We start from the raw sequence: 900,673 nt of genomic DNA on the forward strand, positions 1-900,673 counted from the left end.
TTGCAATTAATTGACTTTAAGAAAGGAGATTATTTAGGTGGACCTGATTCAATCAGTTAAAGTCCTCAAGAGCTGAACTGATACTGCCCTAGAAAATAAGATATTCTGCCTGTGGACTGCAGCTTCAGCTTATGCCAGAGTTTTAGCATGTCTTACTCTGATGGTCTGCCCTATAGATTTTGGACTTGCTTAACCAGTCCCCACAACTGCATAAGCCAATTTCTTACAATAATGTCTTAATATATCTCCTACCAGTTTTGTTTCTCTGGTGGAATCTTAACATACAAAAGGATGATATAATCTTGCAATACATTTGCTTAAAAGACTGTGGAATTGCTGAAGGCTTCATAGAGGTGGTGGCTTTTGGCAGGGCCTTGAAGGATGGGTAAGAGTTTGCTAGGTGGGGAAGGGCATTTCAAGCATAGAGAACAGCATGTACAAAAGCCTTGAGTGAAACTCAAGCTTATACTTTATTTGCATATGATGTTGCAAAGTGTAAAACTGACAGCCTATAAAGGCCTGTGTAAACCTACAGACAGGGTCCAGAGCTTGGAATGTTAACTCCTCTGGGCCCGCTGGCATAATAAACCTGTGTTCTCCAACTCTCCGAGTGCTGCTTGGTCTCTCTCGCCGGATCCAGGTTGCTGTCACAACTGAGCTGTAACACATTTGTCCGCAACATTTCCTCTCTTACCAGACTGTAAGGGTTAGATGAGATAACAGCAGTGAAATTCGTAGCACCCTTCTCAGCGCACTTGGCTAACATTTACGGAGCGCTTAAGAAGTGCCAGGCACTGAGCTGAGGGTTATACTGCCGCTACCTTTTTAATAAGCATAGAGCCCCGCAAGGAAGGTGCACGTCTTAGCGAGCCCGCGTGGGGACCCTGTAAAAGTTAGCTCCCTGGGCGGGCGGGCAGGCGCGGAGGGAAGGGGGCGGTGCGCAGGTTGGAGGGGGGCGGGGCAGCGCGGCGGTTCCGGGATCCGGGTCGTGGGCTGCAACGCCGCCTCGGGGCGCGCCGGTCGCTGGCCGCAGCGGGCGGGCGCATGTGGGGTCGCGCGGCGTGGAGGCGCTGCCCGCGAGGGCTGCGGCGCGGACGGGGGGCGCTGCTGGCGCTGCTGGCCCTGCTGGCGCTGGCCGGGCTGGGCTCGGTGCTGCGGACGCGGCGCGGGGCCGGGGCGGCCGAGCCGGGACTCCGACGCACTCCGCGTTCCGGGCGGCGCGACCCGGTCCTGCCGCGGCCGCCGGTGTCGGAGGACGCTCTGGGAGCGCACGGCGAGGCGGTGAGGCTGGAGCTCCAGGGAGAAGAGCTGCGCCTGCAGGAGGAGAGCGTGCGGCTGCACCAGATCAACATCTACCTCAGCGACCGCATCTCATTGCACCGCCGCCTGCCCGAGCGCTGGAACCCGCTGTGAGTCCGCAGGTGGCGGGAGGGCACTGCCCGCGGAGTCCCCGGGCCTGTTTCTGCGGCTGTGAAGTGACGGGGTGGAACCAGGGTCTCGAAATACTTGGGGATCCCGCTTCTTACTGAGTCTTACTCAGAAGTGGGCAAAGGGTTCATGGCTGGGGACAGGGGGCGCAAGAAAGTTTTAAAAAATGAAAACAGAGAAATCTCAGAATTGACAAATCTGTTACTAGGTGGTCGCTTGGCTGCCTCTCCCTTGAGAAAATCTGTCATTCGGCCCTGAAAAGTGTGGGGCTCCGGGCTGAGGAGACAGATTTAAGATGAGACCCTCTGGATGCCCGTCCTGGATCCCCAGGCACCCCCAGTCCAGCTCTGCCCTTTTAACGTCCTGCCTTGGCAAAGCAAAGAACCTGTGTGGTTTGAGACAGGCTTCATTCGCTTATCTTTGTGCACCTGTGTGCTCCAGGGCCCATGAATGAACCAGGAGGGGAGGGTGCGCCGGGCAGGTGAGGTGAAAGGTGCCTAGAAGGGCAAGTCAGAGGTAGCAGGCCTCCTTCCCTCTCTCTGGAAGTTGGAGTCCTTTCTGAGCTTTAAGTGGAGGAAGGCAGGAGGGAGCAGGTGGTGAGAAGGGCTCCTTCTGGCTGTGGTCCAGCCCACCTACTCTGGGTGACAGTCCCGGAACCTGTGTGATCAGAGGCCTAATTCCTGTTAGAGCTGCTGGCTGGAAGGGTTGTGCCCACAGCTTAGGTGAGAAGGGAACAAGCTAGCAGAAGGAAGATGGCCTTCCTGACCTTCTATTTCCTTTCCTCTTTTGGTGGGGACCTTCTGGGTCCCCTACTGGAGCCTCCTTAAAGACTTTGAGGGAAAGAGGGCTCAGAGAGGGAGCTCTGGAAGGAGCCAATGGGACAGCCTCCTGTGTGCACCAGGCACCTGCCACTCCTCCTTGCTCCTTGTCATTCCTGCTTTGCAGGTGTGGAAATAGGCTCAGAGAGGTCAGGTGACCCACCCAAGGCCTTGCAGCTGGAAAGTGGCAGAACAGGCCTTGGGAGACTGATCTCCTGGCCCCCTTGGCACTGTGCTGATTGCAGGATTTTGGGGACCTGCTCTGTGACTCCTTGGCCAGAGAGAGCATGAATCCCTGCAGGAGGCCCCGCCTCTGCCACCACTGGCAAAGTTTGGATGGATTTGCACCTCACTGTCTCCTCTATTTTGGAGGATCTGCTCATGCCTAGCCAATGCTTTTACCTTAGGCATTTTCACTGTTGACGTTTTTGCGTAGAGCTTTGTTTGTTGGGGTTGGTAGCAGTTCCCCCACTTCAGCCAAATGGCTGAATATATGTTTATCTCCTTGAAACTCCAAGGGTGCTCATGGAGGCAAGATCTAGGGGAAGCTTTCAGGTCCAACTCAGGGTCCAGACCCAGCTCATGTGAGATAAAATCCTGACTCTTTTGCTCATCAGCTCTGTGATGTTGGGCAAGTTATCTAGCCTCTCTGAGCCTCAATTTCCCTATCTGCAAAATAGAGGATGAGTAGAAATAACATAATTTAGGAATTAATAAAACACCTAACACCTGGGAGCATACTGTGTCCTCAATTCTTCATAGTTTTTCCTGTCTTCCCACTTGCCAACAATACACTCAGGAGGTTGCTTTTAAGAGTCATTCAAGGATTGGTCATAAAGTTTTTTTCTGGCTTCCAACTTCCTTTATTGTCCCAGGTTGTGAAACACTGTGGACGACCCATGGGGCTTATGGTATCCCGTCTCCATGGTGACACAGCTGCCCTATGTCATATCAGGATTTGCTTGTAAGTCCTGCTGTTGCATTGACCCTGGGAAGTTAATCCAAACCCAGCATGATAAGGAGTGTGAATGCCTCCTGCCTTAAATTCCTGTAGCAAGGCCTGTTGAGTCATACTTGCCTAGCTGGAGAGAAAAGTGAGCTCCCTCTGTGTAGGTCTCAGCCTGCCCAGGCCTTGAGGAGGGTCAGGGCCTTTCATGAAGACTCACTTTTATTATAGTTCACACAGGGGTGAGGACCTAATAAGATCTTGAAATTTACCCAGGAGAAACCAGAATGGCAGATTAGGAGTTCGCAGTCAGGGTCATGGGGGTGGGGGTGGGGTTGGAACTCTAATTGCTAAGCATGGTTAAGATCCTTGACTGTCATAGGAGAGGAGGCCCTGAGGGGGCATGCAGTCTAACCCAAGAGAAAAAGCCATGCCCCTAAGGTAACGCACAGATCTGGGGCAAAGCTGATCTAGAACCTAGGTTTTTTTCTTCCCTCCTCCCTGTTAAGGTTGAGGCAATTATTTATCTATTTTAATTATAAAAGCAATACATGTTCCCTGTAGAAAAATTAGCATGTACAGAGAAGCAAAAAAGGACAAAAAATAAAAGTCACCCATAAACCTACCACCCTGGTAAGAACCACTGTTAACATTTTGCCGTGTATCCTTCTAGACTTTTCCAGATATAGAAATAGACTTAGAAAAAGATACTTAAGGGTATGTAGGTGAGAACACATTCAAACATGAGTATGTTCAAAGGCCCACACACATTTTAAACTCCAGTGGATAAACCTGTTATCATAGGCAAGGAGCTTGGACTATTTGGCTTGGTTGTTCCTGGCGTCCACAAGCCTTGGTACCGTGTCTGCTCTCCTGGACAGGGCCAGACCAATAGAGACACTTCTGAGTGTTGACTCTAATTCCTTGAGAATCCATGTAGACCCCGGCCCTTCTGTGAGGCTAGTAATTCACATGCCAGTGGATTAGTGCCCAGCTTTTTTCCTATTAGTTACAGCACTGAATTGAGGAGGAGAAAGAGGATGAGGATGACAAGGAATCCTTGCTTGGTAGTATAGTAAGTATAGGGTTTGCACAACTCTGACTGTCTCATTTGAGCCAAGCCAGGAGAGGAAATTTTCACTCTGAGATGGCAGCAGCCAAAGTGGGAAGCCAGATAGCTGGGTTTGTGGCCTTGGGGGACTTTTAAAAATTATATACAGGACCTTACCCAGAACAATTCAGTAGAATTTTGGTGGATAGGGCCTAAGCTGAGGCTGATGTACAACTAGGGATGGAAGCTACTGGCTTAGAGCCTGTGGGTTGCTCACTTGGAAGATTAAGGGTGGGTGCTTTTGAGGGATTAATAACAGATCAAGTGCAGTTGAAACTAGTGGTGACATCACAGTCGGTTGTAAGGTGTGTCACAAGTAGGTGGTTGCTGATAACTTACTAACACTGGCAGAAAGTTTTAGTTTCCATGAATCAGGGAAGCCTTGAGATAATACTGTACTGTAATTCTCATTTGCATTCTGATCTGTTCAGCAGGAAAGGTGGTGTGACAGCATCCGTGTATGGGGGCGCCACCTGTGTGGACGTTGTCAGCTGTTCTCTGCCGTTGCTGAGGAGTTGTGAACCACTGGTTAAAAAAGTGTGTAAATATTACATGCAGGTGTTTTCATTTCTTGGACGCTTACTGTGGTTTTGGCCTTATTACTGCTATAGTTACAGATGTGTACCTGACTTTTAGGACTAGGACTTGGGTACTAGGATGGTAAAGAGTCTCCAAACAGTTCTGAATAGGTAATTCAGCAAAAGAAAGGATTAGTGTCTTGCTGCAGTTGGCAGGAAGGCCTTGGTTAGGAGTTCTCTTTTTGCAGAGAGATAGCCTACTTGTCTGTTTTCTTAACACTACCGTTGGAAAAACATCACACGTGATGTGGAGATTAGGCCAAATGTTTCTTTTGCTTCCCCAACAAGGTTGTAAACTGAGGCTATTTTATTAGTTTTTATTAGACCCATCTTGTGGTTGCCAGAGTGTTCGTTCTTTGAATTAGTACTTTAGGTCTACAGAACATGTTAAGTTTTCGTTAATATTTTCCTGATACCTTTTTCTGTCCTTTTACTATCACTCCATCTGTGTCCTTAGGTTTTAGGTGTGTCTCTAATTAGCGTGTAGCTGGATTTTGTGTTGTCATTAAAACGAAATCCAGACTGATAATCTTTGATGTTAACTGGATAGTTATGTCCATTTATACTTTTTATGCTTACTGATAACTTTAGTGTTTGAGTATGCCATCTTATTTTATGCTATTTGTTATGTTTTTTCTTCATGTTTTTAAAATTGAAGTATAGTTGATTTACAATGTTGTGTTAATTTCTGGTGTACAGCATAGTGATTCAGTTGTACATATATATTCTTTTTCATTATAGACTGTTAGAAGGTATTGTACTGTACTGTGCTGTGCAGTAGGACCTTGTTGTTTATCTGTTTTCATCAAGATTTTCCTTGTAGTTCCACTTGTATAAGATCTTCTGTCAGGGTTCAGTAGGTATTCTGTGAGAACTGTTCCACATGTAGATGTATTTTTGATGCATTTGTGCGAGAAGGTGAGCTCCGCATCCTATTTCACCATCTTGAAGCTCCTCCTGTGTGTGTATAGTTTTCTTTTTTTTTTAATACTGGTTTTGAGGTGGTAGATCCTCCCCCAACTTCTCATTCCATTTTTCTCTATCTACTAATTTGGCAGTTATATTATCTATTTCTTATCTTTAGTGGTATATTTGAAAGTACATATTTAACTCAAAAAGGTCTGAAGTTAATCAGTGCCTTAGAATGTTTTAAGACTGATCACCTTCCTTCCCAATTTGTATGCCATTTTACTCCAGTATTTTAATTCTGTGTTGCTTTTTAAACCAACACATTACACATTTTAAAAATGCAGTATTTGTTTACATTTATCCACAGGTTTACCATTTTCTCTGCCCATCATTCTTTTCTGAAGGGTGGTCTTTGGGTCTCAGAGATCTTTCCGGAGTTCTTTTCCTTATTCCTGAAATATATCATGTATTAATTGCTGTAGACAAGGTTGTTGTTGTAAACTCTCAGTTTCATTTATCTGAAGATGTTTTTGTTTTGTTCTTGTTCTTGAAAGATAGTTTGGTTGGGTATATAATTCCAGGTTGATAGTTTGACATTTAGAGATAATATTCCATCATCCCCTGGCTGGCACCATTGCTGTGAGATGTCTATACTGAGTTAACTATGCCTGTCATTCTTGTTTCTTTATCATTCATTTTAGGTCCTCTTTTATTTATTTAAGCATAGTAAGCATACTTATTTTATACTCTGTGTCTGATAGACACAGAGTTCATAGATTTTCTTGTTGTTCCTGGACCCTAAGGACTTCTTTTATTTTCCTATAAGCTGAACCATGCATTTAAAAGATTTTCTAAAGTATTTTATCAGTAATTTTTTGCATGTCCTGTACCTGGAGGGTTTCCCCAGACATTTCAATCTTTCATATTGCTGGGAGTAAAAGTCCTATATTCACTTAAAAAAAAGATTTATTTTCTCTATTAGTTAGGGTTATTTTGGTTGAAAGTGACTGAAAACTCAATGCAAACTGACTTAAATATAAAAGGACATATATTGACTTCTGTCACAGAAAAGCCTGGGATTGGAACTAGGTTCTGATTATTCTGGGGAATCAGGGACTCAACTGATATCATTAGGAAAATGTTGATTGGTTAGGCTTGGGACATGTGACCTTCCTAGAGGGGTATGTTTATGTGTATATGTATACGTGTGTGTGTGTATACATATTGTATGTACTCATGTGTGTGTGTGTCCAGTCCTGAACAAACCACACAGAATGAGAGTCCAGGAGGCATGGTTCCTGAAAAAGAAACCAAAGTGCAGTTAGGTGAAGAAAGGGGAAAGTATTCTGGGCAGGTAAAATTCACCTGTGTACATTATGACTTCCTTGGTCTGCTCTACAAAGAATACGAATTTTTTTAAAACATATTTATGTGGTGACCTGAATATGAACATAAAATGAAGTTAGGAGGTATTTACCACACCCATTCATTCATGTCCATAAAATACATTAGACATATATATTGTACTAGCAGAGATTATGGTAATCCCCACCCAGTAGAGTTGTTGTGAAGGTTAAATGGAATGATGCATGTGAAGTGCTTAGCACACTGCCTGTCGTGTAGTAGGCACTCAGTAACTGTCACTATTATTACCACGTGTGGTACAAAGCATGCTGAAAACACAGAGAAAAACACAAAGCATGCTGAAAACACAGAGAAAAACACAAAGCATGCTGAAAACACAGAGAAAAGCACAAAGCATGCTGAAAACACAGAGAAAAACAAACACAATTCAGCCTCTGCCCTTACGAGCGCTTGGATTATATCAGAAAGTTAAGAAAGGGTGGTTTACCATGATTTAGCAGTGAATTTGGTTCTGATCTTTACTGTTGTTGTTGTTTTCTATGTGAAAGTGGAACCCTCGCTACCCTTATCTAACTGAAGGATGCCTAGCTTTTTATCACTCAGGATAAAGGGAAAGTATTTTTCCTGGCAGCAAACTTAGAGGTGTTCAGAAAGGATATATTGAACTTCATGAAGGTGAATGCCTTTAAGGGATTTTTTAAAGAAGGAGAAACCGTACCAGGCCAACCAAAAAAAAGAAGAGGACAGAATATCAAATGATTGCTCAATGAAGACATTTACTATGGGGAGCAGAAGAAATGTGGTCCAGCTTTTTAAAAATCTTTTTTGTGATTATAAAAATGATGCATGTTCGTTGTAGAACAATTTTAGAATGCTGAAGAAAATAAAGGACTGAAAGAGAATCAGTGGTCGTTCCACTGCTCAGAGATCACCATTGCTAACATTTTTGGCATGTTTCTTTCTATTGTTTATTGTTTATGTATGCACACACACGCACACACACTGTTGTTTGTAGAACTGGCATGATGCTGTTTATAGATTTGTATAAGCTTATCTGCTCTTTCAATTTAACCTTAGAGTATGGCCATTCTTTTTTTACTGCTAAATAGTCTCTGAAAACATGACTTTGGATGGCCATGTAGTGTTTCTTCATGCAGTTGAGATATACTTTAGCTACTTCTTCTTGAAACTATTTACAGCTTTTTGCTCTTATAAATAATGTTACAAAGAAAAAATTTAACAACAAGCCTCCTTCAGGGTATCTCTGATTATTCACTTAGGTGAGACATGCTTAGATGTATTGATATGAGATGGAAGAGAAGAGGAACATTTTAAAGCTCTGAGTGTGTGTTGCTAAAGTGGTACCCAACATGCTTTGTGACCTAAGGGGACACAAATAGCCCACCTGGACATTTGAGAACAGTTGTCTTGAACTTTTGATTTTTGCAGAGCAGTGAAAACACATAAACAAAAGCACTGAGGAGGGGCCGATGGATGGCCCCAACTCGATTTGGTCAAGCAGAGCTTTTCCCACTCTCCTATTTACACTCATCATGAGATGAAATGCATTTTAATCCAAAACAGTAAGGATGTGATTTCAGACTAAAAGACAGTTCTTTAAATTGAAGAATTTTCATTTTTGAAAACCTCATTGTCCTTATTTCCACTCATTTCTCTTTGGACCTGTGCATAGATGAAACTAAATTTTAGCTTTACCTTTTTTTCTAAAGATAAAAAGATCTTTGTTTTTAGGTTTCACAAAAAAACAAGTTTTTTTTTTTCATGTAGTACAAGCAGTTAATTCTTTCTGATGCTTCTAGTGGGCTGTGGTAGCTTTACTATGGCCCCTGTCTAGGACTCAGAGGCTTATTAAATCCGGATGCTATTATTAATGTTTTTATATATACATATATATGTGTGTTCCATTTGCTATGACATATTTGGAGGAGGACGGCGGTGGGAATGAATGAGGGAGGACCTTAGTCAGGGCCACTAAGATTGAGATACATATAGGTCAGAATTGGCTGGAGTTTGTGTATACCCTTTGCAACATTAAACCTTTTTCTTCCTGCTTTTTGTATTAAACTTTTAATTTTGAAAAATTCAGATGTGGAGAAAATTTGCAAGAATAGCCGGTCTCCTCTATATCTTTCCCCTAGACCTGCTCACTATTATTTTGCCCCATTTGCTTAATTTTTCTCTTTCTATCTGTATCCTATAATATTATACACATTTGAGAATGTTACAGAGATGATAATTCTTTATCCTTGGTTACTTCAGTGTGTGTTTTCTAAAAACAAGGACGTTCTCTTATTATGCAATGATGTGATTATCAAATTCAGGAAGTTATATCATATTGGATGTTTCCAACTGTCCCACCTTTTAGAGTGACTTTTTCTTCCTGACCTGGAATCTGATTGAGAATCCAGTAGGACATTTAGTTGTCCTGTCTCTTTAGTCTCCTGTAGTCTGAAATGGTTCCTCAGACTTTCGTTGTCTTTAGGACATTCACATTTTTTAAAAGAATACTGGCCTGTTGGTTTATAAAATGTTTCTCAGTTTGGGGCTGTCTGATAGTTTCCTTGTGATTTATTTCAGCCTGCCTATGATCACAAAACTTAGTGACTTAAAATAGCAATAAACGTTGATTATTTCGTAGAATGTCTGCAGGTCAGGGGCTGGGGAGTGGCTTAGCCAGGTGGTTCTGGCTTGGGGGTCTCTATGAGACCGTAGTCAAAATGCTGCCTGCCGGTTTTTGTCATCTCAGGGCCTGATGGGGGTTGGAGGATCTGCTTTTGGGATGGCGCGTCACATGCTGAAAGTTTGTACTGACTGTCCTGTCTGTTGGTGCTCGGGAGAACAAGGAGGAAACTTCAGTGTTATGTGGCTTGGAGGCCACATATAGTCACTCCTGCTGCATTCTGTTCACATGTGGTGGTTTTAAAACATACCCACAAGTTCTTTGACAGTTTCCCTTCAAAAAAAGGAGCCTAATTCTACCCCTTGATTGTGGGTTGGCCTCCCCTCCATGGAGCAAAGTGCTAAGTAACCACTTCCATGAATCGAAAGCCCAGGGTGTCCAAGGATTCGGGTCCCGCTGGCTCTGGCTGGTGGTGATGCCCTGTCGCTTTAGGACACAAGAGAGATCATGCCTCCCACCTCAGATGACTTTGCCTCAGGTGCCCAGAGCTGGGCCTCCTGATGCAGCAGGATGAGAAAGTAAAGGGGGCTGGAAGGAAGAGCCAGCCCTCCTCTGAGAGCCTCATAGTAGAAGCCTGTTCATGTGGAAAGCACTCCAGTGATGGCAGAGCCTCAGCCACTGCCTGGGAGCCTCAGAGCCCTCTGCAGAGGCTGTCCTGGCATTTGGAAAGAGGGACCTGAAGCTCCTTGGAAGACCCTGAGAGAGGAGAGGAGAAATTGCCTGTGTCTTGGCAGGAGGGAGAGCTAGTTGGGAAGATGGGATGCCAACATCTTTATTTAGATGCCAGTGGCCCACCTGAGCCTCCTGCAGGGTCAAAGGCACGAGCCAGAACCCTGTGATGAGATCTCTGGACACAAGGAGCTCAGCCAAGTACATATACACCCTGTGAGCTGCCCACGTTACCCCACCTCTCCGAGCCTTATCTTTAAAATAGGAACAGTAAGTACTAACATAGGAAGAGGTTTTGAGAGTTAAAGTACAACATTTCATTGATTCTAAGGCCCTTTAAAAAAATGTTTTAAAGTTTCTGAAATTTGAATGTCTCTTCAAATCAGTGCATCCTACAGTTACAGTTGATAGCAATTGTCTTTCTTATTGGTTCCCAGTAACTTTGATGAAAACTTGTAGACTGGAGATAAGATAGCACTAAGGAACTGCTTGTTTTTTTAAGTGTTACAATGATATTGTGTTCATTATGAAAAAGAACCTTTATCTCTTAGAGATATATATATTGGAATATTTATGGATGCTGCAATATGCTGGATTTTGCTTAAAAATAGTCTGGTATGGGGCATGGATGAGGACATGGGCAAATCAAGCCATCATGTGTTAAGGATTATTGAAGTTAGGTGAACACAGGAGTTTCTTATACTGTCCTCTCTACTTTTTTTCATGTCTGAAATTTTTCATAATAAAAGGAAAAGCACACAAAGAAATGAGCTGTGTACACGAAGGGCTTTTCTTCTGCTTTCTGTGGGACTAAGTCCCTCATTAGTCAGGTCTGATCCTAAATGTCACCTCCTGGAGAGGCCCTCCCTGATTGCCTGTTCTGTGGTTGCCCGTTTACCCTTTCCCCCTCCCCTCTGTAGCTGGTCTCTGTTTCAGCACTCTCCTTTTCTTCCTGGCACCATAGCTTTCTGAAATTATTGATAGTTTGCTTGCTTGCTTATTTTCCCCTGGATTGTAAGCTCTGTGGGTGCAGGGGCTTTGCCTTTCTGGCACATGGTAGGCAATCAGAACGTGTTTGTAGACTAACTGACACAGGCCCACTGTGCCTGGCACGTGGTAGACAGTCAACAGACATTAGCCTCACCCTGCTTGGCTCTCCATCTCTTTGATCAGCCATCCTGCTTATCTCTAAGAACTTTCCTTTCTGCCCTAGGAGCCTGTCTGGTCTTTAGCATTTATCTTCTTCTCGAATTTCTAGTCCATCCCTTGGTCTAGCCTTTGACCAGCCCAGCATTCAAACCCTGGTCCTTCTGATATCCCTTGTGGGTTTCTGTTCCTCCCCTGCCTTGCTGTCAGCTATGTCCTCATTTCCAGGAACTGCCCAGTCCCTGGTACGACACTGGAGGACTGTCACTCAGAGGAGAGAATTCTGTGTCAACAGTGAACCTTCTGTGCAAAATAACAGAAAACCCTACTAAAGAAAGAAGAAGCTAATTGGTTCGTGTCACTGCCAGTCAAACCCTAATCCCAGAGAGATGGGTGGGCTCAGCCCTCCCCTCACCACGATGAGGCTGCCACAGAATGGAACGGGGTGGTGTGGGGGCTGGGGGGCAGTCAGTGTCCTCTACAGAGCCCTTCCTGGAATGTTCATGCATCCTACCCACAGTTCCAGTTTATGCATTCTGTGCACTGACTGGAAACAAAGGCACTGCTGGGATGCAGGGTAGGGAAGATGCTGGGAGAAGGTGGGGGAGACCCAGGGGATGGTGAGCTCTGGAGCACTGAGAGTGATGCCTGGGCAAGGTGCTGGAGGGGCAAGGAGGATCGAGCACTGCCTCACACAGGTGGTCCCAGGCTTTCCCAGAGGAGGTGGGGTCAAGAGGACAGAGTGTGCAACCAGGGAAGGGAGGAAAGGGCACTCCCAGCAGAGGATGCAGTCTGAGCAAATGCCTGGCAGTGGGATTGGAAAGGAGTGGATGGGTGGGAGAGCTGCTGGGCGGGGAGAAGCGACAGTCTCCCTCCCTTCTGATTCTCCTTAGTTGTATGTTGTGCAAATCGGAAAATCATTTTAAAGCTTAAAACCAGTATCCTGCAGTTCAAGCTTGCTGGGTGTCATTTTAGAACCCTTTTTATAATCTACCGGGGTCCTGGTGGAACACGGTGCTGGGGGGCCTCTGGAAGATCCCAGCAGATTATTTGCCATTCCCCAGGGGGAGGTCCCGAGACTGTGACCTATGTCCCCTTCATCGCTTCATCCCTAGCACCAGCCTGGGCCTGGCACACAGGCAACGGTGGGGTCTTGATTCCTGAAGCTGTATTGTATTTGCAGGTGCAAAGAGAAGAAATATGATTACGATCATTTGCCCACGACATCTGTCGTCATAGCATTTTATAATGAAGCCTGGTCAACTCTCCTTCGGACAGTTTACAGTGTTCTCGAGACGTCCCCAGACACCCTGCTAGAAGAAGTTATCCTTGTAGATGACTACAGTGATCGAGGTAAGCCCCTGTCGTGGGCCCCTGGAGGAGCCTGTCCTTCTGTGGCAGTGCCTAGGAGGTGAGAGTGTGGCATGGGGCATCAGAACAGGCCTGAAAGGACAGGCTTCCTATGTCCCCTTGTGCCCAGTCCCTGCCCTCCGGGAACTCAGAGCCAGGTTGGGGAATGCAGACGTGATGGCAGAAGGCTCAACCACACAGTGGAGAAGAGGGACTCACCCTGCCTGGGTGCTCAGGAGGGGGAGTTGACCTTAGTCTTGAAGGTTGGGTGGTTTGCAGGTAGGGAGGAATGTGGAGGGAGAGCACTTCTGGTGGAGGGAGAGCACTTCTGGTGGAGGGTGCAGAATATGGAAAGGCTGCCAGTGCTGCTTGAATTGTGTAGTCTGCAAGTAGTTCAGGAAGGATGGAGGGCCAGCTGCTTCGGGGAGCAGCAGGAGAGGAGAGGGAGGGGAGGTGGAGAGGCTGCAGGCCTTAAACCCAAGGCTGAGTGCTTGGGACTCTGCCCCGAGGGCAGGGAGAACCAAGGCAGGATTTCAAGCAGGAGACCATTTTTGCCCTTTGGGGGATCCCTCTGGGCTGGAGTGTGGAGAACAGGGTACTGGCAAGCTCTGCAGGGAAGCCTGGGGGTTGTGGAGGTGGCCCAGGTGAGAGATAGAGGCTTGGAGTCAGGTGGGAGGGGAGAGGAAGGGGGAGGAGGGAATTCTGGGAGGTGGCCTCCACAGGCCCAGAGGCTGGCCGAAGTGCGGAGGACCCTCGGGTCTTCGGGTGAATGGTGGTGCTGTCCCAGAGCTGGAAAAGCCACACGGGGCGGGAGGGACAGGCCTGGGAGGGGAAGAGGGTATTTGGCCTTGAACATGTTGAATTTGAGATGAGATAAAAAATCTGGGCAGCCCAGATGGAAGAACTGAATCCAGGGAGAGGCATTTCATTGAGAGGCTGGTCGGTGTCCCTGCAGACCTGACCAGTGACCTGAGATCTAGGAATTCATATGCAGTCCAAGGCTGGCCCTTTATTATTCAGTAAATGTTTTTTGGGTGTGTGCTGGGCATGGGGGAGTCTGTGGGAAACAGGACAAGTCCCTGCTCTCATACAACTCACATTCTAGTGGGGTGGGTGGAGGTGGTCAAAAAACATACAAAGAATATAATACATATAGCACCTAATACCACACAGCATAATGTAACATAACATATACATCACCTAATACAACACAACACAATATTATACAGTATGTATGTCACACAGTACAACACAACACAACAGCACACCGTGATGTCACATGGTGCTATCCTACAGCACAAGTAGACAGTGCTCCGAAAGACAGGTGGGAGCAGGAGAGCGAGTGGAGCCCGGGGACCGAGCCGGCTCTAGCTGGTGGGGGTCCAAGAGGCCTCTCTGGGGAAACACAGAACTGAAAGCTGGATGTGGAGAAGGGGACAGCCCGACGATCTGGGGGAGGGGGCTGGGCCGGGCGCAGCAGGTGCAGAAGCTAGGCCAGTGGCTGTTCTCCGGGGCAGACCACCGGCCAGTGGGAGTGACCCGGGGGGATGGTTGCAGGGCCAGCAGGGCCAGATCAGGGGGGCCCTTGGAGGCCAACATAAGGGGTTTAGGCTTAAATAGGAGCCTGGTGGGAGCCGCCTGAGGGCTGTTGAGGGAGCAGGAAGGTTGCTCAGTCATGGGGCTTTTCTGTGCTGCCCTGTGGAGCGAGGCTCATGTTGAGGGGGCGGGAGAGGATGGAAGCAGGGAGGGGTGGGGGCCTCCTGCAGTTTGGCTGGCTGGGTTGGCGGTGTGATGGAGCAGGAGTGAGCCAGTAAATCTTGGGTGACTAGCCGATGCGAGGGCAGCTAACTTAACTGAGAGGGTGTCAAGGCCCTAGCAACAGGGAGAGCCATGGGCTTGGTTGCCAGAGCCTGTCTCATAGCAAATCACCACCCCTGGGCCACCCATCAGGGTAGCAACCAGTGCTTATTGGGTGTTTGCTGTTTCAGGCTCTGAGGCTGGTCTGTCTGACTCTCCTAATTGGGGAGTGTGCTGGGCTGTTCTCACAGAGACCCAAAATAACAGTAATTTCCATGAAATCAAAATTGATTTCTCTCTCACAGCACAAAGCTGGGGTAATAGTCAGGGGCAGGAGTGGCGGCTCCACGACGTTAGGACCTGGCTCCTTCTGCCCTGAGTCTCCACCTTCTCTAGACGATGTGCTGCCTCGGTCTGCGTGGTCCAGGCTGAACTTCACCTCCTGCTCACTCCTGTCAGCAGAAGGGTATCCAGGGGGTGGAAAACGGCACCTGGAAGCTGCCCTCACATCCCCTTGAGCAGAACTGTAAAGTGCCAAAAACATTTCAGAAGCATGTACTCATTCAGAAGCAAAAATCAAATGATTTTCTCTTGATGGGATTAAACAGCTCCTCCGCAGGCAGGAATACCATATGAGCTCCTTCCAGCACAGTTCAGTTCTCTCGTAAATGTGAGCCTCTGTGGAGCCAAGGTTCCCCTCCCCATCGCAGTAGTTTGTAAAGCCTGCAGGTTGCCTTCCTCAGCCTGCCCCTTCTTCCTACCCTTCCTACAGTGTCAGTCTGAGTTGATGAGGGGGTGCCGCCCCCTTCTAGGATAGGGGAAGTCAGTTCAAGCAGACAGAAAATTGATGCACACCCAACCCATAATGAGTGCTGGGAGGCTGCACCAGCATTTTCCCATGTTTTCACTGGGCACTGATGCTAATTAGCTTTGCTGGGGAAGTCACCTCCCTATTCCTGCCATCAGCTTATATGCAGTTATAATTAGGGTTAAAAAGAAATCAACCAATGAACGTTTTCTGTTTGAGTATCAAGACTCTTTAGGGAAACATTTCACAAACAACGAAGCAATATAGAACATTTTACAAAGTTTTCCCCTTCACTGATTGAGGAGGACTTTGAGACAAAGTTCATATTTATGTGGGGAGATGCTCTCATGTTTATTTGCCTGTGTGGTTCCCACCTGCCCCCACCAGACCCATCAAGGGATATGAATCGGGACCTGCAGTCCTGGAGTTGGGAGGTCTAGGGCCAGCCCTAGCTGTGGGCATGTCCTTTCAACTCTTAAGGGCTCATCTCCTCTTCTGCAAATTGGGATAAGCATGTCCTTCTGACAAATTTTGGATTTATTTAACAAGGATGAGAAGCTGTAGGAGAAAGCACTGGAGGCAAGGTTAAGTCCGTGGACTCAAGCCAGACTCCCTGGATTTGAATCATGACTCCTCAGCTCACTCATGTTGGGACCTTGGCATATTATTTAGCCTTTCTGGCCTCAGTGTTCTCATCTATAAAATGGGGACATTAGTAGTGTGGACATAAGTCCACATAAATTAAAATTTTATGGTGTATTACATATTTAACATAAATTAACAAAATTTATATGGACATAATTTTTCAGAAAAATTGTGGTTGGATGCTCTGGTGCTTTTTATTTAAACGTTCACAAGTCAAGCTATTTTTGGGGGGTAATAGCTTAATTGAGATATATTCACATGCCACATTCACCCATTTCAGGAGTACAATTCAGTATGCCTCTATTTTGAGGGGGAGCGTTTGATGGTTCTGGAATCTTCCACCCCAGCCTCCCCTATCTCCTGAAGCTTCCAAGCTGGGTGCAGTGAGTCCCAGGTGCAGAGCAAAGGAGGCTTGTGTCTATTTAGTCTTCTTTTTGGGACAGGGAGGCCCTGGAAGGACACGGCTGGGAATGTGTGGCGGTGACCCTCGTTGTCCCGCTTGCCTCCCCAGAGCACCTGAAGGAGCGCCTGGCCACTGAGCTGGCCGGGCTGCCCAAGGTCCGCCTGATCCGCGCCAGCAAGAGGGAGGGCCTGGTGCGAGCGCGGCTGCTGGGGGCTTCGGCAGCCAAGGGCGACGTGCTGACCTTCCTGGACTGTCACTGTGAGTGCCACGAGGGGTGGCTGGAGCCACTGCTGCAGAGGTGCGTGAGCTGTTCACGGTGGGGGGGGGGGGGGCGGGGAGGGGTGCTGAAGCAGAAAACAAACTGATCACCATGGCATGAAAGGTAGGCGTGCTGGGCTCAGATGCCCCTTGGGCAAAGCCTCTGTCCCTGGACTTGCTAACAGTCCCTACCTCGTGGGGCTGTGGAGGCCATTAAATGATTTAATATATGGACACCAGTGCTTAAAACACGCCAGCATGCAGGAGACCTCGGATGAGCACTTGCGTTTATATTACTTATTATATAGGTTTATTGTAGAAAAGTTAGATAGTATGATCACCCAAGAAAAAAAATATTGTCAATCATATAGAATCACACTCCTAGAGAATCTACATTTTGATGTATTTCCTTCAAGCAGGGCTGACTTATCCATTACACCCAGTACCTACAATGCTTAGGGCTCAGGGATCTTTAAGAAACCAGAAAAAATGTTTTTATGTTCATTTCTTTTAAAATCACAAGGGAAAAAATTACTATCATAATAGTGAATATATAATAATTAATCAAGCCTGGATTATGTTTGTCTTTATACCAATATAGTCATAAAATATTGTTTTTATATATATATATATATATTTTATGGAGTCATGAAAGTCATAATGTTGCTGTATCTTTAAGGTCATTTCCCCTGCTTCCCACAGCCTCTTACGCTAACCCTCCCCCCTGCCCTCTCCAGAACCACTGTCACTGGCTGACTTTTGTCCTCTTTTTCTCCCTCGCTCCCTCCCCATTCTCCTGATTCTGCATCAGGAGCTGGGCTGGCAAGCCCAGAGCTCTTCCTGGATGGGGAGGAAGGTCTGGGGGGGTCTGTGGTACCCCCATGTGGAGCGGGTGAAGGGCTGGAGGATCAAGGTCTGTGCAAACTTCTTTCCCTTGGCTTCCACCACTTGGTTGCCTGGGTCTGTCTGGAAGAGCTGGGACCCCCTCGCCTCCCTTCCTTCACGAGACCAAGTTCTGTTCTGCCACTTCCTGCTGTCCTGGTCCTTCACTGCATCTTTCTCTCCCCTCTGCTCTGATGAGCTTCACCAGCAGCAAGGACTCAGGGTTTCTCAGGCCAGTGGTAGAGTCTGAGATGATTTAGAACATAGTGACAGCTGGGTGCTCCCTCTGGAACTTGGACTAGTGGGTTTGCCCTGCCCCTCGCCCCACTGTGCATGCAGAGGGCTGCCTCTAGGTCTCTCTGAAGTCATGGTGAGGGCACTTTTCCCCTTCAGCTGATTCATTAATGCCTCCTAGAATTCACCTCCACTCCAGCCCAACGCACCCTTTGAAGAGAGCAAGGCAACACTCCTCATAATCATATCCTTTCTCCATACCTGGAGACAAAAGGATTCTCTCCTGGTTGCTCATTAGAGACAAAAGGGGAACTTTCAAAACCCGTGGTCCCACAGCAGATTATTTGGATCTGAATCTCTGGGGTGGGGCCTGGTTTTTGGAGTTTCAGAAGCTCCCCAGGGACTTGGGTGTGCATCAGAGTTGAGCCACACTGGGATGGTAGACTGTCCCTCATATAGTCCTAACCAGGCAGAGTAACCCCTTACCTCCAGGGGCTTTGGATATGGAAGATGTTGGTTGTCACATCAGCTAGGTAGCACTCCTGGTATTTTATGAGCCACTACTGATATTTGGGGCAGAACCATTCTTTGCTGTGTAGGGCTGCACTGCACACTGTAGGATGTTTGGCATCCTGGTCCCTGGCTCATGAGTTGCCAGAAGCTCTACCCAGTAACAGCTGATGCTGGGCCAGCACATTCTCTAACCATGATTTAGCATCCTGAGGCTAGTGCTAGCTACCCTACCCCCAACTCTGTTTTCCTTTTCTTGTAAAAATTAGGCTACCCATGGTTCCAACCAGCATGACTGTTAAGTTCCAAGTTTATAATTTATAGGTCTCAAATTCTAGAGAACTGCCCCCAAGATGTAGCCCAGAGAAATCTAGTGTTCACACATGATCTAGTCTCAGTTCATGTTTCCTGGTGTGCCGTCAAATGCAAAGAAACACAGTCTGGAAACATGCTGAAGGATGGTTGGGCTTGTAAGAGTAATTGTGGAGAGAATCGCTGAAGCATACCCACAGGCTGATGCCTGCAGCAGGAAATCATCGCATTTTCCACTATGTATAACATTCATAATAATAAAGATTAAAAGAAAAGAATAGCAGTAGTTCCAGGTTCTCCAGCAGCCTCTTGCAAACATTCCCTCTGGGAGTCCACATTAACCTCGTGAGTAGGTATTACTGTTTCAGTGTTGCCCACCATGCAACTGGCTCTGAGAGGTTCGGTAGCCCGACTAACGTCACACAGTGAGTAAGGGACAGGAGTAGAATTTATCTTCTAACTCCAAAGTATCTTCTAATCCAAACTCTTTGGTCTGGGTGCATCTTTGTTCCTAGGGAGATAATTATTTCTTGACTTTACGATGTTTCATTGTGATTACATGAAGAAATCTCTTCCAATCTTGAAAACTGAAAAATCTGCTTTCTGTTTTAAAAGTTACCTTTGATTTTTACATGTGTTGACTTTGATAGAGGAATTCAAGTTTAGCCAGAATATCCCTAGATGGCCTCAGAATATTAAAGCTGTGGAATTTTCCATATCAAGGCCAGAATCCTTGCTGCCTGCCTCCCCCTCCCTGCCCTGGCATCCTCCCTGACACCCACCTGCCAGGGCTCAGACTTTGCTGTGGACATCTGGAATAAGAGAATCAGACCCTTCTCACACAGGTGCTCCTCTTTCCTAGTGGAAGGCTGAGGAGCGTTCACTCCCAAGTTTCCTAATTGTCCTCCTGCTGCCTGTACACAGTGGAGTAACAGGGGCTTCTGGATGTTTCCAGGATCCATGAAAAGGAGTCGGCAGTGGTGTGCCCTGTGATTGATGTTATCGACTGGAACACCTTTGAGTACCTGGGGAATCCTGGGGAGCCGCAGATCGGTGGTTTTGACTGGAGGCTGGTGTTCACGTGGCACGTGGTTCCCAAGAGGGAGAGGATTCACATGCGGTCCCCCGTTGATGTCATCAGGTCAGGGGTCTACTTCTCTGAGCGTGCTTCATTGCACCCAGCCAACTTATTGATGAAGGCCCTTGGGAGGGATGGTTAGCTGTTTTATGTAACATAAAATTTACCATTTTAACTATTTTTTAAATGCACAAGTCACTGGCATCAAGCACATTCACAATATTGTACAACCACCACCTTTACATATTTCCAGAACTGTTTCACCAACCTATGCAGAGACTCTATATAACCATTAAGCAATCACTCCCTTTCCTGCCCTCCTCCAACCCCTGGAAAACTCTCTTCTAGTTTCTGTCTCTATGGGTTTCCCTATTCTAGATACCTCATATAAGCTTAATCACATGGTATTTGTCCTTTTGTGTCTGGCTTCTTTTCCTTAACACAGTATTTTCAAGGTTCTTCCAGAACTCCATTCCTTTTTATGGCTGAATAGTATTCCATTGTGTATATGTCCACACTTTATTTATCCATTCATCTGTTGATAGACGCTTGTGTTATTTCCACTTTTTGATTATTGTAAATGATGCTACTGTTGTCTTTTTAAGTCTCTGTTTTCAGTTCTCTGGAATATATATCTAGGAGTGGAATTGCTATGGAAATTCCATGTTTAATACTCTGAGGACACACTGTCAGGTCCTTTTTGAACTGGGGGTGAGTGGACCTGGGGGTTCAGGGGCCAGCTTTGGCCAGTAGGTGAGCCTGGTTCTGAGTAGAATGGCCTCAAGGAGGGCTCAGTTGCCCTCATTCTTGAAGTGTTGAAGTAACAGTCTGGCTGCTTCTTTCTCATCCAAGTTCGGGACCAAATAGGAGGCAGATGTAGGAGTCAGGAAGGTGGAGGATGGACTTCAGCTTTTTTTGCTGGGGTATTGACCCGAAGATGGTGTCATAGATCTGCACCCACACTTGGCAGTTGGGCTTCTGAATTCTTCACCTGAATCCAGACCTTGAGATGGCCCACTGCTGGCTGGAGTGTATTGAGTATGGAGACAGTGTTGAGAGATGGGGCTGGAGAGATGAACAGGGCTAAGTCATATCCAGCCTTGAAGGCCAAGGAAGGGGGTTTGGACTTTACCCTGAGTGGTTAGAAGCCACTGAAAGGATTTGAGCTGGAAGTGACCTTAGCTTGTTGCATTATTTGAAGGTTGTGCTGGATGCACATGGTGGGGGCCTGCAGCCCTGCCACTGGGAGTGCTGCAGTGTTTTAGGTCCGAAATGATGGTGCAGGAGATGGAGGGACATGGTGGACTCCAGAGATGTTAAGGTGGAGAATTGGGAGGAATTAAATGGGAATGGGGGAAGGAGGACTCAAGGATGATCCATAGGCTTCTGGAGGAGCCCTGAGGTGGGGGAGGGAGCATCCTGCCCAACCCCCCACTGAACAGGTTGGAAACTGAGGCACCAAGTAGGAAAGATCATATCCAGGGTCACATATGCAGCCTGTGATGTTGACGTGAACTGTCCCCGCCTGCACACTCACACACACACACACACACACACACACTCAGGGACATTATGGCCAACTATCCTTCCCCTCCTGTAATATCCCTGGTCTTCAGTTTTCTCACCTGTGAAATAGGTATGAACATATTCACCCTCCCTATTTCCTAGATTTTTAGGATGAACACATGTGAAAGTGCTTTGTAGTCTAGAACCTTTCCTTCCACAGTCTTTGTTTCCTGTTCTCATTGGCCCAGAGCTTGGATGCAGGGAAAGCCGATACTCTGTCAAGGCCCAGAAAGACTGCTGGAGGGCCTTAAAATTTTTTATTTAATTATTTTTTGTGTGTGATTTTTGTTTGTGTTGGGGGCAGGTAATTAGGTTTATTTATTCATGCATCTATTTTTAATGGAGGTACTGGGGATTGAATCCAGGACCTTATGCATGCTAAGCACACACTCAACCGCTGAGCTACACCCTCCCCACCAAAATTTTTTAAACTGTTAGGCTTTCCATGTTATATATTTCCCCATTTCTGAATTGATTCCTTTGTGTCTGCATCTCTGGTATGTTGATGCTACAGCTTTCTGCTGGGGTAGGATGGAAGCCTGCGGTCATTATTGAAACCAGTGTTCATTTCTAGATGAACCAGGTAGGGAGAAAATGGGGCTGACAGAGGCCAGAACTGGCCTTGTGGGTCCTGGAGGGGAGACCACTTGAGCAGGAGAGGCTCAGAGCCTTGGGGAGCTTTAAGATGCCAGGGTTGCTTCTCCTGGACTCTGGAGCACCTGTGAGTGCTGTACAGTGACTGCGTGACCAAGGCCGCCACGGCCTGTGCCTGCCGTTCTCTCTGGGAACATGGTCTCTCTCTGCTCCTCTCTCCTTACTGTCTGTGCTTCTGGGAGTACAAGGGTTTCCCTCACCCTTAGGCCTTTGCTCTTGCTCCTGTCTTCTTGAAGGAACATTCCATTCCTTTTCTGGGCTAACTCCCCTTTGTTCTGCACACCATGCCTTCTCCAAGAAACTTAGCCCTGCCACTGCCCTGTGGCCTCCTGTGTTCCCACAGGGCCTGGGTGGACCTTAGTAATCCCAGAGTTCTGTGCTTGCCTGCTGACACGTCTGTGAGATTCCCCAGGGCAGAGGCCGAGAGGCACATCCAGCCCAGCTTAGCACCAGGCACAGGGTGTGAGCTCAGGGTGTCCTTATCTGGGTGAATGGGCTCAAGGCTTGTGCTGGGAAGGAATTCAAGTGACAAGATGGTTTCCTGCCGATTACATTGAAATATGGATATCACATGCTTCTAGGTCTCCAACCATGGCTGGTGGGCTGTTCGCTGTGAGTAAGAGATATTTTGAATACCTGGGGTCTTACGATACAGGAATGGAAGTTTGGGGCGGAGAAAACCTCGAATTCTCCTTTAGGGTAAGCATTCCCGTCTTGTACTTGGACTCATTCTTTAGCTGCTGTCTCTCTGGGAATGGTGGATTTGCTCTGAGAGCCTGGTGGACCTCTCTTCCATGTTGTCAGTTAATCCAGTGGTATTGAAAGATGACAGTAGTACACACATCCTCTAAACATGCTTACCTTCTTACGTGAACTTTTAAAAAATATATACTTTTAATAGACTTGGGGTTGGAAAGGGTCTTGCAAGTCACCTAATTCTTTCCTCTGACTACACAGAGGGGAGGGACAGAGGCCGTACAGAGGAGGTGACAGGCTCAAGGGCGCTCAAAGAGTACGTAGCAGAGACTGGACTAAAACACAAGGCCCTGCCTCTTGAGCTGGTATTTTGGAGCCTTGATTTGCTCGATAGCTTAATAAAGTAGCCTCTTTATTTGGCATAGTGACTTTCAAAGTTTAACACATATAAGAATTTTTAGGAAAACTTGTTTAAAAAGAAGATTGATAGTCATGGTCTCTGGAAAGGCAGATTTGACAGATTTACAGCAGGGACCGGGAATCTGTATTTTATAAGAAGCCCATCTATTGATTCTGTTGTATGTGATCCACAGATGTCCCTTTGAGAAACTCCTAGCATTTTGATTGGTTTTCTAGTTAACTGAATCTTGCATTTTAATTGTCAAAACCGCGTGTTGATGTTTGTGCTTTTAAATAGACAATTTAAGAATATTTTATATGGTTTCCCGCTTAAAAAGAGTTAATAAACAAGAATTTGGCTCTCCACTGAGGACTCCTCCCTCCCCCATTATAAGCACTGGATGCTGTCCTTGGTCGTACATCCAGGGGACAGTGGGGTGTTCACAGCCGTTTGCCCAGCACGGAAAGGCTCCAGACGACTCCACCTGTTGAGTTTGAGGATGTACTCTTAATGGTCTTTCTGCCTCTTCCCTAGGTGTCAGGCTGCTCTGCCTGCCTCTAGAAGCTCTTCCTTTCCCCCTTCCAAACCTCTCTTCTTACTTGCTGCTTTCCTATCTTCTGTGGCTAGGAGACCAGGTAATCAGCCTGTGTTTTATGTAGTGAGTCAATGCGTTACCAGTGAGGTCCACTGTGGGTGCTCCTAGGAGTCAAGTGCATGAGCCGTAGTGCATGGACTTTGGGGTCTGGGTTCTGATGGCTTATTTGTCTTTGGGGCTGCTTTCTTGCTCTTTGACTGCATCCTGTGTCCCGAGTATGCTGGAAAGTGGCTGCCTGCCCCAGGGAGGGTGAGGTCTTGGCAGTGTTCACCACGACCTCTGTGTGCCCAGTCTCCGGGTGCAGGCACTGGGGACCAGCAGCTCACTTCCCGCTCACCACCTCCCACCCCGGCCTCCTCCTGGCTCTGTATGCAGATCTGGCAGTGCGGAGGCACCCTGGAGACGCACCCGTGTTCGCATGTAGGCCACGTTTTCCCGAGGCAAGCTCCCTACTCCCGCAGCAAGGCTCTGGCCAACAGTGTCCGCGCAGCTGAAGTGTGGATGGATGAATTCAAAGAGCTCTACTACCATCGCAACCCCCACGCCCGCTTGGTGAGTCCCCCGCCCACCTACACTCCATCTGGCTGCATCCAAACAAAAGCAGCTATTTCTGGCCTCCCTCCCAGGGTAGATAGACCCGGTTCGAGAAATAGAGAGGAAATCGGGTGCTCGTGATACAAGCATGGTAAAACTTTATCCCTTCCTGTATCATCATTACAACAGACGGTTGACTCTCATTATTCACAGTAGTTATGCTCTCTACAGTCACCACAGACACAGAGCTCAGGACTGACTACTGAGCCGTTGCTCTTGGTGGAAATACATGGTTGGATTCCTGCAAACTTCTCACAGGGGGACGTGTTTTGTCAACCAGTCAATACATGACTTGGTTTTATGTGTGTTTCTCTTTAAATAGCTTATCTAATATGTATTGTTGATTGATTGCATAGAATGCACGGTCAACAACACTGTATAACTCGTGCCCAAAGCTCATCTAATGAACCTGTTTCTCCATGAGGCACAGCACAGCCTTCTTGCACTAGGAATACTGGACAGCACCTCAGCACTATGCTTGCGGGCCATTTTAAACTGTGAAATCACTGACAAAGAGTAGAACAATCTGAAAAATGTGGAACTAAATAGACCATGAACAGGGCACTTGTTCTCAGGACTAGAGCTGAGACATGACCAAAGCTGGGAATGTGCATGGAGAGTGACTCAAGTTTTTTGTCTCTGTGTGCTGCTTGTCCGTGGATCACTGTGAAAGCCTGAAGACACCACAAGTATTGATTTTTGGGTTACAAATAAGTTTTAGCAAACAGGTGCGCTGACTGTGTACATCAGCTCCACACGCCCCAGGACAAGGCTCCCACTTACCCTATGTTCACATAACTAAGGCGCTGCTTGGCAAGACAAGAAGGTCTGCTCCAAGACCTCCTTCCCAGCCACTTGATGGAAATCTCTTCTTGCAAATCCTTACAGCAACCCATCAAGGTAGCTCTGAAATTTTCATTTTATAGATAAGAAAACTGGAGCTCAGAGAGAGGGTGGTTTAAGGAGCTTGCTCAAGGCTGCATGGCTGATGCAGATGGAACTGGGTCCAGTCCAGTGCATCTCTCTCTGCTCTGTAGAGCCCTGTGGACCATTACCCTGACCTCCCCCTGGGCGTCTCTCTGCCTCTGGGATCTAGAGTCACTGCTTGCTCTGTCTTGCCCACCCTGTAGGGTAGGAACATCTGCTCTTCCCTGTTATGCAGTCTGGAACCCACGGTTCCCTCTTCCTGAGGGTTCCCAAAGAATAATGCCATTAGAGGGGCACTGCCTGCACCTTTTGTCCCAACCCAAGGGCCAAGTGTCGAGATGGATATTTGGTTGAAGATGAGGGCACATGACCCTCATCAAAGAATGAACTTCTGGGAAATAAGCAGAAATCTGAAATTTTATTCAAACATTTTTCCTTATCATTTCCATTTTGTCAAATATTTAACTTGTCAAATGTTAATAGTTTAACATCCTTGTGCAGGGACAGTCATATCTCTGCACTCAGCACTTCTCTTGTGGCTGCATGTTTGCTGTGCTAAATAGAAACTTGCTTTATTTGGGTATTCGAACGATCTTAATCATTGGTTTGTCCATAAAACTAAACTTCCACAAGTATTTATTATCGCTGTATTTTGCTCTTACCATCAGAAGTATGTATTTAGACTGCAATAGACCAAGCACATGAGAAGGTTTGCATCCATGATTTCCTCTAGAATACCAACCTGTGTTTGACAGTGCGTGTTCAGGTGTCCGTGGTAAATCAGAACGTCATGGCATACGTGTGCTACTGATGTGCTAATGATCTGTAATCGCATGCTCATTGGTGATGCCCGGGACGAGGGATGCTAGTGCAGCCCCAGGACTTGGCTCCCTGATTCCATTGGTAGGTGCTTTGTGTCCCTCCCTCGTGCACCTGGCTGCTCCTCCCTGTACCGGAGCACCTGGGAGTGTCGTTTGTGCAACAGTCTCTCCTGCTAGGGTGCAACAGCCTCTCCTGCTAGGGTGCAACAGCTATGTCTGAGGCTGTTTCTTGTTCTCTGTGCCCTGTGCAAGGTCCTGCATGCAACAGGTGCTCCATAAAAGCTTATAGAGTGAGTGAGCATCAGTGGAGAGAAAGGATTTGATAGGAAGCACTGTGACCTGCTGAAGCTCACTGTTTTGTCGTTTTCTTAGGAACCCTTTGGGGACGTGACAGAGAGGAAGCAGCTCCGTGCAAAGCTCCAGTGTAAGGACTTCAAATGGTTCTTGGAGACCGTGTATCCAGAACTGCATGTGCCTGAGGACAGGCCTGGCTTCTTTGGGATGGTGAGCGAGGCGGGCCCCTGCTCTTGGCTTCCCCGTCTGATTGACGAACCCTGGCCAAGAAAGGCGCCCTTCATGGGGACTGCTGGCCTCTCCTACATGCTTTCCCCCCTCTTTATCCACTGTCCTTCCTTCTCCCCTTGAGTATCTTGGCCTTAGATCCAGAATGTCAGCACTGAAAGCACCTCAAAATTGGCAAGTGCAGCCTCCTGAAATATTTTACAGATGGAAACTGAGGCTCACTTGATGTTTCCATGTCCTATTTTTCACTTGTTCCTTATCCAATTACTTCAAGCGTCAATGGCTGGACCAGTTACCAGTTGCCAAGTCAGGGGTCCACAAGAGCCATAGTGGGGAGGGAGAGTCATTTCTGTTATTTCAAAAAACCTAAAAGAAATGTTTCTGGGATGAGGTCAATGAAAATGTCCAATGCCTTTGGCTTTTGCTTGGAACTCCACCAACCTAGGGAGGCCTCCTCTGCTGTGTTGTATTCATCAGAAGAGCTGGTGTTCCATTCTGGAAGTCTTGATAAATACAAAGCACAGTATTAACATGCTAATTTCAGTTTTCTTTACAAAAACAAAACAGAGAAACGCAGAGAGAGTGGTGTAGTGAACTCCGTCCCCAAGATTCTAGAATTAGCAGGATTTTGCCTCTCTTGATTTCCCTCTCCTCTGCCCCACCCTCCCACAGTTTCTTTTTTCCAGCAAACCCCAAGCATCACGTCATTTCACTCCTCTTCACCCAGCGTGCATCTCTGCATGGACATTCTTACAAAACCACAGGCCATTATCACACCTAATCAAATGAACAGTAATTTCTTGGTGTCATTTAATATCCAGCCAATTGGATTCCCCCAATTTCTCAAATTTCTCTTGTATTTGGCTACTTCCAATTGGAATCCAAACAAGGTCTACACATTATATTTGGTTATCATGTCTTTTCTCCTAAGTCTCTCTCTCTCTCTCTCTCTCTTTTTTTTTTTTTTTGAAATATAGTCTCTTGATTCAAGGCAATCTTCTTCCCTGCCCCCACCCCCTTTGTTAATGCCTTTAACTTGTTGAAAAACAGCATCAGTTGCACTGTAGAGTGGCTCACCCTTGGAACTGTCTAATTGTTTCCTTGTGGCATCTTTTAAATCATGCCTCTTTCCCCTATATTTCTTTAAAATAAAAATGAGGTCTAAAGTTTTGATTGGAGTTGGAATTAAGCTTTTTGGCAAGAACACTTCACAAGTGTGATTTGTACTCACATTGCGTGGTTGCGGGAGTACATAACCTCTGGTCATCCTGCCTCGAGTGATGAGATTGATCAGTGGGTGCGTGGGGCATCACCTGGACCACCTATTAGCAGGTGCCACTTCAGTCTTCCAGCTAATGTTTTAAGTAGCCATTAGTAATCATTATCTAGATCCGTTATTTCCAGTGGCGTTGCCAAACAGTGGTTTTTCTAGTTCTTTCTTTTCTTCTGCATTTATTAGCTGGGATTCTTCTACAAAGGAGAACATTCCCTTGTTAACTAGAACAGTTTGGTATCCATGAAATTTAGAGTTCATTCAGAAGCGACATAACAGATTCTTAAGTCTTTCTCTTTATTTGACTATTTGCCGAGCAGGAGTTGGTACTTTAGTTTCCTCCAGTTTTATGCAATGGGTTGTATTTGTGTCTGTTGGCTCATTTGCTTTTTGGCTTTTTCTTTTGAGTATCATTGTAGATCACTGGGTTTTTACACGGCCAATTTAGTCTTTCAATTTGTCCTGTCTTTGACAAGTAGGAATCTATTTAGGCTTCTGTGATCTTGACGCCATGGTAACAGCTTTTTGATTGCTTCCTTGACTCTGGCCACACTTATCTTGCACATTTGCTGCCGTTCCTCTCAGAAGCCTTGATCGTTTTAGTGAGGGTTAGTATTCAGAGTCCTCACTCTGGATGCTAGTGCTGGTCTTTGTCTCAGAAACTATAATGCCAGCTACATGTGTAATTTAAAAATTTTAGTAGCCATATTGAAAAAAGAAACAGGTGAAGCTGATATTATATTTTATTTAGCCTAACATATCCCAAATATGATCACTCCAACATGCAAGTTGATATAAAAATTAATTTACTGAGATTTTATACATTCTTTTCTTCATACTAAGTCTTGAAATCTCAGTTTGGACTGGTCACATTTCAGGTGCCCAGTAGCCACATGTGGCCAGTGAGTACCATGTGGGCTGGCACAGCTCTACACTTTCTCAGTGGGCAGAGAAGGGAATACATATTATTGAGAAGTAAATCATGAGCTCTTATTGATACTTCAAATTCAAATGTAATTTTATAGGATTTTTTTCTTCTTTGATATTATATTTTTTCTTGCGCTGAAAATCTTGGTTTCTAAAAATACTAACCTAATTACTTTATTTTAAAACATATTTTAAATAGTTTCCAAATAATAATACAGTATTACCACTGACAGTCTGATACTGAATGAATTTTGACTTCTTGCAGCTCTATTTATTTATAGATTGTGTTTCACTAGGGACGTGTACTCAAATATACTCTGCTCTAAAGTCATTCAAAATTATTCTTTTCTCTATGTTTATCATCAACTTAATATAGTTATCTTGATTAATCTCAGTTTTAATCTTTAGGGAGTTCTCCCTTTTTTCTTTTTTTTTTTTTTTAATATTTTTGCATTTTCTTTGGTAGACAAAATCTTTTGAAAATAGGGAGCTCATTTGAGGTCAAGGTCCTTTGGTGATCAAGAGTGGGTACCACTTGGCTTAATGACATTTGAGTCCTTCTAAATCTAAGATGCTCTAATTATTCACATCTCCTGTTCCCAGGTTCCTTCACAAAGCAAAGGGACCTCAAGAACACAGAGGTCTGCGTTTTATGAGCTAGTGGATTGTGGATCCCTTCTTTCTATATGGCTGAGTCTTATCCTCAGAACCAGGCTAGTCAAAGGTAGACAAGGGCCAGGGCAGGAGTAGGGTTCTGGAGAAGCTATCGAGGGTTCTTTAACCTCTTCAGAAAGGGATTTGGAAGATGCTCTAGTCTTTTTTCTGGAGGCTCCTGGAAGGGAGGAAGAAGCATGGAACCTCCCATGGTTTTTTGCTCTTAGACTGATTAAGGGGATTTAGATCCAAAAGTATCTTAGAGATGACATTAGGTTAGGCAATGTTGAGTGATGGAGAGAGCACTGGACTTGGATTCTGAGGTCCTGGATTCAAGACTCAAGTATCTCCACTCATCTGTGTGCAGATCATTGGCTCTGTATTACACTGTTCCTGTAATTTACAATGGTGGCCTTCTGATTTGAGATATGCCTAGTCCTGCAACTGGGGTGTCCTTTGCAGGTGCATAATAGCAGGAGCTCCTTGGTACGTGTGCAACGTGACAACCCAGCTATGTTTGGACTAGTGCAGCAATATGGCTGCACTAATTAGACATGAAGCAGTGTGAGGTCTCAGGCCATGAAGAGTTAATCTCTCTGCTCTTCAGGTTTCTCATCTTAAAATGAGGGTTGTGACTCCTGCCTAAGGTATAGAATGGGAAAACACTTTAAAAATCAGAAATAGAAGGGGCTCTTAGCACCGAGTCCAGCTCTTTACGCAGGCACTCCTCTCACTCCGTTTACCCGCCTCACCGCCTTGGGTGGAATCTGTTGTGTATAAACGTGGACCAAAATGCCACCTTTGTGTTTTGTTTAGCTCCAGAACAAAGGACTGAAAGATTACTGCTTTGATTATAACCCTCCCAATGAACACCAGATCACAGGACACCAGGTCATTCTGTACCACTGTCATGGGATGGGTCAGAACCAGGTGGGTGCTGCTGCTTTAACAACTTGTTTTCAGGCTGTGGGACCATGGACAGCGGGAGGCTCTGTGCTCAAGGAATCAGTGATGTGGGCCTCTAAAGAGGGAGATGAGGAGAAAAATCTATGCGTTTTAAAAATATTTAATATGTGATTTTTTATTATAGAGGTAATATATACTCATCACAAAACATTTGGGAAATATAAAAAGTGGAACAAGTAGTGAGTGACAGGACCCAGAGCAACCACCATTATAATTAAGACATATTTACTTCTCGCAGGGTAATGGTCCTAGAATAAAGATTAAAGAGGACAATCAAATGCAGAACATCAGTGAATCCTGGTCTGGGGAATCTACACATGCACAACTCTAAAGCACGTTTGGGGGCAATTTGGAAATTTGGACATGGACTGTATATTAGATAATATTGTTATTTTGCTGTTAAATTTCTTGAATGTCATTATACTCTTGTGGTTACATAAGAGAATATGGTCTTAAATGCTGCACGGTACAGTATTTAGAGATGCTGTGCTTCCTGCAACTTTCTATAATTGTTCCTAGGGGGGAAAATTATATATGTACACACACATACATATGTAATAAAAGATAAAACAGTGACATATATACACATACACCTGCTTTATCTCTCACTCAGTGTGTGTATGTATGTAATTATATGAACATACGTATACGTATATATACACAGAGAGAATGGGGAGAGAGAGGTGCATATATGTTTATATACTCTTTTATTTACATATACACACATTTATCTACTTACACAGAATGAGAGAAAGAAAATATGGCAAATGTCAAAAAAAAAGATATATTTACTTCCCATCTTTTTTGTGCCTGACCTGGGGATTATGTATTTTAAATAGTTGTTATAATATCTATATGTTTTATATTCCATTATTTCCATCACTTATACTTTTCTAGTGTTGTTAGACATCCTCTGAGAATATCATTCCTAATGGCCTCTTGATATTCCTTTGTGTGGCTGTATTAATTACTGCAGAGTAACTGACTCTCTGCCTCCCTGTTTTTGTGATTATAAATAACCCTGTCACTAACATCTTGGCTCAGAAAAAAAAAAAAGAAGAAGCATCAGATGTGCATTTCAGCTGACTTAATTAATACTTCAGTGGAATTACAGGATTTGATGTGTCATGCCACACTGCAAAGTGGTTTTTAGGGCAGTTGCCTCAATTGGGCCCCAGGGCGGTCTGTCTGGGTTAAGTGTTGAACTTCAGGCTGGGCAGGGGAGTAAGACCTGGAAGATCTGAGGACCAGAATAGGACCCCTGTCCAGGGAAGCAGGGGCCAGTGGAGGATGCAGGAGAGAGCAAAGCATTAGTTCTGGACCTTCAAAGCCTTACCGTCCTAAGAGGTGTCAGACACTGGAGACGAGGGTTGGGGATTCAAGTTTTCCTCCAAACTGGAGTCACCCCAGTTCCATCTGAATATTACACCCCATTATGGTCAACAGTAAACTTTCATAATTCGGACCCCTACAATGTTAAAATTTTCGGGTTCTTCAGCCCCTTTTAGAACAGTGCTCCTGAGAGGTGCCCCCACTGGTACTATCAGCATCACCTGAGAGCTTAGAAGTCCAGGTTCTCAGACCCACCCGATCCCTTGTGAACCCATCTCTTGTCTTGACCCACTTTCAGGGAGATCGTTTGAGAAGCACTGCTCCACGTGCCTTCAGAACAGCCACCTGTGCCAGAATCTCAGGAAGCAAGGGGGTAGGGTAGGGTGGATGGTGGCTGCATGTCTTGTTAGAAGTGTAAAAGTGCGGCTTCCTGGGCGCCATCTCAGACAAAAGGAATCCTCCTCCTCTCTCTGGGAGCGGGGCCCAGAATCAGCATTTTCCTAGACACACTATGGTGGGGAAAACATTGCTCTGAAAAACAAGCCCCCCCATTAGCAGTCCTGTTGCTTGCTGTGCACAGCACCTTACAGTCTCCCAGGCATGGTTGCATCTATGATATTTGGAGAGGAGGAAGAGGAAGGGACTGAAGAAAGGGAGAGGAAGTAGCTGGCCAAGGTCACAGAGAGCCTTCAAGTGCTGGTTCTGGGACCAGTCCATCTTCTTTCCCACCCTTCTGCCCCAGCCCAGGGTTAGGCACAGAGGGTGCGGGGTGACCCAGGCACCAGCCCCGCCCTCACCATCTAGCAAACGAGGAGGGCATGAGAAAGGGCGCCTCCATTCGCACTTGCTAAGCACCCCGCCAGAGGTGCACTGGGTGCTGCAGGGACACACGTGGTGTTGGTGGGTGAGGGGAGAGGGCTGGACTCCAGCACCCAGGCCCTGCTGACCCAGATTCTTACCCCTCTTTCTAAAGATTTCCCTCTTTGCACATCAGAGGGTAACTGGTGTATATTGGCTGCTCCATTTCTAGTTTTTCGAGTACACGTCCCAGAATGAAATACGCTATAACACCCACCAGCCAGAGGGCTGTGTGAGTGTGGAAGCAGGATCGGATGTCCTCATCATGCATCTCTGTGAGGAGGCCACCCCAGAGGATCAGAAGTTCATCCTGCAGGAGGTAATCAGGCGACCTCACGCCTTTCTTGCTGTTGGTCCTGGTCCCTCAGGCTGCAGAGGGGAGTGTGGAAGTAAAGCGAGTCCCTAGCCAGTCTCAGGGATGCAGCCTCTAGCAGAGACCAGGAACTTCACAGTGAACCCGAGGGGTGGCAGTCCTATTGAGGTCCTGTGGCATCCAGCACCAATTTCTGTCTTTCCTCACTGTCCACTCCCTTTCAGCCTCCCTGTCCCCCTCACACTTTGAGCTGCAGCTGGCTGGAATGGGAAGAGGAGCTGTCCCCAAAGCATTTGGAGATCACATGGGGTTCAAACAAGGGAAACAGATAGCCACGTGTAAGGACATGAGGTTAGATCCAAGTATGAGCCACTCCCGTTGCCTCAGCCTCATTTTTCCCAGCTCTGAAGTGGGAACAATAATCTCAACCTTGTCTACCTCTAGTAAGGAGTACAAGTATGGCCAGAAATAGTCTTTGGAAGGTGTAAAGCTCTACAGAGATTAGTTTTTACTGGTGGTACAGCAACCAGGAAAATACCTCTCTGATGGAGTTGGCGCTCCGTCGGAAGAGTCACTGTTGATTTGGAACTGGGTGTTATTTCAGGCCCAAAAGGCACTAACCCCACCACATTTGCCATCAGCCCATGATGCAACTCATACATCAGTCATAGCCTGTGACTCACTAAAAAGCGCTTGAGGGAATAAATCCAAAGAAAATAACTCAAAAGAAAGAATTAGTTCACTTTTAGCGCCATGGGAGGCTTTCATTCCCAGTCTGGCCCCAGGGATGGAAAGATTCATCATACTACTTAGAAATGGATTCTTTCTAAGTATGATTAGAAGTTGGAATATGTTTTCTTGTAGAAAATGTTATGATTAGCAATGAAATTTGCAGGTTACCTGGAAAAGTCAGACATCATAGTACTGCCTATTTGATATAAAAAATAGTAGGGAAAAATGCTTCTGTGAACCCCAAAAGTTTGTGATCCTTTGTAACGCCCTTCTCTACCCTTCTTTCTTCCAACTTGAAGCTGTTGTAAGCCATCAGGGAATAGTAATACAAGATAGGAGTCATGAAATTGGTCTGAAACGTCATTAAAATCTTATCTTAAAAATCTTAAATTTCAGTGACCATTTAAGGAAGTTTCTTTAGAAGCGTGGGAGGTGGGGTGCTTTATTTATTTACTTTCACATTATTCTACAGGCAATTTGTGAGCACTTTTAAAGGCTTTCCAGGTTAATGTTACTGAGATTCTTCTGCATCTGATTTTATTTCCAAGAGTTCTCTTTCCCTGGAACAGGGATGCCACTTGCTTTGCCTTTTTGCTGCTCAGCCATGGTGAAGTGCCCTGAGGGGGTACAGCTTACAACAGAGAGAGGTGGAGGGAAAGAATAAACTCCAGAACTTGGGGAGAGACATGCTGAATTAACTCAGCAGCAGTTGGTGAAAAGAAGAGACAGGGGAGGTGTTAGAGATGGTCATTGTCCTTTGGGGTTTGGGGATTGGCACGGTCTGCAGAACTTGCTTCCTCTCTGGTTACCTTGTCCTCACCCAGCTGGTCTGTGGCTTAACTGGGACTAAAGCCAAATTTGCTGATTCTCCATTTAAATACATGGGAGAAAGAGACCCTCAGGAAGGAATTAGTCGACCTAAGGGAAGTGGAAGAGATTAATACAGGATCTTTGGTCCTGATTTTCCTCAAGGAAAGGATGTCAGTTGAGGGTGAGATATAAGATCTGACAGATCCCAAGAACAGCCAGCAGGTGGCACCATCGGTCCTGACGGTGGAGTCGAGGACCCCAGTGAAGAGCTCCCGCAGAGGCAGGCGTGGCAAGTCTGTGCATGCCTGGCCCTCTCTCTGCACAGACAGTCCTGGGTTGCTTTCGTCCCTGAAGGCGCTGACTGCTCAATAAATATTTCTGAAAGGATAAAAATCACCCTGAGCACTTAAGGAAAACATCCTTTCTGAGGAATTGCTTGTAATTCTCTTGAATGTTGAGTGTCTATTATCTTTTGTAGGATGGTTCATTATTTCACGTACAGTCGAAGAAATGTGTTCAGGCCGAGAGGAAGGAGTTGAGCGACAATTTTGTACCACTCTTACGAGACTGCACCAACTCGGAACATCAGAAATGGTTCTTCAAAGAACGCATGGTATGAAGTGTCACTGTACCACGGAGCCTGTCAGAGGAGATGGGGGCCCCCAGGACTCTGTGTTTAACAGAGACTTAGTACAGTGGCAGACCCACTAAAAACTTGGCTGCTCTTTCTTTGATCAGAAAATGATTCTGTGATTTGTGAAAATGATGTTAGATTTAGTAAAAATGTGAATAAGCTTTGTAGTGATTTTGAAAACTTTAAAATTGTTGCCAAATGCCCTGTTTTCAGAGGGTAGTCATAAAATGTTAACTCTTGGTATTCAGAGAATTAAAACCTTTAACTATTTTTCTATCAAGATATATAGTCTACTGTCATTTCTTTTTTGTTCCCCCTAGCAACAAGGTAAATATTTTATTTTGGTATTTGCAGGGATTCCTGTTTGCCTGGGTGGAAATTAGACTCATGTAATGTACTTTGCATAAACTGGTAATACCTCAAGTATTGGGTTAGAGTTTTCTCAGTGTAGACAGGTGGACACTGGGAACATTATATTGATTTCTTTAGACTATTGAGATAGCCTAGGTTTATTAAATAAAGAATGCTATTTAGTTTTGTGTTGCTGCCATGGTCAAAATTACAGTTAAAGTTTATGTTAACTGAAGAGAACTAACCAAAGCTGAAATTTCAAGAGAACAATTTGATGTACTGGGCTATTACAAAGTTCCACTACACAGGGTAGACTTCTGACAGTGCCTAGCTGTGGTCTGGCTGGCTACTTTTAGTAATTACCACAGTGACTTTAAAACATGTTTATATCACTTTAAATTTTGATCACATGTTAGTGTCAGGAAGAAATTTAATTTTTTCTGTGAAATTCAGTTTTCAAATGTGTTCATTAATAATATTTGGTCATTTAAATTCATGTTAGATTTTGTGCTGCAGCAGCTGCTACAGTTTCTCTCAGTAACTCTGATGTGAGAACTAGCTCAGATCTGCTTCTGAGATCTGGTCAACCTGATAAAGTCACTATGAGTGATTAAAAAAACCCAGCAAGAACATTGCAGATCTTTGTGTTTGCAAATTAGTCAGATGTGAGAGATGAAGACACACATGCATTTAATTAAAAAGCATCAACTTTTGTCTCAGGCTTTTTTACACATTCTCCTCTGAGGGATCTAGTTGAACAATCCCCCAGGAACAAATCCAGATGACCTGGCTTGGATCAATCTGATGCATCTTAACCACTCTGAACTTCAGTTTCTTAATCTGTGAAATGAGAACAATGAAACCAGGCTCTTGAGGTAGTTGTGAGGATTATATAACATAGAGCAGGTGAGGGCTTAGCTTAGTCCTTGGCATACAGTAATGGGGTCCATTAAGTTTCTGTTTTCATACATGCACTTTATAAAATGTGAAGCACAATAAATTTCAGTAGGTGTTTACTCAAGAATAAATATTAAATAATTTAGTCATTTTATCTTTGCAGGATTAAATAGCTCCTCAGCAGGCAGGAACACGGTATGAACTCCTTCCAGTACAGCTCAGTCCTCTCGTAAATGTCATGTGCTGTGGGGCCAAAGCATCCCTCCTCCACTGTGGTAACTTTTAAAGCAGGTGAGGTGCCCCTCTCGGCCTGTGATGGAGGTAAGCAGTCTGCTCTGCCCCCTCCCCCATGCCCTTCCAGTCCGAGCTCCATTGAAGGGGTGTCAGCCCTTCCCAGGGTGTAGGAAGACAGTTTGGGCAGACAGAAAATTAGTGCTAATCAGCTTCATAATGAGCGCTGGAAAGCTACACAGGCTTTTTTTGTGTGTGTTCACTGGGCACCACTGGTAATTAGCTTTGCTTGAAAAGTCATCCCTCTTACTCCTGCCAGCAGTTTATATGTGGTCGTTTTTAGGGTGGAAGAACTAATAAAAATATTCAGGGTGTCAAGGGAAATATTTGCACAGACTGGGAGGCAATTTATAACATTTTGAGGAACCTTTCCCCTTCACTTTCTCCTTCTCTGATGGATGAGGAGTCTCAGCCCTGCCCCACTGGAAGGTAGAGATTGGCCTCCAGCCCTTGAGTGTGGAGTCAGGAGTCCTGGGGACCAGCCCCAGTTGTGGTGGGCTGTGTCCCCTGCTAGGACTCATTTCCTCATCTGAATAATGGGGATAAAAGTATCCTTTGTTGATTTCTTAGATTTTTTTTTAGTTACTTTGTTAGTGGTTGCCCTAGGGATTACGTTATGCTTCCTGAATTTATTGCAGTCACTTTCATTCTTAGTATTGAGTTAAATCCAGTAAAATTTAGCAGATTTGTATCAGTATAGCTTCTGTCTCCTCCTCTGTGCTATTATGGACATATATCTAGATGTTATTTAAACCATTGTTAAATTGAGTTTATATTACTTTACATAATAAGAGAAGAAAAGTAAAAAAAAAAATATATATATATATATATATACAATATACACACAGTCTCTTATATTTACCCACATATGTGCCATTTCCCATGCTTTTCATTACTTCCTGTGAATCTGAGAGACCCTCTGGTGTCATTTTCTTTCACTGTAAGGCCTTTCTTTGGGATTTCATCTAGGATAGGACTGTTAGCAATAAATTCTCTCAGTTTTTGTTCATTAGGGAATGACTTTATTCTGCTTTCAATTTTTAAAGAGATAGTTTAGCTGGATATAGAATTCTAGTTGACAGTGATTTTTCCTTCCAGCACTCTGAATTTGGGATTACACTACCATAGTGCCACCATTGTTTTCAATGAAAGGTCATCCATAATCATTTTGTTGCCTGTATGTGATGAGTCATCATTCTCTTGCTGCTTTTAAGATTTTCTCTGTTTTTCAGCAGTTTAAGGTATGTCTAAATGTGGTCTGTGTTTATTGTACTTGGGGTTCATTGAGCTTGGAATGTAATTTAATGTTTTTAAAATCTACTTGGGAAGGTTTTAGCCATTGTTTCTTCAAATATTTTTTCTGCTCCTTTCTCTGTTCTGGATAATTTCTGATGATCTATCTTTAAATTCACTGATTTCTTCTGCCATCTCAAACTTGCTGTTGAGCCTGTGTAGTCATTTTATTTCAGTTACTTTTCAACTCTGAATATCCATTTGGTTCTTTTTTGTAGTGTCTTTCTCTGTTGAGATTTCCTATACATTGACTTACTGTTAGCATATTTTCCTTTAGCTCTTTGAATATAGTTTTCTTTAATTATTTGAATATATTTGTAATACCTGCTTTGAAGCCTTTGTAACTTAGCAGCTGGAAACGTTAAACATACTATCTCATAGTTTCTGTAGGTCAAAAGTTCAGGCATGGCTTGATTGGATTCTCTGCTCAGGGTCTCCCAAGGATGTCGTCAAGGTGTCGACCATGGCTGTGATCTCATCTGGGACTCAGGGTTCTCTTCCAAACACAATAGTTGTTGGCTGAATTCAATTCCTTGAGGCTATAGAACTGAGGACCTCAGCTGTAAAAGGCCACTTACCATTCCCTGCCATGTGGCCTTCTCTATAACATGACAATTTTCTTCTTCAAGGCCAGTAGGAGAGTATCTGCTGATTCATGTCTCTTTTAAGTTGATTAGTTGATAACTTGATTAGGTCAGATTGACCCAGAATAATCTCCCTTCTGTTAACTCAAAAGTCAACTGATTAAGGACCTTAATTACATCTAAAAAATTCCTTCACTGGAGTAATAGCTCATCATATTCACAAGTCCTGCACACATTCAAGGGCAGGGGATTAAACAGGGCATATATACCAGGAGGCAGGAATCTTGGGGATCATCTTAGAATTCTACCTACCACCATCTACCGTAAGCCCCCAATAATTCACATCCCTTCCACATGAAAAATATATTTACTCCTTTTCAAGGTTCCTCAGAGTCTCATCTCATCACAGCATGTGTTCCAAATCCAAAATTTAATCATCTAAATCTACATCTTATCACCTAAAAGTTCAAGATCTAAATCAAGTCCAGGTACAGATGCGGCTCCTGGGTGTCATTCAGTAGGTGCAGCTGCTGGGACAAAGTTGCTTTCCATCCATAGACCTGTTACACTGAAGAGGCTGTTTATTCTCCCCAAACACTGGCAACATAGAGTAGTGAGAAGGCATAGGATAATGTTTGTAGATGCTCTGGCTCAAAAAAGGGGAAAAGGTCAGAAGGAGTCACAGGTCCATAATGGTTTTGAAATCAGGTAGATGTTTGCCTTTCTCGATTTAATTTCAAGACCTGTGAATAATCCTCACGGGCTCTTGGCTCTTTCTTCTGGGCATGGGGTTCCACCTTCTTTTCATCCTTCATATTTTATGAAAGATAACACATTTGCAGCTGAGTAGTTTTATGAACCCTGCTTCCTGCAAGTAGAATTTGGGGAGTCCAGCCACCTCTTCATTTTGTTCTCTCTCTGACCCTTTTCAGCCAAGCTGGCAGGATTTCTGCTGAGATAGTCCTCAGGAACTGTGTGGGTCTTGCATGGATTCACTGCCTTTCACTCCGCTAGACAGAAGCCACATCCACAGATCTTTTCAAACAAATCTCTTTTCTCTCTTGGCCTCTTGTTTAGATGGCTGAGTGATAATGACCTTAAGCTTCCTAGATGCTCCTGGTTTAGTCAAGGAGATCTGTGACATGCACACACTCTTAATCTCTTAAAAGCGGCCTTTGTGTGACTGAATGTTCTGACCTTTTGATCTTTCTGAGGTTTCAACGAAAGGTTGTACAGTCTCACACTCAGCCTTTTCTCTATGCCACACTTTGAGCAGCTGTTCTGATTTTTAGCATCTTTTGCCATCTGGAGAGGCTGAAAATTTTCTAAATAATTCAGTCGTTATTTTTTGGTGTAACGGTTTTCCCTCTATTTATCTCTCTGCTCTTGCATTTTACCAGGAGCAACAAAAAAGAAACCAGGCAGCACCTTCAGCACTCCTTGAAAATCTCCTTAGCTATATAACCAGGTTCATCCCTTCTAAATTCTGTGTAACTGCAGCAGACAATGTTGCTAAGCTTTCTGCCACTGTATAATAAGGATCTCCTTTTTTCTACTTTCTAATGACATGCTCCTCACTTCCTTCTAAACCTTCATCAGCAGCGTTGTCAACATTTGTATTTCTACTAACAATCTCTTCGAGGAAATTTAGGCTTTTTCTATCATGTTTTGCAGAATTCCTTCAGCTTCCTCCTGCTGCTCAATTCTGATGCTGCTCCCACATTTTAGGTATTTGTTACAGTGGCATCTCACTTCCAGGTACCAAAATCTGTATTAGTTTTCTATTGCTGTATAGTACATTGCCACAAACATAGTGGCTTAAAACAGCATCACTTATTGTCTCCCAACTCCTGTAGGTCATAAGTCTGGGCATCGCTTAGCTGGGTTCTCATCTCTGGGTCTCACTGGCTGAAATCAAAGTGTTAGTTGGGTCTGCTGTCTCAACTCGGACTTAGGCTCTTCTTCCACGCCCACAATTCATTGGCAGAATTTAGGTCCTTGTGGTTGTTGCACTGAGAACCTCAGCCCCTAGAGGTCACCTGCTGAGAGAGTCTCCTGCTGGCGTTGAAGACATCAGCTGCCATGTTGTGATGGGCCACATGGCTAGAGCCTGAGGTGGCCTCTGGGAGCTCAGGGTGGCTGAGTTCATGTTGAATTTGTGGAAACAAAGACTCATCAGTGTGATTATGACATTAAAAACCATAAGACAATGCAGGTACATTTGAAACTCTGGTTCAGGGGTGCCCATCTCATCAAATGCCTACTTACTCTTCCAGAAGGTTCCTTTATTGAAACTTGTAAAAATTCCCAAGAACCTGAACCTTCATTGCATAACAGGCTCCTTACATGTCAGTGGGAAGAATTTGTCTTATTTGTGTGAATCCATTCTGGATTTCTTTATGGGCTGAGTATGTGTTAAAGTTAAATTTTCCGTGCTGACTAGCTTCCCTTTTCTCCTTCCACGAAAGCAAGTGCTTTTCACAATTTAACGTGCACGGGGGTCACCTGGCATCTTGTTAAAAGGTAGATTCAGGTTTGGTAGGTCTGGGATGGGTTTTGAGATTCTGCATTTATCACAAGCACCCAAATGATGCCAGTGCTGCTGGTCTTTGGACCAAATTTTGAGTAGCAGATAATTCAAGTGAGAATCAGAAGAAGGCTCCTAGTTGGCTGGTGACTGGTGTCTGCTCTCGCACACACACTAGATGGTGTTGTCAGCTCAGGAATTGCCACAGTGCTTTAGTTGCGTCCAAGTCTGTTGATCTAAAAACACCTTCCAAGTCTTAGTTCCATGGGGTGCAGGCTTGGAAGGCACCCGGAGATCATCCTGTGCCCAATGTAGCTGACCGGGGGTCAGTGGGGAGTAGGGCGGATGAGGTCCCTAAGGGAAGGTGTTTGAGAACACACAGCAAGTTAGGAACAGCATTTTCTTTGTCAATACTTGTCATTCTGTGTAGTTATCAGTGTTCTAAACTTGGCCTGGGTGTGTTTTTCTTAAAGTGTTAAATTGGCACTCTTTTTAAAAAATTTATCTTAAAATATTGGCTTTGCTGTATTACATTAAATTATAATGTAAAATTAGTTTCCTATTTTGATAAAAAGTTCTAAAGACTTTGCCATGTGGTTTGTTGTATCATAGCCACAATGTTTATTTGGCAGGTGAAGTTGGAAATGCTGGCCTGTTACAATCTCCTACTGTTTGTGAGGTTTAATGCACTGCACACCAAATTTCTCACAATGATACACAGCTTTAGAATTTTCTTTTCAAGGGTATTATTTTGTTTGATCCCATAAGGTCCGCTGGATGAGGATTACTGTCTTCTGTTTGTGGCTGCTGCAGCTGCTGCAGCTGCTACTGCTGCTAATAATCATAATCATAACAACAACAATAATACCATGAGTTGGGCACTGTTCTAAGTACTTCATATAAATGAGCTAATTCAATTCTGAAAACCCTCAGTGAAGAAAGTGTTGGTCCTCCCCCTCCTCCTTTCACCTCCCTCCCTCCAATTTAAATGTGAGGACACTGAGCTCAGAGAGGGTAGGGAACTTGCTTAAGGTCACACAGCTAATCAGTGGCAGTGCTGGGATTTGAACCTAGACAGTCTTACTCCAGACTCAGTTGTAACTGCCGTGTCCTGGTAACTCCTGGAGGAGAGGGGAGGCAACTTGCCCACATCACATAGCTCATACACCCCGACCACAGCCCCTCCCCTCACTCTTACTCCAGTTACACCATATTGCCAGTTATGGCCTGAGAATTAATAAGAGTCTGTCCTGCTTGGAGAGTACAGCGGTCACAGCAGTTTCACATCCCTGGGCAATCACATTCCCTTAGAAAGTGCCAGCTCAGGGAGCAGAACAGGGGACAGTGCTCCAGGCGCAGAGCTGCTGGGGGTGCAGACCTGCGCCTCTGGGTGCCATGGTCTGGGTAGAACTCCATCTTGCCCATACCACACTCCACCCTCTTTCTGTTTACAACGAGGCAAGAGTGGGAAAGCAGGATTCAAGAGCGGTGCTTCAGTTTCCCCTTTGAGATTCTTGTTGCAGAGCCAGGCCGTCCCACAGTCTGTGGCCAGATCAGCTGTGGTTGCCCCATCCAGCACTTCTCTGTCTTCAGAAGGCTGAAAGCCCATGGGACTGAGAGTTCTGTCCTGTCTGCTGTGTCATGATTGCTCTGTGAATCATCTTGAACCTTCTTTTACAAGGCAAGGGTCAGTGGAACTGATTGCTCATCAGACTATAAAGATTTTTATTTCAGTGTCCTAAAAAGAAGTTGCCAGATGGGTGTGTCTATTGGGCAGCTCTGGTTATTAACTCAAGAGTGATTGCAGAACACCACTAGATTCTGATTGCCAACGATTACAAAAGGAAGCGGTTACTGGGTTATAGAATTTGTTGGGACTTCACAAGTTATGCATTCAGCTCCTCTTAAGCAGGAATCCCTCCTCGTCCCCATTAGTGGTCAGTCTACCCTAGCTTGTCCACTGCCAGCGGGGGGTGCTTCCCACTTCTCAGGCCATCCATTCTGTTCTTGGATAGCTTCTTACAAAGCTGAGATCTGTCTTCTTGTAGCTTCCTTATTGCTCTGGGCCTCCCTGGGAGGCCACCCAGCATGTTTATTCTTTGCCCCTTGGAAATTCAAGGAGAGAGGATGTGTCTGAATTTTCTCTGCTCCAAGCTAGCCAGCCCTCCCTTCTTCAAACCATCCTTATGATAGAATGTGGTTTTCACTGGAGTTCTGGGAGGAAGTAAAGATAGACATCTGCATTAAATCGGTTGCATGTAACCAGAGGTCAAACTCCATTCCCAATCCCTGCAGAGAGGTCTAGTCTAGCTCAGGCTTCCCCAGATTCTCTGAGGGTAATAAAATGACATAAGTAGGCTGTGGAGTGGGGAGGGAGGGGCAGTGTGTGTGTCTGACAGCAAGAGTGAGAGACATGGTAAAAGAGGAACTTCAATTTCCATAATAGTCAGTAATTATGGTCTAAAACGCAAAAATCTTAAGAAAGCAAGGCTAACGTGTTACTTGAAATAACAGAGACAAATACTGGAAGAAATCGCTGGAAATGTTGAGAGGAGGGTCTCTCCTGAAAGCCAGGTCTGGGTGGGGTTAGAGAGGGGTAGGACAGGGGACTGCTGATTTTATTATAAACCTTGAGTACTGTTAGGCTTTTTAAGCTAAGTCCATGTACTTAAGCTAAGTATATCTGTTGAAAATTATCTTTAGAAATTCTCCCAAGTGGCGTCTGAGCCCAAACTCTTGTTAGTAGGGAAGCAGTCAGGGACCTAGGTTTGCTTTACCTGGCAAGCTAGATTTAAAAGAGGTACAAATATGTAGAAGGACAGACCTTCTGCAAATTCTGTTTGGTGAACCTGCCAGCTTTGCGATTTTGGGCAAGTTACTTAACTTCGCTGAGCTGTAGTTCCTCATTTGTAAAATAGAGGTAATGCTAGGACCTAACTCGAGGGAGTCGTGAGGATTAAGTGAGATGAGGTGGGTTCAGAGCACCCCGCAGAATAGGGTCTCAGGGTCCATTCAGTGACCAAAGATCCCTTGTTGCTCCATCCCAGAGGTATCCTGAGGACCCAAGCAGCCGTCAGAGACAGCACGTATCTCCACTCCCGCCTGCAGAATGTTTGTGCTTCATGAAAGTCCTGGATTCTGTGCTGTTCAGTACCTTGGGGCAGAACAAGTGAGCAAAAGTCCTTGGCGGTTCCCAGTCCTCCTTCCCTCTCCATCTGCTGGGAAATTAGCTTTTCAGCCCTTCTCCTCTCATAACTAGTTCATCTCCAGGAAAACTTTGAACCCAAGAGCTGCATGGAGTTTCGGAGATCCCTTTAGTCCAACTTTTTGCCGTAGAGTGGGCGCACTGTTCCCCGAATGGGGTCAGGAAGGGGGCCCCCAGGCCGGTTCTTCCTCTGTGCCCACAGGTAGGGGACTGGAACGTGAGTGTCAGGCACTCTTCAGAACTCTAGTGGGCCACAGGATTTGGAAGACTCGGGGAGCTTGTCCCGAAGTGGACCAGGCTCAGCTCACTCCTTTTGGAACCAGAAAGTAAAGGGAAATAAAACTTCCTTTTCTGGGTAGAATTCTGGACAGTTCTGGGAACTTGTCTGCAGAGCAAATTGATTTATGGTGATCCAGCTGTGAGGAACTGTACAAAACAGGGATCAGAGGAGATACACTCCAGATGTGGCTCCATTAAAGGCAGGGGTGGAACAGTGGGGTTGAGAGACTTCTGAGGCCCATTGGGCCATGGAGACCGAGAAAGTATGTCCAAGGGCCTGTGGCTTCCAGCTGCTGATTCTGAGCTAGAAAACAGCTTAGAACTCATTCTGTCCAACCTCTTGAAACTAAAGGTGGCCCAAAGAGGGAAGGGGTTTACCCAGCATCACACAGTGAGGGGAGACAAGGCTGGCACCAGAAGCCACATCTGCTGCTGCCAGTCCCAGGGTCTGTCTCATCACCTGCCCTGCCTCTCACTCCTGCCTTTTAGAATCCATCTCAAGGCTGTCTTCTTAATTAAAAGTAGAGGGAAGGCTTAACTGTGCTACTCTGATGGTGAGTTGCCCAGAGAGGAGACCGGGCTGACCCTAATGCTGAGGGTGGGGAAACTCCCTCCCTGCCTCGTGGGCTTCCGAGGCCCCACGTTGTGGGCTTCTGTTGGAGCATTTGGTCCCTGCGCTCCTGGAGCTGGACTCAGGGGGACTTTGCAGGTGCCTGTTCTCTGTCCTCTGAGAGTGAGGGCAGGATGCCCTCCTGCTGCTGCCTCCCCTGGAAATAGATTTCACTTTTTGAAGCTTGGAAATGAGATTCCCGTTCGGCAGAATCTCAGATCAAGCCTGGTCTGCGACTCCTACTACAGGACTCCTGACATGCATTGTCTTTTTTTTTTTTTTTTTTTTTTGGTAACACTGTTTTTTCCAGATTATTAAAAAATGCATGCTTAGCTTAAAATTTGGACACTTTGCAAAAACATCGAGAAATTGCTTTAGTTCTCACTATCCAAAGACAGCACCATGTGGAAGTATTTCCTTCCAGCCTTTTTTCATTATTACAGTTCCTTTTATTTGGCTGAAATTGGCTCAGTGAAGATGGTTCTGTCCTTTGAGGAAATGTAGAATTAGTTTCCTTCCTCTGCCCATAACAGGGGTTCAGATGTGTGAAGATGATATGCGTCTCCAGATTCTTCCCAACTCTGGGAGAAAACTCAACTCCATTTTAAATACTGAGATTTTTAACAGTTATGATCATTGCCATTTATTAAGGGTGCACTACTTAAAAGGCACTAATTGATTTTCATACATTACCTTGTTTAATCTTCACAACAACATAACAAAGGAGGTATTTTCTAGCTCCAGTTTAGAGGGGAAGAAACTGAGGCTCAGAAAGGATGAGTCCCATTTGGGCTGATGGGAAATTGAGTTTCATGAGATTGTCACCTCCCTTAATCTGGCCTTTTTATCTTTATTAATACAGCCTTACGAAAACTACCTCTTGAATGCCATACTTGCAAAGCAAGCCTTTACATTTGTTCCTGAAAAATTCATCTCCTTCATTCTGGCTCACAAAGATCTTTCTTTTTTCTCTCTTGTTATGATATCTCTCTGATGTAACGTGACTCATGGACAATTCCTGGCAATAATTTTTTTAAAAATCTCCTAGCACTGTCCCTGGCACATAGTACTCACCCAGTACCTAGTTGCTATTATTACATAAGGTGGGTGACACTGTTTGTTTGGTTCCCTGGTTTCCCTCTGTTCCCCACAAAACACAGAACAATGTGCTAAAAGTAGCATCGTGCTAAGGAGGGGCCCATCCACTGTGGTTGGTCTCTAAGGTATTTTCCAGAAGCATCCTTCCTTTCCAGTTGTAGGCAGAAACAAGAAGCCAAGAAGATGCTTCCTCGAATTTGGGCCCCCCTGCCGCATGCCTGGCCCCACCCTTCCCCTGGGGTCGCATCATTCCAACCCACTGGCTGGTGTGACGGGTCTGTCTGTCTGTGGGGAGAAGACACCCCGCCCCCATGACATGGTGGCCCGCCTTGCTGCTGCTTCTGCTGCTGACCCCTCAGAAGAGACGTTCCTTCCAGCGGGGTGGAGCTGTCAAGATGGATTTTAAAATATGGGTTGTATTTTATTTTAATTTTTGGTTGTTTTCTAAATTTGGTCACAATCATGTCGTCTGGTTCTAAAAAGAGGCAAAGGAAGTAGCTGCCCTCTGGGAAGGTCCCAGAGAGGAGAAGGGAAGAAGCCCGCATGCCTCCCTGCTGACTGTTCTGCTTCCTTCCTGAGCTCTTGACAGCCGGCTCCGTGGGAGTGAAGGGACAGATACGGGCCTGAAGGTGCCCACATGGTCTCTCTGACCTGGGAACTTCGTGGAGGGCAGACTGTCACTTGCCCCTGACAATTTGCCGAGGCTACTGCCCCCCTACAAGTGCCAGACAACGCAGACCCTGTCCCGACCCCAGGGAGCGAAAGCCACTTGGGCCCACCCAGTGATTCAGGGTGGACATGGAGAGATGGGAGGAGCCTGGAGAAAGGGCTGATCCTGTCTTCCTCATAGAGGGTGACAGCTGTGCAGGCTTGAAAGGTTGAGCAGGCCGTGAATAGGTAGGGGAAGGGCGGTCCAAGGGGAGGGCAGCCTGATGAGGAATGATGGGCGGTGGTGTTACTGGAATGTAAGGAAGAGAGGCTAGGGGGTGAGGCCAGGTCCTGGCTAGGTCCACAGCTTGAGGGGCTTGAATGCTGAGCTGAGGAGTTAGCCATCCTCCTGGAGGCAAGGAGGAGAAATGGTCTTTGCAGGCGGGACAAGACTGCAGCTGTCCGAGGAGATGCTTCCTTCCATTGCATCATCCTTCCTTGAGTGTCCATCCCCCACCAGGGAGCTGCAGAGGGCTGGGATTTGGCTTCTGTCTGCAACCCTGCCCTGAACCTCTCCTGCCAAGGTCAAGGACCTCTCGTTTGCTAAATCGGTTGATAAGTTTTCTTCCTTGTGTTCCTGCTTCTCACCGCTGCATTTTGCCTGGTCCATCCCTGCCTCCTAGCATCCTCTCCTCTTGTGGCTTCTGGCACCACATCTTAGTTCTCCACCCACCCCAGACTCTTCTCAGTCACTTCTGTGGGCTTCCTTTCGCAAAGCTTTGAACCACATTCCTGGGATCCCAGGGGACTGTCTTGTGACCCTTCATGTTGTCCCTGGGAAATCTCAAACACAGATGTGGCTTCAATGCCACTGGTTACCTGTGTCTGTCAGGAACTGTATTCAGCTGCAAATAACAGAAACCTGAGAAACAGTGGATTAATCAAATTCGAGGCTTTATTTTTCTTACACAAGAGGACATCCAGAGTTAGGCATTTCAGGGCTGATGTGGTGACTTCATGGTGCTGTTACAGATGGAGGCTTATTCTGTCCTTTTGTAGAGCCATGCTTAGCATGTTCCTATCACCTTGTGGTTGAAAGATGGCTGACCCTCACCTCCTTGTCTTTATTCAAGGAGAAGGAGAAGGAGAAGGGGAAAGAGCAAAAGACTTGCCAGCTGAGTCTGTCCCACGTAAAAGAGCTTTCCCAGAAGACTGTCCCCATTTCTGTATTAGTTATTGCCACAGTAGTGCTCTGTAACAACCACCCCTAGACTCAGTGTAACAAGCTGATTCAGACTCAGACTAACTGGTTTTGGCTCTCGGTCAGCTCCAAGTGCAATAGTTCTGGAACCCAGGCTGAACCAGCAGAGATGATCTGGGGTGGATTCTTCTCATGGGAATTATCAGATCAAGAAGCAAGCCAAACCACACAAGCACATTTAAGGTTCTGCTTATTCCTTCTGCTAACGTTCCAAAGTAAGTCATGTGGCTAAGTCCAGCATCCCTGGGTGAGCACTCACACTCCGTCCACAGTGGGAGAGGAGGAGAAGGCATGTTTGTGGAATAATATCTACATTGACACAGTCTCTGTCCACTCCTGTATCATGTCGTCCCTTTGCTGAGTAGGTAACTGACAAGGATGGTTTTTCAGCTGGCACTTTGACATCCGAAACAAACTCCAGTTTTGATGGCGAGGAAGGAGGGGAAAGTGGAAATCTGAGAGGCACACTTTGCTAGGACTTTTTTCAATAGTTGTGACGCAGGAGCTACTAGTAAAAAGCAATGAGATTAGAGACCATGTTTGCTTGCAGTGATACTGGAGACATTTATTATCCTTGGGAAGCCACCAGGACATGGAGACAGGCCATGCCACAAGATTTATGTGTCTACCGAGGCCCCGTCTCCCATTGCAACATTGCACAAACCTCCCCCGTTCGGTGCTCTCCCGTGCTGTCATAGGTCCCACTGCCTGAGGGCATGGGAGAACATTACCAGGGGAGGTGGGAGGTGTCATCAATGTCATCCCCATTTGGAACTGCTTGTCCTGTCTCCTAGTGAAGTGCTGGCCTGTGTCATTCCCAGCACCTGCTTGTCAGCCCTGAAGGGCTCTGGCTCTGTCACATCATAGCCTGGCCCCAAGGCCTGGCATGGATCTCTTGCCTTTGCTGCATCCATGGCTTGGTGTCATGTCAAATATATTTGACTCACTATCAAATATATCCAGGTCTGGGCAATCTAAGACAAGAAGAAAGAGCTAGAGCTGTAGGATGGAGGCTGGGGCGTTGCCCGCTTCAGGGTTCCAGGGCTGCCCACTGCCAAATCCCCAGGAGGAAAGGGAGGAGGAGACTTCCACTGGACTGGATGTGTTGTTCCTGAGGCAAGGAGGCCAGAATGGCTCCTAGTGTCCATGGCATTACTTGCCCTTTTAAGCTTCCCTCTCACCACCTACACACCGGCAACCTGCAGGTCTCCCCTGAGCCTGGGTTTTGCCCCTCCCAGCTGCCTGCTGAGCCCTTCCCCTGGTTGTCCCATCCAGCCTGCACACACAGCACATTCCGACTTGGACTTGTCGTCTTTTCTTCCCCCAATATGCTATTCTTCCTGTGATGTCCACAAAACTGGAAAGATGTGGTTTGTCTCCCTGGCCTCTACTTCCCTTTACTCTGGCAAGAGCCCCCGTGTTTCTTTGGGATCCACCTCTTCCCCTCTTAACCTCTGTGGCCTGTTTGGCTCCAGCAAAGCTCATGCATGGATCAGCTCTAAGTCAATTAACACGACCATAGTGATTGGCTCAGGAGTGAGCATGTGATCTAAGCTGGTCCAGTCAGAGTGACCCTCAGAACTTTCATATAAATGTGGGACACAAGCTCTTGTTTCTGTTGGATTTAAACCTGGAAGGATCTAGCTCAGAGAGGTGCTGGAAGCCACCTTGTGACCATGAGGCTGGTGGTCATCTTGTGACAATGCAAAAGAGCCATCAAGAACAGAGTCAGCACGGAGCACCTGCGATACAAGAGATGGAGACAGAATAAGCTGATGATGTGGCCTGAGCCCCTGGGTCCAGGTGGGTCTGAACTGAGTGAGATCTACCCTCACAAGTATTCCGTCATATGAACCTGTACACTTCCCTTTTCCTTTTTTTAAAGATCAGTTTGATTAGGTTTTCAGCCAGTTGTAACCAAAAGGGTTCTGCTACACCTGTTTCACTGAATGGAGGCAACAGCACTTAACCAACTAAGCCAGAAGCCGGGGCTCACGCTTAGACTCACTCTCCACATCCAAGAAGGCTCAGGCCCGGGCCGTCTCTTTAGTCTCCTCCCCACATCCCGTTGCTTTGCCTCAGGTTAAACTCATGTCCTTTCTTGCCTGAACCATGGAATAAGTAACCCAGAAAGTGGCCTCATTTTCAGACTTGCCATCTCAATTTCTCCTCCTCCCACTTGGCACAGTGGTCTTCCTAAAAGTTAATCTGATCATGGCACAGTGTTCAACCACTCCCCAGGCTCTGCTGGTTCATGTGAAGAATGACCTGGCCCCCAGCTGCTGCCAAGAGCCTGGGCAGAATGGTCGTGAGATCAGGCGGTTGCCAGACCCTGTCTTTGGGGCCTTCTTCCCTCTTGGTGCTGTCCCACCCCGGCCCCATCAGCTGAGCAGGGTGCAGGTCTGCTCCAGTGGACTGGGCCCACGGAACCAGAGGAACTTGCAGGTCTGGGAAAGCAGCCAGGACTTCAGGACTCCTTTGTTCAGCATCACAGAACCAGAGACCTCGAGGTGGAAGGAGCAGCGAGGTCCTCCCCTCTCTTCCCTCCCCTCGCTCCCTACTGCCTGACCTTAGCCAGATCTCCAGAGCCAGCCAAGCTCAGAAGGCAAGAGTGAGGCCACAAGGCCTGGTATCGAGAGGACTGGGCAGGTCATTCAGGGCGTTGGTGCCAGAGATGGGGCCAGGACTCAAGTGTCTGTTCTCCAGGCTCACCCCTCCCCCTTCATCTCCCTGCGCTGCTCCCCAGGACACCCTCTTTACAAGTCCCTTTACCCCGGCATCATATAAAGGCTGTGAGGGTCTCTCACTGTGGAAGACAAAACGCAGCGACACAAAAAGAAATCTGCTGGCACCCATCCCAGGTGCTGGGTCTGGTGTGTGACAAGTGTGGGATCCCTGGACCCTTTGCAGGTGGGGTGCTGGGACACTCCAGCCTCAGGAAGGAGAGGAGTGTCTGCTCTGAGCTTGCCAAGTGGGAGGTTTGTGTAGCTGGAGTTTGTGCAATACCCTGGGTGGGGGGCACTCACAGTGCTTTCTTTGGCCCCGAGAGCCCCTGTTCCTCCTGCCACTGAATTCACCTTCCGTATCCCTTGTCAACAGTGATGTTTGTGCACCTACATGAGGGCCATGGGCAGGGGCCCCAGAGGTGCCCAAGGACTAGCCCACCTTGCTTGGGTCACAGACTCCTTTGTGACTCTCAAGGAAGCTATGGCCCTGACCCTCGGGGAGCACGTGTGTGTCCGTGCGTGTGGCTGTCCTGCACACAATCACACGTGACTGCACACGCCCACAGGAGCCTCCGGGCAAAAACTTCCACCTTAGAAGAATTTTTTATGTAGCATCTCCAGGCTTTTTCCACCTTCTATACCTGCCATACCTGCCACGTCTGCCACGCCTGTGTCCCACTCTCCTTACCATCTTTTCTTGGTGCTGATTCTGCCCCCAGGGACTTCTTCCCACTGATCCTTGTCCCGATCCTCAGAATCACCCGAAGAGGTCACTTAGTCCTCACTGTGATAGAGATGAGAAGATGAGGACTTGCATCCCCCAGACTGCCCTTCTCCACAATGTTCAACTGTGGTTCTTTCCTCATAGGATGGGACATCCAGACCCTTTCCAGCCCATCTTGGCCCCAGACATCCTTCTGTTTCTCAGTGTTCCCATTAAAGGCTGGTCCCCAGAACACAGCATTCCAGGTGCAGCCTGACTGGCCTGAGGAAGGCTGACCACTCACCCATTCGTTCTAAACGTTAGCTCTGGGGACAGATGTACAACAGCAGATACACTGAGCTAGGGTTCAACTCAGACCCCCGGATCTTCTCCCATAAATGGCTCCCTGGTCATAGATTCCTTTCCCTCCCTTCTAGTATTTGGGAGGTCCTGAACGGACATCCCAGGTTAGACCACAAATTCAGGTCTTTGTCCCATTCCTTCACTGCCCACAGTACACTTGTCCAAAGGCATTTCCACCCCTGAGCCTCAGTTTCCTCACAGGTTTGTTGGGATGGTCACATATATAATGAAAATGCTGGAGCTTTGATATATGTGAAAATTGTTTCTGTTACTTGTCATTTTGGAAAAGATTTCTGGTTGTTTCCAAAATCCATTTTCCCCTCTCTTTCATAGGAATGGAACCTTAGCACACAGATGTTTAGCTCAAGACCATTAAAAAAAAAAGCCTGCCTTGTGTTAAGTATGGTTCTGGGAGGTGAGGGGAGCGATACCCTCAAGATGCAGCGGTGTCCTTCAAGGGAAAATGTGCCTTCCCCTGCCCCTGCCACTCCCGAGGCTGCAGGCAGGCGGTGTGCCATCTTGGACCACAAGTATGAGCACAACAGCCCTGGAATAACAGAGCAACAAGGTGGAAGGGGTCTGGGCCTGTGGTGACTTCAAAGAGCAGCCTCCCCACACTCAGGACGACTTCTATGTGAGTGAGAAATGAACTCTTAATCTCTAAGCCACTATCATTGAGGTGCTCAGCTCTGCCTTCCTCCAGAAGAATGGATGAATTTTCTTGAGGGATGTTCATTATAAGAGGCAGGGATTGGCTTAAATCAATAGGGAACAGTTAGGAACTTGCAAATACCCTGAAGAAACTTGTATTTCCCCCTTTTCTTTCTACGTCTTTTCTTCCTTTCTTCAGTTTCTCTGTACCCTATCCAGTTCTCCAACATTTGCTGGGCTCTTCTCCTGTACCAGGCCCTCTGTTGTGCTGTGGATGTGAGATGATTAAGGTACAGCGTCTGCTGAAGGCTAGCAGGGAAGACAGTTGTAACGACTAGTTGTCCTCCAAGTCCAAGTAACGAGATCACTGTGGCGGTGTTTACAGGGTGATGGGTGAACCCAGAGGGGCGGCCACCACTTTGGCTTAGGAAGGAGAGAGACAGGGGGCCTGAGCTGGTCCACGAGGGCTGAGTCATGGTTCTTTAGAAAAAGAAGGACTTGCTTTGCTGTTTCTGCCCTGCTGGAGGTTAACTTCCTTCTGACGAGCCCTGAACGAGGAAGAGACAACAGCTTTGCAAACAAACACCTCACTTATTTATTTGCTTCATTTTCCTCGCATATCTCATCCCCTCCCCTGAATGAGAGGCCTCTCGTTTTCACTTAATTTCCACAGGAAACTAGAAAGAGAAACATCTGTCTAAATTCCCCCTAACATACTCCAGATTTCTCGGGTCAGAATGTGGACCCGGGGAGGCATGGTCTCCCTGGGGCCAGAGGTGACAGCCCAGGACGGGTGGACTCCCGCCGAGCCCCAGTGGCAGCTGGGCCGTCCCGGCACCAGATCCCTGCACCGTACAGATGTTCTTCTCTGCGAGACTTTCGCTGGGAGCATCGTCAGTGGCCGAGGCGGCCCCTGGAGAAGGGAGCTCAGGCCTCGTTCCCACGGGCTCCTGCCCAACGTGGTTCCTGAGCGTTCTGTTCCTAGGAGAGGGTGTGGCCAGCAAGTGCTCCAACTGCCACACCAGCTGCTCCGGGAAGCAACTCCCTCACATGGCCTGGGGCCGCTCCCATCCATGGGGACATTGTTTTGTTCATAGCCCAGTGGTAATGGCATTTATTTAGGGGACACTTTCCCTTCTGCCACTCACAGGGAAGGAACTTGGTGCAGGGGAAGGAGCAGAGAGGGGCCTCTGGGGGTCAGGTTCCAGCCCTGGGACAGCTGCCTTCTCTCTCTGGTCTCAGTCTCCTCACCTGTAAAACAAAGCAGGTTGGTTCAGATGGCATCCAAGGGCGATACCTGGTCGCGATGTGAACTTTGGAGACCAGCAGATGAGGCCTGAGTCCCACCTGCGCTGTTTGCTGCCTGCGTGGTCCTGCCTGGCCCTGCGCCTCGCCAGCCTGGTTTCCTCATCTGTATATTGGGGAGGCGGGACAGGTCACCTCCAGGTCCCTGAGGGCTTCATTATGATAGGATCGCCTGCCTTCCATAAGGAAGCTAAGGAAAAGGATTTTATTTCTTCCTTGTAGCGAAATATTTCTAATTCTACGCCTATTGAAAATAAGCAGGGTCAGCACAAAAAAAAACTGGCCTCCACAAGTTACCCTTCATCCCCTGCCCCCACCCCGCCCGCTAAGTCTCCGCAGATCAGAAGATGATTCTTCTAAAGCATGAACTGGATGACTCCTTGGGGCATCCTCCCAGGCCTTGTAGGATCCAGGCCTCACACCCCTGACGTTGCTCTGCCCTCTCACTCACTCTGGCCCCTTTCAGTCCCTTAAATGGTCCAGCGATGACCTCCTTTGGACCTGGCCCCAGCGGCAGTGCCAAGGGGTGTCAGGATAGGGGTAGGAGTAGGGGGTTAGCTCCTCCAGAGTCTTCTTCTGCCTCCTCAGAGCCACTCCAAAATTCTCCATCTAGTAAAAGCAGGGAGCTGTTGGTACCAGACAATGCCAAGTTCCCTGGGTCCCCCTTTCAAGATGCTACCCCTACTGCAGGCCCTCCCAGCAGCGTTTCCTCTGCCTGGTGTGCTCCTCCCCCTCTTTCGGATCTTAGCGTCACGGTCACTCACTCCCTCCAAGTGGCGTTTACGCACATCCTGTCGGTCCCCCTCGCTCTCCTCTCTCACGGCACCTGGTCCTTTTCTTTAGAGAACCCTCACGTTTGTAATTACACATGTATCTTGTACTTAACTGTTTAATGCCTCACTCTTCCATTGAGTTATAAATTTCAGGAGGGCAGGGGTCCTGCCGGTCTTGCTAGACAGTTAGCCCTTGAACATGAGGTGGGGGGAAGTTAGGGGGCGCCCATTCCCTGCAGAGCTGAACATCCACGTGTAAGTTTACAGTCAGCCCTCCAAATCCACGGTTCTGCATCCGCAGATTCAACCTACTGCAGATTGTGTAGTTGTGTGGTATTTATTGAAAAAAACCCCACATATAAGTGGATCTGCCAAGTTCAAACCCACTGTGTGCAAGGATCAGCTGTATTCCCATTGCCTGATACAGCGCTGGTAAATAGTTGACTCTCGACAAATAATTGATGAATGAGTGAATGAATGAATTTCCCAGAGAATCTAGAATTTGGTGGTAAAATGAGGACAAGGGGAAGGTGAATCTTTGCAAATCACACTGTGGCAACTGCAGCACTGAAGCCTGAGCTTTGGGTCCTACACTGTGGGTACAGAGCTTGGCCTTGACATGCGGGGCTCTGGGAGGGCAGGGTCATTTTCCCTCTTGGCTCCAGGGAGGTGAATATCTTGAGAAAGAGCGTGGTCCCCTATGTTGAAATGTTTCTTAGAGGTCGAGGGAGGAGGCAAAGTTCTGAGACATGACTGTTGATTCAGCGACAGGAGGTCCTGGTGACCTTGACAAGAGCAGTTTCAAAGAATTGGGGGGTCAGAAACTAGACTTCGGGGAGTCAGCGGGAGCTGAGGAAGTGGAGACTGAGTGTTAATGACTGTTTCTAGACACTAGAACAGGAATGGGAAGAGAGGTGACATTAGCTATTTCTTACCACACAGGAGCACATCAAAATTAATTTGGAAAAGTTTCTGAATAATAAAAATGATTCATCTCCTGGATGGCTGGCCAAGTAAGATGCCTCAACTCCCTGTCTTATTTCTCTCAGACAAGCAGGATGTCAGAGTTGAAGGGAACTCAAAGCTCAGAGGTTCCAACACAACACTCTCATTTCGTTAATGAGGTGCCTAAGGCCCAGAGAGGGGCAAGGACTTGCCCAAGGTCACACAGCAGATGAGGGGCAGAGCCAGGTTTTAAACCCAGACTTCTGTAGGCCCAGCCTGGGGTTCTTTTTCTTATTTCATGTCCTTTTTTCCCCTGTCCTTTCCAAACAGTCTTTATTGGCTCCAGGAAATGGGAGGATAGTTATTTTTGGTTTATTCAAAATGAATAAAATGGGTAATGTTTTTTTTTCCCATATATCAGATCCAAAGCATGTTTTATGTAAGAGCTAAATGGAAAGAGAAATGGTTCCACAGCAAGAACAAAGATTCCTTTGAATATAAAAGCTCCAGAGTGAACCCCAAATGGGCCCAAATGACTCAGATCAGCTCTCCTAGCCTAGCCGGCTGCAGAAGACTGGGCGAGGCTGTGCATGCGTGCACACGTGTGTGTGGTAGCAGGCTCTGTCTCTGGGGCTTGAATGCCTGAGCAGCAGGACAAGCACCACGAAGCTCCTCAGTACCTCTTTATTATGACGGTTTATTTTAGAAACATTTTATTTTTGGAGCAGTTTTGGACTCACAGCATAATTGAGTAGAAGGTACAGAGATGTTTCCCATTTGCCCCCTGCCCCTACACCTGCACAGCCTCCCTTGCTGTCAGCACCCAGCACCAGAGTTGTGCAGTTGACCCTTGAACAACACAGGTTTGAACTGCATGGGCCCACTTATATGCAGTTTGTTTTCTATAGTAAATATGACGGTATTATAGGATCTGTGGATGTGGAACCGCAGATACAGAGGAACTGTGGCTATGGAGGAACTGTGGTCCTGGAGGGCTGGCTATAAGTTATACTTGGATTTTCAACGGCACAGAGGGTCAACACCCCTAACCCCCGTGTTGTTCAAGGGTCAGCTGTATGTTTGTTGCAATGGAAGAACCTAATGTGACACATCATTATCACCCAGAGTCCATAGTTTACATTAAGAGCTCACTCTTGGTGTTGTACGTTCTATGGGTTTTGACAAATATATAATGATGTGACCTCCAACCTCCTCAATACCTCTTTATTATTATGGTAAAATACACATACAATTTATCATCCTAACCATTTTTAAGTGTACATTTCAATGACATTAAGTACATTCACATCGTTGTGCAAACATCACCACCATCCAGCTCCCAAAACTCTTCTCATCTTGCGAAGCTGAAACTCTCTGTACCCATTCAACACTAACTTTCCATTATCCCCATCCCCAGCAGAATTATCCCCATTCTGCTTTCTGTCTCCAGGACTTTGATGATGCCAGCTCTGTCACAAAAGTGGAATCATACAGTATTTGTCCCTTTGTGACCGGCTGATTTCACTTTCAGTCCCTCTTTGTGCGTATTCCCTATGCCCCAATTCCCCCGTCAGAAATCCCCACCTCCATCAGGGGATTTGATTCTCTGCTGAGGAGGGGATGCACTCCGGGAAGAAAACACTTCAGGCTTTCTTGGCACTTTCTCTGTAATGTCAATCAGCGGATGATTTCTTTTTTTTTTTTTTTTTTTTTAACATTTTTTATTGATTTATAATCATTTTACAATGTTGTGTCAAATTCCAGTGTTCAGCACAATTTTTCAGTCATTCATGGACATATACACACTCATTGTCACATTTTATTCTCTGTGAGTTATCATAACTCACATTTATACACACATGTGTGTATATTTCCCTGTGCTATACAGTGTAATCTTGTTTATCTATTCTTACAATTTTGAAATCCCAGTCTATCCCTTCCCACCCTCCACCCCCCTGGCAACCACAAGTCTGTATTCTCTGTCTATGAGTCTATTTCTGTCCTGTATTTACTCTTTGTTTTTGTTTGTTTGTTTTTGTTTTTTAGATTCCACATATGAGCGATCTCATATGGTATTTTTCTTTCTCTTTCTGGCTTACTTCACTTAAGACTGACATTCTCCAGGAGCATCCATGTTGCTGCAAATGGCATTATGTTGTCGGTTTTTATGGCTGAGTAGTATTCTTGACAGTAGGTTTTGATGGTTGAAAGCGCTGGGTGTGTAAGAATGAGAGACATTAATGACAGAGAAAAAAATTTCCTGCCTGAAGAAAAATGTTGTGGGGATGATTGTAAGTGAATCTGTGTAGTTGGTTTTATAACAGAGCCACCCCCTAAATGTATGTCTCTGGGTCTGTTGACCTCACGTCTTGTGCTGACTTAATTCCTTGGGGCGTTGTGGCTGAGGCGCCCTCTAGTGGTAATCACCGTAATGCCTCTGTGTTTGGGTTGCATTCTACAATTTAGGACACATTTTTATTTCTACCGTTTTATTTGATCAAAATGACAACGGTGTGAAGTAGTTAGAATAGGACCTATTATCTCTATTTTTCAGGTGGGGAAACTGAGGCTTAGTCGGGTGAAGGGACCTTCTCAGGGGCATAGAATTACTTCTTGTTAGAACTGGATCAGGAACCCAAATCTTTGGTCAGGGCTCTTCCCGTGGCTCCACATTTTGCTGGCATTTATTAACTTACAATGTCCAAGGACAACATTTATTTGCAAATGCATGTTCCTCCCCCAACCCTCCACTCTCAACCTTCCACTTGATCTCAGACCCAGTCCTTCTCCAAGAATGATGTGTCATCACCCGGATGCTCAAATTAGAAACCCAGGAGTTGTCCTTGACATTTCCCTTTCTCTTGTTCCATATCCAGGCTTCAATTAAGTCCTGTGGTTTTTAACTCAGCACACCTGCTGCTCTGTGTTTCTGGACCACTGTAGTCCAGGCCTCTATCTTTCACCTGGAGTTGACCCTTTATACTGTTATGCTGTCCTTTCTGTTTACCTGTTCCTCTGTGATTTCTTGGGAGATGTGGATTTGAGCAATGTTAAACAAGTTTCTATATTACAGGATTCCTCAGAGCCTTTGCTAAGCACAGTCACAGGGACTCTTCAAGGTAGGGGATCATGTCTTTTGCAAGCCCCCACAGCTGCCTCTTCTGGGGAGCCACCTACCAGGGAGGCCACGTTCCCCCACCCTCCAGGAGCATCTCATAAGCACGGTCTGACTTGGGGGGGTGGGTTCACAAAAGGCCACCCACCCTCGCCTCAAGGAGAGAAGCCCTGCTGTGCTGTTTTATGTTCCTGATACAGCTGCGGATCAGGAGCGAGTTAGAAGTTACCCGTTAAAGCCCCTCCTTTCTCTTGTTTGGCTTCCCTCACTCCTTGTGGGTTTTTCCTGAAGACCACTCTCTGGATACCTCCCCAGGGCAGCCTCTGTCCCCCAGTAGCTCTCTCTAAGGTACTTGCCATGCCCTCAGCCACCAGAGGGGTCCTCACACACTGTCCCTCACTCCCTTGCCTCATTCTCTCATAAAGCAGGTCTGTCTCCCCTGCGGGGCTGCCAGTTCCACCAGGGAACATGTTTGTTTCTGTCCATGGCTCCATCCCCTATGCCTGGAAAGGGCTCAAGATTTGCCAAATGAAAAGTTAGAAATTGCCATAGAAATCCAGAGTGCAAATGAAAAATATCTCTAAAATACAGCAGGCAGCAAATTCATGTCTAGAGCATATTAAAAGCTTTGCCAATAAGAAGAGGCAAACACCTTAATACCAAAAAAAAGAGCATGATCAAACAGTTCACAGACACAAATGGAGATGATTGCTACATCTACACTTGTCTTTATCAGAAAATAGCAAATTAAAGCAATAGTTGAAAGAACATTTTTTGACTATTAGGTTACCTAAGGTTGATTCTTTTTGTTTTCTCCACTGTTGATTATTGAAAGAGCATCATGCTAATGAGGGATTGAGGAGCCAGGCATTCTCATCCATGGCTGGTGGGAAGATAAGTTGATACCACGTTAGAATATAGCTCCTCAGGACAGAAAGCTTGTCTCTTATTCTCTGTGGTATCTCCAGCGCCCAGAACCGCGCTTGGCATTGGAGCATCAAATTAATATCTGTTGAACAAATGGATGGCAATTTGACAGTATCTATCAGGAACCTTAAGTTTTTCATACCCCTTGGCTTAGTCATTTTACCTCAAAAAGAAACCCTTAGCAAGTAAGGCAAAGATATTTGTATCAGGATGTTTTGCATTTTCATCTATAAAATCAGAAGACTGGAAATAGACTGAGTGTACAGTCAAATTAATTATGGTACATCCACACTGATCAATCTGATATAAATGATAAAAATGACATTTGAAGAATATTGGGCATATAGGATTAAGCTACAGATAAATGCTAAATGAAAAAAGAATAAGAGATTCTATAAACAATATGACCTTGGTTTTTGTAAAAAAAAAAAAAAAGTTAATGGTGGGTTACAGTGATTTTTATTTCTTTGTTTTTTTCTTTATTTTCCAAAATTTCAACAGTGAATATGTATTACTTTTATAGTCAGGGGAAAAGAGCTTTGAGAAAGAAAGCAGAGTTAATAACAAAATTGTGGGTAGCCAGGAAACGTAGGAATAACTGGTAATCTTATTTTTCCCACTAATACTTCATAACATCATTTTGTGGTGAGTTAAAGAACACAGGCCCCTTGATTGAATTGGTCTGGTTTTATTTAGAAAACAGTGAGAAGTAAATTTTGTGCTTTTGGAGACACTTGATATTGTTTTCATGTTCTTAGTGTCTATTTTTCCATGACCTGGAGAATCTTAAAATATTGGCTCCACTTTTTAAAAAAAATTTCACGACTCGTTTGACTGGAAATGATTTCTCCTGTGGCTCCTGGGGTCTGTAAAAGGCATCAGGATGCGACATGCCGTTGACCTTTATTCTTTGCGTTGGCCAGAGAATTTCCCTATGGCTGGCTCAAGGTTTTCGAGAGGAAGGCAATTAAATGACCTAGCACAATTGCCTGGATTCTCGGCCCTGGCCTTATCTTGATTAGGAGGAAGTGGATAGCTAGTTGTTCCAAATTTAGAGCACAGAAAAGAGCCAGATGTTTGAGACTATCACGTGGAGGAAGCCTTAACCCTTTCGGGCTCTTGTCCCACTCACCACTTCTCAGATATCTGGCTGTGCCCATATGACACAGAGCAAAGGAGTTTTGACTTTTCCTCTTCCCGGGAAATCTGTCCTGGTTTCTGAGTCCACAGTGAGGCTCAAGCTAAGTATTGAAAAGGCACATCTGTTGGCTTATGTTAAACCTTCCATCATCTCTAAGATCGAGTCCAGAATCCCAAGTCTGGTAGTCAAGGCTCTATACCTCCTGGCCCCTGCCTCTCTCTCCCACCATTCAAGCCCCACTGCAGTGAGAGAGCAGACTCCAGGAACTAGATGCAGATTTGGCCCCTGGGTAGTGAGGAGACAGATGTGAAACAGGAGAGCACATTCATCTGGCAGAGATCTGGGTTTAGAGACCAGGTTGGCCTCTTACTGGCTGTGTGATCCTGGACAAGTTATTTCATGCGTCGTGCCATAGTCATTTCTTCTGTTAAAGGGGGATGGTAATAATAATATTAACAATAATACTAATAATACCAAATTCATAAGGTGTATGTGAGCTTTACATTGTTTCATGTATATAAAGCACTCAGTACAATGCCTCCCATATAGTTAGTGCCTAATACATGTTAATTCTTTTCTCTTATTCATTCACTTGGAAAAAATTTGTTGAGTTCTGAGTAGGTGCTAGAAATTCAGAAGGGGATAATCCATAGTCCCTAGCTTGACCTCAAGAAACCCATATTTTAGTGATGGAGATTCAGTGGAAACAGGGCAACATAACACAGCTCCAGTGACTGCATTCCGGAAACCCGGCCTCCTCCCCATTACCAAATACCCCATGCACCTCCAGGCTTTGTGCCTTTGCTCACCTGTTCCTTGTGTCAGAAAAGCTCCCCACTCCTGCTCTTCTGCCATTTGAAGACTTTCAAGATGCAGCTTAAATTGCATCAACATTGTGAAGCCTTCCTGACCCCCAAACCAGAATCATGATCTCACCTTTGTCTCCATGGTGATCTGCACAAACTCTCTGACTCTAGCCTTCCCCATCCTTCAGGGCTGGTCATATAGGAGTATCTCCCAATAGACTGGGAGCCCCTTCAAGGCAGGTGAATTGCTTGACCCGTTTCCATGTCTCAATGTCATCAAAGGGCCAGGCCCGTTGTAGATGTTTAAGAAGTGTTGGGAGAATGAGTGAATGAATGAATGAAAGGGCACCTGACATCAGAGGAGAAACTGCTGCACTGATGGGGGAGACAAGGAAAAAGGATGCTTCATGTCTGCTACAGTATTTTACAAGACTGTAAAATCACTCTGCAGGTAGTTGGATCTCTCCTACTAATTCCACCTATGGACAAGGATAAGTTTACTTCATCATAGGAAATTTGGAGAAGGTGTATGTTCTCAGCAGTTTCTGCCTGAGGAGCATCCTTAAAGGGTTAAGACCCTTGTCCAGGAGGGAGGGTATAACTCAGTGGTAGAGCATGTGCTTAGCATGCACAAGGTCCTAGGTTCAATTGCTAGTACCTCCATATGAATAAACAAACAAACAAACAAACAAATAAATAAACAGACAGACAGACACAGACTTAATTACCCTCCCACCCAAAACAAACAAAGACTCGTGACCTGATGCTGGTCTTACGACATTTCATTCTCTTTTCAGTGTGTGGGAGACAATTTAAATGAAAGTGGAGTTGCTACAGCCAATGTTGCAACAGAAATAATTGGATGTACAACCACATGTGCTTTGGGGACTGGGACACAGAAACTTCATTTAATTCTGGTTTCCTCACTCATCTGTTGGGTGATCTAGGGATGTCTCCTTTTCCTTTCTGGACCTCATCCTACAATACAGTTCTGTTGTAGGGAGTGGGCATTAGGGGGGCTGAGACTGATTACTCCAGCTCTGATAAACCCTGTCTGTAGCTTACATGCTATCAGGTTGACCAAAAGCCCACTGACGCCAAGTTGCTGGAAAGTGATGTGGATGGAGTGTTGGGAGAGGATCCCAGTCCTTGTGAGTTTAAGGCCATGGTTTAGGAACCAAAGGCTCAGAAATGCTCTGAAAGCACAGATGGCCAAATCCACCCACTGGAAGTGCATACTTGCTCAAATTTGTAAACTAAAAGCAGAGGTTTTTGAGTTGTTCGGAGGATGCGTGGCTAGCCCTAACCTGCTAGTGGGTGTCTGGGTTGGTTCATCCAAATGAATAGGCCCTCTCCGGGGCCAGCATCATAAAGTGGCCCTGGCCGCCCCACCCTGGCCCTCAGGGTGTAGAGATCCCTCTACTGAGTCTTATTCAGGCCCCAGGTCTAAACGATGCCCTCAGGAAGTTCTTTTAACTTGTTATGTTACAGAGACTTCAACAGGGTCAGTTGGGGAGAACCGAACCCACTCTTGGTAGTAATTGCAGTGTGAAAGTTGAGATATAATTCACAGACCATAAAGTTTACCTCTTTAAAGTGTACAATTCAGTGGTTTTTAGTATATTCACAAAGTTATGCAACCGTCACCACTAATTCCAGAGCATTTCATCACTCCCAGAAGAAATCCCATATACATTAGTGGTCATCCTTCATTCCCCTCCCACCTTAGTCCCCAGCAACCGCTAATCTGCTTTCTGTCTCTATGGATTTGCTTATTCTGGGCTTTTCGTGAAAAAGGAATCTTAACGAGATGTGGCCTCTCTGGTCTGACTTCTTTCACTTTAGCATAATGTTTTTGAGGTTCATCCATGTTGACGATATCCTTTTGAACAAGTAAAATTTATATATGCATATCAACTTTCAGCTAGCACACAGGCAAAACTATAGTGTGAGTTTGGTGGGATCTACCAACCCATCTTCATAGACCTGACTAGCCAGGTCCTCCTTACTTCGTTATTCCAGTTCAGTTTTGGCTTTTTAAAAGAATTATAAGAATTTAAAATTCTTTATATAAAGAATTTATATCTTTAAAATTAAGAGTCAAACTGATTGATATTTTCATCTTTCTGTTTCATCTTTGCTGGCAGGTTTAAGTTTTTTCCCAACCCAAGATTATTTAACTATGTACATATATTTTCTTGCCATATTTTCATGGTTTTATTTTTACATTTATAACTTTAATTCATCTGGACTTTGTGAATGATGTGAAGTAGTACGCAATTTTATTTTGTTCTGTATGGTTAGCAAGGTGCACCACCAAATATCTTTTTCTCGTTGATTTGGAAACAATAGTGTTAGCATCTATAATTTTTATATATAATTGAGACTATTTCTGAGCTTTCTTTTCTGCACTGATCTGTCTTTTCTTCAACTGCCAGCATACTGTTAAATTTCCTGCTCTTTTATGATACAATTTAATATTTGTTAGAATGAGTTTATATTATCACTCATTTTAAAACATGCCTAGTTATTACCATAAGTTTATTTTTCTAGTTTAGCTTTGTTTGTTCAGATGACACATTCATTTTGTGTACTGTATATTGCTGTGTTGTTCAAGGTTTTAAATTCTGCCTTAGAGAACAGTAGAAGCAAGCAGCTGTGTGGCATATTATAGATAAAGTTCGTAGAGCAAATATGGGCTGAACATGAATGGGAAGGATGGATGGACCAGGGAAGCACTGAATATTCATGAGGTCTGAGACATCAAATATATGTGACAGCTAGTGCAGAGCTGCAGTGAGAGCCACCTCGACTATGACTGAGCAGAGAGCCAGAGGTCTGGGTCTCTGAAGTCTTGGAATTGCTGCTCCCTCCAACTTAGGCGAGAGTGAAGACACTTCTATTTTGTTTAAGCCATGACTACATGAAACTGAACATAATCCTCACTAATATCACCTCTAATTTCATTTTTCTATTTGGTTGTCTGGATTAGGATTTGCAGAACAGTCTTAATAACACTGATGAGAGTGGATATCTTTCTGGTTGCTGATGTGAACGGAATGACTTGAGCATCCTGCTGGCTGTGATTTCACATAGAGTGTGTCTGTCACTTTAAGAAAATATTCTCTTTCTTGAGGGTGATGATGATGATGATGATGATGATGATGATGGAATGCTGAATTTTTCTCGAATGGTTTTTGTCACTTACCAAAGTAATTCTGTGGTATTTCTGCTTTGCTATACTGATAATGATGAATTAGATTAATATGTTTTTCTAAAGTTGAAACACATGCAAATTCAATTCTTTGTATGCTATCTCCTCTGTTTTCTTATGTATGTGGAAGCTCTGTTGCAGCTCTTGGCTCTCTTTTCAACTTTTCTTTCACTGTTTTTATCTCTTTAACCATTTCCTTTGAGTTCTGGGAGAATTGCTCATATTTGTCTTCTGATTTCTTGCTCCTCGAAGTGTGGTCCTGGGACCGGCAGGATCAACATCACCTGAGAATCTGTTAGAAATGCAAATTCTTGAGCCCCATCCCAGATCTATTCAATCAAAATCTGCATTTTAGCAAGATTCCTAGGTGATTCATGTGCACATTAAAATTTGAAGAGTGCTATAAAATTCTAACCAAAGAGGGAGTTCTTTCCAAGTTTCCAGTGGCAATGCAGACTTTCCCCATTATTACAGAAATTTGCTTATTTTAGTGTAAATTTGGAAGGAGAAGAATTTCAATGCAAGGCTTTGGGTCGCTATCTGGGACCAGAACCCACAGGCTCTCTGTGGCAGGATATGAGGAAGGGCAGTCGGCTACTGTGTGTGATGGCATAAAATGGAAATGACATCCCAAAGGTCATCAAAATCACCACTAGACATCATTAGACCAACAAGAAAGGACCCTTCTGTTGCATTTCTGAAAGGCAGTGCATATCCCCTAGAAGGCTTTGCCCACACAGTTCTTTGACAAATTTATAAATGCCAACTGGTATCCACATGAAAGACTCTTGTCCTGAGCTTATAGAAGGGGAAAGAAGGAGTTCTGGGAGACTGGCTTGGCATCAGGCACGAATCTCTCTCTTTTCTTGGTTTGTCAAAGAAATTTCTGCAGCCACTGATGTTCTTCAGGGCCCCAGTGTTGCGCCTGAGGGCTGCCTGGGAGAAGGCAGGGTATTCACAGACCTGAATTATATCCATGAGTATTAGCAAGTGGAAAGATAAATTCTTTTAAGGAAAAAAAAATCAACTGATTAATACCCAATTATCAGTTACTGTGTTACTGAAGCAAACTTGGATCCGCTTGCCCGCACACAGTAAAGCTAATCTACTGACATGGGGTTGTGGTGAAGGAAAATGCAGCGTTTATTGTAGGGCACCAAGCAAGGAGTCCGGGGCAGCTAGTGCGCAAAGGCCTGAACTCCCTGGTGTGTTTTAGGAAAGCATTTTTAAAGGCCAGGTGAGGGGGGTAGGGGGTCACAGGGTACCTGATCAGCTCATGCACAATTCTCTGGTTGATGGTGAGGTCACAGGGCGGTGTCACAGGGGTTAACCTGATCAATCCTTAGGCTCCAGTAGGGCTGGGGCTACTCAAGGTCCTCAAGTAGTTAATGTCTTCCACTTGGTGGGGGTTTTAGCATCTGTAAAGCAACTCAGGAAATGTGCACCAGATATTGTTATCTGGGTCCTTCAGAGAGGAGTGAAAGCAGAGGATATGGGGGACAGGGTCTGTCCCAGAAAAGCCCCAGGAGGTTCTCTGCTCAGTTACAATGGCAGAATTGGCAGGAAAAATCTTGGTGAGGCACAAAAAGCTATTGAAAAGATTCCAAAGAGAACAAGACTCTTGAAGACAAATTGGCTTATTCTTTACTGCTCTCAAACCCTTTATTCCCCAGAGACTGTTGAAACAATACCAGTGCCTAATTCTCATTGTGGAAGTAACAAACATCCTACTTTTCTTAAATCATTCCGTGAACTTGTCTCAACAGGAAATTCTGGTCATTGTCACACATTCTTCTTGTTTATTGTTAGTAATAATAACTCTTTGCATCATAACCAGGCTCTAACCTTACAAGGCTTTTCCACCCAAAGTAGGTCGTTTGGTCTTTCCTGAGAATCCAGTGAGACAGCAGGGTGAGTGGGCATTAATGTGCCCATTTCGTAGAGGAGGGAACTGAGGATTAGAGGAATGAAAGGACTTTCTCAAGGGTATGTTGTGCAGTCAGTGGCAGCCTCAGGACTCAGACTCATTTTCTAGCTGCAGGGGAGATCTCTAAAACACAGATGGCCCAGTGTCTTTGATCCTTAAGCTTCCCAGCCCACTCAGTGCTTTTTGCTTTTCTTCGGTGCCTGTACATACGGAAAACAATGAGAACGGTCGCCGTCCACAGTTTTATGCTGAAATGCAATGTGTAACTTTAATGAGGTTACATTCTTCGGGTTAGATTTACATGGACAGTCATCCCTGGTTCCCTGTACACTTATGATAGACCTTTGTTAAACTTCTAAGAATCTACTCCAGCTCCACATCAGGTGAGATTCATTACAAATCAGCAGGAACTGTTTAAAAGTTATTTTTTGTAGGTATTGTGCATCCCCCACCCCCAGCTTTACTGAGGTATAAGTGACAACTAAAAGTGTTTAAAGTGTGCAACGTGATGATTTGATACGCGTATACATTGTGAAATGATGACCACGGTCCAGCTAATTAACACATCCATCACCTCGCTTTGTTACCTTCTTGGTTTTTTTTGTTGCAAGAACAAAAAGATTGCCAGTATGCAATAACTATAGTCATGCTGCACATTTGCTTTTATTCATCTGTTTATAAGTTATTTTTTATTTCCTAAATTTGATTCATCTCAACTGATGCGGAGAGTGAAGGCATGTTATTTCTGCTCTTCTATAAACTATGCTTCTAGTCCTCATCTTTCCATAATGAACTTACCAGATTTCCTAAATGTTCCATTTATTCTCCCTTCATATGTTCTCTTTGCCCAGAATACCCTTCCCTTCTTCACTTCACCTCCTTCACAGTTCTTATCCTTGATGGGACCCAGCTCAAAAGCGATTCCTCTGTGAAGCCTTTCAAACCCAAAGTTAGACATCCCTGTGCTCTAAAAGCACTTTGAATGTATCTCTGCTGTATTATGGACTTATCACAGTCTGAAGTACATTTAATTTAGCTCCATATGTACTGGGATTCCCACTAAATCTGGAGCTACGTTGTGGGCAGGGGCAGCATTTAATTCCTCTTATGTCCTCTGAGTTTGGAATCTGACAACTGACAGGAATTCACTAAGGGTTAAACCACTTTCCTCTACCTGATGGCTTTAGTGCACTGGGAATTGTTTTTGACCACATAGCACTTTAGTTTTTACAGTCTAGGTGATTGGAAACTCTTAAAGGAGGACTACTCAAACAGAACAAGAATGAGCTATCATAGCTGATCCTTTCAGAGGACAGGAGGTATGCTAAACTTGTCTCATTGATTTATCTTGATTCTGTTCCTTTATGTTTCTAGATTAGAGCCATTTTAGTGTAGAGCTCTTTTATCAACATCCTTCATGACTTTGTCCAGGACCAGTCCACCCTGAGGGGTTCTGCATTTTCTTTGGTACCCAGGCATTTTTTCCCAGTTCCTTCACAATTAGGTGATTAATACTTAATAGTTCTAAACCTTGGCTGTACATTGGAATCACTTAGGGAACTTTAAAAAGTACTGATGTGAAATTTTCATGGAATTCCCTTAAGTCTTGTGCTGAGTATTAAGCTGAACATGTACAGAGGGAGACTCTGAGAGTGTGGCAGGAAACAGCTACTGGAGGGCTACAAGCTCAACAGAGATTCTGGTAGTCTCACAGTGCAGACAGATACTCGATTTCTGACTAGCCATATTAGAGAGATTTCACTGAATACTCTGGACATTCAGTTGAGACCCCAGAAAGCCTGTGCCTTTGTATCTTTAAAATAAAGCTAACTGCCTGCCTAAAAAAAATGAGACTCTTTAAAAGGAGATACCAGTCTAGACTCTCAACATTGTATCCACAAATAAGCAAAAATTGCTGGAAATTGGAAGAAACTGGGAAATGTACACCAAACTGGAAGAAAGAACAATTAGTAAAAACAGGTTCAGAGACGAGAAGATGATGGAATTAATAGATGAGAACTTCAAAATCACTCTTATCAATATGTTCAGTAAAGGAAGAGATGGGTGTAACAAATGAACAGATGGGGGAATCTCAACAGAGAATTGGAAGCAACAAAAAGAGCAGAATAGAAATTATAGAGCTAAAAAATGTAATATCTGAAATTTTAGAAATTTACTAGATTGGATAATAGCGAATTGGACACTGCAGAAGGAATAAAGAACAATGGAAAGGGAAAATAAACATGTGGACACACTGAAAGCCTTTTTTCTCAGTACTTCATCCAGGTGACTGAGGTCATCACCAGCTGTCAGAAGTCACATTCATAGTATGTACCCTTGATATGAAGTGATGAGAATGACACTTTATCTTTGTGGCCTTCCTCCTCAGAATTTATAAACTGAGTCTAATTTTGAGGAAAAAAATATCATGTAAATCCCAACTGAGGACATCCTATAAAATACCCAGTATTCCTCAAAGCTGAGGAAGATTTCATGACCTTGAGGTATTTGTTGATGACGTTGAGGTCATCAAAAACAAGGAAAGTCTGAGAAGCAGTCACTGCCAAGAGGAGCCTAAGAAGACATGATGACTAGATGTAATGTGGTACTGTGGGTAGAATTCTGGAACGGAAAAAAGGACATTTGATAAAAACTAAAGAAACCTGAATAAAGAATAGACTTTAGTTAATAATAATGTCCCCAAAATGGCTTCTTAATTGTAGCAAATGTACCATACTAATGTAAGTGTTAATAATAGCAGAAACTGGGTGCAGGATGTGAAAGGATGCTCTTTACTGCCTTTGCAATTTTTATGTAAATCTAAAGCTGTTGTAAAATTAAAAGTTTATTCAAAAGACTAAATGGACCATAACAAGTGCTGACAAGGATGTGGGGCAACTGGAATTCTCGAAGGAATGTAAAAATGGTATAGTTTGGAAATTTCTTATAACGTTAAGCTTTTACTTATAATATAATCCAGCACTGCCACTCCAGGGAATTTAACTGAGAGAAATGAAAACATACGTCCTCATAAAGACTTATATGTGGATGTTTATAGAGGGTTTATTCGGAACTGTCACAAGATGTCTATCAGCTGGTGAATGGAGAAGTAAACTGTACACATCCATGCAATGGAGTACAACTAACTAATGAAGAAGGGATGGGATATTGATACACATAAAACATGGATGAAGCTCAAAAGCACTATGCCAAGTAAAAGAAGCCAGACACAAAAGAGTTCATATGGTATCATTCAATTAACATGCAATTCCAGAACAAGCAAAGCTAATATAAGGTAGAAAAAATCAGAACAATGTTTACATCTGGAGCTCTGGGGATTGAGTAATAAAGGGCAGGTGGGAACTTTCCGAGGTGATGGATCTATTCCTTATCTTGATAGGGATGTAGGTCACATGGGTGCATACATTTGTCAGAACACATAAAGATGTGTAGTTAAGATCTATAAATTTTAGAGGTATGTATAGTATAGCTCACTAAAAAAAAAAGGATGGTAAAAGTGCTGATGTCTGTGTCCCACTCCCAGAGATTCTGGGTTTTTAAAGACTCCCACAACCAAGGTTAAAAGCCACTGTTACGGGTACTTGTCTAACAATAGGACCTTTGTCATTCCTGTTTGCCATGGAGATACTTCTCTGACTTTGATGTGTAGATCCTGGAAGCTGGATATATGGATTTACATGCCTACGAGATGGCTGGGTCCACCTGGAGATGGCTAATTGGCAATCACCAAGAGGCCAAAAGGGCCAGCAAGAAGATAGGACCAGGATAGAGTCCCCCCAAAGCTCATCCAACTCTTCTCTTTCTGCTTGTCTGAGAATGGCCCTGCTTTTTCGGGGAGTGGATTGTTATGCTGAAGGAAGAGAGAAATTAGAAGGGACCAGTGGAGGTATCATTATGGGGCAGGGGGAATTCTTACTCCATAATAATTTTGGAAAATTGTATATCTTCAGTTAGCTGGTATCACACAGACAACAAGTCCCCACTGGATTCTGTAAGCCAGTCTGGTCTTCATCTTGATCTTGTCCCCTTGGTAACTTCGGGCAGACTGTAAAGAGGGATGGGTCCATGTGTTGAGCACATGCACTGCGCTCTGCTGGAATTTCGTGTCTTCTTTCCACTTCGGGGTTAATACATAACTTTCCTGTTAGCAATTTTTCTTCTTTTGAAGCTGACAGGCAACCCATTAACATTTTTAGGGCAAAAAAAAAAAGCTTTTCTTAAACCTTTATCCAACATTAATAAAACTGTATAGTAAAAATTGAAATGATAAATCATAACAGTTATTCCATGGATGCTCTTTGATATTTATTTCAGAACACATGGCCAAAGTTTCTGAGAGGGCTCAATAACTAGAACTTTGATTAACAATTTCTTCTAGGGTACACCAATAAATACAATTTAGACTCTCCCAGTTGAAAGGAATTTTTCATGTCATCTAATCCAACCCTCTCATATTGTTAAGTTGCTAAGCGGTACCCAGTCTGTGCTTGCACAGTTCCCCAAAGAGCGAGACGTATACCTAGGAGCTGTTCCAACAGAAAGTTTTTCCTGGTATGAAGCCACACCTGCTTCTCTGTAACTTTTAGCCATAGAAAATGTTGGATCCTTTTTCCTGTTGGCTGTTCATGAGCCTTTACTGCAACAAGTGAAACATCTCCAATTGCTTAAAACATCTCTCCTGTAATTTGGATTTGTCTGCACTCACCAGTTCACCTTCTCTTTCCCTGATGAGTCCTGGTCCATTTCCATTCAAATCCAACACAGTTCATCTGACCCCATGCCACCTGAGCGCCTTCTCAGTGGCAGGCACTAGGCTCAGTGCTGTGGGGAAGACAGGAGCAAGCTAGCCTTGGCCTTGTAAGACAGAGAGGGCTTGGACACAAAGGCCCTACAGGGTGGGCTGTGATACAGGGCAGGAGAGAGGGACAGTGTCCTATTTTCCTCCCAAATTCCTAGGCTCTCATCTTGCAGTGCAGCAGGTTGGCTAAAATATAAGACTGTACAAGCTCAGGGCATGCTTAGAGTAGGCTGATCATCAAGTGTTTATCAAGTGATTAGGTCTCTGTGTTCCAGATTCCTGGGAGAGACAGTGTGATTGGCCCAGCTTGAGTCAGAGGTCCACCTGGCTCTATCATTGGTCTGCAGAAGGGACCTCGTCCACTGGTATGAAAGGCCATACTTTCTGGGCTAGGAACAAGGAAAGTTCTGTGAAATATGAGGGAGATTGGGGAGGAAATTATAGGCATCTTATAGATACATTATGGATATAATATCCATAATATATAATACCCATAGATATATAAGCAATATATAATATCCATAAGCATTAAACCTAAAAGATGCGCATTTTCTCCATTTTATAGCTGGGGAAGCAGATTCAGAGAGGTGAAGTGACTTTGCTAAGGTTACTACTTGTTAATGGCAAAGTTGTGGTTTGAATTCAGGGCTGCCACATGGATGCCCTGCATTTCCTCAATGATTCTTTCTGGAACTCACTTAGTTATCCACTTATTTATTCATATATTCATTCAACTAGAATTTCTCCAGCACCAGCCATGGGTCTGGCATTATGTGAGGACCTAGGATACAGCAATTAGCCACACAAACATGCCTGGAGGGACACCCATCAAGAGTGTAAGAGAGTTCCTGCCCTGCTCAAACACATGGTTTTACAGGAGAAATGAGACACATGGACACCACAAGCTCATGCATTGTTGCATTAAATGACTGATATTACAAGGGCTAGAAGATGTCAAAGTAGAGAGACCTCTGAGGACTGGAGTGGTTGGAGAAGCCTTCTGGAGGCAAAACTCTGATTAGAGAGAGAAGGAAGGAAGGATCCCAGCAGGCAGAGAGTTGCACTGATTCTGTCTTCTGAGTATCCACTTTTATATCCACTTTTCTGCATCCCACTGGGCCCTCCCCTGGTCCAGGTAGCTCCCCTCACCTGGACACAGCAAAAACCTCCCCAGCAGATCCGCCTCCTCCTTGCCTCATGGTCCACAAATCCATTTTAAAATTTAATTTCGAAAACCTTGAAACATAGCAAAAAGTATAGCAAATAATGCAAGAGCCACAAGATAACCACCATTTTGGCTCAATACATATTGACATTTCATTGTATTTGATTCACTTTCTCTGTCTTTTACAGAAATATAAGATTATAATGTCAGCCAAATTCCTACCCTATCCCTTAAGCCTCCCTCCAAAGAGTAATATTATCCTAATTTGATGTGATATATTCCCATATGTGTTTTTCTGTCTTTTCCACTGATGATCCACAAACCATATTAAGTTCACATCCGCTTGCAAGTTGCCTTTTCTATTTTCAGATTTGTCCTTGATGCATGGAGATCTGGTTCATTAAGTAGAATTCCAACGTATGAGCAAATTGAAGTTTACAGTTATTCCTCTATAGATGCCTGGATAGGTTAGTTCTACTTTTTTACTATTACAAGGGGTATTTAGTGAATATCATCACACATGTCTCTTTGGGTAGGAACCAAGGTATGGAGTTGCTGGATTAAGAATACATAGGTCCTCAACTTTACTAGGTGTTGCCAAATGGTTCTTTAAAACAGCAGTGCAGATTACATGTATACTTCCCATTGCATCTGAGTATGGAGTTCCAGTGGCTCCACATCCTCACAGATCTTGGTATTGTAAATCTTTTTTTTTTTAAATCAGATCCCATCTTCCCAAGGCAGATAGAGAGAACTGTCTAATATCATGCCTGACTATGTCCCTTCCCTGTTTAAAATCCTCCAGTCCTCCCCTACTGCTCTCCATTGTACCACCCAGAGTCTTGCTCTGCATAAACTAATCCATGTCCACTTCTCCAGACTCACCTCTCTATCCCCTCCTATTCCAACACTCATGAGTACACACACAAACATACGCACGCATGCATGCACACACACACACGCATGTGCACATGCTATAGTCCAATCAAGCCAAACCATGTTTGTTCATGTCCCCTAACCTACTTGCCTTCCCTTGTCTTTGGGGATATTCTTTTCTTCTTCAGAGGGCTGGTTCTTACCAGCCCTCAGCTCTCAGCTTGAGATCTCCTCCCTTGGGAAGCTTCTGCAGGCATCCCAGGCCTGAGTTGGATGCCCTTCCTCGCAGCACCCTTGACTTCTGGCATTGCAGTTCTCAGCACATTGGCTTGCAGTTGCCTGTTAATCACCTCCCCGCCCCACTAGACTGTGGACACCTTGATAGCAGGGCCCATGTGGAGTTTCTCGCGGGAGTGTGCTCTGTGCCCAACCTACCTACTGAATGAATTTGGTAAATAATCCACGGGCAGGAGACAGGTCCACAGTGAGCAGAGGTGGCCAGATGGGGAGCAGCTGGGAATCAGACTGGAAAGGAGGTGCTGCCCCACCATCTTCGTAACCCCAATTTTCAGGAAAGGAGACAAGGGCTCAGCCAGGGGGCTGACCTGTCTAGAATCATGCAGCTTTGATTCCCAGTCTCCTGACTCTGTGTCTGGGCCCTCTCTGCTGCCCCTCAGCTGCAGTCAATGGGAAGGAGGCAGTAGAGAGGGAGAGACAGGGCTGCCAGGAAGAGAAGGCTGAGCAGAAGAGGGAGCCCTTGGGATCTAGGATGCAGGTGGAGAGCTTGGCCCAGCAGATATGACCCTGGATCCTCTGAGCCAGTGAGGAAGGAAGAACATTGGGCCAGATTTCTAGATTAGGCCCTTGTTCAGGCTGTCCTGGGAGACTTAGATGGGCCAGGCCCTTCTCTGGGGAGGAGCAGTCTTGGGGCAAGCAACCGAGCATGTCCCTCAGCTCCCAGCCCACCCGAGTGGCCTCTTCCTGCTGCATCAGGAGAATGATTTCTCAAGACCCCCTGTGATAAGAGGGAGACTGGAGCCAAGGGCAGCTGGGAAGAAATAGGAGCCTAATACAAACAGGCAGGAGCTGGCCTGGGGCCCAGGGCCTGAATGGAGAGTACTCAGCTCAGGCCCACAGACTCCACCCAGGTCACCGGGCGTCTAGAGGAACTCACATGTGCCAGGGCAAGTGGACGTCAGCAAAATGGGGACAACAATACCCATACCTCATGCAATTATGGTGAGGATGAGGTAAGATAAAATGTGTAAAGGGGCTAGAATAATGCTCAGCACATTATATCACTCAGTCAGCTCTAGTTATTATCATCTTCTTAAAGGGCTGTCAGGAGGAGTGAACAGGATGATGTGGTGGATGAACGTGTAAAGCTGTGTAAATGTTGGTAAACAGTCTTTCGTCAGGAACTCCATAAATGAGTGTGGATGACGTGGAAGCCAGTGGACAGAGGGAAGTGGTGTGGACTTGAGTGACCAATCGCCCTCCTCTGTTCCTTTGGTTTCTTCTTCTGACACCTGCATTAGAGACTACACCAGTTGGTTCTGGAAGGATGCTGAGAGATGGCCCAGGACAATCCTCCAGCTTCACACAAGGAGAAACCAAGGCCCGCAGGCTGGAAGTGACCTGTCTAGGGCTGCCCACAAGGTATTGCCAAGGACAGATTTCCCCAACTCAGACCCAGCACTCCTCCCTCTGTCCCCTCAGTTCAGCCCAAGCTCAGGACGTGGCTCTTTCAGCCAGTTCAGTGGTTGGCTTGTCTTCCACAGTTGTCCACCCCCACCTCCAAGTCAGCAGGGCTCCCACCCGTCAGCTCTGAGCACCTCAGTCTCCAAGAGCCCCTGCCTTGAACGCCCTCTTTCTGTTTTCTCATGAAGGTCAATTGAAAGTAATTGAAAGCCACTTCCAGCTCTGGTTTCCCCGCAGAGCTCCTCTTCCCTGGGCTTCTCTTGGAGAGGTTGGGAGCAGGTTAGCGGTGTGTAGACACCTACTACCTTCCCCAAGGCTCCTTCAGCATTGGGCAAGTGCGAGCATTTCCCTTCCCCTCGAACAGAGCCCCTTTCTTCCATCCCTCCTTCCTTCCTTTTTTAATTTTTTAAATTTTTAAAATTTTTTCTTGAAGTATAGTCAGTTTACAATGTTGTGTTAACTTCTGGTACACAGCATAGTGATATATATATATATATATATATATATATATATATATATATATATATATATATACACACCCATTTTCATATTCTTTTTCATTATAGGCTATTACAAGGTATTGAATATACTTCCCTGTGCTATACAGTAGGAACTTGCTGTTTATCTATTTTGTTTATAGTAGTGTGTATCTGCAAATCCCGAACTCCCAATTTATTCCTCCACCCCTCCTTCCCCACTGGTAACCATAAGTTTATTTTCCATGTCTGTGAGTCTGCTTCTGTTTTGTAAGATCATTTGTGTCATTTTTTTAGATTCCACATGTAAGTGATATAATATGATATTTTTCTTTCTTTTTCTGGCTTACTTCACTTAGAATGATGATCTCCAGGTCTAACCATATTGCTGCAAATGGTATTATTTTATTCTTTTTTATGGCTGAGTAATATTCCATTGTGTGTGTTTTTGTGTACATACACACAACATAACTTCTTTATCCAGTAGTCTGTCCATGGACATTTAGGTTGTTTCTATGTCTTGACTATTGTAAATAGTGCTGCTGTGAACATTGAGGTGCATGTATCTTTTCGAATTAGAGCTTCCTCTAGATATATGCCCAAGAGTGAGATTGCCAGATCATATGGTAAGTCTATTTTTAGTTTTCTAAGAAATCTCCATACCATTTTTCATAGTGACTGCACCAAACTACATTCCCACCAACATTGTAGGAGGGTTCCCTTTTCTCCACACGCTCTCCAGTGTTTACTGTTTGTGGACTTTTTTAATGATGGCCATTCTGACCGGTGTGAGGTGGTACCTCACTGTAATTTTGATTTGCATTTTTCTGATAATTAGTGATGTTGAGCATGTTTTCATGTGCCTATTCCTCCTTCCTTTTTCTAATGACACCCCCAACCACACACCTTACTGTTGAACTTGCCCCTCGGGCACATACAGAAGCTCTTTCTGAGGGACCTTGAGTGTGTGTCCGTGTTGCACAGGTCAGGCTTCTCTACTGAAAAACAGTTGCAGGAGAAAGTAGATATGAAATGCCTGGCCTGGTTGGAGCTCATTTGACCCCAAGGACAGGCTGACGTCCAGAAGGTGTATTGAGCAACTGAGCTCATGTCTTACCAAACCATTTGGATTTTACTTTCTGGGTAAAAAGTTATCAGTCTTTGGCCACTACAGTTTGAAAACATGGGCCCCTCTTATCACCTCTGGAAGGCAAGTCCCCAGTCCCTGCATCCTGTTCCCCACAGCCAGGAGCAGGAGGCCTCCCCCATCCTTCCAGCCAGGAGGGCTGAGACCAGCATGTCACATGCTTGAATAAATGGAAGGAGGAAACTGTGAGAACGTGCTATGTACAGACGCGGTCTGTATACTAGCATACCTAGGAGGTGTCTGGGGTTTAGTTCCAGACCACCAAGATAAAGCGAATATTGAAATAAAGCATGTCACACACATTATTGGCTTCCAAGTGTACATAAAAGTTATGTTTACACTACCCTGTAATCCAGTAAGTGTGAAATAGCATTATATCTAAAAACAATATACACACCACACTTAAAAATTCTTTATTGCTAAAAAATGCTAACCATCATCTGAGCCTTCAGTGAGTTGTGGTAATAACATCAAAGATCACTGATCTCAGATCATTATAATAAATATAATAATAATGAAAAGGTTTGAAATATTGTGAGAATTACTAAAAATGTGACACAGTAACGCAAAGTGAGTAAATGCTGAAAAATGGTGCCGAGAGACTTGCTCAACGTGGGGTTGTCACAAACCTTCAATTTGTAAAAAACATGATACCCAAAAAGTGCCATAAAATGAGGTGTGCCTGTAATATTATATGTATATGTATTTGCATAACAACAGCTCAGGGACATAAAGCTTTACTGCCCCCAATCCTCAGAGGAAGGAAAGGAGGCTCAGTTGCCTTAGAGCAAGAGTTGTGAAGTTTGGGCCTGAACTCCCAACTCAGTCCTTTCTGAGATCTCTACATCCTGCCTTTCTGCACAGTGAAGACACCCAGAAAAAGTTGGTGCTGTCTTTTCAGATCTGGGAGGACAATACCAGAGTCCCCAGGAGCTGGTCTGGCCTCCAGGGGCTTTCTGATCTCCCAAATGCCCCTCCTTCACTCCAGTCTGTCCAGTTGACGTCAGCGGAGCATCTGGAGTGCTTGGCCTTGGCATGCAAAGGTGAAGAACCTATCCTGGGCCGGGGGCCACTTGTTGGTAAGAGAAGAGCTGTGCTGTGGGCTCCCTGGGCGGGAGCTGTGAACCCGGATGAGAGGACACGCTGGCTGCATGGGTTTGCCTGCTACTGCAGCCAGTGCAGTTGGTCATAGGGAATTTGATGAAAATAATCAGCTGCAAACTCCTAAAAAACAAACAGACGATGATCCAGAGGTTTGAATAACAGCCCCCTCAGCCAGATGGCCACAGGAGCCTTGCCAGGGAGAAAAAACGATCTCCCACCCTGAATTTCCTCTTTGTTCTGGACCCTGCTCTCTTTGGACATCCTCAGTCTCCCGTTCCTTTTGTGCGCCAGCCACCCGGAGTCTTGTGTTCAGCTTGCTAAAGGAAGCTTTCCCCAGATTAGGATTTGGAGACAGGGAATCCGGGCAAAGAAGGGGCTTTCTTGTCCCAGCATGAGTCACCCGAGGCTGGAGGAAGCACACAGCTGTCTGCATCTGGGCCTGGAATGCTGCTTCCTCCTCAGGGGACACTCACAAGAATCCCGGGACCCTTGCTGGTGCAGAGCAGGAAGTCGACTATAAGCAGGGCCGCCCTGTGTGGGGCAAGCCCTCTGGACACCTCAGTCCTCGCAAAGAGACCACATCCAAGCTATTGGGAAACTGAATGCTAGCCTGTTTCCACATTAAATTGCTACCACGCCTGGAGCACATGGTGGCCAGTGTGTCCTGCCAAACTCAGCCTCCCTATGGTTCCAATAAGAGCATCCATGTAAGAGTGAGGCCAGTGTGGCTTTGAATCCTTGGTCTGTCACTGTGAAACTTTGGGCAACTTCTTTGACCTCTCTGAGCCTCCGTTTCTACATCATTGCGTTTTAGTGAGACTAGTAAAGAAATTACATTTTCAGTGCATGTAGCACAGTATCTGGCACGTAGCAGGCATTCTATAAATGTTGTTTCCTCCCTCCCATCCCTCTTGTCCAGACCCTTTGGTACTAATTTCTCCTATTACCCATTTCTAAATACTCTCACTGATCCATGATTTAATGTTTCATTCTTGGCTTTGGGCAAAGCTTCCACGTACAATCCTCTCCCATTTTTCCCTGAATGGATTGCCATCTCTCCTCCACAGTTAGATTAGCTACTCTGTTTGCCAGTATGTAGTTTGACTTCCTAAGGTACTGTGAATTCTGTTTGGAAGGAGACTAGGCAGGATATGATTATGTGACATCTCATCAGGCTCACTTAACTTATGAGTCTACTTAGAACTTTCCTTCCCTTATAAGCAGTAATGCCATTAAAAAAAACTTATCAACAAAAACATCTATGAATACATATTAAGATTATAAAGTGTATTAGTCAGGATTGGCTGGGTTTTGCTGCAGTAACACACACCTCCCAAATATGAATAGCTTAAAACAGCAAAGGTTTATTTCTCCCTTATATTACAAGTCCATTGTAGATCAGTGGTGTCCCTGCCCCACACTGACCTCTCTTGGACACTCAGGATTCACCATCTGGAATATTGTTGGCCACTGCAGCCAAGGGAGGAGAAGATGAAGAGTTTCTTAGCATTTAGCAGAACTTGAACACCTCTGCCCAGTAGTAACACACATCACTTCACATTTCATTGACTAAAGCAAGTCACATGATCTTGCCTAACCTCAAGGGAATAAACACAATCTATTGCATTCAAGGCAGGAGACAACTAGAAACATTGATGAACAACACTAATGTTGGCCACATAGAAGCTCAATGTTTTGAGAAGAACAGAGGAAACCATGCAGGCAAGTAGAAATGCTGAAATTCCACCCCTGCCAGCCACCACTAGGGATTTGCTAGTCATTTGGAAAGCAGAATATGCCCGGATGTTTGCACAAAGAATTTCCTTCATTCTATTTCTGTGGTCCTATGTTTCCAATGTGTATAGGAATTATTTGATGTTGCACAGCATTGTACATACAATCCTAAAGGGTTTTCAAAGTGTTTTAAAAATACACAATTTTCCCTGTCTGCTAAATTTAGAACCTGACCTATTTAGGATATGATTCTACACTATTTAATTGATACTAGTGCCTGACTTTATTGCTTTAAACCACTTTATTAAAGTATGATTGGCATACAAAGAGTGGTACAATTTAATTATATAACATGATGAGTTTGGAAATAAGTATATATCCACAGAACCATTATCACAATCCATGCCACAAACATACCCATCACTTCTAGAAGTTTCCTCCAATCCTCTTTCGTTGCCTGAGTTTAACTGTCCCAACATTTCATTGCCTTCTCCTCTTCTGTGCTTTACTTACAACCTAAGGGGCCACTCCATCTCTGAATCCAATTGCAGTTGATATTTCTTTGATTTTGTGTATGTACTTTATAATAAGACTTCATACCAAAACTCAAAGAAAGTCTTCCATATATAATGTCATTTAGTAATTCTTACCATAACTCTAAGGAGTTGGTTTATTAACGGATCATTTGCATAATACTGATGAACTAATGGATGCTCAGAGAGGGTAAATGACTTGCCCAAAGACATGCAGTACAGATGTGTTGAAGTCAGGTTTTTAACCTAATTCTGTCTGCCTTCAAATTCTGGGACTTTCTCATTATCCCAGGCTGCCTTTGGACCTGAACAAGGAGATCCTGTTTGGGAGAGGAACTGAACTCTGCTCTGGAAATCTCACAAGAGGGAGTGAGAGATTCAGGTCCGTAGACTCCCTCTCCCCACGGCCATCCCTGTGAGTCAGGGCACTGCAATCAATGGAACCCCAGTTTCCGCAGGAATGCTCTGGGCACACAACATTCCCGAACCTGGACGTCCGGGAATTCCTGTCAATTAGGCATTTATTCCTGGAATAAACATTTCCCTGAAGAGCCCTCCACAGCTTGCTGATGTCATGGTCCTACCACAGCTGGTCTAGGTGATAAAAGGAATTGGACTGTTGGTGTGTAATGTGTGTGAGTGTGTAAGCTGGGTTCTGTGTGGGGTGGTGTTGTGTAAGCCTTTCTTGATGTGCAGTCATCAGATAAAATCCACGATGCGCAGTTAAATTTTAATTTCAGATGAACAACAAAGTAACTTTTAGTATGGTAAGTCTGTCCTGTGCAATATTTGGAACATACTTATTATACTAAAAGATAATTTGTCGTTCATCTGAAATTCAAATTTAACTGGGCACTTTATGCTTTTATTTGCTGAATGTGACAACTGTATCTATGTGCATGTGTGTTGGTATAAATGGGCTTCCTTGTTTGTGTCTCAGGTTCACCTGAGGGTGTGTGTGTGTCCGTGTACATATGGGGGTCTGTGTGCATGTGTCTCCCAGCTGGGGAAGAGTCAGCAGGTGGGTGGGAACAGACAGCTCCACCACCCAAAAACTCGTCTCCCACCAGGCCTACCCTGCTGGAGGAAGTGAGGTCAGGATGGGCTGTGAACGCCAGGCCAGGGAGCGTGGACTTTCTCCTGAGGGCCATGAGGAGCCATGGAAGGCTCTAAGCTGAGTAGGGTCAGCTTTAGACGTGTGCCAGAGACACCCCTCTGGCTGTGTGGCCGAGAAAGCTCTGGAGAAGGCCGCGTGAGAAGGGAGCTGAGGAGCCTGGGAGGGAGGCATTGAGGATGAGGATCTGGGCTTAGGCCTTGGTGGTGGAGATGAAGCGAAAGGGGCAAATGGCAGGACTTGAACATTCCTGCTGGGGTTGAAGGAGGGGGAATTGGAGGTGACACTAAGATTTGTGCTTGGGCATCAGATGGACTATGGGCTCCTCGAGGGTTTATCTTGCTCCCTTCCTCATCCTTGATGTCAGGCATGGTGCCTGGCTTGTAACGGATGCTGTCCGGGTGTTTTGGGCGTGAATATGTGCGTGTGTGAATGAGAGAAACGGGAACACGGGAGGAAGGGAGGAGGAGCCAGGGGAGGATGCAGAGGTCTGGGGAAGAAGCTGACCTCAGGGGAGACTTCCAGCAGGCGGTTAACCATATGGCCGGCTCAGGGGAGAGGTCCAGGCTGGGGGAGCAAATTCAGGGGATATGAGTGGGTAGAAAAGGTAAGAAACCACCAGCTGGGATCAGATCACTGCAGGAAGGAGAAGGTAGTGGTGGAAGAAGGAAGCTTGGGGGATGGCGGCATTTAGGGAGCTGCAAGCAGAACTCTGAGAGGGTCAGTGGATTCCCCCTCGCAGGGCTGCTGGGGTTCGGTGAGATACCCACGGCCTGGGAGCTCCAGGAGGGCCAGCCAAGGGTGATAAGCAGAACATTTAACAGGCACTGACCAGTCAGGTCTGGCTGGGCCACCAACCAGTGCCAGGTCTTCTGGGCTCCCAGCTGTGCTGGAGTCAACTCTTGGGTGGCTGGATCCTGGGGAAGGTTGCGGGGAGGATGGGAAGAGGGCCTGGGGCAGCTGGGGAAGGTGGCAGGCACTTGGGAGCTTGGGGAAGCTGCTCTGTAAACAGAAACATATGAATATTTTAACAAATGGGCAGTTCTATAGGGACATCCTGGTGCATGTCGGCCCTGGGGACTGATAGTATCATACATTTCATTCCTGGCTGTGGCCTCGCATTAGGACAGCACCCAGCAGTGAGTAAACGAGAGTTCACATCAGGCCCGAGCCCCGTGCCTGGTCTATAATAGGCTCTCAATAGGTGTGCTTTCTGTTCTTCTTTTCAGGGACTAAAGACGCTTCCATAGTTTCAAGGAATTTCCTCCTCTGAGCATAATTTTTCTATTTTAGAAAATCAAATTTCCTTTCACTTGGGAAGAGCTATACTTTCTGCCGTTGAATTCCTGGGAATTTCAAAGGCTGCAAACTTCCTGTGGCTCAGGGGACAGTCGGAGCACAAGTGAACAATGGCCCATCTTGAGGGACAGCTCCCGTGAGGGTCGCCCCTCTGGTAGCCTCCCCTTCCTTCTGAGACAGCCCTGTCATCTGTCAGGAATGGGGCAGTGTCTGTACTGTGTAAGTGTTTGCTGTGATTATTTTTGTTATTACTGTCCCTGGGCCTGGTGTTTCCTCAAATTGAATCATTTCTGTGACTCTAAAGCTTAGTTTATTTTATTTTATCCAAGCCTCAGATTAATACCTCGATGGCTTTGGATTCCTGAATGGGGTCACGCTGCAACAACTAATTCTAACACAGTTTCTTTCCGGTGATTTTTAAACACTCACACCACAGAGGAAGGTAGGCTTCCTTCAAGAGCTCACTTAATTTAGATAAATATTTGGCCTTGTGAATATACAAACAGTCCTAAAATGTGCCTTCTCCTAGGTGTAGGATCTCAAAAGGGTTTTCAGGATTCACCGCATATTCATTCAGTTACTGATTTGTCCACTTAGTTGTTCCCACCAGAAGGTCAATGAGGGTAGTAGGGCTCTTTGTTTTGTAAACCCTGAGGCAGAACAGGGCCTGCCAAATGTCAGTGCTCAGGGCATATTTGTTGAACGAATGAATGAGTGAACAAGCATCTTCTCGGTGCCAGGGTGCCTGGCATTAGAAAGTCAGAATAGGACACAATTCCTGCTGTCCATGGGCTTCTGGTCTTGGAGAAGAACTCCCCACTCCCCCCACCATTTACGTGAAATTCAAAGCAAACCAATGCACCCCCCCCCGCCATGAGATATGTAAACACCCTGTATGGTCACAGGAGCTGGGCGGGAGGAATGACAGTGCTATTGGGAATACTAGGGAAGGTGTCCCAGGAGAGGTGGCATTTGAGTTGGGGTTGATTTCAGCATGAGGAGTTGGCAGAAGGGAAACAGAAGGAGCCAAGATCCAGGGTGAGAAAGCTTGGTGTAGTCCAGGAAGTTGCAGGAAGGCCACCTGGGTTGCGCAGGTCACTGGAGTGAGTATCAGCTCCAGGAGGTCAGGGGCTGTGTCTGCCTTGTCAGTTGCTATGTGACACCGCATCTGGCACAGAGCAGGCTCTCAGTAAATTGTAGCTTAAGAATGAATGAGGCAGGAAAGAGGAGATGGGACCTGGCAATCTTTTTTGGAGGTTTGTTTGGCAACCACAGTGGGTTTCATTGTCCCCTTCCATCCTCTGTAGATGCTTGTGTCTTTCCTTAAGTTCAACCCCAGTCACCTCTGTGACACCTCACAGAGGGATCTTGTACTTTCGGTTGGGATGCCCCTCAGTAATGGGGTGCTCACTCCCACGCACACAGCTGGTCCCTTTTTGTATAGATCTGACTGTTTGAATAGCCAGCCTTACACTCACCACACAGAATCAGACAGGCAGCAGGGACAGAGCATTAAACTTGGTTTGGCTCCTGGCCCTGCCCCTGACTCCTGTGATCCCTTGGGCAGGGCGGGTGTAACCAGTGATTACAAGTGTCGGCTTCGGCGTCTGACAGTTACTGACATCTCTGTGCCTTCACTTTCTTATCTGTAAAACCAAGATGGTAATAATAGTACTTTCCTCACCAGATCCAGGTGGGAATCCTATGAGTTCTCAGTATCTTATTGGCAAGTTAGTAAGTGTTCAGTACAAGTCAACCATGATTTATAGTGTTAGCACTTCCTTTCTGGCTCTTGGTTTCTCCCTCTATATAACAGGAACAAGATCCCCTGATTGGATGTCTCAGGCGGCTGGTGCAAGAAGCCAGAGAGAATGGGTGAGAGGCACCCACGGGGTCGGGGTGAGTAGAGGTGTGTGCTGTTCCCATCAGCCGTGGCATTTGCCGTGGGAGACCTCACTGGCACAGCTGACCCCCAGACCACTCCCATACCACCCAGCTCCTGAGTTTTCTCTCTACCTTTGGTGGCTAGTTACTGCTTCTTGCCATCTCATATCTTGACCTCTAGGATATATATTTAGAACAGGCCTGCAAGGAGCAGAAGGAGGAAACGAAGGCAAGGAAACAGGCAAAGTTCTCTCTCTCAGCAAGTCCTTGGGGAACTCAAGACGCAGGCCCCTTTGCAAAGGGGGCTCGCCCAGCCTTTGAAATAACCACTTCCTTCTCTCTTGGTCTGTTTAGATCACAGAGGTGGGAGAGGGTGTGGAGGTTCAGTTCCCAGACACTCTGAACAGGAGGCTTCAAACTTACCTCTGATGTGCCCCACTTGTCCAGGGCCCCCGCTCCTGGGAGGCAGGACTCTGGGCTGTGGCTGCCCCTCCTGGGGTCTGCCTTGGACTCACCACAGGTCCAGCTGCCACTGAGGACGTGGATTTCTTTTAAGAGGTTTGGCTGATCTTCAGTAGAGCTGAGGTGTTGTCAGAGATGGAAGAAGCATTATGACTCCGGGGCAGTGGTTCCCAGGCTGGAGGCCCCTGGCTGCTGGGGGTCCTCAGACTATTTCCAGTTCTTTCAAAAGCCTATAAGAAACAGTCTGTAGCCCCTGTGCGAGGGCTTACAGGCTCCTGACCATTCAGGGGTCTCAGCGTTTCCCTGAAGTCAGCTCAGTGTGGTCCCTCTGTACCCTGGTGTTGCTGGAGAAGATAATGACAGCTTCTCACAGAGTGTCTCCTCTGCCAGGAGCAGGGCGAAGCCTTTGACCCGCATCATCCCACTAACCTTCAACCTGGTAAGATGGGGAGGCTTATCATCCCCATTTTGCAGGTGGAGAAACTGAGGCTCAAAGGGGCTAAGCAAGCTGCCTAAGGCCACACAGCCAGCCAGGATCCAATCCAGACAGGCTGGTTCCCCAGCTCCACCCTCCACTGCTAGGAGTAGTCTCCTGGATTCTCAGTATGTGTCTCTGAATACTGCAAAAATGGCAAACACATTTGTCGTCACTTAGGAAAAGGTGCTGGCAGGGAAGATTTCTGGATGCAAGCACTCGATGTAGGAGGGAAAATAATAGAGGTAGTGGGCTAGTTGAGAACCAGTCCCCTTGTGTTGGCTTGTATTGTAGAATTAAGGCCCCAGGAAGTGAGGGTCTGAGCCACAGTCTTCTTGTGAACTGGCAGCTGGGACAGGATCTTGTTTCGCTTCAAGTGATTCCTTGGGCCTGACTCCAGAGCGCCCGTGGTTAACCAGGAAGCAGGCCAGCGGTGGGTATTTCTGAGCTGATGGCTTATACCTGTGATGGCACAGGCCTGTGGCTCTGCCTGGCAGGGTCTCTGAGCTCCCCCTGCCGTGGCAGGCTGCTCCCTGACGTGGGTCAGACCACACATCCTGACTAATTCTCCACCCATCCCCACCTACCTCCCACCAGCTGCACAGTACTGTGGCCTTGCCAGACCACAGGACTGCTGAGAGCCAGCGGGGGGCTGGTTGTGGGTGGGGTGGCGGTATTTGTCTTCAGCAAACTGCCCTCACCACCTCTGTGACTTCCAATTCCATGCTTGTGCGTACACTTTACAGTTTGCAAAGTGCTTCCACAACTATTATCTCATTTGAGACCCAAGGCTGTTCTGGGAGCTGGGCAGGGCATGGATAATACCCCATCTTTCAGAAGAGGAAAAAGAAGTTCTAAGAGGCAAGCGCCTTGTTCAAGGTCACACACTCAGCTAAGAAATGTTGGAGCCAGAAGTTGGAGCTGAGTTGGCCTCTCCCACCCCACCAAACAGCCTCTCCCCTTTCAAAAATGAGGACTCTCAGGGAGCAGGGGTGAGTAAGGTGCTAAGCTGGGTCCTGCAAAGCACTTTATATATAACTAACAGCATCACCATTAACCTCATCTTTCTTCTTGGAGTAGACAAATACAGGTACCTCAATTAAAACAGTTAATCTTGTGTCAACTAAGATTGCAGTCCTGCACTCTGAGAACTCATGATGTGACAAAAATACACAGATGTTCAAGTCAGAAGGGATTTATGTCTCACTGTCACCCTGGAAGGATGGTACATTGGGCTTTGGTTTCTACAAGTGGGCAATGGAGATGATGATAATACTTACATTGCTTCTTATCAAAATAAGTAGGTCCATCATATATAAATTTCTTTGAGAAATAGTTATATGACTATTACACATGACGATGAATTTTCATAAGCAGAGAAGGCAAGTGATATTCATATTTATAAGCTTATGACTATTAAGTGCTTCCTAAGTAATTTAGATGGATCATTGCATTAATTTGCACACGAGCCCTTAGGAGGCTGGTACCTTTATCAACTCCATTGTATAGATGAGGAGACTGATACCCAGAGATTTTAAGTAACAGTTAGCAAATGGCAGAAGCAGGACATTAAAGCTTGATAATTTAGTGCCAAAAGATAAGCGCCTTAACTGCCCAGGTGCATCCGAGTCACCTGAAGGGCTGGATAAAACCCAAATTGCTGGGCCCCGTCCCAGAGGTTCTGATTCAATCAGTCTGAGAGTTTGATGTCTAGCAAGTTCCTGGGTGATGCTGATACTGCTGGACCAGGGGCCACACTGGGAGAATTCTGGGCCGCACGGAGCTCTGCTGGTACTTCCTGCCCCGCCAGTGGCCAAATCAGGGCCTCTGAGGCCTGTTTGCACAGCTTAGCTGGACATCTGTGTGCACTAGATACTTGATTTATGTCATAAAGGCATGTTATGCTAATGGACAAAGTAGCTAGGGATGTGAGGAGGCCCTGACTCCTGCAGAAACCAAGTGAGAGAGGTTGCCCAATGCCGGATAGCCCTGCAGGTGCCCAAATCCTTGTAGCTCTGGCTACTCAGGCCCTTCCCTAGAGCTGGCCAGTGGGAGGGAAGGCCATTGTCTGGGAGAAGCACAGAGAACAGATTCATGGGCTGCCTCCTTGACTCCCATCAATTTTCCCCTTTAAGCTGCTGACATTCCCAGATTTCAGAAATAGTCTATGAACAGAGAGGTAAGGCATAGCCTGTGAAAAGAGAAAGCACAGAACAGGAAGATTTAAATTTAATCACACTTGATTAAATTTATGTTTTTGAAAAGGAATAAGAAAAAGGCCTCTAGAAAAATGTAAGCATTTCATAAAATAGGAGTTGAGCCAAAAGCAGAGGTCATGGGGAGAAGAGTAAAAAATCAAGAGATATGGATATCCAATTGTTCCAGAACTCTGTTTGTTGAAAAGACTATGCTTTCTCCACTACTCTGCCTTTACAGCTTTGTCAAAAATTAGCTGTCCAAATTGAGTCACCAAAACAATCTTGAAAAAGAAGAATAAAGCTGAAGGACTCAAACTTCATAATTCCAAAATTTACTACAAATCTACAGCAATCAAGACTGTGTGGTACTTGAATAAAGACAGACATATACACAACAGGACAGAATTTGAGAATCTGGGAAGAAACCCTCACATTTATCATTACTAGATTTTTCTGCCATGGTCCAAGACCACTCAATGGGGGTAAAAAACAGGGTCTTCACCAAATGGTATTAGGACAACTGGATATCCTCATGCAAAAGAGTAAAATTGGTCTCCTGCCTCACACCTTATACAAAAACTAACTCAAAATGAATCAAAACTATCAGACTCTGGTAAGAAGATACAGGGGTAAATTTTTTGTGCCCCTGGATTAGGTAATAGGATGTTGCTCCATTTATTTGGATCTTTTTTAAGAATTGTATGATCAGTTACAATGTGTCCATTTCTGGTGTACAGCACAATGTCCCAGTCATGCATATACATACATATATTCATCTTCTTATTTTCTTTCATTAAAGGTTATGACAAGATATTGAACGTAGTTCCCTGTGCTATACAGCAGAAACTTTTAAAAAAATCTATTTTCATAGATAGTGGCTAACATTTGCGTGTCTCAAACTGCCAAATTTATCCCTTCCCTGGTAACCATAAGATTGTTTACTATGTCTGCGAGTCTGTTTCTGTTTTGTAGATGAGTTCATAGTGTCCTTTTAATATTTCACTTACTTATTACTGTATCATTTAGTTTTGGCAGGGGGGAGGTAATTAGGCTTATTTATTTTTGGAGGAGGTACTAGGGATTGAACCCCAGGACCACCTGCTTGCTAAGCATGTGCTCTACCACCTGAGCTATACCTTCCCCCCTTATTGAATTTTACTCAGCAATGTTTTATAGTTTTCAGCACAGGTCGTTCACATCTTTTGCAAATTTATATCTAAGTATTTCACATTTGTATGCTATCATAAAAGACATTATTTTTAAATTTCTAATTCCAATTTTTATTGCTAGTGTTTAGAAATAAAATTGACTTTTGGACATTGATTTGGTATCCTGCGACCTCACTAAAATCACTTCGTTTTAATAGGTTTACTGTAGATCCCATCAGAGTTTCTCTATAGACAGTCATGTCATCTATGCATAAAGGCAATTTTACTTCTTTTCCAATGTGGATGCCTTTTGTTTCTTTTTCTTGCCTTAATGAGCTAACTGCAACCTCTGGTACATCATAGCAGTGAGAGTGGACATCCTTCTCTTGTTCCTGATCCTAGGTAGAAAGGGGCTTCTCACATTAAGTAAGATGTTAGCAGCGGGGTTTGTGGGTGCCCTTTGACAGAAAGAGGAAGTCCTCCTCCACTCCCCTTCAATTCTTAGTTTGCTGAGAGTTTTAATCAGGAATGGATGTTGGATTTTGTTAAATGCTTTGGTATCTACTGACAGAGAAAATACAGTGATCACAGATGGGAGAGAGTCCAAACTCTACTTCCCCCAGAAAGAAGGAAACAGGAAAGAAGCAGCCCTGCCCAGCCAAAGGAGCCTGTCTCGGGGCGCTGGGCTCGCCCCGCCTCCGCTCTGCACCGCTGTGCTTGGCTGGCGCTCCTAGAGTTCGGATCCTGGCCTGGAAATTCCAGAGCCAGAGCTCTTTCATCCACACCAAACTGTCTAAAGACTTTGGTTCCGGAACTTTGCCTGGTCAAGTCCCCAGAGATGAAGGATCCCTCAATAACATGAAAGAGCCACACAGCCCTTTACTGAGCACTTTTGGAAAATCGAGAACCAGGGCTGGGATCAGAGTTAGGTGAGTGAACCCTCTCTGGATGCAGAATTTGAGGAGGTACCCACAAGACCGTTGTGCCTCATTTGCCTCACCCGCATCCCAGCCCTGCAAAGACAGTGCTAAACACACTACTCGCATTCCTTCCCTTAACCCTCCAACAATCCTGCAGAGATAGGTGCTATTATCATTCTAATTTTACAGATGAGGACACAGAGGATCAGAGAGGTGGAGCGACTTACCCAAGGAGCTGGCATTTGAAGCAAAGTCTGTTCATGTTCCGTCTGTGCTCTTTGTCCATCATTCTCTCAACTCCAGTGGATCAGAATCTCTTGGAAGGTTGGTGAAAACACTGATGGCTGGGCCCCACCCCAGAATTTGTGATTCGGTATGTCTGCTGTGTGGGCAGGAGAATTTGCACCTCTAACAAGTTCCTAGGGACACTGATGCTATTGATCCAGGGACCACACTTTGAGAACCACTGCACTGTGTCTTCCTTCCTCCTCTATAACCCTTGCTCATTAGATCTCAGGGGACACAAGGATTCTAAGAGTAAAAGACCAAGGTCTGAGAGAACACTGCCAGATCCCTCTGGTTTGTGAAAGGAGAGAAAGCATCAATTTCCCAGGACTGGACCAAGGGTTTCCATGTCATTCCTGCGTGTGCTGGAGCCCCAACACCATTCCAGAATGCCTTACACAGAATCAATGAGCAGTTATGAGTCGAACTGAGGGATGAACTGACCAGTCTTGATGGGACCTCTGTAGGGACTTATTCACCCAAAAAGAATGCCTGACATTTATTCTGAAAGGTGTCTTTCTGTAGACCCTCAATCCTTGTAGTACCAAGTGGCATTTTTCCCCCAATCTATTTCAAATATTTTCTAATTCATTCTCAGATGGGTATATCAGAGGGATATGGTACATCAAATTTTTCAAGGCTTTGAATAAGGGTCATTGCAAAAATAACAGCGAGGGGGGAAAACCAACACACAGCTATTTATCATGTTGTAAAAAAAGCAAACTTAAACCAGGCTTGGCAAAATCTCCAAGCTTTAAACACGTGACAGCATTCCAGAGTTGACCCTAGTGTCTGAGAGGTTAAATTTTTCTTTAATTTCCCAAATATTTGGACCCCAAGACCCCCATTCAGCTGCACTTGGCCCTAAAGTGCAATAAGAAAAAAGCTGATTTTATTCATTCACTTGATCTTTATCGGGAGTATTACAAGCCCCCGTGACAGGAATTCTCAGCCCTGGCTGCCCACTGGAGTCCCTTGGGGAAGCTTCTAAAAATCTGTTTGCTCCTGGCCACATCCCAGATCAAGCACATCATAATCTCTGGGGGTGGGATCAGACATAAGCGGTTTTGAAAGTCCCCAGGTGACGCCAGTGGTGGCCAGGACTGAGAAACCCCTGCTTGGTGAACTCCCACTGCCTTTCTCCTAATAATGATGGTTCTGAATCTAAAATATCTCCATGAAGTGAGACCCTTGCTTAGAATCCAGAGACAGCTGCTGCCTGGAGCTCTGATCAGAGGAGTGATGAGTGGGGATAGAACTCCTATTTGTTAAAGGTCTTCTGCTGCCGACCTAGTTCCAGCCACTTAATAGCCCTGTGAGACAGGGATTACTGTCTCCACCTTGTAGAGGACACCCTTCTGGTCAAGGAGGTGGAGTGACTTGCCCAAGGTGGTACAGCTGGCATTTAAAGCAAGGCTTGTCCCCTTCTTCCTTGGGAAAGCGGAGGAAGGAGACAAGCCTGTGTCCTCCCTGTGACAACCACTGCTTGCTCCCTCCTGCTCAAGGCAGCTCCTCCCTGCCCCTCCCACCTGGACCCCTGTGCCGGGCTTGGAAACAGTTCATGACCTTGTCCACTTCTGAGGCCTCTGTAGCTAAAGGCCAAGGACAGGACTGCTCTCCTCTCCCTGCTCCCAGGACTTGCTGTCAGGTGGTAGATGACAAGGGTCTCTGGTTTCTGGCTTCTCCTCCCTTTCTGTGCCCTCACCAGCAATCAGCAGCAGCTGAGGTCACCACGTGTCCTCTCACAGACCAGGACAGGCCAGAGCCCTGGGTGACCCGGCCAAGCGTGGGCGGAGCTTCTGCCTTATGCTGCTCCCAATGTATACACACTACCCAACAACCTTTCTGCCCAGAACAGGCTACGATGTTTATAATATATATGTATTTGGTCTTCATCTCCATTTCTGGCACAGAGCTCCTAAAACCTTCAGAATTCCTGTGCTGAGAGGGATAAAGGTGTCTTGTGTCATGTTAATGAGGTGACTTTTAGACCAGCACCTAAGAATGGGGACTGGTTGCCAGTGAAAGCAACCAGGTGATCAGAGGGTTGGAATTTTCGGTCCTGCCTCCAGACCTCTGGGGAGGGGAGAGAGGCTGGAGGTCCAGTTCAGTTGCCCACAGATGATGATTTAATCAACGGTGTCTATATTTGATGTCTCCATAAAAACCCAAAAGAATGGGCTTCAGAGAGCTTCAGAGTTGGTGAACATGTGGAGATGTGGGGAGAATGGTGCTCTCCAGAGGACACGGCAGCTCTGAGCTTGGCGTCCTCTCCCCTTAACCCTGCCCTATGCTTCCCTTCCACTTGCCTGTTCCTGAGTTATAGCCTCTTATAATAACCTGGTAAGTAAAATCATGAGTTCTGTCAGCTGCTCTATCAAATTAACTGAACCCAAGGAGAAAGGTTTGTTGGCCCTTTGATCTATAGCCAGTCGGTCAGAGGCGCAAGTAACCGCATGGAGTTGCAACTGGGGTCTGAAGTGGGTGGAGGGGAAGTCTTGTAGGACTAAACTCTTAACTGTGTGCTCTGATGCTCTCTCTGGGTAGCGTCAGAATTGGGTTGAATTGTAGGACACCCAGCCAGGGTCAGAGAATTGCTTGGTGCTATGGGGAACCCACCCCTCCCAACACACATGCACACTTTGGAAGATGGTACCAGAATCTTTAAGGTGTCAAACAAGCTTCACTGGTGGGTCTCAGTGGAGCTTCAAAATACTGTGAAAGGGAAGATCTTTGCCCTTGGTTAATGGTTGAGGAAGCTGAGACTTTGAGACGGCACAGGGCTCAAAGAAGCAGCCTGCCTGGGACCAGGGTCAGGTCCCCCATCTGCCAGAACCTGTTTAGGTTTCTAAGACCCCCGCTGCTCCCCTGGTTCAGGCTTTCCTTGTCCCCAGGGTCCTCGTACATCCTTTCCACACCATCATCCCATTCATCCCTCCAAGTCACGGCCTAGCTGCCCCTTCATTCAGCAACCTTAAAGGACATTGAACACAAACACCTTTTTATTATGGAAACTTTTGAAAAAATACAGAAGAGAACAATATAATACCTCCCCTACTCCCAACTACCAACTAACTCCTTATCTCCTTTTATCTTCACCCAGCCACTGTTTCCAGTCCTCCATATTTTTGGAGAGCAAATCCCAGACATCATATCATTTAATCTGTAAACATTTTTATATTTATCTCTAAAAGATAAGGACTTTTAAAAGTATCCACAATACCATTACCATCTTTAACAAGATAAACAATAATTCCTTAAGATGAGCAAAAGCCTTGAGTTCAAATTTCCCCTAATGTCTCTCTGTTTTTTTCTTTATTGTAGTATAGTTGATTTACAATGTTGTGTTAGTTTCTGGTGTATCGTATAGTGATTCAGATACATACATATATATATGTTCTTTCTGAGATTCTTTTCCATTATAGGTTATTACAAGATACTGAATATAGTTTCCTGTGCTATATAATAGGACCTTTTTGTTTATCTATTTTTATATATAGTAGTGTATATCTATTAATCCCAAACTCCTAATGTATCCTTTTATCCTTTTGTTAACCATAAGTTTGTTTTCTATGTCTGTGAGTCTATTTCTGTTTTGTAAATACATTCATGTGTATCATTTTTTCAAATTCCACATATAGGTGACAGCATATGATATTTGTCTTTCGCTGTCTGACCTCACTTAGTATGACCATCACCAGGTCCATGTTGCTGCAGATGGCATTATTTCATTCTTTTTTGCCACTGAGGAATATTCCACTGGGTATATATATATAGCACATCTTCTTTATCCAGTCATCTGTTGATGGATATTTAGGTTGCTTCTATGTCTTGGCTATTGTAAACAGTGCTGCTATGAACATTGGGGTGCATGAGTCTTTTTGAATTAGAGTGTTCATCTTTCTCCTAATGTCTCTCAAATATTGTCATTACAGTTCATTTATTTGGATTAGGACTGAAATGGTGCCCAATTATTCCAGAGGGTTGACAACTCTCAAGTCTCTTTAAACTTCTAGGTTACCCTTCCTCTTGTTTTTTCCCTTGTAATTTATTTATTGAAGACGACTAGTCATTCATCCTGTAGAGTTAGTGTCTCACACTAATTGGAGTTTGCTGCTTGAATTCCCCATGGTGTTTTCAACATGTTTCTCTGTTCCTTGTATTTTAAAGAAAAAAACTAACAAGAAGACTCATCCTAAAGTCATTACCCTAATAAATAATAATAATCATGATAAATAAATAATAAGTAATAAACTATTTTTATTCCTATCTGTTCCCCTTTGATCCCTGTTTACATGCATATAACGTTTGGTGTTTTTTTCCTGTTTAACACCACTCTGTAAATGTTTTCTAAGTTTCTGTACAAAACTTTCATAATTAACATTCTTAATAGCTACTTACTATTGGAGAGTGATGTTAAGCCTACTGTTGAACCCTTAGGTTTTGTGTATTTTTGTCACTCTGATAGATAATAAATCTTTCATATCTCTGGTAAAATTATTTCTTTAAGGTAGATAGATGCCCAGGAGTGAGATAGGGATCCAAAGTGGATGAATGGTTTTTTGTATTCTGTGCATGTTGACAAGGTGTCTTCTCAAAGTGTTAAATCAATTTTTATCATCACCACCACACAAACTCCATCTCCACGTCTTTGCACTGCCTCCTCCCTGCAATTTCCCTCCTATTTAATGTGTGTAAAATGATGCTTTGATGGTAGGCTAGAGCTGATGACAATTCTTCGCTGTCTCTCCCATTGTAAGGCAGAGACTAATTCCACCCCCACAACCTTGAGCCTGGGATAGCCTTAGTGATTATTCAACCAATAATACATGGCTGAGGTGATGTTCTGGAATTTCCAGCTAGTTTGCAAGAAGCCTTGTAGCTTTGGTCTAGGTCTCTCTGAATGCTTGCTCTGGGCGATGCCAGCTACCACATAAGAGCTCCAACATGCCGAGAAGATGGCCGTGCTGGAGAGGCCGGGTGTGGGATCTGCAGTTGACAGATCCAGCCCAGCCCAGCCCAGCCCGCCAGCCTCCCCAGGCATCAGGTGTGTGCAGGAATCATTGAACTCTCTAGACTCATTTGCTGGCTGAGTACCACTGTGTGCCCTCAGATGCCATGAAGAGCAAAAGCATATCCCAGCTGAGCTTTGCCTGAATTCCTGACCCATAAAGTCGTGAAATACAATTAAATGGTTTTTGTTTTAAGCTGCTAAATTTTAGGGTAGTTTGTTTGGCAACGATAGATACTGGAGCAGGTGCCTCTATGCCCTCCCCTTTATTTTTATTATGTTGAGAACCATGTTCCTTTGATTTTTTCCATTTCTGGTTTGCATTTTCCCAGGGATGTGATTTGGATTTGTGATTCTTTTTTCACTTTCGTAAATTGGCCTTGTTTTGCCCCTAAGTGGAACTTTGACTCTGGGTTCACAATGACATAACATGTCTGGGATTCTGACCCCAACCACCCCCACCTCACGGAGACATGTACTCCTGCCAAGGAGATTTCTACCTAAATGCTCTGGAGTTTCCTCCCAGTTCTCCCATGACTCTAAGTGTCTTGGGTGGTGGAGGGAGAAAATGAGATTTGTTTTCTAAACCCAACACCCATATCCAATCGATCATGGCATAATGAGGCAGCAGATGAAATAAAAACTGTAGAGAGATACTAAGTTTCGTTCCAGGGCCCTTGACAAGAAGACCCTTATAAGTGGATCCACAGCAACTTGAAAACACAGAAGGAAGAGAAACTTTAAACCCTGAATATTTTCTGCAATAATATAATTTGGATTTTTGGGTGCCTTAAATGAAACTACATTTTTATATATGCTTTTTGCCTACATTTTATATTTATTTCATACAACATGAAACCATTCTAAAGACACTTAGTAATTTGGGCAGGAAGATGAGCAGTTTCTCAACTTACCCCCCAACCTCTACTAATGATGTTTCTTCCCACTTAAAGCATTTGAAGCATCTATTGCTTTTTTTAAAGGCTGAACTTTTTTTTAAAGTAGATGTATAATACTATTAGACAAATTTAAAAACAAGGTAGAAATCCATAAGCCCACCACATTGACATAGCGACAACTATTATTTTTATGTTCCCTTCCTGTTTTTATAAATCATGTATGTGCAAATATTTTTCCAGGCTTTTTGACCCTAATACTTTATCATAAATATTTTCTCTGATCCTTCATAAACTTCATACCATCATTTTTAATGGTTATAGAATATTTCTTCAAGGATTATACCGTGATTTACTTTATCATCCTCCCCCCGCTTTTTGAATATTTGGGCTGCTTCCAGCTTTTTGCTAAGCAGCTCTTTGATGAGTATTTTTATGCATATGGCTTTTCCCATATTTCAGGGTATTTTCTTAGGCTAGCTTCCCAGAAGGGGATTATGGAGTCAGAGTGTATGAACATTTTTATGGCTTCAAAATATCTTTTGAAGAAGGTAGGTGTTCCATTTCATGAGGTTCACAAACATAAAAGAGGAAATTTGGCTTCAAAAAAATCCCTTGTAGCACATGTATGTAAAAATTTGGGCAAAGAGCTGTTCTAATAGTTTTCTAAGTTATTAAAGCTTGCCCTTTTTAATTAAAAGAAGTTAATTTTTATTCTATTTGTTTTTGATGAGAGTCTTTTGTAACATGTTTTACACTTTTGGAATTTTCTAAAAAGAAGCCACAAAGCACAGTTTAACTTTTTCTTGATTATTCCTGTGATCAGTATAACCATCAGCTGCTTCCCTGGGCTTAATACTTGAGTACTTTCAGGAATTTCTGAAGTGAAGAGGCTATGTGCTCCTTCACAAAACAGCCACAGCCCTGGAGCTCTTACGGAGATCTACCCAGGTCTCTCGTTCCATGGCTCTGCATCTGCATTGCTGGCTACTTGTCATGTGCTGCTTCCTTCTCAGACATGGTCTTATCTTGCCAAAGACGCCAATGCCATCCCTCATCTTTCCTCTTCATTCACAAGCCACAGCCATCTATCGGAACTGGGGGTCTGAAGGGCCAACTCCCACCAAACAGCAAGGCACCCACAACAGCAATTGTTCCTCTTGGCAAATATTATCTGTGAAGCATAAATGTCGAGGTGGTGAAGACTGCGTGTTGGGATTTCCCCAGACTCACTTCTAGAATCTTGCATCTCCTGCTGAAGTCCCACTAGACTCCTGCAGAGTCTCCCTGGAAGGTGAGACACTCCCAGTTGTCTTTCCGTGTATCCCCTGGATAACAAGGTAGGTGAATGGAATTCTGAAAAAAGCCTGTGTGCCTAACTGAGGTGGTGGAGGACAGTGGGATGTGAACAGAATATGAATGGGAGGCCAGAAGACCCAGGTTCAAGTTCCAGCTCTACCCTTCAGTAACCTACTGGCCTTGAAAAAGTCAGCTGCTTAATCCTTCTGAGCTTCAGTTTTCTCATCCCTGAAAGGGATAATAAGATGTGCCCTACCACCTCCAGGGTTGTCGTGATGATGACATAAGTGGTGAGGAAGCTAAGAAGGTTCCTACATTTGCAGGTCATCTTAATCTTGTTTAAATTATAAGAGCACAGACCCGTTTGGACCAGAGCAAGCCACTGTATTATTTTGTCAGCTTTCTGATGGGAAAATATATGAAATCTCATGAGTCATTAAGAATGGGATCCCTGGCCAGAGCGGTGTGGGGAGGGTTGGGAAGTGGTGTCTGAATCCTTGATGTCACTGGGGTCCTGCAGAGAGAGTGTGGTGCTGTTCTCAAGGGCTCTACATATGAGAACACTGAGTCACAAAATCCAGGAAGTAGGAAAAATGTAAACCAAGATAAAGAGGGACTGTCCATGGAGAGGCCCGGGGAGGGCCATATTTTCTGAAAGTGGTGTCTTTTTAACCATTTAAAGTAATATGTTGATATGACGGTTGTTAAGCATGTGGTAAAAATATTAAAGGACGTAGTTGGAAGAAGGGACTAGGTCATTTAGTTTGTGACTGACTTTAGTGGTCAGGAGGTGTCAAAGGCTGGTTGTCCCCCCAGCCAGTGTCACAGCCCTACCCCTTGAGCCTGGCCCTGCTGTCCGCCTCCCAGGTGCCATCTAGTCCTGCACTTCTTCCGCCATATTAGAACCTGGCCTGCCTCCACATGGTGACCGGGAAGTTGGGGATGGATTTGGAGAACTAGGCAGCCCTCCTACATAGGTGCCAAGGCTGCGGTTCAGAGAAGGTGAAAAATACTCTTTTAAGGCCTTCCAGCCAAATTCAGGGTCCTCAGCCCCGCCCCACCCCTCTCCCACGGTGGTGGCTAGTAGCATTGTCCACTGTGTTGCAAGAGCTTTTGAATATTCGGGTCTACCCATTCTCATGGTGGGGAAATGCAAAACTCACGGGGCCGCCTGGCTCAGAGCAGCGCCCAGTGAAAACTGCGGGCCTCAGTGATGCACAATTGCTTGTCTCTCTTCGGGCATCTCTTTGGGAGACAGAGCAAGATGAGTTTAGCTCATCAGAAGTCACTGGGGCTTTCACTTTAGCCCTGCGATTTACTAAGTCAAGCTGTGTGGGTGAGAGCAAATGATCCTTACAGTGAGATTCACTCCGTGTTCCCACCACTGGTGCTGACCAAGAGTTTTGAAACAATCACACTCTAATATGGGTTGTGGCCCATATGTAGGTCATGAAACCTATTTAGTGGGTTTTTTAATTTCATCCTCTAGCCAAATGGCATGCAGGGACTCCTCTGGTTGTCTTATTTCTTTAAATTTGCACAGCAGAGACTGATTGGGTTGGGTTTGGGATTAGGCACAAGGTTGCTTCCAGTTCTGGGCTGCTTTGTTTCTAAAATCTTGGATTCTAACAGAAGGCCTTACCTCAATGGAATGCATGATCTCTTGCTCTTTCAAGGGTGTGGCGAATGCGAAAATCGATCCAAGAGGGGTCGTGACAGTCTGTCTAAGCTGGAAACTGCAAATGCATCATAGTGGGGGTTATCTTTGAACAGGAAAGCTCAATTCTAGCTAAAGGGGACACAGCACCACATGCTGACCATGGGTTCCATGTTCTGGAGGAGAGTGCCACACCCCTGCGCTGTACTGTCTCTAAATTGATGCCTTAGCTGAGCCTTTAACAGGCCCTTCCACCACTGTATTAAGCTAGCTGCTTCTGGGTGATGTGGTAATGCTAAAACCAGTGGGTTCCTTGGTCATTCACCTATTTTCACACCTCTTTTGCCATAAATGGTTCCCTTCATCTGAGATGATATTGTATGAGACACTACATTGATAAAATCAAGCATCCTACTCTTTGAATGGTGGTGCTGGCAAAGACACTTGGTCAGGGAAGGCAAGCCCATATTCAGATAGGTACAGATGCTGGCTGGTGAGGAAGGGGTCTGAAGAAATCAACTTGTCATCCACTGGTTGGGTGGTCTCTTTGAGGAATGGTGCCATATTGAGGGCTCAGTGTCAGTCTGCAGGTGGCAGGTTGGACATTCCCCAGTGTCAGGAGGTAGATCTGCTTTAGAAGGATGGAGCCCATTTTGTTGGGTCTTTGTCTGTCATTTACCCTGGCTATCGTTGTCACTCTTTTTAAGGCTCCACCGTGTCAGCCCTGGGGTAGCCAAGGAGAGAGAGGCTAGCTGGCATCCACAGGATGAGTCATTCTGTCCACCTGGTTGTTGCATGTCTCCTCTGTGATGGATGCTCTCTAGTGAGCATTGTGAGACACAAAGACCAACACATTTTGTGCCCATTCCTAAGGTAATCACATAATACTTCCTTAGATCTCATTGTCCCTGATAATCCAATCCTATCTTCAGGCCCCTGGCCAACATCCCAGACATTTGTCCGCTGCTCGGGCATCTGAGTATATACTTGTCACTCTGTGTCCATGGAGGATTGGTTGCAGGAGCCCCCACAGATACCAAAATCTGTGGATACTCAAGTCTCATCTATAAAAAGGCATAGCATAATGAATATAGCCAGCCTTCCGTACCTGCAGATGCAAAACACATGGATATGGACGACTGTATTTGTAACCCAAACCACTTCTGCCTCCATCAAAGGGGTTGACCAAGTGTACCACTCATAGCTCTACCCATTGGAAGGAATTCTCTTCTCACTGTCCTTTGGGGCCATCCCTGAAAGGACTATAGCACAGCAACATCCATTTTTAACTAGCCCCAACATATCACACTAACTCATCTGTGAAGAAGCCTGAGTTCTTTCCTTCTCTGTTTATTGGTTGTAGGAAACCAACACTAGAGCTAGAAGTGTGAGCTGAAGCAGGGGTGTTGGTGCAAAGTGGTAGGTGTCATGGGAGTCTGGTAGATGACATGTGACCTGTACATATAATTTACTTGTGCTTTCTAGACTTGTTTAGACCTTTGCTCAAATGTATAATTGGGGCAAATATACTTAGCTTCGGCAAAACCCTTATATCAGCTACTTGGCTTATAGAAAGGTCAAGTGAAAGTCCTTGAAACTACCTCCCTTTTTCCATCTCTGAGAGTAGATCAGAAGCAAAACCACGTCCCAGAAGTATTGCAGATTTTAGAGCCACCATTAACACGTAAATAGTGAAGGGTTGGTTGGTTCCATTATATTTCCACTAATTCACTTGTATGGCCCTTGCAAAAGCCAAATGGATTGTGGTGGGTAATAGTGGATTGCCATGAACTTGGCCTCAACTGCAGCTGCCGTGCCAGATGTGATATCTGGAATATACCATCACGACCTTTGACACTTGTGATGCACCATGATCTGGCAAACGCAGTCACAGTCTCTATCAGGGGAAAAACTGCAACCACTTTGCTTTCATATGGCAAGTGGAATAGGCCATTTTCACTTTTTGATCCCAGAGCTATGTTAACTCTCCTGTTCCCTGTTATAATATAGTCCATAAGAACTTTGTCATCTTAATGTGCCACAGATCATGCTGGTCCCCTACGTTGGTAACATCATGCTAATTGGACCTGGTGAATTAGAAGCGACAATTATTCTGGAAACCCTGTTAAGGTCACGAGTGAGGGAGAGAAACTCCACCACCTATCTTATCCTGGGCCACTCAAGTGTTAGTCTTAGGTGCCTCTTTGGTATTAGGTAGTAAAATTCTAGGGAGCAGAAGTAGAGAAAAGGGGAGTGAGGCAGGGAAAGAGGAATAACCAATGAAAGGCATTAGATGATTGATTACTCAGTCTTGTGAGAGCATCTCTCAGATGCCTTATAAGTGACTTTCTCAGGACAGTGCATCTGGGAGAAGAAGGAGGAAAAATGTATTTGTTGGCTTCCATTGGCTAAAAATTGGCTTCATGAGGTGTTATTTCTATTGCCCTTCCAGGCTGCTGGGGCTGAGTGAATTACGCCCTGTGTCAGACATCAGCAGCATCCCTGGGGCAGGAAGGGAGAGGTGCTCAGTGTGGGTAAGGGGCAAGGGACTGACTCTGGGTGTCTAGAAGTTCCCACCCATTGGAAAAGGGAGCTGAGATTTTTATCCATCAGCTCCAGTCAGCCGTTGGCTGAGAGCAGCTGGGTGTCAGAGTTAATTCCCCAGCACTTCCAGTCTGCTATGCTGCAGGCAGAGCAGGGTCCGGCAGGCAGACAAAGTGCTCAGGTGAAGGGAAGCAGTTGCTAGCAGCTGGATGACCTTGCCTATAGTGCATGTGAAGGATACAGGCAGAGGGGATGGCAGTAGCCCCTAAGAGGTGCCTGACACCCCCCCCCGACCTTTTTTTTTTTGTCCTCTCAGATTTTTGTCTTCATATCTCTTATGCAGAACAACTTGGCTTTTCTCAGCCCCGGTCCCTTTTTGCATATCCAAATACATCAAGGTGCTCATCGGAACAAAAGCGTCCTGGGTAGAAGGCAGTTGTGGGATTGAACTGTCATTGTTTTCTCTTGATTACCCAAAAGGCAGCCCTTTTCTCTGGATATGCCAGTAAATTCTTTTCCAGTCAGCTAGTTGGGTCTATTCTGCTTTTTCTACTCCTGAAACCAGATGAGGATACAAGTGTCTCCTGTGAACTTTCTCACCACAGCTGCACAAGGGAGGTGTTATCCCCACGTCCTGAAGAAATAGGTTCAGAAAGACCTGCACTATGTGCTTGGTAACTTCATCCCAAACCAGAACCTGGGAGGTTTCTCACTGATTTTTGTGCCCCTTCCAGCTGCTTGAGACAGTCTGGAGAATGCTTTTGGAGACTGAGTTTCCTGGGACACTTGGGTGGTTTATAGGAAAATGGAACGGACCATTAATTTAATTGAGTTCTAGAAAATCTGGGACATAGGTCCTCATGTCTCCACACCTCCCGATGTCGCAGATTGTCCTAAAGCTGTGGTAAACAATTTAGACCAGCTCCAGTATGACACAAAGCTTCCTCTTGGCTATTTCTACAATATCATATTGAATAGAAGGAAATCGCTTAAACCCTCAAAACACAGTCTGGCAGGAGGCAAAATGCCTGGCTTGGCATCCTGCCCCCATCCCTCCCACACAGGCAGCTGGGACCATTTGGTCCCCCTTCAGCTCCCAGGCCGGACACCCGCCCTGTTCTCCATCAGTCTGAGTTCACAGTTCCCACCTCCTGGCCCAACTTTAAAATGAGAGCCCTGATTACCTAGGAGCCTGGTCTGGCTTCCCAGATGAAATAGGTACAAAATTAACAATATCAACGTGCATCTAATTCTAGTCATTTCAGAGAAGAAATGTGCTTTGGGGACTTTTACCTTTATATTCCAGTGAACTGGATATTAGCAGATACTTACATAGAACCAGCAAAATATGAAACGTGCACAGAGGGCTTCCCTGCCAGAGTAGTAAAGGAAACTACTGCCTTATGTATTTGGATCTTGGACTGATAAATTGGACCACAATCAAGCCCACCAATCAAAATGTAGCTATTCCTTCATCCATCAGGTAACATGCACAGCTGAGGGGGACCAAGTTTGTTTCATCATTTTACTTTTCACTTTTTCCCAATGTAGATATACTTAATTTGTATATGAAACATGTAGAAATATGTTCTTCCACATCTTTCTTGAAACATGCCCCCCCATTTATATATCTTTCCCCCCATTTTTAACAGAGACATGAGCAACCTATTCCATTTTTTTCTTATGAGAAAAGGCAGAAGTGTATATGTGATGATAAATGGCAAGTGATTCTTAGCCTTGGTGTTGGGGAGCAATCGGGATGGTGGGGACCACAATAGACTGGAGAACATGGCCTTGACTGAAGGCAGCATCCCCTTTCTCGATACAAATCAATCACCAGCACAAGGAATGCAGGCCCCATGTTGCCAGGTTTTCCAAAAATTTAAAAAGACACCAGAAATCCAGATTTTAATGTAAAATTAACTAATTATCAAACGTATTGCTAAGTAATTTAATTTGGAGGTTGACACCAGGCAGTCTGAACCAAACGTATCTGTGGGCCAAATTGAGCCCATGGCCACCAGTTCACAACCTCTGGTTTTAAATGTCAAACAGAACAATAGAGCTGTTATATAATTGTAGTTGATGTGACTCTTTCGAAGCAATACAGAATTATAGTTCTAAGAAAGTCAATTATATTCCCAGCTGATGTGGTACTTTATAAGCATTAAAAAATATAGAACTAAGAAAGCAAATGCCTTATGGTTAGTAATTCATAATAAAATAAAGTATGTCCAGCAGAGCATGGCTGCAAGTGGGAGAGAATTCATATCCACAGAAATTAGGAACAGAATAAGAAAGAAACCTGAAGGGGACCATTTTGTTAGAAAGTACTCTGCCCTGTGTGTTAGTTCCATGTGGGGCCATCTGAGCTCTAGAGCTGTTTTGGCTGCTTCTCTCCTCCAACCTATTTGCCCCCCAAACCCTCTGCAGACCCCAGAGCCTGGGTTAACTTCACTACCATATTGAAGCCTCTCCTTTCTTCCTCAGGCCACGCTGATTGTTTGTTTGCGTGTTTCTTTTCTGAAGACTGTCTGCACTGATGGCAGACCTGACACGTCTATATAGCAGTTTACAGTGGACAGAGAACTGTGCACTCTGTACACTGACTCTGTAGCTAGGGCGTGAAGAGCCTGAGTGCATGACAGATGCCAACACTCAGGCTCTTCACCACTCAGTCATACTACTTGTCATTTAACAAGAGGATTAGACCCACTCCCTACCCCTGAGAGCAAAATTGCATTGGAGATAAGGAGCACTCAGGCATGAAAGGGTTAATGCCAGCAGAGGCAGTGAGGGTTCCAAAGGAAGCTCTGGCCAGGAGATCAGGAGCCTGGATTCCAGTCCAGTTCTGGCCCTAGCTACAGAGTGAAGCTGGGCAAATCCTGTCCTTGCCTGCCTTTTTATTTCTTCATCTAAAAAAGGGAAGTAATGATCCTAATGTGGAACGGTGGCTTTGAGAGTCCATCTATTCCACCTGTAGAGTCACCACCTGCCAAGTGAAAAGGTAATTTGAGTTAGCCCTGCAGAGATGGGTTGGGGATGGACATAGTAGCTAACATTTATTGACTTTTGATTGTGTCTGAGGCCCTGTGCTAAATGCTTTACCATAACGATCAATCCCCATAACAGCCCTGGAAAAGTGGTACTGCAATAGGGCACATTTTAAACCTCAGCTTCCTCATCTATGAAATGAGGGTCATTGCAGGAGGTGACTCGCCCTCTAGAAATGAAAACCAGGAACTGACCACAGAGCCATGGCCCACTGTGACTACTTGGTGTATCAGGAGGAGAGGCCCCTGGGCCTCCCAGGTCTGTCCAGAACCATCCAGATCTCAGTGGTGCCTCCTCTCCCACATATATCTTACACTACTGGGCCTGGTGGTAATTGTAATAATAAAAAGCCACCATTTGTGGATTTAGCCAGTGACAGGTCCTGTGCTAAGCTCTGTACAGGTGAAACTGATGGCCCCCTGTTCCCTCTCCCCCCAGGTACACCACCCATGACTGTTGGAGGCTGAGACTGGTTCATCTCTCTTGGGTCATCACAGTGCCTGGAGCGATGTCTCACCTAAGAAGTGTGTTTCTTCATTCATCCAATGTTTATTGACCTCTCCTACTATCAGGCACTATTTTAGACAGAGCAAAACAAATATAAATTCTTGTCCTCTTGGAGCTTATATTCTGGTGGTGGTGCAGACAAGGTATAAAGAGGAAAACCTTGGAATATTAGATATGTTTAAAGTTTTTATTAGGATTCCCTTGGCTGCATTTATTTATACATATATCACTTATAACCCCCAAACGGGACCACTCCTGGGCATTCAAGGGAGTTGTGTGTCAGGCGTGCAGGGCGGAACACAGCAGTCAGGATCCCAGTCCAGCTGTGTGACCTTGGGACATTCGCTCTATGTGTCTGAGCCTCAGTTTCTTCGTCATCATTTAGGGAAATCACCGCGATTCCAGCCCCCCTGGGCTGGTCGGAGGATTCCATTGGTCCGTGAAAAAGTTCGTTGTCGGCGGCGGGGCAGCCTGGACAGGGCCAGACGTGAGGGCTGGAGGGAGCAATGTCCCGCTGACCCTGACAAGCCCAGACGCGGGGCTTCTCTCGGTTACACAAGGCCGCCGGGGTGGAAGCGGCGGGCGCGCGTCCATTGAGGGGAAAGGGGCGTGGGCAGGCTGTCGGCGCGGCCGGGAGCCCCGGGGCGTGAGTGCGCCGCTGCGGCGCTGCCCGAGGTGGGGCGCGGCGCGGCGCGGCGCGCGGAGTGGCGCAGGGCGCGGCGGAGTCGAGTTTCAGGGCGCGGGCCGGGCCGGGATCCTGCCCGCCGCCGCCGCCGCCGCTGCCCCTGCCCAGCGCTGTCTTTGTTCCCGTCAGGAAGGGTGAGCGGCCCGCGCGCAGCGCCAGGTCGCCGTAGGCGGAGCTGGGCGGCCCGGTGCCCTCAGGGGGCTCGCGGACCTGCGAAATGGCGCCAAGGTAGGACTCGCTTCCCCCACGCCCCGGCGCCCCCCGGCCCCTCCGCCCGCCTCACCTTCTCTCCTTCGGCCACTCCTCGCAGGAGGGACGCGCCGTGCCGGTGCCTATTGCTGCTGCTTTCGGTCACCGCGCTTCTCCATGCTGTCACCTGGACCCGCTCCACGACAGGTAAGCGGCCCAGCCTGAGGGTGGCACCGGCTGCCTTCGTGCCGCAGGGAAGTTGGTTTGGGCGGCGGGCGCGGCTGCGGTGCGCGCCTCATTCCTGGACATAAAAGGGAGTCCTCGCCGCTTGGTACGCACTAGCGGTCCTGCCGCGGCTTCCCCGGGCGGTGCAGGGGGTTCGAGGGGTGAACGCGAGTCTCTGGGCGGCTGGAGCGGGTGGAGCACTGCCCGGGCACCCGAGGTGTCTGAGCTAGGCGCGGCAGAGACGGACTTTAGAAGCACAGGGACAGCGCCAGCGGCTCTGAGGGGACAGTTAGCTCCCGCTCACCTAGCGCCCGCGCTCAGGTCCTGCGTGCTGGCTGGCGGATTGTAAGTGCAGGTATGGTGCCCACTCCGTACACAGGTGCGGAAGCATGAGCGCTAGCGGAGACACCTGGCGCTGGACTGAATTCTCTGGTGCCTAACTTAGCCCTGAGTTATGTGGAGAGTCCCATCCATCACGGGCAGTGGCTGCCTGGGTGATGGAGAGAGCTTTGGACTGGGAACCAGGGGTTGTAGTGTCTTCTGTTGCCAGGCATTACTCCCTGACCCCTCACGACCCAGAGGCGGTTGTGTGACTACTGGGGTCTGAGGTAAAATAGATTTAAGATGTGGCTGGGTTAGGTGCTGTTGGGCAATGAATTTCACCACTCTGTACCTCAGTTTCCCCATCCGAAAAAGGGGAATACTTAGATCACCCTTCCTCCTAGAGATGCTATGAAGACTAAAAGCGATATCAGAAATAACATACTTTCCCCACCATGGCACATTTTGGGCACAAAATAAAATGATGGAAACTGCAGGTTGATCCTCCCAATAGCTGTGTTGGAGAGCAGGCATTTTTACAGAAGAGGACACTCAGGGTGAGAGAGGCTTAAGAACTGTCCTGTGCAAAAGGCAGGACTTGGGCCCAGATCTCTAGGTTCCCATCCCACCCTGCTCAGCTCTTTCCCCAAGCAGCTTTGCAGGAGAACTATGCTCTCCAAGTAGCCTCTGACCTCTTTCGGATTTAAGAGGTTAGTACACAGTCTCAATGTAAAAAGTGTGTGGGGAGAAGCGGGGAACAACCACTCTGAAGGAAACTGAGGATTTCCTGGGTGGTCGTGGTTAACTCTTCGTGTGAGGGAGGAAGTCTGGGACAGCCCAGACTATTGTCTCCTTGGGCGCAAGACCCAAACGAGATGACAGCTTTTCCTGCCAGAGCATCCAGCCTGGCATTTCTTGCAGATGAAAGGGCAGCTGGAGTGCAGTTTTGGCTTCTCAGCACCATGGCCCATGTTGGAACGCTGCAATTTTGCATGTGATATAGGGTATTGCCAACTCAGCGGCAGAGGGCAGCTTCAGGTTCTGTGGTCTTTTGTGGACTTTGTTGCAAACTTTTACCCCCAAAAGGAAGGAGGTTCTAGGGAAAGAAATTTTTGGTGTTTCTTTTTCCTTCTGCGTTTGTAGGCTGGATCCCTTGATGACAGGTCAGGGCTGTTCTTCTAACACAGAGGAAGTCCTTTTCGCATCCATAATGTAAAAAGGGAGTGCCAGGAAACCCTCAGGAGCTGGAAAGGGCCTGGAGGGAGCCATTTGCAACCGATAGATAACAGATGACTATTCAGTGTCTCTCTGGGACTCAGAAGAGAATCTTTCTAGACTGGTGAAATATCCTCCTGCAAACCAAATCTTGCATGCAAATTAATAAGGTTAACACTTGTAAACCACTTCATACGTTGGGGGCAGAGATGTGATACATTCTTACTTCATTCATCCAAACCTCACAATCACTCCAGAAACTGCTTCTGATGAGGCCCAGAGTCTCAAGGCTTCTCAGCTCCCGAGGGTTTCCTGGCCCACCCTGTTTAAAGAGACTTTTGTCAATGGGACCCTGTCCCCCACATCGATCCTTGTGCCCCTAATGAGTGATGGCTGACCTATTAAAGTTACAGTGTCACTGGAATGCCTGCTATTTTAGAAGATAAAGAGGTTGTGGGGACAGGCGCAGTGATGTCATAAGTAATTTGTTTCTGATAACAAAATACTGGTATGTGCAAATTATTTCCTTTTCTTGAAATTGTCTTATTGTAAAATATAACATCCATTCAGAAAAATGTACACAAAAGTACAGCCCAATGATTTCCTACAGAGCAAACATTCACATAACCAGGTCAAGAAAATGGGTAGCCCCTGGACGCTCTCCTGTGCCCCTTGGCTGTGATTATCCCCTCCCTCTGCTCAGAGATAACCATTACCTTGAGTCTTATGGTGATTGCTTCCTTACTTTTAAAAAATAACTTTAGTACCTAAGCATGTATCCCCAAATTCTAAAGTTTCTTGATTTTGAACGTTATACATGCAGAATGTCTTCTTTGGTATCTGGCTTCTTTCACTGAATATTAGTTTTGAGATTCATTTATGCTATTGCATGTGACTGTAGTTAATTCATCTTCATTGCTGCATAATATTCCACTGTATTAGTTTACTGTATATTATTTGTCCATTTTTTTCAAAATTTGGGTGGTTTCCATTTGGGGCTAATATTTGTAGCATGTCTCTGAACCTTCTTGTACATGTTTCTTGGTGCACATAGGCACACATTTCTGTTGGTTCTACATCTAGGAGGGGAGTGCTGGGTGACAGGGTGTGCAAATCCTCCAGATGAACAAGCCAGCATGCCTTCAACTATGGTTGTACCAAGGTTCACAGCCACCAACCTGGTATGAAAGTCTATTTCTTCACATCCTCACCAGCACTTGGTCTCGTTACTGGGCTTAATTTCAGCCTTTCTAATGGGTACATATTAGAATCTTACTGTAGTCTTAATTTATATTTTCCTGACTATTAGATTGATATCCTTTTCTTATATTTATTGGACATTTAGATATCCTGATTTTTTTTATTGAGAAGAAATTCATATAAGACTAGCCATTTATGTGTGTACAATTCAGTGGCATTTAGTACATTTACATTGTTGTACAGCCATCATCTCTAGTTCCAAACATTTTCATCACTCCAAAGGTGTTGGTGGTATAGTAGTGAGCACAGCTGCCTTCCAAAACATTTTCATCACTGCAAAGAAAACCTTATTTCCATTAAGCAGTCACTCTCCATTACCACATCCCCACTCCACTGGCCCATGGCAACCACTGAACTGGTTTCTGTCTCTATGGGTTTGCCTATTCTGGATAATTCATATAAATGGAATCATACAATATATGACCTTTTGTGTCTGTCTTCTCTCACTTAGTTTAATGTTTCTGAAGTTCATCCATGGTGTAGTATGTATCAGTACTTCATTCCTTTTATGGCCAAATAATATTCCACTATATGGATATATCACAGTTTGTTTATCCATTTTTCTATTGATGGAGACATTTGGGTAGTTTCCTCCTTTTGGCTATTATGAATAGTGCTTTTATGAACATTTGTGTACAAGGATTTGAGTATTTGTTTTGAATTATTTCGGGTATATATCTAGCAGTGGAATTTAGAGCCTTAACTCCACACTTAAGTTTCGGGGAACTCCCAAGCTGTTTTCCACAGTGGCTGAAGCACTTTACACTCCTACCGGCAGTGTACAAGTGTTCCAGTTTTTCCATGGCCATGCCAACGCTTATTTTCCACTTTTTAGCTTACAGCCGTCTTAGTGGCATCCCCGAGTGGTATCTCACTATGGTTTTGGTTTGCATTTCAATAATGACTAATGATATTGAGCATCCTTTCTTGTGCTTCTTGGCCATTTGTAGATCTTCTCTGGGGGAAATTCTGAATACTAATCAGAGCAGGTTCAGATTTTCCCTCTAATCATCTCACTGTTGCTCGTGGCCAGTTGATGTGCTTTCCTAAGTGAGGGAGAAACAGGTGAATCACACCTAAGATTTCACATCACTGGCCTCCCACCTTACCTATGCCCCAACCTGTAGTGCACTACTGTTGTTCACATACCATTAGAAGCTGTGATGAGTATAAATGATTGTAATGTTTTAATTACTGGCTAAATTTTTGGTTTTCTCTAAAGTTGGGATTGCCTGTGGTGGCATAATGTTCTGCTTATGTGTTTTATAGCAGAGTGAAGGCTGAACACCCCAACACATTGAATCACTCATAGCTCCCCTTGTGTAGTTGAGATTTTGCAGTCTCCTGGACTTTGCACAAGGTGTAAACTAATCTCCCCTTCTAGAGTATACTTTCTCATCCTCTGTTTCTCTTTGAGGCCTAATCCTACCTCCCAGCTTAAATAGCACCTCTTCCAGACTGCCTTCACTAGATCCCCAGCTGAGCTTTCTCATCACTAAACCCTCACTGCCTTTCATCTGTCTCCCAGGCACCAGCCACTCTCCCCCTGTACTGTCAGTATGTTTATTTCTTTCTCATTCCTAGGAGAGACCTTGAGGGTGTTGGTCATGCCTCATGTGTCCAGAGTTGGCCACTTGGACTTTGGCCATCTTGTCATTATGATAAATGGTGTTGCTGGGAACATCTCCAGACAAACGACCTTTGTTTTCTTTTTGGATTATTTCCTTTGACTAGGTTCCCCCAAGCAGATTTGCCCATCAAAGAACAGAACTGTTTGGGTCATTCTTATTATATAGTTAGGTGATTCGTTCTAAGATACAATCGAATCATGCTGGTTCCTAGTTGAATTGATCTTGCTGGGTTCTCGGGGTACCTAGGGTGGAGTCATACCCCTTGCCTCCAAGTCCCCTTTGTGGTCTGGTCTCCACCTACCTCTGAGTCTGCATTTACACAAAATCCCTCTTGACTTGGGCTCACACCAACCACTGGCATGTTTTTGGGTAAGATATTCGATGTCTCACCTCTGTGTCTTTGTGTGGGCCAGTCCCTTTTGGAGAATGCCTTTCCCCTTGTTCACCTGGCACCCGCCTCATTCATCCTTTAAGAGTCCTCTCTAGGAAGCCCTCCTGCTCTGCCAGGCATGTTGGATGTCTCTGCTCTGGGCTCACACTGTGTATCACTATCTCTCAGTGTGGAGGCTTCTCAGACTGGGCTATGAGCACCATCTGCCTCCGTGCGACTCGGAGTTCCGCGAGGCAAGGACTCTGCCTCGTCCAACTCTGAATCCCAGAACCTAGCACAGGACCTGGGGCAGAGCTGGCACTCCCCAGACTCTTCCAGTGAATCCAAGAGGGAATGGGTGGGCAGATCCAGCCTGTAGTCTAGAGAGAATGTGCCAGTTTACCATGTCCTCTGCAGTGTCTAAGTCATCCCAGTTCTATGGCTCTGCCAACTGTAGAGTGGCCATGGCTAAGTAATCAGGGTACATTATGGGGCTTTTAGTTTACTTTTCTTTAATAACTTTAATAACTAGTTAGGCTAGAATTTATACTGATGTTACTCTGCTCTTGATCTTTTTTTTTTTTCATTTCATCTAATTGTATAAACAATTTATTTTCTAGCTTATGCCCACTCATCTTATTCCTGAAAACCTTCATTTTGTCAGAAGTTGTACATTTATCTTTTCTGTGTTAGCTAAATATATGAGCTTATTTTTGAGTTTTCTTTGAATGTCTACAGTGTGATCCATTTAAAATGGACCACAGATTAGGTCAGTTACATAGATTATGAGAGTGTATTCTCAAATCAGTTCTTTTCCAAAGTGGTACCCAGGATGTCCTGAAATACTAATTAAAATGTGAAATATTGCTCCATTATTGTGTTGCTTCTGCCTATCATATAAAATTTTTCTTTTAATGATATAAATTTTTTTCCTGGAATCTCTATTCTGTTTGTCACTTTCTTATGCATATGTGTTGTTTTAAAAAATTCCATATGGTCTTGATAATTGTTGCTTTTTAATATGTTTTAAAATCTGGTAAGGCTTGGAAGTTACCCCTGCCTCTTTCATTAAGCCATAAATTCTTTAGCATAGATTGATTTACACATAATGATAATCACATGAGATTTAATCAAATCTCCATGGTATGACTGGATACTGGGAGTGTTGTAGTGGTCGGTGGGTAGGTGAGGGTTACAAAAAGGGAGGCCATCTTACAGTAAAGATTCATTTAAGACATTAATATGCAGTAAGGAAAACAGATGAGCAACTAAGGCTTCAAAGCCAGAGCAGCAGATTGTGGGACCTGAGCCATTGCCGTCGACACAGAGACTTGTGAAGTAGAGACGGGTCAGAGGTGTTGGGAGGGGCCAGGTTTGCTGACTGACTGACCAGCTTCCTCTGCTTCTCCCAACTCAAGAGAAAAAAGTCTCGGGTTAGAGCAGAACCTGGGGAAGGCCCAGACCTCTTCCTGGGCAAGATCTAATGAGGCAACACGTGAGGCCTAGGTTCCCTAATAAGTGCAGCCTACCCCTTATCCCCTACCAGAATCAAGTCAACTCAACTGAGCCCAACTGAATGTAACCCAACCCAGCCTAATCCAATCCAATCCAATTTAACCCAGCTTTATCCAGTCCATTTCACACTTGTTCCCTGCCGTGGATGACTTAAAGGACTGGGCAGGGTAGAAAACTGTTCTGAGGGCCGTGATATCTCTCTTGCGTGAGCAGGACCCCTGACTTCAGGTGTTGCGGGAGCTCCTTTTTTGGGTTTGGGGAGCTTGGCTGTAGTCTGGCTTGCAGGGAGCAGCCCTCCGATCACTGAGGAGTTCAAATGGGGCCCAGCTTAAAAGCCCCCTCCACCACCAGGGGGGCTTTGCACCTGGCCTCCTCCCAAGGGAAACGTCTGCTGAGGTCCTTAAATCTGCCTGCCCTGTTCTGTGTTCTGGCTACAGTTACAGATTTCTGTCTTCCTCCCCTGTTTCCTGGCAGCTTGCTCTCTCTGAGGCCCTCTGGGGTGGGTGGTGGGGTGACTAAAGAGCCACATGGGACCCAGTGCCCATCCTGGAGGGACTCACAATCCAGTAGTAGAGACCAGTGTGCAGCAGCTGGCTTGAATGCTATGGAGCTTGTCCTGAGTGTCCTAATGCAGGTACAAGCAAGCCTCTACATCACTGAAGTAGGGATGTCCACTTCCACCAGAAGCTGGGGGAGGCAGAGGGAGGTAAGCAAGCTCTGAAAGAGGAGGTTAATTTTTTTCAATTACATTAAAAGATTTTGATAATAAAAATAATAGTCATTGTAAAAATTTAGGTCAGAAAAAAAAGACATTTAAAAACGTCACACATTATCTCATGACTCAGAGATAAACCCTGCGAACATTTGGTGGACCATCTTTCAAATTTATTTTCCATGCCTAAATGTGCACACATGTTATAATGTGAATAGATCATTCTGTACACTGTATTTTATTGCTTGGTGTTTTTTTTCCCTTAACGATCATCTAGACACTTCCTCTAGAATGTTAAATGTTCTTCCCTAAATCCTTTGTAAATGAAATAGTATTTCATTCTGTGGATGTCCCATAATTAAACTCGGCCTCTTTTAGGCCTTTAGGCTGTTTCCAGTTGTTCACTAGCATAAACACTATTGTGATGACCCTATTCTGTGTTTGACCATTTCTGTGATTATCTCCAAGCACAAATTCCTAAAAAAAAAAAAATCTATTGGATCTAGTGCCTCCACATTTTTTTTTTAAGACTTTCATTGCATTCTTTGGAAAGGCATAGTCTCTGAGAATATCTAGGTCACCCCACCTTTGCCTAACCAAAAGGAAAAAATGACAGCAGCTAAACGGACAGTGCCAGCATTACTGCTCCAAATTGTCCTTAGCTGAATGGAGTCAGGGATTCCTTTCTCCTCCCAAGTATTCATTCATCCATTTGACACATGCCTTGTGATTGGGCTAGGGGAGAAGAGGGTTTTGCGGAAGTTATGATGCCAGAGCTCAGGTCACAAGGAACTTGTTGGTTCTCAATCCTGGCTGCACCTTAGAATCACTGTGGGGATTCAAAAGGAACCTGATGACCAGTCCTCCCCACATCTAGGATTCTTAATTTATCTGGGGTCCAGTCTTTGGCAGATTTTGAAAGCTCCCTGTGCAAATCTTAAGTCCAGCCAGGGTTGAGAACAAGCCATACGGTCCAGCGGCTTCCTCTCAGAGGTGGCGATCCTGAGTCCCAGAAAGGACAGGTCCTGTCTGTGGTTGTGGCACAGGTGAGTGGCAGAGCTGCCACCGGACCCCAGAGGGAGCTCTGGGATCCCATGTCCTGGGTTCAGACCTCAATTCTGCTACTTCCTGTTGAGTGACCTGGGGCCAGGGACCTCTCTTATCCTAATTTTCCTTATATGTAGATCGGGACAATAATTCCTACTGTGAAGAGTAACGAAAGAAGCATGGGACCCGTAATTGGTGAAACCCAGTTCAGTATCTCTTTCCTTTCTGCTCCTGCATCTCTGTGAGTCCCTTGAGGGCAGGAACCCTATGTTATTTATCCATGTTTTCTCAGCGTCTGTCGTGGCAACGAACAGACACAATGAACATTTGAATACGTTAATGAATGAATCATTCAAAGCCTGGGACTGTGGCAATCTTAGTGAAAACCCGGCAGTAGGAACCCTGGACCATAGCAGAGTCTATGTGAGTCTCCAGCTCTGCTGGGAGACCCCCCGCAGCCATCCACTGTGATGATGGTGGTGATGGTGGTGATGATGGTGGTGTTGGTGGTGATGGTGGTGATGGTGGTGATGATGGTGGTGTTGGTGTTGGTGGTGATGGTGGTGGTGGTGACGATGATGGTGGTGGTGATGGTGGTGGTGGTGCTGGTGCTGGTGATGGTGATGATGGTGGTAATGGTGATGATGGTGGTGGTGGAAGAGTCAAAGTGGGGTAGGAGCAGGGGCTGGGTATAACAGATACGTCAGGGATGGAATACATTTCATGAAAGAAAAGTGAAGGTGTGCTTTTCTAGTGCCAGAAAGTTCTAACCATTGCATCCTGTAGAACAGAGAGTCTAAAAGCTGATGACAAACTGAACCTAAATCCAGGCAGTTTCAACAGAGTCACATACAAAACTACCTGAAGTTGGGTCAGCCAGCTGCTTCTCCCCTTCTGGCTGTACAGTCTCAGTGCCTGGCTTATTCTGTCTTTATTTTCAGCATGCAGCACGTGGCCTCTGTTCTCTCCACCCACCCACCCACCCCGTATTGCAGCCACAGGAGTCTTCTCCAGTGTGGACCACCAACCAGCAATGCCAGCATCACCTGGGAACTTAGCAGAGCAGCACAATTTCCAGTCCCACTCACAGATGCAATTTTTCTGAATCTACTTTCTAACAAGATCTCTGGTGATTCACACACACATTAAAGTTTGAGCTGCACTGTGAAACCAGCTCTGATATGCTACTCCCTGCCTTAAAAGCCTCTGCATCTTCCCATGCCAACCACCTGTGGTGGGCAGAGTACTGGCCCTCCAATTGTGTCCACACCCTAATCCCCAGAACCTATGAATACATTAGGTTACGGGACAAAGGGGAATTAGGGTTGCAGAAGGAACTGATTTTAATAGTCATCTAACCGTAAAAGGAGAGGAGCCTGGATTACCCAGATGGGCCCAGTGTAGTCACAAGGGCCCTTAAAAGTGGAAGAGGGAGGCAGGAGAGGAGGTCAGAGGGAGGCAACATGAGGAGGACTTGACCAGTTGTCTTTGCTGCTGTGGATGATGGAGAAGGGGCCCAAAGCCAGGGAATACAAGCAGCCTCTAGAACCTGGAGAAAGCAAGAAAATGGATTTGTCCTTGAAGCTTCCAGAAAAAGGAGCACGATCTGCTTAATTTTTATCCAGGTAAGATCTGTGCTGGACTTCTGACCTACAGAACAGTGAGGCAGTACATTTGTGTTGATTTAAGTTACTTCATTGGTGGCAATTGGTTATGGCAGCCATAGAAAATAATTTTAACACTCCTTAGCATGGCATTTGAGACGCTCTGAAGTCCTACCAGTGTGCCTCATCTCCCAAAATACCTGTTCTCACAGCCCGATCTCAAACCACACAGCCCCCAGAGTGGTTGGGATGTTGTGGGGACACCCTGAGAGTCCAGACCGAGTTTTTTCTCCCCCAGTACCTAGCACCATGCTTGGCTCTGGCAGGAACTCAGGTAATGCCTGTTGAACGAATAACCCAGTGGAAGCCTGCTTCATCCAGGTCACCACCAGCCACAGAGGGGCCCCAGTACACTAGAGACAAGTGTGGCAATAGGAAGGCACAGGGGAAACCTGGACGGGGGCTCAGCTTTCATGTTCCCCTGCCCTTTTTTTGCCTTGGACAAATCGCTGTCTGTCTTTGGGCCTCAGTTTCCTTATCCAAGAAATGAATGAGTTGGGGCAAAGTGAACCCTAAAAAGCATGATTAGCATGAACATTCTAGGATATCTGAGTTCACTTTGCCCAAACTTGGTGGCAGTTGGGGGAGGTGATTCAACCCAGCAGCACTCAGCCCCATTCCCATCCCTCACTGACATCCCGGTCCACGGGTCAGGATACAGGACTGTGCCCTACAACTGTGTGTGTTTGTACAAAATGGAGCCCACAGCTGCTCTCTTTCCCTGTCTAGTTAAAATGCCAAATTACTCACTCTCCCACAGAAAGAAAATGGGAGGGAAAAAAGAAACCATTTCTGACTGCAGTTTTTCCATGTGACACATTTTCTAATTTTGTTTCAGGTTTAACTGTCTAGGGTAGATGGCTCCATTTCAGGGTCTCCCCCAATCCCTTTTTCAAATATGAACTTCCAGTTTAAGAAATAGGTTGGTTTTGCTTGTTTAATATTTGCAGGCTTGGGCTGATATTAAGTTATAGCTGAATGTCTTCATTTTCTCTGCTGGAGGAAGCGCTCTAAGGTGCATGGCACTGACCTAGTGGTAGGATTCCTGGGGCCTGGGCCCTCTGTGGGAAGCTTGACCAAGTGACTTCCACTGTTGGACTCAGATATTTAATCTACAAAGAGAGGAAAAGGCTGGGTCACTACGGAGACTCTGGCCAGTTGGAAGAACTGATTGGTGGGTCCCATTTCTAAGTGTGGTTTTATCTGAGACTTTGTTGGAACTGAGTGCACCTAAGTTTATATTTGCCTGCAGATTTGTAATCTCTGCTCTGTCGCTGTAGTGCGTGGGATGGCTGAGAAATTTTTAGCACCTGGAAAGAGTGCTGTAGCTTTGTTTCAAAGAAACTGATTCTGCCCCTGCAGTCTCTTCCTTCCATCCCTGTGCTCCACTGGGTTCAGGCCTGTCACACTCACTAATGGACCATCACAGCGGCTCCCAGACCTCTCGTCTCTCCATCCTCTAGCGCATCTTCACTGCAGTCATCCTTCTTAGAACCCTTCCCTGCTTTCTGTAACACCTTAAATTCCACTGTCCTCAGGCTGGAGCTCCAGGCGTATTCTCCCTTCCCATCCTTCCTGGTGCCCTGGCTCCAGCTACCCTGAACTGGTCTCTGAATTTACTGAGTATGTTCCCTTCTCCCACCTTTGCTAGTGCTGCCCCACATTCCAGAATACTCTCCCCACCCTGTTGAAATCCCCTCTCTCCTTTTCTCTTTTCTAGAGTTAGTGATCAAAGTCTGGTCCCTGTGTCAGCAGCCTCGGCACCACCAGAGAGCTTGTTAGAAAGGCAGGGTCCCAGGTCCGGCTCAGACCTGCTGCATCAGAATCTGCAGCTCACCCAGGCCCCTGGGCAACATGGGGCTTGTAGCCTGGTGGTCAAGTGCTGGGGTTATGGGGTTAGGTGGATTGGTTTGACTCTAGGCTTTGCATGTACTAGCTGGTGACCTTGGACAATTTACTAGTCCTCTTCCAGCCTCAGTCTTCTCATCTGTAGAGTAAAAATAATACTACCTGTCTCAGAGTTCTTGCAGTGAGTACATGAAGTCATGTCCCCAAAGCTCTTGGCACGGTACCTGGCACACCATGAGCCCTCAGTGAAGGGGAATAGTCGTGGTGATGAGGTTCAAACTCAGTGCTAACTGACGTGGTCCCCAAACCCTCTCGTGGCCTCTCTCAGCATTGCTTGACCCTGGTTTGTTCCATCAGAATTCACGTGCAAGTCCATCTCTCCAAGGACGGGGAGTGCTGGGTCAATGCCATTCATCTTTAGAGTTCAGAATCATTGACCTTCCACTGGAAGGAGGTAAACAGCCAAAATCCGATAATTCCTATTATCCGGGAAATGTGAAATAGAGCTAAGCAAGGACTTTGCAGGCATGGGTGTGTGGGTTGGATAGAATTAATGCCAAAGTTTCTTGGTAGAAATGTCCATCCTGCCTGTCATAGCCTGCTAGGATTTCCATTCATTCATTTGTTCATTTACTTTTATTCAATAAATATTTATTAACTGCTTACTGTTTGCAAGGCAGTGTGGTACATTCTGGGCATGATTCCCACCCTCATGGAGCCTAGACTCTGCAGAGGGACAAAGACACTAGTAAAAGTTTGTACCAAAAACTCTATAAATATCTATGAACCATAAAAAGTGTTATGAAGAAGTACAGGGAGCTATGAAACAAACATCTGGCCACTCTAATCTGTACTGTGGTGTCGGGAAAGTCTCCTCAAGGAGTGACATTTCAGATGAGATCTGAGGGGTGACTAGATTTAGCCAGGAAAGTGGGTGAGGCTGGTGGGTTAAAGGAGAAGTGGAATGTTCCAGAGAGAAGCAACAGGATGAGGAGAGGATGGAAGCAGCTGCCCGTGTGTGTCCCAAGCCGTTAACGCTGCTCTGAGCATGGTGAGGGAGGGGAGGCTGAGGGAGAGGCTGGACTGGAGGGTGGGGGTCTCCAAGCATGAAAACAGAACCTCTGTAGCTGCTCTCCCGAGTCTGGTCCTGGGTGAGCGCCTTGGCTTCCAGTGTCCCTTGGGTCTTGCCCAGTGCTCATAGCCCAGGGTCCATGGGCTGAGGGCCTCTGGGTGCTCCTTTCTGCTCTGCTCTTGCCTCTACTTACCTGAGAGTTAATGGCTTCAGGCAGGGGCACAGGGTCTCTACCTTAGTGTTGCCCAAGAAAAGTGTAGGTAAGAGACTTGCCATAAAATGGTAGGGAAGAAAGGCTGCAGTCAGAGCCCTGAGCCGACGCAGAGTCTCTGGTCCTACCTCGGCCACCCAGAGCCTCCCAGGCCATCCTAGCTGTCTGGCTGAGAGGTCAGGGAGGTCACATGGGGAAAGGATTCCAAGAATTACCCTTGCCATTAGACTCGAGTTAGTCTTGCCTTTGAAAAGCTTCTTCCTGTCTCTGAAATGAAGGAATTGGACCCACTCTGAGGCTTATTCAGATCTGATATTATCTCTTCTGATTTTTGTCTCTCTCTGGATCTCTGTATTCAGAACTTGCACCCACAAGCACAATGCAGAATTTTCTTGCCAGGGGACAGAGAGGTCTTAGGGGGAGTAACCCGGGTGGTAAGTTTTTAGATGTTTTTACACGGGGAGCAATTCCTTTAGAGATGGTGGAAGATGGGTGATGCATTATCCTCTCCCATTCTGGCCATTCATTTAGAGACCTGCTTCTCCAGCTGGGTGTTCTCGGGGTCCTTGGCTGTGTGACAGCGGCATGCAAAGCCACATTATTTAGTTCCTTCATCCATTTTACTCAGCGTTTGGTAACTAGGGGAGTCTAGTAACAACTGGGAAATTAGAATATTTTTATATTAAACAGCTCACAACTAGTATAGAGTAGACTGCGAAACTTAAGTGCTTTTAAAGATAAAGCAGGAGGCTTTAATTAAATTTCCACATTTGGCTAGACTCAGGCCCTCAAGTATAGGGTCCCCTCTCTCTGAGGGTAGGATGGTTTAGTAGAGATGATGTTATGTACAGATTTGAGGTCCCCAACTGTTGACGGGAGACTTGGAATTATTGTAGCAGGTGCCAGAATCCATTCTTGTGTAAACATTTCCTCCATCAATAGTTACCTGACACATTTGTGTGCAGAAGAGGCTATTAATGTGTTTTTGCAATTGACAAGTTGGAGGTCACTGCTCTCCTCAGCCCTTTTGCTAGAACTGTCAACTCCATGAGGGAAGGAAGGAACTTGTCTCTCTGTCACTGCTGGATCCCTGGTGCCTGGAATAGTGCTGCCATACAGCAGGTGCTCAATAAATGCTAGCTGAATGAATAGATCTGTGTGTGTGTGTGTGTGTGTGTGTGTGTGTGTGTTTGCGCTCGTGGCTGTAAGAAGTGTCCCTCTCTCGATTTGCATTTACCTTTCCAGGAATAAATGTGTAGGGTGCATGATGGGAAGGTTGGGTGGAATGTGAAAAATGCTGTTCATACATAACCATGTGGGAGACTGGCCAGTCCCACTCAAGTTCAAGGTTTCTTCTAAAAATCGCCCTTTGGAGGCAGCCTCCTACCAGTGTGGTCTGTGCTGCATAGTGGCTCCTTGTGGGAGAAGGCACAGTTGACCATTCATGCCTCTTGGCTAGCTGGGGCTCCTAAGCTCCCTTCTGACTGGGCTCTCAGGTTTCCCAAACACCTTGCTCCCATCAAAACCCATTGGGAACCTCGAGGACCCTGAAAATGTTGGACTTTGGGGATCATCTATTCTGAATCTCCTAAATTACAGATGGGAAGATGGAGGCTGAGATAGAACAAGGGACATGATGAGAGTCATGCAGCTAAAACAGAGGAGAACCGCGTCTGGAACTGGGCCTTCTGTTGTCCAGATGGGTGGTATCACACTGCCCTCAAATTCCCAAGTGCTGCTGTGTGTAGACATGTTGTCCTACTTCCTGGGCTGTGTGAGGCGCTCAGCGTAGAGCCTGAGACGGCCAGCCCTTGGTGGAAAAGAGCTCTCCCCAAAACAGTGAACCTCACCCTGAGTACAACAGCATCTCTGGGGAGCCTTTAAAACATACTGAGGCTTGGGCCTCGTCCCCAGAGATCCTGACTAGGGTGGAGCCAGGCATCAGTCTTCTAAAGCCCTCCAGCGATTCTTCTGCCCAGCCAGGAGCTCAGTGCTGGAGCCTACACGCCGGGAGGGCAGGGAACACATCTGTCCTGTTCACCCATGAATCTCACACACTAGCAGTGCCAGGCACGTGGTGGCTGGTGCTTGAGATTATTTGTGAATGAATGAATGAGCAGATGAACAAGATGTGCTCAACACCTGACGTTACCCTGTGCCACCACGCTGAGAGCTGGGTATTGTCATCTCTGTGTCAGAGAAAGAAACGTAAACTGAGCAGTTAAGGAACCAAGGTCACTGGCTAGTAAGTGATGGATGAGGTCCGGTGTGCAGGTCTCCCTGGCACAGAATTCCGTGTCCTTCCCCTGCATCAGCTGGGCAGGGCTCCAAGCTCATCCTCCTTGGGTCCCCTGGAGGTCACCATCAGTTTCGGGTCTCCAGTTAGGGTCATCTCCTGGGTACCCGTCTTGGAAGGCCTGATTCTCGCTCTCATTACTCTGGAGGTGCACAGGCTCTTCCTCCAGCAAACATTTGGAGGCCATCAAGCTGTACTTTCATCTAGATTAAACAAGAGTCAGCCTGTTTCAAAATATGACTTCAGGGTCACCATCTGTTCTGGCTGTTCCCTTAAACTCACATCCCATTTCAGAGCCAAATGGGGCTCCAACATCCTGCAGAGAGCAGGTCTCTGCACAGCTGAGCAGGAAGATCTGTAGAAAGAAGCAGTGTGTTTGGTAACAGCTATAGGGTAAGTTTTGTGTGTTGTTTCCCCTACTAGATGGAAACTAGACTCCCATAGAGTCATCATATGTGTGGGCCAGAGGCCCCTACTACAGACGTGAATACATTCATTCCCATAGTAGGTACCTACTGTGTACCAAGCACCTTCCCATCCTCACCTTCTTTATGGTGATGGGGGAGAGTGGCCTGGATAGTTGACATCATCAGTCTGGGCCTCAGTTTTCTCATCTTGGGGACGCTGGATGGAGGTCCTTCCCAGCTCTGAAGGTGACCCCAACTCTCTAGGCCTCCAGCAGCCCTGTCAGTGGAGGCGAGATTTCACAGTGCCTGCTGAAGCCATGAGCTCATTCTGCCGGCTGCTTCTCTGCCCCACTGAGTTCACACAAGTGCATCTGTTAGGACGCCCCGGGCCGTCCCCAGGGCAGCTTGATTTTGCCCAGGGCATAACATGCCAAGCGCTGAGAGGCTGCAGGAACGTATGTCTCCTGCTGTTGCCAAACTCCCGCCTTCGCTCCACATTCCAAATCGCCCAATTCCACCCTCTCCTTGGCAAGAGAAAGGAAGGGGCCTGACTGCCGGGGCAGTAGCTCGAGGTGAAGCAGTGATGCCTCCTAAAATGGTCAGTGGCAGACTTCCTCAGAAACCTTTCAAGGCACCCATTGCCTGTTGCATAAATTTTAGTCTCCTTGGCTTGACATTCAAGGCCCTCCCTAATCTGGCTCCCGTCTCCCAAATGAAAAAGTGACTAAGAGTGGAAAGAGCTGGAAAGGACCTCAGATGACTCATGTGTGAGTCTCAGTGACCCCAGTTACCAGCTCTGTGGCCTTGATTGCATTCAACCTCAGTCTTTTCATCTGCAAAATGGGAGGGCAGTAGTCCCCACCTTATCAAATTGTCCTGAGATTACATGAGCTGATGCTGGCTTCACCCGTCTACATCTGTATTTATCTGGATTCATAGTTTCTCCTTTCTGCTCTAATATTAGGGGTTACCTAAGAGTCTCATTGCTCTCATCCCCCAGGACCACTCACATACCCCTCATTTTCCTAACTCCATGGGTTTGCTTATGCTGGGCTCATTCCACCACGTTCAGCTGTGCAAAGAAGCCTTCCAGGCCCACCTCTATCGCCCCATTCTTCAGTCCAGGCATCTGTACCAGGGCTCTTTGTATTGGTGTCTTGCCCCCTCTACTAGGCTGAGAGCTACTCAGGGACCAGAATCTGAGTCCTCTTGATCTCCCAGAGTCTAGCCCAGGCCCAATGCTGGTCGTGAACAATGCCAGAACCCTCGACTGGGACCAGGATAGAGTGAAAGACAGGGAGGTCCGCTCCTGCCTCCTCTTCCGGGACCCATCCTCCCCTGTGGCCTCATTCTCTCGGGGCTGGTACAATGTAAATTATGACTGAATCAATGCATGTGGTTAGCAATTCTTTAAGACACTTAATGGCTCATGTGGTGTCAACTATGACAAAGAATTCAAAAAATACCCAAGGACATACCTCATTTAGAGACTTAGAAAGCTCCAGGATTACTTCCAAGCTTCTCCCACCATTGATGCCCCTCCCACCACAATGCTTTACTTCGTGGGGCTGGAGGTGGGGGTGGGGGATGCAGTGAGGAGCAGGAATCTTACCCTTCTGCTCCCAGGATCTCCAGGGCTGGCCTGTCCCATCCCTTCTTGCCCAGTGGCCCCAGCTCGTGCCCTAATTCCCAGATAGACTGAGCATCCTCCCCAAGGCCAAACCTCAAGAACCTAACAGAGTGTAAGAAGCATCTGTTGTTCACAGTCCCCACCCAGACCCTTCTTTTGGAGAGGAGGTGGGTGGAGCAGCTGGAATCCAGTCTGAAGTCTAAGAGGCCAGTATGTCTTAGAGCCGGACTCTCATCTCGGTGGGTGAGAGCTAAGGGCAGGCACTTCTCAGAAGACTGGTCATTCAGAGTCCTCCTGCTTAAGGGTCAGCCAAAAGGATGGAACATGGCAGCCCTCAGAGAACTTACCATCAGGCCTCTGTGTGGCTATTAATACTATATTATACTTCAACAGTGGGATCAGATGCGAGCGAGACTACTGAGCGAGCACTGAGCTCAGTGGTGCTGGTGGGATGGCCATGACAACAGCTGGCACTCATTGGCGTTCTTTGTGATTGATGACAGAGACTGTACCGACTGTATGTACTGATGACAATAAAGATGATGGGCCAGACAGGCATACGGTCACGTTCTCCAGGATCCATTAAGCTCATTCATTCATTCCTCCTTCAATGCTCAATTTTTGCCTAACCCAGGCAAGCCCTGTGCTAGAGGAGTGGGGATGAAGTTGGGAGATATAAACAAGAAACAGATGATGCCTGCCCCATAAAGGGCTCACAGGCCTGGGGGAGACACTGGCAAATAAACAGATAATAACAGAGTAGTGAGGAATTGGAGCTTCCTGGGAAACTTACCCTGGAGGGGTTTCTTGGCAGGATGGAGTGACTCATTGGGAGGCATTTAGAAGTCAGTCCTGAGGCCCAGCTTTCCAGTGTGACTGGAGTGGACTCCTCTGGAGCCTTCAGGCCCCTTGAGCACAGGGCAGGGCAAGGGGGAGCTGGGGAGGCAAGGAAAGTAGCTGTCACCACCCCTCTGGGTGTGGGTTCTTCCTGCTTGGGACAGACTTTCTCTGGGAGCAGCTCCCTTGGAGGCCACAAGCTTCCTCATGGCTGCAGGTCCCTCACCGACATGCCCAGGTCCCCTGGGCTGGACCTCCCAAGACTCTCTGCATCCCGCAGATTGCTGGCCTCCATCCCGCAGCTGGGGCCACTTGGCTGCTCCCTACCCCAAGCTCTAGGGCCCTCCTGTTGTCAATCAGGGGAATCTAGTCACTAAGGGGACTCAGCCTCCCATCGGCCTGTCTGGGAATTAGCTCGTTTGCCCTGACTGTGCTGTGATCAGAGGGAAGCTCCATCTCAGCTGGGGTCCTGCTGGGGTCTGTGCCCGGGCCTCCATCCCTGCAGCAGACTTCTCTGCTGCTCGCTGCCTGCTCCGTCTTCTACTCCGTGATCCCCCACTGCTGTCCTCTGCTCAAGTCTTAGGCCGCCACCCTCACCTCACCAGCACCTCATAGGGCAGTAGGTCTCAGACTCAAGAGTGCATCGTCACCTGGAGGGCTCATTAAAGCCCAGGGTACTGAATCCCATTGCATGGTTTCTGAGGCAGAATTTGTATGTGTAGCAGGTTGTATGTGTAGTGGGGCTGCTGCTGCTGCTGGTCCAGGAAGCATACTTTGAGAATCTTGGTGTTGTGGTTAAGCAGATGGGCTATGGAGCATGAGCCCCAGCTGTCTGTGTCCACGTCTGGTCCCTGCCACTTACTGGTTATGTGACGTCATCCGTCTGCTCCTCTGTCTCTTCATGTATAAAATAGAGGTAATAAGAACACCTTTCTCGCTGGATTATTGTGAGTATTAAATGACACAGTCCGAGTACTGCACTTAGAATAGGACTTGACGTACAGGAAGCAATGAATGTTTTAGCTTCCTTGCCTGCTATTATGAGTGACCACAAACTGGTAAACTTGCGGAGGTCAGAAGTCCAAAATCAGGGTGTCGGCAGGGCTGCCCTCCCTGGGGAGGCTCTAAGGGAGAATCCTTCTTTGCCTTTTCCAGCTCCTGGGAGCTGTCAGCGTTCCTTGACTCATGGCTGCATCACTCCAGTCTCTGCCTCCACCATCACGTCGTCTCCCCCTCTGTCTGTCAGGTCTCCCCTGTGTCTTATAAGGACACTTGTCATTGGATTTAAGGCCCCCTTGAATCATCCAGGATGATCTCTTCCTCTCAAGATCCTTAATTACATCTGCAAAAGACCCTTCTTTCAAATACGGTCACACTCACAGGTTCCAGGGTTTAGAACATCGACCTGTCATTTCAGAGGTCACTACAGTGAGCATTGACCACTATTATCATTGTTTAGTTGATGTTTCTTCCTGCAGCTGTAGTTAGCCTGACCATAGCTTCTTGCCCTGGGGCCAGGAAGGGATGGAGTAGGGGTGCCAAACTCGTTTTCAAATTCCACCTTCTCTTTGTCAGCCCCATTTTCAAGCCATTCCCGGGCTGGGGCAGGAAATTCTGCTTAAGAAGTTAACGTTGGCCATATAGCATTTCAGCAAGTTGAAATTTCACTAATCTGGGGAAAACAGCACTCTCAGCCCCCAGACACCTGTTTGGAACCCTCTGTCCATGTCAGTTGTTCCTTATACCTGAGCAGGCTACACTTGGCAAAGCATTCCTACATTCAGACCTACATTTGACCCTCACTACAACTTAGTTGAAGGAGGTCATCATATCACCCCATTTTGCAGGTGAGAACACTGAGACCCAGAGGGAAAATTGCACACAACTACCTTTCTCGGCAATTATAGACAATTGTTCAGGGGAGATAAAAAAGGCTAATATCATTGACAATAATCACAATATCAACCACCATTGTGCTTTATTGATGTTTGCTTGGCTAGGCTCTCTGCTTAGTATTTTATGTCCATTATATGAGGTTATTCTCAAAACTCTCCCCTGTAGTAGGTGGCATTGTTCCTATGTCACATATGTAGAAACTGAGGCTCAGAGAGGTGAAGTGTGTTGTCCAAAGTTGCACAGCTTTTAAATGCCGAGCTAGGATCTGAAGCCTGAGCTGGCAGAGTCTTCCTCTTCCACACTGTGCTGCTTGGAGACCCTTCTCCCAGTTTGGAAAGTATGTCAGGTCAGCCAAGATGAGAGCAGTGGCTGCCCAGTTCCCTCCCAGATCTGCTTGGAAGATAAAACCCATGAGAGACTGTCCTTCGCTGGTGGCAGAGCCCCATTTCTGATAGGGAGGTGCTGAGTGTTGATGCTAAGAGCAGCAGGGAGGAGCAGCACGGCAATAGGAATAGAGGGGCAGACGGGCCCCAGGTCACTGAGGGCTGGGACAGTCACGGTGTGCTCCCCGGAGTGGATCAGCCTTGTGTTGAGGGGACATTCCTGGAGAAGAGAGGAGCAGAGGGACACTCAACTCCTCACATCAGACAGATAACGGTCTAAAATTGCCACTTCTGTGACCTGATAGCTGTGTGCCCTTGGGCAAGTTATTTAACTTCTCTGTGCCTCTGTTCCCTCATCTGTGGACTGGGAACAGCAAGAGTGGGGTTGTTGTGAAGAACTTGGGGGCTGTGAGTCAGCATCCTTCGGGGACCTGGTGCCCAGGCCACTCCTGGACTAAGTGAATCAGCATCTCCGGGGGTGGGCCTAGGACATTAGTATTTTTAAAAAATCTCCCCAGTGATTCTGTGCAGCCAGGGTAAAAACCATTGCTCTGCAGGTAAAGTACTTGGTGCCCAGGACACAGCGAGGGCTCAACACACACGAGCTATCATTCCACATTCCTCGTACGTTCGTGAAACTAACCTTTATCGAGCACCTACCAGCTCCAGACTCTGTGCCAAGCGCCCGTCTCACCTGTGTGGTCGGCAGTGCATATTTATTGCTCAGCCATTTCTAGCATTGCTTCCAAGAGAATGAGTTAATGGGGTTAGATGCTGTGTGAAGACATGACCCTAATCTGATATTCTGAGAGGAGGGTTTTACTGCCAAGGCAGAAAATACAGAAAAGATGCCCACATCAGAGAAACGGAAAGCCTGTGTGTAGGAAGTGCAGTCAGAGGTCTCCAGGCCCTTAGAGAGGTAGAGAGGTAGCTGGAGAGGAAGCGTGGGCTGCAGACTGTCTGTTGGTCCCTGGCAAATATCTGCCCGGCAGCGCTCCCACGTCAATGTCTGTGACCTGGAAAGCTTTCTAATGGGTGGCTTAATGTTGGTGGGTTGGTTTTTAGATGCAGAATCCTTTTCAAATGAGGCTGTAATTGGAACCAATATATTAAACAAATTAAGTCTGAGTTGCTTTGGTGTGAGTGCATGGATCAGGGCAGGTGAGTGTGTGTGAGTGTGTGAGTGTCCATGAATGAATTGTGGGTGGATGTGTGTGTGAGTATGTGAGTGTCAGGTTGCATGAGTGGGTGAATGTGTGTTTGGATATATGTATCTGGGTGTGTGGGGATGTGTTGTGAATTGGTGAGAGTGTGTGTATGAGTTTGCTTTTACAAGTGTGAATCTGTGGATGAGTGTGTGTGTGTGTGTGTGTGTGTGTGCGCGCGCGCGTGCACATGCACAGAGGGTGGCGCAGACCCCAGTCACAGAATGAGGGAGTCACACCACTCTCCAGGCTCAGCTCCTCAGTTCCCGGGCTCTGGGTCTTCTTAACCAACTCTGTTATTGGTTCTGAAATGGCTAATGGTTGGAGAGTGGCTATGAGGGGAACAGCAGAGACTGTGAGGGTATCCAGCCCAGGTTGGCCCCAGTCTTGTTAGCCAGAAATCATGCTGGGTCCCAAGTTCTCCCGACGTGCTGGGCCCTGTGCTGACATGGCCCTGATTGTGTCATCCAGGCTCTTGGTGACCCTGTGAGCCAGCTTCTATGCTGTCCCACTGGACAGATTTGTCTACAGTTCACAGAAGTGAATCGGCTTGTCCAGGATCACACCCCAGGTAGTGGCAGACGCAGGACTCAAGCCCAGGTCTGTCTGATACCAAAGCCCAGGAGGTTAACCCAGGTGAGGGCATCATACTCACCCAGGCCAGGCTCTGGAGGATTCTGATTCCATAGGGCCCGGCAGGAGGGCTGGACCTGTGTCTTTTTAGAAGCTCCTCGGGTGACTGAAGTGTGGCTGGGGCTGGAACCTTCAAACCATGCTCTTCTACCTCGTCAGATTTGAATCCTGACTCCAGTTGCTTCTTATCTTCATGGCCTTGGAGCATTAATTAACTTTTCCAAGCTTCAGGTTTCTAACCTGGAAAATGGAGATAATATAATCTACCTCGGAAAATCAATGGCGAAGATGAAATGATTCGTGGAAAGCTCTTTGAGTAGTGCTGGTCACGCAGCAAGCCCACAGAAAATCTTAGCCGCAGACAGTACTGTTTCTTGGCATCCATTCACAGGATGTCATCCATTCACCCTCACCAGGCTCTGTGCTGGTAGCAGGGACTGAGAGACGGGTCTGCATGTTCCATGCCCAGGAGCCCAGGTCTAGTCATCTCAGGGAGGGACAGGAGCTAGCCACCAGAAGGCAGAGATGAGGGTGTAGGAGTGGAGGGAAGGGCGGGGACTGCGGGGACACAGAGGTGAGCATCTGCACCTGGGAGAGTCAGGGGAAGCCCGGGAGGCAGTGGGCTGTAATAGGCTGGCTCTTGCACTGTGGTTTCAGGTTAGTTACTTCCCCTCTCTGGGGTTTGAGTCCCTCCTCTGCAAAATGAGAGCATGATCCCTGCCTCCCTTCCCCCTGATGGAGGGAACAGGTGAGAGGATGCTTCGGAAACTGGAGAGGGTGCTGGGTGGGCACAGACTTCCCTGCTGAGCTCCCGGCTGGGTCCAGCTCCTGTCAGCTGCTGGGCAGGGCGGCCAGGCTGCAGTGCCCACTCCTTGCTAGGATTTTGACCACCTCCAGGCCCCTTCAAAACCATCCTTTTCTCAGCTGAGGCCAGAGGCCTGAGAGAGCAAGAGTGAGAGAGAGAGAGAGAGAGAGGAGAGCTCACACAGTAACTTCATTGAGCAGGAAAATTCCTATGCTATATATGAAAACCGGAAAAGGGAAGGAGGCGTTCTAAGTTTACATGTAGAAAAATGCTCTTCTGTAATTCAGAAAAATGAGGTCTTTGATTGTTAGCAAGCCCAGGTCTCCTTTCTAAGTTGATCCAGGATTTTTTTCCCTGGCAGGGAAACAGTTCTTTTTCTAAGAAATGCAACGGGTGGTAGGTTTTTCTAAGAACCTCTTTCATCTTTGCTGGGTGCAGACGGAGACCCTGCAGTGGGAGTTCTGTTGCGTTCGTTTTCCTCGGGAAGGGAGTTAGGTAGAGCCGGGCACCTCTGGGGACTCCAGCCTGGGTGGGGCAATGTTTCCTCACAGGCAGAGCTATGACATTTTCCTGGGCACAGTGCTCCATACCTCTGGCCAGTCTGCGCTTTCCAAAGATGAGGATGTCTGTGGGGGTGGGGGGGAAGGCTGGATTTGTCCTGGTCCCTGTTGGAGTCATTTCTTCCAGGCCTGAAGGCTGTGGGCTGAAGGAACCGGCAGCTAAGGGTGTTTAGAGAAACTGGAAAACAGATGGGAGACAAGGAGCCTTCAGAACTGAAGACATTCAGACCTGGCAAGGACTGTTGGAAACTATCTAATGGAAACCTCTCGTTTCACAGACGAGGAAACTGAGGCTCAGAGAGAAGGGACTGCCTGAGGTCACAGGCTGCACTGGTGGCAGAGTCTGCTTTCCTGGGCCAGGTCCCGTCTACTAGCTCATGCAGCATCTGAGAGGCCATGGTGTGGAAGTCCAGGACGACTCATGTGTGGTCCCAGAGGGCAGAGTTAGGCCCGGCCAGGTGGGTGGGAGCTACAGGGAGACATGCCTCAGCTCACCAGGAGGAAGAGGACTTGAGAATTGCCCCACAGAGGTCACGGTAGCCCGGAGGAAAGAGCTCCTGGACAGGGGAGGTGCACAAGCAGATGGGCTTTCAGGAGGGGGTGCGATGGAGGAAACTCCTCCAGATGGTGAGCTGCACTCATTCTGCATAGAGTCTGTGGCTTGGTGAACTCCCAGCTTCCTGTCTGGGGAAGCGTGAGGAAGGGAGGCCACGGGCTGGGAAGTCTGATTTCAATACACCCAGAGTCCTCAAGGCCACCTCCTTGTACGGTGTCCACAGGGAAGGGAAAGAACAGTTCTCAGAAGATACAAGAATGTCCCTCTCCCAGGCAAGATGGCCTGAGAAGGAGTCAGGTATTGGGGACCTCCTCTCTCCCCAGGGGGTGAGTGCAGGGAAACCCAGGACAGAGTAGCCCTGCTGGGGACCCCAGGGCAGCCACCCCCACTTCACCTATACACCCTCAGCCTGCTGGCTCTGCTCCAGCCCCAGGCCATGGCGACAGGGAATCATCTGGAGCCCTGAGCCCTGCCCCCGGTGGAAGAACATGAACCAACTTTAAGGAGTCAGTGAGTCCCCGTTTAAGCTGACTGAAGTGTTCTTTAGTCTTCACAGCTGCGGGTGGAAATGGGAGAGGGAGGGGACCCCTTTTGCTTTCCCAGGCAGCCGGTTGTAGGAAAGGGGCAGAGGATGGGAGGGAGGCACTTGGGTTCTCCTCCTGGCTTGTCCACAGCCCCCCACGTGACCTCAGACCTGCTCCCTTGGGTCCCTGCCAGACCTGACTCTGAGTCTGTTGTTGGGATCCCAGTTCTCCCAGTTTCCCCAGGCACAGGCAGTGTCCCTCACAGCTGCCGCCCAGGAAGTCTTCCTTGGGTTTCGTGGAGGTGCAGTTCTCCATGTCGCCACCAGGGGCCGCCGCTGCACATGTTCGGGGGTGTCCTCAGCCTCCCTGTCTGGCTTCTCTGCAGCCCTCTTTGACCTAGAGCCAGAGGAATGCTCCTTAGCCTCTTTGGGCTTTAAATGCTAACAAGCACGAGCACTGGGCCCAGGTCCCAGATATTCATCTGTGAGATGGAGCTTTGCAAAGCCAGATACAGTTCCCAAAGGAGGCAAGCCTCCATAGCCCAAGGTAGCCCCAGGCACTGCCTCAAGACCCCACAGATGGAAGGGCTGAACTAGCCCATTACACAGAAGGAGAAACTGAGACCTGGATGAAGAGGAGAAAGGCCAGCTGTGCTGGAGTCTGTGGCTGAGAGGAGGAGAAGGAAGAATTCTGAGTTTTCACCTCTTCTGGCCAGGTGGCTGTCATCTCTGTGGAAGGAAAACCTGGACCCTGCCCTGTTTGTTTCTTCATTGCTAGGATTCTGCCTTGGTTTCCATGGAAACTGGCTTTGGACCCCTGGGAGGAAAGTCACACCACATGGTAACTGTTCAGATTTTCCTCTGCCCAGTCCATCTCTAAAGCCGTCTGAGTCCTCCTTCCTGTGCTCTCGGGAGGAGCTGCCCCAAAGTTGTGCTCAGGAGCCTGAACCAAAGACTTGAGGAGCGTGAACCCCAGTTGCATATGTCTGTCCCCTTTCCTCAGGCCACAGCGGCAAGTGCCTGCTCCATGCCAAGCCTTGATGTGGATATTTAAAGGAGGGGGTGGTGCCGCAGCTCTGTGTATAGGGTGGAGACTTGATCCTGAGGGCACTGGGGAGTCATTGAAGGCTTTGGAGCTTGTGAGTAGCATGAATGGATGACTAACTGAGACACCTCGATCATGAGCTTCTTGAGAGCCTGCATTCTGGGTTCAGCTTTATACCCCCAGGGGCACACAAGGCATGATGTGAGGGCTTCATAAGTGTTATCAAATTCACAAATTGGAAAAGTAGGTTGAAGAACGCCCATTGGAAATGAAGCTATGCCTGTGCATTAATGAAGGGAGAGATTAATTAAGACTGAGGTCAACTGTCCTAAAAGAACCTAAAAGAATTATCTTTGGAGAAGTGTAGCCCTCTCCCTCAAAGGGTCCCGAGGTTCCTGAGGCCAGAGAATTCAGTGATCGGACCCCCACTAGCACTGCCCCGTCCAATTTTGCCCCTCCAGGATGGTGGGATGTCTTCCCACCAGCTGTGATCTCCAGCCCCCTTCCCACCCAGCACAGAGCCATCCCAGGACAAGCCTATGGACCAAGTTGCTGAGCCTGTTTGTCTTGGCTCCATGGCTTCTCTTCTCTCCCTGGTGGCCGCCTGAGCAGGTGGCCCTCCTGCTTGAGGCCAAGGGGAAATGAGCCAGCGGGCCCAGGCGCAGCCCTGAGCATGGGTCACTCCAGGCCAGGGGTCGCTCCCTGCCACGCCACGCCACGCCACGCCGTGGGACAGTGAGGGTGGTGGTGGGGGCACGGGGGGAGCTGAGAGCACTGCTGGGCTGATTGGGCTTCTAGATTGTGGCTTGGCTCCCCCGCTATGGTTGACCCAGGGGAAGCAAGGCCTGGTGGCTGCACACTGGTCTTCCCTTGCAGCTGAGGCCCAGGCAGCAGCGGGCAGGATTAGGAAGGGATCTTTTGGCAGACTTTGGTTTTGGCTAAGCTTGTGCCTTTGAATCGAATGAAAGACGAATTGCTACCATTTGTTGAGCACTTGTATTTTCTACCCATCATCTCATTTGGTCCCCATCTGTGAGATGGGTGGGATGTTCCCACATCACCAGTAAATTATCCACCCATGAGCTGCTTGCTTGGTAAATGGCAAAGGCTGGATCTGAACCCAGCTCTGTTCAACGCCAAGGCAGTTCTCCTCCACAGGCTAACTCTTTTGCCTACTCTCCAGCTGGCCTGCCAACCACCTGTGCCTGGCGGGGCTGGGGCAGCCCGGGGGTCATGGGAGAGGCACAAGCTCTGGGTCACTTGTCGTTTCAAATCACCCCAAGGCAGAATCACACCTCCCCTCTATGCAGCCTTGCTTCACTGCTCCATCTGCAGCTTCCTGGCTGGGTCTCCTGGTCATGGAACTCTTTCCTTAACCATCCATTTCTCCCTGAACCCCTCCCTGTCCCTTGACACCACTTAGAAATAAGCCCCTGGAGTAGAGGCTCTGGCCATTTACTCCCTGTGGAACCACACATTCTGCAAACCTGGAGCATCCCACCAGGAAGGGGCTTCCCCTCCTGATCTCAGTAGGAGAGAGGGGGGAGCTGGAGGAAAGGCTTTCACTAGATGAGATGGAGAAGAAAGCAAAGCTATCAGCAGGGTACTCACAGTTTTGTTTTGTTTTTATCTTTAAACTCTGGAAGGGAGAAAAGAAATCTCAGTGGGGTGGTTCCTTTTATTTCTATTTCTGTTCTTTTCACTTTTTTTCTTTCTTTTCTTATAAAGATGGACTATATTTGAGTAAGGAGAAAAATGAAGGAAAGGTTTTATACTTTCTAAAAGGGGATGGAAGGAGTTAATGTCTTTAAAAATATGTAAATGTCTGTATTTTTCACACCGTGTTCTTGGGGTAAAATTCAAAAAGTACAAAGGAGTATCTAGTGAAAAGAAAGTCTCCTGTTGTCCCCCAGCCACCAGCTCCCTTCCCTGGAGACCGTCTCTGGTCCCAATTTCTTGTCTCCTTCTACAGATACTCTAATAGATATATTAAAATACATTTTTTACATTTATGTAATATATGTAATATATGTCTTTCCAGCTGATAGCAATTCTATTCTGCACCTTGTTTTTCCTGTTTGTTTTCTGATTAATACATTTGTGTCCTATTAGTGTCTAAGGAATCATATCTTACTAAAGGCTGCATTATATTTCATTGTACAGATATAGCAAGAATTATTATTTATTTAACCGTTCCCCAGGATTTCCAGGATGGAATGGTTTAAATATATTTAGATACATTTTAAACAATGCTACCATGGGTATTCTTGTTGAGTGCTTTATATTTCACGTATGTACCTTTATCTGTTTTAAAAATTCATAGAAGTGTAACTGCTGGGTCAAAGGGCACAAGTGCACTTGTAATTTTGATAAATAATGTCAGAGGACCCCTCGCATAGATGTTATGCCAATTTACGGTCCCACCAGCAAGGCGTGCGATGACCTGTTTCCTCAAGCTCTTATCAGTGTTATCCACCATTCTGATCTTTGCCAATCTGCGAGGGAAAACGGTATCTCTGTAGTCTTACCTGGTATTTCTCTTGTTATGAGTGAGGTTGAGTATCTTTTCATATGTTTAAGAGCCATTTTTTTTTTCTTTTACTGTGGAAAGAATTTTGTATTCTTTGCCCATTTTTCTATTGGGTTGTTGCCCTACTACTTATTGGTTTGCTTCATATATTAGGGTAACTCGTTTGTTGTCTGTGATATATGTAGCAAATATTTTTGTCCAGTTTGGGATTCTGTTTGACACTGTGGGGATTTATTTTTGCTGTGAAGAACTTAAAAAAATTTTGGTGTAGTTACATTTAACCAAAATTTCCAGTCTTTCTATTTTTGCCTTCTGGAGTTTGTCATACTTTAATTTCTGTCTTAATGCCAGTTGCAAACTGGACAGGAAAAGCTTTGGACTGGGAATCAGATCAGTTTATAGCTGGCAAATGCCTTCCCTTCTTTAACCTCAGTTTTGCTTTCTGTAAACTGAGGAGGTTGGACTTCTTTCATTTATTTGTTCACTTTTTCTTTCATTCGTTCCTCAGCGCTGAGCTGGGCATTGGAAACACAGAGATGAGTGGTCTGGTCTATGTTCTCATGGTCCAAGGGGGAGAGAGACACGTGACCCAATGGGGACCTGCAGTGTGCCAAGGGTGAAGATGGAGGACCCCAGGATGTACTGAGGGGGTGTCTGATGCAGCCGTGGGAGGAGGATGTAGCTCAAGAGGTGAAATAAGGGACTTCAGGGGAGGCGAGGCTGGCCTGAGTCTTGAAGGATAAGAAGGGGTTATTCTGGCAAAATAACTGGTGGGGTGCGGTGAGGGGGGTGGCCAAGGGGAAAGTAACTGATGTAGATGGAGGAGGACCTGTGACAGCAAGGAGCACCGGGGGGGCGGTGTCCGGCATGTTGGAGAGTCAGGAGTGCGGTGGAGTCTAGACCGCAGAGGACTCTTGGGCTGCTGTGACCCTGAGGGCCACGAATGGCCACGACGCCTTCTCAGCGGGACCTCAACATGATCAGATTTGTTCCTTTGTTGAGGCTGGGATAATCATTTTCACTAAAGTATTGTGAAATATTTTCTATGATGCTTTTTGTAAAGAATGCTACTATGAACACTTCTTTTGAATGTCACCTAGTTTAAGAAATAAACATTATCACTATAGTTGACAGACCCCGTGGGCCATTCCCCAAATCCTATCTCTCTGCCTCCACTAAATGTTGACAAGAACACACTTCTGGTGAGCATGTAAAATGGCATGTTTGCATCTTCACCATAATTAAGATGATAATTGCATCAAAAAAGAAATGGTAATTATGTGATGTAAGTGTTAGCTAATGCTAGGGTGGTAATCATATTGCAATTATGTAAGTGTATCAAATCAACACTTTGTACACCTTAAACTTACACAGTGTTATATGTCAATTCTATCTCAGTTTTTTAAAAAAATGGCACAGTTGCTTAAGAGAACAATTTAGCCACGCTCAGTGAAGGCGCAGATGCACGCGCCTGTATCATCCAGTAATTCTACCCCTAGGTGGTGGAATTACCTACACAGCTAAGCACAAGGAGGTGTGTATAACAAAGTTTATAGCAGTAGTGATTGTAGTAGTGATGGAAACCTCACTTTCAGAACCATCAGCAGAAAAGGGAACTGATCCATAGTGGCTTATTTATACATACAATACTGCTATGAAAATGGGAGACTGGGAACCACATGTCTCAACAGGGGTGAATCTCAAAAATACAATGTTGAGTGGAAAAAAAAAAGTACCAGAATCCTTGCATCATGCCAACAATTATATGAAGTTAGAAGACAGGCACACAGTTCTGTGTTCTGTTAGAAACCCATGTAGTAAACTACTCATGTAGTAAACACACAAAGGTACGCATGGGGCTGAAAAACACCAGATCCCCCAGAGTGGCTGCCTCTGGGGCGTGGGCAGGGGGATAGGATTAGGGAGATTGTGAGGGCTTGAGCTGAACTGATATTATCTTTCTGAAGTGTAGTGGGAGGCACATGCCTGTTCCTCATGTTTTTCTTTCTTAGAAAATGTTAATCATATATTTTATTTAGCCCAGTATTTCCCCAGATTATCACTTCAACATTAATCAATAAAATATATTACACAAAATGAATATTTTACATTCCTTTTTTCAAAGTCCAGTTTGTATCCACTGTCCCACCTGCCAGGCTCCTGTCTGCCTCTCTATGGGACCTGCCTTCCTGTCTCATCACCTCAGCTGCATGTGGGTGCATGTCCCTGCAAACCAGCCGGCAGCCTTCTCCCAGGGGAAGGGAGGACTCAGGCTCATGAGCCTGGGGTCCTTTCTGGGAAGCATAATGGTGCCCTATTATCTCTTCCCCAAAGGGTGATGGTTAGCAGCCCAGCCTCTGGAGTCAGATGCTCCGGCTTTGGACTCCAAATGGACTTCCTTTGGGCAAATCTTAACTTCTCTAAGTTTTCTCTGAAGCAGAATGGGGATAATAGGACCTACCCTCACAGAGTTGCTGTGAGGAGTGAATGAGCTAATGTATGTGCAGAGGAGCGAGCAGAGCCTGACGCAGAGTGAGAGCCCAGGGAACGCAGATGATGACGGTCCTGATGATAACCATAGTGACGAAGGGTGATGACGATGACGCAAACTTCAGTTGTCCTGATGTCTGGGAACTCTTTACTTTGTCCCTGCTTTTGTCCCACACCCTGAGGCACTTAAACAGTAGATCTCAATCAACCAGAACAAAATAAACCTATCCACTTTTAAAGAAAGAAATGGGGAAAAAATCCCCACATTGACGAGGGAGCATTGTAGGAATATTCTTTGGAGTTTTTTTGTTTTGTTTTGTTTGGGGGAGGAGGTAATTAGGTTTGCTTGTTTGTTTGTTTGTTTAACGGCGGTGCTGGGGATTGAACTCAGGACCTTGTGAATGCCAAGCATGCACTACCACTGAGCTATAACCTCCCTCCAGAATATTCTTAAATGTTTTCAAAACTGCACATCATGACTTGTTAGTGGGTAATGAAATCAATTTGGCAGGTTGTTTCCAGCATGTTTTTAGTGAAATAGAAGAGAAAAAGAATTATTAAACAGAAGGGGAAATATCAGAATGCCTGGTAAGTATTAAAAGTTAAGTAATATTTTATGAAACATTTGTTTCGGTGTTACAGATGTGTATTTGTCTAAACGTGCACATTGGATTGCAATTTAAATACATTTTTCACTGTGGGTCGTTGTCAAAAAAGTTTGAAAAACAGTAATTATGAAACTCCAGTGGGTTCCCAAAGGATCCCATTTCGTTCGTGACATCTCTTCCTCAGTTCCAAGCATAGTAGAATCTATGTGTGAAGCGTGGTCTCCTCTCCCTTCCTGCAGAATTGGCTTCCCAGGGCCACTTGGACCTCACGGAGCTCATCGGCGTCCCGCTCCCCTCATCCGTGTCCTTTGTCACCGGCTATGGCGGCTTCCCGGCCTACAGCTTCGGGCCTGGAGCCAACGTTGGCCGCCCAGCCAGGACCCTCATCCCGCGCACCTTCTTCAGGGACTTTGCCATCAGCGTGACGGTGAAGCCCAGCAGTGCCCAAGGAGGGGTGCTCTTTGCTATCACAGATGCCTTCCAGAAGGTCATCTACCTGGGCCTGCGGCTCTCGGGCGTGCAGGATGGCCATCAGCGGGTCATCCTCTACTACACAGAGCCTGGCTCCCAGGTGTCCCACGAGGCTGCTGCCTTCCCGGTGCCCGTGATGACCCACAGGTGGAACCGCTTTGCCGTGGTTGTCCAGGGTGAGGAAGTAACCCTCCTCGTGGACTGCAAGGAGCACAGCCACGTCCCTTTCCCGAGGTCCTCCCGGGCCTTGACCTTCGAGCCCAGTGCAGGAATCTTCGTGGGCAACGCAGGAGCCACGGGGCTGGAAAGATTCACCGTGAGTCCGAATCCTGTGGATCAGGGGGTTGCTGGACTCTGTACAACAAACACGAGCAGCCATTCTTTTTGTATTTTATGTTTTAAATTATTAATTAACTAATTTATAATGGAAGTACTGGGGATGGAACCCAGGCCCTGATGCATGCTAAGCATGTACTCTACCATTGAGCTATACCCTCCCCACCAGCAATTCTTGTTATTAGTTTATTCTTATGTCGTCAAAAAGGCATCTATGTATGGTGGGAAGAAAGCTAGGCCTGGAACAAAAAAACCTGGATTCCAGCCCTGAGTTTTCAGTTTAGCCTGAGGATTTTAGAAAGTACCTGGATTCTCTGATCCTCTCTGTGTTGTGTTTTTTTTTTTTTTTTTTTTCTGTAAGTGGGGATGAGAAAACTTGGGCCATAGGGTTGTGGAATCACGTGAGCCAGCCTATGTGAAAGCATTTTGTATGTTTTAAGGTGTTATAAAAAGGGTAAGGCTTGTTATCTCCTTTAGTGACTTTTATCTTTGGAAAGGGGTGGTGGTTGCGTGTGAGTAGTTTCTGCAGAGGTGCACTAGCGGGAAGGCCAGAGAGTGAGGTGCTTTCTCTCTCTCCTTTTGGACAGTATGCCCTGAAAAAATACTGGAAAACTGATTTTACTATCAATGGGCTTTTATGAATTCTAAAGCAAATCCCTAGGTTACTGTAGTTACTCATGTAGTCAGCACGTATCCTTACTGATACCTGCCCAACTGATTCAAGACAGGTCATAGAGAACGGACTGTCAGGTGTGGGGAGGGGAGGCGGGAGTGGAGGCAGGGAGGCTGGTCGAGAGCTACGCTGGGGACAAGTCCTTCCAGCTGGGAAGCTTTGAGCCACGGGAAGGACACTTTTTGGTGGAGGAGGTGTGCATTTGAGGGCTTGCCACTGACAAGCTGGGGACCTGGGGACAAGTTAGGAGGCTGCTGTTAGCTTGTGCCTTGAACACCGTGCTCTCCAAGGACCTCTTTAGTTAGCAGCGCTCATGTTACAATGGCCTGGGGAGAGTCCCCCTAAAGGAGAGTGAGCCTGGAGGTGGCTTCGTTTCCTTGTCTTGGCTGCGGGCATCTCTTCTCACGCCTGCCTTTTACTTGGCTTTTCTCCTTTACAAAAACAGTCGTGTCTCCCATGGGTGCTCACGCTGCAGATGTGGCTTCTGACCCCTCCCCTCTGCCTTTTCCCAGGGCGCCATACAGCAGCTCACCGTCCACCGCAACCCCAGGACTCCCGAGATGCTGTGTGAAGCTGAAGACTCCTCGGTGAGCCCCTCACCCCACCCCCAACAGTGGGCCCTGCGGGCCCCAGCAGCCAGTCAGCCAGACAAGGCCCCCAGGCAATTCTTCACCCCCGACGTCATGGAGTCTCTGAAATCTCTCATCTTGGCAGGCGCTGCCTCAAGTCCTATTTTGGGCTTTTTGGCTTTATTATTATTTTTAAGAGCTTCAGCCATCTCTTTGGTGTGTGTTGGGGGGAGGCAGGTTGTGTTTCTTCTAAGGTGTTAGGTTCTTCCGTGGCTGTGCCAGTCAATGAAGTGGCCTGGTTTCCAGACTTCCTGCCAAGAAAGGGTGTCAGGATTCTAAAATCAAAGTTAAAACTCTTAAGACATGCTGGGTGTAAATCCTTATGAAAATAAATCTAAATTTAGCTTTTATGCTTGGCAAATGAACCATTTCCTCCACTGGGGGAGTGGTAGACAGGGTGGGTGGTTAAGATGGGTCCTTTCCCCGTCCCTCCCTCCCTTCCTCCCTCCGGGATTTACTGAGCATCTGCTAGGTGACAGACCTGGGGAGATACCGGCGATAAAGGGATAAACTGGGAACTGCCTTCATCCTCCAGATGCTGACTCACACTTACACACTCAAATGCAGTGACGGAGCTGAGGGTAACTGGTCCTAAGACCCAAACTCTACAGGTTGGGTGGGGGCAGGAAGGTGGAGGAGGAGGAACTGGGACCCAGTTGGAGAGGAGTTGATGCCTGACGAGTGACAAGCCACCGTCAGCCAGGTGAAGAAGAAAAGGTGGTCCAGGCAGGAGCCATGGCATGGCACAGAAAAGCCAGAGGAAGGCGGAATGTGGCCGATTCCCAGAGTTTCTGCACCTCTTTGGGTGCTGTCAGCCCCAAAGCTAAACATAAGCTGATTTCATTCATTTAGTAAAAAATGCTGATTGCCTGCGGTCCTAGGACCAGGGATGAGATAAACAAGGTCTTACTGTGTAGCACAGGGAACTGTATTCAATAGCTGGTAATGCCCTATTATGATAAAGAATATGAAAAGGAATATATATATATATATATATATATATATATATATATATGAATCACTATGCTGTACACCAGAAATTAACACAACGTTGTAAATGGACTATACTTCAATTAAAAAAAAATGCTAACAGTGTAGTTGGAGAGCCCTCAGAGGTGGACCTTGGCTCTGTGAGAATATTTACTCTCCTTGAGGCCATGCTCCTGGCCTGGCATTCACTCATATGACGCTGAGAGAAGGGGAGCCTTGTGTGCATGGATTCCTTCCTCTCTGCATGTTAGTATTGGACAAATAGAAATGACCCAAGGGTCCACGAGTCAGCTGCAGAACCATGGCATGCGGGTGTCCCGGCTGCCGTTAGAGGGCTAACTGTGCAGATGAGCTAGCAAAGGGAGGACGCACTTCAAACGTAACGGTTCCCAGCGTGAAATTCCAATGACAGCCATGCAAAGATTGGGAGGCCCTTTTGACAGAGATTCAGGGCACCTGGACAGAATGCAAGTAGGTATGTTGGACTGTCCGTTGATTATAGTTTTCTGTCTGTTTGAGCAATAAAATGATGAAGGAAACAAAAAGAATAGCCAAGATGCGTGCTCTGTCCTCCATCCCACTCTCTCTGCCTCTGTCCATCTCCGTCTCTCCCTCCTTCCCTTTCCCACACTCACTGTTCCTCCATGGGAGTGGTTCCTGTGACTTGCCCAGTTAGTTGTAACCTGCTCTGCCTGGCATGATTTGTCTTCATACAGGCATCGGGAGAGACCAGCGGGCTTCAGGAGACAGACGAAGTGGCTGAGATCTTAGAAGCTGTCACCTTCACTCAAGCCCCGGTGAGTACTGGGTGCTGTGCTGTGTCATCTTGGTCGGCTTTTAGGAGGCTGGGGGTTATCGGAGAGCCCAGAGCGCTGGTCTCCATTCTCAGATCTGTGACTTCATTGGATGGCTCACCTGGGGAGGTCAAGAGAAGACTGGCCAATGGATGTTTTGCAAAATCCCCAGTACACAAGAATGCTGTTGGCTGGGTGCTACTTTGTGCTGTGGCCATGAGAGGGCTGTCCAAAGGCAAACGTTGCACTCTGTCGCCTCCCAGCTGTGTGAACTTGCGTGACTTACTCAGCCCCTCTGAACCTCAGCCCCTTTTCCATAATGCAACAAACAGTGTGCTATCTCATGGGGTTGTTGTAAGGTTAGAGGAGGCAGTGCAGGGGAGGTCTCAGCCCAGTGCCTGGCACAAGGGCAGCAGCCCTGAATGGTGGCCGTTGTCACATTTGCTCGGGGCTGTAGCTGTAAGAAGGAAGTCAGGAACCCCATTCCTGTGAGACGCAGAGTCCTCCTAGGAGCTCGCTTCTGGCCCCATGGGAAAGGCAGCCATGCTCCCAGTGGTGTGGGCCTCTTCCCTCCTGGGAATGTGCCCTGTGGCAGAGACAAGGAAGTGGTTTTAAAAGCACTGAATCAGACCGTGGAGACACTAAGGGGCCTGTTTTAATGAAAACAGCCAGTGGTGTCTGAGTCATTGAACACAGAAGCCCCAGCAATCTCCTTGATTGGCCTGTCTCAGTCCATAAACTCATCTCTGACAGAAGAAAGCAGAGAGATGGAAATAAGGCGGGGGCTATAAATTGTAGACCTCCAGTGGCAGAGGTGTGGGTAGGACAGAACAGGACCAGAGTCTGTTCGCATAGGAGGGACTGAGAGGTCACCTCTTTCTATACAGAGGTGTACAGAAAACTGCCCTTTGTACAGTTGGGCAAACTGAGGCCCAGAGTGAGAAAGAGACTTGCCCTAGAGCTGAGCTGTTCCCTTCATGCCCCATCCAGGGTTTAGGCCATGAACCTGTGCTGCTGGCCTGGGCAATGTTGGAGAGGTGCACCCCCAGGGCCACAGCCAATTTGGAGGCAGCTGGGATGGAGAATGTCAAGGGTCCAATGTGCCCACCTGGATGGTGACTGGGGCATGGCTTCTCTGGGCAATGTTACAGCCCTGTGTGCCCATCAGCCCTTGGCCACCACATTGGTGTGTCCAGGGCACAGGGCAGTGGTCCCTTGGGCTTTCTAGCCTGGTGCTGCCCCCCAGTGTACCAGTCACAGCCAGGAGTGAGGCTGACTCAGGCAGAGATGCTAATAACCCATGGTGGCCCTGAGGGAAGGACAGGAAAGGGTGGTGGGGTCTGAGAGCATGAGATGACCATGAGGTTTTAACCCCAGGGGAGGCACAGAGGCATCTGGGAGTGTAGAGATTTGCCCGAGGCTGCCCAGCCTACAGGCTGCAGAGCTAGGTCTGCAGCCGGGCCCAGGCCACTGTCAGTCACATCGCAGCCAGCCAGCGGGGCTTCCCCCTTTCACCAGCTCCTGGAAGGGCCCGTGGCTCCCCTCCCTGGCTGCCCCCTCCAGGGACGGGGAATTTCCCTGTTTGGCTCAGACGTTCCCCTCCCCTCTCTGTCTGGCTTCTCTCTTGGAATGAATCTCACTTCCCTGTCCTCACCCTTTCCAACCTGCCACTCTCCAAGACACAAGCCATGACCAGCAAACTGAATCATGGTCAGGGACTTAAAAGCCAGCCCCTCCTCGCCTCCTTCCCCATTTAGGGTAGGAGTCCCTGTTCCCTCATTCTTCCCCCTGCTAAGTCAGCATCTCCTGACACACCTTTCCATTTCTGGGAAGTTCTATCTTTGCTGAGTTAGAATTAATACCCTATGGTTCTCAGCCCTGGCTGTGCATCAAAGCTGGGGAGGGGCGGGGGCATGTGCAGAGAGGGAGGTGCTGGGGGAGAGTCTTTAAAAAAGCCTCTTGCCTGGGCTGCATACCCGGACATTCAGATTCAGTCGGTCTGGAGAGAGGTCTGAGAGTCTGTTCTTACACGAAGCTCTGTAGGTGATTCTGATCCACAGCGGACCTCTCTTCCAGCTACACCCAAATGCTCTCAGTTTCCTAGCACACCAAGCCCTTCACCCCTCGCCCATGCCTTGGCTCCTGCAAGTCTGTTTGCCCGGAGGGCCCCTGCCCACCCCTTCTCTGCTTGCCTATTACCCACTGGTCCTTCAGGATCCCGTCCACAGCCCCTCATTGGAGTCCATGGTCAAGCTTCCCTCCTCACGCTTGGCTCTCACTTCTGCACTCCCAAGTCACATTCAGTCACAGTAGTGGTGTCTCGGCCTGGGTCTGTGTCTTCTCCCTGAGAGTCCAACAGCTTGAGAAGAGATGCCCTTCTTATTCATTCATTTCTGCATCCCAGGGATCAGCCACACTGGTTCTCCATCCATACTAATCCCTGAAAACCAGCAGCCACCTGTTGGAGGCAGGACACCTGACTCTGACCACCGAGGGTCAGCTCACCGGCTCTGCCCTTGAACCCAGGGTTCATGGCTGCCTTGTTGAGAGTTTGCTAAAAGAGACTTTTAGCTGATAGGCTGGAGTCTGTGATTTCCCAGCCTTTGCCACCTTGAGTTGCTGAGCTCAGCCACCCTGCCCTACCTGCCTTGTCTCAAATCCCAAGTTCCTGCTAAAGCAACTGGGCTTCCAGCCACCAGCAGCCTTGCTCCAGGATAGACATGAGCTTTCTTGGCACCATCAGGGAGCCATGATGAAGTGTCTTCCCCCGGACCCTTGGCAGGGAGAGGAGAGGAGCTGCCTGGGGCGGGGGTCCTTACCGCCCTGCTAGGTCACCATGCAGCTGCGGGAAACGCAGAGGTCTTACTTGGTCTTCCCAGCGTCTCCTGTGGGGCTGCCTGCTCTCTGCTCCCACTGCTCTACCCTGGTTCCTGCCTTACTCGGCTTCTTTAGTACAACCTGCTGGTGGCCTGCCTAAACCTCAACTCCCCAAATCCATGCTCTCATTGGCACCAGGGTGAACTCCCTGAAGTACATACCTGCTCACATCTCCCCCAGCCTGATACCCAAGGGGCATGTCCGTTGCTCCCAGTTGAAGGCCAGACTTCTCACTGCAGAACCAGCCCCCTCCCTCTCTCTCCTTCCCAGCCTCCATCCCTCTGCTTCCCTCCGTGTTGCCTGCCGAGCACAGGTGGTCAGGCCCTGGCAGTGCTGTGACCTTTCTCACTTCATCGGCCCTTCCATCCGTTTTCTGAAACTCTGTTCATTCTTCAGGGCTCAGCTTCTTGAAGCCATCTATCCCTGCCTCCACCCTGGAGGTTTATAATACAAGAAACTGTATCTTTTTTTAGGACACAAATATTCCATATTCACTATTGAAAAAACTATAAGTGTAGATAAACAAACAGGTAATCACCTTTAATAGCAACACCCAGAGAAGGTGTTGCTTCTTTCTCAAGGTGATGTTCTTTCTCAAAATTTAGAATGCTCTTGCTGTTGATGATAAGTACCATTTATACTGTGGGCCTAGTCCTATGCTGAGCACCTTGCATGTTATACCCTTTAAGTATTCATTATTAGCCCCACTTTACAGAGGAGGAAGCTGAGGCTCAGTGAGCTTATGTGACTTGCCCAACATAACATAGCTAATAACTGGAGAGCTGGGATTTGACCCCAGTTTGATTGGAAAAACTGAACCATTAAATCCTAAATTAGGGGTCCATATGAATCCTCCTTGTTCTGATGGACCAGAGATTCATCACTGGTACCCTGGATTCTGACATTAAGGAAATCACCTTCTGTTATTAGCCAGGATAGGTAAGTGATGGCTGTGGTAAGACACTTATCCTGAGATCTTAGTGTCTTAGTTGCTTCTTGTTCGTATCACAGGTACAGCACTGATCAGCAGAATCCTTCCATTCACGCCCAGCCCCTTGAGCTCAGAAAGTGATGAGACAGACGACTGACAAGCCCTGGGTCACAGGAGCTTCTACCTGATCCTGGGTCTGGGATTGACTTTTGCTACTGTTTATCAGGATTTCCGCCTAGATCTCTGAACTGCTGTGTTTGCCGCTGTTGGGGTTTTTTTGTGTGTTTGTTTTTTCCTAGTTGGTAAAGGTGGTTAAGACATTGACTGGCTTTAGAAAAGCTACACAGAAGCTGATGTTTCCCAGAAAGGAAACCATACCCTAATCTTTTATTTTCATAGGAATATGTGACCAATGTGTGCCCGGGATTGGATTTATGCAGCTTTTACTGAGTGCAGCTTCCCCCTTCCTTCCTCCCCCTCTCCCTCTCTGCCTCCTTTCCTCTACCAGATCTTTACTGAGCACCTCTCTGTGCTGGCCTGGGATCCAGGGATCACAGAAATGTGGTCTCTGTGCTCAGAGAGCTTCAGCTGAGAATAGCAGAGTCTTGCTATAAACTGAACAGCATTTCATTACCGTAACATGCATCTTTTTTAGGCCCTGAGAGGTTCACGGTTCTAGATTTCTTCTGGGTTTATTCAGCTCTTGTGGAGACGATATTTTCTCCAATGATACCAACCTCTTTTCTGCTTTCCTGCCAACTAAATCTTTTCGGGTGTCATTTTTCCTCTCTTCAGTCTAGAGAAACAGAAGTGGAACCCATAAACACACCTCCAACTCCATCCCCTCCCTCTGAGGATACGGAGCTTTCCGGCGAACCTGTACCCAAGGGGACCCAGGAAACCACCAACCTGAGTGTCATCCTGCACGGCAGCCCTGAGCAAGGCAAGTCCCTGAGGCACCTTCATAGGTGGTGGGTGTAACGCAGAGCATCTCACTTAACCTTCCTCAACCCCTTGAGGAAGGAACTATAATCATTCTCATTTTACAAATGAGATGGGGAATTTGAATCAGAGAGGTTATGCCATCCAGCTGAGGCTCCACGGCTCATAAATGGCAGAACCCTAGAACCTTTAACCCCTAGACTCCACCCCTCCAGAAGGGCCTAGGGCTTAACAGAAAAGCGTGTGATAATTGTGGCTGCTTATTAAATACTTACTGTGTACCAAGTGTTTATGTCCCCTGTCTCCAGTCCCGACAGCACGTCACCTAGTTGCTAGTATTAGCCAGTATTTTACAGATGGAAAAACCAATGCTTGGAAAGGTGGGTGACGTGCCCACGGTCACACAACTAGTGAATGGTGAGACTGAGCCAGCGCCCAGGCCTGACTCCACAGTCCCTACTCTTTCTGGCCTCAGCCACAGACTCGCCAACTCTCAGAGGATCAGGCCGTCTAAACTCCTGTTGGCACATGGGGGAAGCTAACTGATGGCCAGAGGAGGGCAAGCACACAGGAGGTCAGCGGCAGGCCCTGGGGGCGTGCTGGCCTCCTGGCTCCCCGTCCAGGGCTCTGACCCCTGCCCAGCCATACAGAGAAGCCTTGGCAGAAGTCCAGGATCCTCCAGGATCCCCCAGACAGCAGCTTGACGTGCCCACGGTCTGAGGTCAACCTGCATTTTCTTCCCTTTATCAGAGGGGTAACCATTCAGATTGAAGTTACAGCCAAACCAGAGCACTGAGATTTAGGTACAAAGTGAAGAACAACCCAGACTGCCCACAGTAGGGATTGATTGGGCAAATTGTATTTCATTCATATGTACAGCCCTGGAATTGGTGACACAAGATTTAATGACCCAGGGACACACTCAGGATGTATTCCATGAAAAAAGCATATTTCAAAACTATATGTGTGCTGTGACCCTAAATTTGAATATATATTATTTAAATCTATATATAGCCATGTAGAGCACTGTGTGTGTGTATGTTAGAATAATGGACAACTAAATACTGTGAGTGGTTATCTCTGGGTGGCAGGATTGTAAGTTTTGATTGTCTTTTTTGTACTTGTGTATTTTACAAGTCTTCTAAAATCCCATGTATCATTCCTTTCACTTCTGCATCAGTAAATAAATGTTATTTTAACAACTAAACTTGGGAAATCAGTGGGTGAGAGAAGGTATATAGTACTGAATAGAAAAAAATTGCATAGTAATTTAATAAAGTCATAATACCAGGGCGTAGAAATCAGGGCGTAGCTGTGGAAAGACTGCTGGCCGAGAGCAGACCCTTTGGACGGAAGCCTTGCTCAGCCACCTATTTGCTGTCAGGCCTAGGCAAGCTGCTTGACATTTCTAAGCTTTGGATTCCTTCACTGTCCACTGGGAGTGTCCACAGCCCCTGCCTCCCGGGCAGAAGAGAGGGTTGAATGCAGCCGCAGTGGGTGTGGAAGTGGTCTGTGAACTGCGCAGGCGATTCTCTGGCCGGGGTGGGGTTTGGGGTGGGGGAGTGGGGGGTGTTATGATTAGGATCTCAGAGGGAGGGGTGGGGTGGGGCCGAGGCTGCAGGGTGAGGACCTCTCCTGGACTAAGGGGCAAGTGCAGAGGAGATGGGACACAGTCTTAGCACAGCTCGCCTGTTCCCTGGGATCCTCCAGAAGGCTTCTGTGGCAGACACAAGGCCAAACGGAAACAGCAGACTGGCTGGGAGGTCCCCGTTCTTGTTGAGAGGACAGCTCAGACAGTGAGGAGGAAGGGGCTGAACCCCGAGCCCTGTCCCTGGCTAGGGAGAGCCTACCAGGAGTTTTACTCCAAGGGTCCTGACACCCTCTTGGCCCAGGGCACGCCACCCCAACCTCCATCCCCCAGGGTGGGGACTCAGAGGCCTGAGGTCCCTCCAGCTGCGAGCACAGCACCCCCTGGTGGTCAGAGCAGGGAGGATGTGAGAGTGATTGTGGGGGGCTGACCACTCCTGGGCATTCAGCCTTTTCAGTGCGTGTGGGCGCAGAGTCCCTTGAGTAGTTCAGCATCTTCCCCCGACACTGTCCTTCCCAGGGGACATGCATGAGCACAGTGTGTCTGGAAAGGACTGGCTTCAGGGCCCCTCCCAGCTCTTACTCTCTGTGGGACCTTGTTCCTCCTTTGCAAAATGGAGTTAATAATCATAAAGTGCAAATGTGCAAATCAGAGCAGGACACACACTCTGTGGGGAGACTGCAAACATGGGACTCCTGCCTTGGCTCTGCCCACTGGCTGCAAGGTGGCAGGGAGGTCCTTGTGGGTAGGACAGATGGGCCAGCAGGTGGATGACATGAGGGAGTGCACAGGGCATGGTTAGCCAGGGCCCAGCCCATAACAGGTGGGCATTCATCTTAGCAGAATGTCTTTTTCTTTGCTTGAGGACTCCGTTTGTTTTTTACATTGCAAAAGAAATGTGTGCTTGTGGTAACAGTTCAATCAGTGCGGAGTTGTATGAACCAAAATAGTAGTTTCCTGTCCTGTCCTATGGAGGAAACCAATATTAAATACTGTGGTTTAGCCAAGTGTGTGTGGTTTATCTGCACACACTCAGATGTACATATCTATCTATTTTATATGTTATATATAATAATTATGTAAATTATAGTGATGATAATATATGCAACGATGATAAAACACGTATACTTTTACAAATACAGACCACACTGACAATGAACATTTATCAACTGCTAACTCTAGGTCAGGCGCTGTCCTCAGTGGTTTTCTTGCATTAACTTTGCAACATATAATCCTCAAAAATGACCCCATGAGATAGGAATTAGGATCCCCTATTTGTAGATGAGGAACCTGAGCCACAGGTTACATGACTTGCTGCAGGTCACATTCCTAGTAAGTGGCAAAGCAGGGTTCCAGTCCAGCAGTGGGTACCAGAGCCTGTGAAGGGAAACCACTGTGTAATTCTGCCTTTTGACGTCTGTTTTTCTGCAACTTTTTCTTCCTCTTAATCCTGTGTTATGGACATCTTTTCAAGTCCTAGGTGCAGAAATACATCATTATTTTTCAGTTGCCAAGTGCAGTTATTAATTAGAGAATGCCTGCTTCCTATAGGGTCTGGTGAGATCCTGAATGACACGCTGGAGAGAGTGCATACTGTGGATGGTGTCCTCGTTACAGACACTGGCTCGGGGGATAGGGGCTTCCCTGATGTCATTGAAGAGGTGAGTGAATGGTACATTTCATTTGATAAGTCTGTAGTACATTTGCTTATTTCAGACTTAACGGTGACTTGTCTCGGGCACCATGTAGAGAGCCACGAGGATTTTAGTTGAACATCATGGAGACTGCCTCCCTCCCGCTGGTACAGAGGAGCAGGAGTCCCAGGGCCCCAGAGGCTCTCCGGGGATGCACCAGGACAGGGAGGAGAGGCAGCGCAAGCTGGTCCTCACACCTGCCCAGAGATGAATGCTGGGTCCTCACCAGGGCACCCACCTCCTTCCTGTTATGAAGATGCACAGCCTCTTCCGCCCTTTGGCAGAATCGGATTAACTGCAGGCATGTCTGCTTTATTGTTTGGTAATTGGCTTTTCCACCTGCAAAGCCAGTTGTTTAAATGCTGGACACAGGAGGATGCCAAATTAAAGCCAGCGTATGATTCTCACTTCTGGCCTCTGCTAAAAACCCAGTGTCCGCTCATTCTCTTCCCTATCCTAGGATGAGAACTCAGACACTTCTGTACTCTCCCAGTCACTATCTGGTAACAGCCTATTTTCACAGATATTTCCAAAGTCCAGTCCACTATAATATGAAGAATTCAATAGAAATACAACCAGGAGACTGCCAGGGAAGGAAGCATGGTTAGGGATTTCCTCATTTTTTTGCTTCTCTCTCTTCCCTCCCATCACTACCCCCCACCCCCATCTCCAGCAGCTGTTTTTAACATCTGCAGAGTCTGGCCCACCTGGAGGAAAGGGCACATGTGACTGGTCAAGAAGATATCTGATTGCTAGAACATTCTCTCATTCTTCTGTGACTCTCAGAGGTCCTCCTGCAGGAGACCGAGGATCCAAGCTTCCACCCTCTGCTGATCACCCAGATTCTCTACGGGCCCCTTTGGGTGGAGTCCACCCTGGGATGGCTTTAGCTGGCTCCCTTTGGAGGGGTCATATCATTCTATCACCAGGAAAACAGCTGCAGGACAGACACCTCTCTGTCTCCTTCACTCTGGGTCTAGATGGCTCCCTGCTCTTGCCTTTGGTATTTCTCTAGAGGGAATTAAACACCAGTCCCTTTGCCTCCCAAAGTCCAAGGACTCCATATCCAGCTCACCAAATGGTTTGTAGTGAGGAGAGGGGAGGGGAAAAGCCACAGCACACTGAGAATTCTCTCCAAAGGAATTCTGACTCTAATCACTCAACCCCTTAACAAATTTGTTACCTGTTCTTATGTAGCCCAGGGGCTGGTGATGGGCTAATGCTGGTGGAGCTGATTCCATTGCACTGTCACTTAGCATGTCCTGCACGAGTGGTCTGCCTCCTCCTTTTAAAATATGCAGGGTACCTGAGGCCTGTGGAATTGTACTTGCCCTTTGCAACTTTAGCTGACATTGAGTCAGAAAAAAAATATCATTTTAAAATCCTGTGCCATCATCTTTTCTCTGTTTTTTGGGACAATATAGTTTGGCAAAGATTTAATATGTTATATGAAAAAAGGGTTCTGTGGTCAAGTAAGGTTGGGAAATGATCTGCTCTTGATTCTTCTTCATACAGGCTCTGAGAAGTCCTGCAACAAAGAAGTCTGTCTAACTTTGACCAGGCTAGTGTTTTTAGTATCCAAAGGAACTACTTTTTGCAACAAAACAAAACCCCACCCAAAAGTAAAAGGAAAAATAAAACAACTGAGTGAAACTGAGATAAAACATAGTTTGGTGACACCAGCAGCCAAAGCTGCTCTCTGTTGCCATGTCCTACATCTGCTGTGCAACCTTCATAGAGTCTGTCTGTGCATTTCCCAAGGAAATGGAGTCACAGGGAAAGAGAGGGGTGACTGGTCTGGAGAAGGCTGAGGATGAGGCTGATGCCTGGGCATCTCTGAAGCGCCGTCATGGATGAAGACATTCATCCTATCCTTATGGCTCCTGGACACATAGGGGAGGTCACAGGAACACAGATAGGTCTAGACAGAAGTGTCCAGCACTGGAGCAGGTGTCTCAGGAGGCAGTGATTTCCCAGTCATTGATGTGGCAAATAGATGCTTGGAATCAAACAGGAGACACAGGTGCTTTGCAGTCCCTCCTGCCACAGGGATTCTGGGACTGTGTGGAGCTGGAGTAACGTCATAGATAAGAAAGTGCTTTGAGGAAATGAAGCTACAGAAATGCAAGGTGCTGGAGGGGTACGGGCAGTCTGTTCGCTCCAGCCACAGGTGCGTGGATCAGGGCTATGGGCAAGTGATGAGGTCCTAAGTGATGCCTTTGTTCCCAGGGCTCACCTACTGAAGAAGGTTTAACAGCAACAGCAGCAGCCGAGGTGCCCATCAGCACTGCCAGGGAAGCAGAGGTCGACATTGTGCCCACCGGGGGACCGAAGCTCTCCACATCCACCGAGGACTCCGGGGAAGGGGTCACTCTGGTAAGCAGCTCAGAGTGCATGCTCTGCTTCACCTGTTTCTGGAGTCTGGGTGGGAGCAGTCGCTGGCCTTCCTCATCTGTCTGCAAAGTGCAGAGTGACAGCCAAGTCCAAGTGGACACTGATTTGGAGGCCGAGGCATCTTTTGACTCACTCAGCAGATGTTAGTGGAGTGCCGTGCTGCACTGGGCACCAGGTGAACAGGATGGACCCAGTTCCTGGGGACAGAGAGGCAGGCGGTGCAATAGGAGAGCACAGGGGAGCACCAGAAGGGGCCCAGAACCCAGACCTGGGGGACCAGGAAGACTTCCTAGGGAAAGGATGCCAAGGGAGAGACCAGGGGGATGCTTAGAAGTGGCCTGGCAGCCGGGAGGGAGACGGTGTCCCAGGAGGTGGGCCAGCTGGAGAAAGGCCTGGAGGCATCAGTGAGAAAATACAAAGTCCTAAAGACGTGCAGCGTGCCTGCGGGGCCTCTGAGACTGTGGGCGCAGGGAGAAGGAGCCGAGTGTCCCGCAGGAATGCGGAGTCACTGGAGGGTATTAAAGAAGGGAGTGATGTAATCTGAGTAGGATTTTGGAAAGATCACTGAAATCCTGAGTAGGGCGAGGATGGGGGAAGGAAACTGGAGGCAGGGGGGTGGGTTCGGAGGCTGTGTCTCCATCTGGGCAGGGGGAGGTATTGACTCGCCCTGGGAGTGGCCAACGATTTCAGATCCTGCAAGAGTCCCGGTGAGTAAGGGCCTGGAAAGCTTCCTTTGGATCTGTCCCCGTGACGACTAGTGACCTCGGGGAGGGCAGTTTTAAGAATGTGGGAGGGGTGCAAGGCAGAGGGCATTAAGCTAGGAGAGAGAGGTTCAGGAGGTGGTCTCTGAGGCTAGCCAACCCCATCACCAAGGAAGCTCTGCATTCCAGGACCTGGGTTTTGTCCCAGCACCACGACCTGGGTGCTCAGTGGAAGCTGCACTCTCAGGAGTCATGGAAGGAGGATGGTGGGGACAGTGAGCGCCAAGTCACTAACGTTGGCAGGGGTGCGGGGTGAACCACACAGGTACATGCTGGCCTTGGGGCTCACACCTTGGGCTGTATGCAAGGTCCAGTCTTCCATGTGGGAACACACTCGGGGCAATGGTGTAAGGTGAGGCTGTGGGTGGGCAAGTGCTCTGAAGGCACAAGAGTGACAGGATGCAGGTGCAGGAGGCGCCCTGCAGTCCCCTCCCTCCAATCACAGCACAGTGGATCATGGACGGGGGCCCTTGTGATGTCTTCCTATTCAGGGTCCAGATGATGAAGAAGGTTCGGCAGCGACAGTGGCTGGGGAGGCCGAGGTGCCCGTCAGTAGTGCCGGGGAAGCAGAGGCCAGCAGTGAGCCTACCAGAGGACTGACCCTCTCCATGTCCATCCAGGACCCTGGGGAAGGGGTCACTCTGGTAAGGGGTGTAGAGTGCTGGAGGGTTGAGTTCAGGGCTGGGAGCAGGTCCTGCCCTTCTCAGTGGGCCCATCTCTATTCTGTTCAGCAAATCCAGAGGAACCAGAGTGGGGAGGGCACACCTCTGACCAAATACTCCCTCAGATGTGGAGTTTGCCAGTGCCTGGGTGAGCGTGCTGTGGTCCCTGGAGGCATGGGACTGCACAGGCTGATAGTGGCCCAGTAGGGAGATGGGTGAGTCAGTGAGGTAGGGGTGAGTCCAGGGCTGATACAGGGGTCAGGAGCCAGGGTGTGAGTGGAGGAGGTGTTGGAGGGCACAGCCTGGCCCATTTCTGGGCCCAAGCACAAGCGGTCAGAGGGCAATGGAGGGGCAGGGTGCAGCAGGCCTGGCATGGTCCCAGGGCATGGCCAGGCCTTCTCAGCCCTCTCCTTAGGCACCATGGGGACACTGTTTCCAACTCCTGAAGGCAGGACATGATTATTCCAGGACACTTTGTAAGTCTGTCCTATAATATTATTATACTGGATGTCCTGTAAGTTCTTCAGACTCAACAGATTCAAACCTAGACTCGCCTCCACCCCTCCTGTGTTCGTTCCTGTCTCAGATGATAGGACCATTGTCCCCCAGTGGCCTTATCCGGAACTCTCCACCCTCTTGCTTACTTCCCACATTCCATCACGTGTCAAGTCTTGCTGATTTTCCCACCTCAACACATCACAGATCTGCCTCTTTCTATCCTCCTCCTGTGCCAGCCGCCTGGACCAAGCCACTGTGTCCCCAGCCCAGGTGATGGCTAAGGCCCCTCCTGGCCTCCTCTGTCCTCTCCCCTGACTCCTCCTGGTGGGGGCAGCTCTCTGCGAGGGGCCTCCCATTGCCCATGCTGCAGACCCTGCTCCCCGACCTGGCCTCCAAAGCTTGCAGGGTCCAGCCTTGCCAGCCTCAGGGACCACATCTCAGGCCACTGTCCCTGCTCTGGATGCTCCAGCCTCACTGACCTCTTTTCAGTTTCTTGAACACGCCACTCTCCTTCCTGGCTTAGAATCTTCCCATTCTCTCTCCTCTCTCTGGAACCTCCCTCCCCTCCTTTAATTCCTGCTTATCCTTCAGAGTTCAGCTCAACCCCCACTTCATCTGGGAGGTGCCTCCCAGGCTGTGAAGTCTCCCCATCAGACACATTCATGGCACCCCGAATTTCTCCTTGGAAGAATGAACTTGTTCACTAAATAAAATAGTTCATTTCTGGCTCCCTACCAGGCTGCAGGCTCTGAGAGGCCAGGGATCGTGTTCATCTTGCTCAGTGGTCTGTCTTCATTCCTGCAGAGGTTGGGGCCTCAGCAGTTGTTTGCTGAGTGAGTGCGGGGTCGTCAGGCTATCCCGTATCAACACTGGCCTTTGAGTCATTCCGCACTTTCCTCCAGCCTTCACCCCGGGTCTGGCGTCCATGCAGGGAAACTTGACGCTGGGGAGCATGTGCCCTGGCCAGGTGACGAGCTCTCCAGGCCACTTGGCCGTTACGTGGATTATTTTAATTAACAAATCGTCATCACCACCACCTTCTCCTCCTTCCTCCTCTTCTCTTTCTTCTCCTTCTTCCCTCATCCCATCCTCCTCCCCTTTCCTTTTTCTTTAAGGGCAAGTCCCTTGTCACAGGTAAGAAAACTAGGGAGCAGTTCCCAGTTCTACTGAGTCCTTCCTCAGCAGAAACTAGAGCTTAACTAGCAGAGCTGTCTGGAAAGAGAAGGGCTCCCTGTGGAGGAGGGGAGCTCCCGTGACTGAGGGTGCGCGGGTTGGGAGAAGGCACTTGGCAGAGGTGTGCTGGGGACTCCTACTGGGGCAGGGAGGGGGTGACCTGGGAGGGGCCTTCTGACCTGGAGTTCTGGGGTTCTGTGGGCTAAGGCGAGGTCCTAGATGCACTGTGGCCATGTGTTTATCTGACAGCCTCGGCGGTGTCCTCCCTGCAGTCACACACCCGCCAACCAGGGGTATGGACGAAGTGGCATGATCCCTTATGCCAGTTTCGTTTCAGGGTCAAATCAGTGAAGAAGGTTTAACTACAGCAGCAGCGGCCGCAGAAGTGCCTCTCATCCCCTTTGAGGAAGAGGAGGCCAGCGGGGTCCCCACCGATGGCCTGGCTCCCCTCACACCCACAGCGGCCCCCGAGCAAGCGATCACTTCTGTGAGTGCCTCCTGGCATCCTCTCTGGCTCACAGCAGGGAGAGAGGTCAGGGTCCTGAGACAGGAGCAGTTTCCAGGCTTCCCAGAGCCAAATGCACATGCAGCTTCGTTAAAACGAATAACTGGGTCAGCACCAACCAGAGGGTGGCCGAGTGTAACTGAAGGAGCATGGCACAGGGGTCAGGGGAGCAGGCTGTGTCCCGACCCTGCCACCCCAGCTTTGTCCAGGGAGAACTTTCTCAGAATGTGGCCCAAAGTTAGATGGGTTGCTGGAGGGAGAGGCAGTGAGCGCCTCTTACTGGGAAGGGGGCTTAGAGGAGACACATGTTTCAGAAGAAGATTATGAGCCTGTGGTTCTCTGAATGTGTTGGCAGTAAAGGGTAATGACAGTCGTAGGTAGGAAAGTGCTTTGAAATTGGCCTAGCACCAAGGAAGCACCTGCAAGGACAGTCAACAAAACTCCCTGGCAGCCGTGCGCACATTGCATCGTGGGTGAAGTGACGTGATTCCCCGTGTTGATTTGGCTTCTCAGGGTCCTGGTGATGAAGACTCAGTAGCAGTGGCAACCGAGGAGCCCTTTATGGCATCTGGGGCAGAAGAGCTGGGCGGCGCCCCCCCGGAGGGGCCCCTACTCCCCGTACCCACGGTGGCTCCTGAAAGGGGGGTCCCTCTGGTAAGCAAAGATTTCACTTCCTAAAGAGGAGTGAAGATTTGACTTGGCCAGTCTTACAGAGGGGGGAAAGAAAGGTCAGAGTCGTGGGAGGGGCCTGCCCCTGCCTCTCTCAGGGGTGGGTTTTCATTTTGGTTTGCAAAGTGTGGAATTTGGGCATTTGAGGGTCTTCCAATCTGGGAACACATAAGGAAGCTACAGATGGTAGAGGAAAAAGCAAGAGGTGAAAATCTAGGGCACCTGGCTTTGTGTCCCACATTGCCCACTTCTTCCATTGAAATGAGAACTTTCTAACAGGCAGAGCTGCCCAAAGATACAGAGGCCCCATCTCAAATGTCACGAGAGTCCCATCCTGGAGGTGGGAAGGCTTGTAAGACTTGGCAGGGACTGTGGAGGAAATAGAAGTATCAAAGGTGTGTGTGTATGTTGAGGGGGGCTGGGGTGAAGGTATTCGAATCCCTTCAAATGTGAGTTTCTGTGATTCTGGACTGTAACTGTAGGACCTCATGCAAATCCTTTTCTTTGGGCCTCAGTTTCCTTCCTCATCTGTAAAAGAGGGTGGTTGTGAATTCAAGTCAGAATGCAGGTCAGGGAATGTTTGGAAAGCTCTGTACACATATGGGAGGTTGTCGCCACTTAAGGGCTGTAACTTTGTCCCTTAGAAATGGGAAACCCAGAGCTGGCCCTTAGCGTGGGCTCGTGTCAATTGGGGAATTAAATTGCCCTTCAAATGTCAATATTTTTAAGAGAAAGTATTCCATTGGTGACCAGCTTGGGCCAGCCAGTTCCCCGAGTAGCCCTTGGTCACACATGCTTTCAGAGCCTTGACTCACGCTACAGGCATGTGGTCCCTCTGCCACAGAGCTCAGGGCTGACCTGGGACAGGAGGGGCTGTGGGAGGGACGTCCGAGAGCCCACTGGGAGTCCTGAATGCCCACTGCTCCACTGGCCCCGTGGTCACCAATCCCTGTGACTGCCCCTTTATTTAGAATTGCTTGTTCACTCACTGACGTGCTCACTGACTCAGTGCACAGCAACTCAGGGCCCTCGGTCCAGACACTCAGCATTGGGGTGAATTTGACCTCGTTCCTATCCCCAAGGAATTCACAGTCAAGGGGCAGGAAATAAGCCATTTGCACTGACATTTATTAAGCACTCTGGGTTCCAAGTTGATCTGATTCTGTGCACCTCACCACCCTCGTACAAGGTGTGCCATCTCCATTTTCCAGGTGAGAGGAGTGAGACTCAGGGAAAGAAACATGCTGCTGTGGCAGGCCTCTAAGAGCAGGGCCGGGATTTGAACCCGGGTAAGCTGGCCTGCAGCGAGCTCATGTCCTGGGGCGGCCCCAGGCTGGGAGCCAGGAGGCTGAGGTTCTGACTCATGGTGAGTCTCCATGTTGCCATCTATAAAAGGAGGGGGTGAGCAAGAACTCTGGGTTTTAACCCTCTCTGCATCTTAGAGACACCTGGCAGCTTAGGCCACTGCAGGTGTCTGAGTGCACTGCCAGACCAAGTAAGGAGCCCCTAGTGTCCCAGGGCTCCTGCTCGGAGGAGCCTCTACTGGGCAACTTACGTGGCCCCCACCAGGCTGGCTGTGATGCCTGCGGCTCCCCCCCCCACCCCGGCTCCTGCACTGTGACTCCCTAAACAAAGTCCCCCTGCTCTTCTGCTCCTCACCCCAGGGGACACGCAAACACCAAGACCGCATCTCCCCGCGGTGATGCCGCGTCGGGTGCAGCAGAACCGGCTGGCCGCGTGCCTTCACACAGAGCCAGTTCTCGTTTTCCTTTTTCTTAAAAAAAAAAATCTGTTTATTATAGAAACTCTAAAAATTCACAAAAGGACTTAGAATCCTATAATAACCCCCCACATACCCATCTCTCAGCGTGAGCAATTACCCACATTATGCCAGCTGCTCCACCTCCTATGGCCATTTTTTGGAGTAGAGGGAAGGGGAAGGCTGGAGTGTTTTAAGGCAAATCCCAGAGATATCATTTAACTCAGAAATACTTTAATGCGTATCGATAATAGGTTGATCTGGGACCTCTTTTTTCCTTAGCCACAGTGTCATCCATTAGTGGTAATAAGGGATGTCATTATCCACTTAACAAAATTAACAATGGCTCCTTCGTGTTTTCTAATACTCTAGCTGTTTAAAAATGCCTTTTGACAGTTTGAGTCTGAATCCAAACAAGGTCTGTGCTGGGCTTGGTTGATGTGTCTCTTAAGTCTCTTTTAGTCTGTGATTGTCTGCCACCTACTTTTTCCTTTTTGCCATTGATTTGTTGGGGAAACTGGACCAGTTGTCCTTAGATGCTTTATATTTTCTGCTTTGAGAAGTTGGCGCTTGGTGAGGGCCCAGTGAGACCAGCTGGGCTGGTGGGAATTGAGAAATTCTTTGTCGACTCATAGTAACACCATAAAATTGCATAATGTTGACCCAGACACTTCCGTTCTAGGAATCGACCCTAAAGGAGACAGTTTGATATGTAAAAAGGCTTCATGTACATGGATGTTAATCTCAGCATTGTCCATAATGGAAAAAAACTGGACAGAGTTTAACTAGCCAATGGTACGAGGGTTAATTGAATTAAAGGATGTTCAAATAATGGAACTTTATGCAGCTGTTAAAATTATACTTATTAGGAGTAGTTAGTGATGGAGGAAAATGCCACATAATATTAAGTGAAAAAAGCTCGTTATGAGCGTGAGTATACTGTGTGGTCTTAACGGTTTAAAAATAGACACACGTAGACACCCTGGAAGGAATACCCTCCCTAAATGTCAGCAGTTGTGGCCTTCAAGTGGTAGAAAGGTGCAGGTTGATAGGTTCCTAACACACGGTAGTGTTTCCACCCAAGAGGGCTTCTGACTTTTCCAAAAAGATTTTTTAAAAGCTCTATGGAAAAAGGAAGGGAGGCGCGGAGAAAGGGAGAGACGTACACGCAGCACGTCCCTGATGGAGACAGGTCACCCTGTGTGCCTGGGTCAGGAATCTGACACAAATTGAAATGAATGCCCTGATTCCTGAGCAAATAGTTTTAAAAGCACAATAAGGAGAGTCAAGGGAGCGCTCGCTCTGGAATATCTTCAGGATCATTTTGAATCTCAGAGTCACCCAAGGCAGCGGGTGAGCAGGGCATCACGCCTGGCTCTGCCCCACCCCTCTCTGTTTATTCATGCATAAGATTGGGATCACAGAACCTTTTCTCCGGGTTGTGGTGAGGATTAAATGAGTTAATACAAGGAAAACTTTACCTTCCATATAGTATACGCTCAACAAATTAGTATATGGAACTCCTGCATAAGCCTTATCTTAGGGTGAGCACAGTTTCTGGAGAGAGAAGAGGGCACAGTGGGAAGGGGTGTCCAGTGCTCCACTGATACCTGGTTCTCTTTAGGGTGAAGCTGAGGAGGGGCTTCCTGGTTTCCCTGGATCTGCTGGGCCCGCTGGACCCACGGTGAGATTCGCCCTGGGCTCGTCACATGCAGTGTGCAGGGGCCAGGAATGCAGCAAAAAGCCACAGGCAGACCCTTCCTTTCAGCCCCCACGTGCCTTCCAGTCAGACCTCAGGGCTCTCTCAGGGAGCCCAGGAGCAGAATCTATTTACACCCAGTTTATATCTTGTGCCCTAAAAGGCCCCAGGTCCCAAGATGGACTCGTCACCCTGCCCCCAGACCTGCTCTCCCCTCAGGGTTCCCTGCTCTGGGAATGAACCCCATCTTCTGGTCACCAAGAGAGAAACCAGGAAACGTCCCTGCAGGCCTCCCCTCCCCCTCTCCCATCCAGTCAGTCCCCAAACACCCAGTCTAGCTGTGCAGCACCTCCTCAGCCCTCGGATGGTGGCATCAGCCTCCTAGCTGGTCTCCCCACCTCCATATCACCACCTCCCTCCTCCCACCCCACACACCCCACCGCCACCTTCCTAAACTCAGCTCTAACCCCTAACCCAGCTCCTCCTTGTTCAGTGATTGAATTAGGCCTCGCCTGGTTCCCGTCTTCAGGAATTAAGTACCACTAAAGGTGTTCTGTAAATTCCCTTTTGCTCCTGGGAGGAATTTGATGACATTCAACAAGTACACACTGAGTGCCTTCTCGATGCCAGATCTCATGCTGACACTGGGCACCCAGAGGTGTCTTGGGATTGGGCCAGCCCTGAAGGAGTCCTAGTCTAGAGGGACTGACAGACATACACGACTGAGATTCAAGTCAGGTGGTCCTACTGCCAAAACCAGACGTCCACAGAGGCTGGTGGGAACAGAGAAGGAGAGAGAAGTCTGTCTGAAAATGGGGTTGGGTGGGGGGCTTCATGGAGGAGGGGACCATGGAATGGGGCCTTGAAGGATGAGTAGGGATTTGAAAGGCAGGAAAAGAGGCTGCAGGGTTGTGAGAGTGTCCTGTGTGTGAGGACTGGCCTCACAGCTGGGAGGGGGAGAGGGAGGAGGGCAGCTGTAGAGGGGAGGGGGCAGAAAGGCCAGAAGGAAAGCTGGCAGCAGCAGTTACGGGACCACAGAATATGGGAAGACTTTCAGTGGCATGGCTGTCCTTGGAGAGTGGCAGGTGAAATCAGGTTGTGGGAACTTTTTCTCTCTGCAGGTGGGAGCGGAGGCTGAAGGCTCTGGCCTGGGCTGGGGCTTGGATGTTGGCTCTGGCTCTGGGGACCTGGTGCGCAGTGAGGAGCTGTTAAGAGTGAGTGTGAAGGGTGAAGTGGCCTGGCATCTGGGGCAGGCTTCCTGAGGACGCAGGAGGGAGGGAGTGGGACGGTAACAGATGAAACTCGATTGGCCGTGTTGCTAATGCTAATGACGGTTGAGGCTAATGGTGAGCTCCTGGGATTCACTGGACTTTTCCCTCTATGTTTGTGCATGTTTGGCATTTTCCACTTTGATCGGTGTTATTTTAAGTGAGACTGAGCCTTGACTTATAGTCAGTACCCCCATATTGCCACCTGCCTCCTTCCCCTGGCAGCCGTCTCCAGCAGGCTGTTCCACAGCACATACGCCCATGACCTTCACCTCTACACTCTGGCTCTGTCCCCCCCCCTTTACCCATTCCAGAGACCTGCTGGCCTCTCATCTAGATAGCATTTCACACTGTGGCTTCCGGATCCTCCTTGAAACCCTCCCTACCCTGAGGCAGCCTCCTTCCTCCCTCTCCAGACCACTCTTTCAGCCCCTTTCACACCTCTTGCTCTCCCAGCCTCTTGCCCAAGACTGGGCCCCCTTTGGTCCCCCTAAAGCTCCCCCTGGGGGCACTTCTCTCCTCCAGCTGTGGCTCGTACCTCTGTCCCCAGGGCCCCACCCTCATCTCCACCCCTTCCTCTGAGCCCTTGTGCTGAATCCCCACCTAGACACCTACTCAGCTGCCCTTCTGCCCCCTTGTGACAGGGCTGGAAGGGTTCAGGACTCACCGGATGAGTGGAGCGGGACCCCGTTGGGACTTCCAAGCTGGTGGGATCCGCCAGCCCAGCCAGAGGCAAAAGAGACTAGTACATTGCAGAGATATTTTAAACAAGGGTTAACAATAGGCAGTTTGGGACTGACCTCTAAGGTAATCAAAAACTAAATAAGAGCGTCTCTGAGAATTCCACCGAATTGGATTTTTATTGTATACATGCATCTAGGGAGAAAACATGACATAATGGGCTTAAAAAGACCTGGATTCAAATCCCAGATCTGCTAATTAGCTGTGCATGTGAGCCCTTGAGCAAGTCACATCATCTCACTGAGCCTCAGTTTCCCCATCTTCTAAGTGGGAACACGAGTCCCTACTTGCAGAGTTGTTGTCAGGAATGGAAAGAATGAATGGAACATATATATTTATCCCCTCTCACACTGTTTTTTAACAGGGTGTCTGTCTTTTAGGGTCCCCCAGGCCCCCCGGGCCCACCTGGCTTACCTGGGCTTCCAGGAAAACCAGGAACCGATGTTTTCATTGGACCCCCTGGATCTCCTGGAGAGGATGGACCTGCTGGTGAACCCGGTCCCCCGGTGAGCTGCTGAAGTCATCTCCCCTTCCCTGTGCCCATGGGGCTTCCTTTAGCCAAAGAGGGCGTACAGACTGCAGACCCCAGCACTAAGCCTCTCAGCAGGGGATGAGCGGCTAGCTAGTATTTGTAAACAAAAATCCTGCTCAGCTGAGACATTACTAAGGCTCCTAAGAAGCAAAGCCAAGAAAAACGTCACATTACATGTTGTTTCGCTGCTTTATCTTAGTCAGTGTAGGAAATGCAGGCTCATGCAGAATCTTGGAATCACAGGACATCAGTGCTGGGCCTGGGGTAAGAAGCCCCCAGGGGCCATCTTGTCCAGCCCTGCCCCCTGAGTCCCTGCAGAAGAGAAAATGTGCCCCAGAGAGTAAAAGACACTCATCTACAGGAGCACAGCCAGCAGTGGCTGCGCAGGGGCTGGGCTGGGTGCTCTGCCAGGGGTCAAAAAGGCTCTGGACCCACCCACCTCACCCACTGGGTCATCCCAGCCCTCACCTGCTTTTCCAAAAAGGGTTCCTGTGTGATTCTTATCAGAGATGTTGTGGGCTGATTGTCCTTGATGTTCTTCAGGGCCCTGAAGGGAAGCCTGGACTTAATGGAGCCTCCGGCCATCCTGGAATGAAAGGGGAGAAGGTACCGGGAAGGGGGGAGGGTTCCAACACAAGGGAACCACCAGGCCTGCCCACCCCGTCTCTGACCTTTAAGCCTGACCTTGCCTCTGATCCTATTCGGATCCTCTCTGCTGGAAGTCTCCATCCTGGGGCTCTTTACGCCCAAACCCGAACTCAGCATCTTCCCCAGCCCACACCTGCATGTCCCCAGCTTCAGAGAGTGGCACCACGATTCGCCTAGTTGTCTGGACTCAAAAGCAGGGTCTTCACTAACTCCTCCCTCCTCTCCCTTCCCTGCCACAATCGGTGCGTTGCCAAGACTGGCCAGTCTGATGTGCACGTCTCTCACCTCTCTCCCCGCCCCCACGTGACCTTCATCTCTCCTTGCCTGCAGTGTGGCATCAGGCTCCTTGCCGGTACCTCTTTCTCCCCACCCACGATCCAGCCTCCACCCACCTGGCCAGTGAAATTTGCTAGAGCAGTCTCTCATCACTCTCCCTCTCCACTGAGAGAAGATCTGAGCCGCCTGCCTGCTTGCAGGGCTGCACCCTCACTCTGTGCAGACCTTCGAGGCCCTTCCAGCCTACATTTTCAGCTCCACCTCCCGCTGCTTCTTCCCGTGGCCTCGGGCCAGCCAGCCAGTCCTACTGAAAGGCTCCAGGCACACTCTTCTTGCACAACCTCCTGGCCTCTGCACATGGTTTCCTCTCTGTCTAGGATGTCCTTTCTCTTTCCTCATCCTCCGAGGCCCAGCTCAGATATATCCTCTGGGAAGCGCTCCTGGACCCTTATGAGCAGAAAGCACCCCTCCCTCCTCCACTTCCCATTAGTACAGGATTGATTCTGCTGGGACCCCTCTTAGCCAGGGATGCTAAGGCTGTTAGCTCTGCTCCCCACCCCCACCCTGACAAGCGGAGCACTGGTACTGTCAGTGTGTCCTCAGGACCCAGCACAGGCCTCTGTAAGCGTCTGATGAATGAATGAAACTTCCTTCAGGTGCCACTTTAATCCTCCACTCCTGGAGTATCGGAGGCCTTCAGTGTCTTCATTCTCTGTAAGCCCTCCTCGTCTTCTGTCTGCTAAGCCCACGTGGTGCCGTGGGGGTGCCGTGCTCCCAGCCTGGTTGATGAGATAAGCTGTGTCCTGCAAAGACGGGCAATAAAGATAAAGTGAGCTTCCTTCTAGAGATGCAGTCATGAGCTTTACTGGAGCTCAGAGGAGGGGGGTCCATCCCAGCTGGGAGAGGGAGTGGAGGCCTTCTGTGTACCCCACCTGGACGAAGTTGTGGAAAATACTGACTCCCTAGACACTGCCATCATCACTGAACTGAATTTCCATTTCCCATCAGCTCTCAAGTGTGTTTATTATAATTGAAACTGCAGCTCGATTTTCGTGGAAAGCTCATTTCTCAGGAAAAGAAGAAACTATTGTTGAGCTTTATAGGACTCATATATACTAACTTTTTCATAAGAAACTAAAATTGGCAGGAAACATCACATTACGTGATTCCCCCTCCACCGCACTTACACACACCCGTCTCGGGCCATGCAAGTACCCACACCCACACTGGCACACTAACACCCGCTCAGGCGCACTCCGCAGCTGCTCAGAGACTCAGTCGTGAGGAGGGCAGCATGCTTGCCCAGGATAATTGTGGGAGATAAATCACATTTTCCCCCCTGAACTTTGGTGTGATATGTTGCCCTGTGTGTATATGATGTTTTCTGGTCAAGGAAAAGCAGACCCTAGAAGGACTTGGAAACTGCATCTGGAGAGCTGGAAAGAAACCTTGCGTATGACATTTACCCACCAGCCCCCAAAAAAACCAAGAAGGAAAGTCTGGATGTGAAATCATGACAAAAACGTGCCGAAGAAAATGAATAATCTCATGGATGTCACACAACATAAAATTCAATGATGCATTTGATCCTTGACTCTCTCCCACAATCTCTTCTTCACACCTCCAGTGACATGGGACTCATTTCCTGCCCAGCAGTGCCTTCCTCCATTGCATGGACACTTGCAGGGAGGTCGTGCCTCATGCCACCAGGACATCAGCCTTTTCTCATCTGCAGGGCACATATTTTCCCCAAAGAATAAGATCCAGTTTATGTGGATGGAAAAAAATATCTTTATATATAATCATTTTCAAATGTGGGGTTGTCATCAAAGTGCGATGTCATTAAGAATTTATCAAAGAGATTCTGTGTTGAGTTTGATGATAGAAATATTCCTTAATTTATTTTCCCCAAATTAAGATGAGCAACTTCTCTGAGAACTTTAGCCCGTGACAGGGTAGGCAAAGAATAGCCTGCTTTCTCATCTGTAGAATGCTTCTGCAAAGGATGCTGAAGACCTTGCTAGAAATGAACCTCTGAAAAATTCCTTTCTACTTTTGCCCTGCAGATTCTACCATCCAGTTCTTCAGCACAGATCAAGGACTAAATCGTTGTCATTTTTTTCGTTCTTTCACCATCTAACTCTTTCATGTTACTCTTCAGTCTCAAAAGGTGCTGGGACACCCATGCAGAAAATAGTTTGTGCTTTGAAATTTTCTTCAGGGCCCAGAATGGCTGAGGAATGTTAAGCTCCCAGGAACTGGCTGTGAGTAATCTCATTGAACAGCTGAAATGTCATTGTTTGGCATTGTAAAACCAGCTTCTCCATGAGATGTCAGAGAAATGCAAGTCAATCATCATCTCCTTCCCTTTCTCCAAGTAATCCCAATTTGGCTTTAAGCAATTCTTTGAATCTTGTATACTAATGAACATGGTACCTGCCTCCCTGCCCCTACAACTACCTGAGTGGTAAACTGCTGTTAACTAGGATCCAGAAATAGGTTTAGAGCTTATAACAACTTGTTTCAATTAAACTCTCCAATATTGGCCTGATTTCCTAGTTTATATCTTCTTTCATCACCAGATGTGTTTGGTACAAAATCTGGATTATAAACCTCCGTAAAACCAAATATACCATAGTCAGTTGTAATTGTAACACATTGTTGAAGTTATTAGTGTAACAAACACCATGAGCAAAACCAGCAGACATCCCCAAGGCAGTAAATTGTGCCATCTCAGCTACCACAACAGAAAGTATATATATATATCCGGGTATTCATTAGGTTTTTTGATGTTGTGTGATGATGAAGTGTACCATTGTTCTTAGCAAATCCAGTTACCATAATGAGCTGGAATTTCCGGTGACTTCTAAACGGTGAATTTACAACATGCAGCTCTTTCTCAGTGTTTTGGCTGTAGAACTGGTCTCTCCATACTTCAGCATCAAAACCACACTTGCAGCTCTGCTGGTTGGGATTCCAGCATGGTGCATAGTGTCACCACATAGTTCCCGCACTGGGGAATGAAGTACAGGTCTACCACCATCATTTTGGCTACCAGGTCTTTGCTGACTCTTTTCACTGGAGCCACCACTTTTCAGTCTGCCTGTTCACGTACAGCCCAGTAACGTGAGTCCTTCCATCCCTGAGCTTATCTGCTCACATTCCAAAATGGTGGCTACCAAATCTGTGAGCCAGTGGAACGGGTCCAAATACTATCTCTTCACAGGTACAAACTGGACAAAATCATCTGTTTCTGAGACAGATTAAATCAAGGTCCAGGATATCTTCTAGAATTTCCTTGGAAACTGCTTCAAGATGTACTCTTGATTTGAAAAGAGTTGGAAAGGCTGTTGAAAAGATAGAGTTTTTCACTTACAAACATATTTTTCTTGAATAGAGCCAACAACACAATAATAGGATTTTCAGAGGATAGAGTAGAGAAGTCAAGAGATGAGGCTAATTTAAGTTCTGTTTCACAATATCCCTGACCACGATTTGACTTTTTACTGGAATAAATGCATAAGGTTGGCACTTCCTTCAGGGACAGATTGCAACAGGCAGCAGATGATGGTGTGGTTGATCACACCCAAGGAGAGCAGACACAGCAGCTTGTAGCCTCTGGATTGAGCAGCAAAGCTGGAACCTACTTCTTTTTGTTTCTACCCTGGGTGGAAGTTTCTCCCAGGTCAGGCCAGCAACGGGGCCCAGCCACCACGACTTCCTTCTCCAGGCACCCCTTCTTCTCCCATCGTCCATAATATCCGGGGCATCTGTAGCCCAATTCTGTAATTCCCTCTTCAGATGTGTCTTTTCTGTGATCCAGCCCTTCAGCAGAAGACCTCCTCTCAACAGTTATTTATTTTTATCTCTAAGCTCTCTAATTGATTCTCTTCTGTAACCACTGTTCTTATTTCATAATAGTTTGTCCTTGTTTCAAGGCTGTAATATGCTCCCTTTTCTCCCTGAGAACATGGAGTATTAGAGTCCTGACTGGATCGTGTTCTTCACAGCTTCCTCGGGCGTACGTGCACTCCACTGTTGGCGTTGTTTCTCTTTTGGAGCATTGCCTTTCCTCAGATGTGTAGTGTTCCTTGCTTGTGTGTTTGCTTTTGAAATTGGAATCTCTCCCTCTTTCATCTGTTTTCTGCTTCTGTTTGTGCAGATTACTGGGGGTGGGGCAGTAGCTGCTCCTGAGACGTGCAGGTTTGAGGAAGGGGATGGGAGGAGTAGGATGTGCTGTCAGGCAGGGCATGTCAACAGCTGAGCTTAGTTTGGGGTGCCCCTGCCTGGACCTCCCAGGGTCAGCCACCTGGGCCTCTGCCCCATCCTTTCGCTCTTGTACTCGGAGTGGAAGGTAATGGGAGATGGGCAGGGCTCCATGGCTGTTCAGCTGCAAAACTCCACCTATCTCCCTGTCAGAACCACACCTGCTCCTGGTTTCAACCACCCCTTTGCCTAATTTCTCTCCACAACTGAAGCCTCTGGCTTCAACTTCCCAGGCTTTCCCTTTGGCATTCCTCACTGATTCAGGTTCAGTGTCACTCACCATCTTTTGTTTGAGCATGACTGTTTTGGAACTGTCCACCATCATTTCTATGGATTTGCTGTAGGAAGGGGAATCTGGCTCAGGGAAAGAAGGGTTTGGGAGAAGGCACCGCCTTAGGTGGCAGGTGTATCGTGGTATCAGGGCCTTCTTTGTGGCCGTGCGATTGCTGGCTCCTTCTCTTATGGGTGCTTCTGTGGTTTCCTTGGAGATTCTCCACTGGGGCCCCCAACTGCATGTAGGGCAGTGTCTGCTGTGGGTGACCACCCCTGACCATCAGCCCCTAGGGGTCCTCCTCTTTGCTCTGAGCTCGCAGCTGGCTCCTTTCTGTGGGATCCACATCTAACCCCAAGGGAAACCTGTACAGTGGCCCACATTGGGGGTGGACATACAACCTGTTTTAGAGCAATACCCCTCCACCCCATTCTGGGGCTGCTCCAGCCAGCTTTCAGTCTTTAGAATTTTCCAGATGAGAGACAGCCATCATTCCACATATCTCCAAAAGCCCCCAGAATACATACTGAGTTCTTGAAGTCTGTTCCCTGGGCTTCAAGGAGGGGACGCACCCCTTTACTTCCATCCACAGGAGGATGGGGAGATGGCCTGTCTGGTACCCTGGCAACACTCCAAGGGAATTCTTCCTCTACAATCTCTCCCCGGTTAATCTGCAACTTCTCTTTTTCACTCTTGAAGTAGATGATGAGCTAATAGTTGAACAATGGGTTTCACAAACTTTCAGCCTGACCTGCCAAGCAAATTGACATCTACCGTAGTGGCTCAGCTTTGAGACACCAGCCAGAACTGAGCAGGAAGGGTCCCATTTTAATGTCCTGTTCCTTGAAAGTCTATAATTCTGCATTTTCTTCTGAACATACCTAATGGAATATATATTCATTGCCTCCCTTTCTTTTTTCAGGGAGAAAGAGGACCTAATGGCTCAGTTGGTGAAAAGGTAAAACAAGACAAAGAAAAGACTTTCTCCTCCTTCCTCCCCTCTCTCTGGGTTTAGTACAGTTGGACTGTTGGGCTGGGGTACTGAACGTATCAGTGTCGTGAAGTAGAGAGAAGCACATCTGGAAGGAACTGCTTGGGGAAGGCAGAGCAGCTGGAGCTGGAGGGGAGTCAATAAGCTGCCAAGTTTTCTCCTTTCTCACCCCCTCCACCCAAGTGCATTCAGTGAGCGCCATCAGCTTATCTCCAAGTGAAACATCACTTGGCAAGACCGCTGCCTCTGTACAATTAAGCAGCACGCATCAGAGAATCCATCCAACTAATCGTTCAAAGAATGCTTTTTCTGACTCAGGCATGAAAGTTATTCCTTCCATGAGTGAACCCAGGGCTGGAGAATCAGCCTGTCCTCTTTCTTACAGGGTGATCCCGGCAACAGAGGCTTACCAGGACCCCCTGGGAAAAACGGACAAGTTGGCACTCCTGGGGTCAGGGGACCCCCAGGGCCTCCTGGACCCCCTGGGCCCCCAGGCCCTGGATGTGCAACGGGACTTGGATTTGAGGTACTTTTCCCCCTTTCTGTGATTAAAAAGCAACGTGCTCCAAGGATTCCTGGAAAGACCAGCTAACTGAACGCGGGTCTGAGGGCCAAGGTGGTGCTGATTCCTTACTGAGCCCCAGCTCCCAGCACCACACCCAGCACAAGTAGGATCTGAATCGGATCTGAAATCCTCATTCTTTTTCCTTCCCTAGGATACTGAAGGCTCTGGAAGCATCAGGCTGTTGCATGAACCCAGAATCTCTGGATCAACGGCTTCAAGTGTACGTTGACTTTTGAGGACTGTCATCTGGATTGAGGAAGCTGAGGGGTGCCATCCTGGCTCTGCGATTCTCAATAATTCACCCTCTCTGTGCTTCCAGCTTCCAGCCTTGCAGTGGGAGGCCATTGCTTTTTACAGCTTGCTTCTTTGAGGAGAGCACAGAGGTTTTGCACAAAACATCTTGTGGGAAAACTTGAAAACCATCTTCATATCCCTCCCTCTCCAATCCTGTGCCATCAAGCATCTCTGCTTCATTGCTTTCTTCCTTTTGCCCCATTCAGGACTCACACTGCCCCATTTCAAAGCCCTGTCCTCCTGACAGGTGTCCCTTCCCGTTGCATCCAGCCCTGGGGAGGTGTGGTCCATCTTCTGCTCTGCTAACTGCTCTCAAGAGGACCAAACCCCAGGATCTCACTATCTTTGTCAAGTGGTACCTAGAGCTGAGCACACCAGTCCAGGAGGAGCAGAGCCTCACAGAGGGAAGCAGCACAGCCCCCTCCACGATTGAGTAGAAAGACCTTCCCCCATTCCCCAGAAGCAGAGGGCTCTGAGGTTCAAGGTTAAGAGGGGCACTCATCCTATGCTGGGAGAGGGCCTCTGGTCCTCTCACTCTCTCTGGGATGTTCTGTCCCCTTCTGACTCTGGAAGGGGAAGTTGCCCCTCATCTTTTGCTCCCATTATCTGAGACAAAATCCTTGGGGGAGCTTAGGGAGAAATGGTAAGATGGGAGGATAGATGGAGAGTGAGCCAAGTGAATAGAAAAAACCCAAAGCATACTTACTTGATTGTTTGTTTTACCAGGGTCCCAAAGGAGAAAAAGGAGACCAGGGACCTAAGGTGAGGTTATAAATCTGAGGAGGGGGTGAGAAAAATTCCCGGCCTGGTTCTAGAAGCATTATCACATACAATGAATTTTTTTCCCCATTCTCACTGCTGTATCCAGGGCGACAGAGGGATGGATGGAGCCAGTATTGTAGGACCCCCTGGTCCCAGGGGGCCACCAGGGCGCATCGAGGTCTTGTCTAGTGTGAGTATCACCATGTCAGAGTGTGGCCGTGTGTCTTCTGCCTTTGCTAAAGGGGAGAGAAAGTTGTCCACAACTCCAGTGCCTGCAGGGCTGCTGGTGATGTAGAAGGCATGTAGCTGGCATCAAGCATCAGAGTTTTCACCTCCCAGCATGGCCCACCTGTCTGTTCCTACCCAGTACACTATTGTCTCACATAACGCTTCTCTCTTCTGGTTGACAGCATTTGCAGTCAGGAGAATGAGTGTTAACAGAACTGTAACCAAGAAGCAAGGAATATAAGTGGGGGAAACAGGGAGGAAAGATGGTTTAGGACATGGGAAATCAAGGAAGACTTTCTGGAAGAAGTGTCTTTGAGCAGGAACTTGAAAGCTAAGAAGGATTTTACCAAGTAAGCCTGGATGACAGGACTTCCAGGATTCAGACGGTCAGGACTCTGAGCCGAAGCACAGAATAGAAAAACATGGGTGTGTCCAAGGCACAGCGAGCTGTCGGACCCCAGGTTGGGTGGAGAGTAATGGAAATTTGTAGAGCAGACTGGGTTATGGGCTGGGACCAGATCACAGTCCACTGAATATTAGAACATCACATTGTTGATGATAGCGAAGAATTGTGGCCCTTCTGAGAGAAATGATGTCATGCTGGTAGATGACATCTACCAGACAAAAAGTCCCAAATAACTGGAAAAAACAATGATTAGTGTTTTTTCTTTTAAGTATGACTAAAAAATAGCAAGTGTAGGTAAAAGTGTGTTGAAAGAGATAATCTCATATGCTTTGTTGGAAATATAAATGGTACAGCCCCTTGACAGCAATCTGTTAGAACTAAAAATGTTTGTATCCAAAAATTCTACGTGGACCTACATGCTGTATGATTGAGTGAAAAAAGCAAGTTGAAGATTAATACATGCAGCCTGATGTCATGGGTATAAAATAACCATGTGGACAAACACACACACACCCCAACCACACTTTTCTGTTGGCACGTATATTTTAAATATATAAATGTATCTTTAGAATTGTAAAAGAAAGAAGGCATTAATGTATTGTGCAATTTTAAGACTAATTGAAAGAGGACAGTGGTAAGGCGGCTTGGGGTTATGGTACGAGGAGTGGGAGGGTGTGTTGGAAGTGAGTTGGGGTCTTACCAGTGTCTGCCTTTGTCTGCCATGCAGGTGCTTCAGGTACAGCCTCACTGCCAGGAACAAGGAGGAACACAGGCCACCTTCTGTCTCACCATCGAATTTTTTTTCTCTTTTCAGTCTTTGGTCAACATCACGCATGGATTCATGAATCTCTCGGACATTCCCGAGCTGGTCGGGCCTCCGGTGTGTATCCATCGCTGCCCTAGAGTGAGGTTCCTGCCCAGACGCCCCCGTTGAAACTAGGTTGGGTTGGTTTGGAATCCTTTGTGCTCCTAAAGCACAGAGCTAGAGTGCGTCAAAGTAGAATGGAAGAGAACTTTGCATTCCTGAGAAGTTGCTATCACATTAATTGGGTTGTGCAGGGAGATTTGTCCAGTGCAGTGGCAGCTTCCACTCTCATGCATCAGAAATATGTGTAATGGAAATCGTAGAATTATAGGTAACAAATTGATTGATGTCTGTATGGTGCTTTGGGTCTGCTTTAATTTACATGATCTCATTTCCCAGAATGGGAGGAGCCTAGAGAGACCTATCCTTGTGCTAATGGGTAAACTGGTGCATGAGGAGGAAATGTGACTGGTTTCAGTCTCTCTGGCCCCATGTAGAGATCAGGAACACACAAAGAAGCTACCTTATTTCTGCAAGTCCCCAGAGTCAGTCCATGGAAGGAAGCCTCCTCCTGCAGCCTGTGCAGTGAACCCCCATTGCATCTTCTACATCTGTTGACAGGTGGGGAGAGAGGAAAGAGCTCTGACCTTAGGCCTCCACCCCCATCTCTGCTACACACCACTCTGAGCTTCTGATCCTCTTCTCTGATAACACATCACCAGCTTTTGTGGTGGCTTATAAAAGGTGACGGGTGTGAAACTGCTTTGCAAACTGTGGCACTCTGTGTAAGCTGACATGGAGATTGAGACTTCTACTTCCACAGCTGTGCAAACCAGATGTCTGCTGGGGCCGCTGCCCCTGCAGTCCCCAATGTGGCCTGAACCCCCGCCATCCATATCCTGGGGAGAATTCAGTGCCCTCCCCAAGGCTTCTGCAAATATCTGGGAGGTCCTTTTAGAGCTGATATCTCCTGCTGAGTGGCCTCTCTTGCTGGGTCGTTTCACTGTCTCTTCTGTGCTACATCCAGGGGGGCGCCCTTTCCTTGATTTCTATTAAAATCACTCAAAACACCCAAATAGTCAAGCCCTAAAACAAACAAGCAAAAGTCATTTCACAGAGCCTCTTGGTCTTCCCCAAACTATTGGAGGCTTAGGGTGTTAGGTGGGTTGATTCTAAAGCAAAACACAGATAGCCTAAAATGTGAGGATCGATGTCTCCATTTGAAGAGCCCTTGGGCCTTGTCTGCCCCCACCCCCTCTCCCTCTTCCCCACCCAAGAATCCTCCTTCTTTCCCAAATCCCTGCCCTCCTCTTTGGCAAATCCAGGCCCTCAAGGTTCCCCTTCATCCCTAATGGAGGATTGATTTTCCTACTCAGCGGTAGTTCCTCCCACCTGACCCTTATGCTTTCCTAGATATACATTATCTGTATATATCAGCCGTTTGTATCCATGGGTTCTGTGTCCACAGATTTAACCAGCCTTGGATAGGAAATATTGAAAAAAAATTTTAAGCCAAACTTGGATTTGTCACATACTGGCAACTCTTTATATAGCATCTACATTATATTAGGTATTATAAGTAATCGAGAGATGATTTAAATTATACAGAGGATGTATGTAGGCTATGTGCAACCATTATGCCATTTTATATAAAAACAACTTGAGCATCTGCAGATTTTGGTACCCGTGGAGGTCCTGGAACCAATATCCCTCAGATTCTGAGGGATGACTGGCAATATATTGAGAAACTTGTCATCCAGTTATCTCTTTCTGTATATATAGTCATAAAACTCTAATGCTTTAATAGGTATGTGGGTATCTGGGCTTGCAGAAAGAAGAGTCCTGGCCCCATGTGCTCTTACTGAGGGAAAAGAACTGAGTCTCACCAAGTGCCCCCACTTCCACCCCCAAACACCCCAGCCCACCTTTTGGGCCCACTCCTCTAAGCGTAGGGAACTGGTTTTCTGAGACTATTTGTTGAGATCGAGTGTTTCATTCATTCCCCCAGAGGTTTCAGATGCTGAGCGATTTCATGGAGGAGAAGTCTTGGACTTAAAAGTGCCGAGAGTCCTGGCTCGGGAGAGGGGGATCTCCAGGCTCCTGGGCACGGTTTCTGGCTCTGTGCTAACTAGTTGTGGGACTGCAGGACTGCATGGTTCCTTCCCTCCTGGATCTCGGCATTCTCCCCTGCAAAATGGATCATGAGCCCCACTTTGTGGTCCTGGAGGGAGTGGGCCCCTGAGGTGTGGTGTTCTTGCTGATTGGAAAATGCAGCTCATGACCCACCTGCTTTCTCTTTGCTGTGTCACAGGGCCCTGAGGGCATGCCTGGGCTGCCAGGATTTCCAGTAAGTACCGCAATAGCCATCTTCCTCTGTGCCCTGTGGCTGTGTGCATTCTGTTCCTTCTGCCTGGAATGCTGTTCCTCTCCATCTGCACAACTGAGCTCTAGCACTGTCTTGCTCATGTAGTAGCCTTTCCTCATTCCCCCATCTGGAGTGATGCTTCCCTCCTCAGAGTCCCACAGGGCTTTCCTTTCACCTCTGCTGTCATTCTTTTCTGCCTTGAGTAACAGTTACTTCTGCCCTTATCCTTTTTTCCTCGACTGTACTGTGACCAGCTTGCAGAGGGTCAGGTCTTGCTCATCTCTTTCTAGCCCAGGGCCAGCTGAAGCCACAGTGGAAGCCAGTGTTTGGCTTCCAGTGAATGCGAGTGGCTGAGTCAAGCATTTCAAGTAGATACAGCCCAATTAGATAAAGTTCCTAGAGACTTGGTGGCAACGGAAGATGGAGAGAAGGGAATCATAGCCTGGAAGTCCAATAATTAATAATCTGTGTGTATCACACTATGGGGCTTCCACCTTGGAAGGTGAAAATGCATTTCTGTGTAGAAAATGATCAGTTTTGTCTAAAAGGTTGAACCTGTGCTGAAGCCCAAGGCTCCAGAGTGAAATCTGCAGTTTCTCTGAGACATTGCATCTCTCAGAGGCCTAATGCCTAGGATAAATGAAGGAAATTTATCAAAAACACACAGAAATTTGTCCTTGATGGGGGAATTAAAAGTAATTTTTTTCAATTTTTTAATACTTTTCTGAACTTTTGCACTTTCTGAAAAGAGTATATCCTGTTTTGACACTAAAACTACACAGAAACTAGACATTAAAAACGGAGGAGGAAGGTGGCAGCCATGGAGAAGCCATCTTAGTTAGGAGAAGAAAAAGCCGGGGCTCTGAGCTCCAGCCCCAGCTTGGCTGTACCCAGACCAGGCCATGTTGAGGTGCATTTTCCTGTAAATGAGTGGTTCTGTGTTCCCAAGGGAGCCCCAGGCTCCTCAGAAGAGCCTTCAGGGCCACTTTAACAGTAAGGAGGGGGCCGAATAATCAGGATCCAGACCACTGACTAGGCTCCGTTTGACCTGGTTTATACATTGGGCTTTTGTGTAAGATTTTACTTAAAAAAAGAATGAAAAGAGTTTCATAGCTAAAAAAAGAATAACAAATATTTGAAGGCCATTGCGTTAACCCAGAAGATAGGGACATGTGAGACCTAGATCGCAATAAAGTGTTGAAACCCTTTTTTGGAACAGATGTCTGGCTGTGTGAATCACTGTCACAGATACTAAGTGCCTGTTGGAGTTGAGACGAGGTCCCCTCTGACCGGGTGTGCAGACCTGTTCTGCAGAGGGGATGACGTGAGCAGAAGTGCAGAGGCAGCGGTGGGTGGGGATGGGTTGCAGGAATGCTGAAGGGAAAGGCTCGCCCCCGCCCCCCGGGGGAGGGAGGGGAGTGGAAAAAGAGGTCCTGAGGCAGGCTGGGGTCCGTTTGGGTGTCAGGCTAGGGGGTTTGGTTCCCATCCCATAAGTAGTGGGGAGCCAGGGAGGGATTGGGAGTCATGGAGGATGAATGATAAGGGAGGCAGCTGTAGGATGGCCCTGAGGACCTATGGGTGAGCAGAGGCAGCAGGACCAGGCTGTTTCAGTGGTGCCAGTTGGAGGAAACCACAGGGCAGAGAGGAGTGTGGCCTCCGGGCCTCCTAATACTCGACTCTGTCTTCTTTCCACCAGATTACAATTTCTAGACCACTTGAAATCAGGAAAACATTATGACTGATTGTGACTTCCACCTGCCAGGGGAATTGCAAAGTCTTCTAGTTTTGGGGGGAAAAAAAACACTCCATTTGGTTAAAGCATTTTAATATTAGCAAACAACTAAATATCCTCAAATGATTCCTTCCAGGGTCCCAGAGGACCAAAAGGTGACACTGGTGTGCCTGGATTTCCGGGACTAAAAGGAGAACAGGTAAGAGGGGCCTGGGTATCTGGGTGGGATCGTGCCCTTGAATTTGCTAAATATTTCAAATGGGCTGAGAGTAGCTATCATTTTTTTTTAATTTGATCTATAATTCACATACATGTCATAAAATCCATCGTTTTAAATTGTGAAATTCAGTGATTTTTAGTATATTCATGAAGTTGTGCAGCCATCACCACTATCGAATTCTAGAACATGCCCAAAGAACCTCTCTGTCTGGTAGCAGTCACTCCCCAGCTGTGCACTTTCATGACCTCAGGGTTCCTCCGGGTGAAGGTGGGGTGGGTAGAGAAATAGATTTTCATCATCATTTGGAAAGGGAACTCAATCAACCCTCCCTGAATGCTGTTCCCACATGTGCTGTGCTTTGTCTCGCCACCTGCGGGGCCCTTCCATGACAGTGTGCCCTCCCTGAGGGCGGCTGCGTCCACTTCCTTTACTGTAGCTCCTTAGCACTGAGCCGGGTGCACAAATGACACTCAAAACATTTGTTGGGTGAAAGAATGTATAGTAATGAGTATAATGAATGCTAATGTTTAGAAATTATTATGTTATTAAATTATTATTATTATTATTATTATTATTATTATTATTATTATTATTATTATTATTATTATTATTATTATTATTATTATTATTATAAGAAGTCGGGGCATTCTGCAGTTGAATGGCAGACTTGGTCCAGGATCTTTGGAATAAATATTCAGAATGCAGAGCACTTCCTGAGAATTCCAAAGGCACTGACCTGACCTTTGTACCCTTCCACGTTTTCCTCTTAGAATTAACGTCCCAGTTGGTTTTTGTAGATAAGGGGACAGTGACATCCATAAACAGACTGCAGAGCCTCTGGATTGGATTTATTCATTCATTTATTCATCTATCGACTTATATACTCATCCAACTCACGTCCATTCCCTAAGTTTCCTGTACTGGGCACTGGGGAGACATGCAGAGAGCCAGCAGGGAGCATGGCCACTGCTGTAATGGGGGTCTGTACAAAGCCAGTGGGAGCAACCCCTGAGCCTGCCTTGAGGTCAAGGAGGGTGGGTGTGTCTCTAAGAGGAGGGGGTGTTAGGCTGCTTGCTTTCCTTCCTCCCGTCCCCTTTCCATACTAGCCCCCCAAAGGAGAGACACTCCAGTGTTGGTTGGGCCACAGTTCCAGCGGGTGGTAGGTTCAGCGTGCTGGGTGAAGGGTCTAAGTTTGACACTACATGGGGCAATGTCTTGAGATGCTTTTTGCTGCCACGGCCCTGTGGAGATGGTGTAGGGCCCGGGTAGCTCTGGCTTGGGAGGAGGCTTGGTCAAGCAAGAGTGGCTCTTGCTTTAAACACTCTATTTTCTATGTGGCAAGGTTGGCTGGGTCTAAAAGGACCCGTGCCATCCCCACCCCTAATCCTCTGCCATCCTGGAAACTGGGATGGGCGCCCAGGCAGTTCTGCTCCGACCTTTGCAGCAAACACGCTTTCTCTCGCTCTGCCTCTAATGCTTCTGTGCCTGCTTCTTCTTGCTGCTGGCGTGCCCAGGACCGCTCTTCCTCATCAGCGGAGTGGTAAGATCTGAATATCAGGTGTGGGCATAGGGAGACGCAGAGGAGAGGTTGCTCTGCTTGCTTTGGCACCACGGCCCTGGCTGCTTCCAGCTCTGTTGAAGGGGGACTTCCGTGTAGTCCAGCCTGGCTCCCCAGGGGCCAGCATTGAAGTTTGGGGTCAAATCCTTGAGTGGCCCCTCACCCTGGCCTTTTCTGATGCATACCTCCTCGGAAGCCTCCTGAGCTAGTAGATGGCCCTGATGAGGACAGGATTTGGGGCAGGATCCTGTGTCCCTGCCACCGGTCTCCACATCTCCCCCATTTCCCAGCAACTGAGATGACTTTCCCTGATCAAGTAAGTGTTTGCACAGGAGCATGGAGTTTGGAGCACATGGAGACTCAGGCCCTGGTGTTGAGAGAGGCCTCCACTATTCATGCTCTCATGTCTTTCCCAAATTCAGATGTTTTAATAAGAAGCAGGATTCTGAGTAGGAACAGATCTCAAGTCAAGTTGTTAGGAAAGCAAGCCACCAAATAGATTTGGAACCAGAGGTTCCCAGAGGGGAGCCACATGCTGGGCTGGTTCCTGCAGGATGGAGAGTGGGAGCTGACCTGGCAGCAGCGGGAGCCCTGGGGGTACGTGCAGGACCCTGGCCTGTGCTTTCAGACAGTAACTCTGATGGTGCCTGGAGGGAACAGTCCAGAGAACATTTAGTCACTTAGGAGGCTTTTGTAATAATACTCTAGCTAAAGGTTACATTGGGGCAGTGGGGTTGGAGGGGCGGGATGGAGGCCAGAGAAATCATGGCGGTGGGACTTTGAGGCCCTAGTGAGCCTCTGGAAAAGGAGGCAAGGTGGAGGCCCGACCTCATCGAAAGGTTCTCTGAATTGCAGGGCGAGAAGGGAGAGCCAGGTGCCATCCTGATGGGGGATGTTCCTCTGGAAAGGCTGAGGGGCAAAAAGGTAATGATGTCACCAGACCCTGAAGACGCACTTCTGCCTCAGAGTCCCATCATTGTTTCTGCTCCAGACTATTTCTCTGAGTGACAAGTCTATGTCTCCCTGTTTCAGGGTGAACCTGGAGCGCACGGAGCCCCAGGACCGATGGTAAGCCAGTGTCTCTCAGCTGCGTCCAGACTGGGGTTTGAAGCATTTATCATACTTTGGCTCAACTAGATTGAGTTGTTCCAGTCATGAAAATAAAAAGGATGTGGCCAAATGTGCGTGTGTCAGGGTAGACTAACTGCAATTAAATGAAGTGGTCTAGTGCAACAGCGGCTTAGTTCTCACTCTTGCAAAATCCACTGTGGTTGTTCCCAGCTGGGCATCTCCCCTCCAAGCAGTGACTCAGGGACCCAGGGTGCTTGTATCCTGTGACTCTGCCATCTTGTGGACTCATGGCTGCACTGGCAGCCTCCAGCTCTCAGGTTGGGGAGGGGAAGAGACCACGGAGGGTGATGAACTTCATTTGGGGCACATTCTACTGGCGTGACCTCAGATGCCTGGTAGGGTGTGGCAGGGTTGGGGGAAGGTCTCAGAAAGATGGTTCAGCTGTGTGTCCAGGAAGGCGAGGAGAAGCAGACGGTGGTGAGCACTCACAGTTACACTACAGGTCTTGCCAGCTAAAGATTGCCAGGGAACCTGGGCTTTTTGGATTCTTGTCCTGGATCTGCTGTTCATTTGCTGTAAGGTTCCTGAACAAGTCCTCATCTCTCTCTGGGCTTCTGTATTCCCATCTGTAAGTGGGGGTATTAATGAGTACGAGGTGACATGATAGGGCCCTGCTTGCCTTACTGCTCCAGGAATCTGTAGCACATTTGGGCTGCTAAACAGTTTTTAAGCTACCAGCTCTCTCCCCAATGAGTCCTAAACTTCCCTGTCATATATTTCTCCCCAAAGAACAAAGAAGATTGAGTTGTAGAACTTCCACTGTGGGTCAGACACTGTACTGATGCTTCAACACAGGTCATCTCATTTCACTTTTACCACCCAGAAAGGTGAATGTCAGAGCCTCCATTTTATAGACCAGGAAACTGAGGTCAAAGAGGTTAAGTGACTTGCCCACTGCCGCATAGCTTGTTAGTGGCACAGTGGGGATTTGAACCCAGCCTATCAGACTCTGTGTCCAGGTTTTTCCCTGCAAACCTCACTGCCTCCAGTTAACGCCTTCATTCTTCTGAAATATTTTAGGCTGGAGAATTGTACATTGGGGTCTGAATATGGGGTTTGTTTAAAGCTGGAGCTCAGGCCTGGGGAGAAAGGACCTCACATTGATCTAACAGGCACGTGTCCTTGACGAATGGTCCATAACCTCCAAGGTACATCTTCAAAGCATCATCTAAGTCCTTTGGTCTCTTAAGTCAGGCAGAATGGATGCCCTGGAGAGATGTCCCTGGCCCTAGCTGAAGGCTAAGGCAGCATGGGAGAGTCTTGTGTTAACCAGTGGTCAGCCACTTACTAACCTCCAGTATGGTGGGAAATACTCATTGTTAGAAGTGGTGGGGAGCAGGTTGCTGCAGACAGCCAGGGTAGTCGTTCCCCACCAAAGCCCAGCTGTGCATAGCTTGCCAAGCATGGAGAGTAGGGGGCACCTTCTTCTAATTTGCATAAAGTGCCATATGGGCTGTCCGTTTCCCTCATGCCAGTATAGCTTACGACTCCTTTACAAATTCACTGGAACCTCCTTACTCAAAGCATGGCCCATGGACCAGCATCATGGGCATCACCTGGGAGCTTGCTGCTAAAGCCAAGCTTAGGCCCCACCCTAGATCTACTATAGCTGCACTTTGACAAGATCCAGGTGAGTCCTATGCACACTGATTGAGAAGCCCTGCACTGGTACATACCACCGTGTGGCCTCTGCCCTGTTAACTCTGTGCTTTTCTTTTCCTAAGAGTAACCCGTGTGGGGTGCTTCACATAGAGAGCCCATCTCAACAGTTTTTATTTGCCATTTTTCAGGGCATGTTATGTATGTTATATGTGTTAATGGCACCAGGAAGAAAGGACTTGACAGGCCCAAGGCTGAAACCAGTGGTTCCCCTGGGAGACAGGACAGATCCAGCTACAGGAAAGGGAGGGTGTAGACTGGAGGCTGAGCTTGTTCGGGGAACAAGTAGTGCACTATTTGCATCCCAGACACTGGAGGGCAGGAGGGTTCCTGCAGGTGGTTGGAACAGCGGCTGTGGGAGCATGTGGACACAGAAAGCTAGCACCACAACGGGGTCCATGGGTTAGGGACTCATCTGGAGAAGTGGGGTGTCAGGCCAAGACTCTGGAGCAAGGCAGGAACCAAATCCTGGAGCAGGTTATCTGGCCAGGCTGGCATGAGGGGCAAGGCAGGGCTGCGTTATTCCAATGGGGGACATGGAGAGTCCTGGGACATAAGACCTAGGGTGAAGTTCTTTGTTCTGAGCTGGCCCTGCACATGGCTACCTGGGAGCTGAGGCCCCGAGCTGACCTCTTATTCTTTCATTAGCCCTGACTGGCTGAGAGGGTTGGGTCCAGAGTCTGAGACGGAGTAAAGCCTGCAGGAGGGGCTGAGCAAGTGGGTCCAGGTGTGAGCAGAGATGTGGGGGAGGGGGAGGAGCCAGGTAGGTGTACACTTCATGACTGCTCCTTGCCCTCCGTTGTCCTATCCATGGTTCATTGTCACCACTGCCCACAGAGACAGGCTGGATGGACATGCCCCATCACCCTGGCCCTTGAATTCCTGTTCTTTCTTTTTAAATTGAAATACATATGACATACAGCATTGTGTACATTTAAGATGGGCATGTTGATTTGATACATTTATGCATTATGATTGCCGTCACAGAGATAGCTCTTTCACATCTCATAATTATCATTTCCTTTTTGTTGTTGGAATAAATAAGATCTAGGCTCTTAGCGAGTTTGATGATTATATACTACCTATACAGTGTTGTCCATATTCACTATACTGTGCATTAGATCTCCAGAACCCAGCTGTCTACTAGTTGCAGATTCGTACCTTAAACCACACCTCTCCTGTTCCCCCTACCCTCCTGCCCCTGGTAACTACCATTTTACTCTCTGGTTTTACAAGTTAGGATTTTTTATATTCCAGACATAAGTAACATCATACAGTATTTTTCTCTTTCTAATCTGGTATTTGCTTTGCCTCCAGGGGCCCAAAGGACCACCAGGACACAAAGGAGAATTTGGCCTCCCTGGACGACCTGTAGGTGTCAGGGTTCCTCAGACTGCAGGGGAGGGAGGACACGTGTGCCAGGCTGGCCTGTGGGCAGTGGGTTTACTAAGGCATCTCTCATGGGTTTCAGGGTCGCCCAGGACTGAATGGCCTTAAAGGCTCCAAAGGAGATCGAGGGGTCATGATGCCGGTGAGTGCCACACCTGCACCCCAGCCCCACGCCGCCCAGAGGCTGGTGTCCAGAGGAGGGGTGGGCAAGTGCCAGGTCCAGTGAGCAGGGCTCATGGGCGGAATGCTCAGTAATCTTCCTCCAAAGATCCTCCAACCCAACCGTGTCCTCCAGCTCGCTCTCAGGAGGTCCCTACCACCAAATCCACCTTAGTGGAGATAGGCTTCCTCATCCAGCCCAAGAGGGAGGGTGAGAGAACAATCTGGCATCCTCAAGATGCCTGGTTGCAAATCCCAGGTCTTCTGACTTGGGTAATATCCCGTCTTCCCTGATTACTCAGTCCTGGGGGGCCCACACATCGTTTGGGCCTCGGTAAGCATTCATGAGAGAATATTGAAGATAGGTGAGCAGCTCAGGCAGGGCCTTACAAGATATCAAACACTGGAGCATCAGCAGGGTCCAGCATCTGAAAAAAGGGAGCTAATGTTTATTGAGCACTTACTGTGTACCAGACACTCTACAAAGTGCTTTTGAGGACAGGATCTGAGTCTTTGATAATAACTCTCCTGAGAGACACTCTGTGGGGTCTTTGTTTTACACAAAAGGAAACTGGGGCCGGTAGAAGTTAGAAGGTCCCCCATTTGCTAGTTGCAATGCAGCTATAAGTGTGTTGCTGCTTCTGTTCGCACCACACGGTCTCCACCTTGTATGCCCAGAAAAGCAGCTGTATGGAGTCACTGGGGACTGACTCATGCTTGCCAGGCCCGCTGGGGCCGCAGGTGCAGCAGATGCTGATGTCGCCACTTGAGTGATCACATGGAGCTTCTGCGCGGGCTAAATGCCTCTCACCTGCGGTCAGAGCCTCACTACCACCCCCTTCTGTTGCTTGGGCTCCAGGCTGGGTGGAGAAAGAAAACATTACAGTGTCAAGGCCAGGCTGACCTGGCTTGGAAAGTGACTCTGCCATCCATGCAAGGGATGCGCCAATGGAGGTGGTGGGCTCCATGTCTGCTGAGCACGGCTCTGGGAGTCAGAATCTGGCTTCCAGTCTCTGTTCTGCAGTGATTTGCTGTGTGGCCTTGAGCAGGTCACATCCCTGCTCTGGCCTTCGTTATCTTCACATGTAAAACAGCAGTAATACTTGCTCTGCCGTTGTGACGATGCAGCGAGGCCGGGAATGTCGACGTGCCTACTGTGGGAAGAGTTAGCTGCCTTTAGAGGACCCTCTTTCCTCGTCATGTCTCCAAACCGTGGGGACGGGTCCTGCAGCTGCCTCTGCGCTGACAGCAACCTGAACTCAGGAGCGGCCTTTTTTTCCCCTCTTCAGGGCCCACCTGGCTTACCTGGTCCTCCAGGCCCCCCAGGACCACCTGGAGCTGTGATCAACATCAAAGGAGTAAGTTGGGGGCGGGGAGGGAGAGGGAGGGACCATCGCAGGGGAGCGGGGAATGGCCCCAGAGTGGCCTAAGCTGGCATCCGTCGGGTGTCCTGATTCCCTTTCCTCTTGTTCTCACTTCCCACAGGCCATCTTCCCGATACCAGTCCGGCCACACTGCAAAACTCTAGTAAGTAGCTTTATTTGAAGAGTTACTGCCTTAAAGAGCAGACTTTGGCATAAAAAGCAACTCAGAGAAGATACTTTTGTCTTGAGCCCCTTCCATCCATCAGTGTCCTCTTTGATGTCTTCTATCGCCTACATATGGACCCTTAAGTGACTTGAGGCTTCTAGATAGCAGACCGCAGTACTGAAACACACAGGGTGTTCTAAGGGCACACATTCTGACAGTGTTTCTTTTAATGCAGTCAAAAGTGGTGTCTTTTGTTAGCTTCCTGTTAGCATGTTAGCTTCATGCTTGGAGTGATATAAAAAGGGGGGAAATAGACCCCTTAAAATACAGGTGAGTGTGAAAAAGCAATTCCAACCGGTGCTCTTTGCACTGGGAGCTGTGGGCTAAAATCTGTAACTGTCCTTTCTCAATTACCGTATTACTGCACAGCACACAACCCTGAGACGAGGGGCTTTCTCTCCCCTTTATAATGAGGAAACAAACTGTGACTCAGACAAGCTCACTGACCTAAGGACATGTGACTGAAGGAGCTGGGACTGTCACACACGTCCCCTGACCACCAGGCAGCAGGTACAGGTACCGTGACCCCAAGGGGGTCAGGCCTGTGCCTGGTCGCCCAGCTAGTCAGTGGCACTGTCCCTGAGGTCTCATCCATATTAGAGACCTATTTTCCTGTGGAAACCCAGGGAGGGCGGGCCTCTCCCCGTGCACAGGCATTAGTCACGGAATTGTGCATAATCATTCTCCCATTCATTCGACAAATATTTATTGAGGACTTGCCAAGTGCCAAGTACTCTGTGAGGCCCTGGGAACACAGGGGTGGACTAGACAGGCGTGGCCCTCCATTCTCGGGAGCTTGCAAATTATAATTTAGGAAGATTCCTTGAAGTGGGTTCGTAATTGATGTCTGTTAGGGGTGGTGATGGGGCTTGGGTCAGAGGCTTTAAAATGACGCAGTTCGGCTGAGTGTTTGCCCAGACATCTGTCCATGTCTAAACTTTGAGACAGCCAAGTCTGCAGCCCAGAGCCTGGGAGTTCTGGCCTGGAAGGCAGAGGACAGGACCCACCTGTGTAAGGTGATCAAGGGGCCTGCTGGCTCCCAGAACTACGTGAGGACAGCAGCTGCCCAGGTCATGTTTACATCAGTGGCCTGAAGGGAAACCTAAAATGTCAGTGCTGGAGGGACCCTCCTGGGAGATGGCTGCCTCCCACCATGGAGAAGGGGAGACTGCAGCCCAGAGAGGCAAGGTCCCACCATGAGTTAGTGCCCCAAGCCCCTCCCAGCAAACACGATTTCAGGCTTCAAATGACCCAACCACAGAGCAGCACTTGAAAAACTCAAGACTGTTGTAAAAATGCTACTGCAATTACTGCAACCTGTGCTAGGACCCTTTGCAGTGACCGCGGCCTTTGGGGCTCAGGAAGCTACTTAGAAGAAACCAAAGATGAGCTGAGAGCATTTTGGGTTTTGATTTCACGTTGCCTGGCTGGACACTGTGCGAGCTGGGGTGTGGACATTTCTTGACCAGCCCCTAAATCTGACACTTGAAACAAAAATACTTCCTCTCACATCCAGTATTTCACAAGCCCCTTCTAATTTCAGCCCCTTTCTGATACCTTAATTTACAGCTCACCCTGAGGTAGAGGAATTTTATCAGCATAGCTGTAAGATATCAGCTTGGCACTGCTGCCTTTATCCTTAACTTAGAAATGTCTTTCCTGGAAGATCCCTGTCCCCTCTCCCCATCTTCTCTTGGTGACCCTGGAGCAGCTTGTGACCCTCCACCCAAAACATGGGAGGATCTGATGTCAGAGGGGTCATTTTGATTCTGCGTATTAACTGAGAAAGAGATGATGGTGGATTACTAAAAGCAGGGTGGCAGGTGGCCCTGTTTTAATAAAGAAAAAAGAAGAAAAAAAAAGAAATGCAGGGATCTGGGGATGGACTGCGAAGGAACCTTATCTTGAACAGCTTGGATTCCAGACCCCTGCACTTAATGGGAAGTCCAGAATCACCCCCAAATCTAATGATAACCCCCACTTATTAATTATTACCACCATTGACTCCTGTGTGCTCGTCTTTGATTACACGCAGTAGCAAAGCTAATGGCTGGCCCAGCTTTGTGGCTTGGGTACATCACTTGCCCAAATGCTTGACCTCTCACTTGTATCAATCCTGATCGATCAGGATGGAGGCCAAGAGTGCTCGAGTGTGGCCAGGCCAACACTGCCATGGCTTGTCATCTTAAAGCTTTGGGCTTTCCCTCCACAGAGTTGTTTGGCCAGCAGGTCTCACCTCAGCTCAGCTACTTGCTGGGACCCCCAACTGAAGGCCTTGCATTGAGGGATGCTGAGGAGCTCAGGGGGCTCCCAAAGGGGGGCCAAAAGGAGGCTCCAGCACCCAGGGAACGCCTGACTCCATGACCTCGCCCCTCCTGCAACGGGCAACCTGGGACAAGGACTGTGGCTCCCTGGGCATGCAAATGCCAGAGCGGGGTTTGCAGTGTTTGACCTTGGCTTTCTCTCTCTCTCCAGGTTGGTACCACGCATCCCGGGAATTCAGAACTCATCACCTTTCATGGTACACATGTCCTCTTGCCCTTATGTTTCTCTGGGACGTTTCCTGAGCCTCACAGCTCTGCAGAAGGTGGTCTCCACTTGCCCGGTGCTGGGCGTAGACTAGGTGGTCAGGAAGATCTGTCTGCATGTGGTGGGAGGGGTGTTAGCTGAACCAAGGAAGCAGGACCGGGCACCTCTGTTTGGTTGCGTCTCCCCTCTGCCTGTTCCACATGTCTTAGCTGAGCCTCCTAGCTAGCAGGAAGCACTCCACTTTCCCACTCGTGTGTTAGTTTGTGCATAACATATCCCAGATAGTGTCTCCTCGCTTGGTGCTGCCCGCTCTCTGGGCTGAGACACATGGATCCCCTGCTCTTCCTGCCACCTAGGCCCTTAGATTCTGCTGGGTTAAACTGCTAAAAAGTTGTTACTATGCAATGTACCAAGAGCTAATGCAGGGGAGGCCATGGGAGCTCAGAAGGCCTTGGCTTCAAAGTGTTCCTGGACCAGCAGCATCAGCATCTCTGGGAAGCTTGTTGGAAATGCAGAATCTCGGGCCATGTCCCAGACCTGCTGGGTCAGAAGCTGCGTTTTCACAATCTCCCTGCTGAGGTGTACACACTGTACAGTGTGAGACACGCCGGCCCTGAGTGTCTGATCAGTAAACATCAGCCTGATCTCGGCCTGATCTACCACACATCAAGTGGGGATAGGCCAGGAGACAGGAGCCCGCAGGTAAGCAGTGATGTTGGTCCCCCATCCCCACACGCCCTGTCACACCATGTGTGCCCCTTTGATTGAGAAGTCTGAACACTGGCAGTTTATACAGGGAAAGGCCTTTTCTCCCCCCAGTACTGACCTCTGGCTTGGCTGTGTCACCCCCAGCCTGCCAGGTGGTGGTGTCCCTGATGGTATGTGGCTTCATAGTTTTTGGGTCACTTTTAGTTACAGTGTCCGGGCTGTCCCCAAACTCCACCCTCAGACCCCACCCAATGTAAGACTCTCCCTTCCCCTGGTGCAAGGTGGACCTCAGGGTGAGGGGGTGGAGCTGGACTTGCTCTCTCAGATCCCCAGTGTTTCCCCCCACCTGTGGGTCCCTCTGAGGGGAGAGAGAGGGAACAGACCTTTCTAGACTCCATGACCCCCATTGTCATCCTACTTGCTTGTGAGCCGTTCTTCCTGCTCCCTGGGGTGAGCAGCCACATGGAGGGTGGTGAGCTCGCCGTCCTCTCCTCTGGGCCTCACCACAGTCTGTGGTCTCACTGTGGGCGGGTGGAGGCCCCTCAGGCCTGGCTGTCCAGGTCCCAGCTCTGGCAGCTCCCCCAGCATCCACGAGGCCTTGCCAGGTGCTACTGCATCTTCCGCTGACCCCCATGCCTCTGATGCTTACGTTCCTTCCCCCATGCTGGGGAACTGCATCTCTAGGCACATGTTGGTTGGTTGATCTCTCTCAGGAACCAGGAATTCAAAGATCTAGTGTCCACCCACTCATCCAGGTAGGGAAAGGGGATGGCTTCCCTTCCTGTACTCCTGTACTCCCAGGAGCCCCACTCTGAGTCCTTCTCCCAGATAAAGAGTTGGGGGAGAAGGGAGGGCGGCAGTGAGGCCAGTTCTGTAAAAACGGTGCTACTCCCAAGTCCTATGGGGAGTACTGCACTGTTGGCATCCTTCCAACTTTGCAAGTGGCATACTTAGCATTCTTAGTTATCCTCTGCAGCACTCCTGGGAGATTCCTCTCCTCCCCTGACACCACCGTGCTTCACAGGCCTAGGTGAGATGGGACGGGGAGCTTGACTTGGTGTTGAGTCTCAAGCCACATGAGTGAAGCTGTCGGAGAAAGAGTTAACTGTAGCCTCTGCCTGGTTCCCATGGTGCTTCTGGTACCTTGAGGGCAGTACTTAGTCCGCCCTGCCTCATGCTACCTCACTGTGTCTGTCTCCTCAAGAGCTTTTCAAGGTCAGGAATTGTGTCTGCTGCGTCTGCCTCTGCCCTCGCCACCACATAGCAAAGGACTGTATACCCTCAACAGGCCTTTGTTGGGTGAGAACGTGGCTCAAGGGGCTCAGTTTGAAAACTTGGCTCAAAAATGTTTTATATGGAATGCAGGTGATTTTCCACTATCTTTTTTTTTTTTTTTTTTTTTTAATGTGTGTGCATTTGGTGACAGGTGTTAAAGGAGAGAAAGGATCCTGGGGTCTTCCCGGCTCAAAAGGAGAAAAAGGCGTCCAGGGGGCCCAGGGACCACCAGGTATCCCAACTCTTGTTCTGGGTCTTGCCCTTGATTTTCGTTTCTGAGAAACCCAACTGAGTCAGTAAGTAAGGCTAATAATTAAATTCCCGCCCTGCCCGCAAGCTCCATGGAGTTTAGAGAGAGCCAGTCATGGGTGACACATGTTCAAGTTGGAATATTGTCAAGAGAGGCCAGAGGTTCCAGTCCTTCCAGCTCCACATGCAGAGCAAAGCCCAGAGAGGGCCAGGGGCGTGCTCAAGTCTCGGGATCCAGACTGTAGGGCTCGTTTCTGAGTCCAGTGCCCCCTCTGTCAGCTAAACCCATGTGGGGTCACTTCTGCTGGGAACTCGGCATGGTTGCCGGCTTGAAGGCTTTTGTGTTTGACTGTCTGAGATTGACTGTGCGTGTTACAAAACGTTTCTTTTTTAGGCCCTCCTGTGGATCCCACTTACCTGAGACATTTTCTGAACAGCTTGAAGGTAGGCATTTCTCAGCATTTGGCCTGTGCTTCTGTGTTCTCGGGCTTGTGTCAGAGACTGGTTTGTCCAACTCTTACGGAATGTTCTCTGTTTCCAGTGGGAGAATGAAGACAGGGAGTTCAAAGGAGTAAAGGGAGACTCTAACAGCGGCTTCTCCGTGTCAGGGCCTCCGGGCCTGCCAGGAAGCCCAGGCCTGGTGGTGAGTAGTGACCCCTCCATGTTCTCTTCCTTGATGAGTCATGGCTTTCCTTGAAGACCCCCAGTGTGACCAGATGGCTGGGGAGCCAGGTCAGTCCCAGCACCACAGCTGGAGGCAGGCCTTGGGCATGGACGTCTCCCCACCATCGCTGCTAACTGCTGGGGGGCCTGGCTAGGCCCACGGAAGGAAGGGAGCTGGCCAAGTCCATGCGCACGCAGGTGACCTCCAGATCACCAGCTGTGCTGCCTTATTCATGTCAGTGGTGGAACATTCACTCAACACAAAGTTATTGATGGTAAACACATCAGATATTAGTGGCAGAATGGAAAGTGAGGGAGATATTTTTAGGGGAGCTACTTGATTCTTCTGAATTTCATCAGAGAAGGAGCCCTTCCTTAGGCTTGATCTTCTTAGGATGGTAAGTTTCTCCAGGTCACAAAGGAGAAACTCAGATTATGCCTCCGGTGAGGTTATACCCAGATCATCGACCATCAGGGACTGTGAGCAAACTCTGGGCCCAGAGCTTGCCAGGAGCATAGACCCAGCAAAGCCGGAAGACTGGGGTTCTGCTGCCAGCCCTGCTGCTAATTTGCTTTGAGAGCTTGGGCAAACCCTGGCCCCTCTCCAGGCCTCCAGTTCTCCACCTGTGAAATGCTGAGCCTGGACCAACGATCTGCAGGGACCCCACTGAGTCCAGGCCTCCCTGCGCTTCTCTGCTGTGTCATTTAGCATAGTGACCGGGCCGCTGCTCTTTAGGACTTAAACTGCCTGGTGTGTGCCCAGGATGGAGGATAATTGATTTCTTACAAATGTCCTGACAAAAAGAATAGACAGGACTTCTAATGACCAATGGCATTTTCTCTCTTCTGTTACTGTGCACTTGCCTTGACAGGGCCAGAAAGGGGAGACTGTTGTCGGACCCCAGGGACCCCCGGGTGTTCCTGGCCTGCCTGGTCCACCTGGCTTTGGGAGACCTGGTTCCCCTGGGCCACCAGGACCCCCAGGGCCACCAGGACCCCCAGGGCCACCAGGACCTCCAGCTATCCTAGGAGCAGGTCAGTACTGTAGTGGTGCCCAGGGTCACCACATCTGAGTGGCATGTCAGAGCCACACTGTCCGACTGAGGGCTATTTCCTCGATAGAGCCTTCTTTCTTTTCTTTTTAAAAAAATTGAGATATAATTCACATGCCGTGAAATTCACGCATTTAAAGTGTACAGTTTAGTGGTTTTTTAATGTATTCATAAGGCTGTGTAACCATCACCTCTAATTCCAGAACATATTTTTATCACTGCAGAAGGAAACCCTGTACCAATTAGCAGTCACTTCACTTTTCCTCCTCCTCCCAGACCTTGGAACCACTCGTTTACTTTCCATCTCTATGGATTTTCCTATTCTGAACATTTCATGTCCATGGAATCAGGCCATGTGTGACCTTTTGTGTCTGACTTCTTTCCCTCAGCATGATGTTCTCACTGTTCCTCCCTGTTACAGCGTCTATCAGTGCTTCATTCCTTCTTATGGCTGAATAACATTCCATCATATGGATCTGCCATATTTGTTTATTCATTCATCAGTGGATGGACATCGGAGTTGCTTCCACTTTTCAGTTGCTGTGAATGATGCTCCTCTGAATGTTCGTGTACCAGTTTTTGTGTGGACATCTGTTGTCAGTTCTCTTGGATGTGTAGCTGGGGGTGGAATTTCTGGGTCACAGTCTGTCCGGCAGTCAGCTTTTGGAGGAACTGCCAGACTGTTTTCCAGAGTGGCTGCAGCATTTTTCATTCCCACTAGCGGTGTACAAATATTCCAATTTCCCCTCATTGTCACCAACATTTGTTATTATTGTATCTTTTTTATTCTAGACATCGTTCATTCATGTGAAGTGATAGCTCGTTGTGGTTTTGGTTCGCATTTCCCTAAAGACTAATTATGTTGAGCATCTTTTCATGTGTGGGTGGAAGCATCATGGCTGCTTTGTCGATGCCTGGACCTTAAGGAACTTGAGGATCAGCACTGATTCTAGCCCTTTGTGTAAAAATTTCTTCACTCCTTGGTATTTCACTACCTCAAATGAATTGGTGAAATAGAAGAAAATCTCCATTTATTGAATACTTAGCAAGTGTCAGGCACTCTGCTCGTCACTCTACTACATTATTTTGCTGGATTCTCACAAAGTCCTTCGAGGAAAATATTAGCATCCCCATTTTACAGATGAGTAAAGTGAGACCCAGAGTTGTTTAGGAACCTTTCCAAGGTCACACAGCTGATAAGTGGCACCAAGGGGATTAGGACTCAGATCAGAGTGGCTCCGAAGCCTGTGTTCTTTCCATGGTGCGCATGTTGGAAATAGCAGTAGCAGCAGTAACAGCCTGAAGGCATCATTCTTGGTTGTTCGGGTTGGCAGGAGCCAGGTGTGGGGAAGTACACCGGGGAAGAGGCCTACAATGTCTGGGGCATCAGGGAGAACTTGGGGCAAGTGACAGAAATGTAACTCAAACTAGCTCACCCAAAAGGGAAACTTACTGGATGTGAAGGAGGCAGTGGGCAATCCATCTATAGGAGGGGCAGACATGCAGTGAGACTTCAGGTACAGCCAGACCCAGGGATTCAGCCCCTGCGAGGTTTGTCTGACCATCTCTTTCTCAGCTTCTTTCCAAAGGCAGCCTCATGCTGCTTCGCTACAGACCACATCCTCTGCATGGCAGGAAATACTGACAACTGATGGCTCCCACTGTCATCCAGAAATTTTGGCCTTCTTTCTCAGTTTTAGTTTGAAAAGTCCTGGGTGGGGTAGTTCTGGGGAAGGACTCTGGTTAACCTGTCTTGGGCCAGATGCCCTATCTTGGACCAGTCTCCTGTGGCCAGGAGGTGGAATCATGTGAGAACGTGACAGCTCCTTCTGGACCTGGATGGTTGTAGAGTGAGGGGAAGATCTCAGAAGAATCCTTACTGGTCCTGTAAGGAAGGAAGTTGCTGGGTGGATAAAACCATAGGTGCTCGTTCAACCTTGAGGGACAAACTTGGAAGTGCAGGAGCCCGAGGGGCATTGCAGGGTGAGAACAGATGCAGACACTCTTGTCCACAGGAGCCCTAAGCTGGGGGCCCTGGGCTCCTTGCTGCTTTGAAAGGGATGGCCCTTCCCATCCTGTATGGCAGTTCACAGTTTACAGAACACTCCCATACCCATCATCCCATTTGATCTTCACAGCAACCCTGGGAGGGGTGAAATGGATCAGATTAGAAAACTCATTTCATGGATGAAGGCACCGAAGCTCAGAGAGGTTAAGAGACTGGCTGAAGTTCACAAATACTAGGAAGAGACACGGCTGGGGTCCAAATCCAAGTCCTCAGACCCTCTCTCCACTAGACCTTCACCACCTATGTAAGAATTTTCAAGTCCTGTGTCAGAATTGCAGACTCCCTTGCAGTGACCTGAAAAATCTCATGCAGTGATCTGATTTAAAGGGCACTGTGATTCTTTAAAAGCTAAGAACCTCTGGTTGGATGCTATATAATTTGCAAAGTGCATTCCTAGCTAGTATTTGTCTCATATCTCAACACAGCCTAGTGAAGAAGAAATACCTGTTTACATTTCACAGATGAGGAAGCTGGGGTTCAGAGGGCTTGTTGTTGCCCCAAGTCACACTGCTAAGAATGGACAGATCAGAGACTCGAGTCTCCTGGCTGGAAGGCCAGGGCCCCTACCCTGCTCTCCTACAGCCTGGCACCTTCTCTCCTTCTTTCTGAGTCTGCTTCCTCTGTTCAGTAATGTCCTCCTCATCTCTTGGGAGAAGTAAGTTGTATGAGTCAGGGCATTTTGGGATGCAAGTGACAGAAAACTCAACTCAGACTGACTTACACAAACATCAGAAACAATAGGGATTTATTCACTTTTAAAACCGAAAAGGCATGACTTCATCCAGGGCTATGATCAAGAATCTCAGCTCTGCCCTAAAGCCGTCAATGTGGCTGAGTCATATGCTGGGCACAGAGCTCCTAAGATTCGGTTAAAAGGTGCAGTGCTTTACAGCGCTGAGTAGGGTGGTGAACACTCCCCTCTGTGACCAGCTGACCTCAGAGGCATGTTGCAGAGAGTGTGCTTTTTGGTAACTTCTCTTTTCTCCTTTGTCTTAGCTGTGGCCCTTCCAGGTCCACCTGGCCCTCCAGGACAGCCAGGGCTTCCCGGAACCAGAAACCTGGTCAGTATTATTAGCCGGTCTTCATCCTTCTGCTTTGCATGGGTCTCCTTAGAGCTTCAGCTGCAATGTTTAGGGGCTGGCACACCTTCTATGTTGGAGTTAGGCCTCTGTGACAATAGAATGGGTGAAATTCCACAAAAGAAGGTTATCTATCATCTCTTTGAATGACTTATTAACTAAGAAGGTACAGACTACAAAATCATTTATGATTTAAATTGCACCCTTCTAATCCTTAATTGCCTAGAGTTGTATCACATCAAAAGACATAAGCACAAAAGTGTAAACAGTATCCCAGGAGTCCTGTGCTGGTCACATTTCACCTGGGTGATTCAGCCTTCTCCACTCTACCAAAGGATGTTTCTCTCACCTTCGTTGCCCTGCAGATCCCCGGAGCAGGTGTGGCACAGAGGTTATTGTGACGCGCAGGAAGAGGGGCAAACAACTCCTAAGGATGGCAGGAGTCTTAGGACTGCTCTTTGGTCTTTGCTGGATTTTAGTTGGAGGTTTTGGCTGCCAGATGAAGAACTGTCCAACAACTGATGGAATTTTGATATTTGGTGCCTTTGGGGAATGTCTAAGCCATTTTGATGCAAAAAGTCATTATCTTCAAGGCTAGGTGAAGATTAAGTTTTTAAAATCATTCTCGTTTGAGGAGAAAAAGAATAGCTCCCTTGGCTGGTATTTCTCCGAGACTTGATACTTTTCGATAGATTTTTCCAACTTCTATGTTCTGTGCATGGATAGGCCAAGATGCCTGTCTAATCTTTGGCAGTCTCCTGGTTAGAGAAATGACAGACCCTCCTCCACCATTTTCTGTTGTGTATTTAATATTGGAACTACCCAGCCATGCAAAAAAAAAAAAAAAAAAAAAAAAAAAGATTCAAGACCTAAACAGAATCGCTCACTTACTTGCATTTCTTACTCCAAGTGAAAACCAATCTGAAACTCTTTAAGGAGCAGCATGAATTCATATAACATGTTTAACAGTGTCAGGTCCGCTCGCTGTGTGGCTCACACAAATGGAAGGGGCAAAACTTAATGATGATTTTACCGATACCAACGCCCAACAAAGCCAGCTCTGTTTACAGTTTTTAAATGTCTTCCTTGTTTTACTTTGTTTATTGTGACTAAGATTTGTGTTTCCCAGTAATGCATATTTTTGTTTTCTCAGCAAGAAAGTCTTTTGGTTATTAATGAAGTTATATGTCTAAGTCACAGTCAGCTTCTTCAATGACTGGGAGGGGGTGGCTCATATTTGACTTTACAAAGAGACCAGTTCTTCAAATTGTGTACCGCTCTAATGCTCACTGCAGTGTTGGAATTTAACATTATCTGACAGGTTACAGCTTTGAGCAACATGGATGACATGTTACAGAAAGCGCATTTGGTTATAGAAGGGACGTTCATCTACCTGAGGGACAGCACCGAGTTCTTCATTCGTGTCCGAGATGGTTGGAAAAAGTTACAGGTAATTCTTAAACTCCCTTTAACAAACTGCCTCCAAATACCCCCTAAAAATAACAGTCTATTTCTGTAAATGCCATTTTTCGCTTTTGAAAATAGGCAAACGATTTGTAGTTGATTTGTCATTTTCTTTTTCTTTCTTTCTTTCTTTTCTTTTCTTTTTTTTTTTTTTTTTTGGTGTGTCATTTTCAATGTCCTCTTTTCCTTAAAGCTAGGAGAACTGATCCCCATTCCGGATGACAGCCCTCCACCCCCTGCGCTTTCCAGCAATGTGAGTGGTTTCCCTGCTTTACCTCTGGCTCCTTCATTCATCAGCATGTACTGGGTCCCCCTTGGCATCAGTATTAAGCTCTCCAGACTCTAGACAGCCAGCTCTGTGTGGTTCACTGTCTGGCAGAAGCCCAGAAATTACCGAGTGCCAACAGAATGTTCTCACAATAGATGGAGGGAGAACCGGACCTAGAGGCTGGAGACCTGCTGGTCCCACGTTGTGGCTGAATCCTCTTGGGCAAGGGACTTCCCTTCTCTTGGCCTCAGTTTATGTATCTGTGAAGTCATAGTTTGCATAAGCAATCTAGAAGAACCCTTTAATATTTGGCACAGAGACTTCCTTGCCTGATAAGAATACCAGCAACTTACATCGTCTACTTTTTTAACCCGACAGCTACCTTTTGAGGCAGGTACTGTCATTCTCAATTTGCATGTGAGGAAGCTGAGGCTCTGAAGAGGTGCCTTGCTCTATTAAATGAATGAATTGGTGGTAAAACATGGGGCTTCTGCTTCCTTGATTTCTAAGTCTTGAGAATATCCCCTCCCTTTCAGAGGATCATTTTTCATGCGTGCATAAAACTCTTCACAGTTAAGCATGGTCCAAAGCCCATGACAGACTGTTTAAGGCAGCTTCTCAAGAAATGTATGCTGAAGACAAGACTGAATACATACTCAGGACTGTTTGTTTTTCTTCTTTTACATAACAGCCTCGTCAGCCTCAGCTGCCTCTGATGTCTGTTTCAAGTGTCAGTTATGGCAGGCCTGCAGTAAGTACTATGCATGCATTTACTCTGCAGATGCTGCCTGTGTGTTTACCATGTGCCAGGCCTTGTGCTTGGCACACAGTCCCTCCCCTCAAGATGCGTGTAGACTTGCGCGAGAGGCGAACAGAAAGTAGGTCATTCCAGTGCAGTGTGATAAGTTGTTTGGGCGAGGCAAACACAGGGTGCTTGAAAGGCCAAAGAAGTCTACCTTCTTTGGAGGAAATGACCTCTAAATCAAGACCTAAAGGACAGTTGAGAGCAGGAGAGGGCCAGAGAGGGGGAGGAGAGTGGAAGTCCCAGGCAGAGAGAATATGGAACCGAAGGAGGCAAGGGCGAGCACTTAGATTTCTCCAATTCCCAGTGTGTCAGTCTTGCTGAAGGAGTGGAGTTCAAGGCAGGGGAGGGAGATGTACAGTCTGCAGAAGGCGAGGTCAATCATGAAGGACCTGTAAGCCACACCAGGGGCTTTGGCCTTTTTCACTGGGTGGTGGGGAGCACTGAAGGGTCTTAAGCAAGACAAGGGTGTGTAAGATTGGCATTTCAGAAATTATCTTGCTTATAACATACAAATAGATTAGAGGTGACAGGACTGGGGACCCAAGGGCAGTTAGGTGGTTACTGTACTATCTGAACGAGGGTCCCAGCAGTGAACATGCAGAAAAGTGGGCAGATGGGAGAGAAATAAAAGGAGGCAGGAGTGACACATCTGGTCACTGTGAGGATGGGGGTCATCAGGCATGATGCCCAGGTTTCTGCCTGGGTACTCGAATGTTGATAGACCCCTTTCCACGGATCATTTTGTGCTAAGCCTAGAAACTCGCATCCTGTTCCTTTACCAGCATAAGTGAAGATTTTGTTCAGGTAATCCTGGGAGCCTCATGGAACTCACTTGCAGGAAGTACAGCGAGCCTCTGGGCTCTTGTCCGTGCTGTTAGTCTGTTCCACTATCTCTACAGATAAGCCTCGGCAAAGTGCTTTCTTCCTGCCTTCCCTCCCCCCACCACCCCAGAACATGGACATAGGTTACATGTGCAAAGCGTGCACATGGCTTTGGGTTGCCTTGGCACTGATCCTGGCCCCAACTCTGTGTGATCTTAGTGCTGCACAGCCCAGCACTACCTGATTCCGTTCAGAATCTTGGGAGAGATAGTCTACATGGATCATCTGCGGTCAGTGGCCTACTCCTGGCCGAATCTAGAGCAGCCAAGAGAATGAGATTGAATGGCCTAAGGTCACTCTTTTTAGCAAGTCTTGTGGGGACACTTTCAAAGAACAAGGCATGGGCTTGGCAGACACAAGAAACCCGTTTCCTATCATGTCCACTGATCAGGAACTCAGCATGGGGCGTGGTGAGTCTGCGGTATCTGTCAGATATCTGGGTGGAGACCACTGGGAGGAAATAGAATCTGAAGGGCTACAACCCTGCCGGGGGTCTGGTCTGGAGACAGAGACTTGGGGGTCTTCAGCAGAGCCATGGCAACTGGGTTGGAGTTGGTAGGATTCCCAAAAGAGAATCTGTATGGTGAGAAGAGATTGGACTGTGAGGAGCAAAAACAAAAAGGAACTGAAATACAAGAAGGAAACTGAGAAGCCGTCATCAGAGAGGAAGAAAGAGCACCAAGCAGGGTAGCAGCCAGCAGTGCCAACCGACAGCCGCTAAGAGGCCCGTTGAAAGATCTAAAGGGTGTCGTTCAGATTGAGAAACTAGAGGAAAGCATTTCTGTACCGTGGAGGGACGCCAGCAAGATTCTAGTTGGTTACAGAGTAGATGGGAGGTGAGGAAACAGAGAAGCAAGTATAGGTGACCCTTCAAAACACTTAGCTATGAGGGGAGAGACGATAGGGCAGTCGCTAAAAAATTTTTCTTTCATATTATTTTATAAACCTTAAAGTAATATACATGCATTGTAGAAAATTTGGACAATGACTAAAAAGAATGGAGAGGAAGATAAGGAATCACTTATAATTTTACAAAACTATAACCATCCACAAAACAAGTGTTTTAACATCTGATTGTTGAAATGTCATTGTCTTCTTAAAAATGATGTCTATTCATGATAGAGATGTTCCAGCAGTTAAAGATCAAGAAACATGAGAACACAAAAACCCTCTGTCCCACCATTCAGAAGCAGCAGACCTCATTCCAGACTTTTCTCAGTGCCCTTCCTTAAAGAAAGGAGGGGAGGGGGAGGGGTGGGATTAGACGTGTGGCAGGAGGCCACCACGGTCACCGCTGCCCCTTTCCGAGGTATCCCCTGTGATCAGGGAAGTGGGTTCCATCCAGGCCTATTGTGACCACCCTTGGGTGTAGCCAGAAGCACACTGGCTGCAGGGTGATGAGACCCTAGGGCCTCCTTCCTGGGGGCCCCAGTCTTCATTCACAGAAGAGGGAGGAAGACAGGTTTAAGATACTTACTGATATTTTTCTTTTCTGGCAGCTTATGCTTGGGCCCCACATCAGCCCTCCCCAGCTCTGTGCTAATGAGATAAAAGTTACTCCTGACCTGAGATTGAGAAAGGGGATGTCTGCTCCTTCACTATGAAATGTATTCCAGAGGGTCAGCAGACAGGGTTAGGAGAGAGGGCTGCAGAGGAAGGCTGGTTTTGGGGAGAGAAAATGTGGGAGAAAACAGATTATGGAATGGCTTTTATTCGGGCTGCTGACCAAGATGGCAAGAATGTGAGGCTAGAATTACTGTTTGACCCCTGGTTTCCAAAAGGGTCTGTCCCAGCAGTCTTAGTAACATAGTCATGACCTTCTCCTTTCAGTGCCTTTTCCCTCTGGCCCCTCATGATCTGCCCAGGCCTACTCAGGAGGTGGAAGGAAAGAGGGGGAGGCAGATAGCTTGACATAGCTCTGAGATCTAGAGTCAAAGCCAGCTTAAAAACCTCCTAGAAACTCACCTAGGGGCAGACCCAGAAGTCTCTGACACATGACCTGCCTACAGCCTGGGTTCGGATCTCTGAAGTGCTTCATTTTTTTCTGTTTTTCTCATATATGGAAGAAATCTCTACTGTTTAGAGCTGTTCAGATTGCTGACACAGGCTGCTTTGGGAGACCTGAGATCTCCTTCACTGGAGATGGTCAAAAAGGGACTAGAATTCCAGTGTCAGGTAGAGGTTGAACAAGGTGACCTCTAGTGTGCCTTCCATTACAGTAAGTCTGGGATCTTTTTAGGGACATGAGACTGTTATGGGGGTTGCAGTTTGCTCGTAACTCTTCAGCTGCACTGTCTTTTCTCTCATTTTTTTTCAGCTGCACTTGGTTGCTCTGAACACGCCATTTTCTGGGGACATCCGAGCTGATTTTCAGTGCTTCCAGCAGGCCAGGGCTGCGGGACTATTGTCCACCTACCGAGCATTCTTATCCTCCCATTTGCAAGATCTCTCCACAGTTGTGAGGAAAGCAGAGAGATACAGCCTTCCAATAGTGAACCTCAAGGTAAAAATAAATCTTGTTCTCATTGCCTCCCGGATGCACTGGTCTCCACAGGGGTTGGAGGCTCTTGCCACTCGTGACACCATCAGAAGTGTGCTGTTTCAAGGCCCTGATTAGCTATGTGACTTTGGGTGGGTTACTTTCCCTCTCTGGACCTCAGTTTCCTTATATGCACACTGGCCCTTTCTGCTTGGATCGTTTATGACCCTTGGAGCAGACAGAAGGGATAGTAATAACCTCTTTTATTTATAGAGCTTTTTTGTTTGTTTACAAAGCGCTTGATGTCCATTATCTTAATAGATACTTGTAGTAACAATGGGAGTTACTCTTTTCTCAGTTTGTCAGATGGGGAAACTGAGGCTCACAGGGAGAAAGCAGTTTGCTCAAAGTCAATACAAACCAGAATTAGTTTCCTTGACTCCCAGGTCTGAGGTTCTTGATTCTACCCGAGGGTGCCTTCTGTGGAGCATTGACTGAGTGGCACCAGAGAATCGCTGGTGTGCACTGGTCCCAGAGCAGAGCCACTCTATCCTGCAGCCTGGTTTGGTGCTCTCAGATATTCCTCTGCCCTCATTCACTGGCAACACCATGCCTCGCAGCATGCCTCAGTTACACCACGGAAATGACTTACTCCTTGGGATGCAGAGGGACAGCACTGTTGCTGCTCACTGCATCCTGGGTCCTGACCTCTAACTAGATGTCAAAAGTACTTTAAGGCCCTTTGTTCCCTGTGAACCCCACACTCCAGTTTGGAACCTTGAGGCTGGCAAGTCCATTCCTGACCCCACACCCAGCACTTTCCATCGCCTCTTCCAAGGTTCTCTTCTACCACCTTCACCCACTCAGGCTGTTTATTCTTGAAATACAAATAACTGGAGGAAATTGGGCTCCTTCAGAAGAAAGAGTAGGAGATTCATCTCCACTTCCCCCACATGTAGGTTGGCACAAGCTTGGTACAGATTTAAAGCTCAGTATATACAAATAAAATGTTTAAAATAGCAATAATAAATACCTCAAACTCACTTTTGATGTGTAGGAGCTATTGTACACATGTAATAAGAGAAATGACCTCAAGAAATAAGACAGTAAAGCCAAAAAGATTCAAGGATGGATCAGAAAATCAAGCCACAAGCATTTCCTGAGTTCTCACTCTGTTCAGGCTCTGGGGTTGGGGCTGGGGGCTTCTGAGCCTTGAAAAATGGATAATAGCTAGTCCATCTGCAGGCTGTTTGTATAATGATTCTAATGTAGCATTTTGTCTCCATAGGGCCAAGTGCTTTTTAATAGTTGGGAGTCAATTTTTTCTGGCAATGGAGGTCAATTCAATACACACATTCCAATATATTCCTTTGATGGCCGAGATGTAATGACAGACCCTTCTTGGTAAGTAGGGGTGGCAGCCCTTGAAGTATATCATGTGATGGATGGTTTCAGGAGACAGTCTAACAATGGGATGCCTTTATCAGCTGCTCCTCTGGGATGTTGCCAGCATAAAACCTCAGTGAGGAAGCCAAGGGCCATGGCAAAAGCCCTGACCTTGGAGCCAGGAGGCCTGAGTCCAGTAACTGAATAGAATACCTCAGACAAGGCACTTCCACTCTTTGAGCCTCAGTTGCCTCACCCTTCAAATGGGCAAGATAATCACATCTATACCATAAGATTGCTATGAGGATAAAAAGATAAGTATGAGAACATCTAGCAAGCAGTAGGCACTTAATAAGTGGTAAGTAATGCTATTCTTGGTGATCTTTTAACCCTATACTGTGAGTTGCACTCTGATTCTTTGAAAACTATGTATGCTTTTAAGAACAGAACAACTCAACAAACCTTTCCTCAGTGTCTACTCTATGCCAGGCCAGATGCCAGGCCCAGAAGGCACAGTGATAAACCTATATAGCTCTTACCCTTTCAAAGCTCATAGTCTGTGGGAAGATATTAGCTACAATTCTCAACAAGATGTTGTAATTGGAAAATAGAGAAACAGATAAGATGGTAGGAGCACAGAGGAAATATTCATCATCCCTTGGTGGTGAGAACCAGGAAGCCTTCCTATAAGAGGAGGCATTTAATGAACTTTGAAAGATAAGAAGGAATCACTGGTTTGAAAATGAAAGAAGTCTTGCTCCACATGAGCAAAAGTTCAGATTCACGAAAGCAGAGAGTATGACTTGAGAACAAGAACAAGCTGAATACAGTTGGAGTATACTGTGAAAGTCGGAAACAGTGATGAAGACAGAGGTGATGTGAGCCAGTTCTGGACGGTTCAGGAGTTTGACTTGAGTCACTAGGCTTATGCCAATTTGATCACCGAGATATGCCACAAAGAAGGGTCATTTCAGAAAGTAACACAACAAAATTCCTTTTTAGGCCCCAGAAGGTGGTTTGGCACGGCTCAAGCACCCACGGAGTCCGTCTCGTGGACCAATACTGTGAAGCATGGCGAACCGCTGACATGGCAGTCACAGGCCTGGCCTCCGCTTTGAGCACAGGGAAGATTCTGGACCAGAAAGCGTACAGCTGCGCTAATAGGCTAATTGTTCTGTGTATTGAAAACAGTTTCATGACAGACGCGAGGAAGTAACCACCTTCCTATGATTCTTAAGAGTTTTCCATTTTTTCTTATGTGAAGAGTTGACACTGAAATCTAAAATGTTTAAATGTTGTAAATATTAGGTTTTTTTACTACATATTCATCAGAACAGCAACCAAAGAAAACATACCTCAGTACACTCAAAACTGAAGACATAAAGGACTCAGATCAAAGATAAAATCTGATCCATCTATTGGTGCTAGATTCTGCAGGAAACCCCATGCAGTGTGAACACATCCCAACATGGTTAAGAGCAAGTTGAAAACAAAGGCCTGGCATCCTGCCCACTGCATCCTTCGGAAAGTAATTTCCTCCTTTTAACCATTGCTGAGTGTAAGATGTCCTTCATGTCTTCTTACAAAGTCAGTGTTAAGAAATGCTACCCCTTTCTAAGTTATATGCAGACCGAATGCTTTATTCTCTAATATATATCCGTTGTTTGCAACTGCTGTTCATAAAGAGAAACAGAACCGCTCAAAATGATCCTATTTGTATTTTCTGATATTACCAGACCTTAATGTTTTTTTCCTAAAATATTATTGCCATCATGCTTTAGGAGTTTTATATTTTTACACAATCATATTTTAGTATGGCATCTGTTTATATAACTGACTTGCTGGAATAGTTTAAATGCCAAAAGATCTGAAACTAGAAAAGAAATAGCACATAATTACTACCTTTCGCTTGGCGGCCCTCCCCGCCCCCCATCCTGCACCCTGATTCTGTGATTTCCATTTGGCAATTCTTGAATTATAACTGCAATTGAACAAACAGGTTCATGAGGATGAATTTTCTGAGACACATATATCTTCATGCTGTATTCTTTGATTCCTTTTTTTTTTTTTCACGTAAGTGAACATAAAAACATCTTTTCCAGGCGCTTTCTTCTGTTTGACTTTTTTCCCCAGTTCCTTATTCTCCACCACTGATGTGGAAGAGGCCCTGGGGTGGGTTTGCTAACCCTGTCACTGCTGCTGGTGTGACCCTTTGGGAAATGATCAGAGAGAACAGGAAGTTTTTCCCATCATGCTCCTCTGCCTGTTGTCTTCCACTTGGTGAAGGCAGCACGGGGCAGGCAGAAGAGCCCCAGTGTGAGAAACAGGATCAACTGTGGCTCAATATATGACTTTGGGCGAGTTTGCCTTTTTCTCTCAAGGAGGTTGGGATAAAATATAAGCTCTCAGTTATTAAATATCAGACTTACCATAAGTCCCATTCATCCTTCCTCATAATCCTGCAAGGTAAGTATTTCTGTCTCCACTTGACAAATGAAAAACAAAAACAAAAAAGGCTGAAGCTCAGGAAGTCACTCGTTCCAGGTCACGTGGCTGCTGAGTCGTGGGGCTGATATCAGGCCTAGGGTCTGTCTCACTCCAGTGCCCAGGATCATCTCAAGGGACCCCTGCATGAGGCTGCCTGCTCTCTCCCTCCCAGCTGCCCATCTGTGACTCTCTGGGTCTCGGCTTGACGCTGCAGGAGAAACAGAATCACCAGGCAAGTGGCATGCTGGGATATTTCCTCCCATTCAGCTGGGCTGGCCCAGAAACTCAGCAAAGTGAATCCACCCTAATAGTCCTTGAGGTAGGAAGGAAATGGAGGACCAAAAAAAGGCAAATGGCCCAGAACCTCCACTTAGGGACTTCCTAAATGGAAGAGCGATGAGAATCTTTCTGAGTCATGGAATGAAGACAGTTATAGGTTGGAAAGCCCCAGAGGTGGATGATTGAGGACCAAGTCTGGGGGCTGGAGTTGGGGTGCCTGGCATGGACCGGAATGGAGTAGGGCGGGAGGCTGCTGAGGTCATGAAGTGAAGGTGCCATCCATTTTAGTTAGAGCCTGCTGCGGCCCTGGGTCAAGGAAAGGGCAGGTGGGCTGGGGATTTGGGGAGAGCTGAAAGGGGGAGAGACTCCTTTTGCTGGCCCCAGAAAGGAGGGTTGAGGTTCACGCCCTGGCTTCTCAGTCTTCTTTGTGTACCAAAGGAGGGTATAGCCCACCAGCCCTCCCAGGAGAGACCTTGAATCAACTGCAGACCTGGTTAGACTCTGAAATTGATGGTCAAAATCCTGGGCCTGGCATTCAAAGGCCTTCACTGAACATTGGTTTTCCTATCACTTGCCAAAGGCCACTAGCCTGGGCTCCTCATGATTACTTAAGTGAGCCACACAGGTCCCTCTGCCATGCCTGCCCCACCTCAGGAAAGCCTGGCCATTCTAGGTCTAGCCTGGCCCTCTTGCCAATAGCCAGTGCAGACTCTGCTTCTCCCGTGACCTCCCCCGGTCCCCTATACCTGCTTACCTTTTGTCATGCTTCCTCCTCTGAACACCTGGTGTGTTTAACACCTGGATCCTGCCACACAATTGAAACACAGTGATTGAAAGGTCTCCAAGCCTTCACTTTATTCCTGAGTATATTTTAAGGCTCGGGATCAGACTAATGCTCTCAGGCGTAATAGGGGAGGGAAGATAGGCCACAGTAGTTAGTCTTCACTGCACGAGAGGTCTTGGGGTACTTGCTCTGAGTCCGTATTGTAGACTCTCAAGATCTGAAGCCTGTAGCATCCAATGTCCACTGTTGAGAAGCAGAAGGACAGAAGTGGTTGCCATATATCCACGCATATCAGAGGCCAGGTCCCATGGAGGAGGCGGAGTTCGGAGGACCTGAAGGAACCAAGAGACTGGAAAGGTATGGGAGGTGGGGGAGACAGAACGTGGAGGGGAAAGTCCAGGGGAGCGCTATCTGCCAAACGTGGCTGCCCTGTGGTGCCTGCAGAAGGACCGAGGGCACAAGGAGAGGGGATCACAAGAGCCACTCTCATGTTTCCTGCACCCTCTGCATCTATGGCTTGTACCATGTTGCCTGACCCTGTGTTACACGTGTAAGTAGGAGACGACATGGAACTCAAGGGACTGTCAGCAGTACAGCTGAATATTGGTCAATAAAGCAAATACAAGTCAGATTCATAAACCAACAAATGACAGTCAACAACAACAAAAGGGAATGTACTGGCTCGTGAAACCAGGAAGGAGGACGGAATCCAAGAGACTCAAGTGATGTGGTCACTTAGTCTGTTCCGCTTTCTGTGTGTGTCCGTCTGTCTGTCTTGCTTCTGCTTTTCTCTGTATGTGGCTTCCTTCCCTTCAGGGAGGACAGGATTCCTTTGCGTGGCAGGGGTTTCTCACAGCTCCAGGCTAACATTACTCCACCACCCCGGAGAGTGGCCTCAGGGGAAAGAGAAGCCCTCCTCTCCCCTCTGGGATTATATTCATTCCTGGAAAGGATTCTGGTTGGTCCCACTTGTGTTGTGTGCCTATGGCTGTGATTGGCAGCTCCACCCAGGATGAGCTGTGCAGAAGAAACAGTTCCTCCACCCAAAATGTGAGAAGGTTTGCAATGACCAGAAAATAGCGCTCAAGAGGTTGAGAAGATCGGAAAAAAAAAAAAAAAGAGAGAGAGAGTCCAGCACACAGCAGCAGGGAAGGGCTGAGTATGGGAGATGTGGTGGTGAGTGACACGGTGGCCTTGAATTCTAGGATAAGGCATGTGGACTTCATCCTGCTACTGGTGGAGCACCTTGGGAGGAGTTTAAGAAGGTGAGGTATGAGATTAGTTCTGTGTTTGAGAAAGGTCAAGCAGGTTTTTGTTTATTCATTCATCCATTCAGAGATATTTCTTCAATAATGCTTTTGTACTCAGGACCACATTTGGATTTGGACATACAAAGATAAACGATGTCCCCAGTTTTCAAATCCACCAAGCTCATTCTCCTGCTGCAGACTGTTTCAAATCCCACGTATATCGCCTCTTCCTCCAACTTCTCAAAGACCTTGCCAGTTGGAGCAAGTATACGTGTACAATCCTTGCCTAACCCAGCAGCCGCAGAAGTACCTCTCTGGCTACTCCTTGAGCGCCTAAGTCACCAAGGCACCACTGAGCCTCTTCAAACCTCTTTGATTGCCACTAGCTGATTTCCCCCTTTGCCTTCTATCTTGTACTCCAACTTATAGGGCAGTCAAGTGTAGACAGACCTTTGTCTAGGTTTGAATTTGGGCTCTGTCACCTTCTAGCCATGATTATATAGGCACGTTACCGAAAATCATACCCTACACTCAACCCTTCCCAGCAGCTCAGTTTCTTTATCTGTAAAATAGAGGTGGTGATGGAAACTACTCTCCATTTAGTTAAGTTGTTGGAAGCTCTGGGAATGGCATTGGTACTCTGAGTAAGCATCTGGTAAGTGCTCACTGTCCTTGGCCTGCCTTGGGGGTCTCTCAAGATGAGCTGGGGGCCCTTCCTCTAGCCTTGCTAGTTGGCATCTTCCAATCTGCCTGGTCTCTCTGTTTTCAAGCCCAGAGCTCTGGCTCAACCTGTACGCACTAGTACAACTATACCTGTTGGTGAATATGCACTGTCCCAAGCCCCTGGGGGTCTTGGCTACCCTACCTCTCTGCTCATCCTCCCTGTAATCCAACAACTACAGTGTTATCTTCTGGCGCAGTAGGAGCCCCACGATTCCGCTCTGGCAGTGAAGCTGGATTCCTTCTGATTGACAGGAGCATGTGCCACAATGACTGTGAAATAATCTGATTATTCTCCTGCCTAAGCCTGCCCAGCACCCCGAGTTCCAAGCAGGACCCAGAGTGCCTGCCCTGTTATCTGATACGTTCAGAGATTGCCTATCCCACCTCTTCCTCCAGACTTGCTCCTTCTTCTTGGTCCTTCTCGCAGGGAATGGTGCCACCAGCCAACCAGCAGCCCTGGAGTCACTTACTTATTCATTCAACAAACATTGACTGAGTGCTTCCTTAGTGACAACAACAGCAGCAATTATAGTAAGACGTGAAGTAAGCACTGGGGAGCTCAGCACAGTCTGGCTATTTCGATGGTGGCTACCTCTATTCTTATAAATGTCAAAGTGTTTAAAAACTATCTTGGGGCACTCTTGCTTGGCTGTATGTGTTGGCCTTCCTTTGAGACAGAGAGCTGGCTCCTCTCTTGCCTCCATAGGACTGCTCCTCCCACCTCCATGCTGATCTCCTGGCCCGCAGCTTCTCCCCTCCAGTTCATTCTCCACACCAGGGGAGAGAACTTTCTAAAAAACCTGCCACGTTCTGTCAGTGTTTTGATGTGGGTTCCCCTGTAGCTGAGGATTCATTTGCCAATAGTTTATGTGGGAGGTGATCCCGGGACACACTGGTAGGCGAGTGGGGAAATGAGACAGGGAAGGGAAGGTGGGCTTTAAAGGGGGCATCTAGGCACGGCTGCGGGTGGCCAGATCATTCTGTCCTCTTAGGAACTCTGGGAGCCGGGTAGAGCTTCCCTCCTATGGGATGGAGAGCGGTGGTATTTGCACACCAATCATCATCAGTCATCGGAAAGCAGAGACGCATCTGATTCTGTGCGTCTGACCTGCCATGCTCAGTCTCGGTGGGCTCAGGCTGCCGGAGAAAGCTCTCAGGCAAGGAGGTGTAGACGCTGGGAAGTGGGAAGTGGGAAGTGGGAGGTCGATGGGCTGGGCACCACAGAGCCTGTTGCGTCAGGCTCAGTCTGATGGGAAGCCACGCAGATTTCAAGACAGTAATTTGAGCTTACAATAACCTCGCCAAATCTCACTGAAATGATAAAAGTAATAAAAATAACAGGAAAGAGAAAAGGCCCTGAAATTCACTGTTAAAAAGGAAGAATGACATCAACCAGGCAGAAACTTTGAGAACTTTCTGGAAGATGTGAACCTGGTGTGATTGGGTATCTTACAACCACAGCAAAGGCAGGGCCTGCCTGGGAATCTGTCCTGAAGCTGATGTCCACAGGGCTGTGCCAGCCGGGGCCGGAGGCAGAGATGGGCTGGGAACAGCGGGGGAGGCTCATGGTGACCTGTGTAATCGCTGACTGAATGCGGAACAGCTATCAATCCTTACCAATACGGACTTTCATATTTATACACAGCAATGGATATTTGATCTAACAAATCTCCTCAGTCGTCCGAGGAGATGAAGCAGCCTCAGGAAGGGAACCAACAGATCCATCAGAGCCAATGGCTTGTATTCAGAAGAATTATTACAGAAAACAGGAACAAACTTACGAAAAATTCAAGCCTGCTTTTCAGTGAAATGTCAGAGGGTAAAAGAAGCATAAGATGGAGTTCTAGGAGAACAAGAAACAGTCCTGGAAGAGAAAACTCATGGTTGTGTGCGCCCCAGAGTAGAACAGGGCTACAGCATATGTGCTACTGAAAACTGATTTTGTGAATCAGTAAACTCATAAGAATTAATACAGTCCCCTCAGAACACAGACAAAGAGATAAATTCATGAGATAAAAAATAAGAGACAGTGACAGATTCAATGTCCCTATAGTTATGTAACAGGAGTCACAGAGTAAGAAAGGATAGACATAAATATCAATTAACAAAATAATGAAAGGAAATTTCCTGAGCAGAAAGAGTTTTATCTGTGGATTGAAGTGATTCACTAGTCCTGGGCAACACTATTGCAAAAAAAATTCACCCAAGGGCATATCTGGTAAAATTTCTGAAATTCAAAGATAGTGTAAAAATCCTGCGAACTTTCATCCAGAAACAGATTCAGACTGGCATTGGCGTTCTCATTTGCAGTATTAAAAACTAGAGAACAATGGAGCAATGTGTAAATAACCCCGTGGATCAGGAATTATGACATTAATGTTTTGCAGCCAGATAAACTGAGAACAAAGGAGAGATACTTCCAGAATCATCAAGATCTGAAATTGTAACACCCAAGTGCCCTTTCTGAAAAACAAACCATGGAACAATTATAGCCAATAAAAATGAACGGAGAATCCAGATCTCCAAAAGTAGAGGGCATTATAATATGCTAGAAATCTAATGAGAAACAAAGTCAGAGTGATTTATATCGTGTGTAGCGTCTCCCAATTTGCAATGTGTACCACACCTACATGGAGGCGATTTTTCTTTTAATAGTTACACACTTATTTTCATATGTGTTAGAGATACATAGGTAGCACCAAATCAGTAACTTCACATTTATTTTTATTCAATATGAAGCTTAAGTGGGTATTTTAAGTTTTTCAAAGTATGTTGGTTTAAAGAAAAATGTTAGGTAACTAGCAGTACAAATGGCACATCATGAAGGTCTTTGGCACATGCATGGGCTTGGGGAAATGTCTGGACTAAGTAACTGTTATAGTGTGGTTGTAAAGTATATTCCAGACTTGACCAACTTGTGGTGATGAAATAGGTTCATGTGTCTTTTAAACCCCAAACTACAAGTCTGATCCCCTAGATGGGAAATTAGGACAGAGTCCAGTCCTTTTCTTCCCCAAGTAGTCTTCAGTAATTCTACCTTCAGATATTCCAGGCTTGCGTATGTTTTACCAGGAGTCAAGCCTCCTTACTGTTTACCTGTGGGTACCTGCTGGGGGAGGGGAACTCAGGGATGTCCCTTGTGCCAGACTCACTTCCCAGGTGTCAGTGCTGCATGGCGGTTAGCGGAGAGCGGATGATGCTGAGAACTGTGCTGAAGTCACAGCGGTCTTGAAGAGACGGGCTCTGACGTGATCACCCTGTTCTGGTGGTCCTGTCACCGAGACCACCTCCCCTGTCCACTGCCACCAATGCCTCTCTGTCAGTCTATGCCAAGGTGCTTTCTCAGAGCTCAGGGAGGATGCTTTTTCTCACGGTATTCTCACAGTCAAGGTGCACACATCAAAAATGCCTGGTCCCCAGTGTCACAGCTGCTAAATAGTGTGGCATCTTCTGTTCATCCATACAATTGTGATTTTCTTCAAGGCATCCCCACCAGCAGAATGGAGGCTGACTTAGAAGTTCATTAATTCTACTCTGTGTCCATATCAAACATTTCCCAGACTGTGATGATAAGTATTTTGGTGTCCCCAAATGCAGAGCCACAGACAAGACTTGGTGCAGATGATCCCAGGAAGCAGGAGGGAGGGAACAGGGGGAGTGAGACAGATGGGGGACAAGTCCATCTATGGATACATCATCGAGGTCACTACTGTCAGCAATGGGAGTTCAGTTCCACCAGGCCCTCTGAGAAGTGTGCAGAGTGTGCAGAGTGTCTCCTCGAAGTATCCATCTTCTGGACAGGACCTGCGGCATTGTCCACTGGCTGCCATTCTGTATGGGTTGGGTGTTGCTCATAGGGTACTAACTCCTCTGTACTTATAAGCTGGGCTTGCAAGCCAGCCCAGAAAGTTTCCTGGCATGGGAAGAAGGCTGTAGCACAGAATGGAGAAGACAAGTGGCCTGAGTCTGGAGGTGGGTCATGAGCAACGAGAGGTGAGTGGGAGCTACCTGCCACAGCTAAGGCTGAAATCAGACATGTGCTAGAGGGCTACTAAAGGTGCAGACACAAGAGGCACCTACTGCAATCCCCCAGCGGTTCGGCTCCCCCTCTCCTTAGAGTCAGTTTCAAATCAGGGCCCCACCACCCACATTGTTCTATAAAATATGATCGATGATATGCTATGAAAATGTAATGATCAAAACTGATGCAAAAATAGGTAGAAAATCTGAATATTCTAACCACAAATGAAATTTAAAAGATTACCAAAAAAAATCCCACCTTCCCAAATTCTGCATTCTTAGATGGTTTTATGGCCAGGATAGGAGCAATTACTTGAAGAAAGGAGAATGCTACAGAAGAAAGAAAAAGTAACTTGTCAGAGAAAATAAAAGACACTCATTACATTGGACCTCTTGGGTTTCTCTCCCCTTCTCTCCCATATATACAATTCCAAGAATGCTTTAACTCACATACAATAAAAATGTGCTTACCTTCTCCTTAAGATTTGACAATCACAGTGACACTCAGCTATCATATTCAGCTGCTGCAAGTTGAGGGTCCTTGGATGATGTACATTCCATTCCACTGGATCTTGATGCTGGTCAGTCAGTTATCAATTATTGAGCACACAGGGGTATAGAAGAAGAGTAACTGCCCTCAAGGATCTTATATTCCAGTGGGCAGGGAAACAGATAACAAACATGCAAACAAATAGATAAGATGAAATCAGGTACTGAAAATTGCTAAGAGAAAACAATGGGGTGTGATTTGGGGAGGGGGATGCTGAGATACCCTTCTGAAGAGATGACATTTGAGTTGTTTGCAACCGGTATATTGGATGTCTTGATTAAGGTGTAAATATAGAACTATTTGATTTCTTACAGATGCACTCCCTGACCGTGCTATATTTGGAGCACGGTCTTTTACAGCATAGACCCTTATGAACTTCTGGGGAAGTATATGAGTGAAGGTCCACCCAAAAGACAACAATGCACTTTCAGTATTTGAAACAGTCGGAATCTGATGCAGACAATTAGTTACATGAGTGATGGAAAAGCTGAGAAACTGAACAGGGCACAGTGAGACTATTCAGATATTATCAAAAGAGGGGCAAATGGAGGAGGATGTGTTGCTAGAGCCCAGAGACGAGCATCAAACAGCAAACAGACGAGCATGTGCTGGGCCTGGAGTCACAAAGGAAGAAGAGCCCACAGCCAGAAACTAGACTAGAGGCAGATAGGGTGGGAGAAAAATGCCTTGATTGGTCCCTTCCTCCTGCTTTGTGAGCCCTCACCTACCAAAGGTAGCAGAGAGTCAGCTGAGCCGGCAGCCTGGGCACCACAGCGTCCGACCTGCCCTCCCATCCTAAGACAGTGCAGGGTTGGGAAAATGAGAAATGCACCTGCAGGGCAAACAGACCCAGGACAGACACCGGAAGATTCCACAACTTCCTGGTTAAGATCCAGTCTCCTTGAAGATTTCAGTCTCAAACTCTATTTTAATCCTTCTCCCTTCCCCTGCCTGCACATGGAGCATTCTTGAGCTGAGATCCTGACTTCTAAGAATGAAGATGGAGAGACTGTGATCAGGTCGTGAGGTGCCTTCTCTCCTCCCTTCTTCAAGGCTCAGCCCTACAGGCATGTTTGTGCTGGGAGGAAGGAGAGGAAACAGGCCGAGGGTTTCTTTACTCACATGCCCATGGCTGTTGTCCCTTCCAGGTTGGCTGTTCCTACTTCTCTGGCTTCTGGTGGCCACTGACACCCTCTCTGTGGCAGGCGTTCAAATGCTGGTGCATCCCCTGGAGGACTTTCCTACACAAGGTAGGACCAACTACCTTCAGTACTGTCCACTTAGCCCAACTGGAAATTCTTGCTAGAGCAACAGCAGAGAGTAGGTGGCTCCCCTTCTGTCCCAATTCCCATCTTGAAACAATCCCAGTCTTCCTCCATCTTACTTAGCTAAGTCCAAGGGCAAATTAGAAAATGATAACCAACATGGGAATGGCATGCGAATTTTCCCTCCTCTCAGGAAGGCCCTCTCTGTGGCTGATTCTTTGGATCCTCCCCAATATTTGTCTTGGGGGAGAGTCACCTCTCACCACAAACACTGCACTCCCCACAAGGCAGGTGATTCTGACTTGAACTCCCCTCATTCTCTCCTTCCCGGTCCTCTCCTGAAGATTAGAAAGGAGGGAGGGGCATGGGGACCATCTGACACCTTTCAGTGAGCCCTGGGAAAGGAATCTGGTGTCACTAGTGGGTGCTCTCTTGAGAAAGGGGTGTGCTCTTTGTATGCATTTATGGGCTTTAGCTGGAATTCCTGGAAAACAGGAAAAGTCCCATTGAACATCCTGTTACCTTTGGACAATGGAAAGGAGGCAGCTTGCAAAGATCTGGGAGTAGAACGTCCCAAGAAGGAGGAACCGCAGATTTTGTAAAAGACTGGAGATGCAAACTCACTTGGCATGTCCGAGGAACAGAAAGAAGCTGGAAGGAGCTGGAGAGAGAGGAAATGGGATAGAATACAGAGCAAGAAAAGGGAGGCTGGGTGGGCAGCTGCAGATCACCTCAGTTCTTGCAGACTAAGGTACAAGGTTTGGATTTTATGTCTGGTTGCTCTGAGAAGCTACGGGAGGGTTTTAAGCAGGAGAAGGATGCAAACTGGCTTTATTTTTATTTTTGAGGCAGTAGTATCATCATGACATTGTCCACTATCAATGTCCAGCATTAACTCTTTAAAAACACAAGGAGAGTCTTATAAACATATACCTCCTGCAGTGAGCATTAATTTTATTACTGAGATGAATACAGCTGTCTAGATTTTTTGCTGTCAACAGATCTGTTGGGTTTAAAAGTCTAGGAACTGATTTTTGTTTGAAAGGCCACTGCAACTCATGTGTGCCGAACGGACTGTGGACGCAGCGCTGGAGGCAGATGGACCCGTTCGTTAATAAACTGTTGGCAGCGATTTAGCGTTTTGGAGATGATGTTCTGGGCTGTGGCTGAAGCAGTGGTGACAGTGAGAAGTGAGCAGATTTGGGATGAATTTTGGGGGAGTCTTGCTGCAAGGTCTCAGTTATGAGAGAATGATTCCTGGAATTCAAATCTGGCCTGTTGCCTGGATGATGGTATTGTTCCTGCTATGGGAAGGAAGATAAGGACGAGATTTGGTTGTTTGTTTTCAGCATTATCATGTCCCCTGGGGGGCTAGATGAGTATCTGTCACTTAGTAGGTGCTCGGTCAATATGTGCTGAATAATTGAAAAAGCCATAGTTTGATCAGGTTCTAGTTGAGAAGCCAATTGGCCATACTCATATTCTTGCCACCTGTGATTAAATTAAATTCAGCCGCTCTATGTATGTTTGCAAAATTCTGTTTAAAAGCGGGGAGAGGGGAAGCAGTCCCCACAGGCCCTGGGCTGTGTGCAGCCAACACAGCTTCAGGATGAGATTCTCCCTCCTTCTCCAGCTCCCCCAGAGTATCCCCCTTCCCAGCCATAGATTTCTGCTGCTCCAGTTCTTTAAGGAAGAAGTGTCACCAACCTCTCTGCACCCTTGGAATCTTGCTGCGAGGAGGAGCCTCTCTTTTACTTGCCTGCTGTTCCCTCCGGCTTTCAAACAGCCCAGCTTCGACGGAAGCATCCTTTTGGGTAGCGTGTAGCCAGCCCATTCTGACATCCCGATATCCTTTGGCCTAGCCCTCTCCTGACAGCTGGCAAAGATTTCGCAGGCTGCTTTGATAGGCACGTGGTCTGGAAATGCCAGCTTCTCCACCCCAACCCCCTGGAGAAAGGCATCCCCGTGGCCCCTCGCCACCACGCCTCAGCCAGTTCCATATTTTAGGGTCTATCTCCTTATCATTTACAAGTCCTCATGTGCAGGTTCCATGTTCTGTATTATTCAGGCCTCTTTGGTTATGGGACAGAAATCCAAGTAAACCTAGCTTAATTTAAAAAGGAGAATTATTGGCTCTTACAGAAGGTGGGCCTCCCACTGGGATCACTGTGTCCAGATAAACAAATAATATTGTCAAGTCTTCTTCCTCCTACTCCCGTCCCTTTCCCTCCATCACTCATCTTGACTCTTCTCTGTGCTCGGGCCTCATTTTCTCTTGCTTAGGTTGGCTTCCTCCTGGCAAGGGCAGGGCACAGGAGGCACGGCCACTGAGGCTCCTTGGCCTATCTTATTTAGCTCAGCCATGCCAAGGCAATGAGAACATGTCTCTCCTCCCCCTGCTTTACTGGATACACATCCCAGCTGATTGGCCCAGCTTTTATCAGTCTCCTCATTCAAGTCCCGGAGGCTGGGGAATGGGGTTCCATGATTGGCCAGGGGTCAAGAATCAATGATTGGCAGCTTCACTAAAATCTACCGCCTGGCTGCAGCCGGGGAGGAGCAGACGTCTAAGGAAGAAGGTGAGTGTGCTGTCCCTGAAGGAAGGAGGAAGGAGGAGGTGGACAGACAAACAGCAAATCCCTCTTACGGGAAGTCAGATTTAATGCCAGGATCCAAAGAAAGTACACATGCAAACGCTGGTTTTGTTTTCTTTGCTAACAAAAATGAGAGAAATGAACTGTGGGCAGGAATTGTAATGAGGAAGTAAGCACAAGGGTCTTCCTCTGTGTGCTAAGGGGGAAGTTGTGAGAGTAAGCTCTCCCTTCGCAGCCCCGCCTGCAGGAGGCTCTTGGAGGTGGAAGCCATTTCAGGTGATGACTCAGTGCGGTGTATCACGCCTTCCTCAGTTCTTCTCTGCCCAATTCTCCAAAGCCAAATAAATAGGAAGTGTGGCAGACTGGATTCTTTTTAGCAGCCGTACCCTTGGGTTTGTTTTCATGGGCACGAGTCCACTGGAAAGCAATTATGTTCTCTTGCCTCTTTGCTGCATCAGAGAAATGGAGCAATTTAAGAGAGATTCCAGAAAAACAATTTTGTAACTTACAAAAGGGAATCACATAGTAACCACCAAGTTAGCTGTGCTGATCCGTCATGACTGGTTCTCCCTTTTTTTAAAGTAAAAATTGTATATATTTAAAATGTACATGTTTCGACGTACATATACATAGTGACCTGATTACTACAGTCAGGGTAATTCACATATTCCTCTCTCCACAGTTACCATTTCTGTGTGTGTGTGTGTGTGTGTGTGTGTGTGTGTGTGTGATGAGAGCCCCTGAGATCTGGTCTTTTCCCAAATTTGCAGTATGCAATAGAGTTTTATTAACTATAATCACCATGCTGTACGTTAGATTTCTAGAACTTATTCATTCTACGTAACTGCAGCTTTGTACCCCTTGACCAACACCTCCCTATTCCCTCACCTCCTCAGCCCTGGTAACCACATTCTACTCTCTGCCTCTATGAATTCAACTCTTTTGGACTCCACATATGAGTGAGATCATGCAGTATTTGTCTTTCTGTGTCTGGCTTATTTCACTTAGTATAATGTCCTCCAGGTTCATCCGTGTTGTTGCACATGGCAGATCTCCTTTTTAAAGACTGAATTTTATATATATATATATATATTATTTCTTTATCCATTCATTTGTTGAAAGACACTTAAGTTGTTTTCACATCTTGGCTATTGTCAATAATGTTGCAAGGAACACAGAAATGTAGATACCTCTTCAAGGTACTGATTTCATTTCCTTCAGATATATACCCATAAGAGAGATTGCTAAAGCATATGGCAGCTTTATTTTTAATTTTTTGAGGAACCTCCATACTGTTTTCCATGATGACTGTACCAGTTTACGTTTCCACCAATGGTGTACAAGAGTTCCATTTTCTTTACACACTCTCCAGTGCTAGTGATCTGTCTATTTGGGAATAGCAATTCTAACAGGTATGAGGTGGTATCTCAGTGTGGTTTTGATTTGCATTTCTCTGATGATTAGTGATGTTGAGCATCTTTTCATGTACCTCTTGGCCATGTGTATATGTCTTTTTTGGAAAAATTTCTGATCCTTTGCCCATTTTTAAAATCAGATCTTTTGGGGTTTTTTTTGGTATTGAGTTGGATGAGTTCCTTATAGATCATGGATATTAACCCCTTACCAGATATATAGTTTGCAAATATTTTCTCCTATTCCATAGGTTGCCTTCTCATTTTGTTGTTTCCTTGACTGTGCAGAAGCTTTTTAGTTTAATGTTGTCCCACTTGTTTATTTTTGGTCTTGTTGCCTGAGCTCCTGGTTTCCTATCCAAAAAAAAAAAAAAAATTACTGCTAAGACCAATATGTCAAGACTTGTTCTGATCACATAGTTTCTATTAAAACCTAAGCATGCCAGCATCAGAAAGATCTTAGAGATCATGGCCGACCCTCTCACATTACAGAGAAGGGAAACTGAGGCTCAGGGAGGGAAAGGAGGTGATTTAAGGGACTCAATGAGTTAGAGGCAGAGTGAAGTCTAACACTGAGGTCTTCTGAATCGTTGCACAAAGATCTTTCCATTAAGTCACTCAAGGATGCTTAATAAGGTAAATAATGGAGTGTCTTATACGAATTTGCTTCTAAATGTCCTTGAAAGCAGTAGATGGGAAATTTCAACCTACTGCTTAAAGTGAAATTGCTAAATGAATTCTATTCTTGCATGCCAAAAATATCTCTGCAAAGATGTGACTTCGTCTTGGCTTAAACACAGGACACTTGAATTCAGCCATCAAGGACATGCCCTTGCCTCCTCCCATGTCCCTTTTGTCTGAATTCCTGTGATCTGAAGATAGTCTTCCTGAATTGACTGGTTGGCAGTGCTTTTGTCATCTGGTCCCCTCTGGGTTTGCCCTTCTTGACTATGGGGCTGTGCTGCTCAAGACTGGCCCCCGTCAAGCTGCCTGCCTCTTCTGTAGTGAGGCTGTGTGAGCCAGTTGCTCCTCCAGATCCACCTGGCTCTGTGCCTGGCAACCTGATCCATCTGGAAAATGGCAATGGGTTCTCTGGCCCTGTAGGCCAACTAGCTGGAGATGGGAGGGAGGGAGGAGACTGAGATTGGATACTCATTTGCCGAGTTCCCTATCTTGGGATCTCCAAGGTCTGGCTTCATCCCTCCACTGAAAAGTTCAGCTCCTGTTAAGCAGCCCCAGGCACCCGGAACTCTTCCTCCCCTCCCCATTCAGACCTGAGCTGGTAGCAGCTCCTTCTGTTACCAGTGCCTCCAGGAGCCCTTGGGGTTCTGCGTTCTCCCTTGTGGTTCCTCCATGCCTTGCCATGCCTTTGAGAAGAATCCTTTTATCAAACGCCCCTCGAATGACCCCATTAGAGTGTGCTACCTCTTTAGCTGGGACTCTGGCTGATAAACAACCTGATTCTAACCCAAGGTCTCCATGTCTCCCAAGCTTTGGGACGAAGTCCATCCCAAGACAGAGTCTTCAGAGCCTCAGTTCAGGAATCAGTTTGTTGCAGGGTCCTTGAATCTGAACTCCTATGTCTTCGTAACAAATTCCTAACCTTACTCTTGAGGATGAGCCTTGGAGAACTTAAGGTGGAATGGAGATGGCAAGGAGCCAGAAACCAGGACCCAGAGTAGGAGCCTGCAGCGCTGTGCTGGGCCTCCAGCTGGTGTTGGGTGTCTCATGTAATAGAGGACAGGGTCCGGCAATCCTGAGAGCTGACTCTGGCAGCATCAGAAGCCAGAGTGTCCCTGTGCTTTCTGAGGCTGACAAGAGTCAGAGGACGGAGCTGTGTCCACGTTCAGGCCACAGCAATGGGGAGAAGCAGCACCTGCCAGGGCCCCATGTGATCACAGAGCCAGGGGTCTGCTGCCTGGACTGAACGAGCCCCCTGAAGGAGAAGCACAGCACTCTCCTCTCGGCCCTGCCCCCTCCCCCCAGTAGCCCGCTAGTCTGAGTCCCGCCGGAGTCAGCGGTCCCACAGAGCAATTAAGCTCTGAGTCCCTGTTCTAACAATCACAGGCTATTCAGTGGTAGCCGGTGTTGTCTTTATTTCCATCCTCACTGTGCTAGACGCAAAATATGTTAGACTGAGAATCATTTACAGTTACTTACAACCTGTTTCCTTCAGACTGACATTTGAGCACAAAACTGTGGGGCAGCACTTTCACAGAAGAAGCAGACAGTTGCAAACATGCCCAAAGTGATGATATTAGCTCACGTTTTGTAGTGTTTCACAGTTTGTCAGATATTTTCTCATGCATTGATTCTCACAATAAACCTGTTATAGATGTGTATATGTATAGACCTGTCACCTGTCTTTATTTATCATCTATCTGTCTATCTATCTATCTATCAATCTATCTATAAAATGTATCTGAAGACCCAAGGCTTCAAGAAATAAAATGACTTACCAAGGTCATATAAACAGCCAGAATGAATTGCTCCTTTCTATTTCTTATGATCTCATTGTGTAATATATTAGTTGTGATCATGGCTGTCTCCCACTTGAGCCTCTGAGCTCATTAGGCATAGAGTTCATGGCTTACTGTATTTTTGTCATACATACCAACAGGTGTGTGTATGTGTATGCACACAATGTGTCTACATTGCATCATTATTGTTTAATAGATAATAAAACAACCAGCCATCTCCCCACCACTTAGATTAGGAAATAAAATGTTGCCCTAACTACTGGAAGACCCCGTATGCCTCTTCCCTGTGTCTTTCTCTCTCAGTCTCAACCACTGTTCTGAATTTTGTCTTTATCACATGAATGGATCCTGAAAAATGTATTATTTACTTGTATATGTCATTGAACCTTATACAAATGGGTACATGGCCTGTTTATCTCACTCCTCCCACACTTCCTCCACATACATAGACACTGTCCTGCGCACAGTAGGTGCTTGGACTGGCCTGGGCCTGGCATGGCCAGAAAGCATCTGTCTGCTCACTGTGCTCTCCACAGGGCTGAATAAGTCTGATCAGAGGTTGGAGTTGGGTTCTGGGTAAGAAAAAACACAGAACAAAACATCTCAGGGCACCCAGCTGTGTTGCATGGCCCTGTTACCGCTCCAAGGGAGTCTTTTGTAGCCCCAAATCCAATCTATTCAGGGGGATTATCCCAGTGGACTGTCTTACTTCTTGAAGGTGGAGTCCCACTTTGGATCTCATATATCTCTTCTCTCAAGACTTTTTTTTTTTTTTTTTTGAGTCACAAATGGCAAACACCACCCTATAAGCTTAATGACTTTGTACCCTCTATGAAGCCAACTTTCACTTCCTTATACATTTCCCTCTTAAATTCCTGGAGTATTTATGACACATTTTAACAACCATTTAAACAATGCAAGCAGTTTCTGCAAACCTTAAGAGTGGCATTTTTCAAACTGTGGACTGTCACCCATTAGTGAGTTGTGAAGTCAATCTAGTGGGCTCAGATCAGGATTTTTAAAAATTGAAATAGAATTGAGCATTACCTGGTCAAGAAGCCAGGATTACAAAATATCAGTGTGTGTCCTCAGTAGCAAAGGGTAAATGTGATCTTGTGAAAATTTTGTTCCAGCCGTGTGCGTGCGTTTGTGTGTGTGTGTGTGTGTGTGTGTGTGTGTGTGTGTGTGTGTACTGGGTCACAATGTAAAATGTATTTCTTACTGTGGATCAAGATTGAGCAATGTTTGCAAGCCACTGCTCAAAAGGACATTATAGGGGACATTGGTGGCTTACTCACCTGCCATCTATTCTCACTCTCCCCACAGTGGGATCGCCTTGTGGTTTGGATGGGCTCTAGGTGTTTGAGTGTCCGTGACTGACCTTAACAATTACCATAATCCCAGTCAGTTGCCACTATGATTGGTGCAGGGATGGGCAGTAATCCTAGGCCTAGACCAATTAGGATGTGTCACTCCCTGGCCACAGTGGGAGGACACGTGTCTTGATTAATCCAAGGATCTGTCTCTTAAGGAATCCAACCAAATCCTTTGATGGACCTGGAAATTTCACTAATAAATACTTTGGAGATGCCCGATCTGGTCTGAAACACAAAAGGGCTATTCACTGTCCAACCCTATCCAGGCTAAAATTTGCTGGGGAGGGAGGAGAGACCAAGAGCAAATAAATAAGGCAGAGTAATTTCCAAGTTACATCATCAATAACCTACTTATAAAAGTCATGGGCTTTGCTGTCCTAAAGAGAGCTTTGTAAGTGACCACAGGGCCTTCTCAAACTCTAGGTTCCCCTAAGGAGTGGTTTACATGTTGGAAGAACCTGGGCACTTAGGAGGCTGAATTCCTGGAACAGGGATTTGGGAGTCATCCGCATGTCCAGGCCGGAGGGGCCAGGGGAGCGTTTGAAGTTGTCCAGGAAGAGCTGTAAATTTGAGTCAAAGTGAGAAGACCTGGGACAGAGTCTGGGAGGAGCAGTAATGCTTGGGGACGGACAGCAAGAAGACCGCCACCGCCACACGTGTACTGTTGCATCGTGGTGACACAGGCAGCACCAAACTCTCCTCCCTGCCGTCGCTGGCCACCTGCCAAGACCTGGTCCTCATTCGCCCACCAGATTCCCAGGGCTTTCGGGACAGAGATCTGGGTAGTGGGACTAGTGGAAGGAGGAGGCTAACTAGACATATGTTAGAATGGATAGAGGGCCTCTCAGAGGGAAGGAAGTGGTCGGGGTGGCACAGGCCACATTTTGAAAGACTTCAATGTAATTCTCTGGCACCATTAAAATTTGTCTTTTTGATAAATCTTATATGAAGTTTTGGGTTTGGGGAGAAGTCAGACCATTGTTTCTCTTGATGAAACATGATGACGAAGGCGAGGAGGTGGTCCAGCTGTATCAGACCGTAGGTAGTAATCACATGCAGCCATCTCCCTCAATAAACTATGAGCTCCCAGAAGGAAAAAAGAGCTGGGCTGAGAGGAGGTATGTTTGAGAAAGGATAGAACAGTTGAGTGGAAAGATCTCATGCTGGAGTCTTGCCCCTCCAGTGGGACCTGTCCTTCCCCACTCAACCCTGCCTGCGAGAACTAGGAGAGAAAAAGCAGTGCCTCTGGGAGGCCAGACCACACACTGGCTTTTTGTTGGAATTGGGAGGAAGGAGCGTACCACAGAAATGCTGTAGAGTCATGCGTAAGTGGAGCTCTGAAATGGAGTATAGGGCAGAATCTTCCAGAAGCTGAGACACACTGATTCTATAAGCTTGGTGGATTTACTGCATTTTCTTCTTTCATTTCCTTTAGCTTCATAGTTAAATTCCTTTGGAAAGTACCAAGTTGTCTCAGCTGTCTTACTGAAAATGAGGAAGAATTTGGGTTACATCGTGGAGTCTGAAGGAGGAGTCAAGAACTCTCCTCTGAGGGGCTGGTTGCGGGAACCCTGGGGCAGAGTTGGCGGTGCCAGCACGATCTGCGCCTGTCTGAGAAGTGCCCATCCAATGCTCAGATCTCTGAAATTGCTCCTTAAAATGTGTCCTGGCCTTTGCTTTTGACTCATGTGAGATGCTTCCCAGAGCCTGGCTCCTGCAGCTAGTGCCTCACCCCTCAGCTCAGCTGTGGAGCCATGAAGACCCTGGGGCTCCTTAAGAAACAGGCCTGCCCTCCCTTTTTCTCTGAACTCCAAAGGTGGCTGGGGCTCTGGAAACACGACATGGCTTGATTGTAATGGGCTCATGCCAGGGAAAGGGCATTTGCCCTGGTGGATTAGTCCACAGAACCCCCCTCCTGCCTCTTGTTTCGTCCAGCAAGTTCAGTCCACCTGACACTGGTGCTAACTGGGGACAAAGGGAGCCTCGATTTCTCAGAGGCCAAAGTCTAGGGAGCATGTGAAGGAGTCAAAACCACAAGGGATCAGGAGGGCCTCCATGCCTGGTAAACAGGGATCAATTTTGAGCTGGCATCCTGGGATTCAGAATGTGGAGTGGCTGAGGTGTGGGAGCCAGCTAGTGGGAGGAGGATGGTAATTCTTCCCCTTGGGAGCACTCATGTTTCCCCTCAAGGATGGGGCAGAGGCCTGCAGTCAACAGCCGTGGTCTTTGTCTGCAGAGCATCCCTTCTGGTAATAGGAGCCTGGTGATAATTCCTTTGGGAAATGACTCTTCCCCAACCACTGGTGTCTTATGAGTCTGGCAGGGTTGCCAAACCCAGGGCCCCATCCATCCTGATCTCTACCACAGGAAAGAGCAAGTGGCTGAGCTTTATCCCATCACCATGCCCTGAGACCCTGGCTTCAGCAATTGATAGAAGGCAGTGGTTCTCCACATAAGGCAGGACTGCATCCCACACCCTGGCCTTGAAAATGATGGGGGCTGCAGTTTGGCTGTTGTCCTTACAATAACTGGAGAGCATTTCCAGCATTTAGTGGCTAGGGGTCCCTGGACAGTGGCCCACAACAAAGAATTGTCCTACTCACAAGGCAAGTAACTTCTCTGTTGATAAACCCTTACCCAAATTTTGGGCACCTGACCCCGGCTAGGCCAATCAGCGTCTATCCCTGGGATTTTGTTTAAGAGTGTCTGGCTGGAGAAGATCATGGTCACCCCTCTACCCTCAATACATGCAAGAGTATGTCTGAAGGAGAGAATGAGGGCTAGACAGAGAAAAGGCTGAGATGAGAGATGGAGAAAGAGAGAATGTGAGAAAGCTAATGACATCATCTGTCCTGGTCCTTTTCTGGAGTGACAGCCAATTTTTTCTTCTTTTCTTTTTTGCTTAATGCTTTTAAGTTGAGTTCCTTTTTCTTGTAACCCAAAGAACCTCAACCACCCTGAGGCTTCAGGAGGCAACGTTCCTCCTCCCTGGCCACTGAGGTAGAGGATGCAGATTTTAGAAAGCAGCTTTTACTCTCTCTCTAGTCTCCCCAAACACCCCTCCATATGTTCTACAAGTAAGGAAAGAAGTCCAGAATAAACAAATAAACCTAATTATCCCGCCCCACACCAAAAAAACAAACAAACTAAAAACAAACAAATAAAAAAAACCCAAACCAAATAAATAAAAAAAATATTTTTGAAAAAACAAAAAAACAAATCTAAGCTCATGCCATTGGGGTACCGGTGTGATTATGTCCTTCACATGTTATCTGGCACTCCAGGGAAGGCTGAGATACACAAAGGGAAGGTTCAAATCCTCGGGGAACTTTCCAGCTGGTTGAGGCCACCATGGCTGCCTGGATCCTGTTGGTTTGGCTTAAAAAATGGGATACTCAGATGGAACGGGAAACACAGGGCAACCAAACTACAGGGCAGGGAATTTCAAGCCTGCTAAGGTTGACCCTTCTTCTTCCTAGTCTTTCCAGTTTAGGTAACATAATGGCTCTGTAGGGTATCCCATTTCCTCTGCAAAAGACCTTCAGGAGACAGTTGGCATCTCTCTTGGGCTCAGAGAATTTTTAGAGGCTCCTTGTGGCCAGGACACTATAATTAGATGAATGGGAACCTTGGCCCTTCCCCTGTAGGTAGGAAGGAGTTATGCAAGGCTGGTGCTTGCTGACTTAAGTGGGTGGAGGCTGCCCTGGGGGCCATGGGGCACCTGCTTGGGAGACATGATCCTCTGGACCGTGCACTATGCACCCTGCCCCCCAACTTCCAACTCCCCACCGCCCCACCCATTACACAAACTTAAAAGTCACTGTCAGTTTTTTTCTGGCACTAAAATAGTCTTCATTGTTATCCATATCAAAGGGAATTCAAACAAAAGCTATTGGCAATACAGTACAAGAGAAATTCAGCTTCTGGTGTTATCTCCACTTCTCCAACTGTGAGAACACTCTCACCGGCTGTCTCTCCTCCTCCCGCTCTCAAGCTGATGTCTCCAAATGCTTGGGTTACTTTAGGGAATTTTGTAAGTATTTTTGAATAATTTGTTTTGTTTTGTTTTTGCTTTAACTTTTGTTACAAATGCCCAACTTTAAACACACCAGGGACACAGGATTTATCCTCTCCTGTTTCTGTTTTGGAGGAGTTTGTTGAGGTTTCTTAGTTTATGATCACTTTTGTAAATATCCCATAGACACTGGAAAACAGAAGTGGACTCTGCATTTTGAATTTGCATGAACGTGTGTGTGTGTGTGCGCGTGTGTGTGCCTGTAGAATTAAACCTGTGCTGATCTCCTACAAAGTGGCCACATGAGCATGTGCTCCATGTCTTCTGGCTTTTTTTTTTTCTTTGTACTTTTTAAAAACATGTGATTAAAGGGACATTTGAGCCAAGGGGAAGGGGTAGTGGAACCTTTGAAAACCCTTAATTTGTCTTGACCACAAGGGACTCTTCCTGGCTGACCATGGGGAAAAGCTAGGCTCTCCCTGAGACAATGTGACTGGATAGGGCAGACTAACCTGGAGGCAGGGTAGGTGACCATAGCCAGGCAGAGTTCAGTCAGGTGGACAGCAACCAGGGAAAGAGTGAAAGGTGATGACATGCAGGCAGTCAGCTCTGGAGATGCTAACAGGGAGCAAGATGTTTCCACAGACAAAGAGAGAGCAGCAACGGGTACTTGAAAAGCAGAGGCAACCACATGGTGAGGTGAGGCTGCACGGAGCAAACGCTCATCCACTGAGCTCAGTTTTGGTCAGAGATTCCAGTCTTGGAAGCGGGATGATGAAAAGGAGTCTGGGCCAGTGGAATTGTGGATAATACAGGAGACCAGTGCAACATGGGAGCAAGGCAGAACCTAGGTATCAGCCTGCTGGAGGCCAAGTCCCAGAGAGAGAGGCAGGGACTGCTTAACGTCCAACTGTTTGAGGGCAGGATGGTGGCGAACAGAGCCACTGTCTGCAGCTTTGGGACTGCTTCTCAGGGTCAGAGAGAAGACGACTCAAGCCTGCTAACCCCCAGCCCTAAATCACAGGGGCCAGGAAGTTGACATTACTTTTTAGTTCTCTGATGAGGTAAGGAGGGTGGTGAAGGCCAGAGGGTGTATCTCTGGGGAAACAGGGAAAGCAGTAGGGGGAGCTTAATGCACCAATAAGCAAAGGATTAAATATACACACACGTACCTGCTCACAAATTCACTTGAACAAAACAGAGTCCACCTCTGTTTTCCAGTATCCATGGGACATTTATCAAATTAATATAAATAAATAAATAAAGAATTTCTTCAAAGCAGAGAAAGTTTCCAGAGGGACAAATCTTTATCGGTAGTATTTTAAAAATTAGACTTTCAAAACAAAAGTCTAAGTGAAAACAAAACAATACAAAACAGAAAACATTTTCTTAAAAGGAACCCAAGCATTTGGGGAAACCAGCTTGACAGAGGCGAGTGGGGCTAGATGTCCTGGGAGCATATTTGTAATGTTTGAGAAGCAGTAGAGACACTGCCAAAAGCTGAATTCCTCGTGTATGGTTTTGGCAAAACAGCTTTTGTTTGAACCCCCTTTATTCCCTGTAACAGTTACCACTGTGTCCTGCTTGAACAGAAAACGGGATAGCGATTTTGAAGATGTCTGGAGGATGTTAGTAGTAGGAGTTTCATTCCTGGTAACTGGTGGATTGACCCTCCCAAGGAAAAAATTCAAAATGCAGAGGAAACATATCTTCCTAAATGCATTTGTGAGCTGGCAAGAAAGTAAGAGAGTCTCAGGCCAAAATGCTGAGTGAGGAGTAAGTGAAAGAAGGAGCTCAGCTGAAGTGCCGCCCCGGCTGTTGCTCTGAGGGCGTTTACTGAACCAGGTGGATTTGAACTTCTGTTGTCTGGCCTCACAGAGGATAGCGAATGACACAGTACAGGGACCAGGGCCATCCAAGGCCCCCTGGACACCTTGCCCATGAAGGTGAGACCCCAAAGGTCTATACTCCCAGTGGAAGTGTAAACCAGAAATAAGTGCTAACTGCATCAACCACCAGGGAGTTGCAAGAACCTAGGTGCTGAGCTAAAAAGGAAAAATAAGGTCATTACTGAGAATCTGGGACCACAGGCTGTCTCTCATGTAGTTTGAGGCCCATGGTCATATTACTTGTGTGTTCTCAACAGTAAACAAACAACCCCCTTCCCCCAAACTCAAGCCAATAATTTGCTAGGGTAATGTGAGACTGGCAGTAATACCAGTGGCCAGAACTGGTGTACATCTTTGATAGAGGAACCTACCTTTATCTCAGACCTTAAAGAATTTCCTTAAAGTACTTAGAGTCATGCTGGATTAACTGACTGTCAGTGTGGAAAATACTGAAACTTGATTCATACCTCACATGTCACACAAGAGTTAATTCAAGGTTGCTTAAAGACTTAAATGTAAAACTAAAGCTATAAAGCATCTAGAAGAATGTATAGGAGAAGATCTTTGTGATTGAGTGTAGGCAAATATTTTCTAGACAGAAAAGAGAAAGAGCTAACTTTTATAAAAGAAAAAAATTGAAAACTCCTGCTTTTTGAAGATAACAATGAAATAACAGTCAGAGCAAAACTATTTACCATACACACATCTGGCAAAGGACTCATATCCAGATTACATAGATAACTCTTAGAAATTATTAATCAAAGACGTGGGCAAAAGACTTGGACAGACACTTCACAAAAGATGATATGCAAATGGGTAACAAACGTAGATGCTCAAGATTTCTTCTGAGTTGAGGAGATATAGACCTGTGCTCAGGGAATCTGCAGCTGCTAGAATTTGCAAGGCAGAGTTCTGGAGAGAAAGGAGCTATGCAGAGTGTTTAGAAATCTGCATGGGGTCTGTTTGAGCCTTTGGTTGAATATTAATCTATGCACACGTGAAGGGAAACCCCACAAGCCTGGCAAGAACAACTTTGGAGGAAAGAAAAATTACTGAGAAGCTATGAAATAGACAATTCTCAGAGTTCAGACCAGGTCAGGAATCACTTGAGTTCTCTCCAGCCAGAATAAAGGCACCTTGTTGAATATATAGAGCATTTAAGAGAGACCCCAGAAAAGGCATACCTTACAAGTGAGGCAAAATTAGTGTTAGAATAATGACTACTTTGGACTTGGCATAAAGGAGTTTTAAAATAAGCCTCAAAAGAATCAAACTAATCTGCAAGTAACTTAACTCACTGTCAGAAAAAATTCAAGACTCTTTACAGGAATACAACAAAATCAAGCATTCTACACCTTAAAATTTACAATGTCTGGCATCCAATAAAAAATTGCTAGAAATAAGAAGCAGTAGGAAAATGTGAGCCCAAAATATCAGTAAACAGAAACAGACCCAGAAACGGCAGAGAAGATGAAATTACCTGACAAGTATGTATGATAAAACAGCTATTATCACTATTTACAATAGCCAAGACATGGAAACAACCTAAATGTCCATCAACAGATGATTGGATAAAAAAGTTGTGGTATATGCATACAATGGAATACTACTCAGCCATGAAAAAGAATGAACGAGGGGAGGGTATAGGTTAGGGATAGACTGTATGCTTAATGTGCACAAGGTTCTGGGTTCAATCCCCAGTACCTCCATTAAAATAAACAAACAAACAAACAAACAAACAAGCAAACAATCCTAATTAACCACCCCCCGAAAAGAATGAAATAATTGAATTTGTAGCAACATGGACTGACCGAGATATTATCATACTAAGTGAAGTAAGTCAGGCAGAGAAAGACAAGTGTCATATGATATTACTTAATGTAGAAACTAAAAAAAGGACACAAATGATCTCAAATGATCTTATTTATAAAATAGATTCACAGACATAGAAAATAAACTTATGATTACCAAAGGGGAAAGTGGGGGGAGGGACAAATTAGGAGTTTGGGATTTGCAGATACTAACTACTATATATAAAATAGATAAACAACAGAGTCCTAAAGTTTAACACAGGGAGCTATATTCAATATCTTGTAATAACCTATAATGATAAAGAATATGAAAAAGAATATATGTATAACTGAATCACTATGCGGTATACCAGAAACTAACACAACATTGTAAATCAACTATGTTTCAATTTAAGAAAATCTAAAAAAACCCTACTGTTATAACTATGCTTCATATGCTTAGGGATGTAAAAAAAAAAAAAAAAGTGGACACAATGAGAGGAGAAAGAAGATTTTTAAAAGAACCAAATGAAGCTTCTGGAGATGAAAAATTCAATAAAATAAGGCATCCAGATAAGGAGCAACAGGACTCTCCTTCATTGCTAGTGGATATGCAGAATGGTACAGCCATTTTAGATGATAGTTTGGCAATTGCTTACAAAATTAAACATACTTTTATCATATGCTCCAACAATCATGCTCCTTGGTACTTACTCAAATGAGTTGAAAACAAAAACCTGCACATGGATGTCAATAGCAGTTTTATCCATAATTGCCCAAACTTGGAAGTAACCAAGATGTCCTTCAATTGCTAAATGCATAAACTTTAATAAATCTATACAATGGAATATTATTCAGTGCTAAAAAGAAATGACCTATCAAGTGATGAAAAGGTACGGAGGAAACTTAAATGCATATTACTAAATGAAGGAAGCAGATCTTAAAAGACTACATACTGTATGATTCTGACTGTATGACATTCTGGAAAAGTCAAAACTATGGAGACAGTAAAAAATCGGTAGCTGCCAAGTGTTAGGGGGAGGGAAGGATGATTAAACTGAACACAGAGGATTTTTAGGTCAGTGAAATTACTCTGTATGATACTATAGTGGTGGATACATGCCATTATACATGTCAAAACCTATAAAATTTACAATACCAAGAGTGAATTCTAATGTAAACCATAGACTCTGGGTGATAGTGATGTGTCGATGTAGGTTCATTGATTGTAACAAATGTACCACTCTGATGGGGGATATTGATAGTGGGGGGCGGGCTGTGCATGGAGAGGGCAGGGAATATATGGGATCCATGTAATTTCAGTTTAGCTGTGAATCTGAAAAGTAAGTATTCTTATTTATATTATTTATTTATTTATAAATTTTTTATTTATAAAATATAATATATTTTTAAAATCAGAGAGAAAATACAGATTACCTACAAAGGGGAAATCGACTAATATCTGATTTCATAAAAACAACAATGGAAGCCAGAGATGATATAATGATGTCTTCAATTGTTAAGACAAAATAATCAACACCCTAGAATTCTATGTCCAATGAAAACACTGTCCCAAAATAAGGATTAAATATAGACATTTCAGTCAAACAAAACTAAAATTGTTTGCCACTAGTTGACTCACTAAAGGGAATTCAGGCAGAAGTGATTTGAGATGGAAAGTCTAGAGGTAAAAAGAAACGAAGATCAGAAAAAGTAGTAAAGAGAGTTTTCAAAAATAAGCACATTTATTCTTCTCCTTGTCTCCATGCAAATTACAAAAATCCTTTGTAATTTGATTTTGTAGCTCCTTTTATTAGGAGTTGGAGTCTACTTCCCCACCCTTTGAATTTAGGTCCAGCCCAATTCATGCTCAAACCAATGGGGTGTGGCAGAAATTATGTTGTGCCAGTTGTAAACTTCTATTCATTATCTTAGACCCCTGAACTGTCATGTTAGCAAGTTCAGACTAGCCTGCTAGAGGATGAAAAACCACACAGAAGAGCTGATCTGGACCATTATAGACCTGTTCAGTATCTAGTTGACCTGCTACCTGACAGCAGATTCATTATGTGAGCTCAGCTGAAATCAGCTTAAATTGGCCTAGACCAGAAAAACTGCTTAGCCTATCCATAGTCTCATGAGAAATAATACACAGTTATTATTCTAAGCCACTAAGTTTTGAGGTGATTTGTTATTCAGTGAGGAGTACCAAGATTTAGCAATAGAAGCCATAATGATATAAATCAATAATATCTTTTGGGTTAAAAAATAAGATAGAAATATAATATATAGCAATAGATAGATAGCATACTGCTAGAGTTGAAGTGTTTTAGGATTACAAAAATGATGTTTATTTTTCTCATAAAATAAGAACTATATGGGTAAGCATTTTTGAGCTAGTATAGTTGCTCAAGGAATTTATTAAGGACCCAGACTTTCTCCATTTTTCTATTATTTCTAGTTATCGCCATCATCCTTATAATCACAAGATGGCTGCTGCACCTCCAGGCATTGCAACTGTGTTCCAGACAGAAGGAGGGTGAGAATGTGATCAATCTGTCTCTTGTTTATGAAGAAAATAGTATCTTTCCCATAAGCTTTGACTGGTAGATTTCTGATTATGTTTATTTGGCCAGAACACATGGCCATATCTAGGTGCCAGGAGCCTGGGAAGTTTTTAGCTAAGTGAATTCTTCTCCCAAAGGAAACGAGGAATCTGTTATAAAGTGAACAAAGGAATGGATATAGATTAGGCAACTAGCAGTCTCTGCTCTCTGTTTGAGAGAAAACTTCTCACTTTAATAATCCAAAATGGAAAGTAAACAATGTACTCTGCATAAAGATAGAGAGGTAGCGCTGTGCATGGGACAAGGCCCTGGAGTGAGGTTCTCCTAGTCTTGGCTCTGCCGCTGAACTTGCTGGGGGACTGGTCCTCAGTTTCTTTTCCTTTAAATCAAGATATTGGAGTGAACAACCTGTGTTCCTTGAGAGCCTACAGAGACTTTGAAGGGAATTAACATTTATAGTAGATTATTCATGTGCAAGAGCTTATTTAGACCTTACAACAAATAAATGAGTCAGTGCCATTATCCCATTTTACACCGGGGGATGTGAAATCTCAGAGAGATAAGGGGTGTGCACAGTTTCCACATCTAGTGAATGGCAGAGCCAGGATTCCAACCAGGACCTGCAGGCCTCCAAAGCCAGAGGTTCCCTTCTATTGCCCACCCTTTCTCAAAAAGTGAAATAAGCACATGCATTTTTACTTACTGAATTTTAAGGTCACTCTTCCTAAAGCAAGTGTCTCTTTAAAGTGTGACCTGGTGACACCTGCAGCAGAATCCCCTAAGGGTGTTTATTACATATGCAGACTCCTGAACCGCCTTCAGATGAAGTGGAGCAGACTCTCTAGGACTGATACCAGGAAAATCTGCATTTTAAAAAGCTCCCCTGGTAATTTGGAGACATTTTAAAGTTTGAAAACCACAATTATAAATTTATAACTTACTGCTCCATTCTAATGTAGTTTATTTATGGATCTGTGGCTCATGGAAATTTCCGCCAAATATCAGGAAAATAAAAAAATTAAAAATAGTCTGTTTCTCCTTCCTGTTCCTCAGTTTTCCAATGAACACACTCAATTCCATGGAAAATGTGAAGGACACAGAAGTGTGTCATAGAAGATATCCTGACACTGATTGCCTGAGACTCAGTAAGGCAAAGGCACGGATAACCATGAATATGAATACTGATTAGAATCACAGAGAGCTGGAAGGGGATGGGGAAAGGAAGTGACATTACTAAATATTTATTATGTTCCAGACACCGTTCAGACACATTACATCATTTAAAGGACCCAAAACATGTGATTCAATCCCTTTTATTTACAAATGGGTAGGTGCTATTATATTTCTATTTTAGATTTGAAGAACCTAAAGATAAGAAAAGAACAGTCACTTGCCTGAGATGAATCATTCATTCATTCATGTATTCAGTCACACAGTAAGTATCTCTTGAGCTCTTAAGCAAGATATTGAGACTAGAGCAGCAGAAAGGCAATCTAGAGACCTCGGGTGTCTCCACTGAAGAAACTGGAACTGAGAAAGCGGACTGGCAGAAGCAGGCTGTCTGGGCTTGGCCTGCCTGCTGCAGGGAGCAAGAAGAAAGCTTCCTGCTGGTGGTCACAGGCAGCCACAGAGAGCAGGCTGTGACCTTGGTTTCAGCAGTAGCTGCATCCCTAGTGAGGTGGTTCAGTGTATGTACACCAGGCCCTTCCTTCCTTGCCCAGAGGAGAGGAGCAGATGAGGGATCTGGAGAGAGGGCCTAGAAGTAGAATTTGAAAGGGAAAAAGGGAGCCCCCAAATCTTAACATATCCTCTCACTAACCTTGGTAGGTAGATGTTATTTCCATTTTATGGATGAAGAAATGGAGGCTCAGTAAGGTTAACTGACTTGCTCAAGTTAAGTGTTCAAGCTGAAGGAAACAGTGCCCGTCTCAGATCTCAGCTCCAACACCCCCACCCTGTCCCTTTCTTTACTGCTCAGAAGGGAAGTCTTCTCAGGCTTGTAAAATGCTCACTGAGTAGCGCTGAAGTAATTTACAAATCGATACTAGAGGCTTGTTCTGATTCCTGCTACCAAGGTTTATTTAATTCCAAGTTCAAATCACACAGAAAATAAAATTTTCTCCTTAAAAGGTTCTTTGGAAAATGTTCTCTGTTCTATGTAACAGCCTCCTCGGCTGTGTTTGTGTCTGAGGAGAGGACTAGTCTGACAGGAAGAATTACAAATCTGGAGCTCATTTTGGCGTCCCAGAGGGAAGGTGGGTGGAGCGTCTCACAGTCAATTAGAAATTCAGAATGAAAACGTAGCCGAGTTTATTTGGGTTTCTAGTGACACCTCAGAATTATTGTGCAGGAGTGTCAGAAGCAGCTCAAAGTAATGACTGCTCCTCCTCTCTCCTGTGGGGTGCTGCCTGCTAAGAAGGGGAATCCCTCTTCTTTAGGGGTGGGGGTGGGGACCTTCCCTTTCCCACCTGGATCAGGAAGGGGTAAGAGGGAAGGAGTGTGGTTTGGAGTCCAGTCTGGGTCTGCTCTGAGTTCCGGAGAGGGGAAGGAGGTTATTCGGGGCTGTGTCTGAGCTCAGGATCTGAGGTCTGGGGCTGGGATCTGAGGCCAGAATTTGGAGACATTCTGGGCCTAGAATTTGAAAGGTAGTACCTAGGTTTGTGAGCGGACGCTGATAAACGGGAGGAAGCAGGAGACTGGAAGGCACTGAGGTAGGATCTTAGGGGGATGTTGAAAGCTGAGGCGTGGATCTGGGGAGGGGAAGTTGAAGCCTGCCTGACCATACTGAGGATCTGGGTGAATGTGCAGGGGATTGATGGTGCAGGGCTGTGAATGGAGGTCAGGCTCAGTACCAGATCTTAGGTTAGAAGAAAAAAAGCTAGAAGAAAAGAGCGTCGAGCAGCCACAGCCTTTTTCCTAAAGCGACTCACATGCAGACACACCCATCGTTCAGTCCTCGCCCCAGTAGCTGGTGGCTCGGCAGTGCCGAGGGTAGCTAGACCCCTGCCCCCACCCGGCCTCCTCCGAGCTCGGAGCGGCTCTGGCTAGGGCAGGGGTCTGGCTGCCCGGCCCCCGGGGAGTCTGGAGGCGTGGCCAGCGGCTGGGAGCTCGCGGCTCCGGATTGGCTGCCTAGAGGGCCCGTGGGCAGAGCTCCGGGCTGGGTCCCGCTCCGCAGCTCGCAGACGGCGGGGAGGCGGGGCCGGCGGGAGCCAGACAACCAATGGACGCACGGCCCCGGAGCAGTTACAAAGGGCCGGAGCGAGGCCGCCGCGGCGGCGGGGGAGGTGGGGCGAGGCAAAGCTTGCTGAGGCGAGACGGCGGCCGGGCCGGGCCGGGCCACAGGCGGTGGCGGCGGGACCATGGAGGCGGCGGCCGCTGCTCCACGTCCCAGGCTGCTCCTCCTCGTGCTGGCGGCGGCGACGACGCTGGTCCCGGAGACGACGGGTGAGTGTCGGCGCGGCAGGGCTGGCGGGCGGCTGCGGGGCGCGGGCCGGGCCCGGCCTCTGGCTCACTCCTTCTCTTTCTCAAACATGGCGCGGGGCCGGGGGCGCAGGTGGCGGCGCTCGGGCCGGGGCCGAGCTTTCCTGGCCCGGCCGCCGCCACGCGAGCCGCGGACCGGGGGCGGAGGCGGGGCGGGGGCGTGGGTCCGAGCGCGGGTGGACTTGTCCCGCAGTCCGCGGCCGCCGGCGCTTTAGGCTCCCCGGGGGAAGTGGTGTCGGGCGAAGCAGTCCGGGGTGGTGGGCTGCCCTCCGGGGAGCGTTTGGGCGCGGGCCGAGGGCCAGAGGGTGTGAGGCTGGCGGGATAGGCACAGCTGGGGCTACTCCCCGACCCTCGCGAGGCGCTGTGTGGCTTTGTCCTGGGCACCGCACCCCGAGCGCGTAGGCACTCCAGGGCGGGTTAGGGGTCGGAGAAGGCTTCCAGGGCGAGCTGTGAGCTCTGAGCCTCCAGGGCCTCCCCCAGCCTTGGGAGGGGGCGACGTGTGGTAGAGACCCTCGGGGTCAGCAGGGCCGCCCTGACCCTGCCGAGAGCGGCTGCTTCTTCAGCCAGGGGTGGCTTTGGAAAGGGAGCTGCTGCGAAGCTTTGTGTGAGGACAAGGAGGCATTAAGATGTTTCTTCTTTTCGTGCGTCTGGGGAAGTGTTGAAGTGAATCCACTAACCAGAAAGCTACAGATCTTTTTCATAGTAGAAACTTGAACGTTTGCTTGCTCTGCAGGGTTTGAATCGTTTGAATGGGAGTGACTGTGAATTGATCAAACGCTTTTATTTCTCCTCGAAGGAACATCACTAGAGTTGTTCCGTATCTTGAGTGACAGTAGTTTGAATCAGTCATCTGTATAGCTGGTTTTCAAGGGAGAATGTTTGCTACGTTTTCCAAAATACTAAATCAGGATGGTGTATGTGGTCAATTACTTACCCGGTGAAGGAGGAGTGAAAAACTTTGTTAACATTCAAACTATAATACTGGAAACTGAAAATATAGAGCCTTAGTATAAGCAGCTAAAATGAAGTGAAAGTACGTTTCAGTTTCTGTAATTGAACAAATGTTTTTAAAACAAAAAACCCAAGATTTAGGGTGCTAACAGCTACTGTCTATTAAGAGCTTACATGATGTAGATGCATAAATAGTACATTCACTAACCCTCACAACGAAACCCTTAGGGCTAGTGGTATTTGCCCCATTTTATAGATTAAAAAAATGAGGTGTGGAGAGGTTAATTTCTCAATTACTAGAGCTGGAGTTAGGATTTGCACTGAGGGTTCAGTGTATCCCAAACCTATACATCTTAATATATATTGACACCTATCTGCCTGGTAAAGCCCATTTTTCTTTTTTAGCCCTCTAATGAGTAACTGATCTTTATTATTCACTTTCAGATTTTGCCTTCACAATTAGAAAATCAGGTTGGCTTCTTTCTGACTTCTAGTACATTCTTGGAGTCCCTTCGCACTGGGCCTACATTGGAGGAAACAAACGAATTTTTGACATTGGCCTGAGAAGGGGGTTAAGATAAATGTGTGGACAGGTGGGAGAATCAGTATAGTTATGCACCAAGCATAAGTAATATTTCCACACTACTATTAGCTTGAATAATGTAGTTCACTCTATTCCACCGAGCTTAGCATACGAAGTGTTCCTTTAGTCAAGTAACAGTATTGGACTTAATTGATGTACAGAGCATTGCTTATTCCATGCCCTGGAGGAGTTTACAGACTACACTGGCATGCATACAATACAAAGCTGAGTCAGGTGCTGTTATCCTTAAGTCTGCCTCAACTGATCTGCCTGGTTCTGTTGACAGTTTCACTTCATCCTTTCATACATTCCGAAGAAGCTCAAATGCTTTTTAAAATTTATAGTTTGACTTCCTTTTTAAGAATTTGCATTTATTGTCCAGGTGTCAGTTTTTCTCTCCCCAGCTTCGGCCCTCTCCAACATAGATTTCTCTAGGGAAATTGGTTGCTTGTCCCTGGTACACAGTTTATTTAGTACCACTGTGTCTACATACATATCTCATGTGAGAATGCTCTTTGCTTCTTTTCTGCCATTTTGTAGCTTTTTCTTGAAAGACATGCCTAAAACCCAACTCTTCTTTCCATTAATGCCCTTTGAATGTTTCTTCCTTTCTTTGTATGCAATCATCAGTTTAGTCTCCTGCCTGTTATCCCTCAAATCCATTTGCTTTCCAGTGCTTTCTCTCACCTAAGCTTTTCTCTAGGCTCCTGCCAAGCTAATCTTCCACAGCTGTCCGCACAAAGGGTTTATAGGATTCCTATTTGTATTCACCACTTAGAGTAGTCCCAGAGGATTGTGATTAGGGCCATCTCTGAGTAAGTATCCAACCAGGTATCTCACGTCCCAGTATTGCAAACCCTTGATTTTTCGGCCTTTACATTATATATTTAATTTTACCCCTTTTGGGAGTGTTAGGAGTGAAGTTCTCAGTCCTGACTTCTGTACTATTTTAGTTTGTGAACCTTTTATTTCCCTGAACTGGGTAGCACTTACTCTTTGTGTTTTTTTCTACTGTCTTGCACTGTTATTTAAATATACTCTTGAACATGTTTTAAGTACCCAAAGGTCAAAGGTCATGCCTTTTATTTCCTTTATGCTTTTAGAACTAGCACTGTGTTTTATATTCTGTTCCACTTAAATGCTTGTTGATTAAATGAATTCCATGTGACTTGAATATTCCTTTAGTATTTACACTTTTATATGTAAGAACAGTTTATACAGTATTAATTGAGAATTCTGTATATAATCAGAAAAAGTCATGTGATATAGTGAAAGAAGCAATTGGTTGTTAGATTTGGTTATTAGTCCCAGCTTGACTTCTGGTTATGCAGAAAGCAGGGATGATAGTTAGCTTAATTCATGATATTGTGAACATCAAATGAGAAAGTTGTATTGGAGTTTGATTTTGCTGTTTTGTATTGTTATTAATAGGAGGGCTGCTCTTCAGTCAGCAATTTCCCCTGGGCCACATGTGTTTCAATTGGTCAGACAGCCTTTCTGATTGGTTGGTACTGTTGTGGTGCCAGTTGTTAAGACTTTTAATATCACTCCTGCAGAGAAGCATCAGTGTTCAAAGAGGGAAGTGAGGAGGTCTAGGCTGAAGTGACTAGGGGAGGCTTCCTGGACACTGTAACTTAAACTGATTTTGAAGGATGGCTAGAATTCAGAAGGGCAGAGAGGGGGATTAGATGAGTGTTAAACTCTCTTTGTAAGCTGTGACCCCCAACTCCTCCAGGGCTGGAAGCAAAAACTTATATTGTTTAGCTGGCAAGTTACTCTTTATAGAGTTAATTTCCTTATTCTGAAATGTGGGGTTTGGATGTATCAACCACTATTATTTTTTCCTCAGTTCTAAAAAATGTCTAATATGTGACTGGAAACAGAAAGGTAATCTAAGTGGTATGAATAAGGGGGAATAATATTATGGGATGCTCACCAGGGCTAGGCATTCTGATGGTGAAGTCATAAACCACTTAGTTTAAGATGGAAAAACATGCTCAGCAAGATTAGGTGAATTTCTCAGGGTTGGGCTGAACTGAGGCAGGAACTTTGATTTGTCTGATTCCAGATTTTGTGTCCTATATGACACTTTAAATGTGAAGGACTTGGAGAGGGGAGGAACTGGGTTATGGCGTGTCTTACCTAAGTGAAGTTACCTTGAATTTCACAGAGCTTACGAAAAGTGAGTTCTGAAAGTGGGAGGGAGGGGGAATAATTTTAGTTATAAAGTCCTCAAGAGAAGGTCAGTATCTTTTTTATATTGCTGGATAAAGGACCTGGTATAATGCTTATTGATTGAGAGAAGTAGGCTTATAGTAGTTTGGAAGGTGGTGATACAGTTTTGGGTTTAATTGAAATTGGGTGTAACTGAGAGGCCTTGTTTACAATTAGGTTATGTTTACAATTTTAGATGATTTATTTTGTTGTTGAAATTAAATGGGGAACTGACATGGTCAGAATAATCAAGAGGGAGCTAAATCTTGTTCCTGTGGGGAAGTCTGCTCCTGTGCAGAAGACCTTTGTTGAAAGCTTCTCCTAGGCTTGGCTGAAATAGTTATCTGAACTCAGTACCATTCTTATAGTACCGTTGTATTGCATCAGGTATGTTCATGTCTAGTGAAGTGGGTTTTGAAAATGCCAGTGTCCTATGGATGGCCCTTTTGATGTGAGAACATGTCTTTAAATCACAGAACCTGCTGCTCATGTCAAGAAACGTCATGCCTTTTGCTTTTCTTTCTTGATAATGGCTTACATAATGCAACTTTCTCTGAACAGTTGGACTGTGGTTTGATACCAGATGATTGGGTCACATCTTTGTTCCCAGGTTCTAGAACTGAGGGCAGTTGCTGGCGTGTTTCTCAGAGATTTTAATGCCTTGTCCCTTAGAACTGGCTCAAGAAAACTTTTGGAATCTTCTGCAGATTTACAGTCTGTCTTGACCCATTCTAACTCCAGTACTTAGGATAGTATTTAATGCCTTTTTTAACATAATTTTCTCAATATCAAATCCAAGCAATCTCCATAAACATTAAGAGTCACTGCTACTTTGATTAGTTGCAGGTTTAGCTGTAAAGTTTTGGCCCAAATGCTACAGGTAGGTTTCTTATGGATATCCTTTTTTGATATCCATAAGATTATGATTATGATTGATTGACTTGTAGGCTTTTTGCTGTAGATAAACACTTTCTCAAATACTAGTGGAGTAAGTCTGATTGACTTTATGGGTTCAATTTTATAGATCAGATCTGGCCTTTTGTAAAGCTGCTCCCTCATTTTGGTAATCTGAGAGCAATTCACATTATAAAGAATGATTTATAACTTAAAAAAAATTATGACTTGCAGGATATATACACAGGTTGCTCTGACATTTCTTGAAGGTTCAGTGGTCCTTGCACCATTTTATCAATGTGAATGGAATATATTATAAGAATGTGCCAGGCATTCTGCCTGCCTTGTCTCACTTAATTCTTATAACCTACTTTGGATTATAGTTGTGTAATAGTACAAAAGCTTCCTACTTATGTACCAGTTAATTTCCAAAAGACTTCTATTTAAGTCCATTTGTTCCCTGGTTCAGGTGACAAGTGTGCTCAGGAGATGACTGTAGATTTTGATGACATTTGTTCTCACTCAGGATTCTTTTCAGCTCTCTTAGATATTATCCAGAGATGTTACTATTTTGTCATTCATCTTTTAATCATAAGTACACTTGTAAAAGGAGGACACTGCTTCAGAAAGAACAGATATAGACTGACAGTAGTCCAACCACTGAGACTCAAATGATTGTGTGTTACCATTAACACCATCTGCCTTTATAGGCAGAATTATCAGGATTCTTTGAACTTAGTTTGTATCTATGAAAGTTTTTAAATAGAAGAGCTTCTGTGTTTCCATTTTTCAGACCAGGAAACTGAGGTCATGATGTTAATGAATGTTGGGCCTGTTGTATTTGAGCATTTCAGACTGTGTACTCTTTCCTGTACACCATGCTGCTTTTATACACAGTAAATATTTTGTTATGGTCATTTCATCAGAAAGGTTTTCTCTTTCTTACTATCTCTCTTTCTCTGCCATGAGAATTTGCTTCAGCTTGTTTTTATTATAATTTGCCTCTCTGCAACTGCAAGTTACTCAGATGCTTGCAGTCTTTCTTTGACATATTTTTAGGTAATTTGCATCTCTCCAGTGAGTCTTATGATAGTTGATCACTCACTGTTTGTGTTGATTTATATATATATGTGTTCATAGCAAACTCTTTGCTTCTCAAAATAACATAAACACAGACCTGAAAATTTGAATCAGAGAAAAGAAAAAAGTTATCACTTCATCATTAACATTTTGGCTTAGGGGGAGGGTATAGCTCAGTGGTAGAGTGTGTGCCTAACATGCACCAGATCCTGGGTTCAATCCCCAGCACTACCATTAAAAATAAATAAACAAACAAATAAACCTATCTACCCCCCAGTACCCCCCCCCCCACAAAAAAACATTTTGGCTTATTCTACCCCTATGCATTTTTTTTTGTATAATCTAACCATTCTGTAATCATTCTCTTTCAGTAGCTTATCAAAGCTAATAAATATCTTTTTAAGATGGCAGAGCTTTGGCTTGTAGAAGAAATATCTCATTTACTCTTAGCAAATATTTAGTAATGGTCAACACAATGGGAAGTATAGAAAAAGAGACATTTGTTTACCAGGAAGATGATGCTGGGGAAATAAGATGAATACAGATTCAATAATAGCAACCACAGGGACCACTTTATAGAGGCGGTAGGAATTGATCTCATGCCTTGTAGGATATGGTATAGAGAGGATGAGGGGCAGAGGGAAAGCACTCCTAGGCAGGGGACATTGATGTGTGTGAAGAGAGAACATGCTAAATTTCAAGAATTTTAAGGGGAGAGATGGAAATTCATGATATAAAGGGTGGGCTCAGAGAATTATGAGCCTTGAAAATCAGGTGGATGATTTTAATATGGAAAAAGAATGTCTAACTGTACCACAAAAGAAATGGAGCAGAGTGACTACCTAGGAGATTTTGGAGTTGTATGATGGCTGTGGGAATGGAGTGGAAGAGTGGCTCTGTGACATTTCATACAAAGACATGGGAGGAGCTGGTAGGAGGGCCTTTGCACGGCTGTTCCCATGCCAGTGGGCTCTTTCCCCACATATCTGCATGGCTTCTTCCCTCACTACTTCTGTGTCTTTGCTCACCTCACTTGTTCTGTGTCTTTGCTCACATATCCCCTTTTTCTCAAAGAGGCTTACCCTCAACACCCTTTTTGTAATTGCCATTGTCTTACTCTACTTTTTCTTTGTTGTAACACTACTTTCTGAAATACTGTGTTTACTTGCTATATTTACTTACTATGTTTATTGTCTCCTTCTAACTACTAGGATATAAACTTCATGAAAGTGGATATCTTTGTTTTGCTTATCAGTATATCTCAAGTGCAAAGAAAGTACCTGGTGCATCATAGTCACTCAGTAAATATTTGTTGAATGGCAGCAGCTCTTCGCTGTAAAAAGGAAGAGTACAAGTAAGAAGGACTCCATGAAATAAAAAAAGAGTGACCAGGGTTTTTACAAACCCAGACAGTGCCTTTAACTAGGAAGGAATTTGGTGAAAGAAAGGCTGAGGGGAATTGAATTTTGGTTTGAGCATGTTGAGTTTGAAGTGAAGGTAGGTTAGCCAAGTGAAATTGTTCAGTAGATAGCAGTGATATAAGGCTAGAACATAATTGGAAATGGGAGAAGACCTTAGGCAAGAAATGATTATCAGCATTCGCCTTCCATCTCATTATCTTTCTTTTGGATTCTGGTGTCTCCAGAAGTGGAGTATTTATTTTAACTCTAAATTCCTAGCTTAGATCTGGAGCCTTGCTCAGTTCACTGTTACAGTCTTCCCTCCTGGGTTGGGTTTTGTTTCCCTCCACACCCCTCAGCCTCCACAAAGCCAAAGAAATATGTATTAAGACTTTTTGTGATCTTCCACTTCTGCTGAAATGAGCCTTCAGGCTGTGCTGCTTTCTCTGCAGTAATATGATTGATTTCTTGGGAATCTTCTCTGGTTCCGGGCTAAGGTGAAGGAGAGGAAGTTTCTTGTTTGGGGCCTGCATTTACTCCACTGGCTTCAGATCAAGGTTGTGATGTTATAGGTGTCACCTTTGTTGTCTCCTGGAGCTCCCTGACGACAGTCTTGTTAAATGCTTTTCATGCTACTGTTTTCCCTCATGAAGCAAACACTAGTGCAGTCGTACATATCTCTAGACTGTATTTTTCTCTTTGGATTGATCTAACGTGTTTGTTTCCTTTCCTTTATTGAAGGTGTTTAAGTCATGTGACTTGCTTGCCAGAAATATAATAAAATCTTTATGGTAGTAGGTATAAGAGCCCTGACGTATTTGTCTGGAATTAAATTTTAATCAGTATATCTCTCTGGGACTCACTTTTCAAAGGAGGATAACACCTAACTTAAATGATGATTGTGAAGGTAATATGTGGTAGTGTTTATAGAGTACCTAGCATATAGCCTGATACTGGTAAACATTCAGTAAGTGGAATTATATGTTTAGGTAAGTGAAGGGGTCTTTTGAAAGAGGAAATACATGTCTATGTAATGAAGAACTATGATTAGTTGGTAGACTGAGAGGCCAATTTCACACAATATAAGGAAGGATTTTATCGATGGGAGCTGTCACAAAGTGGAACATTATAAGGTACTATGTTCCCTGTCATTGGAAATATTCAGGCAGAGGTGAAGGTAGAGATAATCTCCTGTGTGAGAAGCCGTAGAAGAAATTTCTTGCATTACATAAGAGGATGGCATTGATTATTTCCAAGCTCTGTTTTCTCCTCCAGAATTCTGTACTCACAGGTATAGTTCAGGCTTGTTTGCTCCTGTTTTTAGCCAGCATACAGACTCTCAACTTCCCTAGTAGTAATGGCTTCAAGATGATCACTGTTTTGTAACTATATTATTGTATGGAAAAAATTTATTCAGTGATTGGTTTTACTCTGGCCATTTTTCAGAAAAGAATTTAGGAAGTTTGAAATGAAAACATGCAGTAAGACCAAAACTAATGATCAGAAAGATAAGAACCAATATAGGGGGAAAGAAAGAGAACAATCAGCCATAACTTAGCTGAGGGAAGCTTCAGTAGTTGAGCACAGTAATTAGCACTGAGTTTTCTAGCAGTAAGGGAGCCTGAGAGTTTGTAAAGATCTCATTGCCTGTCACTGAGATCACATGAGGAAGCTGCCACCTTACCCAATGAAATGGAACCCCAAACACGAAGACTGCAATACAGGGAGAATCTCCAAGTGGTAAGAGTTCCTGGACCTGGCAGCCCAGGTTCTTGTTCTCAGCCTTCCTCTTTAACATAGTTTTAGGATTCAATTTAGTACTGCTGCTACTGTTTTCCTTCTCTTATTCTAATGACACACTAGTCTTACCCTAAGGCCAATGGAACAGCTCATGTAAGGCTGGAATGTTTAAATCAAGCTTTTCTGAAAGCTAGAGGATAATGAATATAAAGCAACATGAAACTATTCATCCTGGTTTACAAAGACATTGTCTTCAGGTCCTTATCTTTTGGCCTGTCTCCTTTTGGCAGACAGAGTCTGAGTACTGCGACCAAAGTGAACAGAGCCAGGTCCAAGATAGCAAGGTCCAGAGAGTGTCTTTGCTTGTGTTTCCTGTTTGAAAAGCTGCCTCCTTTCTGGGTGATGGATGTTGGGAATGATGACTTCCTTTAGGAGAGACCGCACTTAGCCAGAGAGCATGGCCCTATATATGTTGGTTGCATAGTAACCCCAGTATTCATAAACCTACATATATTACCATTACTATAAAGAACATTCTTTGGTTGCAGACATGCTGATTTCACTAGGGGAAACAAGTTTCTCCCTGCTCTGGAGTAGAATCTGTTATAGAAGTCTTTGTGTAAGGGGCATTGGGAAAAAAGTGAAGAATTTGGGTTTATCACTCTCCTTGACTTGAGTGGATTCACTTTCTTGGCTTATTCTGCAGTTGCTGGGTTACTTCAGGCCTGTTCCAGTGTTTCCTTGTTCCAACCAACAGGGCTGAACCTCCTTATTTTTGTTCACTTGCTTCAGGATGACCATTCCATTCCAGATTTCCTAGGTGTGAACCTCACCGATTACATAATAGTGTATATTTATAGTTCTAGGACACCTTGTGCAGGCATCCTGTTACATTTCTACAATATAAGATCTTTAAATATGTATGGAAATACAAATAGCTCCCACGGAAAAAAGCAAAAACAGACGGCTTTTTTTTTTTAACTAGAAATGAGGACTAATATACATATTTTGGAGCACTGAGCATGGAGGAGATAGTTAAACCTGAAAAGGAACATAGAGATAAAAGCAGTGACAGTGGCTTTTCATTTATACGAGCACAAACACACTATATGTATGGGGCTTTTTTTTTTCTTTTTGCTTAATGTATTCATTCCCAAACCAAACCATAATGTGCTCTAATTGAGTCTCTTTGTTTAGCACATGGCTGTTGTTTTGAGTACTTTCTCCAATTGAAAAACTGACATTTTAATTTTGTTATTCAGTGTACAACAGATTTAAATAAAAACACCCAGATTGTGTATTGTAGATTTCCTTCAACAATAATTATATGTAATTATTTTACCAAAATAAACAAGTTAAAGTAGTTTTAGCTATTTTATCTCATTTCACATTTGAAGAGAAATTACAGACCATAGGCTAGAGTTTGCTCATGTTTCTCAGTGAGGAAAGGCAATTTCTGATTGCTAGTTCCAGCTAGTTCCACCAAAGCAGTGTACCATACGAGCGCTGAGAACGTAGAGAGGAAGCACAAATTGAAAGAAGTCAGGGTGGCCTAGTGCTGCTAAAAACAGGTGACAGTGTTCATGATGGGGTGTCTCAGAAATTTTAGGGAACCTGAGAAGGTTAAATGAGCTTGCTCTCGTAAAACTTGTAGCATACTTCCTGGCACATAGAAAACATGAAGTAAATGATAGTTATTAAGAAAATTGTTTTTCATAGAATCGTAAGTTTTTAGACTAGAAAGAACCATGAGACCATGATTATTATTTTGTCTTTATTTAATAGATGAGGAAACTGGAGCTCAGACGTTCATGGTATTTCAGGATAATCAGGATAATTTCAGGAAAATAATTCAGCTAATGACTGAACAGGAATTCAACTTCCTCCTCACTTACAACTTCATTTAGCATCCCTTTTCTGACTTGGGCCTCCATTAGGGAGAATGATTTTTTTTTTTAATCGCCTAATTTATGGAAGATCTCTTTAAATACTATTGAATCAGACTTAACAGATATGTGGATAGAGGGATAAATAATGATAATGTAGGAAAATAGCAGTTACGGAATTTAGGTAGTGGTGTATAGGTGTTCACATTTCTATCACTTTTTCTGAATGTTTGAAAATATTCATAATGTTAGAGGGGGGAACTGAAAAAAACAATAGTATCTCCTTACCCCAGGTAGGTTTCTATTACTGATTTCTCTAAACACAGACAAACCAGCAGTACTTGCTACAGCCAAAGGAAATAAAACAACCAGGGGGGTTCAGAGCCCTCCAGGGTGCATATTCTAGGCCCTTTCCTTGACATTCTCCAGGGCTTGAGAATCACGTCTGTCTCAACATTTTTTGTCCTTTTCTTTCTCTTCTCTATTTAAGAAAAAAAAAATTATAGGTGATAGTTGTGCATTGTAGATTTGAAATTCCCTACTTACCAGCAAACAAGCCAATTAACACAGCACCGTAGATCACTTTCCTGTGAAAACTTTTTTCTTTCTTTGTTGTTTTGCTTTCTCCCCTCCCATGGTAAATTGTACCTTTATTCTCTTCCTTCTTATTTTTAATACATTTATAATCGTAAGTCTTTCTGCTCTCATATAGCCTTTCTCCCCAAGATCACAATTGCTTCTTACACTTTATCCTAAAAAAGAGGGGGTGTATATAAATATTCTTTTAGCTGGGGCCTTTCCACCTCTTCTCTTATATCACTTAAGTTTTGTCAGATCCAGCTACTCCTGCTTTATGATGGGAGAAGGGGAGGGAAAGGGTTTCAATAAATTGGATTTTAGGAGTCAGGCAGGAATCTTAGGGGATATTCTTCAAGGATCAACAGATTCAGAATTAGCTGTGCATTGCAAACAGATGGTGTGCCCCAAGGAAATAGCTGCTCTAAGCAATTGGATGCTTGCATCTAATTTAGCTTAGAGATACTGGACTGGGAGGAAAGTCTCAGAACCATCCTAAACTATAGTTCGGGCCTAGTAATTATTGACTTACATGTAGAGATTATAATCCTGTGCCATCATATACCTGTACTGCATAATTCTGCACAGCATAATTCTTTGTGTAACTTCTAGTCTCTGAAGGATAAGTGACATTAGGCCCTGGCAGACTCTTTTCTTTTCATAACCAACCCCCTACTAGAGGCCTTCTTCAGTTACCAAAATGCTACCAGCAATTTGAAATCTGTATTCCTAATGCTAACTCTTGGGATGTCTCGATTTGGAGGTCTGAAAACTTTATTAGGCTTTACAGTGTATTCTCAAGCTCCAGTTTTAATATATACATAGTTTAGTCTTAGAAGGGTTAATGTTCCTCTGAAAGGAGTTTGGACAGCACTAGCTACCTGCACCCTCATGCCCCAAGTGAGGGTATGGATTCAAAAGTTTGAAGTGCTATAACAATATAAATAAATTATAGAAAATTATAAAAGCCTCTCTATTTTGGCTGGGCTTTTCTGTCCTTGCCTGGTTTAGTTCAGCTATGTTTCTTTAGGAGACTGCAACTAGAATTGAACTGCTTTCTTTGACATTTTGTTGACAAGGAAGATGAACAATTCAGACTAGGGAAGGCAGGAAAGTTAAAGCTTATGTAACTATATGTGTGGTTCACGAAGTCTCAGATTTCTAACGGTACCTGTCATCCCTCTTTTTGCTAAATTCTGTGACTTTTTTCCTTTGTTTCACAAACAGATGGAAATTACATAAAGCTAGATACCAAGAGACTCAAGAGTAGAAAATGTGATTATTTCTGTGGAGCAGGAAATAGGAAGGGTTGAGTGTTGTTGTTCCTTTTTTTTTTTTTTTTTTTTGGTTAACAGTCTTGTAGAACTATTTGACACCTTAAACTGTACAGACACAACTTTGATCAAAATAAAATCTAAGTTAAAAAATTAATGGTAAATATATGGCAGTTGTAAGTCCATGAATATTTAGTAAATATGAAGAGTTGACTTCCCCTGTTGAAAAGACAGGTTCTTAGATTGGATTAATACAAACACAGAGGCCTGCAAATATAGTAGTATTTTTCAACAGATGCTTAAGATGACATCAAAAGGTTGAAATAGTGGAATAGAAAAAGGCAAATCAGACAAAAACAGAAAAGTAGACATGGTAAAATTAATACATGGCAAAATAAAATTCAAGTTACAAAAGCATTAAAGGGAAGAAAGAGGTGTATTTTATTTTTTATAAGAGATATCTCTCAAGACATGTCATGAATCTTTATGCAACTAATAAAATGATAGTGTCAAAATACATAAAACTAGGACTGTTAAAAATAGGAGACATTGATCAATTCACTGTAGATTAAGAAAGCAGTATCTGAATAACAGTAATAAATAATGTATTCCAATTTTGTAATCATGAATAATATTCTTTAAAATAATTCTCTAGTTTTTCAGGAAGTTGATGATATGGAAGCCTACAAAGAAAATTCAAATTAGACATTAACAGTAACCAAAAAAGAAAAAAAAAAGCCAAAATGTAAGATTATTCTTTTAAATAATCCAGGGTTAAAGAAGAAATTACAATTGTAAGTTACAAACCATTTAGAAATGAACTAGAGCTGTACATATCAAACCTAGTGGGAACTTTGCTAAAGCAGTACCCAAAGGAAAATTTGAATGGAATAAGATTGAAAGTCAAGCTGAAGAAAGAACAACTAGTAAGTACCAAGGAAATAAGGATTTAGGAAAAAAATTAAGGAAAATAGATTTGATCCATAAAACCCCCAACTGGTTCTTTGTGTGTGTTTTTTTAAAATTGAAGTATAGTTGGTTTACAATGTGGTGTTAATTTCTGGTGTACAGTATAGTGATTCAGTTATATATATAGTCCTTATATTCTTTTTCATTATAGGCTCTTATAAGTATTGAATACATAGTTCCCTGTGCTAATAGTAGGACCTTGTTGTTTATCTATTTTATACATAGTAATTAGTATCTGCAAATCCCGAACTCCCAGTTTCTCTCTCCACCCCTCCTTTTCCCTCCTGGCAACCGTAAGTTTGTTTTCTATGTCTGTGAGCCTGTTTCTGTTTTGTAAATAAGTTCATTTGTGTAATTTAAAAATATTCCACATATAAATGATATCATACGGTATTTTTCTTTCTCTTTCTGGCTTACTTCACTTAGTGTGGCAACTTCCAGGAATGTCTGTGCTGCAAATGGCATCATTTTATTCTTTTTTTATGGCTGACTAGTGTTCCATTGTGTGTGTGTGTGTGTGTGTGTGTGTGTGTGTGTGTGTGTGTGTGTGTGTGTGTGTACACCACAACTTCTTTATCCAGTCATCTGTTGATGGACATTTAGGTTGCTTCTATGTCTTGGCTATTGTATATAGTGCTGCTATGAACATTGGGGTGCATGGATCTTTTTGATATATGCTCCAGATATATGCCCAGGAGTGTGATTGCTGGATCATAGGGTAAATCTATTTTTAGTTTTTTAAGGAATCTCCGTAATGTTTTCCATAGTGGCAGCACCAAACTACATTCCCACCAACAGTATAGGAGGGTTCCCTTTTCTCCACAGCCTCTCCAGCGTTTATCATTTGTAGACTTTTGAATGATGGCCATTTTGACTGGTGTGAGGTGATACCTCATTGTAGTTTTGATTTGCATTTCTCTGATAATTAGCGATATTGAGCATGTTTTCATGTGCCTATTGGCTATTTGTATGTCTTCACCTGAGAAATATTTAGATTCTTTGCCCGTTTTTGGATTGGGTTGTTCTCCAAATTGGTTCTTTGTAAACACATTATTAAAACAGACAAATACTTGATAAATCTAAAAAAGAGAGCTATGAATAGAAAAATGGCAAAGAAGAATGGTGTCTTTTAGTGTATTTTAATGTAGTCCAGGTTTTTTCTCCTTAAGGTTAGTGCTTTTTGAATCCTATTTGATTAATCTTTCTGGATTCAGTATCTTAAAAATGTTTTCCCATGTTTTCATCTAAAAGGCTTCTTGTTTTACCTTTCACACTGAGATACACAGTCCATTTGAAGTTGATTTTTGATTGTGGCATGAGATGTTACTGTTTTTGTTTTTCGTTTGTTTGTAAGATATGTATGCCCAGTTGATCCAGCACTATTTGTTGGTAATGCCTTCCTTTTCCTAGTGCACTATGTTGTCACCTTTACCATAAATCAAGTAGTTGTATATGTGAAAGTCTGTTTCTGGAATCTCCATTCTGTTCCATTGGTTTACTTGCCCTTGTGCTAATACACACTCTCTTCCATATTATAATGTTGTGATGGGTCTTGATATCTGATAGTGTACATCTTCCAAAAGCATTGTTTTCCAGGAATGCTTTGACTTTCTTAGGATGTTTTTCCACATAAACTTTAGAATCAGCTAGTCAATTCTCACTCACATGCACGTGCGCCTGCCCCATCCTGTAGGGATTTTTATTTGATTTTGCTGAATGCACAGATCACTTTGCAGAATATTGACATTTTTTACAGTATTGAATCTCCCAGTGAGGAGACTGGCATGTTCCTCCATTTATAAATAAATATATTTTATTTTATATTTTTCATAATTTCTATTAAGTAATGTTTTGCAGCTTTCACTGTAGAGGTCTTAAATGTCTTTTTATTCCTAGGTATTTGATTTTTTTGTTTTCTATTTGTTGCTGGTTTAAGAAAAGGTGATGACTTTTTTGTATAGTGACTGTTTGGTTTTATCTCGAATAGGTATTGAATTTTATGTTTTCTGTTTGTTTACACCGAGATAATTATATGATCTATTTACATTTTCCTAAACTGCCTAACTCTTATTACTGAGTCTGTGAACAGTGTCTTTGTTTATCATCTCCCTGGAATGACCGTCTTTCCTTCCATAAGCCTCAGCTTAGGTGTCTGTCTTTGAGAGAAGTCTCCCTTTTCTGTGCTCCCTCTGCACTTGGTCTACACTACCCTTTATCAGTGGCATGCTTGTTCTCCACATCATATTGTGAACTCTTTGAGAGTAGGAGTCTCATCCTGATCATCTCTGTCCTAAAGGTATATTCTTTCTTCCTACACAGGTTACATACACTGTTTCCTGGTAAAAGGTGTTCGTCTTTTCTCTCTGCTTCTAAAATTACTAACTACACAGCACCTTCAGCTCATTTCTTCAACTATGGCTCCAGTAGGTCTTTTGCTGTTTGCTGGCCCAGGTGTAACTCTCCTCTGCCTTTAATTCAGAGGCAGCTAGTAGGTGGCTACCACTTCCTTCTCTAACCAGTCCTATCTCATTCTTCGTTCCCCAGACCCAGAATGATCATCACGATGCCTTAGTATCTACGCAACCAAGTCACAACGTCTCCTACAGCCATTCTTGCCTTCCAGAGGGGAAGGGGAGAATCCTTTGTCTTGTCCTACTTGGGGAAGATCACCATAGATTATGTAATAATCCTTGTTTTTTCTTTTGGTGCTTTTAGAATAAATTAGATTATATTACAACTCTTAGGGCACTCCTGTTTCCTCATCTGTAAAAAGGGGTTAGGATCAGGTAATTATCAGGTTCTTCCAGTGTGAACATATTATGGTTAATGAGTTATGATTCCTTATCATTTGTGGGTATTACGTATATACACTAGATGAGTTATAACACTTCGTTAATTTGGGCTGGAACTGAAAATATACTTCCCTGTAGGTACTTCTCTCATGCTACAACAGTGAAATTCTTGGGCTAACCCTGTTCAAGCGGTCATATTGCTGAAAAACTCTGTATGGGTATTTGTGAATAGAGAGAGAGAGAAATAGCTACCATGAATGTTCAGGTCTCTGTGTGTACGTGTTTACATTATTATACTCTGTCAGTGTTGCCTCCTAGAGTTGTATGAAAGTTTGCTCTGGCTCTCTGTTCAGCATCTAGGGACTGGCACATAGTAGGTGTTAAAATACTTGCTGAATGAGTACATAAATGAATTTTTCAGCATTTTGTTTTTTGCCAGGCACTACACTAAATATTCTATCTCATTTAAATCTCAAACTTTCTGAGATTGCTTTTGTTGTACATTTAGGAAACAGGCTCAAAAAAGTTAAACAATTTCCTCAGAATTACTTAGAGGCTGACTGGCAGAGAAAGGATTCAAACTTGAGTTTCTTGGTCACTGAATGCCATGAAATTTTTAATAATACCCACTAGTCAACATAAAATCCAATAGGAGACTGTGTAAAAGTGTGTTTAGTTTGGGAGAAAACAAAAGAAATTCAGTTATATTTTTTAGCACTCACCATGATAAATGTAAGTTTCTCCATCCCCCCCCCCCCCCCGGGGCTAGAGCAGCTCAGAGTGCAGACATCTGCTCTGTATGTTAACATACCTGAATTCACTGAAGTGGAACACAAATAAGGAGATCACTCTATAGAAACAGAATTACAACCACATTGTGTCCGGCTTTAATAGTATGATCTATGATCACCTTTAATTGTTCCTCTGTCCTTAAACATGCTTCTAAAGTATCAGCTTTAATGGCTTTATAGTATTCCATTTATGATTGTTACCATAATTTATTCTGTCACTACTCTATTGTCATTCATAGAGGTTGTTTTCAACTATAAAATGCTGTAACAAACATCTGTGTGCTTACACCTTTGCTCTCATCTCTTATTGTTTACTTAGACTAAATTCTAAGAGGTAGAATTAATGGATTAAAAGATAAAAGACTTTTTAAAAGCTCTTACTATATCTTAGCAAATTATTTTCCAGAAAGAACATTAAAGTTTTGAAATTGGCGTGAAGTGACTGTACTCCATAGGTTAAATATCCCGAGTTGGAGTTTTGAAGACAAGATTGGGAAAAGGGATGGAACATAGAGAGGCATTATTAAAAAAATATTTATACCTTTGAATAGATATAATAGAGTCACATTTTTCAAAATTCAAAAACTACAGATGAGTTTATAGAAAAGTCTCCTCCCACTCCTATCTTCTGGGTACCCAGTTCTCTTCCTTGGAAGCCAGTGTTACCTTATTTCTTTTGTATCCTAACAGGGAGATATATGTATGTATTTTCCTCCCTCCCTCTCTCCTTTCCTTCCGTTTTAGCACAAATGTTACTATATCAAATATGCTGTTGTGCACTATGTGGATTTTTACTTAATACATCTTCTGGGTCAGTCTACATTAGTGCATAGAAAACATAATTTTGTTTATGTGTGTGTGTGGCTGTATTAGCTTCCATTATATAGTGGTACCATTATGTCATTTTACTAGTTCTATTGATAGAAACATAGGACAGATTACAATCTAGTATATACTATTAGGAAGTTAATAACCTATTATGTAAGTGCATGTAAGCCACTTTGCACATGCACAAGTATATCTACAGGCTGTACTCCTGGGTCAGAGGGTATGCTCATTTGTAATTTTGAAAGTGTTAGTTTGTCCTCCATTTATAGAGAGAGAGAGAGAGAAGTTATTTAGGCAATGGTATGTTTTACATCAAATGGACTTGAGAGGTACCTACGTGGTAATTTTGGACAGTTGCAAAGAGAGTACTGAGAACTGGGAAAAGGATTTCAAAAATGAAGGTAGTAGGAGGTAAAAGAGAAAATTTGCTTACTTGGCCGTTTTATTGAAGACCCTGTTGGTAGTAACTAGCCACATGCTAGAGAGAGATTCCTTGGATATTTAAGAAACACCACTGGATCTCTCCAGTGGGCCAGGATCCAAGGATGCAGAGATGCTTAAAGCGTTAAACCAGTCCCTGACTTGAAGAAGTTCATAGTTTAATGGAGGAAAAGAATAAACAATTAAAGAATGAAGTGCACTGTTCTACTTATTGTACCTTGAAGATGTTAAGTAGAATAGATCAAAAAATGAAAATGTGGATATTTGTTATTTGATGAAACTTATAAAATAATAGAATCTTACTATTTAAAGGACTGCAAAGTTTTAGACTAACCTTTTATTTAGTACAGGAGATCCCTACTTCACGAAGTCTGTTGGTCATTAAGCCTCTGCTTAAATATTTCTGATGATAGGAAAGTCCTAACCTTCTTGGCAGCCATTTCTGTTGTAAGGAAGAGTTGTCATTAGGAAATGATTTTTTATGAAACAAAATTTACCACATCCTGACTTCATGGTTTGATTTAGTATTGGAGTAAGAGAAACTAAGTTGCTACATCTATAAAATGAGGTTGTCTTCACAACTAAGATACCTTTCAGATCAAACTTTGTTGAATTAATTCTTTGATTCTCTGACTCATTTACATGGCAGATTGATATTCAAGTAACACTTACTAATTATTTATTATATTGGATATTTGTGAGATTTTGCGCTCAGTTCTCCCTCTGTCTCCCCTATCACCATGGCTACAGTTAACAGTAAATGTTGTTGACTATTCTAAAATCTGTTGTTAAACAGATTCCCGAAATCTGCTAGGCAATAATCCTGTACTTGTGCAGTTTATTGTGAGCCTAAATGAAGGCCTTTGTAGTAATTGCCCATATTAAATCTCACCTTGCCGTTCAGGCAGCCTTTTCTTAGTATGCTTTTCTCTGATATCAGTTAACTTATATCAGCTAATTCCATGGAGCTTAGGAGTCTAGAAAAATGGAGGTATTGTGGAAAAACCAAGTGATTGAGACTTTCAAAGTGCCCTCATTTGTGTGTTGAATCATATAAATAATGCTTTTTAGGTGCTTTAAAGGTGGCGGAAGTAAACAATTTATCTGGAGAAATGTCTGCATAAATCAGATTTTTTGAAGCACTACACTTGGGAATGAAATGTTACCTAGGCTAGAGGAGAATTTACTTTCACAATGTATGGTGCTGTTATTTTGACATTACTGCTCAGGACAACCCCAATGGAGTAGAGTTGAGAAGAACCACTGAGTCCTTTGAGGAACAAAGCCCAGAGCAGTAGGCCAGTGGGAGTTGTGGTCAGGGTTTTAGCCTTGTTTACAGAGATAAACAGCACATTCTTAAATGTTTCTTAAATGCTTTCCCTAGACCTGAAAGAAGGAGGAGAGGAGAGGAGAGGATAGGCCTCCCAGAGGTGGGAGTGGAGAGAAGAGAGGAAGTATCCAGGGAGATACTGTGTAATATATACAGGCCAATATATGTATGTCTTTTCCTCCTGCCCTCCCTCCCTCTCTCCCTTCCTTCCTTCCAGAGGAGCTGAGTGGAGGAGTAGACTAGATGCTAACAGGGGTTGACTTTAGTACCTGGAAGGATTTTGTTACAACTTTGAACTTTTGCCTTCGCCTTTGCCAACAGTGGTGTGATCTGCTTTTAGTATATAGCTAAGCGGACTGAAAGGCGTGTACTGTGTGTTAGTTCCGTTACCTGCCTGTTAGTGCATATTTGTAATATTTGGAAATACTGTGTAGTAAAGAATAGTTATGCTATAATAGACAGGGTAAGGGAAAGAAAGGTTTTGAATGTGTTGACTTTGCACTAACAGGTAAGCCCAGCAGAGAGGATCCGGGAGGCAGTTAGAATAGGAGTTCGGAGCACAAGTCCAAGGACGGAGAGTTTAGATGTGAGATGTGAGCTGCAGCAAAGGGCTGAGTGTGGTGGTAGGTTCGGGAAGTGTAGTGTCACGTCACTAAGACAGAAAGGGGTGTCTGTCTCACGTCCCAACACATTTAGAAAAGTTGAATTCAACCAAAGGGCATCATCACTGGCGAATTTCAACAAGATGTTTCAGTTGAGTTCTTGATAGGGGAAGTTGGGTGATGGCAGGATAGAGGGACCAAATAACAAGGGTTGAAAAAGAAAAGCATATTGAAGGCTATGCCGAAAACAAGAATATGTTGTATAGAGACTGTCACTCTAGCCCTGGGAAGACAAGGTGTCTGGTACTAATTTTTATTTTGTTAACAAGGCTCATAGAAATGCCTTTTCCATATGCTATCCATAGGCTGTCTGCCTCTCCATTGCCAGACATAAGGGCTTCTGAATCAAGCCTTTGTAGCCTGAGTGTTAGGTAGAAGTAATAGTGCTTTGATGTGCGACCTCAAGATACACTGAAATGAAGCAACAATGGAAAAAATTTTTTTAATAGATAGGACCAAGAGCCAGACTATCAGCTTGGAATGTATCACCCTGGTGCTAGAATACAGTGAAAATGATAACCTCTAGGGTTCTCTTGGCTCTTATTATTGTTGTCACTTCCCTTGACAGCTAAATGTTTGGTTTCAGTCCTTCACATCATACCAACATCTTCAAACTCGATAATTCTCTAATTTATTTGGCAACATTTAGAAATTTCTAGTGCTAGTAATTGTATTCCTGGCATGGGACTGACAGTCTTCTGTGAACACAGTAAATTTTCATTGCATTGCTGAATCACAGAGAAATCTTTGTGAGGACATTTTCATAGGGATCAAGCTTATGTTAAATTTTAGTTGCAAGAGAGCTACCAGTGCAGATAATTAATGTGATGATTACCTGAGTAATACCTTCCATGCGTAGCCAAGTTTGCACATGCATAGGTTGCAGCCATTACATCACGTCTTACCTTTCTGTCTAGAGGCTGGAGTTTTCTTTTGACCTTGATTGTGAAGTGTGTGCAGATTTCCAAAATGTTAAAGTGTGGGAAAATGTGCATCTTAGAATTGAGGACGCTGTGGCTACTGGTAGAGGCTGGAGCACAGAAGAAAAAGGTGGCCAAGGTAGGAGAAAAGTACCAAACAGGGAGTTTAGCTCTTACCTTTTGCTGTCCAGAAGAGTCAACAAGAAACTGTACTATTGAAAGGTTTGTTACTTTACACACGGATATCAGTACAGAAAAGAGCCACATTTACTTATTCATGTTCATGATGATAATTTTGTGGAATTTCACATCCACCTTAACCTGGGTAGAACACTGTTATAAATCATTTTGGTACTCTTAAGTTTCAGTTTCTTCATTAATAAAATGACAAAACTGAATTAGAACTGGATAATCTTTAAGGTTTCATGTGGTTCTGTCAGTCTGGGATTCCACAGTGACATTTTAGGCACTACATTTGGGAAGAGCGGTTTCTTTGGTGGCCTACAGATAAAAACCATGCTAGGAATGATGCCATGTATTGTATGTGATAATTCTGTGTGTTCACATAATAATTTACATTAATAGTTTCAAAGTATGTTAATGTACAGTATCTCATTTGAGAGTCTCAATGAGATGATGAAATAGGTCAGGAAGGTATTATATTCATCTTGTTGATGAAATGAAACCATTGTGGTTAGCATATTAAATAGTTATTTATATTTGATGATCTTATTAACACTTGGGATGCTAGCTGCCAGGATGAAATCTTACCAGTGAGGAAAAAAAGCCCTGTTAGAATAGCTTTCTCACCTTCATCTACTTGGCAAATTTATGTATTCTTCAGTTCTAACTTGAATATCCTGCAAGGCTTTTCTTGATATCTCTTATACCTCAGCAGAGTTGAAGCACTTTGATCAGTCTCCTCAAGACTCTGAATGATCTGTTTAATGCCTTACTCATCCACTCTAATGAACTCCTTAAGTCCAGATACCTTGTCTTACTTATCCCTACACCATAGGGATAGCCCACATAGCACCTGGTATATAGAGATGCTCAATGAAAAATTATACAGTGAAATGAAAGAGTCCAGTTGATGGGCTGGTTTTAAAAGGTTGCTGTGGAGTAGGGAGTGAAACTTGGGCTCTGAGTTGGGAAGAAGACATTTTGTATACCTTTTTTTAGATAGAAGTTTTGCCCAGTACATGCATTTAAAAATTAAAACAAAACAATAACCTGGTTTAATAAAAGGGAGGTCAGATCTATTAATAGTATAAATATGGATTTTTTAAAAATGAGAATTAAAGCTCATGAATTCTTGGGGATTTTTAAATTTGTTTTATTTTTCCCTAAATTATATTACTGTATCATACAGATTTTAGAGCAATCTTGTATTCAGTCAAGACTGATTTAGAGTGGTGAAATAGAATTTTAAAATTCTCTCAAGAAATAAACCCTTACCTGGTTAAGCTTTGTGTTACATGGTGTTTATACTTGTCTGGAGACCTGTTCTTCTTACTGAAAGACTCTTGTTAAGAGAAGCCCTTTTTTAGTACCGACTTTCTCAAATGTGCCATAATGTAATGACCCCTTTGGAAAGAAAAATACAAATGTATTTTTCATAATGTTACTTCAGGTATGAAAGGTATAGGCATGAAAGTAGATATAAAATATTTGTTTTGGGCTCATTGACAACTATAAATCAAGTCTGCAAATTAAATATAAAGACAACTACAAAACAACAACATTCAAATTAATACAATTACTCAGTGTGACAGATATTAGGTTTCATAGTAGGAAAAAAAAAAACCGCCTTAGGTCTGATTTCATTTTAAATGTTTCTTTTTGTTAACTTCAGTGATACTAAAAGTTGCAAGTGCCGATTCTCATAAGTGATGTTGTGCAAGGTGGTACTATTCTTCAAGGCTTTGTAAGTTCAGGATAATCAGACCTCATACCTAACCAAAACACTTGCAAGCATTCCTCAAATACCAATTTTAATGAGATGTCTACTGTCTTGTCCACTTGATGAGGTTAACATTATGACATTATTGAAATCTTTAGTAAATGGCTCTGTAAAAGAATTAGTGCTGGAAGTGAGAATGGAAAAATTTCATTGCATACTTAAAACCATATTTACTGCTAATTAACTTCTGCAGATTGTACTACATAGATAGGACCCATGTCATACTTACAGCATTATATGTGGTATTGGCTGTTAGACTATTGGCTTTCGAAAATACCATGAATATACCAGGCCTGTATCACCATATGCTCTGGTGATTCAAATTCCCTGTACTTTTCACTCTTTCACTCACAATTACTATGAAAGCCTTGCTCATAGAGTGTGCCATGAGAACATTTGGCCTGAGGGAGATCTTAACCCAGCTGAGGAAGCAGCAGTGAGAGCCTCCTGGCAGTACTTGTTTAGGTGGCAGTTACTCATGATCTAGAATGTCTATCATTCATCTTAGATTATCTTTTAAATGAAAATATTTAAAAAATTTTTGTACACAACTCTTAGACTCCCCTTCTGCCAACATATTTGTGACCTCCTGTTTGGGAAACACTGCTTTGGTAAATATTTTTCTGATCACTATTTAGGAGTCTGGGAAAGATGGGAAGACAAATCAAATAAAAAAAAAACTTGGCCCTTCTTCGTGTAATGAGAGACACTTTAACAGCAAACTATAAATAGACTGATTTGTGATAACCTAAAGGTATGCAAAGAGGGCAATGGGAAGAAAGTGAAAGTTGTCGTCTAGTTGTCTTACGGGGTAGGGGAGAGGTTTAGAGCGTATCTTGGAAAAGATCTTGTTTGAATAGGGTCTTAAAAGATGAGAGAGTGGGTTTAAACTAGGCAAAAGGGTAGTATATGTAAAGACCAATGTCAGGAAAGACATGATTATCATAATGATGAGAAGTGCATGGCCCTGGATAGCATTTGTAATGTGAGCACTAAGTTGGAACCCAAAAGTAAGTTTTAATTGTTAGACAAAGTGTTTAGCTGTCATTTCATATGCTTTAAAGGAGCCAAGATCTTAGAACAGGGAGAGTATTCATGGCAGTATTTTTATATATAGCAATTACCATATTGTATTGTAATATTTTTCTTCACTGGTCACTGGAGCTTTTCAAGGGCCATGACCATAAGTTATTAATCTTTGTATACTAAACTTTTGGTAGAGTAACTGATAAAGGTAATGCTTAGAAAACATTGGTTGATGACTAATCACGAGTAAAGAGGATTTGGGAGAGAATAATGGCAATCTTCTGTGGTGGTGGTTTTAATTTTTTGTGGGTGACAGACCACTTTGTGGTTCTGTGGAAAGCTGTGAACTTTCTCCTTGAAAATGCAGATACATACTACATTTGGCCTACAGTTTCATGGGACTCATGTATCCCTGAAGCCAGTCCATGGATTCCTGGTTCAGAATCTCTCCTTAGGAAATTATACCAGGGAACCTACACTAACCATCATGAATAAGCCACTGTTGTTTTTAACAGTCTTTAAATGTTAGGTTATGATTATATCTCGTATACTTTTCTTGAGTTCCTCTTCATGCTTATGAGGATTTAATTCAAAGAGCTGAACTATCTATGGAGAAAGAAAAAAATTTTTTATAATGATTAAGATAAAACTTTGCTAGTCTGTAAGGATAATAGACAAATATGCTAATTAAGCCAGCAACCAAGAAGCAGCTGCTTGAAGAGATTGTGGTGTTCCTGAGTTTGGGTTTAGCAGGTGAGTTGGGGTTTCTCTGAACCATCCTCAGGCTTGATGATTTGCTAGAAGGACTCATAGGACCCAGAAAAGCTGTTATACTCATGGTTTTTATTTATTACAGTGGAAAGATACATATTAAAATCATCAAAAGGAAAAGGCAAGGCACATGGGGTGAAGTCCAGGAGAAATCAGGTGCAAGCTTCCAGATGTCCTTTCCTAGTGCAATAGCAGAGGTGCACGCCATAGCTTAGCAGTGATGTGTGACAGCGCGTGGGAAGTGTTGCCAACCTGGGAAGCTCCCCGAAGCCTTGGTGTTCAGGGTTTTCAACTGGGGCTCAGTCACGCAGGCTTGCAGCATTCTTATCAGGGAGAATATTTCAAGGTGTCAAAGCTCATCTTCCAGGAACTGGCCAAGGGCCAGTCCTGAAGACAGGCCATTCTTGACAGTGTGTGTGGTTTGAGCAACTCAGTCCTGTTGAGTTAAACCTTTCCTGCACAGCAAATTAGCTGTTCAGAATTAGCTAGCTTTCTTCTGTCTGGCCTGCTTGTCTGCCTGGTCATTCTTTTTCTAGTTAAAGTAGACCTCCCTGGTCTCATCATAGATGGTCATTCTACAAATCCGGGCTCTCTCTTTCCCTTGCTAACATGTAATTGGAAAGTTTGGACTCAAGGATGTATCTGTGTTTTGCAGTTTCATGAGATTATAGTGAAATATAAGTACGCATTCTGTCATTCATTCAGCATTTTTGGAATGCTGCCCCAGGCCTAGTGCTAGATGTGGATTTACAGAGATTATTAATATGGATCTCTGCCCTCAGAGACCTTAGAGTTTCATAAGGGAGAGGGAAAAAAAGCAATTCTGGTTAAGCAGTGTGTGCTTTGGGAAGCACTTAACCTTGCTGGAGAGCTTAGTAGAGGGTGTGTCTCTGTGTACGGGAAGGTGTTGGTGGTAATTAGGAGAACACTTCCTTTAAAGGGTCATTCCTCAAGTTGAACCATGAAGGTCAGACAGATGAAAGTGAGCATGGAGCTGGTGTTTCTCCAGTCGTTTCTGTAGCCAGCTACCTGTGTGGTTGGAGCATGTATGTATTCTTTGCTTATGAGAAAATACCCTAATCCTATTTGGAAGATACGGGTCTTTCTCGGTTTTGCACAGAAGAAAGGAATGTCTGGCTCAATACAAATCTGTTTCCATTACTCCACTACTGTAAATTTACCCAAATGACATTTCCAGCCTACAGTGAAGGGGTAGTCGTGTTTTTACACATTGCTCCCCAGTGGGAGTATACAGATGAATGCCTAGTTTTGGACTAATAAGTATAACCATTACAAACTTAAATGTACTTTGTTTCAAATGGGAGGGCTTGCCTTACCTTGATGAAATTGCACATAACAATTTTTCTATACTAGGAAGCCAAAAAGTCTTAGGGAAAAACCTAGGTCCAAATTCAATCATGTTTGGCTCCTATATATGTGTACTTCTTAAGAAAATTTGGAACTTCTCAGAGTAACAAAGTTTTGTTTTTTGAATAGTGCAAAAAAAGTGTATAATGATAATAGAATCAGGAATGTATTATAGAGAATATAGGATAATTTCAGGTTGTTAATCTTGAGAATTTTTTCTGATAGAATCTTTTTCTCTTTTTCCAGCATTACAGTGTTTCTGCCACCTTTGTACAAAAGACAATTTTACTTGTGTCACAGATGGGCTCTGCTTTGTCTCTGTCACAGAGACCACAGACAAAGTTATACACAATAGCATGTGTATAGCTGAGATCGACCTAATTCCGCGAGACAGGCCATTTGTATGTGCGCCATCTTCAAAAACTGGGTCTGTTACTACAACATATTGCTGCAATCAGGACCACTGCAATAAAATAGAACTCCCAACTGTTGGTAAGTTGTTGTATACATATTTTTTTCTTAGTACTACAAGAAAAGCTCTTAGACTCTATGATTCTAGAGCTGGAAGGGATCTTAAAAATTGACTACCCCAGCTTATTCAGTTTAGAGGCAAGAAGTAATTTGTCTGTAGTTGTAGAGTTACAAGGTTAGCCAAGATCCTGACTCCTGGGGGTGTGTTGTTTGAGAAAGTGGTTCCAAGACAGACTTTCTCTGAGGTCTGTTATGCCTGAAAGGGTAGCCTCTTTTAGTGAATTGTGACAAAGCCGACCATAGCAATATGTCCTCAGAGTGTCCCTATGTTGTCCTCATGCAGATGATAGCAGACTAGTGAAGAACTGGCCAACCACAGGAAGAGATGGAGATGAAAGAACCTCTTGCAGAATCCCCAGATACCTTAAGCCGAGGGGCTGGGCATGAGCTTAGGCTACAGGGGCAAAGTCTCAGTTCTCTTTAGGAAGCATCCTCTTTTGGTGCTCAGAGGAGGCACTGCTGTAGCTCAGAGGAAAAGGGCCAGTCCTGCCAGTTGTAGAAGGAAGGCAGCCCGCCACCTAGTTCAAGTGATTAACAGCAAAGGAAAACCAAATCCTCAGCATAAGTGATTAACAGCAAAGGAAAACCAAATCCAGTGGCAAAGCTCAGTCAGACTGTAATTTTTCTGACTTTTATGGAGGCATCTGCAGTTCTAATACGACAAAGAAAGTGATAATTCCAGAACTTTCCATTTTCATCATTTGGGCTTGAAATATCTGAATGGAGATTCACAAGGCCTTATGAAGAACTCAGTTTATTTCTAATGCTAAACATACACAAATCCTTCGTTCCCAAGTCCCTAATAAGCAGACAGCAAAAAACAAAAACAAAACAAAAACAAATGGAAAGATTCAGTGGTTCAGAAGTAGACTGAACTGGATAAATCAGAGTAGATGTCATCCTCTGAAATAGACTTAACACATGATAGGGAAGAACTTTCAGACAGTCCAAGGTCTGTTTTCAGTTGTTTTCACAATGAAATGAGAATATTTCACGGTTGTTAAGATTGCTTTCAGATGAAAAGCTCAATTGATGAATTAATTTTAAAAAATGCAGTATTAAAATGAATAGCAGACTGTGTACTGTAGTTTTACAGTCAAGCATAAGACAAGCTTAAGGTAAGACAGGTTTGGAAAATTGTGTTATAATTCAGAGAAAAAGACAGTTGGTGAGCAAATTAAGAGATACAGAGAACAGAGCTAGATGATCCAATATGCTTAGTGTAAAAATTCCAGAAAAACACAAAAGAGCAGACAGAAGAGAAAATACTATGTAAACTTAATGGAAAAATACTTAACCAAATATATAATGAAAAAGTATCAATTTTCAAGAATAAAGAAAACTTGTATACACATTCAGCACAAGTGAACACTGGTTACCTGTAAAAGGAAAAAAGTTCAGATTTTCTGCTTTTTTTAAATACCAAAAGGCAGTGGAATATCATATATTGCTTGTTACACAGAATTCTTTACATGAGCCAAGATTTTTTGTATATAAAGGCAACAGCCTTCTTTTAGATAAGTAAGTATTCAGTGTATAAAGACTCATATACTCTTCTGAAAGAAATTACTAGAATTAGGACTCTTTACCATAAGAAATAAATCCAAATAAAGATCTCACGAATGGTAAAGATGTGACGCAAAAGAAATGATGGTGAGCCATGAACCAGCAAGTGTCAGGATGGATGCCAAAATAAACGTAATTAATGTGTTTCTGAAACAATGCAATGATTTTGAAGTAAAAGTCTAAGTAATTAAAATAAACTAGAACGTATACCCATGTAAACTCTATTTTAAAAAGGATATGTTTTTCTATAAAAAAACTGGTGGAGATACACACGCAAAACACTAAAATGTATAGTTTGGGGGGATGGTGAGGCTGTAGATAATTTTTTTTTAACTTTTGCAAATGTATTTATACTTTTTTTTTCCTGCTATGAGCATATACTGGCCTTGAAATAAAAAGATAAGCCAAACTACTTAAAAAAAAAAAAAAGAAAAAGAAGACAAATATTTAATGGGAGCTTTTCTAGATTATCGGTTCTTTTATTAGTGATCTGAGAGTGATTAATGGGGGAGGTCCTAGAATATTTTTGGTAGCTGCACTTGTTATAGAGGATGGCTCAAGACTATAGGAAGACTAAGTGGATGTTGACAGAGCTGGTAATCATAAAAGGAGAGCCAATGGGAGAAGACTAAATGATTCACTTATTGTGGGTTTGAGTACTGAGCTGCTTGTGATGAGGCTCTGACTAATGGTAGTAGAGGCCACCTGCAGGAAATGTGGAGGACTGGGAAGTTGTGAATGCCACTTACCATGTTACTGTTGTTGTTGATGTTTATTTCACTTGAGGCCCTTTTCCAGGAAAGCCATCATCTGGCCTTGGTCCTGTTGAGTTGGCAGCTGTCATTGCTGGACCAGTCTGCTTCGTCTGCATCTCACTCATGTTGATGGTCTATATCTGCCATAACCGCACTGTCATTCACCATCGAGTGCCAAATGAAGAGGATCCTTCCTTAGATCGCCCTTTCATTTCAGAGGGTACTACGTTAAAAGATTTAATTTATGATATGACTACATCGGGTTCTGGATCAGGTAAAGTATTTGTTTTTTCTTTTTTCTAAGATGTCTTTTTAAAGTTAACTGTACTATTTATTTTATTACTTGGCAAAGCCAGTTGGCTTAGTTTGTTAGAACTTGGGATAGTATAAACACTACTTCAGCTTTGAACCTAATAAAGGTCTTTAAGCTAGGTCTGTATCTGACTGTGGCTAATTTAGTACAGACAAATTAGAACTGACTTACTTCAGCAGCATAAGTAAGTCACCTTCACATTTGTGTAAATTTCTAAGCTTTCTCACCTTCTTAGGGCTCCACGAGATAGAATAAGGATAGTTATTCTCCTATAGCTGAGGCTGAAGTTCAGAGATGTTCAAATGATCTGCAGCTACTCATTCTCTTCAGGATTGTTTAGCAGCTTTATTTTTGTATTTGAAAGCAGGCATGACAGAGAGTGTGTTTGGAATTGTGAAGGTTATTTGATTTTTTAACATGAAATTGCTGTCTTTAGCTCAGGCCTAGTTTTTTTTATTTAATGAATTTTTAGGCATTTTTCTTACTTTAGAAAAAAAAATCTTAATTAATTAATTATAATTAATATAGCTTTATGGATCCATGGCCCTTGTGATGTTTGCTTTTCTCAGTCCTGTTTGTTGAGTTTTGTGGGATCTGAAATAGATAGGCTGGCTAATTGCCCGAATCATTTCCTGAAGAGAATTTTGGCATAGCCATCAGTGCTTCGTGTTTCCATCGAAAGGGATTTATATATTTTTTTAACCATTTCTTGTACGTGCTTTGGAAGGGTACTAAGGGGAGAGAGTACCTATCCTCTACAATGTTGTAGTTTGACACTCCGCTGCGAGTCAGGAGGTCTAGATTCCAGTGCAACGTCATCACTGATAGGCTCTCTGATCTTGGTTAAACCATGTTTCCTCCTTGGGCTTCTGTTTCTTCTTCAGAAATATGGAATAGATACTGTTGGTAATAATACTTAAAGTGCTTTGTGAGGACTTTTAAATATACTATCCTTTAAAAAGTATAAATTAATTTCAAATAAGGGCTTGATTCATGGATAAAAATATACAGAAATAAAATGAAAAATTTCACCAATTTTATAATCATATGATTAAAGGAGTATTAAAGCAGAAATCGTGATTGGGGGAAGAATATTACTGTGAAACACAAAATCACATCTGATACAGAAAGTTCACATAATTAAAAATGTCTTTTTATTTTAAGGGAATGAAGGTATATTGGTGTATATGTATGTATTTTGTTCATTAAGCATGAAGAAACTGATTTCATGACCTAAAGCTGTCTTCTGTAGAATTTGGCCATATGTATATTCAGTAAGTGAGTTCTGTCCATGACTGCTAGGATACATACAGGCTTACACTGGAGCGAGGTCTCTTAAGGCAGCCTTAAGGGACCCTTGAGACCAGTGTGAGGAGGGAGGCAGTGAGAGGCTGGATTAAGACAGAGGAGCCTTCGCACTGAAGATGTGACAGTCTTTGGGTAGGAGTGGCGCAGGAGTGGGGAGAGGTTGTTCTAGGGCTTCCCTCGGGTTTCCCTTTGATTCCAAGTTGGTTCAGAGGGTTCCCAAAGAAGATCTGGCTCATTCTAAAAGTTACTCTGGACCAAAAAACTATGACAAGGACCACAGTCACAGGAGATTGGGGTGGCAATAGATCATTTGGAATTAATCCCTTGGACCTTTTCTCTTGTTGCCAAACTTACATCCAGGGAAATCACAGCAACTCATGCCATCTGGCACAGTAATGTGTATCAGACCTCGAGAGAGCACGCCTACCTAAAGGATGGAAAGATATTGCTGTCTGGATGGCAGTTGATTTCTGAATAAGAAAATATTTATTTAAGATACAAACATGACTTAAAGAACAGAATTATTCGTTTTTCATTTTCTCTATTTCTTGATCCATCAGGGACCCACACTGAAAACCTCTCTCCCTCCTTTTATGCCTCCTTTTACCCTACAAAAACTTGTCTGGTTTTCTGTGACTTTCGGCAGTTAGCTGATGTCTCATGCCTGAGTTATTTCATCTTTAAAATGAAAGTAACGAACCCCGCACTGTGTACGTCACTGGATTGTTGTGAGGTTCAAATAAAACGAGATGTTTGTGTGAAAGCACTTAAGCACTTGGTAGATTGTAAAGTTCTAACCAAATGACAGGTGTTACTCTTACTGAAAAGATACTCGGGGGAAAAAATCTGACATACAGTATGAATTTGCTGCATTGCTCAAAACAGCGTAGTTTAAGGCCGCCTTCCCTGTCATAGTTTATTCTGTGCTGAATGGGCTCCAGATGTATCCAGACAGAAGCTATCATCTATTGAATGACAGCAGAAAATGCCATTGCTTTTCCTTTTATTTATTTTAAATCCTTAATGCGACTTCATGCATGGGACTCACAAGTCAAACGTCTTTATATAGTATCCTTTTTAGTTCTTTCACTTATTGTGGAGAAGGTAAAACTAAACATTTTATGTTACGAATTCAAATGGAAAGGCCCTCTCTCTTTCAGAGACTACTTTTAACTTAGGAACTGTGGGAAGACAAGGGAGAGCAGGGGTCTGGCAGCTAGCTCTAAACTTAAAGCTAACCTTATCCCAGCTGCGTTAATTTGAATCACAAGTTGCTCACATGCCTGTATTTCAGCTGTATTAGGTTAAGTGTGTGTGAACATGCACATGTGTGTCAGTGTTTGCGAGTATGAGTCTCTTAGGCCAATGTTCATTATATCTTGTTCATGCTTATGATCTCTTCAATGTATGCATGTTGTTCAGGTCTTACTTCTGTTGTCCACTGCATGTGAAGGTGCTTGAACCGTGTTTCCCTGTTGAAGCTTTCAAGCAGTTCTAAAAGGTACAGGAGTAAAGCAGAGAATATAGAGATTCAAACTAGGCCTGTTTCTTTTTTCTTTAGGAGAAAATTACTACTTGTAAAAAAAAAGCTCAGATATTCATGTGGGTTATGGTAACCACATATAGATAATATGATAAATGCAGATTTGGCTTTTAATTTTAGTTCTGCATCTAGAATCCTGTGATGATGGGGGAAACAAAAACTTCCCTTGTCCTCTGATAGCCTTTCTTGACCATACCATATACATGAACCCTGAACGTGTCAGGCATTTTCAGACTTCCCATTGGCAATTCCCCTTTCTTCTTTATTCCCTGCCTTTCTAATTTCCGGATCAGCCTCCTGAGATTAACTCTTAAGTATTCTTTAAATCTTTAAGTACATGGTGTGGCCCTGTTCAAAGGCTTTAAGAAAATTTAGTAAATTAGTGTATACACTAGACAATATAATTAGGAATTGATCATTCATAATACAAAAGGGCTCCTGATTTAAATAAGGATTTTTCACTGATTCATTTTTAACCAGCACTCTCCTTATAAAAACAGTTGTTTATAATTATTAGGCTGTTAACTACTTTACAGGAAGTGGGGAAGATAGAGCAAGGGGAGGAAAGGACCTTTTGAGAAACTTAAAGGTGAAAAGAGGCAACTTAAAAGTAAAGATTTAGCATTTGGATTTATAAGCATTTAACATCAGGGAACCAAAGAGAGCAGATCATTTCATTTACTTCCATTGGGTTAATTTGATTTAGCAAGCAACTCTGAATGTAGATTATAAATGACACAAATTTATGTATTAGACTGTATAAATAAAACAGTGTAGAACATGATGTACACTGATATTTTAATTGTTAGCATCAGTATAATTTAAGATGACAGTTTTTAGTCCATGAGGATATGTTAAGTGAACTGGAGTAGTCCCAGATATAGTGTTACTTAAATTTTGTAGGTAGTTAGTAAATCTTTTTTTGTAAATGAAATAAGTATGGAAATATTTAAAAATATGTATTTTAGAGTAAGGCAAGTTCATTTGGTGAAAAAACTACCAATGTCTCATCACCAAGCTAAGTTACTTGGCATCATTCTTTAGGATCCTAGTGTTGCCTGGGCAGCCAGTTCCTACCACGTAAATTGCTTGTCTTAAAATGGCTTCTGTGATACTTTCGACTAATTTATTAAAAGTTAGGCCAGAATTTACTTCTATGTTTTTTGTGTTTACATACTTTTCTCCTCCTCACCAGTAAAACTTACCAAATTCATCTGTCTAAAATAAGATTTAAAAATTATTTCTCTCCATTCATGGTCCCTTTTCAGAAATCTTTAGTGGCTCCTCTTTTACCTACATCTCTCATGGTCATCTTGAGCCTGGCATTCAGTACTCTTCAGCAGTCTGGGGCAGCTTCCCTTCTCTTCTGCTGCTTTACCATATACATTCTCTTTCTGTTTATCTAAGTTGGTTCCCTAACCATGCATCAGTTTCTTCTACCTTTGCTTATATATTCCTCCTGCCTAAACACCTGACCTTCTCTTCTTTGGTCTCTCCCTTCTGTCAAGGACAGTCTAAGATTAGCTTATCTTTTAAAGCCTACCTTGACTCTCTAGGCAGGAGTTTCTGGGTTCTTTTATTATATTTATTATTTTCCTTTCATCATGAATTATTGTTTTTGCAAATGTATTCTGTATCTCCTCAGTGAGATCGTAAGTTCCTTAAAGGTAGAGCTTAAAGAGTTAAACCTTTCTGGGTCATTCTTTTAAGGCACGTTATTGTGGTGTTAGAAACATGTACTGTGGTTGATTGTGTTGAATACGATTTCTTTTATCTTTAGGTTTACCGTTGCTTGTTCAGAGAACAATTGCAAGAACTATTGTGTTACAAGAAAGTATTGGCAAAGGTCGATTTGGAGAAGTTTGGCGAGGAAAATGGAGAGGCGAAGAAGTCGCTGTTAAAATATTCTCCTCTAGAGAAGAACGTTCATGGTTCCGTGAGGCAGAGATCTATCAGACTGTGATGTTACGTCATGAAAACATCTTGGGATTTATAGCAGCAGATAATAAAGGTAAGTAACATCTGCTTCTCTTTTAACAAAATGCTTCCCACAAACAAAACTACTCAACTTTGTCATATTTGACGAGAAATAGATGTTTGTCATATAAATTAGTCACATAGAATATATTAGAAGCCTTTAGAAACAGGATCTTCTTAAAACATTTTCTTGACTCTTGACAACATGTTCCTGAACCTCTAATTGTTTTATAAAATGTAAAGAGCTATTAGAAGAAGCTGTGTGCTTTTGTTAGTTTGGTTCTGGGAAGTTACTGAGTGTAGTCACAGTATAGAGAAGAATTTGTAAACACTAGTTGCCCAGGACTTTGAGATAGGATAGCGCTCAGATATGTTTCCTTTTAATCTCTTCCTGACCGTTAGGGCATTCTAATATTACCTAATGACCTTACTTACAGGGAGCGTAAAAGTAACTTCTCAGTGTATTCTCTGTCTAAATTGCTAGGGGCTAAATAGATTAATCTTTTAAGTAAACTCACTTAAATAGGGAAATGGTTTCTTGAAAACCACCTTGCCCTTGGTAACCACGTGGACACACTCTTGCCTGTGGTACACAGGTGCTCGAGGCCAGATAAGATGCTGAAGGAAGTGAGGAAGCCATGTCAGTGGAGAGTCAGGACGAGTGGTGACTGTGAGCAGTGACTTCAGACTGTACTTCATTTACTTTCTTGGCTTCAGTTACCGTAGTGCTCACAACCCGACCTTAATAGCTTCTGTCAGAGGCTTGTATTATAACTCAACTCTCGTCATACCTCCAAATCAAATGTATTTCCCAGCTTTCCTGTTTTTTAAAAAATGCTATCATTATCTTTTTTTAAGGGCCAGAACTGTAGTCATCATTTTACTTTTCTCCCTTCCCATTTTCTTCAACAGTATTTATTTCTTCATAATAGTAGTAGTGTTTAAGCTCAGTTGGTATTCATGGGTGATTTTGATTTTTCTTTTTGTTTCTCTGTATTTTCAAATGTATTTACAAGCATTTATTACTTTTAAAAAAAAACTTTTATTTATAGAAAATTTCCAGTATATAGAAAGCAGAGAATATGATGAACCTCCATCACCCAGTTTCAATAATTATCAAGTCACTGTCAGTCATGTTTGATCTCTGATTCTACCTATTCTGCCCCATCTGAATTATTTGAAGCTAATCCCAGAACACATCTTTTCATCCATAAACATTTCAGTTTTTATTTTTAGACCATGAGGAATCTTTTTTTATGAAATATAACCATACCATTTTTTAAAAAAAGTCATCAAATATCTAGTCAGTTTCACATTTCTGCAGTTGTCTCCTATTTCCTTTTTTTTTTTTTAAAAGAATTGGTTATTCACTTTAGGACCCATGTCATTTGGTTGATACTTATCTTAAATCCCTTAAAATCACTAGGTTCCCCTTTGTCTTTTTTCTTCTTGCACTTTCTTTGCTGAAGAAACTGGATTGTTTGTCCTGTAGGACTTAATTAAATTATTCTAGGTTTGCTAACTGAATTCATACAGTATCTCTGAACTTGCTCCTTGTATAATTTGAAAACTGATAGATAGAATTAGAGACAATCTGGTTGTTTCACTGATTTCCTAAAATATTATATATTTTCTACATATTGTATACATTCTGTTGCATCACATCAGGAAGCATAGAAGTTTATCTCCTTTTTGTGACTTGGGGCAGTGATAGATATAGGCAGCCATTATCAATAGCTATTACCAATTCAGTATTACTTAATTTAAGAAAAAAACAAATCAATAAAGCAGTGATCATTGTCTGACCAAGGCCTTAGTTTTCTTCTGCCTTTGACACCATTTAGCTTCTCCCCCAACCCTTAAAACTACTTTTATTATGCTCTGGGACTCTAGACTTTCTTAATAGTTGTCTTTATTTTCTGAAACTCTTCTTAATCATAGAAAGCTCTAATTCTTCAGATAGTAACTGCTCCCTTAAAGAACTTTCCCACATTTCTGGTTTCAAACTTTACGGTGACTTTAAATCTGCATTTTGAGGCTCAATCCTCACCAAGGCCCAGCAAGTTTTAGTCTTGTTCCAAGTTGTAAACAAGCTGTGCCCTGAACTCTTCCCATTCATTCACACAGCATGTAAGCTGGTGCTGTCATCTGGTGGTCACCATGGGAACTGGCAACCTGCTGGCTTTTCCTACTTCCTTTCTTCTTTGTCAGGGGTTAATGGACCTTGCCTGGAACCTAGCCCCTCGACCTCCATTCCCTTTTCCTTTATCTCTCTCCTCCTGATTTAGTGATTCCACCTCAGACAACCCCTTACATGTGCACAGCCTCAAATATATCCTTCCTTCTTGTCAGTTACCTTAGAAACTCTCCCATTCTTCCATCTGGCTGTGTTCCTATCATCTATGAGCCTTTCAGAATTCAGGCATGGTTAATAAATTAAGCATGCAGATAAAGCTAGTGATACACCTGTGTCAGGGAAAAAGAAAGGTACAAGTTTGAACAGAATCAGTTTAAAAAGTTTATGAAGAAACAAGTTTATAAAGAACTAGTGTCATGAATATCTAAATCCTTTTAAAAATACTCAAAAATCCCCTCCGGAATCTTTTGAAAAAAATCTCATTCCTTAATCTCTTCTAATCAGAGTTGCTTTCCTCCAAGTAGTAACTTTCAAAATATAGAAATTGTTTTATGTCAGTTTGAGTTTTTTCTTTTGTTGTAACTAATAGGGAAGGAAATAGCACATTTTAAGTTCTTACATGCCATGAGTTGTACTAAATGCTTAAAAAATCTATTATCCTATTTTTAAAATCTTAATAGTTTTGCAAAGTAAGATATTCTTGTTGTGTAAAAGAATAAACAAAGGCTCATTGGCTAAGAAACTCGTCTGAGGTCACGTAGTCAGTAATAGTCAGCCCCTGAATTCCAACCCAGAGCAGAATGACTCCAAGTGTACATCTTGTACTGAATTGTCCTGCCTCCTAGTATTGTTCAGACATTTTTAGCTTTCATGATTTGTGAAATATATGGTTTTCTAGTGACTTCTAGGTTAAATAGGCTTTTGTGGACCAGCCTCACTTAGAAGCCCAGTGAGAACCTTTGCCATGATTCTCATGGGAAATACATTCAAATTAAATTTCAGATTCATGTATCTGCTTACAAATGAACTTATGGAAAAGTCACCTTGTGTAAAACTGGATTCAGTCCCAGCTTTTTCTCCTCCTGACATTTCCAGTTCCTGTCTCAGCTTCCTCATGTGTCAGTGATACCACTATTTTTACATTTTTCTAAGCTGGAAACCTTGGAATCATAATCATCTTGTCTGGCTTTTTTATGAACTGTGTACACAGGCTGTCATTAAAGCTTGCATTTCTCTTTTAAGCTCACTTTCAGTTTGTCCCATACTATTCCATTCCCACTGTGGCCACAGTAGATTCCAGATACTTATCATCTTCGCCTCCCCACTCCCTTGTTGTTTCTCTTCTTCCTTCCAGAACCACACATTGAACCCCTAACCTGAACCGGGCATTCTTCTAGGCACCAAACAGTCCCAGCTCTGCTGCTGTCTGTGTAGACGCAAGATCACCATCTTTGAACTGTGATTCCTTGTCTCTTGAATGGGATCAGTTATCCTTGCCATATCTCAAGAATAGGGGGCTTACTTTTAGGATATAAAGGATATACACATAAAAGTATAAGACAAACTGAAAATACAAGAAAATATGAAGGAAATATATACAAATTTAAGGTATCAACAAATTACAGTTGTGTGATTCAGGATTGAGTGTAAAAAGTAGTCGTAACTTGAATAAGTAAATCGTAAATGTTCGATAACCCATCTGAATAGTCATTCTACTTTGCAGACAATGGTACATGGACTCAGCTCTGGTTGGTGTCAGATTATCATGAGCATGGATCCCTTTTTGATTATTTGAACAGATACACAGTTACTGTGGAAGGAATGATAAAACTCGCTCTGTCCACAGCAAGTGGACTTGCCCATCTTCACATGGAAATTGTTGGTACCCAAGGTAACTCAAAGCAATCTTGTTATTTAAGCTTTAAATTCCCATGGATCTAATGTCTGTTCAGAAAATTTTTGCAAAAGTCAGCCTAACTGGAGATGTTTAAAATAAGTTTTTAGATGAGAATATTTTCTCTTTCTGTGGATAAGCTAAGGTGGAGTTAGGAATGTGGGAATTCATTTAGAGATTCTCTAGTCATTGTAACACTGGTATTTTTGTGAGTTCTTAAAAGTAGCATTTAGTCTTGTGATTTTTGAGGATCTTGGTTTTGGAATTCAATTTATGTGTAGTATCAAATGAAATGTGAAAATGCTTTGTAAACATCAATATGCTACGTAAATGTTATCTGGCCATCTAATAATTATATTTGATCCTAGGATAAAGAAACTGCATGAAACAATTTTACAGTTGAAAAATTGATACTAAGTTTTAGTTATGAAATTTTTATGCTGTGATTTTTGTGCCATATAAGGTAACAGATGCTAATACAGTCTCTCTGCTCTAATGATTATCCACTTGCTACCTAATGGCTCCCTGACTCCCCACTTTACTACACACATCACACATGCAATCTCAACTGGCCCCATTGTTGTACTTTTTATTGTTGATTATAACAGCTTTGAGTTGTAATTCACATACCATACAGTTCACTCACTTAAAGTGTACAATTCAGTGCTTTTTTTAGTATATTCAGAATTGTGCAACTATCACCACAGTTGATTTTAGAAAATTTTCATCACCTCAAAAAGAATTCTACCCATTAGCAGTCACTCCTCATTTCCCCCAAACTCTTTAGCCGTTGGCAACCTCTAATCTACTTTCCATCTCTAGATTTGCTCATTCTGGACATTTCATATAAATGGCATCATACAATATGTGGTCCTTTGTGATCAGCTTCTTTCTCTTGCTGTATTTTCAAGGTTTATCCATGTTGCAGCATTTATCAGTACTTCATTCCTTTTTATGGCTGAGTAATATTTTATTTATACCACATTTTGGATATTCGTATTCACCAGCTGATGGACATTCGGGTTGTTTCCATTTTGGGTTATTATGAATAATGCTGCTCTGAACAGTGATGTACGGTGTTTTCTGTGGACATGTGTTTCCAGTTCGGTTGGACATACACCTGGGAGTGGAATTACTGGATCAGACAGTAACTCTGTTGTGAAACTGCCAGACTTTTTTCAAAGTACCTGTAGTATTTCACATTCCCACCAGTGGTGTATAAGGGTTCCAGGTTTTCCACACTGTAGCACTTAAATAGCACTTTTGCTAGTGGTTAGTATTAGAGGTGCTGTGCATTTAATGAATGCATTCACTGGATAGGCAAAGGAAGTGATCTAGATTCTTGGTCCTTGGATTGGAATATCCGTGACTAGAGTTCCTATTAAAAAAATTCATAGGGTATCAACAAACTTATCTTTAACCACCCCCCCCCCCCCCCAGCATGCTATGAGAGTCTTTGAGTATTAGACTTATTTTTTGAGTATCATCTTTTGGAGCATCTTGTTTTCTCTATTTTCTTTGAAGAAATGTAATTTCAGCAACTTTCTGTGTATTGGTTCACTTAAGGTTGTTTAGTAATGGCCCAGGTATTGCAGGTGATGGGGGCTGAAATGCTTTGGCACTAGGATGGGAAGTAAGGCTTTTGAACCTAAAGGTGAGACTTGTGGATGGTATTACCCACTAAGCAACCATGTTTAACCTTTTTCTTCTTTAGGAAAACCAGCCATTGCTCATAGAGATTTGAAATCAAAGAATATCTTGGTAAAGAAGAATGGAACTTGCTGTATTGCAGACTTGGGACTGGCAGTAAGACATGATTCGGCCACTGATACAATTGATATTGCTCCAAACCACAGAGTGGGAACAAAAAGGTATACTATGGATACACAGTAATTAATATGTTCTGAAATCAGCTTCTTTTCCTTCTCATTGGTATATACATATCTTTTCTGAAACTCAACTTTGTACTTTGTTAGATGCCCTCAGGTAGAAGATCTCAAGGCTCTGAAGCCAGGGTTACCTGAGTTAAAAAGGTACCCGCTGATGAAAGGTGGCGCTTCCAGAAAATACTACTATGAGTTATGTTATTGTAATAGTAGCTACTGTTTCTAGGATATCTACTATGTGCTAGTCATTTTAATGGGTCTTTTATATATATTATCTCACTTAATGCTCACATCAAATGCTCCACTATAGTTAGCCCAACTGTTTCCATATTTTTATTTCCTGAACATATGCCTTTCTCTCTTAGAACTTTTGCATATTCTGTAGCCTAGAGCATACTTTCCCCTCCTGTTTCCCTTTGTGAGTCCTAATCAGTAACCTTAGTAAAGTTTTTGAAACCTCAGAACCCTACAGTGTGGCATCAGTAGGACTGGTATTCATTTTTGTCTCTTATTTTGTACCCTGGAATATAGTCCTGTCCTTCTTTTTATCCAGTTTTAGTGAGAAGACTTCTGGAGTAAAATATATAGTACATGACAAAGGAGGTGGTGTACATCAAGACACTTGGGATAGTCAGTTGATACATGTATGTCCTTCATTGGAAACGAAGATCATAAGGCAGACAGCATGAAATTGCTGTTTTAGCTTTTCATAGGATTTAGTTGACATCATTAATTTGCAAACCAATGCAGATCTTTAATATTATTCTTGGGTCTAGTATGATCTCAGTTATGTGATACTGTCTGTATTGTCTGTATATAAAGAGATGTCTGAAAAGATGTTCATCAAAATGTCAACACCACAAAAGTGTGGTGGTAATGGAATGCTTTTCTACTTTGTACTGTATGTACTTTGAGAAAGTTTCTATAAGAAGTAGTAGTCATTTTTAAAAACAGCAGAACCATGCTGAAACAGGGAAAAGGTCTAAGTTAATATTGATTTCACTACATCCCCCCTCCCACCTCAGGAGTAAAAGAAAATTTATCTAACAGTTTAAAAGTAATGTGGTCACTATTCCATAAAATAAAATGCTGACTTCTTTTTTAGGTATATGGCCCCTGAAGTTCTTGATGATTCCATAAATATGAAACACTTTGAATCCTTCAAACGTGCTGACATCTATGCAATGGGCTTAGTATTCTGGGAAATAGCTCGACGATGTTCCGTTGGTGGTAAATTTCTCCCTCCTCCCCCCAAATTTTGTCATGAACAAAAGTTGTTCAAGAATTGCCTTTTTTGTTGAATGAAATTATACACAGTTAACAACTGAAATTTATGTTCAGCCAGTGATCACTGAAGAGTACCAGGGAGCATAAAAGAGATAAAACCTATAGTGGGGAAAACATGACATGCTGTATCCTTTTTCTGTTTCCACTTGAATCTTGGGAAACATCAGAAACCAAATACTTAGATATTTAGAATGGATGATGGCTTGAGAGGCCAACCAGGGAGCTATTTCTAGCATGTACCTGGGTCAAACTGATTTTTTTCCCTCAGAAATTGTGGTTATTTTCTCCATCTTAGTAGCTGGAAATTACATATACAGAATATAATTACACTGCCATTACATTACTTTTTAAAGTAAGTTTGTTTTAGTTTAGTTTTTGATTGAGTACTTTCAGTGTTTACTTGAGAAATAGTCTTATCCTTGAGGACCCAGGCTCACCTGTAGAGTGCCTCAGGCTTTTGAAGCAGTGAGAGATGGATTATGTCTCTGCTTTGTAGCAAATAGTACAGGCTGCACTTCCAGCTTGCCTTGTGAGATTCACATCTTAGTGATAGTGTCTGTATCCCCGTTACCAGGTGAAGCTGTGCACTTTGCAGAATAAAAGCTTTAATTTCTTGCTCTTTAGGGTTCTAGGAGAAAATGTCAGTCTGGTCATCACAGCTCACAGTTAACCATCATTAAAATAGCCTTTGCTGATCCCATGGTGATATTTAGTTTCAAGGTGTGGGCTCAGCACTGACTCAAGGAGCTGGGTTGTTGACGCCGATGTGGATGAGCCTAGAGCAGGCTGTAAGCCCTGCTCCACTCAGCCTCATGTAGTAATGGGATACTGTAACAGGACTCTCGGGGGTTCCTTTTTGATCTGGTCAAGAATATTCTGACATTATCTGAGTGAATCCTTCAAAATAGATTTTTTTTTTTAACCAATGTAGGAATTCATGAAGATTACCAGCTGCCTTACTATGATCTTGTACCTTCTGATCCATCAGTTGAAGAAATGAGAAAAGTTGTTTGTGAACAGAAGTTAAGGCCAAATATTCCAAACAGATGGCAGAGCTGTGAAGTGAGTATTTATTTTGGATACTAACACAGTTTTCTAAACTGCTTCTGCTTAGTAGGTGGGAATTTGCTATTTTTCCTTACAGAAAATAGACATAAGAATTCCCATTCCTTTCTTTTTCATGTCTCTTAAACCAATGAGTAAAAACAGAACAGTTTGGTTTTCATGTTCAATTTAAGCACATTGTAAGTGGCGTGGAATGTTTTCAGTGACCATCAGTGTATCAGAACATTGAACCAAGGCTCCTTCATTTTTGCTTAAAGCTTCCCTTCAATCAGGGCCACCCAGAGTAGTGGGCTCAGTGCTGGATGGAATTAGGAGGCCTATATTCTAGATCAGCCTGGCTGCCATAGAGAGTCCGACTTTGGGCAAGATGTTACAGTTCTCTGGACTGTAATATACCTTTTTGTAAAATGAGGGATTTGAATGATGTGAAGATGGTTCAGATGATTTTACATCTTAATTCATCTCATTGCCCATATGACCATTCACCAGGAATTTGGGGAAAATGCTTTCCAGCAGAGTCTGAATTTCTCAACCCCAGCTCTGACAAAAAGTTTTTGAAATATTTTTGTAGTTGTACTTTTAAAGAATTCATAAGAAATTTTATTTAATCTATCCTTAATTGTTAGCTGTTACTATTATAATGTTGGTGAAGCAAAACATTTCCTTCCAGATTTGAAGTTATATATTTTAGGAAGAATAAAAAGCTGGTCACTGAAATAGTTGATTTTACATCTTAAAAAAATGTAGGACCCAAGTAGATGCCTTTGGCATCGAGAGAGCTCCTTGGCTACCTCTAGCAAAGTCAACTATCCAAGCCCAGATAAAATGTATAGTATGCTCACAGAATTTGCATATTTATTAACAAATGGAATTGGGCTAGATTTTGTCTTTTAAAATTTTGATTTTGATTCCTTTGATACTATAAGTATAATAAACTGGAAGTATTCATGAACTCATGCAATAATTAGAGCAGATTATTATTAAACACATGGCTTTTTAAGCATGGAGGAAAGTTAGCGGTTAACATTAAGAACACATACGCAGTTTGGAATTACTGTCACAGCATGCTGAATTAATGTCATCGCTGTCATTTTTGTTTTTTTCTCCATTTGGTTAGTTTTCTACATACTTAACATTAACTTACTCTTCCACTTTTCTAGGGCTTTATAAATCTTTCAATTGATTTATTTCAGTTGAAACCCATCAAGAATATGAAACTGGTAGAATACCTAAAGTGTCTTCAGAACCTTCTGACCTTTTCCAGTCTGGATTGGCTGTTCTCCAGGCCAGCTCTACAGCTCTCATCTTGGAACATCCCTCACCCTTCATCCTGGGGATTCCCTTTGCCTCTTATGGTGAATCCTTCCTGGACCCATGTCTTATTTTCCCCTTTCAGGTCTCTGCTTAGATGTTACCTTGTCAGTGAGACAGTGCTCCTCACCCTATGTAAAATAGCACTTTACTTCCTTGGCATATTTTATCTCCTTCCCAAATGATGTTTCTCCTTAGCACTTAGTGACAGTCCATGCATTTTGCTTATTAATTATATGCTTTAGCCCTCTAGAATGTCAGCTCTATGAGGGCATGGGTTTTTTCTCGTCACTGCTGTGTCCCTAACACCTGGGATGGTATCTAGAAGATTGTAGGTGCTCAGTTTGCTGTATGAATTTATGTATGTGCTGGGCCCTTCGTCATTTTTACCTGGAAACAAATGTTCATCTCTAAGAAATTTTCCTCAAATATCTCTTTGAGGTGTTCCGTTCCATATTCCTCTGTTGTTTTTCTTCAGCTGTTACGAATGTAGACGTTGTGAACAGGCCTTCTAATTTTCTTATCTTTTCCCTCCTATTTATCTGGGTTTTTTTCCCTCCATTTTTCTAGAAGAAGTATCAGCTTTTATCTTTTTTTTTTTTAATCAGGTTTATCTTCCAGTTCTTCTGTAACGTTTTTCCAAAACCAAACAAGAAACAAGAAACTACTGATGATAAACCCACTGTCAGTATTTTCTTTAATCTCTTTGATGATCTTAAGGATATATTGTTGATACTGTTTTCTCCCTATACGCTGTTTTCTCCAAGTTGCTTTTTTCTGGTGATGTCAGCCTGTCTGCAGTTCCCATTCCTGTCCTCAAGGCTTTGATCAGATACTCTTCATGTATGAGAGGGGTCCTGAGAGCTGATGGGAAACTCTGTGCACATGATGGAGCTTACTGTCATCGACTGTGATCGCAGGCTGATCAAACTGGGTTGCTTCCTTGGAGAATCACAGACGTCAGTCTCTTCTGGCCTCTCCTCTTGGGCTGAAGAGTCTTCTAGTCTGTCGCCTGAGGAGAATGTAAAATTGCTGGCCATGTGTTGGGAAGAATAGTTTAGTCTTAGCATTCAGTGTGTTGTCAGTATGGAACTTTGCCCTCATACTCCCCAGGACAGAAGTGTCTGTGACGCAAATCTCCTCTTCTGCTGGGTAGGGGTGGGGCAGTCACCCAGCTGTGTGCAGTTGGGGAGGGGCAGAAATCTAGGGTTCCAGCTCTTTTGGCTGATCCTGTTTTAGCCTGAACTTCACCCCAGGGCTACCTGATGTGGTTAATTCCTCAGTTTGGAGGGAGTTTTCATGTGAGTCAGGTTCCTTCTTTTCCTTGTACAGCTCTGTTAAGTCAGTCACCCTTTGCCCATCTGCTTTCCAGTTGCTGGCACCTGTACCCTATTGATGGGAACTTGGGTCATTTCTTTCCTTTTTTTTTAAATTTTAATTTTTTATTTATGTATTTATTTTACAATATCATTTTTTAAATGTAGTTGATGTACAATATTATGTTACAGGTATACTATATAGTGGCTTATAATTTTTAAAGGTTACACCCTATTTATAGTTATTATAAAATATTAGCTATATTCCCCATGTTGTACAATCCATCCTTGTAGCTTATTTTATACCTCCACCTCCATCTGGCCCCTTCCCCTTCCCCTTCCCTGTCTCCTCTGGTAACCACTAGTTCTTTCTCTGCATCTGTGAGTCTGTTTCTTTTCTGTTATACTCACTAGTTTGTTGTATTTTTTAAGATTCCACAAGTAAGTGATATCTTACAGTATTTGTCTTTGTCTGACTGACTCATTTCACTTAGCATAATGCCAAGTCCATCCATGCTGTACACCAGAAACTACTACAATCAACTGTACTTCAGTTAAAAAGCAGACAGCCAACCAACCCATTTAAAATATGGGCAGAACTGAACAGGTATTTTTCCAAAAAAGGAAATGCAGATGGCCAATAAGAACGTGAAAAGCTGCTCAGCATCACCATTATCAGGGAAACACAAATCAAAACCATGAGACACCATCCCACATCTGTCAGAGTGGCCAGCATCAAAAAGAACACAAATAACAAGTGTCTGCAAGGATGTGGAGAAAAGGGAACCCCTGTGCACTACTGATGGGAATGCAAATTGGTGCAGCCACTATGGAAAACAGTATGGAGGTTTCTCAAAAACCCCAAAACAGAGCCACTCCTGGGAATATACCAGAGAAAAGCAAAAACATTAATTCAAAAAAATACATACACCCTGCTATTAACAGCCCAACATTATTTATAGTGCCAAGATATGGAAGCACCCCAAGTGCACATCAACAGACGACTGGGTAAAGAAGATGTAGCATATATGTGTGATGGAATACAACTCACCCATAAAAAAGGATATTTTGCCATTTGCAGCCCTTCATTCACTTTTTTTTTCACTTCGAGAACCAGAATTTTGTAACTGGCATAAACATTTTCAATGCATCAAAAACAACAGAACACCCAGAAATAAACTTAACCAAGGAGGTTACCTATACTCTGAAAACTAAAACACTGATGAAGGAAATTGAGGATGACACAAAAAAATTTAAAGATACCTTGTGCTCTTCGATTGGAAGAGTCAGCATTATCAAAATGGCCGTACTACCTAAAGCAATCCACAGATCCAATGCCCCCCCCCATCAAAATACTCACATTTCTCACAGAACTAGAACAAACAATTCCAAAATTTATATGGAGCCATAAAAGACCCCCAGCTGCCAAAGCAATCTTTTGTAGGTCTTCCCCCCCCCCCTTCTTTTTGTTCTCTTAGTCATTTGATGATTAGGGAAGTTCCTTTAACATTTGTTGTAAAGCTGATTTGGTGGTGCTGAACTCTTTTAGCTTTTGTTTATCTGTGAAGCTTTTCATTTCTGCATCAAGTCTGAATGAGAGCCTTGCTGGACAGAGTATCCTTGGTTGTTAAAGTTTTCCCCTTTCATCACTTTATATATATCATGCCACTCCCTTCTGGCCTGTAGAATTTCTGCTGAAAAATCAGCTGATAACCTTATGGGAATTCCGTTGTATGTTACTTGTTGCTTTTCTCTTGCTGATTTTAATACCTTCTCCGTATCCTTAATTTTTGTCAACTTGATGACTATAATGTGTTGTTCATTTCAGTGATTTCATTCTTCATCTCTGTTTGGGCATTCTTTATATTTTCTGGCTCTTTGCTAAAAACTTTACTCTTTGCATCTATATTCCTCTTAGGTTCTCTGAACATCTTTGCCATCATTATTTTAAACTCCTTGGATAAATTGCCTACCTCCTCATCACTTATTTCTTCTGGGGTTTTATCTTGTGTTTTGGCCTGGGAGATGTTCCTCTGCCACCTCATACTGTCCATCTATTTGTATTTTTAGGTAGGCTAGTTATGTTTCCCAACCTTGGAGAGGTGGCCCTCTGTGGGAGATGTCCTATGTGTTCCAGCAGTACACTCCTCTGTTGTCACCCAAGGGTCAGGGTCCAGCCGGTTCCATTGTAGAGCCTGGCCTGTGTTTGTGGATTCCTTCCACAGGCTTCGGGATTGTAGTTTTCCTGTTTCTGGAATCAGCCCCCTAGTGGATGAGGCTGGACTAGAGGTTTATGCGGGTTTCCTGGCAGGAGGAGCCAGTGCCTGCCCACTGCTGGGTGAAGCTTGGTCCTGGACCTCTGGTGGGTAAGGGCTGTGTCTGGAGGCATTTGTGCCTCAGGAAGTCTGCTGATGGGTGGGGCTGTGTTCCCACCCAGTATGTTGTTTGGCCTGAGGCTTCCCAGCCCTTAAGCCTACAGGCTGTTGGGTGGGGCTGGGTCTTGGTGCTAATGATCTAATCAAGATGTCAGCCTCCAGGAAAGCTCATGTAGATGAATATTCCTGGAGTGCCCGCCACCAGATTTTATGACTCCTGGGTGAGCCGCAGCCGTCCCTTACCTACCCAATTGATCCTCCAAAACCAGCAGAGAGGTCTGGCCCATGTTGCTGTGAAATCACTGCTTCTGCCCTTAGACCTGGCGCATGTGAGATTCTGTGTATACTTCCCAAGAGAATGAAGTGTCTGTTTCCCCCAGTCGTGTGGGGCTCCTGGAGTTAAGCCCCAGTGGCCTTCAAAACCAGATGTCCTGGGTCTCTTCCTCCTCCCAATGCCGGAACCCAAGGCCAGGGAGCCTGACGTGGGAATTTAGGTCATTTCTACTCATTTCCTCATACAAATAATGCTGAAACAAAAATACTTGCATGCATGTCATTTAAAAAGGAAATTTACAGGTAAAGGTTATTATCCAGATCAATGAAAAGTGGTACATGCCTTAATTATTTTTCTTGTCTTTTCTTGCAGGCCTTGAGAGTGATGGCAAAAATTATGAGAGAATGTTGGTATGCCAATGGGGCAGCTAGGCTTACAGCTTTGCGGATTAAGAAAACATTGTCGCAGCTCAGTCAACAGGAAGGCATCAAAATGTAAAATCTATGACTTTGCCTGAACTCTACTTTTTCTTCAGATCTGCTCCTGGGTTTTAATTTGGGAGGTCAATTGTTCTACCTCACTGAGAGGGAACAGAAGGATATTGCTACCTTTTGCAACAATATAATAAGGTCAATTAAAAACTTCCCAGGATTTCTTTGGATCCAGGAAATAGCCGTATGGGGTCCTTTCTGTGCACTATGAACACTTCTTTCCCAGGACAGTTACAAAATGTTATGTAGTCTACCTTTATTTTTTATTAACACAAAACTTGTTTTTTTAAAAAATGATTGCTGATCTTATCTTTAGGTAACTCTGCTGTGCTGAAGGTCACCTTTAAGGGTAAAGGAGCTGGACTGCTGAGTGAGACGAGACATGTCTTATTTTTAAAGAAAGTGATTTTTCTCCTGGTTAGTACATTCTCAGAGGATTCTGAACCACTAAAGAGTTTCCTTGATTCAGACTTTGAATGTACTGTTCTGTAATTTTCAGGATCTTAAAATTAACGCTTATAAAAACTCTTATCTTGAGTCTAAAAATGACCTCATATAGTGGTGAGGAACATAATTTATGCAATTGTATTTTGTATATTATTATTGTTCTTTCACATATTCAGAACATTTACCTGCCTTTAAAATGGGATTGTACTATACCAGTAAGTGCCACTTCTGTGTCTTTCTAATGGAAATGAGCAGAATTGCTTAAAGTCTATGTGTGTTAAAACCTGTAGTGTTTTAATTCAAAAGTTTTATGTATCTGAGTAATCCACACTTTTTCTGTTTTGTTTTTTGGAAGAGTATTTGTGGTATGTCATTTAGTATTCCATTTTGAAAATGCCTTTCTCCTACCAAACTGTGCTTAAACCACTAAAGAAATGAAGTGGCATTAATTGGTAAATTGTTATCATGGTCATGTTTGGATATTCTCACATTAGGCTTTTGCAGTTTACTTTTGTTGTCCGAGTATACTGAAAAAATCAAGTGGCACTCTAGCTGCTTATAATACTTCAATAATTTAAAATCTGGAGCATACAGACTAATTTTTCTAAAAGGGAAAATTTGTCTAGCTGCTTATAAAAAGTTGTATGGCATTCTGTAAGCCATTTGTTTCTTTATCTGGTCAAAGACAGTGTAATTTTTTTAGGAAATGAATTACACTTAAAATTAGAATATGGTTAATGTTAATAGGCCTTTTTCTAGGAAGGCAAAGGTAGTTAATAATTTGAATAGATGACAGGTGTGTGGGAGTCGCGTTAGCCGTGTAGGCGTCAGTGTTCCGTGGGTCCTGTCTGTGTAGTGAGGGTTAGAGACAGCATGGCTGTGAGGTCGCACTGCGCCCGGAGGAAGGCAGCTTTTGTCTCCGTCTTTCCTTCTGTGTGCAGACGCTGCCACTGCTAACTCACGTGGCTGTGGAATGAATTCGGTGCGCCCTTGGTATTTGGGAAAGTGGTCACTAAAGAATATTCTGAGGATAGGTTCTCCATTTACAGATGTTTTTGGTCAAGTGTTTAAAGCAAATTTGTCATGGTCTTCTCACGTTAAGTTGAAACTAGCTTATAATAACTGATTTTTACTTCCAGTGCTAAAAGTCTGTAAGGTTTTTACAATTTTCAAAGTCCTCTTTATCACTGTGATCTTATTCTGAGGGGGGAAAATCCATCATAGCTGTGAGGCAAGACTTTTGACTACATAGTGGTATCAATTTCCTGATGAAAGGGTCAGAATAACCTTTACAGTATTTTGGTCAGGAAGAGGTAGTGGCAATTTACGCTGACTGAGCTGCACTCCGATAATGTCTTATCTCTTATACCTAGAATACATTTGAAAGACTATTTGGTCTTAAAGCCAAAGTAATTTTAGAATGAATGACATATTACATAGGAATTTAGTGTCAGTTTCATGTGTTTAAAACATGGGGAAAATATGTTTAGAGGTTAATGTTTTGACTCCAAATTTGAGTTTTTCTTCCCTGTAGTTACCATGATTTCATCAAAGCAAATGAGTGAGTTTGAGAGGTTTGTTTTTCTAATTGTGTTATATTTCCTGTTTAATAATCTCTAGCTTTGTGATCAGGTACTTTATTTTTTGGCCATTTCCAAGCCTACCAGATCTGCTTTATGAAATCCAGGGGACCAATGCATTTTGTCACTGAAACTATTTTTATATAATTTTAAGAACATACCAAAAGTTCTTGTCTGATTTAAAATTGTGATACATGATTTTTCATTTTCATATAAGGTAATCATCTTTTGCTGAAGAGATTCTTAATTAAATAAAAAATTGAGTTACAGTTTTACTGTTCTTGCTTAAATAAAATGTACTTTTGATGAATCAGGGAATTTTTTTAAAAGTTGGAATTTAGTTCAAAATTGGGTTTACATGTTACTTTAATTCCTTTTTTGGCTAATGGCAGTTTGATAAACTGCAACTGGGTAATATTGAAAATTAAAGTAACAAGATTTATAGATCACGATTACTGTGGCTATAAATTGCAGAAAAATTTGACTAGAGAATTAATTTTTACCATTTAAGAACACAAGCCTTTGTTTATACTGCCTATCTTCAGATGCTCACTTTCCAAGAATCAACTTGGCTAAGATATACCTTCAGGCAAATTATCTGTCCACTTCCATTTTGTCAGTGCTCCCAGAGGAGTGGGGATGGGAGGGGTATGACCTAGTAGACATCCCTGGTCCTTTCTTCATACCCTTGGCTCTTTTTCTCCTAACCTGTCTTCCTGCTGGTCCTTGACTCTGAGTAGGGTGGTAGCTGTGGCAGTGGGAGTCATGCCAGAAGCAATGGCCATTTGTATCCTCTGTACGGCAGGGTAGGGTCCAAAGAGCTGAGCCTGTAGTTATGCTCCAGAAGTGCCTTGAGTCAGTATACAGTGCCATGGCCTCAAGAATTCTAAATTTCAGTTCTTACTATAAAATTCATGTGATCATTTTGCAGCTCATCCATGAGTTGCCTTTTTCACCCCCTACATCAGAGAACTGTCATGTTAAGAGTATTTTGTAAAACAAGATGACAAAGTGCTAAGTAAAATGCACAACAAAATTAGTATTCCACTAGATATGTCATATCAAGAGTTTTTAATTCCTTCACTGAAAGAGTGATTGACAATAAACTGTTTCTTGACCACGGCAGTGCTCTGGCTACAGATGGTGGAGAGCCCAAATAATGGTTCTGTCACAGCTTGGCAGGAAATGCCAACTCAGATGTTTTTGAGATTATAAAGGATAGCTCATGACGTGTACTGCGGCTTCTTGTGTCTGTTTGGGAATGCTGGAATACCCATGGCCCTCTCTCTAGGAATGCTGGACTTCGGGACATTCTGAGGATTGTCAGTACATTTGAACTTTTCAACCCTATTATGCAGTCTTATTTTCAATTGTGAACTTTAAAAAATACAGTTAATAACATTCAACCTGTTTCTTAAAGCTTAAAAAGAACTTCAGCGAATGTTTTTATTTTTAAACAAGATTTGTGAATTGAATATCATGAACTGTGTTTTGATATCCCTTTTTCACATTGTGCCAATGGAATGGGGTGTTTGATATTTCTTTATATGTCAAGGAGATGCTTCAAAATATCAATTGCTTTAAACTTAAATTACCTCTCAAGAGACCAAGGTACATTTACCTCATTGTATATACGATGTTTAATATTTGTCAGAGCATTCTCCAGGTTTGCAGTTTTATTTCTATAAAGAATGAGTATTAAGTTGCTAAATTACTCCAATGGTACTGTATTGTTTATATTCGTACCCCAAATAACATCATGTATACTTTGTTTTCTGTATTTTATTGTATTTGTGCAAAATTCTTTTGGCTTTACTACTGTAATCTCTGCCCTTTAAGATGTGTACAGAAAATGTCCATATAAATTTTCATTTAAGTTGAATGATTTTGAGAAGCCTGTAAAGACGAGAGAAAATCAAACTTCAGTTCCCCATAAGTTTTTAACAATTGTATATTGTATTTGTAGTAATATTCTCAATGAACTGTAAATAGGAAGTAGAAGATAATGCTTATGTCCAGTCCTAACACTATAGTAGACAAATGGAAGCAATGCAAATAAATTACCTTTTTTTCCCAAGTGCTAGCGGCATAATTTAAAATCAAGTGTGTATTGGAGTCAGCCATGCTGTAATGTGATGGAGTTGCTATAGGTAGAGACTAGCGTCTTTGCATGACTCTCCAGTACAAATTACAGCATTATTATAACATATTGGAGAAATGCCTGTCTGTCCAAAGATGCATCTGCGTGTGTGCAGGTTTCTTTCCACTTGCTTGAGGGTGGTTCTGTCAGCAGAGAGGATGAGACATGTCTACGTGTGAAATGCTTTTGCCTCTGGTTCAGCAGATTTGCTAAGTTTGTGTTCCAGCGGTGTTATTTTGATTCTTAAAGGTTTTCAATGATTTTCAAAGGAAATTAATTTTCATCTTCTTTCCTAATTTAAGGATTTGTGAGAAAAAAAATTTGTTGAAGCTTTTTTTCGAGTAGATTTGAATAGTCCGTCTCCTGGGAGTGAGAACTTGGCTGACCAGAGAACTGAGGAAGTGGTAGAGGGAGGAGAGGCGGCCCCCAAACGCTGGGAGGGAGTGCAGACTGGATTGCTCTTTCATTCAAGTCTAGTCGCTTTAATTCAGAGACTGGGTTTAGGAGTACCCACCCCCACCCCCATAATAAAGACATCACTAGGATGTAGAGCTTTTGTCAGAAATTAGAAGAAAGATTATCTTTAAAGCATGTAGTTTTATAAGACTAATAGAAGGGAGAATTAGCTTTATCTCTATCTAGTAATCTCTTCTGCCTTTAGGGTTTCCTAATTTAGAGAAAGTGATTTTACATATACGGCCTGATGCACAGATTTTGCAACTCGGCTTTTTTATTTCTTATTTGAGGACATAGAAAACAGTGGGGCTTTTCTGAAAAGTGCGTAGAAGAATGTGATGTTACAAAAGGTAGGGCTCAGACATGTATGACTTTTTTAAGAGTTAGAAATGGAAAAAATCTTGTAAGATGACTATTTACTTTCTTACTGTGAAAGAATAGAATTATAAGAGGGCTTGGCAATTTAACTATTTCAAAGAAGGAAAAGGGAAAAGAAACGGTTGAGGGAGTGTAAGAAAAATAGGGGATAAAAGGAGAGTACTGGTGTGGACCAGTGATGCGCACAGACTGTGGTAGACAGCACTTGGGGTATTAGTGCTGTACTAGATGGTGTGCAGGGAGCTGTGGCTTGGTAATGTTAGATGTTTTAAAGAAAAAACTCTGGGAAAGGTTATGGCTATCAACACTAAAGTTAGAGCTGCTGCTTGACACTCCTCATACCCACAAGAGAAATCAGATGGTCACTGGATTCACAAGCTGGAATAGATGTGGGCAATGAGTGATGGATTAAATGCACTTTTGAGATTTAATTCCAGATGTGAGAGATGACTGTACTTGCCAATATCTAGCATTTGAGTTTTGTCCAAGTACTTTTATATGCACGATCTCACCTGATTTTTGCAACTAGAATGGATAGTGACTAACTGAAGATGCTCTAAGAAGGTACACAGGGCTGAGAGGAGCCTGCCAATCCTCTATGGAATGGCCGAAGGTGACCTGGGTGTGGATTTGATAGAGCATATTGAACTTTATAGTATTCAGCTAAAGTAGTGCTGAGAGGAAAATTTAGTTTTAAATATACGTATTTGGAAAGGTATTTAGATCTCATGAAAAGAGATGCAAAAATCCTTCACACTATTAGCAAACTGAATGCAGCAGCAAGTAAAAAGGTTTATACACTGGACCAAATATATATCTTAGAATTGCAAATGCGATTTCACATCCAAAAAGTTTTATACCATATTAATAAAATGATAAAATCCACACGGCCAACTAAACAGACACAGGAAAAAGCATTCGACAGAACTCAACACCCATTCAAGATAAAAATTGAAACTAGGAATATAAGGCAACTTCCTCAACCTAAGTGAAGGATTTTTCAATCTATGAAAATTCCACAGCTAATATAGTTAATGATGAAAGAGTGCTTTCCTCCTGAAACCAGGAGCAAGTCAAGAATATCCACACATTTTTATTCAACATTGTAGTGGCGGTTCTATCCAGTTCCTGATCTCTCCCTGATCCAAAGATTAAAGGCATTCAAATCTGAAAAAGTAAAACTATTCATAAATGACATGATCTTGTATGATCCTCAGAAATCCACAAAATAGCTACCAGAATAAATTGTAAGGTTATATAATACAAGATCAATATACAAAAATCAGTTGAAATTCTCTATTAGCAATAAACAATCCCCTTAGAATTAAAAAATTCCACTCATAATAGCATCAGAAATACAAGAATAAGTTTCACTGAAAAAGTGTAAAAATTACTGAGAGAAGTTAAAGATCTAAATGAAGAAACATCCCAAATTTTTGTGGATTAGAAGATTCAAAACTGTTATGATAGTTCTCCCCAAAGTGTTCTCTAGCTTCAATTCAATCCATACCAATATTCTAGCAGACTTTGTTTAGAAATTGATAAACTGATCCTTGGAAATGCTAAGTACCTCAAATAGCCAAAATTATTTTGAAAAAGAAGATTAGAGGAATTCCCCTACGCAATTTCAAACCTTAAAAAGGTGCAATAATCAAGACAGTGTTTGTTGGCATAAGGACAGGCATACAGAGCAATGGCACAGGATTCAGAGTTCAGAAATAAACCTGTAAATATATGACCAAATGATTTGACATATGTGCCAAGACATTTCAGACTGTGAAAGAACAGTCTTCAATACAAGGTGTTGGGACAAGTGAGTATGCATATGAAAACAGAAGACAGGAAGACCCGTACCTCATTAGAGACCTAAAGATAAAAAGCAAAGGCTACACAACTTCTAGAAGAAAGTGGGAGAAAATCTTTTGTGACCTTTCATTAGGCCAAGACTTCAGTGTGACACCAAAAGCAAAATTTAAAACATGTTCATAAACTGGACAAAGTTAAAATCTTTTGAGCTTAAGAAAAGAATCACTGTTAAGGGGAAAGAACTGAAAACTGAGGGGAAAAGTTTACAAATCATGTATCTGATAAAAGACATATTCAGAATAAAGAACTCCCATAACTCAAGACAAATGATCCAATCAAAAGTGGCCAAAAACTTTGAGACATTTTCCATGAGATACATGAATAGCTAGTAAACAATTTAAGACTGTTGATAAAATTAAAACCACAATAAGCACCCACTTCACACTATAATGGCTATAAGAATAATTTTAAAAGACAATACCAAGTGTTGGTGAGGACTGGAAATTAGAATCTTCATACATTGATGGAATTTAAAATGGTACAGGCCCTTTGGAAAACAGTTTCTCTTCTCATGGATAATTTCTTCATTAGTTAAATATAGAGAGGGGGTATCAAGATGGCGTAGGATGTGGAGCTCATCTTCACAAATATCAAAAATACATCTACATGTGGAACAATTTTCATGCAGAACTAACTGGAAACTGGCAGAAGTACAACCAAGGCTGCAAGAAAGATTCCCAAGTAACCAGATAAGACAGGGAAAAAAGCACTGGGTCGGGACCTGTGCCTCTGAGGAGTCTTAAGAGGAAACGAAAGATTGCATAGGTGGCCTCTCACCCTGGGGAGTGAGTAGGTTGAGCCAAAGACTGAGTGTCTCAGTTGTGAGGTCCTATGTAGGAGAGACAAGCACCCTTGGCTGCTGGGAGAACCACTGAGACAGAAAGGCTGGAGAAGCCTAGGCTCCACTTGCTACGAGTGCGCAGATGCTGGCTTGCCAACAGACAGAGCAGAGAGAGGTCTGCCCTAGTGGCTGCTGCCTCCTGCATTCCCCAGTCCTACTTGGGGGAACACCCAGGCCCCACACACTCCACACCATAGGCTGGCACAGGATCTAGAGCAGCTGAGTCCTGGGAAAAGACTATCTAGGGACACAGGTGGCCTGGAGGGGCTGGGGTGTGGTCCAGGTGGGGCGGCAGCGACTACTGTTGGCAGTTACTCAAACAGAGCCACATAGGCAGCCCAGCCACTCAAACTCCCATGACCAACATACCAGGATCCCTGCTCCCAGTGCAGTGAACACTGAGCCTGCCCACTCTGCACCGTAACATGGCATCAGATCTAGGGCTGCCAGGTCCTGAGAACAGACTTGATCTCAGGACACCAAAGCAGCCCTGGGGACCTGGAGTGTGGTCCAGGTGGGATGGTGGCAGTCACTGTTGGTGCTTTCTCAAACTGTGCTAGGAAAGCAGCATAGACCTCTGACAGCAGTGCAGCTGCTTCAATTCCTGCAACCACAATGCTCCAAACCCCAGTCCCAGCCTAACAAACACTCTGGCTCCACCCACTCCATGCCACAACATTGCACTAGATCTGGGACAACACAGCAGAGGAAAAGACACAAGCTTGGGCTGTGTCTGAGCAGAGCCACAGACACCTACACAGGCAGCACATGAGACCTCTGTAATCACGTGGGCCTCACCTACTGCAGCACTCCTCTCCTTCGGGGCAAAAGCCCCCGTGCGGGGCGGAGGGAAAACACTTAAAGGTAACAGAGACTGCTTGAGCCTGAACCTCAGGGCTTCTGCTCCAGCAACTTGGGAGCTGACCCCCACCCCAGGGATGGCTGAAACAGACATTGAGCAGAGAGGAAGTCCCACCGCACACTCTGAGCAGGCTTTAGCTTCTCCAAAACCAGTCACACCTCCAATCATAGTGGCCAGCAGACCCTGAGGAAGGATGTGACTGATATCCACATCAAATCTAGCCCTTGCACCAAAGACACTGGGCACATGCAGTCTACATAGGGATGCTTCCACACAAAAACACCCTTCAATACCCCAATAGACAACTTTCACGTAAATTCAGAGACAGAAAAAGTTAAGTAAAATGAAAAGGCAGAGGAACCCCAATTAAACGAGCAAGAGAAAACCCCTGAAAAATAATGAAACAAATAATCAGTCTACCAGACACTAGGTTACAAAGTTAGTAATAAAAATGCTAACTGAACTAAGAGTATTGATATAAACACTGATCATTTTAACAAGGAACTAGAAACTATAAGGAAGACCTAATCAGAAATACATTATTCTATTTCTGAGATAAGAGAAATGATTGCTGACTCGGTAACATAAGTGATCTGGAACACAGAATAAAGGAGAATGACCCAATTATATCAGCAGGCAGAAAAACAAATGAAAGCAACATACGAGATCTATGTAATAATATAAAATGTGCCAACAAACACATAATAAGGGTTCCAGAAGAGAGAGAATGGGATTGAAAAGGTATTTGAAGAATTATGGCTGAAAACTTTCCAAGCCTAAATAAGGAAACAGATACTCAGGTACAGGAAGCACAGAGGGTCCCAAGCAAGATGAACTCAAACCTACACCAAGACATATCATTATTTAAATGGCAAAAGTTAAACAGAATCCTAAAGGCAGCAAGAGAAAAACAGATTCAGACACAAAGGAATCGCTGTAAGGCTATCAGCTGATTTCTCTGCAGAAACTTTGCAGACCAGAAGGAATGGTATGATATGTTCAAAGTCCTGAAAGGGGAAGAGCCTGCAACCTAGGATATTCTACCCAGGAAGACATATACGCTTATGACTTTTTTGTATTTCTGTGGTGGTTGTAATTTCTTCATTTTCATTTATTTTATTTATTTGTGTCCTCTCTCTTTCCTTCTTGGTGAGCCTGGTCAGAGTTTTGTCAATTTTGTTTACTCTTTCAAAAAACCAGCTCTTGGTTTGATTTGATTTTTTTCTGTTTTTTTTAAATCTCTATTTTTATCTCTCCTCCCTAATCTTTATTAGTTCTTTCCTTCTGCTGACTTTAGATTTTGTTTGTTCTTTTTCTAGTTCTTTTAGATGATAGGGTAGGTTGTTTATTTGATATTGTTCTTGTTTTTTGAGGAAGGCCTGTATCATTATGAACTTCCCTTAGGATTGCTTTTTCTGCATCCCATAGATTTTGTGTGGTTCTGTTTTCATGCCATTTGTCTCAAGGTATTTTTTAGTTTCTTCTTTGATTTCATTATTGACCCATTAGTTTTTTAGGAACATACTGTTTAGTCTCCATGCTGTCATTTTTTCCTCATTTGTTTTCCTGTGGTTGATTTCTAGTTTCATGTCATTGTGGTTAGAGAAGATGCTTGAAATAATTTCCATCCTTTTAAATTTGTTGAGGCTTCTTTTGTGCCCAAGTATGTGGTCTATCCTAGAGAATGTTCCATGAGCACTTGAAAAGAATGTATATTCTGTTTTGGGGGGATGTAATGTCCTAAAAATATCAACCAAGTCCAACTGTTCTATTTGTGTCATTTAGTATCTCCATTGCCTTATTGATTTTCTGTCCGGATGACCTGTCCAAGAATGTTAGTGGAGTGTTAAAGTCTCCTACTATCATTGTATTCCCATCAATTTCTCTCTTTATGTCTGTTAGTATTTGTTTTATATATTTAGGTGCTCCTATATTGAGTGCATATATGTTGCATTTCTTTACACTAATGATGAATCAACAGGAAAAGAAAATAAACAATCCCTTTTAAAATAGCACCTAAAGTAGTAAAATATCTAGGAATAAATGTAACCAAGAAGGTGAAAGACTTATACATGAAGAACTACAAAACACTGATTAAGGAAATTAAAGAAGACTTAAAGAAATGGAAAAATATCCCATGCTCCTGGATTGGAAGAATCAATGTTGTTAAAATGGTCACACTGCCCAAAGCAATCTACAGATTTAATGCAATCCCTATCAAGTTACCCAGGACATTTTTCACAGAACTAGAACAAATCATATTAAAATTTACATGGAGCAAAGGAAAACTACAAGCAAAACAAAAAGATAACCTATGGAATGGGAGAAAATACTTGCAAAAGATGAGACTGACAAGGGCTTAATTTCTAGAATATATAAACAGCTCATACAACTTAATAACAAAAAAAACCAAACAACCCAATGCAAAAATGGGCAGAAGGCCTAAACAAGCAATTCTCCAATGAAGACATACAAATGGCCAATAGGCACATGAAAAAATGCTCAATATCACTAATCATCAGAGAAATGCAAATCAAAGCTACAATGAGGTATCACCTCACACCAGTTAGAATGGCCATCATTCAAAAGTCCACAAACGATAATTGCTGGACAGGGTGTGGAGAAAAGGGAACCCTCCTACACTGTTGGTGGGAATGTAGTTTGGGGTAGCTGTTACAGAAAACAGTATGGAGATTCCTCAAAAAACTAAAAACAGACTTACCACATGATCCAGCAATCCTACTCCTGGGTATATATCCAGAGGGAACCTTAATTCAAAAAGACCCATGCACCTCAATGTTCACAGTAGCACTATTTACAACAGCCAAGACATGGAAACAACCTAAATGTCCATCGACAGATGACTGGATAAAGAAGTTGTGGTACATTTATACAACGGAATACCACTCAGCCATAAAAAAGAATAAAATAATGCCATTTGCAGCAACATGGATGGACTTGGAGATTGTCATTCTAAGTGAAGTAAGCCAGAAAGAGAAAGAAAAATACCATATGATACCACTTACATGTGGAATCTAAACCAAAAAAAGACAAACCAACTTATTTACAAAACAGAAACAGACTCACAGACATAGAAAACAAACTTTTGGTTACCAGTTGGGGAAGAGGGGTGGGAAGGGATAAATGGGGAGTTGGAGATTTGCAGATACTAACATACATAAAACAGATAAACAAGGTCCTACTGTATAGCACAGGGAACTATAGCACAGATTCAATATCTTGTAGTAACACGGTGAAAAAGAATATGAAAATTAATATATGTATGTTCATGTATGACTGAAACATTATGCTGTGCTCCAGAAATTGACACCTTGTAAATGGACTATACTTCAATAAAAAAATATATATAAATACAAAAAAAAGGAAAGATGAAATCAAGACCTGTTTTTTAAAAAAAGATTAAAAAATTGATAAACCTTTAGCCAGGCTCACCAAGAAGAAAAGAGAGAAGACCCCAATAAACAAAATAAATGAAAGGAGAAATAACCGATACCACAGAGATCAAAAAGCACGAGAATGCTAGGAACAGTTACATGCTGACAAATTGGACAACCTTGAAGAAATGGACAAATTTCTAGAAACACACAGCCTGCCAAAACTGAGTCAAGAAGAAACAGACAAATCACTAGACATGAAACAGAATCTGTTAAAACACAAAACCACCACCAGCACAAAAAACCTCCCTGCAAACAAAAGACCAGGACCTGACTGCTTCACTGGGGAATTAAACAAAATACATAAAGAATTTGTACTTATCCTTCTCAAACTATTCCAAAAATGTGAGGTGGGAATACTCTCAAATTCATCCTGTAAGGCCTCCGTTACCCTGATACCAAAACCAGACAAAGACACTATAAAAAAAATTACAGGCCAATATCCTTGATGAATATAGATGGAAAAATCCTCAAAATATTAGCAAACTGAATCTAACAATACATAAAAGGGATTATACACCATGATCAAGTTTGATTTATTTCAGGGTCACAAGCATAGTTCATTCACACACACACAACAAAAAATGTGATATACCACATTAATGAAAGAATTAAAAAATCACACAATTATCTCAATAGATGCAGAAAAAGCACTGGACACATGTCAATGTCCATTCATGATAAGAACTATCAAAATGAGTACAGAGGGAGTATCAGCATGATAAAGGCCATTCACAACAAACCCACAGCCAACGTAATACTCAACAATGAAACACTGAAAGCCTCCCCACTTAATTCAGGAACAAGGATGCCCACTCTACTTCTATTTAACACAGTATTGGAAGTCCTAGCCATAGCAATCAGATGAGAAAAAGAAATAAAAGGCACCCAGGAGAAGGGAAGAGGTAAAACTGTCACTATTTGCAGATGACATGATGCTCTACATCAAGAGCCCTAAAGTCTCCACACAAAAACTATTAGAATAAATGAATTCAGTAAGGTCACAGGGTACAAGATTAATATAAAAAAGTCTGTTGCATTCCATACACTAATTATAAAATATAAGAGAAAGTAAAACAATCCCATTTAAAAATCACATCAAAAAAATAAAATATCTAGGAATAAACTTAACCAAGGAGGTATAAGACCCATACTCTGAAAATTATAAAAACACTGATGAAGAAAACTGAAGATGATTCAAAGAAATGAACAGATATCTCATGCTCTTGGATTGGAAAAATTAATAAAACGGCCATATTACCCAAAGGAATCTACAGATTTAATGTCATTCCTATCAAAGTACGCTGGACATTTTTCACAGAACTGGAACAAATAATCCTAAAATTTACACGGAGTCAAAAAAGACCCTGAATTGCTTAAGCAATCTTGAAGAGGGGACGGGCAGTGGAAACAAAGGTGGAGGTATCGCTGGCCCTGACTGCAAAGCTGCAGTAATCAAAATAGCATGGTACTTATTCTAAATAGAAAAGCAACAGGATGTTACAGAAATGAGAAACTCACAACTGGAAAGGTGATAACTCATGAATTACAAATAAAATAAACACAAAATTGTAAAAGAAGACATCTAAATCACTGAGAGTGGGAGAGGGAGGCAGGAAAATATAGAATTTTTTTTCTCTCTTTTTAAAATTTTTTGTTCTCAGTAGGATGGGTTTGAGATCATATTACTATCAGTTTAATAAAAACAGTTATAGTAATGGGCTAATAGACTTACAAAAAAGGGTAACCACAAGCCAAAAACTTACAAGGGAGTCACAAAAACTAAATAAAATCCATGATAACACAAAGGACAATTACCAAACCACAAAAGGAAGAAGAAAGGAACAAAGAGGAAATACCAAATCAACTGCAAAGATAAGTTCAAAATGGCAATAAACACACATCTATCATTAATTCCTGTAAACGTTAATGGACTAAATGCTCCAGTCAAAAGACACAGAGTGGCAGACTGGATAATAAAGCAAGAACCTTCAATATGCTGCATACAAGAGACCCGCTTTAGGAAGAAGGACACATATAGATTGAGAGTGAAAGGATGGAAAAGGATATTCCATGCAAATGGAAAAGCCAAAAAAACAGGTGTAGCAGTACTGATTTCAGATAAAACAGACTTTAAAACAAAGGCCATAAAGAAAGATAAAGAAGGACGTTTTATAATGATTAAAGGAGTAATACAAGATGAGGATATTACACTTGTTAATATATATGCACCCAATATAGGAGCATCTAAGTACATAAAACAATTACTAACAGAGATAAAAGGGGATATTGATGGAAATACAATCATAGTTGGAGGTTTTAACACCGCATTAACATCACTAGACAGATCTTCCAGACAGAAAATAAACAAGGCAACAGAGAAATTAAATAATACAACAGAAAAATTAGATTTGGTGGATATTTTCAGAGCATTACACCCCCCAAAAATAGGATACACATTCTTTTCAAGTGCACATGGAACATTTTCTAGGATTGATCTTGTACTTGGGCACAAAAGAAACCTCAACAATTTTAAGAAGATAGAAATTATCTCAGGCATCTTTACTGACCACAATGCCATGAAACTAGAAATCAACAGAGAGAAACAAAGGAGAAAAAAAGGAAAGCATGGAGATTAAACAATACACTATTAAAAAACCAATGGGTCAATGAGGAAATCAAAGCTGAAATTAAAAAATACCTTGAGACAAATGACAATGAAAGCACAACCACTCAAAATCTATGGGACACAGCAAAGGCAGTGCTAAGAGGGAAGTTTATAGCGATACAGGCCTTCCTCAAAAAAGAACAATCTCAAATAAACAATTTAACCCACCAGCTGAATGAACTAGAAAAAGAAGAACCAAAAACCCCAAAAGGCAGCAGAAGGAAGGAAATTATAAAGATTATGACGGAATAAATAAAATACAGGTTAAAAAGACCACAGAAAAAAATCAATCAAACCAAAAGCTTTTTTTTTGAAAAAGTAAATAAAATCGACAAACCTCTGGTCAAACTCACAAAGAAGAAAAAAGAGAGAGCACAAATTAGCAAAATAAGAAAGGAAAATGGAGAAATTACAACAAATAAAATAGAAATACAGAATATCATACAAGAATATTATGAAAAGCTATATGGAACCAAACTGGATAACCTAGAGGAGATGGACAAGTTTCTGGAAACATACAGTCCACCAAGACTGAATCAAGAAGAAACTGACCATTTGAACAAACCAATCACTAGAAATGAAATTGAAATAGCAATAAAAAACCTCCCTACAAATAAAAGTCCAGGACTGGACAGCTTCAAAAACTCAAAAGCTTCCCACTAAAATCTGGGACAAGGATGCCCACTACCACCACTCCTATTCAACATAGTCTTGGAAGTCCTAGCCACAACAATCAGGCAAGAGAGAGAAATAAAAGGGATCCAAATTGGAAAAGAAGAGGTAAAAGTGTCACTATATGCTGATGACATGTTACTATATATAGAAAACCCTAAAAGGTCCACACAAAAACTACTAGAGCTGATCGAAGGATTCAGCAAAGTAGCAGGTTACAAGATTAACGTTCAAAAATCAGTTGCATTTCTTTACACTAACAATGAATCAACAGAAAAAGAAAGAAACAATCCCCTTTAAAATAACACCCAAAGTAATAAAATACCTAGGAATAAACCTAACCAAGGAGGTGAAAGAATTATACACAGAAAACTATAAACCATTGATGTAGGAAATTAAAGACTTTAAAAAATGGAAAGATATGCCATGCTCTTGGATTGGAAGAATCAATATTGTTAAAATGGTCACACTGCCCAAGGCAATCTACAGACTTAATGCAATCCCTACCAAATTACCCAGGACATATTTCACAGAACTAGAACAAATCATAATAAAATTTCTATGGAACCATCAAAGACCTAGAATTGCCAAAGCATTATTGAAGAAAAAGAAAGAGGCTGGAGGAATAACTCTCCCAGACTTCAGGCAATCCTATAGAGCTACAGTCATCAAGACAGCATGCTATTGGTACAAAAACAGACATACAGACCAATGGAACAGAATAGAGAGCCCAGAAATGAACCCACAAACTTTTGGTCAACTAATCTTCGACAAAGGAGCCAAGAATATACAATGGAGTAACGACAGTCTCTTCAGCAAATGGTGCTGGGAAAACTGGACAGCAGCATGTAAAGCAATGAAGCTAGAACACTCCCTTACACTATTCACAAAAATAAACTCAGAATGGATCAAAGACTTAAACATAAGACAAGATACAATAAACCTCCTAGAAGAAAATAAAGGCAAAACATTATCTACCATGCATCTCAAAAATGTTCTCCTAGAACAGTCTACTCAAGCAATAGAAATAAAAGCAAGAATAAACAAATGGGACCTAATGAAATTTACAAGCTTCTGCACAGCAAAGGCAACCATAAGTAAAACAAAAAGACAACCTACGGAATGGGAGAAAATTTTTGCAAATGAAACCGACAAAGGCTTGATCTCCAGAATATATAAGCAGCTCATACGACTTAAGAAAGAAACAAACAACCCAATCCAAAAATGGGCAGAAGACCTAAACAAGCAATTCTCCAAGGAAGACATACAAATGATCAATAGGCACATGAAAAAATGCTCAGTATCACTAATTATCAGAGAAATGCAAATCAAAACTACAATGAGGTATCACCTCACACCAGTCAGAACGGCCATCATTCAAAAATCCACAAATGACAAATGCTGGAGAGGGTGTGGAGAAAAGGGAACCCTCCTACACTGCTGGTGGGAATGCAGTTTGGTGCAGCCACTGTGGAAAACAGTATGGAGATTCCTCAAAGGACTAAGAATAGACTTACCATATGACTCAGGAATCCCACTCCTGGGCGTATATCCAGAAGGAACCCTACTTCAAAAAGACACCTGCACCCCAATGTTCATAGCAGCACTATTTACAATAGCCAAGACATGGAAACAGCCTAAATGTCCATCAACAGATGACTGGATAAAGAAGAGGTAGTATATTTATACAGTGGAATACTATTCAGCCATAAAAACGGACAACGTAACGCCATTTGTGGCAACATGGATGCTCCTGGAGAATGTCATTCTAAGTGAAGTAAGCCAGAAAGAGAAAGAAAAATACCATATGAGATCGCTCATATGTGGAATCTAAAAAAAAACAAAGCATAAATACAAAACAGAAATAGACTCACAGACATAGAATACAAACTTGTGATTGCCAAGGGGGGAAGGGGTGGGAAGGGATAGACTGAGATTTCAAAATTGTAGAATAGATAAACAAGATTATACTGTATAGCACAGGGAAATATATACAAGATCTTATGGTAGCTCAGAAAAAAAACGTGACAATGAATATATATATGTTCATGTATAACTGAAAAATTGTGCTCTACACTGTAATTTGACACAACATTGTAAGATGATTATAAATCAATAAAAAATGTTAAAAAATAATAGCATGGTACTGACACAAAAACAGACAAAGACAAATGAAACAGAATAGAGAGACCATAAACAAACTCACACATCTACAGTCAAAGACAAAGGAGGCAAGAATATACAATGGACAAAAGACAATCTCTTCAACCAGTCAGGCTGGGAAAACTGCATAGCCACATGCAAAACAATGAAATTAGAACATTCTTTTACACCACATAGGAAAATAAACACAAAATGGTCTAGAAGAGAATATCAGCAGGACATTCTAACATAAATTGTAGCGATACTTTCTTGGATCAGTCTAAGGCAAAAGAAAGAAAAGCAAAACCAAACAAATGGGACCTGATCAACAATGCTTTCTGCACAACAAAGGAAACTATCAATAAAATAAAAAGACAACCTACAGAACAGGAAAAAATATTTGCAAATGATGCAACTGACAAGGGTTAATATCCAAAAATATACAAACAGTTCGTACAACTCAGTATCAAAATAAATAAATAAAACCAATCCAATCAAGAAACGGGTGAAAATTTGTAGCCATTTTCCCAAAGACATACAGATGGCTAACAGGCACATGAAAAGATGCTCAACATTACTAATTCGAGAAATGCAAATCAAAATCACAATAAGGTATCACCTCACACTTGTCAGAATGGCCATTACCAAAAAGTCTACAAATAAATGTTGGAGAGGCTATGTAGGAGAGAATTCGGTCCCTGCCACTAAAAATTCTGAAGGCAATTTCGACAAGTTGAGACATCCACATTCCTGATACCCCTTCCACCTTTGGCACTTTCCTCTGTGTATCAGGGGTACTGTAAAGTCATGTGCAACTGCATATGCCTATATGCTCTAAAGACCCTTTCTAGAAATTCTGAGGGATTTTCATTTGGTTTCTTTTACCTCCTGTTCTTTATTAAGGCTTCTTTGTGCTGGCACACTTCTTCACAATCCTGCTAGAATGAGACCTGGATAGTGTTCAAGGTTTGGCCTCTCCCACCATTACATCCCAATTAGGACCCACTGTTGGTCCAGCTACACTTATGGCATCCTGTACCGGGCTGTCAGGGTTTCTGTATGAAGCCCATCTGCCTCCTCCCTGGCTTTATCCAGCACCATCTGACAGTCTTGTGAAGTGAGGAAGGGAGGGTATTTAGTAAATTTTGAACATCTGCCCAGGTCAGTTTATGGGTCACAAAAAATTAGATGAAAAAAGATTTTCCATTCTCTTTGGGTCATCTCTGTAAGTTGGCATATTGTTCTTCCAATTAAGTAAATCCGAAGTTGAAAAGGGGAGTGGGCCCAGATCATCAGCTGCTCAATTTCAGCAGTCACACCACCCAGCTGGGCACTTGCCTTAAGTAATACTGTCCCACCTGAGTTTGGGTAGCTTCCTGGCCGGTATGAGAGGGGGAGACCACCTCTATCTCCTATTTCTAGTCCCTCAGAGACTGGCGGCGGGTGGGGTTGGGGGAAGGGTTTGGCGACGAGCCTGAGGCTGTGGCTCAGGTGTTGGCTGTGGGGGTGGGGGAGGAGCAGTCAGTGTTTGACTGAATTAACAGCAAGGCCTCCTTCCTTCCAAGTGAAGTTTCTTTGCTGTCCTTCCTGTTGGGTCATAATCTTACATCCTATTTGCACAGGTGTATTCTGACACAATAGAAGACTGTACAAAAGGTATTTCATCCCATTTACAAAATAAATCTAGTTGCAAAATTGTATTGTAATAAAGGATCCATTTTCAGGCCATTTTGCTCCTGAGTCTAAAGGCCATGCAGTGTTACAAAAAATACCATCTTTTTCTTGCTTTTCCATGGATTCATAACTGAAAGTTACCCAGTTTCAGACAATGTAGCCTAGAGGGCTGCAAAGAGGAACATTTCCCATTTGGTTTGCTTCCAGGTGATTGCGGCAACAAAATCTCCCTACAGGTCCTCTCTACCTGGTGCTCCTTGGGCCCCAAGAAGCTCAATCCCCAGTTAACCAGTTCTTAACAATTTAGACAACCAGACGTAGACAGACATGGCAAACAAGACCAGAACAAACAAGACCCCAAAACAAAGTCCCCGGCCTCTAACCCAGGTACCATGCACCTCCACGGTTGTGACCTTTTATATTGCTTGCCCAAGTTCCGCCAGGTGGACCTCCAACCCACGACCCAGTCAGGACTGCGTTTCTTTAACGAGGTTAATCACCCAAAAGACATCTTCCAAACCCAATCCCCCAGTTTTTTTTTGGGGGGGGGGTGCTGCAAAATGACACTACGTGTCAAAGTATGGTGACACCTCGCTGGGGAAATCCAGGGGACGGTCCCCGGAGCAAACAGACCAAGGAGCTGCTTGGACTCGTGCCTAAGCTCTCAGGACCCGCAAGGGGCCCACGAACCACGGGCACAAGCCGCTCTGGACTTACCTCCTGGCTGGCTCGTCTTGCTGGACGCACACCCACTCAAACCGCGGAGACGCCGAGGCTTGCAGCAAAGAAAGGGTTTATTCGCAAGGCAGCCAAGCGAGGAGATGGTAGGACAAAACTCAAATCTGCCTCCCCCAAGGCAAGGGGCTGGAGTACTTGTGGGATAACCAAGAAAGCAGCAGGGCGGTGTGAGGTGTGGGAGCAGTAATGCCTTTCTGCGCAGGCGTAACAAGGCTACAGGCCCCGGCACGTTTGAACACGTCACACTTGCGCATGCCCCGTTGAAGGGGCGGTAGTTCAATCTTAACTGGCTTAGCTTGAATTAGATGCAGCTGACTCCAAGTTTCTAGACAACAACTCAGGCAAATATCTTATTGTTTGGGCTACAGGCCGCTTGGAGAACATGCAAGTCTTAAAACGACCTTGATTAGTGAAGGCAGGTGAAATGGATTGAACTTAAACGGTTTCAGGCATCTGCATTTACTCACTGAATCTGGCAACCCTGATTTAAGTAAAATGAAAACATCCACACAAAGAACAGTAGGCGAGTGCTCATAGCAGCATTGTTCATCACAGCCAAAAATGGAAGAAATCAAAATATCCACCAGCTGGTAAACTGAGTTTTTAAAAAAATGTTGTATTTATTCAGTGGCTTACTATTCAGCAATCAAAGGGGATAGGCCACTGGTACATGATGCCAACATGGATGGACCTCAAACCCATCGTGCTAAGTGAAGTAAGCACGCCAAAAGACTGCAGACACCACCAGGGAACTTTTTGCAATGATGGAGATGTTTTAAAGCTGAACTTTGGTGATGAATACACTAATCTATAAATTCAATAAAAATAATTAATTATACACACATAATGGGTGATTTATAGAGTGTATAAATTATATCTCAATAAATCTGTTTGAAAAAACGATCTTCTGCCACACTTTCAATCCGGCATTCTTTCTGCGCTGGTTCTGCTGAATCACCCAATATTCCCAGCATGCCCTGCTTCTTACCACTTCGCTCAGGCTCTGCTTGCTACCGGGACAATATTTTCCCTGCCCTCTGCCTTGCTAACTGAATCATCCCCAAAGCCCAGCTCAAAAGTCGTTTCCTCCACATTCACTCACACTGCCTGTTGGTAGATCACTGATCCCCGGCAGTATTTCCAAGTCACTGGGCTCAACTTCTAACTTCACTTCATTCCTGGTTTAACCCCGTGGAGATTCAGAGGACCCCTTCCCTCTTCACCTTCAAGGAAGCAGATAGTTTTCACATCTTTCCCTTTCCAAGGACCTATTATCAGAACTCACATAATAGGTTCCAGGATGATTTGGATGCTAAGTCCACTGGGACCCTGGGCTTCTCCGGGAGCGTGGCCTGAGTTTGGTGCGCCCTGTCAGAAGCACAACCCCACTTCTTCAGGGAGTCCTCTTTGTGTCTCCTCCACACTCTGTGTAGGAAGACATGTCAGGTCACACACATTACACAGACCCTTCCAACTTCTTGTATAAATGTTATGTCCTGGAGTGGTTCCCAGGGCTCTCTCTGCCCACTAGATATGAATACCTCAAGAATGAGGACCATGGCTCATCCATTTTGGTGAACCTCTTGCCTAGTCCAGAGCACAGCAGAGCAGAGCAAACTCTTCTCGAAACAGAAGAGTTTGTTGAATGAATAAACATCTAGTTAAAGGAATCCTTAAAGAACATAACTGATCAGACAGAAGCCGGCTATGGAGATGGCTATTTCCTTTGTAGGAGCAAAGTCCTTCGCCCTGGGGATCCCGCAGTAGAGGGTCTGTCAGCTTTTTATAAAGGCATTCCAGCCCCCAGGTCCCTCAGGTCTTCTTAGAGAAGACCTTTTTCTTTGTCCTTACCCACCACCCCACCAATCTCTGGAGAGCTTCCCCCTTGCTATTCTGTTTACTTATTCCATGAACCTTTCCCATTGTCCTTTCTTTGTATTCTTTGTATTCTTCTCATACTTGATGTCATTAAAAAAAAAAAAGGGCTCTCCTTAGAACCCAGCACCTTTTAGTAAGATGGAAGTTGGCGCCTTTTGATTTAAATTATTTAAAGTGAAAGAATATTTTTGCATGCTCAATAAATATTTAAAACAAATTCTGTGTCTGTTATTCATCTTCTATTTCTTTTCTTGTCCTGTCCTTCCAAATTAAAAAGCAACCAGAATTCTTATTGACAACATCCCCAACCTCAGCCCAGCTTATGAGTTTAGTGAACCAGATGATTTTGGAAGTCTTTCCAGCTCTAATATTTTGTGATTCTAATACAGGTTTTATTTTGTTTCTTTCTTAAGCCAGTAAGTGAATGAAGTCTGCTTTGATCTTATTGCGGTGTTAATATTTTCAACCTTTACTTCAAAAAGGTACAGGAGTTTGATTTGTTAGGCTGCAGGGCCTGGGTTTTTAAGGAATGTGTCCTAAGCATCGGTAAGCATGGTTCGGAAATCCAGCGCTGGCTTAAACACAGGTTGGGTTTGGCAGGATGCCTCACCAGGTATATAGTTTGGTTCCTCTTGGACTTCTTGGTGCCTCGGCTATGCTTGAGTCATTCTGTAAGTCAGATCTGTGACTCAGGGTGTAGGGACTTGCACGGTCTGTGACATATAAAGACACCCGATGAGTACGTGCTGGACAGCTGCATGCTGGGGCCATGGGCTCCAGCAACTCTCAGACACACAGACAGCCCTTCTGCCACTTCCAGGATAGAGGCTTCCACTGCCTCTCCAGTGACCGGGGTGCATCCCTTATTTCAGGGGACAATGTAAGTTATTTTTAGAAAGTAATACTTATTAAAAGGTCTCCCTAGTACCCTATCACTCCTTCTCATTGGCCCCACACACCAGGCCTTTGCCCCAGTACAGCCATGTCAGAAATTGAGAGCATGTCCCTTGGGTTGGCTCTTTCCCAGGGTGAACAAACTCCATGTCTTAAACTGTTGTCCAAGCTTTCCCAAGCATCTCTCTGTATGATCCAGAGTTCTTAACTTATATTGCTACTAATCCAGGCTCCCGGAGAAGATAAAGTAGATTTCAGGTCTGTGCAAGTCTCAAAAGGTACTATTACTTATAAAACAAAACAAAACAAAAAGCATTCCAATTTAGTCTACTCTCCAAGAAGTCCTCAGTAGATGGCAGTGTTGATCTTTCATTGCTTTTTGGTCTATGGGGTGTTTTGTTGTTGTTTTGTTTTGTTTTTATAAGATTTAGAGCAGCTGAGGTTTCTCTCTAGCTTTAGATTATGGGTTCCATAAAACGTAGTCCTTTTTCCTCAGCCAGTTGTTTTTGTTCAGGGCCTCACCAAAAACCGTAAGTCTCCTGGGCATACATATGGGGGGTCATACTCTTTCTATTATTCTACAACTTACGTTTGCTTCTTCACATTGTGTGTGTTCCTCTCCATCAGTACATTAGATCTTCATTCTTCCCACTTGCACAGTTTATAACATTTACATTCTGTTCCGGAACTATACAGGCAAGTCTTCTAAGGCTTGAACTTCTGAATACTTAAACCCAATAAAAATAGCATGTTACCATATTGTGGTTATGTAAATATTAATCACTGCAGAACAAAATGTGATCAAATCTATAAAGAAAGAAAGAAAATCACTTGTACTTAACACTTAACTACACAATTGTCAAGGTTCAAAGCTGTCTTTTACTTTCATTTTTATTTTCCTCACTTTTACTGAGCTATCAATATTTTTATTAGTTTGTTTGAATCTCATGTTTCCTGAAATCTCATTCTTCTACCCCTTTTTCTTTATTCAAGTCCCTCCCTGAGTAATTTGTAAATCTGAATACATCTGTTACAAGCTTTCCTTGCAGAAATGAAAATATCTTCTCCCCACTGATTGCTGGTTTGGCCTGGAGTGTAATTTAGTCTCAAATTCACATTCCCTTGGAAATTTAAGGCCATGGTTTAAAAGTGTTTCTGATGGGAAGTCTGATGTTAGATTCTTATTCCTTTGTAGCTGACCTCTTTTTTTTTCCCCCTTTCTGGAAGCTTTTAAGACTATATCATTGCCCTTGGGAGTTCTGACATTTCTACGAGTGTCTGGAGTGGACCTTGTTTTTATTCGTCCTGCTTCATACCTGGTGGGCTCTTCCAATCTGAAGATTTGTGTCTTCCCTAGCTCAGAAAAATGTTCTATTATGTTTTTGATCCACCCCAACACCCTCTCCTTTTATTTTGGTTCTTTCTCAAACTCCTGTTGAATGAATGGATGTGACCTCCTGGATCTTTCCTCTGTCTCTGGACTTCTCTTTCACTTTTCACTGCTTTGTGTTTTCCTCGTGCTCGAAGAGATTTCATGGACTTCCAGATAACTGGTCTAGGTTTTAGTCTCGACCACTCTTTTACTCCTGTTTGTTGGTTTTTTTTTTTTAAATGTTGACAATCATTTTAAATTTCCAGAAATAATTCCTTATTCTATGGCTCCTTGTGTTCGAGATTTAGCATTCTTTCAAATCTCTCCAAAGTCAGCAATTTCTTCTTGAATGTTTCCTACTGTGTCTTTTTTTTTTTTTTTTTTGAGATAGCTCCCATTTATTCATCTCTGTTTAGCTCTTTCATGCTCTTGGTTTTCCTGAAATGTCTGGTGGCCCATGGCTGTTCATCTACTTTCATACATGAAAGACTAGGCTCATCTGTCTAGGTAGCTGGTCGGGCCCATTTCCCAGGAGGCCTCTCCCTTGAAGGGAGGGCTGGCTACGGGCTCGTCAGCGGTCGGACCGTGTCATCAGCAGGCTTTGCCTCTCCGTTGCAACCTGGGGCTGCCCAGCCTTGCCAATGTCCAGAGAAGTTTAAAGAATGCACTGGAACACTTTACTGTGTTTTCCTCTTGGGCAGAGAAACACCCTCCTACCCCTGACATATGTGTCTGTTGTGGATGTCTGGAGTGATTCTAAGCTCTATTCTGCTTCTCTCTTGAGTTCCGACACCCACATTAGGATCTCTTCCTGGATAGATCACCCACATTTTTTTGGAGGATAAATCTTGGATCCTAGGGACTCAAGAGACAAAATTTCTATTACTAGTTGCTTTTTATGGGTTGAAGGTATGTTGGGAGGGGGAGCGGGGAGGAGAAAAGTCAGGGCCCAAACAGGCTAAGGGACAGTGTATGGGGTTCTCCGCTCAATTCTTCTGATGATGCCCTGTGTTTCTGTTTTCTAGTTCTCAGCTCTGAGTTTGAAGCTTCTGTGGAATGCCCTTGAGAAGGAAGTTCTTGGTCCTGGTGTTTGGGGTATGGTTTGCCTTTGCGCCTTCTCAGTCAATCGATCTCACCTGCTTTCCAGCTTCCTACATTTTCTCAGACTCTCTGATCTGCTGGCATGCTCTCTTATTTTCTGGCACTGATGTGACTTAATTCTTTAAAAAATACCTTAGATGGGCCCATGGTATGGTGGAGACGTAGATGTATGTGCTCAGTTTGTAACTTTTAATATAATAAGGTTTCTAAAGGATGCATGGAAATTAAAAAAAATTTTTTTTAATATAATAAGGTTTTCAAACTTGAAACTTATTCTTAATTTATGAGGTTCCAAAGGTATAAGACAGATACATAAAGTAAAAAAATCCCTTTTATCCTGTTCTAGGTAAAGACTACTAACTGTCCCCTTATACCTAGTCTCCTCTTCTTTCTTTAGAAATAAAGCTCCAAGTTTTAGCTGGGCTCATGACTTCTCAGCTAAGGAGGACACTTCCCGGGTGTGGCCAAGTGACTGAGTTCTAGTCAACGGCAGGTGAGCAGAAGCAGCTGCTCAAGCTCCCCGTGGCTCCTCGAAATGGCCTGGATGTGCCTTCTGCTTCCTTGATGTCCCCTTTCCTACTGGCTGGAATGCAGACACGGTGGGAGGCAGCTTTGTCCAGACAGAGGAGGAAAGCAGAGTAGCAGAAAGCAACGAGCCTCGGGAGTCCCTGACCCTTTCTTCCCGCTCTCCCAGCCCTGGTTTGTGAGAGAAATGAAATGCCTTCTTGTTTTAGCTTTGGATTCTGGGGTCACGTCTTACAGCAGCCAATCCTATCTCCTGAGACGGTCCCGAGGCTACTCAGATCTCCTCCCCAGAGGCAACCAATGGGGACATGTTGCCAGGTTCTTCCAGGGATATTTCATGCCTAGACCAACACGGACATGCACGCACAAGTGCATGCATGTGCACATACACACACCTCCGTACGTACATGTAGCCCCCTCCATGTTTACATAAATGGTGCTGTACCAAACAGCTGTAGTTTAAAGAAGAGGCCAAGCTCCATTTCAGAAGGGGGACTACTGCTGACAGCCCTCACTCAGCTTCTCCTCTTCTATGCTGACAAATTGGGTTCTACCTCCAAACATGCCCACCACCCCCCTAGTGAAACCAAAACTCAACTCACTCCGCTCTGAGATGGTTTCTTGCAAGCATGTCCCTCAGAAACCTCATTACTCCTCCCCCACCTAAAAAAGAGAGACTTATTGAAGTGTTGTGACCACACAGAATCATCTCCTTGTGAGGAATTCCAGTAAATCCATTTTTCCCGAGCTGTACCTTTCCAGGTCTTTGCATGACAAGAGTTGGTGCTCCAGTGGCTGCCCAGTGGGCTCAGCAGTTATCCCAGCCCTGGTGCTGCCTGAGGAAGCTCTGAGTGCAGACATCGCAGCTGGAGAATGCACCTAATTACTGAACGCTCCTTGAATGGTCTCTCTGCTCTCTGCCCATTTTCCCCTCCCTCACTGCCAGTCCCTATGCTGGATTTCAGTGCCCTGAATTGATCTTGTGAAGGAAAGCACTGGAGATTGGACAGCATCTCTGCGGGACTTTCTACCCTTTCTAAAAAGAAGGGAGAAGCCAGGAATCCACCTGGGTGGGAGGAGGGAGGGAAAAGGTGTGTATATTGGGGGTGGGGTGAATGGGATCAGTCTCAGAGCACCTTGGGGATGGACATTCTTGTGGAATAAATATCTTTTAAAAACAGAACTACATGTGATCCAGCAATCCCACTTCTGGGTCTATATCCTAAGGAAATGAAAACAGGATTTCAAAGAGATACCTGTACTCCCATATTTATAGCAGTGTTATTCACCAATAGCCAAGATAAGGAAACAACCCAAGTGTCCATCAGAGGATGAATGGATAAAGATGATGTGATATTTATATACACACACACACACAACGGAGTACTATTTAGCCATGAGAAGGAAGAAAATCCTGCCATTTGCAACAACTTTGCAACGGACGAACATTGAGAGCATTATGCTAAATGAAAGTAGTCAGACAGAAAGAGACGAATTCTGTATATGTATTTCACACGTGTATCATGCATATGTGGAATCTAAAAAAGCCAGATTCATAGAAACACAGTAGAATAGTTGTTATCAGGAGCTGGGAGGTGGGGGAAACGGGGAGATGCTGGTCCAAAGGTATACCTTCCAGTTACAATTAACGATTTTTGGGGACCAAGTGCACAGCGTGGTGATTATAGCTAGTAATACTGTATTATACCCTTGAAAGGTGCTAAGAGGGTAGTTCTTAAATGTTCTCACCATGGTAACTACACGGTGGGATAGAGGTGTTAGCTAACGCTATGGTGGCATGAAGTATCTTTCCAACATTATCTTGATGGAGAGCTGACTCTCAGAACATACCAGTGGGAAGAGATCTGACTTACAGTCTTGCACATGAGGATTACAGCACAGGTCTTGCTCAGAAACCAGGAAGATCTGCTGAGATTTTTCTCTGTCTTCATCTCGGTCATTGAAGGGTTAAGCCTCTGCTGGCGCTCAGGAGTTTCAGCCTGGACTCCAAGGCCATTAATCATTGGAGACCAGGGCTGCTGCAGGAACGGCACTTACTAGCAATTAACCTACAGTAGAGGGAGCATTGTCCCCCCTCCCCTGCTCCCGTCCCTCATCTGCACGCCCAATTACTCTAAATTAACATTTACCAAGCAAAGTGCCTGTTAATTGGAAGGGCAGTAGAAAGAAAGGCCACACACCTACCCAGTCTAACTTAATAACCCCAAGAGAAGCCATTAATTAACAGGAAACGGTGCACATCCAGATCTTGTTTAGACGATTCGCTGCTAACCACGGGTTTGTGTTTCTGAGCTCGGCTCTGGGGTGTCCCCTCCCTCCCCTCCCACACCTCAGGTTATAAAAAAAAACACACTCGTAAGTGAAACTTCACTTTGAAGGATGTCTGCACTGACCCGGTTCCTCGGAATTTCCTGGAAACAATCTTCTTATTGTCTAGATGTGGACACTGAGGCAGAGAAACAGGACGAGAACTGCCCAGGGTCAGTTCAGGTTCAGATAGCACCTGGCTGCGTCCCTGGCTCGGCCTCTCTCTGCTCTGTGCACTGGAGACAGACTGAAATGCAGAGGCAGCATCCTCTCTGGTCTCCAGATGCCAGACAATCAAGTTTGGCAACTTTCATGGCAACTGAAAGGGTGAAAAGCAAGAGGCTTCAAAGAGGGGATGAGGAGGGTGGGGTACCTGCTCACCGGTGGGAAGCAGGGTCTCTGGGCAGCCAGCTCTGAAACTCCCTTCCAGACTTGCTCCCAGTCCCTGCCCAGGTGTGCAGTTGAGTTGAATGGCATCCACGTCCCCCAGCCCAGCACCTGAGGGTCCTGGCAGACACTCCTCCCTCCCCTCTACCTGCCATCCATTTCCACGTCCTGCACATTTGAATCCTGGGCATCACTCAGACCCAGTGCTTCTCTCCCTGTGCACATTCATGGTCTCCATCCCAGCTGGGCCTCTGCCCGGCCTGGCAGTCCTTTTATGTGCCCGATATAAGCTCTCTCTCTCTCTCTTCCATTCCCCACAGCAACTGTTTCACAGCTTTCCGACTTGCCTCAAGCCCCTAACCCATTTCTCCCTGTCATCAGACAGCCTCACCTCCCTTCCCAAGAAAACAGATGCCATGGAGAAGGGGTTCTGCTTAGCTTCCCTTCCTTCCTGCTGGGGTTCAGCCTACCCAGTCTGCAGGGCTGCTCTTTAGTTGCAGAGGTGTCTGGGTCCCCCGCCTGGGCTCTGAGTCTGTGTCTCCTCGGGGCCTTGCTCCTCTCTCTTCACTCAGCCTTGACCATCTCACTCTCTCCTGGATTCTTCCCACACATTGGAAGACTCTCAAGTGACTCCCATCCTAAAAGACCCTGCTTTCCCCCACGGTCCCCCTGCTGTAGCTTCTCTCCTTCCTTCTCTCCCTCCCTCCTCCTCCTCTTGGTGTTGAGACATCTCCACTCACATATTCTCAGCCTCCCACCCACTCTCAATTGCCCCACAGGAACGGTCTTTCCTAAGTTCAAAATTAGCTCCTTGTTACCAAAGCCAGGAGATATGTTTTTGTTGTTGTTGTTTTCTTTTTTAATATGACCCTTTTGTAGAATTTTCTACTGTCGATCACTCCCTCCCTCTTTCCCGGAACTCACTCTCCCTTGGCTATCCTGGAACTGCTCTTCCTTTTGCGGGCATCTCTTTCTGTCTGTCCCCTTGACAAGCATTCTCCATGGGCAGCATTCTCCCATCCACTCTGGTGGTTTCCACTACCAACTTGATGATGAGGACAGTGATAACGACAATGATGATGACAAGGATGATGACGGGGACTCCCGAATATACAGAGTCCAGATCTGACTCCTGGGCAATGGGCTGATCTCTCACCACCTGGCAGACACCTCACTTGAGAGTCTCCTAAGCATCTCACACTCAACATGTTCAAAATAAGCTCATTATCTTCCCTTCATCTGCTCCTCCCCTAGGGCTCCCCATCTCATGGGAAGTGCCACTAGGAACCTGGGAGCCATCCCACCCCCATCTCTTCTGTCCAATAAGTCAATCAATTAGTCATCAAGCCATATACATTCAGTCTCCAAGGGGCCTCCGTATTCCTACTGCCATTACCTGGGCTGTGACAAATTCCAGTCTTAACTCCTTACTGCCAGAGTGATCTTGCTAAACTCATATTTTATCAAGTTGCACCCTTCAGTGGCTCAGCACTGCCCTCAGGTCAAAGGTCAAGCTCTTCAGAACATCTTCCAAGCCAGATTCCTCAAGACAACCAAATAGGGTTACACTTTAGAAAAATCCACGGAGTAGGACAAGAGAAGAGTGCTCATCTCAGCCTCAATTTTCTCATTTTTAAAAATCAAATATCCCTTTAACAATGTTGGGTCTTAGAACTTTGATAGCCATTTCTTGATTTAAGTCATGACACACTTCCAAGAGGTAGGAATTATTTCCCCCATTTACAGATGAGAATAACTGAGTCTTACAGTCTGAGGTCACAAAATAAATAAGGCAGGATTTGAACTCCTGCCCGAGACTTCCTATGCTCTTTTCATAATCCCAGAGCTCAGTAATCTGAGGGGACTTCCAGTGACTTGGAGACCACTCCGACCACATCACAGATCTAAGAGACCTTTGCACATTGCTGACATCGTTTCCAGTTCTGGGTCAGAGGAAACCTGCTCCCACACCTAGTCTCAGATGGGGCAGGGATGACAGATGAGCAGAGGATCGATAGCATCTGTCTGGCTCCACTGACAAGCTAATCTTTTCAGTAAACATTTCATTAGCTCCTGCGGGGCTGCTCGCACCTGCTGACAGAGGGACAGAATGGGGTGGGTGAGGGGCCTCGGCTTTATAATTCACCTCAGATGTCATGTTGGCAGGGGTCTCCTGGCCCCTGAGATCCAGCTAAGCTCAGCTAGAACACTGGTGCCATGCACTGGTGGGATCCAACTCAGCCCCATGGTTTTTGTAAATTCCTGGAGACTAATGTTCTTTTTGTTCCCACTGACTCTTCCCCAAAGATTTCATGACCCATCATCTAAATGAGACCTCCCCCATCCCTGCCCTGTTATAAATTCTTACAACTTTTGTCTTCCCTTCATCCTGCTCTTACTGCTGCTGCTGCTGCTCTGACTGTCGGCTGTACTAAGAGTAACAATAGCGAACATCTAGTGAGCACTCACTGTGTGCTGGGCACTGTGCTAAGCGTCTCGCACACATTACAACATCCCTATGAGGTAAGGCTGTTATATGTCCACATTTGACAGATGAGCAGAGTCTCTGAGAGCTTACGTGGACCAGCAGGTCCTAGATCCTGAGTTTACCTACCTCCAAAGTCCAAGATCTTACCCACTGTGGCACATTTGCAATTTGTGGAATCATTTGACTAACTACTGGCTATGCAAAGACGGAAAGTGTGTCTGATGGCTTCGCCCCTCTGTCCCCAGCACAACAATTAAAAAAAAAATGCTACAAGGTATTGTACATAAGGTTGTTTAGCTTTTACTGCTCCCAAGCCGATGGAGATAAGAAGCTGGATTTTGTTTTTGGTTTTTTGCCATACAAATTCCCTTTTCTCTTTGGCTGCTTGAGGAAGACTGCTTCCTGCAAACATGGCTAGTTTGGGTAATCTCTCATTTAGCTCCACCTCCTCTACTTCTTAAAACCAAACTATGTCCAGAAAAAGAACATGGAAACAAATATATGTATGTATATGTATGACTGAAACATTATGCTGTACACCAGAAACTGACATATTGTAACTGACTATACTTCAATTAAAAACAAACAAAACGATGTCCAGAAAATGTTCTCAAGCTAGCTGATAGCCATTGCCTTCCTACTGATTTAAACAAGCTACTCCAATAGTCCGTCAGAGGGTGTCCCTCATTTCTGGAACTCTGTTTGCTGGCTTTCCTGGGGTCTGCAGCCTCTCCAGTTCTTCATAGATTTCCCATGTTCATTCTTTTCCTTAATTCCACTGCTGTGGGCAGGTCTTCCAAGTAATTTTAAGTTTTAGTTGTCTCCAGTTTCAATAAAAATTATTGCTGTTGGATGATTTCCAGGAAGAGAAAAGGGAAAAATGGACATCATGTCATAAGGTGACTTTAAGGGGACTGGGGTGAAGCTCTCTGAGGTGGGGCAGCCCGAGCTGCTTGTTGGCACATGGGCTGCAGGCTCCCTGGTCCCAGAGCTTTTGGGTTTTCACGTTGCTGGGAAAGGACCGAGCCAGAAACCTTCTGTGTCTCACTCTACAGTCCTTGGTCCAAAACACTACATTACAAGGTCCCCATTAGCCATGCCATTGGAAGAAAAATAGAAAACTCATAAGCTAAAATAAATAATTGAAATCACTCATCATGTTTCCACCTAGAGAATACCATTGTCAAATATGTGATATGGAGGTTTAAAGTGTTCAGAGTTTTTCTATACATATATCTGCAAACAAAAATATTATCATACTAGGCACATGATTCTGAAACCAGACATTTTTACTTAGCACTATATGATGAATATATTTCCACGTCAATCAACACGGATTTATTTAACTTTTGGTGGCTCTGTGGTATTCTAGTGAATGCATGGAGAACGATCTGTTTAACCAGTCCCCTATTGTTATGCACTGTTTCTAATTTTTAACTTTTTGTACAATGCAGCATGGAATATCCTTGGATATATATCCCTGTGTACTTGAGTTTTTCCTCCTAAGTCAGGGTTTTGCAACAGTGACACTACGGATGTTCTGGACCAGTAATTTTTACTCTTGGAGGGCTGTCCCATGCATTGTGGGATGTTTAGCAGGTTACGTGGCCTCTACCCACTAGATGCCAGTAACACACCCCTCCCCCACAGTCCTGACAATCAATATCTCCAGATTGCCCAGTGTCCCCTGGGTGGCAAAATCGCACCTGCTTGGAACCACTGTCCTAAAGATAGAGTTCTTAAGTCAAAAGTTTAAAGGATGTGCAAATTTTAAGACATTTGTTATCTATTGCCAAGTCACCTTCCAAAAGCTGCATGATTTATCACTTTATGTTCCCACTAAGAGTGCTCAGTTCACCACCCTACAGATATGAGCATTATATCCATAATTTAGTCATTTATTAAGACAAAAATTCTCTCATTATTTGGTTTTTTATTACTAGAGTAAGGTTGAACATTAAAAATACCATGTTGATTATGCTGATTGGCTCTTGTTTCTGTGGTGAACTCTCTCTCCTTATGATTTACCGTTTTTTTCTTTTGGACTATTCTCTTATTTTTCCATGTCATCCTTTCATAGCTTGCTGTTTGTCTTTCTGTATTGATTATTTGTGGTAGCATTTGTTTTAAAAGCTTTAAGAATCTCTTAAGTAGGACCAGCGAAAGCATCCTTGCACATTTGCCTTTTTGGGGCTCTGTGTCCCCTCCAGTGAGCCTGCATCCCAGCTGGTCTCTGCCTGGTGAGGATGCCATTCGGGTACATACTCATTTATGTTAAAATCTGCTGAATGTGCCTTCTGTGTTTGAGTGAAAAGTTCTTGCTCTGAAAGCCCGCTTGTCAGGAGGCAGCCTTGAGCTAGGAAGACTGACCTGGGGCTTGACCATAATTAGTTCAGGTTAATTATTGCCAATCTGTAGATTTGCACCGAAGGGGCCTCTCGTTCCCTAAGCCAGGGCCTCTGGAGGTTTCTTTTATGAGCTCTGAACCTTGAGGGAGGACTTAAAGTAATGAATTTTCCTGTAATCAGATTTGAGGGTTTGTTCCCTGAGCTATCCAGTCAATTGGAGAATTGAGCACTGACTGGTTTATTTGGCCAAAGGACGCTGAAGATGAAGCACAAGGCGTCCGATAAGCAACCCAGTGAGTATATTGAAAAAATGACTTGACATTTCAAGAGATGCTCACCTCATCTATTCCACGAAGTTTTTAGAGGAAACAGTTTAATTTACAAGGAGAGGATATCATCTGGGAGCTATTCAGGAAAGAATGGGATAATTTTTGTTTTGAGTTATCAGGGAGTGAGAGTCCAATTATCCTCCAGCAAAATCTTGTGAGTTTCATCTTAAACTTCTTCCCTATGGGAGTAACATGGTTTGCACATGTTTATAAGTATTTAACTTGTTCAATATTTATTCAGCATTCATTCGTTTGTTCATTCATTCATTCAATCACCAGGAGGCAATGGGGATGTAGAATGCATGACACATGGCTCCTACCCGTTTTAAGGCAACACACATACCGCCTTAATTATTGGGTGAAAATAGATGCTCTGTGTGGGTTTGCATTATGTACATCCAGGGTTCACAACATGAAAACCTGCAGAGGCCAGGCAGCAAAGTTCACGAGGCCAGTTCAGGGATCAGGAAGATGATGAAAATGGGCTGAACTGAAGAGGAACAGTGATGAGCACGCACCCGCCAGCTGCCAGGTGTTCAACAGACCCTAGTTCCTTCTCCCAAGTCTCCCATTTGAAGCGCTCAGAAATGCAACAGCCTCTCTAGGTCTGAACTTGGAAAAAAAAAGCTCCTTGCAAATGGGCTTTCCAGTCAAAGAACAGGAGAGGGAAAGTTCAGACCTCTGCATATGGCCAGAAGCAGAAGGGAACTCCAGTGGTTCTCCTCATTTGCCAGGTACCTAACAGGCCAAATGCAGACTCCAGGCCGGTGGGACCTCTAAGAGAGGGGAGCATCCCAGATCAGAGCTCTAAGGGCCCTGGAGGTGGGAGTGAGGGCACTGACTGCAGAGAGGACTCTCCCGCCCTCTGACCCATTGCTGGAGTAAATCGTGTTATCTTTCTGACTCTTTTTTTAAGCTGTTATACTTACATCATCTTTCTTTTTTTAAATTGAAGTATAGTTGATTTACCATGTTGTGTTAGTTTCTGGTGTACAGCATAGTGATTCAAATATATATTATATATATATACATACATATATATATATTCCTTTTCATATTCTTTTCCATTATAGGCTATTACAAGGTATTGAATATAGTTCTCTGCATTATACAGTAGGACCTTGTTATTTATCTGTTTTATATATAGTAGTTAGTATCTGCAAATTCTGAACTCCCCATTTATCCCTCCACTGCTCTCCTTTTTCCCCTGGTAACCATAAGCCTTCTGACTCTTGATTATGTTCATTTCTTGTTTTTCTTTGCAGTTGCATGGTTTTTCTTTCCCTTTTCAGCATGTCTCATGGGTGATATAAAGGGAATTCTTGAGATGGGGTTTCCAATCAACCCACTTCTCAGGAGTCACTCACTGGTTTCAGAAAGGAATGTAGGTTATAAAACTTTAGGGAAAAAAAATGTTCTCAAGACAGGTATTCCAAAAGGGAAGTTCATTCTAGAGGGATGTGAGGCTCTCAGAAATGTCATTCTGAGTTAATTCCATCCCACAGTTAATTCCAATAAAGGAGAAAAGAGTGAGGGAGCCAAAGACACGGGGCATGGCTATGCAGGGAGCGGTGCCAGGCTCAAGAAGCAGAACCGCCTCATGCCAAAGACGGAGTAAGAACACATGTGCACTCGAACATACACGAATGGCAGCGAGGGCACACAGGGACACAGTCGAGTGGTAGCCCAGCGTGGCTGAGATTTGGGGAAGAGGACCAAAGGGCTTTGCTGATTCTGCTGGTGCGAGATCAAAATTAACTCCTGGTAACAGTGACCTGAGAAACGGCGGCTTAAATGAAACAGGGGTGCGCTTTCTCCTCTGGGGCAGCGCAGGGTCGCTTTGACGGCCTCAGCATGCCATCACAGCCTTCTACCTTTCTGCTCTGCCCACCTTTCTGCTCTGCCCTCCTCCCTCTGCCAGTTCCCTTCACGGCCCAGGATGGCTGCCCACGCCCCTCCTGGAGGAAGAAGAGAGTGGGGAAGGGCACATAGGGGGCCCTTCCAAATGTGTCAGCACCCTTTACAGTAATTCCCAGAGACCCGCCCTGGTGATTTCTGCGTGCCTCTGACAGACCGCCTCATCTGCACAGGAGGCTGAGACATGGGGTTCCGCAGTGTGGGGCATGGCCTCACTCAAGAGCCAGGGGCACTCTATTACCAGGGGAGAGGAGAGAACAGACGAGGAGGAACAGCAGATTCGGATCCACGCTCAAGGAAACAACGAACAAAGAGGGCACAGTGCTCTCCCTTCCCTCCTCAATCCAGGGTACAGGCTGCACTGTCACTAGGCGAGAGAAAGCCCAAGACTTGGAGCTCTAATTTGCTTCCATCCTCTCCTAAAATGTTAGAGGAAAATTCAGATGTGGGGAGCCAGGGAGGTAGAGCAGCATTTTAAAGGGTTTCAAGTTCCAGCCCCCTGGATAAATTTTAACACAGGGCAATGAGAGGGCTGAGAACTCCTGGAGAATTTGACAGGGGCAGGGGTGACTGGGCACACCATTTTCTGAAGTGGGTTCCGCAAGATGCTGCTGGATGTTACAGGAAGAAATGGCTCCTGGGTGAAAAGTTTGGGAAACTCTGTGAAGCTGTTTATTTCATCACAGAAAATGTTGGAGTCATTAATATGCTGACTTCCCTTGTGATTTTTTTTTGTTTTTCTTTCTAAGAGGGAGCATCCTCAAGCTTGTGTGACCATGGAAGTCACTCCTTGCAGAGCGTTCCATGGGCTGTGTCCAGAGTAGATATTTGGGACATAGAGGTGTAGACAGAAGCTGCCTCTTTATCTGCTGGGCTCTTACTTTCTCAAAGCACCACCCATGGATGGCCGGCCTCAGAATCAGCTCAGCTCCGTCTCAGACCCACTGAAGCACAATCTCAGGCCTGTGGCCTGGAAACCTACATTTCCCCAAGCTCTCTGGATAATTCTCACACTCACTGAAGTCTGAGATCCACTCAATGACAGAGGCGAGCCTCTGCTTTACAAATGCTGTAACATGATTAATTTACATCCAGGTAGCTCCTCCCAGGCCCCCCCAAAACTCATTGCTCTCATCACCATTTGGTATCTGGCTAATTTTCTCAGCTCTGTTCAGAGCAGCTTGCATTTATCTTCATTGCCACTCTCTTTATTGATTTAGGTCCTTCTCTGCAATTCGTCAAGCCTGGATTGTATTTTAATCCTGTCCTCCAAAGAGGCTAAGATCCCTTCCAGCCTCGTATCATGTGGAGATCTGATTAGCTGGGTCTCGATTCCATCCTTCAAGTCATTAATGAAAATATTAAATGGGCCTGGGTTGGCACGAAGGTCTCTGGGGTTCTCAGTGGACACGTGGCTCCCATGTCTGGTTCAGGCACAGGTAGGAGATCACACCCAACATTTCACCTACTGCTTCCTCACTGACAAATCCAGGTATGTAGTGCAAGTCTCTGCAGAAAATAACACCCATTAATGAATTCAATAAATATTAGACAGACAAATGCCGTTAAGGCCTCCTCTGCCCTTCTTCTCACATCAGTGGCATGTTGACAGCACGGAGAGGAAGCCTATACCCAGTGGGTGCATTGGAAGGATGCATGTTTAAGTAAAAGGCTGCTCAGCTCCAGCTTTGAGGTACACCATGCCAGGCTGAGCCGGCCTCACTACAAGCAGCTTCTACACAATAACACAGTAAGAGCTCACTTCTCTGAGCATTTCCGAAGTGCCAGGCACTGTTCTCATCTCTTGACATGTGTTCACTTACTTAATGCTCACAACACTCCTGTGATGTGAGTGCTATTGTCATCACCCTCTTCTAGACGGGCCGTATGAGGCATGTAGCGCAGACAGTGCCACAGCTGGAGGTGTCAGAGCAAGGAGTCACACTCGGGCAGGCGGGCTCCAGCGCCCAGACACTGGGTCACTCCCCTGTCCTGCTGCAGCAGGGCCTGAATGGATGGTTTGGTAGGAAATGCCTGCCCAACGCTCAAAGCCCAGAAATGATTAGGAAGACTGACTGCGGGGCTAACAGCTTTTCATCAGTTGCTTCTTCTAATGTTTGAAACCTCTGTCAGTCAATAGTATTTGGTCCCATTGTCTAGATGAGAAAATAGAGGCACTAAGATAGCTCCCCTGGAATCTACCCCTGGTCCTGCCAACTTGCTTCTCCTGGGGGCTGGCCCAGGAGGACTGGAGGCTGCAAAGATGGGTGAAGAAAGAAGCATTGCAGGTTGGATGCTCAGTCATCCCCACTCTTCCCAGAAGCTCCTTCTGTGATGTCATCCTCAAACCTGGAGCAGAGCCCTGACAGGTGTGATGCTGGCGAAGCCCATCTTCCCTGAGAGTGGCCTCACTCTCCTGCTGGGCTAGTGTAGTCCTGGGAGATTGATGGCTGGGCTAAATCTTCTTTCATTCAAACTCACTCATTCTCTCCCTCACTGGCTCCGGGCTGGGCCTGGCCTTATTCCCGGGGCTGAACAAGACCAGCCCCTACATATGATATCACTCATACGTGGAATTAAAAAAAAGGAAAAAGAAGACACTAATGAATTTATCTACAAAACAGAAACAGACTCACAGATACAGTAAACAAACTTATGGTTACTGGGGGGCCAACGGGGTGGGAAGGGATAAATTGGGAGTTCGAGGTTTGCAAAACTACCGTATATAAAATAAAGACCAAATTTCTTCTGTATAGAACAGGGAACTATGTTCAATATCTTGTAATAACCTATAATGAAAAAGAATATGAAAACTAATGTATATGTATGTATATATGACTGAAACATGCTGTACATCAGAAATTGACACACTGTAACTGACTATACTTCAAGAAAAAAGAAAAAAAAGAAGTGTAAGAGTTGAGCAGACCTCAGCCCAGTCCCCACTCACTCTTCCTGCGGCAGTGGCGGGACCAGGGGTGCGGGCTGCCAGCCAGGCACACAGCTCTCCCGCTTCCAGAGAGAGCAGCTTCTTGGAAGAGCTGGGCTGTGAGTTTGGGTCTCAGGGACAGCTGAGTGGTAGGCTGGGGGTGTTCTGAGGCAGAACCGACACTCATGTGTCGCCCTTGTGAGCGCTAGAGCAACTCTGGTGGCTTGTGGCTTCTCAGCCAAATGCTACCAAAGCAACGGACGGAAGTCACATTTTCACCTCAGTCCCTCAGACTTGGCCCCTCAGCCTGGCCCCTACAGCTCTTTCCTGAGCTGATGTGCATCCTGTTAGTCAGTCCAGCTGAGGCAGTCCAGGGCCCCCAGAACATAAAAACATAAAAACAAAAAAACAAAAAAACAAAAAAACTGCCACCACCACTTGTCACTTGGCCAGGGAGAGCAGGCTGGGAGATGGACGGGTCTTTGTTCTCCTAGTTACTAGAAAGCACTTTGTCCATCAGCCACGAGAGGGCGATGGTCATCCACACATTGGATGTGCCTATGGCGACAGTGAGGGGTACCCGCCTGGGCATCAGGGAAGTTGAGAAAGAGGATTTTGTTAAGGAATGGCGACAGGGATTTCCCCCCACCTCCAGACCTTTTAAAATCCTTTTAAGGGGTGTATTCCAATCTTAGGGAGCAGTCTAGTTTAAGAACGGCTCCTGAGATACAAAGACACTTACTTGATCTGGGAAGTCAAGAGAACTGGGCTGTAACCCCAGCTAGCTCTGATGCTCAGAGGCTGTGTTTACCCCCAGCCTTAGTTGCCTCATCTGTAAAATGGGAGTCATACTGTTTGTCATGCCTGTCTTACTAAGGGGTCACGAGGTTTAAATGAGACAAAGGAAGTGAAGGCACTCTGAAGGATGTGACGTAGGAAGACAAGAGATTCTGAACAAAGCCACTTCTGCTTTGTCGCCAGCCTCCTTTCTGTCATGGAGACAGAGGCGGAGCCTGAGGAGCCACAGCCTGCTTGGATGGAGCTGCCGCCTTGTCACGGAAGGAGGCCACTCCGTGGTCAGTGGTGCACAGCAGTGTCCCTACCTCTGAGACCTCAAGAGTGAGGGAGGCAGCACAGCTGGGAGAGTCTGGTCACAGCTCACACGGTGAGGTGAGAGCTCTGGTCCTGTCTCCAACACTGACTCGTCCTGTGACCTAAGGCGAGTCTCACTGTCTGTACAGTGGCAGGAGATGGGATCTCTCTGTGCCCTTCCAGCTCTGCTTTTCCGGCACCTCCCAGCCTTCAGTGTCCTCTGAACTGTTACGACACGGGAGGCAGTGGCAGGGTGAGAAAGATCGCTGATACGGGGAGTGGAGAGGAGACCCTGATGCACAGGAACATGGGGACTTTCCTCTTTTTCTCTGGGCCTTGATCTTCTCACCTGTGGAAGGGGCAGATCAGACTAGTTGAGCTCTAACTGTTGTCTCCCTCAACCATGTCTAATAAATACACATAGGTACTAAAATTTCCTGATTCTAATTCCATTAAAAAAAACAAACAAGCAAACATGTTTCCCTCTGACTGTTCCTGACCTCTACAATACCTCCAAAGCATCCTGGCTCAGCGCTGGTTGGAGAACATGACCATGCGCACGTGTGGCCCTTCCCCCACTGCACATCGGGGAAAGTGACGGGACACGCCATCCAACCAGACAATGGGCTAACAGGCTGGCAGTGAGAACCGAGGTCTGGTTGCCTTCCTGATGCTCCAGGGCCTGGAGACTAAACTCCACCTTCAAGCTGCTGACCTAGCTGCCCTTGTCCAGTTCCAATGTCCTCGTCTCCAGCAGACTGTGTCAGCTCCATGTTGGCATCTGGTCATTTTGGCTCCAATGGCCCATGGAACGTTGTTACATTGTGTGGCCCATATTTCTTCAGTTTTATCTTCTACTGCTTCCATTGATTTTAAAATTCCAGTGCAAATTGAAAGCAAACTGAAGTTTATGGGGTACAGGAAAGGAGAATCCATCTGAGAACTCCCCACTTGGAACTGGGATTACTTCCCCTGTCTCCTTTCAAGATCTCCATTTTTACCACCTCCCTCTTCTTTGCTTCACACAGGTACACGTCTTGCCAGTTTCAAACAAGCCTGCCTGTGCTGCTGTGCTCACATCAGGATACAATCCAGCTTCCCTCTTCCCTGGCTATGATGCCAGCAGGAGGAGCCTCCTCCAGGCTCCTTTCTAAAATGAGGACTGGATCCTATCACTCTCTTGCTGAAAGGTTATCAGTGGCTCCTCTTTGCCTTTGGGTAAACCCAGCATCAATGCCTTTAGGCTATTACCACTTAGAGTAACAGTAAAGACCAACATTCATTAGGCTCTCCACTAAGTGCTGTGCATATGCTGTTCTATTTCATCCTCATAATCATCTGGAGCGGTGGGTCATATTATTAACCACATTGTGCAGGTGGGAGAATTGAGTCACTGAGAAGTGACACAGGCCCAAGGCCACCTAGTTAGGAAGGGATGGTGCTAAGATTCGAATCCTGTTTTCAAAGACTGCCCCTAATCACAGTACTATCCCACCTCATCATTTTGAGAAGCTTTCTGAGGTTACTCCTAAGGGACAGAACTCCAGGTTCCTTCATCTTTGCCTCCTTATTATGGTCCTCCTTGGAAGACACTGCCATGTGCCTGCCTCTCTCCTCTGTTACTAGATTGGAAACAACTTGAGCACAGGATCAAGGCAGAGATACTCAGAAAGCATTGGTTAAATCGAATCCTCCTCTGTTCTGGTAGCTTCCCTGCATTGCATACCTTCTTTTCTTACCCACTTCCTCCTCCTCTCTGCATTTGGGCTCTGCATATGCCTCTGCTCATTTCGGCCTAGTCTCTGGGGACAGCATGGCCACATACAGTGTCAGCCCTGGACCCACGGCTGTCCCTTCTCCGTGTCAAAGTCCTCTTCCCTCGTGGTCTCCATCACGCTCCCCACAACTGGTCGTTTTGACAGCTTGTCTTGTCTCCATCCACAACCCTCTGACCCAAGTCAGGGAGCCATCTTCAGCTCTGTCCCCCATCCCCATGACATGACCACCCATAGGCCATCCTGGGGGCATAGGAGCCATTCCATAAACAGGAGCTGGATGAATATTTAAAGGGAAGTAGTAAGTAGTATATTAGCAACTTACACGGATGTTGTAATGATCCACAGTGAAATATTCCCTCACCTCTTTGCCAAATTATCATTCCAAACCACGGAATACATTAAGTTTTATGATCTACTCGCTTCTTTGGGGAAATATAAATCTTGAAACATCATCTTCATATGACAGGGCAAAGAGTCCCCTGGGAGATAAGATGTTTAAGAATGTTAACTGAGAATCAGAAATAGTTTGTGACTAATATGGGGGTTTTGTTTATGGGCACAAATAAATCCCTGGTCTAGGGCTGACCCGTACAGATCTGTCCACAATGAAAACTCTGCAAATGATGGAACAGAAAAACAATCTGAATCTAAAGAGATGATTGGGGGCAGGGTTGTAGTGTTTAGGAGCTAATATTTTCTGACCACAGATTTGTATGCTGTTCAAATGTTCTTAGTCACCAACTAACATAAATAGGATGTGATTTGACTCTGCCCCTTTCTCCAGGCTCATTTCCCATCACACCACACACCAGGTGAACTCAATACCTGCTTTCCACTTTCTTGGTCCCTTAACCTGCAACTTCTGCCCAGATGTCTGTCCTCTTTGCGTCATTTGGTAGACAGCTCCTGCTTTATAAAAACAGCATGAAGCTCATCTCATCCCTGAAGCCTTCTCAAAGGTGGTTTTTCCCTCCTCCAACTTGCTAGTGAACCCTGAACTTCGCCCTCTCTGCCTTGGGACCTCACAGTACACAGAATGGAAGAATATATTTCCCCACATCACTGGTGTTGGACTTGGCCAAGGACTTTAGACCAGTGAGATGTGAATGCAAGAGCCAAGGCCTTAAGAGGCAACGTGTTTTGTATATTCTCTAGTGCTTCCTTGACCTTCCACAAGAAGAATGCATCTCTGGCCAGGTGCTATTCCAAGGAGGCTATGGAATCACATGGAGCAAATTTGAATCCAGCCTAAACCCAGAGCCAACCCCAGCTGAACTGCAGAGCTGCCTCAGCCAAAGCACAGATTTGTACGTGAAAAAAGGAGATGCTAATTGGAAGCCACTGAGTTTTGAAGCGGTTTGTTTTGCAGCATTAGTGTGACAACAGCTGACAAATACATCATTCCACTTTGGGGCTGAACCTCAGAGAGGAAGTGTATGTAGAGAAAACCTGTTTGGAGGGATTAGGAAATGTCAGGCCTGGTGCTGTAAGCCTCTCAGAGCAGTCCACCTCTGGCAGGGTGCTGTGTCTAACACGGCATGGAAGTGGTAAGGCAGCACCAGACAGACGAGAGGGCCCAAGAGATGGGCAGAGAGATGCTGCTGGATGAGGATCTGATCCTTGGATAGAGATTCAGGGCTTCTCACATGAGTGGTGGGGGATGAGGAACCATGGGAGAACTATTTCATTCGTATAGAGATGAGCACAGGGAAGCTACAAAGTGCAGGCCCTTGGGATCTCAGGCCATGGAAGGTCTTTGGTTATCAGCCTGATACCCCCAGACCACACAAGACCAGCCACCCCTGGAGCACCCTAGGACAGGATGCCCTACAGTATGAGGACATAGTAGTGAAAAATAGTGTATGTTGTTTTAAGCCACTAAATTTACGGTAATTTGTTATAACAGCAATAGAAAACACATACAAGGTGGAAGCAATATAATGATCCAGCAATAGGGGACTGCATGATAGAACCTTGGTTTTGTCAAGAAAATGAGAGATTTATGGGAGAGAGTATAGAGCCACAGTTATAAGCCCAGCTTTGGAGGTGAACAGATCTGGGTCAGACTCTGGTTCTACACTCCTTAGCTGTTGATCCTGGGCAAGCAACCTGCCCTCTCAAAGCTCAATTTCTTCATCTGTAAATCTCATGTGCTTGTGAGAACTAGATGTGCCTGGTACTTAGTAAGCACTCACTAAATGGTAATATCTATTATTGTTATTACCATCATTATTATTGTTACTACCCCACAAAAGGAATTCAAAAGCAACATGACAGTCATCTCAAGGTGAGGATGACTTTATTTTGCTTGTCCTCATTTTCTTAGTTTTCTATAATGGACAATAATTCCTTTGGAATAAGAAAAAAGCAATGAAAGATGAATTGAAACAATAACGTAAAATATTTAGAGTTTTTGAAATGTCTTCACTGCCCCCTTTCCTTCTTCCCTCTCTCTGACCCCTCCCCTTTCTCTCCTCCTGCCCCTCATTCCCTCTGGTTCTGCCCTTCTCCTCCTCCCCACCTCATCCCCTCTGCCCTCCTCTCCCTGCTCTCCCCTCCTCATGCCTCCCTCCTCCTTATCCCTCCCGTCTGTCTTCCCAGCCACACTGAGCTCTCTGGGGAGGGGGCTGTGATCCACAGTCACAACAGTAAATTCCCATTTACTGAGTGCTCACTGCACATCAGGCATGCGGATGCTTCTAAATCAGCGCTCACCTAACCCTATGAAGCAAGTTTATTGGTTATGATGCTCTAGGATGCAAGTAAAAAGAAACCCAACCAACAGTGGCATGAACCCTGAGGACATCTATCCCTTCCTTAACCAAATGTCTGTAGGAGGATGTCACTGTTCTTAGTTCAGATGGTGGCATCAAGGATGCTCTGTTCTGCTCCGCCATCTTTCCTTGGGCTTATTCCTTCATAACTGCAAGACAGCTATTAAGTCCCACTTCTGGGTTCAAAGACAAGAAGCAGGGCAGAGGCCATGGCTGTGAGAGCCTTTATTTTCCTGTGCTTGTCTTTAGGGAAAGGGTGGCTCCCCCAGGAGCTCACCTGCAAACTTATTCCTCCAGACTCACTGAACAAAATGAGTTACGTGGCTACTGCTACCGAAACCGAGCATTCAGCATTTTCAGCCTCTGTAACTGGGGATAGCCTCTGGGCAGCCATTTAAAAGTGTCAGCCTCATCACTGGCCTTACTTTTACAAAAGAAAAACTGGGCATGGTACTCTACTGAAGGTCCCACTGCTAATAAGTGACCTAGAAAGGTTTGAACCCACATCTCTTTGACTTCAAGTTCACAAAAGTTTTTCGAAAAGCAATTCTCATTGACAGAGGGCTCTCCACAAGGCACATAACTCTGTCGCCATCCTCCTGCATACATCTGTTCAAAATCTCTTGTGTGCTGACTGCGTGCCAACCCTGGGCTGAACACAAGGGGCCAGAGATGAATGAGGAGGACACAGGCCAGTGCACTCATTAACAGATGATTCCAGGACAGAGTGGTAAGTGCTCCAGAGATTGAATGTGTGAGAACAGAAGCATCAATAGCTAAGACTCAGAAATGTACCCTGACTGATGTCACCTGTTGGGAAGTGGGGAGCAGAGACTCAAAGCTGAATAATTACCAAGCCAGTACCCTGCCCGCCTCCCCATGTGCCTTCTGCCATACACAGCAACCACTGGAGTGAGCAATTCTGACACCTAACCAAGACTTTACCCCTGGTCAGTGTAAGTGGTTTCTCAGTGGTGGTGATTCTCTTCATAGCGTTCCACAGAAACCATGACGAAAGCATAAGGGAAATAAAAGCACTGCCATCTCCAGGAACGCGGACCCTGAAGACCTGCTGTGTTGGTCGGCTCTGGCTGCCATGACAAAACAACACAGACTGGGTGGCTTAAACAACAGACGTCTTTTCTCACAGTTTTGGAGGCTGGAAGTCTGTGATCAAGGTGCCAGCAGGGCTGGTTTCTGGTGAGGCCTCTCTTCCTGATTTGCAGATGGCCACCTTCTCACTGTGTCCTCACATGGCCTTTCCTCTGTGCACACTCAGAGAGAGAGAGAGAGAGAGAGACAGAGACAGAGAAAGAGACAGAGAGAGAGACACAGAGACAGGGAGATCTGGTGTCTCCTCCTCTTTTTATAAGGACACCAGTCCTATGGATTAGGCCCCCACTGTTAGGGACTCATTTATCCTTAATTACCTCCTTAAAGGCCCTACCTCCGAATACAGTCACAGCGGGGCTTATGGCTTCAGCACATGGATTTTGGGGGAACACAATCCAGTCCATAACACCTATTCAGTGTTTTTACTAAAAAAATGTTTTGGTCTAATCTAAATTGGGCTCAGCACAGTGTAGACAGCCATATAGAGCATCCAACATCCTAGATACTTATTTTCTTCAATGCTGACCATTTTTCTCCCCTGAACTGAGTTTCCTCAGCTCTCCATTTGGCTATATCTGCAGATGCAGTGAAAGGAAGTGCCAATTTATCACAACTTGGAGAAAAGCCCAGTCAGTCTTCAGTTTCTTCCTGAAGTCCTCTCCTTGAATCCTCCCACTGTAGAAGCTGAAAATACAATATTCACTACCCTGTCTTCTTTGCACCAAGCAGGACCTTGAACCTGGCTTGGCTGGTCTGACTCATCACCTGTGCTTTGAACTGCATGCTGGTAAAGCAAAGAAGAGGGGACCTTGCAGAAGCCATTCTGGCAGCAAAAGCAAGCAGCTAAGCAGTTTCCCGAGGTGGCTGATCTGGTGGCTGCATCTGAATCTAACATCAGAAGGCTGACCACGTAAACTATGGACTGTGGGTTCATGGTGGTGGCAGTGGAGTCTCTGCAGGGCCAGTTCTGCAGGACAGTTGCCAACATCATCCCAGCTACATGGCCCCCAAGGCGGGATCTGGACCCTCTCACATACTCCCCAATGCCTTAGAGCAAATTCCTTATCTGTGTAAACTAGAGTAAATTTCTGACACTTGCTACTAAGAAGTCTGGCTGATGCCTCTATGTCATCCAGAAGGAGTGGTCTTGCTGCTAGCTTCCTACTAAGCACAAAAGATGCTGCAAACTTCCTTTTTTTTTTTCCTAAATAAACTTCTTATTTTAGACATACAGAAAAAAATTGCAAAGATACCACAGAGAATTCTCCTATATTTCATACCCAGTTTCCTCCAGTATTAATATCTTGTATTAGCATGGTACAGTTGTCACAGTTAATGAACCATTACTGACACATTACTAGTAACTAAAGTCCAAACATTATTCAGATTTCCTTAGTTTTTACCCACTTAAACCAGAGTCCTTTTTCTGTTCCAGGATCCCATCCAGGATATATTACATACATTGTTGTGTCTCCTTAGGTTTCTCTTGGCTGTGACAGTTTCTCAGACTTTCCTTGCTTTTTTTTTTATTATTTTTATTTTTAAAAATTGGATATATAACTGACGTGTAACTTTAGAGTGTCCCTGTTGTTGACGGTCAGTTTGAGGAGTACTGATCAGGTGTTTTGCAGAATGTCTTCCCACTGGGATTTGTCTGATATACTTTTCTGATGATTAGACCGGGGTTATGGGTTTAGGGGAGGAAGGCCACAGAAGCAAAATGCTTCTCGTCACATCCTATCAAGGGAGCCTCTGGTCAGGATGACTTACACTGTTGATGTTGACCTTGGTCAGCTGACTGCGGCGGCGTTTCTCAGATTTTGTCACTGTCAAGTCACTTTTTTTCTCCCTTTTCATACTGTGCCCTTTGGCAGGAGGTAACTATGTGAGGCCCCGAGATTAACAAGCAGTGAGTTAACACTCTGCCGCTTCCATTTATTTATTCAATCATTTATATCAGTATGGACTCATGGGTGTTTATTTTATATTTCGGTTAATCATCCATACTACTTTATTTTGTTCCTCCTGTGTCCCACTGACATACCCCCAACTGCACCCCTCACATCAATGTGGGGTTTAAAATTTTTTTTAGCACTTTCTGACTTTTTGGCATTACAAGCTATTGGCTCAACTTGTGTATCTCCTGCACCATCCTAGCACCAGCCATTTATTCATGGATCCTGGTTCCTTTTACTGGAGAGTGCATTAGAAACCAAGATTTGGGTGCTAGGTGTGTTTGCTGCTACTGAGGCACTGCTGCCATTTTGAAGGCACTCTCAGTTGAGAAGGCAAGGAAATACATGTGTATATATACTCATACCAATAAGTATTTCTTGATGTAGTCATCTGTGTCCATATTAAGTTAAACATGAATTCACACTGATATCTCCAAACACATGATCACACTGATCATTCTAAGCCATCACCCCTTGCTTACTGTAAACTCCCACTAAAACAAGGAGACACCCGGCTCCTCCAGCTGCCATCCATATGTACTCGATGGTTCAGTTCCAGCGGTTTCAGAGCTGTTAACCTGCATACTTGTGGGAACAACTCTGTCAACTAAAGTGCTTGTATACTGTTAGTTTTGCAGACTTCGCTGATTTCCAGAGTTGCTTAGGGTGCACCTTTTTCTCCCATCCCTTTCAGTGAGCTTTTTTCATACATTTGTACAAAATTCTCTTTTTCCCCTGGTAGGCAGGTTTCAGTCCATGTAGAGTCAACCTCAGATGGTCTCTGGGACCCTTTCTTTCTCCAGACTTCCCTTCCTCTCTTCTACTCTTCTGCCCTCTTCCTGGACCCTGGTTTCATCCTGCTCCCCTTCACCTGGTGTAGGCCAAGGAATACAAGTTTTGTCTCTAGCCTGAAGGTGCAAAGATGTGTTCTTACAATCAGGGGGTGATGCTCTAAAGATCTTTGGGGGATAAGGTCCATTGTCCTAGGTCCTCCAGAGGAGAGAAACTAGGGTACAAGAAAAACTTTCTCAAATGTTCGTACATCCTCTCATCGCATTACTTCAATATGCTATTGTGTTAACATGACCGTCATCCGCAGGCAGGAGGGTGGAAAGGAAGACAGGGTGTGAACGGGGTTGGAGGACACCATCCTGCCACATGGAAGGCTGTGAGGATAGGCTGCGAGGCTGGGTGGGAATCAGTCATGCCACAGCCATGCCACAGTTCTACAAGATATAGATTTTCCAAAATCAAATCATTACGGAAACAAAATTTCACTTGCCTTGAAATATGTTCTTCAAATTTCTCTATTATGTCTATTTTTAAAAAGTCATCAGAGTAATACTCCAAAAAACCACCCACTCCTCCTTAAAATGTGATCTAAATAACATTCTCATAGTTATAATAGTCCCTGTGGCTCTAGGGTAGTGGTGGGGGCCTGAAGTTGGAAATGACAGCTTCATCACTTCTGTCCCTGGGGATGACGAGGGAGCCTGACAGCTGATCACTTTTTGCCTTTGATAAACACCCTTCTTATTCTAATTACACCTTTCCCTAAGGTAACTTTTCCAGCTTCCCCCCTCACCCGACTCCTTACATCCCTGTTTAAAAGGAGCCTATTTGGACAGCTTGTGAACAATGTGCTTCAGGATGGTTTAATCGGGGAAAGGAAACGTGTAGCGGGTCTTATCCGGGGTGAGCGTCTCAAGCTTCTAAGATTATCTCCCTGACACCTCGTGACCCATCTTCTTCACGCCACCTTTTAATTTTGGTAGCAATTATGGTGTATATGGATAATGCCCATTAACATATTCATGGTCATCTCTTCATATTTATTGTCCGCATAACTCATTAATCTTCATCTATTTTGTGTGCTTGACAGCTCAATCTATTTTGCAATCTCTGGGAAGCAGCCATAGCGCCCCAAAGCCTTTGTTTCCTGTAAATAAACTGTGTTGGGGACCAGAGGACAATGGTGCATCCTGTGGTGATTGACACCAGCCACGGCTACTAATCAGGATGGGACTTCATTGCCAGCTGAGTCGAGTGCATTATGGGGCCATTGTTCCAATGCTTCCAGGGCAAGAACACACACAGCCAGTCACCTTCACAAGATGGGTTGATTGTTCTTCAAGATTAGACTGAGTTGCCTTATTATCTGTCCCAGACAACAAGGCATCTCACCCAAACAGACACATTTGCAGGAATGGCCGGTATAACGGACAGATTTGAATTGCTAATGTATAATCTGCCCGGCACAGATGTGCAATGAATATTTGGATGTTGTTTTGCCCGTCAGTTGAGGAGGCTGAATTGATGAGGTGATGAGTATTCAATGATGGGTCTTGGACATTGGCCAATGGCAGAGTCTTGAGCACTTGCGCTGAAGATAATCAGATTACCCCCCAAGGTGCCTTTGCAGTAATTCAGCAGCAAATTCTGTTACAGAGACTGCTTGGTGGAAAGTTCCTTTTCCTTTCTGGTGCCATTAGATGCTTTGTTGTGTTTTTCAGACTTGGGACAGGTATAGAAGTTGCCTTAATTGTGTCCTTACCTGCCAACTGTTGGGACTGTGAGTGATGTAGAACCGACTGCTTGGGTTTGAATTGGCCATTTTTGAGCTATTTTTCTTAAGCAATTTGTGCCTCAGTTTTCTCATCTGTTGAAATTGAATGAAAAATTCTATCAACCATATAGAGCTGCTACAGAGCTGATATCCATAGAATAAGTCCTAGCACAGTGCCTGGCTCATAGTAAGTGCTCAACAAATACTAACTATAAACATAGCATCGGTCATTTGCTTTCAACAGTACTGTGGTCAAATAGGTTGGATACATTCGAAATAAAGTTAAACTACCTTAATTACCTCAGGATTTCTCCTAGTCTTTACTCTGCTATATTGCCTGGTAGCTTTCCAATTGTATGGACCACTTCCCACACTTATATGACCACGGAAGCCTTTTCTCCGGAGCACTTTACACCTTATTTTGTTCAGAACATACAATAGGAAAAGCTGCCCCAGAAGATGATAACACAGCATTTGTAAAGTTTTGAAAGAAAAACATGTGATTCAAGAATTTTCTATACTATCAAGTTATTTATATGTGAAGGCAATGGGAATTCATTAGGCAAATGCATGTATTCTCTCTGAAAAAATGTCCCTAGGAAGAGGACAATGACTGAAAAAGGAACTCCCGAACGGCAAACAAGAACTTGTAGGAATCAGTAAGACCAGTTGATTGTATCAAAATAAGTCTAAACAACTACAGCAAGTATCTTGTCAAAACTGACATCAAAAGATAAAAAAATTTACCGCAAAAGACCCAGAACTGCCAAGGCTTCCTGTGGGAAAAAAAAACAAAGCTAGAGGCATAACCCTTCCAGGCTTCAGAAAATACTACAAACCTACCGTAATCAAAATGCATGGTACTGGCACAAAAACAGACATAGATCAATGGAACAGAACAGAGAGCCCAGAAATAAGCCCACACACCTATGGTCAATTAATCTAGGATAAATGAGGCAAGAATATACAATGGAGAAAAGATGGTCTCTTCAGCAAATTTTGTTTGGAAAGCTGGACAGCTGCATGTAAATCAATGAAATTGGAACATTCTTTCACATCCCACATACAAAAATAAATTTAAAATGGTTTAAGATCTAAATATAAGACATGACACTATAAAATCTCCTAGAAGAGAACATAGGCAAAACATTCTCTGACATAAATCATAGTAATACTTTCTCAGTCTCCCAAGGTAAAAGAAGTAAGAGCAAAAATAAACGAATGGGACCTAATCAAACTTAAAAGTTTTTACACAGCAAAGGAAGCCATAAACAAAATGAAAAGACAACCTATGGACTGGGAAAAAATATTTGCAAACGATGCAACCAACAAGAGGTTAAATTCCAAAATATATAAACAGCTCATACAGCTCAATATCAAAAGAACAAACAACGCAATCAAAAAATGGAAAGAAGACCTAAACAGACATCTCTCCAAAGAAGACATAAAGATGGTTAACAGGCACATGAAGAGATACTCAACATTGCTAATCATTAGAGAAATGCAAATCAAAACGATATTGAGGTATCAACTCACACCAGTCAGAATGGCCATTATCAAAAAGTCTACAAATAATAAATGCTGGAGAGAGTGTAGAGAAAAGGGAACCCTCCTACACTGTTGGTGGGAATGTAAATTGGTGCAGCTATGGAAAACAGTAAGGAGGTTCTGTAAAAAATTAAAAATAGAGCTACCATATGATCCAGCAATCCCACTCCTGGGCATATATCCAGAAAATATAAACATTCTAATTCAAAAAGATGCATGCATGGCCAGCAGCACTATTTACAATAATCAAGACATGGAAACAACCCAAGTGCCCATCAACAGATGACTGGTTGAAGATGATGTTTTATATATATGTTTTATATATGTGTGTATATATATATAATGGAATATTATTCAGCCATAAAAAAGAATGAAATATTGCCATTTGCAGCAACATGGTTGGATTTATAGAATGTCATACTAAATGAAGTAAGTCAGACAGAGAAAGACAAATATTATATGTGGAAACTAAAAAATAATATAAATGAATCTATACAGAACAGAAACAGACTCACAGACATAGAAAACAAACTTACGACTATCAAAGTGGAAAGGGGCAAATTAGGAATATGAGATTAACAGATACAAACTACCATACATAAAATAGATAAGCAACAAGGATTTACTGTAAAACATAGGGAATTATATTCAATATCTTGTAATAGCCTATAATGGAAAATAGTCTGAGAAAATACGTAACTGAATCACTTTGCTGTATACCAGAAATTAACACAATGTTGTTAATCTACTACACTTCAATTAAAAAATATTAAAACATTTAAAAGAGACCATTTATATTGAAATAATGGGACAATGGCATACATCAATGCAGATCAAAAGAATAAAGAAGGGGAAAGGAAAACCAAATGTCTTTTTTTAAGAGAAGGAAAAGGAAGGTAGAAAAGATATACATCTATTTAATAAAGGTATAATAAGAACAACCCCAGTAGTCTTTAATAAAGACTCTTAAAAGTCTAGTAAATCATTAAAGATCAATGCCTTTAGATATGAGGGAAAAAATCTCCTAAACCCAATGTTTCTCTGCTTGCTAGACAAACAAAAATAAAGTGAAATATTCAAAATTAAAATATGGGTAAAATATGATCATTCAAATGTGAACATAAAGAAGTCAGATTTGGCAACATTAATATCAAACAATGCAGAGATATACAAGTCACAGAGTACAAAACTGTAAACAATTTCATTTCTTCATCCCCAGGCCCTTGCACAAGGTAGGTCATAAATAGATACTAGCAAGATGTACTATGGAAGTGGAAGCAATGGGCAAAAGGTTATGTGGGATAGCTCATCTACCAGGGCACCTTAAGCATAAGTTAAAGGGGTCATTTTTTAATAGGAAAGGACACCTACTTTATCTTCCCAACTCACCTTCTTTGGGAACTGCTTCCTCTTCCTTCCTCTGTACACCCTGGACTCTCTTCTCCCAGCTATACGATTCCTACTGCTGTGTGATCCTGGATCCTGCCCACAGTTAATGGGAGCCAATCTGAGCCTGGCAAGCCATAGTACCTTCCCTCCCGATTTGCTTCATTAATTTAAGGGAAGGCACCTTAACCAAGAAGGGTCCATCACAGTCCTTCAGTGATGTCTTTTCAAACTCTGAGAAAGAAGGCTGCTTCCTCTTTGGTGATGCAAACAGTAAGATGGAGGCTCTCAGCTGCTATGGGTGACGGTCAGTCATATTTCCTGTCATGAGAAATAAATTAGTCTATAATGAATAACATTGATAACATACATTTCTAAAATGGCATTCTAGAGGCATTTGAATTCTTGGTTCCATGTGAACCTCAGGCCTGGCTACATCCTTGCACTTGCTGCACTTCCTCTGGTTCAGTGCAACTTTTCCTTGAATGATCTAATAATGGAAAGTTGTAGCTGTAGCTTCTTAAAAATTTTCCTTTTCTGCATAAGCAGCAGTTGGGTTTCTGTTGTTTGCAACCAAAAGAATCCTCACTAATACAGTCACCTTGTTAAAGTTTTTAAATAGTGGTACATATGTCCTGACATATGATACTGTATTACTCTGTTGAACTGAAGTGTTAAGTTAGGTTCCCAGGTTCCACAATACAAAGGGAGCACATCATTTGGTTGAAAGCAAGCTGGACAACATGATAATTTGGTTTGAAAATAAACACCACCAGTTGGTGAACTTTAAAAAAAAAACTGCTATTTTTTTGTTGTGTTGCTAGGCAGTTTTGCAACCCTTAACATATGCCTATTTTTTTTCCATTATTTTTCCATGTTTTTTCTTTTTAAAATTTTAAATATTTGCTTTTAGTATTTAAATTAAATAATTTTTCAACTCAGCTGCTAATTGTAGCAAACAGTTGGCGCAATCATAATATATAATAGTAAGGGATTGATTAGAACAAACTTTACATCCCAAATAGGGCAATACTTGGATACACTAATGTCTAAAAATATATTGTAAAAACAAAAGTGACCAATAAGGTTATTTTATGCTTTAAGTTTGATTTCTTTTTCTTCTGAGAAAATCAGCTTGTATAGTATCAGAAAATACAAGCAAACAAAAGAAAAATTTAATGCCTACTGGTAATCACAACCACCTGGGGACAACCAACGTGACCACCTTGGTGTATAGTCTATTACAAACTTTTATAATTACATATACATATATATCCTCATATCTATTCATTTAGAAAATCTTCTTTCCTATAAAAATGGGACTACATCCCATACGCTTTTTTAAAATCAACTTTTGGAGATACAATTTACATGCAATGATATACACTCATTGTAAGCAAACATTTCACTGGTTATGACAAAGTTACACAGCTTGTAACCACCACCATAATAAAGACCCAGGACACTTCCATCATCCCTCAGAATTCCTTTGTGTCCTCTCCTAGTCAATCTCTCTCTCTCACCCTGGGCTGGAGGTAAACAGTGATCAGCCTTCTGTCACTGTAGATTAGCTTTGCTTTTTCTTTATTTAAGGTTTCATGTTCATGGAATCACATAATGTGAACTCTTTTGTGTCTGACTTCTTTCATTAAGCATGCCTTTGAGATTCATCCACATCATTGTGCTTATCAGTAGTTCCTTCCTTTTCATTGCCAAGACGTATTCCATTGTATGTATGAATGTACCATAATTTGTTTATCCATTCACCTGTTGGTGGACTCTAATATTTAGGTTTTGACTATTAATGAATAAGGCTGCTGTAAATATTAGAATAAGTCTTTGTTTAGATATGTGCTTCCACTTATTTTAGGCAAAATACCTAGAAATGGAATTGCTGCATCATGTGGTAAATGTCATATTTAACTTTACAAGGAACTATCAAACTACTTTTCAAAGAGTTTCTTCCATCTTCCATTCCCATCAGCAATGTGTGAGAATTCCAGATGCTCCACATTCTCAGCAACATTTTTACTGAGAGTCTTTAATTTTACGAGTGTGCACTGGTATCTTATTGTGGTTTTAATTTGCATTTCTTTGATGACTTGTGATGTTGAACATCTTATCATGTGCTTATTGGCCATTTGTATACCTTCTGTGAAATGGCCGTTCAAATCTTTTGCCTACTAAAAAATGTGGGTTATTTGTTCTTCAGCTTTTGAGTTGTAAGACTTCTTGATATATCCTGGATGCAGGTCTTTATCAGCTATATTAAATATATTTTTCCATTATTTTTCCATGTTTTTTGGAAACATGGAACATTTTCCAGTCTGTGGCTTTTTTAATTTAAAAAAAATCAGTGTCCTTTGAAGAGCAGTTTTTAATTTTGGATGAAATCAAACTTACCAATTTTCCCCTTTATGCTTTGTGCTTTTGGGGTCCTATCAAAGAAATCTTTGACTACTTCAAGGCTGTATCTCCTTCCATTTTCCTAACTTCTGCAGTCTAGCCCTCATGTTTAGGCCTACGATCCACTTCAAGTTCATTTCTGTATATAGTGTGAGGTAAAGGTTGAGGTTCACTTATTCTCCGTATGGATATCCCAACTATTTCAGCACCATTTCTTGAAAAGCCTGTCTTTGCCCCATTGAATTACCTCAGCACCTTTAGCAAAAATCAACTGACCACATATGTGCCAATTTATTTCAGAACTCTATTCTGTTGATCTCTTTGTCCATCCTTACTTTAGTAACTGTCTTGACTTTTGGGGATACTGAGTTAACACTCACAAACTGAGAGGGAAATACTCCTTGTTGGGGTTGCTTAAACGTTCTATCTATCTCCCCATGACGTGACTGTCCCTGGTGAAGGCAGACTTCCAATGCTACTCTTAGTGGGATGGCAACAGACTGGGGCAATTTACCTAGACCTGTGAGACTGTCTTCATCTCTAATAAGCTCGTGGCACTCTTAACAGTTTACACAGCAGCTTCACATCCTGTCTCACCCATATACTGATTCAGGCCCTCTCACTCACTCTTACATTTGTCCATTCTTCACAACCACCTTGTCGGGTGGGCTACTTTGACCTTCTTATATCCATTTTACAGAAAAGAAAACCTAGACTTTAGGATTATCACCATCAGGACACCGTATCATAGTTATGGGATCCTGGAATTCTAGCTTAAGTAATACAGAAAAGCAAAGGCCAATCTGACTTTATCATCTTAGCGGTCTGCTATAATTCTGCCTGCCAACTTCTTGAGTGAGTGGCAGATCACAAAGGTAAGTCACACCTGTGCTACACCTGGGCCCTCCTCTCCAAAACACCAACATACACACACATAAACAGATATATATATACACAACCCCTAAGAGACTTCAAGACTACATTTGTCTCAAATGACATCAGAGTGGCCTAGTGATGTGCTTGCAAGATATTTCAGCATTTGCTTGTGGTCCTATTTCTGGGCCCCTAGGCCAATTCACCTTTATTGTGAGCCCCAGCCAACCCCCAGTCCTCTAGACAAGGACAGAGCGCTGGCTCCAGCAGCCCCTTGGCTCAGGAGTTAGCATGGTAAAATCCTTCCCCTTCTTCCCTCCCAAGGGTTGCTATTTAATCAGAGGACAGGTTGGAAACTGGATCTGTCACTGGGAAAGCTCTCTACCCCTTAGCTGGCAGGCACGAGTGCACTGGTGTACAGATGGTGGCCCCCTTACAGGCTGTTGGGGACAGAGCTGCAGTGGGGCTGAGGTTAGGAACGAAGGAGTAAGGCATTCACAGAAAGTGGCAGGAGATAAGGGGTTTTTGGTAAAAGTGGAGGTGGTGTGAGGGGGCTTGGAAGGGAGTTAGAGGAGGGCTGCAGTTGTCCCTCTGTGTGACCTTAGGCAGGTCCCTTTCTCTTTTGGGGCCTCAGTTTTCCCTTCTACGTAAGATCAAGTTAGGTTGGGTGACCTCTGGGATCCTATTCAGCTCTGAGTGGATTTGATTCTGGGAGTTGCAAAGGCGAAGAAAGGCGGTCACAGGACAGTTAAGTGATGTTGGCAGAGGTGGACAGAGAAGGGCTGCTGGTCATAAACAGAGCTGGGGGCCAAGTAGAGAGCAGGGCAGTGAAGTGTCCAGGTGCCTCATTTTCTTTATGGAAGAAGAGATAGAACAAGATCGTGGGAGTAAGACTCTCATACTGGGCAGGTTAGAAGGTGGTAAGCATTTACTGACGTGGCATCTGTAGTACAACGCAAAGAACTCTCAACCTGGTCCAGGGCTTCCAGGCGGTAAGCCTTAGCTTTTTCACAATAAGCATGGCTACAATAATTACCTGGAACAAAGCTGTGAAGAGCAAACGAGACAACCTAGAAAGAGTTCTGCCGACTGCAAGGGCTGCCCAAAGAGGGGTTCAGTATCATTAGTCATTGGATCATTTCCAAACAGTAAGAACAATACTGCTCTCCCTTAGCTAAGTGGGCAAATGTCTTTTATACGTACATCACTCCACCCTCACCACCATCTTATGTGTGTGTGCATGTGCAGAATCTGAGCTAACTGGTGGAGATCCATGGAAGGCCATGAAGGGTCAGGGGTTGCACCCATGTGCACAGGTGAGTGACTGACACAGGAAAATAGTGACCACCTTGAGAGAGGGTGCATGGATCTCCAGCAGCTGGCTTGGTTAGGGCGGAGGCAGACTGAAGAATGGTAAAGTGGATGGACTTGGAATCTGAGAGCCTTGAGACGCTGCCCATCCCTCCAGGCTATGTGACCCAGCCAGCTTGCTTAACCACACTCATCTATAAAGGGAAGAATGCCGACACCTCATAGAACTGTTATGATTAAGTGAGTTGTCTGTTAAGTGTCTCACGTCATGCCTGGCCCAGAATGAGTGCTAGGAGAACTACTATTGATACGGTCCTGGACAGTTTCCTTCAGTGTTCCACGCTTCTATCTTCCCTAACTTCGGCTTTGTTTCGGAAGCTGTGAGTATCTCCTACAGGCGAAGCTCCATCTTAGGTCCAGAGGCAGGAGTTAATGCAACAGGAGGCTACACATCCTTCTCAGATCTGTGATCTTACTGTCACCTGCTGGGGCTTAATACAGGGAAGGGAAGTTAGACTCAAGGCCCATAAACCCACGTAGTCCATTTTGGAAGGATCTGCATAAAAACAGTCAAATAGGCAAAAGTTTCAATGCTTGCAATGGGTAAGCATCAGTTATAACTCAGAGCGTGATTGAATCTGTCTGTCCTAAACTTAGTGGTCAGAGCCACTGGGCCTTTCTGGAAAGGCTGCAGTTCCCTGAGAAACATGCACTAAGCCACAAAAAAATGGGACGACCTACTTTCCTGGATGGCAAGCTTTCACAACGCCAAAAGGAAAGAAAACTCAACTGAACTCTTCACTCCATAGAAGGCTCAATAAACCTGACACTGGTACAGTCATTTCATTTCATAAAAATACTCCTGTGGTACAGACTAATACAATAAATCTGATCCCAAAACTTCATCCTCTAAAGAACCCCAAAAGAACAGTACAGCAGTGCAGCATGAATCCACACAGAACTCCCACCGTAATCTTCAGCAGCTCCAAATTGCAAAACAACTAGCATTTATCTAGCCCATACTAAGTTCAACTACTCTTTCAAGTACTTTATGTACGTAACGGTAATCCAGCATAACCACCCTCTGAGGAGAGTATGGTAGTACAGTTATCCCACTTTACAGATGAAGAAGCTGAGGCACAGAGATTAAGCAATTTGCCCGAAGTCACAGGCTCTTAGGCTCTCAGGTCTGTTCTCTTAGAGTTGGTTAATGTGGAGCTTCTGGCTAGTGATCTTTGCTATTTAAAAAAAAAAAAATGAATTTAACATTACAGGTATGTTGAAAGGTGCTTTATGCTTATTTGTACTTAGACCAACAGGTAAATGATGAACTGTAAGACTGGTCAGTGCCGTGAGAGGGCCAGAGCACGTGGAAGGGCAGGGGCACTTCCAGTTTGGGAGGTGGGTGAAAGGCCAAGGAAAGCTTCACAGCAGTGGCATCTGAGGCAGGCCTTGGAAGATAAAAAGCACTTGTGGTCTTACACTGAGTAGGAGCTTACTTAAGAAAACACAAGCATTAACAAAGCTGATGACTCAGATGACATCATGAAACAAACCATAAACAAGATGCACACTGCGTGTGTGACAATATCCATTCACTCCGATGCCCAGTTTACTCTAGTTTCTGACTTGAGGCTTGGCTGTCCACACTCTTACCACCACCACAATAGATCATGGAGGCCAAAATCTCATGTTCTGTCTCTTCCTATGTTAAACATCTTTTATTGTCATGTCTATGTGCAAAAACACAATAAATCATCTTTGTAAAAAAAAAAAAAATAAAGAGCATTCTTGCTATGGGTCCAGGCAAAGGCATGACTAACAAAAATTTCCCAAGAGGTCAGTGAACACTGAGGTGGACCGATTTAGGGAACTACAGTAACTTCTCATTATGCAATGAAGCCAAATTAATCAACTATGATGATGACACACTTTAAAACCAAATAAGGCACAATATGATTCAAAATTTACAGGTAGAGCAACAATAATCTAGAGAAAATATAATTAAAATATTCTGCTGAACGTGGAATTGTACCATACTTATATCTTAACCAACAATGGTAAGACTCAGAATTATTACAGCATAAAAAGATGTTTTTCTGAAAAAGCACATAGTGGGGTGTAGGGTACAGGAAGGTGGCTCAGGTTTAAGATTCTAGTGTATTTAAAAAAATTTCTTCTGCACTAGATTCTAGTTTTTTTCTTTGGTTTCAAAACTTGGTCTACAACTAACAAATATGACATTAATGAACATAGCATAAAGACCTTAAAAAAATCTGATTATACCAGCAGTTTGGTGACATATTGGTAGACCTGTTCAGTAAATGCTTCAAGAGAAAACTTCTCTTTCACTCTGGCTCTTCCAGCCAGTCCCATTGTGGCTTTTAAGGAAGGTTCATGGATAAAATTTTCCATTGCTTCTGAGAAGTGCACTGGGTCAGGCTCACAGAGAAACCCTGTGACATTGTGGACGATGGACTCCAAGGGCCCGCCTGAATTAACAGCGATGACCGGGCACTGCATGTACATGGCCTCCAATGGGACAATGCCAAAGTGCTCGTTACTTGGTGTGTAAAGCACACATGTGCAGCCGCGGAGGAGTGAGATTTTCTGTTCGTCCGAGCAAGACCGCAGGAAGGTCACATACTGGCCAAGGTCAGAAAGTTGGACCATCTTCTTCAACTCCTCATAGTGTTGTACGTTCTCCAGGACTCTCTCATCATAACCACCTGCCATGATCAGATGAACTTTGTCCCAGTCCTGGGATGTCAACCTTCCACGTAGCTTTACTAGGGCTTCCAGTGCCAAAGTCAGATTTTTCTTCCTTTCATATCTGTTGATGGAGAGAAACAAGAATTTCTTCCCCTTAGGGACTAGGTCATCAAGCTTTTCAGGAATAGCTGAATCAAAGCGGGTGATATTCAGAGATGGGTAGAGGACATCGGGGTCTATGTGAGACAGGGACTTGAATGTTTCCTTAAAAATGGCAGCTGTGAACCGGCTGTTGACCAAGATGCAGTCTGCCATGCCTGTGGTGTATTCCTCTACCCAGTCAATTGGAGCCCTGTATAGGCGCTTAAAAAAAGAATCTCTCCTGGTGAGAAGCAGATCTGGGAAGTGACAGTAAAACAGGATTTTCTTACGCCGTCTGGCCAGCTTGAACACTGGGATACAGGCAGACACCTAGCCAAAGCAAAAATCAACAGCAGATAAAGCGGTCAACTAAACTTCAAACAAATCAAAAGTACAGACACTTACCCTGCCTGCTTGTCTGTAGGCCCCTCATGGGCAATGTCACGTTCTGCCTTGTGCTTCCCCAAGGCTCTCACCAGGTACAATGCCTGTTATACAGAGGGCTGGTAGACATTTTCTGGATGTGTGCTAAATATTAAAGCTGCAAGTCCAGTGGTTTCCTCTAGAACAGTAGTGTCCAATGGAAGTAAAAATTCAGTAACTACATTAAAAACTTTTTAAGGGTTAAATTTATTGTAATATATTTTATCTAAAATACTATCACTTAAAAATGTAATCAATATCCATACTGGACAGAGCCACTCCAGTATCTTCTTCCACCTAAGGAAATGAATGAATGAACTATAGTAGATTAGCGTGTAGGCTCTGGAATTAAGATTGCCAGAATGTGAATTTCAGCTCCACTAGCTAGTCGTGCAACCATGACCAAGTAATTAACCTCTCTGGGCCTCAATTTCTTCCTCTGTAACTTGGTGACAATTATAGTTTTTAAAAAACCTATACAGTTGTTGTGATTATTAAATGCACCAGAATATGTGAAACATGTAAGAATTCTGCATATCGTATGTGCTCAATATTTATTGAAATGTTAACCATGATCATTACTAGAGACTTTACTGTTAGGTAATCTTTACAAGTCACTTAATCTCCAGCTCACTTAACATTTGAAGAAAGTGAGCTTTACGGATATTGAGGGATTTCTCCAAAGCGACTTAGAAAGTAGCAGATATGGAACTTGGATCCAGGTCTCCCACTTCCAAGCTCAGTTTTCCTCTGTTCACTACAGTTTCAGCTGCCTCACCTTACCGACTAGTTACACACACAGGATGTTTGGTAAATGCTCAGGCTGCTTAAAAAGCAGCAGCTACCACACAAGCAAGGATGATCAAAAGTAACTCAGAAGTAACAATTAAAAAAACACAAACATAATGCCACTTCCACCTATCAGTTTGGCAAAGATTAAAATGGTCGATAACAACCAATGTGCACAAGAGCACAGAGTAGTGGCTCTACCATCGTGGGAGAGTAGATCTGCCTCTTTGGAAGGCAGATTTGGCAAAAGCTATTGGCATTTAAGAAGTACAACTCCTTGACCTACCAATTTTATTTCCATGAATTTACTCAAAGGCTATGCTTGCAGAAGTACAGAAAAAAAGGTACAAGGATGTTCATTACAACGCTGATGTATTCACCAAAAAACTGGTCACACTGTTAACGATGTTTAACAAGAATTGTTCAAGTTACGGTATATTCAAACAAAAGGAATTTTCCAGCCACTATGAAGAATGAAGTGAATCTCTAATATTGATACATAAGGATATCCCAAGCAAAAAATTTTGGTGAGAAAAAAGTAAGTTGTCTGATAGTACGTGTGTCACAATTCTCATTATTACAAATAAACTGTTCCTATGAACACACACACTTGCTACTGTAGTCACAATATGTGAAAAGATACAGGAGAAAAAGTGGCTGTTTCTAGGGAGTGGAACTGGAATAGGACATTTACACTACAGTCTTTTATATAATTTGAATTCTTAGTCCTGACTAAATGTTACTTTTTAAAATAAACATGTTCTTGGGGAAAAAAGACAAAAAAGAGTCCAGAATAGAGGCCAGATCCAGGTGGACATTATTTACCAAGGTAAAGAACCTGGACTTTTCTCCAAAGACTAATGGGGAGCCATGGTAAAGTTTTAATAGGGACATGACACGTTTGGCTTGCAGGTTTTCAACAAATGACACTGCAGAGGAAAGGAGTGGCCTGGCTGAAAATGCTACAGTGGGATGCATGTGGCCTGGGAGTTGTGTCAACAGGAATCATGCAAAGAGGGAAGCCACACGAGTTACTCAGAAGTAAAAGGTGACTAAAAGCTGACTTCTAATGTGTGTGATTTTTAGAGCGAGCCCCAAGGCCCATACGCTTCAGAATCACCTGACGACCCAGAAAGAGCAGATTTCCGGGCCCTACTTAGGGGTCCCGGATGAAGACAACTGAGGGTGGGGCAAAGTAATCTGCAGCTTTAACGTGTCCACACTATAGTTCGAGAACCATAGTCTCAGTCCCTGCTCTGATTTCCCTAGTTCAGTTCCGATCTTTCTGAACTCCAAACCGGGAGAGGTCATCAGTTGTGCAGTAAGCCCCTGGTAGTGAGAAAAGCAAGCGCGGCGAGGGCCGGGCGCGGCCACCTCACCTGGTCGCACACAACCACGTCGAACTCCTCGTCGGCGAGGAACAGCACGTAGAGCGCCAGGAAGATCATACGCACGTAGGCGCAGACCGCCGCGCCGCGCCCGCCCCAGCCCAGGCTGCGGGGCAGCCAGTCCCCGGCGCAGCGCACCGGCAGCTCGCGGCTCTCGGAGAAGCAGTGGCCAGGGTCGTAGTGCGCCGTCCAGATCTTTACGCTACATCCGCGCGCCTGCAGCGCCAGTGCCGCGTCCAGCACCAGCCGCTCGGCGCCGCCCACGCCCAGATCCGGGTGCAGGAACAGCACTGACGGTTTAGGGCCGGGGTCCTCGTTTTGGCCCTGCTCCGCCATGGTTCGGAAGCGGCGCCTACGCCCGGTTCCCTTCAGGGCTTCCGCGCATGCTCCTCCCCTCAGCTTCCCCGTTGGCCCTTTAGGGGCCGACGGCGCGCCGCGGTACGTGCGGCGATTAGGCCACGTCAGCGTATATCTGTGGGCGCCTAGTAACCGCCGGAGAAAATTTCTCGTCTGACCATGGCTAGATTCTCTCACTGGTAGGGACTGGAGTCTAGGAAGGACGCTGTGATCCAAAGGAAAAATATGAGAGGTCTGTAATTCCCATACAGCTGCTCACCAAGTCACCTGTAGGAAAATTCGTACAGGCATAATAATGGGACAACCCAGGAGTCCCTAGAGTCAGCGAGGACCCTGCCAGCAGGTCTGGGGGCGGGACCTGAACCAGTCTCTCCGGCCGCCAGTCCTTTAGGGGTTTTGCCGCTTCTCCACGGTCTACTTCAGGTCCCTGCCACCCACCTGTCTCCAGCATGGTATGTGCCCCCAGTCATTCCTCCTTGTCCCGGCTTCTCCCAGATGTCCCGATTCCAGCCTTAGCCTTGTCCTTCCGCGCTCCCTTGCTTTCCTCAGCCTCCCGTTCAGGTCCCGGTCTCCGCGGTCAGGGCCTGGGATCTGGGGGCTGCCGGTGTCGCTAACCTGTTTCTTTCCTTGTCTCTCTGTACAGCCTGGTCCGAGCCCCAGTGGCACTAATGTGGGCGCATCAGGGCGCTCTCCCAGCAAAGCAGTGGCCGCCCGGGCGGCAGGATCCACGGTCCGCCAGAGGTAAGAATCCCTACAACTCTCGACTGTGGACTCGGAGGGATGGGGCCTAAGAATTCGTAGGTCCTGAGGAGACGCCGGGATGTTAAGATTCACAAGGGCAAAACGAGCTGTGGGTGATGTGGCTGTAAAGGCACTTAAAAGATGTTTTTGGTCGTTTATATCGAAAGGAAGGCAGCATTTTCTTTGCGTTGCTCACTTTGGGGCACCACTCTTAAAAAAGGAAAGTTAAACTGGAGTAAGGTCAGAGACAGCATTGAGAAAATTGATGTTATTAAGTTGGGGTCTCTGGACCTGAGATTTACACTCATATTTATATCTGTAAGTCCTGTACACACTAAATCTAACATGGGTTGTCTGCTGCACACCTTAGTCTCTCGTTTTACCCCAGCTCTCGCCCCGCCCCCAATTATATCCTCGTATCTCCTACGTCCATATGGCACTGCTGTAAACTTATTCATCCAAAGCCAGAACTTCAGCCTCATTGGATTTATTTTAAATGCTCCATCTCTATCCAGTACACTTAAATTTTACATGAAAACCTTCTTACCGGTTTTCTCCTTTTCCATTCCTGCTGCCTCATTTTAGCTTTCAACTTTGCTCATCTAGATCTTTGCATTTGCTACTTAACTTTTCTCCTCTCCAGGTTATTTCCACTCTAACGTTCTGATTCTGTCACACTTCTGCTTAGTTTCTATGTCCATTTCTTGTTGCTGAACTTAAAAAAAAAGTGGGGAGGGGAATACCAAGGCTCTTGGGTGGTTCTTTTTTCCAGTCTAACTGCCTCTCTTCTCCCTCTCTCCTTTGAACTAACCATAGTGAGCTTATTACTGTTTTCTGAACTCACTAGACACTCCCACCCCCTTCCATTTCTCTTTATTCTCCAAGACTAAGTTCAGGAGTTATTTCCTCTTGAGGCCTTCCTGACTCCAAAGGCAGCAGTAGTTACTAGTCTTCACTTTTATTCCAAAGCATCTTGCCCATATCCTTCTAATAGCATTTGTTTCCATATTTATCTGCTTCATTAGACCCTGACAGCAACTGCCTGTCATCTCTATCCTACCATAAAGCCTGACACAGTAAATAATGACAGAAGGAAGGAATCAAGCCACACTTGTAGTCTTGGGCTTTTTGAAGGAACCAGTGGGGTTTTATCTACATGAAAACTGTCCTTAAGGATGTGAAGAAGTATGAGACATTTCTTGTTGGCTACAGTAGGTAAATCTAAAACTGATGATTTGAGACAGATTTCAGCCTGGAACAAAAAATTCCAATAGAACCATCAGAAATGGTAAGATGATCCTGAACGATTGTGAGTTCCCTGTCATCAAGATGTTCAAGGCAAGGCTGGGATGGACAAGCTGGAAAGTGTGTCAAGCTGTGGTGTAGGTTATTTGAACCTGGAGTGCTGTCTTGTTCCCACCCTGGATTTCAGAGATTCTTTGTGTTGGAAAACATGTCCTGTAGGTACAGTTCCTTGGGGAGTCGGTCTAGTTAATGAGAACTGGTAGTACTGTGGCAGGGAAGTTTGGCCATCTGAGAACTTTTAAAGGATAAAAAGAGAAATCATATATTTATCAAATATAACTTATTTTCTTAATAAAGATGAAATAACTGCTGCACAAGTGAAATGGAGAAACAAATGTTTGAGGAAAGATGCTTTTCAAGTTGTGGGTGTCATCTTTTAGAATTCACTATGATTGGGGCTAGTGTAACTAGACAGGCCAGGGTTGTATGTATTGGGAGACCTACAGAGTTCCCTTCTAGAATTTTGGTACTCTTTTAAGTGTTACTTCATGAGTACAGTGTAGGAAGTATTGGCTGTCTAAGAATATATTCCTGCTTTGTCAGTCTGTAAGAAAAAACTGAAGCTAGTAGTTAATAATAATGCCGTGGATTATGTAGTGCACAGATTTGCATTTTCTATGCAGTAACAGGTGGTACCTTGGAATAGAAACTATATGGGATGTAAATTCAGGCTGGGGCTGGAGCCCTCGCTCCATTATTACAGTATAAAAGGAAGTTGCTAGGATGAAAAGGAGCAATACTGTATCATAAGCTGTAAAGTGCTACAGCGTTCAGGATTAATGGGAATCAAGGACAGTAAAATCGTAGACTAGCTAGGGATATTAAGATAGTCATCAAATAGTGATTCAGAGTAATGCCAGGCACTGTTCCAGTCATGAGGCTGTATCTGTGAACAAACTGGGCAGGCTTTGACCTCAGGAACCTTATATTCCAGTGTGGGAGACCATAAACAAGACAAATAAATAAATACTGTAATTTCAGGCAATAAGGCTAAGAAGAAAAATAAAGTTGGGTGGCAGATAGAGAGTGGATGGGGATAGGGTGTTCAGAGTAGGTGATATGTGAATAGGGGCCAAAAAGAGGCAAGCGAGCAAATCATGGAATGGTTAAGGAAGGAACAGGCTTTCTAGGCAAGAGGAATGGTTAAGTGTAAAGACTTTGAAGGTGGGAATGAGCTTGGCTTCTTCGAGAACAATCAGGATGCTACCATGTTAGAACCAAGTACATTAAAAGGTTGCTGTGAAAACCACTGTTTTAGGGAATAGGATTAGGGAGGCAGTTACATAGTGACCAGAAAGAAAGGGTGAAATAGACCCCAAATAGAAATTAAAGAGATAAAAATGAGCTCTATTAACCTCTACCTAACTTCCTAAATGGGGGAGTGGGAAATATTTTGGTATTTCTAGGTGCCCTAATTATCAAATCCTCTGCTATGTCCTGTGTGCCAGCAGCTATAAGAAATCTTCAAAGAGGCCAGACTGATTCCTTGGGGGTTCCTGGAGATTTGAAGACAGAAACTGGAGTTGGGTGGTTGTGGAAATAGTGGAAAGTGCATGGGTCCTAGTCTTGGCTCAGCTGATAACTTACATCCATGCAGGGTTTACCATCTAGCTCAAATTCCTTTTTATGATCAAGGAGGAAGATTTCGGGCATCTACTCCACAACTAGATGTGTATCTCTGTGTGAAATCTCTTCTAAGTGTATGAATTACTGTGTAAATCCCTGTACAATTATGTTTACAATCAGTTTTCCCATAGAAACAGTTGTACAAATGGAGTTAGAAGTTTGAAGGCAACTATGTAGCTCATAATTAACATGTCTGAAATATAATCTTTTTAGTACAGTATGTGTAAACCGTTGCTTGACACTAACTGTTTTCCAAGTTCTAGCATGAGCACTGCTCTTTCTGCTGGAGCCCATCCTGGAACCAGGACTCCACTCCCCCACTTCACACAGCAGGGCAGGCTCCCTGAGCTCTAGACCAGTGCTGCTTGCATTCAGAGTGTGCAGTAAAGGCTGTGGCAGGGTGATGGGGGATTATGACCAGAGGTGGCGGAGACAGGGTATTCACTTCTGGTTTCTCCCTGAATTACAATTACAGCTTAATGTTTTTTTGTCTCTTGTAGCAAATACAGTAATTTAAAAACATTTTAAATTTGTCATTTTAAAATCATTATATGGATTCAGGGTATGTTTGAGCAGGAGTTTTTTTACTTGACTTCATAAAAATACGTATGAAGAGAAACTGAAGTGCATCGTCCAAATGAAGCGCCCAAGTGTGTGGCAAGTGGATGGGCTCTGAGGTCAGAACTGGGTCCACAGTGGAGCTTGGCCATCTGCTTGCTGTGTGGTCTTCAGCACTTTGCTTACCCTTTTTTGAGCCTCATTTTCCTCATTTATAAAAAGGAGCTGCTAACTACTTCTCTGTGTTGCTATATGCATCAATGTATAGCAGGTACTCAGTTCTTGGTGGTTATCATGGTCAGCGAAGTAAAAGCAAGAATTTGGGGTTTTTTAACAAAGAAAAAGTTTTCCCTTTTTTGGTTCTTTAACAGTGGAGTAGTAGCATATGTTATAATGCTCTTATAAGGGTTTCCAAGAAAAGGCCATTTGTAACATTTTTTCTCTTACAGGAAAAATGCCAGCTGCGGAACAAGGAGTGCAGGCCGCACGACCTCAGCAGGCACCGGGGGGATGTGGCGATTCTACACAGAAGATTCACCTGGGCTCAAAGTGTAAGTCTTGGGAGCAGACCTCGTGTTTCTGCCCAGTATCCCAGAGCCCTTTGGCAGCACTCGCTCTCTCTGCCCCCAGTGGTGTTTGATGAGATTTGTAACACACAACAGCTTCCTTTGTGCCAGGTGGTCTAAGTTTGGCTTGTCCATCCATCAGCTAGTTAGTTCATGGCGTGGAATGACATCTCTTCATGGATTGAGTGAAAGCAAGGGAACATCTTCATGTAGCTCTGTCAAAATAAATGATGGGAACAGAGAGAACTGGAGGGAAAACGGCTTAATTAGGTGAAATTGCTCTTCATTTAGTGTTCTTGTCCCTCACTGAGAAATAGGAGCTACCATTTGAATAGGAGCAGGGTGATTTTTCAAAGCTCTCCTGGAGGCACAAGCTGATATTACAGCCTAATGGGAGCTTCTGCATTAGGCTGTGTTACCAAAAGTCCTTTGGCCTCCTTGCCTTTGTGTGGGTGGTAACTAGACCTCTATCACTTTCCAAGTTCTTAGGCCTGGGAATACTCATTAGGTGATGAGAAATGGGCATTTGGGGGTCTCTGTCCCCATGCCTTGCTCACCTCACTTTTCCCACCTTCCGGGTACTACGTGGCAGACCAGATCCCACAGGTTTATGACCAGGTAGGCTCCAGGACACCACTGCTTATAGCTGTTCCTGAATAATCCAGTAGATGAAGAACTGGAATAACGACAGCAACTCTCATTTGTATAGCAACTTAGGTTCAGAGAGGCAAAGCTATGTGTCAGAGACAAACGCCAGTGAGAGCAAGAGCTGGAACCAGAAACTCTCAACTGTTAAATCTCATGCTTTTTCCATACTGCCTGGTAGCATAGAGACAAAGTTAGATTTACTTGTATTAGTTTAATTAACTTGACCAGTAGCTTGACCTAAATCACAAATTTCAAGTTAGGAAGACTTCCTTAGAATTCTTTGGCTTTATATAATGATTTTTTTTTTTTTTTGCTGTTATATTGCAGACTTATAAGGTGATAATGTATTTAGGAAGTAATTATTGTGGTTGGGGATATGTGAGTTGGCCTTTTGGTCCCTGTTAGAGGTAATTTTTCCAAGTATTTCAGAGGGAAATTTTGAAGCCCCTTGCTATTCAGAGTATCCAGGGGACAACATTTTAAATCCTGGGTGGGTGAAACAACTCTTTTCTTGTGGGTGAGTGTGGCTTGTGACTTCTCTGGACTGCTGTGCAGCCAGGCTTGCTTGCTGCTACTGTGAGTCCTCCCACGAATCAATAGAAGCTATTCCTTGAAGTGTCATAAATGACAGTTTCATCACATCAGAGAGATGTTTTTGGTGAAAGGACAGTTGGGAAATCGTATCCACAAATTCACATCTTGGAGCAGTCAGGTACCATCTTGGAGCTTGTTATTGGCTCTTCCTGGGAGTTTAGATTTTTTTTTCAGGTTGATAATAATAGCATTTGCTGAGAGCTTACTAGAAACCTGCACTGTGTGTGTGTTGATTTATTTAATAGATCAACAACCCTATGAAAGAGGTGATATGATTATCCCCACTTTACTGATGAGGAAAATGAGGCTTGGAAAAGGTGAGTCATGGGGCTGCGGTCACAGGTTGTGAGGGACAGAGCTAGTTTCCAAACTCCAGCACTTGGACTCTGAGAGCTGCACTCAGCTTTATGCTCTGTGGTTGACGTTACTCTCATGGTGCTTTACAGTAAGGGAGTTACGATCCAGTGCAGTGTGATGAGGCTCTCTTCCTATGTACTTTTAACTTGATTACTCCCGTAGTTGTGTAAATTTTAGAAAAACAAAAATAGTGTAGCAAGGACTTGGATCTCTGCGTATTTGCTGATTGTCCGCCAGCTGACTCCGTTACCTGCTGCTCCACTGGGTTACTCCACTGCCTTAATTATAAAGATTTCTGGGGTCTTTTCCATTGTCCACCCTTAGTTGTATTTGGGAGGTGAGGTGACATCTTGAATTCTCCAAAACCGGTGTTGGCAAGAAGAGTCAAAAAGGCAAGGCCCGTACCCTTTGACTGAAGTCAGTATTCACATGTTGTGTAAAATCAAGGAGTTCTTCCTTACTCTCAACCTGGAAAGCATTTAACTAGGGAAGGGCTGATGAGTGAAATCTATTTCCTTCCTATGATAATCTCTTTATAAATCAGACTTTTAACTAATGTTGCCTAGAATGTTTGCTCTTTAAATATGGGAACCTTGAAGCCATAAAGTGAGCAATACATGTGGAATCAGAAAACCTAAGTTCAAATCCTTCCTTTCCATTCTGGCTCTGTGTTCTTAGGCAAGTAATAATCTCTCTGAGCCTCAGTTTTCCTTACTTATGAAATGAGATTCATATTTGTTTTGCCTGTGTCTGGAGTTTGTTGATCACATGGGATCATATTTTTGAAAATGCTTCATAACTTATGTGATATTCATGTTTGTATGCCTCAAGTATTGTAGTTAGACAATGAAAGTTGTCTTTAAATCTTAATTTGAAACAGTTTGGTAATTGGATCATCTGCACTTAAAGAGTTTGGGAAATTTTTCTTACTACTTTTTACTATGGAAGATATCAAATACATGAAATTAAGACTATCGTCTTCGAGACACCAGATCATTGTACTTGTATATATTTTAGTATGTTTTATTAAAAGATAAGGATTCCTCCTTTCTAAATAACCACAGTGCCGTCACCACATCTTCAAAATATCCACAGTTATAATTCTGGGAATATTTTTAAATGATGTAAATAATATTCTTAGATGGATCTTAGGGTTTTTTCCCCCTCCCTTTCCCCTAGGCATTCTTTTAATATTAAAAACATAATAATGTATTATTACTAAACTAAGCATGCCTCTCTTCTTATTTCTAGTGGCCCTGTTCCAGTATTGGTTATGAGTCTTCTGTTCATCGCTTCTGTATTTATGTTGCACATTTGGGGCAAGTACACTCGTTCATAGATTCGGCTACATCCATCTGCCTGTCATCTGAAGAAGAAAGGAAAAAAACCCAACATATCTTGGACCAAAAGCATAGTGATTTTCTGTTCATGAGAAAGAAAGAAATTTTCTGTAAGCTCACTGTTTTACAGGGAACCTAATGAGGTATTTTAAGGAATCATTTTTTTTTCCTATGGCTAATAAACTTTTTAATTCATTTATACCATGTCTCATTGCTGATGCATGACTGCTAAGGCCCTCAGTCTCCCTGACTTTAGATTTACAAGTAAATATGTAGAAAACATGTCTTGTGGAGATTTTTTTCTTGGATTGACGTTCTTTATATGACCATGTAGTCATTCAAATCCAAGATACTGTATTTGGCCCTGGCTTGTTTTTTTCTAGGTATTTCTGTCCTGGTGATTGTCGTCTTGGGTGTTCCGTGGTTTCCAAGGAGTGTGCCTATGACTCCATCAGGCAGATCTGCGTTCAAAGGCAGCTGGTACCCAGGGAAATAGTCATAGAAATCATCCAGAAATCTTGGGTGAAATGTTTGCTCATTCTGTTCTTTGTCTCTAAAACTGCAGATAATATTTTTGCCTCTTCTCTCTCTCAGTTCTAATTCCGTGCATGCAGACCTGGCTTTCCATCTATTTATCACTTGCCACTAAACCCATTTTGAAAGAATTCATTTGATGAATTGGATTTATCGTATAAAATTTTGTTTTCATTTTGAAAATTAAAGACCTTAATAATCAGTGTGAGATAACCAGCATTTCTAAACTGAGATGATAAAATTCCAACCCAAAATAAAAATTTTTGAAATTTCACTTAGCTTATGCTGCCTTTCTGGGTATAAACATTCAGTTTCTGATAGACCCTAGGAAATACCAAGAATAGCTCAAAAATGCACGCTCTAGGAGTCTAGGACTCTAAGCCAGAATTTCTAAAGAGACTCATATGAAATGCCCTAGTTGTCCAGCAGAATTACAAAATGATGAAGAGGTGTATTAGCTAAAAAAATAGATAATTTTGAAAATATCTTTCTCATAAAGTAAGCCTATTAAAAAAAAATTCCTAGAACAGTTAAGCAGTTTTATAGTGTTTTTCTTAAATCCTGACTGATAAGTAATTTTAGGTCCAAAGTACCAAAGTTAAGTGATGAAAGATCTTTAAAAATGATTTCCTAGGGTAATACATGGGTGAGTGTGCTCTTGTAAATCATAACAAATGGCAAATTATTGGGAAAAAATGGTGAAAAACTGGTTTCCTTTGATCTTGGGAATTGATTATTACATGAAATAGGTATCTTCATTTTAAAATTCAGGGGGGCAATCTAAATTTCATTTGGAAGAAAATAAAGATGATAGTATCTATAATGGAATCCACCACTCTGCCCCCCCCAAATTTAATGCTGATGGTACCAATAACAGCTAAAAGTTACGCATTTAATTTGGAAAAGAAATCTCTGTTGGGAGGGGTCTGTTTTTCTTTGGGGGAGATGCTGAAGCCACGTGGGGGTATTTGGTTGTGAGGGGTGCATTCTCTTCACTACACAATGCTGCTGTTAGCCTCCTCTGCCTAGCAGTGGTCTCTAGTGGACTAACTGCTGAAAGTCAGACTTTTTGAGCTAATGATTTATAAGAAAATGCTAGTTTTCAGTGGCAGAGCAAGATGCTTCATTCAGCAGAAGGAAAATTGGGGGTTGGGCATAAAAATGTACAACATCTATTATGTAGCTTCTTTTGGCTCTGATGATACAATGCTAATATCATAGCTGAGAGTCTTAGTGTTCAAGCTGTTCCTTTTTCTCCCTTTTCTTTTTTCCAATTTTTAAAAATTGTGGTAAAATACACATAGCATAAAATGTACCATGTTGGCAGTTTTTAAGTATGCAGGTCAGTAGTACTGAGTACATTTATATTTTTGTGCAACCATCACCACTGTCCATCTCCAGAACTCTTTTTCATCTTGCAAAACTGAAACTCTAAACCCACTAAATAATAACTTTGTTCCCTCCCCCCGCTCTCCTCAGCCCCTGGCAATCACTGTTCTACTCTCTGTCTCTATGAATTTGACTTTCTCAGTACCTCATATGAGTGGAATCATATAATATTTTGTCCTTTTCTGACTGACCTGATTCCACTTAGCATAATGTCCTCTAGATTCATCTATGTTTTAGCATATGTCAGAATTTCCTTACTTTTCAAGGCTGAATAATACTCCATTTTATGTATATATCACATTTTGTGGTCCCTTCCTTTTCAATAGGGACTTGTAGACTGTTGTTTCTTGAGCTCTAGCGGATCATGAGCCATTTATAGTAATTTCAAAAACTTAACAAATTAGACTTTTACCTGCGTTAAGGCTTCCTTGGCCCAAAGAATTCTTAAGCTCCCTTGACTATGGGCTAGAATTCTAGCCACTACTGAGTGGACAGAGCCAGCACATGCTGAACAAAAGCTCTAAGTAACTGAAACTGGGAAAATGAATTACAATATAACTGCAGTTTGGGCTGAGCCTTTTAAGTCCCTGGGGAGCAACTGTGTTAGGGAAAGAGCCCAAGAGTCCCTGAGACTAGTGAGGGATGGAAAGACTAGGGTCTCGGCTCAACAGTGCCTTGAACACCTTCCAGGAAAACAGTAGATGAGGAGAGATCTATTCCTGGGAGAGACAAAACATGTTATATAGCTTCTGTTTTCACACCTGTCCTAGTCTAGACTCCGTTTTTCCCCCTAGGTGCTAATGCCCTCACAGGAAGAATTGAAAAAGATTCTGAAATGCAAATGTTGGCATCAAGTTAAAATGGATGAAAATATCTACAAAGCTGGCTTCATTCAACAGGAAATACTGTACAGTATGTGGGTTCCTATGTGCACGGTTCCACACTCTTGATTCCCTAAGCTGCCCCTTTGGGACTCCAGAGCTGCACTGTCCCTCCGCTCAGATGCTGCAGGAGGAGGGTTCCAGCCAGGACCAAGTTTACTTGACTTCTTGGGGGTACTACTAGGACTTCCAAACCTACTGCACTTACTACCCCATCTTCCAGGCTTGGAAGTATTTCTGACCTGGGTTCAACTGCTGGCCCTGCCATTTACCAGCTTTGAAAGCATGGGTGGCTCACTTCTGTCTTCTGGGTCTCATTTTTTCCTTAGGTGTACATGACAGTAGGTATGATAATTCCCACCAAATAGAAGGACTAAATGAGAAGAACTATCCAAGAGTTGCTTTGTTAATTAGCTAACAGTAAAGTGCTTATTCTCAATAATTTTGGAGATGTAGATTTCTTAATCAACAACATAATGAGGAATTTACTATTTACCCTGTTTTACACAAGAGGAAACTGAAGCTTAAACCACTCAGCTTGTAAGTGGAAGGGGTGGGATTTAACTCCAGATCTCTGACTTACCCACTGCAGTCACATAGACAGGATTATTAAGTATTTGGGTTGAGGGCCAGGGAAGAATGTCACAACAATAGAGCTTCTACACAGACCTTTTAAGAATAACACAATTCCAACAAAGTGACCACTATCATTCGGTGTACTCCAGGCATTACATAGCTTCAGTTTGAGGTTTTGGTTCTGCAGAAGGAATTGATTTCTCTAGTTCAGACCTGAGCTTGTTAATTCTATGGAATTCTTGTGTTTGTAGAGGAAACAAGTGTTTATTCACTCAGCCAACATTTACTGATCACTGTGTGACATGCCTTTCTATTGGAGTTTTAGAAATGACCTGTGAGGTGACTCATTCCTTAAAAAGGCTGGCCATTTGGATGCTAGGATCCTAGTCCCACCTGGGGCTACAAGTTCTAAATCTGTGTGGTTATGGGAAAACTAGACAGAAGTCCTCTCAAGGCTCCCTCAACTAGTGGTGAAATCAGTAGTTGGGACCACAGTTTAAGAACTAGTATGCTCTTGGTGTGTGGGCAATGGTGCCAAGGACTGCAAAACTGGGTGCTGCCTTCCAGGAAATCTATATGGTCTGGCCACATGTCTTAACAGGAAGACCAGGGAGTCCTGGGATCCCCAGGCTGGAAAGGCTGAGAGGTCACTGTGTCCTGCCCATTGTACAACTGCAGACTGGGGCCCCAGAGAGAAGGGGCTTGCCCAAGATTGTGCATCATGTCTGCAGCACAGCAGAGGCCAGAACCAGGCTTCCTGCTTCTAGGCCAGGGCCACACCTCCAAACTGCATTATGAATCCTATCTGGGGCCTCTGCGTAAGCCAGCTAACCTCTCTGGAGGCTAGACTCTGGAGCTAGGTAAACTGAGTGGTGGGCTTTACTCAGTGGGCAGTGTTACTCAAAGTGGGAGGAGTAAAAGCAAGTTAGCTAGTAAAAATGAGTTATGTTAGTAAATTCAGGAGAAAGTCAACAGGTTTAGGAGACTTAACAGACAAAATAGGGAGAAGCAGCCAGCAGAACTGCACTGTTTTGCATTCTTGTGACCACAGATGTTTGGTGAGCCTGTGAAGGAAAAGCCGGGCTGATCTAACAAGGTAACACACAAGTCTAGGAATGTGAAGGAGAGGCTGGGCTGGGGTAACAAGATAACTCACAAATCTAAGTATCGGAATACTGATCTAAGTTCTGCTGGACTAACTTGTAAATCTAACTTAATTAGTGTTGGTTTGCTGTTCATGTTTTTTTTGCTAGCCAGCTGGATTTTCAAAGAGATACCTGGCTTTGGAATGTTGGTTTGTTGCCTCCCTGCCTCCACTTTTGTGATAATGATGCTGCTAAAGCTGTTCCATGCCTATTGGCCGAATACCCCAAGCTTGTACTTTACCCCATAAAACCTCATGCGCATGTCTTGGAGGTGCTCAGAGCTTCGGAGCAGAAGTGCCTCTGAGCCCGCCAGCGTAATACATCTAAGTACTCCAACCCTCTGAGTGGTGCTTGTTTCTTGGCTGGCCTGTCGTTTCCGTAACAAGCCAAGAGCACAGTGAGACTGACCAAGTAGGGGTTAAGGAAAGGCTAACCTGTTAAATACTATTCCTGGTTGCTCTGGCAACTATATCTCCTTCCCATGCTAAAGATAAACTAAGATAAAACATGCAAATTAACTAAATAGGAATCAAAGGTATACTCATACACAGTCTAGACAGCTTCATTTGGGGAAAGGTCTGGAAGTTTGTATCTCACAAAGTAAATGAAGAAATGGGAAGAACTTGAATTATACATACAAGGGTTAAATTGGTCCTGTGAACATACTTGTTTTTCTCCCCATTGACTCTGGTCATGGGCAGTGTAGATGGCAAATCCTGTCCTTGCCTGTCCCTATGGTCTTGGCTTTTCTACTCAATGCTGGTAAGAAAACAGAAGCTTATTCTCCTAGGATCCTATCTAAATCGGTTTGGGCTGTAGAATTTAAACAGTGGGTCTCAAAATATAGCACGCATGGGCATCACCTGGAGGGAATCTGCTTCTGTACCATGGCAGGTCTGGCCAGCTCCAGACTGGGCATCCCAGCTCTCTAAAATAGGAGTCACGCTGTAAGGCGATGGTCCCTGGGCTTATCGTTTATTCCAGGTCCATTATCGGTGCTAGTGTGTTAATTTTGCCCCCCTTTCTCTTCTTCGAAGCTTTTACCATGGTGCTATTTGTATTCAGTCTCTGCACTGCATCTGGGGAATTTTACCCTGCCTGCCTTGGGTGATTCTGCATTTCGCGTATGTGTGACTGGGTGGTGTGCACTGTCAGCTCATGGTGGAGTGGAAGACCCTGAGAGTCCGCAGAATCTGTTTCTCCCTTCATTTCTCTCTGGCTCAGGGAAGTACCTCTTTTCATAGAGCACATGCTGCCTGAATGGGCAAAACAAACTCTTTTCAGACTTCCTTTTGTAGTAAGCTTGCTGCACTGAAACCTCCAATTGGCTTCAGGAGGCAGTAAAAACATGAAAGGTGCAAGTATGTCATGACTGTGCTGGCAAGGACCTCCTTACTGGGTGGGCCATTAATACTGGCATGGCTTTCCCCTTACATCCACACGATGGTGTAAAAGGTGGGAAGCCATGGTTCTGAGCTCCTCTACCTGGCACATGCCTCACTGTGGGAGAGCTGCTGGAGCCACCAGACTTGCCAACACCTCTATGAGACACATGCAGGGGTTTCAGGGGCCAGGAAACATGTGTAGTAGTGGGTGCACATCCTCTGCACCTCTTGTTGGTGGGTTTAGTAAGCCAAAATTAAAGCAATTTAGGTGAGCGGTCAGCTGTCATTCTCATCGGTCTCTGAACCAGGTGCAGGCTTGGTGGTCTGACCTTGCTCACTGCTCTCTTTTTCCCCTCCTCCTTTTCTTTTCCTTTTCTTCTTTCTCTTCTTCCCCTGACCCTCCTCCCCTTCTACTCTCTCATTACTCTCTTCTGTTCTATACAGCTGAAATATTCCTGGGCTATTGTTTTTACAAATAAAATAGAGTGTGCAAAGAAACACAATCCTCCAATAAAAGTTACTTAAAAGTAATTCTGATTTTCACTTATATTTTTCCAAGTTGTTATGGGTTGAATTGTGTGGTCCAAAATGTATATACTGAAGTCCTAATCTCTAATACCTCAGTATGTGGCCCTATTTGGAGATGGGGTCTTTACAGAGGTATTCAAGTTAAATTGAGACATGGTCCCTAATCTGATATGACCTGGATCCTTCTGAAAAACAGAAGTTTGGACGCAGATAGCCATACAGGGAGAACACCATGTGAACTTGAGGACATCCATCTACAAGCAAAGGAGCAAGGCCTGGAGCAGGCCCTTTACCTTACAGCCTTCAGAAGGAACCAAACCTGCCAGCACCTCGGCTTTGGACTTGTAGCCTCCAGAATTGTGAGGCGACACGTTTCTGTTGTTTTAGGCTGCCCCATTTGTGGCATTTGTTACGGCAGCCCTAGCAAACCAATACAAGAACGTGGTAAAGGGGAAGCCGCCTGGTAACACTCAGCAGCACACGCCCCTTTCCTGTCTTCCTCGTTCTTTGCATCTGCAGCAGCTATGGAACCTCTTGATCTCTAAATCCCCGAAACCCTTCCCCACCACTAGCCTGAATGACTCTCTATTTTTCTAACACCTCTCCTGGGGAGCAAGACATCAGCAAGCTCTGATTCATTGCTCTGGTATCTTAATCTTGAGAAAAGTGGTGCTCCAAATTGGAAATATAAGCATTCTGGGTCACTTATACCCCAGTATAAATGAAAATGTGGCCTATTTCATGAACGAGGTGAGTACAATTTCTAGTTGGATTGTTTAGTCCAGAGACTTGTTCATCTCATGGTGGACTGGGAAAACCCCAGTGTTCTGAGTCAAGCCCAAGAAGATGACTTTGGCTGGTAGTAAACTCTTGGCAGGGAATTTGGTAGCAACCAGAGCTTGTTTAGCAGAGATTCATACCATAACCATAAAGCCTGGACCAGTGAAGATCTGGTAAAACTGGCTGGGATTTGAGGATATACACAGCAGCTTGGGACCCAGATTCAAGTTTTCACTTAAGTATACTATCCTTGCATTCCTAGAATGAGTTCCACTCTATCACTGTGATGAAAAGAGTTAATGTGGCAGGCTGGACAATGCTATTTTTAGAAAGGTCTGTTTGCAAGGCTGGAGCTTGGCTGGTGGTCTTCAGACTTGGCACTTGAACTGTTCCCTAACTGATAAGGCTGACTGATGATGTGATTTCTCCTATAAATCAGCTTTCCTTCTGAGAATCTGGAATTTTGGTAGTTTCCAGGCAGAAAATGCCTGTGCAATCACTGCCAATAAAATCCTTGGGCACTAAGTCTTAAATGGGCTTCCTGGGCAGAAACACTGCACACACAGTTGCATTCTTCCCTGCTAGAGAAAGGATCGTGCTTGATGTGTCCCTCACAGGAGGGCAAGAGTATAGGAAGTCCGTATGGAGTTCTCCAGACCTCAACTGTGTATTTTTCCTCCAATGATCCTATTGTGTATCTTTTCACTGTAATAAACCTTAGCTGTGAACACAACTATACTGAGTCCTGTGAGTTATTCCAGAAAATCTGAACTGAACATGTGGGTGGTCTTGGGGATCCCTGAAATAGTCATGGTGTCTTATTTTTTAATGTGGTATTGGTTTGCTGATATTTTATATATTTTCTTTACTGATATTGTTCAGTTCAACTCCCATTTATCAAGCTTTTACTTCATGCACATTGTTCTAGGCATCAACACATAACAACTTCTTAAATCTTTTGAGGTACTCAGGACAGCTCATTTCACAGGTGAGAAAACTGAGGCCCCAGAGATAGAGTGACTCACCCAGTGTCATGGGGTTCCTAATGGCACAGCAGAGCTGGGAATCAGGGCTGTCTGTCTTCATGTTAGGGTGACCAACATTCCTGTTAGCCCTCAACTGAGGGTTTCCTGGAACATGGCACTCTGAGTACTAAAACCAGGATGGTCCTGGGAAAATCTGGACACTTGGTCACCCTGCTTCAAGTCCACAGCTTTTCTATACTTTCTCTGACTGGATACTTGTATTTTCCTGAGGGAGAGCTTGTCACCATTAGGAGGTGGCCTATTTAGACCCAAAGAGCCAGACACCTGGTCTCTCAAGGAGACCAATTTCCAGAGACCTTTGCTTAGTGCCAAACACTCTGCACCTCCCAACCCACCTTGCTCTGTCTGTTCTTTCCTCTTCTCCACCAAGCGCCCCTGCCCCCAATCTCTGCCCACTACATTTTTCAGAATTACTGGTTTTAATTTCCTGCACCATCCCCTTTGCAAAAACTTCTTTCCTGATTTAATTACTATTTCTCTTAATTCAATTTCATTCTCTTGATTGTCGTTAAACTCCTAAAGTTGTTTCTCCAAAGAATTTAACGGCGAGGCCCTGTGCTTAGAGATTAATTGTCGTCATTTTGTCTTCAAACACAGGTACTTTCTTACTTCTCTTCAATTATCTCTGGGAGAAAGGAAAGTGACCATCCTTCTTCCCAGGGTTCCTCTGAGAACAAACACCGCTGGGGGCTGCATTTTGAAAGAGAGACAGAGACAGAGACAGAGACAGAGAAAGCAAGAGAGAACTTTTTCTCCCACCTTCTACTGACTCTAATCTCAGTGCCTGGGAGTAGCCAGAGAACTCCAGGTGACTCAAGCGGGTTCACGACTCATGAACAGGTTGTGGGGCTCCAGGGGCAGCAGCTCAGGCATCAGAGATGATGGTTCTCTGCCAGGAGGGGTTTGAAACAGTGAGGAGAGGGGACAGAGGACAGCTCCAGCCTCAAGCATCCCATTCAGCTAAGATCTCTCAGAGGAATAAAGGCTGTGGCTCAAAGGGACAGAAGCACTGCTGGCCAGACTCCCCCTTTCCTGGAACGCCCCTCTTAGGAAAGCAAAGTTTCAGTGTTCTACCCTCTGTGTGCCTTTCTCATGTTCTCAGTACAGCAGTTTGACCTTCCAGCCCAAAACTCCTGTTTTCCCCAGTTCCATCACCCCAGACTCCCCTCTGGCTTTGCGTGCAGACCCTTGAGAAAAGGTTGCCAGAGGAGAGGGGACGATTCCAGGTATGAGCCAGCGGCTGCATCCCCCGCCCCTGTGTTCATGAAGCACCCCTGAGAGGTAGGAAGCACAGGCTCTGGGGGCCTCAGACCAGGGCCTGAGACCCCGCCTGGCACTGAGGAGCCGTGCTCTTATTCCTCTGATGCCTGTGAGCCTCAGTTCACTCGTTTGCACATATTCAGATAGAGCACCACGTGAAAGGGTCACAGGGCTGACTTTTACTTTATGTCAGTTAAATGAAAAAACTCAAGAGAAGTATTCAGCACAGTGCCTGGCACGTAATAAGCCTTAAACAACAGGTAGTATTACTCACACTGAGTCGCGTTTGGTCCTATATGTCACAGAATCCCCAACTTATAGGACTTGAAAGAAAATCGAAGTCCTTTAGCCCTCTTGTCCCCCACTGCTCATTTGATTATGAAATCTTCTATCTGGTCCCTGACTCTGCTTGGATACCTCCTGGGATGAGGGGCTCACTGCTCTTGGGGAATTCCTGCCTTCTTTGGGGCACTCTATGGATGTCAACTGGGAGCTCTGTTTATCGGGGTGATGTGTTTAAACCACTTTACAGTTGCAGGAAAACAGGAAGCCGTTCTCTATTCAACTACAATAATGTAGGCTGCCAGAAAACAGGACGCAAATGATCATTTGAAGGATAATTCAGCAAATAATGCAATGACATACTCACAGGTGAAGGTTCCAGGCTCTAGCCTCTCCATTTACCCTGTTCCTGGGGGTCCAGTCCAGCTGAAGATAAGGTCCTGAGGATAAGGAAGAGCCCAGCTAGTTCAGGCATGTTTTATAGACAAAGCCTCAAAGATCCCAAAGGAACATTTTAAATCACCCTTTTCCTGGGTTCATGAGGACTCATAAATGATGCCATCCATCCCTGGTTACGTATGCTCATTAAACACTGGGATAAAGAGCTTAGAGCTCACAAGGGGCTCCAGCCCCATTACTCCTGGGCCGCTGGGCTGCATCTATGAGAAGGCCCTGGGTGTTTAATAAACTACCCCATTTGTCTAATAAAGTCCTCCCATGGCCCTGCTGATGTTACTAGCTTCATGTCATATATTCTTGTACTACTGGGACAAGACCAGAATGTTCTTAAAATTCCCATCATGCCTACTTAATTTTTATTTAAAGGAAATGATCTTCAAGGTTTAAAGTAGATTTCCTAATGTAAACGTACCTATGCACCTAGGTGTAAGGAGCTAGAAATGTGACTATCGTCTGTATCAAGACAGTAAGGGAAGGATTAAGGATGGGACAGTATAGGAACTGTACTGGGCATTCATGGCTCATCTAACTGGAGATCCATGCTATTCTCCTAAGAACTGTGATTTGTGAAATAATGATGGATTCTCATCATTAGGACATATATATTTGTATAAAGTTGAATTTATTCTTATTTAGCACTTAATAGATTTACTCTTACCTTAGATTCCTAGAAGGTTTGGATTGGGCCTTAGAACTTAATTTGACCAATGCTTTCTGTTACAGATGAAAAATTTGAGGCCCAGGGAGGTTAAAGGTTTTTCTCAAAATCACATTGGTAGTAAGCGCAAGGCTGGGATTCAAGCCTAGATTTAAAAATTCAAGTGGGATATTCTTCCTACCATAATAAGAACCCCTTAATATATGTATCTGGCTTTCATGTACGTACCTAAACAGGCGCATATCCATTCATTTGTGATAAGGGACCCTGGCTGTGACACTTGTCATGACTGGCCACTGGGGCACACATGGCCCATCTGATGCTTAGGTGACCGCTCCCTTGCCTCTCTTGCTGCTCCTCTTGAATTCCAGGTGTAGCTCTGCTATAATACGAAACAGACAAACTTTGAATTGGAACAGTGGATTTCAAACCCTCAGTTTTCTCATTTGTAAAATGGAGTCACTTCTTCTGTAACCTTCATGCTAACTGCATGACCTATCTTACGGGCTGCAAATGGTACCAGTTCAAAACTCGTGCCACATGTCGCGAGATAAGCTTCTTTAGCAGTCTCTCTGGCAGAAAAGGGAAGTGTTAACGCTTCCTCATCCTCTAGCTCTGAGATCCTGTTTATTTGGAATTAGCCTGGTTGAAGGATCAACTTGCTCTCTCACAGATGCCTCACATTCATGGATGAGGAACCATGGCCCTCTCCTTAACCTCCCCTCACATGCACACATGGCATCTACATACGTGCATATGTCTTCTTTACAGAAGACTTGAGGAAACAGAGGTTTGCATCACCATGTTGCTTGTTTCTCCTTTTTAGAATACCCTTCTGTAGGGTACATCTTAGAAATTCCCTGTCCCTCACTTCAAAGCACAGAATAACTTATCAATTCTCTTTCACTTAGGACTCTGTTTTGTTGCAACAGACACCTGTAAAACAATGCCTTAAATAAGGTTTACAATTTTTCTCTCATGTAAAAGAAGTCTAGAAGTATACATTCTAGGGCTGGTATGGTAGAGTTATAGTCTCATCAATGTCCTAACCTCCTCTTGTCTTTCCATTTTGCTATCCTTAGCATAAGCCTACTGTCCTCAAACAAGATTACCTTGTGCCTGCAAAGTGGCTGCTGCAGCACAAGTCATTACATCCACGTTTCAGATAGGGGAAGAGGGAAGGTCAATAAGGGGCCTACCAACTGAGGCAGTCCCCTTTTCAGGGAGCACTTCCAGAAGTCCTATACAACAAGTTATTCCTTCATTCAATTGGACAGAAGTTAGTCACATGACCATTTTTTCTCTGGAGGGGAGGCTGGGAAATCTAATTTTTCAGCCAACACATTGCCACCTCCAGTAGAATCAGGGACTTCTGTAAGTAAGAAGACAAGAATAAATTTGGGGTAGGCAACCAGAATGTCTGCCACAACCCCCAACTGAGCTCTGGATCTATCTTTGCATAGCCAACGACTCATTATTCTGTTAAAGTTCAGGGGCTATCACATGGCTGAGGCGAGAGAGCTAGAGTAAAAGAAATGGCTGATCTTTCATCTGCTGTCTTCACTGTCACTCTCTGAGAGTGGACAGGGCAGCAAAGAGATTTATTTGCTCGCAGAGGTGAAATTTACCACCCTCCTTAGAAGGGCAAAGCGGTTACAGTTGCCTTTTATTTTCCTATTGCTACACCCAAGGATTGTTGTGAGAATCAAAAGACAGAGATGAGAAAGCATGCTATAAACTATAAAATGCTATTCAGTGACAGAAATGACTGTTTATCATTATTATGAGTGTTGTCATGTCTTCTAAAGCTGCATGCTCAGCTGAAAAAAAGGATTTTCTGAAAGAAAGCAAGAGTGAGAGCCAAAGAGAAAAGGAGAGAAGGAATGAGGGAGGAGGGGACAGGAAAGGGGAGGGGTGAAGGGGATCTGGGAGAGAGGGAGGGGAGGCCTCTTTTCTATCAAAGATAGAACAAAATATATTGACATAACTGAATCCCCTGACTGACCCAAACACACACACAACTACCCGGGAGACAGCATCAAAGTTCTTTACTCAGGTTTCTCCCTCATTTATACGCAGTATATGTATATTGAAGACTATGTGAACCATATGAAAAGGCACAAGGAAGGTTTAAAAAAACCTGCTTTATTGAAGTATAATTGACATACAATAAACTGTCCATATTCCAACTGTATATAATCTGACATAAGAATACACCCATAAATCCATCACTGCTATCAACATATCCATAATGAACATATCCATCAGCCTCCCAAATTTCCTCCTGCCCCTCCCCACCACCCCCTCTCTGCCAGGAATCACTGATCTGCTTTCTGCCACTCTAGATTCCTTTGCATTTTCTCTAACTTTATACAAATGGAATATAAAATTTCATAGAAACATGTACAATGTATATATTCTTTTTTGCTTGGCTTCATTCACTCAGCACAATAATTTGGAAAAAAACCCCCACAACTTACAGAGAAGTATAATTAATGATATAGATCCACCAGGATTGAGAACAGTTAATTAGTCATGTTTGCCTCAGCTTTCCTCCTGTTTTTTTTAATGTGATCTATACAAAGAAAAAATTTGCATATTTCAATGCATAATTATAAAGCAAACCGCTGTGGGCGAGAAATGAATCTTACAAGCACCCTGTTATTTCCTGTGTCCCCTTCCTGACATCTACTTCTTCCCTCCCCATTCCAGGTCATCACTGTTCTCACTTTTGGGAGAATCATTTTCTTGCTTGTCTTTCTGGTTTTATGACCTATGTATCTGTCCCAATTTGGTAGAGTTGAGCCAATTTCCTGTTTGTGAATTTTATATGAATGAAATCATACTGTTTGTCTTCTTCTGTGACTTGTATTTTTCTTTTAACCATTATGTTTGAGAGATTAGCCATGTTGTGCCATGTGGCTGTGGTTTGTTCATTTTAATGGCTATAGGGTATTCGATTTTATGAATATACCGCAGTATGGCAAGGCCCACCCCTGAGAGAAACCTGTTCAATGTGATCAGCACTGTTCGGCCTGCACTGGTGCCCAAGCCTTGTAGCCATCAGACATTCATCACAGGATAGAGAGCTAAACACCCTCACCCCTGCTGCCAGTCCCCTGACCACCACCCAGTGTCCAGAGAAAATTAATCCCATAAATATTTACATATGCAAATCATAAATATTTACAGTATCTTCTGCCCTGACATAGTATTCTTTTTGAAGAAGCAAAGCACAAAGTAGCTTTTTTAAAAAAACCAAAAATCATGAACTTAATGTAAACTGCATTAGTTGGCTTAGGCAAATAAAAGAGGACCACAGACTGGGGGCAATGTATTTGTTTCTCATAGTTCTGGAGGCTGGAAGTCCAAGATCAAGGTGTGGGTAGGTCTGGTTTCCTCTGAAGCCTCTCTGGCTTGCAAAAGGCTGCCTTCTCCCTGTTTCCTTACATGGTCGTCCCTATGTCTTCTCACTGTCTTCCTGCTGTGCTTCTCTGCGTCCTAATTTCTTCTTTAAAGAACCAGATTGGAATAGGGCCCACCTTAATGGCCACATTTTACCTTAATCACCACTTTGAAGGCCCTATTTCCAAATATGTTCACGGTCTCGGGTACTGGGGGTTAGGACTTCAACATTTGAATTTTGAGGGAGGCACAATTCAGCCCTTAGCAGTGACGCTGATATTAATACAGCTAGATATATTCTCCACGGGAGAAAGGAAAACAAGGATGAGGTTCGCACTTTTTCCATGGCCTGCTCTTCCACTTTCACTCTTTATCTCAGGCCTTCAATCCACAGCATCCTGGCTCACTGCTCCTAAATGCCATTATTCACATGCTGCTTTAAAAGATGCTCTCACTATAAATTACATAAGAGGCACAAGAAATCAAAACCTGGTTCTATGTTTCTTCATGTATAAGAAACATTATAATTAGTGTCATTGAAGTCACTGCCTGCAGTCTGAGACTTTTTTAAAAAAGAGTTTAGTACATTATTCAAGTTTTAAAAATAATGATTTAGACCTTGGCCTGTCTCCAGCAGATGGACCATGCTGCCCCTCCCCAGCCCTTTCTTAATAAGTTCTTTATTCTGTGATACCCTACGTGTGTGTCAGCCCAGTGGTTTACAAACTCACATGGTGAATAATTAGATCCTAATCACCACCCAGTGAAGTAGAGTCATCATTTGAATCCCTGTAGTAAACAGGAGATACCTGGAGCATAAAGAATGTGGGATTTTCAAGGTCACACAGCAAGAAAAGGCACAAAGCCAGTTTCCATTTCTCAGTCTAGGTAATATGAACTCCACATTAATATAACATTAAATAACATGATATTCCACTTTGCCTTCGTTCCCCAAAGTGGAGGTCCATCCACCAATTACATATTTCAACTGAGGTGCAGTGGTGCTAGTCACTGGGAGGGGGAGCACGTGAGAACACTGATGACTCAGCAGTCAATAAGAAAACTTTCTCAGAGAGGCAGAGATAGGGAAGCAGTGGTTTCTTTCTTCCCATAGCAGGGCATATGTTTTGTTTTTCAATCAGCATGCCTACCAGGTCCTTCTTACCGTTTGTCTTTCCTGCTTTCAATGCTTTCTTTTTCCTTTATACGCAAAACCCACACACGTTAAGTTTTTTCATTCCATCTATACTGTCATTCTACTACAAATAAGGACCTTCCTCTCCCCTCCATTTATTTGTGTATTCATTTATTAATTTATATTACTAAGGTCTCATGGATTTTTACGTTATTCAATGGGTTTTTGTTTTATTCCATGGGTTTCGATGACCAGACTATACTGGATTTGTTCAGTGGGAACCCCTTCATTCTGGCTCCTGCTTCCTTTTGACATGTTCTCATTATTCTTTGAGCATATCCCTACTTGGTACAAAAAGCTGTTCCACATTTTTCTTGTACTTTCCCTGCCCCTAGCCTTGAACTCACTGTATTTTGAGACTTGGTGAATGCCACCCAGCATTAAAAGTTGAAGTCTTGAGCCATTGTAGGAGCCAGAGGAGATGGTGATTTCCCCCCAAATTATGACCCTTCTTGGCTTTCACATGGAAGGATTAAGAGGTTGTGATTGCCCCCATGATGGCATATGCTTATAACTCACCCCAAGGATAAACAATTCTATTGTCTTAAGTTTCTTATGACATCCGTTTCATGGAAGGGAATTTCAAACTGAGCCTCAGCCGACACAATGTGGGAAACGGGAGATCAAATTTGTGGGGTAGGGTAACAGAGACCAATATGGAATGGACTGCCTCTGTTACTAACAATGACCCTGGTCCACACAGGCCTGTCCTCCCATGGAGCCTGCAGAGCCGAGTAGCTCTGGGAGGGCTCAGAGGACTGTGTCACTCTTAACTTCCAGGTCATGAAAGGTTAGCCTCTGTCCTGGGGACACCAGGGTGGGCAGGGTGTCCTTCCTAGGCTTACAGGTGCAGCCAGAGTCAACACAAAGAGAAGAAAGTTTTGATCACAGCTCCTTTTCTTTTCCATTAGAAGTAATTTCAATTAGGAAAGATTTCAAGTTTACAGAAAATTATAAACAAAAACATAAGCACAAACATACCCATCACTAGATGGAAGAAATGTTAACATTTACCTTAGATTCTTTCAGAAAGAAAATAAAACTACAGATAAAGTTGAAACCCAACTGCCCCACCCCTCGCCCCCACTTCCTCCCGCTCTCTCCAGAGGTAACTCTAAACTAAGCAAGCAGCTTCTCGGGGCTAGATATTACTATGCTTTTAAGTGTGTGAACACCAATATATAGTATTATCTTGCGTATTTAAAACACTTTCTAAGCAGTATTGTCACCCACGCTATGCAGCCGATGCCCCAGTTGCAGGAACTTTTTTTTAAAAAAACTGAACAGACTAGCTGTGTTTTACCAATAAGACGCCACAAGGCCCAACAAAACCGGACTGAACCGGCTAGAACCAAGATTGCGGGGAAATAGGCTAAAGGTCACCGCTTTCCTTGCCTGGATTTATTTACCTCTGAGTTTCTGTACCAACCCCTGAGTGCTAAAGGACACTTACCCTTATTTACTTCTGTATTTGCTTCAAAAGTACCTGGTGTTAGGCAAAGACATTTCGCAGCTGTACTTTGAGAGATACACAGCCAGCCAGGTGGAACCAGCTCTGCCTACACAGGAAGGCACCTGGGCAGATGAAACCTGGAAGGCTCCCGGAGTTACCCTTGCTTCCGTTGACTAAGATCTCCGCCCAATGGCGGGATCTGGGCTCGCTAGGCACAATTCGTGCCACGCGCAAAGGAGCCTGGGAGCATGCGCAAGCGCGGGCTGCTTCCAGAAGTCTCCACCCCTTTCCCAGAGCCCTGTGACCTACCTGCCTCTTAACCCTTAGCCTTCCCTAACTCCCCCTCTTCGTGCGTAAGGTGCTTTCACAGCATGAGCTCACCCTTCTCTATTCTCTGGCCATTGAGTAAAAGCCTCTCTTCCTTGCGCGAAACTCAGTTTCCTTATTGGCAGCAGAACCTGAACAGGGAAGAATTCCCTGTCATTGGTAGGGGGGCGACTTTGGTTCAGAAGGGGCACCAAGAGGGAGGGGGGTCTCGGGTCTAATTCGGTAACAGTACCATACTGCTTGTATTCTTTTTCAATTGGCTTCTGATTTTCATCTAACACGGATGAGATTTATCCATATTAATATCATAGACCTAGTTCATTCATTTTATCTGCTAGTGTTTTGTTGTATATTTCTATAATGAATGCTTTGTAAATTCTCTTGGATTTTCTTTGAAGATAATAAACTCATGCGGAATAGCGAGTTTTGTTTCTTTCTATCCCTAAACTTCTTCTATTTTTCGTTTAATGTTCAACAGGAGTTCAAGTGGGGATTATTTTCTTGTTCTTTTTCTGATTTAAAAGAGATTGCAAGGTTTGCATTTTTAGGTATGATATTTGTAGTAGATTTTTGGTAGTTACATTTTTATCAGGTTAAGGAACTTACCTCCTAGTACTAGTTTGCCCGAAGTGTTTTTCCCAATGCCCACTCATGACTCAGTTCATTGTTTCTGTGCCTCTATTATATGATCATATAATTTTCTCCATTTAAATTCCAAGTTTAGTTAATTACATGAATAGATTTCCTAGTGTTAAAGTATTGCATCTTTTTAAGGAAAAGATAAGCTACAGGGCCATCTTCTATTTGGTCATGATATATTTCTTTTTATACATTGCTTTATTAAGTTTGCTATCCAACTGTCTGCTGTCTATGCATCGATTTTAAAAATTCTTGTATTTGTGTACATGTTTGAGGTGGGGGGGGTGGGCTGTAAATCTTTCCCTCATAATATCCCTGTCTAGTTTATTACTTAGACCATATTAGCTTCATAAACTAAGTTGAAGAGTTTCATCTTTATTTACTGTCTGGAAGAATTTATATATAGTTGGAATTACCTGTTCTATGAAAGTTTAGATCCACCTGGAGAACCATCTGTGATCCACAATTTCTTTGTGGGAAAATTGAAAAACTATTAATTCAAGTTCTTATTTTGTTACAAAATGAATTGGGTTTTCTGTTTCTTCTCAACTTAGTAGTGGCAAATATGATGCTTTAGATAGGGCAGACGAACTATATAGCCTGTGACCCAAATGTAGCCACTTTTTATTTTTTTAAATAAAGTTTTATTGGAACATAGCTATGCACATTCATTTATATATTGTCTATAGCTGCTTTCCTGCTACAACAGTAGAGCTGAGTCCTTGTGACAGAGACTGTATGGTCTGCAAAGCTTAAAATACTTACTATCTGACTCTTTATAGAAAAAGTTTGTCAGTTCCTAAGCTATTTGTTCCAAAATATTGATTGCCCCTCTTTGGGGGAAAGTTATACTTCCCAACACCACTCACTTTAGGGGTGGGTATGTGACTTGGTCTAGCTTATTAAGGAAATGACATACATACGCCACACAGAATCTTTAAGAGCCAGCATGTGATTTGCCATACTCTTTCTTTTTTTCTCGACCACAAGACTGACAATGTTCTATATACAGTTTGCTTCATTAGCCTGGGTTTGAGTGAAGATAGATTTGCAGTCGACCTTTGATAGCCATGTCATGTGAGTGAGAAATACATCTTTTGTTTGTTTGTTTTGGTTGTTGTTTCTTACAGGAAGGTAAATCGGTTACTCCATTTTGGCTGGAAGCAGAAGTCCCGCATTCTTATTTTTCATTCCCTATATTTAAATGGTATGTTTAGGGAGGTTCTGTGGTGAGGGCAGAGGGGCCTGGGCAGCTTTCCCAGTTTCAGAGCTCAAGGGCTCCCTCTTCTGTTGTTACCACAGGGAACTCAAAATGTGTCCTCTCGATGTAGCTACTCAGTCTCAGAGCTCAGCTTTCTGCCTCCAGGCTGTGATTCCTAGAGTTTTACAGGCCTTACCCTCCAAGGTGGGCAGAGTACAGGTCTTTAAAAATAGAGAGAACAATAGGTTGTATTGAAGGGGACAGCATTTGTGAAATGGCAGGGCTGAGGGAGATGCCAGGGCAGGTACCCAGGTGAGGTGGAGGCAGTGGTCGAGGTCAGGCAGCCAGGGCCAAACACAAGGTCATATGAGAGCCATGTTTAAGGACAAGTCCACTCATCCTCACGCTCCACGTCTGGGCAGGGGCAGGCACAGACTGTGGGTGTGCCAAAACAGAGAAGCAGGAGTATATAAGAAGAGGCCCGCATGTGTCTATGTAGGACGTTGAGCATTTGAGAAGAGCTCTGTGTCTGAAACACTTGGTGTCTGGCAGAGATGACTGACTGCCCCCTGAGGGTAAGTGTTTCCTTTGCAGGCCTCCCAGGGTGGTCACTAAGGAGAGGCTGGCTGCTCAGGGACTACATTCCCAGTCCCCTTTGTGGGTAGACATGTGGCTTAGAGGCAGGCCATGGAATGTGAGTGCCAGTGATGTGCGTCTCCCACACAGGCTAATCCATTTACCCTGTGGCTAGGTAGGGAAGAACTTGCCTTCATTCCTCTCCTTCCATTCACTTCCATTCACAGAATGCCAAACCCCCTAGAATGTTCCGCATACTCTTATGAGGAAGAAAATTTAAGAGGAAGAAACCAAGGGAACTAGAGAGAGGGAGAGAGAGAAAGGAGATCACAGAGGAAACAGTCAATGTTGCCAAAACTAGACTAGCATAGACCAGAAAGATTCAAGGGGAAAAGGAATGAACATTTTACCCTATCCCTGTGTGTATGTTTGTGTGTGTGTGTATGTATGTGCATAACTGATTGCTGAATTACTAAAACATGTCCAGTAATGTCCTGCCCTTCTTAACATTAGAGGCATGATAATGGAGTTATAGGTCTAACTCTAACACCTTCATTTTATAGATGGACAAGCTGAGACCCACATAGAGACACAGGGCTGCTCAAGGTCACAGTTTATAAGTTGCAAAGTTGGGACTTCCCAAATTCACTTCATTCAGGCTTCACAGAGGCCCCCTCCCACTCCTCATGCCCAAATGCACATTCAAGCTGTGGAACTTGCCTCCCTGTGAGTTGGTGAAAACGACAGGGTGAGCCTGCAGGCAAACAGGCCCCCATCATCACTTGGCTGCCACCCAAATGGACTGCACGGTACAGGGAGAAGGATGTGGCAGAGAGGAGATTCTTGCACAGGGCGCCCACCAATGCCTCTGCTCCTGGATTCATTATTTTAGGGAAACACCTCCTGCCTTCAGTTGATGGCCCCGTGAGGAAAATGGCCTGAGTCACTCACCGCAGCACTGGGTTGGTGACCACAGAGGGTGACCACAGGTCTAGGGGGCTGGGGCTGTCTGGAAAGCAGTTTCCCTTTTAATGTCTGTCTAGAAGCGGTCCCGTCCATCATCCCCAGGCTCCTCTCAGTCTGATTGCTCTAAGCCACGCTGCGACTGTGTCTTCCCTAGAGCCCACGGAGTGGCATGCAAATTCCCCAGCAGGGCAGCCCATCGTGCCTACCCTTGCCTCTGTGTGTCTTACATGTTGGGGGCACCTTCTCTACTTCCAGAAACCACCAGTTGTTTTTGTATGTCTGTGCTTTTGTATAAACTGTTTTTTTCTGTCTAGCTGTCTAGACTTTTCTCCCTCACCTGGACTGCTTGGAATACTCCCTCCTCATTCTTTTATTTTTAACAATTATTTATCTTTAAAAATTGGGTAAAATATATGTTGTGCAGCTGTCACCACGTCCATCTCCAGAACTCTTCATCTTTCAGAACTGAAACTCTGCATCACTTCAATAATAACTCCCCTTTTCCCTCCCCGCAGCCTAACAACCATCGTTCTACTTTCCATCTCTATAAATTTGACTACTCTAGGTACCTCATAGGGGTGGAATCATATAGTGTCTGTTCTTTTGTGACTGACATTTCACTTAGCATGTCTTCAAGATTCATCCATGCTGTGGCATGTGTCAGAATTTCCTCCCTTTTTATAGTTGAATAGTATTCCATTCCATGTATACATCACATTTTGTTTATCCATTCATCTGTTGACAGACACTTGGGTTGATTCCACCTTTTGGCTACTGAGACATAATTTGTGGCCTAACATATGGTCTGTCTTGGAGAATATCCTATATGCACTCAAGAAAAATATATATCTAGCTGTTGTTGGATAGAGTGTTCTGAGTTATGCCTGTTAGATCTAGTTGGTTTATTTGGCTGCATAAGTCCTCTAGTTCCTTACTTATCTTCTGTATGGTTATTCTATCCATTATTGAGAGTGGGATATTGAAGTTTCCAACTGTTATCGTAGAATTGTCTATTTCTCCCTTTAATTCTGTCAGTTTTTTCATCATATATCTTGGTGGTCTGTTATTAGATGTGTAAATGTTCCTCCTCATTTTTAAGCCTCTATCCAAATGCTACCTCCTCTGAGGGCCTCAGCCCTACCTCCCCTGGCCCTGGACAGAGTACTCTCCTCTGTGCTCTCACCGTGACTTGGATACGCCTCTGTGCCCTACATTCTGCAATAGTGAGTAATCTGCATGTCTGTTTTCCCAGTTAGTTTGTCTTGGAGGACACAGGATTTTGTCTTATTTATGTTTGCATCTTCAGAATCTGGCACAGGAGGTGCCCAGTGAATGTTGAATGGACATTTGTCATTGAATGCAATTGTTGTGTCATCCATGTCCTTCCTGGGATAAAAATAATTATAGTCACAAATTCTCAACACATCACTGCTTTTTGTATCAATAACATAGAGCCGCCAAGGTCCTTGTCCTTCTCTCTTATTTGATCCTTACCGCAACCCTATGAGGGAGGTCAGGCAGGGGTTTACAGCTCCATTTTACAGAGAAGGAGACTGAGACTCAGAGACTCAGGATGAGTGTCTTGCTAGAGGTCAAGATGGTAAGATGCAGAGATGGGACTTAAGCCAAGGTTAGTCCAGCTCCTGACCAGGGCTCCTTTCTCTGTGTCCACTGCCCTGGATGGGATCACAGCCTCTGTGTGTGGGTGAATCTGAGACTGGCAGGTGTGGAGGCTCAGCCTCTTTTTCCCTGGGGAATTTGAGGTTTGCCTTTAGACGTGTTAAGAGGAGTTCTGAGAAAAATCTCAGATATTCTTCACGAGATCATTTTCGAAATGATGCATGCTGACTGTTTGCTCACTGAAGCTCAGCTGGGAGTTGAGGCTTCAATCTGGGCTTCCCCGACTCCAGGTGTGATGTGCATGCCATTTGGTCTGAAGTACCCTGGGCAGTCTTGGGATAGTCAAGGAGCTTTTTCACGTTTTGAACTAAAATCTGCCCTGTGTGACCATCCTCCCTCTCTGTACTTTGGAGCCATGCTCTCTCTGTTCCTGACACCCTACCAGAGATGTTTCCATAAGTTTCTTTTTCCTCAGGCTGAATGGCTCCAGTGCCTTCAGGCTCCTTCACTGCTTTTCCAGGGGCCTCCCTCTCCGGGCCACCTCCTCCAGACGTGTTCCAGTTTGCCTATCGGCTGAGTCTGAGTGACAGGGAGGGCACACCCGTAACAGGGCATCACCGGGCTGGCAGGGAGAAAGAATGCAGAGGGCTCTAATTGCAGCTTCCTCAAATGGACAGGCAGCTGGCTGTCGGGCAGAGGGCAGGAAGAGGAGGAGGAGGTGGGGGAGGAGGAGAGGGAAACAGACCCCTGGCATGTGTGATGGAACAAAAATAGAGGGGCTGGGGTTACCATGGGCCAAGCTTCTTCCCAGCACGTGCTCGCAGGGTGGCTCTGGTTCAGGTAAACCCAGATGGTTGCAGGGTGAGACCCCTGTGGGGAGTGCTGGACATACCCAGGCTGTTCTCCTTCAGTGGTTAGAGAGGAGGTTTTGAATGGTATTTAGCAGAGAGTCCACATTGTGGTCCTTGAGACCTTGGTTACATGGAATTGTTTTGGCTCCCTTCCCTCCTGTTCTCAGGGTCCTCTAGAGATAGCTGGCTTTACTGTCCATTGACTGGCCTTGACAGTGAGGGGAAAGCAAGGACAAGGAGAGGCTAGAGAGGGTCCAGTGAGGGCTTCCTGGTTCATTTTCATGTAAATGATGATAATAATTACACTTAACTTATAAGGTTGCTAAACATATTTAAAAAAAGGCAACATATACATGTGCTTGTGCAAGCCCGACCCTGTACATGGCAACTACGCTTAGTACTCACCCTGTGAGGGCACCTGGTAGCTCCTAGTGATGCTTTCCTGGAGACTCTTTGGGGGCCAGAGTGAGGTCTGTCACCTCCATTTTCTGAAAGCATTCGTGGGCTGACAACTGGACCAGACAGCAGGGCTGGATTTCAGTCCTGTCTCTAAGCTGCTGTGTGACCTAGGGCAAGCTCCTTCCCGTCTCTGGGCCTCCATTTTCCTTCCTGCACCAGGAAGGACTTGGGCTAGAAGATCTTCGAGGTCCTCCAGCCCACAAGATCAGGGGGATCTGGGCCAAGGTGTTACTTTTGGATGCTCTGGACTCTTTTCTTTGGAGAAAGGCACTTCCCTCCACTCTACCCTTTGCCGAGCTGGGCTGCTGGTTTCTTAGACAGGCCCCACAATGTTGGAGACCAGTCTGGAGCTGTGGGTTCTGAAGTCAAGACCTTTGCCCTTGCATGAGGGCAGGCGCTGGGACCAGGGCCTCCCTGCTGCAGGCCCTGAAGACACCCCCAGGAAAGGGGTGCTGCCTGGATTGCTTTCAGTGTACTTGCCCCACCTGCCCGGACAGCCCGACCCATGTCCTCAAGTCACAGGGCGAGTTCAGAATGTCCTGCTGTGACACATGGCCAGAGGGCAGTAAAACCCAAGCCCTCCTGGCAGGCAGGTGATCCTCACGGAGCTAGCCAGGCCTGACTCAGAGCCTTAGCCTGCCAGCCCCCGAACCAGCTGTTCCTCTGGCCACTACACAGAAATCACGCCGTGGGGGATGGCATCGGGCTGCGGGAAAGCGTGTCCCTGCCTCGGGGGCCAAGGAGAGGAATGCAATATCAGCCTGGCACCAACTGGCATGAGAGAACAGCTGACTCTTTGCAGGGAAAGCTGAGATGAAGTCCCAAGTTTATGACTGGCCGGCAGCCCCAGGATGGGGATTGCTGATAGTCTGACCCACTGCCAAGAAGAGAGCTGGACCAGACCCTCTGAGGCCAAGCTCCTAATTCCACCCTTCACCTGACTGTGTGTGACCTTCACTTGATTCCTGCCCCTTCTTGGGGCTTCAGCTTCCCCATCTGGGTTGAACATGAAAGTCTTAAGAGAATCAATTTTGTGATGTCTACTTAAAATTGAGGGACCCTGTTCCTCATCCTTTAGTGGAAATGTTACTATGAAGGGTGAGTGTCTGATATGTCACTATGTGCTGCATAGGACATTCTCCCTCTTCACCCAGCCTCCCCTTTCCTCACCATGTCCTAGTCTGAGCTGGTACCTATCCTCCCGTTTTTCTGGAAGGAAAATTACTTTCATTCTGGGTCATAGGGAGTGGCAATCTGGACACTGCAGCATCTAGTTGAAGATGTTTGGACTGACCAAGGAGGTCCTATTTCTAGTTCCAGTTTTCCCGGTGGCGTGTTGAGCAATTCTCTTCCCTGTCTGGGCCTCAGTTGCCTTCTTTGTAGTCGGAGGTGTCTGAGCCAGGTGATCTCAAAACTTCTTTCCAGTTTTGCCTCAGGGTCTCTAATTTCCCCTTGGATAGTTAACCTTTTTTTCCCCCCGTTTGTATCACAAATGGGATTAGATGGACTGAGAAGCGAAACAACTTGGCCATAAACCAGCTCAGAAGGACAACAAAAACCCTCAGTTCTGATGTGGGGAGCAGTTGAGAAATGCTGTCTCACTCTTGCTGGTAAAAAGAGACAGGACGCTTACTGTTCATATCTCACCCACGGTGGAGGGTTTGCAAGAGTGATCACACACGCAAACACACACATCGGGGAGGGAGGAGGTGCTGGGTCAGCAGGGGTGTCTGGAGAATGTCCCTGAAGGAAAGTCAGGCAGAAAAGTATGCTTGGCACCAGGCCTTGCTGGGATTATCTTCATCGTAGAGTCATAATTTATTTTCCACAGACCTCGGGATCATATAAGGGGATTCCAGAAGCTTCATGTGAGCAGTAAGTACCCAGTATTCTGGGGCTGCCTGCCAGTAAGGCGACCTCTCTCAGCGTCTGCCACCACCACCTGCTGATTGCGAGCTGGCCGCTGCCTGGGCCCTCAGGGCACCCGAGTCACGTGAGAGACTTGTCAGGAAGCTGGTGTTCACCTCTCAGGCATTTGGATGGGAACCTTCACCATGGAGCTGTCAGCATGCCTGTGTCAAATGGGTTTACCTGCATGTGCCAGTAGAAGAGTGATCCTGTCACCTGGCTCTGTGGCTGACACAGCTACCCCAGCCGTATCACTCATCTGCGCCGCCCACAGCCTGGGCGCTCCTTTGAACAGCTGGGGCTTCAGACTGCTGCTGGGGGGAAGCTTAGGCTCCTCCTGCTGATGAGCTGGGCTTTGAAGAATGAGCAGGAGAAAAGGAGGAAGAGCTTTCTGGATGCAAAATTGCATAGGGAGAGTCATGGCCAGTTTGGGTAATACAAGTAAACCAGTTTGTCTAGACTAGATCAAAGGTTTCTATGCGCCTGCTCACAGACCTGTGATGATTCGTGAAGAATGGTCATCATTCAGAGCAATGGGGAAAGTAAAGCCCATAGAATGAATTGTGTAAAACTCATGTAGCTTGTGGAATTATTTTTTATTTTTAGAGGAATCCTTGCTGCTTTTTAATGTTAAAATGTATTCTTTTTATAAAATGATCGTAGTATTTATTACATGGTAGTTGGTTTTAAAAAGTGTACCTGTCTGATAATCCTATGTCAATCCTCTTTGATTTAAAAAATTGTCTGTATTGATCTATGGATTTCCAAATCTAGGAACTGGTGTACTCTCAGGGGACTTGGAGAGAGGGTGGTGGGAGGCAGGGGACGAAGTGGAACACCTTGGTCTGTAAGCAGCAGAGGACCATGTCTATTTCACCCACTGTGGAATTCTCAGCATCTAGCATGTGAGTCAGTTAAACATTTCCTGTAAAGGGCCTGGTAGTGAATATTTGAGGCTTTTTAGGCCACACTCCTTCTGTCACATCTACTTGACCCTGCCCTCTTAGCACAAAAGCCTCCAAAGACAATAGGTAAATGAGTGAGTGGGGCTGTGTTCCAATAAACCTTTATTGACAAAAACAGTCGGTAGGCCTGATTTGGCTTTTGGGTTTTAACTGGTTGACCCCAATCCAGCACAATGTCTAGTATCTAGCAGGTGTTCAGTAAGTATTTGTTGAATTGATGTAAATTGTTTCTAGAGGGCAAAGAGGAGACAATGGAAAGGTCTGAGGTAGGGTTCTGGAAGGACCACTGTGGTAGGCTGTGTAAGATGGACCAGGGAGTATGAGGTAGAGCCATTGTGCTGGGTAAGGAGTAGTTACAATATCCCAGGCCTGGACGTGGGAGGGCTCAGCCTTGAGCAGGGTAGGTGGGAAGGAGTGAAGATGTGGGAGTAGCTGAGCTGATATTTAAAGGGAGAAAAAAAATCCATGAATGGTTGTAATTTAAAGTCTCAATTCCTCAAACTCTGCTTTTTATGCCTCAAACCATGCTTCTAGAGCTCAGAGCTCTAGTCTATCTGAAAAAGTTTGGCTCTTCCAAACCAGAATCTTGGCTTTCAAGGCTCTTCTTGCTATGAATTTCAAAAGCCCACTTCAAAAGACAAGAATTTGATTCTTTGCTATCCCTTTACATTTCAGCTATTCCAGATTTGCTCTGAGGCAATAAGTCCTGAATGTCTTTGCCTCCTGATTTTGTTTTAGTGGGAGAAGGGCTGTGCATTAAAATAAAAATGAGAATGAAAATGTATGTTAATTTAACAAAATATTTCCCTGCTTTATTTGGTACTAATAAGAGGCAAGAAAGCCTTGGGAGGGTGCTGCTCTTGGTATGATGAGTCAGTTTGGACGTCTGTGGTGATGAGGGACGATCAGTGGGGATATCTGGTGGTACTCAGAACTGCCACCCACGTTCACCCAAGTGGCAAGTGAGCTGAGAGAGAAGAGGAGTTCTCTAACAGTGGGAAGAGCCAGAAAATCTGAAGTTTAACCTTTGAAAAATACTATCATTCATGGACAGAAGACAGGGTTGAAGGCAGTGGAGGGGCCCCAGAGATGCTCAGAGAATCAAGATTGGGTAATGCCACCGAAACCAAGGAAAGAGAAACTCTCCAGGGGAAGGGCTTGGTTAGAGCATCAAGTCCTATGGTTTCACTCTTTGGTCACTCATTCCTTCACCAAACATTCAGCACTGCCTTCCCTGTGTCTGATTGTATTTCAAGACATAGGGATATAAACTCAGACCCAGCCCCTGTCCTTAGAAACACTTGACCTAGGGAGGGAAAGAGATGCAAATACAACTGCAGTTCATTTTAAGGCCTCCCGCAGAGGTCTGGCTGAAGTAGGATCCTTAGCTCTCCCTACACAGAGAGTAAGGCGAGATGGAATTTTGTTCCCACAAAGCTGCTCAAAGATGGAAGGAGGATATTTTGGAGGTACCAGTGTCCCTGTTATGCAGGATGTTCAAAAGTTGCTGGATGACTGGTGAGAATATTACAGAGGAGACAGAAATCTTATTTATGTCCTTTCTTCCAACCCTGAGTTAGGAAACAAATCTGATTCTGCTGCTCTTCCCTGTTTCTTTAGGTAGACTCTCAGGCAATCATGGCTATGAATTCTGCTTGAGGGACGTGTTGCAAGGAGTAGAAAAGCAAGAATAGCACCAGGTTCCAGGAGGGACACTGAGGCGGCAGGCAGAGCCATATGTTTTAGTCCCAGCTCTGTTACTGACTGACTGTGAGACCCTGGGTGAATCCTTCCCTTGTCTGGGCCTTAATGTCCCCTTTTGTACCATGGAGGGGATGTTGGACTAGTTGGTCTCCATGGTCTAGCCCACTGATTCTCATGCTGACTCTGGAAAGGACCGGTTGGTTTGTTTGTTATAGCCTTATTAACATACAGTTCACATACCACATAATTCACCCACTTAAAGGGTACAATTCAGTGGTTTTTAGAATATTCATGGAGCTGTGGAACCATCACCGTAACCAATTTTAGAACATTTTTATCATCCTCAAAAGAAACCCCATACCCTACAGCCATCAATTCCTAACCCCCCCCCTCCCCCCCCGGCCCTTGGCAATCACCAGTCTTTCTATCTCTATGGATTTGCCTATACTGGGCTTATAATGTAAATGGAATCATATGATACGTGTTTTCTTGTGCCCGGCTCTTTTCATTTAGCACATTTCCAAGACTCATCCATGCTGTAGCATGTGTCACTATTTCATTCATTTTTATTGCTGAATGCTGAATAACATTCCATTGTATGGATATACTACATATTATTTGGATTGTTCCCATCTTTCGGCCATTGTGAGCAATATGACCATGCGCATTAGTGAACAGGTTTTTTATGTGGAGGCATGTTTTCAGTTCTCTTGGGTACATATCCGGGAGTGGAACTGCTGCATGATGACTTCTCTGATCTTATAACCTGCACCATCCCTTACACTCCCTAAGCTCCACCCACGATGAGGCTTTATTCACTCCCCAAGCCCATGCTTTTAGGCACCCCCACACTTTTGCCCATACTGCTGTTTCTCCTGAGAAGCTCTTCCTTCCCATCATTTTGGGTTCAGATCCTACACTTTATTGAAGGCCCAGCTCAAACATCACTTCCTTTGCTGCCTCTTGTGAGAGTCATGTGACCCCACGAGCCTGTCTGATAACACTAGGCCATTCCACTGCGGATTGAAGTTATTCTGTGCCCCATCTTATTATCTTCCTAGACTACACCCCTCCTAGCTTCATCTAGACTCTGGTTTTTGGATTCACTTTTACACTGCAAGTGCTTGCACATAGCAGACCTTGCATAAATGTTTGAATAGTGAGCTTTTGATGTGTTGTGTTATTTAATGATTTTAAGACGATACCTCCACACTCCATATGGCTATCAGGACTGTGAGAGCCCTTCCCATTTTCTCAGAATGAAGACACAATCCCCAGGCAGCACTTGGGGAATAAGGCTGAGCTGCCTTCTTTTCCTCTGGCCCATTCCCCTCGTCTCCAGGCTGACACGGGCATCTCAGCCTCTTCCTCACATTTCCAGCTACAATCTAATGAATTACTCTAAAAAACAAGGTTATGCATTTTGGATCCTGACTTCTTTGAGCATTGCTCATGACTTTGAAATTTATAAACATAGACAGCTGTCTTCCCAGATGACCTACCAAATCATATTCCCCTAGAAAACAGAGCTCAATTAGACATTTAAGGCATCAGATAGTGAAATGGACTAGATGACTTCCTGCCCTCTGCAAGGTGGGGCATGGCCCTGACCAATGGTCATCTGGTCTCAGACTGAACATTTCCAAGAACAAGTAAATACCTTCCGCCCAGGGCCTCTTGAAAGGTAGGAACGTTCTTTACAATAAACTAAAATCTGCCTTCCTGCAGCTCTCAACCATTGTACCTGGCTTTGCCCCCTGGGGTCCCTCAGATGATCTCCACTCCTTCTGTTCCAGCACAATCTTTCCAGATTTGAAAACAGGACTGTGGCTTCTGTGTTTTTTCTTATCCAGACAGAAAAGCCCCAGTTCCTTCAGTAAGTTCTCAGTACTTAATAAGAATCAGTAAAAATAATAACTAATAAACAATCAATTAATAATAATAAATGTTTCCAAGGAAGAAAAATATCATAATATTACAACAAAGAGTGACAATATTTAAGTTGTAGGCTTAACTATCTGATTTCTGAGCATTGAGCACATACTGAGTATCATGCCAAGTACTTAACACAGATTAACTTTTTCTGGTCTCACAACAAGCATATGAGGTAAGGGCTATCTATGATGATTTCCATCTGACAGATAAGGAAACTGAGACTTTAAAATAATAAGTAACTTGACAAAACTCACCTAGCTGTGGGTGGAGGTGGATTCTGAATGCAAGCAGGTCTTCTTGAGATCAAGGTCTAACTTCCATGTGCCCAGCCTTCCCCACTGGGCCCTGACAGGTGACCATGACCTTGTCCAGAGAGTTGGTGGCAGGCCTTGTTCTCCCATAGTCTGAAGATGTGGTTTCCAGTGTGGACTCTCCTAACTTGGGGTGTGAATCTGCATGAGGTCCCCTCCTTGCCTGAATCTCCGTAATTTCATCCATAAAACAAAGAATGAGCTGGTCTGTAAAGTTGCCATTGGTTTGCCTTTTGAATGTTTCAAACTTCCCTGAATGCACTAAACTCTTTCACATCTCTGGGCCTTTCACCCTCTGGTCGCATTGCCTGGAAGTTTCTTTTATCTTCTATCACTTGACAAATAATCCCTCATCTTTTGAGAGCTGGTTTGAATATTGCTTCCTCTGTGTAGCATTCCCTGAACCCCCGAGGTTAGGTTCTTTACCCCCTGTTCTCTAAACACTTGCATACATCTCTGCTCAAAAACATGCCATGGTCTCCCCAGATGGACGGTGGCCTTCTCAAGGGCAGAGTCTTGTTTGTTCATCACGGCAACCCCAGCACTTAGCACCGTGTGGGTACTTGTCTTTTGAAGGACTCCAGAATATCCGAGTGGTTCTGGTGCCATTTCACCATCACATCTGCTAGATGGCGCTGCAGCCCACGCGCGTGTCACCCCAAGGTCTGCAAAACCGCAGGTCCTTCCAGCGGGGGCGGTAGCCTCAGGCTAAGCTGAGAGGGAGATCACTTGGCCAGAAGCCCGGGAAAAGTACAAATTTCTGTTTTCTCTTCATCTGTTCAGATTCAAATGCTGCTAGGATTGAGCCCTTTATATTTTCCATCCCTGGAGGTCTAGGAAGGCAGAGGCAGCTTCCTTCTTCCCTCCTCTGCTACCTCATAGCAGGAGAATTTAGACCATTCCTTTCCTCTGCATTTAGACTGTTCCAGGTTTATTGTCTGATGAGTGTGTGATCTGCTGGGTTTTGCCACGTGTCATTTGCACTGACTCCTCTGAAAAAAGGAAAGATACAGTTCAATACCTCATGGTAATACTCCTGACCCAAATGAACTTCCATTTCTGACCCTTTACTTGAATCCCATATTTTAATTTTTCTGTTTTCCTCTATCTTCTTTCCATTCTTTTCAGTGTCTCAGCACAGCCTGTACTCTGCCCTTCAACAGAGGAGAGGGATGGCAGTATGGTAGTGGTTAAGGGCAGTGAAGCTGGGCTGTCTGGGTCTGAATTTTGCCTTTGCTACTTTGTTGTATGACCTTGGGCAAATTACTTGACCTCTTGGTGACTCAGTTTCCTCATCTGTAAAATGGGGGTAATGATAGTACCTACCCCAGAGAATTGTTGTGAGGATCAAACAAGTTCTTAGTGCTTTACTTTAGAAGGGGCTGATAAACACTAAGTGCTACTAAGTGCTTATTATAGAACTAACAACTGGAAATTTGTTCATTACGTGTTAAGTGTACCTCTACGTTAGGTACATGACAGCAGTTGGGTTTGTCTTGTTTACTGTCCCATCTTTAGCCCCCAGAAGAATGCCTGGAATATGAGAGAGGCTTAATTAAAATTTTGAAAGAAACAAAGTCTGTTCTGTTTTTCCTTTATGATAAAAATGAACTAAAATTATGATTTATAATTGCGTACACATTAAACTTGGTTAGAATTTAAAGTTAATAATACTTAGTATTGGCTAGGGCATTAAATGAGTGTTTTCATTTATTGCTGATAGAGTGTAAAATGGTAGAAGCTTTCTGGAAGGCAATTTGCCAATTTGTAGAAAGGGCCTGAAAAAAAGTTGACTCAGTAATTCTTGTTTTTTTTTGTTTTTTTTTTTTTAATCTGAGTGCTCACTGGTGAGAGTATATAAATTGGTAAGATCTTTAGGAGGCAATTTGGCAGTAAAATTTAAAAAATATTCATCCCCTTTGACCCAGCAATTCTGCTTCAAAGGCTATATTCTTAGAAATACTACACTTTTGCACAGAGATGTATGCAAAAGGTTCTAATTTGTTTATTACACTAAATAGTGAAGGAAGAGATATTCACATATTGTAGAGAATGCTAACAGAAGTGCACACAAATGCATATATGCATAGAATTGTCACTATCATTTTAGAAGGACTTGAAAATATCTTACATATCCAATCAGAGCAGATTATATAAATAAAATATGTGTACCTACTTAATGGAATACTACTTGGCCCTATAATGAATGAGGTAGGTTTATATGTATAAATATGTAAAGATGTTCACAATAATAAAATGAATAATATCCATAACCATTACTTTAAAAAGCAGGTCGCTGGAAATCGACTCACAGACATAGAAAACAAACTATGGTTACCAAAGGGGAAAGGAGTAGGGGGGTGATAAATTAGGGTTTGGGATTAACATATAAATACTACTATATAGAGAATAGATAAACAACAAGAACCTACTGTATAGCACAGGGAAACATATTCAATATCTTGTAATAACCTATAATGTAATAACCATCATGGGAAGACAGAGTAACAGTGCGGGCATAAGGTCCCAGGTGACACCTCATACCAGAGGATCATAAGTCCAGGTCCATAACTATGTTTTTAAATTTCAAAGGCAAAAATAAACCAAAAGAAAACCAAGGCAACCACTACCACCACCACCATCACCATCAACAAAAACCTCAGTGTTTGTCAGCTGGGATTTTAACTTGCATAACCGTCAATTCCAATAGCTAATTGTTAGTTCTGGTTGAAGAGGAGTCAAAGGTATGGTTCATTAGGTTTGGTTCCGTGGTAGACAGACGGTATAAGCCAAATGAAGTGTGTCTGAAACAGTTGTATGACAGGACTTTGCCTGATAGTCTGTGGGCTCGACCTGTAGCCCAGTGTTCCAAAAATCCTTTTGATCTCTTCTGTAGCATTTGAAAAACACCTTTTATGATAAGAGATCATAAGAAAAAGTACAGAAATAGATGGTTGAAAAATGGAAACAATTCTCACAGACTGAACAGCATCCTGAAGCTCCTCCATCAACAAAGAGGTTGAATTTTGCAAAACTGCTCATGAATCTATTTGTTGCTAAGTCTAAAGTGACCTACCAGTTATTAATGTGTATACACTGATGTAAAGTTATAGTATATGAGAACAAAAGATATATATGCTATTTTTTGACTTATCCCATACATATATCCAAGGTGAAATATTCATCATTTTCTTACCACCTTCAATTTTTAAAATCATCTCTGCTTTTATTTCTCTCATAACAATATCTAAACAGTTGTGTCATGATGCTCAAACCCTCGGGTGCTGGGAAGAGCAGGTGTGAATTTGATCTGAACCATCCCTTTCCCTACATTTACAGAGTGTCATATTTTCCCTGCCTAAAGTCAGGGAAAGTTTATGAAATCCTTTGGATCTAGGACATGTCATTCTGAGTAGTTTCCTTGTTGGTTACTTCAGGGTCCCTGTAACATATTACCTACAGATTCCACATTATATAAATTTATGTAATAGCTGGAATAGAGCTTCTCAGAAGACAAGGAGTGTGGAGAGTGAAGGATGCCTCCTAGGAGAGGGCATTATTAGAATCTATGGGTTGAAGGGCATGTAATTTGAAAACATTCACTATTATCACATAATTTTATGTCTGGAAAACACAAAATAGCTAATGTACTCAGTGAAAACTACAAGAAGTAAGGCTTAATGAAATCTTTATGGTTAAAAGATATACCAAGAAATTTTTCTAAATTAGCCTTAAGAGTAGCTAAGATTATGGCCAAAAAAACTGGAATCTCTCAAAAACAATAGAGAACAACAAGAAGTATAAATAAAACCACACAAAATCTATGTCTTCAGCATAACCAGAAGAAAGAGAATGCACAAATTTCAGATTTACCCACAAGTAGATAAAGAAAAAAACAACAAGTGCCAGAAAATTATTTCTCATGTCTTGCCCACTAGCATTCATGGAGAACCAGGGCAGTAGGGGAAATGCTACATGGAAGAGTAAAGAGGGTAGATAGTGGCAGGTCTATGCTTGATCTAAAATCACTCCCAGAAAGATAAAGTCTACTCTGAGTTGAGAAAATACTGAAAAAGCATCCTGGTACCCCAGAGCACCTGCTATAAGGAAGGAATGTAAAACTGTATGCTATTTCAGGTAGCTGTTTTCAAAAGGCACTGTAAAAAGGTTGGGAGAGATGGTTTTTGGAGATTTGACAATAATGGGGAAAAGAAGCAAAGGCGACATTTTAGAGTCTTTCAAATAAGAGAGAGTCAAATGATCAGAGTACACACAATTCCTTCTGCAATCTCCAAAAATAAAAGCCATCTTTTAAAGATATTCTGCAGTGACACATGGACATAAAGGGACATCCTTGAATTAGAGAAGGTGCCCAAGAAAGAATAGACTAAAATGAAATTGTAATTAAGGAAATTGAAGAAAGTCAGGAAAATGACCAAGAGAATGAAAACAATATAAAGAAGCAAAAAGGATCAAGGAGAAAGTAGTTGAAATGATAGACAGAAAGGCAAAGAAGAAACAATATATATAATTGGAGTCACTGAAGAGGATAATTCAAGACTGGATAAAGACGTTTGGTACATTTATACAATGGAATACTATTCAACCATAAAAAGGATAAAAATAATGCCATTTGCAGCAACATGGATGGACCTAGACATCACTATTATAAGCGGAGTAAACCAGAAAGAGAAAGAAAAATATCATATGATATCACTCATATGTGGAATCTAAAAAAAAAAAAAAAAAAAAAAAAGAGGACACTAATGAACTCATCTATAAAACAGAAACAGACTTACAGACATAGAAAACAATCTTATGGTTACCAGGGGAAAGGGGGTGGGAAGGGATAAATTTGGGAGTCTGAGATTTGCAAATGTTAGCCACTATATATAAAAAAACCAAATTTCTTCTGTATAGCACAGGGAACTGTATTCAAAATCTTGTAATAACTTTTAAGGAAAAAGAATATGAAAACAAATATATGTATGTATATGCATTACTGGGACATTGTACTGTACACCAGAAATTGACACACTGTACCTGACTATACTTCAATTAAAAAAAGAAAATAATGAGGGGAAAAAAAGAAGATATTCTGGAAATAAAAGATCAGGATCCACATATTGTAAGGGACTATTAAGTACCTGAGAAAATTCACTCATAAGGGTCAACTCTATGACATATTCTAATGTAACTATTAGACTATAAACATAAAGAAAAGTCCTGAAAGTCATCAAGCAAAAAGATCACAAGATGTACATGGGCAAAAAAATTAGAACTGTTTTGTTGTTGTTGTTGTTATGCAGCAATAGATAACTAATACATATGGATTCTTACATATTGCAAAAGAGAAGTCCAGCTTCCTTAGCATCAGTAGTTTAAAAATGAAGAGCAAGTATGCCTTAAGAGTCTCTCAAACTGAGTAACATTGAGGTAAAATCCTCTTGACCTAATTAAAAAGACAGTGGGTTTTTCTACAAATTGGATTTGCCTATAACATATGCTATTGGATTAGAAATGCACAAAAGGGAAACTGTTACATGAAATAGCTCATTTAATCACAAAGAATAATTTTTAAAAAAGTTCCTTCAATGGAGACAGTCTCCTCAATCTTGCATTTGGGATACTTCCAAGAATTATTGGAGATAAAATATTGGGATATTTTTCTATTCTGTTCTATAGTCCAGTGTCAAATTGATATATTGTTGATGATATCAAACTTAAAGTTTTCTAAAAGAGCCAGTAACAACTCTGTTTTTAGTTGTGATGAATCCACAGAGGACAGGAACTGAATATAGCTACTTCCCTGTGCACAATATATGGTTAGAGATGCGTTTGAGTAAGTGCTGGTTTTTAAATTAAAGCCTTGGAGACCATCACTGAAGTTGATGATGTCTTTCAAGTTGTGTCAAAATTATCTGTAGTTAATGAACTAAGTTGGGAAAAAATACAAGGAGAATTTGATTTTTAAAATATAGCTTTAGTGGGAGATTTTAATATGCCATTTTCAGAAACTGACATAACTGGGAGTAAGTGAAACAAAATACAACCAAAAAAGACCTGGACAATATGATTACAACCAAAAATATACATCAACATTTCAAATTAAGACACAGATAGAAAACTCATACTTCCACAAATAGAAACAACACATCATTTTTTTGAACCCTGAAGTATTTCTAAAAATCAATCATGTAGTTGGCCAAAAAGAAAACCTTAATAAAATTCTAAAAGTAGAAATTTTATAAGCCACACTCTCTGACTGAACACCAATATAAAGATAATGAAAATATTTTAACTACTTGGACGTTATAAAATGTTCTTCTAAATAATGACTGCATCAAAGAAAGTATGAATTATCTAGAAAGTAATAAAAAATTACATTTCATACCAAAACTTTTTCAATTGAAGCTATATTCTGATGAAAATACATAGCCTTAAATGTCTTTAAAAACCTTTTTTTTCAAATAATTTTAAATTTATAAAAAAGTTTCACAAAGAGGAAAAAGAACGTCCATAAATTCTTTATCCAGCTTCATCTATTGTTACCATTTTGCTTTATCATTCTCTCTCATATTCTCTCTCATTCTCTCTCTCAAAATACTTGGGAGAGTATTGTGTTATACTCCAGGCATTTACAGTGTCATTTCCCCTAAAGATACTGCAGTGGTTTCTGAGGTATACACTATTCCTCAGGGTAGAATCTCTCAGACTGAGAAATGAAACACACACACACACTTTTTTTCTGACACTCTTGACAATCAGTTGCATACATCACAGATCTTTACCCTAAATGACCAAATAAACTAGAAATGATGCTTAACCTCAAAAATAGTCAAGAAAATTCAAACTAAAGCAATAATATGATGCCATTTTTCAATGATAAAACTAGAAAATATTTTAAATTAAAATGCCAACTTCTGGTGAAGATGTGGGAAAATGGTTACTTTTTTACACTGGTGGTGGAAATATGAATGACCACATCCTTCTCAGAAAATAATCTACCAATATTTACTCATATTTAAGATATATATGTACATTGACGCAGCAGAAGGGTTTCCTAAAGAAACACATAATATAATACCACAAGGATGTTTTATGTAGCATTATTTGTAGTGGGGGGGGGGAGCTGAAAATGTGCAGTCATTAAAAAAAGAATGAATGACTTCTGTATCCACTGACCTGAAGGGATGACCAAAAAGTATCATTCAGTGAAAAAAAAAAAAAAAGAATTTATAGAGAAATGTCTTTAATAAGAATCCAGTTTTACAAAAAGGGAAACAACAAAAAATCCTATATATGGTTATATATCTTTGTACAGGATTAGGATATACACCAGGTCCTCTCTTCTCTCATACCATCTTCTGACTCCCCTCTCCTCCCTATGACAGCCAATGGAAATGACCTGGCATAGCAGAGCTAATAATCTGATGCTTCTACTCAATTTTGTTAATAAAAATTATTATCTTGATAGCAAGATAAACTCTTTCATAAATTGTTTATCAATAAAGTCAACATATATCCTAAAAACAGAGGAAATTTTAGGTTTTTTCCATTAAAAAAAAGTCTAATTTCAGAACCAGCATTGCTAGATCACCATCAGGTCACTAGCAAGATGTATACAATAAGGGGTTAATAATAGGGCTCTGACTGTATGTAATTGTGGGAACTGCTCAGTCTAAGTGAGGGTATTACTTCTATGTCTGGTGCTGGAGCCTGAAGTCAGCAGGGCAGGCAGCTGGGAAGGAATGATGGGAAGAAAGTAGGGAAGCGAGGACAAATTGGAGCTTGCGAGGATGGGCTGGCACCCAAGGGACTGGCTGGAACTGACTTGGTGTCTCACTTCCTTCAAGACTCCAATTTCGATGACAGGAATGACTTACAGGAAAAGTTTTGCTTTTCCTCCTGGAGCAAACCCCTCAGCTGGCCCAGGGAATCAGGAAGTAAAAGGGGCAGGACTGGCAGGAGGTGGGGGGTGGTGCTGTGGGTCCTGATGCTGCACCACCACCCAGGCGAGCCAGCAGAAGAGCAACAAGGTGGGTGAGGCCTTATGCCTTGCCCTTGTGAGCATGAGAAAGAAGGGGGCTGCTGCTTCCTTTCCACCTGCCAAATTTCATGCAGAATGTTCCTGTTGCCAAAGCTAACCTGGAACTAAGAAGAGAAGGGTATTCCAGGAAACACAATTCCAGCTCAGCTAAACTGACTTCATAAACCTCTACTCCCTTTGAGGCTGACCCAGGACCATGGGCTGCCTGGTGTCCTCATAGCTCACCTGCAGCTCTCTCTTCACCTGGCCCTATGCCTGCCTGCATTAATGGGAGCCGCTTCCCTGCACCAGGCACTCCTAGCTTGGCCCTCCCTCCCAAGGCTTGTGAAGATCTCTCTCCTGTCATGACTTGACTCTGGGAAACCAGACCTAATTCCATCTGTAACCAGAGGAATTTATGGATGATTCCTGGTGGTATCTGGACCTCATGGTGAGGCAGAGCCCCAGAGTGAGGCCTCCCTTCTCTGTTCTGGATTCATGGGCAGCTTTAGGAGGCTGAAGTCATGTGTGAGGAGCCTCTCTGAGGTACCATGGAGCTCAAGGCCCAGGAGCCCTCACCCAAGGGGTTGAATGCAGCATTGACCTGGCCAAGAAAGCCCTCTATCCCTTCCAGCCCCATTCTGGATGGGGAATATAGGCCATTCCTGGGGTTTCCAGGATACTGGGCATTACACAGGGCCTGATCCTGATCCTGATCCAAATGCTTCATTGTTTTTGTAGGGACTCTGAGTCCTGAAGAGTGACAGGAGCTAGCCCAGGAAACAAAACAGCATTGAGATCAATGGCTGAAAGCAGACCACCTGGCTTCGTGCTGGGCTGACCTCTTCCTGGGGTGTGTGACCTTGGGCACATCATTTAACTTCTCTATCCTCGATATCCTCATACATAAAATGGGGGAATAGTGTCTACTTCACTGGACTATTATACAGATTAACTGACAACTTGTTAGGTGCCATTCCAAATAAGTGCTCAATAAAAACATATTATTACATGTGGATAGTTTCCCCATAGGTAGAGCCCTCCAGCCCAAGGAAGCAGGCTATGGGGAACCCTCTCCAATCCTAGGTGGTTCTTCATCTCAGCCACTTCTGCACACTTACAGCCTGCTGTTGGTTACCTCTCTCTAACACTTGCATCATTTTGCCTTGCACTTGAGTTAATTGCTGGCTCGTCTGTCTTCTCACAAAGCTGGGATCTCACTGAGGGTTCCCAAGAGCTGTTTACTTCATCTCTCCCAGCACAGAGTCTGGCTCAGACCAGGCCTTCAGAAGAGCTTTGAGTGAACGGACATCTTTTTGATTCCCAGAATTTCTGATTTGTAGGGACTTAGAGGTTGTATAACCCAATTTGCCACCTGATTTTAAGAATTCCTTTTCAGACCATTCAGCAGGTACTCTTTTAGTCTCTGCTGGCATATCTCCAGTGCTGAGAGACTCACTATTGCTCAGGAAGCCCATTCTATTTTTCAAAAACAGCTCTATTTTTAGAGCTTCCTAATTTTTTTCAATAGAGTTAATTTTTCCACCATTTGCATCAAATTTTGGTTAGAGACTACAGAAAGATGCAGGGAAAGAACTAGTAAATAAGGACTGTTCTGGGTTTATGGCTGAGGTTACAAAACAGTAAAAAGGGTGACAGAGCACACAGTATAGCTTTGCTCAACTAGGTAGGAATAGGCTCTTGGAAATATCTACACATTTCTGCCTTCACTGTTTACTGGAGAATCCTTTTACTGTTGTTATTTACAAATTCAGATAGGAGTTTATAGAGGGCTTGAAGGCAGCAGTTTATAGAGGGTTTGAAGACAGAAGTTTATAGAGAGCTGGAGTATTTATTTGCATGCTAATCTTCTAAAAGTTTTACAATTTGGGGAAGTGGAGTTGTCCAAGTTCTGAGGGTACATTTGAAAGTCCCAGTAAGAAAGGGGCTGGACTTTCATCTCCTAGGATAGCGTTGCCACTTCTGGAAGAGATGCTAAGATTTTAGGACGGATGCCTCCCAGCCAACCAGAATGCTCTCTGGAGTTTAGCCAGGACATCAACCCCTATGAAATAATTAGAAATCCACTCAAATAGTCATTCTTAAATGCCTACTCTGTGGAAGAACTGCCCTTCAGAGCACTCACAACTGGATAGGAGGTGGACAAAGACAGGGTGGTGCTGACTGTAGCCTCAGCCGGAAAGTTCTTAGAGCCTTTCCGTGGCCAGGTAGTCTGCAGCCGGTTGAGGCTTCCCAGAAAACTCCAGAGACCGCTACTGCTAAGCTCTGTGCCTAGAGCAAGTGGGTGGGACTTGGGGGGCACAGTGTGGTGTAGCTGAAAGAACACCAGAAAGGGGAGTCAGCTCCCTGGGGGTGGAAGTCTGTTTGCTGCTACCTCAATTTTTGTACTGAAAAGTGAAGGCTCTAAGACGCTCCCAGCACTAACAAGCTGAAAATTTAAAACTAACAAAGCAATCATAATCCTCCCCAGCTGCACAGAGCTGTGTGATTCCCATCCTGCCCTCGTTTGAATCTAATCTTTCTGGTACCCAAAAAAGCAGACAGGATGAAGACTATGATTTCTATTCTCTAGATGAGGAGCCTGAGGCTCAGATTTGCTGACATGCCAGGGTCACACAGTTGGGGACTGGCAGACCCTGGAGTTCAGACCTTTCCCTACCCACTGCGATTGTCATTAGGCCTCTGACTCTTAATACTCTGTAATTATATGGTCAGCCTTGGGACAGCAAAACATCTATCGGGGGAAGTGAATATTTAGATGGCAAATGTGGTTTTTATGTGGAAGATGTCTCAATACAAAAGTGTTTTATAAAAGGAGATGAAGAATAGAGACTGTCTCTGAGATAGCGATCTTTTGTCAGTTTATTAAATTCAGATTTATTGCTGACTCCCTGACCAAAAACAGAGCTGTTAGCAGTCCATAACATGAAGCAGAAATATGAGTTCTCAGTGAATCCAAGAAAAAAAATAAAGAGAAGAAACCTTAATGACCTGTCGCTTAGAATAAATCTTAGTGGTCATATAAACCAGGATGACAGGAATTTACACTGTTCTTCAGCACTTGAATGACTAATGTGGTCGAAGTGGGGAGACACAGAAATTACTTCTCTTAACAAGCCAGCACCTGTTTGCGCACTCTTAGAGCTGCTTTGATGAAGTCCTGAACGTCGCCTTGACCCCTCTCAGTCATACTGTTGGTGGGCAGCAACCTTCCCACACAGCTTGAGACAGAGGTGGCATTTCAGCCTTGGCTCAGGGGCTCTGGAAGGTTCTGAGTCGGAGAAGTAGCACCGAGGGGCTAGAGAAAATCACTGGAGAAACACTGACACAGGCAGGGTAGGGGCAGCTAAAAAGGGCCGCAGAGGGTCTTGGGGTGGATATACAACTCAACCATTCCCAATCCTACCCCATGCTGGGATTCTGGGTTCTGCAGCATCAGAATTACCAAGTTATAGCTGGAAGAGTCCCCAGAGAACAGTTAGATCCATTTTTCAGATGAGAAGATTTAGGTTTACAGGATGGAAGCAACTAGTTGAAAGTCACAGAGCAAGAAAGTGTCAGATGCAGAATGAGAGCTCAGATTTCCAGACTCCTGGGCGTCACATAGCCTGTTAGTATGTCAACAGTCCTTTCTTATTTGAGTCTAAATGAGTATAAACCTGCACACCGTGGATATCTGCTGGACGTCCTGTGCTCAGTGCTGAGAATGTAATCCCCAAACCAAACAATCCCGTTGAGATGTTCTCCATGAAAGTCATTATTGACCCTAAAAATCCCTCTCCCAGATTTAAGATGTTACCTTTTATATCATGTTTTCACATTCTTCCTCTTATGTGATCCTTATAGCCACACTGAAAAGGCAGACTTCTAGAACAGTTGCTTTTATTTTTATTGCATTGATAAGAAACCAAGGTTCTTAAGTTAAGGCTAATAAGGCTGCATTTCTGTTATCTCAAAGGAGCAAGAGTCTGAGGAATCAATGAAGTCCTGAACAGACTGTAACCAAGTGCTGTTAATGGGTCAGGTTAACAACATTGCCATATGTCATGAAGAATACACAGAATCCCCGGCTCCAACCCTGTTTCTGGAGATACTGCAGAACCCAAAGGCCATCACAAACCTCACCTCTTCTGGGCTGGGCTGTACCAGCCTTCCAGAGCTCACACGACCAGTTCCTGGAGGTTCTGCTTAATTAAACTAAAGCCAGCTCTATTTTTTTCCCCTAAAAACAGTTCATCTAAAACTCAATCCTTTTAAAAACATTTCTATATCTGATTTGATGCCTTATTGTCATTAAAAAATGTTTAACTGTTTTAAAACTTGTTCATCCTAGAGCACTTCGGGCTAAATTTTATGCTTCTATTCATTTATCAAATTTGCAGCATTTTATGAAGATGGCATTTCTTTATCTACGCAGGTATCTTTCTATCAAGAGGTAAAAATAAATCACCTTTTCCTCAAAATGATATGTATCTAGCAATAAACACTTGCATTACAAACTTGAATTCCAGTCAGTCATTATGCACAGACACACCCGATTCCATCTTTGAAATAACAGATGATATGTACCAATGCTGGATATTCTTTATCTTGTGTTTCATAATCAGCTATTAATTAATGAACTAAAATATGGAGCCTACATTCCAGGTAACCCAGAATGAACTGCTGCAATTTGATTTACTGTGATCTGAGAATGGGCATTAGAGGTTACCCATGTGACATGCAGAGAACACAAGGGGACACTGTCAGAACTGGAGGGGAAGAGGCCTTTGATCCGGCAAATATGGCAAATATGGAAGAGTTGACAGAAGTTCTAGGGGGCTGGCATTTGAGACCATCTACATCCTAAAAGGCTTTGAGAATGATGATTTTAGTCATTTCTTTTAATCATTCCACCAATTAGCACATATTTATGGAGCACTCATTGTGTGCCAGGCACCACACTTGATTCTGGCAACACAATTGTGGGTCTAAACACACATGCTCTCTGATCTCATGGAGCCTGCTCTCTAAGTGAGGAAGACACATCTAAGTCACAATCACACATTTGTGTCATTTCCTTTTCCTCCGTATTGACAGAATCCCAAAACTGTTTGGGGTGGCAATATGCCCAACTAATCAATGACATTTCCTAGCCTCCTTTGCAACTGAGGGTAGTTGTGTGACACGTTCTGGCCACTGAAGTGTAAGTGAAAGTCTGTTGGGTATTGCAGGAAATTTTTGCTTTCCTGATGTGGGTGCTGCCCCTTCCACTGTGTTACTTCCTTTATTCCCCAGTTTTCTCCTAGAATGTGAACGTGAGCAGCCACTTTGCAGCTATGAGGTGACCATACAGATTTGTTAAGTGAGAAAAAACTAACCCTTTCTCTTTGGCTAAACACACAATAGCTGTATCTCTCTTAACATGCAGTCCTGTATCTTGGATGTGAGATTATGAGGCCAGAATTCTCTTAATGGGTAGTAGGAGCCTGGAATGGGTGATCCCAGTACTAGTCACCGGCCGAGACTTCAGAATTATGTCTGCAAGGGCCGGTATATAAGTAAGGTCTAGTCTCCTATGTTTCAAGGGCTCCCCTAAAGCAGACAGAATGTTGGAATGGGTTGTAAATATTCTTCGCATCTACCATCTGATTGCATTGTGAGGTGGAGGGAACTGTACCCTTGTGCCTACTTCACAGGGCTGTCACGGATGAGGAAGAGATGGGAGCATGTGGGTGGAATCTGTAAAAACTAAGGAGGTAAATGAAGGTCAATTAACTTTCTTTTAATACCAAGCAGTCTGAAATAAGAGGTAGCAAGGCAGGAAACACATATAATGAAAGCCTAAGGAAGAGGCAGAGTTTGAACTGGACCCTGAAGGATGGTGCTGGCGGTGATGGATAGATACAGAAGGCTGAGTACATGAGACGGTGCAGAGCTAGGGGACCAGGACAGCAAAGGCTGAGAATTAGTGTAGAAAAGAGGCAGTCCAGGACCCAAGTACTTTCATATGTTAAATAATGGACTGGAAACCAGAACACCACTCAAGGTAAATGACCAGTGACAGGGCATAAAGGGTGTGTATGTGCCTGCATTCATGTCAAGGGTGATGAGGAGGGAGACAGAGGCACAAGGTAGAGTTCCCTCTAGCAATCAAGTAAGTTGAAGGGATGTGGAGCCTTGGTTCAATTTTTTGAAGCAGTATTTTCAAGGCCTGGAGGCCCAGAGCTAGAACTTGCTCTGCTGCACACGCTCAGAAGAAATCTAGACCCAGGACAGCCTCCCACTTCCTTCCTGGAGCCTCCCACCAACTCTGACATGCATAAATCGGTAAATTCTTTCCACAAGGCATGGCAGGGCTGTGGAGAGACCGCTCCTGGGTAATGAGACAATTAGCTCCTTGCATTCTTCCTGTAGGAACAAATCTGGGCCCCCATGGCATCTGTCCCCTCCTGTTCCTCCAGCTGGCCTCTCTGCCACGTGCACACCCTGCCAGGAAACAGGCCCAGCTGCTTGCTACTCCCCTGCCCACTTCCGCTTCCAGGAAGGGTTCCGGAGGTTGGAGGAGCAGGGGTGGAGTGACTGGTGACTGTATGCGTGCCCCTGAACTCCTCGTCGAAGTTCTCCTACGGAGTTGGCAGCCCTATCCTGAAAGCTGCTCCGTAGCTGAGGCGGCATATGGACTGTTGACAGAGCAGCTGCTGGGAAGAAGACGCCGAAAGGAAGCCTCCAGGGATAAACAGAGAAACCCATGTCACCATGTGGCGCCCAAGGCGCACTGCTCAATGCCCAGCTCATGGACTCTCATCTTCTTCCAGGCACGGCGAGTGGTTTGGGGCAGCTGTGCTTGATATTATGCTTTTAAAATCATCATCATCATCCTTATCATCCTCATCATCATCCACATCTTAACATTTGTTGACCTCTTACTAGGTACCAGCCAGTTATGTAAACTCCTTTAGGTGCATTATCCCATCTCCTCCTTCAAAGAATCTTTAGCCAAAATAACTGTTATTGATCCCATTTTTTTAAAAACCTTTTTTTAACAGATGAAAAAAACCAAGGCTAGAAAGTTTATAGATATCATGCTGGTCAGACAGTAAGTGGCCCAGGTCCAACTCCAAAGCCTTTACTCTTAAACATGATTGTGGTTTTCTCTCACGAGTATTTTGAGTGTCAGACCTCTGGACTAATATTGGTACCTAAGATGCACCATGGTGTAATTTGCAGAACAATAGGACATTTATTCTCTCCTTGGATCTCCAGAGCATATGGGCAGGTTATAGTCACCCCTGTGTTCCCAGCCTCTAAAACAAGGTCTAGCACAGAAGGGTACAGTGAGTAACACATGAATAAATCAATCAATTCTGGGGGGAGCTGCTTTTACATCCATTTTGCAGGTAGGAAAACAGGCTCTCAGGGAGTCTTGCCTAAGACCTCATAGTAAACTTGGTAGAGAGGAGACTTGAATTCTGATCTTCAGACCACAGGTCTGGACCTTTGTCTGCCCTACCTGGAATGCATCAGGTTAAGTGGGAAGAGGTTGGCTGGGTGAATGGGGATGGGGGAGGGTGAGTGAGAAAGAACATAAAGCCATGAGTGTGATTTATTTCAGAGTCAGTTGTTATTATCTTAATAAATCCCTAGTTTGTAGAGCCTAGTTTGTAGAATCCTGTTTCAAGAGTACCTAGTTTTAGCAAAAAGATGCTATTTTTTTCCTTGTTGCCAGAGTCCTGTCTGTAACCCAATCCCCGGGGAGCTGTGGGTCAGTCTCTGTCCCTCGTGTCTGTCAAATGCCATGTTCCTGAGGTAGATCAGTCACCCCAGCTGGGAATCTGGACTTTCCAGACATGAAGACAGAAACCAAGAGCCCATTCATCATATTGAAAGCTGATATCCGACAGAGATTCAATCCCACCTTGAGGCTAGAAACTTGGAGAGAAATGAAGTGGACTAATTTTCTCAGACCCCAGAGGGAAAAGTTTCCAAGTTATCAAAGGCACCACCATAAACCGCATAATCAGCGCTACTTGACAGCTCCACGTTGGGGTAAGGCAAGTCACGGTGGGGCTCTTGGCACAAGGACAAGAACAGACAAGCCTGCCACATCTGGATTGCATACATTTTTAGGGGTCCACCGAGACCACAGGCACCCCAAGTGGGTCCTTGCAGGTAGAGGCAGAGGAACCAGACTCCTGGGCCCTTTGTGATTGACCCCCTCCTTTCCTTTCCAGCCGTCCCCCGCTCTGCTCCTCAACCTCACTGGATACTCTTCGACCTCTGGGTATTTGCTTATGCTCTGCCTGGAGTGCACATCCTTCCTTCCTGCCCACTAAACTTGTATTTATACTCAGAAGCCCAGCTCAAGTCACACCCCTTGCACTCTCCCTGGCAGAATTAGTTACTTTCTGCTCAAGATTCCCATAGCACTTTGTATATTCTTCTACTTCTCACATTCTATTGCCTTTATTTGCTTTAAGGGTCTGTTTCCCGCACTAGGCAGAGAAGGAAGTAGCCAGCCCTATTCCCTTACAGAGGTCCAAGGACCTGGGAGATTCTGGTGCTTGGTTGCTGCTCCCTTTTGAATGAACAATAAGGTGTGACGTCTAACCTGTTGGCAACCTCAGGTTGATTTTCTTTTGCAGTATTCATTTTGTACAAACTCCCAAAGGAGCTTTGAGAGACCAGTGGGGAGCAACCTGGAGGACTCCTGAGATGCTGAGAATTTTGCCCATCCCAAGTTTCTATCCAAGCAGAATGTGTACCCAGGAAAAATATCTTCCCAGGCCAAACCTGGGTCTAGGGAAAAAAGGGCTTGGTGGAGACAGTAGATCTCAGCCTCAAAGACCTCCACAGGGCCTTCTGGCACCAAGATTGCTCCCTCCTCAGTCCTTCTAAGCCCTGTTCATGTCAGTATCTTCCCCAGCATCCAAATCAAATGTGAGGGATTCATGCCAGTTAATTCTAGTTTCCCTGTCATTCCGCAAACTAGCCCTGGATCTAGGGCAAGTAGCACACCCTCAGGTTCTTTCACTTGTGGATAACAAAGATGCTGAGTGCACAGGATGATTACAAGGATGAAATGAGATGTTATTTATCCACTTATATATTTTTATTGTTTTTTAATTGCCATAAAACTAACATAGAATAATATGCCCTGAATCTTAACTGTAAACTTGATAATTTTTTTACATATGCATATACTCAGGTAACTACCACTCAGATCAAAGTTTGGAGCTAAATGAGATTTAAAAAGCTGACAGAAGCTTATAAGCTTTAAAGTGCTGAAGAAATGTCGGTTTTGAATATTACCAGGAGGTGGAGCCTCTTTCCCAATGATTTCCTCTCCTTCTACAAGTTCTAGGTTTCTATAAATCATTAGCATTGGTTGCAACCACCCTAGCAAATTGTTGCAGGTGCCAGAACTTCACTGTCTCAGCTCTGTGGAGTGGCCATGGAGACACAGCCCACACAGACCTACAGCTCCCAGAACCACGGCTCCGGGCAGGTAGCACCTGTACCCACCTCCTCAGGCACCAGCACGTCCACACAAAATGGGGCCAGTGACAATACAGCTGTTGTGTAGTTTCAATTCAGTACAACCTGACTCAAAAGATATGCCCTATATGCTAGACCTTGGGCAGAGAAGGGGAGGAGTTTCCTAGGCTGGGAGCTCCGAGGGGGGTCAGGGACTGCAGTGCTGTGAACATTAGCATGTACATACCTGTGAGGTGAGGCCTACAGATGCCAGGGCTCTAATTGTCACCTTTCTCTCCCATTGGACTCCCTTCCTGAGGATTTCCAGACCTCTCTCCCCAGTGCTGACCACTCCTCTGGGCTTTAGCTAGCTTCTCTGCTTCATCTGCTAGGTGTCTCCACCTGGCTGCTCCCTGGCCCCTCAGGCTCAGTTGTGCCTAAGAAGACTCATCTTCTTACCTCCTACACCTGGCTTCTTCCTCCTGGCTTTCCTCCTTCACTCTGGCATTGCTAACCCCCAACCATCCAATCAAAGCCATGTCCGAGGGGCAGTTTTGTCCTTGCCGTTCTTCTTCTGGTCCTTCTCTACTGCCACCTCTGTGCCACATCTAGAAACCCTCATTCTGCTGGGAATCTTGCAGCTGGCTCTCTGCCAAGGCTGGAGTCGGCTGCCCTACTCCCAGCCATTTCAAGACCCAGAAAAATGCTTCTGCTCTAGAGGTCTTCTCTCAGCCTTTCAGTTGCCTGTTATTGACCAATTCTGTCTGTTGACTGCTGCCACCCTTCAGCTGAACCTCTTTCAGGACCTCTGGACACTATCTACCTCGTCTTTCTCTGATCCCCCACGTCTTCTGGTGCCTAGTGTGGGGTTGGCCCTGGTGCTGATGGGTGAATGGATGAGTGCCGCATTCATGACAAGGTGGCATAAGCGTAGGCAAAGTCACTGAGCTATTATTAATCATACTTTCAGAGACCCCAACATTTTTCAAAAGGCCAGGATATGCTAATTCAAGTGGGTGGCTTTGAGAGTCTTCCTTCATTTTCTGCATCTCTGACCCCTGTGCTAACAGAAAAGGGCAGATGCCTGACACCTCACCGTCCTCAGTGCTTGAAAATGCTGAATCTGGAGAAACTTTGTCGTAATTACCGACCCACTTGAAAGTACAAACTCCATAATTTGCCTTTAAGTGATCTTAAATTAATACAAATAATGAAGTATGCTCAGAATACTCAAGTACTGGTACATCCAATTGAACACAATTAAAATTAAGATGGATTTATTAGTATTGTGAATATTATTGATTAAAATGGTAATGATAAATAAGGAGAAATGTTAAGTACAACAGGGAATCGGTAATATTTCTTCAAAGTAATCATTTTGCTGTGACTACCCAATTATTAGTACATTTAATGTGTTATTCAGTGCAATTAATTACCTACTTTGCTTCTGGGAAGGCACTAGGAAAAATTGCTTTCTGCCTGGAGTGGTGGTTGCTCAGGAGAGGGACCGGGAAAAGCCGTTGCTTGCTGGAGCCTCTGTGATGATGACCACACACTTTGGGGCGGGGGGTTGGGGAGGATGTGGCTCTGGCAGTTCTGATAGAAGCTGCTAGTGTCCTTGGGGAAGAAAGGACACAACAGAGAACAGGTGCTCAGTCTCACAGTCAAGTGCTTTTGTACCCCCTGGAGGTGATGTGAATAGCCTGAAGAGCGAAGTCAGAAAACCTGGCTTGAGTCTGGACTGGGTCACCTGGTTGTGGGGCCTGAGTTTATCCACAGCACCTCCCAGAGGTTCATTTTTCTCATCTGTAAAATGGGAATGATACAGCTTGCCTGAAAAGACTTGTATGTGAAGGGAATCTGTCAGAGGCACTTATGTGCGGGGCCTGAGTGACTGCTTGGCAGGAGACTGGGACATCCTCCAGGCTCAGTCTGACTTGTGGATTTGCTTCTGGTTCCTGTAAACTATCTCTGTGAGTCACCCCTCTCAGCCTGTCTTAGGTCCCTGAGGCCTTAACGCATGGTGAATGTGGAGGGTTATACACCTGCTCTCCAGCCCACTTCACCCCTTATCTCCTGACCCAGGTTAAACTGTCCATGAACCTTCTTTCCCCTCCTTGCTGGGAAGAATGTAGATGGGGGAGATGATGAAATAACAACTGTTGGACACTTTCACAAATCTCTTGCCCATTCATTTTCTTATCTGTCTGTACAACCATCCTACTAGACAAAGTAGGTTTTACTAACCTCATTTTAAAAACAAGGACACCAGGGTCTAGAGAGGGAAAGTGACTTGCTCAAGGTCACAGAGCAAAGTGGTAGTTTGTGGTCTTGAACTTGAATCATCTAACACTGAGAACCATGCACCCCTGCTTTGTTAGCTTTCCTACATTATTGTCACATTTCTTATCCCTGGAGTCTTCTGGCTCCCAACCCTCCTCAATGCCAAAGATTCACTGTATTGTTTCATAAAGCTAATTGCTAGTTTTTACATAAAGGTATTATTTTATGAACTCCAAATTGCCCAAATTAGATTTTATTAAGTTCACACGTATGATTTTCCTTGTTTTTATTAAAATTAAGTTCACTCATTTGCCATTTACAAGGGAGTTTGAAATTAGGATCGCTTTGTATCCACGGAAACACAGGGAGAATCTTACATGTGATCAGACTTCTACCCACAGAATGGGAAAAAAGGCAGCTGGTAATTAGGTGTGTAATTCATAGGCAAGTTCCTGCAGCAAATGGGGCCTACTCTTCTGTTTTGTGGTTGACTGTTTACAAAAACTCTTTCCAGCATGGCTATGTGGTAGGGAAAGGTGTGTAAGACAAAAGGGTGGAAGGAGGTGGCACCAGTCCCAGCTCTGACCCTCACTCATTCGCTCGCTTTGGAGAAGGCATGTCTCTTATTTTGGGCCTCAGTTTCCCTTTCTGTAAAATGGGGGAATCAAAGTTAGGTATATAAAAAAGTTTTTATCTCTTGTCTCAATTCTGATTGCTAGTAGCAAATGGCCCTAATGCTGTGATGGGAAGGATTTTAATACCGTATTTGGACTCAGCAGAAAAATGCATCTTGATTAAATGACTCAGATACTACTAATTGAGCAACTACTAAGTACCAAGGACTCTTCTAGGAACTGGGGATTGGTGAACACATCAGAAGAGGCTTCTGTACTCAGGGAATCACAACAACAGCAATACAAGCAGACAACTAAATACACTACATCTAAAAAATGATGATATTTCAGACAAGAAAATCAGAGAAAGTGATGTTACTTTAGATTGGGGGGTCAGCCAAAATCTCTGTGAGGAGGTGATATTTGAGCTGAGGCCTAAATGACAAAATAGGTCTAGTCATGAGGTCTGGTTGCAGCAAATGTGCAGAATGCAAGCTTGGTTGGAAGTCAGCATGTCCAAGGAACAGAGATAAGGCCAGTATATCAGGAGAGGGAGAGATGGGCTCAGAGTAGTAGACAGTGCCTAGGTGGTGACTGACTAGTTATGTCTGCATTGGCATGAGGGGGAAGAGTGTAACAAATATGTGCCTCCTACTTGCAATCCCTGGACTTAATGATCTCAGCAATGACATTTCAATATCCTGCTGGCGAGAGCCCTTTCCTGGTACAGGGGATGGGCTCCACTTGGGTGGATGAGGGGGAGGGTCATGTGAGGAAGGGGGTTAAATTTGAACTGGGCTTTGATGGACAGTCATTTCCATACCCAGGGATGGTACACCCCTCTCCAAGGCATCTGGTTTTGTCCTGCAGTATCTGGGATGTACTTCTTCAGCAATTTAGGCAAGACACAGCCTGGCTTGGGCAAGGACGGCTGTCTGTGGAGGCAGAGAACCTGGGCCCAAGTCCATGCTCTGATGTTCATTAACCATGTGACTCAGCTCATCACTTAAGTTTTTCTGAACCACAGTTTCCTCATCTTTAAAATGTATGGTTTATTTTGTTTTTTAAAAGAGTTTACCTAAATAAAGAAGGGAAAAAATTGGGCTTATAGGTCATGGAACAGTAATAAAATTTACCTCTCAGAGTTCCATGAGAATTAAATAATAAATTAGCTCACAGGGCCTTATAAAATGTGATTATCAGCATTTTAATGTTGACAACATATATTAGTTGTCATGTAGTACTTACACTATAAAATATTACTAGGATTTAAAAATTGTTATTAGGATGACTCCTGACACTCATCCCTCAAAAGAATTTGATGTTTTTTCTTGAGTGTAAATTGTTGCAGCTTTTATGGAAAGCAATTAGCAGAATGCAGTATGCCATGGCCTAAAAAAATGTTTGCTTCTTTTTTTGCCCAGGAATTCTACTTAGAATTTAAGAAAAAGAAATAAGTGGACTTCAGCTTCTGGCTAAGATGGAGTAGCTTGGAGCAGCCTAACTAACGCTCCTGCTAAGAAGTAGAAATACTGAACAAAATACAAAAGAAATGGAGATGCTCTGTGTTACCAACTTGGCCTGATAATAAAATAGTTTTTGAAATAGGAAAAAAAAAGAAATGGAGATGAATGAACTACTGCTACAAGCAAAAACATGGATGAATCTCACAAATGTAAAATTAGGCAAAAGGAACCAGATGCAAGAGCTGTGAATTTTATATAAAATTCAAATACAAATTTATGTACAAGTGATATATACACAAGATGTATGTAATATATAAAATTCAATCTATTGGTGTTGAAGGTTGGATAATGTTACCCTGGGGGGAGGTGTAATGACTACACAGGGGCACAACAGGGGTTCTGACAATACTGTTTCTTGAGCTGGGTGGTGGTTCTATGGAGTGTTTGCTTTGTGAAAAGTCATTAAGCTGTACACTTTTACACTGTGCGCTTTTCCATGTATATGGTTTTTTTTTTTTTTTTTTAAAGTTTACCTAAATAAAGACGGAAAAAAATTGGGTTTATGGGTCATGATATAAATAAAGAGGTTTATCACAGCATCATGTGTAATAGTGAAAAATAGAAGTAATCTAACAGTCCAAACATGGGAAATACTTAAGTAAAATGTGGTAATGATATTCTTTAAAATGATCTTTTCAAAGAATTTTTAATCATGTGGGAGAATTTTAACATTACAATGTTAATCAAGTCAAGTACTATGAACACTGTGTGCAGAATCTGAGCCTGGGTTATGATTGGGCTACCTTCTTAGCCCTGGAGGATGGAGGGGGTGTGAGAGGCTGAGAGTGGGGTGAATCTACTTTTTGCTCAGCATCTGCCTTCCTCATCTTCAAGGGAAGGTAAACAGATCCCATTTCCTGACTTTGCTCCTCCTTGTTCTCCTCTCTAAAAACACCCTCATCCTTCAGCCACTCCCGTCAAATCTCTACCATCCTGGGAACCCTAACCAGGGACCCTGTCCTCTCCTCCAGAGTCCTTTGCCCTGCTCAGTCTGAGCTCTCTGGTGTGGATCGATTCCCAAAGACTCTCATGAAGCACCCCTCTCTGGTTCTCAGTCACTCCAGATGAATGTCTCGGGGAAGAAGAGAAACAGTTTCCTACTTGCCGCATTGTTTATAAAATTGCTTCTGCCTGCAAAGTTGTAAGTGCTATATGTTATTATTCAGAGTCGTGTTAGCAACTCTCTCCATGGTCTCCACAGTCTCTCTCGCCACGTTGTTGCCCACCCTACACCAGGCCAGCTGTGACCTAAGCTCTAAAGTAGGTGCTTTCAAATTTCTCTGATGACAAGTATGGCCTAGGAGACATTTATGATTCAACCGAACCTCAATCCACGCAAAACAGATTCCTAGGTCCTTCCTGGAGATTTTGATTCAATGGGGCTGAGATGGCCCTTGGGAGTTGTTTTTTTTTAAATAGCCATGCTTACTCCCTTCAGGCACATGAAATCAGTGAAGGAGGCATCTGGATACAAAGAGTAATTCCTTTGATTCAAGAGGAAAATCCATTACTGAAAGTGGCAGATATAGGTTGACTTCTTTATTTCATATTTTCCATATGAGCTGGTATGTAATATTTATTTTTTCATCTGAAATTAAAATATGAGATGTGTATCTATACATTTCTTTTAAATGTTTCAAAATGCCCCCATCCCTGTGATTGTAAGAAAGATAAGTAAGGCTGTTTTAAGGCAAATAAAACTAAATAAGGATTTGAGAAAGAAAATACAAAAATATTTAAAAAACCCCACTAATATAGTTGTGATTAATAGCAGCAAAATTGAAATTAATGTCCAATGTTGAGGTTAATGGATTGACTTTGATTTTAAATGTTTGTCAAAATCTAGGAAGAATTACAAAGATATCCATGTCCTCCAATCCAATACTTTCCCTCCTTTAGAAGTTTAGAGTAAGTAAATCATTCAATAGAAGATAAAAGAGCCTCATGCACAAAGATGCTCAAAAAGGCATTATTTATAACTTCAATAAAATTATGAACAAATTCAATGTCCAACAATAGGATATTAAGTAAATTGAGATGTAACCATAAATGAAGTATTATCTAACTATTAAAATGATTAGAAAATCTGTGTATCAACATGCACAAACGCTTATGATAGTCAGTGTAGGTTAGCAGAATAAAAGTTTGGTCTATTTATACTTTTTTTGGTATATGGCTGAGTATTACAAGAGAACATGGAAAAAGCACACTTTAATTAAATAATTATTTGCTTAATAAATATATATGCTTAAAACAGCATCATTAATACAATATTGTGACAATAAAGCCAATGGAAAATTCCATTTGGAAGAAGTAGAAGGTCGGGTCTTTGATAAATGTCCATTGAAACCAAGGATCTTTGAGGTGTTGAGGGAGGGCCCTTTAGGGTCAGCTGCTTCAACCTCTTAAGAATTATGAGGATGCTCATTTTAGAAACCTTGACACATAGACATATAACACTCTGTTCTCTCCTTGACTTCTGTAACTGGTAAGCAACACAAGAAGTTTTCCTCAAAGTTTGTGTCTACCTTTGGGAGAGACCCAACACAGGGGGCTGGTGGGTAGAGGCAGATGCTCAAAAGCGCAACTAGGAAAGCCAGACTTCCCGTTACAAGTTTTGTTTTTTCAGACCAAAATTCTTTTGTTCAGAGCAGATTGGCATCAACTTCTCAAAATTTGCATCGTAGAACAAAGATTCGTGTTTGAGTAAAAACAAAGAGAACAGCACAGCTTGTGACTCAAAGGTTCCTACTGCCCCCACTACCAACCGCTCAGTTCTTTATTTCTGGTCTGCTGTGGCAGAGCAGCCCATTGAATTGGATTAGGAATGATTTACTGAGGCGAGGGCCTCTGGAATAAGGGCTGGGTCCAGGGCAAGGACTCTAAGGGAGCTGGTCTAGGGGCCCAGGGCATTAGGAGTCCTCATTTCTGGGTTAGGGATAAGGCTGGTGGTTAAATTTACCAGGTTAGAGCTTGAGTAAATGTGATATTATGTATTATTTTGTAATGAGCTGGGTTTATGTAGAAAGAGCACATGTTTTAGAATCAGAAAACCTGTATTAAGTCTTGGCTCTGCCTCTTATTAGTGATGGGATTTGGGGCAATCCCATTCCCTTTCTGGGCTCAATTTCCTTATGGAATGGGAAAATAATCTCTGTCTTGTATAACTCACTGGGTTATTGTAAATATCATTTAAATAATAAATTAAAAGTACTTGATAACTTCAAAATATTATGCACAGTAATTATTTCAGTAATTAAGAATGGTAACAGTGATGTTGCAATTCATAGTTTTATTGGAGTCTTAAGTATTGATTCCCATAAGCTTGTAATTATTTAAGGGCTGAATTATTAGCTGCCATGTATTGAGACTGTAGTATAAGTTAAATTTTTTTTCCCAGCTGTGTTGGTTGGGGCAGCGGGGGGTCGGGTGGTGTGCAGGTGTGGGTGGTAAGTCAGGAGGAAGAGATCTGTCCTAAGAAAGCCTGATCAGACACCTTAGTCTAAATCCTTGAGTTCTATATAACAAGGAGTGTGCAAGCCAATGTAATAAATGATAGGAAAAGCATCTTGAAGTCTCTTGTGAGAATGACGAACTGGAGGTGTCTGAGATGAGTCAGAAGGGGAGCTGGCCATTTGAGGGACTGCTCATTGACAAGTGGCACTGAAGCAGATCCACCCAGGACCAAGGGGGATATGTGGTGACCAAAAAGGTGGGTCCCCTTCAATCTGAGACCTCTCTGGGTGATTTGTACCCCTTCCTCCTTTTCTTCCTTTATTTTGAATCTCAAGGCCAAGGACCTGAACCCCTGAGATGTGAATCTGCAAGTCATTGCTCCCTCTTTCCGTCTTATCCCATCCTCCAGCTACACAGTTATAATGGTGGAAGGTAACCCATGCTTCAAATGATATGTTCTTTATTCTTCAAATGATACAATAATTCAATTCTTTTTGTAAAAGATCTAAAGGAGACAGATGTTATGTATAAAAAGAGGCAAACTCCCGTTTTCCCACTCCTCCCCACCCCCAGAGGAAGTGTGGATGTGATTCTCCCCTTTTTGTGCATTTATACATATACGCGTATGAATCACAGATCATTTAGCTGCTTGCTTTTTTCACTAAGTGGAGATCTTACTATCACCATATCTCTAATGCACTCTGCTTTCTGAGGAATGGATAGACCATAATTTATATAACTATTCCCCTGTCTATTAATAATAAGTTAGGCTTTTATTTTTCCACTACTGCACACAATACTGTGATGGATATTCCTGATCTTTGTACAAAAACTTGTACAATGAGTTGTATGGGACACACAGACAAGTATTTCTTTTGGGAAGAGTCCTAGGAGTGGAATGGCTGGATCAATTGATGTGTGCATTTGAGATTTTGACAGATGTTTTCAAATAGCCTTCATCAATTGGCTTCACCAGTTTACATGCATAGTGTGTATGAGAATGTCTGTTTCTCCTCATGTTTGCCAACACTTGGTATCTATACTTTTTTACTTTTTGTCAAATGATTTTCTTTTCCATGACTAATGCAACTTTCCGTGATTATTAGGTGAATTATTAATTTTCTGTGAATTGTCTGTTTATTTCTTTCATGAAATATTACAGGTGAGTTGTCTTTTTCTCTCCTTTTTGTTAGAAACTCCGTGTGTTCTGAGTATTAATCTTTTACCTGTTAAGTGTGTTATAAATATTTTCTCCTAGTCTTTTTAACTTGGCTTGTCTTTTAACTTGACTTATGGTGTATTTTGACTTGTAAAATTTTATATATTTTACTAGGTTAAATCTACAAAAATTTTATAGTTTCTACATTTTGTCTTTTTTTTTTTTTTTAGGAAGGACTTAACATTCTAAATTCATTAAAAAATTCTCCTATATTTTCTTTTAACATTTTAAAAGTTTTGTTCTTTAACTCATCTGAAGGTTCTGTGGATGGATGGAGTGAATTTAATTTTCCCCCCAAATGAAATAAATAATTGGTGCAATCTCACATGTGGATTAGTCCATTGTATGTCTACTAATTTGAGGTACCACCTTTATTGTATACTTAATTTTCACATATACTTGGGTTTAATTCTTGGTTTACTAATCTGTTCCATTGATCAATTTGTCAATACCTGCACCAGTACTAGACCATTTTAATTACTATAGCTTACCATATGTTTTGACATCTGGTAGGATAAGACTTGAATAAAAAATGCTGCTGAATTTAGACTAGAATTGCTTTGATGAATAAATGTGGGGTAAATCAGTATATTTTCAATACTGTTTTCCCAACCAGCTTTATCACTTCAGATATTTAGATTTTCATGTTATTTTATCTTCAAATAGATCTTGCACATTTAAAAATTATATTTGTTTTCTAGGAATTTTATGTTTTTTGTTATAAATTGAATCCTTTAAAATTATTATTTGATTAGTACTAGTATATAGGAAAATTATTGGCTTAAGTATGTTGATGTGTCTATCCATAGACTTTTGAACTTTCCTATTCCAATAGTTTTCAGATGATCCTCTGGGCTTTTTTTTTTTTTTTTTTTTTAAGGTGGGCAATCATATTATCTGCAAACAGTGAGGTTTTTGTTTTTTTTTCTAAGCTTTATGTCTCTCTTTTCCTCGTCTTTTGACCTCTGGAGCAATAATGCCTAATGTCAATGACAGCGCCCTGTCTTGTCTTGCCCTTATCTTTAGTGGGAATGCTTCTGAGATTTCACCATTAAGTACTTCACTGTGGATGATTTCTGATAGATAGCCTTTTTTTATGCTGAGAACTTACATTCCATTCCTGACTTCCTGAGATTTAAAAAGTTCATTCTGAATGTTAAATTTTATTGCATGCTTCTTATATTTATTGAGATAATTATTATTATGTCATCTCCATGGTGAATTACAGGATGAATTTCTCTACTATTGAATTGTCCTTTGCCTTGTGGATAAGCTCTTTTTGGACAAAATATTTTTTAAAAATATACTCTGGATTTGATTTGTTAGTATTTATAATTAGGATGTTTGCATTTCCATTCTTGAGTCTCCTTGTTCCCAGCTCTGGTGTTACTGTATTGTTAGCTATAATCTATGGTCATTCCAGCTTTCTTACTCTTCTCCAAATACATCAAGCTTTGTTACACCTCAAAGCCAATACACTCACTGCTTCCTTAGACTGGGATGTCTTCCTGGAGAGGTCTGCTTGGCTGGATGCTGGATGCACCTGGCCAAACATCACCACCTTGTCTACCAACCCCTGTCATCCTCTACCCCTTTAACCTGTTCTATGTCCTCAATAACACTATTTCTATCTGACAGTATATTGTTTACCAATTTGTTTCCCTGTTTATCATCTATCTTTTCCTACTAAGCTGTCACTCCATGAGAGCAGGGCCATTGTCTGCCTGGGTCCTGCCACACATCACAGAGTAGATGCTCAGGAAATACTTACTGAATGGATGAGTGGTTTTGTTGTTGTTGTTCTTTTCTTCCAGACAGCGGGTGTGGTAGGCAGAATTTATCAGTCTCTTCAGGTTTGAAACAGGTTTTAATTTTGTCTCCTTCATTGTATGCTGGTTGGTTGGCACAGGATTCTAATATTTAAGTGCTAGTTCCTGCATGTGCAAAACGGGGATAATAAAGGCACTCATCTCTTGAAGTTTCAAGGGCACTCAATGAGAAATGTATACAAAGTACTTCTCACTATGTAGATAGCTAGTGTTCAGGAAATGCTTGCTGTTATTGTTACTGACTCCCTCACACAACACAGGGAGGTGGTCCCTGAGTCTTAGTTTCTCCTCTCTGTCAAATGTGGATAGTACATCTGCCCTGCTTACTTCCCAGGGTGATATGAGAGCATCAAAAGATAGCATGAAATTTGAAAACAATGAAGTGTCATGAGAATACTGTGATTCTTTCCTGCCACATTCAAGAAAGAACCCCATTAAAGGAACACGGGCAGTAGTGTGCCCCTTGGGCAGAGACTAGACCTGGAGCTGGACAGACCTGGACTCAAATCCTGACTCTGCCTTTTATCAACCGTATGACTTTGGGCAAATTACGAGCACCTCTGCTGGGGGTCATCTTCATTGTTATTGCTGTTCATTCTGTAGAACAGGTGACAGTAACACCTACCTGATGGGGAATCAGATGAAAGTGAATTTATCAAAAGCCCAGTTTAGCACTTTTCACAGAAGTGGGTATTTAATAAATGATATCTATTAATATTATATTTGACTATGAAAAGGATTGGCAAGCCATGATTTAGAACATTCTCTTTCCAATTTCCCATCATCAAAATAATCACACTTCGCACATCCTCACTGGCAGATTTCACAGCTAGTGCACTCAGGAAAAGTTATTTATTTGAATAACAAATTCTTTGCCCAATTCTCTGAACTGCACATTCAAGCAGGGGTTGTTATAGGTGAACGACGTGAGGTGGACTGAGGAAGGTGTGGTGATGATGGTCACAGAACTAACATGTGTGGGGCACCCTCTGTGTTCCAGGCACTATACTAAGAGCTTTATAGCTCTTTACTCCCTCCTTACAGATAAGAAATCAGGAGCCTAGAGAGGCTAGATAACGTGCCTAAGGCCACACAGCTATTGGAGGCAGAGGCCGGATCTGAGCCAGCAGCCTGACTTAGGAATTTTTTTCCATATTAGAATGGAATTATACTCAATATATTATAATAACATATAATGGAATATAATCAGAAAAAAAACTGAATCACTATGCTGTACACCTGAGACTAACACAATATTGTACATCAACTACACTTTAATAAAAAAAAAAGGAGGATGCTATAATACCATCCACTTATGAGAGTATATAACAGTGTGCTGTTAACAAGACTATACTTCCACAAAGAAAACTGTATCATTCAGTTTTAGCCCAAGTAGGATAATTCTCCATCCTAGCAACTATTCCTGGCATTTATTTCCTTCTACTAATTATATTAATCTATGTGGCAGGCTGCAAAGCTGCTCACCAAACCGAGGCTGCATTTCTCAGCTTCTTTTGTGGTGAAGTGTGCTATGAAATCGATTCCTGCCAACGGAATGTGAGTGGAATTGATGGGTGTCACTTTCTGTCTGTGGCGGTTGAGAAGCAGACATGTGCCTTCTCCCCCCCCTCTCATTTTCCTCATCTGCTGGCTGAATGCAGGGGACAAGGACAGAGCCACAACATGGAAGGAGCCCGGGTCCCTGGAAGACTGCCTACCAACCAGCAACCCCTGTGCTGGATGTTCCCAAGAGCTACAAAACTTTTATTGTGCTGGGCCAATGGAATTTGGGGATTTGTTACAGCTTCTAGTGTAGCTTTCCTCAAAGCTTCAATTCCTTCTGAATTATCTAATCTCCTTTTTAGAGTTTCAGATATATATGTGTTGGTTCATTTTGTTGCTGATAATTTGTAAAAGTACAATGAATAAAAAATAAAAGCCAAATAAGTTCCTGCTTCCTCTCTTCTCAAGGTACAGAAATGGTCATTATAATTTACAAAGCAGTTTTCCATAAGCACTTAACCCTTATAATTTAGTGGTGTATTTATTTTTATACAGAGGGGGAGATTAAAGTTCAGTTAAGGGATTTCCCTCAGGTTACCCAGCTGGCAATTAAATGGCAATGTGGGGACTTACATCAAGTTTGTCTGGCCCTGCCTCCTCTGCTTTTCTGTTCACAGCGCAGTAGTACATGTGAAGTGGCTGTTTCCTTTCCATCAACAGGGTGTGCAAGATGGTTCTGATAAGTGCCTTTTCTCTTCCTTCTTTACCACCTTTGTCTCTGCCACGGTTTCCTTGGGATGTAGTGCCCAAAGCTTGTGATTAAAAACAGCTGCAGAAACAAGAGGAAAACATCTCCTAAAAATAAGCAGTGCCTTGGAACACAATGTGCGTGGACTTTCAGGAGGTGGACGGGGGTGCGTGACATGGAGTAGCCACAGGGAGAGTTTTGGTCCTCCATTAGAAGACTTTTGTCAGCTGCTCCCGGGAGGCTCCACATATGTGATCTCAGAACCATGGGCAAAAAAATTGGATTCATACTTCTACTAAGGGATGAGAAGACTTCCTTCAGGACTTCCTGCAAGACTTCAGTTCAAACTGCTTCTAAGGTAGAACTCAATTAGTCCATGTAGATTATGTTATTCAATGATACAGTTGGTTCAAAAGTATTTAATTAAATGGGAAAAATGTCATCCAAAAATAACGAGTGATTAAATAGTATGATCCAAAATTGTATAATCAAAAATTTGTGGAAATTTGTATGTAGTCACACACCTAGTTGGCAAAAAGACTGAAAGAGAATATGCCTTAGTGTAGCAGGAATTATTTCTAGATGATGAGTCAGAGTTGAAATTTGTTTATTTTAAAATTCTTTCTTGTCATTTTAAATTTTTATAAAATAAACTTACACTATTTTTATAATCAGAAAAAATGTTAACAAAGAAGTAGAGGTTGGTTTTTCTTGAATTGATTTAATTTTAAGGTTTTTGCTCATTTTCAAATTACAGCTTTGTCAGGAGATAAAGGAAAATTAAACAAGCTACAGAAATTTTGCCACAAATAATAAACTGCTCTTAATGTTATATGTTATATAATCAGTTAACAGATTAAAATTAAAGCCACCATGGATAGGTTATTCACACAATACTCCAAACTTTTAAAAATTTATTCTGAGTTGCCTAGTCTACTTCATGGAACTTAGATAACATAAACGTTGTTTCATTTTGTTGTTGATGTTTTTGGTTGAATTTTGGTTGGTTGAATTTTCCCCTCAAATTATACAAACAAACAAATCCAAACCTTCATAGCTAAAATTAAAAAGCAGGCTAGATGAAAAACACATGTATATAAACTTGACAGAAAGTTAAGAACTGCATTTTCTAAAGGGTGTTTTAAAAGTGTTATTTATTAGAAAACCATCAAGTCCCTAACAGGTAAATGAGCAAAGGCTGTAAGCATATTTTGCTCAATAATAACAGAACTAATGAAATATAACAAATGGATAAATGTTACTCCTGTCTAGGAATCAAAGCAGTGCAAATATAAACAACTATGATAAACTCCAAAATGCTGACAAAGACTGTTGTGAAATGGGAGATTCTGTACATTCTCCTTGGGGACACCCCAGTGACAGCTATCAAGCACCATGACTACCACTCTGACCCTTTCTCTCAGTTGTCTCAGTTATGGAAATCTGCTGTGCAGTAACTCAGCAGGAAATAAAAGCTAAATGAAGACAAAAATCAATTTTAGTATTTTCTTTAAGTGTAAGGAGATATTCTTGAAACAACCCAATGATCCCTGAATAGGAATAGAAGTGAATTTTGGTATCCCAACTGAATAAACATAAGGCAATGGTTATAATGACAATTTTGAGGACTACACAGAACTAAGAAAAACATTTATTATACAATATTAAATGTAAAAGATAAATAATTATACTTCTGCTATCACTATTATTTCAGTGTAAAATTGTACGTGCCTATAATCAGGGATGGAAAAGAAGAAAAAAATGAAAGCAGCATCTTCTCTGTGAATGATCCTTCTCCTTTCTCAAACATTAAAAAAAATTTGAATGTGTGTTTTAATGAAGAGAAAGAAGATTTATATTCCTATTCATCTCCATAAATAAAAATCTTCTAAATGTGAGATCCTATGAAATTTGAGTTGATTTAATTCTTGTTTAGAAATAAAAAATAACTGCTGTTGGCTAATTACACAAATATTTATTGCACTTCGTATTTGTTTTCTATGGTTGTTGTAACAACTTATCACAAACTGTGGCTTAAAGCAACACAAATTTATTATCTTATGGCTCTGTAGGTCAGAAGTCAGACAGGGGTCTCATTGGGTAGAAATCAAGGTATTGGCAGGGCTGTATTCTTTCTGGATTCTCAAGGGAGGAAGAATCTGTTTCCTTGCCTTTTCCAGATTCTACAGGCTGCCTGCATTTCTTGGCTCATAGCCCCTTCTTCCATTTTCAAAGTTAGCCATGGCAGGTTGAGTCCTTCTCACATTGCATCACCCTGATCATCTCTTTTGGCTCTTCTTTCACTTTTAAGGACTCATGTGATTAAGCTGAGCCCACCTGGATGATCCCTATCTCAAGGTCACCTGATCAGCAACCTTAATTGCATCTGAAGCCTCAATTCCCTTTTGCCAAGCAAGGTAACCTATGAGTCATTATTCTGTCTGCCACAAGCCCTTACTCTTTGCTAGATGTGGTGCTAGTTGATATTGGGGAAAAGGGGAAGTGGGTTCAAAAATGAAGTTCATGGTTAGAAGCTGAGATCAGCCATGTAGGAGAACACCTACAATACAACGAAGGCAGTGATTAGGGTCATGTTAAATTAATATTCAGAGACTTGGGAGGGCAGCATGGTTCCTTTCAGCTGGAAGACTCAAGGAGGGTGGGGTTCATGATGGTGAACTGGCATTTGGATTGGGCCTTAAAGGATAAGTAGGATTTGGATACAAAAATTGGCAGAGGAAGCCAGTGGTATTTCAAGTAATAGATATTAAATGAAAGCTAGTGAAAAAGCCATATTTGTAAAGGAAAAATGTTCAAATATTGACTTTTTAATTCAACCTCATGCATCAAAGCAGAAGGCATGGAGGCAAAAGATGGCAGAAAATGTCACAGGAAAAATCCAAAAAAGTCTCTTCTATTTCCTTTCTAACTCAGCCAGAACTTTTAGTTTGTTTGTTTGTTTTATTAGGTGCTCATACTCTTACTTTTTCCCTTACACAGCCTCCAAGGTGCCAATTATGCAGCTCCCTTCCAAGTAAAGTAGCCTTTTCGCAATTTTTAAAAATGGTTTATAAAAGCTTCATGCTTTGAGTGGAACAAATTCTGCTGCTTGGATTGGACCAGCTGGAGCTAAAGGCTGCCTAACAGACAAATTGCTTCTGGATGCCAATCGTCTGGACCTATAAGATTGTCTCTGCCTAGGGCAGTTGAACAGGAGAGACGAAGAGAAAGCAGAAACCCCAGAAGAGACAGACTGACAGACAGACAGGATAGGTAGGCATCAGCTCAGAGTTGCTACTACATCCTCCCCAATAAGCTCCCCATTTTCAAAGGTTTCCTGATCATGTATCTGTTTCTTGAAGTCAGTGAAAATTGCATTTGGCATGTTTTAAGGAGGAATCATGAGACCTCACCAAACCTCTGAGTCTGTTGTGTTTGCAGGTTATCTTGGTTATTAATATTTTCCTATTGATTTGATTATTCATGAGCTGGAAACACTCCTTCTGATAGCCAAGTGCTTCTCTTTTGCACCTTATCACATGCAGCTCCTATTTACTGATTTTCAGATAACTAACTCAGAATTTTTTTGCTCACAAGTTCTGGATAGACTCTGTATCATATCACATTATTCCACTTTATCAGTCTGCATTTAGAAAGGTGAGGCTGCTCCTAAATCAAATTTGTGGGGTCTCCTCCTATAAAAATAGAACTCTATTAAAACTCAAAGTAGGGGAGGACTCATGAGGGCTGCTGAGTTACAAGGCCAGCAAACCTCTAAAGAAAAAAAAAAAGTAGACTAGTTAATACATTAATTCAGGAAAGAAAAAAAGGCAACTAAATGAAAGAGGACAACTTCGAATGGTATTATTAGTAATTACTATTATAAGACGGAATAAAATGGAAGCAGACAGGAAAAACAGAGAAAAGAAATGGTTCACAAAGCATTTCTCAGAAATTTAGAAACAGGAAGATTTTGAATCAACCCTTCTTTATACTCACAAGCTTCAAAGAATTATAAAAAGGATATTATAAACAATAAGCAGCAAACTGGAAATCATTACCAGCCAATGGGACGAAATAGAAAATAGGTTTGCAGATGAGAGTGTAAAGCTAGCCAGACCCAAGAAATTCCATAATTTGGGCTTTAAGACAAGAGAGGATTGGCAGAAGAGGAATGTTCTCCAAGGTACAGGTAAATTTGAAGGAAGTGAAAAAGAAAGTAGGAAGAAAAGAAGAAGAAAACAAAGAAAAATTCTCATAACTGTACAGTTCCCAAAGAATTATTGTAGAAACCTGCAGAGAAACCCAAATAAAGGTGTATCCAGGTAATTAGTGACTAGAAATTCTTGAAGTCCATGTGGAAAGAAAAGATCTTCACAACATATGGAAGAAGAAAAATGTTACCCTGTACAGGCTCAATATAAAAAAAAAAATAGTACCATATTTAGCAACAGCCACTCCAGGCAAAAGTGAATTTTATGGTCCCTGAGTTTAATACACCAACCAAAATAAGAGCCCAACCCCAGGTTTTGTTTCCAGCCAAAATGTGTCTTTGCATTTAAGGGGAAGAGATGTTTGCACACCTAGGAAGTCTGCAAAAATTAATCTTGGTGCTGAAAGAAAACATTCAGAGGTCAGAAAAATTTGTTATTCTCTTCATCCCAGGTGGAGTTAAGACAAGGATCATACTAGGTTGAGTGACCAACCATCTCAGCTGTACTGGGACTGAAAGGTTCCCTAGCCTGGGGACTTGCTGTGCTATAGACAAGACAGCCCTGAGCCGACTGGTCACCCTAGCACTATTTTCCTCCATGTGACAACCTAGGCAAGCTAATTAGACTTGACAGCCAATAAAATGAAGATAGAGGATTCTCTAAACTCTTCAGGGACTGAATTTTCAAGTCTGTTTTTTTCTTCTGTCTTCTAGGAAACTATTCCTAGAAAATTCAGCATTTAATCATTCATTCATTCATCTAGTTAAACAGTAATTGCAGGCTTTTTAATGCCTTGGGCTGGGTGTGTAGTTCCAATGGTAAGCAAGCCTCTGATTTCATGGGACTTAGAGGAGAAGCAGGAGAGCCAGGTATGAAATACACAAACAGAAAGATGTGTATGATTGGAAATGTAATAGAAGGTATGAAGGGAAAAGACAGCATGATATGATTGAGAGTGACAGATGTCATTTAGACTGTGGGAAGGGGGTTCTGGCCAGTAATGACCCTCTGAGGAAGGGACATGAAAGCAGAGACCTGAAGGGTGAGAGGGGAGAGGAGGAAGATGGAGAATCAGGCTGCAGCGGTGAAATGTGTGTCAGGATGGAGACAGAGGACAAAGAGTGTTCCAGACAGAGGGGCAGCACATGCAAAAGCCCTGAGGCAGGAAGGAGCTTGGTGAGTTAAAGGAGTTGAGAGAAGGTTAGTATCTCTCTTAAAACAAAGGGAAAGAGAAATGGCTTTCTCTTTCAGCTGGAAGAGCCAGAAGTACTGGGAGTGATGGTGGTAATTGTGGTCCAAGCAGATTTGGTGAGAGACAGAGACAGAGACACAGACACAGACACAGAGAGACAGAGACACAGACACAGAGAAATGGATCCAAGAAGAAAAGGCTAAAGATCAGTGGTGGATAGTGATCCCTTTTGCCTACACTCTGCTCACAGAAATTTAAAATGAATATAGCTATCCCTGAGGTTTCTCTGATGAACACGCATTAGAACAGGCTCTGAAGTAAAGCTGACAATAAAATAATACAGAGAGTTAGAAGAATGCATAGGCATGGATAAAACCCTCCTTAATCTGAGAATTGACAAAATGAAGGGAAAAAATACAATGGCTTTTTCTAGCTAAGTGCCAGAATAATAAGGGAGGTATTAAAATATGGGCAAAATTTTAGCACTAGTGGATAGTCCCATGTCCAGAAGACTCAGAAATGCCTGAATATTGCCTAACAATCACTTTAAAAGAGCCCCCAGTTACCGGGGACTCTGGCATAGGAAAACAACATATTCTTGCTGAGTTGTTTTTTTTTTTATGCAAATGTATCCATAAGCTGTCAATTATTCAGGCTAAACCTGTAGGGAGAATTTTTCTATGCTTCTAAACTCCATCTTTGGACCTATGGAATACTGTAAGTAAAATCTATGTGAAGATGTTGAAAATGTGTTTTACAGCTGTGAAGATGAAACAAAAGTAAGAATACTGGATTACAGAAACTCATAATCACGTTGACAGGGTGGAATGATTGACCTACCAAGAGGGCAAAATTTGGCAATGACAGGAGCCCAACGGCCAGCCAGGAAGAGCTCAGTGCTGAGGAAGGAAAAGGGCTAGAAGAAGCTTTTCTGTTTAAGAGTCCAGGCTCTGGCTAGTCGCAGGCTGCATAGGACCAAGGGGGCAGCCAAGATGTGCACACGGACACAGTGTGACCTCTGCTTGGGAGACCGAGGCCCAGGTGGGTGGGGTGGCTATTTCCGCGCAGTCCTCCAGCAAGAGTTCTTTCTGCTCTTTCATCTGGGGGTCTGTGTGTGCCCTCCCTGGTGGTGCAAGCCTGGGGATTGGGGTACAAGTGCCACTCAAGGTTCTTGTCATCTTCTCCTTTGTTTCCAGAACAAGGAACACAAGCTCCCATAAAACAGTGTCAAGTAACTCTGTCTGTCTGGTTAACTAAATCTCGGGGCATCTACATGCCAAACAGCACAGTTAAAAGAAAGCCAAGTACATATATGGAAAAATTTCAGAAATGTCTTTAAACCCGAGAAAGTCAATACTTTGTATGGATTTTAAAATACAGTTCAAATGATGGTGTGACTCTGAATTTTTATTTCAATTCTTGCCATAAAACTCCCACTAGGTTTTTTATTTTATATGCTTGAAAGAAATGCTACAACGTTTTATATGGCAAAACAGAATAAACAGAAAAGTCACGCATGAAGTCAAGAGTGAAGAGGATGAGCTCAGCCAAATTGTCAGAATGACTGTAAGGCAGCCAGGTCACGTGGTGCTAATGTTAAACAGGGCAGAGCACAGACTCTGGAGTCAGAAGGACCTGGGTTTGAATCACACTCTGCCACTTAGTGTCTGGGCTGGTGTTCTCATATGATGAATGGGTTAGTGATACTGATTCTGGGAGGATTAAATGAGACGATGTTTGCAGAGCATTTAGCACAGGGCCAGGCACACTCAGATTTATTATTATTGCTACTATGGTTATTATTATTACAGTATGCATGAAATCATGTTGAGAATCCTATCAACTGACTTTTAAAACTCACTTCAATAATAGACCCAAGAGATAACTAATCTATTAAATTAGCAGGTCTGGTAAATATCCCAAGAAGTCAGCAAATTAAGTAGCACACAGTGAAATCATCATTGTAGAGGATTTCAACATTAAACTAAGTATAACAGACTGAATGCTTATGTCCTCTCCCCACTCCCAATTCACTTGTTGAAATCTTAACAGCCAATGTGACGGTATTGGGAGGAAGTTTGAGAGGTTTCACCCTCGTGGATGGGATTAGTGCCCTTAGAGATGGGGCAGAGCTTGCTTCCTCCCCCTCCACTTTCCATCAAGGGAGGAAACAACAAGAAGACAACCATCTGCAAACCAGGAAGCTGGCTTTTACCAGATGCCAGATCTGCTGGCACCTAGATCTTGGACTTCTCGGCCTCCAGAACTGTGAGAAATAAATGTTTGTTAAGTCACTCAGTCTATGGTAATTTGTTGTAACAGCCTGAACTGACTAAGACACTAAGACAAAAGGAGTCTAAAAAAATAAAACTAACAATATTGGCCCAGTTGCTTAGAGGTGATAAATTTATGCAGTATTCAGTATGTAAGAAATAACGCTAGATAGTATCACCTACTTGGAATATGCAAAGCTAAAATGTCTCTGCCAAAAGGCAGACAACGATGAGGTTTTAATGAAAAGAACAAATGGGATAAGATGACAACAAGGAAAGAGAAAACGCTAATAATAGATTAAGAATTAATCACAAAAAGATGATGTTAACATAAAAATAAGCTAAAAAATGCACACTATTTTCACAACTGGAGAAATTAAAATAATTTATTAAAAATATCTATAGCATCTAAATCCCCCATGCCAGCAGAAGACAGGCACAGAAGTATTGACAAGATTATGCTATTGAGAGATTATTTTTAGCAACTAAAAAGTAATAATAATAAGCATAAAAATATACCTAATATGTGTAGCAACCTCAAACATGGGGAAATAGGTCAGAAAGGAACCCAAACATATATAGAAGACACCATACATCACATATATCCATTTCTTAAGAAGCGGTTTTGTTTGGTTAGAATTATGAAACTAGAAATTAAAGACAGGAATACAAAACCAAGAAAATGGGTAACACTTGTAACAAGTTGGGTGGTGATCTCTTTAGATACATGATTTAATAAACTGCAGGAGTTTTATTTAGTTTAAACAATACAGGTCACTAGCATAGACATCTATGAATAAAAACTATGTTGATTTATTTATCCTTTAAGCATGAAAAGAGTGAACTAGGAAATGGCCTCGTACGTATTCTGAGATATATTTGTAGATGTGAAGGCATGGTGTGTGAAGGCAGAGAGGACTTGAGGACAGCACTGTAGCAACCCCTGCCATCCCAGCTATCCATGCCTGCATGTGCTTTGGAGGAAATTGAGATGTTTCCTGAGTTCCAGTGGAGGACTCAGCTGCTGAAAATGCCATGTTATTTTCCCACTCTTATTCATATCCTGCGGTCTACCTGCTCAATGGTTCACGGTCAACTAAAACCTGAGCCTCCTAAATTGGGCTCTTTGGAACCCATAAGTCCTTTCTTCTCCTCCTGCCCCAAAACTTTGCTTTTGAAAATGAAATTCTTGATTCTCACAATTTTCAGATCCTATTTCGGAAGTTAAAGGTTGAACTGACATCTTTCTCTTTGCAATCCAGCTTTAAAAATCCTTACTCTCCTCAAGGAAATGACCTTCTGGCTGAAAGGGGCAAATGTGACGTACAAAGATGTGGGGAAAAGAAAAGCGCATTAAAACACTTTAAAGTGTTATCTTGACACTTTATATTATATATATATTAATTTTCATATTCACTCAATAATAAGCAACAATAAAATAAAATATAAAATTAATTTTTTATACAGCTATTTCGGGATGCCAAAAAGGCAACATAAATAGATGGCCCCGTATGCCAGTAATATGGTACCCAGAACAAGGAAGGTGACATGCCAGTTTTCCATTGTTCTGTGGCCAGGTTTTTGTTTCACACACCGTTAAGTGGGTCATTTATAAACCTGAGCATGTTCAGGTATGGACAAAGAATGGAGGGGTACTATATTAATCCTTTCAGATTGCTATAACAAAAATACCATAGACTGGGTAGTTTATACCACAAGTGTTTATTTCCCACAGTTCTGGAGGCTGGGAAGTCCAAGATCAAGATGCCAGCAGATTTGGTGTCTGGTAAGGACTGGCTTCCTGCTTCATAGATGACCATCTTCTCATTGTCTCCTCACATGGTGGGAGGGGTAAGACAGCTTTCTGGGGTCTCTTCTCTAATGGCACTAATTTCATCATGAAGGCTCTACTCTCATGCCCTAATCATCTCCCAAATGCCCCATCTCCAAACACCATTACCTTGGACGTTAGGATTTCAACATATGAATTTTGGGGGGACACATTCGGTCCATAACAGGTGCTGACACTGCAACATATGGGGAATGGTTGAAAAACTGTATGTTTTAGCCTAAAAAAAAAGCCCTAACAAGAACATATCTGTTCACTTCAAATATATAAAAGGTTGTTTCCTCTTAATATTTTAAGTTATTCTTGCACATGTGTTTTGGGTTATATTACCTTATGCACACTTTTGGATAAGGATGGCTAGGTAAAACATTTCCAAACAAATATAATAGAATTCAATTCTTTACACTGATCAGGTCGACCTGTTCAACATACTTCTTGAAGTTAAAAAGTCATTTTTCATTTTCAAATAAAATTTCAAGTCAAATAAAAACAGAGGCTCATTTTATTAAGACAACTGTATGTGTATTGCTGGAAAACTTACTGCTGAAGAACAAATTACAAAAGCTTGTTTGCTTCTTTTAAGTGATTTTATATAACAGCCATTTTCTGCCCAGTATAGCACAGAAAATACATCCTTAAAATTTAATATATAGTACTAGAGACCATTTCATTGTCATATTTGCTTCAATCAACTTTGGAAAATAAAATATCCATATTGAGTTTTTTGACGAAGCTTCAAAGTGAATTGGGATAAGTAAAACAACAATAAAAATCTATTAAAATCTGTAAATCTGTATTTACATGATAAAAATACTTATCTATCTGAATCAAGGAAAGTAGGGATTATGGTTCTTTTATATGGAAAAAAAATCCCCTTTTCCAGAAAGAAATATGGATTAGTTTCTTGCATTTTTCTACCTAGTGTTTTATCTCATGAAATTGATTAGATATAAATCAAATTCCCCAAGTGATCACAAACTCAAGGATCAAAGAATGCTGGGAGAGGGAACAAATTTGGTGCATGCTTAGTTGAAGTAATTAAAACTTAAAATATCTTTGGTTTCACAGGCTTTGTACAAGAACATTAAATAAATCTCCATTTAATAGCAGTTAAATAACACCTATCCTAATGCCCAATTACTTAGAGCAAACTTTCTGGTCGGTACTTTAACAGATCTCTCAAAAATACTTGTAATGCTCTACTGCAAAATTCTCATGTTAGAGAGAGACACAGTACCTTTAAGGTGTCATCAGTTTACATGTTCCAGTTCCATTCCTTCTATGTCATCTCATCCCATCCCATCCCATTCCCCTCCACTTTGTTCCATTCATTCCACTCCGATTTGCTGATTCCTGGCCTTCTACTGTACACTTTAACTTTTCAACATGGGGTGTTACTCTGTAATAGAAAATTTATGTGTCAAGGTTGGGATATTGGTGGTGTCCAATAGTATCTGAAACTATTTCATCATGGATACCTTTACTGGAAACTCTTTTGTGGCTTCTCATTCAAACTTCAGTCTATTTTATCTCAGGTGAGAAGCAGAGTTCCATTTAAGGAAGAGAAATTTGTTTCTTGTCAAAACTCATTCACTCATGCAGACACCACATTTTGAAGCCTAACTAGTCCCTTATCTTTTAGAGCTTAAGACAAAGCTGAGATCTGAAAGGCCCTTAGATACCTTGTAGCAGTGGCTTGCGGAAGAGGCTTTGAGCATGATTTACTCACTCATTTATCATCTATACCATCCTCATCTATACTATACTGTACAAGTGTTTATTTTGTCAGGGACACAGTGCTAGAGGCAGGGGAAAACAATGACAAGGCACAAGATCCCTGTCCTCATCATGATTCTTGATTCTTCAGGGGCAGATCATTTCCTGCTCCTTTTATCTTTTTTTTTTTTTTTTTTTTTTTTTTTTTTTTTTTTTGGTTTTGAGCTCATTTGTAGTTTCTCCTAATTATCAGCTCTTAAGAAATGAGTGGAGGCCCAGATTCCAATTCTGTACAAGGCACATACATTGGGTGAGACTAGCCATATGCCTCAATTGGCACATATTTCTTTTGTCGAGAAAGGATTTGTTATGTCTTTCATAGAGATTTAAAAAAATAGATGCAGTTTTTATCCTATTCCACAATGGAGATACCTCCAAAGTTCAACAAGGAAAATTAATGTAGGGCAATTGACCTTGAATTTGGGCATAATGATGACAGATGAAATGGTCTTCAGGACATACTTACTAAAAAATTGTTGTTTCTCTGTAATTTAAATTTAACTGGGAATTATTTTTATTTTTTTAAAATCTGACAATCTTATTTCGGCGTCATAAATTTTATAAAGTGGGTCAGGTTCATAGTTTATATTTCAGTAGAATCTAGCCCAAACATGGCCAACCAGAATTGCATATAAAAGAGACCTGGAGATCCTTTAGGATCTAAGAGAATTCTATCTTGATCTTAGCCAAAAGTCACCAAGATTGTGTCAAGACTGTCTGACTCTAAGAAGAGTCCTTAAATGGACAGTCACACAGGCATTAGAAAGGATACAAAATATCCAAGAACCAGGGGCCTTCCAAAGGCCTTTCTTTATGAAATTTATTATGAAATTCATAAATGTAAAACTGCTCTGTAGAGGGCACGATGGTACTCCAGGTGAATCTCTGGGTTCATGGCACAAACGCTCCTTTACATAATGTTTATCTCAGAGACTAGAACAGTTCCAAAAGAACTTCTCTCATTTGCCAAAAAAGATCTATTTAAAAAACCCTTATTACAAAAAAACCCCCTATTTAAATATCGTGGCAATGACTCCACAGGAAAGGTGTAGTATTATAAAGAAAATTGTAAGATTAAAAAGAGTTAGGAAGGAACTCTTAGGGAACATTCTCTTTTTCCAGATGAGACTTTCGGAATTCATGTACCCAATTAACTCCAAAGAGATTCACTAATCAGTATTTTTAAGTTATTTGTACATGAATATTTTACAGTGATTTTAAAGAACAGATGTTCTCATATTTTTCCCTCTTGCAAATTTTGCAAATAATCTTTTAAAATGTCTTCAATACTACAAAGTGCTTAACCTTTGCTCTGAGGTAATTACAGGTAAACATCTTGTTACCCACTGGGCGGGGTTTTCAAGGATGTTCCTAAATCACCTATGAGTCATATTTGAAAGTTTCTAGCACCTGGTAGAGTTTCCCAAATAATGGGGTGGGGGTTTATGCAACACAAATGCCCAGTAATGTCACTGACAATAGTTGATATTTCTTTCAAAACTCACTCACAACCCAGCTAACCACCAGAAATACAAGGCAGAGAGTTGAAATCAGCCGTAGATGAAAGAGTAGAAGAAACTGGGAATGACTAGGTTGCAAAAGAGTGATGGAAAGAAGGCAGGAGAGCTTTCACCCAAACTCTGAAGTGCTATCAAGAGGAAGAAGGGAGTCCAGGGCCTGGATTTCTAGGAGAAACTGAAGGAAGGTAGATTTCAATCTGTGCCTCCAAGGATGAGAGCTTCCACTTCTCTGCGGTGTGGGAGGGGTTGAAATACTAGTGGACGAGTTGGTCTAGGTGAAGCCTGCCTTTTCAACTATATGATTCTTGGTTCACAAAATTTCACAACAATAAAGCCAGAATGTGCTATTTCAGATCCCAGACCTTGGGGACTCCTATTTGAATCTGAGTCTCAGCTCTAGCTGAGTGACTTTGGGTAAGCTGCTGAAGCTTCTCTATCCACCACAGCACAGGATTGAATTGGCATCTGAATAATGCCTGGCATATAACAGTCACTCTGCAAATGCTTAATTTAAAAAACCCAAACTACTAAATAAAGAAAACTGTTTCATCTGGGTTGGACTTTGTTTTGTTTTGTTTTGTTTTGGAGATCTGGGCCTTCTCTGATGAACTCATAAACACATCTGTGGTAGAAAAGAGTGGAATGTCCCCACAGTTTAGTGGGGTTGAAGAGGTAAGCAGTTGGAGCCCTGGTGGATTCCTGGGAAGGTGGTTGCAGGTTTCCCAGTGGGTAGATGCCTGAGCCAGCTCTGGCATTGCACCTCTGGGACTATGGGGCATTGGAGGGTGAAATGGAAGGACTGGATACTGAAAGTCATGACCTCCCTTTGAAGGCTCATTTTGGACCACAAGTTTTTCTGCAGGAAATAGTAATGGCACTAGCCAGATGGTGGGGGGCACTGGATAGATGGTAGGGAATATTGGATAGATGGTGCAGCACTGGATACATGATGGGGGACACTAGACAGATGATCAGAAACACAGTGGATGGTTAGTTCCAGTGCCCATGCAAGAGAGCCACAGGGGGTCTTTCCTACTCAACATGAGTTTCAAAATGTGTAAGCTCTTGGAGTTTTCACACAATCTAAGGGAGAGGAGGATGCTATGGGGGTAAGATGCTGGACCTCTTGCCTTTGATGGATCAGACTATGAAATTTACTTTAACTTTCAAAATAAATAAGTGTGGCCTTCCTTGCATCCCTAGTGTGGAGCATCTTTGCTTTACACTGGCACTTTTCCTACATCAGTGCTTTATCCTCAGTGCCTTCTCTACTGAGCCCCAGATCTCTCAGGTCACTCCCTCTTTCTCCTCATTCCCTCCAGACTGCAGGTATCTGTCCTGGGGCTGTGTTTATGTACTATTTTCCTTTTTTTCAATATTAGAAGGGGTTAGTAAAACATCAGGGAGGAAATACTTCTTGTCATAAAACTAACTTTTTTGTCTTTTTTGTTCAAAAAAGGAAACTGAGTCAAGCACATTGCCAACAAGAGTTGTCATCTCTTTGAGATTCAGGGATCAGGATCTCTAGGATTCTTTCTGATTCAAAAGTCTTGCAATCTTTGATATAGTTGGAAAGTGCTATTTAGCCATGTTTATAGTTGCAGTGGCAAAAATGGAACTGCCATGATGTGTTTGGATATCTTGACCTGTGTAGTGGACCTTCCATGTCAACGGCTGACTTTGGGGAGAGAGTGAGTTGGCCTGGGAGAGTGAGTTTATTCTCATACTCAAAAGCACTTCTGGAGTGATTGATCTCTAACCTTAAACTGCTTAAAGATACAAGCTCAGGGTCAGCCCTCACCTCTCAATTTGCACCTCTTGGAAGACTTATTCAAGCCAAATGTGAAAACATTTTTGATTTAACAAGTAATCATCAACAGTGTAATCATTCTTTAAAAAAAATACTCCTATGGTTCCTTCCATTCTCTACCAGAATCCTCAATATCATTATGCATAAAATGGAGGTGACTGCTGGCAGGATTATTGGGGGGACTGGATGAGTTAAGGTTTTAAAAGGTTCCTCTCACAGCTGCTGTGAATAGGAGGTTCTTGGGAAATGGCATCCTTGGTGGAAGTTATTGCCATTGCATCTAGGCTCTCACACCTGCTGTTCTGTTCACACCAGTGAAAGGTCATGGCTTTATCTTCTCTTCTATTACCCTGGATCCTGAGTGCATCTTTTTTGAGGAACCAGATTTCCCAGCTGTGAACACTGTGAATCCAGGGGGAATTTTCTATCCAGTGATCCACTTCTTTGGAACTCTCTCTGCATGACTTTCTGTATTTAATGATGTTCCACCAGCAGGATAAACATACATGCAAGGTTGAATCATCTCTTCTTTTGCCTTGGATCACAAACCCAAGAAAACAGGTGCAGGAAGCAGGTGGGAACTCTGCTGAGCAGGATGCTGCTATACTATGCTTATACTGCTCAATGGCCCCATGGGGATGTGGAAGGAATGAAGGGGCCCTTCAGCTAACGAGGGGCTCATCTCTATAATATATAGCAGGTCTGCAGAGAAGGGGCATGGTGTGGAATGCCTACAAGCAGTTCTCCTAGAAGCTCTTTCAATCAAGACCAGAAAGAGGCAGTTTCCATGGCAGTGGTTGAGAGTTTTGAGGGGAGCCGCATCACTGGTGGTTTGTTTAGATATTCAGGACACATGAACAATGAGGGAACCATTCTTTAGAGATTTAGGGCAGACAGTTTGGCTGGGAAGGGAGAGAACTAATTACATCTCTGACAAGTGCAGTTTGCACTTCTGGCTAGAGGAAAAGAAGGGAGGCCCGAAAGAATATCTCTTTGAGCTCTTTTAGAGAATAGAAGACTTTTCAGATTGGGTGAGAGAAATGACAGAAAAGAAAGTAAAGAATGAAAAGACTTCAAAAGAGATAAACAGAAATCAAGGTTTAGAGAGGGGCAAATGGATGAATGCGGCATTTTAAGATTTATATACACGTACCCTCACCTTGTTCCATAGCAGGCTTTGAAGCAATTTGCAGAAGTACGTACAATACAAAAAGATAACAGATAAATGAAGGTGTTGGGTTTAAAAAGGCTTTGGGACTTCTGGTTAAAGATGGTAGCATAAGGGCGTTTTTAGTTCTTGCCCTCCTTAGAAGCCTACTAAAAAACAACAACAAAGTTTTTGAAAAATGAGTGAAAAAAGCCCTTCTTCTTCAATCAAATGAGGAAAAGGCCACAAACTATGAAGCATACCTACCAAATACTGTGAAATCTGGAGATAAATGACAGAAGAAAGGAGACTGCCTCAGGGATTGAGCAAAAAAGAGATTTCCCTAACTGTGAGGATTCGCATCCTGAGAAGAGCCTTTGGTTAGAATGACCTGGTCCAGGGCTGGAGGGCAGGGGAGTCACAGATGGATAGGAATGTCTTGGGAAAGGACCAGTGCATCCCTGAGAACAACTGGGAAGTTGGTGCTGAGGGGGAAATCACATGGGCCCAGCACTTCCATAGTCTGAGACCGACTCCTGGTCAAGGTGAGATGGGTGGAAGGAGGCTGAGGAGGCAGCATTTGCTAGTTTCCAGAGAGCCTGTGATTTAAAAGGTTTTGCTGTGTACGATATGGGCCAAAAATATGAAGAGAAATAAGCATCCAAGTGCAAGAGAAATAGCAAATTTGATGAAATGGGTTTTGAGACAAGAAACCTGAACCAAACTGTCATCCCCCTGCCCCCAAAAACCTTCAATAAATAGCTGGCCTCATTAAAAGACAGTATAGAATACAAAAGAACCCACAAAAGACTTAGGTATAGATCCTGCAGAGAAAGGAGGCATACAAATTATAAATAACACAAAAGCATAAGAGACATCTTGATTACGTTAGAGACATCCAAGATGCTTCACTCTGGTGTGTCTGGTAATGCCAAATTAAAGCATTATTTCTGTTGTGAAAAAAATAGACTTGGTCATGGACTTGAGTTAGCCATGTAAATATTTTCCTGGCAGTGCACAACATCAGTGCAAAATGTCTATTAGGCATTGACTGTAATTATAGCTTTCAATTAACATTCTCAAGTGATTATCATTTCTGGCCTGGTGGTGATTCGGACTTGGGAGATATGAGCTCTGCCCGATACCTATGCCTGGAAACCACTGACTGATATTTGAGTTTGGAGATTTGATGTAGACACACAGGAGCGAGGATGGAGGGGACATGTGAGTTGTGGCAGGTTTACATCACAAATCATTGTGACTTGCTGCCCAATCTTTTCAGTGAAACTGATCTTACTAAGGTTAAAAAGAGAAGTTTAGTTTCCAATCCAATAGGTACTTTTCAATATTAGTTTACTTGACTTATTTCTAGGGTATGTGAAAAGTTTTTGATAATTCTCCAGAGGGTTAGAAAGATACTATAGCAGGAAAGGTCTTTGTAGAGAACATACTACATCTCTCCTAAACAGAGGAGAGTAGTTATTTATTGAGTGCCTATTATGAGCATTTGTAATTATTTCCCAAATTTACAACCAAGCTGCAGAAAAGTTGTCATAATTCCCATTTTACAGGTGAGGAAACTGACTCAGGTTGTCGTTGGTTCAAAATTATGAAGATAGGAGTAATTGGAGGAGCTGAGATTCAAATCTAGTGATGAGTGAGCCAATTAGTATTGAAAGGGTCATAGTACTGATCATTTCTCAGTCAGAAATGTTTCTTGAAAGAAATCTACGTATGGAAATATGAAGATACATACTTTACTCCAGTCTCATGCAAAATATCATTAAAAGGGCCAAAGGAATATAATAAGAGGAGATTACATAAATATGAAGGAAATAGGGAGTGGTGCTTTCCACTCCCTAGAAATGACAAGTGCTTTCTGCAGGATGCAGTGGAGGCATACATTCGTGGACTGACAGGGGTGGTGGGGCTGATCAAAAACACCGGTTATATTCCGTTAAAATCTCCGGGCTCCATGTGGGTTAGAGGTGAGGATGGGCCATGAAATCTCCAGAAGTTTATCAGAGCTAGAAGTCTTCCTGGGTGCACATGCCTGCCTCATGTCTACCTGCATGGTGACCGGGTCAGGTGAGGACCCTGTTTTACCAGCTTCTAACACAGGCTATGTCTGACCCGAAGAAGGGACAGAGTCAGGGCTTGAATCTTCCCTAGGATTCAGCCCATTTATACCTGGGAGGCCGACTGTTTGCTCAATTGGTGCAAAAGTGTCCAAAACAGTCCTTACCTTCTATGACTCTCAATCTTTTGGGGGCTGAAGAATTAACTGAGCTCTGACAAATGGTAGGGAAGCCCCTAAGGGTGGGGAATGCCCAGAGGAAGGGGTGACTCTTGTGTGAGGGGAAGGGGCCTCCTTAGAAAAGGTGACAGTGCTAGGCTGTAAGTTTGATGCAGTAACTGTAATCTAAGGGGAAGGCAGCTCTCAATGAATGGGGGTATATGAAAAGGACACAAGTGGATGGTACATTGGGAGCAAGTACTTGGGAAATTTTCATGCGAGAGACTGGGAAACAAACCCACACTCAGGCACACCAGAGGGGGCACACTTCCAGGTCTATGAGGAAAGTTTGCTGAGAGGTGCCTGAGGTGCGTGAGCAGGAGAGTGGGTGGAGCAGTGTTCTCCCATGCTTTGGAAGGTTGTAGATATTCCTGTGTGCTCTGGCAGGAACCATCACAGGGGAAGCTCAGGGAAGATGTAGGGATTGCAGTTCTTTATGGCAGAAGGAAACTTCCTACCAAGACAGGGATAATGTAGCCTTGTACTGTATCTAAGGTGCTGGATCCGATTATGCTACGTCCCTGGATCTCAACAAATGGGACTGAGAGGCAAAGCAATCCTGTTAGTACTGACTAGCTCTCATTGAGCATCAGTTTCCCCAGGTGTAAATGGGGAGGTGTAGTAATTCCTCTTCATGTGGTAACTGTGTTAATTGAGCCTGGCATGTACAATATAAACTCAGCAACTACAAATGGAATCATTGTTTTGAGCTATTCCTGTTTCGAATCCAATGCTTCTTTCTCTATTTAACAATGACCTCTTCTGGAAAAGCAAACAAGCAGAGAAGCAAACAAATTTAAATTTCTTTTGTAGATTATCCTAACATTTGCCAATTTCCTTCTTCCTATGTCTTTGGCCATGCTTTCTCAAGCCATCTCATTCTATGGTTTTGTACATGTTGTTCCCTTTGTCTGAAATGCCCTTCCTTGTCATCTCCCTGACTGACATCTCCTTCAACATTCAGCTCAGTTGTCACCTCTGCCCCTGCCTCTGGTCTGCATGTCTCTCTATGATGCACCCTCTCATGGTGTACCTTCATCCCGGATCACAATAGTCTGAGCATCAGTCTTCCTCACTAGACTGTGAGCCCCTGAGGACGGGGCTGTGTTTTCTATCTTTTTTACCTAGCACGCAGAATGTAGTAAACCTGAACAGATGTTTACTGAAGATTTGTCTTGAAGCAGATCCACGAAATATTGGAGGAAAATGCATTTTAAACCAATTTTGGCATTGAGTAACTGCACTCAAAAAAAAAAAAAAAAGAGAGAAGTTCTGAAATTAAACTCTCATGATTCATTTACTTCAACATTTCCCCTACCCCTTCTTCTAAGGACTCCTCTACTGGGCATTGGTCCAGGCTCCAGGATGCAAAGGTGAGTATGAGAGTCAGTGTCTGTACCCACACCAAAAGAGTGTGACGTGAGGGCTCTACATCAGGTATTTAGAGGGACGAGCCACGGACCTTTCACACAGAGTGGGGTGCTGGGATTGTCTTCAGATACCTGATACTTGTAGTTGTCCTCTGACACTCTATCATAGAGCTGGTCTAGTGACTGAAGAAGGGAGTACAGAGCTGTTGGATTCAGGCCCCTACAATAGGTATAGAAATAGATGTAGAAAGGGCAGCAGTGGTCTAGGTGTCAGGAGACCCAGGTTCTTGTGTGAAGTTTGCTATCAGTTGTGTAACTTCAGGCAACTTGCTCCCTCTCTTTTGAGAAAAATTTTGAACTTTTGTAAGTTTCTGCCTGCACAAGAAGGGGTGGATGAGATCATCTCTAAGGTTTCTTCCAGGAAGCTTGCGTCTATGACAGCTTGAAGCAGGCCCAGAAATCCACCAGCAGCATTTTGATTAGGAAGATACCCTTGGCCTATAAATTGGGCCTTCTCTCTTCCCAGCTGTGTGACTGGCATCTCACCAATATGGTCGTAGCATCTGGTTTAGAGCCCCCTGCCCAGTGCACTGCCTCTGAACGGTCAGACCCTTACTGCTGGTCAGTTAAAGCTGTCTTACTGTCTAAATGAAAGTCCATGAACTAGACCAACCAACTGGCCTCAGAAAGGAAGAGGAGGAATTTTGAACACAGGGAAGTAAGTCTGTTTATTTGTTTCTTAATTCTAATTAGAGAAAGGAAAAAGAGTGTCAGGAGTCTTTAGTGATTCACATCTTAATAGCCTGGTTATAATTTATTAATCCCTTTCATCAAAATTTCAGCATCCTTTTCCCCAGGAGTCTAAGAGTGACTCAAATGTATTTATTGTTTCTAGGTAGGGTGTCATTAAATATTTGGCATCTCCTAAAGCTGGCTGGGAAACTGGATTATATCCCACGTGAAGGCAAACTATTTCTGAAGGGAGAGGCATGAATAGATAAAACATTAGGCAGAATGAGTGATACATGCAGATACACATGTGTTTATTCTTTAAAATATTAATGACCTCATATTTAGCTCCAATACTGACAATACAGGACTGCTATTTCACTTTCTCCTGTAATTTTCTCTTACTGGCCAATCCAGTGGTTTTCCTTAAAGTGGACTATCAGCACTAAAAGTAAATGTATCATGTTTTAAAAAATTATATATATTATATATGGTGTGATGATTGCCACAATAAATTTAGTTAATTCCATCACCTCAGATAGTTTCCTCTTTTTGTGTGTGGTGAGAACATTTAAGATCTACTCAGAAAATTTTTGGCATGCGAAATACGGTATTGTTACCTATAGTCACCATACTGTATATTGGATCTGCAGAACTTATTTATTTTATAACTGAAAATTTTTACCCTCTGACCTGCATATCTCCATTTCCCTCATTCCTCCAGCCCTTGGCAACCATCATTCTACTCTCTGACTCTGAGTTTAACTATTTTAGATTCCAAGTGTAAGTGAGATCATACAGTATTTGTTGTTCTTTGTCTGCCTTATTTCACTTAGCATAATACCTTCAAGGTTCAGCCTTGTTGTCACAAATGGTACGATTTCCTTTTGTTAAAAGACTGAATAATATTCCACTGTACATGTGTATACCACATCTTCTTTATCCATTCATCTGCTGACAGACACTAGGTTGTTTCCATGTCTTGGCTATTGTGAATGATGCTGCAGTGAACTTGAGAGTGTATCTCTTCAAGATAGTGATTTTGTTTCCTTTAGCGATTTACCCAGAAGTGGATTGCTGGATCATATGATAGTTCTATTTTTAATTTCTTGAGGAACCTCCATAATGTTTTCTGTAATGGCTGTACCAGTTTATATAACCACCAACAGTGTGCAAGCGTTCCCTTTTCTCCACATCCTTGCCAACACTTGTTATACTTTGGATATTAATCCCTTATCGGGTATGTGTTTTGCAAATATTTTTCCTATTCCTGTTTTCTGTTAGGTTGCCTTTTCATTTCATTTCCTTTGTTGTGCAGGAGCTTTTTAAGTTTCAAACTTAAAGTTTCCCACTGTTTACTTTTGCTTTCATTGCCTGTGCTTCTGGTGTCGTATCTAAAGAACTACTGCTAAGACCAATATTAAGGAGCTTTTCCCCTACATTTTCTTCCAGGAGTTTTATGCTTTCTTACATTTAAGTCTTTAATCCATTTTGAGTTAATTTTTCAGAGGGCTGTAAGATAAGGATTCAATTTTATTCTTTGGCACGTGACTATCCAGTTTTCCCAACACTATTTATAGAAGAGACTATCCTTTCCCCATTGTGTATTTTTGGTGCCTGGTCAATTATTAGTTGATCATATATGTGTGGATATTTTTCTGGGCTCTCAATTATGCTCCATTAGTCTGTGTCTGTTTTTATGCCAGTACCATACTATTTTGATTACCATAGTTTTCAAATATAGTTTGAAATCAGGAAGTGTGATACCTCAGTTTTATTCTTCCTTCTCAAGATCACTTTGGCTATTTGGGGCCTTCTGTAGTTCCACATGAATTTTAGGATAGTTTTTTCTATTTCTATGAAAAATGCCATAGGAATATTGACAGGGATTGCATTGGATCTATAATTGCTTTGGTAGTATGGGTATTTTAATAATGTTAATTCTTCCAATCCATGAACATGGGATAACTTTCCACTTGTGTATTCTTTATTTTCATCAGCTCTTGCACCTTCTTAATGAAGTTTATTCATAAATATTTTATTTTAAATGAGATTTTAAAATTTCTTTTTCAGACAGTTTGTTGGTAGTGCACAGAAACACAACTTATTATTGTATGTTGATTTTTTTATCCTGTAACTTTACTGAATTTCTTTATAAATATGATACTTTTTCAATGGAGTTTTTAGGGTTTTCTATATATGTGATCACGTCATCTGCAAACAGAAAATTGTACTTCTTCTTTTCCAATTTGGATGTCTTTTACTTCTTTTTCTGCCTAATAGCTCTGGCTAGGACTTCTAGTACCAAATTGAATGGAAGCGGTGAGAGTGTGCACTCTTGTCTAGTTCCTGATCTTAGAGGAAAAGCTTTCAATTTTTAATTGTTGAGTATGATGTCAGCTATGGGCATGTCATCTATGGCCTTTATTATGTTGAAGTATATTACTTCTATACCTAATTTTTTGAGAGGTTTTATCATGAAAAAATGTTGAATTTTGTCAAATGCTTTTTCTGCATCTATTATGATGATCAGATAACTTTTATCCTTCATTCTGTTAATGTGATGTATCATATGTATTAATTTGTATATGCTGAACTGTCCTTGCATCCTAGGGATAAATTCCATTTGATCATGATCCTTTTAGTGGGCTGCTGAATTCAGCTTGCTAGAATTTTGTTGAGAATTTTTATACCATGTTCATCAGGTTTATTAGCCTGTAATTTTCTTTTCTTGTAAAGCCCTTATCTGGCTTTGGTATCAGAGTGATATTAGCCTCATAAAATGAGTTTGGAATTGTTCCCTCCTCTTCAATTTTGGAAGAGTTTGAGAAAGACTGACATTAATTTTTCTTTAAATGTTTGGTAGAATTCACCAGTGAGGCTGTCTGGTGTCTGCTGGGAGGCTGGGAGGGTTGTGATCACTGATTTAATCTCCTTATTTGTAATTGGCCTGTTCAGATTTTCTATTTATTCATAATTCATTCTTGGTAGGTTTTTAAAGCATTGGTAGGAATTTAAGTACTTCTATTTTTTTTAATTGTTGCAAGCTTTTATTTTTATTTTTTAACTTTTTTATTGATTTATAATCATTTTACAATGTTGTGTCAAATTCCAGTGTAGAGCACAATTTTTCAGTTATACATGAACATACATATATATTCATTGTCACATTTTTTTCTCTGTGAGCTACCATAAGAAAGTACTTCTTTTAGATTATCCAATTTGTCAGTGTATAATTGTTCCTAGTTGTGTCTTATTATACTTTTTACATCTGTGGTATCAGTTGTAATGTCTCCCCTTTAATGTATAATTTTATTTATTTGAATCACCTCTCTTTTTTTCTTAGTCTAGCTAGAGGTTTGATAATTTTATTTGTCTTTTCAAAAACCAAACTCTTAATTTCATGGATCTTTTCTTTCTTTCTTTCTTTCTTTTTTTTTTTTTACTTACTTCTCTATTTCACTAATTTCTACTCTAAATTTTCCCTTTTATACTGGAGTTGAAAGCAATTTATGTACCATGGCTACAATATTAGAGAATTCTGACTTTAATTATATATTTACCTTTACCAATGAATTTTATACATTCATAAGTTTTTGTTGTTAATTAGTGTCCTTTCATTTCAACTTGAGGAACCACCTTTAGAATTTATTGTAAGACACATCTAGTGGTGATGAATTTCCTAAGCTTTTGTTTGTCATGCTTTTAATTCATTCTGTTCTCTTAACCTATAAAGCACTAAAATAAGTGGTAATATTATCAAGGGACTATCATTATTACAGAAATGGACCTCAGGAGTTATTTTAAATATGAGGAAACTGAGGCCTAGAGTGAAGTGACTCAGAATCATAATTCTAAAGACGGAGAGGGACTTAGTGGGTCTATCCTCTTTTGAGGCTATAAACTCTTCTACAGCATTTCCAAAAAAAAGTTGACCTGTCTTGGCTAATTCCCCTCCAGAGACAGAGAGCTTACTATCTTCAGAGGCAGTCTTTCCATCATGGAGAGCTTGACCATTAGAAAGTTCTTCCTCAACCAGCTAAAATCTTTCTCCCTTCAGCTTATTCTCTGTGTTTTTTAGTTTTCTCCCTGATAAGCAAGAGCAGAGCCAGATGCTGGATGGACACAGAGGGGAATAATTCTGAGAGAGGGACAGTCAAATATGACACAAACACCAGTATCCCAAGTGTGTCTACCTCAGGTGGGATAGTTCCCTAGATCCAGTGGAACATTAATTAATCACATGGTCAGTTCTGGTTAGAAAAGGGGATCCCTTCACATGGTCTAGCCTAGTTTATTGGAATTCTGTAAAAGATTTTAGTGCTAAAGTCTTGACCAGTAATGCCATATTTTAGTAGTTTTGAGCATATCTGTCTTCCTTGGATTTCTCATGAGGAAGAAAGTAATTGGGCCAAGGAAAAACACAGGATGTATCTTGTTCCCCTGGGAAAATCCTAATTTCATATCACCTTCCAAATTTCTGATACAGCATACATTGAAACTGTACACCCTTCAGTTCACATAAATTAGCCTTAAACTTACACAGTACATACTTGGGCTCACACTGCACCTTCTCAGCCTCCTTTCCTAGCTAACCAGATGCCCCTCTGACCTCATACCATGGCATCATCCATGTTTTGGGGCCTTCCATTTCTGAGTTCTTTCCCTCCTTGTAAAAGCAGAAGCCCTTAAACATCTTCAGCCCAACATTTATTTATACAGCTCAGGGCCTGGCCAGCATCCCCAGCTTTCTTATCTACCAAAATTTTCCTTGGAAAACAGGGCCTTCAGCATATTTATTGGCATATCTTGAAAATGTACACACAGAGTTTTTTTCTTTTCCTACCAAGAGCCAATGTATAAACCTAACTTACCAAAACCTTCAAATCCTATATTTATATTTGTTTTTAACGACGTGAACCAGTGACTTTCCAAGAGCTATCTCATCCACACTGTCCCACTATAATGGTAAGGTGACCCTTTTCATGGAAGGAGCTAAGAAGCATACCCATTGCCTAATTTCTAGCCATCCTGAAGCTAGCTTGCTAAAAAGCCTCAAGATTTCCTAATGGTTGGATACACTACATCTGGAATCTGTGTCATCTCAAACCCAGCCAACTGATGAGCAAGTATTACCTGGAGAAGCTCACCCTGGACCTCCTGTATATTTTTAAAGAAAGAAATAATGAAAACCTCACAAAGTATAAGGAAAGTAAAACAAAATTTCTATTTATATTTCAAAGCACTCACTTGAACAATGGGCTTTAGAATGGAATTTCTATTGAATTTCTTACTACTGGACATAGGCACTGCCTGCTGTTGTCGAGATATTTTCTCAAGAGAGTTATCTTCCTGTCTGGTTCTTACCAAGACTTATTACCTTGGCCAAAAATCAAATCAGGTAAGGAAAGACTTGGTCTTCAAGTGACATTTGTCATTATTATAATGATAATAGTAATAGCTAACTATGTAGCAGTTACCTGAGTCCTAGGCATTTTATATGAATTGTCTTTAATCCCTACATCTCTAGGAAAAAATATATTACTGGTTATAGTAATAAGATGGAAAGATACTTTGCTGAGATTTCAAATCCATGAATGCTTAATCCCACCTTGTCTGACATCAGTCCTGCTAGCTCCATGAGCAAGGTACAAATGGACAAAGCCAGTCAGAGGAAAAATTGTCATAACTACAGAGAGCTTTGGCATCAACTCTTTCCACCCTGGTGAGATAGGCTAGATTATGCCTAAATCATAAGGACGAACTTTGTGCTCCTGTATGGACTAAGTCCTATATGAAAAACTATCCTAGCTCATTCTAAGAGCTATCATTCTCATGAGCAGAAAGAAGGAAGAACACACCCAGTGGAAAGAACATAAAGGGAAAGAGTGTTTTCCTAAGATCTAGTGCAATAGGCTTAAATCTCCCACCCTACCCACCCTTACAAAATTAATGGTAGGAAAGAGCAATGTCACAAACTAGAGTGGCTCCCAGCCCTTCTTAGCCAACTAGAGTTACAGACATAATCAGTCCCCAAAGGAAAAGGGTCTAATAGGTCATGCCATGTGGAAGGAAGAAGTTTTAAAATTCTTTGCTTCTCCCTTTGAAAGCTTTTCCTGTTAGCACAGAAATGGCAAATTACTGAGATGTGTGCAGATGCTCTCTGTTCCTGAATCATGGCCAACATCCTAAATCAATGATGGCTCTCATTCTTGCCAAACCTAGAATCTTTCTCAACATGATGCCCTAAGCAGTTATATTAGGTGACTGGAATTGGCAAGTGTTTAAAATCCTTTTACCATCATCATCTTAGCACCCCAGTAGAGTAGTGCTTATTCCCCGTGTCAGAAAACTCTTGCTGTGGGTAGAGTGTCTGAGAAGGTGCTTTAGCTTTCCTCCCCAGAAGTTGAGGCCTTCAGCCAACATATTCCATATTTTGGGTCTCTCTTTAATTTAGGAATGTGGCCTTAGGCCGGAAAAATCCAGAGGATTATAAAAGTCCTGCCTGACTCTTTATGATGTCTCTTCTCCAATTCTTGCCTCTTCTCTACATCTAGACCTGGAGACAATGAATGGACAGCTCAGCCTGTTTTTCTCATGGTTACCTGCTAAGTTAGGCCACATAATCTCACCTATTCTCTCTTCCATATACAAAGTCACTTTGTACAACCAAGCTCACCAGACAGGGTTATACAGTATGCATGGAAGGATGAAGTAACCCTCCTAAAAACAAAAATAAAATACATCCTGGATAAGTGCCAACCAGACAGGAAGTCAGGACAACAGGCATATAAACTCAGACTTTCTTGAGCCAGCCTGGATGTAAGGTCACTTTACTTACCAGTACCTCTAAGAGCGTAATATCAGCCTCCCACCCACAGAAAGTAGAAATCACAAGCATATCTCAGGATCAACGTGACTTCACAGCTACCCACCCAGCCTAACATCTAGACTGGAAGCAAACCAAGTAACTCTCTGGCCCCATTTCCCTACCTCCCAAATGAAGAATACCCTAGCATGTGACCTCTCAATATGTAAAACAGGACAGCCCAGAAATGGAGATAAGATGAAGCCAACCTCTGCCATGTGTATGCTTTCTAATCTCCAGATGTGGACTCTAAGGAGGGTTCTTTTAATCTCATTTAATCCCAGGTCTTTATCTCCTGGAAGCTAGCATATGTCATTGGCATTTGGCTTTGAGATAAGTTTGTGTTTTGCAGTTACTGAAAGTGAGTCCTGGAACAGCAATTTGTCTTGTTGATCTTTTGGAACTTCAGGGAAGTGGGACACATGAGAGAGCTAGCTGTGGATGGACCCAACTCAGGATGTGTGAAAGTTACTACAGCAGAAGATGCCAGCATGCAGCTACTAAAGAAGAGACCTGGTTTCCATCCCGGCTCCTACAACTCCTGTGGCTTCCATGGCTGGAATCAAGGTATAAAAGGAGCTTTTGGCATAGCTGGAGAGTGTTCTCTGTGGCAAAGGGAGACTGATTAAAATAGGAGAGGATGCAATGATAACTTATAGTTTGGTGGCAAATGTGGAAATTTCTGTTGTGATCCTGGTTTGTTGCTTTTGGATGTCCATTATGTAGCTTTCAGCTAGTTAACCAGGTGGTTAATGTGAGAGAACATGACTTTTCAGCTTGCTGTGGAGAGTGTGGAGCAGCATGAAAGAGGCATTTGTAAAGACTTTGGGAGTATGAACCTCCCATCTCAATGGTTCCATGTAGGGCCGAGTAGGACATAAGAGCAATGGAAAGGATTAGAGCAACAGCCTTGCCAAGATTGTTGGGGTAATTCATTATTTTCTGTCTTGTGGGGACTATCTATATACCTCTGATGGGTCTGGTCTTGAGCGCACTGGACTAACTGGAGATAAAGGTTGGCCTCTAGAGGGCGCACTAAGTTTCAAGTCTGGTGGAGATAAGTCAGGGACATGGTTGGATTATAGTTTTCCATGGTGAGGGGTAAACTGAAAAATTCCGAGTAGCAGGCGCTGCTTATTCCCTTTTCTCTTTGCATTTTATTTTTTGAGTCTTCCTTTCATCTCCTAAGTGAGGAGTGTCTAAGAAGCCACTGTTTGCCCTCCAGTGGCCAGTGGAAACCAGAGTGTGGCATGCAGTTGAAGAGAGTGTGGGTCGGTGGCTTAGTCAAGCTGCCTTAGTTTTAGGGAGTGGCTAGCTTTTCCTGCTCCAGAGTTAGGGCACAGCCTGAGGAAAGGACATAGGCCACAGCATAAGATCCAGAGGTTCCATTCCTGGCTTCTTACAGACAAAACTAATCAATATCATCTTTAATGTATAGACAAGGTCATACAGCTTAGATGTAGTGGAACCAGAATTGACCCTTTCCTCCAACTCCTCATCCCAATCCCCACTGGTCTGGGAGTCAGGACGCATGCATTTCAGCCCTGTTACTGCCATCTTCCATGGGATATCAGGACAGCTCTCTCTTTAGTCTCAGTTTCCTCGTCTGACAAATGCATGGCTCATACTAGGCCTTCTACAAACCTGACATTTAATGATTCACAACATTATCACCCACTCCTAGTGCTCTAATTGAGGGACTTGGTATTTTTAATCCTTTTTTTTTTTTTTTAAACAGGCATCAAACCAGGAATTCAACCCTGTAGCCAATGAACATTCCGCCCCCATTATGAGAAACAATCCTCAGAATCTCAAGGAAACCAGGTCCAGGACTTCCCCCAGGGGAGGATTCTGCATGCGCATAACTTATTCTGTCTTAAAAAAACAAAACTCTTATGACGTCCTTCCCCAAGTAAAGTCAATGACTTGCAACTTCCTTTCCTTTCCCAAGTCCTCGCAGAATTTTAGGCAAATTAAAGAACAGCATTTGATCTTCTACCCAGATGTTTTGATCACAGAAGGGCCACATATGTGCACACATTCCTGGATATTTTTAGAGTTTTTACAGGCTCCAAAGTTCTAACTGCTTTTTCACTCTGTGCTTTGTGGCCGCTGTTGGGAGATGCTCTGCCAAAGCAGCCAAGGCAGAGCCTGATGGAGGAAGGCATGGGATGGGGGAGGCTCCCAGAAGATGCTCTGAGCCATCCTAAAAGGCTGCAAGGCTTCAGTCCCTGAGATCCCTCTGGCCACCAAGAGGAAACAAACCAGTGTAATTTAATAAGAATTATGGGTTACACAGATGCTCTCTGGAAGAGTTCTGGCTGCACGTCTACTAAAAGTTACACCAAGCTCCCAGTAAAGAGGTAACAAGATACAGTGGAGACCATATTGGGCAGGTCAAGAGATATTCCTCAGACTCCTATATAACCAGTTGCTTTTCTCTACTGGGCCTTAGTTTCTCTGTCTGCAAAATGGGATAATTCATACATGTAGAACAGAGGTCTGCAAACTACAGCCTGCAGGTTGGCTGCCTGTTTTGCTAAATAATGTTTTATTGGGACAAAGCCAGTCCCATTTGTTTACATATTTATTATCTATGGCTGAGCTACAACCGCAGAGTGGACTAGTTGCTACAGAAATGGCATAGCCCATAAATATAAAATATTTACTCTCTGGACCTTTAAGAAATAGTTTGCTGACCCCTGATATAACTGATGCTGCCTTCACCATTCCAGGACTTGCCAAAGGCATCCTATCGCCAGCAACTGGGACTCTCCTCCTTTCTCTTGTGGGAGGGGTCATGGAAGTTAATGTTCCCAGCAGCAGCCCTCAGCCAATGACAAACAGTTGGAGGTAGCTATCCCAGCTTCCTCACCTCGCAGGTGCGACAACCGTGAAATGAGTTTCATATTGTCTTCTAGATGTCCCCAGTAGGACTGTACCCCAGATGGCCATACCAGTAGCCTCCTCAACACCACTCCCTGTATCAGCTTCCTTCCCTGTCTCCCTCCTCTCTACTCTTGATTCCTGAATTTCATTCCCCCCAAACCTCTTGTATTCAAATCTTTGACTCAGGGTCCCCTTCTGCAGGTGCCCAGCCTAAGACAGGATATGAGTCTTGAACATCTTCTTTTTCTTCCCTGGCTGGCATCCTATCTGAACTAAACTGGTCTTGGATGAAATGCCACAAGGCAGGATGTGGGATGTTTTCCTAAATAGCGACCACAGTGCTGGATGACGCTCTGGAGGTGCAGGGGGTGAGCCTTGACCATAGGCAGGAAACTGACAGACACAAGTGCCCCATTTCCCCCCTCCCTGGACTTCTGTGAAGTATGTTTTCTCTATGGAAACCTTCCAGGGAATTTCCATGTGCTGTGAAAGCACACCTGCTGAGAGACTTACTGTTTCTTTGGCACCTCAGTGAGTAGTTGGGCAGTGGTTACCTGAGTGATAACCCCTGCACCTTCCCTCATCTCACTTCTGAATTTCTTCCTCACCCTAAACACCCTGAGTTTGCACCTCCCAAGTAAAGTCCCAGTATTGTATCCCTGCCTCAGGCTCTCCTTTCTAGAGAACCTGAGCTAAGGCACAGAGTTGGTTTAAATATCTCTAAGGACTCTTTCAACTCTGACATATCAGACTTGTACTAAATTCCATTTTTCACATAACTAGTGATAAAAAAGATAATGTGTAGCTACTGTATTGGACATGAAACACCATTTAATTCTCATAGAGATTAGTTTTTGAGGTATGCCAGGGGTCTTGCTTGTTACAATTCAAATCAGAACAACAGAAGATGTTATAATAATTATTATTAATAATATTTATTAAGTTCTACATGCTAGACCTTGAGTTAAATACTTTAAAGTTATTAATTATTTGATGCTCATTTAAACCTTATCAGGCTCTATTATTATCTTCACTTTACATAAGAAGAAAATGAAGTTCAGATGAGGTAAGCCATTTATCTTAAGTTGCACAGTTAGTGGCCAAGCCAGTTTGTGAAACCAGGTCTGACAGTTTTCAAAAACCATGTTCAAAATTATGTACTTTGCTATATCTGACATAAGCAAATATGATACTCTTCCAAAATTTTTCCTTTGAATAGACACTTTAATTGAGGCTATATGGATGGCAAATAAGCACATGAAAAGCTGCTCAACATCATCAGTCATTAGGAAAATGCAAATTAAAACCACAGTAAGATACCACCATACCTACTAGATTGGCTAGAGTTAAAAACTCTGGGCATACTTCGTGTTGATGAAGATGTACAGGAACTGGACTCATACATTGCTGATGGGAATGTAAAATGGTACAATTAATTTGGAAAGCAGTTTGGCAATTTCATAAAAAGTTAAACACAAACTGACCATATGACCCAGTCAGTCTACTCTTAGGTATTTACCCAAGAAAAATGAAAACATATGCCACACAAAGACTTGTACATAATTGCTCATGGCAACTTTATTTGTAATAGCCCAAAACTGACTAGCAGGTGAATGAACAAATTGTGGTATATTCATATAATGGAATACCACTCAGTAATAAAAAGGAATAGACTTCTGATATGTGCAACAACATGCACGAACCTCAAAATAATTATGCTGACTGAAAGAAGCCAAATAAAAATGAGTATATCCTGTGTGATCCCATTTATGTAAGTTCTAGAAAATGCAATAGGAACAACAGAAAGCAAGTCAGTGGCTGCCTGTGTGTGTGGAGGGGTATGTGAACAGGGGTGAGAAGGATGGATTAATAAAGGAGCCTGAGGAAACTTTCAGGGGTGGTGGACATAAATTCATTGTCTCAATTGTGACTATGGTTTCACGGGAGTACACATCAACTCTCATCAAATTGTATGCTTTAAATATATGCAGTTTATTGCAGGACAATTGTATCTCAAGATAGCTGCAAAACACAAAACCAAATTCTGTGGGTAACTGAGCTCACAAGAGGTGGCATTGGAGAACTGTTCTTTTTCATCATCTTTTGGGATTGCCCGTGGAAATCAAACCAATGGTGCAGGAATGAGCTGACTGACCTTATCTTGGCTTACTCAGAATGGTGCAGCCAAAGAAGGAAGGAGGTAGGGATGCAGTATTGGCAATTTGGGGACAATCTCTTTACCTCCTTGAGCCTCAGCCTCCTCATCTATGAAATGGGAATGTCCCCTATTGCCCTGCCTTCCGCATAACGTTGATTTGAGGACAAGTAACTGACCTTGCTCTTACATGTGAATGACCAAAGTTCCCCATCTGTATAACATGCACTTGCCAAGCACTTGGTGGCAATCCCAGTCCTGGATGCTGCAGACCTATCACGGGAGGAGCTGGGAGCTCAGACACCACCTCTGGAATTTGCACAGACTATCTTTCTTCTGATCTCTGCTCCTCTGTGGCTTTGTTACCAGACCCTGTTTGGCTGGTCCCTCAGACTCATTCCTGTCTCTGCTTCCCATCTGCTTTCCTTGGGCCAGTTGGCCTCACATCACTCTCTGCATTTTCTCCAGCTCCCTATGCATCTCCTGCCATTGAGGGACAATTGGCTAGACCTGCGCATACACCACAAGATCAAGGAGAGACTGGCTCCCATTGTTCAAGGTCACCCCAGGCACTAGGGAGACAGCCCTGAACCCCAAAGGGAACCCACAGTCTGATGGGAGACACAGACACACAGGTCTGCTGTGCCAGCACCTGTCCTATATGAGGATCTATGGTAGAGGTGCTGTGTGCCTCCCCAGGGCCATGAGGGTACCAGGGGCTTCCAGGATGCGGAAATGCACAGCCAGACCCAGAAGGATGGGTGAGTACTTGCCAGATGGAAATAGGAGAGGATCCCAGAGACAAAGAATGTGGGATCTCCTCTCAAGGGCAAAGGCCTTGAGGTACAGGGACACTGTGAATGGTTTGATGTGACCAAAACCCCAGAAGAGGTAAGGCTTAAGGGTAAGCCAGATCCTGGAAGTAAGGCTTGGTGCATATGCCAAGAGGTTTGGGTTCGAATCTGAAGGCACTGGGCAGGTACTGAATGGTTCCAGGTCTGAGTGTGACAGTCCCAGCTCACTCTGAGGGGCAGACGGGTTCTGGGGCCCTGTTCAGATCCTCCCCCAGAGGGTTGGTTGTTTTCTCTCTAGAGCAGGGTTTCTCAACTGGGGCATTACTGACACTGAGGATGGATAAGCCTTTGTTTTGGGTGCTGTCTGGTGCCTTGTAGGAGGTTCAGCTACAGCATCCTGGCCTCTACGTACTGGATACCACTAGCACTCCCCCAGCTGTGACAACCAAAAATGTCTTCAGCTGTCGTCTCCGGGGTGGCAAAACTGTTCTCAGTTGAGAATCACTTCTATAGAGATTTTTCTTTTGCTTTTTTTTGAGTATAATATGTACAGAGATGGCCCCTCCTATATTTGCCCTCTTCTCTCCTTCTAAGGCCTGGCAGTGCCTGGCTTCCAGCCTTTCCACGAGGTGCACGGCTGGATGGTGTCCTTGGCTCGCCACACAGCTTGATCTCGGCACCTGTGGCTCCAGCTCCCAGTTCATGGGGGCTCTGGCTGGGGCTGGCTGCACAGAGCCAGCTGCCAACAGCTCTGTCCACTCTGCACCAGGCCAGCAGGGCACCTAATCCCCTGTGGGGAATACCACGTGGTGCTGAGGAGACTCCTGGACGGGGTCCCACCCGAGGTCGGCTGAGACCAAAACTGTCCAAGTCTCTTGGCCCTGTCGCCTCTGTCCCTCAGTCCTGCTGTCTGCCAAGCTGAGCCTGGAGGGACAAGTCAGCTCAGAAAGCCTGCCAGAGAGAGGGCATCAGACCGGGGACAGAAGGCAGGTGGTGGCAGTTGGAGGCCATGTGACTGCTGGAGGCTGTGTGTGTCACAGGGCAGAAGCTGGGCTGCTGGCTCATTCCTGGGCTCAATCTGAGAAGGCCTCACATGACTTCTCTGTGGGAGCCTATGTGTCGGGGGCAGGAGGGGAGGCTGGAGGGAGGCGGAAGCGACTTTAGGATCCGGGTTGGATATATGAAATACAGTTGTGAATCACAAGCAGATGTTCATCACCTGACCCCATTGGCTGCCAACGCAGACATCAGGCTTCGGGCACAAAACAAGTATCTCAACCCCTGCTCTGTGTAAGCTATGATAGTTGAGAGGGACACTGGGATTCTAGAAGGAGTTGGGGGAGCCAGCCAGGCAACCAACCAACCTCCATATCCCAAAATGTCAACAAAACCTGAGCACAAAAGCAGCCCTCAATTCCAGCACTTTCCATATGCTCATTCATGCGTTAATCTCACAACAGCCTCATTTCCTAGTAAGAAAACCAAGGACTGGAGAGATTCTTCCACCTTCCCTTTTCTTCTTTCCTTAGGGTTTTCCAGGTTTAATCTAGTTTTGTTTTTGCTTTAATACTCCCACCATCAGCTCTTTCTACCTCACCATGGCCCCAAATGGGTACAAGCTGGCAGGTCCCTCTTGTTGATGTGATGAGGTGAGGGGTCCTAAAATCACCCTAAGTCCAGGGGAGAGGCCTGCATACTGCTGAGGCATAGGATCCCCAGCCGAATGGGTCAGATGTGCAGGAGACCAGCGTCAGGCAAATTCTAAGGCAGCCAGAGAATGGGACCCGTGAGGTTTCAGAATGCCCAGAGGCTCCTTCCTTCAGGAGCGAGAGGAAAGCCCCAGGGTTCCTCCAGCAGCCCTACCTCACTGCCCACAGTGGGCCAGCAGCTTTATTTAGTCATGCTGAAATCCCAAAGACCTGGATCAGGACTCCTAAGCCCATGCCCTCATCGTCCAAGAGGACGAAAGCTCGTGAGCAGGCTCTGTCCCCGCTGGGAAGAGAGCCATCTACCTCGTGCTTGCCCAGTGTTTCACCTCTAGTGTTATTTCTTTCAAAATAACATTCAATATATTTAATCTCATTACATAAGCAAGATAATTTCAGTGCAGAATATTGGGAAATTTAGTAAAGAATAAAGAAGGAGATTAAAAAATTCACCATCATCTCATCAATCAGAGACAACCACTGTTCAAAGTTTGGTAAGCAACTTTCTCATCTATTCTTGAGTCATGGGTATGTATGTAACTATAAAAAGTAAAGCCAGAGTAATACAGTAAAAAATGATTGAGACATAACATACATAGTAAAAGGCATGAATCTTAAGTTTATAGCTCAGTACATTTTAAGGTATTATTGCACCTATGAGACCATCACTCAGATCAAGAAAGAGAACATCTCAGATCCCAGAAAACTCCTTCCTATCCTTTCTCAGTCAATAACTACACCCCCCTCAAGATGTAGCCAGTACTCTGACGTTCATAGTTCCAAATTAGATTTGCCTATTCTTGAGTATCACTTAAATGGATTCCCACATTCTTTTGTGTATGACTTCGCCCACCCAATCTGTGGCATCTCCCACAAGGCCTGGCCTAGAAAAGGCACTTTGCATTGGCACATGAAGTGTAAGTCGGATGCATGTTGAGTAATTGAATGAATGAGTGAGTGCGTGACTGAGTGGATAGGTGTTGGTGATGGGGTGGTCTCCTGTGTTTTTCAGGCACCATCTGGTGGTCCCTGTGGAGAAGGGAGAGCAGTTGGGTGGCTCATGTCATAATTGGGGTGAGAGCAGAAGAACCTGAGCTAAAGAGGAGGCACTGGGGAGAGTGAGGAGGGAGCAGGTCACACATGCCTGTCTGCCAGGCACTCACGAGGGTTGGGCTGGTGCCCGTGAGCAGCAGGACCTGGAGTATTTTTAGAAAGCCCATCAGAGCAGCCACTTGATGGTGGTGGCCTTGCTGTCAGTGTCCCATGGCTCGATGTGCAGCCCACACCTGGGTCCACCCCCTGTGCTCCGAGCCCATGACCTCCTCTGAGCAGGTGGGAATCATGCTCAGCAGTGGCTTGGGGTAATGAACAAGCACCTAGATAGGGGTTCAGGGGTGTCTCTGGAGAGCCCTCCACTGGGACATACAAGCACTTGGCTTCTGGAGACATGGGTGCTGTCATCCTGCACCCCAAGAAAGAAATGCATACTCTAGCTAGAATCAGAGTCATGGCACAGCTCCCAGCCAATGTACCCCCCTTTACTATTTAAAGTTCTCAAGGTTGGAAAGGACTCGTCTTCTGCCCCTCCCTCCATCTGGGGCTTGAGCCCTCTTTGACATTCTTTCCAGCACAGGCTCAGCTTTCACACCTCCCATTTTGATTTCTCCACAATCACCACCCTAGACCCAGCCACCATCATTTCCCACCTGCCCTGCTCTAGCCACCTCCACTCTCCATCTGCTCTTGTTTCCTGTTATCTACTCTACTCTGCAGCCAGGGGTCAGGTGCTCTCTACTGTTGTAGCCTTGACAAAGTAGCCAGGGGAGAAGGAGCAATATTACTAGAAAGGGTTGGAGCCACAGTCAGCAGACCATGGAGAGAGCTGCTGGGCCATGCAGGTGGGAGGAGGAGCCATTGAAAGGGGAGTGGGGAGCCACCCTGAGATGCTGCTGGGGTAAGAGGTCTGATGGTGTGGGTCAGGGTAGGCAGTGCTGGGATGATGCAGGTGGGACTGAGACCAGTCAGGATTTTATTATTTTATGAAGATTCATTGTCCTTGATTCCTTTCCTTAGGCTTATAATGAATGAGAGATGTGGGAGATGAAGAGGAGGGAGGAAATGCTGGGTTTTTCTGTATCACTGGGGAGATAGCTTTGGGAATGTAGGAAATCGGTTCTCCATGAGTTCATGAGCTATTGGGGTAGAAGACTGTCATGCAATAAACTTCTAAACCAGGCCAACAGACCTTGAACAAGCTGTTAGAATGAGTGTTGGATATTGAGAGTGTTTGTGCAGCATGTGACCTGGCATGGGCTGTTAATGCTATCCCAGAGACAGCTAAATTTCAGATCAGCAGTATTTTGGGGTTCCACTTGGAAACAGCCCACCCCTCAGCTGACTTGGGCTGTCCCCAGCTGGGTGATTAGTGGTCAGACTTGCTCACTTGAGAGGGAGCAGCATCACAACAAGGCACCTGTGCCCATCTGCCAGATCGGCTGAAGGGCCAAATCACAGGGTCAGTAATGCCTCCTGGCCAGAGTACATGAGCCGAGCAGCTGTCCCTGACATGCTGGCCAGGAGAGGTCCTTTTACCAAGGCAGCCAGGTCACCACGGGGAGTGTGAGGTCTATGATCAGAAGGGTATGTGAGTGTCACAGCTATGGTCACAGGGAGTCAGGAAGCCTGATCTTGGCTCCTCACACAGATATGATTCCAGGAAGCTGGAAAGGAGGCCATGAGGGTCAGGATGGAGGATACTCCCAGCATCCCCTGCTGCCAGAGGAATGAGTCCTTGGTGCACTCAGGGACAGAGTGGGAGAAGATATAGGAGCTGAGCCTACTGCAGTTAAATAATTCCTAGAGGGCAGAGCATCTCTAAGCTTCATTTTCCTCTTCTGTAGAATGAGTAAAGTGAGGTAGGGATGAAAACTGCCCTATAAATTGTATGATGTTATATGAATCTAAGGCATTATTTTCTCTAGAAATTTTTGTGTGTAATATTTTTATCAGCAAGTTGGGGGAAGCTACTGGAAGCAGGCTTATCAGATGTGTACAGAAAAATTCATCTGGGAGGACTGGCTATGACACAGGTAAGGGGGACCTCAGGTTGCAGGATTTGAAAACCCTGTGTTTACCTGATTTCTTTCCCTTGGGTGCCCTCTCTGAATGACTCTCAGAAAACAGTTTCCCTAAAGGAGCTCCATCTTTATGACATGGCTGCTGACTCTTTCTAATGCAGGGTTTCTCCATCTTGGCACTGTTGACACTGTGAACCAGATTCATCTTTGTTGTGGGGGCTTCCTAGAGCAATGAAGGATGTTTAGCAGTATGCTTGGCCTCTGCCCACTAGAGGCCAGGAGTGCCATCCCTTCTCTTCTTAGGACAACCAAGTATCTCTGGGGTACAAAACTGCCCTTGGTTTGAAACCACCTTTCTAGCTTCATCCTTTGAACATCTCTGCCTGCATCACATGCGGCTTTGGTCACATGGAAGTACATGTGGCTCCTTAAATAAACAAAGCTCTCCCACACCCTTCCTAGACCTTTGTGTACCCAGATCCCTCCCTCCACCGTCCTACTCCACTTCTGCTTTTGAAGGTTCATAAAATCCTCATCTTTGAAAACTCATCTCAAGTATCCCTTCCTTGAGGACGCCGTCCCTGAGACTCCTGGCTAGCTACTGTACTCACAGCATACTTCTTCTGGAGCCCTGGCTGCATAAATTTTAATTGTTTTGCTTGTGAGTGTATCTCTCACTGGACTATAAGCTTCTTGAGGGCAAATCCTGAGGCTTGTTTATCTTTGCTCCCCAGTGCCTGGTACACAGCCTAGCATAGAGGTAGGCTCAGTAAACCCTAGTTGAGTAATATTGTTTTATGAGTCACTTACCGGCTGGTCACAGGATGTAAAATGCTCTAGTCCAAATGAGACCACTTTTTAGATCTTAATAAAGCAGGGAGTCTAGTACTCCATCCTCAGGCAATACAACACAACCTCACCTTTTATGCAGGGAAAAAGCAACTTATTTTTATTTTAATCTCCAGGATGCCAGAGAGGTATAGGTGAGTTTCCTCCTGAAACATTCATATGGCTGCAGTAGGTACAGCTTTCTCTCTAAGATGCTGTGTGAGGTTAGATGCTGACCCCCGACAAACTTTCTGCTTGGCCTTCCTGAGCAAGGGACTCTGAACACAACTTTCTTAGATACAAATATGATCCCTCCTGTCCCAGAGCAAAGGCCTGCCCTGCAGCTCCCCGAACCCTTGGCTATGGGACTTTCTCCAGCTCTCCCCTCTGCATTGTCAAAACGGGAACAGACTGCGCAGAAGGAACGCGTTTGGTGCTGAGACTGGAGCCAGGGCAATACGCACAGATCCAGACAATCTGCTCCACTCCTCCCAAGGAAAGAGGAAAGGCTTTTATTCCTTGCTGACAATCAAGTCAGCAATGGGAAAATCTCTGAGTGACTAAAGCTAAGCAAAGCAAGAGACGCACACCCTACATTGATGTACCTTGAAAAATAAAGAAACAGCCTCTGGCTTTAAATATCCAGGCTTCATTGTGTGTATGTGGGGGGGGGGATATGAATACGCTAAGGAAAAAAAACCTCACAGACTCTCAGATATGAAAAACCATTAAGCCCAACTTCCACTCAAGCTTGAACTGCATCGATGGCCCCCCTTCCCCATCTCACCTGGACACCTTCAGTGACAGGGACCTCTCACTGTTAGATGACTCTGTTTATTACAAAGCTTTTGGTCACGCTGATGGTTTACCCTTTTGTCCTAAGTCCAATTCTTTACTCCCTTTGGAATTGGCCCAATCCTTCTTCCCCAGGAAGGATTTTTAGAGACAACAACTTTACCACCCAAATCTATTCTTCTGGCTAAACAGATCCAGTTCTTTCAACTGTCTTCTCATGACACAGTTTTGAGTCTCCTCCCTTCCTGATCACCCTTTTCTTGTCGCCACAATAGGTAACACAATACTCCAGTTGTCTGTAGTTCTCAGAGAGTAACTTATTTGGGATGGACAAGTTTCCCAGAGGGCTGAGGAGTTACCATTTTAGCACCATGCTTTAAAAAAGCATGCAAGAAAGCATGCAGGATGCAGGTCCTTTGTAGATGCACCTGTTTCTGCCAGGTCTCTTTCTGACATTTCTCACCACCGTCGACATCATCTCACAATACTTATCCCTGCATACCTCCCTGAACCTCTTTGCCCACCACCTTCCAACAAGACTGGACTTCTTGTGCCATCAGTGAAGAATGAGGCCCAATGAGAAGATGCTGCAAGAGGTCAGATTACACATGGAGATGAGAAGCACCTTCTCATGGCTGAGTAGTTGGACCACGGGAATGGTGGTGCCAGCTGGGAATGAGCTCTTGGCCTGGCCTCGGAGGTGTCAAGCAGAAGCACTCGGCAGGGGTGTTCTCCAGGGAACTCCATTCACAGATCTGCTTGGGTTTGGACTAGGTGACCCACAGTCTCCTCGAACCCTGTGATTTTGTGATTGTGGGCAAAGATTCCAGGATGGGGTTTTATGTGAAATAAGGGCTCCTGGCTGTCCTTGTTAAGTTGTGGGAGAGGGAATAGAAAGCCAGTTCCTTCAGCCAAACAGCTGTGGGTCGGGCAGCAGGGGATGTCTCAGCCTTAGTCTGAGTCTGAGTGGAGCCCCTCGAGAAGAAGGGACAGCATGCACAGCGTGACACAAGTGAGAGGAAGGATGGCATGACTGCCTCCTAGGTCTGGTAGACTTAAGGATGCAGGGTTTGAGTGTCCATGGGTCAGTCTCTCTCTCTCTCTCTGTCTCTCTCTCTCTCAGGAGAGCAGTTGGTCCTCTAACAGGTCTGGGAATGTCTGTAGTTCTGCAAAGTGTAGGAGCAGAGTCTGGGACATTGTCCTGGGAGTTATTTGCCAAGTTCCTGAACACCAAAATGGCCACTGGGCTTATTGTAAATGTAAGTTAGCACATGTGTCCCCCCTCCACCCCGTTCTTCCCTTTGAATGATAGGAAGCTCACCGCCTTCGGAGACAACTCACTCTACCTTGTAGTGGCTTTGTCCTGAAATCTGATTAGCTGGGTGCCTGGTGCCCAACAGGACAGCTTCTTATCAATCCCATGTTATCTGGGAAATCAGTTGTTATTGATTACGGGTGCTTACGATCAACACTACTACTAACAGCAACTCTGTGCCAGCCACTAGGGTGAGTATTTTATAAACTAAACACAAAAGTCAGGCTTATGAAAACTCCAAATCTCAACTAGATCACAGCTGGGAGGTCTCCAGAGGTCATTTTATCTAGTCTTCATATTCCAGAGTGTAAAATCCAGGCTCAGATATTAAGCCACCAACCCTAGCTCTGTCATGGATGGATCAAAGTAGTCTCCTTAGAAGAGGCTGTGGTCACAATGATTTCTGGACACTTTGTCTTCCTGCAGTTTCCAGGAAACTAGTTCTGCAGGAATGGAGGTAGAGGCAGTGATTTCTTCCAAAGTCACCCAGAGCCCCATTTGAGAACCATCCCACCCATCCTATGCCAAGAAACTAAGCCAAAGAGATATGTTCTGCAAAGTCCTGGGGAAATGGAGGGCCTTCTCTGGCCACTGTAGATGGCAGAGAGGCAATGACAGTCTTAGGTCAAGTTCCTTAGAAGCAGAGGCTGAGAAAGGGTGTTAGGTACCATGGTTTATGGAGGGAAAAACCTGCCAGGGAGGGAGATAGAAAAGCAGGATAGGGAGGGAAAAGGAACAGACATAGATGTGGTCAAGGGTGGAGTTACCAGATAAAATACAGAGCGTCCAGTTACATTTAAATTTTAGATAAAAAGAGCAATTTTTTTTTACTACAAGCAGTTCTAAATATTGCATGGTACATATTTATACTAAAAATGTGTGCTTTGTTGATCTGAAATGTGAATTTAAGTGGATTTCCTGTATTTTTATTTCCTAAATCTGGCAACTCAGTCTAGGCCAACCAATCAGCTTTGCTTGCCCCAAACCAAGGGATTATCTGGGACATGAGAGTTTTTGTGCCCTGAACTTTTGTCTCAGGTAAAGCCTAGCCTCAGCCTAATCTTTGGGGAAGAGGTGGAAATGGGACTGATGCTCTGGAGCCTCAAGCACACGGCTAGGGGGCTCGGGTGTCCCCTTGAGAGGAGGGCACTGCCCTTTCACATCCCTGTTTCACTTAATCATCCCTGTTTCACTTAATCATCCCTGTGCTGGTGATAGTTGGGGCAGGGCAGGGTGGGGGTTAACATCCTGGAGAGGCAGCTCCTGTTTCCTGAGAGCAATTCTCCCAAGAAAGGGGGCAGCTGTAGGTCAGTAACTGGTAGCAGGTCACACTCACATCATCTGGGCATGGGTGCACGGGCTCCGAAAAGGGGATCAGGGTAACCACTCCAGGGTCTACTCCACCATCCAGAGGCCTCCAGATCAGAGGCTCTGCTCCACCCTCCAGGAGAAGGGGTGAAAATTAAGCCTGACTCCAATGCCACTGATCAGCCAGGCAGCTCCTCTATTCTAGGTTGGATGTAAGGGAAATTCCAGTGCACATAGGCTGGGATGTGCTGTATGTTCACAGAGTTCTGTGACAGCCCACAGGAGGGACTTTCATTATTATTCCTAACTGGGAGAAGGACCAGAACAGATTTCACAAAGGGAGTAATATTTGCACCAGGCCTTGAAAATGGGTGGGAATTTGGCAAGGGGTGGGGGTGGGGAGGAGAGGTGTGGCCAGGTCAAAGTCGAGGAGGTTGAGATGTAGAGCTAGCTACAGGATGTAAAGAGGTTGTCTCATCAAGTCCTCCAAGAAGCAATTACACAGAGCTTTAACTTCTTTTCCACAAACTGGTCCCTAGGCCACGGGGAGCATAAGGCCTCACCAAGGTTGCAGACTCTGGGGCAGTTTTTGTCTAAACGACAAGGCATTTGCTCAGTGAAAAGAGCTGAAGGACTTATTTTCTGACCTAAGCTAATGCTTTGGAAAGTGCTGGCGGCTCAGCTGACCTGGGAATGCCCAGGCACCTGGGGAACATCCCAGTTCCTGGCAGGGGAGGCCCTGCTACCCGGCCCTGGCCCAGATCCATGGGAAGACAAGCTTCCTTCTCACCTTTCCAGTATATCCTGAAACCAGAAGCCCCATGACACTGGCTCTTCTGTCCCTGCTCTGGGATTTCAGTTCTGGCTGAGGCAGGACACTCACACTGCTGAGAAGCCTGAGAAGCTCCTGGGACAAAGGTGCAGGGAGGGTCAGCTGGGGAGAGAGATGGGACCCATCCCAGATCAGTGTCCCCATTTCTGGGCTGAACTCGACTCAGCATTGTAGAGCTCAGGATCTGAGCCTTCCAGTGGCCCTGTGATTTCTTTTCATCCCTTTGCAGAGGGAAATAGGGCTATTAAGCCCTTATTTCAACCACTTACTTGCTGTGTGATCTTGAATATGTCACTTGGCCTTGCTGAGTCCTCCTTCGCATCTTTACTATTGATAAAGACATCACCCCTAGCAACTAACATTCTCATAGCATTTGCCAGCTTTCATAACAGCACAGTCACATAAATTCTCTGACTTGGACTTCTTAGCAAATTGTGAAGTGAGTGAGTGGGCAAAGTGGTATTAGACTCTCCATTTTAAGGAAGAAGAAATTAAATTAAATATAAGCAATTAACTTGTCCTACTGTTAAAGCTGCAGAGCTTCTGGGATTAGGGCTCCCGACTCTAAGACACAAAGTAGACAATACACTCTTATCAGAGCCTCCAAGAAATGTCTGAACCAGAGCCAGCAATTTAAAAGTCTTGATGATGGGAATCCAGGGAGCACACTGGGCTAAGAGAGCAGGGTGTCCTACAACTGGCCCTGTATTCTGTTTCTGCTATAGTGAATTCAAATCTCAGCACACTTTGCTCTTAGAAATGCAATAAAAATATTTCACTCTGAAGCCAAATTGTTGGGAGAAATAAAATAAGATTTGACAGTGTGGGGTTTCTCTTGGGACACTTTAGGGTCTGTCCACAAGGTTTCCAGGAGTCCAGGGGCTGGTGTCCTTTTTAGATTCCAATGTGGTTGTATCTCAGATCAGTCACTGCTCAGGATCTAAAGAAGAAGACCAAGCAAGTGCTGAGGGTTCCAAGGTGGGAAAGGTCTCTTCTAGTAGGGTGGGGGGTGAGATGGGGAGTAGAACCAGGGAAAGAAAATAATAAAACCAGTATTAATGAAGACTTTAATTTTTTGGAGAGGTGAGATGGAAGCAGTAGGAAAGTGAGATTTGGGGCCAACATGCATAGATTTTAGTCCCAGCACAACCATTTACAAGCTAGGTGAATCTAGGATAGTCACTAATCTCTCTGGACCTAAATCTCCTCACCTGTAACCTGGGTGTGGCAGGACCACCTGCTAACACCATAGTCAGATTCCAGGTTTCCACAGTGCCTGCCAAGTGCTTGCCCACAGTAGGCACTTAATATCTGTTAATTCCACCAATTTCCCTACCCACTTCCCGTAAGTGGATCATTCATCTAGAAAGAATGAAACCCTCTTTCATCAAAATACACAAAAATTCTGCCTTCTTACAGAAATCTGATAAAATTAACTTCTGAGCTGAAAAAAAAAAAAAAAGGCTCTGCATGAATGATGAATCCATTGGCTTATTTTCTTCTGACCTTGCCAGCCATACTTCCCCAAACAAGCACAGGCACACACACAGAACTGTAATGCCTTGGAGAAGGAAGGCCAGGCTGTGACAGTCCCAGAGTCCTGCCCAGACTAAACTTGGAGGCAGAACAGACCATTCTGGAGCCCCCAAGGATTGGGGTCTGTGCTTGCCTCCTGAAAAGAGTGCACAGGCCTAGTGCCCACAGCCCACTCTGCCCTGTGAGGATGGGGCCCAGTGTCCCCAGAAAAAATCTGGAAACACAGCCTGCCAAAGACCTCGCATTCTGCTTTCCTCTTGGGGAAAGAAAGGAAGGAAACTGGAGAAAGAAAGATGAAATGAAAGTAAAATGATGGAAGGAGGGAAGGTAAGAGACGTGGTACAAGTGTGAAATCAAAATAATAGACTCAGGATGGTGAGATGCATGTGAACAAAGTGTGACGTGGGCAACCCCCACAAATAGACCTTCTGTTAAAAATAGCCTTTGTCTAAATGTGGAAAGAGTGTAAATATAGTAGCGGTTTCGGCTTACTACGAGCCGCCCCAGCTCCAAGTAACAGAGGCTTATTATAGGACGAATGCGTCAGCAGCAGAAGAGGAGGGAGGGCAGGCAGACAAGCCCTGGGCTGTGGGTACAGTACCCACCGGCCAGCAGGCGAGGGGTCAGCCAGCCTCTTGTGAAGTGGGACAGCTGGATTGTTCTATGCTCTCACAGAACTCCTATGGGCCGAGTACTCCAGCCAAGCTGGAGAGGGAAGGAAGGAAGGAAGGAAGGAAGGAAGGAAGGAAGGAAGGAAGGGAGGAAGGGAGGAAGGAATCACAGAGCTGAAAAGAATCTGGGGAGGACTGTCTTGGGAGTGCCACTCATTGTCATCTGGAGTTTCACAGGCAGTGTGTTTACTGTCCAGGAGGCTGCCTGTTCCTGGACACCACAGGAAGTTTTCAAAGGAATACTCAGCCTGTAGACAAACCAGTTTCCTCAGCCCTGAGTGCAGGGGACAAAACCCCTAGAAACCTGTGGAAAGTGCCAGAAAGGAGTTTGATTCAAGTCTTTAAAACAACAAAAAAAGACTTTGGGTTTTTATCTCTGTGTCTGGGGCATCACTTAGTAGGTGTGCAGGGCATGGTGGCTGGGTGACTGATTGGACGGCTGGGTGTGGCTAAGGGTGCTGCTTTCCTGGGGCAGGACCAAGGGGAACAGAACTGCTCTGTGGGACGCTCATGACTCTTCATTCTCTTGATTCAGGTGGCCAAGAGGTGATTATCCATGCAGGTGCTGAGACCTGCTCCTGGCTGTGTTTCCCATCCAGCCTCTTAGGGAACCCTCATTATCCTCCTGGTCTGTCACCCTTTAACCAAGGTCATCTCTCTTCCCTGCTCAGCACGTTTGTGCATGTATCTCTCTCTCTCTCTCTCTCTCTCTCTCTCTCTCTCTCTCTCTCTCTCTCTCTCTCTCTCTCTCTCTCTCTCACACACACACACACACACACACACAGAGGTAGCAGTCTGAGGCCCATTTCCAGCAAGAGCCCTTACATCCCTTGCTTTCTCTCTACTCTGGCCTCTTACTCCCCCTCCCCTTTTATCCCTCTGTTTGCCCTACTGTAGCCCTCTGGCTCCTTTTCATCCCTGACCTTGAGTTTGCCTCTTGGACAGAAGACCCACCCAGATCCTCTGGATAGATCTTCAACATCTTTTTAGATAGCACCAGAGCCTGCTCTCTGGCTCTGCCTTCTCTGGTTCGGCCAGCTTGGGTGACTACCCCACTGACTTAGCTCTTGCCCCAGGTATGATTCCATTATCGTCTCTTACCTACACACTGGTACTGGTCTCATCCTTCTAGCTTCTCCTCAGGATCATCCAAACTGCCCTGAAAACCATCTTTCCAAGATGCAGGCCCAGCGGTGTCACTGTCCTACTCAAAATGCCAGCAGTGGCTCACCATGGACTATTGGACAAATTCCATACCTTGGAAGGCCCTGACTTGACCCCTGTCTGCTTTTCCAGTTGTGTCTCTTGGCATCCTGCACCTAGCAGTCTACCCACAGACTCTGGAGATAAGCTCTTGTCCACTGGGCATATCCCCCATTCAGGCCTCTACCCGGGCTATTTCCTTAGGCTGAAATGCTTCTCCTCCAAATATTTGCACTTGAAAATTCTACCCACTTTTCAAGGCTCCTGCTCCAGAAGGCTATACACCCCTTATGGGAAGCCTTTCTGGATCTCTCCTCCCACACCCACCATCTCTATTTTCACTTCTGCTCCAAATCTTAAGTCACTTCTATATACTTGGAAAATGAATCAAGAGGCCTAGTACCATCTCTGGGTGAAGTGCCATTCCTTGTGCTCCAACAGAGCCTGTATGTTCCTTTCCCAGAAAACTTACCACTGTGTTGAAGTTGCCTTTTTAATTGTTGATCTCCCCCACTGGATTATGATTCTCTTAGGGCAGGGGCTGGGTGGCCTTGTTCATACTGTATCCCAAGCGCCTAGCATGGTGCTTGGTTCACTGTACCAAATGACTTCTGCTGTAGCTTGAATGTTTGTGTCCCCCAAATTCATGTGTTTAAAGCCTAATTCCCAATGTGATAGTACTTGGGGCTGGAGCTTTTGGGAGGTAGTTAGGTCATGAAGCTGGAGCCCACATGATGGGATTAGTGCCCTTATAAGAAGAGACAGGAGAGAGCTTCCTCTCTCTCTCTGATTTTACTCCTTGTCACCTGAGGACACAGTAGGAAGACAGCAAACCAGGAAGAGGGTTCTCACTGGAACCCAACTATGCTGGCACCCTGATTTTGGACTCTCAGCCTCCAGGACTGTAAGAAATAAGTATCTGTTGTTTAAACCTCCCAGTCTATGGCATTGGTTATGGCAACCCAAGCTGACGAAGACAACGTCTTTACCTTTTTACAGATGTTCCTATCTGTTTCCAGATTTCTCTGCTATTTTCCACTGACCCTTCCATTGGCGCCTGGTACAGATATGAGGACCACCCAGATACAATCCTGAGATGATGGGCCCGGAGACAGAAGAACTGAGTTAGAATCTCACCTCTACCTCTTAGCTTCTGCCTTTGGGCAAGGAACTTTACCTCTCTGACCATTCTCCTCAACTGTGAAAAGGGGTAACACCACTCACTGCATGAGATTGCTGTGAGGACTGAGTGAGAGGGTGGGGCTGAAAGCATCTAACAAACTGTGTAATGCTCTCCAAATATCTGGGCCTTTGTTACAGCCTTCACCCACTTACGGCTGTGCTTTGGAAACCTGTTCGGATCCAGCCATGTTGACTCTAGCTGCCATTTGAGATCATAAGGATGTCTTAAAAAGTACTTTTTCCACTTCTCTGAGTTAACAGCTCAAAATCTCCAGACACTTCTGATTGCCAAGACCCTTCTGAGCACATGATGGTTTTCTTCCTCAAAATCCTTAAGAAGAAAGAAGGCTTCAATGGCAATCAGAACTGGCAGCAGCTGGACTGTCATTGTGAATTGAGGTAGGAGGCTGCAAAAGGAAATGGGGAGAAAGTGGATATGCTGATAGCCAGGCTGGTAATCTTCCAGGTAAGTCTACCTGCCCTGGCCCCAAGCAGCCCTCCTGGGGTTGGCTGGTCCTGCAGGCTCCCAGGATCCAGCAGAACTAATGAACAGCGTGGAACACCAAGAATTTAGGCAGATCATATCTTCTACTGAGAGTGTTAAACAGCGGAAAAACCTGGGCTGTAGATTCAGCAAAAGTCCAGCTCCAGTCTCTGTTCAGCCCCTTTTTGAACAGAATAACTCAACCAAGTCTCTTAACCTCTTACAGCCCTAGCTCTTCATCTGTAAAATGGGGATCATCTTGCTAAGAACCAAATTCAAATGTGATTACTTATGAAAATCTCAAGCACAGTACCTGTGCTCAATAAATGGTAACTGCAACTAATTCTAAGTTGATTTCTTTAGACTAGTATTTCATACTGCCAGGAAACAAAGACAAATGATTCAGAAAACTAAAGTGTTGGAGTTTAAAAAAAAAACCAAACTTCTCAATCAGGGTAAAACAACCTCCATAAGGCAGTCTCAAAAACCTGCCATAGGCAAGGGTTTTGGGGAAGGACAAGAAAAGGGACTCCTGCAGGATTACACTGGAAGAATCAGAGCCTGAAATTGCTTAGAATCTCTAAAATTTGTGTTGTAGCCTATTATATAGAAATTCTTACAGCTAGAATGCAATCTATGTTTCCAGACAGCATGCACTAATTGAATTATATCGGGGGTGGGGGGGTGTGGTTTCTGGAAGTGTGTCCCTTCATTAGTCACTGATCTATAATTAATCTATACCTATCCATATATTTCCCTTCTCTCTCTTAACTTTTCTCATATGTGCACACATACGTAGTTTTCTGCAATAAACGGTCATATGAGTAGGTGGGGGTGGGGGTGTTGTGGAGAGGACAAGAGCTCAGATCTTGAAAGAAAACATTCCTGATTCAGCCTTTGGCCTGCTTTGTATTATCTGAATGATGGCATTTTGGGGAAAACATTTAAGCTGAAAAGCGGATAATACCTAGAAGCCTACCTACTTGCCTGCCTCAAGATAGTTGTAAAGATGAGGGATACTGTGGTGAAATGCTTAACATAGTTCTAATGGTATCACTGTGTAGATTCACACACACATACACATAAATAAAAATGCTCAGCCACATATGCAGATATACCCATTTATATACATGTGCACTAACAAATAACCATGTATACCTACATATGTGTGCACTTAAGAATAGAGACATGGGGCATGTGCAGGTTTGCTGTATAATCTAATCAAGAATATTGTTTCTCCCAGGGTTGGTGTCCAGAGACATCTTTGAGCCCGAGCTCCTATAATGTTCCGAATGAGGGGACTGTAGGTTTGGAGTACAAGGCTCCTGGGATGGACGTGTGGGGCTGAGACCAAGCACCTCCTGTAGATGTCCAGGTGAAAGATATCAGGATGGGGTGTGTGTGGTGGCCATGAAACACACCTTGCAGACAGGGAGCCAAACTGACCTAGGGCCCCAGCTGCTGTGCACTTGTGTTTGTGCTGAGCCACACTTCCTATGGGCTGCTCCCAGCCAATCAGTCACTCAGTAAGGCAGAGGTGCTAGCACTTCCAGCCTCCAGGGGACAGAGGCTTCTTTGACAGCTGACTGTGGTTTGAAGACTACCTCATGGCCTTGCTGAGCCTTCTGAGAGCCTGTGCGGCTCTAGGACACTTCTGCCCAACTTTTCTCCCTTCCATCCTTCATTTGGTCAGACTTGCCTCCTGGTGTGATGGCTCTCCCAGCTCCCTCCCCCTTTTCTCCCAAGTAAAGTCCTCACATCCTCACATTTAATCCTGTCTTACCTTTGCTTCTAACACCACTGGGGAGTGTGGAATCAACGGTCACAGAGGAGCAAAGGATCTGGAAGTCCCAGGAGCCCAGAGGAGGGAGCATAGACTTGCACCCCTGATCACGCATATTGCACCTCATTAACCTGCACACCCACACTTCCAGGCATAACTTATTCATGTCCGTGTGATGTGAGGAGACTGAGGTCTGGGAAGCTCTGTCACTTGCCCAGGCTAATAGGATCAGAAAGTGTCTGAGTCTAGTCAGGAACCCAGGCTTCCTGAACCTCAAATCTCTGCTCTTTTCACTCTTCACTGCCCACTGACAGACTTACCAAGAGCTTCCACAAGCATGATATCATATCCTCAATTTCCCCCATGAGGAGGCAGGGTGAGTTCACCATCTCCATTTCACAATGAGAAGCTGAGATCAGAAAGATTAGGCCAATTGTCGAAGGTCACTTGGTTAGCAATTAGAACCCAAGTCTCCGGCCTCCCAGCCCGGGGCCATAGCTTTCTTGTCTCTTCTCCAAAGAACTTGTCCCACTCCCAAACCACTCCCTGCAAAAAATCTGACAGTTGCCTGTTCTGCGTGCCATTCCCCACGAATTCTAAATTTCTCATTTCCTCTCTCTTTCTGGGAGCACAAGTCCCAGGGTGACTGAGAGCCTGGCTGTACCAAGTACATAGCAGCCTGGGGTCTGGCCTGGGGATGCAGGGAGAAGCTCCTGCTCCCTACTCCTCCATTGGAAACCTGCCCACTGAGCCTCCTTCCTTCTTGCTTGAAAGTGCTCTAGAGTTTCTGTGCTCACAATGCATTTCTTTGGAAGTCTGCCCTCTGAGGGTTGCCATGGTGACTATTTTGGTACTGCATGCTAGAAAAAGCCGAGGCACCTGCTGGTCACACCACCAAAACTTGTCTCTGAAAAATCAGCAGATGGCATTTGTCAGAAATTCCTACTTCTTGATTAATTTGGGAAAAAGAAGAGTGTGTGGCAATGCTGATATCCTTTAACCTGGATTGGCTGTGTCGGTGTTTCAGGGAAGATGCGAAATCGCTGTGCACAAACCCCACAAGCTTCCTTTGAAATGGTGAGTTGTTTAGTTTTCCCAGAGAGGCTAAGAAGTTTGGTGATTTGCATTTTAGTAGATGAAAATAAGAGGAAGATCATGAAGTCACTTTCCTATTAAGAGGAGTTAGGATTTCAGGGCCAGTTCTGCAAAGGTTCACATCTCACTTCTAGTAACTTTCACAAATTCTCAAACTTGCCTCTGATTGGATCCAGCTTTTAACTAGCATGAAGGGAAAAAATCCCGAGCTTGATTCAAATTCCAGCTCTGCCACCTGTTAGTTGTGTGACCTTAGGGCAGTCCCTCAGGCCATCTAAAGCTCAGTTTCCCCACCTATAAAACAGTGATAATAGTATTTATCTCACAAGATTGTAATGAGGATTAAATTAGTTATTATTACTATTATCATCATTATTAACTAGAATTTAATTTAGGAATGGAGGGATTGACCAATTCATATGCTCATAAAGATTTTACATAAAACTCTGTTCATGAAAACAAATCAATTAATTTTACTGTCTCAGTCTAAGCAGTGATATTTTAGTTAGAACAACATAACCCCCACCAAAAAAACTTCTGGGTGCACATTGTACAACATGTCTCTAACTTAATTGTCTTATTCTGCTTTTCTAGGAACTTGTTCCCCCAGCTCTCACATCCTGGCTTTCACATGCCCTTTTCACAGTTTGCAATACTCTTTGTTCCCAGTGTTACTCAGCGAACTTTGAATGTAGGTGTGAGCGGGTTCCCTAAGCATTCTTCAACTATCACCTCTTAATTTTGAGCTAAGTACTTTCAAGAGTCTTCTGCAGAATGGGTTATATAGTTTCCCACTCTTCTTTCACCTATTCTTTCAATGGAGAATGAGCCTCCAGTTCCTCACTGGCAATTTGGTTCTATGAGGCCTGGTAAATTAGGAATGGGCAAACCTGGGTGACTGCTCTCTCTTCCTGTGGGAGACAGACATTGCTAATCAATTACAGCACCCTTCCCACTGTGCCCTGAAGGACCCGGGAACCTTCCTGAAGACAGTGCTCAAGGCAGCCACTGCTAGTTCATTAGAGTTAGCACAGAAAAGGAAAGGAAATCTGTTTGTCATCCCTGGCACTGGGGAAAGAAACCTGGAATGGAAAGCAGAAAAGCTAATGCTAATCCCAGTTCTGCCTCTAACTACTAGCTCTGTGAGTTTAGATTCATCATTTCCTTCTCTGAGGCTCAGTTTCCATATTTGAAATGAACTGAATAGAAAGAAGGAAAAAAAGAAAGAGAAAGAAAGAAGCTGAATAGTCTTTTAACTCCCTTCTAATTCTAAAAGTCTCCAAACTCTCATCACCCACCTCCCCACCTCCTACTATATACACACATTCTCCCATCAGGTGGGCTCCCAGCACCCAATGCAGGCTCTGATCTGTTCTTTTCCTGGGACTTGTCCAAATGATCAGATTTTATCAAACATCCTGGGGTGGTTAAGTGCTAAATAAAACATTCTCAGATGCTTAGAAATACCAAATTACAGCATTTCTGAACTGAAAGCCACCTCAGAGCACACTGAGCTGAATCCTCCGTATTAACGATCAGAAAACTGGAACAAGTGAGTTCGGTGACTTCCCTGAGGTCACTCAGCAAGTGAACAAGTTGATCTGGTCCCCGTATGAGGATTTATCAGGGCTGAGACCAGGTTGGTCCCTCAGTCATGTGACTGGGCTTCACGAATCGGATGTGGCCACGGAAGAATCCAGTTCAGAAGTGGAAGAGGAAGCCTGGGGGATGTCAGAGCCTGGGGTTCTGATGTTCAGCTCTCAGCGTGTTTGGTGAAAACTGGTGTTTATGCCTGGGAGCGTTGCCAGTCGGGCCTTTGAAGGTGTAATCTCACTTTGTGGTTTGGGTATTTTCCTGGCTGGCTACCTTTCTGCTGCACTCTTTGGCTGTTCTGGGGATTCTGTGAACTATCTAATGTTCTTTAATAAATTCTCTTTCCAGTAAAATGAGCTAAATGGGTTCTGTTGTTTATACCAAGAGTCCTGACTGGCACACCAACCCTTGAAAGGAAAGGAAATTCTAAATATAAATGCTACTTCGCAGACACTTGTTAATCCCCTCTCTTCTCCTCCGCCCTCCTGCCTTTCTTCTGTCATGCCTGTCAAACTCATCATCACGGAAGCATTGTGGGACCTGTGAAAAGAGATATGTTGGATCTAAATTCCCATAAAAATGACACTGACTGTTTGAAAACCCTTGCAAAGAGGCATTGCTCCTCAATGGGGAGGGGTAGGAATCTCAAGGATTTGTGAAGGCTGCAGGGGAGAGAGTGGTCAAGGAGGGGGCAGATGTCCCTTTAACTCCTCTCCTCCCATCAGCCCCATTCTAGAGTTTAAAATATTAGTAAGAATAATGAAGGAGAATTTTCATTGGCTCATGTATGAACTTGAATGAGCTGATTCCCAAACTGGTTGTCCTGCTCTTTTCCTAGTCTCTCCTCGCAGAGACCTGCACTATATAGCAAGAGGTACCCACAGATTTGTTTGCTTGGAAGGACCTTCCATGCAATGACAAAGCAATTACAGATGATCCAAAAACAAATAAAGAGGGGCAGGAGGAGAAATGAAGACCAGCACAGCAAAGGAGAGGTTGAAAACAATCTGGGGTAAATTCTCCTTACCCAGACTCAGCAAATGGCAATTGTTCATACAACACTCTCAGCCAGGAATCCCGATAGGCAGAGCATAGTGGTGGAGGGAGCATGGACCCAGACCTGCCTGGCACCCATTAGATACGTGACCTTGGGCCATTTGGGCAAATTCTCTAATCTCTCTGAGCCTTGGTTTCTTTTATTTTATATATTGTATAGACATAATGCAGTCTGAACTATAGTCTCATCATTTGTGGTAGTTTGGTCTAGAAAGTGGCTGGGAATGCTGCATTAACAAACATTTGAACTGCTACTTTGAGGGGAAACATGCAGCCTTGTTTTCTGTGTGTTTCTGTTTAAAGACACCTTATTTAATATTATTGTTGATTCATTGATATTGAATTCTTGGCCAACAACACTGGAATTCATGCCTGAATGAAGCTCATCTTACACACATTTTCTCCCTAAGGCACATTACAGTCTCCTTGTGCACTACTCTGCCTGGGGATATTTGAAACAGCAAGATCTCTAACAAAAAGGGCACAAAGCGTGAAAAACGTAGTACTAAATAGATGACAAATACAGTATGAGAGCTGAGGCAAGAAAGCAGGGCATCACCCTGTCTGACCTCAGGGAGAATGTGTGCAATGGGCAGCTCGAAGCTTTCATTGCTCTGCCCAGGTCTGCAGATGCCTGTAAAGTGCTGTGAGTGTTGGTTTTGGGGTTGCAGATACATTTTAATGAGCAGGCGAATTCGCACATATGGAATCTGTGAATAATGAGGATTGACTATATATAAATTTATATATTGCTACCTTACAGCACTCAGTTTTTGTCAGGACCAAATGCATGGGAGAATCCATTGCAAACCATATGGCATTGTAGAAATGAATTTAATGGTTATATAACACATGTGTTGGTGGATGCCAGTTCATTCTTTTGGGCATCAGCTCAGGTGTTACCTGCTCCAGGAAGTCATGTACCAAAGGCAAGACTAGAATGGATTCCTGACTTGCCTGGGTTGGGTGGAAAGAAAAGAAAGTCAAGAGGAAAACCTGTTTACTTCCTTCAACTTCCCACCTTGTCTAGGAACCTAGATGCAAGGGCACAAAACTGCCAAGTGGCAAAGTCAGGATTTGCATCCAGGATCTCTGACTCCAGAGTTTGCAGTCTTAACTTCTAGAATATACTAATACAAAATTTTGTCATATCATAACTGAAACAAAAACACATCACTTTAAAATTCCTGGAGAAAACTCATGGACCCTTGAGGATACATCTCTGTACCTCCTCCCATCACCCCAGTTAGAGAAACATCTATTTACTGGGATCCCTCTGAAGTGTGCTAATGTTATAAGCCTCTTTTTCTGCCCACTACACACCATCATCTCAGTGGTGACATGGTGGCTCCAAGATGACAACAGCATAGGATGAAGATTTATTGTTGTGGGGTCATGTGAGCTGGGAATGAGCTAGCTCCATGGATGATTAAGGATGGTGATATAATCTAGGAACCGGCTAAGTATGAGCAGAGAATACCCAAGAGGCTTCTGAGATGGAGAACCTTCCTGATGGCCTCACCCCAGCCCCATTTCCCCTCTGCTGCCTGAGAGTTTATTGGGATATGGGTTTCCCTGCACAAAGGTAGTACTTCCTACAACCAGTAACTTGAGGAACTCATTCATTCCACAAACATTTACTGAACACCTACTATATTCCAGGATTTTCATAAATGGCTGAGCATACTGACATTAGCTTTAGGGTGTAGTCATATCCTATTTACTTTAGGAAAGATAGGCCCAGTGGTTGAGAGCGTGTATTCTGTGCCTCAGTTTCCTCATAGGTGAAATGGAGAAAATCCTAGGACTTACCTCATAGAGTTGATGTGAAATTAAATAGGCTAACACATGTAAAGGTTTAGCCCAGTGCCTACCATGTAATAAGCTGTCATTATTAGCTGTTATTGATTTAAGTGGGCCTACCCTGTGAGCAAGAAAGAAGTTGTGCCAGCAACTATGCAAGTTTTTTTTCCAAAGTGCATATGCTTCTGAGGACATGTAAGGTGGGATTTTGAAGTATCATACTGATTAGGTATGGCTTTCAACTTATGACTTTACTTTAGAAGTGAACCCCTACATTAGAGTAGCCCCCACTGTAGTAGCAGTAGCAGTAGCAGTAGGAGCAGCAAATATTTTCTGAGCACATATGTATGTATCAGGCCACAGTGCTAAGTGTTCTGCATGTGTTATTTAATCTAATTCACACAATTATCAATTCCATTGTTATTCCCACTTTCAGACAAGGAAACTAAAGTATAAGGCAGTAAAGCAATGTGTCCAAAGTTACAGCCGACAAATGGCCAGGCTCAGTTTTTATAAGTGCAAATACTGTGTCTTGGCCAATAAGCTATACTGTCCCTAAAGAACTCACAGCCTAGGGGGGCTGCCAGCAGTTTTAAACAAATAATTGTAATAGGTGGGGAAAGTGCTGGAAGAGGTGACATGGTAATTAAGCTTTTCACCAACCTGTCCTCTCCCCTTCACTTTCTTGTTGGTGCCTAGATGGCAGGGACCAGATCTCACCCATCTTGGTTCTCCTTGCACCAGAGAAGTGCTCGGTAAATATTTGCAGGTTTGGTTTGATTTGAATGAGAGATAACGACTCTTTCAGATGGTGCTCTATGACTGAGCTAATGATTTCTCTAGTGTGGATTACAAGCCCTAAGGGTATGTTATTGTTTCTGAAGTTGGAGCCAGAAATGACAGTCTCTGTTTAAGGATGTGAGACTGCTTAAAATAGGAATGATGTTTACTGCAAGCAAATTTGCTAAATGTGGGCTCTGGTTTCTGGGTCATTTACAATGGACTACCTTAGACTCCGGTATGTTCCAAAAAGCTCCTGGCTGTTCTGTTTCCCTGAGTCATGAATTGAAAATGTAAAATAAGAAGGCAGATTGTATCTTTGTGATGAAAACCCCATGGGCTACATTTCAACTGTAATAGCTCCTCTGTGCCAACCTGACTTTTCCCACAATCCCCTGCTCCTTCTGCCTCTGCTTGGACACACTCAGGGCGAGGGAGATCACCACCATTCATAGCATCTTTGGGAAGTTCTGAGCCTCAGGCAGGGTTCTCTTACTAAGTGAAAGCTGCCTGCCTAGAGCTTTCTCCCACTTGACCTGCCTCCCTGACCCAGGGCCACATGTCAGCTTCCTTTGCCTCAAGACAACCCTTCTGAGATACTGCCATATTCACAGTTCCTTTAATAGAGTATTGTTTCCAGTCCCCTCACAACCCTTCACAAGGAGCAGAGGATTGTGGGAGAGGCCAGTTGGCACAGAGAAGCTATTACAGTTGAAATGCAGCCCACGGGGTTTTCATTACAAAATTGTTTCCAGTCCCCTCACAACCACTTAAGTAGATGTATCTGTGAGGCCCCAGAATTGAGCATGGTACTCTAGATACGGTTTAACTAGAGCAGTAAACCTGGACCAGGCTCTTTAAAACAGCTTGCTTATTTTTGCAGCAACACCCCACCTTTGATGCAGCTTGAATGTACAGTGAACTGGATTCTGGAGTTCTTTCTCTTGCTATTGCCATCAAGACAGATGGCCAGTGCCCCACCATAAGGAAGCATCAGTTACAGGACTCTGAGAACTGATGGGGAACTGCCGCGAGTGGGGAAATAAGAGAGGTTGCCTCTTCTCCTCACGTAAGTCCCTGATGTACAGCATGGATTCACGTGATGAGGACCAGACCCCAGGAGAACAGGCAGAGGAAGAAAGCCTTGAGAAAGGGCATTGGCACAGGGTGAGGAGATTTGGGTTTGAAGTACACTGTTCCACTTGCCATAAAGTGGAGGTGCTAATGGCCTCTGCTCACAGGGGAGATGTGGCAAGGACAAAGTGGCACATGGCCTAAACATGCGAGGTGACCCCTAGTCCCACCTCACGAAGTCATGTGAACAAAAAACACCAATCTGACATCCAGAAAGCAATACCTACCTTTTAAAATTCCCCCCTCCCCCAGGGTCTCTTTTAAATAGGCAAAATGGAGTGATTTCGTTGAGAGAATCACAGCAAAATTCTTCTTTGCCTATGTATCTCCCCAAAGTTGGCCATAGTTTGATACCTGCATCATTTCCCCCATCTGGATGGAAGTTTCTTTCTTCCCACTTATCTCCTCCCAAACCTATAAAACAAACTCTCTGATGGGGAGGAGAGTCAGCAGAAGAAAACCTAACTCTTAATTCCCTATCTCTTTTCTTGCTCCTGCCTTTAACTGTGTTGTTCACATTTACTCCATTCTTTCAAGAGTTGCTTAAAAAGTGTTCAGAGGCAAATAAGATGCATGTTTTGGTGGGAAAAGACCATGCTTGTAAAGACTGTGTTTACTCTATATGAGTTAGCACTTCTGTCTCCTCCCACCTCTCAGTTCACACTGTGGGAGCCTGTAGGGGGTTGGGCTCCAGGGTGGAAAGGGAGGCTTAAAAACACAACAAAGCCTGGGCTCAAATTCAGCTCAGCCACTTGCTACCTATGTGATCTTGGGCAAGTCATTTAACTTCTCTGAGCCTCAGTTTTATCATCTGCAAAATCAGATGACACAGCTACCAAGGAAAGATTAAATGGGACAGTGACTGTGAGGCATCTAATAAGTGGCTGGAAATGATATACCCCTTCCACGGCAAGTCATATTCAGCCGGCAACATTAGGCTGGGGCCTAGGGGATGTGCTCACATGGCTCAGACTGAATTTATTTCCTGGAAAAATTCACGGTATAGTAGTGGAGACAAGTCAGAAACAGTAACACTGCTAATAGAAAGTAGAGTGTGCTGAGAGGAAGGACAGGGCTATGAGAGAGGCAAAGAGGTAGAGTCCAGAAGGCTCCCTGTAAAGATGAGTTTTGAGCAGGTCCCTGCTGGATGGCCAGATTTGACCACAAAGGAAAACAGAGGAAAGGAGACCGTGGTGCTTGCACAGGGAGAGACAGTTGCAACGCAGAATGAGTAGGTGGTAGGGCAAGAAAGTGGATGGGAGGTGGGTATTAGTCTGATTAAGGCCTGCTTTTTTTACTGTAGAGTTGGAGCTACAAACAGGCCCTCTAAATGGACTTTTGCACAGATTCACTGGGTATGAGCAAAAACCAGTTCAGAGAGCTTTAATGGCAAGACCACATGGGAAGAAAAACAAGGGTTGCAAGTAGAGAGGGTTCACTGTTTCTCACTCCTCCAGACAGGTTTGGTGCCAATGACTCCAATGGAGGGTGGAGATATTCTGACAGCCTGTGGTCCGCAAGGAAACCAGGTCCTTCTGCATCCCCTCACTCAGCCAGTAACTGGGTCAGTGTCGGTATCATTGTCTCAGGCTGTCTCAGAGGATGGTCTTCAGCTCTTCTCTTTTACGGGGCCAGCTGTGTGTAGCTCTTTTATTGAGAACCATCTATCATTCAGGCCTGGACTGTTCAGGCAAGAGTGACTGTCATTTCTTTAAAAATGTATAGCTAAAAGCCTGTCACACTTTTAACACTTCAAACATGGCATTGGTTCCTGCATATAAACTGCTGGTGGCATCCATAATCTGTATATTTAAAGTTTACCTGCTTCAACTACTTTAGGATAGTGTTATCTGCTTATAGACTCCAGGTCCCTCCAAAAGAATTTTCCCCAGGACTCTAACCAAGATGTATGAATGCCAGATTCAAGCTGTTGGAGGGTCTTTCTATAGGTTCAAAAGAAGGTGTGTGAGATATGGAGTGGGAAATAGAAGGCTCAGGAAGAAGAAAACAGTGGCAGAAAGACCACTGAGGGGAGACCTGGGGGGATATCGTAAATATCCAGAGGAAAGTCTGGGAGGCTCAGCCAGGCAGGGAGCAGAGGAAAGACTCAATAAATAAAGTCCAGGACAGACCACAACTCTAAAGAGGTGAGACAGGTGCCAACCACAGGGAAAGTTTTTAGGAAGGAGGTAAGGCTCCTCTTCCATGGAAGTAAGATGAGAGAGTTCCCTTCCAGTTGATTCTATTTTCTCTGTATAGGAGGAGAAGTCATTCTCTCTGGGGTAAGATGCTGGGGTGAAGGCGGGAAGAAGGAAAGGGATGGATGGTGCCTGAGGCCCCAGGGGAAGTGCCTGGGGTGGCGGACAGAGGATGGAGACCACAGGGGCAGGAGCAGCAGCAGGAGTTAGGGTCTCTTTTAGGAGTGGCTCTCCCTATTCATACCCTCCACTCTCCTAAGTCTCCCTGTAGAAGAAAAGTACTTAGTACAGATGACCAACTAGACCACAGGGGAAGAGCCTGGGTTGCTCTGGGGTCTTCAGAAGGTGTAAGCGGTTGAAGTGATCACTGTCCCCTGAAAATTGGAAGGTCAGCCTCAGGAAGTTGTTGGGAAATGATGAATCTGAAACGATCAGAGAAGCAGCAGACATATGCTCTGTGTCAAATCACAGTTTCCTTCTTTTCCCCCACTTTTGAAAGGCATTTTCAGCTTCAGACTGTTCAAGCTGGAAAGGGTCATGTAGTCAAATCCTCCCATTTTGCCACAGGGAAAAGAGGCAAGCAAGTACATTACAGAATGATGCAGGGTCACATAGGTACCCTTGTGAAGGTCACTTAATCCTGGCCAGGGGCGACTTCCCCAGGGAGGTTCTTCCACTCAGATGCAAGAAAGGGATCCAGGAGTTCCCAGGATTTTGTGCATCAGCGTCAGCCACTGCCCACGCGGCCTGCCTTACCCAGCAATTACTCCCTCTCTCTCCTTCACCCTGAGGCCCTGGCTCCCTGCTGGGCTTCTCCCACGCACACAGGCACACACCCACACTGGCCTTCAGCCCTGGACACCCCTGGGAATGGTCTTAGAGAGTGGCAAGCTCTTAGGATACTTGACTAGAATTCCATTGTGGAAAATCTCCCCAGGCTCCAACAGCTGACTCATCCCTTGAGCCTTGTCCAGGAAATTGGTTTCCAAGATTGCACAAACTCACATGCAGAAAAGCTATCAATATGTTCGCATTTGTATCCATGTCAATCTCCTTTCCTTACTCCTTGATATAATGAGTTATCTAATTATGGTGACATCTGTTGAGGAGGAATCTAGCTTCCCTCTCCCTGCACAGAACCTGGTACAGGGCTCTTTTGGGGAGATCACATGCTGCAGGGTTTATCGGAGATGGGCAAAACCCACCAGGAATCAGCCATGGCTGCCATGTGGCTTTTGTTATCAACAACAGCCAGCTCCTTGCTATCACCAGCACCATCTCAGACATAGGCTGACCCACAGACTGAACCAATATTAGAGCTACAGGCTCATTGCCCACAGGTCTCTGTATTTCTAGCCCAGGCTGATTAAGAAGAAGTCAAGAAAGAGGGTAGGAGAACATGTGTCTAATAATTAACACATATGCTTTCTTTTAATCCATAGAAGAGTTTATGTTGGTTAACCTCCACATGACCTGGAAATTAAGGTGCCTACAACTTCTCTCTCATGTAAGTATTCCTCAAAGCCAGAGTTTAAGGCATGGCCAACACTCATTCATTCAACAAACATTTGTTGAGCAAGTAGGTACTGGGTACTAGGTACAGTGTGGGAGGGTTTCTGAGATAAGCAAGCATAGATCTCTGGAGAATTTAACATCCAGTGACACAAATGATAGCCACACAGGCAGATGATGCCCAAGACTTGAAGAAGGTGCTGAGAGAGATGTAGGAGATAGGGCCATCCAGCCCAGGGCTCCCCTTTTGTCAGAGCCTCATGGTGTCTGTAGAAACCTCAGTGTCTTCACCTTTCATGCTGAACCCTAGAAGACTCCCAATGGCACAGCCCAATATGCCCAATCACACTCAGCAGGGTCAATGACTTCCTGGTAAACGTGGATTCATTTTTTCCAGGGCTTCTCATTGTTCATTTTCCTAGGAGAATTCTGAGCAGGTTTGATTCGTATTTTTAAGCTTTCTGTGTCTTCAGGGTAAACGTGGCCTCAGTACATACTTTCGACAGAATTTCTATTTTTGATGTGTTAGTTCTAATTAAAGTGAGGAACAGAGGATCCACTTCTATCACAAGCCCTCACTATGTTTGATAAGATCTTTCTCTCTACCCTAGTGTCAAACGTCATTTGGAAGTATTTTTTCAATTAAAAAAATTCTTCCACTGACTTTTCTAGGAAATTCCTAATGGTCTAGTCACCAAACCCAAAACTTTTAAGAATCTAGTGATCCCAATAATAGAACTTTAGGGCTATACAGGACCTTCAACATCATTTAATCAAATTTCTTCATTTTGCAGATGGAAATATCAAGGCACAGAGTTGGGTTTTGAAAATCTATGCTTCAGGGTTTGCCCTTTGCCCCTTCTATCCCCAGATTCTTAGGTTCCTGCCATTATCCATAGCGTTTTTCCCTTTAAAGATCAAAGTATCCTTGAATACAAATAATACTTTGTTTACAGCACCACAGTTAAATTCCACTCTAAAGCTTATATTCATTCACTCAATCATTTATTGATTTGTTCTATAAATATTTTTTTTGAGCACATACCATGTGAATGCATTTTGCTACTCACTGAGGAAGATGAAAAATGAATAAGGCACAGTGCTTGTGCTTAAAAAGCTCAAATCTATTATAGGAGTTAAGACATAGACAGAAATAATTTAAATATAATAGTAATAATGATATTAATAACAACAGCCATTGCTTATACAAAGTTCACTATATTCCAGGCACTGTTCTAAGCCTATCACATACATTATTAACTTATTAAATCCTTACAGCGATCTTAGGAGAAAGGTATTATTATTACCTTCATTTTATCACTGGGGAAATAGAGCCCCAGGAAGGCTAAGGGACTTGCCCAAGTCCACAGAGCTAGCAAGTAGCAGAGCTGTGGTTTGAATCCAGACAGTTTGGTGCTAAGATGAAAAGTAATCATTCCAATTGGAGGGAAACATTTGAAGAGGTGTGAAAGCTCTGTAGAGGAAAGGTCCCTTCCAGGTAGTAAAATTGGGAAAGGCTTCATGGAGAAGGCGACCCCTGAGTGGGGTTGTCAGATTTAGCAAATAAACATACTGTGATGACTTGTGACCCTTGGTGTGGAGGTGGACATGGGGTGGGAGGTGGGAGTAATTGTATCAGGGCAATGTGACAACATGTACAAAAGAAGGACATTCTTAGAAGCAGCATTCCAACTGGTCCTCTTACCCTGAAGATTCTCCTACTCCTTCCAATACCCTCACCCATTTTATCTAGAAAGAGAGATATGATCACTCTCTACTCTATTTAAAATCTTTTAGTGACTCCCCAGTGCCCTCAGGATTCTGTTCTGATTCCTTCACCTAAGATTTACCCCCTCTTTCATTCACATCCATTTACTCATTTATTCCATTTCTCAACCTTATTGCAGATGAACTTCCATCACTGTAACAAATGACTCCTCAAAAATCTTCAGTGCTTTCCCACTGCCCGGATGGTACCAATTCTCCAGAGTGGCTTTCAAGGCTGTCCACAGTCCAGATCCTCATATTCCAAACCCCTTTTGCCAAAGAAACAACCTTCTCTAAATGGGTTCTTCAGAATTCAGGAGCATATCCTCCTGCTCATCGTCAGCCCCTTGTCTTGGTCCATCTCATCCAAGAAAATGAGAATCATCCTTCTATTTGCCTCCACCTATTCCTCCCAGCCTAACCCAAGTCAACCTCCCCTTCCCCACAACTCTTTCAGCCTTTGCCACTCACTCAATCATACCTTGACCTTTCTGCTTTTCCAACACCACAGTGCTGGCCTCAATTCTGTTCCCTGCAGAGCTGCAGCAGGGCCCTTTATACCCCGGGGGTGTCTGGAGTGTCATCCCTATGCCTTTGCTTACAGAGATGATTATTTTATTTCGATGTGTTTTTGTTGGCAGCAGTCTGATGCATCACACATCCAACTCAACGTGCGATGTGCATCATACAGTGCTCTTACGAGAGGAGTAAACAGTGAGACGCACGTGCGGCTGTCATTTGTCTGAAAATGTCTCCATTCTGAGAATCGCAGACTGCAGATAAGATCTATCAATCAACAGTCCTGAACATTGTTAAAACTGGCAAAGACTCTTTTCAAACTTGTTTTAAAAGAAGAAAATCCAAACTCCTTCGTCAGGCCCTTAAAGTCAAAGTCTCCCAAAAGCTCATTAATCAATCAGTAAATCAATTAATTATGGACTACCACACACCAGGCACTTTCGTATATGCTGCAGAAAGTACTGAACAAAAAAGACAAAACCCTTGCTCTCCTGGAGCTTGCATTTTGTAGAGAAGCAGACAGCTAATGCCTCAACCAAGGGTCTGCGGACGGTGGTCATAGATCAAATCCAGCATGCCACCTGTTTTTGTAAATAAAGTTTTATTGGAACACAGCCATGCTCTTTTATTTATGTACTGTCTATTGCTGCTTTCACACGACAATGGCAGAGTTGAGCAGTTGTGATGAGAGACTGTATGGCCCGCAAAGCCTAAAATATTTACCATCTGGCCTCTTTATAGAAAAAGTTTGCCAACCTATGACCTAGAAAAATAAATAGATAATATGTCAGGTGATGATTCATTTCATGAAGAAAAATGAACAAGCATGAATATGGAAATGATAGAAAGGAGAGTCCCTGGATGGGCAGTCCGATAACGTGACCATTGAGGAGAGATCTCAGTGAAGGAAGAGCAAATCACAAGAGACAGACAACCGAGGAAGGGGTCCAGAGGAGAAGCAGTGAGTACAAAGGTTGTGCCACAAAAATATCAAGAAGGCTGTGGAGTTGACGTAAGGAGAAGAGCGGTAGAGATGGGATGAGAGAGATAGTGAGGGGCCAGATCACGCTGGACTGGACCTTGGTTTTGTCCTGAGTGAGGTGTGAAGCCATTGGAGGTTTTGGGCAGAAAATGGTCTGATTGTGTTTTGAAGGATCTCTGACTGCTGTGTAGAGAGAAGGATGTCAGGTCAAGGGTAGAAGTAGAGAGGACAGTTAAGAAGCTCCTGCACCAGCTCAGGTAAGAGATGCTGGTGCCTTGGATCAGGTCAATAGCCACATGGTGATGAGAAATCTGATTTGGGGTACATTCTGAAGGCAGAGGCACTAGGATTTCCTCATGGGTTGGTTGTAGAGTAAAACTTGAGACTCTGGTTTTTGGCCTGAGCATCCTGGAGAGCAGAATTGGCATTTATGAGATGGGGAAGATGAAGCAGATTCGGGGAGTGAGTGAGCAGGCACCAGGATTTCTGCTTGGAATGCGTTAAGTTTGAGTGTTTATCCAATGGCCATGTGGGATAGGCAGCTCCACCACGGCTGCCCTCCTTTGCTCACCTCTCCTATGGTCTGTAGGGCCCTGCGTGTCAGGTCCTGCTGACCTCTGGAACATACTTCCTGCCTCTCTCCTTCTCAGCCCTGCCCTCCAGCTATGCAGGTCTTCTGTCCTTGAGCTTGTGGCACACCTTTCTGCCTGATACCCCACCCAGTGTGGCTTCCTGGAATGCCCTCTCTCCACTCCTTTCCTTTCGCTTCTCCTCCAGGTTGCAATTTAAACATGACCTCTTGAGAAGAGGTTTGCTGGGTCACTCTCCTTCAAGTGGTCCCCCTTCTGCTGCTATTCTCTACCTCAGCCTCCATATCTTATCCACCTAGTGCTTTTCTTTGTTTTAATTATTTTATCTGTTCATTTACTTGTCTTTTGTTCACCCTGCTGCCTCTCTCACATCCTACAAAACTGAAAACCCAGACGAGATGTAAATCAATGAGAAGTCTGTGTCTGTCTTGTTCATAATTGTATTCCCAGAGCCTAGCAGTCTCTGCCACCTCACTTCTAACTTTTTCAGGTATGAAACCCTTTCCCCATGCTGAAATCCTATGCAGGAGCGTGTATACTCATTTGTTTACTCATTACACAGGTACAAAAGGTGTGACTCTGGTTGAATTGGCGCTGAGGGGCCCTATATTGTGGCCCCTGAACTGAGAACTGTTGTTCTGGTCAAACTGGATGCCTCCCACGCTCCAGTTATCAGAGTGTCAGAATGTCCAAGGGGTTCCATTTCCTGGGGCTGTTTAATGCCCCCCCAAAAGAATACCAACACAAGATTGGCAGTATTTCATTTTTCTAAATAAAGATAGGAAAAAAATAAACAGCTACTCTCTTAGTCAGACTGAGCTGCAGGAACAACTCCTCAAGTCTCACAGCCAAAGTTTATTTTTCACTCACACTATGTGCCCAGTGAGGTTGACAGGGTCATGGTCACTGGGGGAGCCAGGTTGACAGAGGCTATGTCTTGACACATGTTTCCATAGTCTCTGAGGCAGGAAAGTGAAATTGTCAGACTCTCACAAATTCCCCCTGGAAGTGACTTTCTATTTACATTTGAGTGATGAATACAAGTCACTTGTCCAGATCTAACTGAAATGGGGACCAGGAAGATTAATTCTCCCACATGACCGGAAGATGAGAGTTAGAATACTTATGACCAGTACCCATGACTTCCCCAGATGCTAGTGATGACAATCATTTTATAAAAGGAATGGTGCTTTAGCACCCGAAACATAAGAAGGATATCATACCAGAATAAAAACAAAACTACGTTGAATTCATTAGCTTTATTCAAAACTTGCTCTTTGCCCTTATTTTTCTCACCTTCACTGTGGCCTGAAGGAAAACGATCACAGATTGGTGCAGTCAACAGGTCAGTGCTGGTTAACCAATGCCCTCATCCACTCCAGCAGTCCTACCTCCTCACCCTCATACTGGTTCCTCTACCTGCAGGCTTGTCCTCTGCCTGGTCTCCCAGTATCCCAATTTCTCCATCTTTAAGGGACCAACTGGAAGCCACCCCCAAGTAGGATGAGTTCCCTGCAGCATCACTGTGTCCTTGCCTCTTGGGGCTCTGAGCCCTTTCTGTTTTGTCTGTGCATCATGTTGAGGGGTGCAGACTACAAACGAACACAGAAGCCACAGTCTGTCCCCATCCCTACTTCTTCACAGAAAAAGTAAATAGGATAAGGGCAAAGGTTCATCAACTAGAGTTTCCTTATGCTGAAGAAGAGGAGATATTCAGGGGGAACAGATGGTCCAGGCACTATTTGGAAACCCTCAGAACTACAATTTCCCCCAGACAAATGTATCAACTGAGAAGCACAGATGACAGAAGGCAGCAGAGTAAGCTTCAGGCACCTGGGCACCTGCGTGCTTTGGACTACCGAAACTTCTCAGGTGTTCCTGGGCTCTGATTTTCCAGGAGAGGCTGGGAAAACTTTGTTTCTCCTTCCCTGGGCACTTTTCACCTGACGCAAACTTTGGACCACTTCTATTTCTTTGTAGGGGACCCATTTGGACCTCAACAGGATAGAGGGAGGGAGGTACATGGTTCTGATGCTACCGTGGCTCCAAAAAAATGAACCTAGATCTACTTGGTCAAAGTAGAGCTGAAATTTGAACAAATCAATGATGAAAAGAGTTTTGTTAAACAGATCCAATTTGGCCGAAGCACATTTATCAAAGCTTAAAAAAAAAAACAATAGTCTAAATTGTCCAGCACTATATAGTTAGTTTGAAAAGTGCTTCCATATGTGCTTTCTTATTTGATCCACATCGAGAGTATATGCTTGGGTGGATTATTATAAAGCTCAGAGAGGTTAAGTGGCTTAGCCAAGGTCACACAGCTAATATATGACTTCAGATGCTTTGGGTAGCAAATAATGGAAAACTGGCTTAAACAAGAAAAGGGATTTATTCTTTAATATAATCAAAGTCTAGGGTAAAGCAGGTTTCAAGTAAGTTTGCTTGATTCAGCAGCTCAAGGATATCATTAAGGACATGTATTTGCTCTACTTCTCTGTCATCCTTGAGTTGGCTTTGTCCTTAGGCTGGTAACAAGACAGGTGCAGGAGTGCCAGACTTCTCATCCAGACATAATCACACCAGAAGAAAAGAGAGAACATAGCTTGCTGGGGGTCTCTCTGGATAGCTGGAATACTTCATCAGGAGCAAGCCCCTACTCTTGCCATCAACGATGCCTTCCATCTCACGAGTCATCTGAACCACTTAATTGGATGAGAAATGAGGTTATTCTAGACTACTCTGCCCTGCCATGGGAAGGGGTCAGTTTCACTTGAGGTATATGACTACATGGGCTGTGTCCACTTTAGCCTGTAAAAGACAGAATTGGCATTTGAATTCTGCTCTTTCCACTGTATCACAGATGTAACTTTGCTCTCCAGAGAGTACCATATTATAAATAACAACATGATAGATATTTTTGAAGTAGCAGATTCACTTAGTATTTTCAAAATAAGAGTTGAAACACAGTTTTTAAAGATTATTCCCATTCTTCCTCTACCTCTACCCTAAGTCAGCAGGCAAGTTGTCTTGAGCCCAGGCCTGGGGGAGAGAGTGGTCCCAATGATTCAGGCCAGCATGGCATCCCTTGCCTATGACAAATGAACAGTTCAAATTCTAGAGAAGATGCCTGAAACTTGGAGTTCAGAGGGAGGATAGCAGGTCCTGCCCCAGGGCCAGCCAGCACTGATGAGGACCAGGGTGGAGAGGCAGGGCCATGTGGAAGAGTCTGCCCCCAGCAGCCCTAAGGAAATGGAGGCCGCTCAGGAACATCTCCTAGATGCCTTGGCCCACCCAACCTGCCAGCCTACCAAGGTTCCCTCTGTTTCTGATGGTAGATATTTGTTGAACATCTACAGTTTTTAGTTGCTTAAGATGCATTTTCTTGTTTGCTAAACTACATCCCCACAGGGTGGGAAATATCACTTCCAATTCTACAGATGAGGGACCAAAATCTCAGAGAGGTCAAGTAACTTTAGAGGGTGGTGGTGTCACAGTATGGTAGGCTGAATAATAATCCCCCCAAATTATTCACACCTTAATCCCCCAAACCTGTGAATAAGTTACTTTACACTAGCAAAAGGTGCCTTGCAGATGAGATTAGATTAAGGACCTTGAGATGAAGAAGCCATCCTGTATTATCTGCAACAGACCAATGTAATCACAAGGTCCTGTAAGAGGGAGACATAAGGGTCAGAGTCAGAGAAGGAAAATTTACCATGGAAGCAGAGGTCAGACTGATACTATTGCTGGAAGGAAGCCACAAGACAAGGAATGTAGGTAGCCTTAAGAATCTGGCAGAGAGAAGGAACAGCTTTTTCCCTAGAGTCTCCAGAAGGACACAGCCCTGCTGATAGCTTGAGTTTAGTCCCATAAGACCCATCTTGGACCTCTGACCTCCAGAACTGTAAGATAATAAATCTGTATTGTTTTAAGCCATTTAGTTGGTGGTAATTCATTACAGCAGCAAGTGGAAACTAATACAGGTCAGCAAGGAGTAGAGTGAGGCTTTGAATGCAGGCTTGTCAGGCTCTGACATCTATTATACCACCGGCCAAGAGGCTTGGATGCTAGGCCTATAAATCCCTCTCTGCAGCCTGATTTCCTGTTCCATGAAATGACGGGACTGTGGTACTGGATTGTCCTGGTTGAGCCCAGCTATAGGAGAACACATTGGGAAGCTCCTGCGTGGCCCAGTGTTAATGACCTGAACCATGATTAAGACAGCTGGGCAGCAGAGAATATAGGAGCTGGTTATGAGAACAGAGATGGGATGTGGTGAGTGACTACATGAGGCACAGGTCTTGTGCAATGATGTGAGCTTGGGGGGTATCATTCACCTAGATGGGACATGCTAGAGGAAGAGCTAGGTTTGGGGGAAGATGAGGTTAAAATGGGACTTACTGAGTGTGAGGTTTACGCAGAACTGACCCATGGGGGAGGGGAGGACTGTGAATGTAGTGCGATCACTCAAGGAGAGTGAGGAGTTTAAGAGAAGAAAGCCAATGACGAACCTCCAGGGGAACCAACACAAGGAACAGCCAGAGGAAGAAGACTCAGAGAAGGAGACTGAGAAGCAGCCAGGCAGCTGGCAAACCAGTGAAGAGAGGGAGGGAGAGAGAAAAAGAAAAGGCAAGTAACAATATCAAAAGCTGACTGCAGCCTGGGTAAGGGAGACACGTAATTAGGTTTGGGAATTCAAAATCCACTAGTGACCTTCGGGAGTGCCATTTCCACGGAGAGGCGGGTAAAAGCCAGATTGCAGTGGGCTGAGGAAGGGGAGAAGGGAGGATATGTGGATGGCAAGTTCTAGAGATACTTGTTTCATATTGCTGGGAGAAAGGTGTACCTAGAAGTGGTACAAAACACACCAAAGACAGACAGGAACCTCTCCAAACAACACTTAGGAATGGAAAGAATTTCTTAATAAAATAACAAAAACTACTCAAAAGATTGACAACATGACACAGTAGTCAAAATAAAAAGTGGATGAAAGCTTCCCAGGAGAGTGGCAACATGAGGGGCGCTGGGGATCAGCTGTACTGCCACCGCTACCCCAGGATGCCCTGCATACAGTCTGTCCTGCCCTGCCGTGAACCCTGGGGAGCAACATTCAGAATGTGTCTTCTGCCAGCTTCAGTTTCTAGCTGTCAATGCCAGGTACTCCTCTTACCTTCACTTTGGTCAGATGCTGACTCCTTGATTTCCTAGCCTGTCTGCAATATCTGGGCTGGGGAGATTCCTGAACTGCAGCTACTCCAGCATCCACAGGAAGTAAAGACTGTGGGTTCAAGGTTGGGGGAGCAGACGCTGCTGGTGCCCCAGCCCAGCCCTTCGTGCCCGCAGCCTGACTTCCACCAGTCAGTACCTGCAGATCGTCACATGTGGGCTCTCTCTGCCACCAGCCCCTGCTCCCTATGCATGAGTGCAGAAGGATGAATTAATTCTACTGCCTCCTCTCCCTGGAATAACCCTCAATGAGGACTGCAGGGAGCTGGTGTATCCACACCTCAGCAATGCCACCCGCTGGGCAAGAACTGTGAGGGGAGGCTCTGCACTGTCACCCCCAGTCCCAGAAAGATAGAGCTCCAAGTGTCCACAGTGGTAAGTAGCTTGATAACACATTTCATTGCTTTCTTTCCTTGCATGTCTTACTTTCCCTGTTTCCTGGGGTTACTGCACAAATAAACCACTTTCACTGGAATCCTTTTCTCAGGGTCTGCTGCTGGGGCAACCTAAATGAAGTGAGAGGGACCGTCTGGCCCAGTGCATAGCGGAGCTCCTTGCAAGTCAGTTCCTGACAGCTGTGATGCTGGCCAGTCAGTCTTTGCCAGTTAGCCACATCTTCAATATCACCAGCATCCAGACCTACTACGTTCTGGCTCTGGGCTAAGCACTTTACATTTTCTCATTTGTGCAAGAGGTCCCGTGTGCTGGATGGGATACTGGTCCCCCAAAGTTGTCCACATCCCAACATCTGCAACCTGTGAATATATTACCTTCCACGGCAAAAGAGACTTTGTAGATGTGATTAAGGATCTTGAGGTGAGGAGATTACACTGGATTATCACATGGGTGATAAAAGGGAGGCAAAGGAGTCAGAGAAGGAAGTGTGACAACAGAAGCAGAGGTCAGAGTGATGTTGAGAAAAGGACCAAGAGCCAAGGAATTGCAGGTGGCCTCTAGAAACTGGAAAAGGTAAGGAAAAAGATTTCCCCTTAAAGCCTCCAGAAGTAAAGCAGCCCTGCCAATACCTTGATTCTAGAACTTCTGACCTTCAGAATTGTAAGATAATACATCTCTATTGTTTTACGCCACTAAGCCTGTGGTAATTTGTTACAGCAGCCACAGGAAACTAGTACACTTGACACAGAGGTAAAGTATACAGACTCTGGAGCCAGAACGCCTAGATGCAAAGCCTGACTATCACTTAGTAGCTGTGTGACCTTGAGCAAGTTATTTAGCACATTTTTGCCTGCATGTTCTCATCAGTAAAATGAGGACAGTAACAATATCTGACTCGGGGTTGTTGTGAGGCTTAAATGAGTTAATATAGGCTCAACACCTAGAATAGCATCTGAAGTATTATAAAAAATACTCAATCAATGCCAGCTGTATTATTAATATTCATGATCACCCTGAAAGCTGGGTACTTCTCTCCTCACTTTACATGCTCAGAGAACCCACATGACTTGCCCAAGGCCACATGGTTAGGAACAGTCAGAGCTTGCAGCTCAATCTGACCAGCTGCAGATAGATAGCAAGTGTTCTGACAAGAACTTGGTCTCCAGTCCCCTTTCCTACCCTCTGCCTCCTCTGACCTGCTCTGCTCAGCCACTCTCCTTCCTATAGTCGACCACCAGCTCAGATTGAAGGTAGCTAGAAAACACTGCGATTTGCATCAAATGTGTAAAGGGCCACCTCATGTTATCCTTGCAACAAATCTGGTTAGGGGTGAGTCAGTTGGACTAGGGAGCGAGTAGCACCATTTCAGGGATGAAGAAATTGAGGTTCAGAGAGGCTGGAGGACTTGCCCAAGGTCAATGGGCCCTTTGAGAGGCAGAGCTGAGGGAGGAGGCAGGTCTCCTGGTTCTTGGTTCTAATCCTTTCCTGCTGCCTGTCAAATCCTTCTAAAGGCTTCTGCTAATTTCCTGCTGTTCAAATCCCAGCCAGTAAGAACTGCCATTGATTTAATTCTCATTTAAGAGAATCGGATATAAATCCTGCGTAGGTGGTCAGTAGCATGTACATATTTTATTTCCCTTAATATTGCTTTAATTGAGTATCACTTGGGTAAATACTTTGATTAGCAAATGTTTATACTTCGTGGATTTAACAAAGTCGACTTTTCCAGTGGCTGGAAAATACTGAGCAATGCGATTATTTTGATTTTTATGATGAACCCAGTGGAAACCCAGAATCCCTTGTCAGGGTTCAGTGTCCTACACTGAACCCAGCACAGGGAGCCTGCGTCACTGATATTCCCAGTGACAGTGAACAAATTCCTTCCCCTCTCTGGGCCCCAGCAACTTGCTCTGGGAAATGAGGGGGTTGGACTTGATAATCCCTAAGCGTCTTTGTAGCCAGAGGCTTAGACAACTGACCCCCCTCCCCTCCCCAGGCCGAGGGTTTCTAGGAGCAAGGGATTCTCTCCTAGCCTGTATGCTGGGTCTCTGCCCTGAGTCCAGTGCACGAGGAGGGTCAGCCAGCGTCATCGGGAGCTGAGTCCTGCGTCCCCTCCCGCATCCTGACTGCTTTCATTTGCTCTCTGTCGTCATGGGGAGGCAGCCCTGGCCCAGCCTCAGCTCTTCCAGCCCCAGGGGGAGGTTGCCACGAGCAGCTGGACCTCTTCTTGGCAATGCAGAGACCAGATGGGAGTGCCTGTTTCCTGGGTCCCTCGTTCTGCCTATTCAAGAGCCTTGACCGAGGGAGCACCCGTGAGTGGTTGAGGACAAACGTGGCTCCATGGTCAACTGACCTGATGATAATGAATCCATTCACTTGACATTTTTTTTTCTACATTGTAAAGGTGACCTATTTCGGACACTTTCAATTTATTTTGTATTTCCAATAATCATCCAATGTGCAGCATTCTTTGAAGCATGAGGTTATTTTATATTCTTGAGGGTGTCTTAGAGCTCAAACATTCTCAGGCCTCAGCAGCTTGGGGATATAAATGAAGTTCCAGTAATATTATTGGTGGCCATTAGTCCCCACCTGGATCTGAAATCAGGAAGATTTGAGTTCAAATTCTGCCTCTGCTTTCTCTCTAGCTAGTTGATTCTGAGCAAACTCCTAAGCTCCGTGAGAAATACATAAAATGCCAGACTGACCTGCAGTAGCTGCTCAATGGTTATTACATTCCTTCCCTTGGTCACCATCTTGCTCAAGCCCATCAGAGGAATTGGATATCTTCCCAACTCTGAGTACCCCAAAGCTTTACAAAACTTTATAGAGGTAAAGGAGGTATTATTTGAGCTTGATCTGGAAAAAAATGGATAGAGTTTGGAAGTGTAGAAACGGAGAAAGGACATTCTACAAAGAAAGAATTTAGTGAACAAAGGCCCAGAAGCAAAAATATATGCTATGGCAGGGGAAGTGAGGCAATTATGTTTGGGCCCTATTGGGTCAGGCAGTTTAGACAGAGCTTTGTTTTTCTTTTTTCTTTTCTTTTTCCTTTCCCCCCCGTTTGCTTCTTCACTTCTTAACTGTCTGTGAGAGGTTAAAGCAATCTGAATTAAGTTAGTTAAATTGACTTTTATTATTGAATTATAATCATTTGTGCAATTATGAAACCAGGTGTTCCTGATTGAGATCAATTATTCCTTCACCTGATCACTATAGAGCTAATAAGGACTTAGAATTGCTGTTCAAGTGTACTTCCAGCTGGGTTGAAGCCTTCTGGAAAGGCATTTATTAAGCCAAAGAGTGGTGGAAAAAAATCCAGGGGAGAACAAGGACAGAGATTAAAATTCTTTAGGAAAAGGCCTAGAAAGGCTGATTTGATCATTAAGTAGCCTTGATGGGTGGCTGGCTGTTGACAAGGAATCTTGGAGGTGGTTCTACAGGAACTTTGATGGGGGTGAGGTAGAGTGGGGGTGGGGTAGGCATGGGGTGGGGTGGGAAATGAGGACACAGATACTCTGTGTCAACTGGAGGTTAGAGACCCATTTTCTGCTGTGTTCCTCTGCTGAGGTGAACCTGCCCTCTCCCTCCTGAGGCTTCAGTCCTGACTCCAGTAAAGATACAAAGACGCCACAACATCCCCTTCCACGTGAGAAGTGTGTGAAGTGGATGTGCGGTCTCTATTCTAGGAGGTTTTGGATTCCTAGAGTTCTAGGTTCCTTCACACCTGGTCCCTATGAGACCTTTGTGAGGAGGTCAGAGCAACAGTTATTAGTCCATCTGAGAAGTGGGAACCCTGAGGGATATAAATGAAGTTCCAGTAATACTGACTTGCCTACACTCACGGAGTTAGTGACCAAGATGGGCCTGGGACCAAGCCCTTCAGATGCCAAGACTACCAAATAAGGACCACAGTCTTATTGCCACATGTCCCATTCCATAGGCAAGTAGAGTGAATTGGTCATCTTTACAGTGGTTTGCAAGCCTAGACACATGTTAAAAATCACCTGGGGAGATTAAAAACACATCTTTGCTTGGTCTAGTTAAGTAAAAGTCTCAGGAGCTGGGCTGGAGTACCATTGTGTTTTAAAAGCCCCTGTGGTAATTCTAATGTGAGCCAGGGCTGTGAACCACTGACCTAATGGGTAGCTAGTTAGCTAAATGTAGCCTAGGTGGCATTGGGGAGTTCGGCAGCTGTATAAAGTCCTTTGGGTTCTAAATGACAGACACCTAATCCAGCTAAATAGGCTTGGTTATTTACAGGGGGAGTTATTAGAAGCTTCATTGAATCAAGAGGTGTGTATGGGATAAAGTGGGATCTCAAGAACAAATGGTATGTGCGAGTAGAAAACTGCCTGATCTCACCTGACCCATCTCCGTGTCCCTCGTCCCTCATGTCAAGTTCGTGTGGCCACTTCATTCTCTCTCTCCTTAGGCTGTTTCTTTTCCAGTGCAAGGGATGTAGTCACAGCCATCTCTAGACATCTCCACTGCTAGCAAAGATCTGAGGCCTCTTTCTCCCTCATTCTTGGGCAGGTGCCCACTCCAGGCCAATCATTTTGGTTATGTGGCTGGGTCACTAAGATGCTGGAAGCCCTCATTCAATCCACAGGCTACAGTGAGGGAAGGGGTTATCTTCCAGAAGGAGGGGTACTGTTCTAGGAACATATAAAGTAGATGTTCCCTAGCCTTCTTCCATGACCGTCACATAGACTTCCTGCAGCTGGATCACGCACCTGAAAGGAAGTCCTTCAGGAGTTGCCCTGAAAGTCCTGCTGGTCTGGAACCTGGCACTACCAAGAAGCAAAAATCAACAGCTTTGAAAGAAGAATGATTCTGGACCCAATCATTTCATGAATGCTAAGCAGCAGGACCTGCAAGGCAGAGGAGCTGGGTGCCAAAGCAGTGTGGACACCATTTATGCCCTACAGTCTGCCAAAGACTCACAGCCTTGGATTTGGACAGGACTCTGCATTAGTCAAAGAACTTTGAATTGCAAGAGACAGAAACCCAACTCAAAATGGTTTACACACAAAGGAAAAGGAATCTCTCGGTTCACATGACTATAAAACTCAAGGTATTTGCTTTCAGAGGTGGCTGAATTCAGAGTTAAGACAGTGTCCTGAAGACTCGGTCTTACACTCTCCTCCTCTCTGCTCTGTTCTCCTCTGTGGGCTCCCCTCAGGCAGGTTCTCCCCTCCCAGAAGCAAGATGGTCATCAGCTTCTCGGCTACCCCTGTGGAAAGACTCTTCCTCCAATAGAATTAAGAAAAACTCCAGAGTTGAGTATCATTGGAATAATGTGGGTCCTGACCTGAGCCTATACCTGTGGTTAGGGGATGAAATTGAGTGATCTGGGAGTAGGAGAGGGGAAAGTTTTGTGGGAATGGGTGCCAGGAAGGACAGGAAAACAGATCTTCTTTAAAGACGTCAACATTCATCTAGTCCGAGAGGCCACAACCCACTTGCCCAAACACAATACTCTGTTAAGCCTTCCCTGACCAACAGCCTGACCATGGTTAACAGTTTCTCTTTGTCCATCTCTCATTTTGTATACAGGAAATACATAAAAATCACTCCTGGAGTGAACTTGCTGAGAGGCTAGGTATGGATCAGTTATCTTGGTACCCCAGCATGGGGCTGTGACAGGCGCTTGCTCATCAGGGTTCTGGACTCCCAAGAACCATCAAGGTCCCCAAGGGTGAAGTTCTGAGGCTCAGCCCAGATCACCGGTATGGATTTGCAGATCTGATGCTGATTCACTGTGCCCCTCAGACAAATTTCTTCTCAAATCTGGGCTTTGTCCACACGATCTTGCCCTCCTACCTGTCAGGATTACTCAGAGATTTGTCTTAAAACACAGGGAAGCAGGTGGTAACTGTCAAGTAGTAGCATTATATTTCTTGCCCATAGAATAACCAAGGTCCACTTTCAGAAAACACAGCATGATGAAAAACAGTTTAAAGGTGAAAAACTCATGCAGTGATGGGACTGCCATATAGCATGAAAAAAAAGGTCTAGATAAAAATGATTTTAGTACGAAATATGTGTTTTGAAGAAAGCAATGCAGTGGGGGACGTAGGAGAGCAGAAGCAGAAGCCAGAAGTCAGTGGAGCAAAACCAAAGAGGAAAGCCATGCTGGAGAGGAATCCTGAGCACAGGCTGTTGCTGAGGTATTCGCTGGAAAAGCCGTTAGGTGTGGTCTTTCCAGGCCTGGCCATGAAAGGATGCTGCTTTTGAAGGCCCTTCCCAGGCCTTCTGCTCCCTATCCAGTCTTCAAAATGAGGGCCAAGGAGTTGGGTGAGCATTGCAGACAGACTACAACCAGATCCAGTTCTGTCTGCTGACACCACGGCTACTCCCTTCCCTGACACTGAAGGCCGTCTGGCTTTCTTCACTCTGTCATTTTGGGCTGTAAGTAACCCACTTAAATCACCACTGGACAGGGAGAGGCTCGCAGCCTGCTTTGCAGCTCTCCTTCCATCCAAGCCATTAGTATGTTTAATAGCTCTGGCCCCATGCTGATTTCTGACATGCAGTAATTAATTCCTTTCCACTCAGAGATATAGCCATTCACAGGTCTTGATTCAAAAATGTCTCTGCTCTGTTCCATTTGAAAAACACTTAAAATGTTGAGTAGGAAAACCGTTTGGCCTTTTGTGAAAAACTACTGATCTCTATCCCATCCTTATATGAAAATAGATTCCAGATGTATTAATGATCTAAATGTAAAATAAGAAACCATAAAAATACTCTAAGGTGAACATTTATATAATCTTAGAAGGGGAGAAGTCTTTCTAAGCATGCAACCACGGGCAGAAACCACGAAGACTGAGGTTTATGACTTCGTTCACTTTGTTCTGTATTGCCTAAATTAATAAAATAAAATTGAATTAGATTAAAAGAAAATGACAAATTTGGGGAAGCTATTTGCAATGTACAGTGGCTGCTGTCTATAGATGATCATAATGATGCTAACTTATTTCTATGTGCAGTGTGTTAATATATACAGAATACTAACACTAATTCACAAAAGAAAAAAATCAAATAGTAAAGAAACATAAGGGAAAAATACTGTACTGTGACATCTTATATGAGGGATTTAACTATCTGCAGATTTGGGTATCTATGGGGGGTCCTGGAACCAGTCCCCAGTGGACACTGAAAGACGGCTGTATTCTGTCTTATTTATAATAAAATTAAAATAGCAATAAAAGGCTGCTTATGAAGTTAACAAAGATTATAAAACAGTAATACCCAAATGTTATTTAGGGTTCAGGAAAATATTCACCTTCATAGGTTGAGAATCTAAATTAGTACAAACTTTCTGCAGGGGAAATTTGTCAAAATCAGAAGCATGAGTCCATTTGCACATTAAGGAATCTGTATTAGAAAAATAATTAAGAATATACACAAAGATACAGATATAAGATGCTATTTTAATAGTAAATATTGGAATTAATTCAAATGCACAACAATTGAAGGTTTGCTAAGTAAGTTATCATACGCCCATACTATGCAAACATTAAAAAATTACGTTATAAGTGTATGTTATTACTAATATGGAAAGAGGTTCCCCATCTCTTGTTAGTGAATAAAAATAGGTTATAAAAATATACACTCAGCATACAAAATCTCGTCTTTTTCCCAAAAAAATTATGGAAAAAAGTCTGGAGAAAATACACCAAATATTAACAGTGGTAAAGTTCTCTCTGGATAGTAAAATATGAGGGAATTTCAATTTGATTCTTTTTGTTTACAGGTAATTTCTAGTTTTTCTATAATGAATACATATTATTATAAAATAGAAATAAAAAACGCTTATCTCATTTTGTGTGATTAGTGTGAAGGTTAAACGATGTGGAAAGTGGAAAGTGGTTTAGGTGCCCCTCAAATGGCAACTCTGATTTCTAAAGAGAGAGCCCCAAGGAGATGATCAGAAAAGTTGGAGAGGATGAACCAGGGGAAAAACAAATTTAAATAGGCTCATGGCATGCAGAGAAATTATGGTGAAGGAGTTACAAAGGGTGAAGGTGGACAGAAAATACGGCCATAGATCTCCCTTTGGAGTGTTTGATAGAATAGAAGAGGAGAGAGGATAAACAGAACCCAGAAGGGAAGTGGGTCAAGAGAAGGACCCTAGTGACATAAGTAAGCACCATAACTGCTTTTGATCTGAACACATTTGCTGATCCCTCAAAATTAAAGCTTTGTTCTGGCAGTCTCAAGAGGCGAGAGGGACAGAAAGCAAAGCCCAGGCCACGCACAGTGAGGCATCTCCAAGAGACCCGTCCCACAATAAGCTGGGAGACCAGAAGTGGCATAGTCCCAAGAATTACACCCTGGTTCTAAACCTCTAGGTCCTCTTTGGACCTTTTATTGTTTAAGATTATGAAGTTCTGAGAATGTCTGAAAGTGGGGAGGGCTTGTGCAGACTCACACAGAAGTGTGCAAATAATCAGTTTGGATCACAGTTCATAAACTTCTGGATCCGTGGCACCTGAGGTGGGTCCTCCAGAGAGGCTCCCTCTGTTTCATCTGGAGTTTCTACAGATAATCCCTTCCTCCCTGCAAATATTACACAGTTATGGTGTTATTTACCCCCAAGGCAGTGGGTGATCTAGCAACCTTGGGCAGGATTCTCAATCCCACACAAAGAAAAGTCAAATTAGAAGGAATTCCAAGGGCCCTGGCCAATTGGAGGACGTCCCATCCTTAGGAAAATATCTTACAGTATCTGCACCAGAAAGAGACTTGCAGATGACCTGGCTAATGCTTAGTCAATACTACTCTCCCCTTTTCAATGATCCTGATAGCCAGCTGTCTAGCCTGTTCACACACTTTCAATGACAGGTTGCTCACTACCCAAAGCCAGTCATCCACAAATGGATGAGCTCCAAGAATCATGATAAAAACTTATGTCTAGAATTCCCAAGGTTCTTTTTCAAATCTGCTATGAATGTTTTATAGTTCGTATTTTCTATTCACTGCAGACACTTTGAAGCTTGTTTTTAAAAAATTTTTTATGATCTCTTTCACACATAGCTGATATAAATATAAATTATTATTTTATAGACTACATCTGATAATTCTACCATGTGAAGTCTCTGTAGTTCTGTTTCTACTGTCTATTGTTTCTGCTGGTTTTCTCTTGTGGAGCCTAATTTCCTTTTTTGACTTGTTATCTTGGACTGTTTACTTGAAATTATATTAGAACAATTATTTTCAGGAATGGTTTGAGGCCTAAAATGAAAGTACATTTCTCCTGAAAGGATTCAGATTTGCTTCTAACAAGGATCTTATTAAAGTATATCTCGGTTTGGGGTGAGACCCGGGAATCTGCATTTTTAATAAGTTCCCTTGTGCTGCTGATGTTGTGAATCCATGGACCACACTTTGTGTAGCAAGGGACTGGAAGAGGACCCAGAGGTTTGGAACGAGGGTATAGTTCTTGGGACAGTGTCACTTCTTGTCCCAGCTTATTGTGGGAAGGGTCTCCTAGGAGATGCCTGTGTGTGGCCTGGGTTTTGCTTTCTGTCCCTCTCGCCTCTTGAGACTTCCAAAACAAAGCTTTAATTTTGAGGGATCAGCAAGTGTGTTCAGATCAAAAGCAGTTACGGTGGCTTGCTTATCTCACTAGGTTTTCATTTTCCCTTTGTTTTTGATCCAGTAATTCTTTATTTTCTTGTCACCTCTTTGATGCTTTTAAGAAGATTAAGAAAAAAAATCTATATTTTTAGTTGCTTTCAGTGGAAGGATCTAACCTACTCCACTGTTCCTAGAAACAAGAAGTTCTATGCCATGCACTTTGCATCTTCACACTCAAGAACTCTTTAATTCTCTCAAAATAATAATATCCAAAGAACCTCCTAGTATTATCTCCTTCATCTAGGTAAGTCTTTGTATACATCTATGATTATTTGTTTAGAATAAATATGTAAAGTTCTCTCTGGACACTTGTTCTTCTTTTAAGGCTCCATGCAGTCTCCTTCATTCAGCAGGCCTGCCCTTGCTGCTCTGGCTTGCCTGGCTACTCCTCTTTGGTGAGTGAGTCTTGCCAGGACACCCCAGGGTTTCAGAAAGGGACTGCTCAAAGGTTACATTAAAATCCACTTATTCTCCAGATGAGGAGGTTGAAGCCCAGAGAAGGGAAACAACTTGCCCAAGATCTCACAAAGAATTGCTGCTGCTCTTGAGACTAGAACCCAAATCCTTCTCACCCAGCCTGGCAGTGTTTCCACGATCACATGCAAGTCCTTCATTATGTTGAGCCAAGCCTGCCTCTCAGCAACTTTCATGTAGTAATTAATCAAGAAATGGCAAGATGTGTGTCTTCTAAATCTGGGAAAAGCACCAAAAGAACTCAGTACATTTTTATGTAATTTTTATCTGCATAGTTCTGAGGATAAAGGTCTCCATCCCCAAACAGCTGAAGGGGAAGGAAGCTGTCAACAGACACTCCTGGAGAAAGTAAGGGTTCACAGGATTTTACTTTAACTGTCCCCTTTTATTTAATTTCTATCTGTGAGGCCTTGGAAGTCTGAAGAGCCCTGAAACACCATAGAATATACCCACTGTCCTCCTGGAAGGATTCCAGTAAAAGCAGCTTCTAATTAAATAAACGAGCTCTGCCATATTCACTTCAGATAACAGAATAAGGCTTCCAATGACAAGCACGTTTGACTGCAGTCAGTCTATTACTTGTTAAATAATCATTGAATCTTGCTGTTCCTATCCATCTTACAACCTTTCACTAGCTGAACACAGAAGAATTGTAAAACAAACAAACAAACAAGCTAATCATAGTAAGAAAAAAAACAGCAATGCTTAGGGAAACTGGAACGTCTGTAATGAAATCCATTAAGAAAGGAAGCAAAATGACTAATTCAGGAACAGGGTAGTAACTCATTCAATCTAATTTCTTAAACTCCTGAACTCCTGGCCCTCAAACACTTCCCTGACCATATGTTCTCCTGAGCACCACCCCATGACACAGTCACACACACAGACACACACACAGTCCCTATGCCCCAGCTGCCATTGCCTTCTCAGTGGTTCCCAGACATGGCATCCCTCCTATGCCTCTGTGCCTTAAAGCATGTTAGGTTCCAGGCTGCAACACTGATTGCTGTTTCCCCACCTATCAAAATCCTTTTCAGCCTCCAGGGCCTAACACCAACTTCGCTGAAGATTTCTCAGGGATGAAGCTCCCACCCCTACTTATGGGGATCCCTCTTCAGAGAGGCCATGGAGATCCAGCCTCTCTGGAAGGGACTCTGGCTCCTGAAGTGTGACCAGAGTCACATGAACCCACCCCCCTACCATACTTATAATTTTTTTTGAGCGTATGTCCCATGCAATAGTTTGGGCATACTTAGGATATTAAAAAAAATTCTTCATTGTTTATCTGAAATTCACATTAAGCTCGGTGTCCTGTATTTTACCTGGCAACCCTACACAGGTGGCTTGGCACGCCTGTGGCAGGGGTTCATACTGGAGGACATTTGCAGGTCTCATTCACTGCTCTGGATGTAACCCAGGCTATGTGCAACTTGCTGGATAATGGCTCACCCCTGCCTTGATCTCTGCCAATTAACAAAGCAAGTGAATATAAACTATACATAAAATTGAGTCTTGTCTAATGTGTGTGACTTTTCAAATTCTTACAGATATAAAAAATATAATAACAATAGTAATAAAATAATAATAATGATATCTATATTGCCAGGTACACTTCCAAGTTTTTTACAGATACATAATCCTCATAACAGCCTTACGATGTAGGCTAACATTACTGTCTCTGTTATACAGTAGGTCCTCCATATCCACGGGTTCTGCATCTGTGGATACAGAGGGCCGACTGTGCTACACTGTTTTATATAAGAGACTTGAGCATCAGTGGATTTTGGTAGCCTGAAACCAATTTCCCTGTGAATATTGAGCAATGATTGTACAAATGAAGAAACTAAGGCACTGCACATTTAAGTAATTTGCCCAGTGTACAGTAGGTAGCTTGTAGCTTGGTAACTGGCAGAGCTGGGATTGAATCCCCACAATATCTGGAGCCTGCCTTCTCAATCACTCTGCTCTACTGCATCGTTAATAGCCAGTACTAATGCATTACTCACAGCCCCTCATGGCTGATTGTAACATACCAGGGTGCTGTGACCTTACACTTGTGAACTGTGGCCTACAGAATCAATTTCAAATTCACTACCTGGGAGTCATGACTTTTATTTACTAGGCTGATGCAGATTACTTTCACACACCCAACTTGATACTCCCCTTCTCCACGTATGCTCCAATGAACTCCTTGTGGGAAGAGAGGTCGTTTCTTCTAGTGCTAGAATTTCACATGGTCTCTGAAAGGGATGAACAGACATTCAAAAATCTTGCCTTTCACTCCTCCTGCTTTGGCACACACTCTATGTGACACATAGAAGTACCTTCTTTCTCTCAACCATTTTCCTCCAAAAGGAAAATTTCTACTCATTCTTCAAGATCCAACTCAAAGGTCACCTCCTCTGTGAAGGTTCCCCTGATTTTCCTTGGTCATGTTGGTCCTCCCTCCTTCTTTGGTGTTTCCTTGATACTTGGGTCATGGCTCAAACCCTGGTCTCTAGATTCCCAAATCAGATCTCTCTCTCTGCTGACTCCACTTTATCTCAATGAAATGCTTCTTTTGGAACAGAGCTTCTCCACCTTGACTGTGGCTCAGAATCAGCCACAGAGCTTTGTAATATACAAACACTGGGATCCCACTCCCCATAATTCTGATTTGCAAGTTGGATATTGGATCCAGACATCGATATTAAAAAAAAAAAGATCCACAGGTAGTGCTGAGCCTCAGTGAGGAGCCGTGGTTCAGAGCCATGATTCTGAGTAGCAAGTGATATTCTACATAATCTTGCTGATGTCAAGCTCCATTCTTGATACCTAGTGAACACATTCCTCTCTGCTGGCCATGCCTTTACAGGTGGCTATAACTGAGAGTCTGAAAGAGCTTTGAGAAGAGTCCTTAAGGTCACTTCCAATCCAACCTTCTAAATTATTCTGATGACATTTTCTGACATGAGATTCAACTTCTGCACCCAAAGCAGAGCCCCTTATTACAGCGATATCAGGAAAAGGGAAAGGTGCCTATTTCAGAGATCAACAGAACTTGTTTAGAGGAGAAAGACTTTAGAATACTCTAGTATAATCCAAGGGGCAGAAATTAAGGCTCAGAAAAGTGAAGGAAGCTGCCCAAGTTTCTGGTTGTCCTGCCCCCATCCCACGTGTGCCCTCACATACCTTGTCCACTTCATCCAATGTCGAGTCTCTAGGGTGGATATTTGAAAGTGAAAAGAAAAAGGGCTTGACTTGTGTACCCAGTTTATATCCAAGCAAAGAAACTACACTCTGGTCACCCAGTAAAATATAATTTTAAATGAGACCTAGCTTCATAAAAGACACTACAAAATAGTGCACAATTTAACAAAATCCTCTACTACAATATTATTCAAACCACTATAAAGCAGCTGCATTTAAAAAAATTAAAATTGAATTCTGAGGCATAATACAAGAGATAAAAGTAAAAAGAAAAAGTCAATATGGGATGATTGAGTATGCACGACCACAACCCATAATCTCTGCCATCCTCTGCAGTGTAAACAAATCTGCTGACTGTTGATGATATTGCTGAAAACATCACTAATCAAACCTTAAATACCAAATACATTTAAGCAAATAACACTCCAGTTACAGTCATCCTAGCTAATAGTGAAGGAAATCCAAATTGGAGACCAGTTTGAAAATGGCCAGAGCTATCCTGTAGCTGCGCATTAATTGACCAACATCCTACAGGCAATGCTTTCTCTTAAGTACAGAAGGCCTGAAATACAAAAGGAAATAAGGAAGAAGTCCAGGAGGCAAGCACTAATGCAATTTCAAACTGGAATTACATCAGCAGCTTTAAACAGATGGCAGAATGCGAATAAATGTGTTAGCTCCTTTCTCTTACTTGGGCTTTCATTGTTTATATCATTAAAAATAAGGAGAGTTTAAAATAACATATATCGTCACGTAGTGACTTACAGAGACAAGCAGAACTAGTTTGAAGGAAAGACTGAATTTGGTCATACTCCTGGTTGTTTCGAAAATAACGGGGTGAGTTCAATTAAGTAACCAGCTGGCTATTTACGAAGGAGGTTAAAATCTTTAAAGGCACAGTGATTATGACTGACTTTGTCACCGAAAACTCTGGATAATCCAGAGATTGGTTTCAGAACACTTGTCCTGTGTGTGAGAAGGTGTCGGTAGGTTATGGAATCTTACACTCCCAAAGTTCAATAGACTTTATTGATTATCTAGTCCAGGGATAGCAAAGAAATGCATGAGTGTCAGCACTTTCTGTTTCCAGACATCAACAGACAGCACTGACCTACTCTGGAATCACTCCTGCTACCAGAGGTTTAGTCTCAGAACTCTTCTCCAGACAGCCCATGCCACCTGTTCAGGACAAAGTGGGTATATGGGAGCCTTTTCCCCATCCCTGATCTTGTTCAACTCATTCATTTTTCAGATGAAGAGATAGAGGTTCAAGGAGAATAAAGTGCCCAGTAATATCGATCGTTATGCACTACTCTATAAATGTTTAGTCAATGCTTGATAAGTATTTATTTACTGTGCATGACCTGTGTGCCTGGCACTGTGTTAAGCACCTTACGTGAATCATCCCATTTGACCTCTCAACAATCCTACAGAGGCAACTTTTGTTTCTATTTTAAAAGTGAGGAATCAGAGCTAGAGAGGTCAAATACTGCTCTTCTTGTCACATAAAATCCCTTTCCTCTTCTTTGAATTCACAGGGAAGTTAATAAGACACTTAAAATGCTTAAAATATTTTGGAAATAGAGGGAATATCTTTGTGGATCAGGAAGAAAGGAAAACCTATTTACTATTTAGTGTTATTTAGGAATTTAAGTGGGACCATGGGAAGTAGGAACCATATATGAGTTCCCCCCAAATATATGAAGGACTCTAAAGTAGGTCTGAGCTTGCATTCTAAGCTACATACACCCACCTCTATGGAAAAGTTTTTTATGAAGTTAGGAGAGTGCCGCAGAGGGGGGTGAATCCATGCTGCACTGAGACCTACTGGCCCCCATTTTGTGAGGTGTAGACAGACAACCTGCCTTAGGGGACCTGGCTTCACATCCCCACTCTTGCCTCTTAGGGTATGTAACTTTCATTCTCTAGGGATGAAAAAGTTTCTTCACCTTCAAAATTTAGAGTATTAATATGTCTTCAGTGTATGCACAAGTTCTCAAAGAAGCTGTGGGCAGCCTCCGAGGTGGCCCCAGTCATCCTCAGTGATTAGTGGTTATGTCCTTTAACAGTCCCCTTGCACACTTAACAGGGCTGACTTGGTAGCCAGTAGAGTATAGGAATAATTATGGTGTATGTCTTCTGAGGCTAGGTCATAGAAGGTATCATGACATCTTGTTCTCTCTTATATCACTCCCTCTTGGGGATGCCAGCACCATGCCATGAGACACTCAAGCAGTGTTATGGAGAGGTCCCACGTGGCAAGGAACTAAGTCCTCGTGCCAATAGCCAGCACCAATTTGCCACCCAAATGAGTAAGCCATCTTGAAAGCAGCCCAAGTCATGCCTTATGATGACAGCAGCTCTAACCAATATTTTGACAGCAATCCCACGAGAAACACTAAACCAGAACCACCCAGTTAAGCTTCTTCTGAGTTCCTGACCCACAGACATTGTAAGATAATAAATGTCTGTTGTTTTAAGCCACTAGTTCTTGGGGGTAATTTGTTACACAGCACTGGAGAACTAATAAAGATGTAAGTAAGATAATAACTGTGAAGTGCTATCTCTTCATCTATCTTAGGGATAATTTTAATATCATCTGAAAATCTGAATTTCAGGTCACTACATTTCTACTTTATTTTGTACAAGTCACTTGACTCCTTCCCCTTGGTTTCCCCTTCAAGTGGGGAGTAGTGGAATTAATCCAGCATTGTAAGTCATTACTAACAGAAAATGTGAATTCTCAAGTCCCAGAAGTGAAATGCAAAGGGCTTAAACTAGCACTGTCTCCCCCAGCCCTGGAAAAGGGAATTAGGATTCAAGATGATGTGCTCCAAGATGACACCCCTGAGACCTCATTGCCTGTATTAGCATCCAGACTGGTCAGACTCTGGTTAACATTTCACCCTAAGCCTGCTGAATCACCTTGATGACACATTAACTGAAGGCTTTAGTTTAGGAGAGGAAATAATAATATACATTTTTTTCACCTGCTTCAGGTATTACCAAAAAAAAAAAAAAGGATCAAAGTTTATCACTATTTTACATAATTAGGTAAATTGAACATGCTAATATGCTTCTTATTTCTTGTTAGTTTATCTTTCCTCTCCTTCAAAACCAGAGATGGGTGTATAACTCTTTGTTAGAGCTAACAGTTTGTAAAATTAATCACTTCTACAGTCATTTGGGAAAAAAGTTTTTAAATTATCATTCTTTTTTAAGGGTTAAAATCTTTTCAAACCTCTTCATCCTTGGGTCAGAATGAGATTTAAAAAAATCACATTGGTCTCCCAAATATTAGCTAGTTATTTAAATCATAATATTTCTCCAAATTTGTATGTGTGTGTTTATCTAACTATTTTAATGTGAATTGAATAGATGGATTTATTTGGCCTTTTTTTTTTTAAAGGAATTATCTTGTGGCATGAAAACATTTTCTAGGTGATGTATTACTTAGGAACTTGTCCTAAGGCTAAGAAACCAGTAGTGTTACTGTTAAAAAAATACTATATATAAAATAGATAAACAACAAGGTCTTATTGTATAGCACAGGGAACCATATTCAATAGCTTATAATAGCCTATAATGAAAAAGAATATGAAAAATACATATGTATAACTGAATCACTATGCTGTATATCAGAAAATAACACAACATTGTAAATCAACTATATGTCAATAAAAGAAAAATTTGTATTCTTAGCATGTCTAAAATTATTCTTACCTATTTGTCTTATTCTTAATAATTCTTACCTATTATCTTATTACATAAAATTAAGATTCTTCAGCTTATTTCTCACATACATATTAAGATTAGAGCTTACTCCCCCCAAACACTATCACCCAGGCCCAAATGAGCAATAGAGAAGGTCAGGTCAAAGCTTTCTGAAGCTGCAGGACATAGATTCTGTCTGATTCTGTCACTGGGTGGTGGTCGGAGCTCATCCAATTACTTTCATCCTTTGGGACTCAGTGTCCTCGTCTAGTAAGCACAGTGCCCGGTGGATGATCTCTAAAATCCTTCTGCCAGTCCTTCCAAGGTCTAACTTTCTAGGCTCCTAGTGAAGCATTGCAGACTTGCCCCGTGATAGCGATGAAAGCACTCTGCTTCCCAATATGAAACAATGGACTGAAACGTCTCTGACCTGTTAAGGATCCCAAAAGGCATGTTTCACCTCCTTTGTCTTCACACAGGTGCAGAGTTACCATTCCCAATTTACTATGGGGAGCAGGGACAAAGTATGTAAGGCCTCTAACCACAAGAGATGTCTCTACCCTGCCTGGGTAGCTTTCTCTGAATGGGTCAATATTTAAAAATCAATTTTGTTTTCTGATTAAGCACTAATACAAAAAAAGCACAAACGACCAAAAAGAATACATCTATGGTGTGCTTGCTCTGTGATGATACTGTTCTAAAACCATATCTACATTAAATCATTTCATCCTTACAACAAGCCTATGAACTAGGCACTATGATTCTATTTTACAGCTGAGGAAACTGAGGCACAGAGAAGTTAACAACTGGCCTGCAGGCATATAGCTCATCAGCGCAGAGCTAGGATACAAACCTGAGTGCCTTGTGCCCTTAATCCCTCCCTGTGCATATGAAAAGATATAAATCTTACAGATGATCAATAAAATGAAAATAAATGACTTATTATTTGTTTTAATCCATCAAAGTTAAAAATCTTAAAATTAGATATCCAAGGTAGAGAAGTGTATGGGGTTATTTTCACATACTTCTGGTAAGAGTATAAATTGGTACTACAATATAAGTGTTATTTTTAAAAAGTCTTCCTAGAGTACCATCCATATATATGTGCAAGGTTACACAATGTGATACTGTTCTAAAACACCTGGGTGGTAGAAGCAAAAGCTTTGCATCAGAATGTCTAAGGGTGGGCCCTGGGCATTGGTTTGATTTTAAAGCGCTTTATGGTAGAGTGCACGCTTAGCATGCATGAGGTTCTGGGTTCAATCTCCAGCACCTACAGCTAAATACATACATACATACATACATACATACATACATACATACATACATACATACATAAACCTAATTATCCCACCCCAAAATAATAAAGCTCCTTACATGATTCCAGTGTAGAACCACTGGACTAAATAAGCTGCAGTCTCCCCATTTGATAGAATAGTATTATTATTTTTTTTTACTGAGGTAGATTTATATGTAACTGACATGGAAAGAAAATTGCAGAATATGTACTGCATGATGTTATCTATGTAGAAACAAAACAATACTGTGTATTTCTATGTGTATACATACATATCTGTAAATATATCGAAAAAAAAATCCGGAAAGATGAATGAAAGCCAAAGTGACATAAGAGTTTGGGATAGTGGTCAAAAAGCCTTAATAGCAATGTTTTTAATGTCTTACAAGTAGATAAAATAAATTAAAAAGTATTTATATATATTAAAATACAAGTACATTAAACCAGTGCAAAACTAGAAAAAAAATCATAATCCAACCAGCTAGAAAAAATCATTTAAAGTTTTCTAGTGTATTTCCTTCCTGTCATTTGTCTGTTCTTACATATATATTTATTTTAATCTTTTTCTCTTCTTTTTACACAAAATAGAAATTATTACACGATGCATTTTCCCTTTAAAGTTTGCAAAGGTTTACTCCATGGATGCTCCTGAAGCTCATGCACTAATCCGTGACTTTCCAGTTGCTTTACATTCTGCATTGCCCTTCTGTGAGAGCCTGGCTGGGGATGGGAGTCTGGGGTGTGGACCAGGGGTTGGGGCAGGGACTATAACATCACATGGTCTACCACTTATAGGGGTTTGCAGGGTTTCTCCAAATCTGCCACAGGGTCTGGTATTCCTGAAAAGGGATTTAAGGTTTTGGGGAAAGGAAACATGGAAACCATCCCTTTTAGCATATGGGTTTGTTACTTGACTTTGAGACACACTTCCAATCTGTTTGAAAGTTGGGGATCATCTGTAATTGACTTCATGCAAGAAATGGGGCCAAACATGGAAAAGAATAAGAACCAGGTCATACGGTTTAAAAGGGAGGCATCTGACACCTCTAACCCTATTATGTCTTCCAGTCTACATGCCTACATTATGACCCAATTGATGGTGTTGCGAAGTGTCTGGTCTCGTAGTTTATTCAAGTTTACATGTTTATGAAGCACTGGCACTGGAATGGGCCCTTGATGAAAACTACACATTAAGGATCTGGTTGCTGGTCTGTGGGCTCTCACAGTCCAGAAAGGAAGACATGTACACATGTAGAGCCCTGATTCAAGGCAAGCCATGATGCACTGTGACTAGCAGAGCCCTAACCAATCTATCAAATAAGGGGGTAATAAGGAAGACAATAGGATGAAATTCTGCTATTCTTAAATCCATAATCACTGGGGGGAGGGAGGGTAGTTTTCCTAAATGGCTTGCATTGGCTCATTCTTGAACTCATAAACTTGAAGTCATAACCCTACTGTGGCTAGAGTGCCACCCCTGTGCTGGCATCCCTATTTTGGCTGCCTAGAGAAGTATGGCTGCATTTTAACTCTGATTCAGGGACAGCTAACATTAAATACACATAGTCTGTTAATACTTGGAAGGCACTGTGGGCTTGAATTTTTCTGGGCTTCAATGCCTCATCTGTAAAATGAGGATCTTTTTTTTTTTAACATCTCTCTTATTTACCTCTTCCCACACTAAACACACACACACACGAGAATCAAACGAGTTAATGGATGTGAAAGCAGGCTCCATATTTTAAACAGATATAGAAATGTAAGGCCATTATATATAGACTTTTATCAGAGCTGCAGGTTTATCAAATGTTTATATTTCATCCTTGGAGACCCTTCCTTTTATTTGGAATGCAGTATTCATCTCGTTCTTTTGTGAGACTAGTCTTTTTATCCAACATCTTTAGTTTGTTTGCTAGAAAGCTATCTAGGTGACAATGTTGATATTCAAAAGGCAATCTGAAAACACTTTCCATCTAAGAAGTGTCAAAAATTACAAATGTGTATCTTTTTAAAAATGGACTTTATCCACTGTTTTACAGCCCTGTTGAAAACATTATCTGTCTGAGGTGTATGTCTGCTCTGAATATTTCTGGCATTCTTCATGGGCTTGAATGTGGTTCCTGATTTATTCCTTTTAAATAACCTGGTGATCCCAGGGGGAATATCACAGTCTATAAGTATCACCATTTACAATAAGATGGATTTTCCTATCTTGCTAATTACAGTATTAATTTCCATTTATAAGTTGGTAATTCCTAGCATCAATCCCTTCCCTGTCATTGGGGTGGGGCCATTGTTTTCACAGAAAGCCCCAGGAACATCTTCTCTCTTCTAATCTCCAGTTGTGCTACACATAACAGAAAATGAGAAAAAAAAGGGGGGGGGAGGATAAGACAATTTCCTTGATGGCAGACTAAAGCAGGCAGAAGTTTCTCAGGTTTCTTAACACAACGTCCTCTCAGAACTACACCACTCTAGGTTTCTTCAGCATCTCAGAATCATCTTCATCATCCTCCCTGCTTCATCCTTCCACAATCAAACCAAATCTCATCCCCACACAGGTATGAAAACATTACCATCATTACTCCAGTATTTATATTCTCATTCTGCTCCCCCCACCTTGCACGTTGTGCCCCATCTCCAGGTGTGAGACGAAAATCATGAAGTAAAAGCATTTCCCCACATGCCTGTTTCTCTGCTTTGAACCTTCAGTCCCAGCTGCCAGCAGGAGCACCTCAAGAGCTTTCAGAAATTCAATCAGCTCCCAGATAAGAGCATAACAAGATATTAACTTTCACACTGTTTTCCCCTATGACTTGGATTTCCCACTTTTTGAGTAAAGTCTAATAATTTTGCTTCTAATGGGACAAAGGAGGGGTAAGAAATATGCACGTGCTTCTAGGGCTGGAGCTCAGGAACTTAGGAATCCCCACAAAAAAAAGGTGGACCCTTTCTCTTCTTCTTTTATTATTAGTTTCAAGATAAGGATATCAGAGGATGATCAAGATCTTGAAAGCAGTACATACGAGAAGTCAAAGTAAAGAATCTGAACCTGAGCTGGAGCAGTGAGGACCCAGACCCAGTGGCCAACCCTTAGCCAAAAGGGGTACAAAGCAAGGCCAATGCTTGAAACTTATTTTGCTTCCCATAACGCTCCATGTCTGTATCAGAGTTCCAGAACAGGGAGCAGGGACTTCAGAAGTCATCTAGTATTTTTTTTTTTCTCTTCTTGATTAGAAACCTGAAGGTTTTAAGGAATAGGAATATTAAATATAAGCAGACCCAGAAAGTGATCTGTCACAATGCTGGAAGGGGACAACTGAGGAGCAATGAGGGATGTTTCTGAGAACAGAATATAACTAATGAAGGGCTCAGTGTGTCTGAATGTTTTGAGAGGAGTTTTACAGCTTCGTCAGAGAGCTTAGGGAAAAAGTTAATAATAGATACACAGAAAACTAAGCAAATGAAAAAAGAGAAGGCTTCACTCATTCTAAGAAAACAATGCATGAGAAAGAAAATGAAACTATCCTACATAGCTCAGCTGTATGTAATGTTTACAGGATCGTGATGTAAATGCCATATGTGAGGAAGAGCGTTAAGTCGAATCTTCCCTAGTAGGAATTTAGTTAAGTGGTGGCTAAAATGGAAAAATCAGGAAATAGAACTATACACATGTTATTTAGAAACTTGGAGGTAAATTCGAGAAGAAATCACGAAAATTATTTAATGTGGTTTCCTCTTGAGAGCAGCCCCATAGAGTGGAGCAGGGGACTACGATTTCTCACGATTAAGCCTACAGTTCTATTTTAAAGAACGTAACTTTTTAAAGGATGTTTATGTATCTTATAGGGAGTCACTAGGGCTGTCCATAAATATACCGTGAGCTGTTGAACTTAGATGTGGCCAAATGATGTGCTTTTGTCAATGAAATGTGACCAGAAGTGAAGTTTCAGGAATGAGTGCACAATCAACCATGTTCCCTTCCTATCTCAGCCTTTGTGGATCATGGAGCTGGATTTTCCCACCTCTGGGGTCTCTGAGTAGGAGCAGCACAGAGTAGAGCCCCTCAGTCACCCTATTAAGTGACACATGATATGAGGGTAATTAAACTCTTGCAGTTTTAAGCTGCTGGGGGTGGGCATTGTTCATTAATACTTATAAACATAGCCTATCTAACTGCTTTAACCACTTCAGCAAAGGGGAAATCAAGTGAAAAAATTAAAATATGGAAATATGCCATTCCATCCAAGTCACTCAGTGTGCAGCAAGGGGCAGAGAAATAAGAGTGGTGACAAGCAACAATGAAAAAGACACATAGATATTTCACTGTATCGTATATGTGTGTGTATATACATACATACATGTAAATATATATACATACACATTCAACATGTATATATAGAAATTTTAAAGCATAAATTATGTATTTATAACATAATATAAATATATAATACATGTAAATTTTATAAATTTATACATATGAAATATGTCATATAATATACTAATATTATATATACAGTGATAGGTAGAATAATGGCCCCCAAAGATTTCCACATCTTAACCCCTGGAACCTGTGAATATGTTACCTTATGTAGCAAAAGGGACTCTGCAGATGTGATTAAGGTTACGGACCTTGAGATGGGACACTTATACTAGATTATTCAAGTAGGTCTAATCTAATCGCATGAGGCCTGAAAAGCAGAGAACCATTCTTGGCTGCAGAAAGCTAGAGAGATGGCAGCATGAAGAGGACTTGGCCTGTTTCTGTTGGCTTTAAAGATGGAGGAAGGGGCCACCAGCCAAGGAATATGAGTGCCGCCCAGCACTGTATCAGGCAGCCAGAGTTCTTATCAAGACACCAAATTGGAGTTCTTTTTTTTTTAAACCATATTTATTTCTGTATTTATTTTACAATACCATATTTTTTAAACTGAAGTATAGTTGATGTACAATATTATATGTTATAGGTATACAATATAGTGATTCACTCTTTAAAGGTTAGGGTATAGTCATTATAAAATATTGGCTATATTCTCCATATTGTACAATACATTCTTGTAGCTTATTTTATACCTGATTGTTTGTACCTCTTAATCCTCCACCTCCATCTTGCCCCTCCCCTTGCCTTCTCTCCACTGGTAACCACTAGTTCTTTCTCTACATCTGTGAGTCTGTTTTTCTGTTATATTCACTAGTTTGCTGTGTTTTTTTAGATTCCACATGTAAGTGATATCTTATAGTATTTGTCTTTCTCTGTCTGACTCATTTCACTTAGCATAATGCCCTCCAAGTCCATCCATGCTGTACACCAGAAACTAATAAAACATTTAAGATCAACTGTACTTCAATTAAAAAGCAAGTAAACAAACAAACAACCGATTTAAAATATAGGCAGAAGAATTGAACGGACATTTTTCCAAAAGCAGAAATGTAGATGGCTAACAGGAACATGCAAAGCTGCTCGACAACACCAGCATCAGGGAAACGCAAATCAAAACCATGAGACACCATCCCACACCTGTCAGAATGGCCAGCATCAAAAGCAACACAAATAACAAATGCTGGCAAGGATGTGGAGAAAAGGGAAACCCTATACACTGTTGGTGGGAATGTAAATTGGTGCAGTCACAATGCAAAACAATATGGAGGTTTCTCAAAAACCCCAAAACAGAACCACCATATGGCCCAGTAATTTCACTCCTGGGCATATACCCGAGAAAAGCAAAAACATTAATTCAAAAGGATATATACACACCTCTAATAACAGCAGCACTATTTACAATTGCCAAGACATGGAAGCATCCTAAGTGCACATCAATATGGAGTTCTTAATAAACCTTGGTAATATGCTCCTTTATTTATGAATATCCAATCTTGATATCTTTTAATAACCCACTTAGTTCACTAAGTTTCCCTTCGTTATAAATATAACACTTAACTATTGTTCCAGGAACTCTTCTAGGAGATTTTCACGCATTAAAAAATGAGCCTTCATGGTATTTCCCATCATTGATTGATAAGAAGAAAGTAATTGTATTTTGGGGTTCAGTTTATAGCAAGTCAGAGGACATTAAACATTGCTTTAAGATAATTTTGTAATATCTCTTTTCTAATCCATAAGTGCTGATTTTAAAGTTTGACTCGTAAAGCCAGTCTTCCATCTTTTTCTTTCAAGTTTTGAAAACTACTCTTCGTCATTTCCAGGTCTTGACTACAACATATAAAAACTGCATATATGTCATGGTTTTACAATGAATCCTGGAAATAAACTTCCCATCTTCATTTACAAGTACGGAAACTGAGGCCCAAACAGGAGATGAGTTGTCTTCAAGGCCACCCAGTGACTAGGCAGGAGAATCAGGACAAGACCCAGGCTCCCAGCACTCTGCAGAGCTCTCGCCAAACTGCTGAAATCGTTCCAGACCTTTCCTGGCCCATTTCCCACATATTATCAGAAGAGCACATTTCTCCTTTTCCTGATCATACCTTAACAAATTACTCCAAAACACAGAAGTTTAAAGCAACAAACACTGAACTCACGTTTCTGTGGGTCAGGAATCCAGGAGTTGCTTGGCTGGCAGCTTCTGGCTCCGGGTATCTCAGGAGACTGCAGGCAAATGTTGGTCAGGGCTTCAGTCACCTAAAGGCTGATGGGGTTGGAGAATCTGCATCCACGCTCACTCATGCGGCTGGTGGCTGGAAGCCTCAGTTTCTCACCACCTGGGCCTCTCCGTAGCTCATGACATGGCTATGATCAGAGAGAGAGGGAGGGAGGGAGAGAAGGAAGGGAGAGACGTGAATGCCAAACTGAAGAGCCTGAACTTTATTTCACATAAAATGAGGAGCCACTGATAATTGATGAGAATTGTGGAGACTTTTCCAAAGCCTTTTTGGGATTCATCACTGATGTCCAATTACTGTTTAATTTTATCTGGGCTGAAACCATTCTATGTTGTCTAAAATCCTGTAACTAATATCTGAAAGAAACTCAAGAAAATAAAATTCAGTGGCAAGGATCCTATGACCAGCCTATCATGCACATAAACACCAAAAAGAGGGAGGCAGAGAAAACCACACCAAGTGTCTCATTAGAATACTACTCCAGGGAGAGGAGAAAGGTTTACTTTTGGACTTTTCCTTTTACAAGGTTTAGAATCACAGATCTTATGGCTTGAGATTTAGAAAGGAACTTTGAAATAATCTAGATCAGAGTAAGCTGATGACACCCAGACCTACATCTCTAGTTTCAACCACTTTGTGCTTTACACCTGTTTATCAAGCTGCCTGCTGGATATGGCAGTTGGTTGAACTCTGGATACTCTCATTTCAACCTGTCGGAAACTGGATTCATCATTTTTCCACCCTTTCCTGCTTTGGATGTTTTATTTAATTAAATCATCATTTGCTCAGTCACTCAAGGCAGGAGCCAGTCGGCCACCCTCTGTTGAATGTGGGAAGCCACATTCAACTGGGTACCACCTCTTGACTCTACATCTAAGACACATCTCACATCCTCTCAGCTCTCAGTGCTCTCAGATTGACTGCTTCTTCCTCACACAAGCCTCATCAAATCTCTTCTCTCTCCCCTGCCTTCAGTTCTTTAGGAATGTGTTACATTGCCCAGAATAGTCTCTCTGCTTGCCTGAAAACTCTTACAACTTTCTCAGGACTCGATTCAACCAGTTCAAATGTCACCTCTTCTCTATGGAATTATCTATCCTTCATTTGGACCCCCTGCACATTATCACCAACTTCGAACATCATTGCTGTTTACATGTCCACCTCTTCCACAAAATACTGAGCTCTTTTTAATTTATAGTTTGGGACACTCTGGCCTCCAAAGACTAAGTGACTTACTCAAGTTTAAGTTTACTCAGTTTTTCAATGGCAGAGCCAGGGCTAGAAGATATTCTAAAAACAGGGCTCAGACCCAAGGACTCCCTATGATAAAATGTACACTGCTTCCTTGGCCATGGAGAAGTAACTGCTGAGCTGAATCCACAGTTGTCTTTGAGGTTAAAGCTGCACTCCCAAAGACCTGTCCTGCACTGGAGGTGGAGGGGCTGCCTGCTAATATTCTGGTCAGTGGGCCAAGAGTCTGCATGGAGGGGCTGGGTGGGGATGTTTCAGCTTTGCTCCCAGGGCGGCCCGTGGAGAGGAAGTGCCACTCCGATTTGTGAGTCACCCATTTCCACTCCACAGAGGCCTTGTCATGTAGGAGCCTGTCAGCTTTCATCTCCATCTCTCTTACCCCTGGGGCCAAAAGTCAAATTCAGTTTCTGCTCACTTGTTTGATTTTTAGTGGCTCTTCTGGCATCCCCAGCTCCAGAACATTTAGCAAGTTGCTTCTTTTGAAAGTTTAAGGTGGAAATCTCTGAGCTGGGCCTGTGCAGCTCCTGACAAGTGTATAATCGATGGGAAATCTCTCACTGGAGGCTATCCTTTCCTGAGTCTTGCTAAAAGGCACTTTCAAATATGGAAAAGGCTCTTAGAGACCTTTTACAATGGACTAAGCTGGGCTAAAGTTGTCACCTTTTTCTCCTGGGTGACCATTCACTATCACCAAACTTTCTGGCAATCAGAGAAGAAAGTGAGGATACAGACAGAAAGGAAATCACTCCCTTAATACATACAGGACAGAATGCTCTTAAGGACAGGCAGGAAAGCAATGACTTGTAAGGAAATTATGAAGGGTGGGTGGATGTTAGGGGCTGGCACAGGCTGTACCTTTAGGCTTTGGTTCTGCCCCTCCAAGTATCCTGTCTCTCTTTGGGTTCTCTGCTTTTGATTCCTCTGTCCACCACCATACCTGGCCCTTCCCTACCAGCCCCTAGGGAACAAAAGCCCTTTCCCTGTTTCTCTTGAACATAATTGAAATGGGCTAATATTCTCCAAAGGAGCTTCACTGACACACTAAAGAAAACAAACATGGAAAACATCAACAGCATTGAAAACCATCCAGTTTACTCAGGATCACATCTTGATCCTAAGAATCCCATAAGTAAGCATAAGACCTTCATCAAGCTTCCCCCAATGCCCTGTCCAGTTCCATCCTTTGTCTTGCTTCGTCTTTACAAGCTCCCTGCCCTTCTCTCAACCATAAGGCCTCTGGGTACCATTTTGTTTTCTGAAATCTGGAAGATGGTGAGGAGGACACTTTTGTTCAAATCAAATCATAGCAGGAAACAGACCAGTCAGGAGATAACTGAAAGCTAAATTAATGCAGGGGAGGTGAAGCTAGGCAGCACTGTAAAGATGCAACAAGTATTTAGGAGTCAGAATAAGTAGAATTTGAGGACTTGTTAGATACAAGGTGGAAAATTTGAATCTTCTTTTTATTGGCTTATAAGATATCTATTGAACTTAAGCTGGGATCCCCTATATCATTTGCATGTTGGAAATGATACTGCTAAAAAAAATTGGAAAGGGGGGAAGCACAGAGAACACAAGAAGTAGAACAGACTTTTGTTATTAAGGAAGATATATGTAATGGCATGTCACTTTTAAAAGCGTAAGTTTTTAAGGTATAGTTTATATGCAATAAAGTGCCCATATTAAAGTGTACAGTTCGTTGAGTTCTGACAAATGCACCACACCCCATATAATGACCACTTCAGTCAATAAGTAGAACATTTCCATCACGTCAAAAAATTCCCTTGTGCTCTTGTCCAGTCAATAGCTCCACCCCCATCCCTGAGCAACCACTGATCAGCTTTCTACAAATAGAAATTAATTGTGCATGTTCTAGAATTTCCTACAAATGAAACCATACAGCATATAGTCTTTTGTGTTTGGCCTTCTTTCATCCCCATGTACTATTTTAATTTATTCCTGAGTAATATTCCACCATTTGGAGATACTAAAATTTGTTTATCCACTGACCTGATAAATGTTTGGGCTTTTTCTGTTTTTTAGCTATTACAAATAAAGCTGCTCTGAACATTCATGTGCAAGTTTTTGAGTGGATATATATTTCCATTTTCTTGGGGAAATACCTACAAATGGAATTGCTAGGTCACATGGAAAGTCCATGGGCATTTAACTTTATAAGAAGCTGGCAGCTCATCTGTTAACCAACAGAACACTTATCAATATTCACCATAATTTAAGGACGAGGAAGAACCAAATGTAGCCCAATCCTATTTGAATTATCAAAACAAAATTTATTGGGATCTGAATTAATGAGATTAAGCCATTATAAAATGTTAAATTAATCTAAAAATGGTTTGGATTTTTAATTCATATGAAAAGAGTGGTTCTAAAAGAATATGAATATGCACCATGGGGGGAGAAATTTTGTGAACTTTGTATATTCTCCCAGAAAAGAAGAGCAATACATTGTTATTTTATCAATGGGATTTAATTATATACTATAAAACTGATGTGCTCTGTAAACATACATACGGTATTATTGTTTTAGCTTAATGGGAGCTGTTATGGGATTTGTAGCATTGTTGCTTATAAAATCATGTGGATCCAGTATATGCTAGGATATCATCCTCCGGAGTTGACTAGCCAGAAAGCTGAGGCATGTATGTCACCAAGTAAGCCAGCAACTTGGAAAATTATAGCTCCACTCTTCTTAATGGTTCCCCTGTGACTGGGAGCCTTAATACTGCCTCTGGGGGACTAGCATCTCCAGGAGCAGCCTAATCATTGGCTCAGAAATTTCTTTAGAAGCTGATTGACAGCAGCTGCCAATCTAGATAATCACCAGAGAGCCCCAGTTAAGGCTCTGACCATCGATCTCACCACCAGGGCTTGGGATTTATTAATATAAATCCACAAGTGGAAAAAAATTACCCCCTGAGAAAAAAGCAGCAGTTTTGTAGGATGTGTTATATTATACAGCTATATTATACATTATTTATAATTCATAGATGAATTTTTAACCCATCTTTTAATATATTGTTTGTTAGTCTAATAAGGTTGATGTTCAGAACCTTCTTTTGCCAATTCTTCACTTTGGAAAGGGACATAGCAAATCTGGAAGAAAATATAAATGAAAGAATATTTTTAGCACTGACAAAAATAGGAACTATTTTAAAGTAATTTGTCCTATTGTCATTGCTGGGGCCTTCATTAGCCACCTAAGGAGGAAGCGCCCAATGTTTTCACTAATCCTTCAGATGAGGCCAAGTTTAAAACACACACTCTCTATAAGAATTATGTGAAGATGTTAAAACTTGGCCAGAAAGGTGACAAGGTATCTTGATAATTGAGGCAATCCTGGAAGTTGGCTGGCCTGTCCAACCGCTATGAACTAATGGTGGGTAATCAAACACAGCAGGTCTGCACAGATAAAGGCAAATGCCAAACAGCTTCCTGTATACACAGAATTCAGCTTAATTAGTTACAGAGGAGAAATAGGCACATTTAAGCTAATACAAGAAATCACTGTTCGAATTACATACATACAACCATAAAAATTGTTGCCCTCTTAAAACAAGCAGATCCTACTTGCAAAGGGAGGGCACAGGAGATAGTCAACTGATCTTTATGTAAAAGAACTATCCTGAGGGTGGATTCTCTCCATCATTTCTCTTTGTGATTATATCCTAGGCTTGTTTCTCAGTAGCTCTATTTCACCCAGCAGATGATAAATGCACGGTGCATGATAACTCAAGAGCAGCCACTGATAAGAAATTTAATTGGACTTTTAAAGTGTTTGGATAATTTCATGGATGAAGGGTTACAGGTGCTGCTGGGAAAGGCTGTCAAAGACCTGACTATTAAGGTAGGACCTTCTATAGCTATCTCTGGGGGTGGTCTTCATTGGCAACTGGGATAGGATTGGCAAGTGAGGGTTTTCCTATAGCCTCAGAACTGCAACTAAGGCTCTGAGTGGTGAGCAAAAGGCACTTCATGACCCAATTTCTAAGCCCTAATCTCTACAAGGAGGCTTGGGTGGTTAGGCCTGGCCACAGCAACATGGGCTTATTGAGAGTGCTAATTCCAGAATCAGCCCTCCCACCCATCCCCATTCTATCCGTACTTCAATCTCGCAGGAGAAAAAGACCTGGAGGTGAGAGAGGGTCAGGCTTGTGGATGGTGCTACGTTTACAGAGAGAGGCTATCACTTTCCATGAGTTAGGTTAAGGAGGTCCTTCCTGCTCTTAGCCTATTTTGAAATAACGTGCTTCCCCTCTCTAATCACTCACAAGAATAGGAGGTGCCTATGAGAAGAGTGGCTGGCATCTCGCTGCTTTATCACTGCTTAGGCTGTGTGACCTGAATGAGAAAAAGACAGTCTCCCCAGTTGTGTAGGTATAACTGGAGGCTACAGCCCTGACTGCATCCACAGAGGGCAAAGAGATGTCTGCATCAGAGGAACGTGGTAGGAAAGCTACCAGCTGGGTTTCAGTTGGAATTTTCTGTCAAATCAGAAATTCAATTGGAATTTTCTGTTGAATCAAGATCTTTAATGCACAAAGTTGCTGCTTGGCCATGAGCCCCTTATCAACTGACCTGTTGGAGCCATTACTAAACCATAGAAAATGAGATAGAATAGCAGCCAGCCAGCCCAGCAGGCTACAACTATTCCCAGTTAAGTAGACATCTACCCTTTCCTTCTTCCTCCTCCCTGGCCCATTCCAAAGGCTCAGCACCCAGAGGATGGACAGGAAGTTCTCTGAAGCCTCACCCAGCCTCCCTCAACCCTGCCCCAAGCACTCAGGGCCAATTTTGAGGGCTATTCCTTCTCAGTCCCTGGATAAAAATCTAAGGAAAAAAAGGAAGGAAAGGAAAGGAAAGGAAAGGAAAGGAAAGGAAAGGAAAGGAAAGGAAAGGAAAGGAAAGGAAAGGAAAGGAAAGGAAAGGAAAGGAAAGGAAAGGAAAGGAAAGGAAAGGAAAGGAAAGGAAAGGAGAAATGAAGGAAGGAAGGAAGGAAGAAAGAGAAAGAAAGAAAAGAAAAAAGAAAAGAAAAGAAAAAAAATCTAAGCAAATCCCTCAACCTTCCTAGGCACTCTCAAGTAACAAAAAGTCCTGACATTTCCAATCACAAAGTTCTCTTTTCAGTCACTAAAATGACCAGGTGACATGTAATTGTCAAAACACTTCTTCATTCAAAGGTAAAGCTTTCCACTCCCTCCCAATCCTGGCCTGCTTCAGGCCTGGAGACTGTGGTGAGTCTTGCTTCATTCCTGGTCTTTTCCCATCTGGCTCTTCTAATTTTTATCCCCTCACTGGGCTGTCTCTGGCTTCCATGGAGTTGGAATAAGACGGAGGCAAGTAAAGAGAAAGGTGGAGAGAGAAGTAAGAGGCAGGGAAGGTGTTTCTTGTCTGGGTAGATGCAATCAGCCATGGTGCCCTTGGGCAGTATGGAGTCCCACTGCTGATTCTGTCTCCTGAGTGATGCTTTCAAGATAGACTCAGGGACTTCCCTCTGCAGCATCTGACTGTGGTCCCTTCATGTGGGTGAAGCTCATTTCAGCCCCTGAGTATATGGAGGCACTTCCTATTGTCCTTCTGTATAGTCCTCCTTGGGGGAACCCAAGGTGACCCCAGGCTAATTTCTCCTCCCCACCCATGTATGGCCATATCTGGTCCCTGAAAGACCCTCATCCACTTAATGCCCCACTGTTCACGGAAGCACACTTGCTTCTGACATGGTCTCCTTTCTGTTGCCATCGACCCTTTTAGCAGGGTCTTTCCTGTGGATTGTTTTTAGACCAATTTGTAGATTTTTGTCTGATAGAAATGTAAATGATTTTTGTTTGGTGGAGCTGATATCTCAATGGGTTATGATTTATGGTCCTATTGGAATACTGATAGGTTTTGTATCTAACTCAGCAATCTTATCCTAATGTTGCTATAAATAGCTTCTCAAATGCTCTTTGGAATGGTTTTAACATCTGTGTGGCTCCCTCATTAGTTAATGAGTTGAATAAAATTTTGACTTGTGTTTGTTTCACATTTGAAAGAGTCATAAACTTAGCTCTTTGAACATTATTCTTTAACAAGATTAAAGTCCAACCCTCTCTACTAAGAAATTCTACTACTACTACTATTTGATGATATTACTACTTTACATATCCATAGCAGTTTATAGTATGCAACTTGCTTTCTGCAATGAGAATCTTCTTGAGGACAGAAACTATGGCTGTCTTGTGCACCACTGTATCCCTTCTGCCTGGCATAGTCTCTAGGACAAAATAGGAGCCCAATAAATAGTTGCTTTCAATCTCATCTGGTGTTTCTATAACCCTGCAAGGTAGAGAGAGCCTCTTCCTTTTTTGCACAGATGAAATGTATTTGGATGGCTTGCCCAATGTCACATAAGTAGTGTGTTAAGAACATTAGGACTCAGCCAGGCTTTCTTATTTCTAGGGCAGTGCTTTTTGAGGACAACACAATTGTCTCTCATTTTATAAACATGTACTTAATAGTCCCATACAAATTAGAAATATTTCCTGGCTAAAAGCTTCCTTAAGTGACTGCTTCTTGTTAGGATGCTTCTAAATTTTTTAAAACATAATTCAATATATAAAACTTCACAATTTATGGTCATAAGCATGAAGTTATCTGAGGTAATGGCAATAATTTCTAGAGAATTAATTAAATAAATTGGAGGAGGAAGATCTGTGATTAAAACACTGGAATCATTTTTGACCCCAACAGAGCAGTGTATCTTGGTTTAAGAAAAATCCAAATGTATAGAATCTTCATTTTCAAACAAGTCACAATCAATACTGGAAAATCAGAAACTGACTCCATCTGCAGCTGGAATTTTCTATAGTCCATATTCTTATTCTGTTGGATGCTAATCAAACTCCCCTCCCCCTCTGCCAAAAAAAAATCAAATAAACAAAACAGAGAGGCCGTTGGTCCCTTTAAGATGTGCTTGAGTCCTCATTTCTTTCCATCCTCACTGCCAGCACCCCATTATAAATCATTATATGTTCTTATCTAAACTGCTGCAAGTCTCCTAACTGATCCTCCTGCACCTGTTCTTATGCTTCTCTCACATCAACACCACCAGTGAAGTGATTTTTACAACACACAATCTGATCTTGTTGCTCTCTTAAACCCTATCTGTGGCCTCCCACTACTCTTAGGTAAACCTAACTCCTTAATGTGGGTTTAATACCCATGTGATTTGTCCTTGCCTGACTCTTTCCCGTTACCCTCACCCTTGCTCACACCTGACCTTCCCCATTTCAGAGCCTTTGCACATGCTAATCCCTCTTCCTAGAAAGTTCTACCTTTATACCCATTTTGCTAATACCTGCTCCCCCATCAGGTCTCAACTTTAGTGTCACTTTCTTGGAGAAGACTCTCGTGCTCCTCCAGCAAGTGCAATCACACTTGCAATCACTTTTTCAGCATTGCCTTCCCCCTCAGACTACATGTTTCTTGAAATCTATCTTTTTGGTAGCCCTATGTTATGGTAGCCCTAGCACAGTGCCTGACATATACAGTATTTCACCAGTTCTAAGATGCATTTTTTTCCACTTTTTAATGTCTCTGAAATCAGGATGCAACTTTAAATCGTTACTATGTCATAGGTTATTTGGCAGTATTTTTCTTTCCTAGTGTAAGTGGAATAATTACGTATCATAGAACCAATACTATCTTCATTTGAAGAAATGTGGTGGTTGCCACATGAATGACAACCTGTAATAAAAAAAGCCTTCAGTTACTTGGTTTTTCACCTGAGTACAAAAATTCTACTACTTACGGATGGCTAGGTTCTAAAAGACTGTTCACAAGTAGCAAAGCAAAAGAGCATCAGTGCATTTCTGCTTAAGTTCTAGCTAGATATCATGCATGCTGGAAATTCACTGGGAGAAAAGCATTGTATCTGGGACAACTCATGCAAGCTCCTGCCTGCTGCTCTGGTGTCTGCTGATTTGACTTCTGTCAACACAACTCATATCCCAACCAATGTTGTCAGCACCTCCCCTTCCAAAGCTGGTGTCCCATTAGTGGCCCCACCTCAGATCAGCTGCCCCCACCACTATCCTCCTTATAGTCAAAATAGCTGCTTCTCTCTGCTATCTGACCAGAATAACCCTTTGGTGTTCACAAGACACTTTGTCCTGTCATATATTCAGAACCCTCTGCTGGGAGCCCAGCTAAAGCCTCCTGGGAGAGCAGCAGGGAGCTCTAGAGTGCTTGATCACTCATCACATTCCTGCCTGGACTATTGGTTCAGAGGCTTCAGGCCACTGGAAATTTGAATCATTTTCCTTTGGAATCCAAGTGTAACTTTAAAGCAATTCTAACAGAGGAACAGCTACATGTTATAGGGCCCAGTAACTTCCAGTTTTGCCCTTACATAAAACATTAGCCTACGTTTCCCTTTTCTGAGAATCAGCTTTTCCTTTGGTGGAGGTTGTTCCACCCTGATCATTCACTGAAAAAATTCTCTCCTTATCCATGGGCATGTCTCAACCCTAGCACAAGAAGACTTAAGTAGAACAGGTTTGCTCCATTCACTGTGGCCTTCATAAGTTGTGCTCATGATTGACGAGGCTGCTATTTCTGGGTGTCCTCTCCCATCATTACCCCTGCCCGGGGCTTTACAAAATAGCTGAGTTGAATCACACTGACAGAATCTTTTAGTCACTTTCGATTCTGCCAAGGAAACACAGACATGGGCTTTCAGTTTCTAAATTAACTTTGATTCCCTCCAGACTCTGGTCCCTTTTAGGTCACAAAGCATCTTAAAACTGAGCTGAACACTTTCATTTAACAGAAAAAAGGAAAACAGATAAGGGAGAAATAATTGAAGCAAATATGACAAAGAATTAAGATCCATCTCAAAATTTTATTCAAAACGTAATAAAAATTAAGATCTTAATAAATAGTTGAGAACTGTCCAAACTTTCCAACCCCAAATGGCAGTAAGAATAGAAATACCCAGTCAGAGGGTGCCCCTGAACTGTGCTTGGCAGAGGGCTCTCCCCTCAAGTGCAGCACAGAGTGGCATCAGAGGCTATATAGAACCAGAAGACATGTGCAGATTTGAATCCAGTAAGCCAGAGAAGAACCTCTGATGAGGTTCCCCCAGTTGAGGGACGAGGAGCAGATGTTAAAACTAAAATATTGGAAAGATGTTGGAGGGAAAGATATTGCTGTGTATATATAGACATTAAGCTCCTCTAACACACCAACTGAAATTATCTACTGAAAAAATTTTAAATAGGGGCAAATAACATCACCTGTGGTGCTAGAGTAGTATCTCAACCACACATCACAAATTTTGAGGAATTTCTGCTCTTCAAATGGAACTACTGGGCATCTGATTGAAGGAAATCTCCAAGGCAAAGCGTACTCCTAATTCCTGAGGGGTACAGATTGGAGGCCAGATTAGGCCATGACAGAGCAGGGACTTCTTCACTGGAAAATGCATTTGCTACCATAGAAAAATCTTTGGGAATCAGCTGTGCTGGCCACCCAGGGGAAACCTGTGGCTCCCAGCAGAAACCCCAAAACCGCAGGGTCTTTGAGCAGGAGCTTCTCTAAAGTGGTTCGACTCTTTTCTGATATGGCCAGATATTCTCCGATATAGAAGACAGAAATACACAAAGGCTGCCAGACACAGACACTCTATTTACATGGAATGGAGTCTAAGCCAGATGGAGATCTGGGCACAGAAAGTTTTAACATAAAGCTCCCCTGGTACAAGATCTTTCCTGATAGACAGCTGCATCCCTGAGCTGGTCAACCAGCCCTCCAGTTTAAGACCCAGAGATTCTAAGTCTATCCAAGTAAGACCTAAGAAGAATTCATCTACCTTAATTTTGGGCAAATATAGGACCAAATATTCAGATATAAACACACACGTACACATCTCACAGAGGGGCTAGTAAAAAACTTTATACAACATAGAAAATAAATGTAGCACTCAGAGACAGAGAAAGTCCATTCTTAAAATGTGTATTTCATTCAGGTCACAGAAGAAAATATTTGAGAGACAGTCTGCCTTACACCCTTCAGAAAATCAAAGATTCTAAAAAAGAAGAGATAAAAGATGATATGGTAAGACAATATATTAGTATGCAGTGAAATAGCTAATTAAAGAATATATGTAAAGACAATGCTACAGTAATTTGATAATTGGCAAAGGCAGCAAAGAACAGGACTAACTTTTCAGAAAATCAGATCTGTAGTGTCGAGGGTAAACTTAAGGCAATCTCTCAGAATGCAGAGGAAAAAGACCCAGAGATTAAAGTGATGAAAGAGATACAAATGGAAGGGTCAGAAAATGAAGAGTCAACATGTGGGTCTGTGGCTTAGTAGGTCTAAAACTCCGCTTATTCAGAGTATAGGTGTCTCTCCAACTATAAAATGGGGTGAAAATACTACTACTTCATAGGGCCCTGTAAGGACTGGGTTTGTCTGAGTGTAAAGTGCCTAGCATTTAGGAAGCATCAAATAAATGGTTGTTGCTATTATCACTATTATTAGTGCCATTCCTAGTGTTCCTATGACTATTATTAACTAAACGAACACAGGGACACATGAAGAAAAAAATCAGTACTGTGGTATATGTCCCTGGACTATCAACTGGATTTTGAATATAGATAGATATTTTTTTCAAGAAGGGCTCACAGCTGCTTCTTTCCTTGAATGATTTTTTTGTTTGTTTGTTTGATTTAAGAGATACCTGCATATTACCTTCATACATAAATCATAATTTGATACATATAAAATGTTTGTGTAAAACATTCTCTATACCTCTGCACACAAGTGTTCCAGTATTCTGACACTGAATGTTGCAATGGAGAAATCAGAGACCAGCTTGATTTTCTTTTTCACTTAGAATAATTTACATATTATATTTACATAAAATTACAGTTACAACACTCTCTATCATTTGCAGTAACTCAAGATATACCTCAAGGTTTTTTTGTTTTGAGTTTTTTTTTTTTCTTTCTGGAATGAGTGCTCTGTTTTTCTGCAGGTTCAGTTCTTGGTTTATTACAGGGAAGTTTTCTTCTATGACATCTTGCAATGCATTTATGTCTCATGTTCTCTTTTCCAAAAACACTGATTTGCTTATGTTGTTTGTCCTTTCTTTTCCATGTCGATAGTTTTTCTTCCTAACAATTTATAAATATCTTTCCATTTTCCCTAATTTACTCATGCTCTAGCTATTACAGTTTCTAAGGTGACTTCCCTTTCTATAGCAGTTTCAATATTGTGTTCAGTTTCTTTCCTAAACATTGTCAGCTCACTTTTTCTCTTTGTCATCTTAGAATCTCTTCCTTGAGCTCTTTATATCTCTGCTGTGCTTTCCTTTTCAAGGGGGCCATTGTTCTTTTTAACTTCTCTGAGGGTTGAAAAAGTATTTATCTGAAACTTTTTTCTATATTCTGGAGTAATTTTCCTTTATAGCCTGGAATGATTCTATGTTGGATGTGAACTCCCTATCTGGCTTTCACTTCTTAACTTTCCTCATTCTTTTCCTTTTTGTAGTGTCTAAGCGTAGGACCCACAGTGGGTCTTTTTTTATTCACCTCTTCTTTGAGAAGGGGTTTGTTCTGCCTGAGTGTTCTATTTGCTCAAAACTGGTGTGTACAGTTGGGACAGAGGAGTGATCTGGAGCAGCAGACATATTTGGTACAGATACACTGTTTAGGAAGATATTCAGAGAGAATTCTTTTCTTAATTTTTATTGTTTGCCCACTTCACCTGAGCAGATCACCCAGACAGGAGGTAGATCTGGCCACAAGTCCTTAACTCACAACTGATGTCCATTTTGTTTACTTTTAGAGAACTCTGGACCATGCTGAGTTCTGGAGGCTTACATATCATTTCTTAGCACCTTCTTCAGATTGATCCCATAATTCACTGATTTGGCAGATATTCTCTTTAGTCTATGATAGACTATGATAGGAAGTTGCAGCTCTATATTTGTTGGAGATGTAGTGTTCTTCTCTATGTTCTTTCGATTATTTTAATAGGTTATAAACTGGGCACTATAGTAAACAGGCTTTCTACCAGAAGTCAAATGTCGAATTTTTAAAATAAAAATCTGATGACATCACCCCTTATTCTGCTGCCTCACTATGATCTACTCCCCATCTACATCTCCAGCCCCTTCCTGTACTTTTTTCTTCTTCACCCATCTGTATCACATGACATCATTCACTTGTTCTCCCTCTGAAATCTGCCCCTTGTACCTTTTTGTTCTCTCTACGTGGAATGCTCTCTCCTCCTCTCCCATTTGTGTCCAACTCCTCTTACACTCCAGGCTCTGTTTAAACGTCACTTGTCAAAAGATACCACGTTCCTACACTTAGTATGTCAAATCTCCCTTCACATTCGGTTAGCGGGTCACACAATATCTTTGGACCATAAATAATTAGGTCAAATTTACAACTGCAGTTTTCAAGGGAATATTCTCTAGTCTAGACTGGATATATTAGCATCAGAGTACAAACACATTGTGAATTGATTTTGAAGTATTGCGTGTTTGTGTCTGTTACAGATATTCATGCAAGAACATATATAATATAATGAGGGTGTGTAATAAAAATGAGTGGTCCAGAAATCTGTATCATAAAGTCCAACAGTGCATAGGTCAGTGCCTAGCATACAGAAGGTGCTCTAAATGTTTTGTTGAACAGATGAATGGTGTATCCTTGAGGTTTATGTTCTTATACAATGTAGTCCATCTATATCCAAATACAAGGTAATTCAGAGACAGGAGGTTCTGTTCAGGTGGAAGAGAGAATACCTCAGGATGAATCAGGGTGTTGATTCAAGTTGTTCTGTCAGCTTGCCTCTCCTTGTTTTCATACTTCCTGTTTGTAGGTAACCACTTTGTAAACCTAGATGCAAAATGGAAGGCCTGTGGATTCTTGCTAACAAGCTGTGTAAGGCATTCTCAGCATTTCTCCAGGCTGTCAGAGGGCTTAGATCAAGTGTTCTCACATGTTGCCCAAGCTCTTCTCAGACATATTTGCTCCGGGCTTTTATCAACTGCCAGGAAATGAGCAGCTGTGAGTTCCAAACCTAACAGGTATGTGGAGCTGTCAGCATGTCCAATTCTTTTCAACTGGAGAGAAGCTGTGCTGGGGTCAGCTGTGTCTGATACCCCTTCCCTCTGACAAGCAGGAGTTTGTGCAAGCTCCAGGTTCCTGCTAAATGGGGGGGATTTCTGTCCAAGGTGCTCAGCCTGAGGACTTCCGCCAAGCAGCGCCTGGCTCCCCAGCCACCCGTAGTCCCCAGTGCCCTGTCATTCGAGATGACACGTGGGATTCCAAGGGTAGGCTTTGCTCGGGTAGCCTCTTCTGCCTGCAGTCCATGGGCTGCACTAAATTAATTCTAATGTCTGTGTACTGTTTAAAATGTGGTTTACTGTGATATTGAGTTTGTTTTATCTGGCTTTTAGAAAACTAAGAATTTAATTAACTTTTTTTTTTCTTTTCAGCCCTTTATGGCATTGAAAGTCAACTACTTTCTGCTCAAGGGAAGTTTTTCATTGTTTTAATAGCTCTCAGGTTGTGACTGGGTCTTAGTTTTTTATGTAGTGTCTTTATTCAACTAATTACTTTTTAAATGTGTTAAGAATCCTTTTTAGCCTTAATCTGCCTTAGAGTGATGTTACCATTTTATCTTTTAAATTTTATTAACTTTTATCTGAGAGCTTTTAAGAGTTTTCATAGTACTGAGATTTCATTCCATTATCTAGAATCATAGACTTTCACAGCTGGAAAGGCCCCTGAGATCTTTTCTAAATCTCTTCTTTTAGAGGTGAAGAAACTGAGGTAAAGATGTTAAGAGACTTGCTCAGATTATCACAGCTAGAGGTGGAGTTGGGGTGAGGAAAGTCAGGTTTCCTAACCCTCAGTTCAAAGGTATTTCCACTACAGCTGCTTATTTTCTTGGGATATTTTCACTGTCTGTGCTTAGTGTCTTACTCTGAGAGTCACAACCACCACCTTGATGAAAATACATATGCCAACTTGTATGAAAAAGAAAAAGGCAGTGAATTATAACTACAGTTAATGTGATCTTGTCAGTTCCTCACCCAAATCTTAAAAAATGCCAATACCCATGTCAAACAATCAATGGTTAATTAATATTAAGTCCTTCTATATGTCAGGCACAACAACTGCCAAAATGTGGAAGCCCTTGGTTCTCATGATGGGGTCATAGGAGATATGAAGTGTGACATTCTGGGAAACATATCAATAATACTGGTAAACTAGATTAAACAGTGAATATTGGGGTGGGGGTGCTGATTAGAAGCCAGATATTTTCAAATTACACATCACAGGCTAAGAATAGCAGAAAAAATCTGATGCTCTTTCAACTAGTAATATTGATAGAGTACACTGAATTTAGTAAGCCCTTATATTTTTGTTACAATGATAATAATAATAATAATAATTTCATGCTATCATACAGTTTGCAAAGCTCTTTCACTTTTACAATCTCATTTAATTGTCACAATAAATATTTTAGATAAGTATCTTCCTTTTCAAAAAATGACACTGAGACTCTAAATCTCACAGCATATTATTGGGAGAAATTAGATTTCAACCCAGCTTCTTTCTATTCAAAATCTCATGATCTTTTCATTCCCATTTCTTTCTTTCTTTCTCCCTCCTTCAACACACATTCATGGAATACTGTTTATGTGCCAGAGACTGCAGTAAGGAATGATTCCATCAAAAGTGCAAAATTGGTTCAACACAAGGAAAATTATTAGCTTAATCTATCACTTCAATAGACAAAGCAGTAAAAATTGGGTTTTGTGGCTACATTAGAGCTAGGAAACAGCTCTCTTTGGATTAGCTCATCCAAGTTCACATTTTACAGATGAGAGAAGTCTGGCATGGAGGTGGGAAATAGCTCAAACATCCAGCGAGACAGAGGCAGCTGTAAACTAGTAGCTCGGGTATTTCTAGCGAACAACCGTGCTTCTCAAGAGACACACAAAATCACATACTTGGTAAAAATCTGTGCATTTCTGAGGAGTAAGAATGGGTGTACACACACACATACACAAACACACACACACAAATACATATGAGTAGGTTATTATCAGTCTTAATGGGAAGACTACAGAAAGGCATGCTCCCTGAAAGAATAGGATATTACAGTTTTTAATTAGACTAGAGATGCTCTATAGAGATGCTCACAAAAGGGAATTCACACTGAAAAGGAAAAGAGAAAAATATTACCTTCTAAAAATCCAAGGGAATCCACCTGAAATCTATGTAAGATAAACAAAGTGGCAGAATGTCTATTAGATGCCTAATAACTAATTCCTGAGAACCAGAGATAAACAGCCAGACACTATCATGAAAAGAAAGCTGATTTATGATAGCAACACACAACACTAAACATTTTATTTATTAATTCAATAAATGTTTACTGAGTGTCCACCATATGCCAAACAATGTTCTGGGCATTTGGTTTACAGCAGAGAAGAAGCAGACAAAGATCCTGGCCTCAGGGAGCTTTGCTCTAATGGAGGAGACAGACAAGGCATAATGTAAATAAATTCTATCATACCTTTGAAGCTGGTGCTATGGCAACAACAGTGAATAGGAGGAAGGGAATCAGGACTACAGGCCATGAGTATGTGGTTACTCTTACATAAGACAGTCAAGGCCATTGAGAAGGTAACAAGATTTGAAGGAGGTGACTGAATTAGCCAGGCAAATATATGAGAAGAGTGTTCAAGACAGAGGACTCAGCCAGTGCAAAGGCCAGAGTGTAGGGGTCTCTCTGTGGTGTTAGAGAAACAGCACAGCAAGGCAGCCAACACAGACACTCAATTAGCACTGATGTGGGAGTAGGGGATAATCACACATAGCCTTGAAGACCCTTGTCTACTACTCTAAGAACACGGGCTTTTACCCTGAGTGAAATACTAAGTTACGTGGGTATTTAGCAGAAGAGTGTCATGATGTAACTTGAAGTGTAGGTAGATCACTGGGGTGATATGTGGAGGCAATGCTCTCTCCAGTTGATCACTGCTCTACCCCTCTCTTTGACCCTGGCTCAAATCTCCATCATCTCTCACCTCAATTATTATAGATAATAGTGGCTTGGGCCAAGGTAATGGCAGTGGAGCTGACAAGAAGAGGCTGAATTCTGGGTATATTCTGAAGGTAGAGTCAACAAGATTTCCTGAGGTGGAATGAGAAAAGAAAAGTATGACCCTAATGATTTCTTGACTAACAAGAACTAGAGCTAATAAGTAACATTATATAGGGCACATGAGAATGACTGAAAGAAAATGCTAAAATCCTTACACGATGGCACGATGGTACCAGAGCTAGGACTTTATCCTTCTTGTTCTCCTCTGTACTGCCTGAGTCTATAACCTTGTCTGGCACACAATAGGCACTTAATAAATATCTGCTAAATAAATTGATGAATGAATGAATAATAACTTAGAATCTCCTCCCTGAGCTTTAGTTTAAACCAGTTCTCAAATTCTCACATGCAACAGAATCACCTTGTTACAACAGATTTTGGGCCTCATCCCCAGAGTTTCAGATTCAGTAGTTACTAATTAGACTAGAGATGATCTATAGAGATGCTCACAAAAGGAAATTCACAAAGATAGGACCTAAGAACTGGCTTTCATTACACACTCCCAGGGGATGCAGCTGCCGCTGGCACAGGGACCACATTTTGAGAACTAGAGAGTCTGATCGCTGTGCTGATGTGCTCTGACAGTGGGCACATCCTCGCCAAGTCTGAGGTCTGTAGAACTCCTGCCTCCTTGAGCATTTTGACACCCGTCCCTGCATCAGCTTCCACCGGCCAAATGGCTTCAACCATTCCTGACGACTCTGGGTGCCTTCCTAATCCTGTTCCTTGAAACTTGTCCTTTTAGTTTCCAGTATAGCCATATAGTTTTTCATCTAAAAATGATGTTACCTGTTATCTCCTTTTGCTTGAAGTAGCCACTTTTGCCACTGATTCTCAGTTGCTTCTCACCTCTTGGGGGTGTTTCCTTCTTTAGTTCTGTCTCAACCCAAATGGGAAAATAGCCCTCTTTCCTTGATTTCCTCAAAACACTGTAGTTTCCCATGAAGGATTTATGCAGTTTACCGAGGATTCTAGCACAGCTCAGTGGATAACTTAAAATTTAAGAAAACACCGTATCTCTGTCCCCGAATTTCATAAGCCATTCCCACAGAGACCAAATTGCTCCCTTTTCTTCTCCCTGTGACTCTCCTTGTTCAGTCTTCCTTATCCCACCCCCTTCAGAACCAACACTACACACACACCCTCACTGTCCCCTAAACTCAGTCTTTACCACTTGGCTCTGCAGAGCAATTCATCTCTTTTCTCATCTGTGCTCATTCAAACCAAGCCCTGGGAGCTTCCCTTCCTACCAAAGTGATTTACTTTTCCAACAAAGATGACTTTTCCACTTACAGGCTTTCAGCACCCATCTTTAAAACAAAAACGTTTCTCTTTAGCATAACACACACACACGATTAACTTTAATAAGCAAAAGTCCACACCTCATTATGGTTCTAGTTTTCATTTCCTTGTTCATTTAGGTACTGAGGTCATTCTTAGTGGTGGGTTTTGGGGGGGTGGTGGTGGTTTCAATTCATATGTATTTTCCAAGTAAATGTTAACTTTCTATCCTTTCTGAAGGTTTGTCTTTTGATTTCGATTATGCCAAAGTGATTTAACTTTTACATAGTCAGTCTGCCAGTCTTTGTTCTTTGTGACTTCTTCAATCATTTGTAACCTTCCTTGCCTTTCCCTAAACTCTGGAAGTTTTATGATTTTGGTTTGTATGTTTGTATTTGGCTTTTCTTTTGTTATTTGACTATTTATTATACCTAGAATAATTCACCTGTGATATAAAATAGAGTTTAAATGATTTTTTTCCCCAACTGCTAATCAAGCTTTTTTATAGCCTTATCATCTAGCACAGGCTGTGACACAGTGTGTTCTCACTAAATGTTTTTATAACCAATGAACGCATCTCTGTACTTTGCAGCAGAAAATTCTCCTCTTCCCCCACCGAACCCTGTTTTACTTGGAGATTTGATGAGTACAGTGTTCATCAGCCTGCCAGCCACCACCACTACCTATCCATATATACACACTTCGGGGAAAACAAATTCCTCTCAGAAATGTTCAGTCCTTCCCAAGTAGTGAATCTGCAGCCAGGCGGAGGCAGTCAGAAAAGATTAAGCATTATTCAGAGGGCAAGGTCCAAATGCCCTTCTGGGTCTCTCACAACAGAAGCATAAGAATTGGAAAGGAAGAGATAAAACTACCCCTACGTATATGCAGCTGGTCTGGTTCTGTATTTGGAAAACACAAGAAATTTCAGGAAAAAAAAAAAACTACCACAAACAACAGAAGAATGTAGTGCAGTAGCACATTATAAAAATCAACATATGGAAATCAATAGCGTCCCTGTATCTAATTATTAATAAACTGTGTATCAATCCAAATAGATGCACATTTTACAAAATAAGTGGCCTGTTTTCTTAAAAAATGTCAAGGTCAAGAAAGGCAAAAGAATAAAAAAGGATCAATGAGCTCTAGAATAAAGAGATTAAAGAAACACATAACTGAATGCAATGCCTCATTGCGTGATCCTGGATTAGATCCTAGACTGGTGGGTGGCATGGGGAGAGGATGGGGAGGGAGGGGCAAAAAATATAAAGGGCATTGTTGGTTCAATTGATTAAATATCAGCTGTAGATGAAATAGTAGTATTGTGATGTTGAATTTTCTGAACTTGATAACTGTGGTTATGAAAGGAAATGTCCTTGTTCTTAGGAAATAGTGAATATTAAGTGGTGAAAGATCATGGTATCTCTAATTTACTCTCAACACAATTTCAAAACCAAAGCTAAAACAAAATCGTGTGTGTGTGTGTGTGTGTGTGTGTAAGAAGGCAGAAAAGGATAGAGACAGACAGAGACAGAATGATAAAGCAAATGGGGCAAAATGTAAACAATGAATAAATCTGGGGAAAGTGTATATGGAAGTTCCTTGAACTATTTTTTCACGTTTTCTGTAAGTCTGAAATTACATCAAAGTAAAATAAAATACATAGAAAAGCAAGAGCATATTTAAAAAACACAAACTAGTTAGAACATAAAATGGAAGGCAAAGCCTGTTTATACAAATACTTAGCATAAACCTAATAAGAAATACTTAAAACGTTATGAGAAAAATGAAAAAAAAACCAATCCCCAAAGACACACTATATATATATGTGTGTATATATATACACACACACATATATATACATATATATATAAATAGAAAGATATTTTTGGTTAGAAAGACTCAAATTCAGAAAAGTCAGTTATCCTTAAGTTAAACTATCAATTTATGATCCTAATAAAAATATCATCAGGTGTTTTTTTCCCCTTGGACCTTGACAAGTTGATTATATAGTTCATTTCAAAATCAAGCAGGAAAAAGGAATTAGGAACTCTCTGTAAAATAAGAGCAATTGGGGATTTGGGGTTAGCCCTATCAGGTATTAGACATGTTACATAATTAAATTGTGATATTGGTAAATAAACAGTCCAATAGAAGAGAATAGAAAATCCAGAAATAGACCCAATTTAAAATAAAATTTAATGTATGATAAAACAAATGATAGAGAAAAGATGACTGGGATAATAGATGAAAAAGATAAAATTTGGCCCATTCCTCACATTATGCACTAGGACACATTCTAATTGAATCAGAATTTTGAATGAAGGAAGGAAGGAAGGAAAGGGAGGGAGGGAGGGAGGAAGGAAGGAAGGAAAGAAGAAAAAGGAAAGGAAGGAAGGAAGGAAGAAAAAAAACAAGAGACAAACCATATAAGTACTAGAAGAAAGCATGGGTCAGTAATATAGGAATGAGAAAAAAGTTTTAACCTATGATTCAAGATCTAAAGGCCATTAAAACAAGATAGATAAATGTCTATATAAAAATTTTTAAAATAAACTTTTACACAGCAAAAACACATCAAAAGATAGTAAAAGACAAATGTCAAGCTGAAAAAATATTAACTTACATTACAGACAACAGGTTAATATTCCTAATATATAAATGACTAAAAATAGAAATAAAAAGAGCAATGATCTATTGAAAAATGAGCAAGACTTTCATGGAAAAAGAAATGCAAACAGCTCTTAACCATATGAAAGATGCTTAATATAACTCGCCATAAAGGAAATACAAATGAAAAGGACATTGAGGTACCATTCCAAAAGTTTGACTATTGGCAAAATTTGGGAAACAGACATTGTCATACATTGCTAGTGGGAATGCAAAATGATATCATCTCTATTGAGGGGAATTTGTTAATATCTATAAAAATCACATATGTGTTTACCCTTTGACCCAGCCAGCCCAATTCTAGGATGCTAACCCAAAGACACACTGGCAAAAACAGAATGTATATATATGAGGCTACTCACTGTAGTGTATTTTGTAGTTATTTTGCCCAGTAATTGATTGAAAAACTATGATATATTTACATAATTGAAACCCCAAAATGAGTGAATATATACATATATCCCTAATAATATACATGTACATCCCTAAGATGTACATACTCTTTGTCTTAGCCATTCTATTTCTAGGAATTTATCCTACATGAATAATTAAAAATTTATTAAAATTTAACCACATGGATATTCACTCTAGTATTATTAATCATATTGAACAAGTATTTTTCTCACTTCTATCTCAGGACTATGACAAGAGTTCAGTAAAATTAAAAGGTCGAAATTTTTTTAAAAAATTTTAAGAAATAATCTAAGTAGTCAGAGCAAGGGATTGGTAAAGTGTGTGTACTGAACACTGGATCACTAGAGAGATTCCTTCTCCAAGAAGTCTGTCCTAATATCCCACAATCACACAGCTCTTTCTGAGGACCTCTCCATGGCCCTCACCACCTTACGCCTTGCTTTTGAAGAATTTGTGTATGGCTATGTTTCTTCCCTGTCTCTAGTTTCCTGGATCCAGGGGACCATGTACTTACTGCTCATCTCTGTATCTACCCAACTCTGACTCTTAACTTTGCCCCTAAAGACTGATCTGTCTGTATCCTACACGTAGTAGGCAAAAAGTGGCAAATAGGTTTTGTTTACATCATTAGATCTAATCATTTAATAATGGCTTCCTGAAGCACCATGGTGAGAATGATTCTGAGGCTAAGCAGGCTTAGTTACAATCAATTCTATCTGTCGTACACATGGGAGAGGAGACTAGAGACACACATACCATGCCTTGCATAGGAAACTACACGCTGGTCACACTGATCTTGAGTAATAATTATTCTAACAAATTAACTGGCTCATCTTTTAATCCCTAGTCATGTTTAAGAAACATACTCACAAATAACCACAGTATATAGCAGACTATTTTAAAGGTGTTTAGGAAAAAGTATAACATACTGCCATTTTAATTCCAAAGGAAAAGACATTACAACTAGCTGGGGAGAACAGAATCTTCCTGGAGGATGTAGTTTGAGTCAGGCTATGAAAGATGGGCAAAGCGCTAAAATCTGAACAAGAAGAATTAGCAATAAGAGCATCCCAGGCAGGGAAACCAGTGTGAACAAATACATGAGATAGGAAAAAATGGATCAGTTTGATGGAGTGGCCATCCAGCATTCCCCTACTTCATATACAGCCCCAGATTTCTTTCAAGATATCCACCCCTCCATCATGCAAGTCACATGTGTCAGGAAGACTGACTCCTCTCCCAGCTCTAAGCATGGCCCTGACTGATTAAAGAGTAATGCCACTCATCATGTTAGTGATTAGTTCAGGAACAGCATGTGTCCTGTTTCTGGCCAACGAGATATGAGGGGGAGTGTTTTAGGAGGGCTGAATAGTTTTATCTCAAGAGAAAACCACAGGAAAGATAGTGTTCCTTTGTCTTCAAGATGTCGCCATGTCTGGATATGATGCTTGGAAATGCTGCAGCCAACTGCTTTGGGTCTGAGGTTGCAACCAACACCAAGAATGGCAAAGCAGAGCAGTGGAATCCTTGATTACATCACTGAGCTGCTAAGTCAATCATCCCTGTAGCCAGCTCAATCTCTGGAATCCCTGTTATGTGAGAGAATATACTTCCTTTCTCTAGAAGTCAGTTTGGATTTCTGATCATGGCGGCTGAAAGCATTCTGAGCCCTTAGAAAATGGTGAGCAGTCCTGATTGGTTAGAGCAGAAGTTACCTGAAAGGAACTTGAGGGAGAGAAGGATGGGAAAGCACACTGGGGCAGACCTCGTAAGACCCTACATGCCAGGCCAAAGAACTTGTAAATAATGGGGAGCTGACGAAAGTTTTGGTAAGTAGTGGGGAGCAGACTCTCAGAACAGATGGGATAAATATTGGTGCAAATACGTGGTGTAGCTAGAAAAAAACCAATTTGATTCAGACTCCTCTCTCCTGAGTGAAATATGCATCTTCTGAGTAGCATCTTAACCAGACTGGGAACAATATGGAAAGGACGTGGGCGTGAGTGATGATCAAGTTCCCGGGCATTGGTCTCAATGGTCACACTCATACACAAATGCTGCCCTTGGCTGCAGTCTCGCCAACATCATGTGTGAAACCAAACAGTTGGTTTCTCCGCTTTCCTTGGCAATGGCAAAGACCCAGTTGGAGCCCCATGTTTGTGCTAAACTCCAGGCGGCACAATTCTGATTTATAACTTTTTAAATTATTATAAATGTGATTTCTTTCCATTGTAGAAAAATTGGAAAATACATACAACAGAAAGAAAATGAAGATACTTTTCAACCTATCTCCCAAAGATAAATCACAGATAACATTTTGTTGTATCTCTTCCAGACATTGTCCCTCTCTATGCATACACATTTAGTAAACAAAAACGTATCATAATGTATATATTATTTCACCATCTTTTTTTTCACTCAGCAATATATCGTGAATGATTTCTCCTGTCAATAAATATTTTTCTACATTATTTTTAATGGTGCCATGAATTTCATTCTATGGAAATATCACAATTTACTCAACTAGTGCCCATTGTTGAATATTTATATTATTTCCAATGTTTGCTACTCTGTACACAGATGCTGCTTCAATGAACACCCTTATACATATACACCATCTCCATACATTGTCTGATTATCATCTTAGAATAGACTACTGGAAGTAAAATTGCTAAATAAAGGTAGAATAACACAAAAAAAGTAAAAAAAAAAATCATTTTAAATTCTCTTCTTAACAAAGTATATAAACAAGTGAAAGGGTCCCCTCCATGTGAGTCATCTAGTCTATATTTTTTCTAAACTTTTAAAATAACTATTTAATACTTATTTAGATACATGTCTCAATAAACAAATATCTATTTGTATAATTTATATATTTATATAATTTATGTATATAACTCAGTAGATCTATTTACATACCCATACAAATATACAAATACATATATATTTGGATAATTTGTTTTTCATAGAAACAATAGATCTGCTGTGCTCATATGAAGATTTTTGAGTAGAGCATGTCGCATTATCCTACCAACACTCCCATCTTTCTCCTGAAATTGAATGAGATTATGCCTCCAAAGCAGGGCAACAAACCCAACTGCTACCAACAGAGATAGCACTGGGGCACAAAAGGTAATTAAAATTACTGCCAAAGGCAGGTGACTTCAAACACTATGTAGTTCACTGCAATTCCATTGTGAATCACTCTTTAAAATCTTTCAGGTTTCTTGTTCTTTCCACCTAAGAATGACTGAGCATCACCTCCACCTTTCTCCTTGTTGCCATGGTACATGTAATATCACATAGTATCTGAAGCCTTGGCTGTATCACTGACTTTCTCAGTGCTGTCATCCAACCTCTATGTCATTTGAGTATGCAACCTGCGAAATGGGACTGCAAGATGTGGTATAATATGACTGAAATGGACAAACAGTGTTCTAAGAGGTCAGATCAAGGTGGCAGAGTAAAGCTAAAGCTGTTTTCTGGAGTCAAGATGGACACTGCCAAGGGTGAAGCCAAGCATAAGAGTCCATGTCAATGCGGTGATGAGTCAGGGAATGGGTACTGAAGGATCTGAATGGCCAACCAAATCATCCCACTAGGCTGTGATTCTGTGGCATGAGGCCTTTTTGTGGAGCCAAGCACACACCTCCTTGATTATTCTGTGCACTGTCTTAAAGGAACCACCTGACTTTAAGGGTAGAAGCAAATATCTTTGAGACAAACCATAACATCAGAGTCACTGTGCACAACGGTTAAGACCTAGAAATAAAATCACTGAGAACATACATATTCACTATATTCAACCACATTCAATCATTCATTTGAAAATGCTTACTGAGCATTTACCATATTGAAGTCCTGTGCCAGGTTCTGAGGATTCACAGATGAATAAGACATAGTCCCAGTCTTAGGGGGGCTCATACACACACACACTATTTCAGTAGATTGTGCTGGTCACAATGATAGGGACCAGAAAAATTGTTTTAGAGTACTTTTGAGTAGCACATGGAAAACTATATGGAGGAAATGGCACTCAAGCAAAGGACTCCAAATATGTAGAAGTGAATCAGATGAAGACAGAATGGCAAGAGAGTGTTCAGATAGAGGTAGCAGCTTGTGCAAAAGTGAAAGCTTAATAGACTCTGTCAGGAACCACTTGAAATTTGTAGTGACCAAAGCAGAGAAGGCAGGGAAGGCAGTGAGAGCTAAAGCCAGGGAGGTAGTCTAGGTCCATGCATGACCTAGATCAATGCAGATCATGGTAAGGCTGGCTAATGAGAGCCATTGAAATGTTTAAGCAGAAAGATGGCCAGCTTGGCATTTTACAAAGCTTATCATGGCAAATGGATTGGAGAAAACAAAGCTGGAGGCAGGGAGACCACAACTCTGAAAACTGATGTCAAAATAAACAATTTTTTTTTCTACTCCTCTGTTCTTTATTCATTATTTAGGGAGTATCTACTAAGTGTCAGACCATCTATGAAGCACCCAAAGACATTCACCTCCTTAGAAAATGGTTGACTGCCTGGGGCGGCTTTGTGCTTGTGTGATGGGTTTGTTCAAGGGTGTGCGTCATTAGGACTTAAGCACACTGTATTCTCTATGAAATTCCCGAAAAACCTCCTGCTTAGCTTTGGTTTCCTTAAGAAGGCAGCCCTCCCATCCCCTTTAATCCAATTAAAGGAGCTCTCCCTGGCTGTGAATGCCAGCCTGGCCATGCAGAAAGCTCTGGGCAACATAGGATGTCCCATTCCTCGAGCTCGGCCTGAGCTGTTGGACCCTTGCTCCTCCCCTGAGCTGTTTCCATGGGCTGCCGGCCATACACTGAAAAAATGCACAGGTTGCCAAACTGTCAGCAAAAGATTTAATGAATGGTTCTAATTACATTCAAGTAGCAGAGCCCACTGCCATTTTAATCAAATCTGGGCCTGGCAAGCTCTTTGGCAGGAATACAAGAGAAAGCCTCATGAAAATCCTGCCAAAACACTAATCACCTTTTATCCGAAATTTGCCTGATGGAGGCCTGGATGTAAAACGCTTAGAGGGGAAGGAAAAAACCCAACAACAACAACGTTTGGATATTTTAAGGAGCTTATTTTGGGGCTTGCCATAAATTATTCCTTGTGGGGAGGGGAGAAAATTCCAAATCAGGAGTTGCCGGGTGACTTCCCTTCAGGAATAAATCCATGCAGAGGCGGAGGGGGTGAGCCCCTCCAGGGACTGAGACAGACATGCTCAGCCAGGTCTGAGTTCACCTTACACACTGACAGACGTGACCACATGGCCTTGTCTGAGACCTTGTCAGAATCTAGCTTTGGGATGCAAAAGACCTCCAGCCATGCTCTGTGTCCTGGTGTCACCTTGAACCTATAGCCTGTTACTAAGGGAGTTCTTCTAACCTGACCTGGGGTAGTAATATATAACTTAAAAAAAAATGATATCCAGTTATTCTCTGGCCATCTTTTTTTCTTTTTTCTTTTATATTAATTACTGCCATTCTCAAAAGCCAAAGCAAGAGGGCTTCCTCGACTGAGCTATTCAAAGGCAAGGATGCAGCCAATAGGGGAAGTAAAACCAAGACAACCCACAACTCTGTTTTAGCCAGAGTGAAACAGAAAGGAAAGGTTTGAGACAAACCAGGTTCTTCTCCTCTGGGGTAGAACAAGAGGAGTCTTCAAACTTCAGTGAGAGGGAATCCGTTTACAAATAAAAAAGAGCTTCCTGACAATGAGGACAGACAGTGAATAGGGAACTGAGATAAAGGGTAAAATCTCCTTTACTCATCAACTCTACCCTTGGATCACACTGTGGGTGTTTCTACACACTGTCCATCTCTAAAAGCGAGTGTCCTCAGGTCACAAAATGAAGGTCTCTAACATCTAATTCTAATACTTTAAATACCTACCTCAGCCAGTTGTTACCCCTAGCTTGTTAGTCAAATTGTTTTAATCTTAGATTCAATTTTCTATATATTTTGTATCTTTTCCTCCTGTAATATGAGCCTTGGGATACAAGGGAGTCTGAGGTATCTGAAAGTGTTTAACACATGAATTTGGAAGCTCTGCTTTTATATCTAATCGCTACCATTGACTAGTTATGACCTGAGCCTCAGGCTTTCGGTTTTTGCACTTACAAAATGTGAATCAAAATACTTGCTCTGCCTATTCTACACAATACTTGCAAGGATTAAATAAGATCCTTGTAAGTACATAAAATATTCCATATATTTTATATATAGTGCACATAAAAATGCACTGCAAACATGAAAGCACTTTACAAATATTTGCTCATTTCTTCTCTTTTGTGTAAAAGCATCTATGAAAGAGTGAAGATCTGAAATTGAGTCTTGAATGCCACTTATTCCCTGGCCACATTAACTTGCATTTTTGTTTCCTCATCTGTAAAATGGGGGTAGTACTGTTTCATAGACTTGTTGCAAGAACTGGATAAGATAATGAATGTGAAAGTACTATGAAAAATAGAATAATAGAGAGATATGATCACAACAAAACATGCTTACTGTGAGACCTAAGTTATACTAGTTGGATCCTGGAGATATGCCAGGAACAGAGATTGTTCAAAGCCTTAAGTTTAATTTGGGGAGAACAAACATTTAAACAGAAGAATATCCAAGAAATAGTTTCTCTGACTCCATTCAGGTGGTGGAGTCCAGCTCAGATTAACATATGTCCAGAAGACCAGGTTGAGTGTCCAGGCCTCCAGATTAGTCCTTCCAGAAGATGCAGCATCCTCCAACCCAGGAAATGTAACTCCTTCAGGACTCAGGTGAGGACATTTGGGAAGTAAATTGTCAATGGATTGACAACATTTTTTACCCCTTATCTGTGAAATAGCTAAAAGTCAATGGAATAAGCCTTCTTTTATCTTTGAAAAACTTGGACTTAAAAGAAAATGTCCACAAGATAGATGAAGGTCACATAACCAAAGATGAATATAAAAGTGTGGTGGGGACACTAAGAACAGTGTCCATAGGCCTAAGCCCAAGAGACAAGAGTGTTCTCCAATCAGTACCACCTGTAAGGAAGGACAGGAAGGGGGACAGGAGAGTGGATGGGAGGATGAATTTGCGAGAACAAAGTTAGAAAGCGAAGACCAAATAAGACAAGAGATAAAATTTTAAAGGAAAAGAAGAAAGAGAGGGCAGAAAAAAAAAAAAAAAGATTTCAACAAACTCAGAGGAAAAAAAGGTGCAACCCACAGTGAGAATAGCATTTTCCAACATGAGTTCCTGAACATTAATTTTGTGGAACAGTATTAAAGGATATAACAAAGAAAAGAAGAACTTGGGTCAAATGAGTTTTGGAATTGTTGGATCGTGCAATCAATTAACAAAGTTTCTTTATTGAGGGACTTCCCAGAGACTTTAAATGCTAACGTGCGCTGAACATCTCTAAGAAGATACAGTGAGTGTATCTCCCAGACTTATTTGACCACAGGATTCTTTTTCCCCCTAAGTCATCTTGAAGAAATAGAATCCCATACAACAGTTTGGCTTACGAAATACTGGCTTAGAAGATCCAAAAGAGAACATGATTTCAGACCAAAGAAGCCTCTAGAATGTTAGAGATTTTGCCATTCCGTTAATTCACTTATATATTCGTTCCACAAACAAGTATCAGCATCTGCTATGTGCTAGGCCCTATCTCAGGTCCTGGAAACACAGCAGATGAGGTCGCTGCTCCCATGGAGGGTCTATTTTACTGAGGGTGGAAAGGAGAGTAAAAACATAAACAAGCAAACCGATACATGAACAAGATTGTGATAGACTGGATAATGACCCCTAAGGATGTCTACATCCTAATCCCTGGAACCTGTAAATGTTACCTCATGTGGCAAAAGGAAAAGAAGACTTTACAGATGTGACTGAGTTAAGGAATTTGAGAAGGGAAGATTATCTGGGTGGGCCCTAAATGTAAGCACAAGGCGAGGGATACAGGAATGTCAGGGAGGAGACAGCAATGAGACAATAGAAGCAAAGGGAGAAAAGACTCTGTGATGCAGGAATACAAACCAGGGGTGCAGGCACCCTCTAGAAGGTGGAAAAGGCAAGGAATGTATTGTCCTCTAGGGCCTCCAGAATTCCATAAACTCATTTAAGACTTCTGACCTCCAGAACTATAAGAGAATAAATGTACAGATGACCCCCAACTGACAATAGTTCAACTTAATAATTTTTCAACTTTACGATGGTGGAAAAGTGGTATGAATTCAGTAGAAATTGTACTTTGAATTTTGATCTTTCCCCAGGCTAGTGATATGTGGTAGGATGCTGTCTCTTGATGCCGTGCAGCTGCAGCCACAGCTCCCAGTCAGCCACACCATCACAAGGGTGAAAATCGATACACTTACAACCATTCTGCTTTTCACTTTCAGTGCAGTATTCAATAAATTCCATGAGCTATTGAACACTTTATTATAAAATAAGCTTTATGTTAGATGATTTTGCTCAACTATAGGCTAACTGTAAGTGTTCTGAGCATGTTTAAGGTAGGCTAGGCTAAGCTATGATGTTCAGTAGGTTAGGTGTATTAAATGCTTTTTGATTTAGGATATTTTCAATTTACAATGAATTTATTGGGATGTAACTCCACTGTAAACTGCATGTTGTTTTAAGCAACTAAGTTTGTGGTAATTTGTTATGGTAGCACAGTAAGCTAATACAAAGATATTAGCTGATGATAAGTTCTGTGAAGAAAATACAAGACCTTATGGCGTGACTGGCTGGGGTGGAAACAGACTGTTGCTTTCAACTGGGTGGTCAGGGAACACTCTGAAAGGCTGTCTGTTGACAATGTACCCAAGACAGCAATGGCTCAGCTTCTCTGTTGCCTTGTCTCCTCCTGCAAGGGAAAGGGGGATCACTGGCATTTGACAGTTTGACACTGTAGGTCCAAAGACTAGAGACTCACTCACGTCACTCTAAGGGATGAACTGTTTATTGAAAGAATACATGTAGAAGTAAAAAAAATCAAGGTCTTCACTCTGGACCAAGTTTCAAGGAAATGCAGGGGAAAACTGCCCAGCCAGACTCCCAGACAGAAGAAGAATTGCATTTTAGAGACAGGAAGAGAGCTGTTCACAAAGGGAAAGTTGCTCAGGACCCAGAGCAGGACTGACAGTCACTAGCGCAATAGAGGATCCTTAGCCTAAGCCTCCCTGTTTAGCTGACTTTTGTCTCTGTCTCTGATTCTCCCCATGTGTCTTTCTGCCTTGGCTGCAAACATTAGTGACTTACTATGATAAACTCTTTCATTAAACTCCCCCAGAGAGAAAATCTGATTGGTCCAGTTCTTTACCATCCTCCCTCATTTGTCATTGGCCAGCCTAAAGATTCGGTCAATTGATCATCCCTGACTCAACCAGCTGTGGCTGGAGTAGCTAGGGTTGCTTGGCCACCAGTGAACAAGGAAGTGCCCAGGACCATAGCAGAGAGAAATGGGGGTCAGGCCTGGCTACTTCCTCCTGAAGGGGCTGTGGGTGGGGCTGGAACTCAGCACAAAGATTCATCTCAGTAAATCCAAATTCCTGAAGAGGGAAGCCTGTTTCCCTGATATCTTATCTCAACAACGTCCCAGTGTGAGTTTTAAACAAAGAAGTCTATGCAAAATAATAGTACTAAAATTTATACATGCTTCCTTATCATTTGAGTTACTCAAGTAGCCACTCTCTCAAGATGATACAGAAAGGATTTCTTCACCCTGGTGTTTTCTTAGAAGCCACCTGTATTCTTGAGCCCTCAGATATGTGGAAGGATAATCTGAGTGTGTAGAAGAGAGATTTAAGGGCAGCTGATTCAGATGACCTCTAGGCTGTGACCCTGGCTGAAAGGAACAGAGAGCGAGAAGGAACCAGAGTACAGACATGAACCCAGGTGGGCAGGTCATGGGATCAGGGAGACCAGATGGACGCTCTCCTTCACTCTCTCAACCTGAAGCCAATGTGGTGACTGTGGGGACAAGAGGGAAATTCTTAGGGGTTTCTGATACCATGAAAGATGAGAAGGTAGAAGAACTCAGTCATTTTAGGGACCCCAGGTATGAAGGTCCTGTTATACTTTCTCTCTTTTAATCCTTACAACAGACCATAGTAGTAAGGAGATATTTATTCATCCATTTCACTGATGAGGAAATAGAGGGCTACAGAGGTGAATATCATGATGTCCAGAGATCCTGGCCTCTCTGTGAAGCATCACCCCAACCTGAGCAGCTCCCAGTGCAATGGGATTCCAATCCCTGCCTCCTTTCTGCCATCCCTTTTCTCCCATCATACACACAGCTTCCCTCAAGCAGACTTCTGGACCTAATAATCAATACTGTACAGCAGAGAACTAGAGAAAACAATACCCTAACACTGACAAGATCTAGTCTGGGACAGAAGGCCACTAGGCACAGCTTGGGGAGGAGGAGGAAGAGGGAGCCCAGGCTCCATCACTTATAAGCAGAGAGCCCTGGAGAAAACCACCTCACCTCTGAGCCTCCATGCCCTCAAACACAAAATATTTCCATCCGCCCTGCCAGTTACAGAGCTAAGGTAAGGAATAATACCAAGACAGTTTGTGAAAGTGCTTTGCAAACAATAAAGATTATTATAGCCAGAAGGAAGGTTGCTTGGGCAGACTAGAGTATCTCACCAGGAAGCTGAATTCTCTCATCTACTCATTCACTGTCTCAGGTGACTCCTCACTCTCTCACTTCCAATTCCAGCTGCCATCAGCAATACTGGAAGGTAGGGCCTTTGTCTGAGCATCTTTACTTCCTTCATCAACTCGGTGAATCTTGACTGAATGAATATTTGTGCAGTGTTTTACAGTCTATATGTATTTTCATGTAAAACATTTCATTTACTCCTCACAAAAACCCACTGTTGATCATAATCCTTTTTAGTGAGCACTAACTATGGGCCAAGCACTACTATTATCACCTTTCCGTGCATTATCTCATTTACTCTATTGGACATGTGTACTATTATTATCTCCTCATTCCAGATGGGGAAGCTGGGGCACAGATAAGTTAGGGAACTTGCTCAAGGTCACACAGTAAATAAATGACAGAATTGGGATACATTCCCAGGGAGGCTGCCTCCAGAGACTATGCCCCTTACATGTTAACCTGGTTAACATACTACAACACGCTAAGCTTGGAGCATCTACTTCATTTTTATTTATATATGTCATGTTATTCAACCATCACAATAGCCCTACATGGCAGGTAATTCCACTATACTGGAAAGGAGCAGTAGAGTGATTTTTACAAATCCTCACAGTAACAGAGCAGGATTCTTATCAGGTCTTCTAATCTCAGTCTGGTTCTCTTTCCGTCACACGTACCTCTCTCATAATAAAGGTAAAAACAGGGTCTTTTCAAGGTGCTCTAGAGATAATTGAGATAACAAAGGGCAAGTGGTTTGATTTTCTTTGGAAGAAAGGTTCTTGAGAAACTTAACATTTGATTATTGTTCCTGTGTTTCCAGTGAGGAGCAGCAGTGTGGGGGTGATGCCAAATATCAATCAGGCGACGAACAAATAGTCATCTTCTGGGTAAGTGCGCACATCAAATTAGCATTTTAGGAGTGAGGTGGAGAATGAGATTTCTAGTAAGTCTCTCTCTAAAACATACATCAGCTTTCAGCGATATTTCTAACATCTAACATTCATAGAATTTCACAAGAAAGTTAGTAATTCTAAAACTCTACTAGGCAATCAGCATTTTCTCTTACAAACTGTAACAATAATAATTCTGAAGAAAGCAGTAAATTTTACTTCCTTATTTTCCAATTTCACATACCGCACAGTGGTCATACGTGGGATGTTGTTGATTTCTAAAGAAAAAGCTCGTTTTACCCAGTGGAATTTTTACAAGAGTGGAAACTTACGAAAGATGATTACTTAGTGAAATCAATAAGCCATCATTCACCATAGATATAGGAAAGCAAGATATGATCTTTCACCTTCAGTAGTTTGAAATGACCTAAAAACACAGAATGACAGGTAGTAGCCATAGAGGCCTTTTTTTTTCTTTTTCCTTGTTAATTTAACTTTTATTCTTCTGTTGAAATTAGGGAAAATTTTTAAAATTATTTTTATAGTTCTTGATCTGTTCCATTAATTTTTTCTAGCTTTATTGAGATGTAATTGACATATAATACTGTGTAAGTTTAAGGTGTTGAATGTGATGATTTAACACACATGTATATTGTGAAATGATTTCTACATTAAGTTTAGTTAACACATCCTTTACCTCACATAATACAATTTCTGTGTGATCTACTCTCTTAGCAACTTTCAAATATATAATACAGTATTGTTAACTATATTCACCCTGCTGAATATTAATTCATCTTACAACTGATGAATTTGTACTCTCTGACTGACATCTCCCCATTTCCCTCTACCTCCCAGCTCCTGGCAACTATCACTGTACTCTGTTTCTATAAGTTTGGCTCTTTTTTTTTTTTTTTAAGATTCCACATGGAAGTGAGATCATACAGTATTTATCTTTCTCTGTCTGACTTATTTCACTCAGTATAATGTCAGCCATTTTGGAGTATGCAGATCTGTCATTTATTAGCTCTGTAATTTTAGGCAAGAGCATCTCTTTAAACCTGAAGCCTCAGTTACCTTATCTGTAAAATGAGGACAATAATAACATCAACTGGATCATAGTAAGTCCAGTCATGGCTTGGGCAACTAACATACATCAGATACTGGTAGAAAGCTGGAGATACAGCATATACCAAGACAGGCAAGGTCCTTAATCCTATGGAGTTATGTTATAGAGGTACTCAATAAATTGCCTTTAATTATAAGATACTATTACTGTTATTGGTATTTTTATTGATTAGAATTTGGTGCTATTTAAATAACATTTTTTCCTTAGGAAAAATTTCGTTATTTCAGTAGAAATTATTTTCTTTTTCTTGCTTAGTGAATTTTTTTAAACTGCTGGTAAAAGTAATGGTGTACGAGTTGTCTTATAGACAAAAAAAAGAAAAAAAAAGAAATTTGCTATGCAGGCCAGGCCTGGCAATTTCCCAAGAAGTCAAAGAATCCTGGAGAGGTACAAGGTCATCTTATAACACTCTCTGAAGAAAGTATGATTATTGAGTACACAGGGAATGCTTTGAGGAGAAAAGATCCTTGAAGCATCCTAGGTATGCAGGGCCCTCCACGAAGGGAAACTGCGGCTGCGGCCTCTGGAGAGACCCGAGTGGATATGCTTAAAAAGGGCCAGGCCTAGAGGTACTCTCAGACATGTGTGGCTGAGGACACCCGCCAGGAACATGAGTTATGCACGTGCTTGCATTGGCCCTCTCCAATTATCTGCTCTGAGAGGGACCATCAAAGAGGCAGACTGACCATTCACCTGTGCAGCCTTGCATAGACCCACCCACCTCAGGGCTTCTCTTTGGGACCTAAGAAGACTTCTCTGCTTCTGAGGCATCTGGACAATTTCATCTGGAAGCTCCTACATGGCTCCAGGACCTTCTTCCATAAGTTTGCACATCATCTCATCCCAATCTTTACCACTGGAAGCAAAGATTTGAAACAGAGGACACAAGGATGAAGATTTGACTCCCAATTCACCTGTGCACTTACTTATTAACAAAGATATAACAAAGATATCCCTAATTAACCTTTTCAATAAATGGGTAAGCATTCTCACAGTTTTATGAAGTTTTTTTAAATGGAGTAAACATTCCTAGAACATCAGAACAATAAAATTTTAGAGACGGAGGGGCATTCGAGCTAATTAATCCAAACTCCTTTGTCCAGAGCTGAGGGAAAGTTGGTTTGGAGAAGGGAAGGGAAACTTCCCAGGTCCTGGGAGTAATATCTGGGAGATCTGGGACCATGAATCAGGTCCTCTGACTCCCAATCTAGTGCTCCTTCCACCTCTTGATCAATTTACAACCTGGAGCAGGAAATTTGACTATCCTTCTAATCTCCTCCCAACTTGTGCAGCTACAAAAATAGATACAATCTGGAAGCCCAGCCATGCCAAATATTGTGGCAGACTTCCCAGCCTCACTCTCCTCCTCCCCCAGCTGATGAGAACTTGAAGCTCCATAACACTCTTGCTAGAAATGTGAAAATTATTTCTCTTTTATTCTGTCTTATATCTAAATCCCACTGCCCAGCCAGGTTCAAAGACCACTCAGGATCCATTATTCAGAGACAAGGGCTCAGACAGATCCTCAGATAAACAGTCCGCTGTTTTAGATTCTATACATTTAAAAATATATGAAACAATTGTGAATATTTATATTTTAAAAAGATACAGACTAGTGACGAAGGAAAACATGAAGTCTTCAAGGGAAACTTATGTGGCCTTATGAGGTCTTTCTATAAAGAGGAAAGGCTAAAAGAGGTTGGGCGTATTAGAAGATTAATTTCAAACAGTGGCTGGACCCTAAGAGAGAAGCATTCTAGAAACAAAAGATAAGAGCATTTGAACATGGATGGAAGTTGAATTTGAAAAACTTTTTCTTCATGCTGATATTTTGCAGCATCATGCTGATATTTTGCAGCATCTGGAAAAAGTATGTGGACATATATGTACAAGGATGCTCACTGCAGCATTATTTGTAATAGAAAGAAATTGAGAAAATTTTTGCAAGTGAAACCGACAAAGGCTTGATCTCCAGAATATATAAGCAGCTCATACGACTCAATAAGAAAAAAATAAACCCAATCCAAAAATGGGCAGAAGACCTAAACAAGCAATTCTCCAAGGAAGACATACAAATGATCAAAAAGCACATGAAAAAATGCTCAATATCACTAATTATCAGAGAAATGCAAATCAAAACTACAATGAGGTATCACCTCACACCAGTCAGAATGGCCGTCATTCAAAAATCCACAAATGACAAATGCTGGAGAGGCTGTGGAGAAAGGGGAACCCTCCTACACTGCTGGTGGGAATGCAGTTTGGTGCAGCCACTATGGAAAACAGTGTGGAGATTCCTCAAAAGCCTAGGAATAGACTTACCATATGACCCAGGAATCCCACTCCTGGGCTTGTATCCAGGAGGAAATCTACTTCAGGATGACACCTGCACCCCAATGTTCATAGCAGCACTATTTACAATAGCCAAAACATGGAAACAGCCTAAATGTCCATCAACAGGTGACTGGATAAAGAAATGGAAATAATTTAAATCTCTTCCCACAGGTGACTGGTTAGAATAAATTATGGTGCATCCATATTGAGGAACATCGTGCAGCTGTTTAAAAACAGAAGGTTAAACTATATGTTCTAATATAGAATGGTGTCCAACATACATTAAGATATCACATAGTAAAAAATCAGTCATAGTACTATATAGTATGATCCCACTTGATCTAACACAAAATGTATCTATGTGTGTATGTACAGAAAATTTCTAGAAGAATATTTGTTGGGAAATGCTAATAATAAGAGAAGAAGAATGAGAAGCTTTTATCTGTCACTTTCATCTTTCTGATGTGAAGGTTTACCATGAGAACAGATTCCTTCTAATATCTTTTCTATAAACCACAAAAATCTAGTAATTTTTAAAACTGCAAAAATCATCCAGAATTGATTTTTTCTCATAAATTTTAATTTATTAATACTCTTCCACAACATAAAAAATAATGAATATAAGAGAAATATCTAAGAAGTCTTCACTGAATCATTTTTTCTCTTTCCTTCCTGAAGGCTTCAGCCCTTGGATAAAATTTATCTTCCCCATCCTTGCCATCACCCTATGCAACTTTGAAGGCTGACATCATGTAAAAATTCCTCAGTCGTATGTTTTATTGGCCTCCTTCACATACCCCAGATTCATTCTACAACAGCCACCAATCTTTGGCTACTTGTTGACTGTATTGTGATACCTGGAGCTACAAGGTGGAACCTCTAGGGTCATAGCCCAGAAAGCTGTGATCGCAAGGAGTTGGTACAGATGCCCCAGCAAGTCCAACCAAGTCATCCTTATTCTCCTTTTTGGTAAAAGAACAGATCAAGGAATTTCCTTACTGGGTGCCAGTGAACTGCAGCAAGTCATTTGCCCAAGTATCTGCAACATGCGCATGGAACCCGCATAGAGAAGAGTGGACTGAAGGGTTTAGGGGCCAGAGCTACAGATTTAACAAATATGTCTATAAGGTATGATGATGGCAACCTGTATGGAGATATCTAAAGGTCTACAAAAGAGTCCAGATTTGGGCCTTTTCTTTCCTTTTTTTGGCAGGGAGGGGTATTTAAAAAAAAATTTTTGGGGGGGTGCTTTTCTTCCTAAACCTATTTATCAGTGACTCAGAAGAAGACTGGATAGCCATGTTTTCAATATTCACTAGCTTCTCACCTATCACACTAATTTTCTTTTCCCTCCCATTTTATGAAAGCATTCCAATCTCTGAACTTGTAAAGGTATGAATTGCATCATTTCTTTCCTATGTTAACAACTTGCCTATCTACATATCTACATACTGTATGATTCCATTTTTATGACATTTTGGAAAAGGTAAAACTATAGAGATAGAGAATAAGGGTTAGTGGTAGGAGTAGGGATTGACTACAAAGGGGCAGCATGAGTGAATATTTTTGGAAGATGAAACCCTTCTGTGTCAAGACTGTGGTGGTGGATACAGACTCTATGCATTTCAAAACCCATGGAATTATACACCATAAAAGTATGATTTTTATTGTCTGTAAATTTTTAAATAAATTTTAAAAAATCTTGCCTTTTCATTTTGAGATCCTAATATCTATAATAATGTTAATAAATAATAACAGATCAACAGCATACCATTGAAAAGGTAAAATTCCTCTGGTTTCTCTAGTATTGTGGTTGAAATATTTGACTGGACATGCACATCATGTCATCACCTGCACCCTGCCCCCTAGTTTTGTTTCCAGTTACTGCCCTTTCCTCCCATTTCACATTCCCAGTCTTAAATAAACCAGGTTGTCTCTTGCTCCTATGCCTTTGCACAAACTCTTAGCTGATAATGCCTTTGCCCTGCCGCCTCCCTCCATCAACTCTGAAAACCCTTCATTCGGCCTTTAAAACCCAGCTCAGTCATCAGCATCTTGGGAAAATCTCCCCCAACTCCTGATAGAAATTATGCTATTTCTATCACCACCCCTGCAATGCTAGACTGTATGTATCAATGTACCACTCACCCCATTATTACCCCGCTAAAATGAACTCATTACCCCGTTAAAATGAGCTCCCAGAGGGTAGATACTCAGTGTTCTTATTCGCTTCTGAATCCCCAGAATTCCACAGCGTTGGGTACATAATTCAACAGTCAATAAATGTTTGTAGACTTCAAATAATTTTAAATAACTCAAGTTGTTTTGTTTTGTTTTTTTCTGATTAGACAAACCAAATCACTAGTTATGTAGTGAAGAAGGGGGCATTTTTCCATAAAAAAAAAAAGAATTCCCTAACAATATAATTATTTCCCCTTTTCCAACACTTTGTTACTACTTGGGAACAATTTCATATATTAAGAGGATGCAATCAGCGGCAATCCATTTTATAGCATGTTTTGTAAGACACAGTCCCATATCTCATTTTCAGTCAATTTTCTTCTTGTTTTCAGGTACTGGTGTAAATAAGCTTGCCGCATCTTCATGCAGTAATTCCTAATTCTCCCCTGGAGTCCCGTATACTTAAAATAAGATAATGATTGCTTCTGATTTCAGCTGGGGCTTATCTTGATGCACCCGAAAGTAAAGGGAGCGATATGGGTAGACCACACAGACTCTTTTGAAGGGACGGTGATATACTGCTGCAAGAAATCTCAGACTAGTGTTTACAGTAAAACCCATGTGCCTTGCTCAAATACTAAGGGATCTGAAGGGATTGGAGGAAGGGATTTCCCATCCCGTATTCTGTATTCACCAAAGCTGATCTCATTCCCTGGCTCCAGTAACAGGATAGGTCAAAGACATTTGGCTGTTTCAGGCTGGGATTTTGGAAACAGCTTAGATGAACCCTTACCTCCAATGAGACTGCAGCAGCCTGGGTCTTCAAGGAGAGCTGCCAGCCTTATTGCCACACTTGCCTGAGTCAAGGCTAGACAAGAGTTTTCCTGGACCTGGGGATGTGGGCAGATCACTAAAGGACTGGATTGGGTGCGAGAAATGGCAAGGCCACAGCTCAGGGCTTGGGAACATGGCCCAGGGGCCTTGGCAACATCACTCACGAACACATTATCTTAGAAGAGGAGTGGTGTAGGAATATGTGCTACCCCTCTCTCAGCATTAGTTTCCCTATCTGTCAAAGATGGAGGATTAGAACCAGTGACTCATAAGGCTCCCTTCTCGACCCTGTCTTAGGAAAAATGGTGTGGTCACAAACAAGGCCAGGCAGGAGCAGAGGGCAGCTCTGCACTCACAGTGAGGTGGACTTCATGCTCAGCTAGATAAAGGACACACGGTAAGAGAAGCCCCTGGGGATTATTCTTAAATGGCTCCCTGATCCAATAAGCCTTGGGGAAGCTGTCTCCTGAACCAACCAGATTTCCCAGGGCAGATAACAAGCTATCTGCATAGAGGATACATATTTGCCTAAGGAAAGGCCTTCAAAAGCCCAAGGAGCAGCACACGGGCAATCCAGTACAGAATCCCAGGGGCAGGATAGATATTTCTTAGCCCAGTTACCCCACTCCATGCTGGCCCCAGGCTTGGCACAGTTCCTTCACAACTCCTTTTAAATACCACTCCCTCCTCCCCTACCTCCAAAGTATAATTCGTTAGGAAGCAGCACTTACGGTGAAAACATAGCAACTTAAGAGTCTGAAGCCCAGGATTTGAGTCTCATCCCTGACTGGTGTGCATTTATGTGACCTTGGATAGATTGTTTTCCCTATATCGACCTCAATGTTCTTCATCTGTAAAATGGAAATTATATCACCCACCTCCAGGAGATGTTTCCATGATTCAAATCAAATCACTAAATAGCTGGGCTACGTAAACTAAAACACCAGACAGAACTAAGCCATTAGCCATGTCAAATTATTTTGGGAAATTGTTGGGGTCTAAATGATGCATAAATAAAACCAGAGCTGGAGAGGAAAGCCTCTCAAGGCCCTGTGCAGACTTTCTGTCTCCTATCTGTCATCTGGCAATTCCCCCAACTCCCCCTTCTTCAACCTTCCAGTTTGGCTGTGGGGCCAGCCAGCCACTAACAGGACGGCTTGCTGCTCAAACCAGACAGTCCCCAGGGCTGGAGGCTTGTGCCTGTCAACCTATCAGCTGGCACACTGACAGATAAGGAATCTGGCCAATAAATGTCTAATTGGGATGGTACCAATTCTCAACTCTAGCAACCCACTGCAGTGAATACAAAGGGGTAACAGGCAGCACTAAATGCCAGAGGTCTGGTGGGCCACAAACCTTGGAACTTCAAGGCCATGGGGTATTATGAAAGGGTGGATGATCTAGGGAAAAAGCATGCCAGCATACCTTGTGCAGAAGGCAGCATGTGGAAAATGTATGAACTTTGAGTCCCCGAACACTGGAATACCAGGCCCAGCTCAGCTACTTACCGACTATCTATCCCTGGTCGATCACTCAACTTCTCTGCGTCTTGGTTTTCTCATCGTATAATGAGTATTACAGTAATAAGATCATCCCAGTAGCTAATATTACTAAAGGTATGTATGTGTCAGGTACTCTTGTTGTTTCATGCCCTCGTGGTGTTAACACATGCAACCTGCTTTTCAGGATTCTTCCGGGGCAACTGCAGAAAGTACTCACAGGCACTCGACAAGGATAAGCTTCCTCTCTGCACCCCTTATCCTTATGTCCCACAAAAACCCTACTGCTCTAGTACAGTTCTTTCTTTTTGAATCCCACTCAACTGCTTAGCACAGCTGTGTAGCCTTGGGCAAGTTACTAAATCACTCTGAGCCTCATTTTTTTTTTTAATAAGGTAAAACAATGAGTAATGACCTCATAGAGTTGTTGTGGGGACGCAATGAGATGAAGACAAAGTGCTTAATGTAATGGTAGCAAATAGTAAACTCTCAAAGAGTATTTGTTGCTTTAATGGTTATTTATTACCCCTCAGATTTGTGTCATGTTTCTCACTTTATGAAGCACTTCCACATCTGTTAACTCTTTGGAGGCTCAGAATTGTGGAGTGACTTACTGGAGGTTAAACAGTGAATAGAAGAGATGAAACTTAAACCTAGATCTTTCTCCTCTAAGCCCAGTGCTTTTTCCCCCTAAGAAGCTGCTGAAAGTCACAGGTAACTGTCAAGCCAACCCCTCTGAGCTGTTGCTTTGGCCTGAAAAGGAATCCCATCTGTGTGCTCAGTGGTAGTTGATGGTGGGTGAACACTGAGGTCCTGAGTGAGTCCACAGTCTCCATGCCTGTTCTATGAATGAAGGAGAAGGCCCATCTCAGGCAACTAGAGGACCCTGAGGATAAGTCCTGGCAGGGACATTTATGAGCTAGGGGCATGGCTCAGAGTGCAAACAATTCCTGCAGAGCTTGAAAGTCTTCAGACATCTCAGCGTCCCGAAGAAACTGAATTCAAGATTGTATGTATAAATATGCCAGGTGTTTTTCTGGGGAGATTATCAGAAGCATCCCTGACCCACAGAAGGGAAAGAACAGCTGTCATAAGCTGCCACGTTGACGTCCACACCTGAATCACCTTTTTCCAAGTCCTGTTCCCTGGGGGTGGCTTTTGTGGACCACGACCAAAAGAAATAGCCACCAGCCTCTGTTTGCCTTGCCTGGCATGGTCTTCATTTTCTTCTTTTCTTCTTGTCTATATTTACCATTTTACTTTAGTGAATAGAGAGTACCTTTATAGTCACTCAAACCAACAATTTTTTATGAAGTTTTAAGTCCATTATTTAACCCAAGAAACAACAGTCAACATAAGCAGGGTTTACCACTTTGTCTCAGGAAACACAATTTAGATGTACTGTTTCTAATGAAAACCAAAACAGAGCAAATAATTAAGTTAAGAATAACAGCATCAATTTAGTGGTTTACCAATTAGCAATTCACTCCGACATGCACTGAGTGAACGCTGAGCTCACAGAACACCATGTTTAGCGTTCTTAGCTTAATTGGCCTCTTTGCAACACTTAGCATGTCTGGCCTCTGTCACCTACGCCACCATTTTTCCTTGGTCTTGGTGACACACACTTCTCTGACTATCTGTGGGTTTCCTGTGTGCATTCTTGTCCAGGTTCTTCTTCCTTTGCCCTCTCCTTAGATATTGGCTCTGCCCAGATGCCCCTTGTTTTCTGCCTGGCTGACTCCCTGATGATTTCATTTGCTTCCACGATTTTGGCTACCTTTTCTGTCCTGATGTTCCCAAACTAAGCCTAGATATTTTGAAAGAATTCTACATCTATAAAGCCAATCTCCTACTGGATGCCTCCATCTGACGGTCCCACAGGCATTTAAACTCAACATGTCAGAAGCTGAACTCCTTATTCCCAAGGGCAACCCACTTCCAAATCGTGATCTTCCTCTTGTGCCTCCTATTAGTGAGTCCAAGCAAGAGCCGTGGATGTTTGACTTCCTCTTTCCCACTGACATATCCAGTGATCTTACACATGTTTCTTCCTCAGCACCTTTAGCAACCTCCAAATACCTATGTTATTCTACTCATTTTGCTTACTTGGATGAGGGCCACAGCCTTCTAATAGATCTCTTTGCCTCCATTCTTGCCTGCTTCGATCTGTTTACTCAGCAGCCAGAGTGATTTTCTCAATATGCAAACTAGATCACGTCACTCTGCTGTCTACAACTTTTCAATGGCTCACTAATGCCTTCAGGATAAGGTTCAAACATCTGAGAATATCTTACAGGTTTCTCTGTCTCTGACTCCCACTTCTTGCCTACTTCTCTAGACTCCATCTTCTGCCATCTGTATTAGTTAATACTGAGGGTCCAGCTGCTAAAACACAGACACAAGTATCATAGTGGCTTTTAAACAAGATAGATAATTTTTTCTCTCTCTTATATAGCAATCCAAGCATAAGCAATTCAGCACTGATATAGGAGCCCTGATTCCTTCTATCCTATCGCTGTACTGTCCTCACTATGCAGCTTCCATCTAAGGTGGTCTAAGGTGGCTGCTTTTGGTCTTACCATTACTCTCCTTTTCAGGCAAAGGTGAAGGGCTAAAGAGACAAGAGAAGGATCCAGAAGAGGTAACATATTGCACCCAACGACATCCCATTGGCCATAATTTTCTTACTCATATTTGGCTTTAAGGGTAGCAATGAGATGTACTGTTTTGCTGCCTTGTTTTGACTTAAGACTTTGTAACCACTGAGAAGCCTTTCTGTTCTCACAGAATGATGTGCTTCTTTTTCTCCCAAAGAGCTTGCTATACTCAATTTTGTTTTCCCATCTATTTTCTATTATTATTTATTATCATTATATTATATAATAATATTTATATTATTATATATTTTCCCATCCAGGCTATGAGATTGTTTAGAGCTTGTACTGCATCTTGTTCATCTTTATTTCCTTGATGCCTAGCATAGTGCCTCTTGCATAACAGGCTACTAATAAATTTTTGTAGGTTGGATTGAGAGAAAAAATTAACTAAAAGTAGGACCCCAAATTGTATATACACAGTATGAACTTAACTAGGAAAAAAAAAAAAAGCTCACCAAAAACCAACCAAACAAAAATAACATAAAAATAGTCTTGAGTGGAAATGTCAAAATGTTAAGAGAGGTTGGTTACAGGCAACAAGAGTATGGTGGTTTCTTTCTGCTTCTAGTAGTGTTATTCTAATTTGGGGGAAATAACGTTAAAAACAAAGGGAGACATTGTGCTCTTTTTAATTCATATTCAGATCTTTATAAACCTTACTTAAGAACTGATAATTATATTGCTTTTGAGCCATTGCTCTTCCAAAACACCAAGGCAACTTAGAAAGGACATTTTTTAACTTTAACATTTAGACTTAGGAATTACCAAGTCCAGCCTGGTCATTTTATAGGTGGGAAAACCAAGGTCCAGAGAGAAGAAGGGGACTTCATGTATATGTTTGTTTATTATTATTATCATTGTAAGAACACTTGACATGAGATATAGCCTCAAATTTTTAAGAGCATAATACACTATTGTTGAATAGAGGCACAATGTTGTACAGCAGAGCTCTAGAACTTATTTGCCTTTTATAATTGAAACTTTATACCCACTGAATAGCAGCTCTCCATTTAACCCTCCCCCCAGCCCCCAGCAACCACTATTCTACTCTCTGTTTCTATGAATTTGACTATTTTAGATATCTTATGCAAGTGGAATCGTTTAGGGTTTTTTTTTGTTTTTTTTTTTTCCTGTGACTGGTTAATTTCATTTAGCACAATGTCCTTCAGGTCCATCCATGTTGTGGCAATGGCAGGACTTTCTTCTTTTTTTTAAGGCTGAAAAATATCTGATTATATGTATATACCACATTTTCTTTATCCATTTATGATGAACATTTAGGTTGTTTTCATATCGTGGTTATTGTGATATTGCTGCAATAAACATGGACATGCTAATATCTTTTCAATATCCTGATTTCATTGAATATATATATATACATTTTTTTTTCATTGACTATATACCCAGATGAGGGGTTGCTGGATCATATGGTAGTTTTATTTATTTATTTATTTGAGGAACATCCATATTATTTTCCATAGCAGCTGCACCATTTTACATTCCCACCAACAGCGTACAAAGGTTCCAATTTCTTCATATTCTTACCAGTACTTTTCTCTTCTTTCATCAATGCTTTATAGTTTTCAGTGTACAAGCCTTTTACTTCCTTGGTTAAGCTTATTCCTAAGTATTTTATTCTATTTCCTGCTATAGTAAATAGGATTTTTTCCCTTATTATTTTTTTCTTTTTTGGATACTCTGTTGTCAGTATATAGAAATAAAACTGATATTTGTATGTTGATTTTGTATCCAGCAACTTTTGTGACTTCATTTATTAGTTTAAACTGATTAACCTGTGGCTCTGCATGTATCAGGCTTGGTTTTATTCAAGAGGGAATGCCTTTGATTGATATTTAAAAATTTTAATCGTTCTCATTTTCAGTCATGATGAACTGCCAGTCCAGAAACAATGCATCCCACTGTGTGCACGGCTCAATTTGATGCCTTGGCCGGAGCACTGGAAATAAATGACGGAAGTCAGTCCTATTGGCAGATGCCACCACATCACAGTATCCTGAGACAAGGCCATTTGTCTGCAGCTTTTCTAGGAAGAGGCCTCTGGCAGAGTCCATCAAAATAAAAGGCAAGGCCTTTTCCTTTTCTTTTCTTGACATGATTATGGAGATTTCAAAAATAATCTGAACTTATTCTTCTTTCCACTTAGCTTTTAACCATTGGTTATGTGGGCATGTAGAGAGTACAGGGGGGCACGTCATTTTTTTAAATAGGTTAAAATCAAACAAATTCAAGGAGAACTGGAGGCTTGTCTTTCCATCTCTTTCTTGTATGCCATGCTCTGGGAGATCAGACACCTTCCTTAGCATAAAAACGAACATAAAAACATAAAACTATGAACTTGCCTAGCTCAGCATCTTTACTCATAGCTTCTCCTGTCCCTTGAATTCTCTCCCCCAACCTCCACACCCAATGGTTTTACCTCCTCCAGAGAGCCTTCCTGATCTTCCTGGTTCTCTCTGATGTCACTTACCTCAGAACATCTAGTTCATGGTCTATGTACATGTACTACTTTTTTTGTACTTCCCATTTATATCTTAGGTTATGATAAAATTTTCATGTGAATCTGCTATGTTTCTGTGTTTCTCCAGACTATGGTTATGTCCAATTCACCTTCATTTCTTTAGTGACTTACAATCACTAAGCACTCAGGAAATTCTGGTTGAATCAAAAAGATCACCCAAGATCCAACCCTTGAGGGCAGCTTTACTCTGGGATTTGAGCCAAGATTTCTTTAGCAGCTAACCCAGAGCTCCCAGTTCTTATGCACAGATCCTTTGAACCAAGTCACCCTTCTAGACCTCAGACTGAGGGAAAGTAGAAAAAAGAATGTGGAACTGGTGCAGAGGAATGCTGAGTACAACTCCAATCTCATCCATCACTAATTGAATGAGTCATTTCATGTCTTGCAAAAATAGTTTTCTTTTTCCAGTTGCAAAATAGTTGTTGTTGCGCTTCACAGGTTGTAAGGATTCAATGAAGTAATATACCTAAAAGAACTTGCAGGCAAGTCAAAATGCAAAAAGGTAACTTTGTGCTTGTGTGAATGTTACTTTTTTCCTTCTCCATTTAGGTCATCACTATTTTTCTTTCCACCCATGTCTGACCTATCCACAACAGTGCTATTCACAAAATTCACCCTAATACAAGATGCTCTTGCCTATAGCAAATAGCAGTCTTTAAAAGTTCAAATTTCATAACTGCAGATGGAGTCACTTAAGAATACCAGCATCAGAGCCGTGGCTGGCATCTACAATGAAGGTCCAGAAAGAGTGATAAAAATCAAATGACCTCTCTATTTTTATCAAGTCAATATGTCCAGTAGGAATGTCTAGATGGTGACAATAAAAAGGGATGTGCAAATGGAATTGGTGCAAATTGTACTGGGTATCCTATGTAAAGGTCCAGTGTTTAGCTCCCTTTGTTCACAGTGCTGCCAGCATACCAGCATCTTACACATCCTTACTTATGGCTAAGTCAACAGGGCCTGGTCATGAAAATACAGCATGGATCCTTCATCCTTCCACCATTTGGGGTGTAGAATTTATACAATGTGAGTGTTCATCTTATCTCTTGATTATAGATGTGGGGGGAGCTTATATATGGGTGTAAGAGAAATATCCTTGGTGTCAAGACATCAGGAAGGCCAGAATCTATGTGGAGCTTTTCTGGGGTTCTTGGTATGTACCTGGAGTCCAGAAGAAGAAAATATTATTGGGTGAGACCTTGAAAGACAAAAACTTCTGAATTGGGGGCAAAGGTCACAGTGACAACTTGCTCCTCCTGTGTCTCCTACAATTAACACTTCTCATGGGTGATGGAGGTGGAGTGGCACCAAACCTAGAGGGAAACAGGAAATTTTGCTCTAGGCTATGACTTCTCTGCTCTTCTGCCATGCCTCATTCAGTTCTCCCTTCTTCACCACAGTCTGCGAAGTCAACCTTTAACAGCCATGGGCCTTATACCTCAGAGTTGCTGCAACCCCTTCTCCAAATTTCTACCCAGTAGCTCACTTCCAGATGTTCCTTCTCTGGTTCCTTTCAGACTGATAACTTCTTAGGCCTATCTACAGATTTTAGACTTGACTTCTCTCTTCTATCAAATTATGCACTACAGGCCTAAGGCAAGGGAAGCACCTAGGTTCCCAGGACACTGCCCTTGCTAAGACTTCTGAACATCCAGGTCCCTGATTTCTGAAAGAGAAAATTGGACATACTGAACACATATCCTCTGTGATACGTTTATAATCTCCTGTTAAGAATATCTCATTGGATCAGAGCTCAGTCTGATACTTTCTGAGGAGTGCAGTGGTCCCTAGCTAAGGGTTGAATTACATATTGTTTACTCTGCTAGAAGACATCTAATGAGAAGGCTTAGAGTTGAAATTGGCTATAAGCTCAGCAAGGATAGACAGTGTGACATGGGCTGCTTAGCAAGGGTACAGCAACTTGGGTAAATGAGAAGAGCCCAGATGAATGGGAGGGAGATGGGCAGCCCCATTCTAGCCTGTGCTGGTCGGTCCATAGCTGGATTACCACACTCTCTGTTACAAATTCCTTCATAGAAGACAGATAACCTGAGTCCACAATAGATATAAAACAGATCTGAAGACACTGGGAATCTTTAGCTTGTAGGAGAAAATGCATGTCCGGCTCTTTAAGAGCTGCCTCCAAACATCTGAAAGGTTGTCATTTGGAAATGAGATCAACCATGTTCTATGCAAAAACTGAAACCAATGGGTGAAGATAAGTTAATTTTGGCTCAATGCTAAGTACCCCTTTTCTAATAAACAAAGCTGGTCATCAGTGGAAGAGACTGACGCGTGAAGGAGGGAGGCCCCTACCAGTAGGATTTAAGGGTATAGTGTAAGAGATTCCAACTTGGGGATTCAAACTTAATGGTGTCCAAAGGCCTTCTCAATTCCACGAAGTTTTGATGCCAGAGAGTATAGAACCTAATTCCAAACAGCAGCCTTTTCCCCACCTCCCTTTCTGTTCCCAGCACACTAATTTTCTCTCCTTCAGTGCTAGTAGGAAGTAGGACTCCATGAGAGATGGTAAGTGAGACAAGGCTCTGCCCAGCCCTCTCAGCGTGACTGGCAATTAGCTGGACTCCAGCCTTCCAGGACTCACAAGCTCTCAGCAGGTCATACTCCACTGGTGCTTATTTAGAATCCAAGGAAGAAGGCAGCCACAGGTAGCAGGGGCTTAATTCTGAACCCATGCTAACCAAACATTAACATTTGCATTTAAAAACAGGAGCAGGAAAAAGAGCAATGAAAACTCTACTCAATTAAAGCTATTTGCAAATGCAAATATGCCTGACAGGGAAGAGAAAGGGACTCCTGAGTGGCCACCTCTCTCTGCTGACATTTGTGACCAGGCAGAAGAGGGGAGTATATACATATGCTGGAAGAAGAAACTGCAGTGGATGGGGGGAGTGGAGGATGAGGAGGGACAGAAAGATAATTTTGTTCTATACCATGAAACCTGTAATTTCACTTTGACATGAAAATTAGCTCTGTAGCTAATTAGTTTTCTAATATCACTCGCTGCCATAGAAAGGATAAAAGTGAATAAATTTATGAACTTACCTGAAAAAGAAAAAAAGGACTGCAAGTTTGCAAGAGTAGATAAGCTGATTCAAATCACAGGGCCATTTAAGGGGATCAGGCCTGTCATTGTCTTTGTGCCCTGAAGATCCCCCAGAGGCAGGCCTCATTCTGTGTCTGAGCATCACCCTGTGACTGGCTTGGCTTCTCTGAGGAGCCCTCCAGCATTCAGAAAACCCTGATGTAAAGGGTCTCCTTGCACTGCACAGGACTCTCTCCTCTGCAGCTGTCCACCACTAGTCCTAATTGTGCCCTCTTGAGCCACTGAGCAGTTTCCCTCTTGCTGCCCAGGACAGAGTACTACTGTGACTTCACATAATTTATAAATAGATCATGAGTCCACCTGGCAGCTGGCCTGCTTACCCTATCAAATATCTTCCCTTCCCTTCCTTTCCCTCTAGACTGCTCTAGCCCCTCTGGCCTTCCCTACCAAGATCAATGTGATCCACTTAGGTTTAGAGCCTTCAGGAAGTTTCCTAAACCCAGCCTGGCCTTGGGCAACCTCTCTTTTATTTTTATTTTCTTTGAAACATAATTATAGTATGTCAGCAAGATGGCAGAATATGAGGTTCTAACCCCCATTACTCCCAAAGAAACACTGATTTTAACAACCACTTCACGGATGAGGATACCTTTACTGGAGACTGAGAGTATAGCAAAGAGCTTCTAGCACCTGCATGGAGCAAAAAATCCCAGAATAGGTGCATTGAAGAGTGCCAGAAGAGCAGTTTCCCTTTACCTATGCCAACCCTTCCCTAAGGTAGCACAGCTCAAGGCCAAGAGAGACCCCCTTGGCCCATGATTTTTCCCACAAGAGAAAGTAAGAGGGGAGTGAGTATCTAGCTTCCCCAGCCTTGCAGGACATTGCCCAAGATGCCCACTTCTGTCTCGTCCCACCCAGAACATTGAGGGATGGGTACAGCTGAATCATCAGGGAATAGCTAGAAGCAGACAAAAGGGGTGGGGGCTCAGAGCAACAGGCATGCAGATCTCAGCAACTACCCACAGATCCTACTAACCAGCCTGCAGTATCCATTAAGAGCCCTAGAACAGAGTAACACAACTAAAAGTTGGTTTTTTAAAAAAAGATTAAAATGACAAACCTTTAGTCAGAATTTAAAAAGTGAGAAGACTCAATTAATTAAAATTACAAATGAAAGATGAGACATTACAACTGATTCCACAGAAATACAAAGGCTCATAAGGGACTACTATGAACAATTATACACCAATAAATTGGGTTATCTAGAAGAAATAGCTAAATTCCTAGAAACATATAACCTACCACGACTGAACTGTGGAGAAATAGAAAACCTGAACAGACCAATAACAAGCAAGGAGATTAAAGCAGGAATCAAAAACCTCCCAACTAAGAAAAGTCCAGGACCAGAAAGCTTCACTGATGAATCCTATCAAACATTTAAGGAATTAGCATCAATCTTCAAACTCTTCCAAAAATTTGAGAAGGAAACACTTTTAAATTCATTTTACAATGCTAGTATTATACCAAAGTCAGACAAAAACATTACAAGAAAAGAAAATTACAGCCCAACATCCCTGGTGAACATTGATGCAAAAATCTTCAACAAGATACTAGCTCACCCACTCAGCTCCTAAAAAGGACCATACACCATCATCAAGTGGGATTTATTCCTGGAATACAAGATTAGTTCAACATATGCAGATCAAAAAATGCAACACACTATATTGATAGAATGAAAGATAAAAATCATATGATCATCTTAATAGACACAGAAAAAGCATTTGACAAAATTTAACATCTTTTTATGACAAAAACTCTCAAGAAATTAGGTATGGAAGGAATGTATCTCAACATAGTAAAGGCCACATATGACGAGCCCACAGCTAACATCAGGCTTAATGGTGAAAAGCTGAAAGCTTTTCCTCTAAGATCAGGAACAAGATGAAAATGTCCACTCTTGCCAATTCTATTCAACCTAGTCCTGGAGGCCTTAGAGCAATTAGGGAAGAAAAAGAAATAAAAGAGATGCTCAATATCGCTAATTATTAGAGATATGCAAATCAAAACTACAGTGATCTCACACCAGTCAGAATGGCCATCATTAAAAAGTCCACAAACAATAAATGCTAGAGAGGGTATGGGAAAAAAGAAGAACCCTCCAACACTGTTGGTGGGAATGTAAATTGGTGCAGCCACTATGGAAGACAGTATGGAGGTTCCTTAAAAAACTAAAAATAGACTTACTAGATGATCCAGTAATCCCACTCCTGGACATACATCAGGAGGAAACTCTAATTCAAAAAGACACATGCATCCCAATGTTCCTAGCAGCACTATTTATAATAGCCAAGACATAGAAACAACCTAAATTTCCATCAATAGATGACTGGATAAAGAAGTTTTGGAATATTTATACAATGGAATACTATTCGGTCATAAAAAATGAAATAATGCCATCTGCAACAACATGGATGGACTTAGAAATTATCATATTAAGTAAAGTAAGTTATAGAAAGACAAATAACACATGATATCACTTATATGTGAAATCTAAAAGAAAAGATATCTTATTTACAAGCCAAAAATAGACTCACAGACATAGAAGACAAACCATGGTTACTAAAGGGAAAGGGCAGGGGAAGGATAAATTAGGAGTCTGGGATTAACACAGGTACACATTACTATATATGAAATGGATAAACAATAAGCACCTACTATATATCATGTATATCACAGAGAACTATATTAAATTTCTTGAAATAACATATAATGGAAAAAAATCTGAAAAAATATGCATGTATATATGTACCTGAATCACTTTACTATACACTTGAAACTAACATTGGAAATCAACTACACTTCAATAAAAAATTAATAAAAAGAAATAAAAGGCATCCAAATTAGAAAGGAAAAAGTAAAATTACCTGTTTGCAGATGATATGATTCTACATATAGAAAACCCTAAAGAGCTCCCCACAAATTTGTTAGAATTAGTAAATGAGTAAGTTGCAGGATAGAAAAATCAACACAAAAACCAGTTGTGTTTCTATATATTAACAACAAATTATCCAAAAAAGAAATTAAGAAAATAATCCTATCTACACTAGCAACAAGAGAAAAAAAAGTACTTTGGGATAAACTTATCCAAAGAGGTAAACAATCTGTGCACTAAAAACTATAAAACATTGATGAAAGACTCAGCAATCCCACTTCTGGATATATAACCAAAGGAAATGAGTATCTTGAGACATCTGTACTACCAAGTTCATTACAGCATTATTCATAGTAGCCAAGATATGGAAACAACCTAAATGTCCATTGATAGATGAATGGATAAAGAAAATGTGTGTGTGTATAAAATAGAATATTATTCAGACATAGAAAAGACAGAAATCCTGCCATTTATGACAACATGCAACATGGATGAACCTGGATGACATTATACTAAGTGAAATAAGTCAGACACAGAAAGACAAATACTGTATATCTTACTTACATGTGGAATACAAAAAGTCAAACTAATAGAAGCAAAGAATAGAACAGTAGTTGCTAGGGGCTGGAGGATGGGGAAAATGGGGAGATGCTGGTCAAAGGGTATAAACTTTCATTTGGAAGATGAATAAATTCTGGGGATCAGAATGGTGTTTATACTTACTGTAACTGGTGTTTAACAATATTGTATTGTACACTTGAAATTTTCTAAGAGGGTAAATCTTAAGTGTTCTCACCAGAATTAAAAAAAAAAAAAGATAACTAAGGTAGGTGATAGATGTGTTAAGTAGCTTGACGTGGTAATCATTTTACAATGTATATGTAACCATTTCACAATGTATATGTATACCAAATAACTTGATTTAAAAATAAGCAAAGGGTTTGAATAAACATTTGTCCAAAGACAACATACAAATCACCAACAAGTTGATGAAAAGATGCTCAACATCACTAATCATGGAAATGGAAATGAAAACCACAATGAGATATCCCCTCACACCTGTTAGAATGTCTATTTAAAAAAAAAAAGCTAACAAATCCTGGCAAGGATGTGGAGAAAAGGGAAACCTGGTACATTGTTGGTGTGAATGTAAATTGGTATAGCCATTGTGGAAAACAGAGTAGAAGTTTCTAAAAAGATTAAAAAATAGAACTACCATATGCTCCAGCAATTTTACTTTTGGGTATTTATTCAAAAGAATTGAAATGAAGATCTCAGAGAGATACCTGCACTTCCATATTCATTATAGCCTTATTCATAGTAGCCAAGGTATATAAATAACATAAATTCCCACTGACAGATGAATGTGTAAAGAACATATGGTATATACATACAGTGGAATATTATTCAGCCTTAAAAAAGAAGGAAATCCAGCCACTTGCAATAACGTGGATAGCCCTGGAGGACATTATCCTAAGTGAAATAAGCTAGACACATAAAGATATTACTTATGTGTGGAATCTAAAATAGTCATAGAAGCAGAGTAGAATGGTGGTTCCAGAGGCTGAGGAGAGGAGGAAATGGGGATGTGAAGATTAAAGGGTGTGAAGTTTCAGTTACATATGATAAATAAGTTCTAGAGATTTACTATACAGCATAGTGGCTTAGTTAACAATACTCTACTGTATACTTAAAATTTACTAAGGGGGTAGATCTTATGTAAAGTGCTCTTACCACAAAATAATAATAATAACAATGATAATAATAAAAATTGGAGTGGGAGAAAACTGGGAGGGGATAGATATGTTTATGGCCTTGATGGTGGTTATGATTTCAGGGGTACAGCTTTTTACATGTCAATCATACCTCAAAAAGTGTTTTTTAAAATATGCATATATTTTTAGTCACACATACTGAGCACATATTATGGGCCAAACAGGTCATGTGCATTATTTCATTTAACCCTCATAGGAACCCTAGGAGTTAGATGTTAGATTATTATTTCCACCTAACCATTGAGAAAATTGAGTCTCAGAGAGGCTAATTGTCTTGCCAAAGGTTACAGATCTGTTAAATTATATAGCCAAGATTTTTAACCCTGGGCTGTCATTTATTACCAACATCACTACCTCACACATGCAGGACCTTTCATAGCTCACTGATGATCATTGTCATTTGCCGTGTGAATTCTCCCATTCCCCAGGTGTGGGTGGGCGACTCTGAGCCTCACAGAGACTGAGTGGCCTGCCCCCATCCACAGCTGGCAATCAGTAGTTCTCTCTGTTCCATGCTTTCTACACCACAGCACACTGACATACACCAGCTAAATATTGTGTCCTCAGATTGTTTTCTTTGGATTAACCAACTCTCAGGATTCTTATGACTTCCATAAAACACAACCAAAAAGATTAACATGTGTGATTAACACAGAGAGAACACTGAATGCCTGCCTGTAATTAAACTTATTTTAAGGCCCCTTTCCATGGGCCCCTAAACATGATGTAATTGCATTCCAAGGTTTCCTACACACAGACAGATATCAGCTCCAAATGTAACCACCAGGCTCTGGGTCCAAACATCTCAGTCCAAGACACCTGGAGGGGGGAGACCCTAAGGCTACAGAACCCTGCCCAGCTCCTCATCCATACAAAGCATCTTCCTGCCCTCTCTCTCTCCTGTTTCTTGTCTCCTTGCTGGTTCTTCCGACTTTGAGGCTGGATTTGCCCCATGACTGCAATTTCCATGCTGACCCCTGACCTAAGTTCCCAGGTATGTTATCTCCTGGGCTGGGCCCATTGATGATTCTTCTTTGGCCTCCCCAGCCAGATCTGGGTACACATGCTCCCTATAATCTGACCTTACCCCTTCTCAGATTTCTTGATACCTATAGTTTGTAGTGAAGTCAATCCCAGATAAGACACTTTAAAATCAAGAATAATATCATCCATTTATCTGATAAAGTCCACAATACATACACCACCCCCACTGAGTTAAAGTGGGCCCTTAGCAAAAGCCATTAATTAAGCTGAATTTTTAAAAATATCTACATCAAGTTACCACTCTCTTTCCAAATATCATTATGAATTAGAGTTTCTTAAATGATTCCATTCATGTTGTAACAAATTTATTTTGGGATGTCTTTAAAAAATTTGAAGAATCAAGTAATGCTCCCTGATACTGAAATTGTTAAACTTCTCAGGGAATATAGAAAGCAAATTTACTTTTAAAACATCCTCTTTCAGGTTATGGGGCTAAGGGGACTGACTGAATCTATTACTTGGCTACTTCTATAAAAAGATTTGTGATATCCAATAATAGTACTCTTAAAGAGCAATTAGCATCTCTAGAATAGGATTCATGAATATTACTCATCGCAGCTTGTGGAATCCAACCAAAGGCACAGCCAAGGGACAAATGCCTGGTTGATATCCAGAAATAGCCAGACCTGTCAGTCTGGTCAGTGGCCTCAACAGTCCAACCAAGGAATGGACTAGAACTCAAGGGGACATGAGAATAAATACTTCCCACAGCATCCCAAAGATGGTCATCTGGCTCAGGTGACTCCCAAATTCAATTTCTTCATTCCCAATAGTGCTCTTTAAAAAACACCAGCCTTAATTATTGTAATAAGAGTTCATCCATTTTTGATGCTCTTGTGCCTTATCTAAGAATACATCCCCAGTTTCTGTTTTTATGTCATCTCTATTACACAGTGGGGCTTCACCCATTTTTGGTAATGATTTCTATCTTTCAAAATTTGTGCTGAACCTCCACTTTCCTCACAAATAAATGAGTCCCTGATCTCTGGGCATCCTCTCCTTTTACCTTCCTGCTCTGTTAAACCCTGCCATTCCCTTCCTTAGTCCCTCCAAAGTGGATTCCACTTGAAGTAGGCTTGCATGCCATTCTCTAGATGTGTCTCCCACCTATCTTCTCACTCCCTCTGTGGACTTCAGATGCAGCTGACCTATCCAAGCCCATTCTGGCAGCCTGTCCTCAGAAAGAACTCCTTTGATTCTGCTGTTTCTTTGCTGTATCTGGTATTTAGTCTCAATGATTTTGTTTCTTGTGACATCTTATTCTTTTCACTTCCCTCGACTCCTCTTGACAAGCATCATCTTTGTTTTTCCCATCGATCACCAAATCCCTTTAGAAATATGATGGAAAGGGGAATGGAGTGGGAAGAATGGCTTCAGAAAACTTGAATGCAAATAGCATCGCTAACAAGCTGTGTGACCTAAGGAAAATCGCACAGCATCTCTAGTTTGTAAAAAGAAGATTATCACCCTCAGTAAACCAGGGTTGGAGTGAGATGATCATGAAATGATGAAAGGGAAGGAGCTCCATAAACTCCAAAGAACTGTCCAGAGTATATTGATGCTATTCTACTAGCAACATCCCTGCAGCTGTTAGCAGCTGTATTATTCTTCCACACACAGTACCCAGTGTTCTCATCTCTTCTCTTGACAATTTACTCCAGGAAGACCTGTCCCAATGACTCCAGTTTTAGTTTCACAGAAAGGACAGCTGGGTCCTCATCCACTGCAGCTGCCCTTTGTCTATGGGGCATCCATTGTTAGTGGTCTGCCCCATAGATAATGTCTTAAAATGTTCCCAGGGCCATGTCTTATTCCTCTTCAGTCCCTGGAGAAAGGCACCTGGTAAGTGGTTAATCCGCACCATCCTCACCACCTTGCCACTTCACACAGCTCTAGAGGTAACAGAATGGTGCTAAAAGGGCACAGGCTTTGAGGTATGATGAACCTGGGTTTGATTTCTACCATCAGCTGTTACTAGCTGTGTGATCCTGGGCAAGTCTCTTAGCTCTGTAAGCTTCAGTTTCCTCATCTTTAAAATGGAAACAATAATATCTCACATAGGCACTCAATAGATAGTGATCATTATGATGATGATTATATTACAGAAATGTGAGGAATTTGTTTAAGGACTATCTAGTTTTTACTTCTGCTTTTACTGGGATTGTTCATACTTCCTAACATCTTGTTAACCAAGTCCCAAGGCTTCCTGAAGCCACAGTGTCATTCTTAGGCCCAAGGAGGGAAACCCTTTAGCATCCCCCTAGATGACCTATTTTTCTCCTAGGACATCTGCCAAGATAAATCCCATTTCTCATACCATGCTCCATATCTCCAGAAAATGAAAATAATACAAATATAACTCTTGGATTAATTCCAAACTGAACCACTCACTGTTCCCCAAATAATCCCCTATATTCTTGCCCCAACCCTGCCAATCTTCCAAGTCTCACACTCTCTGCTTCCCCTGGTATTCCTGGCTAACATGTCTTATCTCTACCCCTGCTACCATCTCATTGGGGAAGTTCAGAGTGGGGCTTATGGAGAAGAGGAGGTGGGGAAGGTGGTACCAATGACCCATACAGGGAGTAGAAAGATAAATTACTGAAGGAAATTTTGAAATTTCAAAATTTCAGGGAAAATTTGAGTCCAGGATTTTCACGAAAGGAAAATGCAGTCTAGTGTAAGAAACAAATGAGAGAAGAGTGGGGGAGTCTTTACGCTGGAAAGATGCAAAATATCCTCACAGGGCTTTCAATATAAATGTTCTATAAGATCAAAATCCATAAATAATGAGAAGCTGATGTGAACGCAGAATAAACATTAGTGTTCAATCAGTGCAAAATGATTATCAATTAAGCCAGCTGGAGAGTCTCAGAACAGCAGAGATGCTCAAACTGTGCTGGAGGGCTCTCCTCCTCTGAACATTTTGGGCATGTTTAATATTCCTTTCCCCTACAATATCCGGTGTATTGTAGTTGTCCCCTTCTGGGGCTCCTTAGGGACAAAGCTGAGTCTAATTCCTGCCTGTCTTCTTGGTATCTAGCAGGTCAGCCCCAAAGTCCTTCTCTATTACTGGGTGATGGACCATGTTTCCTCACATCTGAGCAAGCCTCAGGCTCAGGTCTTGAGTTGCAGAGTTTTGATTCTGAGTCCAGCATCTTTCTAAGGCAGTGCAACCACCACGCTAGCTGAGAGCCTTCCATGAATATCTGCTGAAGAGACCTGCCTACCTCCTGGTCCTCTCTTTCTTACCTGTCTAACTCTGGCAGGAACGCCTCCTCAACCCTGCAACTCTGGACAATATCCTGGCCTGAGGTAAACGGAAGCATGAGGCTTCAGTATAAGCATAAACCAACAAAGTGACTGAGTCAAATCAGACCTAATCCCCAGGGCACAAGATCTCCAGTATTTTTACTATCCAGTCAGTGCTGTTAACAATAATGGATTTGGAGTGCTATCACCTTAAGGAAACACATGTTTTCATTTCTCTTTGTTCCACTACAGATATAACTTTTGCATAGGAAAAACCACAGAAAAATTACAAGCTTTATTTATTTATTTTTTGCTTCACATTATAAAATTTTGTTTCCATCTTGTTATCTAGTCTCTAGTGGTGTAGAGGCTGCATAATATTCCATCAGGCTGATATACCACAATTTACTTAACCAGCTCTATTTTGAGACTCTTAAGTTACTTTCAAATTGATGCTAAATAATACTGCAATGAATACCTTTTTCTGGATTTGGAATTATTTTTAAGGATAGATTTTCAGAAATGGAATCAATGAGTAAAAGAATAAGAACATTTCAAAGACTCTTAATACACAGCATTTAAAGATAGTGAGGTATTTTTTAATGACTTTACATTACTATGAGCAATGTATAAATAAGTATTCCAGTTTTACCACAACATCACCTTTAAAGGTATCACGATTATGTTACATTTTTGCTGATTTAGACTGTGTAATAGTATCTCAGTAAAAATATATATATATTTTTTGTAGTTCTTTGCAGTTTTTGTAGTTCCACTAGTGAGGTTGGAAGGTTTCCCTTATGTTTGTTGCTAATCACATCGCCTCTTGTATATTTTGACAGCTTCTCTAGTGGTCTAGATGTTTGGGTTCCTGCATTTACAAACAGTTCTCCCTGGCTTTGGCTTTATAATCTATTTGCTAACCTCCCTACTGCCACTTGATCTCATATTTGTCTACTGTTTAATCAAAGTCTACAGACTTGGGTAGGGACTTACAATCATGAATTAAGACAATGTCACCTGCAGTTAGAAGTGTGGGTTCCAGTCTAAACTCTGTTTTGTTTTGTTTTTTAAACTATGTGGCATTAATTGACTCACTTTTTCTCTTGAAGACTCCCTTTTCTTACCTGTAGAGAAGAGTAACCCCACTTATCTGCTTCCCCACAGTGTTAAATGAGCATTACGAGCCTTGAAAAAAGCAGGTCAGACAACTTTTTCTGTAAAGGGCCATATGGTAACTATTTCAGGCTTATAGATCATATGGTCTCTGTCATAACTACTCAGCTCTGCTATTGTAGCATGAAAGTAGTATAGACAATGATAGTATGTGAATGAGCACAACTGTGGTCCAGCAAAGCTTTCTTTATGGATATTGAAATTTAATTTCGTATTTGTACATAATTTATATGTAAATAAGTTTATATATGTAAATAAATTTATTTATATAAATTATATATAATTATTGTGTTATAGTATAATATGTATAACACTACATATTGTAATATAAATATATTGACATTTACATGTTACATAATAACATATAATTATATATAAATATATAATTTAATAAAATTTTCATGTATCACAAAATATTGTTCTTGTTTTTCAACCATTTTAAAATGTAAAATGTCTTTGTTTATGCTTTGTACAGAAACAGGCAGCAGCCTGGATTTGGCTCACAGGCTGTATTTTGCCAACCTCTGCTCGAAAGCCCTATCCAGCATGAGATCTCAGGGGACAGTCTAAACAAATAGGTACACAGAACAGGCAATAGTATTTTCACTGATTTTTTTGTTGTGAAAACAAGGGACAAAGAAGATGGAGTGACTTGCCCAAAGCCGCACAGCCATCCAGAGGCGGTACTGGGATTTCGATCTGATCTGCCCAATTCCAAACCCCCAAACAACATCTGCTGCAGCAGCTACCTCCCCAGTCAGTGATCCCAGCCCTGAGCCAATTCTTTCTTACCTGAACTTATTCCTGACCCCACCTCCTTACTCAGCCTTCTCCACACTGCCCCCACCAGGGACCAGGGACTGCCGTAGTATCATCAGCATTTAAGAGAGAAAGAGCAAAGCCTAGCTCCTTTGGCTCCCACAAAGAGGCTTTGATTCTCCAACCACGAAGCCATGTATTTGCAGGATCAAGCACCAATTTTCCACACTCATGGAGATGTTTAGTGGTTTATAGACACAGATGAACTCTGCCTGCCACACTCTGCATGCATCCGTCAGGCATCTCAGATTACAAACCTTCTCTCTCATGATGTGTGACCATAATCACATCTTTCTTTTTAACCTGCTTTTGAGGAGTCCCATACTCTTGGAGGACAAGGCCAGCAACAGTAACAAAATCACCACTGCTGGAAACAAGAAACGGTACAACAAGAGGAGCCAGAGTAGTCCAGTGGAAAGGGAACACAATTTGGAAAACTATCACCAAAGTTCAAGAGTTGATTCTCCACAAATCACCTGACTAACCCTAAGCCCTTGAGGTTTAAAGTTACCTAGATGAAAATGAGAAGAACTAGCTTCAAATGAGAACATATATGTAGTGTGCTATGTAAACTGTTGAGTACTATATAAACTTTAGCATGATCAGGCTTGTACCATTCCAAACAAACACTCTAACTTTGAATCATGACTTTCTCAGCCCTATTTGAAATGTAATGTTCGTCATCTTCAACAGAATCTCCAAGGCAATGTTTTCAGATTTTTTCCCCCAAGCCTTACATTCTTTCCTCAATGAATGGGAAACTGAATTCATTATGAATTCTCCTGGCACCAGTACAAATCCAAAGTATATGTGGTTTGAAATGACAAATGATAGGATGTTATTGCAGGGGCTTGTGGAGGCTGGCAGCACAAGCAGAGGAGCAAGCCCCATCTTCCCTGGCAGTGGCATCAACAGCCTCTGCATGGCACCAAGTCTGCCACCTACACTGAGCACATCACAAAGCCTCCCCTAGCATCAGCCCTCAACCTGGCCAGGCTCTGAAACCTCAGGAATTTCACATCTCACCCCAGCTCTCTGGGAACTCAGTCACCTGGACAAGAATCCTTCCCTGAGGTTCTGATCAGTGCCGGTTCAAAACTTTAAAAGACACTGCATCACTTGGTCCAATCTATTCATTTTATTTATGAGGAAACTGAGGCTCATATAGTAAACATAACCCCAAAGTTAGGAAGCCCTAGTCTTAGCATTAGGAGACTTTGGTGTAAGTTTCTGTTCTGCAACCAACTAGCTATGTAGCCTTGGTCAACTTATCATTGGTGAAAAGTGATTAATTCTATCACCAATGAAAACTAGCATTTCAATAGCACTTCAAAACTACAATGAGGTATCACCTCACACCAGTCAGAATGGCCGTCATTCAAAAATCCACAAATGACAAATGCTGGAGAGGCTGTGGAGAAAGGGGAACCCTCCTACACTGCTGGTGGGAATGCAGTTTGGTGCAGCCACTATGGAAAACAGTGCGGAGATTCCTCAAAAGACTAGGAATAGACTTACCATATGACCCAGGAATCCCACTCCTGGGCTTATATCCAGAAGGAACCCTACTTCAGGATGACACCTGCACCCCAATGTTCATAGCAGCACTATTTTCAATAGCCAAAACATGGAAACAGCCTAAATGTCCATCAACAGGTGACTGGATAAAGAAGAGGTGGTATATTTATACAATGGAAAAGTACTCAGCCATAAAAACCGACAACATAATGCCATTTGCAGCAACATGGATGCTCCTGGAGAATGTCATTCTAAGTGAAGTAAGCCAGAAAGAGAAAGAAAAATACCATATGAGATCGCTCATATGTGGAATCTAAAAAACAAAAACAAAAACAAACAAACAAACAAACAAACAAACAAAAGCATAATACAGGACAGAAATAGACTCATAGACATAGAATACAGACTTGCGGTTGCCAGGGGGGCAGAGGGTGGGAAGGGATAGACTGGGATTTCAAAATTGTAGAATAGATAAACAAGATTATACTGTATAGCACAGGGAAATATACACAAAATCTTATGGTAGCTCACAGAGAAAAAGATGTGACAATGAGTGTGTATATGTCCATGTATGATTGAAAAATTGTGCTGAACACTGGAATTTGACACAACATTGTAAAATGATTATAAATCAATAAAAAATGTTAGAAAAAAATAAACAACCTCCAAACTTAGCAGTTTATAACAAAAAAAAATTTATGCTCTCATACGGTTTCAGAAGGTCAGGAGTATGGGAGCAGCTTAGCTGGGAGACTCTGGCTCATCTCAAGACCTGACAGGGGCTGGAGTCCTTTTCCAGGCTGTCTCCTGTGGTTGGTGGCTGGAGGTCTCCATTTCTCCCCATGTGGGATAAGGGTCTCTCCATAGGCTGCCTCTGTGTCCTCATGATGAGGCAGCTGGCTTCCCTCAGACTGAGTGATCCAAAGAGAGACATAGAAAGAGAATACACCCAAGATGGAAGCCACAGTCTCTTTATAACCAAATTTTAAGAGTGACATACCATCACTTCTGCAGTAGTCTATCCATTAGAAATATGTCACTAAGTCCAGACCACATTCAAAGGGAGAGGATTATCCCTGTACATGAACACCTTGAGGTGAGAATCACCAGGGCTATTTTGGAGACTGGCTACCATAGGACCCCTCTATAATTCTAAAATCTTTGCTGACTACCATGAGATCAAAATCATAATTTTTGTATCATTTGTTTTATTGATAAAATATTAGATTACACTACATGAAACTGCCAGGATTTAACCATTGTGACTCGTAAAAATGGTAATTTTATAAGATTCAGCCTAATTTATAACCTCTGGAAGTTCTTAGATAATCACTAGCACTTGTTGATTAAGTTGTATTTTATTAATTATAATAGCATATGTGTTCATTGGAGAAATGTTAATATATATAGTTGGAGGAATGTTATTTGTTTAGTCTTTGGACAATACTTGGTAGAGGATGGATTCATACTTGTCTCCCATTTTTCTAGAATTAATCACATAAACCCACAGGAATCCAGAGCTCATAAACTCAATCACTGCACAAGCCAGGTATAAGGTACAACTAACTCTAGCAGATGCCAAGAGTCCCTTCTATTATAGCACACTGACTTTCGGTAGACCTTATTATCAGAGATAGAAACAGCTCCTCCTGTTAAAATGAACAATTCTAGTGAATCTGTTTCAATTTGCCAGTAGCTGCCCCAGAGACTTCTGTCATACTTATCAGTTTTGAAGCAATGAACATAAATGAATAGTGTCTCAAGCTTATTTATCGTTTTAGCTTCCCAGTTCCTGACGGTCTCTACTTAAAGCCATTGGTCTATTGCATCCTTACTGATTTACGTGGCTAATGTTGTTACTATTAATACTACTCTATGCAAAGTAATTGATGCCAACAGTTCAGTTACGGAACTGCTATTCTGCATAGTTACTGAGAAACTTTTATGAGCAGAAGTTGATCTAGCTCCTGGAGATACAGTGGTGAATGAGACAGGGACGACATTTGCCCTCATGGACTTTTACATTCTGATGATTCTCAAACCAGGCTTTTTAGAAATATGGATTCTTGGGACCCACCCTAGACTTACTGATTCAGAAAACGTGTGATTGAGGCCAGGAATTTACATTTCCATAGGTGACTCTGGCACAGCTATGTCCATGGTCCAGCATTTGGGAACCACTGGTACATAATTCAGTTCTCAATTGCTCCACTTCCCACTTACTCCACAACCTACAGCAACGGTTTCCACTTCACCACTTCACAGATATTGGTCTTACCAATATCACTGTGAATTCCTGAGAACCATGTCCATTAATTATTCCAGGATTCTCTTACTTCCTGCCTGTGGCATGATGTTGCTAGCCTCACACTTCTTAAAATCTCTTCCCTTGGCTTTAAACAACATTCTCTTGATTTCTCCTCGCATCTTCACTCTGGTTGCTCACTTTCACTGTTTCACTGTTGATTCTCTTCCTTTCCCACTTGATAAATGGTGGCGTTGCTCAGCATCCTGGCTTTAGTAAACTTTCTCACTCTCTAAAGTGTTCCTGGGTGATTTCCTCCATAACCCTGGTTTAAGTTGTCTATGCCAATGATTTGAAACACTGTAAACCAGACCTCATTCCCCAAAGACCACTGGCACTCATCAGCACACACTACTCAATAGACTCAATGATGTAAACCATTTATTCATGAAGGATGTATTTATGAAGCTCTGGACCACTGGATTCTAATTAAACATACAACATAATTTAATTCAAGCTACATAGTAAACTTCTTGAGGGCAAGAACTAGGTCTTGTTTATTTCTGTGCCCTCATTGAGGACACTTTATTGAGAATATAACATAACAGATTATAACCAATTGAAAAATTAACTTGTGTCTTGTTTCTCACTACCCAAACTCATCAGAAAAAAATAGAAAAAGTCTATGTTCCTGCCCCAGGAAGTTAAGCAGCCTTTTGTTTTAGAGAAGTCACCAGGTGAGAGTGGGCTTCTCCAAAGATGAGTGCTAAACAATATTTTTGTGTTTTAAATTCTGAGCCTGAGAGGGAAGAGGTGATGGAGGCTATTTATTGAAGGCAGAAAGAAAAGGAAGGACAGGAAAGAAGATGGGGTGGGATGAATGTGATATTCTTTGTGTGCATGTGCATATGCATATATATGTACATATATACATATAGTATCTCCATATATGGTATATGTATATACATGTACATATATAACACACATGAAGATTATATATATATATTTAGAAAATGTAATACCTCACAAGATTACTATGAAAAGTAAATTAATTAATGTAAATAAAACACTGACCTTGTACCTGGTGCATAATAAAGGTACATTCTGTTCTCTCCAAAATCCTACTTCCTTAGGCAAATACAAAAACTATAAAAAATTTCCATTTGAGGCAGACCCAACTGTTGAACTGAACATTAGGCCAGAAAGTGAATAACTACACTCCTGAAATTATATGAATAATTTGTATAAATATGCATATGTTTATTTTTCTGAGGATAGAAGCCATAACTTTCATGAGATGCTCAAAGGAGTCCCTGTCTCTAAAAATTTCCTGAATGCCTAGGTATCATGTGCTGGTGAACATTTTAACAATTTACCATTCTTACTTGCTCATAAACATACTACTTTCCCAATCAAGATATGCACCAGTGACTCAAAGATGCTTGGTTTAAGGAGGATAGCGGAATCTTCATTCATTCATGATGCATTCATTCATTTATGCAATAGGCAATTATTTGTACTGACTCCACATCTGACATTACTAAGCCCAGGGTACAGACACACAGGCTGGGAGATCATTCAAAAGACAACTACCTAAGCTGTGATGGAGGCTTCATGTGACCGTAAAATTTGAAAAACGAACGTTCCAGTAGCTTAGCAGCAACAGCTTCAAAAGCTCCTACTGTCAACATCAGTAAAAACTGTTCTAAGGAAGGGAGATCACTTAGTAGGGAACAGAAATGTAACAGAGAATGTTTTCTCTTTAACTGGACAGAAACTAAGGAAAGAACCTCCCAAACTCTCCTACCCACCCTCCTGGCCTCTTTATTTTCAGCTTTTTTGAACTCAAAATTTCCCTTTATGTTCTATAGTTTTTCTTTTATTTCAGAGTTGTGGGCTCTTGGAGTCTTTGAAGTGGGAAGATTCCTCATCCATAGACACAGCATATAAATTAGGTCTAATCTTGAAAATGTTCAATAATCACTATCTTGAGAGACTCATTCTATATTTGAGTGGGTCTAATTATTAGTTGTTTCTTCTTGTTTTGAGCTGAAATTTGCTCTAATTTTCATCTCAAAGTACTACTTCCAACCTCTGGGATCATACACATCTTCTATGTCAATATTTTAAATTAATGGGTCATAAAACAAAATTTAGAATTACATCCAGCATCGTATTTAATAAATTAGAATAGGATAAAACAGAATAGTATAGGATAGGATAAGCTAGGACAGAAGAGAATAATAGAAGAGCAGAAGAGAAAATATTGGAAAATATTAGAGCATGTGAAAGAGACAGGTTTTGTTTTTCAAAGTTTTGTTTAAGTTTATAGATTTATATAAATGTGTAATAGGTTTAATATAAAATGTCTTTCTTACTATTTTCATGGGCCTTTCTGCTTAATGCTGATAGTTCACCACTGAAACAAACTGCTTCTTATCTTTCCTGATCTAGAAACTTACAAAGAGTTTCTAGGATGCTAATGCTGTATTCAGCTATCCTGTCATGGCCAAGATGGCATTAGCCTTTGTGATTCTAGGATAAGATGGATTCTTCCCATAAATGGCCAACAAGTTTGGGTCAAGTTGTAAACATTATTTACATCAACCTCAGATAGCGGCTGAATCTGTGGTCTGGGTGCCAGGGAATATATGAGAAAATCAGGCAGCCTTAATCTCTGTAGCATGTGTAAGGAAATAAAGACCACCTTAACTGATGGTTGGCTTGATACGTCTGAAGAGGATTAAGTCTGGCTGCAACAGAAATGGCTGGAGAGCCAAAGTGAAGAGAACTCGATGAGGTATGGCCTTCAAAGTTTAAACTTCTAATCTTTAAGGACCAGAGTGACTTCGTAAGGAATTCAAGAAGAACGCAATTCACTTAACATATAATAGGATCCTGAAATCCTAAGAATGTTTTCCTGAAGCCAGAAAAAGGAAAGAAGTGTACTGGTGCCCACCGTGGGGTGACTGAAGTCTCAGGCAGACTGGCAGGGCTACTGTGATAACTCAGTGCCACAGAGGTATTATGGGATTGATGACATTTGCAGGTGTTGACATCTACCCAAACTCATCTTCTAAACAGAGAGCTTAATAGATAGAAGCAAGCAGCTAAACATATCTATGCATTCATCCAGACTAGCAGACTGTCAAAGTCAAGCCCAGCAATAAATGGAGTTTAATCTCTGGAGTTTAACCTTAAATACCGTCATTGGATTTCTGAGGTGGTTCTCTGACCCTGCTCCCCAACCCCTGCTGACTATTTTTCTTCCTTTAAGGGTTTGTCTTTTGGTAATGGGCCCTACTTGCATTTGCAAAATATAAAAAGTGAACTTCCAGATGGACTTCTTAAATTGCAATCCAAACATGAGGGAAACAAGAAATCCAAAAGTCAAAGGCGAGGGGGAGGTTTTCTTCTCCCCCAAATCTCTGGGGAGTCCGATTCATTCAACATGCTCACATTCTGGTTTCATTTCCATTTTCTATAATAAGAGATGAAGATGTAATACGTCAATGTTGATGTATCAGAGAGATGATGAATTCCAGGCTAAAACACAGCGACATCTGCTTGGAAACGAGATGGAAGAAATTAAGATGCTTACCATGATTATTTTCCTCCCGAGCAAATTTATAGTATCTTTGGTCTCAAGGGCAGAAATTCCAGACAGATTAGCTTTTCATCTCCTAGGTAACTCTCTGAACTGCATAGCCATAGAAATTCATTGCTTTAACACTGGGTGTCCTTATTAGGGAAATATCTTAAATTCTGTGCCAACAAAGAAACTCATTGACTACTAAGAAATAGTCATGAAAATATTTATGACATGGATTACAAACAGGTGCTCCAAACAGAACAAAAGCTGGGGTTATTCACCACTTGGACTAACTGGAAAAAAATTATTTACACCTAGCACAGTACATTTTATGCTTTTAGTAAATATTTTTTCTGGGTTATATGTCCTCATATTCTAGGGATGGTAAATTTGCTTAAGTACCAGAGGAAATTGGCAAATGTAAATAGAACTATATAAATGATAGGTGCTAGAGCTATGCAATTGCCTATACCATACTCATTCATAAATTATTCAGCAAAAATTCACCCAGTCTACTACATGCCTGTGTTCAGCACTGGAAATGCAAAGATAAATAATATGACCCCTGCCTAGTTCAAAATTTGCTTTATTTATTCTTTATAAACATCCTAGGAAGCTGTATAGGCATAAGCATATCCATTTCATAGCTGAGGAAGCTGAGGCTGGGTGAGGTCACATACCAGGAGGTACCAAAGTCAAGACTGGTACCCCAACCTTCTTTCTTCAAGTCCAGTGTTCTGCTCACTGGTGTGATTAAGAGGAGACCCAAAGGGGGTTTGGATGACCCAAGGGCAACCACTCACAGTGTCTGAGGACATCAACGTTGGCTTTTGATCCAGTGTTAGTGTTTTAATGCATTCCATTTTCATTTTTCATTCAGATGTTTAGCACTGTATAGATGCCGTTGTGGTCTCAATCAGGACAAAGTGATACTTTGCAGGAATTACTGAAATGTTCATTGAAAAACTATTCTCACCTAATTGCATTTTGAAATGATCCAATGGGGGAAAGGGTTTTGACTTTTTGAAGCAGTTTCTCTCAGAATTAAAGCAACAGGAGTTGTAAAATGTTCCCAAAAATATTGCTTGGCATGAAAATCTCTTTCAATGCAAATGAGCCATTGATAAAAAGGAATTTGTTAAGAGAGACAGGAGTTGGGATGAAGCTCATTAGCCACTTGGTTGCCAGAGAAACAAAGCTGCCAGAGAAGCCTGGATTGGAGGTGAACGTGGGGTGGGGCTGAGTACATGGGTCATTTGTAGCCAGTAAGGGACAAAAAGGACATTTTACACCCTTATTAGGTATGATTGATTGGGTTTTTTTTTTTTTAATACTGGCAGAATCAATACTACTACTACATCAAAATAACCACGATGAAATGGAAGCAACACAGTACAATGGAAATGATTTGGGGGATCAGAAAAACCTAGATTTGAGGATTCCCTCACCTATTAGTTGTGTGAGTTTAGGTAAATCTTTAAACTTTTCCGAACTTTCATTTCTTCATGTCCAAAATGAAGATAATCAATCCTACCTCATAGGATAAACGTGATGATGGATTTGAAAGCACTTATTAAATTACAAAATAGTATATGAATTCAAGTTTTCCTATTCTATTTACACAAAAAATTCAAATCCAAATACAGTGTTGAACATCTTTCTATGCTCAAAATATTAGTCATCACTAATGCACTCTAACTTCTAGCTGCCCCAGCCTTGGTCACACTTGCTCTGCGTCTTTCCTAAGAATGAACATTCAGAGTGCCTTCTGTGGGTGCTCCCAAAGGCTTCAGTTCTGTGATCACAGACCTGACAATGTTTGCTGCATCCCTGACTTAAGAAAGCAAGGCCTTTGATAAGTACTTGGAAGACCTTCCAAGCACTATTAAACAAAAGTCCACACAGCGACTTCATTAAGATGTCTGATGGCTGTCCTGAGCTTGACTTGATTTCTTGACTCTCCAGCCTGTTCCTTCACCAGTTCTTCTCATTTCAGTGAATAGCAACTCCATTCACCCAGTTGCTCAGATCAAAAAAGTGGGAGTCTTCTCTGACCCTTCTACTCAATCAACGTCCAATCCATCCCCCAGTACTGTCATTTCCATCTTTGAAATACGTCCTGAATACAACCTCTTCTTGCCTCCTCCACCAGTGCCGCCCCTTTCCAACCCACAAACACCCCTTGCCTGCAATACTGCCAGTCTTCACTGGTCTTTTCCACCCCTCCCTATAGCAACCAGAGTGACCCTTAAAAGATTTGTTAGGCTTCAATAGTTACTTGTCTTATTCAGAATAAGGGCCAAAGAGTTTACCACAGCCTACAAGGCCCCAGCTGAGCTGATCTGGCTTCCTTCCATCTGCTCACTTAATCCCAGCCACTCTGGCACTCTGGCCCACCAGTTACCCTCTTGCCTTGGGAGATTTGTGCCTGTCATTCCCCTTGCCTGGATCATTTTTACCCCAGATATTCATGTTTCATCTTTTCCCTTTATCCAAGATTCCTTGGAGAAGTGATCTCCTGATCTACTGATTTCCTACCTCTCCTCTGCTGCTTATTTTTCTTCTTAGAACTGACTTACACTATATTATGTTACATTGTACCATATTATATTATGCCATACCATATTGTGTTTTATTATTTTAGATATTATATTATAGTTTACTGTTTGTCTCCTCACTGGAATATAAGCCCACAGGGACAGGTATTTGGTCTTTTTCATTTGTGGCCATATCCCTAGCATTTAGATTAAATTGATATACTTTCAGAGGCTGTGTAATGCATCCTTGAACCCATCAGGAGACCAGAACTAACTTTCAGTTGGGCGGCATTCATCCAGCTTGGTTGATGATATAATCAAGGGCTTAGAGAAGACCCTATATTAACCAAAGGTGTTTTGCCTGGAGCTGAGGAACAAAGAGGAGTGACTAAAGAGCTCAAAAGACCCAGCTCACAGGAGTTAGGTAACTTGCCCAAAGTTACAGATAGAATATAGAAAAATTGAGATTTGAACTGAAGGGGTTCAGAACACGCCACCCCAAAATATGCCACTTTGCATATTGATTATTTTGAGCTGAAGGCACATGCAGGAGGAGTTCTCTGACCTCCCCCATCTGACCTAAAAATAGGTTATAAAATTTCCCATAAGCAAGTGACCTCCCTGCAGCAGGAAGAGAACATTCTTATTACCAGGTGAGTTGACACCAAAAGGGATCTGTACAAACAAACTTACTGATATAATTCTTATCTTCCATTAGTTTCCCCCATATATTTCCTACTCACTTTACCACAACTCACTGCCCCTAGAGGCTTAAATGCCTTTTCCTTTGTCTTGTCACTTTTTGTGCCACAAATTTGTCCACAAATTTATCATTGTTAAAAAGGGTATATAATTTCTCATTTCTAACAGCTTCTTAGTATTCATTTATTTTATGAAGGCTCCCATATACATGTAAAAATATGATAAAATTTGCATGCTCTTCTCCTGTTAACCTGTCCTATGACAATTTAATTCTCAGGTCCAGCCACAGAACCCAAGAGAGTAAAGGAGAAGTTTTTCCTCTCCTGTAGAACCATACTCTAAACAATGCTACCCCCCTAATGTGTTTAAATAGAATTGAATGTTCCTGCAGCAGTCCCCAGAGGTAGGTGAGTTGGACCCTGGAGTTAGTTCCTGTAGTATGAAAGGATACCAAAGAATTTCTAGAGCAAATAAGCAGAGACATTGAGGTTGGACCACAATGACCACTCCAGGGACCTCTGGGTGGCTGTTGCCTCTGACACCCAGGAAGCTGTGAGAAGTGCAGCCTCCTCCCAGACCTAGGAGGGTCTCCCAAAAGAAGACTGCAGCCTATCGGTCCAGCCTGAGTTGGTATCATGGAATTTACCCAGAGAAAAGGCGAACTTCAGCTTGATTAATGATTGTGAAACTCTTTGAGTTTTGGTTCCTAGGGACTGCTTCTTTCTCTAAATTCTCTTGAAATCTTTTAGCTATGAAAGCTGGTCACTAGAAGAGTGTTTGTAAATATCCTTCAAGGGGTCTTGACTCCAGAGGCTTACCAGGTCCTCTGAAGTTAGCAGAGGAGATGGATCAATGTCTGTCCACATATCTAAGGAAGGAGACGTTTTCAAACAGGCATCACTAAGCCTTGATAAAGGCACTTCTCCCCTGTCCTGGGAGAGGATGGATCCTGTCCCTTCTGTAGCTCCTAAATCCTAGTGCACTCTGAAGTGAACCGTTTTCACCAACGACAGAATATGTGAAAATCCTCAGCAAGACATTCGGATCTCATATAAAAATCAGTTCCCATGATCCCCCAGACTCTCTCACTGTGCTCTGTGCATTACCAATAACCAAAGTTATTCTTCTCTCCAGAGCATGCTGAGAGAGAAAGCTATTTTACTGAAGATTGTTTCTTTGACATTCACGCTCCAACAAGGATAGTCTCTTCTGGGTCTAATTTGACTTCTTTATGTGCCAAGAGGAAACTTTCTATCTGAAGGGCAGGCATACAGATAACTGAAGAGCCTTTAGGAGGTACTTTATAATTTCCTTGAATTTCCTAGAATGTTTGGAGAATAATGTGTATTGATTACCTGTCTCTTTCAAAATGCTTAAAGTTCTCCTATCCTTTCATTTTTTTAAAAGGGAATTAACAGTGAAGAGAAAAAAATAAAAAATATACCAACTTACTCACCCATGTTTTCTGACTGAAAGGACTGTGGCTTAAAATCCCATGAAATGTAATAGAGTCCATGCAAGGACAATGGAAGCCAAGCAGCTATTCCTGATAAATTTGGAATTGGGGTCATGGAAATAAGAGAGATGGCAGTGACTCTTTGAGACCATGTCATAATCTGAACCTGACACTAGGATGGCCAGCATGACTGCACAGCGGCTTCAGGAGTCAAGGGTCGAAATCAGGAAGACGTAACCTTCAGCTGCCCAGCACAAAGGGAAGTGGAGATCTGAACATACCACAGACCTAGTCTGTGTCACTTAACATGTAAAGCATGCGACATTCCTAGGGCAATGTTCTGACAGAGAGTTCTGCTTCCAACCAATGAATTGGCATAAACACAATAAAAAAATTAAAGCTATGATCAATGATGTCACATAACAGCAAAACAAGTTTTGTTTTGTTTGTTTTACTCTAGTGCCATATATGTAGGATTTCTGAGCTCTTTTTTCTTGCAGCCTCAGCCTTACTTGGTCACCCCTGGGGACTGACATTTTAGCACAGTGAAGACCACCTATTCATGACACATGGATGAGCCATGGTACACATGTTGAAGCTTTGCTAGTTGAAAGAGCACTGGATTTAGAGACAGAGGACCTACATTCCTGATTGTTTCTACTAGCTGCATAACTCAGCACAAATCACCTAATTTTCTGAGTTGCTACATCTATAAAATGCAAAGTCTGAAAAATTCAAAGGACTAATCTTATGAAGTAGGCATTATCATCCCCATGTTACAGACGAGGAAACTGTAGCCATGGAGTTAATAAGGAAAAGAACTGAGACATCATAAGATTTTTTGGATTACTTTTCTAGTGTGTGTCTATATCATTTCCTGAGCTGGCCTTTACCAAGAAAGGAAAGGAGTGATCAGGAGTAGACTTCACAGTGTGGGAAGCCCAGGAAGGGGCATGAGTGGAGAGGGGAAAGAATGGTAGTGGAGCTACTGCTTATCCACTCAACACTCAAACCCATCCATGCTCTCATCCCTTGGATACACCCTCCCAGCTTCTAAGGTGAAGAAAAGGTCAGTTTCGAAACCTCTGAGGACCAATGCAAGTGGAGTTGCCTCACAAATGGAAACAAAGGCCTGGAGTCCACTCAAGGCACTGGATGATTCTGGAGCTTTCGTTTTTACATTAAATACATTATACATTTAATGCACTGTGGGTTAATTAATTAATTAATTAATAGTGCATTAGAAGTTTCACGTTAAACTTCCTTTATTGCGCCCAGTTTCGACTATGGGGTGGCAAAAAAAATAACAGCTCCTGAAACCATTTTCTCTATTTTTCAAGGTGTCCTTTAGGGAAGTTAGAGTTACAACAAAGGAAGTAAAACAGAACCTTTGTTTTGGGCTCCTTTCTAGCTTTCCCGTAAGCCTTGGGTCCACCCTCAGTGCCAGCGCCAGCCCCACCTCCTTTACTCTGACAGGTTTCAGCTGCAGCCTCACCTCCTCAGAGAAGCCTTCCCTGGCTCCTCCCAGAACCTTTTCAGCCTTCTCACTCAAAGCACTAGGAACCTGTCCTCTACAGTATATCACATGCTTATATTTGTTCCATTAAACTTTGGTAATTATTGGTTAAGTGCTTGTCTTCCTTAGAGACTCTGAGCTTCCTGAGGACAGTGACTGTGTCTGTTTTGTTCACTCCTGAGTCCACAGAGCCAAGGGCAGTGCCTGGCACATGGCAGTAGATGCTGGATAAATATGTGTTAGCGGAATCATACCATGTTCATTAGTTTCTCCTTCCTCCCCAAGGTCTGAATCACTCACCACCAAGAGCTATTCGTAGAGCATGCACAGCGTGTGGCGTTGTGTTGGGTGACGTGGTGCCCAGGAACTCATCTCCACTCCTGGAGGGAGCTGGTGCTGAGCCAAGAGGCAACCATCATTGTGGCATCTTGAAAACACACTGTGTTTGTAGTCAGGACAACCTGCTTCAAGCTTCAGTTTCCCAACTGCAAAACAGGAATACAAACACCTAAATTCATCTACCTCTCAGAGTTGTTCTGAAGATCATATGTGAAAAATAGATCAGAGAAGTTTATATATTATGCAGCATCTTACCGTGAACTGTCCAATTTTTATAAGTGGTATAAGAGGTGGGTGACTTTTCTTAAGCCCTGGAGCAGAGCTCTTGTGTGCCTCTCTTTATCACTTCCTCCTCTCCAAGCCCCTCACAGGCATGTGGTCCCAGAGCTCTCATGGCCTAACCCCTTATTTCAGAGACAGGGAAACTGCAACATAGAGAGGGGAAGAGACCTGCTCAAAATTGCACGTGGCATCAAAGGCAGAGACAGGACTAGAATCTGGGTATCTGGTGTCCTTCCCACCCATCTACCTTGTGTTGCCTCTTTCCCATGTCTCCTTGGATCAATTTCCATAACCCTCAAAGGCTCCTTCTGCCCCTCTTGACACCATTCCAACCCTCACAGCACAGACTACAGACACACAAAGTCTATCAGTTGTTTGTTAAATATGAATTTAGTTGGATGTATAGTTGTTAGAGGCCCCCAAAATATTTTTGCCTAGGCCAACTTGACCCTATTAATCCTTCATTTTCCATTCATTGATTATTTTAATGAGGCACCTAATCAGCATCCCCTCTTATTCTCTCTCTTTGCAAAAATTAACCCATTTTTCCCTTATGGAAGAGAATTTTAGATTCATTGTTATTTGATTCATTTCAGCAGATCAAAGCCCAAGTCTGTGTAGCTGAGGTAGGAGCAGAGAGAGGGGGATCATGAAGGAGGAAGAGCAAACAATGCAATGGCAACAGGAGGAAGAGCAAATAGTGCAACGGCAACAGCAACAGTAGTAAGAGCACCCACTCACTACACCCTCCATAGCAGTGCTGTGCTAAGCCCTTAGCCTGTGTTATCTTATTTACTTCTTACAAGAGAAAACAAGGGAGTATACTGTGTTTAATAATGGCCGTCAAAATTCATGTCCACATGGAACCTTATAGATGTAATTAGTTAAGATGAGGTCATACTGTATAAGAAGAGAAAACAGAAACACAGACACACAGGAAGAATAGCATATGACTACAGAGGTAGAGATTGGAGGGATGCATCTATAAGCCAAGGAGTGCCAAGGATTTCTGGCAACTACCAGAAGCTAGGAAGAGGCAAGGAAAAATTCTTCCCTAGAGCCTCTGGAGAGAGTAAGGGTCTGCTGACACCTTGATTCTGTATTTCTAGCCTCCAGAACTGTGAGAGAAGAAGTTGCTGTTGTTTTAAGCCATCTAGTTTGTGGTAGTTTGTTATGGGAGCCATGGAAACGAATAGAGGAGGTATTAAAACTCCCACAAGCTAGATGAAGTGAGAAAGGGTTTCAAATTCAGCATCTTTGAACTGGATAACAACAGAAGCAAGGTGGGGGGATGCCTGTGATTGGTCTCCATTTTATGGGTTAGGCAACGTATAAATGACAAAATGCCAAGGCCACACAACAGTGACACAAGGTCACACAAGAGGTGAGTCATCCATCTCAAGTCAGGCCTAGAAAGATGCTCTTAAAAAACACAAATACCCTTCCTTGGCCCATCTCTGCTCCCTCCTCTGGACAGAGGGGGAAGATCATATCTCTTTCCCAGCATCATCCAGGGCAGGGCAGACTTCACAAAGGCAGGAACTCTCAGGCTCTTCCAGCCCCTCAGCCAGGCCGCTTTCTGGGTGTCAGGTCAATGGTTCTCAGATTTAACTTCCTAACTCTGACTTGTGGGGACCAAAAGGGAACCCAAAAAACTCATGGATCTTTGGTAAAGAACATAGTCTTGATCTAACAAGACAAAATTGGACTACATTTGAAAAAGCAGAGTGCTGTCAGCTTCTTATTTGGCCTTAAATGTGAAAACACTTCAACTAAAGTGGTTTCTTCTTGTCATTAATTCTCCTAAAGAGAAATCTACTTAAAAGTCATCACCCTTAAAGTGCCTTGAAAATTAGATGAGATTAAAATGATGATGTTAAAATGAAATTAAGTAATTGTTTTAGAGGGCAAGATTTTAGTTAATTGACCTAGAGCCTTGAGTGTCAAGCTAAAGAGTTCTAACTACTCTAGAAGCTACAGGAGAGATCATCAAAGAGCTCTGAGTCAGGAATGGTGTGTTCTCTGGAAAGGCATACTTGGCAGCCATGAAAGGATGGACTGGAGAAGAGACTAGAAGACCACATGAGGAGGTTGTGGTAAAGGCCCAAAGGAGAGAGCTGAGGCCTGACCTGGGCCTGGAGGGGCCAAGTGAGAGAGCAGATCAAAACACATTGCAGATGTACAATGGCATGTACTCCTGGCTAATTGTGGGCAATCAAATGAGAGAAATCCTGGATTTTAACAGTCTGTGAAAGTAAAAGGAGGAGAAAGAGCAAAGGTAGACAGGAATACAAGTCTGGTTTTGGCAACATGGAAGTTGATGTGACCATGGAAACCCTGGTCAGTTATCTGAATCCTGATCTGCTCGTTCTGCTTGTTTTAGTGACAGAAATATAAACTTCCATCTTATTAAGTCATTAATAGTTGGGGGTTTGGTTTCTGTCTCTTGTAATCAAATACAAGCCTAATACCAATTTGGGGGCTCTTCCTTACACCTACAGTCTCCTTTGAAAAGATAACTACTTCATCTCCAGAATGTTGATAGTTTTGAAAGAAGCTTCTGCTCCCTCTCAGAGTCCTCAAATTCAATCTGTTTTCAAAGCTTATAGTTTCTCCTTTAAAAATAACTTTTAGATTCACCTTTCCAATCTAGCATCCTTCTTGATGCTCCTGTCTAAGTGACTGCTCATCTGGTACTGCACCCCTCTTCTCCAGAATATGTAAGGAGCTCATACGACTTAATAAGAAAAAAAAAAAAAAACCCAATCCAAAATTGGGCAGAAGACCTAAACAAGCAATTCTCCAATGAAGACATACAAACGGCCAATAGGCACATGAAAAATGCTCAGTATCGCTAATTACTAGAGAAATGCAAATCAAAACTACAATGAAGTATCACCTCATACCAGTCAGAATGGCCATCATTCAAAAGTCACAAATGATAAATGCTGGAGATGTTGTGAAGAAAAGGGAACCCTCCTACACTGTTGGTGGGAATGTAGTTTGGTGCAGCCACTACGGAAAACAGTATGGAGATGCCTCAAAAAATTAAAAACAGACTTACCATATGATCCAGCAATCCCACTTCTGGGCATTTATCCAGAGGGAATGCTAATTCGAAAAGATACATGCACACTAATGTTCAAAGAAACACTATAAACAATAGCCAAGACGTGGAAACAACCAAAATGTCCATCAACAGAGGACTGGATAAAGAAGAGGTGGTATATTTATACAATGGAATACTACTCAGCAACAAAAAAGAATAAAATAATGCCATTTGTAGCAACATGGATGGACCTAGAGATCATCATTTTAAGTTAAGTAAGTCAGACAGATAAAGAAAAATACCATATGATATCGCTCATATGTGGAATATGAGAAAAAAAGGGGGGGACACTAATGAACTCATCTACAAAACAGAAACAGACTTGCAGACATAGTAAACAATCTTATGGTTATCAGGAAAAGGGGGCAGAAAGGCATAAATTTGGGAATTTGAGATTTGTGAATGTTAGTCACTATATATAAAAATAGATAAAAAACCAAATTTCTTCTGTATAGCACAGGGAACTATATTCAATATCTTGTAATAACCTTTAATGAAAAATAACAAGCAAATAAATATATATATATATATATATATATATATATATATATATATGAATGAGACATTGTGCTATATACCAGAAATTGACATATTGTAACTCACTGTACTTCAATATGAATAAATAAATAAATATATACATACATACAAACAAACTAGAATCTACAACCTCATACCCTTGAGGACTGTTACCATAAAAAAACAGAAAATTACAAGTGTTGATGAGAATGTGGAAAAATTGGAACCCTTGTGCACTGCTGAGAATGTAAAATGGTGTAGCCATTGTGAAAAACATTCCTCAAAAAATTAAAAATAGAATTACCATATGATCCAGCAATTCCACTTCTGGGTATGTACTCAGAATTGAAATCAGGGTTTTGAACAGATATTTATACACCCATGTTCACAGCAGCATTATTTTCAATATCCAAAAGCTGGAAGTGTCCATTGATGGATGAATAGCTAAACAAAATGTGGAATATACATATATATACACACACATACATACAATGGAGTATTATTCAGTCTTAAAAAGCAAGGAAACTCTGACACATGTTACAACATGGGTGAACCTTGAGGACATTATGTTAAGTGAAATAAATCAGTCACAAAAAGACAAATACTGTATGATTCTACTTATATCAGATACCTAGAATGGGCAAATTCATAGAGACAGAAAGTAGAATGGTGGTTGCTAGGGGCTGGGGCAGGGGAATGAGGAGTTATCATTTAGTGGGTTCAGAGCTTCTGCTTAGGAAGATGAAGAGTTCTGGAGATTAGTTACATAACAATGTGAATGTACTTAAAGCACTATTAAACCATACACTTAAAAAATGGTCAAGATGGTGAATTTTATGTTGTGATTTTACCACAACTAGAAATAATTTTTTAAATTAGAATTTATAGTATTTGGTGCTCAATTCTGGAAACACATTTGAATCACCTGGGGAATTATTAAAAGAAGACATTGATTCTTCTCCCCTCTCTTCCCCACCCGCCACTGGAGATAGTTATCTAATGGGTTTGAAGTACAGTTTTGGATGATTCTAATGTGTAACCACAGGAATCACTGGTACAGAAATTAGGGGAAAAAATGTCAGTGATCTCACACCTATTTTATAGACATGGAGTCTTAGAAAAAAATGTGGGAGAGGAAGAAGAAAGAGCTCACACCTTAGTTTAACATACTGAAGGTTGATTCCTACCCTACTACTTCCTAACTTTGTAATATTGGGCAACTTATGCCTCAGTGCCTGGCAAAGGACTCAGTATTTGCCTGATGCCTGGCACACAGGAAGCTATCCATTGATGTTAGACAAACAAATAAATAACACATCTCTCTGGTAGCATAATAACTATGATGTCACATAATTCAGAGAATTAGCTACTAGAAACAATAAAGGTAAAGTCCCACATAGTGCATGGCACACAGTAGGCATGCAATAAATGAGAGATATTACTACAAACACTACGAAAGGGAAGACCTTCAGAGATCATTTAATTCAATCTTTTCACTTAGCAGATAACAATGAGGAACAGTTAAGAGAAAGGATTCTTTACCCAGTGTTCATTTTATTGTATAATAGCCTTCCACTTTTTAAACTTCTGTTGTTTGAGGGTTTCTGTGCAAATACCTACACTATGACTTCCAAAAATCAATGCTGCAGTTCAAACTGTCACTTTTGACAGGAACTGGGATGTGTCAGATAAGCCTCAGGTGCCTTGCTCAGCAATGTTAGATGGCAGAATGTATCTCTTTATTACAATCTGTGGAACATCAAATCTGAGATGATGACCTTGAGACTCAGGTCTGAGTCACTCTATGTATTGAAGGCAATTTCCTGGGGTTCCCTGGGGAGTAAATCACTCCTTGCTGATTTTCAAGGGTTTTCTCTAAAATGAGGCTTCAAAGCTTCCAAACTGTCAAGACCTCAGTGACCTACCAGCCACCCGTGGTGCCCTGTGGCTCTCAGTTATTCACTCCCTACAGAGTGTTACCAGAGGGAGGCACCCATTAAAAATGAAGAGTCCAAGACCTGAGGGTGCAATCCTGTGGTCTCCCTTTTCCCAGGCTCCCAGGTACCTCCTAACGCATGCTAAAGTTGAGAAGCACTGTCATTCCAGGAACCATCTGGCAGTTCATTCATTCCAGTGTTTAATATTTTATTGAGCAGGTACTCCATGCAGGCCCTGTCTTTGGCACTATAGATAAGGCCAGAGAAGACCTTGTTTTTATCTTCAAGGAACTCAGAATCTGCTGGAGGGCAGACAAACAGCAGGTGATATAGTACAGTGCAGCCATTCATTTCATTTCATTCACCAAACAATTATCAAGAGCCCACCATATTCTAGGCATAGATTCACATAAAGGCCTCATAATATGCATAAAGTATAGTGGTTAAGCCATGGACATGGCATCTGCCTGCTTAGCTCTTCTACTCACTATCAGAGTGACCTTGGGCACATGACTTAACCTCTGTGTGCCTCAGTTTCCTCATCTGTAAAATGGAGACAATAATGGCACTTTTCTCACAGGATAACTGTGATGACCAAATGAGTTAATATATGTAAAGCTTAGAATACTCTCCTGGCACATTGTAAGTCCTATGTAGACTTCTACAGGAAACTAAGCCTCATGAAGACCAAGATTTTTGTCTGTTTTATCCCTAAAACCTAGAGTGGTAATTGCCACATAATAGGCAATTACTAAATATTTGTTGATGTTGAATGAATAAATAAATTTCTGTGGGAGATTGCAGCAACATGGCCGACTGGAGCTGGAATTAATTTATTCTTCTCCTCTCTTATAACACATATATGTTGGGCAATATAAATAACCATTTAAAAATACATATCTGGGCTCAAAAGAAAGACAAATCCCCAGATACTGAAAAAGACAAAGAAATCACAGGCAGAAGTGTAAGCAGAAGCTGGCACATTAGAAATCTCAGAAGTTGCCAATTCTTTTAATGATGGTGGTGATGGGGATGATGAAGATGATGGCTGGAAGAAGATAAGTCTCAAGAAAAATTATGGGGCACAGTCTTTCTAGACCCACTATCTGGGAAGTCATTCTTTCTCCTGCTTTTGCCTGAGATGAATAGGACCCACATATTTACTAAAAAGATTTCAACTTTCACGTAGGTGGGGTTACCTAGCTCATCTCCATCTAAACTGATCATGTTCATCACATGATCGCTGGACTTCATACACTGAACAAGGCTTGGAAATTTCCCTGAGGCTCTTCTTCCTGGTCCTGGGTCATCCACACCCAAAGTCGTAGACTCACAGGCTCTAATGTTTAGAAGAGACGTGACAGGTCAACAAGTTCAAACTCCCACCCAGTGCTGCACTTCACTGTTGACCATAGCCATTAAGCTTGTCCAGTCTACTGATCATTTCTAAGGAAAGGACTCAACTTTCATGAGTCTGTTAGAAGAGATTAACATTGAGACTTCTTACAGCCTGCGATAACCTGTTCTGGCTCTAGCTGCTTGGGATACCAATCTATAAGGAATAATAAAACATTGGAAAAATAGTAATATGGTGCCTACAAACTCAGATTTCTGCATGATTCCTTTAAAACTGCCAATATGTAAGTTGGACCCGCTGAAAACAATGTAATACATTGATTGGAATAGAAATTTTAAAAGTATTCTTAGTCGGCACTAACCAGTCCAAGGTGAGTATTTTCATTCTTTGCACATGCAAAGTATACAGTGCATCTACTGGATGCACCACAAACTCTGAGACTAGCCAGCTAGTATTCTAAAATCAAATAGTACATAGTAAAGTGCTGTTCACTGGAAATGAGCAATTCCTTTTATTATTAAAAATTTAAACTCTTTAGTATACCTCCCCAAAAGGTATCTGATTCTGAAAATTCGCAATTCCTAGATAATTCTAAATAGATAAAAGTGTTATATGCATTGAGTAGACATAATAAATCTTTTTTTAACATAAAGAGGCACACCATTTTTATTACTAGAAAATCAGTTTCTCCCTGAACCTACTAAATATTAAACAAACATTTCGAGATTCTCTTTTTCAAAGGTGCCCATATGTCTCATTCTAGTCCTGGTTCTGTGTCATTGCACACACCTTCTCATTACCTGCCTCTGGTCCCCCAAACATCCATACCCATGCTTGGTCAGCCTCTGAAAACCAACTTTGCTTCTAGACAATCAGGGACTCCTGGAGGAGACTTAAGGGAGACCTCAATTCCCCTTCCCACTGTCAGAGGTAGCGCAGTACACTGATAAGGCCCCAGGGTCAAGCTACCTGGGTTTGCTTCTTGGTTATAGAATGCACATGTGACCCCTCAATAACCATCTGACCCTGGTCAGGTTACTCAACATCTCTGAATCTTTTATCTCATCTGTACAACAGGGGTGACAGTAATAATACCTTACTCATTGTGCAAGTCCTGAGCTAAAATGAGTGAACGTGTGGAAAGCACACAGAACAGTGATTGGCACATAGTAAATGCCCAATGCATATTAGCTATTGTGACTATTGTCATTGTGCCCTCTTTGATCCTAGATGACTCTTTCCTCTCCATTCTATCTCAGGCTTGTGCCACCTCACAATCAAATTTCTGCCATGATTTGGGGCTGGGGCTATGGAAATATGAGAGTAGAAATTAGAGAAGATTTCAAATTGGCAGTGACACTGAGGTTGGAAAATAAAAAATTTCTTCCTCTCTCTATGAGTGCTTATCAGAAAATTAGAAAGGGAGGATATGAAACAATTACAAAATCCCCTTAAAATTCTTTATAGGCCAATCAGGGTCCCTTCAGCTACTTCCTTCTATATATTCTCAGGCTGATATATTCTTTTCTCTCTCTTTCTCTTCCTCTATATCACATCTTCCCAACCTTGCTTATCCTTCAGTGCTTTCCCCCTAACTTTGTCTTTTCTAAAATTCCTAAGCCCAAAGGCATGCCATATATCAGCTGCAGTAACACCAGGGCTTAGCAGAGCAGAGTTAACACATCCAAATTTTCCTGAGCTCTCTATTCCTCAGAATATGAGTAACTTTGAAAAAACCACATACAAGAGTTTAGTTAGGCAAAAATAAAATGAGATAGCTTATTGGACCCAAACTGCTTTTTATTTGTGCCATCTTTGTCAGTGTTCCATATAAATTTTAATTATACTAAAAGAAGAATTAAGGAATAACTGTCAGGAGGACAGTGAAATTGACAGGACTGCTGTAGGTTATGAAAGTTGTTCACTGCACAAAGGCAACCAGCTAAAGGTTTAGTGGGGCCTGAAATCGAGCCTCTCACTCAAAAAGCTGTGCATACTGGGACAGGTGGAATTTATTCAGAAGGGACATCTTTTCTTATTTCACACAAAGACACCACATGGGCTAGGAGTGGTTACATACAGAGTTATTGAGTAAATAAGCATATCTGAAATATATTGAGGATAATGGGACCCAGATTTCTCATTATCATAGAAAAGAGTTTCAAATATGGAAAAGGTGTTCAGTTGGATGTTTCAATGTGAACTTATGACTTTTAATTTAGATAGATATAATTTATGTGGTGTGGAAAGGTGTGTACATGGATACATTTCCTAGCTATTTCCACCAAGAAAGAGGACCTAGAATCCATGATATACCAGATCACCCCTAGTAGCCCAGATTTTTGTTTCTAAAATACTATTCTCTGCTGAAAGGAATCACAGCCCACTGGAAAGATGTCCTAGCCCAAGGAAAGTACAAGATGAGCCAGGAACATCTTGTGATTTTAAAAAGTAAGAAAGTGCTAAAAAATATTGGGAATATGTCAAAAATACACAAGGCCAGTTTGAAAGGGTTCCCTCCTTCCACCTATCTCTGGTCTCCCAAACACACATGCTCATGCTTGGCCAAATCAGGAAACATTTGAGCATCAAAATAAGTAATTACAACCATACATTATAACCCATTAAATAAAATTATAATCTATGAGTCTATACTGACACAAACAAATAAATGAATAAAAAATAAGTGAGAGAGAAGAAAAAGCTGTACCTTAAAATAGAATGCCAACTAATAAATATAGAACGAATAATACAAGTTAGAAAGTTGTCATTTCAGGCAAAATGATCAATGGATGCTAAAATTAATGGGTGAAAATGTGATGGGGAACAGGATATTTACATTCCAAAGTATCACACCCTAAAATATTTATCAGTTAGTGAACACAAAATATTTATTCATTGCTAAGTACAAAATAGTTATTCATTAATCTTAGAGTGGTTACCTTGCAGAAACCATCTTAACCAAGTGACAAAACATTACCATTAATGGGACAAATCAACATTACATGCCACCTGATATGATGCACTGAGAAGAACATATCATCACTTCTATGGTTTTCCTAACAAACATAACCTGAATCTAATCATTAGGAAGCACTAGAGAAATCCAAGTTGAGAAACATTTCTATAAAATTATGTGACTATTCAAAAATATCAGTCATGAAAGGTAAGGAAAGAGTAAAGAACTACTCAAGACTAAAGTGGCACAATGATTAAATGCAGCACAAGACCCTGGATTATATCCTGCATCTGTAAAAGACATCATTAGGACAATTAGAACATTTCTAATTACTGTATGGATTTTGATGTTTGTTCTGTAGGTATGTTGTAGAGTATCCTTGTTTTTAGGAAATATACACTGAAATATTAAGAAGTATTGGGGCATCCTGTCTACAGTTTACTCTTAAATGGCTCAGGAAAAATGTATTAATAAAGAGAGAGACAAATATGGTAAAATACTAACAAAGAACCTGGGTGAGGGTATATGGGATCTCTTTGTCCTGTGTTGAAAATATCCGTAAGTTTAAATCTTTCAAGGTAAAAAGTTTTTTTCCTAAAAAGTGAAGGCAATGTGAGAAGACTTTTAGATTTAAAAAAAGGCTCTGAGAGAGTTCATCACCAGCAAACCTGTGCTGGAAGGAATGCTGAAGGAACTTCCTCAGAAAGAAGAAAAATGATTCCTCCAAAACATTCAAATACAAGAAAGAATGAAGAATAATGGTAAGCATAAATATGTGGGCAAATATTCATGAATACTGACTGTAATAATCATACTATCTTGTGTGGTCAAAAAGGTGTGTAGAATAACATGAAATATGGGAGTAGATAATAGAATTAAAGTGTTCCAAGTCTCTAGCATTGTCAGTAAAGTGATAAAAGTATTAATTTATATTAAACTGTAATAAGTCAAGTTTGCATGTCCTAATTGCTAGGCTAGCCATTAAAGACACACATACACTTGGACAGCCGAAGTCACCCAGCTGGAAAACTCATCCTGCTATGTTGGTTCAGGAAGGCCTTTGAGAGCATTCCTGTGCAAACTATAGTGGCAAAAAGACTGGGAGCCTCAGATTTATCCAAAATATCAATCTTGGACTGAGGAAGACATACCCAGAAGTCACTAATGTTCCTATCATCTGATGTAATACATTAAAATTTACAATTTCAAAAAAAAAAGACACACATATATTTGTGTCTATCTCTGAAAAACTAATAGGGAAAATGTAACATAGTAACAATAAAAGAAATTTATTTATACAAAAAGGGGGAAATCATAAAACAGGTAAAGCAAACAGAAAAGATTTAATTATACGCATAAACTAATATATAAACATAACATTTACATAAATATAAATATTAAATATTCCTATTAGAGAATAAAGATTATAAACTGAATAAAAAACAAAATATAAAACCTGTTCATAGGTGCTTAAAAGAGTCTTAAATATAAGGACACAGAAAGATTGAAAGCAAAAGGATAGAAAAGATATAGCACACAAACACTAAGCCAAAGAAAGTGACATAAATACCAAAGTAAATTTTAAGAAAAAATCATTGCCAGGAATAGAGATACTTTTGATAATAATAAAAGATTTAGTTCATCAGTAAGATACAATAATTTCTAAATTTGTATGCATCCAGTAACATAGTTTCAATATATATATAAGGCAAAATTTTATAGAACTAAAATAGTTAAACATGTATCATTATGGAAAACTTTAATATACTTCTCATAATAATAGAATAAGCAAGAAAAAAACCAGTAAGAACAAAGAAGACCTAAATAATGTAATTAACAAATTTAATCTAATTGATATATGTAGAATACTACAAAGATGAAATACATATTCTTTTCAAGTGCATGAGGAATAGTTATGAAAACTGACATATGCTAAACCATAAAGCAAGCTTTAACAAATTTCAAAGAATTGAAATAATTTAAAGTATGTTTTCTGACCACAATGGAATTAAGTTAGGTATCAGTTACAAAAAAAAAAAAAAGACTCAAAAATTCCCCTATGTCTGGAAACTAAGCAATATAATTCTTACAACACCCCTGGGTCAAAGATGTAATGATAATGGAAGTTAAAACACATTTTTAATCAAATGATAGCAATTATACAGCATATGAAAACCTGGGAGAGGTTAAGTTAAAACTGTATTGAGGAGGAAATAGACCTAAAAGCTTATATTAGAAAATAATAAGAACTAAAATTCATTGACCTATGCATCTATCTCAAGAACTTAGAATAAAAAGAACATAAAAATAAACTCTAAAAAGGAGGAATGAAGAAAATAATAAAGAGAAGAAATTAATGAAATAGAAAACAACTATACAAAAAACCAGAATGAACACAAAATCAAAGGTTCTTCTCTTCAAAAGACCAATAAATTGATAAACTCCTGGCAATATTCATCAAGTAAAAAGAAATATGGACAAATTTTCAGCATCAGAAATGAAAAACAAAGCATCACTACAGAACCTACGGAAATTAAAACATAAAAATAGGATATCATGAAAAATTTTGTGCCAATAAATCTGACAACTTAGATAAAATAGACAAATTCTTACAGCACAACTTTCTAAAACAGACACAAAAAGGAATTTTAAAAATGTGAAAATTCTGTTTCTATTAAATAAATTGAATATGCTATCTAAAAATACCAAACAAAGAAAAGTCCAGGCCCAGATGTAAATTATCCCAAACATTTAAGAAAGAAATGACATCAATTTTATATAATTTCTTCCAGAGTGTAGAAAAAGAGGTAACACTTTCTAAGTCATTTTAGTAAGTGCAGCACATCCTTGATACCTTCTTACTCTGAAAAATCTGTAAAATAACTGTAAGATACATGATAGTTAATAGTTTATTAAGAACTCTCTACAATATGCCAATGCCATTCCAGAAGTCCCTCCCATCCCTTTTGCTACCCTTATTGTGAGGACATTTTTATTAATATTGAATAAAATCTTCTGTTAGGTAGCTTACTCCCAGCAGTCCCTTTTCTACCCTAAATGTGTGACATTTGGATGAAGCAGTTTAAATTGAGCACATTTTAATGCAGTTTAAGAAAACAAATTTTCTGCCCTTTTGGGGAGGAGGGTCAAGTAATGTGTCAAACAGACCACAGATGTCCTGATTCAATCTCCAAACTTCACACCATCACCAGCTTGACTCATAGAGTGTCAGCTTAAGGTGAAGAAAAATCTCATGGTGTCTGTTATACATATTATTTGAGAAAGATGCAGTAGAACCAAAGAAAGTAAGGAAAAGAGCTTCCCAAGTAATGATGGCAACTCTCAGCTGTGTTGCACTTTACACTTCACGAAGCATTTTCATGTCTCATTTGTTATTAACAAGAATCCTGGGAGGGAAGCGGGGCACACTTATTATTTCCACTTTACATGAAAGAAAGTTGAACTCAGAAAGGGTTAAACATTGGACCAAAGTCACACAGGTAATGAGGGATAAGGTGGGTTTTGAGCCTAATGCCTTTGACCCTTAATTTTATGCACTTTCCACAATACCACACAGCCCTCAAACAGTTAAGTAATGAAAGTAATGCATATGGGAATGCTTTAACTATCCAGGGTTATTCACCCTGGAAAGAGGGATAGATTTAGAGAAGGCAAAGGAAAATTATTTCTTGCCGACAACATGGTTAATAGCCACCTTCTGCATGTGTCCTTCATATAGGCAAGACACAGACAACTTTATACATCAGAAAGTAAGCACATAAGGACCCTCATCCTCCAAGATATCTTTCCCACCAGCCTGAAATTTGCTCCCTTACTATGATGACATTGGAAAGCATCATCTTTCCTACTGCCTAATATTCCCCCTATAGTTCTGCCTTCTTGGATCACCATCTGCTCAGTCATAGAAACTAGATTAGATTATCTTCAGCCATTTCCTCTCTCTCACCCTCTACACCAAACATTAAACAATGGTCAATTATATTAATTCATTCATTCAATAAAGGTTTAAAAGCCAGCCATGTGCCAAGCCCACCTATATTCTTCTTGACACAGAACCCTACATAATAACTTGTACTTGTGCATCTTTCTCAGTAGACAGAAAGAAACCTCTGGGCAGGTCCATATCTTACACATCTCTACATTCCTGGAACCTAACATAAGCCACAGCAAATAACAAGTGACCAGTAAACATCTGAGAGGAAAGAAGGAGAGAACTCCTCTCCCTTCTCCATGCTGTAGCTACTTACTGATCTCTCCCTGGACCTCTGCTTGGCTCCAGGCTTTCCTCTTCTGCCCATCCTACTTATTGCCTGCATTAGAAGGATGTTTATAAAACACGGATCTGAATTCTATGAATATGTCTTACCTCTGCTAAAAAAGAAAAATCTTTAAATTCCTTAGTGTTGTCCCAATTTAGCCACCTACCCACAGGCAGAGGCATAAGCACCCTCTAAGGGAGAACTGCCTCTAATATCAGTCCCAACCTCCTGGCCACCTTCTCCAACCTTGCCACTCCTTTTCGCTGTGCCAAAGGCAGGTCTGCCCCTTTGACCTTTTGAATGGTGGGCCTCTTCATGCTATAGCTCTGGGCCTGGTACTGCCATACTTCCTGGAAGCACTCTGTGGACCCTCTCCATCCAATAACTAGGGACATGCCCTCATCCAGCCCTGACGGCCAGAACCCCACAGCAGACCCAGGGTCTCAGTGCCCACTTGCCCAGGAGGAGAATGTGGGTAAGAACAGCGTGTTAGATTCATAATAATCTGGCTACAGGTCAGCCTCCTGCCTTGGCCCTCAGAAAATCTGTATTTTAGTCACCTGAGAATACTTACCATTCTCTCAGTGCGCTGTGTTCTTTAACATATGCTCTTCCTGCTGCCTTAAATGGCTCATCTCATCCTTCCCACACACAACCACCTTTCTCCTCCCTCATCTCCCTGCAGAATTCCTACTCATCCACCAAGGCCTGGCTCAGACTCCATCTCCTCCCTCCCTGAGGCCCCAGTCTGAATTAAAGGTGGTTTTGGTGGTTACGCTTCTACTCTAACACCAATCTCATTTTACTCTGACGGGGATGTATGTCTGTCTCTGCCTACAGACCAGGTACTCCAGGAAGATGGGGACTTTGCTCTGTGCAATGTTACATAACTAAAGATTAACTCCATGAATTCAAAGCAGGAACTGCGCACTGCGCCACTGTTGAATGAATGAATCTGGTAAGCATTAATAAATTGTCTTTTAATAAATGAATAAATATTTTAGAGGCAGCTTCTATTCAATACACACTTTAACACCAGTACACAGTGTCCCTACCATCATCAACATGAGGGTGTACGTTGTCATTCATTCATTTGCTGAATCCCTAATATCGCAACACAATGAGCTAGATGCTGAGGACACGGAGGTGAATAAAACATATATCTTGCCTTTGGGGAGCTCTTATATTCTCCTAGAGTCAATTGTAAAACAATGTAAAATGTATTAATAGAAATAAGCTTAGGGTTAATACATTTCAAAGAAATATATTCTTTTAAAACAATACAAAATTCATATGCTTGTGATAAGTGTTATGTAGTGGCTGGTAACACTGCAGAAATTTGGAAATGGTTCCATCACCATCCCTTTTCATTCTCTGGGTGACTTTGGTTGACACAAAGATCATCAAACAAGCTTTTAAATAATACTTCTTTTAAGCTGAAAATGTGAATGACTTTCCACCTGAAAGAAATGATGAATCCTTTTCCTAAAACAGATAATTGTTAGCAATTTCAGAAGGTGAACTAGTAAAAGATTCATTCTCACATCATTCTCATCTGTCTGATGGAGATGGAAGGTTTATATAGGCTTGACTAGTCCCCATGGCAACAGCCTTTCTCCTGGGTTACCATAGGAATTGTGAAGGCCTTTATAAACCTCCATTAGCAGAGCCTAGGCCGGCAGCAGTCAGAAACGCCTCCTGAGGAAGACACTGCAAAGTGTCAGTGAGGGCATCGGGGAATTAATTTTACCCTAGAGTAGCTGTGCAGGTCTGTTTAGCCCCCACCTCTGCAGCTACAAACACAAGATAACACCAGAATCAGTCTGATGCCTTGAACACTTCACATGAGGGGATTTTTGAAATCTAGATACAAACAGATATGACCATATTTCAAAAGATTTTGAGAGGCTAAGAAGGCATCTATTCTGACAAAGCCTCACACAGGAGAAGTAAATTTATGCTTTTCCCCCCCCCAGGGAGGGCATTAAAGCCATATTAATAATTAATATAGCAATGGTGGTGATGTTATGTAACAATGTGAATGCTCTTAATAACACTGAACTATACACTTAAAAACTGTGAAGACGGTAAATTTTGTTATGTGTATTTTACCATAATTAAAAACAAAAACATATAGTTATAATTATGACACTACCAGCATAGAGCACCTGCTATATCATAGGCACCAATGCCAGGCACTTCAGATGTTCTATTTATCACATCATCCCACAAGCCTGTGAGTAATTAACCCTACACAGAAGATTATTATTATCCCTACATTGAAGATGAGGACACTGTGGCTTAAAGAAATAATGTAAGTAAGTTGCTCCAGGGTACACAGCTAGTACGTGGTGGAGACAGCAGTCAAGCCCAGGTCTCTCACACTCTGGAATCTTGGTCTTCAGACACACAACCTCAACAACAGTGTCGTATTCTGCAGCAACTCATTCTGTTGAACTGATACATGAAAGCTCTTGGGAATTCTGCTTAAATGTTTGTTGCTTTCTTTTTTAAGACATAGAGGATAATCTCAGACTATAATTGCAGGAAGACTTTTATTTTTATTCTAACCTTTGAATTTTTTTACAATTGTATATATTCAGAAAATATAAAAATATTTCCATTAAAAGAAGTTGCATTGTGTAAAGATTAAATAACTCCTGGTACTTTCAAATAGCAATCTATATTTGAAAAAAACCACCACTAAAATTTACAGGTGAATTGCATATATGGAGAAATTGTTCACTACATAAACTGGAAAATTGCAGATAATTTTTTGGCACAGGAAAGCCCTTTTCATCAGGGCAAATAAGCTGACCATGTTTTATGCCAAAAAACGTGGAATACGTGTGGAAGTAATCCCCTTTTTGGGCTTTGGGCAAGCCGTATGGAAGAAATATGAAAAAAAAAGTATGAAAATGAAAGAATATGAAAAAAGAAATATAAGAAAGTTCCTTCTCTGGAGAGAAGGAATTCTAAAACCCTAGGGAATTTCTTCAGCGGTAAGAAGGAAGGGAACAATAGGAGTTGGTTCTTTAAAAATAAACCTCTGGGGCACACCACCAGAGAAGAGATGCTTTCTCCTTCAAGGTTTCTTTCACATGCCAGTCATAGCTGTGAAGGACACTAACTGGGATCCTTCTACCAAGAGTCAAAAGACTGGGTCACAGCCCCTGAACCTCTCAATGCTCAAACATGTAAATTGGAGAACGAATTAAACTTTTTCTCTCCAAAGACCTAAGTGGAAAAGAGGGTACTAATTAGCAAGCGATGAAATCATGCCAAATTGCTCTACTTTATTTTTGCTTTTAAAGTACAGTTTCTTAAATATCTGCTAGTATTTCTCTTTAGCTACTTTGATAATTTTTGTTTTAAAAAGTAAAATTGAGAGGAAATGGGAAGTTTGTTAATAGGCATGAAGTTTCAGTTTTGAAAAATGAAAAAGATCTGGAGATCTGTTGAACAATAACGTGAATGAATTTAATACTACTTGAACTGTACACTTAAAAACGGTTAAGACAGTAAATTTAACATTACGTGGTTTTTGTTACTTTCTTTAAAAAAAAAAAGCAAATTTTCTATGACATCTGTCTTAGCTCAGACTGCTATAACAAAATACTATCAACTAAGTGGCTTAAGCAACACATTTATTTCTCTCAGTGCTGAAGGCTAGGGCTTCCAAGATCAATGTGCTGACAGATTCCGTTCCTGGTAAGATCCCTATTCCTGGCTTGCAGATGTCTACCTTCATGCTGTCCTCACAAGGCAGAGAGAGTGAACAGTGGTCTCTTCCTTTTCCTATAGAGATCCTAATCCCATCACAGAGGACCCACCCTTGAGAACTCAACTAAATCTAATTACTTCCTGTAGCCAGCATCCAGGAAGAGAGGACTCTGGGCACCCTTACCCCCTTAAAAGACAAAATCCAGAACTCTTTTGCTTCACCCTTAAGCTCATTTCCAGTCCTGCTTCTACATTAACTCATCCTCTGACCTCTTGCTCTGCCTTTGTCCATCACCCTGGCCCACCTCAAAAGTGGGATGCAATGGACATGAAGCCAAAGGCATTATTAACACACTGGACAAAAAAATTATGAAATGACAAGCTAAATTTTTTTCCCATCTCTTGATTTAAACAAGCTAAATTTTATCAAGAATAAATTTAGAACTCTGCTCTTTGAATCACTTTTCTGATTGTTTCAATCTAAGATTCAAGAAGTTGCAGCTTGATGGCAGTTCATATGATACAGACTTTGGGCTTTTATTGACCATTACTGACAAATACAGTATTAACGTTAATTGTCAGTGTAATAAGGTCACTAAGATTACTAACATGGTGTTAGCTACATCAGAAAGTCAGCAAACTTTTTTAGTGAAGGGACACATATTAAGTATATTAGACTTTGCAGGCCATCCAGTCTCTGTCACAATACTCATCTGTTGTTGTCTATCAAAAGCAGCCAGAGACAGTGTGTAAAAGAATGGGTGTGGCTGTGTTCCTATAAAACTTTAATTACAAATGGCAGACTTTCATTCTTTTTTACGGCTAGGGGTAGGATATTAAGATATATAAATTACTATGTATAAAATAAATAAGCAACAAAGATATATTGTATAGTACAGGGAAATACAGCCATTCTTCTGTAATAACTTTAAATGGAGTATAACCTATAAAAACATTGAAAAACTATGTTGTATGCCTGAAACTAATATTATAAATCAACTATACTTCAATTAAAAAAACCCTTATTTATACAGCCTGGGTCAGTTTGTTGATCCCTGGGCTACAAAATGCCAAGCCAAGATCAAGTAGTTGTACCATGCAGGCAGTAAACCATAAGCCAATTCTTGAGTTTATTTCTGGGCTCTATAAGTTTAACTGGTCAGAGACAAGAGAATAGAGCCATTTTTGTTGTTCAGTACTGATTTATTAGCCTCGAGTACAGTTTTTCAAGTCAGCTAAGAATCTGCCTAGAAGTACTGACATTCCATTTGAACTGCTCCATCAGGTCCCCAAGGAGAACATGGCTCTCCGTGTCAGGGCCTGGCTGAAATCAGAGCACCCAAGTCTACTGCAGCCCCCTGCCAATCAAAAAAGTGGGAGAGATTAGTGTTAGTTAGACTGTCCTAACTTCCTAGCTAAGAGGGTACATTTATGGGCAAAAGTCACAAACTGGTGGCCTGTTGACCCCATCTGATTACTGACCTCTTTAATTCAGCCTGCTTGATATACTTCTTAAATTTAAATAGTTATTCCCATTTGAAAAATAATAAAAGATAAAGTAGACACGCTGAAGCTCTAGAACTTCTGGGCATGGCAATGACCAATAGAAGCTCAGTATTAGCTGTCCTTTTAAGAGGGAGCCTCCAGCTTTATTCTTTTTCTCCAGGATTGCTCTGGAAATTCTGGGTTTCTTGTTATTCCTATAAATTTGTTCTATTTCTGTGAAAAACGTCCTAGGTAATTTGATAGAGATCAACTAAATCTGAAATCTGTAGATTTTTTGGGTAGTAGAGCCATTTTAAGAATATTAATTCTTCCAATCCAAGAATATGGGATACCTCTCTATTTCTTTAAGTCATCTTTAATTTCCCCTATCAATGTTTTATAGTTTTCACCTCCTTGGTCAGGTTTATTCCTAAGCATTTTTTCTGATGCAGTTTTAAAAGGGATTGTTTTTTTACTTTCCATTACTGACATTTCATTAGTGTAAAGAAACACAACAGATTTCTGTATGTTAATCTTGTAACCTGCTACCTTTCTGAATTTATCAGCTTTAGTAGTCTTTTTGTGGAGTCTTTTGGGTTTATAGAATCATGTCATCTGCATATAGTGACAATTTTATCTCTTCCCTTCTAAAACGAAGCTGGAGGCATAACACTCCCAGACCTCAGATAATAATGCAAAGCTACAGTAATTAAAACAGCATGGTATTGGCACAAAAACAGGCCTATGGATCAATGGAATAGAATAGAGAGCCCAGAAATAAATTCACACACCTATGGTCAAATGATCTTCAACAAAGGAGGCAAAAATATACAATGGAGAAAATACAGCCTCTTTGGCAAGTAGTGTTGAGAAACCTGGACAGCTGCATGTATATCAATGAAGTTAGAACACACCCTCACACCATACACAAAAATAAACTCAAAATGACTTAAAGTCTTAAACATAAGACAGGATACCATAAATCTTCTAGAAGAGAACATAGGCAAAACATTCTCTGACATAAATTGTAGCAATGTTTTCCTAGGTCAGTCTCCCAAGGCAACAGAAATAAAAGCAAAAATAAACAAATGGAACCTAATTAAACTTACAAGCCTTTGCACAGCAAAAGAAATCATAAATGAAACAAAAACACAACCAACAGAATGGGAGAAAATATTTGCAAACAATGTGACTGACAAGAGCTTAACTTTCAGAATATACAAACAGATCATATAACTCAATAATAAAAAAAAGCTACCCAATAAAAAAAATGGGCAGAAGACCTAAATAGACATTTCTCCAATGAAGACATACAGATGGCCAATAGGCACATAAAAAGATGCTCAATATCTCTAATTATCAGAGAAATTTTTATCAAAACTACAATGAAGTATTGCCTCATATCAGTCAGAATGGCCATCATTAAAAAGTCCACAAACAATAAATGCTGGAGAGGATGTGGAGAAAGGGAACCCTCCTATACTGTTGGTGGGAATGTAGTTTGATGCAGCCACTATGAAAACAGTATGGAGATTCCTTAAAAAAATAAAAATAGACTTACCCTATTATCCAGCAGTCCTACTTCTGGGCATGTATCTGGAGGAAACTCTAATTCAAAAAGATACATGCACCCCAGTGTTCATAGCAGCACTATTTACAATAGCCAAGGCACAGAAACTATCTAAATGTCCATCGACAGATGGCTGGATAAGGAAGTTGTGGTACAGATAGATAGATATAATGGAATACTACTCAGCCATAAAAAAGAATAAAATAATGTCACTTGCAGCAACATGGATGGACCTGTAGCTTGTTGTTTTAAGTGAAGTAAGCCAGAAAGAGAAAGGAAAATACCACACGATAATATTTATATGTGGAATCTGAAAAAAGAGACACAAATGAACTTATTTACAAAACAGAAACAGATTTACATGGAAAATAAACTTATGGTTACCAAAGGTGAAGGGGGGAGGTGGGATAAATCAGGAGTTTGGGATTAGCAGATGCAAACTACTATATGCAAAATAAATAAACAACAACGTCCTACTGTATAGCACAGGGAACTATGTTCAATAGCTTGTAATAACCTACGATGAAAAAGAATAAATATACATATGTATAACTGAATCACTACACTGTACAGCAGAAACTAAGGCAATACTGTAAATCAACTATACTTCAATTAAAAAGAAAAAGAGGGAGCCTGCCCTTTCTAGCTCACTAGAGTATTTAACTGCCCTACTTGATTCTTTTTAGTTATTTTCTAGTCTCCATAAACATTTAAGTTTACAATCTCTCTACATAATCTATTTTTCCCCCTTTTAGAGACTCATGACTATGATTAGCTGATTCCAGTCTCCTGACACATCCCTCATTTTTCACAGCTCCTCCAAGATAACCAGAAGTGGCTCAGTAATCTCATTTGCAAGGTCTCACAGTTCCCTAGAATACAGTGTTCCTGGGCAGGAGGCTTGAAGCTTTATGCTCACTCACCGTCTTTTCACCAGTTTGGCCTTCAATGATCTCTTTTTTATGCTCCTGTTTGTTCTACCCTTTCCATTCATAAGGTCATTCTCCTTGGCAGAGTGAATGAAGGCCAATGGTTTTTGAAAGGCTTTGAAAGCATTTACCCAAGGCATTTGCTTTTGCCTTTTTTTTTACTCTTTAGCTTGCTCCAAACAGAATTTTTGTGTCTTTTATGACATCCTGAGCATTGTCCACAAGTCACAGTTTATCCGGAGCTTTTGCTTTTCTGACGTCATCTGCAAAAATCTTCATCACCCTCTATATTCATTCTTTGGTTTCCAGTCATGTCCTTAGAAGATGTGAGCTCACAGAAAGTTGATGTGAAGCCAGAGGATTCCTTCTATTCAGGGACCATTTGATTCTTCTTCATCAGGACTGTATGCAATTTCACAGGCAAAATGTCCACACTAGGACCTTCCCAACCCAGTGAGACATCTACTACTTTAGAATTTCAAGTAGTGGGGTTTTTTCTCACCTTGGCTAACATGAGCTCTTCCTCTCAATTTTCTCTCCTTTCTGATCACAATTAAATACAGAAGAGGGTCTCATCCCTTTACCTACCTGCTGGCATGGAAAAAAATGTGGGGCAAGTAGGGATTTATTAGAAGCTGGGCAGAACCTAAGATGTGCTTAGCTCTGACACCCTCCGGTTTCTAACTTTATCTTTTGAATTATATGGGAATTGAGGAGACTCCTGAGGAAAGAATTCAGATACTCGGGTCAAGTCAAAATAATTGGTGAGGTAAGGGAGCTCAACAGAAAGTTTAGTAAGAGGACTTGCAGGATCTCTAAGAGATCATTGAAAAGAAGAGCTTTGCATGACTAGTCAGACTCAGTGATGAAGCCTGAGGGTCTGTGGGGAGTTTCCAGGAACCAAGATGGGGAGTTTTTACCTGAACCTACTCTGACTACTCCAACGGGGCAGATGTGTGCCCTGGAAAGAAGGGAACAATGAGTCAACTAAAAGACCCTTTTCACAAAAATTGGGTGTGGGCTCCTCTAAGAGATTGAGACATGAAGCAAGGAAAAAAACCAGCCAGCCAGAGTAGCAATGGGCATCAAGTGATGATATATAAGCAAGCTAAGGACAATCAAGATACGACACCTATACACCTCGCTTCCTAAACAGAACTGTGATTTGGGTAAGGGATTCCTTTCTTCCATTTGGCTGGATGATCTTCAGGCTTCCCCCATGTCAACAATAACTTCTTTTCTTTTATGCCTTTGCCTTCCTCAAGATTTGACTCACAGGTCCATGCATCTCAATCAAGTATTTGTTTTGTGGTATGTGGCACTACCATGACTCTTCTTCTGAAAACCTGCTCCATTTTAATAAGGTGAACACCTTCTTTGCCATACTTAGGTATGAGGAGTCTCTCATCAGGTCTCTGAGACCCTAAAGCTATATACCCCTTCTTGTATCAAAAAATCAAAATTAGACTATTTCACAGTACTAATAAGTCTTTCCAATCCCTTGTCCAGCTTTCCCCTTTCATCTCCCAAGCTTCTTCCCCTCAGTCTTATGCTTCTGGATGAGTAGTAATCAGCTCTACAATTTTATCTGAATAGTCACTGAGGATATCATGAGCTTGCTAGTCCTCATGTGATAATAGTTACACTAATGATGATGACAGGTACCACTTACTTGGTAGCTACTATGTACTGTTTACATATATATTTTTTTCATACCCACTTTATAGGTGAAAAAACTAAGGCTCAGGAGCCTAAATAACTTGCTCAAAGTTCCAAAGTTATTAAGGAGGTAGGGTGGTATAACAGGGTCCAGATGACATCCTCAAGTTAGATGATTAAAGAAAGTTTAATGAAGGGACACTTTAAAGGTGTGAGCAGAGTTACAGAAAACCTGCAAGGGTGATACAGCAAACCATGGACAGACATAGCAGAAAGCTTCTCTTATACTTGGGCATGAAGGGGAAATATAGGTCAGTGGTTACTAGAACCTGGAGAGAAAGCTATAGGAGAGAAAACCTGTCTGGAGAAGCCACAGCCAAACTGCAACCTAGCGGAGGGAGAGCTGGGCAAATAAATATCCTGACCTTACTTTCTACCCTCAGATTATCTGTCAGAACCTTCCATTGGCTAAACCTAACAAGAAGCAAGGGAACAAACCTTATGTCAGCCTCCTAGTACACAGCAAGGTGAAGAGTGGAAAGTGGGTCTGGAAGAAAGTGGAGAAAATTCCCCAGAGGTGAGATTTGAACCCTTGTTTGTCTAACTCTAAAGCCCCTGTTCTTTTTAAAATGCCATGACAGTGCTCAGGGGTAGAGCGCATGCTTAGCATGCATGGGGTCCTGGGTTCAATCCCCAGTACCTCCTCTAAAAATAGATAAATCAATAAATAAACCTAATTACCCCCCCCCCGGGAGAAAATAAATACAACAAATAAAGGTATCCTCGAAAAAAATGCCATCACAATTTTATATTAAACTAAGAGTTCATAATTTCCATTCTCAGATATGTGTCTAAGGCAATCATTCACTTCCCAGATGACCCTATTTCTTTCAAGTTATTCTGCCAAATAGTGACCTGAAGAAGCAGAGAAGAAAGCCAGACCAGCACCCATGTTCTATTTGGCACAGAAGAATCCCTGGAGATACTGATGACAACATTTGCCCACATAAATGATTCATTAAGAGTAGGATATCTTAGCAGACTCTGCCATAACCCAGACACATGCTTCGAGAAGTCAGTCCTCTTCTGATCAGATGACTGGTACAACCTACAGTCCCTTCAAATCCTTTACTCCTTGATTTTCTCTTTGGTCCTTACTCTCCTGCCCCATCTATCTCTTTCTTAAGGAGGAACAAGCATTCATCAAGCTCTTTCATATTCTTCTCAATTAGGGAAATCTGTTAAGGCTCCCAGTGACTACTGGTTACTGATTCTTTGTATAAACTTGCCCTCATCCATGGATGATATCTTCTGTAACTTTCCCAAAGATGAGGAAACAGTAATTGTATTGGTCAGTTCCCAAGATAAGAATTGAGCCACTCATTCAAGCAGGCAATATCATTGCTTTAAAAAAAAAAGTCATGTGGAATAAAACATAATTACGTAAGCAGAAAATCCTAACAAATCTACAAAAAAAATCATCTAGAACTAATAAACAAATTTAGCAAGGTTACGGGTTACAAGGGAAATATATAAAATAATTGTATTTTTATAGACTATCAGAGGAAATAGAAAACAAAAATCAAAGAAACAGTATCAACTATAGCAACATAAAAAATAAAACAGGAATATATTTAATACATAAATATAAGAACTGTACATTGAAAACTACAAAATGTTGCTGTGATAAATTGAGAAAACCTAAATAAAATGAGAGATATACATATGTATGTTCATGAATTACAAGTCTCAATATTGTTAAGATATAAGTTTTCTCCAAATTAATTTTATAGGTTCAACAGCATTCCTGTCAAAACCCCAGAAGTCTTTTTTTGCAGAAATTGACACAGAGTCTAAAATGTATATGCAACTGCAAATGACCTAGAATATTCAAAACAATTTTGAAAAAGAAGCACAACGTTGGAAGACTTACTCTACCTGAGTTCAAGACTTACTATAAAACTATAATAAAGACTGTGTGACATGGGTGTAAGGATAGAAAAATGGATCAATAAACCAGATTAGAGAGTTCATACATACATATTTTCAAAAAGGTGGCAAGGTAATTCAATGCACAGAGGGCAATCTTCAACAAATGTTGCAGGAATTACTGGATATCCATACGGGAAAAAGTGAATCTCAACCCTTACCTCATATCACACCAAAAATTAATTTGAAATAGATCATAGAACAAAACATAAAACCAAAACTATAAAATTCCTAGAGCAAAACATAAGACCCTGAAGTAGGCAATGGTTTTTCACTCAGGATACAAAAGATTTCAAACATAAAATTTAAAAACTAATAAATTTAATAGCAAGAGTCCTGAGGCTACTGCCCAGGCAGTTTAGGCCAGCTTGGCACCTAGATGAGTCTCTTTCTGCTTATTTTTGCCCTGTTTTAACAAGGATGTTGAAGTGACCCTTGGCTGAAGCTCCTGAGTTCTACATGGCTTGAGGAAAAGTGCTCCAGCCCAGCCTGCCAAAGCTCTCTGTGTTAGACTGGGTCTCAAGCCCAGCTAACAATAAAATGTGAATTTGCCTTTGTTCTTTGTAAATGTATATCTTTGTAAATACATAAGGGAAAAAAGAGGCCAATCTAAGACAGAATGGATGTTTTCTTGAGTCCTAGCCCAAAATAATATCTAACATTGTCAACGCTCCCTGATAGCACAGGCTTCATGTACTATTGCCATGCTTTATCTCATTCCATAATTTAAGCACCAGTGTTTTAAGTTTAGTTAAATTAGAATCCTTAAACTTAATTAACTGGAGGCCATAATTTTGACCCTGTCCTGGAGAAGGAGAACTCTTCCCAAGACGAGGTACCTGCCATAACCATCACTGTCACCTTTGGAATACATTATATCAGGAGTTCCTGTGGATCTTGTCTTGTCCCCGTTACTGAACTTTAAGTCCCACTAAAGGGCCCAGCCCTAGATTAACAAAGGATGTGGACATTGATAAAGATGTGTCTCTACTTAGAGAACTCAGAAATGTTTTTACTGCTTGAAACTTCCGTAAGCTGAATCCCTGCCCTCAGGGTCAGGACAATGAGATGGGCCACAGAAACCTAAAGATAAAAGCAGCCAAGGCTGAAGACATCCTCTGAAGGAAGAGCACACATCAGTGGTCTCATATCTATTGAATCCATTGACCCTACCTCTGGCTTTGTCCTTCACTGGCCCTGGAACTGTGGACTTGAGCCTTCATTTTTCTGCATGAACTCAGCAATTTCTGAATTTCTGATAATGCTAAAAACCTCCTCTCAGAACCTTAGGGTTCTAGAAATGTCTTTAGAATCAGAGATGCTCTTTTGGATGTAGTCCCAGCTGACCTGCTTTACTGAAACATTGGTTGCTATTCTGTTCTTTAATAAGAGCACAGAACTGAGGAAAGCTTTTGAGGTTTTGCAGCATCTCTGTTCCAAACTCTTCATTTCAGTCCTTTTCTTGCTCTTGGAGACACAAAATGGTCCTTGACTTCTAGATAATTATCCTCTAGTTATGGAGAAACTGAACAAGTTCCATAATTTTTTAAGCTGGGACCTGCCCTGTTTGCAAAGCGGGTACGAGGATCAAATGAGAAAATGTAAACTGTATGTGCAATAAATTCACACAAATTCTGCACACCAAGAATGTTACATAAAACGTATCTTCCATTAGAGGATGCATTAATGAGATCCTCAGTCTGAAAACAAAGTACAAAAAATTCGTTAAGTAGCAGAAATCTTACTTGAATTCTACATTTAAACCAAAACACAATTACTTAAGCAGTGCACTGTCTTGATCTCTTTATACATCATTAAATATGGTATTTTAGCTACTTTTTTTGTGTTTGTCCTGTTTTCACTTTAACAAAATGGCCCCTTCTACAAGAACTCTGGACTACTCTTCTAGCTAAAAAGCACACTCTACACCTAACAGGTCTCAGGGATGGCATTGAAATGGGCCCTCTGCCCATCCCTAGAGCCTTCTTGGACTCACCCATCAGCTTTTCTGTAGAGAAAGGGTATACAAGTACCTTATCCTCAAAACAAATACAAAATTTAAGTCTTGTAGCTGACAAGTTGCAGATTTAACTCATGCTTAGCTTCCTATCCTCCTCCTCCTCATGCCTACCCCTACCCAGACTCACTTGTCTCATTTGTGTACATGTCAATCTCCCGACTGGAGCCTAACCTCATTTGAAAAGCAAAAACTGTATGTCTCCTTTATCTTGAGGAGGACTCCAACATTGTCTAGTTCAGTGCTTTACACATAATAATTCAAATACGCATTTAAAGTAAGTTGATTAATACACTAAGCATCTCTCAGACAAAATATATCCTTGGGAGCTGGATATGACCAGCAAGGACAGTGGGACTCTCACTCCTCTGTCTGGGATTTGGATGTATATGAAGTGGGAAATCGTCAACAGAGAAACAGGATTACAAAAGGCACTGTTGCCAAAGATTGGAAAGTTGTTAATATGGGCCCAATCTTTCTCAGAAGCACCACTGGGAACCTGAGGATTAAAGATCATTAAGCCTCACTTTGTTATCAGTTCAACAGATGAAGAATTAAAGAAAGAACAGTACAGCACAGATAAGGTGGATGTGACACTAGGTCATAGCATGGCTTTCCCTGGGGAGCCTGAGCCTCTGCAGCCAGGCTGAGTTCTTTGATAAGGAGAACGAAGGAACAGACTGTTCAACAAGATTGTACTAGAATCAAGTTTGCTCATGTTTTCAGCCAGTTTGGGTGGGGAGTAGAACACAGACACTCTAGGAAGAAGAGACAGAGGAGTTTGCATGGGATCCTGCCTGGATTCAAACATCTTATCAGCAAACAAATGTGATTAACCTAGGTAGCACAGCAGTGACCTGGAAAGTCCCAAGGAGTCATCATTCCATAGTGAGGTGCTTTCCAGCCCGGTTGCTAGAGTGGGTATTTCTGTTGATGAATCCTACATTCCTACCGATTGCATTAAAAAATCAGACATAGATTCTTTTGAAATAGGAACCAATACTCCAATGAAGTATAACAAAATACTGATGAAGACAGGATGCTAGAGAGTTACACTTAAATGCCTGTTGGCTCTTACTTCCTTGATAATTTACCAGCATCTAAGACACCAAAGTTCAGTGCTAAATTAACACTACATTACAGACCCTCCTGAACCTACTTCCCTGCCTATGCTTCCTGTTTCTGAAGTAAAGAGCACCACCGTCCCCCTAATCACAGGGGTATGAAACACAGGAGGCATCTTTAACAACTCTCTCTTGCCACTTCTACCCCAATAACATCCTTCTTCTCCATCCCCATTACCACCTCCCTAGGTCAGACTTCATTAGGTTTCCCTGGACCAAAATGATAGCTTCCTAGATGGTTCTTCTGCCTCCTGATATTTCCCTTCAATCTCCCTTTATTCACTTCTTCCAGAGCACTCTTCAAAAATCACATCAGCCATTTTGTCCTACCATACTCCTTCCCAAAACGTTCAGTCTCCCCACTGTCTAAATCTAAGCTTTGTAACCCGGAATTCAAGAGTGGCATAATCTGGCCTCAACATATCTTTCTAATATTTTGTTATTCACCTGCATTTTCACTTCAAATACATTTAACTTTAATTAAAATAACATTTACTATTTATTTTGAAAAAATAATAGTATCTACTATTCATTGAATATAGGCCTAGTTCTCTCTTTCTCTCTCCCTTTTTCAACCACTCTATAAGATATCTTGTGATTGATCCCCATGTGGTATATAAGGAAACTGAAGTCCAGATAAAATAACCTGCTAAAGGTCATCTGATCAATAGTGGCAGAGCCAGAGCACCACCTCCAAAGCTCAGGTTTGGGGCTCTGCCTGTCCTCTCTATAATTTCTCTATTCTGGGAGCTCTTGCACTGTCCCCTCTTCTTAATGAAGGGGAAATGTTTATGTTCCTCTTGCCTGATGCTTTTAGTTTTTTGTTGCACAACCTAGAACTAGTTTTCCAGCTCCAATTTTCTATGAAGGGTTTGACTGATTAGAACAGATCATGCCTAGTGATTACTCTATCATTTATTTCTAATTCCATTTATCTGAATTGGGAGTTGTTCTTGAAGAATGGAGCTGTTTTTCCTTCTCTTTTGCTAAGCAAGAAAGAAAGAATTGGTTAAATGACAAGTATTCACTTAAGATAAATCAGGTTGGTTTTGAAATCTGAATCATCCCTTCTCCATGGCCTGATTCTCACACAGAACTGAGAAGCATGTAAAATATCCCTATTGGAAGAGCTGGGTAGAAGGAACAGTTTGAAGGCACAGAGGAAAGAAGATGCGATGCTATAAATTCTTAAAATTCATGTCCTGCTATGTTGAAGCTAAATGAGTGCTCTTGTCACAGCTATTAAGTAACAGTAGCTGACTATTTTCCTAAGTCCAATTCTAGCACCTCTAGGCACACTGACCAGGTTTTTAAAACAAAGAGATAATCCTCCATTACCTTTGCAGACTACCACACTGATGTAAAAATGTTTATGCAGATTTTTGAATGAATAAGAATTCTCATTAAAATTTGTACAGGGTGCATAATATTGCATTAGATCTTTTTTTCCTCTACGTTATTTCTGCAAATTCTATGTAATAAAACATTTTCATAACACTTTGTAGTTTACAAAGAACATTTATGTTATCTCATTTGATCTCAAATTTTTCCTTGAAGGTAAACAGAATAATTATAGATAAGGAAATGTGGCTTAGACAAGGAAGATGACTTATCTATGTAACAGGGAAAATGCATGGAAGAGAATGGATTTGAACCCTGGTGCTTATTTTCAAATCTAAAGCTCTTTCCAAGCACCTTCTCGATACCTGGCACTTGACTGGTCAAGAGGGACAAGACATTGAATAAGATGCTTACAATCAAGTGGAAAGGTTGACACAGAAAACAGTAGAAAGGAATTTGAGAAGATATACATAGGATGCTATGGAAGCTCTGAGGGGCTTGTAGAGGACTTGTGAGTCTTAAAGAATGAGTGGGATTCAGGCAAGCAAAGGATAGGCAAAAAATGATAATGAATTCCATACAACGGAATTACATGAGCAAAGGCACCAAGGCTTACATGGATGGGGTGGTGTCAGGTGTGGACTCTACAGTTAACTGTTGCTGAAGCAGAAAGGATCAGGCAGGAGGGTTGATCAGTGAGACCAAAGACACCTGCAGATGTTAGATAGATCATGGAAGCCCTTGTATGGGAAAATCCTGTACATATTTCTATAGATACTGGGGACTTATTTCAAGGCTTTAAGCATAGGCTTGGCCTAGTCGGATTTATATTTCACTAGATTGCATTGGCTATGGTATGAGGATATACTGGAAGTAAACAGGAATATAAGCAGGGAGCCGTGTATGAAGGCCACTGCAGCAGTCCAGAAGATAGAGAGAGAGAGATGAAGCTTGACTTAATTTGGCAGGATTTATCATTGATACAATGTGGATGGCAAGGAGAAAGAAAAGTTGAGGGTGACTTACAGGTATTAATAGAAGTCATGTGGGTAGAAGAGCTCACTTAGGGAGAGTGTGAAACAGTGTGCAATTCTGGTGACTTCCAATATGTAAAAGGAAGAAAAACCTATCAAGAGGCAGAGACAGAACTGCCATATACTATGAAAATCAGAAGGATGAGTGTCCCAGATGCAAGGAAATCCAGAGTTTCACGAAGGAAAAGAATGATTAATGATATCAAATACTGGAAAGAGGTTCAGTCAGATGAGGACTGAAAAAACATCTACTGGATTTGGCAATTAGGAAGTTATTATGGATTTCAGTGACAGCTGTTTCAGGGGAATAACTGGGCAAGAAGCCAGACTGCAACAGGTTGAGGACTGAAAGAGGTTTTCCAGAGGGAAACTGAAGGCAGTGAATGTAGGTAACTCTTTTGAGATATTTGGGTAAGATGCTACCTACTTAAGGTGAACATGGGGTAAAGGTGGTTATGCTGCAGTGGGTTTCTTTAGAGTAGGGAAAACGTGACCATTTTTATATCCTGAGGAAGAAGATTTCATAGATGGAATGAGAAGTGGTGACTGGTAGAAAGAGGTACAGGAGGAAAAAGGAGAAAATGGCATCAAGGATACATATCCTCTGGGACTGAGGAAAGAAGAGGTAACAAATGATAAGCTACTGCAAGCTGAGTGAGATCACACCAGAAGGATCAATCTCAGTGGACTAAGAGACACGATATTCTGCTAGAAATGTAGAAGCTCAAGGAGAGTGGTAAAGGTTCAGAGAGTTTCTAAGAAGGAAAGGGTGATCCACATGGCCTTCAATGAGGGAAAAGCAGAAATAAAGTTTAGGAGAAAGTCAGTTGATGAAGAGAAAATGGAGAGACCAAAGCCTGGAGGAGGCAAAGGCATGAAGCTACCAGAAGGGAGTTGAAGACTTCAAAAGGAGAAGCTCATCTAGGAGTTGGTCCTTGAGCGTGTGACTGAAGTTGAGGCAAGATAACGGTCTCTGGAAATAGGAGTTTCAGAATTATGAGACTAGGATGTTGAATGGTCCAATTCATGTCATGGAAACCTTCTAGGATGATAATGGCAGGAGCCGCAATGGAGAAAAAGATCATGAATCTGGTGCCTAAGTCTTCAATAAATGAACAACCATGACTGGGAGGTTAGTCAGAGGCAGTAATACCAGAGAGAATCACCGGCAAAGCCCACTGACAATTCTTAGGAAATAAAAATAGAACCTGGGTAATAAAATAAAGTCTAACCTTTTTTTTCCTCTGTGAGTAGTCCAATTTCACTTGCTCATAGGTCGCCTGAGCAGACGCGTCGCACCGGGCGCTTCAGACCAGAGTTGCTGGCGGGAACCGGCGACACAGACACCTCAGCTCTATTCAAGATGGCGGCGGCGACAGCGGCGGGGGTTGGCGGGCCGTGTGCAGAGACGCTGCGCCCCGAGCTGCCGTCTGGAGCGTGAGCCACACAGCTGTGCCCGCCCCGTGAAAACCCCGCCCCCTCCCCGCTGACTGACGAGACCGAATGCCGCAGCCCCGCCCACAGCCCATAAGGTAGAGTGTGTGCTCTAGAGCACTAGTTTACACCCCTCCATTCTTTTTAATCAAAGAATAAAACTTTCCTTTCTTTCTCAACTGAACTCTAACTCATTATATTAACTCGAAGGACACCAGGCAGGTGCACCCTTGTTGGGACCCATCTTGAAAGGGTCGGTAACAGTAGTGGGTTATATATCCCTGTAAATGAAACTCAGAATAGATTACAATTTTCACTAGGGTGAAAGTATAATGTCCATAAACATAAGAAAAGATCCGGAAGTATGTCAACTCCTTTCTCAGCTTTGTGGAGCATGAAAAGTAGAAGAATGAGTAGCTTCCCCTGGGGAAGTCCACAGAATGCAATCCAGATCTCAGCAAATGAGGGAGGTGAATGGGAAGCGGTCCACCATGAAGCAGGGATCCAGGGGCACAGAGAAGAAGAGTGGGGAAGTCAATAGTGAGAGGAAGTCAAAAGTGAGAGGAATCTTTCAAGAAATAAATGAGACATCAATAGGAGAAAAGGAGAGTCAGGTATGACCTTTCATTCTATGATAGAGAATTGCAGAGATGAAATGCCTGGTTAGAGGATACTCCCACATGCCACCCCTAATCAAATATTCTAACTGTGGTTCACCTGCCTCTGATGCCAGAATGGGTCAAGGTCTCAGGCAGTGTCTGCCTGGTCTCAGGGAGACCATGATGGCTGCTGAAGATTTGCAAACAGATCTCCTGAGACTTCCCCTAGTCTCCCAATACTCCTTTCCCCCTAAAAAGTATTCTTAGCTCATTCCACATTAATTTTTTATCCAGAATAAATTTTGCAATTAAAAAATCAACTCTCAATCTTTTTAAATATGTTAAGTTAAAACGTGCAAAATAACTATTATCTTCTTCCTTTAAAGAGAAACAGAGAAGCTTTACATCTGCTTTTTCATATTTCATAGGAGAAAAAAAATGGAGCAAATGATGTGATTGAAGCCAACGTTGTCTATAAAGTGTGAAAGCACTTCCTTTCCTTACCCAGGAGCCAGGGCTAACTAACATTAGGAGGGAAAGGAAATTAGCATGAAAGTTTTACTTAAATTACAAGATGGGTGAAAACCTTGCCCAAAGATGATATCTCCAAGTCTCCTATGTCAGACAATGAATGGCTTTTGAGACCAGGGTCATTCTCTTTGTTATGTAAATAGTTTCCAAGAAGCTCATAAACTGTTCTATTGAAATAAGTGTGATGTTGCTGAAAGCATGCTGACCCAGGAGTTTACAAGGTCTGCTGGGTCTGCCCTCACTCTGCTACCTATAAATTGTGTAACTTTCAATTAAATCCTCTGTTTTCTTATTTTAAAAAAATCAGAACCTATGCCACAGAGTTGCTATGAGGATTAAATGAGATGATGATGGGAAAATTGCTTTGTAAGGTGAAAAGCACCAAATGCACGTATTAGGCTGGAACTGATGCTTCTGCATCCACTGTCTAACCTTTAGTCGAAGGGGTAATAGTCAGTGAGCAGAAGCAGTGAGGCAGAAACTTCCAGCCGGCAGGGTCCTGAATATTTCTCAAATCACACTGGATTGAAACCCTTCCTTTATCTAACTATAACTGCCCCCATGCATCCATCTGAAAATTTTTCAGAGTGAGAGAAAATACACCGTTGTCACAATTTTCTTCACAATCCAGAAGAAACAATAGAACTTTTTTCTTAATCACATTAATGGCTCATATATGTATAATTCAACGGTCATCAAACCAGTTTCTTCCAGAAATACATTTTTATATTACATATATGTATATATACATTCAGATATTTATGTACAAATACATAGATACAGATGTAAATATATACATATATTCATATATATATGCACGTATGATTATATTATAATATATATAGTTATAGCATTATAATTCCTTATATTCAATTCCTGCTGTACATCTCCATCTGGATGCCCATCAGTTCCTAAAACTCAAAGCCCAAAATGGAGAAAGAAACTGAGTGGTTTAAAACAACGTGCTGCTTTTCACAACTCTGTGGCTTGTTTAGGATGGCTCTTCTTGCCTCATTCAGCTGGCAGATGTGCTATGGGCAGAGGTCAGCTGCTGCTGTTGGCCAGAGGGCTCTGTTTTCCTCCATAGGGCCTTGGGCTTTCTGATAACATAATGGTCTCAGAAACAACAAGAAGCACTGAAAGAGTGTGAAAATGTAAGCCACAAGGCTGCTTAGAGCCTAGACTCTGAAGCCATCCAGTATCACTTCAGCTGCATTCTACAGGTTAAAGCAAGTCATAGTACCAGCCTAGGTTCAAGAGAGAGGAAACCAGTTCCTCCTAACGAGAGGAGCAGCAAGTCTCATTGCAAAAGGCATGCGAGGTGGGAGATGTTGCAGTCATCTTCGGCAATAATCTGCCACATCTGATTCCAGCCTTCTCCCTTCTTTCCTCCCTTCCTTCCTGTTTATTAAGCTTATAATTACTAAGCACCTGCTATAAGCCAAGCCCTCTTCTAGATGCCAGGGATATGTTCATGAATGAGACACATAAGACCTCTACCGACATGGAACTTGAAGTCTAGTGGAACCAAGCAAAGAGACAAATGAGTTCATTTTAGCTAGGAATAAAAAATGAGGTGAATAAAGACTGAGGTGGGAGATAAGCAGGGTGGACAAATTACTTTAGATTGGGTCATCAAAGAAGTCTCTTGAAAGAGGTGACATTTGAGATAAAATTGGCCACAGATATCCACAAGGGCAAAAGCCCTGAGGCCAGAGCAGATTTGGCTGTGGCTGCAGCATACTGAGCCGGGGAAGAGTGGCGAGACATGTTTTCTGTATTAGCCATAGGCAAAACTGTGCATCCAGCTTGCAAGCTAGAAATGTCAGTGTCATCCTCAACTTCTCCCTCTCTCTCATCCCCAGATTTACTGGGGCCCAAGTCCAGTTGATTCTCCTAAAACCTCTCAGGCAGATCTCTTTCTTTCCATCTCCACTGCTGTTCTTCTTGGTCTCTCTCACCTAGATCCAGGATTCATTCCCTTGTCTGCCTCTGCTCTCTTCCCACTTTAATCCAGTCCTCAAAAGGCTGCCTGAATGATGTCTTGAAGACATAGCTCAGATACAACTCAAAAACCCTCAGTGGCTTCCTGTTGCCATTGGACAAAGTCCAAACCTCTTAGTTTCTCTTTGGATGCCTACGTAATCTGGCCCCATGTTGACTTCTTCAGTCTATCTCCCCACTCTGCAGTTAAGACTTTATCGTGTGAGGGCCATTCTTTTGAGGCTGAAGTATTGCTTCTCTCCTAAAATGCAAGTGAAATGAGAACCGAAGCCATAGTCAGCCATTCATCTTTCAGCATGCATTAGAAAAGCAGGTGTTTCTACAGCCAGCTCCTCCAGACAGCGGAAAATTGGACCAGAAAGGAATCAAAGTGAAGAGTGGGGGAGACATAGGGACTCACTGCTAGGGCTAAGGATCAAGTTGAAGTCTGAACCTGGAGTTGAGGAGCTGTTGGGGACAAGTCAAGTATGTGGAGAGCAGGAGTGAAGGAAAGATGGAGAGTCACTGACAGGAAGTAGAATGGTAATTTATGTACCATTCATAAGTCACAGAAGGCCAGAGCCGGAAATGACCTTGGAGGTCATCAAGTCCCACCCCTTATCATACAGAGGAGGGTAACCAAGGAAAGGGCCTCACACGTGGTCACATGGCGAGTTCATAGGAGATCCAGCCTGGCCCTCAGCCCTCCGACTCCTAGGCTGTGCTGCCTCACATCACTTCCCACTAATCCATCCTCCCACTCTCTCCAGGGTAGAGTGACCTCATGGAGTCAGGCCCTGAAACAGGGAGCCTGATGTTGCTGTAGAATGTGACAAAAAACCAAGGGGAGGAGGGTTTTCTCCAGCCATCAGGGTTTACTTGCCCTGGCGTACAGTGGAGGGACACAAGTCCAAAGCATCTGGGTCAGAGACAGAGGCTCCTTATCTCCAGTTGTGCTGATGTGACACAGCGAGAAGCTGACAGGAAAACAACCAAGTCCATTTATTTGACTGCCATGATAAGTGAACTGGATCAGCTGTGCAGCCAGGCCAAGGAATTGCTTGGAAAGATGTCATTAGGGTGACCAAGAGCAAAAATCAACCCCTGGCAGCCAACGTAGTAGCCTCTTACTGCTAAAAATAGCTGTCAGCATCATAATCTTTCTAAAGAGGTTTCACATCCATTATATCAAATTCTCCACCCAACACGTCTGTGGGGTAGGTACTGTTTTCACTATTTAAGGATGAGGAAACGAGAAGCAGAGGGCACACTCAAGGTCACATGAGCTCATAAGAACTGGAATTTGGGCACAGGTCTTGTGATTTCGAATCCACATGACTAATATTTTTAATCCTTAAAAACGAATGAAATTCTGACACAAGCTACAACATGGATGAACCACGAAGACATCATGCTAATGGAAATAAGCCAGACACAAAAGTCCAAAAATATTGTATGGATTCCATTTACATATGTTACTTAGAGCAGTCAAATTCACAGAGACAGAAAGTAACATGGTGGCTGCCCAGGCTGGAATGGGGGGTAATTATTGTTTAAGGGGTACTCTGAAGTCTCAGAGTTGCATTCCTCTTTGGGAATCGCCCTCAGAAAGGAGCTGTGTCACCCAAGATTACTCTCTCTTCTCCTGAGATACCTACCTGGGTCAAGTCCTCATTTAATCCAGATGTCTATTCAAATGCCATCTCATTACAAAGGCCCTCTGGACAACTCATATGCAAAATAATACCCCCTTTTGTGCCCAGCTCCTTTACCCTGCTTTAATTTTTCTTCATAGCAGGTATCAGCCTCTGACACATATTTGTCTATTTATTTATTGTTCTAGAATTTAAGTGCCAAAAGAGCAGGGGATGCGTGTGTGTGTGTGTGTGCACGCGCACGCAAGGGTGACTGCTTAGTTCCAGTACCTAGAACAAAGTTTGGTGGCACATGTGGACATTTGTATCAGTTTCCCAAGGCGATTGTAATAAGTTACCACAAACAGTGGCTTAAACAACACGAATAAATTACTGTGCAGCTCTGGAGGTCAGAAGTTTAAAATGAATCTCCCTGGGCTAAAATCAAGGTGTAGGCTGGGCTGCATTCCTTATGGAGACTCTAGGGGAGAATATGATTCCTTGCTTTTTCTAGTTTCTAGAGGCTTCCTGCATTCCTTGTTTTGTGGCCCTGTTTCTTCACCTTCAAAATCAGCAGCAAAGCATCTTCAAAGCTCTCTCTGACTCCAACCACCCTCCTGCCCCACTCTTCCACTTCTGAGGACATCTATGATTACACCGGGCCAATCCTATTAATCCAGGATAATCTTCCTATTTTAAGTTCAGCTGATTAGCAAACTTAATTCCCTTTTGCCACGTAACCTAACATATTCACAGGTTCTGGGGATGAGGACACGGATGCCTCTGGGGGCACCATTATTCCACCAACATCAATGCTCAATAAATATTTGATAAATAAATGAATGAATAATTATCTAATTTCATGCATTCAGCAATCCCTTAAAATCAGTGCTATTATTCTCCCTTTCTACAGATGAGGGAAGTAAAGCCTGAAAGTTTAAGTGAATTGCCCAAATTCACCTAGCTAAAAATAATGGAACAGAATTTCAAATATAGACAGGCTGACTTGAATCAGTCTCTGACTGCCCCAACTTGCTTCATTTTCCTGTAATTGTCAGCTTACAAATCTGTCTCGCCTACTAGACTCAGAGCTGCAAGTGGGTGGAGGCTATGGCTTTGCATATTTGCAACCCCGAAGGCCAGCCCAGGACCTGGCAAAGAGCATCAAAAGCAACAACAATGATAACATTGGGAATTTATTGAGTACTTGACATGTGCCATGTGCTGTTATAAACCTTTTACCTGCACCCCCAAATATTTCTTGAGTACATGAATGGAAAAAACCATCTTTTCTTACTAAATCTCAATAACCACATTTTTCACCCTATATAATACCCGAGGTCTATACTAAATGTCCAAATTAAGTCACATTCAATTGGAGAGGCTCTAAAATATCATCAAGAGTATGTTTATTTCTGTCTTCTGGTCTGAATCCAGAATCCCAACTCATCATCAATCAGTCTTTCTAATGAATGAACATTCACTGTGAAAAGATTTATCTGTTCTAGACTGAGACTTTGATTTGATAAACTAGAAAATAATGACTAAGATACACAGAGGTCTTCCCAGTTCCCTAAGCATGCACACATATACGTTTAAGTCTCAGAATGGCATTGTACAAAGGGGAAGGACATAGTATCCCTTTTCAAGACACAAAAGCCTAGACTCACAAAAACTATACAGTTTGCCAAAGGTCATCCAAGTAGTGAGGACCACGGTCCAGATTCCCTCCTTCTAATTCCACGCTTTTCTGCTGTAACATGCTGCCAAACAGAACATCATATGTTTTTTAGAAAGGGGACTGCCCGTGCAGACTGGCAAAGCTCAGCTTCCGTGCGGATCCGTGGGGACTGTGCCAGCTCCTCGGATCTGGTTTGCCCACTCAGATCACCCAACTCTCTCGATTACGAGGTTTACAATTTCTCAGCCTGCACAATGAAAGAGAGGCCCTGTGAATTCAAATCACTCCATAAAATCTGCCCCCAAAAATGGGGGAGGGGGAGGGAATCATTGCCATTGGGCTGGTTTTTCATTAGTCCTGAAAAAATATTTTTAATGACTATAAATTATGCATAACATGGGATTCAGGGGAAAAGTTTAGCAGGTTTAGGAGATTTCTATTGTTTTCTTCTTATCCACTTTTGTAAGCATCCTTTCTATTTCTACTGTGCTTTGAAAAGAATGCAAGAGAACTCAGGCTCTGGGATAGAGAAAGAAGAATCCTAGAGTTACGGAGCCTGGCTAACCCCCTTTCTGTGAAGCTCTCTGTGCTCTTTTGTGCAGTAATGAAGAGATGGGAAGAAAAGAATTGTCCCCACATTATCCACGACTGGGCCAGCCAAAAGGACCTCTGACTCAAGGAGCGAAGTGCACCCACGGCAGGCTCGTTCCCCTTGTTTCTTCACTGCCAGACGACACTCTCAGAGAACAACTCTGTCCCCGGAGCCATTGTCCATGACTTTGGGGTCAGGAGCTGCCACGGGAAAAGTATCTAATTCCACTTTCACACACTTGTGGTGTCAGCAACCCAAATACAGAAGTCTATTTTGGCCGCATTTTCACTACTCAAAGGCAACAGCACAGGGAAAGGAGCCCACTTGTCAGAATCAATGAGGAAATCTTCCATTTCATTTCTAGGCTATAATCATGCTGAATTCACCTCACCAAACGTCCTGCAAGGTTTGGTGTTCCAAGCGACTGTGGGGTTTCTAAGTCCAATCCACACCACACACTCTAGCCAGAGAGAATTTTCTAAAGCACAGCTTTCTTCCCTTCAAGTCTATTTTCCAAATTGTCTCCACAGTGATTTTTTTTAAACATACACTCATTTATTCCACAAGTATATATTCAGCTGCTATTAGGTGCCAGGTATGGTGACCGATCAAGGTAGGCAAGAATCTGTGTTTGTCTAGAGAGAGGGGACAATGTTAGTCAAGTAAACAAACAAAGGCAAAGTAAATAAACAAGATTAATTTAGATAACTAGTTAGTAACAGAAATCAAAATGGGTCCTGGGATGGAAAGTGCTGTGGGTGGAGGGATACTTTCGGTGTCAAGTCACAAGAGACAAGAAGGCGATGGTGCTAAGATCTGAAAGAAGAGCATCCCAGACAAAGGAAGGAGGAGGTCCAGAAGGCGGAAATGAGCACAAAAAATGGCTGTTTGCAGAGCACAGAGAAGGCCCAGGAGGCTGGAAGACTGGAGTAAAGGGAAAAAAGTAGGAGTTGAGACAAGAGAAGTGAGGCTGGGACAGCAGTGAGAGGAAAAACAATATGTAGGTAGGTTCAAGACAGAGCTTGGAGGTAAAGCTCATAGTACTTTCTGACTGATTTGACAAGAGAAATAAAAAATAATCAACAATGACTCTGGAGTTTTGGCTTGAGCAATTGAGTGGATGGCAAGGGCAAGAAGGGAACAAAGTTGGGAGAAAAACAGGTGTTTTGCTTTGAATATGTTACATGTGAAATATCCACTAGACATTGAAGTGAAAATGTCAAGTCAATAGCTGGATACACAGATCCAGAGGTAAACAGGCAGTTTGGACTAAACATAAATTTAAATGTCAATGGCATATGTGGCTGTTATTTGCAGCCATGGAACTCCTGGGGAGAAGGGATAAAAAGAGAGAGGAGCTGAGCCCTAGGGCACTCCAATATCCAGAAGTTTAGCAGCAGAAGAGAGACCAGCAAAGGACACTAAGAAAGAGTGGCCAGTGAGCTGGGAGGAAATCAAGGAGGGTGCCACATAAGGAGCCAGGAAAAGAAAGTGATCAAGGAGGGAGCAATGAACTGTGTCCAGTGTTGCGGAGCAGTTTAGTGGAGGGGGGGGGGGCATGAAGGAAGAGAAGTGACCAGTGGGTCTGGCAAAATGGAAGTCCCTGGTGACCTTGAGAGGAGTGGTTTTAGTAGGGTGGCTTTCTCCAGCCTGACCCGGCACTCACCTGTCTGGCCTCATTTCCAAACCTAGGCTGGCAGATGCCTTCCAGGCAAGTGAGCACGTGCTGCAGGGTCCTGGAGGAGAGAACGTGTGACAGAACCTCCTAGACAGGAAGGCTTTCTGCGCAAAGGATGTTTGAACTCATACTTTAAGGTTAAACGAGTTTGCAGAGTGGGGAAAGCCTGGGGATGGCGGACAAGAGGGAAGACGCTGAAGGACAGCAGAAGTTGAGGGAAAAGAACCCGTGTGAAGGCACAACCGTGAAAGGATGTGGTGTGCCTTGGGATGGGGCAGGGGTTAGACGGCAGCCTCCACGTCATAACACCTAGAGCCTGTGAATGTGATGTCATTTGGAAAAGGGGTCTTCACTGATGTAATAAAGTTAAGGATCTTGAGATGAGTTCATCCTGGATTAACCTGGATTATTATGACCAATATCCTTATGAGAGAAAGGCAGAGGGAGATTTGAGACAGAAGAGAGCAGAAAGACACACAAAGGAGAGACCATGTGAGGATGGAGGCAGAGGTGGGAGCAATGCCACCACAACCAAGGAACATCCGGAGCCATAGAAGTTGGAAGAGGCAGGAAAGGGCTCCCTCCTAGAGCTTTCAGAGGAATCATGCGCCTCAGACTTCTGGCTTCTAAAACTATGAGACAGTACATTTCTGTTGTTTTAAGCTACCAAGTTTTGTGGTAATTTGTCTCAGCAGCCCCAGGAAGCTAATGCACATGACCAGAAGTTCATTGTGGCAGGAGTTCAGGATGTTTTGCTGGGGGTCCCAGTGACCCCTCTGTTACCTCGTTCAGAGTCTGAGCCACAATCTCCTTCTTGTGTAGCAAAGAAAGCAGCCACTCACAGCTAGCCCAGCTTCTTTACAAAGAAAGCTGGACTTTTAGTCAAAACCAGACATGATAGTGGGGACACACAGGTTTCTAAAAGAGGCAAGGCCAAAACATGTTAATGGGAGGGAAAAATCCTGTCCTCTGTAGAATTTGAGGGGTTGATTTATTTTAAAAACAGACTGAAAACCCACTGCTGCCTGGGTGAGGCAGATCTGCCTGGTTGGTAACCACATAAAGAATCAGGCACCTCTCCCAGCAGAGAAAATGTGAACTGGAACTATGGACTCGCAGACACCCAGGGGACCAGAGCCACACTTCCGCTTTGCCCTGGGACCTGCTAAAACCTGACGTATTGCTCAAGTTTGTGAGCTCAGAGAGAGGTAGAGCAGACTCTTGGGAAGAGGTTGTGCAGTGAGGACACCACACTGCAGAGCTGAAGGGGAAAGCATGTGGGAAAAGGGGACTGGACAGAGGCAGGAGCCCATCAGCCGGAAGGAGACATCTTCCAGAAGGCCCTAAGGCCCCTTGTATGATGTGAAAAAAACAAGGTTTCTGTGTCTGGATTTTGTGCCTTGACACTGTATGTCTCTTCTTAGATCTGGGCAAGAGCCTCATAGAATGACACCACTGTCCATGGTCCGGCTGATGGGTCTGGTGAAGGCTGGTGGGGCAGGCTGGGGAGGGGAACACCGGGAAGGGATTGGCCTCAGTTGCCTCTATTCTCTGGGACTAGAGGGGTCCTGTGTCTTGCACTGCCCCCTCATCCCCATCCCCCATCCCACATTTCTGTGTGAGAGAAGTCACCGTGGGCAATGACAGCAGCAAAGAAACCCCACCCCAACTAAGCTGGGAGTAAAATCAAGGTACTGAGGTTTTTCAGCCACGATTAGATTTGCTTTTTATAGAGATCCCTCTAAGAGCAGTGTGGAAAATGGAGTGCATGGGAAGAAACTGGTAACAGAAAGATCACGTTCCAGAATGTTTAAATAACAGTCCAAGAGAAAGATGAAGAAGACCAGATGAAGGCAGTGGCGGTGTGGGCAGAAGCGCTCACTGAAGAGGGGGTTCTAACTTGGGAGACTGAGCTGAGAGCTGTTCTGTTAACCAAGAGCTGGACAGAAGGCAAGTGGCAGGAGTCTCCATCCAATTCCTATTCCCAGAAACTGGGGTGTTGGAACACCAGGGCTCCTCAGGGGTCAAGAGAAATCCTGGGCATTTCCATGTTTGAGGCTTTTAGTGCTTTAAATAAAAAGAAAGAAATGCAAAAATGGGGCCAAATAAATCATGGTATCTGAAATATTTGCTTCCTAAAGATTATGGCTTTTAAACCACACGCACAATGCAATATGTGTTTGTTTACTCTTCAAAGCAATCGTAGAAATGATCAGCTTAGTTATTACACCATCAGGACTCTGGTCTCATAAGGAGACCCAATTTTCAGCTGTGTGAAGGAGTCTTCTCCCAGGCTTGGCAGTGCCTGGCTGACACTGTGTGCATAACCCGGATTAGAGATGGGGTTAAAAATAGGCTTTGGGGACTCATCACAAACATGAGGCCTGCGCATGCAGTCCTCTGGATAGGCACGGAGGCCTGCTTGTGGATGTCGATACTGAAAAACTGCCCAAAGAAATAATTAATCCAAAGGTACTGTCTAGAAAGAGCTAGAAGCCAGAGAGATCAAGCTGAGAGTAAAAGCTAGAGGCAAAGGGGGCAGAGCCCAGAAGCACTCCCAGACCCACCAGCTGGCAGCCACATGTGCGGGGATGTGCTCTGAGAGTGTAAGGAGACAGCCTGGAGCTGAATCGCTTAGTCCCTGCAGCCAGCTAGCCAAGGAGGGAAGTACGTTTCATGGGACCCAGAGCTTCTGATCGGGCGGGAATTTGCCTCCTTCCCATAGCAGTCTTCTGAGCCCTAAATCCAAAGGAGTGGTCCTTCTTGATTAGGATTCTGACGTATGTTTTTTAATTCTCTCACTCTTCTAACACCCAGCACACGTACTGTGGGGCGGTGGAGAACAGTGAGAAACACACTAGCTCTGAGGTCACACAGATCTAGCTTCAAATTCTTGGGCACAACATCACGTTATTCTGAGCTGCAGTTTCCCCATCTGTAAAATGGGGATGTTGGCAGTAATCTCATAGGCTTTGTTGTGAAAATAAACACATAATGGTTGTGAACACGCCCTGTGTTCTCAAAGCACCACAGGCATGGGCCCCAAGTGAGGTCATTTTTATGGTAATTGGTGTGGGGAAGTCCTCCTGGCCCAGAACCCAGAGTCAGGGGTTGTAGCCACAGCATTATGACTTGCAACCTAAGGTGCCACACAGCCACAGCCCCCTCCCTGTGACTCAGTGCCATGGGACGCCTTTCACCCCAACTTCTCTTTCTTTGTTGCCCATAATTACCTGTCACACGAGTTGGCTCTTGCATGGCCTAATTTGGATCTGTTCTTTCCATATGCCCTGAGCCCAGGTCCCCATGGCCTTTCACTGCCACACCTGTCCTACAAAGGCCCTCGCTGGGGCACTGATTACAAACACACCTGATCCCTTCTGGTTGGAGGAGCAGCAAGAGGAGGACAAACACCATCACACTGACCTTCCAACAAGTCTGCCCCCACGGACAAGGCTTCACGTTCCATCCTAGCTGGTCTTCAAAGCCCAGCCAACCTGTAACCTCCTCCAGAAAGCCCCTTGCTGTTCCAGATGTTCTGAATTCTGAGTCCCACCTGCCTCCTCTAATGGATGGTCCTGAGAAGTCTGCGCCTTACATGATAATGATGTGAATCCATAGAAATATTTCTTTCGCCATACTATGCACTCTTGGATTTATTTTTTATTTACCTGCATACCCCTAACAGTGCCGGACATTTAATGGATGGTCAGTAATGTTTACTAAGTTTATAATAAATACCTTCATTCAGGTTTTCTATTTATCAATGACATCTTTTCTTCACCACAATCTGAGTGCTTTACAGCAGAAGTCAGAAGACTAACGCCCACCACCTGTTTTTGTAAATCAAGTTTTATCGGGACACAGTCATGTCTGTTTGTTTATTCAGTGTCTACCTCCACTTTCGTGCTACAATGGCAGAGCTGAGTCACGACAGAGACCTTACAGCCTGCAAAGCCTAAGATACTCGCTATGTGGCCTTTACAAAAATTTTGGTCATCCTGTTTTACAGTAAGGAAGTCCAAGTTTTTTCACCTGCAACTCACGGATAATCACTGATATCACAGAGCTGATGTGAAGATCAAAAAGGATAGTGAATGTAAAATTGTTCTGTAGACAGCATCCACTCTGCCAACCACACGGGGTCAAGATGAGGCTGGAAATCTCAAGTGATGATGTGAGACGTGTAAAGATTCACTTGGGGGGTGGGGGCCCTGTCCCATCTGAGCTGACACCTGGTAAACAAACAGTGCTGCACAAGTATGGAACTCACATATCTGCCCACTAGGAATCCAATTCCTTCTGCCCTCCAGGGCAGACGCTCCCCACACAGCATTAATTCAGATGGGGCTGTGTCTGTGGGAGAGCATGAAAGAGGCCCCTGAATGTTCTGTTCCTCATTTTTGATAAACGCTTTGAGAAGTAAGGAAGTCCTTTAATTAATTGGCAGATTTGCATAACTGCTGGTTGTGGTAGATAAGAATGATTTTTTACTTGATTTGACAGAGCTAACATGCCAACTTGAAAATATTTTCAATTAGCCTCCTAGCTGGTTATCAACATGGATCTTACACTTTCTAAGGTGGGCCTCCAAGTCTTGAGGAAGTGGCATGTTGTAAGATCCAGGGGAAGTGTGAGCGATGGGATAGGCTGGCGGGGACACAGCCCTGGATTTACAAGGAAGAAGGAGACATTTCAACGTGACCGAGCTGAAAGAGGTGTTCATCGAAAGGGCAGAGCTGGGGCTCCGACTTGAAGGCCATGGGGCTGCCTGTGGGCTGGGATGGTGGGACCGGCGCTGTCTCCTACTCGTGCACATGAAGCACAGCTGCCTTCATCAAGCTGAGTCGTTTCATCCATCTTATTGAGACACGAAGTCTTCCCCAGAAAGGAGAAGTTGTGTGGGCATAAGCTGGACCCCAGGCTCCTCATAACCATTTGGCCAGCCTCTCCCCACCTCACGCTGTGTTGGTACTTTACTGTCCATCAGACACTGAACCTGGGAAGGAGACAGGGATCCTTAACACCTGGTTGTACAGAGGAGGAAACTGAGGACCAGAAAGGAAACACTGCACGTGGCCTCCCATCAGTGGTACACACACACAGAAACCTGGCTCCCAGCCCCACGGTCTTCCTTTCTGCCATGCTGCCCACTGCAGTCATGGCCTCCTGGCTCTCCAACACGGGCCACAAAGCTCTAGGCTGGTCCTTCTGATCCTAGTGCCAGCCGTGAGGCTGGACCTTGGCTAGGACCAGACTTTCCATCTGAGACTTCCCCCACCTGTGCCCCGAAGCCTGCTCCATGCGGCAGTGACACACAAGTCCTGCCAGGGCTGAGACTCAGGTACGGAGGGGGTGACAGCAGGGCACAAAATGTAAGGAGGTGCTCACTCTCAGGGTCATGCAATTGCCTTGTTATGAAGATTGAATGAAATAATAAAGTGCTTAGAAACAGAACCTGGCACATAGACGGTGCTATGAAACCATTCAATATTGTTATCAGTGATAGTAGCACTAATAGGAGTAGAATTGAGAGAGTCTCTGTTTCTTCTTCTGTTAACTGGAGACAAAATTAATTTTTGTGTGAAAAGACTGTGGCTGTTGTAAAGCTATACAGATGCATGCTATTGTTCCAGAGACTTTACACTACTTTGGGGGCTCAACTGCCCCTGAATGAGGGACAGTGAGCTTTGCCTTATTCCAGGGCCACAAGTAACCCCCTATCCTGCCCTGCCCACCTTACATGTCCAAATGCTTGGACTCCACGCTGGAACTAACAGGAACCACTGAAGATTTCAAGCTGAAGTGATATGGCAAATCTATGCTTAATGAAAATCTCTCTGGCTGACAGTGTGACCTTAGACCAGAGAGGGCCAGAATTGAGGCAGGGAGGCTGGTTAGAGACAAGTGAACAGTCCTGGCAAGAGACAATGAGGTCTGAAGTAGGGCGGTGGTAGTGGGGACAAGAAAGGACCAAGCAAGAGAGTGTGGATAAGGAAGCGAAATCTGTTCCTCACTCCTGGAAAAACAACTGTGAATCAGTGATACCATCTTTATCCCCCAAAGCAAACAGATCCTTCATTAGTGCTAGCAATTGGGAGCTGTGTGAGGTTTGGTACCCACTAGCTGCTAAACATGCATATAAAAGGAAGCACACCATATGCTGTGATGAGTTTATGCCAATTGGCCCCACTCAGATATATACTGCTTTAATTTTAACACTTTATTTGAACAAAAGTCTACTTCTAATGAAGCTCAGGATTCCCAGAGTTTCTTCCTGCTGGCCAATTTGACTTGATTTCTTTCCTAAGTGATGAAAAGTCTCTTTCAATAAGTATAGCCAGGATTCAGATGTCAACTCAATAGAATATGAAACTTCATTGATAGATGAATGAGATGCCTTTATAGGTAATGAGCTCCCTGTCCCCAGAAGCATTCAAGAAAAAGCTGGATGGCCACTTGATGGAGTTGTTGGAGAGAAGATTCAAACATCAGACGGTGAATAGGATGGGGATGTTAGACTTGACCTTTAAGGTCTTTAAGAACCATGAAATTCTAAGAGGTTGAATCACAAATGTAGTTCTTAGCTGATCAGGGGAACCCCAAATCACAGCAGAGTCAGAATGGGGATCTAAGATTTTTCACGCAAATTCAGAATTTACAACCACCTTGGGGAAGAAATCTCAACAACCCATCAGCCAAGACAGCCTCAGGGCATAAAAATGGAAAAGTTAGCTTTCAATGTCTTCCTAAAGAGCCTGGTACAAATGAGAAACTTCTTTTAGGGCTAAGAACTAGGAAAACATTTTGGTTTTCTCTTCTATATAACTAACCACGTGTGTCTTTTCACTTTGGCCATTAGGAAGCTCAGAACTTAATGTGCACTTGAAAATAACAGCCATGCAGACCCTTGTATTCTGAGTGTCATCAGTGCTCTTTCCTATCCCACTTCACCACTATTCTTGTCTCTTATTTTTAATGTGTACCTTTCCTAGTCCTAATATTGCTTTTAATCCACAGTTTACGTCCTATTGTTTCCTACCTTAACTGTTCTGAGAAATAAGGAGGGAAATAAACAAGAAAAATAAATAATAAACCACCATCTGGGATATCAGTTATTGTGTTAGAGCCCACAGATAAATTGTGAGAAAACAGCAGGGGGAGCATTACTCTGGGAGCCACATGAGTTGTCAGCATCCCTCTGCCATGGTGGGAGCTTGGGAAAGACGCTTCTTGCGCTCAGTCTCCCCTTCTGTAAAATGACAAGCTGAAGCATGGGCTGGGACTGGGCTTTGGCTCCCAAGATCTCCTTCTCATAGTCTCCTACCCAGGTTCCCAAGTGCATCTCCAGATGCTGCCCCTCTACCAAGTTCAGGCCTCCCCTAGACTTTGAGTTTCCTGCCCGCAGACAGGAATTTTTTCCTTTATTTATTTTTTTAAACAACATACGTACATAGCATTCATTTTGTTTCTTGCACTGTTTTGAAAATTTTCATGTAGTGATTAATGTAAATTTCATAATGATTTTATGACAGAGGTGTTCTTTATGCCCATTCTACAGATAAGAAAACCAAGGACTTTCTTAATAGAAAGCATCACTCATAATTGACAGCACCAGATTCAAAACCAGGCAACCAAGCTATGAATTTGCTCTTAACTATATGTTCCTTCAAATCCAATCATGACTTTGGCTCAGCTCCCTGACCTTGTTATAATCACTAGCTTGGATTATTAGCTCTCCTGGATTATTGCCTTCCTGCCACCCAATTAAGCAAAGATTTTTCTGAGTACCTACTCTGGGTCAAGCTCTATGCTGCACTGGGGACAAGAGTCAAACATACACCTCACTCACCAGAATCCAAAGAGAAATTTTAAAAATGCCATGTGGAAGTTTTAGCAATGGGTTATGTCATTGGGACTTCTGTTGGTGGAGATGGTAATGGAAGTGGGTGAGGAAGAGCATTTCAGGCAGAGGGAAAAGCATGAGCAAAGCCCCTCTGGGCATGAAAGCACATGGTATGTGTCCATGGGGTCTGGCTCTTGGCTTTCTCTCCAGTCTGGTCTCGTATCACTCCTCCCATTCAACTGTTATTAACACTTATTTATTGAGGGGCAACTATGAGTCAGGCAATGTTCTAGGTGCTGAGGATACAGCGATCAAGAAAGTAGCTGCCTTCACGTCCCTTACAAGGTAATGGAGAGATACAGTTCATTAACAAATAAAAATGATATGGCAAGTGGTAGTAAACATGATGAACAAAACAATACACAGAGTGATGGGACTCAGAGTGGTGGAGGGTCACTGTTATTGGAAGAGTGATCAGAGAAGGTCTCTTTGATAAGATAACATCTTAGTACAAACACAAATGGAATGAAGGAGTGAGCTATGAAGATATCTGGTATGAGGGTGTCATAAGTAGAAGAGAAAAAAAATACAAGTGCCCAGAAAAAGAACTACGTTTGCCATTTTTGAAGAATAGCAAAATGAGGCTGGTGGGGGGTGGGTGGGTGAGTGCAGAAATGAGACCTGATCTGTAGTAGGGCCCTGGACTATGAGGGGTCTTGTTCACTGAACAAGGAGTTTGGGTTTTGCTCTCCATGCAATAGGAAGCCATTGCAGGGCTGTTGTGGACCAAGCCACTACAGCCACATGAGACTTTCTAAATCTCCTTGGAAAAGCCAAGTTCTGTCCTACCTCAAGGACTTTACCAATGTTGTGCTCTCTGCCAGGAAGTCCTCCCTGATCTCTTTGCTGAGCCATTTCCTATTCCCCTAAATTCAGTCCCTCAGGGAAGCTGGCCTTGAGCCTCCTAAATAGATTAGATTCCCCTGCTAATCAACCTCACCATCCTATACTTCCCTTTTGTGGCACTTATCAAAACTGCCATTACACAATACAAACATTACACAATATAACTTTCATTTATTACTGTTTCTTCCACTACATAATGAGCTCCATGAAGTGAAACTGTACATCTTTCCTCTTTACCCCTATACCTTCAGTACCCAGTACAAGGTATGACTCCTAAGAAGTACTCAATAAATATTTGTCGAGTGAATACAAGAATAAATGAAGTGGAAGATAAGGATGAGAAGGCAGGTTGGAGCCTCTAACCCTGGGCAGGGGAAGAAACTTTGGCCTACAAACCACAGAAACACCACATGGAAAGCATATGAGGGGTGTAGTTCCAAGTGCAACGAGGCCAAGCTCTTGATGGCCCTGAGCAGGAGGGATGGAAAGGTATTGGGACTGGAGGCCAAAAGAATAGAAAACAGTTTTAAAAACTGTTTGGTGGACTCCCTGCCCTGTGTAAAATTCTCGTATTAAGAAAAATTTATATGTTATAGATGCTTTCATGAATCTGAGGAGTCACAAAGGCCTCAAGGTATATCCCATGGGATTCTGCTACAGGTGGTGATAATAATTCGCTAGTAGTATGACCAAACTACAGCAAAAAGAAATGTCAGTTTGACTGAAAATTTTTTTAAAAAGAAGAAGTGTCAAGTAGCAGAAATCATACCATATGAGAGGCAGGAGAACTGGGGTTGTTCATTCACTTATTCATTCATTCACTCATTCATTCATTCATTCATTGTTCATGCAATAAATACTGATTATTGACCACGAACTAGGGGCTAGGCTTTTATAGGCATTGGATTTAGGCTTTGTTACCTACTAAGTATACAAACTTGGACAAGTCATTCAACCTCTCCATGTAAGGAGGAAAAGAACCCTCATTTTTAAGGGAATGGTCTTCCCTATTAAAGGGAAGTACAAAGCCCTCCAGTACTTGAGCTGGGTCTTCACATGGGAAGAGATGATACAATAAAAGGCCTTAATTCTGTCCCCTTGAGTTTCCTTTCCCTCTTGGAGTTCTCAGTTTGATTCTGGCTGGCACACCCAAAAAGTCTAGAATGGTTTTCATCATCTGCTTTGTGGCCTAGCAAAATCCCTGCTTGTTCCTCAAGGCCCACCTCAAATGTCAGGGCTCTCGACACCTTTCCTGGCTCCCTACTCTATAGGCAAATGAATCTCTCCCATCCTGCCCTGCTTTGAATGCTCAGTGCATCAAGTGTTATGCAGCTGACCACTCCTTGTGACTTACAGTTGGGTCCATCTAAGAACCATACCTTCTCCCCTGTTTCCTCAGCCTTTGGCTGAGTGTCTGGACCAGAGCACATTCTCTGTAGCTAAATGGGTAAAAAACCACCAGTCCAGCAGAACAGCTGACAAACCATGCTGGGGTAGGAAGAAGTTCAAACAGATTTACTACAACAAAAAGAAGAGACTTCTCAAATAAACCTGACAAAACCATCAATAACTATTCCCTGAGAGGCACTGAGATACCAAAGGACATTGTGCAGGGACTAGGGTCCATGCAACTTACCTGTTGGGGAAGATAGAATGATAGTCAAGTATTTATATTCTCTATTAAAACTGCATTATAGCCCACTCTTTTGTAATTTAGAGGCTGATGTAAACTTGGGAAAGCCATTTAGCCTCTCTGTATAAGGAGGAAAAGATGAGGCTTACTGAGCCATCTGGGCAGGGATGAGGCCAGGTCTCCAGATGGGAGTTTGAGCTCGAGGTGACATGCCCTTGATGCCTTTCATGCCTTAGGCATCTATCTCTGGCTAAGGGTTGTCAGTACCTTTTCTAATAGAATGTTAATAATTAAGGGACAAATACAAGACACAAATTCTTAAGTCAAGCAGTTGTTCCAGAGATATCAAAGCTATGTACCTCTACCACCTTGCTTTCACTTTGTCTAAAAAACAAACTTTTGTTTGTTGAGTACTACTCTGTGCAGGTGTTGAGCTAAGTATTTTATATGTATTACATAATATAAGACCAATGTAGTGGTATTAGGGAAACTGTTTTTATATTCCCCTTTAGGACACTTCTCAGGGAGAAAACTTGAATATAATTGCAAGCAATATTTTGATAGACCATTTAAGTGAGCAATGAGACTCCAAAAGACATACTGAAGTAACAACACATAACTGCTAAAATTTTTTCTGATAGGCAGATGTTCATTTCATAGTAGGGCTTTTGAATTGCTGAGTAGCAGGATGACTGTGGATTGTACAATGGTGTGCAAATTTGGGACAGAACTGAATTGTTCAGAAATAATGGAAGAGAGGCTGAGAGGACAGTGTTCTGGAGGGACCTTGGGGATTGTGAAAGTCTCACTGTGGTATTTCCTATCTCTCCAGGGAAATCACCAGAAAATTCTCCCTTATTCCCCAGTGGTCTTGGGACATGAGGATTATTTGGCAGAATAGAAAGAAAGTCTGAGGATAGAAAGTCAGCAGATACAGAGAAATAGTCATAAATCTGGTCACGTTTAGTCCACAACCCTATGAGGCAAAAAGTACTATCTTCATCTTATAGATGAGGAAATTGAGGCTCATATAGCTTAACAAACTTGTCCAACATACACACCAAAACTGGCTGGACAGCCATTCAAAACATGTCTGCTGGATTCCAATGACCATAATTTTAACCCTAGGCGATACTTTCCTCTATGATTCCATGATTCTTTCCTGCTTATCAAAAACTTGATAAGTTTGGTTATTGCTCTCCCTAATTTTATTTTAAGCCATATTAGTAACAGGAGATATAGTTGTACACAGATTAGAAGGAGAGGAATGCTTCTAGCCATGGAGTATAAATAGCTTACTGATCTCCCATCTTCAGAAAGGGACCAGAAGTGAAACTTCAGCAGGAGGAGTAATTGCATGTAAGGGAGGGGAGCAGCCTCTTTGCACACATGGGCAGACGCTGCTGAAAATGAGATTTGAGTTATCACTGCCATAGACTCGACAAACGCCCACCACGGAATGACATCACTGCCAAAGCCCAATTAGAAGACCCTGGCACTGGATGATGTTACTTCAAGATGGCATGAAATTCCAAATATAAATTGGGTCCGCACTGGGCGATGATTCAAGGAATCGTATTGGCCAGTTCACAGGACGGTTTGGCAATTAGAAATCCTTTACACTGTCTTTTGAGAGTGTATCACCCTCTAAAAAAACAGAGGTAGAATTATACCCCAGATTCCTAAGTAAACATCCAGAAAAATGCAGAGTTTCTCTGTAAATGGTGTGGTTATCATGTTATAAATCATACTTACAGAAGCTGGAGGAAAAGTTTATCAAGATGCATCAACTTCTGGAGTTACTTTGTCTTTTCAGGAAAATAATTATTAAACATTTAAAATAGGAAAAATTCCTCACATTTTATAGCTCTTTACAATTTACTGCATGATTTCATCTACTTTATCTGACCTTACCCTCACAAAAACTCCATGCAATTACTGTTGCTATTTTATAGATGAAAACTTTAAGTTTAGAGAGGGGTATTTGGAGGATTATTTGAGAGCAGGAATTTTATATCCCTCTTCTTTGTGACATCAGCATGTTTCCTAGGGCCTGACATACATATCACAAGGATGGAAAGGAATACATTGGAATGCAACTGAGTGACTTGCCCAAGCCAAAAAGTAACAACCACAGAACTTACAGCTCATTACTCATTTCTACCTGAAGTGCCACCACATCATTTGGCCAAATGTTTACCATGCACCTGTTTTGTGCCTGGGCACGTGATAAACACTGGAGGACCAGGAGAGCATGGAAGAAGGCCAGGTATAAAAGAAGCATAAGACATGGTCCCTGTGAGAGACAGTATACAAATGGACAATGGCCAGATCATATGTAAAGACAGAACTCTCACCCACAAACTCCAGCCATCAGTCTAGGAAGCCAACCCACTATCTACAACCAACAGTCAAGGAAGTCAAACAGCAACTCCTGTAGCAATCAGCCCAAAATGGCAGGAATTGATTTATAACTGATAGCCTCCCTAATTTTTGTTCTGGCTTCCAACTTAGGACCAACCAGAAAAAGCCAAATATTTGCTACTAGCCAACCATGCAGGATGTCCTGCGTTTAGTTAGCCTGCCTCCACTTTCCCCATGCCAACAGCCTCCAGGCAGGACATACCTGAAGCCTTCCTTTTTTCCCATTATAAAGCTTCTCCACTCCCCTGCCTGCCTTTGAATCTCTGCCAAACCCAAGCGATGGTAGCTGACTCCCTTGCAATAGCAAATTCTGAATAAATAGCCTTTGTTTATTCTCATTTGGGTGGTCTTCGTTTCTACATCTATGCTTAAGGAACATATACTACAGTGAGGAGAGAAGAAAGAATAAGATATATACATAAGAAACAATAAAACAGTAAAAAAAAAAAAAATCGCCAAAACGAGTAATCAACTGCCCAATAAAATAAGGATTCTTCGGTACTAGTAGTGCCAAGAAATCAGGTATAGCTGCCTAGAGGAAGTGTTCTATTACCAGAGTTGACTTGTCTCTGTTGATGGGTGTAGAGGCGGCCTGGATTGACTGGGTGTGAGGGATACACAGTCATGAGATATCACAGAGATGATCAGGCTTCTGAAACTCACTGACTACTACACACATCTATGGATCCATAACGTATCTAAAAGACTGGAAATCTCTCTTGTCACTTTTAAGTATGGGATTAAACACTGAAATACTAGAGGATCCACATCTTCTTCCAGTTGAAAAGTACAACCCTGAAAGACAAGCAACTGTAAGAAGTGAACATTTAAATACATAGAGGGGTGGGAGAGTTAGGTGTTCAGGACTATGGCTGATAATGGGCTTTCGGAAAGGTACAGGGGGTTCCTATCAGAACCATAAAATTCTTCCTCAACCCAAGAAAACATTGAGCAGTTAAGCTGTGTCACGCATTCTCCAAGGAGCTATAGATACAGCAGTGAATAAACATGGACTATGCCCTCGTAGCCCTAATAATCATTTGCTTTAAGTTAAAATTTGTAAGAAAAGGAATAAAAGTGCCAGGAAAATTCTAAATCAGTTTAGAACAGATTTTATACAGAAGATATAGGAAGTATTCAGTAGTGATGAGAATCCAATAGGAAAGGCAACCCATGTATCCTTGGATATCTATATACCGATGCCCAGAGTATGGACATGAAGTCACCCTACAATGTTAACATTGACTAGGAAATGCACAGAACTTAATAGGACTCATATATCAGTCCTGGTATCAACTGACTTTAAACTTCCATCCTTCCCATCCTCCAAAGGCCATCAGGATAATTTCTTAACTCTGACATGGTTGTGATCATGTCACTCTACTGCTCAAAACATTTTAGTGATTCCCCATTACTTGTGAATGTTTTTCTAGGCCCTCTGTTATGTGGCCCCAAAAGGCCCCTTACTCCAGTCACTCTAGATCTGTGTTGTCCAACGTGGTAGCCTCTAGCCACATGTGACCATTTCAGTTTAAACTGATTAAAATTAAATTAAAGATCCAATTCCTTGGTTGTACTAGCCACATTTAAAGTTCCCAGTGGCTACTGTGTGAAACAGCACAGATATAGAACATTTCCATCATCATAGAAAGTTATATCAAACAGCATTGTTCTAGACTAATCACCAGTCTCTGAACACATTCTCTGATTCCTCACTTGTGTGCCTTTAGTCATTCTGATCTTTCTGTCTAAAATGCCATTCCCTATCTCTACCTATAAAAATTCTAGACATCATTAAATTTTCCATTCAAACGTCACTTCTTCCAGGAAGCTTTCCTGTGTAAAAATTAATCACTGTCCTCTGTGTTCCTTCAAGCTACGTGGAACTACTATTTTGTCACTAATCACACTCTGCCTTGAACTAAAGTCCTTGCAAAAGTAACTGTTTCCTCCATCACAGAGAAAGTTCTTTTAGCTTTGTATCTGGTAAAGTGTCTTACACAGAGTTAAAGACCAAAAAAAAACTTTTGGCTTTCTGTTGAACCCTGGTTGAACTGACTTCTGACTAAAACGAAGCAATGGAAAGTAGATGACAATGCCCAAAGGAAGGAAAGGAATGAGTGGTGGGCAGAATAACGCCCTACCTCCACAGAGTTGTCTACGTCCTCATCCCCAGCACCTGTGAATGCATTAGGTTACATGACAGAGAGGGAATTAAGGTTGCAGAAGGCATTAAGGTTGCTAATCAGCTGACTCTAAAACATGGAGATTATCCTGGACTGTCCAGGTGGGCCCACAGTAATCCCAGAGGTCGTCAAGAGTGGAAGAGGGAAGTAGGAGAGAGAGAGGGAGAGAGATGGCAGTATAAGGACTTGACCCAACATTACTGGCTTTGAAAAGAGAAGAAGGTCATAAGCCAAAGAATGTGGGCACCTTTGAGAAACAAGAAAAGACAAGGAAATGGATTCTTCCTACAACCTCTTGGACAGCGCAGCCCTGCTGACACTTTGATTTTAACCCGGTGAGACCCCTTTTGGACTTCTGACCCCCAGAACTATAAGATAATAAATTTCTATTTGTTTAAGTCATTAAATTTGTGGTAATTTGTTATAGCAGCAATACAGAATGGCAAAGGAATATTGTAAGTCATCATGTATGATTTTTGCATGGATCAAAACCAGACAATATTTGTATTACTCATCTAGCACTTTACTTCCAAACACTTGTCAGAAGGAAACAATCAGAATTCTCATGAAGGTTCATATCAGGATGTTCATTTACAGCATTATTTATGCCAGTAACAAGTCCAGTAAGACGGGATCGATAGCTATCCATACAGCACAGTATTATGTGGCCATTAAAACAGATCACTTCTTTGAAAAACATTTAGTGACATGGAAAAAGCTGATGATCAAGTTTAAAAAACAGGATACAAAACAATATATGATCTCAATTTTGTGAAGAAAATGTTGATGGATTTTTTTTAAAAGTTTAATGCTAATGATAGTAATCCTTGTGGAATAAGATTAGGGGAAATTTTTGGTTTTCTCTTTATACATTTTTTTATTTTCCAGTTGTTCTATAATAAGCATGAGTTACTTTCATAATCAGAAAAATAAGCAATTTTTAAAATATAAAGCAAGTCCCTCGGGTAACAAGAACCACAAAATTAATCATGCCTTTGACTGAGTAATCTCATTCATGAAAATGTATCTATCCTAAGGAAATAATTCAAAAGAAGAAAAAAATCTTATAAGTAAAAAGGTTTTCATAGCAATGTTACTTATAATAGTTTAAAATTGGAAGCAACCTGTATATTCAGAAATTTAATTATGATAAAGCAAATTATAATATATTCGCTTGATAGAATATTGGGAAGTCATAAAAATAATTAATACAAAGACTATACAGGAGTACAGAAACCACACAATAGGGTGAAGTAAAAAGCTCAAGCACGAAACACAAAATGTTTATAATTACAATAACTCCACTTACTCGCGGACAAAGATGGGAAGGAGAGATAGGAATGGTAAAGAGTGGCTATGTTAAAGAAAAGGCGTTCTGAGCGTAATTTGTAAAAAGTTGTTTTGATAGGAAATACAACTATTTGATAAAGACCCACAACAGCATGTAAATCAAGAAACGCTGAGGGGAAAAAAGACTGGTTAAGAGCTTTGGAATAATAACGATAACAGAAATAGAAGCAATATCTGCAAGAAAGGGCCCTAGAGACCACCCCCATGGAGATACATATTTTCATTTATCTCTCCAGCAAATATTTATTGAGCCTGTTTCCTTAGACATGAATAAAGCTGTAATGAAAAACGAGGGAATGACAAACCAAAATTTAGAGTTTGAGCTACTCCTGGGGAATTAGGAGGAGGGGAACACGGAGAGTTTCATAAGGGTTAGTAATTTAAGTTATTTCTTAGATTGGGTACATGGATGTTCTTTTCATTAATCTTCTGGTGTTTCACAAGTGCTTACAACAGTGCTCGACGCATACTGGCTCACACAAGAAATTGTCTGCAGAATGGAACTTCTCAATGGCTCCGTAAAGGAAGGTCAAACGGCACACAGAACTCTTCAAGAACTGGTTTGGACCTAATGTATCAACATCTATGACGTCCCACCTAGTCTACAATTACTTTTGTTCTTTGTTCGCCAGGAACTTTTTCCAGCCTCTGAGACTTTGTTTCTTCTGCCTGGAATGTTCTTCCCGTAGAGAGCCCGTGATCTCAAGGCCAAGTTCACCATACCTGCTTTGTAAAACCTTGCTTATCTCCCTGATTGCTTTCTCCTCTGTGTACCTGTGGTATTTTCCTTATTTAATGCATTAGAACCAGACTTGCACTAATCTAGTACAGTCTCTCACATTAATGCTTACTGCTTACAAAGTCCTCTTAGCTCCCTTGTATTTATTTGCAAGAACACTGTGAATCTTAAATTATTCACTTAAAAGATGCAAAATCTGAGCTTCCAAAGGTCAGATGACTTACTAAACACACTGAGGACAAGTGAAAGAGCAGGACTTGAACACTGGTCTTCATATTCATGTGGGCTCTGAAAGGACAGGGCTGTCAGGGCAAGGAAGGGGCAAAAAGAGGCTAAGGGATAAAACTGAAATCTCTAACAGTACAGTCAGCATTTATAAGATGAGAAAGGATATTTTCACGAGAATTAATATAGGCCATGAAGATCGAATTCAGTGTGGATAAGGTACTTAAGTTAAAGTAAAAGGTAAAGGTAGAATGGACTAAAAGAATGAGCACAAAATTGAAAAAAAAAAAAGGAAAGTCAAATGAATTCAACACAATGACCCGTCTATCTTACCAGGAGATTCCAAAATAGCAGACCAGTCTCTTAAAGAGTAGGAACCATGTCTTATCTTTTCTTTTATTCCAAGTATCTAGAATAAAGCCTGGCACTAAAAAGGACTCAACACATGCTGAATTAGTGAATGAATGAAAGGAGGTGCTATTAAAAAGCACAATTAGTTTTTAGCTTTCCTGCAACTGTTTCTCTTCAGACACTTGGCCCTTTGAGTTCAAGGGGATTTAACTTCAATTTCTTAAGTGTTTAGTAATTCAGGCCCTGAGACATTTCTCTAATGCTCAAAACCCAAACAAAATATTCATTTGCTTACACCAGTCAACAAATATTTAGGCAGTAAACTGAATTTAGAATGTGTTAAACAGCAGATACCTGCTCTATCTTCTATACGATCTTTAACACTTAAGACATGTACAATACCTAATTTGAAACATACCCCCCCCAATCCTCATGCTCAAAAGTCACAGATCCAAAGAACAGAAAATCTACAAAGCAAAAAACTCTGACCTGCTATAGTTAAACGGCGCTGATGAAACTAACAGTGATTTGGAACAGAAAGATGCCACTGAAAAACTCGACAGCTTTGAAACCATCCCATGGAGCCCCAGTGGCTATCAACTTTATAAGGTGATGGTAGAAAACATGTTTTGGGGAAATTGGTGATTGGACAAATCAGCCTTCAGCAAATTTGTTTTTTTGTGAACTAATTTTTGGAGAATTGACCTTGAGCCAAGGCTGTGTGTTGGGACTAGTGGATGTTTTCAAAGCCTGGCCAATTGAGGCCATCCACAGTTCTTGACCCACCATGGCTCTGGGATTCACTTCAGGCAAAGAACAGGTCTAGATTTAAATAAATTGGTTCAAAGGTAGTGTTCTCAATAAGAAAGGATTTAAAGGATGTGCCAAGGAGTGCCTATTCTGGAATGGGCTGAGGGTATTGCCCGACTGCCTTCTCTCTGTGCCTCATTGTAGGTTATCATTTAGCCAGGGAGAGGAGGATGTGGGCAGCAGTCCCTCTTAAAGAACTAGAGCTGGGTTGCCCATATTACAGTTCATACCTGCAGTCAGTCTGATGGGTTCTGCCATCCTCAGAACCAAACTTCATTCATTCATTCTCTCCTTTAATAAACACTTATCAAGTGTCTATATCCTGTCTGAAGAGCTAGGAATGCAGTAGTGAACAAAACAGGCAAGGTCTGGGTGCTTACCAAGCTTACATTCTAGAAGGAGGAAATGACAATGAGAAAATGCCAGGGACTGAGAAAGTTGAAAGCCTCAAAAGTCTTTGCCACTGACATCAACAAGGCATTTAATCTTCACTTCATCTCCTAGCGACATTAGACAAACGCTCGCTGTTAAACCAGACCAAACAGCAGACCTACTCAGATGCTCAGCAGTCCCTGGAAGGATTTGATTACAGAGAGGGGGGGGGGGGGATTTCTCTAACTATTTGGTCCAATTTCTAAATGGAAACTCACAGTGTTTGATGAATAATGAATGTGAATAATTAATGCATTTGAAAAAGGAAAATTTCTTACCTGTCAGTTACTTATCTTGGAGGTTACACATCCATCACTCCTCCCCCGAGGGGCTACACTCATCTCCATAGAAACTGGGGGCAACCCAGAATGTTAATTATGCCTCAGTGCCAGATTTCCCTGCTCAGAACGTGACTCACCAGAAGACCTTCTAAGGCTAAGTTGTTCTGAAAAGTAGACAATTTATCGGACATATTTTTAAAGCCCCAAATAATGCAGCATTTTATATTTTAATAAGCCTAAGATACTATCAAAAGGTTGACTCTGTGTGCACACACATTTGGGAAAGATTACGTGGAAACACATACATCCCCTGGGAAAGACTGAATGGAAGAAATGGATCCTTGACCCGTTAATGACATCCATACCAGCACCTAGAACAATGACAAGCATACAGTAGCTCTCACTGAATACTATTTTTATTGTTGAATGTTAGTATTGTTGAATGAACTACCTATTCTGTGCTGTGAGGACATAACAATTCTCATCTTATGGTACATAAGATCCTTTTAATACACTTTTAAAATGTATTCCTTATAACAACATGAAAAATAGGTACAGGTCCACAATACATTATCCATAGTTTTTTTAAACCCTAAAAACCAGAAGTTTGGGGGAATGCATATGATGACAAAGCCTGATTTCAGCTAAAATGAGCCTCTTCATCGCCTTTATGCTATTTACTTAAATATTGATATATTTTGCTGCAGAAATATTAATATGATTTCTTTTGGAGGGTTGCCCGTGTGCTGCTGGATTTGCTTTGATCTATATAGCATATACAACATAATACCTTTCTAAAAATTCTGAAACATTCAGAATTCCAAAATATACCTTGCCCCAAGGATTTTGGCTGGAAAGATCATGGACTCACATTGTCATCCCAATTTTATAACTGGGATCCTTTGGCTCAGGTAAACTAAGCAATTTACCCAAGATCACAAAGTTAGTTAAGTAGATATTTAAACCAAATTCCTCTGATGACAACTCTTTGGGATTTTATTTTCCTCACTACACCAAATCTTCAAAATTAATCTGAAATGGGGTGTTCAGATAATTTGTTTACCATATTAACATAAAAGGGGTAAAATGATCCAAGGCAGCACAGGCTTGGTCAGTGCACAGAAAGTGAGGAAGAACAAGCGACACAGGGTCTGGAGCTAGATGATGTCTGTCTGATCTCATTCTCCAGGGCCATTTCAAGTGCATGTGAAACAGGCTGACCAAGGGCTGTCCTGTAGATGTCTCTGAATCATGGGTCTTTTATTTGAAGGTAAACGATACCCAGATCTTGCTCTTCAGGAGAGAGAATAAGACTATAAGGTTGGTACTTTTATCAGTCAGGATAGTCTAGGTAATGCTGCAGTGACAAACAACCTACAAGGCTCTGCAGCTTAAAACAACAAAGGTTTGTTTCTTGCTCACATTACATAACCATCAAGAGAAATCAAGAGAGACTCCATTCATTGTAATCACTCTGGGGCCCAGGATGACAATGCAGCCACTCTCTCAAACACTGCCAGTTGCCTGACAGAAGAACAGAAGGTAACAGAGCATGCACTGGCTCCTTAAGCTCCTACCCAAGCCTGTCACTTGTTGTCACTTTCATTCATACAGTCCATTGGTCAAAGACATTTAAGTCACACCTAATATCAAATGAGCAGAAAGTACAAAATTCATGACTTAATGAGATTTTCAATAAATTTCCCTATTCAATAAAGATTTTCTTGAGTGCCTGCTAGTGCTAAGCTCTGTTCTATGTACTGGGGATTTAAAAAGTTGTATTGAATGCTATGAAGGAAAATAAACCAGGGTAGAGGGTGGTGAGCGATAGGGCTGGGGGAAGAGAGGTGAAAATCAAGTCCAAGGAAGGACTGTCTGCATGAGAGACCTGGATGAATTGATGGGGAGAGCAGGGTAAGGGAGATTCTGCCTTTGAGGCCAAAACAAGGTACAAAAAAACCTCAAAGCCCAGGAAAACCCAGAATGATTCCTAAAATAGAGGCAGAGAGGTGAGACATCAACAGTTTGTATCTGTGAGGCTGAAGTCGCTGGGCTCTTTCTCTTCAAGCCCCGTAATACACCTTCCCACTTCTCTCTTTTTCTGATGACTGAAACAACACATGCAACAGAACACTTCCTTTTTTTCCCCACGGTTAAGCAACATGCAAGAGTGTTTTGCTTCAGGAGAGAAGGGCAATCAGCAAGTGCTCTATAAACAGATAAAATTATCCACCATTTACTGAGCAAAATATATACTCCAGGAAGGGTCCTAGGTGTTTTAGATACTTTACTTCATTGAATATCATTGTTGTAAGAAAGACAAGATGTATAGGCTTAGTATTACCACCTTATAAATGAAAAGGCTATAAAAAGTGGTAACTGAGTTTCTGGAAAGGGGTACAGATTTTTTGTGGCAAAGATAGAGTCTGACTCCCAAGCTCACACTCTAAATTATCATGAAACATAGTAAACTTAAGACTTTCTGGAAAGAAAACTTGTGGAAATCTATGTCCCCATGAATTCTTATTGGATAATTCAAGATGGAATTGCCCCTGTAACAGGAAAAATGAGTATTACCTAGGCCCCTTTGCTAAGGTATCTTCTGCAGTGGTAAACAGGTCTTCCTAGACATAAGGCTGAACCCATTGCTGCTTCCTCACACCTCCAAATTTTCATCCAAAGGTCACCTTCTTGGTGAAGTTTCACAGATTACCCTATTTAAAATTGCAATGCCTACTTCCTTCTCCCCTGGCTTTGTTTCTCCCCATACCACTTGTGACTTTCTTACAAACCATATGATTTATTTGTTCACTGCTTGTCGCCCACCACTGGAACGTAAGCTCCACGGATGAAGGAAATTCTTTTCTGCTTCTTAAATCACTTTTATTTTCCCCCACACCATAGAAAAGTGCCTTCCACTCAATTAGTAATTATGAAAGAATAGTCAGAATGTATAAATGAATAAATGAATGGAAGGATTCAGAGAATGGTCTCTTGAGCAAGAGTTCTTTTTTTACTGAGGTATAACTGACATATAACATTATATTAGTTTCAGGTATAATTGTACACAGTGCAAAATGATCGTCACAATAAGTCTAGTTACTATCCGTCACCATATAGAGCTAAAATTTGTTTCTTGTGATGAGAACTTTTATGGTTTACTTTCTTAGAAAAATACCATATGAGATCGCTCATATGTGGAATCTTAAAAAAAAAAAAACACATAAATACAAAACAGAAACAGACTCCTAGACATAGAATACAAACTTGTGGTTGCCAAGGTGGGGAGAGGGGGTGGGAAGGGATAGACTGGGAGTTCAAAATTTGTAGATATTGACAGGCATATGTAGAATAGATAAACAAGATTATATGGTATAGTTATACTGTATAGAACAGGGAAATATATACAAGATCTTGTGGTAGCTCACAGCAAAAAAAAAAAATGTGACAATGAATATATGTATGTTCATGTATAACTGAAAAATTGTGCTCTACACCGGAATTTGACACAACACTGTAAAATGACTATAACTCAACAAAAAAATGTTAAAAAAAAAAAAGATTTACATTCTTAGCAGCTTTCAAAGATGCTATACAGTATTATTGACTATTCACCATGTGGTACATTACATCCCCATGACTCATTGTTCTATAACTGGAAATTTGTACCTCTGGAACCCCTTCACCTATTTTGCCTCCCCATGCAAGAGTTCTTAATCTGGGATACATTCACAGGCCCAGGGGTACCTGTTAATTCCTTAAAATTACTCGTAATTGCGTGGAGGGAAGAGTGTATTTATGTGTATGGTCAGAGACTCAATAAAGGCAATAACCCAAAGGTGAAAATCCACTTTGTGCGGTATATCCATCCATTCAATAGGATAGTATTCACCTATTAAAAAGAAAGGAAGTACACACCACAACGTGAAAACATTACACTAAGTGAAAATAGCCAGACACAAGAGGCCAAATATTGTATGACTCTATTTATATGAAATGTGCAGAATAGGCAAACTTATACAGACAGAAAGTGGTTTAGTGGTTGCCAGGGGCAGGAGGGGGAGGGGAAGTAGAATGTGCAATAGATATGGGGCTTTCTCTTGGAGTGATGAAAATATTCTGGAACTGGTGCTGATGGTTTTACAACAGTATGAATACACTAAATGCCCCTGAGCTGTACACTTTAAAATGATTAAAATGGTAAATTTATGTTACTTGCAACTTACCACAATTAAAAAAAACCCAGTTTGTGAATAAGGGAAAGAAACAGATGACAAAAATGAGGCAAATCATCTCATACATCTAACAAGATGGTTGAAATCCAAGTCTGAAAGGTTGTCAGTTGCAATCAAACATTCTAAGAATATATGGAATTGGAATATTTATATTATAATACTAGGAATAAAAGCTTATATTTGTATCAGGTTTTGCAGTTTTGAACAAATTTCCAGTTGTATTATTTAAACTCCTAAGGGGAAAAAATTCTTGTGAGGTAGGCAGGGTAGATACAATTCTATGGTCATCTCCATTTCATAAATGAGAATAATGAGGTTCAGAGAGGTTAAGTAATTTTCCCAAAGTCACACAGCTAGCAACAGGGAAACCCAGCTCTGTTTATGTTTTTGGCAAATTTGTTCCTCTTGCTCTTTTCAACCTTTCAACATCTTTCCAGAAATTAGAAGTTTTCCTGTGGTGAGGATCCTCAGGTGAGGTCAAAAACCAAGTCTCTTCTCTGACATCTGGACTCATATCATCTACACTGGGTATTTCATTGTGACAAGAAGTATCATAGCTATCATAGCTTTCTGACTAGAAATGATACATAGCTATGATAAGTAAAAGCATTAGGAAAAACATTGTTACTTCTGTAAATTTTTCAAGTGAGAATGTTTTAAAATGCGGGGTCTGAGAAAAAATGTGACAATGAGTGTGTATATGTCCATGTATGACTGAAAAATTGTGCTGAACACTGGAATTTGACACAACATTGTAAAATGATTATAAATCAATAAAAAATGTTAAAAAAATGTGGGGTCAATGGTAAGAAAAAGGTTATTAAAGCTAATGAATGAAACTAAATTTCTTCATCTTACCAACAAGAAAACTCAGGCACAATGAGGCTAGTAGTTTGTCTAAGATGACAGAGTTGGTGTCAAGGTAAGGTTGGAATGCTCTGTAAACACACAAGGGTTCCTAGGGAACCAGCCTTCCAACAGATCATTTAGTTTGTGTATTTAGCAGTCCAAGAATAAGGTGACATTTATTATAAATACAGAAAGGAGGAATTGGGGGTTCAGTGGTAATAAATGACCCAAATGCTTAAACTTCGCCTCAAATGAATCTGTTCTCAACCTTTTGTCATCTCCACTGGGTTGAAGCATAATGACATGGTGGCTTTTCCGTCTTACCTGGGAGTGGTCAACTACACAGCACTTATCAGTTATGTTTTGTAAGCACAGTTTTGTGGCTGGGTGAATAACGCAGGCCCAGAGTGTCACTTCCATCCATGAAGACACAGACGGCCAGAGCTAAAGGGGCCTTAAAGATCTTCCACACCGGGGTTTCCCAGCCACAATCAGCTGACCTCCTTGGGCCAGTGTCCAACTGCACCTTCCTTCTCAGAGACAGAGCTTATGTTTGGCTCCCCTCCCCCACCCCCCATCTTCTGAGAGTTTACAATCAATGCTCCTACAATGAGCCATCAGCCGTTTTAGGGAAGACATAGAGGAGAAAACTTGAAAGATAAGAAAGAATCTGCTAAAACAAAGTAAATTTAGCAAAGCTCCTCAGTGTATGCTTTGAGCCAGAAGGAAGACATCCAAAATCATGTAAACTAAACCTTCACTCCTTCCACGAAGACACTCAGGCCCAGAGAATGGCTGTGACTTGTTCAAAGTTACAATCAGGAAGCAGCAAAGTCAAGACTAGACCTCCAAATCCCAGGCTAGTGCCTCTTCATGATACTTCTCTGTCTCCATCATTCTTTTTAGGTAAAATAATCATGAGCGGTAACACACCTGTGCCACATCGGCATTGACTATGCGATCTACTTTTTGCACCTTTCACAGGGTATATTTTGACACACGAGTGAGGTTGTGGATTTTTGTCTTACGCACCTTTATCTCTTTGTAACTAGTAAAACGGGCCTATATCACAGCAAGTATGCATGGTTTGTTTGATGGAATGGAAGCTATGGATGGGACAGGTGAGACAGGTGGGGTCCTAACATGATTATTAAGTCCTCTCATGACATGCCATACTTTCCTCAGATGAAAATCTTACCTTCTTCCTCTCTTTCTCCTCTTTTTTCTCACTTGTTGAAATTTTTTGAAGCACCATCAAAAGCCACCTCTTGTTGTCTTTAGCAGAAAGGGAACTGCCAAAACTCTGGCGTCAAACAGCATTGGATCTGGGCACTCCCCTGACTGTATGATGTGGGTGAGTTAATTGACCTCTCTGAGATTTGACTCAACCAACTGTAAAACAGTTAATAATACTGATTTGATTTTTCTGTGGAAGAAAGAATACAATATATGCAAAATTCCTAGCATAACATGGGCCGCACAATAGCCACTTAAGAAATGTTAGTTCCCTTTTCTTCCCTTCTCAGCATCCACGGCTCTCTGTTTAGCCTTCACTAATTTTGTATGCATTATTTTCCAGATTATCAGTGACTCTGGAATACTTCTGTCTTCCCCACAGATCATAAACTTTCTTGAGGGCGTTACTATATCAGCTAAATCTTTGCATTTGCCCTGCTGTGACTTCCCACAGCCTCTAGAATGATGCTTAGCACAAACGTGGCACACAGGATTTATTTTTGTCGATGTGAACTGAAGCGTACGTGTGTGGTGGTAATGGAGGGAGCACATGACGTCTCAGGGCTTTTCGGTAATTTGCCTGAAAAGTAATCACTCTTATGCTGGTGTTGTATGTGTTTCTTCATCTTATGTCTGTTTCTCCCCCAAGAGCAGGTGGCCAGGTGTTTGGCAGTGACGTCCTTCCATTAAAAGTGAGCATCTGAAGCGCGGACACCTTCTCCGTGAGTGACCGAGCTGCGTTTCTGTGCTGGGTCCTTGTGCCCCCAAGAAGAGGAAGTGGTATTTCAGGGATGGCAGATGACAACGTGACGTCACCCATGTCCGTCAGTGCTCATTTCATTTCTTCAATTTCAACAAAGAAACGCTAGGAAAGGTTGTTCCTTTATCGTGTCGGGGGGGCCTCTCTTTACTGTTTATTAAGGAAAATAGGGATGGTTCTCCTCACAGTGAGCTTCCCATCTCAGGACTTACCTCTTGTCTCAATTTTCTGGGAGAAGCAAAGGCTAGTAATTGAAATCTAAGCAGTAAATTCACAGAATACATATATCCAATGTCATAATATAAAAGAATAAAAGAACCAAAATATTTTTAAAAGAATTAAGAGTACTGATACCTATGCATTCCTAAGGTAACAATTAAAATTAACAAAGAGTCTATAAATTAGTATAACCAGACATTTACTGAGCTCTTGTTATGATTAAGTGACTGTGTTTTATGTTCAATTACTTTGTCCACTTCTCAACCAGCCCTGTATGGAGGGTAGTATAGCAGAGAGGTAAGTAATCTGTCCAGGATCCTACAAAGAGCTAGCATGGTTTTTGATTTTTTTTTCCATCCAGATTTGCGCCTGAAGTCACCCTCCTCCTCTGTCCTGATGTAGTTAATTTTGTCGAGCCTTCCTGGGGTCTTGCAGCTTCCCCCATTCTGCTTATTGCTGATGAGGTACCATGTCTGCATGCACAGCAGATGCCCACCGTGGTCAGGGACAGGACAGCCAGGACAACCAGGGCCCCCGCCGCCCACGCCCCCCAAAATTCCACCGGTGTTCAGGTCATAGACTTCCATCTCCTGCTGGTCACAGCAGGCCAGGCCCCATCGTTGGACACAATGCAGTAGTACCACCCCAGCCCTCCCAGTGGACGGCACTGAAGACCAGAGTGCCCGTCTCCGAGTCAAAGAGGCAGGGCTGAGATACGGACCTGTGTCTGTCAAGAGGCTGCTTTCATAATCATTACCTATACTACCTATGTGCCTGGGATTGAGTCGTGAGTTAGTAATATGGAAATCAATGATACACAACCCCCTTACTCATATATATTCTATGAATAGAGAGAATATATACACACGTTGTTTTATTGCCCTTTGTTTTTTTGTGCTTTGCAGATATTGCATTTTTCACAAATTGAAGGTTCTTGGCAACCCTGCACCCAGCAAGTCTGTCGGCGCCATTTTTTCCAACAGCATTTGCTCACTTTGTCTCTGTGCCACATTTTGTAATTCTCATAATATTTTAAACTTTTTCATTGTTATTTTATTTGTGATGGTGATCTGTGGCCAGTGATCTTTGATGTTACTATTATAAATTTTTTTTGTATTTTTAAACTAAGATAACGTATATTTTTTAAGACATAGTGCTGTTGTACATCTAATAGGCTACACTGTACTGTAAACATGACTTTTATCTGCCCTAGGAAACCATAAAGATCTTGTGATTCACTTTATTGCAATAATCACTGTACTGTGGTGGTCTAGAACTAAATCTGCAATATATCTGAGGTATGCCTGTATATAAAATTATATAAAGGTAACCCAGAGTGATTGGTGCTATATTAACACTATTTAAAAAGGACTATAGAAGATCCCAAGAGGCAGAACTGAATTCTAAATTGAGGTCTGGATAATGAAGAGAATTGAACATCTACCATAGGCTGTTCTAAGATTTTTTCACATAGATAACCTTACATCATTTTATTTAATTATAAAATACTCCTGTGGGATAAATGGGAAATACTATCCCCATTTTACAGATGTGGAAACCAGGTCTCACTTGATAACAGCGAACACGTATCTAGTACTTATGTACTGGATGCTGTTCTAAAAACTACATATGCATTAATTCATTTAATCTTTACAACAATTCAACCACACAGGTGCAAAGCCCATTGAGAGATGAGGAGCCTAAGTTCTAGAGTGTTTAAGTTATTTGTCTAAGGTTTTACCACCACTAAGTGGTGAAGCCAGGTAGAGGGTCCTGAGTCCTTGCTCTCAACCATCATGTTGCTGCCCTCCAGGGGTTAAGTAACGTGGCCAAAGTAACCATGTAAAAAGGGGCAGAGCCAGGATTTGGTCCATATCTGTCTTTCTGTAATAAATATAATGCCCTTTAAAAATTATTTTAAAAATATTATACCAGAAAAAGAGAGTAGAACTATAGGCTGGGGTAAAATGCCCCAAATGCCATAGGAAAGAGGATTCTTCTTCCATGGCAAGGGAAACCCTCAAAGGATTTTGAGTGGAAAATAAAAAATCAATATGATTAAATCTGCATTGAGGAGGGAAAAAAAAGCTCACTAGAACATAAAGAATGAATCAGAAGTGGGTGAGGCAGGAAGTAACCAACCCAATTAGGAGGATGCTGCGAAAGTCCCAGTAATGAAGGTCTGAGAGAGGACAGGGTCACAGTTAGCAGAGAAGGGGGTGGAGGGAAGATTCAAAAGAGTTCTCAGAGATGGCACTGGCAGGATTTACCCCGTGTGGAAGGAGTGAGACAAGTCAAAGAAGAACCCAGAGTTTGTAGCTTGGATGATGAAAGAATGACAGTGCTCTTATATGCCTGGGTAACCTAGAGGGATAAGAGAGTTTTAGACATGATGAGTTCCCGGTGCCTATAAACTCCTCTGTGAGGCTAACCAGGAGACAGTCATTTCAGGAAGGAAGACTTATTTAGTCTCCTGGTCTCTGGCAGTGACCTTCCTAAGTAGCCTTTAGAACTGAATAAACCAATCTGCTCTTTGCAAGCTGTTTTAGCCAATAGAGCAGCAGCTGCAATCTCTTTTCTGCAGCAGCACAAATGAGGGATGCCACTCACGGACACAGCACTCCCTTAGCCACACCCACGATGTCTCAGAATCTTCAAGTTAAGAAAGACATGTGGTATACATTGTGCACAATTCCCAGAAGACCAGCTACCATTCCAAATTACAGGGTTTTTTTTATTAAGAATTTCTAATGACTTAGGAAAATGTTTAGGAAGTAGTCAGGTTAAGTGGGAAAAAATGGGGAACAAAAAAAATACACATAATGTATTTAAAAATATAATCTACGTATACAATAATACACATAGAAAAAACACCAGAAGGAAATGCACCAAAACATTAATTGAACACATATGTTATTTATTGAACACACGTAATATGCCAGGCATTGTGCTATTCATTAGGTGTGGTGAGAAAAATAGACCTGTTTAATGCCCTCATATGGCTAATAGTTTGGCGATTAAGCTAAGCTAAGAACTTAAAGACATTTATGAAGCAAGTGTACAGATTCTGAGTACAAAATCCTTCTAGTCTTTTGAGTCCTTTCTCTAAACCATCATGTTACTGTACTGCACGGGTAAAGAAAGATGTCCAAAATTACCAGCTAGAAAGGGGCAGAGTCAGGACTTGAACCATGTCTGATTCACAGCCTCACTGACACCAGTTCTTTTAGGGGTTCAACACTATCACGTGTTTCTAAAACATTCAGCATTTTCATAGAAAACTCTTGCACTAGGTCACTGATTTACATAATATATGATTAAATTCTATTGTAATTATTACAATACCAAGCATAACTGGCATTTCCATATCTGCGGATAAACCCAAGTAATCCTCGGTGAGCACGGGCCCATCTGGAGGGGGCACAGTGCCTGAACACACTAGAGAGGAGCCCGCCGGCTGCCAGCATGCAGCAGGCTGTGGGCATTAGTTGGCATAACTTACTAAAGTAATCAAGGGAATACATCAATCCAGTAAGTTGATTAAATGTAAACTGATTAAGAGAACATACATTGTGTCATATTTCTAGTCACACAGCTCGAGATTGCCATGCATTAGGCAGCTAGTTAAATCATACTGATTCCCTGTCAACTAAAATCTTATTTTCATTATTATTATATCTGCCACTAAGTCACAATTTTGTGCTTACTATGGGCTGAACTGTGTTCCCCACCAAATTTGTATGTTGAAGTACTAACCCCCAGTACTTCACAATGTGACTTTATTTGGAGATAGAGCTTTTGAAGAAGTGATTAAGGTGAAATGAGGTCAAATGGGTGGGCCCTGATCCAATAGGACTGGTGTCTTTATAAGAAGAGGAGACTAGAATGCAGGCCATGGACACAGACCAAGGACACAGCAAGAGGGTGGCCATCTGCTGGCCAAGGAGAGAGGCCTCAGAAGAAACCAACCCAGCTGGCACCTTGATCTTGAACTTCTAGCCTCCAGAACTGTGAGAAAATAAGTTTCTGCTGTTTAAGCACACAGTCTATGGTATTTTGTTACAGAGGCCCCAACAAGCTGATACAGTGCTTATCTCAACAACTGGCACATGGTCAGCACTCAGATACTGATGAAATGAATGAGTGAATGAGGACTGTATACGTCCCCCATCCTGCATTTCTGTGGGTGATTTTTTGAGGACCTTTAAAAAAGAAGTTTAATAAGCATAGGTGTGATCGAGTTATCTGCCAGCCCTAAGATTTTAAGATAAGGTGGGCTTTCTCTTTTATCCATTTCTACATCTTGATCCTGGGACTGGGGAAGAAGTTCCTATACATGCCAATTTAAGACATGTCAAATGATCAGAGCTGAAATCCCAGCACTATTAGAACACAGCCAGTGCTCAACAGCTTCAGAGAAGCATTTAGCTCTCTTAAGCTGGGCAATGATGTCTCTTGGGGCTTCACTGAGGCCCTGGTGCCCACAGACAAGTCTGGGAAGTGAAAATGGCCAAGAAAATTGGCAGGCAGCCAAGAAAATCTCCAAGGCCTTTGATACATGGTATATGAGGTCATGGGAACAAGGCTGAACTTTCTCCCTCTCTTTCCCCAAAGGACAAGAATTAAGGTACTCAAAAAGCCTGACACACCACCTGGATGTGCTCTTAGCAATGTGACCTCAAAACTGAATGGTAAATTACCTGGATTGTTAGCACTAGCACAGAATGGAGAGCCAACTTGAACTTCAAGGGTCCATGGCCCAGCCTTCTCATTTTGAAAGGAAGGAAATTGAGGCTCTGAAAAGGCAAAGGTCTACCCCTACTCTTGTAATTGCCACTTTCTAAAGCCTTTGCCATAGAAGCCAAAGACATAGTTGAATACTTCAATATTTCACATTGCTACTTTTTAAAGATCATTTCTTCCCTAACATCCCTCATGAGAGACCACTAGACCTTGCTCAAACACTTCTAGGAATGGGGAACTCACGGTTCCCTGAGGCAGTGAGGACATCTCTGAACAGATTCAACTGTAGGTAATTCCTTCTATTGAACCCAAATCTGCCTCCTTGCATCTTCCACCCATTGGTTCTCATTATGCCATCTTAAGCATCATGGAATCCATCTAACTCCTCTCCAGGGCGGCCCTCGGATATCTAAAGATATAGAAGACTTTTAACAGTATCTCAAAGGTCACGTTTTTGAAGTCTCTGCTTATCCTTGTCACCATCATCAACTGTCTTAAGTCCTTATAAAGACCAGTCAGTGACACATCAACAAACAGAAATATAATATTTTAATAAGTGAGCCTTGATCACTTGCCCTTGTAGGAAATTATCGATAAATCACCCCTAAATGGATGGGGAAAGTGGAATGGGATTGCTTACCAACAGAGAAGAAGAGCCCCTCCCAGTTTCTAGTTCTCCTATCTGAAACCCAATCCTTCCCCGAATAACTTCTAGGGCTGTTTCAAAAGCTTTGCCTCAAGCCCTTCCTGGTCTCTTCCCTGTACACTGGTCACTGTTCCTCTTGCCATCTGCCATCCTCAGCCCTGTCACTTCTGCCCCCAAACCTCCAGTGGGTCTTGGACTGGATGTATGGAAGGACAATCCATGAAGCCTCAAGCATCTTCCAAACTTTTTCAAAGGGAAGCAACCCCAACCAATTTCCCTGCTTTCTCTTGCTATTCCCCTCCCAATACACTTATTACAGAAGTGAAACCAATACTGTCACCCTCTTCACAGCTGATCAGAACAGAGAGCAGTGCCCATGCTGGGGATCTTACGTGAGCAGTCCCATAAAAACCAATTACTCATGAAGTACTCCTTCCTGAAAGAGGCTTGGCAAGCTGACCCAACCAAACCCTCTTTGTTGGGAAGCAAAATGAGGCAAATAAACAGAGAGAGGAGGGCTACCAGAACTTAGCAGTTCTTTTGAATTGTTTATTGAGACTGGATGGGAAATGAGTACTGAAGACATGGAAGCCTGGGTGACTGAGTGGTTGACAAAGGGACATTCTCATATTTCTTTGTAATAAACCTGCGTGTCTAATATGAAAACTCGAGAGTGGAAGGTTTTAAAGTCTGTCTGTTCCTGCTTTTTCCCCCACAAAGTTGAAGGGCAAGATGTTTACACAGTGACTTCTTTGTTCTCATTATTTTAGAATCCTCCCTCCATATTTAGGACCTATTATTGGAGATTTGATTATACTTTGGTAAATGAAACCTACATAGATTGGAATTTTTCATGTTAGACCCTGGATATTGGGATGATATAAAAAAGATTTTAAAATTCTATGGGTTACAAGAAAGTCCAAATGTTTAGAGATGTTTAAAAAAATAAATGACTTTATTGGGAGTTTAAGGAACAAGATACTGTCACCATCATGGCATAGTATCAGAGCTTCCCCTTTGCCTCTTCTGCTTGATCTGTTTTGGGATGTGGCAGGGAAGGATGGGCTTAGAAAGTGGCAAGAAAATAGTAGGCCCTAGCTCATCTCAAACTCCAGAAGCTTCTACCTTGACAGAAATAAACACCTTGCTTTCCATTTCTACATGTAAGATTCACATGAAACGTGAGGTCAGGCTTAGGCAAAAGAAGCCATTCAACAAATTAATTCAGCAACCGTTCAAGTTGTTGAAGATGTACACTGGCGACGCAGTGACGAACAGAGCAGCCATGGCTCCTGCCTTCATGGAGTCCATCATTAGATGGTCCTTGCTGCTCCTTCAGTTGATTCTGAAAATATCAAAGGGAAGTAACACAACCATTCATCTTGCTAAGTATCTTGCCATGGATTGAATGTTTATGTTTCCCCGAAGTTCATATATTGAAACTCTAATCCCCAGTGTGATGGTATTTGGAGAAGGGGCCTTTGAGACATAATTAGGTCATGAGAGTGGAGCCCTCATGATGGTATTAGTGCTTTTATAAGAAGAGACATGAGAGAACTTGCTTTCCAACATGTGAGGATACAATAAAAAGACAGCCAGGAAGCAGGCCCTTAGAAAGAACCAAATCAGCCAGCACCTTGATCTCGGACTTCTCAGCCTCCAGAACTGTGAGAAACACATTTCTGTTGTTTAAGCTACACAGTGTGTGGTATTTTTTGTTATAGCAGCCTGAACTAAGACACATTTGCATCTGCACAGCCATGGGCACACACCACTGGGGAGAAAGTGGTGTAAAATAGACATAAAATGTGGACTCTGTCCATGGTCAACTCAAAATCTGACTGGGAAAATAAGATACATATGTGAAACTGTTGGCCAAAAGGGCAGTTTAAAATAAAGTGCTGGATTAAATGGTACAGATGGTTAATAACTAGAAAATGTACAATGAAATGGTAAGTATATAGTCTCGGCAACAAATTTTGATGTCTAAGGAAAGCTCAATATAGCCTAGAGATATCAGGAAAGCCTTTATCAAGAAAGTGGTGTCAGAGTTTAGTCTTAGTGGATGGGCAGGAGAGGGTGGGCATTCTGGGCAGGAATAAAGGCACAGAGGTGCAGAATAAAAAAAGAACTCAACAGTCACTGGGTAGGGGTAACAGAGGAGAACCAATTAAATAACCACAAATTGTGAATGTTGTAAAACAAAGCCAAACAATTCAGATCACACCTAACAAACAAAATTATAATAGAAATACCATGTCTGCTCCCCAAACACATGCACATTCTAACACATTCTTGGAAAGAGTGCTGCAACGTTGATTTATATCTGACAGTCCAAGTAAAAAATGAAAGAGCTGCCAAGTCTGCCTATATAAACCCCAGTGATTTCACATGTTTTTATCCTATGAACTGAAGGCAGAAAAAGAGATTTAAGTCTTTGAGATAGCAGACAATAAAACGGTACCCTAGTGAAGCTTCTCAGAGGAGCCACTAGAATCATATTTATCATGACTGAGACTGACATTAATTCTAATGTGCAGACATTCTTCAGCATTCAGATGAACAATATTAAATAACTCTAACAGGTGAATTTATTGAGGTATGCAGAGCTGCACTGAGTTGTATAGAAGGACTGTGCAACACAGTATTAGGCAGTATCAAACACTCCATAGGAGCCATGATTAAGCTTCTTCTGTCGACAGTCAGAGACTGACTGACAAGACTGTCTTCCAGAATCCTCCTGGATAAAAGTGCTTCTCTTTTGCTTTGTGGTATAAAACCCTTTGGCTGCAAAAGCCTTGAGCAACTGATCAGAACCCAAACTGCTACCTAAGTAATGCTTGCAGGTAATCCTGACTGGTCCATGAAAAGGAGGAGAGATCCTCTGCCTTGGTGAGATTACAAATCCAAGTTCCGTCAGAAGAAAATGTCATCGCTGATGATTCCTGGCCACTGTTAAGAATGCCCTGCCTTCTAGATCTCACTAAAGAGCCCCAATTATTAGCTTTACAAGCTATTGCTCTGATCAAAAGCCCAGCAGAGAGTTAAGATTCCAGGGCATATGGATCTCTGAGGCAGAGCCAGAAGCCTGCATTTCTAACAACTATCCCCAGGTAGTTCCTTAACTTGGTAGATCACTGGAGGCATCTGGGAGCAGTTTCAAAGTGTGGATTCTCAAAACACACTCCAGAGCTCCTGAATGGAATCTCCAACAGTCTGTAAATTGTGATTGAAGCCATGGACCACTATGCTGTTTAGAATTGTTTATATAAGGAAGAAAGTGAGAGATTCCACTTGGTGTAGGTGTCACTTCTCTCTTATTGTTCGCTTCCTTCTACCAGAAAAGGAGAATTAGGTAACCCATTACATTTCCATTCTTGCCTTGGACACCAGGAAACTGAAAACTGATAGTAAGTCTTCTCGGCTTAGATTTCTAGGTACAGTTGTTTTCCTTTCTATTATTAGGTCCTTGAAGTAAAGTGTAACTTCGAATTGAGTTACATAGAAATAGATTGTAAATTACAAATTAGTGCAATATAAATAAGTCCAATTCAAGCTTTACCTTAAATTTCAGAAAGTCATCTTCTCTATTCAGCTCATAAATATGGGTGCATCTTGCAATTTACACCTTCATACCAATGATGGGGCTCCCACTGACCTGTCTCCTTAGACAAATGTCAAATGACAGAGGCTGAAGGGCCCAGAAGGACTGCTAAACTTGACAGAGTGAGGAACCAAGGCCTTGTTCAGTTGCTTCATGAGCTCAGCCGCTCCCTCTCAATCCAATTATCTGCTAAAGGGAGCCAGCTGTAATGTAGTGAAAAGAAGGCATCAACCTACTGCCAGAGAACTGGGGTTGGAATCCCAACGCTGTGTGGCAGTCCATAAGTCATTCCCTCTGTGGTCTAGTCTCCTCGTTTGTGAAATGGGGGCAACAACCTGACCTCACCTGTTTCTTGCGGTTATTGTGAAAGTTGTTTGTAAAATGTAAATTATTTAGCAACTGATGGAAATGGCTCAGAATGCTAAGTAAAGTATACTCAAATGTGATGAACAACTCTTCGTCAAAGAGGGCTTTCCTGTTCCGAGGAAAAGGGTGGTAGGTTTTTAAAAGAAACCTAGAGTATGCTAATGGACTTCTCAAACAGATTAAAACTTGCAAGAGAACAGCATGCAGAGTGAGACTGTTAGGGTGTTCAGGTCCACACTGACTGCACTGATCAGATAGTGCGTGCTCAGAGCATTGTATTCACTCCTTGGCAGCTCACTGCGGGAGCCTAGAGCGTGTCCAAAGGAAACCAACCAGAGTACAAGGGGCCTGGAAATCATGTCCCATTAAAAAAAAAAAAAAGGAACTTGGCAAACAAAGACTGGAGAAGGGCCCTGTCTTCAGATGTGTATGGTGACATGGGACTGTCATGTAAAAGAGAAGTTCATTTCTTTGTATGGAGTCCCCAACATGTGAAAGTTGCTGGAGACAAGATGTCAATGAGGGAAAGACAAATTTCAGAACAGAGGACATTAACAAATGAGAGGGTAAGTGCCTACAAGATCAATTGCCAGATATTTCAGAAGGGATCCTTGCCCTTTGTGAGAAGTTGCAATATATACTCTTTGAAATGTTTTGACCATAAGATGCTGTAAGCCAGTCCCTTCATCACTGACAGACACAAAGTTTCTCATTCTTGGAGACAAATTAAAATTCCTCTGCTGAAGAACCTAAACTTGACTTCAGTTCGTAGACATTGGGAGTTACCACTGAGAAAGCCTTGCCTTTGGGACTCTAAGCCCATCCCATGCCAAAACTGGAGCTCTTCAACGTCTTCTGTACTTCCTACCTCACTAGGATTGCTGGGCTTCTCAGATCCAAGCTTGAAGCAGCACCATCCCCCAAAGCTGCCTCTCTTGGCACCAAGCCAGAAATCCACGGCTGCCATTTGTGTTTTCATTTGGTAAATAAAGATCAGAAATGGCTGCTGCTTTAATAGATTGAAATAGATTATTTGGTCTGCAAATAAATATCTTGGGGGAATTAGAGAAGATTTGGAGAACAACAGTCAATCTCAATATAATTAAAAATAAGCTCTCACCTGCTACTAATTTCCTTCTTGTTTCTTTGCTAACAGAAATCTTTGTTTGAACAAAGAGGTAAAAGGCACAGTTAGAAGCTGTTTACATAGTGCAAATGAGAGTGCTAATTGTAGGGAGCCTGCATGTTAATGAGAAAGAGGTTATTTATCAGTGTGAAATTCTGAGTGCAATAAATTGCAGGTGATATTTCAGGAAACATTCATTTTCTAATGATTTCTTTTCACCTCCAACAGTGGCTCCAAATCAAAGTGCAGTATGTTGTAATGAAATAAGAATTGGCCTGAAAGCCAAGAGATCTGGTTATGGTCTCTCTTGAATGAGCTGCTTTCCCCCTCTGAGTCTTAGGCTCAATCTCTGGGAAAATTAGACATCTCTAAGTTTCCTTCCAGCCCTGACCATCATGGTGTAAGAAGCATGAGGATTATACCTAGTGCTTCTACTGAGAAATAAGTTTCTCTTTCTTGGGGTAACCTTTGTTGTTCTGAAACTAACTGACAAAAATACATTCTTGGAAAAGGCCTGGCTTCCTCGCTCCCAGGTTTTCCCCTATGCTGGCTGCTATGGTTCTGCCCAGCCCTTTTTGAGGAACTCATTGAAGATCCCTGGAAGAAAGCCTCCTGGCAGCTCGGCAATATCACATGCCTCCCCGCTGCCCTCGGACCCACTCAGCAGCTTTGAAGAGTCTCCAGGCCCCTGACCTCCCTGTGACTCATTTATTCGACATACTCTTTGAGCACCCACTGTGTGCAAGGCACCATGCTAAACACTAGGAACACAGAATTGTGCAAGGCAATCATAGGCCATGCCTGCATGGAACTGACTATCTAAGGCGGAAGTCAGATGTCTAACAAACAGTTATCCAAATAGCAGTATGATAAGTTCTAACAATCTTGATAAGTGGCAAAAATATGGGTTGTCATGACAGTGGGACTTCATTATTCTGGAGGGTCGAGAAAGGTCACCCTGGGTGACATTTTCATTAAGGTCTAAAGGAGAAGTAAGCTGGTCATCGGGGGGAGGGGAGTACAAGCTGAGGAAACAGTACACAAGATGCTGGGGTAAGGAGCCCAGCACATTCAAGGACTAGAAAGAAGGTCAATGTGTCAGAAGATTTTGAATAAGCAGAGAATAGACAAATAAGAGACCAGAGAGGCAGGCAGGGCCAACTCACTGGAGGCCCCGTGAGGAGGACTCTGCCTCAAGGCATCAAAAGCCATTAATAGATTTTAAATGGGGAAGAGATGTGATCAGACAGAAAGGGTTTATCAGCCTCTCTCAGTTGTTGTGTCTAAATTCATGTTTCTAAGGGACTTGGTGGAACCGCTGAAGCTCTGTTTCATTTCCCTTCCAAGGCCACACATGTATACTGAGGCCTCAAGAGAAAAGGGGGTGTCCCAGTGTTCCAAAGAAACCAAAAGTCCCAAGTGTCCAAGGAAAATGAACCCACAAATCATGCTTTAGCTTACCATCATCACTGTGGGAAGAGACCCCAGCAGAGACCTTAAGGATCCCCCTACCCACTCTCTCTCATGCTCCCCTCCCGCAGGGGACCCAAGCAAATGGGCCAGGTAAACCGGAAGGATCCTACTCCAAAGGGAAACAGCAGGACAGGGAGTGATAAGCAGAGAACCCCGAAGGCTCCAGCACAAAACGAAGTGGCAACAGAAAAGGATGGAGAAAGAAGAGACACCTGCGGGCGGGCTCTGGTCACGGACAAATGGAGCTGTGAGCTCGTATTCCCAGAAGCCTCTGCACAAACTGTTGTCAAGCTCACACAGGCACACAGGCTGGTCCGTGAGAGGCGGGAGCCGGAGTTGGGTCATCGGAAGCCAGGTTCCTGAGCGCATGGGGGATGTTAGAGGCGGAGGCTAAGGAAGACAGGTTACCAGCCTTCACAATGTTTCTTAAAGCCTTATCCACAGATCGTATGTTTCTGAATCAAATAGGGTGTAGTGACAAATATAGATCCTCCAGCCCCAGAATCAGTCCTCAGAAGCAGTACAGAGGCCAGGGGCAGGCTCTGAAGTCACACTAATGGTTTCAAATCCTGATTCCTCACACTCACTAGCTGTGTGAACTTAGGCAAATTGCCTCATCTATTTTAGCCTGAGTTTCCTGGCATGTAAATTGAATGTCATAATAGTACCTACTTTATAGAGTTGTTGTGAAGAGGAAATGAGATCACTTATGAAAAGTACTTAGAATGCGGCTTTCCTGGGACATGGTGAGACCCTGATCATTGTTAACTATTAGTATAACTAAGTCAGAATCTCTAAGAGTAGGCCTTGCAATTTTAACAAGCTTTCCCCAGGCGATTTGTAGGACCACTCACTGATGTTCTATCTTCAGTTTGTGGAGTATCCATATGCCAGCCTTTTATGTGTCTTACCTCATTTAGTCCCATAAGGTGGCAGTAATAATCCCCCACCTTTCAGATGAGGAATCAGAAGTTCACAGTGGTTAACTATCTTGCCCAAAGCCAGATCCTGAAGTTCTCGACACTTGTTAGGGACAGCACATTCCACCAGGATGGAGACAGAGAGGGCAGTCATAGGGGACCGGAGCCAGCTGCCGCTGCTAGGCTCAGAGAGCGGCTGTTAGCAGAATCTGCAGCCTCTGTCCAGTTGGATGGGTCTGGGAGGGGAGAGAGTGGACCTGAGGAAGGGCTGAAACTGATGGGAGACCGGGCCCCAGAAGCAGTGGTACTTCGGCCCCAGTGATTAAGGGAGCCAGAAGGGCTCAGCCTGAGTGTAGTTGGGAGTCAGCTCAGCTCTGCCCATCACCCGCCCTGCCCATCACCCTTAGCAAGGAGAAGCCACTCTCCTTGCTCCTCTACTGCCCCCACTGCATTGCAATACATTTCCAGGAGTCTAAATGCCTTTCTCAAGGCACAGAATGTATCAACCCCCATCAGGCGTGACCACATGATTGAAGTCTGACTGTGTCCTCAAAGCCAAAACGTCTGGAATGTGAGAGGCAGGAGTGAATGAATGAATCACCAGGGGCAGTGAAAACCCCCAAAAGAGTTTGATTCTTCCAGTGGCCAAAATGATAAGGCTGGCAGTCAGAAGCCTTGCGACTCAGTCCCATCTCTGTCATTTTCTTCCTGTGCACCTCAGCACATTATTTGACACCTCAATATCTGCTCCATTGTCTATAAAGCGGCTACTATAATCATTCAAATGAGAAAATGGATTTGAAAGATGCTTGTACATGATAAACTAATGTACCAAGATGATATTTACCCCCTGTGTATAGAGACATGATAGTGTCTTATCAGATTGGAGTAAAACGTGTTACTTGCTTAAGAGTTTTTGCCTTTCTGGCAGGACTGGCCCTCCTTTCTTTGTGTCCCATGCACTCGCTACAGCCTTCCACTGTAGCATCTGTAACACTATGTAATTGTCTACTGGTCCCCAAGCCAGACTGAGAGTACAGCCTCTGAAGAAGCAGCCCCACGGGTTCACCCTCTCCAGGGGTGACAGTGGAAATCTATCCCAATGTGCCAAGACATGACCCCCTGGGCAGCCTGCTCCTTTGGGACTGATCCAGTGACTATATCACCACAAAATCCTTGGTAAAAGGAATCGAAAATTCTTGTTTCTGATCAACAAGTCTCCTCTGCCACGTTAAGTTATGTCATGTCTGTAGAGCAGGTCTCTCATGCCCTTGGACAGGAAGCCAGGCCTGCCTCTGAGACTCTGCCCTCCCTCTGTGTGATACCTCTGCACTGTGGCCCACCTGGGGAGCTGAGCATGGAGTAGGAAATCAAGCAGAGCCCAGCCTCCCACCAGGGCCACGTCCAACTCTGGAGCATACAGGACAGGCACTTAATGAAGTTTTGATGAATGACTGAATGAATGAATGAACAAATGGTCCCTCCAAAAAGAGGAACTTTTCATTTAAAAAATTCTAGGGGTACAATTATACACCAATCGCAATTTCCTCTGGATACACAGATGCCACGCACAGGAGCAGTAGGCGCAGTAGATACCTACGTGGGGCCCTAACCACTGACAAGAGCATTGCATGCTCCTCACGAATCCCTACAACAATCCTGTGGGGCGGGAATTGCCGTGGTCGGACACACACTCCTCTGCTCCTCCCTGCCTCCCTGCACCACCTGCCTCACTCCCCAGCCCTTTTGCTTCCTCATTCATCCTTCAGATCTGATCTGAGCTCAAAAATCAGTTCTTTCAGAAAGCCCTTTTGATGCAGGATCTGAAGGTGTAGGATGCCCAGGTTCCTCCTACTCAGCTCAGCTGCCTATCAACTCATTGCAAAGGTACTGGTCTCCAGTGGAGAACGAGAGAGACTGAAAGCAATGCTTACACCCAGGGTCATGTTTACCAAAGGAGGAAAGGTGGGCTTGCTGCTAGACTCATTAGAATTAATTACTAGCAAACCATCAGGTTAAGAGCAATAATAGCAAAGAAAGGGGAGTCACCAGGCAGGGTTAAAAATCAGCTCTTCTGCAAGACAAGGAACTGAACGGACAGGGCAGTTTTCTGTGGCAACACACGGGGAAATTTTTGGTGGTGGGGGGGGGGGGTGCACAGAAGTCAGCAAGCTCACTGGGCAGCCAGGATAGGAGGTTTCTGTTGCTGTTTCTGTTGCCTGTTTCCCTTCCTACTGGAGGTGGAGAATGGTGCACACTACACAGCCTCCCTCCACTGTCTTGTGGGAATCACAGTGAAGGGTCTCAAAGCAATATCTTTCTGCATATTTGGCTTGTGAGGGAAACCATAGTTAAGAATGCAGCTGAGTATGAAGCAAGCAAGAAACTAACCTCAAAGAGTCAGGAGCTTAAAAACAATGCCAGTGGCCTAAAAGGTGAAGGAAGTAATGAAACTCCTACCAGTTCCTACCCTGATGGTAAAGTCCCAGTTTTCTAAAAAAGGCAATAATGTATATACCTTCTAACAAATTCACTAAGCCTCAGGTACCAGGAAGTAGGAAGACCCTTGTTACCGTTCCCTCTAACACACACACACACACACACACACACACACACACACACACACACACACACACACACACACACCCTAAACCTCCCAGGAAAACAATAACTACCTCCTATACCATAACTGAAGCAACAAATTCCTAGGACTTAAATTCTGAAAATAAGAACCCGACCAAGACCCAAACCTCAGTCTCAGCATCTGATGGTGGAAACCATCTGATGAAGGAATCCGAGGCCAGCCCGGCTTGGATCAGAGTGACTTTCAAGTTATGCAAGGAGAAGCAAATTACCTAACCTTTCTGAGCCTCAGTTACTTCATTTATGAAGTGGGGAAAAGGTGGAAAAAAAGTATCTGTCACACAAGGTTGTTAAGGGCTTCAAAAGATATGAGTAATGAAAAGCACTTGGCATAATGCCTCTGAAACAGTAGTGTCTCACAAAAAGTTCTGAGTCCTTCCTCTATTACTGTAGATTTGCCAAGAACAAAGAAGTCAAAAGAAATCTGGAGAACCTCTCTACTAGGTAAAGGAAACTAAAAAAGGTGGCAAGTCATTACTTCTTCTAACTGAAGGTTTTGAGTAATAAGAGTACCTTCTCTGACCCACCAAAAGCAGGTTTAGGTCCTCCCAGGGGCCCCTGAACTTCCTTCATGCCATCCCCATCCCAGAACGTAGGCCACTAGCTGAAATATTATGATCGCCTGCTTACTTGTCTCCATCACCTACCAGACTATGAAGTTTAGAATTTTCTTCATAGATATTGATGCAGTCCTTTGTGCTGGGTCTGAAAATGTTTTAAATTATTGATAGCAACATATTTTAAATTAATTATTTATTATGTATTATTATTGAGGAGAAATATGTAATATAAGAATATCTTACAATAAAAATCTGGATCAAAACCTGATATACCATCAATAAGAGTGGAGAATGGAAGGCAGGAATAACAGATGAGTTAAGGAGTCTTTCCTCCTTGACCTCAGGAGGAAAAAGTCAAAAGATATTGTTTACTACCTCCTCTAAAACTTAGACAAAATAGGTTAGAAAATGCTTTTCAATTACAAAAGTAATATACAATTTAAAATCAAATATATACTTCTCAAAACAAGGGAGAAGGGGAAAGAGACTGTATACCAGAAATTGAAAATGACCCAACATTAGGTTTATTCTAAGCACCAGTTCCTATTTTAATTAAGTAGAGGTTAATTATTTTTACTCTAACTCCATTATGAAAAGTAAATATTATTTACTTTATACTCCAGAAAACTCTTGAAGTCAAACGTATCAAGATTTTTCAACAAAAATATGAACTGGCATCTTTAAAGCAGCATACTGAAGGTCTGGTTCACAGGAAAATGAGGGGCCTCTCACCAGGGCAAAAAAAGTCCCCTCCCAGGTGGTGGGATTTCAAGCCATGCCACCAGATTGTCTGAATCCAGGAGACAGTTCTGATGCAGTGGGGCTGTGCAACTGTGGCAGGCCTGATTTCGGGGATGGTAAGACAGGCTGCTCTGAACAAAAAGCAATTCCTAATTAGAGTGCCTTGGTGCAAAACTCCACATTACTCACTTCTCCAGGGTAATAGATCACAAGAGGCAGTCACAAAGCAACTCTTACCCAGTTTATACATTAAGCCATCATCAGCTAATAAGGCATTTATTTAAATTTCTTCATTAGATCATGCATTCAGTTTTATGGAACAGCATTGTATGACAATGTAGAGTTTGCAAGTATTTTTCTGTCATTATCTTATATTTATCTAATATAACTACATATCATTGCATTGGGAGAAAGGAACAAGAAGTTTAAGTTTTGATAGGAACACCTAATTCTAATTAAATGACAGATATAAGCCATCATTCATTAACTTTTTCTCATACATATATTGAAGTTTCCAAATTAGAGGAAAGAAAATATTTCTTAGCTCATTAGCACATGTTAACATAGAATAGCCACTATTAGTTTTTTCCCCCCTGCCAGTGTACAAACAACAGCCTTGGTAACCAAAGAAAAGGTTAAAAATAGGTGAAATCTCAATTTAAATAATATTAAAGTTTAAAATTCTCCTTCACAGAAAGTGGACATTATTCACAGTCATTTTTACTCTCAAGACTATAGTTCTAAAGGATTTACTCTTGTGGAGCAGGTAAGAGTAGGAAGCTTAACCTGAACATGGTATTAGTGAGATAAAAACACCTGTTTTCTCTCTATCACCATTTCTCCATCACCTATTATTGGAGTGCTTAGACATTTTGACAAGGGTGTTACTTCACTCTGTAACCTTACAAAAGGGAGGAAGAATATTTCAAAAAATATGATGAAAACATCCAAGGTCATTATGCTCCTCACTTCTTTCCACTGAATTTACTTCCTTTTGGTATTTTGCTGTGCACACACAAAATTCAATGTAGAAGAAATTCAAAAGTTCCCTCGCCCTATAAAGTAAAATCTTTAAAAATCTACGTTTCCCACTTCAGTGATTTAAGTAAAATAGAATTGAATGTTTAAAATTCAATTAAGAGCATCAAATTCAAGTAAGAGCATCAATCGCATAAGTCGTCTTTAATAAAAAATCTTATGGCAAATGTAGCATCTGCATTTCAGAAAGTCTAGTCAGTACAGTATAGCCATCATCTCTTGAAACAGTTATCAGTCACCACATTCACAAATTGTCTCACTAATATCTGCACTTCTCCTTTGGGGCTCAGTATATCTGGCTGCATTTGCACTACACAAACACACACAAATAATTCTTAATAGATGCAATGCCTTTTGAAAGGTCCTGTTGACCAACGTCTGAGCAAGGAACTCATAAGGGATTGCCTAATAAGAGTAGCCCATGAGAACAGATAGATGTGGGGGGTTCAAGACGAGCAACTGCAGGAAAACCATGCCAGAAGAGGGAATGCTTATTGTTAAGTGGGAAGCAAAGCAGATGGGCCAAGCACCCACAAAGTTAAATGTGACTAGGTCGCCAAAAAGGTGTAAACAGAAATATGGAGAAATGAGCAGGTATCAAAGCAGAACAAAACAAGATAAGATCAAGAATCAAGTGAGTTAATAAGAACCAGGATGGAAACTAATCTCGTAAGAACTGTGTCCTTTGGGTGTGGCTTTTCATTGGGTTGGATTAGAGCAGCATTTTCCAGACTTTCATGTGTGTAGATTTCCCTGGGAAGCCTAAAAATGCAGAGCTTGTGATTCTGATTCAGTAGACCTGAGGCCAGGTGGAGGTTCTGTAGTTCCAACAAACTCCCAGGTGATGTCGATGCTGCTGATGTAAAGGGCCACATTTTGAGTAGCAAATAATAAGGACAGAATCTTGTCATCAGTCAATAATGACCGAGGTAGTGACACTTTCCAACTTTGTTCTCTATAACCCCAACAGTTTCTGCAAAACCTTTTAAATCAGCAGGAATCATACATAGGTAAAGCATGGGCCAAGACTGTACTTGGACAAGGGCCAGGATCTGCCAGGCAAGGAATACGCTGTGTCCTCAAGGAAATCATGATCTACAGAAAAAGTAGAAGGACGCCCTTGAACTCCTTCCTATTTAGAGAGTGACCTGGGGTGTGGGTAGTGACACAAAAAATGGCCAAAGACAAAGCCTGTGTGAATCCTGAAAATGGCATAAAGAGATTCAACTCTTTAAAGTGGTTTGGCCCTCAGTTTCTGTTTAACGGTAACTCCAAGAAAGTAAAACAAAAACAGAAACATTCCAGGAACTATCCTCACAACAAACCTGTGTGGTAGGTACCACTGTTAAAACCATTTTACAGATGAGGTACTGGGTTTCAGAGGGATTAAGCAATCTGCCACAGATCACTCTCCTGGTAAGAAATAAACCAGGATTCCAAACCGAGGCTGGTTAGAAGGTCTTCATGATAAAAAGATTTTTAAAAATTAAGAGACTAATTCTAGAGCCAAAACGCAATTAAGAACAATTATAACCATATCTGCCCAAGCTACTTCATAACGTGTTTATGAAGCTCCAATGAAATGATTCAAGGTTTGAAAGTGCTTGGAAAATATCTGTAGCAAAACAAGAAAGAAAACCAGAAAGACAGAAAGAAGCTGGCAAACAAAGGTACTTTGTAAACTAGAGAGGATGAGTTTAGTTGTTGATGTGATTTATCATTATTAGGTCCCAAGACTGTGGAGCCAAGTCAAGGCTGCAAACATAAATCAGTGCTTCTTCCAGCTTCAAGGGATAAAAGAACCTCTTTGAACTCTAAACTTCAACTTCTCTTGGCCTTGGTATCACCCTGTGGTAATTTATATAAATGAAGCCTAATTGTAAGGAAGATTATTTCTCTTTCCTCAAGGAAATACCAATGGAATTCTCATTCTCTCTCTCTCTCTCTCACACACACACACACACACACACACACAGACACACAGACACACAACACAATTATATCTAAGACTTAACTTCTTATGAAAGCAACAAAATTGCAATCCAGGAAATAGTGATAAACACAAGGTCAACAGAAGAGTCAAGTATTAACTGCTAAACAATTTGAAAAGGAAGAGATTAGTTTCATATGCGGGACAAGGAGGCTCATGAGAGGCTTTGTGAATAAAGCAGCACTTACCTAGGCTTGGAGAGAAAAGATTGCAGACATGTGGACTTGGAGAAGAGAAAAATGGCAAACTCTTTGAGCCGAAAGACAGGACATGAGACTAGTTTGGCTGAGAGAGTCTGAGGGCAAGGTGAAGTTACTGTAAGGTGACACATCCAGAGGACCTGCCCTACAGGAAGAAAACATTTTATATTCATACTCAATGTAGGCTCTGCGCTGACCCATGAGCCTTTTTCCATCTATGGTCAGTCAAATGAATCTGGATTCAGAAGGAAAATACATCAGTGTTTTAATTTTAGCCTCAGAAGAGGAAATTTCTATCCCAAAAGGTGTGGGAGGCACTTAAAATGGTAGGGGAGATAAGGGTAGGAGGGTTGCTCTTCTGTCAAGAGTGGTACCACGGCAGGGGCCGTAAGGTTTTAGTTACATAGCTACACCAAGAGTGTTTGGATGAAATATCATGTTTCAGAACCAAGTCTTTCTTAGATGTTAGACTATGTAAAAACACATAGGGAGAGAGTCTGTGCAGTTGATCAAATAGGGAAATAAGCAAATCTTCTTATAGAATGAATGCCAGGAAATGGTCATTTTCCCCCCACTCTTGACAGGCTGAGTAATGTGCCTGTAAGTTTTACCCAATAACATCCTCAATGAGAAAAAACCCAGAACAATAAAATTAGGGAAGGGTCTGGCAACCAAATTAAAGCACACAGGGGGAGAAAAAGTCCCCAAAACAAATGTGTTGGAAAAGCCATTTTGCTAATCATGCCAAGAACTAAGCCCCACTTGAACTACTGGGGCTAATGTGTGGACCCTCTTTAATGCCATTTTCAAGAGAGTGCACCTAACAAATGCAAGTTTCCCAGGGAGAATCACAATTGTGCAACGGCATTTTTGTTTGTTTAGTGAAGTGCCTTTTTGTATGTCTTTTATTTGCAGAAGGGGCTTCTTTTTGTCAAGATATGGGATCCTTTCTTTTCCTCATGCAACCCTATAGGTACAAAGGGGAAAGAAACATTTATTCGAGGACAAAATTGAGAATAAAAATCTGGTACCTTGAATAGGTAAAATTAATGGCGAATATTTTAAAACACAGCATAGCTTATTAAGAAATATGGACCAAGGGTTCTTTTAAAAGTAAATCACTTTCAGAAAATGAAACATGGCTGCTATAAAAACAGGGTTGCATTTTCATTTAGCAAACAGACCATTTCTGACAAAGTAATCCTATTTGGGAAATATTGGTGATCCGCATTGAAATCAACACAGCTAAATAGGGGTGGTCCAAGTTATCCTTCACCAGTGGCAGCAAGGCAAGTTGAGCCAGTAGGACTTATCTTTGCCCTATTTGCCACTAATTCAACTTCTCTAATGAAGAAAGATAGTCAAGACAACAGATATATTGTTTGGAGGAAGGCACTGAACAAGGCTCCACAAGAACGTACAAGTTTGTAAACACTGGCATCTGCCTTTCTGTAAGAAAATGGAGACAGAAAACAGTTACATGTACTGGCTAAAATGAAAAAGGGAAGAGAAACAGAATAAAGGTAATCAGCTCCCACAAAGGATCACTGCATACATTTTTGTTTGAAAACACTAGGAAAGAAAGATGTGATCATTAGCAACTAGTATGAGTTCCATAAGAGTTCTGAAGGCATGTTTAAAATGCTAGCACATGTGCATCTATCTCTATACAGACACACACACGTCAATTTGGCATTTTGAATGCTTATGACATGTGCATCCTAACCTTTTCCCTAGTAAATGGGCCTAAGTAATCAGCAAAACCATAGATCTCAATCCACAAATAAAACTGGGTGAAGAAGAAGGAGTCTCAGGAAAAAAAGTAAATAAAGGATGTCTTCATTCCTTAAGCCTTAACTATCTCTTACTTTCTGCACCAGCTTGTGACTCCAGTGAATTATACTGGCAGTGGTGAGTGGCTACTTTCTCTGCTTTCTGAGGCCAACCTACAGCTGCCTTTACTCCCCTCTCCTCATTCTGAACAACTGGAGGAGCCACTGTATTTCAAGATACTCAGAATGACAACCCTCCAGTTCCGCTGAAACTGTAGAACCAATTCACATAAAGAAATTTGCTAGCTTTTCTGGCTCTAGAGAGCATTCATCAACAAAGCATAGTGCCATCCCTGCTGTCCTTTTCTTGACTGCTCTCTGGATGCCAGCCCCGCTTTTGTGGTACTATGGGAAAGAAAGGTGAAGTCCTCAAGCGGTCCTGAGCATCCATTTAGACATTGCTGAGAGACCTTATCTTTACCTTATACAGCATTTCTCAACTCTGTGGCAAGTATCCTTTTGATCAAAAGTACTACATCTTCCTTGGTTTATGTAATTACTCTGGACATTTTTTTTGTTTGATATTGCAAGCCCTAAAAGCAAAAGTCAGCCTAAACGGTCTTGGGGGAGAATAAATTGGTCAAATTCTATGGCTAGGATTTTATCCCTTAGCAGCCAGGAAAGAGTTAGAAGATGGCAGTTGTACTAAACAGCATCCCCTCTGTGGAACATAAGCATGCTTAAGTTTACCAAGAACAAAGACAAAACAAATCTCATCTACTTTTTTGATACAGAAGAAGACCGATATAAAACATTATAATATCTCACTCAGTATAACACCTGACCAAGTGTCTCATAATGTACTTATATACAGAAGAAGAAATACAGATGGAATGATCACATAGTTGCCCAATGAGTCTTGTTTAGTGTACCAAGGTCAACTGGGAGAGATATCTCCATTGATGTGAAAGACTGTTTAACTAGCTTCAACTCCTGATATCTGTCTCAGACTCTACAAATGTGGTATCAGCCTGGAGGAATGTTTATAGAATCACTATGTATTGTCTTTCAAGGTTGCTGTATTAGTAACACATTTTCTGTACATTGGTATGGAAATATTTGAGTACCTGAGCTGTTATTTTTTCCCTGAGAATTTCTGAGCACTGTCTCCCACTGGCTTCTTCTAGGTCTCACCTACTAGAATCCAAATAGCTCTCACATTTAGCATGTTTATTCTCCTCTCTAATATTCAGTTAAAATTCTTATTGATAGGGAAGTCTCCTACAAAAAAAAAACCTATTTCTTCCTTTATAAGAGATACTTTATAATATTAATTTGAACCATTGTTATAAATCAAAAGAAATAGTCAAATGTCAGCAATTTCATATAGTTCTATATGGGAAACCAAATCCAAATATCTTCTGCTAGTAGTTCATTGGAAATCATCACACTCTAGGGGAAGGGAAAACTGTAGTTTACAGAAGTCTGTGAAGATGATAAAGGCAAGTGTTTAAAGAAGTAGGTATTACCACTAATGTTAGCTCAGATAAAAACGTTAATTGGACAAAGTTCAATGAGCTTTAAGCACGTTTTTCTCCTCTTTACAACTCTGTTCTTGAAGATGAAAATTTTCTTTTCCTGGTTGACACCATCAAGGTCACTATCTCCAGCAAACTTAAGAATTTACTGTGCTGTACTCTAATGTTGATGATTTTCTCTGTCCTTAATTTTTAAGGTTTCCTATAAACAAGGGGAAACAAAGAAATACTCTCTTCCTTAGAATTCAGCTGGAAATTCCATTTAGAGCAAAACTGAAAACATGTAAAAGTAAATTTAATCATTCCACTTTAAATTCCTAAAAAACATTTTATACAAAATATATCAAATAATGTTATAAGTGAAGTTATGCATAAAATATTTTATATTTGTAAACAAAAGTAACTTTGTTATCTGGAAAGAGTATTTTATTTATCTGGTCCATTTTCTAAAATATAACTGCTTTTTTTTAAAGTAAAGTATTTTTGTAATTAAAAAATGTGTTTATCTTATGTCTAGATTCAAGGTGTTACAAATATTCCATCTCACAAGTCTGAACTATAGTTCATAATATACATCAATAACCTCCCAAAAGACATACCTGAATTATTATAGAATGTGCCTTGCCATTAAGTATTTCAAGTATAATTTTCTCTCAAATTTTTAATAAAGAAAAAATTATGACCAGATGGAATAAAATGTAAATATCTAAAATGCTAACCTATTTATAATATGTGACCAATTAAAAACTGGGAAAGGGGAACTGAGAATATGTTGCCAAAAAGAAAAATGACTTAACAGGAGATTTTGATAATTTTTACTAAGTTTCTGAATTTGGTCATTTTAACTGATTCTAAACAGCAAAAGAAATAAGAAGGCATAATTTAGTGAATCTGTAGAACACTTAGGAGTGAGGAGATGGGAGGGAGGTGAATGGATATCTATTTTATTCTTAAAATGTCCTATTTTCATAGCTATGAAAATAGCAAAGTATTTTATGCCTAGATTATTAGAGCTGTGAGACTTAAAAAACTTGAAACATAGTTACTAAAGAGGATTTCTGCAAGCCTGAATTCTTTTTCTTCTGTCTTTTCTCATCTTTATATCTAAGAATCTATGACTTGAGCAGAGCAGTTCATTGTGAAACAAAAAATGAATGTGAAAATAGTTGAAATTATTACAGTTTTAACCTCCAATGATGCATATTTTAGGCAGGTATTATTTCATCTTGCCTAGTTCTGTAAAATTCTCTCATGAAAGTCCCTGACTCTCACCAAAACAGTCAAGACATAATGGAAAAACTCCTTTTTTGAGTTCATGACTCATACAGTTAAAACTTCACTTGAAGTATCACAGTTTCAGTTTAAGTTCCTTTTATTATTCCCTCTGAGGATGTAGAAAGTTAGAAGTTATCCAGACATCTCAGGTAGAAGAAATAGATGTCGAGTAGAATAATCAGCATCAGCTAAGGGTAGAAATAAAAATTACTGTATAAATTATTTATTTGCCTAGTTGAATTTGTCTGCACATCACTAAACAAGCCAACTATAGGCAAGACACAATGCTAGATGATTTTAAGAATTTAAAAAACAGGCACTTATCTATTTATGCTTTATTCTTCCCTCATTTCACAATGTAAACACAGAGAAATGAAAGATATGAATTAAAAATAAAACAACAGGACAAAGTAAAATACAAATAAGAGCTATAGGCCAGGGGAAAACAAGCTCAGATAGGCAATCCCGATGACCTCCCACACCGTGGACTGTAAACTTCACTCTGATCTGCCAGAATGCCACAGCAAAAGGGAGGACTTCTTATCATTCATGATGCTAAAATGTACTATCCCTCTAGAGAGGGAAAACTTTTTTTATCACTTACCTCTAAAATAAATGTCTCTAAATGGGACTGGAATGTGGCATAATGCCCCTAACCATGTTGCTAGCTATCTCCCAGCTCGTCCTCCACCCCATAATCACTCTCTGCCTTTCTCTCTATTCTGTACAGCAGGCGGCTCACCCCAAAACTGTCTCTCCCAGGCTCCTTGCTGCTTGGCTTCAGGTTGGGTTTGTCTGGAGATCTGAGATCAGGAGAAGAGAGAGAGGTTGGAGATTCCTTCCCTGATCCTCTCTGCTCTGACCACGTTTCTGTTAGAGGCTGCATTCCTTCAGGACCACAGCTATGTTGAGTGGCACTTCCCATGACTCCAATAATCCTTCAACCCGAAATGGTAACAGCTTCCCACTTTTCTAACCTCTGGCCTTTTTCATTAGCTCTCTTAACTCTATCCACACCTTAAAGACGTCCTTTGAAAGAATGGCGTGGCTTTCCTACCAGGACCCTGACTGATACAAATTCCTACAGCAGAGCCTCATTTCTAAAGCTTCCTTCTCAAAAGAAGAGTCAGAGCATAACAATAGCCCTCAACTACTCCTCAAAAAACACCCCTGCAAGTGGTGAGAAGTTATTGTGCAAGCACACAAAAACTACCCATCTGGAATATCATTATCCAATAGAACTTTCTGAAATGATGAAAATGTTTTATACCTGCGTTGCCCAATATAGTAGCTGTTAACTATATGTAGCTGTTGGGCTCCTGAAATATGGGTAGTGAGACTAAGAAACTGATTTTTATTTCATTTCATTTAAATTAATTTATACTTAAATAGCTACATGTGGCTAGTGGCTACACTACTGTACAGCACAAGTCTATATTAATCCAAGGAGAAAACATAGAGACCATCTGAATTTATGGTACAAAAATAAATACAGTCCCTGCTGATCAAAGCCTATAGTCAGTAGAAGGTTAAGCAAAGGCCACTGATTACTATAATATAAGGAGAATTAAGGTGAGTACAATAAAAAGGATACAAAGTCCAAAAGAGGAAAAGTTCATACCAAATCATAGGTATTAAGGAAACCCTCACAGAGGATTTTGAATTTAAGATAAGCCTGGACGATTGAGTAGATTTTGTTAAATTAGTTGTCCATTTCTACTAAAAAACTATCACATGCTCAGTGGCTTAAAAATAACACAAATTTATTATCTCACCGTTTTGTAGATTAGAAGACCAACATGGGTCTCCCTGGGCTAAAATCAAGGTATCAGGAGGACCACATTCCTTTCTGGAGGCTGTAGGGGAAAATCCATTTCCTTGCCTTTCTAGCTTCTAGAGACAACCCTCATGGCCCTATTCATCCATTTTCAAAGCAGCAACCTTTCTGACCACAACTAGGAAAGGTTCTCTGTGATTACATCAGCCCACCTAGCTCATGTAGGATAATCTCTCCATCTCAAGATCTTTAACTTAATCACATCTGCAAAGTCCCTTTTGCCATGTAAGTTAACATAGTCACAGGTTCCAGAGATTAGTATGTGGACATCATTGGGGGCCTATATTCTGCCTACCAAAGATTGTCCACAGCAAGAGGTTGAAGATGAAAAGAAAGTGATTCCAGGAGAAAGTTCAGGCCAAGAGCAAGACAGAACAACAGGAATTGACAGGATAATCACTACAGTCTGTTAACCTGCTCACCCAATTAGCCTGTGCTCTCTATTCCCTCTCTAAGACTTACTGTAACACGTGTTGAATATTCGGGGCTGATAGGCTACTCTGGGACACCTGCTTACATGTACTTTCGCCAGATGAACTGTATGCTTACCAAGAGCAAGCTGTGTTTCTTGCCAAACCTATTCAGGCCAGTTCTATTTGTCATAAAATATAATTTAATTAAATATGACATAAACCAATATGAATACAAAAAAAGAGTTGTTTCCATGCAAATTAGGATGAGTGCTTTGGAAAGGCTCTTTTAAAGTACTAAAAACCTTTGCTAGCAATTTAGGTGTAGTCAAGACAACTACCAGGATTTGGGAGAAATTAGTTAAAAATCTAAAGGGATCTATAATCAGATTGTTTTTAAAATATGTTTAATGAATACTATACATTATGGGTTAGGTTTATGCAAGAAATGTTATGAAGAACTTCAGCCAGATGACCCATGCTTAAAGAAATATCCTTATCCCTTCCTCATATGACTTACAGTATATCTTTTATCATATGACATACGGTGTATCTTTTCAGTTTAAACATGTTTAAGTGTCATATGTATAAGTTTTATGTGTTTTTATAATTTCCTCCTTTCAGTAACTTTTTTCAATAAAATTGTCAACTAAACGTGTTACAAAAGAGGGTTCTGCTGTATTTAAAAAACAGAGATGGTATAATTGCAGATGGGGGAGAGTGGAAAGAGAATATACCACTAATATAGGTTAGGTCGACATGGAGAAGGACCTCCAGTGTCACAGTGAGGAATTTGGACATTGCAATAGGCAATAAAGAAATAGTAAAAGATTGTTATTTTTGTTTTGTTTTGATAGGAAATGTTTTTGAGCATATTTTAATGCTAAGATCTGCCACTCTGTGAAATTAATCTGGCAGTTCTCAGGCTTACTGCTTCAAGTCCCCATAGTCTAAGTCTTATTCCTCCCCATAGGATAGAATGCTAGGCTTCTACCCGCCATCTGAGTCTTGCCTCTAGACCTGCACTGTCCAATATGGTTCCACTAGCCAAATGTGGCTAGCCTGAATTGAGATGTGCTGTAACTGTAAACTCAAATTTCAAAAACTTAGTACGAGGAAAAGAGGGTAAAATATCTCATTAATAGTGTTTTACTGATTACATGTTGAAATGATAATTTTTCATATATACTAGGTTAAACAAAATGTATTATTAAACGTAATTTCACTTGTATCTTTTTACTTTTTTAATGTGGCTACTAGAAAATTTAAAAAATATATATATATATAGCTCACCTCTGAAGCTCACATTCTATTCTTCTTCTGGACAGCTAGTCTAGATCAATTCTGACATTAGATAGGAGGGTTAAGCTACCCAGCCCTCAAGCCCAATGCTGTGGGAATCACATTCCTCTTATTGGAATCTGATTTTAAACAGGGAATCTTGGTCACACTCTTCTTTCTCCACCTTGGGACATGGTCTGGAGTCCTTGATTCCTGTCTTGTAATGCTTAAGGCTCAGATTGCTGGTTTCTTAGAGATTTACCTTCCCTCCCACGTTCCATCATTCCCAAACCCAAGTTTCCCCCTCTTAGTTACAGTTTGTTTCCTCTGGAGAAGCAGAGGCTTCCAGGAAGATGGAGATCAAGAAAAAGGTGTTGAATTTGGTGCATAGGAGTCATTACTGACCTTCAAGAGAATGACTATATCAACTGTTTGAGAGGACAACAGAGTAGTTGTCAGGATTGCCACATCAATGATGTCACAGGCACAAGGACCAGAAGAACACAACAGCACCTAACCCAGGGGTATAACAATGATGACACAAGCACCTGCACAGTACATCCCTGGCCCTGCCTTCCTCTACCAGTGTAACCAAGACTTCGAAAATGAAGAGCTTCCTCTTTGTCATTTATTATTCTGAAGTAGAGTGTTACCAAGCGTACACTTTAAAAAAAGCACCCAGCTAGACAGTTGGGGATCCAATAAGGTTAGAAAGAAAAGAAATCACTTTGCAGCTCTAGGACAGCATTCAGAAGTAAGAAAGACGCCCCCGCAAATCACTTCACCCTCATGCAAACAAAGCTGAGCACGCCCTGATTTATTTGCCTGTCCAAGGAACTGGCCAGGTTTTTTCTAAAACTCTGGAGGGCAGTCTTTGTGCTCATGTTGCCTATGGACATGGCCTGGGAGACAAGCATTTGACTCTGTTTTAGAGACAGTTCTAATTCTCTTGGCTTGCTGGAGAATCTCAACAGAAAATGCTGTAGTACATATGAGCACGTGCATATCTGAGTATATGTACATATACATCTATCTCATGTGTGTACATGTGTATATGCGTGTGGGCATATTAGCTGATATAACGCAATAGATACCTAAAAACAGGACATACAAAAAAATCAAAATGAACTATATCCTACCAAAATAATGCCAATAAAGTCAGGTAGATATATGTGTTTTGTTTTTGGTTTTTAAGTCCCGACATTAAATTACATAGCCTTTTACATTTTCATCCTAAGGTATTTCATAACATCCTGTAAAAAAAAATTTGTTTCTTTCTGCTCTTGTCTTGCAAAGTTCTCACTGACTTTGCTATTATAATATGGGACAATTTAAACCTTTAGCATGCCAGTTCTCAAAGAGATCTCTCTACTGACCATGTTGAAAACAGTATGGCATGGTACAAGGGTCCTAAACAGTGAGCTAAAGGACATGGGTTTAAGCCACAACACCACCTATTATGAAGTTAGGCAGGACCAGACACACCCCGGAATCTATTTTCCTCAGCTGTGAAAAAGGGCTAATAATCCTTGACCCATCCTTCACACAGGAGTTTAAAAAGAGTATCTGGGAATGGGCTCTGTAAACTCTACAGCACTAAGTAGAGGAATGAATAGCACTGTTACAACTACAATTGTTAAAGTAGGTCTCATGCCTAAGAAGCAGCTCCAGTGATGAGTTCTTTGATATAGTGAGACAGGAAGGAAATCATAGGATTCCAACACACATTTGTCCTGTGATTTCATTCATGAAATTCAGGGTGGGGATTTAAAATATTTCCCTAGATTTCCATTAGAATTACATTGGCTTCAAAGGAGGTAGAAGTCAAGATGTAACAAAAAATTTTATCCTAATTTGTTCTGAAAAGTGGGTTTTCAATCATCATGATTCCTTAAATTAGAATAGATCTGCAAAAATAGATACATGCAAACATTTTTTTCCTAAAATTTTTTCATGTAAGAGCATGCAGCCTGCTATGTAATGTCACACGTTAAAATAACACTGGCATAGAATGGGAGTAAAATCCTTTCTTTGGAAATAAGCATATGCTATTAAAATTGTATATCATTTATAGCCAACTACTAGAAAAGAATCCACACTGCAGTGTTTAATGATCAACTTGGAGCACTGTGATACTCCGCAACAAGCAGAGGACTGGAGGCAAGAGACTTGGGTTCAACTTCCAGATATTCCACCAATTAACCTGGTGACTTGAGTAAAGCTTTGACTTCCATGAGACTTAATTCTCTCATGTGTTAACTAGATTAACACCGCATGCCTACTTGCCTGTTTCATAGGGTTCTAATGGGGATCAAATGAAAGTGTCTATGAAAATGTCTCTGTAAAACTATGAAGTGGTGAAGAGAAATAAAGAATTAAGAAAATGAGCTTTACATGAAAGTTCTTACAGCATAAAATAGGCATTTACCACAGTTTCTTTATTGTATGTGTAACTCATAGAGATATATTGGTAATTCTTTTTTTCACACATTAACTTTAATAACAAGGTTACAATAACCTTGACCTTAATAAATCAACTAAAAGAGAGCTAAATATGTTCTTCACCCATCATTCCTCTCCAGGGTTTTTGAAGAGAGCTTACCATCCCCCAAGTCATACAAACTTTAGGTGCTCTGACAAAGTTGTATATAAAAAAGCCCACAAAAATTGCTATTATAAAGTTAATATCAAGAATGTCAACAAGACCACTAAATAGTTTAAAAATCCCATAAACACAATGTATTTACAAAACAATAATTAACAATGCAATAGCAGACAATATAGAAAATGATGTCCTTGAAAACTCAATGTGTCTACTGAATGCAGAAAAAGTAACTTGTAGAGAAAAAGTCATAAGCTAAAGAAAATCAGATGAATACTTTAAAGGATAAAAGACAACCCAACCCCTCCACCACCCCCCAAAAAAAGAAAGAAAAGAGAAAAATAAAATTAAATAAACATACTGGAAAATTGAACAGAAGTTTAACTGAAAAATAAAACCATGATCTGACTTGCTAAAATCAAATAGACCAACAACAAAAAGTTAATCAAGAGTAAATTGCAAACAAATTAAACTGAAGTGAAAAAGAATACAAAATCAAAATATAAAATTAAATGAGTGAATACGTAGTTGTATGAAAATGAATTCTATGCAATGAATAATTTATTTTTACAAAATATGATAAAAACTGAAAAAAAAATTGGAGATAACAATTAAAGAAAGCAAAAGGATTATATAAGTTCATAGATAAACTATCTAAAATGATCAGGGAATAATATCAATTATTATAAACCATTTTTGAACAAAGCAAAATGGTAAAACTATAAGTAAATTATGATCTTGTCTATAAAACCAGATAAAGATTAAAAAAAAAAAAACTAAGTCAATTTCATTTATTAATACACACACAAAAATGTTAAACAAAATATTAACAGAGAGAATTTAGCTATTTACTAGAAAATAATACACCATGAACAAATGGGACTTGTCACAGGCATTTAAGGAATAATCAACGTAAGAAAAGTTACCAAAACAATATACCACATCAATAGTATAAATAATAAAACCTATATTTAAATATATGCTCAAAGGGTTTTCAAAAAATCAGAATTTATTTTTAAATTCTGAAAATAGAGGAATAGAAAGATATTTCTTTATAACTTCACAACAATGCTATTAAATCCTTATTATGTGGAAAGATATTCAGTACAAAGGAGAATCTCCTTAAACTCATGAAATAGCTTTCTACATAAAGGAGGAAAGCATTAGGTTTTTTTCATTAAAAACAGAAACAAAGTATAAATGCCTATTGCCATCATTTACTAATTAATACTGCATTTTAGATTGTTAGAAATACAATGACACTTAAGGAAATAATTTTAGACTACAGAGAAAAAAAGAAAATGTTAATTTCAGAAATATCACTTTATACCAAAACTGTTTTATATCATCTATAAAATTATCAAAGTTATTAAAAGACCTTAGCAAAGTAGTCAGTGATAAATAAATGCATACATCCATAGCACTCATCTATACCACTTCCATATCATTGAAAGTAGTCAGAAATTAAAATGAAAACAATTTATTCATTCCAACAATGAAAATGTAAAAAGAGGTATTATAAATGAATGCAAATTTTATGTAAAATTCTGAATAGAAATTCTGGAAAGGAAATAATAAATACCATAAAAATAAAAACCCTTCACAGGTTAATCTGTAAATTAAAGCAACTTGAAAGTGAACTTCAACTATTCCTAATATAACTTGAAAAAATATTTTTAAGTTCATTTGCAATGGAATTCCTTTTTAAAATGGAATCAAATTAGCAATCCTTGATGCAGTTACTTCCAGCAGCCCAGTAAAATTACCAAAAAAGACGATGAGTCCAAAATTAAAAACAACTCTGAAAACTGAGACATGCAGACAAGCTGGTTGCCAGAATCTGGGAGGAATTTTCATTATCTATAAGACCAATGAAGCTGGATTGAGAAAAAACAACTGGTCGCTTCCTTTGCTTTACAACAACATAATAATTTTTCAAAGTTCAAACAACATGAAATAAAATATGAAGACACTTGTCTCTCATTCACAATGTCCTCCTTGCCTCAGGAAACTAGGATCAGAGTCAACCAGACTGTTGAGCATCCATCCTTCTGATATTATGATATTCCTATTTTATGACTTTCTTTCAACCCTCTCTTCTTTCTATATTCATTCAGAGAAGGTCCTTCCAGGAAAAGGTTGTTAAAAGGGGGAATGCTGTTTCACAGAAAACATAAAACCAACAGGGATTGTATGCTGAAACAGAAATTCTTCTCAAGAGAAGGGCTATAGGCAAGTACAAAAAAGAAAGAGCCTGGTACAGTAAAGTCCACTTGGAGGACTGTAATTTGTCATGTATCCCATTGTTTCAGAACATTAGAAAACTGGAAAGAGAGAACAGAGATAGCACCTCTGGTGGGCAATGCCACATGACATGAATGCTGGACAAATACTTAGAATTGGGCTCAGAATTGCATGCAACCATTTGTAGATCAAAGAAGGGATTTGACACAGAAGACAGAAAGAGAAGAAGCCATGCAATCTCTTTTTTGTAAAAACTTCTGTATTTTCTTTCATTTGAAAATGGGTAAATCACATACACACATGCATGTGCATGCACGCGTGCATGCGCGCCCGCACACACACACACACACACACACACACAAACATGAGGCCTGTAAAAAAATAATACAGAAGAAGGGAAAAAGTCCATCATCCTAAAAATTAAAAGAGAAAGCAATTTTCTAAAAATAATCTGCTGTAGGAAGAAGACATCATTAGAAATTTTTGTATGATATTTGCTTGGATGCAAAAAAAAATAGATTTCCATGAAGGACGAATGCAGTGCAATGAAAAAAAAAAAAAGAGAGACAGAGAAAGAGAGGAGAAAAGTAAAGCATGACAAAAGAATGAAAAATAAACTTCAATCTCACCAAAACTTTTAAGGAAATTGAAATACCTCCCATTGAATTTATAGGTGCATTTTGCCAAACTTTGAAGGAACAGATTATCTCTATCATATATAAGTTTTCCCCAAAAATATAGAAAATGAGATAAAGCAGTCTAACTCATTTTCTAAGAGTAATATAATCAAACTTTCAAAACTGGATAAGATTGGAACAAGAAAATTAAAATATTTGCCTAGTACCTCTACAAATACAGATGCAAAAAATTCCAAGTGAAATATTAACTAGCTGAATTCAAAAATACATTTAAAAATTATACATCATGATCATATGAATTTTTTCCTAGGAATGCAAAGGAAATCTGTCATTGTAATTCAAAATACTAAATAACTAAAAGAGAAAAATCATGAGTACTTAAAAACCATTTGGAAGAGACTAACCTCTGGAATAATGGAGTAAGGATCTCTGAAAATCTGTTCTTCCATAAAAGCAATAAAAAACCAGCACCAAAAAAAAAGTCAAAATCAACTTTTTTAGAACTCTAGAGATTAACCAAAGTCTTGCAACAAAATGGCTAAATCTTAATATAAAGAGTGAGTTTTGTGGTGTTTTATCTTGTCCTATTCTCATCCTACTCTCCCACCTCCATGGCAATCTTGAAAACCAACAGCCTCACAATCATTGCAGCTGTGAAAACTAGCAGCTTTCCACCCAATGGAGAAGGCTGACATGTTTGAAGCTGCCCAAAAGCCCCCACTCCAGAGAACTGTTTCTATTGGACATGTCGAACAGTTTCTTTAGTAACCCCCATTTGCAAGCTTCACCTTTGTACAACCTGATTCAGAGCTTGCTCAATGAGAATGGCCTTTCCTCCAAGGCATTTGTCAAAAAATATCAGTGGCCACCATTTAACACTGTGGCTGCCTGTAACATTGATAAAAGTTGGGGCCAACACGAGGTTTACCTTAAAAAAGTGAAAGGAAGGAAGGGGCTCAAGATGGCAGTATAAGAAGATTATACTGTATAGCACAGGGAAATATATACAAGATCTTAAGGTAGCTCACAGAAAAAAAATGTGATAATGAATATATATATGTTTATGTATAACTGAAAACTTGTGCTCTACACTGGAATTTGACACAACATTGTAAAATGATTATAAATCAATAAAAAAAGTTAAAAAAAAAAAAAAGAAGACGGTGAGCTCACCTCCTTCCACAGACACACCAAATCTACACTTACATACAGAGCAATTCCTCCTAAAGAAGACCTGAGGGCTGACTGAACAGCTTCTGCACATGGAAGGACCATGTAGAAATGGGTAAGAAAGATGGAAACATAGCATCCATGGGAACCCCATCCCCAACACAGCGACCTGCAGGAGGGAGGGATATTGCTGAGGAGCTTGAGCACAGATTTGCCCACCTGAGAAACAATTAAAAATAGCAGTTTAAAGGGAACCTAGAATACAAGGGAAGGAAATGCATTTACTAACTTTAGAGCTTCTGCCAAATGGGTAGCAAAAGGTTGAAGCCCTCTCTAGGGTCAGAGGCACTGGCAAGGACCACTGTTTGAGCTCCTCCTAGGCTCCACCCATACTGTACCCACTCCAGCTCCAGCTGTCCTGCCAAGGCTGCCTTGACACAATGCACCCCAATACTGCCTCTAGCCCATGCTGGCTCCAGCTCCAGCTGTTCCACCAAGGCAGCCTTGGCATGGCACTACCAGGGACTGTCCCTGGTCTGCTCCTGCCCCAGCTCTAGCCAGCCTGCCAAAGCTAAAAAGCTCAAGCAGTCTACACAGGGGACACTCCCACACACCACTTCATCAAGACTGGGAGAAGTAGTGTTTCACCTAATTCATAGAAACAAACTCCAGAGTCAAACAAAATGAGGAGACAGAGGAATGAGTACCAAACAAGAGGAAAAAAAAAAAAAAAACTCCAGAAAAAAACTCTAATGAAATGGAAATAAGTAATTTAAATGGTAAAGAGTTCAAAGAAGTGATCATAAGGCTGCTCATTCAACTTGGGAGAAGATGGAGGAACTCAGTGAGAACTTCTGCAAAGACTTAGAAAATATAAGTAAAAACCAATCAGAACTGAAGAATGCAGTAACTAAAATTAAAGAGGGAATCAACAGCAGATAAGATGATACAGAAGAATGGATAAGAAATCCGGAAGATGAGCTGGTGGATATCACCAAATCAGAACAGTAAAAAGAAGAATTTTTTTTTTAATGAGAAGAGGAGGGATTTGATTTCCAAAGTTGCCATATTACATTATTTTAAATGTCTAATTTTAACTAAAAGTAACTATAATACATGCAAAGAAAGTATGACACACACACCCACACACATATACAGACACAAACTGTCAATAAAAACTGTCCTGAGGAAGCACAGATGTTGGTCTTTCTAGACAAAGACTTTATATCAAATATTATGAATATGTTCAAAGCACCAAAGGAAGCCATGTCTAAAGAACTAAAGAAAAATATGAGAAAACTGTCTCACCAAATAGAGTATACAAACAAAAAATAGAAATTATTTTTAAAACAAATAGAAATTCTCATACTGAAAAGTAAAATAAGTGAAATGAAATGAAAAATTCACTAAAGGGACTTAGCAGCATATTTGAATTAGCAGAAGAAATAATCGGTGAACGTGAAGTTAAACTGATTGAAATTATCAGAGGAACTGAATAAAAAAAGAATGAGGAAAAATGAGCAGATACCCATGGGACACCATCAGGCATACCAACATACACATATGAGAGTCCCAGAAGGAGAGAAGAGAAAAGAACAGAAAGAATATTTGAAGAAATAGCCAAAACCAATAATCCACACATCCAAGAAGCTCAATGGACTCCAATTAGGGTAAAGAGATCCACACCAAGACACATCATAATCAAACTGTCAAACAAAAGTCAAAGACAAAGAGAATATCTTGAAAGTAGCAAGAAAGAACCCATCACATTTAAAATATTATCAGTAAGACTAAAAGCTGATTTTTCATCGGAAACCAGGCAGGACAGGCACTAGAATGACATATCAAGTGCTAAAGACTGTCAAGAAGTCTATACCTAGCAAAACTATTCTTCAAAAATGAAGAAGACACTCCCAGATTAACAATAACAAAAAATTGGTCATAAGCAGATCTACCTTACAAGAAATGCTAAAGAGAGTCAGTCCTTCAGACTGAAAATAAAGGACACTAGGCCATAACTTGAATCCACAGGAAGAAAAGGGGAGCACAGGTAAAGGTAACAACAGAAGTAAATATAAACGATACTATAAATGTATTTTGTTTGTAAATCTTTTCTTTTCCAATCAGATATAAAAAACAACTGCATAAAGTAGTAATTTAAACACTGTATTAATAGGCTTATAGTGTATAAAAATGTAATTTGTATAATAATAGCACAAAGGATGTGGGGTGTGGGGTATGAAGCTACATGGGAGAAAAAAGTTGTATACGATTAAAATAAAGTTGTATTAATCCAAAATGGATTGTTATGCAGAAACAGACTTGCAGACATAGTAAACAATCTTATGATTACTGGGGAAAGGGGGTGGGAAAGGATAAATTTGGGAGTTGGAGATTTACAAATATTAGCCACTATATAAAAAAATAGATTAAAAAAGTTTCTGCTGTATAGCACAGCTAACTACGTTCAATATCTTCTAATACCTTTAATGAAAAAATATGAAAACAAATACATGTCTGTATATGCATGACTGGGACATTGTGCTTCACACTAGAAGTTGACACATTGTAACTGACAGTACTCCAATTAAAAAAGAAAAAAGGATTGTTATAAAATGTTAACCCTCCAGGAAGACCACTAAGAAAATAACACCAAAAATAGTAAAAGAAATGAAAAAGGAATTAAAGTGGTATACTAAAAAAATCTATTTAACACAAAAAAGCAGTAATAGAATACTAGAGGAACAAAAAAGATTGTCATGTAGAAAACAAATAGCAAACATAAAATGGCAGATATAAATCCTACTTCATGAGTAATTACAATAACTATAAATAGATTAAACACTCCAATCAAAAAGCAGAGATTGGCAATTAAAGGAGTAATCCAAGATGAGGATATTACAATCATTAATATATATGCACCCAACATAGGAGCACCTAACTACATAAAACAACTACTAACAGAGATAAAGGGGGAAATTGATGGGAATACAATCATTGTCGGAGATTTTAACATCACATTAACACCACTAGACAGAGCTTCCAGACAGAAAATAATAAGGCAACAGAGAAATTAAATAATACAATAGAAAAATTAGATTTGGTGGATATTTTCAGAGCATTACACACCCCAAAAAATAGGATATACATTCTTTTCAAGTGCACATGGAACATTTTCTAGGATTGATCATGTACTTGGGCACAAAAGAAGCCTCAACAATTTTAAAAAGATAGAAATTATCTCAAGTATCTTTACTGACCCACAATGCCATGAAACTAGAAATCAACTACAGAGAAACAAAGGAGAAAAAAGGAAAGCATGGAGATTAAACAATATGCTATCTAAAAACCAATGGGTCAATGATGAAATCAAAGTGGAAATTAAAAATACCTTGAGACAAATGAAAATGAGAACACAACCACACAAATCTTATGGGACGCAGCAAAGGCAGTGCTAAGAGGGAAGTTTATAGCAATACAGGCCTTCCTCAAAAAAGAAGAACAATCTCAAACAATCTAATCCACCAGCTAAAAGAACTAGAAAAAGAAGAGCAAAAATGCCCAAAAGTCAGCAGAAGGAAGGAAATAATAAAGATCAGGGAGGAAATAAATAAAATAGAGATTAAATAAACAATAGAAAAAATCAATCAAACCAAAAGCTGTTTTTTTGAAAAAGTAAGTAAAATCAACAAACCTCTGGCCAATCTCACAAAGAAGAAAAAAGAGAGAGCACAAATTAGCAAAATAAGAAAGGAAAATGGAGAAATTACAACAAATAACATAGAAATACAGAATATCATATGAGAATATTATGAAAAACTATATGGAACCAAATTGGATAACCTAGAGGAGATGGACAAGTTTCTGGAAACATACAGTTCACCAACACTGAATCAAGAAGAAACTGACCACTTGAACAAACCAATTACTAGAAATGAAATCGAATTAACAATAAAAAACCTCCCCACAAATAAAAGTCCAGGACTGGAAGGCTTCACCAGGGAATTCTACCAAACATACAAAGAAGAACTCATACCAGTCCTCCTCAAACACTTCCAGAAGACTGAAAAAGAGGGAATACTCCCAAACTCATTCTATGAAGCAACCACCACCCTGATACCAAAACCAGGCAAAGACACCACCAAAAAAGAGAATTACAGACCAATATCACTGATGAACATAAATGCAAAAATCCTTACCAAAATACTAGCAAATAGAATCCAACAGCACATAAAAGAGATTATACATCATGATCATGTGGGGTTCATCCCAGGGACACAAGGATGGTTCAACATATGCAAATCAATCAATGTAATACATCACATCAACAAGAGAAAGGACAAAAACCACATGATCATCTCAATAGATGCAGAAAAAGCTTTTGATAAAATTCAACACCCATTTATGATAAAAACTCTCACCAAAGCGGGCATAGAGGGAACATATCTCAACATCATAAAAGCTATATATGACAAACCTACAGCCAGCATAGTACTCAACGGTGAAAAACTCAAAAGCTTCCCACTAAAATCTGGGACAAGACAAGGATGCCCACTATCACCACTCCTATTCAACATAGTCTTGGAAGTCCTAGCCTCAGAAATCAGGCAAGAGAGAGAAATAAAAGGGATCCAAACTGGAAAAGAAGAGGTGAAAGTGTCAGTATATGCAGATGACATGATACCATATACAGAAAACCCTAAAAGGTCCACACAAAAACTACTAGAGCTGATCGAAGAATTCAACAAGATAGCAGGTTACAAGATTAACGTTCAAAAATCAGTTGCATTTCTTTACACTAACGATGAATCAACAGAAAAAGAAAGCAAAGAAACAATCCCCTTTAAAATAGCACCCAAAGTAATAAAATACCTAGGAGTAAATCTAACCAAGGAGGTGAAAGAATTATACACAGAAAACTATAAAACATTGATGAAGGAAATTAAAGAAGACTTTAAAAAATGAAAAGATATCTGATAGTCCTGAATTGGAAGAATCAATATTGTTAAAATGGTCACACTGCCCAAGGCAATCTACAGATTTAATGCAACCCCTATCAAATTACCCAGGATGTATTTCACAGAACTAGAATAAATCATAATAAAATTTCTATGGAACCATCAAAGACCTAGAATTGCCAAAGCATTACTGAAGAGAAAGAGGCTGGAGGAATAACCCTCCCGGACTTCAGACAATACTACAGAGCTACAGTCATCAAGACAGCATGGTATTGGTACCAAAACAGACATATAGACCAATGGAACAGAATAGAGAGCCCAGAAATGAACCCACAAACTTTTGGTCAACTAATCTTTGACAAAGGAGGCAAGAATATACAATGGAATAAAGACAGTCTCTTCAGCAAATGGTGTTGGGAAAAGTGGACAGCAGCATGTAAAGCAAAGAAGCTAGAACACTCTCTTACACCAGACACAAAAATAAACTCAAAATGTATCAAAGACTTAAACATAAGACAAGATACAATAAACCTCCTAGAAGAAAATATAGGCAAAACATTATCTGACATACATCTTATAAATGTTCTCCTAGAACAGACTCAAGCAATGGAAATAAAAGCGAGAATAAACAAGTGGGACCTAATGAAACTTACAAGCTTCTGCACAGCAAAGGAAACCATAAGTAAAACAAAACCAAAACCTACAGATTGGGAGAAAATTTTTGCAAATGAAACCAACAAAGGCTTGATCTCCAGAATATATAAGCAACTCACACGATTTAATAAGAAAGAAACAAACACCCCAATCTAAAAATGGGCAAAAGACTAAAACAAGCAATTCTCCAAGGAAGACATACAAATGATCGATAGGCACATGTAAAAAATGCTCAATATCACTAATCATCAGAGAAATTCAAATCAAAACTACAATGAGATATCACCTCACACCCATCAGAATGGCCATCATTCAAAAGTCCACAAATGACAAATGCTGGAGAGGCTGTGGAGAAAAGGGAACCCTCCTGCACTGCTGGTGGGAATGCAGTTTGGTACAGCCACTGTGGAAAACAGTGTGGAGATTCCTCAAAAGACTAGGAATAGACTTACCATATGACCCAGGAATCCCACTCCTGGGCTTCTACCCAGAAGGAAATCTACTTCAGGATAACACCTGCACCCCAATGTTCATAGCAGCACTATTTACAATAGCCAAAACATGGAAACAGCCTAAATGTCCATCAACAGATGACTGGATAAAGAAGATGTGGTATATTTATACAATGGAATACTACTCAGCCATAAAAACCGACAACATAATGCCATTTGCAGCAACATGGATGCTCCTGGAGAATGTCATTCTAAGTGAAGTAAGCCAGAAAGAGAAAGAAAAATACCATATGAGATCACTCATATGTGGAATCTAAAAAACAGAAACAAACAAACAAACAAAAACAAAGTGTAAATACAGGACAGAAATAGACTCACAGACAGAGAATACAGACTTGTGGTTACCAGGGGGGTGCAGGGTGGGAAGGGATAGACTGGGATTTCAAAATTGTAGAATAGATAAACAAGATTACACTGTATAGCACAGGGAAATACACACAAAATGTTATGATAACTCACAGAGAAAAAAATGTGACAATGAGTGTGTATATGTCCATGAATGACTGAAAAATTGTGCTGAACACTGGAATTTGACACAACATGGTAAAATGATTATAAATCAATAAAAAATGTTAAAAAAAAGTCTCAATAAATGCAAAAGGACTGAAATAATACTAAGTATATTCTCTGACTACAATGAAATGAAATAGATAAATACAACAAAAGAGAATTCAGCAAGGTTGTCAGAAACAAGATCATCTATAAAAATCAATAGCATTGAAATACCAACTATGTATTAGAAAATAATACATAGATGGCAACAAAAAAAGCTAAAAGGTATCTAGTGGTCAACCTAACAGAGAGCAAAGGAAAACCCCAATTAAAAAACATAAAAATTTTCAGTAAATGGAATGCTATACCAAATTCACAGAGAGATGATTAAACTTAGTCAGTTCTTCCCACTTTATTTACAAAATCAATGCAGTCACAAAGAACATGTCAGTTTTAAAAAAACATTTAAACAAATAACCCAAGCTCTATAAGAAGTTATAAAAGTTCCCAAATAGCTTATAAGTTTTTGGAGAAGAGGGAGTGATTTCCTCTACCAGATATGACATTCTATAGAGCTAACGGAATCAAAACAGTATGGTACTGGTCAAGGTCAAATAGGTCAATGGAACCAAATGGAGAGCTCAGAAATAAATTCATGTATGTATGGGAACTTGATATATGATAAAGGTACATTTTAAAACAAGAGGAAAATAATTGTCTAGATGATATTGGAAAGATTGGCTCACTATGTGGATAGAAATAAAGTTGAACTCCCTGCCTTACACCAAATACAAAGGGGAACTCAAGATGGATTAAAAACCTTTCTATAAAAGGTAAAGCTATAAGGCTAACAGAATAAATTGAGAGTATCTTTATGATCTAGAGATATAAAATGCTTTTTTAATAAGACCCAAAATGCACAAGCCATAAGGTTAAAAAAAATGGATGGATTTTACTATATCAAAATAAAGAATTTCTTACTTGGGGGCAAATCTGAAAAAATATGAGCAATATTTATATAAAATATTGCTGAGAGAAATTAAGGAAAAATCTAAATAAATGGAGAGGTATATCTTATTCATAAATTGGAGGACTCAATAATTACTAAGACTTACAATTCTTCCTAAATTGATCCATAGATATCATACAATTCCAGTGAAAATTCTAGTATGTTTCTTTCTGGCTATGAACAAACCAATTTTAAAATTCATATAAAAAATGCAAAGGACCTAGAACACCCAAACAAGTTTGAAAAAGAAAGACAAAATTTGAGGATTAACACTGCCTTATTTAAAGACTTACAAAGCCACAGCAATCAAAATGGTGTGTTATTGATGAAAATATAGAGAATTAAATCAATGGAACAGAAATAGAGAGTCCAGAAATGGACCAACACAAATATGGACAACTAATTTTTTAACTGATGCAAAAGTAATTCACTGGAGAAAAGATCATTTTCAACCAATGGTGCTACAAAAGTTAGATATCCATATTTTTGAAATAATCTTTGATCCATACTTTGCACTACATACAAAAACTAACTCCAAATGAATCATGGATTACAGATACACATGTAAAACCCAAAACTATAAAACTTGGAGAAGAAAATTTCATTAGGAGAAAATCTTTGTGACCTAGAGTTATGCAAAAATTTATTACGTAGGACAACAAAAGCACAATCCATAAAAGAAAAAAAGTCATCAAAATTTGAAACTTCTGCTCTTTGAAAGACATTGTTAAGAGAATGAAAAAACAAATCAGACTAGCAAAACATACTTTCAAAGTACTTATACTTAGAATACAGATATGAATATATAGGAATACAAACTCATAAATACAAGTATATAATGGGTATATAAATACAAGTATTTATACAAATACCATATATGATAAAGGACTTAAATCTAAAATATATAAGATTCAAAATTCAATAAAAAACTAAGCAACTCAATTAAAATGCACAAAACATTTGAACAATTAAAGAAGACACATGGGGGGGAAATAAGCACGCAAAAAATATGCTCAATGTAACTAGTTATTAGAGAAATACTAATGAAAACCACATGAGATACTATTCCTTATCTATTAGAAAGGCTAAAATTAAATAAACTGACCATATCAAGTGTGAGTGAGGATGTGGAGGAACTGGAACTCATATAGCTTGCTGATCAGAATGTAAAATGGCACAATCACTTTGAATAAGTTTGACAACCTCTCATTTAAAACTACGTATGTGTGTATGTGTGTATAAAATCTACATCTATGCTGTATATGTTTAACTTTATTGATTTTTTTTTACCACGTAGTATTGCATGATATCTATCCATTCTCTGCAGGAAGAAAGTCAAGTTTATCTTCAATTGTTTACTGCATCCTTGTACATCATCCCTTTTTATCTTTGTAGGAATTTATTGTTGGGTCATAGCACATATACACTCTAAACACTGTTATTATTGCTTTGTGGAATTGCTAAATGGTGATCCTTTAATTAAATAATTCTGTCCACAATTTATTACTTGATATATAATGGAGAGCTTTTCAATCTCCACTTGCTCTTTTATTCATTCACTTATTTATTTAGTCAGTATGGGCTCTTGGATTTCTACTTTATTCAAGGGATTATAACCTATCAAAATAATTATTTTGATGCTCTAATTGTCCCAGAATGGGAGTTCCTTCAAGCTGGTACCTGTGTCCTTTTGATAAGTCTCCATCAGTCTTTTAATAGACTTTTTTTTTTTTTAAGAGCAGTTTTAGGTTTACAGAAAAAATGTACAGGAAGTACAGAGTTCTCATATACCCCTCACCATTCACCCCCATCCCCCATAGTTTCTTCCTTGAGGACGGGCAATGAATTCAATTCCCTCTTGAATCCCAGCATATAGCACAGCAATTGGCACATAGTAAGTACTCACTATATATTTGAAGAATGAAGAAATAATGAATTAATATATTTAATCGGAATCTGAGATAAGCTATCACCCATCAAGTTTTCAGGGTTTCTGAATATCCTATTAAACCATGAAGACATTAAACACATTCTCAAAAATGGAATTTTTCCGATCTTTTGTTGCCAAAATATCACCTCATATAAGCTAAACAGTGAATTCCATACTCTGCCTATGCCTGGAGATATCTTCATAACCTGACAACCCTTCTGTAATCCTTCCTTCTAATCACGAAGGGAAAAACAGAATGTATGGAGCCATTTCCCAGTTCCTTGAAAATATGTCCCATGCATGTCAGCCCTAATTCCTGTATATTACAAAATTAATTGATCATAGAGCCACAGAGTTAGAACTATCAGAAATCTTTTGCACTCATTATCTTATAGGTGGGACAAATGAGACCCAGAGAGGTGACATTACTTCCCTGAAGGTCATAAAGGAAATTAGCAACAGTGCTAACCGAAGTCTGTTGATTTCCAATCATCTTACCAAATATTCCTACAGTGATAAAAATTAATTCCCCACCCATACATAAGCCTTTCAACCACTGGTTCACTTACAAATTGTTCTAGGATCATTGTTAAGAATTATTACTAAACATCAAGAGATCTGGATACTAAGTTGTAAAATAACAGACAACCTCCCACACACAATTACTGCTACTGATAACATGGTTGACCAGTGTCCTACCTAATCAGTAGCTCTCTTTGGTTTGTTTTTGCTGTGTATATGTGTGTGCACATGTGTGTGTTTGATATTTTTCCCTGCAATTTCTATTAGCATCATGTAAAAAGGGAAGTTGGAAATGTGAAGGCTTCTATTGTTGCACAGACATGTGACTCTTGTCTAAATGGCATTAAAATTGTTCAGACGTTGAAATGAAAGCAAATGTGCGTGCACCTATCATATTACGTAGGGAAACCAATGTAGGCTGGATTGCATGTCACCAAATGCCCCACATGTGACATCCAAGGAAAATGACATAATCCAAGTATTCAGCAAAAGCAGCCCACAGTAACAAATGCATCATTTCTGAAGAGGAAGAGAGAACAGATGGCTCAGCAAGCAATTGTAGAACAGCCAGCTTCCCCCTCCACACCTCCAGAACCAAACTGCCTCCCAGTGTCTCATCCTAGGCCGTGGGGAAACTCAGAGGCAAAACACTCAAGTACCACATTAGCAGCAGCCATGGCAAAAGAAGTCCTAGGTCACAGCGCCCTGGGCTTGGACCCAAAGGACCAATGCTCGCAGCCAAATTCTGCTTCTTGCGTTCCATGATACCTTAAACAAGTTACTCTATTTAAATTGTATTTCCTCATCTATAATGCACGAGTAAGACAACACTGTAACATTAAAGCAGATACTGAAATGAAAATGCATTGTGAACTACAAAGTACTCAAGCTTGTTAGTTAAAAAATACAGATTAGTGGAAACTAATAATTAGAAGCCAACCTGAAACCTGCTAGCATATATTGTATGCAGTGTTCAAAGTCCTACTTGATCACAGCTTCATGGTTCCTTTTCAAGAATGGTTAGTGAATTTTGGTTATCTCTGTGTTAAAGTCACCATGACTTTATTCTTATTATAAGAGAGGGATAAATCTATTTCATTCATTACTCATTCTATAAACATTCATTGAGCATCCATGCTAAGCCATACACTAGCTAAGTGACAAAAGATATAGCAGCTGAGGCTCTTTGGCTGTGAATTTTTAAAGATAATTATCTCTTTTTCTTTTGTTTCTATTGCTTAGAGGGCAAGCATGGTAGAAAAAAATATTTAATACATCAAGAAGGCTAGAGACAGACATTTCTGGATGATTTGTGTATCAGGCTAAGAAATAATGACTTACATTCCTAGAATTTGAAAAATGATTTCATTGATGCTAACTGATTTAATTCTCACACTAGCCCTATTAAGTAGGAATTATTTCTCATACTTTGGAGCCTGAATGCAAATCCAGCTACTCTGACTTCAAGTCCGAAACACTCCCCACTATACCACACTGCCTCTTGTTTTAATGCTAGGGACATCAGATGGGAAAAGAAAAGTATCCTCTGGCAAGATAAATCATAATTATTTTCAATACTCTAGTGCATATTGTTGGGGCTGTTTCCCAGGACCCTACTATCCTCAAACTTCATAAATGGTAGAGAAAAACAGCTAAAACAGGACTTAGGAAAACCATTCAAATAAGACTAAGTAATTCCAATAATCCCTTTTGCCACTGTTTTAATCCCACACAATACATTTATTTTATTTGTTTATTCCCTGACATTCTGCTAACTGCAGAAGAAACTCCCAAAAGCTGAAACTAGACCAAAACAGTAGAACACTACTAATTGGAGGATCAATAAAGTACTCTGTTCCGTTTTCATAAATAGACATTTTAATGGCAATCCTTTGCTTTGATGGCAACCAAAATAGATTAACTGGATCTTTAATAGATGTATATAATAAGAACTGCAGACAGTATGCCCTGAAGATTGTCATTCTTTTCTTCAGGCAGATAGTAAAAATGGAGGAAAGAGGAAACAATGGGAAAGAACTTTCCTGGAGTAGCTGTTGCATGTGGGCACCATGCTGGGAGCTTCACATGTTTTAACTCTTTGAAGCTTCATAATAACCCTAGCTACAACGTTACAAATGAGGAAACAGAATTTCAGCTCAGTTAAGACCCAGTTCCCTCTCTTTGCCCTGCTGCCTCACACGAACTTCGAAATGATCTGCTGTGGTAAGGCCAGAGCACATGTGTGTGACAGGGGAGCTCCTCATCCTCTTTAGAGAAGTGGACTCCAGTGTCCTGATTCAGGAACAGGATGTGCTGACAAGGTCACCGAAGGCACACTTGAGACCCCTTAGCCTGTGCACAGACTAGTCCCAGAGAGAGCTAAGGGCTAAGGAGACAGCCTTAGAGACACAAAGTTGGGAGCTAGGGAGGCAGAAAGAGAAACGCAAGATGAGAAAGAGCTAGAAAAGTACAAATTCATAGAACTCAAGTACATGTTAAAAAAGAATAGGTGGTCAAAAGCGATGGCAATCAATAAGCACAAGACAAAAATGCCAGAAAATTGGATGTAATTAATTTAATTTTTTTAATAATTGCAAAACATGAGGACGTATTTTACAATACAAAATTGGTAAGTACGTAAAAGTATAAAGAAGCTGGGTGGGATGGGGGTGGGACTCACCATAATTTCACCCTGATGTGATTAGCGTTTTTTTATTTTAACATTTCAGCATATTTTCTTCTAATCTTCTGAGGATTTTTTATAGAGTTGAAATCATACTGAATATGTAATTTTGTGTGCCATTTATTTAGTTTAACATTATCGTGAACATTTGCCCAAGACTTTAAAAACTCCTGTATCTGTTTAATCTTGCATTCCACTGAACCACAGACACCAAAGGTAAGGTTAATGTTTATTCTTTTTTTATATTTCCATAGAACTCAGCACAGTCATTTGCAAAGTAGGTAGTCAAAAAATATTTATTGAGTGGAATATGAACACCAGTGCACTCTCACCCCTTAATTTACTAATCGTCTGAAGCCCTAAGTCTGTGGTTAATTTTAGGGTACATTGTGTCTGCTCTCAGGATGTTTTCTAAAATCTGTTCCAAGCATGTATGCTATCCCTAAGTAGACAGTGTATTTTATGGGGGAAATGTTCATATCTTCAATTCTTTTCATATTCTTTGCTTTCCATCTTCACCAACAGTGCCTACCACAGTGTTCCTTCCACATAAAACAACTTAATCTCATTAAATTAAAGATAAATTATAGCTATAAAAAATTCAAAGAACTAGAACATTTAATTTGATCAGTGATACTTCTTCTAGCACAAAGAGAGCTTTTAATTTTTTCCAAAGTTTCAATCCTTAGTATCAAATCCTCTTTATGCTTTCTTTCTCCATTTTTACCCCCTTACAGTAGACTGAAACTACATACAGGGGTGTGTGGGAGAAAGAGAGACAGAGGGGAGAGAGACAGAGAGGGACCTGGAGAATTCTGTAGCCATGAACAATGTTTAAATCAGAAACTAGAACATGATCTTTCTTTCTGTACACTCTTGACAAGTCATGAAAACAAGATAATTGAAATTTGGGCTGAATCAAAAAAGATAAAATTCCAGAATAAGGTAGAAAACATTATGCTCTGCTCTATGAGGTTCAGTAATCCCACGAATATTGTGTTCACCTCAAAAAACAAACACAATAAAAGAAAATTAAAAGGAGAATAATATCTAGTGAAATGCCCAGAAAGATGATAGGTGTCAAAAACATAAGCAGGGGGAGGGTATAGCTTAAGTGTCAGAGCACATGCTTAGCATGCATGAGGTCTTGATCTCCAGTACCTCCTCTAAAAAATAATAATAATAATAATTAATAAACCTAATTACTTGCCCCGTGGGAAAAAAAGAAATAATTTTTTAAAAACATAAACAATTATTAAGGGAGCTGGTCTTCATGTAGGCAATGGATTAGATGATATCAGGCCTGGAAAGTCATGGAAAGGCCTTGACTTTTCTCTGAAGGAGCTGGCAAATGGGTTTTGAGCAGAAGAGTGACATGAAATGACCTGAGTTTGTGGAGAATCACTTTGCTTAAAATAGACTACAAAGAGGCAAGAGTGGAGGCAGGAAGATCAAGTAGGAGGCTATTGCAAAAATCCAGAACCTATGACTCCAAAGGGTAGAGCCTCCACTGTGTGGACATCATAGGCAGGCACGTGGCAGAGGCTGACTCAGAAGCCAGTGAGCACTCAGCCATCAAAAATGCACAAGTAGAAAAGCACTCAGCAAGGACGTTGCAGAGGCTGGTTTTATAACTTAAAAGTCGTTTCCAACATTGGGACTCCCTGATCATTGCCTACAACCTACCCATGCCCTCAGACAGCTTCATAACTCTGTAACCATGTTAACACTTTTTTTTGTTATAAAAGTATAATATATTCACTGTAATAAACTAGAAAATAGAGATATAAGCAAAAAGAAAATAAATAAAAATACAGTCCTAACATCCAGAGATACTGTTAGGACCATGGTATATATTCTTCCATTACATTTTCTTGGCAAATAAATCTTTAGATAGGTCGATAATAAAAAGCATATTTTTCCTAACTATACAAGATTACTGTCTTTATAGTATTTTATAATCTTCTTTTAAAATTTAATGTATGGTGAATATATTCTGCTGTCAATTTCTATTTTCTGCCAGAATCAGAAACCCCCTATTGATAGCCCCTATAACAGCCTCGAAGTAATGAGTAATGTAAATAAGATAGAAACTGGCAGGATACACATAGTCTTAGGAGATTTAAATAATGAGATAACGTCTTCCTCATGAGTGTCTCCCACCTAGCTTTAGGAGGGATATTTGGAACCATCTCCCATACAATATTTCACAGTCCTCTGCCAGCTTCAGCACCCTTCCCTTCATCACCATAACAAGCTATATCCCAAGTCAAAAGACAGGAATATAATCAGAAGAGAGAAGGAACACCTGTCATCCTAATTGAGCCTCAGAGGTCTCGTATTTTCCCCTGTTACCTGTGGGCATCTTATATTACCGCAGTCGTTCACTCCATGGGCACTTAAAAGTTTCCAAATGACTCTGAGCTTTATTCACCACCTTAGCCCCAAAGGTGATACCTTAGTATTTCCTCAGATACAGCATCCTCCAGATTCATCCGACAAGTATTTATTGAGTATCTACTATGTACAAGGCACCGTTCTCGACATCTGGGATAAAGCAGTGAACAAAAGAGGAAAAATCTCTGCCCTGGTGGAGATTTTATTCTTTTTGGAGGAAATAGACAATAAAAAATAATGAAGTGTGTTAGAAGGTGGCAGCTGTGATGGCGGAAAAGAAAGCAAGGAAGGAGGGCAGGTAGTGACATGAATCTGTGATTTTAAATAGCAAGGTCAGGGAAGTCCTTGACACAAAAACGGCTTTAGAGCAAAGATTGGATTGGGAAGGGAGTGAACCATAAGGGCAGCAGGGGAAGAGCATTCCAGGCAGTGGCCCTGAGGCAGGGAAGTACTTGGGCACATTCTAGGTTCCTTATGGAGGCCAATGTGCGCGGAATAGGGTGAGGAGAAAAGTAATGGAAAATGAAGTCAGGAAAGGTGCCCAGAGGCAAGATCACACAGGGACTTATGGATCATAGAAAGTCCTGGACTTGTCTCTGCAGGAGGTGGTAACCACTGAAGAGTGCTGAGCAGAGAAGAGGGACATGACATGACTTGCATTTTTGGAGCACCACCTTGTTGAGAACAGATTGTAGAGGGCAAGCGTGGAAGCAGGCAGACCACGGAGGAGGCTGGAACAATCCAGGAGTTAGTGGCTTGGACCAGAGGGTGGCAATGCGGGTGGGAAGAGGCAGTTAGACTGCACAGATATTGAAGCTGCAGCCTCAGTATACAGTGACAGTTTTGAGAAAGAGAGGAGAGTCAAGGATATCACCCAAGTTTTGTCCCTGGAAACAGAAAAAATAGAGTTATTGTTTACTTAAAAGGGGAGCATTGTGGAAAGAGTGGGTTTGCAGCAGAGGTAATTAGGAATTCAGCTTTGGACACTGAGTTGATCAGCCATCTTAAGTGGAGATGACAAATCAATTGTTGGATATGTTGATCTGAGTCTAGAAGAGAGGTCTATGTTAGAAATTTGGGACTTATCTGCACATAGATGGTATCAGCAGCCATGGAATGGAAAAGATTACCCAGGTAGTAAGTGCAGATAGAAAACAAATAGGCCCAAGAACTGAACATGAGGGCACGCCTATACTGAGAGGTCAGAGCCCATGTGGCAGAACCAGCAAGGGGGAAGAAGCATCAGACAAATCCCAACGTGCCTGATGCCTTTATGCTAACTCCAGGGAGGGTATAAGTGAAACGCTCCTAAGAAAAAGGAAATTACATGTTATCAGCTTAGTGACCCTGAGATACACAAAATGATACAGGACTGCAAGAGTATCTGATCCCAGACAAGAAAAGAAATACTGACCAGAAAATATCTCATTCCTACCACTTCACAGTGACTTCAGAACAACTCCATTAAGTCTAACTAAAGCCACTTTGAACAATATTCAACTATAATTTAATTTTAATAATTGCACAATATTCCATTGTATGAATATAAAATTATGTATTTGTTTAAACAATTTCTTATTTCTGGACATTTACGTTTTTATATCTCTTGGCTCTTTTAAATAATACTTTAATGAACATCCTTGTAAACACTTCTTTGAAGATAATTGTTTTCTTAGACTATATTTCTATAAGTAGAATTATTAGATTAAACATGGTGCACATTTTTAGAGGCTTTTAATATATATTTTCAGATTAGCCTCCATAAAGTTTGTACCAATTTACATTCCAAGTGTGTCTTGTGAATGAAACATATAAAGCTAGCCCATGAAGTCAACAACCCTTTTAGCAGAACTTGTGTGAACAGACATCACCTGGGTTTTTTTCTAGCTTCTAACATCCAGACACCCCATTGGTTTTTACTCTAGCTTTAGACCCTCGACTTGGGCTTTGAGGGCCTCCTCCCAACTCTATCTCTGATTAAATTGCTCCAGGGTTCTTTCCAGTCGCTGACCCTGCTTACTTTCGGTTACCCAATCCCTTTTCCAGACTCGGGACGATCACATTCTTGTTATCCATTCAGCACACGTCAGGGTTTTGCCTCATTCAAGCCCCTGGAGCACCAAGAAAGAAAACCTACCTGGCTAAGTCCCCTCACACTGGGAGCGGGAAGAGGTAGTTAAGAGACCATCTGTCCTGTTTCTCATCTTCCATGGGCCCCTTCCCAAAGTCTGTCCCACTAAAGCCTTCCTTTATTCTGGCCCAAGAAGAAGAGGTTGATTGTCCCACTCCCATGACCCTGCCCAAGCTCAGTGACCTGGGTCAGGAATAAGAAGAGAGAATGGAACCTCGATAATTACCTCACCTGAGACTCACAATGACCCTGTGAAGCACGTATATATGCTGTCACATCATGTGCACTTAAGAACAAAGAAAGGCTTCCACTTCTAAATGAAATGTCTTACTCCTGCTAGAAGAACAGTGCTTATTGAGATAAATGAAAAGAGGGTGGTTGTTTTAAATCAGTATGAGTAATGTTAAAAAACAGCTGGTAAGGAATACTAGGTAATCACATGCACACAAGCTACCGACTGGGAACATCACAGTGTCATGCCCACCATAATTTAGTTCTCCCTCCCCACGTCGGCACTCAGAGTGGCAGCTGTGATCTTGGGCTTTGCACATTAGAGACCATTAGGAAAAGCAGCATGATTCATCATCTTCTGCTTGTGTTATTTTAACTTAGTCATTTGGGGGCAGATCTTCTGAGGCACTAACAATAGTCTGAGACTAGATTGATTTTCTTCCTTAAATAACTTGTGGGTTTTCTTTAACTGTTAAAATTTCTGCCATTTGAGATAAAGACACATAAAATCTTACAAGTGGAAGGGAACATGGAGGTCACTTAGAATAATCTCTCACCCTCATCAAACTATACCCCATAATCTTGCTGGCAACTATACAGACTCTCCTTGAATCTCCCAGTGATGGGACTCTCGCTACTCGTAAGAGCGGCCATTTTGATTTTTCAGATAGATCTCATTAGAATATTTTCTTTAATGTATTCTTATATGAATCATTTTCACATTTTCACATTTCCTTATAGAAATTACGCTCCTATACACATAATACCTCTTCTACTAAGGCAGATTTTATTTTGCTTTGTCTTCTCATTTCTAGGATAAGCATGTGCAATTTCTCTAAATTTCCCTTTAGAATCCTCAGCATCCCAGACATTCCCCTTTGATTGAATATCTCTCTTAGAAAATAGTGTAAAAATTTAACGCAAGGCTCCAGGTGCGATCCAGCCAAGGCAGAATAAGACAGGACTCTGTGGGCACAATGATTCTACAGATGCAAATTTAGCTTTCTTGGAAAACATGTTACACCATTGCCCCATCTGAGTTTGTCATCACAGAAGCTCCTGGGGTCCTTTTCAAATAGTCTGCTTTGATTTCAGGGTGCCCCCAGTTCTGTAACTCAAGGATTTGCTTTTTAACCTAAATCCACTATTTTATATATTTATAGCTACCAAATTTTATCTTGTAGATTTTAACTCACATTTCAAGTGTTAAAACCATTTAATTATGTCCCTCTCAAATTATCAATCTCCAGAAATGTGAAGAGTCTTCAATGACTCCATCTTGATGATAGTTCTGGGTATACAAGGATAGAGCAGAGCGGTAGAGATATCAATCCTTTAATCAATGATCTTTGGAGAGGTTTTATAAAACAGCTATTGAACTAGAACCTAATGGTACAAGCATTCCCCCAACAACCAGAGAATCACATATCTTGTTGGAATTCTCAAGATCCCTTGCCCCCAATTCCCGTAACATTCTTTTACAGGATGGTGCTTTGGCCTACACAAAGGTACTTCGTAAGAAGCAGCCCTTGAAACCCACCACTGCATTTCATGTAAGGATGTACTGAGCAAATGGTTTGCTATATAACATATGTCCTCTTTACGAGAACCCACAGAAGTCTCTTCCTGCTCTAAGTACTGTTTTTCCTTCTTATAGACAATTTTATTTATGATGTTTCCTCTTTGCTTGGACTGTTAGGAAGCCCACAGCAAAATTTGTAAGCCATCTCCAGAAATGGTACAGAGTATGGAACAACAGAATCACACAGCATACATTCTGTGGACCAATCACACACTCCTGGTTTCATCTTATTCTCCTTAACCTTGTTATTCCTTTACCCTGATTTCCTTACTTCTCTCTTCTTTCTCTCAATCCCTCTTTCTCTCTCTCACATTATTGAATTTTATGTACTGTTAAAGCCACCAAAAAATCTTTTTAGAACAAAAATAAAGATGGAAGATAGATAGATACTCCAGACCACATTTCTCTTAAGTATTTTATCTACAAGGATATCATGAGAAATTTGTTAGATGCTTTGCTGCGTCAAAATACACTGTCTACAGCATAAATGTGATCCACAGGACTTGCAGTTATTTAAAAGAAAGAGGAAATGTCCTAGTCCTAGTGAATCCACACTAGTTCCTAACAACGACTGCTTTTTTCCCCTAAATGCTTACAGATCATAAGTAGAGTCGCATTTTTAGAATTTTTCTGGGGATTGATATCAAGCTGGCTACTCTTTTATTTGCTGAGGTTGGGGGGAATACATATTTTGTTTTTCCTTTAGAAATTTGGAATATTTGCTCATTCCAAGTTTTCTGGAATCCCTCCTATTCTCCATGTTTTATCAAAAATCATTGATAATAGCTGTAAATTCCTAACTGCCAGTTCTCTAGTATTATGGAGCAAATAATAAATGCAGTGAACTTTATACTTAAGCCGATGAAAAATTAGGTATCATTCTCTAAGAATAAGGTTTGAAGTATGTTACAAGCTGTTGGGAGCAGTTCAATTATAATAATTAATATTTTGTGCAAATACTTTTACCCCAATTACAAGCTTCAAAAGAGAGGAATCCATGACATTAGGGAATTAAAATTTATTGAGTACTCACTGTGTATAGGTACCATGCTAGGTAGGTTACATGTTTTCTTACATTACATTCATAATAATCCTATGATTTGAGTTATGGTCCATTTTACAGATGAGAAAACTAGGTTTCAGAGAGGGTAAGTAGCTGCCCTAGATCACAAAGATAAATTGCAAAGCTTGGTCTTGAACTCAAAGCCCATGCCTTTCCCCCACATCAGATGTGTGACAGTGGGAGGAGTAACATAAAAATGATTAGCCAGTCATAACTTTCACTGATTGGAAAATGACTGCCAGGAGGTTTGTGCCTCCCTTGGTCATCGTGTTCCTTCAGCACAAAAGTCAAGCTTGGAGCTAAGAAAATCTACATGAAAGAAGAATTTTGTGCCCCTAAGAATAGCAAATTCCAAAGAAAATATTATCTTACCAGGGTACTAAGAGCTGGCAAGGTAATTCATACCAAAGGCTGAAGGGCAAACTCTCTTAATACGAGTCAAGCTCTCATGCCTAAGAATGAGAAAATAAAACAGGTAGTATCCTTAGAGCAGAGTGAAGAAAAGAAAAAATGATTAAAAGCTAGATCAGGCAAATGACATTATAGTTAAAGTTTAGTCAAGAAAAAGGTATCTATACTTAGCCACTTATATATCTTTACATTTGCTTTATATCACAGCTGAAGCCATAGCAGCAGGATGTACAGGGGAGACTGATCCAGGAGGCTGGGGTAGGTTCCAGATCTCTCTCCTTTCATAATTCTCTCTAGCTAACTCTAGTGCCCAACTCCAGGTGAGAAGTTTGGGCCATCGATTTTGTACAGCATGCTGTCCCAGCGTCTGGGAATAAAGCAAAGCAAAGATGTCTTCTAAAATTGAGATTAGTAAATAATTAGTATGTAGTAGATTGTATAACTTTCTGTAGAAGTAACCCATCCTTAGAGTTTATAAATGTGTTGCTAAGAATGATGTGATTTCGCAAGTCTCCATCAGACGCCAAAGTATTTCCCCAATTCATTCAAGACTACATTCAATCTTCCTAGATTACATTTCTAGGAAGACATGACTGGAACGCAGGGAGGTGAAGCTCGTAGTGATACATCTGATTGTATTGTTACTCGCCTTGTACAGGTTACTTCCAAGAAGTGATAAAGGAATGAATTAAAGAACAAATATTAATTTATCAGTTTTATCTAGCAGTATACAAGGAAGAGGATGTTTCATTATAGAAGAGCCACACCAATTCCTTACATAGAATCACACCTACCACAAAAAGGGCACTCCAACCAGATAATTCTAACAGAAATAGCCCTTTAAAGCATACAACTTTCCATTCCATTTTTGTCCCTTCCTTCTGATTTCAGCTATTCATAATAATGGCTGCACTCAATCAGACCCAAGCCTAGTGAGACTTCAGGGGCCTCATCCCATTGGCTATAGTCCCTCTGGAACCCTACTGTACGCCATGCAGTCCCTAACCCTAGAACCTGGTACCATTCATCATTGGTTTTTTGGGGGGAGGGGGCAGCAGCTACCATGACAAAAGCAATGGCCCTCATATTCTGAATATCTACAATGTACCAGGCAGGCAGTGGGCTCAGCTGCTTTCATAATTAATCTCAATTAGAGCTCATCACAATCATACAAGTTCTATTAATACTCTCAATGTGAAGATGAGGAAATGAGGTCAGAGAGCCATTATGTGGCAGAACTAGTATTGAAACCCAGGTAGGGCCAATTCTAAAGCCCACACTCCTTCCAATGTGTCACATTTTCCTTCTAAGTATAGGGTACCCTCTTCCTCTCCAGCACCCACTCCCTTTCTCTGATCTTTTCTCAGTGTTAAGCATCCTGAATTTGCCACAACATATTTCTTTCATCACTTACGATGCTTTTACTGTTACACTACAGCTCCAAGTTGCAGTAAACCTAACTCAAACTGTCTTAAACATTCAAGGTGGTTTATTCGGTTCATGCAACTAGGGAGTTCAGAGGTAGGGAAGCAGCAAGCATGCTTTGCTTAGGATTCCAGCCCCATTGCTCAGACATCTGTTGGCTATGGCATCTGTGGCTCCATGAGTCAGCTTTGCAAGATGGCTGGTTACAAGCAGTGGCACCATTGTGCACATACAGGGAAAAGAAAATGCCACTTCAGAGAACATGGAACAAAATGACTTAAGTTCACTCTGATGACTCCCCTTAAACCAGTCTGAATAGCCAAGGGCAGGCAATAGCACGCTGTGTTCTCTGTTCTTCATCTCCAGAACAATTCCTGAGTAAAACATCCTAGCAAGAAGGGCAAGAGTCCCCAGCTTAGTTAGACCAGCGGTTCTCAGCCCTGGCTGCACATCCACATTATCTAGTTACTGTTTTTACACTATCAATTCTCAGGTCCCACCCCCGATCAACTAATCGCTGAGGGCAATGCCCTAACATCCATAATTTTGTTAAATTCCCCCAGTAATTGGAATATGCATCAGAGTAAGGAGCACCTGGCTTACATTAATCAAACCCCACTCCTAGAATTAGGAGTAGAGCCAGTCCCACCCACATCATTCACCCTGCTAGGGTGAAGCAGAATGGGTGAGATGAAGGAAGAAGAGGCAGTCTCCATGCCCTCTACAGCATTTACTATGCTGTTGTAGCTGCTTATTTTAACTGTGTCTCTTCCCCGTTAGACCATAAACTCCATGAGGACATAACCTCTGTCAATATCACTCATCATTGGATCCTCGGAACCTGGCATCTGGTAGTTAATGCCCATTGATATTTTTTAATGAATGAATGAAACTCAGACTCTTTTGGATTGGTCTTGCAAAGGAGCCCAAGTCTTCTTTAAATGAATCAAGCATCTCCTGAAGATTAATTTCTCAGTGTTCACTGTCACTCCCCAGCTCAAAACCCTTGGGGTTCTCCTCTGCTTTCATCACAACTTCCAGCAACTTTGCCATGTGTTAAAGGTCCTCTATAGTTTATCCCTTCTCTTCCTCCCTAGTCTCATCTCTGAGGAGCACCTGCACTTAGAAGATCTCATTATGAATGAAGTCCTCTCAAATGCCTCCTACCTATAAGAGGTGCTCTCTTCATTTTATTCCCTTTTTGTCAACATAAAGAATGGCTATAAAATAACCCTATTTTCATTTAGAAATTGAACTGATGTTCCATCCAAATTAGTGTCTTGAATTGTATGATGGATAATAATAACAACACTAAAAAGAGTAATAACAAACACTTTTGCAGCTCCTATATAAGCAAGGTACTGCTCTGGGCACTTTACGTGCTACATATTAACACATTTAATCATCCCAATAACCTTGGGAGATGGGTATCAGTATGATTCTTACTCTCCCAGATGGGAAAACTGAGAAACTGAGGCACAGGGACACTGTGTGACTTACTCAAGGCCACACAACTAGCGAGTGGCAAACCAAGTCATCTGACTCCAGAATCCAGGCATTTAACCACGACAACTTTGACAGTCATGAAGAAAGCAAGCAAGGTGTCACAAAAAGCTAAACTAAGATGACTGCAGTGGAAATGAAGAGAAAGGGTCATCTGTGTCCTCACAGAGGAATACCATAAATGAAAAAAGAGCAATGAAAACTCAACAATACCTTGGCTTGCAGCAAATGGTGAAAATAAACCCAACCACCACACTACAGGACAAGAGAGAAATCTTGGCAGAGTACAGGTACCCTTAAAAGTCTCTTTTAAACAGAGACTTCATATGATCTGAAGATTAATAATATCCAGGGGGCTACATGGAAAGAGTTTGAATGTGAGGGTGGTTGGGGTTAGAAACATGTGAGAATCTGCGGATCAGAATCCTAGATACATTGTCTAGTGCCTGAGTCAGACTGAGACTCAAAACTTAGAAAGTCAACAACAGAACCAAGGTCTCAGAGGCCCAGCCCATGTGGCATGCAACCTCTTGAGAGAGGCCCCTGGATTTCAGAAGTCTAGAAATGTGTACAGAGAAATAAGGCAAAACACAGCAGGTGATGCCAGCTGGAACTTTCTCTGTTTTATTCATGCCTCGTTGGCAGACGGCTGGTTCCCAGGAGGTGGCTGAATCTCACAAGGTTCAGATGTTAGAGGAAACAAATAACTAATTGTGCTAAACCTCAGCTTGGATTCATTCTGGGGTGTGGACAAGCGTTTGTGTCTCCAGAGCTTGCAGTGAAGTGGAAAGCATATATTAGCCAGCTTGGTGATCTGAATTGAACAGAATAATTGAACCTCTGCCAGATCTGTGGGTGACTAGATGTCCTGGGTGAGCCCAGACAGTCCTGAGAAATCATGGTAATTGTCAAGCATGGGCCACACTTGAAAGGTAAAGCATGTCCTTCCTTTCCCTGGGAACACATTATGTATCCCTCTGAACTGAAATTTAAGTTTAGTTAAATTCTTGTAAAATCTGCATGTATTCGCATCTTCCGTATTCTACCTAGGTGAGTAACAAGTTTGCACCCTGCTATATAAAAGAACACTTCCCTTTTATTTGCTTTAAAACTACCTATTTGATGCACTAAGTCCTGCCTTCCTAGTTCAATTCATAGAGGCTAGAATTAGAACAGTTTCTGAATGCTCCCCTAACTGCAAGATCTTATGCTCAGCGTTGGGCAGGTGAAGGGAAAAGGATGAAAAGTTTGGTTCTTGCCTTCAAGCAACTCCCAAATCATTGGGAATGCAGACACAACTTTTTATAATAAAAACCTGTGACCTTGGTGCAATTTAAAATGACATAAGATCTCAAGTGATCAGGCAATTCATTGTGTTGTAGGAATGTAGGAGGCTTCCTCACGGAGGCAACTCCAACTCTGAAGGTGGAGTAAGATTTCAGCAGGAATTGACAATGGTAGTTTGAATCCTCTGAGATTCCTTTAGAAAATGAGGTGTGATATGAACACAAAATAAAATACACACTCAAATTGTAGTGCTTGCAGGTGTCTATATGAAGACATCCAGGAGGCAGTTATTAATTCAGGATCACAAGTACAGACATGAAAGCCAGGTACCTATGGAGACAGGCAAAGGCATGGAGGTACATACGACATGGCAGAAGTGGAGAGCTAGAAGAGAAAACTGAGCATGGAACCTGGGGAATACCTGAGTCTGAGACAGAGACAAAAGTGGAGCCAGCAACATGGTCTGAGGAGCAGTGTTCTCGAAGGAACAGAAAATTATCAGCATATCAACAGATAAGGGCCTGTGAAAAAAATATCATGTGGGATCAAGACTGAGAAGAGGCCATAGGATTTGATGTTTGGAAGCTGTTGTCTACCTTCATAAGAAAAGCTTCAGTAGAGCAGGGGGTGTGGAAGTCTGGTTGAAATGCACTAAGAAATGGAGGTAAGGGAGTGTTGGGAGCTTTTCTTTTTCAGTAAGCGGGGTAAAGATGTAACGGTAATGGTATCTTGAATAGAAAACTGGGTTAAGAAAAGGATTTTGCTGGTAGGGATGGTTAGGCACTATGTAAACTGATTGAACCAAGATTAGGGTTTATAGTCCAAGAGAAAGTGTGAGTAATACAAATGCATTAGTTACCTGTGGGCAATATGTGTGTTATAAGTTTATGATTTTAGTAGGTGTTGTACATTGTTACTGTCTTCTTTGCCTGGCTCTTCTTTTGGTGAACTGAATCTGCTCTAGTAATATGGTTCTAGCAAGGGCTACCAATCTTAGTGTGCGCGCACATACACACACACATGCACACGCAGGCTTTGGATCAAGTGGCAGGAATGTAACCAACTAAGGATTATTCAAAAGGAAGCTAACAAGAGATTGAGTCCCTCTCTAAAGCAGTTGGAACATGAGCCTGGAAACTACCAGTAGCTATGTTTCAAGCCTAGTGGAAAAAAATCAAGAGTGAGAGAATAAATTCAATACATAATGAGAAGCAAAGACGGTGCACAAAGAGAAAGAAACAAGCGAGCCCTACAGATGTTCAAGTCTGTGATGCCAGGGATCCCAAAGGCCCAGCTCCACCCCTGCCCACCTTGCAGTTTTGTGAGCCTTCCAATAAATTTCTCTTTTCATTTAAGCTAGATGAGCTCCCATCACGTGAAATTAAGAGTCCTGACTATTACAGAAGGATTGGTAAAGGGTGAAGAAGAATTTTTAGAAGTTGCACTTTGAGATTTCCAGCGGATGAAAGTATTTTCACTTTTTGTTGTTGACAACTGATTTTAAAGTGTGTGATTTAGTGACATTTACTACATTCACAATGGTGTGTAACCATAGCCACTATCTGGTTCCAGAATATTTTCATCACCCCAAAAGGAAATCTCATTACCATCAATTAGTGGTTCCCCATTCCTCCCAACCCCTGGCAACCACTAATCTGTTTCTGTCTCTATCAATTTCCTTATTCTGGGACTTTTCATGTAAATGGAATCATATAATAAGTGGCCTTTTATATGTGACTTCTTTTACTTAGCATAATATTTTCAAGATTCATCTATTTTGTAGCTGGTATCAATCCTTTATTCTTTTTATGACTGAATAATATTCTGTTGTATGGATATAATCCATTTTGTTTATCCATTCACTATTTGATGGATATTTGAGTTGTTTCCAACTTTTGACTCTTGTGAATAGTGCTGCTGTTAATATCTGTATACAGGTTTTTGTTTGAACACTGGTTTTCAAATCTTTGCTTTGTAATATGGTAACTCTATGCTTAACTTTTTGAGACACCCCCCCAAACTGTTTTCTACAGTGGCTGCATCATTTTACATTTTATAGCAATTTAAGAGGATTCTAATTTCTTCACATCCTTGTCAGCACTTGTTATTTATCATGGCTCTTTTTTTTAATTATTATGACCAACCTAGTAGGTGTGAAGTAGTATCTCATGTAGTTTTATTTGCGTTTCCCTAATGATTAATGATAGTGAACACCTTTTCATGTGCTTGTTGGCTATTTGTATATCTTCTTCAGAAAAATGTCTATTCAAGTCCTCTGCCCACTTTTTGATTAGGTAGTTTGTCTTTTTGCTGATTAGTTATAAGTATTCTTCATAGCTTCTGGATACTAGACCTTTATCAGATACATGATTTGCAAATATTTTCCCACATTCTGTGGGATGTCTTTCATCTTCTTGACAGTGCCCTTTGATGTACAAAAGTTTTTTATTTTGATGAAGTCCAATTTCTCTTTTATCCCCCTGTTTATGCTTTTGGTGTCATATCTAAGGAACCCCTGTCAAATGAAGAGTTAGCCCTAGGTTTTCTTCTAATAGTTTTATGGTTTTAGCTCTTATATTTAGGCCTTAAATCCATTTTGAGTAATATTTATATATGATGTGAGGTAAGGGTTTTGGGCAAGTTTTAATCTCTCTGTACACTGGTTTCTTTATCTGAAAAATAAAGATAGTAAAAGTACATATACCTCATGGGATTTTGTGAGGATAAACGATAAATAAATTAATGAAGATGTGTAAAGTATTTAGAATGGTGCCTAGTGCAATCAATATGTAAATATTCAATAGTGTTAATCATTATTTACTGTAGTTGGTTGACAGTGGCATGAGAGAATAATCTGAATATGAGGTTGTTAAGAAGTGAAGAACAAATGTTACCCCTCTCAGTTGAAACAAATGTTTAAAGTGACTTAAAATCAATTTTTATCATCTATGTACCGTGTTTTCCTTTAAAAAAAAAAAAAGTTAGCCAGTATCACTACAGTACTAGAAGTGCAAAGTTCTTAATAAAAATAGATGATTGTCCTTTTGTGTTCTGGGCTAGTCAGAATACACTTGTAATCTTTTGCCTATTTTTGAACCCACTTACAAAGAGATTTTGATAACTCAGGTTAAAACAGTAGAGTAGCAGAGTAGGAAGAACTCTCAAAATGATAAGTTTGGGGAAAAGCGGAAAGGACTGAGAACAAAGGGAAATATTCTGTGAGGCTGATAAAGCTTAAATTTCAGTGCTCCTCTGTTGCATGAATTCCTTCAGGCTCTAATTTTGGACCTAATTTTGTATTCTTTTTCTTAAGAAGATACTCCAAAATTATATACACTTTGGGACCAATAAAACCTGGATCACTCCCTGACTGGCAATAAGTAAAACTGCCACCATCTTAAAATCTCATGAACTAACTCAGGATATTGGTTCCTTGCCACTGTAGGTTACTGAGCCAAGGCTGGGCTCAAGCAACTGAATGACCTAGAAGGGACTGGGTCTAGCACTCAGCAGAGAAGGGAGTCAGAGACGAGTAAGATCCCTTCTAACACTATGGTTCCAAATTTTAAGTTTTGCCCCTTTTCTAGAGAATAATCCTCAAGAATTTTTTCACTGTTATTTTTAATGCAGTAGTTCTTAATGATTACAATAGATAGATGATAGATAGATAGCTGGATAGATAGATAGACAGATACATACATACATACATACTAAAACACACATACTACATAGGATCTAGTTATATACAATCTTGATATGTAACTTCAATATGAGAAAATGTAGATTTAAAATTTTTTTCAAGTTCTAAGCCTGGTTCTACCACCAACCCATTGTATATTCAGTTTTATTCTACCTTTCGAAGAATCTAATTCTTTGTCTAAGTAGAATTTTTTAAAAAGCTGTCTGCCTGCCTTCAGCACATTTATTTTTAATTTTCTTTCTTCCTTTCCTTCCTATTTTTTTTTTTACAAAAAAAAATAGTTCATACTCATTATAGTGTTCTTAAGGTTTTGGTATAATTGCTCTGTTAGGTTTGTGAAATTAATTGAAGAGTTTACCATCTGTTTATTATGGAACAGCTTACACATAGGAATTAACCAGCCATTGAAAGTTAGTAAAAGATTGCCTGCCTGTAACTCCATCTAGCCAAGGGCTTTTCTAGGAGTTAGCTCTCTGACAATTTTTATAATTCCTTTAGTGGTTCAAGTTCTCTATTTGAAGTAATTTTGGTGATATATTTTTCTTACAAAATCCTTAGTCTTTATCCATATATTTAAAACCTTGTCATGATATTCTTAAATGATTATTTTAATAATATGCATATTGAATTTTTCTTTTCCTTGAACACACTTGCCAAAAATGCACATCTTTATTGTTTCTTTAAAAAGAAGCTCTTTAATTTATTGAAGAATTCAATAACTTTTCCATTTTACAATTCATTAGTGTTATTTTCAAATTTTAACTCTTCTAAAATTTGAATGTATCGTTCAATAGATGTCAAAGGCATTTGTCAATGGCCAAGTAGAGGAGTAAGTTGAGGCACAGTTGTAATTGCTACATATATGTGATCTTAGCCATGCATGGAATGTATACTCATCCACCTGTCATCTCAGATGAGTTATTTGCATTGATAGCTCAACTTGGGATTAAATTTTAGCTTAAAAATGATTTATGCATTTTACTTAAAATGTAATCCTAAATATCATACTATGTACCAGTACTGAAATGAAAATGTTTACATATGCAGATGATTCTCTGTCTCATACAAAGCAATACAACTAAAGGTAGTAGAAAAATGACAAATTTCTCAGATAGATGATAGGATGCCAAAGCTAGGAACAGGAGTGTGACCAGTGCTGGCTGACTTTCTAGAGATGTTAATTGTCATAGAGCTATATGTACCTCAATTAAGGAAAAACAATTACTAGTTTAACCCAGTAGTAAAAGTAAGTGAACCCCTTTCAGTATGCTATCAAATTAAACTGTCAACTCTAAAGGTGAATAGTGGCTACGTTCAGAAGAACAGGAATGAAAAGCAGTGCATCATCATGATGTTAGACAAAACTGATGACTAAAGAAGAGATGCAGGAGGGATTTCAGACTTTGAGTGTGAAAGAGGCTCAAACTAAAATTCAGTTGTAATAGTGAAAAAGAAGAAAGTAGTATGCAATTGTATTAATGAATATATACTAATTTATTTGCAGGTGACATGATTGTATATTAGAAAAATTCTAAGAAATCTCCCAAAAAACTATTGGAACTAGTAAGTAAATTTAGCAAGATCACAGTATACCAAGTAAGTATACACAGATTGACTGCATTTCCATATAATCGCAATTGGGAAGTTATATTTTATAAAAACAAGATACAAGGTATATATATAAAATCAATCATACTTCTATATACTAGCAACTAAAACTAAAACAATACCTTTTACAACAGTATCAAAAACATATAATGTTAATGAAAGGCGTGCAAGACGTCCACACTGAATACTAAAAGATGCACCTAAGAAAAAATGAAGAGCTATAAGTACGAAAAGATAAATCATGTTCATGGTTTGGAAGACTTAATATTGTTAAGATGTTAATTCTCTCCAAAATGCAATCTAAGTTTAATGCAATTCCAATCAAAACCCAGCAGACACCTTGTTTTTTAAAGAAATTGACAAGCTGATTCTGAAGTTTATATGGAGTTTCAATAAACCTAGAACAGTCAAAATAATCTTGAAAAAGTAGAACAAAGTCAGAGAAATTATAAAATCTGATATCAAGATTTACTATAAAGCTGTGGTAATGAAGAATGTCTATGGCATTGGTATAAGGACAGACAAAAAGATCAATGAAACACAAGAGAGAACCCAGAAACAAGCCCACATATGTGCAGTCAATTGATTTTCAACAAAGGTGCTAAGGCAAACCACTGGGGAAAGGAAAATCTTTCCAACAAATGGTGCCAAAACAACTAGATACCCGTAATAAAAAGAAGTTTAACTTCAACCCCTGTCTCACACCAAATAAAACAATCTATATTAAATAGATAATACACCTAATGTGAAAGGCAAAATAATAAACCTTCTAGAATAAGATACAGAAGAATATCTTCACAACTTTGTCAGAGACTAACAAACCAGACACAAAAAAGCACTAACCATATAACATTAAAAAATTGAACTTTAGTTTTAGCATATTGTGGTCAAGAATGTAATTTATATAATTTCCACTATTGATATTAATAAAGATTTTTCTTTGGAGTTAATGGATGATGAATTTCCATGAAGGTTATTAACAAATTTTTTAAGGAAGACTGAAAAATCCAAACAGATATAAAAGATATAGAGAATAGAAAGATATAAAAGAACAGAAATGAAAGCAGAAAAGATTCCATTTTTTGTATTTTTCAATATTCTGTCAATGATTAATTTTTCTTTATATTCTGAACAAATTTCGCACTACATCTCTCTAGGGAATGTTATTGGGTCAGCCTAAATATATTTTCATTTGGAATTACACCTATTATTGAAATAATTATTTTTTCATTTTCAACTTGTATCACATTGCTTTAGATATATTTCCTACAAACAGAATTTAGTTGAATTTCATAGAATGTTTTAAAGCAATCTGAAAATTCAAGTATTTTATTATATAGTTTTTATCTCAGTTATTTAAAGCTATAATTGATATATAAGATATTTATTCTTTCATCTTTGAAGTTCTCTGTTTTCACGTTTCTTTAGTGTTTCTGTTGTTTTGTAGGGTTTTTTTAGATGGACTATATTCTTTTTTGTCTGCTTTTTAATTCTAATGATTACTTTTAGTTTTTCAAACATCTCTATTCTCTAGTTGTCAAAGTCAAATTTAAAATGGTACCTGTTGGGAGAAAGGTACAGCTCAGTGGTAGAATGAGTGTTTAGCATGCATAAGGTCCTGGGTTCAATCACCAATACCTCCACTAGAAAAATATTTTTAAATAAATAAACCTAATTACTCCACCCCTAAAACAAACAAACAAATAAAAAATGGTAAGTGTTACCTTTCTCTACTATGTATATTTTCTCATAAGCAGCCTGATAATAAATGTATCAGTTTATAAATCCTTCACCATTAACTAGAGTTCTACACCCAGATTATTATCAAATTTATTTGTCCATTATAAACCTCCTTTGATAATCATTTTTGAGATCTGCATTCAGTTCTATGGGAGGGTTTACAATAATTATTTTTGACCAGTGGTTTTCAAACTTTGTTCCACAGAGTCCTTGAGTTTTGAAGCGGCACGTCTCAGGTTGCCTATGGGTGGGTATCTTGGTTCTTCATACCTCTTCAACCAGAGGATGACAATTATAGGTGTTTTATATTTAGAGTTTCCAAGGAAGAGATTTTTTATCTCCAGATGAAGAATTTTATGACTAAAGCACACTTGATAAATACTGGCTTGGACATATCACTGTTTTAATTGGTTTCAGACCTAAGGACAGCCCTTTTCTAGCCATTCTTAGGCTTTTCCTTCAAGAAAGTGTTTTCAGGGAGGGTATATATATTTCTTAGTCCTTGCATACCTGAGAAGTCTTTTTGATATTTCACTTAAGATGATGAGTCTGGGTATAAAACGACTAAGTTACAAACTTTAGTTCTCAACTCTGTGTATAACACTCCACTTTCTTTTAAATTTAAGCTTTCAGAGTAAAAGCCAGAGAATGGACAGATTTTTATTTCTTTTTTTTTTTTTTTAGGTAGTCTGTTTCTTCTGCTTATATACTTGTGGAAGTTTTTCCTTATCCTTATGAATTAAAATTGTTGCCAGGATACATCCTTATGTGTGCCTTCATGCATTGACTTGTCTGGAACACAATGATTTTTTTCAATATGGATCCTACTTCTGCTCATGAATTTTTCCTGTTTTATCTTTAATTATTGCTTTTTCCATTAGTTTAAGTATTTTCTTCAAGAATACCAATTATTGTTACTTTCTGTTCTTTAACATCCTTATATTCTGCATTCAATGGAGGAAGCCAGATAGTTCCCTGAAATCCTCTAATTTCTGGACCCTCCAGTAAATCATTTCAGAAATGTGCTCGTCCTCTAGGTCTCCTACTCTTTTTCCCCTTGCAGTAAAATCTTTTTCATGCACTCCATGTGGCTTTCCCCCCCTCCTTATTTATCTTTGAACAAGTAGAAATCTATTCTTATTTGGTGTTTATCAAAAAAATAGGAGAGTTGAAACACCCTTAACTCCACTCTGTCTATTAGATGTGCACAGTCTCTGAGCCTAGGACTGGTTTCCAGCATGACTTCCTCTAATGCACTCTTCTACTGAGTGTCCATCTTGCTCCACAAACACTGTCTAATTTCCTGGGACTGTGAACTTGCAGTGTACGTAAAAATCTACAATTCCCAGCACGTACTCTTACCAGGGGTTTGGTAGTGGTAGTTTGGTTTTATTTTGCTTTGTTTGGGGTTTGTTTGTTTGTGACCCAACCTAAACCTATGGAGCTTTACCTGTAAGAGATTTTCCCTGAAAATACAATATACTTCCACTAGTCCTCCAACTCAGCCAAAGCTTACCTTGTTTTCTGAGAATTTTAATTTCTCTGGATATAGAATGATGTGATAATACTCCTGGCCTCACAAATCAGCCCACATGGGTAAAAGCCCACCTGCTCAGTTGTCTTGATAACAACAAACAGTGGAGAGGACACCGTGCCTTCCTTCCTCATTTCAAAGGGTTTTTCGTGTCATGTAGTAAAGCTACCTTGGTGCATCATAGACAGAGACTTGGGTAGGTTGGTATCAGTCTTGCTTTATAGTTAGTACAGATTCTTTCCCAAGTTTGAGATTATGCTTTCCATTGTTTTTATTTTCATATTTAATATATTACATTTTTTCTTTGTCTTCATAGGCATTTTAGTAGCAAAGTTGGGAAAGACTTCAGCCAGGGCTTCAAGCCAGACTCCATTTTCAGCTGGAACTCCTATAGCTTCTTAATAAATACTTAAAACATGTCTGGGGACGATATCAAGCAACTAAATCAACGCTAGAGATTATTCATTAAAGATGTGAAATCTGGGTATCTCAATGTGAAAAGAGAAAATATTATTTTTCAGGAGCAAAATAAAATTCCTAACAACTGACTAAGATTCCTTATAGAAATGATGACCAAGAATGGTATTCCCAAAATAAAAGGCTTATGCCAAGAGCTCAAGTTACTCTCCACCCAAGCAGAATTAAGAGTACCATTCTGCAGATTTGGGATTAATGTCACCACATCAAGCCCTAGCTATAACACAGGCAATAACATTTTGTTAAAAAAGAACACCATGAGGCGGCCTTGCTAATCTTCTGGATGAGAATAAGTTGGAAGTTGGCAACATGGATTGACGTGCCTTGGACTAAAAGGAGTTCTTAACATGACATTACAGTTTTTAGGGCTATTCAGAGACAAGAGGTATATGGTCAAATATAGTGTGGAATATGGGCAACCATGAAACAGTTGAATATTGAGAACTTAAGTCAAATGAAATTTTAAAAACTTGGAATAGTTGAAACCAAATCCTAAAGGTAATAAGAGACCACTTGGTAACTGATGGCTATTTGAGTGGGATATGGGGGAAATGTTGCTGCTAGATGATGGTCTACTTAAGGTTGACTCTTGTTGTCATTTTTAAAAAAGAATTTAGGTTAAGTTCTTTTTTAGCTAAAGAACTTAAACAAAGAAATGGGAAGATGGCTCATTCTGGGAGTTGAAACTGCTTCCACCAAGAATAAAATGTTCCCCCTTGAGAAATATGAGCTTCCCATGTCTGGTGTCCTAAATAAAGAAGTCCCCATCACCTTTATGAGGCCAATGTTAATATCCCCAACCCTCCAAGAGTTGAACAGCTCCAAGTTCTTCACCAGCCGAATGAGCAGAATTTAACAAGAAAGAGCTTGCCTTCACCATGCTAAAGAAAGGCTAAAACTACAGCCTGGCCTGCTTAAGCCTAATTTCCCAAGTAAGAAGTACCATAAAGCAAAACAGGAACAGGGATACAGACAGGGAATGGAAACTGAACAGCTGAGAGCAGGATGGGATCAGAAGGTGCACAAAATATTTTTAAAAGCAGGATCTCAGTACTCTGGCAACACATAACAGGGAAACATCTTGTTTGAACTAGTCTGTCCTGGCCTTTCAATAGGAGGGGCCCTGCTAATCCTTGGATAAAATTATTTTAGAGCTGAAAGAGAATTTAGAGATTATCTAATCCAGGCCCCTCACTTGAGGACACTTAGGCCCTGAGAGATTAAAAGGCTTGCTGGGCTCATGCAGTAAATTAGTTGCAGAAGTGGAATTATAACCCAAGACCTCCTGATGCTCACTGTGATGTTCTTTCCACTACAACACCAATCTCCTCATGGCTCCTTGTACAGAAATTCTGAGAGAGACAGTGTGATATAATGGAGAGAGAACTTTATCAACCATGAATTCTGAGTTCTAGTCTTCTCTGTTTTAGTTTGAATAATAGAATCCCGTAAGTCAAGACTGCATTTACTTCAACTTGCCATGCCAAAAAGGAAACCCCTACATAATATCCATAAGCAACTAGGTGGGTGAGTGAGCTCTTGTGAACCCCTCCCAGGGGTGGATAGCTCACCACCTTGGAGGGAGCTGATACTGCTCAATGACTTGAAATCTTCTGAAGCCTCTCTGAAACAACTATTTTGATGTCCAAGTAGGGGCTTTCATCTCTTCTACAAGATAGCACCGCTCACTTAGTTTGACAAGCATTCACTAAAAGCCCATACTTCCTCGATTCTGGAGCTATAAACTTGGAATTATAAACTTGACATTGGGGAACACATAATCTAATCAGGGAGATAATCTTTAATTACTATTAAATATGGTAATGTATGCTGATAATGCATGCCTGTAAGTGCCAACCACATGTAAACACTCAATAAATATTAGACACCATCCTTATAGCTCTATCATCCTCTTGTGTTCAGACTACATTCCCACTTCCTTCAAGTATGCAGGATAGAATGTGGCTTACAGATCAGAGGCCAGCAAACTTTCTATAAAGGACCAGATGGTAAATATTTCAGGTTTTGCCAGCCGTATATCTCTGTCACAACTACTTGACTCTACATTTCTAGTATGAAAGCATAGAAATGTAGAAAAGATACTGACGTTGAGAATCCCCAAATAGCTGAGTTCTTTCTGATTGGACAGTGAAATCCACTTCAGCAATTGTCAAGCTCTGCCCATGAATATATGATTTTTAATCAACTTTTTAGTGCCTCATTTTTAAGTATGAATAGACAGCCAAGGATCACCAGGCATTTCAGAAAAACCTCCAATCAATGTTTAAGACAGAGACCAATATAAACATGAAAAAAGAAAGAAAAGAAGAAAGAAAGTTAAAGAATTAGAAACAATACAAAGAATTTTTAAAGGAACCTTCCCCCCAAAATCTGTAATTAGTATCTTCAGAGAGATTTCTTTTAACCATTAGATTTACTAAACAAGAATAAGATGCCATGAAAACAAATACTCAAATATTTAGAGAATAAGAAAAAGCTCTTAGTATTTAAAAATATGACAAAAGAAAAACTAAATAGATTGGAAGATAAAATTGAGGAAGTCATTTATAAAGCAGAACAAAAAGAAAAAGTGAGAATATCAATATGGAGATTTAAAAAGAAACTAATAGGTATTCTATAAAGAAAGGACAGAGAGAACAGAGAATAGGACATTACCTAAGAAATAACAGGCAAAGTTCTTAGAAATGAAGAAAATTAGATTCCCAGTTGAAACGGTCCCTAAGAGTACAATACAATATGCACAGCACCTTGGCAAGTTATAGCCCAACTGTTAGAAGTTACTTACCTCATCTTTATTAACCTGGACTAGGCACTAGTGGTCAAGTAGCAAACAGGAAAGATAATCCCTGACTTTGGAAGTTTATATGCTAATGGTGGGTCAGTCTTTTCATGTATCCCCAAAAGACTCTCTCCACCAAAAGAAACATTTCCCCCATACTAAAAAGTGTCTGGCTCTTAGTAAATCATAAACCTGGTCCACATGATCATCTTGCCCCATCGTGACTAAGGGACCTACTCCTAGTCCCAGGTAGCTGGTGGAAACTTAACTTTACTGCCCAAGGAGGTCTCCCCCTCCCCTGGGTTCTCTGAAACAGGTTGCATGTAAATATTTATGCTTTCTTGCTGTAGTCCATCTTGACAATCAACTTTCCCACACAGTTGGCATGGCAGTAGAAACCATGACAACAACAAATGTGATATTTATCTGCCTTTTCAAATCCTTTTTGAAAAAACAATGGGATCTAAACAAGCAAATGAGAATAAATAGGTATATAAAATCCAGTTTTGAACTTTTATAGTCTTTTACCTACATTAATGCTCTTTACAATCCCATTTAATCCTCTTCACAAACTTGTGAAGTAGATATCCTTGACCATTTATGTACAAACTTCAAAAGGGGTTAACATAACTTACCCAGAGCTCTGACCCAAATCCCAAATTCTTCCTTTAATTGTACAAACTTAATTGTACAATGAATGTCCCTTTTAAACTATTTTCACAAAAAACCACACAAACTTGTGTACAGCAACATCTATCATGAAATCACCTCCAAAACCAATCATTAGTAATCATGAATCACAAATTAATCTCTGAATTGATATAATAGAACACTTGATGTTGCAATGAAGCATACATGAAATGCCAAGACCCTAATCTGAGAAAGACAGCAAACTGTAACAGAAAGCTCAGATATCAGCCATAATTCTATCTTACCTTTGGTCAAATCATATAACCTCCCTGGATTTATTACTGGTCCTTATCTATGAGATGAGAGATCGAGACTAGATGGTGCTGAATTCCTTTCCAACTGTAATATTACTTCTGAAAATTCAGGACTTTCATGTAGTCCCTATTAGACTATACTTTAATAATTAATTAATAAACATGAAAAATTATTTAAAATTATTTTTTAAATTGTTTAAAATCATCAAAAGCACAAATTAAATCAAGAGGCCAATTTGCCTATCTAATTAGCAAATGTTTTTAACTTTCAATATTTCTTTTTTATTGGAGCATAATTGATTTACAATATTACATTAGTTATTACAAGATAATGGCTATAATTCCCTGTGCTATACAATATATCCCTGTTGCTTATCTTTAATATTTCTTTAATATCTAAGTAATACTTGTTCACAGGGGGAAGGTTAGAACTAGAGATAGAAAAAAGATCCCACCCATAATCCTACCAGTCAAAAATGACTACCATTCACATTTCCATGTATGTCCTTCAAAAACAACATTATGTTATTGCTTTCGTTTCATAAACAATTTACTCCCCAAAACGGATTATATATATCTTTTCAGTACAGAGCTACAGCATCCTTTTATGTAGTCGTATCATCATTTATTTGACCAGTTCCCTAATACTGAACATTATTACTATTTTGTTATTGTAAACAGCGCTGAAGTGAACATCCTTTATATGTACAGCTTGTCTAATTATATCCTCAGGCTAAATTCCTATATGTGGAATTTCTGATATACACATTTTTAAGGCTTGTAGCAACTTTTGCCAGACTGTCTCCAGAAGTACATTACACTTTTCCAGCCCCATCTGAGACTGCCTATTTGTCATAGTTTCACCAATACTGGGTATAATAATCTTAACTTTTGCAAAACTGATAGGTAAACCTGTTTAACTCAGAGTTTTTTGTTTGCGTGTGAGTTAAAACTTTTCATACATGGCCATCAAACATTTTAAATTATTTTTTTTTATGATCGTTATATCCTTTGCCCACTTTTCTGTTGGGATGTTCATGGCTAGTGAGGTGAAAATTATCATATTTCCTTGGAAGTTTTCACAGAAGGATTAGTTGAAGGAAAAGAAGTTTGTTTAACCTGAGGAAAAGAAGACTCAGGTGAGATGATTATAAACTATAAACATCCGAAGAACTGCCCTTGATACTGGAGTCTCTGTAGGATTCAGAATTCACACTGTCATTTACTAGGTGTTAAAATACAACATCTGTGATCTGTACAAACCAAATAACCTGAGACAAATCTCAAACTAGTTTGGGTGTCATGTGAAGGTAGTCTCCCACCCATCCCCCTTATAGATAGATAGACATGAAATTCTAACTATCCTGTCCCAACCCACAGAAGGGGTCCAGGGTGCAGACTCCTTGATACCCTAGCTCTTCACAGCTAGTCCAAAAAATCAGAGAAGAGTGGAAGTGAATTCTTGTTTTGAATGATTACCACATTCAGGTGTTAGTCATGCCAGAATTGTTTATCCCACTTCTATTTATAAATAATATCACAGAGTTCCTGGAGATACTGCAAGGTAAATGAACTTTAACCACAAACTTTTGTCAATGCATTTTCAGAGGCCTTGGGCCCTAGTTTTAAGAGGAATATACCTCTTTAGGTTGGAATTCAATAATAAGTACAAGGGCAATTTCACTCTCTCGGATAACAGAAGGCAACTCCATTCCTGGCTTCTTCCATTCTATTCCTGAGAACACCTACCCGAAGTCCACTTTCTTGGAAGTCAGGCCATGGAGTGGCCTTCAAGACCTACTATTAGTTCTGGAGGAAGTATAATCATGCCCAGGCCAGGGTCCTCAAGCCAGGCTGGATCCAATAGCCAAGGTAATATGGGAAGTAAGGAATTCAAATATGTTCAGACATATTTGGGGCAAGGTCATCTACATGGCAAGCTTTCCCAGCAGTAGCTGCCCACTGACGCATTAACTTACCCCCATGGGATTTCAGCCATGTTAGAAGCTACATTAGTAAGAACAGAGCCTAAACTTTTAAATCTGTTCAATATTCTCTAGTCCTTCATAGCCTTGGGCAGCAGGCAAGATGCAAAGTATCATCATTTCAAAGCCAGTAGAAACACTCTAGAGTAGGTTGTCAGCCATGAATGAAATGAGGACACAAAGCTAAAGCTGATCAGTTCCTCCATTAGAGGACCATTCAGATATTACCCAGCATCTATAGGTCAAGGAGTTTAGGATTACCGCAGCATGGAGAGAGCATCACACTAATTACCCATCATTTAGCATGCTCAGAGGGAAGGACCTCTCTTACTGTCTGGATTCTTCCTCATACATGGGCACAGACTGTGCCAGGCCCCAGCAGGACTGGTAAGTTGGTATGGACAGTGGTTATTCTGTCTTTTTACCAATAACCATACACAAGGAGTCAAGCTTGTAAAGTCATCAACCCTAGCTTATTTAAGAAGGGTCTGACAAAGCCCTCCAAGAACTGGGCACCTAAGGCATCAACATCCAAGTAACAGCCACTAATGTGATCCTCCCTAATCTCTTCCCTCCTTTCTCCTCCACCAGAGATGGCAGATCTACCTATGCCAGGACACTGTACATTCCCTACAGCACTCCTACAACATACAAGGCTCCAACACACAGGGAATTCCTTTGACCTGCAGGTGAGCATGACATTTCTCTATCTCCTTATTTAAGAAACACTAACAGATTTGACTACTTGACATTTTTAATTATAAAAATAAAATCATAGCCAAAATTAAAATGTAAAAAAACAACTCAGAAAATACTTACAGCAAAAATGAAGATAAATGATTCATATCTTTGTTATTTGAGAAGCTAATTGATAAGACAACACAAAGTCATAAAAGATAATTAACCAAAGAGAAAATACAACTATTACAAAAACACATACACATACACACACTGCCTATCAGAAACGTTCATTCAGACAAGGAACATTTTATTTATTGGCCGCTTGACAAAATATTTTAATGATATTTCTCAAGGCCTCAGAACTATCATTTCTATCATCCTGAGCATTACCAAAGGAGATTCTAAAGACCCCGCCCCGAACAGCTATGATGAGGCAAAGTGTCCTCTTTTAGAAAGGATTAGTGACTGAGTAGCAGTTGGATACTCCTGGAGACCCCCTACCACCTCCCTCTGCCCTAGACCACTACCTCCTTTACTTCATCCTCTTGGGCTACCAGCCCTTCCCCTATCCTAGAAGTGAGTTCTCAGGAGCCCCTCAGAGCCCACAGGTCCCAATGTGATGCATGAGGTTTATCAGCTTCTTTTCAACACTGAATACACCCTCCTTCCCTAGTATTATTTCACGATAATCATAGCAAGGGGAAAACAAGTCGGGAAATCAGGTACCTCATACTGGAAAACACAATGGCCTTTTCATAAAGAAAAGTAATTCTAAATGCATAGCAGAAAGCAAATGTATAAGAGATTGGAACTATGTGAACAGATCTGCTAAGGATTCAACTGAATTTAAATTACTAATTCACACAGTGTAAGAGACGATCATTGAGGCATGTAGAAAGTATACTGTTGATCTAGGACCTATTCTGGCTTCTAAACTTTCAGTTTTTCAGAACACAGGAATCATTCACTAAACATTGACAGGAATTCTTAGCATAGAACAGAGGGTCCACTAGGAAAGACAAATTTGTCCCTGCCTTTTGATTGGTCTGTAAGCAGACCAATGGATTCCCTGACTAGCTAGTTTAATTAAACCCCAGATAGCTGAGAACTAGGGTCAATCTCACCCTTAGAAACAAGGAAAGAACCCTGGAGACCAGAATGTGTTCCAAGGAGTTCTGACTCTACATAGAATAAGTAATCAGGGATTAGAAAGAAATGCTCACCATGAACAGGAATCAGAATTTTATTTAGGAAACAATCTAACAGGCTGTCTTAAGACCCAAGTACCAATGCACAAATGGGGACTGCCTCACCTTCCAGCTGAAGAGTTTCCTTCCATATCCTAAGCTGAAATCTCCCTCCCTGTATGTTTAACTTTAGACTAATGTCACTTAGAAATCAGTCCTGGATGCTTCCATCTAACATGGTATCCAGAAAAGCAGGATTTTACAAATCTGAGATAGTGTAGGGAGTAAATAGAACCCAATGAGTGGGACTCAGCTTCACGCATCCCACTCATTCTCTCTTCCTTCCCTTTGTCTCCGAAGAAGAGAGTCTCTCCTCCCATAAAAAAGTATTCTTTCAATCTGCACTCTGTTCCAGTAGTTCTCAAACTTGAAAATGCATCAAAATTACCTGGACAGCTTAATAATATACAGATTGCTGGTTACCACCCCAAAGTTTCTGATTCAGTAGGCCTTGGGTGTGGCCCAAGAATTTGCATTTCTAAATTCCCAGGTGTTGCTGATGCTACTGGCCCAGGAACCACACTTTAAGAACCACTGTTCTAGATCATGGGTCAAAAACCTTCTCATTAAGGACCTAAATAGTAAATAGTGTAGGCTTTGTAGGACATATGATCTCTTACAACTATTAGAGCTCTTGTGTGAAAACAGTCAAAGATAATATACAGATAACCAGATATGGCTGTGTTCAAATAAAACTTTATTTACAAAAACAGGCCTTGAACCAGCTTGCAGGCTGTCATTTACCAACCCCTGCTCCAGACTCCTGCTCAGAATTCCACTCTCATCCTTCCTTTTACAGACAAGTTTCTTGAACAAGTTAATACTTGTTGTTTGTATTTCCTCATTTCCCATTCACTCTGCCATCCTTGTAATCTGCTTCTAGTCCCTCCATTCTATGGAAATTAGATCTCAACAAAGTCATTAGTGCTGTCATATGAGTGTTTTGAGTCTTTTCTTATCTATATTTTTCTCTTGCAATGATTGCTGGCTTCTCCATCTTTCTTAGAATATCTTCCTCCACCAGCTTCTTTGACACCACTGTTTTATAGCTCCTGTCATACTTCTCTTTCTGCTGCTTGAGTTTTCCATCTCTCTCACCAGTACCAGCTTCTTGGAGTGAGACCAGTGCAGTTGAACAAAACCCAAAGGTCAGAAGGGCCTCTGCTTGAGGCTTAATGTAGTGTAGTCACTGTCTCAAAATTCTTAATAATTTCCTTTTTGAATTTCTGTTTTGTAAGTGAAGTCCAGCGGGACAACGAAACATGGACTGGGCTTGGAGTCTCAGAGCATGTTCGCCCTGCTCCTGCTACCTCCCAGAGATGGGTTCTCCCTGCCCACTGCTGTGCCATGCCCCCTTACATCCTAGGTCCTTCATGGCCTCCCTCACTCCACCTCCATCCTGTGACTGTTGCCACTGCCTGCCCCTGGAAAGGGCCTGAGCACCATACTGGGAGATCAGGGTTGAGCACACATTCCACTCCTGTGTCACACCAGCAGCACTATGCATGTGTGGCAGGTGACCAATTGGAGGCTAAGTCTTGGCCCATGAACCTCTTGGCTACCCTCATGCATGTACTCAGCGTGTTGTGGCACAGAGGTTTAAAGGTCCTTGGGGGTCACTGATCTGCCATGAACTGGGACAGGAGACCATGCATAAATGAAATGAATGGTTCACCTTCCTCAAAGTCACCTTTGTCCAGGGCCTGGAGTAGAAATTCCACAGTGACAGAAGAAAAACTTAGCATCATTCAGGCCAAAGGGAATGAGTACCCATATTGTGGGACAGGTCCTGCACCTGACTCACAAGCATCCCGGAAGTACTCCTTCAGCCACCTCTATGGGAAGGTGGGAGAGGGAAGGAGAATCCCCTCTCTTCCTTCCTCCAACCTTCCTCAGTTTGGCTTGAATTTGTCTTTTCTATCCAGCTTGAGGCATCCTCCAGAAATGAGCTATGAAATAATATGAAATGTGTTATTTCAGTAATTCCATATACAAGTAAAATGCTCTGATATTTGCATTTAAAATTGGCATTGCTGAAAGAAGCCAGTCACAAAAGACCACACAGTGTATGATTTCATTTACATTAAGTGTCCAGAATAGATAGGACTATAGAGACAGAAAGCAGATTAGTGGTTACTGAGGGCTAGGGAGGGAGTAATTGGGCCTGCTAATGGGTGTGGAAGACTTCTTTCTGGAATGATGAAAATGTTCTAAAATTACATTCTGGTGGTGGTTGCATAACTCTGTGAATGTACTAAAAACCACTGAACTGTGCACTTTAAATGGGTGAATTTATTCTATGCAAATTAGATCTCAATAAAGCTGTTAAAAATTGGTATTGCTCAATATAAAGCTGAATGATAAAATTCATGCTAATAATTTAAAGTTTTAATTTTTCTGTATTGGAATGACATTAAATAGCAAATAAAAGCCACCATGATGTCAAAGGAGAGACACCACAGAAGAAAGCAAAAAGCTTTGTAGCACTTTTTTCTATGTTTTGAACAATAGGTCCTGCGTTTTCATTTACATTGGCTCTGCCTCTGACCTCTTAAATATTGGTGTTCCCCATGGTTTCATCCTAAGCCTTTTTTTCTCACAGTCTCATTCAAGATCCAAATTTCAGCTACCATATGTTCCTTCATGCCTCTCGAATCTTTATCTCAAGCCCAGGCCACTCCATATACAAATAACCAAAGGCCCAGTAAGTATCTCCATAGGCACTTAAAACTCAACATATATGCACATGTACCCATCATCTGTTCTTTCTGTGTATTTCCTATTTTGGTGAAGGACATTACCATCCACTAAACTGCTCAAACAAGAAACACTAGAGTTCTCTTTACATTTCTCCCCACCCCCTTTCATTCAATCATTCACTAAATCCTATAAATTCTAAAACCCAAGTATCCTCTAACCTAGACCTGTTTTTAATTTCTCCTGCTTCTGGGATGGCTCAAAACTTCATCAAATCTTACCTAGACCATTCAAATGGCTTTCTTATGAATCTCTTTGTCTTTAATCTCAACCACTCGCAATTCATCTTTCACTGTTTCCAAAATGCAAATCTGACCATGGCAATCCCTGGCTCAGAACAGATATATGGGTCATCATAATCTACATCATAAAATGGAAATCCATCATGACATATGAAACCTGTGGATACATATAATATTTTAACTTTAATCATAATATTTTTATGCTAAACACTGGAAACAAGAAAAATGCCCAACAAAAGGATAGTGGTTAAGTAAGTTGTGGTACAGCACCTTAATGAATGAGTTAAGTTAAAATACTAATTGTAAATAAACGGTGATATAGTCACATGGTACTTTATTATATTATGTAGTCATTTAAAATCAGATTAAAAAAATAATTTTCAGTAGTATGGTGAACTAAGTACTACAACTAACCATCAGTTTAAAAAAAAAAAACCTAAAACTGAAAGTTAAAAAATTTTGTATCTTGTTAAATTAATTTATGATATTATAAGAAAATAAGACACATGATCCCAAAACTAAATGGAGGCAAAAACTCAGAGAAGAAAAGGGAGCACTGAAGCTGGCTTTCACCATGAGAATATTTGGCAAATCAGCTCAATATGAGTTAAAGTTTTCACAACATCTTGAGGATTGTCCAAGGTGGGGAATCTAATGGTCAACTCTTCACCTAAAGTTGAGATCTCAAAGGGCTATGCCCCAGGGTAAAGATAAATCATAGATAAACTGACTCCCATCTTCAAAGAAAATATAAAGAAATTTCTTGTGTGGGAACTTTACCATGAATACAAGTAACAAAATTTAAGTCTCCCCTGAGGATTGGTAATGACACCGGCATTTATTTGGGTTTGCACCTTAAACTTATATTACTTGATAGGTTTAAAAGAAATAAACTTTTAAAATCTCAAGCTGAGAATTTAGTTTAAAATGTCTCTGCCACACAAACATCTGTTATTCCCCAGGCACCTGACAAAAAATAAATGCAAATTCTTTCTGAAAGAAACCACCTTTATAATGGTCCCATAGAGTTTACCCAAAATTCCAAGGCACAAATCAGAGTCAAAATTCACAAAATTCATGATAAAATAAGATTAAATAACATACAGTAGAATTATAACTGCAAATACTTAAATATTGGGATAAATAGACATTGACCAAAAACTAAGAACATTTGATATTTTCAGGAAATAACAAATTGACTTGAAAATATGAGCAAGCAACAATCAAACTTGAAAAAGATTAAAAAAAAAATCTAGAAATTTAAAATAGAATCTTCGAAATTAAAATCTCAATGGAGAGATTTAAAAACAGATTAGATATAATGGAAAAGAGAACCAACAAATTAGAAGATTGATCTGAAGAAATTATCCAGAATGTAAGGCAGAGGGACAAGCAGAGGGAAAGTGTGAAAGAAAAGTTTAAAAATATAAAATGTACATGAAAGCCTAGCATATATCTATTTGGGATTCTAGAATATTTCTATAACATTTTAAAATTGGAATAGTCTTATAACCATTAAAGCAATTGAATCAGAGATACAATGTTTCCACATCTGGAGAAAGTTCCAGATCCAGATGGCTTCACTAGCAAGTTCTACTAAACATTTAAAAAAAAAAATCCCAAATTTATAAAAACTCATCCGAAGAATAGAAAATAAGGGACTACATTGCAATTTATTTTTTCTTTTTCTTTTTTTAACCCATCTTTACTTTTATTTTTTTAACATTTTTATTGATTTATAATCATTTTACAATGTTGTGTCAAATTCCAGTGTTCAGCACAATTTTTCAGTTATACATGAACATATATATATATTCATTGTCACATTTTTTTCTCTGTGAGCTACCATAAGATCTTGTGTATATTTCCCTGTGCTATATAGTATAATCTTGTTTATCTATTCTACAATTTTGAAATCCCAGTCTATCCCTCCCACCCTCCACCCCCCTGGTAACCACAAGTCTGTATTCTCTGTCTGTGAGTCTATTTCTGTCCTGTATTTACACTTTGTTTTTGTTTGTTTGTTTGTTTTTGTTTTTTAGATTCCACATATGAGCGATCTCATATGGTATTTTTCTTTCTCTTTCTGGCTTACTTCACTTAGAATGACATTCTCCAGGAGCATCCATGTTGCTGCAAATGGCATTATGTTGTCGGTTTTTATGGCTGAGTAGTATTCCATTGTATAAATATACCACCTCTTCTTTATCCAGTCATCTGTTGATGGACATTTAGGCTGTCTCCATGTCTTGGCTATTGTAAATAGTGCTGCTATGAACATTGGGGTGCAGGTGTCATTCTGAAGTAGGGTTCCTTGTGGATATATGCCCAGGAGTGGGATGCCTGGGTCGTACGGTAAGTCTATTCCTAGTCTTTTGAGGAATCTCCATACCGTTTTCCACAGTGGCTGCACCAAACTGCATTCCCACCAGCAGTGTAGGAGGGTTCCCCTTTCCCACAGCCTCTCCAGCATTTGTCATTTGTGGATTTTTGAATGATGGCCATTCTGACGGGTGTTAGGTGATATCTCATTGTAGTTTTGATTTGAATTTCTCTGATAATTAGTGATATTGAGCATTTTTTCATGTGCCTATTGATCATTTGTATGTCTTCCTTGGAGAATTGCTTGTTTAGGTCTTTTGCCCATTTTTGGATTGGGTTGTTTATTTCTTACTAAGTTGTATGAGCTGCTTATATATTCTGCAGATCAAGCCTTTGTCAGTTTCATTTGAAAAAATTTTCTCCCATTCCATAGGTTGTCTTTTGTTTTACTTATGGTTGCCTTTGCTGTGCAGAAGCTTGTAAGTTTCACTAGGTCCCATTTGTTTATTCTTGCTTTTATTTCTATTGCTTGAGTAGACCGTTCTAGAAGAACATTTTTGAGATGTATGGTAGATAATGTTTTGCCTTTATTTTCTTCTAGGAGGTTTATTGTATCTTGTCTTATGTTTAAGTCTTTGATCCATTTTGAGTTTATATTTGTGTCTGGTGTAAGAGAGTGTTCTAGCTTCATTGCTTTACATGCTGCTGTCCACTTTTCCCAACACCATTTGCTGAAGAGACTGTCGTTACTCCATTGTATATTCTTGCCTCCTTTGTCGAACATTAGTTGGCCAAAAGTTTGCGGGTTCATTTCTGGGCTCTCTATTCTGTTCCATTGGTCCATATGTCTGTTTTTGTACCAATACCATGCTGTCTTGATGATTGTAGCTCTGTAGTATTGTCTGAAGTCTGGGAGAGTTATTCCTCCAGGATCTTTCTTTCTCTTCAGTAATGCTTTGGCAATTCTAGGTCTTTGATGGTTCCATAGAAATTTTATTATGATTTATTCTACTTCTGTGAAATATGTCCTGGGTAATTTGATAGGGATTGCATTAAATCTGTAGATCGCCTTGGGCAGTGTGACCATTTTAACAATATTGATTCTTCCAATCCAAGAGCATGGGACATCTTTCCATTTTTTAAAGTCTTCTTTAATTTCCTTCATCAATGGTTTAGAGTTTTCTGTGTATAATTTTTCACCTCCTTGGTTAGATTTACTCCTAGGTATTTTATTACTTTGGGTGCTATTTTAAAGGGGATTGTTTCTTTACTTTCTTTTTTTGTTGATTCACTGTTAGTGTAAAGAAATGCAACTGATTTTTGAACGTTAATCTTGTAACCTGCTACCTTGTTGAATTCTTCGATCAGCTCTAGTAGTTTTTGTGTGGACCTTTTAGGGTTTTCTATATATAGTAACATGTCGTCAGCATATAGTGACACTTTCACCTCTTCTTTTCCAGTTTGGATCCCTTTTATTTCTCTCTCTTGCCTGACTGCTGTGGCTAGGACTTCCAAGACTATGTTGAATAGGAATGGTGATAGTGGGCATCCTTGTCTTGTCCCAGATTTTAGTGGGAAGCTTTTGAGTTTTTCACCATTGAGTACTATGCTGGCTGTAGGTTTGTCATATATAGCTTTTATGATGTTGAGATATGTTCTCTCTATACCCACTTTGGTGAGAGTTTTTATCACAAATGGGTGTTGAATTTTATCAAAAGCTTTTTCTGTATCTATTGAGATGATCATGTGGTTTTTGTCCTTTCTCTTGTTGGTGTGATGTGTTATGTTGATTGATTTGCATATGCTGAACCATCCTTGTGTCCCTGGGATGAACCCCACTTGGTCATGATGTATAATCTTTTTTCACTTTATAAGTGTAGCATAGCCTTGATTCTAAAACCTGACAAGCAGCAGACAGGCGGCCTTAAGACCCCTGAGTACACAGTCACCCCTGGATATGGTCCTGCCCACCAACGTGCCCAGGACTCAGCTCCCCAGGGCCTTGTAGCCAGAGACTCTGGGATCCAGCTCTGCCTATAAGTGGGCATGCACCAATCCCAGAATCCCTGGGGCCCCTGGTCAGTTAATCTGTTAAAAATGAGGCAAGAATATACAATGGAGAAAAGACAATCTCTTTAATAAGCAGTGCTGGGAAAATCGGGCAGCTACATGTAAAAGAATAAAATTAGATCATTTTTTCACACCATACACAAAAATAAACTCAAAATGGATTAAAGACCTAAATGGAAGATTGTAAACTATAAAACCCCTAGAAGAAAACATGGGCAGAACACTTCTTGACATAAATCATGGCAATATTTTTTTAATTTGTCTCCTAAGACAAAGGAAATAAAACCAAAAATAAACAAATGGGACATAATCAAACTTAAAGGATTTGGCACAGCAAAGGTAACCACCAACAAAATGAAAAAAGACAACCCACTGAATGGAAGAAAATATTTGCAAATGTTATGACTGAGAAGAGGTTAATATCCAAAATATAGAAACAGCTCATACAACTCAGTATCAAAAAAAAAAAAAAAAACTCAATTAAAAAATGAAGACCTGAATAGACATTTTTCCAAAGAAGACACACAGATGGCCAACAGACACATGAAAAGATACTCAACATCATGAATCATCAGAGAAACGCAAATCAAAACCACAATGAGATACCACCTCACACCTGTCAGGATGACTATCTTCAAAAGGACTAGAAATAATAGTTCCGGCAAGGATATGGAGAAAAGGGAATACTTGTACACTGTTGGTGAGAATGTAAATTGTGGAAAACAATATAGAGATTCCTCAAAAAAACCTAAAAACAGAACTACCATGTAATCAAGAAATATCACTCCTGGGTATATAACCAAACAAACAAAAAAAAACATTAATTTGAAATGATACATGCACCCCAGTATTCATAGCATCATTTATAATAGCCAAGATATGGAAGTAACTGAATTGTCCATCAGATGATTGGATAAAAAAGAAATAAGATACATATATATACATACACATACACACATACACACATACATACATACATGATGAAATATTACTCAGCCATTAAAAAAGAATGAAATATTGTCATTGTAACAACATGGATGGACCTGGAGGGTATTATGTTTTGTGAAATAAATCCGACAGAAAAGGACAAATATTCAATATTACCACATATATGTGGAATCTAAAAAAATAAAATGATTATAACAAAAAAGTATTCTAGAAAACCTAAATAATTAAGACAATATTCAACATTCATTGGACTAGACAGCTCAGTATTGCAGAGATGTCAATTTCCCCTAATTTAAGCTATAAGTTCAATAAAATTCTAAATAAAATCCCAGCAGGTATTTTCATTGACTTTGCCAAGCTATTTCTAAAAACTACATGGAAGAATAAAGAGCCAGGACCAGCTGATACATCCCTGAAGAAAAATGAGATTTATTTTACCAGATATAAAAACTTCATATAAAGCTGATTTAATTGAGAAAACGTATGATTACCAGGGAGGAAAGGGGGTGGGAAGGAATAAATTGGGAGTCTGAGATTTGCAGATACATATAAAATAGATAAGCAACAAGTTTATACTATATATAGCACTGGGAACTATATTCAATATTTTGTAGTAACCTATAATGAAAAAGAATATGAAAAGGAATAAATGTATGCATATGTATGACTGAAACATTATGCTGTACATCAGAAATCGACACAACATAGTAAACTGACTATACTTCAATTTAAAAATATATTGTAATAAAAAAAAGAAAATACCATATTGGCCTAATGACAAATTAGCCAAAGGAACAAATTATATATCCCAGAAATTGACCCACATTATATGGAAACTTGGTTTCTGACAGGGTTAGTATTGAAAATCAGTAGGGAAAGAATTAATTTTTAATAAACTGTGCTGGGCAATTGGTTATCCTTATTTAAAGGAAAAAAAGAAAGAAAGAAAATGTACTCTTGCTTCATATTACACACAAAAAAAAAATTCCAGGTGAGTTAAAAACATAACTGTGGAAGACAGAACTATAACATTTTCAGAAGACAATGTAGGAGAATATTCTTAACACCTTGAGGGGAGAAATTTTACTTAAGACACAAAGAGCACAAATATTGAATTTTGATAAATGTGACTACATTAAAATTAATATTATCTATTTACCACTAGACACCATAACGACAGTGAAACAGAATGGGAAAAGATATTTGAACCAATTTAACCTAAAGAATTAATATCTAGAATATATAAAGAACTCCTACAAACCAATAAAGAAAATAAAACCCGAGAAATATAAGCAAAAGATTTGAAGGAGCAATTCATTAGAATATAAACCATATGAAAAGATGTTCTGCCTCACTACCAACTGGAAAATTGCATATTTAAAACCAATGAGAAAAGCATTTTGTACCCATCAGAGTAGCAAAAATTACTCCATCTGATAATATCAAATATTGACAAGGGTTTAAAATGACCAGAATTCTTGCACAGTGCTGGTGGGAGTACAATTTGGTTCAACCACTTTGGAAAACAATTTGAAATTACCTATGTATTTGAAAAGCTCACTCTATGACCCAGCAGGATCACTCCTAGATACATACCATAAAGAAACCCTTGAACAATTATAATAGAAGTTGTATGTTACAGTGTTCTTTACATTACCGTTTATAATGGGGAAAAAAACTAGAATAAGCCTAAATGTTCATCATGGACAAAAGTTGTGGCATGTTCATATAATGGAATACTTTACATCATGCAGATGAATGCAATATAACATACAATGACATGGAAAAAAACATAGGTGCTTAATATTGGATGAAAAAAATCACAGAAAATGCATTCAATATGAGTTCATTTAAATTAAGATTAAAAATATTCATAGAACTATATGTTATTTAAGGGTTCGATCAAATATATGATAAAATTATAAAGAAAATCAAAGGTACAATAAAACTAGATTTAGGATGGTGGTCATATAACCTCCAGGAGGTAATAAAGAGGATGAGATAAGAAAGAGGAACACAGGAACTTTCAAAGATAATGGTAATGTTTTTTATCTTAAACTGAATAATAGGCACATGGGTGGTGATTATTTGCTGATTCTTTATAGCCTATGTGTAATTTATAAATTTTTGTATATATTCAACATTGAATACTTAAAAGAATAGGTACTGATGTGAAAATGCATATTTGTTTGAATTATCATTACAAATTACACTATTTGCAACATGTAAACATGCTCTTGATACGTTACTGTAAAATTAGAATAGAAGATTACATATTAAAAACTATGATTACAACTACACACAAATTATAGTTGTAAATGGATCCAAACTAAATATAAGCAAGGGAAAAGAAAAGGACACTTGATTTTTAGTCTAATTTTTCTTCTTTATTTTACTTCTATTAATGTGGTCATAATTTTGTGCCAATAATAAAATGCTATACTTAGAAAACTGATGCTCTGACTAGGTCTTCCATTAAAAGTATTTGGACCATAGGTCAGATAACCAAGATACTGCCATTCACCTCGTAGCAGCTTATCTCGATTGCAAACAAAGTAGCCAAGGAAAAATCAATTTAATGAGCACTGCATCTGTGAACCCTGCTTTATATAGCAACCAAAACCTGCCTCATCAGCCTTCTTCATCCATGTCACCTTTGACCGTAATCCTAACAGCCACAGAAACATAGTACCCAGACAGTCGGAAAGGACACTGCCTCAAAATCTCTCTAAAGGCCAACTGTGTAACCCAATGACCTTATTTGAAAAAGACACTGATATTAAGTCTATGGAAGAGAAAGATTATGACCGACTAACTCACTACTAGAGGACTAAGAAGAGGGAATATGATCTAAGGAAACTGCACTGGGTTCTATTTGATTTGCAATCAAAGCTATCCTTACTATTCTGCATTTAAGTATCATGAATAATCCAAGGTCATCAGAAACACTTCTTTTCAATTATATTAAGAAATAATCTAAATTTCTCCAAGAGATATAAAAAGAAAACTTGAGAAGCATTAACCCTTACTGTTGTACCTGTTCAAATACCTAAAGTTTGCAAAAGAATAGAAAATGAAGTACAAATTAGTGATGGTGTTTAAATGACTTTAAATCACAACTGAAGTGTTCACACCATCAAACTTAGAAGGAAAAAAATCAATACTGCTATATTGAAGTTAAGAATAAATTAGAGGCATGTAAAAGTCTGGAATAACAATATGCTATAAAAATTACTGATATAAAAATATGCCATTTAACAAATTTGATACTACAGAGGCATAAAATTCTACATAGAGTCTGGAAGCAACCATGTGAACATAAGGAGGTAGCTGGGGTAATGCCAACATGGTTAATTCAGAAAGAAACTCAAATTTATAACTGGTTAGGTTTAATTTCTGTTTTGAAGATAAATTACATGCCAGATTCTGCACGCTTCAGAAATTTTTCTACTGATATTTAAAGGTGAAAACTGGACAATATAAAAAATACATTTTCAGTAAATATCTTCTCTCTTTTCTCCCCCCAATTCTCATGAACAACTCAGCTCACACACGTATTCACGAACTCACATGTGTATTTGTATGCACACCTCCTAATTAAGATTTTCAGTAATGAACAATTCTAGGTTACCAACTATAATGAAAAATATAGACAGAAAACACTGTAATTGTTTAAAAACTAGCTGTATAATTTTGGTGTTCAAAGATTTTTTTAAGAAATTGATTTAGGAAAAGTTGGAAAAGAAGCCCAAGTTGATTGACAGTTTGGAGTTTGTGTTTCCACCATCTGATCACAGCCAAAATGCAAATGTGATTAAGTTCTGAGAGACAGGAATCTGCAAAGTGTCTGCAGCTTATTAGAATCTTCCCTCTAGGTACCATCCAGCAAGGGCTTCAAGGGTGATCTTCCAGTTTATTGCCTCAGGAGCCCCTTAGAATAGGGAAGGGAAAATAATCTTTATTTCGTGCATCAAATCTGACCCATTGGTGGAGTTGTTACTGAAAGGCAGAGTGTTGAGTTCATGTTTGGGATCAGGAGGAAAAAAAAAATTGAAATGGTTTGTCTGCCAAGGGCACACAAGGAGAAAATGGTAGCAGAGGTGCCACATGGGTTCCATCTTTGCCCTAATCAAATTCTGCAATTATCTACATCGTTAGGAATTAAAACATACTATACACATATACACATCCTATTACAAGTACATTTCCTTTTGCTAATTAATCATGTAAATAAAAGTTACATAAATGTAAACCCATTCTGTATAATCATCCAACAAAGATATTCAACAGTTCACTTAGAAAACCCATTGTATGTACCCATATAACAGACCATAATTATATGTACCACAGATTGTTCTAGGTACCTGAAGATATAGAATAAGAACTACTTTGTGCCCCTAACAAATCCGTAATCTAGACTAAAAGATATAAAAAACCATCGTCATACACAATGCCAGTGGAGAAATGTACAAAGCATTGAGGAGACACAGTAGGAGCAACTAACTCTTCCGACGGGAACTCCTCAGAATTTTTTCAGAGGAGGTGACATTGCTTTCGGTCTTAAAAGACAGATAGGCATTTGCCCAGTGAGATTGGTCACACCATTCCAGTCTCCAGTTAATCAACAGAGGATCTTTTAGTTGTGCCAGGATCTGTGCAACTTACTGGAAATAGAAATAAGTGCCAAGTCATAGCCTCCAGGAACTTTGTTCTAGAGGTTTTGAGGTTTAGATGAGTGAGATCCAATAGAGAAAGAGACTAGAGGGCTAATAAGGATTGGAATGGTAATAGAGGTTGCGATTCGAAGGAATATAACAAAAAGTTATTTTACAAAGTGAAGAATACTTTATAAATCACCCTCATGGGAGTTGTTTCTACCGAGGACATAAAAAGCTGGAAAGAGCTCAGTCCAACCCTAACAACAATAAAAAGCTGGACAGACTACAAATCATAACTTCTCCTGAACTATCAGAAAGCTGCAGCTGCAAGACAACCAAGCAGCCTGAATTCAAAGGAAACATGGGCCCTTCCCAAGAGAGCCAGGACCAGAGCACTGCCTCACCTGAGCTGAGACAACAGAGGAAGAGACACTGGGTACCATACAAGTGGGGAAGAATTCAGCTTAAAATTTTAACTAATTGAAAAGATCAGGTGTGTGTTGGCTTTTACCTCTCTCATCATGGTAGCAACACTGCAACCATCTAAAATAATGGGCTTGAGTAGGAAGGCAGCAGCTTATTTGGTTCAGCAATAGTTGGCTTTTCCAACCCTGCCAGGTCCTGTGTTTCTAGACTCTCTCTATTCCCTCTGTTTCTGTCCTCAAACTGACTAATTTTTGCCTGAGTTCATATCATTCTCGAAAGATGTTGCTCTAACCAGCAAGTAAAAGCCAAAACACATCAATACGCTTGCTCTTTGTAACCGCCTCCCCTGGTGTACTCGCATGAGAATCAAGTAAGCGATCTAGTGTTCACTAAACACGTACACACAAAATCTTCAAGTAGTCAAAGATGCTTACTGTGGGACTCACACTCCAATTCATACACCTCTATATACCTAATAATCTCAATCTATTTCTATTTCAAAATCATTACCAACACCTAGAGAAGAAAACAGGACTATAAACAGGATAAAGAGTCCAGAAATAGATCCATACACATACAGACAAATTACTTTTGACAAGGCACCAAAGCAATTCAGTAAAGAAAGGAAAATCTCTTCAATAACTGGGTTAGAACAACCATACCAAAATTGAGAAAGAGATAGAGAATATGAATGTTGACTCCTACCTCACACCATACACAAAAATTAATGTAGGATGGGTCATAGACTTAAATGTAAAGGTTAAAAAATAGAGTTAGGAAAAAAACTTAGGAGAAAATCTTTACAACCTTGGGGTGGGCAAAAACTTTTAAGAAGGATAGAGAAAGCATGAACCATAAAAGGAAAACATTGATAAATGGTACTACATTAAACTGCTCATCAAAAGACACCATCAAGAAAGACGACAAGCCACAGACTGGGAAAAAAATATTCACAATACATATATCTGACAAATATGTTTAAAACATACAAATAAACCCTGTAAATCAATAGTAAAAAGACAACTCAATTTTTTAAAATGAGCCTAAAATGTAAACAGACAACTAACTAAAGAAGATACAAAGATAGTCAAAAACACGTGTAAAAGTATTCAACATCATTAGTCATCAGGTTAATAATGTAAAGTAAAATACAATGAGATACCACTATACACAGCACACACATACACACACACAATCGTGATAAAAATTATTAACAATGCCAGATGTTGGAAAGGATGTAGATAAATCTAAATTTTCACTTTTTCTGGTGGGAGTATAAAGTAGAACAACTACTTTGGAAAAATGTTTAGCAGTCTCTTTAAAAGTTAAAAATACATCTTCTTTATGACCCAGAAATTCTACGCATAGATGTTTTCCCAAGAGAAATGAAAATGTATGTTTAAACGAAGCTTTATATAAGAATGTTCATAGCAGTTTTACTCATAATAGTCCCAAACTGGAAACAATCCAAATGTCCATCAACAGGGGAAGCATTTTTTTTTAAACTGTGGCACATTCAATGAATAGAACACTACTCAGCAATAAAAGGGATTGAACTAGTGATACACACAACACGAATGAATCTCGAAAATATGCTCAATAAAAGAAACAACACACAAAAGAGCGCATGTTGTATGAGTCCATTCATGAGAAATTCTAGAATAGACAAAACTAACCTATGGTGATAGAAAGGAGCTCAGCAGTTGACGGGTGAGTATGGGGACTGACCAGGAAGGGGTACATTCTGGGCTGATGCAAAGAGTTTATGTTTTGATATGCAGTTGTCAAAACTGATTGAACTTAAAGATCTGGGCATTTCATTACATATAACTTGTACCTCAGTTTTTTTTAAAAAGGTTAATGAATGTTGCTAAAGGTTTATATTTCAGGTGGTACCTCCCTACGTGTAAGTTATAAAAATGTAAACTTCTTCTAAAGTCTTGGCTCTGACATACATAGAGCTTGGTTCTACCTGTACCTCCATGAACCTCCAGTACTTAGGCTGGAGGAGTAGTCACCCTTACCTATCTGAACTGCTGGCCTCAGACTCTGGCAGGGGACTGGGGAAGTAGCACTTCAGAAGAAACTCTGAGAACAAGGTGGGACGAATCCCAGGGACACTACAAGAAAAACAGGAGCTTTACCATCCTACTATGGGACAGTGATCCAGAGGTGACTGACCAGGGACAAGACACTATTAGGTGGTTATCAGGGAGCCATTCTTCATACCCACCTCCCTGTCCACAGAAGCAGAGGAGCAGTAAAGATGTCTTGCCTTAACTTTTCAACTAACCATAAACTAAACAAATTACCCAATTCATTGAATTGAACTTTTCCATTTTGTCTTTAGAGTATTCAACTTTGACTACAGTCTTGGCTGGATGAGGCCACCTGAGCTTTGCTCTCACAAGAGACCTTCCGAAGGAGAGAACACATTGACTTTCACTTAAATGTTTTGTCTTGCAAGTGCATCAAGTCATTGGTGCCAGCCTCAAGCTGGCTTCCCATTCCAAAATAACCAATTTGGCCCATAATTCCTGACAACACCTGGCACAAATCAAGCATGCTATCATCGTTCAGAATTGAAGTCTTCAGGAAAACCTTTAAGTGGGTGAAAAAGTTCAGCAGAGAAAGTTGGTAACTTCATGTTTAATATGCTTATTCAGTGCTGAGACAAGTGTTACTGAATTTCAGAGACATTTGGAATAAGAATGGAAGTTTGGTGTTCTTTGCTCACAAGAACACACTGTGACTTAAATATAGAAGCAGATTAGTTTTTTTATTTTAGAAGAAAGACGTATTTTGATGCCTTTAGGTCCTCAGTCTATTTATTTACAAATGGATGGCTCTTGCAGAATCTGATTCTGGACCACAATTGTCACTAACAAAAGCTACAACCTAAATGTAGTTTCTCTGCCTGTGACAAGTAGATGTAGGGCCGGGGAGACTCTGGCCTTAGGTTGATTTGCTCCATCCCTAAATAACCATTATACTCCAGAAGCAAACATGTTATGGGGACAACAGCACTGGGGGACACAGAGTAACTTTTTTCCTGGTAGATGTCTATCATTATTTAATTCAGGGAAGTATTTATGAGTTTGTAATAAAAAGGGTGATGTTTAGTGGTTAAATTTTTGATTTTCTTGTAAGCATATCCTTCTACCTCTGTGACCACTTCTTGCAGGTTCACCTTACCTTGCCAGTTCACCTTACCCAGTGGTGCTGTTTTACACAGTTCCACTCCTGAACCCTCTATTACGTTTCTTCACTATCTCCCCCACTTTAGACCCCTCCACTCACATTTTAACTACCACAATTTTATCAATTGTTCCCAATCTTACAACTGCAGTCCTTTTCTCTCTCTTTTTTAAATTCCAACCCTACTGCTTACTTGTCACTTGGATAACCCCCTAACCCTGCATATCAAGCCGGCACTACCCCCTACTTTCCATAATATCCCTTAATAGTATTGGCAAGCTGCAAGACTCCCATATCTAAAACCCTGACTGTTTTTTTGTTTGTTTGTTTTTCTCCTTTCTTCATCCACATCCTATTAGTCATCAAGTTCTGATAAGTCCTCTTTCATAATGTTCTCTCTCCACTGTCCAATCCACCAAGTTCTCTCTCTTGGACTACTGCAGTAGGCTCTTACCAGTTACCCTGAATGTCCACCTCCCATCTGTTCTCCACATAGCAACAAGAGTATCCATTTCAAAATGCAGTATTCAACATGTCACCTCCAGGTTAAAATATGCCAATGTTTTCTCATTGTTCTTGAAATAAAAACAAAGAACCCAATATTATCTGGCTCCTGCCTTTCTTTCCAGTCTCAAGTCAGCACACTCTACTTTGTTTGCCATAGACTAACCATACTAGTCACATTTCACCTTTTTGAAGGCATATTCCCTGCTACCACAGGACCTTTGCATATGCTGTTCCCATTGTCTGGGATGCTTTTCTCCCTCTCCTCACCTCCCTTTGCATAGTTCACTCCTATTCACCCTCAGTTCAATTTTTTTTTTATTATTCTATTCAGAGAAAACATCTCTGATTCCTATCTGCCCAAACTAGATCAGATTCCACCCTGTTATACATTCTCATATCATCTTGTGCTTTTCCTTCATAGCATTATTATAGTTTGTAATTAGTCTTTATATGATTATTTGATGAATGTCTGACTCCCTTACTGGCCTATAAACTCTAGAATGGCAAGAATCATGCCTATTTGGCTCACTACTAAATCACTGGCATGAAGCATATTGCCTTGTACTTACTAAAAGCTCAAAGAACATTTGTGGAATTAGTGAAAGAAAGAAGGTCTCCCATGTTTGTCCTTTTCTTTGTCTTCCCATTGCCACCACCACTATTCAGACCGTTTTTTGGCCTCCTGTTAGGTGACCAAAATTATCTAGTCTCCTGTCCCCAACTTTTCCCATTTCAAATTTAATCTGTATATCCAGAAATCAGTCTCTCAAAGCATTGCTTTCATTGTGGCTCTTTTCTGGTTAAAAATTATTCAGTCCTTAAAGATTAAAATGGAAAACCCTTACCTTAAGCCTCTCATCTCTCCATGATCAGTTCCTTGTTCACGTCTCCAGGTTTCTATCTGACTTCTCGACCAAACTCTCCAGCTCAGTCCCATTGATATATTCATTCGTGGCTGCTCTCATACTATTGTATAGGTTGTGCACTGAACAATCCCTGGGATGGTATTTATATCATAGTCTACAATAATACCCCTGGAGTTTGCAGGACACAAATGATGTGACCAAACATGGCATCCCCTTGAACATCTTAAATTTCTGCTCTCTTACCTCCCACCCTTGATAAAACATCTGCTTTGTCTATAATGCCCTCCCTTGGTCTCCACCAATCAAACTGTAACCCGTTTTCATAGTCCTGTCTCCCTTCTGTACCCAGTCACAGTGATATGCATTCCTGAATTCCTATACCACATCTTACCCAAGCAATTCCCTTGATATATAGTATAGCCTATATGTTGGTTTTTAATTTGTCTTTAGTGTGGTGTAGTGGAAAGAGCATGGGAACTGAAGCCAGAAGATGTGCCCAGGGCACTTCAGACAACACAACTGGGGGATATCAGGTAAATAGTTTAATGTCCAGAGCCAGTTTCCTGTCTGAAAAGTGGGAATAATAATACCTCACAGGTTGTTGTGAGGGTAGTTGAAGGGTCTAATCCCACAGACTGTTGAGAGGAGAATGATTTGCCTGAAGACCCTTTGCAAGCAATGAAGTACTATGCAAAGTGTTTGCTGCTGGCTGCTAATTGTCTTCCAAACAGACTAGAAACTCCTTGCCAGAAAGACGCTATGTGTCTTCCTCCTAGGTGTCCCTCAGAGTGCCTAGTAGAGTGTCCTCCACATGATAAATGATCAATAAATATTTGATATGAAAGAACAAAGTCAGCCTGGCAGCTGCAGGCAACAGATGACGGTGTCCCACAGCTCTGCTGCTCATGGCTGCCATCCAGTCTGCCACTGCTGTGCTCAGCCCCTCCCTCTTCTGCTGCACCCACCCCCCAGCCTGCATATCCCAGCCTCCACCAGCACCATGTTCTCAAGGCATAGCCATGAACCAGGGGCTGTGTAACATGGAGTCAGTGGCTTGTGGGTACTTTTCGCTTTTTCCACTTTCAGGACAAAGAATGGAAGCAATGACAGAAATACTGCTGTGACACTTTAGGCACCAAGGGACCAAGTAGAGTTCTTTCATGAAGTCATTCAATACACTGTGAGCTGTACTGCCCAAGGTATGTGAATGGGGTAGAATTCGTACCTCAGTCTAATCAATAGAGAATGTTTGAGTTCTTACATACTCATTTAAGAGTCTATATCTCCATTAAGAAAGCAGGGCTAAGGGTTGAGGATGGGGATGGATAAGCCATACGGATACACAAATATTTTTCCTCCCCAGGATCAGAAATGAAAGCAATCTTTGATGCCACTTAGATTGAATTCCAATCAAATTCAGTAATGTCTACTAGAATACAACTCATGGCTTCTACTTAAACATTTCCAGTGACAGGAAACCCACTGTCTAGGAAGACAGCCCACTGATAGACCAACTGTAATTTCCACTTTACAGCACATTTAATCCAAACCCTAATTTCACAGATTATGAAATTGAGACCAGTAGCAGAAGAGACTTGACATCACACAGTGACTTGGAAGCAGAGCTAGAACAGGCTTCTGTCATCCCTCCACCCAGAAGGAAGTTAAAACACTTCTGGGCCCCACCCCCTTCCTTTTTATTCCTACTCAGTGCTCCTGGGTCTGTCTTCAGAGCCACAGGGACTCTATCTAATTCCTTTTCCACATAACAGCCCTTCAGATTTTTCAAGAAAGCTTTATTTCGGCTTTTGAATGTTTCTCCAAAAGAAGCCATGTTCTCTACTCCCTATCCTTTCAATTTTTCTTCTTTTGGCATGATTCTATTCCCTCACCACCTTCAGCACTCACTCTCCCACAGAGTAAAGATACTTTTTTAATTAGAGACACCCAGCCCTGAACAAAATCCCAGCAGTAAAGAGGACAGTGGGACATGAGCTTCCCTTGATTGTGACACCTCATTTCTACCATTGTACTCAGAATTGGCTTTACCATTTTAACAACCCGATCACACTGTTGAGTAAGTTATAATAGTTATCAATTGAACATCTAACATGTCTCAGGCATTATTCTAAGTACTTTACATGGGTTTAATACTTACAACAATTTCAACAACATTAGTTGGAACTAATATTGTTATCCTCCTCTTCAAGGTAAAGAAAATAAAATACATTATTTTAAGAAACATACCCTTGATGGTGAGTGGCTCACCCAGGCTTGGTGGCTCCAAAGCCTGCACCCTGAACTTAATGCCACAAATGACTTAATGGGGAAATAAACCTCTCGACAGAAAAATGGTTAATTCTGTTCTTTGCTGTGAAGGGAGATCTTTCACAACCTGTAAAATGGGGTATTTTGCTTTATTCTGCACCCATCTCTATTAAATTTCAGATTGTGAGTTTGGGTTTCTCCTTTTTTAAGCTTCCAATCCATAATTCAATATATACTAGCTAGTATTCCTCAAGTTGTGTCATCTTCAGATCTTACTATGTATATGCTTTCTAGCTTTTTATTTAAGTTGTTGATAAAAATGATGACTTAGCAAAGGGCCTAGTGATATGAAAACTTAATTGGTGGCAAAAAAAATAATCTAAGGGTTGACCCTTCTTTGTTCTTCTTGCTTAGCCAGTTAGAAAGCTACATAGCTATAGCTATTTTCTGGCCCACATTTCTTCATTTTGTCAGAAGGATATGATACCGAAATTGAACAAACACTATATAAAAATCAGGATATACTAAGACGGCAGAATTCCCCAAACCTCTATGCTTAGGTACATGTTTCAAAAATGAAAATAAAGCTAGTACATTCTGATCTGTTCTTTGGAGAATCCATGTTACCTATAAATTATTACAGCTTTTGATAAACTTCTCAAAAATCATCTGTTTAATGATTTATTTTAGAAATGGTAGCTGAAGTTGTTATTAAGCTTACTGACCTATAATGTACAATATTTACCTTGTGTCCTTTGAGGTATATTGGAACTAATTATAGCTTTCTCACTCCGTATCCATCTTTAAAACCCCAGTGAAACTTTTGAGTAGTGTGACCTCAAACACATATCTACATTCTTTTAGGATCATGGGCAGTTAGTCATCTGAAGCTAGGAACTTTAGAACTTCAGACCCTTACATCCAACTGCCTCCTTGACATTTTCACTTAAACATCTACAAGGCATTTTCTATTTACTGTGTCTCCAGTGGAGCTTCTAATTGTCACCTCATTCTAAACCCTGCTCCTCCCACAATCTCCCCTATCTCAATAAATGGCTTGGCCACACACCTTGGAGTTGTCCTTGATTCTGTCTCACATGCTACAGGCAATCCATTAGCAAATCTTGTGGAGTCTGCCTTCAAAATTTTCCAGAATCCAACCATTTCTCAACACCTCTATTGCGACATTCTAGTCCAAGCCACCTTCAACTCTCTTCTGCACTATTGCATTAGCCTGCTAATCGATGTCTCTGCTCCACCCTTATTCCATGCAGAAAATGCTGTGGGCACACTCAATCAGGACCTTTCCTCAGTTTGGTTGGTAAGCCTTCCCCCACCACTGTGAGCGCATCGGTGAGAACTGCACTTGGGCAGTGGAAGCTACCACACCTGGAAGTGCCTGGATTTACGTTGTCCATACCCTTCTGGAGAGTCTTTAGCCAATAACCAAGGTGAAGGTAGAAAGCCTCTCTCCCTTGTCTCAAGTGGGAAAAATTCTAAGGTGAAGTTTACACTCCACAGCTCCCCATGTGACCACTCTTCTCTTCTAGCCCACTCCCTCAGCCCCTACCAGTTTCTCTGGAAACCACACACACGCCCCTGCCTCAGTCTCCACTTCTAGGGAACACAGTCCCATGATAGCAGACACATTGGTCCTGTTAATATATTTATAACATTCCTTTGCTCAAAATCCTCCATGGGCTTCCTACTTCACCAAGGGAAAAAAATTTTCAGAGTCTTCACTCCATGGCCTCAGAGATGCTCCATGAGCTTCCCAGCTGACTTTCTGACCTCATTTTTTTTTCACTTTCCCCCTTATCCATTTCACTCCACTCCCACTGGTCCCCTTGCTATTCCTCCAGATGCTCTGCAATCTCCTATATCAAGGCCTTTGTATCTAACCTTCCTTTCCACACACATCCATTAGACTTGCTCACTTCTTTCAAGTCTCTGTTCAAGTGTCCCTTATTACCGAGGCCTAATCTAACTACCCTATTATAAAACAGCACACATATCCTACCTCCTGCCACCCGCTTTGTTATCCGTCTCCTACTACAAGAGTGTAAGTTCCCTGAGAATGGGATCAGTGCTTGGTCCACTCTTATATCCCCAGCACTGAAACAGTGTCTGGCATATTTCAGGCACTAAATAAATTTGTTGAATTATTTAGGTTGATTATCTTTTGACTTTCTGCACATGAACCACAGGAACACACACACACATCCAATGACTGTCTTTGATTTCAAACCCCCGTTAACACGATTCATTCTATTTTTTTATACCTTGGAAACCATTACCTGTGATGGCCCCAACAGAAGCAAAATAGAAGTTGAGTTGTTATGAGTTTTTGCTGTAATCTACTAATGTTGTTCCACCAGGGGAAAAAATGGATAATATGTGGAAGTCAAGAAACAATAGAGCTTTGCAATCCAGAAAGCTCGAGAACTGCACTGTTTGCTCAAATGGCTCATAGTCAAGTTGCTAAGCAGATAACTCCAAAATAGGGGACACAGTTGCTATCAGCAGTAAAAATTAAAGAAGTAAAACTTAAAATCAAGAAAAACTTCTGTAGCAAAGATCACCAATATTTAAAACCAAAGAAAGCCCAATCATTATTTAATCACATAAAGAGCGGATATATTTCCCTTATTACTCACAGGAAGGGTTCTGCAGTAGGGTCTTAGAATGGACAAAAAGTAACAGAAGAACTTTGGATCTGTTAACACTAATAAGTTATGCGTTGATCATGAAAATGGAATGGATATGTTTAAACTATCATTTTTAAAAACTGTATAAAACTGACCCTGTGGCCGAAGTACTGATGGTACAAGAGACGCAGGTGGCTCTACGAAGGAATGTCACCTTCACTTAGCTCAAACAACTCGGAAATCTAGGAAAACACTCCTTACCCCTCAGGTTGGGATCCCTCCCTTCCCTCCCCCAGCACTCTTAGTACTCCCTTCTTTTTACAAAAAGATAAATTAATTAAAATGTCATAAGAGGTCAGTCTTCACTGGGCATGTATTAGCTGAGTGACCTATGGGGATTATTCCAGCTTGTTCACAGTTTGTGGCAGGAGTGGTTGGTTCCGGGCTTCTTCTGATACCAACCCCAGAGCCTCTGCTCCTTCTTCAGCTTCGGGCTCAGCTTTCTGACCCTCTGGGACGAGCCTGCTCTACTCTGAGGTCTACTCACCACTCCTTTCCAGCGAAGTCCCCCAGAAGCTGCTCCCTCCCACATTCCTCCAGCATAACTGTCTACCCCCTCGCCTCCGATCTGCTCATTCAGACATCTCCCCAGCCACCCCAACCTCCCTTCTGCTTTCTCATCTACCAGATCCCTTGCTCTGTTCCTTTTTTGATCCTAGTGGGGGAAACCTCTCTCTCTGACAGAGTCGTCACTATTCCCAGAAGGAATCATTATTTATTTCCCAAAAGGGACCTCTTTTACACTTCAACTTCCCCCAATAGCTCCTCTACAATCTGTTGCAGGTCTTTTCAAAGAGTAGTCTCACACCCCGAGTCAAGATCTCAGGTCTGGGCCAGAAATTCTCAGTGCATCGTGTGTCATTTCCAATAAGCTTCCTAGGAAATTTTGTTGCACATGTAAGTTTAAGAATGATTGCCTTCATCCACCACAAGAGAGAGAGTATCTCTATAAACCTCCCTCCTTCTCTTACAGAAGTCCACCACTCCCCATGGACAGCATAGAGGATGGAGAAGGTCAAGGGCCTTACAGAGGCCAGACTACTTCCAATTTCTGAGAGTGGCAATATTTTAGAAAATTAAGAAATTCCAAAAGAGCATTACAAAAAGTGTGATATATTCTAAACGTTTATACTCGATAAATATATACCTAGTCTAATATTTATAGGTTTACAAAATACAAAACTTACAGTACCTAACAGCTAATGTGATCTGGCCATAGAACATAGTTTCAAGTCATGTATGATAATTTTTTAAAAATATAATTAGATCAGTGTATGTCTGTAGCTATGCTAACTTCAAGTAACATAAATAACATCAAATGTCTACATTTAAAGCTATTCCTAAATGTGAGGCTTTGACAATGTGGCTCTCCCAATGCCTACTGTGACTGGCCCTATCTGTTATCATTTCAAAAGTGACAAGCACCTCCTTCCCAGGATGCACAAATCCCTAGATGTGCTGTGCAGTGAAAGAAACAAGCATCACTCTCCAGGAAAGAGGAGTACAGACACCATGGAAGCGACGATTAAGAACAGCTGGGAGGATTTGGGGACATTCACAAGGTGAGCACTCCTCAAGCATGCCCTTTTGCCCAAGACAAACCCTAGAGATGCTACTGACCCAGCCTGAAGAGAGAAAACTGCACCTGCCAAGCCAGATCAGTGTGCACTTGTCACTCTCTGTGACTGACATGTCTTTGTCACCCCTGTTCTGTTCCCCACCTCAATCCTGTAGCTGAGTCTTTACTGAACCTTCAAGCATGGTCTCCGCTGTGTTACAGGAAGGTAAGGAAAGATGTGATGCCTTTTTGGACCAGGGTGACCCTACTGGTGGCTTTGGTAACAACTAGTGAGAGATTCCCAAAGAGAAGGTGGATGGCAAGGTCGTGGGTCCCCTCAGAGCACCCAGTGACACCGTGGAGGGCTGGGTTTTGATTTCAGGAAGGGAGCTGGTGGGGTTCATTCTTATAAATTAAAAATTTCCTCCATACTCACCTTGTTTTAATCATGAAAATCTGAATCTTTGCAGCGACACTAGAGAAAAGGAGTTCTGTAAGGAAGGGGGTTTATGCTCTTCCTTTGGGCCTCATTCCCACCTCACCCTGAAAAACCAGGACTGAAATTTATAATACTTGGAAGACAGCTGGGATGTTCTGGTCATCCATTTTCTCCCCAGGGAAAAACAGAAATACTTTCCACACCTGAAGCCTTTCTGCCTTCCTGCCATCTTACCGAAGTAAAGCAGTATCTGCTTTGCAACTTGTGCCCCAGGTAAGAAAACAGTAAATCCCCAGGGCAATATATACAGCAGCCTGTCTGCCAGGAGAGGGGTCTCCAAACTACCTCCTTCCTCCTCCGAACAGGCGTTCTGGAGTTACAGTCTATCCGTGACTATGTGAATTTATTTAGCTACAATGTTATCATCTCCATTGAGCTACGAGTAAGAGACAATTCTCTGCTTTTATTTATAACCTGAAGGGATTATTTTTGAGTTAAGGCTTTAAGAATTCAGATCTATCAGGAAAGAACAGCTTGTGTAATGAACTTCCTGTTTTCATCATATTTGGACACCGAGCCTCCTTGTTGCCTGTTATTATTACCCAGTTAATATGAACTGCCTGGAGTTTATTTTTAGCGGCGTTGACTCTATTGTAAGGACTGCATAACTGCTTTCAAAATGGGAAAATGTAATTACGGGATCTAACACTAAGTTGGGGATATTCTTAGGTCCTTTCACATGGCTTAAAAAAATGAAAATAGACTATTTTAAATGGCGAAAGAAAACACAGTTATTTGATCCAAAATAGCCCATTGATCCTTTTACAAACTAAACACTTACTTCACAGAATAAAGTCTCATTTTTGTTTAAGTGACCTAAACATATGCATTTATCTCCAAGTTCAGAGTAGGGGGAGGAGAGTGAGGAGGAGAATTGGTGGAGAATGGAGGCAGGAAGGGTGTAAGCACATTAACCAAAAGAGCAAAAGATTAAAATGTGCTGAAAGTACCAAAACACCTAGCAGGTTTAACAGCTGAGGGCTGGGAACATGCCTCCCCACGCATCCCAGTCATCCTCCGCGTGCCCCAGCGCTGGTGCCCCAGCGCTGGTCCCCCAGCTCCGTGGGCATGGAGAGAGCTGGCGCTCAGCAGGCTGCTGGGGTTACCCCTCACATTTGGTCGCTTGAGTCAGTCACTGACACAGGCCACTGCCTCAGCGCCTGCCTCCTCCAGGACTCCAGATACTTGCCGACTCCATAAATTGAGCACTCAAAATACGCTAGACTCCAGGAATGAAGTGGGAAACAAGACATCGTCTTTTCTCTAAGTGTGACAAGTGCACTGGTAGAGAGAACTTCAGAGGATTCCAGAAGCACAAAAAAGGGGATAACTGACCCCTCCTGGATGAGAGGAGGAAAGCTTCCTGGAGGAGGCGATGTCTTGAGCTGAGTCCTGAAGTCCAAGCTACAATTATCCTTAAAAATGGCACTGTAAGTTGAGGAAGAACTTGGGATAAAGATCCACACGTGGAAGAGATGGCACAAGGCCAGGTTGCCAGACTGAAGTGGAGCATGTAAGGGGACATAAACAGAATGAAAGCTGCAGTGTTAGGTGGCAGCCCTGTGAACCACAGTCAAGTCTTTTAGCTTTATCCTGAGAGTAATGGGGACAAGTTACAGTAAAGTTCTAAGAGTTAAAATATTTAATAAATATTGTAATCATCAAGGAAAAATGGATAAGCAAGGTGTAGTATATACATACTGTGGAATAGTATTCAGTCTTAAAAAGGACAGAAACATTGACACATGCTGCAACAGGGGTGAACCTTGAGGAAATGATGCTAAGAAATAAGCCAGTCACGTAAGGGCAAATACTGTATGATACCACTTAAATGAGGTATCTAGAGTAGTCAAATTCATAGAGTCAGAAAGCAGAATGGTGGTTGCCAGGGACTGGGGGGAGAGGAAAACAGGCAGTTTGTGTTTAATGGTTTTAGAATTTCAGATTACGATGATGAAATACTTCTGGCGATGGATGGTGCTGATGGTACTACATCAATGTGAATGTATTTAATGCCACTGAACTGCGTTACAATGGTTACAAAAGTAAATCTTGTGTTATGTATATTTTACCACAGTTTTTAAATTTTAAAATAAAAAAAGAAATATAACTGCAGTGGCTAGGATTTGCATTGATATAGATCAGTAGATAAGTGTATGTGAGTACATCTATGTATCTTCAACTACGTAGATGATAGACAGATAGATAGATAGAAAGAAAGAAAAACAGAAAAGTAGAGGTAGGGAGACCAGTTAGGAGGTTGCTGCAATAATCCAATGAGAGATAAAAGTGGCCTGAACTTAAGCCATGTGAATAAAGAGAACAGAACAAAGTCAAGATACATCTGGACATTAGAATAGAAAGACTTAGTACTGATTGCAAGAGAGCAGTTTGGAAAAGCAGAGGTTATGATACAGTCCAGATTTCTGGCTTGGGAAACTGGGTAGATAGTGATGAAGCCAGACCCTAGGAACAGGGAATGACTGAAAAAAAATCTTTAATTTCTCATGAAATAATTTAGAAAGTAGATGAAAAGACATCACTTCAATAGGAACAAAGGATACTTCTCTGTCCAAGAAATAAGAAAGATATAAATAGAATGTAGTTAAACCTACAACTAAAATGCAAAATTTGCTTTGCAAACCCTCAGAAGAAAGTGAATATAATCACAAAATGTATGCGTGAGGCTCAAGATGGAGTGAGGCCAGAGTCCTGAGGCTGGCGTTGGGGTCAGGAACAGCTGCTGCATATATTGCTTGATGGTTTTTAAAATGCTTTTATGTTCTGGCTGAGTCATTTCACTTCCAGTGGACCCATCAGAATGTCCTGCTTCATTCCTCAGGTGTTGTCTCCCATTCTTTTCCTGAATGTTCCCTCAGTGTCAGTCTTCCAAACACACCTACTACTTTCCTAACACACTACACCCTTCGATGCCTCCATAACTTCTCATAGTTCCATGCCTCTGTATTGAATGCCCTTCACTCTCCTCTTGGACCTGGTAAATTTCAACTTATTCCTCAAGATTCACTTATTGTGAGTGTGTTAACCAACACATTTTGACCTATGTTGGATACTGAGTAGGGAGAGAGAAGATGAGACACAGTCTTTGCCATTGAAGGATGCTGGTCAAGCAGACAAGGTAGACAGTAAACAGATAATTACAATAAACAGGGCACTGCTGTAGTTAGAAGCAGGTAACAAGCGCCACAGGAAAACAGCAGAGAGAGATATACTGCCTTGGGTTGTGGGGGTAGAGAGTCATGAAAAAGCCTTGACAGTTCAGATGGCATTTTCCCCAGGAAGAATTTCCTAACTTCCCCAAGAAGTCAGCTACTCTTTCCTCTCTGATCTCATGGAACTTTGTTTTTCCAGGGCACAGTATTTAACACAGTGTACCATAATGTTAGATCAGTTCTGCTACTCAGCTGTGAGCTCCTCAAGATCATGTGCCCTCATTGAATCCCTCACAGTTCAGTCCATAGTATGTGTTCAGTAAGTGTTCATTGGATGGATGGATGGATGGATGGGTTTAAAGTGATTATTAATCCACTAACACTTTCTACGGCAAGGAACTCATTGAACCTCTGCTACTAGTTTTCTGTGAAGTATAAAATAGACATGAATTAATAAGATTTTCTCACTATTGAACAACTATATGGCAACAAATTGGACAACCTAGAAGAAACAGACGAGTTTCTAGAAACATACAGTCCACCAAAACTTAATCAAGAAGAAACAGATCATTTGAACAGACTGATCACTAGAAGTGAAATAGAATCAGCAATTTAAAAAACTCCCTGCAAACAAAAGTCCAGGACCAGACAGCTTCACTGGGGAATTCCAACAAACATACAAAGAAGAGCTCATACTTATCCTTCTCAAACTCTTCCAAAAGATTGAAGAGGAGGGAATACTCCCAAACTCATTCTATGAAGCCACCACCACCCTGATACCAAAACCAGACAAAGACACTACCAAAAAAGAAAATTACAGGTCAATATCATTGATGAACATAGGTGCAAAAATCTTCAACAAAATATTAGCAAACAGAATCCAACAACACATAAAAACGATCATACACTATTATCAAGTTGGCTTCATCCCAAGGACACAAGGATGGTTCAACATACGCAAATCAATCAACATGATACACTACACCAACAAAAGAGAGGACAAAAATTACATGATCATCTTAATAGATGCAGAAAAAGCATTTGATAAAATTCAACACCCAATTATGATTTAAAGAAACTCTTACCAAAGAGGGTAGAGAGGGAACATATCTCAACATAATAAAAAACTATTTATGACAAACACACAGCCAGCATAACACTCAATTGTGAAAAGTTGAAAGTCTTCCTACTAAAATCCAGAACAAGACAAGGATGCCCACACTCACCACTTCTATAACATAGTCCTGGAAGTCCTAGCCATAGCAATCAGACAATAAAAGAACTAAAAGGGATCCAAATTGGAAGAAAAGAGGTAAAATTGTCACTATATGCAGATGACATGATACTATATATAGAAAACCCTAAAGACTCCACATAAAAACTACTAGAGCTGATAAAAGAATTCAGCAAGGTAGCAGGATACAAGATTAACATACAGATATCAGTTGCATTTCTTTACACTAACAATGAAATATCAGGGGGAAAAAAAGTAAAGAAACAATCCCTTTTAAAATCACATCCAAAACAATAAAATACTTAGGAATAAATCTGACCAAGGAAGTGAAAGACTTATATGCGAAAAACTACAAAACACTGATTAATGTTCAATCAGATACTTTGTACTCTAATGTGTATCCTTCATACTCCAATACCACAATATGTGACATTTTAGGTAGACTTTGTACACAAGCAGAATCAGCCATAGACAAAGGTATGATGCAGGTAAATTTTCTTTTCCTCATTTGGCAATTTTCTTCCACTCCAGACCTTTAGAATTTCAAGGATGAAACTAGTCCTCTCAATTTAGCCTCATTAACGTGTTAGGCTGGGTAAGAACTCCCCATTTCAGAAGTGTTTACATTTTGGATAAGGATGGGTTGGAAGCAAAATTATTCAACCAGTAAGTATTTTCCTGAGTACCTGTTATACACAAAATCTTGTACCAAGTGCATCAGGGAATACAAAGAGGATAAAAACATGTTCCAGTCCTCAAGAGGTTTACAGTCTAATCTGGGAGGAAGCCACAGACCCGTGAAAAAAATCTTAAAACACAATATAAGAAAGAATATTCATGATGGTGTATTGGTACATAGAGTGCTTTGGTCCTTAGGGAAAACACACAGAAATAAAAAGAAATGAACATTAGCGGCTTTATACTCTAACCTTCCATCTAGTTCCCTCTACAGTATCCCCAGCAACTCTCCAAGTGCTTCCAGCAATAAGGGATCCAATACTTCAGAAGAGAATCTGTCCTGCCGCAGAACAGAGAAATTCTACTCATAAAAATGTGTGTTCATGTGTATAATCTCACACTGACCTGAAACTGGGCTTCCTGTGATTTCTATCCATCCCAGAGAATGACAGGTAAAATTCATTTGCTGTCCCTTTTTGTGGTAGACCTTCCAGTATGTAAAGAGACACATCTACACTAGGACTTCTCTTCTTCATGCTAAACATCTCCATTTCCTTCAGCTGCTGCTTACCTAACATGCTTCTCTGTGCTTGCCATCTTAGTTGTCCTCTTTAAAATATGTTTAACGAGTTAGCATCTCTTTTAAATGTAATTCCACAAATATATTAAAATTTAATACTATTAATAATATATTACTTATATATAATATATGTGTATATTAAATCTCTATTAAATGTAACATTAAGTTTTAGTTAATGTTTATATTATTAAACTACCTACTGGACATTACCACTTGGACATCTCAACCTTAATTCTGGCAACTCCAGCCTTTGCATTCCTTAAAGTACTAGCTCAGACCAAAAATGTATCTCTTCCATATCTCCTACTCTAACAGTCAGCAATCCTAGTGGCTCTACCTTCAAAGTACAATCAGAATCTGACCATTTCTCCCCACTTTCGCCTCTACAACCTGAGTCCAGATGACCATCATTTCCCAGCTAGGTTTCCTACTTCACTTTTCCACATCTCCGCACTGAGATCTATTCTCCACAATTCAACCAGATGATGCTTTTAAATCATGCCAGATCATGTTATTCCTCTGCTCAAAACCCTCCAGTTGTTCCCCGTCTTATTTTTTAAAAGACTTTAAAATGGCCTATGGGATCTGGCTCCCTCGACCCTCCACGGCCTCCCACCACTTTCTTCCCATCCTCCATTCCTGCCACATCTGTCTCCTTGCTTTCCTCAAACACACCAAGCACACACCTGCTTTGGGGTTTTTGTACAAACTGTTCCCTCTGCATGGAAACTCTTCCCGGAGAGACTCACATAGCTCTCTTCTTCCGATCTATGCTCAGATACCACCTGGCCACATTATTTAAAATAGCAAATTCCACCCCCACACCCAGTGCACCCTAGCTCTCTCTTATCCTCTTGACTTTTCTCCATAGCACTTAATACCAACCGTTACACCATATATTTTTATATGTTTATTATTGACTGTTTCCCCCCCTCCATTAGAATGCAAATTCTGTAAAGGCAGGGAGTTCTGTCTGTTCTGTTTACTGATGTATCCCTGTCACCTAAAATGGTCCCTGGAACATATTGGACTCACATGTTGAATGACTGAAAGATGGAATGAGCGAATGAGTATGTTCCCAGCTAGATACACTGGGGTAAGATCTACAAAAACAGTTCTACTCAACTGCCTACACTTTTCCTAATAAGACACCATAGTTTTACCCACCATCTTTTATTAATTTCATCTTAGAATTTGGGCAAAGGTATTGGCTTAATTCAATTATGAACCTTATGTCATGATTTCCTTAAATAGCAGAGCTGTAGATGCTATAATAAAATGGATCTCTTCAAGGCTAAAAAAAAAAATCTATGAAGAACATTCTCATCTAATTTTGAATTTTAATGAATAATTATAATGATGAGTAATTAATTTCGATATTTATAGAAAATGAAGTGCATTTCTTCCTTTATGAAATTCTAGCACTTCAGGAACAACAAATTCTTGGAGGAAAAAATATCTAATGAGATCATTAAAGTTGGAAGGGTTGTACCTACCTAAGCTGTAACACACACAGCAACTGAATGGGCACCAAATAGTATCCTCCCTCTTGGGCCGACTCTGCTGTCTGAGTTCATCACTTCCTCCGATATGTAGGAAACTGCCAGCAGAGGAGGGCTGAGGATAAAGCTTGAGTTTCCCGGTACCTAAGGCACAGAAGAGAAACACTTGGTTTCCAACTTGGGTCACCAGCAAAGAAAAGCTGATGTCCTAAGTCCGGAAGGAATTTATCATGTAATTTTTTTAAACAATAGATTTTAGGTAACATAAGGCACAACATCCTCAGCAATGATATTTGGAAAAAAATGCAAAAGCATTGTTCCAATGGACAATTCTTAAATTGAATCTCATAAAGGTTCAGAGCATAACACTAAATTTTTAACTCGGTGGGAGCATTTCTATCTGGAACAGAGGTAGGTATTCCAGCCCAGATATGTTGCTTCCTGATACCACAACAAATCACAAGAACAGAGATTAGAATTCCTAGAAGAGGAATGGAGAGCTCGCCAGTTCATTAAATCATCTGTCTCCAATATTATGTGTCTTAGGTGAGCCTTTGGCAAGTGCACAGTTACAAGGCACTTCAGGACTGGATTCGCTGACGAGTGCCTGAAGTGCCAATGTCTTTTATGTTGATTATCCATGTGCTTTCAACACCAGATGTGCCAGAAGTGAGGCTGACGTTCTGTTGTCAATTTTTTAAGGACCTGACTTGTATTCTTGCCATTCCATTTCTGCTCAAAGATAAGCTGCAGGGGTTCCTGCAGGTGACACCAGCATTTCCCTCAAAATGGAATTTGAATCCACTCACACACTTAGACAAACACTCTTTTAAGGACCCTGAGTTTTTCACTATATTGCAGATGATCTGGTCCAAGACCTTTCTTAGGACAGGTATAACCAGTCAACCATTTTGACTATTTTAAAAAATAAAATAAAACAACAAAATGAAACACCCTCCTTATGGCCCCCTTGAACCAATACCTGGTATGCCTGTCAGAATGAGTTAGCTGCAAAAAAATGAAATAAGTAAAAAAAATTTTAAATACTCCTTTGGACCAGAAGGAGTTGACTTCTTGGTGAAGGTTATCTGATATTATCAACTTAAATGTTGGAGAGCATCTGCCAAAAGCAGCAATTTTAGCTCTGACAGAGTTGATGCTAAGCTGCTCTTTCTAACAATAATTAGTCAGCAGGTTCAGCTGCTTCTTTTATAGTATTGTTTACTGCAAAACATTACAAAAACATTGACAAAACTCAAAATAAAAGAAAGAAAAATCCACCCAAAATTCTGCCATCCTACAAACCAAACTGTTTACGTTTTTTTTTTCATGCTCCCTTTCAGTCCCTGTCCATATGCAGACAGAATTTTTACAGTTGTAATCATAGCACAGATATAATTTTGTAGTCAGGTTTGTCTCAATTAGAGTTTTTAAAGCGTTTTTCCAGTTCACTCTCTCATCTTCATTTCTACTACTAGGAACACCTCACCCCCACCATGCTGAGTGACCTCCCTTGGGATCCTAAGTGTTGACGAAGGCTTACAGAGAAGAATAATCAACAGAATTAGGGGAAAGGGCTATTTTAAGTTTCCTGTTTAAAGGATGGGGTCTCTAGAATTAAACTGGTATGGAAAGGACTTCTTTCACCCTTTGTTCCCGTAGCTGGAAACCTTTATGAAAACAGCTACATTTCCCCACCGTCAGGCATGTTTTTGTTATCTTAAGAGATTTTGCAGGTATTTCCTCTTTACCTAGTTTGTTTTTAAGCCCTGCCTAGTATTTAGGACAGAAGCATTTAGAGACACCTTTTCGTCCACCTGCTCTAAGGATTTATGTAACTCGGGATGTTTTAAGTGTGGGGAGTACTCCATGCTGAATCCGTGTGAGTGTGGTGGCATACTCAGCTGTCAAAATGCTGGGTACCTGGATGTGTCTTTCCACATTTTAATTTGTAGTTCGCCAGTCACTGGCTTCCATACCAGGCTGCACATCAGACTCGTCTAGGGGTGGGGAGCTGGTTTAAAAACAAACAAACAAACAAACAAAAACAGATCCCAGGGGTCACCCCTGATCAGGTGAAGCAGAATATCTGGTGCTGTCTATGGACTGATGTTTGTAACATTGTGCAATCAAAATGTCAACAGTCTCTCTTGATATTAGCTCTGACTGTTATGATTTGTGGATTTTTATGGGGATGGAAGGGATTTGGAAAAGGGATGGAAGAAGGATGCGGCCCATAGAAGCTTTGCTGAAATGTCTTTCTTTGAGCTAGGTAGACCCGAAATGTGAATCACCTGCTCCAATAACCCCAGCCAGCATCATGAAGTGAACAGTTTTCTGTGTTTTGGTGAGCCAACCGAGCCTCAGTCTTCTATACACAGTCCTGGAACCCTAAGGGGGCCACAGACACAAATGGTGGGGTCTGCTGGTGGTAGTTTTGGAGAAGTATGTATCAATTTTTTTTTAAATTAGATTGCTTTGACCCTGGAAAGCTTTCACTTTTAATTCTATGTTCTATATTGTTTGAATTTTTATAAGCATGGATTTGTGCATTAATTGGTTAAATTTTTTTTTAAAAAAACTGAAGAGTGTGTTAGACCCATATGTGGTCTTTTCAAAGAAATGCTCTCATCTGTGTGTGTCCCGTGTGTCCTGGAATCTGACTAATCAGATCACTAGTCCTTCCTCTTCAGAGGAAACACAGAAGGGAGAGGACAGAAGGATAGAATCGTTTCCTCTCTCCCTACATTAGGCAAAGGAGAAAGGCTTTCCAGGAACAAATAACAAGAAAAGCAAAGGAGTAGAGGTACTACATAGCTCAGTGTGTGCGAAGAGTTTGTGATTCATTATCCAACTCCTATTTATCAACCAGGGGGCACTTTTGTCCCCCAGGGGACATTTAGCAATGTCTGGAGTTGTTTTTGGCTGTCATAACTGGGAGAAGAGAGTACCACTGGCATCTAGTGGGTAGAAACCAGGGATGCTGCTAAACATCTTACAATGGCACAGGACCGTCCCTGCCCCCCCAAGAAAGAATAATCGGGCCCCAAATGTCCACAGTGCTGAGGCCGAGACTCCTGCTGCAGTGTGCAGTGCTAGGCAGGGAGCAGCGTGTAGGAAATAAACCTGAGAAGCTCATAAAAAAAAAGCCAGAGCAGGGGAGGCCTTAGATTTTATACCAAGGAGCTTGGCTCTTTTTTTTTTTTTTTTTTTTTTAATGAATGATGGAGAGCCAATGAAAAGAAATTACCTGATCAAATTTGGATTTTATATATATCACTCTGAAAGTAAATCAGAGGAGGACATTAATGCAGGCAGAGAAAACCCCTAGGATACTGTTGTAAAATCCCAGAGAGGAATGTGAGGACCTGAGTGAGATAGTGCCATAGGGATGGAGAGAGAGAAAAGTCAACCAACACACATTTAGGATGTTTAAGTCAGCAAGTGTCGGGAATTGAAAGGATATGGGAAGGGCAGGGAGGACTCCAGGATAACACCCAGGTTTCCCTTTCGCATTAGATGGATGATGGTTAGATACAGAAAAGAGATTTATGGAGGAAAAAATAACGTATCTAGATAAAAGTTTCACAAAGGTCTCAGTTATTCTCTGGAGAAATAAAGTAAATAACAGAGTCCACTCATTCAACAAATATTTTAATAGCCATTTTCTGCAGAAAATAGTTTATACCTAGAACTGGTTATGCAAGCAAGCTATTAGATTGAGACTTAGTCCTTCAATTTAAGAAAAAAAAAATGTGATGTTATTTTGAGGAAGTCTCTAAGAGCCTTAACGTTTCTGTAATTTCAGGAGATGGAGGGTTTCCCTTTTTGAATCTAGAGTCAACTACACTTAGAAATCATCTTGAGGAAACCATACCTGTGGAGTTAGTTAAGGTAAATAGGTTGGCAAGGACTTCAGCCAACTACTCAAGTAAAACCAAAATAATTCTGGCAGCAGAGATTTTCTTCTGGAGCTCTTTTCAGCCTTGAAAGCCTGGATTTTTTAAGAGTTGATGAAAACAATGGATTCTGCATCCTGGCTATGGAGAATACTGGGGACAATAAAATGCAGAGAGGCAGAGCAGAAATTGAGATGATTTGTTCAGTAATCAACCCATGCCCATGATTCTGAACTTCTCCATCCGGTAGTGATACCAAAGAAGATAAAGTCCCCAAATGTGCAATGTTGGTGTCCCTGTAGTTGAGCCCAAAATATTCCAGAATTTTTTATGTAATTCAATTTTTGGAAGGGACAAGTTGTTTTTAAAAGAACTGTAATTTAATGAGTCATTGGATGACTTGATCTCAGTTATATTTGAGATGCTATCTTGATAATATGGCCTGGAACCTTTTTTCCTTTCTGATCTCTTTTATGAAGCAAGAAATAAAAGCACTTGTCCTTGATCAGTCCAGTGACATAGCAGTATAACCACAGTTTGTTAATATTATGAAGTTATCCATGAAGATTCCCAGAGTAAATTACATGCCATAAATTCTCTGTTAACATATATATTTATTTGTTCACTTCAGTTTAACCTTATCCTTAAAATCTCACTGATTGGGTTATGTGTAGGAACAGATGCAAGGACAATTTTGAAAGTTCAGATTAAGTTTAAGGGAAAAATACTTACTTCCAACCAGTCTAAAATACCCAATTCAAGGTTGTAGATAAACTCGGCAGAGCTAATTCTTCAATCATCAGTAGTGCTACCTCTGGTTGGAAAAGTGAGGGAAAGTCCACAGATTTACCCCACAACCTGCCATCTGCCTTTATTGGACTATGATTATAAATGAGTTTGACCAGATATTTTCCTCTTTGATTCAGACAGTTTACTCCTGGAGAAGTGCCTTAAAAGGAAGAATCTGACAATTGCAGATTCTGACGGATGTAGCTCCGGTGGACCCGCCGCCAATCCTGGCATTCACGTCCCCTGAAATTATGTCAGCTAATGAATACTTAGAAAACATAAAGTTCAGAGGACTGTCAAATTACTGTACAATCTGAAGTATCAGTCTGCACACTGGAGGAAAAGTGTGTATGTTAAAACCCTACATCAGCTTTGTGAGGAGCTGGATTAGTCCATAAATTCCATAAGGTCCGTACCTTTCACTTTTACTCAGTAGCTGCCACTTAGGTGCTGACCACCATGAAAGAACTGATGAAGCCAGGATTTAATCCAGGTCTTCTGACAACAAATCTACCCTTTTGGTATTACACTGTTCTATCTCCTAAAACTCCTAAAAGCATGACAATCTAAGTTCACCATTTTTCTTCCCAATATAACTTCTTCTATTGAAAACTCACCATCCCTCTGTCTCCTCCTCCCATGGCCAGTCAACTGTTCAATCCTATTTTTGAGGGCTCCTATCCTGCCCAAAAAACCTTTGCTATTCAGTGTGGTCATGAGCCAGCATCACTGGCACCACCTGGGATCTTTTTATAAATACAGCATCCCAGACCCGACCCAGACCTACTGAACCAGAACCTACATTTTTTTCAAGATCCCCTAGTGATTCATGTGCACAATGAAGTTTGAAAAGTACATCTCTAGTCTAAGCGACTGGCCCCTTTCCATTCCTGCTACCACCATTATTCATCGGGCTCTCAGTGTTTCTGATCAGGAGTGTTTACTAATCCCCTAACTACTCTTCTGCCTAGAAGAGTCTCTCCCTAATCCCTTACCGTTCAACTCCTATTCATAAACCACCAACACACTGACTTTTCTAAAGAAAAGATTGAGTCGCTCTCTCCAATCCCCTGACTCAACAACTTTCACTTGTTTCTTGGTGCCAAAGAAAAATAATAACAGTTAACAAGTTGTCACATATTTTATAAGCCCTTTATATGAACTAACTTGTTTGTTCCTTCAACCCTGTGAAATTGGTACTATTATTATCTCCGTTTTAGAGATGAGAAAACTGAAACTAAGGTTAAATAACTTGCCCAAGGTCATATAGCTAGTAAATGGTAGAACAAGGATTAAGCAAACTTCTTAGTCTGGCCACGAATGTCCTCCACACTCATTTGAAAAAAGGAGGGAGGGTCTTTGTCCAATTACCCTTCTTTGTGCCAGGAACTTTGCTAAGACTTTTCTTTGATTTTACCACTTAAACCTCACAACAACCCTGTAGCAAGATTTGATCTTATTATCCCGATTTTTACAGGTAAAACTAGGAAATAGAGAAAACTGAACCAAAGTTCCGTTAACTCCAAGCCAATATACTTTCCACTATATGGCACTACTGTTCCTTCTACCTAGTTCCTTGCATCTCTGAATGCCCTAACTTTACTATATTTTTAAGGACAGTGCAAATCTTATGCACAAATTTTTACCTTTTCCTCCAATTTGGATGTGCTCTTTCCCTTCTCTGAAATCTTAATAACTCTTTATCTCCAATTTTCTTAATTTTCTTTTGATATGACTTCTATTTTTGTATGTGTTTAAATATGTATATGCTGTGATTCAGTTCGTAAATTTTTAGATTAATCAGAGACAAATGAAATTAGAGCCATTATATTAAGAAAATTTAAGATGAATTCATAAAAAGGAAAAAACACAAATGTAATAACTGAGATTTGAAACAAAAATTATTATCCTGGATAAGACAGAATTTGAGAAACAGACATAAATTAACATTTACTACTTAATTCTTCCCATAAAATAAAGCAAAACCCTGTTACCAGATAATTTTCATGCAAGATGTTTTCTGGATTTTCCATCAGCTCATCAGTTATTTTCTGTCACTTTGCTTACATCTTTCATTCTATTTTATTTTTCCTGACAGCCATTATCTGTTATAAACAATTCTTTCAGATGGCTCCATTCTGATAATAGTTCCGAAATTACCTCAAAATAATTCCAACATTTTCTGACTACCTGGCATATATCATCCCATAAATAGACCACTTTAAATTAAATGGGATAAGAAGGGAAAGGAGAGAAGACTTGGCTTAAATATTCTTTCAAGGACTCCTATTGTGATAATTCCTGTAACACTAATAACCCATTGGCAAGTAAGTTTAAGTTTACCATTATTTTTCCAAGGCATATGTCACATACTATATTGTCAGCTAATAATAAAATTTATATTTTTTACTATTATTATTTATTATTATTACTAATTCCCAGTATAGAGTTTTGTAGTCTATAGCTGGATACAATTTTATAATTCAATATGTATTTTCATTTTGGCAGCAACCAAGAAAACTTTCATTTCCTCTTTGACTGATACTGACTCCCACATTAAATAAAGGTCAGTGGTCATTATTCCAGTAATTCTTTTTTTTTTTTCTTAATGTGCTTCAGAAAACAGATCTAAAGTGCATTTCCAAAAGTGTTTTTAAAATTCACTTTAAGAGGGGGATGTAGTATGCAGCTTTTGACCTGACTCTTTTCTAGATAGAATGTCTCACACTCGTTTCCCCAGAACACTCTGTCAGACTAATTGCAAGGTATTTATTTTAAGTCAAAGGAATGTCCAAAAGCCAAAAACAGACTTCACACATATCATATTTTCTTCTATTCTATTCGAAAGAGAACTGGAACCAAGTAGAAGTACCATTACGTATACAGTGCTATAAATTCAAAAAAGCCTTGGAGTTTATACAATTTAACAGCACTAGACTGTACCTTCCATGAGGGGAGGCACTTTTGTTCACTGCAGATTTTCTGGCACCTGGCACAGTGTCTACCACATAATATGTGCCTAACAAGTACGTGCTGAATAAGTGAATAAACTCCTTTCATTTCACAGATGAGGAAATTAGAGGTCAAATGACCTAACCAAAGTCACACGATAACTTTGAAGCTGTCCCAGCACTTAGAACTTCGGTCTGTAACCCCTCATTTGGTATCATTTCCATTGATTTCAACATTAGCTAACGCAGATGTTGGAGTGAGGAGAGAAGTGAATGAAAAGTGAAAATAGAAGCCTGGAGACTATTTTCAAACACCTCATCAGAAGTCAAAACTAAAGTTGAATGTAAGATGGAGAAGGGAGTATGCCAAAAAAAATTTTTAATTAAAAACTCTTCCAAGAATAAACAAACCAACCAACAAAAATCCCACCTGTCTGACTGATGGCCACATCAACAATTACAGGGTTTTTTTAAAAAATCAGTTTTTAATGATAGAAAATGAGCCCATTTAAAGAAAATAAGGAAACCCACAAAACATAGCAGGTTAGCTACAAACTGAAAACTAGACCAAATATAATTTGAGAAATACTTTGAAAAGGACTCCAAAGGCAGTAAAATACTTTTTACAACACATTTTTTAAAAGTGGACCGAAGAATCTAAATAGCCATTTAATGATCAGGGTCTAAAAGAGGTACACTCAGGGAAAAAGATCAGACAGCAAATTGGGTAAATGAATCATTTTTCTTGGTCTTCATGTGGAAAAAAATGCTAGAGGGGAGATTCATGCATCATCAATGTCTTAAGAAATACACAAATCAGATCTACTAACTCAAATAGTAGCAAATGCTGGTGAGTGAGCAGGAAAGGGGCAAACAGGTTTCAATACATGTAAAGTACATATTTACGCAATTGAGGAGAAAAAAGTACTTTCATGCCTAAATCAGGACACCAGTCCAGAGAAAAGACACAGAAATTCCCTTGAAGAACACTGCCTCAACGTGACACTACAGCCAAAGATTCTTATTAAAATGCTGCTAAAGACCATCAAGTAGAGAAAAACAGGCAGAAAACATTGTCTACTTCTATTTAAAACAAGTTTATCCATGCTGAAAGAAAATACACATTTCTGACTGCTGGTGTTAAGAATAATATAATATAACTCAACTAGAAAAGAAGGACTAATGGTCAAGGAGATTATGGAACTAATATAGTCAAGGCAAATTTGTGCTCTTAAGAGTTGTACTTAACCTAGCAATTACACAATCTCTCCAGGCTGTCTCTTCCAGCAAGTGAAATGTGGCTACCATTTCACTAAGCACTTAATCATGTACCAAGCATAATGCCAATCACTTTATTCCATTGTCTCATTTAAACTTGAAAAATAATATGAGATTCTAGGTATTATTATCTCCACTTCACAGAGAAATAGACTGAGGTTTAGATAGGTTAAGTAATTTGTCCTATTCAACACAGCAAATAAGAGCCCAGAGATGAACAAAGGCTGGTCAGATTTCTATATCAGAATTTTAACACCATGTTACACTGCCTTGCTCCTACCATTTTTCCCCCATTTGAATGTAGCTGAGTTAGTTTGCCCAAATCTCACCATGCTGTAACACATTAATGAACCAGATTTCTAAATATATGTAGGAGGGACCGTGTCTTATTTAACTGTGTCTCCATAGCCTAACCATCACTTAGCACAAGGTTAATGTTCAGTAGGTATTTGGTAAACTGAAATGAGTTGGATGAATATAATGTGTATTGTAGTAATATGGCAAATTTCTGACAAGAAACAAAGTTGATTTTGCCTATACTTCAAAAATTGAAATTTAAAGGATGGCAACAGATCAGGTTTAGACTTTCCTACAATCAGTACGTTGGCTCTGACATAAAGAGTCATTGTAGTTGCAGGTGTAGACCAGGATCAGTGGCTCACAGAAAATCAGTGCATTATGCAGAATTTTATGTTGCAAACAATGACTGACCCTGGCTACTGAAAAAAAAAAAGAGAATTGATTAAAAGCTACTTGGTAATTCACTGAATCAACACAAAGATTGAAGAACTAGGCTTAAAATAAGGGCAGAAATCAGGAAAATAGAGGCAACCAAAACCACTGACAAGGCTGGCCACATGCCAGGAACAGCCTGGTTAGGTGCTCAGCCTTCACCACTTTGGGTGGCACAGCTGGACTGCCACCACCTACAGCTTAGGGAGCTCTGCTACGCTGCTGACACAGCCACCACGGGACGCTGAATGCCACAGCCGCCACCCACCACCACCAGCACAAGAAACCCTAAACTGTCCCTGCTTCTTTAGGTAACGTACCACAGATTCAAATTCTTGGGGAGGAGACTCTGTGGCTGAAATTAGCCAGCCTAAACTCAAGCTGCAAGGGAGAAAAATATAACTGACTTTTTTGGCCTCTGGGCCCTGCTTCTCCCCAAGTCTATGCAAGATTCCACAAACACAGAAAGTGAATTTGAATGCTAGGTGTCCACAATAAAAAGATATGTATTTACTACAAAATTACAATCTGAGAACAGGATCTAGAACTAGATTAGGACTGGACTTCCAGCTAAAGGGGTCTCCAAAATCTAGTAGCGACCTCCAGTTTAACCCTGTTTAGGAAGTGGAGTGCGTTCCCAGAAAAAGGAGCATGATTTGTATCTGCACTAAGGAGGGACATTACTGTAGGGGTTGCATGAAGGTACATTTCCTACGTCAGAGACTGGCAATTATGGTTTCATTCCCTTCAAAGTCCCTGAACTTATGACATGCTTGTGGCCATAATTTCTTACCACACCTATTCAGACATGTGTTCATTACTTCCTCCTTGGCTGCAGTGATGCTCCTGAAGCCCTTCACGATGATAATGATGATGGTTACGTTTACTGAGTTCTTACTAAGTGCCCAGAGCTATGCTAAGAGCTTTACATGTACTAAGTCATTTTATTCTCAGAAAAACCAGATGAAGTAGGCACTATGATCACATTCATTTTATGGGGCAAGAAAGTGAGGCAGAGAGGTAACTTCACTTGCCCAAGGACACACAACAGGAAAGCAGCAGGGCCAAGGCTGGAACCAGGTAGGCTGGCTACAGAACCTGTCCTCTTCACCACCTCCCTTTGAGAGGATTTCTAGCAAGCCCTATGGGACTGATGGTTTATACCATGCATTTCGTTGATCAGACCAGCCACGAAAGAAAATTAGCATTTTACACATCCAGCATAATCCTCCTGTGGCATCTCCAACACTTCTACTTGCACATCTTTATCAGCTTTTACGGACCAAATCTATTTACCAGAATGAAACAATGTTGGCAAGGGAAATCATAATAGAAAGAGCAGGTAGACAAGGTTATGAGTCACCAGCTCTGATTGACAATGTGCTTTTGATGGATCTCAATCTATTCCACTCGATCCAAATTAAAAGAACCACACTGTCAGCCATACGCAAGCTTCGCATCCGCAGATACAACCAAACCTGGATCAAAAATACTTGACTCAAAAAATTCCAGAAAGTTCCAAAAAGCAAAACTTTAATTTGCTGCTCATCAGCAACTATTTACATAGCATTGACATTGTATTTATAACAATTCACACAGCACTGACATTGTATTAGGTATTATAAGTAACCCAGAAACAGTTTAAAGTATATTGGAGGATATGAACAAGTTATATGCAAATACTACACCATTTTCTATAAGGGACTTGAGCATCCATGGATTTTGGTATCTGTGGGGGGACCTGGAACCAATCCCTCTTGATACCAAGGGACAACTGTATTACCAGAGTGTTCAGTGCTGTAATGAAGGTATATACATTTTTTTCCATTGCACTCTGTCACCTGGGTGTCCTTGCCCTGAACCCATTAATTTCAGGGCCAGGAAAGCTCAGGCTCATCCCCTTGCCACATGCCCACAACTCCCAGACAAACTTCAGCCTCTGAATCTTTGTTACCTTCTTTCAGAAAATAGCCATCCTCAGTTTAAGGAACAAAAATGTTCCATCCATGATCCCTCCCATTAATATTACATATATCGGACAGAGCTCAATCAGAAAGCAGAATTACTCTAAGCATTCAGAGGAGAGGGAATGCAATGCAGAGCATTGGTTACACAAGTGACAGAAAAGCAATAAGCCAAAGAGAGGACAGTGAAGCAACACAGAGTTTAACAATGACAGAAAGCCACACATCCCTGGGCTGCAGGGACAAAAGAAAGAGGTGGTGATACGGGACCCCAGGGTCCCAGGTGAAACTGGGACCACGGAGACATCTCTGATGAGAGCTGGAGTCACAGACAAGATGCAGCTACTACTGAAGATGCCGCCCATGGCAGAGATGGGGAGAAATACCCTTGGTTCTCCTTTCCCCCTGCTCTCCAATCCCCCACCAGTGCCTCCCACGCGTAACCTCTCTACCCCAGCTGACCGAGGAGCCTGAAAAAGGAGCCTGCAGGGTCAGGCCCCCCGTGACACAGTGCAAATCCAGGGGAGGACGAGGAATGGATCAGAGAGCAAACAGACCTTGGACAACACATACTTCATTATCTAAATTACATTTGTTAGTGTATTATTTAATTTTCAGATTAAATGAGTTTATATGTATTAATGAATACCTGTGTATTTTAATACAAAAATATTTCTGAGGTAATCATCACTATTTCAAATCAGCACTGTTTGAGACGGCCCTAAATTAGATATGCCTATTATTTGTAATTTATTATGTGGTAGTAATATACCTATGTTTAAGCTGTTTTTTTAATGAACTATACATAATCCATTTAGTAATATATCATCAGTTCTCACTAATAATCTGATGTCCTTTTTTCCATTTTGCTATTTTTTCCAGTATCTTATTATGAAAAATTTTAAACAGAGAAAAGTTGAAAAAACTCTACAGTGAACAACTATTCACCTACCAACTAGATTTCACAATTTATATTTTGCCATATTTTCTTTATCACATATCTAGCCATATATGTATCCTTCTATCCATCCATCATTCTATCTTGTTTTTTAATGCATTTCAATGTAACTTGCAATATCAGGACACTTTCCTCAAAACACTTTTGCACGTATGTCATGAACTAGTTTTAATATTTGTTTACAGTTCTTTTTAAGATGTACAGTGAAATGCAAAAATATTGTCATAGTTTATGAGTTTAACAAACACATACCTGTGTCACCCACCCCCTAAAAGTCATAGAATATTATTTATTATTAACCCAGAAGGTTCCGTCTTGTCCTTTCCTCGTCAATTCCAGCCCACACTCCCCCCAGAGGTGACCACTGTTCTGATTTTTTTCAGCATATATTAGTTTTGCTTGTTTGAGGATCTCACACGGATGGAATCATAATACATTTAGCCTTTTTTATACTTCTTTCACCCAGTATAGTTTTGGGGGTTTGGGTTTGGGGGGGATTTTTTTAGATTTTTTAATGTTGTGAATTAGTCATTTTTGTTGCTGAGTAGTACTCATTGTTTGAATATACCATAGTGTCTCTGTTCATTCTCTTGCAGATGGACTCCTAGGCTCTTCTAAGTTTTTATTTATTATGAACAATGCTGTACATTATTCTTGTGCGTGTTTTTTGGTCATATTTTTCATTTTTCATGGGTAAATACCTAAGACTGCAATTTCTGGGTCATAAAGAAGTTGTATGCTTAAGTATTTAAGGAAGTTCCAGACTATTTTCCAAAGTGGTTAAACCATTTCACATGCCAACCTACCAACAATGAAAGTGTTCTGGTTGCTCCACATCCTCTCCAACATTTGGTGATAGAAGACTTTTTAACTTTATTCATTCTAGTGGGTATTAAATGTTAGCTCATTGTGGTTTTAAATTGCATTTCCCTGATGGCTAATGATGCCGAGCACATTTTCATGTTCTCATTATTGGCCATTTGTACATCTTCCTTTGTGAAGTATCTGTTCAAATCTTTTGCTTATTTTATTAGGTTGCTTTTCTTTTTATTATTATGATGTCTTTTATAAGATCCAAGTTAAAAGAACTGTTTCAAGTCCATAAAGCAGGATACTTGAACTGTGCTGCCCCAAGTCACATTTTCTGTTGTTATATTAGTACCAAAATAATTTTTAAAAAATTTAATTTCCCATTAACAAAACTAAAACCTAATTTTTCACCAGATTCTTTCAAAAACAGACAAATTAAAAACTCCTCCTCATATTGAACCTTAGATACAGAATCTAAGCTGTAGGTATATACAAATGTTGAATTCCTAGGCAAATGTTAAACTCCCTGGGCTATATAAATAATTCTATAAAACAATACACACTACTTCCCCACATTCTAAATCAGTGCTTGTAATCTTCTGACAATCTTTTTTTCCTCTAGGTTCTCTGAACTTCAGAGTTCAAACCCTAGATCTTTCCACTCTTTTCTAGACAAGATTATTCTGGTCTCCTGTCTTCTAGAGAACAAATTTTGACCAGCCTTAGATGTGAAACAGGTCTCCTGACTAGTCTTCCAGCTATTTTTAAATCATCTCACTTGTTTTGCCTGATTTTCTAATGACATCACTAACTTTGACCACCTAGTATACACTTATCGGAAGTGTTATCTACGCAGGTCATCTAAAAATAATATTAATAAAATGCATGAAACAGATTGTATAGAGGAAGAGGTGAGAAAAGTGGAGTGGTTGTAACTCTTTAGGTTGCAAGGTAACAGAAACCCAGCTTGAATTAGATTAAGCAAAAGGAGGAATGCATTGGCTTGGGTGCTACAAGAAGGGCAGGACTAAGGCTGGACCACAAAGACAGAGGCTAGAATATAAGCAACTATGCAACCAGAAACTTGAGTCCCACCAGAATTTTCTGTCTCATCAAAGTCTATTTTATTCTCTTAAACTAGCTGCAAGCATGAGTAGGAAAGTGGCTGCCAGCAGCTACCATACTTCATCTCAGTTTTACTGCCAGAGAAGAACAGACTGTGCTTTCACTAGTCCCTAGTTCAAAACCACATGATGAGTTGCTGACCACCCATCAGCCATCAACTGTGACCAAGTGCAAGGTCTGTAAGAACATGGCAGCTCACAGTCAAATCAACCACTTAGAGGGCAAGAAAGAACAGTTCGCTGAAAGCGTGGGTCATGTTTCCAGAATAAAAGGGAAGACAAAATAATAGAGATTCACTAAAAGTAGTATAACCTGAGCCCCAAAATACCTTATTTAGGTGAAGGAAGAGAAAGAGGCTGAAAGGAAGAGAAAGATTGAGGGAAAACACTTAACATGGGATGATGAGAGAGCAAAAGCTTATTTGTGTGGATACAGATTTCTTTCCACTGCCTTATTCTAGATAAGATCTTTTAGATATGTAGTACCAGCCCTAAAATGTCCCAGCCCCCTCATGCCCCATACCTAACAAAACACCCAATGTAATACAGACCAAATCCAATCCCTTAATCCAACCATCTCCAGTCTATTGATAAGCGTCTTCTCCCCAACTATATGCCAAAATGCCACACAAGATTTTGTCTAGTCTAATAAGCTCAACCTCTCACGTTCTGACAATATTATAAGTAAAAGGGTGGAAGTTAGTCACAACTTTAAAATTCACTATTTGCTTAAAACAAAAGTAACTACCTTAAAGATGGTTGCATTTATTCCCCATATCATATCATAATATGCATTTATTCAACATATCATAAATAATTTAGAGGGAAAATGCAGGAATAATTGAACCAAACAGGCATTGGGTTGTCTTTTGGCTAAAACTTAGTAATTTATCCCACTCTGAAGTAGTTAGACTAAATTTTTATCCAAAACAAATCTATTCATGTGTTTCTCCTGTATTGTAAATCCTCAATAAATGTTCATTAAATAAGTAATAAGTACATAATTACATAAGTAACACAGGATGCATAGATGTAAAGAAAAAGAAAAACTAAACTCTCTCTCTAGGGAGGAGATTGAGAAAAATGCCATGAGTTCACCAAGGGGACGAGGCAAGTAAGGAACTGCAGATAATGGACGACTATACAAAAATGGGTCTGAACAAGCATGAGAATGCCAGTTAGTTCACTATAAGAAGAATGGAGAACACAAATGGGGGAGTGGTGAGAGATGCAATAAGAAAAGTTAGCAGAGCTCAAATCATTAAGGGTTTTATAGTTCATGTTAACAAGTTAGATCATTCTGAAAACATGGGACGACTCAAGATTTTTTTAAGCTGGGAATGGGTGAGGGGGGAAGAAAAAATAATCATATGTGTAGTTTTCACATTTTATAAAAGTCATGCTGAAAGCACTGAGGAGATGAATTGAGGAGATCTGTACCAGAAGCTAAGGAGAATCATTATAGTATTATAGTAATTCCTGAGGTAAATAATGAAACATCTAAATTGAGATATTCTATAAGTATTTCATCAAAAAAATAATAAGATTTGAATTTTTGGAATAAGGGAAAGGGCAGAGCCTAGTAACATTATCAAGTTCCCAGACAAATATATGTTGGTATCACAACCCAAGATTAAGAATACGGAGGGAGAAAGTTTGTAAGGGGGCAATAATGAGCCCAGTTTAGGACATCATATGTTTCCTGTGGTAGGTTCAGAAGAAGCTGTCCAGGAGGCAAAGTTGTATGTCTGTCATCTGGGACAGAGGCCTGAGCTAGAGAAAGAGATTCGAAGTATGAGCAGAAAGGTGGTAACTGAAGTCGAGCAATTAGATAAGGTGATCTAGGGGAGCGTGCAAAATAAAAAAGAGGAGTCCCTAGGACAGAAGCCTGGGTTGTATCCAACTTATATTCACTTTGGCCTGCTTCTCAATTATGAAATACACTTGCTTATAAAAATTTTAAATATAAGAAACATTGTACACTAGTTGAAAAATTGGCATATGACATAAAGGTACAATTTTTACATGAAAAATATAAATAGCTAAACATTATATACATACATACATATATATACACACATACACATAGACACACACACACATACACACGGTAGAAGTTGAGGTTGATTCACTTGAACAGAGGTAATGACATTCCACAGAGCAACCCCAACAAAGGACCGATGGTGAAAACACTATGCTTTCAGCTCAAGTGTGTAGTGGATATAGGAAGAGATAGATGGCATAACCCACATAGATATTCTTCCTGAAGGCCAAGGGCTAACCTGAGTACTTCTTATACTAGTTCTTTGATAGCTAGAGAGTGTCCTGAAGGCCCTTCTGAATGGTCTGCATTTTGCCCAGGTCATGGAAGATATCCATGATGTAAGAGATGCAGTGAATTTGAAGGGAAGGAGCAGGGCTGCAAATAACAGCTACTGTGGAACTGAATGCCGTAGAGAGTAACAAACTGTGACATAGGAATCTCACAACAGCCCTATGATGGATAACCAATGCTTATAGCAACTTCTGCCAGGTCACATAGTTAGAAAGTGGGAGATCCAGAAGTCAAACCCAGATCTGATTGATTCCAATGCCTATCTGGGGTGGTCTTTGCTTTATACTATACTGACTCTTCTACTGAGAGCTGGTACAGACTGTATATGAGCATGCTGAAATCACAGATATCTTTCTAGAAAAGGTAAACACCATTCTTTCTCTCATTAAAGACTACCAAGATAGCCCTTGCAAGAGACGTGGAAAGCTGATAAATCCACCACTGTAGGTGTTGTCATACTCAAAAAGAACTTCAGCCTTGGGTTGAAAAGGAAGAAAAGCTGTGGTTCTGTGGCAATAGAAACCCCAGGTCCCAGCTCCATCATGTGCCATCCTGGCGATGGGCACAGAACATGGGGGCCAGGGTAGCTCTTCTGCCTTCCCATTTGAGAATTCTTACCTGTACGTTGTAAAGTTGCTCAGAATTCCTGGCACAGAGGTAGCAAATGGGATGGCACATAGCCAGGTACAAAGGAAATGTTGGTGGCAGAAATATGAAGTGAACTAAAAAGTGTCTGAATCAGATTTAGGGAGAAGTTAAAGTAACTTGAGCATCCACTGAAAGGTAGCCCCCAGGCACTCTTGGCTTGCCCTTCAGACATTTTAAGGGGGGCATTCTTTATAGTATGTGGCTAAAAAAAAAAAAAGAAGAACATTGATGAATAATATCCAAGCTTATAGTCAAATAGGGAGCTTGGCCTGCCAAACCAAGTCTTCATCCACATTGTCACCTAATACTTCATAGAAGCTGGATTCTTTGGCTAGGAATATCTCTGAAACACAGAATACCTCCTTCCTAAACAGAGACCTACGAGATAATAAGGGTCAGAGACCAGCGGTCCCCTTGTGGGGTAATGAGTATGGACTTCCAGCAGCTATGGTCACACACACACACACACACACACCAGCAGAGATAGGTATATCACTGGCTTTGCCTCTACCCCAAGGACAAGTTTTACCAATTTAGAAAAGTATTAAAGGTTTTAGTACCAGTTCAGTGTGAAAGGCTCTTCCAAGGCCTCCTTGGAATTCAACCAAGAAAACTGAGTCATTCCATTGTATTTCCTGGGCAAGAGGCCAGAACAGTCACTGACCCCTGCTTCATGCTGAAGCCTATGGACATCACTGATGGCATTCCCATCTGCCGTCACAGCAGGATGAAGGATAACCAACAATCACAACACGCTCTGAACACACAAAATGTCTAATACAACTTCCTTTTTTTTTTTCTAGAATCACTTTTAGTTTCAACAACCGAAAAAAAAAAAAGTCTAGAGAACATCTAGCCAGGTGTCATAATAATATTCTGCCTATTCTTGTGGCAATTCTGTCTGTTCTGTCTGTGGCTACTGAAATTACACACAAAAATGACACAGAAAAGTTGTGATCATTTTATTTGGCTCCCAATAGTGACAACTGAAATTCAGTATAAAGTTATTATTTGATCCTGCCCACAAAGACAAATAAGAATATTACTTCACTACTACCTCTAAGGGAATTCAAGCTTTCTTGGAACTCTGCTGATAAATGAGTTCTCAGAAATTCAGTCTTGTCTTTCAGATGATTTATAGAAACTTAAGGGACTAAGTCTTGAAATCTTAAATCAATTAAATATTTTTTAAAACATTTTAAATAATGTTCTCATTCTATTGCTAAAAATGATTGATTACTTCTAAATGTATCATAATTTCCCAGACCATCTTCTATAACTGTAACCTTCACATTGAAAACCCATCTTTCAGTAATAGAATAGGCCCTCTGACAACTGAGTTTCTTTTAGATAATAAGTTAATTGGCAGTCATTTTGTATAAATCAGACATTTAAATATTTACATGCAAAATCAGAATTGTTTAGAATTTTGAAAAAATATTCTTACCCAGCACATACACTACAGTTTAGGGAATATTCCTGAATCACTTCCTGTGACTCACTGACCAGCTATCACATTTGTTCAATGTACATAGACACAGACCTTTGACTGGGTCAATTTTACATTCTCCAGATATAGTCAGATTTCAGATTTAACCAATTCCTTAAATTAACCTTATAATCAATTGTCCTGTCTCTTTTCATGTAGAAAGAAAGGGTGTGGGGGTTGGAACTCCAACAGATCCATGAGTAAGTTGCTTGGAATTAAATTCTGTATTTGTAAAATTGTGTGGGTGGGGGAAGGAGGAACTCTCTGAAATCCTTTGAGTACTACTACTTGAAATAGTTTTCATTTTCTTGATTCATCTCTCACCTCCTCATCCTTATTTGTCTCTGTATTACCACACAAAAACCCTCTCATTCACCTCTTATTAATTCCCTGTTCCATTCCCTTTAGTGGCCTTTCAAAAACTTTCTCTTCCTCTATGTTCCTAAAATCCCCAATCACAAGACTCTACTTCTAGCCTGCTACTTTTCTGAGAAAATAAAAGACATCTGAGGTGTTTTTCTTGTTACTTCCTTTCTCTTCCCCTCTGAACTCCTCTGTATTGTAAGTTGTACTCCTCCTTTCAGCCTTGGCTCTAGGATGAACTGTCTCTCCTTCTGATAAGGTTATCCTTTGCACCTTTACACTTGATCCCAACCCCCTCCCCAATTCCTTACTTCCTTGCTCCTTCAGTTCTCTTCCTTGATTTTTTAATCTCCTCTGACCAGTTATGTCTTTTTCTGTCTATTCAGATAGACCCAGTCTTTAAAAAACAAAATTCTATTCTTCTCTTGATCTTGCCCCTTCCCCCAAGTTTCCTCCTTTTATCATCTCATCAGTACCCAAATTATTAAAAGAGTGGTCTACATTTGCTTTCTGCAGTTCTTCATTCACCCTTTACTGTCAAAGTCCTTCTAGGATCACAATGACCTCCTACACGTCAAATCCAACTTCATTCTCTAAAGCTGTTGCCGTATTTAGCACTGTGGATACTTTGTGTCTCCTGAAATCCTTTCTTTCCTTGGTTTTTCTGATCCTGTACTATCTTGCTTCTTTTAAGATTGTCCTGGCCATGCCTCCCCCATGTTCTTCCTTCTCCTGCCCTATGACACCAAATATTCCCCATGGTTTTACCCTTGGTCCTCCTCATTACATCCCCTCACTTTATCCTTTGATAATCCAGTTCTTTGGAGCTCTTTTGACATCTGGATCTCCAATCCAAAAGTTCTCTCTCAAGCTGCTCCACACACATCTCTACCTGACAATTTCATTCATAACACTAGGAGCTCCTCAAAGGCACAAATAGTGTTTTATTCATTCTTGAACTTCAGTCCTCCACCTCCACCATCCAGTGCCAGGAACAGGGTAGTAGGAACTCAAAGTTACTTAAGCTGAACTGCATAGTTTTTCCCACCAACACCTGAAACTGAACAGACGAAAAACTAAACAGCTGTCTGGCCCTCCACAACTCAGAACAACCCGGCCTTCTAACTTCCCTATTCCCCTTAATGATAGTAGCAACTTCTAACCTCCAAGCCTTAAAATCTCAGCTCCAACTCTGAGATTTTCTTTCTCCTTGCCCTCGATATCCAATAAGTTACCAATGTGTTATTGATTCTTCTTTTGTTATGCTTTTACATCTGTCTACTCATTTACCTTCTGTCATATCTTCAATCCACGGCCTTAATTACCTCCCTCATCTCTTATTGTAATAGCTTCCCGAATCAGTTTCTCCATCTCTCCTACATATTCCTTCCAGATTAATCTTTATTTAATGCACTTCTAATGATACTACTCTGCGTCTCAGAAACAGGTAATACGTATTCCTTGTCCAGCATATTACAAACGTCTTGCCCTAGTATCCAAAGCTCTTCATAATACGGCCTCAAAATACCTATATGTTTGGAAAGACTAGAGATCCACTGAAGTTATCTCAAGAAAAGAAAACACTTCAAAAGACACTCACTAATCAACTGAGAGCTGTCAGAAAACAAACAAAAAAGCTCTAAAACTCAACCACTCTCTCTTTCTATCAGTGTCTCTGCTTCTCTTTTCAGTTCCCTTCTCTCTGTTGCCCTGCTGCTTCTGGTTATTCACAGTTTCTAGTCCCTCATAGTCTCAGCTAGCATACAGCACAATATGACCACTCCCAATACCTCCCAAAGCTTGGCAACTCTCCACACTTCCTTGCAGTTTATGCACGCACTGCTAATTGGTTCAATCTCTTCATTTCCCAGGTCCAAATCCTAGAGAGTGCAAATGGCCTCATCAGTATTTTTATTCTGAATCACAGATGTGTCACAGAACAACCTATGGATTGTTTGCACTTGGATCAGACAGATGCCCATCTATTCCAACCAGCTGTGATCTTGTGATCCAGTCATGTGGGGGATGGGCAGGATAACAAGTTCAGAGCATGGGCACCTTGGGAGTAGGGCTATTGCAGAGAAGAGTCCTTTTCTGACACAAATACAAATTAAATGAAGAAAGTGAAATTCAGATATAAAAATATAACATACACAAGTTGGCATAAGTACATTCAACTCCCACAATGTTTTAGGTAGAAAAAAATTTATGTATATACCATTATCTATAAAGACCTTAAAATTTATAATTTTGTGAATTCTTATTGAGAACCCTCTGTAAACAAAGCACGTGACTAGATGCTATAGACATACTAAGAAATAGTCTTTTTATTCTCTCTAAATAATAATAATAATAATAACAACAACAATAATAATGAAAAACAATGATTGTCAACTGTAGAAGTATTCTCTCCCCATCACTTAGCTATAGAATGTGAGAAAACTGCCTGTGCAGAAAAGACCAAGTTTTCTCTCAAAAAAATTTAAAAATAGAGAAAAATTAAGATACCAATTCCTTAAGATAAAGTTTAAAAGAGCAGTGAATTTTTCTCCAGAAAAAACTCTTCCACTTTCCCACATACCACAGAACATGCTATAGGCAGCCCTTACCAAAATATGTTAGAAAATTGGAAAAAACAGAAGGAAAATTAAGATAGTGGGAGTAATTAAAGCATTAGAAGCTTTAATTCTCAGGCAACTTCCTCACAGATCTTGTTATGTGTCCTTGATAAATGTTTAGTTTTTCTTAGTTCACTTTATTGTAAGATCAGGAATTTTCTCAAACCTCAGAATATTAGTACCTTTAGAAGATAATAATGGCACCAGCCCAGAATTATTCTCCCTCTATCCGACTGATCTGAAGGGCAATTGTATAGTAAGTAGCGAATCAGATGAGTCTCCATTGTCATAGGTTGTTAAGTCCCTGTTTCCAACATATTATCTCCAACTAGTACAACAAATGGAGTTATTAGACTCAAACTCCTGCCTCTTACTCCCTCCTCACAACTTTTCTACCCTCTACCACCTCTCCACTCCACACTTCTCCTTTAATCTATTCATCTCATTCTCTACTTCTTCCTTTCTTCAAACCTCATTTCTGGGTTTTCCCTTTCTCTCTGCTACCACCCTCTCCCCACCCTTTTCTCCATCCACATAAAAGAACTGAGGTGAGGAAGGAGTATGTTTCTTGTTCTTTCTCTGCTTCCCTACATGAAGAACCACAAATTCTACCACAGGTAATAGAAGTCTGGTAATAAAGACATCTAACAAAATGCCAGTATAATTCAGACTAAACTATTTATAATTTTATCAGAATTTCATAAACAATTTTCTCTTTGCATTTGAGTGACTACCACTTGGATATATTTATTTTGATTGTCAATAGTAAACTAAATGTATAATTGTGTTCTCCATTCCTAAATGTATTATACTCCCTTTAAAATGTTTTGTCTAATGACCATTATGTAACTTCAGCATTCCACTCACGTAGTGCTTCCTTACCTGACCTTTACCAAAATCAACCTCTCTCTCCCAAATAGTAGGTGTTTAGAAGAGAAAAGTGAACATTCCCAACCCTGGTCCAAGCCTCTGTACCAGTCAACATGGGTCTCTGTGCCAAAGAGCAAACAATATAATGTTCATTCCTTGGGAGCAGCTAAATCTAATAATCATATTGAGAAAGGTTCAAGTGCACATAGTACGTGAATCTTTGAACTCTGAAAAATGCAGCTCAGAATCCCAATAAATCTGGCTTTTGGAATGGACATGTCATCTTCCAGTCAGAATGGAGATATTACAAGAAAAGCCTGGAATGAGAGGATGAGATTTGTCTATCTGATGAATATGTCAACTGAGAAATGGGAGAAGACACCAGAAATAGTTGGCTAAAAAGTAATGTCTCAAGCATTTAGATTGTACAAGTCTTTACAGATAACCTAAATTTTGAAAAAGTATGTTCAAAATTATGCTTAAAGTATAATAAAATTCCCAAAATACCACCTTAAAACAGTCGTATAAATTAGGATGGCACCCACAGGTCTAGGACTAAGGCAAAGCCTATCGCCAATATTTGTTGGTGCACCAAACTACCAAACAGACTTAGCACGTTAAGAGCATGAGAACCACAACAGCTAGGTGAAACCTCTCCCACTCACACAGTTTTCCTAATCCTTCTTCCACAGTGTCATGGGCTAATGAATTCATAACCAATGAAAAAACCTTATTACAAGCCTGCCGTGCTAAGCTTTTGCTAGGCAATTTAGGGCACTTCTCTGCCCTACATGATGAACAAAATATCAAAATTCTAAATAAAGACAGGATTAGTATTGCCTCAGGCTCCACTATTGCTTGGCATGGTACTATTACTGATTCTATCTTTGTTCAAAATGTTGATGATTTGCTCATCAAGGATATTTCACATTAACATTTATTTTTAATGCTGCATTAAAGAGTTATTTAATCTTGATTACTGACTTTTGGTACCCCCTTAAAACTTGCATCTTATTTAAGTGCCTCCCCTTCCTTATCCTAGTTACGGCCCTTCTCAAAGTTTACAATCACACAAAAGGTTGGAAAATATTTACTGAAAAGGGCCAGAGAGTAAATATTTTAAGCTCTGTGGTCCATGTGTTCTCTGTTGCAACTACTCAACTCTGCCATTATGGAGCTAAAATACCATAGACAATAGTTCTCAAAATGATGAGTTCTCAAATAAAACTTTATTTACAAAAACAGGCTGCAGGCCATATTTGTCCCACGGGCTATAGTTTGCCAACCCCTAATCTATACTAAATTCTCATTCAGTTGTCAATGCTAGAGAGTGACAAATTGTTTCTAAATTTAACTTTTGGCCCTAATTTAACCAGTCTTGATCAAAATTTTTCTAAAATGAACTAAACTTATCACTGCCTCCCTGTAAAAACATTGATTTTTTATACAGAACAAATTTTAAAGAAAATTAAAATTACCCACAATCATAGTATCTAACATTAACCACTTTTACAATTTTGATGAATTGTCCTCAAATCTTTTTATACTTTAATGTTTAAATATTTAGTATTTCCATAAAGATAAGAGTACTGAGCAGGATAGAACTGATTAACCCCCAAACCCCAGTGGCCTAACTCAGCTAAGGCTTATTCCTTACTCATGCTACCTGCCCATCATGAGTCAGCAAGGAGCTTAGTCCCTCAAGGACCCAGGCTGATCAGGAAACTCCACCATCCCGTAGTTACGTCTGGAACACATGACTCTTCAAGCACCTTGGCAGAAGAAGCAACAGCTGAAGGCTTTTACGCCAGCTCTTCTATGCTTTAAGCCAGAAGTGACACATAAATTTTACCCACAGTCCATTGTCTAGAACAAGTTACACAACTACAGGTGGAAGGATGGAAACACAAGAACACAAAATGGAATGTTTGGTGACCACCATTCCTCTTGTCACATTAAAAATCACACACTATATATAAGTTTATTCCTCTCTTTGCCCTTAAAGTTATATCATAAGCTTTTCATCATTAAATCTCTTCCTAAACATACAGCTATAATCCTCTGCTACTGAGTCACTGTTTTACTATTATAAACATTGCTATTTGCCAGGCATTTTCCTAAGTACTTTATGGGCAATTTTCTCGTTTAATTCTTACAATTAGTTTATGAGGAAGATATGATAGTATACCCACTTTCTGGTCCTGAAAATGGAGGTATAGTGAGCTTAAGTAAATTTTCTAAGGCCACACAGCTAGTATGTGATAGATCTGGGACCCCTACACAAGACTGTCAGACTTTTAAGCCCATGCTCTTAACTGATGAATGTGAACTAAAGAATTGCGGTCCAAGTGTGAAACACAACAGTGCTGCACTGGGTTATTAACCAGAAAGTGCATAATCATAGGAGTGGAAAAGGATGCCTCATATAGACTATGAGGACCTGTTGTTACCAGTAACTTACAAACAATAGAAACAATGACAGACAAAAAATTGAACCCAACAGGAGCAAATTTTCCAATTCTTTTTCTTTCTCTGTGAAGTATCTGGAAAGATGGCTGGCCTCTTTGAACTCATTAAGGTCCCTAGATTCTTAGAGCATTTTGGAGTGAGGGGGAACCCTAGACATATAATCACCTCCTGCTACCCTGGAAATTTGGAGTTTAGGGAGGTTTCAATTAAAAAAAAAAAGAAAGAAAGTAAACATAAGTATCTTCTAAAAACTTAACCATATCTCGTCTATCTTTACTTAATGTGTGTTTTCTACTTAAAGCAAGAACTGACATGTACAGCTTTCTGTTGTATAGGGTCTGTAAGTATTTCTCATATATTCATGTCCTGTCATAGTAATTCTACAAATTGTGGTACTCACTATGTATCATCCATATCTCAAAATTCTTAATAAACTAAATAATTTATATTTTAAAGGCATTAACAATATAATTAATATTACTGCCATAGTTGTGTTTTATGATGGCAATCTAAACCACATAACACACTTAAACATGCTGTTTTAGTTTGTATGGACTGCTATTAAAAAAAAAATACCATAGACTGAATGGCTATAACAACAACGTTCATTTCTCACAGTTCTGAAGGCTGGAAGTCCAAGACCAAGGTACTAGAGGATTCGCTGTCTGGTGGGGACCTGCTTCCTGGTTCATAGATAGCCATCTTCTCATGTATTCTCACATGGGGAAGAGATGGAGAGAAAGCTCTCTGGGGTCCCTTCATAAGGGAACTGAATCCATTCATGAGGGCTCCATTCTCATGATCCAATTACTTCCTGAAGGCCCCACCTCCTAATATCATCTCATTGGAGGTTCTGATTTCAACATATGAATTTTGGGGAGACACAAACATTCAGTCCATAACACATGTCAGGTTTTGTTTTAGTAATAAGTCCATTCTCAGAGTTATTTTGGAGCAGAAAGACACATAGAGAAATTTCTAATGGTCAAGTTTTATTTATTTCGAAGGTATATTTTTTGTTTCCTGTGGTTGCCAAAACAAATTACCACAAACTTAGATGGCTTAAATGGCAGAAAGTTATTGTCCCACAGTTTTGGAGGTTAGAAGTCCAAAAATCAAGGTATCAGCAGGGCTCTTGAAGGTGCTAGGGAAGAGTCTTTCCTTGCCTCTTCCTAGAGTCTAGTGGTTGCTGGCAGTCTTATGTTGCTGGCAGTCTTATCATTCCATGGCTGGTAGGTGCATCACCCCAATCTCTGCCTCCACTGTTACATGGCGTTCATCCTGTCTCTGTGTCCAAATTTCCCTCTTCTTATAAGGACACCAGTCATTAGACTAGAGCTCATCCTAATCCAATATGACCTCACCTTAAATTGGTTTCATCTGCAAAGACCCTATTTCCAAGTAAGGTTACATTCATAGGTACCTGTGGTTAGGATTTCAAGAGATTTTTGAGAGGACACAATTTAGCCCACAACAGAAGGCATAAATGTCTTCATGTCTTCCTTGGGGTTGTAGGTGAACACAGCAGAAAGAGAAGAATTAACTCTTCATCAACTCTAGTGGAAGGCTCTATGCTGAGTCTTGATAAATTTTTACCAGTAAACACATGCTCAAATACTCTATCACAGGGATTTTTTTAACATTTTTTTATTGAGTAATAGTCATTTTACAATGTTGTGTCAAATTCCAGTGTAGAGTACAATTTTATAGTTATACATGAACATATATATATTCATTGTCACATTTTTTTTTTGCTGTGAGCTACCACAAGATCTTGTATATATTTCCCTGTGCTATTACAGTATAATCTTGTTTATCTATTCTACATTTTAAAATCCCAGTCTGTCCCTTACCACCCCCGCCCCCTTGGCAACCACAAGTTTGTATTCTATGTCTATCTATCATAGGATTAAACACATAGAGTTTGAACTCTTTAATGGGTTTTGCAGAACAAAGCTGGATACATAAACCCCATACATAACATTGTTCACCAATCAGTCAATAAAACGGCTCCCAGTTCAAACCACTTTCAAAACAAAATTTGGCAACCAACCCATTAGAAAATTGGAAGCTGCTTATAATTTTGACCAGTACTCATTTCTCTCTCTTTTTTTCTAAGGAGAAGGGCTCTGTTATTTGATATATACTATTTGTAATTGTTATTGGGGAACTTACAACAATCCATGAATTAAATGGTTAGTAACCAAAATTAATAGGTGATGATGATGATGATGATAATTATGATGCTGCTGATAATAACAGCAATAAATCTAAACAGACATTTCTAAGAATGCAGTAGCCTTCTGATTTTATCATAAGAAGTAAACATTTTAAGGAGATAACCGCATTCAAGTGTTTATTATTTCTTACATAATAAGCACAGATAGAGATCTGGAGCTTATGTTAAAAATAAAAAAATTAACCAAAGCTCAAAATAAATATATTCAGCAGGGAACAATAGTCTTGTAACAATGTAGCCTTTCACAGAGCACCTTGGAGTGATGAATCATTGTACTTGATGATCTTCAACTAGTTCACATATAATTAGAGAGGCATGGAAGTTAGGGGGCTGGTATTGCTGTTTTACACAGAAACCTAGCACCAGACATTTAATAAACATTCAGAGGTTTGTATTTTATTATGCAAGAATTACAACAACCCTAAGAGAAAAAAAATATCTAGTCAAACTGTAAAATGATTTTTCACTTTCGTTTCTGAGTCATTTCGTGCAAATAGCATACCAAAAATAAAAGCATACAATCAGGAAAGGAATCAAGCTAATTTTGTATTATAGATACATAGATAAGTAGATAGATACAGACAGACAGACAGATGGACGGACAGACAGGCAGACATGATTAGATACATAGACGAGAGATGTGTCTTAAGTGTATAATACATACATACTTGTAATTTTATAAATTTTTACAAAGAATATTCACAAATATGTTGTGATGTGTTCTTTTTAGCTTTTTTTTCTTTTTAGCTTTTAATTTGTATTATTAATACTTAAATCTTCTAGAGACCTCCCCCTCGTTAATGGCACAAGACTGCTACTGCCTCAATAAAGACAGAATTTTATTTTAAATTACCCATTAGAGGAATCTTTAGGGGTTATATGCTATTTAATGTATACTACTCTCTTCTTCTAAAAATTAAAATCTTGAACAAGATCTGTGTCTCTCGAAGTCCTGCCTTCTTATTGCTAGTACCCTAAGCCTATTAGGTATAACCTTGCTTAATACTGCTATCTGATGGTCCCTCTTTAATCTAAGCACTGTGATCTTTACTTCTTCAAACCCTTTACTCTCCAGTCTCTAACCCTGGGATCCCATCCCTACTGCTTTCTTGGGACTTGATACTCCTAAGGCATGATCCTTTCAGCTTCAACTGATCACTCCTTCAGTGGAATAGAGAGCTGAGTAAGCCCTTAACAAAGGAGAAAACAAAAAACACAACAAAAACCTTTCTTTACTGGATAAAATATAATTGCAAGATTTGAACTTACAAAGCAATGAATGCTTCAGCTGTGTTCAGCTCTCTTAGTACTTGCTTACCCTCCCTTCTGGCCATTTCTTTACCAGAGTCTAGGAGCCCAATTATATCCCCCAAACTTGGGAACCATTCTTCCTGGGTTGCTTGGACAGTACTGCTCATGTCCATGTCATCAGGCTGTTCAACAGGTTCTGTCTGTTTCCTCCACCCTGTCTTGAACCTATTAAAGGAGGCTTTGATACATAAACAAGGTTATAAAAACCTCTCTGCTCCGTGAATCCTAGAAAATAGCCAAAGCTCCAGAAATATGTGCCTATTTCTCCGTAAATCCCTGAATACTCAACAGTTCCATCTCAAATACCAATTCTATCTAATTCCTAACTCCATAAAAATCTGCCTGTTTTCCACAAAAACCTTCTGTTGCTTTTCCTGCAATCTACCAAATCTGTAGGCACTGACCCCAGTCAAATATCCTTCCTCCACAGAATCCATGAATCAAGCCTTAGCCAGAATTCCTAACCCACTGGGACTGAGATTCCTGCTTCTGTCTAGTATTCCGCTTCTTTTGCTGGAACAAAAGAGGCGGGAGAATGGTTTGGTCAGCTGGTCAAGTCCAGAAAAATAAGTGCACACAACACCAGGAACATAAGGAAGCTCAGAATAATTTAAGAAACAATCAACTATGTTTTGATGCTTTACTCAGTAGCAAGAAATAGTGGGACTATGTTTCTTTGGATTCCTTAGACGTAAGAGAAAAAGAACCCAAATAGCGATGGAAACTGGCCAGGATGGTCAAATCCCAAAAAAGGCATGACAGTCCCCGAGTCCCCCCTCCATGGGCCTGAACCTCCCCACCCCCTGCAGCACAATCTAACAGTTACTAAACTCAGATGCAGTATCACTGGGCAAACAGCCCAGAGACAAGCATACTCAAATGGACAATCAATTAATGGTTTTGATTAAAGGATCCTAAAAAAAATCTGAAGTGGCTTAATATTGAACATATAGACCTTCTAAATGCAGTCCCATATGTAGATAGACATATCGTTTTTAAAGTAAAGAAACAAAATCAATTAGTGAAGTTAAGCTAGAGGAATCTTTACCAGTCTTTGCCATGTTCAATCTCATAGTTCTAACCACTTGCCTTAGTGTGATGAATGAGGCTGATAATGCAAGAATTATATTTACCACCAGATATTATATTCATGAGCCTGATGCGAGGGCAACTTTTCTCACTTGGAAAATTAAATTTGCTGAATGAACAGCCACCAGCCCAGTTGGAAGGATAGCGTAGAAGGGCATTACTTATAAGAACAAATGTGACATAATAACAACTAATGGCTCTACAAATGGATTAGAAGCAGATTTTCTTTTTTAATTCATCTCTCTCTCCTAATGAAACTGAAGATGTTATGTATTGTTTCTTGTCAACACCAGTGATGTTGAGCTTTGGCCATGTGTGGAAAGACTCATAAATAAATGTGAATGAGCTAGAGCATCACTTGATAATTACATTCTAAAAACACTGAGTTTACACTAACATGGGATAACCATGATACCCAAAAGAGATGTCTTAGGTAAATACACAGCCAGAAGCTCAGCATCCACATTTCCATACGCAAAAGCATAATGAGGCAAAAGTCCCTTTGATATTCTGAAATCAGTAACAGAATTCACACACAAACAGGACTTATTATTTATGTTTACTATATAGTAACAATCACTAATCGGTGCAGAAAAGAAAGAATGCACAACAAACAACACCATGATAAATTTGTATCTGTATCTCATGCATAGCATGTGTCAGAATTTCATTCCTTTTTATGCCTGAATATTCCATTTTATGTACATATTACATTTTATTTATCTGTTCATCTGTTGATGGACATTTGGATTGTTTCCACCTTTTGGCTACTGTTAACAATGCTGCTATGAACATTGGTATACACATATCTATTGGAGTCCCTGTTTTTAATTATTTTTGGTGTGTACTTAGGAGTGGACTTGCTAGATCATATGGTAATTCTATGTTTAACTTTCTTTGTCCTTTTTATTTATTATTACTATTATTTTGGTGGGGGGAACTAATTAGGTTTGTTTATTTATTTTTTAATGGAGGTACTGGGGATTGAACCCAGGACCTCAAGCATGCTAGGCAGACACTCTACCACTGAGCTATCCCCTCCCCACTGTATGTTTAACTTTCTAAGGAACCACCAAACTGTTTTCCATCGTATCCTATTGCTATCTGCTTAATATCTGCAATATCTGACACCTCGTTTTATGTTTCTACACATTTTTTTTTACTATTTTTTCTTTCAATTTTTTATTGTGGTAAAATATATATAACATAAATTTATTATCTTAACTATTTTTCAGTATACAGCTCAGTGGTATTAAGTGCATTCATACTGTCGTACAGCCGTCACCACCATCCATCTCCATTACTCTTTTCATCTTGCAGCTCTGAAACTGTACTCATTAAAAAATAACTGCCCATGACCCTCTCTCCACAGCCCCTGGCAACCACCACTTTCCTCTTTTCCTTTTTTTTTCAATCTCCCTTCTCCATCCCACCCACCACCCCAGCCTCTGTTAACCACCATTCTACTCCCTGTTAATACAAGTGTAGCTTTTTGTGTTTGTTTTGTTTTGTTTTGTTTTGTTTTGTTTTTTAGATTCCACACGTAAGTGAGATTATGAAATATTTGTCTTTCTGTGTCTGGCTTATTTCATTTAGCGTAATATCCTCCAGTTTCACCCATGTTGCTGCAAAGGACGGGATTTCACTCCTTCTTAATTAAGGCTGAATAATATTCCATTAGGTGTACATTTTCTTTATCCATTCATCAATCAACAAACATTTTGTTGTTTCCGTATCTTGGCTATTGAATAATGATGAATGTGAATAATGCAGTGAATGTGGGAGTGCATATATCTCTTTGAGATACCAATTTCATCTCCTTCAGTTATATACAGTTAAGTGGGTTGATCATATTATAGTTCTATTTTTAATCTTTTGAAGAACCTATACACTATTTTCCATAGTGACTGTACCAATTTACATTCCCACCAACAATGCACAAGGATTCCCTTTCTGCACATTCTTGCAAACATTTGTTCTCATTTAACTTTTTGATAACTGCCATCCCAGCAGGTGTGAGGTGATATCTCATTGTGGTTTTGATTTGTATTGCCATGATGATTAGTGACACTGAGCATCTTTTTATGTACCTATGGGCCAATTATGTGTCTTCTTTGGAAAAGTGTCTGTTTAGTCCTTAGTCCATTTTTTAATCGAGCTTTTTTGTTTTGTTTTGTTTTGTTTTTTTTGCTATTTAGTTGTAAGAGCTCCTTATATTTTAGGGATATTAACCCCTTATCAGATACATAGTTTGCAAATATCTTCTCCCACTCCATAGGCTGCCTTTTCATTTTGCTGATTCTATATACCCTAAAAGTGCAAACTGACCCCATTCTACCAAGCTTGGTGTATCTGTCTGGCATACCCTGCCCCCATCTTGACATTCTCCCAAAAGGATGTGCTTTTCAGAGACAGTGAAAGAAGGAAATGAACCTGCAGTTGGGGGAAGAGCAGGAGGTGGCCTTCTCCAGACCCCAAGGCCTCTAGTCAAAATCCGGGTTTACTTAAGAACCTGTTTCTTGACGCAGGCACTGTCCCAGCCAAGACAAACCCAAGTCGTGTTGATCCCCTGCTTCCTTCGGTGGTGTGACTTTATGCAGCACTGGCTCCGTCATTCTCAGACTCAGGATGTGAGACACCTGCTTGGTGTCTCAGACACCTCTGTCTGCTTTGTCTAAGGGTGGCAGTGGCAGTGGGGGTTATCCCTTCTCCCTCAAGAGTCTCTGGGCAGTGATGCTTAGCCCTGTCAATGTTTTAAGTGCACCCATTTATACAAACTGAACAGTTAAGACTTGTACATATGTATATATACTTTACCTAAAAATTTAAAAACTATAAAAAATATAACAACAACCTCAAGTGGGGAGGAGTGGGTGGAAGTACATGGGGAGTGGGTGGAGCTAGATGAGCAAGAATGGCAGAAATTGATAAGTATTGAAGCTAGGTGATGGGTATATTGGTGGTTATTATAGTCTGGGTTTTTTTAAATAGACATTTGAAATTTATCATAATAAAAAGTTTTTAAAAGAGGTCAATACAAGCAGAGAAAAATACAAGTATGACTGACAAAGTCAATATATCAAGATCATGCACAGATTAATAAGAAAAACCCTGACGTTTCAGTAAACAAACTACAAATGGCATGAGTAGATAATTCAAAATGGAGAAATGCAAACAGCTAACATATAAGGGATTGTACGTTAAACTCCACTTATGATCGAAAAGTAGAAATTTTAAATGAGATTATTTTTTCCAACCCAATTAGCAATCATCTATCTTAATGCTAAATTCTACTTCACCCTTACCAGAGTTAATAGAAAAGAAACTAACAGAGGAAGTGAGACCTGCTGATCATAGGGGAAAATATTTAAGGACCCCTCCGGCAAAAAGAAAGATGCCATAGGGAGTTACCTTCCCTCATCCCCCAGGAAGTACTGCTGTCAGAGTCCTGATTTGTCCCAATCTACAATCCCAAATTGCCCGCTATCTGAGATGTGTCCTGGACTGTATCTTTCGAATCCATAACTACCAAGCTTTATCCTTGCTGTGGTGCCTAAGTTTAGTTCTCCACAGTCTTTGACCTTACTCCCAGATCTTGTATCTCCTGATCTTTTAGATGGAGTCCCTGAACTCTGCTGTCTATTCTCCTAAACTTGACTCCTCTTCCTGTTAACATGATATATGCTAAACTTCTTTATACCTAGCAGAATTCTCAGTGTTGGCCTCCTCTCTAGCCCAATCTAATATGTTTTTATTCAAATTATAGTGGAATCATATAGATAACATGGCATTATCTAGCCCATAAAAATAATAGAAGTAGCTAACCCTATCATATACGTCCTCTGATCCAGGCAATCATAAATGCTTTACATGCATTATTCAGTAGAGTCTTCATAACCCTCTCATGTGGGTAGGTAGTAGTATTTTTATTTTGCCTGTGAGGAAGATGTTAAGTGACTCACCAGCCTCACATAGCTGCTGACTCTAGCCAAGTTGATTTGACTCCAACACACACTCTACTGCCTCTCTGGGCTTTTATTACGTGGAACACATCATGAAGACTGTGATTTGACCTACAGAATAAATCCCTGTTATAACAAACAACATAAATATAAAATCCTACTGTATTTACAGCATCTAGCCAGGAAAATCAAATACTTCCTGGGGAACAAGACACTACTGAAGTAATCAGAGCTTTATATTTTTTTTTATAAATCATTATTTTCTGTGACTTTTTTAGGAATATGAATTGACAGTTACAAAACCCAAAACACCGAAAATAAACAAACAAACATAGACAAAATGCCATACCATTACGTAACACTGAAAGGCCACTGGCTGACAGAAGAATACAGTCCTTCGTAAGACCAGACATTAGTATGCCAGGATGTTGAGTGGAACTTTTCCTACGGCCCAGAACTGGCACGAGGCTCCACAGGTGAAATCCACAGGCAGGTGGAATCTACAGGCACTGAGTCTCCATACTGAAAGCAACAGACACCTTCTCTCAGGCCTGCTAGTAGTCAAAACTGACATTGACTGGGAGCCAGCCACTGACCCTCACACCTCTTCCCAGCCAGTGTAAGAAGCCTGCACAGGGGAAGAGTGATCACAGTACCCAGCCCTGCAGACAGTGCAAAACTTACCATGAGGAAACTTTTTCCCTATCCTAAGACGCCAAGTTTGTTGGAGGAAGCGGGGATGTGCTGCTCCAGGAGAACTTCTTGTAGAGCTGGGAGTAACTGCAAGAAAGGGAGGCTGCTGGCATCCCACTGTGCCCTGAGTACAGCAGAGGGAAGCCTGGTGAGAGCTCTAGGGAGGGCTTGGCCTGAGGACCGGGGCATGTAACTGAACACCCAGACTTGTGCCCACTTCTCACTGTAGATTTCTGAAGGCAAGAGGCTTCCTGGAGTAGCCCTGCAGCAGCACACTGAGAAAGTACAGAGCAGTTATCTGGGAAGAGAGGATGTGTGGCACCTCCACCCGAGTTTCAGGACAGAATGTATGGAAGAAAGCCTCAGTGGTTTCCAGCAGTCCAGAACAGAGGAGGGACAGACTAAAAAGGCTATCCAGATACCCAGGACAAATAAAGTTGACACTCTATCAGAGAGAGGACTAGAGGTATGGACCACAGGAGGGCTGCCCTTTCTAAGGAAGTCCTCATCGACAGAATGGACCAGGCTGGCCTGAACAAGAAAACATCATGTAGAGACATCATCTGAGGCTGCCAGAAACAGATAAAACTGAAGTGACTAGAGTATGGACTCCTTCTCACAACTGGCAGGTGGTCAAGTATATAAGACTATTGTTACCTCCTCTATTCAAGCACCCCTTGCCCCAATCCTAGGTGATCTACATGACAGAGAAAAAGAGATTATCTTAGAATCTCTCTGTGTCTCTCTTCCTGTCTCTGTCTCTCTCAGTATTTCCCTCTCCTTCTTTCCCCCTATCTTTCTCCAACCCCCCTTCCAACCCACTTTTTGGGTCCAATGGTTAGGAGAAAAGTTTTTAATTGGATGTGATCCTGGAGTTCTAAATTGTACTGGACTGAGCTTATACATCAAAAATGATCAGAATGTTCTGTTATTTACTTAAGATGCCATTAAAGGAAGGGAAAAGAAGATTCTATAGAGTTTAGTAGGAAGAAGTGACTGGAAAAAAGTTTAAAGTGCTTAATCTATCCCAACTGTGTTATCCATAGATAGATTACATCATGCCACACTGTAGTGGAAGAACCCTTGTCAAACCTTTACCAAAATAACCCATTTTAGAGCACAATGTGCAAGGATAATGGAGATACTCTAGTTTTCTAATCTTCTCATTTAAAAAAGAATCATTCAGTACAATTTCTTTTCCATGACATTCTAGCACTAGAAATCAGGGTACCAGAAGTTAAAAAATCAAATCAAATGAAAAAAATCAAATCAAATGAAAGACATAGTTATATTTTTGCATGAGATAAACCTGTGATGGGACCTACAGCCCCTTCTCTGTGAGTCATCTTAATGCTACAGAAAAGCTGTGACCCTGATGTTTCCAGGAGGACTAGTCATATGGCTCTGCTGTGCAGACAAGTCATAAGAAGAATGGCCAGCCATAGTCTGACATCCTCAAACTACCTCCCTGGGAGCTGGCCATTTGATTTCCACTCTCTTTTTTTCCTTTCATATTTCTTTTCAGAAGCCATCCTTATCTGAAATAGTATAACAAGAATATCCAGCCTGTCATCCTATGGAAAGGACAAAAAGACTCAAAAATCACTGTAACTACAAAGTGATTCTACTATACGATTCCTACTTAAAAAAGTAAAATAGGTTTTTTTTTCCTCCACCAGAAACTGGTCCAGATTCTCAACAGTCTCCAGTCTCAGTTTGGTACCATAGTTGCCATAAATAAATTTCTTACGCACTAAAACCAGTTTTGCCCTTTTCCCAGGAGGCTTTTGTAAAGCTCAACATAAATTCAGCTATCTCATATGATGCAATTGTGATTTAGAAAAAGCCAAGACCATCATCAATACACAGTTCCATCCTCCCACACCAACAGCCCAATCTAACTGCCGCCAAGTCCCCAAACCCTGAAACTCCCACCCACAAGCTGCCAAACCCTCTGGTTGCCCTATCACTGGCAGATGCTACGATGCTCTGTCAGTAAAAGGTTTGTGAGAAACTGAAAAGTGTACAAAATCAAACAGAATGCAAAGACATTTTTACTGAATTCAGTATTTCAGGATTTTGGAATACTTAATGCTTAAGAATTAAGAGAGTTTTGGGGATCAATATCCCTGTTTCTCTATTTGGACAACTTCAAAATGCCTACTCCCTGCCTACCCCAAAAGGAATCAGAGATGGCAGTTTGTGAAGACTTTGATCTTGCCCCATGAAAACCATCACGTACATACAACTCTGTAAATACAAAATATTCCGATTCTGGGGAGACCTGTGTTTGCTGAGGTCAGTATTTCGATGTTGAAGTAACACAATAAACACTCACAAGTGGAGCAAAGTTATTCTGCTAAGGGGGAAGCCATATTCCACTGCCACGTACACGCACTGCACTGAGCTATGTCAGAAAACACTGACAGTGACATAGTGAGCTGAAATGCTATGAGCACAGTCAGGTGACTCCTAAAGAGCTCACTAAGCTCATTACCAAACTGTGTAATTTTTATTTGAATCTGGGAAGCAATCCTGAGACTCTGAGCCCTTCATCTTACATATGGGAAGACTGAAGCCCAGGATGTTTGTGTCAAACAGCTCAGATAGCAAAATGACTACCATCCAGATGTCCTGATTCCTAGCCCTGCGCTCTTTTTTCTGTTACCCAGCCTAATAGAATAGTTTCCACATATACTTTCCCCATCCAAGTCTCACAGTGTAATCCAAGTCCCCAAAACTGCTTCTCTGTCTGCTTGAGTTGAACCTCTCCTTTCCTGATTCTTAACTCAGTCCCTCCTGATAGCATTGTCCTTTTTTCTAAGACCAGGCTCCTAAACCTTGGGTTACTTGTTCTTCCCAATGACTACCTCCTGTCTCAGATTTCACTCCACCCAGCCCCCAGACTCTCCTCTCTGATTCCAGAGCCCCAGGCATCCTCCCATCAATTCTTACCCTGAGACATTATGTACCGCAGCAGCACCTTAGTTCTCCATTGTATTGGTATTCTACTGCAATGTAACCCATTACTGCGATGTCAGTGGTTTAAAACAACACAAATCTATTATTTTACTGTTCTATGGGTCAGACACCTGACATGGGTCTCACTAGGCTAAGTTCAAGGTGCATTCCACTCTGAAAGTTCTGGAGAGAATTCATTTACTTGTTTTTCCCATCTTCTAGAGGCCAGCCACACTCATTGACTCATGGATCCCTCCTGCATCTCCAAAGCCAGCAACACAGCAACACTGATCCTGCTTCCTTCATCACATCTTTTTCTCAGACTCTCCTCTCCTGCCTCCCTCTCCACCTTTGAAAACCATTGTGATTACACTGGGCCAACCAGAATAACCCAGGATAACCTCTCTTTTTTAAGGTCAGCTGATTAGCAACCTGAATTCCACCTGCCATCTTAATTCCTCTTTGCCACATAACCTAATGTAGTCACAGGTTCTGGGGATGAGGACACGGACATTTTTAAGGGGCCATTAATCTTTCCCTTTCCCTTCAGCACCCTCTCCTCATTCTTTAACACTCTCCACCCTGATACAGAGAAGAATGGATTCTAGATTGACTGAATCCCTATATGACCACTGGGATTTGCAGGGTGAGACAAGGTCAGTGGTCATTTGGGGATTCTTAGAGGCCTGGGAGGGACATTGGCCAGGACACTCCACAGCCCTCTGTCTGCACAGAGCTACAGAGGGCTCAACATAGAAATGTAAAAAAGAAAGGTAGGACCTAGCATGGAATACAAGGACCCAGAAAGATCAGCCCACACCATGCTATTGCTAAGGCTGGCCTTGGTGCTGATCAAACACAACATAAACACACAGACCACTGAATGTGTGGGTTGAGACTTAAACTGAAAATTCCTTGGAAACAGACTTCATAGCCAAAATTATGAAAAGCCATTGCATCGTCAGGTAATCTACATTTTGCTTTAGGAAGAAAAAGTCCCAACTCAGACAATTGTGAAAGACATTATGGAATCAGCCCTAGGGAGTCCTGTTAACTACCTTGTAAAGACTTTTTTTTTTAATAATTTTGAAATAATTAAATATTCATAGGAAATTGCAAAGATAGAACAGAGAAGTACCACATATCCCTCACCCAGTTTCCCCTAATGGTTGTATCCTACGTGATTACAGTACAATATCAAAACCAGGAAACTGACATTTGTACAACATGTGTGTATTGTTCTGCGTCATGAAACTTACATTCCAAAAACATAACTGGACAAATGTGTACGTGCACATCCACCACTCCATCAGAATTCTACAAGGATGACAGAAGCACTGTGTGGAGCTTATGAACTCACCTTCTACCAACAGGCCTGGATTGGGTGGCTTCTAAGAATCCACACAACCCTAAGATAAAGTATGCAGGGAAGCACAGTGAAGATGCTGAAAATGGCCTGCATCAGCACCGTGAAACCACAGAGAACTCTCTGTCCTCGAGGCATACTGCTGAAATGAGGAAATTCTCTTGAAACATTTTCATATGGTTTATGCTCAGTGTATGGGCACCATCTGAAAACTTCAAAGATGCCATCTTTGAGAAGAAAGATAGAAGACCTGACTGAAATACTATCCCAGGGTCTCACCTCTCTCCATTCCAGGCAAGAACTAAAGGAAAATCCTCTGAATCAGCCCCACAGGCTATCACCGAATGTCAGACCTACAATGGCCCATAGAGACTTCCTAGTTTGGTCCAATCCTTTTATTTACAGATGACAAAACCAAGACCTGAGGGGTAGGGAAAGGACTGCCCAGTCATACAGGTAATGAGTGGTTGTGCCAAGATTAGAACCTGAGTCTTTTACCTACCTAACTGGCACATTTTCTAGTATCCACATTACCTACGTTCAAACATATGCTCCTGAAATTTCAACATGATTTTAAGAAAAGGAGTAACATGGTCAGATGAGTAATGCTATTTGGAATGAATATGAGTGGGGCAGAAATTGATAGGAGGAGACCGGTAAAGAGGCTGTTGGAATATACAGAAGACTCTGTATCATGGTGGCTTCAACTAAAGTGACGGCAATAAAAGTGAAAAGAGGCAAAAAAAATTCAAGATATATTTTGGAAGCTGAACTCTGTCATCTGTGTCATCAGTAACAAATTTCTGCATCACCCAGAGAGGCTTGAGGACCCAGATTCTGACCATGGAACAGACCAAGGTGAATAACCTGTATGGGGGTTTATCCCTGAAAACCTGGCCTCATTGTCACTGTTGTTATTAGGACTCAGTAACAGCTACTTAGTTCAGATGGTCCCACCGTCTTGGCAAGCAGCTCCTACCTGGATCATACATTTATAGACCCAGCTTCCCCCATGCACTAAGACAGCTTCCTGCCTAGAAAACAAACACACAGACCGTGCCCCAGGATTACGTTTAACTGTGCACTTGGATTTGGGGTACTGGCACCCCTGCCTGTATCAACTCTGCCTTATCTGTCTATAAGTTCTTCCACTTGAAGTTCAAGTCAGCCCAGGTTTAGTGGCACATTATAAGCTTCCTATCCTGTGTGCCCAGAAAGGCAATGCAACAGCAGCCTTAATGATACTGTAAACATCAAATGAAACCTGAATCATCTAAGCATTCAGCACATAGCTGGTTCAGGAATCTACCCCTTCTACCCAAGATCCTCTGGTTTCCCAAAGGAGTTGGAATCCTCACCAGTTAGCTGGGGGAATCTGACCTCTTATCTATTGTCTGTATCCCTTTCCTGAGACCGGCTTTCCACACTCCTCACTCTGTCTCCCACACTCCTCCCTGGCTTGCAACCCAGACACACACAGACACTAAGAATATTACTGACCCAAAGATCAGCTGTTCCTCTCTGTGTGTCTTTCTTGGGTTGGAAGCTGGACTAGATGAGACTTGGTTTTACCACATCCCCCCAGGCTTAGTTTTGCTCTTCCCATTAAAAAGGTCTGCTTATTTGTTTAGTTTATAATGGTGGAGGAAAAAGAGAATGTGCAACTCTCAAGCACTGCTCATTGAAATGTAAATTAATGCAACCACTTTAAAGAGAAATTTGGCAAAAGCATGAAAAGTTAAAGATGCACATATCCTGACAATCCTGAAGGTTGTTCAGAACCACTTTATTCTTAATGGTGAAAACTGTGAATAACCCAAATGTCTAACAAAAGAAGGGATAAACAAATTGTGGTATAGTCATAGAATGGAATATTATCCAGAAATTTAAAGAAAACTTACTAATACATACAACAACATGAATGAATTTCAGAAATATTATGTTGACCAAAATAATCCAGACCCAAAAGCTGCATAATGTATTATTCCATTTACAAGAAGTTTAAGAACAGTCAAAACCAAATCGAAACCAGGTGAAAATATGGTTCTCTCTGGTAGGATGTGGGGATTGGGGCTACTGATTGGCAGGGGACACGGGGAACTTTCTGGGGTGATAGAAATATTCTCTATTTTGATCTGGGTGGTGGTCATATGGGTGTATATATATATATATCTGTGAAAAATCATCAAATTGTACACTTAAAATGTGTGCATTTTATTGTGTCTAAATTATACCTCAAAGGGTATAGAAATAAAAATAAATAACATTAATATGTTGTCACTATAAAATGTTTTAAATAAAGACAAAGGAGTAAATAAAATTGTTCACTTCCCACAGCTCAGATACAACTACTGATAAGTGCTTTTTGTAGCCGTGTGTTCCTTTTAATTTACAAATTAGGCTGTTTTTTAAATTTATTATTGCCCATTGAACATATTTATCATTTAATTGTTTTTATGAGAAGTGATCTTCAAACTTTTTAGTTTTAGTGGAAATCTTTCCTGAAACAAAACTTTATGTGAATCCTCAATATATAAATATTGCTCTGGTTGTAGTACCTTTAAGAAGTCACACCCTGTTTGTGAGTCCTAGTCTGTATCTACCTCTGGCAGCCTCTAAGCCATCTCAGTAGGACCACAGCAGTCTGAAAATCACTATCTTGATTTCATTTGTAATGAATGCATTCCAATTCATGAATGACCCACAGTTTATGTAACTCAGATGGTGACAAAAATATCAACACCCGAGTATTCACTGCCTCTTCTTTAGACCACAAAGGAAATTCCACAGCTGTCTAATAAGAACTGACCAAATCCACTCACATCCCTCAACATCCCTCAAAAAAAGATTGTTTTGTCCAATCCAGTAATAAAGCCTTCTTAAGGTAGATAGGCGTGTGAAGCCAAAAAGACTTGTGAGGTCTTACCTTGGAAAGGGAGAGAATTATCAGCTGGAAAACAGGTCCAGGAAAGGGAAAGATGGTAAGGAAGAAGTTAAAGTTGAATTCAAGAAAGAATATGAAAGAAATTTTGCACAAAGACGTAATGGAGCGAATTGGAAGTGGCTGCAGAGGATTGGAAAGATATTGGAAGTTGGAGGGATTTAACATATTGGGAGCAATTGGAACAGGAAAGCTCCAAAATGCTTTTCCCTAAGTAAGTTAACTAGTACCCCACCCAAAGCTATTTCTTTACAATACAACATTTTCCTGCTGTTACATGAATTTATAATAAATTTATAACCTCATTATATGCTAATAAGCTACATACACTTGTAACCATTTCTAGACTTTTGATTCTATTCTTGTGATCTGCCTATTTCTGAACCAGTTCCACACAGAACAAATCATAGTTTCACCATATGTTTCAATAACTTACAGGGCAAGTCTCCCTTCATTTCTTTTTAAAATATTTTTTAGGTATTTTTAATTGAAGTATAGTTGATGTACAACGTTGTAGATATTTTTAAATGTTTGTAATTCCATCCAACTTTAGAATCATTTTCTCAAATTCCTGAAACCTATCATTGGGATTTAGATTAGAATTTATAGAGTAATTTAGAGGAAATTCACATTTTTATCATTTTGAGTCTTTTCATCCAGAAATATGCTCTGTCTCTCTACTTATTGAAGTCTTCTTTTGTCCCTCAGGAAATTTTGTTGCTTTCTTCATATAGTCCTGCATATTTCTTGCTAAATTAATTCATCTATTTTCTTTGCAATTATGAAAGAAATATTTTTTCTATTGTATTTTCTAGCTGGTTTGTGTTGATTTTTGTTAGTTTGTACTGGTTCATATATGCATGGGAAACCAACATGCATTATGTATACATGTATACACATACAAATGTATGTATGTGATAAGATATTTATGTATATATATGGGCACACACACATTAACCAGACAGCCTACCAATAATTCATATTAACACTAAAAGATTTTCATTTCATTCACTTATATTTTCTAAGTATTTTCTGGGTAATGATAATTTCATCTTTTTCTTTCCAGTATTTATACTTATTTTGTTTAAAGCAATGGCTAGGAGTCCCCATAATAATGTTAAATATTTTCAGTGATATTTGGCACCTCTAATTAATGTTTCTAAGGTTTCATCATTAATTTTATTCTTAGTTTCTCATAATTAAGCTTTAGTATATTAAGAAAAATCTTCTAGTCCTACCTTACTAAGAGTTTTACGGATAGTAAGTTGTATTAAATGCCTTCTGGCATCATGTTTATTACTCTTTTAGCCTATTTAATATAATGCATTACATGAATAAATTTCATGTAGAACTATCTACAAATTCCTGAAATAAGCTCTACATTACATAGTTATAATATGTTTAACATAGTACAAGAAACAATTTTATAATATTCCTATAGAATATTTACATCAATTTTCATAGGTGAGATTGACACACGTGTGTGTGTACATTAGTTTTATCAGATTTAAGTATCAGAATTAGGTCTGCTTCAAAAAAAATGAATTGAGGAGATTTCTAACATCCAAAAATATTTACTTAACAAAAGAAGTATCTGTTCATTGAACATTTCTGGGAATTAGCCATAAAATCATCAGTCTCATGCTTTCTGGGTAGAAAAGATATTTGATAATCTTTACAATTTCTAGTATGGGTCATGGCTTATGCAGATCTTTAATTAATTTTGGAAACCTGATTGTTTTTCCCTTAGAAAATCATCCATTTTATCATGACTTTCAGATCCATTAGCTTGAAGATGAGCATCATTTCACTTGTGATTTCTTATCTCCCTCACATCTGCGGTTTCATGCCCACTTCCAATTCTGTTGTGCTGATTTTCCTTTCTTCTTCTTTGACTGGCCTTAATTAGAGGTTTTGTTTGCTTTTTCTCAACATATTAAATGGATTTATCATTCCACTCTCTTTATGTTTACCAATTCTGTAATTTTCGCATTTAACTTTATTAGTTTCTATCTTCTACATCCTCAGTTAAAAGTCATTTTGTTTCTAATTTTGTCAATCAGTTATTCTGCCCTTTTTTCATATTTAATATTAAATATATGTTTAAGGCAACAAATCTGCTAAGTACTGCTTTGGCCACACCCTTAAGTTTTTAGGAGCAGTTTTCATTGTCATTAATGCATATGTTTTCTCTTTGCCCCAAAAAGTGATTTAGGAGTGTCTTTTGATTTATTCAAGAGTTCAGTTTTGTTTTTTTTTTTGCTTTAATCAATTTCAATTTTTATGGTATTGTCATCATGACTATGGCCTATACATTTTCTGCTTTTAGAAAAAAAAATTATCTAGCTGGCCCACTATATAATCACGTTTTATAAATGTTTAATATGGACATCAGGAAACAATGTATATTGCCTCTTTCTAGGGCATGGATTTTAATACATACCACTGATTTTTCTCATTTGAATTTTATATATCCTCATTTCTTTATCCATTAATTCTACATTTAATCTGTTAATTACTGAATTTCAGTTACTGTGATCATCTCCAATCCCTTGTATTTATAATATTTTGGTTTATATATTTCAGTGCTATATGCCCCAGATGTAAGTATTTCTTTTAAATTCTACCAGTTAGCAATACAAAATGCATTACTTTCATCAATACAAAGTCAATACATTTAATATTTGACATAATGATTTTTCCCTGAAATCTATACCTGGATGGTACTAACACCCATTTGTTTGTTACTATAATTTTTGCCCAACTTCATATTTAACACCTTTTGGTCACTGTTACAATGGCATATAGTTAACTGTTGGTTTGGTTTTTATAGAGGTAATAGATACATATAATGAAATGCCTAACCTTAAGTGTACAACTTGCCAAGTTTTGATAAATTTATATACCCAAGTAACCATCATTCTATTGAAGGTATCAAGCATTTCCATCACTCCAGAGAGTTACCATATACCCCCATGGGCAACCAGTGTTCTTATTTCTATCACATAAAATTTGCCTCTTCTAGAATTTTATATAAATAGAATCATTCAGTATGTTATTATTTTGTGTCTGGCTTCTTTCACTCAACATGATATTTTGGGGATTTGCTCTTCTTGCTGCATATATCAGTAGTTCATTATTTTTTCTTGCTGAGTAGTACTCTTTTATATGAATTATACCAGAATTTATCCTTCTGTTGTTGATATTCGGATTCTTTCTAATTTGGGGCTAGTATAAAAAAGTTCCTGTGAACATTTTTTTGCATGTCCTTTTGTGGTCATATGTTTTCATTTCTTCTGGATAAATACCTAGTAGAATTTCTTGGCCACAGCACAGGTATATGATTAATTTCTCAAGAAGCTGCCAAATTTTTTCCAAAATGATTACATAATTTTATACTCCCACTAGCAGTTTCTCCACATCCTCACCAACAGTTGGTGTTGTCTTTTTAATTTTAGCCCCTCTAATGGATATGAAATGGCATCTCATTTTAATTTTAATTTGCATTTTTCCTGAAGACTAATGGTAATGAGCAATTTAATGTGCTTATTGGCTATTTGTACATCTTCCTTCATGAACTACCTGCTCAAGTCTTTTGCCAATTTTGTATTGGGTTGCTTGCCTATTTACTATTGATTTGTAGGAGGTATGTATATTGTAAATGTTTTCTCCCAATCTGTGTCTTCCTTTTTCATTTCTGTTATGGTAACTTTCAATGAGTAAAATTTTTAATTCCAATTTATCAATTTTTTCCTTTCTGTTTAGTGCTATTTATGCTCCTTCTAGGAAATCCTTGACATAACCAAGTGTGTGTTTTCTCCCAAACACTTTATACTTCTTGATTTTACATTTGTATCTGTGATCCACTTCTTAAGTATTTTATGGTTTTTGATGTTATCTGATACAGAATTATATTCTTAATTGCATTTTCCAATTATTTGCAGGTGATTTATAAAAATGTAATTGATCTTGTGTTCTGTGGCCTTCATAAATTCATTTATTAGTACCAGTAGTTGTTTTGTAGATTCCTTAAGGTTTTCTATTCACGGAATTATGTCCTTTCCAAGCTTTATGTCTTTTACTTCCTTTTCTTGCCTCATTGCAATGGCTAGGAGCTCCAGTGCAGTATTAAAACAGAAGCAGTAAGAGAGGACGTCCATACTTTGTTCTTTCAATATTTCAGTGTTAAATATGATGCTGCTACCGGTGTTTTGTAGATGTTGTTCATCAAATTAAAGAAATTTCTTTCTATTCCTGATTTGCTGAGTCAAAAATTTTTGAATTTTGTGAAATGCTTTTTCTGTACTTACTGAAAGGATTATATGGCTTTTCTCCTTTATTATATTAAAATGTGAAATACATTAATTTCTGCATTAAACAATTTTGTATTCCTGGACTAAACCCCACTTGATTGTGATGCATTAATCTTTTTATATACTGCTGGATTCAATCTGCTGATATTTCTTTAAGGATTTTTATTTCTGTCTTAGTTCAGGCCGCCATAACAGAATCCCACACACTGGGTGAATTTAAACAACAAACATTTATTTCTGACAGTTTTGGAGGCTATGAAGTCCAAGGTCAAGACACCAGCAGATCCAGAGTCTCTCCTCTTCCAGGTCGCAGGCTGCTGACTTCTCCATCACATTGGGGGTTAGGATTTCAACATATGAATTTGGGGGGACATATTCAGTCTATTGCAGTGTCTAAGATCCAAGGAATATTGATCAGTGATTTTCTTTTTTTTTAAGTATTTTTCTCAGGTTTGGTATTTGGGTGATGCTGGCCTCATAAAATGAATTATAAGATGTTCCCTCCTTCTGTATTTTTTGAATTTGTTTAACATTCATATTATTTCTTCTTTACATGTTTCATAGTATTCACCAGATAGACCATCTGGACCTGTAGTTTTCTTCATGGGAAGGTTTATATCACAAATTCAAAATTTGAAATAGATTTTAAATAGCCCTAGATATAGGGCTATTCAGATTTTTTATTCCATCTTGTATTAGCTTTAGTAAGCTATGTTTTAAAGGAATTTGAAAATATCTAATTTGTTGAATTTCCTGGCATAAAATTTCCATAATATTCCTTTATTAATCTTTTAATGTCAGTACAATTTATAGTGATATTCCTCTTTCATTCCAAATTCTGGCAATTTCTGTTTTCTCTCCTTATCAGTCATGGTAAGGGCTCATCAGTTTTATTATACTTTCAAAGGACAAACTTTTGGTTTTGTTAATTTTCTTTACTGTCTCTTCTATTTAGCTGACTTGTCTACTTGCTTTGGTTTTAATTGGTCTTCTTTTTCTGATTTCTTAAGGAAGTTTGGAGACAGAGCAGGCTGGCAACAAGACTTGTGTATAAAGCATACCAAATGTAAACCTGGGTACCACTTTCTCTTAAAGTCTTGGAGACTACCTCCAGGTTGTAGACACACATACACACAATACTAGGGCTCTAGTAGCAGATGTTCTTCATTTTTGGACGGAGATTGTTTCTGCATATTGCAGTACATCATATGAGATCCAAAGCCAATCAAAGTCCTGAATGACCAGGGCCACTGCTTTGGACGTGTCTACATAGTCTACTTGTACATCATCATGGCCCAGACTAACATGATTCTGGACTTTCAGGCAAAGATAAGGTCCTAGAGTTTAAGCCTCTTTTTCACATTTCTAAAGGCATTCCTAGGAAACCAGTGAGAGGGGAGTTGTCTCAGCATCACTGTTTACATAAACTTGAGTTCTTATAGATGCCAGAATTATGAAGGGTACTTATTCTGGACCATGGCCTGGATATCTATAGCTATAATTTTGCAGGTTTTACCAACAAATGATGTCAACCAATTTGAACTAATTAAAAATTATAAAAAGTTATTAGACTTGGTGGGAGAAAAGGTATTTGAGAGGGTTGAAGTAGGTAGAAATTAAAGGGAGACAACTACTACAATTTCAAATACAACTGATGAGGTAAGCAAGGGGCTCAAAAACTGGAAACAAAGAGAATCAGATCTGCTGCCCTCCAGGTTGGAAGTCTATAGAAGCCAGTGATTTCCAAGGAGGTTTTAACCCTAAAAAGTAAGTTGAAACAATGAACTTGGGCTTTCTGGATATCTTCTACTTTCCTCAGATTATTTTCTCCCCACCCCTTTCTAACAGCACGTAGTATGTCTCCCATGATTTATTAATATCCTTTATGAACTTAAATCTGTGGAAATTTTTCTGTTGTGAAGTCATGAAATTGCAAAAGAACTTGGAAAAATAACCAATCCCATGAGACAGACCTGCCTCCCATCTGGATATCACCTCCAAATTTGTGGGGCATCCATTTAGCTCCTTTACTACCAGAGCTATACTCAGAGTAACCAAATAAATCTAGAAGTTGAAGGAGCTCTAATGTGGCAGTGGAGGTAAAGGTGAGCCCCATTTGCTAAGAACAATCTGCTCTCATAAAAAATTTAAAGCAAGGCAACATTTTTGGTACATTTTTCTGTAACTGAATATCATTAAGATACTGAATATACAAAGCATCTTGCTTTTCTTGTATTCTTTCAAAAACTATTGAATGCCTACTATATACTAGGCATTGTGCAAGGGATAGAGGGATACAACGGTGAGCAAAGAAACAGAGAAAAGAAAGCTAAAAGACAGAGTGGAGAGAGTAGGAATGGAGAAGGTGGGCACTGCTGGTGGGCTCCTTTATTACTAAAGACTTTGTGTTTTCTTGGGTCCTTGAACCAGAAAAAAAGTAGTTAGGCTGGATCCCTCTGACATGTATGGTAGAGAGAGAGAGTGTGTGTGTGGTGTGTGTGTGTGTGTGTGTGGCAGGTTTTGGAGAAGATGAGGGAGCATAAGGAGAATACCTCAATTTCTGCCCAATAGAAGTGGGAGGATGGAATCACTGATGTTCCAGAAGCTAAGAAAGGAAAAATGTAAATTATTTTCTTTACGCATGTGGTTTGCACAACATCCTCCAACATGACTCCCACTTGGGTCCTAAAGTTGGAAAAATCTAAGGAGTATGGAGCTAGGGAACAGAGCAACAAGGCTTGACACGGTATACCAGGTGTTGGCCCTAGTAGACCAACTCCTAAAGGGAGACCTTTGTAAGATACTCTCCAATTTCATTAACCCTGTGCATTATAAATCTAGAATTAATGTCATTTTGCCTAAATTATAGACATGTATTTCTCAAATAGGTCCCTTATATGCAGGCAGGGTAGCAAAGAAGAGTTTTTAAGTGTGGGTAATGTGAAGAGTCCCTAAGAAGACTTCCGTACCCTAAATATCATTTCCCACGTTGACTGAAATTCTTTGTTTTGTTTCACTGCTTAGAGCCCATCTTTAATCATCTCTCTATAAACACAGAAGCAGTTATAACATAGTAAAGATTCTGAAATATGACTGCCTTGTTCACACTGGGCTTCACCACTAATTGCTCATGTGACTTTGGGGTGTTTTTCTTAATAGCTAAGAATTACATTATTGAGCATGCACTCACTTAGCAACTATAGGGCCAAGTACTTTACATGTAGTTACATACATCCTTAATCCTCACAGTACCCAATGAGATATGAGGTGGGTATCACTATTGTCATTATCAGATGAGGAAACTGAGGCATATATGTAACTTTCAGGTCCATAGATAGCAAATTGAGGGGCTGAAATTCAAACCTAAGCAGATGTAACTACTATACTAGAGTCCCCTCACTTAAACCCTCTGAGCCACTATACCTACCTCAGATAGTAGTTGTAAAGATTAGGTAAGATAATGCTTGTAGATTTGATGGAGTGCAAAAAGTATTCAACACTATTACTATTTCAGATAAATCAAGTCTTCAAAAAAAAAAAAACAAAACTGAAGCACTACCTAGCAAATCCAGTTCAACTACTGAGCCTTTATTACATATTAAGTGCTGTATGAGGTGCTAAACAGATATACTGATATATAAGACTTGATTCCTGCCCTCAAAAAACTTACAGAATTCAAGGCTTACTTGCATTGCTCCCCACATAAAATCCTTCACGGGTTCTTCACTGCTTTCAGAAAGTCCACATTCCTAGCTTGGCACAAAAGGCCCATCAGGATTCCACTCCTTGCCTCTCTGGCCTCATCTCCTGCCACTTCCCCCATCCTCACTCCAGCCTCCTTACCATTCTTCAGAAGACATTTCATATCTCCATGACATACAACATGCTGTTCAGCTCAAATCTTTCTGGAATTCCCCATCCCCTGCTAGATTAGATGCTCCCTCTCTCTGCTCCCACAGAATCCTGCACACACCTGCACACTCCTGCAAATGCACTTATTACATGGGACTCAACTCTTCTGCTTATCTGCCTCCTCCACTACGGAAGGACGGACTGCCATAGTGGTCTCCTACCCTAGCTCCCAGAACAACATGTGAACTGTACACATCAATGAATGTGCACAGAATGAATACACCAATGAACTGTAATTAGTGCTCTAATGGAGGAAGAATGAATAAAGAGTGAAACTGATTGGAAGGGTCTGCAATGACTTCTTTGAAGAGGTAGCATCTGAATTGTCTCTTTATGGGAAGGTAATATTTAAATCAATGGATACAAGCAGAAGATCTCCCAGTAAGAAAAGGAAAGGCCTCAAGGAAAGACCCTGTAAGAAACTTCTTTGACTAGAACATAGGAAAGAAACATGAAGGATAAGGTCATTGTGGCAATAAAACTGGGAGCTGCAGAGAACCCAGGCCATCAAATCTATTCTCAAGCAATTTTCAACTTACAAAAATCTTATAGCTGCAAGTGAAGTTATCAGCTCCCAATTCTACTATTTGCATTTCTTCTCACTCATTCATAACTAAACCCTGATGACCGCATCAAAAATACAGCAATGTGTACAAGGAGGGGTTGTAGCAAAAGAACAGAAATGGGGAAAGGAAAATAGTCTGAAGAGAAAAGTAGGAGGAAACCGGTCTAAAATTAAAGTACCACACAGATAGGAGTGTCTCACCTGTGTCAAAACAGGGACCATGTCATCAACAGTTTGATTTTTCTTATAGTTAGTTAACTTTATGTCAATTTTTACAACATGTATTTCTGTAACAGACCTACACTAATCTATGATGCAGAGACAGTGATCCCTGAAGGCAACCAGTATCATTTTGGAAAGGAAACCTTGTGACCCATGTACTTTGACCTCCACCCAGTCAGCCACTGGCTTTACTAAAGAGTCAGTGAATCTGGTACAGTATTGAATACAGGCTGCATCATGCAAGAACAAAATTCACAATCACTGTACTCACTGTGTTCTCTGCTTTAAGCACCAACTCAATATTCAGTGTGCACCTGTTATGGGAAAGACACTGTTCTTGGCACTGACAGGGATACATGGATGAATTTGGTATGATCCAGATCTTTAAAGAGTGCACAGAACAGGTGAGCCAGATGTGTACAAGATAATGCAATTCGGAGTGTGATAAATATATGAAAAATGTAGCACGGAAACAAAAGGCATTCATCAATCTTAACAGGAAAATGGGGAAAGATTTCATGACAGGATTAACTTAAGACTCCCAGGAAAAGTTTTCACTGTGTTTCTTTTTTTATTTTCATAATCTTTTAAATTACAAAGGTGATATATGTTCATTATTAAAAAATAAAAAATACAGATAAGCAAAAACCACAAATAAAGCACTATATTTTGTATGCCATTTTAAAATTTTATTCAATTATAAAAATAAGACCACATTGTACATTCTTTTCCGTAAGCAGCTTTTTTCAGGCAAAATATATTACAACTATCTTTCCATGTTATTTATTACACTTTTACAATTGACTTTTATATTTATTTAAAAAGATGCATATCACAAGATATAAAAGAGTACACACTAAAAGCATGTCTCCCTCCCATCCTCCATTAATTTATAGTTTTAAACAGAAGCAACCACTGTTACCAGTTTCTTGTGATCATTTCACAAATGTTCTACAAATATATGAGCATACATTTCTTTTTAAATAAACAGTAGCAGTCCACACAGTTCTGTACCTTGCTTTTCTCCCCTCAGGCAGTACACATATCATTGCCTTGTTTCTCTTAGTGGCTGCAGGGTGTTGGTCCAACTGGACAGATGTACAATACCTTATTCATCCAGACCCCCTTGATGGACATTCAGAATATTTCCAATTGTTTGCTATTACAGTATTGCTAAGTATATCCTTAAAATGTAAATATGCACATATTTGCAAATACATCTGCAGGAAAAATTGCTAGAAGTGGAGTTTTAAAGTCAAAAGATATGTATATTTTTAATTTCATAGACATTACCACAGTGTCCTCCATTCAGATGGTCCTACCTTCTCCTGCCAACTACAGATGCCTACCTATTTCCCTACTTGTAGCTGCCCAGCCAGATACTATTTCCCATTCCCCTCCCCCACTACTCACACACTTTACAGACAGGAGAGGTCACCTGTCTGGCTAATGGAATAAGGGAATGTAAGGAGAAACGTGTGTCACATCCAAGCTAAAGCAACTATGAAGACAGTATGCATTCTCCACCCTATATTTGCTTTTTCACCAGCTAGAAACAGAAGATTTCAAGGCCGCAGGGAAAGGGAGAGCTACATGATGCAAGGAATTCGAGTCCCAGAATCACCATAGAGAGAAAAACTGTCTTATCAAGCAGAAACATCCACAATGGACTATTACATGATGGAGAAATAAGTTTCTACTGTGTTAAGTTGCTAAGATGTTGGTGTTTGTTATAACATCTTGCTTTACCCTAATACACCTAACTAATATATAAAACACCAGATCCAACGTTCAGAGGAGTACACTTGGGAAATAATGCTTAAATATTTCAAAGTTAAGTATGACAATGGCTATTAAGGAAGTATCCCTCAATTCCTGGGTTACCAAGAGCTGTTCTGGTTTTTAATTTTAATCAAGAATGGATACTGATTTATCAAATACCTTTACAATGTCTGTGGAAATTACCCTAAGATTTTTTTCCCTTGATCTATTGAAGTGATACAGTACATTAATATTTCCTAATGTTGAAACAGCCTCACATATCTAAAAAAAACTGGGTTTACTTGGTTATAGTGTATTTATATGATACTGAATGCAAAAAAAATAACCAGCACAAAATAATAGACAGGGAAATTCTTTAAACATGATTTATAACTTACAAATTTCAAATTAGGAAGTAAAAAGTAAAAGAAAAATTTCTTTCTGAAGAAAAATTCGTTATTTGGAAAAGCAAGTGAATGAGTTATCACACTATCCAGGGCAAAAATAAAAAGAAATGGAATTCCTGAATGAAAAAAAAAGAGAGAGAGAGAGAACCAGAGGGCAGGACTAGGAGGCCTACTTGTAAATAAAAGAAGTTCTAGAGGGAGAGCAAAAATCACACTGGAGAACGCAATACTCAAAACATAGTGCAAGAAAACGTCCCTCAGGAGGAGACTAGAGTTGTTAGACCAAAAGCACTCACTGAGTGCCAGGCAGGATAAATGAAAAAAAGGCACACATTTAGACATATCTTCGTGAAATTTCCAAAGTTTAAGAATAAATTAAAAATATAAGCTTTTAGAAAGAAAGAACAGGTTACTTACAAATGAATGAGCATGAGGCTGGCATTGGACACGGATAAGAGTGGAGGCTCTGAAGTAAGACTACCTGGGTTCGAATCTTGGTGTGAACTTGAGCAAGTACTGAACTTCTTTGCGCCTCTGTAAAACAGGGATGATGACAGTACTTAGTTTCTAAGGTTGGTTGGAAGCAGCATTTGAAATAACACATGGCACACGGCACATAGTTTGAGTCACCCGATTTCTATCTGTTAACAATGAAAGCTGTATCTGAGAGTCAGAACTCTGCAGACTTTTGAAAGTACAAAGCCTGTCCCCTTCCCAGAGCTTAATGTGTCGCACTGATGACCTGAAGAGCTGGCGGGACAAGCCCACCAGAACATCTCTAATGGTACCTGAGCTCCATGCAAGGGAGAAGTGAACTGATAGAAGTAATCTCATTGGTTAATCTTTATTAATGTGAACAAGGCAATGACAACAGTTTTTTGGCCTACAGCGAACATTATCAGAGAAGAAAAAGTTGTAGGTTCTGTCAAGAGTAAACAGACTCACAGTGGAATCCCTTGAAGTCAGTGAGGACTCTCCTACCACAAACAGATCTTACTGTTATTCAGGACCCTCCAAAAAGTGAAACAGTATGGGGACTTGTGGCTGCCTGGTTAGGATGTCATAAAAAGTTATTTCATTCATTCAGCAAATTGTTTGAGCACACCTATGTGTCACCAACCACACTGCACTGCGGATTTAACTGTGAATAAGACATACCAAGTCCCTTCCCTTATACACATGGACCCAAATTGGAATGCCTGTGTGATGTAAAGAATCTATCCTTTGACTCAAACCATTACCAAAATACATCACACATACATACATAGCCCAGTTATATAAGAAACAAAAAAAGTCAATAAATCATAAATAGCTGGATGTTATTTTAACTTAATTTAGTCCCATTTTTTATAGTTCTGCACATGCAAAGCTTGCATAACAATTTGGTGGAACTCTTGTGTTTGTTGAATCCTCATTACTAAGCTCTTAGCACCAACCAGAAATATTTTAAATGGTCCTCTCTACATACTAGCTAAAAGTTATCTAGCCCACTTACCCCTCTTCAGACAGAAGATTATTTCTTCAATCCAAAGGAAGATATAGAATAAAATGGCATATAATGAATTAGTAGATTGAACTGGTGGTCCCTGAAAAGATATGTACATGTCTAACTGGCTGGAAACTGTGAATGTAACCTTATTTGAATAAAGGGCCTTTGCAGGTATAATTAACACTCTTGAGATGAAGAATCATCCTGGCTTATCTAGGTAGGTGGTAAATCCAATGACAAGTGGAGTCTTAACGTCAGCCCTTGTAAGAATCAGTCCTTATAAGAGAAAGGGAAAGACAAATTTGAGATAGGCATAAGAAGAAAAGTGACAGAACAGAGAAGGAGGAGGCTATGTGACCATGAAGGCAGAGACTGGAGTGAGATGATTACAAGCCTAGAAGTGCCAACAGCCACCAGAAGCTGAAAGAGGCAAAGAATGAATTCTCCCCTAGATCCTCTAGAGGGAGGGTAGCCCTGACAACACCTTGATTTCAGACTTCTGGCCTCCAGAACTGTGAGGGAATAAATTTCTGTGTATGCCACCCAGTTTGTGGTAATTTGTTACAGCAACCATAGGAAACCAATACAGTGAACAAAGGCATTCTGGTAAGGTAATCATGGGTCAAAGTCCCGCTCCTGTCATTTCGGACCTATTGCTCTTTAGTAAGTTGGTTAGCCTCTCTGAGCCTCCACTGCCTTACTTGTAAAAATGGGATAATCAGACCTGAACTACTGCCCCCAGAGTTCTGATAAGAATCAAATGAGATCATGTATGTGTAAATACTCAGAATACTGTAAATCCCATATAAACGTGAACTGTTATTCTTATATTTCACCTGGAATTTCAAAGGAGGTTTGGAGCCTGGGCTCTTTATTCCTGACCAGTTGCTGTAACCCTTTACACAAATCAGTACTTGTCTAACTTTAGCAATGCCAACATTATATCAATTTTTATCATCAAATCTTATTTATAGAATTAAGCTATCACTAATGTATATAGTACCTCTTTAGTGCTAGGATTTAATGAAGACGGTCTAATTACCACTAACCTTATCATCCATTTCACTTCCCTCCAGATATCTACTACTGTCACACTAATACAGTAAAGAGGCAATTTAATTGGTTTATTGCCCCCATACATATTAACAAGTCAGTTCTAACTGATTTGCCTTCAACAATATCTGTGAACTCACTTAACATAACCGTAATTCTTTCTCTAACTGACCTTAATTATTCCACACTGAATTTCTCTCAGCTAAGAATGAACCATTAATAACCTCTTCCTCCTATTTTCTGGTTTTCCCCAATAGGTGGGTCCTGATCTACTGCCAGACCTACTTCTTCTTTCCTGAAATCAAATGTGTTTATGAAGTATAACCATAAAGTAAGAATATCAGTTCTACAAGTTATACACAAAAGTTAATTTCATAACTCTATAATCTCACTTTACCCATGTACAAGTTTGTATTTTCTAAAGAATTTTTCCAGTTTTATTTCAAAGAAACATCATTAAACATATTCCAAATTATTGAGAGGCTACTTCTTCTGCAAGCTTCAAATTTCTTTCCTTCAGAGCAAGGAAGTTTGACATTAAAAATAAAGAAATGGCATTCTGATAATGCAGTCTTCTACCAAAATTTATCTTCTTGTGCCATAATCATTCTTTTCTGTATTGGATTTGAATGGTATTCAAATTTTCCTTAGAATTAACACACAGTACCATAAAAATTTTATTCTCTGAAATTTTGCCTCTTCGGAGATCTTTAAGTAACTTAAAAGAATTCTTCCCAAACAGAAATTCAAACAGTAAAAACTTAAATGAACTTTTGAGATTTGCAAATGTAATAATCTCTTGCAATTACTATCCTCAATAACATACATCCTTGAGATGGCCTTCAAGAATGCATTAGGTGTCCCTACCAAGCCACTGAATTGTGGGTAGTAAGTTATTTTAATATACTTAATTTCACTATCTTTCCATTGGTAGCAATTAAATCACTTCCAAGATATAAACTAAACATTTTGTTCTCGTGATCATCACTAAAATTTCAAATAAAAAATTATACTTAGGAAGTCCAGTCATATTTTGCATAAATATAGATGATTACTAGTCAATGGCACTAAGGCCATAACTTTGAATATAGGTTTTGTCTCCCTACAAATGGGTTTATAAACGTATTTACTATACCATCTCAGATCAATAAGAAACTTAGTAACAATAGTGTCCTAATTCTCTGGTCTCTAAATGGCCTACATAAAAGTAAACTGTGAACCTATTCCGACAACTGGAGCCTCTACATTCTTCAGACAATCCGTCCCACATGAGGCTGCCAAAGTACTGCTTATTCTATGAAATGTGTTAATTTTCCTGCTCAGGAAATCTAGAACTAATGATCTAAAGAATTTTAACTCTGGCTCCTCAGGGTACTTCTTAAGAAACAAAAAACATCCTAAGAAGTGGTCTACTCCTCAGTCACCTAACCTAGCAACTGGGTGTAGAACCCGGCTCCTCGCCACTAGAGGGGGGTATTTCTTCTACTGGTTTCTCCTTCCCCTAACTTGGCTTACCAGAATTTCTAGTTGAACTAGAAATAAGCCTCAAGATTGACATCCTGACCTTTATTTCCCCTTCGTATTGTATGGCCCTTTCTTATTTCAGGCTGTAATCTACCACTAAAATATCAACTTCAATCCCTGATTACTTGTGTTATTCTGTCCCATGTTATATTGCGTTGCCTTTTTACAGATTAACAAGATACACAGAGCTGATTCTAGAGACTTGGACTCTAATCAAAGAGACGTAGTTCATCAGAAAATCCAACGAAGCTTGCGTATTCTTTTTCTGAAAAAAATTTTTCTTCATTTGCCATGTTCACATCATTTGACTCACATTTATACTATGGAAAAGCTGAACAATTAGAAACAAATTCCAAAGAAGAAATTCAGTGTCTTTAAGTGACTTGCCCAAGATTTCAGGTGGCAAATAGTGACGTCATAATGAAGATTCAAGTGCCCTGACCCCTAGATGTTTCTGGTGCTACTTGTTCTATTGGACCGAGGACTGACCTACCCTTCCTTTGTGCCATACCAGCCTAGAGCAAAGAGTTGTGTGATTACTTAACTCACTACTACTTCTGACAAAGATTATATACATCTTAGAGTAGCCCCCACTGGCCATAAAGTCACAAAGTGAGATAGGAGTAGATGAGAGAGATAATGGAAATGAGAGGCTCAGGGGGGAAGGAAGAGAAGAAAATAAATCTACTAAACGATCTTGAGATCAGGTCTAAGATGCAAAACATGCAAGAACTGGGACCAAGATCCAGAGAGAAATCAAAGTAAGAATCAGGAAAAGAAAGAATGAACGACAAGCTGAAGCAGTCACACCACCAGATATCCTAACGATCTAAAAGGCTCCAAAAGAGATGGTGGGTGCTGGCTGGCTCCTTGCTGCTTTCTGTGAAGAACCCTGGTCTAAGGCAGAGCTCCTTAGAGAAGACTGAGACAAGAACTCACCTGCTAGGGGGACAGGGCAAAGCTCAAGTGGTAGAGCACGTGCTTAGCATGCACAAGGTCTTGGGTTCATTCCAAGTACCTTCTCTAAAAATAAAATAAAATAAATTACCTCCCCCCCCAAAAATAATAAAGTAAAAAAAAAAAAGTGGCCTGTTAGAATGTGCACCTACTTTCTAAAGCCAGAAAACAGGGGAAGGAAGAGACCCAATAAAAGGAAATCTATCAAAATAAAATCAAAACCGCCTGACGTTAATCTGCTTGGGACAAAGTGAATATATCTCTCAGAATGCATTTTGGCTGCAAGCGACAAAATCCCAGATCATGCTGGCTTACACAATAAGGAACTGTATTATCTCACAGAACTGGAAGTTCGGAGGTAAGGCAGACCAAGTACAATGCAATCAGCAGTCCAGTAAGGTCATCAAGAGCACAGGTTTCTTCTACCACTCTGTTTTGCTGTCTTCTAGATCAGCTTCCTCCAAAGCTAGTTTCTCTCATTACCCCTAAGATGTCTTGAGCAGCTCCAGCCATTGTATTCAGATGTAACGTCATCAAAGGAAAAAGAGACACCATCTCTCTCTTTTACCTCTTTTTAGGGACAAGTAATCCTTTCCAAGAAGCACTTGACTCTCCTCCAGACTCCCTTCACATTGCATTGTCCAGAATAGGCTACAGGCCATTCCTAACCCTTCACTGGCAAAGAAAATGGGATTAACCATGATTGCTTAGATTTATCATCAGGGGTGGAATGAATGCTAGATAGTCAATCACCATGACCATACCATGGACAGGTTATAATGATGAGTATTATTGTGACATTGTTTTCACTTCATAACAAACCTGTGATTTATTATGCTGCTTTCAAGATCTTAACTATGAGCCATATGCTTTGCCCAAAATTCAGATAATTACTCTTTGCTCACATTCCTTACTTATCATCATAAACATTTTTATCAGTTATAAAACATTTTATTATAATTTTCTTAGTCAATACACTATTAAAAAAAACTTCAATGTAATGTTTTAGAGCAAGAGTGATAAATATATTTGTCATAGCAACTCCAATAGGTACAGCTACCTAGAATCCCATTTCAAGAAAGATCCAAATCTCAGTTTGGATCCAACGAGTAATAGCACCATGACTGACTGGTGATGTCTACCATGTACTTAGGTTTGGGCACAACACATAGCACATATTTGCCAACCCTGATTTAGGGGAAATCTCTTTAAATAATTTCCCTCCAATGATAATCTCTGCCACAATGTCTCCTTACTTTTATTTTAGTCGGGACACAATCTAATCCCTCCCCTCTCTTTACTACCCCCATCTAATTTATATAGGTATAAAAATAATATATGTCAAGAATGAACTCCAAAAATTATTTCATATATAATCAGAGTTCCACAGAGCCCCTTTTATAAATCCATGGAAAGGGCTGGCAGAATGGCATCAGTTACAAACTGCCTCACTTAAAGGAGGCAGAGGGGTCTTCGAGGCCCAGGCTAGATGTGGATCTCAGCAGGCTTGAGGGACAAAAGGAAAAAGAAAAGTGGCAGTCTGTTCCCAGTTAAGGTGGACTGGCCCACAGCTGCAGGACGAAAGGCAGAAGGGAACGAAAGCCTAATCCTGCACAGAAGTGACTAACCAATAACTAGAGAACGCTTAAATAATGGCAGAGTACAAACAGTATACACAGTGTATGTGTAGAAAATGCATTTGAAAAGACAGGAAAGACAACAGTGGTTATTCCTGGGTGAATTAATTTATGGCTTTTTTTTCCTTTTGTCCTTCTACTCCTTATCTGCATTTTTCTGAGTGTCCTGTACTGCACAAGCACTGCCTTTTTAATGATGGGAAAAAAACAATAAAGGAAACATGGTTTTATCTTATCACTCGATGTTTTGGTTGTTCCAATTTACCTCTTATTGCCTTGTAGTTAAGATCAAGCTTTCCTGGGGGGGTGGGGGGGTGGGTATAGTTCAGTGGTAGAGTACATGCTTAGCATGCACAAGGTCTTGGGTTCAACCCCCAATGCCTCTATTGAATAAATAAATAAATCTAATTACCTATCCTTCCAAAATTAATAACTTTGTGACCCCATAATCCCACTCCTGGGCATATATCCAGAAGGAGCCCTACTTCAAAAAGACATCTGCACCCCAGTGTTCATAGCAGCACTATTTACAATAGCCAAGACATGGAAACAGCCTAAATGTCCATCAATAGATGACTGGATAAAGAAAATGTGGTATATTTATACAATGGAATACTACTCAGCCATAAAAACCGACAACATAACGCCATTGGCAGCAACATGGATGTTCCTGGAGAATGTCATTTTAAGTAAAGTTAGCCAGAAAGAGAAAGAAAAATACCATATGAGATCACTCATTTGTGGAATCTTAAATAAATAAATAAATAAATACAAAACAGAAACAGACTCATAGACATAGAATACAAACTTGTGGTTGCCAAGGGGGCAGGGGGTGGGAAGGGACAGACTGGGATTTCAAAATTTGTAGACACTGACAGGCATATGTAGAATAGATAAATAAGAGTATACTGTATAGTTATACTGTGTAGCACAGGGAAATATATGCAAGATCTTGTGGTAGCTCACAGCAAAAAAAAAAACTGTGACAATGAATATACGTATGTTCATGTATAACAGAAAAATTGTGCTCTACATTGGAATTCGACACAACATTGTAAAATGACTATAACTCAATAAAAAAAGTTTTAAAAAAATTAGTAACTTTGGATATTCACTTTTTACCAAATCATTGTTTTAACCAGATTGTCCGGTTGACCAGTTTGTCTTCAACCAAATTATATTTGGGCAACATTGGTTTTGGCCAAAATAACTAAGTCAAATTGTTATTGGACAAAGAGTATACTACCAGCATCAGAGGAAAGTCTGAAGGCAGAGATAAGAAATACGATTCCCCAAAAAGGTTCACTAATAAAGGACAGGCGAGTCTGAAAGGGAAACATCACTGAGGCAATGGTTCAAAGTGGAAGGAAGTGTTTATCAAGGAGCTATAAAACTAGCCCAAGTCGCCTAGAAAGTGCTAGTAAGGGTATCAAGTAAATTCAGTTTCAGCTGCCTGCTTGGACACTCTTCTAAGCAGAAAAATGCTGGGTTTTCCTTAGATTCCCTAGATGAAAAAACTTACTCTGTTTGCTGGTTCAAATTGAGGATGCATGTTCCCCAAATCACCTTCCCAGTAAATAAGGTTCTGGAGCTGGTCACTGCATGACAGGGAATCCAAACCACTTTCTTGGCATATTATAGTTTCCTACTCCAAATGTATATTGTCAGACAAAGCAGAGGTGGCAGATGATACAAAGCTGCACAGAAGGAAGCAATCTGAAGCAAACTGCCTCAGGAGTAAAAGAACCAGGTAGCGGATCTCAGCTCCCAGAATACTTGGTTAGCTTGGCGAAAGAGAGCTAGAAGACATTTCTGGTTTGAACAGTCTTCTAAGCAACCTGAATATATTTAGGATTTCTTTTTAGCCTACTGTTGCTCAGTGGAAAGTCCTGGAGAGCTCTCTGAGCAGCCTGCATTCATTCAAATACTAACTGGCTGCCAGGCTGCTGTGTTGCTGAGGCAAGCAGAAGGCAAGCAGGTCAGCAGGCTACAACATCTCTGACAGTAAAGGAGGTGTTCTATAGGAAGGGAAACAGAGAATTGCCTATATATTCAGCCACAGCAAAGGAGGTGTGAAAAAATAAGGCAGATGAATCAATTTGTTTCTAATAAGAAGCAAAACAATGTAAAGACGGACTATTCACAAATAGTGATGGGGCAACTGAGTTTAGAAATTTAGAAAAAAAAGAATGTGGAAATTTGGAAAACAGAATTTGCAAAAAAATTAATTTGGACCTATTCCTCACACCGCACACCAAGAAAAATGCATGAAAAATTTAAGTGGAAAATATAAGCCATAAAAGTAGTAGTAGAAGACAACATGAGAGAATTCTTTTGCAACCTTGTAGTGGAGCAGGCTTTTCTATGGCACAAAACCCAGAAGTTATAAAAGAGAAGACCGACGAATTCAACTACATTTTAGAAAAATCTACACGCAAAAGACCACAAGCAAAGACAAACTACAAACTGAGGAAGAAATATTGCAACTCATTTTACAAAGGGCAAACCTCCATTATTATAAACGTCAGCCACAAGGTAATTTTCATACAAACCTCACCCCAAATAGGCAAAGAATATGAGACACTTCAGAGAAAAAGAAATACAAATGGCTCCTAAACATAAGAAAAATTATTCAAACTCACTCACAAAAAGAAATTTTTAAAAACTACACTAAGATAACAATTTTCACACCTTAGATTGGAAAAAAATCCTAAAATTCAACAACATTCTGCTGGCACAAATACAGGAAATCAGGTACTCCTGCATGTTTCTGGTGGGGGTAAAAACTGTACAGCCTCTATGAAGAGCAATTTGTTAGTACCTATAAAACTACTATGAGATACACCCTTTGATCAGTATTTCCACTTCTAGGAATTTACCCTATAAATATATTTGCACAACTGCGAAATGATCTACGTAACAAGAGTATTTACTACTGCATTGTTTGTAACAGCAAAAGGCTGAAAATTTCCCAAATGTCCATCAACACGGAACTGGTTAAGTAAGTGACGCTATGTCCACACAATGATGTAGAAAAGATCTCCAAGACATATTGTTAAAGTGAAATATACCTCAAATATTTTTCCACAGTTACGGAAAGAACTCCAAGCTACACTGTTAAAGTGAAAAAGACAGAATAATACGAATAAGCTTCTATTTGTATAAAAAAGGAAAGGAAAACAGAATTTATATTTGTATTGGCTTGGATACGCATTTAAAAACTCTGAAAGGGTGGAACTGAGTAGATGGGGGAAGGAAGTGGAAGGGAAACTTTTTATTTCTGAACATTTTGTTGTTTGAATCATGTGAATGCATTACCTTTCCAAAAGTTAAACCTTAAAATAGTTAATACATTAAATCATTAAATGTTTAGAAAATATAATTTGAGTACCTAGATGTTATTCTACATTTGGGCCCCTCAGTCTATGAGTGATAGACAGTAGACAAGTGACTATGCACTTGGAGGCCTTGAACTGCAAAGCAAAGTGAGGGCTACAGTAGGAAATCTGATGACTACAAATGAAGAACTCAGAAATGAACAGGTTGGTTATACAAACCCCAGGCAGAGACAGTCAAGAAAAGAAGAACACCATCTTGTGGAAGTATCATAGCAAAAGGGATACATCAAAACAAAGAGATAAACCAGAGACTAACTCTTGAGGGGTTTTGGGATCAAAAGGTGGTACAATTCCTTAGGATGCTTGAATTGGTTTAGTTCAAACACAGATGCCACAGAGTAGTGTGACTCAGGGGTACTGCCCTCAAATACACAGACGAGCTGCAACAGAGGGCAGGGCGGTGCAGAAGTAGCAGCACAGTGATATACGACAGACCTGCCCGGCTGCTCTCTTATGCCTAACCCCGAGTGAAACTCCAAGAAAAGCTAGCAAGGCCATGAGGCAGGTCAGGATTTAAAAAAAAAAAAAAAAGAATATTTTGAATAAAGTTTCTTGAAAACTTTCATTCATTCAACAAACGTTTACAGAGCACCTACTTGGTGCCAAGAACTGCACACGTGCTCAATAAATCCACCCCCCAAAATATATATGTCCAAGATAATTTAAACAAAAAGGTATTTTAAAAGATTTTGAGATAAACAAAAGCTTCTCACAAAAAAAGTTTTAAATACAAAAGTCACTAAAAAGTTAACTGACAACTATAAAATACTATGAAATTAGAGATTTCAAATTGTATCCAGATTATCCTATTGTTTTTAAAATGTGACACTAATGACTTAACGTGAATTTTAAAAGGACAACCATTTTCAGAAATTAGAAATAGTGAGTTAGTAAAATGAAAATAATGATTTAACATGTGAATTTAAAGTAAGACAATAATTTTCAGAAATTAGAAAGAATTAGGTAGCTTATTTCAACTTTACTAAACTTAAGTAGCATAAATCTTTAAAATATGAGTTTCTAGACTCATCCCTACAATTGATAAAACAGGAAACCATAACTGGAAAAGGGAGCTAATTCAGAACAGATGTGAGGGAAGAATTTTTCTAGTAGTGAACTATAAACATGAGAAATAAATACTGGAAAATGTATTATGGTAAAAAATAAGAATCAGTTACTAATTACATGATCTAAGCAGGAAACCAGATACCTAAATATGTAGAACAGGCATTTTTAAAGTAGCCCTAAATTAATGGACAAGCCATGTTTTTACTATCCAAACCCAGTCCAGATAATACATAAACCTGCAATGTGTAAAAATTCACGTATTTCCCAATGCCTATAGAGTTATCTCTTATTCATCCATAAAGATGTATCTAACTGCAAATCTAACAAGTTTGCAAATAGAATTTATTCTATTATTGCTAACATTATTTCAACTTACTTAATACCTACTTGATACTTTCCTTTTAATCTGCTTCTCAATATTTCACTTTCTCTGTCTATTTACACTGTAAAAGGAGATGTAAAGACTTACAAGCCCACCATCACCAGTCCTTCTCTAGGAAAAAGCAAAAAAGGACAGTTCTGCGTCAGGTGGTACATTTAAGAAGAAATGATGTTTATGTCTAGCATGCAGTAAAAATCAGAAAAGAACAGGAGCAAACAATATCCATTCCAATGAAAATTTATTAATTATTGTGTAGTCAGTTTGTGACTCATCCATATTCAAATGAATGAACAAAAAACAAATCCCAAAGCTAAATATACAATGACTTTTGGACTATCTAGGTCTCTGCTTGTTGGCACTTTATGGGCAAGACTAGACTATGATGCTGGCAGTACATTAACTCTCTCAGGCCACCAAGATCCCACTCAGTGGCTACAGTTATGTAATGTGCAGGCAAAAAACTTTAATATAATAGCACTACTAATCTAACTACTATCAGCAAGAGTGTTACAGTAAACAGAAGGGTTGCTGAGCCTCCTGACTACAGCAATCAGGTAGTGACAGGAGACCAGGCCAGAGCTAACTCGTGATTCACAGTATTTAACCAGCCTTAGAAAGCATTCAATTTTAGAACCTGAACGACCCTTGAAGATCACATAGTGAGCCCAACACTATCATTTTACAGATGATGATATTTAACTCCCCCAAAAGATTAATTAACTTTTCCAAGGTTGGGCAACTTCATGGCAGCAAAGCTAGACCCAGGCCTCTGAGAAGCAATCTAGTGCTCTCTGTAAAATACAGCATCCTCATCTTGGAGAATATGCTGAGGGAACTGAACTTGTACATATGAGGATATCATTCTTCTTTTTTTCGCCAGAGTTGGGTAATGGGAAAGGGTTATGTAGTTTTACGTGGAAAGAGAAATTTACTTCATCCATCAACTCTAGCTAAAATCCAAATCTTACTTCATAGGCATAAATAAAATCCTGAATGCATTTATCACATATGAGTAATAACTTTTCTCCCCCAAATCTTTGTGGTTTTCCAGAGCTTACCAGCAACTGGGGAAAATATGACCGAAAAATAAACTATCTTTTTTTTTTTTTTGGAAATTAAGCAAATCTTTTTAACTAGATTATAAGACTTATTTACTAATGAATAGAAAAAATTATTTAATGAGATTTTAAAATAACATGAGCACTTATACTATTTGGTAATATTTCCATCTCTTCTCTAAAATTTTCTATAACATCTATTGATCTATTATTTACTTTTTGCTTGTTAAAGACTAATATTCTAATTCACATGAGCCTCTTTCTAAAACTTCTAACAAGTCATAATTCCTCAATCTCTTTGCCTATTTACTTCTGCATATACATAATGTCATAAAAACCTACTGAAATAATTTGGAAAAAATAAGACATTCAAGAATTTTTATATTTAATTGGCTATACATAGGTGCCATGGTTCTCTCAATTTTCTAAACCTTAAGAAGTTTTCCCAAACGAAGCTGATATTAACATTTCCTAACCTACAACAACCCACTCTGCATTGAGAGGAGGCAGCATAAGAGAAAGTACAAGTAGAGGGGAAATGATTGTAGAATAAGAATCAAACCAAAAGACTATTCAGGAAAAAAAAAAATCATAGCACATCTTCCTACACAGATTTAACAGGTACAAACCAAGCTGCAATTTCTTTGTTTCACCATGAGGTTGTCTGGGCTTGCAGTGAGCACCCTGACAAGGTATATTCAATCAGGAGTGTCAAAAGTTGAGTAATAATAAAGAAATTAACTAATGTATGATCTCATTTCGTCCCTTCATGCCAAGAACATCCTAATCCATATAACTGGTTACTTACGCTGCTCTCTGTTCAGATTTAAATTTAGACGGGAAGGAATACATGTATGTATGCGTATGACTGAAACATCATGCTGTACACTAGAAACTGATAGAACATTGTAAACTGACTATATTTCAATTTTTAAAAAAATTAAGATGGGGAATATTGTATGGATGTTTACTATCTATGTTAAATTTAGGGGCTACAGAAATTTCAAAGATGTGTGAGGCAGTGCTTTTGAAGCTTAATACTTTGACAGAGGAATAAGCTGTGGACACAAGAGCAGAAAAAGAAGACAGTAAAATAAGAATTTTATGAAAGACTAAAGCATAATCTGAGTTCATTTCTTGAGCTAGTTTTAGAGGAAGGGTAAGAGTTCAATAAGCAGAGAAGGGGAAGAAAGGAACGCCATAAAAAGGAAAACTATGAACAAATGTGGGAGAGTGAAAGGATGTTTGAAGAACAGTGAGAATACCAGTTTGACTAGGACAGAAAAATTCTGCAGAAATAAGGAGGTCAGGAGGAGGACCCTTTGGGGTTTTATTTTAGAGACAATGACTAGCTGCACAAGGCTTCTGAGCCTAAGAGTGATGTAACAAAAGGCATATTTTAGGAATACTAATCTGGCAATGATAGAATCGATACGGAAGGGATGGTATGTAGGTAGGTCAGACAAAAACTACTACAATTGCCCAATGTTCCTGAGCCCAGTAATTTGAGTGTGTAAGTCAATGTCAGCCCAAGCTACCAAACTTTTTATACACATCTTAAATGCAGTATAGAACTTCTCTACTGATTTAGGAAAACAGACTTATAAGTCTTTTACTATTCCTTCCTGTTTTCACCTTAGGTAACAATTTCTGGCTTGGAATTCTGATTTCACCTTTCCTCATCCAATTTTTGCATTAATAAGACTCATCACCATTCTTTACATATTAGCAAAATTAACAAGATTTATATATCATTGCTTAATGAGAGAAGCATTTAAAGCAGTTTTAAATCCTATTTTGTTAAAGCAATTGCTTTATATCATACACAATAAATTTCCTCAAAATTCCGTATTTTATTTTCTGAGAGAATGAGAATTTTCTGTCTCGCAAACTACACCTACAAAACCAAAACAAAATAAAAGGTAATTATCCAGTGAATCTGTAATAGTTACTTCATAGAAAGGGCTTTTAACAGATTGGCTGCTATAAGTATCATGAAAATAGAAACTAGCTGCTTTCTTTGCTTTGGGTGTAAACTAGGCCACACATGAATGTCCCTCTTCTAGAACAAGAACCAAACCAGATTAAGTTTTCAACATTTCACAGATTAAGGTAGCCTTATTCTATTTGATTCCCCCAAAGAAGAGATTTAATTATAAAGTATTAAGTTTCATTTAATTAAAAAAGTCTTTGAAAAGGTCATTTGTATTACTGAAATAGTCGTATTACATCAGCCTAAAGAGAAAATTATGCCTGATTGTTTGTAACTCAGACTTTTGAAACAGTATAGAACAGCAGATACTAACTTGAAGAAGAGAACAGAATAATTCATTTGGTTTGAGGTCACCTAAAGAACTGCATATGATTAGGACCCTAGGATTACGCACAGGATGGTGTCCCAGTGTGTAAGAGATCCTTGTATCTGCTTCCATAACTTTCCATTTGAGTGCAAAAATGTTGCCAATTATCAGTGTCCACTGGAACCTCTCCAACAGTCAGACCAGCTTCCTACCCAGAGGAGCACTAAGCCAGCTGATTGGCTCATCGCAATCAGACAACAGCCCTCTGCCTAAGAGCGGTCAAGGAACAAAGACTGGGACCAGATACTCAGGAAGGAAAGGATCTAAAAGAGGCAGAGGGTGGGGGGAAAAGGGACGTGAGAAGCACATAATTAACCAATACAGACGTCCAGAAAGGCACAACCACTTAGAGAGTCAAAGAGAGATATGCTTTACCTGGAGATATTCAGCCAGGGATGGAACTTTTTTTTTTTTTTAATTTAGGGTGAATAAGGATACCAGTTTGAAACCGTCACCGAGAAGTCCAATGCATATGAACAAACTTAGCTAGTAGCTTTATAAGTACCTTCAGTGGGCAAGGATCTTTTATATATGAACATTAGCAAATGCAATTTACTTAAATTCACTGAAAGATGTCCTGTTTCCTAAAAACTGTACCTAATAACTGTTCCTTTCAGTGATTCCAGTTCTGCATGCGATTTCAAATTGATGGGGGGAATGGGTGGGGTGCAGAATACATGAAATTTTTACAGCATGGAAATAAAAGTATTTTTAAACCTTCTTGGGGTGAAAAGTTAGGCAAGAAGTAATACGTGGAAACTGTCAAGTGCTTCTCTGCACACCCACCCAACAGATACCATCGCAGCCGGCTAGGGGAGTCTCCCTCTTCTTGCCTGACAGCTTCACTTTCTTTGAGGTCTGGAGCTGGTGATCACACTGGCCCGTCATGGTATTTTCAGTTAACAAAGCAGTTACTCAACACGGGAAAAAGCCACAAAGGAGCAGAGCAGCTGCTGCTGCACCCGTGATGCAAGTGCAGGCTGAGCCCCGGGCCGCCACCGCCGCCTCGGCTCCTCCGTGACGTCCGGGAGGGGTATCCCCGGCTCTCAGGAAGTGGTGGCCGAGGGCGGCTCCGCCCCCACGCGACTCGGGGCTGGCGGGGCCGCAGGGTGGCAGGCTGTCCGGGCCTGCAGCCGGGCGGGGATCACCGTCCGACACACGCGCACGCCCCGTGGGCCGCGCGCCCTGGGGCCCTCCCCCGAGCCACCCTTCATGGAGGACCCTACGTCCGCGCCTCGCCCTCTGCTCCCGTCACATCCCCCGCTCCCCGCTCTTTCCCACAGCTCACACCCACTCACCCCGACCCCCAGCGCCGAGCCCAGCCCAGCGCCGCAGGTCACCAGACGGGGTCGAGCGGGGTCCAAGATGGCGACTCCGCCCCCGCCCCCTCCGCACGCCCGGCGGGGTCAGGGCGCCCCCTCACGCGGCGCGCTCGCGCCCGAGACCCGGCTAAAAATAGCCAGGCCCGACTATATTTGGTGCGGCCGGATCCCAGCGCGGCCGCGCGCACCCCGCCCCGCCCCGCCCCGCGCGCACCCGGCCCCGCCCCGCCCCGCCCGGCGCAGCTCTGAATGGAGAAGGGGCGGGGGTGACCGAGGGGAACCTACTCTGCTATCTGCGGCGCGCGCCGGCGGCGGGCCCGGCCAACCGCCGAATTTAGTAACATCGCCTGCGTCAATCACGCGCCTCGCGTGCGTCAGCGCCGCGCGGCTCCAGGTCCTGCTACCCCCACCCCCCCAGCCGTTCAATGGCTGCAATGTAGCAGCGCCCTCCTTCCTTCTGAGACTGGATTGGAACCCGTGGCAGTGCACAGGCTCGGTTCCTGTCCGCTAGGTCAACTTTTGGAGCACCCTTCCACGGTCTTCTGCACACCACCCTGTCTCAAGTGGAAGTGGCGGCAAAGAAATTTACCCATAGAATACATATAATTTTAGTTTTGTTTTCTAATTTCTGGTGCTAACTCGAACCTTCGCTCTGAATTGTGTGCTGTCGACAACGGAGTACTCCCCTCACTCCGCCCCCTACACACATGCAAAGACTGTGACAGGTCAAGACATTGTCGCATTTGATTCAAGCGGACCACATGGGGACCACGTCTGTCTGTATTGTTTCACTCAAATATTTTCTCCTCCTCAAAAATTAATTTCTAAAAAGAGGTTGCTTTCACTCAGCTGCAAACTTTGGAACTAGGAGAATTTAACTCTGATAAAATTTTGATTAAGCAAGAAAATCACATTTAAATTCATCACTTGGAGGAAGAAATTGCTCTAACAGAACTACCTAGGCTTTCAGCACACCATTTCATGACAAATGTGTCCGAGGAGACTAGAGCAAATCCCCTAGGGAGGTACTGACTAATAAATCCTGTTGATTGATTTCGAAATGATTAATTTGGGAGATGGGAGGGGAGCCTCATCTACAATCACCAAAAAGTGAAAGTGCGAGCTGAGAGTTCCACTTCTGACGGGAAGGGGATGATTTGCAACAGTCAGACCCGCTCAGCTGTTCAACACGTGTGTGTTTGTTTAACACACACTAAGTAGTTACTGCTGCAGCGCGCGCGTGGATGATGGATGTGCACTTACTTGGGTTATAAGGTCCAGTTAGGAAACCCTCACCTCAAAGAAATAAAACCTTATCTTCCCGGAGCCATTGGTATCCATGTGTGAAACACGCACCCAGCGAATGATGGGAGGAGAGGGATTAGCCTAGGCGCAGAGGGCCAGAGAGATGTAAACAGCTTTAGAACTATTGCTTGGGGAAAGCGCAGCTGCACCTCAGAGAGTCTTCGGACTGGTGCCTGACTCCAGCACCGGCTGCCAGGTCACTCGGAGAAGCTGGCTGGCGGAGCCTTCCTTTTCGGAAGAGCTGTCCTCTCTCTTACCCCCTCGCCCTGGCTTCCTGCCTCGGGGCAGCCTCGGAGGAGCGCCAGCAGCACTCCTCCAACTCTACTCCACCCGAGCCTGACAGCTGGGCGGTCCCGCCTGACCCGCGGGCGGGCCGCTGCACCCTTACAGACTTGAGCCCGGGCAGGCAGCGCCGTCGCAAGGAGGGCTGGCAGCGCGGGTCCGAAAGGCCCCCAGGCGGGGACTGGCCGCGCCGCGCAGTTTCCATTGTGCTGCCCTGCGAATGGTCGGGGAACGCGTGCGCGCGCGCGCGCGCACACACATGCACACACCCCCCTCCCTCGCACACGCGGAACCGGCTGGGCCAGGGGAGGGAGGAGGAGGGTGACGTAGCGTCCCATGGCGTCACATTGACGTCTCGCATTCCAGGCACTCTATGGAGAGGCCGCTAGGGCTCCTGTGGCATAAATGACGTGCCGAGAGAGCGAGCGAACGCGCAGCCGGGAGACCGGAGTCTCCTGCCTCCCGCCCCCCACCCCTCCAGCTCCTGCTCCTCCTCCGCTCCCCATACACAGACAAGCTCACACCCGCTCCTTCACTCGCACACACAGACACACGCGCGCACACACGCTCCGCACATACACTCCACTCTCTCCCGCGCGCTCACACCCCTCTAGTCCTGCGCCCTCGCCGGTGCAGCGCAGCGCGGCTGCCGAACGCCCCTCCTGGGCTCACTCTGCAACGCTGACAGCGCCGGTGGTGTTCGTGGAGGTGGGAACAGAGGCGGCATCCTCCCCTCTGGTCGCGGCCGGAGCCAGGACGCCCGCGGAACCCTTCGGCGGCGCTCTCCCATGAGTTGGGATCGCAGCATCCCCTGCCAGCCTCTTACTGCCTCTGGGAGCCGCTGGACTTGTACACGGCAGCCCTTCCGGGACAGCAACTGTGACTCCCCACCAGTGCAGATTTCGGGGCAGCTTTCTAGAAACTCGCTCTAAAGACGGAACCGCCACAGCACTCAAGTACGTATGAGATTTGCTCAGTTAATTGGGAGACTTGCTAAAAAGTTGGCGCGCTGGGAAGCGAAGCTTCTGAAATTGACAACTTTGACTATGGGGTTTTCCCCCCTCGCCTCCTCTCTCTGTCTTTGCTTGCGAGCGGCCAGTGGGTTCTGATCTGAAACTTTTCCCCTGTAGCGGGCCCTCGGGGATCTCTGGAGCTCGTGGGACTCCTCCCCCCACCCGAAGAGGCGAAAAGCCTCTAACAAAGAGGAGGACCGGGATTTGTGCAGTAGCAGCTCCAGCGCTGTAATTCAGGGTATTTCGGCTCTAGTTGTCATGGTAATGATGCTCTAGGCGGCGGCGGCGGCGGCGGCAGCGGCAGGGAGTTACAGCTCCGGTGATGAACGGCAGTAATTTTCCTGCCTTTTAACTAGGATTGAAAATAGGGGCTCCGGTGGATCCAAGTTAATATACCTAATGGTGACTCCGAGCTGTTTGGAAGGAAGCTTGAGAGGGAAGGGGCTGGACGGCAGCGGCCAGAGTTTGCAGGGGCGCTCCGAGGATCTCAGGAAAGAGGGAGTAATTGTAGAAATGTGGCTTATTGTATTGAAATGAGCTTGGGGCTCCACTGGGCACGTCTGGCTGGCATCGCCGACTTGCCCGTTTGCACTTTTCCCTTCGGAGGTAATCGGGTATAATTGCTGACCCCTGTGCCCCGACACGCGTGGCGACCGTGTCTCTCTCCTCTGGGCCTTGAATCGGTACGTTAAAGGCATGTTTTACTCAACTGACAGACTTAATTCGTGATTTTGGAGAAGTTGCTGAGTGTTTTACTCTTCGTAGAAATGAAAGTTCTTGGTGGTGAGAGGAGAGCGGTTGTGCCGAGCGCAGCCTGCGGAGACTGACTTCCAAAGGCGCCTCTCGAACCTGTTGGAAGCTTGGGGCAGTCATGAGGGAGAAAGCATTTGTCCCTTGATTCCAAATTACGTTTCTGGAGATTGTCTTTTATTTATTATGCCCACGTATCTTCCAGAGGGAAGAACTGCAAGGAGTTTGGTAATCAGAAATCTCGGGCTGTTATTCCAGAGCCCTAGGGTGCCAGGAGAGAGGTACAGGGCGCCGTTCAGTCATTTCATCGCGAATCCAATCCTGAATTTTCTTTTCCCATGATGGAGAAATATCTAACAGAACTGAGTTGGGGAAAGGAAAAGCTGCCCAACGCGGCTACTGGGCAAAAATGAATGAAGTTTGAGTTTATTCGAGTTCTCTTAGCTGAAGAAAATGCCCGTAATGTGAATATCAAGGACTCCTTAGGCCATAGCGGCTCCCACACCCGCTCCCTCACCCCGCACCCACCCACCTCCTTCTCTGGGACCGTGCGCTCGCAGAAATTCTCCCCGGCGGTTTGTCTCCTCTCCCTCGGTCTTTCTGAGAATCTCTGTCTTTCCCTTTCTGTCGGTCTCTCCTCCACTCCTCCTGCCCCCGCCCAACCTCCGCCCCCGCTCCCCAGGGTTGGAAACTCCGCGGAGGAGCCCCGGTCACAATGGTGCGTTTCACGGTTTCCTCCACACACTTCACCACGGGGAGGAGAACACGGGGGTGTTCCTTTCGTCTACCCACGAGAAAGAAAGGGGCTTTGACAGAGGTAGTTATTTCTTCCTAATTTACAACCCTGAGGCTCCGTACTCCCGGCCGCAGCGGCCGCGAGCGGGAGCGGAGCAACGTGTTTCCAGGCGCAGAGGCTTTGCCTAGGTAACCGGCCGTTTCGGGGGGCGGAGTGGGGGGAGCGGAGAGAGCCGAGGAGCGCTCGGCTTGGCTGTAGGAAATGTGGTGTGGCTCTCCTTCGCAAACGCTGGGCGCTCTAGGGGAGCCCCTTCCTTGAGGAGATGCTACCTTCGCCCACCTGAGTCAGAGGCCGATCCTTGAAGAAAGACTCCGCTTGAAAGGCCCCGGGGAAGGGAAGGAATGCGGGCACCTGGAGGAGGTAGTGGGAGGTTGCTGGAGAGTCCTTTTGAAGATGCGGGAGGGACGGGAAGCGCAAGCTACAGCCGTGGAAAGATTGACCCGTGCCTGCGCTAGGGCGAGCTCAAGCTTTCTGTAGTATCAGCTGGGGCTAGGGTGACAAGGGAATCCCCCATTTCCTGGCCTTGGAGGGCTTCCAGCACCTGGGAGCTCCGATCTCCTCTTCGTTCAGGGAAGCTCTGGGCTCAGGGGCGGCGAGAGACGAAACTTACTCGACACCTGCGACCTGCGCACCCTTGAGGTTTTTTTGGATTTTGGTCGTTTGGGGACTTCCCCCCGCCCCCTCCCAGCTTTTCGATCCCTCCCCTTAGGCTGTGAGTGGGTCCGGGCAAAGGGGGCGCTATAGGCCGGAGTTTGGGGCAGTGGGATCCTTCCCCAAGGTCCGCGGAAATGCGCTCTCAGCTACAAAGTTTCACTAAGGCTTTGCGCAGAGACTTTCGCCCCGGAGTCGCTCTTGGCGCCCTCCGGAATGTGCCCCCTCCGGGTCGCCGGATAGCTCCGAGCCTCGAAGTCGCCCACCCTCTGGGATACCGCCCGCTGGGTGCAGGGGGCCTCCCTCCGCTCGCACCACCAGCCGTAAACGCCAGCCGCCTTGTGCCTTGCTTCCGCAGCGTTTCCACTGTGCCCTTTTGTTTGCTTGACCCCTGGCCCCCGAAACTCGCGGCTAATAGAAGCGAAGCTCCATTAGCATTTAGAATGAAAAGCGCAGACTTTCTTAATTCCTCGGGGCATTCATGCATTCGTTCCGGACTTTGTGCATTTCCTATGCAACGTGTAAAATTTGTATTTGAGGGGTGGGGGCGGGTGGAGTTGGAAAATATTTTCCGCTCGTGCACACTGACCCCGAATTCGGGCGGAACTCTTTCTTCAAGTGTTCTCCATTCTTCGATTTTCCTGACTTCGCTAGCTCGGAACCAATTGTTGGGGGCAGATACGTTAATTTCTGAGCGACGACGGGCTGCGCGTTTTTTAACCTGGGTTGGGGAACCACAAAACCTCGGCGAGCGCAGCCTTGGCTCCCCCAAGGCTCTGTGATGCTTTTTTGGCTAGGGACTCCGGACACCTTAAGCACTGCTTTCTGACTCTTGTAATTCTTTGTAATTAACGTTGCATTTCTAGAGATCCCCACAACCCCCACCCCAATACGTCCAGGCCGCGGTGACCCAGCTTTGTCCTATCCCCCGATGCCCGCAGAGTCCACTGCGGAAGAGCGCAGCCCGGCAAGCCCCAGCCCTGAGACTGGACCCTCAGCGGAGCCGGGCAGCACCGCCGCTGCTTCGCCCCGCAGGACATCTCCACCTCTTCCACTCTCAGCCTCCGCTGGAGAGACCCCCAGCCCCACCATTCAGCGTGCAAGATATCCTCCAGGTAGGTCTGGCACAACCCCTTATTCCTTCCGAGCTGGGAGAGGTGGGGCGTGGAGGGGAGCCACACACCCAGCGGGCAGGTTGGTCGACTTGCCCAGCTCCAGGACAGTGAGTGACTGCTGGCCGCGAATTTCACAGCACAGGTGGCTTCCATGCACGAAGCTCTTCTGGATACCACACCCTGTTGCTACCCAGTGAAGCAGCCAGGTTAAATTAAGCGTTGTATTTCTCAAAGATATTCTTCCTGAGAAAAATGCAAATACACCAATAGATTAGGATCTTCTTATACATGTCTTTTTTTCCCCCTCTCCTTTTAATGCTAATGCATTTAAGAGTTATGGGATCATTTTGAACAATACAAGAGCATTTTTGTTTGTACAAAACCCAAATCATTTGGGTGCAGACATTTGGAATGTTGAAGCTCAGAAAGAGAAAAAGCATTTGAGCTGAAAACCAAGGAGTAAACTTTAGTTGGGCAAAAGAAAGGACTGCAGATTTGGCTTGTAACACCTCTTTATGCATTTGCTAAAGGGATACCAGGTGCCTGGCCTGTGTAGGCACCAAAGATATGCAGATAAATATAACTGAGTTCCAGCAAGCTCATATTCTATTTGCTGGAAACTTCAGAAGGACACAAAGAAGAGCAATAGGTAGGGATTGGCAAAGACAAATGATAGAACAGACTAATGGAGAAATTCTAAAAGTGCCGAAGAGAGAATAGATGAAACATCAGACAATGTTCTTTCTTTTAAATGACTATCCTTTCATTTCACCCCAACAACCGGAAAGCAAGATAAGTATTCCTTTAACTTCAAACTAATGAGTGTTTGTAAGGCCCTGCTTGGAAAATAAAGGCTTGAACTGGCCTCTCCTCATCACTGCTTCTTCCAACAGGCCCTCATCACCTTTTTTCAAGTCAAGATTTCATCCCATACACGCATGACTCAATCAGATTTGGAAATGTGGGTAAGAGAAAGATGTCAAAGGAAATGTGAAGTATTCACTTTTCTATTAGTCACACTTTTTACACCGCAGACTCCAAAGAGATGTTAAGCACCTGGTTTTCCTTTTGGTTCAGAAAAACCAACCACCAGAAACTGCCCATTTTACTATTCATATTTAGCCATAAAGAAAGGGAAATAATTAGATAAATCATCCAATAGAACCAGTAATTCTTAGGGTCTTCTCATCCAGCTCAACCTCTCTGAGCAATAGTAAGCACCATGGATATCTGTTGCTTTGGGAGCTGAGAGAAACTAAATCTGTTAAGAAACTGCTTTGTTTTCTAGGAGTGCTATTTCTTCTGTCATAAGAAAACATGTAGCTAACTCACCTGTTACGATAACTGTAAACTGTTGTCATAAAGTAGCCAGTGATAAATTTTATTAGAATTGGGGAAAATATGTGTATGTAGTGTATATAGTGTATATGGCAGAGAGCAGGTTTGGTGGGTGTTTTGTTGCAGCTGCTGATCTTTTTCTTTGCAGATGGTACAAACTCCCCCGAGTCCATTTCCTGGGCCTGTGTTCCCACCTCACCACCTAGCTGGCTGAAATCATCAACAGGGGTCCAGTTTGAGCAGGCTGCTAGCCCTATTTGGAGGAGTGGGGAGGGGGTGGGAGAAAGCGACCACAACGTGTGTGGGTGGCCTCAGTTGGCACTCATAAAATATTAGAATGTCACTGGGCCAGTGAGTCCCACGTAGGACACTTTTTTTTAACTAACTCATAAGTTTATAAATTAAAGAGTGTGATTTGGGGGACCTCTAGCCTCTTTCCCCCCAAAAAACCAACAGAGCATTCACTGCATTTCTTTTAGTCCTCCCAATTTGTGGCTGAGGTCACTCCAATTAATCAATAGGGCTCAAAACAACTTTTTAAAAACACCACTGGACTTATAAGGGAAGACATCAAATTTCCCAGATCTGGTGGAGGACAGGGCAAGGGAGGGAAGGTGGGCACAGAGGCCCCCAGGAAGTCGGGTTTTGACCCCTTTGACAATCTGTCAGAGATTCAACTTTCTTCTCAGGGAAGGAAGAGGGAAAGGAAGGAAAGAAGGGAGGGAGGAGGAGTGGGAAGGAGAATGGAGCTTTAAATCTATGCTATTAGGAGGACAGGATGCCACTTCCTCTCTGTTTCCCAAATTAGAGAGCAGTGAATCCATTACTGCCTATTAGCTAGACAGAGTGCTGACTTGCTTCTGAGACCTTTTTCCCTGTCCCTGCAGATATGCCCTGCGTGCAAGCCCAGTATAGCCCTTCGCCTCCAGGTTCCAGTTATGCAGCGCAGACGTATGGCTCGGAATACACCACGGAGATCATGAATCCTGACTACGCCAAGCTGACCATGGACCTCGGCACCACGGAGATCACGGCCACTGCTACCACGTCTCTGCCTAGCTTCAGTACCTTCATGGAGGGCTACTCGAGCAACTACGAACTCAAGCCCTCCTGCCTGTACCAAATGCAGCCATCGGGGCCGCGGCCCCTGATAAAGATGGAGGAGGGCCGCGCGCACGGCTACCACCATCACCACCATGACCACCACCACCACCACCACCATCACCAGCAGCAACAGCAGCAGCCATCCATTCCGCCCCCCTCCGGCCCGGAGGACGAGGTGCTGCCCAGCACTTCCATGTACTTCAAGCAGTCCCCGCCATCCACCCCGACCACGCCGGGCTTCCAGGCGCAGGCTGGGGCGCTGTGGGACGACCCGCTGCCCTCCGCGCAGGGCTGCATCGCTCCTGGCCCGCTGCTCGACCCGCCAATGAAGGCGGTGCCCTCCGTGGCCGGCGCGCGTTTCCCGCTCTTCCACTTCAAGCCCTCGCCGCCGCACCCACCTGCGCCCAGCCCGGCCGGCGGCCACCACCTCGGCTACGACCCGACGGCCGCCGCCGCGCTCAGTCTGCCGCTGGGAGCCGCCGCCGCTGCCGCCGCCGCCGCGGGCAGCCAGGCCGCAGCGCTCGAGGGCCACCCGTACGGGCTGCCGCTGGCCAAGAGGGCAGCCCCGCTGGCTTTCCCGCCGCTCGGCCTCACGGCCTCCCCCACCGCGTCCAGCCTGCTGGGCGAGAGCCCCAGCCTGCCGTCGCCGCCCAACAGGAGCTCGGCGTCCGGCGAGGGCACGTGCGCTGTGTGCGGGGACAACGCCGCCTGCCAGCACTACGGCGTGCGCACCTGCGAGGGCTGCAAGGGCTTCTTCAAGGTGAGCTCACGCCTCCTCCGGCGCCCCCTCCCCTCCGCCGCCAGCCTCCTCAACCATTCGCTCAAGTGAGCATCTAAGCGGATCCCTCCCTGTTTGAGAGGCATAATGGTTATACTGTGCGTTCCTGTAGCCTTTCCTAGCATCTTCAAACCCGCTTTCTCAGGGCTTTTTAACTTGATGTTCGTTACAGGAGACCGCCCCCGATGGACTTGAGGGGGCTGTGAACTTCCTGTCTTGGCATTACCTTATGCTCATTTTTCTGGAGGGAGCTCACAGCAGATTCCCAAAGGGATCTGTGACCTCAGAAATGCAAACACTTCGTTGTGTTCCTCTTCTGTCCATCCAGGATATCTGAGGGATAGAGTCCGTCTGCCAGGTCTTGGATATTTGTATCTTGTTTAATCCTCATCGTCAGAGCTGGGACAGAACTCAGATTGAATTCTGGCCACCCACTAGCTATTTTTATCAACAGCGTCTTGAAGGTTGAAATTAATTATCCTTGTTTCATAGATGAGGAAATGGAGGCTCAGAGAGGTTATTCAATTGCCCCTGGACACACACTCAGTGGGTGAAATGAAGGCACGATGCCAGCTCATGTTTGCATGACCCCAAAGGGCATGCCCTCTTCACAGCTCTGAGTTGCAGTACAGACAGAGTCAACTGGTGGATGCAGTTTGGGGCAGCCCTCCTTAGAAGACAGAAGCTGGGGTCTCACCCACCCTCTCCACTTCTGTGCCACACATAGTGCCAGGTGTGGACATGCTGCAATATCTCATAGACCCAAGGGAGAATTTTACAGTGACAAGGTCTTCAGCCTTCACCTTATTTTGCCCGTGAGGAAACTGAAGCTGGAGAGGTGATTTAGTGGTACACGGGGAAAGTTCCAGGTGCCTTCTTCTGACTCTTGAGTTCAGTGCTCTTTTCACCACTCAGAGGAAAGAGAACTTGTCCTCTTGCTGCTCTACTTTCGCTCTTGACTCCCAGACATCTTCAGACACTTAATTCTGTGCCACCTTCCTCACTTCCCACTTCCCTGGCCATTATCCCAGGGATTTGCAAACCCACAATGTTCTCTCACAATAATCACCTCCTAGCCTCCTGTGCCAGGCAGGGTGGAGGGAGAGGGGAAGCTGGATGCTGATTGGGTAATGGGGATTTGTAGGCCAATAGGATGTTTCTGGGAGCAAGCTGGAATTGGAGTCTGAATACTCAGATAGGAGTCCTTCATCTGCCACCTACCAATGTTATGATGTTGGCCATGACACTTTCTTCCAGGCCTCAGTTTCCCCATCAGATGAATAAAATTTAGAGAAGGGCTGTGAGTGTTAAATAAGGTAAAATATTTATGAAAGCACTTTATAATCTTTAAAGGACTATAAAACAATAACAATAGTTCACTATAAATGCAAACTACAAAGTATTTATTAAAAAAAAATGCATGTGTGTGCATTGGTAAACACACCAACAAGCAACAGTTATTTTTGATCTGGGGATAGGAATCATGTGAGTAAATTCTGCAGATAAATGAGAAAGTGCCTGTGGAAAGATTCTGCAATAGGTTAAGTGCCATACAGGAGGTATGCAGGATTATAATGTTTTAAATGTAGAACCATCAGTGCTTTTTTTTTTTTTTTTTTTCTGTCTTTACTCAAGCTTTACCAGGGTTAGTTTCAAGTAACTGCATAGCTTTAGCAGATTTGATTTTTACAGCATTTCAGTGGAAATGCTGAAGGGCAGTGAAACGGGCAGAAGGAAAAGAAATGGGGAAAAGAAAGAGAAAGAATTAAGAGAAGTACAAGTAATCCACAAATATAATCATCCCTGAATAATTGAGAGTTGGCCAAAATACAGGAGTGGTAATACATTCCTAGTCTAGAAATGTCAATTAAGTGTTCCCCAACAGCATCCTTTTTCTGCAGCAATCCCTTGAAAACAAATCTATACTTGAAAGGGTGGGGGAAGATGGGGGAGAACCACCCCACAGATCTGTTAATTAAGGGAACGGGAGCAGGTTTTACCCAGTGGCTTTCTACCATTAAATTGAATTCTTTTAAAATGTGACATGAAGTGCAGTTAATGATGGGAATTCAGTGATTGAACCATAACGATCTCTCCCTGTCCTTAAACTGTTGTGCAGACACACACAAATGTGGGGAGGGTTTCAGGTTACTGGGAAAATATATACCTGAAGCAAAATGCCACCAGCACTCAAATTGGCATATGGCCTTGAAGATGATGGCAAGAAATAGAGTTTTTTAAATTACTGCATGTTCAGTGAAAGAGCTTCATTCAGGAAACACAAGTTTCCTACCCTTACAGACTGCTGAGAATTTAAGTGCTGGAAACTTAGAAACTTGTTTGTGTTTGGGGAATTTTGCATTTTAAACTAAAATCACCTGCTAAAGCAGGGGAACTGTATCTGGCTTTAAATTTTATATAAGCAGTTTAGAAATGATCTTTTAAAATGAAGTTAAAAGGTGATAGAGTGAAAACTGATACAAGAGGGTTGAGAATTGCTGAAAGTTAAAAAAGATAGAAGGTAAATCTAGAACTTTAGGCACAAAATAGATCACCGATCCCAAATTACCTGGATTTCTTTTTTTTTATGCAGCCCAGGCTTACCAAATAAATTACAACCTTCTGCTCTATTTAGAGTTGAATAGATTCAGGTAATTTCTGAATGATTTCACCCTAAGTGGTAAATACATATCCATTTGCACAAATGTTTTTAATTTTTTAAAAAATCAAGCATTTTCTTATATTTGGAACATAAAATATCCTTAATTATGTATTCATGTGTCATTTTAAAATTATGATTCTGAAGAATACACCATTATTTTATGCCCAAGCTCAAATTTTATGATGTGTCTTTTACTATATGGCTATTTAGATATCGAGATATCTAGATATCAGTAGTCACTTATGAAATAATCTATTAATGGGAATTTTCATTGAAAATGTATGGTTCTTCCTTTCTCTCATTCCTTTTTGTTTATTTGATTTTTTTTTTTTCTTTCTTGGATGTGATAGTGGTTTTTAGTATCCAATTTTAAGATTTTGCTTTCAAAAATCAGAAATGGTCAGTTTACCATATATATTCTTTAAAAAATAAAATACAGCACACAGGCTGATTAAGTGACCTTTTTTGCATTAAAACATTATTTCCTATATGTTATAACTAGACAAATCCTGGTTTTTGCTCTTTATGATTTCATCTCTATTGGGGGAACAAAGCCAGTTTCTGTGATATTTGACTTACAGTGGTGATAGCCAACAAAGTACATCCTAGATAATTTTTATTTTATTTTAATAAGGTCAGCAATAATCAGGGGAGTGGAACAAGTAGAAAATTGTTCCCAAAGGGATATTAAAAGTGGAGATAATCTAATCCTCCAAGGTATGATATGTTGACCTGGTAATTTCAGATATGATTTTATCATTCAGACTTGGGTGTCTCCTGAGACTTGCTTCAGAACAATCCAAGATGATTTCCATTGTCAGCAGCTAACACTAATAAAATTGTTTTTCCTGCAGGCTAGCGTGTTAGGAAATTAAATTTATCTAATTATACGAATTGCACTGTCGCTTTTCACGTTGTAATTAAAATACATCTTGTCAGGTCCTACCTCTTTCCAGAAACTATTAGTTGACTATCTCTGTATTGTATTTTCTCAGAGAACGGTGCAGAAAAATGCAAAATATGTTTGCCTGGCAAATAAAAACTGCCCAGTAGACAAGAGACGTCGAAACCGATGTCAGTACTGTCGATTTCAGAAGTGTCTCAGTGTCGGAATGGTTAAAGAAGGTATGGATATAATGCTTTTTATCCAGGTTGCTTATGAATATTCTCAGTTATCACTGAAAAGAAGTTAATATTTATATTGGGATGGTGAATTTTCCTGGTTTTCCTTTCCTTTCAACATTTTATTTTTGTGGTGTATATTTACATTTAAAAATAGCTGAGGACTACTTATTCTAATTTCTCAAAATCAATAGAGAGCTTGTGTATGCACATCTTTGTTCTGTTTGAGGAAGAGACTTTTAGGGCTAATTCATTACCAAATGTAAGTATGGGGTGGCTTTTATGCTGCTTATTTCAACTCTCATTAAATCATTGTGTGGATATTATTCCAAACTTATTGCCACTTTTTAATGGTTGGTCTCATTAATGATTTGCTCAGCTGTGAAGTGTTTTGATTCCTTTTTTTGTGATTTATGGCTATTCATGGATATCTTCTTTCTTTCTCTCTGTGTCAGTGGTCCGTACAGATAGTCTGAAAGGGAGGAGAGGTCGGCTGCCTTCCAAACCAAAGAGCCCATTACAGCAGGAACCGTCTCAGCCCTCCCCACCTTCTCCTCCGATCTGTATGATGAATGCCCTGGTCCGAGCTTTAACAGACTCAACGCCCAGAGATCTTGATTATTCCAGAGTAAGTTTTATTATGTCCTGTGAATGATCAGGTTTTCTATTCACAATACTAGTAATAAGAGTGGATTGAATGACTTTGTGCCTGGCATTGTGCTAAACAGCTTCCATACCTTTTCTGTATTTTTCACTTCATTTAGTACTTCTAGTGCATCCATTGCACCAAATAATTTTTGCTTTATTGAATCTCTAAATGCCTTAACAAATGACCCTGACAGTGCTGCACCTGTCGTACTCATTGTTGCAGGATTCCTGATGGTTGTGCCAAAGAAAATCTGAACAGGTGAATTGCAATTTGTAGATTTCTTTCATGGTTGAGACAAAGCAACTGCTGGTTTTTTGGGGTTTTTTTTCACATTGTGACCAAACATCTGGGTAAGCTTTAAGTTATCCTTAAACAGTTTACCCAATAGCATCGGCATTGATTGACCTGCTGCTTATTCAGAGGGATTAGACCATTGATGGAGAGGAGCAGACTCTGGCCTTGACATCAGGAGGTGTCAGGAGGACTGGGATGGAACGCCGCCTCTGCTGCTTCCTGCCTGTGTCATCTGGCTCCCACTCTTGGCTTTCTCATCCCTACAGTGGAGATGATTACAATGTTTAATCTCAGAGGGATGTTTTGAACATCAGTCACACAGGAATGATGGTTGAGAAAACATTTGAAAACCATAAATGATTACCAGTGTTGTTATTTTAAGTCAACCAAAACATATCAACATTTTTATTTCATATGGGATATAGTAAAATATTGTCAATTTGAACTATGCAAATTCCCAGAAATTTGGATATCACAAAGAAGAACCATGAGAAAGGATTTTCTGAGCAAATGTATAAACATTACTGGAAGGCAGTTTTTAAAGAGACTTAGAAAAGCAAACTTATAGCAAGACAGGATCTTACCAAAGAAGAAAAGAAAGGAAGATGATCGTGGTTATTGAGCAGTTTCTACATGCTAGACATTGTGGTACATTGTCTCATCTAACCATTTAAAGAACCATGAACTGTAAGGATAGTTACCCCATGACAAGAAAACTTAGAGTTTGCACGCAAATGAGAGAGATACCAGTCTGGGATCCCAGGGGGTTGATCTGGCTTGGCAGCTACTACCAGATTGCTTTCTCCAGGTCCAATCAGTACTTCAAACTTCTGGTTGAAGGGCTGGCCAGGAGTGTAAATGTATCTGTTCTGTGCCCTCCTTTTAGGTTGCATTGTCGACAAAAGTGAAGGGGTGACAGGTATATCTGCTGTCATCCTTCCCTCACCCCCTCCCTTATTACAGGCTGTGAAGCCTCCTCTCCATGCCTGAGCACAGGACTTCATATGAGAAGTGTGGCAGATCCTTAGCATCAAAGGTTGAGGACTCTTATTCTGATTACAAGTAGCATCATTTGACTGAAGTCAAGTCTCAAATAATAGTCTAATAAAATAATGCAGTGGTAAGGGCTTAGGCTTTGGAACCTTGCAGGCCTTGATTAAATCCCACCACCATCATGTACTAGCTTGAGCAACTGATTAAATCTTTTAATACCTCAGTTTCCCATTTGTATTATAGAGTAGTAATAATAATAATAATAATATCTATTTCCTGGGGTTGTTTGTGAAGTTTAAATATAATACTTGTCAAAGCTCTAGCAGAGTGCCCTGTATGTTATCTCCTTGACCAAACCTTATTCCATCATTTGTTGAATGTTCTAATGAGTATGAACATTACACGTGTCAGGTGCCACATAGTAATCCCACTAAGGTAAGTGTTAGGATCTCTATTTCATAGATGAGGAGATTAATAAAACTGAGAAAGGCTAAAGGACTGACTTGCCCAAGGTCACATAGCTAATATGTATCAGAGATAGAATTAGAAACCAAATGTTTTGGGCCCCAAAGTCTGTGCTCTTAAATACCAAGCTTCCTTGCCTCTCTGGTTTTAGTGAGAGTGGCTGATAGAAATGCATTTGGGAATAAAGACTTCCATGAACCAACTCTGGCTTTCCCTTATGCAACTCATCTAAGTTAATGAAGCTTCTCGGCACTGCCTACACTGAGGCTACAGCACGCATTCTGACGTTGTTCCAGGCCATCTGAAATTACTGCCAATGGCCAGCTCAGAGAATTTAGGCCCCAACGTGATTTGGGGGGCCTCAAATTATCCAATGATTGGTCTACATGGTCTAATTAGTTATTCAGTGGCAATCCCTCCCCAGTCCTTTGAGTTGTCCCAGCTGGGAATTGTCTCCACACTGAAAAATCAATCCACTGTGTTTGCTTGCTTCTGCACCATTCAGTGTGTTAGACTAGAGTCATCATCCTCATCAACAAACATTTATCCAATTTAATTGCTAGCTTTGTCCAAAATAGCAGATTGACCATGCCAGAGTCTGGGTCACACTGATACTACCTTTGGGGCCTGGCTCAATTTTGCAAAGTGTATTTATTTTAACTGCATTGTTTTGGAATCAGGTTGAACCTCATAGCTTGGATTCTCCTGCTTTTAGATAGCTTTACAAAATTATCAAAAATTGGATGGAAATCAATTAAATTAAAAGTCTTTTTTAAAAAATACAGTGATTTTTCATCAAAAACTTGGATGAAGGCATGGAAGGCATGCTGATCACATTTGCAGATGACAGAAAGCTGGGAGGGATCGCTAATATGATGGATGTCAGTATCAACATTCAGAGTGATTTCGACAGGTTGGAACAGGATGGGCTGAAACCATCATGAAGAAAGTTAACGAAAATAAATGTGAAGCTCAGCATTTAGAATTTTTAAAAATGGGAGAGCCTTGGCCTGTCAGTAGTTCATGTTAAGAAGATCTCTGGAGTCTATTCCATACACACTCAATAAGAACCAACAAAGTATTTGTGTGGTGGAAGGGAGGGATGCTAAATTAGCTTAGGCTGCAATAGTAGAAGTATGGGACCAGAACCAAGTTGGTCGTGGTCCGATGGACTCTATCCTGTCTGTGCACACTTTAAGCATGGAGTTCAGTTCCAAGTTGGGATTTAAGACAGTTGTGGACACACTGTTTCTGAAACTTGTAAGGGATGGTTGGAGGAAATGGAAATAAGTAGACAGAAATGGAGAAGGTTTGGCAGGATTAGGTCACACTTCTGCCCTGTCGCAAAGAGGACTGTTGCTTCCAAGGGCAGATCGGGGCGGGGGAGGAGGGGGCGCCCTTCCAGCTCACTCTGAGGACAAGGACAAGCTCTCTTGGCTACAAGAGCTGCTATGGAAGCATGAGTTCACCAACACAAGAAGTAACTAAGGGGAACACATAACAGGGTTCCTCACAAGAAGAGAGGTTATTTTGGCTGATATTAAGGTCCTTCCAACTCTAAGAGTTTATGATTCCAGAGTTTACCTCATTGTCCCTAAATGCAAGTTTGAATATATATACATATACATAAAAGAATATGTGTTGCTAGGTAACTTGTTACTTAACAAGACTGAACTAGCTTTGTTCTCTAAAACATAATTAACATAAAACAAATGAAGCAAAATAAATTCATTGAGTGCCTACTTTTAGCTAGGCACCATCTCATATTTTCTTACGTAAGTTCACTTAAAGCCTAGTTTATGTGATACAATTTATGGTTTCAGTTTTTTTTTTAATGTCATTCATTGAAACTCAATTTTCATATTGCCTTCTCCTTAAAGTTTTTTATTTATGAATTCATAGAACTGGAAGTGATCTTGAGGTCATCTAATCCAACCCCCATATTTTCAGAGGAGTAAATAAAGGCTTAAAAAGGTTAAGTGGCTTGCCTAAGGTCAGTGACAGAGCTAGGATTAGGCCCAAATCTCATCATTCAAGGCAGTATATCACCATGCTGCCATTTAGAAGAAATTTACCAGTTTTTTAAAAATAGAAGCTTTATTAGATTTTTTAAATTACAATAATAGCAATATATACCCATTGGTTTTGAAAAAAAGGCAAATCATTTAGAAATGAACAAAATGAAAAATGAAAGTGTCGTCTTCGTTTAATCCTGCCTAACCCATTCTTCAGGGTAACTAATGTTAACATTTTAGTGTTACCCATAATTTATTATATTGTAAATAAGAATTTGCCCTGTCAGGTTTGAATCAGACAGTTGACCAGAACAGTTTATTAAAGATGCTGCCTTTCCCCAGTGACTTAGATAAATAAGAGAAATGAGAAAATGTTTGCCAGACAGGTATGTTCTAATCTCCTTGTACCAGCCTATATGCCTTTAAGGTAGTAAGTGGGAAAGGGAGGTGAAGGAGTTGTTCCAAGTCACAGAGGGAAGGATGTTTTAGAGGCCAGAACGAGAGCTCCTCGCTCTGTGAGGCGTTCCTGGCTCTGGGACCTCCTCTTTTCCTTTGGGCCAAACTTCTCTCCTTCAAAAGTGAGCTCACATCATCATATATCACTGCAGTCAAAACATGTCACATTTGATTTGTTTCTCCTGGAAGTGTTGCTATTCTCTACCCCACAGTTGCTTTTAATTTAGCAATACAAGTATATATAGACACTGGGCTTGGCTTCAGAGCCTACATAATTACTAATGAGAAAATATACTTCACATCCTCATTAGTTGGTCATTTCAAGTATTTTCCAGCAAACTAGGATGTTTTCTGGTAATTGGTGTCACTTAGTATAGTAACAGACTCCAAAGACAAGAGATACTGTGCAGATAAAACCAGGCACCAGCAAGTAGCATTCAAATATTTTAACAAGACAGCCTAGGAAACAACTTGGCTGACATATGTTAGACCTGCAGAGTAAACAGCATGAAGACTCTGCAAAGGGAATGCTTTCATGAAGCTACTCAGAAGACCCTCTCAGACTGCTGCCAGTTCACCAGATTTCAGGCCAGTTCCTGCCCCTCTGTGGGCCTCAGTTTCCTTATCTGAATGGTGAGGAGATTGGACTAAATGCACTGCCAGGATTCAGCCTTCTCATTCCCTGACCCTCTGACCACTGGACCTGCTACAGTTCCACTCTGGGTACAGGTCTGCATTGCCCAAAGTGTGGTGCCCAGACTGCCTCTATCAGAAGGAGCCAATGTGTTTGCTTAAAATGCAGATTCCCTGGCCACACGCAGACCCACTGACTCAGAATTGGGGGAAGGGGGAAAGCAGGTGGGAATCTATTTATTTCAGTTTTCAGAGGGTTTGGAATTTTTATTAATTATCATTGCTAATTTACTTTAAATTTTTTATTGAAGTATAGTTATGCAATATTATATAATTTACAGGTGTACAATATAGTGCTTTATAATATTTAAAGGCTAGACTCCATTAATATTGGCTATACTCCCCATGTTGTAGGAATCTGTATTTTACAGAGGGCCTTGGATGAATTTTTGGCACACTGAGGTTTGAGAACCACCGATGTAGTCTCATAAGAACAATTCAGTTTTACCTCAAATCTCCTATTTCCCAGCTTTCTTGGGACTGAGAAGGAATGAGCAATAGAGATAAATTTAACAGAAGGTAATCGATTGATTGAACAATTCTTCCAGAACAGTGGACACATTATTGAACACAACAAAGCACCTGCCCTTATGGGGCTTACAGGCCAGTGAAGGAGAAAGTAAACAAATGTTTAACTGTAGTGGTGCCATTGGCAGGGAGATGAGGTTTTTTTGGTTTTTTGTTTGTTTGGGGGTTTTTTTGTTGTTGTTTTTTTTTTTAGTAGGGGGAGGCAATTAGACCAGAAAAGCAGAAATTGGGGGCAAGATGTACTCATTGCCAATTTTTTTTAAGTGTCACTTTTTAAAGTGTAAGAACCTATGAATATGTATATATAGTTTAGCTCATAGAATGATAATATCTAAAATAGAAAGAAATATAAGGGCCCAGGAAAAAGTAACATTCTAAGAGGAGGTAAAATGTTCTTAGGATATTTCACATATTTAGTGAGATTGACAGTGAGATAAATGGCAGATTCTACTCTGCTATGAAAACATCACACTGCTAAATTTTAGGGCTGGTGTTCACCAAGGGTCTCACATAATTCCCAAACGATTTATTTTCAGCCTAGATTGTGGCTGAAGTCTGACCTGTACAGCCGTGTTACTGCCATTTAAAACATGTAGACTCCCTTTAGTTTAAATAGCATCCATTGTTTGCAGCTCTAGAACCTCATTCTCTTTGGAGAAATCTGCATTAGACATTAGCTGTCAATAAGTGTTAATACTGTGTCTTTGACTAGTGGTGAAGCCTGAGTATTCATGGATCAATTATCCATATATGCTGGAAGAAAAAGTTAGCCTAAATAGGAAAAAAGATTCATTTTGAAAGTCTTTCTCTATTCGGCCTGTGTTTAATTTGGAATGATCAGTAAATAGATATTTCTAGATTTTTCTTTTGTGAACCTCAAACTGCTTAGCTCATAGACAGAGTGAGGTTAGGGGAGTACAGAAGCAGAGATGGGGGTCAGGTTCTCCCAACTCTACATCCAGTATTCCTTGGTGAGGTCTTTATAAACTGCTAGGCCAGGCAGAGAAAGAATCTAAAACATTTTGTTCTGTTTCTTTAAATCTTTTATTTAGTAGAGAGGATACTTGGTTTATCTTTTCCCCCCAGCAGTCCATGCTGACCCTCCAGTCACCCCCAGGTTACTGGTGGCTCAGGCTGAATTCAGTTTGGCTCCAGAATTCTGGAACATGGACCAGAATCACTGCAGGTGAAGACCAGAGGGACTGGCACACAGGGCCTGCTGGCTTTCCCCCTTGCTGGACTCTATCAAAGAAAACTATATGCAGGGTAGGCAGGGACGACATTTCCCTATGTTCAGAATGCATGAAATGTGAGCCCCGCAGGGGGAAGGCCTGCAGAGGACCCTGGCGAAAGCTAAGCGCTCTGGAGGAGTCTGAGCAAATGTTGGAAGCAGAGAGATTATTGAGTTGTGACCCATGGCTTCAGGGACATCAGTGCAGGAGGGAGCTGTTAGGTCCTACTCCTTAACATCCTTTAGTCTTTTTCTCTCCACTTAATATACTATTTTACAACAAAATAATGCTGAGTCAGTGTCAAATTCTAGGCAATACCATCATACCTGGTGTGATTCGCAACATTTAGAATCATCAAATTCAAGAGCCATAACGTGGAACTTTCACCAGGATAAATGATGAAATCTGGGCCATAAAACATTCCTGTACAGATTTAAAAGAATAGAAATCACGCAGTGTCTGCCATCGAACACACAGTGGAATTAAACTAGAAGTCGGTAACAGAAAGATAGCTGAATACAAGAGCCAGAAGGAATTTTAGGAATCAGCTGGTCCAGTTGCTTCCTACTTTAGAGGCAGAAATAGACCCAGAGACGTTAAGTGGTTTTTCTAAGGCTGCACAGCAAGTCAGTGCCAGAGCCTAGAAGAGGACCCCCTGACCTGCTGCCTGATCCAACTTCCTTTCCTCAACTCTGAATTACCTGAGAGTTTCACATGTAGTGCCATCAGCTTTCTAAAGACGGTTCTGCCCTGAATTTCATCCTGCCCTTGGAGAGCATATGGAATTAGATTCATGTAAGAAGAGAAAGTTAAAAAATAAAGTAAAATCTTTTTTCCCCATTCTCCTCCAGTTAATAGTATGTGCATTGAAAGGAGGTGGTGGATAGTGTCTGTGACACTAGGATCATGCTCTCATCCTTGAATCTCCATGGGAAGGTGGACTGCTTTCTTCTCCTGGTCCATTCCAACACAGAACATCCAGGGCTTCATAGAACCCAGGCCCTCGGTGGATTATTGGGAACAGAGGAACAAGGACTTGGAACTGGATCTGATATAGGAATCTAGAAAGTCAGGGCTGAAAATTAGAAACCTTCTGGTTCAACCCCTTCCTCCGTGTAATAAATGGAAGCTGAGGGACAGTGGTAATTCCAAGTATCAAAACCATTAGCAGTATCACTGTAATCATTTGTTAAACATGTTCTGTGTGTCAAGTCCTTTGCATACATTATCATATTTAATCACCACAACAAAACATTGTGGAAGATATTATCCCCATTTTACAGAGGAGAAAACTGAGGCTCAGAAAAGTGAAGTAATTTACCTCAGATAACTATAGCAGCAGGGCTACATTATTTCACAAGTTAGGGTCTAGACAAATCTAGGATTAAAGTAGCTGGGCTCCTTGTCTGATGTTTCTTTTGTCATTTCATGTTGCCTCTTGGGAAAACACAAAGGAAAAAGAAAGACCCAACTAAGACAAGTGCCTCATTTCCTCAGATCTAAGTAGTTGTACAGTGAGCACCTGACTGCTTATTGGCTGTTTCTCCTCCAGCCAGCTTAGGGTGTTGTGGCAAACTTAGGCTTTCCACTGACTATTCTTTCCTTGAACAATATTCTACTACTGTTTACTGAGGGTCAATTATGTGCTAGTCACTGTGTTGACAAAATATGGGACCAAATGTATACATACATGGAGAACTCCAATTAGAGGCAAGCGAAAAGCTTTTTAAAACTATCCTATGGGCTACCAGCGAGTAACATCAGGCATACTAACAGCCAGGAGGTATAGGACTGGAAATCAGAGGACCACGTTTAAGTCTTGGCTGTACCACTGTTAGTTATGTAACTTGGGAATGTCTGTTAGCCTCTCCTAGCTTCTTTGAGCCCCAGTTTCCTCATCTGTAAAACAAGGATTCAGAACCACTCCCCAGGAAGGTCAACTGGGAAAAGAGACACAAAAGCACATGCAGCTGTGCTGGCGTGAAGGCAGTGACATGCATATTTTGTACATCTCTTAAGTCTCTGTGTTGTTGGTTGTCCCTTGATTATTATCTTGCTGTATCAATCTTCCTGCCTGAAGCAGGAAAGATTTCCCTCCAATGATTCAGGCAAAACCCTGGCTCTCTCAGCATATCTACAAGCTGCAAAGAGACTATTCCTAGTTGTACCTTTCTTCTCCTGGGGCCCTCTAGATCAATGCCGTGCAATAGAACGTCCTGCTGTGATGGAAATGTTCTACACCGCAGGTGGCTACCGAGCACTTGAAATATGGCTAGTATGACCGAGGAGCTGAATTTTAAATCTTACTTAATTCTTAATTTAAGTAGCCACAAGTCCTGAGTCTGATAGCACACAGCTCCCTGGGCCCTGCCAAGGAGACACTCCTCCCCCACCCTTCCTTGTTTGTTTTATCTCTCAGAAATCCATCTATAGCAAGCACAAATCATTCTCTTCTCCTGTTGGTTAATCTTGTGATTCCCAAACTTCATTGTGCATGAGAATTCACCTGGAGATCTTGATAAAGCTGTTTCTTGGGCCTACCCTCAGAGTTTCTGATTCTGTAGGTCTGGGGCATGGCTGGAGATTTTCAGGTCTAACACATTCCCGGGTGTTGCTGAAGCTGTTTGTCCAGGGACCACCATTTGAGAACCACGGGTTAATTAAGCATCTTGTTTGGAGACAGCTGTGCCTTAAGGAATCAGTAGGTCCTGGAGGCCCACACAGACGCCACCCCCTGGAGTAATGGTTCTCAACATTCCGGCAGCCCTTTGGAATCACCTGGGAAGCTTTTAAAATTCCTGATGACCAGTCCCCATCCCAGACCAGTGAAATTAGGATCTCTGTGGCTAAGACCCAGACATGAGTGTTTTTTAAAGCCCCCCAGATGACTGCAGTCAGGATTGAAAACCCCTGCACTCACGGGACTTAAGCAAATTTCTTTGCCTGTTAAGTGGTAACAGAATTCACTGTTCACAGGTCACAGGGCTATGATGAGAATCTGATGAGACTGTAAATGCAAAAAGGTTTTATAAACTGTGGGACCTAAAAGTAAGGGTTTATTCATTGACAGTCTTGGAAGAGAAATTTGCAAATGATGCTGTGATCCCTGTTGGACTGAGATAACGCTGCAGTCTGTGGCTTGCATTCCAGTACTGTCCCGCTGACCAGGCCGCTGCAGGCACAGATGCTGAGCATGTGCAACAGTTCTACAACCTCCTAACCGCCTCCATTGACGTATCCAGAAGCTGGGCAGAAAAGATTCCTGGATTTACTGATCTCCCCAAAGAAGATCAGACCTTACTTATAGAATCAGCCTTTTTGGAGCTGTTTGTTCTCAGACTTTCCATCAGGTAATTACTATTATTTTATCTTCCTTCAGTCCACTCCTTCCTGTGAAGAAGTTTGAAACCTGCTGTGTTGGTAACTAAGTCGTTGGTGAAAAGTTTGCTCAAGAAGGAAATATGAAGTATGGCCAGGCATTAAAAAAACTGAGCAGTGGCTGGAGCACTGGGCAGGTAGCCAGACTCTTGGGTTCTAGCATCAATTGTAATGTGGACTTGCTGTAAGTCCCTGAGCAGGTCACTTGCTTCACCAGAAATTTTGTTTCCTTCTTTGTAAAATGAGGAGGTTGGATTTGGTGATCTCTAAAGGCTGTTGTAGCTCCGACGCTCTGTGATTCCAGGAAGATTCTCAGGGTGCATAAGGTATTTCCTGGGAGCAAGTATTTGTTTTGAACCTTGCATTTCCCTTCGAGTTTTCTGTTTAAAAACTGATGGTTCTAACACACCAGATGGGGCGCTAAAGACTTCCTGCAGCATCTCAACTCCCAGTGTTCACTCCAAGAGAATAATAGCTTCTGGATCAAAAGATTTGGCTCAACTGATTATACTCAGTGACATCAAACACAAAGAGGAACTGATTTTTCAAAGAGCCGGAACCTGGGATTTAAACTTCTCTCATGAAGTCCACAATTAGCGTTTTAAATTCTGTCTTCCTTGTTTCCTTTCAGTTTATATATATATATATATATATATATATATATATATATATATATATATATATACATATATATATATATATATACATATATATATATACACACAGACACACACACACACACATATATATATAGTGTTACCAGAAACTCATTTGAAGTGCAAATTCCTATGTCCTGGTACCAGCTCTTTTGGTTTGGATCTACCTTTAGAAATCTGCATTTTTAAAATCATGATCCAGTGATTCTGATGCTGGTGGTTTGAGGTCCAGATTTTAAGTTCTGAGATTGAATCACCCTGTCCCATATGTGCATCTGTGGAGGGATCTATGGGAGAGACCGAGGTGGGGTTACAAAGAGACTGCCAATAATTAGCAAAATTACAGCCTATCCTGTGTGTGCCGGAGCTAAGCTGAGCCAGCAACGTGACTGTCATCTAGTGGACAGGCAGCAGAGGATTAAGTAGGTGATAAGCTCCAGGAGGACAGGCACCATATAGGCCCCATTCACCAGGTGTTCTCCAGTGCCTGGCTGAGGAAAGGCACATACTTTGTGCTCAGGAAATACTTGCTGAGTGAATGAACAAATAAAGCTCTCATCCAAGAAGCACAATTAAAGAGACATGAACTTGTTAATGCAATAGGCCAAGAGAGAGAAATATGTGTCAAGAGATTTGAAAATTAAAGGAAAGTTCAGGCCAAGGCAAGGACCACCTACAATTCAGAATTAGTTGCACGTAACATTCGTTGGGCTCTCCTTGTATACCAGGCACTATGCATAGGCTTTCAAATCCTTTGTTTTATTTAATTCCCACAGCATTCTTTGGAGGTAGCAATTAAAATCCCTGTTTTATAGATAAGGAAAAGGAAATTCAGAAAGATTAAAAGAGTGCCCAAGGCCCCCCTGCAAAGTGGTGCTAACTGGAAGTTCCAGGACGCCTTTTATGAGAAAAGAATGGGATAATGATGGACATGATATAAACTATCAGGACAGATTTAGAAATAGCCTTCTACAGCCCCACTGTTAAAAGCAGAGAACATGACACAAAATAAGAGCTTTTTTCTTTTAACTTTAGACTGTTTTTCAGTTTGTGATTGACTTCTGGCGCTTGCAGGGACTTGGTGTTTTTAGAGTCTGCACAATGGAATTGTAGTGTCTAGCCTCAGGCCTTATCAGTTTTTGACATTTAAGAAAATGAAAGAGAAATCCTGGTGAAGGAGCACTGAAGGGAGCAGTCTCATGTTCACCACAGAGAGATGGGGCACTGGGCTCCACCTCCACCATCCACAAGTGCTTGCTCCTCCTCGGGTCCCGTCCCAAGGTGAGCCAGCGACTGCTTCTAGCAGTGAGAAAGCAGACACCGTACTCTGAGCATCCTCAGGGCTGATGCTCACCGTCTTGTTCTTGAGAGTGTCTGGGCAGGTTCCACAGCACCACACTGAGTTTTGAACGCTGCCCCCTGGCTGTCTGGTGCCTGTGTGTTATGATGTTATCCCACTGGACAGACTGAACAGACCTATTTAATATATCTCTATCTCCCACCCACCATGGCTTTCTCTTGTAGGTCGAACACTGCTGAAGATAAGTTTGTATTCTGCAATGGACTTGTCCTGCATCGACTTCAGTGCCTTCGTGGATTTGGGGAGTGGCTCGACTCCATTAAAGACTTTTCCTTAAGTTTGCAGAGCCTGAACCTTGATATCCAAGCCTTAGCCTGCCTGTCAGCACTGAGCATGATCACAGGTAAGCACCACCCTGCTGTGACCCCAAGTGACTGTGTCCCCCCCCCCCCCTTTCCTGGTTTCACATGGATTCTGGCTTTGGCTGTCACACACACCAGAAAACTAGGAAAATGACTGCTGTTTTTCAGAAATCTGCTAAGTTTACCCTAGTTTCAACCAAGAGACATATATCTGCACTTACTGTCAGGAACTTCCAGGAAAAAGGGTTCCTCGTCTATTTGGTTATTGTCCACAAACCCAATACATGACAGTCTAAATTTCCAGTTTCCACAGGAGCTCTGTGGACTGTTGGACTAGCTGTTTCAGGGTCATTTTTACAGGGAGGTTTGAAGGAAGATTACCTTAACCAGCCTGTCCCTGTGGGGCGGAAAGGCGAGTCATTCCCTCTCCCCAGTCCTTGGCTAGTAACCCAGAGTAAACCCAAAGCACTACACACACCTAAAACACACCTTTATTTATTTACAACTTTATTTAGCAACTTTGATTGACAGAGGACTGAGGAAAATTAGTATAAAGCAAAAATGGTTCTACTCAACAATTTTTAAGGGTTAAGAACCAGAAGCCTTAAACATATTCAACTTCTATATTACTCTTTTTTCCCCCTAGATGTCTCCCTCTCTATCTTTTGGGAGATAAAGAATTTCAAGACAGAATGAAAGAGAAAGGAAGAAAGAGGAAGGCATAGTGGGTGAGAGAGGGGACACTATCTCCCTGTGGCTGCTTCGGGCCCCAGGCCCCAGCTCCCCTTTGCTCCTTCACACTTTCAGAGTTTCCTGTGCTGTCTCATCCTTCTTGATCAGACTGGGGCAGTGAGGCAGTGACAGTAGGTAGAGGCTCCAGAAAGGCTAGCCAGACCCAGGGTTCACCTCCCACCCTTTTCATGGGACCCAAGCACAGGCTAGGCTGCTGGACTGAGGATTGGGTTTCAGATTCTTGATATACTCTTGGCTGCGGAAAACAAGTTTCTCAGGCAGGTGATGAGTTTCACAGAGGACCAAAAGCATCCTGTGGTGCAGATGGGCCCTTCTTTCTGATGCATCAGAAATGTGCATTGTTTATATGCACCTTCTTGGGATATCTCCTGTTGGCTAAAGTGAGATGTGTAGGAGTATCTTAAGAGGCGAGGCTGGTTCATCACTGAACAGTTTACTTGAAGGCCAAGAAGAGTAAAGGCATGTACTGTGGGAGGAATCAGACACTAGCATGTTCCCTCAGTGTTCCAAGTGGAACCTGACTCCTCCTGGTCTTTGGTCCTGGATGAGAAACTCCCTTCTTTTGATGGGGGCTGCCAGAGACTTCCAAGGGAGCCAATAACAAAACAAAAACAAACTGCAGTCTCCAAGAGTGTGGACTTGATTTAGAGGGCTTTCGAATGGCATTCATAAGGGAGAACCTGAAGAAAATAAGCAAGTTTAAGGCACAAGCATATTACTGCAGCACAATTGGAATGAAATTGGTTCAAAGGCTAACTTTTAACTTAAACTCTTCAGTTCAATTTCAAAACCATTCGGATTTTCCTAGGAGAGTTACATTTTCAAAACTAGAAAGTATGATATTTAGTTAATTTTAAAAAACATACAAAAACTAGAGCCAGCCTTTGCTTTCAGTAAATAAAGCCAGCACGTTGCGACGTCTCTGTGGAGATGAGTGTTGCATGTAGTTAATCACCAAGTGTTCCCTGATCTAGGCGCTCTGCTGCATGTCAGTGGGTTTTCAGAGATGGTAACAGGCATCCCTGGAGGAGATAGAACATGCAAACGAATCCATGTGATACAGGGTGTTGAGTGCTGTGGTGGGTGTGGGAGTGGGTAGAGTGCTGAGGGACCCCTCTGGGGGTGGTCTTCTCAAAAGAGGTAACATGAGCTGGTTCTTGACAAAAGCATAGGATGTCTCCTGGCTAAAATAGATGGAGTGAGAATTCTAGACATAAATAAAAATTTGCTAAAACCATTGAAAATATGGTTATGGTAAGTTTCAGAAAGGAAATGTCTGAAAAAAAAAAATAGAGTGAGGGGGAAATGAGACTGTTGTGATAGGTTAGGGTGGGGCAGGGCATGAAGAACCTTTCACACTTAGGTGAGAAGGTTAGAGTTTATCTTTAGAGCCATTAGGATCCACAGAAAGTTTTAACCAGACAAGCATCATGGGCAGGCTTGCATTTTAGGAAGATCTACCCTGATACCTGGTTTTGAGAACAGATTTTCGCAGGAAAGAGACTAAAAGGGAAAAGGCCAGTCCAGGTGTGAGAGGCGTATCTCAAGAGAAGGTCTTTGAGGCCTATGTCTTGTTTGTTTTACCCTTTCAGTAAAAGTCACGGTAGATGGGTGCCAGGCAGTCCCAGCCGGGAGAGATTGACATTTCAGTGCAGAGAGGACAGAACAGGAATCAGGAGAAGGTGGTGTTAGCCCTGAATCTGCCTCCAGTTTGCTGTGTGTCCAGCAGTTATAGCTGCTCAGCCGCTGCCCATTTATCTAAAGCCTTGCTCAGAGAAGGGGCAGTTTGGCGAGGCAGAAATTGCATAGGTTTTGGAGACCAGCACCTCCAGGTTTAAACCTGGGGCCCTGCATTTAATAAGTAACATTTATTGAGAAATGCATTTCATTCCTCTGAACTTCAGTTTCCCTATCTGTAAAATGGCAGTAATAACATCTATCCCATCAGGTGACATTAGCATTACAGAAAACCAGATTTGCAATGCAGCCAAACTAGATTCAGAACAGGCACTCTATCCACCTATGTTCCATTGTGGAGGGATGGTGACAGGGATTCCCTCAAATTGGCACGTACCTGCCCCTTCCTCAAGCCCTAGGCAGTCCAAAATCAAACTCAGAGACATAAGGAAACAAGTGGTGGCCTTAGACGGCAGTGTGTTTGACAGATATCTCCTTGGATGCTTGAGAGAGGCTCGAAGAAGGACAATGATATTGAAGGAATCCAGCTGCACTCACCGGGCACTTACAGTGGGCCCAGTCCTCGGTGGGGTGGTTCTGATTCCTGCGCTCAGTCCTACAGCCTGTGCACAACCGGTTGTTACAGGTGCTGTGATTGCAACACCCAAGGAAAAAAAAAGCCCTTCTTCTCTCATTTCTGGATCTCATGGAACTCTCTTTGTGATGTGCTGGTTGGGAGGGGGTTTGAAATGTGTGAAAGCATCAGGAAATGGCAGAAAAGGCAGTTCTGGGGCAATAGCAGTGCATATTGTTGTGGATATTAATTTTCATTTGAATATGGGCTCTCGTGAAGTCTTGACTTCTGAATAAGCATCATTGATCAGAAAGGGTGATTGTGGAATATCAGTTGGGCTATTGGCATCGGAAAATTCATCCCCAAATTGCTCCTAAACCACTCGAACTCATGAAAAGGAAATGAGGTCTTAGAAATTTACCCAGTCTTGCTTCCAGGAAAGTCATTAAGAATCTGGACAGTATTGGTAGTTTGCACAAACTTGGCTTTTTTTTTTTTTTTTTTTCTAATTTTTTAAATTTTTTTTTCCTTCCTCTGCCTCTTTCTATGTGCGCTCGTGAAAAACTAGGTGGTGAGGTGGGGCAGGAAATGGTTTCTTTCAGATCACTCTCCTTTCTCACAGTAAAAGGGAGTTCCCCACAGTTATAGTTGCCATGTGTTTTTAGGTCCCCAGTTCATCTACCCTAATCATTACCTTTTGCTGGTGCCACATTCCTGACGTAGGAATGATGGAAATGCTTTGCTTCTGATGGAATACCAATGAGCTGATATCTAGGTGCAGTTAGTTATGTTTAATAAATAAGAAGCCCCTCAAATAGAAGGTTAGTGGGGAATTACCATTTTATAAGTATCCATTCTTTAAATAAATATTGAGGCCCTAACACATTGGGGCAGGATGATAGCCTCTAGGGATGCAGGCATGAGCTGTGTGAATTCTTCTGTCAGAAAGTGTATAATATTCTAGGGAGTCATATATGATGATGATGTCATGAACTCAGTGTATGATGGTGAGCCCTCAGGTCCCTAAAGGTGTAGATTTAGTGCAGGGGAAGTCCAGATTACTGCGAGCACTTTGTGGGTGAAGAAACATGGAGGTACTGGTCATAAGTGGCTTCCCAAGGAGGTGGCATCAAGAAATGAGGCCACTTAGAGGAAGGGCATTCCAGGCCAAGGAAACAGCATAGCAAGGGTATGGCAGTGGAACATTTCAGCACATTTTGAGGAAAAGCACATATGGTGGAGTTACATGATACATGTTTATAATCGTATGTATAATCTCAGTGGAAACAACAGAAAATTAAAAGAGTGCAAGCTATTACCCTTGATGAATGTGGGTCCTAGAGAGAGCCTGAGAGAGAAGACATGAATCCACTGTGGGTCACAGCTCCCTGCTTCTGGTGGTGAGAGCTGAGAACATGTCCTGCACCTTTGGGAAATTTAAAGAATTTTCAGGGAAAAAATTGATTGTATGTAATATTAATCTTATGGCCTAGGATTTTCACCTAACCTTGGAATAAAATGCATTTCCCATATAGTAAAAAGGGAAATAAGATTGAAAGGCAGTGTGGGACCAGATAGTGGTGGGAATCTTGAGTGCCCAAATGCCATTTTATAAAACATTACACTAAAAGAACGTTCCCCGTGGCTTTCTTTTCCTTACTCATGTCTTCTACCAGGTAGAAAGTGACTCCTTTCTTTTCTCTGTAGTCTTTTTCCTGGTTTTACTGGGACACAGATTCTAAGATTGAGGAGGAGGAAAGCCAGCAGAACCAGGGGCAGGAAGCAATAAAACAATGACATGGCAGGACCCGGCAGGTGACTGATCCTGCCACAGCCTCCACCACCTGTCTTCCCAGAGCACTCTTGGTCACTCTCAGTGGTTACCTGGTTACCCTGTTTTTATGTCATATATAGCCATCAGCTACATTGCAAGGAAAACCCAAAACTTGGCAGGGCAATATTGCTTTCTAAAAAGGTAGGAGAGAAGGGTTGTAGTGGGATTTGGAGTTTGGAGAACTGAGTTCAAGTCTTCACTCTGCTGCTTCCTAGCTGTGCAATCTTGGGCAAGTTCCTTATCCTCTCTGAATCTCAGTTTTCTTGTTTTTCACAGGAATGATGAAATCTACTTGTAGGTGCCTTGTAAAGATTAAATGAGCTAATGTGTACTTTGCAGAGAAAAAATACTAGACAAACGTTCATTATTATGATCCTAAATGGTAGTTTTACTTCCAGAAAGAGCTAGCTGTTCTAAGAATTCATAAAAATGTTCATGAATCCCTGCAATTGTTTGTACACATCACATTAATTTCTTTGTGTCTTTCTTTTCCAACTAGACTCAGGGTTTCTTAAGAGCAGGGAGAGCCTTATTCATCTTTACAGTTACTTTAGCATTGAAAGGTGTCTGGCAGTAGGCAAATATTGGTTGAACGAGTGGGTTAATTATGAATAGCGAAAAGGCTCCCAGATTAGGAAAATTTGAATTATTTCTTTTTAGTTCACCACCTCGTTATTAGAAAATAGTCTGAATTCCTGAGAACGACCTTATATCAATTCAGATTGGCTCTGTAGTATTTACTGAGCATTTGCTATGTGCCAGGCGTGAAATCCCTTATCCTCAAAGAGCTTTTGGTTCCACTGGGGAGACAGACACCTGCACTAATAAATCAAAAATAGAAGATTGAAAAGGACTATTACAGCCTGAGTACGGGTTGCTGCCCGACTTGTGGCTTCCTGATCAGTGTGGGCCCAGTGTCTCTGGGACTGCCTATCTGTAAAGGATGTTATTACTACATGAGAAGTAGCGGTGAGATGACTTCCCAGAGAAAGAAGTGGAGCTCTGAACAGGAAGTCCTGTTTGTTAGTTGGTGTTTTAGTTACACACACATCTCTCCCCAGGAGCCCCCTTCTCCTTCCTCTTTGGCTGGACCTGCATTATTGCTGTTGCTGGGCTGGCCTGCGCCAAGACCTGCTCAAAAACAAAAGAGGTTGCTTTTTCTTCTTGGAGCTCCTGATGGTACCACCACCCCTTTCTTCATCTCCTGCTCCTTGCCATGAGGAAGATGATTTGGCGTGTCTTGTGTGGGCCTAAGAGGCAGACCTGGAAACTGTAGAAAGGCAAAATTTAGCTCAACATAAGAAAAACCTTTTAATAGACAGAACTATTTTGAAATTAGAAAAAGCACTCATGAGAGGTGAGTTTCCTGCCTTGGGGAGTGAGATTTACAAAGAGACTAAATGACACCAGGTGCAGACTGAGTCAAGCGTCTTTTGGGGTCTGGGATTGACTATAACAGAGCTTCTTCAGTTTTCACATGCACGCAAATCACTGGACATCTTGTTAAATTGCAGGCTCTGATCAGGTAGGTCTTGGGCAAGGCCTGAGAGTCTGCATTTCTAACAAGCTCCCAGTTGATGTTGATGCTGCTGATCCAGGGACCACACCTGAGTAGCAAGGGATGAGGGACTCTGTCAGTAATTAGGATCCCATGAAACTAATAATAGCTCCCATTTAAAAATACTCAGTGCCAGGCACTGTGCCCAGGCCTCCATGTGTGTTGTTTAATATTCTTTAGTAAATAGATTTAGAAGTACCTGAGATGGATTCAGCAGAGATGGGAAGTAGAGAGACCAGTCAAAAGCTATTCACACAATCTGAGTAACAGATACTGAAAACCTGGTCCAGAGGCAGTGAGACTGAGAGAAGACAGAGGCAAGGAACATTGCAGAAAGAATAACAAAATTCTTGCGGTGGATTAAATATGATGAGCCAGGGGAGAAGGAATTGCTAGTCATGATTGTGAGAGTGATGGGGAGGATTGCGGAATTATTAATAGGCCAACTCAGGAGTGGCTAATTTGAAGGGAAAGCTAATGAGTTGAGTTTGGGATATAGAGGCTACTTGCTAATATTTATTAAAGACTTACTATATATGAGCCATTGTACCAAATACTGCACGTGTTGTAATTCGTTCAATTCTCACAATTTATAAGGCAGTTCCCGTGGGTTTCCATAGTGTAGTGGTTATCACATTCGCCTGACACAAGGCAGTTCTCATATTAGCCTTGTTTCACAAATGCAGAAACAGACCGAAAGTCACCCAGCTAATAAGTGATAAAGTGAGGCTTTACATCCAGGAAATCTGGGTTCCAAAACTTCCAATGTGGCAGGTTTTCGAGTTTGTTGAGTTCTTTACTGTTGACGGCTTCTTAGTAATGCCAATGTATATATTTATTCTGAGCAACCCACCTGTTTAGTATTCATTTAATCATATTTTACAGGTCCTTGATCCTCCATTAACATATTCACTTAACAGATATTTATTGGGTGATTTCTATGCAGTGAGTAGGCTTGGTGCTGAGGAGACAGTGGTGAGCAAACCCAGTCCATGGCCCCGTGGGGCTGAGGCAGGCAGTAGTCACAGCCTGTTTTATCCTTCAAAGGGGAAAGATAGAGTGCCATAGGAGAATACGATCTAGACTGGCTGTAAAAAGGGACGCTTCCTTGAAGAAATAGTTGATCTGCAATCAGAAGGATGAATAGATCTTACCCAGGTGAAGAGCAAAACATGAGCACAGATTTATTTGTAGCTATTTAGAGAGCTTTATTATTTCACTCAGTCAGTCCCTCCCCCTCTCTCCCCCTTCTTTCTCTTTCCTTCCCTCTCCCTCTCTCACTCCCTCCTCTCTCTCCTCCTCCTCCCTACCTCCCTTCCTCTCTCTCTTAGCAGAGACGTCTGTGGCACAGATAGCCATATGCACAGTAATCCAGCAATGTCTTTAGATACAAGCACCATGCTGGTTAGAAGTGTTATCTGTTGTCTCTTTGCTTTGTTCACTTCTCCAACCCCAGTGGCTATAACACTGCTTGGCACAGAATAGGTACTCAAATATTTGTTGAAAGAAGTTAATTAATCAATTAGCTAATTAGGTACACAGAAAGTAGGAGGGGGTTAGAGGGAGGCTGAGTTCATCTCAGGATGAAGAGGAACATTCTAGCAATATTCAAGGCAACCAAATATAATAGAAATATGTCTGGATTTGGAGTGAAAGAAATTAGCCATTTGCTAGTTTTGACCATAGACAAATCACTTAGCTCTCTGTACCTTAGCCTCCTTATTCATTAAATAAGATCATCTTTGTCCTGCCTAATTCAAGGGGTTAGTATGAGGGCTCAACAAAATAATCTAAGTAAAACAGTGTAATATAAGGTACTATTAAATATTTTTTTAACCAGGGTGAAATAGTGAACTCCCAGTCCAGCTGGTGCTGTGCACTCTTTTTCTGATACCTTGTAGTAGAGATTCTCATCTTGGGGAGAAAGTTTGAACTAAATGATTCAAATTCTTTCCAGTTCATATATTCTATGGTTATGACACATAAATCCATTATGTAACCATTTCTGTAAGTTGTATTTTAAAGTTTTGGATGCATAAAGCCGAGTTAAAATACTGAAGTATTGGATAAAAATGATGTAGATCAAAATGCAAGAAATACTGAGAAGCTTGTTTTGTTTAATGGTGGACAAAGATCTTAAACTGAATCTGTGTATAATTCCGTAGGAAGGGGGGAAATCCAAATGTCCGATTTCCCCCATAATTTCTGAACTCTCTATTTATCAGCTTTGCAGCTTTGTTTACCAAGCTACAAGAAGAAAGGGGGTCCCTTGACCTAAAATGTCAGTGATTGGGGTTTTAAGGAATTTCAAATTACTAGGAAGGTCCCAGACACTTAGTGACTCCCTGGTGATTTAAAGATCTTGCTGGCTGCTGGCAGTAGTTTGCATGGAGACTGAATTTTATCTCAGCTTGTTTGAAAGAGTAAAGAAGCCACAAATCCAGGAGCTGTTCAAAACAACAAAGAAGGTGCCTTTGGCTTCTAACAGGAGTGTCTCTGAATTCCTCAAGGAATTCCAGGCCTAGGGTTGATCCAGCTGGCAGGAGGTATTGATCTCCACTTGAATTCACTGAATAAATAATGGTTGCCATAGTTATCGAGCAGTCACAACTGGTTGGAGAGCAGGGAAAACTCCAAGGCACCTTCTGCGAGTTTGGCCATGAGAAAGTCTGGTTACAAGGTTCCATAATCAACCCCCTCCTGAAATCCAGTCCACACATTGCTCAGTTTCTTTATCCTGATAATGAATATGGGATCTTGACTATAATGCAAGACATGAGGCGCTGAAAGGAAGGGAAAGCTTAAATCAATGGATTGGTGTTTTATTCTGGGAAGAGCATCTCTGCCTGGGTTATGAAGCTAATTTGATATATTTCAGTATTTAATAGAATTTACTATCAGTAGGATGACTGACTGCATTACAGCAACCAGAGGGCTTCACAAAGGACTAAATCCCAGTTTGTTCTATTTTAACCTTGTTTATTACACCAATAGCATTAACCTGGATATTTTAAAAGAAAGGAAAGGAGTTATCTCACAATCTCATGAATATTTTCACTTTCCTGTTTCCTCTCATCCTTCTCCACATGCATGAATAATTTTTGCATAGATGTAATCACAGCTTAGATACCATGTTTATAGTCTATTCTTTATTTAATGTGGTATTATATATTTTTTCCATGTCATTTCATAGCCTATTTGTCCTTTTTGATGTCTACAGAATCTTCCATTATGAGGACATACCATTTTTCACTTAACAGTTCTCCTATTCTTCTTCCCTTTATCTTTTCCCATTTTTAAAAACTTTAATGTACCCCAAATGTCTTCATGCATACAGGGTTATTCTTCTTTTGAATGTTTCCTTCAGATAAATTCCCAAGGGTGGGATTACTTGATCAGAGGCTATGAACATTTTGTAGCTATTGAAATTTACTGCCAAATTTGCAGTCTGCTTTTTTGCTTTTGAGAGGAAAATAAAACTTTAGGCAGAGCACTGTTGCTGTTGAAGTTCACTCTTGGGTACTTCTTCTGAAACTGAAACAAGGGAACTATGTACTTAATAAAGATAAGCCATAGAGGACAGGTTTGCACCTGGGCTGAATAGCTAATAGTTTCCTGGGGAAAAGCAGAATCCTGCACTGCAAAGCTTGGGAGTAAGTGGACTTTATGGCCTTTGACTCTGCAGTTGCCAGCCATTTGCCATGCATAGGTATGGTCTTAGGTGCTGACTGTACCATGACGTACAGTGCAGAACACTTCCCTGTAGCATCATCTTAACTGAGCCTCACAATAACCCTCGAAGGTGGGTTTTATTATAATCACACTTTTTCTTTTAATTTATTTTATAATATGTAAGAAACACAGAAATGAATGGAGAAGACTACAACAAAGACTGTGTATATGCCACCCTGTAGTCCCCATTTTCCTGGGAGGACATTGAAACAGAACAATTAGGTCACATGGTTAGTATATAACAGAACCAAAACTGGAACCTGAATCTCTCTGACTCCACAAGTCCTGTCACTTTTTCTCTGTATTGTGTTGCACTGAGATGAGATGCTTGCAAGTTACAACCCACTGAGATGCTGCTGGCAATTTTCATGGTTGTACTTTAATATAATTATAAACATATATAAATATACATCAGAGCTGGAAGTGACCTTAGAGGTCATCAAATCCTTTCCATACGGGCCCTAGAGAAGAAGGCACTCACCCAAGTCGTACACAACCAGCCAAGCCAGGGAAGATGCAGATCGCCTTGTTCCTGGGCCTCCTTTTATTTAGGGCAAGAGAAAGAAAAAAAAGTCTGGATAGTTGCTTCATTTTTTCCCAATGACTTTTGGAATTAACCTTTCTAACAAAAATATTCCCAACTAAAAAAAAATTAAAAATTGAAAACTAATACTTAATTTCCCACTGGATAGATGTCATCTATTTCTCAAGAATTATTACTTTACATGTAAATATGCTGAGAGATGAAAACTTTGACTGAGATAATAGAGGCCAAGCTCATCTCTCAGGAAAGAGTCTCTGATATCTACATGCTGAGGGAGAGCAAATTGGTCTGTACTGGGCATCAGGCTCCTTTCTCTTTACAAGGAGATGCAACTGTGGTCTGGAGCAAGAGGACAGAATCTGCCTCAGAAGACTGGGTTCAAATCCCAGCTTTTAGCAGCTGTGTGACTGTGGGGATATTTTTTAACCTTATATGCAAAATAAGGGATCGTAATATTTAATATGAGGATAATTTTATATATTATTTTATAAAATATGAGATACCTGTATTCATGCTTTGCCGCATTACAAAATGCTTGCACCGCCTCCTTCTGGGCCTCCTCCCTCTCTTTAACTTTTCCATCTCCACAGCAGGGGGACGTGTATTTTGTACAGAGTGTCTGGTGTGGATCAATGGGTGTTTCAAGGGGCAGGGGGGAAAGGACAAGGAAAAGAAAATCTCGATTCTTCTCAATGCTGATTAGCATGAAAACACAAGAAGGCACTTTGTATCCATATCCGGTCTTGTGGGGCAGCCTTTGCAAATGGAACTTACAGCCCCCCCCCACCACCAAGCGAGTGTCTGTCAAGATGGACCATTAATTCATTTGCCTGGATGTGTTTCCATGTCACTCTGAAAAAGAGTTCCTTCCTGACCAGGCTTTCGTCAGACCTCAGTCAGATGATGCGTGCAAAATAATAACCACCCCGCCATTCAATCAGTGTCTCCCTGTGCCGGGAATTGTGTGCGTCGTCTGTGTTATTCACCCAAGCTGGTCCTCCCAGAAGCCCTGGATTGGGTACGATTATTGTCTTCATTTTATAAGGAAACTGGGGCTCAGTGAGTAAGTGACAGGGCTGAGAGTCAACCCCTGGTGCTATTTAAATACCCAAGGCCATGAACTACCTCTGAGAGGGAGGGCACTTTGACTGTAAAATGCCATCCCAACTGGCAGAACAGGACACAGGCCTTTATTCAGGATTCAAAGTTTTTTAGGATGTAACTGCCTCCTCAGTTTGCCATTTTCTACCCCTCTGCAGAACGACATGGGTTAAAAGAACCAAAGAGAGTGGAGGAGCTATGCAACAAGATCACGAGCAGCTTAAAAGAACACCAGAGCAAGGGACAGGCCTTGGAGCCCGCCGAGCCCAAGGTCCTGCGTGCCCTGGTAGAACTGCGCAAGATCTGCACCCTGGGCCTCCAGCGCATCTTCTACCTGAAGCTGGAAGACTTGGTGTCTCCACCCTCCATTATTGACAAGCTCTTCCTGGACACCCTGCCTTTCTGAGCAGGAGCAGCCTGAGCAGGGAGCTGCCTGGTTATCAGCTAGCAGCTGCTTGCTAAGCAGCCAGAGGGATGGGTCTGGACACCTACCATTTTCTGCCCTTCCTTAAGAGAAAAAGCAGCTCCTGTAGAAAAGAAAGACTTTTTTTTTTTTTTTCTGGCACTTTTCTTTACAACTGAAAGCCAGAAAACTTGCAGAGTATTGTGTTGGGGTTGTGTTTTATATTTAGGCTTTGGGGTTAGGGCGGGAGGCGGGGTATATAGTTCATGAGGGTTTTCTAAGAAATTGCTAACAGAGCACTTTTGGACGATGCTATCCCAGCAGGAATAAAAAGGATAATATAACTGTTTTTAAAACTCTTGTCTGGGGAATACAATTATAGTTGGTTTGTATTTAAAAACAAGAACAGCCAAGGGCTGTTCGCCAGGGTAGGATGTGTCTTGAGATTGATCCCTTTAGAATACATTTTTTGTATCAAGGGTACGTATGTGGTGCAAACAAAGCAGAAATTCCCTCTTATTTTCTTTCTTCCTTTATTTTGTTTTAACAAACAGTGAAAGATGGAGGATTACCTATAAATCAGACATAGCAAAATGATAATGGCTGTTCGCTTCCATATGCAAGTGCAATTTTTAAAGTGCTGTCTTACTAAGTCTTGTTTATTAACTCTCCTTTATTTTATATGGAAATAAAAAGGAGGCAGTCATGTTAACAAATGCACATGCTAATTTTCCTAGCAGAGGCTTTGTCCACCTGCCCTATGGAACCCTTCTGAGGTATGGTCCATCCAAGATTTTGGGCCATTCTTGATGGATCCAGATCCCTGCCCTGACTGTCCAACTGTACTGAAGGGGGCTCAGGTTATGAGATGGATTGCGTATAGCATTTTTTTGTTGTTTTCTATAAATCCAGCCAGAATTCCCTAAACTTTCTTCAATTATAGCAACTGACTGACACATTCATTCAGAAGCCCCAGGAGCATTCAGTAAGTTAACATGCAAATAATTAGGAATGGATCATACAGGGTAAGCACCAGGGATAATAAGGTTTTTTGAATATATATCATTTAATTTTTTATCTGTTAAAGAGACAATTTTGGAGAGCAAGCAAGTCTTATTTAAAAAAATAGTATGAATGTGAATACTAGAAAGGATTAGTGGGCTGCGTTTCAACATTCCGTGTTCGTACTCCCTTTTGTATGTTTATACTGTTGATGCCATATTATTATGAGATGATTTGTTGCATAGTGTCCTTATTTGTATAAACATTTGTATGCACGTTATATTGTAATAGCTTTGCCTGTATTTATTGCAAGACCACCAGCTCCTAGAAGCTGAGTTACAGAGTACTTAAATGGGGTGTTCACAGTGAACTTGGATACACCAATTAGAAACTAAATAAGCAAATATATATATAAATATAGCAGGTTACATATATATATTTATAATGTGTCTTTTTATTAACCATTTGTACCATAAGTGTTACTTCCCATGCTGTTATTTTATGGTTCATTTGCAGTGACTTTTAAGGCAGTACTGTTTAGCACTTTGATATTAAAACTTTGCTTATGTTTTGCTAAATTCAAATAATGTTTGAAGATTTTTAGGTCTAAAAGTCTTTATATTATATACTCTGTATCAAGTCAAAATATCTCTGGCCATTTTGCTAAGAAACAAACTTTGAATGTCAGACTGATGTTATAGTAGTTTTTGTTAGCTTTAAATCATTTTTGCTTCAGTCTTTTTAAAGGACAAATAACAAAACTATGCTGTTTATATTGTCATTAAATTATACAATCAAACAAATGCCAAATGAATTGCCTAATTGCTGCAAAGGATAACCCAGATAGAAAATCATATGTTTTTTTCCAAGAGTCATTCTTATTTGATCATGTATTATGTTTCTGTGAGCTTTTATGAAAGATTATTATTTTTATATCAAGATGATAGGATCTGGAATGTTAGGATCTTGGAATGTTAGACTTACAAGCGGCCTGACTTGTCAACTAGTCCATCTCCCCTGAAATTCATAGAGGAGAAAACTGGGACCCAGCAAGGGATAAAGAGTTACCCAAGGTCAAACAGCTGGTAACAGAATCAAGACTAGGACCTAATTCTCCTTTCCATAGTCTCTTTACTCTTACTGCATCTATGGGAAAACAGGCTTTTAAAAATAACCACTAATATTCACATTTTACCAAGAATAAAGTAGTACTTTTCCAGTAATTTTTGAGCTTATATGCAAACATAATAAACATTATTAGATACCAGGAAAGCTCACATTTCATACAAACTAGCTTCAGACCAAATTCAAATTGAATTTGAATAAATTAGAAATACTGTGCATACATAACCCTTTTGTGCAGTTAGTCTTGGAACATTAATCCTTTTTGTTTTGTTTTGTTTTGTTTTGTTTTTTGTCATGTCTGTAAAGGAAAAACAAAACAAAACAAAAATACAGAGCCCTAGAGGAATGCTGTCACTTTTTATTTTTACACTCATCAGATTTAAGGAAAAAGACTTTTTAGCCGATATTGATTTGTTGGAAGAAATGAAGAAGGTTTTTAGTTATAGGTCCAGACACTAGTGCCGAAAGTAAAGATTATAGCCAGTGTTCTGTCTTCCATAGTTATTACAACTGTGAGAGCCCCCCCAAGTCATCTATCAGTTCAACTCTCTTTTTTGTCTTATTGTTGACACACAAGTTTATACAGAGTGGATGACCAATCTAGCTCAGAAGAGGACAGCAAGAATTAAAGCAGGTGATTCTTCCGTTGTGGGAGAGCTCTCTCAGTGCGAACATGCCTTCTGTGGGCGGAAATCAGGAATCCACCAGCTGTTTATGGAGAGTGCCTTGCTTTTATTTCAGACAGCAGAGTTTTCCAAAGTTTCTCTGCTCTTCTAACAGCATTGCTCTTTAGTGTGTGTTAACCTGTGTTTGAAAGAAATGCTCTTGTACATTAACAGTGTAAATTTAAATGATTAAATTAAATTACATTTTATCAATGGCTACTGGTGTGTTGAATAAGCATGCTTCATTTAACAGTATTTTCTTAATCATTTATATAATAGCATTTGCTGTGAACTCTTAAACATATCCCAAATGGATTTTTTAAAAGGCCTACTAATGCTGAAAAATTAATAGGCATTCTTAATTGGAAATATATTAAACCTCACTGATTGAGAAGAAGGACATTCTAAATTCAATACCCATTTATTGACTACTTCCCGCGGGCAAAGTGCAGTTGGGTGCTTTGGGAAGACACAAGCAGGCACAGTGAATGGAGCTGTTTTTCTTTCAACTGCATGTAACTTAAGTGGATCTCACAATTTGTTGCCTGCAAGTATCATTTAGGGGTATGAAGGATCTGTTTCTAGATCAAGATGTTGGGCTATCAGTTGTTTGTGAACCAGAATTTAGAAGAATAATAGTTAAAGTTCTCAAAGATTGATTGGTGCCCTCTGCCTTCTTGTGGAAACCATTACTTCTACATTGCTTGGAAACCTCTCAATGGGCAATGCAAATGCAACTTTATTCAACTCTGCCCCAAACATCATATATTCCGAGTTAGTGCATATATGGTTTTTTGTGTGAGTTTTTTGCTCAAAAATATAAATGTGGGAGCTCTCATGATTTACTTCATTAGTTCATGCATAAAGTATTTTCTGTGACATCTAAGTGCCGTGTGTGGTCCAGAAGCCAAACCTTCCTTCCTGCTTCTTGCCAGTACCTTCAATTCCTCAACTGTGAAATGTGGTTAGTAAGAAAAGAAAGAGAGATTTAGTGGAGCACCATCTTGCACACAAACTCAGATATAAGTGCTTGGCCCAAAGGAAAAAAAGAGAGAGGAGTGGGGCAGGGAAGCTCTTCCTTGGGGACTTTAGGGACAAAAGTCTGGTTTGAATGGGGAGGGAGGCAAGGAAGTTCAGGTCTAAATAAGGGAAATATGCCTGTGGTTGAATTTCTGTAAGTTAAATGCACAAATGCAGCTAACTGTTGACATTTTTTTAAATTGTGGTAAAATATACATAAAACTTACCATTTTAACCATTTTTATGTGATGTTAAGAACATTGATACTGTTGTATAACCAACCTCCAGAACACTTCATCTTGCAAAACTGAAAATCTATACCCCTTAAACAATGACTCCCCATACCTTCCCTCCCACAGCCCTGCTTACCAACATTCTTCTTTCTGTCTCTCTGAGTCTGACTGCCCTCGATATCTCATATGAGTGTATCTTTTGTGTCTGGTTTATTGTGTCTAGCTTATTTGTGTGTGTGTGTGTGTGTGTGTGTGTGTGTGTCTGGTTTATTTCATCTAGCATAATGTTCTGAAGATTCATCCATGTTGTAGCCTGTGTCGGAAATTCCCTCCTTTCTAAGGCTGAATAATAGTCCATTGTATGTATATACTGCATCTTTTTTATTCATTCATTTGTCAATGGACACTTGATTTGCTTCCCCCTTTTGGCTATTGTGAATAATGCTGGTATGAATATGGGCATAAAAATACTATCTTCTCAAGACTGCTTTTGATTATTTTGGCTAAATGTCAACCTTTGAGCTTAAGTATAATGTAAATTTTTTTTCAAGGATAATCTTGATTGTATGTGATTTCTTTTTTGTTGTTTGTTTTTTGGTTTTTGCCTTGAGCCCTGACTTCAGACCCTCCCTATTTCCTTCTCTCAAGAGGCACCCGAGGTTGCTCCATGAGCAAGCTGCTTATAAACCTTTGTTCTGGGACTAGAAGGGAAATGGGAAAGACTAAAATCAAAAACGAAATGGACTAAAATCTAAGAATATTAAATGGTCCATCATCTTGTTCAACTACTTTTCTTTGAAAAAGCCCATACTTTGCCCAGTGGGTTGAAAATCTCATCAAATTTCAAAGAGGGTTTTTGCACCTTCTGTTATCTGACATCCCTGACCAAAAGTAAAATTCTTCAAAAGGTACTTCAGAAAATTCTTCCTTGGGGTCATCTCTGAGTTGTGCTGTGACACTAACATAAACCATGCTTTTTGTTTATGTGTTCTTTTTGGCTAGTGTTATGAGCATTCCTGTTTCATTGTTTATCTCTGCCCATTTCATAGCTCCAACAGTGAGCCCAAGGATCACTGGCTCCTTATCCGATTACCTGCTGTGATGCTGGCCATCCCCTATGCTGGGGCTCTAAGGGGATTTGATCTGAGTTGAAAAGGAGGCTCAACATCTATTAGGCATCTACTGTGTGTGCCAGACACCCCAGTAGATACACTCATACATGGTCTCATTTAATGCTTACTACTTCTGAGAAGGTGTCATTTCCCCTGTCTGAAAATGGGGAAGGAGGCTAGGAGAGGTTGAGTACCTTGCCCACGATCCCATGAGATTTGAACACAAAGGCTGCAACCCCTGGCAGTCTTCCTGGGGCTTAGTTTTTAGATGCTTGCTCCTCTGTGGAGCACAGAGATCATTTACCTTCAGTTCCTTGCTCATCAGCAAGTGGTCAAAAACTCTACCCAAGCACCAGAGCTACTGGCCTGTACAATGGCTCAACCTCATCCTCTCTTTTCTGTCAAACTTACCACCTGTCCTCCTAGGTCTTCAGACTCCTTGACTCAAGGCCCCCACCGTTTTGTCTCAGGTACTCTTACTTTGTCCCTCACCAGCCTTAGACCCACTGAACCTTTAAATAATGAAGCCCTGCTCCACTTTTGGAATCCCTTTCTGGTGTTTTCCCCTCTAAATACAAATGTTCTCTGTGCTCAGAATGGACTTTAATCATTCAACTGCTGACAGTTCTTTCCTGTCTCCAGCCAACTTCCCAATTTCCAGGTAATTTAAAACTTACACTTAGGCTCTATAGTCAAGAACACCAAAGTCGTCCTTCTTCGGATTCTACAACCACCTCTCTGTCCCCTTCTGACTATGTTTGGGAAACCCACAAAGACCAGCCTCATCACCCCCAGCATCTGCTGTCTTTGTCCCTGCAGAGAGATGCTGGAGCAATGCAGAGAACCAGGTGGTCCTCGACTATCTCAGAGCTGTTCTCTTCCCAGCAGCCTGGACTTCATTTTGCCCATTCATTGAATCTATGTTTCTCTTAATACATTCTCCGCCTTTCAGTCCTGAAATCCTAATTTCTTCCCCCCTGACCATTTCATCCCTGTTCATTTATCCTAATAGCTTCTAATCAATTGTTCAGAATTATACAAAGGTGTTTACAGGTATATGTAAAAACAGACATGTGTAAGTATACTATCCTAACATAGCTGCTTTCATATGTTTCATTGTCCATATGTCCATACTTAGGTTTTTCTTCTTACTTAAAAATATAGAGTACATTCTTATATTTGCATTTTTGCTTTTTACATTTCCAAGAGATTCTGTGGGAAATTAACATAATATGAAATTGGAAAAATAAAACTGAAAAGAAATTGAAAAATTGAAGAATTGAATAAAGTTGAGAAGAAAAAAGTAAAATGTTTCATATATACAAAAAATAAAAACAATTTAAAATCAAAAATAATTGTAAACTAATTTATACACATAAAACAATAATATAACACACATCTATGAACTTACCACTGAACTCTAGAACTATTGGAATCTCTATGCTTCCCCAGTCATATTCCCTTCTTCTCCGAAACAGCCTGAATTTTGGTTTATCATTGCATATGTATATATTATATATTCCTAGACAATTTATTGTTTAGAGTTTTACTTTTAAGATTTTATATTAGTTGTATCATAAGTATATATTCTTCTGCAACTAATTTTTTCTTTGTTCAAAATTTTATTTATCTATGATATCATATAGCTCTAATTCATTAATTTTCACTGCTTTATAGTACTTCTTTTAATACATTATAATTTCTTTATTTACTTTCCTGTCAATGGTTATTTAAGTTGTTTCCATGTTCTTGCTATTACAAGCTATAATATCAGGAATGTTTTTGTACATGTCTCCTGGTAAACACAGGCAAGAATTTCTCTAGGCTAGTGGTTTTCAAAGTATGGTCCCAGGACCAGGAGCATCAGGGTCACCTGGGAACTTGCTAGAAATGCAAATTCTCAGGTCCCACCCACAGACCTACTGAATCTCTGGGGATAAGTAAGGCTCAGCAATCTGTGTTTTAACAAGCCCTCCAGGTGATCGTGATGCCTGTGAAGTTTGAGAATCACTGTTCTAGACTTACCAAGAAGTAGACTTGCTAGGTTATGTGGTATGTAAATCTTCTCCTTTACTGGATATACTAATATTCTTCAAAAGTGGTTGCACCAATTTACACTCTCAACAATAAGGTAGGAGAGTTGCCTCTGCTATAAAATGGCATCTTCTTGTGCTTTATACAATTATGAATAGAGCTGCCATAAACATTTACCTACAGGTCTTTATGCAAACATGTTTCATTTTTCTAGAGTAAATACCTAGGAGTGGAATTCCTGGGGAGGTTTAACGTTATAAGAAGCTGCCAAACCTTTTTACATAGAAGTGGAATATTTAGCTGGGCACATGGCTGCTCAGGATAAACACACTTCTCAGAGTTCTTTGCAGCTAGTGGTACTCTTGGCACTGTGTTCTTGTCAATGGGACATAGGTGAAAGTGTCATCTGGGTACTATGTCCAATATGCCACTCTCTCCTTTCAGATGGCATTTGACACTGGCCTTCTAGAGACAACATTAATATTGTCTGGCCCCTGAAAGTGGCTTTATGGGTGAAAATTTCCACTTGGAAAAGAATCAAGGGTGGTATCATGATAGGTGATACTTTAGGATGGCTTGAACAGAGGACTAGTCCTAGAATATGTCTGATTGGTATTATAATCCACATGTTAGCTGGGGTCTCTTCTCTTTGGGATCTAGAAAAGATTGTTTTTTATTCCACTAATAGGGATAGGAAGGTTCAAAGACCTCCTCGAGATATCTGCAAATAATGCCAACTTTTGCATTAGCTCTGGCTTCCAGTTCCCACTTCTGATTGCTTAGTGCTGTTAATGGACTGTCTTGCTGTACTGCTGGTGTCATCTCTATTTCTGGTGTTGCTCTGGAAGTAGAACTCAGATATATTTTCCATCTCCCAGCCCTATCAGTTAGCTGTGGTTGAAGCATAACATGCATTGATCATCAGAAAATATTGTGACTTGAGTAGTTTAACTCTGAAGGGGCTATAAATGCAGTGGCACTGAACTATCATGTCTAGTATAGTAGGAAGCTTGACTTGGATCTTGAAGCCAGTTGTGGAGGGCAGTCTTGGTAGAATCATCCGTAGTGCCTAACACAATGCCTAATTCACCAGAAACTCTTAGAAATGCTTGCTGAGTGAATTCAAGTTAGATATTTATCGATGGGGGTGGAAGATGGAAACCATAACAAATTCCTAAGAGACAGACTATGTCATGATTTTCAAAGTTGGTATCTAGAGCCAAAGTATCTAGTTTCATATTTTTCTGAACTTCAATGCCCGAGAGAGAGAGAGAGGGAAAATCAACACAACCCCAAGGAAGGTTTGTTTTTTTTCCCTTTCCTTTAGAAAGCAGCTGTCAGTTTAACTTATCCCAAAATACTGTCAGTGATGAGCATGACTGAAAATGCGTTTTATCTGTAATTAGAGAGATTACATTAAACACTATTATTTGCAGACACACATTGAATTAACCCTAATCGAGGCTAGCAAATAGTAGAGCCTGCCTATTTTTCGCCTCAAAATTTTTAGAAAATTGTGACAGTTGACACACAAGGGACAATGCTGACAAGATTTCTTCCCATCAAATGCCAGACAGTAATTGTAATTGCCTTTAAAAATGTTTTAAGCAGTTTCGTTAGTAAATCAGAAGTTGCCACAAATCACGCTGATAGTTTCTAAACATGGAGGTTGTTGACTGTGCATTCCAATATGAGTTTAATGAATTGATTTTCTAAGGAATTTAACTTTGCATCTGTTTTCAGGTGTAATTAATTCACTCTGATTAATGTGATTAGCATAGATATCAGAGGATTACACATGATGCCCTCTATTTATTCACTTATTTTTAATCTGCCACACTGTCCATTGGGAAATTATATAAGTGTTTTTTGGGGAAACATCCTGCTTGTGGCTCTGATCACATTGGATTTCTGCAAAGCAGAATCCTGGTAGGAATTCATTGATTATTCACAGGCTGTGCAGCAATGTATTTTTGTTTGAGGGACCTATTAAAGTTTACACAGTCCCTGTCTTTAAAGAGCTTATAATCCAGAGGGGAAGACGAGACAAACATTCCAATGCAAGTCATTCACAGGAGGAATGACTGCTCAGATCCTTCTTTCTCTGAGCACTTCTCCCCAACTCTTCTTAAAGAATGCTATTACTTAGGGTTTGCCAATGGCCCTCCTCTTCTCTCCTGCTTCCCACTATTCTGGGCACTCTTACTTGTGGCTTCAACTAGCACTCCCAAATCATCATCTCTAACTCAGTTCTTCCAGATGCCTCCAGATATCTTCACCTGGCTATCCCACAGGTACTCCAAATTTAATATTCCAAACCAAAATCTCCATCCAAACTTGCCCCTCCTGTCCTCCCAATCTCTGTAAATGGCTCCTCCAGACACCCAGTCAGCCAAGCTAAACTATTATTGTGAGTCTCAGGACAAGAAGAAATTCATTTATTCCCCATCATTCTCAAAATTTAACATTCATTTTAACATTCATTGGAATCATCTTGAAAGCTAATTCAAGCACAGTTTCCTGAGACTCATGCCCAGAAATTCTAATTCAGAGGTCTGGAGAAGGATCCATGAATTTGTAGTTCTAAGCAGCACACAGGTGACACCAATAATGTTGGACCAGGGGCTACAGTTTGAGAACCACTGCCCTAGAGAATGAAAAGAACATAGATACATTTTCATGAGCCATCAGATCACTAGTATATAAGCAGTCATTGCCAGAGAATGAAGGCCCAGGAAGCAAATTTCCTCTGGAGAAAGCATCTCCGCATCAGCCAGAGGCAGTATGAATTAATGAAACTACATATGATTTAATGATTCCTTCATCCATCAACTAGTATGATGAGTGCCTATTCTCTGCTAGGCACAGTGCAAGGCACTGAACTAGGCTCTGAGACACATTGCTGAGTAAAACCATGACACAATCCATGTTTTAACAGGTGAACTAAAGCACTCCATGAGAGTTGGATAATCTGTAAAATGGGGATAATAATGCCACTGTAGAGACTTTATGAGAGATAGCCAATAGAAGACTAGACTAAGTGCCTAGTGCAGTCCCTGGCACATTGCCATCCATGTTCCTGCAAATGGCAAATTTTTTTCTTTTTCATGGTTGAATAATATTCCACTATATATCTCACATCTTCTTTGTCCAGTCATCTGTTGTTGAACACTTAGTTTACTTCCATATATTTGCTGTTGTAAATGATGCTGTTATGAACATAGAGGGGCACATATCTTTTTGAATTTGTGGTTTGATTTTCTTCAGATATATACCCAGGAGTGGAACTGCTTGGGTCATATGGTAGTTCTATTTTTAATTTTTTAAGTAACTTCTATACTGTTTTCCATAGTTGCTATATCAATTTACTTTCCCACCAATAGTGTACTAGGGTTCATTTTTTCCCACATCCTCACCAATACTTCTTATTTGTTGTCTTTTGATGATATCCATTTTGACAGGTGTGAGGTGATATCACACTGTGGTTTTGATTTGCATTTCCCTGATGTGTAGTGATGTTGAGCATCTTTTCATGTGCCTGTTGGCCATCTGTTTGTCTTCTTTGGAAAATTCAAGTCCTCTGCCCATTTTTTAATTGGCTTTTTTTTTTTTTTGATACCGAGTTGTATGAGCTCATTATCTATTTTGGATATTAACCCCTTATCAGACATCATTTGCAAATACCTTCTTCCAATAGGCTGCCTTTTTGTTTTGTTGAGTTTCATTTTCTGTGCCAAATCTTTTAAATTTAATTAAGTCCAATTTGTTTATTTTTGCTTTTGTTTCCCTTGCCTGAGGAGACAGATCCAAAAAGATATTGCTAAGACTGATGTCAAAGAGTATACTGGCTATGTTTTCTTCTAAGAGTTTTATGGTTTCTGGCCTTACAGTTAAGTCTTTAATTCAGTTTGAATTTATTTTTGTAGATGGTGTGAGAAAACATTCTAATTTCATTCTTTCACATGTAGCTGTCGAGGTTTCCCAATGTCACTTATTGAAGAAACCGTCTTTTCTGCGTTGTGTATTCCTGCCTCCTTTGTCATAAATTAATTGACCATAGACACATGGGTTTATTTCTGGGCTCTCTGTTCTGTTCCAAGGATCTATGTGTCTGTTTTTGTGGCAGTACCATGCTGTTTTGAATGTCCCTTAAACTAGCCTCATTTTTTTTTTAATTTGTTTTTCTTTTTGCTGTTCTAATCAGGTAATTTCCACTATTCTATCCTCCAGATCACTTATGGATTCTTCTGTATCACCTAATCTGCTGTTAATTCCTTCTAGTGTATTTTTCATTTCAGTTATTTTATTCTTCAGCCTCTGACTGGTTTTTTTTTTATATATATATTTTCTAGTACTTTATTGAATTTCTCACTATGTTCATCTATTCTTTTCCCAAGTTCAGTTAGCATTCTTACTACTATTGCTTTGTACTCTTCATCATGTAAATTATTTGTTTCTGTTTCATTAAGTTTTTATCAAGGGTTTTTTTTTTATCTTGGTCTTTCATTTGAAACATATTTCTCTGTTTTTTCATTTTGTTTACTTCTCTCTGTTTGTCTCTATGACATTAGGTGAAACAGTTACCTATCCCTGTCTTGAAGGAATGTCCTTATGTGGGAGTGTCCCTATGCAGTCTGCATGTGCCCAGTGGCTTTAGTGGGAGAGTTGGATCTGAAGTGAGTATGGGCTATGTCTTCCACCAGGGTGCACTGGCAGCCACCACCTTGGTGGGAGGTAGGGCTGGAGTCGTGGGCTAGATCTGGGGCCAGAAGCAAGCTGAAGTTTCTCCTAGGCTCAAAGGCAGTCACAGCCTTATTGTGGGAGGGGCTGAGGCCGGAGGGGTTGGAGCAGGAGCCCTGAGGACGTTGGGCTTCTCCCCAGCGTGATGGCAGCCTCCACCTTGGTTGGGAGCATGGCCGGGGCCTGAGGGCTTGGGGCTGCACTTCTGAGCTGGTTCCACCTTTACCCCAGTGTGTGCCTGGGTTAAAGGTCGGGTTGGGGTCAGAGGGGTTGGAGTCACACTACTGAGCTCCTTCTCTGGAGTAAGTGCCTGCCGGCAATGGCAGTCTCCACCCTAACTAGAGGCAGGGCCAGGTGAGCTGGGTCAGCTCCCCCCAGGTGTGCACACACACACTGGCAATGGCGGCCTCTGCCTTGGCAGGGAGCAGCGCTGGAGCTGGAGGGGCTGGAGCAGGACCCTAATGCGTGGTGGAGGGCAGGCTGGGGCGGTCTCAGCATGCCGCCAGAGCACCAGGCAGTTTCAGTCGGCTGTCTCCACCGCTGGAACTGGCAGCAGGCAGGTCTGGGCGTGTGTTCTTCAAGAGCAGAGCCTCCGTTTCTTACAGCTCTTCAGTAAGCACCACTGGTTTTCAAACCAGCTAAGGAGGCTCACCTTCCCAGTGCCAGAACCCAGGGCGGGGGTGCCTAATACGGGCCTCGAACCCCTCACTCCTAGGGAGGATCCCTTAGCCTGTGATACACTCTCCTCTTCTGGGTCACCCACCAGGGGTGCGAGTCCTGACTAGATCACTTCTCCTCCCCTCCTCCCAGACTCTGTGTGGGTCTTTCTTTACAGGCTTGGTGGAAGAGTTGTTCTGCTAGACTTCAAGTCATTCTCAGTGAGAGTTGCTCATGTAGTTGTGGTTTTGATGAGTTCGCTGTGGGGAGGTGAGCTCAGGGTCCTCCTACTCTGCCATCTTGATCCTGCCTCTTGTATTGTCTAGGTTTTATTCAACAATCATATGTGATTGGTATAATAAGCATTTAGAAAAGAGAGAGAAAGGGAGACTGGTTCCACGGGTCCCACAAAGAACAGGTATACCTGTAGAAGCACTCAGGCAGTGTTTCTCGGTCTCGGCTTCATATTAGTATCCCCTGGGGAGTTTTTTATACGTCTAATGGCCTTGCTGCCCCCAAGACCAATACAATAAAAAAAAATCTCTGGGGCTAGAACCCAGGTTTCAGTAGTTTAAAGCTCCCCAGGTATTTTTAGTATGTAGTCAAAGTTGAGAACCGCTGACTCAGGACTGTTGCCTTTCCTTGTTCTTGGTACGCCCTGGGGATCCTGCCTTATGGGGGGTTTCCTGGGTCCCTACAACCAAGCTAGTCTCCAGGAAAGATATCAGTGTTCCTTGGCTCCAATATTCAGATGTCAGAATAATTTTGAAACGGATTAGGGCTAGAAATTACTTTGGTCAGTGGATGGACATAAGGAAAATAGTAGAAAGAAGGTGACAGAATATCTGGATTCTTTGTGAGTTCTGTCATCCCACAGCCATAAGATCTTAGACAAGTTACTTTTCTCTGAGCCTCAGGTTCCTCATGGCTCTCTCTGCATTGCTATTAGAGCTGAAAGAACTAAAACACATGAAAAGAGTTTTATGAAATGTAATGTACTATATAAATATTATTTTTATTATTGTGTAACTAATAATACGAAGAATGTGCTTGGGGAAAGATGATATCTGAGGAAGACAGGAGAAAGGTTGAATTACCCTCCCACAGGACACCTAGGCCACTGGACGGACAGGGAGAACTAAGCTCAAAGAGAATTAAGTAAGGGGCAAATACATGGACTAAAATTAAAACCAACTTGACATGCCAAACATGAAACACTTCTTTCTCAGAAATCCAGAGTAGAGACTCTGAGAAAAATCTTCCCTTTGCTTTTCGGATGGCTTCCAGGAATTTATCCCAAAGTGGTGATGTCCCAGAATAAATAGGTTTTCTTCTCATAATTAACCCCGAGGTTCTGGGAATGGGCTAAGCACAAGGCTGACTTCATTACTGAGATTGCTTCCAATTTAACTCAGGTCCCGAGGAGGTGTCTCTGTGTGTCACTGGAAAAGAATCCTTGCATGTAGCTTTTTTAATTGGTGGTGGTTTTCCAAAATCCTTGCATCTAGACAACAGCCTACATATGTCTCTAGATTGACTTCTTCTTTTCCTCTGAAATTAATTTATTCTTTGAACATAATAGGCCCTGGAAGGAACTTGACAGCAGCACTGCCTGTGGGAGGAGTTCAGAGCTAGGAGGGGTCATCTCTGATATCGTTTGATATAGGTCGTGCCTAAAGACAGTTGAGAGCCCCTTAAGCAAGGAGGCCATGACTTTTTCATCTTTGTATCCTCTACATGAGCAGGACCCAGAAAAAGTACACGGTCAATCAGTGCTCTGGAAGCATAGCCTGTAGGCACAGTTCCTAACTCATGGTCAGAAATTAATAAATATTTGTGGAATGAATAGCATTGTCACCAGGTCTAACACTGACAATGTCCACTATCGTGCAAGTATGTTTTTCTTATGTTCACCATAGCCCATTATCAGCTGCAACTTCTCCCATAAAGTGGAAATGTATTGCCCCACATTCTCAGAGTTAATATAGCTCTACACTGAAGGTAAACCACAGCATTTGTATGGTACGTTATAGTTGTATTATTTAACTGGAGCTTCACAACTTTAGGAAGAATGACTGTTGCAATAATCCAGGCAAAAGATAAAGGAAACCTAAGCAAGGAGTATGACAGGTTTCTTGTGTGAGCACCTGAGTGATTGATGGCGCTATTCACTGAGATAGGAAGGAGGTATAGTTTTGAGGGGAAATGTGATACATTTAGTTACGGGCACACCGAGTTGTAGGTCCCTGTTTATCATCCATGTGGTGGTGTTGAGTAGAACACTGGAGATGCAGATATGAAACTCAGGAGACATCTGGATAGATATATTCTTGAGCACCATCATCATGTAATAGAAATATAAATCCAAAAAGAAAAACTAAGTATAAGGGGAAGAAGAATGAGAACAGCTTTAAGGGGAAGGATGTGACAGAGGCCAATAGCAGAGGACTGAGGAGAAAGATGAAATTAGACACAGCATGAAAGAAGAAACGGCAATATGGAAGGGGACATGAGGTTAAGGGAGAGATTTTTAAGATTGGAAAGACATGTTTAAATGCTAATGGGAAAGGACAATACGGACCCACTAGGCACTTGTGTATCTGCCCATCACCACATCTAACCACAATAACCCTCAAAGAGGTTCCCTTCAGCCTTTCAAACCTAGCACAAATTCCTCTCTTGGCCAACTGTAACTCACACAAAAAATGGAATTACAGGAAATGAAGTTCTCAGTTTATCCAAATTGACATATCACAATCCAGCATAGTCCATCCCTTGTCAACTTGGTATCTGTACATACTTCTTTAACTGTATTTAGTTCCCAAATCAAAACATCAACAAGACTATGCTTTTATATAACATGATCAAACTATTCTTCATACAACTAAAAACATGCTAATCATCTCCTAATAAAAAGATACACAAAGTCCACTTCATCTATCCTGAATAGCAAAGTTTTGCCATCCATCAGGCACCAAATTGAATCTTCAAAATGCTATTGCAGAATTCAGTCAGGTCAACTGTTTCCAGGTGGTGGGAAGACTGGTACTGCATTCATTCCCTGTAAAATGAGTTCCCTGGTCAAAGGCTATATGGGATAACATGATGGGGCATAGGTTATTTTGTAAGTCCGTACGTAGACGGGTGTTTTGGATGAAACAATGAGGAAAGGAAAGCAAATCCATATCCAAAATAAGTATCTATTCCAGTAAGAACAATGCACTTCCCCTTCTATGGTGGAAATGGTTCAGTGTAATCAGCCTGATGCCAGGTGGCCTGAGAAACAGTGCCATATCTTTGATTGGTGTTGGCCTTTGAATTGGTACTGGGACTCAGCAGTGTTGATCTTTGCAGTTGGTGTTAGGACTCAGCAGTGGAGGTAGTCAGCAACATGGACAGCCTCTATCCCTGCAGCCATGGCCACTTTATTTATGAGTGCCTCGGGCAAGAACAGGAGTGACTAGGGAAAGAGGCACCCACAAAACAGGTCATCGTGTCTATCTGATTAAGATCTTTCTCTGGTAAGGTTTCTCTTTAGTTAGCATTCATCTGGGACACAAATATCATATTCTGTGCTCTTTCAAAGAGGTCTATTCTCATATCTCTTCTCCAGAACTCATTGCCTCCAATTCTTCAAACATCTTCCTTCCAAGTCCAAACTGTTAGCGATTGCTCATGAATTAATGTAGATCAATATCTTTGTTCATCTCTCCTTCCAGGCAAATTAACCAACCAGGTGTACCTCTTGGAGTTTTGCCCATCAGGAAGACTTCTCTTCGACACCATCCTTCATAGCCATACCTAAGTGGAGCTGTAGTGCAGTAGGCATCTAATTTCAACTTCTGCCAGTATTTTTGGTAGAAATATCTATAAACTGATCCATTTTTTCCTTCCTCAATCACCTGGTCATAAGGAACACCGTGAGGCCAAAGGTACAGATTGAGAGAGAAGAGACAATGTACCAAAGTGGGTTTCAGGGGAATCTATGCCACTTACTGACACAATTTCTTGTGTCTTCAGAACCTGCTTGAGCCTGATTGCTTAGATATCACCCCACTTGATAATGAAGTGATATTGTGCATACCCAGTATTATAGCTTATTGGGTCAGACATCACTCACTTTGTGATGGGCAGTTCAGGTTGCATGATAACTTGGTGGCTCAGTCAAGTGTTTAGTCTCTACTAGGGCCCAGTAGTAATCCAGAAGCTGATTCTCAAAAGAAGGATAGTAATTGGGAGAGGATGACCTAATTTTGCTTCAAAGTTTCAAAAGATCTGTGTTATGATTCGCCCACAAAGACTTGCCAAATGCTTTTCTATAGTACATCTGTGTCAAGACGTTCCAGAAACCATTGGATCTGATGAGTCAGACAACTGTTTCTGGTGGTCTTTACTGTGGGCATTGAGAAAAAAGCATTTGCTCTATCAGTAGGTGCCAAAGCATATGTTGTTTGGCTTCAGAAAAGAAACCACATCTGGAACAGCAGAGTAAGCAGCTAGAAAGAAGAGCTTTTGGCAGAGTGCAGGCCAGCAAAGACAAGCTGAAACAAGCTGGGAACCTGTGCGTCTGTCTACCACCACATCTGTCTGCAACACCTTCAGAGAATTATGGCTGTATCTCCACTTCCACCCTCCATATTTGTGCAAACTCCTCTTTTGGCCAACACTAACCCTGAGTCACAGAGTGAAAGGGATACTGGGAAACCCAGTTTTCAGTTAATCAAGTTGACCTAGCATAATCCAGTACACAAGGTTTTGTTATTATTATTTTTTCATTCTTTACCATGTATATATACATTCTGTTTATTCTTTTGAATGTCTGATTTAGTTCATTATTTAAAAAGAAGATTTTAAAACCAATTTAAAATTTGATTTATAGGAATTCTTGAAACAGAGGTACGTGTTAAAGAAAAGCATTTGTGGCTAGGAAAAAAATTTATTTTCATACACCATACTCTACTCTCTTCTAGAAAAGAGATTCCCTTTCTGAGTGCTAAGATGAATCTGAGGTGTAGATTGGAGAGTAAACTATGAAACAGGGGTGAGATGATTTGAAATGAGAGGCTGAAGAGGGATGTGAGTTTAGAGAATGATTCTAGAAGGAGGGGAAATAATGTTTTTTTGGTAATTTTTTATTGAAGTGTAGTTGATTTACAATGTTAGTTTCAGGTGTACAGCAAAGTGATTCACTTATACATATACATATTTTTCGTTTCAGATTATTTTTCACTATATATTATTACAAGAAATTGAATATAGTTCCCTGTGCTATACAGTAGGTCCTTGTTGTTTATCTATTTTATATATAGTAACATGTGTCTGTTAATCCCCAACCCCTAATTTATCCCTCCCTGCCAAGAGGGGCAAGATTTTTTGAAGAGAAAAGAAAGCTGCTGTCCACAATGGAAAATTGGGGAAGGAACAGAGATATTTAACAAGGATTTTATTGATGTTTAAAATATAGTTTTGCAATATAGAACCTCTTCCCCTAATCCCACAGGATTTTCAGTAACCTGTCTATTCCTCATCCATGCATGGAAGAGGTGGCCCTGTATTGGGAATACATCAAAATGCTGAGTGCAACCTTAATAGTGGGCCTGGAGCAAGAGCTATAGCTGCTCCCAGGAAGCCTGCTACACCCCTGCTATGTTGGTGAAAAACAGTGCAAAACACTCACTAAACTGCTGTGAGCAGTTTCTACCCTGTAAGAAGACACTTTGAGGCAGCTTGTCCTTTGTTTCAGAGGATAAAGCCCTGAATTGGCCCTTTAGTTATGCAAATCTAAAACAAGTTTCCACCCGTTGTTCTTGGGCAGATCTGTGATGTAACCTGAATGCAGATATTTTAGCTTAAAAAGCTAAGCGACTGTGGTATAATCTAAGTTGTCCTGGCTAGGTTTTAGCAGCCGAAATTATGCATCTACAGATTTTGTTGCTTCTTTGGGGAGAAATGTTTATTTTCTTTGTAGAGAATTAAACTGGATGTTCTTCACCTAGAAGTAGTTGCTTATTCCTGTAGAGATGCATGTGCCCTTATGTGCAGAAATAGGAAGCTTGAGGAAGAGAAAGGCAAGAGGAACATGTAAGCAAGATCTTTGCCTCACCCTGGAATAGTCTTTAAAAATTGGACTCTATTCAATGCATGTGCATCATTCAATGTCCTATATATGGGACACATGGTTAAGAGCATGGGCTGTGGGTTTAGACCACCTTCATTTGAATCCCCCTCTAACATTTACAGTCTGTCTTGCCTCAAGAGTAAATTACCTACTTCTCTGTTCTTCATTTTCCTTACTTTAAAATGAGAGGAATGCTAGTTGTTACTCTAAAAGGTTATTAAGAGGACTGAAACAAGTATGTAGAGAGTTTAGCACAAAGCTTGGCATATAGTACTATCTCAATACATTTTGTAACAATCAAGAAAATACTGATATTGGGCCATCGATGCTATCATTGTCTTGTGGGAACCAGCAGGTGAAGCCACACTCCTTTGGGTAGGCTGGAGTCTCTCCTGGGGAGGTAAAATTCCCACTGCCACTCATCCCAAGAAGATATGGATTCTAGGAGCAGACGGTGGAATGAGAAGTCAAGAATAGATAACATGAGAAATGGGCCAGAAGCGAGTGAGACAGAAATATTTACAATGAAGTTCCAAATCTTCTAGGGTAAATGGAGAAACAGTCTCTAAAATTAATGGTGGGGCTTCTGGGATGCCAGAAATAAAACCCCCCAAAACAGCAGAAAAGGCTGCTCAAGCTCTGGGCAAGGAAGATCATGAGATCAAGGAGAGCTGGTACCCACACATCTTAGGGTACCTGCTCATGACTTGTGAGGAACACACTGAAGAGGATATATTTCTGTCAGTACTGCTGTGTAACAAACTACACCAAAACTTAGTGGCATAAAACAAAATGTTACTACACTTGTGGTTTCTGTTGGTTGGGAATTTTGACAGAGCACAGCAGGGCTGGCTTATTTCTGTTCTCTGATATCTGAGGCCTCTGGTATCCAGGGCTTGAAAGCTGAAGGTGTCTTGATAGTTGGGGTTTGGAATCATCTAGAGGTATCTTCAGAGTTGCTGCTGGCTGTGGCCAGGACCTCAGCTGGGTCACTTGTACAAGTGACCTCCCCATTCTGCCTGAGATAGTTTGGGCTTCCTCATGGCTTGGTGGGTAAGTTCTGAAAATAAGCCTCTCAAGACAGCCAGGCAAAGACTTTATTCCTTTTTATAATCTAACCTTGTAAGTCATACTGTGTCACTCCTTTCAACCACAAACCTGGTTCATTATTTCTAGGGAAGGGGGGCATAGATTCCACTTCTCTGCGGAAGGGCTGTCAATGTCACATAAGCAAGAGCATGTGGGATGGGAATTATTCTTTTGGGTAGAAAATACAATCTGCCACAGATGGATGGCACTACCAAACTGCTCTTGCTTGGGTTTGGGGGAATTCTTCTAACATTCCTCCACACCTGGGACTCAAAAGCTAAATGAGTGAAGTATTGCTCTAGTTTGGAGTTCAATAGGACAGTATTCCTTTAAAAGTTAGGCTAGGAAACATTGGCTGCATGATATATTATCAGCTGGAAGGAAAAATCTCTTCCAAGACAGTGAGTGGAAGAATAGGGATGAACATAATTTTGGAAAAGTCAGGAGCAATGGAAGCAAATCCTGCCTGAAGAAGCAATGGAGAGCAAGGATGGCAGAATGAAGAATGGGGAGAAATGGCAGAACAATGAAAGCTAAAAAAGGAAAGAACAGTTTCTGTGAAACACAAATAAATCTTAGGCAAAATTAGCCTATCTTAACTTATAGGAGGTATAAGTTAAATGTCCCCTCCCATTTTAAATTAGGGTGGGGGGCATTAACTGAGAGAAATTATTTGTTGTTAATGTGTGTGAACACGAAGTATTCTGTCATATTCAGGAGTGACAGCTAAAGTGGGGACCGTATTTCCAGGAGATGGTGACATCTCAGAACCACATTGTAATTTACTATTATTGCTTCTTATAAATTTGTTCTGACATGTATACTACATTCATTTCCTAAGTGATTATATTATATCAAATTAGGTTTTTTTTCCATATTACATCTTTTATTTATTACGTTAAGCATCCAGTATCCTGATTTGTGTTATCTCTGAATCTAGGTTATACTTCTGGAGTTTGTCAAACTATTTAGTCATCACTACCTGGAACATTTTAGCACCAGGTGGCAGCAAAATCTGAGAGCTGAGATAAAATTCTTGGCAGGAAAGTAAACATGTAATTAAGAATTTGCCTCAAACCTCTGGATGGTTAATAAGGAGTAGCAAATGCATCACTTCCTTCCCCTTGTTTCTGTTTAGATCTACCTTTCTCTGTCCCATTCTGTGAGAGATTATCCAAACCGTGCACATACCTCCTCCCTGCTCCCCATACACGCACATATACTCTTGAAGGCACAGAGAAAACAGCCAGTCCAGCCAGGTGGACTGTGCTGGAAATTAGCTTCAGGAGAGCAAACACTAGGATAGCCCAGAGCATAGAGAGCCAGAGAATAAACTAAATTAGAATCTGTAAGAAAAATCCAGGGTCTAAAGGAACAGGAACCAAGCTCCAACACCAATTCCAACAGGCCAGAAGCAGAACCAAAGGCAGGTAGCTGAATGAGACAAAGAGGAGATGGAAAGCAAGAGCAGGTAAGAAAGTTAACAGTAACTCACCTTTAGAGGTCGATGAGGGCAAGTGCTTGTTTATTTTGAGCTGATCTAAAGAGACAGAGAAGAAACTAGAGTCATGCTTTCTTCTTAAATGTATCCTAGTGTTAAAGACATCACCTCTGCAAGATTCTCCAGTCTATGTGGGCTGACCAAAGAACAGAATTCTGGGGTCCTTTTCTGGTTTTACACTGTCCTTGCAGAATGATCCAGATTGGCTCTTTCCAAGCTTGAGTTGACTCCTTCAGCAGGTAAGAGTTAGTGCTAATCTAGTCTTGCCAGAAGAGATGTAGTGATTTGGGATGGCAGTTCCAATTTGCTCTTATTTAAAAAGCACTGCCTTAGTCACTTCAGATTTTATCTGGCTAGGGCCTGGTACTTAGGCTGTCAAAACAGATAGAAATGTATACTTTTTAAACACAAATACAAAAGCATTTTAAAGTCCATTAAACAGATTTTTTAGCTGGAGGGTAACTCAAAATTGCCAAGCAACTTTACCTTCAGATGCTTCCTTAATCATGATAAAGTTCCAGATAGTATTTTTCAATAATTCTCTTTTGCAAGCGTTTTTAAAAAATGGGTGTTAGAGCTTTTAGGCATTTTTGATCCTTTTTCTGATTTGTTGTAAAGGCCCGCATTTCAGTCCTTGGAACGTGTATCAGACTTCCGTCAACATTCATCAAACTCTCAACATCATTTGAAATATCCCTAAAAGGTTTGGGAGGGACTCTGCTGTAACCTTTATTTCTGAAGCTTCCCACACAACTGCATAGCTGTAAAAATGGATTTTCACATCATATGTCAAAAGAAAACAAAAACAAAAAAACCAGTCTGTTCCATGCAGCAGTTCAGAAGATTAACAGGTATTAACAGATGGGAGGATTCCAGCTTTTGCTTTTAAGAATAAAAGACCTACCATGGTCAGTAATTGCCTCTTAAGAAGGAGCCATGATTATTACCGGCCTCGCAAACCAAGACATGGACTGCCTTTACAGAACAGGTGTTTGTGAACAACTAGCAACGCAATGATGGAATCAAAGTACCCCATGGTGAGGAGCTGCTAGGTGTCCAGGGAGGCCTCAAAGTAGCAGTACCCTGGTGGAATCTCCATATTCCAGGATTACACCTTGGGAACCTGATTTAGCAGCATGGTGAGAGTGGATTTCTCTCTCTCTCTTTCTCTCTCTCTTCCTCAGGTGAACACTCACTAACAACCTCTGAACTATAAACCAGGAGGCTTATTTATTAACTTACAACTGGAGACTTGGATCCTCTGATTTCCACCTCTGATCTATAGACAGATCTACACAGAACTGTTATCAAACGTCTGCTGCACATAAGCATAGATTCAGAATAAGGGGAATTATCACACGATCCAAATGTTTAATAGCATTAACTTTGACACAGCCCAGTGCACTTGCCTCCACAAGGAACAAGACAGATCAAATTCCTCACTTGTCTCTTTATCTGGATTTGATCTACTAGCTGTTGTAGTTCTGACATTTTATATTCAATTTCAACTTGATTTTCATTTTCTTCCGGTACAAACAGAAGCATTATAAGAACACAAAAGGGTCAGACAAACCACCATAGTAGAGAACTGTGGCTCAAGATATCTGAGGAGGAAGAAAGAGTGCTCTAACTATGATGCACGACTTCAAATTTTTAGACCTAGGTAAATTCTATCCCATAATGTATAAAAAACATAGACACCATCTCTCATCCTCTGAGACATTTTGAGGCATCATGGAGATGAGAAGAGGTACTTGAACACTAGAAATATGCACTGTGTTCTGATTCTCTAAGTAGAGAAATGATCTGAGCCTGACAAGACCGGAAAGGTAATCTCTGGAAAAGTTCAGGCAGATTATTGAGCATAGGAAAGAATGCAGTGATCGCCAGGAAGCAACATGAGTTTCCTGCAAATGCATCAGTCATTCAACCAGTTCATCATTTACATTCCAGGCTGCATAATTAGTAGACACATTTATTTATGGGTTTATCAGATTTAAGATGAAACCCAAATTTAAATCATCAAATCAACTGGATGGTATCTTATTTTCTTTCTATTTTCCAAATCAATTAATGTAGCAGTGATTATTTGTTCATCAGAAGTCTGAGTAAAACTCTGTAGTGAGTCCATCCCCGCCGTGTGCCCACTCTACCTCCTGTAGTCACCCCAAAGACAATGTTTTAGTTCTAATAATATTGCCTTTATTTGGAACATCTCTAAATTCTTTCAGTATTCTCTTCTGAAGTTTAGTTTCTGTTTTTACAGGTGGAAAGTCATTGTCCCTTGGAGAATGGATTTTTAACTTTTTCAGAAACAGTCAAGTCTATTAGAAACAACAAAAAAGGATGAACTTTGATCATCCTTGAGGGGGGCAGGGAGGTGAGGAAGGCAAACTTTAAGAGTATACACATAAACCAAAGAAACTGATTTGGTTGGGGGTCTTATAAGTTGGCTCTGAAAGCAGTCTCTAAACAGGGATTTTTTAATATGGGAAAATGTCCTTAATGCTTTCAAATTCTTAAAGATTATCTTGCTTTTAAATGTTTCAAATGGTAAGGGAGATTGAATATAGGAAGACATACAGACTTTTCTATACCTTCCTTTCTTCTCATCTAGCAATGTAATTCGAGCATTACAAATATCTTTTAGTAACAGAACAGGTTTCATTCCATTTCAAATGCATTTTTATATGTATGATTTTTTAAAATTGGGATAACAGATTTTATCTTCTAATGCTCTGATAGGCTATAAATCTTAGCTCTTTCATTTAAACTTAAATAGAATTTTTTTAAAACACACAGGAACAAAGATTTAGGTAGTTTTAAGTTTGTATCTTTTCTTAAATTGTTTTGGAAATAAAATTCAAACTTGGACTTTAAATGCAAAAATATTCAGTTACCATTAGATTCACATTATGTTCAAGTGCTGTGTTATATATGACTTTAACCAAATTTTAAAAGTTAGGAGATCAGCAGTAGAACCAGAAAGTAAGACCTGTAGTGTTGTTGTTTTTCTAGTATGCCTAATCCATGCAAATTTCCCCAGGGGACATTTCAAACAATCGGAAGTTTATTGAATGAGAAATTAAAAAATAAGAAATGATCTTTATCTATTTATAATTTACCTTTATTCCAGAAAGAATTAAAGATGATTTACAAAACTACATATAATTCAACAGACATTTTTAAAAGCAAGGGAAGGATTAAAAAGAAAATGAGTGTGGGCAAAGTAAGAAAGGGCTGAAGTGAATATTCACATTCATGATTTGAAGTACGACATACTTGCTAAACTTGATTTAGACATTTTAACAGCCATTGCAAAGGAGGAAATAATCAGTTCTGTGATTCATAAAGTTTGGGTGAAAAAAACATTCTAGGTTCTGAAGGCTGAGGGTGGAGGAGCTCAATCATCTGTTAATCTAAAATATTTCCTGGTGGTCCACTGAATATTTCAATTCAGATCATGTTACCTCTTTGCTCTAAAAAGTTCAGGAGCTCTCCATTGCCTGTAAATGAACTATAAATGTCTTGATCTGATATTTGAGGCCAAATATCAAAACCAAATCCAGGTGAGCTCTCTGAGGGCAGACAGCATTTCTTATTCAATATTGTATTGCCAACACTGCCACAGGCCTTTGTGACAGTAGGTGTCAACAGACGCTCAAAGAAGTTATATAGAGGAGCTCTCAATCAACCAAGAAATGGGGCAGAAACCTCTCCCGCCTTCTTTTCTCTACCTCTAAGGCCTTCTTCCCCTGACAGCACTTCCTGTTAAATGCTGACCAATATCTTCAAAGTCAATAATAATGGTATTATCTCCATCACCAATAACATCTGTAACATCATTTTGCGTTTGTACTGTGCTCTTCAGTTAACAAAGTGCGGACACAATAATTTAGAAACTCTTCTCACAACCAGCTTGCCTTTTGGTCTCAGTAGGGGTCATGGTCCTTCTCACAATGCAGAAACCAAATCTTGTAGAAAGTATGTCTTCATGAAGTGGTGGATACCATCTCCTCCTGATTTCAACAGGATATGGTCTCTTCCTCTCCTTAAAAGCCCGTGTCATTTGGTTTGCACATCTCTTATGACACTTAATAATAACTCCATATATTTTATATATTGTGTCACAGTTTACAAAACATGTTCTCATGCTAAATTCCTGTTTCTTTTTTCATTCTCACAACTTCATTTCAAGAAAGAAGAATCCTCCTTACCGTGAGTACCCTGCTGCTCTCTCTACACGCTCTAAAAACATAAAGATTGAAAGCTACGCAGTAGATTAACATCACCCATCACCAGCCCCACTCATTTATCATCCTCTAAGAACAATGGAAACTAACATTTTTTCAGTTCCCTATTTTCTGCCAGATGCTGGGATAATTTTTCATTGATAGTACAGTTGGTAGTCCACATCCTCAGGTTTTGCATCCACAGAGTCAACCAAAAGTATTCACAAAAAATTCCAGAAAGTTCCAAAAAGTAAAACTTGAATTTGCCGCACACTGGCAACTATTTTTTTTTTCTAGGTATCAGAGACTTGAGTTTTATTGAGTTTCATTAAAAAAAAAACAAAACACTTTGAAATAAGCTGTGGGGTGAATCTAGACTGGGCTTGGTTGAACAGCTCTGTCAGTGGCAGGTTGGCTGGCCGGGGCTCCAGGCTGTGAGGTAGTGGGGTTCAGGTCTTCTTCATGGGTTTCCCCTTGAGCTAGTAGCTCCCTGGGGCATGGGTTTCTCATAGCAAATGGCAGGAACACAAGAGACCAAAGCCAACTGAGCATGTAAGGCCTTAGCTCATGCCAAGTCCACTAACATTTCATTCAAGTCATATGGCCAAGACCAAAACAATGGGCAGCGGAAGACTTCTTCCAACAGCGGGAGGGGATATAATATAGCAATGGCTGTATTTGTATATAACCCTATAACAGGAATAAAGGAGTGGGGTCAGTAACCCCGTCCACTCCAATCTATCTCCCAGTGGAAGTGATTTTCCTTTTACTCTGGAAGTCCAATTCCATTTCGGAGTGAAGATGACCATTTTTTAATGCAGCACCATATCTGTTATTTCTTGCAAACTCCTTTCTATAATCAACCTTTCATTTTCTCACAAATGTGTTTGTATTTCTATTTGGGTAAACAAATCACAGCCTCTCGGAGAAGCCGTTGCTTCTGTTTGATCTATTTCAGTAGATGAAAGTGATTCACAGGATCTGAACTCTTCTGACTTGTGTGTGCTCCACCAGCTCCCTGCCTACTGGAGTCACACTTTTTAATTTTTTTTAACATTTTTTATTGATTTATAATCATTTTACAATGTTGTGTCAAATTCCAGTGTTCAGCACAATTTTTCAGTCATTCATGGACATATACACACTCATTGTCACATTTTTTTCTCTGTGAGTTATCATAACATTTTGTGTATATTTCCCTGTGCTGTACAGTATAATCTTGTTTATCTATTCTACAATTTTGAAATCCCAGTCTATCCCTTCCCACCCTCCACCCCCCTGGCAACTATTTACATAGCATTTACATTGTATTTTAAATGCATAGCATTTACATTTATGCTACTTTATATAAGGGACTTGAGCATCCTAGGATTTTGGTATCCACTGGGGTCCTGGAACCAATCCCCTGCAGATTCCAAGGGAGGACTGCACGGCTTCAATTTATCTTTTCTTGGCCCTTAGATTGTTCAATTTGATTCCCTACCTCCCTCCAAAAACAAGCCAAAATATAGAATTAAAATATGTACTTTCCTTCTCTGTGGATACTCTGACTAATAAGGAAAAAGAAAAGGGATGGTGATGCTGAGAAGGAACTGACACCTTGTCTGAAAACTCTGCTGCAGTGACTGATTTAGGGACCAGTTCTGGGTAGAGTTCAGCAGAATGGCATAATGCATTGAGTGGATCATAGGTGTGTTGACAAGAGCGGCCACTGAGGGGAATTTCTGATGAAGACATCATCAGGTAGGAAAAGGCTCCGGCACAGGTATTTTGGTGAGGAGGCTCTTCACTCCTCACCATGGCTCAGAGTGACGGTCCCAAACCAGAAGAAGGCTGGGGAACAGAACCAAGATGGAGGCCACCACCAGAAATCTCTTGGGTCTGAGGACAGGAAAATCCCTGCACCAAGATGGGGAATTACACGATTCCAGGGGGCACTCTTCATATGGAATACACTGTGCGTGGTGCCCTTGGAATTGTGCAACATGGGCTCCTCCCCACGGTGACTGGCTCTGTCCTCCCCATTGCACTGGCTGAGGGCCAGAGGGGATATCCGTATTGGAGACTGTCAAGGGAACTGGAACTCTCAAGCTGCCTAACTCATCTGATGATTTGGTATCTGGTATTTTGACTTCAGGTCATTTTATGGCTTCCTGTAACTTCTTACTAAAGATGTCTGTGAGGGGGCACAGTGGGATTCTCTAGACACACTGATCAGTGTGAAGGTAAGTATCATGCCCACAGAAACTCAGGCTCCTTGTGGCAAAGATTTCTCTGCAAAAAGGTCAATTTTACCCGAACTATGTGGCCCCATTATTTTAGCTATGGTTTTGTTTTGTTTTGTTTTGTTTTCTGGGAAAAGCATCACCAGTTGAGAAAAGTGAACAGAAATTATTCTCATTTGGGGCCTGGTAACTATTTCCCACCTGTTCATTAAGTCTATGGTTCTTAGTACCAACTGCACTCCAGAATTGTCCAGAGAACTTAAAAAATATATCAATGCCTGGTTTCCACTTCAGCCCCAATTAAATCAGAATCCTGGAGGTGGGGCCCAGGTAACTATATTTTTAGAAAGAGTCCCCAAGTGACTTTGTTGTGTCCCTCAGATGGTTTTCTTATCCTTCCTCTGATCTCACCCTTAGTGACATACTGAGCTTTAAGAAGGTTTGCCCACCCGGGGAAACCCAGTTGTGAAACTGGAGAAGAAACCAATGAGATCACAACGGTGATGAGACAAACATGTTATTTAAAACAAATAATTATCAAGGCCCCCGTTCCAGGGCACGTGCTGGGAACACATAATAAATGACACAAGGTGCCTGCCCTCAATAAGTTTCTGCTCTAGTTGGAAAGACAGCTATGTGAATGACTATACTGCAGAGCGAAATGAAATCGAGGTACTGTGGGAACACAGGTCGGGGGGATAATGGGAGCTTTCTGGGGAGAGAAGGGATCTGATCTGGGTTTTCAGGGAGAAGTAACATTTTGATCAATGGGAAGTAGGCAGAGAACATTCCAAAGAAAAGAGCGGCTTGAGCAAAGGCACAGAAGCAAGAAAGTGGATGGGACATTAGGGAATTATAGGAACCTGGTAGAGCTTCAGAAAATGGTGGGCTATGAACCTGGAAATTTACATGAAAACTTGGAGGGCTTCAGAAGCGCAGGCAAGGAATCCGTAAGTGTTGTGTGTGTCTATAGGATGTGTGTCTTAGTTGGAGGGGGCACAACAAAGGTCTAAAGCTAAATAGTGCCCTGACCAGATCTGAAACCAGTAGGGACATGATCAACATGAACTTTGATAAATACATCTGAGGCGGTTACTCATCCTACCCTCTGGCAACCTTCTCTTTGCTAATCTGCCCCCGCACCCTAGGGGCCTGAACATACCTCTGTTTCCTTCTTTGTGCCTTTTACATATGTTCTCTATGTTCAGAATGCTCTTTCCTCCCTTCTTTGATAATTCCTCTGTATTGAGCAAACTCTAAAGTCACCTCTGTGCTTCTTTCTATAGCACTTGTGTAGGGATAGCTAATAATAGCACGTGTTAATTGTATTGTATCTACTGACATGTCTGTCTCTCCCTCCAGACTTTGGGCCCTGAAGAGAAAAGAAATGGGATCATTTTAAACTTTCAATCACCGGGACTCAGCATAGTGGCTGGCATATTGGCTGTGCAGACTGACTGACTGAATGAATGGGAAAGCACTTACCAGATGTTAGAAAGATTCAACCTTACCCATTATGTCCTGTAATATTTAAGTACAGGGATTCAGGGCATTTTTTTTCCCCCATATCTAAAACTATTTGCTCAGGCTTGAAACATTTCTCTTCCAAAGCATTAATTTATATAAGCAAAGTGACAGTTGCTGAACCTATCAATTTATTTCCATGGAGCAAGCAATAGTTCTTTCTTTAGTAATAATCTGCCAAAGAAATATTAAAGTTAATGTGTCTTTGGCTAGAGGAAATATAAATACTACTTTAAAAGCTCCTGTAATCCATTGAGGCCTTTAGAAAGGAAAATATCCCCTAAGGGGTGCGACAGTAAAATTTGGGGGCTTGCTGAGCTGAGAAGAGGGAAGGTGAGGCTCCGAATTTTGTTGATTTCCAATCCCTTAAATGTATTTTACTAGTTGAAGGATTAAAAGGTTTACTGGTGGGAATGTCAGTTGTCAAAGGACGGAGGATAGATTCTTTAATCCAGTAAAAGAGAGCCCCAGCAGCTTCTCCAACAGGAATCTAGAAATATTTGGTATCTTGGAAATCATTTTGCCCTATTGTTATACTCTCTTAGTTCTTCTATGACAATCCTGCCGCCCCTGGAAGAAATGGCAACTTTCATGAACTTAATCTTTGCACTGTGGCTCTCATACTCTGTAAGGCACTTTATTTTCCCCTGCAGTTCTATCAGGCTTTGCCTCCTGTATTTCGATGCTCTGTTGTTAGGTGCGTACACATTAAGGATTGTGACATCTTCTTGGAGAATTAATCCCTTTGTCATTATGTAAACTGCCTATTTGCATATTTATCATGTGATACTTATTGACTGACATTTCATGACAATAATAACTAAGGTACTACAAAATTCAGGGTGCCTTGTAAATTGCTAAAGTTTAAATAACATTTAATATGATTCTAGTGCTAAATAAGTTTACTGTGTTTTAATTGCAGGCCTAGTATAATGTTGCATCTTTTGACGGTAAGTTGGATGGTGAGAGGCGTAGGTATGAGGAATTAAAGTCACTGATAAAGCAAAAATCACAGAGTCAAAATTTACCCTTGAAAATTGTTTAAATTGCCCAGAAGGTCCTTTAAGCATGTTTTTATAAATACTACCTTATGCAGTAGTTCTTAGGCACACTAAGTTTTGAGAATAAGATAACTAAAAGAACAAAAAAAGTAGGGAAGGAGTCTATAGACAGGTGTCTGGGCATTTAATCTATTCTACATGTAAAATGATGATCAAATTCCTAGCAGTGAATGGTTGATGAGTAGAGAATTCTATTGTTACTGTTTGCCTGCAGAGTTCACTCCTTTTGGTTTGATATAAGGTCTCCATAACCTTAATATATGAACAGATTCTTTTTTGGTAATGGGGGGTGTGTGTGTGTGTGTGTGTGTGTGTGTGTGTGTGTGTGTGTGTGGTGGGCTGGGGAGGATGTTAAAGCAGAAAGTGGATACTAAAGTTAGTGAACACTATGTATAAGTTTAAACTGATATCATAATAGAAACAGATGGAATTTTGTATTTATAACAGAACTCTCTTGACTAAAAATAGTAGAAGTTCACTTGAGCTAGTTTAAGCAATTAAAGAAAAGGCAGGCGTGAGAGCGGGGGTGAGAGGGTTAGATGGCTTTGGGGTGCAACCAGACATAAGTGTTGGGGTTAAGCTAAGCCTTAGGAATGAGCTGGAATCAGGAATTTGAATGTGCTGCAAACTCTTGTTTCTTTTTTGTGCATCTAGTCATTCTCCCCTCCCTCTGCTCTCTCTTATGTGGCCTTTTATTTTATATTTATAGGGGTGAAGGTCTCTAATAAGAGTACAGATTACTGCTATTTCACTACTATTTCAGAGGGAAAAATAATATTAAGGAAGTAGCTAGTCCTTGTCTACTAGATGTTTTGGTTTAAATCAAGAATTGCTAGCTCTGTATTTATTTTCCTTTTTTATTGTGGTATAACTCAAAGCACACAAATCTTAGGTGTACAGCTTAATGAATTTTCACATATATATTCACACCAGATCAATACACAGAACATTTCCAGCCCCCAAGAAAGCTACTTATACTCTCTCCCATTTAATTTTGTGCCAAAGGTAACCACTATTATCACTTTATTTTTAACCTTTCTTCATCTCTGTTCACAAGATGGTTGGAATGATAGAATGCAGAAAGAAACAGCATGTATTCAGAACTGCAGTAGATATTTCAATAATTCATGGCTAGAGAAAGAACCTAGTGAAGATAGTGGCTTTTAAATGTTTTTTGAACATGACCTACAGTAAAAACAAACAAACAAAACTTTAACAAGATGACCTAGGACATACATACACTCATCTCTCCACAATTTTAAATGGGACCTTTGAGCAGCATGACTTCCTCTGATTCACCAGTCTGTGGAGTCAAACACACAGGCACCAGCAGATATTTCCATCCAAGAAACCAGCCATTTTAAAACTAGAATCCTCATCCCAATCCCAGATTCCTGGAACAGGTATGTTACTGCCCCAGCCTGAGTCAGCTGTCTACTCCTGGACCAGTTCACCATGGTCAGAAGCATGGGTTCGTGCCTGTATGAAATGGCTGCCAGAGTCTCCTAACTGAAAGCCTGCAGATCTGGTGGGGAGAAGCAATTCCCAGAAAAGGAGTGGGCTGAGAAGAGAACCTGGGAGGTCTATATTATTGTACCAAATCTGAACGTGATTCTCAGGTTCTCCATGTACTTGCTCTATACTGGGAAAATTATTTCTTAATTCATATAGTGAATATACATTGTTTCCTTAGTCTGTTCCAAGAACTGTGCTAGGTGCTAAGTAAGTAATAATATACACATTTCCTCAAGAAACAGCCTTTATTCAGGTATAACTAACATACAGTAAACTCACATATTTAAAGTGTACAATTTGATAAGTTTCAACATATGTATACACCCACACAAACAGTACCACAATTGACATAAAAACATATCCGTTACTCCCAAGTTTTCTTCATGCCCCTCGGAAACTCCTCCCCTCACTCCCACCCTATTTAGCTATTATTCTTAACTCTTCAAATAGCCCCTATAAATTGCTTACAAACACAAACTCGATTCTGCTGTTTTTTGAATATGACTTTTTCTCCCATTAATATCTTTAAACTGGCGATTGTTGTTTAGGAAAGCTATTTCTCTAACCATTTAACTGAACTTGTTTCAATTCATTCCTTTGGGTTTTCCAAGTAAGCAATCCTGAAACGTAAAAAGAATATTTTTCTTTTTTTTTTTTTTTTTTCCTATTTCCTTATTTACTTCCTTTTTGTTTTGTTTGGCCTTCCTGGTTCACTTAGGACCGCAGGAAAATGTTGACTAGTAGCAGCAGGACTGCTCCTAACAACTTCAGGGCCCAGGCAAGAGTACAAAAAGAGGTCCACACACCATATGTCTAAATATTTAAAGATTATAAATTAAGCTAACAAATTGTTAGATTAAAAAGTTCTATCCAGTGACCTTGACACACCTAACTTATAGCAAACATACATATTCTAACCTGGAAGGCTAGATTCAAGTTTAGAATCCTTGATTGTCACACGTCCCTAATGTACTAGAGGTAGCTTTTTCAGAACTTAACTCGAAAGACCTTTACTTCAAAAGATCTTGTTTAACTGACCCTTGCATAAAAAACATTTTCCCATGGTATTGTCTACTGTTGCAACTTTTCTCCTTAGAATTAAAATCTTACAAGCAACTCAATCCCAGAGTAAAACAAACACCAGCATTCATTATACCCATAAAGAAAATCCAAAATGCTTAGCAGATTTTATGTTTAATTTTATAAACTGCCTTTCAAAGCAATTCTTACAGACCCGTAATTGTCATTGGTCCACAGTTTCTACCTCTACTCCCACTCCCCTGGAAGACCCTAAGAGCTGTTTCCTTAGTTATGGCTTTAACTTTGACTTCTGAGGACAGTATCATTAGTGGATACATTCTGAGCAAGCCATCGGCATATTCACAAACACATATTAAAAAGGCTGGATCTGGAAGTCAGGCCATCCAGAGAGGAGGACCTGTGACCGGGACAGGGCTTCAAAGCCAGCCGTCTGTTCACTGGTAGCAGCTGGTGTAACTGGAAGAACTTGGGAAGGAAATTAGGAAACCCAGATGAAGTTCCAACTCTGTCACTAACTGGCTGAGCTGGAGTGAGTC

General features: G+C 42.0%; 6 protein-coding genes and 2 long non-coding RNA genes across 35 annotated transcripts; 5 read left to right on the plus strand and 3 right to left on the minus strand.

Moving 5' to 3' along the window:
- The first annotated feature begins 1,029 nt into the window (after nt 1-1,029).
- On the plus strand, nt 1,030-75,361 carry GALNT12 (polypeptide N-acetylgalactosaminyltransferase 12). 5 transcript variants are annotated; one of them, XR_010382749.1, is made up of 12 exons: nt 1,030-1,409; nt 12,855-13,024; nt 16,783-16,972; nt 19,826-20,011; nt 22,750-22,867; nt 24,235-24,411; nt 26,574-26,705; nt 30,394-30,507; nt 32,906-33,052; nt 35,067-35,201; nt 36,634-36,791; nt 75,261-75,361. XR_010382749.1 is itself a non-coding variant. In XM_064490345.1 (11 exons), exons 1-11 carry the CDS (start codon nt 1,045-1,047, stop codon nt 36,637-36,639), a joined length of 1,740 nt encoding a protein of 579 aa, XP_064346415.1. In that variant the 5' UTR covers nt 1,030-1,044; the 3' UTR covers nt 36,640-37,316. The 5 variants fall into 5 exon arrangements, 4 of the variants coding, with proteins under 4 accessions (XP_064346415.1, XP_064346414.1, XP_064346416.1 ...); XM_064490345.1 differs by lacking the exon at nt 75,261-75,361 and having other exon boundaries at nt 36,634-37,316; XM_064490344.1 differs by lacking the exons at nt 36,634-36,791; nt 75,261-75,361 and having other exon boundaries at nt 35,067-35,506.
- On the plus strand, nt 49,122-202,450 carry COL15A1 (collagen type XV alpha 1 chain). 6 transcript variants are annotated; one of them, XM_064490340.1, is made up of 44 exons: nt 75,279-75,381; nt 77,948-78,089; nt 80,710-80,799; nt 84,647-84,729; nt 90,107-90,241; nt 137,779-138,326; nt 139,532-139,606; nt 141,355-141,435; nt 146,036-146,183; nt 149,322-149,431; nt 151,694-151,840; nt 153,111-153,263; nt 155,290-155,439; nt 155,971-156,111; nt 159,510-159,569; nt 160,706-160,798; nt 161,974-162,099; nt 162,669-162,731; nt 168,509-168,544; nt 168,963-169,103; nt 169,294-169,362; nt 170,163-170,198; nt 170,305-170,388; nt 171,647-171,712; nt 173,949-173,984; nt 175,871-175,933; nt 178,368-178,436; nt 178,545-178,580; nt 181,620-181,673; nt 181,774-181,833; nt 183,140-183,208; nt 183,336-183,377; nt 185,916-185,961; nt 188,104-188,184; nt 188,596-188,645; nt 188,743-188,844; nt 189,737-189,899; nt 192,981-193,045; nt 194,385-194,513; nt 194,721-194,780; nt 195,487-195,546; nt 198,800-198,985; nt 200,250-200,365; nt 201,350-202,450. In XM_064490340.1, the coding sequence occupies exons 4-44, from the start codon at nt 84,702-84,704 to the stop codon at nt 201,561-201,563; spliced, it is 4,191 nt and encodes a 1,396-aa protein (XP_064346410.1). In that variant the 5' UTR covers nt 75,279-75,381; nt 77,948-78,089; nt 80,710-80,799; nt 84,647-84,701; the 3' UTR covers nt 201,564-202,450. The 6 variants fall into 6 exon arrangements, 5 of the variants coding, with proteins under 5 accessions (XP_064346411.1, XP_064346410.1, XP_064346412.1 ...); XM_064490341.1 differs by lacking the exons at nt 75,279-75,381; nt 77,948-78,089; nt 80,710-80,799; nt 84,647-84,729 and adding an exon at nt 49,122-50,069; XM_064490342.1 differs by lacking the exons at nt 75,279-75,381; nt 77,948-78,089; nt 155,290-155,439 and having other exon boundaries at nt 80,032-80,799.
- On the minus strand, nt 157,154-162,082 carry LOC135322286 (uncharacterized). Its single transcript, XR_010382750.1, has 3 exons — nt 162,008-162,082; nt 161,520-161,594; nt 157,154-157,512 (listed from the first exon to the last, which is right to left on the minus strand). It is a non-coding gene; the product is annotated as an uncharacterized LOC135322286 (long non-coding RNA).
- LOC135322287 (uncharacterized) lies at nt 158,103-159,436 on the minus strand. Its single transcript, XR_010382751.1, has 2 exons — nt 159,367-159,436; nt 158,103-158,576 (listed from the first exon to the last, which is right to left on the minus strand). It is a non-coding gene; the product is annotated as an uncharacterized LOC135322287 (long non-coding RNA).
- Nucleotides 202,451-233,089: 30,639 nt separating the features above from the next.
- On the plus strand, nt 233,090-285,900 carry TGFBR1 (transforming growth factor beta receptor 1). Of its 3 annotated transcripts, none has more exons than XM_031450092.2 (9): nt 233,090-233,272; nt 260,014-260,259; nt 262,651-262,893; nt 267,564-267,794; nt 271,621-271,788; nt 273,506-273,662; nt 274,783-274,907; nt 275,896-276,026; nt 281,678-285,900. In XM_031450092.2, exons 1-9 carry the CDS (start codon nt 233,188-233,190, stop codon nt 281,801-281,803), a joined length of 1,512 nt encoding a protein of 503 aa, XP_031305952.1. In that variant the 5' UTR covers nt 233,090-233,187; the 3' UTR covers nt 281,804-285,900. The 3 variants fall into 3 exon arrangements, with proteins under 3 accessions (XP_031305952.1, XP_031305954.1, XP_064346417.1); XM_031450094.2 differs by having other exon boundaries at nt 262,663-262,893; XM_064490347.1 differs by lacking the exon at nt 233,090-233,272 and adding an exon at nt 249,538-249,555.
- Nucleotides 246,486-829,204, minus strand: ALG2 (ALG2 alpha-1,3/1,6-mannosyltransferase). 16 transcript variants are annotated; one of them, XR_010382752.1, is made up of 10 exons: nt 829,107-829,204; nt 813,300-813,416; nt 759,838-759,987; nt 583,363-583,547; nt 508,796-509,003; nt 382,940-383,988; nt 363,710-363,863; nt 362,732-362,804; nt 334,427-334,744; nt 328,892-331,582 (listed from the first exon to the last, which is right to left on the minus strand). XR_010382752.1 is itself a non-coding variant. In XM_064490353.1 (6 exons), the coding sequence occupies exons 1-3, from the start codon at nt 344,800-344,802 to the stop codon at nt 334,736-334,738; spliced, it is 1,251 nt and encodes a 416-aa protein (XP_064346423.1). In that variant the 5' UTR covers nt 344,803-344,885; the 3' UTR covers nt 304,024-304,306; nt 305,077-305,214; nt 308,088-308,148; nt 334,427-334,735. The 16 variants fall into 16 exon arrangements, 11 of the variants coding, with proteins under 11 accessions (XP_064346427.1, XP_064346426.1, XP_064346423.1 ...); XR_010382753.1 differs by lacking the exon at nt 759,838-759,987; XR_010382754.1 differs by lacking the exons at nt 508,796-509,003; nt 583,363-583,547; nt 759,838-759,987; nt 813,300-813,416; nt 829,107-829,204 and adding exons at nt 411,372-411,534; nt 413,566-413,757.
- Nucleotides 344,956-352,757, plus strand: SEC61B (SEC61 translocon subunit beta). Its single transcript, XM_010977459.3, has 4 exons — nt 344,956-345,275; nt 345,467-345,564; nt 349,503-349,604; nt 352,470-352,757. Exons 1-4 carry the CDS (start codon nt 345,273-345,275, stop codon nt 352,555-352,557), a joined length of 291 nt encoding a protein of 96 aa, XP_010975761.1. The 5' UTR covers nt 344,956-345,272; the 3' UTR covers nt 352,558-352,757.
- A 1,933-nt stretch (nt 829,205-831,137) lies between the features above and the next one.
- NR4A3 (nuclear receptor subfamily 4 group A member 3) lies at nt 831,138-870,254 on the plus strand. 2 transcript variants are annotated; one of them, XM_064490358.1, is made up of 8 exons: nt 831,138-831,673; nt 834,869-835,042; nt 837,268-838,244; nt 841,920-842,049; nt 842,502-842,674; nt 852,522-852,721; nt 854,930-855,108; nt 866,999-870,254. In XM_064490358.1, the coding sequence occupies exons 3-8, from the start codon at nt 837,270-837,272 to the stop codon at nt 867,244-867,246; spliced, it is 1,905 nt and encodes a 634-aa protein (XP_064346428.1). In that variant the 5' UTR covers nt 831,138-831,673; nt 834,869-835,042; nt 837,268-837,269; the 3' UTR covers nt 867,247-870,254. The 2 variants fall into 2 exon arrangements, with proteins under 2 accessions (XP_064346428.1, XP_031305956.2); XM_031450096.2 differs by lacking the exon at nt 831,138-831,673 and adding an exon at nt 835,936-836,007.
- Nucleotides 870,255-900,673: the final 30,419 nt, after the last annotated feature.

This window comes from Camelus dromedarius, chromosome 10 (assembly GCF_036321535.1).
Source record: "Camelus dromedarius isolate mCamDro1 chromosome 10, mCamDro1.pat, whole genome shotgun sequence".
NCBI classification, from domain to species: domain Eukaryota; kingdom Metazoa; phylum Chordata; class Mammalia; order Artiodactyla; family Camelidae; genus Camelus; species Camelus dromedarius.

Excerpts from the sequence above, each read along its gene's own strand:
- SEC61B (XM_010977459.3), top strand. Across the intron at positions 345,565-349,502 it reads GGATCCACGGTCCGCCAGAG|GAAAAATGCCAGCTGCGGAA; the intron begins GTAAGAATCCCT and ends TTTCTCTTACAG. Across the intron at positions 349,605-352,469 it reads GATTCACCTGGGCTCAAAGT|TGGCCCTGTTCCAGTATTGG; the intron begins GTAAGTCTTGGG and ends TCTTATTTCTAG.
- NR4A3 (XM_064490358.1), top strand. The coding sequence starts at position 837,270 with ATGCCCTGCGTGCAAGCCCAGTATAGCCCTTCGCCTCCAGGTTCCAGT. Across the intron at positions 852,722-854,929 it reads GTTCTCAGACTTTCCATCAG|GTCGAACACTGCTGAAGATA; the intron begins GTAATTACTATT and ends TTTCTCTTGTAG. Across the intron at positions 855,109-866,998 it reads AGCACTGAGCATGATCACAG|AACGACATGGGTTAAAAGAA; the intron begins GTAAGCACCACC and ends ACCCCTCTGCAG.
- ALG2 (XM_064490357.1), bottom strand. The coding sequence starts at position 344,802 with ATGGCGGAGCAGGGCCAAAACGAGGACCCCGGCCCTAAACCGTCAGTG. Across the intron at positions 342,197-344,457 it reads ACGTGGTTGTGTGCGACCAG|GTGTCTGCCTGTATCCCAGT; the intron begins GTGAGGTGGCCG and ends TGCTTTGGCTAG.
- TGFBR1 (XM_031450092.2), top strand. The coding sequence starts at position 233,188 with ATGGAGGCGGCGGCCGCTGCTCCACGTCCCAGGCTGCTCCTCCTCGTG. Across the intron at positions 271,789-273,505 it reads GGAAATTGTTGGTACCCAAG|GAAAACCAGCCATTGCTCAT; the intron begins GTAACTCAAAGC and ends TTTCTTCTTTAG. Across the intron at positions 276,027-281,677 it reads ACAGATGGCAGAGCTGTGAA|GCCTTGAGAGTGATGGCAAA; the intron begins GTGAGTATTTAT and ends CTTTTCTTGCAG.
- GALNT12 (XM_064490345.1), top strand. The coding sequence starts at position 1,045 with ATGTGGGGTCGCGCGGCGTGGAGGCGCTGCCCGCGAGGGCTGCGGCGC. Across the intron at positions 1,410-12,854 it reads CCCGAGCGCTGGAACCCGCT|GTGCAAAGAGAAGAAATATG; the intron begins GTGAGTCCGCAG and ends TTGTATTTGCAG. Across the intron at positions 26,706-30,393 it reads GGCCTGGCTTCTTTGGGATG|CTCCAGAACAAAGGACTGAA; the intron begins GTGAGCGAGGCG and ends TGTTTTGTTTAG.
- COL15A1 (XM_064490341.1), top strand. The coding sequence starts at position 50,042 with ATGATGTGGCCTGAGCCCCTGGGTCCAG. Across the intron at positions 153,264-155,289 it reads CTGGGGAAGGGGTCACTCTG|GGTCAAATCAGTGAAGAAGG; the intron begins GTAAGGGGTGTA and ends GTTTCGTTTCAG. Across the intron at positions 188,646-188,742 it reads ATTTTCTGAACAGCTTGAAG|TGGGAGAATGAAGACAGGGA; the intron begins GTAGGCATTTCT and ends CTCTGTTTCCAG.